At 41.6% G+C, this 1,153,433-nt stretch overlaps 1 protein-coding gene and 1 long non-coding RNA gene across 2 annotated transcripts; both read right to left on the reverse strand.

Annotated features, from left to right (window-relative positions):
- Nucleotides 1-516,010: 516,010 nt before the first annotated feature.
- Nucleotides 516,011-521,232, reverse strand: LOC131915696 (uncharacterized). The gene is given in 7 exon segments (XM_059269098.1): nucleotides 516,011-516,747; nucleotides 516,750-518,203; nucleotides 518,205-519,606; nucleotides 519,609-519,807; nucleotides 519,810-520,628; nucleotides 520,668-520,947; nucleotides 520,949-521,232. Coding segments are annotated over 7 exon segments (5,175 nt in total).
- A 526,248-nt stretch (nucleotides 521,233-1,047,480) lies between these two features.
- On the reverse strand, nucleotides 1,047,481-1,048,976 carry LOC131914523 (uncharacterized). Its single transcript, XR_009380154.1, has 2 exons — nucleotides 1,048,848-1,048,976; nucleotides 1,047,481-1,047,628 (listed from the first exon to the last, which is right to left on the reverse strand). It is a non-coding gene; the product is annotated as an uncharacterized LOC131914523 (long non-coding RNA).
- Between the last annotated feature and the right edge of the window lie 104,457 nt (nucleotides 1,048,977-1,153,433).

Below are 1,153,433 nucleotides of genomic sequence, written 5' to 3' on the forward strand. Positions count from 1 at the left end.
ATGAAAATTGAGGGATATACTAGGGAGGAGCAAGGAATTCAGAGAAAGCAGAGAAAGTCATGAATCAAAATATGTTGCATGTGTGTATGAATATGTCTTAGTGAAGCTCACTACACTGTGTAATTAAGGCACTTGAATAAAAAACAAACAAACAAACAAGTGATAAGCAGAAACTTCCAGAATGAGCAATTTGTTTAAACTGGAGTACACATACAAAGTGACCTGTGCATCACTGACTCTCAGTAGACTTTGCTTGCCTGTGTCCTCATGAGCCCCAGCAATCCTGAAGCCCTTCTGTCTGTCAGAGGTGATTTCTTTGCCTGTGTTTCCACAGCCAGTCAGATCTACCAGTGTAAACCAGTTCAGTTCCTCCCCAAGAGCTGTGTTTTCCATCTGCTCCCCTTGTCTGTGGAGATGACGAGGGTACTTTCCTGAGTTTCAGGTGTGTTCCATCCCTTACTTGTCCTTGACAATCTTTGGAGACTTGTCAGGTCCTTGTGTACATTAAGTCTTTTTGAAGCTCAGCCTGGTAGTGTATACATGTAAATCCCAGTACTCAGAAGGCAGGAGGATCAGCAGTTAGCTCCAGGCCAGCCTGGGCTACATAGCAAAGATCTTGCCTCAAAAAGAAATGGAGGAAAGAAGAGAGAAAGGAAGGAAGGAAGGAAGGAAGGAAGGAAGGAAGGAAGGAAGGAAGGAAGGAAAGAACGAAAGGAAGTAAAGAAGGAAGGAAGGAAGGCCCTTTTGTGACATTTTGACTAATATTTCCATTTATTTATATAGATTTTTAGACTTTTTTTTTCAATTATATCATTTTTCAAAAGCCTTTCAAGGTGCAGGCTCCACTTGATGCTACACAAAATCAATAGGACACTATTGATGATCCAGGTCTGCATAGCATATGATTCCACCGCCTCCCTAGAATGATGTCTTTTGCAATGTCAAATATCTCTCCACTCACAGAATATCAGGATCTCTACATGCCATGAATCCTTGTTACTAGCACAGACCTGGAAAATAAACTTAAGTGGATTAAAGATCTCCATCTCTATATAATTCAATAATGATGGGACACCCAGGCATAGTTGTACAAATCTCTAATCCTGGCACTCTGGAAGAGGAGACAGGACCATCAGAGGCTCAGGGCAGACTTGGCTATGTACTGAGTTCGAGGACAACCAATTTGCATGAAATTCTATCTCAGACCAGAAGTGGGAAAATGCAGTCTCATGCTGAATGTACTAAACACAGCTGGTCTGGCCATTGTTATCAGTCAGGTGGGTCTGAACATAAGGAGTGCTTCATTAGGAATCCCAGGACCAGCTATATCTAAGGACACCATGGATTCAGGTTATGCCTCTAAAGGGCATTGAGTCCACCCTACTGGAAAATTAGAGACAAGTAAACATTCACTGGCGACCTTTTGCTCTGCTGAACAAACCCTGATGCACAGACAGCAGTAGAGATCTGTTAATTATAGAACCACATGTGAATTTGCTCCTAATACCCTGCAAACTCCTGGTTTTTCCCATCAATGCAGTCATTTCCTGTATGAGGACAGTATTATGTCCATCAGTTCCAGTAAAATCGTGGTTACAGAGAAAGCAAAACCTAATAAACATGATTCCTTACTATTCACGTAATCTCAGAACACTGAAGATCTGACCCGAGGCTTATACGAACTTCTTAAAAATGCTGTCTTCACCAGACACCACACCAGGAGAGAGCCTGAAGGTCTTTATTATGAGTCTATCAGGAGCAACACAGCCAGGGAGGGAAGTAGCAGAAGGCAGCCATAAACCTAATGTTCTAGTCTTTTGTTGTCTTGGTTTTTGGTATCAAATGATCTAGAACTTCCGAGGCCCTGTGAGCTATTTTTGGCATGAATGATTTGCTCAAAATCCAAATACTGAACAGAAGAGTTGGATTTCAAAACCCATTGACTTTGTATTTTGTTTCCTCTGGTGAAGCCATTGATGCTTAATTGAAAACTCTTCATCTTTCTAGGAGGTACATAGCAAACTCTGCTTCCTCTGGCTCTCACAGTCTTTCTGCCCCTTTCCACAATGATCCCCGAACCTTAGGTGCAGGAATTTGAGGAGGTTATATTTATACTCTTAGGAAAAAATATACATGGAAAAACAATGAAAGAAAAAGAGGCTATCAATTTGAGAGAGAACAGGGGGATCTATAGGAGGGGATGAAGGGAGGAAAGGAAAGGGGATAAGTAATATAATTATTATAAAAAAGTAAAACATTATCTTTAAATAGATGGTTGCCAATATTTATTTGTTCTTGTATTTTTCTACCTTAAGGCATATCATATGTTGTAAAACCATGTTCAGAAAACTGTAATCTTTGAAAAAGCAATGTATATCTTGAAATTTCTGCTTTTTATTTTTAAACATTGAGTGTGTGTGTGTGTGTGTGTGTGTGTGTGTGTGTGTGTGTGTGTGTGACAGGTGTGCCTCTGTGGAGAGGCCAGAAGAGGGCACCGGATCCCTTGGGGCTGGAGTTACAAAAGATGTGACCCACTTGGTTCACCTAGATGCTGGGAACTGAACTCAGGTCCTCTAGAAGAACAGCACATGCTCTTAACTGCTGAGCATTCTCTACAGCATACTTGCCAATTATTCTAAACCATGGAAGCAGAACATAGCTTAAGTTTGTGAATCCTTGAAGCTGTAACTTGAAAAGAGGGATCTGTCCATGGAGTTCATCTGGAAAAACTGTAACCATTAGGAATGAACAAGATGACTGAGAAAAAGGGAAGAAAAGCAAAGTAGAGATTTGTCATCAGTGTTGTGAATGGCAGACTATTACCTAGCATTGTGAATGGCAGACTTATTCCATGAAAGCAGGTAGCTCTCAGCATCTCCCACATGCATATGGAAAGCCAGCATCAGCATTTACATCTGGCTTCACTGTCCACCATGCAAAACGAGGTACTTTTGTTTATTTTGTTGGATTTGTTTTTATTTTATGTGTATGTGTTTGTTCCTCCATGTATTTATGTGTACCACATATGTGCAGGTACTCACATAGGCCAGAGAGATCATTAGATATGCTAGAGTTACAAACAGGTCTGAGCCCCTTGATGTGGGTGCTGGGAACTAAATCTGGGTCCTCTGCATATTAACAAGTGCTCTCGCTTGTAGCTAGAGTTTTCCTGCCTGGCCCACAGTCAGGACAAATCTCTATCACCTGCCAGTCCCACAGCCTCAAACCCGATCAAGTAAACACAGAGACTTATATTGGTTACAAACTGTATGGTCGCGGCAGGCTTCTTGCTAAATGTTCTTACAGCTTAAATTAATCCATTTCCATTAATCTATACCTTGCCACATGGCTCGTGGCTTACTGGCATCTTCACATGCTGTTTGTCATCGTGGCGGCTGGCAGTGTCTCTCACTCAGCCTTCTACTTCCCAGCTTTATTCTCCTCCTTGTCCCGCCTACACTTCCTGCCTAGCCAATGGCCAATCAGTGTTTTATTGACTAATCAGCAACACATTTGCCATACAGAACAGTCCCACAGCACTCGCTGAGCTATCTTGCTTGCCCCGAGTATTAGGTATTTAGTGTGAACTATTCTATACTTTCCACAATGAACACATAAGTAAGCATGCTGTCACCAAGAAACAGAGGGTTTGTTTGAATGCAGACAGAACTTTCTGTGTGTGCTGTGATAGCTGACAGTGCATGTGAAACAGGGTGTACATGAAAACTGTCACTTGCAACAGCATGTAAGCAGAGGTGAGTTAAGGGAGCATGCACTCAGTACCCACATGCAGAGACAGTAAGAACTTCTCCTAACAGGAACAAGGCAGTGGATCCTCGTCTGTCACTGTCAGTCATAGTCTAGAGAAGAGCAAACGAGCTTACATTCATGGTTCACTTTTCCCAATTATTACTTCCTATTATGTCCCTAGCTCATTAACTATCTGCCAGGGATCTTGAGCACTACCTTCAAATGCTGTGTGATAGGGCATGGAGATGTGTGCCCTGTAAGTGTTCGCCTGACATATCTGACAGGTCCTTGTGAAGTAGAGCCTGTGATGAGCAGGGCAGTCCCCATCAGTTTGAGCCTTTTGCTGTGGGAAGTTCTGTATGGCAAATGTGTTGCTAATTAGTCGATAAATAAAACACTGATTGGCCATTGGCTAGGCAGGAAGTGTAGGCGGGACAAGGAGGAGAATAAAGCTGGGAAGTGGAAGGCTGAGTCAGAGAGACACTGCCAGCCACCACGATGAGAAACAGCATGTGAAGATGCCGGTAAGCCACGAGCCATGTGGCAAGGTATAGATTAATGGAAATGGATTAATTTAAGCTATAAGAACAGTTAGCAAGAAGCCTGCCACGGCCATACAGTATGAAAGCAATATAAGTCTCTGTGTGTGTTTACTTGGTCGCGTCTGAGAGGCTGTGGGACTGGCAGGTGAGAGAGATTTGTCCTGACTGTGGGCCAGGCAGGAAAACTCAAGCTACAGCCTTTCCTTTCAGAGTTTCATTATTTTTCAAGGATTTACAGTAATGTCTCTCTCTCTCTCTCTCTCTCTCTCTCTCTCTCTCTCTCTCTCTCTCTCTCAGCATGTGTGTGTGTGTGCATTCGTATGGAGGCTAGAAGTGAACCTCTGATGTCATCTTCAGGAACACCTTTACCTCCTCCTTTGAGATGGGCCTCCTTAGACTGACTGACTAGCAATCTCCAGGGGTCCTCCTGTCTCAGCCTTCCCAGCCCTGACATTACAAGCTCACACTGCCAAACCACCATTTTTTTTGTGTGTGTGGATTCTGGGTATGAAACTCAGCCCTTAAGCTGACAAGGCAAGCACTTTACTGACTGAGCCACCCCACCCCACCCCAGCACTCTCAAGAGTTGTCTATGTCTTCTAACTGATGGGATGCTGACTAGATGCTCAATACACATGATGTGTAAAAAAGAAGAAAACCGAAGATAGATGGGTGAGATTTCCCAATTTTCTACTCTGCTGAACAAAATGGCTAAAATTACACAAATAAGATTGCTCTTGCTCTATGTGTTTGGGTGTATATCAGACACAGCACAATGCAGATATGAAGAAGAAAGCACACCTTCCTATGCTGTAATGAGCAAAGGCCCTTTCAATCAATCACCTGGATGTGGTTCCTACACCAGCCATGTGAGCATCCTAGATGAGAACTTGTTACACAAGCAAATTCTGCAGTCCAATCTTAGGTGTACTGGGTCAGGAATACTGGAGGTGTCACTCAGTAATCTGTGTTTTACAGGCCCTGTTGGTAAATTTTATACCCACTAACATTTGCAACCTTCTGTAGTACATGATTCAAACATCCAAGCAATCTGAGGCCACATATCTTAGTACCTAGAAGACTGTGGTTACAGGGTTGGAGCAGTCTGATGTCTTAGATTCTTTATAAATCTTCTCAAGAAACATCTTGTAGAGCTGGTCTTGGGTGAATGCTACGTGGGGAGCTATGAACAAATGTCTATTCACTGCAGAAAGAAAACCAAGGACAAAGAAAAATAACATTTCCACCCAAGTTCAAGGTGGCAAACCAGTGAGTTTATCTGGGTTACTTGTCAGTGACATGGACCATTCAAAGGGAGCTGAATCATTGAAAATCTCACTCCTGACTGAATGATAACTCATGGGAGCTGAATCTCTAGAATTATACATGTGATTTATAGGCATCTTTGCTGGTCAGAGAGTCTCCTCAAGGTAGTCCTGATAAATTTGAGACTCTTTTCCCCCAGGAGTTGGTTACTGCTTCAATAATCTTCAGAAGAAGCCTTGTGAATTATTTTGGTTTCAGCGTCTTTCTGAGACTTGTGAATTGTTTTCTTCTTGGGTCTCATGAGGCATCCTTCTTTCCTCTAGAAGGGAATATTTCAGTTTGGGGGAAATTGCTTCACAACAGCTGGGTAGGTGCCTTCATGTTTAAAGTGCTTGTCACACAAGCAAGAGAACCTGAGTTCAGATCTCTAGTGCTCATATAAAGCTAGGCATGGCAGTACACATCTATAATCTCAACATTCCTATCATGATATGGAAGATTAAGACAGGAGAATCATATGGAAGCTCATGAACCAGCTGCTCTAACATTTGCAGGGTGGACAACAAAGAGAGGCTGTCTCTAACATGGTAGAAGATGAGAACAAACATACAGGTTATTTTCTGATCTCTACATGTGTGCTGTGAAAGTGAATGGCCCACCATCATACAGAGGGAGGATTTAAAGAATAAAGAAATATCTTAGAGAAATTTGAGGAGGAGTAAGGGAAAATGAGATAACCAGAAATAAAGACAATGTGGAGAGACCTCGGCATTGTGAATGTAGTGATATCAACTCTTCCCTCCATGAAAACCCTAGCCTAGGTACTTTTGTTGAGTCCATGGCTAACCATTGATATTAAACCATATCCTATGACTATAGTTGTCACTGTTGTACTGTCAGAAGGGTTCCAAGCTACAGCCAGTGTTCTTCTCAAGGCTGTGCCTTTCACTCAGTATGCTCCATGTGGAAAATCCAAGCATCTTTCTAACATAGGAGACACTAGTGGGCAAACCTACTAGATTGTTCTAGAAATGTCTGGAGTATGACTCCAGTTGCATTGTTGCATGCACTTGTTCCTTTTCTCATTGCTATGACAAACTAGCTATCAAAAGTGTCTTAAGGATGGGTGGTTTTATTTTGACTCATAGTTTGAGGGGAGACAGTCCATCACAGCAGGAAAAGGATGGTTGTGGGAGCATGAGGTAGCTGGTCACATGTGTCTGCAGTCAGAAGCAGAGAAAGATGATTGCTGGTATTCAACACTTTTCTCTTTTATACAGTCTGTGAGCGCTGCCCCTGAGAATGTGCCACCCGCATTAAAAGTGGGTCTTTGCTCCTTAGTTAAGTGTCTCTGGAAACACACTCATAGACATACCCAGAAGTGTGTCTCATAGGTAATTATAAATTGAGTTATATTGACCATGATAATCAATGATCACACTGATCATTCATTTCTGGATTGAGGAATGTTCCACTTTTTTCATGCTATTTTGCAGTAGATTTTTTTTTAATTAACTATACACCCTGAGGGATGCTGTGTCTCCTCAGTTCTTTTGGTCTCTTTTAATACTCCCAGAACCATCTTATACCCCATCACAGTTTTTAAAACATGTCAATCATAGGTTATTCTTGACTACTGAGTCCTTGTTTAGGCTGATTCTTTGTGTAGTCAAGATCCTTGCCTCACTATTATTCTTAACATCATAAGTCAATTAATCTGGAAGTTTTAAGAAACCTTTTGGTGTGTATTTTATTGACAGAAGGATGGTGTAGAGTGAGCATTTGGTGCCAATTTTTTCTCTATATTTTCTACACATGTATCTTTAGCATTTGTTGTTAGAAAATCAAATGTTTATTAGGTAACTAAGTGAAAGGATACTTGTAGCAAACAATAGTAGAACATTGTCCTCCACATCTTATCTAGCTGTATGGCCATTCCATGCTCAAGACAGGCCTTGTAAGCTTCTGGAAGACCTACAAACTACAGGCCTTCCCATATATACCCCTACCACCCCTTCCCCTAAAACTAATGTTCACATCAGGAGTTTTACTAAGTATTAAAACCAAGTAATTAAACCAGGAAGATACTTATCTTTAATATCCTAGGGGTAGTTAACTTTTAAAAGAGAGTGATAATTAACAATGCAAAAGTATAAAGAGCAGCAAGAACAAGTGACTTTGAACCATGCATGGTGGTACAAATCTGTAATTTTATTGGGAGGTGGAGACAGGAGGATCAAGAGTTCAAGGACATGCTCTACTACATAGGAGTTCAGAACAAGCCTGGGCTATATGAGATCCTGTCTCAAAATACTAAAACAGGAATGTTGAGATTTCTCAGTGAGTAAAAGGCTTGCTGTGTAAACTTGACAGCTTGACTTCCACCCCCAGAAACTATGTAGAGAAAAAAGAAAGAAGCCATGCCACAGTGTATCCTCTGCCCTACACACAATCTGTGCTATACACCATAGACACACAACAATAATAAGGAAGTAACATTTAAAACTATTAAAAACCTGGGACAACAGTGAATTGGGAGTAGGCAGGTAATACTTAAAGTTGATCACATAGACAGTGCTTTTTTGGTAGTATGCTTCCCAGGAGTATTTTTGTTTTAATCAGTAAACACAAATTGAAAACTAGTGTGTGTCCATGTGAGTGGTTTTTTTATTTAATTATTTTTTAAACTAACCTTTGGAAGGTAAGTTGTCATCAATTTTTCTGGTCTTAAATATAAAGTCTTACCCAGACTGTATTTATGACATTCTGTATTCAGTTTCCTTCAGAGTATGTTAGTTTCATAAGCTAATTACATGTAAAATATTTCTTTCAGAACCTAGTGTTCTCCCTCTCTGCCCCCCATTATATATCTATATCTATATCTATATCTATATGCACATAAGCTTTTTACATTGGTTCATTACTAATGAATATAGGCATTGTAATAAAATCATCATTCCAAATACATCAGACATTAAGTGGAATTACGGATAATATCTTCCTTTCAAATTCTATCTCAGTAGGTAGGAGAGATAAGGTATGGACAAATGCTGAAAGATGATAAAGAGAACTCAATTCCTCATTCAAGCTCCAAAATATACTTTGCAAGCACCCAGAGCAGCTGCTTCTGGCAGTGTGTCTGGTCAAAGGAGTTCACTGTGTGCCTCTCTCTTTGGAGCCTTTTCTAAAGCTGAAAGTCACGTATCATCAAAAGACTCGCTGCATCCTTTTTTTCTAAAAAGAACAAATTGGAAACAAATGGCATTTCTGTTGCAGAATCTATTATTTTTCATGAAGATGACCTCAGTGACTGTAACACTCCTCACCCATCTGCTGTGCTACCCCAGTCAGTTTTCAGGACTGAGAGAAGTGGTCAGCAGATGAGAAGGACCAAATTCTGAGGACTTTCACCCAATGGCGATGCTGCCTTTTGTATGGGAGGATTCTTGGCTCTGATGCAGCTTTGGGGAAGAGCTGGATTCTAAAGAGCCTCCTTAAACTTCTCGCAGGCGGGCATGCATGCTCACTCATGGAGCTGGTAGGGAACAGCCTCACAGGTCATATGTCCCATGTCAGGTGTGATTTTAGGAATGCCATTTAAATTATTTTGGGTTTTGTTAGCTGTATATTTGTTAGGGTCACAGACTTGGCCCTAGCAGTCCCAACTAACAACTCTTTGCCTTGGCTGGCCAGTTAATGGGACAAATAGTGAAAAGCAGAGCAAGGAGGTTCATCCTTCAGTGTCATACACAATGTTTTTGTTGCCTGTATCATGCATGTCATGACTTTCAATGAGTGTGTCTCTTAATTGATGTACCGACTTCAGAGAATGGGTAGCAGTTGTTCCCTATCAGCTCAGGGTCTCACTCCCACGGATGCCAGCCATTGGTGCTCACCTACACTCTCCTACTGCTCTGAGTTTCATGAAAATGGATGTCACAGCTTCAAAGACATGACAGTTTTGTTGTATTGCAGTTTTACTGTCTTTTGTCTCTGCTAGAGTTTGTGTCCTTCCAAAGCACATAGGCTGAATATTTTATTTTACTTATTCTTCTCTTATATGTTACATCCTGACCACAGTTTCCTCTCCTTCTACTCTGCCCAGTCCCCCTACACATACCTTCCCTCTCCCCCAGATCCATGCCTCCTCCTTTTCCCTTCAGAAAAGAGCAGGCCTCCCAGGGATATCAACCAGGCCTCCCAGGGATATCAACCAAACATGGCATAACAAGACACAATAAGACTGGGCACAAACCCCTATATCAGGGCCAAGTGAGGCAATACAGGAGAAAAAAAGGTCCCAAGAGCATTTGTAAGAGTCAGAGACACCCCCTCACTCCTATTGTTGGGAGTCTCACAAGAACCCCAAGCTACACAACCATAACATACATACAGAGGATCATCACAGACACATTCAAGCTCCAGGATTATCGCTTCAGTCTCTGTGAGCACTGTGTGCCTTATTTAACCCTCAGACTCTTAAGTTTATGACATTCAGAGCTGAAGGTCTCGATCTATAAGATGTCACAAGAATGAGAGTGTCATCATGATGAGCCTGTGGTGGCATTGTGTTCCCCAAAATATTGTGTATCCTAATAAACTTATCTGGGGTCAGAGAACAGAAAAGCCACAATATTAAACATAGAGGTTAGGCAGTGGTAGCACACGCCTTTAATCCTAGCATTCCAGAGACAGAAATCCCTCTGGATCTCTGTGAGTTCACGGCCGCATTGGAAAAAGCCAGGCATGGTGATTCACGCCTTTAATCCCAGAAAGCAGCCTTTGATCCCAGGGAGTGGTGGTAGAAAGCAGAAAGGTTTATAAGGCATTGAGGACCAGAAACTAGGAGCATTTGGCTGGTTAAGCATTTGGCCTGGTTAAGCATTCAGGCTTCTAGCAGCACAGTTCAGCTGAGACCCATTTGGGATGAGGACACAGAAGCTTCCAGTCTGAGGAAACAGGATCAGCTGAGAAGTTGGCCAGGTGAGGTTAGCTGTGGCCTGTTCTATCTCTCTGACCTTCCAGCATCACCCCAATAACTGGCCTCAGGTTTGATTTTATTAATAAGAACTTTTAAGATTCATGCTACATGAGCCTAGTAAGGCAAACAGAAAAAAAGACAAATAGACACAAAACAAAGATGTATCTTGAACTGACTCGCCCTACCCCACTCTTGTCTTGGGGTACCTCCACCCTGTGATGGTATAGCAGAAAGACCAGCACCTGGATATTAGATTTCTCAGCCTCTAGAACTCTGAGAAATAATTAAATTTCTTTAGAGATTATCCAGTCCATGACACTCTGTTTTAGCAACACAAAACCGTATGAAGACAGCTGTCCATGTGTGAAGAACAAGATCAGTTTAACAGAGGACCAGGGGAGGGGACACTTCAGCACAGATGCCTGTACCACTGGCACAGCTGTCCCTTAAATACATCCCAACTGTAAGAAATCCACTCTCTCAGAGCCACTATCATTCAGAACTCCATGACCCCTGCCTCAGGGGCTCAGATTTCCCTTCAGCAACAGGTGTGTGCAAAGCTGGCCGTTTATGGTGTCTCAATACCACAGCTGCAGCTGCTAGTGTATAAATAAACTGGAGACCACTCCAAGCATTGTGTTTTCTCAGACTCATAGCAGGGAAAATGTCTTTAACTTTTAGCTTTTCATAAAAGACCACAAATGGTTGGAAATGACTTTAACATCATAACGTACACTAAAAAAGAATACTTTGGGGATTAAGCCACTATGCAACATGCTAGTGCAGATTAAATCATAGCAATCATTTTGTTTCTTAAATATCATCCCTTCTTCAGCCCCCCTCCCATTTTAAATGAAAGACATAACACCCAAAAGTAACGGTCATTACAAGGTTGGCTCAGTTTTAGGCACAGGAAATCCTAACAATTTCCAATATAATGATCAAAATCCTTCCTATTTGCATTCAGAGAAATGGAAACAACACACAGCACTGAGGAAAACTGTTGTGTGTGTGCTTTACTATGGTTCTGTTTTCCCTTTTCTCAGTGTCTGCGGAGAATCACGTGCCATTTAGAAATAGATAATTATGTAGGTGATTCATCACTGTGTAAACTCCCAAGAGTGGACCCACACAAGCTTAGAAAATGTAGGTCACTCTTTCCCATGTAATCAACAGTTCCATCAAAGATAATATATATGAGACTGCCACAAGCATAGCATGGCAAGCTGTTTATAGTCAACCCTTTTCCCCAAAAAACTAGGAACACAGTCCAAAATAATGATAAAAATCACAGTGTTTATAAACATAAGTCAGCAAGATAGTTGTTATTGTCATTATTTATTACACACTGCTCCCAATTGTGTGGACCTACTGAACATTCCCCCCCTTTTTTTTAAATTTCTTTTTATTTTTTTTTTTTACTGGACATTTTTGTATGGCTGGCATGACAGTGGATTGATTGGTGTACACCAGCCACACATCAGCCACATGAAAAAGTCAACTGCAATATCATGACATATAAGAAGTCTCCAGATGGTTAAACACATTGTTTTCTCCACTGTCATCCTATGGGACCATAATTGTGTGAAGTCCGTTACAGATCCACACATCATTGTGTAGCACATGACAATGTGTGTGTGAGTTAGTGTGTGTGTATGTGTGTGTGTGTGTGTGTGTGTGTGTGTGTGTGTGTGTGTGTGTGTTGGGGGGGGGTATGACTTTTCCTAGAAAGCATTGAAGAAAAATGAACAAATGTCTATCTACCTGTATAAGGCACTACTGATTCATCAAATAAATTATTCCATTCAAGTGTAGTTTAGTGATCCAGTGAGTCTATTGTGAATATTGATGGCTAATCCTGGTTGTCAACTTGGCACACTTGGAAAGAGGGAACCTCAGGTGAGGAATTGCTTCCATCGGACTGGCCTATGGGCCTAACTGAGGGAGCATTTTCTGAATAGTGAATTGATGTATAAGGGCCAAGCCCACAGTGGGCATTACCATCCCTACGCTGATGGACCTAGACTGTTTAAGAAGGGTAACAAAAGAAGTTTTAAAACTAACCAGTAAGCAGTGTTCCTTCAGATCCCTGCTTCATTTCCTGCCTCTAGGTTCCTGCCTTGTGTCCCTGCCCCAGCTTCCTTCATGATGAACTGTAACCTGTGAGCTGAAATAAATCCTTTCCTTCCTAAGCTACTTTTGTTAATGGTGTTTTATCACACAACAAAAAGTAAACCGGAGCAGGTTACTTACAGAAGCATAGGTGACTGGGGTGATCCCAATGAAGCTCATCCCAGCATCAGTGACAGACACGGACACAAATGAGCTCGGCATGACTCAGACAGAGTGCCCCCTCTCCCCAGCAGCTGTTACTGTTTATATTACCTAATGGAGGGAGTGTGAATCTGTCATGTTTCAGAAACTTCCTCAGTGTTGCATGTTTCAAGAGTTTTAGGAGCTTTTGCCCTTCTTCCAGGTGGGAATTCTTGGATTCAGAGGAAATAGCTACACAGCAGTATGTGATCCTCCCCTCTACTGCTGAAAATGTGGGGTTTAGTTTAGGTTTAGTACCTGAGCTGTAACTAATCAGGAAATTAGTCCTGACTCTGAAGAGCTCAAAAAGCTGCCTAACACAAAGTGGTATTGTGCTCTGCCACCATCCAAGCTTTGACAATCAAAGAAAGTGAATTTTAAGCGACTCCTTCAATACGTCCCTTTCAGCACATGCTTAATAGCACATATCCTGTCACCAAAGAAAGCAGATGGGACAATGAAGTCTTAATTAGATTTCACATTTATGCAATTAGTTACTGTTAAAATTGTAAAATCTACAGGGCAGAATTAGGAAATAACTCTAAGCCCCTATCAAGTTGCTTCGATTTGGTCAGTCTCTGAGGATTATACTATGCACAGAACAGCTCACAATAACTGAACAATCACATTTAAAACACAACATCAGTTCAAACTGTCTGATTTCAAATTCAATGCCATATTTCTCAAACTGGCTACCAAAGAAAATGTGAATAAAGATGCAGGTTTCATTAGCACTGATAAGAAATATGGTTTCTGAATGGGCAATATCTTATTCTATGTTAGGATGGTTCCTCTGTATCAGAAATTGAAAGACAGATCCAGATATGCCTAGAATGCACCAGATGACACAACTAGACTTTTCTTCATGGATGAGAACTCAGGAGGTAGGTGGATAGTATAGAAGTTGACAGAACTACAGTTGAGTGTCTGGAGAGATGGCTGAACAGTTAAGAGCACATACCGCTCTTACAGAGAACCCGAATTTGGTTCCCAGCACCCACATCAAGTGGCTCACAATTTCGTATAACTCCAACTCCAGAGGAGCCAATGATCTGGCCTCCATGGGAGCCTGCACATGTGCACACATACCTACACACCAACAAACATGCATGTCCATAATTAAAGATGATAATAAAAATAAATCTTTAAGAGAATACAGTCAGCATATTTCCCACTCATCTGCCTCAACAAAATAATGACAAATTAAAGAATGAAAAATGACCCATCTGGCTTGACTCACTGCCCATGTGGCTTTCTGGGATGTCCCTGCATTTCCCACCCATTTTGCCTCCAAAGCACCTCCTATTTCAAATGCAAACTCTTCCCTTTCCCTGTTTTTTAAATAATTCATTGAAAGAGAAGCAATAGTCTGTAAGCATGGTGGAGATGGCAGATAGATGCTTCATCCTGAAAGCTTTAGCTCCTACAGTAAAGCAGGGCTGGGGTGAGGGGAGCAGGCCATAAGGCTCTGATGGGGCAGTGAAGGACTACACAGTACATGGTCTCATAGTAACAGAGAAATGATAGGTAGAAATGGATACTGGCACTTCGTCAGGCAATCAGAGACACATGGACTGAAAAATGAAGACGGTATTTCCCCAGACATGTCAATTCTGGTTAGATAATGTCATGGGGATGGCATGGGAGAAAGGAGACTAGGGACCAGGGGAAGTCACCTTAGTTTTCACCAAAAGCTCTATCTTTAGTAGAAGGAGATGCATGACAAAATATTAATTTGTATCATGGATGATGAAGAGGAAGTTCACTACAAATCTCTGTATTTATTGCTCTTGCTGAGGACCCAGGTTCATTACCCAGCATCCACATGGTGGTTCGTAGCCATCCATAACTGAAGTTCCAGAGGATCCAATACTGTCTTCTGATTTTCATGGGTTCCAAGCATTCATGATGCACATGGTGTACATACACATATGCCAGCAAACACTCCCACATGAGATAAATATCTCTAATTTTAAAATGAAAATTTCGATATCCTTAAGAATGCCCACTTAAGAATTCATAAAGTTTGATTAAATAAGTTTATCTACTCTGATGGTTATTTTGATGTGTCAAGTAAATGGATCACAGAACACCAAAGAGTGAATTGGTCAATGATTATTCTAGGTGCTTCTGTCAGACAGTTTCTGTTCAAGATTGGCATTGACTTTGTGGACATGATGGAACAGGTTCACATTTATCATGTGGGTGGGGCTCATTCAATTAGTTGATGTCTCAATGAACCTTCCCCAAGCCAGAGGGACTTCCCCAGCTCTCTGCAGACTTCATCTGTAACATCAGCTTTCTCTGGGTCTCCTGGAGTATGTACTCACTCTGCTTATTTGAATTTAGTAGTATATTAACATGAACCCATTTCATGTGTGTGTGTGTGTGTGTGTGTGTGTGTGTGTGTGTGTGTATGTGTGTGTGCAGGAACATACATGTCATGACATGTGGATTAACATGAGTTGTGAATGTCAGAGGACAACCTCAGATGTCAGTCACTACCTTCCGCCTTGTTTGAGAGAAGGTCTCTGTTGTTGATGGCTGCATATGCACTCATGAGTATCTGGCTTGTGAGCTTCTGGGTATTCTTTTCTCTGTCCACATCTCATTGTTGGAGCCCTGAGGTTACAGATGCATGTGACCACATCCAGCATTATGTGGGCTCTAGGGATATGGACTCAGGTCTTCATACTTCTGTGGCAGCCCCTTTCCTCATTAAACTGTCTCTATACCCATTGACCAATTTTTTCATAGCAAATACCTTGTTTTCCTTCTTCTTCTCTTTCACTATCCCATCCGTGCTTATACGTACACACATATCTATGTACACAACTGTAGTGTTCTAGTTTCATTCCTGTTGCTGTGATAAACACCATTACCAAATGCAGCCTGGTGTGGAAAGGGTTTATTTGGCTTACACGTCATAGTTTATCAGTGAGTGAAGCTAGGGCAGGAACTGAAGCAGAAACCAAAGGGAAATGTTGCTTACTGGCTTACTCTGGTTTATGTTCAGATAGCTTTCTTATACATCCCAGGGCCACACGCCCTGGAGTGATATCACCCAGAGTAGCTGGGCCAACCTATATGGATTAGCAATCAAGAAATGCTCACAGACATGTCACAGGCCAATGGATGCAATTCTTTAACTGAGGGTCCCTCTTCTCAGGTTGATTCCAGTTTGCATCAAGTTGACAATGGAAACTAACCAGGTATGTATAAATATACTATGGTGTGGCTTCTTCAAAGAACCCAGAATAATATCAATATTAAAAGAGAAACATATGTGAAGAATATTTAAGTTCAGAAAACCCCAGTGATTTGACATAAACTAACATTTGAGTTCAGAAAACCCTAGTGACATATAATACAATGGATGGGAGCTAATATTCTCTATACCCTGATACTACATTGTATATTCATGTAAATAGCAAGAAGTCTCAAAGGGAATGTAGTTAATACTAATAATGGTCATTTGTGACTGTTAGAACTTTTGGGAAATGGTATATTTACTTTTCAATTATCCAGATTTCTAAAGTCCTTGTAATGAATATGGGCTACTTCTTAATCTGAGAAAAATGCTATTATTTTACAAAACGTAAGTAGCTTAAAAAGCAAGCATGGTAGCTCAAGTTTTGCTGCTTGCAAGAAAAAATAAAGAAAAGAAAGAACAAAACAAAACATTTGTCAAGGAACTGCAGTCCTCATTTTTAAACAGGTATGCTATCCCAGCAGATGGTATTTATTGGAGAAACTGCTGCATCCTACTTGGAAGGAGGAGATACAATTTTCTTCAAAAGTTGGCCCAGAAACCAACAGATACCCCTGTCTGGGGGAGGGGCATCCAATACTTCTACTTTCAGAGGAGCTGAGTCTTTATTTGTAGTTACTCTTCTCCCAGAGATCTGATTGTAAAGAACCATCTATCACTTAATTCCAACTCTTGCTAATGTGAAAGACAGAAGGAACACACACATATGCATACATCCATGCACAAGCACGCACACACATATTCACAATTAAGAGAATACATTTCCCATTTCCTGTTGTATGGCATTAGTGTTTTCATTATGAACTGAAAGAATACATTTACATAGTTTACTGTTGGCCTGAAGAGCTATCTCTGTCTTAATACAATTCCTTCACTTTTGCTTTTTTATTAAGTTGACATAATTCACCAAATGCCCCACTTAAAGTGTGTGTGCACAGGTACATGCACTCAGTACACATTTTGTGCCTTTTTCTCTCCATTCACTCTTATCCTTGGTGGTGACCTCCTGATCCTGTTCCCCTGGAGTCTCAGATGAGAATTAGAGAGTTTGCTTTCAGATGACTAGCACAAGCTCCCATGCTGTTGAGCATTTTGTGTGTTTCTTCATGATGTGAAGTCATGAGCTAATGTGTAAATTCTTTCTCCTCATCCTGTTTATTTTCTCTCATTGAAAATCTTGTTTCTAGGATGTGTCCGTTGACTTAGTTAAACTATCAGCTCTGAATTTAGGTTTGCAATGAAAACCTTGCTGGAGTTTCATGAGGATCCAGCAACTAAATGGTAAGAAGACTCATTGAAAGGAACTTTTAGCTGGATGGTGGTGGCACACACCTTTAATCCCAGCCCTCGGGAGGCAGAGCCAGCCTAGGCTACAGAGTGAGTTCCAGGAAAGGTACAAAGCTACACAGAAAAAACCCTGTCTCGAAAAAACCAAAAAAAAAAAAAAAGGAACTTTTAAGATGGAAGTGTAGTTTAGCACATGGACACCCCCCCCCCCCGCATTTCCCTTGTTTCTTTTTATATTTTTCATTGGCTTTTGATTCCGTGGTTGAGAGTTCAATTTCTTTTTAAATTTTTTTATATTCCTCCCTTTCTTCCATTATACACTCTATTCTCTTCCCATTCCCTCTTTGTAATATGCATCTGGGTTAAAGGAACTACTCCACTGGTCCTGGTGGCACCCTCTTATAATTTTCGCACTGGAAAGGAGTCAGCAGAAGATCTCTGGTTTGAGGACAGCTTGAGCCATATAACAAGATCCTGTCTCAAAAACAAAAAATATGATAAGAAAGAAAGAATGAAAGAAAGAAAGAAAGAAAGGAAGGAAGGAAGGAAGGAAGGAAGGAAGGAAGAACAAAAGAGAGAAAGAAGGAAGGAAAGAAAGAAAGAAAGAAAGAAAGAAAGAAAGAAAGAAAGAAAGAAAGAAAGAAAGAAAAGAAAGAGAATGCAATGAAAATGGGAGACAGAGGAAGGGAAGAAGAATGTGAAAGGGAGGTAATTGAGAAAGGAAGAAAAGAGGAAGGAAAGGGAAAATATTAACTTCCTCCAAAACAGCATTGGTGCTAGCCCATCTTCATGGATAAGTTGAATAAACACTTCATATCTAAAGGCTGAGATTGTCTGTGAGCTGCTTAAGTTGGTATAACTCACATACTAGGAGGCAGGTTAAAGTAAAGGCTAGGAACTTGATGTTCTAAAGCTATTAACATGGTGTTACTAAGAATTACCTCTTAGACATCGGTTGTATTCTCCACCCATTATATGTCTCCCCTCTTTTATAAGACAGCAGTAAGAGCAAACTGGTTTATATAGAGCAAATACAAATTCTAAATAGGTGAATACATGTTGCTAAGTCAAATGAAATTACTATCTCCATGTAGTAGATAAACGCTGTGGCAGACAGCCAAGGAGTCTTCGGTACTCTGGTAATTACTACCACCATGAAAGAAACAACAGCAGCAAAGCAAGGTGTTGCTTGCAGGGTATCAGTGGTGTCTGGAGGTATCTTGTACTGGGTGGGCATTATACAGTGGGCTGAAGAGTAGCTGCCCAAATGTCATGTCTACATTATAATCCCTGAAGCTGCAAATGGTCTCTTATGTAGAAAACAAATCTGTACAGACATAATGAGTTCAGGAGCATGAAATGGAGAAATTATTACAGGTTGAGCTGTCCCTACATTGGATGACAAGTGTCCTTGTAGGTGAGCATGAGGCAGAAGGACACAGTCGAGCCAATGCTAAGCTGCAGATGGAGTACAGTTTCACAAACTACTCATGCCAAGATCACCAACAGTCAAAAAAAATGAAGGGCAAGCACCAGATTCTCCCTAAAGATTCCACATGTGCTCAGCCCCATTGATGCCTGGATTCAGGGAAAGTGATGTTGACTTTTGACTTTTGACTTTTGGCTTCTTGAACTAGAGATGGGGAGGAGGCAACAAATTCTGTTGTTTCTAATCCACTGTGTCTGGAATAATTTGTTATAGACACACTACAAAAGTGCTTCAGGCTACAACTATGTTCTGGAGCCAGAGTTGAACAAGTTTAAGCTCTTGAGTTTAGGACCTTTGAAACCAATCATATTTCATCTTCAGTCCCAGGGATCTGGCCATCCACTACCTGAGAAGACCTTTCCTCTCAGGAAAGACTGTTAACCTCAAGTGTGGCATTGGTCTAAATGCTTGCAGGTGTCTGGATTGTATCCATCTCCTTTGATTGCCAGGAGAAGACAGCTCCTGTATGCTCAGGATGTTGAACAGCTCACAGACATCAATCATCAATCAATTAATCAATCAGAGATGGAATCCACAGACAGGTCTTAAAACAGTCTAGTGCTTTGTGTTTACTGATTTCTACCCACTCACCCTATCAGCCATTTCCAATCACAAGCAACTCCATTGTATCATTTGACCATCTAGTTATCTACCAGGTTGGAGCTGCTCCGGCTGTGTGGTGGCTTATATTTATTGACAACTTTAAAGGACCTAGATCAGCCTAGGAAATGAACCTCTGGCTATGCCTGTGAGGAATTAGCTAGCTTAGGATATCCTCTGTAGAAAGCTCTAAGAGATTCTCCTGATGAAGTTAATGGAGAAAGGACATCCTCAACACGGGTGACATCATTCTGCAGGCTGGAACCCAAGACTGAGAAAAACAATTGGGATCTGATCAGCCGCAGTGTTCATCTTCCTCTGCTTCCTGATTGCAGATGCAAGGTGACACCTGTCTTACGCTCCTATTTACATGACTTCTTATCATGCTGGACTGTACTCCTTCACTGTGAGCTCAAATAGATTCTTCTTCCTTCAAATTCCCCCTCATCCCCTTAGTTGTTTTATCAAAACAATGAGGAAAGTGACTAATAGGAGCTGGATTATTCTAGTTCCTCAACTCTTCCTCTTTGAACACCTGGCAATCTAACAGCAGGTGTCAGGTGTTTAAACCCCATGTCAGGGCTGATGTGTTAGACGGATGCCCACAGACATCTTTTCTGTTCTTCCACCTGAAAGAAAATGTCGATGATATTCTCCCAGTCATTAAAGAGATATGAAAATAGTTTTTTTTTCTCTTTAAACTCATTCTTGATTATAAAATTCCCTCAGAAGAGTTTTTAAATAAATGACTTAAAAATTTTTTTGAGACAAAGTCTTATGTAGTCCAGGCTGGTCTTGAACTCCTGACCCTCCTGCATCTACCTCCAAAGTGCTGGGATTACAGGTGTGTATCACCACACCCAGCGTAGATGGCTATTTTGATAATTAATAGACATAGACATTTGGTCACGTTAGCAATCCTAGGTAGTCATTCATCTTGCCTATACTATGTGTAATACCTACGCAGTGGCACAAATTTCCATTGTCACACTGAAGGCTCCTGGATATAACCTCACATCAACCTATTTCAGCTTGGAAACCTTCCTATTACCTAACACTCCAGTGAGAAAGCAGAGAAGAATGCAGGGAAAAAGAAAGGGAGGGACGCCAAGAAAGAATATGGAGCCAGTGCAAGGCAAAGAGAGTATTGGAAGGAAAAGGGAAAGAGAGAGAAACACGTTAAACAAAAAGAAAAAGTAAAATTAAAAAAATCTCACACTATCATCAATCCTCAGTGGTTACCAGTGTCTGAAACACAAACTGACACAAGCTCTTAGGCAGTTGTCTAATTAATTTGATCACTGAATTCATCAGAAACAATCATATTCATTTTTCATTGGCCTGAATTAGTGAGACTGTATATCTCTGCTGATCAAATATATAGCTCATACGAAGCCTCCATTTGGCAAGTCTTCTTGTCCCTGTAGGCTCTGCAGACTCAGACTGGAAGAGAGCTGGCAGCACAGTCAATATTTCCAGCAAGATGACATGTGCTCCACAGCACGCAGAGCAGCCTAAATTGGGTAATTTGATAAAGGGTTTGGGCCTGGACTTGGGAGCACCCAATAGTGTTGACCCATTCTTGGAACTGAGGCAGGAGACTAAAATGTAGGGTGAGCTCTCAAAAGCCCTCAGATGAAGGGTGCAAGGTTGACACGTGAAAGAAGCCCCTTTGTAGAGAGGAAGACTGAGTCTCCCCCTTCTGTTGAGTGGTCTATGCCTGGGCCAGTGTTTCCAGGTTTATGGCCTCTCATCCAAAGAATTAAAATAAAGGCTCATACAGATTGCAGAAGTAGTGAGGTCCTTTGACTCTATGTGAAGCCAAGTGCACGAGTGACAGTGAGTCACATGAGATCACTCAAGGGATCACATTATTATTTGTGGTTCCCCTTTATGGGACCCAAGAGAAAGAGGTGTTTGTTTGCTAAGGAGCATGAGTGGTTCCCTGTTTTGACTGACAGGCTAAGATTATGCAGGCTTTTGCTCACTGTGCATGTCCCTGGTCCCTTCCCGTGATGCACCTGATTTTAATTATAGCACAGCCTGTGGGTTCTAAGTTGCCAGCAGGTTTCATGGTGCATTCACTGATCCGAGGTGTGTGTGTGTGTGTGTGTGTGTGTGTGTGTGTGTGTGTGTGTGTGTGTGTCTGTGTTGCAGCTAAGGGTCTTACTCTGCCAAACTCATTCTTCGAAGAGGGAGTGAACAAAAGCTTCTGAAACTTGAACTTTCCACAGTGCTGGTTAACTGATTAGATCTTCAAGTCTGTGGAAAGGTTGGAATGTTGCCGGTCTAGAGCCTAAATAAAATTTATTTGGGGCTGTCTTTAGCCCCTTTACTAGCTGTTCCATTTCCACTGTTGTGTCTTATCTAATATCCTTGGAACTCTCATAAAGCCTTGAAATGTTTCAATTTAGTAGTTGTAGCTCCCCCAAACCCCAAAGCTGAGAGTTCATCAGACAGCCTTGGAGGCTGTCACAGAAGTTTCCTCCTTTGCTGTAATTGCCTCGAGGTTGCTTTTACTAACATATTTGAAAAGCGTCTTGATTTGTGGCTTTCTTTGTTCTGTATCTATGAAAACTATAAAATTGCTTTATTGGATCACGGGGTTTGAGGTAACTGAAATCTGTGTCCCTAGGCCACGGTCACTCATATTTGGCTCTAGAATAACCCATCCCTTTTATTTCTTGAGGTGAGAGCTATTCCATTCATTGACAAACATGTATGTATAGCCCAAGCCAGGCATATTCTCCGGCTGCTAAACAGTTCCCTGTGCTTGCTTGTCTTCCTCACCTCCAATAAAGCCAACGTTAACAGAATGTGCATGAGAAAGACGATGTTCCACAAATGTCTAAGAAAGGGACAGGGGAGATAGCTCAGTGGTTAGGAGCACTTGATATTTTTCCAAAGAATCAGAATTCAATTCCCAGCTCCAGCATGGTGGCTCATAACTGTCTGTACTTCCAGAAAGAGTCAATATCCTTTTCTGACCTCCAAGAGTACCATGCATACAGGTGGTGCACACACATACATGAAGGCAAAGTATTTATACACATTAAAGATACTCTTAAATGTCAAGAAAACTAATATTTCTATATTTTCAATTTTTATTTTTAAGTGTGTGCATGTTTTGTATATGTACACTTGTGCATGGGGGTGTATTGTTCACACCTGGGAAGAGGTTAGAGAGGACTTCAGACATCCTCCTCTATTACCCTTTATGTTATTCCCTTGAGACAGTGTCTCTCACTGAACCTGGAGTTAGTCTGGCAATCTTCCACTCCCCTTAGCGCTATGGATACAAACACAGAGACAGCTGTGCCTGGCCTTCTACATACACCGCGGAGGTGTGGATGGAGTTCTTCATACTTGCATAGCAAGCACTATTAACCATGGAGCCATCACCCCAGACTTTGTCTGGTTTTGAAGACAGCGGCTCCTACAGCCGAACTTGACTTTGAACTCCTGATCTTCCTGCTCCACTGCCCATGTGCTCTGATTGGTTACAGGTCTTTGTTTGTGTGAGACAGAGTCTTACTGTATAACCAGAGCTGGTAGGAGATCACTGCAAGCTCCATGCTGGCCTCAAACTCATGGCAATCCCTGCCCACCCCCTCCCAAATGCTAGAGCTACAGGTATAAACCACCACACCTAGTTTTTTATTCTCCACTTTTTTCTGAGTTTAAAGATCTGTACAAAGAGTTGCCTTCTTAGGCTGACTTTAAACAAAGCAACAAACCCCATTACCTCACATGCCATGCCCACAGCAGAACTGCAGCAAGCTGCCATCCTTCCCTTTTTGGGTCTTTCTTCTCTTCTCTGGTCCCCACCCCTCCACCTGACATTCTACCTGGGAGAAAGGTGTGCTCTGTGATGCAATCCAAATTAAATCATGACCACCACACTGTTTCTTTGAGCCGCTGTTTTCCCTGCCTGTTCCAGTGGCTGAGTGCAATCGCTACAACTCAATTATTAAAGAGACACTAAAAATAGCCGAACTCGAGGCTGTCGACAAAGAAAAACGATTCCAACACAGCAAGAGACACAACCTGGGCAGCAAACTCTCACTGTTATTAGATCCTTAATTCTCCTCACCCCCTTCCCTTTTGTGATTTTTTTCTCTTTATTTCTTTCAGCAATAATAAAGTAATAGGCAGCTTAACCACCTCCCCTTCTTCCTACCCACAGGAATTTGCATAAGCTGATGACTGGTTTGCCACAGCGAGGACTCCTTATTATTAAAGCAGTCTTGCTTTGGGAGCCTGGTGTGTGGCTGCATGCAGAGGAATTTACACAGGGCTCTTCTTGAGTTCTGCTCAGATCTGTCAGTCCCCTGGCTCGTGAAATGTGTCCCTCCAGGCTGTTGAAATCAGCTTCCCCTCTGAAGTTTGCTAAGAAAAAAAAATAATCTCTAAATGTAGGAAATGAGGAAAAGTGGCTCCAGATTTAAAGCCTTAGCCTCTTATTATTCCTCCTTCCCACTTCCAGTGTGCTACAAGACAGCGCTTAGCACAAAGACCCGCTTAGGTGGGCTTTGACAATGGAAAGGGGTGTGTGTGCACAGGCATGTGTGAGTGTGTATGGTGTGTGTGTGTGTGTGTCTGTGTCTGTGTGTCTGTGTTTAACCATGTTAGCTGGTGTGTTCCTTCATCATAACAGGGCTGGTCTTAGAAGGCTCTAAGATCCTCTGTGCTCTGCTTACTAATTGGAGAGTGAAAGATGTGATAATGAATATAATACATTTTGAAAGCCTTTCTCTTTGTACCATATACTTAAAAAGGAGAAGAAAGGAAAGATGGAAGAAATTTTACAAAACAACAACAAAAACACTGAATATTTCTGAGAATAGAAATTGCCAAAATCCAGAGAAAATGAAAAGGATCTGCATGCAGTGTTTGGAGAAGTTCAAGTTGTTTTGCTTCAAGTATCCAGGTAGAAAGACATTCACACTTGTGTATACTCACACTCATATACAGGCTCACACACATATGCACATAAGCCCACATATATACTCACACAGGCACATACACATACTCACACATATTCACACTCTCACACACATTTTCCACACACAGGTACATATACATCCATCCACCCACATACTAATTCACACATATAAACACGCACACACAGGCACATACACACACTCACACATACATACACACACTCTTACACATACTCACACAGACACACACATATAGGGATACACCCATACTCATTGACACATAACTCACTTTCACACATAAACACACACACACACATTGACACATACTCAAACAAGCTCACTTACACAAACAGCCACACACACTCACACACATGCAGTCGTGTACTCATTCTCTCGAATGTACATACTCAAACACATGTAGAATCAAACACACCCACTGACACACATGTGCACCATGTCTTAAAAATGATTATTGTTCTACTGTCTACAATGACAAACCAAATTGTGAGCAGAAGAATTTTACATAGTACTAATTACCAGCAAAAAGGAAAGATAAAGAAAGAAGAGAAAGTATGTGCAAGCAGATCCTTGTACTATGCCACAAAGGGAAAAAAAATAACCATCCATTGTTATCCAGGAACTTAGCTAACGTGCTGTTCTTATTTCTATCCTGGAAATGTTACCTGGACAAGGCTAGCTGCCCATAGGCTGCAACTGTTCAGACAAAGGTGTCACAGCTGCAGAAGGTGCTTCATGGGGAGGAATAACAATAAGAGAGATCATGAGACCTATAAGCTTAAATTCATGTTTTAGCCCTTGTTTCTTATGCCTGAGACAAAATAAATACCAGAAGTAATCTTCGAAAGAGAACAAGTATGAGTGAAAAGAAGGTGTCTTCAGTGAAACCTCACATTCTCACAAAAAAGGGGAAATTAGCATAAGGAAGTATAATGTGGAAATTAATATTCCATGATCACTTACTCTGTGTACTTCAAGAAATGCATAGACACATGCAGGGTTATTTGCTTTTTTATTGAGGCAACTGATATTAAAATAAAAATAGAATTAATAATTTATAAGCCAATGGAGAAAAGAGTAATAAGCAATAGGGAAAATGCTGAAATTTTAAAAGCAAAGAGGTATGGAGAATGCAAAATCCCAATGTATAACAACAAAAACAAAAATGAAGCACATGGAGCTACTGTAGAGTTAAAAGCTTCTGCCCATCAAAGGAAATGGTTTAAAAAACCAAACAAAGCAATGAAAAGATAGTCTATGTATGGGGACAAAATGTGTGTCACCCCTATATCTAATAAAATATTAATATGCATATTACATAAAGAACTCATGCAAAGTAATAGCATTAAAAAATAAAGAAGTAAAGAAATAAAGGGAAAAGTAAGAAAAAAGTCCAAATAAATCAGTTTTAAAGGAGCAAAAATTTTGAATAGACATCCCAAAGAAGACATGAAGATGCCCAGATCAGTAGCTCAGGGGTAGAACAATGGCCTAGCACACTCAAACACTGTTGTTGAATCTCCAGCTCAACCAAAAATAAATAATAGCAAAGCAACAAAAACTTAACAGATACATAAAATGGTGACAAATAACACTAATTATTGGGGAAATATAAATCAAGTATCAATACCTGATAATTAGTTACTCTTCTATTGCTGTGATGAAACCATGACCAAGGCAACTTACAGAAGGAAGGGTTTATTGGGGGCTTACAGTTCCAGAGGGTAAGAACCCATGACCATCATGGTAGGAAGTAAGGTAGTAGACAGGTAGGCAGGCATGGTGCTGGAGCAGCAGCTGAGAGCTGACATTTTTAAACTACAAGCAGGAGGCAGAGAGCACACTGGGAATTACACCCATCTTTTGAAACCTCCAAGTCTGCTGCCAGTGACACACCTCCTCTAACAAGGCCAGCTGGGAACTGAGTATTCAAACATAGGAGCCTATGGGAGCCATTCTCATTAAATCACCCCACCTGCTAAGATGGTTGCTAGCTAAAAGAAAAGAAAGATAGTGTTTGCTTCACTATTAGCAGAAGAGGAAATTGCATAACAAGTGTGAGAAACAGTGCGGGAACTCTAAGCTAATGGAAGAACTAACATAATTAAACGTCCAGTACCAGGAATAATGTGAAAGGAAATGCCATCCACATCATCCCTGCTTTCATTCCCATGTTCCCTCACAACAGCCCAAAAAAATCAACCAAGTTGCCCATCACTGAAAAAACAACAAAGGACTTGAGAGACAGATAAGTACAGGCACATTGAAATAGTTAACCTTACAAAAAGAAGTTCCTGTCATCTGAAATACTCTGGACAAATCCAGAGGGCATTGTGTTAGTGAAATAAGCCAGACAAAAAAAGAAAATTATGTATGACTTCACAATCCTCTTGTTTACCTTTCTGCTCCTTTGATAAAATGCAACTCTGACCAAATTCAACTTATGGGAAAAGGTTTATGATCCCAGAAGGATAGAGTCTATCATGGTAGGGAATGAGTGGAATGGCACCTGAAGCAGGGAGCTGCCTGGTAACATTTAATCTACACAGGAGAAAAGGAGAGGAGGGGAGGGGAGGGGAGGAGAGAGATGGCTGCAGTTATAAGCCCTCCTCCAGCAAGGATCAACCTTCTAAAGGCTCTCTAACCTTCCCAAACAGTGCCACCCTATAGACCAAGTGTTCAGAAACATGAACTTCTGGGAGGATATTTTTCATTCAAACCACCATACATGTGGAATCTAAAAGATCTGAACACATAGAAGCAGAGGTTAATACAATTGTTACCAGGGTTGGCAAGGTGAATTTAACACAGGGTTGGATATGAAAAGAAGTAGTCCAGAAGGTACCAAGTTATAATTATGTAGAATGAAGAGTATAACATAACTAAGGGGAAAGGAGGCCTGTAATGAATAACAATGAAATAATGAGTAATTTGCCAATAAGTAGATTTTAGGTCTTCTTACCAAGAGGAAAGGAGGAAGAAAGGGATGCTGGGTATGTCAATGCACCCAACTGGACTAATCAGCTGTGTTCATAGAGAGAAGTTTATGAAACATTGTATCTCTTCCAATATGTGTGTATGTACATATGATAAATCATGCCTATTAATTATTAGAATATTTAAATTTGAGAATAGCTTCAATTTTAAACAAAGACTGTCAAAATTGATTTAAAAATGAAACACTAATATCTTCCAAATGTATAAGATTTGGGGCTGGGAAGTTGACTTGGTGGGTGCACAAGTACAAGAACCTGTGTTTGAATTCCCAGACACATGAAGCTCATGGGCCAGCTAGACAGACGCTCACAGTGACAGATAACCAGAAAGAAACCCTGACTCATAACAAGGTAGAAGGTAAGCACCGACACCCACGGTTCTCCTCTGATGTCACACATGAAATGTTTTAAAAAACAAGGATTTTCCTAGAGTAATATGATTCAGAGAAAGTTTAAAACATTGAAAATGGATGAAAAAATATGGACTGAGCAAATAGCAGACAAAATTTTATTTCTTCTCACTCCAGTCCTGACTGTAGATGAAAATTCCTTGAGCAACATCAAGCCACGAGAGTGGGTACGTGGTTTACATACCACCGAGCCCTTAAGGTGCAGTTCCAGAATTCCAGAGGCTCAGCAAACCAAGGCCCACCATCTCTATAGCAATCTTTCACCCAAGAAATCAATGCCTTCTTGGCCCAGAGTAAAAGACAAGAACTGAGGGGCAAGGATGGGAATGGGTGTACCAGTGGGCTAGGGGTGGGCTGTTGCTAAGAGTCAGAGAAGACAAACGACTCGCCGGCCTCTCCACACGACTATGAAGCAAGATCAGATCATGAGTTTGGCCGTGGAACCTGAGGGTCCAGTGCTCTAATTAAAGGGATGTGTGGGGGAAGCTGCTAATACTTTACCCTCAGGTGTGTTAAGTTAGAATGTGTTCAGAGCACAGATGACCCTCAGAGCCAGATTCGAGCAGTGTCAGTGAACTGGAAGGGACAGAAATGAAGTTCAGGTCCAGCTTAGGAAAAGGGGCTGTGTGAACTGGCCAGTTTTGATACAGGATTCCCAGGGCATTAAGTATGACTCAGACAAGGTGGAGCTGCATCTCTGACCCGACCGAGCAATCTGCCCTTTTCTGGTTGTCTTCAGCACACAGGGAAATGCCTGTGTGTTGTTCAGAACCTCTGAAACTGTTTATTTCAAATCACCAGCACTCCAAGAAATAAATCAGGTGTATGTTGACACCAGTCACAATTCTCCCCTCACAGTGAATGAGAGAGTTCTTTTGATAAGTCAATTGCAATTTGGGAACACAGATTTGGGTTGCCTGCTAATGATATGCTCCACCATTCAAGCAATTATTTTTGAACAAATTATAGAACAGGAGGACGTTATAAGCTAAGACATTTGCCTTGTATACTGAGTAGGACATCAGATAGGCTGCTTTACAGCAAACCTGGGCTGTCTCTGCTATAGTTTTTGGATGCTATTTAATAGCTCTCATAGGTTTAGCTTTAGTAGCTCTAGTGGTCTGTTAAGTTAATACATCTCACAAGTTTTATTTTACTCAGTCAGAGGTGTGAGGTCAAGATAGAGGGGTTAGCAAGGAATGGCTATTAAGATAGCCCAAGATGATTTTCTAATTTTCTTTTTTTTTCTAATTTTCTAACACACACATACACACACTTTTTGTTTGTTTGTTTGTTTTTGAAGACAGGGTTTCTCTGTGTAGCTTTTGTGCCTTTCCTGGATCTCGCTCTATACACCAGGCTGGCCTCTAACTCACAGAGATCCACCTGGCTCTGCCTCCTGAGTGCTGCAATTAAAGGTGTGTGCCACCACTGCCCAGATAACTTTCTAACTTCTAACATTCTAACTTTCCACTGTACAAAGCTCTAATTAGCCAGCTAGCCTTCCAGAACATGCAGATTAGGTATAGCTTTTTCTTTTCCAGATGATCCTAAATTGAAATATTTATTTTTCCTAAAGACAAAATTTAATTCATAATTTTCAAAAAGATTTAATCTGACATTAAAGTTAAACCATCACTCCAAGTCAGAAAATGTCATGTAAAAACTCAGTTTTGTAGATACCAAGTTAAAAGTATAGTCTAGCCGGGCACTAGCACTCGGGAGGCAGAGCCAGGCGGATCTCTGTGAGTTCGAGGCCAGCCTGGGCTACCAAGTGAGACTCAGGAAAGGTGCAAAGCTACACAGAGAAACCCTGTCTCGAAAAACCAAAAAAAAAAAAAAGTATAGTCTACATAATAAAAGGGTATATAACCAATAGTTAATTTTTTCAATGGTTATTGTAATTTCTTATAATTTATATAGTATTATTAATGATATTTAAAATATTCTAACTATGGATTCCAGTTAGAGAAATGTATAAAATCAAAAAATATTGCAAGAAGTTTCAATTTCAACATAAACCCACATACTTCTCCTGCTAGGTCATACATAAGCAATTGGTTTCTTCAGAGATACAACTTTTTTATATGCAACATGATGTGAGAGAGAAAAGAAATTGTTCTGCCATTTATGACTTTGATAGTTTGAATATTTGAATTATTCAACTCTTCACTTATTCATATAATTAAAATAATTGAATATTGAATAAACAAGTCTGCTTTTGTTTCAAGAAAATATTGACTTGGCATTAGCAATACAGTAGACCTGTGAGCCTCTGTCTTGACTCAACCAACAAACATCCTCCAATAATGTGACCTCCTATCACTGTCAGCCTTTCTACAAACCTGCTATTTCACAAAACTAGGGAAGGTATACTGTTTAATTCTAGTCAATATATACATTATGTTTTGCATTGTCTTATAGGAATTTGAATACAGATAATTTTAATATGTAGTACACTCATGGCAGAATAAAGCTGTGAATGAGGCATCCAGCTCTTATATGTGTGTGCATGGGTGCGTGTTTGCTTGTGCATATGTGTGGAGACCAGGGAAACTCTTGTTTGTGAGACAGTCTTTCAATGCCTGGGAATTGGCTCAGTGGGTTAGGCTGAGTAGCCAGGAACTCCGGGGACCTGCCTTCCTTTGCCTACCAGCACTGAGATTACTAATTAAGGCTGGATTCCTTTCTTCTTTCTTCCTGTCTTCCTTTGTTCCTTTCTTCCTTTTGTTTTTCTTCCTTCCTTTGAAATTTATTTTTATTTATTTATATATTTTTTATTTTAAAATAATATATATTATTTATTTATATATATACCACATATGTCTTATCTATTCATCTGCTGATGCGCATCTAAGTGGATTCCATTTCTTAGATATTGTGAATAGACCAAAAATGAACATGGATGTGTAGTGTCTCTTCAGTACTATGAAAAGTTCTGGTTTATCCCCAGAAGTTGTATAGCAGGGTCACATGGTAGTTCTATTTCTAGTTGTTTTGAGAAACCTTCAAATTGATTTCCAAAGAGGCTGCACAAGTTCACAGTCCACCAACAAGTATTTACATGTTCCCCCTTTCCCCACTTTCATGCCAAAATTTGTAGTTATTTGCATTTCTGGTGATGATTCTGCCTGCGCTGAGGTGGAATCTTAAAGTAATTTTAATTTGCATTTTTCTGATGGATAAGGATGCTGAACACATTTTAAAGTGTTTCTTAACCATTCACATTTCTTCTTTTGAGAATTTTCTGTTCAGCTCAATAGTCCATTTTAATTTGTTGTTTATTTTCTTCATTCATGTTGAATTCTTTGTATATTCTAAACACTAACCATCTGCTGGATTAGTGGCCAGCAAAGGTTTTCTTCCATTCTGTGGGAAGACTATTCACTTGCTTCACAGTTTCCTTTGCTGTACAGGGATTTGTGCTTCATGATATACAATGGTATCACATGATACATGACTGTTGGTCCTATTTTCTGTACTATCAGAGTCTTATTCAGAAATCCTATATGCTGAAGTATGGTTTCCTACTTTATCTCCAGCAGTTTCAAGGTATCTGCTATTATATCAAGTATCTTGATCCATTTGGAGTTGAGTGCTGTCTCTTTGTACATGTTGAAGACCAGAGTATAGCACGAATTGTTAGAAGGTCTTATTAATAAAATCAAACCTGGTGCCAGTTATTGGGGTGAATGCTGAAAGATCAGAGAAACAGAACAAGCCACAGCTTCCTCACCTGGCCAATTCCTCAGCTGATCCTGTTTCCTCAGACTGGAAGCCTCTGAGTCCTTATCCAAATGGATCTCAGCTGAACTGCTGCTCAAAAGCCTAAAACTTAACCAGACCCAGTTCTTGGTCCTCAAGCCTTAAATACCTTTCTGCTTTCTGTCATCACTTCCTGGAATTAAAGGCTCTTGTTACCATGCCTAGCTGTTTCCAGTGTGGCTTTGAACTCACAGAGTTCCAGACGGATCTCTGCCTCTGGAATGCCCGGATTAAAGGCATGTGTGCCACCATTTTCTGGCCTCTCTGTCTGTCTAGTGGCTGTTCTGTTCTCTGACCCCAGATAAATTTATTAGGGTGCACAATATTTTGGGGAACACAATATCACCACACCAGGGTCTTAGCAACATTTATTGACAATGTTGTCTTTTAGCCAGTATATAACTGTTTCATCTTTGAATTAAAAAAAAAACAAAACAAAAAACAATGAACTGTAGTCCTGTGTGTAGTAGACAGTTCCCTCCAGTCCCTCCTAGCCCTGCAGCTGCTTGGACCCAAGTAAACACACAGAGGCTTTTATTATTTACAAACTGTATGGTCTATGGCAGGCCTCTTGCTAGCTAGCTCTTATATCTTAAATTAACCCATTTCTATTAATCTATGTTTTGCCATGTATTCCATGGCTTACCAGTCTGCTGGCATGTTGTTCCTTGGGCAGCAGGCTGGCGTCTCCTAGACTCTGCCTTTCTTCTTCCCATGTATCTGTTTAGATTTTTCTGCCTGACTCTGAGCTGCCTTGCCACAGGCCAAAGCAGCTTATTTATTAACCAATGGGAACAACTATATTCACAGTATACAGAAAGACATCCTCCAGCACATGTGGCCTTATATCTGTCTTTTCAATTCCATCTCATACATTTATGCATCTATGTGTCTGTTTTTTTTTTTTTTGCCTTTCAGAACCATGTTGTTTTTATTAATATAGCTCTGTAGCATTATTTGAAATTAGGTGTGATAATTTCTCTCATGCTATTCTCTTTGTTCAGGATTTCTTTGACTATTCTGGTCTTCTATGCCTTCATATAGCTTTTTGGTTTGTTTTTCCCATGTCTGAAGAATGGCATTGATATTTTTGATTGGTCATTTTTACAGTACTAATTCTTTCAATCCATGAGCATGGTAGTTTTTTGACTAATGCAGCATTTTCTTCAACTTCTTTCTTCAGTGTCTTAAAATTTTCATTGTTGAAGCATTTGTTTCATTGGTTAAATTTATTCCCAGTATTCATGTGGGGTGTGTGTGTATGTGTGTGTGTGTGTTGTGAATGGGAGTGTTTCCCTGATTTCTTTTTCACTGTGTCATTGGTATAGAGGAAGGCTACTGACAACTGTGTCAGGCTTGTTTTATATGGATTCTAGAGATGGAATTTAAGTTTTCATATTTAAGCAGCAAATATTTTTACTGACTTTATCATCTCCCCAGTTCCATTCAATGCTTAAATTTAAAAATCCAGATTTTTCCACCCAATAATGTCAAGTTAGGTCCCTCTTAATAGAACCAATATGTAATTAAAAATCCTTGATAAACTGAAGTGGAATGCTCAACTGACTGGGAGTGGTGTTGCTCCTGGGCAGGTGGTCCTGGGTGGCATAAGAAGTCAGGCTGAGCAAGCAGTGGGGGAAGCTAGCCAGAAAGAAACATTCAACTGCCTCTGCTTAAGTTCCTGCTCCCAGGTTCCTGCTTTGAGTTCCTGTCTTGGCTTCTCATGATAATGCATTGTGTCCTGCAAGCCAAATAAACTCCCCCCTCCAAGTTGCTTTTGCTCATGGTGTTTTATCACATCAATAGAAAGCAAACTAGAACAAGATCTTATCATATACATGATCAAACTACAAATTTTAGGTTGTGAATTGATATACTTCATAAACAGAATCCTTAACTGGGCTGTGAATCTTACAGTGCATGACCATTTAAGAATAAAAAAAATTTCTGTTTTTAATATTTTTGAATCACTTTATTACTAAGGGGAATTTTTCCATTTTTTATTGTTATTATAAAAAGTTCCCACCATATACAACAAGAGATGAACAACATAGCAAGCATTTCCATATCTCACCCATATCCTACACCACCTGCATGGCTCTCCAGACTCTAATCACTTACTTTAACTTATGTATCAGTTTTTAATTTGTTTGTTATTGAGTCAGTAATGGCACATAGTTATTAAGTATAATGTGATGTTTTGATTCTTGTGAGCTTTATGTAATTATCAATTCAGATTAGTGAGCACATCTATCACCTTAGACTTCCATCATTTCATTTTCCTCTCAACTGTCTAGGTATACGTCATGCATTATGCATTATTTTAATTGTATTCACCCTGAATCACTTGCTATCCCTTCCATTTTAAGAAGGATCTTAGTCTGTATTCCAGACTATTGTTAAACTAAGTATCCTCCCATCGCATCTTCTTCTGCCAAGTGCTGGATGGGATTACGTTCGTGTATCTCCATGCCCAACTTCAACTGCCACCCCCCATCCTGTTACATGTAGGGAGATGTCTTATCCAATAAGTAATCAAAGAGTTCATGAAGGATTTCATTTTTTTTGTAAAGTAGGATATTTTACAACATTTTTCTATCTGAATTATTGTGACTAAAACTCACTATTTTTTCTATGTCTAGATTTTAAATTTCTTTTTCAGTTAGTTTTTCTAAATATAAATACTTTTAAGCAGCCAACGTTCCACATTCAAAACTTTCTTTTTTTATTATTTTTTATTAAGAACTATTTTTTCTTCATTTTACATACCAAAAATCCTCCTCTTCCCTCCTTCTCCCCTCCAGCCTCCCCCTTCCAACCCACCCCCCATTCCCTCCTACAAGAAGGTAAGGCTCACATTCAAAACATTCTAAGAGTCATTTGAAAGTCTGCACATTTACTTTTGATTTTAGGAAATAATATTTGTCAGGCTTTTTTCTTGGGGGGGGTTGGAAAGATATATTTAATATGGATTTTCTGAGTATAAATCTTAATGTCTATCTTCTTTAATCACAGCATTTTAATTTGGCTCTAATGTAGAGAAAAATTGTAGTTTCTACTCATATTGAAATTATGATTTTTCCTTCAGTCTTTTAAATTTTATTTTGATTCATTTCTTGAATGTCTTATCAATTTGGAACCATTCATTATCTTTGCTTCAAATTTATTTATTTTAGAATTTTATTGTATGTGTGCCTTTAAATATGCACATGTGTGTATGGCACCCACAAAAGCCAGAATATGGTATCAGCTATTCTAGAGCTAGGTGTTGAGCCACCATATGAATTCTGAGAACTTAACTCTGGCCCTCTTCAAGAGGAGCAGCCACTCTTAACTACTGAGCCATTTTTCCAGCCCCTTTGCTTAAAATTTAAAAACTTATTCATACTTGATTTTTTATCAGAAAGTCAATATAATCATGTAATAATTAAAACAGTGATTTGGTTTGATTAAAATTACAGTTTGATAAGTATCATGTCAATTCAAGTGGTCTATATAAAATACTAAATATCACATTACCATATTACATCAGAGAATAACAACAACAACAAAAATATCTGAAATGAATTACTTCATTGCTTCTGACTGTGGAGAAGCTTTTATACATGTAGGCCTAGAAATAACATATGCCTTTACCCTAACATTGCAATGTGCCACCGTGTCTTTTTTACATTTGTTAATGTGAAATGTAGCCCCATGGAGACAACAGCATTGCATTTAATGGAAATTTATTGTATATTAATTTAGTCTCTAAGTTTAAATTAACATGAATTAAAATCAAATCAAGCTCAATTTCAGTCATCCCTCTGGTGTTTTATAAGGGCAGGAGCCACCATGGCAATGACCATCGTAGTAGAGCCCAAGAGGAAGCTGTTTAAAATATTTCCAATCTATCTCTAATGTTCTTTTTACCCCTCTTCCTAATTGAGTGTCCAAAGTGTAGGGTGTTTAAATATTGTCACTCAAAAATATAAAGGAGGCAAGTAAGATGGGTTAGTGGGTAAATGTGGCTACCATCAAGCCAGATGGCCTGTATTTGATTCCCAGGACCAGCCAGGACCAATGAAGTAGAAAGAGAGAAACAATCTCAGCATGCTGTCCTCTTACTTCTGCATACACAATGTGGTATACACATGAAAACCACACACACACACATACACACACACACACTCAGGCACACATACAGAGACAGAGAGAGACAGGGAGAGAGACAGACAGACAGAGAGACAGAGAGTAAATAGGTAATAAAAAATAAAGGAGATCATGTTTCTCTTCTGCTTTGAATTTCTTCCAAGGCTGGTAGAGGGGCCTAGAATTACCCCACTTAGGATTCTGAGGCAGGAGAATAGCTGCAAGTTCTAGGGAGCCGTATAATATTTTCTAAGTTATTTTAGCTGCAGAATGAACTTTGTATCAAAAGCAAAAACAAACAGAACACTCAAACAAAATAACATGTTTCATGGGAAATTTCCTCTGAATCAAATGAAATAAATGCTACTTATTGAAATATTGGACTAAGTGACAGTGATGTCCAGTGGGAAATTAACAGCAGTTAAGTGAGGACAAAGGAAGAAAGATATAAATCTAATAACCCAGGACTCTGACTTATGAAAATAAGAAAATAAGATCAATTTAAGCTTAAAGCAAGAAAAAACAATAAATAGAAAAAAAAAAAAACTCCCCATGAATCAGAAACAGGAAAAAATGGGAAAATAGTCTATGAAAGAAAAATTCTGTTCTTAAGAAGATAACACACACCAATAAATCCTTAGATGGTCTAAGACAAAAAGAATATTGTCAAGATCAAAAGTGATATTGATTCCATTAATATTAAAAAAAAGCAACAAAGTAATACACAAATCTATGGCCTCATATATGACAAGTCACATAAAATAAACTCATTACTTAGGAATCATAAAATTCCAAAGTTCACTCAAAGTAATAGACAATCTGAATGAGCCAAAAAGGAGGAATAGATGATTAAAGATATTGAATAAATAATAAACTGGAAGAAGACTAAAAAGAGTAGGTCACTGGTAGTGTAGCAGAGTTAGGTCACTGGTAGAGTGCAGCAGAGGGTAGGTCACTGGTAGAGTGCAGCAGAGGGTAGGTCACTGGTAGAGTGCAGCAGAGGGTAGGTCACTGGTATTTTATTGCAGAAGGTTTGTTACTGGTAGAGTATACCAAATACTTAAAGAACAGACATGCACTTACTTGCCACAAGTCACTTAATAACAAAAGCAATAATTACTAATTATTCCGAGGCTAATATTATTCTAATGTATATCCCACATAAAAGCATTGCAAGAATATCAAGAATAAATTTATTAGCAATCATTAGCATAACAAAGTCAATGATGCATAAACCATATATTTTGGATATATGAGATTTACTTCTATTCCAAGTATAGGATATTGAGCCACCATTTTAAAAATATAACCATGCATTTCACCAAGAAAGTGAATCTAAAAAGAATTATTAATTAATGTAATAGGAGTATGGCATGATCTACCATATCTCATTGATAGCAATCTCTCAGAGATCTAGGAAGAGAAGAATTTTTACAGTCAGATAAATAATGTAGATCATAACATACCAGCAATAGCTCATTAGTTGTTGACACACAGGCCATTGACCCTCTAAGATTGAGAATGTGCAAGAACTTCCTCTCACACAGGTCTAGACAATCTTCTACTACTAGCCCTAGGTATGGTTATAGGATGGGAAAATTAAATAAATAAATAAATAAATAAATAAATAAATAGCATGCAATAACAGACATTTCCTTGTTTGCATTTATTTGATTGTTAAGATAGAGAATTCCATTTTATCTGGTTATTTGATGTGTGTGTGTGTGTGTGTGTGTGTGTGTGTGTGTGTGTGTGTGTGTGACAGTACTAGTGTGTGGAGGTCAGAGGACAATTTTCAGGACTTAGTTCTCTTTTAAGTTGCAAAAAACTTCAAGAATGCACCAAAGGGCAGGTGAAGTCATAGAAGACAAATGGATATACAAAACTGCTTTTCTATGTACTAGTGATGAGCAACTAGAATATAAAATGAACATCAACACTATTAAAATAACACTCCACAAAATTAAACACTTAGATAAAAGTCTAGCAAAAGATGTGTAGATTCTACATGCTGATAATTACACAACCCGTGAACTACATCAAAGAACTAATTCATTGAAGAGTGAAAGATTTAATACTTCTAAGATGTCAATTCTCCTACTTTGATCTTTAAATTTTTGTAGTCCCTCTCAAAATACCATCAAGTTATTTGTAGACATGACACACTGATTCTACAGTTAATAAGACAAAAGACCTAGGACATTGAACACAATGTAGATGCTTTCTAACTTACAATAGAGTTATTAACTGTGAATTCATTTTAACTGAAAGATATTTAAGCAAGAAAATGCACTTAATAGATCCAACCTGAGCATCCAAGCTCAGGAACACAACACAAGGCAGTTATGTTCATGGTTCCATGGCTTACTGGGAATTGCAGTTCACTGCTACTTCCCCATGTCACAAGTATTTTCCATGCAATTGCCAGGCCCAGGAAAGATAAAAACTTAAGATATAGCACCCCTCTATTTAATTCATATCACATTTGTACCATTAAAAAGTAGAGAAAAGAAAATATCAGAAGCAGAAACATTGTGAGTTGGCCGGCAGTTGTGTTGAAACAAAAGAATGAATTTCAAAAGAGCATATCACCTAACGTCAAGACTTACTATAAAAACCGCAATTCGGAGTTGGCGTGGTGCTGGCTAAAGACTGAGTGCACAGATCAGTGAAAGAATAGAGAGTCCAGAAATAGATCCACACAGAAATAGCCAACTCATCTTTGACAAAGAAGGAAGGCAAATCACTGGGGACAGCACTGTCTTTTCAATAGGTGTTGTTGGAACAACTGGATGTGCGTTTACCACAGAAAAATCTAGACATGGACCTTACAGCTTTCACAGAATTAAAAGTAAGTAGATCACATACCTACCTATAAGAGAGCAAAATACAAATCTAGAAGACAGCACAGAAGGAAATCTAGGTGACCTTGAGTTTGTTGATAACTTTTTAGGTGAATCCCAGAACAAGATGCAGGAAAGAAGGTAGTGAGCCAAACTTGAGAATTTTGTTCTGGAAAAGACATTCATGAGATAAAAAGACAGGCCTCAGACAGAAGCTAATTTCACCACTTTCTGTTGTTGTTATTGTTATATAGTAGCGACGGCCCTTTATTTGAGCAACAGATTTTAAAAAAATGCTTTAAAAATATATTCTTTGGTAGCTGGACCTGATCTATTAGTTAACTTAATAAAAATCTCAAGGTAAGGTATTTGGGAGTTGAGCTGGCACCGGACTTATTCTTCTGCCCAACTTTACTCTAAGTCACATAGAGTAACAAAATTACATTTTGCTAAGAGATAAATTCTTTTAAAATGTATTCTTTTTATATCCAATACAGTATTGATACTGATTTCAAGCTAATTCTACTTAACATTTCAGTGGGAATACATGAAAAGTATCCACCATAGTTCACCTGTAAGAAAAAGGATGGAGCAAATTGAAAACTTTAGTGTTCAAAAAGGGAATGAGAGTAAAATTCAGCCCAGGAAAAGACAAACAGGGAAGAGGAAATGACTATATACATGAAAAATAGGCCTGAAAACTTATTATAACCACTTATTACATAATATAATTGGAATTTCAAGTGATGGATAAGATAATTAATTCAATAAATTGTGTTTGGATAAATTGTGGAGTTATGTTAAAATCCTATCTAACATCATATTAAGTATAGATGTATTACTATGTAATTTCAGTGAAATAAATCTACACAAATATTAAAGCAGAGATATAATTTTAGCAGAAGTATAATTTTAGGTGGTTGAAGAAATTTCATATTTTGACAGTAGACTGAGAAACCATAATATAAAATACTGATAGATTTTTATTACCTAAAAAGCTAATATATTTCTTTTAATATAAAATGACTTTGAACAAATTAAAATGCAAATGACAAAATGAATGATATTTCAAATAAGGAGGGATCCATTTCAGAGGAGATAATGCAACATAATCATAGATGTATTTTAAAAAAATAAGACTCCAGTAGAAAAACAATGAAAGAATTTGTACAGATAATTAACTATCAATCACTGTTAAACTCACAATGATATTTTCTCCTTTATAGTAATTTTAAAAGTACAATTTTGAAAAATCAATTTCTCCCCTATTCAGCTCTTGCCTTGGTACAATTATGACTATTGATGAACAGCTACTGCATAGATGATGCAAAGCATCCTGCATTGGTTAGAATCACAGGTGAGTGTCTATTCTGCACAAGGCGATTGATGACACAGATCCCTTAAACATTCATGTGCCCTTTAGGCTAAAAAAGTCCAATTCTAAACTTACTTCATTAAGTCATGAGGGAGAGTCCTCTTTGAAACATTGTTTAAGATAATGAGCACGAGAAAATTCCTGAAGTGATAGTGAATGCCACATAGGAGAAATGCATTAAGAATGTGATGGGTTTGGTTCGAAGCCTCTGATCTCTGCTACACTATCAACACTGCGCCCTCACTGGGACTCGTCCTGGACATCTGGTCGCCTCCCTGTGTCGTGGAGATCCTGTAGCCCTGGGTCCACAGGACCGCCCCCCTCCCCACCTGTGCTACAGCAGATCACAGATGGGGTGGATGTTGATGTGGGCCAACATTTAATCCTGGTTCTGGGCCTGGGTAGTTGCAGGGTCTTTGTGATAAACACCTGCATGTAAAGAGGTACGGATAAAGGAGTTTACTGTGTGATTCACTGACAGTTCTCTCTCCTCTTCCCATCTGAAAACTCTCTGGGCTCTGGCTTTTCTTTATTCTCTGAGTTTGTGATTCATCCTCCTGGCCACCCAGGACAGGGTGAAGGGAAGAGGAGAGGATGGCAGGTAATCAGAGCAGGGAGGAAAAGGAGCCGAAGGTGCATCGTCTTGTTATTTATGATTCAGCTGTGTGGTTATGGGACACTATTGACAAGATTTCTAGTGAATGACTGGGAGGGGAAAACCCTGTGACTGTTCCAGATGTCTCATCAACTGCAGAAAGCTAGAAGAAAATAATTTGATTTAAAAAAATAGCACTGGTGAAGTAACTTCAATTGAAGTGGCACATTCTCCCTACCCAGCCCCCACTTCCTATACCACTTCAACATGCTGACAACTATCCTGAGTCAAATAACTACAGTCACCAAGATAATAGCAGTATCCGACTTATGCACACACAATCACAACTATAAAATCAGGAGAAAAAAAATAACAGTTAAATGAGAAAGCATATGTTATTTGAATTATCTCAAGGTGATGATGACCTCTTTGGGTCAACATGAACAATGAGGTTTTTATTTACTTTTTTTAGAAAGAAAGAGCAAACTGGAGAAGTTGAGAAATTAAAATAACATTATAAATGCCATAAAGTTGAATTTTAAAAAGCTGAACAAAGTCAGGAAAGAAAACTAATACAAGAACAAAAGCAGCACAAAGATGAAGGTGACGTCAGAGGGATGGTAAACGGTACGAACCAAGCTGTCCCCGTATCAGGGACATAGTGTCCAACTAAGAAGCTACATAACATGAGATGAGAGGGCTCAAATGAAAGGGGGTGAAAAACAAGCAATCCAGAGTAGGGTTGATCCTGGGAGTGAGAACTGAGTGGAAAAGCAACCACACAGACATTCAGTTATGACAGTTTTTATATGCTGGGCATTTTTATGCACAGATGTAAGAGGCACATCATGTCCTAATAGCAGCTAAGTGTGTGGCTGGCAAGATGGATCAGTGGGGTAAAAGCACTTGCCACCAAGAATGAGGGCTTGTGTTCTATTGCTGGGACCTTCATGGTGGAAGGAGAAAACTGACTCCTGCAAGTTGGCTCCCAATTAAATTAACCTAACCTTTAAACATTTCAGAAGCTCTATCTTCTGCCTACCAGTTCATCTGTCTGCAGGTTGACCCTGTCATTTTGGATCTTTGATCCTTGGAGATTTGTTAAAAGCATTTAGATGGAACTGTTGTAATAGGAGGGGAGATTTAAAACTCTATGTGCATTCTTCTTTTGTGAAACAACCCAAAAGATTCCTGTTATGTTCACTGAGCTATTTCCTGGGAATTTGTTTAAACTTATGAGTTTTAAAGATACAGGAGTGAGTAGCACATGGACAAAATGGATGAACAAGTGTTTTCTTTACTTCCTACTTGGAGAAGTTCCTACCTTCAGTTATCAAGCCCATAGTCTACTCTAGAGAAAAAGGTGTGTACTAGTTCACTGAAGTACCTTGTAGTTCAGATAAAGCAATATGTAAGAAAATACACACTAGGAAATTAACGGAAAAACCAACTTTTAGCCTTAGTGCAACTGAAGGTTTGGACCAAAAAATGCCACACATTTTGTTTGGATCACCAAAACAGTAGGAAAATTCAAGATTAAGGAAACAGAAAAAACAAGAGGAGTCTGAACAGGAAAAGAAATTAGGAATCATGTAAAAATAATTTGAGGAGAGAAGAAAATAGAAGTATTCACATGATTTTAATGAGATTTTTTCACAGACTATACTAGTCACATTTCATATTTGATAGATTTATCTTATAAACCAGTCAAGAAAATTTAATATATCCATCCTATTTTTAGAACAAAACTTTTGCTTCGTATTCACAAATGGCATGTTTAGTGTTTTAAAAATCGTAGGAGTAGAAGGATCTTATTGGAAAGCTCATATGCAAATAGAAAAACATAGTACCCTGTAAGATAATATTAGTAATCAAGTAACAGAAGAAGTTTTGAAGTATATTGCAGGTTAAGAAATGAAGGCTCGGGCCTGGAGAGATGGCTCAGAGGTTAAGAGCACTGACTGCTCTTCCAGAGGTCGTGAGTTCAATTCCCAGCACCCACATGGTGGCTCACAAACATCTGTAATGAGATCTGGTACCCTCTTCTGTATACATAATAAATAAATAAATCTTAAAAAAAAAAAAGAAATGAAGGCTCACATCCTACTATCTCATCAAATCTAAAGGCCCAATTGAAACTCTCAAAGTCTACGGAATAAACAAAGATACAAATGTGGGAAACTCAGTTTTAGGAAAGATTGATGACTAGGTAATTGAGATGGCTCTGTAATGAGTAGAACACAGACTTCTGAAATACATTTTCAACCACAGAAATTTTAGGCAGAAACTCGCTATGTAGCCCTGGCTGTCCAGGGACTCTCTGTTTAAAGTAGGCAGGCCTCATACACAGAGATTCTCCTGCCTCTGCCACCCAAGTGCTGAAATTGAAGTCATGGCATTGACAAAAAAAAAAGAAGCTAATATTAACTTTACTTTACAAAGCTGTCTTATAAGGATTAGGAATGGGAGAATGAGATCGTGGGCATGCTAAGAGGAGAAGGGTAGTCTAGAAGATGAATGGGTAGCGACAAGAAAAACCAGGAGACGAATGGCCAGAGGATGAAGTGAGGTAGGTATTGAGAGAAAATGCTGAAGGTCTTCTTGATAAACCGACAGTCATCAAAAGGTGAATGATCAAGATTTGGATGTGACACTGATAATGCTATTAAAATAGACCATTAATTTGGTTTAGATAGTGATCACCATAACAGTATGAAAAATTCAAGATTAGGAAAACTTAGGAAAAACAAAGTGAGTCTGAGCATGAAAAGATTGGGAACAATTTAAAAAATAATTTGGAAAGAGAAGAAAATTAAAACTTTCATACCAATTAAGCTTAAGGATATACACATTAACAGAATTGTGTCTAAAAGTGGTGTGATGGATCAAGGCTTAGGGCATTCTAGGCAACTGGTCTACCACTGAACCGTAATCAGCCATCATATTTTCAATAGGCAATGATACTTAAAAATAACGTTTTCCTTGTTAACCAATATAATTTCCTATCCAACAACCACATGGAGATTTTGAGACAAGGTTATGATTTTCAATAACCTTGAATATACTACTAAAGTAAGATGCTAAAGATCACCATGTTGGAAACAATCAAGGATTGCTGTCTTTATTGTTCTCAGTCATCTATTTTCATACATCAACAGATGAACTGTTTCTTCTACCTTGTTAGGGAAGGGTATCAGTGCAAAAAGAATTGAAAGATACAAGAATGACACCTGTATAATTTGCTTGAACTACATGAAAAAGATTAATTATATTAAGGGTTCAGTCTCTAAAATATTTATCATGAGTTGGTCTCATTTCTTACTGCTCTGCTTGACTCAAAGATTAAATGCTTTAATCAGAACTCTATAGAAGACTGAAGATTATGAATGTAGCCGCCATGGAGAACACAAGTCAGTAGAAGTAATATTTTGAGCTTCTGCTATTAGTTACAGAATCATGTATTTCTAAGTAAAACACAAGAGTCTATTGTGATCTGAGTAGATGAGAAGTAAGGAGTGTAACAACTAGTTAAGAAGGTAATGCTACTCAGAAAAACCCTACAGATAGCAGAGAATACTTTAGAGAAAAAAAATTTAATATGTAAGATGAGTTAAGAATTCAGTGTCTGGGTCAGTTCCTTCTTCAACCAGTTGTACATCCAGCATTTGAGAACATTCTTGTGATTACTTGAGGACACAATATGACACATTATCCTTTAAGAAAGAGATTGAGACAAAATTTAAAGTGTGCTATGTACTATGAAGCAGACAGAGCTATAGGGGGTATAATAGCCAAAGTGTATACCAATGCAGGAATAGTACTTCAAAGATATACAGAAATTATTTTCATTAATTTAATTCAGTGTTTTTCTAAATTAAAGTCTACATTATGATTACAGGATTGTCAAGTAAGTCCTATAAATATAAAAGGATCTTAGTTAATTGGCATTTTCCCTTTCAGTCTGAGCCCATTCCTTTGAGATCCAACTGAGGGTTCTGATACATTCTTTTTACCTGTAAACAAGACAAAGGCATCATTCCCTTATTTAAATCTATCTCTAGTTTTAATAGGCTTGGGCATTCATCAGCTTGAAGCTCTTGCTGGCAGAGAGTAGGTCTATAAACTGAGTGGAGTCTCTTTTCAATCCAGCTCATCACAAATGCTAGACAAGTACTCTACCACTCAGCTACACCCCCCAAGGAACACCACTTAGTTATCCCACATGCACAGTGCATGTGTGTGTGTGTGTGTGTGTGTGTGTGTGTGTGTGTGTGTACTTGAGTTCAGGGACTTGTGGAATTCAGAAGTGAGCATTAGATTCCCTGAAGCTGGAGTCATTGGCAGTTGTAAACCCTATGAAAACTGTGTGAATGCTGGAGACCAAACTTGGTTCACCTGTAAGAGGAATACAAGGTCTTAGCTGCTGAGCTATATCTCTAGTCCTTAGTTATTACTTTTAATGAAAGTTAAAACTACTTAAAAATAAAAGGAAATTATAATAATGCACAAAGCTAGTATGGTTAACATAAAAATCTTGGCTTGGATTATACTATTTATAAAGCATGTTATTTATGCTTTTCATAAATATACTATTTATAAAGAGTTTAAGCAACACAGAGATGGTGAATATGAAGGTTACAGAAACCATTTCAGATTCAATTACTCAGAAATAACCTTTATTAACATTTAGTCTCAGCCATATTTCAAAGTATATATATAAATAGATAAATGGAGAGATAGAAATGTCTTGTTAGAATTACATCGTATTGCCAAAATATTGTAAATGATTAGTGTAAAGTTTAAATTTTAGACCTTTGTAGAAAGAGAAGAAAATTAAAGAATCATTCACCTTTAAAGATATGTGTCTTCGCTGGGCAAAGGTGTCACATGCCTTTAATCCCAGCACTGGGGAGGCAGAGGCATGCAGATATCTGTGAGTTCAAGGCTAGCCTGGGCTAAAGAATGAGTTCCAGGAAAGGCGCAAAGCTACGCAGAGAAACCCTGTCTTGAAAAAAAATAAAGATACCTGTCTTCACCAGAAGATGTGGAATGCTGTAAAAAAAATTTCTCTTAGCTTAAGGAAGAAAGAGCTAAGATGCTGTAATCCTTATATGAAAGTAGCATTGCTAAATATGCTGAAGCTGGGCAAGCATGGTAACACGAAGCTGCCATTCCAGCATTCTGAAGTGAAGGCAGAAGGATCAGGAGTCCAAGGTCATTCACAGAAAAACAGTGAGTTAAGCCAACATTACAAAAACAAACAACACCAAGAGCAAGACAGACATGCCTTTTCTCCTGCACTTTCTCTTTCCCCCTCTAAACCTCTGATTACCCCTCCTTGGTCTTTTTCAAAGTTGTGACTCCTTTCTCTTTAATTGTTGTTTCATATGTGTGTGTGTATTTGTGTGTATTCCCAAATACACAAATACAGTCTGCTCAGTACCTACAATGCCACTTGTATGTGTATGTTTTCAAGGCTGAACACTTGGCATTTGGATAACCATGGGTTGCTGTGGAATAATGCTTCTATACACTGGTTTAATAAAATGCTGATTGGCCAGTAGCCAGGCAGGAAGCATAGGCAGGATAAGCAGACAAGGAGAATTCTGGGAAGACGAAGGCTGAGTCAAGAGATGCCAGCATGCTGTCCAGGGAGCAGCATGTAATGACGTACAGGTAAAGCCACGGAACAAATGGCAACATATAGATTAACAGAAATGGGCTGAATTTAATTGTAAGAGCTAGTCAGTGGTAGGCCTGAGCTAATGGCCGAGCAGTTTTAATTAATAAAAGCCTCTGTGTGTTTACTTGGGTCTGAGTGGCTCCAGGACTGGTGGGTGGGAGAGACTTAGTAGGACTGGAGAAAACTTCTGGCTACAATTGGTGAGCTCTCTTCTGAGAAGACCGTTTCTCTACCATCATTTGCTAGTTGCCTGTAGATCTTTGTCTAGTGTTCAGGCCTCATGGTCTTCCTCATGAGGGTTATGTCTAGTGGTGCATTTGTTATTTTTTGTTGTTACCCACTGAAAACAGACAAGCTGGCCTATGAAGATCCAGGATAAACTTGCCTCTGCTTACCAACTGTCTTTACGAACCCTGTGATCACAGATGCATGCTAACGTAACTGCTATTTCTATGAGTTCTGGGGATTTTTGAATCAGGTCCTCATGCTTATACAATAAGCCCTTTAACTCTGAGAAGCCCTCTCTCCAGGACCCCAGATTCTGATTTTAATTAGTGACTTCATTGTTTTTACATGGCATGGGCTAATGTTCAAATTTTTTTCAGTGGCCATATCCCATATGATTGAATAGCATTAATCCTTCTTTACACAGATCCAATGCTTATCATTTTTTAAACTAGTAGAAATTATCAGCTACTGACATCCAAATCTCACAAGTTTGATGAGATTTTAAAGTGTGTAGTTAGTGATGCTGATTGTGTATACTATTGTGTTTGTGTATCTCTTATTCATATGTACTTTCTTTACACATCCTTTTTTTCAGAAAATTTTTTCTTGGAGTTTGTAGAATTTCTGGCAGTTTTCTAGAAAAGTTTAAGCCTTTATTCTTTTTCTGGCATTGGATATTATTTTAGATAATTTTATGTTCAAGAAACAAATATACAGTAAGCATTAATTTAAGATATTGTATTGAGGTATACTTACAACAAAAGGACACTTACAGGAAACCACACTACTTACAGGAAAGAACACTAATTGCAAATTATTTAGTACTAAGAATTATCAAAAGTGAACACTGGATCAGATTACAAATGTCCAGTGCCCCAAACTTCCCTTCCCTGCAACTGAAAGACCACTAGTGTCCTAACCTTTAAGATCACAATTCAATTTTGTACATTTAAGACCTGAATTATACGGAAGAGCTCAGAATATTTTCTCTAAGTATTTGGCTTTTTTTTCCAGCAAGCATTTTGTTTGCATTTGTATTAATGTATAATTTTCATTCATTTGTGGTCATTACTATGTAGTGTTCTAAAAGAAGTTTACTGTCAATGGGTAGCTCCACAACATTTAGTTTAATGTTAGGTTGTTTTAAAATATTTTTCAGAATATTCTTTTTTCTCATGAATGTGGGTATGGTGTGCAAATATGTGTGCATGTGCTTGTGGATTCCCAAGGTCAACATCAGGAATCTTCCTTCTTTGCTCTCTTCTCTTTTTCTTTGAAGCAGGGTCTCTCATTCACACCCCAAACTTGTCTTTATCTCCTGGGGCTGGAATTATGAGTAAGCTACTCTGAGTTTACATAGCTTCTGGGGATCCAAATCCTGATCCTCTTGCTTACCAGGGAAGGCTTTAACTGCTGAGCCATTTCCCAAGCTCTGTTTCATTAATATGTAGCATGAATCTTAAAAGGTCTTATTAATAAAAACAAACCTGGAGCCAGGTATTGGGGTGAATGCTGAAAGACCAGAGAAGCAGAACAAGTCACAGTTAACCTCACCTTGCCAACTTCTCAGCCGATCCTGTTTCCTCAAACTGGAAGCCTCTGAGTCCTCATCGGAACGGATCTCAGCTGAACTGCTGCTCAAAGCCTAAAAGCTAAAAAGCCTCTAGCTCCTGGTCTTCACACCTTATATATCTTTCTGCTTCCTGCCATCATTTCCTGGGATTAAAGGCATGTGTCTTTCCCAATCAAGGCCCGGCTCTGTTTCCAGTGTGGCCTTGAACTCACAGAGATCTGGATGGATTTCTGCCTCTGGAATGCTAGGATTAAAGGCATGTGCTACCACTGCCTAACCTCTATGTTTAATATAGTGGCTGTTCTGTTCTCTGACCCCTCAGATAAGTTTGTTGGGGTGCACAATATATCAACCACATTAATATTTTGTGAATGTACTTTATATGTGTGTGTGTTTGTTGAATATAGATAGAGATAGAATGGCTTAGTTGGTGGGAAAAAATACATTGAAATTTAACAAACTTAGACACAAAGCTTCCCAAGGGACTTAGGAATTATTTCCTCCCACTAATGCTGAGCATTCTTGCTGTCTCACATGACCTCAGACCCAAGGCTGTCAGTGTTTAAATAATTGCCTAATCTAAATGTGATTTTATGTGATCTTCCTGCTGTCTGAAATGGAGGCCCTTTTGCATTATATAATCACCATTTGGATATACTCTGAGGAATGGTTCTGCTTTTTATTCTTGCCTTATTTTGTATTTTACTAGTTCTTTGACTTCTAATTATTAGCTTATGAGTTCTCCTATATTCTGGGTATGAGCCATTTGTCATTTGCTATCATTGCTGTTATTAGATATTTGTTCAATTAGGTTTTTCCTTTTTGTCTGTTGCCCAGGCTAGCCTCCAAGTCTTATGTATCACTGGATGGATGATCATGAATTTCTGATCCTCCTGCCCCCACCTCCTGATTTCTTGGACTATAGACATGCTTATGGGTGCTAGGAATGGAGACCAAGGATTGTGCATGAGAGGCAAGCATGCTACCTACTGCCCTGCACCCCCATTCCTCAACCAGTTTTAACTGGAAAGACTGCTGTGTGGTGTGGACTCCCTGACTATTCAAGCAGCTCAAAGAACATGTAGATTTTTTTTGGCCCATTTTGTTCTAACTCCTCAATCCATTTTCCTTCCCTCATGTCTCCTTGTACCTATTGCTTTTCTATAAAACATATTTAAATTGTATTTTAAAACAAAAATCCTCTTGACTTGTTCCTCTGTGAGAGAAACTTAGATTCCCCTTGAATTTACATTTCCATTAAAACTATTGACCAGATGGTTATATGCTACCAAAGTAAATCTTCCAGTAATGTTTTGGTTGACATTTTACCCCCACCCCCAATTGTATTTGAAGTATACCGTTCAAGTACAAAAATGTAAGTCATAAATGCAGAGCTGTTTGTATTTTCAAGAGGGACTAATTCATCTGACTGCCCTCGTGAGACATCACATTGCCAAAGAAAACATCTCCTGACCCTTTCGTCACTGTGCTCTCCTCCAAAGACTATTACAGTGAAGTAGTTTACAAGTATTTTATTTTCATCTTTATAGAGGAAATCATGAAGAATATAGCCTTTCTGACCCAGCGCTGGATCAGTAAAACTCATTTGTGTCTTGGCACATCATCAACAGTTTCTTCTCAGTGTTACCATGATTTATTTTTACGTTCTACTTTTGAACACTGTGGAGGATGCCCAAGGAGTATCACAGACAACGCTACTGTGAACATGCTCACATATCTGAAGAAATGGGAACCTCTTTCTTTTGTTTATATATCTATAGCATATGCTAGGCACTATGTTCAACAAGGACAGAACATGAAAGTAAATTATTTTTCCACCTAAGTGGCTATGTGAGCTCCAGGTTTGATGAGAGACCCTGTGTCAAAAGAATAAGGTAGAGAGTGATAGAGGAAGGCAGTCAACATTCTCTTCCTGTCTCCATGTATAGGAAGCAGATGAGCATCTGAACCCATTTACACATGTGTACACACATCCATAAGCCACATATACTTAAATACATTCTTGACAAAAGTTTGTGTGTGCTGGAGTTATATATTGCTAGATTATCTCAATTTGTGTTTCTATCATTTACTTACTTACTTTGATGAGTATGAAACTAGCATTTTAATATGTTAGTTAGTGATTTATATATAATGATGAGATCTTTTCTCATTTCAAGTTTAGGAAGTTTTTGTTTGTCTGTTTGTTTTTGAGACAGGGTTTCTCTGTTTAGCCCTGATGTTCTTGAATTTGCTCTGTAGATGAGGATGGTCTCCAACTCACAGAGATCTGCCTGCCTCTGCCTCCTGGGATTAAAGATGTGTGCCACCACCACCAGGCTAGGAATATTGTTTTAAAGGATGATTCAAAAAACTAATTTAGGTTATTCGAATAAGATTCCTATGGATCCTTTGGGGTTTAGCTTTTGTTTTGTTTTGTCTTTTGTATTTCAGTCTATAATCTCCAACTAGTATTTTCTCTCTGTGTAATGTGTTGTGGAATGTGACAGAAGTTTTTCCCTTTATGTAGAATGCACAGAACATTTCCAAGAGTTCAGCTACCTTCTAAAATTTTTCATCTGTATCATACATCAACTGAGGGTAGAGAGAATTCATATAGCTTTAGTTCTAAATTCTATATTCTGTTTGATTACCATATGTTTATTTTATCCTAATCTTAATATGGCAGTATGGTGATATTTTGTTGGTGCTCTAAGAAATAAAGCTTGCCTGGAGATCAGAGTATAGAGCTAGCCACTAGAAACCAGGCAGTGGTGGCACACACCTTTAATCCCAGCACTTGGGATCTCATGCCTTTGATCCCAGTACTTGGGAGACACATGCCTTTGATCCCAGTACTTGGAAGGAGGAAACAGGAAGTGATATGGCTGGGTAGAGAGAGGAAGTGATAAGGCTAGGTGAAGACAGGAGCTCTTTCAGTCTGAGACAGGCCCTTTCAGTCTGAGGATTCCTAGAGGTAAGAAGTCTTTCTTGTGGTTGGCTGCTGTGCTTCTCTGACCTTTCAGCATTTACCCTGATATCTGACTCCCAGTTTTTATTATTAAGTCCAGTTTGGAATCACGATACAAAGCAGTGGATGTTGAGTTACTGTATTACTAACTTTTGCTTATTCACTACTTCTATCTTGATTTTATTATAAAGATTCAGTTGATCTGTTGAACATCATCATTTTTATGTAAATGTAGGGATGAGTCAGTCATTTTCTGTGGAGGGGGTGGCATTTTAGTTGTATTTGCTGTTGGTTTATTAATCCTTTTGGGAAAATATTTATTTTGAAATTCTGAGAACCAATTTATTATAAGCACGGTTAACTTTTCAATGCAGAAAAAATAAAAAAAATAGTTTTCTGAAATGAGCTGTGCCATGTACTATATGTATCTCTCGGCTGAATTTTCTATTTTTGTTTAAATTAACAAATAATTTTATCTCTGCCAGTGGGTACATTGATCTGTAGTTTTCCTTTCTGTGATTATCTGCTGAATACGTGTGTCATGGGATTTGGTGACCCTACACAATAAACTGATTCTTTTATTTTTCTTTTCCCTGGAGCTCTTCTGAATTGCTATGAAATTGATGAAATAGTCCCAGTCTATTTTTGGGTATAAAGCTGACATTTTATTTCTATGACTGGATGTCTCAAGAAACATTCCTTTTTAATATTTTATTAGATTTACTTATTCATAGTTGGGGAGCACATATATGCCTTATGCCTAGGCACATGTGTGGAGGTCAGAAGACAACTTTACAGGAGTTGGTACTCTCCTTTCACCATGTGGATGTAGAGGGATTGACCTCTGGGTGCTAGGTTCTGTGGTTCAAGGAAACTTTGATGATTGAGACATCTCTCCAACCCAAGAAATATTTAAGTGGTTCGTTGAGGAGATTTTTGCAGGTTCATTCTTGTTTCAAAGAGGCTGATATTATCTGTGATACAGTGTTCAACATGGAAGCATATACACATACACACACACCAATACATGAGCACATACTCACACCCACACATACACACATGTGCTCATACACATACACACATGCATGTGTACTACATAATCAAGTACAGGCAAGGACTAGAACAGCTAGTGAGAAGACTAAAGAACAGGAACTATCCATTTTATTTTTCTTCTAGTTCAGATATATTTGGGGATAGAGAAGACATTTGGAGGTACAATTCTTCCTCTCATCCTTTTTCATTTGAGTTCAAAGACTCCAGTGACAGCAGTGAGCAGACCTCCCACGTGTCCCGAGAGGTGGGAAACCCCCAGGAGCACTGTTTCCTGATCCTGTCACCCTAGAGGTGAGCTTTACTGAAAAACTTTCCTCCTCTTCTTTCAATGTTTTTGAGCAACATAGAACACTCAGAAGGCCAGGAACTTGGCAGGGTGGTGACTATCATATGGTCCATGGTGAGCAAAGTGAGCAGGCCCCAGGTCCAGAGAGAAGGAGAAAGGGAGAGGCATTTTTGTTCTGCTTTGCTTTTTGTTTTAATGGAGGAGGCAATTTCAAAGTTTGTGCTATTTGAAGTGTCCAGCTGTTCTTCATGATTACTTTTTTCGTCCATACGATTTTGTAAGAAGTAAATCTAAGCTTGTTGTTAAAGCTCTGTGAGGTTCTGCAGTGTCAGCATCGTTCTTGGAATATTCGCCACGGGTACTGGGGAAAAAATTAAGTTAGCTCAAATTTCAACCTTTATATTCTTTCTTTAAAGGACTGGATTCAGTCCCGAATCAATTACCACATCTGAAACCCAGATCCAAATTGTATGGGGACATTTAGAACCATGTCTGAAGCTCTGGCAGTTAGATGAGGGCTGATGAGGGCAAGCTTGAAGGGCTCTTTGGGATGCTGCTTTGTGTCAGTATGTTTCTTTGTGGCTGTACTGTGTGGTGGGAGGTGTGCCGAGTGGTCCATCTTCACATCATGGACCATCTGTGGAGACTAGTTCATCAGTCAGTCAAGTATCAGACAGTGATGGGTACCTGCTGTGGGTTAAGAACACTTTATCTATCCTTGGGCTAACTGCTCTGCAGGCTTGTCAGAGTTCATCATATGAAATAGTGATGCTTGGTTTATATATAAGAAATTTTGGGTTGTTTCAGGACTTTTTCTTCTTACTTTAAATATAACTAAGTCTGAGGATGGCTACCAAAAAATATAATCTTACATCCTTACAATAATATCACCGATCATCATAAAATAATAAAAATAAGTAAGTCCCATTAAAAATTTTAGCTATCATTAAAAAAAAACAAATGTTTGTCTTAAATAAAACTATACAATGGAGTAGATTGAACAAAATTTCCCATTTTAGTGGCCTCAACATATATATGTAATATGCATGTGTTATATACATACTATATTTTATGTAAATAACTATGTTATATATATATAGGAACATACGATATATGAAACACATAGGTAGATAATATGTACATTATATATAATATAAAGTTTTTCTAGTGTGATTCTTTTGCCAAGGCAGGAACCTGGAGGCAGGAACTGAATCAAAAGTCATGGATTAATGTTGTTATTGACTCACTTCTTCTGGCTTGCTCAACTGCCCAAGAATTATGCCACCTACAGAGGACTTTCCACATCAATCAGCAATCCAGAAAATGTCCCACCAACATGGCCACATGCAAAGGTGATGGAGGCAATTCCTCAGTTTCTCTTATTTTCTGTGTATTTCTACATTTGTGTTGAGTTGACAAAAAACAACTATGACAATAATATCTGTTGTGTTGGAGATTCAAACCAAGACAAAGCCCACATAGCCCAGTTTGTTCCGAACTCAGGATCTTCTTGCTTCAGGCTTTTTACCTGAGATTACAGGTTTGTACCTCCATATCCAGGCAAGATAGGCTTATCAAAGATTTTTAAGGGTTAATAATTAAATATCTGTGTGGATTTATTCAATATCAGTCTATGCACCCTCAAATACTTTTTCCATGTAAATTAAGGTGGGTGTTCATTTTTTGTTGATGGGTTTCCTTTTTATGTTTTATGTAAAGTTTGAAACAAAACTGTTGTATAATTAGTTATGAGTTATGCACTTCTGTGTAGTAACAACCTCAATCCAAATTTATTATGATTCCTTATTGTTCTATGAATTTCAGAGTCACACTAGGGTCTCCCCTGTGGTTTTTTTTGTTTGTTTTTGTTTTTGTTTTTTTTAAATTCTCTTGTCATTAGGTTGTGGTTGGTCTTGTGTACTTCAAAGTCAGTGTTTGGCTGAGCAGTTTCCCTGTGAGGTCTGTAGGTCATATTGATTGTAGCTAGAAGCATGGCTAGTCAGCCTTCTGATGTCCCTGTGTGTCTCTTGGTTTCATTGGAGTTTCTCAGAGCAGAAGGGCTGTGTGTCCAGAAAGAGCAAACAAGACTATTAAGTGAGACAGGAGTAGAAGAGTTTAGCTCTGGGCTAGGAAGTGACAGGATGGTCACTTCTGTGATCTCTCACTCAAAGCAGTCACAGAGCCTGCCAGTGTTCCCAGGAGTAGACACAGAGGCCACATCTTGCTAGGGAGAGTCCAATCATCTGTGGCCATCACTAATCCAGCATGCTGTTCCTCCAAGTTCTGAGTGAACCTGACATTGTCTAAGCTGTCCCCTTTGCAGGCTGTCAATATGCAAATACCTTTAATCAAAAGGTTGAATACAACTGCAGACCCCAAATCCAAGGTGCCCACTGTAGTGATGATCACTGATATTTCTCATGATTTAACTAGTTTTTAATCCATGCTACTGCCATTTGCAAGTCAATTTAAACCAATTTTCTGGGTCATATTTCATGACACACTTTAACAGGCATTTTACTGCTGCCAAAGTGCAGAGCGTGCACCATGTTCCTTGTTCTCTACATGACAAGCGGTGCTTTTAAGGGGACAATGGTAATTTGTTTTTAATTCCAACAATTACATACAGTCATTCTGAGTCCTCCTTGGTTGCTTTTGCACAGGAAATAATTTTAATCCATTAAGAAGCATCCACAACTGTTTTATTTTTTCATCATGTAAATTCCATTGCAGTCATCCTTATTTTAAAATATTGCAGGGATTTAAACGCAGCTCGCCTTAAGAAAAACACACCTCATTTACGGGTTGCATTCGTTCAGATTGAATGTCATGGCATTTTCCAGTATCAGTAACCCAAATAATTCCTTTCTAATTGCAAATAAAGTATATATTTAAAAGCCATTTATGTATGTGCCTGTGTGCATGGTATATGTATGCCTGAGGGGTATGAAGCGGGGAGTCAGATGCCATGACACATGTGTAGAAGTCAGAGGACAATCTTGGGTGTCAGCGCTCATCCTCCATCTTGTTTTTGGCAAAGTCTTGTTATTCATTGCATAGGCTGGGCTGATTAGTCCATGAGCTTCCCAAGCATTTTCTTGTCTCTGCTTCCATCTCGCCATAGGCATTGCAGATGTGCCTTTATGCATGTCTGCCTTTCCATGGAATCTGGGAATGCAAACTCAGGTCCTCCTGCTAACATGGAAAGCACACTGCCCACTAGGTCATTTTCTCATCCCTGTTTCTTGAGTTAAACACAATTTTGTTGCATTTCTAAGGAATACTGTTCATGACTCTGTTAGTATCTTTCAGATCTTGCCAGGGGGAATGTTGTAGGGTTGTGAAGCCTTGAACAATACTTGTGCATCTGTTTTGCTTTCAGCTAAGGATGATCAATAAGGTCTGTGGCTGGCTCATTCAGAGACTCAGGCTTTGCTAGGCTACCACTAACAATCAGGGGATCTGGAGGGGAGAGTAGGAGAGAGGGGCCTTGGAAAGCCAAGTGTAAACTGAAGCCACTGAACACCAAGTCTGATATCTATCAGAGAGATGCTGTCCCTCAGCAACTCTGGCTGTCTCTGAGCTGCTTAACACCTCACAGGCAGATTTTCTATGTGATTTCCTATGATTGAATAATGACTAGTGAATAAATATTTCAGGCATTCAAATTCTAACTTAATAAAAAATTAAAAAGGAAAGATGAACTACTAAGGCAGTTCCAAGAATGGAATAGAATCTTTTAGGAGCTAGGAGAAATTTTGGCAGGGGCTAGAGGACAGGCATATAGAGCTCATGGACTGTACTGAGACATTGAGATGACAAGGCCCCATGTTGATGGCCCATGCCAATTCTTAGCTATGGTTTCTCCTCAGAGCGCAGTAACACAGAGTTCCAGACTCAGTCTTCCACTTACTTATGAGGAAATCTACTCAGATCTTACCCGGTCCAAGGCCAGACTCTTCTCCTCTTCCTCTGAGATCACACCTGGGTTTCCTACAGTAGCATTCTCCATAACGGTTGTATGTGACTTTCTCTGAGTAGCCCTCCTCAGAGTCACCGCTTACATCTACTCTGAGCTACAACCAAAATCTCCTTGATGGCTGCCCCTCGGCCCCGTGTTTACTCTTTGTTCTTAGCATGGATAATTCCTGGACTTTCCCTCTTGAAGGCCTCTTGTCACAGGAGGTCTGAATCTTGCAGCCCTCTCTTTCTCCGAAAGCTGCACTGATGTTTGTACAGCCTCACTCCCATCTTCCTCTACTCTGTCTGTTCTCTGTGCAGCACCATGCATGCTGCTACCTCAGGACTGTTGCATTCTTCCTGTCCTCTCTATGCCAATGCCTTTGCCTGTTTATCCCATCGACCAACTCATGTCAAACAAAGCTCTTTGTTTCTATTTCGCCACACCTGAAAAGTAGGAAGTCTTTTGTGATTTACTTTTCTTGAGACTTTGCCACTGGTTGACTTGATGTGTTAGTTACACTTCTCCTTGCTAGGACAAAACTTCACACGACTAAAGCAAATGAAGGAAGAAACGAAGGAACAAAGGAAGGAAGGAAGGAAGGGTTCACTGTGGCTTGCAGTTCCATATCAGGATATGGTCCACCATGGTAGGAAAGTCCCAGTGGCAGGAGCAAGAGGCAGCTGCTCACATTGTACTCACATGGCATCCAAGCAGTAGAGAGGGATGGATTCTGAAGTATAGCTCTCTTCCTCCTTTAATTCACTCTGGGGATCCCAGGCTGTTGTGGGGTGCTGCTGTTCATACTCAGGGTGGTTCTTTCCTCCTCAGTTAAACTTTTCTGGAAATACCCCATAATCACACCTGATGGCTTGTTTCCAAGGTGATTAACAATCCAGTCAAGATGATGATTAAGATCAACTATCGCACTCAATGTACATTGAGAATAGTCCTCCCCATCATAAGATGAACACTGGAGACTTGGAGTCAGGAAATCAGGGCAGTTTATTTCACAACTGCAAAAGCAGACATCAGCCATCAGCCCAGAATGGTGGGCACACTGATTGAGTGCCAAGAATAGTTCTTACAACCTCAGCGTAGGCCCTGCCTCCCTTTAACACTGAGTGATGGGGGGTGGGTGGGTACAATCCTTCCACATCATGTTGATCTAATCCCTCTGCCACTCATAGACCATGTATGGGTTCATCTCTGAATTTTACAGCCTGTTTAGTTTAAAGCTTACCAGCTGCATGACCTTCTCAGGTCTGCAGGTCGCTAGGCAAGCTTGAATGTTGGTATTTTCGCCTCTAAATTTTTAGTTTGAGTAGGGGTGTAACTAGACAAGCATAGTTTGGGTGGGGTGTAGTAGACTTAACAGGCTGCCTGCAGGAGCCCATGAGTCTTGCTCCTCTTTAGATGGAACTCAGCTGACTCAAGGTAGGTTTTATTTTGATAATGAACAATCAGATTTATTTTTTAGCCTTTAAATGTATGCCCACTTATTCTATCTTTTACTCACTAACCTCTGAGTTCTGTGGGTATAGAGACTTTGAACTCCTTGCTCTATCTGTGTCTACAGTGCCAACCCAAGTCTGGAGAGCGAGTAGTATATACACATATGTTGAGTTCCTTGATAAATTGATCAACAAATCCAATTTAGTACTAAATGACTGTCTGAGGCATCACGGCTCCTGAGTGACCACTCAGGAGTGCCATCCTTTCAGAAAGAATGCCTCCAACACATCTAGTTTCACAGAGCTGCCTTAAAAGCAGGACCCCAAGAAAGACACAGGGATCGCCCAATGACAGAGAAATGGAATGAGATCTACATGAACAGCCTGGACATGAGTGGGGGTAGTGAAGGGCGAGGGTCGAGGGAAAGAGAGCTTGGGTGAGTGGGAGATCCCAGCTGGATCAACAACAGAGAGGGAGAACAAGGAATAGGAGACCATGGTAAATGAAGACCACATGAGAATAGGAAGAAACAAAGTGCTAGAGAGGCCCACAGAAATCCACAAAGATACCCCCACAACAGACTGCTAGCAATGGTCGAGAGACAGCCCGAACTGACCTACTCTGGTGATGGGATGGCCAAACACCCTAATTGTCGTGCTAGAAACCTCATCCAACCACTGAGGGATCTGGATGCAGAGATCCATGACTAGGCCCCAGGTGGATCTCTGGGAGTCCAATTTGCGAGAATGAGGAGGGTTTATATGAGAGAGAATTGTTGAGACAAATAGCCAAACAAACGGAAACGCATGAAATATGAACCAATGGCTGAGGGGTCACCAACTGGATCAGGCCCTCTGAGTGGGTGAGACAGTTGATTGGCCTGTTCTGTTTGGGAGGCATCCAGGCAGTGGCACCGGGTCCTGTGCTCATTGCATGAGTCGGCTGTTTGAAACCTGGGGCCTATGCAGGGTTGCTTGGCTCGGCCTGGGAGGAGGGGACTGGACCTACCTGGACTGAGTCCACCAGGTTGATCTCAGTCTGTGGGGAAGGCTTTGCCCTGGAGGAGATGGGAATGGGGGGCGGACTGGGGGGAAGGTGAGGGGGACGGGAGGGGGGAGAACAAGGGAATCTGTGGCTGATATGTAGAACTGAATTGTATTGCAAAATAAAAATTTAAAAAAAAAAAAAGCAATTTTAAGAAATACCGAAAACTAAAACTGAAGTACTTCACAGGTTTACATCTTCCCGAACCTTCCTGGATGGGGGCTTTTGTGTTCTTCTCAGATTTAAGTCTGTTATCAAATCCCAGCTCTCCTTACCTCTCTCTGCATGTCAACATCTTTATTTGTGCTGTGTTCTTCAGCTCACTTTCAGGTCTCCTGGTTTTGTGGGGATTGTTTTTGTCTTCATCTTTTATGAGTTTACACAGTCCAAATCCCTGCTGTCAAAGCTGCTTTTCTCAGCCATCAGTTTGACTGTCAATATCCTACCAGGGAACCTCACATTGCTTCTACATCTTTCTTGGTTCATTTTTATAGATATATGTCACTGTGCTTTGTTCTTCAAACTGACAATGTAAACTAATTGTGATGTTCTGTGGTTTCTGAGATCCATGAAGGATACATAGAGTTGAGGTTAGTGAGATACTATACCCGTGACAACTCCTTTTATCATAGTCCAACATACAGGGAGTTCACCAACTCTGGGCTGATGTAGTCTTCAAGGCAGCAGAAGGGACATACCCAGTTTCATATGCTTTAGTTTTAGTTTTTCTGTCTTTCTTAGGAGGCAGAATAGAAGAATATCTAAGAAACACTTGTAAAGGAAAAGCTAAGAGACCCAATCAGAGGTCCTTCTGTTGACCCAAAACTACATCAGCACATTAACTAGATAACAGAAGAATAGCCACACACACACACACACACACACACACACACACACACACACACACACAGAGAGAGAGAGAGAGAGAGAGAGAGAGAGAGAGAGAGAGAGAGAGAGAGAGAGAGAGAGAGAGAGAGAGAACACAGGACAGGACACAGGGGTGTGGCCTCAAACACAATGCTCCTTCCTCAGCCTCCCAAGTAAAGAGATTACAGGTATCCACTACCAAGCCTAGCTCTTCTCAGAAAATAGTAAGTCTCCAGGGAAACTGAAGGACAACAAAGTATCTAAAATAAGAACATTGAAGGAAATTGTGGCCTCTGTCAACTAGGAGATGGTTCACAGTTAGCCCTGACTAGATGATCATAAAGCCACATACTTGTATAAGCCAATCTGCCTGCTATGTCTTGACTATGCTTTGAGCCCTAAGTGTTCTTGTGATGGTCATCTGTCCTTCAGTGTGACTTGTTGAGTAGATGGAAGCTTTAATGGCTAAGGTGGATAGATAATGTTAGGTCATTCCTTCAGGAAGGATTAAAAGAGTTCTGATGGGGCCCACACAAGTTCAAAAGAATAAATAACAGCAAAATAAAAATTATTAAAAAATGTTAATGGTATTCTATGTGTAAGTGTGTTTTGTTTGCATACATGTCTGTGTACCATGTGCGCACTTGTTCTTGCAGAGGCCAGTGAGAACATTCAATCTCAGTGCACTGGAGTCATGGATGTTGTGAGGCAGCAGTGGATGTTGGGAACCAGATTCAGGTGATTTGCCGGAACAGCCATTGTTAATAACTACATCTCTCCAGCCCCAGTTCCTACGTTCTTGTTATTATTATTTAAATTGATTTAACAGATAACTTTGTTCAAAAGTAGTCACAGTAAGTGTGTGACATGAGCCACAGGAAGGAGGAACAGGGAATGTTTTGTGTTAAAGTGCTTGAATGTCCTATGTAGTGTCACAGTTTTGAAAGTGATTGGGGCTGGGTACAATTGTGTACTGCAAATCAATGTTCAGGAACCTAAAACAAAGAATAGACAACTTAAGTGGAAAGATAAAAATGGAATTGTAGAACATACTCAATTAAAATCAGAGAATGAAGGAAAAGAACAGAAAACATAAATACGGTGATTATCCAAAGACTAATAAATATGATAGATAGTAATTATATTTCAGAAAACCCCACCGTAAACATCGCTTAAATATACTAATCACATATAGAAATTGCTAAGAATAGTTTAAAAATAATTATATTTAGGAGTATATATGTATATGTACATATATGCATGCAATAGAAATTAGTAAAAAGAGAGACTATGGATTTGAAGGAGAGCAGAGAGGGGTATATGGAAAAGTATATGGAAAAGGGGTATATGGAGGGAGGAAGGGGAAGAGATACATGTCATTATATTATAAATCTCAAAAATAAAATTTTAAAACATCTTGATTATACATTGTTTATAAGAAATATACTTTAAACATAAGTGCACTTGTGTAATGCTTGACCATATATCTTACCACCTTGTAGCCCCAACAAGGTCACACAGGAAGTTAACCATCAAGGGGTTGGGAAGTTGGCTCATTGGTTAGGAGCACACACTGGTCTTACAGAGGACCAATGCTTAGTTCCCAGCACCCACTTTAGGATGCTTACTACAGCCTGTATCTCCAGTTCTGGGGAATCTGATGCCTTCTTCTGGCCTTTGTGGGCAAAGTTCTCATGTGCACATTACCCCCACCACCACACACACACACAGACACACACACACACACACATACATACATACACATAAATTAAAATAAAAACACATGATAAAAAAATTAGCCATCAAACAGACCTCATAGCAAGGAAATATTTTAAGGACAAAGAGACATTTTGTAAGGGAAAAAATGGTTAAACTACAATACAGCAAGTTATTATACATTTGCTCACCAACAGAAAGCCTGTAAATGTGTGAGGCAGATACTGATGGGAAGAAATTCAAGGCTAAATAAATAAATAAATTATCATAGCTGGAGACTCCCAAGCCCAATTTCAGTAACTGACAGATTCAGCCACTGGAAAATCAACAGGGACATACTCACACTGAACAGCGCCATCAATCAACAGGATCTAAGTGACATCCACGCAACATGGCTCATTCAATAGAGTGGATACATACTCTCCTTACACATAACCACTTGAGCCTGAGAACACATTCTAACAAATTTTGAATAATGGAAATCACACAAAATATGCTGGCAATTGCAATATAATTAAGGACACATCAGTAACAAGCTGAGAAACAAAAAAAATACCTCTTAAAAAATGGATAACACATTTATAAATAAGGAATTAGTCAATGAAAAAATCTCTGGAGAAACTTAAAAACACTTTAGTCATATATATAGTATATATTTATATGAATATAATTAAAATTAAATTAATAGGAAGCAGTCAACACAACATTCAGTGAGAATTTTAGAGTAATGGATGAATGTCTTAGAAAAAAAGAACAATTAAAAGTTGCCAAGAAACAAATCACTAAGATTCTTCCTCAGAAAACTTGAAAAAGAAAAAGAAAGAGTAACAATAATAAAACAGAGCAGAAATTACTAAACATTAAAAGCAAGAAATAAGTAGAACACCAAAGGGGCCAGGGTGTGGGCTCAGCTGTTGAGAGCACTTACGACTCCTGGAGAGGACCCGACTTCTGTTCCCAGAGCCATGCTGGGTGGTTCATAACCACCTATAACTCCAGATCCAGGGAATCTGATGCACTCTACCAGCCTCTTCAGGCATCCTTCACACATTAAATTTTAAAAAGCCACAGAGGCAAATAGGTATAATTTGAGCAGAATATAACCTTTCAAAACTTAGAGCAACAGACCCGGGCACATGCATTGCTGAAGTCTACCAAAAGTCTTACAAAAGAAATATGCAATTTTCTAAAAGCTCTTTCAGAAACAGAAAAAGAGGCGAGTTCTATTCCATAAGTCCAGGATATACTAATTCTAAAACTAGATGAAAACCTTATAAGAGAATAACCAGATCAAATTTCTCATGAACATAATTGTATAAAACCTAAAAAATGTTTGCAGATTGATGATAATATATACAGAGAATTGCATACCATAACCAGCTAGGATTATTTAAAACTCATCATATCCACGGGTTAAAATATCCATATTTTTTTTTTTTTTGGTTTTTCGAGACAGGGTTTCTCTGTGTGGCTTTGTGCCTTTCCTGGAACTCACTTGGTAGCCCAGGCTGGCCTTGAACTCACAGAGATCCGCCTGGCTCTGCCTCCCGAGTGCTGGGATTAAAGGCATGCGCCACCACTGCCCAGCATCCATATTTTTCTCTACCAGTTGTGGTACTACATACCTGTAGTCTCTCAACACTTGAGTGGCTACAGCCTAGCCCTATACAATCAGTCCTTGTCCCCCCAAGAAGAACTTAAACAAAATGAAAAACTGTGAAGAAGTAGTTGGTGATTTAGGATGTGGACAGCTGCCAGGAGGTAAAGGCTAACAAGTTTGTAAAGAGGTAGAAACGGTGACTTTGTAAAGCTCTTCTGACAGGGAGGAGATTCATTTGTTGTCTAAACACATGCACAACCATCATAAATATTTGCATGATTAATACCTACAGTAAGAAACTGTATATATCACTTACTAGCCCAGGCTAACTGGAGCAGATGGTTAGTTAGTATATTTTTGCTATATAGACTGAGAATTAAGCATAAATTTTATCAATGTGGAAGTGAGAAATGAATCTTTAGCTGTCAATTTTATGGGAATGGTGAGGAGAGAAGACTGATTTGGGAAGATAAAAGAGAATAGATAGCTGTGGATAAGAGGTCATTAGCATAAGAGACAATGAATTTTGTTTTATTTCAAAGAGCAGCAGCTATAATTATAAGTAGGGTCAAGAGATAATAACATCTGTGAAGATGAGAGAAGTACCAGCATGTCTGCATGTTGACTGGAATAAAGCTCTGAGTAAGGAAATGTCTCTGAGAGAGAGAAAGGAAGACTACTCTAGCCATCTTCTAGAGATGTTGGGGGTAGGAAAAGACAATTTGTACGTATGGTGTTATGTAGCAATTGTCCTTTGAGTTGAAACACTTCATCCTGGAGGGAAGCTCATCGTCATGACTCAATAAGTTCTAAAGGGAAGCTCCTTAAGACTCAGGAAATAAACACCTCACAAATCTCAGGAAAGTTGTCCTAAAGCTTATCAGATGTGCAAGGCTCCTCCCTATCTCTAAAGACTGCTTATGAGAGAAGACTCTCTGAGTTGTCAAATACCCTTTAGATGTACAGGGAGCTCTAGACTTTCAGTTTTCATGATTCACTCATGCTGGGGAAAGCCTTCAGTGATATTGCCTTTGTGTCTCCATGTTCCTAAAAGTCACCTCAATGAACTCATTGGTTGACAAAGTTGAACACTGGTGGTATCCTTACCTTGATCTGTTGTTAGTTCCCTATCTGTGGTGAGTAGACACTTGTTTAGGTCTCCTAGGAATAGCATTACATAAAACATGGGTATGGAGGTTGCTAGGTAGGCATAGCATGGGGCTTGCAAAAGTTCTCTTCTAACTTTCTATGTTTGTTAATAAGGTAGGACTATCACAACCCAGAAGGTAAGGATGGGAAATAAAATGCTTCAGGGTATGGAAGACAACTTAGAAAAGAAAGATAGGTTACAAGTGTAAAATAGATTCACAGATCCACATGAGATTAGTGGTGTGGCTTTGAAGTGAGTACAGTCAACACAATTGTGGATTTTCCTATGCTTCACAGCTATGGGAAAGGATGCATGGAGTTAGTGAAATTTTTTATTTTACTAGAGTCACTGAATTCTCTGTTTAGTATATTAAGATTTTAAAGAAACAAGGACAAGCTCATTGAAGACATAAAATTGGATAGGGGAAGCATGTTATGTAAGAAGTATTTGAAAACATCAGAAGGTAGTAGGTTGGGGAGATAGAGATGTGTTATGATCAGAAATGAATGACTCACCAGCCATCATGGTTGAAAGATGTTTGTTGTTGAATACTTACTTAAATAATGTAAGAAGTACAGCAACTTCCACTTATGATGGTGAATGATTTTAGTTGTTGATAGTGGTGACATTTAGATTGCGGCTCTCTTATTTAGGATGGAGGATTAGTTCATTTAGGAATGAAGGTCAAATAAAATCGGGATACTGGAAGATGATAGGAATGTTGGCATTGCCAAGGATCATAGCTTGTCCACTGTACTGAGGATTGCTGCTATCTTGGACCCTCATCTTTAAGGGAGAGACTTGGTGTTCTGAATTCTAGTAGGTGTCATCAACAACCAAATGTAGGGGATGGTGCATGAAGACATAAACGGAAAGTTGCCTTTTCAGGGCAGAGGGAAAGCAAGTGGCTCATGAATGTAATGAAGGCCAGGATCACCAACCCTCATCATTTTATAATATTGGTCAGTGAATTCTCCAAGACATTGCAGTTGTTTATGACTCTTCCCAAAGGGAAGGTACTATACATTCTAGAAAACAAACATATAAGATATGAACATGAAGATAGCAACAACAATCTTGTCCTGTGTTGAATTACCCTCCATTCCTACAGTTTGATCCCAACAAACCTTGAACCTTATTCTCCTTAGAGACTAACTGTCCCACAGACTTAGTTCATTTGTTCTCATGAGCTCTCACACACCAGCTCCTTTCATAATCTATGTGTACATTTTCAAACTGCATGGCAATGCTTTTAGCCACATTTCAATGGTCAGCTTTCTGCATCTAAAGTTCATTTGGCGGTGAGGCTCATATAAATAATATCCTTTTATCAGAAAAGTCAACCAATGACTTGTTATAGATGCTTCAGTGGCTTCACAAGTGGGGCTTGAGAACAACCACCTGACATTTTCTGAGATATTTTCACAGGCCATCACAAGGGTGACTATGGTACAAGCATCATAACACTGTGTCACTCGTCACTGTCTACCTCCAGGCTCAGCAGGGAGAAATGCACTGTGTGCTTGGGCAAGTTCTCTAAATTAATATCCTACTTACACATTTACATTCTACTTTCACACCATCAAATTGCCATTTTGCCTCCTGTGTCTATTTTCTTTATTTCATTGGATTAAAGTTTTTTTGTGACTGGAGATTCACTAGTTGGGGGGCTGGAACTCTAACATCACGCTATTTCAATTTGTGACTCTGTCCCGACTCATGATGCCCCATCAAGTTACAAGGCTTACTTCTCATACTTTCTCAAAACTCCAAGGATTAAGTCATATACTCTGAACCTTAATTACAAGGCTCACTTCTCATACTTTCTCAAAACTCCAAGGATTAAGTCATATACTCTGAACCTTAGAAGCTGTACTAGACCCTGCAAATCACAATGAATAGACTTTGAAGTGAGAACAAGTAGAAAGGAAGAGAAATAAAAATACAGAAGAAACAAAGAAATCGCTTTCTTCTGGTGAATCTGTTATGAGGGTAATATGTTCTCTTGAGATGTGGAAATTACATTGCCATTGTGAAATGGAAAGAGGTGAGACTAAGTGGAGCTTTAAGCTTTGGAGTAGATTCTACCCTCATGAATGAATTGTTCCTTGAAGAGTAAGTGGGTCCTCTCAAGGGTGAGATCCAAGTCTGCTAGGTACTCCCAATCTCTCACCATCTAATACTCTGTGCTGCCTTGGGACTCCATCAAGAAGAAAGCTATAATTCCCTTCAACCTTGAAGAAGGATCTTAAGAAGTCAGCATGAAACTCTTCTGATATGAGGGTATGTGCCTAGTCCTATTGCATCTTGTTTATGCTGTGTTCAGTTCATATTCTGAAAGGCCTTTTCTTTTCTGAATGGAAATAGAGGAGGAGTGGATCTGAGGAAGAAGGGAGACTGGGAGTAACTGGAGGGAAGGGAAACTGTGACCAGGATGTGTTGTACTAGAGAATAAAAAAATACAACAACAGAAAAACAAAAAACAAATCTTCTCTTTATAAATTGCCCTATGTGATCCCATGATCAGGAGCAAACAAATGGACCATCATAAGCAGACATACAGTAGCTCCAGATTCCAAAAAAAACAGAAAACATATGTTGAATATAAATCATAGATAAAATTTTAAGATCAAGTCTAGTCTTGATTTTACAGTATTTCAAAAATGTGTGCAGTAACCTACAGATACTAAATTGATTTGTAATTCAATCATGTGTGACCTATAGCATATGTTTTGAGCTAGAGAACTAGGCTTCTAATTTGAAAGTCATCCTGTGAAGTTGGTTGCCTCTTTGACATGGGAAAATCACCTCAAAATCTAAAAGGGAACTGGGAATATAAGTGTAAGTGTGTATTTAGGGAGACAGGGAAAGAACTGAAAACATGATGCCCAAGATAAAGAGAAACACCAAAAGTCACCATGCTGCAGAGAAGTTAGGAAGGAACTATGAGATGTATATCTGTGGTAGTGTGGGAGCAGCCAGCGTACCACATTTCTGAAAGAGAGAAGAGTGGAAATGAGGTGGCCAAGGAAATGAGGAGCCTTTTCCTAGATTTAAGTTCATCCCTTAAACCAGATAAAGGGAGTTGGGGGATTTTATATCTTTTCCAAAATATTAGACATTTTTGGATGTCTAACTGAAAGAAAAGTTGCTGCATGAAGTTATACATGATTTTTCTAATTCTTCAATGACAAATATAACGAGCATGAGAGCATCTACAACTTAATCTCATTTCATTTCTGTTGCCCTGAGATAATACGCTGACAAAAAAGCAATTGGGAGGAAAGGGGCGTATTTGAGCTTACAGTTCCATGCCCCTGTCCACCATCATGGGAAAGTCAGGGTAGGATCTTCAATCAGCTAGTCACATCATATCTTCTACAATCAATAGCAGAGATAAAATATTTGCATGTATTAATGCTTGCTTGCTCACACTTAGCTGGATTTCTCCACTCTTAGAGAGCCTAGGGCCCCAAACCCAGAAATGATGCCATTCATGTTCAGGCTGGATCTTTTCACATCAGTTAAGACAACCCCCACAGACATGACCACAAACTCACCTGATGTAGGTAATTCCTCATCGAGATTCTCTTCACAGGAGATTGTAGCATGAATCTTAAAAGTTCTTATTAATAAAATCAAACCCGAGGCCAGTTATTGGGGTCAATGCTGGTAGATCAGAGAGACAGAACAAGCCACAGCTACCTCACCTTGCCGGATCCTCAGTTGGTCTTGTCTCCTCAGACTGGAGACCTCTGAGTCCTCAACCAGAATGAGTCTCAGCTGAATTGCTGCTCAAAAGCCTGAATGCTTTAACCAGCCAAATGCTTCTAGTTTCTGGTCCTCAAGCCTTATAAACCTTTCTGCTTTCTACCACCACTCCCTGGGATTAAAGGCTTGCTTTCTGGGATTAAAGGCGTGATGAGTCACCATGCCTGTCTGTATCCTTGAACACATGAATTTCTGCCTCTGGAATGCTAGGATTAAAGGCGTGTGCTACCACTGCCTATCCTTTATGTTTAATATTGTGGCTGCTCTGTCTCTGACCCCAGATAAGTTTATTAGCATGTACAATATTTGGGGGAATACAATACCACAGGATATTTTAGGTTGTGTCAGTTTGACAATTAAAACTAGTCACCACAGATCTAGAGTCTTGAGTGTCTTGAAGAATTCAAGGTATGTGGGGTAGTGGTGGTATATACCTTTAATTCCAACACTCAGGAGGCAGATATAGGTGGATCTCTGGGAATCTGAGGCCAGCCTGGTCTACAAAATGAGTTCCAGGACAGCCATAGCTACACAGAGAAACCCTGTCTCAAAAAAATAAATAAAAATAAAAAAATCAAGATATGATTGAGAACAAACAAAAGTTCCAACTATATATCTTTTCTGATGACATTTTGAACAGTCCTTTTCTGAGTTAGAAGACATCACTTTTATGGCTCAGAAGTAACACAGATTTCCACTAGCCCATCTTGGAGATGATGTCATTTCAGGAGTCATTGAAAAGGAATTCTTTTTATATTCTTAGGAACCCAGTTCCTGAAATTTTCTCTCAGGAAAGAATCCAAAAGGAAATCTAACATTTGAAGATGAGTTTTCTTTCATGATTTAATAATAGACTCAAGGAATTGGAAAACATTTAAATGTCTGGTGGTAATATAGCGGGCTACCATATGGAGTGTATATGCATGGAAGCAGAGGCTGAAGAGAGAGGGTGGCCAGAAGACAAGAAGCAGTGTTTGAGGCTTCTAGGGCAGATGGCTTTCTGGGGATGGCTCTACAAAAAAAGGGAAGCAGAGTGAAAGAGTCACGAAAATCTATGTAAAAATATGTTGCGTGTTGTCAGGGTGAAGTTGTAGGAGGCCCAGAAGAGCAACGTTCTAGGAGGCTGAAGGATGAACATTCAGTTCAGAGACCAGACAAGGATGAAGAACCTCTAGTATTTGGTCCACTTGCCAAGGACATCTTTCTAAGTGGCTTACTTTCATGAAACCTTACAATGCTACACTTCAGAAGGCTTTGATATATAAACTAAAATCACAAATTCCAAACCTTTAACTTGGGAACATTAGACAGATGAATGAGTTAAAAAATAATCTTTGAGGGCTTGGATGGTTTCTAAATTCAAAGCAGTCAAAGCAATAGCCACTATATATAACATTTATGTATTGTTATCTTTCAAATTATTATGAATTATAAGACTATGTAAAAATATTTGAAGGATACTGTATTATCACTGCCTCCTGGTAGTCACTTGGCATCACTGTTAAACTGTCATTAGATTTCTATCCACTGCTTTTCCCTGTCTGTAGAAAAGACTAATATAATTAAAGATGGTGATCAATACAAACAGTTGGCTATAATAATGGAATAATTACACATAAATATTAAGATGTATCAAAGAACTTGAGTCTATATGATGGTTAATATTGATTGCCAGTTTGATAGGATCTAGATTCACCCAGGGGACAAACCAAACTTCTACGTAGGTTTGTGAGATTATCTTTAAAAGATTTTTAGATTTACTTATTTTATATGCATGAGTGTTTTGACTGTATGTATGTGTGTGAACCACATGTGTGCCCATGTAATGGTTTTGCATTACCAGGTAGTGCTGGGAGCCAACCCAGGTCCTCTGCAAGAACAAGTGTTCTTAGCTGCTGAGTGATTTCTCCAGCCCCTGTCAAAGAGCTTCTTGGTTGGATTAATAGAAGTGGACAGACTGACCTTAAATGTGGGCAGCACCTGGAGTCTAGAACTGAATAAAGAAGAAAATAAACAGAGCACCAGCATTCATCAATCTCTGCTTCTTGGGCATTGATACAATGTGGTCAGCTGCTTCATACTTCTCATACAACAGCTTCCCCACCAGAAGGACTGTATCTTCAAAGTGTGAATCAAAATAAATGCTTCCTTGTTAGAGTTAGATCTTCACATATATTTGATCATAGAAAAGTGAAAACTGAACTAACACATTATGTTTGTTTGCTTAGGAAGTTATAATGTATAAAGACTATTTAATAGGTTACACATTATTATAGTTAATATACAAATAATTCCATTTTAAAGCTACAGTTAAGAGTTTAAATGTATACCTCTTCTTGTGTTTAGATACCTCTGTATGCCCAGAAGTACACAGGCACATCACTGAATGGTTAACTGTAAGTGGTTATGTGAGGAACTAAATTAAAACAGTCATTTTCTGGCAAAAGAGGATTTTATACCTAAAGTGTGCAGTTTCCTCTTTGACTCTCAATTTTTTTTTCTTTTTTACATTTTTAAAGCATTAAGTATATTTATTCTTTAAAAATTAAATTTTAAAACTCTCAGTACCAGACATCAGAAACCTCTGTTGCAGTTGTTGGTCAGGGTAGTGCAAGTGACTTCCCAAACAGTATAGGCTATTGCTGTTGTCCTTGGTTGCCTCTCAGAGGTTGTAGGTAAGTCTTTGTTGTTGAAGACATTGCACACTTCAGGCACAGAACACAAAGAATTCAAGCTGGATCTAACCTGAAAGTCTCCTCCCTGTAGTTTAGCTTTGAAAGTACCAGTACTAGAAAGTACTACATAAGCTGCCAAGGGCGATCGATGAACAATCAATAGTCCTATTCAGTTCTGATATTTATGAACTGCAACAGTGACCAGCATGGCAAAATAGCCCTTAAAATGCAACAATGGTGCTCGTATCTTAGTGGCAACCAACAACTGAACACAATTGAACACAAGGCCCACTCAGCAGGAGAAAAATCATGCTTGGTACCAGAAACCCAGCCAACTCCCCAGGGTTAGTGTAGTCATGAATTTTAGAAGAGATCCTACTACTACCACTTAAGTAGAGCACCATAATTCCTAACTATATTCTAAAATTTATACTTACACTCACAGGTAAGAGTAGCTCTCACACCTCATCAAAGAAGTTTCTCTTCAGAACAAAGACCATTACAGGAAAACCGTAACTGGTCATCAGGTGTACACCACAATGGATACATCGACAACACAATTCCTGCACCTAATGCTCAGGGAACATCACAGAAGAAGGGCTAGAAAGACTGTCAAAGCCAGAGGACCAGGAAGTCTGTGGTGAGGTTGTATCTCCTAGAAAGGGCAGGAAAACAACTCACGATAACCTAACAGTATGGCTTCCTAAACAAGGTCCAAATAATGACAATGTCAATAGACATACATACTAATACAGAAGGAGGGGGATCTCATGGGGTCTCACCCCTAGACAAAGAACTATAGGCAACTAGTGACTACTGAGAGGGGGAGAATTAGTCTCTTCCAGTAATGAGTTCCTTAATTGGTTAACCAATACAAAATAGCCAGCCCTAAAATCATACACTTACAAGCCACATTAAAGGGACTCAGCAGCAGGTTGCGTGTATATATTTATGCATGTGAATGTATATATGTGTGGTGATGATAACAAAAAGAAGGCCATCAGTTTGAAAGAAAATGAGGGGATGGACATAGGAGGGGTTGAATGAGAAAATAGGAATGGGAAAAAGTATTGTAATTATATTTAAAATAAATTTTAATTAAAAACACAAACAGTTAAATTAAGAATCATTGTTTACTGGATATTTATTTACACATTATATAAAAACACTTGTTGTCCCCAGACAGTTACAATGAAATCTTATGTACTTTGATAATTTTCTCAATGTGTCTTTTCCAAAGCCTCAGACCCCAAAATTCAGAATAACATGCCGCTAATACTTGAATTATGCCTTGCTTCCTGAAATGACTACTAAATGTCCAAAAATCTTTTTCTTTTACAAAGCAAAAGACAATGTAAATAACTGGTTTACTAGAATTCAACAAATTTTAATTAATTTAAGATGGCATGAGGACATTAATTGATCAGATTTGGGGGAAACTGGTAATCTGAGAGAGTTGGTCCTTCTAGGGTTCAAGATTCAAACATCTCACAGAGAGTATCTGTGTGAAATGTAGACATGAACAAAGTTAAGACCAGCATGGAGCTCTGCAGGCTTAAAACATGTATGCTGGTTTCCAGGGCGACAGGGCTTAAGGCTGGGAACACTGAACTGTGTGGCTACCATATGTTGCTAAGCATCTTCTTGTGCCAAAGGCTCCAACAAGCATGTCCTGTCTCACCACCATCCTGGAGCAAGGGAACCCACTGGCCATGAACTGCAGCCTTGAGACCAGAAGCCAAGACGTATTCTTCTGCCTTTCAATTGTTTATTTCTGATGTTTTGTCATAGTAAAGAATAATTGACTAACATGCAGGACTACCTTTCACTTCATTCAGTCTAGTTAATAGCATTGGTGTGATGACTGAGTTAACCAGATACCTTGTAAACTTCTATCAGATTCATAATCTGATTCAACAGGAGACAATCAGCCTAGCTCACCATTGCTTGTGCTGCAAGTGGGCACTTACTCCCAGACCACTGCTCATGGCTTCCCAAGTAACTTCTTTGCTTTTTCTCTTTTACTTGCCTGTTGTCTTACAATACAAAGCAAGTCCGTATGAGAACACTTAAAGAGAGCAAGGTTTCTTCTTAGGAAATAAACGTGTGTAGGCAAGGTGTTAAAAATACCTGGAGACCAACCCCTGTGTTGCTGTCTCTATGCTCTGGGGTGGTGAGCAGTTACTTTACTTTTCTGAACCCGAGTCCTCGTCCTCCCAATCACATCAGTAACCTAGCCTCTACATTGTCACTGTGAAGAAGAACCCAGATGATGCAGAGAAGTGCCTTTCTAGGGAGAGAGAGGCTGGTCCCCATCTACAGTCTCAAGTTATGCTGACAACAGCCCTGTTTGGAAGACATTAATAACCCTGCTTCATATCAGAAGTCACAGAGGTTAAGTGACTTACCCAAGGTCGTGGTTCTAATAAAGCTGCTGTGACAGTGGGAAATAAGTGATGACAGAATGACCTCAAACACCGCATCCTTCTCTGAGAATCAAACACTATGGACACACCTTAATTACACCCGGGAAATGTTAATGTTGCCCTTAAATATCCACAAAGCTTTTCTGCCACCCTTCCTGCATCATTGAGGGCCTCTGAGCAGATATCAACTTAGATTTAATTAAGTGAAAAATCCTGCACCACCCAAACCCATTCTCACCCTAGTTCTGCCCCAACGGTGAATGAAGCTGTCTCATTTGCTCTTACCTCAGAGGTGGCAGGAGGTTAGAGGCCGAACACCCCAGTGGCAGTGTGCCATAGCCTCCTCAATTACCTGACAGATAAATTCCCACAGATGTAGGCTCAGGGGCAGGATCTGTTGTTTTCTCTCAGCTCATTGAATTTCTAATGGGAAGAGCTGGCTGACGAGGGAGCAAGGCTGTCATCTAGGGAAAGACAGAGGTAGGCTTTCATAGGACACCTTGCCTGAGAGTCAACTGAGGCAAGGGAGAATGGCTGCAGGTGTTCGCTAAATGGTTTTTAGTTGTGAGTGATGATGCAAGCATTAAGTGTCAAAACTGGGAAGTCATCAAAATGTGAGTGAGGATGCATGTGAAGATATTTCTCAGATGCAATTGTTATGAATAAACCAACATGGAAAAACATTCCCCCCACTAGTAGACCACCTGGACTAAATTCTAGAATCCATGGACAAGATACAGGGCCAAGCGGCTGGAGAGGGGGCTCATGGCTAACAGGGAACACTGAGCTTGTAGAGCCCCCTTTCCTTTCATTATTCCCACACTCGAGCCATGTCTTTCATTCCCACATCATTTTTTATTAATTAAATGTATTCATTTACTTTACATCGTGCGTGCAGTTTCCCCTCCCTCTTCTCCACCTATTCCCTCCTCCCACCTCCGTTCTACCCCCTTACCCCCAATCCACTTCTCTGTTTCTGTTTAGAAAGGGGCAGGCCTCCCATGGGTATCAACAAAGCATGGCATATCAAGTTGCAGTAGGATTAAGCTCCTCCTCTTGTATTAAAGCTTGGCAAGGCAACCCGGTATGAGGAACAGGTTTCCCAAAGCCAGCCACAGACCCTATTCCAAATTTTAGGAGTCACACAAGTAGACTAAGCTGTGCAACTGTCACACATATGTAGAGGGCCTGGGTCGGTCCCATGTAAGCACCCCGGCTGTTGGTTCAGAATCTGTGAGCTCCTTTGAGCCCAGGTTAGTTGTTTCTGTGGGTTCTCTTGTGATGTCTTTGACCCCCCTGGCTTGTAGAATCCCTCCTCCCTCTCTTCAGCAGGATTCTCTGAGCTCTGCCCAGTGCTTGGCTGTGAGCTTCTGCATCTGTTTCCATCAGTTACTAGATGGAGGTTCTTTGGATGCTGGCCCAACCTACATCTTTTTGTTTTAACATAAATATTTAAAATTATATATATGTATATCTGTGTATGGGTACATACACATAAGTGTCGTTGCCCTCTGAGGCAGATTCCCTGGATTAATTACTTTAATTGATGTGAGAAGACTCAACCTGAAAGTGAACAGCACTGGTGACTCTGGATTTTATAAAGTAGAGAAAGCTAGCTGAGTAGTAAACATAATTGTATTTACCTGTTTCTGTTTTTAACTGTGGCTGTGATGTAACTAGCTACTTCTAGTCTCCTTTGACATTCCCATGATGATGGACTGTAATTGTAAGATGGATGGAATTGTAAGATGAATAATCCTGTTCTCATCTAAGTTCCTTTTTGTCAGGGCCCCAGGGATGGAACTCTGGTCGTCAGGCTTGGCAGCAGGTCCATCATCCACTGACTCTTCTCCTTGCCTTTTCTTTCTTTTTGAAAAAGGTTCTCATGGAGCTCAGGCTGGTCTTGAACCCACTATGTAGTTAACAATGACCATAAACTTTCTATCTTCCTATTTCCTACTGTTCCTTTTCCTCCTCCTTCTCCTCCTGTGTTCTGGAATTATAGACATGTGTTATCATCCTGATTTAACAGGATACCGGGAATTGAACTCAGCTTTTAACATACTGATCAAATAGTCTACCACACTCTACATCCCAAGCCATATTAGTTTTTATACTCATTTAACTTCCATGTGCTGAGAGCCAACCATTTGTCAAATATGACTTATGATGGTCCTGTTTTGCTGGGAAAAACGAGCTTTATCCTCTCTTAACAGTCACGTAAGGCAGAAACAAAACAGAAGCAAAGGCCTATAGAGAGTGTGAGGACAAAAGCAATGCTGCTCACATACAGCAGAGGAAACCTTGTTCCCCGACCAAAAAGAACCGGGTGACTTGGGGTCCTGAGAGATTAGTCAAACCTTAGAGCTGAATAGACTAGACATGCTGAGATTGCAGAGCACGGAATTGAGTGACAGTTCTGAGGAAGAAGATAATGCCTGCAACTAGCATGAGGGGTGTATGTGTTCAGACACACAGGTGAACAGGCACATACAAGCACATACATGACATACAGTCATGCACATGTGATCTCTGTGCATTCACCCAGTGATCTTTGTCCTACATCATTGAAAAGGTGCAAGAGGTGTTTGTGACCCAGAATGCTCTTAACCTGAATCATTTTGGTTCCAATCTCAGAAAAAAAAGTGAACAGGATTTCAATGGCACATTTCTGCCTTCTTTGAACTCATTGTCAGGCCCACATCAAAGTCTTGCTTTCACATTTTCCTGCTTCTAACAGGCATTTACCACAGCATCCACACAGCATGAGCAGGTCTCAGGTTTCCATGGTCACTGAGAAAAGGAAGACATGAGTCTGGCTCACTCGATTCAAAGGACATAGCTCATCTGGTACCTAAAAGGCTAGAAGCACCAGGCTTGTAGTACTGAAGCCCTTTCCTCTAGTCTGTGATTCAATATTAATTTAGATTTAAGACTTTACCATTTCCCTCCATTGCTAGTAACGATAAAAGGAAGTAAAAATAAAATCTCTTAAAGATGCCCAGATATACACTGTGAACCTGCGAGTCATGGTTCATAATCAGAACACAAAAGATGGGTGTTGTAGAACTTAGTCCTCTGAGCATAAGAGCCACCATCTTTATTGGATCAGTGGCATCTTCATGGAAAAGTCGGTAGAGAGAACTTGTAGAAAGAGGAGCCACAGAGGGCTATTGGTCCCACACTAACAGCAGAGTCACTCCTTCCTGCCATTTGTATGCAACTCTGCCCTAATTGTATGTGGCCCCCGGGATTTGGAAGGTGCTAGAATATGTAGGCTGGGGAGACTGAAGGGATCCATGTAGCCAGCTATGGGAAAATCAAAACCATGTTGGATGAATTTTCCCAGTGTCAATAGCTTGGGGTCACGCAAATATTTATCCATAACACCTCACCCATTCTATGTAGGTAAGCCTGATAAATGCATTTATTCCCTCAAGATAATTTTGGTGGCATCATACTTGCACTTGTCATTGGGAACTTAGGAGGAGGCAGACATTGTGTATCTAGGGAAGGAATTCTCATGCTAAGATTATAGATTTTCCTTGTGGCTCTCAGCTGGGCACCAAACAAACCCTAAGCATATGAAGCTTTGGAGCCCCAGAACATATGAATTGTACAAATAGAAATGTGTGACAATTAAAGCTCTGACAACATGCCCAGGAATGCTTAAAATTTAAAAACCACTTATCTCCCATCTACTCAGATGTGACCCCAGAAACTGATTTTTTCAACAGAAAAGATAGACTGGAATCAATACTTTTCACAATAGACTAGAGATATTAGAGATGAGACATTACAGAGTAGAGATATTAGCGATGAGACATAGACTAGAGATGTTAGAGATGCAACACTGACATGGAGATACTGGACCAACAACTAGGTGCTTGTGGAGAAATCTGAGTTTTTTATGTTGTTTGTTCCCAAGAGCAAATGCAGTTGGTACTAAGGAATGGTAGTGGGCTTATAGAAAGATGTCAGTTATGGAGGGTCTTACAGATCATGCTATCTTATGTTAGTTTGAAACATGGACAGATCTCATCCATGAGCATTTCATAAACACAGATAGAAAGGCTGTGTCTTTCCATGATGTAAAAATTACAATAATTTACAAACTTTATTGGTTTCATTGACCTCAACTTGTCAACTAGTCCTTTATTTCCCTTGGTAGGCAAATATTGATGATTTTATTCCAGTTTTAACTATGAATATTACATTCAGGTCACAGATACCACAGTAATGTATCTCTGTGTACGTATATACATAGGTTCAATAATGACTACAAAGGGTTAAAGATGTAGAAACAGAGTTCAAGGATTACCAAAGAGGTTTTACTGAAGGCTGCTATGCAATCAATAAAAGCTCAGTGGTACTTAGATAATGAACCTTGTTAGAGATCTACTGGAATTATTGCTGAAGAGTCAAGCCTCAGGGTCAGATTTGAGCCAGCCTTAGGGCCTAGTTGAATTGCAAAAGGAAGGTGTGATGGTGGAGGCTGTAGAGGTCAAGGACAGCAACATGTCTACATAGATGAATGATGACAGGTCCAGATGGATGAACAAGTACATGAGTGGGATGACAGTAATTCAAGTAAGTCAGGTCAGCAGTGGGAACTGAGCTGAACAGAAGTCCCCAGGACACTTGGGAGTTGACAGCTTGTCAGCCCCTTGATATAAACACCAGCAATTAGGGGGTAGATTGGTGATGGGGTGGGGGCATGGACTGTCATGGCAGTGTTAGGTGTCCTTCTCTGTACTGTATGGGGTCCAGATGTATGCTCATTCTGGCTCTGTGTTTGCACTTGAAACAGAGTCAAGTGCTGCTTATAAAATAGAGTCCTCTGGGGAAATTCACAGCCTGGAAAAACCTTTTTTTTTTAACACAATATGGAGTAATTTAGGATAGAGCACAGCCCATCCTCAACAGTGATTTTTTAAAAAAAATTGTTATTACTACTTTAGATTTATCAATAATTCCCCCATGCTCTTTGGGGATGAACGTCCCTGCTCAGGTTTAACTGTAGAGTTCCACACTTTTCCCTCTTCTCCTGCTGTCTATGGCTCTCCTCATTCTTTCTGCTCTCTGTTGGTGGCCCTGGGCTCAAGGTCTGGCCGCACACTTTCCTTTCCATTGCAGAGCCAGCATGTGGATACCCCCAAGAGATAGTGGGTAGTAAAGATGCCATTATAGGGTCCAGGAAGAGATGGTTGAACATTCACAGAGAGACGTCACATTATTTTTATTTTAATAGTCTTACTATATTGTAATTATCTTTAGACATAGCAATAGCAATCATAAAAATCTAGGAAAAACAGTGCCATTAATGTCATAGTAAATTTTGAGATGTCAACAATGCTGAACAACCAGCTGCTGTGAAGATGAGATATCTTTATCTGCTAAATTTGCTAAGCAGCTTAGCACCTTTCTCATTTATTATACACTGACATAACATGTATATTGTATGTTGAAAAGACTGATATTAAATAGTTTCCTTCCTTCTAGTTTTCTTGACTAGATTCCAAGTAGCTCTAACCAATGCTTGCATCATATTGGAAGATGACAGTGGACATTAACGAGGTCTCATTTTAAGAATAGTTGAACCAGCCTATCACTTTCACATAGACTTCTCTTGCTCTCTGTGGGGGCCTTGGGTCTTAAAAGGAAGATGGTGACATCTATGATGGTAAATATTTGTTATCAACTTGACAATACATAGAATGACCCAGAGAAAAGCCACTGGGAGTGTATGTGTGGGAGTATCTAGTGTAGGTTAATTGAGGTGGGGAGAGCCACCTTAACTGTGGTGTTGTGGAATAGAATATTTGTTTAACTATGTAAAGATGTGTTGCTGTTTTACCTTGCCTGCCTAAAACATCTGATTGATCTAATAAAAAGCTGAATTACCAATATCTAGGCAGAGGAGGTATAGGTAGGGCTGGCGAGCAGAGAGAAAAGAGGAGCCATCCATCCATCCAGAGGCCAGCCGTTGGGCACCAGCCAGCCAGCCAGGAAGGAGGCAGGAAAGCAGGATGGACAGTACATCGATGAGGTAAACAAGCCTCAGGACAGTACATAGATTAATAGAAAGGGGTTGATTTAAGTTAAAAAGGATAGCTAGAAACAAGACTAAGCTAAGGCCAAGCACTCATAATTAATAATTCTCTGTGTCATGATTTGGGGGCTGGTGGTCCAAGAAAGCCTGCTTTACTGTGGGCAGCACCATTCCATAAGCTAGGGACCTGGACTGAATGAAAAGGAGAAAGTGAGCCCGGCACTAACATCAATTTCTCTGCTTTCTGGCACAGTGTGACCTCATCCAATGTTTGCTATGTCTTTCCAGCTATGATGGGATATAACCTCACACTGTGAGCCAAAATAAACATGTATTCCTTAAATAGCTTTTGTCCAGGTAGCCATCACAGCCACAGGAGATGTAACTAGTCCAGCATTCATATCACAGATAGGAAATCCTCAGCTCAGAGGTGGTTAAAAGAATGAGATGACATGTCAGACCCACAGCCCTCTTCTATTGCACCAGGTTTTCCCCATGTGAGACCATCCCTCCCACACTCACATTAGCTCTTCATGCATCAAGTCAATTAAACTCTAAATTGCTCTGGCCTGGCACCACAGAGCTGCTGACCCATGCACTGTGACCCCAGCCTTTTATCACATTGAATTTTGATCAGTCAGGACCTCCCTAACTTATAACACCCTTATTTGCATAGCAGAAAATGCCTAACTGGAAATTACATGCCCAGCAGCTAACACTCACCTTTAACTTAACTGTACAGAGGCCAGTATGGACACTTTCCCTCATGTGGTGTGGTGTGAAGTGCATATCAGGAAACTGGACACAAAGAAAGCCACCCTGACTGCAGAGGAACTTCTCCAAAATGCAGCTCTTGACAGCCAATGTCCTAGGCTGCAAGCTGTATATAGCCACTCCCCAGCCAATTGCTTCCTTGGGGGAATTCATTCACCTGCCAATCCTGACCCTGCTATCACAGAACCCAGTTTACTACAAAAGCATTGAGAATGCAAATGGAAGCAGTATGGTGTGTAGCCTAAAGGATGGATCAATTTGTGGAACCAACAACTGCCAAATACATGTCAGTGTGTTCACATGACACTAGGCAGAGTTATGTGGGCTTCCAGAAGGATCCTAGCTTTAGAATCCAGCACTTTCTAGAGAAGGCAAAGCAATCACATTCTGGAGGAGACTGTGGAACATGATGTAGCCTGTGGCTGTGAGACCAGATTCCTAAATTCTGCACATGTAGAACAAGGGATAAAAAGATTCTCAGTTCAGAGAGTTTTAAAAATTCAGCAAAACAATTTCCAGTTTTCAAAATAAGAGTTGCTTGGGAGACTATGTGGTTGGTGTACCATGCTGGATAAGTGCTTACAGAAGAAGCATAAGGACCCAAGTCCAGATCTTCAACACCTATCTAAAATCCTGGGCTTCGCTAATCCCAGCACCAGGGGAAGAAACAGGCAGACCCCAAGAGTCACTGTCCAAGTGGGAGACACCATCTCAAAAATTTAGGTAGTGATCAATAAAGAAAGACTTCCAAAGCACATAAATACATAAACACACACACACACACACACACACACACACACACACACACACACACACATACACACACACACACACACACACACACACACACACACACACGCGCACGCACGCACGCAATTTGCATGTATGCTATCATTAATTACAGAGTCAGCAAGAGGATGTGTCCTGCATAAAGGACCAAGGAGCAGCGAACTTCTTTATCTTTTCATGGGAAGCTCCCCTGTTCTTTTCAGACCTTATTCTCAGTTCCCAGCATTGTAGTAGGGTCAAAAGATGAGCTGTGGAAGCAGCTCACCAAATCCTTCCTGCCTGCAGTTAACTACCATTTCATAGAGGCCACCAGGTCTTGATCAGGGCCAAGGGTTTCTTCTTTCAGACCCCTTCTGCAATGCTGATCAGGAATATAAATACAGACACTATTCTGGATTATAGTCTTGAGTTGTGTGCATCTTACATTTTCTCATCTAGACTGGATGTTGTCAGAAGAAGTTCTTGTCTCATTCAGCTCTGTATATCCTGCTCAGGGACAATGCCAACACACAGTAGGCTTTCATGATATTCAGGTGAAATAAATAAAGACTGAGATTAGAGGGCCAGCTAGATGGCTCAGTGAGTAAAGGCACTTGCTGCCGATGATGACACCCTAAGTTTGATCCTTGGGTCTCAAATGGTAGAAGGAAAGAACCAATTATTAGAAGTTTTCCTCTGACCTTCACACATACACACTGTGGCATGCAAGAACCACCCAATGTATATTTGTAAGTTCATGTGCCCACATACATACTCACATACATACTAAATAAATAAATGTGACTTTAAAAGAATAGGATTAGATAGACAGGCATGTTGGTTCACCCCTGTGATTCCACCCTTTATGAACCTGAGGCAGGGCAATGGAGAATTCAAGATTAGCATGGACAGCACAGGAAGATCCTGTCTTAAAAAAACAACAACAAAAGCCCTAAAAACAATGCCACAAAGAATGAGATTAGTCTGATTTTATTTCTCATGAGATAAAATTGCTTTGGAACATTTTATTACTATTATGAACATTAGATTTTAAACCCATAAAAATAATTCATGACACAAAATAATAAAGTACCACTGTTCATATGCTAAGTCATTTCTGGCTGTTGTGCCATAGATGGAACTGAGGGACTTACACATGCTACCCAATTTCTCTACCTCTGGGCTGCAGCACCAGCTTCTATATTTGTTAATGAATAATGCCACAGTGGGTATTATTTGTAATGAGCTAAATCCTTGTGCATACGGTAGGACCAAAGTCAATGGTTTGTGCTTCCAATTTGCTGACAAGAGGCTGCAAAACCTCACTGGAAGATGTGCCCTGGAGAGCACAGGCTGTTAAAATGGCAAAGAAGACCTTTAATAGCCTGATGTTTCTGTACCGACCTGTATTCCTGGAAGTTATCTTCAGAGACCATGGCCATACTGAATCTGAGGGCTGGAAATTGCTTCTGCCCCATCTGAGTCAATCTATCCCACTGCTTCAGAGCTATGGAATATATGCAGGGCAAGTTTGCAAACTATGTCAAAGGAACTCAGGATAAGCACTGGGCAGGGATGAAACTTTAAAGACCTAAGCTTGCTAGGTGTGGTGGTACATGCCACTAATCTCAGCACTTGGCATGCACACACAAGTGGATATCTAGGAGTTTTAGGCCAGCCTTGTAAGACCCTGTCTGAACAAACAAACAAGCAATTCTGGACTTTCAAAATCAAAACTTCCACAAGCAGTAAGATCAGGATAAAAGTAGGAAAATTTCATGGAAATAGTTTGCATGCTTCAAATGCTGTGTGCAGTATCCTCCAGGACAGAGCTAGCCTTCACCCCCATTTCCCACAAGTTGGGAATAAGAACATCTTTAAATAGTCTTTTCCCTGCCTAAAATAAAGGATGTGCTGCTCTAGAAAAAAAAATACATGTATATATATTTTCGCCTTTTTCCTATTAAGGCCAGTGTAACTAAAATCAACCCACAGGTTTTTCTTTCTGCTCAAAACAAAATGAGCAGTCCAATTTTAGGGATTTTCAAAAGAAGCTTCCCCCAGACACTGTCCCTAAAAATAATTTCTATTTTTAGGTTATTTAGGCTATCTATATGTGTCGGCAGATGCCTCAGCTTTGAGTATAGCATTTTTTTGTTTGAACTTGGTTCACTGTGGCCATTTTTGAAATACTTCACGTAATATGGAGTATTTTAAGAATGTATGAAAGTAATTTTAACCATAGAAGGTTAAGAGCATCAAACATAGATAAAAAAATAAATTAGAAATATTCTAAAGATGAGTGACTTTCACCCTGGAAGAGTCAGGAGATCATGGCAGTGTCTCCATCAATTAAAATGCTCAGGGAAAAATCTCCAGAAAGTACAGGTTACCAATAGATTTGAAATTGTCATTAAGGAACTACAGTTTGAAAATTATAAGCCAGGCACAGCACCACACATCTGTGATCTCAATATTTTTACAGCAAGATGGAAGATAGAGGGCCTAGAGAGATGGCATAGGCCTTAAGACCTTGAACACATGTTGGCTCACAATTGAGTGAAAATCTAGTCCCAGGAATCTGACACCTTCTTCTGGCCTTCACAGACACTGCACACATGCAGTGCACAGACATACATGCTAAAATAATAGATAAATAAAAAGATGGGAGGGAGAGACAGGGAAATTTCTGGACGTTCGCTTCCCAGTCTACTGATAACATATCTGCGACTTTAGTTAAGAAACTCACTTCCTCTGAGCCAGAGTCTATCACCTCGACACACTTGGATTCCTAATTAGCATAACTGGATGTAGAATACCTGGGAGAAGCCACCTCTGGCTGCTGGGGAGAAGCCTTGGTCTCTAAAGTGTTCTGTGCACAGGCATTAGGACCTGAGTTCGATCCCCACACCCACTTAAAAAGCTAGGGTATTTGATGCTCTTATAATACCATAGCTGGGAAGTGAAGCCAGAAAAGCCCCAGGGCTGCAAGATCCAGACCCAGTGGGGGCCTTTTGCTCTAAAATAACACGGAGAACAATAGATGAAGACACAGGACCTTGCACTTTGGCCTCTCCACAAGTGCATAAACATACACACACAAAGAAACTATGTAAGAAATTTTCTTATAGTATGAGTGTGCCCAAACAACATCTCCCCCTCTGTGTCCTCTCTTGTTCTGTCAATAAAAATTAGTCTCTCTAGCACATTATATACTGATTTAGAAAAATGCAAATATAAAAACATGAAAGGTATATACCTGATTGAAAGAAAGAAAGAAAGAAAGAAAAGAAAGAAAGAAAGAAAGAAAGAAAGAAAGAAAGAAAGAAAGAAAGAAAGAAAGAAAGAGAAAGAGACAAACCTGTTCTCAGGCGATCGATCAGTATTCTAACCACCAAGCACGAAGCATACCTCTCTCCTGAACTTTAAAGCTGATCCTTCCTCCCCCTCTTTTCCTTGTTGTTGTTGCTGTTTATTGTTGCAAGAGCACATTCATGAACAGGTACTCACACGTAACAGAACAATCATGGAAGGCATAGGATAGTTACCTTCCTTCCACATTGTAGACACAATCTGCCCATCTGTATACTCCAAACTTTCTGGCCCATGAGCCTCTTGTCAATGCTGTGTTCTCCACCTCCTATCTCATCATGGGAGTTTTGAGATTACAGATGCAAACCATGACATCCTGCTTTGTGGGTTCAATGATCAAATTCAGGCCATCAGGCTTATGCAGCAAGTTATTTACCCATTAATCCATCTCACTGACTCAAAGTTGATAAGCCTTAATACATCATTCTTTCGTGATAACATCCTATTCATATTTGTGCTCTGCCTTTCTGATGTTACTCTTTTTGACTCCTGGGGACAGCTCCTTCTGGTATCTGACACTTAAAATTAAAATTCTACCATATAGCTTTATCAACTATCCTTAGCCTATAATCTCTATGTGACTTTACATGTTTAGTGAATTCAGTTAGGACAGGAAGGCAGTATATGCCCCCAAGTCCATATCTCCAATACAGTTCTTTGCTCTTCCAATATTCAGGGTCATTTTCTACCATCAACTAGACATAGTTGCCCAGACAGCAAAATCCCCAGTTTAGTGTGCTCCAAAATCAGTCCACTACTTTGTTTCTTATATATTTCATTAAATATGGTATTTTATAAATCCTGTATCTTAATTTTTTGGCCTCAATCTCTTCCTAGTGGTCATCCTGGTATGAAACAAGTTTTTATAAAATCTTAAAAATTCTGGAACTAGTATAGGGCCTTGGACATGCTAGGCAAAGTCTTTTCCACTAAGCAATGTCTCCAGCCTTTGTTTGTTGGAGATTTTCCTATCATGTGTCAAATGCTATGAATCCAGGCCTGTATCACCCCAGCATACACATCCTTTATCAGCTTGGTATATCTGGAATTTATCATCTCTTTCTCATCCCAGTGTTCAACTCAGTTTAGTTCCCTTTAACCTATAAAATTAGAATAGTTTTGAAGGAGGTCTCTATTCTTGTTCTCCTAAAATCTATCCTTTATACAATCACAATAGTTGTTCTAAAATACAGTTTATTTTTGAAAATTGTTGGAATTAAATGCTTCGCTGTGGCCTGGGAATGAAACGTGGGTCATCAGGATTGTACAGCAAGTGCTGCACCTACAGAGCCATTTCAGCAGCTTCCTCCTCCTCCTCCTCCTCCTCCTTCTCCTCCTCCTCCTCCTCTTCCTCTTCCTCCTCTTCTTCTTCCTCCTCCTCTTCTTTCTTTTTCTCTTCTTTATCGTTGTCTTCTTCCCTCTTCCTCCTGTTCTCTCCTCCTCCTCTTCTTCCTTTTCTTTTTCTTCTTTTCTTCCTCATCTTCCTCTCCCTTCATCCCCTCCTCCTTCTATTCCACCCACTCCTCTTCCTTTCTCTCATCTTATTTCTTATTATTTTTACTCATCATTATCATCATCATCACCAGTAATCTTAAGTGTGTGTGTGTGTGTGTGTGTGTGTGTGTGTGTGTGTGTGTGTGTGTGCATGGAGAGGCTGGGCAAGTACACGCCATGTTGCTTGCATAGAGGTCATAGGACAACTTTGAGGAATCAGTTTTCTCTTTCCACCCTGCTGAGGCAGGTTCTCTTGTCTCTGCTATGCTGTATACCTTAGGCTCTCTGGACTGTGAGCGCCCAGGAGGTTCTCCTGAGTGCTGCATCTGCATGTAGATGTGCACCACCACACCTGACTGTATTACATGGCTCCAGCGATCCAATTCACACTGTCAGCATCACACAGGAAGCACTGGCCCTTTCACCTGCTGGGTCACTGGGACTCCTTCTCTTTCTCTTTCTCTTCTCCTTCCGCCTCCCCTCCCCCATCTTCCTCTTCTCTCTTTTTAGATTATTTTCAAGTCTGAAGCAAAAATTCCTGGGCAGACCACGGCCTCTCCCTCTTGTTGAAACAGACTCTTGCTGGGACTCTGCAGCCTAGGACCCCTTGGTTTTGTTCCTCTGTCACAGAAAACCCTTTTGTTGTTGTTCGGCCTCATTGTCACCACTTTCTCCACAGCTCACTGTTGGATTTTCTCCACATCTAGGGCTGTGGCCAGGAGAGCACTGGGATTTTAATCTTAGTTTTCACTACCAACTTGAGAGATTTGGAATCTGCTAGGATACTGTTGCTGTGGTATACCTCTACATTTTCCTGTGAGGGCATCTCCAGAGAGGATTCGCTGAGTAGTAAAGCTTCTCTGAAATATGGATTGACAAAATCTGAGGGTCTTGGAAGCAGACAAAACAAGAAGGAGGTGAATAACCAGGATACCAGCTGAACGATGGAGTTCTCTATTTTGTTTCCAGACCTACCATGGTGTGAACTGTTCTCCTCCACCAACTCTTCCTGCGTGATGGATGGGCACCTCTGAAACAGAGAGGCAAAATCAGCAGGTCCCTCTGTAAGTTGTCGGAAACTTGTTCACAGAGGTGAAAAACCTGCTAAGGTGAGTGTTCTCATGGCTTGGTGTTTTTGCTTCCTTCTAAGACATTCCCTGAAAATCCCAGCCTCCCTTAGCCACAGCACCACATCTATTCTATGAGAGGTTTTAGAGACCCTCAAATCCAGGATGTCCATATATCCTAGCTCCTCTAGCCATCTTCAAAAGGAAATGTGAGGCTCTCTTCCAAGTGTCTGAGCCCCAGTGAATGGCTCCATCTTTCATGCACTCTGAGTAGACTGAGGCTTTGATTTTTTATAGTCCCCTCTCTATAATTAACCACAGTCACTCAGTTCAACCTGTGGCCCTTCAATCTATCTTCACTGATGTAGCACGAATCTTAAAGAGTCTTTTTAATAAAATCAAACCTGAAGCCAAGTATTGGGGTGAACGCTGGAAGGTCAGAGAGACAGAACAAGCCACAGCTAACCTCACCTGGCCAACTTCTCAGCTGATAATGTTTCCTCAGACTGAAAGCTTCTATGTCCTCATCCTAATGGCTCTTAGCTGAACTGTGCTGCTCAAAACCTAAAAGCTTAACCAGCCAAATGCTTAACCAGCCAAATGCTTCTAGTTTCTGGTTCTCACGCCTTATATACCCTTCTGCTTTCTACCACCACTCCCTGGGTTAAAGGCTCACTTTCTGGGATTAAAGGCATGAGTCACCATGCTTGGCTGTATCCTTGAACACATGGATTTCTGCCTCTGAAATGCTAGGATTAAAGGTGTGTGCTACCACTGCCTATCCTCATGTTTAATATTGTGGCTGTTCTGTCTCTGACCCAGGATAAGTTTATTAGGGTGAACAATATTTTGGGGAACACAATACCACCACATTTCTATCTTCACTTCCCATTCTTCTGATTTCCCCACCACTCCTTTGCTACCTATCTTGCCCTCAACAGAGTTATCTTCATCATAACACAACAGGTTTATCTTCTCCCTTGAGTCCTCTGTTCTATACACATTCCATCCCACCCTTTAACCAGAGAGACCTTTCCAAGATCTCCACAGCTGCCAACAAGTAAACTACCACCTTTTCTTTTAATATGATATTTTTAAGATCAAATAAACATTTAGAGACCAGATTCTATCTGTGCCCCCTGCTCTGCTTCATCCCACATCGCATTCATCTCTAACCATGTTCTTTCTGCCTGTGAGCACTCGCTCTCTCTCCCTCCCTCCCTCTTCTGTGCATATGTGTATCTACCTCTCTCTTCCTTTTCCTTTCCCACTGATTTCCACAGGCTCCTTTCCTTCCCCTCCTCCCCCTCCCCTTCTTTCCCTCTTTCTTTCCTTTCCTCCCTCTTCTCTTCTTCTGCCTCGTCTTCTCTTGCCCTCCTTCCTCCCACTCTCACTCACTCCCTTTCCTTTTCTCTTGCTTTTTTCCTTTCTTCCTGTTTCTTCTCTTTCTGAGAAGTCCCCTGTCTCCCCCACCTTCATTTCTCTCCCTGATCCCTCCCATCTCCCTCCCTCTGCCCCTTTTCCCTTCCTCCTTCCTCTCCTTTTCCTTCTCTCTCCTCTCTTTGCCTCTTCCCTTCATTTCTCACACAGCTTCATACTTTGATTCCTACATTGTCAAACATGTTTTCTTCTTAAGTCAAATCACTTTAACATTTTAATTATAATTTTTCTTTTCTTTATTTGTTTAAAGTTCTTTCACCTGCCCTGTAGATGGTGTATTCTTTCAGGGCCTTTGTGCACTCTTTTTAAAAATACGTATTTTTTTCTTTTGTATGTAACAGTGCTTTGGCTGCATGTATACAAGTGTTCTGTGTATATGTAGTGCCCATGGAAGCCAGAAGACAGGCTCAGAACTCCCAGAACTGGAGTCATAGACAGTTGTGAGTCAACATGTGAATGCTGAGTACCCAGTGCTCTTAACTACCAATCCATCTCTCCAGTCTCATATATGTGTTATTTTTCACACTTATAGCCCTCAGAACCTAACTGTAAATCTGGCTCCTTAAAGGGATAAATAGGTCTTATTTATGGACTTGATGTTTTTCAGTTCCTCCAGGCTCCTTTATATTCATGGTTATATCAAGCAGTTGAAATTGACATAGGTGTGTGTGTGTATGTGTGTGTGTGTGTGTGTGTGTGTGTGTGTGTGTGTGTGTGTGTGTTTGGTATTCATTTGCGAATGTGCAGAGAATATCAGGAGGACACTGGACATTTTTCTCCACTGCTTTCTGCCTTGTTTCTCTAAGGGTCCTTCACTTAGTCAGAAGCTTGTGTGTGTGTGTGTGTGTGTGTGTGTGTGTGTCTTTTCACTATGCCAGTGGCCAACAAACACCAGTGAACTTTCTATCTCTAATAACCCCTCAAACTCAGCATTGGGGTTACAGATTTTTTTGCATGGGTACTAAGGATTGAACTCTGGTCTTTATGCTTGAGCAGCAAGTCCTCTTACCCATGGAGTCATTTCCCTAGTCCTAATGCTACAACCTAAATGTTATATACTTTGAAGTGTATGTTATGGTGGGAACAGGGCATTAGCATCTTATTACTGGACTTTTACACATTAAGTGCATCCTTTTCTCCAACTATAAAGGCCATATCATGTGTTAACTTCTGAAATTTCTGTGAAAAATAACATATCATAAGGGCATTTTGTAATTTTTAAAGTACTAAATGGAAATTCGATGATGGTTATTGTTGTTATCACCATCACCACCATCACCATTATCATCATCACCATCATCATCATCATCATCATCATCATCATAATACTACATAATTTTAGTGCTATGGACACATTAGGGATAAAATTCAATAACTCCATCATAGAAATAAACAAGAGAATAGTCTAAATCCTAAGGCTAAGAGAATAGTTTAAATGTTAAGTGCTAAGCTGCCTTAGAAATGGCTTTATTCACATGGCTTACCACAAGACCAATAGATGTTAACACAAGAAAGTAAGCTAACAGAAGACCTAAAGTCATTTTTTCTTGCTAATAAGGTTATTAACTAAATTTCATTCTAAGAATTTTAAGTTGAAAAGCTTTTTTTTTTTCTAAGTAGCCATCTGACTTTCTTATAGTTAAATGGCACACTTAAATATAGCAGTTGGTCATGTTACTCCTAAGAATTGAGGGTTGGGGATAGAGTCCTGAGGAAAGAAAAGAATGGTTTTTGAAGTCTGACTTTGGTAGGAACTGCTGCAGGATTTGGGGAAAGCTTGCACACTGTCAGAGCCTTGTGTGCACAGAGAAGTCGTAAAGAAGGCTCATTCTGAAGTTATATAATCAACAGTCCTGTCTGTCCTGTGAACTGTTGTGACAGCATGGTTTTATGTCGATTGATTGACAAGGGTTCCCTCGCCTGTAGCCAAGACCACCAGGTAAATTCAAGCCAGCTTTTCTCATTTAAGATAAGAAGCTTGGGGCTGCCTAAGAGTTTGCTTGAACCTTGATGACATATGGTATCAAAATGCCTACTTTAAATGGAGAGAAGCTGCACACTCCCAAATGCAAGATGCTGGCACCAGCATGTTTGGAGTTATCTTTAATCTATGTAGTTGATATTTGAGACACATAGCTGAACTGAGTTCCCAGTCTCTCATTTCCTGTGTCATAATCAGGTTCTTTACATCTCTCTAAGCCTTAATTTATGGACTCTATTTTTATTACTCCTGTTTAACAGATAGTAATCGGATTCAGGGAGCTTCAGAGGCTTGCCCAAAGTCCCTCCTCTACAAATCAGCTGCTGAAGCCTCACAAAATTATACTAACACTGCTCATAGCTGCTTCTTTGGCCAGACCCCCTGGAAGTTTCCATGATGCAAGGAGACAGAATTCTGATTACTGTCATGTGCAGAACAGGGGCCTGCCCCTCCTCTCAGCCACCAGGAAGCCTTTGCCTATAAATCAGTCTAGATGTGCATGACCCTTGATCTTCCCAAAAGGCCTTTGTCTTTGCAATGTGTCTTTCCACTTTACACAAGCTAATTGGCTCTCCTCAGGGCAAGTCTCCACTGCCCTCTGACCCCATCTCCAGGTAACAACACCTCTGCCTCATCTGGATCTGGGGCACTGTGTGAGGTGAACACTGGAGCTTCCTTTGTCAACTATGCTGGTAGACAGCAAGCACCAGAGATCTCACTGTCTTCAGGACTCCAGCCCTGCCGTCCAGTGCTAGGGTTACAGGCATGCATGGTCTTACTTCTAACGCTGAAGACTCAAATGTGGGTTCATGTTTAAGCAGCAAGTGCTCTTACCTACTGAGCCACATCACTCATCCTGGTGTCATAGCCTAGCAGGTAGATACTTAGAAGTTTGTGGTAAGAAAAGGAGGAGGTATTTAAAAAGCTGTGATGTTTTACCAGTGGGGAATTGGACCCTCTCAACTCTTAAGTCTCTGAGAAAGGCTTCAATAGCACTATCATTAATTGGTATCCATTCACCAGTGACCTTGGTATGCAGATCTGGTGTGGGAAGGGGCATTGCAGGGGTCAGTGGACTGGTGGACCTCAGGTCTTAGGAGACAGAGGTGTAATGGAGGTCAGTTACACCAAAGTCTAGAAGTAGCCCCTGCTCCCCAGGGGCAATTCACATTTCCACTGGGAAATAGTCCCTAACTGACCCTCTTCTGTAGGTTATTGTCAGGGATCTTTCTAGTTGCTTAGAGAATGGAGTGTTTACATGTGTCACTCATTACGTGCTGTATGAACACTACAGTTCCTGAGACCTCCCCCTTTCCCTCTTCTTCGCCTCTATTTTTTCTCATCCCCTTTCCTCTCCTTCCTCCCTTCCTTTCATTCATCTCTCTTCCTCTGTCTTTCCTCTCACCTCTCTCTCTCCTTTTCTCTGCCCCTTCCTTCCCTTCTCCCTCCCTCCCTGCACTTGCTGGGAAGTGAACCTTCCCTCTTCTCTTAGGCCATCATTGGTCTATTAAAGCTGGGTTTCTGGGGGATGGCTCAAAAACTACCTGGAAGAAAGGGTGAAAATAAATAACTGGGTCATAATGAAATCAGGAGAATGGAGTTCCAGTCAATATCCTAGGATCAAAATTTGTGTGGTTTATATATATATATATATATATATATATATATATATATATATATATATATATATATATATATATATATATGGATAGTATAGCACCAAGGCCTTTGGGAGCCGTGAAATTCGCAGGTCTTGGCTCAATAATTATTTTAAAAAATTACGGTTTGCTGAGATGAGTCAGCAGGTAAAGGCACTTGCTGCCAAGGCTGATAGCTGAGCTTGATCCCCGGGGACCCTCCTGGTGAAAGGAGAGCCCTGGCTTCACATGTACTGCAGGGCACATGTGTGTCGGCACACATACACACGTCACAGACAAAACAAGTAAATGAGCTTAATTTAAAACTTAAAAATTACGTGAAACTTCTTCACCGTAAAGTTTGAGAGAGAGACAGAGAGACAGAGAGACAGAGGGAGACAGAGAGACAGAGAGCACCTGCCTAAAGCTCTGATAAAACACCGATGATGGCATGAGGAGATGTTTGATGTCCGCACTGTCACCAACCTTGTGTCATAGCTGCCATTGTTACTCTTAATTTTCGTTTATAAATGAGGGTGCATAGAGGTAAGAGATGTGTGTAATATTAGTAATCCATGAAGAATGATGTGATGCTGATGTGCAGATTCCAAACTCAACATGAATGCACATCTCATTCTTTCTTTTGGTCCCTGAGGTAGGTCACTAAAATGTGGCAAATATCCGCTCTACCAGTATGAGGTAGAGTCTGTGTCTCCTCCCTCCTCCCGTCTGACTTGAGTTCCCCTCAAAAATGCAAGTGGACACCGTTGCTGCAGTTCTGAGGCGGTACCTCAATGGCCCAGAACTTCCTCTCAGTCCACATAGCTTGCATTGGCCACATGTACTGAGCAAGCCTGGCTGTCTTGCTAAAGTCCAGTGAGTACACGAGACAAGGCAGACTACCTCTGATCAGCGAGATTCCAGCCCCTCTGTAAACTGACCATCCACACACACGTGATTCCAGCCCAGAGCCGTCAACCCTGGCCAGATCAGCAGCTCAGCTCGAGGGTGCCCAGCACAAACACACAAAGCATAGGATTGTGTACCTGACGAAGGGAAATCATTTTAAATCATTAGGTTTGTCATGACTGATATACGTCTAATTGGTAAAATGTCTCCAAGTAGAAGAAAGCAGGTTTTATACTCTCCGAGGAGAACAACGCAGAGCGGTTGCATGGCATCCTTGGACAGCAGAGAGGGAACAAGATAACCCTGGAATAAGTGAGGCAGCAAAAGCCCAGACCTCACTTTCAGTTTCCGTGGAGAGCTGCCTGGCGGCCTCTGTTTTTTGATGTTAAATGCGCTAAGGAGTCAACAGGAACACAGCTCCGAGAGGTCAAGAGCTGCTAAAATTAAGGAAAGAGACAAGGACTTAAAGGATAGAGGGGAAGTGAAGAAAGAGAGAGGGAAGGAAACCAATTTAAATACAAAAAAAAAAAAGATAAGCAGGGACTTCTCTGCACTGTTTTCAGAATGTCTAGGTCTTTTGGGGTTAGTGAACAGGAAAGAAAAGTTGCTATCTTTGGAAGGAATATAGAGAGGGAAGAGTGGAGTAAATGTGCTGATGTCAGGTGAGCAGGGTTACGAAAGCGTGAGGACCAGATGGGGAAGTGCGGCACAGTAGAACAGGCCCAGCTTCTATGTATAAATCCCCAGAGTGGAATTTTACTTGTGGTGGCAGTGCTCTTGGGAACGGCACTGAAGGTGATGAGCAGCCCTGATGTGCACAGCTAAGTCTCCCCTCCAGCTGGGAGCAGATAATCCAAAAATAAGGCTTCTTAACCTTTCCCATTCGGGTCTCCTTTTTGCCCCAGAAATTTTTACTTGATCTCTGGCACGTATTGATTTATAAAATAGGTATGTAATCAAATGTTTACATATAATAAATCATAAGGAAAAGTTTAATAAATATTTTTAAAATTTTTATTTCATACAATATATTTTGATCATAACCTTTCCCTTCTCCCAACTCCTCCTAGATATTTTCCACCTCCCCACCCACCCAACTTTTGCATCCTCTCTCAAAAAAAACTGAAAACTAACAACAAAAATGAAAATCAAAACAAATTTTAAAAAAAGATCAACAAGACAAAAATACTAAAACAAAACACACCCACCACCACTACCACCACCGAAAACAACAACAAAGCATGGAGTCCCTTTTGAGCTGGCTGACGGATTTTCCTTTTCCAGCAGGTGTCTATTGCAAATAGCTTCTTGGATAGCCGTGGGAGTTTGTGTCCACTAAATAAATGTATTTTAAGAACAATTATTTGGTATACATATATTTTTACCATTTATTAACGATGAAAGCAAAATTTCATGTTAACAGTATGGACATGCTTGTTTGTTTCTACATGAAGAATTAATTCTTGCCTGAAGATTTTTCTGCAGGATGCAGAACATCTTCAGCAGTTTTCAGAGTTGATCAATATTTTGATTTTATAATTGTCGATGCTGGGAATACAACTTTGCGTAAGTACATAGTACAAAATGGCAAAAGTGTGTTTAGGGCCATTTCAGAAATTGATGGAAATAACATCCCAATCCCAAGCCAAACTTCATTGAATAGCTTTTGTGTGAAACTCAAGTTAGTGACTCAAATAGTAATTTTAAACTCAAGCATTCAAACACAGTCCAAGCCAAGGATTCCTTTACCTCAGTCTTACATGCTGCCAAGTGAGGTTGGAGAACACTCAGTCTTTGTTTTCCATAGTTAAGCTGTTGCGATTCTATAGAGCAAGACCAATGTGGGTTCAGTAAAGCACTGTAATGTATTGCATGCAATAGCCTTGAATCTGCGACCAGAGAAACCAAGGAGTGTTCTGTAGTGGTGTGTGGCGTGATGGCATGCACAATGCAAATAGCACACATTTCATGTTCCGAACTAAGGCTGCCATAAAGAAATGCTATGCAACATGGGTGAGTGTGGCGAGAAACACCTCATACCCATTACAAGCTTGTTTGATTTTGAATTATCTTTTGGTTCTCTTGTTCTCATAAATGTTTGTTACTAAACATTATGTGAGCCACACATTCAGTTATAGAGTTCATAGTTTAAAAAGCTGTATCCTGAGTGATGCTGTCAGGGCCAGGGTGAGGTCAGCTGGGGTTGCAGGAATGGACTCTTTTTCTATGCTGATTTAAATAATAAAAAGGCAGACAAAGCAAGGTCTCTGCACTTAGCTGGACACAACAAAACACATGGAGATGGTAGACTGTCCAGGTGGGTAGGGGACTCAGAGCTGGTGCCTGAATCTGCTCTATTGGGGCATTTGTGTGAAATTGGCTAGTTTGGGCTATTATGGAGGAATCCAGACAAAGAAAGAGGAAACTGACCAGTTCCTGACATCCCTTTGTTCTCCACTATGTGAGATGTGAAAGTCCCACAGCTGGAAAAAGCTCACCAAGTCTTTGGATCTTTGAAGAGGGAGAAGCAAGAAGTCAGCCATCGTAAATGTTGATGTGAAAAGTACAGTTGTCCCCCTAGAGCCTCTCTTCTCTGTCTGTCCATCTGCTGTGGATCTGTCTGACTGCTAGTACTTCAGTAGTGGTGCTCTACTGGTACCAAGGCCAGTGACCTCACTCTAGAATTCATGGCTACATGAAGCTGAAATGATTAGAGGTGGATGTGTGTCCTAAAGCACTGTGTGTCCCAGGAATTTATCTTTCTTACTGTGTGGTGTTGTTGATCTGGACTATGTGGTCACAATTATGTTCAGCCCTGAATTATTATCAAGAGGACACAAAAGGCAGTGGTCAGAATTCCAGAAAGAAAGTGTGATAGCTGGAAAATGAGACTTGGGAATCCTTCAAATTCCTGGTCAGTAGTTAATTACAGGCTTGACTGTTGAGCCAGAGATAATAAAAAGAGGAAGAGAAAGAAGAGGAGATGATTGCAGTGCTAAGAATGGACCCCAAAGCTTTATGCTGACACAGGTATCCCCATAGATCCATATCCCCAGACCTTGGTTTTTTTCATAACAAGTTGTTATTGCATAGCCTAGGCTGCCCTCAAATGTGTCATCCTCCTGACTCAGCCTCATGAGACTGGGTCACAGATGATACACCTTCTTCTTAGTACAGCTCTACCTTTCATCTGCTACTTGAGCAAGATGAACCTCTCACACTATGCTCAGAAGCTTGGTCAGTGGTGGATGGGCTTCCACTGCCAGGAGTTCTATGCTGTAGGGACAGATCATGTTCTTTCTCTTAATCTTTGGGCTTGAGATTTGGGAAGGATAAGTCTTTTCTATTCAGGTCCCACTCTGATCTCAGTCAAGACATGCTTGAGAATCCTAGCCTTCAGATTTAGGTACAGTATTTGTTTTTGTTGTTGATTTATTTAATTTTAATTTTTGTTTAGTTCTTACTTGTCTATGGTTGTCTACATATTTACTGCGTATCCTTCTTTTATAGCATAAAGATTATGAAGAGCAAAGAGCAGAGTGAATTAAGCTTGTGGACAACCTTAGACTTCAAAGACTCACTCACTGACCTAGCCAAGTTTTTATTCAGTAATCAGTAGTGGAGGACTAGGCTCTCCCTGTAGGCATTTTAGAAGGTGGAGTTCAGCATCCCAGTGTTACATGCAGACTTTATGGAAATCTTGACGAAGAGGCAATAGACTTGAATGTGCACATATTCAATGTTTCTTTGTACAAAGGAGGTTATTTTATTAAAATTTAATCTTCAGAAAATATGCTATCTTTTTATTATGTTATTTATTTGTATGTGTGTACATGCACCTGTTTGTTTGTATGTGTAGTATATACATGTAGTGCCCACTGAGACCAGAAGAGGGCTCACATCCCTTCAAACTGGAGCTACATGGGTTACGATGTCTGTGTCTATGCTGGGAACTGAACCTAGGTCCTCTGAGACAGCAGCAGGTACTCTTAATCACTAAGCCATCTCTCTGGTCCCCTATAATAGTCTCTAACAATGTACATCTTACTGAAAATCAATCTAAAAGATATATTTTAGAAACCAGTGTCTTTGATTAGTGATTTAAAGTTTATAGTTAAGCTTTCAGAAAAGTGTTTGATCAAATTTAGACTAGAAGGTCCAGCTGCTCTTGAAGAGGTCCTGTCCTTGATCCTGCAAAGCCTAGTGTAGAAGGTCTCTGTCAAGAAGTGGGGTTCTAGTGTGACACAGGCAAATAGCTTTGGAATGCCTCATTCCTGTCAACTTGATCTGGGAAGAGTGGGCAATCCCTTTGACTCACAGATATCCTATAGGCATCAGACAGAAGAATAAGTCCCTTAAGTGCCATGGGACTTACCTAGCTCCTCCAGAATACTAGCTGTTCCATAGTTTAAAATTTGAGAGGGAGAAAAAGTCCATCCATCATATCCTTGCAAACAATGCTCCACATGCTGCTAAGCATCCCAGAGTTTCTACAAATATAAAACAAGATTTCCTGAGAGAGCATTCCTAGCCCCAAGTGACATTGCTGCAATATTATGCAATGTGCACATATATTTAAAGTGGTGCTCTTGGGAAAACTCATTATTTTGGGGTCCATCTGAATCACTTTTAAAATGTGATCTAAAATTACAGTTTTGAGCCAAGCAAATTTTCCTTAATCCCTATCAAAAATCTTAAGTGTACAAAGTTGTACTCATGCAGGAAGTCAGCAGTTCTCACTCTGTGTAAAAGGTGGTGTCCTAAAATAAATTCTGTCCCCAAAAGTGTCCAAACTGAGGATTTCTACAGACCAAGCAGTAGAAAAATTAGGGCAATACGGGCCTGAAAACAGCAGCCTCTGTATCTACTGTGAGCTGAGGCGTCCTAAGCAGAACTGAGTACCATATAAAATCATTCTGAACCAATTACAAAAAGAAATATTTAGGGGAAGATTGATTCGATAATGTGAAATTCCCACTGCAATTAACTTCACTTTTAGAGCTAAGTTTATGAATTCATCAGAGTGATGGCCAGAAGAGAATTTTATCCCCAAGGCATCCCCACTTCACGCCCCCCCAACACTCAGATCAGGTTTCTGCCCAGTTCCTTTTGCAGGGTCTTTCTCCCCACCAATCCTGGTAGTTTTAAGGACACTTATTTAGTGTGGGCTTTCTGATACTATTGTGTCCATTCCTCCCCTTAAAGAAAAAACATCAGTGAAATCTCTGATAATAATCTATAGATGCATTGAATGCTTCTAGATCATTCTGATAGTTTCCATACCCACTACATCCACCAATTTTGCAGCTCATGCTGAAGTTTCTCAAGAAAAATCCCAGCATGGTGAGGAGGAGGCACATATAGAGGTGAATTATCTGAACCCAGTGAAGCAGTGGCTAAGTGGTAGGAACAGGACATACGACACCTGTGCCTGGTCCATGTTTTAAGTATGCAGCACCTCAAGATGCAGAATGCACTAGCCTGATACTCACAATGGAGGCTGTATCAGAAGTCTCTGAGCTCTCTGTCTCTGTGTCTGTCTGTCTGTCTCTGTCTCTGTCTCTCTTTCTCTCTCTGTCTGTGTGTGTGTGTGTGTCTGTGTGTATGTCTTTCTTTGTGTGTGTGTGTGTGTGTGTGTGTGTGTGCATGTATGTACATGTATTCTCAACCACTTGCAGGTATAGAGACCAGAGTTCAACTTCTAGCATCTTCCTCAATCACCTTCCACTTTATTTTTATTTTTTTATTACATCTTTGAGAACTTTGTACAGCATATTCTGATCACAGTCATCCCTTTCCCCCAGTTATTTTCCAATCCACCCCTATGCCTATCCACCCAACTTTGTGTTGTTGTTGTTTTAAATCCTTCAAGACCAATTCGTACTGATCAAACGTCCTTGGACATGTGGTCTTCCACTGGAGTTTGGATGTGTCATTAGAACCCTTAGAGAAAATCCTTCTGCCCTCTCTCGGCAGCACGGCTATCAAGGGCTCTGGGAACACTGTCCTCTCGGCACAGCACGGCAGTTGCACGAGTGAACTCACACCAGTCGTGACAGTTGTGTCAGACCCGTGCAAGTGCAAGCCAAACCAAACCCCAGTGTACAGAAAAGGACTTGGGCACACAACCCCACCTTACTTATTGAGGCAGGCTCTTCCACCTGCCTGGAGCTCACTGTTTTGACAGACTGCCTGCCAACAAGCACCAAGGATTCTCCTGTCTCCACTGATCCAGTGCCGGGGCTACAGACTTGCACCACTGGGTTGTGCTTTGCCAGGGGTGCTGGACACCCGAACTCTGGTTCTCAAACTTAGGTATTGAGGACCTTTCATACTGAGCTATCTCCCTGTGCCTGGGTTTGTTTGTTTGTTTAGTTTGGTTTGCTTTTGGTTTCTTTGTTTTTTTGTATTATTAATACTTTTAGTTAACACACAATAATGTTTCCTTAGGATGTTTTTGTGCTTGTACATCATTGTTCTTTTCTTATATTCACCCACACCCCATTTTCTCCCTTCCAATTGGTCAGTGTCTTCTCCTCCTATTATTCCCATAGTGTTTTCCCTTGGAAGCAATGCTCCTTGGATGACTTCTGTGCTTTCATCTCCTTGGTTCTTCATCTTTAAAATCGAATAAAATCTAGATTACACATGAGAGAAACACACAATAAAGCTTTTTTGCCCCATTACAGCCCCATTCCCCATCCCTTCCTTTATTTAAATATTGATTCTTCTTATGTATGATATGAGAGAAACACGGTATTTGTCCCTTTGAGTCTGGCTTATTTCATTTAACATGATGATCTCCAATTCTACCCATCTTCCTAAAAATGACAAAATTTCATTATTTTTTTGAAGACTGAACAAAATTCCATTGTGTATATATCTCATATTTTTAAAGATTCATTATTTTATGTGTATGAGTATTTGCCTGCATATACATAAGTGCCCCAGAAGACAACACTGGAACTGGAGTCACAGATGGTTGTGAGTCACCATGTGGGTGCTGAGAACTGGAACTCAGCTCCCCTGCAAGAGCAGCAAATGCTTTTAACCGCTGAGATATCTCTCCAGCCCCTATATCCTATACATTCACAGAACTCTTAGCTGAACAAATGGAAAGTACCCTTTAACCTCCCATGTCTGATTTAGGGGCAAGCCAGGAGAATGCTCTCTCCATGGAGTGCAAATTAGGAAGCTAGGTCACAGAAGACAGTCTTTTAGATCTGGAGTTTCAGGGGAGTCAGCAGGTGGAATAAAATCCATGCATACCTGTCCTTGCTTCTCCTCTCCTCTCCTCTGTCTGGAGAAATGTCAGCCGCCCAGCAAGCCCTGAGCACATGAAGGGGAAGTCCTTCACTTGGTCTCTTTGTTCTGTTTTGCATTTCATATTTATCATGTCCATACAGTGTTTCAAAGTGTCTGCCCCAGTGAGGAAGGAGGGTCTTCTATTTTATTAAGTAGCACTAACACGTAGGTGTCTTGGATTTGAATTCTGCTTTGCCTTGGAAACAGTGTCCCTGAATGCATTCCCGTGTCTTCTTTCTCGTAATCCATCATTTGTACAACTGAGAGAGTTGTAGACTGAAATGTCCTGTTTTGTGTGGGAAATGCTGTATATGGATTGATGTGGAAAATTCATAAAACACACTTGGAATCTGGATCCAGAAGCTACTGGGTAATTGTTAGTAGTCACTCTGGGTAAACTTTTCTAGAAGCTTTGGAAGGCTTGGAAGGCTCCGTGGGAGATATCCTAGAGTTATACAGTTTTGTTTTGTTTGTTTCCTCCTTTCTTTTTTTTTATGAGTTTAGCATTCTTATATATGCCAGACCTGTGCACTGGAGCTTGGTGTTTGGAGAAATAGATTCCTCATCTTTTCAAGAACACACCAGACTTTAGACTCTGATTTACTCAGCAAAAGTTAGCCTGGGTCCATCATTCAAACAGTCCTCCCTTTGACTGTATAGATACATGTAAAAAAAAAAAGATGCACTATTTAGTTGGCTGAAAATTATGTGCCATGACTACTGTGCTTCAGCCTGGTGCCTAATTCAAAGGCTCATTTAGTTACTTGACATTCTCCTGGTTCATGCACAGTGAGAGATGCAGGACCCTCAAGATCAGGGCTCAAAGCCATGCCACCCTGGGTCTAACCAAGGTCTCCTGACCTTGGCCATTGCATCTGATGTTTGGAAAATCTTAGTCGTCAGGACAGGCTACATCCAGCTCCACATAGTCCAGATCTCAGGAATCTCTGGTTATTCATTCTCACCCTATGTCAGTAGATATCACAATTGTTCAACTCCATTATCCATCTTCACTCCTGCAAAAATCTGTCAGGGTGTAGCCTTCTGGGATTTTTTCCAGGCTCCAAGGTCTAAATTACTCACTCAGTCAATCTGTTTCCTGTCAGCAACTTGACTTAAAGACCAAGACTTCCACTTGCTTGCACGCAATTCTTACTCAGAACAAAGATTTCATTTTCTCATTGCTTTGTCTGCCACACTGTGAGTGGATGCTGTGCCCTCCGACCTAAAGAAACTCTCCTTGCACACCGGGGAACATTTGCAGAATCTGATTCAACTTGACCTAATTCTGGTGTATTAATATGATTTTAAAAATCTCTAGCCATCTGTTTGAAACTAGCCCTAACTTTTTTTAACCACATGATTTATTTTGTGTGTGCATGCAGATGCCACTGCACACATGTGGAGGGCAGAGGACAGCTTGTGGGAGTCACTTCCTTCCTTCAATCATGTGGGTCCCAAGGACTGGACTCTGGGTTGTTGAGCTTGAGGGTGGGTGCCTTTACCCACTGGGCCATCTCACCAACCTTTAGCCCTACTTGACAGTCTTTGTTCACTAACTAAATACAATAAAAATTCATAATGTGACTAAAATACCAGATTTCAATGTGAATATGCTGCCTTTCCTCTCCTCTGAACTTTAACTTCAAATAAACTCCCTCTATCCACTTTCTTTTTTCCCCTAGAATCAGCTATCAGGCATCTAAGAGACACTGTCACATGAAAGACCAGGCTCTGATTTGAGGTATTACCACAGATCTGGCACCTGCTTAGGAAGCAAAGCCACCACACTTTCTTCCCCAGTGGGAGGCACAAGGCAATACAATTTTTATTTCCTGTATATGTGGAAGAGTGCACATGGGTGGGTTGCTTGCTTAAAGAATGCATCCCTCCCATCTTGCCTCTGAAAACCAAAGTGTGTACCAAATCTCTTATCAGGTTTAACCTTTTAAACCCTGTTCCTGATCTGCATGTGGGCAGTGCACATGAATCAGGGCATATGCACACACGCACACTGCTCTGCTCACACTCCCACTCTCACACATCCCATATTCGCTCATCATTTGCACACTGGTTAAAAAGAAATGCTGCATCTGCCATCTGATTCTGTTGTGCCAGCCCTTTCCTTGGAGATGGAATTTACATAGCAACAGAACCAGTGAGCTTCATTCAGTCTTCCTTCCTCCTTTTCTCTGGGAAGTCAGAGCCACTAAGCAACATGGGTTCTGTGTGGCCTCCTGAGCCATCATCTGCTCCTCCACCCTCAGTCCCTCCAGCTCTTCTCTAGCCACAGTGTCCCTCATGGCTCTAGTATGCGTGGCTAAGTGACAATAAGGGGACAGAATGGAATGTGTGCTGTGTTAGCACCTACTACATCACCAAAGTGCACCAAGACATGATGCTCCTTGTCCAAATTAAGTTCCTAGTTAGAATCTTAGACAGTGCACATTTCAAATTCTCCCAGAGAATTTCTGTTCAGCTCAGTCCATTCAAGGCACTGATAGGGTTTCCAATTATCTGGTTCCCCTTTTCTTCATACATGCCCTCTATGGAGATTAATTTTCAAACTACCAAAGGTAGCCCTTCAAAAATGTACATCCTTAACACGTGCAGCACACACAGATCCGTGATATAAACTTCTATGCTAATGGGACTTGCTTGAATGTCCTGGAAGGGATTTTTTTCTTAGTAACTTGAGCTGCATGTATCATAGTGGCTAGAGGCATGTATCATGGTAGGTAACATGTTCTACAGTTTGCCGAATCTCATGATTTTTACCATGTAAAAACAGTGACCCCCATAAGAGTGCTGCAAAAACTGAAAATAGCAAAAGAACGGAGAGTGGTTCAGGGTTCCTTGTAAGCAAGTGAAAACAATTATTGTTAATTTTCTATGTCGACTCTACTTTGGGTAGTGCTGAACTGAATTATTCTTGCTAGTCACACTGTTCATTTCCTTCCTTTGCTGCGTCAATTTTACTTTCTCATTTAAAGCTCCTGTCAAAATGAGGTCTGTTATCAGTGCAAAGCCAAGGATTTACTTTTTTGTCAAGAAAGTAACTGATGCAGTGACCCTCTGTGAACCTAGCTGTAGACCATCTTTCTCTGACTCCCGCTGAGCTATGCTGGGCCTGGAACCCCAGGAGTCTCCTTGTGCTATGTCTTCTAGTCCTCTTTATGCACAGTTTTGAACTGATATGCTGGAATAACAGAGAAGGGGTTGTGCTGTGTAGGGCTCCCAATAACCCCAAGGAATTCAGTATTGGAGGTAGGGAGCTACAGATAGAAGACAGGACCTTATGAACAATAGTCAAACAATATACAGCCATATTTCCAGCCTTCAGTGTCTTAAAAATATAAAAATATTTTAAGGGACAAGTAATAACTGTCTATTTATAGGTCCGTGTGATGTTTTTATCTGTGTATACACTGTAGAGAGAACCAGCCAAGCCACTAAACATAGCCATCATCTCTTTTGTCATTGAGTAAGAGTATTTAAAATGAATTTTCTAGCATTTTATGAAGCACACAATACACCATTATTAAAATTGGTGAGCATGTGGTGAAGCAGATAACTGACACACAGCAGGGACAGGCTTAATGGAGCTGCCAAGCTTGGCCTGTTGCCCTGTATCTTCCATTTCTACAGAAAGCACAACACAGCAACAATGGCAGAGTGAAGGTGTGTTGTGCTTTGAATGTGATATCTGTACATAGGCTTGTGTATTCATTCAGTTTCCAGGCGGTGGCACTGTTCCAAGTTGGGGAACCTTTAGGAGGTGGAGCTTTGTTGGAGGACTTGGGTCACTAGGGGTCTGGGGTGTGTTGTAGAGTATTAGTTCAAGATGTGTTACATTCATTTATGCTGTGGAATATTTGTTCAATGATGCAATGATGCATTGCATTCTTTTATGTTACATTTGTTTAACTCTATAAAGCTGTGTTGTTTTGCCTGCCTAAAACACCTGATTGGTCTAATAAAGAGCTGAACAGCCAATAGCTAGGCAGGAGAAAGGATGGGCAGAGATGGTGGGCAGAATAAATAGGAGGAGAAATCTAAAGAAAAAGAGAGGAGAGGGAGGAACAAGAAAAGAAGGAGAGGAGGATGTCAGGGGCCAGCCACCCAGTCACACAGCCAGCCATGGAATAAGAAGGAAATAAAGATATATGGAATAAAGAAAGGCAAAAAGACCAGAGGCAAAATGTAGTTAAAGAAAAATGGGATAATTTAAGTTAAAAAAGCTGGCTAGAAACAAGCCAAGCTAAGGCCAGGCATTCATCATTAAGAATATGTCTCCATGTATTTATTTGGGAGCTGGGTGGTGGGCCACCAAAGAATAGAAGAAAAAAAAAAAAACTACAAGGGTGGGCTTGAGGCTGTCTATCAAAGCCTCACTTCCTCTTCACCCTCTACTTCCTGAATGTGGATGCACTGTGACCAGCCAGCTGCTTCTTCCTGTGGCTGTGTCTTCCCCCCCATGATGGGCAGTTTTCCTCAGGGCCTGTGAGCCACAATCAACCCCTTTTCCCTTAAGGTGTTTGTGTCAAAGCTGTTTTATCACAGTGATGGGAAAGCAACTAAGACATAAGTCTGCATCTCCTCCCCTCAGCCCTGACTGAGACTATCTGCAGCATGCAAACTAAAGGACAGCAATACAAACAAAGAAGCAATCAAACACAAATCGAAACCTGCAAACCATCAGCCCACATCAAAGCTTCACAGTTTCAACTCTGGGGTGCACAGTCCTCCATCCTTCCTTGGTGTTCTCACTGTCACAGAAAGGGAGCAGGTTCTTCTGCCACCAGGCCCTTGTAAGACCCAGTGACAGTACTGACATCTGTTCTTTGAAAACTAGAGTTTGACATAAAGGAAAGATAACAAAGGCAAGATGAGAGTAGAATGGGGGGAGGGAAGTGGTTGAATTGTCTTAAAAAATCTGAGTGCCAAAAACGTAATCGTGAAGACAAACCAAGTTTTAATGCAATACTAAAAAATATAGTTAAGAAAATATATAATGAATCAAATATCAAAGTGTTGAATCAAGACAGAGAGAACATGGCTAAATCTACTTTGCCTTAGGCTCTACTGTGACTAGGGGTAACACCATAAGATGTCAAACTGCTTATGTACAAATTATATGGACTAAAACATGAGCTAGGAGTAGCCTTGGGTGAAGGATTCTGCAGGAGTGGAGCTATAGCTGACCAAGCATCAAGAAATACAGTGTCAGGCAGCTTCTCCTAAGCACAGTGTCTCCCTTGGTCAATTGTCTCAGAGTAAGAGTCAAGTTAATCTGAAGATTTGAAATTTTATCTTCTTAAAAATTATCCTTTACTGGAAGGTGTATAGCTACCTTAGAGAGCAAGGAACGGGCATCAACACCAGAAGTTTGCATGATAAGTTATTCCTCTTTGAGTTACAAGGAAGTCCAGTGCAAATTTGGGCAAACATGTTTCCTTCTCTGAGGCTTGTTGCCCTGACCCAAAGAATACCATCACAATAGCTCACACATGCTGAGAACACTAAAAGAGTTCAAATGTGCAGGACAGAAAAACCTGTTATTCCTTCTCCAGTTGACCAGAGAACACGATTCATTTAATAGACTGGTTTTCCCAGCTTGAGCCACTTTATGGATTTTATTTCTCAAAGTAAACCTTATGCAAGGCAAAATAGGCCAAAAAAGGTTGGACTTAGGACCAGGAGCAAAATAGGGGATTCCTAGAGAAGCAAATACACACACACACACACACACACACACACGAGAGAGAGAGAGAGAGAGAGAGAGAGAGAGAGAGAGAGAGAGAGAGAGAGAAAGAGAGAGAGAGAGAGAGGAATGAGAGTCTGTAGGATGTGGTGAAACCAGAATGTAGCATGAATTGTTAGAAGGTCTTATTAATAAAAACAAACCTGAAGCCAGGTATTGGCATGAATGCTGAAAGATCAGAGAAACAGAACCAGCCACAGCTAACCTCACCTCACCAATTCCTCAGCTGATCTCATTTCCTTAATCTGGAACCCTCTGTGCCCTCATCCGGATGAATCTCAGCTGAACTGCTGCTCAAAAGCCTAAAAGCTTAACCAGGTTCTAGTTCCTGGTCCTCACGCCTTATATACCTTTCTGCTTCCTGTCATCACTTCCTGGGATTAAAGGCGTGTGTCACCATGCCTAGCTGTTTCTAGTGTGGCTTTGAACTCACAGAGATCCAGACAGATTTCTGCCTCCTGAATACTAGGATTAAAGGCGTGTGTGACACCATTTTCTGGCCTCTATGTCTGTCTGGTGGCTGTTCTGTTCTCTGACCCCAGATAAATTTATTAGGGTGCACAATATATTGGGGAACACAATATTACCACATTTCCCCTTTTTTGTCTAAAATTTAAAAAACCTGTAACTAATACAAGAAAAACTATATCCAATAAGTATATACAATATATACAGTCAAGAATTACATTAACAGTGTCTAGTCCATTAACACCAGGAACTCAGAATGTAAAGAGAAAAGTTATAAGTAATGTCTGTGTATTTCTTTCAAGAGACTGAAATATAAGATTGGGTTCTTTATTTCATTTTGATTCCTTTCATTTTATTTTATAGGGCTATACTCTGAAACTTTCCATAAGTACAATATAATTTATATAAATTTTCGCATATGCACACATATATATTTACATATATGTGCACGTGTGTGTCTGTGTGCATGTATATGGTGATTCTCAAATATGGCACTAGAAAACCCTAAATAAATTAAGTATTTAAATAATAACTGGGATGATGATTATAATTACAATTATAATCCTAATGTTCCTGAGTAAAATTCCCAAAGATGCCTCATTTCAGTAGATACATCCCATGGATACATCACCAGGGGACAGTAGGACTGGGGCATTTATTTTAAAAATGAATATTTTGTCCTTCTGAACATTCCTTCTATAGTTCATTTCAGGAAATGTATTTAATTATAAAAACTGTATCTAAGGAGCTTTACATCCCTGATGAGATGGAACATTAACATGGGCAACAAGTGTCTCACCTCATATCAGCCTTAGAGATACTGGGGAAATAAAGGGAAGAGAGACTCCTGAAATGGCGTGAATCCACAATTACATGATACGTGTGTGTGTGTGTGTGTGTGTGTGTGTGTGTGTGTGTGTGTGTGTGTTGCAGTAGGCTGAGGATCGACTGAGTGAGAAGTTGGGCATTAAAGAAGGTATTTCTTGGGGCTGGAGAGATGGCTCAGGAGTTCAGAGTACTTGCTATCTTCCAGAAGACGTGAGTTAGGTTCCCAGCTCCAAGGTTAAAGAGTGGATATAAACAAGTGTATGCATCCAGGGATTCAGTGTCTTTCCTCTGAATTCTAGGACTGGTAGATTACTATGAGAAATATCTCTCTACCATACATTTATTTCCTCTAGTGATTTAAATTGCATCTTGTATTTTGCAGAACAGCTTATCAAAATGACTAGGAGCACCTGAGGTCCCATCCCTGGCTAAAATTTGGGATGCAGACTAAGGCTAGATCTTGGATCTATCATGTTACACATGATCACAGAGTGAGTACTTGGCAAAAATGACTAGATCCCCTGATGGTTACAAGTACTTCGTGAAAAAAAGAAAAAGTAAGACAGAAGACTATGTAAAATTTGTAAAACATGCACTGCAAAATGGGAAGACATTGGAGATATAGTCAGGAAAAGATGTCTTTGATAAAAAACAAGCAGAGATATTCTGGTGTCAAATGCTTCGTAGATAAAACGTTCAGGAGATATTTAATATTTTACCAGAAAGGGCAGAATTAGTGAGGAAGGAGAAGGAACCTAGGACATCAATTTGGGGGCAAAGAGGGCAACTTGGAAAAGTGTCCTTCAGCCATAGATCTCTGAGTTGCCAGGTGCTGAGAAGTCACCCCCAGCTGGCTGAGTGAGCTCGGCCAGGGCTCCAGAAGAATGGAGAAGAGACATCTTACTGTTCCCTTCCTACCTTCCTGACCAACAGATTCTGACCACATAAAATTAAAGACGACAGAAGTCTTGGGCTGGTGAGATGTATCAGCAGGGAAGGGCACTTGTTTGCCATGAGGGACTGACCTCATCACATTGTGGTTGGAGGGAACACTTGACATGTGTCCTCTGACCTCCACATGTATACCTTGGCACTCCATGCCACTCTATCATAATAATAAAATAACCTTTGGGGCCACTACATCTTAGGGTTACTTGTTATGTTCTCAGGCAAAAGTTGAACTGTGTGTGTGTGTGTGTGTGTGTGTGTGTGTGTGTGTGTGTGTGTTATCAACAGACACTTTGGAATGGAAACAACAACAAAAGTCTCCACAGTCACACTGACTCATTCATATAATCATCCATTCATTTTCCCCTAATGTGGATTAACCATCTACCATTTGTCAAGAATTACACAAAGCACTAAGTGTATAACAGTGTGTGAGACAGGAACAGCCACTGAGCTCATAAGCGTCATATTCTTGTCTGAACTGGAAGAACAGAACTTGTGCTCAAGCTGAAGACTTGTCAGGCACACACACACACACACACACACACACACACACACACACACACAGAAACATTCACATATACTCATATATAGACACACATGTTGAGAACCCACACATTCTGTATCTACAGACACACTAATATATACAGATTCTCAGACAGTTACACACAGATGCATGTGCACCCACACACATTCATATGAAGATATGCACATGCATGAAGCACACACCTACCACACATACACACATTCAAGAAAGATAGCTCACACACTGAGGCTCACCTGTAGGTGCACATTCACAGACATGCAGAGACACAGGAATATGTGTTCATAATATGGCATTGCATGTCACATAGACATAGATAAAAATAAGTGTGATAGTGAATAAAGGAATGGAAATATGTGAACAATGGAATGCTTGTACACTTTCAAAGATCCAAATGTGACTCTTTAAAATCTCAATTTCCTTTTATAAAGGACCTAGCCACATAAACATCCTTATATAGAAGTATACACACACACACACACACACACACACACACACACACACACACCCCTTCTTAAATGTGTATTGCGTGTAAGTTATATATTTTTCTTTGAGTTACAATGAAGCCATTGATCATGAGTCAATAGTGATATGAACAATACTCCCAATGGAGGCAATTTCCCTCTTATCAGAATGAGATGACCAAGACAAACTGTGGCACTCTAGAAGGAACTACTAGATTTGAACTACTGAGATTTAGACCCTCTGGAACTGGCATTAACCTTTGAGCTTCATGAACTCAGTCCCTCGCTTTATAGCCAGAGCTGTCATGTTCCACCAGGCCAGGAACCAGGTGGATCCTGCTCAGAGCACTGGTGCAGAGTGAGCTAAACTTTGGGAGGTCAGCTGAGGTCCTGAGCACCCCAGAGGGATCCTGGTGTGAATTTCCACTCTGCTTCTCCATGCTGGCACCACTTCTGGTGCCCATATGTCTGCGCATACATAGAAGCTGAGGCAGTGAAACTCGTGAGGATTGCCAAGGCCCTGGAATACTGAAAACAGTTGCTATATCCTGTTGCCATGACAACCCACTCAGGAAAGAACCAAGGTGCCAGACTTAGATTTTTTTGTTGTTGTTTCTTTCTTTTAAGTCCCAGAGGAGGATCAAGATGAGTTGATAACTCTTTGATTGCTACCCCAAGAGAAAGAGAGAGAGGTGTGCCCTGCCCTATCCAGCATCCAAAGCTAGTCCTTTACCCTGGGGATGGATAGGGATCCAGCTCTGGCTGATTTTATTTCTTTTAGAGACAGTAGTCTGTGGGAGCTCTGGTGTCATGGAAAAAAACAGCCTTCTAGAAGCCATCATATCTATGAAAACCTGAGAATTTTCTGACCCATCTTCCCCAGCATGCCTGAGACTCCCTGCTCCATCTTCTCAGACTTGTTTTTTTTTTTTTTCAGACTTGTTTTTAACCAAATCATTGCTCCTTCCTACAAAGAAACTCATTCCTACAGATTCAACAAAAGTAACTTCACTGAGAGATGCAGAGCCAGGCCTTCACTAAAGGCAAGGAAGAAGTTCTGGTCTGGAGCCCTTCCAAGTGCTAGCCTCTCCCCATGCACCACTTACCCTCCTACAGGACATGATTGTCCCTATTTGTAATGTTTAAGTTCAAGTTGCATGGCTGATACCCACACAAAACTGGAAAAGTTCTGCAACAGCCTCATCTTGCAAAAGCTACAGAGTAAAGCAGTGGGTCCTATAAGACAAAACAGGTGTTCCCCAAAACTATAAAGTTTTAAAATCCCAGTGTTGGCAGTGGGCTACCTCCTTAAAAGTTATTGGCCATGAGGTCTCTAGAGATCCTTAGAACAATAGAGAATGTTTGTCATTGATGCCAGTTACTTTCCAGAACTGATGGTAAGACCCTAGTGCTGAAGACAAGGCATACTTTGGGTAGAGGACTTAGGAAAGAGGATGAGGAATGAGCTGGAAGGGTCTCCTCCCTGCAGTCAGCTCATGTAGTCCCGTGAAGTTCTTCTGAGGTTTCTGGGGATAACTGTGAGTCAAAGTCCTATTCAGCTATGGATTCTTCATGTTCATGATGGAAGTGCCAGATAACATGTATCAGTTAGTGTAATAGTTGCACAAGTGCTTGTGGATAAAAATCAGCTTTCTGATTAGACTGAAGGCCCGGTGCACTGGAGAGTAATTCACAACTGGTACTGGGAGCTTAGACAAACCTGTGGCCAGGGCAGTTCTAGGCACCAGTGAAAGGCCAATAACTACTGTTTCAGTAAATGAGTGTGATGCACTGGATGAGGTGTTCCCAACGTTTGTATTTATGACTATAGGTTATTACTGATAGCAGCGTTCACATGGGTGTTTCCCCACTTCTCATTCTCTGACTTTTCCCCACTAGCATTTTATAGCAAATGAAATACCACTGAGACTCACCTCACCGACAGCCATGCTCCAGAAATAGAGGAAGAAGATTTTTTTTTTAAAAAAAAGATACAATGGTTCAATACCCCAGTAGAGCTATAAGGACCACAGTCAGCCTTCTTTGTCCTTTACTCTGAGGCACATTGAAAAAAGGAGGGATGTAAGAGTCAGAAGAAGGGGTGGAGTGTTGTATATCAGTTTCTTCCAAAATTCAAGCCTTTCATCTGAAGACATAAGATGTAAAAGGGAAGTGAAACAATGGGGTATTTTAGGACTGGGTATTTACTAGGAGATAAAACAACAGAATGTTCTAGAAGGAGGTAAAACACTCCATCCTACAGAGAAGTTCATTAAGACAAGAGGCAAACAACTCAAAAAATAGGTTCAGTAGGTACTTGAACTAGAGCAGATACACCGGCTCTCTCCCTCCCCAAGAGTATACAAGCATTAAAGACTCCCGAGAGTCATTCTCAAACCAGCCAACCAGCAAAGGGACTCTCAGACAGGCTCAGCCTCCTGGGAGAAGCAGAGACCAGTCCAGATGCCTAGAAGGGACTCTAACCAGCTGATCCACTAGGAAAGGACACTTTTTAACCTGGTGAGCTGCCAGCAAACTGTGCAGTGTCCTGTCAGGAAGCCCTCCATATTCCTGCAAGTAACCCATTGCTCCATCACATTTGCCTTTAGTACTATTCTTATTCATTCTAGCATCAGTTCTCAATGTGGGGTCAACAGACAGTAAGTTCAAATCTACTCAGAATAGTATCACATAACAGCTTACATGCCATACCAAGAATATGGAAGGTCCAGCCAGGGATAGACTTCAATTGTTTCTACTTAATTTTTGTTAATGAAGTCTCTCAGCACACCTGGAACTCATCATTTGGTCTAGGCTGACTGGCCAAGAAGCCCCCAAGAGCCACTTGTCTCTGATTCCCCTGAATGGATATTACATATGTGAGCTTCCAGATGGATGCTTTTACATGGATGCTGGCAATCTGAACTCAGGGATTCACACATTGAGCCCTTTTCCCAGCCCCAATTCTAAGCATGTATATGTGTATGTATATACATATATACACACATATATACATATGTATCACAATATCTCAGAAGCATATCCACAAGAAAAGAAAAATGCCTTGTATGAATCCAGACTGATGAACTGGCACTGCTGGGATTCTAACTCTGGAAGAATTCACTACTAACAGCTGGTCATTCCACTTCTGCCGACCTGTGACTCCAGTCAAAAGGCCTGCACCCTGCATTCTCAGCGTGCACCTCCTTTATCAGTAGATTAGCAGGTTAATACATTTGTTTATTGTGGTCATTGCGAAGCTCATCCGGTAACACCCTTTCCTCTCTGTAGTTCACACTGATGCCTCCATGGAAGTTTATTGTCTTGACTGGAAAGTCAGTTTCAATAGTCCCATCCTGCATTCTCCCACCTCCCATATTGGTTCGGTTTAATCCCTTCTCAGCATTACTGACAACACAACTCTTGTCAAATCGAACTTGGAGCGTTCACATTTACATCTTAGCACCCCTCCATGCTTCCTCAACCTTACCTCCTTCACCATGTTTTCAGCAGTCCCTCTCTATGTCTTAGACATATTTCTATCTCAGCTAGGATATACTGTACTTTCTGTCTGGTCTTGTTTCACTGTATATGAAGTCTTCCAGAACAATTAAATAACATGAATCTCATACACCTTACTCTGGTATATTTTTTTCCAATTACAAGGAAACCTAGGAATCATGGTCATATACATGTTTTGGGTTTTTGAAAGTGAATAGCTCCCTTTTCTTTATGGATGTTAGAGGTTAATAAATAATTGAATATATATGATACATATTTTTGTGAGATATATACATATGTTATATATCATATAATGAGAAACAATGGAAATTCATTTTAATATATTGGGTTGCAAGTACAATTTCAGGACAGCAAGAGAAGAAAAAAATGCTTGAATTATTATGAGAAAAAGAATCTGAGTAGTTTTTGTTTATTTACTTGTTTTGAGACAGGATCTCATGTATCTCACACTGGCCTTGAATTCACTCTATAGCTGAGGATGATCTTCGACTTCTGATCCTTCCACCTTCGCCTCCTGAGTGTTGGGGTTATAGGTGTATACCATCATGCCCAGTTTACATTGCTCTGGGAAAATTGGAATTGGCTATGATTTGAGCATAGGTGACAGGTGAACACAATGAACACCAACCTATTTGAAGGACAGACTCTTAAGGAAAAAATCAAGGACCTAAACAGTGCATAGTGTAGTGAGAAAGCCTGGTTGAAGTCGGGGGAGCAGAGACACAGTGTTTCTGTTTGTTCACGAAGGCTCCAGGATTCACATCTTTCCTGAATGTGAACATAAGAACTGCTCAAGAATGTGGGCTTTCATCACAACATTTTCATCTGTCACCTTATCCATTTTCTCTTGAGAATTTACATGGAAAGAGATCTAAATGTAAGATTTGCTACTTTGTAATGTTAAGTCCAAAGCTTCTAAACGTTTTTGAAGAAAAAAAAAATCACCTCTGTAAGAGATCTACTTAGCACATTTTAAAATGTGCCTGTTTCTTAAGTTCCAAGTCTTCCTTCAGCTGTGCACACCATTACCTACAGTTGGCTTGAAATTATTACCACTGTTTGATCTTCAAACAGAAAAACAACAATAACAGCCACAACAAACAAACAAACAAAAACCTAAAAACCCCACCATGATCATTTTTGATATAGGTTGGGGGGATTTCTAAGTATTTTTAGACACCTGATATTACTGAAACCCCAAACTTACACGCAGAGCTGAACTACATAGCCACCTGTAGTGAATGTATGATGTGTGCCCAGTCTCCTTGGTACTGAAAAGTCAGTGAAAGACTAGGGTCCAATATCTTACCACACAGAAATTATACTTTTGTAGTAGGAAACAGATTATAGTAAATAAATTATTGTAATTATTAATTATTGTAGTAAACTAATTACTACTACACAGTATGTAGAATGTCAGTATATTGATAAAGTTCATGAAGTGATTTTAATTTTAAATAGAATGATCAATGAAAGCCTCATGGAAGAGATTTCTTTATTGAAGGTGTGGACTGTACAGATATCTATAAGGTGCAAACACAACAGAGGGAATGGAAAAGAAAAAAATATCTAACTCAGGCTCTGAAAAGCACCATGGAGACCTGATGTGTCTGGACAGTGACCTTTACCCTCTGGAGTTCAAAGACTGGTGAGAGATGGAGGTAGAGAGAAAGAAGAGAGCAGAGAACAGGGAGATAAGAAGAAATCCCAAGAATGTGGCCCCTGAACAGGAATTGACCCTTTCCTCCGCATGAGCTAGGAATCCTCAGAGGGTTCTAAGTGGGGAGGAGGCCTGATCTGAGTAACATTTTAGTAGGATATAATCACAGAAAAGGGAAAGCAGCAGGTAGAAGCTTTTTGTATGGCATCCTGGAGGGATTCCAGCGAGACTCTGAAATAACTCACAAGTCTCAAGAAGTCTATAAAATTTACTAAATTCAGAAAGTTCCTTGTCTTGGTTTATCTCTTTGTTAACTTGGCGTAAGCTGGAGCTATCTGAGAAAATGATTCCATAAGATTAGCCTATAGGTAAGCCTGTGGGGGCACCTTCTTAATTAATGATTGATGTGGATGAGCCCACCACAAGGGGGATGTCACCCTTGGGCTGCTGGTCCTGGAGATAAGAAAGCAAGCTTAACAAGTCATAAGGAACAAGCCAGTAAGCAGCATTCCTCCACAGCCCCTGCATCAGCTCCTTCCTCCAGGTTCCTGCCCTGGCTTCCCTCAGCAATAGACTGTGATGTTGAACTGTAAGCTGAAATAATACCCTTTTCCCCAAAATTGCTTTTGTTCATGGTGTTTTATCACAGCTATAGAAACCTAACTAAGAATCTCTTTCTCCCCAAGGTTATACAAGCAGAATAGGCTTCTGAGGAGAGCATCTAACTGGTCAAGCTGCACAAGTCATGCAAAGAGCTTCAGGGTTCCAGCTTTCATGAGTTGTCACTCATGCTGGGGTGGGCTTTCAGTGATTCAAGCATCTGTGGATTTCCAGTCAAGTAGCCCCTCAGCCACACTCATATAAGAAACTCCACTAAACTCACTGGTTCACCAAGTTGGCTTGGGTAGTATTCTTTACTTGGGTCTGTCATTAGTTTCCTTGCTGAGTGAGTAGACATCTGTGCAGCTCTCCCCAAGAAAACTGTCACCCAGGAGAGTTACTGGTCAAGTAGAGACACAGTGCAAAATGAAGGTTCTCAGACATTGCTGAAATACATTTACTTGGTTGTGGTGTGACTAGGGAATTTATTTCAATACATCACAGTTTTGCTTCTGAAATGCTTGTAGCATCTTATACCATGAAGTCACCGAAGGCAATCTGAATTATAAACAGGTCAATATCCACTAAAGTCATTCTATCAATTCAATAGAAAACTTCAACAGAGTATTTGAACTGGCTCCATTTCAGTGTCTTGTTTTGAACTTTGAACCAATGCTTCACTTCACTGAATATCTCAAAATACAAATTTTCATTCTTTGTAATATTCTTTATTGGAAATTATAATTTTAAAGATCTTATTCACTATCATGACTAGTATATTTAATACTACCATGGGCCTGGCATGTCTTGGGTAATGGTGGCACTGAAATATGCCCTCCTGGGGCAGAGATACAGCTTAATGGTAGGGCACTTGTTTAGCATCTGAAAAATCCTTTTGACTGATAAATTAACAGTTAAATGTTGTTGCCATGGCTATTTAATTGGCATCAAAACCACCATAAATATCATCAAGCATAGAGATTAAAGCTATTAGGTAATATCTGATAATAAAATAATCAGCCAGATGATCCAATGAATGTCTTTAAACACCACAGAATTTTTTTTAAAAAATGTGAACAATAATGCTAAATATACCAGTGGCTCCTGTGGTAATCAAAGCACTGTGACAATGGTTTTATCTGCCTGAAAGCAGTGGCATCTATGACTACAATAATGCCACATAACAAACTGTGTCTCAGTTTAGTATTTTAGAATAGGCCTCCCTCCCTCCCTCCCTCTTATGCACCTGCTGCAGCTGTGGGTCTGCTGAAGGGTAAAGAGTACTAGAGCAGGATTCTGTTTCATACTGCAGTCCTGTGAGTGACTTTCTCCTTGAACCGGTGGACCAGCCGGGACATGCTCTGCTAATGATGGTGGCAGATACACAGATGTGTGTGGTCAGCCTGGACAGAACACTTAAGTAGATTGAGTCACCTGTGCTTTACTTGCTTGCAGGAGTTGCTTGCTAAATTTTCTGTCTTGCTGAGATAGCTGTTGAATCCAGCCACTATTAAAATTTTAAATTACATAAATGTCCATATAAATACATTACATGAAAATTCAAACCAGTAAATATGCAAAATTTAGCACCTTCTGGTTATTGTATGCATGTTCTTTTTCTGGGATCTTAAGGCTATTTATATCTTGTACATTTGCATGAAGAGACCATGACATGGTATAGAATTGGGCATCTCTTCCACACTCTGTAATCACTGGTGTTTCGAGGATAGCTTGAAATTGGCCTTGGTGAGAATATCTACACTACAGAAATCAGTACATGTGACCCACCTCTTCCTGTTGTTTCACAGAACTACTTCTCCAACAAAGCTGTTCAATAAACTAAGAGCTTGTTATTTAATGATTTCTAGTATGTCATTCTGAAACCTTGGTTTGCATTAGATCTCCAAATATCCCATGAAGCCTTTGTAAAATATATTTGGTGAAAGAAACTGCAAAGTTATGTGACTCATATTTAATATTGATTGACAACCAGACATGATCTAGAATATCCATAGTAAGAAAGTTCTGTCTGTGATGCAACTTCTGGATAGAGTCAATTGAGAAGGGAAGATCCACCCTAACCGTGGGTGGTACCATTCCATGGGTTGAGGTCCCTGACCAAATAAAATGAAGGAAGCAAACTGAACACTAGCATTCATCTCCATCTGCTTCCTGACTGTGGACGTAATACGGTCAGCTGCTCAAGCCCCTGTTGCCATGACTTCCCCACCACAAAGGACTATATCCCCTTGAACTGTGAGCCAAAAGAAATCCTTCCTTCTTTAAATTACTTCTGTTGGGTATTTGTCAGAACAATAGAAAAGTAGCTGATACAATCACAGAGGAGTTTCTGTAGGGGATGCTGAGGAGCCAGAATAAATGCTTTAGTCACCACCATTGGAAAAGATACAGAAGGCACATAAAGAGGAAATCAGTGTTTATGTACAAGGGATGAGGGATGGGTGAGTACACCTAACCTTGATTTTTCTAAAAAAAAAAAAAAAAAAAAATCCTTTCTTATTTAGGGAATTTCTCAGAGGAAAACAATGACAACTCCAAATACAAAGTAGATTCTTGTTTCTTTTTACTCATAAAAATGTCTGTTTATTATGTGAGATACATTCAAATACACTAAATCATCAGACTGGGGAAGGTGGACGCACAGTGAACGTTGACCTTGCTCTAGGTATATCAGATTGCAGGCAGGCACCACTCTCTCAAGATGCTTCCACAAAATGCACAAACCCATCAAGTTTAGCTCTAAGAACACAGTAGACTCACTTTCAAAGCATGCAGATTTGTCCCTTAATTAGAAAAAGCATTCCCAGCTGCACTGAGAGTGTTTTCTTTGAACCAAAGGAGGAGGACATCTTAGAGATTGCAGGCTAAGTCAAGGCAAACCATAATTTACATTTCAGAATCAGGATGCCCCAGGGAAGCCTCCTTCCCCTGCTGCCTGGAATTTTGATTGGCACTTCAATAGAACTCTACCAGACTGGAGGTCGGTCCCAGAATACCCTGCCTCATGATTCCCAATGACTGTAATTTCAGGTGTCTCATCTAAGAAAATAATGTCTATGAGAACAGATATTTAGACAGTTGAGACAATGCTAAAAGCCCACAAGAGCCTGACAACCAATCCAAGGAGGAATACAAGGACATGGGCACCATGGACCAGTGGATGCTTCATTCTGAATAACAGAAGTGTTCCCACTAAAGGCAAATGACAGAGCTGAAGAGGTGAAGACAAGGCATCATTCAAAGAACTTAAACTGACTCATTTATAAACTGAGTTGTTTCAATAGACTGTTCAATGTGATCAATTAAAAAGCTCCCTGTAGGGATGGAGATACAGGTCAATCAATAGAGTACTTGCCTAGCATACATACAAAGCCTTGGGTTTGATCTCCACATTACATAAACCCTATGGTGGTACAGGCCTGTAATCTCAGCTCTCAAGTGGTCGAGGTAGGAGAATCAGAAGTTCAAGGTCATCCTTGTCTGCATAGTGAATTTAAAATTAGTCTGGGATACTTGAGATCCTGTCTTAAAAATAAAATCTTCCTAATCATGTAGCCAGGTATTGTACACACCTGTAATCTTAGTACTTGAAATGCTGAGGCAGGAGAATGATAATAAATTCTAAGCTATTCTGGGATCCATATGAAGATTCTGTCTCTAAAAAGTGCCCTCTTTGTTCCTTTAAGCCTCCGCCATCGACCACTGTGAGAGGTGGCACATGTTGCTTTGTGTGCAATTTCTAAATTTTTAAGGATAGTTGTTTTAAAAATAGAAAAGAGGGCAGATAAATCTTATTTTGCAACAGCCCAGAAATGCATTCCAACTCATCCTGTGAAAATGATTTACATTAAAACTAATGCCATTTGCCTATTACTTTTTTTCTGCCTACTTCTGAATACATTTAGTATTCCTGAAGACAGTATTTTAAATTTGCAGGGGTGAGGTACTTGAGAGCTTTTCACATCTGTATAGTGACTGTAAATTTTAGAAGAGACGCCTTCATGATTTCTGACCTTTTATGGCATTTCCACTGCAGCATGGTACATCACACCTCATGCATTTTACTTTATAAGTATGTTGGTAGGATTTCAAATTCTATGGTATTAGCCTTAGAAACTCTCTTCCATTTCCCTTCTGGTCTTCCAATTTCTATTGGTTTTTTTTTTCTATTACATTTACTATAACAAAAATTGCCTTGTTGATATTTCCACTATCTTTGCACCATACTGTTTTTCTTGTCTGTCAATCTTGAGAAAGAGATGTGGAGCTTCCTACCATTCCCATGTCTCCTTTTGCTGTGTAGAAGGTGTACCCAGAAACCTGGATACATAAAATTTTTCTCATAATGAACTGTCCCATTTACTCACAACAGTTTTGTTGTGTGTTGATATTGCTTGGCTCTTCTGTTTAGTATTTCCTTGTATAATGACTCTCTCTCTCTCTCTCTCTCTCTCTCTCTCTCTCTCTCTCTCTCTCTCTCTCTCTCTCTCTCTCTCTGTGTGTGTGTGTGTGTGTGTGTGTTATGCCAAAAAAAAATGCATGACCCTTTTAATATGAAAGATAGATGATTTTCTATGTATATTATGTTCATGGATATGATTTAAGGCTCCATGCTCAGCTAACATTTAAGAAATGACAACCTTTCCAGGTTTGCCGTAGCATCAACATACATCCACTGTTGCCTAAAAGGCTGTGAATGGCTCCCTCAACCCTTTTGTAGCTACATATTTTTGTGCAATGGACCCAACATTTATGTCCCTTCAGATTCACATGTTGAAATTCTAATCCCCAAGGTGATGATATTTGGAGGTGGGGGAGTTTTGGGGGAGTGGTAAGATCAGGGAGGTGGAACCCTCTGACAAGGAATTAGTGTCCTTATAAAGAAGATCCTCTGCTTGATCTTTTGTTCCTTTACCATAGGAATTCACTGTAAAAGACATTTTGCATCAGACACCAAATCTCTGCCCTGATAGTGCCTCCCCAGCCTCACAATAGCAGCACTTTCTTAAAACAACTCGAATTACTAAGACACGTATAGATCTAAGTTCCCACTTTCTGCATCACAAACGTGCCACAGTGGATGAAATGTAGACACAAATCTGCAAAAGGAATGGTTCTTTTGAAGCTAAAAATTGAAAGTAGGACATCTTTTTACAAGGCATAACTGTCTAGCTCTTAGTAAATTCATCCAGGTTTGGAAAACTGAAACTACTAAAATATGAATCTTTGTAAACTACTTTAAACATTTGTAAATATTATTTTCATTTTTAACTTCACTAAATGTTGAAAGCAATAACCTACATGAAGAAAATATCTTTCTGCCCCTGCCTCTGTCTCTCTCCTTCTTTGTGTCTCTGTCTGTCTGCCTCTCTCTGTCTGTCTGTTTCTGTCTCTGTATATATCTGTCTGTGTGTCTCTCTCTGTTTCTCTGTCTTTGTGTCTCTTATGTGTCTGTGACTGTGACTGTGTCTGTGTCTGTCTGTCTGTCTCTGTTGTGGACCACTTAGGGCCTTGCACATGTTAAGCAACTGCTCACCCACTGAACAGTGTCCTGTCTTCAATAATTTTTAGAGTATAAAAGGGTTCTAAAGACAAAATGTCTTGAGAACCTCTATTTTAGTAAAGTTCATTTGTCAGACATATTATGAATATTTTCTCTCAATTTGTGGCATGGGCTTTCATCCTCTCTGTGTTATTGGTGGACCCACTTAAAAAAACATTGTGGTGTTTAACAAACATTTATTCATTTTTTTGGGAAGTGGGGGTTAGTTTTCTTAGTGTATCCACACTGAGAAATTCTTCCTGTCATATGCAATAGCCTTGGTGCTGATTTAGAACAGAAACTTGCAGCTTGAGTTTTCATTTACAATTTCATGATTTATCCTAGATTCAGTGCTTCTGAAGATATAGTGAGTTGAGGTCCCTTTTAGCTAATGATCATCCAGACAGCCCAGTATCCCAGCACTTTTGATGAAAAGACCATTTCCTCAGTGTAACTGACTGCTGTAGTAGGTTTTTGTTATTCCTGATTGTTTGGAGGGTTTTGTTGTTGGTTGAGATGCGATCACTATGGATATTTTTCTTTCTTTTGTTTAAAAAAAAAAAGCTGAATCATGAAGTATGAGTTTCCTACTTCCCCCTTCTCTTGCAAGTACACCTTTTTGCTGTTTAAAATCTTTTGATTTTTTTTACATGTATTTCACAATCGTTCTGCCATTGTAGCTCCCATCATTGAAATCATGTTTGAGACTGCTGTCAATTTACAGACCAATTTGGTTTCCAACTCACAGTATTGGCCCTTACAAAGAACATTAATTTGACTCATTATTTTTCAGTAATGTTTTGTGGTAATTGGTAGAATTTTCAGTATTTGCCTTCCTCTTATCTCATTTAAAGTATTTTTGTATTTTGCATTGAAATTTTCATGTTACTTCCCCCTTTTCTAATATTACTTAAATAAAATTCACATTTTTAGTGGATATGAAAATGGGAGATGAGTAGGTAAGCATAGGTGGGGTACATTTGGGAGGAGTTGGAGGGGAGGAAAGAATGTGGTAAAAATATATCCTGAAAATTTTTTAATAAAAAATAATTTAAAAATAAATCTTAAAAGATTACCTTTAAATTTAACTTACTGGTTCCCAAATGATTTCTTTAGATTTTGTGGTTTTGAAGGTAAGTACTATGTGAATAACGTAATATTATTTCTTCTTTTACAGGTTCTGTGGTTTTCCTTTACTTTTCTTGCCTTATTAAGCTGGCTAGGACCTCTACTACACTGCTGAAAAGGGGATTTCTGCCTTGTCCCGATATCAGAAGAATGTGTCCCATCCTGACTGTGAAGTTTTACATCAGCTATAGGTTACTCACCGACCCTTTTTACCAAGTGAAGGATGTCATTTTCCTCACCTGACCCTTTTTACCAAGTGAAGGATGTCATTTTCCTCACCGATCCTTTTTACCAAGTGAAGGATGTCATTTTCCTCACCTGACCCTTTTTACCAAGTGAAGGACGTCATTTTCCTCGCCAACCCTTTTTACCAAGTGAAGGATGTCATTGTCCTCACCTGAACTTTTTTACCAAGTGAAGGATGTCATTTTCCCACTCTTAGTTTGCAAAGAAATTTTTATTTAGGAACCCTTGATGAATTTTTTTGCTATAAAGATCATATAAATTATTTTTCCTATTTCTTGCTAATGTCGTCAGATATATTGATGTGATTTTGAAAATTAAAATTTTTACTCCTAAATGATCATAGTGTAATATCCATTTAAAAAGTTTTCCTATAGAAGTTGCTAATATTTGGCTAAATGTTGGTTTATTATTTTATTATCATAATATTTATCAGGTTTTGAATCAGGATAAAGCTGCAGTGTTACTTTACCTGGGGAGATACCAACTCTTGCCTACCCACCCCAGGTAGGGCACTGACAAGAGATTCCATTTAAGACCAACTTGGAGAATCATTGAGCTTATAGGCGTTACTTAGAGGAGTGTGGGTGAAGGGCTACTTCCAGGAGCATGAGTGGCTCCAAAGCAGCGGCACCACTGAACCCCCCAGCACCATTGAACCCCCCAGTATGGCTGACAATTCAGTGCCACTGACCCCCACCCCAGCATGAGTAACAGCTCATAAAAACTACATCCCTGGAGCTACCTGCAGAACTTGCAGGCTGTTTAACTGGTCAGAAGGTCTCTTCTCTACCCATCAGGCATGCTGCTTTCATAGCCCTAAAGAGGAGGATGAGCATTCTATGTTATGGATCCTGTAAATTTGAGGGATGTCTTTCTTTCTTTTTTTTTCTTGAGACAGGGTTTCTCTACACAGCTTTTGGAGCCTGTCCTGGATCTTGTTCTATAGCCCAGGCTGGCCTTGAACTCACAGAGATTCACCTGCTTCTGCCTCCCAAGTGCTGGGATTAAAGGCATGTGCCACTGCCTGCCCAACCAGGGACTTCCTCTTGTGTGTTACTTATTGCCTGGGTCTAATGAGATCTAGGACAGAATATTTTAAGTGGATCTTCTTCACTCTTAAGGAACTTCCCTCCAAGACGGAAAATTTTTAGGTTGGAGGATATTTCTAAACAGCACCAAAAAAACAACTTTCCTTTGTTTGTCATGATGGTTTTGACATTCATACTGGGACATTTCTCAAAATAGTCACAGAGTACTTTCATTTCCTTTGTCACACAAGCTTGGCTGTTTTTGAGTACCATTGCCATTTCCTAAAATTTTAAATTTGTGAATTTTACTTCATATTGCACTATCAGTGTTTTCTCTGTCATGCTCTCCATATCTTGTCTGATGTGTTCCTGCTTGGATTAGTCATGTGCTCCTTATCATATTTGATATTTTCCTCTCTGCATGGGAATGTAGTTTGTCCTGATACAAGTAATTTTGCAGGAAGGGCAGAGCGTGCTTCTGATACATATAGCACAGCACATGTGGCTTACTTCTGGGCATAAGCACCCTCTTCCTATGTCATCATGCCAGAACAATGCTCCACCTAACTGACCTAACATTTAGACACTCTCCTGGTTGACTGGACCAGTGTGAAGCAGGAATTTGCAAATTCCCCACTAAACCACTTCCTGCTAGTGACCCCCTGATCCTGGCTTCTGAGCACCCACAGCTCTTCTGTTTCTTTCACCCCTGGTTCGTACAAAACGCTCTTCTCAGATTGTACTAGGCTGCTTCTTCAGTCAGTTGTCTCTTCAAGGTGTCAATGTTTAGCAAGCCATGGGCATTTAGACTCCATTGTCTTCATTTTCCGAGAGATGAAGGGCAAGAAGCCAGGCCTGTGTGAAGCCTTGCCTAGTGACCAGAAATCCAGCGTAGTGAAATAAGATTGAAGCAGCTGCTCTCCAACTAGGTGTATGTTCCACTCCCTTAGCCCAGGAGCCCATACTAGCCAAGTATGGATGGTACCTATTCTCCGTGGTTCCTCCCCATTACACATTTATTGCTGAATATCATGAACATTGTTAAGTGGTGTTTTTTTCAAGCAAACAGAAACAATAACAACAAACAAATAAACAAACAAAATAAAGCCCTGATGCCATAAAGGGCCGTCTAGGAAATAACACCCTGGAAATCATCCATAGCCATTGGTATCTTTTTTCTCTCCCTGATGAGTCAGAGGAAGGTGTGTTTGTGGTTTTGAGAGTGAAGTTGTAGGAAAGGTAGGCCAACAAACACATGCTTCAAGGTGGGTTGTCTTTCCCTCTGGTTGGCTGTTTGAATTGGCCTGATATCTACATAGCCTCAAACTATAGTCAGATTGTGTTCACGAAAGCCTGCTACCTCTCCCTGATCATTTGATATGCAAGCAACTCACATTAAAGCTTTGCTGTGGGAGTATTCTGTTTTTTTTTTTTTTTTCCAGGATTATCCTTTGACTTTGTCTTCAATGTCACATACACATTATTTGACTTTTTGGAAACCGGAGTACATGGACCATATGATATTCAGCTGCAGTAGCAGACTGCCCAGAGCTGACTCTGGGTAGAGCTTCATAGAGCTAGAAATAACATACACACACACACACACACACACACACACACACACACACACACACACACACTCGAGGGGGGCTTAATGTTTTAGTGTGTCAAAGCCCTAGGCAGCAAAAAAACAACCTGGAAACATCATTTCTGTCTACAAGAATGAAAGCTTGAGGTCTTTGGACTCAGGAGGTGGTTAAAAGGGCCTTTAAATTGCAGGCTTGGAGATTTCCTCCAAAGTGCCTTGCCCACAGCTGTCCTCTTAATGCACCTTGCAGGAGCTCCGCTGTGTCTTGAAATGGCTTTTAAAAAGCTATGTTCCTCTCAAAGAAATTTACCCCCTTTTCTCTACGTGACTGTTTCTGAAAGTAAAACAAAGCAGTACTTTGAAGTAGGAAGAGAGAAAAATCAATCATTTAAAACACAAAAATGTAAGGATTCCAATTTTGGAAGATCGATACCAACTCTAGGACCATGTGTGGGAGACCAGCGATTCTCAGTCAGTTTTTGTGGCTATGTGATGGCAACTGTAGCTGGAAACTCACAGGAAGCAGGAGGATACTGCAACACCAGAGGTTAACCCTGGGTGGCTCTAATTGTGCCTCAGTGCATTTCTTCAAACAGTAGTGCCCATGATGTGGACCCAGAGCAGTCAGCATGACTTGGATGGTTAAGGGTGTTCATTCGAGGTCTGAGCCCAAATGTACTAAGTCAGATACACCTTACCGGGTTCTGTCAATCAGCTTTCATGACCATCCTCCCCAAGTTCTTGTTCTGAGACACACCAAAGTTTTATAGAAATACTACTGCAGCTAGATATAAGAAGTTGTGCTTTTAATCCCAGTAATTGGGAGTCAGAGGCAGGGACACACACACAATTAAACATAATAAAATGAATCTTTAAAATTTTCATTGAAAATAAATCATTTATTTAAAAAAAATTAGGACCTACCCTGGGATGTTCTGATGTGTTACGTAAAACTGCTGTCTCAAGGACGTCAAACTCGGGGTTGGGAGAAGCTCCAGACATTCCTTGAGGGCATGGAGTTCCCAACAGCTCCATCTGGAAAACAAGCCCATGTTGACCCACCTGCGGTAGCAGCAGCTCCCTCCTACCACACAGTGTTTTGTCTGTAACATCTGTGCTACATTTCCAGTTGGAACTGACAGCTAGGGCATGTAAACTACAGGTATGTCTGAGTTCACTTAGTCCTAGTTATTAATGTAACAAAGCCAAGTCATTTTGTTGCTGATAAAGATTATGGGAGATAGTAAAACTGTCCTTTATTCACTTGGCATTTCCTTCCCTTCTTTCACATTCCCTCGGTTTTCCATTTCATCTACACTTAAAAGGTTCCCCAGGCACCACTGAAGACTGAGGAGGGGAAAAGGGAGTTTATCCTGCCATGATCTCCAGGGCAACTGTAAGACAAAGGAGGGAAGGAGTATGTGAGAGGGAACCATTCATTTCTTTTCTGCTTTGGATGTAACACAAGGAGCACAGAAAACAGTATTTTAATTTTAAAATAAGGAGAAAAGAAAGAAATGTGGTTTAGTGTCTTTTTCTATCCTGAGACAGTAGCCCATGGAACCTGTTTGGAAGCTGCTGTGTGAGGGATATGAGAACACTTAAGCCAGCTAGGCTTCTTAGGGATAAGTTAGCATGAGTAAAGCAATTCCACCCTCCCTCTCTCTCTCTCCCTACCCTCCCCCCATCCCCTCTCACATCTATTTATTTATTTATTTATTTATTTATTTATTTATTTATTTATTTATTTATTTATTTATTTATGTGTGGAGGTCAGAGGACATCCTGTGGGGCTTGGTTGTCTTCTTCCACTATGTAGGTCCCTGGGATCAAAATCAGGTGACAGGCTTGGCTGCAAGCACCCTTACCTGCCAAGCCCTCTCACTGGCCCCAAACCTTTCCTGATTTTAATCAAGGCTTTCCCATGCAGCTGCTGCCTGGAAGATGCTCTTGAATACAGATCTTTACCTGATGTTCAGTGGTGTTTGTTTTGTTTTATTGTTGTCTTTATTCCCTCACAGAACCAAAGTCCCACAGACTGGATGGCATTTAACCAGTCACCAACCTGAATTCAAACCCCAGCTGTATTAATTTTGACCTGTGTAATTTTGGACAGATAAGCTCATGCCTGAGATTCTGCAGTTTCTCGTGAAACATTTGTTTGTAGATTTGTGGGGTCCAGACACACATGAAACTGTGGAATCCCTTGTTGAGATTTTCCAAGTTCAAGATGACAGTAGTGGCATATCAAATGGGACCTTCTTCGTGACGAGCCCTGAGGCTGCCAGGCCGCACATTCATAAAGCTTCTCCTGTGCTCCAACTTCCCCATTATGATCCATCCTTGATACATCATACAGGGTGTGGTGGCCCAAGAAGACCCAGATGAACACAAATACAAGATGATACGTGAGTTCTAGAGTCCTGGCGAACCTCACACTGCCCAGGACACACCTGTTGTGAGCACAGTAAGCCGCGGTTTGAAACTCTTTGTTATGGGTGTATTTACACAGCTTTAAATTCTTTAGCTTGATTTTCAAACTTGTGCCTTTAAGGTTTCTTAAAATATTTAAATGAGATTATATGTATGGAATTGGTAGCCCATTATAAAACCAAATCAATATTTCTGCAACTGTATCTTTGAAATCCATTACCCAAGGACCATAGATTTCTTCTTTCTCTGTTTTAATTTTAATTTAATTTTATGTGTATATGTGTATTGCTTGCATGTGTGTCTGTGCATTATGCATGTTTCTGGTGCCAATGGAGGCCAGTAGTGGGGGGAGGGGGGTCTGGTCCCTGGGAACTGGATTACAGGCAGTTGTGAGCCACGTGGGTGCTGTGAACCAAAACCAGGTCCTATGCAAGCTGGAGAGTGGTCTTTAGCCACTGAGCCACTTCTCCATCCACAAGCTTCCTTCTCACAGAGATGACCCTCAGGACTCATCTCAAACCAGTGAATCTGAAGCTTCATGGGCAGCTGAATTCTGATTTTTTTTTCTCAAATAACCCAAGAATCGAAGACTTAAAATGATGACAATATACACACTATTCATCAGCATCTTTCCATTTTCACTGGTAATATATAATTTAAAAACCCAGACATTACCTAAAATAGAAGAATTTCACAAAGACAAGCAATTGCTTCCTCCCCCACCCCCGCGGGTAACAACTCTGAATGTGACAACAATTTATAGAAATGCAAGGTGTGAGTCATGAAGCATTCTTTGCCTGTCAAGCACTAAGGTGTTCATCGAATCCCAGAATAACATGGAAGGTAGGAATTGTGGCTTCATCTCATAGGAAAGCAAACAAACGTCCAGGAATAACAGGAGCTTGCAGATTGTAGCTGGCCTGGCTCTCTGTGGACCTGAGGTCCAGTGCAATCTGTATAATCAGAAAATACTGAATGTGGATAAATTGTTCTATAGACTTATGTGCATTTTTATTTTAAAGATTTATTTTTTTAAATTATATATACATATATGCTCCTGGGGTAGGGGTGGCAGTGAGGTATGTGCATGTGAGTGCAGGTACAGAGGCCAGAAGAAGGGATCAGATGCCCGGGAGCTAGAGTTGCAGGTGGTTGTGAGCAACAAGATACTGGTGCTAGGAATTGAACTTGAGTCCTTACCAAGGGCAATTTTGCTGTCTTAACCATTGAACCATCTCTCTAGCCCTCATTATTCTTCTTAATGATCTAGTTGTGTTTATTTGGGGGTTGGAGGATAATGGTGTGAACCAGTGAAGGGACGCAAAAGACCTCTCACTTAGCAAGAAGTACTCAAAGGAGAGTATAAAGCAACACTGTTTTCTCCATTTGAAGCTAAGCCTAGGCTGTCTAGTGAGTCATTTATTACTCAGTTTTTTTTAATAAGTTAATAAATCTGACTAAAAATATTTCAAAGTTGACAATGCATAAGACAAAGGGACTCATCGAGTAATTGTGAATGGAAGGCTGCAATGTAAAGCTGCAGGAAATATCTATGAACCAAGACACAAAGGGAGCTTATTTGTAGTGTGTCATTTTCTCTTTTGCTGAATGAGCAACACAAACAGCGATGAAGGCACTCATTTTTTAATCCTTTCTTTCTGTGTGTGGAGCATGAAAAAGCAGAAAGACTTTGTGCTGCTCAGTCTCCTGTTCGTTTAGCTCATTCCTTATACTTCATTGTGTTTCAAGAGGGGATGGAAATATGGAGACTGAACACAAGTGAGAGGCGCTGAAACCAACCGTTCTGTGTATTTACCCTTTCAACTCCTAAGGGCTGTTCAGCCTGGCTATTCTCATGTCTCATAAGTATTAGGGCTCACCAAATTTGTTAGACATTAGCAAAGCATTAAAATACAAAGAAGAATTAAAAATAGAAACATCCTGTGTAAAGTAAATATTTACTCTTACTATTTAGTACAAATCTGAGCCATATTGCTGGCCTAAATAAAATTTACAAGTGTGTGTGTGTGTGTGTGTGTGCGTGTGCGTGTGCATGTGTGTGTGTGTGTGTGTGTGTGTGTGTGGAGAGAGAGAGAGAGAGAGAGAGAGAGAGAGAGAGAGAGAGAGAGAGAGAGAGAGAGAGAGAAACCATGGTGGGGTCAGAAGACAGAGGAGAGTTGGTTCTTTCCATCTGTCATGTGATCCCAGGGATTGAACTCAGGTCATCAGGCTTGGTAGCAAGTGCTTTTACATCCTGAGCCATCTTGTCATCCCCTTGAGTTTTTCTTTCTTTCTTTTTTTCTTATTTAAAAAATTTTGTGGGTGCGAATATATTTCTTGAGTCTTCAGTTTACAGTTTCTTCCTTCCTTCAGCCACAAGGCTGCATTTTGAACCCTGTGTTAATTGCTGTATGACAACTAGCTCTTCCCAAGCAGACTAACTTATTTATTACACTGGCTGACTTGCATGGCATAGAAATTCCTCTATGGCTACTTTTTAGCACTCAGAATGAAGTCATTAAAGTGGGGAAGGAGATGAGATGCATTCATTCACTCTCACAAACTATTTTCAGTGGGCTTCTGCAGTCAACTGATCAGGATCTTTTTTGAGCTGATTGGAATTTACCTGCTTGGGAAATTTTCGCTAATATGAACACCCTGGAATGAACCTAGATTATTTATCAACTCCAGGATATTTGGTATGCCCACATTTTTGCTAATAACTCATGCTCCAACAGTTTTCTTTTGTACCAGGGCATTTCTCTATTTAGTGGGTATTACTATTGTATTCTCTCAACAATCTTGCAAGATCATCCATCTGTAAGTATAGGCTTATCTCCAGGCTCAACTGTAGATGTATTTTGTCACCTTGAAGAATTCCTTTTCTATACTTGATTAACTCAGAAATTTTGCCTTGGGTGGCTTCTTAATTTTGGAAGTTTATCCATTGAGTCAATCATATATATATTTTTCTTTTTTCTCCTCTCTCTGGTAAATTGCATTAGTTTGCTCTAATTATGTGAGTGTGTATGTGTGTGCACCTGTTTCCTGTGTGCACGTTTTGTGTATGTAAATGCAGGTGGCTGTGAGAACAGAAAAGGCTTTTGGAACCTTCCTGAAGCTGCAGTTACAGGCAGTTGTGAGTCACTGAACATGGGTGCTGGAAACTAAACTTGGTTCTTCTATTTTTCCTGTATGTCAATCTTTTGAAAAGCATTTTTGGTGTTTGTGAAACTCCAGACTGTTGGTGTGTTGCTCTTAAGCGTTTACCAATGTCAACCCTTCCCCTGATCTCCCAGGCTTCTGCTGGATGCCAGTGCTCTTGTGGTTGTCTCACCGACCTGACACTGTTAGATTCATTCACATTCAAAGTTTGTTTAATCCTGGTTTTCAGGGTTGCTTATGTGGTGCTCTAAGTGAAAGTTTCTTATTTACTCCAGTCGGAGTTCACTAAACTTCTACTTGTCGGTCACTGCATTTTAGTTGTGGAAAGCCAGACTACTACTTCCTGAGGTATGTTTCTTTTTGTTCTATTATCATTCCAGCCTTCTAGGATTAATAATATGCCATTTGAAAGTTATTATCATTTTTTTCTTTATAAGTTGTCAATACCTTCTGTCCCACGGGGTTCAAAATGCAGCCTTGTAGCTGAAGGAAGGAAGAAACTGTAAACTGAAGACTCAAGAAATATATTCGCACTCACAAAATTTTTTAAATAAGAAAAGAAAAGAAGAAAAACTCAAGGGGATGGCAAGATGCCTCAGTGTGTAAAAGCACTTGCTACCAAGCCTGATGACCTGAGTTCAATCCCTGGGATCACATGTAGATAAAATAACACTTTTCTTTCTCTCTTTCCTTCTTTCTTTCTTTCTTTCTTTCTTTCTTTCTTTCTTTCTTTCTTTCTTTCTTTCTTTCTGTCTGTCTGTCTTTCTTTCTTTCTGTCTCTCTTCCTTCCTTCCTTTCTTTTTTTTTTTTTGATTTTTCAAGACAGGGTTTCTCTGTGTGGCTTTGTGCCTTTCCTGGAACTCACTCTGTAGACCAGGCTGGCCTCAAACTCACAGAGATCCATCTGGCTCTGCCTCCCGAGTGCTGGGATCAAAGGCGTGCGCCACCATCGCCCAGCTAAAATTACACTTTTCAAAATTTTACCAGTCTTGCTTACTTTTTCACTTCTACTTTGAATACTTAACAAGTTCTAGTACCAGATATAGCATTTCTGGCTCTAGAAGTATTCTGTAATAAGTTTTTAACTAATAAAACCTTTTGGTGTAAGATTTAACATTACACAAGCATTAACAGGAAGAATATTGAGTTTCCACATGTGCAACCTCCCTCTTCATGGCTGCTCTCATAATAAGAATATGGTGTTTATGACGCAACTGATGATCCAGAAGTTATACATCATTGACTTCATCTAGTCCAGTAATTCACATCCATTTTCATTTTTCTTCTGTTGCGTCTATGGATTTGACAGATGTAAAATGGTGTGTAACCACAGTTACAGTAGCATACAGAATAATTTTGCTAGTCTAAAATGTCTGGTGTTTTAACTGTATATCCCTTGCTTGTTTTTTTCCAGGAAACCCAGAAACTAAGGAATAATTATTGTTCGTATAACGGAATGATACAGTATGTAGATTTTCAGCTTGACTGCCTTCACTCAGCTATACACAATTAAGGTTCTTCTGTTTCTGTTTTTGTGGATTGAAAGCTCATTTGCTCTCTGGTTGAGTGAGATGCCGTTGTAAAGACATACCTTGACTTGTTTATGCACTTAACTGTTCCATTGAAGAACATCCTTATTGCTTCTTTGACTCAGCAGCATGACTGGAGAATTGCCAGATGTGGGCTTTTAACTCATTGATGTAACTAATGAGGAGCATGTTTGCTGGGCCATACTGGAAGAGAGCTTGCTTTTCCAAAGTGGCTGCACCATTCTGCATTCCTATCAACAATGAGAGCACCTACAGCTCCTCATCAGCACCAGCCATTGATGCTGTTAAGGTTTTGGTTCCTGGCCATTCTAGTAGGAATGTAGTGCTGTCTTATTGCTTTTGTGTTCCATTTCCTAAGTAAGCATCTTTTCATGCACTTACCTGCCACGAATATCTGTTCTGGTTTGAATGTTCTGTTTTAACTTCCACAGGTTCTGTCCCTGGCACCTAGCTGGCTTTTGAGAACCTGTTCCCCATGCTTATCTTACCCAGCCTTTTTGCAGGCAGGGGGCGGGGGTGGGGGGGAAGAGCTCAGTCCTTCCTCAACTTGATGTGCCATGCTTTGTGGGCCTGCCTCTTTCTGAATAGAGATGGAGGAGTAATGGGTGGGGAGGGGAGTAGATGGGAGTCAGGGGTAAAGACAGGAGGAGAGGAGGAAGGGGAAACTGTGGTCGGCATGTAAAATAAATGAAAAAAGTTAACGAAATTAAATTAAACTAAAAAAAGAAAAAGAAAAAGAAACCTTCCACAGGCTCACATTTGAACATTTGGTCCCCAGCTGGCTGTGCTGCTCCAGAAGGTTCTAGAACCTTTAAAAGGTACAATCTTACTAGAAGAAACGACTCCTGGGTTGGTCTGGAGGTTTTACTGTTTATTTCTTGTTTCCTTAATGGAGACTTAATATGACCAGTGAGCCTAAGTACAATTGTTGCCAGGTCTCCCCGGCCATGATGGACTTGATCAGTTAACACAAGCAAGGGTCACCTGTGAAGAGGGAAGCTCAAATGAGAAAACAGCTCCATCAGACTGGCCTGTAGGCAAGTGTGTGGGGCCGTTTTTTAATGATGATTGACGTGGGAGGGCCTAGCCTACTGGGCAGCTGGCCCTAGGTGGTATAAGAATAGTAGCTGAACGTGAATCCAGAATCAGGCCAGTGCTTTGCTTTACAAGGTTTCTCTACCAAATTTATTGAACCTGTTCTCAACATACAGATTCTCTGTGGTTATATGTATTTCCCCATCGCCTGTTTCCTCTGGTTCTCAGTATTCTGAGCTTTTGATTTAGAGAGAAATTAAACATACTAGACTCAACAGTATTTTTCCCGGAAGAGCATGCTCATCCTGCTCTCAGGGAGATGAAGAGAGTACCTAGTCTCTTTTGCCTTTTAGCAAGGCTTGGTTAGAGTTCTATGTAGCTTTAATTTCATGGATTCATACTAAGTCTTGAAACCTTCCTTTTGAGCTGTGCCCTGCTTATTTGGTTGCCTCCTTCCTGAAAGTTTCTGGGATATAAATACTGTGTGGTGGTGAGGGATCTCCTTCTGGCTTGAGTGTCTCCTACTCCCCCATACCTTTCCTGCCAGGCTGTTCAGTAAGCTATAATAGACACTTTAGAAGTGGGTCTATATTTGGGAAACCTCTTGATTCCAGAGTCTTGAAATTGCAGAAGACAGAATAACTTTTTGACTTGTTCTTACATGTAAACTTGTATGTGTGTGGCAGGGTGCCTGCCGTGGCCTGTCATGTGTGGGGGTGAGAGAGCTACTGTGGGAGGCAGTTCGCCTCGTCTACAATGCAGGTCCAGGAATTGAACTCGGGTCATCAGGATGGGTAGTAAATGCCCTTACCAGCTGAGCCATCTTGTCAGCCCCATCACTGCACTCACATTCTCTATCCTGTAAGAGCCCTAGGAAGTAACCTCCATATCCACAGCCTGCTAATTCCTCCCAAAGCACAACTCAACATTTACACCATCGTTAGGGTCGTGCTGTTTTGGGACTGACTTTGGAAAGTCAAAATACTGAGGCAAAGAGATTTGAAAGAAACTCAGAAAACAAACACAGACAACAACAAAACACTTGCCCGAAGACACAAATCTCATAATTGCTTCACAGGCAGCTGACACTTTGTAATGAACGTCCCTACTTTTTCAGAGCAATCCTAAGAAAATTGTTCTTTGTAGTATAGCTACTGGAATTACCAACAGAGCCTAGCATGTGTCCATCTTCACCTTCCTTTACTACATCAAGGCCTTGATCTGGTTGTCCCTTTTCCTAACAACTGCTTAAATAAAGCATCTTTGTCTACACAATCCACCGCCATGCCTTTCAGCTATGACCATGTATCATCCTAAGGCCACCAGATAAAGTGATGGTCTTATTTTCCTTCCTCGTACCCCTTCTCTTTACATCTGTCTCATTTCCACGTTCCAGCTGACCCTGAGAACAAGCTGGTTCTCCTGTCTCCGGGAGGTATGCAGCTGTTTCAGCGAGCCTCAGCATCTCAGAGCCTTCACTGCCAGAAAGCCTTTCTCTGGCCTGAGAATCTCACCTTTACTTTAGTTCTTTCTAAAACTTTTGGTTGGGCAGACTTCAGATTGGAAGACCACTGCAGTAGCAGCTCAGACACAGCCACTTCAATGAACATGGATATGAGTCAAATGAAAACTCTTCCAAAACATTTTTTCAGTTTTACACTTTCTATCTTATGTTTCTACACAAAGCTATTCTTCTGTAACATAACTAAAGCCATGCTGAAGAACTTAGAGGAAGGAGTTGAATAATGTAGATCATTGATAATGTTCTGTTTTAGAACTGAACATAGGAATGGGGATCTGTTCTAAGTTTGCCTGAAATGCTCTTCTAAGTATCATGCTAAGTGAAGCAAGGAACCTCACTGTTCATCCAACACTGGATCAATATCTTTTATTTATCTTTTTTATGAATGTAAAAGACATCTATTGACATTTAGATACCCGTATCCCATCTTGAAGTCTTATTTTATGACAAAGACTGGGAAAAGGATGAAAATGTCATGTCATCAGCCCTTTCGGGACCATAGAAGGATATGGTTCTATTATCTCGTGTTCTGCTGAGAATGTTGTTCTTAGGATGAGGAATGGCCGCTCAATATAAGTTCTGTCACCAAACCTGAGAGCCAGGTTCAAAGAGAGGCACACTCATTTTCTGACCAAAACGTTTTTGATGCTTAAAATACCATGGGAACTGCTTTGGCTGTACATAAAACACACTCAGAAATGAAGTCCCCATGCAAGCAAATGCCGGTGGCAGCCTACTCCCATTCTATGCTCAGGGAGGCATACTGGGGTCTTCACTCTGGACAGTCTCTGGAAAGTCACACAGAAAATCATGCTGCAATCCCAGCTTCCATTTAAGTCACCCTATTAACTTTCTGTTAAATGTGTTTTCTTTCCATGTTTTAAAAACTTAATTTGAACATTTTATTATCAAAAAAGAACTTTGGCTGGAAGAAAAAATATTTTTTTGGGGGGGAAACTCTAATTGAAACAAAGAAACAGTTTTGAACTTACAGACTTTTGGAAAGCAATGTGATTCTTCCCAAATCTATATAACAACCTTTTCGAATTTTTTTTTTTTTTTTGCATAAGTTTAGTTCACAAAGTTTGCTATAAAACTGTGGGCTTGCACAGATCTCTGAAAATTATTCAGTGCTACAAACTAAAAGAATATTAAGGAGATCCCCACAAGATTGGTCTAAACAAAACCATGTATTCATTCCTTTATTCTAAAACTCCTTTTTAAAGACAAGGTCTTAATATGTAGACTATGCTTGAACTCAACACTCCTAATTTTGCCAAGTACCGAGATTACAGGCATTCACAACTATACCCAAATTCCATGTTGTCTTTTTTTCCCATTTAGTTATTGTGTGTATGTGTGTATGAGAGAGAGAGAGAGAGAGAGAGAGAGAGAGAGAGAGAGAGAGAGAGAGAGAGAACATGCACATGTGTATGTACATGTATGTCTCAAACAAAAACAAAACAAAAATCTCCAGACCCAACTTTCTTTTTTAAGTGTGGTTTTCTGGAAACTTTAAGATGCCCCACGAATATAAATCTGTTACTTTGTATTCTCAGTTGGGCTTATTAGAAAAATCGACATTGCTTGAACCTAGGGCAGATAAAGGACAGACCTTCAGACACTGTTTATTGGCTAGATTGAAAGGAAAACTATAACAAGAATAAGTATAATCATAGTACCACAGCAGTAATTGTGCTGGTGTTATCTTTACCATGCAGTTTACAGAACACATTTCACATGTATTATCTCTTGATAGCTCTTTCAGAGAAAACTTCAGAATCTATAATTAACTTTCCTAAAAGACTGCACGTAGGAACTCACTATGGTTGTAAGAGAAGACACAAGACCTGTGCAAACTCAAGACAGACCAAATCTCAACATGGAGGAGAAGGTGGGTGTGAAGTCCCACCCCCACCCAAAGAGCTTTTGCTTAGATACTAGGAGGGAGGAAGAGTCATTTTTCTTTAAGAGTCATCTCCTAGGAATTGGGCCAAACCATAGTGGAAGGCCACACATCCAAAATACATAGCTATACAAATTGGATTTAATGAGTAAAAACAAACAAACAACCATGAAGTTTGGGGGCAAAGGAAGTAGAAGTACATCTGGGAGGAGTTGTGGGGTTGTGGATATAATCAAAACACATTATATGAAATTCTCAGAAAAACAATTAAAATAAATTTAATTTAAAAAATTTAAAGAAAATAATTGGGACCAAAAAAGACATAAAATATCCTTAGGTCTCAATTTTGAAATTTCAAGATTACAACAAACATTCTTGCATTCACTCATGTCAAAGATGCAATAAGATCCAGCAGTGAGAATATGCTATAACCACAGTATACATTCATCCTGACTAGACTGAGGGAGATCAAATGTCAGTATTTTTCCATGAATGGAGTATATAAGTTACAATTTTGTCCTAGAGAATCTAATGAGATCTTTCTTGTGACTCTAGAAAAATTAAATGTTCCCTCCTATTAAAAAAAAGTATGGCTGGGCAGTGGTGGCACACGCCTTTAATCCCAGCACTTGGGAGGCAGAGCCAGGCGGATTTCTGTGAGTTCGAGGTCAGCCTGGACTACCAAGTGAGTCCCAGGAAAGGCACAAAGCTACACAGAGAAACCCTGTCTCGAAAAACCAAAAAAAAAAAAAAAAAAGTACACAACAAACACATCATGTGTTCTGCTCAATGTGCCTGAATCTCATTGTTGGAACTGAAGCATCCCATGAGATGGACAGAAGGATGTAGTTGAGCCTTCTCACTCCACACCCAAAGCTGACTACCCTTCCATTCCTCACTCAGTAATTATAATGTTCTTTTTATGTTGCTGTTAATAACTAAGAATTGTATGAAGCCTAATTTTGCATACCAATGACCAGAAGACTGTATTCTCTCCTCCTTGGAAATACACACTGCTTTTGCCACCCACATCAGATAATCTGAAGAAGGCATTTGTTAGATTAGAAAAAGAGTATGGGTAACAATATAGACATGCAGGGTTAGATATTGTGACAGACACTCAGGGTTTATTAATTTCTAAAAAGTAGAAGTTATTAGAAATTGGAAGTTCAGACAGATGTGAAGTTGAAAATCAGGAGTATAACACAGAGGACTTTGCTTGACATACCGAGGAATACTGATTTAATTATAGAAGTGAATACTTAAACTCCACTAGTAACATCCAGTGATGGTTTTACATGTCTTGTTCAATCTATTGCTGGGATAAATTTTCATGAAGACTTTATTAATAATAAACTTTAAACCACAGCATGTTATTCATTGTGCCTATATCATTTTCAACATCAATATCAAGAGACAGAGGTAGTCATTTGGAAGGTGCCTCTGAGAGGCACGGCTGTACTCCAAATGACTTCTACCTTAAAAATGGACAAACAAACACACAAACAAAAAATAGACATTCAAAAAATTCCTACATCTTCAAAACACAAACTCTGCAGATAAAACAAGTAGAAAGATGAGCTCACTCTCTTTGGTGGAGAAAATCCCACAATTAGCTGAATTAACTTAGTCCTTGAATTCCTGTTTACATTTTGAAGTAACAACATAAAATCCATGGGGGGCTGAAATCTACCTAAAATATTTAAATGTAGTTATTGATATGGGAGTAAAATTAAAATCTCATTCATTTTAAAAAATTAACTGCTTGCATTTGAATACAGTTCTAGTTTAGGTACATTTTCACAGTGTGGAAAGATCTGTGGTCCTAGGTACCCTTTTAGAGGAAAATTCTCTTAGCTTCTGTATTTGTGGTCTTTATTTTTTCATTATTAACAGGAACTAGCCTGTGGTTTTTGAAATTCCTTCCAGGCCTGCTGTGTTTATAGTTTATTCTTGGTTGTGAAGAGTAGAGAGAATTTTTTTTCATATGGTGTGTTTGAGGCTACTAGTAAAAGATTTTCTTAGAAAATCCCAAGCTCTGGACCTGCCTCAGCTGAATGCCCATGGCTTCACTGATGCCTCATGGGAGGCCATACCTTTTCAGAGGAAGGGGTAAGAAATGGCCTGGGGGAGAATGCAGAAGCCCATCCCAACATGGATAATGACACAAAAGCTTTATCCCTGGGGGTCCCTATGTGACTTGCAATCAGCTCTGCTGATGAAATCTGAGGGTCTCTTGTTCCCAGTAGTCCCACTGCTCACATAGCTTTAGGAATGGAAGTTGTAAATCCTGTAAATTTTAGGGACTTCCTGGTATTGGTAATTGTTTACTTTCCAAAGCCCTAATGAGCCTCCCTCCAAGAGGGAGCCTTCATCCAAGAGGATGAAAATGCTGAGCTGTACCTCTGCTGTATGGGACTCCTGCATCTGTCATATCCTGATTTTTACATCTTGTTAATATCCATGCACAGGACATATGTTCCAGTATTTCAAGCACTGTATGGCATAACTTTCATTTTTCTCATCATATGAACATAAAAATGAGTCTCTGAGTTTAATTGCCTTTTACTTCTAAGTCACATAACTCTAAATTAATGACAAGGATTTCAGTCATTGATTCTTCTGACTCTAAGGTCCGTACAATGCAAGGATAATATAGTAGTTTTCTTTCTTATACTCAAATTCATCTCTATCTTTCTTCCTCTGAATCTATGAAATGTTTTTCATGCAACCGGAGAAGCATTGGGTAGGGAATAAATTGTATCTGTCTCAAATGTTGATTCACGTAAAGCACATTTAAGCCTTTCTGAATGTAACAGGCTTGTAATACCCACATATCTGCATGTGTTTGGCAGCAAATCAAGTTTTATTAATGGAGATCAAGGAATCATTGTGATTGGTTGCCAAGGTGTTGCTTTTCAGCTTTGACCATGCTTATGTCAGTACCAATTGCCTCTCTACAGAGAATTATAATTCTTGTAAGATAGGGGCACCTACAATGTGGACTGTGATCATGATCACTGTGCTCTTACCTATGATTCTGTGCCTGGCACACAGTGTGTGGCCAGGAATTGCCTTGTGGAATTATTGAATTCGTGCATAAATGTTTCCATAGGGTGATGGACAGCCAGTATCTCACTTATTCCCACTGTTACACCTCTAACAGTTTACAATTCCATCAAGTATCATTTTTAATTCTATCTAAAGAAAGTGATTAAACCAAATACATTTCAGGAAATGATGACATTATAGTGATGTTTACATGTTTAGTAAATCCCTATTTAAAAGCAAATAAAATAGTCAAGCCTTCCCTGACTTTGATTAATTATCCTAAGCACTGGGCTCTTCAGCTTTGCTTTCCTCCCTCCCTCATACTGCATTAGCAGCAACTCATGGCTAACAAAGTAAGTTCTAGAATCCTTATGAAGAAAAAGAGAAAAACTAAGAAGCCACACAATCTTTCTGTTCCTTTAATGACTCATTATACAAAGCAGAACATAAATACATTTAGGAAATTTTCTGATTATCAAAACCAGATTTCATCAGGGTAATTGTATTCCCATCATCTATTTAGGAGTCAGCCTTCCCAAACAGTATTGTATTAAGATAATGAGACAATATGCATAGGCAAATTGATAAAATAAAAATTATGTTCTTGGACATATTAAACAGATGATATTAGATATAATGACAATTTGACATATGAAATATCTTTATCTAGACAAGCCATGCAAAATAAAATTCACCATCACACCCGGGTATGCAAATTACCTTCTTTAAAAAGTTCAGGGAAAGTAGAAGGCAATACCAGTGACTTTATTTGACATTACAAGAAAGAAAAAGCAGTGTTCTTTTGTTTTGTTTTCAATTGTGATGTAGACAAAAGCTAGACCTTTCCTTCTGCCAACAGATCAAATCACCAACCTTGCTGACCTTCTAAACCCACATGGAAAAGCTGCCAAGGCTCTGACTCTAGCCATATGGGTCCCTGTCCTTCACTCACTCCTCTCCTTCTCACCCAACATCTACACTATTAACTGGCTTCTATATGCTGCTGTCTTTTCCTCCATGGGCTATTGCTTTGACAGCAGATGGAACATGATCAGGACATGATGCTTAGATAAAGGACTTGGCCATAATCCCTTGATAAAAAGTGTCATTTGGAGTATCCCAGAGAATTCCTAGAACTTCAAGAACAGTTTCCATAAACCTAATTGCATATTATAAATTTAGTATTTGAATTAGGTTTTATTTACATAAATTATCATGTGGCCTCTATTATTTCTCCCATAAACTTGTTCTTTGGTGATGAGGTAAATCCTTTACAGCATGCTCAGATTCTAAAAGCATCTGGGAATTATTAACTTCTTACAAAGAGATAGTTTTTATATTGTAAGCTGAACCTCATCACCAGGATCATCATCACCAGCAGCAGCATCACTGTTATAACCAGCAGCAACCAGCACATCACCATTACTAGCAGCATTTCCAACACCATCAGCAACAGCAGCAGCAGCAGCAGCATCACTGCCATTATTAGCATCATCACCACCATGAACACCATCACAGTCATCATTACCACCATCATCATTACCACCACTACCATCAGCAGCAGAAGCACCATTGTGTCACCTTTTTAATGGTTTTCCATGTCTGCTCATGGTGTGAAGATCTGTATTAAACAGACTATACATCACATCATCTGTCAGGTACTTAAAATCATAGACAAAAATTTACATAGTGAAAAAAATCAGTACTGTAAATGATGCTTTATCTATCTGTGATTTACAAGTTGAAGGTGTTGAAGGTGGGCTAAGAAGATGCTCAGTGTGAGTACAAGACCTGACTTTGACTCCCAACACCTATATATAAAAGTTGGACAAAGAGGCACAGATTTTTATCTCAGCACTGGGGTAGAAGAAAGGTGGATTCTGAGGGCCTGCTAGATAGGTAGCCTAGACTATCTGGTGACCTATAGGTTAAAGGAAGACCAAAAAATCAAGGTCAATGGCTCCTGGGTAGTAACTCCAGAGATTATTTTCTGCAACACACACATAAGAATTATAGAAAATATAGATATTCTAGAATGCATGTGTTTCCAGTTTCCTTGGAGTGTAAAGGGAACTAAAGAGCCAAGCCCAGCCATGTGGCCTAAGGCATCGACCAGAACTCCACTCTGTATGACAGCAGACACAGCAGAGGACACAGAGGCAGAGCAGGAGGTAAGGAATACATTGTCATGACTTCCTAGAATACTAGACATCAGAAAGGTCCTAATACATAGCAGCTACTGGTATCTAATCCATAAAACTTTAATAATGGCAGGATTTGGAATTTGGAATGAGCACTAAATTATCTAATCAGTGACTGTTTGATTGTTGGGATTTTCCTTCATCTCAACAAAAGATAGAAGTTACATCACAGCCAAACAGTAATATCCTCTTTGTATATGCAAAACAGCTCAATTATTTGAGGCAATTAAAGTAATATTTCAAGAGTGATTTGAAAGGATGCTATATTTGTAAGGAGTTCAACAATTAGAAAACTACAGTTTCTTTTTCCCCCTGTAATTTTGTGAAAAAGACAAAATGGACCAAAGAAAGCAGTCTTCAGTGTTTAATGTTTATCATTAGCAACACACAGCTCTCTGATGGCTGTCTTAATTATCTAGATGAAAGTTGCTTGTTTTGCAGAAGTCATCATTTCCAAGGGAGGGTTTTCTTGCTGCAGCATGTTTCCTTTTGTTTTTGACTGCTGCCTACACAGGCTGTGGAAGCAAAGGGACTTTCATACACAGAGTTCTCTAGATGTTTGCATTTGGACAGTCTGGGTTATTATTTTGTGGGTAATTTATTAAACTGTAAACATTCTCTAGCTTCTCCCAGAGTCTAAGAATCTTACTTTCCACCACATGGATCCTCACAGAAATCCTCCTATCAAAATTCCAGAGATAGGATGGACACACTGAATTGGTCAACCCCATGATCACAATGTCAGGGACTTACCTCATCCTTGTCTCCATAAATTCAGTAATGGATTTTCATACATCATCCTGATGTTCCACTTCACCACAACAAAACTGGTCCCATACATCTTAGCAGCTCAAGAACCAGGGTGGGTTAATATAGCCTATGGAGAGAATAAAGAAAACATTAATATAGGTCCACATGCTGGTCTACCTATGAAATATTGAAGTTGTCAAGGCCATAAGAATCCTTCTCTTTAATGTGATGAACAGTGTACCCTCTGACATGAAGGTGTACATTCTGCCAGTATGTGCACCTTAGCAGGTATGCTCAGACACCCAGCCTGTGTCTGTTCAGACACAGCTCTGGATGCACATGACCTAAGTTCAATTAATACTATTATTTTCTCTATTACCTTCAGCCTTGTCTGGTTTGTGGCGAATTTGCATTATTTATATGTAGCTAGAATTTTTCTGCCTGGCCCATGGTCAGGGCAAATCTCTCTCACCTGCCAGTCCCACAGCCACTCAGACCCAACCAAGTAAACACAGAGACTTATATTGCTTACAAACTGTATGGCCATGGCAGGCTTCTTGCTAACTGTTCTTATAGCTTAAATTAATTCATTTCCATAAATCTATACCTTGCCACGTGGCTCGTGGCTTACCAGCATCTTCACATGCTGTTTGTCATCGTGGTGGCTGGCAGTGTCTCTGACTCAGCCTTCCACTTCCCAGCTTTATTCTCCTCCTTGTCCCGCCGCCTATACTTCCTCCTGCCTGACTACTGGCCAATCAGTGTTTTATTTACCAACCAATCAGAGCAACACATTTGCCATACAGAACATCCCACAGCATTTATAGTTAAGTAGGTGATGACAATACACTGAAATCTATAATAAAAGGAAGGGGCAGAGCAGGGCCTTTATGTATTCTCTTCTTCATGTAGTAGGGAGCAACATGATGTAGGAAAGGAATGGTCAGTTTCTTTCAGGGCACATGTATGACTTTAATTATCATGAGATACAATGAGAGCTGTCAATACCTTTGGATGTGTAAGTAAACATACCCATAATGCTCTGAAACTGTCCAAATGCTTCAAGGGTCAAGTACACAGGGGATTGCAATTGTTTGCTTGCATGAAGAATATTCACTGTCATACTGGGCAGACTTCGGATCCCTTTTTTTTACAGGGTCAAAACTAGGAATCCGTACTTGTAGAACATCCAAGTAGACACACAAATATCAGAATATAGTTGACAACTCAACACTAAAATTCTTGATGTTTAGTCCCATCAGATTTACTGTTTGGGGCTCCATCTCTTGACTGATTCCTTGCAGTGGTTCATGATCAGCTCCTATGTCTTAAATGTATTATTTCTCAATCAATTGTCACAGTTGGCCTACCAAAAGGAAGATATCTTCATAATTCTGACCTTGAAACCCCTGTCTCACTTACATATTGCCTGTAGGTGACATGTAATAGCCATGTGCTCTGTCTGTTCCTAGCCACCAACTTCATTGTTCAATACTATCCTTCCTACATTTCCATGCACCCAGGATGCTTTTCCATTTCCTTTTTTTTCCATTTGTGTATGTGTGTGTGTGTGTGTGTGTGTGTGTGTGTGTGTGTGTATGTATGTGTGTGACAGAGAGATCTGCATGTGTCTTTGCACATATGTGTAGTGTGTAGGTGTGCTTACATGTGGGTACATGTGAATGGAGAGGCTGTAGGTTGATTTCCAGAATCATCCTCCATCACTCTTCCACATTTTTGCATTGAGGCAGAGTCTCTCAGTGAAAGCCAGAGTTTGTAGACATGGCTGGTCTCATTCAAGGAATCTGTTGTCTGTTCCTTCCAAGTCTGCAATTACAAGCAGGCCACCAGGCCTACATGGCATTTACATGGGTTCTGGAAATATAATCTCCAGTCTTCACGCTTACATGGGAAGTACTTTTAACCATTACACAAGCTTCCTAGTCCCTGTGTTCCCGTTTCAAGGCCTGTGTTCACTTCTCTTTACCCAGGTGTGTGTATTTATTTTTTTCATGTGTGCTCTCTCTTCCTTACTCTACACTAGGACTATAGACTGGTGGGTCCTAAATTTTTATTATTAATTCCATTTCACACATATATACATTTAAACTAAATTGAATTATATTATATTAGATAGATAGATAGTGCAGAAATGAAGCATTATCGGATAGCCTCCTTTCTAATTTGAAACATTTATTTCCTAATTTGGTATTGAGACAAATGTGCATGCAGATGATTACACAGGCATGTGCCATCGCACAGACACCCCCCATCTCGCCTCCCCCTCACCGCTTCCTTCTGGTCATGACCCTTCTTCCACTCCAGAGCAGACATCATTGTTTAAACTTTCTACTCTGTGGATTCCTATGTCTGGGGGCTTGTTCTTCTTGTAAAGTGCCTTTTCAATGGCTACTTTTCCATTCTGGCTTCTTTTGCTCCATCCTGCATTTGTGAGAATCTTGTTCATCCATGCTACTCAGTGGGAATGTATCCCGAGAAAATGTGAGTTTATTTATCCATGCCACTGTGGGTAGCACTCTGGGTAATTCTGAAACTGGCTTTATGAATATTGCTGTCTTGAATATTCATGTGCACATCTTTTAGTGAACATATGTATGTGCTTTTCCAAATGTTAAACCGACCTTATATTTCTGGAGTAAGCCACACTTTTCGTGATATATTATCCTATTTATGTGTGGCTGGGTTTGATTTTCTAGGATTGCACCGAGGATGGTGCTGCATTTACAGGACTTAAGGAGACTTTAGTCTTTAAGTTTCCTTTCTCAGAATATTTTCCTGCAGTTGTGGTATTGGATTTCCAGGGTCTTATACAGAACTTCAGAGGCAATCTCTCTCTCTCTCTCTCTCTCTCTCTCTCTCTCTCTCTCTCTCTCTCTCTCTCTCTCGGGTTTGCTTGGTATTAGGAATTATTTCTTCCCTGGATATTTGGGAAAATTCATGGTTAAAGACATATGGGTATAGAATTTTCTTTCTGGGAGTTTTTCTAATGAAAGAGTAAGCATTTTTAGTAGATAACAAAAATAGTTAAGTCTTTTATGTATTCTTCTATCATCTTTGGCAAGTGTTTTTCTGCCCCCCAGATTCATCCTACATAATTGTCTAAATTAAATTATCATTAATTTTTTTTTATGAAATCAGTTCCTTTCATACCCAGATGATTTTAATGGTGACTTATTTTGTGTACCTGATAATTGTAAAGTATTTTTTCTTTTTCAAATCTTTGGTATAAGTTGATATTTATAAAACCTTGTATTATAAAAAACTCGATGAGCAGGCCAGTTATCTGTCTGCCACGTGAACTGCTGCCACCCCCTGGATTCTTTTCCTCTAAGACCCACTCCAAGGGTTCAACCCCTCCTACCTCATCATCCTCCCTGAAGCTATCCCTTCCCCACAACTCCAGCAGACTTCACCAACCCAGGTACAGTCCACATCAATTTGAAGAACAAGTGAGTGACCTGCCTCCCAGCTGAGCTTCCCCACTCTTCAGATCCTGATTCCCACAGGGTATATCCGATGGCCCTCTCCCTTGCTCATAGCCCCAGCAGCTTTCCTGGAGGCCAGGCTGGTCCTAGGGACCCCAGGTAAGACACCTACTGCTGGCTAACACTCTTTAAAGCCCACCCAACAACCCCAGACTGCACACCCAACCCCTAGACTTCATATTCCTGCCTACAACTTCAGAATAAGATTTAAGCTTTGCTGATAGCCAGGCTGGATCTAGAACCCCAAGGTAAAACACCACCCATCTCCTGCTAACATTCCTTAAATCTGGCCCAACATTCCTCCAACATCATCCCCTCCACTGGACTCCATATCCCAGCACACAGTCCCTGTAGCTTTACTGGAAGCCAGGCTAATCCTAGGGACCCCAGATAAGACATTGCCCACTTCCCAATAATACTTCTTAAAGCCCATTCAACAAAACCTGCCCGCACCTCCCCACCTTGGGCTCCATATTCTGGTCTACAACTTTGGAAGAAGACTTCAGCTTTACCAGAGGCCCTTCCAGATCTAGGAACCCAAGTCTCCCAAAACCTCAACAGAGACACCTTACTGTACCTGAAGACTCAACAGTCACCAGAACCCTTGGCCACTTAGGTCAGAAGACCAGAGAGGAAACAGAAGCCAAGAAACAAAACATTCAACCAATGAGGTCAAACACAGGAACCAACATTTAAACCTACACTCATCCCAAATCCAGATGCCTAAATGCCAGTATAAGAAGACAATCGCCGGGCGGTGGTGGCGCACGCCTTTAATCCCAGCACTCGGGAGGCAGAGCCAGGCAGATCTCTGTGAGTTCGAGGTCAGCCTGGTCTCCAAAGCAAATTCCAGGAAAGGCGCAAAACTACACAGAGAAACCCTGTCTCGGAAAAAAAAAAAAAAAAGAACACAATCATAACAGAAAAGGCGATATGGCACAACCAGAACCCAGCTATCCTATGATGGCAAGACTCAAACATTCCAATGCAGCTGAAGCACAAGAAAATGACATTAAAATAACTTTATGAAAATGATAGAGGTCCTCAAAGAGGAAATGAAAAAAAAAGTCCCTCAAAGAAATTGAGGAAAAGACACAAAAACAAAGCCCTTAAAGAATGCCAAGAAAGCCAAGGGGAAAAATGAAACCAAACAAACAAACAGATAAAGGGAAGAGTACAAGACCTGAAAATGGAGATACAAGCAATAAAGAAAATACAAACTGAGGGAATTCTGGAATGGAATTCCAAAGAAATTATAGAAAAAAATACTGGCATTTAGGCATCTGGATTTGGGATGAGTGTAGATTTAGATGTTGGTTCCTGTGTTTGACCTCATTGGTTGAATGTTTTGTTCCTTGGATGGGTAAGTGAACAGAAACTACAGATGCAAGTATCACCAACAGAATACAAGAAGTAGAAGTGAGAATCTCAGGCATCAAAGATATGATAGAGGAAATAGATCAAATGGTCAAAGAAATTGCTAAATCTAAAAAATTCCACCTAACACAAAACATCCAGGAAATCTGGAAGACTATGAAAAGACCAAACCTAAGAATAATAGTAATAGAAGATGGAGAAGAAACTCAGCTCAGAGGCCCAGACAATATATTCAATAAAATTATAGAAGAAAAATTTCCCAACCTAAAGAAGGACATGCCTACAAAGGTACAAGAAACTTAGAGAACACCAAATAGACTGGACCAAAAAAAAAGTGCTCTTGCCACATAACAATCAAAACACTAAATATACAAAGTAAAGAAAGAATATTAAAAGCTACAAAGGAAAAAGTCTGAGTAACATAAAGGCAGACCCATTAGAATTATACTGGACTTCTCAGTTGAGACTCTGAAAACCAGAAGGGCCTGCACAGATGTCTTGTAGACTCTAAGAGAACACAAATGCCAGCCTAGGCATTATTATATCCAGCATAACTTTCAATCACTGTAGATGGAGAAAACAAGATATTTCATGACAAAGTCAAATTTAAAACAATATCTATCCACAAATGTAGCCCTACAGAAGGTACTAGATGGAAAAGTCCAACCCAAGGAAGTTAGCTATATTGAGGAAAATACAGCCAATAGATGATCTCACACCAGCAAACCCCAAAGAAGGGAAACACACACACACACACACACACACACACACACACACACACACACACACACCACCACCACCACCACCAACAACAACAACAAAATAACAGGAATTAACAATCACTGCTCATTAATATCTCTCAATATCACTGGACTCAATTTGCCAATAAAAAGACACAGGCTAACAGAATAGATACAAAACCAGGAGACATCCTTCTGCTGCATACAAGAAATATACCTCAACATCAAAGATAGACATTACCTCAGAATAAAGGGTTGGAAAAAGATTTTCCAGACAAATGAACCTAAGAAGCAAGTTGGTGTAGCTATCCTAGTACCTAACAAAATAGACTTCAAATAAAAATTTATCAAATGGGACCTCATGAAACATAAGAGCTTCTGTAAGGCAAAGGACACTGTCAATAGGACAAAATGGCAGCCTACAGAATGGGAAAAGAGCTTCACCAACCCCACATTTGACAGAGAACTGATTTCTAATATAAATAAAGAACTCATGAATCTAGACATCAACAAACCAAATAATCTAATTTAAAAATGGGATACAGATCTAAACAGAAAATTCTCAACAGAAGTATCTCAAACAGCCAAGAAACACTTAGAGAAACATTGAGCATCCTTAGCTATCAGGGAAATGCAAATCAAAATGACTCTGAGATTCCATCTTACACCTGTCAGAGTGGCTAAGATCAAAAACACAAATAAGAGCTTATGCTGGAGGGGATGTCGAGCAAGAGGAACATTCCTGCATTGCTATAGGGAGTGCAAACTTGTATAACCACTTTGGAAATCAATATGGCAGTTGCTTAGAAAATTGGAAATTGATCTACTTCAAGACCCAGCTATATTCCTCTTGGGCATATATCCCAAGGATGCTCAATTATACCACAAGGACACTTGTTCAACTATGTCCATAGCAACTTTATTTGTAATATTCAGAAACTGGAAACAACCTAAATGCCCCTGAACCGAAGAATGGATAAAGAAAATATGGTACATTTACAATAGAGCATGACTCAGCTATTAAAAATAACAATATCATGTAATTTGAAGGCAAATGGATGGAACTAGACAAAAATCATCCTGAGTGAGGTAACCTAGACCCAGAAAGGCAAACATGGTATGTACTCACTTATAAGTGGATATTAGCTATAAAGTAAGGGATAACCATGCTATAATTCTGCTACAATCCACAGACCCAGAGAGGCCAGGTAACAAGGAGGGCCCAAGGAGGGAATGCATGGATCTTCCTGGGAAGGGGAGGTAAAAGAGATCTTGTGGGTGGACTTGGGGTGGTTGGGGATAGGAACATGAAGGATTGGGTTGGGGGGTGAATAGAGGAGGAGAGTACTGAAAAAGATGACTGGAAAATGGGGGAGGGGTGGCATTTCGGGGTCACATACAAACCTGTTGCAAGGGAAACTCCCAGGAACCTACAAGGATGACCCCAGCTAAGACTCCTAGCAACAGTGGATATGTAGCCTGGACTGGCTGTTTCCTATGACCAGGCAAGACTTCCAGTGGAGGGATCGGGACACTAACTCAGCCACATAGCCTTCAACCTACAGTTTGTCTGGCCTATGGGATGTGCTGGTAAAAGGGTGGTGTCGAGATTGTGAGAGTAGCCAATCAATGACTGATCCAGCCTGAGACTCATGCCAAGAGAGTGAACCCACCCCTCACACTGCCTGGAGTGCTGGGACCCAGGGGCTGAGTGGATCAGAGACCTATGATAGAACCAAATATGATTGAAGAAAAAAGTGTCAACGTAATGATGCCTAACGATATTCTGCTATACTCATAGATTGGTGACTACCCCAGTGGTTATCAGAGAGCCTTCTTCCAGTAACTGATGGAAACTGGTGCAGAGACCCACAGCCAAACATTAGGCCAAGCTTGGGGAATCCTGCTGAAGAAAGGGAGAAAGGATTTTAGGAGACAGAGGGGTCAAGGACATCACAAGAAACCCACAGAAACAACTAACCTGGGCTCATAGGAGCATACAGAGTCTGAACCAACAACGAAAGAGTCTGCATGAGACTGACCTAGGCCTTCAACATATATGTGGCAGTTCAACATACTTGTGGGACTCCTAACAGTAGGAGCAGGGACTTGTCCCTAATTCTTTGGCTGGCTTTTTAGAACCTATTCCTCATACTGGGTTGCCTTGCACAGCCTTAATACAAGGGGAGATTCTAATCTCAACTTGATATGCCATACTTTGTTGATACCCATGGGAGGACTGTTCCTTTTTTAATAGAAACAGAGGAGGAGTGGATTGGGGAGAGAGAAATGGGAGAAGAGGAGAAAGAAAAAACTGTGGTCAGGATGTTAAATAAATAAATAAATTTAATTAAAAAAAACCCATGTCTGTAAAATACTTTAAACTACTTTTTTCACACATATTTTTAAAGATTTATTATTTTTTGAATTTCACTATTTCCCAGCTCCCCTTTCTCTAAGGTCACTTCCTATTTTTTGGAAGTGGTGTGTCTTTGTAAGTATGTGGTCGATATTTGTTACTGAGCACCTGCTAAGATTCTCCCTTTGTCCTTGAGTCTTTGAAGGATGACTTGGACATACATTGTTTCTACCTGGTGCAATTTTTTTTTGTGTTTGTAACCATCCATCTATCCATCCATTCTGCAAGAATCTAGCCATCATCTTATAACTATATCCATTTCTCTGCCTCTGAGGATGCACTGGTACAAGAATAGTACATGTGGGGTGCTGCGGATATAATTCTGTATAAATAAAACACTGATTGGCCAGTGGCCAGGCAGGAAGTATAGGCAGGACAAGGAGAGAGGAGAATTCTGGGAAGCAGAAGGCTGAGAGAGACACTGCCAGCTACCACCACGAAAAGCAGCATGTGAAGACGCCGGTAAGCCACGAGCCACGTGGCAAGGTATAGATTTATAGAAATGAATTAATTTAAGCTATAAGAACAGTTAGCAAGAAGCCTGCCATGGCCATACAGTTTGTAAGCAATATAAGTCTCTGTGTTTACTTGGTTGGGTCTGAGCAGCTGTGGGACTGGCGGGTGATAGAGATTTGTCCTGACTGTGGGCAAGGCAGGAAAACTCTAGCTACAGTGGGGTACTCTGGATATTTTGTTTTTATTTGTGTTTTCTGGTAGGGTTAAACCCAGGTCCTCACACATGCTATTCAAGTGCTCTACACTTAGCACTTTCTTTGACTTTATTCTGAGGCAGAGTCTCATCCAATCTCCTAGGAGGCCATCCTTCTGCTTCAGCTTCCCAGGTATATGATTTTACAATGCTGTGCCTCTGACCCAGAACTCCCCAGGTCCCTAGCTGGCCCCTTAGCTGCCTTCTTCTCTTAAGCCTCAGGTGTACTTCAATTTCTCTATTTTACATTTCACTAATCCTACATTATCTAATATTAACAATTAGTATTTATGAATGTGTCCTATATTTAATACTAAATCCATCCATTGAAGGGTTTTCTTGTTTATTTGTTGTTTTCTTTCTTGAGATTTGGTCATGCTATGTAACTCTTGCTTGTCAACAACACCTGTCATATAAACCTGACTGGTCTTGAACTCACAGAAAATCCCCCTGCCTTGACTGCTCCAGTGTTGGGATTATAGGCATGCACCATGTGTGACAAAAGTCTTACTTTAAGCTATATTACCTAAGGATAGAGCTCAATGGCACATGTGGTCCTGAATTCCATTCCCAGAATAACAAACAAAAAATGACATTTTATTATTATTATTATTTTTATTATTATTCAGCTCAAAAATATCCATTTAATTTGTTTTTTATAAGTGCTAATATATGATTGAACATTTCTTCCTTTTTGTCTTACTGATTTTATGAATCTTTTTAGTATAATGATTTTAAAGGCTTATTTATATCCTCTAGCATCTATGGTCTTTTTTTTTCTTAGATTATTGATCATAGGTTGGATGGTCATGATAATTTGCAATTTTGAAAATTTGAAGGTATTAAAATACACATAGGCCCTCCTCCTGGTCATGACCGGTTTACTATCCCTTACTTTACGTCAGGCAGAGAGAGTACATTCCCAATTACCTTAATCAAGATAAAGTTACAGTTTTAAGAAAATTCATGGAACCTTCTTGTCACCTCTTTTTCTAGGTCATTGAGGCCTTCTGCCAGAGCCAAGCCTGGACTTCACACCTAAGCTGACCTATTCCATATGGAAAACGCTCTGTGTGGCTCCAGAGTTTCAGTGCACTCCTGGACAAATTAGTGCTCAGGAAGTTTAGGGCTAGGATCTCTGCAAAGGACACAAAATGTCATTTTTCAAACAGGGACACATGAAGCTCATTACTGAGGGTGAGTATAAAGTCAAATTTAGGATATTCCAATATCTTAAATCACATATCGTAGAGTGGTTCAAAATAGAAAACTAACGTTAGTGCAATAACTCAGATGGTTAAGTGCTTGCCTTTAATATGTAAGGATGTGTTTGATGTCCAGAACCCACATTAAAAAGTTCTGGGTGCAATAGCATGTACTTACAGTGCCAGTACCAGGGATTAAGAGAACAGCAGATCTCTGGGGCTTGCTGACCAGCCAGGCTAACCTGCAGGCCACCCAGTAGACCCTGTCTCAAAAAATCATGGTGGACCACTCCTGACCTGAAAGAATGTACAAGCAGAAATGTGGTGTGTGTGTGTGTGTGTGTGTGTGTGTGTGTGTGTGTGTGTGTGTGTGTGAGTGTGTGTGTGTGTGTGTGTGTGTGCGCATGCATGCACACACACTGATAAGTAGCAATAAGAACTACTAAGTACAGTGCTTTGAACAATCACTATGCCAATCATAAAATCAACAAACACTGGATTTGAACTGTGTTTTATTTATTTATTCTTTTGTCTATTGATTTTCAATGCTAGAGATGGAGTCCAGGGCTGTATGTATGCTAGGACAACACTGTATCACCTTACTCTTTGAGACAGGGTCATAATTCCATGTAGAACAAGGTGACTTTGGATTTGTAATCCCCTGTCCAAACTCTAAAACACTGTGATTATAGGTGTATAACACTCTGCCAAGCTGGAACTCCATTTTAAACCAATTACTCTAACAAACACATACAGATAACCTCACTCAACTGCAGAGAATGTACATCCATCAATAGGCCAGTAAAATACTTTCATGGTAGATTATTTGTTAGGCCCCTAATGTCTTAATCAACTTTATAATAATGACATCATATGAATTACCATTTTCAAAAATAATTCTATGTCACTAGAAATATTTTTGAAATATTTTTGAAAACTGTACAGGAAAATTGGAAAACTCAAAATTAGTTATAAATTAAATAATGGGCCTGAATATAAAAGGGAAATCAGGCATTTCTTGAGACAAAGTGGGAACATATGTCAAACTTTAGGAGATGCTCCAAAAATAATACTAAGATAGAAAATCATAGTGTTCAGTATCTACATGGAGCATAAAGACATAAAGAAGGGGTTCCTAGAACCCACATGGCAGCTCATAACTACTTGTAACTTCAACTTCGGGATCTGATGCCCTCTTCTGGACCCTGAGGACATCACATGCATATGGTGCTCATAATATACAAATACTCACAGGCACGGAAATTATTTTTTAAAGAAAGTTGCAAATGAGCTACCTGACTTTATATCTTGGGGTCAACTTGATGTAATCTAGAATCATCCAGAAAGAGAGTGTCAATGAGGGACTGTCTAGTTTAGGTTGGCCTGTGAGCATGTCTGTGGGGAACTTTCTTGATTGCTTTAATTGATGAGGGAAGACCCAGTCTGAAAGGAGGCATCTCCATTCTCTGGAGTTTTGGCTCTGGACTGTAATAGAGTAGAGAAAGCTAGCCGAGCATTTGTATGTATGCATTTGTTTCTCTCAACTTCTGACAGTGGGAATGATGTGACCAGTTGTCTTAAAAGTTCCTGCTTCCTTGACTTCGCTTCTGTGAAGGATGGTGGCTGGAACTCTGAGCTACAATAAACCTCTTCTCTATTTTACTTATTTTCAGAGTATTTTTCTCATAGTATCAGAAATAAAACTAAGATATATCTTAAGGAACTTAATAATGAATGAATAAATCCAAGTAACTAGAAGGAAGGAAACAATAAAGATCAGAACACAAAAAGGTGAGTTAGAAACTAATATGTGTGTGTTCATTGAACAAAAAGAGTTGTTTCTTTTTTGAAAATATAAACAAAATTTACAGACACTTTGAATTACAAAGGGAAATTGAGAGGCAGCTGAAGAAAAATTAGAAATGAAAGAGAAGAAAGAACAAATGATTCAACAGAAGTATAAGAGATCTGAAGGGGACAATTACACACCAGTAAGTTAGATAGACTAGAGATAAATCAGTGAATACTTGGGACTCATGCAATGAATAGAATATTCAGTATTTGCTCAGAATTCTAAATTTCTGCCTCATGTATAACATGTAAGTAAATAGAACCAATAGTACTAACCACTTCTCAGAAATCAATATTCCAGGACCCATAGCTTTCAGTATTAAATTTAATTATTGTTGATTTTCAACACTTAAAGAAAAAATAATACAAATGCTTCTCAGTGGCTATCCAAAATTAAATAACAGAAAGCACCACCCTAGTATCAATGCATGCAAAGACAATATAAGAGAAAATAAAATTATGGATCTGCATCTCTGATATACAGAGATGAAAATATTTTCAACAGACCAAAGTGTAATAAAAGATTAGAATGAACACTTGCTATGATGAAATGGGATTCATTCCTGGAATTCAAGGATAGCTCAATAACCATAGCATAGTCAGTGTAGTATGTTACACTAGTAGAATGAAATATAATTATCATAAGGTCATTTCAATTGGTCCAGAAAAGTAATTGACAAAATTTTGTATGTTGGAGCAATATATTGTTCAGCAGAAGAAAGTCATCAGACTTAGTGCTAGGTAACTGGTAACTTTTCTTCTAATTCCAGGAAGGACATGGTTGTCTACATTACCATTTATGTTCAACATTGTATCTGAAGTCCTAGCCATAGCAATGAACTCAAGCAAAACATACTTAAAATAGATAACAAGTAAGTAAAATTGTGTCTATTTGTAAGTGCATTATTATATCCATGAAAAATGCTAAAGACTGTAGCAAAATACTGCAAGACTTTATAGACAAATTCAGTAAAGTTACAAGATACAAAATTTGAACAGAAAATGAATAAAAAATTTCTTAATAAAAATTGAATGGAAAAAATGCATATTGATTTGATATACCAGCAGGAAACTAACTGAAGATGAACTTTAAAAGGCAGTCCTATTTATGAGTGCATGAAGACTACAGCATGAAGAATATATTTCATCAAAGAGAAACAGGAAATAATTCCTAATGATGACTTGAAATAATAAAACCTATGCAAAAAAGAAAGAGATCTCTTTGAGAATGTCCTTGATAACATTTTATGGGCATAATGCCAACAGCACAGACAAAACCCCATGCTGTGGGATGTTCTGTATGGCAAATGTGTTGCTGATTAGTCAATAAATAAAACACTGATTGGCCATTGTCTAGGCAGGAAGTGTAGGTGGGACAAGGAGGAGAATAAAGCTGGGAAGTGGAAGGCTGAGTCAGAGAGACTCTGCCAGCCACCACGATGACAAACAGCATATGAAGATGCCGGTGAGCCACGTGGCAAGGTATAGATTAATGGAAATGGATTAATTTAAGCTGTAAGAACAGTTAGCAAGAAGCCTGCCATGGCCATACAGTTTGTAAGCAATATAAGTCTCTGTGTTTACTTGGTCGGGTTTGAGCAGCTGTGGGACTGGCAGGTGAGAGAGATTTGTCCTGACTGTGGGCCAGGCAGGAAAACTTTAGCTACAAATGGCGTCCAATGTGGTGGCAAGAGTTTCCACCTAAAAAATGAGAAAAAAGATTCTAAAATGGAGCTAAAAACAGCTTCATAATTGTCTCTTTCAAATGAGTGGCAGCTGCTGGTTTGAGCTACTGGTGGGTTCCTGGCGTGTGCGCTCGACCTGCAGTATGGCGGAAATGAGGCCTCTGCAAGTGGCACATTAAGCTGTGTGGTGGATTTAGCCTTTGCTAGTACAAAACAAAAAAAAGGAGGTTTCTGGGCTACACGCTGCTTGGCTAAAGGCATAGACCCATAATAGCACCATGTTGGGAAGCTGAGGTGGGCGGAGCCAGCAGCCACAGCTGCTACAGCTTAAAGCAATAGATTCACAATAAGACAGATTCAGATGTAATAGTTTAAAATGTGTGTAAAATATACGTAGGCTTGAAAGAGATAAAAAAGGTGATATATACAGTTATATAAACAAATACAGCCGGGCGGTGGTGGCGCACGCCTTTAATCCCAGCACTCGGGAGGCAGAGCCAGGCGGATCTCTGTGAGTTCGAGGCCAGCCTGGTCTACCAAGTGAGTTCCAGGAAAGGCGCAAAGCTACACAGAGAAACCCTGTCTCGAAAAACAAAAACAAAAACAAAAACAAATACATAGTTTTAAAAAATAAAGTCTTTAAAGAGACAGTAAAATTAATATAGAAAATAAGCCACGTAAAGATGAATATTACACAGAGAATCTGGATTGTGTTGTCTGTGGGATTCTTAACTGCAGAGAGATATTTGATTGTAAAGGAAGCTGAGTTAAACCAATATGTATACTTTAAAGATACCTTCACTTCAAAATTTGGATATAAGGATATGTTGCTTTGGAAAAGAGTCTCTTTTGTTTCCACAGAAAGCCAGAGGCTATGGATTTGTTCCAAATTAAGATACATCAGGTTTGACCAGCCAAGACCCCCTGAAAGGTCTCTGATGACACCATGGCCCAGATGATCCAACATCCAGAATAGTTTGAAGGCAACTGGCTCAGACAATACAGCCTCATGGACTATTCCATAATCCTAAAATTTTCTTTGTGTCCCCATAAGATACAGCGCCCCCCTCCAGCAGGAAGTAGTAAGAGAAGCTACGCCCAAATTCCCAAATTATATGTAATTTTACTTTGTTAAGGTTAAAACCTTCCTTTTTGAAAAAAAAAAAAGGGGGGGGGGAAGTGCTGTGGGATGTTCTGTATGGCAAATGTGTTGCTGATTAGTCAATAAATAAAACACTGATTGGCCATTGTCTAGGCAGGAAGTGTAGGTGGGACAAGGAGTAGAATAAAGCTGGGAAGTGGAAGGCTGAGTCAGAGAGACTCTGCCAGCCACCACGATGACAAACAGCATATGAAGATGCCGGTAAGCCACGAGCCACGTGGCAAGGTATAGATTAATGGAAATGGATTAATTTAAGCTGTAAGAACAGTTAGCAAGAAGCCTGCCACGGCCATACAGTTTGTAAGCAATATAAGTCTCTGTGTTTACTTGGTCGGGTTTGCGCAGCTGTGGGACTGGCAGGTGAGAGAGATTTGTCCTGACTGTGGGCCAGGCAGGAAAACTTTAGCTACAACCCCAAATCAAGCAGGTGGCAGTCCATCACACTACAATGTCTCTTTACAGAAATGGACATGATCTACAAGAGAAAAATGATGGCCAACAGAGTGGGATGGAACCTTTACAAATTGTATAGACAATGTGTTATAGAATAATCTTTTTGTACACTGTGAAGATGTGCCATTGCCAAGACACCTTCTGATTGGTTTAATAAAAGAACTGACTGGCCAATATCTAGGCAGAAGGAATAGATGGGACAGCAAGACACAGGACACTGGGAAGAAGGATAGCAGAGTCTGGAGAGTAACAAGTAGATGTAGAGAGAAACAAGATGGACATGCCATACTGAGAAAAGGTAACAAGTCATGTGGCAAATTGTAGATAAAAAATATGGGTTAATTAAAAATGTAAGAGCTAGTAACAAGCCTGAGCTATTGACCAAGCATTTATAGCTAATATTAGGTCTCTGTGTCAGTTATTTGGAAACTGGCAGATGGGAAATAAAAGTCTGCCTACAAAAATGGAAGATTTAGGACCAAAATTAATGAACAATTTGTGCAACTCAATAGCATCAAATATTTAAACCACAGAAGACTTGAACAGACATATTTTGTAAGAGGACATAGTAAATGACCTCTCAGAATGGAGAGACAGCTCAGGGTTAAGAGCACTGGCTGCTCTTTTAGAGGACCAGAGTTCTATTTCCAACCCTCACATGCAGCTCACAGTTGTCTGTAACTCCAGTCTCAGGGTTTCTAATGCCCTCTTCTGGCTCCTTGGGCATGTGTTTGGTATACAGACATATATGCAGGCAAAATATCCATACTCATAAAAATAAATAAATAAAATTTAAAGAAAAGAGAGGGACCATTCATAAAGATGGAGGTGTCCAATATCACTAATGATCAGAGAAAAGCAAATTAAACTAAAATGATAAGTCTTGTCCAAGTCTGAATACCTGTTATAAAAAAACACCAAAATACTCAAGCATTAGCCTAAAGAATGGCAAACACCTTCACTGGTGATAAGAACGTAAATGATACAACTGGGGTGGGAAATGGTGTGAATTTCCCTTAAAAGTAAAAAATAATCTAGAGACCCTCTAATAGTCTCACCTATAGGTACCTATGACAGTGAAATAAAAATTACCCTACAAAAACATACCTAGGGGTTAGGAGGTTTACACTTCGGGGTTGGGATGCTTGCCCAGAAATGTGCAGCTCTGGGTTTCATCTATAAAACTGGAAGAAAAATCTGTATTTCATGTTCCCTTCAGGGTTACTCATAAGAGACAATACTGGGAAGTGACAAAATTGTGTTCATTCACAAAATTGATAGGGAAAATGGGACAGGTTGGTATTAAAGGTCACTCATCAATATGCTAAAATGCTCAGCATCCTCATCCCTCGGTCTGCCATTCTGTTATTGCTGATTGTTAGCAAGTTCAAGAACAGTGAGGGGCTCATGCAGGATTGTTCACCTGCCATGCCTCAAGGCTATGATCATGTGTGCGGCTCCCAATTCCAGAAACAGCCTTGCATTAAGTACCACCATGTTTCAGTATCAGTCACAACTCAGTGTTCTTTCTAATGGTGAGTTTTATATTGTGAATCAGCTAGAGTCCAGTTAGGATCTGTTCTTAATGGTCAAGTCAGAAAGATGCTGTAAAGCATTTGACACCTCAACTGCCTCTGGAAAAATGTGTCCCAACAGTCTGCACAGCTCAGAAAACAGAAGGGAAGGGCTGGAAGTGGAACGCTGCCATGTCCCTGATAGGAACACTTCATGCCAGGATAATACCTCCTTTTTGTGCATGCATGAACATCAAGTGCACAGAAAACACCTGTTAATCTGCTCCCAGTCAGTCTGTTCTCAAAGCCAAGTAGCAACGCATTTGCTGACCCAGGGAACGTAATGACATCATTACCTAATGAACTGTTGAGAAATTCATTTGAACATGGCCATCCTTTGGAGAAGCGTGAATCTTCCCATAATTAAACTGATTTAGACAGGAGAACTTCAGGGTAGACCATATTAATTTAAGAATGAGTCATTATGTTCAGCTCGAGTCTACAACCTAATGAGCTGATTCAAATTCATTTAAATCCCTTGGAAAATACATACAGAGTCTGAACAATATACATAATTTGGAACCAACAGACATTTCCTCTAAAAACCAATAGATTTCAATCAGCACAAGTCAAATAAATTTATGGAGGGACTTTTCCCCCTGAAATTATTGGGATTCATCAGTCCTGAGCTTCTGAAATTAATGAAGACTGTGGAAAACTCCTAAACTGAAAGCCTCCTTCAAAAAGGATGAATGAAAATGTTGATTAATAAAATCTTATGATTTACTTAAATGAGAGGTTTATTAATTAGGTTGTGGTGGGAGTCAACTGTGAGACTCACTGTGTATTTAGCCAGACTAATGTTTAGGAATTTGCTAGAAATCTTGGTACCTTTGGTTAAAATCAATAAAAAGAATCAGAATTGCATAAATACTTGGCTTATTACAGAAAAAATTATAAAGTGTTTATAAGAGTTAATGTACCAGAGTAAAGAAAAATGCACTAATTTTCATAATTTTAGACAAGAGCTTTGCATACATGAATAGAAGATATAAAGGTAAGATAAACACAGTTTTGAGTTGGCTTTTATGCATCTCTGCATCTTATTTTACTGTATTCATTGTCAGCCTAAGTCTCACTGTGGATCTCCATATGCAGCCTAGGTTAGCCTTATCCATGCCTCAGCCTCCTGTGTGCTGGGATTACAGATGCATGCCACAGTCTCCAGCTCTTGTTTGTTTTCAGAATACTGTGATTTAAAGACAGTTTCTTGGAAGGTGGTTTCTCAGACTTAGTATATTCTGGGAGCTTCTTTCATCCCTACACAGAGTGTTAATTGCTAGGAATAGAGTTGCAGAACTCTGGGCAGTATGGCATCAGTGGACAGTGTTAGTAGGGATTCTGAGAAAGATTACTCTAATGTTAAACAGAAATACAAGTCTGGTTCCCCCCTCCTTTCACAGGCATGATGCCTGTGAGCTGGCTGCCTTCATTTAGCCTGAGATGATCACAGGCTCTAATATCACAGAGGCCATCTTTTAGCTTCTCCTTGGGCCTGCCCTATACTCCATTCTTCTTTCAGGAAGCTGTAAAATTCTTGTTTCTTTAAGCTAGTGCCTGATGGGTTTTCAGATCTTCTAGATGCAGGTGTCCTAAATAGTATCCAGACACCCACAAATGGGAATTATCTAATCTGTTTCATATAAGCAGTCCATCATATTGAGCAGGTTTTAACTGGGAAAGCTTTGCTCCTGTGTGGATTCAGGATAAAGAGATGCTCAGCTTATCTGTCTTTATTCTTCAAGATGATTACAAGAATACTTTCATAAATCTTAATTTATCTTCTGCTGACTTCTAGGTTTTGATGTTAAGTTATATAAATGTAAAGAAAGAAATTTTCCCCAGGGAGCAGCGAATTGAATTGACCTGGAGATTAAGATAAGGGGTACTGAGCTGTCTCCAGACCTTAGCTACTGTAGGAAGGTGACGTCTTTGTCTCCCTACTGAAAATGCACTGCCTAACTCCCTGGCTCTCTTCCTTCATGGAATCCATCATTTTTCTTATGGACCTGGAACGTCCTTATCCTAGCTATGTAGATAAGATGAGGTGATTGTTAATATTTATTATCAGCTGGACAGGATCTAGACTAACCTAAGAGACAAATCTCTGGGCATGTCTGTGAGAGTTTCTAGATTAAGTGAGGTGAGAAGACCCACTCCAACTGTAGCGGGTACCATGTTGTGGACTGGAACTCTGGACTGACTAAAAAGGAAGAAGCAAGTGAAGTACCAGCATTTATTTCTGTTTCCTGACTGCAGATACAAGATGACAGTTGCCTCTGGCCCTGCCGATATGCCTTCCCTGCCATGATGGACTGCATCCCTTGGAGCTGTGAGCCAATATAAACTCTCTTTCCTCAAGTGGCTTTTGTATTCCATCACTGGAGTGAAAAAGTAATTAATACAGCTGTGTACCTGGATAAGTGAAGGCCAATAGAGGCTGAAAGCAATATTGCACCTAGGCCAATCTCTATCTTCCAAATATTTAATAGAGAGCTGCTCTTGCCACTCAGAATTTGCTGAGTTCCTGGGTTGGAAGAAAATTCCCAAACTACCATCATCTCCTCTCACTCCAAGTTCAACACAGTTCCAGGCCTGCATCTCAGAAGAACAGCCCTGATTTGGTTAAACAACAAGGTGGTGGGTGTTGGAATGTGGTTATAATGAAAGATAAAAGGACTTCAAAATGTTTTAAATTAACAGAGATTGTGTTTCCTGAACAAGACTCTAGCTTTAAGGCAGAAAGACGATGAGTGGAAGCATAGCTGGGGTCAGGGAGACCGTGCGTTTAACATATGGATGGACAATGACAGCAAAATACAAGCAAAATCTGGGCTGTCAACAGATCAAGCAGCACAGCCAGTTTTTCCACCTGTGCCAGCACTTGTATAATCTATGGTCTGCCTAGCTGCTCCGTGAGAAATCCTACCTCCTAGTTATTTTAATATGCATATCTTTAATTGTGAACTTAGTCTATCATTTTATTTTTAAAATCATTTCTCTTTTTTAATCTTCACTCTTTTTTTTGTGGTCCTTTATGTGTTTATATTTCTTTTCTTACTAACATCAATGAATGTTTAGCTATAAATGCAAAACTAGAATTAATTTCCTTTGACGCATATATGTTAAAAACAGGTTTTCTTGTGTGTTACCTCTTTTCATTTTATGTTTATTCCATATTTTATTTGTTTTGTCTGCATGTATTTTTTCAGAGTCTCACATACCCCAGGCTAGCTTTGAACTCTCTATGTAGCCATGGATGACTTTGAACTTGTGCCCTTCCCACCTTCATTTCCAGGTACTGGGATTACAGGTGTGTAGCCCCATCCCCAGCTCTATGCAATATTGGAGATGGAACCCAGGGCTTTGTGCATGCCGAACAAGCACTCTAGCAGTAAGCTGCATCCTCGGTCTCGTTTATTCCCCTTTAGAGCACACTGTGGATGTCATCTTCTCACTCTCTTATGCCTTCTGAGCCCTCAGACTTTTCCTTCTAACATTTTCACATTTTCATAAATCATTGTTTACTAGATTTTACTTTGGAGCAAGAAGTGAGGTAAATTGGCCTTAATTGGTCTGTGTTTGTCTGCCACTGTTTGTTAATTAATCCATTTTCTTTCATTGATTTGAATTGCAAATCTCATTTTATGCTATTCTTTCATATTTACGGGAGGCTATTTCTGTACTTTCTTTTCTGTTTTAAGAAGTGTGTTCCTCAACTATCAGCAAAAGAGCTCAACTGAAACTTTGTTTCCGTACTTGGCAGAGTGCATTCATACTCCTGGGTATTCTTATTCTAGATTTGTTTGTATTTAACTTACAATCAATTTTGCAGATAAAAATCAAATTCATTGATTATTTAGTGTTAACTAAAACTTTAAATATCAATTTGTCTGCCTCTAAATGAGGCATATCATGTAGTTATTGAAATGTTCTTTTTTGTGTGATACTGGGAATTGAAAGTAAGGAGTTACACATCGGGCATGGATATATATGCCCAAACCTTATTAAAATATTCTTGATTAGCTTTTGGAGTGTCTTAAAATAAACTTTGTATAAATTTCAAATGTCTTATACTAATTATTTATGTCTTTGTAACCAACCAATGTGTACAGTTCCACTCTCAGGCATAATTCTCTGGGGTATTTTAAAAAATTAATGGCCACACTAACTTGTAAACTTGTTTAAAAAAATGAAAACCTTTTTCTTTTTAATATATGTAACTTGGTGATCAATTTAGTAACTATGTTTTGAGTCAGAAACAATGTGAACATAGTGGGGTGTAAATTAAATCTAGCAAAGTTTGTGGGTTTCCTTGGTTAATCACGAGGTAGAAGGAGCCTCTGGACTCTTCCTCATCACTGGTTGGTCCAGAGTTATCTTTGATAGTGGTCCTGTCCTCGGCCTGAAACACACATCTCCATCTGTTGTAAAGGTAAGATGTGTTCAAAAGGCAATCTCTAGTTTTCGTTTGTAGCAATTTTTATCAGGAATCTGTGTGCAACCTAGTCAAGTCTATTCTCTGGATCTCTAGGGATAATTGCTATTTTTCATCTTTTATCCCTTCCTTTTTCCTCCTTCTGCCTGTATTCATCTCTGTATCTCTGCCTCTCTGTTTGTGTATTTCTGTCAGTCTGTCTCTGCCTCTCTGTCTCTTTTTCTCTCTCTGCCCCCCGTCCATCTCTGTATCTCTACCTCTCTGTCTCTGTTTTTCTTTCTCTACCTGTCTCTATCTCTCTGTCTCTCCACACACCCCCCCCACCACCGCTTCTCGGCAGGGCATGAATATGAAGCCAAAAGTCAAACTCAGACATTGTCCCTCAGTTTGCAATCCACCTCATTTTGTGTTACCCTGGCAGAGCTCACTAGGTCCGGTCACTAGGCTGGGCAGAAGCCCCCAAGACACACCTATCTCTGCCTCCATGGTGGTAGGATAGCAAGCTCACAGCACTGTGTCTGGTTTTTTTTTTTCCCCTCTTTCAACCTGTCAACATGTGATACATACTTATTGGTTCAATAAATTGAATGCTAAAGGTCTCTTGAGAAGAAAGAACCCTCCCTGCCTACAGATCTCTTTGCTTTACCCTTCAGACCACCCCCATGTTATTACAAAATTTCTTCTTTATAGCCTTTGAATCACCCCTAGGTTGATTAAGTCATCAGTATCTTAAAGTGGCTGAAATGAGTTTGTTAATTGTGTTCACAATTTTTAGAAACATTTGTAAATACTATTTCACAAATTCTTGGTCAGGGTTTATCAACACAATATCATCAGTGAGTCAAACTGGTTTCTATCTTCAATAACAATGCAACCACCACTCACGTGTATTGTGTATGTTCTAGTTTCTATTTGTCTTTTTCTATGAACAAAGCGCCACTGCCTTTTCTTCTGAAGTTCAGAGTCTCAGTACCCAACTACTCAATGGTTTGTTCTGTGGCACAATTTTGTCACACTGCAGGCAGCCTCTGGGTAATGACAGGAACTTTGGGGCATGAGGTATATGGTTTGTACTATCGGATTAATCTCTGTATCCAAGGCTTTACTTTTGTTTTTCCAATAAAATAGATTTTTAGTAACCCAGTTGTGGATTTCTTTGACAAGTTCCTAGAGATGTTTTTCCTCTGATCCCTTTCTCTCCCTGCCTGTATTTGTTACACTCTCGTTGCTATAACCAAATACACAGCCCGAGGGAGGCAAAGTTCACTTTGTCTTGTGGTTTGAGAAAGGATGTAGTTCACCATAGTAGGGTGGGTGAGATGGAAGGAGCTGCTGCACGTGCTGACTCTACAGTGTATGGAAATGACAGGAAGCAGAGCCAGGCCTGAAGACCTCACTGTCAGCCCTCGAGGTTCACTTCATCTGGCAAGGCTCTGATTCCTTCCTAAGTGTTCTAGAATCTTCTAAAACAGCACCATCATCTGGGGACCAAATATTCAAACATGAGCTCTTGGGAGATATTCCATATTCAAACCACATCACTACCCTCAAACAAAAGCAAACCTAGATTCTGAAGCATGTAATGTGATTTCTGTCCTGCATCGTGTCTCATACTGTGTAGGTGTAGGTATATCTAGCTCTTTCGTACATTTTCTTGACTCAGATTCATTTCTTGATCGGGAACCCATAAGCTTCGGTTCAGCAGCATTCCACATAATGTCAGCTGCTCTGTGGTAACTGTCTAGTGGATTAGGTAGCATGGCCTGCATTCATTAGTCAAAACTTGGCACATAAATTCCATTTCAAGGATTTGCACAGTTGAAGATCAATATTTTCTTCTCACCTTGCTGTAGTACATCGTTCTTGTTAAGATAGAATAATAGCTTAGGTATTTACTATGGAGATGAAACAAAATCATCTTTCTGAGAAACTAATTTTTAGTGTGTTAGTCAGCCTGGAAGTACTATTATTATTATTATTATTATTATTATTATTATTATTATTATTAGCTACACACAGTATATGGCATTAGGTTCTGTCCGAATTCCTTTATTTTTAGTGTGGAGTTTGTAATGTGCCATTGTGAACACTTGCTGTGGAATGTCTGGCAGATGGACACCGAGAACATCAGTTCTCAGTAATAATTATCCTGAGGGAGAGGCAGAAGACTGTGCTACCCAAAGCTTTGATCTTATCTTGACTGGCAAGGCCAAGAGCAGCTGCTCTGCAGTCTCTCACATCCTCACTTCTGTCATTTGTAAAGCAATGAAGCCAACACATTATTACTCTTCTCCGAGAGCCATGGGCACAGATTTGACCCCAGTTGCTTCGTGGTTGCTTGTGTAGAGTTGGATGCTGCCAATGTGCCCAGCTTGTGTTTATCACCCAAGGTCTGCTGTGAAAATTACAAATATTCCTCAAAATGCTAAGAATCTCTAAAGCTACAAACTGCATAGCTCAATTGCCTTTTCAATAGACATGTTTATTGGCATTAGATTAAAAGTAACCTTAGCATAAAGTTTATACTTTCTAAAACTTTAAAAATATTTATTTATTAGTGTACATGTTCATCCTGCATACATATATGTGCACCATGGATGTGCCTAGTGCCCACAAAGGTCAGAAGAGAGCATCAGATCCCTGGAACTGGAGTTATAGGTGATTGTGAGCTGCCATGTGAGGGGAGGGGAAACTGAAGTCTGGTCCTCAGCAAGAGCAGCTAGTGTAACTGACCATGGAGACATCCCTTCAGGTCCTAAATTTAGGCTCTTTTTAAACATCAAGAAACATCTCAGGAGGCCACCTCACCTGAACAATGACTTTGAAGCATCATATGTTATAACATTCATTGACATGATTATGTCTTTCCACAATTTAAATTTGGATTTCATCTTTGACAGAAGCCATCACACATTTATCTTTGGTTTTGCTTTTATGACTTCTTAACAGAGATTTGTAGTCTGCAGCTGTTGGTGTTTGGGTTATTCATTTATTTTCCATTGTTTATTTCTTCAGGTTGATCTATAGAGAATTATTTAAGAAGATTGTATGGAATAGTTTTGCTAAATTCATATGAATGGATAAAAAGAGATTTTCTTTTGAGACAGGGTCTCACTATGTCATTCTGGCTGCCCTGGAATACACTCTGTATACCAGGCTGACCTCAAGCTCACAGAGACCCTCCTGCCTCTGCCCCTGCCCCTGCCTGTACATACTAGACTTAAATGTCTGCAATGCACACCTGATGCTAATAGAGATTTTCATTGAAGTATAAAATTTACACATATATGTACTAATTAAAACACTGGTTAGTTCATTTAGACAATCTATATCTTATTTTCATGCCCCATATGCTATGGGTAACTATATTGATGTATTTCTGCTAATTTCTCTTCATTTCCAAGCTACTTATTTAAATTCCTCTACAACTGCATGGCTGTAGATTGTTCTAAGTTATACATTTTACATTTACCATTTTACAGTATCTATTTTTATTGTGTTTGACATTTTAGATCTGAAATTAACTTGATTGGATGTTTTAATCATATTCCAAATCTTTTGTTAAAACACGAGCAGACAATTTTCAAAATGAATTTTGGAAAATGAAAATTATTCTTTTAATTTTGAAAATTCTTAAAGAGATTTTAAGTTATTTTTTTATTTAAGATACGACATTCATTTAAAATTTTGACCCAGTCTAGTTATGTCAGTGTGTATGAAACTTCCAGTTCATTTCAACAATATTCCATTTTGTTGGAATAAGCCTTGGCCTTTCACATTAACAACTTAATGCCCTTTAACATTTAACATTTGAAAGTATTTTCGTACTTGCTTGGGTTTTTTTTTTTTTTTTTTTTTTTTTTTGCCATGTGGGTTCTCCCCCAAATGCTCCATGATATGCTGACATTTCAATTAGCATTTCTTTCTCCTAATCCAAAAGGTTGATTCCTTTTAGAAATTCTAGACACCAGTGTTCTGGCAGGAATGCTTTTACCCATCCTACTTTTTAATTAAGTAGCCAGAACCCACCCTAAGAAAGCTGGGAAAATTAGCATCATTGTAGCAACGTCTTCCTTCTTTCTGTTGCTGGTTTTAAGTCTTCATATTCTTACTTTCAAGTTTTCTAATTATTTTTTTCTGTAGGTTACTTTTGTTGGCTCATCCAATATATTTAAATTGTTTCATTCATTCATTCATTCATTCATTCATATGTATGTGTGCATATTTTTTTAATCAACAGGTTCTCAGTGTTAGTTTAGAGAAGGAGGTTGAACTTGGCTTGGCTTCTGAGTCTGATGCATTCTCTAGCTCTGACTCCCAGTTTCTTTGTCATTCAAAACCCCTCTTTGATATTAAATCCAATTATTGCATATCTTGATATATAGAGAGAGATATGTGTGTATGTATATGTATGTATGTATGTATGTATGTATGTATGTATATGTATAGTTTTAATTTTAATAGCATCAAGATAAGAGTAGATTTCAGCCTCAGACTCAAGGAATAGACAGTGAAGAATCACAAGAACAAGCTAATTCTACTAGTGGCATTTAATCTTACAGCCTCCCTCATTAGAAAGCCTGATAAGGCTAAAAATAAGTATTATTAATGAATATCTCCAGGCCACATTAAATTATAAGTAGACTACATGTGTTTTTAGAAAAAATGACAAAATCTCTATAAATTATATATGAAATAATTCTTGACTACTAACACTATTTTGGGAAATATGCACCATTTCATTATGATTTTACAGGTTTTAAAATTATGTTGTTGCAATAAAACGTCAACTGTGAAGAGGAAGATAGATCTTTTCTAAGAATTTCCAGTTTTACTTACATGGATGCATATGTGTATGTCTGTGTCTCTGCTACAACTTTGTATAGGTGGCCACAGGGGTCCCAAGAGGGAATCAATTCCCCCAATCTAGAGGTACAGGTGGTTGTGAGTTTTCAGACATGGATCCTGGAAAACGAACCTTGATCCACTGCAAGAGCAGAAAGAAATCTTAACCACTAAGCCGTCTCTCTAGCCTCAATTGTAGAATTTCAAAGCAATGTTTAAATGCTATTTTCTAGAGAAGGTTTCTGGTTTTCTTTTAAAATTATGCAATATGTGTATGCCTCGATTTCAAATTCTTCTTTTCTTTTCTTTTTTTGTTTTTGTTTTTTTTTGTTTTGTTTTGTTTTGTTTTGTTTTGTTTTGTTTTGAGACAGGGTTTCTCTGTGTAGCTTTGTGCCTTTCCTGGAACTCACTTTGTAGACCATTCTGGCCTCAAACTCACAGAGATCTGCCTGCCTCTGCCTCCCGAGTACTGGGATTAAAGGCATGCGCCACCACCGCCTGGCTCAAATTCTTATTTTCTAGAGAAATTTTCTGTCTCTACTTTCTGAAATTCATTTCTTACTTTCCATTTCACTTTCAACTCTCGAAATTATTTGATATATTACAACATTTTTGAGAGGTTCATATTTTTTGGGTTAAACACCAGGCTTGGGTTCTCACTTCTCAGTTTCTCAAGCTTTTCTGCTAGGGAAGAAAGAGGGATGAAGGCTTTCTTGCTTCTCCTACCTCTCCTCGAGTTACAATCACTGCAAACCCTGCACCTTACATTGGCAGAGTTTGCACAATTATGCTGCTTTTTGACAAATAGCAACCCAATTCTTTATGCTCTGTTTGTACTTTGCTTTTCAAAACTTAAAGCAATGACCACACTTAAAGCTATTATGCCTACACACATGTATGACTCATTCATAAAATGATGAAACTATGTAGCTGAAACCATACGGAAGAGAAACACATCCAGACCTCCCATAGATTTGTGAAGTAGGAAACATGAATTGTACTGGTGTTTCTGGGAGATTGCACTTCAATTGGGGGTTTTCATAGCCTGTATCATGCTGGACTCTCATTACTCTAGACCAGCAGTTCTCAGCCTTCCTAATGCTGCAACGCCTTAATACAGTTTCTCATGTTATGGTGATCCCCAACCACAATTATTTTGTTGCTACTTCATAACTGTAATTTTGCTACTGTTATGAATTGTAATATCTGATATGCAGGATATCTGATTTGCAACCCCCAAATGGGGCCACAATTCACAATTTGAGAACCACTGCTCCAGACTATGCTCTTTCCCTGTACTAAATCATCTTTATTTTGCTGCAGTTACATCCTGATGAGCATGTCTGAAGCTGTTCTTAACAAATTACAAAAAAAAAAACAAACAAACAAACAAAAAACCACCATCCAGGAGTAATCCTTTGATCTCATCTTTGGCGACAGAATGTTGGGTTTTAAGCTGATCCCCTTTCTTCAGAATTTGAGAACATTTTCCTTGTCTTTTCTGGACCTGGTGATGATGTGGCAGATAACTGTATCCATACAGTTTCTTTGTAAGTAGCTTTCTCACACTCTTTGGAAGGTTTGCATTTCTCTTCCATCTTTGAGGTAGAAGAGTTGCTATGTTTGTAGATGTGGACAGCATTTTGTTAGTTCAGCTTCCAACTTAGCAGGTTATTTTAATTACACCAATGTTTCTTTCTTTCTCAACACTTCTCTTCAGATAGATTTTATTATCTCTGCCTCATTTGTTCCTTTTCTTCTTCATTTAGCATTCTCATTAGAGGGATTTCTTATTTTCCCCAGTCCTTGAAATTTCTACTCTGGGTTGCCCACTCCTTCCACAACAGAAGCAAACTCTACAGTTAATAAACTCTTTCACTTTGCATTGGAACCCAGTAAAGGACCACCATCAGCAACACTTTTCTATAGATAAGGTCCATATGAATAGATGTGGATGGATATGGTTTAATGAGAATCTACATATTCTTCTGGTGTGCATCTGGTGTCAGTGTGCTAACCCTTTTCTTCTCTGCATCAGCAGATTTGTGGAAGCCACAGAGCCAAATACAGAAGCAGGTAGGATTTCTGAGTTACTGGTGAGAAAAGGGATTTGCAGAGGGGATGGTTGGCTTTTATTAGAGTTGAGTTTGAAATTAAATGATTTTGCATGGTGGATTACCTTGGCAAGTGTCCTTTGACATTTATATATGTATTATCAGAATAGCATAAATGTACTTTCCAGATATATAACTTAGTTGTCAATGAAAACATTTACTTATGTAATATATGCTAAAAGTTTTAAATGCTTTCTGTAACAACAGCACTAATTTCTAAAGTATTTTTTATGGTTGCTATTTTCCATGGTACTCTTGGTTTTTGTGCTTGAAACATATCTTAGACTATCAAATTAAGACTTCGCTCTTTAAATTATAATTTTTATTTGTAGAATTGATTCTTTTGTTTATTCTTCCTAGTCCTTCTCTATGTACATGCTGATCTAATGTTTGAATTTTTAACTTGCAAGAGCCCTACATCTGAAAAACATTTTGTAGTAAAACATTAAGCTAAATTTTAAAAATTGAAGTCAGTTAAACACACAAGTGTTTAGCACATGTATTAATCACTTTTTAGAAAAAATTTTTTTAAATTACACTCATGATATTCATTAATTACACTCATGGTATTAATTACATTTGTGGTATTCATTGATTACATTTGCAGTATTCATTCAATAATTATATTTATGATATTCATTAATTGTATTGATTTATTACATTCATGATATTATGTCCTGATACTACTGTCCATTTGTGGGGTTTTTCCATCACATAAAACAGAGATTCTGTACTTAGTATATCATTGCTCTATATTCCTTTCTTCTCTATCTTGAGATAACATCTAATCTTTCTGTCTCTATGAATTTGTATATTCTATATATTTCATGTAATACAATTCTATAGTATCTGTCCTTTTTTAATGTAAAAACATTTTATAATTGGTGTGACAAAACACCAACAAAAGCCACTTCAGGAAGGGTTAATTTTGTCTCACAGTATGAGGGGACACAGTCCACCATGGCAGGGAAGGCGTGGCAGTCGAAGTATAAGGCCACTTGTCACAACAGGAAACAGAGAGAGCTGGGTGCTACTTGTTCTAGCTTGGATTCTCTTACTGTGATAAGACACTCAGGTCTAGAGCAACTTTAGGGAAGAAAAGGCTTATTTAAACTTTCAGGTTAAACTCCTCTGTCACTGACAAGAAGCAGGAGCTTGAAGCAGAAACCATGGAGGAAGCCCACTTGCTCACTACTAGCGCATGTGTTCATGCTTAGATGACATATTTCTTGTGTAGCTTAAGCCCACCAGCCCAAGGAATGGTTCTGACCACAATGGGGTGGGCCCTCCTATACCAATTAACAATCAAGACACTCCCTGATAGACACTTACAGGCTGATGAGATTTAGGCAACTCCTCAATCAAGACTTTGCTCTTAGATACCTCTAGGTTCTGTCAGGCTGACAAAGCTAACTATAACTGCTCCTAGTCACTTCTAGGTTTACAGTTAGTTCTGGGATCCTAGCCCACAGAATGATGCCATACTCACTTTAGGTATTTTGGCTTGAATGGCAGGGTCCAGTTTCTCCTTACCCAACATGCAACTTCACAGCTACAATGCTCTCTTCGGTGCTCAAGTTTCATGTTTACCTATGGCAAATGGATAAGAACCCATGACGTGCTAAGCTGGAAGCAATGCCTCTGGATCTTGAATTTACATCACATCACTATTCCGCATTAGGACAAAAACAGCAGCCTGGCTATATATTTTGCCTTCCATATATATAGTTCATAAACTTGTTTTAAATTCAGCACCCACCGAGCCCCTTGAATACTATATTGCTGTGGGATGGTATGTATGTCAAATGTGTTGCTGATTGGTCAATAAATAAATCACTGATTGGCCAGTGGCCAGGCAGGAAGTATAGGCGGGACTAACAGAGAGGAGAATTGAGAGAACAGGAAGCTGGGTGGGGAGACACTGCCAGCTACCACCATGACAAGCCGCATGTGAAGATGCCGGTAAGCCACGAGCCATGTGGCAAGGTATAGATTAATAGAAATGGATTAATTTAAGCTGTAAGAACAGTTAGCAAGAAGCCTGCCACGGCCATACAGTTTGTAACCAATATAAGTCTCTGTGTTTACTTGGTTGGGTCTGAGTGGCTGTGGGACTGGTGGGTGTCAGAGATTTGTCCTGACTGTGGGCCAGTCAGGAAAACTATAGCTACACTATATAAGTGAGAATTTACCATTTGTGTTTCTATTTACTCCCAACTTCCAAGTGAAAATATCAAAAATTTAATGGCATAGCATTGCATGGAGAACATGTGTATAATATTTTTAAATCAATCAATCAATGCTGTTCAACTTTTACTAGGAGGTCATATATGAACAGTAAAGGCCTCAAAGATTCAAAGCAATAAAATATTGAAATAAAATGTCTGATAACCAAAGGAAATGCTCAAGCATAAATCAGAGTCTTAGGAAGGCTGAGTCAAGTTATTCATGACACCTGGCTGCCAGTTTATGCACAATTTATCCAGCATCTTTGAAACTTTCCACTTAATGAGGCATACAGTAAGGAGAAAAATGAGTAGGGAATGTATGATACATTCAGAAAAGGTAGCAATCCAATTTATAAATCTGCATCACCCCACCATCTGGAGGTGCCAGATTGGCAGGCCTTCTAGTCAGCATTCTGTGTATTATCCATGCTTCACAAAGCAAGAAAGGAAACCTCTCAGCATTCTTGGATGCTCAGAATGAAGGATTCCTTTAGAGTGTTGATGGCCAATCTGCATTAGCTCCTTTAAAATAGCTTTTTCCTATTGTACATCTTTCAAGATAGTGGGAGGCAAATGGTATAAATTGCATTCTTTTTTTGGATAACAGTGAAGACTCAAGCATGAAGTCATCCCCAGTTAGTGCTAAGGGTACACTGTCACTCTCTCTTGAAGCCTCTTTTCCCCAAGAGAGTTAAAATTCATGAACTCCACAGTTGAGACAGTGTCCAGCATGTGAAAGTGCTAATAATAAGGTGAATATGAAAGTGAAGCTAAGTGAATATATGCTGGAATTATGGTAAGTTTAAGACATCCCTTTTACTCTTTTTCTTGAAATAACCTTGAGCAGTTCTCTTTTCCATTGAGTATGTATCCATTTGAAAGACCTAGATCTTAACACTCATTAGCTGTAACCTTTTGCAAAATACACTCTTACTTATTTTATCAGTCTTAGAACATCAATAGTAAATACCTTTAAAAACACTGATAAAAAGAATGAAGAATAGAATGAATATGCTTCTAATTAAATAAGCAAATGCAATAAGACACAGAAACCAGTCATGTTTGTTTGCAGTAAAACATCATCTGAAGATTCTTAGTGCTAATGAGAATGTAAGATATCTATAGCTCAATGTTTGCTGATAGATACATTCATCTCTGGGACTTTCTATAAATCTGCAACTTTGGATTTTAACAAATATAAGAATCAACTTTTTGAGATATCACTCTATGGAGCAAGAGTCTCAAAGTGTAAAAGAATCAGAAAACTAAAGACGCCATGGGGCAGAAACACAATGGAAGGATGAAGAATTCCTGTTTTGGTCAATGAAATCTAGACACTTCTAGAGCCCACATAGACAGTGAATGGCAGGGAATGATGATGAATTTAAATTCCCCTAAAAGAGAAAAATCAAACTAGGGATTTGTCCCCTGAGTGATAAATCAAAGAATAATAAAATAAAGCTGATATCCAAGGAACAGGCTGTATATAATCTTAGAATACTATGGTGACTTGAATAGGAAGGCCCCCATAGCCTCATGTGTGTGAATGCTTGACCCATAGGGAGTGGCACTTTTAGGAGGTGTGGCCTTATCCAGCTCCTTCTCTAGCACCATGTCTGCCTACATGCTGCCATGCTTCTCACCATGACGATCATGGACTAAACCTCTAAAACTGTAAGCCAGCATCAATTAAATGTTTTCCTTTATAAGAATAGCCATGGTCATGGTGTCTCTTCACAGCAACAGAACCCTAAGTAAGACAAACACTAAACTTACAAAGAGGAAACCCTAACAATGATGGTCCTGCCCTTAACAGTCTAACTTAGTTCTGCTTTGTTTCTGATGTTGAAGAGATCATTTTATGTCTCATAGAAACCACAGTTGAAGTCTGTCCTTGAATATTGCGGGGTATTTTCAAAAAGTGATGGAAGTTGCCATTCACATCCTGAGAGCATGGTACAAGAGGCTGACTGAGTCATATTACTCAGGTAAGTTCTTAATGGGGCTTGAGTGGGTGACTGCAGAAGACACAGAAGTGGGATGCCATTGAAATGATCTGAATTGAAGCACAATTGTTTCAAATTTACTGAAGTGCAAACAGCATTTAAGTCGAAAGCTCTGTGAAACACAGGCAAATTAGAGCAACAAAGAACCTTAAAGTTTAGCATTGAATAAAAAGTTTCAAGCCAGATATAAAGTATAGTTTGTATATTTTCTCAGGAGCATGCTTATGTGATCAATCTTTGTAGAATGCTCACTCCAGCTTGTAGTCAAGGAGAGACTGATGCCTATAGGATGAAAGACAGAATGTTTCCTCACAACAGAGGCTTGTACCCTTCCTTCTTTACACTAGAGGGTTGTACCTTTCTAGTAGTTTTCTCTCTCTCTCTCTCTCTCTCTCTCTCTCTCTCTCTCTCTCTCTCTCTCTGTGTGTGTGTGTGTGTGTATTTGTTGAGTATATGCTTTTGTGTGTGTGTGTGTGTGTGTGTGTGTGTGTGTATGCATGTGTATGTCTGGTGAGTATGTGTGTGATGAGTGTATACATGTGTGTGTTATGAATATATATATATGTATGTGTGTGCGTGGTGAGTATACATGTGTGCATGTATTGTGTGTATGTGTGTGGTGAGTGTACACACTTGTATGTGTATGAGCATGTGTGTGTATGCATGCATGTGGTCAGTAAATGAATGTGCAGGTGTCTATATGTGGTGAAAGTATGCCTGTGTGTGGTGAATGTATGTGTATGTGTCATGTGTATGTGTAGTGAGTATGTGTGTGTGATGAGTGTACATGTATGTGTATGTGTACATGATGAGTGTATACATGTGTATGGTGAGTATATGCATATGTGTGTATGTGTGTGTGTGGTGAGTGTGTGTGTGTGTGTGTGTGTGTGTATGTATGTATGTGGTGAGTGAATGAATGTGCATGTGCCTATTTGTGGTGAATGTATGCCTGTGTGTGATGAGTGTATGTGTGTGTGTTTGTGAATGCAGGCACACATGGGTGTCACAGGAGAGCACCAGGTGTTGGTTATTACCAGAAGTCTCTCATGTTGCTGCTGCTGCAAATGCCGGGCTAGTTTGTCCCTCAAGCTTCTAGGGGGGGTCTCCTGTCTCCACTGCCTGTTTTTGCCATATGAGTACCGGAAATATAGAATTATATGGGACCAGTGGGAACAAACTCAAATCATCACACAAGCTTTTTACTTGCCAAGCCATGTCCTCAGCCCTAGGTTAATCCTTCATAACACACAAGATGACTGACTTTCCTTTCCCTTTCATGAAGCCATAACATTATCAGGACACATTTGCCTATTGTATGCATCATATATTTTCTACTAAATACTCTGAGTGTGATCAGGAGTCAATGATTTTTATGTAAGAATAATGGGTGCCTTGCCTAATAGAGGACTGTCTTTTATAGCCTGTGTGCATGTGTGTACATGTATATGTGTGTATTCATGTGTCTGGGCATGGGTGTGTGATTTGTATTTTGTTTGGTTGCTCTGCAACAATAGATTCTCTTGAAGGTAATTGCATGCATCTGGAAGAACATGTGCAGGTCCCGTGTCTTTTATCATAAGCATCACTTGCCAAAGTACGTCTACATTATTAACGTTCATAAATGTTTACTGGGATGAAAATTATGAGCACTCATTTGTAAGATAAGAGGTTTGAAATGGTCTTAAGAAACCAATTCTGGTGCTGGAGAGATGGCTCAGTGATTAAGAACAGTTACTTGATGTTTCCCTGGAGGACCTGGTTTCTGTTCCCAGCACCTATGTAAGGCAGCTCACAACCACCTGTAATGCCAGCCCCAGGGGATTCAGTGCCTTCCCTGGCTTCCTCAGACACCTGGACTCACATGCATGTGCATCCACATAGAAACATACACATCATCACTAGAATCCTGACCCACCAAACAGATGCTTCAGGCCATGGCTAAGGATGATGAGTAAGGAGCATAAGTTCACAAGGGAAAGGTGAACAGCTTTCTGCTCCTAAGACAGGAATGTGTGGTAAGGTAAGAAGAAAACACAAAACTCAAACAGGAAGGAGAGTGCCTGTGAGTGCTGTATGGGGTCATGAAAGCTAAAGACAGCAATTGTTACCAGCAATTAATGAGGGACTTATTCATGTTTTTATTGACCTGATTTCTATGGAATGCCTACTGTGTGACATGCTCATCTCTCTGGTGACTGTCATCACAGAGGCACCACTGTCTAGCCAAGGCCTAACAAGAGCAGCAGACACATCTGCAGTATTAACCCTCAGGGTGCCAGTCACTCAGTAAATGACCAGCCAAGGTCTAACAAGAGTAAAGGACATAGCTGCAAAAGGAGCCTGTGTGAGACAGGAAGAGAGGGCCTGCTGTCAGGTGAACTGGGGGGGGGGGTGGAGGGGGCAGGCTAATGGAGAAAGGGAAAGAAGGTGGGGCCTTGGTTCCTAACTGTTTAACAAATTATTCTCTGTCTGTGGACAAACATGACTGCAGTTCCAAGAAGAAAGGCTTGCCTAGAGTAGCAATAGCATGTAACATTGCTGAGAGGGGTCTGAGGGCACTCTTGGAAGTCAGGCTGACTTCCTTCACACAGATCATGCAGCAGGTGCTCTGTCTCTCTGCACCTTTACACACAGTCCAGCATTGTTTCCTAGATGCAAAGCAGTTTTGAGGGTGAGGCCCTTCAGTAGTGACCACTGTAGAATACAGTGGTGGTGTTGGCTTGGTTTTTTTGGTTTTTTGTTTGTTTGTTTGTTTGTTTGTTTGTTTTTTGCTGTTTTACTCTTTGGGGACCTGCTACCCAGCTCCCAAATAAACACATGGAGGCTTATTCTTTCTTATAAATGCCCAGCCTTAGCTTGTTTTTAGCCAACTTTTCTTAAATTAGCCCATCCATATTTTGCATTTGGGCTTTTACCTTTTTCTATTTTTGTTTATTTTTGCGTTCCTTCTTACTTGGTGACTAGCTGTGTAGCTGGATAGCTAGCCCCTGATGTTCTCCTCTCCCTCTTTTTTCATTTATTGATCTCCTCTTCCCAGATTTCTTCTCATATTTATTCTCTCTGCCTGCCAACCCCACCTATCCTTCCTCCTGCCTTGCTATTCACCATTCAGCTCTTTATTAGACTATCAGGTGTTTTAAACAGGGAAAGTAACACAGCTTCACAGAATTAAAGAAATACAACATAAAAGAATGCAACACATCTTTGTATAATCTAGCAAATATTCCACAGCATAAACAAACGTAACACATCTTCAAAGAATATTTTATAACATAGTGGTTAAGAGTAAAATCAGTAAAGATAGACCATGGTCAAACACCAACATGCAAGATATTGCAGAACTCCCTGTCTTTCTGCCTGGTGGACCAGCCTCCAGGCTCAGAGGGAATGCATGGAGACAGTGTTGTGTACTATGACTTTTTTTATCTGAGGGGGTTAGGGAAAAAAGACACACACTCTCTTCATGATTTTCTTCTTTAGTCTTCTGTATTCTTCATTCTGTGTCCTATATTCTCTTTTTGTATCTCTATCCAGAAATGTCCCTTCTGTCTCCCTTGATGTTTTCCTTCTCCTCTATTAATGGTTTCCTCCTAATTCTCTCATTTTTGATGTTTTCCTTTTAACTCTATCTTTATTCTTGATGTTTTCCTTCTAATTTTCTTTCTTGATGTTTTCCTTCTAACTCATTTTAACTCTCTCTTTTTTCTTTCTTTTACAGCATATATACCCCAGCAAAAACTTTCAGGCAATATAAAAATTACAATGTGGTTACATTCTGGCTTTCAAGAGAATAATTACAATGAATACAAGTAAAAAACAGCATGTTTTCCATATCCTTTAAATGATTAAACATTTTATGTATTACAGGTGAAAAACAAATTATCCCAAGAACCCACGTACATTTATATCCAAGCAACTTGTTATAAATGAACAGAATGTAAGCAAGCAAGATATTCTTTTACTGGCAGGCTGTGTTTTGCAGTTACAAAGAAAGGACCAATCACTTTATTACTTATCTTAAAAAGCAATCTTATAAGGAATCTTAAATGAATCACCAATCTAAACTTTTATATATGAAAAAGAATCAGTCAGCTCTATTTTAAATCTTTAGGCTACATACCCAATCATCAATAGTTCTTTATATCAGGAGATTGGGGACAAAAATGAGTATAAGGAATTAATCATCACCTTTGGTTGTCAACCAATCCTAGCAAGAAAGGCATATCAAGTAATGATAATTGGGCTGCTTTTTTCCTGTTTCCTGACCTTAAAAAGATCCTCATTCAGCTATGTGCCTTTCTAAAACTTTAGGTTGTCTTCTTGGGTTTTTCACCTCAAAACTATTTGATAAAAACATCTTAATCTAACTTTAAGTTATTTTCAATGCTTTCTTTCAGCTGTGATGCACTCCATAACCTATGAACATATCTCCCAACATTAATATTAGAAGAATTTAAGCTAGCTTGGCTACTGGGACTCAATTGTTTTCCTTAATCATTAACCTAAGCCACAGTCTATATGGCTCCTGAATAGAAACTCATGTGTTCTAGCTCTGTGACACTTCCTTGTTTTGTTTTTTTATTATCAAAACTCTATTTAAACTAACATTATTATTATCAATTATACAGTACAGCTTAGGAAGGAATCATCATCATAATAGTCCACAGGCAAAAATGTCCAGTAGAACAGGATGTTTCCATGAGATAAACACACTACATTACAGGCAGTGGGGATCTCCCCACACCCATTCACACCATGCCAGATACCAGAGAAAGATGGCAGCGGCAAACATGTAAATGTATACAGCAGGAGCAAGAGACACTCTGGGGTCTGAGGTCTTGGGGCTTTGCCTATCCGAGATTCACCCATCAGGGATTTGCCTCCTGATAGACTGATACCCTGAAGTCAACTGCCATCTGCTGCTCCTCTGGCATGGCCACCACCATCCCTGACTGAAGCCCCATCAGGAATACACCATGGAAGATGCTTCACATTGCAGAGGGGACACTTGGTGAATAGTTGTGACAGTATTTAAACACCATGATTATTATCACCACTTTTAGGCATATCTTAAGGTGTGGCTACTGGCTGGGTCACTATGACACAGGCTCCAGGTTTCTGACAGAGACAACAATGATCTCAAATATTGTTGCTCAAAGGTAAAGAAAATATTCAATGCAGGCAAAAAAGCTATAGAAATTAGAAGTTACAACACCATCTAATATTTAACAGAAAAATAGCTAGGTGTAGCAGTGCAGGTCTGTAATCCTAGCTCTCTGAAGGTGGAGACAGATGAGTTTAAAGCTCAAGACCTGTCAGGATAGACAATGAATTCAAGGCCATTGGAGACAGCGAGACCCTATCTCAAATTTTAAAAACAATAGAACGACAGATTTTATTTAATACATATCTCTATATACATGTAGATAAAGACATAACTATATATTCTATAGATATATAAATAATAGCATATGAGTTATTTTGATATAAATATGGGCACTACATATAAATAATTAAATTGTGTATAACTTTTGTATCCTATGTGTATATACATGTGGTTACATATATAGACCCATATATTATATAGAAACATAAAATACCATATGAAACATCACATATGATTATAATAAATATATATTTACTTCATGTAAGTATTTAAAATATACATAATTTCAAATTGAAAAAATGTAATAGAGCAAAAATATTAAATTCAGCCTTAAGTTGTTGAAGTATATGGTATACAAATTATATTTATCTAATTAAAATTTTTAATTAATGTGCATACATGCCTATGTGTATGAGTTCCTGCATTTGTGTACGTGGGGACACTGTGTGTGTTTGTGTATGTGTGTGTGTGTGTGTGTGTGTACGTGTGTATGTTTGTGTGTGCATATGTGAGTGGGTATACCATGGCTTCCATGTGAGGGTCAGAGATGAACTTGTGAGAGTTGGTTTTATTCTTCTACCACGTGGGTCCCAGGGATCAGATTTTGGTTCTCATTCTCAACTGAAAGTGCTTTTACCCAGTGAGCTATTTCATGGACCCTCAAATCATGTTTTCAAGAAAGATCTCTTTTATATGGTTAAACTATTCTTAAGGGTAGGATGCATGCCTAGTAGTAGATAGCCAACAAAAACCAAACTCAATGGCATCTTTGGAGGTTCCTTATCTCATAATGTCATGTTTTTTTTCTTTCTGTTTTAAAACAAAATTATCTTTTTTATTCTCTCTCTCTCTCTCTCTCTCTCTCTCTCTCTCTCTCTCTCTCTTTCTCTCTCCCCCCCCCAGGTCTTTGGGGTACAAATTATGGCTTCTGGTCTTGTGTTTTGTGGGATTCCTGAGTGTGTGAATGAGCTGTGTCGCTGTGTCTGTGTTTCTTGTGCCTTTTCTTGGGCTCTTTTCCTTCTGTTTGTTTTGCTCTTTTGTTTGTTTGTTTCTTTGTTTGCTTTTGTTTTATCTTATTATAATTTATTTTATTGTATTTTATCCCTTAGAAATTTGTTTGTTTTCTAATGAGAGAGAAAAGGATGGATCTGGATGGGAGGAGAGGTGAGTAAGAACTGGAAGGAGTAGATGGAGGGGAAACTGTAATCAAGATACATATATATGAAAAAATAAATTAAAATGTTTTAAAAATTAAAAAAATATAAGTCATGGTATCTCTACATACAAGAATCTTCATTTTGGGGGCCCTTGCATAAAGGTGAGATATCCCATATTTGGTGGGACTTCAAGGATAGAGTCATCAATTCTATCATCTTTGAAATTAACACTATTTTAGTCACAGTCTTCACAGTCACCATTTTGAGCTATGGAGAGCATCACATTACATGATGAGCTGGCATGGATTTGTATTGATACATTTCTCATTGAAATTTCCTTTGTCTGTATCTAGGTTTTATCTACTTCTCTTCGGGCCATGCGTTCCCTGATAGTGGCTAAGCGTATCAGAGGCTGAGGAATTAGAAGAAGGCGTGGTTGGCTCCCTTGTTCAGACTGAACCTGAAACCTTGTTCTGGGTCAGGAAAAGCTGTGTTCCTTGGCTTCTACATGGCTCTGCCTAGACTGTGCCTCTAGAAACATGATGTATAGTCTAATTCCAAATAGCCATGCCTTGGAGCAAGCTCCAAGAAAGAAAGAGACTGCTGATTCATTCTGAAGATATGTGGAGACCATTTCATAATCATTTAGCAAAGCAGCTCATCTCATGAATGTTCACCAGGGCAGCAGAGATGTGTGAAGGGCGTGGAAGGCAGATGAAGTGTTTGTACACGGTGGGTTGCATAGATACCAGGTTGCTACAGGGTGAACATCTCTTCTGCTGGATATTCCAGGGCCTGATACCACATCAGCTTCCAGAGACTATAATTAAGATGCAAATGGAATAGCATCTCTACGAGGAGTAATTTTAACTTTTAAAGTTAAAAACATCAGCACAGAATGGAAGCCCAGACATTGGTTGCCTCTCATCCATAGGATCAACATGCCTCATGTGGCTATTTTAAGAAGATAAGTGAAATCAGGATTAGAAATGATTTTAGATTCTTTTTCACAGCACATTGCTTACCTTGAATTAAATTACCAAAAAGTTACATGAATATAAGACACAGATCTTCAAATGTTTATATTATTATACCATCTTGAACGTCATTCCTACAGAGCCTCCAAACAGCTCAGTCAGCACAGAGGTGTGGTCCCTGAGATCACAGCATGTGGGTGACCCTGACTGGGTCTTTGGGAGACAGGCTCATTGCTGGTTCTCACAGGTGCTAACCACAGAGAAGAGAGCAGGAACTCTTTCCTATGTGGAACAGTGGGGTGGGGGAGCTTCACAAAAGAGGATCTCAGCCAGCCATTTCACAAAGACCGAAAGCATTTTGGGTCTGCTTGTAATAAATATAGAACAGAACTGAATGTGCCCGGGCCAGCTCAGGGTACTGCCTAGGCAGTACATTGTCAGAGATGTCTGAATTAAACCATGTGTGAAACCACAGAAGCAGCATTTTGACAAGACACGGAGAAAAGGGAAATAGACTATTAGTTTGCAGGAACTGTAAGGGAGATGCTAGAATTCTGTTGCGTATGGGTTCAGGATGCTTAAGGACAGTCTCGGAGGCAATTATGTGACACTCACTCTGCATTTTATAAAAGAAATTATCTCACTGACAGCGAATTAGGATGATGCTTCCCAGCTTGGGATGGGGAAGATTTTTTTTCCTCCCTGTACAAGGGAAGACTTGTAAACTTTGGTCATAACATGGGTAGGCTGTAGCTTACTGTTAGCATCTTATATAGGAGTCAGGATTGGCTGCTAAATATTCCATTATTCATAGGACAACCCCTCACAACAAAGCATTATGCAGTTCCAAATGCTAACACTGATGATGCTGGGAGGTTCTAAGCCAGAATCGTGAAGCTGGAGGTTTAAGGTCATCTTGTTATCTCAGGAAATAAGGAAACAGGCGTCTAAGGAAATGAAAACACTAAACTTGACAAAGTGGTAATAAAAGGCAGAACCCCAAATCTTGAAAGGATTGTTCAAGTCATGGTGTGGCTCATACATCAGGATCAAAAGGAGCAGCACATGAGGTTGTCAGGGTAGTAAGTTCTGGGGAAGGCTTAGCATTAGAGATCAGAAGATGAAATCAGGAACACACAGGGCTGCTCTAAGTTGTAACACAAGATACAGACCCGATCCATGTTATCAACTCCTCTGCCCAGTGCTCTGTGTCTAAGAAAATCCAAATAGGTGCCTCTAAGAAACATGAAAAGAGAATCATATAGCTGAAGACTGGCTAGGATTTGGTCCATGAAGCCCACTGAAGATAATAAGCTTGCTCAATGTCAGTTTTTAAACTGGCTTCTCACCCTCACCCACCAGCATATTAGTTATCACGATATTATCTCATTCAGGTAAATGTCATTCATCAAATCAGAAGTAGGATAGGCATTCTGTATGCTCATACTGTCTGGAGATGCCAGTGTGTGAGCATGTATGTGGAGGCCAGAGGTCAACCCTGGGTATCATTTCTCAGATGCTCTCCATCTTGTTTTTTTTCAGGAGGGTTTCTCACTGACTTGAAACTTGCTGTTTGGATGAAGCTTCGAGCCAGGAAGCCCTGGAGCTCTGCCTGACTCTACTTCCCCAGCACTGGGGCTTTAAGCAGGCACCACTACACCTGGCCATTTCACAAAGGTGCTGGGGCACGTGCTCATCAGTGAAGCAGGTTACTCATTGAGCTATCACCGCAGACCTGAGAGAGAAATCTTTAGAGAGAAAGAAGGTTCATTTTTTTTTCTCACTTTGAAAACAAATTTATTTGAAAAACAAAACAAAACAAAAAAAAACTGATTAAAAAAATCACTACCGAAAACAAAAACAACATTGACCGGCTTTTATCTCCTTTGCGGTTAAATGGGAGCAGATACCTGCCTTTGCAGGACTTACAGGGCATTTCCAGTAATTTGGTTTTCAAGATCTGTCATGGTCTTGTCTCATCTCCCCTGACACTACTGTAACTGAAATTATCTCCCCCTTCAGTAAGTTTAAATTCTATTAAATCTGATCTTTTCAATTAGTTCCACTCACACACTTACAGGAGCTCTCCCCAAGGATGTTGAGAGAAGTTCATGGAGGGTAGGAAGGAAAAAAACATAAGAGTTTGACATCTGGGGAAGAACAATGTATTTTGCGATAATTTCTCTCCCCTTATGGCTCAAATTAAAGAGATAAGCTGCTGAATCGGGATGAGTACCTACGGAATAGAAAAGGAGAGCTGTCGGCAATGGGAGCCTTTGGAGACTGCCCCACTGAGGACACAGACGGAGGACAGCAAACTCAGCTTGCTTTTATGTGAGCTTGAAAGACCCCAAATAAGAAACTTTGATCATTTTCTGGTATCCAGATAAGTTTTTCTTTCACTTTATTTTCAGTGGTTTTACTTCTCTCGTTTTGTATCAGCTGAAGTAATTCTTGGCTGTCTTGGCTGTTTGTCCCTTTGAAATAGATCTTGGCAGTCCTAACTCTCCATTAGCTATTATCTAGCACAATGACAAACTATGTGTCCCGCTTTAATCTCACCCTGTAGATCAGTCCCTTTAGCCTTTGAATTATTTTCTAAATCTTCTTGAGATGCAACTGAAAAAGACTCATTTCTTCCTGGGTTAGTTCTGTGGGTGTCCTGTAAGCTGTGAAGTGCCTGGCACGCGTGTAGTGGTGTATTAACTTCCCTTTTTCATGCATGCATTTATTTGATTCCATGTAGTAGAATATTTTAAGGTGTGTTGTTTTTGTTTATGTTGCATTTGTTTAGCTCTGTGAAGCGGTGTTACTGGGCCTGTCTAAATACCTGATGGTCTAATAAAAAACTGAACAGCCAATAGCAAGGCAGGAGAAAGGATAGGCGGGGCTGGCAGGCAGAGAGAATATATAGAGGGAAAATTCTGGAAAGGAAGCTGGAAGGAGCCAGAGAAGAAGAGGACTCCAGGGGCCAGCTACCCACCTATACACACAGGAAGCCACAGAGTAAGAGTAAGATACAGAAGTAAGATAAAGGGAAAAGCCCAGAGGCAAAAGGTAGATGGGATAAGTTAAGTTAAGGAAAGCTAACTAGAAACTAAGTCAAGCTAAGGCTGGGCATTCATTAGTAAGAGTAAGCCTCCATGTGTGATTTATTTACTAGCTGGGTGGTGGGTGCCCCCAAAAAGAGTAAAAAGCAACAACAATACCATTATCACCTCTATGAAACAGATATAAAAAGAATTAACACTATCTCACCAACAGCAAAGCATACACTTCCTTGGCTACTTAAACCATGGATTTTGACCCAGAAATTGTAAGTTTTGATTTCTCTCTCTCTCTCTCTCTCTCTCTCTCTCTCTCTCTCTCTCTCTCTCTCTCTCTCTCTCTCTCTCTCCTCTTCCATTCACCAAATGCTTAAGCAAATAGTGATTATTTTCCAAGGTAATTTTCCTTGTGCGTGTACTGAGGAGATTTATTTGAAAATATTGCTACAAGCCTCAACAGAGTTATCATATGTATGATCATAAAGAGACCCAAATCTTGACATTGTTCCTCAGATAGGAATAATAGATGCACATGTTATTATCTCAAAACTTTCTTCACAGTTTTCCAATGTTCCTCTTTTTTGTTGTTGTTGCTTTTTGGTATTATGAGACAGGGTTTTATGTTTGTTTGTTTGTTTGTTTGTTTGTTTTGTGTGTGTGTGTGTGTGTGTGTGTGTGTAGTCCAGGCTGTCCCGGAACTCACTTTGTAGACCAGGCTGGCCTCAAACTCAGAGATCTGCCTAATGTTCCTCCGTTTACTTTTCTCTTTCTTCTATCAGCTTCTGTGCTTGCAGGAAGCCCTTCTGTGGACTTTTATTGCAACATCTGTGAGTTCACTTATTTAAATTATGACTCCAAGCTGGGTAGTATAGCACTTTGCTGTAATCCTAGCCCCTGTAGAAGTTCAGGAGTTCAAATACAGTATGAGCTACATAGCATCCTATTTCAACAAACCAAATAAGGGGGCAGGGAGATGGCTCACTTGCTGCCAAGCTTAATAACCTGCATTCTACCCCTGAGCCCCACATGATGGAAAGAGAATGGGCTCCCCAAATCATCATCTGGTGCCATGGCACACATAATTCCCCCTCTACACAAACAAATGCCAAAGAAATGAAAAATTTCAAAATTCAAAATTCTCTCACTTCACGTTGTCCAGTCGTGAATCTCGGTATAAACTATCATCTTCTATAAGTCAAAGCCTCTCTGATAAGAGTTGAGCTATTTTCACTTTAGGACCTGCACTGCCTTCCATAGTTACACTCAAGGATGTCACAATTAGAAGGGCATGGTGGCACACAACTTTAATCCCAGCACTCAGTAAAGAGTGGGAAGCAGATCTCTGTGAGTTCAAGGTCAGCCTGGTCTATGTAGTGAGTTCCAGAATAGCCAGAGCTACATAGTGAGGCCCTGTCATTAAAAAAAAAAAACAACAACCACAAAATAAGATTTACAGAAGTATGAGAGTGGGAAAAGTCCAGAGGCCAAAGGTAGATGAGATAATTTAAAGTTAAGGAAAGCTGGCTAGAAACTAAGCCAAGCAAAGGCCAGGCATTCATAATTAAGAATAAGCCTCCGTGTGTGATTTATTTGGGAGCTGGGTGGTGCCCCCCCTAAAAAAAGAATAAAAAGAGAAAATCCAACAACACCTAGCAATTAAGAGTCTAGGAACACCAGACCCTTGCTTCTGTGTGTGGAGTGATGAACACAAAGTTCCTCACAATTTTCACATGACACACAGAGTATTTACCTCTGACATGGGACAGCACTTTATAGTTTGGGAGAGTTTTTATTTCCATCTGAAGTTGGATCAAATTTATGTTCTCTAATCTATATTATTATTATTGTGGTTGTTGCTGTTTTTTTAAGTGATGCATTTCTCTCCACCCTAATTCCCTTTTCTGTTTGTATGCTGTATAGTGAATATTGCAAGATTTATCAAGTCTGGGAGAAATGAGAGCCAATATTAATTACTAGATGCCTGCATGCTGATGCTTACAGCATCCAGAATTTGCAGGCTCTCATGGATTACAAATTAGCTCTCCATTACACAGACACCACAGGATCCCAACAGATCCCAGCTGAGAAAGAACTGGGTAGCTTTGTAAAGAGCACAGTGGGCCTGAGTTTAGAAGGTCTACATTTCACCCCCATCTTTGATGTTTTGGGATAGAGAGGCTTTAAACAAATTCCCTTCTCCATGAGCTTCAGATAAACATCTGTCTCACACAGCTGCCAGACAAGGGGAGTGTAAAGTATTTTAAAGCACGTGGTGACATGGATGATCTGTGTCCACTTGAGGTTCTACAGGAATGACACATCACAGTGTCTCCCTGTCTGCCTGTGTCCTGGCCTTACAAGTGGGTAGATAACCAGATTTTACCAATTTGGTTGCCGTTCTGGCTTGTTTTATGCCAACTTGACTCAAGTTAAAGCCATCTGAGAAGAGGAATCTCAATTAAGAAAATGTCTCCATAAGAGTGGGTTGTAAGCAAGCCTGTACAGCATTTTCTTAATTAGAGATTATTTGGGGAGGGCCCAGCCCATTATGGTTGGTGCCCTCCCTGGACAGGTGGTCCTGGGTTCTGTAATAAACAATGCTGAGCAAGCTATGAGGAGCAAGCCAATAAGTGACACCCTTCCATGGCCTCTGTATCAGCTCCTGCCTCCAGGTTTGAGATCCTGTCCTGACTTCCTTTGATGATGAACAGTGGTGTGGAAGTGTTAGCCAAATAAACATTTTCCTTCCCAACGTGCTTTGTTCATGGGATTTATCACAGCAATAGAAACCCTAAGGCAGCTGCCCTAATATTTTTGTCAACCTCTCTCTCATAGCTTCAGCAAGGAGAATTTCATCAGAAGTTTCCTCTGAGAAGTACCTATGAAGTCTGATATCTTCTTCCATTTCCGCTTTTTCCTGTATGGTGGCTGCTAGCTACATGTGGCTTTTAAAAAACTGTGGCCATTTCAGTTGAAACAGAATCTTAAGAGGAATTCTACAATTTAGGTATCGCCATTGTGCTAGTGACCACTGCTAGGTTACAAACCCTTCTAGTGTTTTCTATCTCCCCCCTCTCTCCCCCTCTTTCCTTCTCCTTCTCTCCCTCCCTGCTCCCCCCTCTCTCAACCTCCTCTTCCCCCTCTCTCTTCTCTCCCCTCCCAACTCCCCAGATCTAATGCAGCCTTGAGTTGTAACTGGTGCTTTTAATGCTTTCCAGACTTTTAGCAGGCAGGCCCTGTCCTGTGATATGGAACTTTCTCCCATTTTCTGGAAATGGAGGGAAGTTCAAATTCCCTTTGAAGCAAAGGACTTCTCCCTTGAGATTCCAGTCACTCAGCCAGTGTTGGGCATCTCTCCTGATAATCCCACCTTTAGACTTGGATGCTCATGTTTCTGCTTCAGCCCCATCATGGCTGCCTGTGGCCATAATGCTCTTATCTCTTAATGAAGTTCCCTCAAAGGTGATTCAGCTCAGCCTCCTTTCTCTGAACATTGTCTTCCATTTGTAACAACTACAATTTGGAGACAATACAATTTGTAGTTTATCATTGAGGATTTTGCTTATCATGTTATTTTGTTCTTCATTAAAACTTGTTCTTTGTGGGCCCCAGATGGCTCTGTGGATAAAGGCACTTACCACTAAGCTTGAAGACTTAAATTTCATTCCTGAGACTCGTGTTGGAGGGATAGAAGTGACTAATTCAATTTCTCCTCTGATCTCTACACATGCACAGTATCAAGTGCATGCCAGCACATACCCACACATACACAAAATCAATAAAAAATATAATTAAAAAGGTGTCGATTATTTTTTTGGTCAGTTGGTTGGTTGGTATTTATTTATTTATTTATTGTGAGAACAGGCTGTAGTCCAGGCTGGACTCAAGCTTGAGAACCTCCTGCCTCAGCCTCCTCTGTGCTATGCTGTGATTAGATATGTGCCAGCATGCTTATCCTAGGCCTGGACATATTTTATAAAACTTCTTTTCCCTGTGACCTATTTAAATAGCACTTAAAATATCTGTTAGCTGAATATTTTAAAGAATGCAACTGTGTGAACATCTTACTGCTATTTTTTAACTTTCTTAATATGTTCTGTAGTTATTGGGCTGGCTATATTTTCTTTTTCTTCTTAAATCGCTTTTTGGGGTTATTGCTGAGGAAACACTTTGTCATGGAAATTTTCTGGGAAAAAATTTACCTTATGTAACTTTTCAAGTTTATTTACATAACGGAGAGGAACATGCCCTGCCACCACTATTTTCTGTTCGTGATTATTTCTACAACTCCAGCTTCACTCTGCAGACTCTCATCATTCTCTTTGACTCGATGACCTATTTGGTGTCTAGTTTCTTTAGGAATGAACTGTGTTTTAAAATAATTTTCTTGTAATCATTTTCTTTACAAGTATTTGATTTTTACATCTCTTGTTTCCTTCCCCTGGGATTTTTCTTTTCATTTGCATTTTGAATGTGTTATTTCAGAAATTTTGTTGATTTCTCAGCTACTTAAAGGATTTAGATAAAAGAGATATTTTCTCTTAAATTGGCGTTACCTTTCCTCTGAGTTTGGGTATTTATCACCTATTTTGAAAAATAAACAATATTTCTTCTTTGGAACTTTTAAAACAGATTGTTTTTAATCAAATGAAGTTATTTGGGTTAATTTTTACTAGTAATTATCAAACAGATTACATTTAAACTTTTGGGGATTTAGAGTAGCATTATTATTGACTAATGGTTATTTTTGAACTTTTTCATTTATGCTTTAAATTTTCATATTTTATTCAAATTACTATTAATCAAAGCCTTTATAGTCATATCTATTTATTTTGATTTTTTTTAATCTAGCATTAAAGAATTGTGTTTTCATGTTTTTAATATTACTGGGTTTGACTTCTACATATTCTGAAACCACATTATTTGGTATGCAGAAAAATTAATAACTTCCACATGTTTCACGGAGGATGTAGTTTATAGTTGTGTTAGACATCACATTCCTTCATCGATACCATGCAGAAAGACTCTGATATAAGGATCATAGCATGTCTTTTTCATATGTTGTTACTATCTGCTTACTGTTAGTGTGAACTAACCTTGATTATCTTTGCAGATTTGTGTGTGTGTGTGTGTGTGTGTGTGTGTGTGTGTGTGTGTGTGTATCTGTCTCTCTCTCTTTCTCCTTTATTTGTGTAGTAACAGGGATTCATTTTAACCCCTCTACCACACGCTGATCAAGTGCTCTTCTGAGCTACATAAGCCCTCTTTTTGTTGTACACCTTCACATAATTTAGTCTTTCTACTTAAATGTGTCTCAGTATTTGTCGTCCATCCTCAGATTACCCCCCAACCCAGCACTCCCAAACTCCAGTAGTCACTGTACACTGAGATCTATTTCAACTTCCATATATGAAAGATACCAGGTTATATTTCTCTTTCTGTGTCTGTCTTCTTTCATTTAACATAATATCTTCTAGTCACTGCTTTGCTGAAAATAAAGAATTTTATTCTAAATAATATTCCAGGGTTTATGGAGAACCCCATAGGGGTTTCTTTAAGAACCTAAACATAGATCCACCTGATGATCAAGCCAAGGCACTTCTGTGTATGTATTAAATAAGTAAAATATCAAAGAGTCTCCTGGGTCTCCATGTTTCCTATGGTGCTGACACAGTGGTTCACGGAACACCATGTGTGGTACTGGGGAAGCCTGGTCAACTCTGCTCCAGTGCAAATATGCTTTAAGAAGTAAGTGTCGGCGGGGCGGTGGTGGCGCACACCTTTAATCCCAGCACTCAGGAGGCAGAGGCAGGTGGATCTCTGTGAGTTCGAGGCCAGCCTGGTCTCCAAAGTGAGTTCCAGCAAAGGCGTAAAGCTACACAGAGAAACCTTGTCTCAAAAAAAAAAAAAAAAAAAAAAAAGAAGAAGAAGTAAGTGTCTTTATAGACAGACTGTTTACACCTCTGTATGGACAATAACTATGGAAACATCTACACACCATGCAGTTCATCTCCTCTGACACAGCCTATTTCCAGCTGCACTGTGCCTCTGATCACAGTCTGGGAGTTAGATAGTTCATGGCAAATCCTAAGCACTCCACACATAAGTGCTGAGTTAATTATTAATATTGTAGTATAGAGAACTTACAGATTAAAAATGGTCAGAAATCAATTTAATATCACTGTAAAATCATAATTTTCCATTCATTCTATCTCATACCACTGCACTTGGTGAGGTAAAGAGAATCTTACTGAGAGTGGTCTTATGTTCATTAGTTTATTTGTGTAAATTTTGTTAAATTTAGATTGAGAAGACTTACAATTCTATATTACTTTAACCATCATTTTATATACAGGTAATAACATAAATAAAATAATATATAAGTATATAGTAAATCATAATAATATTACAGAACTATGAACACAAATAAGTGAAATATATAAATACAGAATTATTTATTTTCTAAAGATATATTTAATTATTTATGTGTCTGCTTGTGTTTATATGCAGGTGCTTGTATGCACAAGAGGAGGAAGTCAGATCCCCTGGAGCTGGAGTTATAGGACAATTAAGCTGCCTGGTGTGGTTTCTGGGAATCAAACTCTGGTCCTCTGAAAGAGTAGCAAGAACTTTTAAGAGCTGAGAGTCTCCTGAGTTTTCACTTGCAAAGTATCATTCTTTGTGGCCTCCTATCTCTCTCCCACACATCTCTTGTGGACAATACATTTCTTCAAAGCTCTTGTTTTGGTCAGCCCTCATGTTCCATAAGAACTTAGATGGAAAAACCAATATTTAGATACAAATACAGGGTTAGATCCAGCACTACACGAAATTCACACAATGCACCTGAGACACATGTGCAACATGAATTCCTAAAGACCTTGTAATAAAAACCCAGAGCCACATATTGGGGTAAATGCTGAAAGATCAGAGGAAGCAAAAGGACAAGCCACTAGAGAAACTTCTCATCACTACTGAATCCTCGGGCTGAGTAGAAGGCGGGATCCTATCTCCACGAATCCTCTGACTGAAAGCCTCTGAGTCTTCAACCAAAAAAGCTTAGTTCCAGTCTCCTCACGCCTTGTATGCCTTTCTCTGCCCAGCCATTTCACTTCCTCCCTAGTACTGGGATTAATGTCATATGTGCTTCCCAAATACTGGTAGCAAAGACATGAGATCTCAAGTGCTGGGATTATAGACGTGTGACTCCCAAAAACCGGGATTAAAGGTGTGTGCCACCACTGCCTGGCTCTGTTTTCTCTCCTAGACTGAATCAATCTCATGTAGCCCAGGGTGGCTTTGAACTCACAGAGATCCAGATGGATTTCTGCCTCCTGAGTGCTAGGATTAAAGGTGTGTGTCACCACTGCTTGGCTTCTATGTTTAATCTAGTGGCTGGCTCTGTCCTCTGATCCTCAGGCAAGCTTTATTTGATACACAATATATTACCACACACTGTCCCACAGAGAGTTCTTGGGACTGGGAAAGGTACTGTCTTTCTGTTTATATATACTTTCTGTGCATGTCATGGTCTATTTCTCCTGCCACAATAAAGTACCACACACTGAGTGATTTATAAATAGTGATTCATATTCTGCTGGTTTTGGAGGCTGGGCAGATGAAGATGGAAATCTGCAGGCTTAGGGTCTGAGGAGGCTTGGGCTTTGAGCCCAAGACAGTTTCTTATTGCAGTATCTTCAAACTGCAGAAGAAAGCCAGGGCAGAGATGGCTTTGCTAGAGTTGGTGATGTAGGTCTGTTGGGAAAATGATCCCCTTGGATATATGAGGCCGTGGGTTAATCCTCAAACTAAGCATGGTGGTACATACCTGTAGTCACACCCCTCAGGAGACTGAAATACACAGGGAAGATGTTCAAGGCTATCCTCAGCCACACAGTGAGTTCAAGGGTATCCCAGACTCCATGAGTCCCTTCAACTTTATAAATAAGAGACTTAACTTTATCCCTTATTGCCTTCATTATTCCATAACCTGTTAAGTCTCACTTCCTAATATTATGGCCTACAGGTTTATATTCTAATGCATGAATTTTGAAGGAATACATTGAGTCCAAGGCAATTATGATGGGCTCACAAGTGAATACTAAGCTTTTGTTTTGTGAACCAGCTTTCACAAATTTCCTGTTCATTGGGTTTTTTTTTGTTGTTGTTGTTGTTTTTTGTTTTTTGGGGTTTTTTTTTTTTGGTTTTTCAAGACAGGGTTTCTCTGTGTAGCTTTGCACCTTTCCTGGAACTCACTCTGTAGTCCAGGCTGGCCTTGAACTCACAGAGATCCTCCTGCCTCTGCCTCCTGAGTGCTGGGATTAAAGGCGTGTGCCACCACCGCCCTGTTTATTGTTATGGAAATAAAGGTCATTAGGGAGGGTCTAGGGAGATGGTTAACTGGTTAAGAGCACTAGCTGCTCTTCCAGAAGTCCCAGGTTCAATTCCCAGAAAGGGCTCACAACCACCTGTAACTCGAGTCCCAGGGCATCTGATGCTGTCTTCTGGCCTCCACAGGCTAAGGGCTCAGCACACACAAGGCACACAGCCATACATGTAGATAAAACACCCACACACATAAAAAGTGCAATTAAAATACTTCTTAATAATTAGGGAAATTATACATGTATACGCAGGATATATTAGAGGCCTGGGTGCCAGTGTGTTTCCAACACAGTTACTGTTGTTGTTTGAACCAAGATCTTGCTGTATAGACCAGGCTGCCCTTTTATGTACTATGTAGTTCAGACTAGCTACCAACTCATACCAATCCTCTTGCCTCAGCCCCTCATATGCTGGGAAGATAGGCAATTCCCACCCAATCCCACACTTAACTCTCCAGAACACTAGACTCTTTCGCCAGTAATAATTTACTGTGGGTCTGGTTCTGTACTCTACACCAAGTCAAAGCCATCCTCCTTTTCTCTCTACTCTTGCCTCTTTTATGTAGCTCTTAACTTCCCAGAGTCCAAGTTCAGTGACAGCCGCAGACATCTGAGCTATCTACTATCAATTTTAGCAATGGATGGAGTAGGGAGAGAAGTTTAATTGGCCAAACTGAGACCCATAAGTAATCAGTAGAGAGGAAAGCAAAGAATACCTGGCTGAAGAAACAAATGTATTATAATTAGGCCAATTATCCCCCATGTAGTTCATCAGCCCGCAGTGATAAAGGCCCTTAATGAGCTCTGTCAGTGACAGCATTACTTTCTAATCTTAATCCTTTTTTTGGGTTATTAGCTTTAATGCCACTTGCACAGAGATAAGTTAATTTACACTAAAATTAAATTGAAAAATAACAAGTCATGATTGCTACATTTGAGCAATGACTTCTAAAAGTTTCTCTCTGGCTGACAAAACTTGCTGAGGACACTGCCACCAGCCCAAGTCCTCTTGGGCAGGTAGAGGATATTGGGAACCACAGAGTCACCCTTTAAAGGAGACATGGATATTCTTGTGGGTTGTCACTGGGTTTATAGTAAAGTGTGTGTGTGTGTATGTGTTGTGTGTATGTGTGTGGTGTGGTGTGGTATGTGTGTGTGTGTGTGTGCACTGTGGGGTGTGTGTGTTAGTGTGTGTGTATTAGTGAGTGTATAGTGAGTGTATGTGTGTGTGTGCTGTGGTGTGTGTGTGTGTGTGTGTTAGTGTGTGTGCTGTGGTGTGTGTGTGTGTGTGTGTTAGTGTGTGTGCTGTGGTGTGTGTGTGTGTGTGTGTGTGTGTGTGTGTGTGTTGCATGCAGACGCTAGAGCAGTGACATCAGGCACATCCCTCTCTTACTGTGCTGGTTGCCTTCTGATAGGTTCTTTCACTAAATCAGAAGCTTGCTGTCTTGTCTAGGCTGACTGACTAGTAAGCTCTTAGCAAACTGCTGATCCCCTACCCTGTTTCTCAGAGTAGGAGTTACAGGCAAGTTCACCCAACACATCATGGTGTCTAGATGTGTCAGTGACAGGGCCTTGAATTATGGCCTGCATCAGCCTTACTTAATGTTTTCTTCATTGGGGTCCCAGGACTCAGAAATTATTAGAACAACTTCTAATCTCTCCAAAGATGTTCTAATAAAATACTCTGATACAGGCAACTTAAGGATGAAAAGATTTATTTAATTTCCCTCACAGATCAAGGCTACAATCCATGGGGGAAGTCAAGGCTGTCTGAGCTTCAAGCCCCTGCTCACATCACATCTACCACCAGGAAGCTGGGAGCAATGACTGCATGCTGCTGGCTAGCTCTCTCTCTCCACTTACACAGTCCAGGATCCCAGCCAGGGATGTTGCCACTCACAGTGGGTGGATCTTTCCATTTCAATTAATGCAATCAAGATAATCCCACATGGGCATTCCCAGAGACCTGTCTCCCATCTAGGTGAGTCTAGGTTACATCAAGTTGATAATTAACACTAGCCATCATGCCATCACAACCATGGACAGCATTAGCTGTGTTCCTGGAGTGAATAAAAAGGAGAGCAGAGCTGGGTACCAAATATTTATCTCTTTCTGCTTCCTGCCAGGGACCCAGAAAGCCAGAGAAATTGAAATAATTTCTCTCATGAACAGACATGCAATAGAATATTGTTACATAATGGATACAAAGTGATTCAGTGTATCATCAGCAATTTATGAAAAAATAACTCTTAGATAAACAGAGATAAAACAAGTTTACTTTCTTAATCTGACATAAATTATCTGTGAACGATTTATAAAACACTCCTTTAATGGTTGTTTCATCACTGGACTAGAAATCATTGCCAGACATTTAAGCAAGAGAAATAATTAAGTGACAAGTGAGTTGGAAGCAAAGGTAGAAGCCCATCATTAACTGCCAAGGTCTCTTCTTAGAAAATAAACATCTTTAGATATAGTGCTCTAGTTAATGGTGTGGATATAGCATTTGTATAGAATATGGTGTCAATGCACAATTGCCACTCATATTATATTGAACAATTTACCTTGATAATAATTTTTTTTAATATCCATATATAGAGAAGTCCAAATGAATCTGTAAGGACACATACATCCATATATATTTTCTTAAGAGGAATCAAAGATTTACAGTTATAGTAACTGTAGGCAGAATAAGTTATATTTGTAACCTACAGCATTATGAAAATACAAATTATCATTAAGTAAATTTCTAATACAAAGCTAGATTGGTGATGTCTAATCAAAATAATGCTGTAAATCATTTTATCTGGTGTATCTGCATTTCCCTGCTGATTGTAGCAATGGCCACAAGATCCCCAAATACAATCAACCTAAATGCCATCAAGGGATGGCTGGATGGCTGGATGGAAAAGGTATGCTATACGCACAGAGAATAATGTTTAGCCACAAAATGGGAGTCAGTTTGCCACCTGTGACCATATACTTAATCTGGAGAATAGTAAATGGAAGGAGCCAGGCACCAGAAGGTCTACTCCATGACCTCACTCAAATGTGATATATGAACACCTATGGTTTCATAGACAGCAAAAGCCAGGGAAGTGGGTGGTGAAGGGTGATCAGTTGGGCTAAGTTACAGCTAGAGTGAAGTGGAAAGCTGTGCCATGGCATTGCACAGTTCTGTGGCCAAACTGTAGCAATATGCTGTGCATTTCCAAGGGCCACCAGGAAGGCCATAAGAAGTTTTCAACACAAGGACATGATACATTTTTGGCGAGATACATGTATCCTGAGTTAAATATTCTGTAATGTGCACATGTATCAAGTATAATACACTGTCCATTTATGCACAAATTTTATGTTTTAATGTATCCCTTAAGAAGTGGGAGGGACTGGAAACTTAACTTACCTAACGTGTGTAAAGCCTTGGTTTTGATCCCCAACACTGCAGCAAAAAATAGAGATTTTAACTCATTAAAAATAAATTAAAATTTTTAAACTAACTTTCCAATTATATGCATATTTTGCATATTAAAATTCAATTACATAAGTACTTTTGAGTAACTATTCTGATCTTTTATATGTGTATCAGCTAATCTGGGAGATACTTTTCCATATTATATAATGTACTCTTTTTTAAAAAAGTTAAATTTATTTATTTATATGGATGATGTATGCATGTACCACAGTGTTATATTGAGATAGGGGACGACTTGCAGGAGCCTGTTCTATGGGTTCTGGGAACCAGGTTTAGTTGGTTTGCCTTGAGCTCCTGTATGCACTGAGCCATTTAGACAGCCAATATCGTGTTGTTCTGAAGCAATCTCATTAGTGTATTCAAATGAGATATTCTGTGGCTGACACACTCAGGAAGTGCTGTCTTTATGTATCTGATTTCACCTCTTTGTTGTTAGTGTTCACTGTCCTCGTTTGCGGGGACTTTACCTTTGTTTAGTTTCTGAGGAGGAATTGTGACCTAACATCCCCGTTTCTGTTTTCCCAGTACTGAGATGGTAGGAGCCCACCTCCTTGCCTGGCCCTCAGCAATTTGTTTCCTTAAATTCTCTCTCTCTCTCTCTCTCTCTCTCTCTCTCTCTCTCTCTCTTTCTCTGTTATTGGTGTTATGACATCACTGCTATTAAAATCTCATTTCTGTAAAACCTTTCAGTCTTAGGGTTTAGCTATGCTTTTCCAGAGAGCATTTGTATTCCTTTCTGTCCAAAGATTTTTGTTTGTTAGGTAGTTTTAATCACGTGTATTTAAATGTATCCTTGATCTATAGATGAGAACTCACCTGTTGGCTCTTCTCAAAGTGTTTGTATATATGTGTGCATGCATGCACATTTATGCATATATCATTTTACATAGAAATCTAATACACATATCCATTCTCTCTCTCTCTCTCTCTCTCTCTCTCTCTCTCTCTCTCTCTCTCTCTCTCTCTCTCTCTCACTCTTATTTTCCCCTCCATTAAGACTCAAAGATGGCTCTTATCCATCCCCTTGTGTTATTTTTTTCTTCCGTCTCCTACATCATCAACAGCTTTTGTCAATGACAACCTGACATCCTGGTCTTGAATTAATTCTCTGCCTTGTGTATGTCCCAGACTTTATCTCCAGCCATCACAAAGGCAGAGACATAAAAATTTGGCAACCGGTAATCAGATAGGATTTGGTATACCAGGAAACATGCCATCAGCAGCATTCAGTGCTGTTACCACTCTGCTCTTTCTCTATCTGCAGCAATTCTAGTTTGTCTCATTCTACGCTAGGTCTTGCACTGTATCCAGGGATGGTTTGATCCTGCATTATTATAGGGGTCACCCTGGCCATCAGGCTACCACCTTACTACAGCACAATCTAGTTCTGTTACTTTTTAAAGCCCTAGCTGTCAAAACTACAATCTAACATATAATTTAAAATAAAGGGGGCAAAGATGGGGAGTAAACCCACAACTTGTATTTCTGAGTTTCAAAGTCTTCCTTCGCACAAATGCAGACCATGGTTTAAGTCGGACCTAATTATATACTGGAAAAGCTTCTGGGGAACCTGGCAGACATTTCACTTTTAGAAACACCACACACAAAGTTATCACCTTTTCCATGAGGAAGACTGCTCCCTGATTTCTTACTGAAGCTAATTAATGATGATAATACACATCTTTAAGAAGAACTGGGATGTGTCAGGAAATGATCTGTGAGCTGAGTCAAAGAGTGAGTGAAGGTTGTCCTAAATTAGGGAGGTTTGTAAACACCCATCTAACACAAAGGAAAAGATGGCAGAGTTTGCACCCCAAATTAAGCCTGAAGCCTCAGATTTCATAGCCTTACTGAGTGAAGGGCACCAAGGAGGTACACATGGCAGGGTGTGCAGCCTGAGCTCAGGTTCTCAGCCTAGGAATTAGATGCAGTTTTCACTAGTATTTGAGAAATTGTCTGAACACATGGGCAGGCAATGATTATTGTTCTACCTATGACTCCACAAGAAATTATCTGAAATGCAGAACTTCATGCTCAGCCAAGTTTCTGGTTGCTCTTGGCTTCTGAGAGTGCTCGCTTTCAGAACATCTCAATAGCCCTTCTCTTGGTACACATGTGTCTACCAGTTTTTCGTCTATGTGAGGCAGGAAGTCAAATGCCTCCTTTTCAAAATTATCTCTTCTGAAGAACTTATGTTATACAGAGACCATTTCTTTATTGTTGGTTATAGCAGACCTACTCCATACAAACCCTGAAGTTAGCCTTTAAAGAAACAGAGAATTTCTGTGTTGGTCATTTGGGCAGCTGAGAAACCATGAAAAACACCCCCATTGCCATATTAAAGAAATAAGACAGAAAGATCCCTCAAATTCCATGATTGTAAAAAGGTTTCATTTGTGATAATCCTTGGAAACAACAGCCATGGGTTGAAGTCCCCTGGAACTTTCTGGACTTATCAGGCTGTAAAATAAACCACACAGAGTGATCCATTACTAAACATGGACAGAATTGCTTCTGATTGTCCCCAGGCATGTGACAGCAGCTGAGACACAACCCTTCATTCAACACATGAACTTTGTGAGGGGGACATTCTGTATCTAAACCACAACAGAAACCTGATCAGATTTGGAGAAAATTAAGTCAACAAACAGTCTTAACGCTTGTCTACTTTGCTTCATTTTTCACTTCTTGTGACAGGCCTCGATGAAGGCTCACCAATCCCAATGCCAGTTTCTGATATACCTGAGAAAATAAAAGCACATGTGTCTTGCACCTAAAAGGTTTTGCTTCCTAAGGGAGATACACTTAATGTCAATTAATTCAGATGGTTGTGTTGTCCAAACATACTATCTATATGCTGAATTGTATTTCTGATTTTCCAGTTATAGTAAGGGAAAAGAATTAAAACGTTTTTTTTTTTTTTAATTGTGGGTTTTTCTATTCCTCTCTTTGATTCTGGTAGTTTTCACTATATGTGTGTGGGCGATTTGTTACTGAGATAAATAACTAATATTTTGATATAATTCTCATGAACTTCCTTTCTCATCACAGTAGAATATCCCACTTTATTTTTTTAAATTATTTTTATTCTAAGGTCTACCTTAACTAATGTATTTCTCATTACTGCAGCATGTACATCATTATCTTTTTCCATATTCTCCCTTCAGATTTTCATGTAGAGGAGATAAATGTGTCTTTCTTGGTTTTACTTTTCTTTCCAGAGTATGAAATCCAGAGCTTTGTATATGCTAGGCAATTACTCTATCATTGATCTCTGCTCCTAGTCCATGATTCTCCATTTCTTAAGCCAGTCTGAAGTTCTCAGCCTTTTCCTTAGAAGACATGGGCCATTTATATGTAGTGAGATTATATAGAGTGTTACATGTTCTCCTTTTAGCTTTTGTGTTAACTCCGCTCATTCTTTGTTTCTTCCTTCCTTCTTCACTTTTTCCCCCAAATGAAATTCTAGACATTTTTTAAACTCTTAGTAATAGGATTTAAAAGATAATCTTCCTCCTTCCTATTCTGAATATTCTATCACATTAGTGCATTTTTCTCAGTTCATCTGGAACATGTCAGTTTGTATCTCCGTATCTCTGTTTATAGAATGCACTTGAAGGAAGAGATCATGGGGACATTAGTAGGCATCCTTTACTACCTGAGACTATGCATCAACTCCTTCATTGTTAACATGAGTGACTCATTTTCTCAACTGCCACATCAAGACAAACCTTGCTAAAATTCATGGTGAATCAAGTATTATTATGTACACACTAAATTTCCTTGGTTGCCTTATTTAGTCCTTCTGTTAAAGAAGGAAGTCAAGCTGGACTTCAGTTACCACCTTTGTCTTTACAGCTGACAAAGTGTATAGCTTGGCCCAAGACAATGTTCCTGAGGATCTTGTGTACCCATAGAACTCCTAGAAAGTCCCTCTTGAGTGAATGTAAAAACTAGCCAATACTCTGAAAGCTAATGGCCTTTTCTTTGAAGGTGTTTCTTCAACCCTATTCTGCCATGGATAAATTTAGACTTCTGCTAGCTTCCTGGGGTGACTGTGCTATACAGCTCTCTTCTTCCTTCATCTTCACACTGGATTCCTCAGTCTTTACTCCTGGGTGGCTCTCTCTTCTGTGCTGTGTTCATAGCTCACCCATATTCCATAGACAGACCTTCATTGCTCTCATGTGACGTCTGTCACATATCAATCTGTGTCTCTTTTGGATCATTTTCCTTTTTTACTTTCTAGCCTGTGCCAGCATCAGCTGGAACTGGACCACTAGTTTTCAGACCCACTATAGCAGAATCACTGGGTCAACATCTGGGGGTGCATCCCAAGAGCCCCAACAATTCTGGTACACACAGCATGAGAACTACTACCATGTACTGGAGAGCAATCCTCATGTGTAGATTCCATTTGTCATGCTGGCTTTCTTCTCAAGTTTTGGACTTATCAGGGCATGTGGAGGAACTAGAGGAAATCTTTGTAATGTTTTTTCTTAACTACGATTGTGTTTTAAAAGTCAATCCAAATTTGTCTTTGAATTATCATTGCTGTTATTTCTGTTGTTGTTAGCGTAGTTGTTAGGTGAACACACAGGTATGGGTCCATATCCAAGTGTGCCTTCACCCGATTTTGAGTACGCAAAACCTGCCCTAGCAGTAAGTAAACTAAAGCTTTGGTGATAAGAATATATAGGTAAGGGGGGGGGAGACAAATTAGCCTGTACATGCATGGTGGTGCTCATGGTTAAAAAAAAAAAAAACCAACCAGCCAACCAATAAACAAACAAAAGCAACCACATACAAATGAGTGATTACATTTCAGAAAAAGTCTGCTGTGAATGACCAAAAGCAGGTAAGATTATGTAAGTGAACTCTTGGGAGACAATACCTTAGCTTGGAAGTGGAAAAGGTCTTTTGGGGGAGATGGCATAGTGATGAAAAGGAATAAAATCTACAAAGTTCTTAAGGATAGGAAGGGCCTTGCTCAAATATAAAACTGACTGACATAGTGGGGTGAAGAGGATGATACCAGGAGATGAGGCCTGTGCTGTGTTTTTGCAGAGGTCTAGTCCTCATCAGCTGAAGTCCATCCGTTCTACATGATCTCAGAGAAGACAGTGCTATCGATTAAGGGTTGTTTACTATTCTTTTGTGTGTTGATGATTTATGTTGGCTGCAGTGTGAGAATAAATGGTTTCTATATTAATGGCAAGAAAATTAACAACTTATCACTAAATGAGAAAAAGGAGAAAGATGTATGTCTCCTTCAGATACAACTTTGGAATATCACCTCGGTTTATTTCCACCTCTTTTGGGCTTCTTAAGGCAAATATTATCTTAATTTCTTTCAAACCCTGGCACACACACACAAACATGAGCAGAAGAAAACCAAGTACCACTGTTGGAGCAAGAAGAATGGCTGAAGAGGGAGTACATTCTAGGTATCTACACAAATTCTGTTCTGTATTTTTAATGGAAAACTATGGACTGTATCTGGTTGCTGGAGAAGAGGGTAAATTGCTAAAAGAAAAGGTGATATTGAAACTAAAATTCATATTAAGGGCTAATGACAGTTGCTCAGATTGGAAAGAGGCAGAATGTCACCCACACCCTATGCAGTGGCATTCACATTCAGTCGGGGTTCTATGTTGGTTTGTTTTTTTAAACATGGAAACAGAGGCTCCAATGGGCCTTTTGCCAAAGATAATAAACACATCATCTTCAGTTTTATGGTCACATGCGCCACCACCACTTATCATTGTAGAAATACACGCCAAAGCCACAATGAAATGTCACCTTAGGGGACACACACACACACACACACACACACACACACACACGAGTAACATATGTTGGTGAATATGTGGCAAAATCGACATACTTACTCTGTGTTGGTAGGAATGAAAAATGGCATAGCCACTATTGAAAATGGTGTCTTGATTCCTCATGAAATTGAAACTAAATATTGCATGATCCAGTTGTTCCACTCCTGGAACACGTGTGTGTATGTGTGTGTGTGTGTGTGTGTGTGTGTGTGTGTGTGTGTATCAGGGTGTCCCAGGGGTACCTGCTAAAGTGTCAAGAAGAGTCTTGTGTCCCAAGACAATGGATTGGATCAGAACCCAGGATCAGAAATAGAAACAGAGACAGTTTATGAAGAAAGGTAAAACCTGGCTATGGAGAGCTGAGTGGACAAAGGAGTCTGGAGCTGTGTCTGAGGACCTGCGTTTGATCCCAGAGACCCAAATAGTAGAGGGAGAAAACTGACTCCCACAAGTTATCTTTTAACTTTCACATACACACCATAAAACACATGTATTACACACACACATATACGTAAAATGCATACATACATAAAGACATAATTTTTTAAAAAAGAAAAGGAACACACTCCTGAAAATAGGCATGAGCTAGTCAGCTGAGAAAAAAAAAACAAAAGAGCACGGACTTCACTCAAGAGCACTGTGCCATGGAACCACACAACTCTTTATAGAAAATTCACATAGCTCCATCTCTCCTGTTTACAAGGTTTGCAGAGTCAGGCTGCTCTCGAGCATGCTCCATTTGTTGCATGAAGCCAGGTGAGGAACGGCTTCCAGTCTTCTGAAGTCAACTGGCTTCTTCTATATGTGATGTAACTGTGCTCTCCTGCTAGGAAGGGATGAATGGCTTGTGAATAGAAGGCACTATGATCCCAGGAGCTGGTGCAGAGGCTGGGTCTTGGGAATCCAGCAAGAGAGCTGAGTGTATTTGTCTAGTTAAGACAACATAAAATGTCATTCTGATTTAGAGGTTTTATTGTTCCCTGGGTGGAGTGAAAGATGAAGAACTCAAAAAAGACTAATTCAAACATGCTTTCCCTGACTTTCAAGAAGAGCAAAAGCTAAATATTCCTAAATAGATGATTTCCTTTGTATTTTTCAAGTTTGTGGAGAGGTGGCAGCTTGAATTAGCAAAAGTTAGTGTTTGGGGAGTCCATAAATTAATTTGGGGGCCCATTAATGGGGCCCAGGTGGAATTAGCAGAAGTCATTGGGGGCCCATTAACTAAAAACTGTCTAGCAAAGGCACCTACCTCTGAGTCGAGACATACTCTTCTGCTACCTTAAGAGTTAATCCAGCTAGACAGGTCAATCACCTGGCCAAGGGGCTTCCCCTCAGCCTGGTGGATTCACATTAAGGCTTGTCAAGGAGATGGGAGGAAAAATTAGCCCTTTAGTAAGATAGAGTATTTTTTCTTTCCCAGAAAACTTGCTTGGGGTTCAGTAATGAGAGCTGTCATGAATTTCTATTAGGTGGGACTGTCTTCCTCTCTGAGTTCTGACTCAGAAGAGTTAACTTTTCCTTGTGTTTCTTTCCTGCCTCTTTACTTGGGATGCTGGCTGGAGCCTAAGAACACTTTTGCTGGTAGTTGGAGGTTTCTTACTTTTGCTCTGAACGTCCCCCACTTTGGCACTGGGGCTGCTGGTCTGATGTATCATTGACCTCTGTTGTTGACCATGCAGGTTTAACTCAAATAGAACGTTTTTCTCCCTTCCCTTCCTCTGGATAGATGGCGAGATTTACAGCTTGCCTACCCTGCTGTTTTTCTCTTAAATTCTGATAAAATTGTCATCAGGCTTCTTTCTGAATCTATTCTTTTTTTATTAAGAAAAAAATTGTATTTATTTTACATACCAAAGATCCTTCTCTTCCCTCTTCCTGCCCCTCCAACCTCCCCCTCCCAACCCACCTCCCATTCCTCCTACAAGAAGATAAGGCCTCCCATGAGGAGGTACATTTAGTAGAGGCAGGTCCAAGCCCCTCCCCCAGCCTGAAGGCTGTGTGAAGTGTCCCATCAAAGAAGTGGGCTCCAAAAGGCCTGCTCACGCAACAGGGATGGATTCTGATCCTATGCTAGGGGGCCCCTTAAGCAGATTATGCTACACAACTGTCTTGCTATGCAGAGGGCCTAGTCCAGTCCCATGCAGGCTCCACAGCTATTGATCTAAATTTCATGAGTTCCCACTACGCCAGTCGAAGAGAGAAAAGAGAGATTCTATGAGCAAGGGGCATCAAGATCATGATGGGGAAACCTACAGAGACAACCAAACCAAACTACTGAATCTATTCTTAAATCCATTTATTAACAAGACTAAGAAACCAAAAAGGAAGTTTTATTCCTCCAAGCAACATGTGGTACCCAAGATGAGACTCCCCAAAATTTCTGTTAACACAAACAGTACAGCCGTATATGATTTGACGTTTTTATTGGTCAAGATTAAGTTTATTTACCTTCTTATCTGGAGTTGTCAGTCTCACCTCAAAGGTCAACAAACTGAGAGTGAGGGTGTTTCCTAGGTAAGTAGAAATTAAGCTCCAAAGACTCTTCTTTATAATCACCCTCAGCCTCTGCCTCCCTCCGCCCTGCTTCTCAGGTCCCCAATAATTCATTCATTTTTCATGATGAGTAAAGGATGGAGATATTTACATTTGTTGTTGTTAGAATTTGAAAGACCTCCCAAAAGGAGTGAGTGAGATGAGAGAGAGAGAGAGAGAGAGAGAGAGAGAGAGAGAGAGAGAGCAAGCTTCCCAATTGCTTCTTCTAGAGAGTTAAAGTACTTTGTGGGAGGGAAGAATGTAGATGTAGCAGGGCTTTAAAGAAGCAAGGGAAGGCTATTTCCTCTGGCAAAGCAGGGCAATTTTTATAGATTTTTTTTATTTCTATAATTTGTTTAAATCTACATGTTTTTTGGTAGGAACAAAAGGCATCTGAGTCATATCTTCTGCCCTAGGTGGAGATAGGACTTCCTGAAATGCTGGAAGATTAAAAGATTGTAACCTTAGCAAGGCTTTCTGCCGAAGAACAAGGACATTTTGTTGTCTTTCCCATTAAAATGTAATCCCAATTGACCTGCCAATCATCTAAATAGAATAATGCCCCTCAGGAAAGCTGTCTGTTCCAGACACTTAAGGACATGCTATATAGCCAGCTTCATAATTAGACCAGCATCATGGTCTCTCTGATCATTGTTCATTTTCAACTCTGGAGAACAAGTCCTCCACGGTGGTCTCTCTGCCATTTTCCCCTCTATGGATCCTTTGTTCTATTGACTACTTTCGTCTCTTAATACTCTGATATAAACTCTCCACATCTTCTACTTTGTGCTCTCTGCATCTCATCTGAGATCATTTAACAGTGATGAAAAGGACCAGGGGATGAAGTAGGGTAAGAGAAAGGTCCCAGCAAGGAGACTAGGGAACTTAAAGCTATGGCACTTGGTAGGTTAGTAGCCCGATGCTTATCCTTTGGGTAAAGGGTCTCATGTAACAAACAGCATGCATGAGAAAAACCCTGCAAGATCTCCATGGTCAGACTTATAAGGAGTTACAAGTGTCTGGGAGCAGAGGTTTTTGTGTCTGGGCCCTATCTCTGTTCCCTGTCTCATTCCTGATCTTGAAAGTACCTTTCTTTCCTTTAATAAACTTCATCTATTTCTACCACTACCCATGTGTTCCTGGTCTGATTCTTTGTCCCAGACACCAGAGACTGTTAAGCAAGGAGGATCATCCTGACTGATTTATACTTATATCTGCACAAACATCTCATCATTTACTTATTTCCTTTAGTAGACCATGGGCAGGGAAGACCACCTACAAGACTGTGCTGCAGCTCTGTCCTGAACCGACAAGAAGACTTGTACTCCATAACTACATGTGGCAGACACATGAGTGTGGGCAAGATGCAGTCCCTGCAGCTTAGTTTCTCATCTGTAAAATAGCTCCTCGAGTCTCCCGAGGTGTTTGCAATGATTAATGAAGTTATGTACGTGCAAGCCAGCTAATCTGAAAACACCCTACAAGTGTTGGCTGTAATTGTCTCATTAGATCGCAGTGACTCTGGAAACAAGGACCTTATGTCAGAATTAAAAAACCCAAATAACCCAAATATTTTCAAAAATACTAAACATAAAATATTTCAATGCATCATTTCTTGAAATGAAATATGCAGAGAATCAAATATGAGGACCTCTCTTTGCTAAATTTATTTTGAGAATAATAGAGTATGACGAGAGCTTTCCCACCTCAGAGCCTGAAGGTGGGAAATTGTTACACAGGAAACATACATTTCTTTCATTTATGCATAAGAAATGACAAATATATAATCAAACTTAATAATTATGTCTCTGTATGTTTTATTTATCTGTAACAACTACATAATGAAAATCTCGGGGTTGAGAAATAGGTAGGCATTGTTGGATGCTGAAGTATCTGGGTTCTAATCTTTTGAATGAGTGACTTTCCTTAATCTCTAAAATGTTTCCTACTTAAAAAAAATATGTTAAAGTATTCAACTTGGTCATGTAAGATGGCTCAGTGGGTAACAGTGTTTGCCATCAAGACTGATGACCTGAACTCAATCCCCGAGTCTCACATGGGAAAGGAAAGAAACAAATCCCTCAGGCTGTGACCTCTACATAACACACCAATATATGCTCGCTCGCTCTCTCTCTCTCTCTCTCTCTCTCTCTCTCTCTCTCTCTCTCTCTCTCTCTCCCTCCCTCCCTCTCTCTCTCTCTCTCTCCTCTCTCTCTCTCTCTCTCTCTCTCTCTCTCTCTCTCTCTCTCTCTCTCTCTCTCTCTCACACACACACACACACACACGTAATTAAGAAATTAAAGTGTTGAACATTTTCTTCCTTTATTAGTATGGATTCTTCACAAAGAGTGCCTGAGGCATAGATTTGGGTAGAGTTGATTTTTTGGGAAGGCAAGCACAGAAATCAATATAGAGAAGACAATATAGAAAAAGAAGAAATAACATCTGTGGACAACAGCTCAGTCCCCTGAGGACTGTCCAGAGGACTGTGTGGAAGACATCTCAGCATGATCTTTTTAGACATCAGATCTGCTGGGTGCCATCCGGAATCTCAAGGCTGTTGCTGTTAGTGAGGAAATTGAGGTTTTTCTTTTTGGGGGGCTGTTAGGTTCATTTATATGATCTGAGTGGTGCCTGGGCCTGGAAGATTGGGGTCTTTCCGGGACATTCGAACAACACACAGTTCCTGCTGTTGAGAGTGACTCTCCTCTAAGCCAAGCAACTTTGATTTTAAGTTCAGTTCAAACTCCTCCCAAATGGATTATCCCAGCTGGGCTTCTCAATTGTTTATATAATCATGGGTGGTTGGGGAGGTGCAGGAGACCCTTCCCTAGGTATCCAGTCGCTCTCTACTACCTACTGTGTGCAACTATGACTTAGTTGCATGTGGTCTGTGGGAGGGGCTAGAGCATATAGAAGAGACATCAAAGGGGAAGGGGCCCCATCTATGCAGCTATTGGGATGCTTTCCTGACTGCTGGGTAAAGTCTCTCCAGGTGTGGTCTATTGGGAAGAGGAGCACTCACACCCCTAAAGTAACCCCTCCTCTATGCTCTGTGAGAAGCCCCAAGCTCATTGGTTTGGTTCCCCAAGATGAAGTTTGGGGATTCTGCCTCAGTTTGCTGTTGAAAGCTTAGGAGAATGGGTGGCTGTTGCTGCGTCTTCCTCTGGAAAGGGACCTGAGAAACATTTGCACATAGTTTGTCTGCTATGTGGCCTTTGTGGTGGGTCTCCTCCCTTTCTCTCTGCCAACTGCCGTTCCTTTCATCTGCCGTTTTTCTTTTTATCTGTCTGTTCTATTTCCCTGCCAAGTTTGCAAGGAAAACAAAGCTGATGGAGGTATTTGCCATCCCTCTGCCTGTGATCCCTGGAGGATTGCTCCACATGCAGGCTAAGTGCTTTTCCCAGCTTCTGGGGACAGTTGAGGAAGCAAGAGCACAGGAACATCATAGTGTGTGCCTCTCAAGAGGAACAGGCAGTATGGACCTGGAGGCGCAGACTCAAAGGGTGCCTCATTCCTTCTCAGCTGATGTGATGACTAAGTCACTTAACACTTAGCATCTAGAAACCTAGAATTTGGCATTTTCTAAAAACCACAAATTGAATCTTCAGCAGCTACAGGGTTAAGGGGTTAATTTAGCAAGGGTAGGTTGTCAGAATTCAGCTCTGGCTCCTTAATTCTGACTTCTAACTCATATTTTATGACTTCTCTTATGAATCTTATTGCTAAATATGCCTTTCCAGGTTGGGCTTATCTGTGTATACATGTCTGCATGTAATTGAGCTTCTAATTAGCATTTTGAAGGATTTATTCTGTATGTTTTCTTAATTGAATGCAAAGTGCTTTAAAAACAAGGTCAAGTACTCCTTCCAACTCTGTGGAACTGTGTAGACCCAGAAGGATTTTATATATAAGAAGAGACTTAGTACATAGTTTGCTTTTATTTTTTATCATTTTTATCAATTTATCTATTCATTTATTTATTTGTGGTTGGGTAGGGGCACATTGTCAGAGCATGTGTGTAGGTCAGAGGACAACTTTGTGGATGCTAGTTTTCTTTTTCCACCATGTGGGTCTCAGTTATCAAACTTAGGTCATCAGGCTTGGTAGCAAATGCCTTTACCTCCCCTCCTAAGCCATCGTGCTGGCCCCATATTATGCTCTATTTTATTATTAACACTCTATTTTATTTTCAATTATGTGTGTATACATGTGTATGTGCATGCATATATGTGGGTGTACATACATGTGTGTGCTTTGCTTGCACGTGTGTGTGTGTGTGTGTGTGTGTGTGTGTGTGTGTGTGTGAATATTTATACATGAATTGCAGGTCCTCTCAGAAGTCAGAGGCATCAGATATTGTTAGAGCTAGAGTTACAAATGGTTGCAAGTCACCCAACTTGGTTTCTAGGAATTGAACTTGGGTCCTCTAAGGAGCAGTAGTAACCTCTGAGCTTCTCTCCAACCCCCAGCCATATTATGCTTTTTAATGCAGTATAAAGTGATTGTCTTTCAGTCGCCCTCACCACTGAGTTTCCCAGAGTTAAGACACAGGGTTATATGACTTCAGTGGAGATCAAATCCACAGCTCCCACCAGCATTGCAGGGCACTCCTGGTCAGTTCTTGGGTATTAATGGAAGTGCAGACCTTTTAATGAGCTTAGAGAAAGGGAGGGTTTTGGTATTCATATAAACCACTGCCTCTCCCTTCGCCCAGAGGTAGACAGAAAACAGTGACTGTTACAGACCACTTCAAAGACACTTAGCTGTCAGAAAAGCCGTTAAGTAGGTTAATCACTGCACATGGCAGTGCGATTTTGGTTTACTCTCCAACCTCATGTTTAACTTATTGGACAAACTCTTCATCTCCTCTCACTCTACTGACAGGTAGGTTTGTTTTCCTTTTTCTGTTTCTTTTTTATCAAACTAGTTTTAGATTTTGCAACATACTAGAGCTTAATCTTTGGAAAGCCTCATTTCTCCATCTGTTCTTTACCACAGCCAATCTTCCCTACTGGATTTGAGGCACATGCCACTCAGTATAGTCTCAATATCTCTACTTTGTTGTAGGGTAACCATGTGAGCACGTGTGCACGTGTACACACACACAGAAGTTACTAACTCTCCTGGCCTTGGAATCTTCTTTTGCGATGCCATTAATGCCATGTTCCCAGGAAACATCCCATCAAGAGCCTAGGCTGAGCTTGTCACTTAATTACACCCATTAAAAGCAATGGAGGGGATGCTATAGGGGTCCTAAATCAAGGGCCTTGCAGCTCTGTTCTCTCTTCTTGATTACACTCTGAGGTTTCCTTTAAAAATACCTGAAGAAGAATATAATGTAGGCAATGGGCTGGAGAGCTGGCTCAGGGGTTAAGAGTATATATGCTCTTACAAAGGGTTGGTACTTGATTCTCAGCACCCACACCTGTAAGCTCACAACTACTAGTAATTCCAAGTTCAGGGAATCCAATGTCCTCTTCTCACTCCCAAGGTCACCTGCACTCCCATGTAGATAAAAATCTTTAAAAGCACACATTAAAAAAAACAACCAAAGTTATACTGTTAGGAAGCATGGTAAAAGAGAGGGGAAATGATTCATCTTATCTGAGGTCTCCATGCCCAACAAACTTCCAAAGAATCTGTCGGCCTACAGCAAACAAGGAGTTCATGTGACATGAACAGGTCACATGGGCAGCAGCATGACAAGCTAAGTACAGCTTAAATAGTGACTGAGATTCATGGGTAAGTCAATCGTTGCTTACTAAGTCCTGAAGTGGCTGAATACAAAATAGTAGATAGGTTTTACATATGCTGATTAATGTCACAGTGGCTTATTACAAAGGGGCAGGGAGGTGAGATACATGTTTAATAATGGCACAGTGGCTTACTTCAAAATAAGAGATATGGATATTGGAAATGCTGTAGTGGCTTATTATATAGTAAAAGACACAGGATACAGCTGTTTTCTAATGCTACAAATGCTTGCTACATAATCACACAAACTCAACATACAAAAAAGGAGCCCTGGTTTTAGCTCCTAGGCTTAGTACTGTACTGTTTCCCCTTTATTAGAAAGTGTAGAAAGTGTACATATTCTTTTTTTTTAGTGTTTGGAGTAAAATATATATATATTTGGAGAAACAATGTGATCAAAGTACTATGTGTGTGTATATACATATATTTATATATGAAAATGTGAAAGGATACATTTTTAAAACCTTGTAGTTGGGATGGCTCAATTACTCAAGTGAGAAAAAAAAAAGACATGCATGGTGGTACACGTTGTAATCCAAAGCATTGGAAAGGTTAACACAGACAGATCCCTGGGGTTCCCTGGCCAGCCCTCCCACCTAATTATTTCCCAGGTTCAATGACAGGAGAGACCCTTCCGCAAGAGAACAAAATGGTGAGTGACTGATGAAGAAACCTAAAGTTCATCTTTGGCATCCATATACTTGGACACATGCATGTAAGTGTATCCACACACATGTGTGCTTCCTCATAAATATGCACACACACACACACACACACACACACACACACACGCACATGCACACGCACACAGACACCACCTTTCCATCATCCTCACAAATTCTTTTGCTTTCTCTTCCAAGCCAGCATTACCTTCTAGCACACAGAAAGCTGTGTCTTCTTCTTGCCCTGTCTCCTGGCCCTTGGCATTAGCATCCTTCACTTGGATTGTTACAACTAACTCCTAAACTGTTTCTTCCTTCTGCTTTGATCCTCTGCTATGTGGTAGTCTCACAGCAACCATGACCTTTTAAGTTAGAACTATGTCCTTGTCATTCCTCCAAAGGAAAGTCACTGAACAAAAGAAATAGCTTTGTGTTACCTCTCTAATTTAGACCTAACAGTTTTCCCATGACTCAGCGATTCCGCTCCTAATTATATACCCCAAATATTTAAAACCTTGATATTGTCCATGTCATCTCTGCTGCTGTGATGAAACACCCTGATCATAATTGGGCTAGGTGAGGAAAGGGCTTACAGCTCATCACTGACCGGAAGTCACGGCAGGAACTGAAAGCAATATTGATATACATTCATTAAGTCAGGAGCAGAAAGAATAAACGTAGCAACCTTGCTGCCTAATTGCTTGTTGCCACTTCTTAGCCAGCTTCCTTTACTCTTACAGGTTAGAGCGCACCCCTATAAATTAGAGCCCCCCCACATTCAGAGTGAATCTTCCCACCTTAATTTACAAGCAAGACAACCCCCAACAGACATGTAGATAATTCTTCAGGACTATCTTTGTAGGTGGTCCTAGGCTGTGTCAGGTTGACAGTTAAAACTATCCCAAAAGTTTACAGCAGCAACATTCACACTAACCAGATGAAAGTAACTCATATGTCTATCAATATCAATACACCAACTGGGTAAATAAATTTTGGTCTACCTACACCATGGAAACATTTTCAGCAGACATAATATACACACAGCAAGCATATAAAGTGTGAACCACTTGTGAACCGCTGATAATGGTACTCTGAACTCAGGGAAAAGGTTGAAGCTGGGTTCGTACTGGGAGTCTATTCATGGATTCTTTTTCTATCTAGAACATTTCCTCTACCTTTTACTAACTACCTTTCAGATGATAAAATTTGTTTGAATTTGGAAGCTCTAATTTAGAGGAAGTACTGTTCTTTCCATGGACCATTTCTCCTTGAATTTTTAAACTATCTTACTCAAAGAATATATTTCCACTCCGGGGGAAGTTCCTGTATATAACAGTGTACACAATACATTCTACATCTCCAGTGTTTAGTGCCAACCCCAGGCCTATAGCAGATCTGAATGTTAGTCACCACACCAGCCAGGAACACTCCACAGAGACACAACAGCACTTCCTGCTCCGTTTGTAGCCTCTTGCTGCAAATGTGTGCAAGGGAGGATTATTGATGAAGAGTTACTAAAAGGCCTCCTTTGATGCTTATTTCATTACTTTTAAATTCTTTAGAAAGAATTAATAGAATACTCATTATTAACTTTTGAACATAAGTAATGTATACACAACAAGGGATTTTTAATGAGACAGTGATTATTAACTTAAGAGAACATGAAAAATGAATAAGACATAGAACAAAAGAGAAAAGATACCTTGTCAAATATCACTAGGCATCCAAAAATATTTGAATACATGGAATGGATAACTTAAAAGTTTAAAATTACATTTATTTATTGTGTGTATATATTTATGTATATGGGCATGTGTATGTACATGTGTGCATGTGTGAAAGTCATAAGACAACTTGGAAGAGTTGGTTCTCTTCCTCCAGCAAGTGGGTTCTGGGAATCGATCTCAAGTCATCATCCTTGACAGCAAGTGACTTTACATACTGCCATTACATCTTGCCAGCCCTCTACGCTGACCTTTGAGATAACCATATGCCATGAGATAAACACATGACAAAGGAATAGAGCAGCTTTGGTGCGTGTTCTTTGACCATGGACTTAGTTCTCCTGATTGCCTTCAACAACTAGCTCTGTGGTTCAAGTCCCACTTAGAAGTCAGTACCCAACACTCACCTATCCACTAATTCCTGATCTGTCCATTTGCTCAAACTTGTACTTGCTCAACCATTGAACAATTGCTTATTGAGTTCTAATGGTTTGAGGCAATGTTTTGTTTGGGAGGAACCAAAGAGCATGAAATAACGAATGACATTGGCAGATGTAACAACATCTGCACTACGCCATCGATCAGCTCAACCACTCCCCTCTGGGGAATCTGTCAGAATAAGGACATGTTAGTCTCCATCTTCAGAGTGGGAATTAATAGGTGAGTAAAAGTCTTGAATGGGAGGGGATGTTGGAGGCAAAGCAACAGGAAGAACTGTGTTGAATTCATCACATTATGGGCTAAAAGGGGTTCATTAGGACTTCACCATGAAACCTAGGGGCACTTAGGAGTTAAGCATGCATCTTCAGATACAATTCAAGGGTTTTATAGACTGTCTTAACTATGAACTTAGTTCAGAAGTCTTGTATCTTAGTATAAAAGAACACCAATGACTAGCAATAAAGAATTACATCTGCTTACTGTTATTGCTTTTATAGGATATTGGATTTTTCACATTTCTAAACCCTTGCTGTCTGCATAAGCCCTTATAGACAAGCTGTTCCCTATTAGAGTCTAAGAGCTTCATATGTGGGTTACATGTAGCCTGCTTAAAACTTCAGATCCAGATTCCAGAGGCAAACATTGGTGAACTCAAAATGAGCTGAAGTCCTGTTAACATTGGCATTAACCCTGTGAGGGTGGAGCCCTAATAACCTAAAGATCTCTTCCTAGGCATCATCTCCCAGCACTGGTGTGTGAGGCATTAGGTTTCCAGCACTGGGCTTTAGGAGAATACACTCAAACTGCATGATCATTTATATGATTTTTAAGCTTATAGAGCATTACTTTGGAATAATCAATATTGATTATTATTTAAAGCCTCAAAATTGTCTCATGAAAATAACTGTCATATACACACTTTATTTTTCAATTTAAAAAACCCTTCAGATTTATGCTACAAGTGGTGGTGCATGGCTGCAATCCAGGTACTTGAGAGATGACTGTAGAATTATCATGATTCTGAGGCTAGCCTGAGTTATGTATCAAGTTAAAGGTGACCTGAGCTATATAGTGAGACCCTGTCTCAATAAAACCAAAGCCCAGTGATGTATCCTGTTGTAGCGTGATTGCCTAGCATAGACAAGGACCTGGATTCAATCCCCAGCACCATAAACAGTAATACATAACCCTGCCTACGACAGAATAACCAGGTCCTTTAAGATGGGCAGGGTATTCAGGTTTGAGTCTATACAGGGCTAAGAAGATTGTTTAGCTGTGAAGATCAGGTGTTGCTCTTGTAGAAGACTGGGGTTCAGTCTCCCACCCCCCATTTCTTTTTGTAGAGTCACTTCTGTCTTCCTGTGTGGTCCTAACTACTTGATTCTGCTCCTAAATTCTGTTGGATGACACCATCTTCTGTTCTGGACAGAAAGAGTATGTACAGTGGGTGATTCAAATCTGGGCACCTGAAGACACACGACATTAGAGGTGCTCGGAGACTAGTCTTTCCCAGCTGAGCTATTCGGCGTTATTGAATCTTACTGAAAAATACCAACTCTCAACTCCATCAGCTAGATTCCTTGTCCCCTTCCCAACAGTTTTCAACAGCCAAGGTCTGCTGAAGCCCTGGTTTCAAGGATGTTTAAGGAGGAGGAGAGGTGTTACTGATACATCTTTATCACAGAGTTCTTGTCACTGTGTGCCAGAGTCTTAAATGAAATGGACTCTCAATGTGCTCAGTACTATTTTGGACTAGAATATCCAGCAAAAAGTTGGGCAGTTGGAAACCTTATTCATTTTGAGTCTTACTTAGGTTTCTCCAAGTGAATGTTGAAGACATGGGATTTAAGATGAGAAGAGCTGGATTCAAGTGGCAGAGTGACACACTAGTGAAGCGACTCCTACCAACCACTTCCCCTCTCTCCAAGGACTGTCTTCCTCCTGGGGTAGACAAGCAGTCAGCGAGATTGGCACTGGAACATCGTTAACAAAGACAGGCATGTTCAGGGTGTGTTCAGCCTCTAGCACTCACATGGCAGCTCACAATCATATATAATTCCAGTTCTAGGGATCTCTTCTGATCTCTGTGGGCTTTTGAACACACATGGTACACATACATACACTCAGGTGCACATAGGAACACATTTAGGAGGAGGAGAAAGAGCTATATGTTAAATAGTCCTATTTCAGTTATTGAAAACATCGTAACCCGGGTAGTTGAGCACAGACTTCAGATTGCCAGGAAGGCTTGTGAAAACAATCTTCTGTTTTCCTGTATTAGATCCCCTCTTACCAAGAACTTCCCTAAGGAGCCCAAGTCTCCTTGTGTAAAGTGTCTTCAGTCTTGCGTGCGAACAGACTCAACAGACTCTGTGTTCTGTTCAGACCAAGGCCTGTCTGTATTCACACTCAGTTTCCCTACCCTGGCCTGTTTCACTGATGGGCCTTCCCACACTGACTTGTTTTTCAAAGATGGCTTCAAAGTTTGTCTTCTGTGACAGCACCCTCTGCCCCATGCTCAATATGGCTTCTGCATGAAGTATTCCCTGAGCTTCTGAGCTAGTATTGTCATCCACATACATGTTCTTTCCTGAGAATTAGTCTTATATCACTTTTTGTCCTGATTTAGCCCAAAAGTTCACTGATGCAATATACATTTAAATGGATATTCAGTGCTTAATCTATATCTTATACTATCTTAAAATATTACAAAAGGACATCGAAACCATCAGACTGAATATTCCACGGTTAGAAGGAAAACCATAAGTGTGCACTGTTTTATATAACTAATGTCCAAACCTTTAGTGGGTTTTTGTTTTTTGTTTTTTGTTTTGTGCGTATGCATGCGCGCGAGCGTGTGTGTGTGTGTGTGTGTGTGTGTGTGTGTGTGTGTGTGTGTGGTCTGTCTTTGTATGTACACATGTGTACTTGTATGCAACATCATAGGGAGCCCAGAGATTGCTATTAGGGTTTCTTCCTCTATTTCTCTCCATCTAAATGTGTGTGTGTGTGTGTGTGTGTGTGTGTGTGTGCGCGTGTTCTGTCTTTGTATGTACACAACAGTTAATTTTATTGTTAATGGGTACCCCAGGGGAAAGGAGGCCCCAAAGATTCACATCTTATTGCCAACCAGGCATGGTAGATAACACCTGTAAGCCTAGAACTCTGGAGCCTGAGCCATGAGGACTGTGAGTTGATGTATGGATTGGAAAAGAAACTGTCACAAAATGGAAAAACTCACCCTGTTTTCTCAGTAAGAAGTGGGTGCACACAGAGTTAGACATGGAAGACCTCTTCTGTGTAGTGATGCTGCTGGGTCCCCTAAGAGAGGCTGGATGGAGGTGAGCCTGATACAGGACAGTAGATTGACTACATCATCCAATGACCTCCACACACATAACATAATACATGTGTGTCCACACAACCATATACATACAAAAACAAACAAATGAATAAGTGAATAAATGCAATCTGAAAATGCAAGGGCACCAAAGTTACCTCAAAGTACTCTCTCAGTCACTTCTTAGACTTTTGCTGCCTTGGGGTTCTCCCATGACAGTGCAAGTGTTAAATCCTTGCCTCCAGGTCTATCCCTTTGACCATCCATATTTTGCAATGTATGCTTCTCCATTTATGAGTATCTTTTCCACCCATCCTATAAAAACATTTTAATCTGCCCCCCCCACTCTCTAGTTTAGCACTTTCTTTCTTCTTTTTTTTTTTTTTTTTTTTTTTTTTTTTAGATTTATTTATTGTGTATACAATGTTCTGCCTGCATGTGTCCCTGCAGGTCAGAAGAGGGCACCAGATCTCATTACAGATGGTTGTGAGCCACCATGTGGTTCCTGGGAATTGAACTCAGGACCTCTAAAAAAGCAGTCAGTGCTCTTAACCTCTGAGCCATCTCTCCAGCCCGTCTTAGCATTTTCTAATTTGAGCACCTTGGAAAGGCCTGGAAGCAGCCTAGATCCTAGAGCTAGCGAAAGTGTTCCTGGACATTTGAAGTTTGAATGGCTTCTTCTGTTGTCACTGGAAATTTTCTGCATTCATGTCTTTTTATCAATGAATGTCATGTTACTTAGGACACAGTGTTTCTCATGTTGCTCTCACTAGAAGAGAAAAAAACTCAGAGTAGTGCTCCCTGTCTTCCTCTCAGTAGTGCTCCCTGTCTTCCCCTCAGTAATGCTCCCTGTCTTCTTCTCAGCAGTGCTCCTCTCTTCCTCTCAGCAGTGCTCCCTGTCTTCCTCTCAGCAGTGCTCCCTGTCTTCCCCTCAGCAGTGCTCCCTGTCTTCCCCTCAGCAGTGCTCCCTATCTTCCCCTCAGCAGTGCTCCCTGTCTTCCCCTCAGCAGTGCTCCTGTCTTCCCCTCAGCAGCGCTCCCTGTCTTCTCAGAAGTGCTCCTCTCTTCCTCTCAGCAGTGCTCCCTGTCCTCCTCTCATCAGTGCTCCCTGTCTTCCTCTCAGCAGTACTCCCTATCTTCCCCTCAGCAGTGCTCCCTGTCTTCCCCTCAGCAGTGCTCCTGTCTTCCCCTCAGCAGCGCTCCCTGTCTTCTCAGAAGTGCTCCTCTCTTCCTCTCAGCAGTGCTCCCTGTCCTCCTCTCAGCAGTGCTCCCTGTCTTCCTCTCAGCAGTGCTCCCTGTCCTCCTCTCAGCAGTGCTCCCTGTCTTCCTCTCAGCAGGGCTCCCTCTCTTCCTCTCAGAAGTGCTCCCTCTCTTTCTCTCAGCAATGCTCCCTCTCTCCCTCTCTTCCTGCCAGAATAGTAGGTGTCTATAAAAACACTAATGAGCTGCTCTTGTGGAACTTCTGCCTCCCTTGGATAGCTCTCCAGCTATCCAAATATGACGCTTGCATTCTTCACAACCCTCTTCCAGTCTCTTCACCGTTTCATCTTATTAAGCTTTATTTTATTCATTATATGTGCTTCAGTCTGCGTGTGGAAGTCAGAGTCACAGTTCTCTCCCTTCCCTGTGACTCCAGGGGACTGATGTCAACTCAGGCCTGCTCAGCAAGCACCTTTGCCCCACGAGCCATCTTGCTGGCCCTCTCCTCACTTTCTATATATAATCCTGCACTTTGAGAGTTATAGTCCGTTCTTTTATTTGTGTGTTTAAGAAAGGTCTCCCAGATCCAACTGGCCTCAAATCCACAGCTGGCCTCCTGCCTCAGCCTCCTGTGTGCTAGGGGTACACACATGTACTGTCACATCTGACCTACAGTCCAGTTTTAATCTATTTGCCTCTTTGGTTTTTGTAAATTTTTCTGAACTTGTGGAGAATAACAACCATTACAAAATCTCTTAAACAACCCACAAACCATGGTGTTACTCATAAATAGTAAAGCCTTTAAAAAAAAGTGAAAAAGCAGACTCAGTAACAGCCCAGATTGTATCCATTACTCAATTTTAAAATTCGCCATGTATTGCTACCTCTTATGGTCACAGCCATCTTTAACCTGCTCCCAAAACCCTGACTAAATCAGTTGCTTTTGTGTCACCCTGATTAACTTTGCAAACAGTCAGGTGACTCACCGCATCAGAAGCAATCTGTCTAGCTATTTCATTTCGCTGTTTTCCTTGTGGATTTGTGATGGAGCAAAGCTGTGATATTCTCATGGAGTACTTTACTGGTACTGGAAATATGCTATTTCCCATCTGTAACCTTGTTTGGGATACCAAAGCCCTTCTTCTGCTGTGTGTGCCTTGTAGAGACGTTTGTCTGGGAATGCTGTCCAACCTTTGCTCTTTTGAACCACTAGCAGCTGATGAGCCCACATAACTGGGCTCATCAGCTTTCCATCATGAAAGAGAAAACCTTACCCTCTTCCCCCAAGGACTCACATTTAGCAGTTCCTAGAGGAGAAGGTCAAGAGGTCCTAACCTCTCCAAGATTTATAAGTAGTTAATGGTTTCTAGGGAAAAGGGCTCACAAGGCCCCACCTCACCCCAAGGATGTATAGATAATTAATCCTTGCTGCAGAGGGACATTTTCCTTTCAGCAGTGTGGGCATCCATAAATTGCCCATGCTCCTATAAGTAACCCCGATTAATCCCCTCAATTCGCCAAGCTACACTTGCGTAGGGTCCTAGTTTGCTTCTCTGTTGCTAAGATTAAAAACATTCTGACAAAAAGCAACTTAGAAGAGGAAAGGGTTCATTTGGCTTACAGCTTGTAGACCATCCTGGAGGAAAGCCACGGCGGGAACTGAAGCAGAGACCATGGAGGAATACTGCTTACTTGCTTGCTCCCTCAGGCTAACTCAGCAATTTTTCCTATACAGCCTGGACCCACCGACCTAGAAATGGTGCCACCCACAGTGGACTGTGTTGTGTGATATTTTGTCTGTGTTCTGACAAATAAAGCTTGCCTGGAGATCAGCGGGTGGAGCTAGCTACTAGTTAACCACAGAGGTCTGGAAGTCTATACAGATAGGAGACAGGAAATAATAAGGTGGGGCAGAGACAGGATCTCAGCCCCTATTGGTTTGAAGATTCTGAGAGGTAAGAAGTTTCTGATGGCTGCTGCTCTGCTTCTCTGATCTTTCAACTTTTACCCCAATATTTGACTCCTGGTTTTTATTGATAAGGCTAATTAGGTTCATGCTTCAGGGCTGGGCCTTCCTGCATCAATTAGAAATCAAGAAAATGCTCCACACACATGCTTACATCCTACTCTGATGGAGGCAACAAGTCGCTTTCCCTTCTTTCAAGGCATTTAAAGTTGACAAACCACGTGCTAGAAACCTCATCCAACTATTGAGGGATCTGGATGCAGAGATCCATGACTAGGCCCCAGGTGGATCTCTGGGAGTCCAATTAACGAGAATGAGGAGGGTTTATATGAGCGAGAATTGTTGAGACCAAGGTCGGATAAAGCACAGAGACAAATAGCCAAACAAACGGAAACACATGAAATATGAACCAATGGCTGAGGGGTCACCAACTGGATCAGGCCCTCTGAGTGGGTGAGACAGTTGATTGGCCTGATCTGTTTGGAAGGCATCCAGGCAGTGGCACTGGGTCCTGTGCTCACTGCATGAGTCGGCTCTTTGAAACCTGGGGCCTATGCAGGGTCCCTTGGCTCGGCCTGGGAGGAGGGGACTGGACCTACCTGGACTGAGTCCACCAGGTTGATCTCAGTCTGTGGGGAAGGCTTTGCCCTGGAGGAGATTGGAATGGGGGTCGGGCTGGGGAGAAGGTGAAGGGGGGGAGGGGGGAGAACAAGGGAATCTGTGGCTGATATGTAGAACTGAATTGTATTGCAAAATAAAAATTAAAAAAAAAAATAAAATAAAGTTGACAAACCAGATTAGCTATCATGGGTGGGATGGTATGTTTTGGTTATTTGGTTTATTACTATCTAGGGTAAGAAGTTTTGTTCACTATGTCTCTTAAGAAAAAAAATCTACACAGCAATTTACAACCCCTGTAAGAGTTATTATGTCTACATTCTCCAATATGTTAGACGTTTGTTCATTTTCTAAGAATAAATGTGCATGTATCAGTAAACACGTTAGATAATTCCCTGAACCACCATGGGTGATATGGGCCTTCCGTGTCTGCCAAGTAAGGAATTCCCTCCTCTTCCTGTTGGCGAGAATGATTTCTGCAATGTCTTCATTACTCCCTAATTGTCTATATTTTTTTTGCTTCATTTTTCTTGTTAAGGGGAGATTTTAAAAATGAGTTCAATAACTCAGCCGTTTTAGATCATCATTAATTTCACGCTTTTCCTCATTCATTAGTGGACCTATTTCACTGTGGCTTTCTTTTCCCTCTGGGTATTTTTCCCTAAAAAAAAAAAAAAAGAAAAAAAAAAAAAAAGAAGAAGAAGAAGAAGAAGAAGAAGTCTCCTTTTCTTTAACCATTTCTTCCCTCCTTTACTGGCCATTCTTCTGTCTCTCCTGGGGACTCAGAAAAGATATTAAGGGAAAATATATTTGACTCCCTTGGCTCTGCCTCAGCCTTGTTTTGTATTTTGTGTGAAAAGTCATGTTATTTTACTGGCTGAATTTTAAAAGTCTTCTTATTCAAATGAAATTTATAGCTTATGTCCTACAGAGAATGCTGACTGTTCTCTCTTCCACTGGAAGGCGACCTACCTTTAAACTAAAATTTGATATCGGGACCATTATTTTTATTTTACCATACATAGTTTCTGCAGCTAGCCTAAACTCCTGATACTGCCCTGGCCTGGACTTTGTCTCATATTAGAAGTCCTCCCTCCTCCAGAATTTAATAAAAGCCATAACTCCCTTCCTTACCCCTGTGATATTTGTGATTTTTCCAAACATTGAAACTTTGTGTAACAAATATATAAAAGTTGAGCAAAGGATGTTTTTATATTTTGTCTGAATATTTTTACATGTATTTATATATTGTCTGAATGCCAGATCAATGTTTCTGTCTGTAATATTGACTTTTGAGAAGACACACTAAATTAAATGTGTTTATATACATCACAGACTTGTCTTACCAAAGGGCTGCAAAGATTCTACTTAGTACATTTCAATATTTCTAAAGGTCGGCTTCTTTTACTTCCTCCTCTCCACTCAAGATGAAATTGCTTGTTTATTTATAAAAAAATGAACTGAAATATAAAAGCAACTAAAATTTGCCTGCTCTAGGCTTGCATCCGAACTGTCCAGTTTCTAGATGCAGAGCGCTGAGTAGTTTGCATAAGTGTTCTGAAACTGTGTTTCATCCATAATGTGGGATTATTAATGTCCAGCCACAACGAAAAGTGCTGTGAAACTTCAAGGATGCAGCCAGGCTATTTGTATTTAGAAGAATGTATCACACATGGTGGGTATTCAAAAGACAGTAGCTGCTCTTTCTTCTCTTCCCATAGATATCATCTTGCCCAGTGTGTCTGATTGCTTTATACTTTAAAAAAATTATTTATCTTTATTTGACATGTATGAGTGTTTGCCTGCCTGTATATGTATGTGTACCAGCTGAGTGTCTGAAGAGGACATCAGATTCCTGGGCACTAGAGCTACAGACACTTATAAGCTGTGGTATAAATGCTCAGAACTGTTCTCAGACCCTCTGCAAGAGCAAGAAGTGCTCTCCTTCACTGAGGCATCTCTCCTGCCCTTTTAGACATTTTGTGCTGAGGGAATTTAGTACTGAAATAATAGTGGGAGAGATAAATAGGTAGAAAATGTAATTTTCCTTCCCATTAATCTGTCAGTCACAGAGTTAGGTTCTCAAAACCTCTAATTGAGATCTCTAAATGATCTTACTAATATTTGAATCCAACTCATTCATTTTCTAGATGGGGAATATTGTATAACACTCTTCTAAACTCACAGAGATGCTCATTTATAGCTTCCTATTGAAACATAAATTCCAACAAAATCTTACCAGCAACATTCTCATGTTATTAACTGTCCTGTGCCAAAGAGAAGGCTACCATGGGCTTTGAGACATTCTGATAGAGACCTATTCCCAGGAGACATCACTAACATCATGCATAGTTGAATGAGCTAGATACCAATCTTTAGTTATTGAAGTCTGAAGGAACTTTTCCACACTTTGTCTCAGGGAAACATACATTTTACAAGAATTTGCACACAAGGAGACAGCCATGACTATAACCCACTGTGGACGTTAAACACAGTAGGGCTGGTTGAATTCATTGTTGGCTGATTTCTGAAAGTCAATATCCTCAATAACTGGTACCCACTGGCATGAGTATATAAGTGTGTGTACATGGGCTCTTATACTGCTATATCCCTTACAAAATTAGCTAACGTAGGCTATTTGAGGAACACAAATGTCTTTTTGGCTGCATAAGTTTCTTATATACCCAGTGAGTAGACTATTTTTTTTTAAATCAGTGAAACAATGTTTGATATAAAAAAAACATGTATCAATAAACAGACATTTTTCACCAGGTTTTTATCCTTTTGCTAGACAATTTTTGGATCACAAATAAATTTTACCATTACTAGAAAAGAATCTGAGTACACCGATATTTAAAACCCATCTACAGTAGGGCTGGAGAGATAACTCAGCAGAAAAAAAGCATCTGCAGCCAAGCCTGACAACCTGACTTTAATTCTCCACGACTCACATGATAGAAGGATAAAGCCAACTCCCACAAGCTGTCTTCTAAACTCTACATGCACTGTGGCACACTCCCTCTATTCATATAAAGTGAATAGATAAAAAAGTAAATCCGCTCCCCAAGCCAACTACCCCCTGAGGCACCAGTGACCACTGGAGCCATATGCCCACCCTGCACCAACTGGGAACAGCCACCACCAGAGCCATACGCCCTCTCCTGGACTGATTGGGAAGAAGAGAAACCACAGGCGCCAGACAGCCCACCTGCACCTGGAGCTCCACCTGTTTGGATTAAAGGAAGAAATGGGTAGACAGCAGTGTAAGGACACATTCAACAACATAAAGAACAATACAGTACCACCAGAGCCTAGTGATCCTACAACAGCAAGACCTGAACATCCCAAAGCAGATGATCCAGAAGAAAACGACCTTAAAAACAACTTTATGAAGATGATAGAGGCCCTAAAAGAGGAAATGAAAAATTCACTTAAAGAAATGGAGGAAAAGACAAACAAAAAATTGGAGGAAATCAAGAAATCTCTTAAAGAAAGTCAAGAAACCCAAGAAAATACAATCAAACAGGTGAAGGAAACAGTTCAAGACTTGAAAATTAAAATAGAAGCAATAAAGAAAACACAAACTGAGGGAATTCAGGAAAAGGAAAATGTGAATAAATGAACAGAAATTACAGAGGTAAGCATAACCAACAGAATACAATAAATGGAAGAGATCTCAGGTGTTGAGGATATGATAGAGGAAATGGATTTATCAGTCAAAAGAAATGTTAAATCCAGCCAATTTTTAACACAAAACATCCAGGAACTCTGAGACACCATGAAAAGACCAAACCTAGGAATAATAGGGAATAATTATAGAAGAAAACTTTTCCAACCTAAAGAAAGACATGCCTATGAAGGTACAAGAAGTGTACAGAACACCAAATAGACTAGACCACAAAAAGTCTCCTTGCCACATAATAGTCAAAACACTAAACATACAGACTAAAGAAAGAATATTAAGAGCAGCAAAGGAAAAAGGTCAAGTAACACATAAAGGCATACCTATCAGAATTACACCAGACTCTCAATGGAAACTATGAAAGCCAGAAGGTCCTGGACAGATGTTCTGCAGATACTAAGAGACCACGGATGCCAGCCCAGACTACTATACCCAGCAAAGCTTTCAATTAACGTAGATGGAGAAAACAAGATATTCCATGACAAAACCAGATTTTAAACACTAAATATCCACAAATCTAGCCCTATAGAAAGTACTAGAAGAAAAACTCCAACCAAAGAAGTTAGCTGCAACCATCAAAGCACAGGAAATAGATAACCTCACACCAGCAAATCCCAAAGAAGGGAAACACACACATTACCACCAAAAATTAACAGGAATCAACATTCACTGGTCATTAATATCCCTTAATATCAATGGACTCAATTTGCCTATAAAAGACACAGGCTAACAGAATGGATACGAAAACAGGATCCACTCTTCTGCTTTATACAAGGAACACACCTCAACCTCAAAGACAAACACTACCTCAGAGTAAAGGGTTGGGGAATAAACTTTCCAATCAAATGAAACAAGCTGCTGTAACTATCCTAATATCTAACAAATATCTAATAGACTTCAAACTAAAATCAATCAAAAGAGATGAAGAAGGGCATTTCATATTCATCACAGGAAAAATTCATCAAGATGAAGTCTCAATTCTGAACATTTATGCCCCAAATACATGGGCACCTACATTTGTAAAAGAAACATTACTAAAGCTCAAATCACACATCAAACCCCACACACTAATAGTGGGAGACTTTAACACTCCTCTCTCATCACTGGACAGTTCTGCCAGACAAAATCTGGGAGAAATAAGGGAACTAACAGATTTTATGACTCAAATGGACCTAATAGACATCTATAGAACATTTCACCCAAACACAAAAGAATATACATTCTTTTCAGCACCCCCATGGAACCTTCTCCAAAACTGACCACATACTTGGTAACAAAACAAATCTCGACAAATACAAACAAACTGGAATAACCTCCTGTATTTTATCATACCATCATGGCTTAAAGCTAGAATTTAACAACAACAACACAAAATGCAGAAAGCCTACAATCTCATGGAAACCGAACAATATTCAACTGAATCACCACTGAATCAAGGAAATAAAGAAAGAAATTAAAGACTTTCTAGAATTCAACGAAAATGAATGCACAACATAACCAAACTTATGGAACACTATGAAAGCAGTGCTAAGAGGAAAGGTTCATAGCACTAAGTGTCTACATAAAGAAGTTGGAGAAATCCCACACTAGCGACTCAACAGCACACCTGACAGCTCTAGAACAAAAAGAAGCAAACCCACCCAGGAGAAGTAGATGACAGGAAATAATCAAACTGAGGGCTGAAATCAATAAAATAGAAACAAAGAGAACACTATAAAGGATAAATGAAACAAAGAGTTGGTTCTTTGAGAAAAATCAACAAGATAGACAAACCCCTATCCAAACTAACCAAACGGCAGAGAGAGAATATCCAAATTAATAATATCGGAAATGAAAAGGGGCACATAATAACAGACACTGAGGAAATCCAGAGAATCATTAGGTCATACTTCGAAAACCTGTACTCCACAAAATTGGAAAATGTAAAAGAAATGGATAATTAAATCAAGATCAGATAAACAATTTAAATAGACCTGTAACCCCTAAGGAAATAGAAGCAGTCATCAAAAGTCTCCCAACCAAAAAAGGCCCAGGGCTAGATGGCTTCATTTCAGAATTCTACCAGAATTTCAAAGATGAGCTAATACCAATACTCCTGAAATTGTTCTGAACAGCAGAAACAGAAGGAATATCACTGAACTCTTTTTATAAGGCTACAGTTACCCTGATACACAAACCACATAAAGACATAACTAGGAAAGGGAATTACAGACCAATCTCCTTCATTAACATTTATGCAAAAATTCTCAATAAAATACTAGCAAACCAAATCCAAGAACACATCAAAAAATCATCCCCTATGATCAAGTAAGGCTTCATTCCAGAGATGCAGGGGTGGTTCAACATACGAAAATCTGTCAATGTAATACACCATATAAACAAACTGAAAGAAAAAAAAACTACATGATCATCTCATTGGATGCTGAAAAAGCCTTTGACAAAATCCAACACCCCTTCATGACAAAGGTTCTAGAGAGATCAGGAATACAAGGAACATACCTAAACATAATAAAGTCAATACACAGCAAGCCAACATCCAACATCCAACTAAATGGGGAAAAACTCAAATCGATTCCACTGAAATCAGGCACAAGACAAGGATGTTCACTCTCTCCATACCTACTCAATATAGTACTTGAAGTTCTAGCTAGAGCAGTAAGACAACAAAAGGGGATCAAGGAGTATACAAATTGAAAAGGAAGAAGTCAAACTTTCCCTGTTTGCAGATTATATGATAGTATACATAAGTGACCCAAAATATCTACCAAGGAACTTCTATAGCTGATAAGCACCATCAGTAATGTGGCAAGATACAAGATTAACTCAAAAATCAGTAACCCTCCTATAGACAAATAATAAATGAGGTGAAAAAAATCAGAGAAATATCACCCTTTACAATAGCCACAAATAACAGAAAATATCTTTGGGTAACTCTAACCAAACAAGTGAAAGACCTGTATGGCAAGAACTTTAAGTCTTTGAAGAAAGAAACTGAAGAGGATATCAGAAAATGGAAAGATCTCCCATGTTCGTGGATAGGTAGGATCAACATAGTAAAAATGGCAATCTTAACAAAAGCAATCTACAGATTCATTGCAATCCCCATCAAAATCGCAAAGCAATTCTTCACAGACCTTGAAAGAATAATACTCAATTTCACATGGAAAAAAAAAGAGGATTGCCAAAACAATCCTATACAATAAAGGAACTTCCAGAGACATCACCATCCCTAACTTCAAGCTCTACTATAATATAATGAATAAATAAATAAAGCTATAATAATAAAAACAGCTTGGTATTAGCATAAAAACCGACACGTCGACCAATGGAATCGAATTGAAGATCCTGACATTAATCCACATACCTATGAACATCTGATTTTTGACAAAGAAGCCAAAATTATACAATGGAAAAAAGAAAGCATTTTCAACAAATGGTGCTGGCATAACTGGATATCTACATGTAGAAGAATGCAAATAGATCCATATCTATCGTCATGCACAAAACTCAAGTCCAAATGGATCAAAGACCTCAACATAAATCCAGTCACACTGAACCTGATTGAACAGAAATTAGGAAGTAGCCTTCAATGCATTGGCACAGGAGAACACTTCCTAAATATAACACGAGTAGCACAGACACCTAGAGCAACAATTAATAAATGGGACCTCCTGAAACTGAGAAGCTTCTGTAAGGCAAAGGATATAATCAATAAGACAAAATGATAGCCTACAGAATGGGAAAAGATCTTTACCAACCCCACATCTGACAGAGGGCTGATCTCCAAAATACATAAACAACTCAAAAAACTAGACATCAAAATATCAATTAATCCAATAAAAAAAAAATAGTCCACAGAGCTAAACAAAAAATTCTCAACAGAAGAACCTCAAATGGCTGAAAGACATTTAAGAAAATGTTCAAAATCCTTAGCCATCAGGGAAATGCAAATCAAAATGGCTCTGAGATACCATCTCACACCTGTCAGGATGGCTAAGATCAAAATCACTGATGACAGCTTATGATGTGGAGAAAGGGGAATACTCCTCCACTGCTGGTGGGAATGCAATCTTGTACAGCCACTCTGGAAATCAGTATGGTGGTATCTCAGAAAATTGGGAATCAACCTTCCTCAAGACCCAGCAATACCACTCCAGGGCATATACCCAAAAGATGCTCAACCACACCACAAGGATATTTGCTCAACTATGTTCATAGCAGCATTATTCATAATAGCCAGAACCTGGAAACACCCTAGATGCCCTTCAACCGAAGAACAGATAAAGAAAATGTGGTACATTTACACAATGGAGTATTACACAGTGGTAAAAAATAATGTCATCATGAAATTTGTAGGCAAATGGATGGAACCAGAAAAAAAATCATCCTGAGTGAGGTAACCCAGACCCAGAAAGACAAACATAGTATGTACTCATTCATAAGTGAATGTTAGACCCAAATCAAAGGATAACAAGACCACAATCCACAACCTCAGAGAAGCTAGGTAAAGAGGAGGACACTAAGAGGGACACACATGGATCACCCCAGGAGGGGGAAAGGGTTAAGTTTTCCTGGGTAAACTGGGAGTGGGGAATAGAGAGGAGGGGAGGAGAGGTGGGAACTTGAGGGCTCAAGATGGCCTAGTTGGGAGGGGGTGGGGAGGGAGAGCAATGAAAGAGATATCTTGACCCAAAATACCATTAAGGGGATGGAGAGAAATCTGCAGCTAGGGAAAAGCCTAGGAACTCACAAGATCATCCCCAGCTAAGACACATAGCAATGGTGGAGAGGGTTCTTGAACTATCCTTCCCCTGCACTGAGATTGGTGTCTACCCTAATTGTCATCATAGAACATACATCCAGTGACTGATGGAAGCAGATACAAATACCCATAGCCAAGCACTGGGCCAAGATTCTGGAGTTAAGTTGAAGAGAGGGAGGAAGAATTATAAGAGCTAGGGAGGTCAATATCATGAAGGGAAAAACCACAGCAATAGCTGACCCAAGCTAATGGGAGCTCATGGACTCTGGACAGCTGGGGAGCCTGCATGGGACCATACTAGGCACTCTGAATGTGGGTGAAAGTTGTGTGGCTTGATATATTTGTGGGTTTCCTGGCAATGGAACCAGGACTTATCTCAGGCACATGAACTCTTTTTTTAGAGCCCATCCCCTGTGGTGTGATGCCTTACTCAGCCTTGATGGGGGGGGCGGCTAGGTTCGACTTGGTATGCCAGCCTGTATTGACTACCCAAGGGAGGCCTTATTATATGCTATGAGGAGGGGATGAGGGTGACATGGGGGTTTGGGGAGAGCAGGTGAAGGAGAGGGAGGGGGAATAGGGGTTGGTATGTAAAAGAAAAGAAAAAATTTTTAAGTAAAAAATTACTTTAAAAAAAGGTAAATCTACAAAGATGTGAAGTTGAATCTTTGACTCTTAATCACTTGTCATTTACTGGCCAAGAGAAATTTGTGGTAAACTCCACCCCTACCCATGGTACCAGGTAGGTGCAGAGGCATCCAGAGCATGTCCCAACGAAGGGTGTGTGGCCAGGCTCTTCCTGAGATAATAAAGGGAAGCCTAATTAGTCACATAACATTCCACTTTTCCAAGTTATAAGGCAGGGAGCTTATTCAAACTAAATGTGGCCATTTTAGAACTCTTAAAAAATAAGGCAATGTACCAAATATGAAATACAATAGTTTCCAAATGTCTACTCCAAGAGTCAAATAAAATTTCACAACATATAGTGGAATTAAACATTATCTCTTCAGGGAGCTGGAGTGATGGCTCAGTGGTTAAGAGTGTTTACTACTCTTGTAAGGGACCTGACCTTGGTTGCCAGTATTTAGGATGAGCAGCTCACAACCCCTGTAACACCAGTTCCACAGGACCTAGTGTTATCTTCTGGCCTCAGAGGGCACTTGAAGTCATGTGCATATGCCCACATACAGACACATGTGTGTACAAGTCATTAAAATTAAAATACAACCTTTAAAAAGGTTCCCTTAAAAAACACTTATTTGCTGAAGTCTAAGAAACTCTATTGACTTATACATGCTTCTTCATTCCTAGGCTTAGATGTTTGTAAATACAAGAGTTACTGTTGTACAGAGCTGTGGTGGCTGGTGTAGGTCCAATAGGAACTTGCTAAATTCTTACTTGGTGCTTTCTCATAGATGGTCAGTGGTTGGTAGGTGGTAGGTATTGTCAAATCCCTGTGTTCTAAATTCTTATAAACATCAAATGTTCTGGGTATAGATAGATGATTCAGGAGTTAACAATGCTTGCTGATCTTTGAGAGTACTCAAATTCAGTTCCCAGCACCCACATCAGGTTGCTCACAACTGCCTGTAACTCTGGCCTCCTAGGCCCCTGAACTCATGTGCTCATAACCACACAAAAACACACATAGATAATGAAAAAATAAAATAAAATAAAAGTGTCTATCATTGTGCATCCACAAATAAGGAGCTGCATTGTCAGAGTCCCACCACCAGCTCTTTTGAATTAATATCTGATTTTCTCCCCTTTGTGGCAGGACCTAATATCTATTCTTTCCCACAATTCCTCTGACCTCCTGTACACCATCTTTGCTTACTGCTGGGGTCTTCCCTAGGCTGCTGGGTTCCACTCTCCATACATTATTAACCATGCATTTGTCCTTTTTTTTTTAAAGGGCTCTGAACAGAATTACAAAAGCTTTGAATCCTGAATCAAAAAGGAGCAGTTTGATCACATGAAAGCTAATTCTTGAAAACACACACACACACACACACACACACACACACACACACACACACAGATTCAAAGTCAAGAGGAGGACAAACAGAACTCATCAGGTGTGGTAGGAAAAGGCCTTTTCCCAGCAGACCCATGTAAAGTTGTCCCAGGCAGAGGCTCTACCTTTCAATTTCCAAGGCTGCTGTATTCCTATTACTCAGTCTGCTGAGTTTTTTCATTATAGGTAACTAATGTGTCATTTCTACTTAATGACAGTCTTCTTCCATTTCCTTTTGCAATTACAGTACATGATCAACCATTTAATTGTGGATTTAAAAAAGAAAATGCTATGTGATGATGTTTAAAGTCAGTTTAAAAAAACAAAAGATGTCTAGAGCCCCAACTCAAGGGGAGTGTCCCGTTAATGTTATCCATAAATATTCCAATGTGCTTCCCATGGGGAACTTGGGTTTGGGGTGTTCTGCTGGAAAAATGTTAGTTGTCAACTTGATAGGACCTAGAATTACCTGGAAGACAAACCCCTAGGCATGTCTGTGAATTAACTGAGAAGGGAAGACACACCTTAAATGTGACACCTTCCTCTCATGGGCTGGGGTCCTGATTTGATACAAAGACAATGTGAGCTGAGCTATCATTCCTCTTTCTGCTTCCTGCCTGCAGGTGCAGTGGGACCAGATTCCTCATGCTCTTGCCCTCGTGATGGATTGCATCTAAAAAACGGTGAGTCCAGCACAACCCCCCCTCCCTCCATTTGTTTTGTTGGGAGTCTCGACCACAAGAATAGTAACCAACACAGGTGTGTGTTCTGCCACGGTAGGGAAGAAGGCATCCATCTGACATGCTGCTCCCTTCTGCACCCCAGATGGCCAGCTTCGTGCAGTGAAGAGAAACTCCTTTCCCCTCCCTCCAGCTGGCAACCTGGACCCTCTCTGCCTACTCCACATTGGTTCTGCTATCTCTTCTCTTGGAGTTTCTCCTTTCACCTCTGTGAAGGTCCAAGGCAGAGCTTCTGAGTCTCACCATAGTCTCTGTGCTGCTCATTAATAACCAACCCAGAAAACACTGCTTCACCTGATTCATTGGCTCTTTCTGCCTAGAACTTGGTGAGTGTCTAACACATACACTGAAAATTCGAATCACAAATTGGATTCATTATTTTTTAATTTTGGTGTATATATGTAGACTCAAGTGTATGTATGCACACCATGAGTGTGAGTGCTCATAGAGGCCAGAAGAAGGGGAGGGAGCCTGGATAACCTGGAACTGGAGTTGTAGGCAGTTGTGAGCCTCCTGATGTGGCTGCTGGGAACTGAATCCCTATGCTCTGCAAGGGCTGCAAGTGCTCCACTGAGCCATTTCTCCAGCCCCTCGATTCACAATTTTTGAAAGATAATTATGTCCCCAAACCACACAATGAAAACTATGGCAATAGGAATGAACCTTTTATACAAATATTGTGAGTAATTTAATTGTAAATAACCTTGATAGTAATCATAATTGTAATAATAAGAGTAGTATTAGTATTTAGGAATCAGTTTGAATAAAGACAACATTTGTAATTCACAAAGCAGATATAGAATTCTCTTGCTCTCATTGTTACTCATAACCATGGGCAATAACCAAGTGGCACACAGCAATATCTAGATTGCAAACATGCTTCTGTCTCCCATTACTCTTCTGTTCATTTTTGCAGATGGGTGGAGCACTTTCAAAAGCTGACTCTACTAGGTTGCAGTGTCTCTATACTTTTCTTTGTTCAACAAGCAGGCATGCATGTGGGTATGTATTATATCTAGAGCCCACCAAGGCTCAGAGTTTTCCCCCAGGTTTCTGAAAAAAAAAATCAAAGAATACAAAACCTAGGGGCTAGGGAGATGGCTCAATAGGCATCATGCTTGTCTTGAAAACATGAGGGCCTGTGTTCAGGTTCAGATCTCCAGCACCCATGTACAAAGCTCGCCATGGTACTACAGGGATGAAGATGTGAGAATCCCTGGGGCCTTCTGGCCAGATAGTTTAACCCATATCTGAATCCCGATTTAGTAAAGGAGCATGTCCTTAAAATAAATAAGATAGAGAGAGATAAAGGATACGCCATAGTCAACCTTTGACTTCCATACACTTGTGGACAGACCATGCATGAGCACACAGCAACACACACACACACACACACACACACACACACACACACACACACACACACGAAAGCACAGCCCAAATGCATTATAAACATATAATGAGTGGTAAGTAGCAGTAGAACTTTGAGTTTCTAATTTGTTGTATTTGTTACATTTTAAATAGATTGCTATAATTTACCTTCATTCTTCATTGACTAACTTCATGACTAGTGTTTCACCTATCATTTTTTGTTGTTATTATTGTTCTGTTTTGTTAGGAAGCCTTCCCTCAGACAATATCAGATGACTCAAAGCTGAATATGTCTCAGAGAGAGGATGTAATCCATCATCATGAGAACAAAGGCATCATAACAAACCCAAAGACTAAGTTTCATAATGCTCCCTATTGTGTAATGAATTAAAGACCATATATCAATTAAAAAGACAAGGGTGGCCTTAAAGTCAGGCACAACTTTTGGCATCTCAACAGGACACTATCATTTATAAACATCACACTTAAAAACTGTATAACCAAGTCACAAAAACTCGTTTTAGCTAAGTTTATGATTTTTGTCTGGTTTCCCATTCATGAGTCCCCTTAGCCATATGTGACCCAAAGTACATTACATGGGTTGGGCAAACCTGATAGGATACAACTTCTGAGACAGGTGAAATATCTTGGTGAGTAAAGTTGACTGCTATCAAGCCCAGAAAACTTGATACTGGGACCAAAATGGTGGAAGATGAGAACTGACTCCTGCAAGTTGTCCTCTGACCACATGCACATAAAATAAATAAGAATGTAATAAAAATAAAATGAGTTTTTGATAGGAAAATAAAATACTATGTGTTAAGTCTCTCAGAAGAAGGCTTATTTAAAATATACTCCTAAAAAAAGGGAAAAACAAGATGAGGCTGGATGTATTTCCTGTACTTGGACACCAAGACTAACAGCCTGAGTTTGATCCCCAGACCCAAAAGATGGAAGGATGAACTGACTCCTGCAAGTTGTCTTCTGATACACACACACACACACTGGTATGGACATGTACATAGAGACAAATAAATGTAACAATGTAAAAATAGTGATAGAGTAAAAGAGCCCAAAGCATCCCCACCCAGCATCTCCAGGTACCCAACACCATCACATCACTTCCCTTATATATGCAGAAATAGAAACTACACATTTGCAGTCCACTGCTGAGGCACATTAGAAAATTCCTGATTTCAGTTGGCTCCCTGTAAACTCTTTATGTTAAGAATACCATACATGTGTAGTGACGTCCAAAGACTTTAACAGTAATCCATTAATCAACCTGTCACTAGAATATAAATACATTGCATCAGTTTTCAATAAGAAAAAAAAATCAAACACGTTAATAGATACCCTCACATTTCCCTATATCTCAAAAAATCCCAAGAAAATCTGACAAAAGTAATCTAGTATTCCTAGTGAAATATTGTTCAAGAATACACTCACCTATACACATGCTTCTTTTCGCTCAGAATTTTCCTTAGTTCCTGTTTGGATGAAGATACTTGGCAGCTTGGACGTGAAGTGAATGATAAATATTCCCCCACAGGATCATGAGCAGGGACACTTAGTCCCCAGAAGGTGGAGCTGTTTGTGAAGGTAGTGAACATTTGGGAGGTGGAGCCTCTTTGGAGGAGACAGGTCACTAGAAGTGAGCTTTGTACTTTTATAGCCTACCCCTACTTCCTGTTTGCTGACTGGGAATGCTAATGTTGGGCTCCTGCTCCTGTGGCCATGCTCTCCCCACCATGACAGACTCTATCCCTCTGGAACTGAACCAAAATATATATACCCTTTCTCCCCTATGTAGCTTTTGTCAGGGTGTTTTGTCACAGCAAGCTGGAAAGAAAACTAAGACAATTACAAACAATGCTGATATGGACATAGCTGAGCAAGTGCCCTTGTGGTATGATTGAGCATTCCTTGGGTATATGCCCAAGAGTGGTATAGCTGGGTCTTGGGAGAGACTGATTCCCAATTTTCTAAGAAAGCATCATATTGATTTCCAAAGTGGTTGTACAAGCTTGCATTCCCACCAGCAGTGGAGGAGAGTACCCCTTGCTCCACATCCTCTCCAGCATAAGCTATCTTCAGTGTTTTTGATCTTAGGCATTCTGACAGGTGTAAGGTGGTATCTCAGAGTCATTTTGATTTGCATTTCCCTGATGATTAGGGATGTTGAGCAATTCCTTAAATGTCTTTCAGCCATTTGAGCTTCCTCTGTTGAGAAGTCTCTGTTTAGTTCTATAGCCCATTTCTTAATTGGACTGTTGGGTATTTTGATGTCTAATTTCTTGAGTTCTTTATATATTCTGGATATCAGCCCTCTGTCAGATGTGGGGTTGACCTGGAAGCAACCTAGATGCCCTTCAACTGAAGAATGGATAAATAAAATGTGGTACATATACACAATGGAGTACTACTCAGCAGAGAAAAACAATGACATCATGAGGTTTGCAGGCAAATGGATGGATCTAGAAAAAATCATCCTGAGTGAGGTAACCCAGACTCAGAAAGACAAACATGGTATATACTCACTCATAGGAGGATATTAGATGTAAAACAAAAGAGACTAGACTGCTACTCACAACTCCAGGGAGGCTACCTAGAAAACAGGACTCTAAGAAAGACACAGGGATCACCCAATCACAGAGAAATTGATGAGATCTACATGAGCAACCTGGATGTGAGTGGGAGTAATGAAGGGCAAGGGTCAAGGGAAAGAGAGCTTGGGGGAGCGGGAGATCCCAGCTGGATCAAGAACAGAGAGGGAGAATAAGGAATATGAGACCATGATAAATGAAGAACACATGGGAATAGGAAGAATCAAAGTGCTAGAGAGGTCCCCAGAAATCCACAAAGATACCTCCACAAGAGACTACTGGCAATGGTCGAGAGAGTGCCCAAACTGACCTACTCTGGTGATAGGATGGCCAAACACCCTAACTGTCGTGCTAGAAATCTCATCCAGTGACTGAGGGAAGTGGATGCAGAGATCCATGGCCAGGCCCCAGGTAGAGCTCCAGGAGTCCAATTGGCAAAAAAGAGGAGGGATTGTATGAGCGAGAATTGTTGAGACCAAGATTGGAAAAAAGCACAGGGACAAATAGCCAAACTAATGGAAACATATGAACTATGAGCCAATAGCTGAGGAGCCCCTAACTGGATCAGGCCCTCTGGATAAGTGAGACAGTTGATTAGCTTGAACTGTTTGGGAGGGACCCAGGCAGTGGGACCAGGACCTGTCCTTAGTACATGAGCTGGCTGTTTGTTACCGGGGGCTTATGCAGGGATACTTCACTCAGCCTGGGAGGAGGGGACTGGACCTGCCCGGACTGAATCTACCAAGTTGAGCTGAATCCCCAGGGGAGTCTTTGCCCTGGACAGATGGGAATGAGGGATGGGCTGGGGGGAAGGTGGGGGGGGGAGGGGAAGGACAGGGGAATCTGTGGCTGATAAGTAAAATTAAATTAAATTATAAAAGAAAAAAAACTAAGACAGTTACCAATGGGAAAGTTGAAATAATATTATTAGAAAGATGACATAATTATGATAAATCCATAACAACATCTACACCATGCCCCATTAAAGTTTCTTTTTACACTAGCCTGGCATGATGGTATAATTCCTTGTAGACTGCTGTATGAGCAGAGATGAGTCATAATTTATCATGATGCTATGCAGTCCCTGCTTAAATCACCAATTCTATGAAGTCTTTATTTTTTTGCTTGTGCATTCATACACACAGACACACCAACACACACACCAACTCTCTCTCTCCCTCTCTCTCCCCCTCCCTCCCTCCCTCTCCCTCCTCCCCTAATACAGTAGTTCTGCTACTCTGCAAGCTTGATCTCATAGTGTAGAATTATAGTTGAGTTCATGTGTTTGGAGGCTAGGAAGATGACTCAGTGGATAAGAGCTCTTACTGAGCAAGCATGAAGACCTAAATTAGAATCTAAAGCAGCCACATAAAATGCTTAACATGGTCAAGCACAAGCCGTAACCCTAGTGCTGCTGGGGGCAGAAACAGGTAGGGCTTGCTAGCTGCCCGCCTATCTCCAGTTTCCCTTAGACACCATGTCCCAAGGGAATGAGATGCAGAGTGATAGAGTTGGTCATTTGCTGTTTTCCTCTAGACTCTATCTGTGCATGCACAGGCATGCCACCCAAACATACATAATGCATAACATGCACAACACACACACACACACACACACACACACACACACACACACACACACACGGGGGGGGTCCATTTGAAAGCTGGGCAAACTGAAGTCACTTTTTTAAGTTACTGGTACACATAAACATTGATATCCATAGAAATTTTTCCAGTTTACACTGTGGTCCTGTGTTACCATGTATAAGCAGAAATATTCTTTCCCTTACATTTCTGAACCACTGGATGTTGTAATTTTAGGTGTCATTTAAAAATGGTAGATTTTTACGCTTATGCTGTTTTGGTCATGTTTAAAGTTGTAAAAGTTGACTTTTTGTATTTGAGAGCTATCGATTCCTGTATAGAAGACAATCATACATATTACCTAAATTTTTATCATGTGAATTTGAATGTTTCTGTATATTCTCCTTTTTTTTTGTTTTACTTTATACATATGGGTGCTTTGCTTGCATGTCTGTGCACTACATACATACAGTGCCTGAGGAGGCCAGAAGTTTCAGCTACTTTGGTTGGCCATTTCTCTTCACCATGATGGACTAAGCCTCTGAAAGCGTGAGCCAATATAAGTCTTGTCTCTCATAACTTTTTCTGCTAGGCATTTTGTCATAAAACTGTAAAAGTAATTCACATAGTTGTTACTAAATCACCCTGATGATTTTAAGTATCTTATCAACTAATATATAATCTAACTACATTCAGTTATATTTTCTGCATAATAGTTATTCTTAATGTTGATGCTATGCATAGCTTCTGATGTGTTCTTTAGTCTTGTTACACATTTCCAACATGAAAACATAGATTATACATTATGTTTCCATCACAGTGATGACATAGCTGGAAAAAGATCAACTCAAGGATGACAAATCACTTTCAGTTCGTGTTTTCCGAGCTCTGCATCCATGGTCAGTTGACTTCACCACCTTTAGTTCTATGGGAAGGTAAGAGATGAATGGAAAACAAAAACCAACAACAACAACAGTAACAACCAAAACAGCCACATCATGGAAACCAGAGTACCAAGAGAAAGAGAAAATGAAGCCAGGAAAAAAAAGATATTGTCTCCGCAAGCACATATCCAAGGATCCACTTCTTCATTTCGGCCACACCCCCTAATATTCTATCACTTCCTATAAGTGCATCAAATTACGAACTCAGTAATGGACCAATCCAAAACGAAGCTCATACCTTCATTATCCAACTTCTTCCCAAGCCCATCTATCACAAACTAAGCTATTAGCAAATAGCCTTGAGGGCAGTTTAGATTTGAAATATAACAGATTCCAAGTTCATTTTCTAACTCTCTGGGTGCTCTGAACTTATTCATGACACTTTAAAACATCATGTTCATACATGTATGACTGTGTGAGTATATGCCATATGCATGAGAGTGCCTGGGGAAGCCATAGAGGGAGTTAGAACACCTACAGATGGAGTTACAAGTAGGTATGAGCTATGTGTGATATTATATAGCCAGGAGACAGAGGCAGGGAGATTTTGAGTTTGATGTAACCTGAGGTATGTAATGAGATCTCATCTCAAAACCAAATAGAGTAGTTTTTATAAAAACTGCAGCAGATTTAGTTTTTAATTATCCCAAACTGAAAACTACCAAGGTATTACCCAAGAGGTTAATAAGTTTATATTCTATTGAGTGCTATTTACCAGATAAATAAATGAATTACCAAGTTGCAGAATTATATTGATAAACCTTATCTTCATACCTTTAAACCAAACAAATGGTCTAAAAACTGCATAATATCATTTGAGTAAGTGGACAATCTTCCAGTAGCAAAATCATGAAGATAATAAAAGGTAAGATTGCGTGGGGCAGGGACTGTGAATATCTGAAGCACAGAGGATTTTCAGAATGGCAAAATGGTTCTGTTTGATACTAACATGCTGCACATATACCATGAACTTTTCTAACCCCAAATATCTTTCTAGTAGAAAGAATGAACCTCAAGTATCCAATATAGTTATTGATCATTTAAAAGATCGATAGAGTCTGAGACAAGTTCAGGCTGTGATAAGAGAACCTAACTGTACTAAAGTGGACCAAACAATCTCACTCAGTTCTGTAGTTTTGACACAAAAGACTATAGAAGTAAGTATAGTTGGTAGGTTGGTGGTTCAAGGTACTTAATGGGAACACTGTACTCCAGTTCCTATGGTTACTTCCCATAGGGTACCATTTACATGTAATTTTGTAACAATTACACAGTTACAAAAACACCATATACCAAGGAATGAAATGAGTGGGGACAAGTAGCATCCAGGTTTCTTACCAGTAAAGTGGAAATTTACCCATGAGTAAGAGGGAGAAGCTAGATCAATCCACAGCTCAACAGACTCAATTCAGAGACTTCAGTAGGAGTTTAGGCTTAGCTTAAGAGAGAGAGTGAAACACAAACTATTTATGTAAACATTTATATAAACAGTTAATATACAAATAGAGTTCCTTGTTACGACAGCTAAAAGGGTTTAAGAAGATGAATGTTAGATGATTTATAATAAGCAAACTGTATATCTAGACTTTGTTTCACTAAAATTCTTCCATGGAAGGAGCTAGCGACCCTTAAAGAAGTAGGGGAATGTAGCCAGTTTTAGGAGTGGCACCTGAAGTAAAATTCTTCTAGAACATTCTGTGGTGCCAGGTAATGAACAGTGCGAGTCCTTACAGAATTGGTGGCATTTCAAAGAGACATACCAGTCGAACATGGAACTGTCTGAATCATCAAATAAACATGCCAGTATTAGATTAAAATCCAAAGTAAAAAAAAATCAATATATGTAATGATTCACATTGATTTGATACATAAGTAAATAAGTGAAGGAAAGGACAAGATTCACTCACAGAATTCAAAAGAAGCATGGAAGGAAAATTTAGTGATCAACCCTGTGTCCTGAATCTTTATCTGTGAACTACTTACACTGAATTCTTTTCAAAGACCACATGATGGAAGGGAAAAAGACAATAACTGTACAAAGTTCACACCAGATATCATGCCCAACAACTGATAGACGGCATTATCTACAAGGATAAATCATCATGAGATTCCTATGTATCTTCACTGTGTGTATGAAGATGACCTTTAATTTTGCCTCCATAGTTTCATTCTTCCAAACCCACAGCACTAATTTATTCTGGAACTCAAGTAATGTCTGAGATGAAAATGAGTCAAATTATCACAGAGAAACAGCCTACAAAATACTTGACCAATATGTCTCAAAATTGTCAATGCAGTCTAAACAAGTCAAGCATTGACCACCAAAGAAATCCAAGACCTATATGCAGAGTGAAATCCCACCTAGCAAGAGCCCAGGAAGAGAAAACAATGTCTGATGAGTAAGAACAATAGATTTGGCCTGGCATGGTGACACAGGTCTTTAATCCCAGCATTGGGAAGGCAGAGGCAAGCAGATCTTCAGAGCTTCAAACAGGTAGAATTCCAGGTTGACTTGGTCTACATAAAGAGTTTCAGGCCAGCTATAGATACATGGTGAGATCCTCTTTCAAAAATAGTAATAATGAAGTTTTAGAAGGCCATTAGAAGGGGACTGGGAAGGTGGCTCAGAGAGAACCTAAGTTCCAGTTCCCAGAGCTCATATCAGTGCATGCAGTGGTGAGTGTCTGAAGTCTCTGTGCTGGAGGACGAGTAGGAGGCAGGGTCAATCTTCAAAAGCATCAAGGCCAGCTAGCCGGCCCGACCATGAAAACCACAACAAAAAGAGACCTTGTCTCAAATCATACAGAAAGTGAACTAATGTCCAAGGATGTCCTTTAATCACACATATTCAGGATCAACCATTTAGAGGGCAAAGATCAGCCAGGGTCAGGGGAAGCAGCAGATGTCCATACCAGTAAATGAAAACCATACCCAGTTGAGCAGAGAAAATCCAGTTGATTATTCTCTCTCAGTCCAGCTGCAGATTTCTAGGTGAGCTGGACCAGAGGAGAGTCAGGAAGGGAGCAATAACAGTGATGGTAAGGGCCCAGGCAAAGGATGGGGGTGATACCCATTATGGGAAGAAGATAGGTTTAAAATTGAATTTGATTTCAAAGATTTTACATGCACCACGTATTGATAACTGTGTCAACAAGTTAGAGTTTAAGTTACAAGATAGTCTCAGTTTTTGTGAGGTGAGTCAATGGAAGCTGTGAAAAATGACAGGATATGGATAGTAACATACAATTCAACAGAGCAATGATTAGCAAGAAAAAAAAAAGTCACTTAACCTTCCCCCCTACCAAGGTGAACCTTTGATAAACTAGTTACTGAATAAAAGATATTTAAGATGTGCTATTGTCCTTATCCATCACGAGCTTGTGACTGTGCATCAGCTGTGATAAAAGAGATGCACAACAGGATCTCCCTTTATTTATTAATATCAAGAAGCTATTATTCACACTCAGCATGGGCCACTGAGCATAATGCCAGCTACTTGCTGCCCATTCTCCTGTGTACGAAGCACACTGGGATACAGGCCTCAGCCTCCACTGCCATTCTCCTTGACATTTCGCTCCACCTGCTTTTCTCTCCCATCATCTGCCTCTGGAGTGTGGCTACTGAGAACTTAACAGCAGCACAGCTGATGCGACCACTGTCATATGCCTACTTATGGCCTCAGCACGAGGAGGGACTCAGAGAAAGCGGCTTTTCCAAACGAGAGCTGACCAATCTGAATGTTTCTGAAAAAGGCAACACAACCTCTTCCTAGGACCCAAACAGCAACTGTGCAGTGTCAGAATGCAAGGAGACACTAACATTGACATAACTTCATTTCCTTTTATTTTCGTGAAGGGAAAACAACAAATAAACAAAAGATACTTCAATGCTATTTTCAAAATTATTTTTGAACACTTCATACATGTGTATAATGTATTTTGATCATATTTACCTATATAATCTCGCATATCTTTTGCCTAACCCACTGACTCCTTCACAGCTAGTCCCCAGTCTACTTTCATGTCTACTGTCTGTCTGTCTGTCTGTCTCTGTTTCTGAGTGTGCCTGTCTCTGTCTCTGTCTCTGTCTCTGTCTCTCTCTCTCTCTGTGTGTGTGTGTGTGTGTGTGTGCATGTACAATCCACTGAGCTTAATACCAATTGCTTGCATTGGTAGGGGTTCTTACAAGGTCATAGAAAATTTACCTGTGTCTACACAACTGAATAGAATATCTTTCCCGCCTCCTACTGGCATCTGTTAACTGCAGAACAGCTCCTCCTAGAAACCTTGTCTTAGAGTGGACAGCTGCTGCTGCAGAGGTAGGTAACTAGTTCAAGTGCTAAGAGCAACTACCCGAATGGGATGTGCATGTCACCCACTCTAAGGCTCAGTGAACATCCCAGGAGGGACATGAAGAGTTTAGGGGGGAATGCTTCAGAATAAAGTCTTTGGTTCATGACATGACCACACTCAGGAACTCATCACAGCCATGGTTATCTGCACAAGGACCACCCAAGATGGAGCCTGTTAACATTCATCATGGATGGAGAAGGGCTAATGAGGTCCCTTCCTGCCCTGAGGAGTTACTGGCTGCTAATGTTTTACATTTTTAAATAATTTCAAAATTTAAAATTGTGCAAAAATGAAAATGGTAAAAATAATATATGAACACATTTCTCATTTTATTGCCTATTACCTATTGATAATATTTTGCTTTCTTAACAATATGTCTGTCCTCTTTTCTGTTCTGAACCATTCGAATATGATATACAGCATAACTCTCTACCTCTTAGACTTCATGAATATTTCCTGGCGATGGGGATATTCTATTATAGTCCACCAGTACAGCTGACACTCTCATAAATTTACACTAATACTGCACTTTGTCTAACTCACCATCTATTTCCCCCTTTTGTCAGTTGGTTGAATAGTGTGCTTTATAGAATTTCCAAAAGTTCTTTGAAGTTTGATCTTCAGAGGAGAGACAATCTGATAAAGCACACATCAGAAGTTGTAGGGAATTGACTTTCTCTAATGTAGCAGTGTGCCAAGGAGTAGAATTACGGAGAATCTTTGTCACCTCAGCCTGTGTCTTGCTATTGGTTTTGCCAATAGTTATGAGACGGTAATAAAAAAATCAAATAAATACACAGAAATATGACTTTAGACAGCTTCCTGGAGTAATTAGTTTTCTAGAAGAACTTCCGATTAGTGTGGAAATTCTGAGCATTTCAGGGTGTGTATGTTCAGGAAGAACTCCAGGTGGAGTTTACGATTCAATTCACTGCCAAGCACAAGACTTCATGGCTGAAATTCAGGAGCACAGAGAGTTGGCTCAAGCTGGCAACTTTCATCACACCTAATAACACCCTTTCAGCTCTCTGTGTATGTGTGTGTGTGTGTGTGGGGGGGTTTGTATACACGGTGTTATATGCATGTATGTGTAACCATGTGTGCCTTTGCATTAATAAAAACAAGAGGAGGTCTTCCTTCACCATTCTGCCTTTTACTTTCCAGGGATGGTCTCTCCCTGCACCAAGAGCTCATGTTTCTCAGCTAGGCTGTATCAAGCAGTTCAAGATAATGATCTCCCAGCTTCCTGTTGCCACTATCAGGACTGCTTTTTGCTGCCATGCCTCTGCACCATGAGGGACCGTTATCTCTCTGGAACTGTATGCCCAAATAAAGCCTTTCTTTCCTACATCATTTTCGGTCACCATGTTTTATCATAGCAACAGAGAAATGATTAAGACACCCAGTGTTTCTCTTTGCCCTTTGAGGTTCCTCAGAGTATGTCTTAAATGCTATCTATGAGTACAACCCATCTTGCAACATTTCCACTCACATTTTCACACTGGAATCAACTTTTTGAGGGTACATTCATTTTTACAAGCGAATTACAGTTTTAGTATAAAATATAATCATCAGCAAAGTGGACAAATCCTGAATCTGTGTGTAATTAGTTGTGCAGGCCAAGAACTTCCATGAAAAGAAATAATAAAAAGAGGAACAAAGGACACAACAACCCTGGATGACGGAGTACAACCACCAGGAGGCTGCCCATCTGTCTGCATGGTTTTGGAGCATCCCTGACAGGTGGCACATACATGGAGTGATGACCTCTGGAGAGCCCCTACCCGAACTGTGAATAAATGAAACCGAGGAAAAGCAGAGCTAATAGAGTAATTAATTCCTCCTCTGATTGTGTCTCCTCAGTCTCTCTCTCTCTCTCTCTCTCTCTGGATATTTAAAAATAATTGTATTAAAAGAGAGAGCAAGGCATTTCAGAATAATTAGTTCTGTGTTTTGATTGGCTGTTCTTCAATACAGGAGGGAAAAAAGACCCCTGTTCTCAAAAGAATGTGATGAGGAGAGATTTTATTAGATTAATTAATTCATCGCTCTGATTGTTTCTGTTCGTTACCACAAATGTGGGGAGAAGAAAGTTCAAAAATGGAGTTCATTGTATTTTTGTTTCTGAATTTTGTCTTACTAAGAAACTTTTGCAAGCTGACTATAAAAGGGAAAAGTCTATGAATTACTTCAGTGTGATTTCTTTTATAAAATAGAAAGTAAAAGATGGTGCTTAAATTGTAATCTGTAGTTTCAGGTGAGTGTTTTTATGTCATGTTTCCAAGTGCTTAAATTAGGCTAACCAAATGCTCATTTTGAATTTCTGTATAACTTTTTCATGTAGAATGAGAAAAACACAAGATGTCAACTCAGGAATGTAGACATCTCTAAAAGCAAGTATAGCCAGGGCTGTTGTTAAAGTCAGAAGAGAAATTAGACCCTCCTCTTCAGGAATGTGGATTCTGTCCAGATATTTATTAATCAAATCAACACTTGCTCTTCCCTATGTTAATCTGCAATATAGCCAAAACTGTAAATAAACAAAGCAGAATCAAGAGCAGCATGAAAGATGCATGTATAGAGTCAATAATCACTCATAAAAAATGGGATGTAAGATTCTCAAGACTATAATACTCAGGGATGGGGATGTGTCTTGGCTGGTAAAATGCTTGTCTAACATACAGGAAGTCCTGAGTATGACTTCAGGCACTCCAGGCTAGGCATGTGGTATATGTCCGTAATCCCAGCTCTCAGGAGATGGAAGTAGAAGAATTAGGAGTTCAAACTCATTCTCTGCTATATAGTGAGTTAGAGGCCAGCCTGGTCTGCCTGAGACATTTTCTTAAAAAAAAAAATAAGAGTATAATATTAAAAGTATAGATCTAGGGGAAAGTTGATTTCATTTGAAAAAGAAAGTGTGATGATTACCCATTGCCATGGTTTGGCATGTCATAGTGCTTCCTTACTATAGGCATGATGGGAGATGTCATGGAGTCTTCAGAAGGTGAAGTTTAGTAAGAAGTAATTAAGCCAGGGAGAGTACTGTCCTTAGAAGGGACTGGGATGGTTTTCAGGGGACACTGGTTAATTTTCATGAGAGGGTTCTTACAAGAGAGTCAGTCTGACCTCCTTTGGTCTCACTATGCTTCCTGCCTTGCTGTGTAATCTCTCACTCTTGCACAGTCTCCTGTAAGGCTGCCTCCTGAGGGGATGTGATTGAGCCAAAAGGCCTTTGCAGACCAGTGCTACATGCAGAGGAGAGCTGGGCTCCAGTAAAATTTGATAGCTCTAAATAACACTGAGAGTAAAAATAAATCATACAAGTGCCACGACTCTGAGCAATCCAGTTGCCTCTCTTTCATTTCTTGTTGCTTGTTCTAAATGGCCTCACTTTCAAGATTTGAGCAGGTGTGTGGGGAGAGAGAGATTTGATACATCTATGTAGGGTCTGTTTATGTTTTAAAAGTACATTTCTAAGTCCTCTGAACATTAGCAGCTACTTGAGGCCATGCTCTGACAGTAGCAGATGAAGACCCAAAGACAGCCGTGTCAAGTGTGTGAAACATGGAACAGAAGAATACAGAGATCACGGTGGCTAAGAAGCTTCACTGAAGACATGGGAAAGTTGCCCATCTCATGGTGTTGTGAGGATTTAATGAGGTAAAGGTACAGAAAGTGTCTGAAACATGGAGAATTTGATAATAGCCATTATTGCTCCCATGTTGATTAAATATGTTGTCATTGAAGCGGCTTTAAAAACCCTATAATTACATGCTCTAACAATACTATTTTAGGAACCCTCAAGACTTACTTCCATGGAAGCAAGGATCAGCATCATCCCTGAACATCACACAAGCTGAGAAAGAAGCAAACTGGACAAGAAAAAAATGTGACAGATTGGTAGGTAATACATAAATACACCTCATTGGAGGAGGAAGACAGGCAGGAAGATGGCTCAGTAGGTAAGAGAACTTGCTGTGCAAGCCTTAGGACCTGAATTCCAATCCCCAGCATCCATGTAAACCTGGGCATAGCTATGACTCCCTGTAAACTCAGTGATGTGGAGGCAGAAATAGGAAGATCCTGGGAGCTTTCTGGGCTGATAGCATAACCAAAATAGCAAGCTTCAAGATCTGTCTCATAGAAATAAGGCAAAAAGGCACAGAGGGAGGAGGTTGATGCACTTCTCTGGCTTCAACCACAAAATCTAAAAGACTTAATGGGGAAACTTATAAAGTAGCCTAATACATATTACCTAAATTTTAGGACAGCATGGAGCTTCTGATTCAAGGTTATAGATTATACAGCCTGAGGCTAAAATGGAAGGAGGTGAAAAACTCAAATCAACCCCCTCTTATTTTCTTGTTATTAATCTCTTGAGTGCAGCATATCCTATCTAGGACGCCTCTGCCCACCAAACCCCACATGCACACACAAGGCAGAAGGAGGACATACTCTGAGAATGGGGTAATTTTCCTGTGTTCATGTGGGGACTTTTGGGATGGACAACCTGGCATTATGATGTTGTCTGTGCTCATCTACTAGTGACACCATCTGTTACATCCTCAGTGGGAAGGCTCTCATAAGCAACCAGACAGAAAGCACTCTTGAAAACTTCAAATCTTAGTGCCATAGTAGGGAATTCCCACAGAAGGCATTATAGTAAACATGGCTGTGTTCCAGACTTGTGGAATCACATGGCCCCTGTGCTGGCTTGTTCTTATGTCAACTTGACACAAGCTAGTGTCTTTTAGGAAGAAGAAATCTTAATCTAGAAAATGCCTCCATATGATTGGACTGTGGGCACATCTGTAAGGCATTTTCTTGACTTATGATTGATGTTGGTGGGCCCAGCTTACTGTGGCCAGTACCACCCTGGACAGGTGGTCCTAGATGGTGTAAGAAAGAAGGCTAAGCAAGCCATAAATGAGCAAGCCAGTAAGTATATAATTCCTCCATGGCTTCTGCATTGGCCTCTGGCCTCTGCATCAGCTTCTGCCTCTGGCTTCTTATATTTGAGTTGCCGTACTGACTTCCCAGTGATGGAGTGTGATATGGAACTGTAATTGAAATGAACCCTTTCCTCCTTTAGTTGCTTATGTCATGGTGTTTTATGACAGCAATGGGAACCCTAACTAAGACAGTCCTTAAGGCCAGACTTCCTTCAGACCTGAGGAGAAGAAACACAGATTTAGAACTCAGAAGCATGGAGATGGAGGAAACGTGGCTGAAAAAAAATATGCCATACTAGCAGTGAGAGCCAAGAGAAGAAAGGGGCTTTGTGCAAAGTCATTGGCTCCCATCCCCACTGTCATACACAAAGCTTCCAGGGCTTCCAAATATTAGTTTAAAATACTGAATATAGCAGCTGGATAAATAGCTCAGTTGGTAAAGTGCTTGCTTTAGAAGCATGATGATAAAAGTTTGAGCCCCAGAACACATGTTAAAAAGAATAAAAAGCCAGGTATGATGATTCATATATGTAATCTCAGAGATGGAAAGTGGAGACAAGCAGATCCCGGAGGCTTACTGCATGGATGGAGATGGGAAGATCCCTGGACCTATCTGACTAGTTATCCTAGTGAGATAGTCTGTTGAAAAAGAGTAAGAATAGACTTGGGGAGGAGACAGAAACTTATAAATGGCTCCTGAGGATGTCCTCTGGCCCCCTCAACTATGTACACACACATGCATATGCACTTGGAGAGAGAGAGAGAGAGAGAGAGAGAGAGAGAGAGAGAGAGAGAGAGAGAGAATAGTACACAACTAGCATTCCTGAACTGAAATCCTTGTAGATGGTAAATGTCAGTGAAGATGGGATCAAAGAGTTGATGGACACAATGACCCTGACAAATCAGGGACCACAGATCTTTGTTCTGTGTCTGCTGATTAACATCATCCATGGTCCTTTTGGTCTTGGAGTTTGTCTCTAACCATCACATCCACAACATAGGCACTCTTTTTCATTGTATTGACTACATTGTGAGCTACATCAATAGCGTCAATAGCATCAATAGCATCAATAGCACCAATAACAGCAGAATACTTATACAATTCCTTGATCAAAAGATAGACAACTCAGGGCTAGCCGTGTCTATTAGCAAACGCCTTTCTTTCTCTTGAGGTAGACTTCTCTATCCAGGCCTCCAATTCTAAATCTAATAGGATAGAAGTCCCCCAAAAAACTCTGTAGTCACATCTCTGCTCTCAAGAGTTAATAATCTCGAAGGTGAATAAAGTAAATAACCCCCTATCTATGTGTTCAATATGAATGTAGCTTTGTGTGCTAGTCAACTTGATAGGACGTAGATTCCTCTGTGGGGGTCTGTGAGGTATTGCCTAGATATTAATCATTGGGGTGTGTGGACTTACCCTATATTAGGCCATATCATGACTTGAGCTGCAGTTCTAGCCGTCGTTGAAAAGATAAAGGGATCCCAGCACATGCATTCATTGCTCTCTGCTTCCTGACTGTGGATGCAATGTGACTAATCACCCTAAGCTACTGTTGCCCCTCCCCACTATGTTGGACCATATCCTTTTGATCTATAGGCTGAAAACAAACCCTTCCTTCTGTAAATTGCTTTGTCAGGCAACCAGAAAAGTAAATAAAACACTAGTTTCCTATATATTTTTTTGATATCAAGAAAAGAATATAGGAAAAACTACATCTTTCTCACTTTGAATAATAACTCAGGGGTAAACACAGGTGTACGTGTGTGTGTGTGTGTGTGTGTGTGTGTGTGTGTGTGTGTGTGTGTCCATGTGTTTCTAGCTGGTCCTTTCTGCATCTTCTCTAAGAAAAGAGACTCATAGTTTCATTGAATTCTCCAGACTGTAAAAAGAAAATCAGCTTCCATCATAAGTATTGAACATATTTCATGAAAATCCAAATGGTTGGTGGCTGTTATTCAGGCTGTTTGATATTCTCTGTACAGCACTTCCCACCCACTGATGTCCATTTTTAAAGCTGTTCTCCCCTTTCCCTTTGAGAGTCCCACAAACCTCTATAGAGGAGTTTATTTATTATTGTAGGGAAGCTTGGTGCACCAGGAAGAGAACAAGAGCATAGAAAATCTCTATCCTAACCATGGCCAAACAATAGAACAGAAGGTGTTTTTCTGAACTCTGAACAATGGGCAGGAAAGGATCATTTCAGTGTAGAGCCAAGCAGTTTGGATTGACGACAACATAAATCAGCTTTGACAATGCACCTACTTTGCCAAGTTCACTCATTCATCCAAATTAGAAAATAGAAGCTTAGGAGCCAGGTACTGGCTATTGAAGAATAGAAGACATATTTGGGGAAATTGGCTTGTGTGTAACATTGTAGACAGGCTACAAAACGATGTAGGCTTTGGTTGAGCTGTTTGCAAAATCACCAACTCTCTTTGTCTGGGTATGTGATGAAATTGCGTCTCTCTCTCTCTCTGTCTCTCTTTTTTATCTTATTTCATGTATTGGTTTGTGGGTAGAAACTGGAAACAAACTAAAGTAGGATTAGAGTCCCAGAGCTGAGAGCAGAGTTGGAGTCATAATGCTGAGAGTGGAGCTGGAAAAGTTAGTCTCGTTTAGCAGCAGAGAGTGAGGCTTTTGAGAATAATTAATTCATCTGGCACAGATGCCAACCTCTGGGATTAAATGATTATTGCTACAGTGGAAATAATATTTGCAGGTCCCTTTTACCCACCCAACAGTTTGCCAATAGGAGGGAAAAAATTAATGATATTCAATATGATGTTTAATCAAAGACAAACCTCTCTGCATGACACTTTCCTTGCCTATAAATGTGAATTGAAGAGAAAAATATAGTCAATGTTTGGCACTCATAGGGATTATAAATCTTCACCAGGAAGCCACTGTATGGTTATTTAGACAACTGGACTGAAAGAAGATAGATTACTTCAGTAACATTAGTGGTTTGCAAATGTCACCTGCAAACATGTTGGCACATGGCACTTATTTCACTGGGTTGGAACTCAGCTTTTCCAATCTCCTTCTAGTGATAGTGCTTAAACCATGCTAAGACAATTGCCACCCCTCTATCAGTGATTGCCAACTCTAGCTACATCCTTTACATTAGTTACAGGATTGTTTTTTCTAAAACATCAAAAGAAGCCATGCCATTCTTTTGTCTTTTGATGCTTTATATTAACAAGTGTTTGATGTAGAATTCAAAGTGTCTCATGACCCAACTCCAAAATACTTTTCAGCCCTAGCCTGGAAGTCAGGATACACTGTAGAGTTCCTGGGTGATGATAACAAGCAGCGTGTCCTTGGAGCGATCTTTCTCCTTCAGGGAACAAATTTACCCAATGCCAATGGGGAAACCAAAGGAAGGAGGGAGAGAGGAAAGTGGATACCCCAGTTAAATTTATGATCAGTAATTCAACTTTTCCTCTTAATTTTTTAATTTCAGACCCTTTTGTAAAACATCATTTTTCTCTCAAATACAACAGACCATTGGCCTTGTGTACCCCAACTCAAAGGCTACTTTTGCAAGTAAATCTTGAATTTTCCAGACAAGTATGGTTGTCCTTGATCTCTGCTTTATGATCACTTGAGTTACAGGTGTTGTTGCTTTAATTATTTTTTAATAATAGTTAACAATTTCCTGGCCCATTGTCTCTGGAGATCTACATCCCCATGGCTTCTCTGGCCCTGTCCAAAGCAGCTACAGAGTGAACATCCTGGTGTGATGACTGGTTTTAATGACAACTTAACACAAATTGAAGTCATCTGAGAAGAGGACCTCAACTGAGGAATTCTCCTAATTGCCTTATTTGATTGGCAAGACCCACCCCAAATGCATGTGGCAACTTCTGGTAGCAGCCCAGATAAGAAAATGGTAGAGCAGAAGGAGCATGATTTGCCTTTTGCTTGCTTGGCCTTGCATTTTGCCAAGAAGTTGATTGACTCTGTTGATGATTACTTCTGGTGTCAGAACCAGCATTCCCAGGCTTCCATTGTTGGATAAGGACCAGCGGCTCTCAGGAATCCTCTGGATTTTGGGTCCCAGATTGGGACTGCTGAGGTATCCAACATGGATTGAGTAACTATTGGAATTTTCAGCCTCTGCCATGTGAAAGGCACCCAACCTCAAGGACTGAGAAACTACAAGGTGTTCAGCATCTCAGAAGTAAGGTCATTACTATTATTATTTCATTGTAAGTTGATTTAATAAATTCTTCATGCACATATGTATATGCACATATCCTGTCAATTCTGTTCCTTTAGGGAACAGACTGAACTCACACAGGTGTCTGCACTGAGGAATAGAAGAGCAGACACAACTTACGGCAACTTCGAAACTGTCATTAGTGCTGCAGGGGCACAGAAAGCTAGCCATCCTCCTGTCGCCAGATGAACCAGCACAAAGCAATTGCAGAATATGAATCATCAGATGTTGGCAGCCTGATCTATATTTTCTTTACTGCAAAGCTCTTCAAAAAATCTCTGTGTTCATAAGATCTACATTGAAATTTGGAATTCTAGAGAGTTTTAATCAGAATGGACCTTGGGGCTGATTTAGCATAATGGCTGCATATTACAGAACAAAAACTGTAGCCAAGAGAAATGAGGTCATATCCACATTAGCTTCATGATATTCTCTAAAATCCCGGGTTTCTCCTCATGTAACCCCATACCAACTCCCATCTCCTCAAGAAACATCTCTCTCTAGCAGGCATATCCACCCTGTGACTCACATGCCCCCGACAGAATTATAAGCCTACAAGATTTTGTTGTGGATGACGCCATTATGTCTTTCTCAAGTATAAATTTTAGTAGATTCCAATGCTGTAGCAAATGTCAGAGACATTCCTGCTAGCATGTCTCAGGAGAGATGGAGCCTAGCTCATGCTTGAGCCAACCATTTAATAACTGATCACCTTCTGTTAGCTTCCTGCAACCATTTCTTCCTGTGGGCCAGCCCAACTTTACTCCAAGGAGCTGCTCCAAATTACAGGAACAGTCTCTTTATGGGTACTCTGATAACTCATCCCAGGGGTCACAGAAGGGGAGAAGACTTGAACAGATCATTCCTCACCACAGGATTGCTTAGAACATCATATTACACTTTAAAATATGCAATACTTTAATGATACATAGCATTATCAATAAAGACCGCGACTAAGAGGATAAAGGTGTATGTAGTATGCTCATTGGGATTTTTTTTTTCATAACACAAGCATGAAAAAATGCTACAAAATTTAATGCCATCTCAAATGGTTTAGGTCTGTCTCACTTCTTCATCTTGATATCTTACCACACTTCTAACTTTATAGTTTTGATGTTACAGTAGTCTACAAATGGGCACCACGACTACCTAATAAGAAGAAGCTCTATCGTTCCTTTACAACCTAATCTAAAGGAGCTTACTCTTTATTCTGTGTCATTGTATGTTAGAAGTATGTAAGTCATTTTTTTATGTTATAGGAGTCCATAGTTAAGGGACTTTGCTTTGGTTTTGAAGGGTTGAAACAATTCATGACTATGTCTTTTGATTTTGGACTGGATGCGTTTTGTGTTATAAGATCATCATGCACCTATGGGGACAGAAATGGAAGATTATGGCTTAAAAGCCATGTGTTAGTGTCAAGTTGACAAGGGGTAGAGCTGTGATGGTTAACATTAATTGTCAACTTGACTGACTCTGGAATCAAGGTAAGTCTTCAGAAACATGTGAGGGATTATTTATCTTCTATGTGGACCTCTGAGTGGTTTCACTGATGAGGTTAAATGAAGTGGGACAACTCACATTAAAAGTAGGACGCCTCATTCCCCGAGCTTGAAGAAAAGGGAGAAAGTGAAGTGATCATAAGCATCAAATGATATTTGCTCCTTAGAAAATGCAATGTGATTAGCTGCCTCTTGTGACTTCCCCACCATAATATACTGCAACATGCAAGGCAAAAAAATTTTCTATCTCTTAAGTAAGTTGCTTTTATTTTTTATATTTTATCACAGTGATAGGAAAAGTAACTAAGACACTTATCAATCATTTACATTCCTCAATTCTGAATCACTTTACTCAAATAATGCCACTATTGCAGCTTCACTAAAAGACAAATATTTTCAATAGAAGATTCTAGGGTCCATCTTGGTTGATATTAAGTAGAGGAAAACACATAGAAAGTTGGGTATAACTGGGCGGTGGTGGTGCACGCCTTTAATCTCAGCACTTGGGAGGCAGAGCCAGGTGGATCTCTGTGAGTTTGAAGCCAGCCTAGTTTACAGAGTGAAATCCAGGACAGGCTCCAAAGCTACACAGAGAAACTCTGTCTGGAAAAACCAAAAAAAAAAAAAAAAAAAAAAAAAAAGGAAAGTTGGGTATAAAGTCCTGGAAACAAGTAGGCTCCTCTTTTCATGAAGCCACACTGATGATTTTAACTGTAAACCTGATACAACCTAGAATAACCTGGGAAAAGAGTCTCAACTGAGCAATTATCTAGATCAGGTTGGCCCATAGGAAGATCTGTTGGGGCCTGTCTTGATTGTTAATTGATGTATGAAGGTACAAAGTGCAGCTCATTGTGGGAAGCTCTATTCCTCATTCAAAGGGTGTCTTGAATAATGTAAGACAAAAGGAAACTCAAGGAGGGCAAATAAGCAAGTAGAGATGTATGTATTATCTCTTTGCTCTTGGTTATGGATGTTGTGTGACCAGCTACTTAAGTTTCTGTCTTGACTTCTCTGAAATGATGGACTATAACCTGGAATTGCAAGCTCACCAAACTTCTCTTCCCACAATTGCCTTTGGCCAGGGTGCTTTATCCCATCAACAAAAATGAAAACATGAGAAAGCAAGCCTTTGGTTTCTCTGTGAGACTCTGCAAAGGCAACACATACCTTCCCATCTCTTTTCTTACCTCAGTCCTACACAGAGGGAGAACGTGACATCATGACACCTCCAAGTATTGTCCCTAAGGAGCCTTCTACAATTTTGTACTTTCTCTTAGAACTCTACCAGATGCAAGTGAACAGGCCAGAGTACTTATTACATGATAGAAGATACTTGGGAAAAAATTAGTCATGTCCTCTGAAAGTCGCCAGGAACAGAGTCGGGGAATGCCTCCTCCCCAAGTGTGTAATGGAGCTTGTCCAAGAAGAAAATCAAAACAAAACAAAGCAATACCCCACTAAGGCCAGTGTTCAATTCTGACTAGAAAAATTGTTGTGGAATCAGGGGAACGCAGTTTTTATTCCGAAAATGACAGGAAACATGTAAATAAAACTAGGCTTTATAACCCTTGAAAAAGGTAAAAAGTATTCCCCTCTCTTAGGATATATTGAAAATGTTTATAGGACATATTTGTCCCATGGCCATGATTGGCAGATCCAATCTTATGTATGTAAATGTATGATTTTTCAGACACAAATTTTTGCAAAGCTTTTATTATTATTTAGTACTTATGTGTGTATGACACATGCACACACACACACACACACACACACACACACACACACACGGAAACATACACACATAAGCCTTTTGGTACCCTAAAAGGCCAGAAAAGGATGTCAGATGCCTTTGAGTTGGAGTTGCAGGCAGTTGCCTGCATGTGGGTCCTGGAAACTGAATTCCAGTTTTCTTCAAGAACAGCCAGTGCTCTTAAGCACTGAGCTACCTCTCCAACCCCAGGGATTCTGGCTTTCGTAATAGAGTACAATTGATGCACTATGAGATATTTCTAACACACACACACACACACACACACACACACACACACACACACACACACACACACAGAGAGAGAGAGAGAGAGAGAGAGAGAGAGAGAGAGAGAGAGAGAGAGAGAGAGGACCTTGTCCTAAATATCCTCTTTTTGCAATGCAAATTGCCTTGACTTAGATTGCCATTTTCAAACAGCATAATCCATGTAGGAAGGTTCAATATCATACTAAAATAATTAGAGTCAACAAGATGCGGATCCCTCTAGAACCCATTGCCTTTGTTTATGAAAAGTTCTCAGATCCCATAAGCAAAGCCCTTTGATTGAACCTTGAGAACCTGACACACTCAGAATGCAAAACATTCTTCTTTAAATTACTTTTGGCACTGAATGTCACCTACTGTTTTCCTGAAGTGATTCTTGGCAACATGGGCTTGCTCTGATGGAAAAAATTAACAAAGGATTATTGCTCCCTGTAAGTCGATTAGGCAGAAGAAAAATGAGTTTCTTTTTTTTTTCTTTTGCTATCTACCAGCTTCATTTTTAAGACAGCATGGATAAAGATGGTATTATGTAGATGGAAGAATTACTGGACTTTTTCCCCATCTTAGATGATAGATGATACTCAGACCTTGTTTCAGTCTTATTGAAATTGAATTCTGAATGTCTACTTGATGTAAATAAAATCAGGAAGACTTACCAAGCACATGGCTTATATAATGAAGAGAAAAGAAGTTAGATGTTTGTGTGTGTGTGTGTGTGTGTGTGTGTGTGTGTGTGTGTGTGTGTATGCCTGCATGAGAAAGAGAGAAGACAGACAGACAGAGATAGGAACACAGAGAGAGACAGAGAGACAGTGATAGACAGAGAGAAAAAGAGAGAGAAAGAGAGAGAGAGAGAGAGAGAGAGAGAGAGAGAGAGAGAGAGAGAGAGAGAGAGATATGTTGCTTCTTTTCTGAGCATAAAATGCTTCCACTCACAGCATTTAAAGGAAAGAAACACTAAAGCCAGTAAATCTTCTTACAAGGCCCCCCTCAGACCTAACTCTACATTTATGTGACAACACAATTCCTTATCTCCTAGAAATACTTTGGGTTCATTAACTAGGATCATGACCCAACACAAAAGAGACAACCTTTTGTTTTCCAAAGTAGCCAAGTGAATGTTATTAATTGCTTTGCTGAGCAAGCATGTTGTCTGTGGACAAGTTCCACTTTAGAAATCAATGGGAGTAATTTGCTTATGAGGTGCCTGGAAAAACTTGAAACAATGGTTTTCATCATATTGGGAGAAATAAAGAGTTAAACTCTTCAATGAAATTGGATAGTTGGGCTACATGCATGATTGGCAGGATTAAGTTTAATCATGAACACATACCTATGCATGTATACATATATATAAGGCATTAATAAATCTCATTAAGGGAAATTAAACTCTTTTTTTCAAAACCCTCACTTTTAACACAAAACACAGTCTGTAAAGATAACAGAGACCCATAAATACAAGCAGATTCTCCCCATCTATCTACCCAAAAGATCATAATAAAAGTGTCTGGAGCTAAAAGGTCTAGGGCACAAAAAAATGGTTAAGGGAGATTGGGAAGAAAGGGGAAAAAGGAATAAAGGTTGATTCTTGATGTTCAGAAGCACTGATGCCTCTGGGTTAAAAGGTGCCTGGTTCAAAAGGTCTGTGTTTGATACTGTGAAATGAAAGACACTTTTCAAAGGACCTAGCACAAAAGCACTGCTTACCCTTGGACTGTGAGATTCCTAGATCATTCCTTCTCCATGATGTTCCTGGGATTGCCAGCAGCTGCTTCTAGGTCAACACAGAAGTGGAGAGATAGTGTTTTGATTTTATTCTATAAGTTCTGATCTCTCCTGAATACCTCTTTTGGGAAGGAGTTAACGTGAAGTTAGCAGAAAAAAAACATTTGGGCAACGTAGTTTGAGAGCTTCTGAGAAGAAAAGAGCAGTGTATAAAAAAAGTTGAAGGAAAAATAATTGATGAATCAATAAGCAGAGAATTATCAAAATGTTATTACTCTTCCTTAAACATTTTTAAAATATTTATTTTAGGATATTGATTATTTTTATTTTATGTCTATTGTGGGAGAACAGCTCCCATATTTATTTACCCCAGGGACTCTTGAGGAATGAGGGATAAGAGACTTAGGTAGAAATAAAGAGGAGAAACAGAGAGAAACACAGGATAGCCTCGGGTGGGCCTGGATTCTTATCCACTGGCCCAGAACTTTATTCCAAAGGGCTTTTTATAACAATGCCAAGGGGAGGGGCAAAGTACCTCCCCCTTGCTAGATACATCCAAGTGTAGACCCTTACAAACACTTGGTACTCAGGCCCATGGTCCAATCAATCTCTTATGCAGTCCTGCTACGTAAAGTCACTAGGAAGCATAGATGGGCTCCAACAGTTTATAAGGTTTGCCTTTCCTGCACGTATGTGCATGTATTATGTACATTTCTGGTGCTCAAATAGGCCAGAAGAGGGCATCAGGTCCCCAGGAACTGGAGTTACAGGTGTTTATGAGGTGCTGTGTAAGTGCTGGGGACCAAATGTCTGTCCTCTGCAAGATCAGTACATGCTTTAACCACTGGTCCTTCTCTCCAGGCTCTCTCTAATCATTTATAGTAATGGTTATAATTGTTTCCTCTTCCTCCTTGTTTGTGTGATCATTTTCATCTGTTGTTTTCTAGGCTTAGCGGTAGAGGTCTACTGCTGTATGTTTTTGGATCCAAAGAAACATTGAAATGCTGCAGTTTGTAGAGCTATGGGTGAAGAGTGCCAAAGACTGGATATGAAAGGTAATGATAGGTAGTCAGAGGTAAATAAAAATAGAAATCTGACCCACAATTTGCATCTATTAGCTCAGAGGCAAATGTGTTATCTGCAACCATTAATGCAGTAATTAATTAATGACTTGCTCAACTAATATAATTAACATAGTGATTAATAACTAATAATTTGCTAGCTCTAGAAGCCAGGCAAGGATATCAAATGAATTGTATAGTGATCAGACCAAAACTGGTAGAATATGGATTAAGAAATACAGCTTCTCTCAGTGTATCTTATTCTTCCACTCAGGACTAAACTTAGAATACTAAAACTCCCCTATAAACAATCATATGGGATGCTCTGCCTTTTGCTTCCCCACATTAACAGAGGGTAAACCTGAAGACTTTCTGGCTTGTAGAGTACTCAGTGGTTAGGAGCACCTACTGCTCTTGCAAAGGACCAAGATTTGGTTCTCAGCACCCACATTGGGTGGCTCACAACCTCATGTAACTGCAGCTTCATGGGATCAGACAAGCTCCTCTGGCTTCTGATGACACTGCAGTCATGTGCATAACACCACACAGAGATGGCCACACATACATATATAACTTTTTAAAAAAACTAAACTAAAAAAAAAGTAAAAAGCTCTTCTTCTCCACCCAACTTACAACTCAGCCAAAAGCAAAAGAGAACAATTGACACCATCACTGGGGAACACGCTGAACAAATAGTCTGCTGGTTTTCATTTGAGTGTTTTCCATTTACTTTTATAAGCAAGAAAATGAAATTCATCTCCAGGAGGGAAAAGACCTCCAACCCTGGTGGTGATGACATTAATTATTCAGATCCCTCAAGACAACCTCATAAAATTCAGAATGTGAATAGTGGGCTTTCTGAACTTGAGAAGACTGATGTGTAGTTTATAGAAATCTTTACCATTCAAATCTGTCTTGGGTCTTGTAGGCTGTGTAGAGTTAGGTTTGACCTCTGCTCACTAGGTTCTGTAGTTACTGCTTTTCTCATGTTGTGACAACAAAATTTGTCCCTCTGCATTGTTAAGTATCTCTAAAAGGAGGAAAATAATACTCTACATGAGATTCCTGCCCCTGGAGGATCCCAAATAAATTTTACATTTAAAGTACTTTAGTCTTTCTATCCTGTATAAATATGGCATAAGATACCCAGACAGGATCACTTTAAGCCTGCCTATAGTATTTCACTCAACCACTCTGAAGTCCTCAAGCCCCAGAGTGTTCAACAATTCCTTCATCCTTTTTCCTAGGAGCAATCAACGGAATAGTCACCTGGCTTTCCCAGATATAAAAAGAAAATGCTTTGGGGGGTTGGAAATCTACAGCACATATCAGTGCTGCACAGAGATGCATTTTTATGGGGTTTATACTAAAATGACTTCCATGTAACTGAAAGATGTCTAATCCCTTGTGCTTGTTTTGCTTACAAGACATTATCTTTCCACACTTAGACCGCCTTGTTCTTAGTGATTCCTTGACATCCTGCTACATACCAAAGGCTCTGTCTGAACTAGAATCTAGGAACTTAATTATTTAAAGGAGTTTTGTTATCATTTGTGGTTAGCGCTGAACAGAGAACTAGGATCCATTGAGAGACAGAGACAGAGAGAGAGACAGAGAGATACAGAGAGAGATCTATATTATGGAAGACAACCTGCTTTATTTGAAGTCTTCTGATTTCAATATTAATCACATCTAAAACATGTTTTCAAGACTCATGTGGACTAACACTTGACCTAGCATCTAAGGACCATGGCCTCACTAGGTTGAAACAAAGCATTAACCATTTTATGGAATTAAATACAAGTTGCAAGGAGGTCAGTTGCACCTAGGATGAGAGTTCTTGGTATGTCATACTAAAGATGGATGACTTGACAGGTATTCAGCAAGTCTTCCGAGGAGGCAGGAGGAGTTGAACAAGACTTTATAATTTGAACAAGAACACGGATGATTTAATGGAAAAACATTTGAGTCAGAATGAAGAAGCCACCTTTGCTAAATTTGACCTTGGATAATGCCCTTCTTGTCTCTGGGATTCAGTTTACTCATCTATAAAATAAGTATAGTAATTACCTTAAGGCTTGGCTTTTTGAAAAATGGCTCCTACGCGGTAAATTGCTAAGCAAAATGGTAGCTATAATTTTGATTACTGCAATTGGATGACTAAATTGGGAAATTGAGTATTTTCTTGATGGCGAAAGAGGTGAAATTTGAAGAAAGGAAATAAAAAAGATTTCTGTTGAATTGTTGATCATTGACACAAACAAGGTCAGGGAGTTAGATCAACTATAATGAAGTCTTAACCAAGTCCATTTTAGTATGATTTAAAAATTGTAGCAAACACAAACTGGGAAGGCAATTCATTGACGGATCTTGTGTCTCAGGGTTGACCCTTTCAGGTTTTTCTCTTGTTAGAACTTTCTTATTTCTTCAATCTCAGTCCGTAGGTCCCCAATGAACATGGTTGCGAAGGAACACCACTTCAAATAGTTATCTGTATCTCTCCTTGACTTCATCTTTTGAGGCACTGTCTTCTGTGAGATACAGGTATGAAGTCCCAGTTCAGAGTCTCTTACAATGCTTAATTGAAATGATGTTTGTAAATCAAACAGTGTTGTGCCTACTGCCTGATTTTCAGTTCCTCTCCAACTAACATTGAAAAGTGCAGGGGAAGAGAATTTATATGGCTATTGTAGAGCTGTATACAAATATACCTTCACTAATACCCATTAAAAAATAAGGCTTTTCCCCTGCCACAGTCATCTGCCCTTCCTTTCCTTATTCCAGTTATAAAAATAGTGATCTTTTCTGAGTTCATGGATGTTTGCAGTTTAATCCAGGGAGGCTTATACAGAAGAAAATATCAGAGAAAATAAAATTAATTTATTACAAAATAGTAAAACAATTGTCTAATTCGTTTTAGATAGAGAGCTACATATTCTTTTTTTTTTTTTTTTTTTTTTTTTTTTTGGTTTTTCGAGACAGGGTTTCTCTGTGTAGCTTTGCGCCTTTCCTGGAACTCGCTTTGGAGACCAGGCTGGCCTCGAACTCACAGAGATCCACCTGGCTCTGCCTCCCGAGTGCTGGGATTAAAGGCGTGCGCCACCACCGCCCGGCCGAGAGCTACATATTCTTGTGAGGTATGTGTTTAGTGAGATCAGCATGGATCAGTGCAATCATCTCCATTTTTGTAACAAAGATCATCATAGATTGCTCAACATTTTACTCATTTATCAATAATTTACTAAGTTCTTGGGGCATATCAGACAACATGCTAGATAATAGCATTAAAGAAATGCAGATGTAAATCATCTTGATTTCAAATGTTGAATTTTTTTTACTGTAATAGTAAAATTCAGGGTGCACAGTTTGTTCCCAGGATACAGTGTGTTTGGCAAGGTATTGAGAGAAAAGAGAGTGAGTATTGAATGGAAACACAGACACAGCATTTAGGCCACTAGCTAATTGTCTGGTAACTGCAAAATCAGAAGAATGGGTGAATAATAATTTTTGAAATATTCTGAAGGGGACTGGAATTCCAGTTCTCATCTGCTGTAGATTGTTTAATACTGTTCTGTAAAAGGTCTCATGGGCAAAAGCATATCTTGCAATTAGTGACTAGAATACACCCACATCCGGATTTAGGGGGAAGGCATCAGTGGGTGGATGGCTTCCTATGTAAAAGGATATCCATTTAAATAGACTAAATATCAGTCTTTTGTTATATGGAAAATATTTCATGAAAACAAAGACATAAGACACATCTTCTATTCACAGTCAGGTATTCTGAGAATAGTTCACTCCCAAGAGTCCTTTGTTAGCTTCACAGTTCAGGTCAGATGTCAGGACACTTAGGACACTGTGCAGTTCCATGTCTAGCTCTAGATCATTCCAGACAAACATGTATGCTCATTGCTGTTCAACTCTACTAGGTGACACTATGAGTTGAATGTAGAACTTACTTAGACCACCAACAAATTAGTATTATGTTTAATTCACCTGGAAAATTTGGTAATTAAAGGAATCTTCATGACAAGCCAAACTAGCAGTGCCTCTGGACTGTCCAGGACAAGTAGAATCAATTAAAACCGATAGGAAACTCCGCCTCGCAGATGTCTCCTGCATTTTTCATATAGTGCCTGTGCTAATTAGGAAACACACAGTGTAAGTCTATTGGCTGAGGAGATTTATATACTAGATAAGCAAGAAATTTAACATGTGTCAGCAATAAGCACACATTGGGCTTCAATTAAAAGAAGAGTCTTAGTAGCTAAAAATATTTTCCTTTATTTAAAGAAACTAAAGTATGTGGCCATGCTGATAAAGCACATGCTTACAGTGAGGGCTTAACATTCCTAATATAGCTTTATGTGATGGATGGGTTTCCCCTCATCCCACACCTGCATCCCAGATAAACTCTACTTAACAAGCTCTGTGACCCAAACGTTATTGTGTAATTGCCTGTTTTTGCAAAGAGATAAATGGAAATCCATGTGCACAGCATTAATTCAGCCTAGTGTAACTTGAAAGAGTCAAAAGACCTTTTTACATCTCATAGATTAAGATCTACTTGGCTAATAAATGCTCTTCCTGGTTGTTTATTGAAGCCACATCTTGTGTGTTTGTGTGTGTGTGTGTGTGTGTGTGTGTGTGTGTGTGTGTGTGTGTGTGTGTGTATGCATGCATGCATATGGTGGCCAGAGGGAAATATCAGATATTACATGAGACTGGTTGTCTGCACCGTGGCATGGCACCAGACATAGGTATCATCAACTTCATTTGAGATACAATCTCCATTGGTTAGGAACTCATCAGTTAGATTAGGTTGGCTAACCAGTAAGTGCCAAAGACTCACCTAGCTCTGCTCCTAAAGTGATGGGACCATAAGCATGTGCCATCACACTTGACATTTCCAGATGGGTTCTTGGGACTGAACTCAGTCAGCATGCTTAAAAGCAAGAGCCTCACTTACAAAACTATTCCCCTCTCTCCTTGTATCTTTGACTTGCTATTTTCTTCTGATGGCTTACCAAAGGTGTCTATCAAGGTGTCTTCCATATTACTCATCTATGGTAACTTCTCATTTCACCAAGCTATAAAACTATCAAGTTATTTATTAGCAGTGCACATGTGCATTCCACAAATAGTCACTGAATACATGGCTAGTGGAAAGGTGGAATAGATGAGACTGTGCAAAGGTGTCTCTTAAGATTTTCTAGGGAGCTAAATGTATGCATATAGAGGGACTTTGCCAACATGGACTCATCCATGCTACTGTGCATGTATACTCACCTCAGAGATAAAGGTTAGGGAAGATCTTGACTAAGATTCCTTGAAATATGTATCTATATAAATCATATGCTTTGCAAGACATAGCCTCTTGTAGTTTAGATCCAGGCCTTGCAATATCTCTGGATACTATATCTACTCTACCCAAATCTCACCTCAGTGATTATACATGTCGATTGAGTTTGCTTACAGGACTATGCATAAGTATTCCTTCCAGAAGCACAATCAACTCAAAAGCAGCTTCATCAGTGAAAATTCCCTCCATGACATGGGTGAAGGCTTATGATGGCTGTAAGCCTGGAGCTCCTTGCAAGACTTGCAGGGAGTTCAACAGATTGCATCTCCCTTCTGTAGCTCAACTGGTCAAACTATCCTCCTTTGGTAGTTATTTACTGCTCCTAAACCTTGGGGAGGCGCCCTAGGGAATCTTTTAAGTAAGTCAGTTTCCCCAAGCATTTGAAGTTTGTTCATTTCTGAGTCTCATGCACTTCCTTTCTAGAGCCACCTTTGCAGATTACAGGGAGTTTCCACTGTACTAGATTTCCACAATGTCCCCCTAAGTGCCTCCCAGTTACAGTCCTCTCTACCAGTCCTCTCTCCCTCTGTTGCCCCAACTCTGCCTCATTCCTCCTGGGTGATGTGGAAGATACTATAATCTTAAACCTATTTAAATTGATATCCTTTCATATAGAAAGCTGTTCATGACTTTCTTCTAAACCAAGCTATGGCTATTTCTGGTATCTATGTGTTGGTCTAACCTCCATAACTATAATGAAATACCTAAAGCAGGCTGCTTTTATAAACAAGAGAAATTTTAATTAGTTCATTGTTCTGGATCTTCAAGGTAAATGCTATTAGCAATTTAGCTGTGATGAGGGTCTCAGCATGGCCAAGATTACAGATGAGGAAGTACACAAAAGAGAAGGTTACTGAACTGGAGATGAAGCTAGTGCATTGGGAGGACCAATTGCATTCCTTCAAAATAATCCTCCTAGGACATTCCACAGGAGCTAGTAATTCCTTCCCAGGACATACTGACAAGACTTTCCTTGACTCTATCTGCTAAAGGTTTCAGTGACTTGGTGACATCATACTTGATCCTTCAAGCCTTCATTCACATCCCAGGGGCTGTGTGGAAAACCACATCCAAGCCTCATGAAGCCACAATCTTTTCTGAATGAATGGGATGGTTTGGATAAGAGGATAGGCCTCATGGAAGGTAAGGAGGCCCTGAGTGCCACCCCCATGAATGATAATTCTGTCTCTGAGATCTGTCAAGTTTCTGAAACTGGATAAGCTGGAAAGTCTTTTGCTATAGGAGTGAGAATTATTTCTTCTGGTTTCCTGCTATACCCATCCCCCTCTTTCTCAATCTAAAAGACACTTTGCCTGTGATGTCATCTCCCAAGTTGTGATAAAGCCAAAGTCCTCACTAGAGGTCCAACGGGGGAGTCTGTCCAATCTTGACCTAACAGTATATGAAACTGTGTTAAGTAGATTAATTTTAATCTTCTCCCCTAAAGCCCATGATGGTCAGTGATCCTCGACTCCCTTAAGCCCCTTCGGCATCAGTGACCCTAGGCTTCTGCTATTCTCACTTTACCCTTTGGTTATTTCTGCCAATTTTGAACTTCATACAATAGGTATCATACAAAAATGCTATTTTATATTTGTGTTCTTAAACTCAATATTTTGTCTGTGGAATTCATCTGTGGCCCTGAGTGTATCAGGGGTTTGTTTTCCTCAGTAATGTCTAGTGCACATTGTAACAAGATGTCAGGATTTATGAAGCCACTGGATGGTGAATCTTTACTCTTTAAGTTATTGTGAGTATTCCTGCATGTGATTTTTATGCATAAGCATTTAATGTCTTCTGGTTTTATTTCCAGGTGTGAGACTGCAAGAGCAAAGGGAATTTATGTATTTACCTTCAGTAGAAACAAAAAAACATTACTTCCAGTATGTTTTTCTTTTTAAATAAATTTATATCCCAACCACCAGTATGCAAACATTCCTTCAATTCAATTGTTAAGATTCATCTGTAAGTGATATTTCTATTTGTCTTAATTTCAGTTATTTTAGTTGAATTTAGAGTAGATGTCCATACTGGGTGGTTTTGTGTGTCAACTTGACACAAACTAGAGTCATCAGAGGAAGGAGCCTCAGCTGAAGAAATGCCCCCTTGAGATCCAGCTGTAAGGCATTTTCTCATTTAGTGATCAATGTGGGAGGGCCCAGCCCATGGTAGATGGTGCCATCCCTGGGCTGGTGGTCCTGGGTTCTATAAGAAAGCAGGCTGAGCAAGCCATGGGAAGCAAGTCAGTAAGCAGTTCCCCTCCATGGACTCTGCACCAGCTTCTGCCTCTGGGATCCTGTTTGAGTTCCTGTTCTGACTTCCGTGATGAACAGCAATGCTGAATCATAAGCCTAATAAACCCTTTTATCCGCAACTTGCTTTTGGTGTTTCATCCCAGCAATAAAAATCCTAACTAAGACAATGTCTTACTATCCAGACATGAAGCTCAGGATTGAATTTGATGATACCCCAAGATTGATTAAACAGTGACAACAGTAAAAACAAAAAACAAAAAACAAAAACAAAAACAAAAAAAGTCTGAGCTAGGCTGTGGTGGTGCTCGCCTTTAATCCCAGCACACAGGAGGTAGAGCCAGGCAGATCTCTGTGAGTTCAAGGACAGCCAGGGATACACAGAGAAACCTTGTCTCAACAAAACAAAACAACAACAACAAAAATGAAAAAAAAAAAAAAACTAAAGAAGAGAAAAGAGGAGAAAAGAAAAGGTTTGATGTAGTTTGTAGGTTTGAATGCAGATGTTTCACCCAGCTTTTACATATGTGGTGTGAAGTGGGCTAAACTGACCAAGAATCACACTCCTATTTCTTTGGATTATCCTCTGCAGAGTAATACGAGGTAACACTTTGGTAGAAGGCACAAGAGCCATGTAGGGTTTTTAGAAATGACTGGTAATGTTTTTCCACCTGATTCCATTTTTATTATGCTGTTTTCAGAGCTGATGTTAAGATACTATACACAGCCTTTAAGACAGGAGAGAGAGAGAGTAGCCAAGAGCACGAACCCTGCAGATCGCACAGAAGCGTCGAGCTTACATCATCAGCACAGCCAAACAGGGTGGAAAAGAATCCAACCATTAAGTTCCAAAGTGAGTTCTTGAAAAACAAGCAAACAAATACATGTAAATAATATTTAAATTTACACTATGAAACTATATGTATGTATATATATATATATATATATATACATGTATATATACACTGTTCATGTAGTATAAGAATACATATACATAAAGTGAATTACATTGACATTTTTAATTGGTTCATGTCAGAAAAATGATCTATTATCTATCCAACCTAGCATTCCCTTCAAACAGTTACAGCAGTAGGGTATTTTACCTACAAAACATATGTTTTTAATGAAAGGTGATATTTTCAGCAGTTAACCTTGTGCTGACATAAGCTATATCTAGGCATATAAACATGATTAATTCTAAGGGTCATAGTTTCCAGTTAATGCCACATTTGCCTAGGTAACAAATCATGAGATAGAGTGAAATATATATGTATGTATATTGAACCAATGGAAATATATATATATATATATATATATATATATATATATATATATATATATATGTATGTATTATATTGAACCAATGGAAATCCCTCTTGCTCTAATTATCAGGGTTCTACTTACCTATGTTAGCCAACAAGACAATTAATATGCATGAAAATACTGACAGGGAAAGGTAGTATCCAATATGGTTGACTAAGTTTCACATGAGTCCTTCTGATTGATCACAAAAATCTCACACCTATTTTATTCTTGCCAGGACACAGTTCTTTTAAAAAGATCTTTTCTATGCAAATTAAAAGATTAAGTGCTGTGGGATGGTCTGTATGTCAAGTGTGTTGCTGATTGGTCAGTAAATAAATCACTGATTGGCCATTGGCTAGGCAGGAAGTATAGGCGGGACAAGGAAAAGAATTCTGGGAAGTGGAAGGCTGAGAGAGGGACACTGCCAGCCGCCATCAGGACAAGGAAGATGTAAAGTACCGGTAAGCCACAAGCCACGTGGCAAAGTAAAGATTAATAGAAATGGGCTAAATATAAGAGTAAGAGCTAGACAATAACAGGCCTGAGCTAATGGCCAAGCAGTTTAAATAATGTAAGAGTCTGTGTGTTTATTTTATAAGTGGGCTCTGAGACTGGCCGGACTTGGTGGCGGGAGTTGGAGAGAAATTCTCCAACAACAAATGGCGTCCAACGTGGTGACAAGAGTTTCCACCTAAAAACTTAAAAAAAAGATTCTAAAACGGACCTAAAAACAGCTTCCTAATTGTCTCTCTCAAATGAGCGGCAGCTGCCGGTTTGAGCTACTGGCAGGTTCCTGGCGTGCATGCTCAACCTGCAGTATGTCGGGAATGAGGCCTCTGCAAGTACCACATTAAACTGTGTGGTGAATTTAGCCTTTGCTAATACAAAACAAAAAAAGAGGTTTCTGGGCTACACGCTACTTTGGTAAAAGTGTAGACCCACTATTTCTGAGAGTTATGGCTCCCAGAGCTGGCGGAAAGCGGACCGCCGCCATGTTGGGAAGCTAAAGTGGGCGGAGCCAACAGCCACTGCGCCGTTTCAGGCTTAGAAGGCTGCACTTTAAAGCAATAGGCTCAAGCTAATATAAAAAAAAAGCCACGTAAAGATGACTACCACACAGAGAATCTAGATTATGTTCTCTTTGATATTCGTAACTGCAAAAAAACATTTGATTGTAAAAGCTGTTGAGTTATGCCAAAATGTATATTTTAAAGGTACCTTGACTTCAAAATTTGGATATAAGGATATATTGCTTTGGAAAAGAGTCTCTGCTCTTGTTTCCACAGAAAGCCAGAGACTATGGATTTGTTCCAGATTAAGATACATCAGGTTTGACCAGCCAAGACCCCCTGAAAGGTCTCCAGTGACACCATGGCCCAGATGATTCAACATCCAGAATGGTTTCAAGGCAACTGGCTCAGACGATACAGCCTCATGGACTACTCCATGATCCTAAAATTTTCTTCGTGTCCCCATAAGATACAACGCCCCCCTCCAGCAGGAAGTAGTAAGAGAAGCTACGCCCACATTCCCAAATATACCAAGCTGGCTTTAGAGATGGAATTGGCTCACTCCCCCTCTAAACCCAGACATATTGCTCAAAAAAAAAAAAAAATGGTTAAGAGATTCTTGTGTCCCAAATCAGAAGAGCCCTCTGGTGTTGGACAGAAAAAACAATATTTTTATTTAAATCAGGTTGATTATAAATACAATCTCTTTCTAAAACAAAAAGGGGGGTAGTTTAGATATGATAGGATGAAAGTAGATTAATGAACCTACTTTTAAAGAGTAACAACTTGTTTAAAATGTTTTACATTGCTATAGATTTTAGTTTATTGATACAAATTTAAACTTAATTTTGTTATACTGTATATATATTTCTATTCTTGTTTGAGGTGTTATGTTTATGTAACTCATTTAAAATTATAATGGATAATTAAAAAATAGATTAATAATTAGTCATCTATGATAATCATATTTGTAGCCATGTTAGTTAAGTCTTCTAGGTATACATAGTTATATTTCAGATAGATAGGTAGTCTTCAAACACTTCAAAGACCTACAGAATATGACATTTAAAATGTTTTAAAAATTTAGACTTTCTGGACAGTGAGACATGTCTGCTCCTGACAGCACCGATTTACTTCAGAGAGGAGGATGGGCATCAAAGACACTCCATACGGAGTTTATCTTCACCTTGACAAAAATAGCCATTTGGGCAAGAAACTGTTCTTGCCTGGACTGCCTGATCAACTGGACATGCAGGACCCATACAAAGGTGACCACTGAACTTTGCTTGACAAAATGGTCCTTCAGGTTCCTGCTTTGCAGAGAAAACTGCCAGACATTCTACAGGACACAGAGAAAAGTAAATAAGAGACTCTAGGCCTGTGGGCTAAAGACAGATGCCCCAACTTTACAAGAAAACTTTAAATGACTGTCCAAGCTGCCAGCTGTCTCTGTCTACCCTACAAGACTCCTAAAAGTTGCTTATATCCTTCTCCATTTCTCAGGTAGTAGTATATCCTTCTGAGGTCTTTGATGTGGTTAAAGACTAGATACTTACAATTTTCCTTAGTTATAATAAAAGATAAGTTAGATATAAAACCTTAAACTTACAAATATAAGATAGATAGGATCTCTTCTTTAATATTGTAACTGTAATTCTTGCTTGATAATTGTTTTGTTATATGTAATTTTACTATGTTAAAGTTAAAACCTTCCTTTTTAAGAAAAGGAAAAGGGGAAGTGCTGTGGGATGGTCTGTATGTCAAGTGTGTTGCTGATTGGTCAGTAAATAAATCACTGATTGGCCATTGGCTAGGCAGGAAGTATAGGCGGGACAAGGAAAAGAATTCTGGGAAGTGGAAGGCTGAGAGAGGGACACTGCCAGCCGCCATCAGGACAAGGAAGATGTAAAGTACCGGTAAGCCACAAGCCACGTGGCAAAGTAAAGATTAATAGAAATGGGCTAAATATAAGAGTAAGAGCTAGACAATAACAGGCCTGAGCTAATGGCCAAGCAGTTTAAATAATGTAAGAGTCTGTGTGTTTATTTTATAAGTGGGCTCTGAGACTGGCCGGACTTGGTGGCGGGAGTTGGAGAGAAATTCTCCAACAACAATTAAGTCCTTCAAACAAAGAATAGTGATGGCAATTAGGAAGTGTAAGTACAGAGTATAAAACATAGGGTAGCTTTTGAACACATAAGAAATGTCACCATCATATTAAAAGCTAATCAGCTACTTAAACTCCCCCCCTTTTTTTTCAAGTATAATTTTTTTATTTTAAACAGACTGTGTTGAAGAATGAGAGGCCTCCTTCCCAGAGCAATCAGTTTTCTTTCTTGGTTGTTTTGGAGATTATTCTCATCAGTTGAGTGCTATTTCTTGATTTTTTTATATTTTGTTTTTCAAATTACATTGACACAAATTCAAAGTAATTTTAATTTAATATAGTTTTCACTCCCTGAGCAGAAAACTTAAATGCAAAATAAGACTATTGAGATATTTGGTGTTAAATTTATCAGGATAGTCTGTAGCACGAAACTTAAAAAGTCTTATTAATAAAAACAAACCCCGAACCAGGTATTGGGGTGAATGCTGAAAGATCAGAGAAGCAGAATAAGCCACATCCGACCTCATCTTGCCAATTCCCCAGCTGATCTTGTTTCCTCAGACTGAAAGCCTCTGAGTCCTCATCCGAATGGATCTCAGCTGAACTGCTGCTCAAAAGCCTAAAAGCTTAAAAAGACTCTAGTTCCTGGTCCTCACGTCTTATGTACCTTTCTGTTTCCTGCCACCATTTCCTGGGATTAAAGGCATGTGTCACCATGTGTGGCTTTGAACTCAGAAAGATCTGGATGGATCTCTGCCTCCAGAATGCTAGGATTAAAGGTGTGTGTGCCACCATTTTCTGGCCTTTGTCTATCTAGTGGCTGTTCTGTTCTCTGACCCCAGATAAGTTCATTAGAATGTACAATATATTGGGGGACACAATAGTCACCATTTTTTAAAGCAAGTATTTTTTTTGTTTGTTTGTTCACATGGACTTATTTCAAGACTTGCATTACACTATGTAATGTGTAATTAGTAGACTTTGGCATGTCACAGTGTACATGTGGATGTCAGAAGACAACCTGTGGAGTGATTTCTCTCCCTTCATCTTTACATGGGTTCCAGGGATTGAATTCTGGTGGATAGGCTTGTATGGCCATTGCTTTCATTTTCTGACTACCTCACCTGCTCAGAAATGTCTTTAAATAAGACCAGTCCCAGTACTTGAGATTGAATATGTAGCTTGAGAGGCAGGCAACTAGTACAGTCAGTACGTATACACAAGAGGCTAATGTGACAAATGCTGAGTCACACTACAGTAAGGTCATGCATTGGGCCACGCCTGGACAATTCAGGCTAGAGACCCACAGAAGCATTTTTTCATTTAAAAAACATAAGGAAAAATGATACTTGGGTTAAAGCGAGGGTCTTGGCTGAGGTAGGAAAACTTTTAGAAAAGGAAGCTCTTTGTAACAATATCAGAGTGCAAAGAGACTATGGACAATACAGAGACAAAATCAGCAAAGAGTACTGAAAACATGCCAAGAAGGACATGTCCAATAGGTGACTATTTAGATGCTTTTCCAAATGGAATCTGCTCTATTGTCCTTCTAACAAAAATCATCTTTGTGGGCTGGTGAGAGGTCTCAGTGGGCAAAAGAGCTCCATTCAACGAGGAAAGGCCCTTGGTATGCAAACTGATGACCTGATTTCCGACGCTAGGACCCAGGAAAATGTGAAAGGATAGAATGAACTACATAAAGCTGTCCTCTGACTTCTAGATGTGTCCATTGATGTGAATACACACAAATGTATACATCATGTGTATGCACAATAATATTACTAATAACAATAAGTTGATAAAAAGCACATTTTATGGTAATATGCTCCATTGACAACAACAACAAAAGAAAAAGCACTTGGAGCTAGAAAGATGGATCAGCAGTTAAAATCCTTGGCTGTCCTCCCAGAGGACCTGGCCTTGATTCTCACTGGGAAGCTTACAACCCCTGTAACTCCAGTTTCAGGGGGGTCTTACATCCTCCTCTGGCCACTACATGCACATGGTGGACTGGCATCCATACTGGCCAAACACCCATAGGCATAAAAATATTTGAAAAGTGAAAATATATTTTGCAGGTTCATAGTTACAGGACTGTATAACTGCTGTCTTTATTAGCTGTCCATGAACATCATACACCCTACTATTTATAAAATACTACCCTAGAGTTACTTTTATCTCTGTTACCATGTTCTTTGCAGTATAATTTGCAACACTCAGTATGGTAATGGCTTGAGTGTCAGCTTAGAGTGACTGGAAAAGAGAATGTATTCCACATGTGCAAAATACTTCTGAGCCATAGAAAGAAGGATATCTCATTTGCAAAAATATAAATCCATCTGTAGGACAGAGAATGAGAGTGCAAGATGGAAGTCAATATACCAAGGAGATGTAAGGGAAAACCCAGCCAGCACAGCCATTATTATAGCTGATAAAGTAGGTTTCAATGCAACATTATTCAGAAGAACTCAAAGATGTCACATACTAACAAAACCAGCAATCCATCAAGAATACACACACACACACACACACATGTTAAGAACATGAATGCTGAAGGAGACTATCTGGAGAGAAAGACTAGTAAGAAAAGGGGGAGTGGGGAGAGCAGTAAGGAGTAAATGTTAGCAAATTACAAAAATATGTATGATGAAATTGTCATAATGAAGCTTATTAGTTTGTACACTAACTAAAAACATTATTTGAAAAAAAAAACAAACAGAATTTGGTGCTGGAGAGATGACCCTGTGGTTAAGAGAGTGTTCCCACTCTTGCAAGGAACTGAGTTTAGCTCCCAGTACCCATGTCAGGTGACTCATAGCCAGCTATAACACTCACTCCAGGGATCTGATATCCTCTTGTGGTCACAGTGGGCACTCACACACACGTGTGTATACATACATGCAGACACATACATATACATAAATAAAAATAAAAGCCAAACCTTTAAAAGTAACAGAATTTGTGAGTTAAAAATACCCCATATGCTTTTTCTAGAAAGAAAAAGTAATGCCTCTTTGAGATTTTGAAAACATAAATTATTAGATGATTTAACACAGTACACCATGTTACAGTTTCCATACTATCGTCATATCTTGACAGGGAGAAAACATTTGTACATGTACATTGTTAGCACATTCATAGCACTGTGAATTTGTGGCATATTCATCAACCAGGAGGGCAGGCAACTCAGGAATGATCCATCATCAGCACACTGGGAAACAGGGCTCTTGTGTCTCTAATGATGGTGGTGATGGTGCTGAGGCTAGATATCACTGAAGGTGAGCATTCCTGCAGCAACCCCACCTCAGCAGATAAAGCACTGCTTCAGCAGTAGGAGGCATGGCATACACAGAGATGCCCAAGGAGGTTGTCTGTGGTCTTCCAAGGATTTCCAGAGACAAAAGAGAAAGAGATCTCTTTTCTAGAGATGCATTAGGAAGGGTCACAAACCCTTAAAATGCATGGAGTAGTACTCACAGCCCTTGGAATAATATCATAACCAGAAAGAGACTTTAGATGATGAAGAGATTTAAAAAAAATCGTAGAAGTGATGATAAGCAGATGTGATTCTATCCGAAATAACCACTAGAGACTCTAGAAATAATTACACTTTCAAACTAAAGGCAGTCATTTGTTTGATAGATAGAAGTAAATATTGAAAACTACTTTTAGGAAGTAAAAAGAAAATTCCCTAGAAGTGAATGGCTATAAATGAATCAACAGCTTTTCAGTAATAATGGAAAACTATAGACAATATAATGATGTCTTTAAGAATGCAGAGGAAGCAAATGTAAACCTAGGAATTGTCCACAATCATTCAAGCATGAAGTTGAAAAGGAAACAGAGGTCACATTTTCAAAGACTGAGCTAAGTTAGCAGTTACATGTTAACATAAAATATCCTCTCCACCACAAAAGAAGATCCCATAAGAAAGGAGTGGGATACAGGAGGGAGCAATAAGAAAATAATGGATTGTCTTTTGACAAATACAAATTGATAGTTCCTGTAGAGATAGTGATTTGCATATCAGAGAATTTAAGTTAAAACTATACAAAATATTAGTAAGGAGAAAATATGAGTATGGAAACCACAAAACAGATATATTCTTTCATTCCCCCATTTATTTATTTATTTATTTATTTATTTATTTATTTATTTATTTATTTATTTAGGTTTTTCAAGACAGGGTTTCTCTGTGTAGCCTTGAACTGTGCTGGAACTCACTCTGTAGACCAGGCTGACCTCGAACTCATAGATATCCACCTGCCTCTGCCTACCAAGTGCTGGGATTAAAGGCATGTACCACCACCATCTGGCAAAACTTATATATCTTATATATAATATGATACATAGTTTTTCCATAATTGTTAATTAGTCTGCAATTACTAATTTAGTATCATTCCTGATCTGTAGAAATTGGTCTTTGTAGGTTCTACAATGGCTTTTTAAAAACCAAGAAATGGGTCTGGGAAGATAGCTCAGCTGTTAAGGTAACTGGCTGCTCTTCCAGAGGACCCCCGTTTGATTTCTAGAACCTATATGGCTGCTCCCAACTGTCTGTAACTTCGGTTTCAGAGGATCCAACACCCTCTTTTGGCCTCTGTGGACATTGCACACATATGCACAGACCTACATACAGGCAAAACACCCATGAATGTAAGAGCTAAAATGAAGAAAGACTTGAGAAACACTGGTTCATAGAAACCCCATAGATCAGAGCACTTGTTTAAGTTCTTATGAATCTTTGGTGTTAATTTTATTTTAAGGTTCATATTATATCCCATATGAAAATAGATATACAGGAATATCTACCAGGAATATTACTAAAACTGGAAATGGAAAGAAATAATCAATGTAATGAAGTCATAAAGGCCAGAAATGATCAATAAAAGAAGCAAAGATGAAAGTGAGTGTTGGTAAACAAAAAAAGAACAATTACACATGAAAAATATCAGATCCATTGCAGAAAACATAATTTGAGTCACAAACAGTCCATATGAGGTTACTACAAAGATACTGTAAATGTAAGGAGTCAGCTGATGTTGCTACATGGACCACCCAGCAGGTATCAAATACTCCCTGTCTGAGTTGTGTTTTCATTTACACCTGTTACAAAATTTAAATTTTCTCTTGGAAAGTTTTCTTTGACTTATGATTCATTCAGAAGTGTGTCAATTGAGCTTCATGTGTTTCAAGAATTTCTATCCATCTTTTAGTTACTGATTTATATTTTAATCTCTTGGCAGTCAAAGAGTACATTTTGTGTAATCCTTATTATTTTTGTTGATTTCTATATTTAAGTTGTATTCATTAATATTTTTGTATGGGTGATGCACACTGAATGCCACAGCACAGCATGTGTAGTGGGCAGAGGACAACTTATAGAAGAAGGCTCTCTCTACCATACAGGTGCTGGTGATCAAACTTGATTGCCAGGCTTGGTGGCAAGGGTCTTCACCCACTGAACTGCCTCAGCAGAAGTGGTAAGGAAAGTGTTTTACGGTCCTACCCTTAGGTAATGCACTATTGGCAAGTGATGGCTACAGTTGAAGTAGAGAACTGATTTTCTTTAAGGGTGTGGTACCTCATCTGTCAGCTATGCTTCAGTGGATGGCCTCACACCAGAGAGACCAAGAAAACTGTTTTATTGTCCAGTGAATACTCTATGGGAAATTAAGAATGCTTATTCTGCTGGTCTTGGATGGAGGACATTCCAAGCATCATTCACTTGAAGGTATCTGGCACTGAGCCTGAGATCATCTACTGCACCCTTACCAACTTTCAGCCTTTGTGACCTATCAGTAACTAAAGAGAAGGGTATTGAATCTGCACTCTTAAAGGGGATTAGTCTCCTTCCTTCAGTTTATCGAGGCTTTGCCTTCTGCACTCTGCTGTGCTGTTTTGTTCATGCATGCTAAGGTTCATATTTCATCTTGGAGATGACATTTTATCGTATTTCTTTTGAAAAGCAGCTTCCTGTGTGTATCTGTAAAAATAACGTAAGTTCAATCCAAACAACCCTGCACCACTCCCCTGTACTGTAGATCCCCTGTGACAAACATTTGCAATTTCCTCCTCCTGTCACTTACAATGGCCGTCATTCCACTTATCTGCCATAACCACTTGATACATGCATATTATCATTGCCTAACCAGACACTTAACTTTTGTGTGAATTGAAATGGGAACCTGAGATCTTATTTCACAATCCTTCATGCGTTCTCTGGCATCTAAAAACAAAATCCCGGTTTCTCTTCTCTATCACTTACATCTGCCTTGACTGATTCTTCTGACATTCCCCCTAAGGTAGGTTTCTGACAATGAATTTTATTGGATTTTTGACTTTTTGTTTTGTTCTGTGTTTGAGAGGTCTCAGGTAGCCCAGGCTGCCCTCAAATTTACTATGTAGCTCAGGATGACTTTGAACTCACGATCCTCTTGCCTTCACCTCCTTCCCAAGTACTGGGAGCACAGGTGTACACTTCCACATTTAGTTTTTGAGTTTGGCTTTTGGAGAATAATTTCAATTAGAACAGGAGAATAATGGTGTCCTTAAGGGTGGCTTCAAAGACTTAAAAATCTCCTCCCATTCCGTTGGCTTGCATGGTGTCTATTAAGAAGCCAGAGGTAATTGGCATTCTTAGATTATTTGTTAAGGTAAAATGAGTGTTTTCTTCAACCTCCTTCAATATTTTCCTTTTCCTCAAGTTTCTCAAAGTTTGAATCTGACCTTCTACTTGTTGTTCTCTCACTTTGTGAACTTAACTTTGGAAACTTCTAGAAACTAGTTCTTCAAAGAGTTTTCAGTTTACTTTTTGCATTAAATTTTATTTTTATACATTTTTGACATTTTCTCCTAGATATTAAAGTTCCCTTCAATTCTCTTTTCTATTTTCATTCCAGTGTGAAAAGTTACTATTGGCCTGTCTTCAATTTGGCTGAATCTTTCTAAATCTTTAAATGTGTACACGAGAATTATTATTTCTGTCAATGTGGAATATTTTCTATGTATTTCCCATTGATATTAGAGTTTATATCTCTCTGATAGCATTAGTCTTCTCTTATTACCCATTCTATACATTTTCTCTTGGATTCCCTAACATAACAAACATAGTGGTTTTGAATACTCCATGGATTACAGGGTATTCACACTATCTGAACTGTGTTCTTTAGAAATTTCTTCAACAGAGTCTGTTTGGAGTTTCCTTCAGCTGTAAACAATATCCTGTATAATAAGTACTTGGAGTGATAGCAAGAAATGACGGACAAGGAATGTTTTAAATCTGATATCAGTTGTTTTGTCTTCTGAGGTGTTTCAGTACTGCATCCTCTATATGTGTTATAGTATGGCTGTGTTTTCCTTTTCCATGGACGATATGTTACCATGCTATTTTCTTTTCTTTCTTTTCTTTTTTTTTCTTTTTTTTTCTGGTTTTTTGAGACAGGGTTTCTCTGTGAAGCTTTACACCTTTCCTGGATCTCGCTCTGTAGACCAGGCTGGCCTCAAACTCACAAAGATCCGCCTGCCTCTGCCTCCCAAGTGCTGGGATTAAAGGCGTGTACCACCACCGCCCGGCCACCATGCTATTTTCTTAAAGCTTCATCTCTTGATCTTAAATTTGTGGTTGAGAACAGGAAGTTAAAAGGAACTGATAAGATCTGTGGAAGACTTTTATCCCAGGTAGATCATTCCCAGGCTCTCCTCTTATAAGGATTCCATGAAGTTTTTGATGGAAAGTCAACAAGTGTGGAGTCCTCACAACCTGATGGTTCTCCCAGTGCCTTTCCCAAGTTGCTTGGCATACAGTCTCCAAAACTCATCTAAATAATTCTGTATGATTTTGTCCTCCCCACTCTGTGTAAGTCAGTTTCTCCACACAGTAAGACGTATTGGTTCTTTTGTCTCTCTGAAGATACTTGCATCAGATCTGGAGAGATGGCTCAGCGGTTAAGAGTACTTGTTGCTCTTCCACAGTACCTGGGTTCCCAACTCCCATATGGCAGTTCATAACTGTCTATAATCCTAGTTCCAGGGGATCTGACACCATTCTGGCTTCTGCGTGCACTAGGTATGCACACAGAGCACAGAAATACATGCAGGCTTCTGCACACACTAGACATACACACAGAGCACAGAAATAGATACCAGCAAAACACTAATACACATAAAATAAAAATGAATAAATCTTTTTAGAAAAATACCTGTGTCTCAAGGCTTCCTGATTGTAATGTATCCAACACCCTTAATCAACCAGCATTTCAAAGAAAATGCGTGTTTTTAAATTTATCTGGACCTTTTACTGTGGATTGTAAGAATGGAGGTAGTAACCTCCAAGCCATTTATGAGCTGGAGCTGGACTTAGAGGTTTAAACATTGCAGAAATACTTTTTGAAAGAAAAAGGTAAGCATCAGAAAGTTCTAGAAAGTGTAAAAAACAAAAGCAGGTAAATGTTGCAGAAAATTGATAGTGTAACGAAAGTGTCACAATATGATTTCCTAGTTTCTACAAGTTTTATTTATGATGCACTTAGCAGCGGGAAAGAACCATCTAGAACTTTAATGGAAAACATGCTGTGCCTCTGACCTGAAAAACCAGTCAGTCAATGGTCACAAATATTGGAAAGTGATTTGTAACTTCAGAAGGCAGAATCAAAGGAAGCCTGAAAATCTATACATAAACATTGTGCAAATGACCAGGTGTCCATGGAGTGATGTACATGGAAGGTGCTGTCAAGCACTGTTCATGGAATAAGTGACCAAGGCAGAGGATTTAATTGTCACTCCAGAGACAAAATTTGCAGCTTGGGTAGAAACAAAACAATTGCCCACTGAATCATCAATTAAAGAAAATTAACACTGCTCAATAAGATATAGCAGAATTTGGAATCTTCCTATCTCCATAGTGGAGCTTTCAAAATATCCCAGCTTCAAAATATTTTTCAATATGTAAATGACAAGTAAAATACATGTGACTGAGTTTAAATGAAAAAGGCAGCCGGAGGAATCTAACCACAAAGACTGTAATGTTGCACTTGGTAGACAAGGCTTTGAAAACAGCTATTATAAAGGTAGAATAAACATAAATGCACTCTATATTAATAAAGAACATGGAAAACTCAGCAAGAAATGGAAGATATTGAAAGTGGGTAAGATGACAACTGTTAACCTGAAGAATATAACATATCCCATAATATACTTACTGAGCTTGTTAGCAGAATGTAAGACAGAGAAAGATAATCAATACAAATTATTGAATTTGCAGAAAGTAACAGAAAGAAGATATTGAAAACAAATGAACGGGGCTTTGGACTCCAGAAGAGTCCAGATTTCAGATGTGCAGAATTTCTTTACAGAATGAAAAGGGCAGGAACAATGGGATTTCAAAGAATATGGGTCAGTTAGGTCTAGAGAGATGTCTCAGATGTTCAGAGTACCTGCTGCTGTCCTACAGGCCACAGGCTCAGTTCCCAGCATCCACATGCCAGCTTACAGTCAACTATAACTCCAGTCCCATATCTGACACCTCCTTCAAGCTTTCTTGGGCACCACACATGCACATGGTACACAGACATACATGCAGGAAAAGCACCCACATGTGTAAGGAAAGAATAATAAAAAATTTTAAAATATTGAATTGGCTATTTTAATGTCAGATAAGATGTGCATGTATAGAAATGTCATTGGAAATGAAGAGGGATGTTTTAAAATGATGAAATGTTTCTTTTCATCAGAAAGTTATAAAATATAGGGTTTATGGGAATGATCAGCCAGTAAAGTGCTTGGCACACAAGCCTGTAGATGACTTCATTCCCTGGAATCCATGTAAAATGTGGTATGTGCCTCCAAACCCAGCACTAGAGAGGTAAGACAAAGGGGTCCCTGGGGCTTAATAGTCAGCCAATATAGGGCAATTTTCAAGCTCCAAGTTAAGTGAGAGACCAATTCTCAAAAAAAAGAAAGTGAAGAGTGATTTAAGAAGATACCTAATTTCAACCTTTCCCTCCACATACACATATGTACACACACACACACACACACACACACACACACACACACACACACACACACATCGTACTGTGTGATTTACTATAGGCAAAACTTGAATAATTATGAAGTTAAAAGCCATCCATTGGTATGGTAGGAAGTTTTACCTCCCCTCTCAGCATGTGTGATGATGTGGACTCCTAGCAGCTCTGTGATTTGAGTGGGTGACAAGACAGGTCTTCTTATGAATCATATGCATATTGAACACATAAGAGACCCAAGGAGGCTCACTGTGTAACTAATTATCAGTCTATTTCTTTACAACACTGGAAAGCCTTTCATAACTGCGTGTTGACTACATCTAGGACATTCGGTTGCATGTAGAAGGGAAATGGAATCCCTGCTGTGTCAGAACAGGAAATCCCTGGTGTTCAGTTTGTACTAAAATCAGGTCATCTTTGATTGTTGAGAAATTTTCAAACATGTTCTTGAATCCTTTTGATAAGGTCCAGGGAATGCCCAATTTCTCCTGAATTACAGCAAAGACATTAACACATAGTATTGTTCTTCTCTCACATATCAATTCCAAACAGATACCCTCTCAGAGTGCTGAATCCATAGCATGAGTTCTGAGGATGTTAAGAAAGCATATGCCTGCTCTTCTGTGAGAGCTTCCAGGGGACACGAGATCTCTTCCTAGTCTCCAGACTTCAGGCACAAGAAACTAGATTATGGGTAACCTGTTGTGAATCTTGAGTCACTGTCTATAGACTTCCAGTATTACATACTGACCAACCCATTTTAGTCATTGAGACAAAGTCATTGCCTTTGTGGTTATATGGAAGTGAGAATATGTGATCTTTTCATTATAGAAAGAAACACATTGTTTTCCTAATCTAGTAGATTCTCTCCAGAGAATATTTAAAATCAGGCCATGTAAGCTCTTGCCTGAAGTCTCAATGCTGAAATTGCAAACCTCAAGTGTAAAATATCTCATAGAACTTCCAGAGTTCATGGTTTCTAAGAGCTTTCTATGTGATCCTATGCCTGGCAAGACTTACTACACATGCCCCAGAGGGAACTGATGAAAGACCAAAGTAAATATACCACCAACATCCAATTTGGTAAACCAATGATTTCTTATTCTTTTATTTATGAGATTATAATATAATTACATCATTTCCCCCTTCCTTTTCCTTCCTCCAAATCCTGCCATATACCTCTCCTTGCTCTTTCAAATTCTTTGCCTCTTTGCTCTTTGTCATCAATTTTGTTACATATGTATGTATATATATGTATATATATATATATACATATATATACATACACACACAAACACACACACACATACACACACACATACACACACACACACACACACACACACACACACACACACACACATACACACACATATTCCTAAATGTAACCTTCTCAGTATAGTGTTACTTGTTTTCAGGGCTGACCATTTGGTATTGGATAACCAACTAGTGTACTCTTCCCTGGGGAAGACTATTTCTCTCACTTTCAGCATTCCTTAGTTGTGTGTAGATGAACCAATGAGTTTTATTGTGTTTACTTAAAGGAATCAGTGAGGGCTCACTTGGAGGAACAAAATAAACTCAAAGATAGTTGCACCTTCAAAATACCACCCCAGCATGGGTGACACATAATAAAATTTATAAAATTAGTATGCACAGCTCAGCTTACAGGCAACTTGACAGGTTAGAGAGTGTCCTTTCTAGGTAGCTCCCTTGGTCTGAACCTCTTCCGGGAAGCTCAGCTGATATGCCTCCTCCATGTTGCTAGGCTAGTCTAATCCTCTTCCAGACAGCTCAGCTTATCTGAGAATGTCATCAGAAGTTCTTACAGCTAATTGATCATAGGCTTGAGGAGGGAGGAGCCTAGTGAATCTAATCAGTTTCAGGGACTTCCTGAAGTCTTTGAATTCTTTACTTTTTAAGCTTAATGAGTTTCCCTGCAAGCTGGAATGTTTTACCTCCCCTTAAAACATCCTGGGTCCATAATCTTCCCTCCAAGATAGAAGATTTAGGTAGGGTATTGATGGATGCCACAGTTCCAGGCAACAGTGGTAGGAATGGAAAGTCTAAATCTATTATCAATAAATAGAAAAGTAAAATATAACCATTACGCCAAAAGATTGACTTAACGTGTATCTAGAAAAATGGTGACCATTTGTTACTAAATGAAACAATAGCAAACTGGAAAGCACAAGCTTTACTTATGGCAAGCTGTACTGATAAATCCTTTTGATCGTTACTGAAAATAAATTGGCTTAAACAAATATTAATGAAAATGTAACTGGGAGGGTCTCAGATGTTAAATAAGTAATTGCATGCAAAATTCATTTTTCAACTTCAAATGGCCAAAGTGTGGATATATTAATGGAAAAAAGCAAATATAATCCTGCTGCTTTAAAGACCATTTTTCAAAAAGATTTATTTATTTGCCGGGTGGTAGTGGCACACGCCTTTAATCCCAGCACTTGGGAGGCAGAGGCAGGCAGATCCCTGTGAGCTCGAGGCCAGCCTGGTCTACAAAGCGAGTTCCAGGAAAGGCTCCAAAGCTACACAGAGAAACCTTGTCTCAAAACAAACAAAAAACCAAAAAGGATTTATTTATTTTAGGTATGTATGCCTTTAACCCAGAAGAGGTTATCAGATCTACTATAGATAGTTGTACACCATAATGTGGCTGCTGGGAACTGAACTCAGGACCTTAACCACTGAGCCATCTCTTCAGCCCTAAAGACCATTTTTAAGTAAAAGATTTATTTTATTTTTATTCCCCACCCCGTGTGTGTGTGTGTGTGTGTGTGTGTGTGTGTGTGTGTGTGTGTAAATAGTTGTCTAAGACAGAAGAGGGCATCTGGTCCCCTGGAGCTGGAGTTAGTTACAAGCAGTTTTAAGCTATCCATTGCGGGTGCTGGAACCTGAACTCTGGTTCTCTGGAAGAGCAGCAAGGGCTTATAACTACTGAGTCATCTCTATCTCTGAGAAGAAAAAAATAAAAGACTAACAAAACATAATTACTTTCATAGCTAACCTTCACCAATCACCCTATCCTGACATGAGCACATGTATCTTCACATACCAGGAGAACTCAAATAGCCATACTACTTCTGCAGATTCCTTATATAATTACAGCCTCCTGAGGGTGAACCACTGAAATCTTGGTACAGAAGGTTGGAGGTAAAGGAGGATGGGGGAATAGTTGGAATACAAACATACAGAATCCCCCCCACCTCTCTCTTCTTACATATGGTGAGTCCTCTCAGATAGTTTTGCAGTTATCTCTACTTCTGGCATGGTTTTCTTCCAGTAGAGCAACAGAGGATACAACACTGGAGTAGAGAGGATGGAATGCCTCCTGCTTGTACGTATGTCTGTGTGCACGTGAATGTGGTGCCCACTGATGTCAGAAGATGCCATCAGATCCTCTGGAACTGGAGTTACAGTGGTTGTGAGCTACCATGTTTGCTGGGAACCAAACTCAAACATCTGAAAAAAGAGCCAGCGTTGGTAATCCTGAACCATTTCTCCAGCCCTTTTGCCTTTGCTATTCTTACAGAATATAGAGGATTTTCTTGAATGAACATTTGCTGCTGTACATCCTGGGGACAATTTCAGGAGACTAAATTACTGGTTATTTTTGTAATTTCCCCCAGTTATATTACCACTTTACTGTGAAGATGGTTAATTAAGCACATTATTCTGTCATTTTAGAAGTACTGGTCTGTCAGTTTCATTTTAAAATTCAAGTAAGAAATCCCTTTAATTAATGCTTTCATGTTGAACTACCAATTCTGAAATGAAGACTATTTGTCAGCATGTATAGTTAAATATTTTATCAATTTCATTTTATTTTCCACCATAATTCATTGTTATCTCAGTAAGTGTTTTTGGTTCCTAAATGCAGTGGGAGAAGAAGTAAAGAAAGAGTGATGGGCTCTTTTAAATTGTTTATTCCTAACTCTGTTGAAATGAGGCCAAATACTGTCATCCAAATGACATGATTGCTACCTTCCTTTTGGTTTAATTGATAGCTGTATTTTTTTTAATTAACAAGTTTGTGCCTCTCTCTCTCTCTCTCTCTCTCTCTCTCTCTCTCTCTCTCTCTCTCTCTCTCTCGTGTGTATATATGGGTGTGTGTGTGTGTGTGTGTGTGTGTTTTCTTTCTCTACCTTGTTGAGGCAGGTTTTCTCTTCTTGTTTCTTGCTGTACTGTGTACTACAGGCAGGATGACATGTGAGCATCCAGCTGATTCTCCAGTTTACATTTCCCATCTCTCTGTAGGCATTCTGTAGTCTCAGACATGTGCTACCACATCTGGCTTTTTCCATAGGTTTTGGGACTCAGACTCAGGCCATCAAGTGTGTTTACCCACTGAGCAATCTGCTCAGCCCCACAACTCTGCTTTTAAATATGTATATACACTTAAAATATATTTTTCTTGAACACATTAATGTCTTACTCAAAAGTTACATCCGTAATAGTTTTTGCTTTTTAATTTGCTGAAATTTCCTGGAAAAGCTGTACAAACACCCTGGCTGCCGTTTTCAGTTTTTACAGTTCTATAATATTCCAATGTTCTATCAGAACTGGCTTTGGAAACGTTGGTGTTGTTTATGAATAAACATAGTTTTTAACTTCTTGGTAGATTACTATATTCAGTTTTCAGCCTTGAAAATATTTTCTGTTGAAGAGCTCCTAACAGACTTTTGTTAAGTGGATAACTACTGACTTTTAATGAACACTATTCTGGCTATTAGATTGTAATTGTTTAATTAATTGGGTACTTTACTATTTTGATATTTTACTCCACATGAAAAGTTCAGATAAAGCTATTCCCATGCCTGTTAGCTCATATCATAGTGACATAGGTAAAGTTTGTTCTTTTGAAGCATACATTGTTATTGGCTATAGTCACTCTGCTGAACAAGAGTTTAGACTTGTCTTTACTGTCTGAGACTTTATATTCTTTGACCAACATTCTTTGGCCTCACTCCTTCTATAGTCTTTGGTAATCAGCATTCTGCTCTCAATATCTGTGACTTCAAATGTTTGGATTCAACAGCATGTAGTACTGTGCAACATATGTGCCTGGCTTATTTCACTTATCATAGCATCCGCTGGGTGGGTTGCATTGCTGTAAATGATAGGATTTCATTTCTTGTAAAGCTGACTAGTGTCCCCTTGTGTATGTCTCCCACATTGTCTTTATCCTTTCATCTGCTGCTGGGAACTTGGATTAACAATATATCTTAGGTCTTAAGTAAAACTTTGCAATGAACTTAGGGTTGTAAACATCAACACATACAGTGGCTTCAGTTCCTTGGGACATGTTCCAATATCCAAGATTAACAGTGTCACATGTAACTCCATGGTTAAGTTTTTGAAAAAGCTCTACACTATTCCTAAAATAATTGTGCATCCTTTTCATTCCTACCAGGAGTCCACAAGACTTGTCCTTCTCCCATGTCCTTGCCCAGACTTGTCTTTATCTTTCAGATACAAGCCATTCTAACAGATGTAAAGCAAAATTTCATTATGCTTTTTATTTGCATTTCCATAATTAGTAGTGCAGAACATATTTACATGCACCTCTTAGCCATTTGTATACCTTCCTTTGAGAAATGTGCTTGGGTTCTTCATCCACTGTAAAGTATATGGCATTAAGAATGATTTTTAGGTTTGCATTCTTACAAATTTTAGATATTAATCTGTCATTAGATGAATGGTTCGTAAATATCATTTTTGCCATTTCTGTGTGTTGTTCTTGCATTTACATAGTTGTTTCTTTGCTGCATAAAAGTATTAAAATTTTATATAATCTCAATTTTTCACTTTATTTCCCTCTATAAAGCCCTTCATTTATTTCTATTACCTAATTGCTATGGCCAGGAATTCCAGTAACATGCTAAAGTGGTGTCCCTGTTCATAAAGAAATGCCTTTCCACTGTTAGGATGAATATGAGTACCATGCTGCCACACAAGATCTTTACTGTGTTGGAGTTCATTCTTCTTAATATAACCCTGAGTTATTCTGTTATCAAAATACATTAAATTTTGACAAATATTTTTTCTACATTCATGGAAATGAACATATTCTGGTTTATGACTTACTGTATTATTTTCATATGTCTCTCTGTGTATATGTAAGTTCAGGTACCCTCAAAGGGTACAAAATGACATCAGATCCCACAAATTTGGGGTTACAGGAGATTGTAAGCCCTTTGATATATGATATAGGTTCTGGGAATCAAACTTGAGTCCTTTGAGAGTAATGCATACTCTTAACTGCTGAATCATCTTTTCTTTTACTTCTCTAATTAAAATCCAAGTATATCATTTTTTCCCTTTCTTTCCCTTCATCAGTCCTCTCCTATCCCTTTTCTGTTCCCCTGTGAAGTCTTGGACATTTTTCTTTAGTTGTTATTGTCACATGTGTGCCTCCTCAGAGATGATATATCAAACTGGCTATCCAATAAAAAGTGGTTAGCTCTGAACTAGTATACAAATAAGACAAGATGGACTGAGCAGGCTGTATTTGTATTCTTTAATTTTCTTAATGTGGTATGAAATTTGATCAATAGGAAGTGACAAGTCAAAAATGTTATCATGTGTATTTGTGTGTATGTGCATATGCAAACATATGTACACATGTGTGTGCACAACCCCATGCATATCAACAGTACATGTGTGATATCAGAGGACAACTTGTGGGATTTGGTTCTCTCTACACACTATACAGATCTCAAGAATCAAATTCAGCAAGTCATACAGACAGAAAGCACTTTTGCCAGAAGATCCATTAGTATGGTAGCTTTACTAAGTTACCCAAATAAAATCATAGGAGATATCTATCCAATAGATGTGTAAATCTTGACAAAGTAACAAAAAAAAACCCATGAAAAACCCAGGTATGACTTCTCTAAAATATATTAACTCCTCAGTTATCAAATACAAAGACAAACAAGGTTAGCAAGCCCTTAGACTAAGGAAAAGAGAGAGGAGAAGAGATGGGGTGGGGGTGGGGGGACGGAGGATCTACATTGATGCTATTAAAGAATAAAAGTGAATATTCTACCCAGAACCAATGAAACCCTTGAGATTATGAAGCAATACTTTGAAGACAAATCTTCTTCGAACTGGAAATTCTTGAAAAAAAAAAAAAAGAATAAATTCCTGCACATATGACCTATCAAAATTAAATGAAGAGGATATAAATAGCATAAACAAAGTAATAATGAGCAATGGAACTGAATCTGTAATGGCAAAACTCCCTGAAATAAATCTCAGGACATGATGATTCTATGTTAATATTCCTAGAATTAACACCATTACTCAAAGCATTCTTTAGCACAAAGGGGCAAGAGCTATTATCCAAATCATTATATGAATTCAATATTATCCTAATACAAGATAAGGAAACACAAAGTAATTTTTAATACAAAGATTGAAAGGTATGGATCAATTTTCCCAATGAATATAAACACAGAACTTATCAACAAAATATTTGTAAACCAAATTCAATGACACATTAAATATGTAAAACACAGTTGTCTTAGTTTTGGTTACTATTGCTGTGATAAAAAACATGCCGGGCGGTGGTGGCGCACGCCTTTAATCCCAGCACTCGGGAGGCAGAGCCAGGCGGATCTCTGTGAGTTCGAGGCCAGCCTGGGCTACCAAGTGAGTTCCAGGAGAGGCACAAAGCTACACAGAGAAACCCTGTCTCAAAAAACCAAAAAAAAAAAAAAAAAAAACATGACCAAAGCAACTTGGGGAGGAAAGAGTTTATTTCAGCTTACAATTCCAGATAACAGTCCACCACTGAGGAAAGTTAGGGCAGGAACTCAAACAGAGCAGGAACGTAAAGGCAGGAGCTGATGCAGAGATCATGTAGGAGTGCTGCTTATTTGCTTGCTCCCTGAGGCTTTCTTGGCCTGCTTGCCTAGAGAACCCAGGACCACCTGCCCAGGGATAGTACCACCCACAATGGGCTGCTCTCCTCCATCAATGACTAATGAAGCAAATGCCTTACAGCCAGATCTGATGGAGGCATTTTCTCAATTGAAGTTCTTTCCTTTTAGATAACTCTAACTTGTATCAAGTTGACATAAAACTAACCAGCACAACAGTGATTACATTTGTAAGATGAATTGCCAAACAGTCTTACTAATAAAAAAAACCCTGGAGCCAGATATTGGGGTGAAAGCTGAGAGATCAGAGGACTAGAGCAAGCCACAGCCAACCTCACCTTACCAACTCCTTAGCCTCCAGAGAGAGCTGCTTCCTGTATACTCACACCTATGTACCTTTCTATGCCCTGTCATCTTACTTCCTTTTTCTGCCCAGCTTCATCACTTCCTCTTTCCACTCAGCTCTATCACTTCCTATCTGTCTGTACAGACCTCCAAACCTCTATGGTTATCTAGAACTGGGATTAAAGGCGTGTGCCACCACACCTGGCTCTGTTCCCAGTATAGCCTTGAACTCACAGAGATCTGGATGGATCTTGCCTCTGGAATGCTAGGATTAAAGGCCTGTGCTACCACTGCCTGACCTCTATGTTTAATATAGTGGCTGGCTTTTTCCTCTGATCCCCAGATAATCTTTATTGGGATGCACAAATAAAATATCACCACATACATTGTTTTCATTCTAGAAGTGCAAAGATGGTTCAATATATTAAAATCAAAAATTGCAACACAGAACATAGATGGCATCAGGTACAGAAGTCGCATAGTCATTCAACAGATGCAGAAAAAACTCTAACAAACCTCAACATCCTTTCATCATAAAAATCCTAGAAAAACTGAAAATACAAAGAACATTCCCCAATAAAACAAAGACTGCTTGCAACAAACCTGTAGCTAACATTGGACTAAATAAGAAACCAAAAAGAAAAAGCTGAAAGCATTTTCTCTAAAACCAGGAATGAGACAAAGGTGAAATACCTTCTCTGCTCATACTCAGAATAGTATCTCAGCCCCATGCAAAGTAATAAAGCAAGAAAAACAATTAAAAGGGATATGGATGTTTAAGAAACAAGACAAATTATCATACATGTGCATGGCATGCTATTATACAGAAAAGACCCTAAAGAATGCACCTAACACTGTAAGCAAAGCAATAGCACATAAAATCTCCAGATAAAGGTGGAAGACTTATATATACCACAAATGAAATTGTCATGATAGAAATCAGGAGGGAAAGGTCTATTTTCAATGGCTTCAAAAATGCGTAAGAATGAAGCTAACTAATGAGATGAATGACCACTATAGTAAAACCTTTGAAATAATAAAGAATTAAAAACTAAAAAGATAGAAAGAGCCCATGTTTACAGACTGGAACAATTAAAATTATAAAAATGACTATGTCATCAAAAATGATCTACAAATTCATCTTAATTCATATCAAATGTCCAGTGATCTGCTTCATAGATTTAGTAAACATTCTTAAAATTCATATTGAAGCACACAAGACTCTGAATACCTCATGTAGCACCATTAGGCAGAAAGAGAAAATCTGGGTGTATGATAATACCTGATATTAAATTATACTACAAAATCACAGTAAGATAAGAAGTGTGGCATTGGTAGAAAACAGAATCGACCATTGGACTAGAATGGAAAAATATAGTCATGAACACAGAGCAATAGCCACCTGATTTTTAACAAAATTGAAAAACTTTGGCTAAAACTATGTTCAAGAATTAATAGCCTCGTCAATAAATGGCAATGGAGAAACCACAAATGCATAGAGAAAAGATTGAACGTAGATTCTTTCCTCTCATCAACTCAAGGTAGATCAAATATTTTAATATAAGACCTGAAACTATGATGTACAGAGGAAAATACTTGGAACTATAATCTTAGGCTTTCTGGAAAAATCTAAGATACCAGAAATAATTACAAGAATTGACAAATGGCATCACATGAAATTAAAAAGTTCTGTGTAGCAAAGAAAACATTGATAGGAGTGAAGAGACAGCCCATAGGATGGGAACTAATCTTTGCAAACTATACATCTGGCAGAGGTTCATATCTAGATTATAAAAAGAATTTAGGAAGCTAAACTGCAAAAATAATTCAATCTATAGATGGTCAATGAATTAAACAGTTATCACAAAATAAACACAAATGCAAAAATACATGTAAAAAATTTTAGCATTCTTAGTCACCAAATAAATGGACCTAATTTGAATAGTTGGCACCCAGAAAGCAAATGATAAATTCTGGAGAGGATGTGGAGATAAATGACCCCTTGTAAAACACTGGTGGGGGTATAAATTTGGGCAGACATTGGCTGAAAATCAGTATGGAGGTCCACCAGAAAACCAACAACAGAACACCATGATTCAGATAAATCCCCCTTGGGAATACCCAAAAGATTATACGTCAGCATACCACAGATGAAGCTATACAGTGAGGCTTACTGGTCTATTATTCTCAATGGGATCAACCTGAGTGTCTATCAACATATGAATGGCAACCAATTAAGGAGTTATCTTCTTGATATCAATTTTAAAGCAAGTTAGTGATATAGGGTATAAGTGAGCACTGTGTAAGGAAAGGTGGAGTTGATTTCAAGTCTAGCTTCCTGTGCTTTGATACAGCTATTTCCGTATTTATTTTTCTGCATTCATTTTATACTAAAACTTAAAAAGACATTATATTAGGGTGCCATAATTTAAATTTATTAAGTAATTCTATTTATCTCATTTATATGCTAATGTATTTTCTTATGATATTGAAGTTCTGTTTCTAAGCAATGATCTACAGGAAGAAACTTTTGAATTTACAAAATATAGAAAGTTGTATATAATCTTTTACTCATTCCACATACATTGTGTTATATTTTAGTAACTCAATTGTTATAAAAATTTGATTTATGGAGCAGTATTTCACATGTATTTTTGACAAAATGTAATCTTTTGCAGAAAGCTCATATATTCATAATAATTCAAACTGTGGTTATAATTTCAATTAATAAATATCTGTGTGTGTATAGTGTAGTGTAGTGGGGTGTGTGTGTGTGTAGGTGTGTGTGTGTGTGTGTGTGTGTGTGTGTGTGTGTGTGTGTGTGGTGTTGTATGTGTGGTGAGTGTACATATATGTGTATATGCAGGCCAGAGGTTGATGTTAGGCATCTTTTCTCCGTGGGTGTTCACCTTTAGTTTTTGAGACATAATCTTTCCTTTAAAGTGAGACTCATCAATTTGCTTGGGCTGAATGGCCAATGAGCTTTAGAGACCCAACTGTTTCATGTTCCCTCACCCCCAAGGCTGAGTTTATAAGTAGGGACCACAATGTCTGTAATTTTATGTGGCTTCTGGAGATATGAACTCACATCTTTGTGTTTGCTTGCAAGCACTTTACCAATGGACCCAATCTCTCCAGCTCTGGATACTTACTATTTTTGATTGCCTTGCCTAAAAGAATATCACTATGGTAGGCACTGATCATTTCTGTGTCACAACACAGAACAAATTGATTTCAAAAATATACTGAGTACTAAAATAAACAAAGACATTAATGAGTAAACCAGTCTATTGATATAATGGTTCTAATATTTATTCTTTAACCAAAAGAAAGGCTCTTCTCAAAGTACCTGGTAAGACAGAGCTAGTGGAACATCTACTGACATGAAAATATAACCCAGGAACTGAAAGTATTCAACTTTTAGAACATGGAGTGGTACCTAGATGCAGCCTAGCCCACAAAATTTCATTATACAGGCAAACATATCCATCTGTGAGGCATTACTGGTTATATAATACAGCCAATTACAAAATTACACTGTAATCTCCTTGGCAATAGTGTTTTGTTATTGTTGCTAGTTTCCATCTCCCTATTAGAGTTGCAATATACACAAGACTTTTGTGAGTGATGAGTCTAGCAGCCCCTGCCATGGAAAGCTTACTGAGATGCAATTGGTATAATAGCACTTAAGAGAAATGTTCTGCAGACAAATAGGTGGCCTCAGCACTTTCACCAAGTAGGAAAGAACCAATAAATACCCACCGACACATGTCTACATAAATTGAAAAGTATTTAGAAAGACCTGAGGTGATTTGTAAAGGGCAGAGTCCACCTTTTTACTGCTTCAGAATAGAGAGAAAAAGTAATTCATACTTTTAAATTAGCTTTGAGTCATAGTGGGGAGAGGCCTGAATGAAAGCAATTATCAGCTGAGTAGTCTCATTAACTTGAGGTAGCACTGAGCTGAGCACTCCAGGTATTAGCTTCTCAAATCTGTTCATGAAGTCACATACATCACACGACTTTCCCCCTGTGTCACCAGCTACAGACACCCAGAAAACAACTCACGAAGGATTAATACAGATTTAGGCAACATTATTAAAAGGCAATATAAAAATGAATTTTGGGTCAAGGGTAATAAATGCATCAAGGGCTATGCATTAGGATATTTCAAGAGTTCCACTTCAAACTAAAATGACCCCACATAAATTCTCTCTCTTCATCACTTTCAAGCTTACATAATACATTCATAAATCTAAAAAGTTCAAATAATCTAGGGTTGTGGTTCTCAGCTTGTGGATTACAACGAGTCAAATGACACTTTCACAGGGGTTGCCTAAGACCATAGGAAAACACAGATATTTACATTATGATTCATAGCAGTAGCAAAATTACAGTTATGAAGTAGCAATGAAAGTAATTTTATGGTTTGGGGGTCACCACAACATGAGGAACTGTATTAAAGGATGGCAACATTAGTGAGGGTGGGAACCCCTGATTTAGAGTATATGAAGGAACAGACTGGGAGTCCTCTCTTTACTTCATCTTTAGCATGTAACTTATGAGCTACTCTCATGGTGTTAACACCTGCCTGCTGGGTGTGTAAATAATACTCATCATAAAGACAAATGCATATGTCTCTCATCTTTATAAGTTTTTTTTTATTTAAAATATCTCTGAAGTCCTTTTTCATGGCAGTTCACATTGATCTCCCTTAGAATGCTTGAAGAATCTTCTATAAGTATGTTATCATTATTATATTAAAATAATATCCAGTATTTTATTGGGGAATCTTTGTGGGATTTCCAATGGTTTCTGAATTAAACATGATGTCATAGGAATATCTTTCTCATAAGAGTAAGATGTATAAGGGTATTTGGGGGTTATTAATAAATATGGAGGGCTGAGGTATTACTTTGAGACAGAAAACAGCATCAGGACCACAGACAAGACAAGAAGGCTCAGAAAAATTAATACAGTCAAAAGAAGGAGCCCAGAAGACTAATTTTTGATCTTGCAAGTGGTGGTGGAAAAAGTATCACTTTATTTATATTTTTAACTTTTCATTTATTTATTTTATGTGTTTGTGGAAGGTTGTGGGGTGCATGTCACCATGTTTGCATGTGGAAGTTAGAGGACAACTTGCAAACAGGTACCAGGATCCAACCCAGGCCATCAGCTCAATGGCAAGTGCTTTTACCCATTGAGGAGTCTTGCCACCAGCCTCAACAATTACTTTTAAAGTCACTGTCATTCAGACTCGTTTATCACTCTGTAGTTTATAAGCATCACATTTTGATGTTTACAAATATTTGATAATATTCCACTTTTTAAAGCAGTCTACCATCTTTCACACACACACTGTAGGACCCTGGCTAACTTTTTTTTAGTGGCACATGCTACTTTTTCTTGTTTTCATTTATTGCCATCAAGCATTCTCTTTGTCTGAGGTATTTGCCACAGTGTCTTCTCTCTTCCTGGGATTCTTTAGTTCCTCTCCTCCACTCATTTGTCTTCTAAGCCAGCTGTACTCATGATTCTGATCTCCCCGGCTGAGGTAGAATGCTGGTGTACATCCTGCACATGTACTGCTTGGGAAGCACCACGATGACAACCAGGTGCTCTAACTAATAAATCGGGGTGCTTGTTGCTTCAGGCAAGTCTATTCTGTGTTCTTCACCTGGCATCAGCTTTCTACCAGGGTATGACTTATTGCTAACCATGTAAAAGGACTAGATTGCATTTTATTTTGAAATACTATCATGCTACATGTTAGTTTCTGTAAGTGGTATGTATGCATTCAATAGGCATTTACAGAGAGGACAGATGCATGCAATCGTGTGAGGTAAGTATGTGGTTACACCAGTTAGGAGGCCACTGTCTGACTCCACCCCAAGGGGTTCAAGACTAGAAATATGCACAGTGGTTGAGCAACCAACCAAATTCGATGGTTATGAGTACTATACCTGGCTTAAAGGTAGTGGAGACTTTAAGGAGACTGTTGGCCCCAGAAGAAAATCTCTAAGTGTGGAGAAACTGCACATGGAGTTAGTAGGATAGAGGGAGAATGATGAAGGAGTTTCCACAGAGGCACTGTCTGAAACAGCTGTTCAGTTGCCACAAGGAGCTCCATACCAGAGAAACAGGTGTCTCTTGCAAGAATAAGAACAGCGAAAAGCCCAGTGAGGTGTCTCAGATGACTGACAGCCTTGGCCTCACCTGGGAAGGAGTCTGGAGCAAATAGATTTATCACAAGGTTTTCTTTGCATTTGGATACAAGTAGCCCAGGCACACACCAGGTTCCACATGGGTTAACCTCATGACTTCCAAACTGAGATGTCTCCCTCTAGCTGATGAAAATTTCCTATAAGGGAATCAGAATGTGTACCATCAGCAGGTATCATATATAGCAGGCAGGGGATATGCACCTTAGCCTAGTGAGGAGGGTTGGGCAGGGCAATTGAGCCAAACTAACATGTAGCTGCAATGTGAAGAAACAACACAAATTTGGAAGAAAGGGAGCAATGGCAAGAAGACAAAATGATAAGAGCCACTGCAATGAAGGAAACCCGCTAAGGATTCCATTCCCCTACTTCACACCACACACACACACACACACACACACACACACACACACACACACACACACACATGCCTGTGCAAAAATTTTCCTTAAAATGTACATGGCATTCTTTGAAGTGACAGGGCTAGACTATGTCTAGGCTGATCCACTCTTCATGTTCCATTGAGCACATTCTCAGTTCCCTTCCTCTGTTGCTGCATGGATAGGCCTGGAAGTAATCTCGCAGGAAACTTGTCCGGAGATTTGTGTGACCTTGAGCTTGGGATTTTGTTATTACTGAGTATTATCGGAAGTGATTTTTTAAAAAATATGTTTGCATCAAGATGTTAGGTGTCTTTGTGCATTTCATTCCCTGAAGGTTTCAAATGTGCTTTTCTGACAGCAGAGAGGGATAAAAAGAGAAGCACTACTATTAGGCATTCTTTCAGAGGCTAGCATGGGGCATCATCTACTTATTATAAAGGAGCTTCTCATGGAATCACTGCAAAATTTCATGCTCTGAGGAAGTCACAGGAGGAGAATTACAATATCAAGCCACTGCAACAGAACCCTCTGCATGACAGGGCTCACTGAATATCTGATACCCATTCTCACATCTCATTCCTTACTGATCTAAATACATATTCCGAGTGCTATTTTGCCCAGAATATTTGGAAATGACTGATTTTATTTTGAAAATAGCTCACCATTTAAAAGAAAAGGATGCATTCTTTATGACACTTGGAGGGGGTGTGTGGTTCAAAACCACTTGGGATTTATTGTTACATCTGCAATTGCATGCGTTTTACTTAAATAACACATTTCACCCTGCCTTGAATAATTCTGTCTTGCTGAATATTGAGTAAGGGCTAGTCTCCTGCTCTGAGGCTCACAGTCCCACTAAAAAGATGGCTGTAGCCTGTGAAGGGAAAGACAGAATAATGTCTGTCAGTCCCCAAGAACAGGTCACCTAGAAACAGACATGAGGAGGCTGTGGGACAAGAATCACGACTGCATCCCTGGAGCCTTTAAATAAGCCACAGACCTGTCACACTGTGGATGTCTCACATGTGTAGTTAAAACAGCTGTGTGCATGGCTCAGCTCTGACCTTCAGCAACTGTTACAAATTGATCATCTCAGTCCTCTCTAAAATCAAAGACCTGTTACATGCTCAACCTGCAAAAGCAGCCTGGTTAGCTTGGCCGCTTAACTGCATCCGCTGAGCTCCTGGCCAAGATTTCCCGGTAAATGATCTCAGGGCTTCCCCTTGCAAACACTGCTCAGCCTGGCTGGCAGATCTCCTATGCAAGCCACCACGCCCTGGCTGCGATCACAGAACAGGGATGTAGAATGAGAAGTTAGCCCAGTTCTTGGAAACTCGTTATGCAGAGGGTGGAGGAGCCAGCCCAGTGGGTACAGCACTGGCTCTGCATGTGGTTATGTTGGGTTTGTTTGTGTGCTTTGTTTTCTCTTTGGTAAACTTGACACAAGCTAGAGTCATCTGGGAAGAAGAACCTCCATTGAGAAAATGCCACCATCAGATTGGCCATAGGTAAGTCTATGGGGGCATTTTATCAATTAATTAATGATGAGAGAAGGCTCCAGCCACACTGGGTAGTGGCAGCCCTGGACATGTGGTCCTGAGTGCTATCCAAAAGCAGTCTGTGCAAGCCCTGGAGTCTTGTTCCTCCACTGCCACTGGTTCGGTTCCAGAGTCCAGGATCCTGCCTTGACTTCTTCAATGGTGGACTGTAATCTATGAGGTGAAGTAAACCCTTTCTTGTCCAAGCTGCTTTTGGTCATGGCCCTTATCACAGTCATGGAAAGCAAACGAAGATACTATGAAGACATAAAGGCCTGAGTATAAATTCTCAGCACCTACTTAAAACCTAGGTGTAGCAAGAGGTCTCTAATCTCCATGCTGGGGTTGCTCAATCCCTGGAGCTTGCTGAGCAGATAGCCTAACCAAATTAGTGAGTAGTGGGTTCAGTGAGAGACCCTGTTTCAAAAGAAAGAAGCAGAGCAACAGAAGAGGAAATATGACATCAACTATTGGTCTATACATGCACACACATGTCCATACACTTATACAGATACGCACACAAGCATGTAAGCATGTATGCAGGCAACAGAGATAGAAAGAGAATAAGAAAAATTGAGATCTACATGGCTATATGCTAGGCATAGGGCAATGATATTCATACATTTTCTCAGTTAATTCTAAAACAACTTTGCAAGAAAGAAAAAACAAACAACAGCGACAAAAAACCTTCTATTTATTAAAATCATAAAGCCATGAAACTGGTGAGAAATTGTCATGGGAGTTCATTAGAGTCCATTTGTCCATTTTATTTGTCAAGTTCACCCCCATGTGTGTATGTATGTGTGTGTGTGTGTGTCTGTGTGTCTGTGTGTCTGTGTGTCTTGCGTGTGTGAGTGTATGAGAGTGTGTATTTGTGTGTGCATGTATGTGAGTGAGTACAGGTACATGCAGGCCACTGCATGTGTGGAGGTCAGAAGAAAACCTTAGGAGTAGCCCTAGCTCTCTGTCCAGTGAGAGGTTGGCTGCATATTCAGGCTATGTGGCCCACAAGCTTCTGGAGCATTCTGTACTATCTTCACAGCTCACCAAGAGCTGGGGTTGTGGATACAACCACAGAATCTAGCTTTTACTTTCTGCATCTGGAAATTCTCTACTTCATGGAGCTGGAGAAGTGGTACAGTGGTTAGGGTCACTGACCGCTTCTCCAGAAGACCCACATGGAGACTCACAATCATCTGTAATTCCAGTCTCATATCTGACAACTTCTTCAGCTTCCAAGAGCACCATGCATGCAAATGTTACACAGACATACATGCAGACAAAACACCTGTGAGTGTTAAAAAATAAAATTTAAATATAAACAATTACATAAAAATTCTCCACTTCTGTCATACCCATCATAATAGAGGTGAAGTGACATCTCAACTCTGATTTGGTTTTCATTTTTCTATGACTAATATGTGGCATCCCTCTTTATGACCTTGCTGACCACTTGTCTTCTGAGGGACTTGTCTATTCAGATTCTTCATACATTTCTACAAGGGATTATTTATCATCTCATTATTGAGCTGTAAGTGTTCTTCATATATTTTAGATACAAGTCCCTATGTTTATTTTGATGTATAGTTTACAAATTGTTTTCTCCATTCTGTATGTTAACGTTTCAGTTTCTTGATAGTTTCTATTAAATAACATATTTATGAGCATGTGTGTTTGTATATTTGTGTAGGGGGCACTGAGTATTTATGTAAATTCATGTGCATATATGGACACATGTGCATGGTGACAATCTTGGGTGTCATTGCTCAGGTGCTGTCTTCAAGGTCTTTTACTGGTCTGAAAGTCACCAAATAGTCAAGGCAATCTACCCAGGGAGCACCAGGGATCTGCTTATGTCTAGGCCTCCTAGACTTGGGATTTCAAGCATATGCCACCACACTGAGAAATTTTATTTTTTATGTGGATTCTGGAAATTGAACTCAGATCGTAATGCTTGCAAAATGAGCATCTCACCAACTGAACTATCTCTTCAGGTCCCTATAGGACAATATTTATTATTATTATTATTATTATTATTATTATTATTATTATTAATTGCATTGAGAATGTGTGTGTGTGTGTGTGTGTGTGTGTGTGTGTGTGTGTGTGTGTGTGTGTCTATACTCTTGTGAAAATGTACCATGGAGCATGTGTGGAGATCATAGGACAACTCCTTCTTCCACCCTATAGGAGATCCTAGGATTAAACCTAGGTCTCCAGTCTTGTGTTTAAACCTTTCAACCCCAATATCACCTCTCTCTGTTTTATATCTAAAAACAAACTCATTTGGTTTTCGTAGTGGGTAGCCATTCCAACTTTGATCTGGAAGTTCCAATCCCCATTGAGGCTTCGGTAACTGTCATGCCTACAAGGCGGGGCTGAGAGAGGAACCTGAAGACCGGAGAGCCAGATGCGCCGGCTCTCTTGGTTCCTGGACCCTGGACGCTGGAGGTAGACTGACCAGAGTTCTCCAGAGAACACCGATGGACTCTGTAGCCTATCCCTTCACTTGTAAGTTACCCCACAAAATAAACCTCCCTTTTAACTACATGGAGTGGCCTTAATAATTTCACCAATAGGTTTTTTTAATGTGTATGTTTATCTGCATGTATGTATACTGTGTTCATGCAGTTCCCAAAAAGGCCATAAGTGGGTGTCAGGACCCCTAGAGCTGGCATTTAGGATGGTTGTGAGCTGCCATGGAAGTGCTGGGAACTAAACTCAGGTCCTCTGCAAGAATGACAAGTAATCCTCCTACCCACTGAGATGACTCTCCAGGCCCCTCTTGTTTTTCATATTTCCTACATTCTGCTTTTCTCTTTCCATTAATGTATACCCCTCCTAATGGCCTCTTCTAGTTTTCAAGAGAGCCTGAAAGGAAATACCATGGATGTTTCAGTAAGGCTGCTTCCAGAAGTCCTGAGTTATCAAACAAAACCCTAGTACCAGGAATGGGATAAGTCTTTAGGAATCAGTCAAGGAGGTGCCAATGGCTCCCCAAACAATATGGCTCTCACCACTACTTCTGGGTGCCCACCAGACATAGATGATTAGACCCTACTGCTAATGATACCACACACCTAGATACATGATATGGATAAAACAAGCTGGAAGCTTCCTCCCCATCAAATAACTTTCACAGTCCTAGATGGAGCTATGCGGGCTTCTGGAGGACCAAAGACATCATTGGTCTTGTCTAGATATGAATCTTACAATCAATGAGACCAATTTGTCAGGCAAAATATGCCAACCCCTGCAACAGTGGCACTACTGTCAGTGGCAATAACCAACTGACCTCAGATAGAATATTAGACCTATTCCACAGGAAGGAATCCATCTCTCTCTCTCTCTCTCTCTCTCTCTCTCTCTCTCTCTCTCTCTCTCTCTCTCTCACACACACACACACACACACACACACACACACATAATAATAATAATAATAATAATAATAATAATAATAATAATAATAATAAAACGGTCAAAAACTTCCCAGGGCTGGAAGATTAGGTGTTAGCAGGTAACCAAATACTATTGGATAGCTAAACAGACATAATATTGAATTGCCTTCTAAATATTTATGTTTATACCCATAAACAAATCTCCTCTTGGTGTAAATCAGAGAAGCTTCTTTGTCCAGAGAATGGTGGAGACTGCAGAAATTAAAGGCCACACAAGATGATGATGGTGGGTTACAGATGAGTACTCAGCCTTCAACAGGACATTTTTATCAACCCATCTAAGACCCAGGAGGCATTGTGGCAGGAACAGGATAGGGAAAATGTAGGAGCCAGAAGACATAGAGACAGGTTTAACCAGCTATTTATCTTTCAGCTTAAATAGTCACCTGTCAAATTTGTCTGACTTTGGATGTGACTCTAGCTCCCCCATTAAATATATAAATAGAGAAAATTCAGCCACTTCTTTTTCTGGGCTATTTAAACTAAATTCTGTTAGAAGATATTAGGTGGAAAAGGTTAATGTTAAAATAATGCAGGCAAATGGTGTCTGATAGAATTGCAATGATAGATGGTCTCTTGAATCCTGTCTGCTGTGGAAGCACAGGGTGCTGATGAGCCCCATGTATGGTGCTTCTGACCTCCATTTATCATAATTATAGCATAGATTTCAGGTCATTCTCTGACAGGGAGTATCTAGAGTTTGCTGTTTAACCAAAGATATTCTCTGCTTAGAAATCTTTCTGGGATTCTTTATCATCTAAGATAGATGTGTACTGATCCCTCGCAAATTGAATAAAGCTGAGATTAGTGGGAAGGGTGTTCTCAGAAGTCTCATACTTGTTCATGCTCTTAAATAACATGTGTAAGGCTCTGTTCTTTCTCTCTCAAGTCTCTAAAGATGAGGAAATGGATTTGTAAAGAGACTGGTGTCCTGATCTCTTTACCTGTCTCCAATCTCAGGAATAAGCTTTCTCAGGTCTGATTTGGGATGTGTGCTTTCCAAGAAAATGTCTGCCATCATCTCATATCAATTAATATCTGATTCTGTTTTCCAAAAATCTAGGTATAAGATACCCACTCTCATAAAAAAAAAACAATGAGAAGTACCCCAAAAAAATTCTAGTCCCATTTCTTCACCTCCACCATCATGCTCAGTAGGTACCTGTGATAGCTATTCTTGGTCGTCAACTTGACTATATCTGGAATGAACTACAATCCAGAAATGGAGGGCATACATATGAGAGATTTTCTGCATGGTTTGGAGTGTTTGAATACACTCTAGTAAGGAGCTTTGAGGTAGGAAGGCACACACCTTTGATCTTGAGGTTGGAAGACATATGCCTTCAATCCAGATCTTAAGGCAGTAAAGACACAGGCCTTTAATTTGGATCTTGAGGTGGGAAGACATACCTTTAATACCAGCCATACCTTCTGCTGGAAGTCTATATATTAAAAAAAAAAAACAGAAGGAGGAAGCATTTGCTTTTTCTCTGCTTGCCCTCATCTTGTAGCATAGCCATTTCTTCACTGGCATTGGAGATTACTTCTGGATTCCAGCATATACAGAAAACCAGCTGAGGTATCCAGACTTGTAAGCCTGAGCAACTACTCTATTCTCAGACTTTCTGTTCACAGCTAGCCTGAAACTCATTCCAATAAATCCCATGTGGTGTGTGTGTGTGTGTGTGTGTGTGTGTGTGTGTGTGTGTGTGTATAGAAAGAGAGAGAGAGAGCGAGAGAGAGAGAGAGAGAGAGAGAGATTCATTGCATAAGTTCTGCTACTCTAGAGAACCCAGACGAATACAGTGCCCTTGTTTATAGTTCCACTGAAAGAACTGAGGCAGACATGCCCATATGAAGGCTTCTCCCATATAAACCAGCCACTCACATTTAAGGCCAGATGCTCTCCTCTATCTTCATCATTAAGCAACAGCATTTACCAGGAAAGAGTCCTCTGTCTGCTCAAAAGGCCTGATCATATGCTTTGGGTTTCCCACTCCTAGGTAGCTCCCACTGACATTGAAATGGGCTCTTATCTCCACTTGAACACAAGCCCATGGATTTACTTCACTCTCCAAATGCAGTATCTTAAACACCAAGAATTAGGAAAGTAATCTCAGTGGTACAGCATCAGGCTTGGTATATGGAGTTAACCCTCTACACCATGAAAAGAAGAAAAATATGACTTGGAAGTGGTGAAAATCAATTGGTTCACTTTTTCCTTTGGCCAGATCATTTTTATAAGGGAAATGAAGAAATATTGCAGCACCATTTTCAAGTTAATTTTTATCCCCTACTGCCCAGGGCAATATCTAAAGGAAAAAAGATCATACAGAGGAATTCACTCATAAAACCATACTCCAAAACAGGTGAGGTTGTGAGGGTTTAAATAACCGATTCAAACACTTTAAACCTCTACAAGAATGGGGCTTTCATGAAACTGAGAACTTCCATGCCTTTTTCACTGCTACATGCTCAAGACATCAACACATCTGGAACATAAATAGATGTTCCACTTAACTTACAATGAATACTGGAAACTGAGTTGCAAGTTCACTTCACAATAAGGATTCACCCCTCAGCAAAAGTGCTTATGCCCATGAGCAGGTTGATTCTATCTCTTTATCAATTAAAGAATTAAAAGACAAGAAAATAGTTCAGCTGGGTAGTGGTGTCACACACCTTTAATCCCAGCACTCGGGAGGCAGAGGCAGGAGGATCTCTGTGAGTTTGAGGCCAGCCTGTTCTACAGAGCGAGATCCAGGACAGGCACCAAAACTGCACAGAGAACCCTGACTTGAAAAACCAAAAACAAAGAAAAGAAAAGAAAAAAGAAAATAGTTCGAAGCAAAGCAAAGTTTATTGGCAAGTGTTACAGACTCTTTAAATACATGAACAGAGACCCCAGAGACTGCCAATCCCCCAGAAGAAGGAGGTATTTGAGTTTCATGTGCCCCATGCTGGGATTTCGTCCTTCTATGCACTACTGAACTTAACTGGTTTGTGCATTCTTTATGGTGCAGGGATTTGCAGTGACTGACTCTCTATCTCTGTTTCTGACTCTGTACACAAGCACAGAAATAATTGCACAGCCGGGCGGTGGTGGCGCACGCCTTTAATCCCAGCACTCGGGAGGCAGAGCCAGGCGGATCTCTGTGAGTTCGAGGCCAGCCTGGGCTACCAAGTGAGTTCCAAGAGAGGTGCAAAGCTACACAAAGAAACCTTGTCTCGAAAAACCAAAAAAAAAAAAAAAAAAAAAAGAAATAATTGCAATAGGAAAAGGGATACATTAATAACATCTCACATAAATGAAAATGGTCAAAATACAATAATATAAGTAACATTCATCAACTAGATAGTCTTAATAAAATGGACAGATTCCTAGAACTTGAGAACCTACCAGACCACATCACCCAGCACTAGGATGCCTAAGGGTAACCATAGCTAGAGAAAAAGCCTGTTGCAATAATCAAATTCCTTCAATGGAGAAAAGCTTGGAGTCACATAATCCTATTCATACTTATGAAATACTGTAGGTAGAAGTTTCTGTCTCATCAGCAACTCCCAAATACCCAGAAGCCACTTCCTAAATTAGCACACAGAGGCTTATATTAATTGTAAATGTTTGGTCAGTAGCTCAGGCTTAATACTAACTAGCTCTTATACTTAAATTAACCCATAATTCTTATTTATATTTAGCCATGTGCCTTGGTGTCTTTTTTCAGTATGACATTCTCATCTTGCTTCCTCTGCATCTGGATCATGACTCCTGACTCCACCCTTCCTCTTCTCAGCCTTCTTAGTTTGGTCACCCTGCCTGTACTTCCTGCCTGGCTACTGGCCAATCAGCATTCTTTTAAAACCAATTCGAATGACAAATCTTTACAGTGTACAAGAGGATTATTCCACAGCAAAATACCTACAGAAGAATCAACACCAACCCTTGAATTTTTCTGAAAGGATGAAGATAAAATAATTTTAACTCACATTATGAGATTAGTGTTACCTCTAGATTAAAAATAACATGAGTATACTTCCACAAAATTAAATGATAACCCAAATCCTGGGACTATTGAGACAAAAAGCCTCAACAAAATTCTAGCAAACTTAATTCAGGAATGTATTGAAAGGATCATACACCACAGACATGTGAGAATTATTCCTGAAACACAAGGATGGTTCAACCCATGGAAATCTATTAGTGCAATGCATCTTATTAACAGAATGAAGAAGCAATTAAATGACAGTTATAGCCCCTTCCCCTCAAATATTTCAACTACCTTAATCACTATACAAAAAAATTCCTAAAGTTGTAACTGGAGAAATGGCTCAGAAGTTAAAAGAACTTTCTGCTCTTCCAGACGACCCAAGTTTAGTTCTCAGCACACACATCAACTGGCTCACAACTGTTTGTAACTCTACCACAGGGTGTTTCATGTCCTCTTGTGGCCTCTGTGGGTACCTGCATGCTTGTGGCATAAACACAGAGACTCCTAGTGTGATCAAGGTCAGCCTGGTCCACATAGCAAGGCCGTATCCAAAACAATAAATAAATAAAAATTTAAAAAGAGAGAAAGGAGGAGAGGAGGAGAAAGAGGAGGAAGTAAAAGAGAAGGAGGAGGAGGAGAAGAAGTTTTGTCGTGTCATAATGGTTTGTTTGTTTGTTTTGTTTTTTATTTTGCAATACAATTCAGTTTTACATATCAGCCACAGATTCCCTTGTTCTCCCCCCTCCTGCCCCCCTCACCTTCCCCCCAGCCCACCCCCCATTTCCACCTCCTCCATTGCAAAGCCTCCCCCGAGGACTGAGATCAACCTGGTAGACTCAGTCCAGGCAGGTCCAGTCCCCTCCTCCCAGGCTGAGCCAAGCAACCCTGTATAGGCCCCAGGTTTCAAACAGCCAACTCATGCAATGAGCACAGGACCCGGTCCCACAGCCTGGATGCCTCCCAAACAGATCAAGCCAATCAACTGTCTCACCCATTCAGAGGGCCTGATCCAGTTGGGGCCCCCCTCAGCCATTGGTTCATAGTTCATGTGTTTCCATTCAGAGATCTACATGAACAGCCTGGACATGAGTGGGGGTAATGAAGGGCAAAGGTTGAGGGAAAGAGAGCTTGGGGGAGCGGGAGATCCCAGCTGGATCAACAACAGAGAGGGAGAACAAGGAATAGGAGACCATGGTAAATGAAGACCACATGAGAATAGGAAGAAGCAAAGTGCTAGAGAGGCCCACAGAAATCCACAAAGATACCCCCACAACAGACTGCTGGCAGTGGTCGAGAGACAGCCCGAACTGACCTACTCTGGTGATGGGATGGCCAAACACCCTAATTGTCGTGCTAGAAACCCCATCCAAAGACTGAGGGATCTGGATGCAGAGATCCATGGCTAGACCCCAGGTGGATCTCTGGGAGTCCAATTAGCGAGAAGGAGGAGGGTTTATATGAGTGAGAATTGTTGAGACCAAGGTTGGATAAAGCACAGGGACAAATAGCCAAACGAATGGAAACTCATAATGGTTTAAAAGCACTTGTGTACACACTGTGGGACAAGACGATGCTATGCCCTCATGTTGCCATCAGGCGATCAACTGTGTCCACAAAGTGTATGCTCTGTAGAAGACCAAATGCAAAACTGATTTCTAATCGCCCAGAGTAACAAATCATGGCACAAAGATAGAACATTTAAAGTTGGAACACTTACCCTGGTGCTGCTGCATCACAGAAGGCCTTTAAAAGGAGCAGCATCAAGTCATATTTGCATAGAGAAGAGCCATGTCCTAAAAGAAACAAGTCATCTGTTCATCATGATGCAAGATTGGAAGTACCAGAAACCATCCTGAAATCCAGCCAGGCCACAGTAGTACTGATGTGCAGTGTCCCATAATCTACCTTATTTTTCATATTCTCGCAAACAAAAGAATTTTCTTTTGTTTTCTAGCTTCATGCTTTTGAACTAATCATATTTTTCACTATAATATGTCATTTTCATATTTGCAAATTTCTAGTACTATGGCAAAAATTGTATAATGACTTTTAAACCAATTTTTGTATATATTTGTTGTTGCTTGTCTGTTTGCAAATTTGACTGTTACCCAATTGTGATCTTGAGTTTACTTGTGTATAAATACTGAGTATGTATGTAAAAATGTAGAAATTTTTCAGGAAATGAAGAAATATGCTTTAAGTAAACGGTGAAATTTCAGTAGCCACTCACTGTGAGAGATGACAGATTGTGTAGATATCTCAGACATCTGCAGTGAAAGCGGATGCATGCAGTGAATAGCCAGGAAGCGATGCACTTCTATTTGAGGTATATCTTTCTGCTAATATTTCTCATTTGATCATAATTATTGTGCTGGTAGTTCATTATTTGTTTATACCTTGTATTTATATTTTTTAAAGTAGTTTTTATTCTCTATTTCATTATATAAGATGGTTTATAAAATGTTTTATCATGCGTTTGTGCTTACCAAACAAATAACCTTTAAATGTAAATACATAGTTTTATAGTTTTTTTTTTAATTTTTATTTTGCAATACAATTAAGTTCTACATACAGGCACAGATTCCCTTGTTCTCCCCCCTCCCGCCCCCCTCACCTTCCCCCCAGCCCGCCCCCCATTCCAATCTCCTCCAGGGCAAAGCCTTCCCCACAGACTGAGATCAACCTGGTGGACTCAGTCCAGGTAGGTCCAGTCCCCTCCTCCCAGGCCGAGCCAAGCGACCCTGAATAGGCCCCAGGTTTCAAACAGCCGACTCATGCAATGAGCACAGGACCCAGTGCCACTGCCTGGATGCCTCCCAAACAGATCAGGCCAATCAACTGTCTCACCCACTCAGAGGGCCTGATCCAGTTGGTGACCCCTCAGCCATTGGTTCATATTTCATGTGTTTCCGTTTGTTTACATAGTTTTTAAGAAATCATTAAATGCAGTGGTGGCACATGCCTTTAAATCCCAGTACTCAAGAGGCAGAGGCAGGCAGATCTTTGAGTTCGAGGCCAGGCTGGTCTACAGAGTGAGTTCCAGGACAGTCAGGGCTATACAGAGAAACCCTATCTCAAACCACCCCTTGCAAAAAAGAAAAGAAAGAAATGATTATGATTATTTTTATCCTAGATTTTCTTAGATATATGTGAAGTGCTGATCTTTCGAGATTTTATGTTTCAGGATTCTGGGTCTTTTGGGATTTCAACATTTGGGGCAATGGCATGAAAGATTAAAAAATAAATTTATTGATCATAGTGCAAGAAACAACAGCTGACTGGGAAGTAATAAGAATATTGATGGCCAGGAATTGTCTTTTCAGATTGTGATCAAACATCTACTCCCAAGCATGATTAACCAAACAATTACAGAAAAACATTTTAAAAATTCCGTGCTGTCTCATGATGAAAAATACCCAGTAAAATAGCAACAGAAAGAAACCAGCCCATCATATATAGAAATGTCAAAAATGAAACCATGGACACTTCTGTCCACATTGAATGTTCTAACCAAAGTAACTAGGCATGAAAAAGTAGTAAGAGGCACTTAGACTAGAAGAAGAAGTAAAATTTTGTTTTTAGACACCATGATCTTGTAGGTAAAAAACCCATAAAGATCTCTCTCTCTCTCTCTCTCTCTCTCTCACACACACACACACACACAGACACACACACACATACACACATACACATAAATGAATCCAGTAAAATAGCATAGTCAATATCAATTGCATATCTACACACTATGAAAAATTAGAAAGGAAAAATTTGAATTACTTTATCAAGTCATTAAAAGAAATAAGATACTTGGGGATCAAAACAGCAAAACATTTGTATAACTACAAAACATTCCTGAAACTAATGAAGACATAATCAAATGGGAAGACATCCTATCTTCACAGATTGTGAGATTTGATAGTAACATGTCATTGTCACTCATAGTGATATGCAGACTCGATGCAGCTCTATTGAAACTCCCATGGTACTTTTGTTCAGAATAGAAAAACACATTTTGAAATTTCGTGTGGCCCAAAGTAGCAAGAACAAACAGAATAAGGGAGCTCAAATGCACGCTTCCTGATTTGATACTTTCTACAAGTCCTTAGTGGTCTGTAACTCAGTATCTATAGAGATGGATACATACATAGACTGATGTCTATGTATGACCGAGAGATCAGAACCTAGCACATGACCAGATGACTTTTAATAGAGGACAGTATTTGTTACTTTTCTGTAAACATCATGGCCAAGGCAACTTACAGAAGGAAGATGTTATTTTGGCTTATGGCTTCAATGGGTCAGAGTCCATAAAGGCAGGGGCCATGTGTTAGCAAGATGTTGGAGCAGGAAACTGAGAGGCCACATCCTCAACCATAGCAGAAGCGGGGAAAGCAAATTGGAAGTAGGGTGAATTTATATGTTCCCGAAAAGGGACAGCCAATTTTCTTTAAGGGCATGGCCCATGAGATGTCAGTCATGTTCCCATTGAAGTCCCCACCACAAAAGTATTTAAATTGGACTGGATGAGTTTTTAAAAATAGAGGAGACACAATATTGGTTGGAGGACAAAGAGGCAAGGTGGATCTAGAGGAGTTGGTATAAGAGATTGATGAAGAGCTAAACTATGTTATATGAAATTCTCGAGAAAATAACAAAGTGGTGAGAAAAAGAAAAAAGGTTTTGTTCTGCTTCTTTTTGTGTCCATGGACAAAATATGACCTACCGATACTAAAAATGTCCGTACCTATTTCCCAGAAAGTCAGTGAGGGAAAACAAGCATCAAGTTTAAGATGCCCCAGATAGTTCACCTCCTTTTTTGCTAGTAAAATTATTCTGGCTTTGTCTGCTATGAGGTGGTAGGTTCAATCTGTATTCTCTTGCCTTGTAATATGTTACTTGAGGCAGCTGTGCCTCTTTCCAGCACAGCCAGTATAGATCAGTTTCTCTTTCCTCTTTTCCTTGTATTTTATGAAAACAATTGCTCCCCTTCCAACTAGCTGTATCTCTCTCATCAAACTGGGTCTTCCCTGTTCTAGTTTGGTCTCTCTTGCTGTGGTAAAGCACACCAACCAAGATCAACTGGGGAAGGAAATGGTTTATTTTAGCTTATAGGTTATAGTCCATCACTGAGACAGGATCAAGGCAGGAACTGGAGCCTAGACCATGGAGGAACGCCGCTTATTAGCTTGCTCTCATGCCTTGCTCAGCCTTCCTTCTCTGACACTTAGGACCACCTGCCCAGGGATAACAATTCTCACAGTAGGTTGGGCTTTCCTACATCAATTAACAATCAAGAAAATGCCCCACAGACATGCCCACAGGCAAATCTGATGGAGGCAATTCCTCAGTGAGGTTTTCTCTTCCTAGGTTACTGACTCTAGGTTTGTCTCAAGTTGACAGCTAAAGCTGCTGGTGACATTTCTCAGAGAAGTCTTCATCTGTATGTAAGGCAGTCATTTTAAAGAAAAATTTAAAACTATGTGTGTATCTTGTTTTTCTTTTTTAACCTTTACAAGCAACACAGAAAGATTTACAGGAATGGTAACTAGGCAACCAAAAATCTAAATAATGTCATCTTGTTAGGGAGATCTGGGAACACTCCGCACAGGCCCCACTGTCTTGCTAAAGGTCACTGTCGATTCCCAGTGACACATCTCCTAGTACAGTCTTCATTGCAATAATGTGAGCATTTATCAGCCATCATGGATTCTTTGATAAACAGACAGTTTCAAGTGTTCAAACTGTGTAGCTCAGAAATGAACTGATAAAAGGAGACACTAGAACGAAAACACACTACTTACATCAGAGCGAATCTCCCAGCATTTACTCAGGGCAATTTAGAACTCATAAGGAAAATCAATAGATTCTTGTATCTTCCACAGAAGGAAAAATTCTCACAACCTAAGCATCTTTAGGCTGAATTTAGGCAGTATGTTTGCCCATTAGCGTACAATAGCCATCTACCTTCTTCCAGGTACAGTGGTCTATGTGTTTATGTACATTATTTTATTTAATCCTCATATCGGTTCTGTATTATCATAATAATCTTATAGATGGGGAAGAAAATGCTAAGTGTGGGATAAACTGATATTAAGCTTGTATCTATTTGATTTAAATGATGGCCCTGTGTCTACTGACATGCATTAGCTCATTCATCAAATATTTATTGACTGCCATTCCTGTTGGTGCGGTAGTTTTCGTTATTGCTGGTTGAGGATATTATGCCTCTCACCAAGAACTGTGCTCTCTTAAAATTCATGTAGTTATAATATAGGGAGGTGTCTGATAAATTCGATGGTACAGAGGAAGTACCAACATTGAAGCGGTGACAGTTTAACATGAAAAGGCCAAAGTTCTTTTGACTGAGACTACAGGCCTAGTGAAGATGAGTTCAGGTCATCCATGAGAGCTTCTCCTTCTACCTTGCAGTTGGCACAGAGGATTAATACGTTTCCAGATACAGGTCTTTTCACTAGGTCAGGCTTGCTCAATGGATGGCTGAATGCAGACTTCATTTTTCTTCAGAGTAACAAGATGAGGGTAAGATTTGGTGGCAGTATCTATGGATTTCTCTAAGTGGCTAAGAAAGGGGACTTGCTTTTTTTTTCAGGTTTTAAGAAACAGGATACTGTAGTGAAAGACATTGACTCAATATGTTCATTACTACAGATGACAACTGGATTAGGGCCCAGTGTGAGTGCCTAAGGGGTCTGCTAATTGGACTTCAGAGTCAAAACAACATGTCCAGCCAATCTGTAAACACTGGAACTGGGCAGACTAGTGGTCAGTGTCTTATTCTCAGTGATTGTGCCCCTGGAAGTGCAGTAGCATGGACTTGTCAGCCAATATACTAGTCATATATACTGTGGGGAAGGAAGTAAAGAAAGGGGCCAGGCCTGTTATGGGGCATTTAAGGATGGAAAATAATTTACCCTCTCTAAAACCTGACAAACCTTAGGCAAGGAGTAGTATAGATGTTAGATTTCACTTTAGGATAACTCAACTGAAACTAGTAAAAAAAAAAAGTGTAACATTAAAAGCTGATGTTTATGGAGTCTTGCTGGGTTCTTTATATACATTAACTCATTTGACTTTGCAATCATCTCATTAACTATTCTCACCTTGAAGGCTTAGAAATGCTTTATGCAAGCAGCCATGTCCAGTGAGCCACAGAACTGAGACCCAAGACTAGCCAATCCTGGCTTCTGTTCCCACAATTACATCCCAGGCTATCTGAAGTATATGAAGCAACAACTCACACTCACATATCTAGACACAGCTTGGACGTGAAGGGAGGAAAGTTAAGGGAGTGAAAGAAACTAAAGAACAACCTGAGATTTTAAGTCTGAAAATGTGAGGTTACCACTGCTATTAGCAAGAACAACAAGAATGGCAAGTTTGGGGGCTGGAGAGATGATCAACAACTGTAGCCCCTGCTACTCTTCCAGAAGACTTGAGTTTGGTTCTCAGAACCCATATCAGATGGTTCATAACCCCTTGTAATTCCAGGGCCTCTGACACCCTCTTCTAGCTTCCATGAGCACCCATACATACAGTGCACAGGCACACACACACACACACACACACACACACACACACACACACACGCACACACTTTAAAAAAATAAATCTTTAAAATACAAAGAAGAAAATTTGGGTAATGATCCAGGAAAGAGCAATATTAAGTCCTGTGTAGGCTATGCTTAACTTTATTTCTCCAAAAGGCACCTCAGTTAGTGTCTACGGAATATGTCATGAGAGTTTAAGATTGGGATTCAGGTTGGGAATAATTCGCATGCAGATTTTCTCTCTGTGTCAGTTCCTGCTCTGGAGTGAGAGAAACGTGGGTCAGATTAGCAACAAACCAGTGATTTAACAGAAATACATACTCATCTTAAGGGACTGAGGTGTGATCTAGGGAGCAGGAGTGATGGGAACAGAGGTGAACTGAGGATCTGAATGTGGAGACACTGTGGGAGAAAAAATAAAAACTAAAGTCAAGGCATGAGAAAATACCCACTTCACCAGGAGAGTGGAAGGGGTTACCTAAAATGAAGCCAGTGAAGTTAGAACCAGAGAGTTGTGAAACTTGGGAGGGCTTGAAAAGAACAGAATAAGAAATAAACCTTTTCCAAGAACAGCATGAGTGTTAATTTAATATCTTATTATATTTTGGGGACAGAGGGGAGAAGAAATGTGATTTAGTGATTGTCAAGTTGTTCTTGACTTTTGTGAGAAGTTTCAGCCAAAGGAAATGACTTTAAGCTTGAAATTTGACCCTTTGCAACATACAGGAGCATCATTATCTACCTGCAATGCTTGAAATGGCACAAAAATGTGACAGAATATGGGAACTAAGAGCTCGTCCCTGGAAAGAAGAGGAGTGTGTGTGTGTGTGTGTGTGTGTGTGTGTGTGTGTGTGTGTGTGTTGTACATGTGGGTGGTGTATGCACATTTGTGTTTGCAGGTGCATGTATCTGTACATCTACATGGAGGCCAGAGCAGGACATCATAGGTTGGCGTCCTACTGCATTACCCCCCACCTATTCCTAAACAAATGTCTCTCCCTGGATGTGGAGCTAGGCTGGTGGTCAATAAGACTCATTTATCCTCCTATATTTACCCCACACACTGCACTGAGGATATAGACATGTCCAGCCACACATAGGATTTTTATATGGGTTCTGGGGATCCAAACTCAGTTCTCATATCTATGCAGCAAAGACTTTAATCCACTGAGCCATCTCCTCAGCCCCTAAGAAATTTTATTGTTCAACTAGAAAGATGTGACATAAAAACACTGTTTTAAAGACAAATAGAAAACTATCAACAGAGAGAAGAATAAGAAGAAAGCTGAGGCTGGGGGTGGAGCTCAGTGGTAAAACACCTGCTCAGCCTGTGCAAGACCCTGGCATCGATTCCACTGCATTACAAGAAAGTGACTCTGTCCCCCATAATCCATTCATAATAAATTCCATAATTGATAAGACCATGACTATTCACTATTCATCATAATCATTATGAATTTTTTAAATTTTTCCATGTGTATGTGTGTGTGTGTGTGTGTGTGAGAGAGAGAGAGAGAGAGAGAGAGACAGAGAGAGACAGAGAGAGAGAGACAGAGAGAGAGAGACAGAGACAGGGAGAGAGAGAGAGAGAGAGAGAGAGAGAGAGAGAGAGAGAGAGAGAGAGAGAGAGAGGATGTGTGTTCAAGTTCACATGTGTGAGTGCAGATACACACATGCTAATATGTACTTGTGGAAACCACAGGACAACCTAGAGAGTTGGTTTTCACCTTCCACCTTGTTTTAAGGCAGGATCCATCCTGTTGTGTTTAACTGCATCTGACAGGTGAGCTGGCCCAAGAGCTTCTAGAGATTCTCTGTCTCTACATCCCATCGTGCTACAGGAACACTGGTATTGCAGGTGCATGCTACCATGGCAGGCTTTATATGAGTTCTGAAGATTTTAGCTACAGTCCTCACACTTGTGGGCAAAACCTTGACACAGAGTCATCTACCCTGACCTGCATTTTGCATTATTTTCTTGATGTGGATCAGTACCTAGGACATGCAGCAAGTTAATAATAGAAACAGTGAAAATAGATACTATGATATTGTTCTCAACTTCTCAGTAAAAACTTTCAGCAACACACTTGGCAACTAACCAAGAGAAGAAGCCCCAAGAGGTTGAATACCAGGAAGTAGCAAACTTCCAATGCCAAAGGCAGCCATCCTGGGGAGCTGGAGATCGGGGGGCCTGAACTACAGAGATATCAAGCAGAATAAATCTTGACAGTCTTCTTGTGATTAATTATTCTCATTTATCCATGTAAAAGGACTTTTAATTCCCCAAGGGGAATGATTTGGAAAGCTAAGAAAATGAGAAGCAATGAAGACTAGTGCTTCAAATGCAAAAGGATTTTAGTTCATTTTTTCCCTAAGTAGCTGAAAAATTGTCATGCAAATGAGATCTTCATGAATGGTTGTTTGTTGTGGATGGAGAGATAGCTCAGAGACTAAGGATGTGTGGTGCTCTGGCAGTGGACCTGAGCTCCCAGAACCATGTTAGGTGTCTCATAAATGTCTGTAACTCCAGCTCCAAGGGAATCTGATGCCCTCCTCTGGCCTCTTCAGGCACCTTTACAAACATGAGCATACACACAAAGAAACATGTATGCATTCACACAAACAATGATAAATCTTGAAAATAGGAGAAATGCAGTTTGTTAAATTATCTGGTGCACTAAAGCTAAACCTCTGGTGATTCACTGGACATGTTCCAAGAGAGTAATACATCTCTACACTCATTAAAAACTTTCTGAAAGTTTTGTTGTTTGCTTATGAAAAGCAATGATTCATTTATTTCACAAATTCTAATTTTCAAGTATTGACCTGAAAATACAGCCTTCTATAGGTATTGCTAGGTTTTACCTAGAATTCTTGCAAATAATTGCATTTCACTTTGTCAGTACAGCAGTACCCGGCCTCAATATTGATTAAACGATATCACTGCTGTGTTAGAAAATTAACACTTAAAAGAAATATTATTCTGAAGCCTGTATTTATGGAAATGGTAGATTAAGATAATTATCCTCTTAGCAGTATTTGATACTTCAATATCTGCAAAGGCAACACAGCTTTTACCATAAATGATTTTTAAGAGATGCCAAAAAATAGCTGGGCAATCACTGGAAACCCCAACTTATTGGTTAGAGAAATAAACCATTGAATTCTAAAATACCACATAAACATTTTGCTAGAGGTTGCTAAGAGCTTGATGACTGGAAATGGAATGTTTTAGGAGCCTGCACATTCAAAGAGCAGAGCGAGAAGGACATTATCACCACAGTATACTAGCCTCTAGCAACCTCAGTCTCCTGAATTCCTGCTAGAGTTGATTCTTTCTGTTGTTAAGCTACTGCTTAGCCTAGACATGCTGACTTTCTAGTTATTTTCAGGTAGCTCTAATGAAAAAGCAACGATAGAAAAGAAGTTGTTGATGTTAGTCTTTTTTGAATAAAGATTGTCTGTTGTCTCAGATTATAATTCAGGTGTATTAGTTCACTTTCGACTACTGAGGCAAAATTCCCAAAATAACTTAATGGGAAAGTGTTGTTTTAAGCCCTTCAGAAGTTTTAGTTCATAATGGGTTGGTCACCAACAGCAAGGCAGAGCAATAATGATGGAAGTCCTTGTTGGAGGAAAGCTTCTCACCTCAGTAGACAGGAGACAGAGAGAGTAGAGGGAGAGATGGGGCAAAAGGAACCCTTCAAGGACATGGCCCTGGTGGCTCATCTGGTCTAACTTCATCCACCACTAAATAGCCCATTCAATATGAACACAACAGTGGACTGATCCTTGTTGAGGTGAATGCCCACCTTAGATAATTATACTCAAGTCATACTACCAGGTGAGAACCAAGCCTTCATTCAATACATGGGCCATTGGGAAAACACTTCAGGCCCAAATGTAGCAAATACCCAAGCTCAGTGATAATTTGAAGCTAAGGTCCTTTCAACCAGCTCAAGTCAACATCATTTCCAATACTTTGTTCACCAAGCAAATTCAGCCTCAGTTCCTCATCCTCTCCCTTTATACGAGAAAGAAAGGAGGATAAAGTAGGTCTTGCTTCCTCTGTCCTGTTTGTCTCTGGTACTCTCTTGAACCACATGACTGTTTTGTGGGTGACTTTGTAGACTCTGGGAGATGCCCTCATTCCTGGAGACTCATGAATTCTTCAGCTGTTCACCTGAGATTCACATTTTAACTCCCCTTCTCCCTCTCTCTCTCTGTCTCTGTCTCTGTCTCTCTCTGTCTCTGTCTCTCTCTCTCTCTCTCTCTCTCTCTCTCTCTCTCTCTCTCTCTCTGTTTCTCTCCCTCTCTCCGTCTCTCTCTCTCTCTCTCTCTCTCTCTCTCTCTCTCTCTCTCTCTCTCTCTCTCTCTCTGTCTCTCTCTCTCTCTCACACACACACACAAGAAAAAATATATATGTGAGAAATTATATAGTCATATGTGATATATATTATATATGTGTATATATACATATATGTAATGTATACGTGTGTGTGTGTGTGTGTGTGTGTGTGTGTGTGTGTGTGTGTAAAAAACTTCCTCACATACTTCTCTTGGGGGCTTTGTTGAACTATAGTCTTATTTCTTTTTCTCTCCATTGGTCTTTCTATGACTGATTCATCTCCATAGGCAACTCGTATTTTTGTTGTACTGTAGGTACCATGATGTCTCCCCCAAATGACTGATTCACCTCAACTGACAGCCCAGTGTAGCAGTCCTTCCTACAATTTAGATGTGAGTCTGATTCTCCTGCAACCAATCAACTCCATCAAACCCTGCTACTGGGTAGATCTCAGAACTCCTCTTTGTAAAGCTGAGGTAAGGACCAAGTTGCCTCCACCCTACAAAAATTAATCCCAATGATTACCTGTATTTAAAAAGTTATTGTCAATACCATAAACAACCAAAAAAAAAACAAGAAAAGAATAACTTATGTTTAGAAAAGTTTAACAATTTCCCACTTGTTAAAATTTATGCTGTCTATATATTTTCACCAAGAAGTACAAAAATGGGGAGGGAATAAAGTTAAGACCATAATACAGAAGGAGGTGGAAAGAGGAAGAAGAGGGAAAAAAGGAAGGAAGGAGGGAGCAAAAGGGGCAGATACGTGAGTATGAAAGGGAAAAAGAAAATCAGGTTACTAGATGAATAGACTTCTCATCTATTTTATAAAATCTCTACTCCTTCCACCCACTTAAAATTGACCTATATCACACCCAAGGTTCAGCAGACATTGTCTCCATGGAAACCATCTAAATGTGGCATATGATAGAAACATTGAACCAATCATACCTTAAAGCACATGTATGCATGCACACAGTGTGAGAAGGGAATCTCTCCAAATATTCTAACTCAGGAATGAGTTGTTTTGTGATGATGGATAATTTCCGATGAATATTTTAAATGTGATATCCTACATTATTTAACAATTCATCTGATGGGGTCTTTTATGGAACATTCTCAATAAATTGAATATGATTGTCTAATCTGCCAGAAGAAGAGGGGAGGCATTTTATAAATGTGTGATATAAAAACACTGCACCATCAGCTGTGGTTCTGACTACAAAATAACTTGTTGTAAACTTCCAAAGTGATTAGCTCTTAGTAAGCGACAAATGCATGAAAATGCTATTCTGTACATATTTTATCTGATTGTATTTATTTTTGTTTGGGAGGAACAAGAGAGCAAACCTGAGTTCACACACAGGCTAGGCAGCTGGTGTAATCCATAGTCTGCACCCCATGTCTTTTTTCCTCCGTTCTCTGTATTATTTCCCCTCTGAGTTACATCACTGAGGAACAAGCTACTGATTTTCATGGAGTTCAAAAATATTACTTTTATCTGTTCTGTGGTTATTTTACCAAATATTACCCAATTCCACTATAAACCATTTGAGTCAAGTGTTGCTATGTGACATAGCCATGAGAAACTTTAGATTCTCACCAAAATATCCATAAGCCCTTTTTTCTCTTTCACATTTCCCCCTTCAGATTTGGGACAGGACTCTTACCCAGAAGCAAACTTTATCAACAGTTCCAAGTGGGGAATCTAGTCAGACTGATGGTGCTCACATCCCTTCCATGACATCAGTCAGATCACACTGGGCACAAGTGGCAACATGAAGCCACTAATCTGCTATGGAATCACAGAATAGTTCCACATCTATTATCAGAAACGGCACAACTTACAGGGAGCCATGAAAACTACAGACTTGGCTACCAAAGGAAGTTTCAGACACGCAGGCAAGCCCCGAAGAGTAGACTACATGGAGCATTTCTCACCAGCAAATGTCTTCATATTGTTTCAGGAGGGCTTTAATTCTTCTAGTTTTTCTTTTCTTTATCTAGCTATCTATTTATTTGTTCTCTCTCCCCCTTCCCTCTCCCTCCTCCCTATCTTTCCCCCTCTCTAGTGTGTGTGTGTGTGTGTATGTGGACCAATTCATATGTGTACTTGGGAGCATGGCATACAGATGATGCCCTCAGGTGTCAGTCTTTGCTTCTGATCTTATTTGAGACAAAGTCTCTTGTTCACTGTCGCATATTCCAGGCCATCTGGCCCATGAGCTTTTGGGGACTCTCTTGCCCTGCCTTCCATCATGCTGTAAGAATGCTGGTATTCCTGATGCATACTGCTATTGTCCAGATTCATGTGGTTTCTGAGGAAATATACTCAAGTCCTGACAATCACATGACAAGATCTATGCACACTTAGCCTTCTTCTTATCCCTCAGGAGAGTTTTACATATAAATTTAGAGTGTTGTTGGACTTGGTTATGCTTTTTTTATTTTGATATCCTTGAGTGAAATGAGCCTGGGTTACAGAACTGGTGATGGGCAATTTGTATCCAATTACCATTGCATCTGGTTCCAAATTTAATTGTGGGAATGTGATAAAATGACACTTCACGGGCTCACTGGAACCAAATCATAATCTTCAAGACAGAGTCTCCAGACTGTAGGACAGATCTCTTTGTAAATATGTGTCATCTCTGTCTCTAGGTGTCCCAGTACTTTTTTTTCTATAAGGTTCTTTACTATAATGAGGCATGATGGCGCATAGTTATAAGTGAGGGAGGCTGAAAGAGGTGAAATAAGAGTTTGAGATCTGGAAAACACAGTGAGACTCTGTCTATAAAATCCAGAAGCTGTGGATTAATTGTAGAGCACTTGCCTATCATGCACAAGACATTGTGTTCAATCTCCAGCACACACACACACACACACACACACACACACACACACACACAAAATACCATTTGAAAAACATATTATACAAACTTAATTGAATATATCAATTCCTTTTCTAATGATTCATTTCTATTTTTCTTACATGTGCTTAGTCATATATCTGAAAAACAATAAAATCTGAATAGTTCATGCAATACAATGAATATGCTATACAATGATGTGAATATCATCATATTTGATGACATGTCTGTAAAATGTGTCTTCCATGTCCTGTTGTATCTTTTCTAGTCTCTAGTACAATGTTGAGGAGGTAAGGCAATTAAAATTATCATATTCTTTCTGTTTTTATTGTAATTACTTGTAATGGCAGAGTAATACTTTATAGTAAAATATTTTTATAATTCCATCATTTGTGAAGATATCTAAGACCAAAAACATAAGTTAGATTTTATTGGAATGACCTGAATCTGATAATTCAATATTATGAACTTTACTTTTAATTAGGGAACATGAAAATATAATTCAGTGGATTATTTATAATCAATAAAGTATCATTTCATTATGGAACTAATCCAATGTAATGTATCTAATGTGACACTCTTGTTCAGCTGTAACAGACCTTTAATATACTTTTGTTTCATATCTGAATTCACATCAAGATTCTTTTCAATAAAATGTTACATTTTTTAAATAATCTGTGCTTCATAATTTTTCTGAAAGTTTATTCACCATTTTTCTTCCAAATCTCTGATCATGGCCTTTTTCTGTTTTTGTTGGTGTATCTCTTCAATGATAATCACAAGCATTATTCAATATTTTTAACAGAAAAGTAATTCCTTTAAAAGTTCTTTCTTTTTCATTCTGATTGATTGATTGATTGATTGAACCAGGGTTCAGACATAAAGCCTTGAAACACTGTAGGCAATCATTTTACCATTGAACAAAATCCATATCTCTTGGTCTTTGGAGAGAGAATCTCATCATGTAGCCTAGGCTGACCTTGAACTAAACCAAGATGTCCCTGCCCCTATATCCTGCATACTGTGACTATAGGTATGCACCATTACTCCCAGAAAAAATGTTATTTTATTGGTCCATCAGTAGCACAAGTACAGAATGGGTCTTTTCAATTAAATGTATCTGTGATATATAGATATAGACAGACAGACAGACAGACAGATAGATATTACCAGTGGACCTGAATGCCTTTATAAATTTTCATAACAATACCACATTAACTGCAGTAATATAAAAGAAGTCAGTGTTGGGCTAGGGAGACTATTCAGAGTAAATGCTTTGCATTTTGAACCCACATTGTTTTTGCAAAATGCTGGGAATTGTTGAGCATTCCTGTTAGACCAGAATTGAGGGCCAGAGATGGTGGATCCTGAGAGCTTGCTAGCCTGTCATCACAACCAAAACAGAGATTCCAGTTCAGTTCACTAGCCCTTCTCATAGCATTAAGTCACAAAGAGCAATAGATTAAGATATCTGCCATCCTCTCAGACTTATACATGCAAGCACATAACCTTGTGCTTGTGCAAACATATTCATATACATGTAACACACACATACACCACATAGGAACAGAGAGAGAGAGAGAGAGAGAGAGAGAGAGAGAGAGAGAGAGAGAGAGAGAGAGGAAGAGGAAGAGGAAGAGGGAAAGAGAGATCATGTATTTGGGACTTTTAGTCAACATTTTCTATTTGAAATATGACAAAGATTTCCTGGGGACATCACTATCAATTTTCCATTCTCCAGATGACACAACTCAGTCTCCCGAATCTTAACTGATTTGCCTGTGACCACCTCCCACACCCAGGTTTTCAACAATAAATCTTGTAAACTGGATAATCTTTAATCTCTTAAGCCAGTTCGCTGTGAAATAGAAGCAGTCAGAACTCCATGATTAAATTCTATGACCCTCAGGGTTTATTGCCCTATCACTCTGTTCTCCTGAAGCTCTTAATTTTTTTTTATTGCTTATCCTCCCCAATGCATTCACCCCCTTTCAATAACTCCTCAGGATATTTCTGTAATCTTGTGTGATGGTTCTGTGTACTGTTGAATCCTGGAGTGCTGAATCTTTGGTGCTTTCCTAGTATTTGGAGAAGAGAATTGAAACTGAATTAGATCTTGTTTAAAGTTTACATGAGTCTTACCTAATGTTTGATGTTTCAATATCAAGAGTACAGACTCTTTAGCACTAAGTCATAAAATAAAATTAGGGGCTGAAGAAATGCCTCTGTAGTTAAGGATACTGGCTGCTCTGTAGAGGGCCCCAGTTTGGCCCCCAGCACCCACATTGTGGCTCACAACCATCTGAAACTCCAGTTCCAGGGGACCCAATCCTCTTTTCTGGCCTCCACAGACACATGCATGAACATGGTACACATACATGAATGTAAGCAAACATTTATATACATAAAAAAGAATAAATGAATCTTCAAAGTAAAATGAACCTATAATTTTCAAAGATATGTTGATAGAAATAATTTTGAGATATTCAATGGAAAATAGTTGATGAAACCATCATTGTGCTGGCAAATGCAAGTTGTTATACATAACTTCCAGAATTATTCTTCAAATTGCAGGCCTTTCTTTTGAAAGGCCTTTCTTTTCTTCAGAAAAGTAGCACTCTTTGTTGATGCCATGAAGAGTTTATCTTCTCAGACATGAATGTGTCAAAAATTCAAGAAAAAGGGATTGGGGATAAATTATTTTTCAAAGTTAAAAAGAGAAATCACAGGACAGTGAAGTCAAGGACAGCTTGAGAACTCTTAATCTCTGGCACAGCAGGGGTAAAGTGAGAAACAATCTTTCTCAATTGTAAGGAAAGAGAATTGGACAAAATAACAAGGCCATTTGCAGAGAATGAAGAGATCAAGGGGAGGTAGGGGATAGCATTTGAAAAGAGATTTTTAAAATGATGCTAGCAAACTCACATTCTTAATTTTTAGAACATAGATTTTTGGGTTTGAGGTTTTGTTTAAAATACGATTTTCTCTTCTAATGTTGTTTCCCTCTTGCCACTTGATATTCAGTTATCATAGAATACACAGAAATGATTTTAAATACTATTTTAAAAAAAAATATTCTCCTGTCTTTCACTCTCTGCAAGAGGAAATGGAATCCTGCGATTGGTTCCCAATCTGTCTGGTGTCAGATTCAGGCCTGCAGACTTTGCTGGGCACAGATTTTGGACTCAGCTGCTATCTGTAAACAATGAAGAGGCAGCTTCCATGCTGGCTCTCCAATAACCATGCCTGGAGTGGTAACTATAGGAAAATAGAACTTACCGGTGCCATCACTCACGACTGCAACCACTCTAACCTTTACCAATTCAGCTATCTCCCCAAACCCATGATTTGGTTACTTCTTGGCAATGAATCTTGCCTTCTTTATCCTAAGATGAAATATGATCCCATGGTATGGAATACCCAACCTATCTTCTGAATTTGTCTTACTTTACCACCCTTGTTACACTATCCTGAGCAGACAATCATGTACAATTTATAAATCATACATTGTTTCTTTGGGTAATTTCATTTTCATTTTCAAGCCCCAAAACATATGCATTTATTCAACAATATCAATCAAAGACCATCAGGGACAAAGCCAATGACCATGCGAGACACAGCTGCCATTGACTATGGTAGACTCATTAGTACTTGAAAGATAGAGGATATGCACTGTTGGGAATCACTAAATTATCTCAAAGCATTCAATTTTTATTGGTTATCCTCCTCAACCCATTTAGCACTTTTTATACCCCCTAAAGATAACTCTGTAATCTCATATGATGATTGGACTTGAGTAGGGTAATAGGAATGTGGTCAAGGAAGTGGTGTTCAGCTCTATATGGAAACCTTGGCAGAAATGGGGGCAATTCAAGAGTTATGTATTGCAATAAACATTATCTACAGGGAGGGAAGACAAAGGTCACTTATGATGTGAAGGTCCAGCTACAGTTGTTACAGATGTAGCAGTAACTTCTTTTAACACAACACAATTCTGTAGCTTGTGTTAATATTAGAGTCCATGAGTTCAGCAGCATGGATGTTTACTCAATAAGTCTTCCTGACTGTACTTTCTGGGGAGTATCTCCCATTCAGCATCAGAACCCAAGACTGAGACCACAACGTTGAACCATCTCCCTGGGTATTTATCCAGCTGTCTCATGGGAATGTGAGGACCAGGCAAACTTGGGACTTAAGCTTCAACGTCTACTCTTCTCAGGGTCTCCAGCCTTGTACTGAGCCCTGATACTTCTTCCTCAACAGCTTTCATACTCACAGGAGCCCATTCCTCAGATTCTCCCTCTGTCTGTCTGTCTCCCCCCACTCATCTCTCTCTCTCTCTCTCTCTCTCTCTCTCTCTCTCTCTCTCTCTCTCTCTCACACACACACACACACACACACACACACACACACACACACACAGATTCTCAGGACTATATTACATGCAATCTAATACACATGTATTTATTTATAATTTGTTGGCCTTTTCAGTAATATATACATATAACTTGGGAATAGAACTTTATCTCTTTACTTTATGTCCAGAAACCAGAATGGTACCCCAGCCCATAGTGGAGATTCAGTAAAAACCTATTCAATGAACAGAGAAGTTCAATATTGTTTCCAACTCTCATGGTAGATAAGAAGATGGAATAAGAGGCCAGAGTTCAGAAATAACACTCTACCAGCTACATCAACAGTGCAGAGCCCTAAAATTATTAACTCTAACATCAGGCATGTATCCTGAGATTGGAAATGAGGGTGTGGACAGTGTAGTCTATGATAAGAACCATCTTAACTTTTTACATTTTTTCTTTCAATATAAGGTTTAGCTTAGTGTCTCAATTCTGAAAGCTTATGTTACAAGTTTCCAATGTGAATATCTTAAACTAGACCTTGGTATGATCTCTAGTCTAATCCAGAAGTGAATTTTCCTTATCATAAGGGATTCTTCCTCTGTCACCTGTATACTTTTATGACAACAAGAATGAGGAAAAGAGTTGGAGAAGGGAAGGGCTATCTTGTACTAATAGAGCTTAACAGGGAATTAATTACAACAAAGACTTATAGTCAATATTCTGCTGCTTTTCCAAGGTACAAAACAAACAGGACAATATTACACTTTAAAAAAACCATGTTACCCGTGGAAGAAGTCAGGATACTACTTGCTGGTCTGTCCACAACTCTTGATGAAGGCTGTATTTATTCTGCCCATTGAGATGAAAGCCGCAATAATAAAACTGCCAGGAAGAAGGAAATTGTTCTCCTACAGACTGTGTTATAAGGCAGCGTGCAGTGAAGTGCGTCTTCTTGCCTCAGTCATTGACAGCATCACAGACACAAAATCCAAGATTTCTTGAAGCAATTTTGGATATCTCTGTGTAGCGTTGCACCCTGTCAGCCAAACCAGTTTGTCAAAGAAGGAACAAAATGATGAAAAAGGAAGGCATGCAAGCACAGGAAGCTGAAAATTACCTTGATATTACTAAAGACAGTGCTATTCACAGTAATGATGGTAAATATGCCCAGAAGTGGCTCTTGACCATTCCCAGAGCAGTTTATCTATGTCAGGCCCATGTGCCATAGGACTGACCCTCAACTTAGTAGATGGCTCCTATATTAAGGGTGGCAGAAAGGGGGAGCATCTGAAGCAAGGCAAATTTGAGGATGAGTCTCATTTTTAGCAGGCACTAGACATGTTACCTTGAACAAAGCAAACCTAGTCTCAGCCAGTAGTGTTTGATAATCTTTATAACTATCCTGGCTAGGTAGTTATTAATAAAACTATTTCAATACAGAGGAAATTAAATACCAATGTTATTAGTCACCCATAAAATATGTGACAAATTCCATGCTCTACTGCTCATGAGTACCTTGGAATTTAAATTTTGTTGTATTTCTAAATTATAGTGGGTTATCCTATTATTATTTAGACTCGCTTTTCTAAAAATGCCTTTTTATGGACACTGGGCTCTTGGATAAATTGACAATTACAAGCTCAAACATTATCCCTACCAAAAAAAGGTCACATTTGTATTGACATTTGAACTGTTATAGATTCAGAATACAACCATTAAACATTATATATGTGACTGAAATCAACATAGCATAGCTACCTACATCTCTATACACGTGACGTTTTAGCCATGAGCTATTACATGATTATTGCCTTTATTGTTAACTTTAAGTTAGGAAGTTAATATGCAGATATGCACAAATTTACTCTTAATATATAGCTTATGTGGAGGTCGTAGTTTTCATGTTTCCTTAAAGACTTTGACTCAACAAGCTGAGCTTTCTGGTATCCAGTAGCTAACAACTTCTATTAAAATCATTCTTGAAAGTTAAACTCTTAGAGGACTGATTTCCCATCTGTTATTGATAGGATAAGGTAACATGTAAAACATGGGGGTGACTACCACCCAGCCTGAAGAACTAGATTCAATATCTAGGACCCACATTGTGGAGGGGAGAACTGATCCACATAGGTTATACTCTGAACTTCATATGTCGCATACACACAGAGATGGATAAAACCTATGTATTTTCTAAAAGTAAAGCATAATTTGAGTGTGAGTCTCATTTTTACTAGACAATTGTGTGAACTTGGACCAGGTGAGTCTGGTCTCAGGGTTTCCTCCTGTAGCATTTTGTGAGCTATAGATGTTGTATGAAATTGTGATGGAACTCTTTGTCTTTGTGAAGGGCATGTGCTCTTAGAACTATTGTTTCTATTTGCTCTCTCTTTAAATGGATACAAACTCCATTTAGTTGTGAGAAAACATTAGCAAAACTCAACTGAAGGATATTCTATGAAATAACTCTTTGATATTCTTCAAAAGTGTCAAAAGTTATAAAAGCCAATGGAAGTGTCGATTCCTAGGACAAGCACAGTGGGAAGAATGAGAGGAGAACTCAACAAGGAAATGGGCTTTTGGTATGACTGTGGGAAAACGTCTCAGTTGTGTTAATTAAGATGGAAGATTCTCCCACTGTTGGTGTCACCATTCCCTACACAGGGAACCCTGGAGTGTATAAAATAAAGTGTGCTCAACACTAACACACAAGCACTCATTACTCTTTTTGTGACTACAGATGTAATATGACCAGCTGCTTTACATTCCTTATGCCTTGCCTCTTCTGCACATCCAGGATGGACTATAATCTTGAACTGAGAGATAAAGTAAACTTTCGACTGGAAGTTGCTTTCATTGGAGTATTTTATAAAGCAACAGGAAATAAATTAAGACAATAACTACAGAAGAAAAACTTATCTTACAAAACTTGTTCAAAACCACATTTTAAACTAAGATTCAGTATTAATGCAGAATCATGGTTCCCTGTAAACAACGAAAAGATCAGATCAGAGAACTGATTAGTGGTGGCAGAAATTTAAAAACTCAGAAAAAGATATAGAAATATTTTGAAGACAGGACTAGAGCTAAGCAGAAGTATCACTAAAAAAAACCAAATTGGAATGATTGGGATAAAATAATAATGCTATTTCACTATTCTGTGTATATTAAACACCACATTTGATTATAATAAAATTAATACCTAAATGGATATAAATAGAGATAGGCGGGTGGATGAAATAACTCCACCTGAAGAAAGAACATGGGAGGAACTCCACATGGGGAATAACTAGGGCAGAATTAAATAATAGATGGCACCATTTGGGGGTGAAGTTTCATGAGAAACTCATTATTGACAAAGTCTAAAGTCTATCTCCTGTATATGCTTGGTAATTACAAAAGCATAAAACAATAGATTTACAGTGGAAAAATCCAGCAAATTTCACCCTGCCCAAATGCATGATGTAGTATTACCAGTACTGAGACATATAGCCATCCTGTTACCTGATAGGTTGTACTGAAAGGACCTCATTCCTGTGTTGCTCTTTCTTACAAAGGACAAAATCTCTATCATGTTATAAGGATATACCATGCAAGCCTTAATCAGAGCCTGTGTAACAGGAATCTCCAGGGTTCTTCAAAGGTGTCTAAGTTCATGAATGACAGTAAAAACCTTGGAATTGTCACAGATTAAAAGGAGGAAAAAATGTTCAATCATGGATGTTGGAAAAGATGAGAAGACCCTGGACATGGTAACATACACCTGTATTCAGAAGGCTGCAAGTTCTAGGCACAACTGGTCTATACAGCAAAACCCTGACAAAAACAAACAAATATGACTTTAATATGTTTGATAATATAATCTCAATATTAATTTAAATTACTATATTACTTATTTTATTGTATATATTACATATAATTATTATACTCATTTTGGACATTGTATCATGAATATTCAAGATATTTGCCTTGAAGGAACCTGGATGAAGGGTATATGGGTATTTCTATACTAGATAAGCAAGTTCATTTAAATTTAAAATCTTTTCAAAATTAAAAATTGAAAAATTCACTGATTCGCCCATGTTACACTGATACTGACTTTGAAAAAATAGTAACCTTAAAAACATAAATTTAAAGTAATAGTATTCAAAACAGCAAAAAATACTAATATATCTTTTAAAATATAGTAGTTATAGAACATTGAAGATCTAAGTCAAGAAGAATATTGAACTATAATGCAGAGATATTGAAAACACATGACATGTGGTTGTCTGTGGTTGTAAGCTTAGACTCAAAAGCATTCTAAGACAAGCAAAGTCAGTACAATACTAATATTAATTCTTCACCGACCTTAATGTGGAGCTAAATTAGCATGTGCATAATACACAGACAACTGAGTGATATACAGTAGGTGACATCATTTCAAAACCAGAGTGTTTCACAAATCCTAAATTGTCTTACAGTAAAAGACCCAGTGTCAGATATTGAGGTGAAAGCTAAAAGATCAGAGAGACAAATGAACAAGTCACTAGAGAAACTTCTCACCACTACCAAATCCTCAGGCTGAATGGAAGGTGACATCCTATCTCCACGAATCCTCTAACTGACACCCTCTGAGTCCTCAGCCAATAATTCTACAAGTTATGAAACACACAGCTGTTTCTTAATCTTCATTGCTTAGTGCTTTGAAGAACTGAATTAAGGCACTGTAAACTTTGCTTAATGCTTGAAGAGTATCTGAACTTACTCATGTCATCAGTCTGGGAAAATCTCACAAAACACCCTCCCTCAAAATCATCAGATGCTTTTGGATTCTGTACTTTTCAACATTCAGTTGTTTCTTAAACTTTGATTGAGCCTATTTATGTAAAGGATCATGTGGCAGACATTTTTACTAAGGTAATTTTTGTTTAATTCTTTATACCATTACCTCCCAGTATAAATTATTACTGTCTTATTACTGTCATTCACTGAAAATAAGATAATTCATTTCTTGTTTTGTTTTGTTTTGTTTTGTTTTGTTTTGTTTTGTTTTGTTTTGTTTTGTGTTGTGTTGTTTTGAGGCAGGGCTTCTCTGTGTAGCCCTGACTGTCCTAAAACTCACTCTGTAGGCCAGGATGGTCTCGAACTCACAGAGATCTCCCTGACTCTACCTCCCAAGTACTGGGATTAAAGACATATGCCACCACACCTGATACAGATAGTTCATTTCTTGTCTTAACCTGCTACCATAAATCTAAGTGGTCATGAGGAATTATTCTTTCTTCTTCTTACCCACTGATGTTTTTGAAGTGCTAAGGTGGTCACAGGAACTGAAGAGACAACAGAAAACAAGACCAAGCAAAAAGCCCCAGACTCCACAAGGGAAGAAGTTCAAGAGATACTTTAAGAAGCTAGAGTGTGTGTGTGTGTGTGTGTGTGTGTGTGTGTGTGTGTGTGAAACATGCCTCTCTTAGATGTTTATATATTTGAGCAAAATAAGTGAAATCAATAAAGGAATAAACAAGAGAGTAAATTGATCAGGATGCATCTGGGATAGGTGAGTATCAGCAAACCAAAGTGGCTGGAAACAAGGCCATTTATGAAAAGAAGGGAAAAGAAATCAGATAGGTCCCTGGAAGTCAGGAAATGTGGGACTTGAAGAACAGCAAGATTCTGGATTTTATTCTGAGTAAGTTGAACCTTGAACAGGGTTTGAAGCCGGGGCTAGAATGGATTTCAGAGAGTGCTGTGCAGTTATTCTGATGAGAAATGAATGAGGTGGCCAGTGAAAACAGGGTGGCCAGGTGTAGTATAGTAGCAGAAGTCTGCAGGGGAGAGGATAGTCTGAGCCAGAAGCAAATGATGAACAGAGGTTTCTGCAAGCACTGGGACATCTGTATCCCAAGCAAGAGAAGAGTGGAAAAGGAAAGTTCACACAGAGAAACATCACACCTGGTTGGTCTTATAACAGCAATATGGTGGTGTGGTTTAAAAGATGGAGCATTAACTATCTTAGATAAATCTATAACCTTTCATGCTAACTTAAAAAAATAAGATAAACTTTTAAATAGATAAAATATGAAAATAAGTTATAAGCCAGACTCAGACAAATGCTACATGATTCTCTCTCTTCTATTGTCTGTCTCTGTTTCTCTGTCTTTCTCTTTCCCTTTCTCTCTATCTGTTATATCACACACATACATAGTATGTGTATGCATATATGGATATGGATGGCATGTATGTCAAAAAAGCAGAAGCAGGGCTGTGAAAAGGGAAGTGAGAGTCTAAAGAGAAGAAAGGTAGGGAAGAAAAGAGGAGAATGGGCAGTCAAAAGAGACATGGCTTGTTTTCTTACACAGAAAATCTGGAATTAAGTGTATGTGTATATATAACTCAGAGCAAAGAACCACAAAAAATCTGTTAAATGTGTAATGTGGATATGTAAACATATGTCAGTATAAAATGTGCATTTAATATACACATACATATATATGGGTGACAATTTGTATCAAGTATCTATCTACAATCAAACATGTCTATAGTAGGTAAAGCAGAATTTAATAAGGATAACCATGTATATGCCCTGTCTCTGGACTCTCTCCTGATACACTTGTATTTGTATCTTTTAGGCAAAAAATAAAAATCACAATGATTATTTGTAGAAGAAGAAATTTGTCACACCCAGGCTAGAAGTGCTAGTCAAGTTTCATTAATCTAATTTCATGTCATATTAATGTGTTGTGACCCACAGTTTTCAAAATCTGCTCTGACTGAGCTACCCATCTGCCGCTTGAACCTCCACAAGACATCCCACCAGACAGAAACTGTGAAACCCCCAAAGACAGGGAACTGGCAAAGTCGACAGCATTGGACTCCATCCCTGTGGAGTTATTAGATAGCTCTTCCTTAGGAGCCAAGTTGGCCTCTCTACTTCCCTCTATTCACTATCTCTGTACTTCTGACATCACAGAAAACAAAATCCATTTTTTGCCATAGAGGGACCCTCCATCATTTGAACACAGCTGTGAGCTTCCATAATCTCTATAGCAAGACAGCCATCACCACTTCAACTCCTGACCTACGTGATCAGATGAAACTACTCAGACCTGTAGGAAACACCGATCGAAATGTCCTTTGGTCTCAGGGACTCAAAAGAAGAAATCTTCCAAATGGTAAGTACAGCCCAAGCCAAAGTGATAGAAGGAAGACATGGTCCCAGGTGGGACGAGGGCAGGCACAATAATGGGGTATGGTAACACAAAATGTACATGTCTGACAATACTATTATTCAACAGCTATGGCCAACATTAGCAATTTTCTAAAAGATTTTACATACTCTACATTTCAGGCATCAGAAATACAATTCTTTGGCGCTATAAAACCTAAATGAGTCACTCAACACCATTGCTTCTTAGCTTTATTTTTGTAACTGGTGATGTGGCATTTCACAAATGTCCATGTGGCAACTGAGAGTCTGAGACAGGACAAACACTGCCATGAGTTTAAGGCCAGGCAGGGCTATAGGGTATAACCTTCTCAAAATATCAAAAACAGAATAAAAATGACAAAAAAACAATAGTAAACATGAGTATTTAAATATTAACTGTAACTTTCGCAGCATAGATTTATTTGACTTACTGATAGATATAGGGCATCAGAAGACTTTAAATATTTCAGGGTTTGTCAAAATTCTAGTAGCATTTATCAACACTTCAGTTCCATTTATCATGAACTAATATTACATTGTATTATATTGCACAGAGTACAGTATGCATTCACCTCATTGATAAGATTTGAGCTGTTTCCACTTCATGGCTATTGCCAATAATCTGAGGTAAGTGTTCATGTATGAAGTATTTGTGTATATCTGTATTCATTTTTCATAGTAACATACGGACAGTGAAATTACTGCTTCATATGGTAACTCCATGTGTAATGGCTGCTCTGGGATATCAAGTTGGCTGGATTAAGAGATATCTGGGATGGGGTAAATGCACCTATGTGTCTGCCTGGACATTTCCAGAGAAGAGAGACATGTAAGATATTACAGGAGTAAAGCAGGAAGAAAGAACTTGTCTTCTACATGTAAATCCTTCCAGCTGGCAACCTGATTGAAAATGTTGTGTAAGGAAAAAGCAACATGTGTACATGGCTGTAAGCACTTCTTCCTGAGTGGGTTCATTGCTGCTGATATGGTCTTCAGCTGACATCAGATCATAGCACCCGACATTTCAATGTGAAATCAACATCAGTAACTCTGCAGGAAAAAATCCCAGATTTGAGCACCATATCGGAACTGTTAAACTTCCTGGATGGGCAAACTACTTGGCTCTCTGCCTTTGCAATGTCCATACAGACATGGCTACATTATTCATTTTCTTTGAAAGTACATCTAATAGATCTCTATTCATTACATGCACACACATATCCAGTATGTACACACACACACACACACACACACACACACACACACACACACACACACAGAGTCTCTCTCTCTCTCTCTCTCTCTCTCTCTCTCTCTATCTATCTATCTATCTATCTATGTGTGTGTGTGTGTATATATATACATATACATATATATATGTATACACACACAAACTGGATATATATATATATATATATATATATATATATTTCTTTTGTTTCTCTGGAGAACCCTGCCTAATACACTGTATTTCTTCAAGAGTTGGTGCACAGCTTTGCAGCTTTGTCCTGGAACCTTTACTGGGGCAGTGAGAGAATAGAGAAAGAACAGATACATGGACACAGGTACAGAAAAAACTGCAATCAAGTAGGCTGTGCACACCCTGCTGGAGCTGCAGCAGCAACAGCACAACAACCCAGAACTTCAGTGTATTCATTATGTACAGCACATACATGTGTTATTATATAATAACCAGGTTAGCATATATATGAGTTATTAGCTATAGTAGCTTTCTTTATACTCTTTATACAGTATCATTTATCTGTGGCTAGATAATTTTCTCTTCCCTTTTCTCTTTATGTCCTGAATGGTACTACATATTTTTTCTCACCTACTAGCTCTAATCCCCAATAAAATGGTAAAAAATATGGCTGGTATCAGATTAAGTTTGTTATGGTGATAACACCCATTATTCATGCATTATCATGTTATCTGCTGCTGTGATCAGGAACCTCCCTTCTATTCCAATCTTCTTGTTGACATTTTATAGTGAAGACTATAGGATATTTTCTAAATTTTCCTGCGTCTATTAAGATGATTAAAGACATTACTTCTATTCTAGTCAGTCATATGATATATTACATTTCTTTATGAATAAATACTGGACTAAAACTATACTCCTATGATATATCCTTTTTATTTATGCTGCATGGATTTTGTTATATAAGTTGGGTTTGTTTGCTGAAGTTTGCTATTTTAGTATCTATATTAATAAGCAATGTGGACCTCAGTTCTTTTAACTAGCTTTGGCAGGCTCTGATGATGGATTGATATTGGCTTAATAGACTCTGTTGTTTTAAATGCTCCCTTCTTTTGTATTACCAGAAAAATTTGGGAAATTATATGGTCCTTAAATATTTGATAGAACTCTACAGTGAAGCCATCTGGGTCTGGTCTTTTCTTTATGGGTAATGCATGCTATTTCTAGTTTATGTCACTCGTTATAGGTCCACTCAATTATGAACTGTTCCTCATATCAGTTTTAATATTTGTGTTTTCATGGGGATTTGTATATTTTATACAAGCTATCATGCATACAATGACTCCTAGTATCTCTGCATTTCATTGGGCCTGGTAGCAATGCACTCTTTCTTAATTCCAGTAATTTCTCCCTTGTTTAATCTATGTGCAAGTATGTCAATTTTGTCCATGCTTTCAAAGAAGCTGCATTGACTTTTTCTGCTATGTATTTCATTACTTGACATGAGAATATTTATTATTTATTCCCTATGGCTTGTGTTAGGCATGTTTGCCTTTCTTTTCCTTCTTTGGAAGAAATATTAGATCATTGATTTAAGATATTTCTTGCTCCTTAGTAAAGCACATGAACTATAAATTCCCTGGTAAGCACGACAAGATACATATTATAACATTATCTTTTTATTTTCATTCATCTCAAAGAATTCTCTAATATACTTTTCCATTTCTTTCTTGTTCTATTATTAGTTGTGGAGGAGAGCAGTTTTAAGTTTCTACAAAATTAGTAGTTTAACAATTAATCTTTAATTTGGTTATTAATCTTTAATTTGGTTGTTTTTAGCGGTGTAAAAACCTACATATTTCATAGTTTACCTAAGGATCAGGACAGTGGCTCCCCACACTCTCATGAGGGGAGTTAATATAGTTTAGACTTTCAGTAGGTGATTCTAGGTGCTTCTAAGGGAAAATGCATTGCCATGTTCTCACACAGCCACAGGGACTTGACATGACTGGTATGACTGGGGAATGGAGGCATGAGGGACACATATGGACAGAAGATTTGGGATTAGGTAGGATTGGGTATATTGGACTCTGATGGGAAAGCCTCAGCACTCCAGTAGCTCAGAGTGTTTATTATATAGATTTGAAGAGGCATACATTTGAACAAAGAAGCAGAATTATTACATACAAACAAGCTTTAGCCAATCCCTGTAGGAGCTGAATTAAGGAAGTAGATTTATCTAATCTCTATAGGAACAGTCTCTATAGGAGAACAGTCTTATAAACATACAGGGGAAGAAATCCATAGTGGACAGTTTCTGTGCTATCAATATCTGCACATGGACCAGAGGAAGGCTTTGCCATCCCTCTGAGCTTCTCCCTCCCCCCAGAGGGGAGGTGACTTTGCCATTTTCCCATGAGTACAAGGCTAGGGTCATAGACATGGCGATGCCTATGTCAACAACACACTTTCTCTCATAATTTCATTCACTCAGAGTTCCCAACAATGAAAGCTTTTCAACAAATGTGGCAGTTTGCCATCTGTATGCGAAAGAGAGGACATGGGAGGGGTTGGAGGGAGGAAAAAGAAGTAATTATATTTTAATTAAAATAAAAAATATTAAGAAAAAAGAGAAGAGGTTTGTATCCTCTATCTCAAATTGCATACAATGGTTAATTAAAAAGGAACAAGACATACATGTAAGAACCAAAATTACAAAGCTGTCTGAAGAAAAGCTATGTGTATATCTTATGATAGATTAAGCAACACAGTCTTAGATTTGGCATCAAGGCACAAGCAACAAAAGATAATTGGACTTCATTATAATTAGAAACATTTGTGCTTCATTGGGCACCACTACAATTAAAAAAAATCAACAGAACTGAAGAAAACTTTTTCAATTGTTATATGTTAAATAAAAGATTTGCATCCTGAAAAATGTAAAAACAAAACAAAACTACATAACTGAAACTAAAAACATAATTGAGTGACTATTTTATCACATAAGAGATCAAATGGCTAATAAACAAATTAAACACTACTTATCAGGTACATGTAAATCAAAGATAAGATACAATTTCATATTCATTGCAAGGTGATGATTTAAGAACTGGAACAAAACAGGTAAAATAGCCATAATTTTCTCAATAATGTAGAAAAATAGAAGAACCCTCAAATATTGCCCACTAAATTGTAGAGGGGTATTATTCCTCAGGAAAGTGTCTCAAAATGTGCAACATAGCATTTCCATAAGACTCGATAATTGTCCTCCTGTGTATACATCCAAGATTTGAAGCAATGTGTCCACAGAGAATAAATGTGTATAGCAGAATTATTTGTAATATCTCAACACACAAATAACCAATTATATACTAACATATCAATGAATAAATGACATGTAGTTTATCCATCCACCCATCATGTCGGGATCTGGATATATTATAGATAAGTCCTTAAAACATGCTAATGAAAGGAGCCAGTCATAGGAATCTACAGGTTTTTTTTAATCCATATATGCAACATTTCCAGAATGACTAATCTCATAGAAACAAACAAACAAAAAATAGTTCAATGATTTCTCCAAGCTTGCAGGGCTGAACATATGATATTTATATTTATATTATAGCACAGAAACTATCCACTATGGATTTCTTCCCCTGTACGTTTATAAGACTGTTCTCCTATAGAGACTGTTCCTATAGAGATTAGATAAATATCAACATATTAGATAAATATGTTGAGTGGCTCCTGAAGTATGTACATGTGGTTGATGGTGTAACTATGCTAGATTTTGATAATGGTGGTGGCTGTGCCACTCTGTTGTGAGCAGACTCAGAGCAATGAAGTTTTATAGTTCAACTTTTTTATTTATGCACTCTATTTTTATCATCTGTAGGTGAATTTTAATGAATACTACTGAGGAATATAGAGGAAAAGTCATTCATGGACCCTAGAGGAGAAGCTACTTCAGCCACTTCCCTAAATCAGCACAATTCCTAACTGCATTCTAAATACTTATCCTTATAGCCACAGAGAAGTAAGTGCAGCTCTCATCCCTCAGGAGAGAAGCTTCTTTTTGCATCAGAAGGAGACCATTATGGAAATCCATACTGTCCAAGATGCAGAGAACAACTGATGATGGGATTATCAGCCCCAATCAATACATCTATAACACAGATCCTGCACCTGAAAACCAGGGAACATCATGGAAGAGGGGGTGGAAAGATTGTAAGAGCCAGAGGACCAGGATGTTGTCTATAAGATTATGTCTTCTATGACAAGGAAGCTATACCCATGATATCTAAACAATATGGCTGCTTAAGCAAGACCTGAACAATGACAATACCAATTGACATCACAACATGGATGGGAGAAATCTCACAAGACACCACCCCTAAATGAAAAACTATAGGTAAATAATGATTGCTGAGAGAGGAAGAATTAGTTTTCCCTAGGGATCATCCCTGTAACTAGTGATCCAATACCAAGTGGTCAACCTTAAAAACATATACATACAAACAACACTAAATGGACTCAGTGGGTTATATTTATAAATTCATAAGCATGTGAATACACGTAATGATAATAAAGAAAAAAAGAACAGTAACAATAACTTTTTGCTTAAAGAATATTTAATTATAATAGATCTTAAATCCCTTCTTTATAATCTATTTTAAAAGAGAGATACCTAATTTCCTTCGTATACTGCTGATTGAATTGAATGTCTGTTTTATGCTTTCACATTAAAACAGTGGCTTTCTAATTCATACAAATAGAGAGACATATGTACATACATGCACACACAGACCAGAAAGTGGAGCCAGACCCATTAGCTAAGTTTTGTAGACGTTGTCCATAAATTCCAAACAGCTAGCTAAGTACTCCTGTCCCAGTTAAGTTTCTGTTGCTGTGATAATTGCCATAACCAAAAGTGACTTGGGTAGGAAAGAGTTTATTTCATCTTATAGCTTATAGTGTATCATCAAGGGCAGTCAGGGAAGGAATCAAGGCAGGTTTGTTTTTACTAATAAGACCTTCTAAGATTTGTGCTACAACTCTCTATATTCCATTTCTTAATCTGTTTATCTTCTTGAACACAGGATTTAGCCATTCCACTTCCTGGTGCTCTTTTTCTCCTCAAAATCTCCTTTTTTTGTAATTTACCCTGCTCAGCTTGCTCCTTTTCATTACAAATCTTCATTAGAGTTACTACTAATATTCACATGACAGTCTATAGTAGGCTGTTTTAAGATTTCTTCTGCCAATGGAATCAATCCAAAACTCTTCACTTTAGCCTCAGGCAGACTCTTTGGACAAGGGCAAAAGGCAGCCACTCTCTTCACCAAAATATCACAAGAACAATCTCTAGGCAACATACTAAAATTCTTCTCCTCTGAAATCTCTTAAGTGAGCATCCCCACAGTTCATCAAATCACATTCAGAATCACTGTCTTCCATGCTCCTACTTACATGGCCCATTAAGCAGCAGTTAAAATGTTCAATAGCTTTTCTAATCCACAGTTCCAAAGTCCATATTACTCCAAACAAAAACATAGTCAGGCCTATCACAACAATATTCCGGTCCCTGGTACCAACTTCTGTCTTAGGGTTTTCATTGCTATGAAAGACACCACGACCTTGACAACTCTTAAAAGAAAACATTTAATTGGAGTGACTTACTTATGGTTTCAGAAGTTTAGAACATTATCATCATGGCAGGGAGCATGGTGGCATGCAGGCAGATGTGGTGCTGGAGCTGAGATTGCAACATCTTGCAGTAAACAGGAAGTCAACTGACAGTCACTGTCATGCTAAGGAAAGCTTAAGCAAAAAAGACCTTAAAGCCTGCCCCAACAGTGACACACTTCCTCCAACAAGGTCACACTTTCTAATAGTGCCACTCCCTTTTGGGGCCATTTTCTTTCAAACCACCACAAGCCATGAGGCAGGAGCTGAAGCAAAGGCCATGGAGGAACACAGCTTATTGGCTTGTTCCTCATGGCTTATTTAACCTGCTTTCTTATATGTCCAGGGTCACCTGCTCATGGGTGGTACTATCCATAATGAGCTGAGCCCTCCCATGTCAATCATCAATCGAGAAAATGCTCTAAAGATTTGCCTACAGGAAATCTGATGGAAACATTTTCTCAAATGAGTTTCCCTCTTCCCATATGACCCAAGCTTGTGTTGAGTTGACAAAAACAAACAAACAAAAAACAACAACTAAACAGCACAAATGTTATAACCTGACTCCACTCTCAACCTTTGGCCAGGACTAAGGTTTGAGCACCCAAGATTGCCTTTAATTGCAGGGCCCTTATTTTCATGGTAGAGAGTGCATAGGAAGTCACATGACAATGGATCACTCTAACTTCCCAGCACTCTACTCTGTTCTATCTGCACTACCCTCATTTGGGGTACATGAATCACATACCAGGAAATTGTATACAAAGAAACTCACCCTAATCCAGCAAGTCTTTCTCCAAAGCTGAGACTTCTACCTCCTACTATGCTAAAAGGGTTGCTTTATTTACCCCCCAGCCTGCTCCTCCACTGCAGTTTACCCAATACACAATTCTTTTAATTCTGGTGTAAGAGTGAATTTATTCACTACCCTCAAATCTCTTCCTCAGTGTCATAGTGGCCAGAACACTACAAAGAGTTTGTAAAAGAGAGCCATCCTATATGCAATGTTTTATGAGAACCAAATCAAAACAGACATACCAATAAAATGGAGACCAAAGCCACCTGATGCCAAATCAAATAGGAATTGGATCCTTTTTATCAGACCGGAGCACTAGCTCCTAATCTCTCAGGGGTTTATCTAACAGCCCACAGCTGCTCATCTTCTCTAAACAATGGCTTCCAGTAGCCCTAATTGCTTATAACTAGTGGGTGGTCAACATGTGCAGGAAACAGGTCAACCTCTTGCCTTAAGGTAGGATGATGCTTCAGGATAATTTATGCTCATGAAGCCGTGGCAGATCAGAGCCAATTTTGACCTGAAAATTTACAATTTTGCACAGCTTCTTTGGAGCTCACATGCTGACCTGAGAACCACACTGAGACAGCCGGGATGGGCTTGCCTGGCATACTCTCAACTCTCAGGAAGTAATGAGGAAGGCCTCATTACTGTTCTTAGTTCCTTATTTTCTTCTCTGCAGAGATCCCCTCAACCAATCCCATTACTCTGAGTCCCTGTATCCAGCTGTTTCTAGAGAACAGGAATTAAGGCATTAAATTGTCTACATCATATCAACAAATCAAATCAAGTGGCAGTTATTTCTAAGCCTTCAAAAAAAAAACCCAAGTTCCTTTCATTTTTATGAAGTAATAACACATAAGATTTGGAGAGGGAGGAGAAGGAAGGAGACAGAAATGGGGGCAGCTACGGCATATTCATCAGTAGGAAAATCGCCATTGAGAACATTAGGGATTTGCTTTCCAGAACTAATGCTGTCTCACTTACTTTTCTGTTAGTGCAGAAACTAGAGGTTGTTATTACATTCAAAAAAGGCTTCATGTGATAGTCACAGATGTTAGGTTGGACATAGAGGTGGACAATGAGTTTCTACTATGAGGACTAAAGAAAGTTCAAGATAATTGGCACCTGAGTCTATAATATTCTAACAAACCACAATCATTAAGTTCTAACCAGTCATTAATATGTGTGGCTTTTTTTCTTTTTGCTTCAAACTTTAGTTCACATGAGTGCATATCTCTGTGTGTATATGTATGTATGAAAGAATGTCATGAAAAACAAGAGTAAATGGTAAATACTACAAACCTTTATAAAGTCTAGATTATGCATGAGGAACAACCTAATTGTAAACTTACTGTCAAAGACCCAAATTATTTACATCAAGACAAAAAACATATTTTTAATTAAAGAAAATGAGATATTATTGCAATTTTTATTATTTTGAATTGTATTCATTGGAATTCATTTAACACTGGCAAGTAGCATGCTTTTCTCATTATCACATGGTAATTTGAAGAATATGTATGTTCTGGGATGATAAAATCTTGCTGACAAATGCATTACCTCACACATTATCATTGCAATATGAGCATGGATCTTCTACTCGCTACATTTTCCAAGAATACTATATACTATTGTTCTAGTGTGGCCATTTCCTAGGGTATATAATGATTACCCTATAGGCATTAGTAGCCAATGAAATAAACAAATACAGTGGATCCTAGGTCTATAGTGATGAAGGTATCTATACTTTCTAATATGGGAGTATTGTCATTGGACCCTCACAAGGGATTCACACAATTCCTTCTTCCCACCACAGTTAAGCTGCAAGAGATCTTGGGAAATACTAGTTTATACACAAAATGGATGGTTAATTCAATATGTCATCTCAAAGTATAACTCACAGTGCAGTTCCCAGGAAGTCATCATCTATCATGGGATGGGATTTTGTTGTGGTACAAATGTTTTGAATCACTCATACTCCTATAAGCACTCACAACCCACGCTCCTGCAAACACCCTTTATTCCTGCTCCTGTAAGCCCAATAAACACATTGGTTCACCAAGTTGGACTTGGGTGGAATCTTTAATTTAGTGTGTCATCAATGCCCAATATAAAGTTAATAGAGATTTGTTCAGCATTTCCAAGAGAAGTTAATTCAACAACTATCATTAACTATCAGCCAATGATCACACAACAGAAAGTGATCTACCAGTGTAATCCAATATCAATCAAAATGTCAATAAACAAAATTTCAGAAACCAGCAAACAAAATAATTATAAAATTTGAATGGACTGACAACAGGAATGGTTAATCTTGATTGTGAACTTAATCAGATTAATAATTGCCTGAAGAGTGGAGTACGGTTCTGTGAATGATTTGAAAATACTTCCAGAGACAATTTATATTATGAGTGTTCTGACCTTATCAATGAATTAATTCCTTGATGGACTCACAATATGATTAACCAAAGGGAACATGAACATACAGGAGCATTTAATACATGTGGACGTACATATATGCATGCATATGCACACACACACATACACACACATACACACACACACACACACAGCACACACAGATTAGAGAAATCTCTCACCATATATAAATACCAACTCAGTGTAAGTTAAAGAGTTAGAGGGTGTTCTTTTTTAATATTGTGCTTTTTTAAAAAAGATACTATATTGAGGGGTTATGTACACATGCATGCAGGTGTCCATGGAGGCCAGAAGAGGGCATCAGTTACTGGAACTAGAGTTACAGAAAGTTGTGAGTACCTGGACTGGAGTGCTGGGGATTGAATTCTGGTTCTCTGAAGAGCAGCATATGCCCTTCACCTCTGAGCTAACTCGGCAGCTCTCATAGATGTCTTAAGTACCCAAAAAAGTTTGATAAGGAAGCAGGATACCCACATCCTAGGATAACAGGATGGCCAAAGCAGTATTTGTGATTACATCATCTGAAACATGTCCATACATTTTTAGTGTATTTCATTGTGAGCTTCATCATCAGACACTTACTCAGGATCACTTGACTTTGCCAATTAAATTCCTCTGCACTATTGGGACACTTTATTCTCATTATACAAATGTTGCATAGTCTCCCTGTTGGTTTCGACACTACAATCAACAGTACCCATTTAACATTGCAGTGTAACCCCACACATTTTTGTGCAAGTGTCAATCTGAAGCAAAGGGCTACCATTGTAGTAATACTGCTATTATTTTCAGAATTCAATAGAGAAAGTACAATTCTAACTGTTAAGCATCTGGAGTGCTTTCAAGAGCTCTGATATGAAAGCAAGCCCCTCTGGAGTATTGAATTGCTCTCTAATCTATTTTTAAATCACTGTCTAAATATAAGCAAAGGAAGAGAAAGAGAAAGAGACCTCTCATGTCTGTGTTGCTCTCTGGGGTCATACACCCTAAACAGGAAGGAAATGCTAGTGCCAGCAGGTTTTCCCTAAGTGGGCTTTGTCAGAGTCCATCCTCTGCTGTCTGAAAAAAAAAAATAATAATTAATGGGTTTTGCTCCATTGTGCTGTGTGCAGGGTAGGGTCTGCTTGAAACAGGCACTCTTTGCAGAAGAGATTTGTTTACTGTACCTTGATAATAGCTCAACATTTTGAAAAGAAAATTCATGAAGAGAAAAAAGTCCTGCTGAATATAGAAGAAAAAAATGAAACCGTTGTCAAGATAAAAGTGTCAGAATCAGAGAAGTGTTCAATGCTGAGGCTGTTCACAGAGTTTTAAAAATACCTCCATACAAGTTAGCACAATGAGGATGCCTCGGGCATTCTGTCAAAGGGATCCTGAGCAGACACACTTTTTCCCCCATAGTGAACTTTCATGAGAACGTAAACTTTATGATTCTCACACTTAAATTGGTTTCAATGTCTTCTAACAGAGACTAATTCAGGGCCAGTAAAATGTCTCTGTGGGTGAAGTAGTTCACTGCCAAGTCTGATGACTAGAGTTCAATCCTCAGGATCTACATGGTAGAAGTAGAATACTGACTCTTCCAAGTTGTGTTCCAACTCCCCTGCACATGTAGCGTTTGTGAACTCCCCATGCAAAATAAGTAATTACAAAAAATAAATAAAAAACAGAGAGCAAATTCCAGATAGTGTTCATGCATATGGATTACTGTCCTGAGAGTGTTTCCCTCTAAATCTTCAGATAGCTCTGCCAGATTGGAGTCCAACATCCCAACCATCATTAGATCATATATGATCAGTACTATCTCAATGAGGGTGCTCTAGTGCATTTTAAGGTCATAAAAGTCCATTGAACATTCTCATGTCTTAGAACTAATCATAAGAATATAAATAAATCAAGAAAGTCCTCTTTTCTGTGCATACCAATTCTCTTTATTTTATATATTTACTTTACATTCCAGCCAGTTTCCCCTCCCTCTGCTCCTCTCAGTCCCTCTCCTGGCACATCCCTTTGTCCCCACCCCCCCTCCATCCATTCCTCCTCTGTTTCTGTTCAGAAAAGGGCAGATCTCCCAGGAATATCAACAAAACGTGGCATATCAAGTTGCAACAAGATTAAGCACCTCCCAATGTATTAAGGCCAGGCAAGGCAACCAAGTATAAGGAATAGGGACCCAATAGCCAGTAAAGGAGAGAGACAGTCCTAGTTTCCAAGGAGTGTGGGTTTCCCTTTTTATCCACAAAGACCAAACCATTTCAAACACACTCTTCTGTAAGTCTTAGTCCTTACGGTTTGAGAGAAGGACAGTATTTTAGTAACTCTCTTTTTTCCCTTTATTTTACATACCAACCTGATTGATGGTGACTGTTAGGCATAGGAAATGGTGGTACCTTAAGGAAGATTTTTGCCTTGTGGGTCTTTAGGACAAAACCACAGCACCTCTGAGTGTTGCTAAAGGCAACTTCTACCAGGCAGCTACTGGAAAATTGTTTTCCAGCTCAAAAAAACTAAGAAATGCTCAAAGACATGGCCACATGTTAGAGATCACTTATTCAAAAAAACTAAATCTCTTCTCTTGGGAACAAAAGAAGTCACTACTGCAAAAGAACACATCAACAAAAATTGAGAAAGCATCTACAAAGCAAATCTGTCTCAGTACTCAAGACATTTTCCTACGTGTATCTAATTTGATCTTAATGGTACTATAAGGTAGGTGCTATTATTGCTCTCTGCACAAGAAGGGAGTGTGAAAGTAGTGTGCAGTAGGGGAAAGATGTGGGATTAGAGAAAAGAGCCGTAGGAATGAAGTCAGATATGCTACTCCATGTCTGAAAGCTTCCCTCTACATCTTGGGCTGCTGGTTCCTATATGATAAAGATATTTTGACTTTCACACACCATAGTATCCTGGGAAGTGTAATGTATAAGTGTAATACCTTGGCATTCCTTCCTTGGAAAGAGGCAGGTTAGGGAGTCAAATCCTTTACTTAAAAAAGTAAAACATTGCATGCCTCAGCTATAGTCTAGGCAGGTGAGGGATAACCCAGCATTATTCTGTAAATATCTTACATCCCTCTCTGCTGGCCACATCCCACAGGAAGATCTCCAGTACCTCCTGAGTAGACCTCTATTTGACATTTTTTGTTAGATAGTAGATGACATAATATTCAAATATCCTATATGATTCCAACACACTTAAATAATAATGGTATCATGTACGGTCATGGTGACTGACTGATGGGATAATTCATTTACCTATCTCTTTATATTACAACAACTGACTCTTCACAGCATGCTTGACATTGTGCCTGGTGCTTATAAATATGATGTAATCTAAACTCTCAAAAAATATGGTCAATAGTATACTTAACTTGCTTTCTACAAGAATATGAACCTTAAAACTTCCAAGATAGCTCAGGAGGTCTTTAAAGACACTTGCTGCCATGCCTAATGAACTGAGTTCAGTCCCTAGGACTCACAATTTGGAAGGAGACAAATGACTTCCGCAAGTTTACACACACACACACACACACACACACACACACACACACACACACCACTTAAAGAAAACTAATATAAATTTGAAAATATTTCCCAACTCTGAGGCAAGATCTTCTAAAAAACAAAAATTAAGGACTTAATCCCACAAGTTAAATAGCTCTCCAGATGTTTCTTGAAAGCATTCAATGTCTTTTGGGAGCCAAGGGAACATTTGCATGTTCCTTCATCATTCGCCAATGATTCTGCAGTGTTGAAGAGAACATTTTAATCTCTAAAGTGTTTAATACACTGCGACCTTCCAGGGTAGCTCATAAACCTGCTTCAGTAGGTTATCTGCAGAGATTCTTAGAGTTACATAAGCTCAAGTAGGCAGAGGGTGGCAGTCAGCAGGGCTGGCATGATAGGTGAGCATTTCAGATTGTGTGGATGTCTATAACTTTTAAAAGATCATTTTATTCTCCAGCCTTGGAACAGGTAAACGGGAAAAGGGAAGATTAAAATGGTCTGTGGAGGGTTTTCAGAGCAGATTCTTTAATGTGTTAAAATTTTCTTGTTCCTATTTTTAAAGGATCACAGGACTTCTGAGAAATATATACATTCCTATAAACTGATACATTGGAACTGTAAGAAACAGAAGAATGCAATGGTGCATGCCTCCATCCTGTATTAGTGAGCTACAGCATGGGCAGTGGTTTCTTCATTTATTGAGAACTTGGAATAAGAACTTCATTTTGGTAGTCTTTTCAGAACAATTTTCAGACACAAGGTATATACATTAAATAAAACAATAAGTAATATGAATTATAAAGACTCTATATGTGCAGACTAGAGTCCTAAAATGTTTTATTTGTTTTTAGCATAAAAATAAAGACCCTGTGAGTTCCTTAAAAACAATCCTTGAATAGAATCATTAATTTAACCTTGATTTTGCCAGGAGATATGAAGACAGAGCATCATAACATATCATAAACATTCACAGAATAAGATGTTAGGCCAAATACCTCTGTCAACTTTGAGAGATTTGCTAAATGTATTACTATATTTTAAAAGATTTATTTTCATTTGTATGTGTGTGTGCATGAATGCAGTGTGTACAGAGCTCAGAAGGGGATATTGTATTATATCCCATGAAGCTGGAGTTACAGGTGGTTATGAGTCACTCAATGGATGCTAGGAACCATCTTTTGTCTTGCAGAAGACAAGTGCAGTTAACTATTGAGCCTTCTCTGCTGCTCCTTTAATTCATTATTAACATAAGCAAACAAGTAAATAAACACGTTTCTAAACTAATTACAGTACTTTAGCAGGTTTTTAAAGGACCACTTGGGTAGAAAATAACTAATTGTGACTTTCAGAGAAGTCAACACTCTTGGGAAAGTTCTGTGGAAGGCAAGAAGTGGGACTTATTCATTGAACTAGGACTCCAATACAAAACTACCTGGTTAACTTTGTTCCGGTTATGGAATATGTTATTTATACTTAATTAATTACAGATTACGTTTATCTCTCTTACCTATGGAGAATATTCTAAATTATTCTTTTCTTAATTATTTCTCACCCGTGTAGATTATTACCTTGGGAGCTGGTTCTAATAACTATGTAAAGGTTTAAAAGTATTACATTTCCATGAACAAATAAAACTTGCTGTGGAATAATCCTCTTGTACACAGTAAAGATTTGTAACTCAAATTGGTTTAATAAAACACTGATTGACCAGTAGCCAGGTGGGAAGTATAGGCAGGGTAACCAAACTAAGGATGATGGGAAGGAGAAGGGTGGAGTCAGGAGTCCCCAGCCAGATGCAGAGGAAGCAAGATGAGAATGTTGAACTGAGAAAAGGTACCAAGTCAGGTGGCTAAATATAAATAAGAATTATGAGTTAACTTAAGTGTAAGATCTAGTTAGTAATAAGCCTGAGCTACCAGTTGAGCATTTATAATTAATATTAGCCTCTGTGTGGTAATTTGGGAAACAGCTACTGGGTATTTGGGAGTTGCTGGCAGGACAGAAATTTCTACCTTCATGTGTCACCCAAATGTTTGGCAAGAATTTCTACATAAAATCTGAGAAAGCTTTAAAAAAGGATTCTAAACACACAAAAGAACAGAGTCAAGCATGGGTTCTTGGTAGTAGCATTTTCTTGGGTAGGCTCTGTTTGCTGGCAATGAGCAGAGACATGGCACCTTTATGACATGGCTTTCTGGTTCATGTTGGCAACACAGATGACTCTTTGGGGAGTCCTACTACAGAGCACTCAAATGGGGTTTATGAGCAGTGAGTGCCACTATACATGGTGATACATGGATCCAAAAACTCCCCAGAGTTGGGGTGGTAAACATGGCTCCCACCAGTACCTCTGCCATGAAGCTAAGTTCTCACAGCCCAAGGAGCTGGGCAGAACCAGCTGCCAAAACCACTGCTTTAGTTCTAGCCACACTGGCTTAGCAGTTTAAACACTCATGTGGTCAGAAAAAAGATAGAGATTTGCAGTAAAGAGAGACTCAGACAAAAACAAAACAAAACAAAACAAAAAAACCTCTAAGTGGGTTACAGTATGTTTAAAACTGTACATAGGCTTGAGAGAGAAAAAAGAAAAAGGGTGGAGAAAGTCCTTAAAAAAAGAAATAGTGTAATAAAAATATAATAAGCCATGTAAAGATGGAAAATACACATAGAGTCTGGATTATGTATGTTATTGTGTTGTCTTTAAATTTTTTGATGGCTAATGAACAAATGATAACTACTGAGTGATTATGAAAGCTGCTAGATTAATCAAACCTATATATTCTAAAAATATCTTGACTTCAAAATTTAAGTAAAAAGATGTGTTACTTTGGGAAAGAGGACCTGCTTTTATTTCCACAGAAATAAGAGGCTCTGGATTCATTCTGGGTTAAGAAAAATCAGGTTTGATCGAGGAAAACCCCCTGAAAAATCTCCAGTGGGAATGCATGGCCCAGATGATCCAATGCTTCAGATCACCTCTGTTGCAATTTACTCTGAGTTTCACATCCAGAACAGCTTCAAGGATGCTGGTTGAGATGAGCCAGCCTCATAGAATACTCCAGTCAGGACTTGACCATACCCTAAATTTTCTCAGGGTCCCCCAAAGATTGCCCATGCCCTCAATCAACAGGAAGTATTCTAGATAACAATGCCCATATTCCAAAAATATTGGTTATAAATGTTTATTTTCATTTAAGTGGGATTGGCTACAAATTGCTATTGGTCATAATCAATCTCTTTCTAAAAGAAGAAAAGGGGATATGATAGAGGAAAATTGGGAAAAAGGGTAGATTATTTTGATGGGAAAAAGGGGTAGATTATTGAATCTACTTTAATCCAAAAAATAACTATTAATCTTATATATTTTACATTAGTATGGATTTTGGTTTATTGATACAAATTTAAAGTTAATTTTGTTATACTGTATATGTATTTATACTCTTGTTTAGGGGATTATGTTAATGCAACTAATTCAAAATGTAATATATAATTAAGAAACACAGATTAATAGTCATCTATAATAGAAAACTTTTAGTCATGTTAGGTATGTTTTCAAGGCCATATAGAGATACATTTCAGATAGATAGGCAATCTTCAAAGACTTTCAAAGACTTACAGAATATGGCATTTAAAGTGTTTTAAGAACTTAGGCTCTTCATGATGGTGAGACACATCTGCTCCTGGCAGTACCAATCTACTTCAGAGAAGATGATGGGCATCAAAGAAACTCCATATGGAGTTTGTTTTCTTTATGATCAAAGCTAGCCATGTAGATAAAGAAACTGCCCTTGCCTCAATTGCTGACAGTTACTGTCCAAACTGAATCAGCAAGACACAAGAAAGGCAACTGCTGAGCTTTGCCAAGACAAGGCAGGACAATCCTTCAAAATTCCCTGCTTCACAGGAAAGTCTTTCAGACATGCTAGACCTGTAGGCCAAAGATAGATGCCCCAACATTGCAGAGAAATTTTGGGTGACTGTCCAAGCAGCACGATGTCCCTGTCATTAGGTAACATTTCATCCTTCTGGGGTCTTTGATGGAGTTGAAAACTAGATAATTAGAATTTGATTTAGTTATGATAAAGGGTAAATTAGATATAAAACTTTGGACTCACCAAGATAGGATTGATAATTAGATGTTCTCTCTGATCTTGTCAAATACAAATAGACTGAATATTATAACTGCAGTTCTTACTTGATAACTGTTTTTGTTGTATATAATCTTACTATGTTAAAGTTAAAACCTTCCTTTTTAATTAGACAAAAAGGAGGAAATGCTGTGTAATAATCTTGTACACTGTAAAGATTTATAACTCAAATTGGTTTAATCAGATGCTGTTGGCCAGTAGCCAGGCAGGAAATATAGGCAGGGCAACCAAACTGATGGGAAGGAGAAGGGTGGAGTCAGGAGTCCCTAGCCAGATGCAGAGGAAGCAAGATGAGAATGTTGTACTGAGAAAAGGTACCAAGTCATGTGGCTAAATATAGATAAGAATTATGAGTTATATTAAGTGTAAGATCTAGTTAGTAATAAGCCGGAGCTACTGGCTGAGCATTTATAATTAATATAAGCCTCTGCATGGTAATTTGGGAAGTAACTCCCAGGTATTTGGGAGTTGCTGATGGAACAGAAACTTCTGCCTTCAAAAACTGGGGACTACATCCATATGACATGATTGTTTTAGAAATTCACAATGCATATTGGGTAACAGAGGTTCTTTCACATAAAGACTAATTTATTTTATTAAGCCCCAAACTACATCCCTCATCCCTCATTATTATTCTATATGATCCCCTTTTTTATCTTGTTATCCTTAATGTTAGCAACACTAATATGGATCTTCCTATCTGAACCAGATGTCCTACAATCTAGAAACATAGCCAACACTTCAAAGTATAGATTGGGTCACGCAATGTAAAATATGAATTTAAAATATCAACTTGGCAGTCTAATTTAAAAGATTAAATGTTTTCCTTGCAAGGTCTTGAGGAGCCTGTGCTAGATAGAGACACTCACATTTGGGCTGTGTGTCAGTGATACTTGGTGGATTATTAGGCACTGACTGGCTATTGAAGCACACTGTCAGGAACTCTGACTCTGTAGGTCTAAAGCAGTCTGAGGATCTGGATTTCTTGTAATCTTCCATGTGATGCTGAGAACACTTTCTCAGAGCCCTGAGTTGAGAATGGATACCTTCTTATGATTCTGTCCATACACCCTTCACTTGGTTCACTGAACTCTGTCCCTTACCAGGACGCAGCCCCACTAAACTTTTTTAGTTGTGTTTTTCTTGTAAAACCTCCTACCCTTCATGCTGGCCTCTGACCTTGAGTTGGCTTTCAGGGTAACGGTACTTTTCAATTCATCTTTCCTGGACTCCTTTTGTGAATAAGCTTTCCCATAGAATCCTCTGATAATTTTATCATCTAATTCATTTTATCATGTTACCATGTTTTGTTAAAGCCATATCATTTGTCTGAGTATGGTGATGTATGCATGTAATTGAAATTACCGAGAAGGCTGAGGTAGGAGGATTGTCTGAATCCTGGCAGGGTTACAAAGTGAGCTTAAGACCAGCTTGGACAACTTATATTATCTCAAAATAAAATTAAGAGAAAATAAAGAGGCTGGAGATAGAGTTCAGTGGCATAGTGATTGTTTAGCATTCTCTAGCCCTGGCTAAATTTCCAGTACACACATAGAAACACACACATGCACACAAGCCAACGTTTATGACTCTGACTAAGACCATTTAATTACTGTAAAGTTCAGCAACATAATCCCTGTGAGAATAGATACTTGGCCTGTCTTTCAACATTGTGTCTCTGAGCTCTAATTTAGACATAAACTCTTATTTTTCAGAGAACATCTGTTATCAGATTATAGTGCAGTAGTTGCTTAAGAAGCATGACCCTCCTTGGCAGGAAACAAGTGTTCGGAGTTAACATTTTAGGGGAATAGAGAGAACTCAATTCTCACTTACGTATGACACCAGTGAAAGAATGGTTCCTCATCTGAAAATTTGTTGAAACACTCAAAGACATCTTAGAATGCCTCTGAACTTGGTTTTTATTTATTTTTTCTTTTCTTTTTATAATTTTTATTTTTTAAATATGTTTTAACTGAAATGGAATTATATCACTTTTCTGACTCTCCTTCCTGTATCCAATGCTCCTAGCTACCCTCCTTTGAATCCCTCTATGCCTCCCACTCTCAAGCTAATAGCTTCTCTGTCTTTGTTATTGCTGAGTCCATTATGGTTGGTAGTTTGTACATGTTTTCAAGGTAGACCTCTCTATATTAGACAATCAATAAGGAGGCTCATGCCTGGGAAAGGATAATTATCCTCCCAGCTGCCATTAGCTTTGTTTTGACACATCAAAAATGATACGATCAAAAACAGTCAAAGAAAAGGGAACTTAGGACAGAGATATGAGAACATTTTTAAGTATGGAGCTTCCATGAGGCCTTTAATTCTAAAGTCATAAACAACAACCATCTCTTTCAGCAGTAACTTGTGTCAGTATGCATGGGGGCCAGGAGAGCTTCCAATCAGGAATGCTCACCCAAGGCATGCTGTGTACCATTTTATTTGGGCTGATGGTAAAGATGAGGTTGGTCTTCCACACATTCTTCCTTCAACCTCCAACTCCTCCAGTAATAAGCATGATGCTTTACAATCTACAGACCTCACTCCAAGTCAGCGACTACTCAGTACATCCCAGGGTTCTGTTAGAAGCTTGAAATTGAAATGTCTCTGACAGGCTGATTAGAATATTTTGTCCCCAGCTGGTCGTGCTATTATGGGAGGCTTTTGTTAATAGATGTATGTCACTTGGAGCAGGGATTAGAAGGTTACCGTTTATGTTTGGGTTTGGGCACACTCTCTGATTGTTGGTCAGTTAGGATGCTCTTGCTGCTGTAGATTGAGCTGCCACATTGTGACTTCCCTGCTTTAAAGGACCAAAGCTTAAGAAAGTGTGAGCCAAAAATCAGTCTTGCCCCCTTGAAGCTGTTCCTGTTAGGTATTTTACATTCTGATCCAGTGATAACAATGTAATGAATGTAGTCTCAGACAGGATATCACAAATGTCAAAAGATTTAGCTATGACTCCTGGAGAGCTGAGAGCTGAGAATTCCTCTGCAGGAGTTTAAATCTCTACTATACAATAGCTCTAGAGTTTGATTGATGCATTTTTTTTAAATGCACAGATATGCATTTGAGAACATTATTTACCAACCATTTCATTTGCTCATTCATTTATTCATTTGCTTCACAGTGTGCTTATTTTGTATTTTGTGCTAAACTAAGGTTCTTTGCCTTAAGGAGCCTAGAATATTATAATGAAGACAAACATGTAAACAATTGCTGTCAAAGAAAAACAGCTAAGAACTATAAGGTTTTAAGAAATTGCAGAAGGAAAAAAACAGTTTAGACTAGGATGGAAGTGAAATGCTATATTGAAAGATACCATGGGACTATGCCTCAGAACTGTGTAGGAAATTGGGACTTTAGTTTTATTATTTATGAAGTTAAGTGAGGGTACTGTCAGGTGGCTTAACGCTCACACACCAACCTTGAGCTCCTTGTTTGAATATTCTTTAAAAGTCTTTGTTTATCCTGACATTTACAATGGTTCATCCCTGAAAGTGAGCTAACATCTAGAAACAAAAGGCCATATGGAAAACAGTTAAGTGGCCTTGGCTAGTCATTGTTTAACCTTAACACCAGACACAGGAATGACCAACCCAGATGTTCTGATACCCAATCCACCTATAGTTGACCATATCCATGAGATAGACCATGAGGTCAGCTGTAGGGCTCAACCATTTGATTTTCAGATTTGTGAGTTCACAGCCATTCTTAGTCATTGATTTTCTGGGGTTTTATTATACAACCCAAACTACATGGATATGGACAAGCTGATATTCCTGAAATAATCTCAGACCATATTGGATATGGAATTATGGTATCCAATGCTTGTTGAGAAAAATTTCATCTAGCTTTCGAAGGTGATAAGGATGAGCTGGATCAAAGAACTCAAGAAGATTTTGTGGTAGGAAAACTTAACATCGATCATAAACTAACAATCAAAATTTGTGATTTTCTTTTTGTGTCCAATTGTTTCTTCTTCATGAGTCATAAGCTTTGCTTAAAATTTGTCCATATCTGAAAATAACAAATAACAGGGAGTGCCATAAAAAAATCCAAGAATAAAATATTACATAATATACTATGTATTCTTATTTCCATTTTCCATATCTACCTGGTGCTATATCTAGAGCAGAAGCCTCTAAAGTTACACGGAATGATGCAGTGATCAGAATGCAATTATGAACATTACTCCTCCAAGCCATAACTTATCTTGAAAAACACATTAAACATTGAAAAATTTCATTGCACCCAATTTCCCTTGGCTCCAATGTTTTCTCTCCCTCCCAGAGTCCCATATACAAGGAAAAGTGCCACAGATTCGCTTGAGAATTTAAAAAAAAAAAAGTGTCTTGTTGTTAGTTGAGCTGAGAAAAAAAAAACATTAATAATAGTTTTTCAGAAAAAAAAGTTTCTGGAGAAATCTTGGATTCCCAAGAGGGACAACAGATAAAACTCAAGTAAGCATGTAAAATTTGCAAGGACTATCTGAGGCACCCCAAACACAGAGCTCAGGAGAAACACCCCTACACAGTTTCACTCTTTTGGGGACAAAGAAACCAATGAAACCTTGCCTTTGGCTCAGCAATTAACATGGATTTTAAAATGGTACTCTGTCTTCAAAGCTTAAGTGAGGTCAGAAATACAGGCCTTCTGTGTGCTCAAGCACATTATAAATTCTTTTTTTTTGTTGTTTTTTTGTTTTTTGTTTTTTGTTTTTCGAGACAGGGTTTCTCTGTGTAGCTTTGCACCTTTTCCTGGAACTCACTTGGTAGCCCAGGCTGGCCTCAAACTCACAGAGATCCGCCTGGCTCTGCCTCCCGAGTGCTGGGATTAAAGGCGTGCACCACCACCGCCTGGCTTCAAGCACATTATAAATTCTTATTGACCTGTTCGACTATATTAAGGCATGAACTAAAAATTCTGAAACATGATATCATTGTTTTTTACTGCTAAGTAGTATTACATTATGTATATGTGCCACATTTTCTTTATCCATTTTTCAGTTGAGGGGCATCTAGGTTGTTTCTTGCTATTACAAATAACGCTGATATGAACAGAGTTGAGCATGTGTCCTTGTGGTAAGATTGAGCATTCCTTGGGTATATGCCCAAGAGTGGTATAGCTGGGTCTTGAGGAAGACTTATTCTCAATTTTCTGGGAAACTGCCATACTGATTTCCAGAGTGGCTGTATAAATTTGCATTTCCACCAACAGTGGAGGAGTGTTCCTCTTGCTTCACATCCTCTCCAACATAAGCTGTCTTCAGTGTTTTTGATCTTAGCCATTCTGACAAGTGTAAGATGGTATCTCAGAGTTGTTTTGATTTATACTTCCCTGATGACTAAGGATGTTGAGCAATTCCTTAAATGTCTTTCATCCATTTGAGATTCTTCTGTTGAGAATTCTCTGTTAAGCTCTGTAGCCCATTTTTAATTGGATTGTTCAGTATTTTGAAGTCTAGCTTTTTGAGTTCTTTATATATTTTGGAGATCAGCCCTCTGTCAGATGTGGGTTTGGTGAAGATTTTTTTTTCCCATTCTGTGGGCTGCCATTTTGTCTTATTGACTGTGTCCTTTGCTCTACAAAAGCTTCTCAGTTTTAGGAGGTCCCATTTATTAATTGTTGTTCTCAATGTCTGTGCTACTGGTGTCATATTTAGGAAGTGGTCTCATGTGCCAATGTATTCAAGAGTACTTCCTACTTTCTCTTCTACTAAGTTCAGTGTAACTGGATTTATGTTGAGGTCTTTGATCCACTTGGACTTGAGTTTTGTGCATGGCGACAGATATGGACTAGGCCCTCTGGATACAGAAGATGATTGTTTGGCTCAAATTATTTGGGGGGCACCCAGACAGGGGGATCAGCATCTGTCCCTGGTACATGGGCAGCCTTTTAGGAGCCCAGTGCCTGTGGTGTGATGCCTTGTGCAGCCTTGCTGCAGTGGGGAGGGGCTTGGACCTGCCTAGACTCAGTGTGCTGGGCTCTGCTGACTTCCCATGGGAGACCTTGATTTGGTGGATGTGGGGATGTGGGGTGGCTTGGGAGGGAGGGCTGAAGGGTGGTAGTAGGGAGGAAGGGGGATCTGTGGGTGGTATGTAGAGTAAGTAGAAAATTTCTTAATAAAGAAAAATGAAAAAATCTGATACATCCATCTTGCTAAGAATAAATGCTATCAGACTGTAGATGGGATGGCTTCTATAGTGATCAGTCAACTGGAGGCATGAAAGTGCTTGGTAGAAATGGTCTTCTCACCCCCACTGGAAAGTATGTCTTGATCACTCATGGTGTAACTGATGCTGTTTAAAGAATGCAGAGGCTTGGGAGAGAGCCCAGCTAGTAATGCGCTGGGCTTGAAAGCATGAAGCGATGAACACTATCCCAGAATCCATGCAAAGATATATGTGTGGGGGCTGGAGAGATGGCTCAGCAGCTAAGAGTCCTGGATGCTCCTCCAGAGGATTCAGGTTCGATTTCCATCACCTACATGGTGGCTCACAACCATCTATAACTCCAATTTCAGGCAAGTGGGTATCCTTTTATGGCCTTTGGAGGCACCAGGTGCACACACGATACACAAATGCAAGCAAAATACTCCATACGCAAAAAACAAAAATAAATAAATCTTTGAAAAATTATATAAATAACAGCAATTAAAGAAATAGGGGACATACATTAATTTGAGACAGAGCAAGGCAGGGGTACATGCGAAGGGTTGGAGGGAGGAAAAGGAAAGGAAGAAATGATGTAATTATATTTTAGTTTATAAAGATTAAAAAAGTATATTTAAAGAATTAAAAAACTTTGGTGCTGTTGTGTAAACTCATTATCACAGTAAAAGAAGAGAGGCAGATCTCTGGGGTTCACTGTCCAGCCAGCCTACTGTATTTGGCATGCTTCAGGCCACAAAGAGACCCTAACTCAAGAAAAAGAGGTGGCCTTCACCTGAGGAACAACACCTGAGGCTGTCCTCAGGTCACCACATGAGTATATGTTTACCCACACATCCATATATACCAACACACACACACACACACACACGTAAATATATATATATACATATATATATATATATATGTACTTGCACACATATACACACACCTATGCACACACGCATGCACCTGCACACACACACACACACACACACACACACACACACACACACACACGTGCACCACATGCACCTGCACATACACAGAGCAAATGCAAACCTTGGTTTCCTCATTCATGTACTATAACTTAAAGACAACCCACATCACAAGCTTCCTGGTGAAAGGGACTCTGAACTGTTGGCCATAGGCCAGGTCTGCTAGATTTGAAGCTCCACACAGGATGGCTGTCGGATGTGCCCTTGACATTAATGAGTACTACTGGGATTTGAGCTATGTATGCACCATCAGAAGTGAAGCCTAAAACACTAGTCTAAATTTGGTTCCTAAACACGAGTCCCAATACACTGCCGGTTAAACCATCAGAGTTCCTATGTCCATGACCATCTGCTCCAGGAAGCTTTTGAAATATGCTTTCTAAATCTTATGTCTTGTGTCTTATGGGTGTCTCCCTAAATTCCTGAGCATAACATATAATCTATGGGCCCATGGGCAACTCTATTTCTTTTGGATAAATTGTTTAATTTAGAAATGAAAAAAATCTCTTAAATTACATACTATTAAATGATAAATATTGAGACTGCATCTTTAAAAGCATTTAAAGAGAAGGTATATTTGCTTTTTAATTGATATTTTAATTTTTACATATTTAAGAAATAGCACAAGTTACTGAATATTGTTAATTATACCACGAGACATTTGTAAACTCTGAAGCATTCAGTTTCCCTGTCAATAGTGGTGTGAGAGGTTTTCTTTGGCTGAATGAGCTTACATTCAGCAGTGTTGACTGTATTTTCTCACTTATTCAAATTATTTCAGTGACTCTTTGTCAAAAGTTCTTTTTAAATGCAAATAAATTTCATAAATTAAAAAAAAGGAGAGAGAGGCCTTCAAAGAAAACTCAGTAGGAGAGAGATTTCCCTTTATGTTTAATATGTTATGAGGTCTGTATCAATGAGATTTCCGTAGGGGAGCAGAGCTTATAGGAGGAATGTAAGGGGAGTTTCTTAGACTGGCTTACACTATGAAGTCTAGGCAGTCAACAATGGCTGTCCTCACGTTGGAGAGCTGAGAACCTAGTAGTTGCTCAGTCTATGAAGCTAGTTCCTCAACTGCCCCAACCTGGAAATCAGGATATAGAACAGTGCATCTCAATGTCTCAATCTGTGGATCACAACCCCTTTGGGAGTCAAATGACCCTTTCACAGAGGTCACCTAAGATCATCAGAAAACACAGACATTTACATTTTGATTCATAACAGTAGCAAAATTACAATTATAAAGTAGCAACGAAAGTAATTTTATGGTTTGGGGTCACCACAACATGAGGAACCATATTAAAGGGTCACAGCATTAGGAAAGTTGAGAACCATTGGTCTAGAAGTTCCTGGAAAAGCTGCAGCTCTTCAATCCACATTGGAAGATTGGAAATGGTTGGATCTGATGCTCTTTACTTCTTTTATAAGCTTGTTTAGATTCCTTTGGGCATATTTCCAGGAATGGCATCGCTGGATAATACGATACTTCTACTTTTAGTAATTTTTAGAAAAGCCATCATATTGATTGCCATGGTGGCCAAACTAATTTACATTTCCACTATTAGTGAAGAGTTCCAGTTCCCCCACATCAGTTATTAAAAAATATATATATATGTATGTGTGTGTGTGTGTGTGTGTTCCTGTGCTGTGTTTCCTCTGAAATTGTAACATTCTATTCTGCAGTGAAACTCCTTATGCAGAAAGGTGGTCAACTCAAAATAGCTTCGGGATGTCTCTGAAACTTTCTAGGTCCTCTCTTCCTAAAAGCATACAAGCCAAGCTGTTGAGAATCACTCTCAGATAAACTTACCAGCAAAGAAAACTCTTGGGCCAGACAAACTGAAAAGAAGTTTCTGAGACCAGATCAGCTGCCTGGAAGAGGTTTAGACCAACTGAGTGTCTTGGAAAGGACATGCTCCAACTCACTGAGCTCTCTGCAGGCTGTGCAGCATGCTTCAGGTTCCCAGCTTTGTGAGCTGTCACCCATGCTGGAGTGGGCTTTGATGATGCAGCTGTCTTTGAGTCATTTCTGCTTCTATAAGTAACCACAGTAAAATTCATTGATTCACCAAGTTGGACTTAGGTGGTATCCATATTTTGCTATGTAGTGGGCTCTCTTTCTGGGGTGAGTAGATGTGTGTGTTATTTCTCCCCAGGAAAAGTTTTGTCACACAGTAGACTACTATGTGTGTGTACCATAGATGTTAGGTGCCCAGAGAGGCCAAAGAGGGTATTAGAATCTCTAGGGCTGGAGTTATTGGTAGTTGTAAGCCATCTGATATTTGTGTTGGGAGTGAACCCTAGTCTACTACCAGATCAGAAAGAGCTCTTAATTACTGAGTGACCTCTCTAGCCCGTCTCTTCCCCCATCTTTGTAGTATAGTCTGATCTCAGGTAATGTGATACCTACAGCAATTATTCTTTCTTCCCAAGATAGATTTGATTATTTTGTGGGTATTCTGTGCTTATACAAAAGCCATCAATTAAGTACATGTTAATTTTGAATTAACCTTTATTAAAAGATACTTTTATTAAAGCATTTATCAAAACCAAATAGTTTCTAGAATTATCTTTAAGTCACAGTATCATGTCATCCCTAAATAGGAATCATTGCATTTCTTCCTTTCTTATTTGCGCCCCTGTTTTTCTTTCTTTCATCTCACTTCCATGGCTAAGCAAACAAGCACCATATTGAATAAGATTGGAGAGTGCAGGCACTTTCTGTCCTGCCTGACTTTAGAGGGGCTGAGATCATGTTTCTCTGATTTAATAATGGCTGTGTGTGTGTGCATAGAGCACTCTCATGTTGAGTTCTATCGCTTCAACCCCTTCCTTTGCAGTCTTTGTCCTGAAGGGATATTGAGTTTTCTCAAAAGCTTTCTCAGTAAGGTAAGTATGTGCTTTCTACCCTTGTGTCTGTTTATGTGCTATTTCCCATTTATTGGGTTGTGTTTGTTGAGCCATCCTTGCATTTCTGGAATGAAAAAGTCTTCATTGTGGCCTATGATGTCTTTAATGTGTCATTGAATTAGGTTTGTATCTATTTTATTGTGTCAGTGATCATCTGGGAAATTGGTCTACAGTTTTTTTAAAAACCATATGTACCTGTTTTTGGTATTAGGTAATACTAGTTTTACAAAATAAGTTTCATAGTATGCTTTCCCTTTTTATTTCAGTTAGAAGAAAATTTCTGCTAATTCTTCTTTAATGGTCTGCTTGAATTCAGAAAATGAGCTGCCCAATCCTGGGCTCTTCTTTGCTGAATGTCCCTTTATTACAGTTTCAATCTCTTTGCTCACCACAGCTCTTTAAACTGCTTGTCTTCTCAGACTGATTTTGGACCCTGGGCTGTATAAGAGTAAAGAAAGGTAGTTAAGCAGCAGGCAGACATACATTTATTTTTCACTGCTCTTGACCCTGAATGTGATGTAACTGTCTGTTTCAATGCCCTGCCTTGTCCTCCCCACAATAATGGACTGTAACCTGGAGTTTTGAACTAAATAAACTCTTTCTCCTCTACAATGAAATAATAAATTAATTAATATTAAAATTTTATTTAAATAGAAAGTTTAATAAAATATATTTTTTTGATCAAACAGGGCAGGGGATAGGAGCTTCTATAAATAGAACACATCCTGACAAATTATAGAGAATATAGAAAAGAAATAATTGGAGCAATCTAGGGGTGCACTATCTAAAAATATAAAAGTGAAAAGAGGGTTAGAGTTATAGTTCAATTGTTAGATTAATTTACCTAATAAAAGCAACTTCAGAAGGGAAAAGTTTGTTTGAGCTCACAGTTCAAGGGTTTAGTCCATCAGGGTAGGGAAGTCATGGCAGCAGGAGGGCACACCATCTAGTTACACTGTGTTCACAGGAAGTAGAGAGAAAAGGTTGCTGGTGTTCAGCTTGCCTTCTTCTACGCTCTTCTCATTCATTCTGAGTTCCTCCATCATATGGGATGAGATTGCATAAGTCCTGTAAGATAGCAGGCTGAGCAAACCATGGAGAGCAAGCCAGTAAGCAGCTCTCCTCCATGGCCTCTCCATCAGCTCCTGCCTCCAGGTTCTTGCTATGTTTGAATGTCTGCTCTGGCTTCCCTCAGTGATAGACTATGATATGAAACTAGAAGCTGAAACAAACCCTTTCCTCCCCAAGATGCATTTGGTCATGGTGTTTTACTACAATAATAGAAATCCTAAAAGACAGACAAGCAGATAGACAGACCAACAAATTTAGAGAGCTGGTATAAATTAAAATGACACTCTATGAATGCACATGTAGGATTAAGATATTTTAGGAGATAATATGTTTGAAACTTGGTAATAGAAAAGTGTGTCAAAATGTAGATCTATAAGAAAACAGTGAAATGTTGACAGAACTTGACTTCACACATATCATATGAATTGTAGAAATTACCATAAGAGTTTGGTATGTGACAGATGTGGGGGCTTGTTTGTAATGTAGATACAAAATACAAATCCATATTCATAGCTAAGATATTTTCTTAGGGAATGAAAATTTAAAGGGGACACAAATCCAGTTCAAATTCTAATGTAGGAAATGGCCCCTATCCTACCTTTGCCAAGGGTGTTGTGCTCAAGTTCAAGTGTAGGTTAGGAACTAAAGGGTCCATGATACTCAGGATGGGGACATTTTAACAGACATGGATAAATTTTAGAGCCTTGCCCTTCAAATCCTTCTGAAGTCCTTTGCAGCACAAGCAGCCTCTGCACACTATAGTAGAAAACTAGTTTTCGCTTCATGTGAAGGTATGTCAGTGGCCTCACCTAGGGGCAGGTACTTCACAAGGGGCCTTAATTCCACTTCTATGCCCAAATACACCACTTTCCATTTTCTCTTATGCTACAAGGTGATTGACGTGCCAGCATGAACCACAGGGATAATTACATTCTCATCCAGGAAAAATTTGAGTAACTTGGGTGGAATTGAGATTCTAACAGTGTCCATCCAGCAATTCAGGGTCCAGAAATGGAAGAAAAGTTTTCTTAGTTGGTTTTTGAAAAGCATTTGTTAGTGCACTTTATTAACAAGATTGGGATTCTATAACTTAGCTGGAATACAACATAGAATGGAATTTGAAAGCTCAGGGAGACAAAGATGTTAGAATAGACTGTGATGTTTTTTGTGTTAATTGTCAACTGACCAGAATTAGAATCACCTTGGAGATGGGCCCTGGACATATCCATCAGGTTATCTTGATTAAGTTAATTAATGTGGGAAGATGCACCTTATTTGTGAGTGGAATCATCCCTTGGGAAGAGGCCCTGGGATTTACTAATAGGTAGATATAGCAGACATACAGCTCTCTGTAAACTGGAGAAAGAAAGCTGAGAGCTAGCGTGCATTCATCACTCTCTGGCAGAGATTTGCCAAGATGCTTCAAGCTTCTGCTGCCATGAATTTACTGCTGTAGTGGACAACAGTACCTTGAACTGTGAGCTAAAATAAAGCCATTTCGCTTCTGTTGGGGTATTCTATCACAGCAATAGAAAAGTTTCTGAAACATAGGCCTATTCTTTGGGGGCATCTAAGAGAAAGGAGTCTGCACTAAGGCTTCAGAAAGTACTCTCCTGAAGGAATGCTGTCTCTTTATAAACCTCTGCTGATGTCTTTGGCTGTCTTCTCAGTTTGAATATAAAGCAGTAGGGCCTTTAGACCTTACTGTCAATGTTAGGAATTTGAGCTTTATATTTTAGTGAGATGATGTGGCCATGTGATATCAGATGACATGTGATAATACGCAGTCATTTCTGACCATAGTAACATAAAATCATTTTGTAGTTATTGCAAAACCTACAAGAACACAGTTGTTCCAACCTTCAGCATCATATGATGGTGACTAATAACTGATGTCACATAGTAAGACTATATACTGCCAACTTAGTAAAGTGTTAAAACTATATATGCAGACAAATCCTAAGCCGAACTAGATCTGATGTGAGTGTCTCAACTTACTGAATCAATTTGAAGAGTCCATAACTGGGAAATCTGAGAAAGAAGCATGCTCCCTGTGGCATGGTAATAGGATGCTTCTGTGTCTATAGGATGCTTCTCTGTCTATAGAATGCTTCTGTGTCTATAGGATGCTCCTGGGTCTATAGGATGCTTCTGTGTCTATAGGATGCTTCTGTGTCTATAGGATGCTTCTGGGTCTATAGGATGCTTCTGGATCTATAGGATGCTTCTGTGTCTATAGGATGCTTCTGGGTCTATAGGATGCTTCTGGGTCTATAGGATGCTTCTGTGTCTATAGGATGCTTCTGGGTCTATAGGATGCTTCTGGGTCTATAGGATGCTTCTGTGTCTGTCTATAGAATGCTTCTGTGTCTATAGGATGCTTCTGGGTCTATAGAATGCTTCTGTGTCTATAGGATGCTTCTGGGTCTATAGGATGCTTCTGGGTCTATAGGATGCTTCTGTGTCTATAGGATGCTTCTGGGTCTATAGGATGCTTCTGTGTCTATAGGATGCTTCTGTGTCTGTCTATAGGATGCTTCTGGGTCTATAGGATGTTTCTGTGTCACAGAATATGCCTCTTTTTGCAAAGCTATCAGAGCACTCAGTTTGCACTCAGAATGGATAGAACTGTCCATTGGCAGGTGGATGGAAGGCTTGATCCTGGGGTGGCCCATGAGGCAGTCTTCTCAGCTATTTGGTGTTTGCTTCAACTACTCATGAGCCAAGTAGCTGTTTGGCAGCCACAAGGACTCCCAGGCAAGTTCAGGAACTTGAAACCCTGCAGCACTCCTTCGATGATCAACTGCTGTGCCTGCTGAGTATCCAAATTGCCAATGGCAGAGGTCACATCCAAACACTGATATGGCACCATTCCCAGGATGAAGGTAGGGAGAGGATCATCGAGCCACCTAGTGGGAGTTTGATTACATTGGACCCCTTCCATCATGGGAAGAAATGCAATCTGTCCTTATAGAAATAGACATCTATTCTGAATGCAAATTTCTCTTCCTTGTGTAAAATTCTACCTTCAGACTCATCTTAGTTGAACAGAAGGGGTTACTGTCTGCTACTGGATGACACTTCATAGTGTTCATCTCTACCCTACAATTGTGGAGTTTTATTCTGCACTGGAAGTAGATGATGAGCTTCACACCTTGGCATTTTCTGGCCAAGAATGTGTCATATCACCCAAAGAGAATTGGCTTTTCCATGTCAGCTTCCTGCTCCCACAAAGAGAGATACTAACATGAATGAATATATGATAAGATTTGTCTGAGTAAGAACATATCAAGAAATTAGGATGGATACAGAAGAGGCCTACTTGCCCAATAAATAATTTATGGAATTGTTGCATTTTTTTAAATTTTGTGTGTCTCTCTGTATGTGTGTGTGTGTGTGTGTGTGTGTGTGTGTGTGTGTGTGTGTGTCCCTGCATGTGTGTGAATGTAGGTGTAACCATAGCACAGTGCTTGTGTGGAGATCAGAGGACATCTGGGGTCAGTTCTTGCCTCCCACCTTGTTGATGCGGGATCAGCTCTTGCTTTTGCTGCTGCACTACGTAGTCCAAGCTGGCTTCTTTCCAGGCAGTGTTCCGTCCCTGCCTCTCATCTTTCCCCTGGAGTTTGGGCATTAAACACACTGCCACGGCTTCTGTCTATGTTACACAGGTTTACAGAATGGAGTCAGGTGATTGGGCTCTCAGGGCAAGCTCACAGGCCGAACTCAGGAGATTAGGCTCTCGAGGCAAGTTCCTTTCCTCACTGAGCCATCCCCCTGGCCTCAGAATTGTTGCTTTTCATTCTTAAAGTCATGAACTTGGTTGAGTTAAATTTCCTAGTTCCTAAGAGAAAAATATTTTTGAATATCATATCTATAGAACCCAAAATTAGGAATCTGAGACTAATTGCTTAACAAATTACTCTTTCTTGTTCATCTGACAGACACAGGAGACAATAGAGGGGAAATTTTTTGATTTTTTAAAAAGGGAATTTGCCCTGTTGCTGTAGCACAAGTGCAAGAAAGGCTATATTGGTGAAGGATGTAGGAATACTTATGTGAGACTGAGTGAGTCACCTTGGTTATCCCAACTTGGATTTGCTATCTTTTGTAAGGAGATTCTATTTTTGGTTATTTTTCAAAGCAGTTGATCAAGAGAAACATGAAAAATTGCTAGTGGGGTGTGAAGGGAACAAAGAGAAAAGGGAACTAAATTTTATGCCCAAATTTTAAAATATAATTTTAAAAAGTTGTGTGTGCCAAGATTTAAAATAAAGCAATAACAATTTAGAAAACATGGAGAAATAAGTGGTAGACAAGTTGTTTGGTGAGTCCTGAGTTTGTGTTTACGTTAGCAGATGGAGGGGACAGGTAAGTCTTAAGACCTCTATTACGGATTTTGGATGATGTCCTAAAGATAATAAAGAGCCTCACAGAGAAATGACTTGATTACATATGTAGAAGTGTTGGAAGCAATTACCTGGGAGGCTAATAAATATTTATTGAATGGATAAATGAGTAACTGGAGGAAGGAAAGTGAAAAGTAATACAGCCAGCAAGCCATTAAAATTCTTGAAGGAAGAGATGCGAAGAGCTAGACAAACATTTTCCAGTAGACATCCTCTTATATGTTGTGACACCTCTCTGCAAACGTCCATGGTCTGCAGTCAGCAATGAAATAGGTTGCGAGAGTCCAGGCAGGAGTGTCAGTCCCAGGTTCTTCCTTGCTGTCTTTTAAACTACTCACATAAGCAGAAACCAGACACTAGAAAAACTAAAAAGGGGGCAGGGTGCTTTCTCTACATCCTAATTTTTAAAGCTAAATTAAGATGGCATTTATTTTCCCATCAAAATGTTCCATAGGATTTATTGCCAATATTGTCGGTGCCAAAGTTGGCCCACTGCTACACAGAACCAGTGGCATTGACCTTGGCCATGCATTATACAATTATAATCACCTTAGCCAGGAGTAGCTACACATTATTGAATTAAAAGTTTCCAGGTAGATATTTAAAAGAATCAAAAGGTTGCAGAATTACTCACATAAAGCGCCATGAAGTACAGCCACACCACCACCTTTTTTTTTTTTTTTTTTTGTCATTTGAGTACAACGAGGCTAAAGCCTACAGAGAAGTCACTGGATTGCAGTTTGGGCTTGGTGGGGACAGGAGGTGACCATTGTGATTAGGTTGGGCAACAGTCTTATTTATTTTCTATTATCATCAATGCTTAGCATCATGATATTTACACAGCAGGCTGATAACATTGGTTCTTAAGTGTGCAGTACGTTCTCTCCCACATAGAAGAATTTCCACAGGCAAATTACTTAACCCTGCTGAGCCACACTTCCTTAAATTGTAAAAGGAGGGATAATGCTGGGCAGCATAGTTAAGAGGATTAGATGTTGTTTTCTCTGCTAAGCAAAGTTTCTATTATAAAACTCCTATTATTCAGGCATTAAATCTTGCAGGGGCAATTTGTAAAGTGAGATTCCATTTATTTAAAGAGAGAGGGGAGAGAGAAAGAGAGAGAGAGAGAGAGAGAGAGAGAGAGAGAGAGAGAGAGAGAGAGAGAGAGAAACCAAACAGGTATGACATGTTCTGCGAAGCTGCCTCTAAAATGTCCTCAGTTTTGTTTATTGGTACTCTGTTGTTATTCTAGCACACAATGTAATGGGTTTCATCATGGCCTTTGAGCACATGTATGTCATACGTCACTTTCCTTTGTTCTCATTTATCTTTGCCTCCACTGATGTCCCTCAGTCATCACTGTCCCTCTCCTTAGCCCCTTGCCTGACCCCAAGCAGCTCCTTCCTTCTGCTTCGAGTCCCATGCATTCCATTGTTCTGTTATTCTTCACTCCCTGCTTCCTTTAGAAGTCTGTCCTCCCACTTCCCTCAAGGTCCCCTTTCTGCTTCAATGACCTCAGCTCTCTCCACCACACATAAGATAAAATCTACAGTCTGCATATGAAATAAAAAATGCAGTATTTGTCCTTCTGCATCTAGTTTATTTCACTTAACGTAATGAACTCCAGTTACATCCATTTTCCTGCAAAGTCATTTTTCTTATGGAGGAATAAAATTCTAATGTGTGTGCATACCTCTTTTTCTCTATCCATCATGTGTTGATAGACATCTAGGTTGGTCCTATTGTCAGGTTCAGTGAGAGACCCTGTCCCAAGCTAGCAACATGAAGAGTGACAGAGCAGGATACCTGATACCATTCTCTTGCCCTCATGGAGCAGGTACCTGCACACACAAATGTATGCGCATGCACACAAAAAATATTCAAGGGAAATTCACCCAAATAACTACATTTACTATTTTGGGAATGACTGTAGAAATTTATGTTGTCTGTAGGTTGTCCAGTCTCGCCTGTTCATTGTGTCTGCTTTGTCAGACTGATAGTTTTCAGCACCATTTGTTTAGAAGACTCTGTTGTCAGCTTTACATTACTTCAGAATCTTTGTCAAAAATGATCTGTACTGATCAAATTTTCATCAACTGATGAACACATAAATCATATGTGATATATCTTTACAAACATAAACACACATGTTCATGTGCATGCACATGGCATGCACACATGCTCTCACCCATATGAACACGTACACATATCATCATGCACAAAGAAAATGCTCTCTTTCCTTTGGTTTCTTACATATATGCATATATATGCACATATATGCACATATATGGATAGTTATATGTATGCATATAATATACCCAACTGTGTATGTCTATTTACATAGATTTGAAAAATACAATAAATATGTAAATACACGTGTCCCTCATTCATCTCTCTCTTTCTCTCCACTTTTACTTGTTAATGTGACTTAACTTATTCCTAAGTGTGAAACTATAAAGCAATGTGCTTTTGTCTCCAGCACATTGTAAAATCAATACTGAAATGAGTAGAAATAGCCTACAAGCTTCCTACCTGCCCCCTGGGTCCTTTCATCACAAAATGGCTGTTAATGAGTCATATAAAGGACTTAGTGAACATTAATATCAGACTACCTACAACGAAGTGCTAATTAAAATTAAGTCCCTTCTTCATTTAAGATGCAACAGGAAGGGAAATTTGATACAGGCCAAGCATCACTGTGAATTTTAATTAAAGGAGATTTGGGAGTGAGCAGATTTCATGGAATCACAATGGTCCATTCCACAGACAGAACCTCCGTCATTTCATCAGCAGCGAAGGGTGCCTGTGTATCACAACATTCTTGCAGTTCTCCATATCAGCATACCACTTTTCAGTGTAATTATAAGTTTCATCCTTAAAATGTGTTGATTTCATATTTGCCTTCATGTATGCTGACGAAAATTAATTAATCTTAAATTGCACACATCAATTACAGCACCTTTTCCAATATGTTATTCCTCCCTGATTATGTACCCTATAAGATTGCTTTAATTTTTAATTCTGTACTTCAAAGTCAAATAATAATATGTATTTCTAATTAAGCTCGCTTACATATCTCACCACTGATTAAACCATTTTAATATTTTATGACACCAGTCACCTTTAGTTCCCAGCTCTGATGGTTCTTGCCCCTCTGCTTGCCTTTCTTATTCTGTGCATCTCATCATGACATCCAAAACTGTCTACTTCCCTCCCTCTGGGTTATAGCTAAAGAAAAGCTTCTAGTCTAAAAATGCAGACAAAGTAAGGAAGAAAGCTTTGAGATGATGAAGGAAATGTTCTGGATACCACCATATATCTGTAAGTGTTTTGATTGGCTTTCCTCCTCAGCTTCCATATAGCTTGCAGACAGCAGAAATTTGGGTTTTAGAGTCTCTTTAGCTGAATCCAGGACATGATACAAATACCTGTAACCTCAGTGTCACTGTGCTGATCACATGATAAGCTAATCTTTCCAAAAAGAGAATCATAAAATGATAAAAATGGAGTTAACATTTGGTGTGTATTTACTACGTGTAGTTTCTCTATGGTTATTTTATTGTGTCCTTAGAAAAGGACAGGCTGAGAGAACGAGGTCTAGAAAGGTCAAGGTAAAGCATGCTGGGAAAACCCATGCCTAAGGAGCAGGTCCTGGAATGCAGTTCAAGGCCCTTTGATCCATCCAATGATGATGGCCCAGATTGCCTCCATTCCTTCTGGGTTAATGAGCTGCCCTAATACATTTTAAAATTAAGTTGAGACTCAAATACACTGCTGTAAATTCAATGCTTTAGGATATGTTCCTAGGAACCCATTGGACATTATGTCATTAGATGTGAGCTGTTTAATTCCTTTTCTCCATCCCTTTTCCTCACTTTACTTATCACTCTTATTTGGTACTCAGGTCATTTAGGTCACAAACCTGCAAAGGGGGAATTAAATTCAAGGCTTATTTATACCGAGAGAGCATGGTTTCCCACTACGAACTGTTCTGTACCACAGGTTTAAAACACTCAGAATAAGATGATCATTTAAAATAGTTCAACACAGAAAGGTGGCTGGATGTGACTCATACCTGTAATCCCGGCACTCAGGAGACCTAAGCAGGTAAATTAAACAATTGATGCAGAGTGAGACAAGAAAATAAATGAGGAAGGAAGGGAGGGTGGGAGGGAGGGAGGAAGGAAGGAAGGAAGGGACAAATGGAGGGCTGGAGGAAGGAAGGAACAATGTGTAAAACATATATCCTATTGCCTCAAAGTGTGAGAATGTGATACCAGAAAACAAAGTAAATGAAAGCATCAAAAAGTCAAAGGCATCTGTGAAGTCATAGCATCCACACTTGCCTGCATATGGTTTACACAAGACTGAGCCATTAAACATTCAGTCATGGATGGAGGAGAAGCTCATGGGCCCTGCGCCACCCTAGCCACCAAATGGTAACTGAGGGCTCTTAGAAGACAGGGAGTCATTGCCTCAGTGACATAGCCATAGGTGAGTCACTCAGGCTCTAGGGATGTTTCACATCCTGCCATGTAGATAATCCTGGTTAACCTCTTATGTATCACAGAGCAAAAACAAAAGAAAGAGACAGGAAAGTGGGATGGGGACTTTGTGGAAGGAAGGCTGGAGTAAGTGTAGGTGGAAGATAAGAAAGAGGGGAGGGAGAGGTTGGAGAGATGAATGTCACGAGAGTATGTAATATACATGCACAAAATTGTCAAATAATGTATTTAAGAGGTATATAGCAGACCCAAAATGGAAAGTGTTAAAATGGACTATATAAAAATTAATGACTTGGCAACGAAATATAATATAGAATGGAAAAACTATAGAATAAAGAAAACGTGCAAATCAGATATTTTCAGATGCTATATATAAAGGTATCCACACACAAAGAAAACCATTTTAGAAAATGGACAAAGAGAATATGAAGCCCCAAGTGGAGGGCTGTAGCTGATAAGAGCCTCATTCTGTGGCAAAAGGTAGATGTAAGAGCAAGAGCATGCATGCAGGAAGCAAGGGAGTGTGGGGCTGAACTCACCTTTCTAATCCATTTCCACAAGTGAAGCCTGTGCCCCCAGGGAGCCAGGAATGGGAAAATGAAAGTGGGTCACTTTCCTTCACCTTCAGTAAGTTCTGCTTTTCCCCTTTCATTACAAGAATGGGTGTTGGGGTCCCAACACTCATCGACTCACAGTCTTTCAAGACAGGGGACACTGTTGCCTCTATGCTGGTGAACAGAAGTCAGGGACTCAATCCCTGTGCCAGAAAAGGTCCATGAACTGTGAAGGAACAGCAGAGCAAAGAAAGTCAATGGGAAGGGGTTCCGGAACTCAGGCCTGGTTCCCCTTAGAGCCAGAGATGTCTGGTCGTTAAGGTATCCTCTACTCAGAGAGTCTGTACCTCTTACCAATAAACTTGACTTGTGCTTGGCTACATACTCTTCCTGTCTTTTAATGTTTTTCATCAACACAGACAAAGAACCCCCCAGCCTAGCCAGTAGCAGAAACCAAACCCTCTTGACAGAAATATCTCTTAACTTCCTCCTGATATTTGTGCACAGAAGACTGAAATCCCAAAACTTGAGGTACAGGGGGTGGGTGGATGTTCAGACAGTAGCAGGAAACTCTAAACAGCTTCCAGAATACAGAAAAAGAACTCCTGAGAGATTTCACATCAGAAGCACAGGGTGAGCAGGGTGAGTGCTTGCTTCTCTGTGAATGAGGACTTTAGACCTGAGTCAGGGACTACAGGGCCCCTGGGAGAAAGAATATATGTACTGATTCTGAATAGGATATGAGTCTCATGGGACTCTGTGTGGTCAGGCCTGCCACCCAAGCCTGTTGCCATTGTTGGTAGATGGGCCTCAAGGATCACACATTTTATTTTATTTTATATTGACACAGTCTTAACAATGTAGCCCAGGCTGTCCTCAGACACACTATTCTCCTTCCTCTGCCTTCCCAAATGCTGGGATTGCAAGCGTGTATCGTCATGTACAACTCTCACTTAGGTTTTCCAGGCAGAATCTGGACTCCTGACTTAGTGCAAAGAGTTTTATGGCTGCATAACTGTCCCCCTTCATCTTGTGGTGTTTCACGGATTTCAAATTGCTTTCCTGTTCATTACCAGAGTGGGCTCTCACAAGAAGGTGCCAAATTTTTCTGCTTTTCATCAGGGACAAATGCCTTTCTTTTAGCTACAGTGCCAGGGAACAGTTAAAATTGCCCTAAAATGAAAGCATTTTGAGGACAGATGCACTGCTTTGTGTGAGACTCCTCCCTGGCAGACACATTTTCTTATCTTGTCGAAGGAGACCTATACTAGTCAGGAAACAAATCTCAGGAATGAAAATCCTCTGCGTCAGGCTCTAACACTAAACATTGACCCTTTGGTCCTTCAGCCGGGTCAGCCTTTCAACTTGTCTGTATGTCAAATCCCACCTGCGCGTAGCAGCTGCTTGGCCTACATTGTGGCAGGAGCCCTGGAGAGACCCCAGTGGCTTTCTGAAGGCTCCCAGAAGATGAAGCCTGATACGAGGTGTTATTGGGATTTGTTTCTATCAGAATTAACCTGCTGACTCACAGCAGCTTGCCACTTTGACAGAATCATGATGTTAGATGTGAGACATGCAGGATAAGGTGATCTGCAGGGTTGTTGCCAAAGCTTTAAGCTTCTTGACTAAAAAAAAAATCTGATTTCAATTCACATTTCACTCGCGGCAACCTTAGGTGCATGTTAGAAAGCTAACTGGTCCATCACTGCCACTTCTAAGAGGGATGTGACCTAACACTGAGAAGCTGAGGCTGGCAAACTGGACACATTAACAGTGATAGCAAGGACAGTGGATTTTATTCCAGGTTAGAAGACTGTGACCTTGGGAACTGAGCAGATGCTGGCTCAGTGGATAGAGTACAATCATGAGGACCCAAGTCTGGATCCACAGTACCAATGCGAACAGATAGAAACAGCAGTATACATCTGCAGCCCCAGTGGTGGGGAAGAGGAGTGACATGTGGAAATCGAAGACAGAAGCATCACTTGAGACATTGCCTAAATAAACAAGGTAGAGAGTCATAAGGGAGTACACCTCACATTGGCCTCTAGGCTCTATAAGCAGGTGCACATTTGAACACACACCTGCACGCTCATGGTCACACACTCAAATAAACATGTACCCCCAACACACACAAAACAGCTTGATATATTCAGAATATTAGAAAACAAAAGGAATACAACAGTTAATTTTATGTACCAATGTAACAGGGATAATATGCTCAGAAATCTTGGAGACATCAATGACTAGTGTGTTCATGAGGCCTCTGGGGAAGATAAATGTTGAAATAAGAAGGAATGGATAATGATCCCCCTCATACTGTGAGTAGACAATCATGTAATCTGGTTGCCTGCAGGTCAAGCTGCTGGTGAGGGGAGAATGGGTACACTAGCTCCAGGTGGGATGTTGGTCTTCAGGATCAGAGTGCCTATTTATTGGACCTCAAACTCCAATACAGGCAGGTTTATTTCTGTCATTTTTCCTAGTTCTTCAGCTCAACAGATCTTGGTCTTCTGAGACTCTATAACAGTGAAGTAAGTAAGGCAAGGTTTCTCATAAAGTTCCTCTTACAAGTATCTACCTTGTTTGTCTGTCTGTCCATCTACCTATTTTCTACCTCTCTTTATATAATAGCCATCTATTATCAATCCATCCATCTATCATCTGTATGCCTACCTAACTTTTGACTTTCTATTTTCTATCATGTATATATTCATATTATCAGTCTGTCTATATATCTATCATCAGTCTATCACCCATCCTTCTATTGGTCCTATTCTGTGCTAGCAGATTTCTTTGAAGGTTAAAATTGCAAAGCAAGAATTTTCCATGGGGAACCATTCCCCACTCATCGCAATATCAACTATAACCTGCTTTCTTCCAACTTGTTCTCTGCATGTTTATTCTTTGTTTGGGGCACTTATAGATTGTGTACCTTCATGGGTTTTAGAAGGGAATTTTTATACAAGTATATAATGTATTTCAGCTATGTTCCCCAACACTCATAGACTCTCTTTTTGTCTCTGATACCCTCTGTTTAGTCTCTTCACTTCATCTAGACTGTCTTACTTCTATTTTTATGTAATATATGAACTGCATGAATATATAAAATTACATGCATGATTTTATTGATCTACATAAAATCTCAGATCTATAAGTAAAAGAAAAGATATTTGGGATATTTCTAAGTCTGACTTAAATTGCTTAATATGACTACATCCAGCTGCATCCACTTTCTGAAAAAAAAAAACACAATCTTGCTCTTCTTTACAGATCAGCAAAGTTCCAATGTGTATATACATCACATTCTCTTTATTCTTTCCTACATTGCTGGGTACATAGGTCATTCTATAACTGATCATCAGTGGGTGTCTTTACTGACTTGTGGCATTCTCTTTCCCTTTCCAGTCACACTTCCCCCTCTCTTTGCTCCTCCTTGTATCTCCTTCCTCCTTTTTATTCTTGTATTGCTAATGTATCTCTTAAACTTATTGTGTGTTTTACTAACTTCCTCTTTATACCAGGGACTTTAAGCAAAATCAAGTAAAATAATCAGGGAAGTAACCATCAGGTCTACTCTATGGTCCACCCATTTCTACAAACCCAGCTGGCAGGCAAGTAGCCATACATGGTGTCTTTGTGTTTTATGTCCCAGCCATCAATCACATTTGTAGTTATTGATCTATTGATTTGCTTCCATATTTCTCACTTTGTCCTTATCCTCCTTTACAGGAAATTAGGCAACTTCATTTGATTTCCCTTTCTCAGTGATCTGTACAATTAAAACCAGAATCTGCTTCAGAGTGTCACGGCTCTATAACATGATGATGGTAGGTTTCTCATTAAAGAAGACGTGAAGGGGCTTGGTAACACACTGGAGATGCGAGAGAATATTATGTTACTTCCCAGGGGAATATGGGCTGACAGCTAAGACACAACACCACCCTATGTGGATGTCAGGCCTCTTGGCAGAGCACCTAGGTACACAGAACAACCCAAGATGCTTAGACTAAATTTCCAGGCATGTTTTAAAAGTATTATACACCTTACAGTAGACCTCCTCCATATGTGGTAGCTAGCGGGTACCTGAGTGGTCTGAGAGTAAGATAACCTAGGATGAGAGACACCACTCCAAAGCTTGGGGATGCCATCAAACTTTCGCCTTTTATGTACTTAGCCTACATAGAAAGATGAAACTAAAGTGAAAACTGAAATTACTTTAAAGAACAAAAATACATGAAATTTCTCATCTGTCCACATTTGTGCTGCAAGCCCTTACCTGTCATAAAGAGAATGCAATGTCACTATGGCTTCAAACAAGTGGAAATTATTTTTCTTCAGCAATGAGCAGCTGCTTCTGATTGCTCTGCAGAGGTCTATATTATTAATGATAATTATAGTAGTCATATGCCCTTACATGGAGTTTACAAAGCAGTAGAAATACTCTCATAGGCCATTTCCTCTTTATAATCACTTTTCTGAAGAATGAGAACAAGACTGGGTATGATGACTCCTGCCACACTATCAGATGTCACCCACTTATGTGGATAGGGTCCCACAACATCAGCGCCACTCCTTGTCCCACTGAAACAAGGACAGAACCTACTTACCCCAGAAGAGACACAGTTACTTCTTTCCTGTCTTGTTTTCTGTTTGATATCTGATCTCAAATGTATTAAAGACCAAGAATAAGGATGGTATTCCAGAAAATAAGCGTAGCCAGGAAACAGAAATAATCCAACATCAAGATTTCATAAGACAAGTTTAGAAACAGATGGGCTGAATAAAGCATCTCTGTAGAACAGTCGTGCAGAAAGGCAATAGATAGGCAGGCAGACATTTAGATCCTTAAAATAAACCTCAAGGGGGTTAGGACAGGCACAAACTTTAGAACCTGGCAGTGCATTGAATGACCCCACTCACACCTATTCTGGTATCAGATTCATTTATCTAGAACGTGGGGTCAATGAGAGCTCATTTCATTGTGTGTCTCTGAAGAATGCAAAAGAAACATGAATGGAAACTATGGGACACAAAACTGAACCATAAAACACTTTACAAATGAGAGTTAATTATTTCCTGTCTTCTCATATTCAGAACTGCAGAGAGAATATCAACACTGTAGGTAGGGCAAGCATAACCAGAGGCAAAGAAAGCATCAATATGCTAATCTCCAAATTGAAAGTTTTAGAGCCTCCTATTTGCATATAGCCTAAAATCCCTTCGAAAGTAGCTCCAATGTGCTTCGTTACTTTCAAAACCCACATATTGAGTTGTGATTAATTTATTATAGATGAAGCAATGTTTTCCTTTTAAAAAGTTTTCTTCTCCGTTGTGCCAAAGGGACCAGTAGAAAATTTAGCGTGTTTTCTATGCCATAGAATATGCATAGTGGTATCAATAATAAATAGCATCTCCCACAGTATAGAGTGTGAGACACCCGTTCACAGAGCAGAGTCACTCACTCACGGTGAGCTAAAAATACCTCACTGACAAACTCTAGGCAAGAAAGGGGGGAAAAAGAGACTTCTGTGTTTGTTACCCAAAGACAGAGCCTTGCCTAAGCAACCCAAGGTGTCCTCATTATCTTCTCTCAATATTCTACATTAACACCCCAATATATTCTAGTGTGTGTGGCTATGATGCCACCTCTGCAATGCAGAAGATTTCCACACAAAGCACTTAATTTATCTTTCAAGAACAACACTGCACAGTGCCGGATAAAGTAAAACCTCAAAGTTTATTAGTAAAATAAAATACTTGTTAAATGAGGGAATGAGTGCAAAGGTCTCGGTGACTCATTGCATACAGATTGTGTTCCTATTGCCAGTGTGCAGAGTATATGCTCCTCTGAGCTTGTTTGAGCAGGAAACAGCTAGCAGGTGACAGCCCCAATGGCACATTTTCATTGGACTTTGTCCTTTCCGCAAAAATAACCAAAGACCAACAAAATTCCACGGGACATATGTCAAAAATCAGCTAGATGAGGGAGCGTTTGCTGTGCCTGGATAAACTTGGACTCTGGAAGCTTTTGTTTCCCTCACTGTTTGGCAGCAATAGGCAGGCAAAGGCAGCAGCAAGCAACACCATGGGTGTTACCATCCTTGTGACAGCCTTGGGTATCAGAATTTTAGTAACTGACTGTAGCCAGGGTTACAACTCTCAGCCTGGGGTCTGAGATCTTAGATCCTGAAGACCTAATGGCTCTCTGGAACTTTTCTGGATAACAGGTTGGGTGGGTATTGCTCCTTAGAAACCTTCTACGTTTCTTTAGTCAGTATCCTGCCCTTCATATACTCCTCATCACCATCATCATTACCATCAGCTGTCATCATCATCATCATCATCATCATCATCACTACCATCATCATCACCCTCAACTATCACCACCATCATCTCATCACCATCATTATCACAGTCATCATTATCACCATCATAATCATCCTTATCACCATCATCATCATCATCCCTTGCTCTATTGTTTTCTTTCTGCTCTGGCTACTCTTGAACTGTTCATCTTCCATGCATTTGGCTTCCTGACCCACTCCACAATCAGAAGCTGCTACAGCGATGATTCAGGGTGTCTAGGACACTGATTATAAAGGAGACACCCACTGCTGCTCTACTCACTGGTGGCCTACTCAGGAACTGAATGACTGGGCAGTTATAATCACTCAGGCATGGATACCCACCTGTTACCAGGTCTGCAGGGTTATGGACAATGTGTCACCCCATCTGCAGTACCAGATGAATTTAAGTTCCACTGGAACCAGCTGGCAAATCTATCAGCTTAGCTACTTTGGGGGTGCTGGTATCATTTTTATGGCTACTTCTTTCTTCCTGTTAACAGCTTAGCCCATAATGTTGAAAACAGGTTGGGCTACCAAGATGACTCAGTGGATTAAGACACTTGCTGCTAACCCTGATAACCTGAATTCAAACCTGGTACCCACATGGTAAAATAAGAACTGTTATTTTCTTAAGAAAGTTTTCTTCTGATCTACACACACACACACACACACACACACACACACACACACACACACCTTCACACAAACATACACACTAAAGTTTAAGAGAATATAAGCGAGAAAAGACCTGAGATGTCTTCTATTGAGCTTTATGGTATAAAGCCAACAGAGACAAAACAGGGTTGTCTCCCCTCTGAATTCCTGAATAAGTGCAGCAGTCTGCTTCTATAGCCCCAGAAGCCATGTTTGAATCAATCACAGCCTTGCCTCTTAGTATAGGTCACAGTAGTATCTCCCTAAGGGGAAGTGTTTCCCGTTGCCAAGATGGAAAGAATCGAACAGTCACACAGAGTTCAGCAAGGCTTTTTATAGCAAATTGCCCAGTCCAAACTTTATCAAGTGGCTCTGGGGGTGCTGCACCTTAATAAGCCAAGACAATCATCTTCATTCTTTGTGTAGTTGCTCAAGGTGTCCACATAGTATTCGACAGCTGGTACTGGCATAAGTCTAGCTGATGTTACAACTGATAGACAGTCCCTCTACTTAAGGAAGCAAAAGAGAGTTCAACAGCCCCTAATCAGAAAGTGGAATTGCCCCACTCCCCAATTTATAGGAAATGAGCATTAGAAGGAGTTCTTACAATTTAAGTAATTTAACATTAATGTGCTAGAGAGATGAACAGCTAGATTCTTCAGCTCTTGCAGAAGAACCAAGTTTGATTCCCAGCACCCCTGTTGGGAAGCTCACAACCATTTGTAACTCCATTTCCAGGGGATCTGATTCCTTCCTCTAGCCTCCAAGGCCACTATACTTACACACAGACACAGACACAGACGCACATGCATGCGCACACACACATGCGCACACGCACACGCGCACGCGCACGCGCACACACACACACACACATAATGAAAAATAAAATCATATTTAAAAATTATCATTAACACTAACAAAGATCTTATACTGCTTTACACCTACCCAGTGGCCAAAAAGGAATGGGTTCACATCATTTGTATCCTGTAGAAAATAATAAAGTGAAAGGATATCCAACTGGCAACCAATCAAGAAAAAAACATAAAATAAAAAAGCTCTTCTATGAGAATGAGAGTTAGACAACACAAAATAATCTCGCTGTATGACTACAGAATCATAATTTATTTCCATTTCTATGTGGTATTGATCATCTGCAGTGAGTTTGTCAAATAAATCATGCAAATTTTAAATCTGAATTTGAATATGAGGTTTTGATAGCTGGTGAAGAAAAAGGAATCTTCGTGACAAAGATTTAACGGCTCCAAATCTCATAACCTTCAAATCCTGCATGAAAATCTGTTGGTGAAGCATGGCTACGAGAGCAAATAAAATCAACACAGCAAGCTCACTGGATATATTTTAAATAACTGAGCTAGAAACTGAAAGTCCTAGGACTGTAACAAGAGAGAATTAGAGGTTATGTAACATATATTGAAGAAATGTCTGGTTATGGTTGAGATTAAACTAGTACCTAAAACCTGAGAGATAGCATTAATGTTTCACTTTGATAACCCTTTTGTGGGTGACCTTGAGTAAATCTACTTATCCAGTTTCCATGTACATTAAAAAAAATATGTGTTCTACTCAAGGATGTCATTGAAATAATGAACTCAGAAAATATATCAGAATTTTTCTTGCAAATAAGTTGGGGTGTGTATGCATCTATGATCACGTGCATTTATTGTGTGTAAGCTTACAAGTGCATATTCATTTTTCTTATATTCAAAGTAAACAGGATCAATTTAATGCTAAGCCATGCCTTATAAAATATCCAAAATTAGCTAAGGAGGACATAGCCTCAATATTTTTAAAATTATATGTGTACAAGCCCAGGCAGGATTTGCTTTGTTGAAAGTCAGACAATTTTTCTTTACATTTAGTGTCACATATTAACTCCAAAAAGAAAGAGGACTTCTAAATAGTGGTGAGGCAGGGGATTATGTTCTGGCAAATAAACTTCAAAATGAAATATTTTCTAATTATCATTTAAAGCATTTCTTATCATAAACATAAAACTAAATAGTGCCTATCTGCATCAGTGAATATTTTATGTCACCTTACAGAAACTATTTTGTCATTTAAAACTGCTTTGTGCGTTTGAAATTGAATGCATTTGGTTCATTTATTCATCAGCATATGTTTATTTGTTGTCTGTTCTGGTCCTATTCTGTTGCTGTGACAAAGGCAATGACCAAAAGCAACGTAGGACAGAAAAAGGGTTCATTTCATTGTCTAGATCACAGCGCATCACTGAGGGAAATCAGGGCAGGAACTGGCTGGCTGTCTCACTCGCTTACACTCAGCTACATTTCTTGTACAAACTAGGATGGTACTTCCCACAGTGGACTGTGTCCTTCTACATCAATTAACAGTTAAGATAATCTCACACAGATATGCCCACAGCCCAATCTGACCTGAGCAATTCCATCATCGAAGTTCTCTTTTCCCAGGTAACTCTAGGTGAGTTCACCAGTTGTGTATGTGTGTTTGGTAAAACATGGAAGACTTATTTTTATTCTTGAGAGGGTGCCTCATGTAACCCAGGCTTGTCTTGAATTCTCTGTGTAGCCAAGAATGACCTTGAGCTCCTGATCCTCCTGTCTCTGCCTCCTGAGGGCTGAGATTACAGACATATGCCACCATGCCTGGCCTAAGACCTACGTTGAAGCCCATTTAATATCATCGCTGTAATTGAGAGTCAAAGCACACTTTGCAGCAGGCATCAATGAGTCAAGACTTCTGTTGGGAAGTGTGTCAACAACAAAGTCACATTTCAATCATTGGCTTCTTACTCAAGCCCCCCCCCCCCAGATAGCCAATAACAAACAATAACAATGTTTGGTTGGCATCTGTGGAAATCTAAGAGGCAGCTCTGTGCTCTGATTGACTCTAAATGCTGAGTTTCTAGTTTATAAACTCATTATAGTGTCAGTTCCTTAATACTGAAATGGAGGTTTCAGTGCAAGCAGAAGGGCAAATGCAGATCCATACCCTGATTAGATAAGTGGATGTCATAGCTGAGATTATGATGTAACAGTAAGTCTTCTTTTGATTCCTGGGGCAGCTTTCTGAGTGTCTCCTCTCAGTCTCTGTGTGACCTTGGGAATGTTTCTTAACTTTTTATACCTCTGGGGTCTCCTCTGTAGTGTGAAGAATCATAATTCCCCTCACAGGGTCACCATGGGGATTAAACACACTGACATAAAAGAGTTTGGAGAGCTCTTACAGAATAGTAAGCACCCTATAAAGGCATCACTTCATTTAAGAAATGTTATGATTTCAAACACAGGTTTTTCTGTCTATAACATGGGGGATGGGGGTGGGGAGGATGCATTCATAGTGCCAAATAGTCTGAGACAAACAGTGATAAATCCAAGGACAAAAGGGCAGTCCTTGATGGCAGTGTGAGGTGAGGAAGGTGGCTTAGTCAAGTGCTCACCTTGTAAGCGCAAGGTCTACGTTCAGTCCCCAGCACCCATGTCAAAAAGATGGATAAGTCAGTGCACACATGTATTCTCAGTAGTGGGCAAGCAGAAAGAGGTGGATCTCAGAGGCTCCCTACCCAGCTACTATAGTCTACTTGGAGAGCCCCTGGCCAGTGAAGTATTCTGTCTCACAAACAAGGTGGATCATGCTTGAAGATCAATACTCACCATTGTCTTCCAGCCTCCAATTTTACATATCCACATGTACATGTGCACCCATACACACATACTGCACACACACATATACACACATACACTCATGTGAAGTTAGACCTTCATCATCACCAATGCTATCAAACTCGCTGAGAGGTATTCATGAAAGAGAAAGGACCAAGTCTAGAAAATTCTGGGTGATAAGAAAAGCTTCAGCTGGAGCTTGAGAGATGCCTTAGTGTTAGGAGAATTTCCTGATCTTCCAGAGGACCCAGGTTCAGTTCAGAGCACCCACATTGGATGCTCACAGTGGCCTGTAACTTCAGGTCCAGGAAAAACCTATTTTCACCTTTGAAGGCACCTGCACACATGTGCACATGCTCACTCACATAGTCATACATGAAAATGGAAATAAATCTTTAAATAAAAAGAAAAAATTCTCTATTATTATCCATCTTTTTTAACATGGGTGCTGGGGATTGAACGTAGACCTTGCGCTTACAAGGTGACCACTTGACTAAAAGCATTGCTTAATATCTGACTTGGAAAAAAGTAATTTATTTCCTTATCCATGTTTAGTATCCCCAAAACATGACTCCCCACTACTGGACAAATGGACTGACCGCGGTTGATTGTTGCTTTTCACTATGTAAACTCCTAACAAGGAGAAACATCTCAATTGTCTCTTTATACAGGTGACTTGGGGGCATTTTACATACAAAAATCACAGACCTGACAAGGGCAGGGGAATTCTACCACATTCTGATTGCAAAGTACCTTGTAAATTGTCAGATAGGCAAAGCAAGGGCCTGAAGTATCTCATTGCCAAATGTGCAGGTACTAGGGAAACATGATTAGCTATGCCTCTTAGCAGAATCTCTTTAAAATAAAGACTCTTTAGCAAATTACATGAAAGCACTGGGCCTCTGAGCCCACTGAATATATTTTTTAAAGATTTTTATCTTAAAAAAAATCATGATTTTATGTGCATGTGTATATATGCCACATTGTGTATAGAAGCCCACGGAATCTAGAAGAGGGTGCCAGATCCCTTGGAGATGGAGTTAAGAGATAATTTTCAGACACCTGATGTGGTTGCTGAAAACTGAACCTGAGTCAGCTGGAAGAGTAGCAAGTGACTCTAACCACTGAACTGTCTCTCCAGCCTTACACTGAAAATTACTCCCAGGTTCAAAAATACTGTTCTATTAATTTTACAATTTTCATACAGCTGCTAGAAAACTCTTACTGAGTCATGAGTTTCAGGGCATGAAAGAATTCTTAGTAATATAAATCAGATCAAAAAGTCAATAGATGGTTTGAGTCCCAGGAAAGAAGGCATCATTCCTACAAAGAGATGTTTTATAATTAGGCAAGTGGCCATTTCTGAAAGAACACAGAAACATTCCCATCCAAAGAGGGCTGTAAACATAAATGACTGGGGCTGGAGAGATGCTCAGGGGTTAAGAGCTTGTGCTCCTTTTGCCAAGGACCAGATTTGTTTCTCAACAACCCCACTGCAGCTCACAACCACCTATAACTCTAATTCTGGGGGATCAAATGCCTTCATCTGGCTTCCATTGGCACTGTGTATATGTGGTACACATGTGTGCAGGCAAACATACACATAAAATGGTAAGAAAAATCATCTTAAAGAGTAAAAGTCAGATTGTGTTACTCTTCTGCCAATAATCCCTCGATAACCAATAGTATCATGGGACAGAGACCTCAGTAGACCAGGTCTTCTCAAATCATCCTTGCTGACACCCCTTGGACCAGGCCTCCTCACAGCATCCATGCTGACACCCCTGGCATCTTAGGATGCAGTAGGGCCTCTTACTACTTCTTGTATCCTCTCTCTGGTAGGTCAGACATTCTGCCTCCCTCTCTACAGAAGAAGTAAAGTCCATCTCATCATTTTTGCTTCACTGGTACCCAAAATCTCCACACTTATACTGCCTATCTTCAAATATTTGACTGCTTTCTCCAGGACATCTCTTGTACCCTTCTCCTAAGCTCCATTAGTTCTGTGAGCTCTTGCAGGAAACTGTGCTGTGTCTCTTTCACCAGGCAAGCAGAGTAAACACTGGGACCATTCTTCTGTTGTCTCCAAATGCTTTTCTACTTCAGAAAACTGTGTGACCTTGAACTATACTCATAGCCACATTTACAGATGTCAGGTGCACAGCAAGCTCTCTGGTGTGTTTACCTTGTGAGGAGAGACTGCTCTGTGAATCATGAGCATGAGGTGTCTACAGGATAGATACTCACATGATTTAATTGTAGTGCCGCCTTCAATGATTTTAATATTCAAGCTGTTGGCATAATTTTAAGAAAGTACAAATGGGTCCACAGGAGTTACTTAATTGTAATATAATTATTAGTCCTCCTAAAACACCTTACTCTTTGCTGATGTGGTAATGGCAGTTCATTTGGTGTCCATTAGGGTATTCCTTATGGAACCCGACACAAGAAACAAATGCTACCATTTGCCAATTAATGTTTGCTTTATGAAACAAAAGACCTTCCTTTCTAAATGATTCTATGCTGTGTCTGTCACAGAGAATGGGACAACAGGGGAAGGGCATTTCTGTAGGGACAGTGCAAGTGCTGTCAGAGCAAACTTAAGATCACAGTTGACACTCCACAGGGAGCCACTGCAGACACAGCTGACATTGGCTCTCTCTCTGCTCTTCGTGATAGGACCTTTTCTGGTTGAATTCCTATCATGCCCAGGACTTTCATCCTGACATTGCTACCTATTGAATTGAGTTAGCCCTAACAACTTGACAACAGAAAACAAAAACAAAAAATACATACTCTAAAAAATCTAAACAAATCTAGTCATCTCAAAGTTACATTTTAACTTTAAAAATCTGTTTTTATCTAAATCTAAACTTCAGTTATATTTTGAACTATGCAGTGCATAAAAATGTCTTGATAAAGTCCTGGGATATACAGTAGAGTAGTCTTAAAATAACTCAACCTTTGGTCCAAAATCTGCATCATGATCTCCATGCAACAGAATCAGGGAAGGTCCATCACTTATCTAGCTAGGAATCCACTCACACATAGTCACCACACTGTCCAACAAAAACCACAGCAAATTATTAATTGATTGTGTGTTTTACATATTCTGTTGTATGTGTACACATGTGCGCAAAGGGTGGAGAGAGATGGCTTCTGTCTTCGTTGATCATTCTCCACACCATTTCTTTGAAACAGGGTCTCTCACTGAACCTGGAGCTTACCCATTTGTCTAGACTAGTTAGCCACCAAGCTCCTTGGATCTGCCTGTCTCCATCCCCAACTCACATGGCCCCAGTGCTAGGATCACAAACATGAGCCAGGTTTAACTTTTTACATGGATCTTGGGAATCTAAATTCAGGTCCTCTTACTTATGTGACCATCATGTTGCCAACTGATTCATCTCCCCAGCAACCTTTTTTTGTTTCCTTATGCTATTTCAACTACTAAAAATACCTTGTGTCTATTTCACTCTTATTTTCTTCATGTTAACATATAGTTATTCCTGTTTGCTTTGTGGTGTTTGTTTGATCAACCCTTGTCTCCCTTCCACAAAATGTCTCAGTGGTTAGGCATCATGTCCAATCATCTGACAGCTAATTATGCTCATCAAATTACTGTATAATTGAAGCTTCTCAGTGATAGGATATGAAATCCAAGTAGTCTACAAGCTATCTTCTAACATGTTAAGCATAATAGAATGTTGAGTAGATCCTTGATGATATGCATATGAAATGATTGTTTTGTTGAGCATTGGTAATTCAATGAGTCGATAATCTAACTACCTCTGCTATTAAACTATGCCCTGAGGGACATTTTTATTTACTTTAAAAAAATGGACTGAAATGTATTATGAAATAAATTACATATGAAATTAATTGTGTGTCTAAAAGGTGTAGATTATACATTAAGAACCACTTGGGGAATTCGGTAATTTGACATTGAACACAGGTTGTTAGTATCTGGAAAACAAAGGAGAAGAGCAATTCTGCATTATGAAATTTCATACCAATGAAAATTAAAACATTTTGGGCCACAGTTCAGGAAAAAAAAAACCATAATTTTTATTGAAAATAGATTCTTCTCTCATATAATACATCTTAACCACAATTTCCTCTCCCTCCACTCCTCCTGGCTCCATCCTCCTCCCTCAGATCTACTTCTCCTCTATTTCCTCTTGAGAAAAGATCAGGCCTCCAAGAGAAAAGAGATGATAGCCAAACAGGACAAAACAAATCATATAAGAGGGCCAAAGCCCTCACAGAGAGGCTAGACAAGGCAACTCAATATGAAGAAAACAGTCCCAAGAGCAGGCAAAAGAATAGAGTTGGAGATACAGCTGAATATTGCTTTGTTCCCCTGGATGGGGTGTGCAAGGGGTCAGGGGTATGGGGTACCTTCCTGAATCCTGGAACTCAGGGGAACTCGGCTAGATTTCCTAACACACTCCAAAGTTGAATGTTTTAGAAATATTTTTCTATGAAAACTGGAAAATATCTTCTTGCTCAGCAGGGGCAGGGAGCTTCTGTTGATAATATTCAATCTCAGGTGAAGGTCAACACACCTTATAGGACAACCACAACAAAACAGAGACAGTTTATTAAGAAATACTTTAATTAGAACAATATTCCCACACAGGACAAGAAAACAGAGATAAAAATATGTTTGCCCCCAATGATCTAGATCTGCAAGCAGATAACAATATTCTAATTAAAAGTAAGCATGTGTAAAATGTTCAAGCAGGACTCATGAGCACTGCAATTAAAAGTTCTCCATCTTTAGTTCACTCTTGGAGATAATTAACTTTTAGAGGTTCTGTTTTAAATTTTTTTCTGATGATTTCCAACTTATGTCTATGACTCTCTTAATGTGATCAAATTTACGGTGTACTTAGTTGCTCCCTGATAGAAGAATGTGTGTGTGTGTGTGTGTGTGTGTGTGTGTGTGTGTGTGTGTGTACAAGCAGCCATGGGATCATGGGTATATGTGAAGGCCAGAGGTCAACCTTAGATGTCATTACTCAGGTTGCTAGCTACCTTGGTTTTGGTACAAGGTCTATGACTAGCATCTGTGGCTCAATAATTAGGCTAAGCTGGCTCTTCAATGACCTAAAGGATCATCCTGCCTCCACCTCCCCAATGTTGGAATTGAAAACACTAGCCAAGTGCCTGCCTTTTGAAGTAGATGCTAGAGACTGAACTCGGGCTCATGTGCTTTACTGACTGATCTCATCAGTCCCTGGTAGAAGATGAATTTTGATTCCTACTCCTGTTCTTCATTTTTCTCAACCATTTTGCATGCTCAGTATCTTAAAAAACATATTAGCCATGGGAATTTATTAAATTTACTATCCTTTAGGTAGTGTAATTGAGTCTTTCTCTTTGAGTGAAATCAAACACCCCTCTTCACTTTAAACCTGCTACTTCTTCCTAATGTTAATGTCTTTAATTTACAATATTTAGCCAGTTGTGGTGGCACACACCTTTAATCTCAATGCTCTGAAAGCAGAGGTATGGTAACATCTGTGAACTCAACACCAGTCTTGTCTATGCTACAAGTTCTATGGTAGCCAGGTCTGCATAATGAGACTGTCTCAACAACCGAACAACAAAAAAATGTGTACAGTATTTGTTTTCTATGCTATAATGCTGTTTTGGGCTTCAGTGCTTTTCCTCTAATTTGATTTTGAAATTAAAAATCAATCAGCAGCATTATGCTGTTATTATTACATAAACCTCATTAATAATAGTCCACTGCTTCCAAGAAGGAAAAAGTCATCCTTTCTCAGTAACATTATTCACTAGAAAAAATTTTCCAAGAGTTAAACTCAAATTTATTCACCTTTCTGCTTCTGTCACTTGTGGGTTTCTTCACACCTGTGCCGTTGCTCTCTTGAATAGCTTTTTGATTTTATAGTTGTTAGTTGCCTATGTTTTTGTTGACATCTTACTCACATGGATGCTTCCCCTTTTCTCTATGGTCTTCCTGTTCCCTCCCATGAATTACTCGGTGGTGAAACAAGGTGCACAGGAGGCCGTGTTTCATTTCTCTTCTTATAGAATCCACAATTTCTTAGTCTTAGCATCCACCCAAGTTCCTCTCCTTTTGTAAAATCACTTATGCACATACACATGGAGATAGTAGTTTTGTCTCCTAGGATCAGTTCACACTCTGCATTCCATATTCCATCAGTGGTAAGACAATAGTTTGGACTGCAGTGCTACCACGCAGATGTGCTTTTGTATTTCTGATGTGGTCCTATAATTCTGAGGTTCCTGATCCCTAAAGAAACTACCAATTTACAAAAACAATTTATATGTAAGGTTTCCAATATTCTGAAAGTGGTACCAGAAGTGTGGCCTTGCATGTTTTAGTGCCTAGGTTTGTTCTTGATAAGGAAAAAAAAAGATTTTAAGATTTGGGGGAGCTGGGCAGTGGTGGTGCAGGCCTTTAATCCCAGCACTCAGGAAGCAGAGCAAGGCAGATCTCTGTGAGTTCAAGGCCAGCCTGATCTAGAGAGTGAGATCCAGTATAGGCACCAAAACTACACAGAAAAACCCTGTCTCAAAAAAAAATAAACAAATTGGGAAGGGGTGTGCTGAGAGGTGATTCAGCAGTTAAGAGCACTCACTGCTTTTGCAGGGGACCTGGGTTCAGTTCCCAGCACCCATGTGGTAGCTCCTAACTGTATGTAACTCCAGTTTTAGGGGTCTGAGATTTCCTCTTCTAGACTCCATGGGCATTGCATGCACTTGATACACGTGCATACCTGCAGGCAAAACACCTTACACACATGACATAAAAATAAATAAAATCTTTAAAATATTCCCAAAGCAGATCTTATAGCATATCTTAATCAAATTACACACTAAAGGTTAGAAGTGGGCAAGAAACTAAACTCACTCTTTTTTCAGTTGACTTAGCTTTCAGGCTCTACTGCTCTTCCTAAAGAGTGTGTTCCTATTAGAACTCTGTGTCATATCAATGACACTTGATGCAGTATCCTAACGTCTTTCCTCTAACCTTGGAAAGTCTAAACCTGCCTTTGAGCCTGAACCTAGCTTAGATGAAGAAGCTAAAACTTGAACAGAACTTAAATCTCATGTTTGATATATTTTCTAACTCAGCAAAGGTTTTCTGCTTGGTGCCTGTTTTTGAATTTGAAGATGTTAAAAGATGTGAGCAGCACAATTCTTTGAGCTAGGGTCCAGGACCAAAGGTCCTTCCTTGAGCTGCTTTGTTATATATATTTGATCATAATAATAAAAAAGTAACTAATGTAGCCAGGTTTGGTGCTGACTTCCTATGCTACCTGTAGAGACTGTACTTGGTCTCAGCTGCTTGGTGAATAGATAGCCTGTTGGTGTATAAACCGGGAAGCGAGATGCTGAGAGCACCTTGGAGGAGCAAGCTTGGCTTTAGTTCATAAAATCACAATGATTTGCATTTGTTTGCAAAGTTTAGCTAACACTCAAAAGAATCATTTGCAGTAGTTTTCCAAATTCCCATTTCCTCTGTCCAAAAATATTTTATGACTAAGTACAGCACTCTTATGGGTTTGTTATTTAATAGCTCAACTCCTGTAATTTGCCATAAAACAGACACAACCGGAAGTGAAGCGATACAAGCTTTGTTATAATGAGCTTAGTTTATCACCAGTTTCGCCTAATGGGATTATAGTCTATAAATGATCATGTTGCCATAGCAACCACCTTAAAAGCCACAGTGGGCTGTAAATGCAATAACAACACCTGTGTGCCATCTTCTTGTTTTGGTAGTTCATATTATTTTGGGTCCAACAAAATAGGAGGACACCAAAAAAGATAAAATATAAAACAACCTATTGTTTCAATCAGGATTTGTCATCACATTCATTTTGGACTCAGACATTTCTTGATTTGAATCACGAATTGACTGCAGTAGATGAAAGGAAACCTGCTTTGCAAACTTGGCTGAGTTAACCCTGAATAACCCCACATCAGAGTCATAAGCAGAAGAAAAGATTAATCCAGAGAAGAATTAAATTTCCAAGTGGAATAAAATAATATATCAGAAATGTTTTCCTGAATCCCTCTTAGGATTTCTTGCTTATGAAAAACCCCTGTAATGCTGTGCTTCTGTCTGCTCAGCATTTCTATGAAGTGTGATGTGGTGGGGGAAGCCACTCAGCTTTGCTGCAGACCTAGTATGGTTTCTCTGAGGTATATATGAGAGCACCGGGGTTTGATTGAAAAGACCAAGTTCTGACTTCATTGTATGCAATCTAATTATAGTCAAAAACATGTGAGACTTACCCTCATCTCTCTGCTGAAAGATGAAGTTGAGGGGCCTGGGGCTGCAGCCAGTTACCAGAGCACCTGTTTCTCATGCAAAAATACCAGGGCTCAATCCCCAGCACCCAATGAAACCAAGTGGGGGAACTCATGCCTGTGATCCCAGCATTTTGGTAGTAGAGCTAGAAGGATCCTGAGTTCAAGGGCATCATTGCCTACATAGGGAGTTAAATACCAACTTGGGATGGAGAAAACCTAGTCTTCCACAGACAAGATGGAGTAGAAAAAAAGAATGGGAATGAGAATACAGCAGCAACATCAGTGTCCTATCTGAATCTTAAGCTGTTTTATTAGAATCCTCAGGCATAAGCCATGGCACTCCAGCTTGGGCTGAGTTAGATAATGTTGACTCAATTACTTGGTTCATGTGTGTGACATAGCCGCCTTCATGGCCGGTTCTCGGTTGGGTTGCTTGTCTGGGAAGGAGCGGCCTTAGCCTCATCATCTTACAAGCAAGTCAACAGACTATTTGGAATGAAGGCTGCACAGAAGAGACAGGAAGTCTCTATTAGCTTGTGAGTGTCTTCTCCCAACAGCTGCTGGTGCAGCTCCATGGATGGGGCTGACCAAAAGAAGAAACAAGTACAAAAAGGCTTCGAGTCCAGGACAGCAACAGGTCCAGATAGCTGGAGCAATTGTAACTCTGTGTGTCTGTGTGTGTGTGTGTGTGTGTGTGTGTGTGTGTGTGTGTGTGTGTGGCTTTGAGTCCAGGACAACAGTGGGTTCATATAGCTGGGGCAATCATAACTCCGTGTGTATTCATTATGGTGCAAGTGCATGCATGTAATGTGGAACCCAGGGGTCAAAGTTGGGTGTCATTCCTTAGGAACCATATAACTTGATTTTTGAGACAGAAACTCTCTTTGACTTGGAACTCACTAAGTAGACAAGCTGGCCAGTGATTCCTAAGGATCCAACTGTCCTGCCTTTCCAGCACATGCCTCCAAGTCTGACTTCTGTTTGTAGGTGTCGGAAAGTGGATTGAACTCATGTCTTCATGCTTGCACAGCACCTAATTTCCTGACTGAGTTATGAGCTGTCTCCCCAGGCCCATCAAAATATTTTGAGAATGAAATACAGTATTTGGAACTAACATTTTGGATATCAATTACTACATCTGAGGTACTGTTAACATTTGCAAGATATTTCCTAATTTAAATTGTCCTGAATATGAGCACTTCTCTAAAATTCACCAACTTAAAATGTTTTCATCAATGGTAAGTTATTCTTTGTTCTCCTCTCACCAGGGTTTATAAGCCAATAGTCTGCTCAGTATAGAAGTCTATTTCTGTCAGATGTGAGAATCCCCAGATGGAGGCACAGGACTTACACCATGCCTGCATAATCTTTAGAAATACAAGTTGCTTTATTTACATTGGTATGATACTTTGGTCTTATGTGTGCTCCTGGGTATATCTGCATTTAAGCTGGCAGTAAACAAGAAAGGACCAGGAAAGATGCATCCTTTCTTTGATGGGTATAAGAATCTGGCTATATCTGCTCCTGTACTGAAGGATATACTTATATACTTAGTCCCAGACCACCACAGTCAGAAGAGAGGAAACACAGTCTCAATCAACCCATTGAGCTTCTCTACCACTACAGAACAACAAAGCAAGACACAAACCTGTGTCCTGTGTTCCGCCTGTTGTGCCTCACATCCGTCACTGTAAGAACACAGACTGTGCATTTCCTTCACTCAATTCAGAGGAGTTGAAAGACTGGCATGAGTGATACCCCTGTGTCATTTTCCAATCATAGCACTTTGTTTCTTCCCTGGCTTTTCTTTTTCATCACCTAGAATATAAATTTTTACTTCTTAGTAATACCTTTGCTCAAACACTGTGTCTTTAATAAGCTTTTTCCCTTTTCCCCAACTACATTTGTTTCCCATAGATTTCCTACCAGCTTTTCAGCTTTTTTGTTTAGTCCTTGCACATACCTTCTTGGGAATATTCTTGTTGTTTTTGATGCCATGTAGAGTGGTGGTATAGCTTTTCCAGTATGCTGCAAGGAAAGCTACTTACTCCCACTGAGCAAAACTGGGTCTGTCGCCTATGAATTTGAATTTCATCGTATACTTCTTGTAGTATTCCCATCCTATTAAATTTGAAAATAATAAGACACATAATGGTGATATTATACATGTAACAGGCTTACACTGGATCCTAGCAAGTGTACAACAGGGTGTATTCATTTTTCTTCTCATTTTTATTACTGTGGTCAAACACCTGGCCAAACACTGAACATTCTGGTTTATATAATGGGATTCAGTGTACCACAACAGGGGAGTCATAAGGGCAGGTGCTCCATGGCAACAGGAATCTGTGATTGCTGCTGGTTTATATCTTAGCAGACAACAAGCAACATACAGGTAGGAAGTAGATCCAGGCTACTTCAAGACCTGCCCCTGCAAATACACTTCCCTCAGCAAGATTCCACCTCATCAAGGTTGCACAACCCTCCTAGAAAGCCTCAGCATATGGGGACCAAGTGTTTAAATATATGAGGCTGTGGGAGATGTTGCTTGTCCAAACCACACCACTAGGTTTATTATACTTACTCACTAAAAGAAAACGTGAGATATGATAGCATCATTATCTCTACTTCACCACTGAGGTAACTCAATCATAAAAGGCCTAAAAGATTTATTAGATATGCCTTTGGTAGGCCATGGTGATTGGCTCTGTGTGTCTGATTTCTCCTTTTTATTTTCATTAAAATAAGAGACTAAATGTACTGAACTTGTAGCAGCTCACAACCAAATGTGACTTTATCTCCAGAAGATCTGATGCCTTCTTGTCTCTGTAGACACTGGCATACACATGCCCATACCCACACATAGATGCAAACACATACACATAAAAAAAATTAAAGTGAATCTTTATGGAAAGAAAAAAGTCAAAGTATCACTATTTGCCGATAATATGATAGTATGCATAAGCAACCCCAAAATTCTACCAGGGATCTCCTACAACTGATAAACACTTTCAGTGAAATGGTAGGTTACAAGATTAGCTAAAAAAAAAAAAAATCAGTAACCCTACTATATACAAATGATAAATGGGCTGAGAAAGAAATCAGGGAAATAATACCCTTCACAATAGTCACAAACAATATAAAATATCTTGGGGTAACTCTAACTAAGCAAGTGAGAAACCTGTGTGACAAAAACTTCAAGTATTTGAAGAAAGAAATCAGAGAAGGTATCAGAAGATGGAAAGACCTCCCATACCCATTGATTGGTAGGATTAACATAGTAAAAATGGCCATCTTAACAAAAGCAATCTACAGAGTCAATACAGTCATCATTAAAATTCCATCACAGCCGGCGGTGGTGGTGCACGCCTTTAATCCCAGCACTCGGGAGGTAGAGCCAGGCGGATCTCTGTGAGTTCAAGGCCAGCCTGGGCTACCAAGTGAGTTCCAGGAAAGGCGCAAAGCCAAACAAAGAAACCCTGTCTCGAAAAACCAAAAAAAAAAAAAAATTCCATCACAATTTTTTGTTTTTTAATATCTAGTCTATTTGTATTTGGCAAAATTAAAGAAGATATCCTATCTATCCTATATTTCTGAGTCTAAGTTTTCATATCTAACTTATCTTTTATCATAACTAAGGAAATTATAACTATCTAGTCTTCAACTACATCAAAGAATTCAAAAGGATATAATGTTACCTAAGTAAACAAGAAGAGCATTGTAAGCAACTTCCAAAAATCTAGAATGACAGAGACATCTGGCTACCTGGACAGTCACCCAAAGTTCGTCTGCAGTGTTTGGACATCCATCTTCAGCCCACAGACCTAGAATCTCTCAGTCACTTCTCTCTCTGTCATGTAGAATGTCTGGCAGTTTCCTCTGTGAAGCAGGAACCTGAAGGACCATTTTGCCTTGCAAAGTTCAGTGGTCACCTTTCTGTAGGTCCTGCATGTCCAGTTGATACAACAGTTTTTCAAGCACTCCAGACAAGAACAGTTTCTTGCCGAAATAGCTATTTTTACCAAGAAGAAGATAAACTCTATATGTAGTGTCCTCAATGTCCACCCTACTCTCTGAAGTAAATCAATCTTGCCAGGAGCAGATGTGTTTCACTGTCCAAGTTTAAGTTTTTAAAACATTTTAAATGCCATATTCTGTAGGTCTTTGTAGTGTTTGAAGATTACCTACCTAATTGAATTATATCTATGTATACCTAGAAAACTTAACATGACTATAAGTTTGACTATTATAGAAGACTAGTTATTAATCTGTATTTCTTAATTATCCGTTATAATTTAAATGAGTTACATAAGCATAATACCTTAAAGAAGAGTATATATATATATATATATATATATATATATATAGTATAACAAAATCAACTTTAAATATATCAATAAACTAAAATCCATAGCAATGTAAAACACTTTTAAACAAGTTGTTACTATTTATCTTATCGTATCTATATCCCCTTTACTTTTTTTTTTAATTTTTTATTTTGCAATACAATTCAGTTCTACATATCAGCCACAGATTCCCTTGTTCTCCCCCCTCCAGCCCCCCCTCACCTTCCCCCCAGCCCGCCCCCCATTCCAATCTCCTCCAGGGCAAAGCCTTCCCCACAGACTGAGATCAACCTGGTGGACTCAGTCCAGGTAGGTCCAGTCCCCTCCTCCCAGGCTGAGCCAAGGGACCCTGCATAGGCCCCAGGTTTCAAACAGCCGACTCATGCAATGAGCACAGGACCCGGTGCCACTGCCTGGATGCCTCCCAAACAGATCAGGCCAATCAACTGTCTCACCCACTCAGAGGGCCTGATCCAGTTGGTGACCCCTCAGCCATTGGTTCATAGTTCATGTGTTTCCGTTTGTTTGGCTATTTGTCTCTGTGCTTTATCCGACCTTGGTCTCAACAATTCTCGCTCATATAAACCCTCCTCATTCTTGCTAATTGGACTCCCAGAGATCCACCTGGGGCCTAGTCATGGATCTCTGCATCCAGATCCCTCAGTAGTTGGATGAGGTTTCTAGCACAACAATTAGGGTGTTTGGCCATCCCATCACCAGAGTAGGTCAGTTCGGACTGTCTCTCGACCATTGCCAGCAGTCTGTTGTGGGGGTATCTTTGTGGATTTCTGTGGGCCTCTCTAGCACTTTGTTTCTTCCTATTCTCATGTGGTCTTCATTTACCACGGTCTCCTATTCCTTGTTCTCCCTCTCTGTTGTTGATCCAGCTGGGATCTCCCACTCACCCAAGCTCTCTTTCCCTCGACCTTCGCCCTTCACTACCCTCACTCATGTCCAGGCTGTTCATGTAGATCTCATTCCATTTCTCTGTCATTGGGCGATCCCTGTGTCTTTCTTGGGGTCCTGTTTTCCAGGTAGCCTGCCTGGTGATGCCATCACAATTTTTTACAGACTTTGAAAGAACAATACTCAATTTCATATGGAAAAACAAAAAACTCAGGGTAGCTAAAACAATCCTGTACAATAAAAGAACTTCTGGAGGTATCACCATCCCTGATCTCAAGCTCTACTACAGAGCTATAGTAATAAAAACAGCCTGGTACTGGCATAAAAACAGACAGGTTGGTTGATAAAATTGAATCAAAGACCTAGATGTAAATTCACACACCTATGAACACTTGATTTTTAACAAAGAAGCCAAAATTATACAATGGAAAAAAGAAACTTCTTTAACAAATGGTGCTGGCATAACTGGATGTCAGCATGTAGAAGAATGCAAATAGATCCATATCTATCACCCTGCACAAAACTCAAGTCCAAGTGGATCAAAGACCTCACCATAAATCCAGTTACACTGAACCTCATAGAAGAGAAAGTGGGAATAGCTCTAAACGCATTGGCACAGGAGACAACTTCCTGAACGTAACACCATTTATGCAGGCACTAAGATCAGCAATTAACAAATGGCACCTCATGAGACTGAAAAGCTTCTGCAAGGCAAAGATCACTGTTAATAGGACAAAAAGGAAGCCCACATAATGGAAAAAAGATTTTCACCAATTCCACATTTTACAGAGGGTTAATAGCCAAATATACATATTTGGATCAAGAAATTAGACATCAACAAACTAAATAATCCAATTAAAAATGGGGTACAGATCTAAACAGACAATTCTCAACAGAAGAATCTCAAATGGCCAAGAAACAATTTAAAAAAAATGTTCAACATCCTTAGCCATCAGGGAAATGTAAATCAAAGTGACCCTGAGATTCCATCTTATACCTGTCAGAATGGCTAAGATCAAAACCACAAGTGACAGCTCATGTTGGAGATGATGTGGAACAAGGGGAACACTCCTCCACTGCTCATGGGAGTGCAAACTTGTACAGCCACTTTGGAAATCAGTATGGTGGTTTCTCAGAAAATTCTGAATTGATCTACCTCAAGACCCAGCTATACCATTCCTGGCATGTACCCAAAGGACACTCGAACCACACCACAAGGACACTTGCACAACTATGTTCATATCAGCTTTATTCACAATAGGCAGAAACTGGAAACAATCTAGATGTCTCTCAACTGAAGAAGGGATAAATAAAATGTGGTATATCTACAAAATGGAGTATTACTCAGCTGTTAAAAACAATGGCATCAGGAAATTTGCTGGCAAATGGATGGAACTGGAAAAGATCATCTTGAGTGAGGTAACCCGGACCCAGAAAGACAAACATGGTATGTACTCACTCATAAGTGAATTTTAGCTGCAAAGGAAAGGAGAACTATGCTGCAAACCACAGACCCAGAGAACCTAAGTAACAAGGAGAGCTCAAGTGGGGGAATACATAAAGTTCAATGTGAAGGGGAAATAGAATGGACATTGTCAGTGGATGGGGGGAGGACCTGGAAGGGAGAATAGGGATGGGAACAGGAAAGATCGGGTGTGGGGAGGATGGTGAGAAAGAGCACTGGGAGGGAAAACTGGAATCTTGGGCATCTCTGGGATGAGCTAGAAACCTAGAGCAACAGAAACTCCCAGGAATCAATGAAGGTGACCCTAGTTAAGACTCCTAGTGATAGGGGATAGGGAGCCTGAATTAGCCATCTCCTGTAACCAGGCAAGACTTCCAGTGGAGGGTCTGGGACACCAACCCTGCCACAAACCCTTGGACATACAATTTGCCCTGCCTACAAAATGTGCTGGGGTAAAGAAGGTGCAGAAATTTCGAGAGTGACCAACTAATGACTGACAGATCTGGAGACCCATACCCAGAGAGGGAGTTCTCCACTGAGGGCCAGGACTCAGAAGTGTGATAGAACTAAACACAAATGGCAAAAAAAAGTAAATGAAATGATTCCTAATGATATTCTGCTATACTCATAGATTGATGCCTAACCCAGCTGTCATAGGAGAGGCTTCACCCAGCAACTGATAGAAACAGATGCTGAGACCCACAGCTAAACATTAGGCGGAGCTTGGGGAATCCTGTGGAAGAGAGGAAAGAAGGATTGTAGGACTCAGTGGTGTCAAGGGCACCACAAGAAAATCCACAAATCCAACTAACCTGGGCTCATAGAGATTCATAGAGACTGAACTGACAACCAGGGAGCCTGCAAGGGACTGACCTAGATCCTCTGCAGATATGTTACAGGTGAGTAACTTAGTCTTCCTGTAAAACTCCTAACAGTGAGAGCAGGAGCTGTCTCTGACTCTGTAGCCTGTTTTAAGAACCCATTCCTCCTACTGGATTGCCTCATCCAACCTTAACAGAAGAGGAGGTGCCTACTCTCACTGCAACTTTGAGAATGACAGGGATACCCTGGCTGGCTGATATTCATGGGATGCCGACCTGTATCTAAAGAGAAACAGTGTAGGAGTTGTGGATGGAGTGGAGGGAAGTGGAGGGAGGAACTGGGAAGAGGGGAGGGGGGAACTTTGGTTGGAATGTAAAAACAAAACAAAAAATATTGTAAATATATATATATATAAATATATATATATTCCAAATTACATAAAAATACAATGAATCTTTAAAAAAATAAGAAGGAATATTTAAGAACTGAGGCAAATTGATAATGGCAAAATAACTGTCATTCATTTATTATATTTATTCATGAGTATATATATATATATTAATGTAATTGTACTTGTAATTTAAATATAAACACATACATATTTGCAAATATAAGATATGTCACTATATAATGTCTTAAAATTAATTTTTAATACTTTCTTCCCAGGAGACTAGGAAATTCTTAGGTAGGGGCTTCAAGGAGATGAATTTTATCCTAAATCTTGCTTTTTTTTCCTTTACCATATTTGAAATCCCCCTGTGTGTTTCCTGGGTTTTTCTTCATGCTGGCCAATCCTGTTCAAATAATCACAATATCATAATATTCCACTCTGCCACAGCTGTTGGGCTAATTGCTTAAAAACAAACAACAAAAAACCCCACAGAATTGTGCCAAAAAGATAAGAATATTCACAGTGAACTTATTTTGTCCTACAATGTCTCTGATTACTGTACATTTCATTGAGAATGACAGGGATTATGGTTACCTAATTATGCAAATACCTTGGACTTGGTTGCTTGAAAATTCTCCAGGCACTCTGTACTTGACCTCACCTAGGATTTTCTGGAAGAAAATAACTTTCAAAGCCAATGCTCCTTAACTGTGCCTTCTGAATTTTCAATTACAATTCCTCTGCCACCGTGGCTATGATTTCACAGCTAAGGCAGCTGGAGAGAAACCATTAATTCTATGGAAAGTCTGCCCCAGAGAATTGCCCAGTGTCTGGCAATGTAGGCTCCCAGTTCCCTTGGGTCTTGCCCCAGTAAATACCAAACTCCCTGAGGGCAGCAGGAACTCCATGTTCTTGCGTCCTTGCCCTTCATCCCAGCCCCACTTGTTCTGTTGATCATACAGACCAGATATTTGCAGGTTTTGACAGCGTATACATCTAAGAAAGCAGATATTCCTTTCAGAAAGAGAAAACTGAGGCTCAGAGGAAGGAGATTATTCCATGGCAAAAAATAAGTTGCTTAATAATTGTTTATTGTCTTTGGATACATTGTTTCTGTGCAATATGTATAATAAGGGTACAGGGTGATTATTTCCTAGAACATCAAAAGGTTCCTATCTTTCTTTCCTTGGGGTGCTTCATTATAGCCAGGTTTTGAACCATTTATTTCATAATTTTTACTTAAAAATTCTGAAGGCACTTGTAGGGTAAAATTTAAGTAGTAACACTTTATTCAGTATTTCATAAGAAATGTGTGTATGAATCTATGTGAGCATGTATATGTGTGCCTGAGTGCTTATGCCTGTGTCTCTGTGTGTAAAAATTTATCATAAACAGCTCATAGAAAAATGTTGTGTAAACTTAATTTCAAATATTTACAGGCTTTTTAAAAGATTTTTATTTATTTTATGTGTACACAGGTTTTGCCTATATATATATGTATGTGCATCACATACATGCCCGGTACCTATGCAATCAAAGGAGAGCATCAGATCCCCTGGAACTGGAGCTAGTTGTGGGCAATTATGCACAGCACGTGGGCACTAGGAACCAAACCTGGGTCCTCTGCAAGAGCAGTGAGGGCTCTTAAATACTGAGGCACCCTCACAAACAATCACAGTTTTAAAGGGCCATGGGAATTAGAGTCTTATATTGCCTTCCTTACAACAGTTTATAGAATACATCGAAAAGACTGGCTGCTGGACTTGATACAAAGGTTTTAAACTCTTTTCCCAACAATTGAAGTTGAAAATTTTCAGATTCTTAACACTGTTAGAGCTCAGTGGGGATCTGAGACACTGCAGCAGGTGACATTCTGAGGTCATTAAGTTTTCATTGGAGGATTAAACATTCACCAATAAACCCAAAGGTAAAGCATGAGGGATGGAGGCAGCCAGTGTTTCCCTTCCATTTTAATAGAATTCTCTAACAAGACATTAGAATCTGAAGTGCTTTAATTTGGATGGTCTTGTTAGTCACTGGAGATACCAAATACCAAATGCTAATTAGATCATAAGGCATCATAACTAGCTAGATGGAAATGCCAGAATATTAAAGGTTATTTAGTCATCTAGCTGTGAGAACTTTCCCCCAGAAGACATGATATATCCTAGTTTTCCCCCAGATGAAAAATGGAATTTAGAACACTTAATTGAAAGAGAGACACAAGTTTCCTTGTGTTTACAGTGAGAAAAGTGTTACATATCATCCTAAGTGTCTAAGACAGCAAGGGACCTTGGTAATACTTGATATTTACTCCCAGGAGAGGTTAGCATTGTGAATATGTATTTATTTATATCTCTGTCTTTAAATATGAAATTCATCCACATAGGATCATGCCAATTATTTGAGCAACTGAGATGTATGTTAGAAATTTTGTTTACTAGTTCTAAGAAACATCCGTAGCAGCAGCTAACTAAAAATAAGTTTCAGATAATTCTGAATTTCTCTATGCCTGAAAATGCTGAGTCATTTTAATAAATAGAAAAATTTAAGTGTGATAAGCTATTTTTTTGCAAGGCTAGTTCCCCTTCTCACACATGGACACCTATTATTGTATGTTCTCTTAGCAAAATAATTTATTAATGTGTCTATAGATTTCCTATTTAAGGCAGGCACAAAAGCTTTCTTGACTGTTTGCCAAATATGCACTGGATATGTGTGTGAGAGGGAGGGTTTTCATCCTAGAAGAAAGTGAGTGCTGTTATTTGAAGTAATAATACTTATTAGAGATGAAACGTGGGACAAAAAAAATGTCTTCCCTTTCTCTACACCTCAGCTTCCTCATTTGAGACCATCCTATCACTTCATTGAACTGTTGTGAGAATAAACATGGCAATGTGTGTTGGGAACAGTCTTGAGCAATGTAGTTAGTAGTAGCCCTCTGTCACTGTGGTCAGTACTCATTGTCTAGTGATCCAGTGACTTTTAACAGACTATGGTAGGTGCAAGAGGGAGGTAGATTAAGGAAGGGGTCAATTTTCTATGCAATGTGTCAAGTGCTGAGGGAAAAGGAAGCCAAACTGATGTGTGAGCTTTTACCAGGCGGGTACCCAGCAGAATTACTTACTTTGATTTTTTTCCCTGTAAGGTCAAAAGTCAAAGAGATGTATTATTCTGGTCTAGATTTGGAAAGTCTGGAAAAAAAGTCTTTGAAGTTCTAACATTGGAGCATATGAAGCATCGTACATCTCTCTGTTCACAGGGTAGTTGGAGGAAGTAATCAGCAGTGTGCTCACCTATGAAACCTGTGCCCGTATGTCTTGGGATGACAGCTGAAAACTCCTATGTAAACAGTTCTGCTCAGCTGAGCAGTCCTTACATTCCATCAGAAAAAGAAACAGATAAGATGCTGGCGTGACAGCTCCATGATTCAAAGTGCTGCTGTTTCTTTCACAGCACTGGAGGTCGGTTCCCAGAACCCTCATCAGATAGCTTACCACAGCTCCAGTAGATGCAGTGCCCTGTTATGGTCTTCCAGGGCGTTAGCACACACATATACACACACACACACACACACACACACACACACACACACACACACACACACATTCATACACTAAAAAAAATACAATAAATCTTAAAAAAGGAAATCTATGAAAAACCAATGCATTGATCATTAATACACAACCATTCTGTCCCCCAAGAGACTGGCAAGCACCGCCAGCAACGATGGACCACAAGGAAGTTGAGAGAAATCTTCCAAAGAAGTAATGGAATGTAGGGAATGGCGTGAATGGTGCTCAACCTTTGCCTAGAAAGGTCAAGCAGCAGAATGGCTGTACCATAGTGAGGGAAGTCATTGCTGAGTGCTGAACTGTAATGAGGGAAGCCATTGTTGAGTGCTGTACCATAGTGAGGGAAGCCATTGTTGAGTGCTGAAGAAGGCAGAACTTGAGCAGACGTCTGACGAACACAGCAAGTCTGGGAAGGCCTTGGTGAACAGCAGAGGGAACTTTCCTTTTGGGGTATCGTTGGTTGCTAACCCTTTGTTCTTTTCATTTTTCTTGTATGGATATTGTGGTTTTTAAATCTCAGCACTTTCCCTTTATCATTTAGGGCATCCGATGTGCCTGTGATGGATCCCTCACTTTAAATCCCTTCTGACTGCAGCACCTCAAGCTGTTTCTGTATCAGTCATGATCTAGATTAAAAGAGCATTTGGTATCAAAAAGTACACATTCAAAGAGGGACCCTGGGTCAGATGCTGCGATGATACAGACTAAATTAAGCTATGGTCCAGTACCTGCAAGGAAAAGAACCTTGGGACAATTTCTAACACACAATTGCATAACTATTATCAGTGCTGGGGATTAAATGCACATTTGGGGAAGCATAAGGTGCCATGTCCTTAGTTATTTTCAACTGGTATAAGATACTGACAGAAGTGACTTGGCTCCTGCATCTGGCTTACCAAAGACCTTCTAAAAAGTGGTAAAGAGTGAGCTCAAGGCAAAATATAAAAGCTACAGAAATTTTGTGGGATGGTCAAAGTAATGGCATTCTAGAGAGTGTGGAAGCAGCTGAAAATTGGACCACAGTTTATACACATATTTAAGGTTGAAAGGCATAGTCAGTTTGGGTTCACAAGCCCTCTCCACTTCGGTATTACTTGCCAATTGAGATTTGGAACCCTGAAATGTCCCCTGGGCCCCATCATCCTGCCCTGGCAATAGTCTTCCCTTGTTTGAAGACCTTCTGATAACCTTACAGGAACAACTACTTTGAAATGAGGTATCAGCTCCTCACCTGGTGACCTGTAGTGATCATCACTGTCTTGGGGTACTAATTAAAAGCAGATTCTAAGAAGCCCTGGGGAGAAGCACAAAGTCCACTAAAGAAAGAGATAGTTGGGATACAGGGGAAAAAAAATAAAAGATTTCTACTAGTTTCTATTGTGGATTATATGTATGAGAATACGTTAGAAAGCTGTTGTGTCAAATCAGATAATTTGATTGGGGTGAACTTATACAGATGCGTTTATACAAACACTCTCTAATTAGTGGTTAGTAGCTCAGCAATTCTATGTGGCTTTACCAGTTTATCTGGTTGGATAAAACATGGACATACCAGTCTTCTACCCTGAAAGGAAAATTTCCATGACACACCTATCTAGGATAATAATAGGATTTTGAGATAATTTAATCTTCTGAGATCTACATTTTGAGCACATTCCATAAGGACTCTCAGGACTCTGTAATTACAAACTGTCAAAGGCACATGAATAAAGGGATCTCTGCCATCCTTGAAAATCACTGTCCTCTGTAGGAAGAGCAATGTCAAGGTTTGCCCTACTGTTACCTGTCATCTCAATGAAATGAGACAGAATCCAGCAGTGGCAGGATTTGCATGTGGCTTTTAACTGCTGAATATAATACAGATGAACTGCAGGAGAGGCATGGTTAGGAGGAAATGAAGAAACGATTATCATTGACTAATTGAGGAGACAATCCCAATACCTAAGAACTAAAACACAAAAATGCACACCCACCCAACACCAGTAAGGATTTGTCTTCAAAACTTCCTCATGTACACTTGTTGCCCTAAGATCTGAAAGAAAGAAGTGTATGAATCAGGCATTGTTGAGGGGCCTCCTTGTTTCCAAGGATCTGTTTCTTTTATTACAAGCTGTTGTGATTTCTAGAGCTGTCGGTACATGATGATATCATTGTAATACAAATTGCTTCTTGGCTCTTTAGACTCTCCAGGTATCTTGTTGTTAAAGGGCAAATACAGCTTAATTTTTAAGTCATTTGTATCAAAGACTTTTGGAAGATTCTGCAAGATTACTGGCTATCTTATCTGCAGGCAGAAGGTGCACTTTCTCTTAAGGCTGGATGGTTGGACCAAACACTAACAGTCTACCTGTTCTAGGCACCGAGGGAGAAGTTGCTACCAGTCTTCTGTTACCCTTTTGTGGGATCTCAGCCTTTCTGAGGCACATTTCTGTCACATTCAAAAAATATCTTACATGTAGTTACTTAAACTGAACACAGTTCTGAAAAGTGTGCTTACAACCCATATTCTCAAAGGCTGGAGTAGTGTCACAAGCCTCTAATCTCAGGATTAAAGAAGGAGACAGGGGTAGGTGGCTGTGAGTTTAAGACTATCCTGTCTACATAACAAGTTACAGGCAAGCCAGAGCTATCTGCTTGCAAGATCCTATCTTAGAAAAGAAATCCAAATTTTCAAATGGCAGACTTAGTGTCTTTGCTTCGATTCAGTTCCTAGAGCCTCAGTGCTCCTGAATATGAATCCTGTTCCTCTCATTTGTTCTCATATGTCAATATAAGACTGTTTTAATGTTTGGAGATAAATAACCAAACACCAAAACAACTCCCCTTTTTTACCAACTTTATTAAGACCCTCTGTCCTCACCCTAAAATGGAACAAAACCACATGAACTGTGGACAAAACCACATCAAACAGCATCCTGCATGCTCTTCATGCATACTCATGGTGCATTTAAAGGTCCTGGGTTCTCTAAGCACATAGTGTTTGATTTTCCTCTGAAAAATCCATGACCTTGAGAAGAACTCACAGAAAACAAAATAAAATGCCAAAGCAACCAATTCCCATAAACTTTACAGGGCATCAACACCCAATTTCTCCCAATAGTAAAGTATGAAACTCTCCTTTTCCCTCCCTATATGTTTTTAATCAGTCCACATAGTTGTAAATACTGTGTGTACACATGTATATGTACAAATATGTGTGAAGCTTATATAGAGCCGTATGATGAGATAGCTCAACTATACACCCTCTTGCCGTGGATATTGCTCTGTATAAATAAAATGCTGATTGGCCAGTAGCCAGGCAGGAAGTATAGGTGTGACAAGTAGAGAACAGAATCCTGGGAACAGGAAGGCTGAGTCAGGAGACACTGCCAGCCACCGCCATGAGTGCCAACATGTAAGATTCTAGTAAGCCACAAGCCATGTGGTAAGGTATAGATTTATAGAAATGGGTTAATTTAAGATATAAGAACAGCTAGCTAGAAGCCTGAGCCATTAGGCCAAACAGTTTAAATAATATAGCGTCTGTGTGTTTACTTTATAAGTGGGCTGTGGGGGCTTGGCGAGACCCCGAGAGAAGCTCTCCAGCTACACCCTCTATTATAGTAACTCAGTATAGTTTTCATGATAAGTAAGTCCATGTAATTTTACTTTGTGAGTCTTTAAATGATTACTGGGGAGAAATATTGTTGAAAACATGTACTGAACACACCTAGAAGCTAAGGCTTTTTCATACACATGTACATTTTATATACACATGCACCATGAAACAAGATGTTGGTGGTGGCACATGTCTGCAAACCTAGCACACAGGAGGTGAGGATGGAGGCAGGAGGATCATAGATCAGGATAATTCTCAGCTACATAGTGAGTTCTAAGGCAGCCTGAGCTATCTGAGACCCTGTCTCATAAAAACCAGAATGGAAATGTTTTATATACAAATACATTGTTTTCTGTATAGTTGGCTTTATATGTAAATGCACAGGTGTGTTTATTGCATGTGTGTGTTTATTAGTATGTATTTATTAATTCCAATATACTCACTATGTAATGGACCATTGGCAACCACTTCTTCTGAAGGATAGAGATAAATAGAAAGTCCATTATTCTTGTTCTCAGCGTTCAGATTCAATACAAGGCCAGGGCAATGGAAAAGTCAAACAGATTAAGTATAATCCAGAGTGGTATGACCTATAGGCTTGGGATACAGTTTGAGAAAACAGTCAAAGCTCCAATATTCAGCCATGTATGGAGTGAGCAAGCTATTCCACAGTTAGTGGCATTGGGGTTGGGTCTCAAAGGAATGCATATGTAGAGTGCTGAAGAATGCTTATGTGACTAGACAGGATGACTTATCTTTGTCATTTAACCTGCCCATTATGCTGTCGCATGGGGCAGCTAGGCCTGTGCTGGATTGAGCGGGCTTGGTAATACAAACAACTTAATTGAAATGGCTGGTCCCTAGAACCTCATTGAGGAAGGATGATGTTTCCTGGTGGAGTTGAAGATGGCCTAATATGCATCCGTGTCAAATCTTTGACATATGCAACTCTGGTCCCCCTGGTTTGCAGCTGCTGTCGGAGATGAGAGACCCGTTTGCTTTTATCATGCCTCTGAAACCACATTAGAGAAATTACAGGGTATTATCAAGATAAGAAAATAATTGCATTTTAATTTGACATGAGGGTTTCTTTAGAGAATAAAGTGGAAATTGGATCAAGAGAGCAGGCTGAGAATATGTCTAGCTAGTGCCCTCCTAGAAGCATAGGAAATAACAGAGGATATTTCAGAAAAGTTCCCAGTCTTCTGTGAAGCTGGCAGAAAGGAAGGGCTGTCAGGAGCTGGCTACCTGATGAGTTTTGAAAACATATAGGGAGAGGAGATGGGGAGATGTAGCCAAAGGACCAAAGGAGAGATGCTAATCTGCCTCAGTGATCCCATAGAATGCTACACTCAACATACATAACAATAAAATGTAATTTTTATAGAGATTGAAGGCATTCTGAGTTATATACAGGAATCCTATGCCAGAGATGCTCACTTCCAGGAATTTCAACATGTCACATCCAGCCACTCAACACAAAACGCAAATAAAATTAATAATAAAAGGCTAGGGGTGTTGGAGATGGACAGTAATGTGCTTGCCATAAAAGCATGAGGACCTGAGTTCAATTCCTATAATCTACATAAAAAGCTAAGAGTTGTAGCATATCCTTGTAGTATCAGCACTAGGGAGACAGAGATAGGCACAGAACCTTGGGTCTCACGTGTCAGCCAACTTAATCTATATAGGGAGTACCAGGCCAATGTCAATCAATCCCTGTCTCAAAAAGCAAAGTAGACAGCTCCCGAGGAATAACATTTGGGGTTGACTCTGGCCTTTCTATGAGGTACACACATCTGGATATGTATGTACCCACATAAACACACACACACACACACACACACACACACACACACACACACACACACCATTGTGAAGCCAGATGTGGTGGCTCACATTAGTAATCCCAGCACTTGAAAGCCTAGAGAGGAGGACTGCCATAAGTTCAAGGTCAGCCTGAGGACACATAATGAGATCTATTCCCAAAATTAAAACAAAAACTAACAATAACAAAAAAACAAATATAAGTATGAAATACAGGAAAGGAATTTAATAAAAATGGCCATTTGGGGAAAATACAAATTACTTCAATCTTTCTCTGGGGTACTGACACGACCCTTAGGTTTAGAGACAGAATTGTAGCAGGGGTAAGAGGTCTGCAGAATTAAGCAGTCTTGGTCAAACAGTGGTCAGGTAACAACCGTCCTGGCCTTGCTTCTAAATGATGGCCCTGGAGAAGTCCTTTCTGTTTGACAGGACAGTTTGGTGAGTGACATGACTTCTAATGGTGGGATCTTATCATAGGGTAATGTCTCAAACGACAAGAAAGACAAGCAAACTAAAACAAGAAAGAATGTGCATTGTAGACTATAGCCAATGGAAATAGAGTCTACTTTATGTTTCCAAGCCCCAAGAATGCATGGTGGAATTTGTCGCAATGTCATAGTGATGCCAAGAGGGTTGGAGCAAGAAGGCAGACAGTGTAGTTGTTGTCATACTTCCCAGTATGAAGCCCAAGGACACTCTGTCAGTTGGAGAATGGACAGGGAAAGGGATGGGTCTTAGAAACTCATAGACCTTCATTTGCATTCTCCCAGAAATGTCATAAAAATGACACAGCAAGCACGTAACCCCCAAAGGCGATGACCCTGCCATCTTCCTGGCTTTTGTTGAGATGACTTTAACAAGTTGGCAACTTATTTAACTTTCATGTCTTTGACAAAGAAAAACCAATCACTAGGGTGCCACATGCTAGCCATCCTGAGTGTCCTTGGTGAAGAGTGATGCTTCCCTCTCATTTCAGACCATGACCTGGAATCATTAGATGAAGGTCACTGTAGCCTTCCCATCAAAATCAGGGTCCATTGGAAGTTCATTTACATCCACATCATTCAATATGCAGCTTTGTCAGTATTGGATATTTGACACCATTCTCTCCCTTAAAATGGGTAACAGAATCTCTGTGTGAGCATACGATGTAGGAATCAATGGGTGTGATTTATGTACAGCATACCCTATCCTCTAAAACAAGAGTCTTTGAATACTTTGGTTGGTATCTCCACCAAAGTGTTTTAAAATCATATTAAGTCTGTCCAACACTTGAGAGTTAACTTCTAAATGCTTAATCATAAGTAGAATGATTTGAGCTTATGATCTTATTTGATTTACAGTATTAGCTTTCAAAAACAAAGCAGGTGTCCCTTAAAGTATCATGAACCCTCAAATTAAGGAGAATTTTCTGAAAATAAAATAGTAAAGGTTGCAATGTACAAAATATATGAAATCATCTTAATTTTGCCTTCATGCTTGATTTATAATTTGTTTTATCAGCGTGTGTGTATGTGTGTGTACATGTGTGACTGTGTGTATGTGCATGTATGTGTGTGCATGTGTCCATCATGTAATGTGTACATGTGTGTGTGCATGTGTGGAGGTCAGAAGCCAACCTTGGGCTGTTCCTCAGGAGGTTTCAGTCACCTTGAATTTAAGGAGCAGTGTAGTCTTGCAGAGAGATCATCTTATGATAAGATTCCACCAATAGGAGTTATGTCACTCACCAAAATGTCCTGTCAAATGGAAAGAACTTCTCCAGGGCCATCATTTAGAAGCAGGGCCAAGATGGTTATTTACCTGACCATGGTTTGACTAAGACGGTTTAATTCTGCAGACCTATGTAGCCTAGGCTGGCCAGGACATAACCCTCTTGCCTCTGCTTCCCAAGTGCTGGGATTGCAGGCATGACCTACCACAACTAGCTGGACTGTATGATTTTACTTTCTGAAAACAACTTCCATACTCCATCTTCAATGGATAAATCAACTCTTAACATCCAAACTGTGAAAATATGATACTGTGACTATCCATAAGCAGCCCCTCATATTTAGATCATTCCATCTAAAGATTTATGAAAATCTACTACATACATGTGTGAAATTGTCAAGGAATTTTTTAAAAATTGAAAAAGAATTACTAAACCAATATCAAAGAACAAAGTTGGAGAATTGACATTAAGCCAACTTCAAGCCAATAAAGAGCAAAATAATCAGCACAGTGTGGCATTGGTAAGAAATAGAGAGAATATAACAGAGAGGTCAGAAAGCATAACTCCTGCTTCATTCCCTTGTCTTCTACTCCACATATTTCACATGAGATTCTAAATTCTGAGAGGCCTTTATAAGCCCAGTCCTCTCCTCAGCTCAGACAACTGATTTACAGAAAACCCATGTGTTTGCCCACAGGTACCCCCGAGTGAACATCCTAGCAGGCGGCCATGCTCACATGACAGACTGCAGAGTGAGATAGGAGAAGACAGAACAGCCAAGGAAGGCATTTCAGAGAGCAACATATTAGAAAGACCAGCAGCCCTCAGTCCACCTGGGCTTCATTCAACCAAGGGGTCATGCCTGGCAAACCCCACATTACAGATGTCTGGGAAAGGTGGGACTATGATAATGACCCATAAAAGGTCACTGCAGACTTTACCTTGTTCCCTTTTCCCTTCACTTTCTTAAAGCCAGGCCACAGGTAACCAATGGCACACCTCAAGGTTCCTCTGTGCCCCCTTAGTAAACCATCTCCTTTCCTGTGACCATCCACGTGTCTCTGTACAATGCATTGCAGAGGCAGTAACCCTGGAAGTCACAGCACACGCTCCATGGGTTCAGCTCTGTGCCTGTTACAATAGGAGCAAGAACAGGAGAATAAACAGATTCTCACATCCCCTAACTCCTTGGGCACAGAGGACCTGGAGTGGAGAATGGCCGGCAAAACACAAATGGAGAATTGTGAGTGGCAGCCAGGGCATCTGAGACTGGAGAATTCTAGCAATAGCTGGAGGTCTCCATGAAACCTTCCGTCCATGGGCCAGATATATGGATGCCTGCCCCACCTCAGAGAGACTGCTGCAAAAGTTAGGGTTAGGGGCAGAGGTCGTATTCAACCCAACTGGGAAGAGAAACCGATTGAGGTCATAATATTTCCTCTCATTTATTTTTATATTTTTTATTTACACTTTTGTGCTTCAGTTTCTTAGTTGCTTTGTTTTAGCTTATACCTCACTGGAATGCGTTTTTATGGTTGTCCTTCATTTCTCTGCACCTACTGGATAATATTTTTATTTTATCATTCTTACTATTCCTCATACGTTTAACCTCCATGCTTTCCCTCCCACTTATCCTTTAACCATCCCCCTTTCTCACTCTCTCCTGATTTCACTACTTCCACATGAGGACCACTGGCCCTAAGTAACTTTACACTATTTGTTCCCAGTCAGTGCCCTGAACTTTGTCAGGACACAGATGACACACCAACTGCCTACCGTTGCATATGGTACTGTAAAGAACAGCACCCCCTCCCACAAACAGAAATGGAGAACAGACTTCCAGACAAAGACAATTCACCAGGAAAACTCGTGCAAAAATAACACAAACACACAAAGTACAGAACAGGGAAAAAATAAAATAAAACCCAAAGGTGCTTCTATCCTAAGTGGTGCATAAAAAAAACAACAGCGAAACACCGAGTAAGATGGGAAACAAACCATTTTCTCCACAAGGTCACAATAGCTCAGTACCAGAAACCAAAGTGACAGTGGCTGAGAAGATAGGGAAATATTTCAGAGTCCTGCTTTTAAAAAGGTGAACTGACAGAGGACTTGGAGAAACTAATGAACGAAGTAAGGAGATCAATTCAGAATCCAGCAAGAAAGTCAGAAAACTGAATTAAACAGTTAGCAATTTGAAAGAAAAGATTAAAACACGAAGGGAAGGACAAATTCATCGAGGAATTTGAGACTCTGAAAAGGAATCAAAATGGAAGGCTGGAATGAGTCTAAGAATCCAAGAGAAAAACAGTGGGGAGTGTCATCAGAGAGACGACCACGCAGAAGGCAGCATAGTGGTGACAGATGACAAGGAAGAGACAATACACACAGATACATATAAAGAAAACAACAATGAGTGTTCCCAAGACTTCCAATAACTCTGGGGCCTATGGAAGTGGCTGAGCGTAACAATATGCAGGGCAAAAGAAACAGCTAAGAGCCAGGCGGTGGTGGCGCATGCCTTTAATCCCAGCACTCGGGAGGCAGAGCCAGGCGGATCTCTGTGAGTTTGAGGCCAGCCTGGTCTCCAAAGCAAGTTCCAGGAAAGGCGCAAAGCTACACAGAGAAACCCTGTCTCGAAAAAAAAAAAAAAAAAAGAAAGAAACAGCTAAGAGAAAGTCTAAAGCATGGATAATTTTCAATAAAAGTGTAACAAGAAATTTTCCAGCTCTACAAAGGAACAAATATCCAAACAGCTCTTTAAAAAAATCACAAAGTTGCAGGAAAATGGATAGAGTTGGAAATTACAATAATAACCTTGAATCTGTTGGTCCTGAGTGTGAACAAAGCTAACATTACATGTATCAAATGATAGGAACGAAGTCATGACTTCTCCCTACATCAGACTTTTAAAAAGCCATCTAACCAAAAGAACTTCCCTGGAAAGTGTGGGAGATAGAAGCATAACAACCTGTCTGTCTCTGTGACATCCTGGGTTGAAGGACAGCATCACAACAGATCTTTGCATAAACTGTTCCTCACGTTGTGTCTTCACATCACACCAACTGCTTGTATTCAAGAAGACCAGAAGATCCAGAGCTGTGCAGATGACTATGCTGAGCATATGGATATTGTAGACAGTGGTAATCATGTTATTACACAAAGCTATTCTCATAGTGAATGACATAAAAAAATTGATGCATGATCTCAAACTAGGCAAAGGGGCTGGACAGTGGCTCAGTCAGCAAAGGACTTACTCTACAAACACAAGGACTTGAGTTTGAGCTCCTGTACCACATTTTAAAAAAATGCTGTGCATGGTGGTGCCTCCCTGCACTGAGGAAGTAAGTAAGTAGAGACAGGTAGATTCCTGGAGCTCAGTGGACAGCCAACCAAGCCTGTTGGTCAAGTCCTAGGAAAGTAAGACAGCCTATCTTAAAATAAAACAAAGACAAAAGCAATGTGAGTAGGAGCTAAGAAACAAAGTATAGGTTATCCTTTGCTCTCCACTTACTCATGAACAAACATGCAGATGCCCTATTCAGAAGTACATCTGCACAGATGAGCATATAAACACACACACACACACACACACACACACACGAAAGACAAGAGGTATGTTTTCCATAAGCGAATCTTAGACTCAAATATGTGACACCTTGAACAAGAGGACAATTTGGATATGACCCCTTACCCACCAGCTATCCCTGCTTTATTTCTGACACTTTCCTCTGTTATTTAAAACTTTTTGTCAACATCCCTCATGTTTTTATTCTGCTCAAAGATATGCATCTTTATAAAACATCTTGAATTATTTTTGAATGTCAGGTTATGAATAAATAAAAACAATAAAAATAGACAAGCAAATGGGACTAAAATTGAATTTATTATGCTGGAAAACTTTATAACCCTGGGAAGTTTTTCTTAGAGCATATTAAGAAGGTTTGCATCTATAAAACTCTGAGCACCCTCCCGGCATTTTTTAAAGTACCAATAACCAGGGGACTAATGTGCCACTCATAGCAGAATTATCTCTTTATCTTAAAATAAGCAATGTCGTCCCTTTTCCATGTTCATATTTTAAAAGCGAAATTCATGTGTAGCATCTTGAAAATTATTTTATTGCGTGGTTTGACAATGGGTTGGTAATATTTTGAATATCTATCTCAAGTGACACACTGCAGATAATTTCCCCATGGAAAGCAGAGTGTTCACTGCTCCCAGGTGACTGAGAGGCCCTGCTTCCCCTAGCTGAAGTCTATGTTAAGGTTAAATGAGAACAATGACACTATTTGAACTTGAAAACATTAGTAAAATTGCCAAAAGATACTGTAATTAATGCTAAGAAATGATATAAATTAGTGTATGGGTAGTAAACAATGGGGTGAATTAGTGGTCTAGTGTCATTTAGTTACATCTGCCTAAGAAGGCAGTTTGCCATCGCTTTCTTCATAACCTTATGCATTAGTTATTTGACCTACCACTGTCATAAGACCCTGGCATAAGGAAAGAGGGGGTTATCTTGGCTCAGGGTTCCAGGGTAAAGTCTATCACTGCACAGAAGGGAGGCAGCAAGCACTTGAAGCAGATGGCAGCCATGTTGCATCCAAAGTCAGTAAGGAGAGAGATGATTGCTTGTGTTCAATATGTTTCCTCCTTTTTACATAGTCTAGGACCCAAGCCCAGAGAATCTTGCTGCCCACATTTGGGATGGGCCTTCCCACCTCCACTAACCTAATGCAGATAATTGCTCAGAGGCATACCTAGAAGATTGTCTCCTTGGTGACTCTAGAGCAGTGGTTTCAACCTTCCTAATGCTATAACCCTTTAATAGGTCCTCACGTTGTGGTGAACCCCCAGCCATAAAATTATTTTGTTGATACCTCATAACTGTAATCTTCCTACTGTTATGAATCATAATGTAAATATCAGATATGGAGGATATCTGATATGCAGTCCCTGTAGGGGTCGTGACCCACATGTTGAAAACTATTATTCTAGATGGTATCAAGTTGACAATCAGTATTTTCCCTCACAGCTTACATTTTATTAAGAACATTATCTTGAAGATTATGAGGCAAGTCCTCTACCTGGGAAATATTTATTAGAAAGACCCAGGTGGTAAATCAGTCTTTTTTTTTTTTTTTTTTTTTTTTTTTGGTTTTTCGAGACAGGGTTTCTCTGTGTAGCTTTGCACCTTTCCTGGATCTCACTCTGTAGACCAGGCTGGCCTTGAACTCACAAAGATCCACCTGCCTCTGCCTCCCAAGTGCTGAGATTAAAGGCATGCGCCACCACCGCCTGGCCAGTCTTCTCTTAAAGGCAGGAAATTGCATGTGGGCTAGAGTAACTGAGGTCAGAAGACCTAGTTCCATCCATGCTTTTTGCATCTAATCAGTGGTAGGATTTGCTGAAGCAATGAGGTACTCTGTCTTAATACAATATTCCTTGGTACCAACACATTGATGTAAGATCTCAGATATCACTTCATCTAATTACCAAACAATCTTAAAAATGAATATATTATCACAGTTAATTCTGCAAGCCTAAGAATTGAAAGTTATTGTAGCAGGTAAGATGAATGGATAAGATACATGGAGCAGGGAGTGGATAAATATCGAACTGAGTTACCATCAGGACTATGCTCTCTGATGAAAGTGTCTGTCTCTGAATTTACTACCCAGCTCCACAGCTTCATCGACTTTTCACACAGGTAGAAACCTCTGTGTCTCCCACCCATCTCCCACCATCCCTAATCTCCTCACATCCTGTCTCTGGGTGTCCATGTGGTGACCTCAACCGTTTTCCTGAAGACTGCAGAGCTATCTAACTCACTTAGATAGCTTTCCTTCACTAATGCATACTTCTTCGTTCCTTTTAAATTTTTCACTACTCCTCCCTTGTGAGCAAATCAACAACAAACCTCTTCCCTTTCAATGTGACTTGGCCTGTGATTTCATTCCTTCTCTTTACCTAGCCAAGACATTGCCCCTCATGAATTTAGACCCTGAAGTACATATGATTACTTTTTTCTTGCAATTACAGTTCTTTCTTTCCTTCTTTCATTCCTTCTTTCTTTCCTTCCTTCTTTCTTTCTTTCTTTCTTTTTTTCTCTCTTCCTTTCTTCCTTTCTTTTTTGGTGGTACTGGATCAAACCCAGAGCCTTGCATATGCTTCCCAGTGCTTTACCACTGAGCTATATCCTCAGCCCATTTCTATTTCTGCATCATGAATCATTAGAAATTTTCAGCTTGAAACAACACTGACAGTTAACTAAACTTTCTGTAGGCTAGAAATATGGAGGGCTCATATTTCTTCGTGTTGTCTCGAAGGCAACCCCAGGTGTTTGCAGGGCTGCACTCCTGGCAGGAGGCTTTGGAGAAGGACCACATCCAGGCTGACTCAGGCTGCTGGAGGAGCTCCCTCCCTGCTGTTTGTAGCCCTGCTTTCCTGGGCCGCCCACGAGCCAGCAATAGCACATTGAATCTTTCTCGTTGCTAACATCTCTGCCTTCTGCTTTTCTTGAATTATTATGATGCCATCATCGAGGACTTGTTAGCTTTTAGGGAATGATGAAATTTAAAACTTCAAAGTGCACCAGGAAAGTCTTCTTGATTGCAGTCCCAAACCTTTACTAAATATGAAAAAAAAAAAAAAAAAAAAACCAAACCAACCCTCTTCCTGTGTGATTTAACACATTTACAGAGTTTGAGAGCTATGGGTTTGGGAAACTTTGGAGAATCATTCTACCAATGATACTCATGCAGGTGTTCTATCTAGGTGGCAGGAGCCATCTTTTTTTAGGCCACTCCTTTTCCAGAACCACCTCACAAATGTGAAGTCTCCTCAGATCTCTCGGGCAAGCGTCTCTTCCACTCTCAGCATCTCTTTCTTCCTCAGCGAGGAAAAGACTGTGTCTAACTCTTCTGGGATCCCTCTAATTTCTTACATTGATAAACAATGGGTAAATATTTTCAGGATAACTTTTATCATACTATGTTCACAGTCATTCCAAAAGTGTCTTAATGTACTAACTAAACTAAAGAGTATATGCTCTTTCAAATTTCCCCTAGGTTTGGAGTAATGTGTAATGCAATTCATATACTGATAAATTGTATGTATGTATACATTCATATACACATATTCTGTTATATATACTTATATATTATGACATATTCTGTTATATATTTTAATGTGGTACATATCATATATACACTATATATATATTAGATATATAGCCTGTCATATGTACAAACTTTTAAAATTTTCACAATAAACCTATGATATCAGCATCATTATCCTGGGTTACAATCATCAATATGAGGAATCTGGGCTCTCAGAGTTTAATTGACTTGCTAAGATCAAGAGGCATCTAAGCAAATCTTACACATAAAGACAGAGCTGAAGCTATAGCCCTTCCTAAGAACTTGTTCCATGTATTCCTTTGCATGGAGTATAAATCACATCTGTAATTCTATAGTTTCTGACTATGCTGTAACACTCGCCCTAAAGACAGTATGATGATATTGAAAACCAGAAGGAGAACTCATCAAACATATATCATTAAATGAATAAGACATGGGGCAGACAGATCAATGGCAATTATACTTTCTAAAGATTTCTTTAAAGAGAATTAGAACTGGGATGAGATGCAAGGTAGAGCACCCACATATTTACTCTATGTCCACACAAGAGCCAGATGAAATCAGAGTTTAAGGCTCTGAAAGGGGAAAAGTTAACCGTGGTCAAAAGAATTGGAGTCAAGTTCAACAAGTCTGTGAGATGCAGAAGGAATGTAACAATGGCGATGACAATGACTGAGAGAAGAATGTAACCATGAGGAAATTGCAACAGAGGCCTAAGACATGGCCATCTGGTACCAGTGGAATCTCTGGACCCAGAGAAGAGGCGGGACATGGAGTAAGAGGAGGCAATGGGTTGAAGATCTGTATGAGGGTCTACAATACTCCTCCATCTGCACAGGCCAAGGGAAGCAGAGCTCTGATGGCCAAGAGATGAAACCACAGAAGTCTTCTCAAGGTATCATGGGAACCACCCTAAAGCTGGTGGATCTGCATGTATCCTTCTAACTTAGATGGCTTTGGTCTTCCTCTGGCCCTTCTGGCAAACACTTCGGGCAAGGCAGTCTGAAAATTCTGGCCTTTGCATCAAAGCCATATGTACATGGGCAGACATATATCTGAGAGAGCAGCACAGAGGCCCGCACATCCCATGGGGGGTGTCCTATTCTTACTTTGTGCAGGATAAGACACAGGGCACTCGCCACTTTTGGCCTAGAGGTCAGACAACTTCAAAGCAGGACTTTCAGTCATCCTTTGCCAGGCCACAGCTGAGGAGGTTTCTGGCTATACCTATCCCCAAGGAATTACCTTACTGCTTACACTGTAGGCCAGATTAAAAAAAAAAAATACTTCCTGGACTCGGGGGCATAAAAAGCTATATTTAAAATTCTGAAAAGCTGCATTAGTTTAACAAGAAACAACCAACTTTCTTTCCATTGAGACAGATCTGTCATCACTCAATCAAAATACTTTTCCTTGCCTCCTGTAATGAGTGATAATTTCCTAACTTTTCTGAAAGGCATTTTTCCCTCTCTCTACTGATTGTTCCCTTTTAGGAGTTTTCTCTTTCCCCTCAACTCATTGTCAAGGATTTCTAATTATAAAACTAAGAAACCAAGTCAAATAGAATAGCATAAAGGAAAGCAAACAAAAGAATCCTGACAGATTGTGGAAATTACTTATTTGTAAGAGGGGCTCATTAAACACTCACTTCTGTTGGTTACAAAACACCAAGGACTCAGCCTATTATCTGAAGCCCATTGTGGACACTGGGTATGTCTTCCTGGAGCCCATCCATCATTTCAACTTGCATAGGGAATATATTACAGTACATTCATCCCATGTTAAATGTGTTTTTCTTTTTAAAATTTGAAAATGGGGACCAAATAAAGCAACAGTAGATGATTCTACACAAAACACTCTTTCTTAATTAGATTCAGGGACTGTTTTTAAACAATGACTTTACTGATTCATTCAGTACTTCTTCTAGGTAAACTTTATTTTCCTTTACAAAGCCAGTTCTTAATTAAAGTTTAGACTAATGATTGTATAAGCACAAAATAATAATAACTCCAATCAGGCTACAGTAACTTAGAATTGTCAAAAAACCATCCCTGTGCTCACAATGATGTGCTATCATGATGTTACTGAACATTAACCACAACAAAAATTAATCATGAGTTTAGCAATCAGTGATTTGGCAAGCACTGAATGAACCAGAGAGCTTTCCCATGCTTGAGCTTAGTAAGGTTCTCTGTTCTACTCTTATCTCCCCATAATGATGAAAGGCAGTCCTCCAACAAGAGTGATTTGTCTAGCACCCAAAAACAGTCCTCCAGCTTCCATCATGCTGCACATTGCTGTCCCAAAACTTCCAGTCCATTCCAGTTTTGGGTCACATTGAGCATCAGTCCTTCCTGATCTAGAATAGACTCCCATTGCTTTCCCCTTCTTTTCCTAAGATGTACTTGGTAATAAAGACAGTGTTTGAATAATTAAAACAACACAGGAAATGATAGAGTGAATGACTGAATGCCACATGTTTTGATATTTTGGTACTTTTTGATATTTTGATATTTTGGAAAATTCTTCACACATGTTCTCAGATACAAATTGTCTCTGATCTTCTGAAATTGCTCTTATGCTAATCCATACCATAGCCATGAACAATAAAAAGGTAAGCAAAAATTGACTATGCATCATTTTGGATGGTATCCAGGACTTTTCTCATTGCTGTTACTAAAATTCCTGGCAAAGGGCAACTTGTCAGGGGCAGATGTCACTTCCAATCCAGGAGATAAGAATCTATCATCGGTGCTGCCCCCAGAGAGTGCCAATGTATAGCACAGCCTGTAGCATGCATGTACTGTGCACATCCTGCTGGGCTGTTGGATAGAGATACAAATTGAAAATATTATGAATCAAAGACAGAAGCTCCATCTCCATGGAGTCCACATTCGATCTGAAGAGTCTCTTAGGACCAACATGAGACTCTCAATTCCTTTTGACAAACACAGAATCAGTAGAATTGAAAGTGTACCTACACCCTTGGAAAATTAAATTCTGCTTTAGTTAAAGCTTTCCTTGAGCCTGAAGTGGCTACTTAAGGAAAGATAATGACAGTGTTAGGATGTTTAATTGCTGCTTAATCAGTATCTCTATAGTTCCTGCTGGAAAGGATGTGGGGGAAGACTGTTAAATTGGGAACCAAATGAAATGCCACTGTATCAACCACATAACTTCATGTGTATGTGAGTAACACAGATTTGACTTTTCCATTGATACCTGGGAGTCTCTTTGCTGTATTGGCCACTCAGAAAGTAACTGGATGGAGATGTTGTGGGCTGGGTAATGTACAGGCTACATCAACATGGAAGGACCTTGTTCAAAACTTCAGAGACCAAGTCTACATCTATAATTACTATCACATACTCAGTGCCAATCTTTCTGCAAATGATTATTTTGTAAAGCTGATTATTTTGGTGTTTTGATGTATGAGTCCCAAGGTTCAGGCTATATTGCCAAGTAAGAATTAAATTGATAGGAAGATTTAAAATATGAGAATTTAGACCGTCGCAGTTAAGCCACCAGACTTTAATGCCAAAGAGTTAGTGTCTCCAGACCCTGATACACTGTGATCAAGGCACAAAACCCAGAAACACAATGAGAGTTCAAAAGAGCACAGATCACATGCTTCAAGCTGGGTTTTTGTAGCTAAGTATGGAGAAGGGGGCAGGGAAGATCACTCTTTTCCTAAGGCAAGCTGATTTTGAAACTGTGGGGTCTGTTGTCTCTTTTTTCACACTAGTTATCTGGGGTAGGGACATCTGCTTTCCTTCTGCCATCCCCAAGTAGCTGGTTTCCTGGAACTCTGAGTTCAGTTGTAGAGCGTTAGCTTTGGTGAAGGGTGGGAGTTCCTTTGTAGGCTGATGACAGTAGTGACAGAAAAGTGGCAGTTAAGAGATTGGGAATGGATTCTTCCCTGTCAATGTCTCAGTAATGGCTAATGCAGATATCAGCTGTGGATATGGTTGGGGCATCCTCAAATGAAAATCAAAGATATGATGTCATTACACATCTTCAGATATGATGCTTCTGCTCAGTGTTGAATCTCTTCTGTCTAATACAGTGATTGACACACAGGTAGATGCTTTTCAATTACCCGTTGAAGTGTCACATCTCAGTTACTTTCCATATATTTTGAATGAGTGTCTCCTGTTGAGGTTGTTGTGTGATTCACAGTTTGTGATGGAACAAAGCAGAGAGATCATAGCACATCAGCCTCTAGCAAATGAAGGAGGCTCCAGGCTGTGCTAAGATGGTACCAGAGTAAAGAGGGCATTTGTGGCTATTTCTTTATAATTGGGATCTTCTGGAACAGAAGGAAAAATAAGAGTGAAAATAGACAAGATCAATCTGAGATATATTGCTCAGTAACTGAGGGTGGAACATAAAGATTTTTGTAGGATTCAAGTCTAACTCAAGGAGCCAGATCCAAAATCAGCCAAAAAGCCAATAATTCAACTCATTGTTGATGACGTCTACCTGCTAATAATGGTTTCTTCATTCTAAAATTGAGGATATGGCTAATATACAATTTTTCCTATCACAAAACAAACAAAAAAACATTCACAGAATTACACCACTACGAGAATGGGTGATTTAGAAACATAATTCATGTAATTCATGTGTTTATTAACAAGGACAAAATAATTTGATAAGGGCTAACTCCATGCAGAAAGCTGTTTTCAAAGGCAGTATATATAGTATAAGACTTCCTGTCCACCTGTGGACTTTGGCTCAGCCATACAAACAGGATCTTGGGGTTTCTTAGAGGCACAGAAAGAGATTTGTTAAGCTATACTCTTTGTTATAATAAGTTCCCTAGGTGGCTCATGTCTGTGAAGTTCCATAAGCCCTGCATTGGGTTCAAAATTTGACCCTTAGGTGACTGATCTTCAGAAAGCATATTAACATCTCCATGTTTGTTGTGTGAGACTTTTCCTGAGAAGACACAATATCTACTCACTTCTGTCTACTCACTCTACATAGGGAACCAGACTGAAAGTAGTGAGTATACCAAAATCCACCATACAGAACCAATGATTTTTTGGAAGTTACTTGAATGAGTGTGGATGAGGGGTCACTTACAGGAGCCAAGATCATTCAAAGGCAGTGTCCTCACAAAAAAGCCCACACCAGCACAGGTAATAACTCATGAAAGCTTTATTCTTGTTACTTTCTGTGTGACTTGCAAGCAGCCCAACAGACTAGAGCCTTCTCTCAGCAAGTCTGCTGGTCAGAGCCCCTTCCCCAGAGGTCACTTGCTGCTTCCATAACATTGGGAAGGACCTTGTAGACTTGTACATTACAGCCTTCTGAGGCATGTGAAGATTTTTTACTCCCTTAGTTCTAGGAGTATCTCCCCTCCTTTCTTGAAGGAATGTTTCAACTCTCAAAGGAACTTGCTAACAAGGATGCCTTGGTTTCTTCACTGGAAAACTAGAGATGATAAATTATTCCCCATATGTACTTTACTAAAGATAAATGTAAGGTAGTAAATTATTGCCCAGAACAAGGTCTAGAGTTTTCTGAGTGCTTAATACACATCTACTTCTCTTAGGAACTTTTTTCTAATTCTAAACTATGGAGAGAGTTACAAAGGCAGAGATGTTTGAATTAAAGAAGGGAGGCCTGGAAGCATTCAGTTTGGGGATACCCTCCTCTCTGAGCCACGCCCACAATAGAATGATCTAGATACCTCTAATGGGACGGGTTTCCAAAGGGTGGCTTACTTTCTAGTCTTTCTTTGTACAACCTTGCACACTACAGAGAGTGCATGAAGCTACAATTTTTAACTTGAAGAATCAGAGCTTGCCACTTGGGGAGATCTGACATAGATGACAGATTTGTATGTGGACCCTCACCATCCCTTTCCCAGGCATTGTGCTGCAGTGCAGCTAAATCTGATCACGAGTTCCATCAGCTCTGCCAACAGAATATACTGGAAAGGCATAATGAAAAGACAGATGGAAGAACTGACTATGTTTTGAGCAAAGGAAGGAATGAAGAAGAAACTAAGATAATTGAGGACATTCTGCCAGGCACTGTTAATCTTTATTTTCCGGCTACAGAGTCAAGTACCCCGTAAGATGAAGATGTTACTTTGGAGTGAAGGCATTATCTTCACAGAAAATTAATTCAGGATTTAACCAACCAGAGAAAGCTTTTCAATCTCTCACAATCAACCTTATGTAGCATAGGCAATCCCTGAAATGGTTTTTCCTGCAGAAGTGAATCTCCAGATCCAAAAGATTGACTGAGCGCGGTTCTTGGTGGCCATTTTGAAACTGTTTCATGCAAAATTGGGAGGGAAATGATGTCTACTTAATAGCTCCACACTCCCCCACTTCCTCACAGCATTGTTTCCTTTCTTTCTCCTGAAGGAGCCAATGCTCTGATCATGGCTACAAAGTTTCTCTGCCGCGACCCTGCCCTCTGGTGTGTCAACAAACTTCTTGTTGAAGCCCTTGTAGGTAGGCAGGCAACTTGAGTTGAGGGGGTTGAGGAGCAGAAATGCTTTTGTAATTCCATCAACTTAGAGCCAAGTGTAGGGTAGACAGCAACTGCACAAAGGGGAGCCTGTCAAATTCACAGAAATCCTCCTTGCTCAGCATCTCAATTGCTGAGACTAGAGGTGTGTCCAGATTCCAAGATGCCTGTTTTCAATCGTTGCCTGTACTAGCTAAATTTGATGTCAACTTGACACAAGCTGAAGTCATCTGAGAGGAGGGAACCCAAATTACAAAAATGACTCCTTAAGATCAGGCTATAGACAAGCCTGTAGAGCATTTTCTTATTTGGGAATTGACAGATGAGGTCTCAGCCCATTGTGGGTAGGGCCATCATTGGGCTAGTGGCCCTGGGTTCTAGAAGAAAGCAGGCTGAGCAAGACATGGAGAGCAAGCCAGTAAGCATCACTCCTCCATGGCCTCTGCATAAGCTCCTGCCTTCAGGATCCTGCCTTGGTTGAGGTCCTATACTGACTTCCTTTGATGATGTACTGTGGTGCAGAAGTGTAAGCAGAATAAAGCCTTTTCTCCCCAAGTTGCTCTGGTCTGGTGGTTCATGACAGCAATAGTAACCCTGACTAAGACATTGTTGATTCCTATCTAACGAAGGAAAGTGAGTGTCAGAAATCCCCAGGCTTAGCCTTACTAAGTGGAGGTAAATTTGGTCCCTCAACTGTTCCCAGATAGACTCTTCATCTTTAGCCCTTTCTATTGGCTGGCTGGTATTCTCTGGTTTCATTTTACAGACTGTCTCACCTTTCAGTTCATCATTTAGTTATTCAGTCCCCAATTAAAATTCTCTGAAAGATTTAGCTATGAAAGTAGAAAATGTGCCAGACTCCAGGCGCACAGTCTACCTACTAATAAAAGTTGGGGCTTAAGTAAACATAACAGCCTCTAATTATTCACACCTTCTTGATCACTTTCAAGTCGATGAATCCAAAAAGGAGGAAAGGTTAGAAGAAAAATATAAAGACAAAAATTCCACTAAACTCAGCAGTATTTGAACTCAAATGGCTGCAAATTAGTCATAAACCTCGGGCAGTCTGTGCTCCCACAACTGCCTGTAGAAGATAAAACGAGAGAGTTTTATCAATGGGAATGAATCAAGAACTTTCTTTGGAGCTCTCCATAAAATATATTTTAGTAAACAAACACATGGTGATTATGCACCATGTTATGACCCTATTCCCATGGTGATTATGCACCATGTTATGACACTATTCCCAGGCCTCTTTTGCAAAGACCAAGAGACGAATTTCATGATATCATTTTTCAGCCATAAAAGAGTGCACAATCCCCTTCTGAATCAACAAAAAGAAGAAGGCTGGCCAGGAGAAGATGTCAATGTGTGCTTTTCCATGCAAACATTACTGAGATGATGGGAATGATTTTCATTCATTATTATTCTGTTATTATTTATTAATTGTCCATGGGTGTTCATGAATGCAAGCATACCATGGCAAATGTGTGGAAGTCAGAGGACAGCTTTCAAGATTCCACTCTCTCTTTCTATCCTGGATTCTGGGAATCAAACACATGTTGTCAGGCTTGCAAGATAAGCACCTGATGAGCTAGCTTAGGAGTGGTATTCTTCAGCTCCTCTCAGAAGGAAGGCCAACTATGTCACAATGAAGTTACACCACATACAGTAGACCCAAGGTGCAAGCCAACCTCTTCTGTAGAGTTTAAGGACAGCTCAAAGAATATGCTTAAAAGCAAGCATACTTACAGCAGACAGAGGGCTGATGTATCTTCCAAAAAAAATGGAAGACAGTGTACATATTTTTTTCCTTCTAAAAAAACCAGCTTTCTTCTGTCCTGTCCTGTCCTGTCCTGTCCTGTCCTGTCCTGCCCCTAATCAGATATTTAAGTAAATCTACACAGTGGGCTTTTACTTAATTATATTAACTAATTATATATTAATTAAACTTCCTGCTATGGGATGCTGGAGTATGTTGTTGTGAAATGATAACCCCAAGACCCTTAGTTAACTATTGGTTGTTGTCAGTGGACATAGAGAGAAAACAAAGCAAGGTGACATTTAGAAGACTACAGTGTCTCAATAACAGGACTGTGGTTTTCAGTCACCCAGGCCTGATATCCGAACACTTATGCTTGATTGTAAACTTTCTTGCTGGTCTCAGCCCATGATGAACCACCACCTTCTAGTCCACATGGCTAATCTAAATCTGAAGAGCTAACAGAGGGAAGGGCCAGCAGGAATCTGTTACCTTTCCAACCCAGAGCCAGAATTCTTGCACTGGCCAGATGATTGACAGGGATCCTGCCACATCCTCCTCCTAGAACTTGTGCCAGTTGAAAAAAGTGTCATCTGAGGATTGGGGTGTGACTTTACTCTTTTGTCTTCATGTGTTTGCATGTGTTCATGTGTGTGCAGATACACACATATACAAAGGACACATGCACACAAATTTGTACACATGCTTGAGGAGGCCAAAGAACAACCATGGGTATTTTTCCTCAGGGGCTAGCCAGCAATTTTATGTTTTTATGTATTTATGTATTTATTTACTTATTTATATTTGAGGCAGGATCTCTCACTGGCCTGGGAACTTGCCAAGTACACTGGGCCAGGCTATCTCCTCAGCTCTGTGTCTTTACTCTTTGTAGGACTTGCCTAAATACTGTGCCTTCTCTCCCCTTTTCCCAGAGTGTCAGTTCTTGAAATAAAAATTGGTGCCTATTTCCTCCCATCTTCCACTATCCACGAAGTCTGGAAGCTGCTGGCCCTTCACATGCATGGTTAACACTGCAGGCTTTAAAGTCAGAGTGTCAGCTGAGTCCTGGCCCCACCCTTCAGTTGTGTAAGTAGTTCTCCAAGCTTTTTTTGTTGCCTCTAAAAGAAGATAAGTCTTTCAGCATATAGTTATTACAAAAAGAAAATGCAATTTGGTGTAGGATGTCTTTCTGTATACTGTGAATATGTGTTGCTCCAATTGGTTCATAAATAAAGCTGTTTGGCCTATGGCAAGGCAGCTTAGAGGCAGGTGGGAAATTCAAGAGAGAGACAGGAAGAAGAAAGGCAGAGGCAGAGGAGACACCATCTCACCATCCGGGGAGCAGCATGTAATGGCAACAGGTAAAGCCATGGAACACATGGCAACATATAGATTAATAGAAATGGGCTGAGTTCAGTTATAAGAGCTAGCTAGCAAGAAAATTGAGCCATAGATCATGGCCATGCAATTTATACTTGATATAAGCCTCTGTGCGTTTACTTGGATCTAAGTGACTGCAGGACTGGGCAGGGACACAGGAAAATTTTTTACTACAGCAATTGCAGTTTTTGTGATTACAAAAATAAAATAAAAAAAACCTTTGGAAATACCTGCTACAAATAATTGCTTGGTAGCAGGTAGGGATGGCAAATGTCTGTAATCCCAGCATGTTTTAGGGCAGAGACAGGTGGACCCTGGGGGCTCATTAGTCAGTCAGGCTAGTCAAAAGGGCAAGATTCAGGTACAATGAGGGACTCTGTCTCCAAAAATGCAATGGAGACTATCTTAGTTAGGGTTCTTATTGCTGTGATAAACACCATGACCAAAAAGCAAGTTGGGGAGGAAAGGGTTTATTTGGCTCATACTTCTACATTGCTGTTCATCACTGAAGGAAGTCAGGGCAGGATCTCAAACAGAGCAGCATTGTGGTGGTATTTTACTTGTACTGAAATGTGATTTTAATTGTATGTTAATAAATAAAGTTGCCTGGGGGTCAGAGCTATTAGAGCCATAGCAAGTGTGTGGTGGCGGTGGCGCACGCCTTTAATCTCAATACCATAGAGGACCTGGAGGGCTGTACATACAGGCAGTGATGAGGCAGTCACGTGTTTGGGTTTACAACCAATGAGAAGGCAGAACAGCTAGACTATATAAAGACATACACACAGGAAGTAGGTCCCCTTTCGGAGAGCTCTCTTGACTGAGGAGGATCACTGAAGCAGGAAGGGTGAGGCTCTTAGCTCTGACCTCTTGGCTTTCTTCTCTGAATCGGCTCTGTGTTTCTTATTTAATAAGATGGTTGGTTACATCTACACAGCATCCTGGAGGCTGGAGCTGATGCAGAGGTCATGGGAGGGGTTGGTGCTGCTTACTGACTTGTCCCTCATGGCTTGCTCAGTCTGCTTTCTTATAGAATCCAGGACCACCAGCCCAAGGATGGCACCACCCACAGTGGGCTGAACCCTCTCCTGTGAATCACTAATTAAGGAAATGCCTCACAGGCTTGCCTACAGCCCTATCTTACATTTTCTTAATTTGTGTTCCCTCCTCTCAGATGACTTTAGCTTTTGTCAAGTTGGTAACACAAAGACTAAAAAATGAAAACGTATAATATCAACCTCTGGCCTCCACATGTGCACACATGGATGAAGGTTATAATGCCTGTTGTTGTGATAAAATACTCTGACCACAAACAGCTTACTTGGGGGGAGGGGCGTAATTGTCTTATAATTCTAGGTTACAATCCCATCATTGAGTGCAATGTTAAGGCAGAAACTTAAAGCAGTGAATCACAGCACATCCAGAGTGAAGAGGGGAGAAATGAAGGCTTCCATGCTGCCTGCATGATGGATTACTTATGCTCAGCTAGCTTTCTTCACTTATAGAGCCTGGGAGACAGGCTGCCTACAGTGCGTTGGGTCTTCCTGCATCAGTCAACAATCAACACAATCTCCACAGATATACCCACTGGACAACTTCATCAAAGTGCTTTCTCAGTTGAGTCTCTCCTGGTGACTCTAGATTGTGGTGAATAAACATTTAAAGCTAACTAGCCTGGTGAATGTGCCTGCCCACACATGTACACACATATGCAACACACACACGCAACACACACACACACACACACACACACACACACACACACACAGTATAATTGCTTGATGAATGATGGCTTTTACCCTACTCAAATCTTCCTTTATTTTGAAAGTATTGCTTCTGGGGTGTATTAATACTTCATCACACATTTCTCCAAAATCAAGACATCTATTTTATGATTACTCAGCAAAATCAAAGACCAGGATAATGCAGTCCAATTCCCTTCTGCTGTATGGATGAATCAATACATCCTGTATTTTCACATACACTTGCGGCTTGTTGTTTTTAAGCTGTCAAAGGTTTACACCAGTTCAATATTTGCTATCAACATTAAAACGCACGATCATTTTAGACACAGTAGAAAGTTTGGGTCAGTACATGAAACTTTATCTTTAATATCATTTCAAGGGTATATTCTTTGTTATTTTTTCTCTCAGTAACAAACTCATGTAAAATAAATGCTACATTCATCTTTTCTGATATCTGCCCCCAATAAGTTGGGCATCAAGTATTCTTATGAGCTTTTCAAATTGGTTTGTGGAGAATGTTCACTGAAGTAGAACTGAGCACTGCCAAGATTACATTTAATGAGAATGGATGGCTGCATATTTGAAGGCTCTAACTGACCTCTTTCTGAGAATCCTGAATTAGATAGCCTTGTCCCAAGTTCCCCCTTCTTAGGTAAACTCAGGTAACATCACTCTGTCTGGAGACTAGCACATGGTGTAAGAGACAGAGTGCTATCTGCTCCATTATGAAACAAACACAATTAACATTTTCCTTTCTCATTTGTGATAGAACAGGAAAACCATCCACACTGGAGCAAATATTTGGAGTGACAGGAAAAATGTCAAAAGAGGAAATCCATCAAAGCAGACAGCTTCCAACAATAGGTATTTGTTAAGCATCTAACAATCTCCAGACATAATATAAAATGTTCAAGGACAAACAATAAACTGAGCCTGATGCCCTGGGGCTATAATCCCAGCTACTTAGGAGACAGAATTTGGGACAGAAAAGCTCAGGGCTTGGGCTACAGAGTGAGCTCCAGCAAACCAGAGGACCTTGGTGAAAACTTATCTCAAAACACAAAATAGAAAGCAGGCGGGGGTGCAGCTCTATAGCAGAGCATTTGTCTCCAGTGTCCAGTGCCTCAGGATCAATCTCTAGTGTAGAAAGCGGGAGGAGGAGAGGAAGGGGGAGGAGAAGGGAAAGAGGAGGAGGAGGAGGTGAAGGAAGAGGATGGAGAGGGGGAAGGAGAAGGCGGAGGAGGAACGGGGGAAGGAGGAAGAGGAGGGAGAAGGGGGAGGAGGAGGAGGATAGGGAAGGAGGAGGGAAGGTGCTGGAGGGTGAGGGGAAAAGATAGAGCAGAAAACAGAAAGCTTCCTGACCCCTGTGCCCTCTCAGCTGAAAAGCACTGGTTGCCTGTAACAGTTCATCTTGACCATCAGGTTAATAGGATTGGATCACTATAGAAAAAAAACCTCCTCTGTGCATGTCCATGAGGCAGTTTTTTCATTGGAATAATTGGGCTGAGAAGATCCACCCTAATGTGGGTGGTACCATCCTGTGATCTGGAGTCCTGGTCTGAATAGAGGTGAAGCTGAACACCAGAAGGCATCTCTCTGCATCCTGACTGAGGGTACAGTGGGACCAGCTTCAAGATCCTCCACCATGACTTCCCCATCATCATTGAACTCTCAAACTGTGAGCCAAAATCAGCCCTTCCGTAGGTTGCTTTTTCTCAGACATTTTGTCACAACAATGAGTCACTAAGACAGTAACCAGCATTATCAGAAAACAACTGGGATGGATTGAGGTTAGAGCTGGCAAAGGAAGCTTTCTGAGGAGGACAGCAGAGAAGACCTGAGGCTGAGGGGGCAGCTGAGACTTGACAAACAACACACACTTTAACCACAGTCACTGAAGATGGGCAAGTTGGCATGGGGTCTGTGGAATCATAACAGACTACTCCAAACAGGCTTCGGTTCTAACCAGATCCGCCTCAAACCCTGTACTAACAGCCTGGCAGAAAGAAAGACAAAGAAATCTACTACCCTCTACCACTTAAGATTTCTTCTCTGCTGTTCTAAAGAATGCCCGAGGCACACAAAAGGCATTTCAAGACACAAACAGGGTTCAGATATGAGACAGGTGTTGGGACTATCAGACTGACAGTTTAAAATTATGATAATTAATATGTTAATGCTTTAATAAAAGGGTTACTAAACTACTGCCTTCAGACTAAATTTAGCTGGCACCATGTTTTTTGTACATTTCATGAGTTAAGAATAGACTTTTATAATAAATATTTGGGGGGAAATAAAGACAAGAACAGTATTGAAAGTCACATGTAAGTTACATGGACTCCAAAGTCTGTTGAGTTTATATTTGAAAAGCAGTAAAATATTCCTCATAGTGACTATGTGCTAAACATTGTAAATTTAAAATAAAACATTTTTTGAGGACCAGTAAGATGGCTCAATGGGTCAAGGAGGTTGCAGCCAACCCTGATGACCTGAACATGATGCCTAAGCCCCACATGACAGCAGGAGAGAGCTGACTGGCTGAGAGGAAGTTGTCCTCTGATCTCCATTCTGCTGTCACACACACTCACACACACGTGAATAAATAAAAAATAAAAATAAGTGAAACACTTTTGAAAAATATGCTTATACTGATGATAAGAAAGTAATGTTTCTCTAGAAAAAATAAATTTTAAAAATTTGAATAGTATTAATTCCTCCGTCATAAACACAAAAATTCCAGGTCTCACAAATATGACGAATTTTTTTCTATCAAACCATCTAGGAGTATTTATATACTTATACAAATCTCATATAAATCACCATAAAAAAAACACTAGAGAAAAATACCACCTCCACTTACCCCATTTGTCTAAATATAAACAGAGATAATAAGGACATTTTCATAGATGAAAATGAAGTCAAATGGCCTACGTAATACAAGACCTGATTCGACATGTCGCGAGGCAGCAACATGTCAGGGTTAAACCATTTATCCAGAAGCACAGAGTTAACGAGATAAAGTGTGTGAGCCTCGTTCACCTAAAGCACACTGAACGATGTGAATGGATACATAATTACCTTCAGACACTGGGCATTTCCTACTTTTTACCATTTCCTAATGAATAAAATGAATGAATGAAAAATTAAGTACAAGTATGGAAGGCAAAGTCCAAAATTATCAGCAAATTATAAACTAAAGCCTGTAACAGACACCTGACTCCACATAAACCATGGCTGAAAAACTGACAGTTCGTGAAAAGGATTCCTGTGAAGGACTCCAGGGGTCAAGATGTGAGTGGACAGGAAAAGAAAAGCAAACTTAAGTGAGAACCTAGTCGGCAGGGCATAGATGATATTCTCTCTTGTAGTGAGAAGTATGACCAATTATATACAAGTCTAACAGAAATGACAGACTGTATAAATAATAAGTGCCTAAAAATTGAATTATTAAAAACTTAATATTTCTATATACCAACAAAAAATAATTCACAAGATACTTTTAAATAAGATAGACTGTACAATGCAACTACAAGCTGAATTAAATAAAAAATTAACCTATTAGAATGCACTGAATTCAAGAAAACAATCTGAAAAAGTATCTGAATTATTTAAATTTACTTAGAGAAAAACCTAAATATGTAGAAAAAAGCATGAAGTAAATTACTTGATATCATAAAAAATTAACATTTAACTTAAAAAAGCTAAATTTCAGTTTATTTTTATTTTTTAAATATTTGAAGATTTTTCAAATATGTTACTTATTTATATGTGTGCATATGTGTGCATGTACACGCGCATGCAGGTGCCTAGAGAGGCCAGAAGAGGGCAATTGGATGCCCTGGAGCTGCAGATATAGGCAATCTTGAACCACCATTCAGTTCCAAGACCCCAAATTCAGTTAAAAATTCATAGCTTTCCAAGTTCTTTTTGGAGGACTCTGAGTACTTATTAAATTGATACAGAAGCTAAGACAAATTTTAAAAATAAATAAAAGCTCAAAGGTGACTCCCATTATTTCAGTGTCACAAACATTGTACAGTCCAAAGTATTTGATGCGGATGAGATGAGAGCCAGACAAACAAGGGAGACAGTAAATCTGATTGCAGCATCAAGGGAAAGACAGCCCTCATCTTACACAGGGACGAGAAACTAAAGTCACCAAGCTAGTGGGATAGAAATGCGAAGGAACCTCATTTAGGACATTGAATGGAGTGCGTTCTTGAATAAAACATGAAACTGTGCATAAATTATTGATTAATGTAGAGAATGTTCTAAAAAATACTGAAAATAATTATGAGAAATGTCAAACACAACCCTCCTGACACCTTCACGCACTTCTCCAACACATGCAGAAATGATAGTGGGTGATTCAGAAAACCTTAACTATTGTATCTATTGGATGGTGAGAAGCTAAGAATTTCAGCTCGCTTCGGAAGCCTGGCTCTTGGTTTATTAGCGTTTAGGAACATTAAGCATGCATACGGCCTGTAGCCTGTATTCTCAGAAAGCATGTGTCCTTCCCAGGACACTATCCCATCCCTACTCTGGACAGCCTACTGCGTCTGCTTTCTCTAGTTCCTGCTACTGTCCACAGATTTGAAAGTTGCTCTTGTTGATTCCTCCATCCCCTTAATGGTATAATCTCCCACATAACTGGGTCCCTGTCCACCTCCATCTTCCAACTAACTTCCATTGCTTCTCCTTCCTGGGAAGCCCATGCCAAATAAAGATAGAACTGACTTTTGGGCAAGAATCTGCAATACAGAAGAGAGAGGCTCAGCTCTCTTCTGAGTGAGGACAGTATGGAGTCTCGAAAGGCAGGAGAGGGCACCACTTAGCATCCCTAGGCCTTGCAGCTACGAGAGTTGGCATGATTCACTGTCTTCACACATCAACCCAGCATATGTGAAGTTGATCCTTAACCTTGGATCATTCCACACCTGCTGCTTATTATAAAGATATGCCAGTCTGTAAGAGAGAGATCACAATTTCATGCGTTTGTTTGTCCTAAAATATTTTTCGCTTGAAGCACACTGTAAACTACAGACTTGAGAATTCTAGTTTGAGAAATTCAAAAGGAAAGAATTACTTAGAGCTTGTCATTATATGGATAACTTCAACTCAGGAATAGAACTATGCATGAGTTTTATTGTTTGTTTGTTTGTTTGTTTGAAACAGAGTCTCACTATATAACCCAGGAAGGCTTTGAACTTCTAATCTTCCTAGCCTCAGACCCCCAAGTGTTAGAAGTAAAGGTATGAACCCCTGGGCCCAGAACACATAGGTTTTGATGCATACCGGCCTGGAGAAAGAGTTATTCTTTCTGATGTCTTTTCCTGCATTCTATGTTTTCACAATGAAACAGTTACATTTTCTAGGGTTTCCAGATATAGAAGGGGAAATTGATTCTGCCACATGGCTAACTGGAAATCAATAATGTTTGATCTTGGGCAATGTGCCTGTGATTTGCTCAATTAGTGCTTACGGAAGCTGCTCTTCACTCTGTAGGATGTGGAGTCGTTTTGTATTAAGTAGGATTCAGAGATAAGAACAGAGGTCTCCTTTTCAGATCACTTTTCTTTTCCTTGATTTTATTGTTATTTGCAATAATATTACAGGGCAAGCTCCAAGTCATTTCCATTAATCAGATAATACTAAATACTTCTAGCTTGTAGTTCCTTTGAAAAAGGGACAGTCTATTAGTGACCACTTTTTTAATATCTACATAAAATACAACCCATGATGGCAACATATTTAAAGATAATAAAGGCCACATTGGATGTAATTACTTTGTAATTTGACTTATTTACTGTTACCATTTATCTTTATATAGCATATATTTCTTCCAAAATTATATTATTCCAGACTGAAGCAAAACATGAATTTACTTATAAGGAGAAATATTTTTAAAACATTAAAATATTTCCCAATTTTTAATGTATGTGTATGTATGTATATATGTATGTGTGTGTGTGTGTGTGTGTGTGTATGTTTAGGTGTGTCTCTGTGTGTGCTGTGTATGTATATATGTGTGTCTGTATATGTATATGTGTGTATGTGTATGTTCTCTGTGTATGTGTGTCTGTGTATGTGTGTGTGTTTATATATGTGTGTAGGTGTTTATGTATGTGTGTATATGAGTATATGCATATGTTTCCCTGTGTATGTATGCTCTTCTTCAAACTTTCATCAACATTTTTTTCTCCTGTTTCTTTAGTGGAGGAAGAATAATATCATTCATATATACTTTATACACACACACACACACACACACACACACACACACACTTAGAGGGTAAATGTGATAATCCAAGTCACATGTACAATGTGTAATGATAATATCAGGGTAACTCTCACCTTTCTTTTTCTTTAAAACATTGAGTGAAATGAACCCTAGCAATTATCATATACAGAAACATCAACTCAAAATGCATAATGGTTGTCTTGGAAGGTGGTAGTATCTCATGGAGGTTTTAATTTGAATTTCTCTAATGCTGATTGATGTTGAGCCCTTCTTTGTACCTTTGACAATTTCCTTTATTTGTAAAATTCAAATATATATGACTTGTGGTTTGAATAAAAATGGCTCTCATAGTCCCACAGGAAGTGGCACTATTAGGAGGTGTGGCTTTGTTGGAGGAAGTCTTTCACTGGGGCATGGGCTTTGAGGTTTCAAAAGGTCAAGCCATTCCTAGTGATTCACTGTCTCTTCCTGCTGCCTCCTATCCAGATGTTGAACTCTCAGCTACTTCTCTAGCACCAAGTCTGCCTGCATGCTGCCATGATCCTGTCATGATGATAATAGACTAAACCTCTGAACTGTAATTAAATGTTATCCTTTATAAGAGTTGGCATGGCCATGATGTCAACTCTTCATAACAATAAAACCCTAAGACAGAAATTGGTACCAGAGACTGAGGTGCTGTTGTGATAGGCTTTTTTTGTTTTCTTTTTTGTTTTTGTTTTGTTGTTGTTGTTGTTGTTTTGGAGGAATATGGACTTTGAGACTTTGGATTAGAAAAGCAATGGAACTCCTTAAGTGGGGCTTAATGGGCCATACTAGTAGGAGCATGAAAGACAGTGGTGCTGAGCGTGATTTGAACTGTGGGCCCTGCCCACGAGGTTTCAGAGGAGAAGAATATTAATATGTGGCTTAGAGGTTGTTCTTGTGATATTTTAGTAAAGAATGTGGCTGTTTTTTGCCCTTGTCCAAAAAAATCTTCCTGAGTCTAAATTGAAGAGTTATGGAGTAATTGCTTTAGCTGAAAACATTTCCAAACAACCTAGCATTGACTGTATTGTGTTGTGGTGATATTTTATTTGTGCTGAAATGTGATATTTTATTTGTATGTTAATAAATAAAGTTTGCCTAGAGATCAGAGGTCATAGTGAGCCATAAACAGAAGTCAGGCAGTTGTGGCACACACCCTTAATCTGATCGCATGGTGAGCAGAGTCTCTGTGTGGTCAAGGACACAGCCAAGCGTGGTGACACACACCTTTAATACCAGTACCAACCATAGAGACCTGGAGGTCTGTATAGGCAGGCAGTGACAAGGAAGTGATGTGGCTGGGCTTAGAGCCAATGAGAAGGCAGAACAGGAAGGCAATAAAATCACAGGTTAGACAAGAAGGTCTCTCTTGGGAAGCTACAGCATGGTGGTAAGCTAAGGTTAGCCAATGGCTCTTCGCTATTTCTCTGATCTCTTCGGCTCTTACCCCTGTATTTGGCTCTGTGTTTCTTATTTAATAATACTGTTTAGAAATTTGTCTACATTGTCTGACTATTAGTAACCAGTCTTATGTAGGTCTATAATGATAAGGAGCAAGCTAAGCAAGGAAAACTACAAAATGTACAGTTGGAGGAGAAAAGAAGCACCAAGAAGTTTAAACCGATTAAAGAAAAGCCTGGTGCTAAGTGGAATAAAGGGAATGGTGACCTCGGAACAAGACCCCACCCAGCTAAGCTTTTAACTTGTGTAAAGGAATTAAAGAAAAGTGAAAAGGAATTAAAGAAAAGTGAAAGGGAATTAAAGAAAAGCTTAGGGCTAGGCACAAGGGTGCATGTCTTTAATGCCAACATTCAGAAGGCAGAGCCTGGTGGAGCTCTGAGTTCAAAGCAAGCTTGGTCTATCGAGCAAGTTCCAGGACAACTAAGCTTAGACATGAAGGAAACCATCAAAATAAAAAAGCTGGTAAAGATGTAATCTAATGGGGGGGGGGCATGTTCCAGCTCCAGCAAGCAGTAGAACTTGGCAGCTCTAGCCATGTGTTTCTGACAGAAACAGAGTCAAGGACAGAAGAAATGGACTATGGAATTGCCCTCTGCAGTTAAGGAAAACCACTGAGGTATGTGTCAGGGATGCCCCAGATGGAGGCCTAGAGAGGCTGTGAAGTTGAAGCCCAGATTACCTTGGAGACCCTAAGATGTTGGAGATGCCAAAGTTTTGTGAGATACCTGCTGAGGAAAGCTGCTAATGAGGATGGAACCAGCCCAAGAGAAAGAAGTGTGATACAGCCAATAAAGCTGGAGGGAGTTGGAGATCCAAACAGTGCTTTGACATCAGACATGGAAATGCATACTTTGGAGTTTACCCAGCTGGTTTTCAGTCTTGCTGTAGTCCAGTCTATGCTCCCTTCCTTACATTTTGGGATGGTAATCCTGAGTCATTATAGATTGGAAGTATGTGATTTGCTTTTTCATTTTGATTTTACAGGGGATTACAATTAAGAGAATCTCAGAAGAGACTTTAGACTTTTAAGCCCTAAGGCCAATCTATCCTTACAATGCAAAGTCTTCTCGAACAATAAAAATGAAAACCACACAATTGTAATTATGTTCAGAAGGAGAGAAGGTGGCTAGAGAAATTATCAGTGCAAGTTAGATAGTTTGCCTTACTATCTAACAAAAACCACCAAACATTAACAAAGTCTTCCAGAACTTCATCTAAGTCCCAATAGTAGTTATTGGAGAAGGTTTTAGTTTTCATTTTGTTCTCAAACCTTGCACAGTACTCAGGTGTCTAAAGTCAGAAACACGTAGCCAAAGCTGCCAAGTTCTACTGCTTGCTGGAGCAGGTGTCTGAGGGATAGTAAGGAACAAGTGTGCCACAGATAGTTGCTCTTGTCTTTGGTTCTCAATACTTGGTGAGTCTTCTGGCAGAATTCCTACAGTTTTAGTCAGCCCCATTGGTATCACATCTGAGACAAGTGCACTGCAAACATTTCCCAAATGAAAAAATAGTTTTAGTGTTAACTTGACTCCATATGTATGGTTTGAGAATTCCATAAGAGTAATTAAACTGCATGGTTCTGTTCCAATATGGCCACGCTGTCTTCACCCCATTCTCTCTACTTCCTGTACACTCCTCTTTCCATTCCTTAATTCTTGTTCATTCCCTTTCTGTTCCTTAAGAACATGCTGAAGAATCCTGTTTCTCTTTTAGGTCCCCTGACTAGAGTTGTCTCCTTTTAGCTCTTTGGAGATCTTCTTACCTATAGCATTTAAATTTAGAGAAACTATTCATTTATGAGTCTTCTTTCTAGAGAATCTACTATATCTACCCAATGGATTGCTTGTACTCCCAAGCCCTAGTCCCTTCTCAGACACGTTAGTATGCTAACTTCACAATGAGATAAGCCATGTTTCTAGCATTTCACAGTACCTCTCTGCCCACAATAAATACTAAGCAAATATTTGTTCAGTGAATATGAGACTATAAAATGGCCCATGAAATTTACGGGATTTGAATATTTTACTTTTGGTGCTTGTTTCTTTGAGATTTTTTTTTTGCTTGATTTTTTTTTAAAGAGAGGAAACGGTATTGTTATGTAGACCTGGCTGTCATGGAATGTAATAAGCAAACCAGGCTGGCCTCTAAGTTGGGGCATTCTTACACCCTATTGCCTTTGAATGCAAAGAATACAGGCCCAAGCTTTGAAATTGTCTTTAAAAAGTTTTTTTTGTTGGTTTTGTTGTTGTTGTTGTTGTAGTACAAACATGTATGTGGGCATGTACATGTATGGAGGTCAGATGACAGCTTTCATGTGTTGATTCTCCTTCTTTCCAACACCTGGTTTTCCTTCCAGGATGTAGATCCCAGGCATTGAACTCAGATTGTTAGATTTGGGAACAGATTCCTTTAACCTGGTGAACTAGCTCACTGGTCCCAGATTTGAAACTTTCTTGTGCTGTCATAATAATATGACTCATGTTCAATTATCTAAGTGTTAAAACTAAGAAAACTTCCCCAGAGGTATGGAAGTGGGGAGGCCATTCAGCCATGGAGAAGGGTCCTTAGCTGAAAGGCCACACTGAACTATTCTTCTGTTCTGTTTACCTTGTAGCTTCCAGCACAAATTGCATTTCAAACCCTATTCACCACCACCCACCAAAGACAGTCCCTGTCATCCCCTTACACCATCTTAGGAGGTCCTTCCTAAGACCTCGATGAAAGGCCAGGTCAGCCCCTGAGGACCACCAAACTTCACATTGTACGTGTGCCCATGTGTCTATACTGTAATTCATACAGGCTTATCCTTTGTTCATCCCTAAGCTCCAACAGCATGAGGCACAAAAGCAGAGCTTTTGAGTCTTCATATGAGTTCAGCATGTGCAGGTATGTTTCTTCCTTAAAGGTGCCACAGCAAAATACTGTAGACCTGGGGGTTGAGACAAGAAAAATTTATTTTTAAAACTCTGGACGCTAGAAGTTCAGTTGCAGATGAACACCGGTTTACTCCTAATGAGGCCAGTCTCCCTTGCTGGCGGGTGGCCACTTCTTACCGTGTTGTCATAGGAAATGACATTCCCCTCTTTGCAGTCATAATCCTCTTCCCTCCCTGGGTGTCCTAATATCACCCTTTGGAAAATAAATTTCACTGCATCTTTAAGATGTTGGGAGGGTGGTTTTTTTTTTGTTTTTGTTTTTTTTTTTTCTTCTTTTTTTTATTTTTATTTTGCAATACAATTCAGTTCTACATATCAGCCACGGATTCCCTTGTTCTCCCCCCTCCCGCCCCCCTCACCTTCCCCCCAGCCCGCCCCCCATTCCCATCTTCTCCAGGGCAAAGCCTTCCCCACAGACTGAGATCAACCTGGTGGACTCAGTCCAGGTAGGTCCAGTCCCCTCCTCCCAGGCCGAGCCAAGGGACTCTGCATAGGCCCCAGGTTTCAAACAGCCGACTCATGCAATGAGCACAGGACCCGGTCCCACTGCCTGGATGCCTCAAACACCCTAATTGTCGAGCTAGAAACCTCATCCAACTACTGAGAGATCTAGATGCAGAGATCCATGACTAGGCCCTGGGTGGATCTTTGGGAGTCCAATTAGCGAGAATGAGGAGGGTTTATATGAGCGAGAACTGTTGAGACCAAGGTTGGATAAAACACAGGGACAAATAGCCAAACGAATAGGAGGGTGTTTTGATATACCATGAAATGCTTTCTAAGGCTAAATGTACATCTTTTATTTGAGAAGCAGAAGGGGGAGGAATAATAAGTTCAAGGCCTGCCTGGGCTACAGAGAGAGTTTGAGGCCAGCCTTGGGCATTTACAGAGAATTGTCTTAAAAGAAAAAGTTTAAAAAAAAAAAAAAAAAAAAAAACACCCAGTACTCAGGAGGTAGAAGCAGGCAGAGCTCTGTGAGTTCAAGGCCAATCTGATCTACAGAGTGAGTTTCAGGACATTCATGACTATTTCACAGAGAAACCCTGTCTTGAAAAACAAAAAACAAAAACAAAACAAGAAAACAGGACAGAGGAATCAATTCAATGATGAAGAGTTTGTTATGAATATGCCAGGCCTTAGCTTCAGTCTCCAGCATATACACCCACCTCCACATGCAAACACATACCAATTTTACTGAACTAGAGCACATCCTGAGGTCCTCATTTTATTACATCTTTAAAGGACCTTTCTTTACATATAGCCATTGCATGAAGTACTCATGACTTCAACACATAAAGGGCAGGCTCCATACTTCCGTCCACATTAATCCTCATGCTCATGTGAAGACCAGCCCTCCATTGGTCCCATTCCCTCCTTGATGCTCTCTGCAGCCCTCCTGCCCTTGATATTGTCAGACACCCCATCAATCTGGAACCCTCATGTATTTCACAGGGTTTTTCCCCTCAGAAGATCTCTATAGGACAGAAGAGGCAGGCACTGGAAAGCTATAACCAGGACTTCAAACAGCAGCCCCAGAACACAAAGCCAAAGCACCCACTTCAACGCTTTCCTTTAAACAGCACTCTGATCAATTACTGTTAAAAACACCTTGTCGTTTCTGGCTGGAAACACCTCAGATTCACCCTGAAGCATGGCTATTACAGTCTTGTTTTAGAGCGTTATTTGTGAGACACCTTCATGAGAGTTTAATGAGGACATTGAAGACAAGTTGCTTGTGTCTCAAGGTAGGGATCTCCTGCTGAAAACCCCAGGGGTTTCCCTGGAACTCAAGCTCTGTATATCCTAAAATGTGGCAAGCCAGAGCATGGGCAACATCAAACCCTCACCATGTAGATGAGTCTATGGCCTCTGGGGGCCAAGCTCACCATGGAGAGCAGCTATAGATACAGAAACCTAGCTATAGATACCGGAGCCTCACCACAAACTGGCCATTGTGACTGTTAGCAAGGATGTCCTCACTCTGTGAGCAAAGGTCAGCAGTGTTTTTAGCTAAAATGTATTCATTATCATTACTACTTATAGACTATGATACAATGTCAGTTCAAGGTCAAGTGTACTTGCGTGAAGAATGTTTTTAAAATAATTATTGTGTAAAATCTAAAAAAGAAAAGAAAGCTAATCTTGAATAAAGTTAATTGTGTGAAGTATCATTAAAACTGAGATGATATCAGAAATACTTTTTCTTTGGGCTTTATAGAAATAAATTCATACTGAGTGTCTGTGGGTTTGGGCTGTGTGAGCTCACACTGGAAAACTCTGAGTGTACACTTTTGTGTTTCAAACACAGGATTAATCAAGAAAATTCTAGAATGTTTTAACCTAATTGATGTGAGATAGATCTGTTGCTATCAGTGCCAATGTTTCATTGTAATCCCAGTCAAAATAGTAAAATATAATGTCAATAAAATCTTAAAAAGGTAAGGTATAACCCCATTCAATTTTATTTATAGTAGAAATAAACAATAAACATGAAATTATTTTGAAACCAAAGTTCCAATTGCATTCATCAATTTCTTTTTTTTCAATAGATTTTCATTTACTTCATACAAAGCACCCCAATCACACTCAGTTCCCATTCCTCCCAGGTCTACCCTCCCACCCTTGTGCTCTCCCTCTAAAAAGAAAAAAAAATTACACAAAGCCCAATTTGTGTTGCTCACACACTCATTGGAGCATGGACAAACTCCCAGTGGCCAGCCCCTTAAAGATAACCGAGTCCTTCCCCACGCCCTTGCTAGAAGTCATCAACTGTGAAGAGCTACACTTCAGCATCTTTATCACAAATTTTAAGGACTCTCTTCAATGGCTTCCTGTCTGGAGTGTTGGGATTTTTGTATTGCTTTGTTTTGTTTTTTATTGTTTTTTTTTCTTTTGTTACCCTTTGGGGAGAGGTTGTACAGAAGCCTTCAATGTCTCTCAGTCCCTCATTCTCAAGTATGAGTCTGGAGTCATCAATGCCACCACAAAATAAGTTTCTTGCCCATAACCACCAGTGGCAGCATGGATCATGGACTTCCACATGGCCTTGGGGGCACAGCACAGACTAGCGACCTCAACATGGCCCCAGTGGCAGCACAGACCATGAACATCAACGTGGCCTCCAAGCAGGAGCACAGACCATGGACATTAACATGGCCTCTGGGGTAACACAGATCATGGACATCAACATGGCTTCTTTCAGCCAGTGGGCAGCCCAGGCCACAGACACGTACATGTCCTCTGGCAATAACATGGACCACTGACATCAACATGGCTTCTGGTGGCAGATGAACCATGGAATGGAAGTCTTTATTTTGTTGTTTTTGTTTTTGTTTTTGTTTTTTGTTGTTATTGTTGTTGTTTTGTTTGTTTGTTTGGTTGGTTGGTTTTTCAAGACAGGGTTTCTCTGTGTAGCTTTGGTGCGTGTCCTGGATCTCGCTCTGTAGATCAGGCTGGCCTCGAACTCACAGAGATCCACCTGTCTCTGCCTCCTGAGTGCTGGAACTAAAGGTGAGCATCACCACTGCCTGGCCCCGTGGAGGTCTTTAGAGGAGGCTTAATCCAGAAAACGAACGGTGGATATCTTATTGTTTCCCAGAGTCAGGGTGATCTTACAGCTAGGCAGTGCTTTTGGGGGACAGAGCCTGCGTAAGCTCCAGGCTGCTGCACACCACCATGCCAGCTCGACTAGGCAACTACATGCTCCCTTGTCCACGGCAGCCACACCCCCATACCTGTCGCCATCACTGCTGCACCCCTAGTTCCGCCTCTCTTCACCACATGAACACCTGTCACACCATTCTGCCATCTTTCCCACCTCTCTCCTTCACTCATCCATTCAAGAGCTTCAGGCCACTGCACACCTCCCTGCCCTCCGATGGCCACCCTGCCAACTCACCAGGCAGGATCATGTGCAGCACTGCACTCTCTTCCCACTAGCAGGGCGAGCAGTGCGTGCTGCAGTAGTGGCAGCTCCATGCTGCTGGCTGAGTCCACCGGCCTGAGCCTCCCAGACAGAGGAGGGGGACCAGCCCTACTCAGGAAGACCTGCTCGCTTACCCACTGCAGCAGCGCTCCCAAACTCGTCACTACCGCCACTTCCCTAGTTTCACTCCTCTCCACTCCGCCATCTTTTCCCCAATCTCATGAGACCGGTTTTAACAGTATCTTCCCGTAAGACCTGCTTTTTATTTTAGTTATTCCAGAGATATTGTATGTTCTGTAGACTCATCCTCTTCTGCCATATCTCCCCTTGAAGCCTCTGTGGGTCTCTCAGGCTCCTCAGGGTGTCCCTGCCACCATCTTGAATCTGCATTCATCGATTTCTTCATCTGTGAATTTATGTTAATTAATTTTTGTATTTATCTCCTTTTAGTATTGGTAAGAAATGTGTGTGTGTGTGTGTGTGTGTGTGTGTGTGTGTGTGTGTGTCTGGGAAATAGCTATGATTTCATTCACCTACTCTTTAAGTTGATGAAATTTTATTTTTATTTTGTATGTATGAATGTTTGCCTGAATGTATGCATGTGCATCAAATGCATGCAATGCCCTCAGAAGCCAGAGGAGGGCCTCAGATCCCCTGGGACGGTCTTTACAGATGATTGTGAGCTACCGTGAGGATTCTGGGAATTGTACCCAAGTCCTCTGGAAAAGTAGCCAGCTCTCTAGCACATCTTTTTCTTTTCCTTTCTTTTCTTTTTTTTTTTTCTTTTTTTCCTTTTTTTGAAAGAGTCTAACCCTTTAAACCTGGGGTTGGCCTGACACACATGTAGTCCAGGTAGGTCTCAAATATCAATCCTCTTGTCTCAGACTCCCGTGTGCCGGGATTATAACCATAGTCCACAGCCCCCATGCTGCTGTAGCTGTGATTGAAAACATTCTTATCTTCCCGTATTTATGGAGGGTATACACATGCCACAGCACACACATGTGGACGTCAGAGGACAACTTGCAGGAGTCAGTCTCTCCTCTCACCACGTGAGTCCCAGGGGTCACGCTCAGTTCATCAGCCTCCGTGGCAAGTGTCTTTAATGACTGAACCATCCCATTTTAAAAATAGAACACTTGAGGCCAGCTAACCAGTGATTTCATTTGTTTCCAACCAGTTTCAGTGTTCTCACATAAGGCATGGTGCTCATATGTGAAATCCCCCTTGGAAACACACTTTGCTTCCTAACGACTGGATTGTTTTTTAATGTCTTCAGTATGTCATTTATGATACATTTTTCATTTATTTAAAATTAATTCCATCTATTTTCAGTGATTTCACACAAAATATTATGTTGCTTTTTAAAAAGAAAACTCCCAGGAACCTATACTCCCAGCACGAAGGATGCCAAGGAAAGAAGACAGAAAGTTGAAAGCCAGTGTGGGCTGCATAGTGAGACTCTGTTTCAAAGAAACAAACATTTAAATGTTTCAAAGAGAAGTAAAAATTAAATAAATAAAATGCACATTTAGTGTGAATTCAAGTACACTTGTGGTTTTAAAATATTTATTTTTATTCATTTGTGTGTGTATGTGTTTACAGGAGTATTTGCATACATATGTGCTGGTATGCATGCCTTTGCACACAACAGAGACCAAAATAGCACACAGATGGCATCGGGTCTCCTCTTTATCACTTTCTACTTATTCCTCTGAGGCAGAGACTGTCCTTCAGCCTGGGGCTTGTACTTTCTTGCTTCAGGTTCTGATGCTCCTGATTCTGCTCCCCTTGGAGCTGTGTTTACAGACTTGTATAGGATGCCTGGGTTGCTGTGTGAGAGCTAGGATCTGAACTGCCGTCCTCATGACTACCCAGTACTCTTACTCAGTAAACCATCTGTCTAGCCCAGCACTTGTAGTTTTCAAAGAAACTGATTGCTTTATGTTACTTACATTATGTGAGACAACATTTAAAAAATTGTATCTAGCCCTCGAACTATTTAATAATGGAGAATAAATTAATGGTAGTATGGACGGATGATGGATGGATAGTTTGTGTGTGGATGTATAGTATGGATGATGTATGTATGTTGTGCAGTATTTTGATCACTCTGACACTCCTGAGACTGATAATAAAATTTATCTTGTATCAGAGCACAGAGATATTAGCTGATGAAAATTAGCCATAGAGGTTTTGGAGGACAGAGGACATATAGAAAGACACGGAAAGTAGTAGGGAGGAGTTTATAAAGATTCTCAGCCCTTTTGGATTGAGGAAAGAGAGAGAGAGGAGGTCACTGGTCACTTCTCTGCTGCTTCTCTGATCATGCAGTTTCTTACTCCAATACCTGACCCCCAAGTTTTTATTGGTAAAGAGTAATTAGATAAATGTTTCATATGCTTGTATGTATGTATGTATGGATGAATGGATGGATGGATGGATGGATGGATGGAGGAATGATTGATGGACAGATGGGTGGATGGATGGATAAATGTATGTCTGTATGTCTGGATGTACTGATGAATGGATGGATGGATAGATGAATGATGATGGTTGATGATGAATGGGTGGATAATGATAGATGGATAGATTATAAGTGGATGGATGGATATGCCTAGGTTAGCTTTTCTGAAAGTAATAAACGGCTCTTCATGGGCCAACCTCATGTGATCTTCAAACAAAAGGACCTAGGACAACCAGAGAGATTCTTCTTAACATGACTAAAAATCATTCACTCTGTATGCTTCTAGCTCCAATCATGCACACATTTGAGGCTTGAAAGTGAATTATAGGGCACTTAATACCACTTGAACATCACAGAAAAGCAAAGGACATTTCACCAGAATAAATTTGACCTTCATTGTTTTTGAATTGGTAAATAAAGTATCATATTTTTCTTTCTATAAAGCACAAAACACAGTTTTCATAAGCCAAATGTGCCTAAAATAAATATGAATGCTTTGGACAACTTTGAAGTATTTTATGCAAGAAGTATGTGCATGGTGGCATTTCCAGGAACAAGAGACCATGTGAAGGTCATACAATGACAATGAACACACAGTGCTTTTCCTGAGAGAATCATCCCAATGCATTCAGCACACACACTCACATACTGATTCTGCAGAGTTACTGTAAAGCAGGATTTCAAGCCCAGATCAATGGCACTAGTTCAGCTGAAGCCAAGCTCATCCCTGGCCCATATTCAAATGACAGAAAACAATCTTCCATATCTCTGCCTGGAGACTGATGCAGACAAAATCACCTGCTTCAGAGCTCAAATCACTGGACTTTTTTTTTAACTTCCAAATATTTTCTTGGTCGATTATTTTCTTTGTAAAACAAAATGCATGTGTATGGGTGTTTTACCTAGACATATGTGTGCATGTGCACCACTTGTATGCCTGGTGCTAACAGAGGCCAGAATAAGACATTAGGTCCTCTAGCATTAAAGTTACAGAAGGTTGTGAGCTGCCATATGGATGCTGGGAATTGAACCAGGTCCTCTGACAAGAGTAGCCAGTGCTCTTAACTGCCGAACCATCTCTTCAGCCCCTACTTCTACTTTTGACTTCTCTTCACTACATCCCTCCCAAGCAGTGCTCTTTCTCAGGAAGCTGCAGTTGAAACTCAAGCACTAACTCGTGAGTGCTGTGCTTAGAGAAATCAAGAGAATGGAAAATTTTGACAGATTAATTTTGACACAAATCTAGAAAGGTTCTCTGATCCATTTTCTATTTAAGTTTTATTGGAAGTCCATAAAATGCCCTTCAGTGCAGAGGAAAGGCCTTTCTTCCTTCTCTTCCCAGAGCCTGCTGGGTATGCTACATGTGATTCATGAGCCAGATACAAACCTCCACATGGGAGGCTGTGAGTTTCATGGAAAAGGGGAGGCTATTTGTACAACATGGGATAAACACAAATTTTTTATTCTTTTCAAGACATTTTTTCCAAGATAATAAAAATAAATTTAAATGTTAGTGCATATATATATATATATATATATATATATATATATATACACACACATACATATATGTGTGTGTATGTATGAGTAGAATGCAAATTTCACATTCACTAAGAAAAGCAGAGTAGGATTTAAATTCCATCTTGCCTAAGCTGATTATGCATCTAGACATTTTCTGTAAGATTTCTGGGATGACACATTCTTGTTTCCTCCACAGACCTAGGTATATGATGCTGGGAGAATGGTAACCATGTTAGAAAAGAGGTTCAACTCATCACTGGTCATGAGACCTTGTTTTAAAAATAAAGGATAATGATTGAGAAGACACATGTGCACTTGTATATCCCCCAGACATGCACACACAAGTGAATGCACACGTGCACACATATGCGTGTGTGCACGAACGCGCGCACACACTCACACATACACACACTTTAAAAAGGAGAGAGAGGAAGGGAATGAGGAAAGAACAAGTGCATTCCTCTTTTATGACCAAAGACATGTGACATTAGTGCTCCTCTTCCTGTAACTTCAAGGGACCCTAATCAGCTTCTAACTACCCAGAAGCATCTGTCATATTGGAGGTTATGTCTTCAACACGGAACTTTGGAGGGGCATAATTAAGTTCAGAGTACACAGTTGTGGCTCCTTTGCCCAAGAGCCAAGACTCATACTAAAGAGTCATTGGGGCTGAGAATAAGGAATGTACTACTGGATGGTGGTCAGTCCTCTGCTTTGTATGTACAGCATGCAGAGTGACTCCACAAACATGGTGCTAATAACACAGTGGGAGCCATATTAGAGAGGATGCATTTATACTGCCCAAAGTGAGAGGACTTAGAGAGAATTCCATGTAATAACATTAGATGATGGTGCTGAAAAGAATCAGGAAGCTCACAGCCAGAGTGAGCCAGACCTCCACAGTGGTTTGCCGCTCAATTCACAAACCACTGTTTAATATAGGAATGTCCCAGAGATGTATTAGCTGAAAAGGTATGATGACAGGCCAGCAAGAAGGCATAGTGGGTATACAAACCCACAACATGAATTTGATTCCAGAACCCATGGTAGAAGGAGTACAGATAAGTTGTCTTCTGAACTGTAAACACACACACACACACACACACACACACACACACACACACACACACACACAAATTCCCACATATATTTTTAAATGATGACAAACAGCTTGTAGCATATGATCTCTTCTACATAAGTTACAGTGAACATACTAAGCAAGCATACACACATGCATATATTTATGAACATGTAATAGAAATATTTCAGGATGTAGATATCACACAGATAAACCATCTAAAAGGTTTATTATGGTTAGATCATGAAGGAGAGGAATGGTGAGCAGGACGAAGTCTTTGTTCTTTATTGCAGATGTTCATGTTCTGTTGGGAGGAGAGGAGAAAGAGGGAGGCAGGCAATGGATAGATGGAGGGAGGGAGGGGGATGGGAGAAAGGAGGGGAGGGAAGGAGGACGGGAGAGAGAGAGGAAAAGTAAGGGAGAGGCAAAAGAAATGAACGAGGGGAAAGAAGGGGAGGAAGAGAGGGAGGCGAAGGGAAGAAGTGGATAAAAAAGGAAGGAAAGGAAGAAAAAGGGAAGGGAAGGAATGGAGGAATAAAAGAGCTGGGAAGGCGATTAAGGAGTTAGGAAAAGGGGATGGGGAAGTAAGGAAAGGAAAGGGTGGAGGGGGAACGAGAAAGGAAGAAGGGATGAAAACGGGGGGAAAGGAAGACACTGTCTTTATTCTAGTCAAAGACAACGTGGGCTTGTTCAGCACCCTGTAGACTAACACTGGCAGATGTGTAACAAGCATTCAGTGCAAGAGCTTTTGTTCAGTGAACAGATACAGAGATTTAGAAGATAACAATATGCCACGTGAGAACTCCTGTGTGGTGGCATAAATTATTCTAACTTGTGACAGTTCTAAAAGAAAGAAAATCCTGCATTGAAACCTAGACAAGTGAGCTGGCCTGTGATTGACTCTTCCCACCCCTTAGACGCTCCAGTTGGGGAGTCACTGGACACTAGAGGAAACAGACTGTGATCCTTTGCCTCTAAACAGATAATGAGTCACAGAAGCAGCCAGGAAGCAGGGCTGGGGCCCATCACAATCGCAAGAGTGCAGATCTCTTTCATGAGGAGAGACAAAGGGGAATAGAAATACAAAGTTATTAAAATGTAATTTTTCATTACGAAGAGAAATCTAATTTAAACTCTTCCACCAGAACTTTACTCTCAAGACTCTCTATTTTCATACAGAAGCATACAGAAAAATACTGAGGGCAGAATATTTGATGTTTCTAATTTTTCCCAAATTTTATTATGGTAAACATAAAAAGCCAGAAATATATATACATATGTGTGTGTGTGTGTGTGTATACAACTTCATACATGTATACAATGTACTATCATGGTATTTATTCCCCACTAACCTTTCTCATCTCCTTCCTACTCCTACCAACCACCTTCGTCTTAATTAGGCTCCCTCCAATGTGTGAAGTGTGTGTTTGTACGTCTGGTGTGTGCATGTGTGTGCATGTGTCTTGTGTGTGTGTGTGTGTGTGTGTGTGTGTGTGGTCTTGTGCAGGTAACCATAGCTGCTGTGTGTTCCTGACAACAGACACACCATAGCAAGAAGACAGTGTTCTATAGCGCTTTCCTCATTCCCCGGCTCTTATGATCTTTCCTCCTCCTTCTGCCAGTTTCCCTGAGCCTTAGATGGGGTTAGATAGATGTTCCACTTAGAGCTGAACACTTACTAGTCACCTATTCTCAGTACTAGGCCAATTCTGTGTCTCTGCATTGACCACTGCCCACTGCAAAAGGCAGCTTCTTGGACCTAGACAGATTAGCACTAACCTATGGGAACAAACACACATATTTAGAAGCCAATTTGACCACATGCCCATTTAACAAAACCTCAGCCATAAACATGTCCATAGGGCATGTAATCTCCCTGTAGACTTTTAGTGGACTCTATTCTATCCAGTGGATCATGAAGTTGTTGGTTACCCTCAGTCATGCCACTATTGCATATTAATTATACATCTTAAAGGGCTCATTTGTGAACTTTCCATACATGTATATAGCATGCTTTGATCATATACACCCTCCCAATCATATGCTCCCTTTTTTATAATTTGAAAAATATTAGAAATAAAAAGCAAACACAAAAATATGGGAAAACAAACAGACACACATAAACTAAGCATACACATTAAACATGGATGATTCTGTATGTGCTTTGAGATTGCCCTTTTTATGTTTCTGAATTGACAGCTGGGAAAATAAATTAATAAACTTTCTGGTCCTGACAATCACGAGATTAGGGCTGAGCTGGGGACAAGTGTGTGTCAGGTAACCATTATTATTAGTGCATAATGTGATCAACTATAACATTACAATTCAGATGAAACTGTGGCTCAGAATCTCCAGAAGTAAAGGCAGTCTCTCTACAAGGTGCCCAGTGAAGAGCAATTCAGAAGGGACTACAGAATGGGTGGTGGAGGAGCTAGTGATCCACACAGCCATGACCATGTGACCAGTTGCAGAAGTGAGAACTGCCATAGTTGTGTTTCTTCTTCATTTTTTGTGAATACACTGTGTGTTTATGTTAACTATTCCAGGGCTGAAGAGATGCTTCATGGTTAACGGCACTTGTACATGTAATTCTGAATGGTTTTATTAAATAAGAAACACAGAGCCAAATGCAGAGTTAAAAGCCCAAGAGATCAGAGAGCAGAGCCAGTAGCTGAGACCACCTTCTTACCACCAGCTGCCGCTGCCATTCTTCCCCTCAGAAAGAGAGCTACTTCCTATGTGTCTTTCTTTTTATTGACTTTCTGTTCTGCCTTCTCGTTGGTTGTAAACCCAACCACATGACCTCCTCGTCACTGCCTGTCTGTACAGACCTCCTGGTCTCTATGGTTGGTATTAAGATTAAAGGCATGTGTCTCCATGCTGTCTGTATCCTTGAACACACAGAGATCTGCCTGTCATGTGATCAGGATTAAGGGCATGTGCTACCACTGCTACACTTCTGCTAAATGGCTTGTTATTAGCTCTAACCTCCAGGCACTTTTATTTATTAGCATACAAATAAAATCACAATTCAGCACAAATAAAATATCACCATAGGCACTGGCTGCTCTTCCAGAGGACATAGGTTCTATTCCCAGCACCCACATGGTAGCTCACAACCACATGAAACTCCAACTCCAGTAGATCCAATGACGTTTTCCAGCTTCAGGGGTCCTCTACATGCATGTGCAAAAATTCATATGCAGAAACACACAAATGCTCAGTGTTAAAAATAAAAAATAATTCCTTAAAAATCTTCCCACAAAAATATGTTCCTATCTCTATGAATAAATTTTATCCAAATAATAAACTTACATATAAGTGTTGAGATGCTAGATAACTCAAGTACAGTTTATAAAATTTTATGGTGCCATAATAACTCTGGTAGCAAAATGGCACAAATACATTATGAGATGAATACCATGCACCAATAATCCTCATGAATATAAATTCAAAAGATCTAAATAAACAATAAAAATGGACAATATACAAAAATTGCACACTGTGTATCTTAGGTAATCAAGTTTAGCATTTGAAAATCAATCTATAGAATTCACTTGGCTTCTTTTCCAAATTAGTCATGGTCACAAGTTTCTTGTCGACTCAGGTTCATGACACTTCTGCTCTGGTGCAATGCAGGAGTCTACTCACAGAGTCTGCCAGAGTAAGCTAGTAAACACCCTATCTCCAGGACAGGGCAGAGCAAAGATTCCAAACTTGTGAGGTCACAAAAGCATTGCCTGGTACTCCCCTAAGCCTTAGGACTGTGACCAGTGACCAGTGAACGATCCCTCTGGGCCAGTTTCCTTTGGTAAAAGAAAAGTTAATCATCTTATAATGAGACTTACAAAGAGAGAAGGGAGGGGGTAACATGTTAACAACCTAGCTCAACATTTGACATGTGAAAGTATTCAGTGTTACAAGTGATCAAAACATGTCATCTGGAGAGTCATCTTGTCATCTCTAGTAGGAGAATCAACTGACAGGCAATTGCATAATTTTCATAGAGTGCTCAGTTATCAAATAGCCACAAGGTTGTCCTTGACGATGCCTTCACTTCTTCAATGCCTGCTATCAGTATCATTAGAATGAGAACTGTAATTGTCTTACAGTTCACAAAATCTCCAGGAAGACAGAAGTGTCCTTTGAGGGGACATCAAGCATGATTCTAAAATGTTGGTGTTATAACTTCTACAGCTTTTCATATTAGTATTGGGGAGATTACTTCAGTTCTAACTGAATGAGAAATGTCCCCATAATATCAGGAAATTGAACTGTTGGTCCTCGGTTGATGGCTCTGTTTGAAGAGATGGTACAGCCTTACTGGAGAAAGACTGCCCCTGGAGATGTGCTCTGAGCGTTGTCTCACTCCATCCGCTTCTACTTCACCGTGCTTACAGTTGAAGATGTATCTTCTGCCACACCTGCCACTGTATCACCAACTCTCCTCTTGGAAGCAGAAACTATTTCTACATAGAGCTTAAGGATTCAATGTAGAATTTATTCATCCTGGTGACTCTGCTGTCTGGAACAGGCCTCATTCACTTCACAAATCCTGTGAGAACATGACCAGCCGTTACTCTATATTGAGCCTTAACTTGATTACAGAAGGGTCTGAGAAGCAGAAGTAGGAGGAGGATGAGAGGGAGGACAAAGGAAAGAGACAGGGGAGAGTAAGGGAGGAGAAGAAAGGAAAAGGAGGAGCATAGAACATCCTCCAACGTTGGGGGAAGAATGATATAGTGATAGTGCAGTTGTTAGAATTTAAGAATGTTGTATTCAGAAAGATGTGGGTTCAATTCCCAAAATTTCACTTATTAGAACTATAATGCTGGTCACAGTCTGTCTACAGCACCCAGTTGATATGAAACAAAAGTAAGTTCCATATAGTTCTTGTCATTATTAAATAAATGTATATGAGATTGAGAATAAATGCTAGAATTATTAAATTTTCAATAAATGATATAAAGAACTCTATTCATTATAAGTATGATGACTTTTCGAAGGAACCATGAGGAGATCCATTGGAAATGTATTTGTTCAATAAAAATGAAACCTATCGTGTATACAATAGCAAGATGAATTGTAGTGAATCACAAACATTTAATGTTCAACTTTGGCTTAGGTAGTTTTCATTTTTGTTTATGCAGACAAATCTGCAGGCTGTTTAGATTTATCAGTGTCTTCTGAAAATATGTATAACTGTGTTTAAATTTTACACACATATATAGAAACAGACAATTAGTAAGGTCTTTGGAGATCATAAACTCACTCAATCCCCATAAACCCTGTCTGAGGATGGAGATAATGAAGAGGAAGTGAAAGGATTTGTCAAAAATACACCCACGGCTTTGGCCTCAAGGTTTATCCTGTTTCCAGTGTGTTATATAAATCTTAATGAAAATATGATAATGTGGCAGATCTGGAGCTCTACCTAGCATCTGTCATTTACTCCTCACAATAACCCAGTGGCATGGGCCTTGTGAATCTCCTCCTGAAGTGGAAAGTTGAAGTTTAAGTAAATTGCTCCAAATTGTATATAGCTAGAGGGTGTTGTTTTTGTTTGAACCCAGATCTTTATTTGCCCCATATTCCCTACACCCAAAGTGTCAGATAACCCACTGTGAGAATTCTTTTTCCTTCATCTCAGCCTCTGACCTCATGTTTTCTGTTCTCATGCAATGTCCGGAGAGCTTCATGACGTCTCACAGGCCACATACTCCCCACAGTGAGTCCTAGTGCTAAATGTGGAATCCAAGGCTGAACTAATCAGCTTCCTGTCTTCACTAAATTACAGAGCACTTGCTGGGAAATAAGTCAGAGTTTGGTGTAAGTACACATTCTGAACTTCAGTGGACAGTTTAGACAGCTTGAAGGTTAGATTGATGACTAACACTGGTGTATGGCTATGACTTGCAGCATGGTGCTTGTGTCAGACTGCGTGAGTCACCGTGTGTTTGGTACCATTTTGAGACTGATAGGTTTAAAAGGCCAAAGGATGATGACACCAGAAGCCACCTCACCCAGCATCCTAGAATCATATCATCAAGGCAGACAAGCAGAGAACAGCTCCCAAACATGAAAGACTAAAATCAGAAGACCACTACTGCTGAACATTAAGACACTTCCTTGCTGCCAAGGACATAACACAGTGGAGAGGAAAGAAACAGTGATGCCCATGTTCATTGGACACCAGAAATAGAAGCTCAGTCAGCTGGAGGCTCGCAGGAAGATGTCTGCTATGCCAGGCTCCCAGGATGGAAATGTGCATGGAGGAGTTTCATTTGGATGAAGTTTTAGGAGAAACATCTGCAAGGAGTGAGGGAAGCAGGATCTCACGAAGATGGATTCATCTGTGATGTAACTCTCAGCTCTAGAACTTGGATGGCTCTTCAGGGAGGTCCAGAGTTGAGTCCAGGGCCTCTGAACATTCATCACTCACTAGATCCTGGGTGTCTCTAGGAAGTACATTTCATTCTTCCTGAGTGACCTTCCTTCAGTTGCCTACAGTTCACAGTGAGGGACTTTGAGTTGCCAGCAGTCAGTTCTCACAACAGCTAGAGCAGCTTGTGTCTCCATCCTGAAGAAAACCTGGAATGTGAGCCTCAGAATCCATGTCTAAAGCCTTCTCTGTTTTCTTCTAAGGGCTCCATAACTCCCCATCCCAGGTGGAGAACCAGGGCAGGGATATTAAGACCAAGTGGATGTTCCCCTCTCTTCATCTCATTTACGTGCATGTATTCAGAGATGAAAACTCTTTGAAACTGACAAGTCATAGGGCAATTTCAGAAAAGGGCAAGTGTGGGCTTTTTATGTATGTCCTCCTCGAGAACAAAATATCACGAGATCACCTGAAGACCAGAAGGGGACAACGAATGTGTGAATACTGCCAGGGCAGCGGTGTTTATCTGGCAGTGGACATAGTCCTCATGTGCTCACAACCTTACTGGAAGTACCTGACTCTGAGAGCTGAACTAAAAAAGGCACACAATACTAATCTAACAGACTATAGATCATATCATAAAACAGCTAGAGTCCATACACAAAGTCCAGGAGCCATGACCAACATGGATGCCCTTGTGATGGAAAGCAACATGCCCAGAATGTCATACGAGCATTTTAAATAGGAATACAAGGCAATATGGAAGTGTGGGTTATACCAAAGAAGACACTGGAATATGGAATTGGGAGGTCTAGTCTGGGCATTAGATTATACCTCTCGATATTATGACATTGGCATGAGAAGAGAACTTTAGAGTAAATGGGAAAGATTTTTAGAATGAGAAAATAGTAGGTAGATACACAGAGAGGCAAAATAATCCAGATATTAAAATGACAGAAATGGAAAGGCTGTTTTTACAGTGGTGATGATTCCTACCCATTGGGTTGCTCATGCTCAGGCTCGGCTGCCATCACTGCAGAGTCCATTTGACTCCAGTTCTCCTCACTTTGGATGCTATCCCATCACCATTTAGCATGGGCTTCCACTTCTACACTTTCCAGAGAAGAATACTTGAGGGGAGGGGTTCTTGTAGCCGCATGTCTACCCATTTCTGAGTCTAAGAGCTCTGTCAGTTTCGAGATTGGTGACATAAGCAACCACCTGAGACCACATGAGACAGCAGACACACACACACACACACACACACACACACACACACACACACCATCAGGCTCTGCGGACTCACTATATGGTAAGTGGTGTGTGAGAAATGGGAAAACAGTGATAATCACAAATCACCCTTCCTTCCCAAAATTCCCAATCAAGAAAGGCGAGATGGGAGCTGGGGAAATGGTTCTGTTGGTAGAATGTCTGTTGCACAGGCATGAGATAGACATGAACACCAGAGCTCAATTCCTAGCAACCACTTCAAATGCCAGACATGGCATTACATGTCTGTAATCCCAGTGCTGGGGAGGTGGAGGTGGTGGACCCCAGAGCCCACTGAGGAGCCAGGCTAGCTGAATCAGTGAGATCCAGGTTCAAGGAGAGAGAGTGTCTTAGCAAACAAGGTGGAGCTGGACTGAGGAAGACAGTCCATGTTGACCCCTGACCTATACACACACACACACACACACACACACACACACACACACTCTCACACATACACACATTTGCATACACACTCACACATACACACATGTGTGCACACACACACAGTTTATACCAATGAAAAAGGACTCAAACAGAAGAACACGAGAAGGAAGGCAGGAGAAACCTATTTCCTAAAGAGCCATACTGAAATTCAAAATAAAAGGGGAAAAATATCAATCTATCTTTATTTAAAAATTCAATTTATTAATAATTGAGTTTAAATTGATTTTAATTTTTAAAGTATATTAAAATATGGTTTGTCTTGATTACCAAGTTTGGGGATACCATTAAATGCTTGACATCTGATTGAAAGGGTCATGGACTAAATTGTGTTTTTCTATCCCAAATACATATGTTGAAGCCTTAACTTCCAATGTGATGTTATTTGGAGACAGACCCTTAAGGAATTATTTAAGATTAAATGAGGTCTACTGTCCTAATTCAACTGATCATTGTTTCATAAGAAGAGTAGGCATGAGGGGTCACTATGCAGACTGAAAGACCACCAGAGCACACTGCAAGATAACAGCTGTGAGGTAAGGGTAGTGACATCAGGAGAAAACATCATCACCAACAAGTGACCCCAGACTTCCAGCTTCCAGAGCCATGAACAATGAGTGCTAGGGGCTGGAGAGATGCCGCAGAGGCTAAGAGCACTGGCTGCTCTTGCAGAGGACCCAGGTTGGATTCCCAGCACCCAAATGGTGGCCCCTGTTCCAGGGTCTCTGACTCCCTCTTCTGGCCTCTACCAGCACTTAGTGGTGGGCTCTAGCAGAAAAGCTAATGGTAAGAGCTTTCATTAGAAATGCACCATTTGAGTTCAGTGTTGAGGATCAAAGGGATGAGAATAGCTGAAGAAGGAAAGAGAAGTCTAGGAATTTTAAAGTATGACAAAAACTAAGAAAGCAATCTCCAGATGCAGCACCTCTGAGAGAGACACTGAGGAACAGAATTCAGTACACAGGACCAGATAGACACTGGAGCTAAACTGACCTTTGACCTTTTGCTTGAGACTTGCACTGGTGCATGTTTTGGGGTTCTAGTTCTCTCTCTCTCTCTCTCTCTCTCTCTCTCTCTCTCTCTCTCTCTCTCTCTCTCTCTCTCTCTCTCCTCTATCTATCTATCTCTCTCTCTGTGTGTGTGTGTGTGTGTGTGTGTGTGTGTGTGTGTGTGTGTTAACACTATTTTGTCTTGTTGGAAAATGATCAAAAGGAAATCATTTTCTAACCATATGAAATGAATTTTCAGTCTCAGAGCTAGAGAGATGACTCAATGGTTAGCATGCATACCACTCTTGCTGATTTGAATTCAGTTCTCAGCACCCACATCAGGAGGCTCATAACTGTCTAAACTCTAGCTCCAGAGGATACAATGTTCTAGCTTTGGTGAGCACCTGCACTCATGTACACACACACACACACACACACACACACACACACACACACATTATTAAAAACAAAAATAAATCTTGAGAACATTCCAGTCTCCATAAGGGTCATTTATAGCATAGCTATATGCATGCAATTTCTGCCTGCTGCTACTTTTTAGGTTGTAAAAGTCAGCACAGTTGGCTCATGGTAGTGAAAATCTGACAGACCACAAAGACTTTGCTCTCAGATCCTTCACACTAACATTCCTGGTAGCCTGTTTCGTATCTTCACCCCTCTATACATACATATTTATTGAAGGAGAGGCCATTCAGAGTGAGCTAGAAAAAAACAGGAAGCAGGTAGCAAAGAGTGGTGATGAAGGAAGACAAGAACAGAGGAGGGATGAAGAAAAGAATGAAAGAGTAGATGAATGGATGTCCCTCTTACTTGCTGTTAGCCAGGAAAATGGGAATGGTAGCTCTCTCTGTAGCACTGACAATGGGACCAACTTGCCAGGTTGCACAGGAAGCTCGTCACATCACAATTCCACCGTGAAATCTTCATGGGAGGGGTCAGCCATCCACTATGGTACAGCGCTTTCCTAAACCAAAACTGAGGTCCATGCTCAGTTCACTCTGATGCAGCACTCATTATGCTAAGCACGCTCTGCAAACTGTCTTGGCCAAGTGGCTCATTTGTGAGCCATAATGGAGGACTTGGCTCACCAGTGTTCATTAAGCCTCTGCATCTCCGTTGACACCCTACAGCTGAATCACACATAAACAAATTTATGGGCAAATCATTAAGAGTGAATGAGTTATCACTTTGGAGGAATGCTTCCAGACAAATGAAAGTGCAGCTACATCCAAATGTGAAGTCATAACAAATCTTGTACCTGAACAGATCCATTTTGCCTAGTGAATAGCACGACTCAAGCATTAGCAATGAGATTCTCTAAAGGTGGCAAATGCATTGTAAACCTTCAAGCCTATTGCTTCTGCTTCTGCCACTCCCCCACATATATTGGATTGACAGAGATGGCTTAGGCTGGGCAATCTTTCTATCCTTGATTGACAACCATGACATAACTACCCCAGTTGATTCTAGTTTATCACCACAAGAGACATCACCATATGCTCTTCTTAACATGTGATGCTAAAGGTAATACTTCTTACAGAAAAAAAAATGCCTTTTTTTTTAAAGGAAATCAGAAAACCTGTGAGATACATTCAGTCTTGCCATTATAGTAGATTAACTATTTGCTTCCCCCTCACAATTTACAGTCTGGAATCCTAACTCTCTCATGTGATGATCTACAAGTGGAGCCTTTGGGAGGAGTCATGAGTCTAGAGGTCCTAAGACGTAAGAAGTGACTCAAGATCTCTTCAAAGGAACCTAAATTCAAATCTTCAGCCCCCAAGTAAGATGTCAGAAGTGACCACCTGTGACCCCAGCACTGTGGAAGGTAGAAGCAAGGAGTTAGTTCCTGGGGATTGCTGGCTGCCAAACCAGCTCCAGATTCAGTGAGAAAGTGAGGAAGGGAGTGATGGAAGAAGTCATTAGACAGCCTACTCTGCCCTCTGTGCACAGGTATGTGCATCCATACACATGTATACACATATATCACATACACACACATATCAGACACATACATAGCATATACACAAATGGCACATTCAGACACATAGAGCTGCATGTGTACACACACACACACACATACAGACACACACACACACACACACACACACACACACACACACACACACACAAAAGGAAAAAGAAAAAGAAATGAATATGGAGTTTTCTTTGGTGCAATCGGTGCCATTTCTAAGAGATCACAGAAAGAGCTCCCTTCCCTTCCTCCCATCTGGGAGGAGGAAGCCTGCTGCAGACAATCAATCTGCTGGCTCCTTGACCTTGAACTTTCTAACTTCCAGATCCTGGAGAAATAACTAGTTGCTTTTGGAGCTGCTTGCCTTATGGCATTTTTAGAACAGCAACCCAGATGGACTAATAAGTACACTGCATGCAGAGCAGCTTGGGTTTTCAGACTGATCACCTAATAGCCAAGGCCTGCTTCTTCAGAAATAAGGGGAACACTGACTTCTCCAAACTGCCATGAAGGTCACATGACATCATCAGAGTGCATTTCCTAGTGCAGTGCCTGGCACACCGTTGTCCTGTTTGTTTCCTTCTACACAGTCTTGGATATATTCGGCACTAGAATATGACAAGTCCCCTGACCTTTAGAAATTATCCTCTCTTGGTGATTGTAAGAAGACAAACATTTGAACTATAAAATTGAAGAGGCACAAAAGAATTAGCTAGGTTTTAAATGCATGCACATTTGTGTTACAGTAGAAGAAATAAAATGGTTCTTGCAGTTATTATTTTGTTTAGGACTAACTATCTGGGTTGGGAAAGCTTTAAGGCTTTTCTCTGGTATGAGGGAAAGAATGCTAAAGCAGTTGGCCATATTCTCTCCTTTTATGGAAGCTCTAAGGACCTCCATGGGGGCCAGCTTTTTTGAGTGGGATGAGGAGAAAATTGAAGCAATATGTGTCCTGGGAATTCTGCCCCTAGGGAAGAGTTTGATTTTTTTTTAAATATGTTTGAATTTTTCTAGCAGTCTACCTCAAAGCTCTTTAGTTCACTCCTTATAACACTAAGTGCTACAGAAGCTGACATAGCCACACATGCATGTTCTGCTTCTGCAGCAGTTGACATGGCCACACATGCAGGCTCTGCTTCTGCAGCAGCTGACATGGCCACATATGCAGGTTCTGCTTCTGCAGCAGCTGACATGGCCACACATGCAGGTTCTGCTTCTGCAGCAGCTGACATGGCCACATATGCAGGTTCTGCAGCAGCTGACATGGCCACACATGCAAGTCCTGCTTCTGCAATAGCTGACATGGCCATACATGCAGGTCCTGCTTCTACAGTAGCTGACATGGCCATGCATGCAGGTCCTGCTTTTGCAGTAGCTGACATGGCCATACATGCAGGTCCTGCTTCTGTAGCAACTGACATACCTATACAATGCAGATTCTGCTTCTGCAGCCAGTCTACGCTGTTTGGAGAGACTCAGAAGGGCAACTTAACCATCACAATATGAGGGCTTATACTTGCAAACACAGGCTGGGTCAGCTGTCATTTTTTGCATCTATCACAGAACACCACAGCCTGGTGGTTGTCTTAGTCACTGGTCTATTACTGTGAAAAAAAAACATCATGACCAAGGCAACTCTTACATTAAAAAAAAACAAGTTTTAACTGAGGGCTTGATTACATCAACACGGCAGGAAGAAGACAGGCAGGGAGGCACGGTACTGGGGCAGTAGCTGAGAGCTTTACATCCTGATCTCCAAGCAGCAGGCAGGGAGAGAGTGAGTGAGACCAGGCCTGGTGGGGGCTTTTGAAACTTCAGTGCCCACCTCCAATGACACACCTCCTCCAAAAGGGCCATACCTCCTAATCCTTCCTAACAGTTTATCAACTGGGACCAAGTATTCAAACATGTGAAAGCCCACGGGGTGGAGGGGTGAGCATTCTCATTCAAATCACTACATTGAGTAACTGACAAAGAATAGAGATCGATTTCTCATAGTTCTGGAGGCTGAAAGGCCAAAGGTAAAGCTTGTCACTTACAGAAAAAACAACAGGGTGGGGCTAAGTTCACCTGACCCTTCCATCAGACACTAAGCCATTCATAAGGCAGGACTCCTAAGTCCTCAGGTCCTGATCAGTTCTCCAAAGGTCCTGTCCCCTGCTACTGCTACAATAGTGGTTGTGTTGCAATATGTGATTTGAGAGAATTTAAGGACAGTAGTTTTAACATAATCTCAAAGAGAAAAATCTCTGTAAGTATAAGGAAACAAATTATTATTCCAGCCCCAGGACAAAAGTAAACTTCACCCTCTCTACTCCCCCATGCCAAAATATATAAGATGGAACACTCTAGAAAGAGCATATATGTTCAAAGAACACAGGACTCCCAGTCTCCATCCATGGGCCTCTACTGCCGCCCACGAAGCCTAAAAAAGAACACTTTCTGTGCACAGCACTTGATAGGGATGCAAGCTGTGTGTAGTGAGTAGCCATTCCAGCTTTGATCTGAAAGTTCCAACCCCCATTGAGACTTAGACAACTGTCACACCTACAAGGCGGGGCCAAGGGAGGCGTCTGGAGACCCGAGATCTGGATGGGCCAGCACTCTGCTTGGCCCACCTCCACCGTGCCCCATGTTGGGCGCCATTTGTAGCTGGAGAATTTTTCTCCAGCTCCCACCGCCAAGTCCCGCCAGTCCCAGAGCCCACTTATAAAATAAACACACAGACTCTTACGTTATTTAAACTGCTTGGCTATTAGCTCAGGCCTATCATTGTCTAGCTCTCACTTTTATATTCAGCCCATTTCTATTAATCTTTACTTTGCCACATGGCTCGTGGCTTACCGGTACTTTATATCTTCCTTGTCTTGGCGGTGGCTCCAGCTCGTCCCCTTTTCCTTTTTTCTTTTTCAATTCTCCTCTCTCCTTGTCCCGCCTATACTTCCTGCCTGGTCACTGGCCAATCAGCGCTTTATTTATATAGAGTGATATCCATAACAGCTGTCTGTGACTGACATGCCTGCTGCCAATACGTGGGAAGCTGAGCAGACAGATGAAAAGCTTGACATTTGGAGCCAGCTTGGGATAAGAGAATGACTCTATGTCAAAAAAGAAAAGAAAGTAATAGGAGGAGGAGGAAGACAGGAGAAAAGAGGAGAGAGGAGGAGAGGGGGAGAGGAGGACCAGAAAGTGGGGAAGAGAAGGAAGAGGAAAGAAGAGGATTGAGAAGGTAAATATAAAAATTTCTTTAGTTAAACAACACTTCTCAGACTCTATTAACAGGAGGGGAGTGGAGAAAGGAAAAATCTGCTGTAAAATTCACCGTGTTCCCAGCAACTATTTTTGCTTGGTTAATATAAGTAATTTACTTTAGGTAAAAATCCATCTTTTCCACAGACACAGCATTTGTTAAGTATATCCAAGGTTTTGTGCTATTTTTGTGGTATGCCAAATTTCTTCTAGAAGAAAAAATCTAGGGGAGGTTATATATCCTGAGCATTGACTGGTCTAATAATTATTTTGTCCTGAAAAGATGAGATTTTTAAAAATCATTTAGCAGCCTGGATAGTTTATTATGACATGATGGCCCTACACATCAGTAAATCAATAAATTGATTTTAATTGATTTGAATAGATACAGGGGGATCATTGTTGCAAGCACATGTTTTTTTTTTAAATATCTTTTGAAATAAAACTAAAGCAATTAAAACAGATACTTTCTTTCTAATATAAAGTCTTATATAGATGCTAAAATTTTCTGTTTGGGGGCTTGGAGTTGGTTCAGCAGTTAAGATTGCACACTACTCTTGAAGAGGACCCAGGTCCAATTCTTAGCATCTACATGGTGACTAACAACCTCATGTAACTTCAGCTCCAGGGGATCTGGTGCCCTCTTCTGGCCTCCAAGTGCACTACACCCACATTCACATATCCACACACAGACAGGAACATACAAATAATTTTTAAAGAAAAAAAAAGTGATTCTGAAACAATATAGAAAAACAAGGAACCAATTTTGTGTATAAAATGGTTATCAAGATAAAATGAAATGTTATGAAATTCAAATGAAAATGACTACAAAAATTATGTATACTACAGAAGACACAAGGAACTGCTTTTTTACTCTTCACCATTTCTGTTTACCAATTTTCTTGTCATAAGATTTTTTTGCCACTTTCATAATAAAACAGAGGTGTTTAAACAAACAACCGTGTTGAGCAGAGAGAGTAGTTTTTTTTTCCTTTAGACAATAAGTCAAATAACAGCTCTCAAGCAGTTTCTCTGTGCCAGACCCTAAACACTTCGTGGACAGAATTTTCAAAAGAAAAATCCTTAGCTCTCTTTTATAGACGAGAACAGGGACTCAAGAGTAGGCTGCAAAAATACCAAAATAAAAGGCAACAGCAGACATGGTTGCTTCCTTTGTCTGCATGTTTGTTAAAGTCTCCCACTGACTTGTGTGTTTGAAGACTTGGCTCCCAGCCAGTGCTGCTTTCTTGGGAGGTTATACCTTTGGAGGAGATGGGGCCCAGCTAGCAGAAGTGGAACTTTGGAGGACAGGCTGGAGAGTTGTATGCCTGCCCAGCTTCCTGCATGCTCTCCAGTTCTGGTCCACTGAGATGTGAAGAACAGCTGCCACATGCTCCTGACAGTACAGAGTGTACCAGCACGCCTCCTCTACTATGATGAACAGTATCCCTTCAAGCCAGGAGCTAAAATAAACCTGTCCTCCCCTAAATTACTTCTTCTCGAATACTTCATCACAGTGACAAGGGAAGATAACCAATACAGATGTACAGCCATGCAGGGAACACCAATGGGTTTTCTTTATAAGGTCCGTGTTCCTTAGAGAACATCAAGGGTCCTGAATAAGGTAGGGAGAATCATCTGAGAAGTGTGAAAACTTTAACCTTAGTGCTACTTGTGCTAAGAAAGATTAAGAAAGAGCCATTAAAACCTGCCACTGAAGGCACAAGCCAATGATTGGCATTGCAATACACTTCTGTGACCTCATGAGCTTTCTGGTCTCATGAAGAATGGGAGGGGGAAATAGAGTCAAGAACAATGGATCCCTCACATGCCCCAGGTGGTCAGCAGCCTTCTGGAAGGACAAACTGTTTTCTATACCTATATCTAACAGGCTCATCAGAATTTTTTAAATTTCTTCCTAAAGAATGGTTTGTGAAAGATCAAAACTATGCCCACATTTACATAATATAATACCAAATACATCACTTTGTTCATACATCAGTGCAGGACAGCACAATGGTGGGAAGTACTGCCATCCTGCATTCTGGTTTCTCACTGTAAGTAAAGTTCAGAGTGTGTCTATAAGAGGCAGCAAGGACCAGAGGGACCTCCCTTAGGAGAGGAGACTGCCGTCACCCACTCACCTGTCAATTAGTGTGTGTGTATGTGTGTGTGTGTGCGCGCGCACGTGTGTGCGCACACACGTGTGCATGCACGCATTAAAGAGCAGATTCCATTGTGCAGAGCCCTGCCCTTCATGCCTTCTCTTTGTAAGAATGAAAAATGATGAGAGCTTGAGACATCTGATGCTCAGCAGCCATGCTACCACATCTGCCCTGTGATTCTTGGGAGAAGAAGAAACCAAGAGGACACAATCAAAACTACCAGTGAGTGTTTTGTATGTTTCAATGTTGGTGTGTTTGTAAACATGGGCGTGCAAGTGTGTATGCACATATGTGGTGTGTGGAGGCCAAAGGTGGATATCTGACATGTGTCTTCCTTGGTTTTTGAAATGGGTTTTTTCACTGAGCCAAGAGCTCACCCATTCAGGAACAGGAACTGACCAGGGAGCTCCATGGATCCTCCTTTCTCCAGCTCCACAGCACTGGGAGAACAGATAGGTGTGTACCACCACAGTCAGCTTTTCCACACGAGTGCTTAGGATCCAAACTCTGGTCCACATGCTTGTGTATCAGGCCCTTTGCTGACTGAGCCATCTCACCACCTCTCAGCAAGTACCCTTTACCAGGATAGCTACCTCCTTGACAGTGCACTGTTTGAGAAGGAAATTTCATACAAACTTCCTCCAGACCTTACCCTACGACAGTGACCCTGAAGCACTGTAGCTGCTAGGATGAACTTCCATTTATGTTTGAGAAACAGTTTCTCTTTTTATATAGTTTCCCAACTTTGATCAGTTGCACATGTGGGTTTTTTTTTTTTAACTGTTGTACACTACAGTTCATGCAGAAATCCCCACTCTCTGACTTGGGTGTAGCACGAAACTTAAAAGGTCTTATTAGTAAAAATAAACCCAGAGCCAGATATTGGGGTGAATGCTGGAAGATCAGAGAAGCAGAACAAGCCACAGTTTCCTCACCTCACCAATTCCTCAGCTGATCCTGTTTCCTCAGACTGGATGCCTCTCAGCTGAACTGTGCTGCTCAAAAGCCTAAAAGCTTAACCAGGCTCTAGTTCCTGGTCTTCACGCATTATATACCTTTCTGCTTCCTGCCATCACTTCCTGGGATTAAAGGTGTGTGTCACCATGCCTGGCTGTTTCCAGTGTGGCCTTGAACTCACAGAGATCCAGGCAGATCTCTGCCTCTGGAATGCTAGGATTAAAGGCATGTGTGCCACCATTTTCTGGCCTCTGTATCTAGTGGCTGTTCTGTTCTCTGACCCCAGATAAGTTTATTAAGGTACACAATATTTTGGGGAACATAATACCACCACACTTGGGGACCGATAGGCAGTGCACACTCCCAGCTTCATTTACCACTCCAGCTGTCAACATCATTAATCACACATTTCAGATTGATTCTGTCGGAGAGGTTTGCACTTCTCCCACTCCAGGCCCCTTGTCTCCCTTGCAACCGCCAAGTGGTAGCATTTGAAGCATGAGGGGTTCCAAGCTCACACCTAGGAGTGGGCAACATGATAAAAAGGCAAAACATGCCCAAGCTCAGAGAATGCCTCCTCAGACTCTTAAAGATCTCACAGTTCAAGTTCTTGTCATGGATTTAGTAAGAGTTATTCTAGAGGTCAATGGGAAAGAGCATGAGTGACTTTTCTGCATTCACATCTAGCCACATGCGATGCTGCCTTTCCTTGATGTGCCTGTCCTTGGGATAAAGAACACAACCTTGTGGGTGTTTACTAAGAATCTGACTCTACACTCTTTATACTCTTAACTCACAGCTCTGACAGGCTATGGTAAAAATCAAACACTAAACAGTAGTTTGGGTTTTAAGGTTCAACATTTGTTTCATGATGGCTGACTGGTTGGCTCATGGTTCATAGGTTCTTCAACTTCAGCATTTGGCAGACAGCCATATGAGGTATTCACTTCATCTGTTTGTATACTCTCCCCAAGTACCTCAAACTCCAAAGATCCTTTAGAAAACATGTGCACACAAAAATGTGTTTTCGAAACTATAGATGTCGAAGTTAAATTGGCTCATGTTGAATGTTATATTTTTCTTAGAGATGAATGAAAACCTTATAACATATATATTTACATATATTTGTCATATCATATATATGATATATGGCAATAATAGTTTTCAAGAGTCAATATTAACTAAGGTAAACATCAAAACCCTTTTACTTTACTTTCAGGGTGATGAGGTCATCGTGACAGGTACCCTGGTGGTGTCTATAGGGATCAATGTCTCACTCATCTTTAAGCCACCACCCACTAAGCAGGCACTTTTACTTAGCTGTCCATGAGTAAGTGCATGATTCAATAGCAAGAGCCAGAAAACGCATATTTTCTCTGCAAGAAACATCTCCAGCTGTTAGATTACTCAAAACCAGCAAAGAACATAGACAAAGACATAGATCAACAATGTTCTCCCATTTCCCCAGATCCCTTAGTACCTCTTTTAATGGAAAGTCACACATAGTTATAAACTATGCTTACAAGATTTTGTCCATCTTCTCCCAAATATTTGTATTCTTCATTCTTACATCAGCCTTATCTTTTGCATGGACAATGATATCTAAACTCTACATAGGTAGGGTACTTCCTTACCTAGGATGGGGCAATGATTTAATTTTACAGATAAGTTAACTCAGTCCCTGAAACGTCACAGCACTTGCCCAAGGTCACATGAGGACGTTCTCAGAGAGGTACTTGAGACTTAACTCTTGTGAGTCCAGCAACCTGGAGCTTAATTAAGAAGTGAAACAGTCACACTCATAATATTCACATCAACTGCTGCTAGAAATCTATTTTCTAGACAAATCGGGCCTTAAAATCCTATTACCTTAAGATTTAATCAAAAGAAAATGTCCTCACACTAATTAGATTATATATACCTTATTAAGAAATGACACTTAGCAGGTCTACCATGCAAAGTGAGACACATTAGTTAAAGTAATGAGAGGATATCTCTGGGAGCATGGAGGTGTAAATGGAAAAATGAGCCACCATTCCACACCAGCTTCCCACGCTGTGTAAATTTACCATGTCCAGCACATCCCATTATAAGGTGTTTTAAAAGGACACATCTCATCCTCAGTTTAGACTTTATATGTTGTAAGCATGCAGGTGAGAAAGGAGTTGAGGGGCTGGAGAGATATTTCAGTCAGTAAGTGCCTACTTCACAGCATGGAGACCTATTTGACTTCCCCAGTATCCATGTGGAAAGTCTTTTGTGGTGCCATATACCTGTAATCCCAGAGATGACCCTGGGAACTCAGTGGAGTGAGCCCAGATGAACTGGCACGCTCCAGGCTCAGTAAGAGACCCTGTCTTAAAAATGAAGGGGGAAGGTGATTGAGGAAGACACGTGGTGTCAACCTCTAGCCTCTACTTGCACATGCACACACATGTACACACATGTATACACATGCTATCACCAGTGCACACACATACACACATACACACACACACACACACTGCCACCACCACCACCACCACCACCACCACCACCACCACCACCACCACCCCACACAGGAAATGGTTTGTATATTAATATCAGAAAAAAGTAAATTTTGAATCAACACATTACATGAAAGAGGGAATATTTATGTAGATAAAATGTAGAATGTGTAACAATGGAAGTTTAAAAACAATATTTAAGAAATAGAAGCCAGATGTAATGGTGCACATCTGTAATCAGCACACAGGAGGCAGAAGCAGGTGGATCTTTTCAAGTCTGAGACATGCCTGGTCGACATAGAGAATGACAGAGCAGGCACAACTACATGTTAGGACTCTGCCTCAAGAAAAGGAAAAAAAAAGGAAGGAGGGAAGGAAGGAAGGAAGGAAGGAAGGAAGGAAGGAAGGAAGAAAGGAAGGAAAGAAGGAGAAAGAAAAATGAGGAATTTAAATTTTTTACCTATAGACATTTTAACTTACAAAGCTCAATCTTTCAAAATTTCCAAGCATAAGCTAAGCCTACTGGTACAAGCCTGGATCCCAGCATGCAGAAAGGTGAAGAAAAGGATTAAGGATGAGAGAGAAGCCTGGGCCACATACAAAGCTACTGCCCACACTCCCATCCCCCAAATGCCCCCAATAAGGAAAGCCTAAAACTTAAGTAAATGCAGTAATGCTCTGATTAGACCGCCAAGAATAACCACGCAATGGCCAATAGCATGTTCTATGCACATGCACAGTAAGATCTATTATGAAAGTTTGTTAAAATCTATTCATATGAGGTCAAATGAAAAATACCTCAAAACATGAAAACTAGGAAACCTTGAGGATATTTTCTGTCAGTGATTCAAGTAACAAAAATAGGAAAGGGCCAGAGAAAGTTAAAGAATTATAGAAATAAAAAAGGATAGACAATTTTGTTTTCATAATAGTAGTCAAGAGATACTCATGTATTTACTGAGGCAATGCAGTTAAAAAAAAAAAAAAAAACAAGCTGTTGTCAGGAACATGTACAGTAAAGAGAAAACCTGAGATCTGAATACAAAATGAGGCTGGGGACACAGAACTGTAGACTTCATACTGCAGACTACCGCCTCACTAGAAAAGAAGATAAATGGGGCCGGTGGCCTGAAATTTGATAGAGAGAGCTGAAGAATAAGAATGAGAAAAGAGGAAGTAGCTACAGAAGACGGATAGCAGAGCAAAAGAATAGGCTAAAACACTTCCCCTCCATTTCCAATGAAAAGCCTTTGGTAATGAGGGTAGAAAGAGTGCCTTCGTTTCAACCCCTTTCCAGTAAGGACAGATATTCAATTCAGACTGACCCACAGGTCAAGAGAAATGGTAAAATCCTTAAAGCATTACTATTCAGTTCAGCACCGTGATTAAAATGTTTGACATCAAAACTATACTTAAGAATATTCAGCATGTTTGGAGAGTTAAAAGAAAAAATCAATACATGCTCAGAAATGAAAACAGTAATTTTATGTATATGAATTTCTTCTGAATATTTAAATTATTTAGATTATAATCCCATGAGAGATCAACTGAGTATATTAGATCCAACAGGCTAAAGTCTATGCAACCTAGTCCTCAGTTTACCTGCCGCTGAGGTAAAGAGAAATAACTACATGATCTGAAATTCCCTCCTAGCTGTGTAGTCCATAGACTTTGGGAGGGGGAGATACATGTATAAATAAGAACCCTAAACACAACAAAGAGTGCCATTTCCTTTCTTTCTCTAAACACCACCAAGGGTCTAGTAACTGCAGGTTCTGTCTCGAGTGTGACTCTGCAATTTTATCTTCACTACAGTCCTTTCCAGCCTCTATTACACTCTTCCCACTTTCAGAGAAAGAAATCAAGGCTCTCAACATGTCTGCTCCTTCAACAGAACTCACAGGCCCAGGAGCCATTAGCAGCACATGGTAAGCTTTGCAAAGCCACCAGGGCCCTGCTCTCAGCCATTAGGTGACTGCACCTGCAGGACTTCACCATGTGCTGCTGCTCCTTTTGTTTCCCTGGTTCCCAGGGTCTGCTGCATGGGACTTGATGTCCCCCAGCCTCTCCTCAGCATTGTTAGGGCACATGAATCTGAAAATGTCTCCTGTTGAGATGCTGTGGAATCAACTCATCTCCAGGGGTTCCTCTTGAGGGTTTTCCCTCACAGCTGCCAGAACTGTTCCTCAAGAAAAATTGGAGAAGGAGTGGATCTGATCAAACTAAATTATACATGATGATGAAATTCTCAAAGAATAAATGGAAAACTATGTGTAAAAATAAAATAATGGGGCTCATGATTTTCCAAATATCTTCTTCAGACTGCTGAGGGCAAAATAATATGAACACAAAATTGACATTTTATAGGATAACAGAGTTCTATATTCTCGTGTGTGTGTATGTGTGTGTGTGTGTGTGTGTGTGTGTGTGTGTGTGTGTGTGTGTTTACTTACATAGTATTTATCGGGTTCCTCTAATATAGATTTCAAAAACACTTTTCTCATGCTGATGTGTGCTGTGCAGACCTTTCCAATGATAGAAACATTTTGATTCATAGAACATAAAACACAAAGATTCATTCAATGGATAGAGTGCTTTGCTGCACAAGTGTGAGGATCTGAGTTAGGATTACCCAGCAGGCTTGTAAAGCTCAAACATGGCTGAGTTTGTTTGTAACCCTAGTGCTTATACAAGGAGAGAAGAGAATCCCTGGGGCTTGGGCTTGCTGGCCAGCTAGCCTGGACCAGTCTGTGAGCTCCAAGGTCAATGTGAGAGAACTTGTCTCAAAAACTAAGGTAGAGTGGTGGAAAAAGACATTCAACATGAACCTCTGTCCTCCATATACGTGGTGCACACATGCCTGGGCACACACCAGCATGAACACATGTGCACACACACACACACACACACACACACACACACACACAAACATATGCACATGTACATACACACACAAGCACACACATGTACACACAAAAGAGAAGTACCAGAATTTGTAAAGCACTGAATTATCTACTATTTATTCACATAGGGAATATTGTCATTGACATCTTCATGAAAATTGGTAAGTTGTTTAAATGGAGGCTACCAGTTGGGTATGGTATATCAGGAATCAATTCTGTAAATGGAGTTCCTGTCCTCCTGTTTGTAAAAAGAGATGAACTATCTATAGCAGTAGCCTACATCTTCACTATCTGGACTATGGAGGACGGCTGAGTTCATTCTGGCCTATTTGCTTCTTCCTTTCTGAGATAAACTGTAATAGAGTGAGTCCAGTTGTGTGTGCACAAGCAACATAAGCATCAGAAACTCCATCATGTTTAAACCACTGAAGCGTAGGTCAGATTAAGTCAGTTTCTAGATTCAGTTTCAAACTGCTTCCTCATCAGAATGAGACAGGGGCTGTTTACCTACAGAACCAGGTAAGGCTCAGCTCTTCGGAGTACGATGGAATGAAAGCTTGCCCTCTCCCTTTACAGCTCAGGGCTATTTGTCATAATATGGGCTGCTTCGCATCACGGAGCACATCATTCTGGGCTCATTCATAATGCTGGAGTAACATCAGTGATCAAGCAACCCTCAGCAGACCACACCAAAACCTACAAATCACAGCAGCAACTGTAAACAAAAGAAGCCAGAGAAAGCCGATTGTAATGCAACTGGACACTTTCCCAAAGCAAACCACATTTGATGAAATGGTTATATAGGGGCTGAGGAGGTGGCTCAGCAGCTAAGAACCCTTGTTCTGCAAACATGAGGACCTGAATTCGAATCGCCAGCATCAATATCAAAAGCCAAGCATTGCATTGGTGTGTAGAAACAGGTAGATTCCCTAGCCAAACAGGATCTTCTAGCTCAGTGAGAGATCCTGTTTCAAAGTGACAAGTTGACATCTAGTCTGGCATTTTCTTTTATGGGTAAGGGGACACACTCTCAAACACTCCTGTTCATGCACCACATACACATAAGACACAGTACACACATACACACCTGTGAATATAAAAAATGTATGTATACGTATAGCATGATATTATGTGTGCACATGGACATGCATACATGAATAAGCAGGGTATAAGTTCCACACTTTAATGCCTTTCACAATTTTCAGGTACCTTGGCTTCTTATGTGCATCCTATGCCTCTGTTGCCCTTCACCTGTCTCACTGATCTTCTTCCTGATCCTTCCTAGAGACACCACCTCTCCCAGGCTTCTCTTTGGCCTGCACTGGCTCTCTGTGCAGCCACACTGAGAAAACATTACAAAACTTAAGTGCATCTTCCTGGCTGTTCTATCTTGACATGTTGACTGCAAAAAAAAAGTTGGCCCCAATTCTCTCCTTCCCGTTGGAGTTGAATTCTATTGGGGTTCAAGCCTGAGCTTCAAGGGTCACCACAACTTTCCATCTCCCCAGCAGAACCTTTACACATTTCAGCCCTCATCAAGCCCTGGCTGCTGTCTACTGAGGCACACATCCTCCTGGCCAAGAAGCCTCTTCCAGTTTAACAGATCAACCTCCAGAGTCAGTATAAACTGCCAAGTCTTAAATTCAGGAGCTCATCACTGCCACTTAATTTTGGGGTGACTTGTATAGGAACTACAAATACTTCTAGTGTATCTTTTCTGTTCTTTTCCTCTATCATCCAGCATAATCCATTATTACTTTCTTTGTTTTCTCACACATTAACTGATCCAATGCAAATATGAACAATTGCAGTATTTGTCTTGTTCTTTGGTGTTAATCAGCGACTGCCACGTCAAAGGGGCTAATTGAAGAAGTATGGAATAAATGAACATATGATTGAATAGATGAGGACAGGTAAACCTTCCAAAGGCTCAACAGAAATAACTAATTTGGGGCTGGACAGATGGTTCAGTGGTTAAAACCCTTTGCTGCTACTGCAGGGGACCTGGGTTTCAGTTCCCAGCACCCACATCTAACAGCTAACAATGCCCTGTGACCCCATCTCCAGGGGATCCTATGTCCTCTTCTGGTTTCCTTGGGTACCTGCACTCCCATAAATACCACAACACACATGCGCACACGCACGTGCACGCACACACACACACACACACACACACACACACACACACACACACACCACAATCTAAAAATAAAACAAAAATCTTAATAAAGAGAAAGAAATAACTAGGTATAATTTTTGGTCATTTTCATGATAATTCTATACTCAATGCTGACTCAGTGACTACAATGTAGATCACCAAATATATTTTCAGTCTAAGTTTTAAGCCATTTTACTGCTGCTGCTGCCTAGATTTTTTTTAGTTATATTTGGGAGTGTCATACTGCTGAAACAGCTTTAAGGATATCTTCTTAACAAAATAGACAAAATCAAGAAACAATTCAGCATTCACTTTTCTGCATTCATTTTAATTACTTTATTTGAACTAAATTTATAAAGATCATGGTATGAGATAATCCATCTATCTATCTGCCTATTTACTCTACTATCTATCTATGTATCCCCAACTATAGCACATACATTCAATAGAGAGACTCGTTGTGGTCTCAGAGTTCTATAAGTTACTAGAGCTGAGTTGGTCTGTATGTCCATCTCTGACCTTCTCAAAGTCTGAAATGATATGTTAAATATAATCATCTTCTTCTTTGCTAGAATTTGTTTTGGATTTAGAACATTAGCTTCTAGGAGATGATGTTAGTCTTCAGTAACCAGAAGCCTATGCATAGATAGTTGGACATCTTTTAGTCATTCATTAAGTGGCTGATGCATGGGATAAAGTTCAAACACTGTGTTCCCATTCACTTGAAAGTCCTCAGTATAGGCTCTCTTGAGTGATCTCATGATCTAAATCTCACTCTCTTGCCTTGGGATGCAAGCTGAGAATCTTGGTTTCTTTATTTTGCTGTGGTAAAATACCCTGACAAAAGCTACTTTAGAGAGACAGTGTTTATTCTGTCTCACAGTTGCAGGGGATGACCCATCGTAGCATGGACTTGAAACAGCAGCTCACATCCACAGTCAGGAAGCAGAGAGGGATGCATGTATGCTGCTGTTCAGCTCCCTTCTCCACCTACACAGGCCAGGATCCCAGCCAGGGGAATGGTGCCACCCATGGTAGACAGCTCTTCCCACTTCAATGCAATAAAGATTACCCCCCCCACAGACATGCTCAGAAGCCTACCTCCCCCAGGTGACTCTGATTCAGTCACACTGGGCCTTTCCTCACTCTACGCCAGCAGTTTCTACTAGTTAGCACACTTTTGTCTTTATATGAACACATTGTACTAGGCTTTCCAGCACCCTCTTTTATTCTTCATGTCTCTGTTTATCTTTTCATGATATTTTATGACAATTTTCTAGGATACAAAGGTTGGGAAGAAGAAATTATATTCTTTGAAAGTTCTTACTAAATTCTGTCTTCACACACAGGTGACATGAGGAGGAATGGTCACCTTCCTTGTAGATTCCAAGATTTTCATTACTTTATACCTCATGTAAAGTTTATCCCTTCTTTCCCTCTCTCCCTCCCCCCTCCTCACTGTTCTCCTCCCCTCTCTCCTGACAGGCTCAGGCTGTCCTTCAACTCACTGTGTAACCAAGAATGACCTTGAACTCCTGATGTTCTTAGAGCCTCCTCCAAAGTTCTTGTGTTACAGGTGTGACCACCAAGTTCAGCAGCCCCTACAAAGGACAAATGTTCAGCTGCACTGTACACAGAAACCTCTCCATCTCGCTTTTTTAATCACTCTGTTCTTTTCATCTCCCCCCACTCTGCTTGAAATGCTATTTCTCTTGGTTCTTTAGTCTATTTGTATTCATAAACCAGAATCTAGCTTACAGCTGGCATAAGCTCCTGAGATTTATCTCACCACATCCAGTTTCGGTTCATTACCCCATTTCACTCCTTCAATATCTTGCATCAGCAACCTCAGGAGAGCTTACATGTGTGTATGTGTGTGTGTGTGTGTGTGTGTGTGTGTGTGTGTGTGTGTACTTATTTCTCATTGGTATTGAGTTGTTGACAAAAGGACTACTCAATGGGGGCTCTCCCTCTTCCTAGATCCAGTACCAATCCTGAAACAGCAGTCCTTTCATAAATACTCATTTTAATGTAATTTGGACATTAAATTTTATGTCTCTAGGCTCTATTCCAAACAAAATTGTATTAGCTTTGAAGCTTTTCTATCTGTGCCATTCTTGACTGTGTGATTTGGGGTAAAGTCCATGACCTTTCTATACTTCCACCCTACAGAACTGGAATAATAATAATTACTTTATAGGATGATGATGATAAAACAAATGAGTTGAGTAGTAGCAGGTGCTTAATACAGTTCCTGACATGTAACAAATGTTAGCACATGTCAGCAGCCCCAGTACCACTGTCACAATCGCTGTTGTTAGTTTCAGTAATGCATACATTAGGCAGTACTCTCACTGGTATCCCAGCACTGACAGCAATGTGTTGTCTCTATCTGTCACCATCACTGAACATGGTACAGCCTTAAGGTCAATCATTTCTGTCAATCCCTATGTATTTCCTCAGCCATAACATAGTGCCTGAAATCTATTGCTCCATTAATATTTACCAAATTAAGGGTGGAATGACTGGAAACAATATATATCAAAGATGTAAAGAGGGAAAACCATCGAGTCTCATTAGTGACTTCTGAAAGAGTATGAAAGAATGGCAGCTAGGACTGGGTTCTGCCATCTCTGTTCTTTAAGTGGAAGAACCAGGTCCATTATGGTTAAACATGTAAAGAATACCCAGTTTCCCTCATCGAGTCTTCTTTAGATTCCCAGTACTCAAATAGCACATTCTGTCAACTACCTTAACTTCCACAATCAGAGCCCCCATTGCAGCTACCTTCAACCTCACGTCCCTCCTTCTGAGAGAGAGATGGAACAGGGCAAATGTTCACCTGCAGCTTTGACCTCACACCTCACTCAGTGCATCCCGATGATTATAGATGAGCAAGGAATGCAGTTTTGAGCAAGTCCTGGCAGTGACTCTCCTTTCCGCTCTTCTGTGACAAGTGGCTCTCAGACAGGTAGGCAGGTGGACCTGGGCTGCCTCTGCTGCTGTCAGGAAGTAGCAGCCTCCTGCTGGTTGACAGCTGAAGCCTTGCCATCTCATTGAGAGTCTGGTTCCTTTGCCCTCCAACCAGGAATCTTTGAGAGACTCACTCCTGTTGTGAACAAGGCTGTTGCAGGCTAGCAGAGCTCTGCTGTGGTCCAGGTATCTCAGGTGATGGAGTTCCACCTGTGAGATGCATCTGTCCTCACCCTGTCATCTCGCTTGTCTCAGGCCAGACACCAGACTTCCCTTAGTGAATGCAGGAAGGAAGCCCAAAGTCAGGCGGTCACAGGCCTAGCTGACACCTAATTCTTTCTCCCTTCATCCAGTGCTTCTCAAATTCAGCATTGGGCCCATCCTTGTTAAAACACAGGTTCTATGGATAAACTCAGGGGCCAAACCCAAGATATGCATGCATTTGTAAAATATCCTGGAAGATGCTGCTGCCTCTGGCCTGAAGAAGACACTGAGGGGCAAGGATTTTTTTTTTAAATCAGTACATCTTAGATGCCCCCTGGATCTCAATTTCCAGCTCCCATGACACTTCTCTGTGTTTTCCTAAGTGAAGCTGAGAGTATGTTCCTGACCTTCCAATGACTTTACTGTCTGAAACTGGGACAACACTTTTCCATAAACACAGAACTTGTGATTCTCAAAAAAACAAATATATTGAACTAAATTGAAAGAAAAAAAAAAGGCAGGAACCAATCATTCAATTTACTTACTAATTAGTAAATCAATAGATTAATCAATCCTGTTGTGGTTTAAATGGGAATTGCCTTTCCATAGGCTCATGTGTTTACACACAGGATCCTCAGACTGTGGAGCTGTTTGGGAAGCTGTGGAACTTTGGGGAGGTGGGGCTTCCTAGAAGAAGTGAGTAAGTGGGTGGGGCTTAAGGTTTTACTGCTCTCATTCACTTCCTGATTGTCCCATGCCTCCTAACTGCAGACACAGCTTCAGCAGCCTCCTCACTTCCTGATTGTCCCATGCGTCCTAACTGCAGACACAGCTCTAGCAGCCTCCTCACTTCCTGATCGTCCTGCTGCCTTCTCTGCCACCGTGGACTCCACGGCACTGTTGACTTTCAACTCACTGTGTAGACCAGGCTGGCCTTGAGTTCTGAGATCAACCAACCTCTCTCCAGTGCTGCGCAATGGCCATCACAGTTGGCTCATTTTGATATCTCACATTGGCCAAAACTTCTAGTAAGAAAGAATATAGGACAAAAGATGACAAATGCCTCAAAATCAAATTTATCTTAATTTAACTAGCCAATTAATTATTGAAGATTCCAAGATGAACAGGGCAACACTTGAAGAAAAAGGATTTCACAATGTCACAAGATGATTGAGAACTGACGAGAATAGAAGGGAAAGAAGACACATCCACAGAATGTACTGGAACAGAGAGGAGGATATCCAGGTCAGGCAAGAGGAAGTCTCTTTAGGACCTGTCCCAGTGTGAGACAAGGTACAGCACTGATGTCACCTGGTTCACTTTTGAGATCTTCAGAGCTTGGCAAGAGTAGTCACCACCACCTAGCATAACATAATTTGAGGACTTAACTACTTAAGTATGGCTTCTAGACCACCAGGGTCAGAATCACCCAGGCTCTGAATCAGAATTTATATTCTTACAATGTCTACAAGTATTGTGCAGCACTCTCCACCAAGATGTAACCTTTCATCCTGAGGGAAAACTCACTAATCAAATGCTGAGTCAAAGGGTGTTCTAAAGAAAGGTAGAACTCTCCATCCTGCAGAGAACCCCATAAGCTTGGGATGTTAACGACCCAAAAGTTTCAGGAACTCCCTGAAACTGACAAGATTCACTAAGCCTTTCCCTCCCTCAAGTAAATATGAGCAGTGAGGATTGTTGAGAACACCCTGAGATCAGCCAAATCTCCTGAAAAAGACAGAAACCAGCAGAGGGGCCTAAAAGGCACCCACCCAGTCAAGCCACAGGCCAGAAGAACTGCCTGGAGGAGGCTCAGACCAGCTGAGTTACCTTCCAACATGTTGAGCTGTCTGCAGGTTGTATAGTACACTCCAGGTTTTTTGTGAGCTGTCACCACCCATGAAGGGTGATTGGTGATGCAGCTCCCTTTGAATCATTTCTGCTCCTGTATGTAACCCCAATAAAACTCACTGGCATGCTAAGTTAGACTTTGGTGGCAGCCTTACTTTCTTCTGTCATTAGTTACTTATTTGGGGTAAGCAGAAATTTGTTTGATTTTTCCCAGGAATAGTGAGGCACACAGTAAATTACACAAGGCAATCCTCCACATGTAATTTACAATCTAGGTAACACTTCTTTGGAAGGTTGTAGTGGGTAGCCATTCCAGTTTTGATCTGGAAGTTTCAACCCCCATTGAGGCTTCGGTAACTGTCACGCCTACAAGGCTGGGCCAAGAGAGGATCCTGAAGACCCGAGATCCAGATGTGACACCTCTCTTGGTTCCTGGAGGTGGAGGTAGACCGAGCAGAGTTCTCCAGAGAACACCACCTGACTGTAACACACTTTCCCAGGAACCTGCAACCTACCTATCCCTTCATTTATAAGTTACGCCACTAATAGACCTCCCTTTTAACTATGTGGAGTGGCCTTAATAATTTCACCAATAGAAGGTGTCAAAATCCATACAGTAGGAAAATGCTTCCCATCTTCCTGCATGGCAAGAGTCCCCAGTGGGATTCACATCCTGGTTCTTTTTGGCTATTGCTCTCAGAGATTCCTGTCCTATCAAGTCCTGGACTCTGTGATCATATTGCATCCTAGAATGGGTAGTTGTGATGGTTAATTTTAACTATTAAATTGACACAACCTGTAATCCTGTGGCAAAAGAGTCTTAATGAGAAATGACCTAGATCAAGTTGGCTTGTGGCCACGTCTTGACTGCTAATTGATGTAGGGAGACCCAGGCCACTGTGGTTGGCACATTTCACAGGCTGGACCCCTGAACTACATATAAACAGAAAGTGAGCTGAGCAAAGCAGCCTGGGGACATTTGTCTCTCTTTGCTTTTTTCTGTGGACACGATGACTAGTTGAGTGAGTTCTTGCCTTGACTTCTCCCAAATGATGGAATAAAAACTGGAATTGAAAGCCAGATAATTGTCACTGTGACCCTTTCTCTCTTTGGTTGCTTTTGTTCAGGGTATTTGTCACAGTAACAGCATGGAAACTAGGGTAGTAATATTGCATAGAAAGTACAGCATGCCAGTTGGTGCAACCTGAGGTCACTTGAGGAATCCCAAAGTCCAGAGTTCCTACATTGCAAGCTTCAGCCACCGTCTTCCACCTTCTCACGTAATTGCTTTGGGATTATTCATGCAAAACCAGCTACCATTACCTTCAGTATTAGCTCTTCTGAATGGGAAGATTACATAAAGAAGAAGCTTTCCAGGATGAGCTACTGTAGCTGGACTTGATCAAAAAAGAAGGCAAAGATCTGAAACGTCTGTGAAAAATGGAGCCAACTGCAGAGCCACCTAAGGAAAGATAAACCACACACTACAGGGATGAACTACCTAGCCAAGCCAAGTGCACACACCTGTTTTGGCACAAGGACATCAGGACAGGATAAAGAAGCCAGTGCCACTAGCCTCAAGAGTGAGTTGACCAAGAGGCTCATGACTCAGAGAGAGAAGACAGGAATCAGTCAGAAGTCCCTTCAGCTTCCTTCTGAAGCAGGGCAGGATGGGGCTCTGCTCCTCGTGACTGCAGGACTTCTGTTAACAGGCTCGGGACAAACTTTCTCCTCCTGGGGTTTGGTTCCAAGAGAGTGAATTAGCACACCTGCATGGTCCTACTGTCCACTGAGCCAACAGAGGTGGAGAAGGTTATTCCTAGGAGACAGGTCACATAAGCATAATGTTTTAGGGCTCATTTATAGAAGCACATTTTGGTTCTTTTTGCTGCCAGACAAAGTTCCCTGGGAACTGTTAGCAGGATGTGCTAGAGGCATGCTTGTCAGACTTTGGGTGCCCATAAATCCAGCCATAAAGGGCTCCCTCCACTCCAAACACATCTTTGTGAATGGCCCAGTTAAAAAGCATACACATTGGAGGGAATTAATAAAAGCAAATTTTTGGTTTTTACTGCTCACTCGAACTCTAGAGGGCCATGCCTTTTTAAATCTCCCATAGTAGCTTTCTTGAGTCACCCCAGGCTTCCACTAAGAGTTTTGCTGTTGCTCTGTACAGTGCTTTTAGGAAACAAGTCAGCTCTGGTATTATTGCCTAACACAGTCCCAACATGTCAGCTCACATTTATAAAGAGTAGTCTTATGGAATAATTTCCTTTTTTTCCCCATAAAGATCCTGATGACACACCTAAAACTAACTTTAGTGCTGCTCATGCTGACAAGAACAAATGATGAAAATTTTAAAAAACACAAAACAACGTCAATTATATCCACTGAAACCTATGATGACCACAGACAAGCATACATGCTTACTAGCCACGCATAGGTTGCCATGTTTGGAACATGTGCCTTGATTTCTCACATACATGATCTTACCAAGGCAATCTGTGTGAGTAGCAAGGTGCTGGGCAATCTACCTGGAAAATGACGATGGGACTTGGAAGCGGTGGTTGACTTATAACACTAAACTCAGAGTCCTCTATCCTGGTGGGGAGCCAGCAGCCCATCTTAGAATATAAGGCTAGCCTACAGTATCTAGTCAGTGGTCCAAGTTGCCAGACATCCTCTGCTCTATTCCCTGGGGTCTCATACACATGCTGTGCCTATGGATACAGACTTCACACACCAGCTGTCACACTGGACTCTGACTTGGAATGTGTTGCAGATATGAACACCCACAGAGAAAGAATTCACACATACCCTAGTAATTGAGGGTCCAGAGATTGCCTGCCAGCTCTCTGCCTCTAGTGAAAGCTTGGATTTGGAATTCTATTTAATACTTTCCTATGCACAGCAAAATCTGGTGTATTTTTCTCTTTTTACAATTGTTCGTGTGTGTGTGTGTGTGTGTGTGTGTGTGTGTGTGTGTGTGTGTGTGTACACTTGTGTGCACAGGTTCACTTTTCCATGCCTGGACATGTGAAGGCACAGATCAACATTAGATGCCTTCTTCTATCACCTTCCACTTTAGTTTTGAGACAGGGTTTCTCACTGTCTTAGAGGTAGTCATTCAACTAGACTGGCTAGCCATCAAGCCTTAAGGGTCAATCTGTTTCCATATTCTAATGCAATGATAACAGACACTTGTCACAACCCAGCTTTTATGTGGATACTGTGGATCTGAACTCAGGTCTACATGTGTACATATCAAGCACTTTGTCTACTGTGTCATAGCTCTAGTCTCCAGCACTGTGTTGCTTTGTTTGTTTGGTTGGCTTTTGTTTCCTTGTGAGTAGTTTCATAATAGGCACTTGTGGGCCTTACATTCTTTTTATCCTTAAGAGACTATATTTAGGTTGTAAAAAGTGGCACATATCCTTAGTTGACAAAAAATTTCCTTCATAAATAGATGAGAAAATAGCAGAATAATACAACTCGATACTTATAATAATAATATTAGTAATAAAAGAATCCCAAGCCCAATTTGATTGAGTGCAAGACTCCTCACAAGTTCCCAAGCACTGGTAGGTAAATGAATCATCCCCACCATTGACCGGAAGAATCAATACAAAGCAGTGTGCTCAGAGGGTACATTTTTCTCAAAGGACTCAGCCTTTGAGTAATTGGACAAACATGTTCCCCTAAAAAGGCCAAGAGCCTTTAGCAGAGGGAAAGTTTCCCCTAGTGTCATATATAATAACCTCAGAGGGACTCTGAAAGCTGTGACACCCAGTCCCTTCTAAAATGCCTCTCTAGGGGGACTTTCTGAAGAACTTCCTGCACAAAGCTAGTTTGAAACATAATTCTTTTTTAACCTGGCAACTCTGCCCCAGAGGGAATGACTTACACCTTTCAAATATGTTGTGAGTTTCTTTGGGTCTGACTCTGTAGGGTTGTATGAGAAAGTGAATACAAATGCCAGTCGCACAAACTACTACTGTAACTCTTCATTCGTGTGGGGGCCAGAAAACACGTGCCATCCCCAGGGCAAAATAACCACTTGGTCAGATCAACTGCACCTGCTTGCAAGAGGCCATCATGATCAGGCTTGTCAACTATTAGCCATCTCTTACAGAAGGAAGATTGGCAAGGTCACTGGACGCTAACCTAAGACTCTAGCCATTCCTCTCAGCCATTTGTGTGCAATATGCCCTAATTGCATGTTTTGGGATGTGCTAGAGTACATGGGCTTGGAGTGGTTAGTAGAGAAGGAGCTTTATCTATGTTTTATGGGGAAACCATCATCCAAGCTGCATGGATACTTCACAACACAGCTGTTGTAGCATTACTCACAATCCTGCCACTGACCCCTTACCCATATTCTGTAGGTAAGCCCAATAAACTCATTAGTTCCCTGGAGTGACTTTTGGTGGAAATATACTTTGGTTTGTCACTGGGACTTTAAGAATGAGGAGACATAAAAAATAATTCTTAGAACCTGAGACATAGCTAGGTAACCTTGGGCTAATCCCATGCAAGCCTGAACCTGAGTGTTCCAATCTGTAAAGTGGGCATGTAACCCACTGCCAGGAAAGCGTGTGCATCACAGTTCTCATCTCTTATCAAGGGTGTATAAAAAAGACAAACTTCAAACTAGAAAGGAACTGCTGCTCTGAATAGAGGGACATACCTCTGAAAATTCATGATGGACAGCAGCAACCAAGCCCTCTTCTCTAGAGATGAAGCTTTGAGATTTAGGTACCAGGATGTACCAAACAAAACTATAATAACTCTTGAGGCTTCAATGTGGCTTGGGAATGGATAAACCACAAGGTCAGATGGGCTTAACTTAGTCCTATGGATATCCCAGACCAAACTAGCCATGTCCATAATAATTACAATTTTCCGAAGATAGAACTCAGAGTGAAATTACGAATTGGCAATACCACTCCCTGGCCTTGAGTCTTGGACTATATACACTCCTGTCACTGCCTGAAAGGCCAAGGCCGAATCAACTGAGACAGAATTGCCCAGAGCTGGAAGGATGCAGAATGGAGTGGCTAGGACCTCAAGTGAGGATTAATAACATGAAGAACTGTCAAAAGGCCTGGATCTCAGGATCTCTTGTCAGTAGTCACAGTGTCTCTGATTAGGATGACAAAGACTATTTCACTTAGAGGACTGTGTTCTATAACATTTTTATTCTTAACTGCACCTTGGAAAGGAGACCCTTACTTTCAAGAAAGGGAAGCATAAATGGTATACAGTTTGAGCAACCAGAAGGCAGAATGTGGACCCACTCACAGTGCTGGGTCTGGATTTTGTCCGGCTCTAGGAATAGCATTGTTAACCTCAGCACCATCATCGTCCTTACCACATAAAACCCAGTGAAATCATCACCAATCAGAACAAGAGAGTAAGGATAGGAGAGATCAAAGCTTTATGGATTTAGTGTTGTTTTCTCTAAAACATATTTTTTTGAGAATTTCATAGATGTGCTCATTGTGTTTTGATCTTAGCCATCTCTCACTCTTCCGAACTCTTCCCAAACCCCTCCACATCACATCTCCTTCAACTTCATGTTTTTGTTTCTTTTTCTTTTTAATAATCCATTTAATGTAATCAGTGCTGCCCACATATATAGGACTGTGTGGTCATCCATGGACATAGGCAACCAACTATAGGCCACATCCCTAAAGAAAAGTGACTCTTCTTCCATCGACTTCCAGTAACTCCTCAGCTAGGGGTGGAGCCTAATGAGTCTCTCCCCCAGCCATGCTGGAATGTTGACTGACTTGATTTCAGGCTGCTCCTATGCAGGCAACCACATCTGGCCTGAATTCATGGGTGCAATGGCCATGTCATATCCAGAAGACACCACTGCACAGCACCATCTTTCCACCCTAACTTCCATTGACGCTTCCTCATGGGAAAAGGTTTCTAAAGACCAAATAACACTACACCCTCAGAAAGGGCAATGCACTGAATGGCTAAGCATTCATTCATCAATGTGTGGGACAGTCTTTGATTTAGGACTTAAGGGATCTTGTGGCTTACTCAGAACTATGGGATTGGAATGCATGTTCTCAGGCTGCTGAAGAAGAGTGTGCCAGGATCACAATTCCCACTGAGCTGGCTCTCTACCCCAGCAAGCCCTGGCTGCAGAATGAGCAGCAGCAGTAACAACGCCATCAGTGGGAGTAGGGATTAGTGCCAGAGCTGAACAGGGGAGATGGGGAGGCATGTCAGTCTTGCTGTGCTCAGCTTGGGCCCTAGGCTCCAAGGCACATTCCAGCCTATGTGGGCTCCTACAGAGGGCTCAGTGGCAAGCCAGAAATAGGAAGTCAAGAACTTAGCCACCTGTCATTCATCCCTCCAGCTCACCGCATGTGGGTTTGTCAGTGCCCAGGCCCCTGGGCCTCAGAAAATGGTCTTTGCAGGAAACAGATCAAGTTGTTTGAAGGGATTTTACATCAAGTGGCCAGCCAGGCTGTTGTTTAAAGAAAGCCATGCTGTCATGAATATGCATAAGTTCCATTAAGTTATATCCAGAGGTGGCAAAATCCCTGCCATGGGGCTGTTGTTTTGGTTCAGGTAACACGGTGGGCCTGCATGGAGCAGAAAAGCATCTGAATATGTTAATACTGTCTCCTACTCTGGGACTTCTCCCTCACCATCTGGTGTGGGTCCACTCCTCCAAATGTTTCTACAGACACTGGAGCCATAGAGATGACTCCAGCTTATCAGCAGACTCCTCATTGCTCACTCTGATGGTGAGGGTATATCGTGTAATGTATCAAACCATTGCAAAATCCTAAGTTTGAAATTTTATACTTTCATCTGTATGAAATTCATTTCCCTGGCCTCTTCTTTCCTCTACTTATTTCATGAAATCATTACAAATGAGACTTGAAAGTTGGAGAACCAGAGAAGCAAAATTCAATGAAGAAGTTAGAGAAATGTGGCTGAGCAATCTTGGGCATGCTAATTAAACTCCCAGGAGGAAGTTGTTTCCATCTGTCAGGTGTGACTAATTCAGCCCAGCTTTGGACCATAGATTCCTATAAGAATAAAAAACCAGTGTACTTGTGGACACATCCATCTTCAATCTCTTCAATCCCAGTGGGTCACAGAACTGTAAGGCAATGTTCCTATGAGGAAAGCACATATTGAAAGATAACATAGCAGAGTCAAAGTGAGTCTATTTCAAAAGAAAATGGAAGACAGTAAAGATTATGGTGGGTCATGGACTGTGAACCACATGTTCACTTCTTTTAAAGTATTTATCACATTTGTCTGTTTGTTGTACGTGTCTCTGTGTCTGTGTATTTGTGGTATGTACACTCTCTGGTACGCATGTGGATATTATAGGACTACTTGTAGGAGCTAGTTCTCTCTTTCTACTACATGGCGCTGTGGGGCCCAAACTCAGAAGTTTGGAAGGCTTGGCAACAAATGCCCTTCCTTACCCATTGAGTTATCTCACCAGCACAGTCTTCTTTCTACAATAAACTTGAATTAAACTGCAATAGAGTAATTTAACAGCCTATTCTAAGAGAACCAGAAGGAAAAGGAGACAAGGAAAGAGTCAAGAGATTACTACAAGATTCTGGGAAGTGGAAAAGTTCATAGAAGATTAAAACTGGAGTAAGCAGAGTAAAGTGGAGAAAGTAACAGCAGAGAGAGGCCTCACTGCAGAGTCTCATCTGTGGCCTGAAAGCATGGAGCTTGGGAAGATACAGTCCACAAGGAAGTCATGAATATGAACACAGGGAGTTTCAGGACTAAACATCAACAAAGGAAGCATCCAGACATCATCCCTCATGACCCAGCTGAAGGAGTAGAGTTCTATAAGATGTCCCTGGAGGGAATGTTCTAGATGTCAGTATTTAGTATGAGCTTATTCAATACAGTTTTCTGTTCTTCCAATCATTTTACAGTTTAACCATAATACCGGCAAAGTCTGTGCCTGAATGCAGAGCTCTGAGTGAATATTTTTGTCTCACCTTTATAAAAGATAAAATTCTCAGCAGAAGAAGACAAGCAATGGACTTCTCAAGATGCAAAAACCAGAAAACCAATCAAATAGAGAAATAGAAATCTCAAAGTAGAAGAAATACAAAGAGCAGGAGTTAGACAAATGAAAATAAAACAAATTAAGAATAAAACTGTATCATCCCATGAGATAAAAAGAGCACTGTTCCAGAAGAGTTGCTTCACAGGGAAGTCAGGGAGAGACTTCTGGATGTTGGAGTTTTACATCCCTGGAGTTCTTTAAAGATAAGAAAGTTTTCAGTGTTTCAATTTTTTTTTTGATCAAGGAATCTTCAAAAACCCAGAGGGGGGTCATAATAAGAAATATCAACGTCATATATGACATACTCATGGAAAGGAGGCTCCTGAAAATGTGGAAGGAAAGACAATTTTGTTTGAAAAAATGTTATAATGAAACCTAATTGCTGGTGGCCATGTCAAAGAAGCGGCAGGTAGCACTTGAGCCTCAAGGGTTCAGCCCACCAGAATGCAAGGCACTGATGGGTGAATCTCAGATAGGCAAGACCCAAGGGCTTCAGCTCCAGAATGTCTCCTGCTACTGCTGTGCCTTTGTATGTTTGCCACTGACATTTTTCTCTGGTATCTGACATGGTGTGAATTGGTGTGGGGAGATCCCCTCTGCCTTTAATGTAGTGTGATTATCTCATGGCAATGTCCCATTCTACTGGGCATTTTTATCTGTGGATTATTATGAGGATGATTTCCCCTTAAGCTGTACTGTTAACTTAAGTAATGATTTCATACAATAATAGTGTTAGCTTAAATAGAATTTTGATGATTAAGGGTTTCTAACAAATATAGAAAGGGATTATGATAGAGGTTAGTTTAGTGGAAAAATTAATACAGGTAAAGGTAGAATATAGTTTTGCCCTAACACCTGATAGAGCAGGGGCTGCAGAGAGTAGAAAATAGCATCAAGGAAATGTCACACAACTGGGACTTACAAGTTTCTCTTGAGGAGACACATAGACTTTAGCTTAAGTTAATGATTAAGGGAAGCAATTGAGTCCTAGGCTAGCTCAAGTTCTTTTAGTCTTAATGTTGGGAGATGTGTTCACGGTTTTCAGTGTTCACGGTTTTCAGTGTGAATCACAGCTAAAACAAAGCTTTAAATAATGACTTAAGGTTAGGTTAAAATGTTTTTGTTAATGGTTTTGAGGTAGAAAATCTTGAGGAATAATTTCAAGTTTAGAAAGGCACACTTTTAACAGTTGAGCAAGAGAACAAAAACAATGGCGGCCTGGCTATTGCTGGCTTAAGCACCTTTCTTGCTAGAATAGGTTGGTGACCAAGAGCAATGATCAATTCCTTATACCCATTTCTGTCCTCAGCTTCCTGATAGGATTTAATAAAAAAGAAAAGAAAAGAAAAAACTGTTGCTGAGTGGGTGTGTACTCTGAGAATGTAAAGTAAAAATGACTGATTGCTTTTCATATATAAAAGTCTAGATTTGTGATTCTTTTAAGATTTTTAAATAATAAAATGATTGGTCCTTTCTTTGTAACTGCAAAATGCAGCCTGCCAATAAAAGAACTGGCTGAGAAAAATACCTTGCTTGCTTACACTTTGTTAATCTATAACAAATTTCTTGGACATGAACGTATGTGGGTTCTGGGAGACAATTTGTTTTTCACCTGTGATACATAAAATGTTTAATCAGGTAAGAGATATGAAAAACATGCTGTTTTATACTTGTATTCATTGTAATCGTTCCCTTAAAAAGTAGAATGCAACTACACTGCAATTTTTATATTGCTTGAAAGATTTTGCTGGAGTATATAAGCTGTAAGGAAGAAAATACAGAGTACAAGGAAGTCGTCTGGAAAGAGAAAGAAGGGAAACATCAGGGTAGAAGAGCACACGGGAAAAGAGTAGAGGAGAGCAAGCAACAGAGAAAATAATAAAATGAAGAACTAAGAACTAAGCTTTGGCCCTCAGGAAAGTCCTCATGTGTCTGTCTGTCCAGTAGTTTGCCTGCTCTGCATCTCTTCAGTTTCTCTGACCTGCTGAAGGCTTGTTATTCATCAACACCCTAGGTGAGACCCTAACATGTTGGAAAGAGAGAGAGAGAGAGAGAGAGAGAGAGAGAGAGAGAGAGAGAGTTTCCCCTTTTCACCAACCCCAGAGAATTACATTTCACTCCCTCAGATAGGAAAGTCAATTGTGTCCAGACTCTATGGTTCCCTTCAAGTACTGAGCTGCTGAAGGCTGGTCCTTACAGCAGCACCTAATTTTTTTATAATGACTTTAAGTGTTAATAATTTTTTAAAAATAATAAGAAATTTCACCAAAATAGTAATAATTTCAGATTAAGATTCTAGGGTTGTATTCTCCAAAGTGGAAAATTTTAAAGAAATATAATAACAATAAAAAATGTCAGTAAATAAAGGTGCTTGCCTTACAAGCCTAACAGTCTGAGTCCCATTCCTGGAACCCATGGTAGGAGGAGAAAACCAACTCCTGAAAGCTATCCAGTGACCTCCATTCTTATATCACACACACACACACAAATAATAATAATAATAATAATAATAATAATAATAATAATAATAAATCATTTTTTAAAACAGAAAATATGTAAGATTGTTTTCTTCCACTATTGAAAAACAGAAATCACTAGAAGGAAAGAAAAAAATATTTCCAGGAAAAAAATCAGACAAAAAGATTTCCCTTGTACACATTTGCAAACATACACATGCACACACAAAGTGCATAAGGACACAGATATATACAGACACACACACCCCAACACATACACAGATAAACACATGGACACACACAGACACATACACACACCAACACATAGAGACACATACAGAAATACACACAAACAGATATACAAATACACCCATAAACAGGAAACAGGAAGTAATATGGCTAAACGGAAAGAGAAAGTGATAAGGCAGGGTGGAACAGGAGCTCTGTCCTTCTCAGTCTGAGGATTCCTAGAGGTAAGAAATTTCACAGTGACTGGCTGTGCTGCTTCTCTGATCTTTCAGCTTTTACCCTGATACCTGACTCTGGGTTTTTATTATTAAGACCAATTAGAATTCATGCTACACAGGTTTGTATATGATAACCCATTTCTTCCAGAAATAATCAAAGAGAGTATGCCCAATGCATGTGTGTGAGCACACGCACGCGCGTACATACACATACACACACACATACACACACACACACACACACACACACACACACACGCACACACAGGCACACACATGCACATAGCTTAGCAATATTCCAGAAGGAGGGAGAGAAGAAAAGTCCTTAAAGACTTCAAAGGAGAAAAGCTGCATCATATATAAAGAAACAAATAACAAGGGACTTTTCCACAGAAACACAGATGAGAGTGACACAGCATTTATGAAATTCTGACTTCAACCTACAGCTCTTACTTAGTCAACTCCTCAGTAATGCAACACGCACGGATGAAGACTTCACCCCAACAACGGAATCTTCATCCCTTCTGTCCTCCTTTAGATGTGTGGTTACTGTGTTAAGAATGCTTGATGTCCACTCAGCTTTATTTGCAAATGTTCATTGCAATGAGCTGTTGGTCTGGTTCAAGGTCTCTGGCTTTGGGTACACCATCAACACTGGACCCTCACTGAAACTCCTCTCAGATCTCTTGCTGTTGCCCCAAGTCATGGAGATCCTGAAGCTCTGGTTCACAGAACCAGTCTCTTCAAGCATTCTGGCAGGTCATAGATGGGGTAGATGTTGGGTGGACCAACTCAAAGCCCTGGATGCTGGTCTATGTGGTAGCTGATTTGGTCAGTCTGGGACATCGTGACACACCACAGTTCCACTAAGATGAATGATGAGGTGTTGGAGAGGCGGGAAAGATGGAGGAGTGAAGTGGATTTTTTGTTTGGTTTGTTTTTAATTAATATAATTTTTAAATTTTCTTTGTAGGAGGATGCCACAGGGGTGAGGAGAGGATATAGAGGAACTAGGAAATGAGCGGGATTCCGGTGTCAGATGTGGAATTCCCAAAGAATAAAAAAATTATGTTAAAAAATAAAATAAATTATACTAAACAAAATGAAAAATAAAGAGTACTTAATGTAAGATCTCCCCTTAACAAAGATCAAAAATATAAAATACTCTTCTATAGGCTACAGTATTATGCTGTGCAGATTCATAGAGTTTATTCATTTCACTTAACTGAAACTCTGTACATGGCTTGAGAATTTCTTCCCTTGTCAACCACCATTCCATGTTTGGGGGGGTTGCACATGTGTGTGCATGTACATGTGGAGAACAGAGGTCAGCATGAGGTATTCTCAATCACTCTCCATCTTACTTTTTTGAGAGAGGATCTCTCATCAAGCCTAGAGCATATGGATTTGTCTAGGCCAGCAACAGAGGTCTTCCTGTCTCTTCTGCTCAGCGCTGGGGCTACAGGCTTTTGGTGAGGGGCTTCACTTCTACAAGAGTGCTGGGGCTTCATGCTTGCACAGCCAATACTTCCTTTTGGAGACTGAGCCATCTCTCTGTCCCCATTTCATCCTTTGGGTCTATGGATCTATTGTAGATACTTCTTAGAAGTGAGATCATAATTGTCTTCCTATGACTGGCACAGTACATTTAATCACAATGCCTTCAAGAAACATGCACAATGATGAATTAGTGTTCTCTCATACATATCTATATGTACAGCTATGCATATGTGTGTTCTACTATATAACTCAAACACACTTATTTATGTGTTTTACACACACACACACACACACACACACACACATATGTATCATTTTATCTTCCAGTTCATTTCTCAATGAGTATTTGGGCTATCACACATTTTAGGTACTGTGTGTGGTGTTGTTATGAACAAGAGATGGCTAATATAATTTGGGGCCCTGATATCAATTCTTCTGAATAAATAAAGCAGAACTGGGACTTCTAGGTCATCTGGTAAAGCTATTTTAATTTCTGAAATATCTGCACACTGTTCACCATAAATGTTTTACTACATAGTATTCACTTAAACCACATACAAGAATTCTAATTTCTCCAAGTTCTAGCCAGTGCTTGCTATTTCTTTATTTTTTTGTAGTAACCAGTTTGACAAATGTAATATTAGATTATATCATCACTATCGTTGTCCTCATCATCCAGCTCAGGGGCTCCTGTGGACTCATAAGAGATCTACTAAGTGAGTTCCAGAGCAGCCAAGAACAGCTAAGGCTACACAGAGAAACCCTGTCCCAGAGACAGAGAGAGAGAGAGAGAGAGAGAGAAAGACAGAGAGAGAGAAAGACAGAGACAGAGACAGAGACAGAGAGACAGAGAGACAGAGAGAGACAGAGAGAGACATAGAGAGAGAGATTTGTTACTGAACATCCTTCTGTCTTACTGCTGATTCTGAGACAGGGACTGATTGGATTGCCCAGGCTTACTTTGAACTTTTCTCGCCCAGACAGGCCTTGAACTCCTGCTCCAGTTTCAAGAGTAGCTGAGGTTATGGGCCTGTAGCACAAGGCCCAGATACTTGGCATTCTCTTAATTACTAACAACATTGGAGATCTTCATACAACTCTATGAGCCATTTGATAAGATATATCTATTCAAATCCTCAGCTTCACCATTTTGCTTTCAGTACTGGGGATTAAGCCAAGGCCTATGACTAGGCATGCACTACAGAATACAGAATGAGATGTATCATCTCCCAGTCTATCTATTTTTACATACTACTATCAAACTTTTTAAAAATAAAATAATGAAACCAATACTGTGATGATTAGTTTTTGATTAACTTGATAGAAACTAGGGTCATCTAGGAATAGATAACTCCAATGAGAAAATGCCTTCACCAGATGTCTGTAGTCAAGCCTGTGGGTTATACTTTTGATTAATAATTGGCACAGAAATACTTAGCTCACTGTGGGTAGTGTCACCCCTTGGCAGGTGGCCCTTGGGTGTATAAGAAAGCAGGCTGAGTGAGCCATGAGGAGCAAGCTAATAAATGGCATTCTGCTGTGGAATAATCTTTTTGTACACTGTGAAAATGTGTTGCTCCCATTGGTTTAATAAAGAGCTTGTTGGCCAATAGCAAGGCAGGAAGAGGTTAGGTGCGAGAGCCAGACTGAGAGAACACTGGGAAGAAGAAGGGTGGGGTTGCCAGACAGACAGAGAGGGAGCAAGAAATGCAAGAGGACAGGTAAATGCCAAGGGTCATGTGGCAAAATGTATATTAATAAATATGGGTTAATTTAAGTTCTAAGAGCTAGTTAGAAACAAGCCTAAGCTATGGGCCAAGCATATACAATAAGTCTCTATGTCATTTATTTGGGAGACAATGGTTCTGACAAAAAAAAATACCACCTACAGCATTCTTTATACCTTCTGCATCAGTTCCTGCCTCCAGGTTCTTGCCTTGAGTTCCCATACTGATTTCCCATTTCTTTATGAGTGACTGCAAGATACAAGCTGAAATAAACTCTTTTTCTCCCCAAGTTATTTTTGGTCATGGTGTTTATAGCAAAGAAACCTAAATAAGACAGATATGATAGCACCAAAGAGAATGTATTACTTAAAAATATTCTTAAGTAGTGAGTGAATGGACTTTTCCCTGAAGTCTATGGAATATAGACAAAAGAAATCTAAAAAGATACAAAGAAGTTGAAAGACAGTCCATGCTCATGAGTTGAAATACTTAATATTGTCAAAATCTCTGGCTGTGAAAGCAATATAAAGAGTCCCATAAACAGTGTGTACAGGAGCAGATGAATCAATGCCACTACGCATCAGCATCCATGAAGGACTAAAGAGCCAAAGCAGTCTTAAAAAGGAGCGAAGGTGAAGACCTTCCTTGCACTTCCCAGGTCACATTCCATTGCAGACTGGCAGTAATATAGGCCTGCCATGGGGGCAGACATGCACACCAGTAAAATAGAACGCAGCCCAAAAATAGCTCTCTCACATCTAGTAAATTGCTCTTCAGCAGCAGTATCAAGAACACTTAATGGAGAAAGGATAATCTCTTCAACAGCCGAGGCTGAGAAAACTTAACTTCTACTGTCAAATAAGGGAGACTGAACCTTTATTTCATATGATATACTGAAGTCAGCTCAAAATGGATTCAGAGCATAAGTAAAGGAGCTGACAGTGCAGAAATCCCGAAAGAAAAGTCCTGGGGAAAATGTTCCATGTTTTCACATAGCCAGAATTCCATGGCTGGGACACCAAGCACACATCTAAGAAACCTGAAAACAGAGCAAGTGAGCCTACACTGGTTTTAAGTGCTTCTGTATAGGAGAAATGTAGCCAACAGAGGGGAAAATGGTGGAAACATTCACTGGACACATCTAATATGGTATTGAACTGGGCACATTGTTGTATGCCTGTGATGGAGGCAGGAGAATCAAGAGTTCAAGGTCAGCATTAGTTACATAGTAAGTTCCAGAGTGGGCTGGACTGCATGTGACAAAATCTCAGTAAAACAAACAAACAAACCAAAACAGAGTGAGACAAAAAAACAAAACAATCAAAAACAAGGGGGCTGAATTCTCTAAAATATAATAGGAGTTTCTAACAACAAAAATATCCTTTGTTGTCATATTTTTATAAAGAGGTTGCTGAAAGATATGGGTTACCATATACAAACATTGAAATAAAAATGTTAGATGCAGGAAGGAGAAGCCCCTAAGAGGGCTGTGGCAGAGGAAATCTTCAGGATGGGTTTAAAGCAAGCCAGTTCTTCAGGGGCAACAAAACCAAAGAGAGTGACCTCTGAGGAGAATGATGTCACCTGTAGGTCATCAGGACTTTCAAGTTTTTAACAGATTCATTAGAACATTTGAGGACAATCTTTAAAAAGTTGCAGAGATAAATGAGTGACTGTGTAATTTAGTAAATGTCAGCTGAAGAAATCTCCATCACATGAAGAAGGGAAAGGAATCATTTCACTTGTCAGAATACATCATTTATATAGAAATGTTAGCCGGCAAATTATGACTAGATAATGAAGAGGTATTGAGATGGGAATGTGTATAGGGAAAATAAATATATATTCATCATAAAAGGAAGGTCTCCAGCATTAAACCTGATGAAGAGAAGAAAACTCTAATGCAGTCATATTTTTTTCTTATAGATAAGTTTACTGTAAAAAGTAGTTGAAATATATTACCATGCGGACCTTGGTTAGGAACTAACGGGAATAGGTCCTTCTCAGTCCTATGGAGCCATAGACGTTAGCAGCTATTTACTTCTGTCGTTTAATAAAGGCAAGTAGCTGATCAGTTTCCTCACATTGAAGTCTAACTCCTGAGTGGGTAGGCATGACCTTGGTAATTTACAGAACTTCAGGTGAGTGCCTCGCTATCTTCATGGATGACACGGGAGTTATTACAGCTCCCATCTCCTATAGTCAACGTGAAGATTATAAAAACAAGCAATGAGCATGAGAAGCTCCCTAGTGTGATTCCTGTACCTCCTCCTTCTGTGTCACTTACCAGCCATCACTGAGCAAGACAGGCAGCTCAGAGCCACAGCAGGTAAACAGGTATAGTGCTGTCCCCCTCTACCTACCCCTGACCCCAAGAACCTATTTGGAAAGCACACAGCCATTTGACTCTGGAATCTTAGCTATGTGTTGAGTCTACTTAATTCAATATAAAAGAACCAATGGCAGAGTAAAGGGCTAAATGGAAGCATTACACACCTAATACATTTTACAAGTTATAAATTATCCCATAAGGAAAGTAATTTTCCAAAGGTCATGACTACTGAACACTGTGTATTCTGTCAACAATTTCTACAATGCAAGGGCCACCTGAAATGGTATTGTGGATGTTGTCTTTTTAAAACTACACAAGGTTTTCATTGAAAAAAAATAAAAAGACCACTTTGTGTTTATAAACATTGCTTTGAGTACCTAGGATGCCAGGATATATGAGCTCCCTTTAATTATTCCAAAGTGCATGGGTGCACTTAGTCCAAGAGAGAATGTGATGGAAGATTTCAAAGTAATGTTTCTGCAGCTTCAAGGAGAGACTTTTTAAACAAGGTTCCAGATGCCCACACTGTAGACTCTAATGCACTTAGTTTAGGCAACGCAGCTTTCCTAACATCATTTGGCAAAGACTCACATTCAGCACCTGAAGATGGCCCTGTGGGAAAGCTGCTAGCTGTGCTGGGTGCTTGATCAGCATCCTATTTCACACTGAGTGACAGCAGGAGAATATGGAGAAGTCCCTGGAGAAAGTCCAGTGTTTATCTTCATTGAAAACAAGGTAGCTATTCTTTGCAGCCCATATAGTGCAGCTTTTGTGATGGCTTTCTTCCTTTCTGAATCTACTGATGTCTCCCCAGATATGGAGACTGAGGTCTGAAGCCAATAACTCTCCATCACTCCATTTCCTACACATTGACAGATGGATGCTAAGGCTTAATGGTGTTAATATGTTATATTAGAGTTTCCTTAATGTGCCCTAAGGTGACAATTCCATTTGTACTTGATGTCACAGTGGAAGCTCCTGCTGTCATTGTACCAACCCAAAGCAGATTTATTTTCAAACTTGCAAGGCCACCAGATCTAACTACTTTTGGAATGTTCTAGAAACTTTCTTTCAAACACATGCATACACTCTTCTGTATCTCTTGACTTTTGTGAAGACAATAGCAAAGTCATTCTCCCCAGGGAAGGAAGGTTCTTGGATTGTTTTTAGCCTGGTTCAAAGCCAGAATTCTGGGGAACCTCCAGGGAGACTTGGGCTTCCAGAGGCAGCTAGTCTATTCTGCAGGATTATTCAGAATGATATACCAAGTAACCAAAAAGGGAGGACATTTTCAAAAGGTCAATGAAACCCTCTCTACACCCACGTTGAGGTTTGCCTTGCCATTACTCTGTCCTGTCATGGGTGCATAACTATGCAGTGCATGCATGCCATGTTGTGAAAATTCTCATGTCATATATGAATGAACATATAGCTGTCCTTTGCTGAACACTCACATGTGCTAGGCTCTTTATTCTATCCATGCAACAGTACAGGAAGGCTGTTACAGCATGAAAGAGCTTCATAATTGGCATGGTGGTGAGTGCTTTTAATCCCAGCAGACAGAGGCTGAGGTTAAAGGATCATGAGTTCCAGACCAGCCTGGACTATACACCAAGACCCTATGTCAAAGTTATTAATTGATTAATTTTTAAAAATTAAAAGTCCAATTTGACTCTGACCATGAGCCTATACATGACAATGCAAATGGAAATTCTTGGGAAAGCCTGTGCTATGCACATTTTTTTTATTCTACTGCTTTGACACAATAAGGACTTGCTTGCCCTTAAGGATTGCTCTTTGCAGGGCCATTCAGCTGTCAGAGAGAGTAAAGGACTATAAGTTGCCTTTTATATACAAACCAATCACTCTGAGCCCAGATTAGAACCCACTTTACTAGGTTCTTTTAGCATTGCTATCTACTGTCCTCGCCACACCAGTCCAAGATTCCAGTCAACTAGAAAGTTTCCACCCATGTCCCACTGCTGACACTACTCAAACTGGCTATTCTAAACACTCTCCTCCTGCCTCTCCCATTCCTTAAAAATAGAAACCATGAAATACTTTTTTTGCAGATATTTTCCTCTTGCTTCTCCTCTTGCTTCCCCTCCTCGCTCAGATGCATCTGACATGGCAGACACGTGACATGGCACGTTCATTCTGAGGACTGTCCTTTCTATAGCCACTGTCTTCTGGTCTGTCATGATGGATCATAATTTAAGATGTGTATTTTTAAACAAAGCCTGGCTCCTAGTTATAGTGTTTCTTTATGTCATGGGCATTCAGCCCACGTTAGAGTGGAGGGAGAGAGAGAAAGATGTAGGGTGAATGATGTAAGGAGAGGCACTCTCTCCACCTGTGAATACACTAAGGCACAAACCTAGTAGCTCTACATGGTTCTCCATGGTCTCAGCCCTGGAATGTGTGCACTGGAACAAGAGAGACAGAAGAACTAGATTCTGTCTTCAATGTTGTCAAAGGAAAGGGTAAGAAAGTCAGCCACTGCAAGACAATATGGGGACAGCAGGAACAAGGGTTTACATTTATTTGTGCTAAAGCAGTCCAGAAGAGAATCTCGCAACTCTTTGGAAGAATGAGAGTGAGGAACAGACTAAGGTAGATTCTTAGCAAGCAATTCACTTGAATGTCAGTTCTAGGCCTCATTTGGGCTGAGATGCAGTTATGTTGATGTGCATATAAATAAAGTGTTCCTGGTTAACAGAGAAATTTTTGTTTCCAACAGCCACAGGCCACCTAAACAGCATGGTGTTCCATCTTCCTTTGTGGTCTTTCAACATTTCAAAGGTTAATCATCCTAAGAAGCTATTTTTCATTGTGACTTTGGTGGGTATCAAAAGTGAGCTGGATCAGATGATCAATTATATCTATAGCCAAGTTCAAGAATGCTATAGGACAAAATAGAATGAAATAGAACAGTGTAGCCCTCGTAGACTTCTAGAAGAGCTTACATGTTGGTTTGGGGTTGTTTTTATTTTTATTGATATATGAGTATGTGCACGTGTGAGTGCATTTGCCTATGGAGTCTTGAAGAGGGCCCTGGATTCCCTCAAGTTGGAGTGATAGGCTGATATGTATATGCACTTGACAACCAAGTATAGGTTTCTGCAAGAGCAGGAGACTCTCTCAACTGTTGACCCATATTTCCAAGCCCTTTGGGTGTTGATTAGTCAAACTTATTATTATAAATGTGAATACTAAGGTCCTGTGAGAGTAAGTCTTTTGCATACAGTTGCCAAGGAAGGCATATGGTGCTGTACAAAGGTGTCTGACTCAAATCATACTTGGCCTGGAAATTGTTTCAGATGACTTTCTAAACTGCAAGCTCTTCTTCAGGTTCATCTACAGCAGTGGTTCTCAACCTGCCTAATGCTGTGACCCTTTAATACAGCTCCTCATGTTGTGGTGACGCCCCCCAAATATAAAATCTACTTCGCAACTGCAATGTTGCTACTGTCATAAAACTGTAAATATCTGTGTTTTCTATGATCTTGGATGACCCCTGTGCAAGGGTCAGTGACTCCCCAAAGGGGTCTCAATCCATAGATGCTATAGAACCACTGATCTATAGCACCCAATATCCTCACTGACATGCAAAGGAGAAAATATAAAGAAAAAGGGAAATGGTAGTAGGAAGTTTGTATAGAAAACATTTTGTCTATCATAGTATGCCCTCCCTTTTCTCCCCTCCTCACTCTTTTGCTTCCTGCCTATGACAGCGTTTAAAAACTTACCACCTCCTGGTGTTTCGTGGTCAGAAACCTGGGTCATCTATTGTCCCAATGAGCCTGAAGTTTGAGCCATTTGAATTGTTCTTTCCTTTCCCTGATTTGAAAAAGGAATGTCACAAGTCTTCAATCCATTAACAATGGCAAAAACAGTTCAATGTTGAGTTCCTTCCAATTTCGACATAAAAGACGCCCAAGGTAGCACAAGTGAAATCAGACTGTCAGATTGCTTTGTTCCTGGGTCAAGCCAACCTTTAAACACTCAAATAACTGAAGGCAGAAAGAATGCCACAGCTAAGTAAACAATGGAAACAGGGGGTTCTAGTAAATGGAGAGGTAATAATTTGAAACTGAGGTTGGTTGCCCCAAGGTTGTGTCCCTGTCAAGGGTATTCACAGCAGTGGCCCCCACCTGTCAAGCATGTTTGAGTTCTAGTCCTTTGGTTAACCAAGGAAATCTCTACACTGGCTAAAAGATGTAACTGAAGTAAAAAAAAATAAAAAAAAAAGAACACACACATGCTGGGTCTGAAGTAGGAGAGTAGGAGATATTCTACAGAAAACATAAGTGAGATTGTGAACCACAATGCCTGCTTCTTCTCTTGTGGATAGTGTAACCCAGGGTCAAACACTCAACTAAGAAGGGCTGAAGGAAAACAAATCAAGGAGGATATATTAGCCTGATGGCATGGTTGAATAATAAGTCAGGGGGAAATATCACACCTAAGAGTCAGACTTGTGAAGACAGAAGCTACTGGAATTTGTTCTAAATAAGTATCATGAACAGAACATTTGTGACTTCCCTCCAGCTCCTTCTCTAAGCGATCATATTTTCAGGTGGAGCTTTCAGATGAGGAATTCTTTAGGGTTAGATCAGGTCATGGGGAGGCAGGAGTGGAAGACAGAAATTAAGAGGCATTGGCAGGGATGGAAGCCCTCACCCTAGGATCCACTCAGCTTTCCTGCTGGTGGAGTCAAGAGCTCTCAACACTGCTGACAGCCGTTTCCCTGCAGAGATGACCCATGTTTTCCTCATGCATCTTAAACAAGGCTGTTAAAAGCTATGCTCACTTAAGGCCAGAGTGTTTGTAACCTTGAGTTTTACCATCTTTTTACTCCTCTGTCATTCCTAAATCTAATCAGCACCTCTCATGCATCACATTACAAGTACATTTACAAAGAAAAATACTTTAAGATTAAGAGAAACGAGTAAATTAGCTCATATATTTTTACCTATTTTTAAAGCTTTAACTTAAATTTTAAGTTTGGTTTAATCCTTAAACTTTACTATAAATTTACTATTTGATGAAACACATAACTTAAAAAGACACATGATCTCAAATATATGCATATATACACATACATTTATATTTATATGTATATTTTATGTATAACCACTTATACAACCATATGTATGTATGTGTGTATATGTATGTGGTTATATAAATGGTTACACATATACATACACACACACACATATATATATTGTAAAGATCTGAGGAGCAGATACTCATACTTGGGTGTGTCTTATTTTCCATAAACTCTTCTCCTTAACTCTCAAGCATAACCTCTATCTTAAAATATCTTTTAATAAACTCTAGCTCTGCTTCATACCAGCTCATCCTGAAATTCATTTTCACAAAGTTGAGAATCTGGTTTTCTCTGAGAGAAGGTCCCTAAAATGTAAAAGGCTCCTAGGGAGATGGATAAAGCACTCACTATCCTAACATGGGGCCCAGAATTCACATCCCCAGTAACCACATAAATGTTGGGTTTAGTGCCCTGCATGTAATTCCAATGCTCAGAAGGTGGAGACAGGTTTTCTAGAGAAAACTGGCTAGCAAAACCAGCTGTCTGTGGCCTCTTGGTTCAATTAAGGGACACTGACTGAATACATAAGGTGGCAAGTGACTTAGCATTAATCTTGGGTCTCCATACATGTGCATACTTGTAGGAACACACTATACACACACACACACACACACACACACACACACACACACACACACACACACACGGAAAAAGATTAAGGAACTCCTCAGGCTCCAGAATGGCAGCTAGAAGCTGTCCTTCCACAACCACCATTGCTGGCAGTGGAAGTAAGATCCTCCCAGTTGGATTACATGGCTGTATCAGAAGAATAGCTGGGATTTTTCTCTTTCTCTGCACTTGTACTCAAGCAGGAAAGACCATGTAAGACATGGCAAGATGGTGGCACTCTACAGGTCTCACCAAAAATCTGATTTGCTGGTGATATCACATGGATCGTCTGCCTCCAAAACAGTGAAAAAATTAATTTCTTTTGCTTATTTCCCTATGTCCATAGTATTGTTATGACATCCTACTAAGACTAAATTTTGATACAAAGAAACAGGGTGCTTCTGTAATAAATACTGAAAATTGTAAAAGCAGTTTTGAAATTGAGCATGGGTGGAAGAAATCTGAGGTGCACACTGGACATATGGACATCAAAGACAATGCACGGAAGGCTTCAGATGAAATGAGGGACTCTGTGTTTGGATCTCGAAGAAAAGCGGTCTTTGTTGTAAAGTGGCAAAGAACTCATCCAAACTATGTCATAGTGTGTTCTGGAAGGGCAGGACTTGTGTATGATAAAATGATTGTATTTATCAGAGATTTCCAAACAAAGTGCTAGAGGTCTGGCTTCAGTCCCCCTAATTCCTGTCCCTCATACAGGGACGTGAGAGAAACAAGGTGAGCTGAAGATGGAGACAGGGTTGTTAAGCACAAAGGAACAGAATGTGGGGTTCTGGAAATATCCCAGGCTGCCTGCATTGTAAACTACAGAAGAGCTTGTTCTAAAGAGAACATCAAGGATGCTGTGATTCCTGAAGTTCACCTGCCATCTCGGGGACCCAGGCACAGACACAGGATTGTGCCAGTGAAGACACTGATCTAAAGAGGAGGGAGGCAGGGGAATGGAGTGAGAGAAAGCTGTCAGCACCCCACTACCTTTGAGAGCTCATTGTTGGGCTATTTATCTGCAATCATGCATAACTCTTCAAAGAAACAGAAGATTGTCTCTGGAGGCCAGTGGATATCACCTGTGTCACCTGCTTTGTGCTTTCAGAGGTCCCTGCAGCAGGGTATCAGGCCTCTCATTAGCATCTCAATGGATCTAGAAAAAAGAATGGCCACTCTAGAGTCCTCACAGGCAGAGTCCTGACCCAGAGAGGATTGTCCTCAACCTCCGCATGCTAATGGGACTTGCCATGCTAGAATTTAAAAGTCCTCAGTACCCATCACCCTCCATCGCTTATTTCTCCTTTTGAAATGGGAATGTCTATTCCCACGCCCACCTTACCATTGTATCAAGGAAGCTCATTTCAAAGGATCACAGTTGTGTGGCTAGTTGTCTTTGGCCAGACTGGGTGTTTCTAGTTCCCAGCATCTTGTTCAAATAATTAAAGAAGTGCACACAGACTGCAAAGCAGCAAGGAGATTTACTTAAAGGCAATGTGAAAGTACAGGCTATAAATGGGCCATGCAGGCTCTGAACAGGCATATGTCTTATAAAGACCAGGCTACAGTTTGAGATGGAACATGAAGCTGGTGATGATGTTAGTGGACACGAGCTTTGGGAAATAATAGGGATTTAATTAATTTAAGCTGAAACTATCTTCATTGTGGGAAGGTGGCCATTTACAAAACAGGAAGAGAGTCTCCACTACAGGTATAATCCCTAGCAGTCTAGCCTTGCACTCTCCAGCACTCAAGCCCTAAGAACACAGATTTCTGCTCTTCTTGTAATTGTAGTGGCAGCCTGAGCTGACTAAGGCAGTAGGCATGACTTTTATATAATCAGTTTGAAGTAATGAGGGCACTTTTAATATCAAGAGCAATGGGCCTGGAACAAGACCAAGAGGGCTTCTAGAAGTTAAAGAACCCAGAGTACCAAGATCTTCATCTTCTCCTCGGTACCAGCTAAGAATGACTTAGTTTCTCTTGGAAATTTATGATGAAGACTTTGGTGTTTAGGTATTCAGAAAAAAATGTCCATTTGTGGAATGTGCTGCACATGGCCTGGTGAGCTTGGAAACCTGTGGTCAGCTAGGTAGGAAATCTCCTGGCCCATCAGCCATGGGCTAGCCTGCCCCCAGAGGTAATTTCTTATAATGATGGTATATGGTGCCCATCAGGCATGGGCTAGCCTGCCCCCAGGGGCAATTTCTGATAATGACGGTGTATGGTGCCCATCAGGCATGGGCTAGCCTGTCCCCAGGGATAATTTTTTTTTGCCCTTAGAGGGTCTAGATAGAGTGGAGTTCACAATCATTTTAAATGATAGAAGTACAATGATGGTCAGGCAGATTTCACCCATGGATTCTGTCCAGTAACATGAAATAACTCCTGGTAAAACTTTAAGGAAAAGGACTTAAAAATGGATGTGCATAAAGCTTAGTGCATAGAAGGGTCAGTTCAGCAATGGACCTAGAGCCTTAGTTGCCCTGGATTAGAAGGTCAGATGGTCATTGTCAGGAAGGGTTATGTTGTACCCAATTCCATTCACCCCTGCTCATATACAAGCCCAGAAATAAGCTCTTGTAAGTAGAAATGACCTGTGCAGTCTCGCTGTGCAAGGCAGGCCCTCCTGCAGGAGCAATGGGTATCAGGTTTCAGACTGGTCTTTGGTTTTTGCTGTCCATGAACCTCATTAGAATGCATGAACTGTTGCACTCACAATGGCCTTTCAGTAACTGTGGTACAGCTTTGAAGCAGAGAAACTGCCTGTCCTCAATTCTTTCCTACCATCTTCAATACCTAGTTCAAGGGTGGTCTTTAACGATTTAGACCTCTCACTGTTTGCCCAAACTCTAATAATCTAGCCCCTACTTGGCTCTACCCATTCATCTTAGCATGCGTAACAATCAGGCAGAATGAATGAGTCCACAGATTCTCTTCATTCAGGTATTTGTAACAGGGAGTACCAGATCAACAGAAATGTTTGCTTTCTTTCAGTGTTATTAGCATCTATACATTTTATATAGTAGGTTTCATTATGAAATTTTTTGTACAGGTGTCTATTCCATTTTTTATCATATTACTGTCTCATCCCCACCCATTGCTACCATCTCTGCCTCTTCCCAACTAGCCCTATCTACTTTCATGTCCTTTTATGCTTGTTGCCCAATACCTAGACTATGCTACAGACTGTGTTTGAATCCATGCAACATCCAGCTAATTTCCCCATGTTGATTGTGTAATCTAATTAGTCAGAAGACCTAACAATATAGTGAGAGCCTGGTTGCCAGGTCAAACTGACTGCCTGTATATTGCAGACAAATACAATCGAGTCCATGGGTAAACATTTTCGTATGCCTGGAAAATACACTGGGAAAATACTGTGAACTGCATTGTTCCTTAAGTGTTTTTTCCAAACATCCTTTCATTAACAATGGTTTTTATTCCTGATAAGTTTATTTTCTACCTTAATGTCAAACCCAGGGAGCTCGATAAAAAGAACTAACATGACCAAAGAAATAAAATGCTGAGAAGTATTAACTCACCCTCTGCCAATCCACTTCTCCCCGAGCATTGCTGTACTCCACAGAGATAATAGCTTTGACCTCGTCATCTCAGAGACCATTTTGTAACTACTTATGCTTACTCTGCTCTTTAATATGCCCATTTTGGGGACACTTTCTTAACATTTTGTGCAAGACAAATTGAGTTTCATTTTATACCAACTCTAGCTTGCTTTTCTTCCTTACTTAACTTTCTGTGGTTGAATTTCTGTTTTAACTTCCATGTCATCTGTTTTATTAGATAAAGATATATACCCACACTTCTTTTTAGTTTCATTAACTTATACTTTATACTAGAATATGTGTTCATTTGGAATATTTATGCTTTTTTCTTAGATCAACTATGTTGCCTAGATTACTTCAATATGTAGACAAGAATGACCTTGAACTTCTGATCTCCCTTCCTCCATCTCCAGAGTTCTGGGATTTCAAGGATATACCACTGGTTGATGCTATGCTGGGAGTTGCACCCAGCAGTTCATACATGCTAGGCAAGTACTCTATCAGTTGAGCTACAATGCCAACCCTAAATTTTCAAGGTCTGGGATGATATTGTTAAGGGACTCATCCCCTTCCTCCATCACCAGCTTCTAGTAGTACTCATCTCCCTTAGCCATTGCCAAGGCAACAAGCTCTTCTCTGCTGTAACTTTAACTCATTTCTGTGCCTAGTTGGTAGATTTGCTCTAGTATTTATAAACCAGTAATAATGCATAACTATAATATAATATATAATTAATATAATATTGCATAAGTCAGAAGTCCTGAGCAGACAGAGAAGTTCTTCCACTTGAAAGCTGAGTGACACTGAGACTATCACAAGAACTTTCCGGACATTTCCTATTTTGTATGATAGCCTCTGTCCAGATTTAAGCAGCTTTTTACATTTAAACGAAGTTCAAAATTTAATATTTAGTCTCTCAGTCAATAACCACATCTAAGTTTACAGAAACTGCATCTGACTAGGGCCTGCCATGTTGTACTATACAACTATAGACCAAGTTCACTGTCATGGAAATGTCTGTTTCTGCCTTCCTAAACTGTGGGTGTTATGTGTGACAGAAGAATGCAAGCTTATAGAAAGTAAGCTGAGGCAAATTATCCTGAGAGATTAGGAGAGAGAAGAACATAGTCACAGGCAGCCTGAAGGTAGGCAGATCCTTCAGTTCAGGGGGATTAGGGCTATCCAAGCATTGCACCATGGGCAGCATAATGGGGCTCTGAAAGGGGAGCCAGAACCTTCAGTTACACAGTGTGAAGGCAGTTTCTTCTTCTTATAGGTTTATGGATGGTGGGATGGGTTGGGGCATGTTCCATGCTGTGTGACCTCACCTGTGCTCCAGGATTCACAAGGCACTGGAAAAGCCTACCTGTCAGTCATGGCGGACTTGGATTGATTTGGAAGGGGCAGGCTTGCTGCAGTGGAGAGGGTCCCAGTATCACAGGAGCACTCTGGAGCTTCCCTTGAGAGAAGGACCCTGTAGCAAGTGTGGCCTGATTTGGAAGATGAAGAATGGCAGCTAGGGAATCAGTGATGGTGACCCAATGGTGGGTTCAAATGTTTGAGATGGGGAAGACAGGCTGTGTGATTTCCAACTGTTTCTCGGGTCCTAGGTTCCTATGGCAGAGTGCATGGAGTATACCTTTGCAGTAGTTTCCAGGGACACCCTGACCAAAGCCACCATTCTCTCACAGTGCAGCAAAAATACATAGGAAGCAGTGTCTCCATAGGAAATGGTCTCATCCGGGGGCAGAGGGAATAATGTCTTGTCCGAGACTTGCTTGGGGTTCAGGGAGTGTGGAGTTCCTCAGGGTCCTTCTAGCCTTGCTAGTTTATCTACATGACTAGCTCAAAATTAGTCTAGAACACACAAGGTGATGTCTCATTTTGCCTCTTTTGTCTTTGACAGGACTTGGCTCTCACTTCATTTTATATCGTGCATATGAGAACCGCAAGCCCCACAGCAGACTGAGGCTGGATGCTGTGCAAGGCAGTGTTCATAACTGATCTGCTCCTTCCGTTTTATGTTAATCATTTTGGTGGCAGCAGCAGTAATATGAACAAAGAGCTGATAGACATAGATAAAGTCCACACAGAAGAATAAGTCAAAGGAGGCATATGTATAATTAATCTCTCCATTTTCATGCAGGTGTCTGAAAATGCTCGATCATTAGCTATATAGCCCCCTTAACAGCAGACCAACACTTCTCAGGGGAAACTGAGGAAAGTGTGCAGTGTAGAAGCAGAAAACCAATGGAGAAAAGGGATTTAAAACAAACCATAGGAAGATAAAACAGAAAAGTTTCTTCTCTGTTACAAAAGGCAAAACTTGGGCTGGCCAGGTGGCTCAGTGGGTAAAGGCATTTGCTGCTAAGTCTGACAACTTGAGGTCAATCACCAGGCCTCACATAGTGGAAGGAGAGAACCTGAGCTACCCTCTAATCTACATCCGTAGGCATGGCACATGAGTATCCTTCACAAAAATAAGTAAATAATCTTAGAAATCAGCCAGTCATCCCCACAGCACAACAGCATCTAAATTGTGAGCACTTTTACACATAACTCTATAAGGATTATTTGCCCTAATTGCATGATACCGTGTGCTGCTCTATTCCTCCTAAAAACCTAGAAGAGTTCCTAGGATATGTCAGGAGTGTCAGGAAATGTGGCCTGTGAGGGGCTCCGTACAGCATCTGTAGAATGTAGTGTAACCATCGAGGTGTGTTAGCAGGAAGCAGGTTGCAGAACCTCAGCAGACCATCTGTGATTGCATCCTAGGGATTAGACAAGTCTCAAGACATAGAAGCTTTCTGAAATTCTCTATCAGTGAAATGGAGACCATATTGGCTCTAGGTACACGTACGTTTTTAAATTTTTAATTGTGTGTGTGTGTGTGTGTGTGTGTGTGTGTGTGTGTGTGTGTGTCTAAGGCCCCACGAAGATGTCATTAGAGTGAAGAACAGCACTCATGAACAGCTCTGCCTCTACAGGCTCAGCCCTGATACATAGGAGATGGTCAAAGGCAGGGAGGTGATTCACTTAAGGGAGAAACACCTTAATTGATAGGCCAGATAGTATTGATGACATTTCACAGACATTCGGAGTTCTCTTTCATTTCCCTTCACTCGGGGTGGCCACTCTCCACCTTCTCTGTGACCCAAAGACCGACCCCTACAGCCCCAGAATTCTTAGCAGATCTCGGTTTTGACTGGGTCTATCCCAGCAGGATTTGGAAACAGAAATAAGTCAGAGCACATACCTGCTCTCTCCAGGCACAGGCAGAAATCATCACCTCTGGAGCATTCAGGTCACGTGATCTCCATTCCGCAGCTTTGCACATCCAAGGCCTTCTTCATATCTCCCTGTCCCTTGCTCCTGTAAGAATAAATAAGTTTCTCTTTTATTAATCCTGAAGCTCCATTCATGATCATGATTATAAAGAGTTGCTAAATTGAGGGGCAGCAGAGATGGCTCATGGAGTTAGAAAACCAGAGATTAAATTCTCAACACCCACAGGAAAGCTGTGTGGACCCATGAGTGCCTGTAACCCCAAGCAGACTCATAGAGCTGACTGGCCAGCCAGCCTAGCAGAAATGCCAAGCTTTGCAGTCTGTCTCAAGGTAATAAGGTGGAGAGCTGGGGGAGGACACCAACATCCAGCTTCAATCTTCATGTTAGTGAACAAGGCACATGCATCCACACATATGCCACATACATATACTATACACACATAAACCACATAACACACACACACACACACACACACACACACACACACACGAGTCACTAAATTAAATTCTCTTTCAAATCTCAGCTTCCTGATTCATTCTGTCAGACTTCATTCTCATCAGAAATATGAAGTTCTCAAGTTAGAAACAGAACCATGCATCCATCACCTTTCAATGATGGTGCTAAATATTCTCTCTCAGATGCTAGATGGAAGAGACAAAGTCACATGCTGGGATGATGCTACCTATGAGGACTGTGATAGTGTCGGGGGTAAAATGTCAGCATGAGCAGTGTCACTGTGCTGACATTATTCATCTTGGTTTAAACATGGTTTGACGGCAGAGGTGGTTGTCTTAGGGTTCCTATTGCTGTGATGAAACACTGTGAACAAAGAAACTTGGGGAGAGAAGGGTTTATTCAGCTTATACTTCTATATTATAGTTCATCACTGGAAGAAATCAGGATGGGAACTCAAACAGGGCAGGAATCTGCAAGCAGGAGCTGATGCCGAGGCCACAGAGGAGTGATGCTTATTGGCTGCTCTCCATGGTTTACTCAGGCTGCTCTTACACAGAACACAGGATCACCAGGCCAGGGATGGCACCACCCACAATGGGCTGGTGATTGATGGGGCATCAATTACCTATTAAGGAATGCCCTCCAGTCTTGTCTACAGCCCAATATTATAGAGGCATTTTCTTAATTGAGGTTCCCTCCTCTTAGATGACTTTAGCTTGTGTCCAGTTAACATAAAACTGTCTAGCACAACTGACCCCTTGTCAAGGTGACACACAAACGCATCACTGTTAAGCCACAACCACCCTATCTTATTCACCCGCAAGATCTCACATTAAAAACATAAATAACTTTAAAAGTCCCGTAGTCTTTACAAATTCAAACACATTGAAGTTCAGTCCCTTTAAAATCTCTAGTCTCTTTAAGAACCCAAAATCTCTTTTAAATGTTTGAAATCTCTCAACTGTGGACTCCTGTACAAATTAAAATTAAGTTAGATACTTTCTTACTTCAGGATGGAAGAATCAGGGCACATTCAGATCAAAGCAAATCCAAGCTCCAACCGTGTAAATAACTTAATGTTCAATATCCGGGGCTCACTCACAGTCCTTTGGGTGCCTCCAAAGGGCTGGAGTCACTTCTCTGGCTCTGCCCTCTGCAGCACACACAGCTTGTCTTCTAGGCTCCAGCTGGCTCCACTCCACTGCTGCTACTGTTATTGATGGTCATCCCATGGTACTACCATCTCCAAAATGCTGGGGTCTTCTGCTGCAACTGGACTGCCCTTTCACCAATAGCCTCTCCTGGACTCTCTTCAGGGACTCCAACCCGGCCACACAGTGCCAAGACTCAGCTGCTCTCCATGACCTCTTCACTCCTTGTTGACTCTTACACTACCAGGTTCAGCTGCCAGCACAAGGCACAGCCTCAGCCATTCTGGACCACAGCTTCTGTGTGATGACTCAGGAAACACTTCGCAGAAGATTTTACCTCAACAATGATGGTCTCTTCTTAATTACCACTAATTTTTCAGCTCCAGGTGACCAGCAATGAGTATCCCAGCAAATCAAAGTTCTAATTGTAGTAGTTCTGGTCTCTTATTAATCACAGCTGATTCTTCAGTCCACGCTAACCAGAACCACAGACTCTTGACTCAAAGTAACAAAGGGCCTGGTAGAGTCTTTGCTTCCCTCTGAAATTTTAAAAGCCAAGCCTCCATTATCTGTATTGCCCTCAACATTCTTATCTTTCAAGCTCCAACAGAACAGCCTACTGAGCTCCCAATACTCAGTGGATTTTGTAGTCCAAAAGTCCTTCTACAACCTTCTCTAACACACATGGTCAGTCAGGCCTCTCACAGCAATACCCCACTATGCTGGTACCAACTTGTCTTAGAGTTACTATTGCTGTGATGAAACACCATGACCAAAGAAAATTGGGGAGGAAAGAGTTAATCCTGCTTACACCTCCACATCACAGTTCATCACTGAAAGAAGTCAGGACAGGAACTCCAAAGGGCAGGAACCTGGAAGCAGGAGCTGATGTAGAGGCCATGGAGGAGTGATGTTTACTGGCTTGCTCCCTATAACTTGCGTATCTTGTTTTCTTATAGAACTGAGGACGAGTAGGCCAGAGATGGCACCACTCATAATGGGCTGGGCCCTCCCCCATCAATCACTAATTAAGAAAATGCCCTACAGGCTTGCTTACTACCCATACTTAAGTAACCATTTTCTTAATTGAGGTTTCCTCCTCTCAGATGCCTTTAGCTTGTGTCAAATTGACATAAAACTGTCCAGCACAGGTGTTGTACCTGGGCCTCACACATACCAGGTAAGTGCTCTACCACTGAGCTACATCCTCAGCTTTCTTTTGACTTTGAGCCTGGCTTTTACTCAACTGAGTGAACTCACTCAGAAGCTCAGAAAACCCTCGAACCCTGGATCCACCTGCCTCTGACTTGCATGAAGATGGGATTGCAGCTCTGAACCACCAGCCCCAGGCACTGATAACCTTGCATTCTTGATCTAGTATGTCTGTTTGAACCAGGTCCCAGTTGCTTCCCAGTAGAAACCCAGACTTTTCCACAGTACCTGTGGATCTGTGCATGCTCTGCTCTTATTTCCTTGCACAATGTTCTACTTAAACCAGGAGTGAGTGATACAGTTATCTCCCAACTCAACTTTCCAAAGGTCCCAAGCCTCCTCAGTGACTCTGTATCTAAGACGGCACACTGCACTCTCTTCCTGGTCTTCACTCAGAATCAGCCTCAGACTGGAAATACCAGATGAGCCCTCCTATCATCTAACTTCAGAAGAGTCTCCCAAACCCACCTGCGATGTAAGACACCCTACGTCCTTTCTATAGACCAGTCTTCCTAGTCCCTCTTAAATAGCCCATAGTAAAAGCTGGTATGTGACCTTCCAGGCTCTCCTGGGTCCTGTGGCTGAGCCCAGGTCTGCTTTCCTTGGCGGATCCAGAAAGATTTGTGACAATCCTACTGGGGTTGAGGACAGTGCCCTCCTATACAATGACTGTCCCTCAAGAGGAAGGATAGAGCTGATTATAACCTGAAGATAAATGCAATCTTCTGCCCAAGGAAAAGATTCTGCCTGAAGCTATCAATTCAAATATGCAGAGGAAATGGGGCCAGAGAGCAGCCCTCCAGAAGCAGCTGTTGTACGACATTTGCTGACCAAAATCTGCTTCTGTCTCCTGCTGAAATACTTCAGTTTGAAGGTAGGTTAAATGAACATTTATATTCAGAACTCTCCCGAGAGTTTGGAACATTTTAATACTAAGAAGAATTTAATGAGTCTTCAGATATTAATAATGTCATTTGCTGCTCTTTATTGTTGTGTGCATGAAATGTTTCCTGGGAAATGGACCCTAAAAGAAGGACCAATAAGGATCTGGGTTCTCAAATGAAACAAACACCATCTGTGCCTCCTGGAAAATAATTGCTTGCATTGTCTTAATTGTCGTATGGTAGCACCCAGGACCTAAAACTAGGCAAAGGTGGAGAATGTAGGATTGCCATGAAGCAGGCCTGAGCTTACCCACTGGACACAGGAGGGAGTCGGAGGGACACATAAGTAGGATGTCTTCCTAACCAATTCCCAACCTCCATCTCTAGACAGCTGCACATAAGTATTTCCCAAGCCATAAAAAAGCCCAGATCAGTTGAAATTCATGGTAATTTTTCTAACAATTCATGTCACTGAAATATTATGGCACATTATTTTTCACTGAAGACCAGCTTGTGCATTGTCTTAGAGCTAAACAACTGGTTTTCAGGAAAGGTTTAGGAGCTGGGAAAGTGGCTCAGTCAATAAAATGCTTGCTATGCAAGCATGAGGAGGACCTGAGTTCAATTCCCCAGAGCCAACATAAATAAAGCTGGGTGTGGTGGCACATGATTGTGATCCCAGTACTGGGGAGGCAGAGACAGGAGCATCCCTAAGGTTCAATGACCTTTCGCCTAGTTGAATCTGTGAGTTCCAGGCAAAAAGCATTAAGATCCTGTCTCAAAAACATAATGTGGGTTGGATACTGAGGAATGACACCCAAGGCTGAACTCTAGCCTCCATACATGTTCACACAAATTTGAACATACACATGCACACCCACACAGATACATATACACATGTACACACACACATGCACCCACACAAAATGCACAAAGATACATATACCATAAAGTTTATAGTCATTCTTTTGTAATTCCTTCTTGATGAGGCTTGCAAGACTTAAGACACACTTGGCTTGTATGAAACTACTGACTCAGTAGCCAAGCTACAGCTATTTTGAAAGCCTTTACAGGCCGTCATCTTGAAAACAATATATTTGCCTGGGAGTGTGAGAGAGAGAGGAGCAGAGCATCAGAGCTGAGAACTTGCCCTGAGCTGTAGAAGATTATCGTACACCAACCCCAATTGCTGTCTGTAAGACAGAGTAATGGTAGCACACCTCATCTCACACGGGCAACACAAGGAATGCGCTTAGCAAGATCCTGGCACGCACTGAGTGCCTAATGAGATTTGCGGAAATGGGAGCAGGCCATGTGGCTTTCTGCTTGCACTAGCCAAGAGATGCTGCAGTTGGTAGCCTGGGCCTTTCTTCATGGGGTGCTCCATGCTGCCAACCTAGCAGGGAACCAATGAGTTTTCACCCTGAAAACCTCTTATTTACATTAATTGTAGCAGACTCCCCTCTGTCACCCAAGCCAGTGCATGTTACCATGGAGATAACTATGCTTAGAATGTGAAAGTCCCATAAACTATGGATTCAGCATATTTAAGAGAAGCAAATATATGGCTCTCATTTCTTACAAATATCATGTGGAACATCAACAAATTAAAAAAAAAAAGTATTTTGGTCATGTCCAGGGTCTAGATTTTTTGTGGCTGTGTTTCTATTTATTGATTCAGATAGAATAAAGACAGCTACATATATAACTTAAATGTTTCTTCTATCCCTCATTCTTCCTCTGTCACAAACATAAAGTGAGAGAAGAAAGAGAAAATTAAATGAAACCAACACCGAATTCCGCTACTGCATACAAGGAAGGCCATCTCTGTGCATGCACTGTTTTCCATTTAAAGCTGAAGCTGAAATGCGGTCTAATCACCAAGAAATTGAGAGAACCAGTTGCTCACTGCTTGCTCACATCCCACAGCTAGCACCTTCATTATCTCTGGCCCTTCACATCGGGGAAGCTGTTAGACTTATAAGGAAGGAACACAAGAGTTAAGTGAAGAGCAAGGCGAAAAGAGCTAATAAATTCATTTCATTTAGCAGATTTCCAGCTGGTAGGTCCTTCTTGATGGGCAGAGGGAAGCAAGAGAAGTCAGGCCTAGTGACTCATCGGATCCCGCTATGTGAGAGAATTAGATTTAAGTGAAAAAGGATGTTTCCTAGGAAACTACATGATCTTCTTGGGGAACTTCAAACAGGACCAATTTCCTAACAACAACCTTACTAAATTGATCTACCTCAGACAGCTTTATCAGTGGGGGGAAATTAGATGCCTTTTGTGTTTTCTTAGTCTCTGTCATCAGATTGTCTGCCATGTGAAGGCTTCGGGTGCCACAGATCTGACCTCCTGATAGGAATGATATCTGCTCTCATGCCACTGGGAACCAGTTTTCCCTCATCACACCCTGCATCTCCTCCCAAACCCTTGCAACTTCACCTTTTCATCTTCCTTTTCTAAGCCTGGCATCAGCTGCTAATAATGCCTTTGCAGCAAGCCACGAGATTCAGTCATTATTAGAGTCACTAAAAATATCCTTGCTGCATTACTCATCTGGGGATCTAAATTAACTTACTCGCTTTTGGTCATGACAGTGAAGAATCTGTAATTCACACTAATGGGGCATAGGAGGTCAGTCTAGATTGCAAAATGTCCTGAAAATAAGTGAAAAAAAAATTCTTTTTCAGAAGAGTGCATTATCACAAAGACTACAGAATAGTTAATTCAGTTACCTGTGATGTTTAACCTCCATTGTCAACTTGATGGGATTTACAGTCCCGGTGAAAACAAATCCCTAGGCATGCCTGTGAGTGGGTCTCTACATTAGGGTAGTGTGGTAGGAAAACCATGGTAAACTGAGTGGCACCATTTCATGGAATGGAATCCTGCCTTGGCTAAATCAGATAAGGGAAGCTAGCTGAGAAGCGGCACTTTTGACTACAGATGTAATGGGCCCAGATGCTTTTCAGCCCTATCACCCTGCTCTCCCATCCACGGTGGGCTGTCCTTTGGAACTGTAAGCCAGAATAAGCCCTTTCTCCCTTAAGTTGCTCATCAGGACATTTTATCACAGCAAGGAGAAAAGTAACAACTATACAATTGTTATAAATCCTTAATTTGCAGAAATAAAAAAGACAGACTTTGTTATTCAAAGACTATACTATTAACAGGGGCCCCAAAGTTTTCTGAGGGTCACAAATCCTGAAAGCCCCGAGAGAGACCTCACCTTCTGCCACAACTGAAAGCCGTACCTTTCTCTTGCCCTGCCCACTAACTGCACTTCCTGGATGACAATCACATTGTGAAATTTAACCCAAGTATTCATTTAACTAAAATGTACATAGTGTTCATTAAACTGGTTCAAAAACTGCTGGGTGCTGTTTTTGGTGTTAGTGAAGATGGCAGGTAGGACCCCTTCCCAAAGACCACCACCTTATAAAAAGACAAACACAAGATGAAATATCAATGGGAATTTTTAATAATTTCATATTTAATATTTAATTTAATAATTTCAACAAAGAAAATAAAGTGATCTAACACAGTCATTGGTACAGAAGCTTACTTTGAATTCAAACTTACTAAACTTTTTGTAGCCTATCTGTGACATGACCTTTTATCTATCCCCCCATCCAATCCATTGTCTGACTAATCTTTATGTGCAATTAAGTATGAATAAATAATGAGAAAAGTAGTATAAAGGTGTATATGAAATTTTTGACCAGCAAATTTAATTAATAAAAATATTTCTAAGTGTGTGTTCCCAATTTCTGTTCTTGTCTGTTATGGATCAAACCAACTTGCTGAAGTCCATGTCCTTCATCTGCACTTGAGAGAGGGCCTTAATGTAGACTGACCAGGTTGACTTCTGGAGGCCCAAATAACTGTTGTGTGTTGGAGGTGATGCAGCTACCATGATATAGCTGGATCTCACTAGGTACCAGTCAGCCAGCAAAGGAAGGGCTAAGGACTTTAAATTCTCCTTCAATTCCTTTAAGGTTAGGTTTGTATCATGGTGAATTTTTATTATCAACTTGACTGGATTTAGAATGATCTCAGAGACACACCTCTGGTTGTCAGAGTTACCAAAAAGACTTAACAGAGGAGGGAAGACACATCCTGAATCTCATGAGCACCATCAGAGGTCCTAGACTTAACAAAATGGAGAAAGGAAAAGATAGGTAGGAACCAGGATGCGTGTTTCCTGCATGTTGGCACAACACGGCCAGCTGCCACCAGGTCCTCCACCAAGCCTTCCACACCATGATGAACTGGTTCTCTTCAGACTGTGAGCCAGAATAAAGCCCCCATCAAGTTGCTTCTTTCAGGCATTTGCTCACATCAATGAGGCAGAAACTAATGGCTCTTCTTTCAGATGTAGCCCAGAGACCCAGACATCAACTTTTTTTATATAACCACCTAAAATTCCAACTATTTTCAAAACATTTTTTTTCTGTAGACACTCATTTAGTATAGCTATGGACTGGCTGTTCCACCTTGAGCCAGGCATTAAGGTAAAATTTTCATATGGACATTTTTCAAAAAAAAAAATTGTCCCCTTGCATGTTACAAAACACATTTTTTTTCAGCTGTTTCTAGAGGATTTATCTTCTACTTGCATTTTATAAGCAGGAGAATTGCATCATTCTATTACAAAGATGAAGACTTTATATTTGCAAGTCTGTCGGTATTTATATTCACTAAAATTCTTGCAGTCATCCGGGAAATCATCACTATGTGTCTAGAGAACAGGAGAACGAGCTTCTTTCTCTTCCCCAGTGTATGGTCCCTGAGTGAGCCCAAAGTCCAGGCATGCAGAGCTTGCAAAGGCTTTACCTGGGTAAGGAGTGCAGAGGAAACGTGCCCCAGCCAGGCAAAGGCATTTCTCTGGTTCGGTTTGTTCATCTCAACATCTCCTTTATCTCTAACACTCTCTCCCCGTACTAAACTGATGCGTTCCGATGTATTCAGCGCACAGCTTGTTATCTACAGATGTTCTTCATTTACATAAATACTGTTGGTTTTCCAATCTCCTTCTGTTTCTCACTGTTTGTTTGTTCTTAACAGTTTTCTTTTAAAATGTCATGATGTTGCTAAGTGAACAGCTAATATCTTGCTGCTAACTGTGGGCCTACCTTATTTTTCTTAATCTGTACTTCAGAAATGAGCACCTATATCTACTGTCAAAACACTAACATTTCCTTTCTAGTTATTTGTCTGAATAACTGAATTACAGAGATATACACCCAGGACCAAAAGGGTAAGGTGATGTGTAGCAGGAATCTTAAAAGTTCTTATTAATAAAACAAACCCAGAGCCAAGTATTGGGGTGAACACTGGAAGATCAGAGAGACAGAACAAGCCACAGCTAACCTCACCTGGCCAACTTCTCAGCTGATCTTGTTTCCTCAGACTGGAAGCCTCTGTGTCCTCATGTCCGAATGGCTCTCAGCTGAACTGCTGCTCGAAAGCCTAAAAGCTTAACCAGCCAAATGCTTAACCAGGCCAAATGCTTCTAGTTCCTGGTTCTCACGCTTTATGCATCTTTCTGCCTTCTACCATTACTCCCTGGGATTAAAGGTGTGTGTCACCATGCCTGGCTGTTTCCAATGTGGCCTTGAACTCACAGAGATCCCAGATGGATTTCTGCCTCTGGAATGCTAGGATTAAAGGCATGAGTGCCAACATTTTCTAGCCTAAGTATCTAGTGGCTTTTCTGTTCTCTGACCCCACATAAGTTTATTAGGGTACACAATATTTTGGGGAACACAACACCACCACATTTCCCCTTTTTTGTCTAAAATTTTAAAAAGCTTATAGCTAATACAAGAAAAACTATTCAATAAGTATATACAATATATACACAGTCAAGATTACATTAATGATGTCTAGTCCATTAACATTTGACAGATCCAGATAAAAAATTCCATTATATATAATAACAATGTCCAGTCCAGTAACATTTGATAAACTCAGACAAAAAAAAATTTCATTACTTATCTTATTTAAAACAAGTAGTTCCTTTTTAAAAGTATTTTTTCTGAAAGACCCCCGGAGGAGATCTTCCCTCAGGAGAGACCCCAAGTCCAAGGAACACACCGAAACCACGGATCAGATGCAAACAGCAAGAGGGTTTATTCAGATACACAGGTATCTGGGGCGACAAAGTCTCTCGGAGGACTTGCGCACCTTCCTAGGGTAAGGGGGACTTTTTATAGGATCCCAGGGGCAGAGGCGCGGTTACAGAAGCAAGAAGCATAGTTACAGGGTTCCCATTGGTTGATTCAAATAAGGCCAGGGTGAACTTGGGGACATAATTTTTAATTCTCGAAAATTTGATGTGTGTGGCTGACTTGGCCCTGTGGGTGTTTTCCCAGCCCAACTGTTTATTCCCCAAGGCCAGGTGGCCAACCACAGATATCTTATTTTGACTCAACAGTTTCTCTCCCAAGGCCGGGTGGCCGACCACAGTTATGAACTCCTGTTTTTCTGGTACTTGCCTTGCAGAATGGCGTTTCTTAGGCTAAGTAAAAGCCTGCTATAAGCGGGGTCTTTCATTCCCCCATTTTCTTATGGTCCCAAAATGGAATCTTTCATTTTAGGATGGAGAATAAGGGGTCATCTCCATCTCCGACTGTCTTAGCCTCTGATATTGTTGGGTCAGGACCAAAGCCTGGACAACAGAAACCCTGTCCTTGACGAATTGTATCAATCTATTGAAGATGCATGGCCCAAACATTAAAATGAGCAGGAGGATGATTAGGGGCCCATAATGGTGGAGACAAGGGTGGTGAACCAGGGTGACCTTTGGAACCATCCTTCAAACCATCCCTGTTGCGACTCGAATAGTTGTTGTCTCTGTTTCAATCTCTCTCTCAATTTAGCCATGTTATCCCTGACTACTCCAGTATGATCTGCATAGAAGCAACATTCTTCTTTAAGGGCCGCACATAGGCCACCTTCTTGTAGGAAGAGGATGTCTAACCCTCTCCTGTTTTGTAAAACAACCTCAGATAGAGATGTAAGGGATTTTTCTAGGGCACTTATAGATTCCTCTAGGGCCTGGATATCAGTATGCATGGCTGCTTGAAGTTGTCTAAATTGACTGGTCTTCATGAGGGCTGCAGTCCCCGTACCTACCCCCGCAGCGATTCCCCCCATGGTGATCCCTCCCAACAACAGGGCTAGAGTTAGGGAAACAGGCTCTTTTTTAAATTGGGTGTTTCTCATTTCAAAGTGACTATAAATATATTCAGGTTCATGATAAGTAACCTTGGGCCATAATTCTATCAGCACGCAATAATCAGAGGTCTGGTTCATCACCGTGGCAGAAACGCAGGGAGTGAGTCCAGTGTTACATGCCCAATATGTCCCGTTAGGGGCTGCAAGATAATAAGTTCCCGATGGAAGGGTCTGGATGGATTTGCAAAGACTCTGATGGGAGGGGGGAACGACCCCTAAGCAGAGCCCTTGTCCGGAGACCTCAGAGAGAGTTAGCTTGTGCTGGGGGGTGGAGATACAGCTCGCGGGAGGAGAAGTCTGGTTAGTATAGTTGCCAGTCACTGCTATCCCTTCATAGTAAGGTGGAATGGAGATTAGGCACAGCCAGCATTCCTGGGTTTTATCTGGGTCGGTAAAGTTTAAAGCTAGGAAAGCACCCTTGACCAAATTGAGCAGCCTATCTCCAGTTCCTGGGTAGGGGGAAATCTCTGTGGCGGGGGCCTGTGAGGGTGGAGGGGAAGTGGTCGCTTCGCCAGCATTATTATCGGGGCCAGGAGAGGGGGTGACCAGGGGTCTAGGTTGGGCAGGTCTTAGAGCAGGCAATGAGGGAGGTTTCTGGTCGGGGAGGACCCGACTGGGTCCAATGGGTGTGGCGTGGGTATTTTCTATTTTTAATCGTATTTTGAATGTAACCCCTGCATCCCAGCCATCTAAATACCAGCAAAGGCCCCATGTCCTTCCCGCAGGCCAGCCTGTGAAGCCCTTGCCTTTTGGAGTGAATGAAATGTTTAATGGTAAGGACTTGCCGTACTGTGGTTGTAGTTCCTTTTGGGTAGCGTAGCATTGGCCCCTTTTTGTATAGCCCCGGGAAACCGTTATAAGGTCCCATGAGGAGGAAGGCTTCCAGTAAGCTGCCCCAGTAGTCTCGCAGGACCAGGCTTTGCAAAAAAATTCTTCATATCCCCCACATCTTGCCGCTAGGGCACGACTTCTGCCGTCTTTAGGGCAAACATAAAAATCATATAAGGACAGTAAACAGTGAGCGGCAGGGGTGGCACATCTGGGTCCTCGAGTGGGGGGGTTTCCAAAAGCGGGTTTAGGGGCTGGGCCAACAAGAGTATGTTCGGCTTCAGGTATATCCCAGGTGTCAAGTCCAGCTGCAAGCTTGCAAAAATCAGGGGTAAGGGATGGCCACCAAGTGTTAGGAGCATGGTCGGCAGTTGTTTGCCAAACTGTCTCCCCTGTCTGCGAGATAACCTGCCAAGTGAGAGTTTTTACAAGATGGGGGCTACTCTCTGCTGGCCCCTACTCATGACCAGGAGTATCCATACCAGGATTAGGGTCCCTCCCCTCTGATAAGTCTTATCTTCAGTGGGTTTGGAGAGCGTTGAACCTTCCATGTAGACGTCTCGGCGTTCTCCGCTTTGTCGGGTTCTTTGGCGGCCTTCACATGCGACGCGTGGACCCAAGCCGCTATCCCGTCAACCTTGAGTGCGGTGGGAGTTGTTAACAAGACGATGTACGGTCCTTTCCATCTCGGCTCTAGGTTCTTGGATTGATGGCGTCGAACCCAGACAGAGTCCCCAATCTTGAATGGGTGAGGTACCACCGGGCGGTTCAGTTGCTCCCGGTAGGCATCGGCCAGGGGTTTCCACACCGTCTTCTGTACCAGTTGGAGGGCTTGGAGGTGCGCCTCCAGGGTAGGGCTAGTGGCAAAAGAGGAGATATCAGGGTGAAGGAAATTTACAATTGGTGGGGGAGCCCCATATAGAATCTCAAACGGGGTTAGGCCGTGAGGCCCAGGAGTATTCCGGGCTCGGTAAAGGGCTAGTGGGAGTAGGAGCACCCAATCTCTAGTGCCAGTTGCAAGCGTTAATTTGGTTAAAGTCTCCTTAATGGTTCTATTCGCGCGTTCTACCTGTCCTGAGCTCTGGGGGCGGTATGCACATGGAGTTTCCAATCGATCCCCAATAGCCTGGCCACCTTCTGACTTACCTGGGAGACAAAGGCGGGACCATTGTCTGACCCCAATATCTGGGGCATTCCATACCTGGGAAAGATGTCATCCAGGAGTTTCTTGGTTACCATGTTAGCGGTCTCCTTCTTGGTAGGGAAGGCCTCTGTCCATCCTGAAAAGGTGTCTACAAAAACCAGAAGGTATCTGTATCCATACAGTCCGGGTTTTACCTCAGTGAAGTCAATTTCCCAATGGACTCCAGGGTGGTGGCCTCACAGACGGCTCCCTCCGCTCAGACGGGCTTTTCCTGGATTAACTTGAGCACAAGCAGGGCAGCTGGAAGTCACCTGTTGGAGGACCTGTTCTTGATTCAATAATACAGTGTCCGAAGCCTTATCAGCCAGAAGGGCTTTCATCTTGTTTTTGCTTAAATGGGTTAGCGCGTAAAGGAACTTGACCAAGTATTTGGTGTGGGATGTTGGCATAACTAATTTGCCATCCATGATGTAAGCTTGTCGCTCGGGGCTCCATTCTGCCCCCATTTTCTTTGCTAGTTCCTGGTCCTCTGGGCTGTAGGGCATGGGGTCCCTGCTTGGCTGTTGGTCCTGCAAGACCAACAGTTGGCCGCCCCTGGGGGTTTGTAAGGCGACTGTCCAGGCCATCAGATCAGCCAGCCGATTTCCCCGAGCTATGACAGAGTCACCCTTTTGGTGCCCGGGACAATGTATAATGCTGAGCTGGTGTGGGAGGAACAATGCCCTTAAGAGGTCTAAAATTTCTTTTTTGTTTTTAATTTCCTTGCCCTCCGAGGTCAGGAGGCCTCTCCTTCTGTAGATTTCTCCATGAACATGGGCGGTGGTGAAGGCATATCTGCTATCGGTATAGACCTTGAGTCTCTTACCTTCCGCCATCCGGAGGGCCTGGGTCAGCGCAACCAGCTCTGCCTTTTGGGCCGATGTTCCGGGCGGCAGCGGCGAGGCCCAAATTACCTCTGATTCGGTGGTGACGGCTGCTCCGGCCCTCCTTTCTCCTTCTTGGAGGAAGCTGCTCCCATCCGTGAACCAGATGAAATCTGGGTTCAACAGCGGTTGATCTGTTAGGTCGGAGCGGGTGCCATGGGCCTCCGCCAGAATCTGGAGGCAGTTGTGCTCCTCGGATGGGTCTGGCAAGGGCATCAGGGTTGCGGGGTTGAGGGAGACAACTGGTCCGAACATCACTCGGTCTGTGTCTAACAATAGAGCCTGGTAGTGGGTCATCCTGGCATTTGAGAGCCATTTATCTGGGGGCTGCCGGACCAGAGCTTCTACCGCATGGGAGGATAACACAGTTAATGGCTGTCCCAAAGTCAGTTTCCCTGCGTCCTTGAGCAAGACAGCAATGGCGGCTACCATGCGCAGACAAGGGGGCCAACCTGCAGCTACCGGGTCTAATTTCTTGGATAGATAGGCTACAGGTCTCTTCCATGGCCCCAGTCTCTGTACCAGCACCCCTTTTGCAAAGCCTGAGTTCTGGTCCACGAACAGTTCAAAGGGCTTAGTCAGATCTGGTAGACCAAGGGCTGGTGACTCGAGTTCTCTTAATTCGTTGAAAGGCCTGTTGTTGTTCCTCTCCCCAGTGGAACAGGACCCCGGGCTTGGTGAGAGGATACAGAGGGGCAGCCATCTCAGTAAAACCCGGGATCCAGAGGCGGCAGTAGCCGGCTGTACCTAGGAACTCCCGCACCTGGCGGGGGTTTCTTGGAGGGGGTATGGAGATTATGGCCTCCTTCCTTGCTTCCGTGAGCCATCTCTGTCCTCCCTCCAGGGTGTAACCCAGGTAAATGACTCTGCTTTGGCAAATCTGGGCCTTCTTGGCCGAAGCCCGATAGCCCTTCTGTCCCAGTTTAGCCAAAAGGGCCCGAGTGCCTCTTAAACATTCAGCCTGGGTTCTGGCCGCTAGGAGGAGGTCATCCACATATTGAAGCAAGATTAAGGCTGGGTGTTTGACCCGGAACTCGGCCAGGTCTGAGTGTAGGGCTTCATCAAAGAGGGTCGGGCTGTTCTTAAACCCCTGGGGGAGCCGAGTCCAGGTCAACTGTCCTGAGAGTCCCATCTCTGGGTCCCTCCATTCAAAAGCAAATAGCAGCTGGCTCTGGGGATGCAATCTCAGACAGAAGAAGGCATCCTTTAAGTCCAGTATCGTATACCAAATGTGGGTTGGTGGAAGAGTGCTGAGGAGGTTGTAAGGGTTTGGCACCGTGGGGTGTATATCTTCAACTCGTTTATTAACCTCCCTCAAGTCTTGAACCGGTCTGTAATCCCCTGTCCCAGGCTTTTTTACAGGCAGGAGGGGGGTATTCCAAGGGGATCGACAGGGCATAAGTACCCCCTGGTCCAAGAGCCTCCGGATGTGTGGTTTAATGCCCTCGTGGGCTTCCCGGGACATGGAATACTGTTTGATTGAAATGGGAGTGGCGGAGGCTTTTAACTGAATAACAAGTGGGGGTTGGTCGTGAGCCAGCCCCAAGCCACCAGTCTTGGCCCATGCCGAGGGAAATTCTCTCAACCAGTCCTGCATCTCTTGTGGTGGCCCCTTAGGGGGCTCGGATTCAAACAGGCGGTATTCTTCTTCCAATTTTAGGGCTAGGACTTGTAGGGGGGTCCCTTTGGGTCCCGTAACAGTCGACCCCTTGTCATCAAAATAGATCTGAGCCTTGAGCTTAGTCAACAGGTCTCGGCCCAATAATGGGTGAGGGCAATCAGGTATATGCAAAAAAGAGTGGGTTACCTGTCCAGATGCCAGCTGAACCTTTCTCTCGGTGGTCCATCGATACCTTCTGCTGCCCGTGGCCCCCTGGACCAAAGCTGTGCGGTCACTGAGAGAGCCTCCGGTATGAGTCAGGACTGAATGTTGAGCCCCGGTGTCCACTAAGAAGGTTACTGGCTGCCCCCCGATCTTGAGAGTTATCCTAGGCTCGGGGGGGGGGGGGGCTCCTGGCCTTGACTTCCCTAATCCTCCAGATTGAGGAGGTCCGTGGCCCTTGGCTTAGTTCTCCGAGACCCTTGAGGTTTCCTTGGGCAATCACGAGCCCAATGTCCTCTCTCTTTGCAGTAAGCACACTGGTCTTTGTCAAGCGGTATCCTTCTTTGATCTCCCGTCCTAACTCCCTCTCTACCCTGTCCCTGAGATATTACAGCGCCAGGACTTTACTTATTTCTCTGTGACATTTCTTATCCCTTTCTTCCTGTTTCTGCCACATCCTCTCCTCCCGCTCTTCGGGAGTTTCTCTCTTCTTAAACACTTTCTCTGCCTCTCTCAATAAATCTGACAAACTGAAGGAATGAAATCCCTCTAGTCTCTGTAATTTGGCCCTTATATCTGGACTTGACTGATAGATGAAAGACAAGATGACGCCCGGCGCCTGTCCTGGGTCTTCTGGATCGTACGGGGTATACATCCTATAGGCTTCTCTGAGTCTTTCTAAGAATGCTGCCGGTGTCTCATCCTTTCCCTGGATCACATTTCTAACCTGAGCCAAATTGGTAGGGCGTCTAGCAGCCCCCCGGAGACCCGCTAAGAGCAACTGGCGATAGAGACGTAGGTGCTCCCTACCTTCTGGGGTCATAAAGTCCCAGTTCGGGCGGGTGAGGGGAAAGGCTGCATCAATGATATTAGGCAATTGGGTGGGTCTTCCATCGTCTCCAGGAACCTGCTTCCGAGCCTCCAAGAAGACTCGCTGCTTCTCCTCCACTGTCAGGAGGGTCTGCAATAACTGCTGACAGTCGTCCCACGTAGGCTGGTGGGTCACTAAAATGGACTCAATCAGGTTAGTCAAGGCAACAGGGTCCTTAGAGAAAGGAGGATTATGTTGCTTCCAGTTGTAAAAATCAGAGGCCGAAAATGGCCAGTATTGGAGCTGGTGATTGGGGCCCTCCCGGAGAGGGAAGGCCCTGGATTCTTTGGCTGGTTCGTCGCGCCTTCCTCGGAGGCGACCGGCAATTGGGGAGGGAGCCGGAGCCTCATCGGCAATTGGGGAGGGAGCGGGAGCCTCATCCGCAATTGGGGAGGGAGCCGGAGCCTCATCCTCCCGCTCTCTCTGTAGAGGATGTTCGGGGGCCGCCGGTCCCTCTGGCCCCCAATTCCCCGGGTATGACGGTGGGTCCTCTATCAGGAGGTCAATAAGAGGTGTATTGGGGTCTGGGGGAAGGACAGGGGTCTTAGGGGGATCCTTTCATGGGAGAACAGGGTAAAGGGAGGAGGCAGGAGGGGCGAGAGGGGGCGGTGGTGCCATCGGGGGGCAGGCCTGGGGCGCTGGAGGGGAGAGGAACGGCCTAACGGGGGGGGGGTTCGGTCGCCAGGAGTCTCCATATGGCGATGTATGGGACCTGGTCCGGGTGACCATGGGGACTCAGAGCGAAAACTTTTCCCTCCACCTGTTAAATAAGACTGAGGTTAAAGGTTCCCTCGCGAGGCCATCCTACATCCATCATGACCCATTCGGCCTCGCAAAGGGTGATCCATTTATTCTTTTTGACTACAACTCCTTCGTTGTTAGCTCGTGCCTTCATGTCTGACCAGTGGTCAAGCGTGAGGCTCAAGGGGGTGGTGACAGTCTGTCCCATGGCTGTTTCTAGGATGAGAACGGTTAAACAGAAAAACGAAAAACGACAGACAAATATAAATAAGACTAACACGCGCTGTGCGGCTTCGGTTCCAAACTGAAAGCAAAAGCTCAGAAGGAGACTGCGAGGGTCCGGACCCCTCGTCTCCAACCAACACCACGTATCCCTCGGATTCGTGAGTGGCCCCAAAAAACCGTGCCCCTGAGGGGACTTCAGACACCCGTGGAACGTCTTCCAGGGTTACGGTGGGCTAAGTCCGAGCTCGTCAGCTCCTTCAGCCCCCACCGCCACAGACAGATTACCAGATGCGTGCAGACAGACGAACAACACTCAGACAAGACAGGGATGACATATACCGAGGCTGGCCGGCTTACCTCCTGATGGTGGGTCAGTGGTCCCAGGGAGGGGTCTCAAATCTCAGTGGAACCTCCAAATGAAAGACCCCCGGAGGAGATCTTCCCTCAGGAGAGACCCCAAGTCCAAGGAACACACCGAAACCACGGATCAGATGCAAACAGCAAGAGGGTTTATTCAGATACACAGGTACCTGGGGCGAAAAAGTCTCTCGGAGGACTTGCGTGCCTTCCTAGGGTAAGGTGGACTTTTTATAGGATCCCAGGGGCAGAGGCGCGGTTACAGAAGCGAGAAGCATAGTTACAGGGTTCCCATTGGTTGATTCAAATAAGGCCAGGGTGAACTTGGGGACATAATTTTTAATTCTCGAAAATTTGATGTGTGTGGCTGACTTGGCCCTGTGGGTGTTTTCCCAGCCCAACTGTTTATTCCCCAAGGCCAGGTGGCCAACCACAGATATCTTATTTTGACTCAACAGTTTCTCTCCCAAGGCCGGGTGGCCGACCACAGTTATGAACTCCTGTTTTTCTGGTACTTGCCTTGCAGAATGGCGTTTCTTAGGCTAAGTAAAAGCCTGCTATAAGCGGGGTCTTTCATTTCTTTTCATAGTAGATTCAGTAATCTACCTTTTGTCATTTTTATATCTTCCCCTTTTTCTTTTTAGAATAGATTCAGTGATCTGAATCTATTTATTCTATTATTTCTTTATCTTTTTTCTCAGAGTAGATTTTAATGATCTATCTCAAATCTATAGTGATGGGTTGTACATCCAGAGAGAAGTCAATATAAGTGAATCGTTCTCTAAGAATGACTACACACCACCTTATATCATATACCATGAAGTTGCATAAGTCTCTAGACCTGCTGGTCATTGTCCAACATTCCACCAAACTTTCATTTGTATGAATTCCTTTTCTTGGACTCCATGTCTTCCTCTAGTTTGATTTATCATTTTGATGAAACACATAATCCAGTGACTTCCTCAAAAAGACATAGGGGAGATACATTTTAAAGAAAGATTTTCCAATTTTTATTTAGTTATTACAATGTGAGCATGTATGTGAGAGAAAGAGAAAGGGAGAGGATGCAGGCCAGAGTGCATATGCCTATGGAGGTTAGAATACGGCCCCGGGTAGTCAATTCTCTCCTACAATCTGAACCCATGAGTGGTCAAGCTTGGCTAAGTTGGCTTGTCAGTGATCCCCAGGGATCTGGATGTCTCCACTCCCCAGTGCTGGATCATAAGCCGGCATCATCTTGCCAAGCTTGTATATGTAGGGTCTGGGGACTCAATTCAGGTCTTCCTGCTTGCAAGAGAGGTACTGTACTGACTGAGCCATTACACCAGACCCCCTGCACTCTTACTTTAGAAGCTCTTGGGGCCTCTGACTCCTAAGGTGTGTGATGCACATGTCGAGAGCCTATGTTTTCAGTCTGTCTGCCTATAGCCACTCCATTGTTGGCTTAGACTCCAGTTCTGCAGGTCTGTCAAATCGGTTTCACATCTGTCTCACTCCAGCTTCCTGAATTTTACAGCTCTCATCTCCTCCCACACACTTCACACTCAACTGTTCCCAGTTTGCGGTTTTCCTTTGCTATCATTTTTTTTGTGAGACTGCAGGAAAGTGGAGAAATAAATGCCCAGGTTAAACCACTTATGCCATCTACCAAAAAAAGAAAGTAAGTTGCTATTGCTGCTAACAGATTTAAAAATGCATTTTTAGATCTCATTCAAGGTCACTACATCTGTCCCCACTTCTCCATAGATAGATGCAAAGCTGGAGAACAGAAGATGCTAAAAAGCATATGTATTCTTTTCCCTGAAGATACTGAATCCTGTACTCCCCACCCTGCAAAAAAAAAAAAATTACATTGTTTTCTAACTCCATTACTGCAGAATGTGACCTTATTTAGAAATAGGATAATTAAAGATATAATTAGTTGAAATGAGGTTATTGTGGAGGAGAAAAGCAAGCTGAAGTTTGCCTGATTTCTGTCACTGTAAACTGGGAGGGATGTGGACCAGACTCTCCGAGACTCTGGAAAGGAAGAGTCCAGCTGACATCTTGATTTCAGACTTTGAGTCTCCAGAGCTAGGAAACAATGCACGCTTGTTGTCTTAACTGCCTGATTGCAGTACTTCATTTCAATAGTCCTGAGAAACAAATGCAGATTTGGGTCTACGGGTTGTGGCTGATGCTGTAACATGTGGCAGTGACTGAGTCACATTTGACAAGTTTGGTTTGAGACTTGAGATTGTGAGTAATGGATCTGCATGTTTATTTGAACTGGCTTCCAAGAGATGAGAGTGCCAAGTAGCCTGGCATCTCAGTTCTGCTCACAGTACAATGTGGGAAGAGAGGGATGCTCTGAAGAGGGAGTACAGAGCAAAGAGCAAACGGTGCTGGATGATGTAGAAGATCCTCAACCTTGTTAGTCAGCAAGCTCTGGAAGCAGAGCTGACAAACACTTCCAAGAGACTGCAAAGGGCTCAGACCACAGTACCACTGACCTGGGGGAAAGGAGGGAAGTCACCAAAGCAGTCTGAGGGAGAAAGCATCCTATAAAGGAAGACAGAATTCGCCACCCCTGAGTTGCAGACTTTCTTAGACCAGAAGAGCCCTTTTTCCTCTGATATCTCCCTTTTAGAGAGGAATGTATAGCTGTCCCATCTGAACTTAGAAGCAGGAATCTTGTTTTCTAAGTTTCTCACATTGTCACAAGAGCAATTTTGCTCAAGAATGCCAAGTTTCCTGGGTTCACCCACATCTAACTTAGTAAAAATTCAAGACAATATTTTGGGTTTTCAGAGTTGGTTATTATATTGATAGTATCTGGATAATATTTGAAGGATATTGAGATAATAGGATAAAGATATTTTTTTGTGTCAAGAAACCATGAAGTTTTGGAGATGAGAGGGCAGGGTACTATGGGTTGAAATGTTCATTCCCCAAATATGTTGAAACCCTAATCCCCTACCTGAAAAGTCAGGCCACTTCAGATATAATCAGTTTCTATGAGGCCATAATGAAACATAAAATGACTGTCATTCTTGTAAGAAAATAACCATATGAAGACAGAGAGACCCAGAGAGTGTGTCATATGAAGAGAGGGAGATATTGGGACAGCAAAATCGCAGCATCAGACATCAGCAAGCAGCAGGATGCTTCACAATGAGCCAGCCCTTCAGATACTCGGGTACTTGACTTCCCCTACACAGAACTGTGAGACAATGTGTTCTTGTGTTTGAGCCACCTAGATTGTACTTCTTTGCCACAGCAGCCTGTGTAGATTCACTCACAGCATTCAACAACAAAAGAAAATCACAAAGCATTTTTAAAACTGTGTTTAGGACTCATCTTTGGAAATAGTTGAAAGTCAGTGTGCCTGCACTTTCTTCTCCCAGTTATTTTTATAATAGAGAATGAAAATGTAATGATAAAATATACATTCTTTCCTTATCCAAAACAGCACACGTGGAGGAGTGATGCATTTTCCTATTCTATTTCATAATGGAATTATAACAGCTATAAACACTTATGGTGATATTTTATTTGTACTAAAATGTGATTTTATTTGTATGTTAATAAATAAAGTTGCCTGGGGGTCAGAGCTAATAGCAAGCCATAGCAGAGCCTGGCATTGGTGGCACACACCTTTAATCCCAGCTCTTGGGAGGCAGAGCTAGGTGGATCTCTGTGTGTTCAAGGATACAGCCAGCATAGAGACACACACCTTTAATCTCAATACCAACCATAGAAGACCTGGAGGTCTGTACAGACAGGCAGTGACAAGGAGGTCATGTGGTTGGGTTTACAACCAATGAGAAGGCAGAATAGAAAGTCAATAAAAAGCAAAAACAAAAGGAAGTAGGTCTCTTTCGGAGAGGTAGGACAACAGCGACAGTGAAGGGTAAGGTTTTTCGCTCTTAGCTATTGCTCTGACCTCTTGGCTTTCATCTCTGTATTGGCTCTGTGTTTCTTATTTAATAAGATGGTTATATCTACAAACACTAGCTACAAAGTCATAGAAACTATATATTTTTATTCAGACAAGAAAGGCCAGACACAGAAATATATTGCAGATGAGAAATGTCAGCACAGCCCTGTTGTTTGTTAGACAGTTGGTATACAATGTTCATAAGTAGTGAGTTAATAGGTTCATCGGCTCTCTGTACAATTACCACCACTGGGTAAGAGAGCAGAGTTCCGAATAAGGGGACACATTTTAGAGAGCTTGCCTTTCCTTTTCCTCTCTATGTCTGTTTCCAAAGAACAAGCAGTCCCCAAGGTTAAAGGAATGTGCTCCTTCCTAAGCTCCAGGTTCTCCGGATCAGGAAATTCTAAGCCCAAATCATTTACTTCCCTGAGCCTTGCCTGCCTTCTTCCTCGTAAAGTTATCTCAGCAGTTTACATAACCTTGGCTCAAAGTTTGATGCAGTGACCTGCTAGCAAGGAGAACTAGAGTTGGTTGGGAGTCATGCCTGGATGTAAATGAGCATAGCTCCAGTACTTCAGGACAGCCAGGAGTGAAGATGGAATAGGGATGACCTGGGCATGGAGAATTCAGGGAGTTTTCCTGTATCCATGTCATACAGGATTTCTGATATCCCAGGAATTATAAATCTAGGTTCCCCTGGGACATTCTGAAATTAGTTTTGTCGATATAAAACTGATTGGAAAGTTTACTCATATACTCATATACAAAATAGGTACAGAAATAAAAATTTGCTGATAACAAAGAAATTTATTTTAAACCAATTCCTTGGTATACATATAAGTTTACCAACTTTTAAAGATGACATTTGCATATTAATAAGGGGGATGTGCTTGTTTGCTTACTGTAAACCTATCCTAAAGTGTTATTAGTCTGATATTTACATGTTGAAGAACAATGGTAGTAACATGTTCAAAGTCTTTGTTTTCCATAATTAAGGCATTATCTTTCTAAAAGAGCAGAAAATACTATATTGCACTTAAAATATGACAGTTTGTAAGAGACTTGCATCTTGAGTGCAAGCCAAGGTCCTTCAGGCCATACTCATTAGGATTGTATAGTTGGAGCATGCTCAGTACAAGTGCATATGTGTACACTCAGGACCAAGGCTGTGGTGAAGTTGCAGGACTCGGTGCAGGCTAACACGGCCAAACACATTTTGGATTCGTTACAGTTTTGGCTTTGGGCTGATTTTTGCTCATTGCATTTTCAGAAATCTTTTACCTTTTCCAAGTTTGTCACAGCTCCCACAATCTATTATGCCACCCCATGAGGGCTCCTGATCTACAGTTTAAGCTTTGATAGAGAAACGGATGGACAAGCCCCAAAGGCCACCTTGGGTGCTGTTGCTCCAGCAACCACATGGGAGATGCCAAATATGACCAGATAAAAGACCACCCCCATCTGAGAGCAACCAAATTACCAATTTAAAAGATAATTTTAAATAATAGTTGTCTTAAACCACTGAATGTAGAATGGCTGGTGGCATATATTTGGCAAGAAGACCAACTTGTAAGCTCTATTTCCAGATTTCAAGCCTTTATTTACTTAACTTTCAACATGACATTTATACTCTTGCCACAGAGGCTATAAATAATAGAAATGAGCCTCATATAATAGTATGAAAAATACAACATTTTCAAGTTTTAATATCACATTTATAAGAATTTATACACATTAGGCAAGAACATTTCTTTACTGCATAACAAAATATAGTATTAGTTGAGATGACTTCATCAGATAGTGTGTCAGCTATGCATTTTTGGTACCAGTGGGATGGTTTGCAAGTAAAAGCACTTGCCAGGAAAGCCTGATGGCCTGACGGCCTGAGTTTGATCCCCAGAACCCAAGTAAAGTAGAAGGAGACAAGCAACTATGTAAAGTCTTCCTCTACGCCTCCACATGCTATAGTATGCATACACACACACACACACACACACACACACACACACACAATTATTAACTTAATAAAGTTTTAAAGGCTATTTTTACAGTGAAGCAACAGAAGGGCCATAGCATCAGTGCCATCCAACAGTAGCAATTTATTTAACTAATGTTTCTGATGTGGCTAAGGGTCACTTACCCAAACTGGGCTTGTTAACTGGTTCGGCTAATCATCTGTGCCAACTCATGGGTTTTCATGCAAGTGGTTGATGCTAAAGGATCTAGCTGAAGTATTCCAGCTAGTCCAGCTCCTTCTATCTTGCTCATTCTCCTCCTGAGAGGTGGATGTTCAGCACATGTTCTCATAGACTAGGCAAATCTATACATCCTCTTAAGACCTGGACTTGGAATGGACACATTGGACTTCAACCTCAATGTACCCAAGCAAGTTATAGCACTAACCCCAAAGGGAGTAATAGAGAAATGAAGGGTCCTGCTTCTCTGAAGGTACCACAAAATTGCATGGCAAACTGATGGTTGGGAATACAGTGGGCAATGTGGGTCTCTTGTAGTCTACCATGCATCTCTATGTGTCAACTATGGTGACAGGCAGACTTAACATCATATACATTTGATCAACATGTCTACCTGCCAACTGATCCAATGAATTAATTTATGTATTCGCACAAAATGACAAAAGGTCATTTGTCTAAATTCAGTTAACCATCTGAAGAAATAGTAAGTAGTTGCCATGTAAGCACAGGAACCTGAGTATGGGCCTCGGAAGTCACATATTTCTGTATGTGACAAAGCCAGGCATAGTGGCATACAGTTATAAAAGCCAGCCTATCCTAGTTGGTAAGTTCCAGGTCAAGTGACAGATCCTATCTCTCTTAAGCAGTAAGGTGGAATCCCACCTAAAGTTGACCTCTAGCCTCTACACACATTTGGACACTCTGCATGGGTATCTACCCAGATCCATGAACTCCATCCTCTTTATCACACACACACATGCATGTTAAAGTTTAATACACAAAACACAAAGTAATGCTTTCAATGAAGGAGAAAGAGACAGAGATGCTCAGATCCCTTTAAAGCTAAAGCATATTTTGAATCTATAGCCCCTAAAGACACACCTTTGAATCTGTAGCCTCTAAGACACATCTTGGGGTCACCCAATTATAATATTCTACTTGCTTACATTTTCAAAATTATCTACGTGATCAATTAGTAGTTTAAAATTATGAAACAAAATAAATGGAGAGATATTTAAAATGTCTAAGGAAATACTTTTAAATGTACAGTCACCTGCTCTCTGTAAAAATGGAAAATAGTGTCACATCAAGATTCTTCTTTTGTGCTGAGTGTGTTCTCAGTCTTGTACTCATTCCCCTAACTTAAATTGATAGGCAAAGAGCACTTAGGAGGGGTTCGCGTGTTGGGGAATGTGATGAGGATGTCAGGAAGGAAGATTTTTCTTAGTGTGCTCTTAGACTGCTGTGCTGGTAAATATGAAAATAATTCCCAATTGTTATGATAATGCCCTGTATCTCCCTTTCCTTAGGTTCTTTCTCCTGCTGTCTTTATTTTAACACTTAGGGATAATTTTCACAAGGTTTCCCCTTCTAAGTGTTCCAGTAGATGTAATTATATTTATTTCAGAACACACAGTTAAATTTATGGAAGCAAAAACAACACTATTTTTATTTATAACCCTGGTAAATTTTAATAGTGAGTTTACTCTAGCAGTGCATAATATGATAGCTGAGGTATTTAACATGATTATGATTGAATGTCAACCCTGGGGAATAGCTCAGCAATGCTTTTTTTTTCCTCCAGTCTACAGATTAGTGAGAGAGCATAAAGCTAGACATTGGAGGAGATGGGCAGAATCTCAACCAGGAAGCAATGCACCTTGGGCATCCATCTCTCATCTAGTGCAGTCTTTCTCATGGCAATTCCTATGGCTCTGCATCCACAGCACCCGTTGTCAGGGTTCCACAGTCCACAGGTAGCTCCTTAAATGAAAAGCCTGGCTTGTTTATCTCCAAAACTGGGGTGCCCGGCATTGTGCTCAACAACAGCTCTGTTTTGGAATAAAAGTATAAATAGTTTGTAAGGGAGTGAACAAATTCTGCTTGTTTCTTAAAAAAACAAACAAACAAAAAAAACTATTTTTAGTTAGCATGCAAAGTAATTGGGTTATTGTGGCTCGCTCTCTCTCTCTCTCTCTCTCTCTCTCTCTCTCTCTCTCTCTCTCTCTCTCTCTCTCTCTCTCTCACACACACACACACACACACACACACACGCACACACGCACACACACAAACACACACACACACTGTTTTTATTTGGTCTACACCACTACTGTTTACCTAGGTCTACCCTGCTTGCTGGCCTCCTTTCTTCCATCAGAATAGCCCATCCTACTTTCTTTCTTAAGAATTCTCATTCTCCTTCCCTTTGGCCCCTCCCTCTTCTCTCATATCATCTTTTTATTTTCCTGTCCTACATGAATATATAAATTCATATCTGGATTCTGCATGCCACAGAAAAATGCAATGTTTGGCTTATTTTCCCTAACATGATGATTTCCACTTCCAACTATTTTCTTTCAGATGTCTGGATTTCATTTTTCTTTCAAGTAGAATAAAATTCTATTATTTATATGTATATTTTCTATATCCATTCCTCTATTGATGGACTTCTAGGCTGGTTTGAAATCTTGGCTGTTGTGATTACAGGAGTTGATATAGCCATGCAAGTATCCAAGTATATGTGAGCTTAGAATCCTTTGAAGCCATGGATAAGAGTGATTGCTCCATTAGTCCGACTTGGCCCATTCACCGCAGCAATCTGCTATTTATCTCAGTCACTTTCCTGACACAGAGGAAGCACAAGTGGTTCTCACATATTTGTCTTGATCTCTCTAGCACTTGGAAAAGTATTTGTCTCCATAAAGAAATAAGAACAAGAATGAAAGGCCAGAAGTAATAGATGCTCTTGGCTAGTCGTGTACACTGCTTTATCTGGCACCTGTACCTATTCCCAACCTGTTGTCAAGTTGGCCTCTATCTGGTCACAGGTGGCTCTCCAGTTTATTTCCCTTGACATCCATCAACCACCTTGACATCCACTGTTCAAAGACCTGCATTCAGAAAATGACTGACCTATGTCAAGATAGGTCAAATCTATGGTGTTGGTCATGTTGCAGAACCATGTTCCTGGGAGGGTATAGTCCAGTTTTTCCACCCTTCCCTAACTATCTGTTACTGAAAGTCATTTCCAAGTGAGTCCAATGATGAGACTCATGGCAACCATAATTATACCCTAATCATGAAACAATATTCTGGAATTAGTGAGGCACCACCCAGAGTTCTGAGACAAGGATTGCCCTTTTCCTCTCTTGGGATAGAGAGTATATTCTAGTTTTTAGACATTGGTTGCTCTTTCCTTCTCATGGGCTAGAGAGTCCACTTTGAGGGAGACAAGTTAACAGATTGGGGGGAGGTGATGAATTCTTCATCCACTAAGTTCTCAGCTTGTAAGTTGAGGTTGTTAGCCAGAGATAATGTGTCATTTTCTTTGCCTCCACTATCAAAGCCTATTTCTGGAATATTTCCTGAGAGGAGCTGAGCACAGAACAGAGTTCTCAGTTCTGTCCAAAGGATCTGACTTCATTTGCATGAAAGTATGGCCAAGGTCAAACCTCAGATTGCTCTCAACCATGATGACATACAACTGGTAGGAGACATCTAGTCATGGAGAAATGAGCTAAACTGCAGGCCAGGCAAGCTAGTCAGAGAGAAACTTGGAAGGACAGCTGGGATGTGTCTAAGACACTGACTTGAGCTTTGGTGGAAGTCCTGTTTTCTGCATGGCATCCACTGATTCTTGGTGCCTTTGGTGTCTTTACCACAGGGTGATAATGGAAGTCCCCACTCTTCCCTAGATCTTCTATGATACTCTACCAGTGGAGAATGGAGAAGCCTCTCACTACAGGTGGGTGGGTGTGGAATCCAGGCTCCTGGTATAGGCTGGGCTCATTACCAATAGATGCAGATGAAAGTCCCTGGTGCTTATTACATTCATTGACACTGTTATGTTTGCAGTCCAGCTGCGCTAGAGGACTGAAGTGAGCTGCTGAGAGTCCAACATAAACACCTGGATATGGCATGCAAGACACAAGGAAGCTAACAAGGTAAGTGCCTTGTGGTTGCTAGATTAAAAAGGAGGTCCACTGTGAACACAACTGATACATGCTTCTTGGAAGGTCCAATGGCAGTCAATGGGACAATGGGCAGTTCCTTATACTTTTTATTGTGTCCTTTCCCATGACATCCTTCCAGCTACCTGAAGTCTGGAAAGGTAAGAACTCAAGAAGATAATTTAGAGTCTAAATATTTAAGTTAACAGTCTACAAGGAGCAAGAGAACATTAACCTCTGTATAATCCTTTAGCTCCCTTGCCTGTTTGGAGATACTGATTCAAATGGTATAGGGCAAATACATTGGGAACCATTTACTATGACCTTCTACTTGATTCCTTGCTTTGGTAGAAATTAGCCACATTGCACTAGCTTCAAAATCTGCACATCTTCCTTGAATGCCTGTCTCCATCATGTTCTTTTATTAAGATGATCTTGCAGGGCTAATGCAATGTTTATAGCTAAATCATTATGTCTGTCAATCAAGCATAGTGCCTAGTCAATCATGTATCTGGATTAAAATGGAAGAGAGAGAAAAGTTGAAATGACTTGGCTGATAAATCGTGTAGAAAAATCTATTCATAGCACATGTTGCAATGTATGTGATGTATGTGTTGCTTAGAAAAGTTTAGGAAGGAAAATTTGTCCTCTTGGAAGAGCTGTTGGTTGCCCAACTCATTTCTGTTCTCTTTGGGAGTTCTGAAGGGGCATGGTGTCTTCACTTTCATGTTAATGTTTTGATTAAAAATATCAGTGTATCTTCATTACAAAAGAATTGTATCATTATATTCAATGTCATCAAAAGGTATACTGTAATGACAATATTCTCACTTTTGTAAGTCATACTAATCCTTAGATTGTCATTTTTGTTATCTTCAAGATGGAGTGTAGATTCTCTATCCCTGGGCTTCTGTCTGTAGTCACCATCCTTCACATGACCACAGGTATGATTTTTATTAAACCACATCACCCAAATGGCTCTCCATTCTTCTGTAACTCCCCATCATCAATAACTTATGGTGCAGATCCCAAGAATGACCTGAAAATAGCTTGTTTCCTGGAACTTGCCCATTTCTTTTTTGATATTCAATTTCCTCTGCACACACAAGCACTGTACCAGTCCTGCTGTGGAGGTCAGCATTTGCTAACATGAACACCCTCTTGCTCTATGTGAACATTTGCAAACAACCCATATTTACTTTCTATATCTCACTTCAAAACCTCTTTCTCATACACCTATCTGAAACTATATAGTCTGTGTTTCATTGCTTTCTGAACATATATATATGTATTTCCATTTTGACACATGTCATTATATATAGACTATGTTCCCAATTCTCCCTTAAAGGCTAAGTCCTTTCTAGGACAAAAGCAGTGTTCCAGCACCTGGATTTCATATGATGTGGACAATGGTAGCTTTTTTGTTAGTTTACATAAAAAAAATTGTGGTTAAGAAATAGCTTCTATAAATAAAGTTCCATGCACTGAGCTGAACATCAGAGAAATGTCTTATTGGACCTAAAAAGCTAATAGAGGAGAGAGAAGGGATTATTTAAAAATATATTCAATTGACCCAAATGAACATAGAGGTTTAATGGCAAGAGGGCTATTACAATACAAAGAATATAACAACAGCCTTAACTCCATAACCAAGAATAGAAATGAGTGAATTTGTGCATGCACTCTAATGTTCAGTTCACTTTCTCCACTTTCATACAGTTTAGAATCCCCTGGCTAGGGAATGGTGCCACCCATAGTGGATTGGTCATCACTTCTCAATTAACATGATCAAGATAATCTTCCATAGATATGTCCACAGGTCAACCTAGATAGTCCTTCATGGGGACTCCCTTCCCAGATGATTCTAGATTATGTCAGGTTAACATTAACACTAAACATAGCAGAACAGCACTATACTACACACGTTGGTCTATAGCATAATCAACAGAAAACATTTCATCAAACTAATGACTTTTCAAAAAGTAAATTAGAACAATCATCTACAGGACATCTGAGGCTTATTCTGATTTGGGGACTATGCACACGAGGGTAAGTATTTGAGGGGTGGGTAGTATATGTGTGAGGTGTGCTATGTGCATGTGGACTTGTTTGCAGGTATCTTGCCTGTAGATACATGTGTGGAGGCCAGAAGTCAGCTTCAAATATCTTCTATATTGCTCTCCACATGTTTGGCTTTCTTTAGCTATACATTCATTTATTTATATGTATGTTTGTATCTCTGCTCTTGACTGTGCATGTAATATGACTAGCTGCTTCAGATTCCTGCTTCCTACAATGGTGGACTGGAACTTAGAATTGTGAGCTAAATAAACCCTCTCTCCTTAAAATTACTTTTGCAAGAGGATTTTTACCACATCAACAAGAAAGGAAACTAAGACATGGCCTAAGCAGGACAAATAACTTGGATGTGGGAGGTAAAAAAAAGTCCTTATGTGTAAAATGTCTCTGAGTTTTCAATGGCAGAACATACAGCAGCATAAATTAATCAAAGCTCAGAATAAGAATGTACTGCAGCATCTGCAGGTAATACACCCTTCCCAGTTATCTCACTGTTCCTGCTGGCAACAGTGAGGTTTTCCTCTCTAATTTCTCTGAAGACTGTGTTATCAAAATGCCTGTCACGTCTGAGAGTTTTTTGAGAAGTTTAAAGTCTTTTCATAATTATCATATTGGTGTGATGTTTGGTTTCAGCATGATATTTTCCCTTTTAGAGGATGGACAGATGTGCTCAGTGGTTAAACTTCTTTTCAACTGAACCCGAATTCAGTTCCCAGCATCCATGTCAGGTGTTCCACAACTGCTAGTGACTCCAGTTCCATGGAATTCCACATGCTTTTCTGCCACTCACACATACCTGTTCACATAGGGGAGAGAAAACACACACACACACACACACACACACACACACACACACACACACACACAAATAATTAAAATAAATCTTTAAATTTTTCTTTTATTTTGAGCCATGTACTGTGGTACATGCTTATAATTCCAACACTGGGGACTCTGAAATAGGAGAACATGTCATGATTTCAAGGTCATTCTGTGCTACATAGCAAGACTGTGTCTCCAACAGCCATAATTAGCTGGGTATGAAGACTCACACCTTTAATACCAGTGCTTGGGAAGCAGAGATTGGCAGATCTCTTTGAGTTTGAGGCCAACCTGGTCTACACAAGTGAATAGCCAGGGCTACATAGTGAGACCCTATATAAAAACAGAAGAAGCTAGTTTTTTAAAAAGCAACTACTTTGATGCTTAAAGTTCCTAAATCTATAACATTGGTTCCCCAACTCCAGCATCCTAACTCACCATTTGAAATCCATGCACACAGACAACATGACCTTGTGATTAAATAGCTAGACCTTAGAACTGTAGAGAAATGGTTATGATTCCTAATTTTGCAACTATCAATGTGGCTTTGTGGTCATTACTCCCTTGAACATGAGTTTTATATGTAACATGATGAGTATAAAATTCATATCAAAGTGATTATAAAATTCATATCAAATGAGACAGTGTTCTGGAGAGTGACAGAATCCATGGGGACACAAGTCAAGGTTTGCTCTTGCAAGGGAAGTTGCTCCGTATTGTAAACCTTTCCTTAACCACTCCTCTCAGTCATTGACAGGGCATAGGAGAACTTGAACATTTCCTAAATGGAAAAAAATAAACCTCAAAAACTTAAAAAAAGACAGGATTTATTCTCAAAGCCCTCAAACTTAGCTGTCATTCCACTGCCCTATATCACTGGAATCAGAGAGACATTTTCATCACTCCAGAGATGAGACTGGAAGAGAAGAAGGCGTTTTGTGCTCTTTCTAGTAGTCACACACTTTATCCTTTTTTGTGAATGCATGCAAACCTCTGTGTGTGTGTGTGTGTGTGTGTGTGTGTGCGCGCACGCGTGTACGTACGCACGCGCACACATGCCAGTATGTGTGCATGTGAGCATATGTGTGTATATGAAGGCCAGAAGACAATCTCAGGTGACATTTTTCAGAAGTTATTCACCTTGTTTTTTGAGGCAGGATCTCTCAGAGGTCTGGAGATTGTCAGGCAGGATATGTTGGCTACTCAGTGGGCCAAGGGATCCATCTGTTTTTGCCAGTTCTGGGATTATAAGCACACACCACTATGCCTGGCTTTTTAACACGGGTTCTGGAATCAAATTCTTATTACCATGCTTGCATTAGGGGCTTGGGAGATGGCTCAGTGGTAGGAATGCCTTCTGCTCAAGCAAGAAGAATTGAGCTTGAATACCCAGCACATATGGAAAAAGTTGGGTGTGGCTACCTACATATCTAAAGCTCACAAGTGAGTTTTGCTTTTATGGCACAGAGACAGGAGGATTGCTGGGGCTTGTTGCTGCTAGCCAAGCTCCAGATTCAGTGAGACCCTGTCTCAGGAAAATAAGACATAATATGATAGAATAAGGGACTTGACATTCTCTTGTGGTCTTTGCACATGTGCACACAGTGTGTGCACTCACACTCACACAATAATATACCAAATATACCACATATATACTGGTGCACACACCAGTAATAATAATAGTAAACAAATTTAGGTGGGCAAAAGATTTGAATAACCATTGAAAAAAGAATGCTCAAAACAGCTATGAAAATGAATAATAAAGTTACTTAGAGCAGGAAGGCCAAGAAGGCCGGCCAGCTAGCTTTGATACTTACTCTGCAACTGTAATTAATGACTGCAGTGAGCTACTTCATAAGTTGTCTTATACAGAGATGTAGCAGGCTCCCTGTTTTCCTAGTCCTGTGGATACCTCCCTCTGAGCTAAATGCCCAGAGTGGCAGGGCAATTACCTGTGTGTCCACAAAGTCATGAGATTTTTCTGCTGTCTGGAGAAATTCCAGATTCTGATACGATAAAGATCCTTTGGTCCTGTGCATTTGGGGCTATGTTACTCTAACTTTCCCACCACCGGGACCAGCTTGACATCTCCCTTAACTGCCACTGGTTTCCAAGAGACACGTTGTCTTACCGAATGCCTCACCAAATCTGAGAAAGACAAAACCATTCTGTCCCTGCTCATTTGTTACTAAGTCCCTGGGACCTATTTCCCTAGTCATTCATTTACTCAGTTTGGAAACAAGGTCTCGTGTAGCCCAAGTTCATTTCAAGCTCACTAAGTAGTGAAGGCTGGCTTCAAACCCTCCAGTCTCCTGCCCCTACTTTCCAGTTACTGGGATCACAGGCATGCACCGTGAACAGCCTCCCCTGGAAACTTGTCCCAACATCTCTCCATGGCACAGAAGTCAGAGTAAATATGCATGCTGGGGGGTATTTCTTCTTCTTTTTAACCTTCTTGTGTGATTTTCATTGTTCTTTTGAATGAGCACACAAAGCACCAGGTTTCATTATGACATTCTTCAAACACATGTCTTATTGTCCTTATGCTTTGTTCATATTGTATCTTCACTATTTAGCAAGATGACATTGTAACAAAAACACAACTTTGAGATCAGAGAATTCACCATTAACTACCACCTCTTAGATTTCTCAGGGTAATCCTTGTCTGGTGAACATTTTCTCCTGGCTCAACTCACTCTAGAAGAACTTAGCTCTTGCCAGAGTATTTTATGGTATCAGGCACCATACATGAATATTAAGATTTCCTAATGTAGACTCTTCATCCATAGAAGGGGCAGGCAATTCAGAGCATCAGCCCACAGTAGCTGACGCCCAGGAAGGGGCTGTAAAACACAGAAGCTCTGCAATCTACATAGAAACTGGAGAGAGTTATCTTGCTGGTTCTAGCCTTCTGTCTCCTGAACAAAGAAAAGGGTGAAATTGCATTTTACCCCTTGCTAACAATAGTTGTGCCCCCATTGGGCTCAGTGACCCGAGCCCTTGTCACTGAAATGAGATGACAAAAGAGCAGAAACTGGTGGCTTTTCCTGGAGGTGTGCAGAAAGGCAAGACCCACATTCATCTCTGCGTGACAGGACATGCAAATTAAAAATTAGAGCTGGCTTGTTCTCCACAATACTCAGGTCAGCACTGCAGTCATCAGCAAAAACAGCTTCTATTTATATAAAAGGGCGCAGGAGGGGGCTCAACTCCATTATATCTACTGTCTTAGTTCAAGCTCCTCCAGAAACAAAGGGCTGTGACCACATTGTTTAGAAAGTTCACTGTGGAAATGAAAGCCACACTGGGCCATCATCACAAACTACTACAGACTGGGCAGTTTTAAACAACAGACACTTACCTTCATGCAGTTCTGAAGACTGAGAGTCCAATTCTGAGATCAGCCTGTTTGATTTCTTCTCTCCTGGGCTTGTAGGTGACCATCTTTGCACTGTGTCATCACCTGGGCTTTCTTCCAGGCCAGCATGTGCCTGAGAAATCTTTGGGTGCAAAGAACACTAGTTTGTCTGGTTCATGTTCTGAAGTACCCAGGACTCAGTCAAATCTCATTGGTAGTAATATGGGAACACAAGGGAGAGATTCAGCCCATGAAGATTATGTCCCTAGTGCAGGGCAGGGTAGGGCACACAAGTACATCAGCACTTGGGAGGTGAAGGCAGGAAGATTGAGATTTCAAAGTTTCTCTTCTCGGATACCTAGGAAGTGTGAGGCTAGTAACATGGCATGTGCAGTGATGAGCGAGAGAGAATGTCTCCAAAAATGCTGAAGGCAAGTTCTCACACAAGGGTTGTCCCGTAGCACATACATGCACATCGTGGTTTATTAGTGCTTGCTCTTATACATCTGAGCACACACGTGTGTGTCCCCCCCCACACACACACACACAAAGAAAGAGAGAGAGAGATTTAAAAATAACTAATTTCTTCTGAACTTCTGGCATACATGCTACCTACACATATTTGTTGCCCTTCTATCCCTATGTGAAATATTCTCTCTACTTGGGTTGTCTGATGCCGCCCCCCTCTCTCTCTGATTTACCCCTGATTCTCAGTCTCTTCTCTTCTACCTCTTTTTCTAAATAGTTCTTTATCTAATCTTTAAAACCCAGCATATGCCATTTCTCACTGCAACTTGACTCCACTAACTTACCTTCAGGCAATCTCATCCCTCAAGGCAAACAAAGCAAGGTCATCTTACAGATTTATATCAAGAGCACACACACCCCTTAAGGATATCGTACATGTACAATGTCTGTAATTAAACATAGTTTTGCCTCCCCTATGGAAATGTTTCCTTCCCTGCTTTCCCAGGCTGCTGCGTGACAGCTCATGCTTCTGTTTGCTCAGACTTCCAATACTTCCTTCCATTTTCAACTTCCTTTCTCTCAAATCTTATAAAAATCCATCAACAAATCCTGTTGTCTCAGCCTCAAAGAATACATCCAGGCTGGGCGGTGGAGGCACACACTTTTAATCCCAGTACTCAGAGGCAGAGGCAGGTGGATCTTTGGGAGTTCAAGGCCAGCCTGGTCTTTGTCTACAAAGTGAGTTTCAGGACAGCCAGAGCTGTTACACAGAGAAACTCTGTCTTGGAAAAAAAAAAAAAAAAAAACACTCAGACTCCAGTCCTTCTCCCTCTGGTCACCCTGGTCCTCTGGGACATTAGCATCTCCTGTCTGGCTTATGGCACTAGTTTCTTTTTAAAAAGAATTATTTTATTTTTAATTATGCATTTGTGTGTGTGTGTGTGTGTGTGTATGTGTGTGTGTGTGTGTGTGTGTGTGTGTGTGTGTGTGTGTATGTATATCTATGTGGGAGCATGTGCACATGACTGCAGGTGTTTGAGGAGGCCAGAAGAGTATTTTTTTTTTTAATCCCCTGGAACTTTTTGTTTATGAACAGCCCCACATTGGTGCTTGGAACTGAGCTTGATTTTTCTGAAAGAGCAGCAAGCACTTAACTTCTGAGCCATCTCTCCAACCCACACTAGCTTCTTATCCTCACTCCTTGCCTGTTTACCCCCCCAGTCTTTTATTCTTCCAAGGACCTGGAATCATCTTTGTAATCTTGGACCAGATTCTGCCACTCTTCTGCTGAGCTCCTCCAGTATTTCCCAAACAGAGAGACAGCAGGGCGCCTGGCGCTGACCAGGTGCAGCTCAATCTGGCTGCTGTATCTACGACCCCCTCCCCCCACACACACACATTGTTCTCCTCTCCCCTTCTTTCTCCCCTCTCCATCAGCCCCTGCCTGTCCCTGGTTCCTAGGTAAGTTCCCTCTCCCCTCTCCATCAGCCCCTGCCTGTCCCTGGTTCCTAGGTAAGTTTTCACTTCTCTCCCTGCTCATGTTTTCTCTTCCAAAATCACCTTATCTCTCACAGCCATGTGACTTCATTCCATTTTCAGTGTCTCAAGTCTTTGAGGTCTTCCACAACCAATCTCTATAAAGGAGCATCCCATCCCCTCCTTATTACTCCATGGCCACTTCTCCTGCTTCATTCTGTATAGCACACATCCTTCTACCACACTGTGTATTTAACTTCTTATTTGTTTATGGACAGACTTCCTTCATTAACAGTTGATCAGCAGTTGTCAATTTTAGTTGCAGTATGGATCCTCATAGACTGTTAGACCGTTAATAAATGATTGACGGAAGCTAGAGAAAGGAGAGTCACTCCTTTGGGGGCAGGGCTACTGACAGGTTGTCCATGTCCAGATGACCCACACCCATAGGAATCTGGGCAGCACTAATTGGCTTCAGTGGATTTTAAAGATTTGTAATGGATATGAAGATGAGATGGAAATATATTGGGTGCCCAGAGGGAGGTGGAGGAGAAGAGTGGGGTAGGTATATTCAGGATATATTATACACATGTATGAAATATTCAAAGAAGAAATAGCATATTGACTAAAAATAGACATGTTCATGAATGGACAATTATGAAATTTTAAATTATAAATTATGAAATATTTTATATGCATCTGTCAAAAAGTCTTCCAGTTAGGTCTTTAAATGCCCCTCAGATGAAGAATTATCTCATTCTCCATATCTACAGCTTTTTTCCTCAAAGTTGAAGCTTAATAAATGTTGGAGCTGGGGATATAGATCAGTCATTAATAAATTCACTCTGAACTGAGGGAAATAACCTCTTGCTTTCCTCAGCAGCATGACCTCATCGCAAGGCAGATGGCCTGCGCTTCCTGCTGTGTATTTCATTGAGAAGACACCACAACACCGACTATTGTGTCTTTTCCCTCACTAATGCATGCAAAGACAGTCCATGCATGTCAGTGCTAGGCACTGGTGGGCAGCAGCTTTTCCTTTGTTTTTGAGACAAGATCCCATATGATCCTCAAACCCAGTATGTAGCTGAGGATGGCCTTGAATTTCTGATCCTCCTTCCTCCTGGATGTGGGAATTGTATGTGCAAACCATCATTCCCCTTTGATTTGGTGCCAGGAATCAAACCCAGGACTTCATGCATGCTAGGCAACTACTGTGCCAGCTGAACTACACACCACCAGCCGTGACTTAATTGTTATTACCAATTTTAAATATTATCTTGTTCTTCCTTAACCATAAAGCCATCCCTTTTCTGTCCCTGATCAGCAGTTTCTGAAGAGGACAGAGGCACCAAGGACATACCAGATAATCCCCCCTTTTGCCCTTTGTGTAAACAGCACTATCCATTCCGCCAGTCTGGGCTGGGCAGTCATTCAGAACTGTAGTTAGTGTGCTTTGAACTTGCAGCCTTTACGTCACCTGAGCAGAGGTGGCAGACTATGGCCCTTATCTGCAGGCCAGCTCCCCATACCCTAGCTTACAAAGGAAAGCTTCCTCCATTGCTGACCTTGTGCCCTGCCTGGAATGAGAAATCACCTTTCCACAGAGCATGGAGTCTGCTTTTCTGGTGCAGCGTTCTCCTTTCCTCTCTTGAGAGAAGAAAAGCATGTTGTGAACTTCTCTAGGCACCAGATTACTCTGTTCCTCAATTACAAAGAAAAAAATATCTCTTCAAAATCTGTGCTTTGACATTAGGGTGTAATAAAATAACTCTAATTAGGATTGTGAAAAATACCTTATGTTGCTTTGGGAGGGCAGTAACTGTTCTAATAGGAGGTTCCTGAAGGGTCAACCCTGATGCTTTCATTTAAACTCAGAACCAAAATGACTTGCTTTAGTATTGATAGAAAAACAGAAATGGGGCCTATAGTACAAACACCTTTGTGACAAAAGTCCAAGAGGCGGAATCTAGCGGCAGCTCCAGCACTAAGCAAGCTGTATGGGCCAGCCCTGGACCTCATGAACCTCATTTTGAGTCACAATTTTCCAAATGACTAATTCTAAAAGTTGGAGCAAGTCTCTTTACCTCCGTCTCCGTTTTCCCATTTTTCCCAATGAACAGCATCTGAAACTCAGGGTGTAGTAAGAATGAGGCAGTGTAAAAATCCAAAGCCCAGAGTGTGATTAAAAAGCAACTGACAACTCAACTGCTCAGTCATTTCCATCCCGGGCCTTTGTTACAGCCACGTTGACTCTAAGCCTGTGCACACCCTCCCATTTTAAACAGCACATCTTTCTTCTGTAGTTCATCCATCCAACCCATCATTGGCTTTGCAATGTTGGCAGAACATGTTGTATATAGCTCCAAACAACAACAAAATCTGATGGCTGTTTTTGTCTTCAATATCATGTGTTTCTATACAAGTGAGACCACTAAAGTGTGTTTACTAAGTTCGCTGGCCTCGCAACTAAAGACAGAACACTCCGATATGAGCAACAAAATAGAGTGCAGTTCTTTCACTCCTCATTCCACAAGCACATGGGCAAACTATCTTTGTGTTATTGCCATTAATGTGAATGGAAGCAGAGCAGACCTCTGTGTCCTGGATGTATGTGGGATGGCTCCAGCAGAACGTTAAACATCATGTCCTCATCTGATGATCTGTTCAGTGGCAGCACACCTCAAGCCCCCTCTCCTAAGCAGGTCTGTGAACTCTTTTTCATGTTCATTTTTTCATTGCCACTACTTAGATGACTGGATAATTTAGCAGATAATAGAGATTCCTCAAAGAGATGCAACTTGAAACTGTGTGGCTGGCAGGATCCTGAGCACTTTGCTACAACTGATTCCATTTCTTTTTCCTAGTATATCTGAGACTCGACTTCTTGTACCTCCCCTGTACATGAGGATAGAGTGGCATGCTTAAGACATGACAAGGGATGCATCTAATGGAGGGTATGTACACCCAGTCTTCCATTCTTGAACCCAAAAGTGTCAGTACTCTGATGACCTCAGCTGAGATGTCACCATAGAGAGGAGTTAACCTACTGGACACATTCCAACCCTCTGCTCCTGTCCCTACTGTTAGGGTTTAGGGAACAAGAGAATAAAAGATTTAAAAGAAGTACAGAGTAGAATTGTCCTTCATGTAAGAGGTTTACTAGTGTCAACAGTAGGGTCTGAAGCACAGTTTAAGCCCAGGAAACATGAAACAAGAGATCTTCTTTTAGATCTTTCAGAAGGAGGTAGGGAAGCATTGCCCCACTTGAAACAGGAAAATTCCCTTTATTTTACCAAGTTAGTTGGCAGGCACTATGTACTGTGTCATTTGGGGAAAGATGCCTAGACTGAGCAGAGCACATTCAGCATACAGCTAGGGAATTCCAGAGAACAGTGTGGGAAGTGTCTTGTAACCAGTGAGATATCCCATTACCAGGTTGTCATTAATGCCTGGGCAGCAGAGGGACTGGGTATGTTCTGTACTATGTGAAGCCCTCTCTGTTTAGGACCTGATTACCTGGGAGACCTGTTTCCAAGAGAGACAGGTTCCCTACCTATGTGACATGACATCCACATGATACCACACTCATCATCCTCTATGGGACTCTATAAGCCCTGGATGTCTTACTAGAGCCAGTCCCTTTATTTTGGGTCCATGGACAGCACTCTACTGCCTCACTCTCAGATTCAAAACCATGTCTGGAAAAGAGTCAACTCTATGTTCAGGAAACAATCATTCCTTAAGGCTTAGATGAAGGAGTAAGACCTAAATCCTCCTAGGTTTACGTGGACTAACTAGACTTCTTTGTAATCCAGAGTATGTAAAGTTTTTACTAGCATGTTTGATACTTAGCCTTCCAGGCAAACTTTCATTACTGTGACAAATAACTGGGGGGAACAATCATTTATTTTGGAGCACAGTTTCAGAGGTGTCAGTTTGCAGAGGGCCAGCTCCATTGTTTCTGGGTTGTGCTAGAACAGAGTGGGGGGGCGAGGCTGGGGGGGGTGGAGATGAAGTTGCTCACTTCATGGTGAACCTAAACTAGGATGGGAAAGGAAAGATTACTGACCAGGTAGAACCTCCGATATATGCCTTATTTCCTCCAGCTAAGCCCCACTCCTTAAAGCTTCCAGATAACACTGCCTGCTCAGGATTAAGCCTTCAAATAGGAGTCTATGAGGGGCATTTCAATTTTAAACCATAGCACACAGTTTTTTTGTTTGTTTGTTTGTTTGCTTGCTTGCTTGTTTTGTTTTTTGTTTTGTTTTGTTTTGTTTTGTTTGTTTGTTTTTTGTTTTGCCAATTGCTATAGAAATATCTCTGAACCACTTTATGATACGTGGGTTCTAATAGTTTTGATAGCCTCACCTGTACTGCCCTCCCTGTGGTCATATTTTATTTGTATGTTAATGAAGTTTGCCTGGAGATCATAAGAAATAGCAAGCCAGTAAACACAAAAGTCAGGCAGTGGTTGCACGCATCCTAAATCTGATCACATGGCAGGCATAGTCTCTGTGTGTTCAAGGACACACTAGGGAACAGCTAAACATGGTGACACACGCCTTTAATCCCAGTACCAACCATAGAGACCTGGAGGTCTGTACAGATGGACAGTGACAAGGAAGTAAGGTAGCTGGGCTAAGAGCCAATGAGAGGACAGAACAGCAAGGCAATAAAGGCACAGTTAGACAGGAAGTAGCTCACTTTTGGTAGCTGCAGAGCTGGAGAGGTAAAGTTGGTTGGTGGCTATCACTGTTTCCTTGATCTCTAAGGCTCTCACCCTTCTATTTGGCTCCATGTTTTTTATTTAATAAGACTGTTTAGAAATTCATCTACACTTCCGCAACAACAACACACCTGGTGTCCTATTGTCTGCCTAAGGACATGTTCCCAAGGTAGTCTGGAGTCTTTCCATCACCTTTGGCTGATTTTCCAACTCCTAATAGGTGTCTAAGTTTTAGCAACTTTGGAACAAGGTCTTAGTGGCAGGTACAAGATCTAGGTGGGAAAATGAGGAGGAACTATTGTTTGGGGGTCCTTTTAGGCTGAAGGAAGCTTCCTCAAGCCAGGCTTATGTTATCACTCTCCCAGAGGCTTCTCCCACAACTCAGGACAGCACACAGTCACCCAGACATCACCCAATCCTTCCTGGTCTACAGGTAGGACCAACTCCTCTGCCTTTGTGTCTGTATTCCACTTCCCCACAAGACTTACATTTGTGTGTCTCCTAGTGTGTGCCAAAGCCCAGGAACAGTAGAATTCCAGGGGAGTGCTGGCTGCCTTTTTCCCTCAGCATCTGCCCAGTGGGCCCAGGTACACCAGACCTGCTGGCGGTCAGGGTTCTCAGTGGCAGCTTTGCTGGAGAGTGTTACCAAGACAACCTGGTACTTTAGCAACTGATACTCAGACTCCATGAGGGGATGAGTCAATGCCTTTTATTAATTTACTTTCAAAAAGCTCATAGTCCTATGTCTCAATACAGAATTTAGCTAAAATCTTCAATATTCATGCAGATGGCCCTGATCTTTGGGGAAGAAATTGTGGTTCTTATAATGATTGTACTGTCTCCTGTCATTATACCTACCTGGGGGCAGATGCTTAGGGAAGCTTCTTGTAGGCTGATCATGTCATGGCCCTTAACACCAGGTGTGATGGCTAATCTTGTCATCTTAATGGGGTATGGAATCAACTTAGAGACATGTCTTGGGAAGGTATTTCAAGAAGTCATTTCTGCCTTTGCATCTTGTTGGCAAATGCATCTTCCCTGTCATCGCTGCCGCCACCACCACCTGGCTATGCCTTTGGAACCCAGGATACTCAGTCTTTCAATGTTGACTGAAGACTAGTGATTCTGCAGGAACCTTCCCGGCCATTGACACCAGATTGGGACTGCTGAGGCTTCCAAAGTCTCACACTAAGAAGCCACCAGGTGCTTAGCCTTTCTTGCATGATGTCAGCTGCTGTTGAACTACCCAGCCTATCATGTAAGCCATTCTAACAATTGTCCTTTTATAAGACATATGCATTCTATCAGCTCTGTCTCCTTGAGACTCAGCTATTGCACCTGCCTACCTGCCACCCCCAGGCAGTGTGAAGGAAGCTGTGAGTAGCAGGTGTGGTGCCCTCGAAGGCAGAAGGAGGTACAAAGAAATTGTCCCTCAGAGGTAGCCTAGCAGGTATAGACTATTATCCTGCCGTATCCCTGAGGCTGAGAAAAGTAGGGTTTTGTGGGTCTCTCAATAAAGTTTGATACAACTAGACTGTACATCAGAGCGTGACAACAACAGAAAGCTACATGGACCACTAAATGAAAGAGACACGGGATCAGCCAGGGCTAAGAGAAAGGATGAGACAAAAAGACAGGTTTCCCAAGAGACATGGCTGGTGGCTGGGACATACTGCATTGTAAACATGTAGAACAGCTCAATTTTGAACTCATGCTGGGATCCAATGGCTCGTCATACATCTAATTAGCAAAGGTCAAAGACGTGAATGGCACTTAGCATGGGCTGAGGGAAACCACCCACAACTCCTTTTAGAAATGCAGTCTTTCCATCTGGCTAGTTGAACAAATGTGCTTCCCTCTTTGACATTCTGGTTCCCTAGAGGACAACCCTCAGGTAGGCATTCTCATTAAAATGACTATTACTGAGCTACTACTGAGGGAGCAGTCATAGGTGAGACACATAAGAAGGTCAGGCATCATAATGGGCCAGGGAAGATCTGAGCAAGGACATGGTCTCCAAGGAGAGCAGATCTCAGCTTGGTGGGCAGGGAGCTCTGGAGCTTGAGCCATACATACACTGGAGTCAGCCCCACTGGGAAGAGAGGAAGCTAGCCATTTGTACCAAGCTCAAACAGTGGATAGCCTATTGTGGTGATATTTTGTTTGTATGTTAATAAATAAATGTTTGCCTGGAGATCAGAGGTCATAGTCAGCCATAAACAGAAGTCAGGTGGTGGTGGCACATGCCCGTAATCTGATCACATGGCAGGTAGAGTCTCTGTGTGTTCAAGGACACAGCCAATCGTGCTGACACACACCTTTAATCCCAGTACCAACCATAAAGACCTGGAGGTCTGTATAGAGAGGCAGTGATGAGGAAGTGATGTGGCTGGGCTTAGAGCCAATGAGAAGGCAGAACAGGAAGGCAATAAAGCCGCAGGTTAGACAGGAAGAGGTTCTCTTGGGAAGCTATGGCGACGCGGTGAGCTAAGGTTAGTTGGTGGCTATTGCTCTGATCTCTACAGCTTGCACCCCTGCATTTGGCTCTGTGTTCCTTATTTAATGAGACTGTTTAGAAATTCGCCTGCAGCCTATGAAACCAGGCACTCCCTGCCTTTTAGACCAAGAGAAGTCTCTGGAAGCCTCATTGATAAGGTGGGGAGGTTGGCTACTGAGGCTGGGGCATGGATACACCAGCACAAAATGGATCTAAAGGAGGCACTGGCCATATCCATGAGGCATTCTACCTCCATGAATGTAAACAAGAATATATGAATGTACGAAGAGGGTGGTCGTTATCCCATTAATCCTTCTGGCCCCACCTATACAGAGGAACTGCAGGTGTCTCTGTTTAGAACAAAGGCCCAGGACTGGTTTCTCAGTTGTTTCCTTCTGGCCTGGCTTCTCAGGCTCCAGGCAACGTTCTGCCCCTTTGATGCCAACCTGACTCTCATTTCAGAATCAGTTCTTCAAATCACTCCTCCATGGCATGGCTGGCACTTATTTAAGCTTCTGCCAGCCTGGGGCTGGGGGTGGGGCGGGGGAGAGAAGCAGCCATAACTTCAGACTCCCCCAAACCCCATTCCAAGCCTGGTTATGAATAAGGAAGTGCCCATGGCCACTTTTCAAGCAGAAATAGTGAGCCAGTCATTCATCTGAAAGTTTAAGAGAAAAAACTCTCCTGAACATCCCCACCGTCACACCCGGAAATTAGTATTTTACAGGCGTTTACTTCGTGGACACCAAATGAAAGTATTGTTTTTACATTACCTATTTTTAGCTGGTAAAGGGAACAAGATGATATATGCTCCAGTTGTCAACTGTCTTTTAAAATGTATGTAGCACACTGGAACTCATAAATATTTAAAAGGACTAACTAATTATCTGAAGCTCCCTGGTCCACTTTTAAAATGATCATTTCCACGGGGAGTCGGGAGCATTTGTTCTTTGTCAACTGTCCAGATGGGATTATCATATTGGAAAACTTATCTCCCCTGCTTGTTACTGTTTCTGTCAATTTGTGACCCAGCATCCACCCCCAATTCTTCATCTCCCCCTCACCTATATCCCCCCTTCTTTACACATTCCACTTCTTTGTCCCCCACCAACACCTTTATCTCCTTTGGTGGGTTGCAATACCACAAATTTGCCATGTTTGCCAAAATAGCCGCATTACAAACATTTCCAGATAGAGGCTTTGTCTGTCCTGGGAAGGTCATAAGCGGAGACAAAGGAGACGATGGCATGTCACCTTTCCCTGAGCCATTAAACGTGGTGAGGCAAAGACTGGGAGGAGGATTTTGCTACCTGGGATGCTCTGAGAATGAACACACACACACACACACACACACACACACACACACACACACACACAAACACGCACATACACAATAAGAGATTTCCTCAGGTGGAAGATGATGGCAATGTAGTAAAATAGAGAGAAACATAGAATTTTAATCCAGCCACTTATGGATCTTACTGTACAGCTTTCTTTCTTGGTGTGTGTGTGTGTGTGTGTGTGTGTGTGTGTGTGTGTGTGTGTGTGTGTTTACCTATGTGTGGGTACCTGCACTGAAAGGTACATACACATGTTTATGTGTGCATGTGTGTGTAAGCCTAAGGTTGAAGCAGAGCCTCTTGAGGAACTGGGAACTCAGCATTTGGGTTGGTGTAGCCAACCAGGTTTCTCCGGAGATTCCCTGTCTCCACCTCCCTTACAATGGGAGTGCATGTGAGTCACACATTCACTCTGCTTGTTACATGAGCTCTGGAGACCTAAACTCTAGTCCTTATGCTCACACAGCAAGCACTGTACCCTCTGATCCATCTCCTGAGTGGACTGAGCAGTTGTAATGAACATATCACAAAGCAAAGCTCGCAATCCTTACCTCGTAGCTTGGTGGAGAGAATGAGCGCTACCATCAGAAGCGTTACTGGAAAGCAGCAGCAGGCCCTCACCCACGAGAAGCTCAGTAATTGGTAGAGATTAGGATTTTTATCTCACCATTTTAAAGCAGCATCACATTCTACATCATTTCAAAAATGCTCTTACATTAATGTATAAAGTCTTTTCACCCTGAAGGTGGTGAATAATTTTTAAATGTTGCATTTTCTAGGCGTTTCAATGTCAACATTATTAAAGTAGATGATAATTTAAGCCTAGGTTACTGGTGACCTTCTGGTCTGCAGAAATATGGAGACTTGCCAGCTATTATTAGACTGCAGAGTGGTCCCTCATCAAAGCTATTTTGTTCTGGATCGATCTTCTCTGTCTTTTCCATATGCATGTAATTTCTCAGGGAAGACATGGTTTGCTTGTTGTAAAGACTCCTTGTGGTGAGTGGTTTCCAAACTGATGCTCATTTATGCACCAGATAACTAAGCTTGGCGGACTTGCAAATACTCAAAAGTTCTATTCCTGGAGCTTAGGGAAGACAATCTATAATGAAAGCATTATAATAAAAAACACGTAGAGAGCTGGGCGGTGGTGGCAAACGCCTTTAATCCCAGTACTCGGGAGGCAGAGGCAGGAGGATCTCTGTGAGTTAGAGGCCAGCCTGGGCTACAGAGTGAGTTCCAGGAAAGGCACTAAGCTACTTAGAGAAACCCTGACTCGAAAAAGAAAAGAAAACAAAACAAAACAAACAAAAAAAAAACACGTAGAGAAACTTGACTGAGAAATAATCAATGCTGTGGGATGTATGGCAAATGTGTTGCTGATTAATCAATAAAACACTGATTGGCCGTTGGCTAGGCAGGAAGTATAGGCGGGGCAAGGAGGAGAATAAAGCTGGGAAGTGGAAGGCTGAGTCAGAGAGACACTGCCAGTCGCCACGATGAGAAACAGCATGTGAAGATGCTGGTAAGCCACGAGCTACCTGGCAAGATATAGATTTATAGAAATGGATTAATTTAAGCTGTAAGAACAGTTAGCAAGAAGCCTGCCACGGCCATACAGTTTGTAACCAATATAAGTCTCTGTGTTTACTTGGTTGGGTCTGAGTGGCTGTGGGACTGGCAGGTGAGAGAGATTTGTCCTGACTGTGGGTCAGGCAGGAAAACTTTAGCTACAAATCAACATGATTTCAATGCATCACAAGGGTCTGAAGAATGCAAACGTCAAGAGACCTAAGGGGAGAAAGGGCTGGAATCAACCATGAATAGACATTGGGGTTCCATATGCTTCACGTGAAACTACAGTTTCCACAGCTGACAGGGAGATTTTTAACAGCAAAAGGTGGTCAGGAGAAAGGGACTCAGAGCGACACTTGAACACTATGAAACACGACGTGTGATAAAGTGTTTCATCTTCAGTAGAACGGCAGGCTAGTTCCCCCCCACCATGGCACCCCTATTTTTGAATGCTTTTCTGTGAATTCTAAAAAGAGATTAAACGAATCCCCTGAAAATGCATGGTTAAATATTCATGCTTAAATATGCAGTTTTACTCATGAGGGTATAGGCTTGAAATGTTCAGGAGGGTTAGGCAGAGTGACAGGTGTGATCTTATATGCCAGGCTAAACACCATCACCACAGGTAAAATTCCTTTGGCTGTGTACTTGCTGAAACTTTGCAGAACACAAAATATCAAAACACAGTGAGAAAAAGCAAGCAAAGTAACCAGAAAACTGACGGCAGTACATATGGTAAAAATAACAAAAATAAAGCATGTCTAAGATCACCTGTTGTGGGGAAGAATGAGGAACAGACCCCACTGAACATTTATGGATAATTCAAATACCATCCACTCATCCCAGTTCAGTACATCCTCTTGCCTCTAAGAGTACACTGTGGTGTGATGATTAGCATCACAAAACACAGGCTGACAACAAGCAGAAAGCAAATGCTCAGGAGAAACATGGCAAACATATCCTTGGTCAGCTGACCCCAAATCACCAATGACAAGTCTTGTCAGCAGGAGGCTATAGGTGGGATGGAATGGGATTAGATGGTATGGATGGAGTTTTGTGATGAGGGATGGGATGGGACAAGGCAGGACAGGATAGGGCTGGATACAAAAGAGTGAGATAGGATGGGGTGGGATGGGGTGGGATGGGGTGGGATGAGATGAGATGAGATGGGGTGGGTTGGGATGGGGTGGGATGGGATGGGATGAGATGGGATGGGATGGGATGAGGTGGGGTGGGGTGGGATGGGATGAGGTGGGGTGGGGTGGGATGGGATGGGATGGGATGGGATGGGGTGAGGTGGGGTGGGACGGGATGGGATGAGATGGGATGGGGTAGGATGACTGTGTGGTGGGGTGGGATTGAGATGAGAAGGAGCAGCATGGAGTGTGATGGGATAGAACAGAACAAGACTGGAAGTGGGAAGATATTTGATGTGATGGGACAGGATGGGATGGGAAGGGATAGAATAGAATAGGATGGACCAGACAGAGTAGAATAGAACAGGTTTAGGGACAGGATGAGGTGGGACAGAATGAAATGGGATTGAGGCAATGTAGGATAGGATGAAATGGGCTGGGACAGGATAGGACTGGCACATTGTTCTGTAATCTTCTTCCCCAAATCCACAGTCCAACTTTAGCTCTGATACAAACATGACCTGAAGCCAAAATATAGGACTTTCTACAATGTGTACAATGAGTGTTCTTTGGGGCCATTACAACCTTCAAACTCTGTCACAGTCCAGACAAGCCCAAGGAAATATAGTAACTGACTGTCATAGGAGACCCTGAACCAGCTCAAGGCCCAAGGGCACAAATGTTGAGAGTGCAAAATAAATCATGGACCTTAGTTGAGTGACGTGCTTAGGGTGGTTCTCAGGTGTGACAAACGTGCTTTCATAGTAAGGTGGCAGAGTGAGTGAGGACTCACACAGGTAATGGAAGGTGCAGGACTCTGTACAAGTCTCTCAACTTCTCTGTAAACATTAAAACTACTCACCAGAAACACCATGTTTGTAAAATGACTGACCTAACAACTGATCACAATGGTACAAATTCTAATTCTAAACTCACCAGCAGCATTGTGTCTGCTTCCTTCCTCTCAACTTTTCACCCAAACACAAAACAGCAGAACAGAAAAGCAGGTTGCAGTAGCTGGAGCTTGTCCAGAGCTGGCCAGTGGTTCTTCAAGCCAGAGTTAATGGGCTGAGGGCTTCTGGGAGGGGATACAGCCAAGGACACGAGGAATTTGTTACATATGCAGGAGTTGAGCAGGCAAAACAGTGTGTTCAGAAGATGAAAGCGAGGGTTCCTTGCCAGAGATAGAAGGCACAAATATGGAGGCCCAGAGACTCAAATAAATGCCATAACCCTCCTGGCACCTACAGCTATTTCTGTGTGCTCATTGTCCTGGGCAGTTTTTATTGTCAGCTTGCCACAACCTAAAAGAGAGCCTCAACTGAGGGATTGTCTAGTTCAGGCTGGTCTGTAGGCATGTCTGTGGGGGACTGTCTTGGTTGTGAAGTGTGAAGTATGAAGAACCACCCTGAATGTGGGTGACACTGTCTCTTGGGCTGGACCCTGAACTCTTTCAGAGTAAAGAAAGCTAGCCGAGCAGAAGCATCAAGCAAGCCACAGCAGCACTGAGTGTATTCAGTTCTTTCTGCTCTGGGCTGTGGGAGTCATGTGACTAGCTGCTTGAGGCCGCATTTGACTTCCATCAGGTGGTACCTGGACTGTAGCCAGAGGAGCCCTTTCATCCCCCACATGACAATGTCAGAGCCTTGTCACAGCAACAGAAACGACATCCGTGGTTTTCAAAGTGTTGGATTCATGTAGAAATATATGTATATATAACACACATAATTGTATAATATGCAATAGGATATGCTTTTGTGTGTATATGTGTGCACATGAACGTAATTACATAGTATGTAAGGTATATCTACATTATTGCAGCTAAGGTACCTAGAGCCTCACGGAGAAATGGCTAATTTGAACATTGGAACAGAGAGTGAAGACAAACTTGGAATATCTAAAAGTAATCAGGAAATGTAATGAAGGTGTGCCAAAGGAGCAAGGAGCAAGCCGGGCATGGTAGTGACTCCTGCCTGCCATCTCAGCACCACAGGACAGGGGCAGAAGGGTCAGGAGTTCAAGTCAGTCTCAGCTGGGCAGTGAGTTTGAGGGTAGCTTGAGCTACCCGAGATTATCTCATAAAAGCCCACTTTCCTCCACAAAAAGAAAAGAAAAGAAAAGAAAGAAGAAAGGAAGGAGGGAGGGAGGTAGAAAGGAAGAAAAGAAAGGAGAGAGAGAGAGGAGAGAGAGAGAAGGAAAGAAAGAAAGAAAGAAAGAAAGAAAGAAAGAAAGAAAGAAAGAAAGAAAGAAAGAAAGAAAGAAGAAAAGAGTATCAGCTGTAGGGGCTACTGGTCAAATCTTTTAAATAACAAAACAATTAATTTTTTAAAGTTTTAATGAATGATAATATTAGAACTGTAATAGATTGTAGTCTGTTGAATAGTACAACCTATACTCACCTAAGCTGGTAAACAGAAGGAGAAAGATCTTTCATACATAAAATTTTGAGTAAAGAATGGTGGAACTATAAAACCAACACATAGTGACTGCAGTATACATCAAAAGTGGGGGATATTAGAAGTAAGGAAGGGAGTTTTAAATAATTTAAAGTATTGCCCCGTAGTCTTGATATTATTCACAAAGGGAAGAAAAACATCTGTAAAGGAGAGAGTCTAGCAGGAACCAACCTCAAAAGACAGTGCTGTAACCACCATTGTTGGGTAAAGCAACAGTGTGCATTGTGGAGAGCATGAAGACAGAGACTTGGGTCTGGGGAAAGTGTAACTGTGGGTGTCAAAAGCTGAAGACACATGAGATCCTCGACAAGGCTGGGAAGGGGGCACAGTGTGGTTAAGGCTCTTGCTGCCAAGTATGGGGACCTGAGTTCAGATCCTCAGAATCCATGTAAAGTACCAGGTGGAGATGGAGCCCACTTGTGATCTCACCTGGGAAAACAGAAGCAGCTGGTCTCCAGAGCCAGCTGGCAAGTGAGCCTGGACATACGGGAGAGCCTGGCTTGGACTGGGAGAGCCACATCAGCTTCAGGGCCTCCACATGCACAGGCACACACGTGCGGGCACACTTCTGATATCTGTGCTCACCCACATGCCCACCACATATGGACACATGAAAATGGAGAGAGGAAAGAGGAGGGAGGGAGGGAGGGAGCGCGAGAGAGCGGTCACAGGCCGGAAAGATGGCTCAGCTGGTAAAGGTGTCATCTACCAAGCCTGGCAATCAAGTTTGATCCCCAGACAGGACCGTGTGAGAGGAGAGAACAGGCTTCTGACCACTGAACGTTCCTCCCACCTCGACAACACCCGAAGTTGTATTCTACTTCAAACAAGGAGAAAACTAAACACGGAACACAGAAAAAAAAGAGAGTTTTGTTACTAAGTAACGCCTTCTGGGGACTGTGACCCGGAAAATCTCCACGAGGATCCTGCCTTGCTTCAAAGAACACTTGCAAATCTAGAAGAGATTTTATTTTAAAAATCAATCACATGGGTCAGTGAGAGAGCTGTAAGGGTAGAGCTGCCCACAGCCAACCCTGGTGACATGAGCTCAAAATATGGGACCTTTATGGTGGAAGCGAGGAACAAAGTCCTGCAAGGTTCTCTCTGACCTCTACAGGCCTGCTGTGGCACACAGCCCTGCTCCCTCTCACCATGAATAAATTATAAATAAATAAACAAGCAAACAAACAAACAAATAAATAAATAAAGTTGTGAAAAAATCTATTACAAACTGGTGAGGCAATCTAATCAGAATATATGATTTAAAAAGGTTCTTCTCACAAACAGGGTGTAAACTTACACAATAATCATGTGAAGTTGTATTAGTACCTGAGAAATGGAAAATTAAACAAGATGCAAATCCACACCCACCAAAATGTCTAAAAATAGAGTTTTAATAATTAAACTTTGGTAGGAGTGTGAAATAATGCAGCGTTTTCCAACAATGACAGTATTTGAATGTAACACAAGCATACCTATGCCTATATGTGTACCACATATGTGACTATGCCTGTCTAGATATCACGTATGTGGCTATCCCTGTGTGGATATCACATATGTAACTATGTCTATACATGTACCACATATGTGATTATACCTATATGTGTATCACATATGTGACTATGTCTGTATGTATATCATATATGTGACTGCTTACAGAATTATTAATCTTAACAGCAGCCAACTACTAACCACACAAGACCCATCATTCTAAAGAATAGTAGTGATGGAAGATTATACGATCATGGAAAATTTAAATAACCTTCAACTAAATGTTGAAAGATCAATTAGCTTGGCTAAGTGGCTCATGTATGTAGTCACCATACTTGAGAAGCTGAGATGGGGATACTGACATGAGTGTGTGGCCAGCCATTTCAGCCCTAGCAGGGGCAAGTGGAAGAGAGAGAGAGAGAGGGAGAGAGAGAGAGAGAGAGAGAGAGAGAGAGAGAGAGAGAGAGAGAGAGACTAGCCTAAGAAGAGTTTTTAAATGTAAATTAAACGCCAAATATGACTCTGGCTGAAATACATCAAACACAGAGAAGACTACGGATCATTCCACTTAAGTTTAAAATAGAAAGAGTCACATATGGCATTTGGTGCCAAAACACTGATAAAGTTTGGGGAGTTAGGAGGGAGGAATGTTTGGAAGGGGCCACAGTGATGCACCTGGGCTTCTCAGTATTGAGTTACACTTAACAATAAGTTATTAAACTCTGTGTGTACTTTTCTGTATTTCCTGGTGGGATGATGAATTTTTAAAAGGATGCTGTGATGCAGTTGAGAATAAAGAAAAATGAAATAAATATAAACGCCTTCCTGTCTGTTAGTGATGAATAAATTTATGGTGCATAGCTAATGAGGAATAACAGCCAGTCATTCGAGAGCTGAAACACTGAGATCAGTTACAGAAGTGGAAAATATGAAAAGTTATAAAATATTAAAATGTGACTCTCTACCTTATCCTAAGAGTTTCAAACCATGACTTCTTTTCAAGTTGCTCCTGGATGCATAAAAATCCTTAGAGATGTTAAGAAGCCTGTTTTGAAACTACCCAGCTCCCTGAATCAGCTAGGAAATTTATTTCCCTTTGCTTTCAGTGGGTCATCTGTATGAGTAACAACCTATCTAGGCAAAACTGTGCCCTTTATTGGTAGCCTGGGGGAAGGGTGTGTGCAACAGAATAAGTAAAACATTCTCTCACATACCTGTGGTAGGAGATGCTGTAAGGCACATTTCATACATTTAATTTATTTATGTTCCCTTTAAAACCATGTTATTTGGGTAATATTTGAAACTTAAGGAAAAGTTGCAATTAAGATTCAAATAACTCACATACACCTGCATTCAGCAGTTGACCATGTTTTACACTATTTCACTAAATCATTCTCCCCAACCCCTGAACACTTGAGGGTAAATCCTTTATCTCTGAGTGTTCTTCAGCGTGTGAATCTAAGAATAAGAACATCTCTTCTGTAAACACAGTATTATTACCGATATCAAGGATTCAAAGTAGACATAGCACAGTTTATTTCCCACTAGGGACATACTGGATAGTACTAGGATTGCAATCACTAATTTCTTTTAATGTTTCTATTTGTCTGGAAAATATTTGCTAATTCCTTTAATTTGACCTTTTTGAATTACCTTATATTATGATTTTTCTAGTATTAAACACACAGTGAATCTTTTTTGTAAGTCAAATGTATTTTATTTTTTAAGATGTATTTATTTTTATTATATTTGTGTGGGTGGTTTGTCTCTTTGCATGTTATGCACCACATGCATGCAGTGCCCACAAACGCCAGAAGAGGGCATCAGTTCCCACTGGAACTGGAGTTACAGACAGCTGCTATGTGGGTAATGAGAACTAAACCTAGGTCTTCTACAAAAAAGCAAGTGCTTTTAAGTGCAGATTCATCTCTCAAGCCCCTATTTGAATTAATAATACTAAATAAAATACAACCTAATAGTCTAATCCTTAATGGTTGACTTTGTTGTCATGTTTTGGACCTGGCCAATTCCCAATGCAATTCAATGGTCAACATGAAAGATTCGGTCATGCATTATGAAGATTAAAATGCAAATTTTATGAAACAAAATACAATCGATGATTTTATTTATGTGAACTAAAGTTACATAGATTATATGTGTGTGTTTTCATGTGTATGAACACAAAATTGCATGAAATGCCCTGGTGGCAGCCAATGGGAGATAGTCTTAGAAGGTAACTGAAGGAAGAGTCAGAGGACACGTTTGGAGAGGTTAATGCTGATCCACCACCCAAAGCAATAGCAGTGGCTCCCCACTCAGGAAATAGCTCTTTTCCTTTAGGATATCCAAGGACACGAATCCTGAAGAAGGAGAAGGAGGAGGGAGGGAGGAGAAGGAGGAGGGGGAGGAGGGGGACAGGGAGGAGGAGGAGGGGGAGGAGGGGGACAGAGAGGAGGAGGAGGAGAAAGAGAAGAGAAGGGGGAGGAGGAGAAGAGGGAGGAGGAAGAGAAGAAGGAGGAGGAAGGGGAGGAGGAGGAAGGGAGAGGAGGAGGAGAAGGGAAGAAGAGAAGGAAGACAGGGAAGAAGAGGAGCACAGGGAAGAGGAAGAGGAGGAGGAGGAGGCAGAGGTGGAGGAAGTGGGAGGAGGAGAAGAACAGGCACAGAGAAGGAAGAGGGAGAGAAAATAGTAAGGCTGTAAAGGTGAAGGAGAGCAAGTACAATAAGGGTGAGAAAGAATAAATGAAGAGGAGAAGACAGGTAGAGAAGAAAATGGAGGAGGAGGAGGAGGAGGAGGAGGAGGAGGAGGAGGAGGAGGAGGAGGAGAAGGAGAAGGAGGAGGAGGACCAAAGAGCCAAAGAAGAGGAAGAAGAGGAAAAGCAGGAAGAGGAGGAAAATGAGGTTCCTGTGAACCCTAAGCCTGGGCTTCACTAGTCCAGAATGGCTTCCTTGGTAAAGCAGCTACTCCAAGTCTATATCAATTTCCCAAGCTGTGTGGTTAGCCTCTCCATCACCCAGGTGAACAGCTGAAGGAGAAAGAGAGGTGTGCCTCTGTATGCTCTCTGTGAGCTCTAAGATAAGGGAATGGAGGAGTTTCAAGGAAGATGAACGTGTGATGAACAGATTGATGATGAGCAGAACAGATGAACAAAGGTTAAAATTATACTGTGGGCCACTTTTAGGAGCAGGTAGGAGATAGTGCCCGGAAAAGAGAGGGGTAGTAGCATATACAGGATGTAACTGACCTGTAGCTCCCTTGAGACTGTTTAGTCATTAACAATGGAAATACCATCACTACTAAGTAAATAATGGAAAGATTCGCTATGTGTGTAGCAGAGTGCCTGAGAGGGAGGGGAGGCAGTGGAAGCTAGCCCTCCATACAGGTGAAATAACAGATTTGTGAACAAGTTAGAAGCGTTCATACATGTGAAACAGAAATAGAGTGGAAAGCAGGCAGGGTGAGTTCTTTAGACTGTCTTCTAGCTCATCTTTGGAAAATAATAGCATTTATCAGCATTGTGGATAAATAAAAATATTTAAATAAATAAATTTATATATCTACAATTCATATAGAGATTGTGTGTATCCATGTTCAATTATACCTGAGTATTTCATAGCTTATGTATCCATAAACATTTTGTTTCTTCAGTGTTCTGACCCACATATTGTCTTTTCAACATTTAAAGTTTGTTTAAATGGTTTTTAAAACTTTTTTGGAATACTGGAAGAAAAGACAGAAGTCTATAGAGACTGGTGTTTGGATTGTAGGCTGTGTTCTCTGCATCCCACCTCTGAAGAATAGTCTAGAAGATCTCTGCTTGCTGAGTGATTGGCAGCCTGGATCCCCCTGGGAGCGCAGCCTCCCAGGCAGTTGGATCCACTCTCTTTGGGAAGCCTGGGGCTAGGAGGCAATATTTAGAGCAATACTTGATGTAAAATACCAAGAAAAAATGCTAGTGAAACAGAACAGTGAGAGGCAGAACTCAGCACATCCTCAAACTCAAGGGACCATGACAGGTGGAAATAGAATTACTTGGGAAAATTCCTCCTTGGGAAACTCCTGGATTGCCCTAAGACCCCAGGACACAGAGGGACAAGGAGCAAATGCCCTGAACTAACAGTAATAAATGTTGATTGCTAAGTAATGTAAGTAAGTCTGTGTGTGTACGGGGGGGGGGGGGGGTGTAGATATGTGGTATGTGTAGTGTGGTGTGTGTGTGTGTGTGTGTGTGTGTGTGTGTGTGTGTATGTGTGTGTGGTGTCAGACAGACAGACAGAGACAGAAAATACAACTCAGGTGCTGTTTTTCAAAAACTGTCCACCTTGCTTTTGAGAAAGAATCTCTCTCTGGCCTGGAAGTCTCCACTTAGGCCACAATCCCCAGGGATCTGCCTCCCTCAACCTCCATAGATCTGGGATTACAACTGCACACCACCAAGTCTAAGTCTGGCATACTTTAGGTGGGTTCTGGGTGTTCAGCTCAAGTCTCTCCTATTTGCAAGGCAAGCACTTCACTGACTGACATCTCCCCAACCTCAGGGAAATCTTTTTAAAATTGTTTTTATTCTTCTCTCATATATTACATCCTGACCACAGTTTCCCCTCCCTCCTCTCCTCTAGTCCCTCTGCCCATCTCCCCTCCCCACACCCCTCCTCTGTTTCCCTTCAGAAAAGGGCAGGCCTCCCATGGATATCAACCAAACATGGCATATCAAGTTGCAGTAAAACTAGACACTTCCCCTCCTATTAAGGCTGGATGGGGTGACCCAGTGGGAGAAAAAGGGTCCCAAAAGCAGGCAAAAGGTTCAGAGACACCTGCTCCCACTGTTAGGCGTCCTGTATGAAAGACCAAGCTACACAACCATAACATCTATGCAGAGGATCTAGGTCAGGCCCACACAGCCTCCCTGGCTGTCACTTCAGCCTCTGTGAGCCCCCGTGAGCCCAGGTTAGTTGATTCTGTGTATTTTCTTGAGGTAATATATTGGCAAAATTATTAAGGCCACTCCACGTAGTTAAAAGGAAGATTTATTTAGTGGGTAACTTACAAATGAAGGGATAGGTAGGTCGTAGGGTCTGGGGAAGGTGTATCGCAGTCCAGCAGTGTTCTCTGGAGCTCTGCTCGGTCAACCTCCACCTTCTAGGGTCCAGGAACAGAGAGAGCGCTGGCCCATCTCAATCTCGGGTCTCCAGGGTCCTCCCTTGGCCCCGCCTTGTAGGCGTGACAGTTGCCAAAGCCTCAATGGGGGTTGGAACTTCCAGATCAAAGCTGGAATGGCTACCCACTACAGTAATATACTGTTATATCCATAGATCTGTGCCTCCCAATTGTCATCACAGAGGTTTCACCTAGCAACTGATGGAAACAGACCAGAGACCAGCACCCAAATGTTAGGTAGAGTTCAGAGAATCCTGTGAAAGAGGTGGGAGGAAGGATTGTAGGAACCAGAGGGGTCAAGAATACCACAAGAAAATCTTTTTTTTTAAATTTTTTAAGACCCATTCTTTACAGATTACCCATTTGTGGAAAAAGACAAACACCAAGGCAGATTTCACCTTGCCGGACAGTGGCCCTCGTCTTTTCATTCTGTTGACCTTGCCTCTCACTTGGTTCTGCTTCTTTGAGTACATAGATATTCAAGGATGCACACAGTAGCCCCTTCAGTGGCCCATCACCTCTACCTTCCAGTTCTTTGGAAGTGGGAACCACTCACAGAAGACTTATATAACACAGCATTTGTGAAGCAGAAAGCATTTCAACATAGCTCCATGTGCAGCAGATAGTTGAACGGCACTAGACAGAAACAGTAAGTGCTTGTATCAGTTACTTTTAATCGCCGTGATGCAATACCATGACCAAAAGCCACTTACGGAGGAGTTTATTTTGGCTTATGGTTTCAGAAAGATAGTCCATGATGGGAGCATGCCCCTGGAGCAGAAAGCTGGGAGATTATATTATCAAACATAAGAATTAAGTAGAGAGACTGAAATGGAAGTGGGGGAAGGCTATGAACTCTCTCAAAGCCTCCCCTCCCCCAGTGACATACTTCTTCCAGCAAGGCTATGCCTCCCAAGGGTTCTGTAAACTCCCCAAAATTTCTACCAACTAGGGACCAAGTATTCAAGCAACTATGCCCATGGAGGGGGCATTCATTCTACCACAGAGCTATATTACAATTTTAATTATAATCAGAAAAATCTATTATTTAGTACTATCCCAAGAATAATAGACGTGTGCACCCAGATGGTGTTCTATGCAGCTATTTTTGTAATAGGGAAAGTATAAGCAAGGTAACTGTCAATAAGCAGAGACATTCTTATGTTGAAGGATGATGTCTTGCCATTAAAATCACACGGGGATCAGTTACACATTCTAACAGGAAAATCTTCAGTATGCACACTGTTAGGTGAAAAACAAGCCAAGTAGTTGGGTTTTTAATCCCAGCACTCAGGAGCAGAAGTAGGTAGATCTCTGTGAGCTAAAGGCCAGCCAGGACTACATAGTGAGACTCTGTCTCAAACAAACAAAGCAAGTTATCACACATTTAGCATTTGTAGATTCTTAGTTAAAATAGCAGTAAAAGGGATATATCTGTAATATATAGTATATATGATGTTTCAGTCATATGACCTGAACTATCTATCCCCTTCAATCTTTCCCCTAGTTCCACTTAATCTATTCTAGCTTAATTTTGCATACAGTCAAATGAGAAAACTAAAGAACAAAGTTGAGAAGGCATTTGTAAACACACACACACACACACACACACACACACACACACACACACACACCATACAGATCAAGGATTTGAGGAGTTCAATATCCCAGAATGCTCCTTAACTTTTATTTCTTTTTTCTTTTGTTTTGTTTGGGACAAAGTCAATTAACACAGGCTGACCTTGAACTCCTTATGTAGCTAAGGGCAACTTTGAACTTCTGATCTTCCTACCTACACCTCCCAAGGCCTGGGTGTGTGCCACAGGTCTGGTTTACAATGTTTCTTTATGGCCACTTCCAGTTATCCCCATCTGTGACTAACCAGTGGTTCATTTTTCTTGTTTTTAGTCCCGAACATTACCACGCCTGTATTTTGAGTTGATACAGATGGAACCAGGCAATGGGCAATTTTCTGTTTATGGGGTCTATCACTCAATACAACACATCTGGGATTCATCCATGCTACCCCGTGTGCCCATGGACCTTCCTCTTGATCACTAAATACCATTCCATTGGGGAAACATGCTATCATTTGTTTGGTCATTATCCTGTTGATGGACACCTGGGTTGTTTCCAATTTTTTTGCTAAAGCTTCATTAATTTTTGCAAACAATCCACCCCATCTGCTTTGGCCTTTTGCTGTTCCCAATAGCCCCCTCCATACTTCTCCCTCTCCAGACTTTGCCCAAGCTCAAATGTCATTCCTGACCACAGGAAATCTGATTACCACTGTGATCCATTTGCCTCCCGCCAAATAACTTAAACTTAAAGTCAAACTTAACTTTAACTTAAAGCAACACATGGATGTAATTCCAGAACCCACCATTTCCCTATGACAGAACTTCACAGTCTAGATAGAAACCTAGAGAAAAGCAAAGATAACATTAGGTATTTCCCTGCACGTATCTCGCTTCCACTATAGTTCTTATGCAGTGCTGGTTAAATGCATATGATATTCACTTCATGTAGCCATCATAGGAGGCCAGCAGTGTGGTGATATATACACTTTTATCAATAGCAACATCATTATTTAGATGCCAGCTCTGAGCCAGAGGCTCATACTAGAATTCCCTAAGTGCTTTCATACCTAACTAGCTAGTGTGACATAAGAAACTGCCTCAGTTTGAATGTATACAGAAATCAAACTACTAGTTCTTATTGTTGTTCTGAGTTTAATGAAGACATAGTCCATTGTCCCGTCAGAAACATAGTAATAAATATTCATTAGCTCATTTAATTTTTAATAAATTCATTACTTTGCATTTAGTTCTGCAGGTTCCCACCATCAACCATCATCCACTGACAATTCCATAGCATTATGACCACATAACAGGCAGTTACTAATTGCTATTTTTTTTCCCTTGATAAGCAAGTGTCATGAGGACTTTGCCTCTTGGTAAGTATCTTATTCTCATCCCTATAAGAGTGTCTATTCAGTAGGCTTCCAGTACGTATTTCTAAGTGCACTGATGAGCTTGTATAACACTTGCTTAGCCATGGGTGAGATTGAGACTTAATGCCACCACAAGTTGAAGACCCAAGGCCCATCCTCCTTTTACCCCTCTCCCTGTCTGCCTTAGTGTGGCCAAAAGTGAAGCTCCTTCTGCTCAACAGACCATTGAATGCCTTGAAGTTTAGGAACATTCTTCCTTCTCCTAGGATGACATTCCTCTGCAAAGTTTGAGCCCCTCCAACTGAGGAGAAAAGAACCTCAGCTAAAAGTCCTTCCGCTGAACGCCCAACAGTATCTGTTTGCCAGAGACGTCATGCTGTAGGCAGCATTTAATTCAGATGAGAAGTGACACCCACATCCTGATGGCTCAGCTGCCAGCAAAAGGCTAGTGACAACTTCCATTACACAGAAGGGTGAGCCAGGTGTCCTAGAAAAACTCCAGCTTCTCAAATCCTGTCTACCTAATTAGATTCTCTCTGCAGAGCTGCTGGGCTCCTTCCTCTGTAGCAAGCCCGAATTCTGCTCTGCAAAAGTGTGATGCTTTGGTGATGCCATTCTGCAATGACAGAGTGGAAGTTGGGGATCAAGGACTAGCAGAGACCAGGTGACAAGAAGGAGAAAGGGGAGAGGATTTGGGAGATGAAAAACTGAGCATAAAAATCTACCCATCTCCAACTTTAGCAGAACGTGTGTTTGTTTCGATTGTTTGTACGTGAGTGTGCTGTACACAGGTGTATGTAGGCATGTTCTTGTCAGGGGGGCTCACTCCTGTGTATGTATACATGTACATGTATACGCTCATGGAAGCCTGAGGCTGAAATCTTCCCTAATGCTCTCTACATCATATACTGAGGCAGGGCCTCTTCGTGTATTCACAGCTCGAGCTAACCAACTTGCTTCAAGAGTCCTGTCTCTATCATGTCCACCTGGCTTTTACATGGGTTCTGGGGGTCCAACCCAGTCCTCACTATTACAGAAATGCTTTGCCACAAAAGCCATCTCCTCAGTCCCTAGGATGCACTCTGGTTAAAGGCAGCAAAGAAAAATTTCTATTTCAGCTCAGGGCTCTAAAAAGAGGTCCCATAATGAAGACAATGCCATGGAAACAGGAAGTCACAGCAGGAAGCTTGCTGATCAAATGTCATCAACACTCCTGGAAACAGAGAGTGAACTGGAAGTGAGGTGAGCCTATGAACCTTCAAAGCACCCCAGCACTACCAGGGACATAATTCCTCTAGCAAGACTCCACTTCCTAAAGGTTCCATGACCTCCTGCAAACAAGAGCACCAACTAGAGACTAAGTTTTCAAATACTTGACCCTATGAGAGACATTTCTCACTTGAACCCCAGTAAATATGTTCCTCTTAGATTCTGGAGGCCACTTGGATGTGTATTTAGAGAGTCTTAAATGAAATTATGTTACTAACCCTCGACACCTTGGCTTTCATTTTCTTCCTGGTTGTCTAAGAGGTGGGAGAGGCACTCCAGGTCTTTCTCCAGTGAAGAAATGGTGATGAGAAACCATGAGAATAAAGGAGACTTGAGCTAGTCAAGAGAAAGGTCGGGTTTATTTCAAGGCCCTTGTTACTGAAGGCAATAAACTGACATTAAAATGTGTGTGTGTGTGTGTGTGTGTGTGTGTGTGTGTGTGTGTGTGACTGTATGCATATGCATGTATATGGTGGGCATATGTGTAAGTATATATGTATGCAAGTGTCTGTGCATGCATGAATGTCTGCATGCCTGTGTATCTATGTGCATGCATGGGTATATATGTATGTATATGGGCACGTGTGCATATGCATGCATGTGCATGTGTGTGTGGTAGAGCAAAACACAAACCACATATATTTAAAAAGTTTCCTTAAGTGTTCAGAGCAGAACAGAGGTTCCCATGGTCAGCATCAAATTCAACACAAGAAAAAAGTCACTAACATTCCCGTGACAGTGACACAAACTCTCTCATATAAACCTAAGCTTTACTCAACAGCTCAGAAAACCTAGCTCCTGGAAAGAACATGCTTTGCATAGGAAGTTTCTTATGTCACTTCTATAACCCCAAAGAAAATTCAACATTCTGCCAATCACACTAATGGACAAATACATCCTTAGTAAGGAATAATGCCTCAAGGTGGGTAAGTTGGAGAAACTCAGACATCAATCCAATAGGCAGGTGTGCATTCAAGGATGTTGTAGTACACTCAAGCAGAAGTGGAGCTCCTGCTGGTTAAGAAGGATGCAGACTAGAGTGGTCCCTTCATTGTTAATCACCACTGAGAAGCTGAACTAAAGCATCCCAAGGACATCACATATATTACCATTAAGTGGTATCTTGTGACTCATAAGGCAAAGCTACAGAGTCAAGTAAACCAATTAACTTAAGATAAAAAGAGAGAGGAAGCTGCCGTAAGGGACCTAAGTCCTCTCATGGAGGAAGCCTTCCTACAGATTTGGGTTTCAGGGCATTCCATGTGAGGTTTGAGGGTAGAAGCAATCAGAGGGCCAGGGCAAAAAAGGAGCAGTAATGACCTCCATATAGAGGGCTGGAGTGGTCAAGATGGTCTGGCAGTTGCAGGAATTGTGGGTCTTGAGCAGGGGAAATAAAAGAGGGAGCTCACTGAAAAGGAACTTTTTGGTTCTGAGAACCATTCCCAACCCCTCCTGTTCCAAGCAGTAAGTGCCTTGGCCTGTGAGTGTTGGAAAGTGAAGCATGATTGTGTGAGGAGAAGATGCACCTGAGATTAGGGGTATAGGTGACAGATCAGCAGACACATCGTCAGCCCCCATCCCACCATGGTCCTCATCCAAGTTGTCCAATGTGCACATGGGGACCGCAGCACTGCTGAAGCCCAAAATTTGAAGTGGCCTCTGGAGTTGAAGCCCTCTGCCCCTCACTGCCTTTTTCTCCAGCTTACTCTCTCTGCTCACCTTTCATAAGGCTCCTTTGAGAAAGAACAACAGAATCCTGTAGAGCTAGGCATGGTAGCTCACACTTAAAATGCCAGGACTTGAGAAGACCTTGGCAGCAGGAGGATACCTGTAAATTCCAAGCTATTCTGGGCTAATAGGTAAGACTCTGTCTTAATAATCTGATCAAGTTCAAATGCCCTTCCCACAGAATTATGTTGGTTAAAATTAAAGCATATCTGTATTGCCTTCATCCAACACCCAGGAGCCTTTAACCTAATGTAAACTGAGTTGAGCTACTGCCTCTTTCAAAGACCATGACATTGTAGAAGTAGAGAGAACTGATACAAAAAAGAGGCAGAGAAAAACATCTGAATGCCAAAGCAAATGGATGCTGACTACTTTTGCTAAGATAATCTCCACATTTTCATTTTTTGGGGAAATGGTGCTTCAAATCTTAACAAAATGATCATAAGCCACGACAGAAGGTCTTCTCTTTCTGATTGAATCAACATCAAATGTCAGGTTCATCTCCTGGCACTTAAGCACTGCTAGTCATTAGGGAAGAGAGAGCACACACCCATGCATGTGATAATGATGGATTACCACTTTTAATTGATGCGGTGTCAGTTCAGTATAACAGCTTCCATTTTTATTCATGGAGCAAGACTGAGCATCCATCATAGTCACGAGTAGACTACCTCTAAGGTCAGAAGTGTATTGTTCAAAGGAAATGTGCACGTGCACTTCTTGTGGCTAACAGAAGAGAGGAGGGTGTGAGGAAAAACAATATGAGATCAGCACATTCAAGCTGAGATTCCCCTCCCTGCAACTTGTGGGCGGTATTGGCACATGCTACTGTTCACACACGAAGTGAAGGCTGTGTGTGATTCATGTCACTATAGGTTAGAGAAGGAACTCACAGAGACCTGGCTCTTGGCCACCTAGACAATTCCAAGAAAGCTTAAGTGTTTCTAATAATCCTCAGCACACACTCATTAGCTTCCTTAAAGAATGCATGGGATTGAAAAGAAGGCAAAAATATCTGTAATTCTGTAACCCCATCTCCAAGTCTCCAGGCCTGGGTTCTGGCAGCCCTAACAAACCATGTTCAGCGGCCCATCCTCAATAGCCCAGCTACAAGAAATAAGTCATGGGGAAAAGCAGATAAAGGAGGCTCAATCGGTGGAACCACACTGGGAAGAGAAACAAAGAAATATGGTGACCTCCGGGTCCTTCTTCTGGTTAGGCTTAAACAGAGGGCAAGAAGTATCCATAGGTAAGCAGCTATGGTCAAGGTGTGACCCTGCCCATCACATGGCATGATTGGGTTAGCTCCAGTCTCTCCTGGTCATCGTCAAAAACATATAAAACAATGTTTCCTGAAGGCAAATTCCTTCTCTTGCTTGCACAAGTTCCAGAATTTTCCTTCTCAAGAGCATGAGATTCCTGGGGAAATTTCAGATATTTGGGAACCATTGTCTTAACAGTCTGATGACCAAAGGGAGAGGCACAGATGTCTCTTTAGATCTTTACACTAGCCAAGATGGTCACATGCTGCCTTAGTTAGGGTTTCTATTGCTGTAAAGAGATACCATGACCATGGCAGCTCTTATAAGAAAAACATTTAATTGGGGTGGCTTGCTTACAGTTTCAGAGGTTCAGTCCATTATCATCATGGCTAGGAGCATGGTGGCATATGGGAAGACATGGTGCTGCCTACATCTTGATCTGAAGGCAACAGAAAGTGGACTGAGGCACTGGGCATGGCGTGGGCATATATGAGACCTCAAAACCTACTCCCGCAATGACATACTTCCTCTGACAAGGCCATACTTACTCCAACAAAGCCTTGCCTCCTAGTGCCACTCCCTATGAGCTTATGGGAGCCAATTACATTCAAACTACCACACATACCTATATCTTCTAATAGCATTTCAAGGACAAATTTATAAAAAAATTCAAATGATATAGAAAAGAAAACTAGTGACACTAAATGTGCTTCCCCACATTTTGAATTCCCCAGGCTAAAGTCACCAAGAAAACAGGACCACATAATTCAGTCAAGATAATTCTTTATCATTGCACTGGTTAGTTCTTGTCAACTTGACACAAACTAGAGTCATTTCGGGAAGGACTTCTTCCCATTGATTGAGAAGATGCCTGTGTAAAACTGGCCTGTAGGCAAGTAAGCAGAACACATTCTTTAATGATTGATGAGAGAGGGCCCAGTCCATTGTAGGGGGGGTGCCACCCCTGGGCAGGTGGTCCTAAGAGGTTTAAGAAAGCATTGAGCAGGCCATGTGGAGCTAGCCAGTAAACAGCACTCCTCCAAGGCCCTTGCTTCAGTTCCTGCTCCAACTACCCTTCATCCCCCACGGACTCGGAGCTGAAATAAACCCTCTACTCCCCAAATTACTTTTGGTAATGGTGTTCATCACAACAATAAAAAGCAAATTAGGACATCCCTATGCCAGCAAATATTCATTTAAAAATAAGCATTCATATTTACATAACAGATTATGGTGTGAAATGTTTCCTAATCCTTGTTACTGCACTTAATAACCAACACTAAAGATGTCTCAACACCAGCCATGCAGACCTCCTTCAACATCTCAATATGGGAGCTAATCCGTGCACAGCAGGTAGATCTTCAAAGGCATCTAAGGACATTCTTTAAAGATCGATGCTTGGCTTCTTGTCTTTCTTTGTTTTCATAAGCGCAGATCTCCTGTATTTCCAGTTCAAATAATTTGGCCTACTTTCCAAGAGTGCAAGAAACTAAAACTGGCTAGTCCAAGAGCACTGCTATTTCCCTTAGAAAAGAAAGAATTTATACTCATTTAATACCAATACTATAAAATTTAAGAATTTCTCCAATATAATAAGTGACAAAGAATAACTATCTTTAACTACAATATCTTTAGAAATATATACTCATATTTCTTCATCGGTAGGTTTAAAATTTAAATTTTATAAGCTTTCCTATCAAAATTTGCCTGTAAAAACATCACATTTTATGCTAAGTGCGTAAAAATATATTTGATCATGTATAAAGTAAATCTTCAATAGAAGTGCAGTTTCTAGTCCAAGTGACTGTCCTAACTATACAGAAGTGCACTGCAATGTCTGAACTTTGAGTCTGATGAATTCATTGTTTTTATTTAGTCATAATGCATTTAATATGCTGTATCATTTGTTCATTATATTATGATTTTAGCTAATATGTTATTTATCATATGTGTCCTGCTAAGAATTTTGATACTATTACAACAGTTAGTAAATAAAATAGGCTATATAGTTGTTCTTTGAATTTTCACCTATTTGTCCTGTTATATATATACAATGTTCTGAATTTCTATGTGAGTACATTTATTATTATTTCATTTAAAGTTGATGAAGCCTGAGTCTAATTCAGTATGACCTATAAGTTCAGCCACTCTTAATTTTAACATTTTGTAGATTATTTTTAGATGAAATTTTATTTAGCTGAAATTTTATGGTGCATGCAAAGCAAGGTGGAAATCCAACTTTTAAAAAACTATGTCTAGGGCCTGGAGAGATGGCTGAGTGGTGAAGAATGCTTACCACTCTTCAAGATGGCCCAGTCTGATTCCTAGCACCCACAAGGGTGGCTCACACCTGCCTGGAACATCAGTTCCAGGCGTTTCAACACCCTCTTCAGGCTTCCAAGGGCAATTGCACATTTGAGTGTATATTCTCTCTCTCTCTCTCTCTCTCTCTCTCTCTCTCTCTCTCTCTCTCTCTCTCTCTCTCACACACACACACACACACACACACACACACAAAAAAAAAACAAAAACACACACTCCAAAAATTTTACTCTCAGAAAATTCATAACTTCCAAGTAATAAAATTGAGCAATGATAATTTGCCTGCAAATACAATGACTTTCTATTCACTTCAAGTGTGTGGTATATGTGTGATGTGAACTTTTGCAAAATTTGATGTTTTCCTTACATAAATACATCTATTACTTATTAACAGCATATAAAACGCTATACACACTGGTTAAGTATACAATTTATGTTCATTTTATTTTCCTTTTCTATGCTTGTTATGCATACACATGAATTTTCTTAAGAATATTTTATAAAAATTGCAGAGATAATCACATGTTCTGTTCTCTTAAGACACATGAGCCATGATTAATTATATTTATTAATATGTTCCTTATCTTGGATGCAATTGTAGACAACAAAAACCAACAATGATTTTAAGCAAAAAATATGTTCAAGGCAAGGATGTTGGCTCCATCTCTGACCTCCTGGCACTCAGAGCACCCGGATAGACCTGAGTCAACAACAACTGCTCCCTCAGCCGCTACAGGACAGAGAATGGGGGAACCCCTATTTACACTTCAGGCTCTAGAACCATAACACCTGAGCGTGTGGAGGGGGTGGCTTTGAGCCAGGAAGCTGCCTCCACATGAATGACTTCAGGTCAAGTTTCGATAAGAATTCTTATTATGGAACTAGGGAGACAGATCAATTATTACTGTGCTTGCCACTCAGGCATAAGGATCTGTGTTTGATCCCCAGACCACCTGTGTGCTGTTTCGTTTTCTGTCAACTTGACACAAACTAGGGTCACCTGGGGAGCAGGAACTTCAACTGAGAAAATGCCTTCCTCAGCCTTGCCTAAGGGCAAGTCTATGGAACATTTTCTTGAATAATGATTAATGTGGGTGGGTCTAGCCCAGTGTGGGTGGTATGAGATCCTGGGCTATATAAAAAAGATATGAATGTGAGCCTGAGGGCAAGCCAGTAAGCGATGTTCCTCCACAGTTTCTGCTCCAGTTCCTGCCTCTAGGTTCCCGCCTGGAGTTCCTGTCCTGACTTCCATTCCTGATGCAATGTAAGTTGTAAGATGAAACCAGCCCTTTCCTCTCCAGCTTGCTTTGGCCATTATGCTCTTCACAGCAAAGAGTAGTTTGTTTGCACCCTTGTAATCCCAGGCCTGGGTGGGTATAAGGCACATTTCCAGTGCTCACTGGCCAGACATTATGTTCTGATCAATGACATACAATTGGAAGTTAACTATAGAAGTGTCCTAAGTAAGCAGGACCCTGTCCCATAGAATGATGCTGCCAACATTTAAGGTGGATCTTCCCATCTCAACCCAATCTAGAAACTTCCTCACAGACACTCTCAGTGATTTGTCTCCTAGATCACTCTATTATCATATCAAGCTGTCGATAAAGATTTACCATTACAGGATAAAATGTGAGAAAACATATGTGAAAATTCAATAGAAAAAAATTACCACAGTTGAGGGAGTTGCAATGCATGCTGAGGACAATTTGAACACATGCATAGTAGAGGTCTTAAGAGAGAAAAGGTTGGAAGAAATCAGAGCTGGTGGAACTCCCCACTGTAAGAAGAGAGATTGACAGTAGCTCTGTCCCAACTTTGCTATACTCTGCACCATGGCAAATGTACCAACACTTCTGCCCTAGTTAGCTTTAGCTGTCAACTTGACACCGCCTAGAGTCATCTGAGAAGGGAGTCTCAATTGTGAGATTTCCCACATCATCTTGGCTTATGGGAATGTCTGGAGAAGGGCTGGTTGTTAACTGATATAGAAGGGTCCAACCCACTGAGGGCAGCACCATTCCCTGGAAGGTAGCCCTGAGTTACAGAAGAAAGGTAGCTGAGGATAAACCACCTGGCAGTTATCTAGGAGTCAGCATCCTCCAGTCTTCCTGCCACACCTCCTTGACTCTAAGTGAGTCCCTTGGTCAAAAGTGATGCTCTGTAAACAGCAAGCAGGTTACCTTCAAGTCCCTGCACTGACTTTGTGCCTCAACGCCTCTCAGTGGTGTACTGTCACCCAGAATAGTAAGCCAAATAAACCATTTCCTCCCCTAAGTTGTTTCTGGTCATGTTATTTGTCACAGTAACAGAATAAAAACAGACAACCTTTACCTAAGAGCTATTGAATCAAGATCTGGATGCTTTAATATTTAATATAAAAAGTGGACACTGGGAGAATGACCACAGGGGTCTCCACAGGGGAATCTAATTCTGTGTCTTACAGGATCTTGGATATCTCAGTGATGATAGAGAGCTAAAACTGTTATAGGCACCACTAACCACCTGAGGAAAAGAACTGTAGACAAATGCTCTTCCCATGCTCCTCCAGGTTACAATGCATAGAAATTATATCAATCAAACCTCACACTGACTTGAAATCACTTTCCACAGGAACTATTCTTTCAAGGATAGACCATTTAATTATACATCCCCTTTTAATTATACATGCTTTTGCACAGGTTCACATAGCACCTGGGGTTAATTTTCAAAATTTTCTATTTAATTATGAGTATTTTCCTCCTCAAAATACTTCTGTGAATCCCCATGGGGTTTTTTTTTATGACAAACTTCAAGACATTTTGCAAGGTTTATACATTCCCTGTAGAGCCTCTCTGTGCCTTTTCAGCCTTGTTGCTTGAGTTTTCTCTCCAAATCATTTTTCTGCACAAATACAGAAGCAGCAACAACAACAAAAAGATTAGAGGAGAGAGTACCTTTAGCTGAAACAGGAGTGTGTATGGGCTAGTACACACTGATGAGAGAAAATCACGAAGCAAGAATACACAAAACTTGGTAAGTAGTCCATAAAAGCTTCAGACACTATCACTTCCATTAATAGGTAGGGAATCTACAATAGGATGAAGAGCAAGAGAGGAAAGTGTAGAGCCCTGATTCTTGAGCTTGGCTAAACACTGGAGTGAGCAGGAAAACCCAGATCCTAGCTTCTAATGCAGGTTCCACATGCTCTCCAGGCCCCTAGATGCACCCCACTTTGTGAGCCTTTGCTTTAGAGAAACTGGCAAAGAAGTGTCGGAGAGGAAGTTCCCAGTAGGTTTATAATACACAAAATGTGGAGAAGAGAGTGTGATGTTGGTGGCTTAATGTGAGACTGTGTACAAGTATCATATAAAGCAGTTAAGGTCTACAGCAAGGTGGTGGCAAGGAATGGAGTGAAGTGGAGATTGTTTGTGTAGACAAAGCTTAAATTGTGTATGGTTAATTGAAAGATTTATAAAAAGATGTCAAGTTAGTCTAAGGTAATTCCAAACAAGAGTAATATTACCTCATACCACCCACAAGTATGAACGCATGGCTGTTTATTATGAGACGTGGAAATTTTCCCAGAGCATGACACAAAATGATGAGCTATAGGCTATGCTATGATATAGACCGTGTTATTAGGGGAAAACCCTTTGTCATTTTCTAACTACATTTACCTGTTCAAGTGATAGACATTTTGTGCACATCCATTCATTTTGATTTACCATCCAGGCTGTGAGCTATCTGGTAGTTTCATGTTAACTTGTGAACTTCCTTTAAAAGCATTCGGTTTTGCTGGGTGGTGGTGGCACACACCTTTAATCCCAGCACTCAGGAGGCAGAGCCAGGTGGATCTCTGTGAGTTCGAGGCCAGCCTGGTCTACAAAGCAAGTTCCAAGATAGGCTCCAAAGCTACACAGAGAAACCCTATCTCAGAAAAAACAAAACAAAACAAAACAAAAGGTCAGTTTTAAATGTCAGAGACCTTCCTTATAATCAGACAGAATGACTAATTTAATCAAAGCCACAGATGCCAGAAAATGATTGCAAAGACTGTGTTGTCCACCTTCCATCCTTTACATCAAATGTCTTCTATTCTCTCTTTTTTTCTTGTCAAGGCCAGTCTCCTTTTTCCCACAAAACCTCTCTGATTCTATCCATCCTAGATCAGAGTCACTGTCCAAAACCCCACAGTGCCCAGCTTGTACCACTTGTGTTCCACAGGTTATAGGACAATGGCTGAGTCTAAGTTTGCATCCCTCTTACAGTTAGCATGTTCTCCGGTAGAGCTCTCTACCCCGGCCTCAGAAAGCGACTTTACAGTTTTCATGAAATGTTCCGACAATCAGTGTTGAAACGAACACAACTTCACTTTTCCAAACAAACAATTTAAAGCCATGGCAGCATTCATTCTATGGTTTGATTGATTGATTCAAATATACTTGATTATAAAGACAATGGCAGCTTTCTAAGAAGTGCAATTTTCAGTGTGAGAAAATTACATTGAATGAACTTCAACAATTAGCACTTATTTTCTGTTCACAATGTTAATTTAGATTATTGAAGGAGGAAATTATTATATTCCATGTTAAGTTGGGTTTCTGCAAAGGGTGAAGCTCTTTGTCCAGTCAGTGTCCCATTGTGTCTTTGGAAATCCAAATACTATTACTTCTCTCATCCTCTGAGGTACATTTGAGACTGTTGAATAAACTATCAGATAGAATGTCAAAATGTTCTAGGGACAAGCACATGTTTTGTAGCTGTGACCTAGTCTGTTTGGTTATTTTCACTTTGTTCAAGGAGCAAAATTTTTTTGAGACATTAATATAATGCTTTGTCCAAGGCCTACTTTTGACTCACAGAGCATCATTATATTTGATCCATTTTAGTGGCATTTTTATAATCCAAGTGCCCAAGAGAATACACCTTCTGGAAGGATTTCAGAAAATAGTAATGACTGTCTTCCTTATTTTTAATTAACCACAGTTAAACTAGATAAAGAAAACTACTCCTTCTAATATGTTAAAGAGTTTCTTTGTCAATACAGCCCACACAAAAGCTGAGATGAAATTCAGTGGTAGACTGCTTGCCTAGAATGCAAAATGCCCTGAGGTCCATCCCTAGCATCACAAACATACACAAAGATAGAAAAAAACATACATATACACAGAGGGGAAAAAAAGCAGACAGATAGATACACACACACACACACACACACACACACACACACACACACACACACACATCAAACATGGAACTTCTGAGTTTTTGTTTGTTTGTTTCCACTTATAAAACAGATGTACTGGATTGGAGAGATGGATCAACAGTTAAGAGCACTGGCTGCTCTTCCAGAGGACCCAGGTTCAATTCCCAGCACCACATGGCAGCTCACAACTGTCTGTACCTGCTGCTTACAGGGGATTCAACACCTTTCTTGGCCCCTATAAGCACTGAGCTCACATGGTACACAGACATACATGCAACACAATACACATATACATAAAATAAGTAAACTAATAAAAATGTAAAAATATATACTAGTGGGATTGGCAGGAGCCATGTGACTTCTTCAGGGGACAAGGCCTGAGAATAGCATGACTGGCTCTCCTTGTGACAAGATGCTGGAGAGCCTGACCCACTTGGCAAGAACTTGTGGACAGTTCGCTGCATGATTCTGTGCATGACCCTGGGAGTGTGCGTGCTGCTTGCTCTCCTTGCTTTCACCATGCTAGCCATACTGCCAGCCTGAATGAGTCACAGCAGGTCATGCAGTTTAGTATTACATATTTGCATAAGTGTCCTGGAAGGAATGATTTTAACCATAAGACTTCTGAAGAAAAGTTACTCAATAGATGACATCAAGAGTTAATGGAAACATTCAAGGAACAAGGAATGAAGTAGAATCATATAAACCCACAGTACCCTCATTTCTAATAACTGTGCCAACATCCCAAGAAGTTAAGGGAGATGGACATAAGGACAAGGGACAGACAGTGCCAATTATTAAGAGTAAGTTTCCAACTTATGTTGCCTATAGGATAAATGGAAAACCGTGGTATTTCAGAGGAGGAGAGAAATACAAAATGTAGAATGGATTGATCCACCTTTGGCTAGTGAGTTGATCATGAGAACCCAGACCTTACCAGATATAAATATTAATTACAAGAGACAAAACTATCTTTTGCCCTGTATGATGCTATAACTGCATGTATGCCAACTAGGCACATTGCTCTGCCTGTATGTGTGCCTAGTTAGAAAAGTTCTTTTGTAGCTTGCAAGGCTGCTTATGCTTCTAACAGTAGAGATATAGATCAAAATGATAATGGCTCCTAGTTGGAGAGTTGGGAGACAGAAGGGGGAAGAAGCAAAGAACAAACTGGCAATTATTGTAACCATGTTTAGAAACTCAAGGAAGCAAACTGTAAAACTGTTCATGCAAACCATCAAAACTGTATAAATAAAAAATGTCCAGGCTATCTGGGGCCACTTGTTTGAACAACAGGTGGTCACAGTCTCTTCTTGGCACCAACTTCACACATCCATCCCACATGAACGCATCTGGAGCAAAGCTTCCAGCATGGGATGTCATAGGACATGCATTAAGTAAGATGATTTATACAGCGCATGCCAGACTAGAACAGATCAGATCACATAGAGGAGATTCAAAGGTTGTTAAACTGACAAAAAATAAAATGTAAAGGAAGAGGTAAGTCTGAACTTAAGAGGAAGACTGATGCTAGTGTGTGCCACTCATGGAAATGATCCCTCCTTTGTGTAGTGAGAATCTCCATAGTGGTGCTTCAGAGAAGCTCATCACAAAGTACCTGAGAAGATGAAGAGGTGAAGTGGACACTGGGTACCACAGATTCTGCACTTGCTACTCCAGGTTCTCCAGGAGTGAACAGCAACATGAGATTTTTCTAACATCAGCAACAGTCTGGACACCATGCATCAGGTGCTTGGACAATAAGCATGGTTGGAGGAAACAACCAAACCTGTCAGTTTTTATAACTTCTATGATTTATTTTAGTGTGGTCATGTTTTCTAGCTTTCAACATCTAAGCCATTCATGTTTTTGTAGCACTTATGCTTAAGCACCCAGTATTTGTGATGTCATTGTAAACAATACTATTCGTATTTGAATTACATTATGAATTTCTAGTGCACATAATACCATCTTTACATGGGTCTTGCATCTTGCAATATTTCTGCATTTATCCATTTCATTATAGTTCTGTGTATTCTATTGGGTTCTCTACATAGGCATCATGTTATATGTAAATAAAGACAGTTTGAGGGCAGGTGAGACATTTCAGTGTGTCAAAGTGCTTGCTTTGAAAGCCTGATGCCTTGAGTTTGATTTCTGGAATTCATGATGGAAGGAGAGAAGTGACTCCTAAAATTTTTCTTCCAACCTCCACACCAGCACAATGCCATCTTGGTCCACACTCATACACATACTGTGGCAGAATCCATTCCTCTGAATTGAAACAGTCCAGAAGGGCTTAGGGTGGGGAGGTTCATGAAACTCAAAAATAAACAAACTTCACATGGCTAGAAAAGCTGAAATTTGTACGATTGAGAAGGCCCCTCCCCCAGGTTACTGTAAGTTCCCCCCTAAAGAACTCATTAGTTCACCAAGTTGGACTTTGGTAGAATTATTATCTATGGGTTCACTATCTGGAGTAAGTAGGTATGTGTTTCGTTTGTGTTCTGTATCCTCAGGAAATTTTCGCACAACATACACACACACACACACACACACACACACACACACACACACACACACACAGGAGAAATACAATAATAACAATACAATTTAGAGTTTTCTTTACTTCCTCGTTATGACACCTTTTGTTCTTCATTTTCTTTTGTTAAAGAGTGACAGTACATCACACTGGTTAGGATCTGTAGTATAATATTGAATGAGAATCTTGAGAGCAGATGGCCTTGTCTTGAACCTGCTCTTGGGGGAAATTTTGTGTTTTGCACTATAAAGTACAATGATAGATGTGAATTTTTGAAGGTATCTTCTTCATATTGAGGGAAGTTTCCTCATATTTTTGACTTGCTGAGAATTACTATTTTGTCCTTTGTGATCACTTTTCCATTGCTTAATATCTAGAAACTTGAAAATATATATTTTGTCATTTGTTGGTTGTTTTGCACAAAATAGTAAATCTAATCTCTGTTATTCCATTGACCAAATTTGTTATTCTTGACCAAAATCAGAAATCTAAAACTGCTCTTCAAAACTGAGCAAACTAACACAGAATTTAACTGTAACTGGATTTGGTTATATCTACTATGGCACCCATTGCTTTTACTGAAACCCAGGAGTTTCAAGTCTCCTAGCAAGTCTGGTTGCCAAGATGAGAGCAGTTACTTGTAGATCCTTCCAAGAAGCCACCGGGCCCTTCTCTTTGTTTCTGTGACCTTGGAGAACTCTTTCCCTTTCAGCTTTCAGTGTGACATTAAAGGAGAATGTGTAAAGAGAGTAGCTCCTGAACATTAGTCATCTAGCACATTCTGTGTCATGAAGTAGGTTCCCTTGTACAAGTAGAAAGAAGAAACGAGAATTGTTTGGGCATGATGGCACATTCCTATAATCCCAGCATCAGCAGAAACAGGAGGATCTGGAGTCAGAGCCTAGCCTGGACTATGTAGTAAGAAGCACTGCCCCCAAAAGAATGAAAACTTTATGGATACGTGTGTGTTCATGAGTTTATAGGTGCACATGTCTACGGGAGAGTGTGGAGACCAGAGGTCAGCTTCAGAGGTCTCTCCTCAGGATAACTTCCATCTCATTTTCTGAGGGTTAAAAGGAAGTTATTGAAGTAGAAGAGTTTCCACTAGACTCTCCCAGACTCTCTGGAAAGTTTGGCTCCACAACACTTAGATTATGGCTAACATGCTTCTTAGGTATAATATTCAAACTCTCTCTATATATATCTCTCTGTCTCTGTCTCTGTCTCTCTCTCTCTCTCTCTCTCTCTCTCTCTCTCTCTCTGTCTCATTTTTCTTTGACAAATTCTATCACTGGCCAAATTCCCCAACCAGAAATCTCACCCAATTGGTCAAGTACTGGTCCCACACCTAGGAAAATTTGACAAGACACAGGAGCCAAATCCCCCAAACAGAAATCTCACCCCATTGGTCAAGTACTGCTCCCACACCTAGGAAAATTTGATAAGACACAGGAGGCCAGAGTCTAATTTTGGACAAGAATCTTCCTGATAAGTGGCCTCTGTGTTGAGTTAGGTCTTCTTATGACCCACATGTGATTCCATTGTGTTTAGATCTGAAGATGGCTTGATCTCCTCAGGGTGTCCATAGGACAGTCAGAAGGAATGTACGCAAATAAATTACAATGTGAGGACAACTATGAGAAACAGTGTTGTGGTAGTAAGAGAAATATATCACTTTCTGTCTCTCAGGCACTTTTATATCTGCACATATGTTACCTGACCGACTCTTTGCACAGTCCAGCCATGAGGTACAGACTATTATCTCTACTTCTCTAGTAAGTAGAGCTGTGGAAATGGCTCAGTTAATTAAACATTTAGTAAAGCATTTGTTGTGATAGCAAGAGGACCCGAGTTCCATACCCAGAACCTATATTTAAAAAAAAAAAAACAAAAAAAATAGGCATGGTGGTGCACCTGAAATCCCAGGGCAAAGAAGGCAGAGGTAAGTGGATCCCTGGTGCTTGATGGTCAGGCAGCCTAGCCTACTTGTTGAGTTCCAGGCCATTAGGAGACTGTTACTCTCTACACATTGTCCACTTGTGGGTCTCTGTGTTAATTCCCACTACTGCAAGAAGAAGCTTCTCTGACATGGGTTGAGCAAGGCACTGGTCTGTAAGTATAGTGATGTGTCATTATATGGGATGTCTTCATCAACCTCCTCCTCTCAAAGCTCAGAGATCTATGCAGAAGAGGAGGCAGAAGAAGAAGATCCTAGGAACCACAGATGATGGATGATTCCAAGGACAGGGCATCTCTCAGGACTAACAGCCTGGTGTACACACAAACTCACAGAGACTACAACAGCATGCACAAGACCTGAGCAGTCTCAAGCTAGGTGGGTCCCGCACTGCGAGGGAGAAGTGGACACGAGGTTCCAACTCTGACTATCTGCAGTTATTACCTGCGGGCGAAGGGAAGTCAGTTTTCTCCAAGACTTCCTAACTAGGTAGGAGTAGTTGTCCAACACAAGGCAAACTCAATGGTATTTTTGTGGACTTTTTGTTTAATTTTACTTTGTTTTGGCATTTATTTTGTTCATCTTATTAGTCTTTTTTTCCTGTTTGTTTTGATTTTCATTTTCATGTTTTTGAGATATTTTTCTTGCTTTTTTTGAAAAGAGGGGGGAAGGAGAAGAGAAAGAGAGAATAAAGTTGGGTAGAAATGTAGGGAGGATATGGAAGGAGTTGAAAGAATGGAAAAATATGGTCAAAATATACTATATGAAAAAAAATAATAAAACAAAGGGAGGCTCTGTGTCAAAAGCTAAAGTGGAAATCATCCAAAGGAACGATAGCTGAAGTGAACCTCTGGCCTTTACACTTACCTGCAAACACCTATGCACTTGCAAACAAAGGAAAACACACACACACACACACACACACACACACACACACACACGCACGCACGCACGCACGCACAGGACAGGACTGACCTCCTCCCTGACAGGAGCGGTTGTCCCACTTCAGTGGTCCCTCCCACAGCGGCGACAGCTATGGCACCCGGAGCTGCTATGCTGTTCAAATGTAAGGGAAGAATGCCTCAAAAAGACTGCTACAAAGTAGGGGGAGGAAGCAAAAGTCAGGGAAGCTGCGAGGTGCCCCCCCACACACACTCCTTGACAAATGAAAGAGGCCATGATTTTTCCTAACAGTTAAAAAAAAAAAAAGTCCCTGTAATGAAGAACTTGGTTTGCTTGACTTTTCTTGCTTAAATGACAGGTCAAAACCTTTCCATTCTAGCTAATGGCTGCAGATTCAGCCAGCCCAGGGTTTCCAGGAGGGATAATGATGAGGTGCTGGGCTCGGTCTGCCTGAGGCACTGCCTGCAGGTTTTAACTGCCAGGCCATCATTTAATAACTGGGACGGCAGGGGCATTTCAGTTATTTTTAGCCTGCCATCTTGACGCATTGTAAACCTTTTAAGCCAGAGAAGTTTTCTTAAGTGCTACAGCACTCTGAAAACAAGAAGAAAGCCTGGTGTTGGGGGTGTCTAAGAGATTAGTGGACAGGCTGTTCCCAGCAGACAGGTGAACTCTGACCCACATGAGGGCAATAGATAATTAGAACTTGGGGATCTTTTACAAAAGGTGAAAGTGGACTGTCAGCCAAGTGCTGTTTAACTTCCCGTAATCTTTGCAGATTTTAATGAGAGGACAGGAAGAGGAGGAGGATGGAAAGGCTTACAGGTAGATAGGGAGAGCTGTGGTGAGGGCTTGTGTCTCCCAGTTCTTCCTGATTAATCCTTTCATGTTTTCCTTCTCTTGGGTTGGCAGAGGTGAGGCCAAGTATTGATGACATTCACTGATTCCGCCTCCAATTTTTACGGAACAACAAGGAAAGGACTGTTCAAAGCACAGAATGCAAGTGATTTCTGGAATAGTCTGGGGTAGCTAGGGAGACATAGTCTATAGAGAACACTTACTAAATTTGGGGGAGGAGGTTGTGATAGCTCAGCAATTAGGCACTTGCCACATAAACATCAGGACAGGAGTTCAGATGCCCAGAATTCCAGGTGAATGACAGGTGTGGTTAGCAGCACACCTGTAATCCCAGCCTTGCAAGCGAGATCAGGAAATCCCTAGAGCAAGATCTCTGAGTTTGACTGACATTCTGTCTCAGTGAATAAAGTGGAAGGTCAATCAGGGATGATTTCCCAGCATTAGTATAGGACTTCCACATGCATGTGCATACTCGTGCACATGTACTCATACCTAAGTAAAAACGTGCATGCACACACACATGCGCAAACACATACGAATATGCATACAACACACATACACAAACAGAAATGGAAGAAAAACAATCGGGAGAGCCCTCCTTCAGTGGCATATCCATGATGCTAACTCTGGCAAGTATTACTGAATAGCTGCATTGTACAGGGCACTGAAGCACAGGGCTAGCTGACCCCTGAGGTCTCATTTCGGGAATCCCTAAACCACAATGGGGAGAAAGCTTATGTCACAGACCACAGGAGGGTCTGGAGGGGAGGAAGCACAGAGACAGGGAGGTGACAACATCTCCGTGTGACCAGGATTTGTCCTACAGAAAGGAGGCTTTCCCGAGAGTTCTAACTGGAAGCACCTGGCTGGAAAGAGGCAGAGGGAACCACCCCAAAAACAGAAAGCAGTGTGAAGAAGGTTCTTTTCATGGGTTCCAGTGGGCTCATCCAAGTGCAAGGCAGAGGATGTGGATGGAGACACACATAGCTTTGACTCTTCAGGATCATTTCCTTGACTTCTGCTGCCTTCCATGGGCCAACTGGGCTGTGGTTTGTCATAGAAATTATCTTTTACTTAGTTTCACTGGAGTATACATTTTCCAAGGTTGTTTTTACAGCATCTACATTACATAGAAGCACAGAAAGTCACACACACACACACACACACACACACACACACACACACACACACATACACACACTGTTAGCTGTTAAGTTTTAGAGAAGAAGAGGGTTCACTATAGAGTCAGGGATGGATCTTCCTTCAGGAAAAGGGTTTATTATTCAATGAAGCAACAGGATCTGAAATAAAATTCCACCAAGCCCAGAAACCTATTCTTTTAGGGTCCCCTGTGAGTGAATCTGGAGGGAGAGGTGTTGTACTCCAAAGAAATGGTCCAAGGTCAACTGGCATCCCCTAATGGGTCTTAGCTAAGGCAGGAGTTGGAGAAGTCCCAAAAAGAACAACAGTCCTAGTCAGTGTGTGATCCAATAGAGTTACAGTTCTGGTCTGCATCCCTTCCCTGTTCGGGGCCCTTTAGAGTCTTGTTCCCTTTAGAGTCTTGTTCCCTGGAAAGTCTAGTTCCTAGGAAATCAAAAGTGGATGGGAGGGGTGCTGGCTCTTGTGGGAACTGTGAGAAAGGAGATTTGCTATAGGGTCTGGATTCTGTCCTTTAGAAATGAAAAAAGAGGGAAAGAAAGGTTGATACCATTGGATGTCTTTTGTGGACTGTGAGCAACAAAGCATACATTACTACTCTTATCAAATGTTCATCACTTTGTGATATATCTATACATGTCCTACACCACACACTGTCCCAGTCATAGAATACAAAGTTGATACAGAAAGTCTTTCCCATCCAGACGATGTGCCTTAGAAAAGGACATGCATAAAACACATCCAATGTAATTTAAAAATCAAAATAATAACAACTTGTTAATTTGTGAAGATAAGCAAAGATGAAAAAGAGAAGAGAGACTGGTGGTACACGTCTTTAATCCCAGCACTTGGGAGCCAGAGGCAGGTGGTTCTCTGAGCCTAGCTGGGTCTGCATAGCAGGATCCAGGACAGAGCTACAGAAAAGAGACACCTTATCTAGAAGAAGAGGAGGAGAGAGGGAGAGGAGGGGGAGAAGGAGAAGGAGAAGGCAGGGGAGAAAGGGAGAAGGAGAGAGAGGAGGAGAAGGAAGAAGAGTAGAAAAGGGGGAAGAGGAGGAGAAGGAAGAAGAGGAGGAGGAGAAGCAGCTGGATTCAATGGAAAACCAGAAAAGGACTAAGCCAGCTGAAAGAGTGAAGAAACACCTTTAGAATGACTCCACGGGTCCTAGGACAGGCACATGCAGAGGAATCAGTGAAAGTGAACCCAAGAGGCTAATTAAGTGGAAAGAAGTGAAATGTTAGCATTGTGAAAAGTTTAACATATGATGAAAAGTCATGGATATTTTAATTGTAATACTTACATTTACAATGAGGGCATAACAGCTTGGATCATAAAGGACTATAGTCTTGATGAAGTAAGCAATTCATAGAAAAAAGGGCACCAGACTAGAGAAAGAAAAAAACAATAAGAAAGCCATTTAAATAGTTCAGATCAGATGTGGTAGTAGTCTGGTCTAGGGAAATGGCATGCACTCAAGTGTGCAAACACACACACACACACACACACACACACACACACACACACCAACAACAGCAACAAAGCAGTGGATGACAAACCCAAAGAGACATATAGTATATGTATCTAAATGGTGACATTTTACTGACCAAAATGAAAGTCAATGGTGGAAGGTGAGGGTGAGGTCTAAGCTTTTAACCTGAGACACCATGACACTTCTTAGAGTAATTACCTCTCCTCCACCTCTTTTTATGTATAATAGTGAATTGCAGAGAAGTCACTTTTGCATAAATTGTTCCTATGAGGGGGCCAGTTGCAGACTCATAATCTAGATCATGGTGCCTAAGGAGAGGCTTTCTTGACAGTGTTGAGTAAGACTGTGTCCTGGATTAGGGAATAAGAGAGACTTTCAGAAAGGTAACACATCAGCCAACTCGTCAGACCATCTGAAGGATGGAGGGAAAGGTAACAGTCACAGAAGCATTAGAGAATGTGAGGTCCTCGGCTTCGGCTGATTATCTCTGTTACCCCTGCTGAAGGTTTACTTTCCTACCGAGGGTCTAATGTACCTTTCTGTTTGGATCCTTCTTCGTCACTGCATTAATTAACATTGCATGGGAAAGAAAATATAATTAGAAGTAATTCCCAGTAATTATGACCTCGTTGAGTACACTGAGTGTTAAGAACAGCAACATCTTTCTTCTGTCACAGGAGCCCTCAGTCTCTTCCTAGGCTCCCGCACCCTCCCATGTCTGGGAATTTTTAACCCTGAAAGCAACCTCACACTATTTTGACTGTCATTGGAGAGCTCTTTCTATCAAAGTGAGGAAATGAAATGAGGTGAACTGCACATTATAAATGAAGACACTTGAGAACTCTCGGGTGTCTCCAGGCTACACACGGAAGTGATTAATCCACGAGAGGACTTGGCCCATTTATCTCTTGTCTATTCTCATCGCATAAACACAAATTCTCTGTTACATCCCCAATACATTTGTTGGAAGGAGGGGGTGAGGAGATGAATTAAATGAACACCCACTCAATAATTCCTGACCTTTCCCTTAGTGTGACAGTTTTATCAGTCAAGCTGGGAGATAATATGATGAGGATAAAAAGCTAATATTCCTTCCTGGTGAAAAAAGAATCAATGGCACTTTCACCCACAGCTTTATTGAAAAATGGATGATAATAGCTCAAGCAACACTCGGCCAGAGAAAGCTACGTGAAGCTACATTTAGCAGACCTCTAAGAAGATGAACTATACCTGCAGTTGTAGAGAGACCCACCGAGGGGTGAGGGGGTGCTTCTTAGAATGATGAAGCGTCACATTTCCCCAGCCTACCAGCTGAAACCTGCCAATTACCTGATATAGTGGCTGTTCTCCTTTGGTGACCTTAAGACCTCTAGCCCTTCATGGCCAAGGGGAGGGGTCTTGCCCATCTTCTGTGACTCTAGGTGGGAGGAGAAAAAAATGCAGTCACTTATAAAATTTTTTCATCACCAACAATTAGAGCTTTAAAATAATTATGTATCTCTGAAAAACTGACTTCTGGCCTCCAGGGGAGAGATTCAAGCACATTCTTTCTTCCCTCAAGGCATCTAATTAATCTACTTTCAAGAAGGAATGTTAATCTTAACAATCAGAATATAAAATACTAAGCAGACCGAGTTCTTGAGTTATAAATACAACTATGAGGTCGGGGGGAGGCATTCTTCTGATGCTGAGGATGTATGTGTCTGTCCAGGTGGGAGATTTTAGGCAAAGTTTCTCCTTCATTGGGTTGCTGAAGACCTCCACGGGAATTGGATCTAAAACACTGAAGATGATGGCTGGATTTGTTCTCTGCCTTTGTATGCTAAAAGGCTCAGCTGGGGAGCCAAGATACTCTCCTCTTGTGATTCCAAAATGATGCCTCATCTTATTTCTCAAGGAACAGAAGCCAAGCGTGGCCTGGCTGTCCTCCTGAGCATCTCTCTCCTTCTTTCTGGATTGTGCTCTCCAGAAGGGTTATCCCTGGTTCAGTTCTTACTTCAAGTTCATTCTTAGTAAGAAAGCATACCCTAAATGAAGGCCAAAGGAGTACCCACGAGCTTCTACTCACCCCAAGCCCAAAGAAACACTGGTTTGTTACTACTTTTTAGAGGCAAGCTGCAGGCTCTCTTATTAAGGACAATCTACAGACTCTTCAATTCACACCCCCTACCCCCTAAAAAAATGAAAATGCAAGAGCATTTGTTCAAAAGCCCTATGAATTTCAAGATGGCAGCTTCAGAGCATTAGACCAAGTATGGACACTGTAAGTATGGTTCTCATGGGATGGTATATATCTCACACTCATGAAGCATGACGAAAAACAACTGTGCCCTTCATCTCTACCATAGACTTCCTCTGTGGGCTTTGTGCTGAAGAGAGCTGCCACTCACATCCCACCATGGTGGAGTATTTGCCCTCATAACCTAGACCTATCCCAGTGATTAGCTTGATTGCATTTGTGTTATAGAGCCAATGTCTACAAGCTATTGTTGGCATGCTCAATAACTAACCATAATACCATTAAATTAAAGAAATGGGCTTGCAGCTATCTTCTAATGTCAAACCAGGGAGAGACCAGACTACCTGGCAGTCACTTCACTACTCTGACAGAGAAGATTAAGTTACAATGACCTTTCTACTGACCTTACTATCCAGGCTGGTTTGTACTCACCCCTGCCCTTGATCAGACCACAGGCTTATTCTGCAATTCCAACACCAGGGCAGCTGACACAGGATGATCTTTAAAGTTGCCTGGCCAGCCAGCATAGCAAAATCAGTGAACTCCAAGTTCAGTGAGAGAACCTGCCTCAAAATGAAGGTGCGGAGTAATTGAGGAAGCATTTATTTCTGGCCTCCACATGCACCTGTATGCACACAGGCATGCACCTACACACATGCATGTACACTCCTACACAAACTATATTTTCCAAATCTTTTCATCAGCTGACAAAATTCTTCTTCCCTTACATGCATAACATGGTGTCTGATTCCATGACTCAAACCTGCTTCAGATTCACCGGCAGGGACACATCTACCCTGTTGTGTAACAGAGAGGACATATGTAACAGACATAAGGACATAAATAGACACCAGAAAGAAAAAGAGAGAGCCCTGTGATGTTTTCTTGTCACAAGTCCCTATGTTTCTAGTATGCAAAGTCCACTTCCTGGAATGCTCACCTATTCGCAGCGTTGAATCATGACACTTCTTTACTACCTGACTGTCTCATGTTTCGGAAAGAAACTTCAGGATGGTTGTTGTCTTTACACTGACCTATCAGTATCAGTCACAAGACAAATCTCCATTCCCCTAGCTGTTTTCTTTAACTCCACATTGATACCCTGTGTGGTCCAGCAGTACACACCTGCACCTGTTCCCCGTGTTACAAACGGACTCCTGGGCATCTGCACAGGCTCCTTTTCACAGCTCCCTCCCTGTGTCCTCCCCTGGCTCTTTCCAACCTGAGTATGTCTAGAAAATGGAGCCTTCTGTTGATTTCTTTTCATGTTTCTGAAGGAATTCCCTCTGAGAGACGAGATAGAGAGAATAAGAAGTCCTGCTGGAAGATTCTCCTTGAGGTCACTTGAAAGCTAAATTTCCTAAAGCACATCAAGACATAAACAACAAGAAATAAAAAATATTGGGCTGAGTGGAGAAAGGCACTTACCTCAAGCCTGATGACCTGAGTTCCAGCCAAATGATAAATGGAGAGATTGCCACGATTTGTTCTCTGACCACAACACACACTACACACATACATACACACACACACACACACACACACACACACACACACACGAATAAATAAATAAGTGAATATAATAATTTTGGAAAAGATTATTAAAGAAACCCAATTATGAGAAATAGATCATAAGTCATAATGGTAGCAGTTAAGAAGCACATGAATCTAAAATACTCATAGAAATGCAATTTATGGAACTCGTGTATTGATCATCTATAAAGAGAAATAGAAGATGATGTTAAGACTGTTGCCCATCTTGTTGTCTCTGGAGTCTGGGTGCAGCTGTTCTGTGAACAAATGAGACTGAAAGATGCAGACACTGGCCACAGCCAAGCCCCCTAGGCACAGACACAGCTAATGTGGCTTATGTGAAAATCCTAGAAGCAAAAGCACACCTCTCAATAAAGCCTGGCATTAAGCATAGCTCTTCCCTCCTCCCCCGGAATGCCATACTCCAGTATAGCATTCTCCAGCCTGTCCCCAGCTCTCCAGGACAGTCAGACTTTTGTCTTAGTCATAGCCTAGGTTCTCCCATCTGTGTGTTCTCTCAGCATAATTAAGGCAAACTCCCCTGATCTGCTATTTAGTGTTATTTAGCATATTACTCTAATGATGCTTCCCATTCTTCCTGAAGCTTAGCTTCCCTTGTTTCTATGAGGAGATACATCAATATTCTCTAACATGTCTAAATTTTCAGAGACATGAGGAAACAGAGTTTGCAAAGTCCAATTCAAGTATGGTTTAAGTAAATTAGACACATAGTTAAGCTAAAGTATTTTCAGGATGGTAGTCATTCTCATAAAGGGAATGAGCTATGGTCATTTATATTGAATGTTGCTACTTTAGAGAAATCACTATTATTGTTGACATTCCTCTGACAAGTGGCTTCTCTTGGGCTAAGAGTATTAACTGTAGTGGAACAGATCTTTAGAGGAAGCAAGTCCCTCTTTATAATGAGATGTGGACTTCAACTTTGCAGCTAAGTCTCTGGGATGGCTATTATCCAAGAACCAGGGAGCCAGTTCAGGCTTGGCCCATGAGCCCATGACCAACACAAGCTGTATTCCTTGAAAAACCAAAAAAAAATTAATTTGTTTCAGAGTAGTTTCATTTTTTTTCTCCATAATAGAAAGGCTTCTTTCATTAAAAATAGACCTTTTGTAATAAAGTCTTCTGCTAAACAAAATATTCAATCAGAGATGTATGATGGAGTGAAAATGAAGGTTACATTTCCTCAGATATCTAAATAGGCAAGAATGCTAACTGTGGCGAGCCTGGTTTTGTCTTACTGTTTTCACTCTGACTCTTTCATATAAAGTTAATCCTAATTATTCATCGCTAAAGAATGGACAGCTGATTCTTTTCTTTCTTAAAGATTTCTTTTCCTTTTATTTACGTGAGTGGGGAATTGAGGAATATATGTACATTGAGTACAGCATCTGTAGAGGCCAGAAGAGGATTTTAGATCCTGGGAGTTACATGTGGTTGTGGTGTGCATTGTGGGTATGAGGAGCTGAGCTTTATCTTCTACAAGAGCAATATGTGCTCTTAACTGCTGAGACATCTCTCCAGCCTTTAATTTTCTTTCTTCCTTTTAAAAAAATATATGTGTGTATATTCATGTGTATTCCTGTGTGTATATTCATGCATATGTGTCTGTGTATTCATACATATGTGTGTGTATTCATCCATGTGAGCATTCATGTGTGTGTTGTTCATGTGTGGCTTAGAGGTCATAGGACAACCTCAGGTATTGGTCTTTACTTTCCATCTGGTTTGAGACAGGGTCTCTTGTGTCCTGCTCCACATATCAGGCTGGTTGCTTCACAACTTTTCAGGGTTTCTCCTGTCTCTACCTCCTATCTCTCCAGAGGAGGACTGGAATTGCAGACATGTCTATCATGTCCAGCTTTTCATGGGTTCTGTGGATTTGAACTCTGATCCTTATGCTTGCCGATCAAGCACTTCACACACTGGGTCTTCTTTCCAGCCTGTTAATGGGTTCTCCACTTCCATACTGTGAATTGTGAAGATTCACAGACTTCTGGGTATTAATATGAAGCAAAACACTGAGCATCAAGTAGAGTACCCAAGAAAGAAGATGCATTGGTTAATGAACACATTTTTGTTTGTGCTTCAAAGACTAAATTAACAGTATTACATTCCCAGACCATGATTTGACAGCCCACAAAAATATCAGCAAAGCATTTAAATACACATAGATGATGGGGACAAAGACAGCTTGTCGACCATGAATGGAGTTGCTTTTACTCCATCCCTCTCAAGAAATATCTCCAAAGATTCAACTTAAAACTGGCCTTTGTGACTTTGAGTGGCAGAAAGGGATACATTACTTGATAGCTGATAGGAGAGTTACTCTTGACTAATTTTGTATCATAGAAAAAATGGAGGAGCTCTTCATGACCACATTTCTTCTGGACACTTTTCTTTCCTTCTTAGCACAAAAGGAAGGGTTTTTTTTTTCCTAACTCAAAGAAGAAAACCAACCACAAGCAAACAGAAATCCCTCCCTTAAAACCTCAGCCAATCCCCTCAATTCTCCCTGTCACTAAGTTTTGGAAGATGATCCTCCATCCCACTGCTTCATCTATGAAAAATGAAGGTCTCAATCTACAGATAATGGGTTTCGTCACAGTGGAACCATTCTCATTACATATTGTGATGACTAACATGACCACATAGCTCATCATCTAAAACAAGTTGTGCTTGCAAATGAAAGGGGCATTATTAGTAATCAAACATCAGTGGAACCTATAAAGACAAAGAGAGCATATAGTCATGACTCACACAACCTCCTAGCAAGAAAGTCAAAGATCTTTAACCTTCTACAATGATTTTGTTAACTGCTGGGTCCTTTGGGCTGCCCTAGCCCCCTTTACTCTGTGAGACATCTCATTATTGTAGATGTGATTACAGATATTGATTGGCAATTTGACAAGATCTAGAATCATCACCAGGCATTGGAAAACATTGTTGTCTTATCAGAGGTAGCAGCCTCCCCATGGACTAGCCGCTTATCTCAATAAGCTCAGCAAAATGGAGGTCCCTCCCTTCAGCAGAACTTCTGGTTTCTACCTGCCCTTATCTGGAGAATGTCCCTGGGCCTGCAAGAATGACCTTATCTCAAAAGCTGTCTCTAAAACCAGATGCCTGATTCATCTTTAGCTTTACCCTTGGGGCTCTGCTATAAGACTCTACTGCCACATACTAAGCCTTGTGATAGGAGCGTGCCACTTACTACAACTAGGGTTTGTTCCTAGGCTCCCAAATCCTATATATTCATTATACTCTGGAGTAAAATTAGGCTGATTCACCAAAATCTGTCTCCCAGAGGGCTGTCTGCATTCAAGTTCATGGGCCACCAAGGCTTTCTGTCGCCCATCTGCCTCTTTGCCCTCTAAACCTGGTGGCCAACAGGCTAAGGGGGAAAGAGGACTCACACAGACATAACCAGGAGATGCCTTTGGAAACATGGAGGAGAAAATGTCTCTGGGCAAGTCTGTGAGGGATTTTCCAGATTAGGTTAATTGAAATGGCAAGGTCCATCCTAATAACTGAGTGTCTTAGTTAGGGTGTCTATTGTTGTGAAGAGATACCATGACCATGGCAACTCTTATAAAGGAAAATACTTAATTGGGTGGCTTACAGTTTCAGAGGTTTAGTCCATTGTTACCATGGTGGGACATGGCAGCATACAGCCAGACATGATGCTGGAGAAGGTGCAAAGTATACTACATCTTTGACCTGCAGGCAATAGGAAGTGAACTGAGACACTGGGCATGGCTTCAGCATATACAAGACCTCATACCTGCCTCCACAGTGACACACTTTCTCCAACAAGGCCATACCCACTCCAACAAAGCCACACCTCCTAATAGTGCCCCTCCCTATGAATTTATGGGGGTCAATTACATTCAGACTACTACATTCCACTCCCTGTCTCCCATAAGCTTGTAACCATATCATAATGCAAGCATCTGCTGCTGAGGCTGTCCTGCCATGCTGGACTGCATCTTTGAACTGTGAGCCAAAGTAGACTCCTTCTCCTGCAAGCTTTATCTGTCAGATATTTTGTCATAGCATGGAGAAATGCAATGAATGCAGTGGGTCTCCTTCTATCCCTGCTGTTTCTCCCTCACTTCAGAGGCCATTGTTATTTTGTTTTCTTCATTCTTTTCTGTGTTCATGTTACAAGGTGTAGGTTATGGACAGCCTCTCTTCATGGAAACCCAGACACGAGGGTACTCTCACTCATTCTCATGCTTTCTGTGTCAATCTGTGTTAACAACTCCCATGAGTCTAGTCTTGTCTTTCCCTTTGAGTTCCAAAATCATACCCAGAACTCTAATTTACATAGACTTTTGATAAAATACTGACATATAAAAATTAATCAATTAAATTGAAAATTGTCTCCTATGCCCCCCCCAAAAAAGCCATTTTATCATGCTCCCAAATTTGGCAAGAGACATTATTCATCTATATTTCATCTCAAGCAGCAAATCTGATGAACAGCTGTTTTTACCTAGGGTAACCATCTGCTTTAAAAGAAATTACTGGAAATGAAAGAATCCCAGCTGGGTGTACTAGCACACACCTGTAACCCTAGCACTCTGGGAGCGGTAGTCAGGAAGTTTGGAGTGCTAAGCTAACTGCATATTAAGATTCTGTCTTAAACAAATAAACCAAATAAATAAAATACACAACAACAACCACCAACAATAGTCTCAAAATCTTAGCACAAATATCCACACAAAACTATACATTCTTGTCCTCATTCCTGTCCAGTGTGGCCTATGTGAATGTCTAGAAGATACAGTCATTCAAGGGTCTTCTAAGTGTGGCCTTAAGGTCATCCTGACATTACTTAGCCATGCAATTAAGAGATCAAAGAGAACGTGGAAATGGTACACACTCCTTGCCTCTCTCGCTCATAGAGTAATTCTACTTTCACAACACTGACAAAAATCTTCCACTTGGCTTCACCAAGATTCAAAGCAATTAAGAAGCATCCATTCACTCTATACAAAGCCAAAGAAACTGGCATTGTGAACATCCGTCACTGTCTGGGACACCATCTTTTTCTTCTGCCTCAAGCCATATTGAGTCTTCTGTTTAGTCCTGTTCACTCTTCTTTAATAGGTAGTCTATGCTCTGTTCAGTATTGCTTGTTTTTATTTAAGACTTGAAATCCCTACCAGGACTGTATAGTCACATGTTTTTCTCTTTTTATAAGTATAAAAGTATAACACTTACCTTTTAGAGTTTAAATCCTGAGACTTCAAAGTAAATCCCAAACTCCTCAGCCTGAAGTAAAATTATTCTCACATTATAGACACTTAATTGTATACCCTATCATATTTCTTATCAGTTGTTCCATAAGTGGACCCAAGCCACTCCAAAGTTCCTAGAAGACCTTACATATGCTTTCAAATAGTTTAATTCATTCGCATGACTTTAAATGATCAGCTACACTTGCGCCATGTCCGTTCTAAGTCACAGTGCCTTTCTCTCCAGGAAGGTCCTCCCACCTGGTGTCCCCCATAAACTTCTGATTTAGACTCTTCATGCCTCACTGCTGATGCACAAGGCCACTCTTTCTTTCACCTAAGCTGTATGAGCGCTCCGTGACTCTCCATGTTCAGATTGTTCATCAACTTGACGGGACATAGACTCCCCTAGGAGACACAGCTCTGGGTATGTCTCTGAGGGAGTTTCCAGAGAGGCTGAGTTCAGATTTAAAAAAATTAAAGAAGATCCAGCCTGCACGTGGAGAGCACCATTCACTGTACTGGAGTCCCAGACTCCCTAATAAGTGAGAGGCTCACCAGCACTCACCTCTCTGGCTCCTGACTGTGGACACAGTATGGCCAGCCATGTCCCACACTTGCTGCCGCACCTTCCTTGCCACAAAGGATCTGGAACAGAAGTGTAGTTCTTTCCAGTTCCTCCACAGTCAAATCCTGTCTTCAGCATGACTTCCCTGAATACATCCTTCTGGTTATTAGCTTCTACTCTTATGATCAGCTAATTTCAAGGTCTGGACTGTTAACTGATCTTTCTTATTTTTACTTCCTTCTTCCATATCCATCCATCCATCCATCCATCTATCCATCCACACACTCACCCATCCACCCACCCATTCACACACCTATTTGTCTGTCTTTCTGTCTATCTATCTATCTATCTATCTATCTATCTATCTATCTATCTATCTATCTACCTAGCTCTTCTTATCCTTCCTTCCACACTTGTGTAATATTCCTTTACACTGTGTGAACATATGCCACTGTGATTGGTTTAATAAAGAAGCTGACTGGCCTATAGCTAGTCAGGATAAGGTTAGGCAGGAGAAGCAGGCTAAGAGGAGTCTGGGAAGAAGAAGAAGAAGAAGAAGATGGGAAGTATGGACATGAGGTAAATGAGCCTCAGGGCAGAAGATAGATTAATAGAAATGTGTTAATTTAAGTTATAAGAGCTAGCTAAAAACAAGCCTAAGCTATTGAGCAAGCATTTATAATTAAGTACTCTGGATATTGCTCTGTATAAATAAAATGCTGATTGGCCAGTAGCCAGGCAGGAAGTATAGGCGAGACAAGCAGAGAATAGAATTCTGGGAAGTGGAAGGCTGAGTCAGAGGGACACTGCCAGCCGCCGCCATGAGATGTTAAGATACTGGTAAGCCACGATCCACATGGCAACTTGTAGATTAATAGAAATGGGTTGATTTAAGATATAAGAACAGTTAGCAAGAAGCCTGCCATGGCCATACAGTTTATAAGTAATATAAGTCTCTATGTGTTTATTTGGTTGGGTTTGAGCAGCTGCGAGACTGCAAGGTGAGAGAGATTTGTCCTGACCGTGAGCCAGGCAGGACCAGGAAAACCCTAGCTACAATTAAGTCTCTCTGTGGATATTTGAGAGGTGGCTGGAGGGACAGAACAGTCTGCCTACACACACTCTCTCCCTTCCTCTCCCTACCCATCCTTACCTTCATCACTCTCTTCTCCCCTTCCTTTGTCACTTTCCATTTTCATTTTTTGAACATAGGGTCTTCCCTATGGCCTCAAACTTGTAATCCTCCAGCCTCTGCCTCCTTCCCTTTCATTTCAGAAAGTATAATGGGCACACTACTGACAGCTAAAACTCTCCAAAACATTATTGAGTTCTGTTGCTATCATTCTGCCCTAATCTTTACCACTTACCTGAAGAACACAATTTCCTAAATAACAATATTCTTTTAGATTAGGCATTTAAAGTCTTCTAGCATTTAATCTCTCAACCCACTCTACCCTCATCTTCCATAGTAGCCAGCATGAATGTGATGCCAAAGCAAGCAAAGTGCCTTTGATTCTAAATCTATACACAAATTTTTATTCTCCTTTCTACTCACTTCCATTGCTTGTATAAGACATGAACTTCTCTATGATGTTTACTTCACTAAACTCAACCCCACTTAAGAAAATGTAGCTTCCCTAAGTATAAAATGCAATGCATTTTCTTTTTCTTTTCTGTTCTTTTGTTTGTTTGTTTGTTTGTTTTGGTTGTTTGAGACAAGGTTTCACTGTGTAGCCCTGCATGTCCTGGAATTTATTCTGTAAACCAGCCTGGCCTCAAACTCACAGAGATCCACCTGCCTCTGTTTCCTGAGTGCTAGTTCTTACATCATTAACTGGGGACTATTGACTACCTTCTCCCTCTGCCTTCCCTGTATTCCTTAGCTCTTTAGAGGTATATCTTTTAGTGGAATTCATTGTAAAATACATGTGCACAAAGTTCGAATCAGAATCTTTTCAGAAAATGCCAACTTTGGGCTGGAGAGATGGCTCAGTGGCTAAGATCACTAGCTGGTCTTGCAGAGGACCCAAAATGGATTCTAGCACCCACATGGTGACTCACAACCATCTGTAACTCCAGTTTCAAGGATCTGGTGTCATCTTCTGGCCTCTGCAGGCACCAGGCACACAGGTAGTGCACTGACATATGTGCAGGAAAACCACACATGTCCATAAAATAAAAATAAATATAAATTAAAAGACCAACCAAAGCACAGTTGTCTCTAGACACATTTGATACAGTTGAAGAATATGGAAAACCAATCCTGCTGTGCAGAAGTTTTAGGAACACACCAACAACTCGAAAAGCAGATTTCCCTGAGGATGCAGGTTTCATTAGTACATTCCTCAGGTGGGCAGTCCCCTCCTCAGAGCGGCTGGTAGAGAGTATGCCATGTAACAGAGGGCACAGGCAAGCAGCTGAGCTCCAGTCCAGCCTGGATTTGAATCCAGTGGTAGCTTTATCTTCTGCCAGGAGTCTAAGGCTCCTGCACTGCCATTCTGTGTCCTGCCAAGTAAAGACCACAGTTCATAAGTGTAGGGCGCCAAGCATGGTCAGAAATGACTTACAAAAAGTGACACAATCCAGACCCTCAAACAGTGCTAACCTTTGCAAGAACAGGGGTCGTGGAAACAAAGGGCTGCGGAAGAGCAGACAGAAAACCTGGGGAGACCGGGTCAGCTAAGTGAGATGAGACAGGCACCACGGATACAACATGTATGTGCTTCTCTGTGTCTGTGTCTGTGTGTTTGTCTGTATGTGTATGTGGAGGGAGTGTCTGTGTGTACATGTGTATACGTCTGTGTTTGTGTTTCTATCTGCGTGTCTGTTTATGTGTGTGTACTTGACTGTATCTATGTATAAATGTATATAAGTGTTTTTTCTGTGTGTAGAATGTCTGTGTTTGTATGTTCACATGTGTGCATGCACATGCACGTATATGTGCCTCTGTAGGAGTGTGTGCATCTGCCAGTTATTAGTCTGTGCATCTGTTTGCATGTCTCTGTGTATATATGCATGTGTGCACATGTGTCTGTATAGGGGTGGGTTGTGTTTCTGTATGTGTCCCTGTGTCTGTGTTTGTGTGACTATATGTGTGTTTGTACGTACATGTGGATGCATCAGTGGTGGGGTGGGTGTATCTGTGTGTGTATGAATGTCTGTTTTTCTGTGAGTCTGTGTCTATATGTCTGTGTGCATGTGTGTATGTGTTTGTGTGTGTACATGTGTCTGTGTACATGTGTGTATGTGTTTGTGTGTGTACGTGTGTCTGTGTACATGTGTGTATGTGTGTGAGTATGTATGTGTGTTGCCTTTTCCTTATTTTTAGTTTTAGGATATATTTTATTTCCATCTTAAAGTGAAATTCCTGTTTTATTTCTAAGGAATCTAAAAGAGGAGAAATGAAAGCAGCATGAAGTAGCTCCCCAGGACCGACTCTGTGTCTTCCATTTGGAGAAAAGACAGTAGTGTGTCCTGGGAAATGCGGCAGATAAGTGACTGCCGGGAGACAGCAGGATTCTTCTTAGAATAAGGACTGACACAGAATTTAGGGACACTTGATTGTTTAAAAGGTCACAGAAAGAATTCAGTTCCTTTCCCTTCTAATTTGAATTCTTTTACATTTACAGAGCAATATTAGAGGATCAAAGAATAATCCATAAGTGTTGACTAAAAAGGAAACAGTCACCACAGACTGTAAGATCCCATCATTAGTGGCAATGAGAAAGAGAGAGAGAGAGAGCTGAATCAGCTGCATTGCTCCATGTTCACTCAGGGCCACCAGCAGTCATCTGTTGGCAGGGAGGCAGAGTCTACACCTTCCTTTGGGGGAAAGATGAGTCCTAAACCCCTTCTCTGTGCCCCAAATATATTAGTTTCATTAGAGTCTAAAATACTCTATTTCAGTCATACTTACGCTAATACTGTTAAATCATAACTAAGTCCTTTGTTTCATCCTTCTTCCCCTTAGCTGAAAACCATGCTGACACCACCCTGCTCTTGTGAGTGAATTTTCTTCCCTTCCACCTCTGACTGTTAGAAGAACAATTGGCATCCAGTTGTTACAGCTAATGATCAACATTAAGTAGAACATTAGCCAGAGGAGAGACCATTGAAATCCCAGGAAAACCAAACTTGTACAAACGCTTCTTTGTGTGTTAAATACACACCTCCTGGTCTGAGGTGATTAGTACATCAAGCCAAAAATTAAAATATATATTATTTATGCATGTGTATGAAGAATATCCAAATAAAGAGGTGTTCAAAACAAATTAAGAGCATGCTAGCCATTCAAACAACGTATGTAATAAATTCATTAGTAGGGGTGTGTGTGTGTGTGTGTGTGTGTGTTCAAATCTCTTTTTTTCTATTATTTATTTAATTTAACGCCATTGTAATGACAAAAATATTTTAGATTTTGTTAAATTCAGATTGTTTCCTGTTAGTTGAGGTTCTTTCACAGCCTGTCCCATGGACTGTCTTACAGATGACTCTATGCATTCTACGTGCATTTGAAAGAGTGAGCAGCTGCTTTTCTCCTCTAATAGACAAATGTGTATCCTGCCTCTGTGGGATGTAATCCTCTCTGGTACCTGGCAGCTATAGTTGATTCTCAGTGCTGTCTGAGCCTTCTATTCCCCTGTTGATTTGTGCTCACTTGTCCTACCTCCTTCCTTGTCTTTCCCCATTACAATCACACCCCCTCCTCCCAGGGGATAGGGATCATCATCCTGGACCAGCAAGAAGAAAGATTCTATGAGGTGTAGGTGATGGGTGATTATAGCAAAACAGGGGGTTCTGGACACAGCAAGGGAGCTATACCTATGAATTCAGAGCAGCTGTGACAATGTGCACAGGACCTATGCAAGACCAAGTCAGACAAACTCTCTGCATGGAGCAGGGAGGGGCTAACAAAGTACCACCCTTAGCTAAGGAGCTATTGGCAACTGATCCTGCTGGGAGTCATTTTCTCAGGGACATGGCCCCTGAGAAACTATTCATGCTCTAGTAGGTGGCCCAATACCCACACACATGGGCAACACTAAGTGAATTCAGTGAGTCTTAAAGAATGGAGATAAGAGATTGGGAGGGAATAGTGGGGACAGGGAAAGGGCAAGAATTGGAGGAGAGGGTGGGGATGTGGCTTGATAACAGCACATTATATGCACATATGAAATTCTCAATCAATAGAAAATAATTATCAAAAAAGAAGTTGAGTATCGAAACCTCCAATTCCTGCTGTTCAGCTGTCTTTCCACAAAAATGGGTCTGTTGTATGCAGTGTATATTTGAATCGTGGGTTTGTCTCTGCCTTTCAACTTCTATGTTTCTATGAACTGTTTGATCTACCTACTCTTATTGAAAACATTCTAATAAGGTTAGAGCTACTTCTGCCATTTTGGCTGTCTGTTTTATTGTATCTAAGGTCTGTCATACTCTATTCCCACAGTACGGCTTTCTTTCCCCTACACTGGACATTTTTCTAGGACACCATTTGATTTTTATACTTTTTCTCTTACTACATGTGGCATTTGTGAATTTTTTTTAGTGGTTTCTCTAGGAATAACATTAGCATGCCACCTAAAAAGAATGTTCAAATTAACACTACCATGAGTTCAACAATACATGCAGAGGCGTTCCAGTGTACAGTAAGGGGCATTTATAATTATTATATTTTGGTTGTGAGCCTAGCCTTTAACAGCTGAGCCATCTTTCCAGGCCCATTTATAATTATTAAGCAAAGACTTAGATATTTTTCTTTATGTACAGGCTAATACTGTATACATTTTTAAAGCTGTGTAGATTGTTTTGTCAAAATTCACCCACAAGTTGGATACACTGAGCTATCTAGAAAAAGCACTTGTTTTTGTAGTCAGTAAAGCAGTATGAGGTAGAAGGAGTCACTGCCATAATAGTCACAGCTGTTATTATCTATGAAATGACATCTTATGTCAGTCAGCATGAACTAGGCAACAGCTCATTCATTTGAGTACGTTAACTCCCAACTCTATCTGTGGAGAGGTATATCATTAATCATCTCAAAATTCTACTACCCATAACACTCAGGAGGTATAACGCTATCTCTAACCCTCCAAAGAGTACTTGCATGATTTGAACATTACTTTAGTTATCATCAGTAGCAAGAATACAGCATGAAATGAAAGTGATCCCATTGTACCTGCTTTTTCTCTAGCATAAGACTCACGATGTAATAGAAAAATAAAACTAAAAATAAAATAATAAAACATCAAACAGAGAACCTGAGCCCCCTTCATCTCCCACATCTCCTTAGGTGGGAGAACTCATTAATTCACTGCCCATTTTATCCCATGCTCTGTATTCATATTTAATACCATTCTACTGAAACTGAAAAAACTATAAAGGTAGAGTTTGAACAGAATGAAAATATTCTTAAAATAAAAGAGAGAAATCTCTCTGACATCAAAGAGGGTATTAGTATAAATGGGGAGCATCACTTGACTGCAGGAAGCAAGTCCTTCCACACAGAGGACTCTTCATCTAAGGGCTATTCATACCCAAGGGATAAAACCACTCAGATTACAGCCCTCCATAATAGAATGAACTCCACAGACACCTGCTCTTGACTACTACACAGGTTAGCCAGCTCACCCAGGGGCAACCCTTTTCTTCTCTAGATGCTATGTGAACCTGTCAGTCCTATCACCGTTACAGTCTGGTTTTGTGACTTTGGCTTCCAGCAAAGCCCTGTGCAAAACACCACTGATGAAAATAACTGGGTAACTTCTGCTTCTAGAATATGAAAATGAAGCCATATTTGTATCAGATGACTTAAGTTATAAGGTGATGGATAAATGACACTTAGAGTAAGAACCATAACACTGAAAGGTCATTTTTCTGTAAGTTACACGCTGCTTATGAGTGTTTTCAGCCTTGTTCTCTGCCTCTTGTATTCAGTGACCCAGAAGCAATGGGCAAAGCTACATGTGGTCCTCTAGTAAGCAGTAGCACCTCTGGCGAGGCAATGCATTGAGATACGCAGCTGAGGAGATGAGCACATCATGACCATGACCACAGCCTCCTAAGAAGTTCATTGAGAGCTATCTCTTCTAGGAATTCACCACTAATGGAACATTTGGAAATAACAGAAATATTTTACATCTTTGATGTTCAATAGCACAGCTCATAGCTACACGTGGCTAGCCTGTCTAGTATGACAGTTAATCTTGACTGCCAATTTAACTGGCTGGAATCAAGCAAGTCCCTCCTATGGGTGAGTCTATGAGAGTGTTTTGGGGAAGGTATAACTGAGGGAAGAAAACTCTTCCCCAGAGTGGGCAGTCCTGTGGGAGTCCAGGTCTAAAGAGGTGTAAGGGAGAGCAGGGTAGCTTTGCCTGCCTGTCTTCACTTCTCACTGGTGAGAATATCTATGCTGCTGCTGCTGCTGCTGTGTGCCTTCAAAATTGGCCTGAACACCAGCAGCTCTTTAGTTCCCCAGGCCTTCAGCCCCATATATGGTAGCTGATGGCTCTGGAATCTGACCAGGCTGGGTCCTAACATTGTCACTTAATGCTATATGAGCTGGCATTTGACAAAATTGATGAGTACCTCCAAGTTGCTCTTACATTATCTGTAAAAGGTATATGCCATCTCCTACATTACTTCTGAGAAACACAGGAGCTAACAGCATGAAATATGTACTAATAGCAAATTTATGATCATAACCCATTAAAACTCTTCCATTTTTAAGACAAAACTTAACAAAGGAGAGAATACCCATCAATATTAAAAAAATATATTAAAAATCTAAGTATTACCACACCCAGTACATCAGTAACACTTTATTTTACTTTAGACTTTGGAAATACTTCTTATGTGTATTTGGCTTAAAGGGATGCCAGAAAGACCCACATATGAATCCCTGCCCTCACCTTTCCTACCTAGGTGAACACAGCATGCTACCCTGAGTTCATCCTTATCTATTAAGTGGGGATGACTGTACTCAAACAAACATGCCTATCTGAGGATGACAAAGGGGTGATGTATAAAACAGATCTGTGCTATGATTATTTTTCTACAACTCTATTTGGAGAAAGAGATAGGAAAAAGCATTCAGTACCATCCAATCCCAGCTTCAGCATCATCAGCGTCAAAGTTTTATAGGCTGGAGAGACAGTTTAAGTTTAAAAAAAAAAACTTGCTTACCTTACAAGCATGAGCACCTGAGTTTGATCCCCAGTATCTTCAGTTTTTTTAAAAAAGTCAGTTGTGATGGAACATACTTGTCAACCCACTGCTGGAGAGGCACAGACAGGCAGAACCTGGGGTCTTGCTGCCAGCCAGCTTAGTTTTCTTGGTATGTTTTATGCCTCTGAGATAATGTATTAGTTTCTTTCCTGTTGCTGTGGTAAGATGCCCTGACAAAAACAACCTACAGAAGAAGAGGCTTGTTGTGGCTCACAGTTTAGGGTTCTAGTCTTCATGTTGTAAGTTATGGGGACCGGAGCTTGGGCTAGTTAGTCACACTGTATGTATATCAGGAAGCAGAGAGATATGAATGTTTGTGAACAGTTTATTTTCTCCTTTTTATATAGTCCAGGACCCCAGCTTAGGAAAGGGTAGAATCTACAGAGGGTGGGTCTTCCCACATCAATGAACTGAATCAAAATTAATCCCACAGGCATGGACAGAGACAAGTCTCCTAGGTGATACCAGACCTAGTAAAGTTGACAACTAAGATAGCGAACACCCACAGAGATCTTGTCTCAAAAACATAAGATGGGCAGTGTCTAAAGACGGATACCCAAGATTTTCCTCTGTCCTCCACATGTATAAACACACATGTGAACATTCACCTCCACACACCTGCACATATACAACATGCATACAAGCACATACAAAAAGAGTTAAGGCCACATCTCTGATCTGAAATGGAACTAAAAGTGCTATATTTTCAGAGGAGAGGGGAGACGTAAGACTGAGCATTCATTCCATGCCAGCAAGAGAAGATACCTAGACTTTATCATACATGACAGTTATAATAAAAAAGAAAAGTGAGATAGCTTCATGTTGATGTGCCAGTGCCTATAATCTACAAAAACCTGCTCTGTCTGCATGGAGTACATCATTTCCCCTGACAGGAGACTGAGTGTTTTCTACATAAGAGAAAGAGACAAAGAGGCAGTTGGGTGGAGAAAAGACAGAGGCAGAATGTTCTAGAACTGATGTTTATTTCAAGTGTCTCCAGAAAACTACAAATATTTTTAGGAACAGGAAAACTTGATATCTTGAATGACATGGATTTTACTTGGCAGGCTAGATTATTTGAGATGAAGCCAATATTAATTAAACGATAAGAACTAGTTATTTGGACATGTGTGAAGCATACAGAAGGCATCCTGACAATAGCAAGTTAATAGTCAGAAATTGACTAGTCAGATCCTTTGCACAATGAAACTGGACATAAAAGGACCCATAGGAAGCTAACACATCTGTCATAGTAACCTCAGCAAACTATTTATATTCAATGGAACCTATCATATTACTGACTCTATATTATTTTGTGGATGTTATATGATTAGAAATGTGGGAGGTTGGGAAGACTTTGCTTCTATATTTACTTTATTATACAAATGTACATTACATATATTCCTATGCTGAATCCTGTAATAGGTGTTTACATAAACCATAAAGGTGGTGTGAGAGTGTGTGTGTGTGTGTGTGTGTGTGTGTGTGTGTGTGTGTGTGTGTGTATTAGGGGTTTACATGAAAAAGTAAGATTTTAAAAAAGCTATTTCAGCATAAATAAGTTAAATAATTTATTAATAAGTATTAAAGGATCCAATATGACCATGAAGCAGAGTCATCCATCAATACACAGTGGAGTGAGAAGTTGAGGGTAATTTCACCATGAAGAACAAATGAGAGCTGTACCAGTGGGTGGTTGAGAACTTCTCCCTGCTCTGGTTTGGGGTTTTCAGTCAACGTATGTTAAGGCTTAAGAAAAAGATATTCTCTTCAGTGGTTTTCTCAACTTTTGCACACAAAATTTCTACAACTTTTGCTTCTAAAGGAGAGAAAAGTAATTTTCAAATGCAGAAATTTCAAAAACAGATAAATTCATCTGAATGGGTTGTACCACAAAATGCCATAGACTTGGTAATTGAAATAATAGAAATTTATTTCTCGAAGTTTTGAGGGATGGGAGGTTCAAGGCTAGCGGGTTGCTAAGGTTGGCTTCTGGTGAGACCTTATGATCAGTTACCTGTCACCGCTCTGACAGAACACCAGACAAAGCAACCTAAGAGGGAAAGGTTTGCTTTAGCTCGTGGCCTGAGGTCACTGTCATCATAGGAGGGAATGCAGGACTGCAGGAGCTTGAAGCAGCTGTCACATTGTTTCTGCACTGATGAAGCAGAGAGAGAGATGAATGCCGGCGGTCAGCTTCCCTGCACTTTTTATTTCGACTAGGAATGGTGTTGCCCCCAGTAACCTAGTTAACCCAACCTAGAAACTCACTTCACAGACATACCCAACATATTTTTCCTGTGGTGACTTTAAATCCCATCAAGTTGACTTCAAAACTGACCATCTTCCTTTTTTTGATTCCCCATTTTCCTCTCTTATGTAGCTACTCAAGGAGAGGATGCCCCATCTCTTTTCCTCTTCTCATAAGGGTACCTGTCCCATTTGATGGGACTCCTCTTTTTTTTTTTTTTTTTTTGGTTTTTCGAGACAGGGTTTCTCTGTGTAGCTTTGCGCCTCTCCTGGAACTCACTTGGTAGCCCAGGCTGGCCTCGAACTCACAGAGATCCGCCTGGCTCTGCCTCCCAAGTGCTGGGATTAAAGGCGTGCACCACCACCACCCGGAGATGGGACTCCTCTTTATGAACGAATTTAATGTTCATTATCTCCAGCATGTAGCTAAGATATGCTGATAGAGTTCCATTCAACATATACTTGAGGATTTCAAGGCATCCAGGCTACAGCATGAGACTGATATAAATGAAATGAAGAACTTGCATTGTGCAAGATCACAAAAGGGCTACAATGTGAACTGGGTGCCCATTTCTGGCTCCTGTATCTGCTGAAGTTGTTTGTGATCACTTAACTAAAACATAACTCACTTTTAAAACAAATGATAAGTAATGCATTTTTCATCATAGTTTTAAAATAATATTTATTTCCCACCGCTACAGTTCCTATTAGATTATGCTGGCAGGAAGTCAAGACACACAGAGCCCCCTTCTGTCTAATCAAAATTAATATGCAGTATTAATTGGAGGTACACTGGCACACAACATTGAAATGTTCCAGTTAGAAGCAAATGCTGCCCAGAGATCAATGTGCATATTAAAATAAATGGCTGAAGAAAGGGACTTGAATCTCCATGTCAAAGGACATGACACTTATTTAAATGTGCAGCTGAAAATTCTTCTTCAGTGTTGTTTATGAGATTCTCAAAACTGACATAACTCGGGGACTCCAGAACCATAATAGTCACAAAAATGCAAACATTAGCACAGCAAATGGTATGAAGCTTATAAAAGCCAAAATGTCCTCATAGAATGAACCAAATACACCCAACTCGTGATGTGCTTTGGACAGTGTTTCTTTCCAGCAACGGGTTTGATAAGAGATCCATGCAGGGTCCTGAAAGCTGCTATCTGCAGCATTTTCTGCATTCCCTTAGAATCAATGACCAAAACAAAAAGACACAAACTCATAGTCAGCTTGAGTTTCCATAACACAATATCATAAATTGGACAGCTGAAACAATACAAATTTATTTTTCATGGGTTCATGTACCATCATGGTTGATTCTAATATATACTACAGGTTTCTATTGAGATGGCTTAAAACACCAACTGTGTCATAGGCCCTTAAGGCAGCATACTACAGTTGTTTTCTAATTGGATGTGTTGTCAAATTCCCTTCTAAATATAGACGCTTACACTCACAGATGAGTGATGCTCTGAGTCATGATCAGAGAATTGCAGTAGGGAGAGATTAATCCAAAAACTCATAACTGGCCAAGCGATTGGTGTTTAGACTTACACAAGGGACATCTATGTCACCCTCTCCAAGGTCCAAGGAACATCCAAGAAGAGGAGAGAGAGTGTGTGTGTAAGGTCCAAAGAATGGGGAGGACTATAAAGTCTATAGTTACACCCACAGATTAGTGTTGCTCTCAGATTGCTTGTTGCCAGTGACAGCAGCCAATGCAGAGATTCCTAACTGGTCAAAGTACCAAGAATAAGTGATGGCAGAAGTGTTAGGCCCCAAATGAGACATTTATATCACCTCTTCCGGGACTCAAGGACAGCATGGAAGATGGGATGGAAAGAAAGTAAGAGTTGGGACTTACAGAGGGTGCCACAAAAGCATCACCTTCTGGACACAACATGGTCAATGCATTCAAGAACTCACAGCAGATGTGGCTGACTTCACAACCCCTGAATGAGATTGGGTCATTCAGTATTTCACTGTGGATGGGGGAAGGTCTTAGGATGACCCACCCCTCCTGGAGGACTCATTGGTAGTTAATGACTACAAGGTGAAGAGGAGTCTCTCTCTTTTTTTCCTCAATTGTGTACCCACTGATTAGTTGCCCAGTAAGTAACCCCCATCCCCATTCTCCAGTAAGTAACCCCCATCTTACACTCATGTAGGCAACGCTAATTAAGCTCAGCAGGTCACAGAAATACAAGGCATGAAGCAGGAATGTGACATGTTGAGAAGAAAGGGGATTATATGGCAGTCAACTGGTAAGAAAGAATAATGGGGTCTGCATGGTGCCAAAATACATTATTGTTCAAGTTCATAGTACTGAACTCTTTTTTTTTTGTTTTGTTTTGTTTTGTTTTTTTTTTGTTTTGTTTTTTTTGTTTTTCGAGACAGGGTTTCTCTGTGTAGCTTTGCGCCTTTTCCTGGAACTCACTTGGTAGCCCAGGCTGGCCTTGAACTCACAAAGATCCGCCTGGCTCTGCCTCCCGAGTGCTGGGATTAAAGGTGTGCGCCACCACCGCCCAGCTTATAGTACTGAACTCTTGAGCAACACTTTAACATTGATCTCTCTCTGTCTCTGTCTCTGTCTCTGTCTCTGTCTCTGTCTCTGTCTCTGTCTCTCTCTCTCTCTCCCCATCTTTCCTTACCTTCCTCCCCTTTCTCCTTAACATGAAAACTTTTCCAAATATTTAAATGCTGGTTCCATTTGTCTGACAGTTTCCTATGTGATTAACCAGTCATTTCTTGAATGTGTTGACTAGAAAAGTCTCCTCAGATCAATGCCTGCTTCATTGCCTACTATGTCCACTTTCCATTAGTCCACTAGAACACAAACTCAGTTCAGGCAATTTCTTTGCTATCTTAATTCTTTTGCCTTACTTACTGTGTGTGTGTGTGTGTGTGTGTGTGTGTGTGTGTGTGTGTGTGTGTGTATGTGTGTGTGTGTGTGTGTGTGTGTGTGTGTGTATTTATATGTATGCATTGCATTGCTTATGAATGACCGTCAGGGGACAACCTGCAGAATCAGTTCTCTCTTCCCGCTGTGTGGATCTTGGGCACAGACCTCAGGTCCTCAGGTTTGGTGGCCAGTGCCTTTGCCTCTGAGCTCTCTCACCAGGCTGTCTCTGCAGTTTTACAACAAGGATTTCCTTGTACCAGTTTCTGATGCTGCGTTCCTTGTTTCCACATGAGAGCTCATCCAAACAAGCTTTATTGCCCTTATTGTTGTCAACGTCTTTTTCATGACAGTTTATGAATGTGGGTATTCTCTGGGCAGACGTAAGCTTTCTCTGAAGCTTGTTTCTTTTTCTTTTTTTTTTTTCTTCTGTGCTCAAAACCAAAACCAATTACCTTAAATAAGTTTTTTTTACTCCTTCTAGGAGGCACCTCTAAGCTATTCTCACCTGTACCTGTTACCTAGTTCCAGAGTGGCTTCCACATTTTTAGGCTTTTTTTTTTTTTTTTTTTTTTTTTTTTTTTTTTTTACAGCAGCACCTAACTCTCTGAATTAATTTCTGTGTCAAGAAAGGCTGTTTAAAAAAGTATGGCCATCCTTCTCTATCTGCATTTTTCCTTTCCATGGTTTCCATTACCCATCATCAGCTGTAGTTTCAAAATATTAAATGGAATTCTCCATAAATTTACAATTCATATATTTTTAATGCATGTCATTTTGAATATCATGACAAAGCCTCATACTGTCCTGCTCTCTCCTGCCTGCGTCATCTCAGTGTCCAGTGAATCCATGCTGTATACACTATCTGTTCATTAGGTACACAGTAGCTATCACAGTTAAGATTGAATGGCACCTTATATTCAGGTCATCCTTAAGTTACCTAGTAATTACCAAGAAGTACAAAAGAAGCAATACTTGCAGACTTAATGTGCCAAAATGAAATCCCTAGTACACATTCTTAAATAAAAAGATCAGTGTTTATACAGGTGGGTTTGTATAGTAAAATATGTGGGCTAGATAGGGTGTGGTGCTGACAACAGGTTCAGACATTTGCTTCGGGTCTTAGAAGATAGCTCTGTGGGACAGAAAACTATCCTCCCCATGCATAGACTACACAGGAGTCATAGACCACACACTTTCACCAAGTTCTGGAGAGGGATTCCAGACCAAGGTCAGGGTACTGTATCTACCTGTAGGGGAAGACAGAGGGGGAGGGAAGGAGGAAGGAAGAGTTGTTCTTCTTCACTAATATCATCCTGGAAGCCAGTCCTACCCTGAATGATACTATCTAGAGTTAATCATCTTCCGAAAGCCACCCTTTCCAAACACCATCACTTTTGGACTTATAAGTTCTGTGAGAACAGAGACCGTGAGTTCATAGTCCAGGCTAAATCATCCTCAGGCTTCTTCACTAATTACTAGAGACTTGGAACCCACTTGATACAATTAGGACTGAAAGACATAGCCAGAGAGGGCTAGGCTCCTTTCTCCCACACAGCTGCCCTGCTGTATTCAGAGAGCCCTGCATTTGGCATAACTCTCTGCTAGCATTGCCTTGTCATTCTTAATGGCTATGTAACAAGGAGTTCCTTGTTTTCATTTCACACAGAACCTGAGATTTATACAGCTTCTCTGCCCATGAACGAGGAATTAGAAAGAACAGAACTTATATGTGGAAAAATGGATGGATGATAGGAGATGGGAATTTGTACACAGGATAAAGAGATTGTTAACAATTCATAATGCAAAGGAAATGTTCAGTTGGATTCGACCTCAGCGAGGCGGGACTATAGTCAAAAGGAGCCACCCATCCCCTCACCCTCACTCACACATCCAGAATGTGTCATCCGTCATCCATGTGTGTTAATGGAATAATTCACAAAACACAGACACACTACCCTGCTGTGTCTTCTCCTTCCATACCCTTTCATGGATCCCATCAGTAATTCTGACTCATCTTTCAGTTCAAACTCCATGGGCTGGGACACTTCTCTTTGAGAATCTTAGCTCTAGTTCTGATAAAGATCATGATCTAACTAAAAAGAAAGGAAGAAAGAAGAAAGAAAGAAAGAAAGAAAGAAAGAAAGAAAGAAAGAAAGAAAGAAAGAAAGAAGTGAGGGAAGGAAGGAAGGACAAAAGAAAGAAAGAAAGAAAGGTTCTGAATGATTTCATTTAACGACAACTGTGCTTGATCTAGCTATCACAATCATCTTTGCTCAGTTTGAGGCAAAGGTGATAGGAGATCCGACACAGTTTAGTCCTTGGTAAATCAGTTGGAGTGGTTTTTGTTTTGTTTTGTTTTTAGATTGCATATTATGTGAGGACTGTACCTACATCACACTAACTCTGCCACTTGCCCTTCCAACTCCTCCCATGTTTTCCCAATTCTCTCTCAAATTCATGACCTTTTCTCTTTTTTCTTTATTAAGAAATTTTCCACTCACTCTACATACCACCCCCAGATCTCCCCTCCTCCGTCCTCCCACCCTCCAGCCCTCCCTCCCAAGCCACCCACATACCCACATCCCCCAAATCAAGGTCTCCCATGGGGAGTCAGCAGAGTCTGGCACACTGAGCCTAGGCAGGTCCAAGCACCTCCCCACTGCACCAAGGCTGTGCAAGGTGTCGTGACCTTTTCTTTAATCATTGTTGCTGCACACAGAGAGAGACACACACACACATATATACAACCTAGTGTGATGCTGTGTGTTGTATAGGGCTGAATACTTGGGATTGGATAACTTAGGCCTGAGTTGTTTAAAAGTTCTTTGTTTGTTGTTGTTGTTGTTTTTTTTTAAATAACAACCGCTTTTTGATGAAACACTTTTGTTCCAAGATTTTCTCTTTCTTGTGAAAAAATAAGAAAATTAAAGCAACAATGAATTAAAATGTTGGACAATTATTATTCTCACCGTATTCTTCAATGAACACTGTTAACACAAATGTTTCATGTTGATGATATGTGCCAACAGCTATCAACTTCAAGGGTGTCCTTGTAGTGGGTAGCCATTCCAGCTTTGATCTGGAAGTTCCAACCCCCATTGAGACTTCGGCAACTGTCATGCCTACAAGGCGGGGCCAAGGGAGGCGCCTGGGGACCTGAGATCTGGATCGGCGAGCGCTCTCTCCGTTCCGGGACCCTGGATGGCGGAGGTGGACCAAGCAGAGCTCCAGAGAACACCGCTGGACTGCGATACACCTTCCCCAGACCCCGCGACCTACCTATCCCTTAATTTGTAAGTTACGCCATTAAATAAATCTCCTTTTAACTACATGGAGTGGCCTTAATAATTTCACCAATATGTCCTTACTTCTATGCAAATAAATCTGCAATTCTTTGCTTACCACTGTGCTAGATCCATAAATTTCTTAAGCAATTTTTAATGAGAGATCACTAAAGTGTTAGGAAAATCACATGCAATAATAATTTTAACTGCAGCATGAAAGCTAAAAAGCTCATAGTGGAAGACACAGTAACATTCTTTAGTTCTACTGAAAAGTGCAATGCTTTTCATTTTCCAAGCACTTTGACATTTTCCTAGGAGAACAACATAGTATACAGACCTCTCTCTCAAACAAGTAACCGTCTTTTAAATGCAGAATTGGGTGCCAGGCTCTCTTAAGTGTAATTCGGGTTTATTGAACATAAACAGAAAGCGATTTCTGGTTTCATCGAGAAACACTGGCAGGTAGAATGGTGCTTCAAGAAGGCCAGAGTGTGGAAACCAATACTGCTTGGGTTACAAAATAGTTTTATATGGTCAGAAAATGTAAAAGAGTTACTAATTATGACACGAACTGAGAAGAGAACGAACAGCAGAGCAGTTTAAAAGATGCTAGGAGATCCTACCAGGAAGCAGTGGAGAGTGGAATTATGGGTATGGGTAGGATTCAAAACATGTCCCTATCAGAACATGACCAGACTGAAGAAAAGTGTGAAAGGTTCTGGTAACTCTGGGCTCCTATGTTTCAGTATAAGGCCCCTAGATGGATGCCTGGAAGCATGTATGATGCAGCTGTCTCAGAACATCAACATTCCCTCTCAGAGAGAGAAGCTGGTTCAACTTACAAAACTCAGAAAGTGCAAAAAGGTCACAGGACTCAAGAAGCCCCTCTCTATGGTTATATGAGCAGTAGAAAATTGTTGGAGAGAGGAGGCTCTCTTTAGTGGAATTGCATACAAGCTAGGCAGAGAGCCACAGGGATGGAGTTTGCATGAGGATCACCCATGATGGGGTGGTATTTTTGGTGATGCTGAGTTTCCTATCCAAGGTGAATGGTGTTTATTCATGCAGTGCTAGGAAAAGTCACTCAATGTTCAGGCTCACTCTGGAGCTACTGGTTAAGATGTGCATAGCACAGTATCACATGGTTTGTAAAGCACAGGTCTGCTTTGCTTCCTACACAAGCTCATCTGGGAGCTGCAATGACAGTATCCCTGACCTTCACACCTGTGTCTACCCTGCCAAACCACTTCCTTTTGCTCCCCTTGGCTTAATAGCGATTCTACCTTCCCTCTTTTATTCATAGAACACGTTAAAATCCTCATTGAAAAACTAAGAATAACATTCCAAGTATTTTTAAATTAATAAAATCCAGTGTAAATTAACATAATAATGTAGTGAACAAAATCTGAAGCCAATAGATTAAGAAGAAAACTAGTTTTTAAACTCCAATGCAACACAGTGATCTCAGATCGAGTATTAAAAATGACTTTCCAGGATATTGCTGGGTAAGACAATAATCATGGCTGTTACAATTTTCAGAGGTGTTATAATGCAGTACTGTAGATGACTTGGATTGTACAGCAGCATATGATAGTTGTTAGTCTGCAGGCTGGGGTCTCGGGAGTTGTTCCTTCTTCTGATCCTGTAACTTGCCAATGGTCATTTTCTCCCTGAGTCCACACATGGTCTCTCTCTGTCTGTGTCTAAATCTTCTCTTCTTCTATGTCATGTGGGCTTTAATCCCACCCTCACAGACTAATTTTAAACTTAATTAACTCTATAAAAAGCCCATCTCCAAATATAGTCACACTCATACTTAGAAAGGGCGGAGTCTACCTTACAGTAGTGATAATGTTGCAATATGGATTACTTTCGTATACCACAGAGCTTCAGTAAATGATGCAGTATTCACTTAATATAGAAACAGAGTGGTGGGCCTGGGGCAATAGCTTGGTGGTTAAGGGCACTGGCTACTCTTTCAGAGAACTAGGTTCAGTTCCCAGCATCCACAGGGAGGTTCATCACCACCCAGAAACCTAGCTCCAGGGCATCAGTGCACTCTTCTGACATCTATGGACATCAGGTACATACATGTTACACAAAAATGCACTTGGGTAAAATACTCACACAAATAAAGTAAAAATAAATAAAAATCTTTTTTAAAAGAGAATCGAAGCAACAGAGGTAGCTTGGGTGGGGAAGTAGTGTGGGGGTGAGGCACTTGCTCACTAATCACAAGGCCTTGACTTTGGTCCTAGCTGTGAAAAAAAGAAAAGTAAAACAAAGACTCAGAATAACAGAAAAACAGTCAAAATTCAAAGTCTAGAAATAGTTATTTGTATAATTTTGATTTGGCATCTAACTTTCACCAAAGGATAAAGAAAATGAATTATTGTATAATTATTATTGATCAAACATTTATCCACTTAGAAATAAAACTAACTTAGCTTTCTACATCATATAGTTTACAACATAATTTCCAAGTAAAGGAAAAGTTAACTGAAAATAAAAAGTTGTAATATCTACTCAAGGCAGTAACTTATTTCAGAGAAGAAACAGCCATTTCCACATGTAAACGCACCTCTAAATATAAGGCACAAATGGGAAAAGTACATTGATTTTATGATGTAAAAAAAAATCAGGACAATAAAACAAGAAAGAAAGAAAAAGAAAATGAGAAGAGATTGGAATAAAAGTGCTGTACATGAGTGAATACTGATGTTCCCAGTAACTGTAAGATATTAAACAAAAAAATTGTAGTCCATGTGAGGGCTGAGCTGGGTCATAGAGAGGGGCTCCTTTAAGGAGGGCAGATCCTTGCTCCTGAGACTCCCTCCCTTAAGGGGATCTCAGCTTTTATAGGCTGCTGGGTTATTAAATGAGATCTCTGGAGTTTTCACGTGTGATGGAGAAATTCGGCCTCTCTGTTTCTTTGACTCTCTGTTTCTCCCCAGCCTGGTTTTATGTTCTGTTTTTTGTCTTTTCTTCCTCTTTACTTCCATCCTTTTCCTCTTTTTGCTTATTTTACCTCAAGTAGGTCAATGGTATGTGCTAAATGGTAAAGGCAAGCAATCTGTTAGGCTTTCACCAACTGGTTTATGGTTCTTCTTAGCATAATGCTGTGAGAACTGACTGACCTGCAGGCTCAAACAGAGCTCATCTACATGCTTGGTTTGATCTCTAGGAATGCACATGCCTATACTTCATTGCACTGGCGGAAATTAAAAATTACACCTCAGTCTGTACGTTCAAATATCCAATATTATTTCTACTACTTCATTCTGACCCTCAGGCTATAGAAAAGAGTCACCCTCTCTCCCTAAGGTGAAGCATCAAAGCACGGTTGTTGCGTGGGAAAGAAATGAAATTCTGAGTCCGTGGTTAGAAGCAAAAGACTCTGTTCATGCACTGGGCATACAACAGAAGCCTTGCCCCACTAAACTCCACAAGGCATGAAACACATCCAACTCATACTCTCAAATGCATAGAATCACAATCCAGTTCAAAACCACACAGCCTAGCTGTGTTGAGATTTGAATGGCCTGCACAGAGTGACTTCCAAAGTATAGCTGGTGACATGTTGCATTGGAGCAAGTCCTTGTTCCTACATTTACTAACAATGCCACTTTGACACATGACGGGGCCTCCTTAGGTTCCATTTTCTCCACCTATAAAATAAAAGGCAAACTCATTTTCTATTTCAAGTTGCTACTTGGAAGGAAAGGGGCCATTACAAATGCAAAGAGCTTGATATTGGTCCTTGTATACACTATGCATAGAAAAATAACATTATTATTGAATTTATTTTATTCCAAATTATGTGAAAGAAAATCTAACATTTTGATTACTTAAAACATAGGAAATTATTTTTAATATTCAAAACCCCAGTCAGATGATACAGTTTTCACTATTAGTGCACATACCCAACAGTCTACAAGTAGCCCTGTGATAAGGTATGTGTGTAGCACACATATCTATATTTCAGACCATAGTCAGAGGTTTCTGGATTTGCATATAGAGTATATTTCTGTCTGCAGGAGGTCAGTTAGACCATGTCTGAATTTGCAAAACCACTTAGGAGAACTCTAACTCAGCTGAAATGCCAAATTATTCTTTCTAGGTTGATGAGATTATAGATTCTTTTAAAAAATATCTTCTTTAGACTTTTGTGCATTTTTCCATTTCAATGAATACATAATTTTTAAAGCAGAATGAGCCTCATTTTAAAATAAAAGTAACTGGCACATGAATTATAAATTTTGTAGGTATTTAGTGACTCTTGATATGAACCAATAAATTAAATAAAAGATATAAGCCTTAGCATGGTGTTATGAGACATCATTGGCACTGGAAATGTGACCAGACTGACCTCCAAGTTCAGATTTTAGTTTCCCTGGAAAAGAAGAGAATGATAATTTAGATAGCTCATTTAGCATGAATTTTATAACAAGTCTGTATTGTTCACGGAAAATATAATTTATCTCGACTTCTACCCAGTTCAGAGCAAGTGGCACAGCTAACCTTCTTCAAAGCAGGGTAGTTTAAACTCAGAATCATTAACTACTCATTAAGTCACTCAGTGATTTAACATGTTAACAGTTTTAAACTTACTAATTTGTGGGTTTGCTGGAAGTTATTTGGGTCTGGGCCAGATTTGGCCAACTTCAGCAGGGCTAAAAGACACAGGACTCAGAACAGCGAGTAGAGGAGGGGTGTAGGTTAGGTTCTTAAGTGTCTGGCCATTGACTGCCTGTTTGTGATGGGTCACTAGCCTCCCTTCTCAGTATGCTGCTGTGGATGTGCTGGCATGGGCATTGCAGGAGTCCAGTGTCGAGAAAGGCTAAACATAGAGCTGACACTTGGTTGCTTATACTCTATTCCGTTGTTATATGAAAGCCACCAGGAGGGTCTGGTTTTCAGTGTAAGAAAAGACTTTGACTGACCATAGTAGAAATAACAAGTGACTTGCTTAGCTGTACAGGAGCTGGATATAAGCAGGGAAGAGCTGGAGTCATCGCTGGAATTGTTTAGTGATAAACATTGCTTGGTCTCATGAAAGCTGAGTTTTGAATAAGAAATAACCCCATAGCCTCATGGATGTTCCCCAGTTTGTGATATTTTTTGGAAAGGTCATGGAACCTTTAAGAGGAGGAACTTCCCAGGAGGAAGTGCATCTTTAGGGATAGACATTGAGGTTGCATATCATAGCCCCACTTCCTGTCATCTTTCTGCGCTTCCTGTGTGTGGATGCACTTCCTGTCATCTTTCTGTGCTTCCTGTGTGTGGATGAAATGTGACTTCTCTGCTTCCCACCTGCCAGACTCCTCCCACTCCTTCTGCCATGTCTCCCTACCACGATGGGCTATATTCCCCTCATGGAATTATGAGCCAAAAATAAGCCCTTTCTCCCCTAAGTTGCTTTTGATCAGAGTATTTAATCATAGCAACAGAAATAAAATTAGAACAAAGGTAAAATCAAAATTCCCATAGTGTCTAACTTCTGAGGTTCAAATTTTAAAGATGTTAAAATACTGAGGTCAGGATGGCCATGTATAGAAGCACAGTGTCCTGTTGAAACACTTAGGTAAGTCACTAATGACTTAATGTATACTTGTAACTCATACCTTTACATTTCTGTTTTCATGGAAATGATTTCCTTTAAAAAAAAATGGGTAGTCTATTCAGAAAACCTAGTCTTCTCATCTGTGTGCCTTTACTGTAAAACAGTTCAAGCAAGCAATGTCTGTTCTTCTGGCAAAGGTAAATTCCCTTTGGGTCTTAGGCATGCTTGCCCAATTTCCTTCAAACGCTCCTACAGTCACTCAAGACAGCAGTTGTTTTCATGGAGAAAACTAATAGCATGTTAGTTTAAATGAACATAAATTAAGTGCTTGACGTTACCTGTGAAATAAGTAAGAACGATTTAGGAGCCAGGAGCTTCACTTGTTCAGCAAGGCAGCTACAACATTATACAATGTATATTCTCTGAAGAAAACCTAAGAGAAGTTGGTAGTTCTTGTGCTAAACTCACCTACAGAGAGGACAGTGGACTGTTTATCCACTCACCTGCAGAGAGGACAGTGCACTGCAGTCCATCCACTCACCCACAGAGAGGACGGTACACTGCAGTCCATCCACTCACCCACAGAGAGGACAGTGCACTGCAGTCCATCCACTCACCCACAGAGAGGACAGTGCACTGCAGTCCATCCACTCACCCACAGAGAGGACAGTGCACTGCAGTCCATCCACTCACCCACAGAGAGGACAGTGCACTGCAGTCCATCCACTCACCTACAGAGAGGACAGTGCACTGCAGTCCATCCACTCACCTACAGAGAGGACAGTGCACGGCAGTCCATCCACTCACCTACAGAGAGGACAGTGCACTGCAGTCCATCCACTCACCTACAGAGAGGACAGTGCACTGCAGTCCATCCACTCGCCCACAGAGAGGACAGTGCACTGCAGTCCACTCACTCACCCACAGAGAGGACAGTGCACTGCAGTCCATCCACTCACCTGCAGAGAGGACAGTGCACTGCAGTCCATCCACTCACCTACAGAGAGGACGGTACGCTGCAGTCCATCCACTCACCCACAGAGAGGACAGTGCACTGCAATCCATCGACTCACCTATAGAGAAGACAGTGCACTGCAGTCCATCCACTCACCTACAGAGAGGACAGTGCACTGCAGTCCATCCACAGAGCTTCCCTCTTGCCTAACAACTATCATCTCTTTCTTCTGTGGTCACCGGCTATTATTTTCTTTATTTATTTAGAAAGTAGTTATATAGCCGGGCATTGGTGGCACACGCCTTTAATCCCAGCACTCGGGAGGCAGAGCCAGGCAGATCTCTGTGAGTTCGAGGCCAGCCTGGGCTACCAAGTGAGCTCCAGGAAAGGCGCAAAACTACACAGAGAAACCCTGTTTCGAAAAACCAAAAAAAAAAAAAAAAAAAGTAGTTATATATACATAAATTTGAGAATGTACATGTTATCCTGAGGCAGAGGGATGCTTAATTTGAGGCCAACTTGGACTACATAATGAGGTTCTGGCTATCCAGGACTACTTAGTGGCACCTGGTCTCAGAAAAGAAAATCATACACTTATACTGGTGGTTCTATAGTACCCTAAAGTGCTATCTATATATTTATTGTTGAGAGCAAACCAAGGAAAGTGTAAAAAAAGCTGCATTAGTGTCAGGAAATGCTTCGAAATGACTCTGTTCTGTAGAAGAAAGCAAAGAAAACCAGAAATCGGAAATCAAATGGTTTTTTAATAAATGTAACTTGTTCTCTTTTCTTCTCTTAAGTTTAATACAATGACAAAGTATATAAACTAATAAGTATACAATATCCACTTGGATTTATAATATGTATAAATTTAATACAATAATGCAAAAATTAGAAAATTACATGGTACTATACAGTGGCATTATTTCAAAATCTCATCAGATTCAGATAAATCTGAAATTTCTGACCAAAGGCATATAGTAAATGCTATTTCAAAAAGAGGTTGAGCATCTAAGAAACTAAAATGCCATACTTACCTATGAAAGCATACAAAACATTGCTGGGGGCCAATAAGATAGCTGAGTGAGTAAAGGCACTTCTCCCCAAGCCTGACAGCCTGAGCCAAGTCCCTGGAACCCACAGGGAGAAGGAAAGAACCAAGTATTGCGTGCTGTCTTCTATCATTCACACGTGTGACATGGCACACTCAGTCACACATACACAGACAAATGAACAAATGTAAAAATTATTTTAATTAAAAATATTAGTTTAACTGTGTGTTGTGGTTGGGATGGCACTGTCCATTAAATTTTCCTAAGCCAAAGACTTGGTTGCCAGCTACCAGGTGTGGCTGACAGAGGTGGGGCAGTTAAGATGCGGGGCCTAGTTGGAGAAAGCTGTGTCACTGGGAGCATACTCATAAAGGTGTGGTGAGGGCTTTCCCCACCCTTCTTCTTCCATGCCCCACTGATTCCTTGTCATAGTGAAGTGATCATCTCTGTTTCATCACATCCCCCTGTAGCCCTATTCTATGTTGCCCCAGGTTCATAAACAATGGGGCAACCAGATCATGTATTGACCCCTCTGAAACCTGTGCTCCAAAATCAATATTTCTTTTTTTTTAAGTTGTTTATCTCAGTAATCTGTGATAGGAAAGTGATGAACTTAGGAGATGTTGATCAACAATTCATTTCCTAGTTGATTCTAGATCCTGTCAAGTTGACAATAGTAACTATCCCATTAACCTAAACTTGTGAAACAATGCAGCATTAGACAATTAACAGTGCAAGTGTGTAAACATGACTGCTTGTGAAGATGGGTACTGAGTAGTACAGAAACTTTCTACCATGGGAAACATCCTGAACTAATAACTCAGCACTAAGCAAATTTTATCAAGTGTAAGTAGGGGTATATAGGGAAATTTATTAAGTGTTCTCTAGTCAGATTGTGTTATTTCAATAGGCCACTCTAAAAATGATACATTAAGCAAACAAAACAATAGGAAAGGTGAGTCCTCTAATCTCAACACTTAGAAGATGGAGACAGGAATATAAAGAGTTCAAAGCCAACCTCAGCTATATAGAGAGCTCAAAGCCAATGTGGACTACATGAGACACTGTTTCAGAACAACAATATCAACAACCAAACACAACTACAAAATGAAACTGTTTCTGGACATAGGATGCAGCTCAGTTGGTAGACTGCATCCCTTGCATGCATGAGGCCCTATATTTAATAACTAGTAATGCATAAATCAGGTGTGAAGAGACATCTTTATAATTCCAGCACTCCAGGAGTCAAGATGATCAAGTTCAGGATAATCCTTGACTGTGAAGTGAGTTCAAGGTCAACCTGAGCTACATGAAATATCACCTCAAAAAATGAAATAATTAAATTGGGGATAATATACAAAATGCCCTAAAGCAATATTTTATACCATCTGTCCTTCTCCACCCCATGCCATTACATACACACCAGATTTGTAAGTACATAACTAAAATTTGTAATTATTGACCATGTACTAAGTCCTGAAATGGTTTTCAAAGCTTGTTGATAAATGGTATATGTTGGACACAATTTATAACTGGAATAAAATTAAAGAAGAATTGTATGATTTACCAATAAACACAGGAAGAAAAAAGAAAGTGATATGTGTGGGTGTTTTTAGATACCTTGCCTAGATAAATTCTGGGTTACATGAGATCACCATGTAAGTTTGCAACTATTTACAATTGAAAAATGAGGGACTGTATAAGAAAATTTCCAACTCACAGGTAAATAGAATAACTCAATGATTCCACAGGCTAGGTTTTTAACACCTAATTCATTAGCTCAAAAATAAGAGATGTTGAAACTAATTGATTTAAACTTTTAATTAATAAGCTCACCAAAGAAGTTAGGGGTCTCCATGGAGTGAAAGAAAAAGATTACTACGAAGAGAGCATAGTATGCTCATCCAGGCAACAGAAAATGATGCTAGAATCTCTTCCCAACCTCAGCTTCATACAACAGAACATGCTAAATAAAAGCCCACAGTGTAGTAACTGATATGCAAATATGGGGAAAGTAGGCTCTGTATAGAGGTTTCATAAAATCACAATGGGCTTCTAGAACACAAGTGTCCTTTCTGCTCCCCACCCCATTTACATTCTCAGGACTACTTTCCATTTCTTAATAAACCATTTCTATTCCTATTTCTGAAAAAGAGAGAATAAAAATAAAGAACTCTGAAAATAATAAAGATAAAAGAAATCAATGACTGAGTACATTTCTTTATATAAAAATCATGTGATTTTGCGTGATGTTATAATAACAAACACAAATAAAAGAAAAAATCTCCTGTTTACACAGGAAGAAAAGTGCCATAAAACATAAAATGTCACACATCAATTCCATTCAAAACTGCACAGGAGTTTTCATGAGAACCCGACATCTCAAGTTAAAATGCTCTTGTAGAAGAAAAGGAACACAGGTAACAGAGATATTGTGGGGTGCAGGTGGGGGAAGAGCAGAAACGTACTACCACAGCAATAAAATGTTATTGCAAAACTATAATAAAAACACAGAATAATAAAAGTACTCTCAGTAGAAGAGGTGTGAGAATCCATGGTGAGCTTTTAGCGACTAGATATGTACAAACTATGAATACAGAATTGAACTTTTGGTACATTGTGCTGATATCATTCTAGAGCCACAAAGAAAGAAGTAAAGTAAATGTAACATAAATTGCTAAACAGTCTTATTAATTAAGAAAAAAAAACCTGGAGCCAAATATTGGGGTGAAAGCTGAAAGATCAAAGAAACAGAACAAGCCACAGCCAACCTCACCTCACCAACTCTTCAGCCAATCCTGTTTCCACAAATCCTCAGACTGAAAGCCTCTGAGTCCTCACCTCTGAGGGTCTCAGTTGAACTGCTGCTTAGTTCCTGTCTCCTCACGCCTTATATACCGTTCTCCACTCAGCCATGTCACTTCCTGGGATTAAAGGCATGTGTGCTTCCCAAGCAAAGACATGAGATCCCAATTGTTGGGATTAAAGGTGTGTGCCGCCACGCCTGGCTCTGTTCCCAGTGTGGCCTTGAACTCACAGAAATCCAGAAGGATCTCTGCCTCCCGAGTGATAGGATTAAAGGTGTGTGCCACCACTGTCTGGCCTCTATGTCTAATCTAGTGGCTGGCTCTGTCCTCTGATCCCCAGATAAGTTTATTAGGGTACACAATATATTTAGGTACACAATATATCACCACAGTAAAACACTTTTAGAAAGCAACATAAGGCATTATCTTCATGTACCAGACATCTGTGACATTAAACAAGAGAGAAAACAACAACAGAGGAAAGTGGATTACCATTGATATCAATTGAATAAATAACTTCTTAGTTGGGCATGTGCATTACTGAAAACAAGAAATGACCTTAGGGGCTGATGAGATGGCTCATCATGTTGCTCTTGGCAGAGGAACCAAGTTCTGTTCCCAGCACCTATGACAGGCAACTCACAACCACTCCAGCTCCTGGAGGATCCAATGCCTCTGACCTCTGCAGGCACCTGTGCCCCATCTCCTAATAAATACTCACACCTGTGCAGAATTAACACTTAAAATGAGTATTTTTAAAGTGAAATCACCTTAGAAATTCCCAATGTATTAAAGAGTAAACAATACTACAAATCAGACTAGAGACTCTTTAACTGCCCATCAAGGGAGAACATATATATATATATATATATATATATATATATATATATATATATATATATATTCACTTAATAACATTGTAAGCCATGATTACTAAGAATGAAATATGGTATAGGTCACTTGGAAAACAGTTTGGCAATTGCAACATATTTTTACCCTTACTACACCATACAGGACTGAATCAGGAAACGTGTCTATATAAAACCTGTCTCGTGACTACTTTGGACAACTTTTATTCATAATGACTCAAAGTTGGAAGCAATGGAGATGTCCTTTAAGTAAATGGATAAACCATTGCCAATCTGAAAACTGAACTGTTAGCATTAAAAAGAAATGAATTAGCAAGCTGTCAAATGATACAGAAAAAAAAACTAAATATATGTTGTTAAGTGAAAGAAGCCAATATGAAAAACCATTCTATGATTCCAACAATATGGAAATCTGGAAAGGCAGGATCAATGATTGACAGGGACCCAGGGGAAGAGAGAAAGGGTGTCTAGTTAGGGCTGCTATTTCTGTGATGAAACATCATGACCAGAAGCAACCTGTGATTTAGGATATGTATTTGGCTTATATATCCTAAATCACAGTCCACTGAGGGAAGCCAAGGTAGAAACTCAAACAGGGAAGGAACTTGGAGACAGGAGCTGATGCAGAAGCCATGGAGGGGTGCTGTTTACTGGATTGTTCAGCCTGCTTTCTTATAGTACCCAGGTGCACAGGCAAGGCGAGGCCCATCCTGCAATGGTCTGGGCCCTCCCACATCAATTACTAATTAATGCCCTAGATGCTTGTCAACCACTCAATCTCTTTTTTTTTTTTCTTTTGGTTTTTCAAGACAGAGTTTCTCTGTGTAGTTTTGGTGACTGTCCTGGATCTCACTCTGTAGACCAGGCTGGCCTCAAACTCAAGAGATCTGCCTGGATCTGCCTCCTAAGTGCTGGGATTAAAGGCGTGCACCACCCACCACCACTTGGCAACCACTCAATATTATGTAGGTATTTTCTCTATTGAGGCTTCCTTCTTTCCAGTGGCTCTAACTGGTATCAAATAGATACAAAAATAGCCAATACATGGAGGGCATATATATCTAGCTAAGGGTACTCATATGGTAAAGAAATGACTCTATGTAACACCATGCTGGTGGATGTCATGACATTAGACATTTATTTGATGCTACAGATGTGTAGAATCCAGAGTGAATTGTATATGAATGTGAAATGTGGATACCAGCTAACAATAATGTCAATCATAAAATGGTACCTTTCTGTGGCAGGATTCTGCTGGATCTAGGTGTGTGGTGTGACAAAACTTTTCCTTGGGAGATGCAACATACACTTGTACTCTCCCAAGATGGGGAACCCTTGACAGATACCACCAAAGTCCAACTTGGTGAACCAATGAGTTTTTATTGGGGTTACTTACAGGAATATGGGTGAGTGGTTACTTACAGGAATAGAAATTATTCAAAGACAGTTGCATCACCAAAGCCCACACCAACATGAGTGACAGCTCACAAAAGCTGGAAAATGTGGACTACATGGTAGAGCCTGCAGGCAACTCAACAGGTAGTAAAGTGTCCTTTCCAAATGACTCTGATCTAAGCCTCCAGGCAGCTCCATTTGCTTCTGCTTCTTCCAGGCAGCTGGTCTGGTCTCAGAGTCTTCTTTGCAGCTCAGGTCTGTGAGAGGCACTCTCAGCTTTTATTGCTTACTCTGGCAGGGAGGGATCTAATGAATCTGATCACTTTCAGGGACTTCTTGGAGCGATTTCGAGTTGTTTACCATCCTGCTTAAGGAGGATGGCAATCTTCCCTGCAAGATTGAATGTTTCAATCTTGGCAGAAACTGTTACAGAACAGGACAGCGTTCAGCCTCTGTGGGTATTTATGAAAATCTTTCACTTTCTCATCATTTTTGCTGGTAACTTAAATCTGCTCTATAAAATAAAGTTTCTTTAAAGAAAGAAATAGAAGATGTAGAATTCACATACATATTCAGGTAAATATCTAAAAATGTTTAGGAGAAAAAATAAATTTCAGAAATCTATATTAGAGTAAAAATAACATGAAGTTTGGTAATTGAATGAATACTATTCCTTGTTTCAGTGTATATTTATTGAGTGTACTCATATAAGATTGCACCAAAGAGATAAAGAAATAGTAGATTTTCAATATGCTTATCTTTTTCTGGAGGAGGAGGGATATGGGAATGAGTAATGGTACCCTGGACTCTTTAGCTACTGCACATAATCTTACATTCTTTAAAAAATGTAATTATAAAATTCTCTTTAAGTAGTTGTTATTACAATAAAATAAGAGAATGAAGGTAGAAATCCTAGGAATGCCCTGGACACCAAGTGGCCACCAAATTACAAGCCCACTGGTCTCTACATGCAGTCCTATCCTCAAGGTGATACTTCCTCCAGAACCAAAGTAAAATGATATGTAATGGTAGCACCTACTCTAGACTTGAGCATTAGGTGTACCACTAACAACATGAGAGAGCTCTTGAGCAAGTCCCTGAGCCCTAACACAACTCGAAAGTGAGGAGGTTGCGTTGGGTCATGAACTACCTTCCTTTCACTGTTAACAGTCTAAGGTTCTGAGTTAAAGCAACTCCAGAGGTACGCTTCAGTGCTCCCCGCCGTACTTGTCAGTCACTCTTTGAAGATCAGTTGATCACTTTTCAAAATAGCTCCTATTAAGTCCTATTACAACTTGTAGTGTTCTTCAGAGAAAATAGAGTATGTATTTCATGTTGATGCTGTGAAAGGAAGAGGCATCAACTTTGATGCAGGAAGACATTCATGAGGAGCATGGTCCAGCTGGCATGATCACTGAGTAACTAGCCCACCTCACCAGTTGCCAACACTGGTGTCCAAAAGCCTTCCCACCTTTATCTGGCTTTATTTTTATTCATTTTGCATGTTGATCATGAACACAATTACATTTCTACTTTTCTGTTTTACTGCCTATATTTCAATATGAGAGTGGTCCCAACTATAACTCTCCATCAACACTTTAAACATTTTTTTTTTTTTGGTTTGGTTTTTCGAGACAGGGTTTCTCTGTGTAGTTTTGCGCCTTTCCTGGAACTCGCTTTGGAGACCAGGCTGGCCTCGAACTCACAGAGATCCGCCTGGCTCTGCCTCCCAAGTGCTGGGACTAAAGGCGTGCGCCACCACCGCCCGGCTCCATCAACACTTTAAAGACCATTATGCTGGGGAGATGGCTCAGTGGGTAAGATCACTCTCACAAAAATGAAGATCTGAGTTTGGGTACCCAGCACCCATGTAAAATCTGGGTCTGGCTACATGTGTGTGCCATTCTAATGCTGCAGTGGGTAAAAACTGCAGGATTACTGGAGCTTGCTGACCAGCAAGCCTATCCCCAGACATAAAGCTCTGGGCTCTGTGAAAGACCCTACCTGAAGGAAGTAAGACAAAGAGTGATAGAGTGGAACACATAATTTCTCTTATAACTTTCATGCACACACATGGATTAGTACACCAACACGTGTGTATGCACACATGCATGCTGTGGGATGTTCTGTATGTCACATGTGTTGCTAATTAGTCAATAAATAAAACACTGATTGGCCATTGGCTAGGCAGGAAGTATAGGCGGGACAAGGAGGAGAATAAAGCTGGGAAGTGGAAGGCTGAGTCAGAGACACTGCCAGCCGCCATGATGACAAACAGCATGTGAAGACGCCGGTAAGCCACGAGCCATGTGGCAAGGTATAGATTAATGGAAATGGATTAATTTAAGCTGTAAGAACAGTTAGCAAGAAGCCTGCCATGGCCATACAGTTTGTAAGCAATATAAGTCTCTGTGTTTAATTGGTTGGGTCTAAGCGGCTGTGGGACTGGCAGGTGAGAGAGATTTGCCCTGACCGTGGGCCAGGCAAGAAAACTCTAGCTACACATGCAACAGAGAGAGAGAGAGAGAGAGAGAGAGAGAGAGAGAGAGAGAGAGAGAGAGAGAGAGAGAGAAAGAGAGAGAAAGAGAGGAGAGAAAGGGGAAAAGGGAAAAAGGGAAAGAAAGAGACCAATGTAAAATACGTCCATGTTAACCTCCCTGCTCTTATCTCATGACAAACATTAATTCCTTCTAAATTTTGTTCCCATAATATTACGTATGGACTTCCTATGACCTTTGCCTCACTCTTTATTACATTATGGTTGCCTCATTCTCTCCATTCAGCAGAGAGAAAATGAAATTGAGGTGTTAGCACTTGTGTTTCCTTACCCAGAATGCAGTTCACAACATAGCTAACTATGGTCTTACTAGCATCCTGGTCCCTTCTCACTATTTCCTAGTCCGTCGTGTGTCAGTGTATATTCTTGCAAATATTCAATTGGACCCACCCTGAATCAATTTAAGTAAAATAATTGTAAGAATATAAAAAGAGGGTGTTCTAAATTCATTTCTGTTGCTGTGATAAAATATCCTGACCAAAAGCAACTCGAGGGAGAAAGGGGTTTATTTCTTTCAGTAACAAATTTATTTCAACAAATTTGTTATTTTAGCGAACGATTCCAGTCCATTCCTGCAGGGAAGTCGCAGGCCAGAAGTCTTGGGTCACAGCACATTCGCAGTCAAGAGCAGAGAGAAATGGAAACATGCACTCTCACTTGCATCACTGCTTGCTCTCAGCTGGATTGCTCCACTCTGTTACAGTTCAGACCCCCCTGCCTAAGGAATGGTGCTGCCCACAGTGGCTTGGGTCTTCCCATATTAACTAACTAAATTAAGACAACACCTCATAAACATGCCCACAAGCCAACCGAATATAGACAACCCCTCATTGAGACTCTCTTCCCTAGTAATTCTAAGTTATATAAAATTGACAATTAAAGCTAAGCATCACAGATGCCATCCTCTCTGTAACCAGGTGATTATTTTTTTAACAATCACTTGGTCAGAATCCTCCCAATTATACAAGTGCTTCCAAAATCACATTTTTTATCAAGGATAATTTTCTGTCTGTCTGTAAATGACCCTGCCCCTAACTGCACAAAAAAATGAAGTCAGCCAACTGCAAGGAATTTTCCTAATTCTGTAATCACTCTCCTTCCATTTTCTAGAATTTCTTCCTTCCTTTCCAAGCCACCTAGTCTTTGAACAAGATTCTGCAATCTTTCCTAGGAAATTATTCTATTTATCATCTAAGTTTTATACTATGTCTATCAAAAGAAAACCTGGAAGCCAAAAATAACTTAACTTCTCTTAAAATGGACCTGTGAGACATTTTTGTAATGCTCAGTTGTGGATTAATGAGAACAAATGAATCTTTCTTATTGAAAAAAAGTGTTTACACTAACAAATAATAAAAATAAATCTTAAATACAAAAGGCCAACTATTAAGTCTGAGTTGCTGAAGATTACAATTGGATGACCATTGCAGAAAAGAATGATGGGAGTTCAGAGGAAAGCTTCCACAGAAAAATGGGGTGAACACTTTTGTCTCACCATGATGCTAAAGAACTAACCCAACCTGAAAGCTTCCTTTGTGCTTCCCAGATCACATCATTTACCCTCCCTGGGAAACAAGCCTGCTCTTACCTCCAAGGGCTTAACATACTTATAAATTCCTGTATAATTTTATAGTACACATTTAATGCTCATTTTTCAGGAATTAAAACAATGAATTGTGGCACCGCATCTAACTTGCATTCAAGATGGTATCTGTGCCTATTATACTCTGATTTATTCCTTTTCATCGTGTTTTAGTGCCCATCTTCATTAGCTGCACCACATTTTAACCATTCTGTTAGAGACAGACATGTAGCTTTCTTCAGCTGTTGTTCTTTGTAAAATAATATTTGGGGTAGAGAGATGTAGCTATGGGTAGTTAATTTGCTTAGCATGTGTCAAGACTTGGATTCCATCCCCCATACCACAAACAAAATATAAAAATTTCTTTAAAAAAAATTTTAAGAAATTCCTCAAACTTGTCTATTAATATCCAAGTTCAGCTTATCTAGGTAATGTTCTGAAATATGGAATGGCAGGGTCATGTTTATGTAAATATTCAAACGTATTTTATATAAATTACATTTTTATATTGCTTTTCAATGTCTAATACACATAAATAAAAACTCACATTGACCAAAACAGTGAACACAAATTATCAAAATTAAAAATAACAGATAAATGTTCAATAGTGATATAATCATAAACTGTACATAAAAACTCAGAAATCAACACACTTGTATTAATAAATCTAGTAGTGTGAGAAATGAAATGAGCAAAACCTGAAAAACATTTGTAACACCAGTTTTGTTGCTTTAAATAGAATAAATAAAAATGCAATAAAATGTTAAACAAACATGAAAAGCACCTATATAAAATTAAATCAATAAATATCTTTAAAACATGTACCCCTACTCAAAATTAATTCAAATATAAGTAGATAGATTTTTGTTTCTGGGATTGCAAATGTCAAAGTTTATATCCTATACACTGTTGGTAAACTAAATGATAATATAGTCACCTGACATGTTTCGAATAACATTTAAAGTAGGGGCTAGAGAGATGGCTCAGTAGTCAAGAACACTTGACTGCTCTTGCAGAGAAATGGAGTTTGGTTCCCAGCACCCACATTGGGGCTTGCAACTGCTTGCAACTCCAGCTCCAGAGGATCTAACAAGTGCACTCATCTCTCTCTCTCTCTCTCTCTCTCTCTCTCTCTCTCTCTCTCTCTCTCTCTCTCTCTCTCTCTCTCTCTCTCACACACACACACACACACACACACACACGCATGCATGCACTCATACACACACACAGACATACATGCACACTTGCACACATACATGTACACACACAATGTTTTAAAATCATTAAGAACTAATATTTAATAAAGTCCTATGTTAGGTTAAGCAGAAAATTAAGTACTCCAGTGTATTAATACATCTTATCCTTTTCTGCAGCCTTGAGGTAGGTACAGAACCCAAATATTCTGAGGATCAAAGTGAGACATAGACAAGTTAAGTGACTTTCTGATCCTTCTGTAGCCCCAAAGCCACCTGGGATTAACATTCACCCAGGCTAGAGTCTATATGGACATACAGGTGATATATATATATATATATATATATATATATATATATATATATAATACATAAATCTTTTCTTGCTTATATACTCTTTTTTACCATTACATAAGCTCTCATTAAACCCCTCACAACTGTCCATTTCTCCTCTGTCTTCCTCTTCCAATGCCTTTGAATTTTTAAAACCAGTCCTTTTAATCTACCTTAGGCTCATCTTATGATTGTTTATTTATGCACGCCATGATTAATTTAAAAATTTTTGAGATGTGCAAATTACAAGAAGGCAATATAATTGCATGCATAAGAAGTATAACATTTTAAACATTAAAATTAGGTTAAATAGGAGAGTGTATCAGCAGATATGCATGTGAGGGGATGCTCCCTGCTGTGTAGCAGGCTGTCTTTCATGCTGTCCTGAAGCTCTTCTCCTTGGACAAAACAAAACTGAAGGTTCGGTTATATTTCAATTTTATTTTTTCCATGCATCAGAACAATTTGCATTTATTGTGAAAGAAGGGCTTAAATTTATTTTAAAGGCTGAGGGTGCAATTCATTAGGTAGAGTGTTTGCAAGTATTTGAGTTCAGGTCCCAGTACCACATAATTTCAGCAAGATGGTATGCCTGAAATCTCAATACACAGAAAGTACAGACAGGAAAGACAGAAGTTCAAGGATATTGTTGACCTCATAGAGATTGGGGCCATCCTGGGCTGCATAGAATCTTAGCCACCACCCTCATACTGAATCAAGTAATATATTTTTATGTGATAACCCTTCCAAACAATAAAACATTGAACTTCAATAATCAGAGATGAATTATTTAGGGGTAAAATACTGACTTGCTTTATATTAAATAAAGCATCTCTCTCTCTCTCTCTCTCTCTCTCTCTCTCTCTCTCTCTCTCTCTCTCTCTCTCTGTGTGTGTGTGTGTGTGTGTGTGTGTGTGTGTGTGTACCACATGAATGCAGTGCCCAAAGAGGCCAGAAGAGGGCAACAGACACACTGAAGTTGTAGGAGGTTGCCAAGTGCAGGTGCTAAGAACCAAATTCTAGTCTCTGGAAGAGTAGGCAGTGCTCTTATCTACTGACTTATTCCACTAGCCACAATATTAATCCCTTTTAAGCAGCAAATGTTTGGTGGAGATTGGACAGCATACCTTAAGGTTGACTGTTTAAAGTAATCCTAAACTTATCCCACTTGCCTGCCTCCACATGATCTTTATTGTGAAGGAGATCAAATTGGACATTGATTTCATACATGGCAGGGTTCAAGCACTCTGCTGAGCATTCCACAAAGAAAAAATGATAGAAATGCCCCATCCCCTGTTAAGGAGAGAAGCACACAGAAATTTATCAATAAAATAGCATCTTCCTTATCAACTGAGTTAAAAAATAATCAAAGAAGCCCAAATAAGGGAGAGGTATGCTATGCTTTTTGCTTGCAGTACTGGAACAACCTCAACACTTATGTGCATGTAGAAGTCAAATGGATGGATCTGAATGAACTAATTGAATTCCAGACAAGCCCTATGACAAAAATGAACCCTGAATGAACACCTCCGGCAGCAGGGCTGAGCACTTCAGATATGTGATTTGAGGACAAGCCACTTAATTCTGAAACTCAGTTTCCTCCTGTAAGAACACAAATGATGATAATAATAATAAAAAGTGCCATAACCCAGAATTTGTTTTTAAAATGAAATTTAATAATATTAGTCCAAACTGTGTGCTAAATCATAATGAAATTTAAAATAGAAGTTATAATTTCTTATTTTGTTTTTTTTAAAAAAATGAATATGTGATGATGTTATCCTTTCGTGATTCCAAAATTCAGAGTCAGAATTTTATTTATTTACTCAGAACTTTATTTATTCATTCATTTTGTGAATATATGTACATGCTTGTGTGTGTGTGTGTGTGTGTGTGTGTGTGTGTGTGTGTGTGTGTGTCTATGTATGCACTTGTAAAGGCCAGAGGTCAACCTCAGGCATGGTTCCTCAGGGAATGCCTTCACTTGTTTTTTGAGACTGGATCTCTGACTGACCTGGCACTGGGAATTTGATTAGATGGGCAAGCCAGTGGACTCCAGATATCATCTGGGGCTCAGACTCCATTCATCATGCTTGTAAGCCAAGCACTTTCTTGATGAACTGTCTCCCCTGACCCAGACTCAGAATTTTGAAATTGTTGCTTAAGCTTGTGGTGTAGAACACTTCTCACTTATCAAAATTTTCTGCTTAAAATCTGAGCAATTTTCCTTCTAATTTTCTATGAATGCTCTTAGGGTTCTTTGAATTAGACCTCTCTTTTAAAGAGGGATTCATCTGCAGTTTCCATTAAAAAACCTGCCCAAACCAGATTTATGTGTTTTCACTGTGTTTTTGTCAGTGCATGTCTTGGAAAATGGAGAGTGCAGCGATCAGGTCAATGCTGGGTGCCTTCCTCAATCTCTCCACCATGATTTTTTGAGGCACAGTCTTTCACTGAACCTGTAGCTCACCAATCGGATTGGCTGATCAGCAAACATCAAGGCTCAACCTGACCCCATTTCCCCAACCTGGAATTAAAGGCACATATACCACTGTACCTCTCTTTCTTTCATATGGTCCCAAGGGATGGAACTCAGGTCCTTATGCTTGCTATCTGCTATCTCCCCAGCCCTTCACCCAAAATTTTCCATCATCACGCATCACAACTTCTATTGTTGACCAGTTGCTACATCTGTCCTCATTTGCTGGACCTGCGCCCCCAATTCCACACCCTTTGGAACTGTGGCATGGCATCCATTTAGTCTGGTACAACATAGAACCTGCTGCAGTCATTGGGATGCAAAGGCATATTTGAGCATCTCTGTGAGTACCACATGAAGATGCCTAGAGGAGCTGAAGGATGGGAGATCCATGGACACAGCCCCAAATCATTCCAGCATCGCTTCATAAGAAAAATATGTATAGTAGAGATTTCACACAGTGAGTTCAGACATCAGGAACCTCTTAGGTAACCCTGGTTTCAATCATTTTAACTTAAGTCACTGTCTTGTCATTTAATCCTGGCAATAAGTAATTACACAGGCACTGACGGGCAGGAAAGAAGTACAAGGTACACCTCGGCCCTCTTTAAATTTCCGAATTCATATCAAGGATGGAAACAAGAAGGAAAGGTGGGTATGGTTGCTAAAGTGGACCACCAGCACTGAGAAGACACTGCTTTTATTTTCCTTGTCCTAGCATTATCCTTCAGGCTGAGTTGTCAAGTCATGCTCAGTTGGCCTGCACCAAGCCAGGAGACCAAGCAAGACAAAGGAAGTCAAGAGAGGACAGCACTTTGAAGTTGGCAGCAAGCCTTGTAGGTCTCTGCATGTCACCTCACTCTTACCCCATCTGGAGGAAAGTGAGTGCCACACCCTGAGTTAATGTTTTAAGTCCCTAGATGAACAGCTAGCTCGGAACCAAATTTCTCAGGAAACTGGTACATTGAATTGTCTTACCTCTCAATACTTTTTTCCAGCCCTCATGATATTTTCTAAATAGTGATTTACAAAGGAAAAATATATGAAGAACAAGGAGGGAAATCAATTGCACTTACAAATGACTCCCCAGTTGATGCCTGTGATATATCATTGTACCGACAGTGGTCTGAATATATCTGTGCAGGAGATGGTTTTTTTTTATTTTGCAAATAGTGTACATAATGATTAAGGATGTAAAATTTTCTAGAGAACAGCAGGGCAATGCTTAGTCATAATCCTTATTTTTTATTCTCTTTCCTGAATCCTCTTGCTTCTTAACTAAACCAATCATTGTTTCTTTTGAATTTGTATGAACTCAGGCTTTAGATAATGAAAATTTATCTCTGTCTATGGAAGAATTTCTCCTCTTGATATTTTCATCTTTCTACCTAAAAATCCCCTTCGAAAATTCTTTAATTCTATAAATGTGTTAAATCCATTTTGGAGCACCAAGTCTGATATGCTTCTTGGGTCAATGTCATACCTAACACAACAGAAGTAATTTAAGAGGATTAACTGTAAACTGCACATTTAAAATGGTTAGGATCATAAATTTTATGTTATATGTAATTAAAAAAATATAAATAAGACTAACTTCAATTTATAGACACTGTTAATAAAAGATTTACTATTTACTTAAAAGAACACTCAAGTTTTAGGCATCTAAATTTACTTACATTTGCAAAATTAAAACAAATTTTAAATATTTTAGGCTTTATTGAATTATTTGTGATAATAGATGAAATAATACTTATAAATGAAAATGTAGATTCCTGGGAATTTCCCTAGCACCAGGGTTTTCCCTTACCCCATAATGTCTCCCTCTATCAAGATATCTCTTTCATTGCTCTCCCACTCCATCCCTCCCCCAGCTCAACCATCCTGTTTCCTCATGTTGTCATCCCCCATCCCCTACCCTCTATTACTCCCCTGCTCCCCAGTTTACTCATGGACATCTCCTCTGTTTTCCTTCCCAAGATGATCCATACATCCCTCTTATGGTCCTCCTTGTTTCCTAGCTTCTCTGAATCTGTGGGTTGTAGTCTGGTTATCCTTTGCTTTACATCTAGTATCCACTTATGAGTGAGTACGTACCAGGTTTGTCTTCCTGAGTCTGGATTACCTCACTCAGAATGATATTTTCTAGCTCCATCCAACAATGATGACCCCAGATTAGACTGCTAGCAACAGTGGTGAAGATGCCTGAACTGGCCTACCCTGGTAATCAGATTGGTGAATACTCTGTCATCATAGAGCCTTCATCCAGTAACTGATGGAAGCAGATGCAGAGATCCACAGCCAAGAACCAGGCTGAGCTTTGAGAGTCCAGTCAAAGAGAGGGAAGAAGGATTAGAAGAGCAAGGGGTGTCAAGATCATGATGGGGAAATCTACAGTGACAACTGAACTGAACTCATAGGAACTCACGAACTTTAGATTGACAGCTGTGGAACCTGCTAGACCCTCTGCATATGGGTCCGGACTAGACCCTCTGCATATGGGAGACAGTTGTGTAGTTGGGTCTGTTTGAGGGGCCCCTGGCAGTGTGATCAGGATCTATACCTGATGCATGAACTGGCTTTTTGGATCCCGTTACCTATGGTCAGACACCTTGCTTACCCTTGATGCAGTGGGGAGGGACTTGGTCCTGCCTCTACTGAATGTACCAGGCTTTGCTGTTCCCCCATGGGAGAACTTACCCTTCTAGAGGAGGGGATGACAGGTGGGTTGCAGGGGAGCAGCAGGAGGGATGAGATGGGGACCTGTGGCTGGTATGTAAAGTGAATGATAAAAAGTTTTAAATAAAAAAAGAAAGTGTAGGTATACAAGTTGTTAAATAAAAATAACAATTTCTGTCCTGATATAACTATGTACTTGGAGAGAACATTGTAGAGATTTTGCGCATACATTATCATAGAAATATTGATGCAGGTATACAAACACTGACATATGAAATGTAAAATGTTTACTTTACAAGTGCAAAAATGATATTCATTTTTAGATTCTCATATTTAGGATATTGGAACCAACTTCCTCACACTGGTATCAACTACATAAAGAATTCTCTCATAAAACATCTATTACAGTAACAAACTGAGACACTTAAAACTGTTTTTGAAGTAATAATAGACTCACAGAAAGTTACTAAGAAACAGGGTTTCTCTGGATGTTTTCTATTTTCTAAATAGTTGACTCTTAAATGGTTATGGTCTAGTATCAAAATGGGAATTTTACATCAACACTGATGTGTATATGAATCTGTGCCATTTTTTGATATATGTATAACTGTGTAATCACCAAGACAGTCTAGATCCGTAACTGCCCCATCACCATAGCAACCCCGATGTAGCCCCCTTATACTTACACACACCCTCCTCCCCATATCCCTAATGCTGGCAACCCCTAATTTCTTTTGTCCCTAGGATTTTGTTGCATAATGAAAGTGAAGCATGTGATATTTTGAGATTTGTCAATGTCATGGGCACCAAGCGTTCACATCTGTACATTGGAGACTCACATCCCATGCTGTGAATTAATCATGATCATGTGATCCTCACCTACTAGTAAGTTCTTATATTGTTTCAGGTTAGTGATACCATTGTTAAAGTTGAGTGAACAAGTGTATACAAATCTGGATATCCACATAAGTTATCATTTTTTTTGGATAAGTACCCAGAAGCATAGCTGTACTCATCATTTGCAATTTGTACAGTTATCTTTTGTAGGTGGTTATTTATTGGCTTCATGAGGTATAACTGTTTGCCAAAAATCTACATACATTTATACACACATATGTTTATATATGACCCTTATCACCAGAATACAGGTTATAAACATATCTATCATCTCCAAAAGTTTTTATTTTCTGTGTTCATTTGTCTGTCTGTGTGTCTGTGTCTGCCTGTCTGTCTTTTACTCTCTCTGTCTCTCTGTCATCTCTGTCATGTGTGTGTGTGTGTGTGTGTGTGTGTGTGTGTGTGTGTGTGGTTGTTGTTGTTGTTTGTTTATTTAGTTTTATAAGAAATTGCCAAACTATTTTTCAGTACATTCATATTATTGGTAGACATATGTGAATGACCTAATTTCGCTGCACCTTCACTCACATTGGACCTTGCCAGTATTTTGTTAGCTATGGTTATAAGTGTGTAGTGATCTTGTACTGGATTTTAGCTTGACTTTCTTTAACTGTCAGTGATGTTGGACATCTCTTCATGTGTTTATTTTCTTCCCACATATCCAGGTAAGGCTGATCTTCCTTCTATTTTTTGAAATGCAATGTATTGCTATTTTTCTTTATGCTTTTGGATGTTTTTCCTGCTTATATGTCTGCACTATGTGAATGTCTGGTGCCTGTAGAATTCTGAAGAAGAGGACAAATTCTCTGGAACTGTAGTTACAGACATTGTTAACCACCAGGTGGGTGCAAGGAATAGAACCCGGGTCCTCTAGAAGAGCAGCCAGTGCTCTTTACTGTTGAGCCATCTCTCCACCCCCTAATCTTACATTTTTCTCATTTCTAACTTGAGTGCTTTGTTTTTTATTGCTCGGTTTTTAAGAGCTCTGTATGTATAGTGTATACAAATCTTTTGTCACCTGTCAGTTGCAAACAGGTAGCATTATAAAGTGCAAACTTCGGTAGGTATTTGAACACCTCTATTTTCTGACATTTAAAATAGAAATAACACTTGTAGGTATCTAATGATGACTAAAAAACAACATATCGAAAAGTATGCTACTGAGTTCTAACATGCAATTTGGTATATTGCTGTCATTTCTCATCAAAAATATCAATATGACCAAAGCACTGTGTCTACATTTTAGAAAACCCACTCAAAAATACATAATTTTAAATTAAAAATATAAAACAAATATTCATTTTAAAAAGGCAGGTGGGGCATAACTGCAGTCCCTGACTTGGTAAAGCTCCAGAACTGTCAGTTCCAGGCCAGCCTGGCTACCTAATGAGGCCTTGTCTCAGATTAGTTTAGAAGCATGTATCTGAATAGATATTACATATATTGAAGGGTTTAATTCTCAAAAATATTTTACAAGAAAAAAAAACAAAGGAATATAGGACATTGCCTAAAGCTTTGCAGTTGGTAGTCACTATTTCTATATTTCATTCAAAATTTGTTTATTGAGCCACACTGTATTCCCTGGACTGTTCTGGACCCTAATGAGTCTGCCATAATCAATAATAAAAAGAGTTCTTGTTGCAGTTAGACTACCAGAGGGACAAGAGGAATGGATAAATAATCAAGAAAGTGATATTATAGTGATTGCCTTGCTGAGCTAAATTCTACTCACACTAGGGCATGAACCAGCTGCTACTTCCTACAGCAACAGAGACATTCTCTAAAGACAGGACATTTGTGAAAGAATCAAAACAATGAGATCCGATCAGCTCTCAGAAGACAGAAATACACAGAAACCAACTTGACATATTAATCTGTATCCATGTTCAAGCAAACTCTAAGAGCAAGAGCGAACATAATATTTTGCAGTGGAGAGTGTGGTAGTTTGAAGAAGAATGACTCCCATATGTCTGCCCATACACTTGAATGCTTAGTCATCAGGAAGTGGAACTGTTTGGAAGGTTTAGGAAATGTTGCTGGAGGCTTTGTTGGAGGAAGTGTGTCACTGGGGGTGGGCTTTGAGCTTTCGAAAGCCCACAAGAGGCCCAGTGTTGCTCTCCTGCCTACAGATCAGAATGTGGCTCTCAGCACCCGCCTGCAGCCATGCTCTCCACCATGATGATAATGGACTAAACCTCTGAAACTATAAGCAAGCCCCCAGTTAAATTCTTTCTCTTCCAAGCATTGTCTTGGTCATTGTGTCTCTTAACAGCAATAGAACAATGTCTAAGACAGAGAATTATAGAAAATACAAACAGGAAGTGTGAAATGACATAATAGAAGGAAAGATGTCAACATTTTTTTTTTAATTTTCTAGCAAGTTAGTGCTATGAGCAATAGCAGCTTAATGTTGGTAGAAAACGCTTATAGGTTGGGTATGACACATCACTTCTCACCTGACCAGGACATGAGAGCATCAGTTCTTGGATGAGGGTGGGTTCTAAGATGCTTAGTTTCCTGAACTTTCTTGAGTGATCCATTTACTTATACATCCCTATTGCTTAGAGAGAAAATGTCTTATGTAGAAGGTACACATACTTGTGATTAGAATCTACCTCCCATGTGTAGAAATGGATCAGTAAATATAAGCAAGGCAGTTATAGCAATTGCTAAGATGTCTTTGAGGTTGACACAAAGGATAGACAATATTGAGAAGAAAGTTAAACCCCTGCCTCAGTATCCACAGACCTTGAGAAGATTTTGGATCCTTCCTCTAAGATCTTTAATTACATCTTATTTATGTGTATCTGAGCACGCACAGGCATGTGCACATGTGCCACATATATGTATGTAGAAGTCAGAAGATAGCCTGTCCTGTGGGAGTTGTCTTTCTACCATGTGGGCACTGGGAATCTAACTCCTTTATCTGCTGAGACATCCCTTTGACCCTGGATCCTATATAGAGTACAGTGATCAACTTCTGTTTGTTTTCAAGTACAAAAATGGTTGAATGGACTTAAATGGGATAGGGGTAGGAAATGTATGCATGTTTGTGAGTGTGTTTACCTGTGCAGGCATATGTGGAGGCCTGAGACTGACAATGGAACACTGATCAATTGCTTCTTTATTTGGGGGATAAGGTCTCTTTGTATTGGCTAGATGGATGCAGGTACAAATCCCAGGACTTATCTGTCTCCAACTCCTCTTTCATTGTAGGTGCTGGAGATCCAAACCCAGGCCCTTGCACAGTTACACTTCACCCACTCAGCCATCTCCCCAGCTGATGGATTTAAACTTTAAGATCTAAGACCATTTGATTACAGTGTAAAGAACACATAAACATGGAGCAAGGGGTAGAAAATGAGTTTGAAATCTATTACAGCAATACTTCTGCAAAGCTTAGATGTAGCATGTATTCACAACCCCCCATGCCTGCAGTTATAGACGTGCAAAATACATTTAGAAAAGTTACACAGAGTCTAACTGATAGGCATTATCTGAAGTATCAGATACAACTCCTATCCACCACACAACACATGGATTTGCATATGACTCAAAACTGGTTCCATCACAAGAACATAGAGCCTACTTATGACAAAGTATTCAGTCATGTAGTATGTGCACTTACAAGCAATTCAGCTATACTGGCATTCCTAAACACCAGGTAGCCACTAAAAGCAGAGGGAACTCACTCTTTTTGCATGGGAGAAGAGTTTCCATACCATTTTTCTGATCTAAGGATATCTGCAAACACGCATGTTTATTTCTAGTGGGGCCACTTAGTCGCAGGCAACATCAACTTCTGTTCTGACTGACTTACAAGATGATATGGATAAAGTACAAGAGCCCAAGGACTGAAGAGATCACTCAATCATTGAAATACTTGCTGTACAAGCAAGAGGGCCTGAGTCGATTTCTGGAACACATGTAAAAACAAAGTCAGGTTTGATGATGCATGCTTGTAATCCCTGCACTAGGGAGGTAGAAATGGGTAAATTCTGCAGCTCATCAATCAGCTAGCATTTTGGCCTACACACACACACACACACACACACACACACACACATACATACCACATCACACATGCACACACACAGACAGCCCTGCACACATGAGAACAGGAATATGCATACACCAGAGGATGCACAAAGAAAATGAAAATTATTTATCTCAAAAGGGATTTTTAAAAAAAGGGGTTGTATTTGCCAGTTGTTGTGTAGATCTTGGCCAGCTACTGCTGTAGCTGAACTGATGAGGGCTGGAGAGATGACGAAGTGGGTAGGAGTGCCTTCTGTTCTTCCAGAAGACCTACCTGAGTTTGGTTCCCAGCACCCACATTAGGAGCCTCACAACCATGTAAGACTCCAGATCCAGTGGTTCCTATACCTTCCCTGGCCTCCATGGGCACCTGCACACAGGGGCATACTCTCATATAGACATACATACACAAAAATACAAATAAAATGGAACGTTTTATTTTAAAAAAAATAAGATGGAGATCACCAGAGGAAGACCCCAACCGACTTTTGGCCACCATTGTCAAACAGACTCCATTGTACACCTCCCCCCAACACACACAGACAGATAGACACACACACACACACACACACACACACACACACACACACACACGTACACACAAATGATATACTCTATAGAAGAGGATGTGCATTCTCAGAAAAAATAAATAAGTGACCCAGAGAGTATGTTGCACAGAGAGAAAAAGAGGTCTTTCAGACATTGAATACAATTAGGATTGGGGTGGTTTGGATATTTGGTTTTTGTGTTTTTCACTTCATTCCTGGGTTATCACACACAGTCTTCCAAACACTGTGTGGTCTCTACGGTGCTGGCAATGTGTCTTCTGTGAAAAGATATCAACAGGAAACAGCTGAGTTTTTATGGGGGTCTTGGCAGCCTGCAATCTCACTTGAAGAAAAAAAAAAGTCTTTTATTAATTTTTGCATTTGGAATCAAGATCATTGGCATAAAGGTCACCGAAACCCCAAGAAAATTATGATCCACTGCCTAGCGTTGCTTGCAGTTTTGGGAAGCAAAGGCAGGTGAAGGAGGGCACTTTTGGCTGATGTCTTGAAAGTATTGCTTTTCATAAAATTCTGCTGGGAAAATAATTTTTTTAGCACCAAATTTGAGATGATTTTATCTGATATTTCTGGAAGGAAACCTCAACAGCCCTTTGCCTCCAACATTCTATCTACTTTTACCTGGGGTTCTATACTCTCTCAAGGCCTCTGCTAAGCACTGGAATTTATAAGACAGACTCCAGTTTTATGCAATGATTTCTAAGATGATTTTAACATGTTCCTCTATGAAAAAACAACCCTTTCCCCAAATAAGCCCATTTTCTCAATTTATATTTACAAGTTATTGATATTTGCTGATATATTAGTATAACATATGTGAATAAAACCATAAACATAATGCATTTAAAAATTAGACAAAAATACTCATAGAATTTTTATTAGTTTTTATCTTGTATGTGTGCATGTGTAGTGTGTGTGTGTGTGTGTGTGTGTGTGTGTGTGTACATATGTGCATGTGTGCACATTTTCATGTGAAGTACAGGGGCTCACATGCGTGGAACACATGTGTAAGTCAGAAGAGAACTTTAGAACTCTGTCTTCACCTGCAGAATGGATTGTGGTGAGGTCTCTCTCTGACCGATGAGTATGGCAAGTTGGCTGGCCTGAAAATTCTAAGGATTCTCGAATCTGCAGTGGGAACACTGGTTCTGCAGATAAGTACGGTCACTTCCAGCTTTTAAAATGTTTTTCTGGAGATAAAAATTCAGGCCCCTACACATTGATGGGTAATACTCTATACACAAGGCACGGAGCAATGTCTCTAGCCGCCCAAGTTTTGTTTTGTTTTTTTCATACAAAAGCTTCATAGGCTCTCAGAGCTGAAGGTTTGGAAGACAGGAGACCCAACTCTTCCCTCTACAATCTGCTCTTTGGGAAATGTTGACATACAGATCTCCAGCTGGACTGTAAGTTTCTTGGGGTGAGGAGACCTCTTTTGGATTTCCTCAGCATCTTTGACACACCTCGCACAGATGTCTATGCTTTATGCAGGCTCAATTTCCACAGGGAGACTTCAATATATATTCACATTATACCGAATGACGTGGGGATGGCCTCCACTGAGCCTGGCTTCCTAGGCAGAGTCTTTGTGCACCTTGATGTCTCAGGCATCATGGTCGATGCAACAGTGTTATTTTCTGAACTCTGTAGAGACAGGCTACCTCTCCATGGCCACAACTCCCTTCACTAGGAAAAGTTCCCACTACAATTCCCTTTAGATTTGCATTACCCTCAAAATGCAGGAAACTGCATTTCAGAAAGCCCTATCTGTCAGTCCAGTAGCTTGGGACTGCTGCTAAATCTGCCATATTCTTTGTATTTCTTATTCTTTCAAAGAGTAAGGAAGGGGTTATATAGGCAAGACACTCCAAATTAACCATAATTCACAAGGTCTTTCTTCACCAGGAAATAATTCTGTAGCTTTGGATTATTTTTAACCATATAAATAATTCCTCTTTTTATTCAGGCAGGCATTTATCTTAGTCATCTGTGACAAACTTTGAGAAGCAGGCTTCATCAGCCAATGAAAGCACACCTCTTTGTTCAGTCTCATAGGTAACAAAGTTAGCTTTTGAATTTATTTTTTCAAGCCCAAGTCCAGCTTGTCTTACTTGTGCATTGGGTACCCACCTACCCACAGATGCACACACTTTAATCACCTCTTCTGTGTAAAGCTTGGTCTACTTTTCAATTAGTTACTAGACTTCAAATATAAAGATCTCTCAAGTCTTGCTGTAACATAAGGGGCACACTCAAGTGAGAAGTAGGAAATGCTTGTGGTGACTTAGACCTTCAACAGCAATATCTCTGTTTCATTTGTCTCACTGACCACAGAGGCCACTCTTTCTATGCAGTTGATGGCCTTCCAGCCATGAACATGCAGCACTAAAGAGGAAGAAGGCTACATTCCATCTGAGGCCAAAAAGTAAAGCCCCACTATGTGTGTGTCTGCATCATTATTTGTGTGTAATTGTGTGGAAGTGCATATGTGTGTGTATGTTTGTGAATGTGTGTGAGCATGCATGTGTATTTGAATATTTGAGTTTGTACATGTGTGAGTGGACATATGTGTGCATGTATTTTATATGGGTTTGTGAAAGTGTACATGAGTGGGTATGCATGTGTGTTTATACATTAGGTATACATGTTTATAAATGTATACATGCTTGTGAATGTGTGCATACTTATGAGTGTGCATATGTGTATGTGCATGCATTGTGTGTATGTGCTTGTGAGTATTATTTAAGTGTGCATGCATTATGTTTGTGTGTGAGTGTGTACATATATTGGTGTACATGCATGGGAAGAGCAGGGCATGTCAGGACCTTTGCCAATCCTCTACAACTTAGTTTTTGAGACAGTGTTTCTCACTCACCCCAGAGCTCACCTAGTGACTAAGTTAGCTGGATAGCAAGCCAGTCTCTGTGTCTCAAGCCCTGAGATTACAGGCACAGCTGATTTTCTATGTCAATGTGGGACTAAAACTCACCTCCTCATGCTTACACAGCAAGCTCTCTACCAACTAAGCCAGCTCCTGGGACCAGCGCAGGGACTTTTATATATCATTGACGGGAGTAAAAATTGCAAACATTATGAAGAACAAAATGGAAGTTTCTAAAAAAAAATGGACAAACAACCCTCCACCTACACACACACACACACACACACACACAAAAAAAAAAAAAAAAAAAAAACCAGTCAATGGAAGACAGGTCTCTATGTCTATATACACAGCCAAAGATTTGAATTCAGATCCCCAATTTGCTGTGCAAGTTCACCATAATTAAGTATGTAATCAGTCTATGTGACCATCAGTGTGTGAATGAATACATAAGATGTGAGAGCCGGGGTTGGGGATTTAGCTCAGTGATAGGCAAGCACAAGGCCCTGGGTTCGGTCCTCAGCTCCGGGGGGGGGAAAAAAAAAAGAAGAAGATGTGAGAACCACACTATGGAGTGCTATTCATCCACAGAGGAAAATAAAATCTATTATTTGCTGCAAAGTTGATGGAACTGGATATCATTATATTAAAGCAAAATAAGCCAGGCTCTGAAAGACAAGAAGAGCATGCTCTCTCTTGTATATAAAAGCTAAAGAGTTGAGCTGCCGGCCGGGCGGTGGTGGCGCACGCCTTTAATCCCAGCACTCGGGAGGCAGAGCCAGGCGGATCTCTGTGAGTTCGAGGCCAGCCTGGGCTACCAAGTGAGTTCCAGGAGAGGCACAAAGCTACACAGAGAAACCCTGTCTCGAAAAAAAAAAAAAAGAGTTGAGCTGCCTACAAAATAGAGGTTGAGACAAGGGTGGAGTGGTAAAGGGAAATTAGATTGGATCCATGAATGCTATATGCATGTGGGGAAATGTTATCCAAGGTCTTGTTAGTATGTACAGTTCAAATCTGTCAATCAAAACCAAAACAAGAAATCAAAAAGGGATGGAACCATGGAGAGAAATCCTGTGACCCTGCTTAGAGAAACAATGTCCTCAGGATATCACTTCACAATTAGAACTTGACACTTTGCTCAATATCAACTAAAAAGAACCCAATGAGTTGTTTGTTTTTACAATGGTAAAAGTTCACATAGAAATATAGAAGACTCAGAATAGTTTTTATGAGTTGGATCTTACCCACCCCCATTTGTGTTTGAAGTCATAATCCTCAGCACCTCAGAAATAGCCTACAGTACAATCAAAATGTCACAATAAGTGGGAACCTTAACAAGATAATTTCATGAAGACAAGGTATTGAGATGGGCACTGATCCAATCTCCCTGCTGTATAAGAAAGCTTACCAACATGCATAGAGATGCCATGGATGTGTGTGCATGAATAAATAAAACACACAAAGAAGCAACAAAAACATGACCATCTACAACCCTAGGAGTTGATCTGGGGGCATCAACCCTACCAGCATCTTTGTCTTGGACTTCCAGCCTCCAGAGTTCTGCAAAAATAACTCTCCATGGCTTCCTAAGTCACCCAGTCTGTGGCATTCTGTTAAGGTACCTCTAGTAAATACAACAATAAACATGACATTGATTTTTTTTAAGTAGGAAGAATGATGCTACCTGATTTCAAGACATTCTGACAATCAAGATGATGTGGTATTTACTAGAGAAAGAAAAGACTGATCAAACCAAGAGAGGGAAGCAGCCCCCAAATGGACACAGCCAGGACAGCTACTGGTCTTGGAAGAAAGAGGAAGGGAAAATCCTCAGAGAAAATGTAATATTTTGAAAAACTGTTTATGGAACAATTGAAAATCTATATGACAAAAATGATCATAATAATCTATATTATACTCATCACTGAAATAACTCCAAATGTAAGCACAAATACATGAAGCTCCTGGCATGTAACATAACATATTGGAAATTCTAGCTGTGGTTAGCTTTAGCAAAACTTAAAAAAAATAATTTTGCATTTTGAATTTATGTATATATGTGCATGCCTGTGTGCAGATGCTTGTCAGTGCCAGAGGGCATCAGATCCCTTGAAACTGGAGTTGCAGACAGTTGTGACCCACCTGAGGTTGGTGCTGGGAATTGAACCAGGGTTCTCTGAAAGAGCAACCAAGCACTCTTGACTGCTGAGCCATGTCTCCAGCTCCTAGCAGTGACTTCTTAGATGCAACAACAAAAGCATGATCAATGTTATTTAGGGAATGTTGGCCAGCCTTTCCCCACCCTCTCCTTCCCATTTTCCTTCCTGGCCTCCTGTAACCATCATCCTATTCTCAAGGTCTATGCACTACACTTGACATGTGACATCTGTCTTTCTGTACCTGGCTGATTTTACTTATCATAACAATTTCCAGGTCCATCCATTGGTGTATATGTCACATCTTCTTTATCCACTCATTAGTTGATGGAACTTCAGTTGTTTCTACTTTGGGGCCATTGCCAATAATGCTGCTTGTCTCTTTAAAATCCTGATATCATCTCATTTGAACATACAAAAACTAATGTGGTGGATGGGTCTAAGAGAAGTTCTATTTTTTCACTCGTACGGCGCTTCCATGCTGTTTTCCACGACTCTACTAATTTACTTTGCCACCAACAGAGAAAATAACTCTCTCTCAGCCACATGATCTCTTGCTCTCCTTATCCTTGGTTTTTGTTTTGTTTTGTTGTTTTGATAACAGCCATTCTTGCTGGGGTAAGGTGACATCACGTTGCATTTTTATTTTGGATTTCCTGGTAATTAGTGGAACAGCATTTCTTGATATACCTGCAGGCCATTTGCATGTTTCCTCCTGAGAAGCATATATTTATTGCTATTGAGATTTTTAAAACAGGTTATGAATTCTGGATATTGTCCTCATGTCCAGGGGGTGGTTCTCTCCTCTTCTCTTGTCTTCTCAATCTGTTGGTTGTAACATTTGCTATGCAGAAGATTTTACTTAGATCTTTTAAAGATATTTATTTTTATGTATATGTGTGCATGGACCTGCCTGAGTTTACATGCACCATATGCATGTAGGTTCTCCAAGATGCCACAGAAGCTATTGGATCCTCTAAAGCTAGACTTACAGGAGATTGTGAGCTACAATATGGGTGCTAGGAACTGAACCCAGGTCCTCTGCAAAAGCAGCAAGTCCTCTTAAGCAGTGCGCCCTCTCCCCAGCCCTTATTTGTTTTCTGAAATGAAGCAACAGTTTCGAAATAAGTAGGAAGTGCCTGCTGCTGTTGTGTCTAAAGATACTACAATGTACTGTGTATTTCAAAAAGCTAGAAAGAAAGGATTTGAACATTTTATTATAGAGAAATAATGATTATTGCAGAAAGATTGTTTAACCTGATTGAAATGCATATATACACATATATACCCTCTATCTGCCTCTTTGTATCTCTTTCTTTATTACTCCATTAGTAAATAATTTTCATATATATAAATTAAAATAAATTATACAGAAGGTGAAAAAATAAATAAAAGACATCTACTCTGTGAAAATTCTGTCCAAATAATAATAATAATAATAATAATAATAATAATAATAATAACGAAAGCCACAAGCTGAGAAAAATGGATTAGAAAACACTATATCCAATATGGAACATAAAACACCAAAAGAAAGCCTGAATGTAAGTTCTGAACTCAGATAAGAATGTGGGATATTTGGCTCATTGGCTCTAATAAATTCGTCACCCTGAAAAAACGATGGTGGTGGTGATGGGTCCCTTTGCATATTTGGAGACATGAACTACATGACGTTCATACTTTCTACTTCTCACTTTTTCCCTCAATCTTACTATTAACCTAAAAATTCCTCAAAAATAAACAGAAGCTCAAGATAGCAAAAATCCCAGCCTGGGGAGGAAAGGGAGCATGAAGTCCCTCTCCCTAGAAGAAAAGGTATTGGCAATTGAGAGCTGCTTGGAGAGGGAGAATCAGTTTCCTTTAAGGGTGTCTTGCTGGTCAACCACACTCCAGTGGAAGGCAACACACCCGAAAGTATATGGGCAGCACAAATTGGAGTCCATGGTTTAATTTTGATTGTTTGGTGTGTGTGTGTGTGTGTGTGTGTGTGTGTGTGTGTGTGTGTGTGTGTTAAAGAAGACACAAAGCTTCAATAGGAAAGGGGTCCTGCATCTGTGAGGAGTTTGGGGAGCAACCCAGTATGATCAAAATACCTGGTTCAAAATTCTTGAAGAGCTAGTAAATAAAATTTTAAAAATATCAAGGGCATAGTGGTTCCTAGCTCAGTACTGGGGAAGAAGAGACAGAAAGACTGTGAATTCTAGGCCAGCCTGGGCTACATAGTGACACTGTCTCAAAAAATAACAACAACCTAAATAAATAGTCTATAATTTAGAAGTATTAGATTTTCATTTATTTAGTCTCCTATAGCTTCAGAAACATACAAAGGAGTAACACATTTTTTTGTTTTTTTCAAATTAAAATATACAACTAACCTAACACAAACACACATAGTGCTTATCCATCCATATTGAGTCAACCCATGCAACTAATCCATGCTTTTATTGTGTCAAAATATATTTTTAAAGATCTGTTGTTAATGGCAGATACCAAGATATCATGCTTTTTAAAAAGTTGTAAAGAATTTTATTTTTTAGACAGGATGTGTTTTATTTTATCAGCATCCCACAGATTCCATTTCAGTGGCTATTTAGTCTACTAAAAGCTATATTCCATCTTTTTCAGTTTTATTTTTTAGTTTTGTAAGAATGGCCTTAGACCACCCTTCCAATAAGAACAATTTTGAGTAAAAGGATATATGCATTAAAAAATCATGTTTAATGTCAATAAATTGCTCCCATGTAAATGAATGCACCATTTATATTCACTTTTAAAAATTAGATGGCTATAAATGCTATCTAGGCTGACTTTTCTTCATTGAAATGCAGTGACAGGAAGGCCTTTCTGTTTAGTAACACTTTGAATACCTTATTTTCGGTAAATGCTTCACATAACGAAATATTCTTTACCAATTATTGTACAGGAGTGGTAAACTTGTCTAACTGAGTCTGCTTTTTGCATGCCACCCTGTTTTGTCATACACACACAAAGTGTTATGTTGGTTTGTGTTATGCTATTAGAGAGTGAGCCCAGTGCTTTGTGCATAGTAGACAAGTGCTCTACTGCTGGGTAACAGTCTCACCCCTCATGTTCTAATTTTCAATGATATAGCTGCCTGTTGTAATAAACTTTAACTGTCAACTTAATACAGCCCAGAGTCATCTTGGGGAGTCACATTTGGGCAACTGTCCAGATCAGATTGGCTTGTGACCATATCTTGGAATTGCTCTGATCATGGATTGATATGGGAAGGCCCAGGCCACCATGGGTGGCACCATCCCTAGGCAGCTGAACTCTCTGAGCATGAGCTTGTGAGTGAGGCAGTAAGCAAATAAGCAACATTCCTCCATAGTTTCTGCTTGAGTCCCTGCCCTGACTTCCCTCAGTAATAGACTTGGAAGTATAAGCCAAATAAACCCTTCTTTCTCCCACTAAGTTGCTCTTGATCATGGAGTTTATCATAGTAATAGAAAATAAATTATCTGACCTTACCAACATTTTTCTCATAAATTCAGTAACTTTCTTATCATCTCTGTTTTCTCATAATATTTCTACAGATTTGTGTTTTACATTGCACACTCAATATCTCCCTTCACATTGACACTCAAGACACTAGAGTAAGCTTAGTGGATATTTCATTTTACAAACACCAATCCAATTACCCCAACATTGTTTCAATTTTTCTTTTTTATTATTTTTAAGATTTGGTTTTTTACTATGTATGTGCGTTTCTTTCTCTGTGTGTATATGCCACATGCATGCCAGTTCCCTCAGTGGCCTGGAGGGGGTCACAGGCTCCTCTGCAACTGGAGTTACAGGGGTTTGTGAGCTACTAAATTTGGGAACCAGGACCTGAACTCTGGACCTTTGCAAGAGAAGCAAGCACTCTTAACTGCTGAGCCACCTATCCAGATGCTTCTTCAATTTTTCAAACTTTCTCTGTTGAATAAAAGACCAACATCCGCCAGGCAGTGGTGGCGCACGCCTTTAATCCCAGCACTCGGGAGGCAGAGCCAGGCGGATCTCTGTGAGTTCGAGGCCATCCTGGGCTACCAAGTGAGTTCCAGGAGAGGCGCAAAGCTACACAGAGAAACTCTGTCTCGAAAAAAAAAAAGACCAACATCCCATACATTTACTATGTGAATAAACATCCTGAGGATCCAGTGTATATGGTTACTTGCCAGAATCATAGAAATTCTGTATATGTGTTCCTCAGAAAATGTTTCACCAACTTTTCTCCAAAACATCTCATTGGTATTCTAATTTGGATGGCACAGGCTTTATAGATTAATTTAGAAAAATAACAGCTTTATGATACTGAGTCTTTCTAAGAATAAGTTATGACTACTATTCCAAGTTTGCTTTTATAACCCTCAAAAGAGTTTTAAAGTTTTCTTCACATAAACTCTCTGTACTTCTTCTTCGGGTTTTTAATGTTTTTTTTTTTTTTTTTGGCACTGTAAATGGGATGGTTCCTCCATTAAATTTTCTGTTTACAGTTAGTATATAAGAAAACTAATGATTTTGATAAAAGTTTTGCAACAAGAGAATTTTACAAACTCTCTTTTTTATCTCTAATGGTTTTCTAGACAATTCTCATAAGTTGTAATGGTCTATAATTATCTCATCTGCAAATAACAAAACTTAGTGCCCTGTATTCTCACTTTTATAATTCTTTGCTTTTTCTTGTGTAATTGTACTATCTTGGACTAAGATAATTGGCCTCCTTGGCATCTTCACTCTAAATACCTCTTATAGAGAGCATTCGGGCGAGGTTTCTGAGTACTTGTCCTGTGCACCTGCTTTCTCTTTTCACTGCTGTTGGAGCGGAGATATCGTCAGGAGTGTCATCAGGCCACGCTAAGTTTTAAGAATTCTTGCTATCTTCTTTTTCTCTCTCTGCCTTGTGTTTTTCCAAGAGTGTGTGGATCTGTGATGTCCCACATTGTTGTATGAATCTGTGATGTTCCATGGGCCTGACTATGGCCAGTGTGGGAATGCAGTATCTATTTCTGTTCATTCTTTCTAGGTTCCATAAACGGAGGCCCAAACCCCGTTTCTTTCTCTTACATCATAATGCCACTTTAGGATTTTCAGTGTTCCAGCTAGCTGTCTAACACTTTTCTGGGACCTTCAGGACCACATGGGGCTTTCACAACAAGGCAGAGACACAGTTGTTATCCTGGCCTGATTTTATAAGTCATGTGATTAATTATCAAAGAATCACATTTCTATTGCCAGATCCCACACTCGTGGCTGCATCTCTGACTCCTAGAGGAGCTGCCTGCATCCTGTCATACACTATTCAGAGTGGATACAGAAGGAGTCGTCAGTCCTGTGCAGGGAGCATCTTCAAGAAGTAACTATCCATTTCCAAGCACTGGTACTAGGAGGGCTGAACCAAAAATTGATCTCTCACCATGATTCAGTAAGTAGCTTTCATAACCTACTTCACAGCCTCACACTATTCATCAACAGACGCCCCTCTTAGGGCTGGGCTGCGCCTTCATGTTAGACCTGGTCAATTACTTTCAAGTCCAAATTACTTTCTTTAAGAGTGGGCACCTGCTCAACACAGGTCTTTATGGAAGAAAAACAAACAAACAAAAAAACTTGTTTTTACCTGAGGAAACTTAAATCAAGTTTTGAGCTCATTTCTTCCTTCAAGCTGTTTCTGACGCAAACCCAATTCTGTGGTGGGATTTATAGAAGCCGAGAACAGAATAGACATTTACTGAGAAAGAACTCAGGGATATGATGTGGATTAGAACTTGGGGGAAAATAATAAGTGATAAAGCTACTGAGTCCTGAAAACACGCAGCCACACTTGGAAACAGACTGAAGATTGAGCAGGGTTAATATCACTATAAATGAACAGGAATATGGTCAGAATTACATCTATGTTATTAGCCACTTCAAAGGTTTCATTTAGCCTCTATTTTCCCCCTTAACTCTTCTTAACCTCATTAAAGGAAACATTAGCCTCTCCTTTCACTCGCTCCTGTAGATGAATAAATAAAAGAATAATTCCATTTTCAGGGGTGATACTGGGGCTAACTAAAGAGCTCCAATTACAACTGATGACTCCTAATCAAAGGACCGTTTAATCCCTTAGTTGATAGTGGCATTTTCCCACGCCTTTCTAAGGTTCTTCGTGGATTTTCCGCTTGTTCTCTCTTTATCACCCAGCCCTCTAGTGCTTATGCCCAACTAAATTCAACTGCTTGCATAAGAGGCCTGGTCAAAAGCCCTGGGGCAAAGAAAATCATATGGGTGATCTCACTATGGTGTTTATGGAAGATGATGTGATTAGCAGTCATTATCTAGCAAGAAAATCCCTCACCACAGGTGTCATTAAAGTCCTGCCATGGCTGGAGGGATGGCTCCGTGGTTAAGAGCACTGGTTGCTCCTGCAAAGGACCCAGGTTTGGTTTCCAGTGCCCACATGGCAGCTCACAACACCTATTGCCCAGTTTCAGAGGATCTGACACCCTGTTCTGGTCTCCACAGTCATTGTGTGCATGTGATGCACCAACATACATGCAGGCAAAACACTCAGACATAAAAAATAAACTGTAAAAATCAGGCCTTTGTCCAGATCACCTGAAGGAAATCTGAATACATCTCCTTCTCTTAGAGAACATAGAACACAATGTGTAAACAAATGTTATCTGTCAGATACAATCAATAGGATTATCGACATGGAATGAGAGGCTAAATGTGCTAGAAATGCCAAGGTGTGATTCAGAACTAAAATAAAAGTCATGTAAGAATCTTCACCATAAAGTAGCTGCAAAGTGGAAGCGTGCATATAAACCAGAAAGTATCAACCTCCAAATTATTCATTTCCTGCCTATTGACTTATTTTGGAAAGCTTTCATTTATTCATTGACATCTTCATAAATGTACAAAATATATGTTGATCATATCCATGTCCAAGTTCCCCCTCTATGCCAGACATCCACCAACACATCTTCTTCCCACCTTCTTGTGCTCTCCTTTTGTGTATACATGTAACCCACTGCTTCTGATGAGAGGTGCCTGCTGGAAGGTTGATCTTGTTGGCTCGAGCTTATGCAGCTCTTGCGTAGGTAACAAGTGAGTCGCAAGTGCAATGGTCATATCACACCCAGAAGACAGTGTAGCAGGAATCTTAAAAGTTCTCTCCAGTTCCTTTGCTGATCCTGTTTCCTCAGACTGGAAGCCTCTGAGTCCTCATCCCAATGGCTCTCAGATGAACTGCTGCTCCAAAGCCTGAAAGCTTAACCAGCCAAATGCTTCTGCTTTCTGGTCCTTACACCTTATATACCTTTCTGCTTTCTACCATCACTCCCTGGGATTAAAGGCTCGCTTTCTGGGATTAAAGGCGTGAGTCACCATGCTTGGCTGTATCCTTGAACAGATGGATTTCTGCCTCTGGAATGCTAGGATTAAAGGCATGTACCACCACCGCCCAGCTTCTGCTATGGCTTGCTATTAGCTCTGACCCCCAGGCAACTTTATTTATTAACATACTAATAAAATCACATTTCAGTACAATTAAAATATCACTATAAGACAGTGTCCCCCAATACTCCTCTTCATCCTGTGAGTCTTGAATTCTCTTGTTCCCTCCTTCAGGGATGTGCCCTGAGCCATGAGGTATGGGGATGGTATAAATGTCTAACATAGGATTTAGCCACGAACAGTCAGTAATTATTAATACTCAGAGCAGTTGTACATCCCTGTACCTCCTGCTGTCTACTGCATGTAGAAGCTTCCCTGGCCATTGTTGAGAACAGGACCAAGCCATACCTATGTCTTTAAAATAAGTCTTATCTTTTTGATCATAGAGTTTGTCTTAATTAGGATTTTGATTGCTGTGAAAAGATACCATGACCACAGCAACTCTTATAAAGGAAACATTTAATCGAGGTGGCAGCTTATAGATTTAGTGGTTTAGTCCACTATCATCATGGTGGGACATTGCAGCTGGGCATATGGCAGTGTACAGGTAGACATTACCTGTACGCTGGAGAGAGAGCTGAGAATTCTACATCTTGATCCAAAGGCAAAATGAAGTGAACTGAGACAGTGGGCATGGCTTGAGCATATATGAGACCTCAAAGCCTGCTTCCACAGTGATACACTTCCTCCAACAAGGCCACATCTCCTAATAGTGTCACTCCCTTTGGGGGGCATTTTCTTTCAGACTACCATATAATTCATCTGATGAAAGCAAGGTACATGTTTTCAGCATATCTATTATTGTAAAGGGCAAATAGGTTTACATCAAAAGGTTTATCTGTACTCATTGTGAGACAAGTGTGTCTACACTGACAGATGCCTGCACAATTATGGCCATGCATGTTATTTGCCAGCAGAGTATATGGTGATATAAAAGACCTCATTGCATACTCTTAGTTGGAAGAGAAACTTCTATTGATTCTCAAAGGAGACTTTGGGACACCTGCTATCAATGACTCCATCCTTGTGAGAGAAAGCTCTTGCTACAATAATCACCACTCTCGTAGGATATTTGTATTATTCCAAAAACTCTAAGACTATCACTCAGATTCTACTCAGTATTCAACAATCTTGTGCAGATATTCCCTCTACATTGAAATATTACTTTAGGAATGAGGGAGATGAGTAAGACTCAGTAAGCTAAGGAAACTCAAAGGCTAAGGGAGCTCAGAAAACAACAAGATTGACAAGGTGCATCTCCTTGGTTGTATAGCAGTAGATCACTGCTAGGCTGAGACACACTGATGGACCTGCCCACAAGATGAGCAGGGAGCACTAGGCACAAAACTTCCATGAGTCATTTCCCACATTGGGTGGACTTCTCAGAGGTTCAGCTGCTTTGCATCAACCATCGTCCTGTAATTAATGCCAATAAACTCAGCTTGTTCACCAAATCAGATTATGCTGGAGTTGTGATATGATTTGTAATCAGCACCATATCTGGAGTGAATAGAGCTTTGTATACATCTCTCAGGAAAACTCACTCCACACAAACCGACCCCATCAATCACACCTCAGTTGTGGAAGGTCAGCTTCCAGGGTGACCTTAATCTCTTTTTCTGTCTCTCATCAAGTCTAAGCCCCAAGTCTGGCAAAGCCCTGAATTCCCATGGGTACCAAACTAAATTCTTGCTGTTTTCCTTTCATTTTTACTCATTTGTATTTACCCATTCCCTCAAGTACTTTTTATCATATTTTATCAACTGTAATCTTTGAAGAAGCTTCAAATCCTATTATAAAAATGAGTAGTAAGAATAAAAACGTACATAGTAAATTAGATCAGCATAGCATTCTGACAGCACATGCCCATATCTTTTTCCTTCTCAGGGGAAGACATAAAAAATTCTGTCAGAGAAAACAAAATTATATCATTAGTGATAAACAAGAAATATTCTCTTCAGTGAATCAAACATGAAAAGTCCATGAGAGGAGCACAGAAAGATCCAGCATGATGGCACACTGCAGATCACAGTACACAAGGCAGAGAAGAGGCGCATGAGGAGGGATGTGTCTGCTGTTCTCCAAATCAAAGGGGAAGGATACAAGAAGCTGGATACAATTCATCAAACACCAGCGATTCTCACAGAGATTCTTTGTGTAGTTACATTAGCACCACTTTTATACTATGGTGAGAGAAACCATTAGGACATGTGTAGAAAGAGGCCAAGTGCTGTGGAATAATGCTTTTGTACACTGGTTTAACAAAACACTGATTGGTCAGTAGCCAGGCAGGAAGTATAGGCAGAATAAGCAGACAAGGAGAATTCTGGGAAGAGGAAGGCTGAGTCGGGAGATGCCAGCCCACTGTCCAGAGAGCAGCATGTAATGGCACACAGGTAAAGCCACAGAAAATGTGGCAACATATAGATTTACAGAAATGGGCTGAGTTTAAGTGCAAGAGCTAGTCAGTAGTAAGCCTGAGCTAATGGCTGAGCAGTTTTAATTAATATAAGCCTCTGTGTGTTTACTTGGGTCTGAGTGGTTGCAGGACCAGGCAGGACACAGGAATTTTATAAGTTGCTGTGGGACCTTGGTGCTGGGAGAGCACAGGAAAACTTCTGACTACAGCCAAGAAATGGCAAAGTGGTGGTGAAATCCAGAAAAGGCAGAGCACATGCTCCTGTCCATACTAGCCCCTCCAATATGTCACAAGGTAAGTGTGTCCATGGTGAAGAAGCAAGCCATTCCTCACAAACAACAGTAGAATCCAGGAAGAACAAAAGCAGAAGCAAAAGAAAAAATCTGAAGACAAAGCAAAATAAAAAATAGAGACATTAAAGCAATTTGATCAAATACCTCATTTATATAAACACTAGTTATTTAATAATAAGCACTTTTTAATAAGCGACTACTCAAAAATTGGATGCATGTTGGAAAATATTTAGGAGAAAGTTCTTTTTAACAAAGTACAAACTCCTAATGCTATAAAGCAGGCTGTTCTTGATCAGCTACAAAAAAAAACATACCATTCTTTCTGGCATAGTGTTAAAATGAATTAGTAGATGGGAGAAAGTACTTGTAACATACATAACAAGTAAGTTAAATGAAAACAACCTGGAAAAAATCCTACAAATCAGTAAGACATTTTAAAAATCCATCAAAGTGCCTAAAAAATGTAAGAAGAGACATACAACTGAGAAATCAAAGTGCAAACCATTATTTTTTTTTAACTCCGTAGAATAACAATGATTACACAAATAAAGGGGAAATGGCCCCCATAGCATCACTGATGAATGTTAGGGCAGGAAGGTCAAGCTCCCAGTTCTCCATAGAAACATGGAAATCAATCAGATTTATCAACACTGAATGTGTTATAACTTTAGAATGCAACCAGGGCGTTACAATAGCACATTAAGTGCTGAATAAAGTCCAAGGCCAGTCTAAAATGCTAGGAAAGTTCTGTGGTGTCTTCACATTCTCTCCCCCAATTCACTCCTTGGCTCTGCAGCAACCTCCAAGACTGCAGCTCACAGTCCTAGTGTGGAGCCTTGGGACATGCTTCCTGAGACAACAAGTCATCCCTTACTCATCCATGGTTGAGTATGTGTTAGAACTTGCCTGGGAGATAGCCTATTTGCCTGGCCAGTCATAGATGTCTTTATTTAGCTGCTATGGGTTTCACTCTGGAAGGACAAGTGGTACACATTGCTTGTAAACATCATGAAGCTTGTGAGCAACCCAGTAGTGGAATGGATGGAAAGGTAAGAATAATGTCTCATGGAAGAGGTGGTTCTGAAAGCTTAAAACCATGAAGACCACCCAAGATCATGAGATAACTTTACCCAATCTCACATGATCAATGAAGACTTTAAAGACTCAAAGTTCTCACCTCTAGCTAATGCACAAGCAAGCTTAAATAATGCTGAAAGAATGTTCTGGCAAGGAGCTGATACAAAAGGACTTGGAGAAGTGTTTTACTTTGCTTACACTCTCGTGTTCAGGATTGTCTCTGTCAAACTCTAAAACTAGGTTAAGAAAGAATCATCAGTGATCTCTTGTCCCTGTAATGATAATTTTGTAGAGCTGGAAACATAGCACAGTTGCTGAGTACTTAGGCTCAGTTGTACAATACTTTAGCTCAGTTGCTGAGTACTTGTGTAGCATGCACAATCTGTAGCAGTGAGAAACATTTTGACGAAGTCAAAAAATAACAAAGGAAATACTTAAGCCACCCCAAATCCCCAAACAGCAAGATTTTGGAGAAGTAGCCTGAGACTTCTAAAGCTACAACATTACAATGTTCAAATGTCCAGATAAAAGCACAAAAAGCAGCAGAAATACAAAGAAGCAGAGAATATGACTCATGGAAGGACCAGTCTTAACAGGGTAAGAACTGATTAAGAACCAAGAGACCGACCAATATAGCAAATGAAGACTTTATGAAGTGTCTTAAATGTGTGCAAAAAACTAAATCAGAGTAGGAAATTATGTCCAGATAAATGAGAATGTTTGTAAAGAGACTAAAAATATAAAGGAAGAAAAGAACCCTGGAACTGAAAACACACTTGAAATGAGAGATTAACAAGTTAGAATGAGCATCAAGAATCAGAAAAGGGGAATTAAAATCTTTGTCAACCCCTATCACCTCCACCAGGGCTCAGGGAATGTAGCAGAAAAAGAGGCAGAAAGAATGCAAGAGCTGGAGCATGGAGGGAGGGGAGCTGTGAAATGCAATGTCCCCAACTCCACTTGGCTGTTGTGTGAATTTTCTCAGAGCAGCAGCAGTTCACTGAACAAGATCTATACAAGATCACATCAGTAAACATTCCAGCATGGATTGGGGAGGTGCTCTCCAGGGCCATCTTTTCCTGTGGAGCGATAGGCTGTTGATGACTGTTGGAGAGGGAGAATCATTCTTTTTGAGTGTGTGGTCACTGGGAGTTTTCCCATTCTCTGTTGGTTAGCCCCCACATCCTTAACTGTATAAGCAGCATTAATTGTACCTGTTGGGTCATATTTTTTAAGGATATTTATATTGGAGGGTGCCTTATTGGGGAGGTTTGGGAGTATTTGTAGGGAGTATGATGAAAGGTATAATCACATTTCATTGTGCACATATAAAATTCTCAAAATAAATAAAATTATTATTTAAAAAATAAGATACAGGTATAAATCAAAAGGTAAAAATACTGGCATGATCAAATCTGAAGATCAAAAGTGAAAAATAATATAATTTAACATATACAACTTGGAGATTCATAAAGAAAAAAGAAAGACTCAGAATATTTGCAGTAATGTCTATAAACTTCTCAAATTTGATAAAGGACATGGATCTGCAAATTAAAGGTACTCAACATATGATAATATCATAGACCAAAACCAAGGCATACTTAAATCAGAATGTGAAAAGCAAAATCAAGCACAGATGCCTGAAAGTAGCAAGAACAAAATGACACCTGAATACAGAGGAGCCTCCATTGAGTTTAAATGAATGTTCCATGGATCCTAGAGGAACTTCTACCTGACTCTTTACTAAGTCAGCATAATTCCTAACTATAATCTAAATATTTATCTTTGTATCCACAGGTAAGTGTAGTTCTCAACCCTCACCAAAGAAACATCTCAGCAATAGACGGAGACCAGTACAGAAAACCATATTCAGTTCTCAGCATCCATGTAGGACAGCCCACAACCATCTGAAAATACAACTCCAAGGGCTCTAACGCCCTCTCCTGACCTCTGTGGGTGCTGCACTCACATGCACAAATTCCCCCCACACATGCAATTTTTAAAATTAAAAATAAAATTCTTTCAAATCAAGTACCATTATAGTTTGGTTCCATTTTTATTCCCTAGCATATTTTCAAGACAAATACATAAAATAATGATTTATAATATTATTGGACACAAAATGCACAGTCTGTGTTTGGATTTGTTTTTGACATAACAACATAACAAGGGAGAGGGTAGAGCTAGACAGGTCCCATGTTTTTGCATGCTAATGAAGTTAAATTGGTGTCATTCAAATTAGATTATTATAAGCATAGGACAGGAAACATAACTCCCTTGATTAGCATAAACAAAAAATGTATTGCAAAATTTATACCAAAGAAGAAGAGGGTAGATTCAAAACAATTTCATAGATATAACTAAATTCAGGGAAAAGCAGAGAAAGAAAATGGGGAAAATTGTTGCTAGAAATAGAAAAACAAACAAAGATGGAGGATGTTTTCTCTTGTCAGCAATTATTTTTAAAAAAAATATATTAAACTCACTAAACAAAAGGTGGAAACTGGTGAGATGGCTTTTTAAAATACACATCTATGAGTTGCCTACAGGAAGCATTTTTTTAGAACAAAGTAAAAAATGTGTTGAAAGTGAAAACAGAAAAGATTTAAGAGAGTGAGGATGACTGCACCAAAGTCAGATAAGAATAGACTAGGTCAAATTCACCTCAAAAGATACACATGATGTTGCTAAAAGGCTCAACTTATTAAGAAAATGGGACAATTTTCAAGCATACATGCACTAATCAAAAGAACTCCAAAGTATAACACTTACATAGGGAGAGCTGAAGGAGTAATAGACAAATCTAAAGTAATATTTAGAGACTTTATGTCCCCACTTTTAATAATCAATACAACCTCCAGATAGAAAAAAATAAGAATTATTACTATAAGATACAGATTTTGTATTATATCATACTTCATCAGACCTAACACTTGTAAAACATTCCCCGCAACAACAGCAGAATATTGGTCCTCAGGCACTCATTCTCCATGATATATCATACACAGGATATACCATAAGCCATGAAATAAGTTCAATAGACTTTACAATGCTGAAATAATAAAAAGTATATTTTCTAACTACTATCAATGGAATTATTAACTGAAGGTACAGTGGTTTGCTTGAGAATGGCCCCCATAGGTTCATATATTTAAATGCCTTGTCCAAAGTTGGTAGAACTGTTTAGGAATGATTAGGAGGTATGGCTTTATTGGAGAAGGTGTATCACATTATCTGTCTACTGTGTTCTTATTAATCTGAAGCCTTCAATGACAATGTACACATAGAAAAATCAATAATTTGAAATTTAATAAAAAAATTAAACTGAAAGTTACAGGAAGAAATGGTAGAAGAAGTTAAGTGACAAAATATCCTCTGAGAACAAAAATGAGAAGAGAGAAAATCAGAGATAAAGGAGGATAGGATAAAGGGGTTGTTTTAATAATTAAGAAGTTAAGCCTTCAGGACCAACCCATAGTAGGACTATATCAATGTTTTTGTACTTATATCAGTTAGTTTTTTTATAAACATGAGTCATCTCGAAACATAATGTCTTAAAACAGTGTTTGCTTATTTTAAAACTCAATGAATGAACAATTTGGGCTTAATTTAGCTGGATGGTATCTCTGATGCCCTCTGTACTTGTTCAGGCACATGTGATCAGCAGCTTGATCAAGCTAGGCTCAATTGGTCCCAGGCAAGACTCTTTGCTTCTAAGTGCCCTCTCCTCTTCCAGTATGCTGGCTCAAAATGTCCCATAGAATATCCCAGTGATGTCCCAAGAGACAAGCAAAGGGATTCAAGGGGTCTTTAAGTTGGGGCCTGGGATAGCATGACTTCTATTAAGTACTGTTGGCCCAAAAAGTTCAGGGGTCAGCTGCAATTAAGAGTGAAGGCAGGTTTGATGTTTTGTTGGGAGAAGCTTAAAAACCACAATATAAAGAGGTATTAGGGTAGAAGGGAAATAACAATTGCCTTTTCAGCCAATCTAAAATCCCACTCTGTCAGCCAATAATAACATGGAAACTAAATTTGTAATCAGCATCCAAAAATGTCCTAAGTGCTATAATCTTTCTGATCCTCATGCATCAGTGCCTAAATACTTTCTGTGCAAATTTCTAGGCTCTGGCACACACACACACACACACACACACACACACACACACACACACACAAATCCTCAGATTCATAGGGTGCCAATACCCCAATTCCTCACTTTAATTTACAGTCATGAGTTTAGATTTCAAAGAACAGAAATATCAATTCTGCCTCATAGTACCTCAAGGTCCATGGAGAAACCTAGATAGAGAGTATATCTAAGAAGTGCTCCTGAACAGCGGGTTCTCTCTAGCTTGGTTAGGAGGTAAGTCGGCTGCGAATCTAAAGAGCAATAGAAATATGCCAGGTGATGGCATCAGGGGAGTCATTCCAGACAGAGAAGACATCATAGCGGCACAAAAGTGGACATATAGCCACACAAAACAGAGTCTGCAAGGTGTGGGAAACCCTGTGCCCATGCAGGGCTCAGTGTGAGATGAAGAGTGGCCAAGGCTGGAGCGGGTAAAGGTTCTTCCTTTGATTCAGAATGCAAGAGTCCACCCACATGCACAAGCACCTGAATCAACTCTCACTTGCCACCCCATCACCTATTTTTATTAACGGCATGTTTCATTCTAAATCTTTAGAAGTCACAATTCTCAAAGAAGGCACTCATGTTTCAAGGTCAGAAACCTTATTCTTGTGTTTCTTCAGCTTACCATTTTTCATTACCTTCTGCAGGAGAATGGAAACGCCACTTGCTTTATATTGGCCTTTAGACAACAGATGCCCAGAACCTGAAGTTAAGGTGACGCTCTTCAGAATACTCCTCCACTGTCACTTCATGCTGCACAAGCTATTTTTCTCCTAAGACTGGCCTTTAGTGTAAAGTTGGACTCTGGTACAGGCTTGATTCTTATTGACAAGGCTGCTTGTTTACTGTTGTTCATCCTTAAGATGTAGCCTCATTAAATACTCAAAGGTTAACAACCAAACCGTGTTTGCCTTGAGTAAATCATACTCAATTTTCAGGAGCTTATTGCAAACAATCTGTTCCAAACAGCTAATTAGGGATGAGAACATAAAATGAGAGTCCAGACAGTAGTGTCTGCAGAGTCTCAAAGACAGGCTTCATTTCTCTCCTCCGTATCGACAGAGTCATTTGGTGTAAGTTAACATCATTCTTTCTCAGAAGGAAAATGGATGCTAAAGATGGGGGTCTGGGTCCTGTGGCCTTCTGATCACAATGATGGCTGGTGGAAGGGTGAGGAGGGTGGAAGGTGGATCATCAAATGTGCTCCCCAAAGTGGCACTAATAGTCACTGGCAGGCTTCTGAAGGACTTATTTATCAGGGACTACAGAGGGGACTTCTAAGTACAGCTCATTTGAGACCTATCTATCTCTGTCTCTGTTTCTGTCTCTGTCTCTATCTATCCATCCATCCATCCATCTATCCATCTATCTATCTATCTATCTATCTATCTATCTATCTATCTATCTATCTATCTCTATCTGTGTGTGTGTGTGTGTCTATTGCCTCTTTTTCTCCCTGTCCCCATCTCTGTGTGCATGTGTGTGCTATACATGGGAAGGAATGGATATACCAATAAACATTAATCTTATCTCTTACATCAGTGAGATTTTCCTGAGCAATGAAGCATTGAAAACTCATGAGCTCCACATAACACATAAGGGGAGCTTATAGACAATTCTACAGATATAGGCTTGGTTCTGGTTATTTTACCTGGGGCCTCTCATGAGTTTGTAGTCACAGACTAGATCCTGTGGAGACTGGCCTGGTTTTGGAGTACTCACCTCCAGCCCCTATGACCTTTCATGGTGTTTCAGCAAGGTCCTAGGGGGATAAACTGAAAGCATACAAGGCCACACGACCTGGACTCGGACATGGCACAACTTTCTACCCAGCCCATTCTATGTGATACAAGTCCTAGAGCCAGTCTGGATTTACATAGCACAAAATAGGCTTTATCGTTGTTTTTGCATCTATTTACTCTTATTTTTTGTGTATATGTGAATGTCTGAGTGTATGCCTGTGTTCCACATGCATGCCTAGTGCCTATGGAAGTCAGAAGAGGATGCCCTGAAACTGTAGCTACAGATGGTTGTGAGCCACCATGTGGGTGCTGGGAACTGAACTTGAGCCCTCTGCAGGAGCAGCAAGAGCACTTGATCACTGAGACACCACTCTAGCTCCAGGCTATATCTTCTGAGAAGTTAGAGAGTAAATAAGGAAAAGCAAAGATGAATGACAGATGCAGAATTTGCACCATGTTGCATGAAATCTATTGCATGTGAATAGCTATCTTAGGACCTAAATCTCTAATAAAATAGATTTTGTGTTGATTATTTTTATATAAGTGCAGGTTGAAAGTGTATTAGAAGAGGAAGTCACTTAAGTTGATTTTCCTTTTCTCTTCTCTTATTTGTTCTTTTAAAAACCCCTAATAACTGTTTATTATCACATTATCTCACAAAAGAAAAGACGCTATGAAATTTGGAAGGTCTCCTGCATATACAGATGTTTACATTTGAACAGACTTATTGATCCCTGGGAGAAAACTACTTCCATGGTCTGTGAGAACATGTGAGATGAATGTCCTTACTATAGGACTTAGGATGCAGGAGGGACACCATAGAACAGTGTGGGAATGAAAGAAACAAAAGAATAATTTGAAGAAATCTCTCATTTGTTCATATTTGCTGGTTTGGAAGCCTTCTGATAAATCCCTCAGTCCATATACATCTGTCAGATAACCTCATTAAGTATGAATGGCTGGCGAGGATAGTATTTATCCCATAGCACTTAACAAGACTTTTGTAGAATCCTTACCCATCTTTGACTTCCATCTTTCAGTGTAGAAAATTAAATAAAGGGAGTTCTGTGAGAGGAGATGTGTGTAAGGAGCCCATTAGATTGGTCTTCTGCCTCTGTGTCAGAGTGTGAAATAAGGAAATGGTAGTGCCCTCAAGATTTTCGGTCATACAGATCCCAAAAGGTATTAGTTTCTGTGGATGTTTGCATAAGAATGGCCACCATAGGCTCATAGATTTGAAAGTTTGGTCACTAAGGAGTGTCACTATTTGAAAGGATTAGGAGGTGTGGCCTTATTGGAAGAAGTATGTCACGTGGATAGACTCTGAGGTTTTCAGAAGCCCACGCCAGACCTAATTGCTTGCTTATAGTTTCAGAGGGCTAGTCCATTATCAATATGGTGGGGAGCATGGTAGCATGCAGGCAGCAGACATGGACTGGAGCAGAAACTAAGAGCTTTGCAACCTGATCCACAGGCAGCAGGCAGAGAGATTCACTGGACCTGGCATAGGCTTTGGAGCCCTCGAAGCCAAAAATCTCTTCCAACAAGGCCACAACTCCAAATCCTACCCAAAGGACTAATCAACTGGAGGCTAAACATGTAAATATATGTGGTTATGGGGGCCATTCTTATTCAAACCACCACGAATACCCTTTTAAAAAAAATCCAAATACCAAGGACATTGTGTGATTCCGTTTACCAGATGTGAACTTGACTCACAGTATTGCCAAAGCACCATTGTACCATATAGTGTGTGCCAGCCTCAAGTCTAAAAGGCTGGGAGCATAGGAAAGAAAGCATCTAAGACAATGAGGGAAGGACACAGCCTCTGCAACAGGAGCATCTATGCCCCAGGAGCATCTATGCCCCAGGAGCATCTATGCCCCAGGAGCTTCTCTGCCCCAGGAGACAGGCCACTGCTGTGCTTTTCTGTCTCTCTAGCCTCTTGCTTCCTGGTCCTAGAAGCAGCTACAGCTGCAGGGAATACCTGACAGTGCTCTAACTATAGCTTCTACGTATGGCTGGACAAATGAAGAAGAAGGTCACCAGGTTAGGAACCACCAGAAAGATCTGGCGAGGCAGGCATTTAGGTAAGCAAAATAGGCTGTTCAGAATTTTTGTGCTCCCACCAAACTGCACTGTAAGGAGGGACTTCTGAAAAAACTAACTGTAGATTTGATGTGATGTCCCAAAGGCTCATATGTTGATGGCTTGGTTCCCAACCAATGGATCCAATCATTGATTTTGCTGGCATTATCAAGGTGGTATTGGGAAGTGGGTGCATGGTTAGAGGAAGTAGATCGCCACAGACATGTTTTAAGGGGTAGCTTGTCTTTGGACCCTTCCTATGGGCATCTTTCTCTGTTTCTTAGCGGCCATGAGGTATCTCAGTCCCACCACATTCCTTTCTGATGCCACAGTGGACTGTCTTGCTTCAGACTTAAACAATGGAACTAGCCTAGCTAAGTGCACTAAAATCTCTAAAATCATGAACCCAAGTAAAACGTTTTTCATTAAGTTGCTTTTCTCCTGTGCTTGTCACATCCTCAAGAAACAAACACACAACCCAAAGATGTTTAAAATTCGACTAATAGAGCAGCCTAGTTAACTGGCAACTAGGAACACAGATATGAACAGATCCAAAGAGCTCTGTGTAGGCATTATAGAGAGGGATATAATAGTGGCATTACACTTACAGAAGGTTGTTCCAAATTTGTGATTTGAAGTCAGCTAGGTAAGTTGCCAGCTTATCAAATATGTGATCCCTGATCAGTTGCTTATTCATCAATGGATGGCCCAACACCAAAGCATAAAGGAACAGCTCTAATTAGGCCCAGTATTTTTTGTTTGTTCCTTTGCTTGTTTGGGTTTTTTTTTTTTTTTTTGCTGTTGTTGTTTTGTTTTGTTTTAAGAGAAAGAATGTGGAATTGGGAGGCGGATGTAAAGGTTCTGGAAGGAGTTAGGTGGAGTGCTGGGAGATGGATACACTTAAAATATATTGTACACATGTATGAATTTCTCAAAGAATGTATGAAAATATTTTCATATACAAAACAATTTTCTTTATAGAATTTAAATTAGACTAAATTTCATGATGTAATTCTCAAAGGGTCTAGAATATGATTCAAAATGCTTGTAGAAAGAACAGGAAGAATTAAAAAAGAACCTTAACTATTTTGAAAAGTCATCCCACAGACAACAGGAAGATGACTAAGATGCTTAGATTATTGGACAAAGATCATCTACTATCTATTATAGCAGATCATCTATTATAAAAATACTTATGTAAATGTCATAAATTCCTAAGGAAATAGAATTTTGAAAATCTCAGGGAAGAAAAGATATTGTGTTAGGGTTTTATTGCTGTGAAGAAACACCATGACCATGGCAACTCATAAAAAAAAAGAAAAAAAAAACATTTAGCTGGGGCTCACTTACAGTTCAGAGGTTTAGGCCATTATTGTCATGGTGGGGAGCATGGTGTCATGAAGGCAGACATGGTGCTAGAGAAGGAGCTGAAAGTTCTACATTTTGATCCACACCAGGCATGGCTTGAGCATCTGAAACCTCAAAGTCTGCCCCTGAGACCACTTCCTCTAACAAGGCCACACCTCCTAGTGCCATGCCCAGTGAACCTATGTGGGCCATTTTTATTTAAACCACCACAGATATGAAATATAAACAAACAGAACTTTCAGTCTTGAAAAGCAACCATATCAACAAAGACCTCACTGAACTGATTCATCATGAAGATAACAGAGAAGAGAACCAGAATCTGGTCAAGATGGATCCAAGGAAATCATGTGAACAAAAGGAAACAGGTGGACGTCAAACATTAATTTTACTGTAAGGTAATTGAAAACAATGCTGAGCGCTAAAGAGACTGGTCAACAATTAAAAGTGCATACTGCTCTTGCAGAGGACCCAGGTTCTATTCTCAGCACCTACATGGCAGCTCACAACTGTCCATAACTCCAGTTCCAGGAAGTCTGAGGCCCTCTCTTGTTTCTGAGGGTACTGCATACACATGGTTCACAGATATACATGCAGGAAAGACATTCATGTATGTATATATATATATATATATATATATATATATATATATATATATATATATATATATAAAAAATAAGCAAATCTAAAATAAACCAAACAAAAAAGAAACCAAAGGAATTCAAGCATTAAATTTTCTAACTTTGAATGTTTTCATTTTATTGAAAACAGAAAAGTCCTTTTATTGAAAACAGAACATTATCTCTAACAGATATGCAAAGGTATTCTGTCTTAGTTCTATACAACTTAGTGCATATGAGATATTTTGGGGAGACAATTGTGGGAGCCTGTGGATATGTGGGAGGGATCATTATAACCTGAGATCATGATCAGCTTGGAAGATAGACCATGAGTACAGCAGAGGAAGATATTCAGTGAGCATCAGCTCAGGGCAGCAAATTACTGCCTACATCCCTAGGACCATCTGCTCAGACCAGCAGCTTCTGAGTATAAACTAGGGTAATCTCAGAGGAAAATGTCTGCTCTATCCTGGAAATAAAGCCAAGAATCAATTTAAGTGCCCAACTGGATGGATGACAAAAGGCTTTTCTGAAATAAACCTTTAAACTTTCTCTCTGTGAGAACAGATACCACCAGGGACCCTTCAGAGTAGAATAAAGTTGCCCTTCTAAAACAGTCCCCATGTTTCCTGCAGGAAACCAGCACCAAGGAACAGCATCATCAGATGACTCTGGTCACAGGGACAACTGGAAACTCCAGGCTGTTTGTTCAATGAATTTTCCTACTAAGTAAAAGATGCTCCATTGAAAACACGCAGAGAGGGGAAAAATGCTTACCCTCTTTCTGATTAAAGGTATTTCTTTTCAGAACCTATCTATATAATTTTATCAAACTGTGAGCAGGAAAAGTTGCTCAGTGGGTAACGCACTTGCTTTTCAAGCAAGAGAACCAGAGTTCAGATTTCCAGAACCATCATAAAAGCTGAGCAGGCATGGAGCCTTGCACGTAATTTCCAGAAGCAGAGACACAAGGCAAGCTGTCTAGTTAGACTAGCCAGAATTGGTGTGTTCTAGATTCAGTGAGAAATCCTGTCTCAATAAGCAAAGTGGAAAGAAATAGAAGAAACTAGGTTTCAATTTCTGTCTTCTACATACAAGTGCACACATGTACATGCTGACCCACACACACTTGTGAACATGCACACATATGCTTGTGTACCATACACATGCACATGAAAAAATCTGATTATACAATAAAGTAGTTCAACTTCATTGATGAATATATATTTAAGCATACACTGATATCTTAAATAGTTGCTATAAGGGGGACTGTTCACTAACTTTAATATCTCATCATAAAACACACTAATTTATTTTAATTTCTTGTTGATTACTATTTATTTGATACTATTATTGTGTTATCATAGTCACACTGGTAATAATCTTGTTGTTCATAATACTAGTTGGCTCTCCCATTATACTCTATGAATAAATTTATGTAATGAGCTAACTTGATATGTAGCCAAACTATTTCTGGAAGTTTCTATGCCAAACTATAGATCAACAGATGTGATACATGGGAATAAACATTTCCCTAATCTCTAGACAGCAAAAGACATTGTACAGAAATATTTTTTGAGTATTCTGTTTTCTATTTTATGTAAGTATTTTATTACAATTGCCATGTTTTTATAGAATTTATGAATAGCAATTCATGATAAGTATTTATAATAAGCTATCATTTAATGTCATTATGACAGACTTCAGCTCTATTTTATCGCTGATATTTTCATTTTAATCTTCTATTTAATCTGTTCATTGGGTAATTTTCAACAAAACGTGATGTAGACAGTAAAAGCTCTCATATATACACACAGACACACACATATACATACATAAAATAAAAATAAATCTCTCTTAAAAAGAAGGCAGTTCCTTCTACTGGAGGCCTCTGATGCTCCTCATTGTACCTTCTTTATAGCAACTTGGGAGTCAGTGAAATGGCATAGAGGACACTCTCCCAGGACACTCAGTGCCACGTCTCACATACTTTTTTCTTCCTCTGTCTCCATCTTGTGAACCATATTTGCAGGAACTATTCATGTTGCCCTAAATAGGATACTATCTGTAGTGGAACATTTACTCATGCCTATGTGAACAAAGCCATCATAAACCAGGCCAGCCATCATTCCTGAAAAGTACCAAGTCAAAGGGCAGAAGGAAGAAGTCTTTCTCTGGATTAAAGCAGAAAATCATGTTGACATCACATCAGATTTTCATGTAGGTTTCAGAGTAGGACATAAGGGTATGTGGTAGGAAAGAGCGCGTCAAAAAAGGCATGAAACCTGGAAGCCAGAAAAAGGGAACATTCTAGAACTTTAGGAAAGAAAATATCTCAGAGCTGGTTCACAGCTACTGGCTATGCCACACTTCCTGGCCAGTATACAGAGGGCATCATTGGTAGCATCAGACTGGGTTTATCTGGCTCCCTTTCCTGGCAGAACTGCTCACAGTGGGCACAGCTCATCATGCACAGGCACAGCTCAGCACTGGCCAGCTTGCAAAGAGAATTTAGCATTTGTGTTTGTAGTCATTACCTTTTGTGGGGAAAAGTCAAGAGGCGAAGGATGCCAGCTCAGCTTACTATGCATCTCAATGGACCTGACTTTCCATCAACTCTACCAGTACAAATCAATCCAGTTAATCTAAATAATGGTTCTGGGCTCTCTGGTTGCCATTATAGAGGCTGAGAAAGATTCCATGGCAACAGAACCTGATATTTGATGAACAATTTTTAATCACTATCGGTGCCCTTAATGAGAAGGGGCCTGAAATCCAGCAGAGCAATAACATGCATATTAGCTTCTGGACTGAACCTGTTGAAAGCTACACACACACATACACACACACACACACACACACACACACACACACACACACACACACACGCACAAGCACAGTGCCATGTCCAGAAAGCAGATTATGGGCCCATCAGGACTGAGAAGCAAGGACTGACAGCCTCAGTGCTCTCTTGCCAGCAGCTCCTACATAGCCAGCTTCTCCCACTGTTCTCAGATATTCCGATAATTATGTTGCAATGGACATCACTGACTCTGGCTATCTGAGTACAATTAGCCTCTCTGGACAAACTGTCAATCTTTGCCATCCTAGACTGAAAGGTGTGATTGTGATCCATGTTTTTTCTTGGAAGGTGAATCTTTCTCTAGCAAAGATACAAGTTTGTTGTTGTTGTTGTTGTTGTTTTTCAGATTCTCATGTTGATGGGTCTTGTCTCTTATCTCTGAGGGTAACCAGAATAGATGCAGAATCACATAGTATGCACAAGTAAAAGCCTGCCTTTAGCATAAGAAAATACGAAAAGACAAAAGAAAAAGTCCTCTTTTAAGATATCTACTGTAGAGTCTGTAGAGATGGCTTAGCAGTAAGAGTGTTGGCTACTCTCACAGAGGACCAGGGTTCAGTTCTCAGTACACATGTCAGGCAGCTCACAACCACCTGTAACTACAGCTCCAGGGAAACTGACGTCCTCTACTGGCCTCTGTGGTCATTCATGCACATATACACACATCCACACAACTAAAAACATAAGTTAAAAAAAAGAAATCTGCTGCAATATTTGATTTTTAACTACTTATGTATATGTTTTAAATTTTGTTTTATTGTTTGAGTTTCATACATTTACATAATTAATTTTAGACATTTTCACCCCTCCTTTCTTTCTTTTCCCCCCTTTCTCTCCCCTTCTTCTCCTGCAGGAGCCCCTCTTCTCACTTAGTTATTGTGGTTGTGAAATAATGTGTTCCACCAAATATATAGAGTTACCTAATCATCTCAGCCCTCAGGGTAGAGTATTTTGCACAGAGCACAAGTTTTCCCCACAATGTCCACTTCAAACCATCCCCTCTCTACACCTTGGTATCTGTCAGCTGAACCATTGTCCTATTGTTTCATGATGACTCTGCCTTTGCCATTGGTCATTTAATAAATTATATAGTATATAATACTCTGAGCACAGTTCTTTGTTTACCATAATGTGCATGAGGTTCATTTACATTGTTTAAATTATTTAAAACAATATTGTTTAAAATTGTTATGCAACATTCTTTCAGTAGGTCATTTGGCTATCCACCCACCAAGGAAATGAGTTACCTTCAGTTTAGGAGTTTCTCAAGCATACTGTGAAAGCCATTCATTTATACAATGAAAATCCATGATGTTTTTGCACAAATGAAAGTGTTTAATTCTGTATGGTAAATAAACAAAATATTTTGTGTAGTAAATATGTTTTTTACCTTTGTAAAAATATGGAATAGTTTTCCAGTGGAGCTGTCTCATTTTGCATCACCATCAAAATGGAAATGCCATAAGAAAGCTGCCATTTTGTATACTTACTAAAAATAATTAGGTCTAAACAACATCAAAGTCTGTGTCAGGTTATCTGTTCCTTAGATGTGTTTCAGTAGTTTGTGTCTTTCATAGAACTGATCCATGATGAAATCATTAATGATAAAAAGAATATAGACAAAAATTAAAATGCCTGTTTACTGACCTGAACCATTTTCTAGATATCTAAAGGATTTTCCATATGCACATTGAAGAATATACATTGTGCTTTTGTTGTGTGAAATACTCTGCAAATGTCAATTTGGTGATTGTTTATAGTGTTTTTTATAGTGTTTTTCAGTTATTTATAGCCCTGGGAGTTTTCTGCCTAGTTCTTTTATTGATTATTGGGAGATTTCTTAAGGCTCCAGCTAGCACTGTGGGTGGACCTCTTGGTCTTCTTGGGTGAATCCATCTCTTGCTGGTGTTATTGGAGCCACTGGTGAATGTGTGCATGCTTGAGATCATTTTGTGTTTATGATGGATTGCCCATCTTCTCACTAAATAACTTCTCCCTTTGTCCCTCACTAACAGCGTTCATATTATATGATTAATTTGTATAAATGTTTTATTTATTTACTTTAAAAAATTCAAAATAATCATAGTGATAGAAAGCTTGGTTATGGGATATTTGGAACATGTGAGAGGAATTCTTAAGGGCTTTGAAAATGCTTTTGCAGGTGTGTTTAAATCCACTATCTTAACTATGGGTTAGTGCCCCAGATGTATGCAGATGCCACATCTAACCAAAATCACGAAAATACTTATTAAGGTTGTTGTGTCTCAGTTCTACTTCAACAAGGGAGTTTTTTAAACTCACAGTTAGTTTGGGGCTGTGGGTCCCTGCATCTGCTCCTGTCAGCTGCTGGGTGATACCCCTCTAATGACAACTGGACTTGGAACCCTTTTCCTGCCTCTGAGTTACCACGTCCAGCCTGGATATGAGGGCTTGTGTCCGATCTTATTGTATCTTGTTAGGCCATGTTTAGAGGATATCCCTGGAAGGCCTGCTCTTTGTTTGGGGTGGATTGGGGATAGGGAGGAGGAACAGAAGAGGAAATAATCTGTGGAAGAGGGGAGGTGGGGGAAGGGACTGGGAAGGGTGAAGGGAGGGGAAACTGCTGTCAGGATGTACTGTATGAGAGAAGAATATAAGTTAGAAAAAAAAACAACTCACATTTGTTTTAATCAACAATTCAGCCATGTTAAGACAATCCTAACCCATAGCAACACTGTCTAAGCTTTGTTTAGGGCAGCAGGAAGCCAAGGATGAGCTAAGGACTAGAGAAGGACAAAGGGGAAAGAAACAGAGAGAAAGCAGGACTTTCTGAGCATTGAGTCCTGCTTAGTTTCCCTCTGATGCCTTTGCTTCCATCCCTTAGTGCAAATGAAGAGAGCAGCTGTCGGGAGGACAGAAGTCCAAGTTGGACCAGATACAGCAAGGAATGTGAGATGCGAGATGTTCTCCTCCAAAAGCAGCTATATTCCTGCATCTCTAAGCTAGCAACAAAAATCACAATAAATTTAAAATTTCCAAAACTGGAAAAGAAACTCAGGAACAAGCTAAGAATCATTTTCTCCAATGAGGTGTTACTGGGTGGATAACCACACTCCAGTATGGGTGCTGTGCCCAGGAGTCCTTGGCCAACACAAAATGAACTCCATGTTTGTTAGATATTTGTGTGTGTGTGTGTGTGTGTGTGTGAGAGAGAGAGAGAGAGAGAGAGAGAGAGAGAGAGAGAGAGAGAGAGAGAGAGAGAGAGAGAGAGCTTTTTGTTTGGGCATTTTTCATCTTATTTTTTGTTTGTTCTGAAGTTCATTATTGTGGGGTGTGTGTGTGTGTGTGTGTAAAAGACAGAGAGACAAAGTACATAAAGCTGGGTGGGTAGGAGTATGAGGGAGGTGTTGGGAGAGAGAAAAATATGGTCAAATATATTATATGAAAAGAATTTTTTTAAATAAAAAAGAGGGAAAAGAGAAAACCCTGCGGAAGAAGGCAAAAGTAGAAGTGTTGAATGTTCCCACTTAGCTCCAGCCCTGCCTTCCTCCAAAGCCTCAGCAACTGTCAGGTCTTCATTTAAAATGTCCTAATGTTGCATTTTATTCTGATGGTTACATGGATAAAGACATGGGGAGAAGCAAAATATGTTAAAGGAAACAGAGGGGAAGAGACAAAGGGACACTTGTGTATCATGGAAGAAAAGTGGGTCTCAGTTCATGACAATCCTTGCCAACTTCCCCTACTGGGTACAAGAAAACAAAAATGAACATCACCCAAGACTTGCCACATCCCCCAAAGAGGAAATGGGAGCAATTCGGGTTTTCTCTGCAGCAGCCAACCTTTGCTTAAAATAGAATCAGTCCTTGATTTGGAGCAGAGCTAGTGGAAAAAAATGCATATTGAAGGACGGAGAGAGTGTAAGAGTCGGAGGACTAGGACATCTGCTGTGAGCTTGTGTTTTCTACACATGACAGGAAAGCTGCATAAAATTTCAAATGGCCATCTAAACAAGGACAATACCAGGTGACATGACTATGTGGATGGGTGAAGTCTCACAAAATCACATCCCTAGATGAAGAACTACAGCTAATGGCTACTGAGAAAAGAATCAGTTTATCCAGGGATGAGTTTCCTGATAGGTTACCCAGTCCCAAGTAGTCTGTGCTAAACACATGTACACATGAGTAACACCAAATGGACTCAGCAGGCTCTGTGTGTGTGTGTGTGTGTGTGTGTGTGTGTGTGTGTGTGTATGTGTGTGTGGGGTGTGGGGGGGGGTGTGGGGGGGGTGTAGATCTTGAATCAGAGAGGGAGTGGGAGGAGCCGGAGCAGAAGAAGGAGGAACAGAAATGATGTAAATACAGTTCTTCTTATGAAATTCTCAAAGACAGTAATAATTTAAATAAAAAAGAAATAGCAGGGGCAACAAGGGAGTTCTGAGCTTGAATCCAGGTCCCAACATTAACTGATTAACATTAGGCAACAGATTTCATTTAACTGGGCCTCCATTTTCTCAAAGGAGAGCGATAGCACTTGATATTATTTTCAGTTATAACTGACAAGAAAAAGTGGACAATTCTCAGAACTAACAAAGGAACACAGGAAATACAAGAGTGTAGGCAAGTCAGCAGGAATCATAGCCTCATACAGCATTGCTACAAAGCCAAGAACTGACAATTTTCAGTATTTTTAAGGCTCCATTTAAAATCTTGAATTGACCCCAAGATTAACTCTAAATGGTGTTCTTCATTTTGTATCCTACTAGGGTGAGGACACCTTAATTTACTGTCTAAGCGCACACAGCAAGAGGAGGTAAAGGTCATTTTTTAAAAGGAAGTACATGTCTATGTCCATAAAAAGGTGGAGTAGATGTTTAGTGGACCAGAATAAGTGCCTAGCACACATCCCCATAACGTTATTGTGGAGTTTAATAGCCAGGGTTCTAAAGGAACAGAACCGGTGGAATGAATATTTGTGACAAATGGATCTATTAGATTATCTTACACAATACCTGCCAATAGTTCAACAGTGACTGTCTGCACTCTGGAGAGGCTGAGACCCTGGTACCTGTTCAGTTGATGAGGCTGGATGTCTCAGCAGTCCTAAGCTGACACTGAAGACCTAGAGGATACTGAGAGTCCATGCTAAACAACTTAAGCTGGGTTCTGATGTCGGCAAAAGAGCCAGTGGCAGAAGCAGCACCGTGGGTGCACACAGCAGCCAAGAGTGAAGGCAAGCAGGCAGAAGCCAGCACTGCTTTCCCCTGGACCGCTTTCTATCTGGGTCACCAAAGGAAGGTTCCTCTCTCTCTAAATCCTTCCAGGAAAAACCTCAGACTCACCCAGCTGCATGACTCTTAGTTAATCCTGGATCCATTCAGGTTGCTAACCATCACCAAGAAATTAAAACAGTGTCACAGAGCACTTTGAGGAATAAAAAACAATTTCAAATGAGAAGCACAAGAGTCTTGGGACCTGGCAATTCAGAGGGCCTGGCTTTTCTGAAGAGTTATAAAAACTGCAACATAACCTATCCTGGTTTGGTTTCCACTGCAAACTCTCAGAAGACCACTGTCTGTTCAGACATTTTCCTTAGACTCATTCAAAAAGAAACAGCCTGACTGTTTTCTTCCAAATCTTGTTTAGGAAAAAATTACAGAATAAAACCAAAGATGGTCAGATGACAATTCCAATTGTGGCTGTATCCTTGGGAACAAGAGAAAACTATTTGGGGCTAATTTGCTGTAATGATTTTCATGACAACAGCCAAGGGTATATTTTAACTACTGTTTTGACTCTGATTCAATTATAAAATAAGGCATGCTTAAAGCCAATCAGCCCTTGGGTTCACTAAGGCTAGAGCTGTCTCCTTAGATGCCTCAATGGTGTATATAATCAGAGATAAAATAAGGCATGCACATCTTGCCTTTAGGGCTAACCTCCGGAAGAAACATTCTGCTGAGAGTGAGTTGATGTATGGCCAATCAGGTGTTCAAACCCCATGCAGGCAGTGCATACCATTGATCTCAAGCCTGCTTTTGACAGTCACTTTCTTTGGAGACTAAATAACTAGAAGTGAAGCTATTTCCTCTCAAGGTGTGAGCTTGGAGTCAGCAGTATCAGATTTGTCTGGTTGGTAAATATGTAACTGTCAGCGAACAGCATGTGGAAACCATTCTTCTCTGTCTGAGACTGCAGCACTTCCTGGAGTCTGAGGAGCGAAGATGCTACAGCCCAAAGCGAGGAGAGGTAACAAATGGCCACCAAGCCTCCTTAACTGTCCTTCCCATTTCCATCTGGCCTTAGAAGAAACTGGGTTGGACTCTACATGGTGGAAGAGGAGAAAGGAGACCCGCTGTCTCTTGCTGTGAATATGTGTCAATTTGCTTCCCAGCCGGTTTCTCCAGATGGGTGTAAAGAAAGCCCTCCAAATGAGGTCATCGGGTCAAGAAAATATAACCCACATCCCTTCCCTGCCATCAGCACATGAAGTGCAAATATGTGGCTCAAATCTTATCTACCCACTGCTCTCACCTCTGAAGATGAATCTCTGGGGTGCTGTAAAATCATAAGCCCAGCTAAAGATTGATCACATAGACTGCCATATGCAGTTAAAAGTCAAATTGGCATAACTCAGTGGTGCATGCAGTCTGCAAACATCGTCCTGTGGTGCTTCTATCAGTGGGGACATCTGCCCAGGAGCAAAGGCTCCAGTATGGCTTGCTGAGTAGAGGTTCCCGGGCTAGAGATTGTGGTAGTGGCTCATCCAATTACTTCCTTTCCAATGCTGCTTTACCAGCCTTCTTGCTAATTCTGTAAAGTAATAGAGCCAGTGAGATGGCTCAGTAAGCAAAACTGCCTGCTGCCAAGCCTGACAACCTGAGTTCAATTCTGGGTCCTTTTAGAAGTCTGGGCAAAGGAAGAATGCTCCCTGGGGATGGAATAGGATGATTTCTTACTCTGATTGACAGATAACCAAATATATATCCTTGTGCTATCTGGGCTAGCCATATATCCCACAACTTAAAGCACATGTACAATTCATCATGCATACACATGAGATGGCAAATAGGGTGTTTATTCATTTGCTTATTTATTTAGTATCAACAGGATTTTTATTTAAGATCCTTAAGCTCTAGCAGATCAACTATGCATTAAAATGCCAGAGTATCTAAATTCTTTCATTAGTAAATCAAGTTTAAGTACTACTAACTCTTAACTCTATACTGAAGGTAGAATGTATTTTTCAACCCCCATGAAAGCTATACAAAATCTGTCCCATGTTATCTCTCTTTACATCAACTAGAGACCATCACAGAAAACTACAGCTGGATCATGAGATCCCAGCCCCAGTGGATTCATCAACATCATCCTGCATCTATGGTTCCAGGAGTATCTTGGAAGAAGGACTAGAAAGATTGTAGAAGCCAGCATACCAGGAACTAGGCTGTAAAACAGGTTCTCCTAGAAATGGTACATAAACAAGACCAGAACAATGGCAGTAGAAACGGATATACTATCATGGAAGGGGGGAAATTTTGCAGGATCCCAATCCTAGACAAAGAACTACAAGCAACTAATGATTTCTAGAAGGAGAATCAACCTCTCCTACGGATAAGCCCCTTTATCTTTTGTCCACTGGAAATTAGTAATTCCTGAAACCATAGACATACAAACAACAAAAACAGATCCAGCAGGTTGTATTTTTATATATTTGTGCATTCATATGCATGCATATATACATATGAACATGTATGTAACAATAATAGTCAAGGAAAAATGGTCTTTTATTTTCCTTTCAGGTTATTTCAAGGACAAATTGACCTTTACTGAGACCAATACCAGTTTAAGCTGGACTTTTTAATCTCTCCTATGAAGAGGTGCCTGACCATAAATTATTATCCACAGCAGGGATACTATTCAGAAGAAGCAGAAGAAAAAAATGAAGGGGAAAGTGTCCTGGGTGGCTGAGATGTCCCTCTGCTTGCCTGCCTCATCATCTTAGACCTGGGTTGTTGTCGCATGACCATTCAAACCACCCTAGACACCACAGGCATCATATTACCCATGAAGTCAGGTGCACACAGCAGCACACCTCATTCAGACTGAAGAAGCCTGGGGACCTGGGCTCATGCAATTCCTGACTTTCCTGAAACTTGCAGGAACAGATGGCTCACACACAGTTGTTTCTCTTGGCACACAACCATCCCGCTATCAACCTGTACTTTTGATTTCATGGGGAGTCCCTTATGAGTAAAGTGAGTATAATTTATGATACAGACAAACATGTTGTAGCTTAAAAAGTAGGCCAGGACAATAGGCTTAAAATAGGACCATCTTAACTAAATCATTGTGCTTTGTCAAACTACCTATAACCCTGTAACAATCAACTGAGTGTGAACTCTGTGCGCTTCCCTGACTCCATGGAGATATTTGGCTATATTTTGAGACATATGCGTTAGTCACAGATAGGAAAGGTGTGCCATAGGCATTTTGTGATAAAGATGTGGGACATAGCCAAACATTCTATATGCACAAAGTTCCCCACAATGAAAGGTTGTCCAACCTGGCACGCCAATAATACTGGGGTTGTGGAGTCTTTTCAATAATTTCTTTTTTTTAATTTTTTTATTTATTTTATAATTTAATTTAATTCTACATATCAGGTACGGATTCCCTTGTTCTCCCCCCTCCCCCCCACCTTATCCCCAGCCCACCCCCCATCCCCATCTCCTCCAGGGTAAAGACTCCACTGAGGATTGAGTTCAACCTGGTAGATTCAGTCCAGGCAGGTCCAGTCCTCTCCTCCCAGGCTGAACCAAGTGTCCCTGTATAAGCCCCAGGTTTCAAACAGCCAACTCATGCACTGAGTACAGGACCCAGTCCCACTACCTGGATGTCTCCCAAACAGATCAAGCTGATCAACTGTCTCACTTATCCAGAGGGCCTGATCCAGTTGGGGACCCCTCAGCCATTGGTTCATAGTTCATGTGTTTCCATGAACTATTTGTCCCTGTGCTTTATCCAACCTTGGTCTCAACAATTCTCGCTCATACAAACCCTCCTCTTTCTCGCCAGTTGGACTCCTGGAGCTCCACCTGAGGCCTGGCCGTGGATCTCTGCATCCAGTTCCCTCAGTCATTGGATGGGGTTTCTAGCATGACAATTTTAGGGTGTTTGGCCATCCTATCACCAGAGTAGGTCAGTTCGGGCTGTCTCTCAACCATTGCCAGTAGTCTACTGTGGGGGTATCTTTGTGGATTTCTGTGGGCCTCTCTAGCACTTTGCTTCTTCCTATTCTCATGTGGTCTTCATTTACCATGGTCTCCTATTCCTTGTTCTCCCTCTCTGTTCTTGATCCAGCTGGGATCTCCTGCTCCCCCAAGCTCTCTTTCCCTCGACCCTCGTCCTTCATTACCCCCACTCATGTCCAGGCTGTTCATGTAGGTCTCATCCATTTCTCCGTCACTGGGCGATCCCCGTGTCTTTCTTGGGGTCCTGTTTTCCAGGTAGCTTCCCTGGTGATGTGAGTAGCAGTCCAGTCATCCTTGTTCCACATCTAGTATCCTCCTATGAGTAAGTACATACCATGTTTGTCTTTCTGAGTCAGGGTTACCTCACTCAGGATGATTTTTTCTAGATCCATCCATTTGCCTGCAAACCTCATGATGTCATTGTTTTTCTCTGCTGAGTAGTATTCCATTGTGTATATGTACCACATTTTATTTATCCATTCTTCAGTTGAAGGGCATCTAGGTTGTTTCCAGGTTCTGGCTATTACAAACAATGCTGATATGAACATAGCTGAGCAAGAGCCCTTGTGGTATGATTGAGCATTCCTTGAGTATATGCCCAAGAGTGGTATACCTGAATCTTGAGGGAGATTGATTCCCAATTTTCTAAGAAAGCGCCATATTGATTTCCAAAGTGGTTGTACAAGCTTGCATTCCCACCAGCAGTGGGGGAAAGTTCCCCTAGCTCCACATCCTCTCCAGCATAAGTTGTCTTCAGTGTTTTTGATCTTAGCCATTCTGACAGGCGTAAGGTGGTATCTCAGAGTTGTTTTGATTTGCATTTCCCTCATAATTAGGGATGTTGAGCAATTCCTTAAATGTCTTTCAGCCATTTGAGTTTCCTCTGTTGAGAACTCTCTGTTTAGTTCTATAGCCCATTTCTTAATTGGACTGCTGGGTATTTTGATGTCTAATTTCTTGAGTTCTTTATATATTCTTGGTATCAGTCTTCTGTCAGATGTGGGGTTGGTGAAGACCTTTTCCCATTCTGTAGGCTGTCGCTTTGCCTTGTTGACCATATCCTTTGCTCTACAAAAGCTTCTCAGTTTCAAGAGGTCCCATAGATTGATCGTTTCTCTCAGTGTCTGTGCTACTGGTGTTATATTTAGGAAGTGATCTCCTATGCCAATGTGTTCAAGACTACTTCCTACTTTCTCTTCTAGCAGGTTCAGAGTAGCTGGATTTATGTTGAGGTCTTTGATCCACTTGGACCTAAGTTTTGTGCACGGTGACAGATATGGATCTATTTGCAGCCTGCTACACGTTGATATCCAGTTATGCCAGCACCATTTGTTGAAGATGCTTTCTTTTTTCCATTGTACAGTTTTGGCTTCTTTGTCAAAAAATTATATGTTCATAGGTGTGCAGATTAATGTCAGGGTCTTCAATTTGATTCCATTGGTCCATATGTCAGATTTTATGCCAGTACCAAGCTGTTTTTATTACTGTAGCTCTACAGTAGAGCTTGAAGTCAGGGATCGTGATGCCTCCAGAGGTTGTTTGATTGTACAGGATTCTTTTGGCTATCCTGGGTTTTTTGTTTTTCCATATGAAGTTGAGTATTATTCTTTCCAGGTCTGTGACGAATTGTGTTGGTATTTTGATGGGGATTGCATTGAATCTGTAGATTGCTTTTGGTAAGATTGCCATTTTTACTATGTTAATCCTGCCTATCCATGAGCATGGGAGATCTTTCCATTTTCTGACATCTTCTTTAATTTCTTTTTTCAGGGACTTAAAGTTCTTGTCATATAGGTCCTTCACTTGCTTGGTTAGTATTACCCCAAGGTATTTTATGTCATTTGTGGCTATTGTAAAGGGTGATGTATCTCTGATTTCCTTCTCAGCCTGTTTGTCAATTGTATATAGGAGGGTTACTGATTTTTTTGAGTTGATCTTACATCCTGCTATGTTGCTGAAGGTGTTTATAAGCTGTATCAGTTCCTTGGTTGAATCTTCGGGGTCACTCAAGTATACTATCATGTCATCTGCAAATAGGGAAAGCTTGACATCTTCCTTTCCAATTTGTATCCCCTTAATCTCCTTATGTTGTCTTATTGCTCTGGCTAGAACTTCAAGTACTATATTGAATAAGTATGGGGAGAGCAGACAGCCTTGCCTCATTCCTGATTTTAGTGGAATCGCTTTGAGTTTCTCTCCATTTAATTTGATGTTGGCTGTTGGCTTGCTGTAAATTGCCTTTACTATGTTTAGGTATGTTCCCTGTGTTCCTGATCGCTCCAAGACCTTTATCATGAAGGGGTATGTTGGATTTTGTCAAATGCCTTTTCTGCATCTAGTGAGATGATCATGTGTTTTTTTTTTCTTTGAGTTTGTTTATATGGTGTATTACATTGACGGACTTTCGTATGTTGAACCGCCCTTCACCCTGGGATGAAGCCTACTTGATCATATTGGATAATTGTTTTGATGTGTTCTTGGAGTCTGTTTGCCAGTATTTTATTGAGTATTTTTGCATCAATGTTCATTAGGGAGATCAGTCTGTAGTTCTCTTTCTTTGTTGTATCCTTGTTTGGTTTAGGAATCAGGGTAATTGTAGCCTCATAGAAGGAGTTTGGTAATGTTCCTTCTGTTTCTATTGTGTGGAACAATTTAAAGAGTATTGGTATTAACTCTTCTTTGAAGATCTGGTAGAATTCTGTGCTGAAACCATCTGGTCCTGGGCTTTTTTTGGTTGGGAGACTTTTAATGACTATTTCTATTTCCTTAGGGGTTATTGGACTATTTAAATAGTTTATCTGGTCTTGATTTAATTTAGGTATGTGGTACCTATCCAGAAAATTATCCATTTCTTTTAGATTTTCCAGTTTTGTGGAGTAGAGGTTTTTGAAGTATGACCTGATGATTCTCTGGATTTGCTCAATGTCTGTTGTTATGTCCCCCTTTTCATTTCTGATTTTGTTGATTTGGATGCTCTCTCTCTGTCTTTTGGTTAGTTTGGATAAGGGCTTGTCCATCTTGTTGATTTTCTCAAAGAACCAACTCTTTGTTTCATTAATTTTTTGTATTGTTCTCTTTGTTTCTATTTTATTGATTTCAGCTCTCACTTTGATAATTTCCTGGCGTCTATTCTTCCTGGGAGACTTTGCTTCTTCTTGTTCTAGAGCTTTCAGGTGTGCTGTTAAGTCACTAGTATGAGATTTCTCCAACTTCTTTATGTGGGCATTTAGTGCTATGAATTTCCCTCTTAGCACTGCTTTCACATAAGTTTGGGTATGTGATGTCTTCATTTTCGTTGATCTCTAGGAAGTCTTTAATTTCTTTCTTTATTTCTTCCTTAACCCATTGGTTAAGCATTAAGCAGTTGAGCATTTTTCAGTTTCCATGAGATTGTAGGTTTTCTGTAGTTTTTGTTGTTGTTGAAATCTAACTTTAAACCATGGTGGTCTGATAGAATGCAGGAGGTTATTCCAATTGTTTTGTATCTGTTGAGATTTGCTTTGTGGCCAAGTATGTGGTTGATTTTAGAGAAGGTTCCATGGGGTGCTGAGAAGAAGGTATATTCTTTTTTATTAGGATGGAATGTTCTGTAGATATCGATTAAGTCCATTTGAGTCATAACATCAGTTAAGTCCTTTATTTCTCTGTTAAGTTTCGATTTGGGAGATCTGTCCAGTGGGGAAAGTGGGGTGTTGAAGTCTCCCACTATTAATGTATGGGGTTTTATATGTGGTTTAAGCTTTACTTATGTTTCTTTTACATATGTGGGTGCCCTTGTGTTTGGGGCATAAATATTCAGAATTGAAACTTCATCTTGCTAGATCTTTCCTGTGATGAGTATGTAATGCCCTTCTTGATCTCTTTTGATTGATTTTAGTTTGAAGTCTATTTTGCTGGATATTAGGATGGCTACACCTGCTTGTTCTTAAGACCGTTTGTTTGGAAAGTGTTTTCCCAGCCTTTTATTCTTAGGTTTTGTCTATCTTTCAATTTGAGATGTGTTTCTTGTATACAGCAGAAAGATGGGTCTTGCTTTCATATCCATTCTGTAAGCCTGTGTCTTTTTATAGGTGAATTAAGTCCATTGATATTAAGGGATATTAATGACCAATGATTGTTCATTCCTATTATTTTTGGTGGTAGTGTGTGTGTGCACTTCTCTTCTTTGGGGTTTACTGCTGTGGCTTTATCTATTGCCTGTATTTTTGAGTGTGTATCTGACTTCCTTAGGTTGGAATTTTCCTTCTAGTGCTTTCTGTAGGGCTGGGTTTGTGAATAAGTATTGTTTAAATCTGGCTTTGTCTTGGAATGTCTTGTTCACTCCATCTATGATGATTGAAAGTTTTGCTGAGTATATTAGTCTAGGCTGGCATCCATGGTCTCTTAGTGTCTGCATTACATCTGTCCATGTCTTTCTGGCTTTCAAAGCTTCCATTGAGAAATCGGGTGTTATTCTGATGGGTTTGCCTTTATAAGTCACTTGGCCTTTTCCCTTTACTGCTCTTAATATTCTTTCTTTATTCTTTATGTTTAGTTGTTTAATTATTATGTGGCGAGGGGACTTTTTTTGGGGGTCTAGTCTGTTTGGTGTTCTATAGGCTTCTTGTATCTTCCTAGGCATTTCCTTCTTTAAGTTGGGAAAGTTTTCTTCTATGATCTTATTGAATATATTTTCTGTGCTTTTGAGTTGGTATTCTTCTCATTCCTCCTTGGTGTCCCAAATTTCTTGGACATTTTGGCTCATGACTTTGTTGGCTTTAGTGTTTTCTTTGACTGATGAATCTATTTCTTCTACCGTATCTTCACTGCCAGAGATCCTCTCTTCCATCTCTTGCATTCTGTTGGTTATACTTGCATCTGAAGTTCCCGTTCGTTTACTTAGATTTTCTATTTCCAGCATTCCCTCTGTTTGTGTCTTCTTCATTTTTTATATTTCCCTTTTCAGGTCTTGGACTGTTTCCTTCATCTGTTTAATTGCTTTTTCATGATTTTCTTTCAGGGCTTTATTGTTTTCTTCCAGGGCTTTATTGTTTTCTTCTGCTTTATTTGTCCTTTCCTCTAGTTTTTTATAGCGTTCTTCCTATTTTTTGTCTTTTCCTCAATTACATTTGTGATTCCTTCTATATAAGCCTCTACCTTCTTCATGATGTTATTCATAAGGCTGTTTTCTTCTGCTTCTTCCATTTTTTGATGTTCAGGTCTAGATGTTGGAGGAGGGCTAGGTTCTGGTGATGCTGTAATGCTCTTCATTTTGTTGTATATACTTCTGCCTTGACATCTGCCCATCTCCTTTTGGTTTCGTTCTTGATCTTATCAGTGCACTTGGTCCAGACAGAGCTGACAGATTCAGGAAGTCTCTCTCTCTTGTCCAGATGGGAGCTCTGGGGTGGGATGGGAGCTCCGGAGCGGGATGGGAGCTCTTGTCCAGATGGGAAGTCCGGGGCAGGATGGGAGCTGGGGGCTGGTCTCCAAGTCTCAGGAAGTGGCTGGGGTCTCAGGCGAATGGTCGTGGGGGCAGGGCGTGGAGATTGCAGGGTCTGCCGGGGGTCTTGGAGAAGGGGAGCCTTCCTGGTGGGGTTGGAAGGGATCCTGCCCGATGGCCAGAACCTGGGGCCAAGTTGGGCAGGTCTTCCCCAGAATGGCTGGTGCCCAGGGATGGGATCTAGAGTGAGCCAAGGCACTCACCTCTTGTCCAGATGGGAAGTCCAGGGCAGGATGGCTCAATAATTTCTTAAGAGGTTAAAAAAAAAGTCAATTCATGAAAATTTCTACATAATATGCTAGCATAAGTAAAGTGGATAGCTGCAGATTTGTAGCCATGATCAGAGTGGACTGGATCTGAAGGAGTTTAGAGCAGGAAAGTGTTTTGGGCAGAGAGAAGTTCTAATGCTACAACTCATTCTCTACTTGGGTTGGAAGGAAAGATTACATTGCAGAAGTAACAACACCTATGTGTTTAGGACTACATGGCCATGTCCCTGGAAAGAAGCAGGGTCACAAGAACGCTGATGAGGAAACTTGAGGCAATAGCTCTAATTGTATCACCTGTAAATGAGCTGCAGGAACTGACGCAGATGAGGACCATAATTTATAGGAGGGAGTCTTCTTATGCACCTGCTTTCCTATTTCCCCTACTGAGATTATAAGACAATGACCACAGAGGCAAAGATGTTGACTATACATAGGCTGAAACATAAACATAACAAGGTTTTTCTTTCTAATACTTATCTGGCTGCTATTATTGGATTCTATAGTCAAACCTGAGTTCCAAACACAGCACCACACTCTAAAATCAGGCCATCTCCTGGTGACAGAGTACATTATGTGTGTGCCTGTGTGTCTGTCCTTTCTTCATCCCCTCATCACCCTAGTCAGGTATCCAGGACCAAGGTATGCTGGATGCATCAGCAAGACTTGGACATTTCTCTGCTCATCGATTGTTTTCAATGAGATACTTGGAACATATATTTGTGCTAGAATTATCTTAATGGATAACGCTAAAAGAATATTGTTTTTCAATAACCATAGTGGAGGAAGGAAGAAAAGATGAGTACAGAGGAGTTAAGAAAGCCAAAAGTCAATACACAACAACTTGGGAAATTGGTTCACTTCTAATTAATAAGTAAACCACTCCAAAACATGGTATCTCAAATGCACAACCCTTTATTATAGCTATATATCATCTGTCTGGGTCAAGTTCAACAGAGTACTTCTCTTAGTCTTGGATGCATTCATCATACATCAATAAACCACTGTCAGGTTGGTTGGTTACTAGGTGCCCCAACAGTAGATATCCTGGGAAGTCCTATCAGGATACACCACACTTGTTAACCCCAAAACTAGGAAGGTATCACAAACACATGAGGCATCTTGGAGCTCATGCTTACAATTCTCACAACATTGTTTTGAAACATTCTACTACTCAAAGCAAGTCACATGATCTGACTCAGAAGAGGAGTAATAGGTTTCACCTCTTCAGGGAGCCCACAAAGCCACATCACCTAGGACATGTCTGCTGGCAGGGAGGATAACTGTAGTCATTTGTAAAACCTACTCCCCCAGTGTGAGAGATAAAGGAAGGTAATGCATAGAGCATACTGTCAATCAATAATTATGATGGCTTTAATTGTCAACTTAATACAACCTAGGACCACCTAAGAAGAGAGTCTCAGTAAGAGATTGTCTACACTGGGTTGGTCAATGGTTATGTCTAGTGGGGGTTGTCTTAAGTTAATTGATGTAGAAAGACCTAGTCAACTATGGGTAGCACCATTCCCTAGACAAGAAGTCCTGAACTGTATAAGAATGCAGAAACTGGAGTACACGCAAGCAAGTGATTATCTATGCAATCATTTTGTTCTGCTATTGACTTTGGATATGATGCAACAAGCTATTTTAGGTTCTTGCTGCCTCAATTTCCTTGCTATGTTGGAGTGGGAATAGGAACTGTGAGCTAGGAGGAACCCTTTCTCTCCTGGATTGCTTTCATGAGGGTATCACAGTAACAGAAATGAACATAGAAAAATTACTAACAACAAACAGAGTTTTTTTGACTTAAATAATTACAAGATTGAACCTGGAGACAAAAGTGACAAGGCTTAAAAATGGAGTAAATGTGACTAGTTCCCTAATTAAGCAAATTAAACAAAAATTCCCTTATGACCTATCCAATCTCTAGATTAATGTATAAATCAAGATGTAATCAAAACTGTCAAATGAGTGAAAACATAACCAGCAAGACAAGATGATTCAATGTCATAAATATGGGTAAAAGCTAAGAACCTAGAAAAGAGACCAAAGAAAGGCAAAATTTGATAGTGGCAGTGGGGGAGACAAAAGACACGTTATGTGAAAGTAACAAGGAGACTAGGGAGTAGGTAACAGAGTGGGAGACAGGGATTAGAGGAGATAAAATGGGAGGAAAATCTACTAAAACACACTGCTGTGGGATGGTCTGTATGTCAAATGCTCTGATTGGTCAATAAATAAAACACTGATTGGCCAGTGGCCAGGCAGGAAGTATAGGCAAGACTAACAGAGAGGAGAATTGAGAGAACAGGAAACTGAGTGAGAGAGACACTGCCAGCCGTCGCCATGACAAGCAGCATGTGAAGACGCCAGTAAGCCACGAGCCATGTGGCAAGGTATAGATTTATAGAAATGGATTAATTTAAGATATAAGAACAGTTAGCAAGAAGCCTGGCACGCCCATACAGTTTGTAAACAATATAAGTCTCTGTGTTTACTTGGTTGGGTCTGAGTGGCTGTGGGACTGGTAGGTGACAGAGATTTGTCCTGACTGTGAGCCAGGCAGGAAAACTCTAGCTACAACACACCATTCAATGATGCCATAATGACATCTAATACCTTGTATGCTAATTGAAAACATAGAAGTTAAAAGAATCACAAGTTATCCCAACATAGCCATGATGGCGTTTATGATTTGGTGACTAATGTTAAATGAATCAATAAGCTCTGATTCTAGATCCAAAGTAATGTGTGCCTCTCAGAGTATAGGTGACATTTTCAGATGTCACTCAGCAAAATAAACAACTCGGGATAACAAAAAGTGATTTCAAGTCCATCATCATTCACTTGAAAGAGCGCTATTTGTAAATATGGTTTCTTTCCTGTAGCTATCCATTCATTCTACAAATGCCTATTGAACATGGTCTATATGCCAGGCATGGCCTGCTATGTAATAGACAAGGAATCTATCATGATGGAGTTTTACTTGTAATTCATGAAAGCAAGCAAATAAAATAAGTCAGTGCTTAGCAGGAAACATGTAAAGGTTTCAAATTGATAATAATGCAACAGACTCAATGAGAATGAATAGGAAGACCTGATAAGGAAGCATTTACATGAGATATTATGTTATGCAAAACAGAACAATATAATATGTTAATATGTAGACACACGTATCTCAGAAAATTTATTGAAATTTCATACTAATTCATGTCATGAGCAAGAAACATTGGGGGGTGAAAGAATCTTCATAATCTCAGGCACATGCACACAGCAGAACCCACCCAAGTTATATATTTTCCTCACTGTTCATAGCTTTCAGTCAGTGCTATCATGTAGTTCTTTTCTACAGGTCTCTTCCAGGCTAAGATTCAGAGATCTAGAGGTTTTCCTGCTAAAGCTAGCATGTTCCTCATATTCAACCATGTAGAGAAAAGATATCAAAATGTAGCTGAATAGAAATTGTCAGAGAGTCATTACAGTTAAATGATTGAGGATATGAGAGTCAATGGGCTCCAGTTCACATGTCCAAAGTAAAGTGTATCTCTGGAAATGCAGGTGGCACTTTCAGCTACTGCCGAATAAGTAAAACACATCAGAGTATAAAAAGGAATAATCTCTAGTCATTTGTAAGGTATTTCATATATACTTCCAATGTTCTAATGGGAATTTATCATGTAATATATTTAGATACATAGGGCTTAGACAAGACATAAGACATTATGACTATGACATATCCTGCCATGGATGTAGAGAAGTCAAGTTGACATCTAAATGAGAATTAGAAGGAAGAATATTCTAGACAGGAAAAAAAAGATAAAAATGCAAAATAATTGAGACCAGAGATCACAACATAGTTGATAAGGAACTACAGAAGGTTCCAGAACTCATGATGAGAGTGAGCCAAAAGCAGGCCAAAGACAAGCAAGTCAAAGCAAGAAGATGAAAATTTATTTAAAATACGAATGGTGCCTATTAAAAGGTTTTTAGTACAGTAATCACATTTAATGCATTGTGTTTTATAAGGCTCAGTCCTACAGGCTTTGGATAGTGGACTAAGAAGAATGGCCATTTGATCAGCTGTGCTGTGTGAGAACGATAGGGATAGGAAATTCATCGGCGAAGGGAGATAGACCAGTAGAGAAGTGGTGTCACAGATTGCATGTTAGTTTGACACAATGAGCATGTGGGCTCATCTACAGATATGAAGAAAACTTCAAATGTGATTAAATGGGTTTTGAGAGTAAATCAACAGTCAGATTGGAAGGATTAATTGTGAAATGTCTTTATGATAGTCAAACACAGATGTGATGGAAAAATTCAGAACAAACCTCTGTGACTGGCATGATCAGCCCTCCCTCAGGTCATATATGGACTTTATGCCAGTCAGGAGTGCTCACCTGCAAGGGATAGGCACAATCACCTGGGAAAAAGTGAAGCCTGAGACCTTCAGGTTGGCAGAAAAATAGAAATGCTCCAATAAGGAGTCCTGGGGATTGAACTCAGGTCATCAGGCTTGCTGGCAGGCAACCTTATCCACTCAGCCATCTCACCAGCCCCTGCCTCAGTGGAATTGCAACAGAAGAAGCCAGACTGACATAAGCTAACAGTGAAAAGTGAGGACCAAGTGACCAGCATAGTGGTGATAAGACAGAATTATCTCCTCTTTCTAGATGTTCTGTAGAAGGACAGTGGAGATAATGTTGGGAGTATCTTATGGTAAGAAGTAAGATCAAGGAAGGCTTTAGTAATGGCTTGCCTATGTCACCTTTTCCATCTAACTATATACTGAGGAAACACCACAGGTTGAGCTGTTTGAGGGAATGTTTTAAGTGTGGCACACCGTAATATTTCCAGGCAGAGAGCTCAGCACTCTGAGAGTTCCCCACAAATTGCATTTGTTATGTGACTCCCCGGATTTCACTTTCCTCCCTGAGTTCTGGAAGCCTGCATGCTTAGTTTGGAGTTGTAGCCTTCACACCTTTTCCAGTCAGCCAGGCTTCTTCCACGGGTCCTCCCTTCCAACTGGCAATCTGGACTCCTTGGAAAATAGTACAGTGTAGCATGAATCTTAAAAGTTTTTATTAATAAAAATAAACCTGGAGCCAGGTATTAGGGTGAATGCTGGAAGATCAGAGAAGCAGAACAAGCCACAGCTTCCTCACCTCGCCAATTCCTCAGGTGATCCTGTTTCCTCAGACTAGATGCCTCTCAACTGAACTGTGCTGCTCAAAAGCCTAAAAGCTTAACCAGACTAGTTCCTCATCCTCACACCTTAAATACCTTTCTGCTCTCTGCCATCAGTTCCTGGAATTAAAGGCATGAGTCACCATGCCTGGCTGGTTCCAGTGAGGCCTTGAACTCACAGAGATCCAGGCAGATCTCTGCCTCTGGAATGCTAGGACTAAAGGTGTGTGTGCCACTATTTTCTGGCCTCTATATCTAGTGGTTGTTCTTTTCTCTGACCCCAGATAAGCTTATTAGGGTGCACAATATTTTGGAGAACACACTACCACCACAGTACATCTCAGAAAATGCATGCTAAATGTCAGCCCTTCAGTCAGATGTCAGCATGGTGACAACATTTCTGGTACACTGTTCTGTGGATCATAAGAGAGAGGACAGATTCCCAGATTCACTGGGGTAAAGAACAACTGGAAAGTAATCACCAAGCTCCTTCAAATGTCATTCCACTGCCTCCAACCCGAATGCTTAGATTATTACACCCAACTTCTGTTAACTCCAGATCATTTCCTTGAATTCTTATCATCTTCAATCCTCTTCAAAATTCATCTCTCATAACATGTAGACCTATGATTTCGATTCTCAAATCAGCGTGAAGTCATCAGACCTAAGTAGTCTACAGTATGCTTTTTGTTGCCACTAAGTCAATTGGACCAGAACTGGAGAGGAACTGCAAGAGTTGTGTATAATATCCTCCCTAACATCTGTCCCTTCATATTTGTCTTCTGTACCATGTCTTCTTGCCTCAAAGTTCCAGTTTTGTGTGTTTCCGCATGTAGCTGGAGCCTTCAAATAGATTCATTAAGAATCAAAGGTTGGCCAGTTGTGGTGGCACATACCAGTAGGATTTGCTGAAGGAGGCAGAGACAGGAGGATCATGAGTTCGAGGCCAGCCTGGGCTACATGTTTTTGCAGGGCAGTGGTAGCACATGCCTTTAATCCCAGAACTCGGGAGGCAGAGCTGCGTGGATCTCTGTGAGTTAGAGGCCAGCCTGGTCTACAGAGCGAGATCTAGGACAGGCACCAAAGCTACACAGAGAAACCCTGTCATGAAAAAAAAAAAAAAGAATCAGGGGTTGCTTTATTTGAAAACACTGGATAAGCCTACTAACTTTCCATGCTAATAAACTTGAGTCCATAGATTTTGATCTTTTAAAGTTGATTTAATGATTAACAAAGACAGAACTAAAACCTCATCCAAGTAGCCATGAGATAAGTTCTACATGTACAATATCAAATTCTCATACATGCTCCTATAAACAATCCTAGTGAAACTCACTGGAACACACACACACACACACACACACACACACACACACGTGGAATGGAGGCCAGTTGGGAAGAGGGTGAGGATTAATGGAGAGAGACAAGAGAGAGTAATAAGAGGGGAACATGATCAAAATATATACATGTATGAAAATGTCATAATGAAACTCCTCATTATGCATAATTAATATATGATAATAAAGACAATATTTTTAAAGTAAAAATAAAAAGGAGAAGACACCAAGTTCAGTTGCACCTGATTGTCATTACATCTGTCGCAGAGTTATCATGCCAACCTCCTTTGCGCATGCTCCTGATTTCTTGCTCCTAACTGCCCACAGTTTGCTTTCCTCATAATTATATTAAATTAGATAAATTAAAGTCTAAGCAAAACTAATTTTGCATAATGTCCCAGTCCATTTGTGCAGAGTCTCTAAAACCCTCTACACTTTCTCTCTAGGCATCCAGGTAGCTAATTATTTAGCCTCCCAGCAGCCTCCAAGGCACTTCTGATCCTATGTTTAGAACAGAGAATGATTCCATTTGATTAGGAGGGGAAACAGTGCCCACAGCTTTCCTGAGATAACATGAAAAAGTCCATCTATGCAAAGAGGATTGTGCAATTTAGTCTCTGAAGATTCCCCCAGATCCTGAAATAATGTGTATTGGAGCATAGGCACATGGTCATTATACCCCAGATTTCCTCATTTAGGAAATCAATTCTTAAACATCGGGGATATGCAAATTCAATTATTTTTGAACTGCAGAATGATAATGATGCTTTGAGAATGTATTAGCATACCCGCATGGAGCAGGCTTCTCCCCTGGGTGCCTTGCCACCTGTTGAACTAATTTGGCCTCATCCCTGGACATCCATCATGGTCCACATTTGACAGGGGTAGAGTGACTTAACCTGTTCTCAGAAGAAGCTGCGAAGTCACAAGAGAGAATCAGAACTCAGCAGAATACCACAGAGAGAAGACAAGAGCTAGAACAAATGCTTAGCCAGCCAGCCACTAGCTATCCTATAACAGCACACCTTGGCAAACAAGCGCCATTGAAATCTAATTAAGAAGTTTCTTTTCTGGGCCATGGGGGATCTGCACAATGACACAGAAACAGCTCTTAACTGCATGATGCTCGCTGTGCAAGCCCTTGGGATTTCAGTTCTTTTCTATTGTTCTTTTTAAATATTTCGGAGCCACAGGGAAGTTCTGTTGCTATGGTTCTAAAAGAGGAGGAATCCATTTAATTCTCCATTTGATTTTAAACTATTCACAGAGAAAAACAAATTGTGTTGTATTTCATCATTCCTTCACTGACTCAGAATCTTCCAAACTGGCTGAGGTTAATTATCCTAAGTATAGATGGTAGAAAAATGGGTGACAGTAATATAGATACATACATAGATTAATAATACATAAATAGGTAGATATAATAGACAGATACATGATGCATATTAATATATAGATAGATGATAAATCAATGCATATATTAATATATATAGATGATATAAAGATATATAACAAACCAATACTATAAAGATACATGTATTCATGTATACATTCAGGTACCTGATAAATATATATATAGAGAGAGAGATAAATGTATATGTAGCTAGAGTTTTCCTGCCTGGCTCACAGTCAGGACAAATCTCTCTCACCCGCCAGTCCCACAGCCGCTCAAACCCAACCAAGTAAACACAGAGACTTATATTGCTTACAAACTGTATGGCCATACCAGGCTTCTTGCTAGCTGTTCTTATATCTTAAATTAACCCATTTCTATAAATCTGTACCTTGCCACATGGCTCGTGACTTACCGGCATCTTCACATGCTGTTTGTCATGGTGGCGGCTGGCAGTGTCTCTGACTCAGCCTTCCACTTCCCAGAATTCTTCTCCTCCTTGTCCCACCTATACTTCCTCCTGCCTGACTACTGGCCAATCAGTGTTTTATTTATTAACCAATCAGAGCAACACATTTGCCATAGAGAACATCCCACAGCATGTATATATATTAAAACATAGATACATAGATAGGTGATAGAAAGGTAGATAAGTATGAAAGACAAGATGATAGATAGATAGATAGATAGATAGATAGATAGATAGATAGATAGATAGATAGATAGATAATAGGTAAGTAGATAGAGATGATAGATAGCAGATATAAAGATGATTGTTAGATGAGAGATCATAGATAGATATATAAGGCATATATATTAAAACATAGATATATACATGTATAGATATATAGGTAGATGATAGAAAGCTAGATAAACATCTGATAGGCAGATAAAGATAAATAGATAAGTACTCAGACATGATAGTTACATACACTGCAATTACCCCATGAGCCATCTTCCCAGCATAAGATCAGCCATTTTTGAGCTCCCTTTGTATTTGGCCTCTGCCTCTTTTTTCAGCTATCCTTTACTTGTGGAGAAGACAATGCACATGTTAACCTATGCACCTGTTGGAACAGTCTTCATAGGCCCCTCACATCTCACGTGTGCATCATGATGGAACTCCTTAGCAATGAAGATGCTTGCAGGCCTATATGGAAACCTGGTGGAAGCTCCCTGATGGAGATGGAGACAGGAGCTGGGAGGTTTATGGCTACTTGGAAGAAAATAGAAAACCAGTGATGAAAATAGAAAATAGAAAAGAGCAGTCCAATACTAGAGTGGAGAGACTAATGAACTGTGGGACTGAAGAACAAAGGAAAGGGAACAACACCAAGGGATAAACCAGAAGACCTGGAAGATTCTTTTCTAAAGCCAACCTAAATGATGTTTTTACATTCAGTTCTGATACACTAAATATTAATGGTACTCTACTTCTTTATACCTCAAGAAAGCATTATTAGGTTATAATTTAGTGCTATTTGGACATAGAGAGGCTAAATTGATTAGGGTCATGGACACTATATTTCATTATTCCCATAAAATGCAAATTAAATTCCCCTAATTAATTTTTTCCAGAAATACTTGTTCATTTTGTTGGACATCTTCTATGTAATTGCCTGTAGAATGGATCACCAGAAACTACCCTATCCCTAGAAGCAAACATAGAGAGAAGGTCTAGGGGAAGCCCAGCCCCCAATCCTAGGGGCATCTGGGACAAGGTCCCTTCTTGCAGATTCAGGGAGGAGCCCAGATGGTGTCATGTAGATCTCAAGTTGGTGGACCTCTCCATCCCATGCATGTGCAAACATGATAAAGAAATGCAGAAAAGGTTATCTACTCGAAAAATGCAGGAACATTTCCTAACATAGCACCTACCATGATGGTGGTCTCAGATTGAGGTTATTTGGTGAGACAAAGTTTTGGTTTTGCTGCCTCCTCAAATTGCCTAATAAATAAAATCAGAAGCTCTGAAATTGAGCTGTCTGCATTAAGCCGCTGATACGCAGTTCATGGGAGCATTGCCCGAGTGAGTCGTAGCTCTCTTCCAAACCTTGGTCTCCTCATCAAACCAGCAAGGAAGAAGTTAGTACCACTACCAAAGGTTCAGCAATGCCAAAAGCCCTGATATACTCGATGTTCAATGCATATTCATCATAAATACTACATTGTTGTATGGTCAGCTCACTATGGAAGGGATGACAATAACAGTAGATGACTTACTGGTTGTCACAAAGAAAGTCACATAACCAGATCCTGAACAGCATGTTGGAGTTGACGAGAGGTGGGCTAACAGTGCAGGCAGTTGGGAGAAACAGCACAGTTGTGAACTGACTGTGGTAGATGGAGCCAGATCACAGAAAGTCTCAGTGCCCTGGGAAATATATACTTTGTAGGAGTGCAGTGATGAGGAAGGATGAGGGGAGAAATGGAGGCCTGACAGAGCTGATGCAGACAGCTGTTGGACATCTGGGAAAGATGCCTGACAAGAACAAACAGCATTTGTCTCCCAATTGATGGATTTGAGCTGAAATCAATAAGTCTATCCTCATGAAAAGAGGCTGTGTTTTTTGTTGTTTTGTTTTCAATTTTTCTTTATTTGTGCTTTATTGAAATTTTTCAAAATGAAGATGTTATTTATAATAAAATATACAATGACTAAGAGACAACAGTAATTATAATGATCCTACTTTCTCAAGCTAATAACTTTCAGAATCATATTTAAGTAAATTTTCCAGCTTTTGTTTGACAGTTTCATATTTTTATAAAATGAATTTTAGTAATTTTCATCTCCCATTCACCCTCCCCATGCCTTCTCCCATTGGTTCCCCATTCTGCCTCCCCACTCCTCCCATTGGTTCCCCATTCTCCCTCCTCACTCCTCCCATTGGCTCCCCATTCTCTCTCCCCACTCATTCTCCCATTGGTTCCCCATTCTCCCTCCCCACTCTTTCTCCCATTGGTTCCCCATTCTCCCTCCCCACTCTTTCTCCCATTGGCTCCCCATTCTGCCTCCCCACTCCTCCCATTGGTTCCCCATTCTCCCTCCTCACTCCTCCCATTGGCTCCCCATTCTCTCTCCCCACTCATTCTCCCATTGGTTCCCCATTCTCCCTCCCCACTCTTTCTCCCATTGGTTCCCCATTCTCCCTCCCCACTCTTTCTCCCATTGGTTCCCCATTCTCCCTCCTCACTCCTCCCATTGGTTCCCCATTCTCCCTCCCCACTCTTTCTCCCATTGGCTCCCCATTCTCCCTCCCCATTCTTTCTCCCATTGGCTCCCCATTCTCCCTCCTCACTCCTCCCATTGGCTCCCCATTCTCCCTCCCCACTCTTTCTCCCATTGGTTCCCCATTCTCCCTCCCCACTCTTTCTACCATTGGCTCCCCATTTTCCCTCCCTACTCCTTCTCTAATTGACTCCCTTCTTCATTATGGCTGCCTCTCCCCCTCTCTTCTTCTTTCCATGTGTAGTTCAGAATATTTGAAAGAATGCAGCAAAATGGCCAAAATTAAGTAGAGTCATACAGCATGGGTTTAAATTTTTTTGTAAAATTTCTAGGAGTTTGGGGTGTGTATGTGTGTTAATGATTCATTGTTTTGAATGAGTTGGAGAGACAAGTGAGGATAATACAAAGATTAGTAAGATGGCATTTCCCATACAGAAATATGAAAACTGGTGCTAGTCTTGTTTTTCTTCTAATTTAATTCAAGGAAACATTTTATTTTGAGGGTGTGTGTGTGTGTGTGTGTGTGTGTGTGTGTGTCCATATATATATATATATATATATATATATATATGTTTTTTAGTCCAGCACCAACTTTTAAGTGCTAGAATTTGCAAGACCATTTTAAAACCAATCAATATTCCCCAAGATGTAAAATTTCAGCCCACACATGAGTGTGGTTTTTCACTTTTGATGCTTATATAACCATTGTTACATTTTGGGGTGTGTGTGTGTGTGTGTGTGTGTGTGTGTGTGGTGTGTGTGGTGTGTGTGTGCATATATGCATATCATATCATGATGTAGGGGATGAAGCACACATGTGGAGGCCAGAAGACAATTCTGGGGAGTCAGTTCTCTTCTTCCCCCTTTATGTAGATTTAGGGGATCCAACTCAGGCTGCCAGGCTTGTATAACAACTCTCTTTACCAACTGGGCTGTCTCACCAGCCTGAGAGATTTCTTATCACTCAAACATTAAGTTCTACTTAGCCAGTTTGTTTATGAACACGTAATTTATTTTTTGTAAGATTTGGGATTAGTTCTTGGGGAGTTTATGTTGCATACTCATGACATTCACTGAGCTAGGCAACCGTTACTGTCCAGCATACAAAGAAATGTAATTGTAATAATTGCATATCTCAACAGGTATTCCCAGCAGGGTGACTCCCTCCCCCCATGTGTGCTTGCAATGCTGTTTTGCACATAATACATTTCCTTATTGCTTCTCTGCTCACAATGGATAATAACATTCTTGAGAAAAGGAGAAAGCCTTGGTCTCTGGGGATTTACTGTGTGAGTTCCGTAAGACATTTGAATTGAACACATTTATAATTGTCCATTAAATACAGTGGTGGAATTTGCTTCAGGTCTTAAACTCCCAGGGAACTACACTTTATTTCAAACTCTTCTCAAGATGCTGCAGAATGAGCAGGGTGACTAAGGTTTGAAGGAGTCAAGATGCCAGAAGAGGAATCCACACTATCGTGTGTATAAGGTTAGCAACATGCTTGCTCTCTAGTGATATGTATTCAGCGGTAAGCCATGGTTCTAAAAAGACCAGAGGAGAGCTGAAACAAAATGGTTAAGAGACTGGGTACAACTTCCAGGGGTTTCAAAATATTAAAGAATGTAAGAGCAGGGTTCAAGGTCAGCCAGGAGAATGGGCTTTCTACACACTTCAGACTTACAGCTACAATTTTAATATTTATAAGGCAAAATCAAAAGAGATCTGAGAAGAGACAAGCTCTTACCAAGAAAGAAATCTGTCTTCCAACTAATTGTTATTAAAACCTCTTAGCAGATAGGCAGGTGAGGGCAGAAAACCCCTCAGCATGGTCCAGATTCCTATAAAAATAGCCAAGACAAAACAAGAGCAAATACACTGACTACAGAACTAGCTAACATTTCTGATTTAAAAAAAAAAATGGTAGAAATGTCGTTTTATTTCTCTTTTAAATGTGTGTTTAGTTTATGTCTATGACTGTTTCATATGTATATATATGCATGTGTACCACATACATGTGGTGCCTGTGTAGCTTGAGTTTTCCTGCCTGGCCCACAGTCAGGACAAATCTCTTTCACCTGCCAGTCCCCCAGCCACTCAGACCCGACCAAGTAAACACAGAGACTTATATTGCTTTCAACCTGTATGGCCGTGGCAGGCTTCTTGCTAACTTTTTCTTACAGCTTAAATTAATCCATTTCCTTTAATCTATACCTTGCCACATGGCTCGTGGCTTACCGGCATCTTCACAAGCTGTTTCTCATCGTGGTGGCTGGCAGTGTCTCTCCGACTCAGCCTTCCACTTCCCAGCTTTATTCTCCTCCTTGCCCCGCCTATACTTCCTGCCTAGCCAAAGGCCAATCAGTGTTTTATTGATTAATTAGCAACACATTTGCCATACATCCCACAGCATGCCTGTGGAGGCCAGGAGAGGGTATTGGATCCCTTGGAACTGCAGATACAGAATGCTTGAGCAGCCATGTGGGTGCTGCACCTGTCCCCTCTGCAGCAGCAGCCCATGCTCACAACAACTGAGCCACCTCTCCAGTCCCTTTCCAGCTAAATCTGTTTGCTATGGTACTAGAGATCTCAGTCACTGGCACTAAAAGTGTGTGTGTGTGTGTGTGTGTGTGTGTGTGTGTGTGTGTGTGTGTTGAAAAAAGAGAAACGAAACAAAACTTATTTCAATGTAGTGTGGTCATATACATAACAGAATCAAAAATGAATAAATTTAGTATAAATTTAGAAAAAATAAAAATAAGGGCTCTTAGCAGTCAGTGTTTATAAGGCCCCTGTAAGATGTATATCTGTATATTCTGTTAATAAGTGATTATAACATTTAAATGTTTAAATATGATTTAAGATCAAAACATCAAATGCCTAAGATACAGCACACAAAAATGCCTTTAGTGTAACTACGCAGAAAAATTAAAACACTTCACTGACAAGTTGAAATCCTTGAAAGTAATTAAGAATTTTGTCATATATGAGTTGGAAGGTAGAGTATTTAAGCCTGTAAAAACTCCCCAAGTTGACCTATACATTCAGTGCAAACTTATTAAGAATTCAGCAAATGAGTCTTCATATAAATTTGCATGTTAATTCTAAAACTCACATTAAAATGAAAGAAGAGCAATTGAACACACTGCCAGTAACATACAGCACATCCTACAAGTTTTGAATAACTAAGAATACTATAGTGCAGCATATGGTCCCCCATGTTGGAAATACAGAAAAGAGTGCAGAACCAGACATATATATGTGGTCACTTGATTGATGTATGAAGTGACACTGTGGAAAGACCCAAGTCTGGGTAATTTAAAAAAAAGAAAGCGCCTCAGACCATAAGGAAAGGCAGAACTGCAACAAGAAAATTAGGAATTCTCCTTACAGGGTACATTGTGAATAGAAGAGTAACTAAGTCGTCAATAGACACATGTGATACTGTTCCATCCCTAGTCTTGTCAAAGAAAACCTGCACCAGATGGAGACAAACAGGCAAGGAGGTTTCATTCAAGACCCTTTCACTGGGGGGAGGAAGTTACTCTCTACTAACGTAGTGAGCCAGGGGGCAAGGATCAGAGCCCCATGCAGGCAGAGAGCAGACAAGGTGAAAGGACAGCTGTACCTAGTTGTTGACACAAAGAAGTTGGATCCCTGGTCTCCTGCAGACACTAAATTCCATCTTTTTAAGGATTGCATTTCAAGATGATGGCTCCCAGGTCCTTGAGGAAGACACTTCCATGTTGTACAAATGAACAGAGATTAGAAGGATATACATGTCCTGAAGAAGAAAAAAAAAAAGGATCCAAGCAAGGGGAGCCATGAGGCTGAGAGTCAGGAAGAAAACTGCATAGAGTTTAATCGGGAAGATGGGAAGGTCAGGCCATCTTGGCCAGTCACCGCAGAATAAAAAATTACAACTACAGTGAGTGCTCATTCTTACTGTACTAGGGAAGTTGGAGCTTATTTTAGCAGATAAAAGTAATGAAAATACCAAGTATCAGTGAGACAATGAATCAACTAGAGCACCTCTAAATTGATGGACAGAGGATGTTTGCTAAAGGTGAAACTCCATTGGTGCTATGACCCAGCAAGTGCACTCCTCCATCGGCTCACAAGAAGCACAGGTGCAGACGCACATTGAACAACCATGTGTATTCATAATGGGTTTATTCATATCTAAACACCTGAGATAACCAACAAGACAGTCCATTAAATGTGGCATATTCCTGTAAGACATGGCAATGTAACATCACCTACAATTATTACTGAAGGAAATAAAACAAGACACATGTATGATCCCATATATATAAGATTCATAAAAGTTTGGAATTATCAATGGTGAAAGAATTTGAGAAATGGTTCACTTTAATAAAAATCTGTACAGACATTTCCTTATAAACTCTAATGGTGGATACTGAGAACAGTTTCCATGTCAGTGTTCACAAGACCTGCACACGGTCAAGCCAGAGAAAAATGCCAGGACAGAGGAGGGAAGTGGGCATGAAATCCCACACCGAGCCAAAAAAGTTATCTGCAATTGATACCTGCTAACAAAGGAAAGAAATCAGTTTTCTTCATTGGAATGACACGTGGTGCATTATCCCGACGCCAGGGCAGGCTCTAAGCTCAGACAAAATAGACTCCATGCTTGGCTTTTTTGTTGTTTTTGTTTTTGTTTTTTAATATAAAGAAAGAACTTAAAATTGGGTGGATAGGAAAGTGAGAAAGGTCTGGGAGGAGTTTGTGGAAAAATATGGTTTATATATATCATATGAAATTCTCAAAGAATAAATAAAAACATTAATTTTAAAAGATTATTTTAATTTTTTGAGACAGGGTCTCAGTATGTAGCTCTGGGTACATACTGGACATATTAACTAGATATATAGACCAGGCCAGTCTTAAACCCACAGAGATCCACCTGCCTCTTCTTCCCAAATGCTAGTATTAAAGGTGTTCATCACCATGCATGGCTGTTATTATTTTAATTTTTAAAATTTTATGTCTGCATGTGGGTATATGCAGATGAATGCAGGTACCCATGGCAGCTAGAGGAGTTACAGGTGGGTGTGAGCCTGGGGGAGCCATCTCTCTAGCTTCATAACATCAAAATGTCAGGGCCAGTAATACGGCTCAGCAGGTAGAGTCGTTTACTGCCAAGCCTGAGAACCTGAGTTCAGTTCTCTGGAATCCATATGGTAGGAGGAGAGAAGAGACTCGAGAAAGTTCCCTTCTGACCACCACACCTGGCCCATGGCACGCCCACCCACCCACTCCCCCTCCCCCTGCCACACACAAAAAGTAAATAGACATAATTTTAAATTTTTTAATTGGTTTTACAAAAGTCTCTAATACTGCTTTCAGTAAGATATGGAAATGGGGAGTCAGACTGAAGGGATGTCTTCATCAGGCCATTGTTTAGAAGTAACTAGTGTTTATAGTCCATGGACGTTTATGCTTACAATTTGTGAAATTTTCTGTATGTAGGTGATACTAGAAAAAAAAGTGAAGCTGGAAAAAGAGAGAGCTAAAGAGGGGAAGAAGTTGCTGAGTCCCAAAGAATCCCTTTTTCTGAAGAAGAAAAAAAAAAACTTGCATGTGGGCTGAAAGTAGGGAGGCCTTTAGCTGGGGACATTTTGGTACTGAATTTGATGTAAAAACAGCCAAAGGCTGTCAGCTCATTTTTATCACAAGCAGGCAGGCAATTTGTGCATAGGAAAACAAAGTGCTTAAATAATCCTCGCATTTCCTCGTACAAATGTGGAGCCGCACTCCCTCCGACACCCAGGGTGATGACAGCCGTCACTCTCTTCTTACTGCGGCTGTTTCAGGGTTGGCATTCTAAAATTAGAGGCGAAAAATGCCTGAAGTTGGTGTTTATTGAATTTTCCCACTTTATTTTAAACTACAGAATTACAGGGGATATTGAGTGCTTCCTAATTTTCCTTGCAAATGCCTCCAGCCAAACATCACTGGGGACCTCACTACTATCTGCGAAGAAAGAGCATTGGCTCAGTCAGATGGTCATGGGTCAAACACATATCTTTAACCTTATTACCTGATCTTTAGTAAGTATGATATCTTTAGCAATGGTTCCCTTACTAACATCAGGATAAATTTATCTCTGTTTAAGATTAATATGAATTTAAAATGATATCGTTTTTAACAGCCCTGACCCATGGCTCTGTCTACACTTTGGAAGTGATGAAATATTGAGGAGAAGAAAGGGATTGAAATATTGTTTTAATTTCTCTTTTATGTGTATTATGGTGTCTTGCCTGCATGTATATGTCTGAGCATTGCTTGCATACCTGATGACTTCAGAGGTCAAATGAGGGCAGCAGATTCCCTTAAATTGGAGTTACAGATAGTCGTGAGCTGCCATGTGGGTGCTAGGGATCAAACCTGGGTCCTCTGCAACCAATGTCCTTAACTTCTGAGACATCCTCCCAACCCTTGAATATTTTTACCTCTAATAAATAAGATGTAAGCCATAAGATACATCTTTTTCATGTGTGATTTTCTGCTACTCCAAATTAGTATCAATAAACCATGTGAAAATTGATTCTCATAGCTCAAATCAACATTTCTAACATAATCATTACTTCCCTTTTATATTGCACTTAGAATATGTATTTATATGGATGACATCATGTCATCTTTAGTGACTCTTCAGGGGATGGACTGACGGGAACATCCACACTCAGATTCCAATATTAATTCACCAGCAACCCAATGGTTATGCATCCATTTCTTCACAATATTCAGTTAACAGACCTACCTGAGCCACAGAAGGTACTGTTCACTTTGATATGTTTTATTTCACCTAGATTTCCACAACAAAGTCCACATTTCATCAGTAGTTGTAAAGTATAGTGTAAATTTTCAGAATGACCTCAGATGTCCTCATCTACCCAATAAGACCCTACAAGGTTTCTTCTAGACACTTGTCCTGAGAGCTAACTCTTGCTCAGAGCTCTTCTTTTTCTTCAGAACATGGATCTTCCTCCAGTCTCTATCCAGCTGTGCAATGCAGAAGTGTCCTCCTCAAGGGCACAGGAGGCATCACCGTGAAATACCATCATTAAGAAAGGTGGAATTCACATCTGTGGGAAAGAAGAGACCCAACTTCCTCACCTGGCACTCAATAGTCACACCTGATCCATCATCATGTCTATCCTGTGCCTCCAGTCTTCCGACTCTTCCCCACAGGTTCACCCAGGGCTTTAAATTCCCCGCCTTCTGTTTTTGTTGAGTGGAAAATAACTTCTCTTCCCTAGTCAAGCAGTCTTTAACTATATCTCCTTGCCTGTTTGACTACATCGGGTGCAGGCATCTTTTAACAGGACTGAGGATGTAGAATCCTTTTGCGTGGTTTTTATAGAACACAGATACAGTTTTCTTCGTGACATGTTTTCTTCCCCCAATGCTTCAGTCTTGGTGTTATGACTGAGCCTATTATTGTTCAGTTTGAGAACTTCAACTCCATTGTGAAGACCTTTCTTGAATCAATGATGGCCATTTGCCTTTGACTGTACTCATCTTAAAGAAGGTGCCCGACCACAGGGGACTTTGTATTGCTGACTCCTCAGCTAGCATCCCCAGGCCCCTGACAGCTAATTTCTACCCTGCACTTTTCTTGTACCATGAGATTATCCTCATCATTCTAGATGGTCATAAAGTCTCGGATTGGCCACCATGCCCCTGGCCCACAATCACTGTCTCCGAACCCTGTTTGATTTATATGTCTCTGAGTCTTGGATGGATGGCTTGGAGCCAAAGTTCTATCTGCTGGAGCAAACATTTGTTTGCTGCAGAAAAACCGTTTTTCATCTGAGACAGTGCCCAAGAGTAACTAAAATACATATTTATTTTAGTGCATGGGATCATATTCAATTAAGAGTCCTCTTATAAGTGTCATCAATTGAGAAGTAAGTAAAGTTGTTTACCATAAGTCTGGTAGAAAAAAAAATAGAAACAATCATTATATTAAAAAAGAAATACAACTTTCCCTTTAACAAATAAAAATTATCAGAAAGAATATAAATCAAAACTAAGCCAAAATATCATCTAATTATAAAATTGGCAAAGATTCAAATTATTAGTAAATCAAACTGGCTTTGTTGGTGGGACGATGAGGAAACAGGTATATTTGTGCATTAATGGTGGCCGCCAGAGACTAGAGTAGCCACAATGGGAGGAAAATGTGCTGTGTTCTTGGTGTGTGTGTGTGTGTGTGTTGTAAGACAAATTGCTAAACGGTCTTAGAAATGAAATAACCAGAGCCAGGTGTTGGGTAAACACTGGAAGATCAGAGAAACAGAACTAGCCACAGCTAACCTCACCTAGCCAATTCCTCAGCTGATCTTGTTTCCTCAAACTGAAAGCCTCTGAGTCCTCATCCGAATGGATCTCAGCTGAACTGCTGCTAAAAGCCTAAAAGCTTAAGTCTATATAGTTCCTGGTCCTCACTCCTTATATACCTTTCTGATTCCTGCCATCACTTCCTGGGATTAAAAGCATGCGTCACCATGCCTGGCTGTTTCCAGTGTGGCTTTGAACTCACAGAGATCCGGATGGATCTCTGCCTCCAGAATGCTAGGATTAAAGGTATGTGTGCCATCATTTTCTGGTCTCTATGTCTACCCAGTGGTTGTTCTGTTCTCTAACCGCAGATAAGCTTATTAGGGTGCACAATATATTGGGGGACACAATATCACCACAGTGTGTGTGTGTATGTGTGTGTGCCTGTATGTATGTGTGCATGTGTGTGTGTGCTTGTGTGTGTGTGTGTGTGTGTGTGTGTGTGTGTGTGTGTTTCTTGGCATAGTTGTCTCAGCACTTACAAAACTTTATCTTGAAGTTATATCTCTACAATAAAAATAACATATGTAAGATTATCCACAGTAATTATGAATATTGGAAACAAACTCTATCCTTAGTAGAATGGTTTGAAAAAAAATCATGCTACAGTGGAGTACTCAGCAGCCATAAGATGAGTAGAAGTAGATAAGCTGTGGTGGCATATGCCTGAAATCCCAGGAGACTTATACATTGAACCAGCCTGAGCAACACAGCCAAACCTTCTCTGAAAGAAACAACAACAAAAACTAAATAGAACTTTTATAAACTGATGAAGATTTTTTTTATCTGTAGTGTTTGGGGGAGGAGGTTGTTTCTTAAAGATTTATTCATTTTTATTCTATATATGTGAGCATTTTACCTTTATGGATGTAAGTACCCTGTGTATGTGCCTGGTGCCCTGGGAAGCCAGAAAAGGATGTCTGATTCCTCTAGAACTGGAATCATGGACTGCTGTGAGTTTTTGTGTAGATGCTGGGAATCAAAACTGGATCCTCCCCAAAAGCAGGAAGTTACCTTAAGCACTTAACCATCTCTCCAGCCCCATCCATGGTATATTTTTAAGTTGAAGATTAAAGTATGAAAGAGTACATATGACCCGCATGTTGTGCAAATAAAAAAAATTACAATAGAGAAATAAACACAGATATGAAAAAAAGTATTACTAATTACATATTTGTTTAGATATTATGTATACATGATTTATTACCTTAATTTGATCAAAAGTAGAAAATCCATGTGTGTATAAAGTTCTTGTGATGCAAGTATGAAGACCTGAGTTCAGTCCACAGCACCTGTGTAAAATCCAGGCATGGCAGTAAATGCCTGTCATCCCATCCCTGGGAAGTAGGAGTGGAGGATGCTCTGGGGTTAGCCAGTCTAGCCCAGTCACCACATCCTAGGTTCAATGAGAGACTCTGCCTCAAAAAGCAAGGAAGATAATCTAAGTCTGACCTCTCTCCTCCACATACACGTGCACAGAGGTGAACTTGCACACACACACACACACACACACACACACACACACACACACACAAGAATGAATGAAACTGAAGGTTTTTTTATTGTATGAATTTTTCAATAAAACAAAATAAAAGAAAAAAAGATTTAGCTCTGATATTTCAAAGAACAATTTTCCAATTCAAAGCAATAATATGACTGCCAGATACGTACACTTAATATCCAGCCTTCTTTCTCATTCCAACCCCCTTTCTTGCTATCCGTTCCTCCTATTCCCAGAAAAAGGAATGTTCTGATGGTAATGTGCAGTGGAAATACAGACGGCACAGGAGGTAAATAACATATATAAACAGAGAGGACTGAATTGGACCGTCTCATCCATCACACACTCCAGCTTCATCACTGCTCCTAGGGAACAGGACTTGGGAGACATCTGCACATCAAGAACCAACCTGTAGAACCAGCTGGGCCTATCTCACCAACTCACTTGCCGATTTCAAAAGTCCCTGAATTCTGTGCTCTACCCCTCTCTTGAGGAGTAAAGAAGGTTCAAAACAGAGCCTTGGCCCTGAAGTAAGATGCTGAATTCATAAATTCTTGATTTGGAACATTACTGAATATTTTAGGATCTGATGTACTTTAGGTTCAGACGAGGCTTTCATAAAGTAATTTGGAGATATATGAAATTCCCATTATTGCAGGTGAAATGTTGATCCCTGTGAGATAAGTGAGTAGAATAAATATCTAATTATTTTAACCTAATCACTGTTATTCCTTTTCATCTCCCAACACACTTGTCATTCCTTATTGTTTTTTCATCTCCTTACCCCCACTGGCAATTTTTAAAAGTTGATCCTTCTGCGTTCAGCGGAGATGAAACAGGCTTAGCGATGAAGGATTACACAAGTCCCCACACTTCCTGGGGATTACAAGCAGAATTAGCATGGCTGTCTAATATGAAGCCACAGCTTGGGGGTAGAAAACGACAGGGTTATTTATTCTCCCAAATCCTTTGCATTGCTAAGTTGTTATTAATCGTAGGGAATTCGGGGCTGAGACAGGGACTTCATTTAGAGGCAGCAAACTAATGGGGTTTGAGTCTCTTTTACAATATTCTCTAAACAGTGTCTCAACATTTGTGTTGGGGGGATGATACATATAGGTTCTAAAGACTCTACAGACTGAAATTGTGGAAGCAACAGCCTTGCTCACCTCAGTAACCGCAGCATTCTCATTAGGGTTTTAATGATTTTACTTCTCAAGTTATCGATTTTAAATAATAATTTGCATTTTATGTGGTTGTTCTGCCTGCATGTGTCTGTCCACCACCAGGATGCCTGGTATTGGCGAGGACGGTAGAAGGTGTATTGGATGGCCTGTAACTGGAGTTACAGGTAGCTGTGAGCTGCCACGGGGGTGCTGGAAACCTGGGTCCTGTAGAAGAACAGCTGGTACTTTTGACCACCAAACCATATCTCCTTGCCTGAGTTATTAATTCTAGACAGCCCCAATCTTCTGTATAAAATAAAATGATGAAGAAATCACTACCCTCTTGTAAATCCCCAGTGATGATATTTTATCTGTGTACCCCAACAAAGCTTATCTGAGGATCATGGGAAAAAGCCAGCCACTACAGTAAACATAGAAGTCAGGCAATTACCATTGCCTTTAATCCCAGCACTAACCATGAAGGTCTGGAGGTCTGTATAGACAGACAGGAAGTGACAGAGCTGGGCAGAAAGAGGAATTGATGTAGCTGGGCAGAGAGAGGAAGTGAGATGGCAGGGACAGAAAGGCATATAGGCGTGAGTATATAGGAAGTAGGTCTCTTTGGAGCCTGAGGAGTCGGTAAGGTGAGGTTGGCTGTGGCTTGTCCTATTCCTCTGATCTTTCGGTTTTCACCCCAATATATGGCTCCAGGTTTTTTATTAATAAGACCGTTTAGCAATTCATCTTACACTCCCCACTGCTGCTTTACTTCAGTCTTGTCAATTATACTATTACTTCATTCCTTCTGGTCATTAGCTTGTCAGCTATGAAAGATATGTATCAGGATTTGTGTTTTGAGGTTTTCCAGCTCTAACTAATACTTTAGAAGTGATTCTGATTGTTTTCACCCAAGAAATGCGTAGATGATTGAGGTGATGGATAGGCTAATTAGATTATCATACATCACATGCTCATGTCAGAACACCACATTGTACCCTTAACTCTGGACAATTCTTATAAACCAGCTCAAAATATAAAAGTCAGGTTGAGATGATGCCTCAGTAGATAAAGTTTTTGTTCTGCACACATGAGGAACTGAGTTCAGATCACCAGCGTCCATGTAAGAAACTGGGCACAGTGGTCGGTAACCCCAGCATTAAGGCCCAGAGCTACTGGACTCCTGCAGCTCACTAGCTGAATCAGGGTGCAAGTTCAGTGAGAAGCCTCATCTCAAAAAGTAAAGATGGACAGTCATAGAAGAAAAATGTTTCTTATCTCCGGCCTCCTCATGAACACATGTGCATGCTCACATGCACAGATACACACACCTACACTAACAAGTACAAATACATACACATACCAAAATAATATAAAAATTTACAATTTGGAAGAATGGATAATAACTTTGAAATTACTTCTAAATCTTTTCATCACTCTACTCAGTAACATTTGCTGTTGTTTTATTTAGATTTTATATTGTCAAAGCTTCTAACATTTGTTTTGTTCTCCAAATACCTATAATAATGTTTGTGATATTTTATATGATTGATTTTCAAGACTGAAATTGCCTCAAATGATATTTACATAGTCACAATCATGGGCCTGTAATTCACGTTGAGTCAAGGGTTTGATCTTATAAGAAGAATTTTTGTTCGCTTGCCTGCTTATTTTTTGAAACAAGGTCTCATGTAGCTCAGCCTGTGTGCAAACCTTGAACTCCCAATTCTGATGCCTCCACTCCCCAGTTAGAGGTATATAGCACTCTATCATACCCAGCACTAGGGAGGGATTTTAATTGTATGTCACTAGGTCCTATCATCTTCATCTCTCCATCATCCCAAGATTCTAGTTCTGGTTTTATCTCATCTATGAACCTTTCCCAGCACTATACAGTGCTGCTGTTTCTTGTAGCGCGTTCTATCTTCTTTTGCATTATTTTTCCCCTGGAATTCTTTTTGGGGAGTTCCTTTTAAAATATGACCCCAAGAAACCCAGTCTTGGTATATGAGAATGGTTCCCAAGGTGACAGAGACCAAAACAAGTGCTGCACAAACTCAAGACTGCACAGAACAAGGTCTAAGGGGGACAGAAGAACTGAAGTGTGCCTTCAGTCAGTGAGGCAGCTAATCGCCATTATTTGGGTCAGAAGGAGGGCCTTAGATAATGGCTAAGGACAAAGTGACTTCATGCAAGCCTGAGTGAACCTGGTATATCCGAAGCCAGTATCAGGGTTGTTAGGCATATCCACGTCACAGCAGAGTCAAGATTTGTAAGGCACCAAACATATACCCCTCTGATGGCTCTCTCTGTGCATAGCACACTTGGAGACTGTGGGGAAAACCACCCAGATTCCTGGGGACAACACTGTCAGTGAAGACCCAAGATGGCTGCTGTCAGGTCAAGCTGGGTCGCCACATGTAGATTTATCTCACTGTGATGTTTCACAGGAGCTCGCAGGGATTATAAGTATTTTATGCAGTATTTGTTTAGTGGTTTGGCTGAGTATTTGTCTCAAGGTTTAAAAATAAAAAAAAAATAAAATAAATGGAAAATTGCTGCAGGGATAACCCCAAGCCACAGTGGGAATGATGGGTATCAGTCTATGAACGCCTCAGCCTCCTGTCCTTCAGAGGGACAATTCTGTATAATGTGCTGTGTGGTTCCTAAGAAGTTCACAGCAGGACAGAGTCACAGTCACCTAAAACGGTGTTCCAATACTGTGTTCTTTATTGGTTGTTACTGTCCCTGCACTGCCTGACTCTCACTTTTCTTCCAGCCTGCCTCTTGGGATGACCTCCCTATGGACCACGTGGCCCCCATATTGTTGCCCTAAGTTTGGCCCTGATAGTCACAGGACAGGGTAACCAGCATTCCCAGGAGGCTTGGGCTGTCTCCAGAGCTCTATTAATCATTCCCTTCTCCTACAGCCTGTTCCCTTGTGTCAAGAACTGATTTAAGCTCTTGGAATCTTTGATGAGGAACTTCCTGATAAGGGAGCCAGACAGAGAACAGGTAATAAGGCTGAGACCAGAGCAATTTGTTCTGGAGCTGGACCCCTTGGTACTTGGGATTTGAGAGGACCACTGTCTTTTTCAATTATATGATGTTTGTCACATCACACGTCTCTGTCTTTACTATCTCCTTCCAATTCCCAAGGCTTCTCCCATATTCTCCATGGCACTCCTTTGATATAAAAGGCTTCTCCCACAGTCTACAAGGATTCTCCTACAGTCTACATACAAGGCTTCTCCCATATTCTCCATGGCACTCCGTTTGATATAAAAGGCATTTCCCACAGCATACACGGCTTCTCCCACAGTCTACAAGGCTTTTCCCACAGTCTACATACAAGGCTTCTCCCACATTCTACAAGGCTTCTCCTATAGTCTACAAGGCTTCTCCCACAGTCTACAAGGCTTCTCCCACAACTCCACAGCTTTTCACATAGGTCCCACAAATTCACTCAAGGCTCTAAGCCTTCTCCCACAGGCTCCGAGGCTTTTCTTCCTGTCTACAAGGCTTTTCCACAATTCCCACAGCTTTCCCCCAAAGGACACAGTATTCTTGCACAGGCCCCAAGGCTTCTCCAATGGGCCCCAAGCCTTTTTTCACAGGCCCCAAGGTTTTACCCACAGGTTCCAAGAGCTGTGGATTGTCCGCTTTCTTACTGGGGATAGAAGTCAAGGCATCACACATCCTAGGAAGGTGTTACTAGACAACTAGTATATTACTATATTACTATACCACTAGACAACATCCCAGGTTTTCCCTTTAGTTTGAGACAGAGTCTTACCAAGTTGCACAGACTAGTTAGTCTTAGACACACTTTAATCCAGGAAGGTCTTGAACTTGTGATCTTCTCTCTTCAGCCTCCCAAGTAGCTGGGATCTCAGGTCTTCATCACGAGACCTAGTGATTGTCTGTGTTCTTTAGCAACCTCCACCCCCCAGTGTTTGGCTCCTGTTCTACACACGTGCTTGTTTAGCATGAGCAGAATTGTGAGGAGATCTTTGTTCCTCTCTCTGAGAAGACAACTAGTTGCCATGATGACAGTCTTCATGCGTTCCCACTTTGTCATAGGTTGACAATTGCTGAGCTTCTAAGGCAGCGGTTAACCTTTCTATGGCTGCAACCCCTTAATACAGTTCCTCATGTTGTGCTGACCCCCTAACCCTAAAATTATTTTCATTGCTACTTCATAACTCTAATGTTGCTGGTTTTATGAATCATAATGTAAATATCTGTTATTCAGGATATCTGATATGTGACCCCTGTGAAAGGGTCAGTCACAGCCCACAGGTTGGGAACTGCTATTCTAAGGTGTCCTTTCCTGTTTTCTAAAATTATAGTGTACTCATGCTTCCTCTTAGACAGACCACATAACAGATAAGCATGCAAACAACAGATGCAGCATCCTTAACGATGTGTGAAGTAACACATAAGACTCTAATCGCTGTGGTCTGGGACTGTTGAGTGGAGTGTTCCCTTCCTCTTATCATTCATTTAATTATTAAATTTCATTTGTGTGTGTGTGTGTGTGTGTGTGTGTGTGTGTGTGTGTGTGTGTTTGCATATTCCATGCTTTCAGGTGCTGCAAATGCTACGGCATTTGTCAGAGGACAAACTTTTGGGAATTGGCTCTCTCCCTCTACCATAGGTTATAGGTATCAAACTTGGGTCATAGGCTTGTGCAACAAGTGCTTTTACCTGGTGGCTTATACTTCTAGCTTTGTCGTTTCTTTTTAGGAGGTTCACCAGATATATCCCATCTTAGAAACCACTGAAATTCATAACCCTTGGATTGTGTAAGTTGTATCTTTGTAATCCCAGAGCTGAGGAGGTAGAGTCAGGTGGATCACTGGGGCTTATTAGCTACCAGCTTGGTCTACTTGAAGATATCCAGGCCAATCAGAGACCCTGTCTCAATAAAAAGTGAATGGTACCTAAGGAACAACATTTGCAGTTGTCCTTTGGCCTCCACATGTACACACACACACACACACACACACACACACACACACACACGTTTGATGGTATTAAATTCTGCTATGGATAGAGAGGCTTCTGAAACATTCGGGGTACACTGACATAGTGTCTGACAAGCTTATTCCAGGTACCCCCCTGCCCTTTGTTCCTGTATGTGTCTCAAACACAGGATATGGCAGGCTGAAATCTCCAACTTTGCACTACATCCATTCATGGAGAATCTTCCTTCCTGTGTTCACCAGAGAGATCCTAGGAAGAATATTCCCCAATGAGTCTAATTGGTTGGCACCTCCTGTGTGCCAGGAATTGACAGAGCTGTACATCTCTCTAATCCACACTTATGAACTCTTCAGTGACGTGACTCTCTAGCTTCATCTGCTTCTCAGGCAGGGAATTCCTCCGGGGGAGGAAGCCACTAGTATCACTCTTTAAGAGGAGAGCAGAGTGCTGAATGGCTGGCCATCACAATGACAACAACCTATGACAACCAAGTTAAGAGCTTTTGTTGTTCTTTCCCCAAACTGCTGTTCAGATCATCAAAATAGGGTCTTTCCCAAACTGATTTAATTCTCAGAGGGATAAAAGACATTTAAAGGGCAAGCCAACTTCATAAAATGACATTAAAAGGTTTGAAATAGTGTTGTGATTCTAGAGGGTGTTTGCAAATGTCAAAGTAACATATTGATCACAGGCCTAGCAGTTTGTACCTGCGGCTTCTTAGCTTCTGGGGCTTAACTAGTGTTGTTGACTCATGCTCACAGCAAGAGGTGTCTCAGCTGTCTTATTTTGCCTAAACTTTTCCCATCCACTAGACTTTCTCCACCTGTGATTAAAAGGTGCAATCAAATCTGTGATCTTCATAAGTTTTGTGCTATTTAACTTCTTGTGTAAATTACATAAAGTTCTGGAAATGGCTATGGGACTTAACATGCAGACTCTTGTGTTGTCCTACAAAGGCTTACACAGTGGTAAGCATTGGTTGCCACATCTAAAGATACCATTCTGAATTTCTGAATCCCTTCTCTCTCTCTCTCTCTCTCTCTCTCTCTCTCTCTCTCTCTCTCTCTCTCTCTCTCTCTCTCTCTCTCTCTTTGTGTGTGTGTGTGTGTGTGTGTGTATGTGTCTTTGTCTCTCTCTGTCTCTGTCTGTCTGTCTGTGTGTCTGTGTGTTCTTGTATGTGCATGTGCCTCCAAGCATGCAGGGACCAGATGTCAGCCTTGGTGTCTTCCTTAGTCACTATCCACCTTGTTAATTTGGCACAGGGTCTCTCACTACCACGGGGCTCATTAATTCAGCTAGGTTGGCTGGCCAGTGAGCCACCAAGAGCCACCTGCCTCTGTGTGCCCAGCATGGAGATTGTAACCACATGCAACTATGCCCAGCTTCCTTATGTAAGTTCTGAGGATCAGACTCAGCTCTTCACATTTATACAGCAAGCACTTTGCCAACTGACCCATCTGCCCAGTCCCCTGATTCTGAATTTCTAAATAAAGGAAAAAGGCCCTCAAAAGCCAAAGAAAGCACATAATCTTTCCACATAGCCTGAGCTCAGGTCTTCATGGTAAAAATATAAGATACTCTCAGTTGCTGTTCTACATATGAGAGCTATTAACAATAGGAGAAGAACAATATCATCATGATGATCAAGTCTTGGACAAGCCCTCATTTGTAAATAAGAAAGACCAGCATAACTTCTCTGACTACAAGAAGCTAAGTCTCTAAAGAAATGATAGCAATGTATGTGTCAGAGTCACAGCTTACAAAGACTTTTCAATAATTAGTAAAGCGGAGGTCATTGAGTTCCTTCTTGTTTTAGGACCTTTAGGGATCTAGACCAGGAATATGTTTGTGGCATGTGACCTAGGGAGACATTGGGTCTGTCTCAACATCATGACACATTCTTCCATTTGTATGTTCATTAGAACACACTCACTTCAAAGGAACCTGTGTCCCTGGCCCCAGAGAATCTGACCAAGCACCAAGCAAGACTACTAGTGAAGAACAGACATAGTTTTAGCTTCCTATTCTAAGAGTATATACTGTTGAATGAGACCATCTACTTTTTAGGTCAGGGAGAGTAGAAACATTCATTATAAAAATGATAATATGCTCAAGGTAAACAAATTTCAACACTAATGAAATGTGAAAAAAAAAATTCTTGATCTCTTTCTGGTTCTCCAGGGGAAATAACTGTTAATAGTTTCTTATGCTTCATTCCAGAAACTGATTGAATATTAGAGCAGGCTGGCTCAGCATTCATCTTCTCTTTTCCTTCCACCCCTCCACCCCACAGGTTCTGACTCTCTCACCTCTTTCCCTTCCTCCCTCCTCTTCTTCCACCACCATTTCCTTCCTCTTCCCTCTTTCCTCACTCTCCATCTCTCTTTCCTCCCCCTTTTCCTTCTTTCCTCCCCTTCTTCCTCCTCTCTTCTCTTCTTCCTTCTTTCTTCCAATTCTCTTCCTCCTCTTCACACTCCTTTATTCCTTTCTTCCTTCTCTCCTTTCTTTCCTCCATTTCTCATATATGCCAATCATGAGCTACTCTTTATCTTTACATATAGACACACATCAAATATTAATGACTATGCATCTCATCATATGGATATGACAGCTATTTCATTCACTTTCCAAAGGTTTCTTTTTTTGTTTGCTAGTAAAAGCCATGCTGTAAATACCCTTGAACACAAAATTTATATTTTCCCACAATCTGGACAAAATTCATGCATCTTTTGCTCCGATAATTTACAAAGTTTCTAATGCATAGTAAAATTGGAACTAAAACCCACATGTCATACAAAGAATCCCGAGGTTTCCTTTACCCAAAGTTACCAGTGGTGACCTTAGAACTTCAGATGGTCGCTTTCCCTATCTTTTTGTAAATTCATTGATACTTATGCATATTTCAGAATCACATTTGAATGTAAATTGAATGCCTCATGGCAGTTTATCCCTAGAGACTTCATCATGTAGCTCATAAGAACTAGGCAACTTTCCTACGTGGCTATAATGCAATCTGTACACTTGGGAAATTTAAAACTCACTCAGTAATCTGATCTTGTAGATGGGCCTTGAAGTGAAAGTACCACCTCCTTTGGGCCCTATAGTCCAAGGTCATGGGTGGAGCAAATACCACTACAGGTATTTGTCCTAATTAAATTTTCTCATCTTTTTCCCGCATTGTTCTTCACAAATTCTACTATCATTTGATTATGTATATAAATGTGTATACACACACACATACACACAAAGTAATCTGTGAAGGAACCTCAGTTGAGGAATTGCCTCTATCAGATTGTCACATGGGTATGTTTGGGGGGGACATTTTCTTGATTGGTGACTAATATGAAAGAACCCAACTCACTGTAGTGGTTTCTTGTCTGGACAGGTGGTCCTGGACTGTATCAGAAAGCAAGCTGAGCAAGCCATAGGAAACAAGCCAGTAAGCAGCACTCCTCCATGGTCTCTGCCTCAGTTCTTGCCTCCAGGTTCTGGCCCTGCATTCCTTCCTGGTTTCCCCAATGATGGACTATAACCTGTAAGCCAAACAAAGTTTTCCCCAAGTTAGCTTTGGTCGATGTTGTATTACAGCAACAAAGAATCAAAGTAAGGCAACTTCTATTTCGTTCTTCCTTAGCTTATATGCCCAACTGTGTCTCCCACCCACACTTGGCAAAGTAACTCTCAGTGACCACACATAAAACGAAGATATGGAAGCCAGAGGGAGACTGGTTGAGAAGAGTTCCAGCAGCAGAGTGAAAGGAATGAGGGAAGAGGATGGGTAGAAGAGGACTTAAATTTATCATGCAAATATGTGAAACTAGCAAACAGTAAAAGTATCCAAAGCCCATAATTTGTATAATGTGACACGTCTTCATACTAATTTCAGTAAGAATTAACTCCTTGCCATGTCCCACAAAACCTGTCTTCCACACTTACTCTTATTCACCCACGTTGACTTCATTCTCATAGTCAGAAACAGTCTCCACTGTGTGGCCTAAGTCTCCTTGTAAATGTTACTTGTAGCTGGAGTTTTCCTGTGTCCACCCAGCTCTCACAGCCACTCAGACCCAAGTAAACACACAGAGACTTATATTACTTATAAACTGCATGGCTGTGGCAGGCTTCTTGCTATCTAGTTCTTATATCTTAAATTAACCCATTTCTATAAATCTATACCTTGCCACGTGGCTCATGGCTTACAGGTATCTTTACATCTTGCTTCCTCTGTGTCTGGCTGGTGACTCCTGACTCAGCCTTCCTGTTCCCTGAATTCTCCTCTCTCTTTGTCCTGCCTATACTTCCTGCCTGGGTACTAGCCAATCAGCACTTTATTTATTAACCAATAAGAGCAACACATTCACAGCATATGGAGCGATATCCACAGCAGTTACTGCTTTGGAGAAGCCATTTTCTGTCACTTGTTGTCTTCTACCATGTATAACAAATGTTCAGTGTCTGTCTTCTCCATATTCATTTCTATCATCACCACTGGTCCTAGTTATCATTAACTGTCAACTTCATAAATCTAGAATCAACTGAAAAAAGTCTCAGTTGAGTAACTGACCTTATCATGTTTGTTTGTGACATGTCTGTGAGAGATTGTCTTGATTATCTTAATTGATGTAGAAGGGTTCATCCTGCTGTGAGCAGTGATATCTCCTGGAAAGGTGGTCCTGAGCTATGTAAGAAAGTGAGGCAGAGAGAAAGTTAGCAAGCAACATTCCTCCATGGTTTCTGCTTCAGTTCCTGCTTGAGTTCTTTCCCTGACTTCTTTAAATGATAGACTGTGACCTGGAAGTGTAAGCTGAATAAATGCTTTCCTTCTGAGTTGTTTTTGATCAGCGTTTTATCACAGCAACAGTTAAGTAACTAGAACACCACCTGGAAGGGAACTTTATGAGAGCCAGCATTCTGCCTACACTCTCCACATGGTCCACACCAGAACGCTTGGCCATTGAAGGTCAATATAAAGAGATCTAACTGGTACCAAATGCCACATCTCTAAATGACAGGAGCAGGCTGATGCCAAGGAAAGAAAAGAGGTCTTGACTGATCAGAATAAGGTTTGGGATCACTTACTAATCTGTAGAAACCCCCCTCTCTCCTTCCTTGCCCCCACACCCAAGACCCGTGTTCTCATGCCCTACAGTATGGAATAGGTTGAGGCAAGCATTGACTCAATACAGGAAGGCAGAACATGCACTCTTTACAAGTTTGTTTCCCCTCTCTCCTAAAGATCCAGATTCCCAGACTGTCATTTCAACTCGTTTATGGAACCATGAGCTTTAGGGTGGCAAGGATTCCTTCATCTCTCTATTACTAGGGCTTGACTCAGGTCTGGCTCAGAGTAGGTCTAAGATTATGTTTGTTGGTGTATATATATATATATATAGTTTGTAAGTATTGAATCGAGGAATCCAAAAACTTAAGAGATCTAAAAACTTAGTAGGTATAAAACCATGACAACTGAGCAACTCTTGAATTTCAGATCAATAAGAGAAAGTTCAGGATTCTTTTAATAACTCAATGCCCAAAATAGTTTAAGCTGTCCAGAATGCTTTCACACTCAAAGAATGTTTGACACAATCTTAGTTTTCTCACTTCAGTGAGACCTTGCTACACTCGACAAATAAGTTTACTTTAGTTTATGCTGAAAAAAAAAAAAGATGCCACTGCAGTATGAAAATGGAGCCCCATGAGTCACAATAATGCCAGAACCAAACAGCACATTGAATAGAATCTGATTGGAAGACTGAATCAGAAAAATGCGGTTCATTATGAGCCTTGTATAAGACAGAAGTAGGATCTCTCAGCCCAGTTATGCTCCACTGTTGTCTGACAGGTCTAAATTACCAGCTGAAGGGAGTTCAATACATTTCAAGTTGGTTTTGGTGTCAAAGGGCTGTATTTAGACAAGCTGTGTTGACTTGCAACTGGACAGCTAGAATTTGTGTTTTTCGTTGTCAGAAATTCCAGTGCAAATTTGACAAATATTGATGGCTTTTTATCATGGGACTCTGCGAAGTGCAGTTCTTTTTGCCTTTCTAATTTGATTCTTTTTGCTATGGAAAGAACCCACTTTTCCCTAATAAGTTTATATAATCTTCATAACAAAGAATATAATGCATTGGTATGAGAGTCAAGACTCAGTATAGTTTAGAATAAACTAAGCTTGTAATGAGGCTGTTATTAATGGTAATTTTCCACAGTAGCTGTTTTCTGGGCACCTCACAAATTGCATAATTTATCTTGTGCCTCTAAGTTCAATTTGCAGGTGCTACAGTGTCAGGAGTGTGGTGGGAGCTGTGATTACAAACAACACTGATATATTCTAGCTCTGGCAGAGGTCAGTTCCACCACTAGAAAGCCAGGAAGAGTGAAGGCTTGTTTGCTTCTGGGACTTGCTTCCTTCTGGAGTTCTTTTCTACATCCTCTGAAACGTGACTCTCCAAGGAAGGTTAAGATTAATAGTGCATCAGGTTGTATTTAATCTCATCTCAATATTTCATTCCGTGTTAATCTTATAACGTTTGTGCTGCTGAAATTAGGGAATCTGACTCACTGGGGTGGGACCCAGAGGCCTCATTCAAGTTAGATTTATTATCTACTAAATGACTTTCTTAACAAATCTCTTTATCTCTTTGTATGCCATCTAGTCACAATGCTGTCTCTACAGCACTTTTTATTATACTAAAATGTAGTTGCTTTTTATACATTTCTGCTTTTCAAGACTTTCAGAAACCTTATAAGTAGCAGCATGAGCAGGGGAAAGAAACAAGTTTTAGATGAAAGAAAAGCGTAGGCAGTCATGTCAAATGGGGGTAAACAAAGCAAGTCAGGACAGGTAAAAGGAACTATAAGCAACAGCGCAGGATGAGGGGTGTGAACAGAGCAGAAATAGAGGGTCACTGCAGTGATGCTTTGCCAGCTTCTGATTCTCTATTGGTCAATCAGCTGAAATGGTCTATTGCATCTACCAGTGTCTATCATCTGGCTGGTTCCATGGTGACTTACAACAATGAATTCTGAGGGTATGGGTTTGGATTTTTTTAATTGGTTAGTGAATGGAGCAGGCCTATCAGTGGAGATCATAAGTGGCAGGGTTAAAATTAGTATTGGTAATCAGAGCTGGAGGTGTTAGTATAGATGGAAGTAAAGATGAAGATATGAAGGTAAGGCTAGAAAAGGAAATGGAGATGAAGGTAGGAGGGGGAGATGAGATGAAGGTGGGATGGAAATGGAGGTGAGGGTGAAAATGGAGCTGGTCATGAAAATAAAAATGAAGATAAAAGTGTGGGTTTCAGATGGAGATGTGGATATGGATGGAGACAGAGGTACAGGTGAGATAGATGATGGAGATAGGATGAAGGTGAAAATGGAGTTAGGGTTGAAAAAGTATAATGGAGCTTTTTAGAATTAGTCATGGGAACAAGTGGAAGTAGAAAAGATGTTTACTTAGAAGGATTGAATCACAGTCTAGAAATATAAGACAGATTCTGCTTCCAAATAGGATATTCTAGATGAACACATCAGACTAGTGGTCTAAAATGAATTGTTTCTCAGAGAACAGTTCAGTCCTGATCATACTGCCACTGCCTGGGCACTCATCACATATCTACCAGATATTGGGATAATGTGCAGCTGTCCAAGTGATTCAGGCTCTGCTACACTGGAGTGAAAACCATACAAGATCAAGATGAGCTTCTAGAGGCATGGGGGTGCTAAGAAAACAAACTGCGAAGTAGAGGCAGACACATAAGAGGTGTGGTGTGTGTGTGTGTGTGTGTGTGTGTGTGTGTGTGTGTGTGTGTGTCTGTGTGTGAGGTGGTTTACATATATGTCTAACACTGGGTAATTCTAAGAGCAAACAAATCATATCTATTTCTCACTAAGTGGCTACTTTATCCAGCGAAAACACCCTAAGCCACCATTATCTTCTATATATACTTAGCTTAAGACTAGACATAATACCTATAGTCAGAAACCATTTATAACTACATTTACCTCTGTCTAAGTAGATAACAACAGACTGAATTAAGAGTTTTTAAAAATGCAAAAATATGAATACATTTGGGGAAAATCCTTTCAAATATTTTAAATGGAAATATTCTATTCATTGGTTTTATTTCTTAGAATAATTGAAGACTCCCACTGGGTGGATTTGAATATAGCTTTGAGTTAAGTTCTGCTATGCATCTAAATGAAAACAAAATGTCCCATGATGCTTACATGGAATACACGTTTTCAAGAGCTAGCAATGCTGGAGAAGAGTAGATTCATCATGGATAAATGTTAATTGTTCATTTTCTGTATGCTTTACAGTATGGAAGTCAACATCTGTTTGTCCTCTTATTCAAGCACATACACTGCAGAAGACAAGCGAGACTCCTGGGAAAGAAAAGAGAGATTGAACACAAAGAACAAAAGGAGGACCCCTTGGCAAGCTAGAGATTGAGAAGAAAGGATTCATAACTCCATAGTGTTGGGGGAAAATCCCCTTCACAGTACCGCTTATTCAAGGTGTGGCTGCTGATGATTGTAGCATCCAAGGGACAACAAATGAAGAGTCAGTAAGCCCCAAGATCCAAACCCTAGGGACATATACCCGTCCTACATATGGGTGGAGAAACTAAATCAGAGTTCCCTTTGGTCTTTTTTTTTTTTTAACAGAAACATTTCTTTTAGAAACTAACACTTAGAAAATTGGACTGGTAGAAATGCGAAGAATAAACTATGTTAGCTTTCCTCTGTTCCCTGCTGTTTCAAATAGGAGGTTTTTCAAGGGCAAGAAGAAGGAACATGTGAACTTTGAAGAATAAAGTGTTTTTCTGTCAGAGATTGCTATGCGGCTCAGACTATCACTAGGCTGAAGACTGGTTTCTCAACAATACAGTTGCTTTCCCCTGGGAGACACAAGAACAAGGTCAGTGCCTAGGTGGTAAGAAGACACAGCACCACAGGCAAAAGTGTTGTGTAGACTACCCATCCACTCCACCACCCATATTATAATGAAGTCTAAACCAGGGCATGGACCCTGCTAATTCATAAAGCAGAATCAAGTGACTAAGAAAAAAAAAAAAAAAAAAAAAAAAAAAACATGTTCAAACCTCCTGTAGTCCTTGTGCTGGCTTTTGTCACACATTTAATCTTACTTCAGAAAGTCAAGGTTGCTATTGAATACGGAAGATGGTTGTTTGGCTCGAACTGTTTGGGGGGCACCCAAACAGAGGTATCGGGATCTGTCCCTGGTGCATGGGCAGGCTTTTGGGAGCCCAGTGCCAGTGGTGTGATGCCTTGCACAGCCTTGGTGCAGTGGGAAGGGGCTTGGACCTGCCTAGGCTCAGTGTGCCTGGCTCTGCTGACTCTCCATGGGAGACATTGATTTGGGGGATGTGGAGATGTGGGGTGGCTTGGGAAGGAGGGCTGGGGGATGGGAGGAGGGAGGAGATGGGAACTGTGGGTGGTATGCAGAGTGAGTAGAAAATTTCTTAATAAAGAAAAATGAAAAAAATTATTATATTTATTGTTATTGTGTTTGTGCATAAAATTGTGTGTGTGTGTGTGTGTGTGTGTGTGTGTGAACACATGCCATGATGCACACCTGCAGGACAGAGGACAACTTTCAGAAGTGAGTTCTCTCTTTCTGCCATGGGTTCCAGGGATTGAACTTGGATCATCAAGCTTAGTGCAGCAAGTTCTCTTTAATCTACTGAGTCATCTCACTGCCCCCAATATTCTTAATTCTGAAAGACCTATCAGAGCTAAGTATGGTGGTATATACCTGGTAGCCTAGCACTTGGAAACTGAGGCAATAGGATTGTAAGTTTGAGGCCAGTCTGGCTACACAGCAAGAAACTTGTACAGAAAGAAGAAAAGAAAGAGAGAGAGAGAGAGAGAGAGAGAGAGAGAGAGAGAGAGAGAGAGAGAGGAGAGAGGGAGGGAGGGGGAAGGAGGGAGGGAGGAAGGAAGGAAAGAAGGAAGGAAAGAAGGAAGGAAAGAAGGAAGGAAAGAAGGAAGGAAGGAAGGGGTGGAGGGAGGGGAGAAAAAGAGAAGGACAAAAGAAACAAAGAAAAGCCTTTTCCTGGGCAAACATCCTTGAACAGTTACAACTTAATAAAATGAAGAAAGAACTGGGATTTAGCAGATATGGGGCCTGTGAATTGGGACCCTCTGTACCTCAGCCTCTTCATTTCTGAAAGGAGAAATGATCTCATGGTGACACACTTCATATCAGAAGAGTCCTGAGTGTTGAGTGAGATTATTTACACTGTGAACTATACCTTGACAGTTCCATAGATGGAAGTTTTTCTCCACCTATGCTGTACTTCTACGACATAAATCCATAGACAGCGAAGAATTTACTCTGGTCATTCCTAAACAATTATGCCTAAGTTTTAAGCACATGCAAGCTTCTGTCCCAGCATTTTTTTCTCTCTGGTCTTCCTCTGGTGTCTGGGCTGTTCCTATGGTCATTCCATGTCTAACAGGATTCCAGCTTTTCCATGTGAGTCTTAAGTTTGCCAACAAACACCTCACTAAATCCAGTTCTAATGAGTAGTCTCAGAAGGAGGCTGGCAATTATCTTTCTAATCATTATTTTTCCTTTATCTTATAATTCTCAGCTCAGAGTGTAGTCCAAGAGAAGATAAATAAATCTCCTAGCATGAAAACAACTCAGAAAACATGAGCCAAATTCAAGATAGGTACTGTCACAGTAAAACGACAAAAATACCTGTCTCAACAGGATTATGCACTCAACCCTGTGCTAGGCACTGTGACAAATACTTAACACAGAGTGAGGCAACATACTTCCAAGGATGGATAGATGACTAAAAGCTTCTTGGAGATAGACTGTGGCTAAAAGCACTTGCTGCTCTTCTAGAGGACTGGGTTTAGGTCCCAGCACCATGTGGTAGCTCAAAACTAAGTGTAACACTAGTTCCATGGGAATATGATGCCCCCTCTGGCCTCTGACGGCACAGCAAGCACCTGGTGCAGAGATATATGTACATATAGGCAAGCAAACATTCATGCATGCATGCAGGCAGGCAAACATTCATGCATGCAGGCAGGCAGGCAAACATTCATGCATGCATGCAGGCAGGCAAACATTCATGCATGCAGGCAAACATTCATGAATAAAATAAAAATAAATCTTTTTTAAGAAAAGAAAACACACTTCCACCTATCTTCTGAATATGCCTTTTGGCTCTGTTTCCCAATATTATGTTGTTCAAAAGTAAAGTCAGTCTCATGTTCTTTGTTTTACATAAAAGGAACCAAATCCAAGCCACTGCCAATTTACAAAATGTCAAGGTCAATGACTCTCCCCACTATTCTAAGATGCACAGGAGAATGCTCACTATAAGCGAAGCCTGAGGAAGCAGGCACCCTCTCAAAAAGTAAAGCTAGGGCTGGTGAGATGGCTCTGGGGATAAGAGCTTCCTAGCCTGACAACCTGAATTTGATCCTGAGGTCCTCCAAGTTGTCCTCAAGTATACTATGGCTCAGGTGCACAAATATACACACGTGCACACACCAGGTACATTTTTTAAGTAAAAAATAGAGCTAGTTGCTTCTGGTAGGGAGAAGTAGCTCACCCATTCTGTAGCTACCCTCTACTGTTGCAAAGTTGGGAAGTTTAGCTGACAAGGTCATACACAAAACTGGATCTCAATGAACTTGTATATTAGGCAGGATGAAATGAAGGAATAAAGCAATAAATGAGTGGGGGCTACCATAACACCAACCTCAGAGAAAGGATCGTTTTACTTCCCCTCCTTCATCTCCTCCAAAAATCCACTTCCTGTTTCATATCCACCCAAGTTTGTGCCCTCATTTTTCCTTTAAAACACATCTAGTTCAATTTGTGCTGTCCACGTATGCTTGGCTGTACAGTCGTCATCCTCTAGAGTGTGTTTTGCCTGCTAGGGATCACATCCTTAAGAAAAACATTCTTGAGTTCCCCTCCTGGAAGCTATTAATTTCCAATAGTTCCTTAGCTAAGGGTAAGACTTCATGACACCTCTTTCTTCAGCACTGCCATTCTCTCAGACTGGAGCTTGTACAGTTCCTGACCATTCTGTCACAGCTGGACAACTGCCCTGCAGTTTTGATAAATATTAGGAATTATCAATTCAGTAACACATCCGAAATGTTACATATATTATCAAATAGGGTTTATCTCTGAGATTCAAAGATAGTTTACAATATAAAAACCAAAGAATGATAGAAAGTAAGGATGCCTACTGCCATATGTCTGTCCAACATGAATGGTGGGAACAATCACACAAGAGGAGAAAATGTAAGTCATCCTAATCAGAAAGCAATTCAACTGTTTCCAGATGAAATGATTTTACATGCTGAAATCTCTAATGATATTTATTTATGTGTGTGTGTGTGTGTGTGTGTGTCTGTGTGTCTGTGTGTCTGTGTGTGTTGTCTGGTGCCATTCCTTAGAAGGCATCCACCTAGATTTTTTGAGACAAAGTTTCTCACTGACCTGGAGCTCACAGACTGGCCAGTGATCCACAGAGATCTGCCCATCTCTGCCTTCTTAACCCTGGGATTACAAACTCATAACACCATGGGTTCTAGGGATGAAACTCAGGTCTCATGCTTGCAAGGCAAGCACTTCCCTGCCTTCCCAGTTCCCTAATGACTCATTCCAAAAGAAAATGCTTGGAGCTGAAATATAAGCTCAATAGAACTGTAGGACATAAAATCAACATGCAAAAAATGACTTGTACAAATAATGACCTACTCAAAAGAGACACCAAAGCAGTGATCCCATTTGCATGAGTCCCCTCCCCCAACCATCAAATACACAGGAACCAATTTAACAAAGGAAGTGATCCACCCAGGAGAGAGAATAAGATGATCAATGCAGAACTGACCCGAGCTCACCTCACACAGCCTTCTGTAAGGAGACAGCACCATATTCCTTTTTCTCGTTTTTTTAAATGTAAGTTTTGTGACTAGAGACTAGCTGGCTGTGTGGTGCATACTGAATGTGTGGCCAGAGTTCCTCCTGAATAACAAGGAAATCTATGCAACCCTCTGCCACTGGGTCTTAATCAGAATAGTTCTGAGTGTTTAAACCTAGACACAAACATTTATATCATTTCCCCAAGTGACTGTCATACCTATGAAAATGAGGGCACCAAGGAAGTGATTTGAAATGTGGTCTTCTCCCTCCCCTGCCTAGTCATGAGATTTTGTATTCCTCTGGTGATCAGGCAGCTTGACTCATTTAATACTGGGTGTATGTGTCCAGTCTCCTTTGTTTTAAGAAATTGACATCCCCAGAGCTATTTGCAGAAAGTAACCATGTTGGCAGGCATAGATTCTGTCCCACAGGGACTCCCCACCACCTTATGACACCCCTCATGCACAAGCGTAGTGCTGCCCCACCCCATGATACCCTTTATACATATGCATAATGTCTGTCCCATCCTGTGACACCCCTTATACATATGCATAATGTCTGTCCCACCCCATGACACCCCTTATACACACAAATAGTGTCTATCCAGCCCTGTGACACCCCTCATACACATGCACAATGTCTGTCCCATCTTGTGACACCCCTTCTACATACGCACAATGTCTGTCCCACCCTGTGACACCCCTTATACACACGCATAGTGTTTGTCCTATCCCATGACTCCCCTCACACATATGCAAACTGTTTTAGAATCCTGAAAAGGAATGGGTAGAGCCTCTTACAGCTTTGTCTTGAACTGAGATTCTTCATAAGACACATTGCTCAAAAGAGAAGGGAAATGTTCCTAAATTCTCCAAGTCAGACATTGTAAGTAACATCAATGAGGCACAGTACATGGACAACAGTTCTTTAAAGTAACGCAAAATGTGACTTTTCCATGAATAAAAGAAATGATTTTGAACCCACAGGAGCCTTATTTTACTCAGTGCTCTTGAACCTTGTTTTGTTTGTTTATGATACTTTTTTATCAGACTTTAGGCAGTTCTCCCAGAAGAATTATGCATTCTAATGCATTCATCCATCACACACTTCTGATGATAGATGTATTTTTGGTGTGCCCTGCTTGCCCAGAATGAATATAACAAGGATGTAATGTATCCTGAGGTAGAAACAGAATTGAAAGAACAGGAGACACTCCTCCTAGAGGTGAGGGTGATGGGAAGATGATTCGAGGTTCACCAGCTTTAGAACATGAAGGCTTCTCTAAGTCAAGGAAAACCATGCTTGCAAGCCCAGGGCAAGACTCATGGCCTGCTCAGCAAACAGCCTACAGCCAGTCTAGACCTAGCAGAAACCGAAAAGGCGCCAACTAGAGAAGCCATCATGAAGTGCATCTGCAGGAACAGCAAAGCAGCTCAGCAGTAAGGGATCTCTACCAAGGCCAGGGAACTGAGTTCCGTCCCCAGAATCTACATGGTAAAGGAAAGAAATGACTCCCCAAAGCTGTCCCCTGACCTTTACATGAACACCATAGCACATACACACACATACACACACCATACACACACATAAAAAAAATGAAAAAAAAATCTTTTAAAAATAAATAAAATGTCTCTTATTGTGATTCTAGGTAGTTTCAGATTTTTGTTATAGATGAAAGTAATCAAAGGAAATTTTAAATCTGTTCATTTTTAATTGGCATTGATAATTATATATATTTATGGAGTATGATGTGATGCTTTGATTGATGTGTACATTGTACAAAAATGCAATGAAGCTAATTAACGTCCATCACCTCACCAAGTTATCGTTGCTTTGTGATGAGAGCATTAAAAATATCTCAGCAAGTTTGCAATCTACAATAACTATGACCAACTGGGGTCAACCCATAACGCACCAGGCCGCTCAATCATATTCTAGCAATGGAAATGTTATGCACTTGGACAGAATCTTTTCATTCATGACACCCTAAGCCATGGTAAACCACTGTCTTAGTTAGGGTTTCTATTGTTGTGTAGATACACCATGACCATAGCAACTCCTACAAAGGAAAACATTTAATTGAGGTGGCAGCTTACAGTCAGAGGTTCAATCCATTATCATCATGTTAGGGAGCTTGGTGGCATGCAGGCAGACATGTTGCTGCCTACATCTTGATCAGAAGGCAACAGGAAGTGGATTCAGTATCACACTGAGTGAAGCTTGAGCATATATGAGACCTCAAGGCCCACCCCCACAGTGACGCACTTCCTCCACAAAGCCACACCTCCCAGTAGGGCCACTCCCTTTGGGAGCCATTTTCTTTCAAACCACCACAGCCACTTTTCTCCTCTGTGTTTCTATGAGATTGCTTTTTTTTAGATTCCACAAATAAGTGAAATCAGGCCAAATACCCAAGTAATGGAAATCAATGTGATAAGGAGGTATCTGAATTCCTTGGTCCACATTAGTATTGCCCAGGATATCCAAAAGTCAAAATATGGGAGCAACTTAAGCATCCATCAACAAAGGACTGGATAAAGAGGTATATGTACTCACAAAGGAATACTCAAACACCTTTAAAAGGCAGGAAATTTGTCATTTGAAACAATAGGACTACAGGAAAGGAGAATATAAGCAGACCAGTAGCAAGGTAAGAATTAATTTTTACAACATTAATCTGGCAAAGGATTGGAGAATGGATTAGAAGACACAGGCTGAGGTATGATGAGGGTTAGAACACTGATAAAAAATGTTCACACTGATCGCTCCTAAGGAACAGACCAAGTACTTACTATTCATTGTGCAGAGGGTGATGAGCCCATCCTCACCCCACACCCCCAGGATCCTGGAGACCTCTATTAACATAAAGATGTGTCTTTACCACTAGACTGCATACAGATAAACATGCAGCAGAAATGTTCACGGCAAAATCACTGGGAAAAGGCAATCTAAGATTGACGGACTCGCTGGATCGGACTTACGATGTGCCTCACATTAACAGGAAAAATAAAATGTCACAATAAGAGACATTTGATTTATTTTTAGAAGATTTTTCATTTCTTTGTGTGTGTGTGTGTGTGTGTGTGTGTGTGTGTGTGTGCTATGGTGTTCATGTAAAGGTCAGGGGACAGCTTTGGGGAGTCAGTTCTTTTCTTTGGGGAGTCAGAATCTGGGGACAAAACTCAGTTCCTTGGCCTTGGCAGAAGCTAACTTACAGCTGTAACCTGTAAGCTGACTTATTTTTTTCTTACACAAGATCCCTCACCTCTCTCCTTTCTCCCAGCCTTGGCCAGCTGTGTCTGAGAGTCACAAGAACACCTTACATAAAATACTGAAAGTGCTCAGCAGTCTGGACACCACCACTGCTCAAGCATCCATTACCTCCAAAGCCTTGTGGGTATTGCTTTCACTACAACAAAATCTACCTCTATGATGTAAAACCTCTCCTGGTACCAAAATGGCAAGACGGTCTTTGCCAAAGAGGACCATGCCTTCTTCTTCTTCCCCTTAAACACACGTGGTATAAGATGGGCATGTTAGTGTAGGTTACCAGAAGCAGAGCCTGAGACAGGGGACCTGCCTACTGATAAAATACTCCTAGGAGAGTGGAGATGGGTCAGGTAGGATGAGTCTAGAGAGGAAACTGCATAAATATGTAACTTTAGCTAAAGGTCAGCTTCAGGTTGGTCTGCTACACTCTACTCCACAATTTGCACCCAGAATTGTCCTTCCCTTAAACATTCTCCTATAGTCCCATTTCACTGTATCATTAACAAAAGCCTACGTTGCTTGGACAGACTGTAGGTACATAACTGCTAAGGCAAAGCAGCCATCACTTGGATGAATGCAATATGCCACAAGAGAAAGCAGCTGCATTAGCAGACAACGCTCTCCGTAGCTGGGAACTGCGTTCACTAGGTGGGTAAAGGAGGTCAGAGTGGGATGACAGCCCACCCTCTCAGTGGGTTTCAATGGCATTCTGCTGCAGCCCAGGTTGTAACACTTAATGGGGGGAAACTTCCTTCCTGTGTTCATTTCCAACACTCCTGCTTTCTAGGAAGAGCCAAGAAGCAAAGGAGAAGAGCATATGGTAAAAATTCAGGGTGACCCTTCTCCCTAGCAACAAGGACAGCTGGTGGTAAGTATGTCCCACACGGTAGCAAGAAGGAGAAGCATGGGGTCAAAGGAAATGCAGGCTGTCTACAAGCACCCGTGGGTACAGCACATGGTGAGCCTGGTAGAGCATAGGGAGGACCCTCATTTCCACCCCTCTTGTGACCTAATTATATTCCCCTTGGCTTTGCAGCTTTTCTCACTAACCTGAGTCTCCTCTGCTTCCCTTTGAATTTGAACCAGTATATGTCTTGCTTTGGCCAAGAAAATATGGCAGAAATGCCAATGCCCTCTTTCTGGGATTTGTGTCTCAAGAGGCTTTGTGTGTCCTGCCTGATACTTGAACTTCTGCCATCATCACGAAGAAACCAAACCCAGACTAGGTCAGCAAAGAATGAAAGACACATGGAGGGAGTCAGATATCCCCACCAAAGTCATTCTAGATCATCCAACAGTTGGCCAACCAACCTGAAGACTGGCAAACTGACCCAGCCTAAATCATCCATCACTTAACTCCCTCCAGCTGATTCAACACAACAACCACTAGTTCATGCTCTCTACTATGATTTGTGATTGTTTTATAATTTCTGTACTTATTACAGTAAGTTAATAATAAATGTTTATTGCATTCAATGTCCCCAAATAGACACAGTACTGCACCACCTTGGAAAAGCTAACCTAACACAGGCAGAAAGGATCAAGTTTATTCTCTGCTCCCACTTCCAGGAGCACACCCACCCAAGAGCTCCCCCAAAAAGCTGAGAATTACTAAGTGATATTGCTGATAGACATGTGCAAAATGTTGCCTGTTCTCACAGTCCAGAATACCTGAGTTCTGGCATGAATCCCATTGGACAGAGGATCCTCTACCAAAGTAGAGATAAAATGCAGGAAGCACAGGTAGCCATTAGCATGTGCAAGCATGATGTTTTGTCCTCTCTCACTCTGCAAGTGTTCCAAGCCAGTCCCTTCTCCCTCTCCCACTCTCTCTCCATTCCCTCCATATCTGGCAACCAAAGACAATTAAGTGGAAAGGCACTTAAAATCTGGAGCCTCTGAAGCATTCTTTATGTCGCGTTCAATCTTGCTACTTTCATGGGCCCATTTTTAATTTCGTCTGGCAGCCACTACAGGAGACAAGGAAGGTAAATCAGAGAGTTACATTTTATGGGGCCTTTGAGGCCACAGCTATAAGTAATTCCTGGGGCTTTTTATTTATTCTCCTACTGTAGGCAATTTAGTTTTTTCTTGGACTCTTTCCTCCTGTTGCATTCTGCAGCACCCCCTCCCTCTCCCGTTTCCAACTCTGTTGTTTCTGAGACGCTGAAACTAGTTAAGATACAAACAGGGCACACCCCGCCTCCGATGGCTGACTTCAGTTGAATTAGCTGCTAAGCCCTCATTTGCCGGCTGTGCCCATCCAGCTTCCAACTGAGGCGGTTTGAAAGGAAGATTTTTCACAGTAAGAGATGATTTCCTACCCAATGACCTACCCTGCATGATAATTTGTGAGCATCCAGCCATCCTCTTCGGCTTGTGCTCTTCCTTTCAGATGAAATTCATACCAGGAGGGAAGACAACTTTTCCTTCTCTGTGTAGTGTTGTTCATTGAACTTGGGGTTCTTTCACACACCAGGCATGTGTTCTACTGCTAAGCTACAGCCTGCTGGAGCTCCTGCCTGCCTGCCTGCCTGCTTTCCTTTCTTTTTTTCTTTCCTTTTTTCTTTCTTTTAGCACTATATGATGATAACTCCAAATAATCAAGACAAATCATGGAAACATCAAGTGGGCAGTTAGTGGCAAGACACGGGTCAATGAGAAACACCGTGGCTTTGAATCTGTGAATGTCAAAACTGCACACCCATCCTTTGTATCAAGTCTACCCCTGCCTCTGTCTCCACCTATCCTTGAAGAGCTGACCTTGCTGAATAACAGAAATCCTGCCTGTCTTTGGCTATGTTGTTTCATCCACTCGGTTTGCTTTGGGTCTCAGAAACTCACAGAACATCTGTGTAACCCAGGCTCTTGGGAAAATCTTTCCTATGTTTGTGCACATACACAAACATGCACCAGCACAGGCATGAAGGCTGGAGCAATCCGATGAAGATGGAGCTTTAGCCTATGCACCCAGCAGGCACTAAAAAGCAGGAAGATGGCCCTGAAGTAGAGGCCTGCTGGGCTGAAGTATGAACGCATAGACACACACACCTTTCCCTAGGCTGGCCCAGCCTGGACACTGGAGCTGCCCAGTGCTCTTCCTTTGATTCTTGCCTTCTCCTTCTAGTCACTCTGGCCTAAGACACTGAAATGTAACTTGTGTGGACATGGACCTCTTTGCAAATATCAGTGGGAATTGTAGGCTTCATGACAAACTCAAAGTGTGTGTCCCATGGCTCAGATCCTCACCAAAGGTCTACACAGAGATGTCTTTCACACAATGGCAGGAATGCTGTTGCCTTATTCTCCACACGTCTACTGACCCCACTTCTCTCCAGACTTCTGTGTTCTTAGTTTGCTTATAGCTCTGTCCTACAGCTGCCAGGATTCTGCAATTCCCAGTCACAGCGGATACACTTGCTACGTGGAAACAAAATGTAGGCCAGCCTCCCCTCAAATGTGTTCTGCAGCAAAGGATGGCCTTGAACTTCCAACACTCCTGCTTCTACTTCCTGAACATTGGGACTAGAGAAACGTGCTGGAGATGGAAGCCAGGGACCTGTGTGTATTAGATGAGTGCTCCAGCAAAGGGACTAAAGGCCCAAGCCAGCCTTAAGAAAGTTGGTTCTCTCAGCACCTAGGGTCTACACAGGACCTAACTTTCCTCACACCAGATGACGCAAGTTTTATAGACTGAAAACCATCTGAACAATAAAAAGAGTCTCCAGTGTTCATCTCCTCTAGTTTAGAATCAAACTGTCTACCCCAGAGCCATAGAACTCCCCTGCTCAGACCAATTTCTCTCATGTTAGAAAGCATAATGACTATTTTACTACGAGTTTTAGCACCAATTGAATGAGAGACTTTTATAAAAGGGCATAAAGTAAGACTAGCAGAAAAAGTACTAAAAACAATAATTTATTACTGTTGTGGTTGTATGGTGAATTTAAATTAGAATGGTTAAATTATGCCAGTGTGGTGGCTCCCACCTCTAACCCTCCACTCAGGACACTGAAGCCAGCAGGCTACTACGAGTTTGAGGCAAGCATAGGCTATATGATAAGTTTCTGGCCAAACCTGAACTACAGAGTAAGACCATGAGCCCAAAATGGAGAGAAGTGAGGAGCAGAAGAAGAGGAGGAAGGGAGAGAGGGAAGGAAGGAAGGAAGGAGGGAGGGAGGGAAGGAGGGAAGGAGGGAGGGAGGGAGGGAGGGAGGGGGAGGGGAAAGGGAGGGAAGGAGACAGGCACGCAGATAGACAAGACTATCCCTAACCATAAAACTCAATAGTTGAAATAGACAGTTACATCCATCCATGACATATGACAACTGGACACACATTCCTTCGGGTAAATGATGACTGACTATGTGCTCCCCATCTCTCAATAGCACTGAAGTGACTCAGGACCATTCTGTGGGACTTAGACTTCCGAATTCAGAACTGGGATTCATCTCAAGTTTTGTCTCCCGTGCTCTCGTTCTAGGGTTCTGGAATGAGTGCAGTGCTGGCTTCTGAAAACTCATTTGGAAGACTTCCTTTAGCCTCCGCTTGAGAACCATTTAAATAGCTCTGCAGTTTCTGCTCTGTGGAGGCTGAAAGAATTCACGAGGAAGCCATCTGTGCCTGGCGCTGCTTCCAGGGAGAAGTCTCCCAGACCAGCCGAAGCCTTGCTGTTTGCGCATGCGGAGTCTTGCACTGGCGCTTTCAGGTTTAATTTTAGTAATTTGTATTTTCCACACCAAAAAAAAAAAAAAAGAAAAAAAAAAAGAAATCATCCACTTCAAAGTCATTTGAAGAGACTTTCGTAAATATCCCTTTGAAGTTCTCAGCATCTCCTGTGTGTTGGTGGCTGACTCTGGCTTTCAGTTCCGTGCTCCAATTCATCCACCCACTTCTTAATTATTTTGTCTTGACCAGGCCACCTCTGGCGGCCTGCTTTGTTTCCCTTGATCAGTCAAACAAGTTTGGGGCTTACTTGCTTATTCAGCTATTTTCCTATGTTCTGAGAAGCCCATTTTTGTGTTTAAGGGTTTCTTTATGTTTTTCTCAAAGTTATATGCTCTGTTTCTTGATACCTTCTTGATATAAAGACTGAGCACTCATTTTAATGTCTTGTTGGTTATTAATATAATAAGAATTTATGTTTCACATGACTTTTCACTCTCAGTCTTATTACATATTATTATGTTTAAGATACTACAATATCTATTTCATCACCTTTGAGCTGGAAATTCTGAGAGACATTTTTAATTTTCAATAACATTTCCATTTGTTTTGGAGGCTTGTGCATACATTGTATCACACAGTAGGTTTCATTGTAACATTTCTGTATGTGTACCTTACCTCTCATTTCTGTCTCCTCTCTCCCTTACCCACAATTTCTGTTTCTTCCCTGACTGTCCTCTTCCACCCTGTGTCTCCTTTACATAGATTCCAAAGAGGAGAGAAACATGTACCTTTTGTCTTTCTGAGTCTGACTTACTTAGAATAGCATCATGGTCCTCACTTCCATCCTACAAACAGCATGGCAAGGTCCTTCTTTACAGCTGGCAATACTCCATTGATGGAGATGGGGGTCCCATATTTTCTTTGTCTTACCTGTTAAAGGGCACCAAGGTTGATTTTGGAACTTGGCTATTGTAAATAGTCTCATGATAAATGTGGGTCGGCAGCTAAGCTCATTTTAATTTTTATTACCATCTGGTTAAAGAGAAAACCTTTTGCTGTTCTCAAACAAGAAATATATTTAAGATAGGCTAATTACATTTGTGTGTGTGTGTGTGTGTGTGTGTGTGTGTGTGTGTGTGTGTGTGTGTGATGGGTATAACTGGACACTCCTATCCCCATGCTTGTGTGTGTGTGTATGTGTGTGTGTATGTATGATGGGTATAAATGGACACTCCTGTCCCCATGCTTGTGTGTGTGTATGTGTGTGTGTATGTATGATGGGTATAAATGGACACTCCTGTCCCCATGCATGTGTGGAAAACTTTGTAGAATTGCTTCTGTCCTTCCCCTTTTACCTGGGTTCTAGGAATTGAACTCAGGTTGTCAGCCATGAGCTGCAAGCACCTCTACCTACTGAGCCATCTCACCAGCCCCAGACTAAGTATATTTCTATATAATAGGACATCAATATGTGTCCTATTATTTGAAATTCACAGAACTTGTTCACAGATCTCACAATGCTGTTTACTTGCAGTTTACTAGTACCCAGAGGGAGGACATTTTCTCCCACCCTGATGCTTTTGTGAGTTTCTTCTCAATTTCCTGTAGTTTGAACTGTGGTTTGGAATGTTATTAATTCAGTGCATAAACTTATGTAGTTATATCAGGAAAATGCCTGTCTGCCTCATATCTGCCTCTCCTTTTCCCTTGATTCTACACACAGCTGGGATTGGGCTTAGAAGACCCTATGCTCTAGCACGTGTTAGACTCTCGTTAGAACAAACTGAGAGGCACTCAGTTATGAATATAACTTCATAAAAGGGGCTTTGGAACAGGCCTGAAGAGTGAGAGGCCCTGGTCCTTTATGACCTCACTGCACATCTGCTTCTGGCACAGAGACTGTCATCCTCATCCATCTTCCTGTCACGGACATCACTCTTCTCGCTCGCTCGCTCGCTCTTATCTCGTCATTTACCAGCGAGGTCATCATGCTGGCTTTAACAGAGCATGGCTCCCAGTGTTGAGTAGGCCAGGCCCTTTCATAGAAGCCCAACCTAGATTCAGTCTTGAGCTTCTGTGTTCTTAGGGCTCAATGGCTACATTGGCTTCTGTTCTCTCTGGGAAGTCTGAGACGAATCTCCCCTGATTCCAGAACTGTCCACACTATCTATATTGAGTACTTTCAAAACTATATTTCTCAGCAGGAAGCTTATACTGTGTGCTGGTGGCTTTTCAGCCCATACCTCCCAAGCCAGTTCTCTCAACTGAGTTTGAGACCAGTCTATTCTGCTCTTTCCTTGACATAGCCTCTGGGCTTTCATCGGTCCTAACTCAATTTCCTACAGCCCACTGCTATACTTCTCTTTCATAATCCCTAAATAATCTTTGGTATTCTCCTCATCTAGGCTTAAGCCTTGCTATTCCACATTCAGCCATCAAACCTGGAGCCAAGTGGATTTTCTATTCAGTCAGTTACCTTAACTCTCCAGGAAAGCACTCCAGCCTCCCATCTGGAGCCTCTAACTCTTTTCACATGTTCTGCCCCTATCTGCTTCCCATTTGCAAGTCAAGAAAACTTCAATATGACAATACCCCTTCCATACACATTTGAAGAGCCCCCCCCCATTCCACGCACCTCCAAATCTCCTGTGAAGAGGACTAATTCCACAGTATGCTACAACGGACCACTATAGCCTCGCTGTTTACCAAATTAGTCTCCATGAATCCTGTCCCACTCAATACCAGACAAATTTCATTATGTCCAACACACTTCTGCCTCTTCCACCAGGAGTTTGGGATGTGACTTCTGCTCCTGTGCCCTTCAGTTTCGTATACACATTGTGTCAGTAGGCCTATGTTGGCCACCATCCTCCAGTCTCACTCTGTTCCCCTGTGCCTTTTGTTATAGGCAACATTGTGTTGAATAGAAGTTCTAAATTTACTTTTTTAAAGTCTAATCTCAGAGTGTTTGTCAACTTGAAACAGGTGTGTACAAGTAGTCTGCAAAAGCCAGTGCAAGCTAGAGTCAGCCCTCATTACATTATGGTGCATAAGACATCCCTAAATATTCACTTGCAAGATAAACGACCCTCTACTGAGTTCACCCATGTAAGAAGATGGATTGGCAAAATAATTTCCTTGCTAACTGCTTCTACTAGCTCCTGGAGTCTTATTATTTGATTTTGAAATATACATATTATTATTACAAAAAACACATTTACATTGTGTATTATCTTTTCCGAGTATAATTTGTGACATTGGTATGCAGATTTTAAACTCCATTCAAATCCATTATTTTAGACTTAACTGTGCTTGACTGACTTGAATCCTTTTTTGCAATAAAAAAGGGGAAGAGTGTATGTAGAAGGCTAGTGTCATGATGATGTCACCCAGCAGCCTGTGATGTTGGGAATGGGGAAGGAGATCACTTGTCTTTTTTTGTATGTGTGGTTTTTCTCATGCAAATGTGACTCTGAACAACCATGTTTGCTCATCATACAATCATTTTTCCCATTGTTTTCTATAATTGGAGAAGAAACCACCAGGGTGAGCTCGACTATGGGGACACCTCTGGTCTACAGAGATAGAAGGCAGCCTACCTTTCTCCATTTGGCAACCATCAACACATCACCTGCCTAAATTGAGACCTTTGTTGCAAGGCACACAATTTTGTCTTTGTAACTGCTGAGTCATTTCCTATGTTAAATCAATTTCTCTTCCCAGAAAAAGACTCCAAAATGTGGACTGAACAGTTATGCTCTCAGATGGCCTCTCCTCATCTCCCTACCATTTCACACTTAAAAACAAATGCTTCCTCAGCCTCCATGTTTCCCAGATATTAAGTCTGACCTGCAATTGCTCAGACAGTCACTCAATACCACCTGTAAACTACTGATGGAAGATTTGATGGTGCCTCGTTCTAGCTTATCTCTGACATTGATAGAATGTATTATAGACCACTTACCATTTAAGAGGAGACTTACTTCTTCAGTATTATTTTTAAATACTTAATTTCTAAATGATGTGTATATGTGTGTAGCAGGGAGTTGTACACATGAATGAAGGTGCCCTTAATGGCCTGAAGAGGGCATCAGATCTCCCAGAGACAGAGTTTTACAGGTGTTTGTGAGCTGCCCAACTTGGGTGCTAGGAATTGAACTCAGGTCCCCTGTAAGAGCAGTGTGTGATCTTAAAAGCTGAGCCATCTTTCCAGCCTCCTTTTTTTAATATTATTAACTAAATCTTTATGGCTGGTTTCATTTGATCATGAGTGAAATACTAAGGTAGAGGAGTCATGGTTTAGCAAAGAGAAAGGAAAAATTTAAAGGCAGACAGACTTGGGTAACTTTATTTCTCTTCCACACTTTAGCTGTGTGGCTTTGGGCAAGAGATTTCTCTCTCTGATCCTCACAGCTTAAAGGGTTTTTTGTTTTGTTTTGTTTTTTTAACACAGCTCTCTGGGTGCTTGGAAGGATTATATGAGACATGTAAAGCACCTGCCCCAGCTCCTGATGTTCTCATTAGCAAGAGAGTGACCTCCTTTCTCTCTCTGTGATCATGCTCTCCTTCCAGATACCTCAGCTGATGAATGGCGGAGCTGTTAGGAGATGTATTTTATAAGGCTTTGGGATGGTCCTTTGAGGTTTGCAGAGGGGAGGATCTGATAGATACTCCTAAATTCATGTCACATGAGCTGGAACAGAAGAAAAAAGTGCTCCTTTATCCTACTTCCCCAGAGGTAAGTCCAGGGAACCCTGTCCTGTGCTGTGGAGCCTGTTGGTCAATAACGACTTACATTTGCATATCTCACTGCATACACAGCAAACTACCTAATTCCAGGAAGCATTCTACATCCACTTTTGAAAGTTAGAAATCTGTAATTCAGAGAGGTTAACAATTGCACAATTAAGAGGTCCGAGGCTCAGGTACAAATTGGACACTGTTACGGCTATTCTCTCCCATAAACTTCGGAACCCACAAGCTAATATACTTGTTACTTTTCTTGTTACTCTAACAAAATACCCAGAGAGGAAAGATTTATTTGGACTCTGGTTTTAGAGGGTTCTGCCATCGCTGCTTGGCCACACCCACTTGAGCAGAAGAACATGGAGAAGACAGCTGCTCACATCACAGCAGACAGAAGCAGAGAAAGGGGGGGGGGGGTGCTGTCACTCAACTAGTTTTGTTTTTCCCTCTCTTTCATTCTGCTCAGTCCCCCAGTCCAGGGGCTGGATGGAGCCACTAGCATTCTGCATGTGCCTTCCCTCTCAGAAATGCTCTCTGGAAATACCTTCACGCTTGCATCTACTCAGACTTGTTCCTTGACAATCCACTAGATAATTCTAAGTCCGTTCAAGCTGACAGTGAAGATTAGCCACCACGATTAGGTACTGAATGTGTGTATGCCAGTCGGCATTTTGGACAAAGCTTGTTTCCAGAAAGCTCTGTCATTCTCTCATTACTAGAATCTTTCACCTGCATGTTGGGTAAGTCTCACTCCAGCAGAGGATGAGCAGTCTGGCTCGAGGGAGCTCAGCCAGTGGTCTGCACTCCCCTGCCAGCACATAGAATTGTTTTCTTCTTAAGAAAACCACCTTACAATCTCAGAGCTTTCTTTGGAAGCGACTGCAGCATGGGAGGGACCCAAGTAAGTAGAAGAAGATGGGAGTCACAGAAACTTAAGGTATTCTAGAAACCCAAAGCACCTGCAGTCTAAAGGTACCAACCTACCCCCTTGCCAGACGCCACCACACAAGAACTGTGCTTTGAATTATAAAAAACAAAAACAGATCGCTGGTTCAATTACTCTAATTATTTCTGTAAGGAAACAATTACACCTAATTGCAGGCAGGGCTGAGGTGTTGCTTTCCTGGTGAAACCAAGGGGACAGGCATAAGTTCAAGATCTCATTAGCCAGCTTCTCCTTGGCTTCTAAATATACCCAATGTGCTTCCTGCTGGCTTTTTACCGCGGGATTGATTCGAAGCCAGGAAGGTCTTCATAAGGGCTTGCTAAAATAAAACTCCACTCTGGGGGTTTCTTTCCGTGTGTGACTTTTGGAATTCTGCTGAGATGTATAAAATAGAAGAAAGTGGGAAGTAACTGAAGTGCTGCCGGGGCGGGGCACATCCTTAGCCCAGCACCTGAAGGCAGAGAAGAGACTTTCTATTTGTGAGGTATCTACATCTCAAGAGATAGTTTAAATAGTTGACGTGCCCAAAGTTCCAGTCCAATTCTATTTCTGAACCTTGAATTTCCAAATTCAATGTGGGTTTTAAATATATAGTTTTATAGGGTTGCTTTATTTATTTATTTGTATTTATTTTATTTATTTATTGCGACAAAGTTGCTTGTAGCTCAGGCTGGTCTAGAACTTGCTACATTGCTGAGGATGGACTTGAATTCTTGATCAACCTGCTTCCACCTCCTGAGTGATGGTGATTATAGGTGTTTCACTACCATATCTGGTTATGCAATGCTGGGATTAAACCCAGGGCTTTGTACATACCAGTCTAGACCTCTACTGACTCAGTTACATGTCCAGTCCTCGTTATAGGAATTTTAGTCCAATTTTTGAAAAGTAGCCTGCATTGATATGAGCAGACATAAAGGGGCAAAGCAATCTGAGGTTAAAGAAGAAAGGTACTTATATCTGTGAGAAAATCCTTAGAAAGCAATGCACACCTTTAGTCCCAGAACTCAGGAGGCAGAGGCAGGTAGAGCTCTATGAGTTCAAATCCATACTGGTCTACAGAGAAAGTTCCAGGTCATCCATGGTTGGTGGTGGTTAGTGAGAGAGAGAGAGGTAGGAGAACAAACCAATCATATATCTGAAGAAGAGAGATGCTGTCGTGAATTGGGCAAGAGAGGAAAACCAGAAACACAGGCATGTTCAGATTACACGAAGAGAACACTGTCCTGTAATAGACAGAACTGTGGAGACTGATTGTACACCAATACACACACATAAAAAATGATGGCACTAGACCAACTCGGGCATTAAAAAATCCATGGTGACCCTGTTGTCCCTTTCCTTGGTTTTTATTTGTTCATGATCTGTATCATCTTTATTTACTGTTTGCCTTTAATTTTACCACTGTTGTTTAAGTCCTCATTTCTCTAGTTTTTATCTGAGATGCTCTGTTACTAGTGACAAGTCCTGCTTTAGGAAGGCCCAACATGAGTAAGCTGTGCAGTCTTGGGACTGGCCCAAGGAGAGAGTCTCAGAGGGAGTATGGCCATGGAATGTCAGCTACAGAGGGAAGACTACAGAAGCCCAGGCAGGGGTGGATCCCATGCAGGGGTGGGGCCTGGGCATAACCTGAGGGAAGGAAATCATTGGTAGGGACAGTTCCTCATCACCAACCAGCTGGAAGAAACAGTGGCTTCAGAGGATGGGTATCTGATGCTACAGAAGGAGAAAGGCCGTTTCTGTCCATTGAATGCAATGCAGCTGGAGATCCTGAAGGGGTCTCAGTAGCCAAGGATCCTAGTAGGGAAGCAGGCCTTGACCTTTGAAATCAGAGTTGACTCAGACTACCCACTACCATAAGATGGGTGGGTGAGAGGAAAGGCCTAGTCACAGAGGGGATAAGGGCATCCAGGCCACACCCATCCCTTCTTAAAATAGTGAGCAGTAGATACACTGTTCCCCTGGGAAAACTCAGGGTTCAAACCCCAAGGACACTCAAGGTTTAGCTGACTTCTTGAAGACTTTGACAGGAGCACATCAAGAGAGCTGAGGTTTATAAACAGTCATGTCTTAAAGTGAACAGGGTGGGAGACAGGTACCCTGCTTTCTTCTGACTCTGTGATAGACAACTAAATATGAAGATGTTTGTGATTCTACCAACTGAAGCCTAGTAACATTAGAAGAGATACTTTCACTGACTGAGCTTGTTACTGAATGTGAAGGCTAGAGGTAAACACAAAAGCTTTCTTGGAGGTTCTCCACATCCAGAGCTTAGCCATGTATGTCATCAAGCCATATGGATACAGTTATAGATGCTAACCACACAGAACTGATCAACTAGGAGCTGTGGAAATGTTAGCATTGTCTGCACATCCTTTTGTTTAGAGCTTCACCAAGACAGAGAAGAAGATGTAGGTCGTGGACTAAAGGAGAAAGAAGCCAACAGCTCGGACAGTAGCTCTGCAGGACCTCTGGGGTTGGTTACCAGACCCTGGGACTGAAATTAAACCAACCTTTTGAGAGTATTTCATTCCCAACAATTTGATGGTTTGGGTTGCCCCAAATAAGAAGTCATCTCCAGGTGCCAGAAGCCCCCTCAAACTCACAGCCTTAGAAAAGGCTTCCTCCCTAACTCCCCTCCTAGAAGTGGCTAAGGAAGACATAAAGGGAAGTGATGCCCACTGTGTTTCCATACTGAGCCATGAGTCTCTGACATCCAGTCATCCTGATATATTAGCTGTTTGACCATCTTCACCATTCCCCCTTTGCACTGTGATCATTACCACGTCTTCCTGCAGACAGGAGTTAGCACATGCAAACATGATTCACAGACTGCCAAAATCAAAGAGCATTGCAGTTGCCTGTGAAGTAATCAAGTCCAAAGACCCTGAAGTCTCAATCTAGCAACCAATGGATTTTCTCATGCCCTTACTCTACAGAACCGGGTTAGTTACTTTTCTCATTGATGTGAGCAAATGCCTGACAAATGCAGCTTAAGGGAGGGAGGCTTTGTTGTGGCTCATGGTTGGAAGGGATAAAGTCCAGCACGGTGGGAAAGGCACGTGACAGATGGCTTTGCAGTGCAGGGAGTAAGAGTGAGCTTCCTCACATCTCAAGTGATCAGGAAGCAAAGAGAAAGGAATTACAGCTTTCTCCTGACTCTCTCCTTTTTCTCTTTTCATTCATCTTGAGACCACAGCCCACGGGATGGTGCCACCCACACTCAGGGTAGACATTCCCTTCTGTTGATCCTCTCCTGAAGGGCGCTCCAGACACACCCAAGGGTGTGCCTTATCAAAGTCATAGCTGATCTCAATCCAGACAAGTTGAGAGTTAACCATCACAAGTACCAATGATCTTATTCTTTGGTGGACATCACAGAAATACATCTAAGGTGAGTGCCCAGTGCATCTTTTGCTCATGCCATAACTCTTTCTGGGACACATTTTGTTTTGTTTTGTTTTGTTTTGTTTTGTTTTGTTTTTGAGATTCATCCAAGTACTTGACATCCTTCTTCACCACAGTTCTATCACCTAGTCCCCTGGTAATCCTTGAGAAGTTTCTAGTACTTTGGTTATTTTATTGCCAAATCAAAATATAGTGAATAAGCTATCCTTTTCCTTCTTAAATGCTTTGTGGTGTGGTGTACGTATGCGAGTGTGTATGCACATGTGTACATGTGTGTGCATGTGGAGGTCAGAAGCCAATGTCAAGAATCTTTCTGGATCACTCTCTATTCTATTTTCTGAAACAGTCTCTCACTGAACCTGGGGCTCACCCCATTCAGCAAGACTGGCTGGTCAGTGAGCTCAGGGGATCCCTAGGTCTCCACTTATCCAGTGCTAGGATTACAGACAATTTATGTGAGTGGTCTCCAGATTCTACTGTCTCAGTTGTCTCCTATCACAAAGAGTCTTTTTCTTGGCCTGGTTATAACTATTGGCTAGCATAAACTAGCATAAAAAGGCTTCTCTGTGTTGGTACTATGTCTTCTGACTAAGCATTGTTTCTGACTAAAAAAACAATACTCTGATTGGAAGATAAAGACCATGTAATATAAGACACCCAATCCCTGCTTATCCCACACATACCCTTCTAGCTGGTGATGTGATAAAATTCCCCAGATGTGACAAAGGCCATCAGATGGGTGTAATCAGTTAGATGAGCCTTATTGGTGTGGTGTTTTCTCAGGTTGGAACCAGAAGAGGAGACTGGAGGGAACTGGAGCATTAGAAGGATCTAGCAAGCCTGAGCAGATGAAAGAAAGCTCACTCTGAGAAATACAGGGAGGCCCTAGAAGTCAGGAGCAGCCGTCAGCCGACAGCCACCAAGATGCATGCTAGTCCCTTAACCTCAGGAACTGAGCTGTGCCAAGAACAGAAAGGAACCTAGAAACATCCAGATCTAGATGAAGATTCGGTCATCCTCAGTCCCATGCCAGCCAGAGAGAAGGAAACAGCCATGATCTGTGGTGTGGTCTGACCCCTGGAGCTGAGAGCTACTGAAACAGAATCAGTCAGCTTCAGGGATCATGAGAACACACTTCACAGAGAAAGAAAAACCTAGTCTATCATCTACCACTTTTCTCATTTTCCCTTGTATATCAAAAGTGTCTTTTTTTTTTTGATTCATTTGAAGACTTTTGTCAATTTCTGGTTCCCAGAAATTTGAATGACATATACCAAAGTGAATTTTGTTTTTGTATTATCTGAGTGGGGATCTAAACACCCTACACATTGGTTGTTCTTTTGATCATATTCTGGCAAGCATGCAACTACATGTTTTCTGCCCCCACTGACTTTATCTTCCCCTGAATACACATTTAGTAAACTTTATGATTCTAGCAGGTCGAAACACTAAGACTTTCTCATACTCTTCTTCTTCCTGGGTGTTTTCAGTCATTTTCCTTCTGTAGGCATGGTTTCTCCTATCCTTTCTTCAACTGTCCCAGTTGTCTGGTAAGCCCATTGTCCTATGTTCTGGTCAAATGTCATAGTCTTCAGTTCTGAATTTTCTCTTTTGTAAATGTTTGTGCTTTCCTGTATTTTCCTAAATTCCCAATCTCTTTATCTAGTATTTTCTTTTTCCTTGGGAACTGTCACCTACTGCTATGATCATGATTTAAAAGTCCTTATTTCCTCATGAGCATAATGGCACACTCCTTTGATCCCAGCACTCAGAGGCAGAGGTAGGTGGATCTCTGCGAGTTTGAGGCCAGCCTGATCTGTACAGAGCAACTTCTGGGATAGCCAGACTCCAAAGGGTGACTGTCTAAAAAAAATTTTTTCCATACTTATTTCCTAAATATTCTCTTGACTATAGTTCACCATAGACTTGATTTTTCTGTTTGTTGAGTGATTATCTCCTAATAAAATTTGATTGCCCTTTAATCCTTGAGTCTATCAGTATAATACAAACATTTCTACTAAAATTGAACATCCACTAAAACCGAACACCACTATGCCACTGAGTTTCAGGAAAATAGACACTGTGAAAGAACTCATGGTCTCAAACATAGCACTATCCCAGAACAGTCACAAAACCTCAGGCTTAAAGTTGGTTGTGACTCTACACCTCTCTGCTCCTTGAGCTCCTGAGTCTTAGTGAGCTCCGTAGTAACATAAGGCTGTCAGGTTTATTCATGCTGTGAAGCTAAGTAAAACATCTGGCCTTGTTCAAGGTACAGAGTAAATGCTCAAAGGACAACATTCTTTCTTCTTCCAGAGCCTGGTGTGTGTGTGTGTGTGTGTGTGTGTGTGTGTGTGTGTGTGTGTGTGTGGTGTGTTTCATCCAATAGTAAATCAAAACCCAGAGCCATTCTCCCTAGCATAGTGCAAACTCTTAGAAGAGACCCTGTTTCATTTCTCCATAATCGCCTTCATATTTCCACAGTAAAATGTTTTCCATCACTAGTTAAAATTCAAGGCCCATAAGATAGGTCAATGAAAGGTTAAACACCAAGAGTAGACGTTGGTTCATCTTTTACTTCTGAAATAGACCCAAGCATTATATAACAAGTTTACTATTCTTGACAAAGTGAGTACCCCATGTTAGATCATCTCAAGTAGCATCCAACTTAGGGTAGCTATGCTATGCCCCCTATACTTCCATCAAGATGCGAGTGATGGGATCCCACAGAACTATGTAGCTTATGCACCAGGCCAGGTCTTAACAATTCTCTTCCAGATATGAGAAAATAAATGCACTAGAGTACATGCAAGTGAGCTATACTCCCAGTTGCATACTGCTTAAATTACTCGAATTCAACAGAAACAGTCCTTCCTGTCCTGTGTGATGCTGACAATATTTTCCCAGATCCCTGAGGTCATCTTTCCTTTAGGATGCTGTAGTCGAGCTTTAATTCACCTCTTTCATTTTAATTAAAGCCTCCATCACCTATTGACTCTGCAAATTCTTTTGAAAGTGCCAGATGAGACAGAAAGTTCATTACGTTCAAATCAATTCCCAGTCTGGTTGTGCCTCTTCACAGGCAGTGGGCTGAGCCCTATGGGTCTCCTGCAACTCTGCACAGAATGAGGATGCTGATTGTCAAACAATTCACAGGGCCTGAGGCTGCCCAGAGGTCTTGGCCATATTCCTTGTGTCCCAGTAAAGTTTTCAACTCTTCCTGGACTACATTGCCCTCCCTACAGCAGAAACCATATTGAAGTAATCAGGTAATTCTCCTTCAAGCAAGAACCTTGAACTTGAAACTTTCTAACACTTGACCTGGCTCTGCACCATTCATAAACTTACATAAAACTAAAGCTCCCAGAAGGTGTCGAAATTACCATGTTTCACCTCCTCTTTTTCAGAATTATTTAAAAAAAATAGATGAGTCCGAGAGACAGTCTGTCATCAGAGAACTCTCAGGCTTCTATTATTTTATATGTGATATCTCTGTTCACAGAGGAGGTACCCAAGGTTCTAGGATGTGTATAATATGCCTTCATTGTCAGGCTGGGCAGATGGCTCAGTTGTGAAAACATTTACCAGGCAAGCATGAAGAACAAAGTTCATATCCCCAGAATCTACATAAAGGCTGGGTGAGTGTGGTGACCCACCTGTAATTCTAATGGTGTAAATGCAGAGACAAACGATCCCAGAGCACACTAATGAGCCAACTAGCCTTACTGACAAGCTCTGAGTTCAATTTTGAGAGTCTTTCCTAAATGAATAAAATAGAGAGCAATTGAAGAAGACTCATGACATCAACCTGGGGCCTATACATACACACACACACACACACACACACACACACACACACACACACACCTATTTGAACATATATAGACACATGCACAGAACACACATATATTAAAAAGTATCCATTGTCCACTGAGTGTTATGATCACAAACTAGGTTCGTCTATTCTATCCTAACTGGTTTTCACATTTTTTCCTAAAGAGAAGGAAGCACTATTTTCTCATTTAATTTGGAAGACAACAAATAAAGTCATACCTCAGTGCATTCTTCTGGAATGGGATTCCTTGATTTCCCTCAGGCTTATGTTTATTTAAAGCTTCATTAACCTGAAGCCTTGGTGAGCCAAGACCAGATGGACCAAACCAATGAAGAAGTTGAAACAGAACTAGGTAACATGCTGTCTGTGAGGCCACTTGTTCTTCAACAGGGTGGTGGAAAGCCTTGGCTCTGAGGGTGCCTAGGGCTCTCTGCCTGACCCTGGATGCCCTAAGCCTACCAAGGAATCATGGCAGATCTGAAGCCCTGAGGAGGTTGTGTATATGCATGAGGCTGAAGGCAACCTGCATGTAAATTTGTTGCAAACACTATCCTTGGTTCCTCCTCAATTTATGCTCAATGGTTCTAGCAAACACAACCTGACTATGGGATTGAATAAATGCCAATGAAATGTTGTCTCTGAATTATCAATTTCCATGTTCAATGATTAAAACAGTTTTAATTTTTTGATGTGTACAAATGTGTCTATTAAATAAATGCTTTAATTTGTGTAATACTTTATAACCTTTAAAGAATTTTCTTATGTAGCCAATTCTATTTTACTTTTCATCTTTACACTAACATGGTGCAATAAAAAAGAGATTTATCACTATATATTTATAGGTAAGGAGTATGAAAGTAAAAAGTAATAAAATGACTTATAGAAAGTCACGTGACTAACAGGTAGGTGCCAAGAATTAAAGCCTCGTACTCAACCTTCTTGTTCAGTGTTCATTTCATGGTGGTGTATTTGTACAAACCTCAGAAGCATTCCTTGTCTGTAGCTACAGTATCTACTACTGGATGAAAGTGGATCCTTTGCACACTCATCATGAAAGCTAGATGTCAGCCCTAACTAAAATCTTACTCCAAGCAATGATGAGGCTTAGCTTATATAAAGGGTGTCTCCTTCCATGCATCCAGAATGGAAGGTAACACAATGGCAGTGTGTAAAGTGCCAGAAAATGAGTTTATACATGTTCTCAAGCACTCTAAATTCTGTAATCAATAGTCTACGCTCTTGACTCATTTCACACAGGACTTGATACCTCTACAGTTGTAAAACTTGCAAGAAATTCTGTACTTGTTCCCAAATATTATGGGTGTGCATGTTAGTGTGTGTTTTCTTTTGTACAAGAGTGTTTGGGCATGTGTGTCTATGGAGGAGGAGTTCAGAGGTCAACATCAGGTTTCTTCTTCAACCACTCTTAACCTTATTTTTTTTTTTAAATTCATGGTCTCTCACTGATCCTAGAGCTCACTTACTCAGCTAGGCTGACTGGCAGAGAGCTTCGGGAATCTTGCTGACTCTGCCTCCCTAGCCCTGGGATTACAGATGCTGTTGCAGAGGTGCTGGGGATCTGAACTCAGGGCCTCATGCTTGCACAGCAAACACTTTACACACTAAGCCTTCCCCCTATTCCCTTCCCCTGATGGTTTTTATCGTGCATTCTCAACATGCTAGATCAACCACTGTGCATCACAAAGAGATCTTTCAGTATAATCTTATTTGCCAAATAGGTTCAAGTGAACTTTTAGATTTAAGATGTGTCCCACAATCTGTTTCTGAATTCTCTCTTCTCCAATGCTCTGGTCACACACTTGAACGTTGAACTATATCCACAGAGAAGATGACTTCCAGGTACCTGAATGTCAACTTCTGATTCCCTGAATTTCTACTCTATTTCTATGTGTCTCTTGGCTTCATCCCTCCTGGTGCTCTTTCACTCTGTCTGGGGTTCAGGGATGCTAATTTCATAGGGTTAATGGAAATAAGATTTTCTCATTCTCTTCCTCTCCCTCTTCCTCCTCTCTCTTTCTCTCCCTCTACCAACACCCCATCATATAAAAAGTCAGTCATCAATCATACTTTTTCCCAAATGATGAATATCATGGATGTGGGAAAATATGAAACAGAGATTCTTCTTAGTGACCTAGGTACCCAGACCTAGGATGACCTCTGCCCCCCCTCCCAATGTCCTCAGCAACAACAGCAGCTCTTGAGAATAGTAGGCTCAGAAAGTGAAAGATCTAGAAAAAGATCAACTGGCAAAAATGCAAAATATTCCAGATACTATGCTACATATTTTCATATGCAAATCTTATCTACTGCCTACATAAATCAAAATTTACAGATGGGCAAATGAAGCTGCATAGAAACTAAATCATTCTGTACTTAGAGTTAATGAATGTTCGAGACAGAATCTTTTACATTTTATTTCTTCTTTATGATTTCATACATGAATACAATGATTTTTAGATTTTACTTTCCCTCCAGTTCTTTCCAGAAACCGTCCAGCACTCTCTCCCAACTGCACTCCACTTTCCCTCACCCTCCCCTTTTTGCTGTGTTTATAACCCACTAAGTCCACTAGTGCAGCGGGTCCCAGCTGTGGGTCCAGTTAGTCATTCTTGATGCTTTTTATTTGCCCCCACATCTTTCATCATCATCAGGGAGCCTATGTACTTGGTGGCTCAATGCTTTGCCTTGATGTTGTTTCTTCCTTTCATGGAAAAGAATGCCATGACCATCACTGGGAATAAAGAAATACTGAGACAAACAACCACAGCAAAAGCAAACAAGAAGATAATTAATTTAATGAAATAAAAATCCTTGCTAATGTCCACTCAAGTGTTCCTGAGATTTCAACTTCTCTTACTTGAAGCAGGGCCTGAAATCCACACACATGACTTGCATCACAGTTAAGATGTGGACTTATAACATCCACTGGGACAACAAACGTTCCCCCAAAGTTCTGAAGTATCTTTGTGGTACATGCAAAGGCCTCTGTGATGTTGCAAACAGGAAGAGTCTATCCTTATGGCCCCAGCAGAATTCCACTATGCTGGGCCCGAGAGATGGCTCAGCAGGTAAAGAGATTTTGCTGCCTGATGATTCCAGTTTGGTCTCAAGTTCCACATGATAGAGGATAAAATGGACTCTTGCAAGTTGTCCTCTGACCTTAACATGTGTGCCATGGCACAGGCATGTACAGAGACACGCACACATGCTAAATAAATGTAATTTTACAAAAAGAATTTCACTGTACATACAAATCTCATTTATTCATTCATGAGACTCAGGGCGCTTTGTAACAACACTGATGAAACCGGAGGACACTGTGTTAAATGAACTAAATCAGGCATAAAAAGACTAACCCAATATAACATCATTCATAGGTAAACTCCCCAAAAAGATGATGCTGCGGGGTGGTTATGAGAGGTGGGAAGTGTAGGAAGGAGGGATGGTAAAGGTAGATGTTGATAACAGGTACTAAATTATGATTAAAAGTACTGTTCTATTACACAAATGGTGACTACTGATACTTATAATCAACTGCAAGTAGTGAAAACTACAAAAAAGGACTATAAATGTATTCACGATAACAAATATTTGAGATGTTTTTAGCCTGATCTGAACACTACATTATTCATACATATATTCAACATTAGATAGCATGCCATCAGTATATACAGATTTGGAATATCAACTACATTTTATAAGGTAAAAGTTAATAATAAAATATCTCCATGAGAAAGAGCACTCCTTCTTCTAACACTTTAGTTACTGGTATCAATTTAATCCTGCAGCTTTAATTAAGACCCTCATAGCCTATTGATCCATGCAGTATGAGATTTGCCTTAGAGGCAGAGGTATCATACGCCAGATAAACAAGAGTAAGCAGGGGTCAGGAGACTCAGAGGACTCCAGCTTCCTCCAGTCAATGTGGTAAGGGGAGGAAGAGGGAACTGTGGGAGAGGAGGGTGTGCCTGCCAACTTTCTCAGGGCTCTTATTTGTACATAAACATCCCAGTCTGCCTGCCTTTCTGTCTTTGAGTATTTCCTGTGGAGAGAATATATAGCTGGCTCTGGTAGAGTATGACTGGACTGTGGCTGCAGGGCTTCCCCAGAAAGACTTGTTGGCAAACAGTCCGAGCTGTTGGAATCAGACTCTCAGTTGAGTTCTTTTGAAACTGCTATTTTGACCAGGTTCTTTGTACCATTAATATCATGACCACCAAAATTACCAACATATCATCCTTACAAAATTCTGTTCCCAAACATGTAAGCCTAGAACAATGTGCATTCATACATGGAATCAGGAAGCCAAGGAGGTGGATGCTATAGATTCAGAGCCTACCAAGGAGCAGAATGTTTGGTTCTTGAATGAAAGCGTGCTGGAGAGATAACAGCACCGAAGGCAGCTTCTGTCCAGTATGATGCGTGCCCATGCCCCAAGAGACACACTTTTCAGCATCCTTACTCTCCGGGAAGCACCTGGCTCCACTGCATTGTCTTTTGAGGCCGTCAACACCTATGCCACAACATTGGAAAGAGTCAGCCCTGGGGGAAATATTACTGAGGTATACAACTAATCCCCCTGGGAGTGCTAAGCCCTCCACGGTTGAGGAAACATAAAACTAGACAATTGTACCTGAAGAACTGCTTATATAATAAGGAAAAGAGAGACTGGAAGGAAAGAGGGGGTGAGGGCAATGAAGCTGTTTACTTGGGTACCTGTATAAACAGCAGCATTAACAATTTAGTACCCAGGAGACAGCCCTATGAGTTAGCCCCTGGCACAATTTCCATTTCCATTTCTCATGTAAAACACTGAGTCTCCTGGAGATTAAGTAGTGACTCATTGTCACTCAAGTGAACCTGGGAGTTTCACTATAATACCAGCACTCTAAACTAACCTGAGAAGAACAAAGAGAAAAAGGAAGGAACAGAGGGTGAAGACAAAGTCTCAGGTTGAAATGTTGGATTAATGTTATCGGGCATGGAAAAGAGAACAGTGATACAAAACTCTAAAAGGGAGAAAAGGTCATCTCCAACCTCCTGTTCTCCCTTGCCACCTCATTATCCAAGTCTCTTCTCTTCAGGGACAAACATTAATACCCTCCACTTCCTGCATCCCCTCCCAGGTATAGCATTTACATTACTTCCCAGTGCTAAGTGTAAGCATTAATCTTTCTCCTCCACAGTGGAAAACTAAGACTCATCCTGACAACTCCCTGATTTCATTTCTTCCCACCCATCCATCTATCACCAAATCCTAGAAAACTTATCCCCAAGGAAATATCTCAAATCTGTCCACCTCTCCACACCTCACCTCCACTCCCAGGGTCCACACTTGATACCTTCTACCTAGCCTGATCCAATGCCTCCTAACCTTGCAACATCCACACTTACGCGTTTTAAGTGTTACACACTCTATAAGCAGAGATAAATTTTCCAAAGGGATTTTTTTTCCCATGGTAGTCACTTGCTCATAGTGTTTAAAAACTCTATGATTGCTTTCAGGGTAGAAATTGGCAAACACTCTGCAGCCTTCCTAGGACTCCCAGCCCCTCTCCACCCCTTCTTGCTTGTAACACCTCTGCTCCGCCCAATCCCTTTAGTCTCCTAGTTCTTTCAATGTTCTCTTGTACCACAGAGTAATCATTTGTTGTCACAGCTTCCTGAACTCCGGTTCAGTGTCTCCCATGCTGCCTTCGGATTTCAGTAGAGTGAGACTCAAAGACCTCCTAGGAGGGAACCAATAGTGACTGAAGGTATGGTGACATCGAGTTCTTTACCTCTAAAGAAACCTTAGTACCTGTTTTACAAGGCGGTTCTGCAGAATGAAGGGCAGCCCTGGGGAGTCAGCTCTATGGAGTTCAGACCACATACTTGGTCTTTATTAGATTCCACCCATTGCCCTGTCCTCTCATCAGTGACTGGAAATGTTACTCTGGTAAAAGTGAGATGTTACAGGGAGGTGTGAAAACGATGCAGGGCTCGGTTAGCCATGCTCTAGGGAGCAAATCGTTCTTGAAGCTAAGAAGATTTTTTATGTATTTTTAAAGGGTTGTAAAGAATAATATGAGGAAGAACTAAAAGAGGAAAAGGAAGACGTGGAGAGGAAGAGACAAAAGAAAGGGAAATAGAAATAAGCAAATGGGGGAGGGGAAGAAAGGGAGGGTGAGAAGGAGAAAGAAGAGGAGAAGGAGGAGGGGTAAAATAGAGATGGTATGGGGCTCCATAGAGGTAAAACTAGTTGGTCCTTTAAAACATACTTGCCAAATTTAGACTTCTCAAAAGTAAATATATTATTATCTTTATTTTAAAACCTTCACCTAGATTCTTCCTTCTTTCTACTTCCCCAAATATCAATTAATCTGATGTAAAAAGGTATTAGAAGTTCAGATCTGTGCAATAAAGATAGGAGAGGGGTATTGGCAATTTTTACAAAAGCAAATGTCTTCCATACACCTAGATTAAACACCACAAGAGCTGGAGTCACACTTGGCTTCATTCCTCTGTGTTTCTCTCCATACAAAGACCTGGAAGTTACTTCTGCCCTCAGTCCCCTTGGTGTTCTAGTTTTCCTTCTATTGCTGTGATAAACACCATGATCCAAAGCAACTGGGGTAGGGGTACTTTAGCTTACCAGCTCATAATCCATTCATAGGGGTCAGGTCAAGAACTTAAGGCAGGAACCTGGAGTCAAGAACCGAAGCGGAAACCCACTAATTACCGGCTTGCTCTCCACAGCTTCCTCAGCCTGCTTCTGATACAACCCAGGATCATTGCCCAGAGATAGCACTGCCCACAGGGGCTGGGCCCTTCCACATCGACTCTTAATCAAGAAAATGCCACACAGACTTGCCCAGAGGCACGCTTCCCCCAAGGACCACAGCTTGTATCAAGGTCTTATCACCAACCTGCACACCTGCATGGGATCGGTGGTGCCACAGGAAATCCCGGCAGACCTAAGATCAGGCCAGAAGTACTCATGTCCTTGTTCACATGCTTCTTGTCATGGAAACTCCACATCTCTTGCCATCAACATAAAATTCCACTCTGAGTTCAATGTAAAACTCTCCATAGAACTTAATTTTTGGCAGCTTTCCTATAGCTATAATTAATGAAGAACAAGTTTGAAACAGCAAATGCTGAGCATATGGGTATTCCAGAGACATATCAACATCATTATCAGGAAAAATGAGACGTCAGTCAGTGTGTGCATAGCAGCTTTCAGATCCAGCCCAAATGAAAATTAATATCCCTCCCTTTGGTGCAATAGGAGTGAACTATCACACTATCTGCCTGATAGCAGGATTATTAGTGGCATGGAACACAATAAAGAATGGAGAATGAGAAACCACTGTAATTTTTTTCTGTATGTCTAACACATTCAAGACTCTGTGGACCCAGGCCAGGTAGTAAGAGTAAGGATTAAACGGTTATTCCCAGGCTGCAGTGACAGGTCAGTGGGTAGGAGCATCTGTTATATCGGTATGAAGACCTGAGTTCAGGTCCCAATGCCAAAAAAAAAAAAAAAAAAAGCCAAGGTGGTTGCATATGCACTGACAGCCCTCGTGCTGTGTGGCAGAGGAGACAGGAGGGTCGCTTGGGTTCCCTCATTGCAAGCTTAGCTCCAAACTGAGTGAAAGACCCTGTCCTGGGGGAATAAGGTGGAGAGTGATAAAGCAGGACACTCAACAACCTTTTCTGAGAACACACGCACAGGCATTTGCACACTCCCACACACACATATGTACAAACATGCATACACATACACAAAGGCACATGCATGCACACACATACACAAACAGGCATAGACACACACACACACACACAAACACACAGAGGCACATACATATACACACATACACACACAGGCAAGTGCATACACACACACACATACACACACACACAATAAAAGTTTTACTTTATTTTTCCTAAGTTTTTGTTTTCTTCAGAGAATTTTTAATTCCCAAAAAGACATTTTAAAAGAGCAAATTCACTGAAAGATTTATTGTCTGCTAACTAAGCAGCTAGCTGAAAGGAGAGGTTCAGTCCACAGGGTTTCACTCGGTTGACTTGGCCGTTTGGCTGCTGGAGTATTGGGGATTGGACCCAGACCTCTGTGCAAGCTAAGCAAGAACTCTACTACTGAGCTCCATGCCAGCCAAATGTACACCTGCATGGCCTCAACCAAGGATGCAGTCCTGACAAGCAGCATCATTTTAATCTTCTTTTACAGTATTCCTTTCTCCCACAGGGCTCGGGGATCTTATGGAAGAGAGGTGAAAAGACTGTAGGTCAGAGGTGGTGGACATCTATGATGAAGCAGAGTTTGCCGGGTGTGACAGTGCATACATGTACTCAGAGCAGCTCTAACTGTACATGACCTGCACATCATCAAGTCAGCCAAAATCCAAGCAGAGATGGAGGAAGAGCTGGTGAAGCCACACCCCAGCTTTCTTTGGTGATCTGACTCCCTGAGAAGCTGCCTGTAGCCAGTGGTATCACTATGTGGACTTGGTGGATTTAAAAACAAAGTACATGAGGTTGGGAGGGAAACGTGGTGTGGAGGGATATGGGGAGGACTCTGAGCAGGAGAATGAGATGGATTTGCTCAAAGCACATTATATGTATGTATTAAATTCTCAAGCAATAAAAGATTCTTTTTAAAGAAATTCTAGGTCTTAAGGAAAAGGAGATTAACTTTATTGAAGGCCCCCCTGCTTTCTAAGTGTGACACAAATACTCTATCATTTTCCTCATTCTCTCCACATCTGATAGATATGCACAGTCTGAGATAAAAAAGAGAAAATGTCCACTGGTGACAAGGTTACAGGCCTTATAAAATGAGGTGATGGCCCTGTGGGACAGCTTGGACAGCCATGGCATGAAGATAGGATGCAATCACCAGTAGTAATTATGAGTTCTTAGGTGAAGATTCTCAAGTAAGTGAAAGTTTCTGTGTCAATCAAAGATTCTACGTCTTCCCACTGTGTGGCAATATTTGATTCTCTGGCGATTTGCTCGGTGGAACGGGCTGCTTCAATAGAAGCTCTGTCAGGCAGGGAGACAAGTGCAGAGCTTGCGACCCTCACAGGTGAAGTGAACAAGGTGAGCTGGGACAAATCTTGCACCTTGAGACCCCTTCAAAAATGGCTGTCAAACCAGTGAAGGGAGAATTCAAATTCCCTTTGTTAACCAAAGTAACCTGAGCAGTGAGGACTGGAGGAAGGGGCTGACCCTACTTTGCCAGAAGCCACTGGCTGTCTACCTGTCTGCCTGCCCACTACACACAGACACTGTCAGACTGTGACAGTCTTAAATACAAGTACATGGCTAGATGAGTGAAAAGAACTTAAGCTTGAATCCATGAATATGTGAAAACCTTCTCAAAGCCACACCCATCCGACGAGGCAATCTACAGAGCCAGGAAGCCTGCACAAGGATGATAATGAACACGAATTTAGAAAGATTCACACTCGTACACTTCAGCCCAGGGCCGGCAAAGCTCTGTGAGTATGTTTGCAAGAACCCAAGCTTTTATGAAATTATCAAAGGGTCTTTAAAGTACAATGGGTTAAGCTGCCGCCTCTGCCCTTTTATGTGCGGTGACACCAGAAAAGCCATGTGTATTTTTAGAACAGCTAAGAAAGAGGTTGAGTGTATATTCAGTGTGGGTTCAGAAGGGCTTATTGATGTAGCTCACAGTGCTTACATTCTCATTGTCAGGTGGTAGAAATAACTTCTAAGAATGCCCTTACCACCCACCATGCTGACTCAGTTGGCGTCATGACACAGGGCTTGAGGGCAAACATAATACAAACGTGTCTTGAAGCTCTTGCCACCAGAACTATGCAGGCAGGGGAAAGGCACCACGGGAAATGTCTTCCAATGAACACACAGGTACAGTTGTAGACAAAAGACCTCTAATCTATAACAAGTTAGAGTAAAATTTCTCCTCTCAGGAAATTACTCAATAGTACATTGGAGGAAATTATAAATATGGTATTGGAGAGATGGCTCAGTGGGTAGAGTACTTCTCACACAAGCCTGTGGACCTATGTTCAGACCACACACAGCCAGCTACACACATCTATAATCCCATCACTCCCATCACTCCCATGGCAAGATGGGAGACAGAGACAGGTGAACCCTCAGAAGCTGTCCTGCTATACACAGCAGCAAACAGTGAGAGATCCTGTCTCCAACAAGATGGAAGAGAAAGACAGACACTCAAGGTTGTCCTTTGACCTCCACATGTGCCTTGTGGCATGTGTGCGCACACACACACACACACACACACACACACACACACACAATAATACTTCCTCATTGGAACCTCCTGCCCGCAAATAATGACACAGAGACTTACTATTAATGATGAAAGCTTGGCCTGTAGCTTAGACTTGTTTCTAACTAGTTCTTATAACTTAAGTTAACCCATTTATATTAATCTATGTTCTACCATATGGCTTGTGGCTGTTAACCTCCCTCCTACACATCCTGCTTTCTCCAAATCTGGCTGGCAACTCCACCTTTCTTCTTCCCAGAGTTCTCTCTCTGCCAGGAAGTCCCACCTATAACTCCTGCCTAGCTATTGGCTGTTCAGCTTTTTATTATATCAATCACAGCAACACATTTTCACACAGTGTACAAATAACCCACAATATACACAAATTTTTAAAAGATTTCAAATATGGTCTTTACATATGAGATTCATGAAATATAGAATATACTAAACCAAATCCCAGTGTATGTGAAGTACCAGCATGCATCAGCACCACAGACAAGGGGAAGATTACCAAATTCACTTAATGATCCAGTGAGATGACTAAACAGGACAGGAAAAGGCTTGCCACATAATCCTGATAGTCTGAGTTTGACCTCTGGACTCAATGGTAGAAGGAGAGGACTGACTCCTGGAAAGTATCCCTTAACGTCTATATTGTAGCACACATGTGCCTATACATACATATCACACACACACTAATGTTGTAAGTAAACAAATACACTTCTGCACTTTGTGAATACTAGTTTATCTTTGTATCTTTACACATATAATACATGCTATGACCTTGACCCTAAACAATAAGGTACACACAATGATCTATGGTGCAGCAAAGGCACATGAAGAGCAACAGTTCCAAGGACAAAGTCTCCACACACCTTCATTAAAATGCCAATGAGTAAAGTATGAGAGCTGTTTGATTATAGGATTTTGGACCACAATGCACTGCAGTGATAATTCAATACCATTATCTGTAACTAGCTATGCCATAAAATAAAAGTATATAATTTTAAAATAAAACAACACATAATTTTACAAAATTATTGTTATAAATGTTTAAGCATATAGATAAACCTGCACAAATACATAATGGCATTTACACTGTCTAGGGTGCACGTACTTGTGGTCTTGATCGGGAATTTTAAAGTTATAATTTGAATGATTTCTTTTCTCCGATGTAAATGCTCATTTTTTACACAATTTCATATTTAAAATGATTTGACACACACACCACACACACATACACAAACATACACACACATACACATCACACACACAGGTACACACATACATACATACGTACACATCACATACACACACACATACACAAATGCATGCACACACATCACACATACACGTATACATCTTACACACACATACACATCACACACACTCATACACACACATACACAGGCATACACACATCACATACACACATATACACACATACACACACACACACACACACACACACACACACACACACACACACTCAATTATGTGAGCATCAAACCCTAGACAGTCTAACTCAACCCTGAGCTCAGAAGGTCAACTTTTTATCAACAGTCAGTCTTTGATTTTGTCTTGTTTATGGACCCTCCTCCCCTAGTAGCACATGAATCAGTATAGACAGCAAATGTATGGAAATGATGCTAGGAACATTGGAATTGGCCTAGTGATGGATCAAGCTTCTTCAGATCCTCCTTGACTTTTCTCTCCAACTGTTTTTAATTAGTGTTCTATTGCTGTGAAGAGACACCATCACCAAGGCAACTCTTACAAAAGAAAGCTTTTAATTGATGGCTTGCTCACAGTTTTAGAGAGCTAGTCCATGATCATCATGGTAGGAACCAGACAGGCATGGCACTGGAGCAGCAGCTGAGAGCTTTACACAGGCTGAAGGCAGAGAGAATGAGACACTCGGCTTGGCATTGGCTTTCTTGGAACCTCAAAGCCCACTCATGGGGGCACACTTCCTCCAACAAGGCCACACCTCCTAATCTTCCTCAAACAGTTCCACTCCCTGATGACTAAACATTCAAATATATGAGTCTATGGGGGCCATTCTCATTCAAACTACCATACATATGATAAAAAAAATAATAATCAGTGTTTAAGAACATTCCAGAAGCATGAAGCAAATTCCCCCCTTAACTATATCCCCTTTCCCTCCAACTGCTTCTGTTTGCATTGCCACACACGCTGGTTCATGCCATGGTGACAGATGACGCCTAGTGAAAGTCACTGGCCCAGAGCTGTGTTGATCCACAGCTGTTTTCTTTCATGGCTGCCTGAATGATTCCTGAACCTTGGGAAGGAAAACAGCTGCCAGGGTGAATCAAGAGGACATTGCCCCGGGTGTGGAGAAAGCTGTGCACACACAAGTGACACACAAGCATAGGGAGGTGTGTTGTTTTCAACCAGCTCCTCCCGGGGGGGGGGGGGGCACTCATAATAGCATCTTTAAACATACTGAAGAAATAAAGTATCTCCTTAAACACTCCCCAAGTTGATCTACCCCCACCCCTCCCCTGTTCTGCCTATTGCTCTGCATAGCTACAGTTAGCAGAGCCTCAAGGGCAGCCCCAGCCTGCTGAAAGGGGTCACCAGCAGAAGTCGTTTCTCTTCGATGCCGAATGTCTGGAAACTGCTACCTCACTGAGCACCAATTACATCACACCTGGGTGGTGGGTTAAGAAAGAAGCATGGCCGACATTCTCCTGTGGAAGAGATTCAAGAAGACGAAGGGGCCTCCTACCTGCTCTGTCAGTGGATCACTCACACTGTCTGCAGACAAAAAATAAAAGCCATCAGTAAGTACTAACGTGTGGAGGAATGGGGGCTAGACAGAGAAACGAAGGTAGACAAATTATTCGCCTCTCTTCAGAGTTCGCCACCTACTGTTAAAAATGATGGAGCTGGGGCCATGGCTCAGTTAGTAAGGTATTTGCCATGCAAGCATGAGGACCTGTGTTCAATCCCCAGCACCCATGTGGAAAGTATGGGGTCTTTAATCCCAGGATTGAAGAGCAGGAAACAGAGAATCTCTGAGGCTCACTGCCCAGCAAATCTAGGCAAGTCAGCAAACTACAGGTTCAGTGAGAAACCCAGTCCCAAGCGATAAGATGAGGAGGAGCTGGAGAGATGGCTCATTGGTTAAGAGGATCGCAGAGGACGTGGGTTCAGTTCCCAGCACCCACATGGTGGTTCACAAATCTCTATAACTCCAGTTTCAGAGTTTCAGAACACTCTTTCCCTAGGCACTGCACATATATGGTACACATGCATAAATGCAGGTAAAACATTCATACACATAAAATTTAAAAAAAACACCTTTCTTAAAAATAAGAAGATAAGAAGAGTGATTACAGAAGATATCAAACATTGACCTGTAGCCTACACACACACACACACACACACAAGTACACACACATACACACGTACACACACATGTGCACATGCACACACACTTGCATGCATGTACATGTATATGAACATGTACATACACAAATGGACACTTGGCAATCCCAAGATAACACATGAAGTGTCACCCACCTCCTTGTGTGTGGAGGGATTGTGAAAGAAAGTAAGCAGACCACCCAAGGTTCCTCGTAGTCAGCAAACATGGCACACATTTTGAAGAATGAATGAAACTCACCAGGCAGATGAGGGCTGTGGAAAGGAACAGTTGTAGCATGGAAATCAAGAGCACAATGAAGAGTTCCAGCATGTTCTAAGGAGTCTGAGAAACCCAGGATGAGGAACACATTGGGGAGCAACCAGCAGGCGCTATGAATACCGGGTGTGGCTGAGGGAAGTGGCTAAGGGACAAGGCTGCTCGCTACAGAACTAACGAAGGCATTGTTTTCTATATGCTCAGCTCAGAAACTGGATGACCCACAGTCCTGTCTATCTCTCATTTTTAAAACATAAGGCAATGCCCTGGTGTTGCCCAAATTTCATCCCAGAAGTTATTCTGCGTGGCTCACCACAACGATCTCTTTCAGCTCTACCTGACAATATCTTTGTACTGAAACACCTAAAAAACTGGTTCCAGCTTCAATTAAATAAGGAAATTAAAGACACAGAAGGCAATTAGAAAGCAACTCAGGTGAACTGAGGTGGGTGGATTACTTCTCCACACAGAGAGCTTGGGATTGTGGGTTAATTAACTCCATAGAGTTTTACTTCCTTTGTACATTACATTTACCTTGTACAAATGTAATCTCCTCTTCCAAAGTCCACCAGGAATAAAGAAAATAGTATTTCAGATGCAGGCAACTGGCCCGAGGCACTCAAGCAAAGCGGATGAGATCACAGCTACTGCTTCAGGACTCAGCAATCGCCATCCTGGACTGAACCTGGGGTTTTTTTTCTAATACAGAAGCCACTCTGCTCTTTCTGTCTTACCACACCTTACCTTGCCAGAAATACACCCAGATACATGGGGTTTGCATGAAAGAGAAATACTTCTGCATGCTTGTGGGTGTGTGCACATGAGTGTGACGGGTATAAATGTAGAGGCCAGAAGAAGATAAAGACAATGTCTGCTCTCTCCTTCAGTTGCACTCCATTTTGTTTTGGACACAAGGTCTTTCTCTGAACCTGGAGTTCTCTAATTGGGTTAAACTGGCTGTCCAACAAGCCCCTGAGAGCCTCCTGTCTCTGTCTCCCCTGCACTGGGATCACAGGCACGTGTTTCTATGCTCAGCTTTTTATGAGGGTGCTGGAATTGAATTCATGTCCTCATGCTTGCATTACAAGCACGTTACAGACTGAACCATCTCCCCAGCCTTGAAAAGACAGATTCTGAGCACTTAGATCCTAATGAGTGCTATCTCAAAAAAAAATGATTGTCATGAGAGAGTATTAAAAAATAGTAAAATTTAATTAAAATATAAAACAAATTATAATGATTCCATTGTTTTTGTCTTTCTCAAACATGTTGACCCTTTTTCTTTCATGTTATTGTTGATGTCTGTTTGCTTCTGGAGCCTTAGAATCCTATTGGGAGCCACACAAGAAGTGAAAAAGTTCTTGTGCCCATCTGGCTCCAAATGGGACTAACGCTGCATCTTCAAAACACTGCTACAACTTAGATCTAACTTCGGGCATTGTAAAGAGCTCCAGTCTCATTACACCATCACTCCCCCATTTTGTTTCCTAGTTGGATGAAAAGATAGTAGGTCGTGTTTGTTCTCCATCAGCACCCACTAGCCCTTCACATTTAGAGCCATCCCATAAGTTTTCAACTCTGGATAAATCTAACTTCCCCCTTTACACCTCTCTACCTAAAAGCTAGGAAATGCTGGAGAAAATGTTGCAAGCAGTAATGTTACCAACCAGTAACAAGGGAATTTACACACACACACACACACACACACACACACACACACACACACACACACTTTGCTCTCAATCCCCACCCCACTTGACACTCATATTCCCATAAATAACTACAGTTGACCTGCCAGATCTGAGGGCTCCATATCTCTAGATTCAACTACCTGTAGATTAAAAACATTCATAGAAAAGCAAACACACTGACTACATAGAGACTTAATTTTCTTGCCATTATACCTCAAAACAATACTATTTAGCAACTTTCACATCGGCTTTATTGTACTGAGCATCACAAACAACCTGCAAATGGGTTAAAGTATCTGGGAAGCCTCACACAGGTGTGTGCAAATGTGACCCTACTTTATAGAAAAGAATTGAGGCTCTGTGGCTGTCAGTACCTGGATCCCAATTGTCATGGTTACCAAGGGATTGCTTTGTTCACATCATTGTCCACACTCCAGATTCCCATTTAGATTAATAGCTTACATTAATTCTTCAGAGGAAATTCATAGAGACATTTTTTTTCTTCCTGTAGGTACTGACTTTGTAGCTTTGAGGTCACATTTAACTACCTTTCTACCTGTCAGCGCTGCTTAGGGACACATTCTACCATTCTACTGCTAACCTCATGTGAAGTCACACCTTCAGAATTATCTCTGTGCCCATCACTGGTGTCATCCACACTCATGTGTGCTGATGTGTCATGAAGCTGGCAAGTCAAGCTTAGACGTCTGTCCTCATCTGTCTCAGTCTGTTTTCTTCTTCCTCAGAGTCATGATTCTAAAAGATAGATTGTCCCCTGATACTTCCATCTTCTCTTTTAGACCTCAGCTAACTGAATTTCAGCTCCTCATTTTAAAAAAAAAAAAATTGGAAAAGGGATCCCCAAAAGGTTTTGCCTGCCTGTAATCCCAGCACTTTGGGAGGCTGAGACCGGAGGATCATGAGTGTATAGTGAGGTCTGATCTCAGAAAAAGAGAGATTCTTATTTTCGGCACTTTGACCAGGTTTGAGTTTCTGCATTAGTCTCCATCTATGGCACAAAGGAACTCAGACCTCATCAGAGAAATATTGAAGAACCAGAGGTCAGGGAAGACCAGAGCAAAACAATATCTTCTGGACAAGACAGGACCGGTACACTCATTAACTCACCACAGCTGAGGCTGCCTGCCTAAGACCTGCACAAGACCATGTGGGTCAACACTCCAGCATAAGGGGGCTCTGGTGTTCCTGCCACTAATTGAGACATTATTGCCAGTTGATGGCTTCTGGGGTAGGAAAAGCCAGTCTTCTTTAAGGGTGTGGTCTCTGGTAGTTGACCAAGCTCCAGTGGCTGGTCCCAAACCCAGGAGTATATGTGCAGCACAAATTGAGTCATGATAAAAAGAAGATGTGAGTTGGGAGCATGTGGGAAGGTGAGGGTAGACCTGGTAGGAGTTAAGGGAATGGAATAAAGAGTGAACATGATTTAAATATATTGTATACATGTATGAAATTCTCAAAAAGCTAATAAAATGTTCTATTTTTAAATAAGATTTTAAAAAGCAATCATAGACAATACTCAGATCAATCAGCACTGGTATATCCCATTATGTTCTGATTTTTTTGTTGCTGTTAATAGTAATAGTCTCCTTAAGTCATGCCTTCAGAATTAATCAGTTGTAACTGGTTTTTATACTATTGAGCTTTTCTTCTCAGAATTCGGGAGTTGAGGTGAAGACATCAATAGATGTGGCTTGAGTCATGAATGCACGCTCTCTCTCTCTCTGTCTCTCTCTCTCTGTCTCTCTCTCTGTGTCTCTCTCTCTCTGTCTCTCTCTCTCTCTCTCTGTCTCTCTCTCTCTGTCTCTCTCTCTCTGTCTCTCTCTCTGTCTGTCTCTCTCTCTCTGTCTCTCTCTCTCTGTCTCTCTCTCTCTGTCTCTCTCTCTCTGTCTCTCTCTCTGTCTCTCTCTCTGTCTCTCTCTGTCTCTCTCTCTGTCTCTCTCTCTCTCTCTCTCTCTCTCTCTCTCACTCTCTCACTCTCTCACTGTCTCTGGGACTGACAATCATACCAGACCATGTGAGAAGTAAAGAAGGTATTTCCCCCTGGAAATCAGGGTGCCCTTGGCAAAGGGAAGACCTGGAGGATCAGTGGCCACAAGGATACTCACCACAGTTGTTGCTCTAGAGTTTTGTTAAACTTCTGTGGGTGGTTGAGTCCACTTGAACTGTTGTGTTTCCAAATAACAACATGGTCATTGTTTTTATTTCTTTTCCAACTTTGAGACTCTTCTAGAATTTTCTTGACATTCTCAAAAACCATTAGAAACTGGGTGAGTTTGTCTATTAAATACTGTAACTAACTCACTGTACAGGAAAACTATTTTTATTTTTTTGGATATGGCAAGTATTAATCAAGTGAATTAAAAAATGTCATCTCAATTTAATCCATTGACTTATACCCATGTCCTCTGACATGAGAGCTTTATAGGCCGGTTGGCTTCACTATTACAGAGTTCATTTTAGTAGACAATATTTCCCAATGGCATTAACCAATCAGGCTGAGAATCTATCAGTTCTCCAGAGGATCAGAGTGACAAGCAAAACAGAGCTATCAAATGCTGACACTGGGGCTAGAGTGTGGCTCAGCACGTGAAGTGCCTCCTGCAGAAGCCTGAGAACCCAAGTTTGATCCCCAACATTCATAAAAGACCTGGATGTGAGGGCCTATCATGTAATCCCAGTCCTGGAAATGTAGGGACTGAGGGATCCTTAGGGATCTCTGTCTAGCTGGCCTCTTAAAGTTGTGAACTCTAGGCCAGTGAGAAAGTCTATCTCAAAAGACAAGTTGAGCAGTTCCTCAGGAATGACACCAAGTTTGACCTCTGCCTTCCACATATACATGCGCATATGTACCCCGACATGTGCACACACACACACACACACACACACACACACACACACACACACTCATATCTGTACATGCATATAAAATTCTGATACTGACTTGAAACATCTTGTCCAGCCCAAGCCTTTCATCCAATTACATGATCAATGTCAATATCAGGTCCTTTCCCTAGAAACACCAGTCTTGGAATCCAAGCCCACCACGTGGCCATGCTGCATGGATCTGTGACATTTTATAACATTTTTAAGTGACTTAGGATAAATGTCACTAGGCTACTGCAAAAGTAAATGAATGACCTTTAAATATGATCATTAACTAGCTCTTTCCTTGTCTAAGCATAACTCTCTGCCCTTTTACACAAACTCCAGATGTCTGATTTCTCTGAACCTGACCACCCTAATTAGCAGAAACCTAATCTTTCTTTGACCATCTCCTGTTCGGAGTTAGAGAAGTTGTCCATCAACAGTGCCTGCCTGGAAAGGAGCTTCGCTTCTGCCCTCCACATGGCATTCGATTTTTCCTTTTATTAAAGAGAAATTCTAGGTGCGATGGGGGTAAATGTATTGTGGAAACATTTTCTTTATTGTGTTAAGTATTTGTCTAATTTGTCCCATTTGTTTCATTCTGCTTTTTAATGTATCTATGAGGAAATTTAATGTTACATATGTGCCCCAGTTACATTTCGTGTGTGTGTGTGTGTGTGTGTGTGTGTGTGTGTGTGTGTGTGTGTTTGTGTGTGAGATGTGTGATATAAACCTGTCCAGGTCCTCACCTTCTACCTTGTTTGAGATGGGATCTTTTATTCACCTCTGTAGGCCAGGGCTGGGAGCATTAGGGAACGATCCTGTCCCTGCCTTCCATTTCACTCTAGCTGTGCTGAGATGTCAGGCACGCATGTGACCTGCATCCAGCTTTGCCATCAGTTCTGGGAATTCACACTCACTGGTTCCTTAAGCTTGCACAGTGAGCAAGTGCTTTAACAACTGAGCTATCTCCGTAGCTCCACCAATATAACCCCTGCTTTATTTCCATTGGGCGCCACTGAAAATAGAGTTACAAATGTGCCCGTGGTTCACGGCACACACCTTCTCTGGGGAAACAATGCTTCTTATTTTAGATTCTTTATGAATTATGGACACATTCATAATCTATCTGAAGATTTCTATTTACAGGTCAGATAAGCACTCTGAGATTTCTCCCTGGAGCTGTTAGTCATGTATTGTGCAAACTAACTTGAAAATAAGCCAGTGAGATGGATGGGGAACACTTTAGTACTCACAATGCTACTAAGGCAAAGAAGGCTGAGGCCATAGCACCATCAGTATTAATATCTATGGCAGCAACCACACCACCACAGCACTATCTAATTCGGGCCTGAGACAGAGGGAAAGTGGCAAAAATCATCTGCCCTGCTCGGAGAATGGAGGACTCATGTGTGTGTTCTAACCCACAGCAGCTGCTTCTGTGTGCTGTAGACATGGAGTTGGCCTTGCTCAGGTAGCCTTCAGATTCAGTGGTTCTGTCCCGTGAAGCCCACACCCAAACCCAGGAAGACTTGGGAGGGAGGGACAACTGAGTTTACTGGGAGAAACTCTCAGGGAAAGAAAAGGAAGGGGGAGGAAGGCAGGAAGTAAGTAGGAAGGAGAGAAACTTTCAACTGGTGTCTTCACCTCTGAGGATGGTGTGATTTGAACTTGAGCCCTAAGAGAGTTTCAGTCCTTGGAAATCTTGATAAGGAAAGCATTAAGCTTGAGGATGATGTTTCAAGAGTTTTGTTCAGTTATAAATGGAAAGATTCATGATTATAAATCAAGCAGAACCAAAAATAATGCAGTAAAGACGAGAGAAGAATCTGGAGAGGAAGGAAGGGAGAAAACGGGGTGCAGTGCATGGGCCTGCGTTCTCTCTGTGAGGCAAACACTCCCTTAGCGGGGTGTAGAGATGGACACTGCTGGCCTCCAAGCCAGAGGTGTGCTGAACATTTCAGGCACATTGTCCCACCCCTCGACTCTGTCATCCAAACAGTATCACAATGGCCATTTACAAAAGCCACTGCTCAGGTAAACCAGAGCTAAGTACACACCCAGGTCCGTGAACAGCACCATGACCCTTGAAATCTAAGGCCACAGAACTCCAAAGTGTGTCATCCCCCCACCTGTCTTAGAAGACATGTTTGCATCTTCTTTGCCACACCCCATACGTGATTGAAATGGGAAATCAGGAAAGCCCTTTGAACACAACTACCCCTCAGATCTGGAGTCCAGCACTGTCTGATATGGTACTCACCAACCACATAGGAAATTTATCAATGTAGAAATAAGAATGTGTAATGTCATTAATAACTTTGATATTAATTACACGCTCTCATGACATGATTGATATGATGAGTTAAATGAAATACACTATTCAATCTTACTTTTCTAATAGCCCGGCTAGAAAAATGGCTCAGGCTAGTCCTCTGTTAGACAGTGCTGCTCTGGGCTATGAAGAACACCTACCTGCCCTGTACAGTGTTGCTGGTTCCAGTCTGCTTGCCATAGGATAAATAAGTTGGTAATGCTGTTGCCAGAGAGGCTCAGGTCAGAGCCTAGGCCCTGGCAGCCTTAACATGCCAGGTATGGCCACCCATCTCAACAGGCCAATAAAAGGAAAAGTAATAGAGAGACAGAGAGAAAGGAGGTTTATATCAGGGAGCCCTGTGGCCACCTGCTCCAGTCTATATTGGGAGTCCTGACATGAGGCTTCATTCTCTCTCTCCTCTGTGTGTGTATGAGTGTGTATGGGGAGGAAGGGAAGGAGGGAGGAAGGGAGGGAGGGAGGAAGGGAGGGAGGGAGAGGAAGGGAAAGAGGGAGGGAGGGAGGGAGGGAGTGAGGGAGAGAGGGACGGAGTGGGAGACAGAGAGATCAGGCACACATGCCATGGTGCCCATTTGCCATAGCTCACATACTAAGGTCAGAGGAAACCCTTGGATGGGGAAGCCTGTCTCCCCCTTGTTTAAGGCAGTGTCTCTTTTCTGTTCCCTGCTGGATATGCCAGGCTAGCTGGTCCGTGAGCATCCAGGATTCTCCTGACTCTGCCTCCCATCCTCTCATAAGAGCACTGGGAATATGGACACCCTACAGCATCCAGCTTTTGTGGGTTCTGGAGATTCAAATTCAGGTCCACAGGCTTGAGAGACAAGGGTTTGCCTACTGAGCCATTTCCTGGCCAGAGGTTTGCATTTAAATAGAAGATGTGACATGTGCAAAATAAACAGTCCAGATGAAGGCAAGGGGCTGCCCAGGTCCCCTTAGCTTAATTCTCTCCTCAAAAGTGCTAGGAGAAGTGCTCTAAGATCTCTTGGGAGGCACTTCTGGGGTCAACAGGCTTCAGTCTTTTCCTTCTCAAGATTTGAGATTCCTGGGGAAATTCCAATTTCTTGGGGTCTGTTGTTTCAACAGTCTAATAAGCAAAGAGAAAAAAGAAGGGTTTCTTCTCTTTATTTCAATTTAAAAAATATTTTTATATTTACTGCGTGCATGCGTGCGTGCATGTGTGTGTGTGTGCGTGTGCGTGTGTGTGTGTGTGTGTGTGTGTGTGTGTGTGTGTGTATAAAGGTCAGAGAGCAACCAGCAGCAGTCATTTCTCCCCTTCCACCCTTAGAGCTCACCAGGAAGTGCTACCTGCTGAGGCCCCTCAGGGCAGCTTCCTTATTCTCCTCCATTGTCTCCTCACTCTTCTCTGTTTAGCTGTTTTCTAAGGATCAGAAGAGGTTTTTCTTCCTTGTTTTGCTGGCTGGTTTCTGTTGTTTTCAGCAAAGCCCTCAGTAGACCACAGGCCCTTAACTCCCTGCTTCAGGCTCCAACCCAGGAGCACCCTGCCTAAGATTCAATGAGACATAACTCTTGAAGTCTCCTTGCACAGGTCAAGTGTTACGTTTGTATGAGTATTCATTTTAGAAATGTGGCCATCACTACCAGCAATTACAAACAGCTTCAAGAACAGACACTTATTAGCCATTTTGCCTGTGTCTGATCCTAGCACAATGGATGCATTTCATGATGTCTGTTCACCTTCATTCTGGTTTAAAATGAAATGAATGGAGGGCGGGGGGCGCGCGCGCGCGCGGGGGGGCCACACACACACACACACACACACACACACACACACACACGCAAAATTACAAATATCTTCTTTCGATTGTTTTTATACTTCTTAACTCTTACTAGATAAGATAAATAAAGATGAAGTTCAAAACAGGACTGGCTAGAGAGGAAAACAATAGACAACTAATAGTCTTTAGCACAGCAATTATGTTGGGAACCAAGCCAAGTGCTTTAAACACTTTCTCTCTATCAATCTCCAAGCCCCCAAGCAGCAGATGAGAAAATGGAGTCACATAGAACTTCTTTAGCTCATCCTTGGCTACCCACCTACAAAGTCACAAATGTGGGTGCTAATACTCACCTGTGTAAATACTACTCCAATTTCCAAGTTTTGATTGCTGCTTTCTTTCTTAATAATTCTTGGGTGCAATTGTTGAATCAATGTCTTCCTTGGGAGAGATGAACAAATGTCTACTCATCCCAGATGGAACACTGAGGACAGACCAAAGGAAGGATTCAACCCAAGTATGACTTGGTATCCAATGAGTTTGTAAGTAAACTTACAGAAACATGGGTGAAGCGTTATGTACGAAAGAAAGCATGATTGAAAGGATGAACGGCACTGGTGGCGGTGCTGGTTACCAGCAGAAAAGGTCATAGTCACGACAGAACCCACTGTTAGTTTTTAGAGCTTTAATAGGAGGGAAAAGTGGGGGAGGGAAAGAGAGGAGAGCCAGGCCTGGTGGGGGAGGGAAGCGGGGAGCAGAGCAGAGAGCAAGCCAAGAACAGAGAGAGAGGGTGGGGGTCCGTGTCTGGCTTTTTAAGGCACAGGTTGCGTGACCACATAGTTGCCAGCACCTGCTGATGACATAAGATGCAAGACCCCGAGCTGCGCATGTGCAGGATTCTAACAATGATGATCCCTAAACAGCTGCATCACAAGTCCCACCCTACCGTGGATGATGACCTCATGGTAGAATGACACAGAGTTCCCCATCCAGTTAAACTTTTACTTCCTACTTATTCTAGTATTTCCCAAGATCACTTGTAGCTGGATGAGAGGCAGTAGGAAGGAATGCTAGTGTTACTTATTATGTGACACTGTTTATTGTGAGAAAGAAACACAAGGTACAACAAAACCCACTATAAGAGTTTATTGGGGGGAGTAAAGAGGGAGTATGGGATAAGCCTACTGCAAAAAACGATGTGGGAGAAGGGGCAGGGAAAAGGGTGGAATCTGCTTTTAAGAGTGCCCGCCCCCTCTCCCCCTCCCCCGCAGCACACACTTATGGGCCTATGCAGCTATACCATGCATGCATATGTGGTCACACTGTGTGCAAATTGCAAATTATGTGATCATGCGGTGCATGTATTACGTAGGACATAAGGCCCTGGGATAACTAAGCATCTTGCCTGGCTTCTGGACAGCACATGCGCAGTCATGTAGCTGGGGGAGTGGCTAGGAATTCTAACAGCTAGAATCCCAGATGAGGCTGCTATGGCCTCCTTGATTTCTAATGAGGAGTGTTAATAGCTACATCAACATGGCCATAGCTATAACTGTGGTATTCTGCTTATTTGGTTGTCATGGTTACTTAGCCATAGTTCTCTCTATTCTAAGATGGTATCTGAACTTTCATGTTATGTCCAAAAGAAGAAGCCATACTGTAGTAGTAATATATAAAGTTGCAATTCCTTTCTGCCATATTATGTGTTGTAGTTTGAATGTAAAATATCCTTCAGAGGCTCATATATTTGAACACTTGGTCCCTAGTTGGTGACACTGTTTGGGGAGGTTATGGAATGTTTAGAAGGTGGCACCATACTGGGAGAAATATATTCCTGGAGGTGGGCTTTGAGTATTTACAGCATCATCCTGCTCCATGAGCTAGTTAGAGTTCTCTCCTCCCCACCCCCCGACTCTCTTCCTGTGTGGAGTTGAGATGGGATATCTCAGCTTCTTGTTTTCTTATTCCTGCAGCCACCACCTTGCCTTCCCACAAAGATGGGCTCTGTCCCTCTTGGAACCATGAACTAAAATAAAACCTTTCTTCCTTAAGTTGCCTTTGCTCGTGGTATTTTAATTAAAGCAACAGAAAAGTATCTAATACATTATGAATAGATTTATAATAAAAATAATGTTAGTGAAGACATAAGAGCAAAATCTACAGCACCTAACCGTTTTGTTACTGCATGTGGTTTAGGTTCTTAGGATCTTCTGTGATCTGTGTATCTTCATAGAAATCTTGTGATCCTTTGTCTGTTTGGTGAGTGTTGACTTGATGAACACTCCACAGTAATTAAGAATTTATTTAGCACTGTACATGCTGGAAGTAAATGAATAAGAGAGGACTCGTACTTCTTTCCTGACACAAAGCCTGAGTGAGAAGATGTCAGTCTGTATACTGAGTTTATGTTTAAAAGGCCTAAGCTCTTTCTTATGCCCTCTGCATGGCAAGGGGTTCCAACAAGACTTAGATGGTTTTCTTTTCATCCATTAACGATTACTAGTCAACCCTTCAGTGTTTGAGTCTTCCTACTTTTAGACCCTTTTCTGCTGTAAGGCTTCCCAGGGGTCTTCACACCCTACCTATCTTTGTACACTTACCACTTGCCTTCGGCCTCTACTACCAAGAGAACATTTCCCTGGAGTGTTTAAGTTTCTTCACTCTATAAGAACCATTGACTCCCTTGATTAATTCAGCTGCATAGCTCTTGCTGCTCCTCTTAAAAGATGTCACCTGACAGTGGCTCAAGTAGAGATCTTGTCTAGCAATCTCAAGTGTCTTTGCTTTGGTTGGATTTTCAAGCTCAGGGTGGGATAAACATTGTAATACATGCTTGTAATCCTAGCGTTAGGTAGGCAAAGGCAGGTAAATCTCTGAATTTGAGGACACACTGCTCTACATGCCAAGTTCCAGGTCAGCCAGGACTGCATAGTAAGACCTGTCTCAAAACAAAAAACCTTTGTCTTGGGACTGGAAAAATGGCTCAGTGATTAAGAGTGCTTGTTGCTCTTGTGTAAGACCTGAGTTTGGTTTTCAGCACCCACTTTGACTTCTTCCCTCTTCTGGTCTCTGTGGGCACTGCATTCACGTGTATATAACCACGTACAAATACACATAAATTTTAAAAAATGTAAGTGAATAAATTAGAGAAATCTTAAAGCAGAGGGCAGGGATGTCAGATTCACATGAGGACCTCAGTGACATAGACTTTTCCTTACAACTGCTCTTTCAGCTTTCTGTAGATTTCTATCAACTTAGGTTACAACTCCTTTTTTCCAGTGGAGAGTGGATACAGGTCATTCCCAGTCTTCGCTTTTCCCTGTCCTTGTTCAACACAAGTACACATGTTCCTGCTCTCATGGTCTTATTTGGTCAGTTGATGGGAAAAGCCAGGAACCCAAGCATGACTTTGCTGCTCTACTTGGTACAGATGGTTACAAACTCCAGAGACTGAGGTCTGAGGAGTCAGAAACTTTTATGTCTCTCCAGGATCATTTAAAATGTTTTTAAAAATTTAGACTTTCTGGATAGTGAGAAATGTCTGCTCTTGGCAGCACCGATTTACTTCAGAGAGGAGGATGGGCATCAAAGACACTCTATATGGAGTTTATCTTCTTCTTGGCAAAAATATAGCCATTTGGGCAAGAAACTGTTCTTGCCTGGACTGCTTGATCGACTGGACATGCAGGACCCATAGGAAGGTGACCACTGAACTTTGCTTGGTGAAATGGTCCTTCAGGTTCCTGCTTCGCAGAGGAAACTGCTAGACATTCTACAGGACACAGAGAAAAATGACCGAGAGACTCTAGGCCTGTGGGCTGAAGACAGTTTCCCCAACTTTACAAAAGAACATTAGGTGACTGTCCAGGCTGCCAGCTGTCTCTGTCTACCCTGCAAGACTCCTGAAAGTTGTTTGTATCCTTCTCCCATTTCTCAGGTAATAGTATATCCTTCTGGGGTCTTTGATGTAGTTGAAGACTAGAGTTATAATTTCCTCAGTTATGATAAAAGATAAGTTAGATATAAAACCTTAGACTTACAAATATAAGATAGATATGATATCTTCTTTAATATTGTAACTGTAATTCTTGCTTGATAATTGTTTTGTTATCTGTAATTTTACTATGTGAAAGTTAAAACCTTCCTTTTTGAAAAAAAAAGAAAAGGGGAAGTGCTGTGGGATATTCTGTATGTTAAATGTGTTGCTCTGATTGGTTAATAAATAAAACACTGATTGGCCAGTAGCCAGTCAGAAAGTATAGGTGGGACAAGCAGAGAGGAGAATTCTGAGAAGTGGAAAGCTGAAGCAGAGAGAGCTGCCAGCCACTGCCATGAGAAGATGTTAAGATACCGGTAAGCCACGAGCCATGTGGCAACTAATAGATTAATAGAAATGGGTTTATTTAAGGAAAAAAAAAAACAGTTAGCAAGAAGCCTGCCATGGCCATACAGTTTATAAATAATATAAGTCTCTGTGTGTTTACTTGGTTGGGTCTGAGGAGCTGCAGGACTGGTGGGTGAGAGAGATTTGTCCTGACCGTAGGCCAGGCAGGACCAGGAAAACTCTAGCTACAAGGATCCACACAATATATGAATTATTTATAGTCCATGTGATATCTAATATTGATTGTGAACTTGACAGGCTCTAGAATCCCCTTGGAGATGAATCACTGAGCATGTCTGCAGATGGATTTTCTAATTTTGTTAATTGAAAAAGAAAGAACCATCCTAAATATAGTTGGCATCATTCTGTGGGCTGAAGTCCTTGACCATATAAAAAGGATACAGGAAGTTGAGCGCCAGCCTTCATCTCTCTCTGCTTCCTGACTGTGGCTGCCATGTGACCAGCTGCCTCCTAAAGACCCTACTGTCATGGCTTCCTTGCCGTGATGAACAGCAGTCTCAACCTTCCTTCCTTTGGTTGCTTTTGTAAGGTGTTTGAACACAGCAATGAGAAAAACAGCTAACAGAGACTACATGAACAGAAGCATGTTATTTGCAGGCATGTCTGGGAAAGCAAGTATCCTAGATGCACTTATTATATACCCCATAAGTCACCCCTAAGTGCAGAATTGCATGAAACATGTTTCTACTGATGGAGAGAATAGATGTGGTAGTGATGGGGAGCAAAAGAATTAATTCTGTAATTTGTCTATGACCATCTATCTGCCTCTTCCACCAAACTCTTTTTCACCCTCTTGAGTGCTGGTCCATACTGTCCTACTACTGAACTTGAGGGGAATGAAATCCTGGTATCTGTTTGCTATGCAGGTGCCTGGTTCTTCAAGGGTTAAAAATCCACAGACTTCTGGAAAACTGCCTCTCATGAAAGACCCCTCTCCTCCAGAAAATCCTGAACAAAAGCTGGCCCAGAGTGCCTTGCAGATAAAGGACCTGAAATCGCGCCCACCCAGCAGTGTGAGAAGAGAGGCTGTTGCCTGTATTCACACATATCCTTTGCCTCCCTGCTGCAGGCCACTTTCTTCCCGGCTGAAAATAAGTGTGAAGCTCATTTTCTTCCACCTTTGTTTAATTAATAGGAACGCTTCCCAGAGGATCAACTCCTTTAAAATTTTAATAAAGTTGCTGAGCTCTTGAGTTGTTTTTGCCATGAGATGGCGGCGGCGGGCGCCATAATTGTTGTGCCGATTTGGCCCTCTTAATTGCGCCTGCAATGTGCATACGTGCTTGAAAATGAAATGGGCTGAAACATGACTTTTCAAAGAGGCAAGAGACTCAAGAAGAGAGTGTGTGGGCCCGGGCGCTTCTTATTGCTAGGATCTAGGACTTACTGTGAGAAGCTACAGTGGGCTCAGAACAAAGAGGATCTGGAACCGGGCCATGGGGGAAGTAAAAGCTCATCTTTCTGTGGCTGAGATCCCAGAGCCAAGATTCTCTTCCTGAGTCTACAAGCCTGAACAGTTCACTCTGCCCATGCTGTGCCAGGAGAGCTGAAGTGGATCAAACTTGATCCCCTCAGAAACACAGTGAGGTAGGGCAGGGTTGATGGCTTAGTCGGTTAACATGCTTACATGCAAACACAGAGAGCTGTGCTCAGATTCCCAGTACCCATGGTGGTGAGCATCTGTCATCCTAGCACTGGGGAGCCAAATACACATGCATGCAAACCAGCATATGCAAATGCAAATGGAAACACGCATGAACACACACACACACACACACACACACACACACACACACACACACAAACATACGTGCACTCACACACACAGAAGGAAGATAATGGTATACTGTAGCCTTTTGACAAAGGATTAGAGCTGGAGATCACTATCATCTTTCAGATGGTACCAGCACCATTCTTAGGCTAGACTGCCCCCACAACAAACGGGAATAAATATAACTGCACTTTAGTTATAAGGGCAATTTTTGTTGTAGACATCAAAATGTAATAAAAATACCATTTTGGCCAGATAAAAACCAGGCACCAGGATCAGATGATGGCTATCATGAGTCTTAGAAGGGGGTGTGTCTATTGAGCACAAGTATACAGTAGATGGAAGTCATGAGGCTCAGAAGGGGGTATGTCTATTGAGCAGAAGTATACAGTGGCTGGAGGTAGCATGGAGGCATGACTTTCTTCAGGACATAGAGCCCAGCAAAAGTGAGGTGAACGGCTAGGGCAGTAACCAGATGTCTCTTGACCAATTATGTTCCAGCAGAGGCATGCAACCCCTTGAAGTGACACCATGCATCAGGAAAACCAAATAATGTCATAGACATAACTAAAAATTCTCAAAGCAAAAATACCAAAATTTACTTAAAGAATTATAAGAACTGCAACTAGACATGTATCAAGTAATTAAGTGATTTTATTAATAACCTGCCATTTCCCCTCAAAAATAAGACAAGCTTTCTACAATCTGTGGTGAAAGCCATAAAGAAGAACAGCTCTCTATAGAGCCAGGTGTGGCAGCACAGGCCTGTAATCCCAGCACAGGGAGGCAGAGATAAGAGGGTTGCCATGAGTCTGGGGGTGTCCTGGTCATCCTAGGAGTTCCAGGGCAGCCAGGGCTGTGTAGGTGGAGTCTGTCTCACAAACAAATAAGTAAACAAACCAAAAAAACAACAAGAACAAGAGAGTGGGAGGGAGAGAAGGAAGAGTAAGAGGAGAAGTCCATAAAGAACACTTAAAAAAAATGGAAGAGAGGAATACTTTTCAAATTATCCTCTGAGTAAATTATTAATGTAATTTTCTAGTGTAAAAACAGAGAACAATGTCATGCACCCTACAGAGCTTATGTTAAGATAAGAACCCCTGAAATGAGAAACCAAGGACTTAGACTTCGTGAACAGGCAGGCCCCACAAGATTTCATAAACGAGTGAGCAAGATGGTAAGATCAGTATGTTGATTACTTATATTAGTGGGGACAATGTGAAAAAATTTAAAAATAATTCTATTCACCGGAGATAATAAAAATAAAATATTTAGGAACAAATTGAGCAAACAAAAGGCTAAATGTGAATAATAAAAACTAAACACCAAAGTTGAGAGACAATAAAGAATGTATGAAAAAAATAGGAGCATATGTCATGTTTTGGGCTTAAAGACTTGATTTTGTTGTAACTGAAAAACTCTAAGCTGAGCTGCAGATTCAAAGCAATCCCTGTGAATCCTTACTGAAATTCCAGCTTTCATGGAAATTGCCCAGCTGACTTAAAACTTCATAGGTATAACATAAGGGATTCAGAAAACAAAGAAGGGAAGAGAGAAAGAAAGACAGACAGAGAGAGAGAGAGAGAGAGAGAGAGAGAGAGAGAGAGAGAGAGAGAGAGAGAGAGAGAGAGAGAAGAAAGGAGGGGTGGAGGGAAGGAGGGAGAGAAGGAGGGGGCAGGTAGAAAAAAGAAAGAAAGAAGCTAATAAAGAACAAAGTTGAAGAACTCACACTTTTTGATCTCAAAACTTATTGCAATAATCGAGACGGCCTGCGCAGGAGAGATGTACAGGTATACTAAATACAAATGAAGGTCTGGAAACAAACTATTACGTCTGGTCTAGTTCCATCCTGGTACTGTGTACCTATTCTTCCTTGTGGACATCCGAGTGATGTGCCAGTTTTCCTTTCTGTTCCAGTATTGCTAGCAACATTCCAACACGAGTCTCCTGTTATACATGAGGGGGTTTCATCTTGGTATTTATCTAGAAGAAGAACACTTCTGGAATTTAGGCTATATTGATTTTCAACCCTGAAGATAATATTAAATGTTGCTCAAAAAAGTAATGTTTTATGTCATATATCTTCCAGTAAAATAGAGACTCTCTGTCTGGATAGGAGAAAAGGCAACAAACCCATTATCCTCAGAGAAGCTCCACCCACCCTTGCTGTTCTGTCCTGTCCTTCCATCTTTTACTTCCTTTTCTTACAGTCACAGGATGAAGGTCTAAAGACTTTTAAAATGTTCTAGTGTGGAGCTGGGGGCATAGCTCAGTTGGTAGAGTGCTTGTCTAGCATGTACAAAACCCCAAGTTCAGTCCCCAGCACCACATAAGGTGGGCAAGGTAGTGCATGCTGTAATCCCAGCACTCAGGAGGTAGGAGAAGGAAGATCAAGAGTTCAACGCCACCCTCAACTACACAGTGAGTTTGAGGCAAGGCTAGAATACATGTGACTCCGCCTCAAAAAACAAAAAAAAACAAAAAAAACACCCAAAACAAAAAGTGTTGTAGAACAATCTGTTTAACCAAGGAGGAAACAGGATGAGATGAGACTGTGTGAGCACTGTCTACAGCTAATTTATCCACATGAGCAAAGAGCACAGACAATGAGATTCACAGTTTGGCCCTGCTTGTCTTCTGGTTCTCACCTCTCCTGTTGCCTCCTAGGAATTGGAACAAAGAGGAAGAGTCACACTGGAATTATGGATGTCATCACCTCCATCTGCATCTTGCCTCTAGTGCTAGAGGAAGAGAAAGGTTCATATTCTGGTTCATCCTACCACGGTGACTGACAGGTTTCTAGTGACAGACTCATTTAGAGAAAAAGACCTGATGGACTTTGAGTCACATTACAATATAATATCTTATGTGGTCTGCAGAAGGGACTGACGGTCACCATTCAGTGTAGTGATGGACAGAAGTCATAGATTCATATCCTAGTGCCATAACTAGGTATCTAAAGGTCTTGGGCAAGTCACAAACAGTCCCAGGACCTTGCTCCCTCACCTATTGACTTCCTAAGCTTCTGGCTCCATAGTTTCCAGGCTTAGTAAGAGGATCAAAAATGGAACAGGTACCAAGTACATTTCTATTCCAGTCTCACCTCTGACCTGGGATATAGGTTTCCTCAATAGCTGCTTAATAAATGAGTGTTTCATGGTTGAAGAACTTTGAAACTGAGACTCAGTTATCCACATAATTATCAATCCAAACATCAAAGAAACAACCAATTTTATATCCACAACTTAATTTCAGAATCACTTAGCCACTTGTCTTTAAATTTTGCAGATATAAAGTAAAATGCGCCGGGCGGTGGTGCACGTGCCTTTAATCCCAGCACTCAGGAGGCAGAGGCAGGCGGATCTCTGTGAGTTCGAGGCCAGCCTGGGCTACCAAGTGAGTTCTAGGAAAAGCGCAAAGCTACACAGAGAAACTCTGTCTCAAAAAACCAAAAAAAAAAAAAACAAAAACAAAAAAACAAAACCAAAAAAACAAAACAAAAAACAAAAAAACAGTAAAATGCTCCTAAGATCTGAGTTTATTTGGAACCAATGAGTAGCACTGGGATTGGGATAGTCGGTCATTGAAATGATGAATCTGAATATAAGTCTGAAGCTCCAACACAGGATGCTGTTACATAGGGATCCTGGTTTCCATGCACAGTAAGGCCCTGGAGCCAAGTACGGAAACTCAGCCCAGAGACAAAACACCTCACTTTGCCAGACCTTAACAAGATCATTGGGGGAGGGCTTGATGGTGATTACAGGGAGCACAGAGAAAATCTGGGTTTTCCCTGTACTCAGGCAAGCAATGGGAAATGTTGAATAGAACTCAGAGAAGCAAGTTTCTAGAATACATGAAAATCCCAAGTTAAAGAGGAATTAATATATGGCTAGGCATGGAGACAGAGTCAAACCTAGTAGAAGAAAACCCAATAAAGACAGAAAATATCATGGAAAGTGGAAAACGTGTAGTGTTTTAAACCAGAGAAGAGGAGGAAGCCAAAATCTAGAGGCCTAATCCACGAGAGCTAAGGTCTTAGGCCAAATGTAATGCCATCATAGTCAATATAATCACATGCAAATAACATGTTAAAAAAAAAACAGAAAAAGAATAAGGAAGGGGAGGAAAAGAAAAGAAAAAAGAAAGGAAGGGAAAAGGAAAACCAGAGAGATGACTCAGCAAATATGAGCCCTACTGCTCTTCCAGAGGACCGGAACTGGGTTCTCAGCATTTACCCTGGGCAGCTCCATGCCACCTGTAACTCCAGTGCCAGTGCCAGGAAAGGATCCAATCTCTCTCTCTCTCTCTCTCTCTCTCTCTCTCTCTCTCTCTCTCTCTCTCTCTCTCTCTCTCTCTCACACACACACACACACACACACACACACACTTAAAATAAATCATTTTTTTAATGTAAAATAAAGTCATATGGCCTCTTTTTGGCTCCCTGTTGGGAGAAGGTTTAAAAATAGTTATTTTGAAAGTGACACATATTAAATCATAAATAGATGCATTTAGCTCTCTACTTATCTCTGTTCAAGTCAGTGCAGGTAGTGGTTTGTACAACTTGTTCAATTTGTCCACATTTACTCACCAGATCCTCCATCTACACAGCTGATCTTCTGTCTACACAGCTGTCCAAGAGCAGGAAGAAGACACTCACTCTCAAATGGATCAGACTAGACTAAGAAGAGAAAACATTGCCAGTTCCCTACTCTCTGCACAATTCTGGCAGTGGAAGCTGACACATTCCATATCAACATCCCTGAATCTTGCCGTCACTGTCAAAAACCATGTTATTACTAACAGCCATGCAGCGTTATAGAATACAGAACCTGCAGATCCTAGGAAAGATATAAAGTTCAATACAAACAAAAACTGGTATTTTTGTTCAAGAGGGGGAATATTCTTTGTTTGAAACTATATGGAAGCCTTACTATAAGGTGATTATGAGAGACTTAGTGAGAAAGGCAGCTAACCTCATAATAGTTCTTGCTTCTGCATTGTGTTTTACATACAGTTTATCCATTTTATATACACACATTACTGTTATCATAAGTGTGGAAAGACAACATTATTTTGAGAAGTTCATACATGAGCACCATATTTCTATCATGTCCACCTCTCTCCCCTCCACCTCCTCCCATGTCTCCTCCTTTTAAACACATCACCTTTTCTTCTGTAATTATTAGACACACACACACACAGACACACACACACACACACACACACACACATACACACACACACACACACACATACACATACACAGTATAAATGGAGTTATTCCATGAAGAGTGTTGAAGCTTTACAAGAGCCATAGACTATATAACAAAACTCTAATGCCAGGAGAGGGAAACCTCCTTCCAATAATGGTCAGGAGAGTCCAAGAATCCCAAACAATACAGGCTAATGCTATTGCCCTGGTTGCTTCCCAGAACTTGAAGGTAAAAACCCTTTTGCTGAAGACATCATGTACTCGGAGCACAGGATTTGGAGGAATCCAACTGGAATTGATGTATATATCACATTTTAAAGATGGATTATGATGATACAATATAATTTTCTAACTAAAAGAAGAGCATGTTTACACATAGCAAATAAATTACTCATCTTCAATCATGTCTGGTAGTAGCTTCCCTGATTTGGGGAATTCCAAACGCTAAATCCAACCTTTCTTGATTTTATGGGTTTTAACCAGATCAGTATGGTCTTTTATTTCTGCAAAGTGGTTCTGTTCAGAAGCCACTCCGAATTTATGCAATGATGGTGGTGAGCTATGGAAGATCTCTGCTCACAGATTGCTCACCTTTAACTATAACAAAATAATGTGAGCCGTGAAGGATTTAATGAGAACCAAGTAAGACTAGACATGTGGTGGGCTTAACATAGAACAGGGCCAGCAGCAGCCCAAAGTAACTCACTACCATCTGCTTCAAGTTTCTGGAGTGGAGGGGGGCGGTGGTTGAAGAAGTTTATATATGTATTTGACCTGAAAGAAACCCAGTGTTGAGGTGGCTTATTCCTACGGTGTCACAATCCCCCAGCAACCCAGTTCCTTGAACATTACAATGTTCAGATATACTGTGTTGCTATACCAGAAATCAGTCTGTAACAGAGTGGTCACCTATACAAACAACCATTACATGAATTTTCAAAACTGACTTTGCTTAGAGGACGTGATCCTGACTCACAAATATGATGACCCTAGAAAGAAGTTCACCATGGCTGCTTCTATGTTAACAGCTAGACTAAATGGATGCCTCCTTAGAGTCTCCCTAAGAACTAGACCAGAGACAGGCCCCATTCATTTTTTTGTTGCTGAAATGTCAAATGATACTATATAATGTGTTTATGTGTACGTGAGTGTACATGGATATATGTCCTCATACGTGTGCAGTGTGCAGATGTCAGCTGTCGACACCGAGTGTGTTCCTCAACACTGTTCTCAACCTTTGTTTTTGAGACAGGGTCTCTCGCTGAACCTCAACACTCAACAATTCAGTTAGACTAACCGGCCAGGGATACTCCTCTTCCTCCCCACACCCCAAACACTAGGATTCCAGGCATGTGTCACTGCACCAGCTTTTCATACGGGATCTGGGGATCCGAACTCAGGAAGTCGTGCCTGTGCAGCAAGCACTTTACCAACTGAGCCGTCTATCTCCCCAGTCCCAGTGCCATTTAAAAAAATAAGGAGCACATAAATAATGGGGCTGCTGGATTTGGGGGCAGCTTCCTGACAAGGGTCCCTGCACCTGCTGAAGTTAATCAGGAATGGACAGCTCCTACTGTGTAACAGCCTTAGGGGTTCCCAAGCCCTGTTAATGCAAAGACTCACATCCCACAAACAGCTCTGCTTGTACTCTTTCAATCAGGAAAAGGCAGAAAAGGGATCCACTGTTGAAACTAAGTTATTTTGGGGCTGGAATTTGGACTCTGCCCCTCATCCACACTCCTGCCTTTGTACCTTGCTCTGAGTAACCCTCACCAAGGACCGCCTGGTGCTGAAATTTCATCCTTCATGACTATAAGTCAAGTAAACATTCCTTTGTAAAGCATTAGCTTCAGGCATTCTATTATAGCAATGGAAACTGGGCTAATCAAGTTATCAATTTGTTACCTATCTTGTTTTAAATAGGTTCCCCACTTTTTGCTTTGATTGGCCACTTTAGAGGAAATATCATACATCGATCAGGGCATTTGTTCATCATTTTTATTCATTTACATTATACAACAACCAACAAAATTTGCAATGATTACTCAAACTTATCCAATATTCAACCTATGCAGAAACTTTAAATTACTCATTATTAATTAATTAAAGGAAAGCAGGTAAGAAGACCATAAGACAGAGTGGCTGTAATTAGAGGATAAATTCTGAGAAACAGACATGTCAAGAGTGTGTCATAAAGATATAGAAAATTCTGAACAAATAGTGAAGGAATAAGGTAAAGCTCTAATCAAAAGGCCCCTAATGAAGGAAAGAATAGGACCAGATGCTTTCATGGGTTTTCTCCAAAAAATGTTAAAGAAGAATTAGTGCTAATTCTTCTCAAACTCTTTAACCATTTGAAGAACTAAGAATCCTTTTAAATTCATTCCAAGTCTAAAATCAAGTCTAAAATCTAAAATTCATACCAAAGCTGGCCAGACAAGGACAGGACAAGAAAAACTTAAAACCAACATACTTGGTGTAAACGCAGGCAAATCTCTCAACAAAATACCAGCAAGCTGAAATCAACAATATGTTCAAGGATCATTCACCATAACCCAGTAGAGTTTGTCGGGTGCAAAATGGCCAGACACACAAAGATCAATAGACATGATACTGAACATTAAGAGAATGATGAATGAAAAACATATGGGATCATCTCAATAGATTCAAAAGGAACATTCAAGGAGGCAGTTACATCCTTGTGAGTTTGAGGGCAGTTTGGTCTACACAGTAAGTTCTAGACCAGCCAGTCAGAGCTATATAGTGAGACCCTGTCTCAATCAGTCATCAATCAATCAATCATACTAAGAATGGAGAAAATGAATCTAAATATAAGAAAAATCATGCATTACAAGCCCAGGAGCATCATCAAAATCAATGGTGAAAATGTAACAGCTATTCCTCTAAGATTAGAAATAAGGAAAGGATGCCAAGTTTCCCTTTTATTCAACATAATCCTGGAAGTCCCAGCCAAAACAAGTTGGCAAGGAAGAGGGACAAAAGCCATCCAAATTGGAATGAAATCTGCCTGCATATGATATTGTATGTACAAAACTCTAATTACCCCACCAAAATTGTTATCATTAATAAATTTAGTAAAGCTATACAACACAAAAATCAACAGACCAAACACAATTGTATTTTTCTGCTCTGTCAACACAGAGTCAAAATTTTTAAGAAAACAATCTCATTTGTAATAGCATCAAGAGTACTCAGGGCCAGGCATGGTGGCACACACCTTTAATCTCAGCATTTGGGAGGCAGGGGCAGATGGATTTCTATGAGTTTGAGGCCAGCCTACTCTACATAGTGAGTTCCAAGCCAGCTAGGGCTATATAGAGAGATTTGTCTCAAAAAACAAAGAGCAAACAAACAAATAAGCTTAACTAAGGGGGGATTATAAATCATGAATAAAAGAAATGGAAATGGCACAAATTGAAACCTTATAAGACAAATCAATTATAATGGTTAAAATACATATACTGCCAAAATAAGTCTACAGATTCAAAGCAATTCCTCTCAAAATTATCATGACATTTTTCACATCAAAGGAGACAAACATGTTTAAATTTGTACTGAGCCACAAATTTAATCTTGAACAGGAACAAGCCGAAGATGTTACACTTCCCAGTTTTAAATTATTTTTACAAACTACTTAATCAAAGCAGTACCATGCTGGCATTGAAAACAGACATGCTGCTAAGAGGAATGGAAGGGATAACCAGAAATAAAGCCACATGAATATGATCAACTAATTTTTGACAGAAACGGTAAGAACATACCTTGGGGCAAGGAGTGGCACTGTCAATAAGTGAAGCTGGAAAACAAGAAATTCTATGCAAAAGAATAAAATTGGAGCCTCACCTATAACACATGCAAAAAAATCAACTCGATATTGACCAAAAAATTGTAAGAATGAAATTAAAAAAAAAAACTAGTAAAAGGATGAGAAAAGGTCTGTGCAATTATGAGAGAGGGCGGCAGGGCATCAAAATCACACACAACAATAAGAAACTAGAAATAAACTCTCCATTTGAAAGGGAAATATCAACAAAATGAAAAAAAATCCCTACAGAGTAGGAGGAAAGATTTGTAGTCATATATCTGATAAGGGGTTATGATCCAAATATCTAATGAACTCAATCAACTTGTTACCAAAGAAGAAAAAGAAAAGGAAATACCTGATTAACTATTGAACAAAAGAGCAGAATAGATGTTTTTTTTTTTTTTCCAAAAGAGTCATGCAAATAGCTAACAGGTATATGGATAGGTATATAGAATCACAAGTCATCAGACAAACACAAATGAAAACTTAAACCACAATGAGCCATCACTTCATGCCTGATAGAGGTTATCATCAAATGAAGAAGAGATGTCAAATGTTGTCAGGAAATAGAGAAAGGGGAAGCCTGTGCAGTTTCATTAGAAAGAATGAAAAGTGGCACCGCCATATGGGAAACATATGGTGGGACCTAAATAATTAAAATAGCATATATATCATGCATCATATATACGCATGCACCATGAATGTGAAATGTCCCCACAAGCCCAGGTGTTTGAACACTTGGTCCTCAGCTGGTAGTGCTGTTTTGACAAGCTGTGGAACTTTTAGGAGGTGGGTCCTAACCAGTGGAAGTGGGCCACAGTGGGTCAGATCTTAATGATCATATCCTGGCTCAGCTTCCAGGTGAATTACAATCTGTTTCCTAGGCAACATGAGATGTGTCCCTGACACCGCAGCTATGAGCCCCACCCACCATCACACCTTTCCATCATGATAGACTAATACCCTGGAACCATGAGCCCAGATGAATTCTTCTTGCATGAAGTTGCTTCCTGTCAGATGTTTGGTCACAAGAATGCAAAGAATACTGCATCCAAAGGAATGAAACTGCTGCATTGAGTTGTTTCTCTGTGTCCCCCCCTTCACAGAAACACTATTCATAGCCAAGGCATGAGAGCAGCCTGTGTCTATCAATAAATTGCTAGGTAAGCAAAATCTGATATGCAAATGTATGTGAACACCAATTACCACAAAAAAAGGAGGAAATGGAAATCCCATCTGCTATGGTGTGAACAGTGTCCCCAAAGTTACACATAGAGGACTAGACCCCTAACATAACTGTATTATGAGGAGGTATCTTTGCAAGATAATTAGGTCAGAAGAGCTTGCCTTCTAAAAATGAATTAATAACATAAATATGGGGATGGATTTCCTACCACAAGAGTGCTTTGTTTGAAAACTTAAGCAGCACCTCTTGCCCTTGACATCCTTGTGATGTTTTGCCATATGCCGTGGTGTGGTCTCTCTGAAGACCTCCAGAACTGTAAAAAATACACTCTTCTCACCTTCTTCCTCATACATAGTCTAGTCTCTAGTGTGCTGTTGCAGCGAGAACATGGACAAAACATACAGAAGGACTCGGCATAGAAGGCTGACTATGCACAGACCCAGGCAGGCTCCCTGGTGGTTGTTCAGTCTCTGGGAGCCCCTATGAGAAAAGGTTAGTTGAATCTGTGATTTTTCTTGTGGTATCCTTGACCCTCTGGGTCCTAAAATCCTTTCTCCTCCTCTTCTGCAGGATTCCCTGAAATCTGCCTGATGTTTGGCTGTGAGTCTCTGCATCTGTTTCCATCAGTTGCTGGATGCAGCCTCTCTGATAACAACTGAGCTAGGCACCAATCTGGTCACAGGAGATGGCCAGTTCTTTGATAACAAAAAACTTTTCATTCTGATAAAACACTAAGACTTATCATATATGTTCACTTTCCTCAACCTGGAATCAATTATGTAGAGTGTCAGTTCCATTTAGCAAAGAACAGTGCTTAGACATTTCAATCTGCCCCTAAGGTGCTCAATTCTCCTTGACTATTGATTCTAGGCCTCTGTAGATACTTAGATGAGTGTACAGATTAAGCAATTTATAAATCAAAACAATCGGTATATCCTAAGGTAGTTGAATTCAAATTTTAGGTCACAAAGTTCTTGTTTTACTTCTGTTTGCATATATCTCTTTTATTCTTATGACAAAAATATCTCAATTCTTTGTGATATCGACGTAAGTGCTTATTACCATGACATCAGAGACACCTTCAGCTTTGACCCTTTACCAACTCATTCAGAAACTTGTCCTGACCTAAATGTCATGGAAAGCTATTATGTGATCATATAAATAAATTATGTCAGTCCCAGAAAGAAAAATATCATATTTTCTCTCACGCATGCACCCTAGATGTTATAAATACATAGCATGCATGCACAGGTGACAGGAAAGTAGAAGACAAAGTACCTAGAGGAACAAAGTGTTCTCATGGGATGGGCAGGGTGAAAAAGTGGAAGGCAGCAGGGAAGGAAAGAACTATGCCCAAACTACATTCTGTACTTGCTTGAAAATGGCCTTAGGCACTCAGCATAATATTTATTAAGCCATACATATGCATATATGTGAAGAAAGCTGAGACCTTCTGTCAAATAAATACCCACTGTACACAGATGAGAATCTATACTAGAATCTAGAATCTGGCAACTGTTGAAAAATATTATTTTGAGATGTATTACATTTGTTTATGCTGTGGAACATTTGTTTAATGATGCAAAGATGTGTTGCATTCTTTTATGTTGTATTTATTTAACTCTGAAGATTTGTTACCTTGCCTGTCAAAAACACGTGATTGAGCTGATAAAGATCTGAACAGCCAATAGCTTGGCAGTAAAGGATAGGTGGGGCTGGTGGGCAGAGAAAGTAAATGGGAGGAGAAATCTGAGAGGATGGAGGAGTGAGAGAAAGAGGAGGAGAGGAAGACTCCAGGGGTCAGCCACCCAGCTACACAGCAAGTCATGGAGTAAGAAGTAAAGAAAGGTACACAGAAGCAGAGAAAAGTAAATGCTCAGAGGCAAAAGGTAGATGGGATAATTTAAGAAAAGCTAGCAAGAAACAAGCCAAGCTAAGGATAGGTATTTGTAAATAATAAATCTCTGTGTGTATTTACTTGGCAGCTGGGTGATGGTCCCCCTAAAGGAGCCAAAGAACAAAGAGTAAAAGAGCAAAAAAGAACCAATTACAGGCAACTATGCTTGAAAAATGGGTTCTTCCAATCAGAACGTGTCCCTGAAACCCAACAGCATAAGATTCTGCATCCAAATGGAGCAATGCTCAGAGCTGAGCTTCTTGTCTACAACACAAGCATCAGGCATGCAGTTTGTACACATAAGTGGCAGAGTGGCAGACCAAGCTAGCACCACACTGAACCATCCTTGCAAAGGTTGGGAGATGGAAAGAACCTCCAGCTAAACCGCATTTGAGTATCTGAGACAGAATATGAAGACTTCTAGAGAGGGAGGGCTTCACACCCCAAATTCTAACCTTGATCAAATACAATGAATTTCCAAACTTCTTATTTTAATGTGGACAGACTAATAGCTTTTTAGTGTAGGTTTGTCTTACCCTTCCAACAGTAAATTAACCATGACCTATACAGTAACTATGAAATAAAAGGGATTGAACTCATAAGGCTTTGATCATACTACCCCATCTAATTGTCATAGGACTCTTTAAGACAGCATTTCCAGGGCTGGAGAGATGACTCAATAGTTAAGAGTGTGAATTGCTCTTACAGACAACCTGACTTTTGTCCCCAGTTCCCATGTTGTGCTGCTGACAACAGACTATACTCTAGTTTCAGGGAGATTTGGCCCCTGGATTTTTTTGGGGGGCATTTTCACTCACAGGCATACACTCTATAACACACACATATAATTAGAAATTTAAAAATTAGTTTTTAAAAAGAAAAAGTCATCATGTTGCCTCAACTTCCATGTAGAATACCACTTAAGGGGTTACCTTAAGGGACAAAGAAGTAATTAATTACGTACTAAGTGAATAGTAACTTCTCAGGGATTTGTCGTTTTTCATCTCTACATCAATTTGGTGTTTCTCAACATAAGAAATAATTTGCTTGCCAACTTTTGAGGTCTGTATCTAGGACAGACTATTATGTGAGGGTAAAACAAACATGATATTCTTCTTCATTCCTTTTCCATGGGGGGAGGATCTCTTTTGTTTTGTTTTGTTTTTAGTAACTTGACTGGTCAGTCATGTGATGCAGGGTCTTCCTCATCTCGCTGACATAAATCCTTGAACTATACATGTTTTACATATCTACAAGAGTCCAGCAATCTGGGTGCTGTCATTTACAATTTAAGTACTGTCTCACATTCCCCAGGACAGCTGGATACCAGGTCTGCCTTTACTGTTCAAAGCCAAAGACCCAGTCAGTGCAAGCCCCTGTCTGTGCAAGCCCCAGTCTGTACAAGCCCCAGTCTGTACAAGCCCCAGTCTGTGCAAGCCCCAGTCTGTGCAAGCCCCAGTCTGTGCAAGCCCCAGTCTGTGCAAGCCTCCGTCAGTGCAAGCCCAGTGAGTGCAAGCCCCAGTCAGCAGCTCTCAGATAGGCCGTAGGTGTAGCACAAACATGTCTACAGAATGCTGCATTTGCACATACTTGTGTAAAACTCCTGCATCCTGCCATTTATTTTGATGGTCACTCCAAGGAAATGGCTAGCCTAATCCTCTTGACAGTTTCATGTGAATACATTGAACAGATCCATTAAGCCTCAATAATAATCCAATTAATTGTTTAGAAACAAGAGCCTGGCTCTTTCATGTGGTTTTTCTCACAGAAAGACCAGGTGCCTGTTTATCTCACAGGAGCACTGACCAAGTAAGATATTGATATTCTCCATGAGTGAGCACTTTAAAATGGATTTGCTATCGACCAGCCCATTTGCTATTGTTAGAAACCCTGTTCTCTGCTGAGAGGCCTGTGACTTTGTTCACCCCCATTAGCCCTGTGAATAAGTCCTCCTCTAACCAAAGAAATAAAATCAGGTTTACATGTACACATTATATACATATATTCCCCTAAAAATACAGAAATAATTTTTCCCCAAACATATTTTTATGTCTTAACTAGCTTTAGATTTTTTGAGGATGTATGTGAGCTATTTAAATTGCTTTCATTTCATAACAAAGTTGAATTTAACTTAAAAAATGGTAGGGAAAGTAATTGGGTAAACACACACACACACACACACACACACACACACACACACACACACATATATATATATGTACATGTTTGTGTGCATGTGGGTACACATATGAGGGACCATGTGCACATGAACACCAGAGGACAACCTCAGACACTACCCACCTTGCTTTTTGTGAGAGGGTCCCTCATTGTCTGGAGCTCATTTCATTTAGATATGGCTATCTAGCCAGGGAGCCCAGGGGTCTGCCTGTTTCTGTTCCCCAGCACTGGGCTCACAGGTCTGTGCTACCACACCCAGATTTTTCAGATGTGGCTTCTGGCATGCAACTCTGGTCCTCATATTTGCACAGCAAGCATTTTCCTACCCTCTCCTGCCTCTTCCTTCTTTTCTCACAAATAGTTAAGACTCAGGTGAGACGTGTCAGATAATGTAGAGCAGGACAGACCTGCGTGGAGCTCTGGTTCTGAGATTTGTCAGAAGCAGAACTGGCTTTTTCTGAACTCAGTTCATTCACTTCAAAACTGGAATGGCCTTGGTTTCTGCCTCAATGATATGTGATTTGGTGCATTCAAAACCCCCAATGCTTAAGCTATGCAGATGTGGCTACTTCCCTGTCTTGGCTCTTATAGACACTATATGAAATTGCACAAAAGATTTATTTACTTTTAAAAGTTAAACAACTCGGCCGGGCGGTGGTGGCGCACGCCTTTAATCCCAGCACTCGGGAGGCAGAGCCAGGCGGATCTCTGTGAGTTCGAGGCCAGCCTGGACTACCAAGTGAGTCCCAGGAAAGGCGCAAAGCTACACAGAGAAACCCTGTCTCGAAAAACCAAAAAAAAAAAAAAAGTTAAACAACTCATTGGATATTAGCAATTTTATATGACCAGCCTATTTGTTTCCTGCCTACTAAGAAATAGGATAATATTTTGAGGGAGTGATTGCATTTTCTTCTTTTTACACACTGTGAGAATTCAGTACAAGGGAGTACTCAGCAAATGACTCTATCATGTAAATAATGTCATGTAAATAAAGTAAAATATGCATAATGTTGAAAATGGATCCTATGCATTGGACTCCAAATCACTCAACAGACAGTAACTTATCACAGACTTTCCTTTGCGGGGGTCAGTCTTATTACTGGGGAGAATATAGCACAATTGTGTATGTGCTTGTCATATGACTCGTGATGATGAAATTGCATTGTACCTGTGGGCGATCCTACTACTAGCTGAGAAGAGATGCAAGATCCCTAAGGGACAAAGGTCTTTGCCTAGTCCCTAGAGATGCTCACTTCTTGTGGACATTCCAGAGTTGGGACTCTTAAGCTTCCTCATGTCAACAGAGTGTGTAGTAGAGAATAGGATACTATTGATGTGACATAAAGATACATCCCATTGTGGCTGTTCCCACTACTCTAGTGAAGAGGGAGTACGGTCAAAAGAACCTCAGTTTGAAATATCCCAAATAGCTTCATATTGGTGAACACCTGGCCACAGCCAGTGGTGCTGTTTTGGGAGGGTCCTGAGGGCAGGGTTTCACAGTGAGAGCCTGCCCCTGCCTCTGACCTCTCCCTCTGCTTCCTATTTCTCCTAGTGGAGAAACTCTGTCACCTGCTCCTCTGCTACCATGGTGGTGGTGGTGGTGGTGGTAGTGGTGGTGATGTGTATATGAGTGTGTGTACATGTACATATGTATGTGTCTGTGGAGGACAGGGTTTGATGCTGACTGTATTCCTTAACTGCTTTCCTCCTTATTTTTTGTTTTGTTCTGTTTTGAGCCAGGGTCTCTCATGAACTTGGAGATCAAGATTTGGCTAGACTAGTTGGCCAACAAACATCAGAAATCTCCCCATCTCTAATTGTCCAGAGACAGGATTTCAGGTACACACAGTCACAGCCAGATGGTTACAAGAGTTCTGGGGATTTGAACTCAGGTACTTGTGCTTATATATAAAAGTAATTTACTGAGTGAGCAATCCCAAGCCCCAAGCTGTTTTTTTGAGAACAAGGTTGTTACTTTCTACATGGCCTCAGCAACTAAACACCTACTTACATGTATTTCCATTATAGACTTAATGAATGAACCATCAGTACTTACATCCCTAAGATTCCAAAGAATACATACAGCTCTGAAATAACCACGATGGACCAGAAAAATGAGCCAGGCTCAGTATGTATTGATAGTCTAGTAACTGGATAGGATCACATACTGACAAACTTGATTCCCCAAAACTACTGGAGAACTGAGCAGTTCCCAGGATAAAAGAATATCCCTCTCTCATACAGTCTTCCATTGCTTGTATTAGCTGATTTCTCATTGCTATGACCAAAACACCTGGGGGTTTATTTCTTTCAGATCACCAGTCAAGGGCACAATCCATCACAGCAGGGAAAGGCATGGAGGCAGGAGCAGGAGGCAGCTGGTCACACTGCATCCTCAGTCAGGAAGCAGATAGATGAGTCCTGGTAGAGCTGACTTTAATCCTTTTTCTTTTTTACTAAGTCCAAGACTTCAGCCTATGGGATGTTACCACCCATGTTTATAGAGTGTTTCTTCTCTATTCAGTTATGGAAATATCCTCACAGACACAAGCAGAGGTGTGTCTCCTAGGTGATTCTAAATCTAATCAAGTGAAGGCTAAACATTAACATCACACTGCTTTAACAAAGTTATCAAAACCTCAGTGGCTTAAGACAATACAGATTCACTATTTCACCAGCTGAAATCCTGGTGTCAGCCAGGCTGTGCTGCTGAAGACACTGGAGAGAATACTTTCCTACCCTTCGCAGCTTCACAAGATCACAGGTTTCTTGGCTTATGCCTCCTTACATCCTCAAAGCCAGCGACGTAGGGTTGACTCCTTGAGTCCTAAATGGTGTATTTGTTTTATCTTCTCTACACTGTCTTTCACTTTTAAGGGCCCCATCATCACCTGAGACTCAATAAGACAATTCAGGGCAGGTTCTTCATCTCTGGTTACACATGTTATCAGTATCTACAAGATTTTCCCTCTCTGACACATAGAATAACTTACTTGCACGTTATAGAGACTAGGACCTGGATATTTTCTGGAAACCATTATTGTGCTTATTATGCATCCCTTTTGAATCTATATGTAGTGGTCAAGATTATATTAGCTGGGGAAAAACCACATCCATCCAATCCCACCTCTGTCAGTCCCCACTGTATGAGCTAAAGCTACACATTCAGCCTCTCTGGCTTCAGTGTCCTCACCTTTAGTAAAATGTCAATTCATACATGTCTTAAATGGTTTTGGAAACTGTTAAATGAATTAATAAATATATCTGGACTATACTGGTCAAGTACTATAGAACTGTTAATTGTCAGAAAATAGTGGTACATCAGCTAATACAGGCAACTCTGATGTACTAGCATCTATAATTTGTAGTTTAATACAGTGTGCTTATTTTTTATATGAAAATTTAGAGTCATTATGGAATGGACAGACTTTAAATCCCAAAGTAATTTATGCTTCCAATTATCTCTAGGAACTCTTGAATCCTCTCTATCTAACAATAAGCAAATATTAATAGAAGAAATAAAATATCTCAAAGAAAGCATCTAGAGATCAGCTCTGACAATTTTCTATATTATGTCCAATTTGGTCACAGTAGAGAAGGTGGGATAGCCCAGAATCCTCCCAAGACTTGTTGAAGAGCCAGGAAGTCCATGACAAAGACAACCAAGTAAATAAGTTCCAGGTACCCCTAGACCCCTTTGCAAGCAGGAAAGTATTTCAAAATTTGATTGACTGTGAAGAGAGGTATCTAGAGGAAGTGGGAGACTGGGGGGAGATTCAGATCTGTTTTCACCTGGGTTTGTGGACACAGGACATAAGCATCAAGATGAGGATTACAGGGTGACTGCTCAAAGGATAAGCTACTATGGAGAGAGCCAGTATGCAAACAAAGGAATGGTCCTTGCACTCAGAGGTAAGTTCTAGCTCTAGATATGGATGCCATCATTAACACACAGGCAGTCATTTAAGTCAAGAAACTGTATGAATGCAGATAGAATAACAGGACCAATGAGCACCCTCAGCAGAGGAAGCCATATAAAGAAGGTACTAGGGGGAGGGGGAGCAGAAGACAAGGAAGGTGGGAGTGTAACCAGTGGTCAAGTGAAGAGAAAATATGCAAGCAGTGTGAACGGCTACCAAGAAAGAAAGTGGCAGTGATCATCAGAAGAACCGGGGAGAAAGTCTCTGTTGAGCGTGGTTATGGAAAAAAAAATGTTCCTAAACACAGATCATAAAGTAAATGGAAGATGGGGGAGAGAGTGAGAGAGAGAGGAAAGAGAAAGAGAACTAACGTTGTCACAAGGTTCCATAAGGCAAGAAGAAAGGATGTTGAAGGAAGGAAAGACATTGGTGATTAATAGGCTTCTGCTTCTTTAATATAATAAATGATTTTGAGCACGTGGGTAGCTGATAGGAAGGACCAATGAAGGAAGAGGTAGGAAACAAAGACAAGGATGACAAAGAAGTTGGAAGCAGAGAGGTGAGAAACCCAGTGTCAGCATCCTCAGCCTTCCTGTGACAAACTGTTTAGAAATGGGGAGATGGAAGGGGAGTTTCTCTGCCATTGTATTTGAGGAACTTGAGATCAAGAAAGTATGGCTGGACGTCAGCAGTCCTCTGAAGAACATAAAGGGTTGATCTTGGAATCATTGCCAGTAATCACGAAAAAGAGAAGACTCAGATTCCCTTCTGCCTGACAAAGAAAGTGTGACTTGTGTTTCCAGCCAGTGACCTGATGCTTCCTACTCTACAACAGAGGAGAAGAGATCCCAAATCTAATTACGACATTCTCTTAGTTATTTACACTTACTTAGGCCCAAAAGGATTTAACATGATTAATGCTTTAACACTCAGCCTCGTTTTTCATTCCTTCCTTGGGATAAGGATTAAATTCTACAGCAACTCTAACAAGCAAGGGGTGTGGGGCCACTGCACCATCCTCCAAAGCCAGTCCCCAGAGAGCTCTCTGGAGACAACACTTTCTTGTATCCAAAACAGGAAACAGAATAAACATCATCCATTTTTAAGGAATATGAAAAGTCTGCCCTCTGCTAAGCTGGAATGATATTTAACAGACATGCCTATGTATATTGCAATTTCCTTAATGTGGATAAATCATCATTAGTAACAAATCAATGGTTCCTCTCCCTCTCTCTCTCTCTCTCTCTCTCTCTCTCTCTCTCTCTCTCTCTCTCTCTCTCTCTCTCTCTCTCTGTGTGTGTGTGTGTGTATGTGTGTGTGTGTGTGTGTGTGTGTGTGAGTGAGTGTGTGCAGAGGCCAGAGGTCTATCCTCAGATGCTGTTCACCTTGTTTTTGTTTGTCTGGTTGTTTGTTTTGGTTGGTTGGTTGGTTGGTTTGATTTGGTCTTGCTTTGTTTTGTTTTGTTTCATTTTGTTTTGGAGCATCCTCTCCCCAGTCTAGGGCTTACCTTTTTGGCTAGGCTGACTGGCCTGTGAGCCCAGTGGTCCACCTGTCTCTACACTCCCATTGTTGAGATTATAAGTGTGTACCACCATGCCAAGCTTTATTATATGGGTTTTGGGGGTCACACTCAGGACAACATGCTTGCCTGGCAAGGCCTTTGCAGACTGCCTTGATTTCTTTTTCTGCTACTCTGGTAAAATTCCCTGAGAAAAACAACTAAGGGGAGAAAGGGTTTCTTTTGGCTTCTGGTTCCAGAGGAAGAGAGTCCATTGTGGTGGTGAAGCCATGGCAACAGGCAGAGCGTTCCCATGGTAACAGGGAAGGCAAGGTGGCAGGAACAGAAAGCTGGCTGGTCACAGTCCATCCTCAAGGAAGCACAGAATAAATGGGAAGCAAGATGTTTCTCTAAAGCCTCAAGGTGACCCACTTGCTCTGCAGGCAACTCTTGCTCTACAGAGGCTCCACAAGCTACAGGTTCCACAAGCTTCCTAAACAGAGCCACCAGCTAGGGACCAAGTGTTCAAACACATGAACCCATGGAACATGGCAGGGGGGCAATTCATATTCAAACTGTAACACCAATTAAGTAATAGTCCCAGCCCCAATTATTCTTTTTAATGGGTAAAATAATGACTATACACACACATTATATATGAAGGTTAAATGAGGCTCAGAAAATCTTGCAACGTCACAAATGCAGTCATAAGCCCCAGGCACCAGATTTCAGATGGAGGCTATAGGCCAGAAACCCAAGTAGACACCTGGAAGTGTGTGCAGTCTGGCTTTCCAAACCCAAACCTTAAGACTGTGGGGAAGAAAGCCATCAGTCTCCATGTGTGTTCCTCCTCCATACACCTCCTGCTTTGCTCTCTATACCCACTTCCAGAATTTACATTTCCATCTGTTACTAATGACAGCTGAAGACACTATGAATGCATTGCATTCCAGGGTTTTGGTGTCTACCCCCATGAAGATGCAGACTCCATGAGACTGAGGAGACATGGCCTGACATGCTGAATGGGCTCTCACCAAAGTGTGTTGACAGCCTTGACCTGTAAAGCCCAATAGATTTCTCTGAAATGAAGAGATGCATCCATCAGTAGAAGTGGCTTCTCTTTCAATCTGCCACCACATGACATCTGCACCTCATTCCCAGGAACTCTCATGCCCCAACCATTCCTGAATGTTTCCTCATCTCAGAGGGCTCCTGATGTTTAGTGACCCTATATGTTCTATACACGTTCCCCTGTGATTCTGTGACTTGGTGTCTTTCTCTACCACCACCACCACCACCACCACCACCACCACCACCACCACCACCCACACACACACACACACACACACCATCCACCCCTACTCAACCTCCCAGAATCAATGCATTCACTGGAACATTTCATCCCATAGATGATCTCTCTGAGCACCCTGCAGATGTGTCAGCTATTCCCTTCAGCATTTATTCATTCAAGTGACACTCTCAGGATATGGATGGCAGGTCCCATGTGTTTGCTACTGTGAGCATGAGAGAAAGCACTGCATACAAACACAGATGGGCCCTGTGCTCATGGAATACGTAGCATCACCAGGACTGTGCCTCCCTCCTCTCCGAGGAGCCATCCAGCAACCTACAAGGCAATTACATGTTGACATCTGTCTCCCCAACTAGACTCTGAAGTCCTGCAGAGAAAAACCATTCTTCATTTGTCTCCATTTCCCCAACATGCAATGTTTGTTCCTTGATAAATGTTTGAATGAATGAAGTAACCTAATGGCCAAAGGATATGAGAGAGATGATCGTTTCTAGCCATCATATTGACAGCTCATTTCTTTTTGCTCCTGGCCTTGAAGGTATCTGCTGTTGCTGAGGATGTCATTTTCTCTCTTTCCTCCTTGGTACTTGTAATGGCTGCCACTCATTCACAACCTGCTTTGTGCAAGATACTTAGGTACCATATGACATCACAAAGCTTAACATCTTATTTAACCTCCAAAAGACCACTAGTTGGGAACTAACTCAAAAACCCATACTCCTTCCTGAGGATCCCTACACAATAATGATTGCTAAAGGAGAGACATTTTCTTCAGTGATGTAGCCATTGATAAATTGTCCCACTACTCTAAAGAAACCCTTCCCCATGCTCATATAAATAATCCTAATTAAAGTCATAGGAACACACACACACACACACACACACACACACACACACACACACACCAACAGGAAAACAGAAAGAGAGCTCCCTGTGAATAGTAAGAAAATAATCCTAAATGGAAAGGGGAGACTAAAGGATAATAGGACATAAATAATATGATGCCAATACATTATATACATATATGAAAATATTATATATAGTTAACATATTTTAATAAAAATTGTAACAATACAAACACCAGCAAATAAATATCAGTGCCCCTGCTTTGAAAATGTCTTTCTTTTCCTCCTAACAGGTCCTTCTTGTGCAAGTGGGACATGTCTTAGACTCACATGACTTCTGAGCCCTCTCTAGTAGAGACAAGTTCCTGAACATCCCCATCTCCCAGAGACCCAGGTCCCTCTGTCTATATCCCACCCTGCTCTGCTGCAAACCCTCCTTGGATTCTGATTGCACAAGCAGATCCTGGCGAAGTCACAAGTCTAGACTATATTGATTTCCTTGACAAGTGACAAATAGAACATCATGATGAGCTATTTCAGAAAAAAAAAAAAAACAACAACCAGAAAGAGTTACAACTTAAGACAGCTGTTACTGATCCCTATCCTACCTGGAAATTTATACTAGGTGCTCTCCCAGAGAAAACAGTGCCAGCCAAGCCCCAGCCGTAGGCCTTACTCCATTCTAACTTGTAGCTGGCAAGAGTTAGACATGTGGGTTATGCTGCAACACATGCACTGAGTCTTGTTGCATGACAGCTTACAAATATACCAACGTGTATGCAAACCACTAGGTTTTAGTAAAGAAGGTGTATGAATAATCTCACCTGGAACAGAGCATGATAAAGCTACTTGAGATAACTCGTGTGGGAAAATTCAGAGTATCATTAGATTTTTGAACACCGACAGACATGGTTGGACTCCACTCCTCCATCTGATGCCTGCATGACCTTCAGGAAGTTACTGAATCTTTCCAAGGTCTCCTGCCTTATCTGCATAATCAGACAATACTACCAGTTCTATAGGCTTGCTGAGGAAATTAAATGAAATAACATTTACAGGAGGTCTAGAATTTCAAATTGATGTAAATGCCTTTTTCTGCTCTATTCTAGTTCCTTCACTTTATAGAAATCTGGAATTCTTATAAGGAAATAAGGAGCCATCACCGTCAACCTCTATCTACAGCAGAGCATACTCCTGCATGAATCATCTGGCTGCCAGGGCTACACCTCTGTTGTCCTTAATAACTCAATTCTGGTTTTTTGTTTTTTTTATAACACTGACCTGTTTATGTTATATGTCTGTTTCCCCCATAGACTGAGATGACTTATCATGAGGTCCATTTTCTTTATTACACCACAATAACCAAAGGATATGAGAGATATCATTTCTACCCATCATAGTGACATCCTTCTTCATTCCACGACTGGCCCTGAAAATGTCTGTGATATTCCTCTGGCTGTTATTTTCACTTATAGTCTCTTTCCTCTCTGTCTTCCTCTTTAGTCACATCCTGGCTACCACTGGACTGACTCTGTGTAGCTATGGATACATGATACATAAATGAACTGTTGACAGAGTTCTAGAAAACTCTATCAAGCACACATCTTAAAATGATCCGCCCTTTCTTGTTGTGCATGTACAGTTTACATAGAGTTGTAAGGCTGATTGTTCTTGTCCTGACATGAATGTCCACTGAGCACTACAGACACAGTCCTACCTCACTAGGAGCAGATGTGAGGACAGGAGTAAGTTGTGCATCAGTCAAGGTGCTGATATATGGAGTCCAAGAGAGCCCTGCGCTACACAGAGAAGGCACCTGGGAGATGCTAATTGATGGCTGAAAAAAAATGAGAGCAATTCCATGGTCTCCAATCTAAATTATACATTCACCATCTCCTGGCTCTCTGAGACACATAATAGATGAATAAAAGAGCAAAACTTCAGAGCATTAATTCTTAAAATGCAGGCACTGGATACTTCTTCTAAGTCCTCCTCTGTTTCTCTCATTCCCTTTTGATTGATAAAATCTCAACTCCACAGGAACAGTTAAGAGAATAAATTAGAAATATAGTCTCAGCATTTACAGAGCATACTCATTTCTAAGATTGAGTCAAACCCAGAAGTGCGCAGTTTAGAAAGGCAAGAAGCAGTCCCTGTCCTAGGAAAACTCACGGTTGCCTGGGATAGACAGGTGGCAGTGCAGCATAATAATCCCTTATGACTACAGCCAAGCTGATAAAGATTTATGTCTGTAGCAAAGTACCACAGAGCTGGTAGTTGCATTTAGTTTTCCCCATTGCTGGGCTAGACACCTAACAAAAGCATCTCAGGGGAGAACATTATATTTCAACTCATAGCTCTGAGGCATAGTCCATCATGGCTGAGAAGTCCATGGAAGTCGGCGTGGCGACTTGAGTTCGGCAGTTTGAGGCTGCTGTTCATGTTGCATCTACAGCCAAGAAACAGAACAGCGATGTTTAAGTTTGGCTGGCTTTCTCCATTTTATACAGCCCGTAAGATAATGCTACCTGCTTTTAGGTTGGGTCCCACATCAATTAACTTAAGATCAGTCCTCACAGCCATGCCCAGAGGCTTGTCTCCCAGATGACTATAGATCCTGCCAAGTTGACAATCAATATAAACCATCACAGTAGTTGAGAACATGAGAGAGTGATCTCTTCAGTTCTAGATCCCAGAATTCCACAGTCTTGAGACCAGTCTCTTGCGGGATCTTGTCTAGAGCGAAACCATTGCAGGTTTCTTATTGCTCCTGGTGGTTTCTGGATTCCTTCACCTGTGGTCACATCATTGCAATCTCTGCCTCTGTCCTCAATTGCATTCTCCCCTGAGACCAAACTCATTTGCATGAGGAGCTCATTTCATTGTAAAAGCATCAGTCTCTTCTTGAGTTGGACACACCTGTGTCAGGATAATTTCCCTACGGTAACATCTGCAAAAGCTTTCCCCAGATCACACTGATGAAGGCTGAATTTGGATGTGGAGACATGTTTTTGGAGAGCTGGCTTTCCAGACACTGTAGTAAACACCATGCTGAGCACTACTGTATTTCTTTGGAGAGCAGCAACTGAGACTCCTAAGGTTAGCCACATTGTCCAAGACCACTTAACTCAGAGAGTGGCCAGCTGCAACTCACACCCACTTCTGACTCAAAAACATCTGCTCCCTTTGTCACTACTCATTCAAGAGACTGTGAGATAGTATTTCATGTGGTCCCAGACGATCACGAGCTTTAAGTTCATAGCCAGTAAGTCAGAACTGAGGAAAGCCTTGTGAAGACAGACACTGAACAACACAGGAGGGTTAAAGGTGCTCTGTGTGACAGTGATGCTACCTCAGAAGAAGCCTGTTGTCTTAGATTCTTTCTCATTGTTGTGATAAAATACACTGACCAAAGCACATTAAGGGAGAAAGGGTTTGTTTTCGCTTACATTTCCAGGGGGATAGAATCCACCACGGTGAGGAATACACAGCACAGGCAGGGAAGATAGGAAAGGCACACAGTGGCAGGAGGCTGGGTGGTCACATTGCATTCACATTCAGGAAGCAGAGAGTGAGCAGGAAGTGTAGCCAGACTATAAAGCCTCGAGGCCTACCCTCACTCCAGGTCTACTCCCCCAAGTGAGGCTTTACCGCCAAAGGATTCATGGCCTTCCCAAACAGCGCTAACACCTGGAAACCAAGTGTTTAAATGCGAGCCTATGGGGACCTTTCACATTAAACCATACCACCTGCCATACCTAAAGTGCAATGCTTTTGGTGAAGGGCTCTAAACATAACACAGTTTAGAGGAACAAAGGCCTTTAACAACCAGGCAAGAGAGGAGGGAGCTGGAGAGAGTTCAGGAATGGAGAGTCATTGAGAGGGAACCAAAATGAAGAGAAGGATTGGGGTATAACACAAACACATCACAGATGAGAAAATTAAGACATCAAATGGGCGAGGGAAGCATGGGCCTGCTGCAAATCTGGAGAAATGCAACCATGATGGCTGCCCAAAGGGGACAGCAGATAGGGAGTTGAGGCTGGGGTCCTTGGCAAGGGCAGCATGCAATGCATCTTTCTGCATGTTTGGGGATTGGCTATAAAAGTGGGAGCCACTGGACAGTATTCAAGATAAGGAGTAGATGAAATCTACCTCTGCCCTCAGAGCTCCTCTCTCTAAGTCTTTATGATGCGAAACACAATCTTCAGCACCACCTTTGGCTTTTGCTCTGGGGAAGAATGTGGCAAAAGATGCAGTGACACATCCAATCACATCCTCCTCAGGGTACAAAATGTAGTGAGCCAGCCACTTGCTCCCTTGGTAGGAAAGTGATTTGGCTGCCCTACTTTAAGGTGGAATTCTGAGTATGGGTCACTTGGGTGAGAACATTTTACGCTGACCATCTCTAAAACAGCAGATCACTTTACACACCGATGCTGAGTTCCACAGAGGTCTAATAGGGCTAGACTAGCTAATGGAATTGGATACAATAATTGGTCTCAATGTGTCCAGAATTAAGGACATGTGACTTTTAAATGCCCTAAGAATCTGGATTAGGATAAACACAACTGATAGAAAATGTGTATAAGATAGGACTGTCAACATTCTTCCAGGAAGTATATAGGGGCTCTGGGGACCCACACTCCCCGGAGGATGTGTAAGCAGCTAATAGTGACTAGGGCAGGAAGATACATTTTCTCCAGTGGTGCAGTCACTGATAAATTGCCCATGCTTCTATAATAACCCCTCATCCGTTCATCCATGCCCCTGTAACCAATCCTGATGAAACTCATTGGAACACACACACACACACACCGGGGGGGGGGGGGGGGGGGAGAGGGAGAGAGAGAGAGAAAGAGAGAGAGAGGGAGAGAGAGAGAGAGAAAGAGAGAGAGAGCTGGAAAAAAGAATGATGTCAACATGAGTGGGAATGAGGTACAAAAGGGTCATGAAGGAGGTAAAAATATATTACAATATGTGTATGAAAATGTTATAATGAAATAGAGAGGAGGCTCGGTGGTTAAGAGTGTGTTACCCATCTTGAAGAGGACCAAGGTAACCTCATGAGATGACTCACAACCACCTGTAACTCCAGTTCCAGAGGATCTGACTCCCTCTTCGGCCTTCTGCCGGTACACTACATATACACAAACCCATACCCACATTTATACACACAAATTAAAACTAAAGTGTCTTTCAAAAATTAAAGATCATAATGAAACACATTATTATGTGTAATTAATATATGCTCATAAAAATCAGGGAAAGTATTACGGAAAAACCCTAAAGAGGACAAGAGATCATTTTCTTTTTCCAGAGGGGCAAGCCAATTCCACTCCCGTACTTCTTTATCACTGAGACAGAGTGGAGGGCAGAACAGAACTGGGGACTCTCTCCCAGTGATACCTGGACTGCTGTGCCAGCAGGCTAGGAGCTGCAGACCAAAGCCAGAACTGATAACAAAACTCTAACCCCTTCAGGCACACACTCCCATTTTCTCTTCCCACGAATCCAGCCACCTGCTTCTTGCATTACTTCTTCCCACTTTAAAGCTGCGAGTGAAAGAAAACTGACCCACTGTGTCGATACAAATTAGCATCTGGTCACACAAAGCAAGAAATGGTCTCTGTAATGAATCTTTCCCTCAGACGAAAAGAAAATATTAATTATGCCTAACGTCGGTAAAGCAGGTGCCAGTGCACTTTTGTGCAATAATTTCATTTTATCTTGTGGAATGAGTGAAACAATACATGAAACACACTTCGAGCTCTGCTCAGAACAAAGCAGGTGTTCAGTGAGGATCACTCTTCCTCTCTCATTTCCCAGTAGAGCGTTCCTGCTGTCACCGTTCCAGCGTGCCTCTGGGCTGTCACTTCCCGTTACTCTCCACAGTGAAAACTGGGGCAATATTGTTCTCTTCCTTCCCTGCTAACAAACAGAATCCTACCAAATCCCTTTAAAATGAGCCTGCAGAAGTGCAGAGTGACAGGTTTTATAAATCATCCTAATGGGGAGAAACTGTACCTCTCCTCCACACAAACGCAGCCTGGGCCTGTGCAACTGAGCTCGTCACGTGGAAGCAGTCTAGGTCAGCAGCCCTTACCGTGAAATTACATCAGAGCCTGTTTAATCTGGATGACTGCCACGTGATAATGCAGCCCACCAGAAAAGCCAGAATAGGGAAGTTGTGTGACTTTCAGCTATGTCATAGGGGTTGGGGAGTGGCCCTTTAAGTCACAGAAAACTAGGGGCTAATTTATTCTGTAGTTAAAGTCCTACAAAGAATGAGAGATAGTTTTCGCCTTTGAATATTTCAGAGAGGGAGGGAGGGATGGGGGGGTCTATGTGTGCTAACATAGAAATAAAACTATTGTGGGAAAATAGCTGAGAGATGCTGTGTCTTATTTTCTGTTACTGCCTAAAAAGGTGTCCTAGTTTGCTTTCCTGTTGCTGTGATAAAAATACAGACCAAAAGCAACTTGGGAGGAAATAGTTTCTCCAGCTTATCCTTCCATATCACAGTCTATCATGTAGGGAAGCCAAGGCAGAGGGACTCAAGGCAGGAACCCGGAGGCAGGAACAGAGCAGAGACGTGGAGAGGTGCTGCTTACTGATGTGCACCCCATGACTTGGTTAGCTCTCTCCTTATATAACCCAGAACCCCCTGCCCAGGGAGGCATTGCCTCAATAGTCTGGGCTCTCCCACATCAATTAGTAGCCAACAAATGTCCCACAGACATTCCCACAAGTCAATCTGATAGAGTAATTCCTTAATGGAGGTTCCCTCTTTCCAGGTGGCTCTGGTTTGTGCCAAGTTGACAAACATGAACAATCACACATGATAAACAGATCCAGCGTCTTTGCTTGTCCATCATCACTGTGTTCATCCTTCAGCATCATCTTCATACACCCTACAGGCAGAATTAACCAATTGTTATTCAGTGGTCCTGGAGCTGTATACACAACTGATTGATCAGCCCTAATTCTAGGACTCAGTATGTGTATGCTAGGCCCCTTCACAAGAATGAGGGCCAGGCAACATCTTTATCTTTATAATAGCCCCAAGGCTTAGTGTTGGAACTGTTATTTGGTAGGTGTTCAGCAAATGTATACAGAATTTAAATTTAAAAGCATAAAGCAAATACAAGAACTTCCTAACATACTCCAATGACCCCGTGCTGTGAGATAATCCCCCATCCCCAAGTACCTTCCCCTTCCCCAGGTGTAAATATGGAAGCTCCACCTGGAGATTTCCTTTATTTGTTTTTTTTTTTTCAGGTGTGTGTACATCTGTATGATCTGTATGCAGATTCATGTGGAAACCAGAGGATGACCTTCACTGTCTTTCCTTAGGAACTATTCTGAGTTTTTTGAGAAAGGATCTCTCACTGGCTAGTAGGCTAGGCTGGCTGCCCAGCAAGTCCCAGGGATCCACTTGTCTCCACCTCCCCAGGCCTGGACAGAGACACACACTACCACACCCAGCTCCTTGTCCATGGCTTCTGGAGATCAAGCTCAGGCCTTCATGCTTACACTTCATGCAAACACCAAGCCGTCTCCCAGCCCCTTACTGTTTTGATCTGAACGTGCATTTCAACAGGCCCTGAGGTAAAAGAATCATTCTTGATATCATATCATGACCAAGGGCATGCAGGCCCCCAGCTCCAAGGTGCTATGAGACTCTCAAAATTACAAACAAGAGAGGATGCAGGCAAACTGGACATGAGATTCATGGTGACCAGCCTCTCTATGAAGAAAGAGTCCCAAGGACCCTGGACTGACATGTGTCACTCCAGTCTGCCAATCAAACAGCATTACCACACCTGTGGACTCCCATGTGCCCCAGAGGCCACAAGACTACCAGAGCTGGAAGGAATAAGAACCCGCCTCCAATGCCTCATCGCCCAAAGCCATTGACAACTGGTAACTTAGGACCCACGGAAATCCATGGAATTTCACACCTACAACCTCTCTTCATGTCAGGCTTGCATTCAGCAAGAACAAGGGTGTCTTATATTTGTGAGACAGTTTGATACATTAGATAACAGATGACCCTTTTGTCCAGAAAGGCTTGATTCAAATCCCAAATGTACAAATCAACAAGCTATAACCTTGCACAAGCTAAGGAGGTGCTCTGAACTTCAGGGTCCTTATTGGGTAGTAGTTTCATTGCTGTATGCTTAAAACTACAGAGAAAACCAACTTAAATGGAGAAAAGATTTGAGGGATTACCATTTTATAGTTTTAGTCCATCATGATGGGGACGGTATGGCAGAACAGAATAAATCACATCTTAGTGGCTAGGAGAAAGATGTGTGTGTGTGTGTGTGTGTGTGTGTGTGTGTGTGTGTGTGTACATATCTGCACACACACATATATGAAGAGAGAGTGTGTATGTATACATATGTGTGCACACAGACCCATGTGGAGAAAGAGAGAGCTATGATGTCTTCACTGTCTGGCCTTGTCCCTTCCATCAGTCCCCACTTACACGGCAGTCACTCCCCTCTCAGTTAATCCACTTGGGAAACACCCTCACAGAAAAACCTCATGTGATTTACTATTTTCCTAGGCACATCTCCAAGTCAATCATGTTGCCAATTAAAACTATCACCTGTATCCATAAAACAAAGATAATTTCCTTGCTTATAAAGATTCTCTGTCTTAAGATTGTGGTGGCCATCATATTAATATTGCTCATTCTCAGTCGTTATAAAATGGCATGATTTCCGCTTACCCACCCACTTCATAAAGTGTCTGACAGACTTTTTAGGAGCTATGAGAATATTAGAATATAGTAAAGAGGTATCTTCATGGAGTGATTGGTCACTGTAGCATAGGAGGCCATAGGGACAGACAGTGCCTTAGTATCATGAGGGTAAGTGTGAGTTGTTGCTGTTAGAACAAGCAACCTTTTCACAAGATGCTAGACTTCTCACATAGCCCGGCATCACTGACTCTGGGCTATGCTTGCAGGAGTATAACCTCTTGGCCAAGTAGTCCTCATTAGTCAAAGGTAACTCTCTGTAGATGGGTAAAAGCTTCTGGGTATCATCAGCCGATATGACAGCAGGCATGGGTGTTGGCCCAATGGTGAGAATATGGATGGAACCCTAGCCATATCCACTCCACACCTGCAAGCTCCCTGTCTGAGATTCATGAAATTACGGTAACCCTGACTCCTAAACAATCTATCCTATGGTCTCACACCCACCTGTTTCTAACCTTAGCTAGTACTTGAACCTAACTAGCTGGGAATTATTGAATAGGAGTAGATGCTACCAGTGTTCTGCCTATGTCATTTGGCTCTCAGCTTTCCAGGACATTCCTGTTGCAACTTTTTTTGTTTGGTTGGTTTTTTGTTGTTGTTGTTGTTTTTTGAAACAGGGTTTCTCTGTGTAGTTCTGGTGCCTGTCCTGGATCTCGCTCTGTAGACCAGGCTGGCCTCGAACTCACAGAGATCCACCTGGCTCTGCCTCCTAAGTGCTAGGATTAAAGGTGTGCGCCACCGCTGCCTGGCTTCCTGTTGCAACTTAAAGCAAGCCCAAAGACTTTCTTTTGGGTGTGCAGGCAGTGCTAGGAGTGTGTGTTAGTGTCCCAGGACCAGCTCTCAGTAGTAACCATGGGGAATTGAGGGATAAATACTCGGCTTCCTCAACCCTCAAGTGACAAACTGAAAGGACTCTCTTCCCAAGGTCCCCAGAAGGAAGGTTCCCAGTTGCCCAAGTCACAGCAAACAAGAAGTTGTGCCCTTCTTGGACTCCTTTCCTTCTCAGTCCCATCATCAGGATGCTTGTTTTAATTACCTCTTGCTCTGGTTTGGACCCATGTTTTTCCTTCTGAAACACATACTGGAGTTAAATCTTCATGGTTCAGTATTAAGTGGATGGAAACTCTATCAGATGGTGATGCTTAAAGCTGTAGTCTTCATGAGGTCATGAGGATTAGGTAGGGTCTTCAGAATGGGGAATGCATGAATGACTATGACTACTAATGGCATTTAAAGGGAGGAATGGAAACCAGAACACACGAGGACGTGTGCGTACTCTCTGTCCTCACATGGTTCCTGCACCACTCAGAGGTCTGGCAGCAAGAAGGCTTTGATCAGAACTGGAACCAAAATACATTTCTTTTCTGTACTACTTAACTGGTCTGCAATACAGTGTTATCAGCAATATCATTGTATGAAAACAGTCTAAGATGCCTCTAGAACAACTATTTACTCCCAGATTATTACCTGGGATCACTGAGGGAGCCAGCCTAAGACAAAAAGCCATGTTTAACCACCAGGACTCAATATCTACATTTCTGGCATCACCTAATTCATAGAAAACATATTAATAAGATGATGATAGCAGTTTATGATGATATTCAATTAACTACAGCATTCCATTTTCCCATGGGGCTAGAAAAAAATGTTGACAATATTTGCATACTGGTATGCATGCACAGGGACACACATATGCATAGTCTTATTTTGAACATTATGCTAATAGACTAAGTCTTCCAAGCATAGAGTTGACCTACCCAAAGAGCCCCTACTGACACTTGTATGTCCCAGCCCTGATTCATGGTGTCCCCTTTGGTACTGAGGCTCATCAACCAAGTGGAATCTGATAACCAGCTCTCCTGGTCCTCTTCCTCTTCCTCCTCCTCTCCCTTCTCCTCATCAACCTCATTTTTTGTTGTCTTCTCCTTCTACCTCCTCCTCTCCCCCTTTCCATCCTCTCTTCTTCCTCTTCTTCATCCACCATCAATTCCTTTCTTTGTTCTTTCTTTTTTCCAAATGCAGGATCATTGCAAAAATACCCAGCCATTTCAAATTCCATTCTTGCCACAATAGCCAATCTGAATTGCAAAATAAAGTAAGTCCTGTAAAATGAAATAGACTTCTCATTTCCTACACTGCTCCACAAGCTGAGCAAGTGACAAATGAGAGACCAAAACACCAGGGCAGTTGGCGTTAATTAATACTAAATTTACTGAATTAAACAATGAATTTTAAAGTAATAATTCTAAGATGTCATTTCAATTAAGGCACTGTCACTGAGATAATGGATGTGGGTGGCGTCCAGGAAAGTCGATCACAGCTCTGTTACAGGAAGAAACCATTAACTCCAGAGAAAAAGAAAGAGAAGAAACCCCATGACTTCTGGGAGAAAGACTGAGGTTTCAGAGCTAGTAAACTTTTCCACCTTCTCAGTGGAGGAAAATCTATCTTGATTGGACTCAATAATCTCAAACAGGACTTATTTAGAAGTCCCCTGATTCAACAAAGGGGAAGCGGAGTCACTCTCTCCCCACATGTGAGAGAAAAGGAGACATTATTTAGGGTGAAAGGTTCTAATTGGCCCAAGCCTACTAGGCTTTTCTCCCTTAAGCAATTCCTTCAAGTGAGTCCAAAGAAATGAATAATAACAGCTTCATAGAGTTTGGAAAACTGGGGCATGGATGGGAGAGGAATCGCAGTCACAAAACTTTGTGCTAGAAAATGCTCCATAACTGTCATCAAGTTCAACTGCAAAATTGTCCAAACATGAATAAGACATTGGAGTCTTATCAAAGGCCGCACCGTCCAGACCTACAACCTGCTCATTTCTCCTCCACAACAAAAGCAGGTCTCTGTCAGTGCTGAGTGTAAGGAAGGAATGCTGAAGAGACACTTTAATTAAAAATAAGAATTAAAAATTCTAATTAAGGGAATAAATCTTCTGTCACCAAGTACAGGCAAGCATGACATCTCTCAGTCTCAGACTGCTCATTTATAATATGGACCTAATAACTACTAACTAACAGCTAATCTCACAGATGCCCAGATTTCCCCATTGGCATACATCATGCTGCTCCATTTTAAAGCATAATTTGCCCACTCTGTTATATAAAGGGGAGTTTCTATATATTTGGACAATAAAATACATCTGTAAGCTAAAACATGGCCAAAGCCAGGTTAGGAGAAGGGGCGGCAGGTCTTATCCCGGATGCTCCTTCCACCTAGGGGATGCCCTCCCGACAGGAGCCGACCTGAGGGGGCAACCACATGCCATCCACCCAAGCATCTCACCCAAGCCTTCAGCTGGTACCCACTGTGCATGGTGAGATTTTTCTGCTTTTGGTTTGGTTTAGTTTATTTTACCTCTCTATCTTAGACTCTTTCTTAAAATGAACAGTTCTGCCCCAGGACGTCCCTGGGGATTTATGTTCATGTTCACAATGAGAGGGGAGGGGGAGAATTTCATTTTTAATTATAAATATTCATGTGTTCAGCCTAGATTGTGCATGTCATTACGACTCCTAAATTAGTTCAGAAGGAAACTGACATTTTATTCAAATTTCTTTATTCTTCCTCAAAGCAGAATGGGTGACATTTTGCTCTTAAAAAAGAAATGGAAAATTTCCATTGCTTCTTTGTAACCTGAAAATTCTCCATTCTCAATGAAATCCTGTCTTCAGTTTATTCCCAGAGTTAAGAGAATTCAAGTGGTCAGCAGGAAAAGGTACCCCAAAACTTATAAAAGAGGGGCTGGCTTAGACAAAATGAAAGCAAGAAGAAACTAAGGATACTAGCCTATAATGGTTGTCACTCAGTCTTCAGAAGTGAAGAGAAGAAGAAGAAGAAGAAGAAGAAGAAGAAGAAGAAGAAGAAGAAGAAGAAGAAGAAGAAGAAGAAGAACTAGAAAGAATAAAAGAATAATGTGGTGACTTATGTAAGCTCACAAAGCACTCAAATACTAGAAATAGAATGAATATGAACTTGTCAGTTCTCCTACTAATCTACCATAACTGTTCACACATCCCATAATATTCATAGACAATGGTTCTATTTATAGATGCCTCTCTCCAGCCAGCTTCTTGGTTAGTGCCTCTCACCAAGCTGTCTGACTTTCCAACTACAATTACTCCTATGTCACAGACAAATCAAAGGGTGACTTAGGAATTTAAGTCACTCAACAAACGTCATACAGTGGTACATCAAGTGGTACAGATTCTTGTTTTTTGAAGATTCTTACATGAAAAATACACATGTAAGTTTAAGAAAGGATCAAATGAGAGAAGCCAAATGTAGATCCTGTAGCTAGCTACACAATGGAGTCTAAATTCCTTCTCCAAGAAGAGGGCTATGTTTGATTTTTTCTGGGCTGTGTAACACAGAACAACAAACCTAACAGCCTTCAAACCACTTCTCACCAGTTTTTTCTGGAGAGCAGAAGACTGAGTGAATCTTAACAGGGTCTCTGCTCAGGCTCTCCAAAGGCTGCCGTCAAGGTCTAGGGGGTGTGTGGGGTGGCCTGCATGCTCTTTTAGACCAGAGGATCTTTTGGGAGGTTCATGCAGCTGTTGAAATTCATTTCCTGGTGGCAATGCAACTCAGGGTCCAGAGGAGGCACTCTCTAACGCTAGAGCTGTCCTAAGCCTTCTTTTAAAGGGCCTTCCTGATTAGATTAATCCTGCTCAGATAATCTCCCTTTTATAAATTCAAAATCAAGCCAGAGACCTTCAACTCGTATATGAAATCCCTTTACATTTCTTACACAGTGTTACAAAATAATGCAAGTAACACCCATAAAAGTCATTCATCCCACAGTAAAGTGGGGGAGCACACGTGCTCATCCACTCTAGCTAGAATAGAGAAAAGATACCACCTTCCAATGTGGAGCCTTGCACTTCATATTCCACTGGTAATAACCACACCTCAAAGCAGCAGACCTGTACAGGTCTTAAAGGGATGACAGATCGTTGCTCAATTAGGTAAGCCAGGGTAAGTACCACTGGCACACCAGGGACAGAACAAAGACATCCATGAAGTCCAAAGCAAATAAAAGACTCCATCTTTTCCAGAAAATACATCTAATCTACTGTGGAGAGAGGTGGAAATTATTATCTATAAAAACTACAGCTTCCAGCTAGGCATGGTGGCTGACTCCTAGAATGCCAGCACTTAGAAGCTGAGGCAGGAGGATCACCAAAGGTTTGGCGTCATCTTTGATTACATTGTCAGTTCCAGGACAGCCTATGCTAGAAAGTGAGACCTTGTCTCACAAAAGGTGAAGCGAAAACATAAGTAGCTGAAAATAACTATTCCTAAAACTCAATAGTTCAGTCCACATTCCACAGGCAAAGTCACAAATTAAGAACACGAAGACTCAAAAAGTAGGGTTCCCAGAGCGGAGAGGCTGTTCCTAGCTCTACAATACTAGGTTCAAGAATGATATTACCATTAGGATTCCCATTTAGGAAGAAGCAAAAGCACAAAGCCTGAAGACACCCGGGATAAGCATCTAAATGCCTAGAGCATGGCTCCATGCTGGACTGTTTCCTGATGGATGGGTGTCTTCTCGCCAGCATAAAAGGAACCTGCCCAGGCTGAGATGGTACCTAGGGCTGATCATCCTCAAAAGGCTTCTAAGACATATAATTAGGTTTCTCTGAGGTCAAGTACCAATTGTGGCACTGCCATCTTCCTCTCTTTTGTGTCATTTATTGCCACAGCTAAATCATTTAATCACCTAATTCTGATTCTTATTTGAATGGAGACAATGACTTCTACTCAGGGAAGAGGTAAAGGGATTAACTATTGTGACATATAGCTCCATTATCCAGCAGGGGTTCTGGCATACAGTAGGTACTTCTGGTCTACCTTGAGTACATCCATCTCCTGAGAATGCAGAATTCCACAGTTGTATTTGTGAAGGGCTAAATGAGCTTATAGAAAATTCAAGTCTGATAATCAAAATTAATAATGGTATTCAATCTAATTTTCCAAGCCAAAGGAGTGGAAGGCTGAGCTGTAATCAATCTTTGGAGGTCAATTTACAGGGGATTTATCAGGTAAAGGGCCTAGTGCTGCCTCGTATAAAGCAGTGTGTCTCTGTGTGTGCTTTTTCTGTGACTCTTTGGATGCTTGGAAATACACTCACCCTCTCCTATGACCCTATGCATTAACTCTTCTTCAACACTGGATTTTGTTCTCTCTTTTTAAAGATTTTTACCTTTTATTTTCAATTACGTGTATTTTGGGGAGAGGTGGCTATACACATGAGCACAAGTGCCCAGGAAACTGGAAGACAGTCCAGGACCCTCTGGAGCTGGAGTTACAGGTAGTTGTGAGCCACCCAACATGGATAATGGGAACTGGACTTGGGTCCACAGCAAGGGCAGTATGTGCTCCTCGCTATTGAGGAACCTTTCTAGCTCCAGGTTTCTGTCTTTTAAAAACTCTGAATTGCTTGGCTAGTTTCTAAGTAGGATAGACTTCCTTTCTATGAAAATCAAAAATAAGTCTATACCTACTTCCCAGCCTACACAGCCTGTTTCCTTCCCCAAAAGGGACAATCTCTTTCGACAAATTGTCATGAATGGTGGTTTATGGTGAAGATGATGATGTTCATAATGATCATGATCATGATCATCATGATTATCATGATGAAGATGAAGATGATAAAGATGACAATTGGTTAGTTTTGTCAACTTGCCACATCTAGAATTTCCTGGGAAGAAATTCTCATTATCTAGATCAGACCAGGCCTGTGAACATGTCTGTGGGAGATTGTCTTCATTGTTAACTGAGACAGGAAGACCCACCCTGAATGTGGGAGGACAATTTCCTGATCTGACCTTTGGAATGTATAAGAATGGAGAAAGCAGGATGAGCACTGAACATGTACACATTCATTTCTCTTTGTTCTTGACTGTGGATATTATGTTGCTTCTTCAAGTCCCTACTGCTGTAACTATGAGGCAATAATGGACAAGACCCCAGAATTTTAAGCTAAAATAAACCTTCCACAGCAACAAAAATGAATCTAAGACAGTGGGTATGCAAATACAAAAATGTCCACAACTACAAATATATATTCTACTACTAATAATATAAGATTTTATGCACTGAAATATTTTATTGCATGTGTTGAAGATTATTCCATATCTTTACATTTCATATAGACTCATACTTTAATAACTATATAGTATTCCATTTTATGAATAATAACTCATTTCTACAATATACTTTTGATAAACATACCTATTAGATGAATGTATTTCTTTCATTTTTCTATTCAAAACAAGCTACTGCTATTCCTTTAATTTAAAAACATTTTACATATGTTGACTTATATTACCCATATTGGATAAACCTATGAGTGAAATTTTATCATTGTTGGTACAATTGTTTTACACATACTCATTCAAAAATATTTAAGAATGGAGTGTATATCAGGCTCTTGTAGTGAAATAATGGACAGAACTATTCTAGTAGCTTCTTATACTTTAGTACTAATTATTCACTTGTGGTGACATTTAATTGTGCTGAAATGTGATTTTATTTGTATGTTAATAAGTAAAGTTTACCTGGAGATCAGAGGTCATAGCAAACCATAAACAGAAGTCAGGCGGTGGTAGTACACACCCTTAATCTGATCACATGGCAGGCAGAGTCTCTGTGTGGTCAAGGACACAGCCAAGTGTGGTGACATGAACCTTTAATCCCAGTACCAACCATAGAGACCTGGAGGTCTGTATAGACAGGCAGTAATGAGGAAGTCGTGTGACTGGGCTTAGAGCCAATGAGAAAGCAGAACAGGAAAGCAATAAAAACACAAGTCGGACATTAGAAGGTCTCTCTCTGGGGAAGCTACTGCTGGTGGTAAGCTAAAGCTAGGTGGCTCTTGCTCTGATCTCTGGCTTTAACTCTGTATTTGGCTCTGTGTTTCTTATTTAATAAGACTGTTTAGAAATTCATCTACATTCACTTAATCTTTAAAATAAATGTTTGGGAAATGGACTTTTGTTCTCCTCATCTTGTAGGTGAAGAAACTGAGTCACAGAAGTATGTGTTAACTTGTTCAATATAACACCATCAGCACCTGAGAAGGGACTGAAACCACGGAGTACAATTCCTTGTTCATTGTCCACACAACATTTTACATACTATACTTTTTCACCAATTCTTGGGTGTTCCACCATCACACATCAACTCACTCTAAAAGGAAACTTCATTGTTTTTTAGAACAGATTTTTGGCCTGGAAGTGGTGGCACAAACTTTTAATCTTAGCACTTGCACTCAGGAAGGAGAGGTAGGTGGATCTCTGAGTCTGAGGACAACATGGTCTACAGAGTGAGTTCCAGGACTACACAGAGAAACCCTGTCTCAGGAAAAAAAAAAAAAAAAGCAACATATCTTTGATCACAGAAGAGTTGGTCTTACCTCCAAATGACTGTCCATGGTGCACTTTCTAAATCCCAGGTTTCCTGAAAGCAAGTTGAACCTGAGGTGACCAAAAGGTCAAGAGAAATAAGAAGATCAAGGTAGGAAAGGCAGAGGCATGGATGACATGGATTTGATTTCAGTGAGCTCCAGCTTTGGAGGCAGGGGCCCTCTTGAGCATCAGGTGAGGATCAAGATCATTGTCATTTCAGCTGTAGTTTTCCCAGCTGCTTCCTCAATCCTAACTTCTGCAGTGACCCTTATACTTCTAATATACAAATTGCACCTTGGTCCTTTAAATCTTTCACCTAATTTATTTATTTCATTTTGCTGGGGACTAAGCCCAGGATCTTACAAGTGCTGGGCAGGGGTCCTACCATTGTGCCACATCTCAGCCCTTTGAACTTTCTCTTGGGGTCTTTCAATGACTCTCCTTCTATATATGAAACACTGTACCCTCAGTGGCCATGGCAGAGCCAATCTTTGCACCCTTGGAGCCTCTTCATACACCCAAAGCCACTGTCTCAGTTAGGGTTTCTATTGCTGTGATAAAACACCATGACTATAAACAACTTGGAAATGAAAGGACTTATTTCATTTTACACTTCCAGACAACAGTCCATCACTAAGGAAGGTCAGAACAAGAGCTCAAGCTGGGAAGGAAGCTGCAGGCAAGAGCTGATGTTGTAGAGGAGTGTTGCATGCTGGTTTGTTCCTCATGTCTTGCTCACTCTGCTTTCTTATAGCACCTAGGACCACCAGCCCAGAGATGGCACCACCCACAGTGAGCTAGGATTTCCCATACCAATCATCAATCAAGAAAATGTATCACAGATTTGCTCACAAGGCAATCTGGTTTGGGCATTTTCACAGTTCTCTCCTGAAATGACTCCATCTTATGTCAAGTTGACACAAAGCTATCTGTCACATCCACCCATCCCCATACCATAAAATGTCCTTTAACCTGAGTGCCTTGAATGAACATCCTTGAGACCACCAAGAGTCTTCTCAGGCCAAGCTTCTTCTGCCTTAAGGGAAAGCTGGCCTGTCACTCCAGAAGACTCTGAGTCCACATCCATTACAGCTAGTCTTCAAAGACAGTCCCTAAAAAGCAAGTCTGTTGATGTTCACAATAGATACCATTACTGTTTTGAGACAGGAAGTTTTGAGATGACTATTATTTGGCCATAGATATCCAGAAATATACCTGGAGGTATATACGTCATAAGAATTATTTGTCTGGCTTTCGGTTTACCCTAGGGAAAACAGAGAAGACTATCTACAGATGAGTTCGTCCCTGAATCTTATCACTTTAGTGTGCTGAAAGACATGGAGACTCAGGAAGTGTCTGATAAATGAATTGAAAATTAGTGAGATAGCTGGATGTGGGGAGCTGGCTCAGTGGGCAAAGTGCCTGCTGTGCAAACATGAGGACCTCAGTTTGAACCCCTAGAGCCAACAGGCAAAGGTAGGTAGCGTGTCACACACTTGCTATGCCAGCTCTAACCAGGCAGAGACAAAAGGATCCTGAGACTCTCTGGCCAGCCTGTCTAGCCAATCAGTGAGCTTTAGTTTCAGTGAGAGACCATGTCTCAAAACAATACATACAGAGTGGAGCTGGAGAGATGGCTTAGAAGTTCAGAGAATTTGCTGCCCTTGTAAAGGTTTGAGATCTGATTCTAGCACCCACATTGGGTGATTCACAACTGTCTATGTCTACAGTTCTGTAGGATACAGTGCCCTCTTCTGATCTCTGTGGGCACTTTCATGCAAGTGGTGTACATGCATACACACACACACACACACACACACACACACACACACACACGTAAAAGAAGTCTTTTTAGAGGGATGGTGATAAAAACAGTGGACATCGACCTCTGGCCCTCACAAGGTTTCTTTGTTCTTTTCTTAGAAAAACTTCATGTAATTGCTGTCTCACTATTCTTAATCTATGTTCCTGGGCCATGGTCACTCATATTTGGGCTCCCACATAAACCACATCTTTTATTCCTTTGAGGTGAGAGCTGTTTCTTTTGGTAACAATCCCCAAATGATAAGGCCAAGAGTTAACATGAAGTAAGGCTGAAACATCCACAGGTAGGTGTAAATGATGACATTCGTGTTGTGTTTGAAGCAGTTATTGTAACTGAGGGATGGACAGTCAGTTGCCAGAACAGGCATTAGCAGGAAAGACTTTGTGTCCAAGGTTGTCATCAGCACAAGTTTCAGAAAACCACTTTTCCAAGAAATGAGCTTCCCTAAAAGTAACAGTCTTCAAGATTTTGCCTCTTCCCTGGGGGAAATGTTGGCAAGACTTGTACTCACTATTTTGGCAAGTTCTGTCATTTGTTAGTCTTCTGTAATGAAGCAGGTTATTAAAATAGATGCCTATCGGCCATTTTTCCCTGAAGAGAAATATTTTCAGCATGACATTTACCTGTGGTGAGATTTTTATCAGCAAAAAACACTATGAAAAATGACTTCATAGCATATAGTTGAGGCCATCTCTGACTCTTGTCTACCAATGAGGTGGTAAGATTATACCTAGGGGGTTGGGGTTCCTGCAATGTGCTTTTTGAACTTAGCATGAAGGGCTACTTCTCCAGACCATTTCCAAATATAACCCCAAACCTGATCACCACAAATGGGGAGAAAATACCAGAGACTGATTTCTGGAAAGAAATGTATTCATTATTATCAAAGAGAAGGACAGTGGACTGACTGAACATGCAAGAGTCGACTGAAGATTTGTCTAGTGGATAACAGATCTTCTTCCATTGGCTGCGTGTAACACAAATCTTAAAAGGTCTTACTAATAAAAACAAACCTGGAGCCAGGTATTGGAGTGAACGCTGAAAGATCAGAGAGACAGAACAAGGCACATCTGACCTCACCTTGCCAATTCCTCAGATGATCTTGTTTCCTCAGACTGAAAGCTTCTGAATCCTCATCCGAATGGATCTCAGCTGAACTGCTGCTAAAAGCTAAAAGCTTTAAAAGGCTCTAGCTCCTGGTCCTCACGATTTATATACCTTTCTGCTTCTTGTCATCACTTCCTGGGATTAAAGGCGTGTGTCACCATGCCTGGCTGTTTCCAGTGTGGCTTTGAACTCACAGATCTGGATCTCTGCCTCCTCCTGAATGCTAGGATTAAAGGTGTGCTACCACTGCCTAAACCTATGATTAATATAGTGGCTGTTCTGTTCTTTGACCCCCAGATAAGTTTATTGGGGTGCACAATATATCAACCACAACTGTGAGATTTTTATAAATACATCTCTACAGTGCTGTTTAGTGAGAAACAAAGCAAAGGTTGATTCCCTTTCTCATGCAAACATAAAAAGCTACATCTTGTCTCTCATTCTGGAAGCTTCAGTTGGTCCATATGTGCCTTTTCTTGTCTTAGGCTAACACACATTAGAACGCTAACAAGAATACCAAATAGCTATCCACAGGGAGATAAAATGAGGCTCTGTAATAACACAGACCCCCAAGGTCATTGTCTTAGTTAGGATTTCTAATGCTCTGATGAAACAGTATCGCCAAAAAGCAAATTGGGAAGGAAAAGGTTTATTCGGCTTATACTTACAATATTGCACTTACAATATGAACACTATATTGCTGTCCATCACTGAAGGAAGTCAGGACAGGAACTCAAACAGGGCAGGAACATAAAGGCAGGAGATGAAGCAGAAGCCATGGAGGGGTGCTGCTTACTGGCTTGCTTCACATGGCTTGCTCAGCCTGCTTTCTCATAGAACCCAGGACCACCAGCCCAGGGATGTTCCCACCCATAGTGGGCTGGGCCCATCCCCATTGATCACTAAATGAGAAAATGTCTGACAGCTAGATCTCATGGAGGTTTTTCCTCAACTAAGGCTCCTTCCTCTCTGATGACTCTAGCTTGTGTCAAGTTGACACAAAACCAGCCAGTACAGTCAGCAACCCTAGAAACATCTCCTCTCTGTACTTATGCAAGTATCTGGAATTTCAATGTCTCCTCTTTCCCAAGCAAGCTCTAACTGCAGAATTCTCCACACCTTGGCTGTCAGATCTGAAAGCATTCCGGTTGGCATGCCCAGGTTTGGTTAAACCCTGCCCCCCATGTACATGTCCCTGCCACTCTTCGCTCTCATCTGCTATAATCCTTCAGATTTCTCACTTCTGAAGAAATACTTCATCCCTGTGCAGTAAGATGGTGCTGGCTTTATCTCCACAATCCTGGGCCTGATATATACCTAGGGCTCTAAAATGCTGAATGGAGCTGAGATAGATGGGACTCATCAATGGGCAGATCCAGGGAATCCTTAGAGAAGACTCTGTATAGGCTCCTAATTTTGTAGATACAGCTGTGAGATCCAAAATAGATGGAGGGGTGGCCCAACATCATGCATCATGTGGGTTGTGGGGTGGGATCTGAGATTCAGTTCTCCTAGTTCTTAATCCTGGAATTCCTTATCCAAGTTAAATAAAAATTATGTATCATGCACTTACTATATGCAAGGTTCTATGAAATAAGCATGGCTCATGAACTCAAGCAATTTCTATTTCTAGAAAAAAAGGAACACACACACACACACACACACACACACACACACACACACACACACATATATATATATATATATATATATATATATATATATATATATACATTCAGTATGGTTTAATGTAAATTGAGCTTTTATAAAAATAAAGTGAGATGAGAGCCCAAGTGTAAACATGAGATGGATTCCAGGACAATCGTACCAGACACTCTGTGTGCTTTGAATCACTTCATGATGGCCCCTTTCTGGTTTTGGCATCCATTGTGTTAGCCACACAGTCTCTCCCTTGGGCTCACAGCATCTCATCTTGAACAAGCATTTAGTGTTTTCTGCTTCTAGCTCTGCTCTGGAGCCAGGGAGCCGCTCAGCATTTATGCAAGCCCCCTGGAAGGGAGGTTACAGGAAGCATTCCATGAATGAAGGGCAGTACTCTATAGATGGACACCCAGGCCTTCCACCCTTCATGGGGAGAGGGGCATTGTTGTGAGAAATTCTGCTCATCGTTGGGCATGGGGGTCTTCAATGAAACTAACTCATGTAGCCTATGCAATGACAGTGTGCAGAGCATAGAAGGTATTGGCACTTCTGCCTTCCTTTGCTCCCTCCCTGCACCTCAAATATGCTCCCTAAGATCTCTCCTCAAATATGTTCCCCAGAGAACCTGGGCTCACTCTTTCCTTTTGTCAAAACCAAAATCAGAACATGAAGTTAGAGGTGCAAGATTGCCCTAGGATTTCACAGAACCAAAACACTTTTGACCTATGGGTCCCCCTCCTCTATTAGAGTGTGTGTGTGTGTGTGTGTGTGTGTGTGTGTGTGTGTGTGTGTAATAGTATTCACCACTGCATTGATATAAAGACCTGTAACATTGACAGTGACTCCATTACTATTATATTCATCTTGTCTTCTGAGTTTTAAAGATTTATTTTATGATATAGCCATTCCTGTGTATGCTTATGAAAATGCAAGTACATGGAGACGCCCACGGAGGCATGAGATCTCCTGGAGCTGAAGTTATAGATTGTTGTAAGCCAACTGACATAGGCACTGGGAACCCAACAAAGATCATCCAAAGGAATGCATGCACTCTCAACACTGGCCATCTCTCCAGCCCTCTTCTGATTTTAATAGTATTTAAAATTAAACATTTCTGTGGAACCCTAAATGTGTCATGGGTCCTAACAGATACACCTGCTGTGAAGAAGAAGAGCACACAATAGAGGAAGGAAGACCACAGAACACCATGTGACTGGTGCTAAGCCATAAAGGTGATGAACAGACTCAGGTTAACACGAACAGACTCAGGCATGATCTTCCTACACTTTCAACCAGGTTATCAGCTTTTTAAATACTCATATTTATTATATAAGCAAATCAGGTTTAATACAAGAACTGTGAATAATGCAAAAATATTAAGATAAGAATAGCAGTTTCTTTTAATTTTGCCAGCCATTATAAGCCCTGAACTATAGCAGGCTTCCTGCTGGTCATATTGAGTGGGATTGGTTTGGTGTTGAATCATTTGTGTTAGTGAGATTTAAAACTAGGAGACTTTTGCCTGGGGTCTATGGGAATATGTTTCTTTCCTTCCTTTTTTTTTTTTTTTTTCCTGGCATCTTCTACTGAGGATGGGACTCTGCCTTGTGTGTGACAGTGACTTTTTTGGTGATCTCTGGAAACTCTCATTACCTTCCCTTTAAATGCCAGTGTTGTCATTTCTGTGTCCTGTGGAGGGTGACAATCCACATGCTATGGACTGGAGAGATGCTCAGCCATTAACAGTAGGCAATGCTCTTGATCCGACACCTCTCACCTCCTCAGGCACTGCATTCACATGAACTTACCCACACACAAACTTACACAGAACTAAAAAGAAAAAATTCCACATACTGTAGCCTGTTCCCATACATATATACATACCTACATACATATATATGAGACTTATTAGACCTGTTTACAGGGTGCAGTCTGTATAGTCTAACATTGACTGTCTCATACTGGAGAGACAGAATCTGGTAGTTGTTCAGTCCCAATCTGATGCTGAGTTCTGTAGGGTTCCTGGAGAGCGCTGTTCTTCAGGCTACATTAGAATCCCAAAGAAGCTGGTTCTAATGTCCATGAAGAAACACTCTAACACCAGGCTAGATAGAGTTTCCAGCAAGGGTGAGGGTAAGCAGACACAGAGGAATGTTTCCTCCTTCCATGTCCATTTACACAGGCTGCCACCAGAAGGTGTGGCCTGAATTTACAGTGGGTCCTCCTGCTTCATGCTGATTAAGAAAATTCCTCCAAGTGTGCTCAGCAGCTTGGGTTTTAGTTTATTCCAGATGTGGTCAAGACAACTCAGATTAACCATCACAAATACCTTTTTCTTTGGTCTAGTCTTGTCTGTGGTAGAGCATACCTGTAAATACTCCCCTACATCCAGTGGAATGCTTTTCTTTCGATCTGAAGTGACTTTTCCAAGTTTGCCTGTCCTATTACATGATCTACATTCTAACGACTGCTCTTTCCTAATTCTGAGTATTTTCAACACAACTCTGCTGAAGAACCTTGTCAGCTGACTGTGTTAGTGTGAACGTTCCATCTCTGGGACTTCCTGACCATTCCTGGTGATGGCCTTCTTCCATGATTTGTGAGGTTTTCTCCTTGGGTTTTTCTTGGTGGGAGTCTGGGGCATACTCTGAACTATGGAGGCCCTCAGTGGGGCATACTGGTGAGTGCTTCAGCTGTGGCTTGGTGGCTTCACTGTACTTTTTCACTTTGCCAATAGCTTGTCACAGCACACAAGCCAGTCCACTCAGAGCCACGTTCTTCCTAGTAAACCAGATTCCACTGTGGGCCAGAGCAATCAGACAACTTTTTTTTTTGGTGGGGGCAAGGCTTGGGGGGTTCATCTTATGCTTTATAGTGCATCATCATGGGAAGTCAAGGTAGGACCCGAAGGCAGGAACTGAAGCAGAGACCATGAGGAACGCTATTTAGCAGCTTGCTCCTCAGCCAACTTTCTGCCAGAATTTCACAAACTGCCGTCTGACAAATAAATTTGAGTTCATTTAGAGTCTCCATCTCAGCCAGGCCTGGTGGTCCATGTCTGGAATCCTTGCACTAAAGAGACTGAGGTAGAAATGATCACTTACAAGTTCAAGGCCATGTTGAGCCACATAGTTCCTGATCGGCAAGGGCTGCAGGGTAAGATGCTGTTTAAAATAATAATAAAATAAATAAAGAGATAAACGCATAAGTAAATAAAATGAATAAAATCTGTATCCTTCCTTTCACTCCCTGGTGATTATACCATAGATATTTAACCAGAGGCACACTCAGAACTTTGAGAGATACATTGAATGGGCTGAAATTGTTTAAAAGTATGTTTGTACATTTTTTTTCTTGAGGAGAGTCCACAGCTTTCATCAACTCATAAGGGAATCTAAGCCTCCAGGAAGCTTGAAAGCAATTGCTTCAAATCACCTTGAATGTCTCCTAAATTAAATCCAGCCCTCAGTGACACGTCAGGAACCACAAATTCAGGTTTTGAGACATCGCCTCTGCTTCTTTCCCGGCATCTGTCAGAGCTCAGAGGGAAGTGTCCAATCAGGTGCGCCACTAATATGGCTCCAAGGAGATCCTTTCCAGTGACACATGTGGATATTTGGGGGTTTAGTAGAGTTGCAGAGAGGCTATTGAAGCGATCAGTGTATTAACTAAGGGGGAAAAATAGCCAGCCAGAACCTGTCTGTTCTCTGTACCCCATTCTTCACCTCTACTCCCATGAAAGTTGACAGCACAGAAACAGAATAAACAGAATACACAAGCGTGGGACAGAAGCATGACATGAGATTGGCGGGGTGGAGTTACCTTCTGATGATAAAAGCTTTAATTCACCGGGAAAATACAGTCATTGAAAATTGTATGCACACACATAAAAACCAAAGGGCTGAGGGAACAGCTCAGTCAGTACAGTCAGTTATGTGCTTGTGGCACAAGCAAGAAAACTTGAGTGTGGCTCTGACACACACATAAAATGTCAGCTGTGTCCTTGTAACCTCAGTGCTAGCAAGACAAAGACAGGAGGATTTGGAGGGCTCACTGACCACCCAGGCAGAGACAGGAGGATTTGGGGGGCTCACTGACCACCGGCTCTCACCTAATCATTGAGCTCCAGGTTCCCTGCATGGGGGGTAGGGGAGATATATAGCAAGACAGACAACACCTGAGAAGAGCACCTGCCATTGACCTGTGACCTCCACACACAAACTCACACATGTGCATACACACATGAACATGTGTGCACAAACACACACATACACACAGTTAATACCTCCAAAAAATAAAAGCCCAACTGCATAATCTTAAAAAATAAAAATTAAAAATAAATCAAACATTGGCAGAAATGTAAGAATACTTGAGCAAACTCATCATCAAAAAAAAAAAAGGGAACTTTTTTTTTTTAACAATTGAAGACTGATACGTGTCATCTATGAGTGTGTTTTTACAAACAGCACCTGGTCAGGTGACTTACCACAAACTAAAGTCCAGGAAGCAAACGCTTCCAAAGCCACAGAAGGAGAAGGCCACCACACTGAGAGGCAAACCCACGCTCATCTGGCTCCCAAGTCAACACTTTCCAGGGGAGCTTGCTAGCAAGAACGGAGAAAAATACTGCAGAATCAAAATCTTTTTTTTTTTTTTTAACCTACATAATTCATTTGGTCGAGTATCTCTCTTCTCCTCAGTGGCAGCTCCTTGCTATTTCCCCCCACCTGTTAATTACTTGGGGCTGGTGTGGGGGCGGACTTGGCTTCCTGCAGCAGCCCAGGCAGGTTGTCACACTGTCAAGGATCCCTTCATTAACAAGCTGTCAATATGCTGCCAACAGCCGCCATTTGGTTTGTTCGGGGAGCGGAGCTGTGGTGTGGAGTCTTGGCTCGATCAATTAGAGAAATTTAAAGGAAAAAAAAAAAGGCAAGAGGCAGATGTCTTCCAGTCTGTTCTCCGCAACAGACTTGGGATATGGCGTGGGCTTTCGCTGGGAGGAGGGGGAGTTTAAAGGAAGTGTCAAGGAGGAGGCAGCTAACAGAAAAGTACGGGGAACAAGACGGAGGCGTTGAGAGAAGCAGGCTTCTTGTGCCACGGGTTTCTGAGTAATGCTAGTTGTGGCCATGTCCTTGCCACAGTGGACAGCTCAAAATCAAGCTTTAAAAATGTTTAAGATCAGTCACCAGTCTGATTTTTAAAAGTGAAAGGTGCCATTTGCCTCCAACCTTTTCAAAGTCACCCTAATGAAACAGAGAGGATCTGCCAGTCCCTGGCAGCCCTTCACGAGCCTACACTCTTTCTGTTAATTGGCACTGTCAACCTCCAAGCCCCCAGGTCCCCAGGCTTCCCAGTCACAGTGTGCCGTCAGGCGTGGAGCTTTTCAGAGGGCTTCGTGTAAAAGAATGGCAGAAGTCTCGCTTTGGAGCAACTGTTTCCAAAGCCCAGGTTGCAATAAAAACTTCATTCTGTTCCTATAGTCTCAGACCCACCCCTGCCTCTCTCCACACGATGCCTACCTAGAAGCTGCACCCACCTAAAATGTGCTCAGATTCTCTCCAAGCAGGAAGACCTCAGGACAGAAGATGGTTTCCAAAGCTTGTCTCAGAGCTGCCTTTGTGGTGAAAGTGAGTGTACATGAGTTAAGATTTCAAGAACTAATAAAATATTGTCTGTTATAGAGGTGCACACCTGTAATCCCAGCACTTGAGACAAGGAAACAGGAGGATCAGAAATTCAAGGTCAGGCTGGAGAGATGGCTCAGAGGTTAAGGGCACTGGCTGTTCTTCCAGAGGACCCAGGTTCGTATCCCACCCACGTGGCAGCTCACAGCCACTTGTACTCCAGTCTCGGGGGATCCAACATCCTCTTCTGGCCTCCACGAGCATCAAATGTGTACATAGACATACATGCAGACAAAATACCACATACATTAGACAAATTCAAAAATAGTTCCAGATCATCCTCAGCTACATAGTGAGTTTGAGGCCAGCCTGGGCTACATGAGACCTTTCTAGAGTGGTGGGGAAGAAACTATGAAATACGTTCACTTATTTTACACTCTTCCTATTTCACTGTAACAGATGACATTTGTGGACCAAAAATCTTGGGATGAAGCACGGGTTGGCCAGAAAGAACATCCATGCTATCATAGACTAGCGAGCTAAGAAAACAGTAAACATCACATCTAAGCTTGTTTAACTACAAAACAGTGACAAAACCGCCCTGGGGAGGGCGACTATGACGGAAAACACGGCAGCAGCATGCAAGTTCTAGATCATTGGGAATTAAATATTTCAAATTTCTTAACATTTGGAGGGAAAAGATGATGTTTTGATTGGTTGTTGGCTGTATTTAAATTATATATCCTATAGACACTCCTAGTTAAGTAAGTGAAAAGGAAATCTTCAGAAATAACAGAAGAAAAGTAATACAATGGGGAAGAGGTGAGTCTATTACTCAATCCAAGAGAAAAGAAAGGCTAAGCAGGACAAATGGAAAGTAGAAAATCAGAAAGAAATCCAAGTGCATCGGTAATCATGACAAGTGGAAATGGACTGACTGATTTAAAATAAAGATGATTCAAGCTGGGCTGTGGAGGAGAGGGTCAGTGAGTGTCGGCCATGGCAGCCTGAGGAGCGAGCAAAGGAGTGATCCTGCCAGTCGGTCCAGAGACATGAACCGAAGCAACCAGCAGCAGAGCACAGGAAGTTCCTTTCTTCCTCTTCCTTCCTTCCTTTCTTTCTTCCTTTCTTCTTTCTTCCTCCTTTCTTTCCTTCCTTCCTTCCTTTCTTTCTTTCTTTCTTTCTTTCTTTCTTTCTTCTTTCTTCCTCCTTTCTTTCCTTCCTTCCTTCCTTTCTTTCTTTCCCTTTCTCTCTTTCTTCCTTCCTTTCTCTCTTTTTCTTTCTTTCTTCCTTTCTTTCTCCCTCCCTCCCTTCCTTCTTTCTTTCTTATTTTCTGTCAGACAGCCATAAAACTGGACTGATTTGGAGGTCATAGAAGAGAAAAATGAATGCAGACAATGCAAAGAAAGAAATGGAAACAAAAGAAGGTTATCCCTGAGCCCCCAAGAGGAACACAGCAGGGCTGCTGGAACCAGAGTGATGGGAACATCTCCTGGAAGTGTGCGGGTGACTACAGAAAAAGAACGGCAAGGCAACACACCCTTGTCACAAGCTGGGTGTCAGTGGGTGGCTGTCCCCAAAATTCATAGTACGGAAAAAAACTGATTGGATGGAGCAGAACTGGGAATCTAAACAAACCCACGTCCGAGTTGCAACCTTAGCACTCATTCACCGGACAGCCCGTGGAAAACAGTGTATGTGACTGTCTAATGTGATCCGCAGTAGAATCATGATGGTAGGCAGACCCACATCCAATCCATGTATGTGACAATATAAGCAAAGGCTGAGTGTAGAGCTACAGGCCCCACCTAACATCTGCAAGCCCAGCACATTCCACAGGTTGCATAGCCCCTCAGAGGAAAGAAGAAAACATGGTGATTCTCTTGATGCATTTCTTTGTAATACATAAGTTTCATTTCCCCAAATAAGTAGACTATTTATTTACACCTGCAACAAGTTTCTCTTTCCCTGTTACACTACAAAGAGAATTGGAGTATTGGGGGATCACTAACCACAACCAACCAGGGACTGTTTCTGAACCCATGCACCAAGACAGGGGTTCCTATTGCAGCATTTTTTTTTTTTTTTTGAGACAGGGTTTCTCTATGTAGCTTTGCGCCTTTCCTGGAACTCACCCTGTGGCCCAGGCTGGCCTCAAAGATCCTCACAGAGATCCACCTGCCTCTGTCTCCCAGGTGCTGAGACTAAAGGTGTGTACCACCACCACCCGGCTGCAGTGATTTCTGTATTCTGAGGCAGATGCAGGACACCCAATCCCCTCACCACAAGGCACATATGAATACCTTCAGTCCAATAGAAGAAGAGAGGGAGCTTCTAAGAGGGGGACATAAGCCCAAATAAAAAAACAGAGTCCCTTAGAGATGGTGGACTCCTGGTCCTGGGGTCCCTTCTCTATTGGGAAGTCTGTAAGGCTTGCCAATAAACTTCACATTCACCTTGCTCTGAACTATTTTCTTGTCTCTTAATTCTTTAATAAGCAGAGGGAAAGAACCTATCAGGCTAGCTGGTGTCATACTTTCTGAGTATAGTGAAATGCAATCCACTCTCCAGGTTTCTGCAGGCTCTGTTGAGGCTCTGGTGTTCCAAATACCTACAGATTTTAGGAATGCTCCAGCCTACAGCCTGCCAGGCATTTTGGAGCACAAGTTTGTATGATGGCAGAGAGAAGGCTCAGAGTGGAGACCCAGAAAGCCCTAAGAGCGGGCTAAAGACAATGAGGTCACCTTTGAATGGTTCTGAGCAGACTTTGAATGATGTCTGGTGAGCAAAGAACACTACTTGGTGAATGAGAAGCCTGAAAGGTCCTCTCCAGAGCCAGAAAGTTAACAGGGACCCAAAATTCATTCCTCCAACCATGCAGAGAATATTTATAGAATGTCTATGTGCTAAGCATGGTGCTATGTGTTGGGATACGGCAGTGATCAAAGCAGGCAAAATCAGGGTTGGAAAGATGGCTGAGTGGTTAGAAGTGAGCACTTCTCTGGAAGAAGAAAGACTGGGATTAGTTCCCAGCACCCACGTCCACAGCTCAGGACAACCTGTAACTCCAGCTCAGGGGATCTGATGCTCTCTTCTGGCCTCTGAAGACACCAACATGCATGTGTACATACACAGACACATCACACATAAATTTAAAAAAAAGAAATAATTCTTTAAATAAAACAGACAAAATAGCTGCTTTGAGCAACTAAAATTTAATAAAACACATATATTATGATAAGTGCTGTGGGAAAGAGATAAGGATAATGCAGGGAAAGGAGACATGGGGACCAGCTATATGTGGGTAAATAGGCTCCTTGGCTTCACAGGGAGGACACGCAGGTCCCTTAGGAGGGACTAAGGAAAGCAAGGGCAGGAGTCATGTGACTATCTGGAAAAGTGCAAACCAAGCTGGGGAAGCAACATGTGTCGAGGCAGGAATGCACACAAAGTGACCAGGCCCCGAGTTTTACCTGTGATGCCAAGGCCACTGTGTGCGTCATGTTGAGAGACTCCTCTCTGGATATCTGCACGGAGCTCTGTTAATGTCTTAGGAGATATCACCAGTGACATGGATTCAGAGTCCCCTCAACCTCACTGCCACCCACTCTTTGCCATGCACAGCCAGGGTCACCTGCAGTCTACCAGGCTCCCACTCATGAGGATTCATTGAAAAGCTCACAGAGCCTCTAGCTATGGTTTCCTCAGCAACCACACTTCTCTTATTATTATGTTTTATTAGTTTCTTTTTCTTTTTACAGGATAAAACTATTAGCTGTGAAATCCAGCTAAAAATTTTGTTTGCTAGAAGCTGTACCACAGCTGACATTACCCAAAACAGACTCCAAGACTAAAGCTTCTTGCCTTGGTGATACATTTTCTGACCCAGCCATCCAGTCATCGTGACTATTTCTTCCCACCTAGCAACGGCCCATAACTTTGAGCTCCTCTTTCACATTCTTTCTTTTCCCTGATTTTATTTATGCTCCTAAGTGACAAATTTCAGGCGATCTTTTGGAGCTCGCTAGAAGCTAATTTTGAGATGAGGATGTAAGAGTGTTAAAAATAAATTCATCATGAGCACAGGGGTGTCTATTTAAAATGCTGATGTTCTGTGATCTGTTGAATGCAACTGAGAAGCTGTGAATCTGCAGTGGTGAATGTCTGTCCTCACCCCACATCCTGCCTCCATCAGCACAAAGCAAGCAGTCTCTGCCTCCATTGGAAAGCCAGGCTTCTGTGCTGTGACTCCTCACAATCCTCAAAGTTTGTTCAAGGTCCTTAAATCCCTATTAAATACTGCCCTCCACCACCACCACCATTGAACCGCCACCCTTAATTCCTTGGGCAGTCTGGATTGTCCTTGAGCTCAGCTGCCTTCCAGCATCTAAAGCCTCAACACATTGCCTTGGTACCCTCATCGATGGGATTCTCCACCACCCCTCTCTTTACCATGCCTCATTTGTGGGCATTTCTTTCTCAAAGCTCTCCAGTTCTGGTGTTCTGGATTGGGTTCTAGCTCTCTAGGCTCTGAGAACTCTTTAAGGGCTTCTTATGCACAATCTGAGGGTCCCCAGGCATGGCTGCCCGTTCCTGTCACTCATTTCCAACTGATCGGCCCTATCCCCAGCTGTCAGAAGACTCACACATCCCTTAAATTGATGAGTCAATAACAAATTGACTTGTTTTCACAGCCTGTGCACAGGACTTTCAGTGCTGAGTTTCTTTAGTTTATCCCATTGGGGCCCCAGTTTGCCCACTGTTCACTTCACAGGCTTTGCTCATGTGTCGTCCATGGTGATGCTTTCCAGGGAATCACTGATTTCTCCTGATACTGCAACTGAAGACTTGCACAGCTGCTGCCACTGGCCTCTGCTATCACGTGTGTGCACTGTACTATCACTTGCCCCACACCAGCATCTCTGAAGTTGTGGATGGTTTTGTTGAGCTATGTTTCACTGCAACACAATAGGTGTGTCTTAGATAACAGAAGGAGGGAGACAGGAAGGGAGGGAGAGATCCTGGTTTTATAAAAAAGGAAAAAGAGAAATTGTAAAACTTGCCTAGATTCCATGGCTAGAAACTACAATCCCCAGGCCCAACAGCAATGTGTGTGTGTTTGGGGGAGGGGGGGGGTGAATGCATATATGTATGTACGCATGCCTGTCTAGGCTAGAGATCAACCTCAACTGTTGTTTCCCAGGAGTCTCCCACCTTGTTTTCTAAGACAGAGTCTATCACTGGGACTTGGGACTTGCTGAAGGGACTAGGCTAGCTGGCCACTCTCTCTCTCTCTCTCTCTCTCTCTCTCTCTCTCTCTCTCTCTCTCTCTTTCACACACACACACACACACACACACACACACACACACACACACACACAGAGTCTGTCTTTGCCTACCTAGCACTGGAATTGTGCATATGGACCACTACATCCAGCCTTTGAACATGGGTTATAGGGATGGAACTGGGTCCTCATGCTTGTACAGAAGGCACTTTACAAAGTGAGCTACTTCTCTGACCCCCACACACAGCTTTAAGGTGTAGAAAGACCAGGACTCTCCTCCCAAACCACAGGTGCCTAGTCGTCCAGTCATCAATCACCTTTCTATTTTGTTAGAAATGGCATGAGTGTGCTTTAAAAGACAAGCCAAGAAGAAAAATTCTCATGACCTCCCACTGGGTTGGGGCTTTTCACCCAATCTCTTCCCATGTTTCTCCAACAGAAGAGGCAAAAGGTGTGCTGGTCTCCCTGCTGAGCACAAAGGCCTGAAAGTACTCTTGGATGACCCTCAGAGGACCACACATAACCATCCCCCAAAGCTTCTCCACACCACTGCTTCCAGGTGCAGGGCTACAAGTGAACCTTATGTGCCGAGTCTGCTCTCAGTTTCAGAGTCTACAACGCTGTACCCTGTGGACGTCTACCCACCACATTAGTGCCTACAATGGCGGAATGCAATGGCCAACTGGTAACAGTGACCATTTCTATCTACCAGGCTCTGGCCATGCGTTAGAGATTTATGCGTAGGCTTTCCTTCAAGGAAGGCCTGGCCTTCCAACCAATGGGAACACAGCGATGTGACAACTTCTGGCAACAGCCCTGCTCTACCTCAGTTTTCTACCCTGAGAAACCCAAGACCATGCTCCTCGAGGGTCCAGTTCATGGCCTTTCTAGTGGGCAACTCTATCCCTAGCTACTTCAAGGTCCGTCAAGACCTTCCACGGCCTGCGTTAGGGAGGAGCCCCTTTTCTTCCACCCTATCATATGCTTCCCACTCTGATGCCCAACTCTCTCAACCCCTTCTTCCAAGACAGCCCAGCTGAACCAGGAGTTCTTCCTCAGCTCCTGCAGCATCATTTTGCTCACCCATGATTTGTATTCTCCATTTTCTATTCTGTGATATTTCCCTGTTTATTTTTATCAGTTGAAGATAGAATATTGAATGATCAGGATAAGGAGGCAGGACTTCCAAATGTGATATCTTTGTTTACTAGGAGAGAAGTTAATTTGCTGGGGGTCACTGTTTAGATTGATGTTCTCGCCTCTAAACTCCTGGTTTGCTTCTAGTCGCCTACACCCACGGGCACAAGCCCCTGAAAGGTTACCTGATCCTTCAGCCCTTTAAAATGTCAACTGTGTTAACTCCTTCTGGGCAGTTGATTGTCAGTGTTTAAAATGATTTAGTACTGGAACATGTACATAAGATTAAGTATAAGAAGGATTACTTCTTTCCAAAATTGATTTTGTTTTTGGCTGCCATCTTAATCTCATTGCTATCTGGATAGAGACTTTCAATTACTGAGTGAAAATAGAAAAAACTGTTTTCATGGTCAGAAGGTAAGTAAGTGGGAATTGAAGGGAGGGAGGAGGATGGAGCTAATTCCATGTGCCAATTCACAACCTGTCTTTGCAGTGGGTGTTGTGGATTAACCCCATGTTCTCTATCAGGACAGTGCATGCTCCCAGCTCACATATATGTTGGTTAATGTCTCCCTTCTGTGAAGAACTTCCAAAGCACACACACAGCTGACCTCCCCTGACCTACTCGACTACTAGTAACACTGACCATAAAGGGCTACGACCAGCTTTCTCCTTACCCATGGCAAGCCATTCCCTTCAGGCTTTGCCTCCTATAGGATTTCCCTACAAGTCCATGGCTCAGATACTGAAAATATACAGCATTGAAATAGTTGCAATGTGCTATAGAAGACAGGTTCATCGCTAATCATTTATTCACATCTATTAAAGGTATGCCTTCATTGGCTTCGTGCAAGACCTCAATAACCAAAGAAATCCTGAGCAAAAAAGAACAATACTGGAGGGATTACTATTCCCTATTTCAAGACACATTACAGAGCTATAGTAATAAAATCAGTATGGTACTAACACAAAAACAGACACACAGACCAATGGAAAAAATAGATTATCTAAACATGAGTAGATATAACTACAGCCATTTGATATTTGACAAGACACCAAAAACATGCACTGGAGAAAATAAACCATCTTCAACTGGATGTCCATATGTCCAAGTGGATGTTTAAAGAATGAAATTAAACCCTTACTTATCTCTACACACAAAAATAAACTCCAAAAGGACCAAAGATCTCAGTGAAAAACCTGAAACTACTAGAAGAAAATACAGGCCATACCCTCTAAGATATAAGTGTAGGTAAAGATTTTCTGAATAAGACTCAATTTGCTTAGGAATAACAACCACCAATTGACAAGTGGGACCTAGTTCAGTCTTTGCTCTACCCTTTGTCATAGCTGCTTCCCAACTGGGATGCAGAGAAAGAAAAATAACTTTAGTTTAAGCTGTGACTCATGGGTTTCGTTCTAAATTGAAAGATCCAAGACATTCAGAGCCTCAACGTATTAAGCGTTTCATCTTTTTTGATTTCTAGAGCCCCTCCATGGACTCCACCTAGTCCTTTCATTTCATGTGTGTTGTTGGGTGGGTGGGATGTGGGTGTGAAGTGTTTCTTAATTGATCTGGTGCTCTCTAAATAGCCTCTGGATTATAGTGTGGAGAGCTAGGGCTTGGTGCTAGCAAGGGGTAGTGTCCCCAAGGAGAAAGTGGTCCTACTTTCAGTGTCCTCCCCGGGACCAACTACGATGTCTCCAGCCTCTGTGGCCCACAGACTGGCTTGTCTTGGTTTCTTCAAGACCTGAGAATGCTCCCTAGTTAATTGGTTCTGTCAGGGACCTTCCTAACCCCACTCAGAAAACCCTTCATGTATGCTGTGTCTATTACTATCTTTCTTTCCCCCACAAGGTTCCTTCTCTTGTGACAGGCTCATCTCTCAGCACATTCTAAGTGATATCCATACCAGGGAGTATCCAAAACAAACTCAGGAAAGCCAGATCCACCCTTCCCTACTCCGGACATTTGGCTTCCTCTGGACCCACTTCCATCTCCCTTCATCCTACACCTGCCAGGACTAAGATTCACAGGATATTCTATTTACCCATCCTGATTCTTTAAACATTTCCAAAGTTCAAAACTCTGTAACCAATTCTACCAGGTTTTATGTTTTTTACATCAAGCAGGCAGCTATAATAACTCAGAGCATTTTTATCTTGACAAATACCTTTCTAGCCAGTGCCTCTCATCTCTCATCACAGTAAGACTGCCTATCAAACTACTGGGGAAACCTCAAGGCACACCAAAAGAGTCTTTATTCCACTCATGGGCCAGAAGGCTGGTGGGGTCAGGTGATTATCTGGGTCTTGCTAGGCTTGGAAAGAACTCAGGAGGAACTCTTACATCACCAGGGATGTGGATGTGGCTCATGTGGGTTGTTTGTCCCAGCTTCCCAATTTTCTCTTCTGTCCCATGTGACAAACAGGGGTCCTAGGCACATTATTCTCAGAGTAGTAGCAGAGTGCAAGAGGAACCCAAACACATGTGTGTATTCCCACCTTCTGTAGGTTTCAGGAGGTCTGCTAGCATCCATTAGCCAAATCAAGTCACATGAGGAGAAAAATCAAAACTATACTCTGCCAAATGAAGAGGTACTGAGTACTGAGGATCAGACAGGTAAGGTTGCTAAGAATTGGGGAGTGAAAAGCTGGACAAAAATGGATGTCCTGAATGCTGACTACTTCAAATGACTCTTGTAGCACATCTTTTTCCATGGTCTCACTGATCACAGCTTTGGGCCAGGTTGAAATGCTATCTCTGTTAAGGTATGACCTACTTAAGATCAGGATTTGTAAACAGAGATTGAGCATGGCCCTACCCCTGGTCTTTCCAGTGGGTACTACAATTTCCCAATAGGTGTCATCACACAGTCCATACCCTAAGGCTTTGAGTGACATGGGCACACTTCTCGTTTCAGGAGTACTCACATCCCTCTGAAAGGATGGAGTCCATCAATGAACAATATTCTGCACACAGGAATTGGAGATGGTTCTATCTTGGTAAAGCTTGGAGCATCTGTGGGGTTGAAGGAGAAGCCAGGGCTTATTCTAAATATAAATGAGAGGCTACAGAACCACAGTCCATGGGCAGACACAAGGAGGGAAGCCAGTCTATCCCAAAGTCAGACAGCAGAAGATGGGAAACAGAATCAGTCCCTACCTCTGACTACTCACCATAGTAAACAACCCACATGCCCACAGCATTCTTCCCCGATTCCCTACACTTCTTATCCTACTTCATTTTCCCCACAGTATCTATTACCCGAACTGTGTATATTCATCTACTGCGGTGAATCCATATTTCCACACCAGAGTGCAAGCTCCCCTGGTAGACTCTGCTTTCTTTGCTGTGCCATCATCATTAAACAGACTCAGTAAAACTGTGCTGACTACATGAACACACAGGTAGATTGTGGAGCTCAGTTTACGTTGAATTTCTACTTCTCACCACTGAAAAAATCCAAAGATGCTGTCAGACCACTCCAGCTGAATGAATATTGACGGGGCGGGAGGGGGGGGGAAGGGGGCGGGGAGTGTCTATGAGAGCAGAAAACGTAAGGGCTGCTATCAGATACCAAAGTCTTCATAAGGGGAGAGCATAGTGTTCATTCTCTGTGGTTCTGGAAGGGGAAGCTGGATTAGGACTTGATGTAAGGAAACATCTCCTCAGAAGCTGTTCCTAAATGATTTGTGCTGACAGTCGGCAGCAGGCTTCCTGTCACTTGGGCAACAGGTTAATCTACCCAACCAATGGAAACCAGGCAGAGCATGCTGCACAGTGACAAGTCAGCTGCTGGATGATTTCCTGTAGGGAATGTGTGACTCCAGCCTTCTCTCTGGGGGCCCCTAGACTGCATGTACATCTGAAGACCTGAACAGGTGGGGCTGTCTCTCCTTCGCATATAGGTTTTGTAAAGCTTTTATCTTGTCCCATTCTAGCTTTGGGGCCTAGAGTCCCGTGTTTCCAAGAAAGGCAGGTCAGATAAATTAACTATCCTGAGATTACACTTATAAAGTGCTCATCTGTGACATATTTCTGAACCAAAGTCTTCAATTTAATATGAATTTCAGAATTCAGTGTACACCATAAGGGATGCATTACCATTGCCCTTGTTTTCTAAGTAAAGTAATAAACACTCAAAAGGCTTATTAAGTATTTCTAAGGTCAAAAGATGAAATTCTAAAGCCTGGAAACTGAGCTGTTACCCATGACTCCAGTGTCAAGCTACAGCTTATGTACTATCTGAGAAAACTCTTTCATCCTATAATATCTTGATAGGTTCTTCCAGATCTGGGGACTAGGAGCCCCCTTCCACTGTAAGCTATATAGTTAGGATTCCAGACTTCACAACTCACTAGCCAGTAAGAAATACATCCCACCCTGCAGGGCTCTCTAAGCTAACTACTCAAGTACTGGAGAATCTCCCTATAGGTTTGTGTTTCTCCAACATTCCCTGCCTTACCCTGTCTTTGCATATTCCTGACACCAAAACAGCACGAGGGGCTGGACCAAGGCAGGTGGGCTGGATAACAGGGTGAGCTCCCTTTTTACACATTAAAACCAGGGGCTTATCACTCTGAGTTTGTGTAGCTTGTATCAGGTGGCCCACAGCTAGCCAGTGTCAGAGCCAAGTTTTTTAATTGAGCGTAAGGGAATCCAACAGCCTACTCCTCTTTCCCTCTCCTGACACACCATCCAATGTTTTTCCACTGATATTGTTTTTGGAAAAGATAGATTTGAGATTGCAGTTCCACTTTATTCATATTTAAAGGAATACAGAGTCTCCTCATTAGAATTGTTGGGAGAATTATTAGAGCTACTATTTGTTCACCTTCTTACATCCTGGTTCCTACCCCTACCCCAGTAAATGATTAGAGAAATAATTTTGCAAAGACTATGAGGTTTCCTCTTCTGATCTTGGTTATTATGTTAGCTACTGCACAGTAATGTTGTCCCACAAAATCCCCTACATCTCAAAAGCTTAAGGCAATGGTTATTGACTGCTGTGGGTATAGGGGTTAGTTTTCAGGGAGAAGGAGGTTTGGCTGTGAACTACTGTTTCTGAGGGTTGCCTCACTTAGACAGGTTCCATCCAGTTCCCTCTGCTTCATGCATGAAACTCTGTTCAATGCATCTCATGCTTTTGGAGACACTCTCACAGGCCTTCAGACAACACAAGCACAAGAAAGCACACTGGAACACCTGAATATCCTCCATTGTCTACTCACATAGGTGCGTCAATGGTCTACCAACCAATGTATATCACGTGACCAAAGTCAAGGGTGAGTAAAATATAACCCATCCATAATGGTGGCAGCATGATGCTAGGGCTACCATCACAAAACATCAGATGCTGACAGACTGAAGCAACAAATTTTTTTTTTCCTGCAGCTCTCCAGCTGGGAATCTAATATCCAGGTGTCAGCAGGATTGGTGCCTCCTGGAGCCTTTTTTCTTGGGTTGCAGAAGGCCATATTCATGCTGAGCTCTGAGGTGGCCTTTTCTATACACGCACAAGCTACGGGTACTGGCTAAGTCCTTTGTTTCTTGCTGGATTTGTTGTTGTTACTTCTTTATTGTCATTTGTGTTGCTGTGACAGTCCATGGTGCTAAGAATCAAACCCAAGGCTTTGTACACATTAGGCAAGTACTCTACAACTGAGCTAAATATACCCCAAACCTCCTTCCTCGTTAAAAATAAAGACAGTACTGCTGTCCTTATAAAAACCATATTGGATTAGAGCTCTACCCAGGAGACTTTCCATCGCTTCTATAGAGACATTGTCTCCAAAAACAATTATACTTCAGCCACTGCTTCAGCACAGAAATTTGAGGAAAATACAATTCAAGGCATACATAGTATTAGTGAGTCGCTCTGAACAACAAAAGCTTGGCTTCCCTTTAAGTGTTTCTGCAGCTTGGAGCCTGACAAAGCACAGCTCCAAGTTCCGACTCTATCACTCATCCACCATGCAACAACCTTAGAAAGATAACCTTTCCCCCACTTATCACATTAGAATTATAATAATAATGAACTCATACATTTGGTAAAAGTGGAATGAAAGAATTAATTTTATAAAAGCATGTATCACAAGATTTTGCTCAAAGTAATTGCTCAAGAAATGTCACTGGTGTCAAGGTTCTTTGCAGTAGAGAAACTTTACTTTACACAGGGAGGGAGGCCGCATGGGCTGCGACACAGCCCATGTGCCTTCCCTATCAAGGCCTGGATTCTCTCCTGCAGCAAATTCTATTTTCCCAAATCCATCTTCCTTCAATCTGTTTCTGCAATATGGTGACTCTTTTTAAAAAGTCTACTTAACATTTCTCTGCCAATAAATTAGAGACCAGAAAGAGGATAGCACACACTTGCCTTTCTAGACACTTTGCAGATGGCTTGCTGCCTTGAAGCCATGGCATGGCTGTGGTGGCCTCAGCAGAGAATCTCAACTTTTCTCTTGCTGTGTGGGAAGCCAGTGGGCTCAAAGGATCAGAGTGCTGGGGCTAAATGTGGCCCTTTGGGATTTTCTCTGAGACTCTGGAGTTCTGGATATGTAATCAAAAAGAACTTTCAGAACTTAGCAGTGGCTTCTCAGAATCATGTTGTTTGGTTCACAGGCTACGGGCCGTGGGGAGTCTGATGAGTCCATGACCATCTCCCAATGCCTGTACAAAGGAATTGCTGTCCATCCAACCCTGCCAGCATCAATTCTTTCAAAAGCCAGTCTTTGCATGTGGGGTGTGCATGTGGGTGTGCATGTGTGTGTCCACATTCACACGTGTTGGTATGTGTGTCTATGTGTGTATATCTATGTGTGTGTGTGTGTACATCTATGTATATATATGTCTATGTGTGTGTTTCCACATTCACATGTGTTGATACATGTGAGTCTGTGTGTGTATATCTGTGTGTATATGTGTGTGTGTCTATATGTGTGTGTCTGTGTGTGTGTCTATATATGTGTGTATATATGTCTGTGTGTCTGTCTGTGTGTGTATTTCTATGTATATATGTCTGTGTGTGTATATGTCTATGTGTATATCTGGAAGCTAGAGGTCAACTTTTGACGTCATTCCTCAGAAGCCAATCACTTTGTTTTTTGAGATAAAGTCCTTCACTGGGACCTAGGGCTCACTGATTATAGTCTAGGTTGGATGGCTCACTGATTAGTCTAGGTTGGATGGTTAGAAAGACTCGGGATGCTAATATCTCCCCCTCCCCAGTGTTGAGAACACAGAACATGTACCATAGTGCCCAGGTTTTATGGAAAATTAAATTCAGGTCCTCATGTTTGCACAGCAAGAACTTTAGGAAGTGAGCTACCTCTCCAGTCCCCAAATTACTTTTCACTGTTATGTTCAGTGGTCTTTAGGTTCTTATCCCTCCCACCAACAAGCTCATCATAGTAAGGGCAGGGCCAGGAACACAGGGATGAGAACACAGTGTGCTTTCCTTCTCTACTTTACAGTCACACCTTAGTTAATGAGCAGTATCCCTGAACAGGAGACATTTTCCCCCTATAAACAAGATGTTTACATTGATACTCTTATTAAAGTATCAAAATACAATAGGTGTGTGTGCTGCAGTTAGAAACTAGAGACAACACTGGATGTGAAAGGAAATATTCAAAAACAACTTCTACAAAGGTTAACGCCTGCATGAAAAGATGTCAGGATATGAAAAGAAGAAATACCTGGAGAGAAACATGTCTGCAAGGTGATGGTAGTCAAAGTGTAATCACCATACAGACAGCACCAGCAGCTTAGGGACTTGTTGGGAATGTAAATTATCAGGTCCTAATCCAGACCCATGAGCTTGGACACTTGGTCCTCAGTGGGTGGTGCTCTTTGGAAAGGTTATGGAACCTGGAGGGACAGCCTTGCTAGAGGAAGCACTTGACTGAGGAAGGCTTTAAGAGCTCATCCCACCTTTATTGACCTGTCCCTTGCCTCCTCCAGGCAAGTGAAATGTGGTCAGCCAGCTTTCTGCCCTGTCTTTGCTGCCATGAAGGCACTATTTTCTGGAACTGTAATTAATAGACTTTCTTCCTTAAATTGCTTTGGTCATGATGTTTTATCATCACAACAGAAAAGTGACCAACATGGCTAGGCTAGCTAGCCAGCAAGCATCAAGGACCCACCTGTCTCCACGTCCCCAGCCCTGAGATCACAAGAGTAAGCCATCACTCCTGGAATTTTATGATGGGCACTAGGGATCGAATTCAGGTCTTCTTCCTTTCCCTGAAAGCATCTTCCCATATGAGCTATTGTCTCAGCCCCCAAACTTCATGAGTTCTGTTTTGATAATCCTTCCAGTGATTATGATGCTGCTAGAGTTTGAGAACCACTGCTCTGGAGAGTGGCATGCTCCCAGAACATCTTGCCCTCACCAGGGACTTATCTGGACTATACAGAATCCCTATCTGGGACCATCCAGGAAATTGAGGACAAATTAACCACAGCCTTCCTCATGGCCTCCACATATCCATCCTGGTCATAAGAGGACTACTATTCCCAAATGAGAAGAAAAACAGAAATAAGACCAAGGTGTCTGTCTTAGTCACTGTTCTGTTGCTGTAAAGAGACACCGTAACCAATGCAGCTGTTATAAAAGAAAACATTTAATTGGAGGTTTGTTTACAGTTTCAGAGGCTTACACTATTATCATAATGGCAGGAAGCATGGTGGCATACAAGCAGGTGTTGGAGCAGTAGCTGAGAGCTTCATGGTAATCCATAGGCAGAGAGAGAGACACTGGGCCTGGATGGACTTCTGAAACTTCAAAGCCCACCCCCAGTGACACACTTCCTCCAACAAGGTCACACCTCCTAATCCTTCTAATCCTTTCAAACAATTCCACTCCCTTATGACTAAGCATTCAAATATATGAGCCTATGGGGGCCATTCTTATTCAAACCACCACAGTATCTAGAGAAGACATTCAAATTTGCTAAAGATGTTTGGGCTGGGGAAAGTCAAGACCCTCAACTTTCCCTTCCCATATATGTGTCCCTGCATAACTTGCCAATTCTCAGAAGCAATTAGAATGAACTTAGAACTCCTAAGGAAGATATTCAATATTCTAAAGACCTGAGAAAATCTGTAGTCTGACTGGTCTCCCCAGCCCCTCAAGTATACAGCCTTGGGTTCAGAAATGAGGAATGTGTTCCTCTGGGATATTCAGTTTAGTGTGTGTGTGTGTGTGTGTGTGTGTGTGTGTGTGTGTGTGTGTGTGTGAGTTTATGATAGTCACTGGACTCCAATGCTTGTCCCTGAAGTTATAGGTGTACCTCAGAGGTGGAAGACTAGCCTAGTGTGTATGAAGCACTTCCATCCTCAGCATTGCAAACACACGCAGACATAACAATTAAGCATAAGATCTACAAATTTGGTGGTCATTAAATTCAAGGTACTGATAAATGAGTACATGTCCAGATAAATTGTCAGCACAAAGGTAGTGTGTTTTCCATAGGAACAAGGTATGTGGTACACAGATAAAACAAATAAATAAGAACATATATGCTCTGTTGCATTCATTTTCTAACAAACATAACAAATTATTGTGGCTTTAAAAAAATCAGTCACTTATTAGCTTGCAGTGATGTGGGTCAGAAGTTCAGGAGCAGCTTACCTGGGTTCTCTCCTGGGAGTCAGAAAGAGTTAGAATCAATGGGTCAGCAAAGCTGTATATCTGTCCTAGTCATGGTTACTTATGCTGTGATGAAACATTTTTAGTAAAATCAAGTTGAGGAGGGAAGGGTTTATTCAGTTTACACCTTCACATCACTGTTCATTGCTGGAGGAAGTCAGGAAAGGAACTCAAACAGGGCAGGAACCTGGAGGCAGGAGCTGATGCAGAGGCCACGGGGGAGTGCTGCTGACTGGCTTGCACTCGTGGCTTGCTCAACCTGCTTTATTATAGAACCCAGGACCACCTACTTTAATCACTAAGAAAATGCCCCACAGGCTTGCCTACCCCAATCTTATAGAGGTGTTGTCTCAACTGAGGCTTCCTCCTCTCTGATGACTCTAGCTTGTACCAAGTCAACATAAAGCTAGCCAGCACAACTGACCCCTTGTCAATTTTACATACAAACACTCCACTGTTAAGCCACAAACTTTCTTTTCTTGTTCATTCCCAAGATTACACATTAATAAAGACATCACAATATAAAACATTTAAAAACTTAAAAAGTCCTACAACCTTACAAATTAAAACACTTTAAAAGTCGTCTCTTTAAAAACATCCAGTCTCTTTTAATATAAGAATTCTCTGTGAAACCCCCAAATATCTCTCTCTCTCCCTCCTTCCTTCTCTCTCTTTCTCTCTTTCTCTCAAGTTGAAAGTCTCTCAACTGTGGGCTCCTATAAAATAAAAAATAATTTAAGTACTTTCTTACTTCAGGAGAGAAGAACCAGGGCACAGTCACCACCTGAACCAAGCAAAACCACACTCCAACAGTGTAAATAACTCAGTGTCCAATAGCTTGGATTTACCTGTGATTTTCTGGGCTCCTCCAGAGGACTTGGGTCATTTCTCCAGCTCTGTCCTCTGCAGCACACACAGCTTGTCCACTAAGATCAGGCAAGCTCCACTCTACCATTCATGCTGTTCTTGGTAGTCATCCCATGGTACTGTCGTCTCCAAAATGCTGGGATCTCTTGCTGCAACTGGGCTGCACTTTCACCACTAATCTCTCCTGGGCTCTCTTCATGATGCCAAGCCTTAAATTCTCTGTGTGAACCTTTTAATCCTGAACTTTCAACTGCTACTGAGGCTGCACCTTCACTAATGTCTTCCCCTGGCCTCTCACACTGCCAAGTCTCAGCTGCTCTCCATGACCCCTTCATACCTTCAAAACCAGTACCACCTGGGCGACTCTTACTCTGCCCAGTTCCATTGCCAGTTTGAGGTACAAGTGTGTCCACCTCCAGAACACAGCTTCTGTGTACTGATTCTGAGGAAACACTTCCCAGAAGATTTCATCTCAATGATGTGGTCTCTTCTTAATCACCACCAGTTTCTTAGCTTCAGCTAACCAGCTTCAATTGTCCCAGAAACACAAAGGTTTCCAATGGTGCTGGTCTCTTGCTGATCAAGGATGCATCTTTAGTCCCAGCTGACCAGAATTACAGAAACTTAATTCAAAATTTCAAACAGCCATGATAATCTTCAAACTTCCCTCTGAAATTTCACAAGGCAGGCCAAAACTTCACATTGCTCTCATCATTCTTATCTTCCAAGCTCCTACAGAATAGCCCTCTGAGCTCTCAATACTCAATGGCTTTCCTAGTCCAAAGTTCCAAAGTCCTTCTACAATCCTCCCCAAAGCGTGGTCAGGTCTATCACATCGATAACCCACTCTGCTGGTACATCTGTATCCTAGTTAGGGTTACTATTGCTGTGATGAAACACCATGACCACAGGCAAGTTGGGGAGGAAAGCACTTATTTGGCTTATGCTTCCACTGTTCATCATTGAAGGAAGTCAGTACAGGAACTCAAGCAGGGCAGGAACCTGGAGGCAGGAGCAGATGCAGAGGCCATGGAGGAGTACTGTTTACTGGCTTGCTCCTCATGGCTTGCTCAGCCTGCTTTCTTATAGAACCCAGGACCACCAGCCCAGGGACGGCACCACCCACAATGGTCTGAACCCTCCCACATCAATCGCTAATTAAGAAAATGCCCTACAGGCTTATCTACAGCCTGATCTTATGAAGACATTTTCTCAACTGAAGCTCCCTCCTTCTGAATAACTCTAGCTTATGTCAAGTTGACACAACCAGCCAGGACAGTTTCTTTCCAGATGCTCTGGAGAAGAAGTCCCTTCCAAGAGCACTCAGATCGTTGGCCAAAATTCATTTCCCGAGACTCTAGAGACTCTAGACTGAGCTCCTGGTGTCCTCAGTCCTGCCAATGAGGACAGTTCTCAGCTCCCAGAGACCACATACCTTCCTTATTCTATGGCTCTCCTACCTTAAAAGGAGCAAGAGAGATCTCTCTTGCACTTCAGATCTGTGGCTTCCTTTCTCTGAAATGTAGATCCAGTTGAAATTGCTACTGTAATTAAGTCAGCTGGAATGATCTCCTCTTCGATTAACTGTTAATCAACTTACTAGTTAAGTAATGAACACTTAAGTATAGAGTGAACTGATTCTTTAAGCAGCATTAACTGCAGAGGAGAAGCCTTTTATATGTAATATGAGGACCACCAAAAGTCAAATCCCATCATTTTCTCAGCACTGGAGGACTGGGTATCATTAGATAATTTTATTTAAGTTATTTTTAACAATTTACACATATATATGTATATATTACACATACTGTATACTCTCATCCCTGCCTGCCTGCTAACCTTGCCCAACCCCGTCCCCACTCCCTACAAATCTCTCTCTCACATCCCTGTGTATCCATTTTATTTTGTGACCCACTGAGATTAACAGGACGATCTGTGTGACTGTAGGTTGAAAGCTATCCATTGGTACTTGGTGGGTTCAGCAGAGGGTCTACAACTAAAGACAGTGATTCCCCATGACCTGCCTCTGCAGAAAAGCACAAAAGTCGATGGTCCCTTATCAAAAACAAGAACAGAAAAAAAGAACTTACCAGACAGGAAGTCCAGGTGAGCGACAGACAGCCAGGGACCATCTTCTGGAGGTCAAGTACTTTACAAAGCAGAGACTCAAGCAAAAGGATTTCCCATACAGCTAATAAACAAATGTCTCCTATGAGAGAAAGGGAATGAACTAGAAACTCTGCTGAGTCCGGAAAGCAAGAACATCGAAAGAACCACACCAGTTACTAGTGGCGTAGGAATTTCTGCAACCACCATCACTCTCTACCCACCCTCAACCACCATCACTGTCTGTCTACCCACCCTCAACCACCATCACTGTCTACCCACCCTCAACCACCATCACTGTCTACCCACCCTCAACCACCGTCACTGTCTGTCTACCCACCCTCAACCACCATCACTGTCCACTCACTCTCAACCACCATCACTCTCTACCCACCCTCAACCACCATCACTGTCTACCCACCCTCAACCACCATCACTGTCCACTCACTCTCAACCACCATCACTCTCTACCCACCCTCAACCACCATCACTGTCTACCCACTCTCAACCACCATCACTGTCTACCCACCCTCAACCACCATCACTGTCCACCCACCCTCAACCACCATCACTGTCCACCCACCCTCAACCACCATCACTGTCCACCCACCCTCAACCACCATCACTGTCTACCCACCCTCAACCACCATCACTGTCTGTCTACCCACCCTCAACCACCATCACTGTCTACCCACCCTCAACCACCATCACTGTCTGTCTACCCACTCTCAACCACCATCACTGTCTACCCACCCTCAACCACCATCACTGTCTACCCACCCTCAACCACCATCACTGTCTACCCACCCTCAACCACCATCACTGTCTACCCACTCTCAACCACCATCACTGTCTACCCACTCTCAACCACCATCACTGTCTACCCACCCTCAACCACCATCACTGTCTACCCACTCTCAACCACCGTCACTATCTACCCACCCTCAACCACCATCACTGTCCACCCACTCTCAACCACCATCACTGTCCACCCACCCTCAACCACCATCACTGTCTACCCATCCTCAACCACCATCACTGTCTGTCTACCCACCCTCAACCACCATCACTGTCTACCCACCCTCAACCACCATCACTGTCCGTCTACCCACCCTCAACCACCATCACTGTCTGTCTACCCACCCTCAACCACCATCACTGTCTACCCACCCTCAACCACCATCACTGTCTGTCTACCCACCCTCAACCACCATCACTGTCTACCCATCCTCAACCACCGTCACTGTCTGTCTACCCACTCTCAACAACCATCACTATCTGTCTACCCACCCTCAACCACCATCACTGTCTACCCACCCTCAACCACCATCACTGTCTGTCTACCCACTCTCAACCACTGTCACTGTCTACCCACTCTCCCAGTAAATGTTGGGACAAGAAGGAAAAACAGTCATCATACTCTCTTCTCCAAAGGAGGGTAGTACAAACACAAGGCTCATAAAGATGGTGGAAATCATATTTAGATAAAGGTTGAGTTGATTCATGTCTAGAATTATACATTTTTTTCCAGAATTACAGCTGTGTTTTTTTTTTCATTTCTTTTTTTTTTTCCTTAAGTAGCCATTAGATTCTATAGAGCAAACAGAAAGTCATGAGAACTTGTCTGTGGGGTAGAAGTTTTCTCTTGGGAATAAAGACTAAAGGGATAGTGGGTATGAGAGATAATGGAAGAAGCAGAGGAGGAGGTCGGGAAGAAGAGGTAAGGAGGAGGAAAACACCAGCAATAGTAGAATCAGCTCCATCTTGGCCTCACCCTAAGCATGGGTGTCCCTCAGATTTGTGATTGCATACTTATGATGGATGCCTCCCAGACTTCAAGACCTAGAGTGACTTACTGAGTCACAACTCATAAGGGGTTGGGATTGAAAATCAGGTCTCCCTATCCCCCAGAGTTACTTTCATGCCATTACCACATCAAGTAGGAATTTTGATTATAGGAACATCTATATGGTGGCTGGAAAGCAGGCCCTATTGGCTAGAGCTACAATGAGCCTGCCCAGTGAGTAGCTCTCACCACACCCTTTTCCTGCAGGAGGGTCCTCTTCAGGCTTCAAGATCCAACAGGGTTTTCAGTGAAGTGTCTCAGCTCTTTAAAGGGGCCTCAACCATGCTTCCTAAATAAAATTCCAGAGTCAGGCTTGCCTTTCCAAGAATAGGAATTAAAGACTCTTTACAGTGGGAAGGAAACTCTAGGGTCTCTTTCATAATCTGTTCTTGACTGGAATGGGGGTGGGTTAACTTGAGATAACTCAGTCTCACCAGGGAGAAAACATACACATGGTCTCCAGTTTTCATCTTTTGACACAAAAGCAGCCAACACAGTGTATTGAGAGAGGAATGAGAAAAGACAAAGAAAAAGTGCCTGCTCCATGGCCCATTCTCCTTTCTGCCCAGGGACAAACTTCCATGAGGCAGGAAGTGAGTTTCAGAGAAGTAAGGGGACTGTTGCCAGCCTCTCCCTCCAGACACTGAGGAGCCAGGATACCCCCAGGATGCTCTTATAGCATGACTCTTAAACGGTCTTATTAATAAAAAACAAACCGGAAACCAGGTGTTGGGGTGAATGCCAAATGATCAGAGAAACAGAACAAGCCACATCCTCACCATGCCAGTTCCTCAGCTGTTCTTGTTTCCTCAGACTGAAAGCCTCTGAGGATGGATCTCAGCTGAACTGCTGCTAAAAGCCTAAAAGCTTAACAGAGCCTAAAAAGCCTCTAGTTCCTGGTCCTCATGCCTTATATACTTTTCTGCTTCCTGCCATCACTTCCTGGGATTAAAGGTGTGAGTCACCATGCCTGGCTGTTTCCAGTGTGGCTTTGAACTCACAGAGATCCGGATGGATCTCTGCCTCCAGAATGCTAGGGTTAAAGGTGTGTGTGCCATCATTTTCTGGTCTCTATGTCTATCTAGCGGCTGTTCTGTTTTCTGACCCCAGATAAGTTTATTAAGGTGCACAATATATTGGGGGACACAATATCACCACATGCTCTTCAGTTAAGAGAGACTCAATGGGAAACTGGGGAAAAAGAGCAGTGAAAATCAGAAGCACAACGGCAGAGGAGAGTGGCCTGCAAAACTGGGTTTTAGATGCATTTCATAAGCCCCTAGGGAACTCTACTCATCAGAAACTGAGCCCACGGCTCCCTCAGATTGTTCTGGAAGATTAAATGAACCATATTTACAGAAATCTTGACATCCAGTTGCCTTAACTTTGGTGTTTGTCCCCAAATCATGCTCTACTATTTGATTATTGCCTTAGGAAATGAGATATTTCAATTTCTCAAGAATCATACACAAAATTCAATCTGAGTCCATTATGATATTTGGAATCAGTGAAAAAACCCATGCACCATGCCTTGGTCTCTTCTATCCCCGAGTTTGTGCATTTTATATGAGAAAAAAAGTCAGTCATCGAGACTGTTCAATAACCCTGCCCTCAGGCTGGCAGCCAATACGCATCTCCCAGAAGGAAAATGGAACTTTTTCTGGCTCCCTCCTCCGTGAACTCCAAACAGGAAGTAAGAGGAAGCAGCAACAATTTCATATTAACCATGAACATAAAAGCAGGGTGTTCCATCCATGGTAGTTCCCAGCAGAAAACCTCTATGACGTGGATCTCAACCTGTAGGTCATGACCCCTTTGGGGGATCAAATGACCCTTTCAAGGGGTCACCTAAGATCACCAGAAAACACAGATATTTATATTACAATTCATAACAGGAGCAAAATTACAGTTGTGAAGTAGCAATGAAAATAATGTTATGGTTGGGGGTCACCACCACATGAGGAACTATATTAAAGGGTCGCAGCCTTAGGAAGGCTGAGAACCACTGCTCTAAAAAGAGAGGGGAAAGCAAGACATAGTTGGCGGTAAAATCTCGGACTGTGGAACTCACCAGAGGTGACAGAGTGACTCATGTGAAGATCCTCTTAGCCTGTTTTCAGCAAGGTCATAATGTGTGGCTAGGCCCAGACTTCTATCTGTACAAAAACCAGCCTTATGTAAAATGCTCTCAACTCTCCTTGGCTAACCAAGTCTTAAAAGTATTTATTTCACTATTTTTAGATATGTGTCCAGACATGTGTGTGAGTGTGTATGAATGTGTGTGAATACATATGTGTGCAGTACCTGTGGAGACCAGCGGCCTCAGATCCCCTGGGGATGGAGTTACAGGCATTTGTGAGCCACCCAACATGTGTCCTGGGAACAAAACTTAGGTCCTCTGGAAGAGCAGTACATGCTCTTGCCCACTGGGCAGATGGCTGTCCAGCCCAGTACTGTAACTTCACCATATGTTAAAAATGCTCATATGGGGGCTGGAGAAAGGGTTCAGTGGTGTAGATAACTAGCTGCTCTTTCAGAGGACCCAAGTTAGGTTCCCAACACTCACACAGTGGCTTACAATCATAACTACAGTAACTACAGTTCCAGGGATCCAGGCACCTCTCTGCCTCATCCCAGGTACCGCATACACACAGTGCACACACATACATGCAGATGAAACACCCACATACATAAAATAACAATAAATGAACTCTCAAAATGAGAATTTTTATAGTTAACAACTGTTTGTATCCACAAAGAATAAGACCAAAATACTCCTTTAGCCAGAGTAGTTAATACCAGCTGCTTCAACAGACCCACCATTTCTGTGATACAATGCAAGCATGTTTATCATTTACACTAAGAGTCCAGTATAGAACCTATTTCCTTCTCTGATCTTCAGTTACACAATCTGAGACCCAGGGTCTTCCCTGTAGGATTGTGTGGAATAATCTCAAGAGTCAGTACTGCCCAGAACTTCTGCCCATGGGCCAGAACTCAGCTATAATGCCCTAACTTAACTGTATGGAAATCTGGGAGACACAGAGAAGCACAGGGATGATTTATCAGTTTTGACATGGATAAACAGATGGATAATGATGATGCAATGGACTGAGTATTTGAGTTATAATAAAGGTATGACTGTTGCATGACAGTATTTTCTGCCTGGCAGGTCTAAAAACAGTCCATGGGAAAGGAGACACGTGAAAAGTCACAGGAAAAGAGCAACAGCAAGGTACATGGAGAGATGAGAGAGGTTCCTGTGGGTTTCTCCTAGCTTGGCCAAGCTAAGCACATTATCAAATTCAGCATCTCTGTCACACTGTATGCAGAAAGTATATGTAGTAAAAGCCAAAAGTATCAATAAGACCTAATGCCAAGGTTCTGAGGAAATCCTCAGAGGCACAGTGAAGGTGTACACGAATCTAGAATCCACACCAAGACCTGGGGAATAAGTCTATCCAAAGTGTGATCAGGTACGTGAGCTGGATTTCTGCAGAACCTCAGCTAGTAAGTCAGGACTCCACATTACCTGACTCCATAACAAAGTTAACAGTCATGGAGGGTGCAAACTGTGGCAATGTTAGGATATGTTCCCTCACTGCAATACCACATTGAAGAGGTGAGCTGTGGCTTGGAGAGCAGGACAGCCCTGTGTAGCAGGCTTTCTTGGACAGCCAGCCCCCAAATTGTGACACAGAGACTTATTATTAATTATGAATGCTCGGCCTTAGCTTAGGCTTGTTTCTGGCTAGCTTTTTTTTTTAACTTAAATTAACTCATTTCTATTCATCTATGTGCTGACTCAAGTCTCATTTACATTACCTACATGCTGTCCATTCTGCTTTCCTGCTTCCTCTGTATCTGGCTGACTGGCTGGCTCCCTTTTTTTCTCTGCTTGCCAGCCCCACCTATCTCTCCTCTGCCTAGCTTTCTGGTCATCTCTTTCAGTACTTTCCCCCTCCATCCATTCTCCAACATGATCCCTCAAGTTACCATTGCCACCTGCCCACCAGTCCACTCAAGAGATCTTTCCTATTTTCTCTTCCCAGGGAGATCCATGTGACCCCACCTTGAACCCTCCTTGTTACCCAGCCTCTCTGGGTCTGTGAATTGTAGCATGGTTATCCTTTACTTTACAGCTAATATCCACTTATGAGTGAGTACATACCATGTTTGTCTTTCTAGATCTGGGTTACCTTACTCAGGATGATTTTTTTTCTAGTTCCACCCATATGCCTGCAAATTTCATGATGTTATTGTTTTTAACAGCTAAGTAATACTTCATTGTGTAAATGTATAATTTACATTCTTCCATTGAGGAGTATCTAGGTTGTTTCCAGGTTCTAGCTATTACTAATAAAGCTGCCATGAACATAGTTGAACAAGTGTCCTTGTGATATGATTGAGCATCCTTTGGGTATGTACCCAATAGTAGTATAGCTGGGTCTTGTGGTAGATTGATTCCCAATTTTCTGAGAAACCGCCATATTGATTTCCAAAACGGCTGTACAAGTTTGCACTCCCACGAACAGTGCAGAAGTATTCCTCTTGCTCATATCCTCTCCAACATATGATGTCATTTGTGTTTTTGATCTTAGCCATTCTGACAGGTGTAAGATAGAATCTAGAGTCATTTTGATTTGCATTTCCCTGATGGCTAAAGATATTGAACATTTCTTTTAAGTGTTTCTCTGCCATTTGAGATTCTTCTGTTGAGAATTCTCTGTTTAGATATGTACCCACTTAACTGGATTATTTGGATTTTGATGTCTAGTTTCTTGAATTCTTTATATATTTTGGAGATCAGTCTTCCATCAGATGTGGGGTTGGTGAAGCTCTTTTCCCATTCTATAGGCTGCCATTTTGTCCTATTGACAGTGTCCTTTGCCTTACAGAAGCTTCTCAGTTTCATGAGGTCCCCTTTGTTAGTTGTCAGTCTTGTGTTTGTGCTACTGGTCAGGAAGTGGTCTCCTGCCACTGCATTCAAGACTATTCCCTACTTTCTCTTCTATCAGATTCAGTGTAACTGGATTTATGTTAAGGTCTTTGATCCACTTGGATTTGAGTGTTGTGCAGGGTGATAGATATGGATCTATTTGCATTCTTCTACATGCTGACATCCAGTTATGCCAGCACTATTTGTTGAAAAAGCTTTCTTTTTTCCATTGTATAATTTTGGCTTTTTTGTCAAAAATCAGGTGTCCATAGTGTGCAGATTTATGTCTGGGTCTTTGATTCACTTCCATTGATCCACCTGTCTATTTTTATGCCAATACCATGCTGTTTTATTACTGCAGCTCTGTAGTAGAGCTTGGGATTAGAGATGGTGATGCCTCTAGAGGCTCTTTTATTGTACAGGATTGTTCAGCTGTCCTGGGTATTTTAGTGAGTATGAAGCTGAGTATTGTTCTCAATACATATGAAGTTGAGTATTGTTCTTTCAAGGTCTGTAAAGAATTGTATTGGAATGTTGATGGTGACTGCATTGAATCTGTAGATTGCTTTTGGTAAGATGGCCATTTTTACTATATTAATCCTACCGATCCATGCTGTGGGATGTTCTGTATGGCAATGTGTTGCTCTGATTGGTTAGTAAATAAAACACTGATTGGCCAGTAGTCAGGCAGGAGGAAGTATAGGCGGGACAAGGAGGAGAAGAATTCTGGGAAGTGGAAGGCTGAGTCAGAGACACTGCCAGCTGCCGTGATGACAAACAGCATGTGAAGATGTCGGTAAGCCACGAGCCACGTGGCAAGGTATAGATTTATAGAAATGGATTAATTTAAGCTGTAAGAACAGTTAGCAAGAAGCCTGGTATGGCCATACAGTTTGTAAGCAATATAAGTCTCTGTGTTTACTTGGTTGGGTTTGAGCGGCTGTGGGACTGGCGGGTGAGAGAGATTTGTCCTGACTGTGGGCCAGGCAGGAAAACTCTAGCTACAGATCCATGAGCATGGGAGATCTTTCAATCTTCTGATACCTTCTCCAATTTTTCTTTCTTCAAAACTTGAAGTTCTTGTCATACAGGTCTTTCACTTGCTTAGTTAGAGTTACCCAAAAATATTTTATATTATTTGTGGCTATTGTGAATGGTGATGTTTCCCTGATTTCTTTCTCAGCTGTTTTATCATTTGTATATAAGAGAGCTACTGGGTTTTGTTTTGTTTTGGATTGGTTTTTAGTTATTCTTGTATCCAGCCACTTTGCTAAAGGTGTTTATCAGCTGTAGGAGGTCATTAGTAGAATTTTTGGGGTCACTTATGTATACTATCATGTCATCTGCAAGTAGCAATACTTTGACTTCTTCTTTTCCGATTTGTATCTCCTTGATCTCCTTTTGTTGTCTTATTGCTCAGGCTAGACCTTCAAGTACTATATTGACTAGATATGGAGAGAGAAGACAGCCTTGATTATTATTATTATTATTATTATTATTATTATTATTATTACTATTTTGTCATTATTATTATTATTAATCAGCATCAGCACTAGTGTGTGTGTGATATGGAGGAGTCACTTACATAGAGGTCAGAGGACAACTTTGTGGAGTCACCTCTTTCCCTCCACCCTTGCATGGATTCCAGGGATTGAAATCAGGTTGTTAGGTGTGTACCTCAAATCCCTTTGTCCCCTGTGTCATCTCACTAGCCCTGTGAGTCTCATTTTTTAATGTTTATATGTATGTGGGTTTTGTGCACATGCGTGTGGGGAGGTGAGTTTGTGTGTGGGGTGAAGTGCATATGTGCTCATGAATATATAAAGCCAAAGGATAACCTTGGAGGTCGTTCTCAGGAATGCTATCTGCTCCTCTTTTTTTGAGCCAGAGACTCTCACTGGCCTGGAGCTCACTCATTAGACTATACTGGTTGGCCAGTGAGTCCCAGGGATCCTCTGTCTCTGCCTCTCCAGTGTTGAGACTATGAACACCTATTCCTATGCCTGGAATTTTTACACAGTTCTTATGATCAAACTCGGGTGCTCTTGCTTAGAAGTCAAGACATTTCCTAGCTGAGCTATCCCCCAACTCCCTTACTAGTCACATTTTAAGTTATAATTCCTTGAATAGGAGCATAGCATGCAGAGAAAGGGAAGGTCCCTTGTAGGATTATAAGTAAAGCATACAATGGAATATGACAGACTGAGCACCCCTCATATGAAACTCTGAAATCCTGCAAAAGTAGGTTTTTAAGAATCAATGTAATATCTTAAAATTCTACACCTAACCTCATGTAACAGACCAGATTCCAAATGGGAGACACAAAAACTATTGCATGAGTATGTTTGCAAGGTTCATGCAAGTGGAATCTCACCCCTAAATATCTCATTATTTATATGCAAATATTCTGAAAAATTAAATTCAGAAATACTCCTGGGTCCCAAGCATTTTAGATCAAGTATGCACTATTTGCATATGCCATTTTCTATATTCTCACTTCCCTGTCCCATTTTCCAGCACAAAGTTTTGGGCTGTCTTTCATGGATCTACACCCCTTGCAAGCTACTCAGTCAGAGACTTGCAAGGGAGACTAGGCTAGTGTCTTAATTACTTTTCAAGTGCTGTAATAGGACACTATGACCAAGGCAACTTATAGAAGAAAGGTTTCTGTGGGGGCTCACAGTTTCAGAGGGTATGCTCATGACCATCACAGTGAGGAGCATGGCAGCAGGCAAACACACATGGTGCCAGTGGCTCAGAGTTTCCATCCTTAGCACACACGTTTACCACTCTAGAGGTGGTGCGACCTGGGAGAATGGAGCCTAAAAATGAGGTGGACTATAAAGTCTCATGGAATAGCCTTCTTGATTCAGAGCAACAGACAATTCATACTCTGAGGGTTAAGAAGAGTCACCTGAGTGAAGTGTACAATGACAAGGACAAGCAAGTCACACATGGCAAAAACATGGTTTTTCCATAAAGACATATAAACATTTAATTTTGTTAACTGAATAACAGCAGCAAGCAACAAGGAGTAATCTGATGTAAACACACTCCTATCTGCTAAACCTGGGAGGAACATGAGAACACGTTCCAAGAAAAACTCTGTTTTGCAGAAACTGAGGTAACAAGACTCCTGTTTCCTTGGAGTTTTCTCACAAGCACTCAGAATTCTCCTTACAGAACTCCACTCCTGGACTGTATTCCAACATACACACACACACACACACACACACACACACACACACACACACACACAAGTAGCGGGTAGGGAAAACTAACTGAGAATGGCATGGATTTTTGAAATCCCAAACCTGCCTCCAGAGACACACCTCCTCTGACAAGGCCATACCTCCTAATCCTTCCTAAACAGTTCCACTAACTGGGAAGCAAGCATTCAAATATTTGAGCCCATTGGGGCCATTCTCATTCAAACCAACACATTCCAGTCCCTGAGCCCTATAGACTTACGGCTATATTATAATGCAAAATGCAGTTAGTCAAATTTCAAAAGTTCCCACAGTCTTTTAGTCTTAACAGTTTAAAAATACAGTCTCTTCTGAGACTCAAGACAATCTCTTAATTTTAACGTCCTATAAAATAAAAAAGCAAATTACAGACTTCCAACATACAATGGCACAGAATATACTTTACCATTCCAAAAGGGAGAAGTGGAGGCATGGTAGGAAATGCTGGACAAAGAAATACTGAAACCCAGCAGGGCAAACTCCAAGTCCTATAACTCCATATCTAATGTCAATGATCTTAGCTGTCTCTGCCTTTCCAATTTTATTGATTGCAACATACTTCTACTCTCTTGGGCTGGTTCCAAATCCTGTTTGCAGCTCTCCTTGGCAGGTATCCCACATTCCTGGCATCTCCAACATCACAGAGTCTCCAAAGACATGAAGGCTTCACTTTCACAGCTTCATGCAAAGGTCTCTCTGGGAATTCTCTTGCTACATGTCTGACCTCAGCTGCTTTGCTTAACCACAGACAATCCTTCTAGTCCTGTATCCTTCGTGACTCTAATGTCATAACCATGTGGCCAATGCCCCTGAATTCAGCTGCCTGCTTGGGATGGAACCTGTTCTTCTTCTGGAATTACATTTGCATAAGCTTTCCTTTGGAAGCTTAGCTGGGTGGGATCCTGCCCTGAGGGTACCTCTCTCTTTATTCCATTTCACACCATGCCTCTCCTTACCTCTTTCAGCACAAGCCTTAACTCCAACATTAAACTTTCTGTTACTCTATTTCTCCTCAAACTGTACATTCTGTATTTCTTTTTGCCCTGCTTACTCTTTTTCATTGTAGATCTGCATAAGAGTGATTACTAATAACCCAGTGACAGAGTCAATATTAGATCAGCTTAAAATCTCTGCTGCCAACAAAATTAGTTCAAAACTTTTCAGAGTTGCCTGAGGCAAGTTTTTAGGACAAGGGCAGAAAGCAGCCACATTCTTTGACAAAATATCACAAGGAAGATCTCTAGCCAGTTGATAATAATATACCGCTCTGAAAACTGCTCAGCTGGGTCTCCACAGTCCAGTCGCTATCAGCACTATTGTCTTCCAGGCTCCTACTAGGATAGCCTATTAAGCTTCCACTTAGAGCATTCAAACATTTCCTAGTCCAAAGTCCCAAACTCTTCCCCATTCCTCCAAAAACTAACACCAGCATGGTGAGGCCCTGTCACAGCAACAGCACACTCCCTGGTGCCAACTCCTGTCATTGTTACTTTTCAGCTGCTGGATGAGATACCGTGACCAAGGCCACTTATAGAAGAAAGAGGTTATTGAGGGGCTTACAGTTTCATGGGGTGTGTCCATGGCCATCATGGTAGGGAGCATGGCAGTGGGCAGGCAGGCACGGTGCTAGAGCAGCAGCTCAGGGCTTCCATCCTTATTTGCAAGTAGAAGGCAGAAAGAGATCATTGGGAATGACATAGGGCTTTTAAAAACTCAAAGTCTACCCTCAGCGATACACTTTTCCAACAAAGTCAGGCCTCCTAATTCTTCCCAAACATTTCCACCAACTAGGGATTAAGCATTCCAGTATATGAGCCCATGAGGGTTATAATTATTCAGTCCACCACAGAGAAGATGCTGAAGCCCAACATCAGCTCATTATTTGTGAGCTCTGGTGATGTAAAGCTGTATTTCTTTAGCCCCATACTCAGCACAGCCACTGGGCTCTTGGAATCGACAGACCTCTCATTCTCTTTCTGAAGGACGCCCGACATTGGAGTCTGGACGTCTTCTCAGACCCGTTATCACGTTACATATTGACAGTGATTGTTCTGAAACAGACAGCATCATTCCCATTTTACAAATGAGAGAAACCACAAAGGGATTTACAAGGCGAGGCCAAATGTATTCCACTTACTTCAATACAGCTGCCAAATATTGTCCTTCGTATAAAAGTGAGGAAGAAGCTAACCTTTGCTTCCTCCCTTAAAATGATAGTCTGCAAAGATGGAGACACAGGAAGTGTGACCACTCTAAAGATGAGATTGTTACATAGGAAGTGTGACCACTCTAAAGACGAGATTGTTCTAACGGGTTTCTCTAGAAACCAGGTTTTCTCAGAGTTCCGAGCTACACAAACCCAACTGCAAAGATAAAGCATAGAAACATTGCTAAATGGAATGGCATCGACTTGCACTAAAATAAACTGGACACAGATCACCAAGTAAAGCAGCACAGCTCTAAAAGAATGATGGGGCCTGGTGGAGGGTTCAGTGGCTAAGGGTACTTGCTGCACAAGCATGGGGATCTGAGTTTTGGTCCCAGCACCCATGTAAAAAGCCAGACATGGCTGCCTATGTGTCATTCTGACACTGGAGATGCAGGGAGACAGGATAATTGCTAAAGTGTGCTGGCTGCCAGGCTAGGACCAAGTTCAGTGAGAAGCCCTGTCTCAAGAGAGTAAGGCAAATAGTGATAGAGGACACTCAGTGTCCTCCTTGGCCTCCATGTTTGCCAAAGTCATGCATACTTACATATGCACATGTGCACACACCACACACACACACAAAGAAAGAGGGGGAAGAGGGAGAAGGAAAGGAGGAAAGAAGGAAGAGAGAAAGGAAAGCGGGGAGGGAGGGAGGGAGGGAGGGAGGGAGGGAGGGAGGGGAAAGATAAGGCTCTCCTCACTTGCACTAGGTATTGTTCTACTGAGGAACCATATGTGACATATATAAGATATGCAAGCATGCATTCCTCTAATGTTTTACACCTATAGCATACACATTTACATGCATGCAGAATCCAGTGGACACAAGTGACCTAAATACAGTTTTCTATTTGTCCTTACTTTGATATAGGTGACTACCGTGACAGAGGAGGAAAGTGGATCTTTGGATATCCTACCTTCCTTCCTCCATGGAAGACAAGAGTAAAGAAGATTGGAAAGGGGAAATGGGGTGAAGACTGGGCAGCATTTTGTGGCCCGAATCTCTGAGTCCCAGAGTCTCGTTTCCTCTGCGATTCCCAGGACATCCGCTTTCACAGCTTCTTTTTCAGTGTGACAAGCAGAGTTATGAGCTGCTTACAGGAGCGTAGGGGAGAAGTTATGCATTAGAGCATGGAAAACATATCAGTGGCTACACCACTAAAGAAAACAACACACCTTCCCACAGCAACCTTTCCCTGACCACAGACCCTCAGGGAGGAGGGAATGGAAGGCATCTGCAATGAAACCTTGATTGACAGCTACAGTGAGCTCACAAGCTCAATAGCCATGTCGTCTCCAGAAGCTGGCTTTGACTGCACATATCCCCATGCTATTATCTGCTCTTCCACTCAAATGTTCCCTGAGGGTTTTATTGGGGGTGGGGCATGATACAGAAGTCCCATTTAGGGCAGTAGCTTTCACATTTCTAAAGACCTGTGGTTGTTCTTTCAGAGAAGCAGCCACCTCACTCACTCTGCCTGCATATCCAACAGGCAAGGAAATCTTGAGAGAAGCTCAGAGCTCTAGGACACGCCTTCCTACTTTGCTTCAACCACCCTGCATTGTCTAATACACCACAGCCTTTCCTAAGCATGAGCCCCATGGTCCAGCTCACATTCAGAGGTCCATCCAAAGAATATAAAACACAAGCTCTGTCTATAGAAAAAGACTGAACAAATAGATTACTAGTGAACTGCATTTTATTTTGATGCTATGAGTTTGTGTGGAATGTGTGTGTGTGTGTGTGTGTGTGTGTGTGTGTGTGTACGCACTCATGCATGTGGTTCCCTCAGAGTTCCCTCAGGAGAGTGCTTGATCCCCTGGGGCTGGAGTTACAAGCAATTGTGAGCTCCCCAACACAGATGCTGGGAACCTAATGTGGGCCCACTGGAGGAGCAATATTTGCTTTTAACCACTGAGCCATACCTCCAGTGCCAGTGTCTCTAAGTGCTGAGACTACAGATATGCACCACAGCATCTTTAATACAGAGATTATCAAACAGAATGAAGGGAAGCGAAGGACATTGAAAATCATTGATGACCTTGAAGAAGTCCGAAAGTACGTGGCTCACGGGAAGCCCCTACCCATGATTTCACTTGTATTCTACCCTGAGATTGGAGCCTCCAGAAGCTCATCTGGTAGCCTCAGCAAGCATCACTTCCATTGTATGTCTGCATGGCTACTCATTTGCCACAACCAGAGAACAATAAATCGTTCCTTCCACTTCTCCGTTTTCTGAGTCTGCATGAGAACCTAACCAGAGCCCCCAGGAGGCCTGGGAAATGGACTTTTAGCCTCTTGGCCCTTATAAAATAAGAAAAGACTTAGATCAACAGCTAATATCTAACATAAAGAGATGTTATTATATTCATCATGTTATTAAAAGAACTGATGAACTTATATTTCAGAATTAAATAACTAGCAGGGAGGCGGTGGCACATGCCTTTAATCCCAGCACTCGGGAGGCAGAGCCAGGTGGAGCTCTGTGAGTTCCAGGCAAGCCTGGTCAACAAAGTGAGATCCAGGACAGGCACCAAAGCTACACGGAGAAACCCTGTCTTGAGCACTGGCTGCTTTTCCAGAGAACCCAGGTTCAATTCCCAGCACCCACTTCAGGCAGTTTACAAGTGCTTGTAACTCTAGCTCCAGGGGACAGCCCTAAGCTCGGGCACATGCACATACACAGACATACACACATGTTCATGTAAATAAATAATAATAAAAATATTTTTTAAAAAGAATTAAATAACTTTTTCCAGATTCCTTCTACTAATTAGTGGTAGGAATAATGACAGTCTATTTTTGCTAGTATAATAGAATATATAACTTATAAATCACAGAAATTTATTTCTCATAGCCCTAGACGTTGAGAAGTTACAAGAGCAAGATTCTGACAAGTTTGGCACCTGATAAGGGTGCAGTCTCTGCTTCAAGATGGTGCCTTGACCAGTGTGACCTCCAGAGAGGATGAGTGGTGTTTCTCATATGGCAGAAAAATGCAAGCGCTAGCCCACTCCCAGAAGCCCTTGGTAGAGCAGCATGATTCTATTCACAGGGCCAGAGCTGTCACAACACCTCCCAGGTGGCCCCACTTCCCAACTCTGGTGCATTGGAGATGACATTTCAACATGAGTTCTGAAGGAGACAAAAAAATGTTCAAACCATATGAACTAGAATATGAATAAGCCTGGACCACTCAGCCTCTAAAAACCAAGAAAGTGAATGGCATTTTGATTGATGTGGAGGCACAAACTTGCCCATCTAGATCCAGAGGGGACTTTTCTGTGCTTATATTGCTGGCTCATTTGCCATCTCTGCCAGCATGAGGGAAGTAATTAAGACATGTTCCTCATCAATCATGCTAACGTCTGGTAGATGTTTGTTCTTAGTAAATAGGAAGCGTCTGAAGGAAATATTAAATCCTGAGAAACATCCAAAGGTAGGGAGCTGGGGAGACAGCTCAGTCAGTAAAATGCTTGCCACGCGAGCATGAGGATGTAAGTTCAATTCCCAACACCCATGTAAAAAGCTAGGCAAGGTGGCACACTGGAGAAGTGGGGACAGGCAGATCACTGAGATTTGCCTGTGCACTTTCACACACATGCCCATGTACACTCACCCGCATAGTTACCTGCATCCACACATTCACATATGTAGACATTGCTTTTCAAATGTAACAGAGGGAATGTGCGTTAAAACCACGAGGAGTTACTTTTCCCTGTTCATGAGATTAGTATATATGAAGTGTTAGGGAGGAGTCACTCCCATACTCAGGCACTGCAGGTGGACAGAGGAATTGGTAAACTACATTGGAAAGCAACTTGACATTCCCTCTTCTTAAATGTGTTCACAGTCTGTGCATAAGGCTGGTAAGAATGTGTCCTATAGACATTCTTATTCTACTTCATAACATGAAACACTCATAGAAATGCATGGCACAGTGAATCCATAGCAGTTTAAAATAGAAAGTAAATCTAATAGCCATTAATCCAGACAAACAAATAAATTAGAGTATATTCACACCATAGCATTGTATTTCAGGATTCAGCAAGTTACAGCATAGAGGCCAAATCCAATCTACTGTCCATTTTATAAATAAAGTTTTATGGGAGAACAGTACTGTCTACCCTTTTCTGGGCTTCCCCTGATGCTGATGAACTTGGGGCTGCAGAAATGGCTCAGTGGTTAAAATCAAATACTGCTCTTTCAAAGTTCAGTTCCTAGGACTCCTGTGGGCCAGCGCACAACCACCTGTGACTCCAGCTCCGGGGAGTCTGATGACCTCTTATGGCCTCTATGGGCACTGCACACATGTGCACATAACCGCACATAGATATACACATATACATATAATTAAAAATAAAAATAAAACTTTAAAAAAGTAACATAATCATTTAAGCCTGGTGGACAAAAGTCACTATTGTCGTTCCAGTACATCCACACACAAAAAAAGGTGAAAACCAGGCAAAACTAAATACCATTCTGTTTAGAATGCATATTTTCAGAACTGTAAAGGAAACCAATGGAAATACTAACTGAATATGGAGATAACTCAGTTAATTTAAGCGCCATGAGATTGAATGGATACATAGAAGGCTTAAACAAGAGTTTTGTGGGTTTAGTAATTATTTGTTTCTAAGTGGAGCAGTGAGTTCAAGTGTGTCTATTTTGCAGTTTTCCTTCACACTGTACTTATATTCACGCTGTTAATGTTCTAGAGATCTCCGCTCTCTGCCTTTTCTCAGCTCTACCCAGAAAGAGTTTGGAGCTGGAGGTGGGAGACTGCAGCCCCTCCACCCTGCATTGGCTTTCCAACGCAGTGTGCTCTGAAACAACAACAAGCCTATCGGGCATGGCAACTCCATCCCTGTATTTCCCCTGACGATCTCTCACTTGCCAGGCACTTAATGTAAAAGAACTAGAGTCTAAACCCAGCCCTGCCACTCACTAGCTCCATGACTGTGGGAACATCACAGTACCTCTGTGTCTCCGAGAAATTGTTACATACGCCATTGATTTTTATGAAGGTGCAATGTGTGGTGCGTGGAAAACTTAGAATAGAATCAAGCATTCAGGGGCTGCATATTTAATTGTCATATGTCACTGATATTGGGCTTCATCTTGTCAAAACCGTTGATCACCCTTCTGTCTTATTCAGTCTCACATCTCACTCATTAGTTTGTACTTGGTTCCAGTTTCAGCACACTATGGCATGAAGGTCAAAGCCAATTCACTGTCTGCCTTGTGAATAAAGTTTTGTTACAACACAATCACATTCATTCCTTTCCAGATTGCCTGAGATTGTTGCCATAGCAGCAGAACTGAGGAACTGAGTCAGACTCACCACAAAGTCTATACGGCACTTTACAGAAGATGTTGCTGACTTCTGAAGACTATTACTGAGTTCTGTTATGGTTCTGGTCTCACCCCTGCCCGTGGCCTTCCTACTGCAGGCACAATTTTAGATACCTGTCAGCCAGCCTTGGGTATAACGACTATTCTAGTTTCACTTTGTCCCTCTGCTCCTGACCATGAGTGTTATGTGACTAAGCTGTAGGGAAGTCAAGGCAGGAACTTTAAACAAGTAGTCACGTCACATTCAAAGTCAGGAGCAGAGGGAAATGGTTGCATTCATGCTCACTTGTTTGTTTGCTGTGTTCAGCTAGATTTCCCCACTCTTACACAGTTCAGGAACCCCTGCCTAAGGAATGGTGCTGCCCACAGTGGGCTGAGTCTTCCTACATCAAGTAACTTTCTTAACTGTTCCTCAGAGATGTACCCACAGGCCAACTCACTATATACAATCCTTTATTGAGACTCTCTTCTCAGGTAATCCTAAATTATGCCAGTCTGACCATTAAAGCTAACCATGACAGTGACTAATGAAGTCAATAATCTTATGCCCTTGAACTAGAAGGAGCACAGACTCAGTGCATTGTACGTTGGCCTGCTGGTATGATGAATGAAACAGTGGGTCCATGCAGTGTTCAGAATGACTGAACAATACATATGACAGGGAGCAGATTCTGACTGGCTTGCAATCAGACTTCCTCACAGAAGACAGGGGATTACTTTCTCCTGGAATAGAGTGTATAAAAGTATCATGAACGTACCATTTGTGTATATATGAAATTCATGTAGAAACCATATTTCCAGCACTCTCTGGCTGTAACATTTTTTTAAATATTAAATGTCACCTGCATCCTATCAGAAAAGCAAGGCAATAACTGTGACATCATGTTCTCCTTGCAAATGAGTCTTAAACTGAATGGTGCTGATGTGAAAAGAAAAAAAAAAAAAAAAGCATGCTTATCCTGTCTCATCCCTACCCTGGTATTCATCCTCACCAACTCGCCCACTGGAGATACCCCATCTACTTCACATCACTGAAAAGGAGGTCCTCAAAGAAAGGGGACACACAAAGACTGGGACTGAAAAAAAGAAACTAGAAAGGGTGCAGAGACAAGGAGTTTTGGCAAAGCACTCACCCTGAGAAAAGGAAACATAAGAACCCTTGTTTTTGTGTGCTATTTTGGTCACATGTGATTAATAACCTGTCACACATAGCCAAATAGCATACAAAATCAAGCTATGGCATCTCTCTGCACCAGGCAGGGCACATCTCTCTCTCTCTGAAAGGTGCCAGGGGGCACTGTATACATATAGAGAACACATTCCTGCCACTCTGCCTCCCTTCATCCTGAAATTCTGCTGCAATTCTTCTCCCTTCACACTCTCTCACGGTGTGCGTGTGTGTGTGTGTGTGTGTGTGTGTGTGTGTGTGTGTGTGTGTTCTCATTTCATTCAGCGACCTGCTGGAAAGGCTGTTATACTGCCCACGTAGCCACAGAAACAGATCTGGAAAGTGTTGGATGAGGAGGAGGTGTGATGAAAGGATAGGGCAATTAAATTGGGTAACTTAGAAAAGAATGAGATAATGAACATATCACCATGGAAACCAGGTCATCATCTACCATCTAATACCGATCTATCTCTAACATGCTATGTCCTGAGAAATGGGAGAATCTTTTAGCTTTTATTCATGAATATTATTCTCATAGAAATATTAAAAGTCTGGTCAGAGTACTTAGTACCCCACCTATTAGAGAAGCAATATGTAAGTGAGATTTTGAAATTCCCTCTGGAATAGAGGAATGCAAAACTCTTTGTGAATTCTGAAAGGACTCTGATTTCTTTCTGATTCCTTATTAAACTGACTGCCACATTTCAATTGGCTTCCCATAAACATCCTACCTTCCAAGCCACTCTTTAATAAAACACGCTCACAAGAGCACCCAGGAAATTGATGCCTAATTGTGACATTTGACTCACTGAGCGCATGAACTCAAATGCCTGTTTCAAAGAGCCCTTGACTAGCCCTTCTAAATGTCTATGGGTTGGCTGATTCCCTGGTATGGACTCGTTTATAACCCTTAAAGTAACTTAAAAGTGTCTATTAAAATGTTGAAATATAAAAAAAAAAAATTGTAGAAAGGGGGCACAATACACATTTAGCTGTCCCAAGCTGTTCTTAATGAAGCAACCATTTGCCTGGTGCCTCTTGTGGTCAAAACAAAAGAGAAAGGAGGCAGAAAGGTGGGTAGCTTAGAGGCATATAACATCCTTCGGAGCAACCCAAACCATTGATTGCGCGGTGTACCTTGTCCACTGGACATGACGTTACAGGTTCTTAAACAATCTGGGCATGAAGTCAAAGTGAGCCCCAGAGGAAACAGCCTCAGGGGTGAGAAGGAGGAGGTGATGAAGGGACAACATGGATCTACAGAGCTCCACAGTTCATCCTGCTTGGTCCAAATACTGTTAGCATTGGCCATCAGAACTCTGACATACTCACTTCTAACATACTGATTTCAACTCCCTGTGAGTAAAGGTCCAGAAGACTTTTTGATTCCTGACTGAGAACTCAGATCTATTCCAAGTGTGGTGGTGGTAATGACGATGATCATGACCGATGATGATGATGATGATGATCATGATGATGATGACAATGATACTATGTGGACAGGCAATGCTTTATGAAAATGGAAGGCACGTTCAAGTTTTTTCAAACAACACCCAAGTGAAAGAGCTATTGCCAAAGCAATAGAGCAAATTGCTCTGGTAATTTCTAGGCATTCGTGGTGCAACTGGGAATCCCAGAGACCTGGCTCCCCTTCATATACTAGCTAAATCAGACAGCATTAATGTTAACAAAACCTTCATGGTTTCTCTACTTCTCATATTCCACTGCAGTTTAGACTTGGGCCAAATGAATTTGGGCAAATATATGATACAATCTCTTAGAAAAAGCCAAAGTGACCGACCCTTCAGATTGCTTTTTTCCCTTGTTCTGGCAACTGTAGCAGACATGTGTTCCACATGGAATGGCTACATTCAACTGTGATCTGAGCAAGACAGAAACTTTCATTGTACTAAGTCACTGAGATTTCAGAGTCTGCCTAATGTGAGAGTAAGTACCACCTGGATGACTAATGGTACACTGCCAACAAATGACTGTCACCTCGCTTTTTAAAGTCGTAGTTTATTAATTTTATATATTTGTGGATTTATATATTTCATTGTAAATATTTTTATAAATCTATATACTTAGAGATTCATAAGGTGAGAATATCTTTGTATGCATACTTTAACAAATATAATACACAGAGAGAGAGAAAGCAGGGGTCTTCTCTCCTGGCTCCCTATAGCTTTCCTTCTTAATGTAGAAAGATACAAACACAATTAGAAAGATAAATGATAAGTGCCAGGGATAGATAATAGACAGAGAAACACAATACTTGTCCAAATTTCACATATACTTCCCTAGGGATCATAAATGCTACTCCTGTTAATTTATAGACATTGGCACTGGATGCCGACAGGCAGAATGATCTTAGCAATTAGAAAGCAATAGAGTTGTTGGTTTTTTTTTTTAAATCATGAATACTTCTGCCCAGAACCTGTACCTGAATCCACTCTTGACTGCTTTGACTTAATTGTTTCTCATTCACTAGTCAATTTTACTGACAGCCAATGTTGCTTAAACAGTGAGATGCTATTGCTTCTGTTTCCTGATAACTCGTATCCTTCATTCACATCAATGGGATGAAGGACAGATGACATGTGGCATAGTATAGACTACCTGTTTTCTTCAAGAATATTCATATAGGGCTGGAGAGACGGTTCAGCGGTTAAAAGCATTCCTGCTCTTGCAGAGGACTCAGGTTCCATTCCTAGCACCCACACAACAGCTCACAACCATCAGTAAATTAAGTTCCAGAGGATCTGACACCCTTTCCTGACCTCCTCAGGCACCAGGCACTCACATGGTTCACAGACACACATGTAGGCAAAGCACTCACATACATAAAAAAGATAAATTTTTATGAGAACAGAATATCTATTTATTGGTTTATTATTGATCTTTGCAAACTTATCATTTCAGTCATGTGACTCCCATATTTGTTTGAAAACATTTTTTCTAGTTTTTTCCTTTTAATTTTTTTAATGCTGATTTTCCTCTATTTTATTTCCTTCAACATTTTTCTTAAGATTTTCAACATGATTGCCAAGTGCTGTTGACTGAAAACCAACACAAATATGCACTTACCCTTCCTGTGTATGCCAATCATTTGGTTTGTCACCTTAACAACCTATGTCAGCTTTAGAGTTATGCATATCTAAAGGCTGTTGTGTCCTCCTTAATTTTAGTAAGTGCTTTTTTATTCCTAGTCAGTTTTCCAAGGACATTAATGAATGTCTATACTTTACTCCCTTGACTTCAAGTGCACCTTTACCATATGTCAAATCTGCTGTAGCTCAGCAAAGAAGGTGCAAATCTCAACTAGTCGTCAAAATGACTTTAGTGTTTGCATTTCAAGTAAAACTTGAGTGTTTGATCAGACCTAGTTTTACTACATTCAGATACTGAGTTCTGTTTGTTCAAAGCAGAGGCTGGCCATGACCTTCCAATCCTCCTGCCTCTACCTCTAGAGTGTTAGGATGGCAGATGTGCACCACCAAGCCCACTTTATCTCTAGTGACTCAAGAATTTTACGCTATGTAATGTTTGGAAAGAACTCATTCTCAAAATCCATTGGACCAGACATCTTCCTAAAGACTAAATTTAAAAATATCTTTTGTGATTTCTTTTATATTCTGTCCCACTTTTTCCTATTTCCCCTGTAATCAATTTTTTTAACAATGGCCCATTTTTTTAAATCTATTTTTCACTTATGTAATCTGCATTAGCGTGTATTCATTTAGAATGCTGCTTTATCTGATTGCTGTATCTGTGTATAACCACATTGAACTGACTACATAGTTAATCTAAGTCATTACTGGTAATTTACCTTGTTAATTCCTTTTATCTCTCTGATTACTTTTACAAGAATTTTGTCTCTTTTATTGGCTCAGAGCTTTAAAGAGAGGGAGTGGGACTAGGGAGATGGCTCGACAGTTAAGACCACTTGTTGCCCTTTCAGAGGACAGGAGTCTCGCTTCCAACCCCCACATTTAGTACCACACAATCACCCATAACTCCAACTCCAGGAGATCTGATGCTTTCTTCTGGTCTCTGAGGGCACAGCACACACACACACACACACACACACACACACACACACACACTCATTAAAATAAATAATAAAATAAATACTTAAAATACACACACAATGAAAAGAAAGAGAGAGTGGAGAAGAGAGAGAGAAGCAAATTCTACTGCGTCGTGTTTACTGTTCTTACATTGTTAATGTCTGTCTACATTTTGGGTCATTTCTTCCTTGGATATCACCATTAAATGCAATCCATCAAATGCTATCACTGATTTGTTTTTATTCTGTTGTCTACGTCATTTGTCATATTTTAAATAATATTTCTTACTATTGCCTTTACTTTGGAATTTCTTTTATTTTTAATTTGTATATTTCTGAATAATTCACTTGCAATTTACAATTGCTCCACCTATATTTGTTTTTTTTTTCTAACCATTGCCAACTGTGGACTGTTGTGCTGGCTACTTTTATGTCAATTTGACACAAGCTAAAGTAATTTTGGAAGAGGGAACCTCAATTGAGAAAATGACCCCATCAGACTGGCCAGTGCGTAAGCCTATTATGCATTTTCTTGATTGGTGATTGATGTGGGATGGGACAGCCCATTGTGAGTGGTGCTACCTCTCAACAAGTGTCCTGGGTTCTACAAGAAAGCAGGCTGAGCAAGCCATGGGGAGCAAGCCAGTAAGCAGCACCCCTCCATGGCTTCTGCATCAGCTCCCACCTCCAGGTTCCAGCCTTGAGTTCCTGACCTAACTTCCTTTGGTTATAGACTGTAAACTGTAAGCTGAAATAAACACTTTCTTCCCCAAGTTTTTGCCTTTGGTAATGGTGTTTCTCACAGCAATTGAAACCCTAACTAAGATGACTGTCCTTTGGATACATTTTATAACATTTATTTTTGCTGATGTCCACTCTTTTGCTTAAAATTGCATGGAAAATTGTGTGTTTCCTTTTGGCTAAAATTGCGTGTAAAAAAAATGTCCATTCTATCATTTTTAGGATTTCTTCTTCAATTTATCAGTACCTACTGAAAAACTCATATGACTGGATGTCACATATTCTAGGAGTTTTCACAATTATATTTGACAGATAGGTTTCATGGCCCCTAAACATCTTATTTTCATAGTATCCTGCAAGATAGTTTTTAAACGTGGGAAACAGCAACTATGATCAAAATGGAAATGTACTCCAGTGCCTATGCACACATTTATATGCCCACACAAGAATGTTAATATGCTCTTATATGTGTGTGCACACAGATGTCAGTGGATATACACATGTGGATATAGTCTGTAGCCAAAGATGACCACAGTGTTTCAAAGATGACGAGACCAATAAGGGTCATGGGGGAAAAAAAAACACCTCCTGGACATCTTCATTAATTCTTCAAACACATGCTGCCCACTAGCATAGCAACTGAAGCAGGTCCCATAAAATACAATGAGTTCTGTTTCCTAGGTAGGCAGAGGCATAGAGGCAGCTTGGGGGTGACTAGCTCTGGAGATTCCACAGGACGGGTGAGAGAGTGTTTTAAATAAAAGACTGCAATTAAGAGACCCAGAGGGTAGTTTCTATGTAACATGATCCCCTGCACTCCCAAAACAGCTGAGTGTGGTGGTTCACATTTACAGTCCTAGCATTGGAAAGACAGAGACAGGAAGATCCTTTCAAAATCACTAACCAGCTAGCAAATCACACGCACACACACACACACACACACACACACACACAAATGCATGTGCCCACACACATGCAGGCATGCACACATGCACACACATGCCTGCAATCAAGACCTAATGACAGGATTACACTTCAGCCAATGCCGAACTTTCTTTCAGCTCCTTGTCTCTTTAGGTGATGAGTGCTCATAGCTGAATAAACAGTGATAGTTTGCTGTGTCTTTCAATAACCAAATTTGTAACCACATCCTATGGTGTCTTTCACCTTTATTCTTGACCTCACATTCACAGGCTCATGCTGGCTCCTACCCTGTCCTTCCTGGCTCCACAAAATGCTCCCTTCCAAGTGCTGTGCTCAGGCAGCCCAGCTGAGCTCCCTAATTCTTCCCAGCTGAGACTCAGAAAGAGCGTCCCCTGCACAGGGTCACTGCCATCTGCCAGACCCTATGACTGAACTGAATTAACCTTCCATTTGCAGGAAGAGCAGCTCGCCCCATGGCTTGCCAAAAAGAAGAGGTGAAATCTGGGCTTCCTGAATATGTTCATTCAGGGAAACACTCTGTGTTGGAATATTCAATACTGGACAGAGAAGTGCTCTCTCCCTCCATTCTGCAGAGGAAGATCTGTGACAGCAAAGACTCACCCGCTCCCCACTCATTTACACAAATTCAAAACAGGTCCGGAAGAACTATGAGATTACTTTTCTGTACAAATGTATAAAATGGAGCCTTTTATTCTTTAAAGAAAAAACACCCAGGCATGGTGATGTATTCCATAATCTCAACACTCAGAAGGCCAAGACAGGAGACTCATGAGTTTGAGGTCATTCTGGGCTTCCTAGTAATCCTGAAGCCAGCATGGGGCTGTACAGAAAGACCCTGTCTCAAAGAAAACTTTTTAAATACAGGAAGACATATTGCAACATAGAACTGGATGTTATCACAGGTGTTTGGAAGTGAGTTCAATCTGCTGCCTTCATAAAGAAGTGTTTATCTTTCCTGCATGCTCTTTTTCCCTTTTTATGGTCCTCAAGTGGATCTTACCTGCTCCATAAGCTAGCAGAGGTATGGGGAAAACATGCCTAGATGGGTCATGTGTGTAAACGGCCACCGTAGGAGGAGAGCATGATGGGTAAAAACCATCCTCTTGCACCTGTTTCCTCCCAAGAGCAGCTGTGCCCACAAGATGTATGGTGACTTTGATGACAAGTGTCTTGATAGCCTAGGGGAGTATCTCCAAGGGTACTGGTCCATCTCATCAGCACCCTGCTGTTGGCAGCTTGAAGAGCTAATGTTCTATCATGGATGGCCCTGTTCTAAGGGGCCCCTGGATGCTCCATCAACAATGACTCTATACACTAGTCTCTCCTTCTTAATCGCTTTTTAGACATACAGTGTTGTAAACATGAAAACCAATAAATACGATAAAGAGTGAATGAGACACAGGTGTCTAAGCATAATAAAACCTACCCATTAAAGAGATTGAAATGAACTACTTTCTCCTTCAGCAGATTTTTATGTCTCACTTACACCCATTTTCACAAAACAGAAGTCAGATGTGTGCTCCTGAGAGATGCAGGAACACACTTCCGACTAGCAGGACTAGTTAGTCCTAACTAGAAGAGAGTTGTGTTGTTCCAGGGGAGAATCCAGACAGACTGTTTGTGTGATACTATTCTTGGGGGGACACAAACAAACATCTACTAACCCCAGGTAGGGATTTGACCCTCAAACTCCAACCTAGTGAAGCAATGAGTATTATTAGGATTGCCCACAGGAGTACAAGTGAGGGGTCACTAACAGGAGCATGACTACCACAGAGACAAGGGCATCACTCAAAAGCCCCCCAACATAGGTAATGACTCATGAAAGCTGTACCCTGACTCTGTGACATGCAGTGAGATCGAACACTCTGACAGTGTCTCTCCTCAAGTCATCCTTTCTGCTTATGGAATCTTGAAGATGGGGGAACCTTGTGAATCTATGTTTCAGGAACTTCCAAACACTTCTGAGTCTTTAACTTCCTAAGTCCTATGATCCACCTTTAGAATTCCCTGGGTATCTATCTCCAGGATAGGATGTTTCTATTCAGGGTTCACTGCTACCCAACACTTCTGAGAGCTTAGAAAAGCTGATCCGTGTTCAAGTGCAGACGTCTGGGAGTGTCAGGCATCTCAGAGAAGTCTAATTGCTGCCTTACTTTCTCTTTTTAAGCTCTCTTCCAAAGGTGGTGCCCATTCATAACTACAAAGAGAAACAGCAACCTTTCCTTAGCATTACCTACCCCTGATCCCCTGAATCTCAGCCAACAGACTACCCTTATTCATAATTTAACCCAGCATTGAGACACTGAGCTGAGTTTGCAAGACCCTTGAGTGACATATGGACATTGTGGATAAAGTGCAGCCTAGATATGGAAGATGTGTGACTGTTTCTCTGGTCCATTCTGCCAACTGTGGCTGGTCATAGTGTCAGGCCAGAGGTCAAGTCAAGCCTTCCCACAGTTCTGCTTCAAAGGGGTCTCAGGAGGGAATGCAGACTTCTGGCTCTACAGACTTGAAGGACCCCTCACATGGGTCATTAAGACAGTTGCTTTTGGGAGGACGTGCTCATGTGAGGTAGAGGATACAAATTCTGAGATGCTACTGGTCCACACACCTATAATTAACACACCAATCCCTCCATGGGGCTCATTATTCCATCTTGGCTAAGAGGCCAAGAGAAGAAGAAAATAGGTAAATGAAGTCAAAGCATAATTAACAGTCAAGTAATGAAAATGATTGATGGGACATTTTACCTCTTCTCTGGTCTTTGGTTATAAAAACATCCTGTACAAGATAAAAAGATCAAGAGGATTTCTACAGTGGATTTGCCTCATCCTTGAAGCCCATCCTTCAGAATGGCCTCTCAAAGCAACCCTCCGTGAATGAAACCTTCTTCCACTGAACAGGCTAAAACTGCCCATTGAGGCACAAGCTGCCTGGTGAAAACTAGGGGAAAGAGACAAAGACCAAAAACTCGCTAGATTCTTCTTTGTTGTTACTATGGTTACCAGCAGAGGCACCAAAAATGAGTGTGTTCTGAAAACATCAAACATGAATACAAAAAGTATAAATAGCCACTGCTATTTTCAGCCAGGGACTAAGCAAGCCATCACTGCTATCATTTCCTGACAGGTGGGGCTCCGGGGCTCCACTTGCTCCACAGCATGCATGACTAGCTCCCAAGAGGCATCCTTCCTATGAGACAGAAAATATAAGTCAATCATCACCCCGGCCTTTCTAACCTCAAGCAGGGTCTCTCCACAGCTTGGTTTTGTTTTCACAGCTTTTTGTGTAACAAGAAGGTAGGAAGTGACACTTCACACAGCCCAATCACACCTCAGGATTAGGGAAATCACAGTGCTAACAGTTATCAAAGGCAGCTGGGTGGGGGAAACGTTTGCTACAGTGTCATGGTTAACTTTTAAAATTTTTAAATTTATTTATTTTATTTTATGTGTATGAATGTTTGGCCAGCATGGAGGTGTACCATGTGCATGCCCTGGTACCCACAGATGTTAGAAAAGGGCATTGGGTCCCCTGAGAACGGAGTTACAGATGGTTGTGAACCACCATGTGGGTGCTAGGAATCAAACCTAGGTCCTCTACAAGAGCAACAAGTGCTCTAAACCACCACACCATCTCTCTAGCCCTGAGACAGTTATCCTTGTCAGCTTGACACAACCTAAAAATCACCCGGGCAGAGTCTCAGTAAGAGGTTGTCCACATTGGGTTGGCCTGTGGACACGTTTGTGGGGGACTGTCTTGAGTATGTTAATCTATGTGGGAGACACAGCCCAGTGTGGGCAGCATCATTCCCTAGGTAGGTGATCTTGACCTGCGTAGGAGTGGAGAAATCAAGTTGACCTCGAGCAAGCAAGCATGCATGCATCCATTCCTCTCTGCTCCTGGCTGTGGACCTGTGTGACCAGCTGACTTAAGTCCTGCTGCTGGGACTTGACTTATGCAGACACAGAGAGTAACCTGGTATTTCAAGCTGAAACAAACCCCTTCCTCCTCTACATGTTCAGGTTATTTTATCCCAGCAACAGAAGTGAACATAGTACATACAGTGTGGACTGAAGACTAAACATTCCCAACACACACTCTGCTCTGACCAACACAGTTATTACAAAAGTGGTGCCACTAAAGGCTGTTTACCAACACTGAGTGAGTGGTGCTGCTGGAACGACCGAACAAAACGCCAGTGCTCCATCTAGCCACATTGTCCATCGCCATCTTCTGCCGCCACAATCAAAAAAACAAAAGAAGTCAGAAAGTTTAGGTTGATGTGTCCTAGGAAGGAAACTTGCATTGTGAATGTAATCACGTGATCACCAAAAGCCAGTGCTTTGACAAAACCATAAGGAGCAGTTCAGATTTTTAGCACAAAGAGAAAACAAGCAATGTAGGAACTTGTTGGGAAACAGTTCGGATAGGAATATTACTGCGAGACTAATAATGGTTCAAAATGCTGCAAATAAGCTGAGTCCTGGACAGGACATTAACCTTCTCCCTTCCCCAAGGCTCTGGGGACATCAAGGAAGAGAGGAGGGCAAGGATGTAAGGGTGGGAGGTTAGAGAGGAGAGCCCTGAAATGCTGTTTCCTGGACACGACATAGCTAGTACACTCCTGAATTCACAGAAGCTACAGCTACACACACAGGATCCAGCCAATCCAAATCTCCAGCATGGAGAAGGGAGCTGCTGTCAAAGGCCCTACCTCTAGCTGAGGAGCATTGATGGCAGCAGAGGAGAGAAAGACTCATTTTACCTGAAGGACATGGTCACTGGTAAGCTGTTCAAACTCCAGTTGCTGTCCCCAAGTTCATGCACATATGGGCATCATTGACTGGACTCAGTGCATTATAAATGGGAAAGAAAGAAAGACAGAAAGAGAGAAGGAAAGAGAGAGGGAAAAAAGAAAGGAAAAGAAAAGGAAAGAAAGGAAGGAAGGAAATAAAAGAGAAAGAAAGAAAGGAAGGAAGGAAGAAAGAAAAGGAGACCAATTAGAGGAGGGTTTGGCTTAAGTTGGAGGGGAAGAGGAGGGTAGATATGCTCAAGATATGCTGTATACATGTATGAACTTTTCAAATAATAAATAAAACTATTGTTGATTTTTTTTAATTCAGTCAGTCATGTAAGAAGAGGAGGTAAAGAAAACAGAAGTAAGCAGAAATGTGAAAGCCTGCCCAAAGAAGTGACCTATCTGAGCTACACCATGCTGCTTCTGATAGCTAGGGTCAACTACAGCCACCAATGTTCTCATAGTGAAAGCCACAGAGCAGGAGACAGGGCTGAGCTGCAGAAAGGCATTGGGTGGGTGGATGAGGCATGCACCATGCACAGAGAGCAGGCTGGGGCCTGGCAGGTGCTAGGGCTGAAGTGTGGAGCCTTTCCCAGAACTGTTGTCTAGCCTAGCTACATGGGAGAACACGGAGGGTGCTGTGGAAGCTGACAATGGACAAAGGTAAACTGAAATGGATGAGTGGTCCATACCTTGTAAGAGCTTCAGTCATGGAAGGCACTCTATGAGGAAAGAGCCAGACCCCAAGCATCAAAGACAAGGCAATGATGCTCAGGCAAGGAAGCTCAAATCAGGGAATTCTGGCAATTCTGTCTTCCTCAGAGGGCATTGACTCAACTTATTTCATTTGCTGAGATTAGCATTCTCCCCTCCCACCTGTGGAGACTGGCAGGGAGGGCAAGTCTATGGGAATAGAGAAGCCACATCATCCCAGTGTGGTAGAAACACTAACAGAGGATATAATCACCTTATATTTCAGGTTACTGCTTATTTTGTTTTATTGATTTATTCATTTTATTTTTAATTTCCTATTTCTATTTTTATTATTACTTGATAACTCTGTTCTTTGTTTTATTGTTATATTTTGGTTTGAATCTTGCTGAGAAAAAAATTCTGATGATCGTGCTCATTAGTTTTTTGTCAATTTGACACAAGCTAGAGTCATCTGGGAAGAAGACTCCTCAACTGAGGAAATGCCTCTATCATTGCCAAGTCTGAGGGCATTGTCTTGATTAATGGATCAACATGAGAGGGCCCAGCCCACTATGGCCAGTTTTACTCTTGGGCAGATGATCTTAGGGTGTATAAGAAAGCAAGCTGAGCCGGGTGGTGGTGGCACACGCCTTTAATCCCAGCACTCAGGAGGCAGAGCCAGGCGGATCTCTGTGAGTTTGAGGCCAGCCTGGTCTACAAAGCGAGTTCCAGGAAAGGCACAAAGCTACACAGAGAAACCCTGTCTTGAAAAAACCAAAACCAAAAACAAAAACAAAAAACAACAATAAAAAAAAAAAAGAAAAGAAAGAAAGCTGAGCAAGAGAAGCAAGCCAGTAGGTAGTGTTCCTGCCTTCAGGTTCCTGCCTTTCTTGCTGCTGGGACCTCTGTGCTCTCTCATTGATGAACTGTCACCTGGGAAGCCAAACACACTTTCTCCTACTGAAGTTGCTTTTTTGTTCATGGTGTTTATCACAGTAATAGAATGCAATGACTGTCCTTTCTCCACACTGGCAATGGATATAAAGGACAGAGTCAACCCAAGTTCAAGTAGGAATGAAAATAAGGGCTGATCTGGGATTTATCCAAACTAATATTGTCAAAGACAGGAAGTAGCAGACAGGTGGGTTTGCAAGTGCAAAGGAACAAAGGCAGCACACATGGACTCTTTCAGGTGAAAACTGAGACGGGAACAAAAGTTACAATGGCTTGGAAAACCTAGAGCATAGGAGTCTTTTTCACAAAAACTTAAAGGAGGCTAGCAAGATGGTCAACGGGTAAAAGGGCTTGCCACCAAGCCCAATGACCTGAGTTCGATACCCAGGATCCACACAGTGGAAGGAGGAAATTTGCTTTTGTTTTTTATTTCCTCTGACCTCCACACAAGCACCAGGCATATAAACCCCACTCCCAATATAACCATAATAATATATAAAAATTTAAATAAATTTTAAAAATTCAGACCTAGAGGATTAAATTCTACCAGCAAGGAAATACTTAAAAAATAAACAATATGGAAAGAAAGAGTATAGAAAAGGACTTGTGGTCATTATTAAATTCACTTAAGGGGCCGACAATATGGCTCAGTGGGTAAAGGGGCTTAATGTCAAGCCTGGTGATCTGGGTTTGATTCCCTGCCTTGTGGAAGAAGAGAATTGATTCCTCCAAGTTGTCCTCTGACAGTCACATACGCACCATGGCACACATGTGTCCCTCGACCCTACATAAATAAACGTGATTTAATTTTTTAATTCACAACTATAAAGCTTAGTCTGGATGTTGGACTCCATGAATATCCCTGGAAATGTATCTTTTCTTTTAGGGGATTTTAACACCTATATTTTCGGTGAATTAGAATTGCTTGGTGATCCCAACATTCACACTGTCCCTTCCTGTCTCTACCTCCTTATCTCCCATCTCTTCACCCACTGAACTAATAGTGAAGAGACATCAGGAATTAGATTTACAAGCATAATTGGTGCTTTGGATATTTTTTCCTTCCTTGCATGCCCCATTTGACTGCATTTTTATTAAAAATTAACATATATGTTTATGAAATACAGTAGTCATTATTCTTTCAAGAATGAAAAACAGGAATAATGTAAATAAAAATACAGCCTGTACACAAAAGCCAGGGAAGAAAGTATGTTTCCCTTAGCAACACGGAAGCAGATATTTAAACATAATCAGCATTCCATGAACACATAATTTAGCAATCAACAAATAACTGGCAGTCAGCTTGTAAATTATTCATATTTTAATTTTTCAACTGTTTACTCTTCTCAAATATTTATTTATTCCTTCAACCAAACACATTCATTCAGGAGTCTGAAATTTTTAAGAGCAGAAGAAAACTTTGTATCAAGCTGAATTTAAATGACACTCTGGAAACTGAGGTCCAACAGGAAGAGGAAGGACCCAAGTTCCCAAGAAAAAGCCACATCCATGTTAAACATCCTACAAGGTAATTGGTTGATCAAAACTGTGGAAAGTTGGAATGTTGCAAGTCCAGAACCAAATTATCTTTCGTTATTATAAGTGTCCTAAACAGCCATTTATTTCTCTCCTCTGTGTTTGACTTAACATCCTTGTGACTCCTAGGAAAATCTTTTTGGAATGCAAACAAGACTCCTGTGTCAACCAGCCCCAAAGCTAAGAATGTCATCAGATAACGCCTGAGGCCTCCAGCAGAGGTCCCCCCACTTTGCTGTGTAACCTGCTACCTGATGCTTCCACCTGAGTATTTTTAAGGTACCTTGATTTATGACCTTTTTTCTGTTGCCATTACCATGAAACTGTTACCATGTTGGAACAAGGTATTGGGGTAACCTGGAGTCTCCAGGGCATGACTGCCAACACTTGACTCCAAAATGAGCTATTCTCTTCTCTTTGAGATAAGAGCTGTGTGTTCCCTGTCTACGAAGGAGACATCCAACTGGGGACAACAGCACAAATTACCTAAATGGTTCCAGGACTATGTGTTCTATTGAGCTCAATTTCTTTAAAACCACATTTCCACTTCAAATATTATCTCAGATCAGAATGCTAGCCACCTAATATTGCCTTCTCTCTCATTCATGGCATCCAGCCATGGCTACTTCTAACCCATCCTCTAAAAGATATCCAACAGGTTCTGCTATGGCCCCATTCCCACAGTCCTGATAATTTAGCACCCAGATTGGCTCCCTATCCAAGCCACTCTGTAGCATGAACCTTAAAAGTTCTTATTAATAAAATCAAACCTGAGCCAGGTATTGGGGTGAACTGGAAGATCAGAGAACCAGAACAAGCCACAGCTACCTCACCTCGCTGGATCCTCAGCTGATCCTGTTTTCTCAGACTGGAGGCCTCTGAGTCCTCATCCAGAATGGGTCTCAGCTGAACTGCTGCTAGAAGCCTGAAAGCTTAACCAGCCAAATGCTTAACCAGCCAAATGCTTCTAGTTTCTGGTCCTCACGCCTTATATACCTTTCTGGTTTCTACCACCACTCCCTGGGATTAAAGGCTCACTTTCTGGGATTAAAGGCGTGAGTCACCATGCTTGGCTGTATCCTTGAACACATGGATTTCTGCCTCTGGAGTGCTGGGATTAAAGGCGTGTGCTACCACTGCCTATCCTCTATGTTTAATATTGTGGCTGTTCTGTCTCTGACCCCAGATAAGTTTATTAGGGTGTACAATATTTTGGGGAACACAATACCACCACAACACTCTCCTCTCTTCTCCTTTAAATTTGTTATTACAGACATGTGTGTGTGGTGTGTGTGTGTGTGTGTGTGTGTGTATGTAAGAGAAAGAGACAGAGAGACAGGGAAAGATGGGGGACAGCGAATGGTGCATGTGTGGAAGTGAGAGAACAACTTTGTGGTACTGCCCATCCTCTCCTTGCATCTCTACATGGGTTCTAGAGGTAAAACCCAGGTCACCAAGCTAGCACAGCAAGTGTCTTTGCCCTCTGAACCATCTCGCTGGCCCCTCCCCTCTCTCCTCCTTTTATTCCATTTTTATTCTTTCCTGTATTGGTTACTTTCTTCATTGTTGTTACAAAACACCTGGCGAAAATAACTTCAGAGTTTGTTTTAGCTCACAGTCCACACTGCTGGGAGGTCTGTGCATGGTACTCACAATGATGGTGAAAGGAGGGGGGTCTGTGCATGGTACTCACGATGATGGTGAAAGGAGGGGGTCTGTGCATGGTACTCACGATGATGGTGAAAGGAGGGGGTCTGTGCATGGTACTCACGATGATGGTGAAAGGAGGGGGTCTGTGCATGGTACTCACGATGATGGTGAAAGGAGGGGGTCTGTGCATGGTACTCACGATGATGGTGAAAGGAGGGGGTCTGTGCATGGTACTCACGATGATGGTGAAAGGAGGGGGTCTGTGCATGGTACTCACGATGATGGTGAAAGGAGGGGGGTCTGTGCATGGTACTCACGATGATGGTGAAAGGAGGGGGTCTGTGCATGGTACTCACGATGATGGTGAAAGGAGGGGGTCTGTGCATGGTACTCACGATGATGGTGAAAGGAGGGGGTCTGTGCATGGTACTCACGATGATGGTGAAAGGAGGGGGTCTGTGCATGGTACTCACGATGATGGTGAAAGGAGGGGGTCTGTGCACGGTACTCACGGTGATGGTGAAAGGAGGGGGGTCTGTGCACGGTACTCACGGTGATGGTGAAAGGAAGGGGGTCTGTGCATGGTACTCACGATGATGGTGAAAGGAGGGGGGTCTGTGCATGGTACTCACGATGATGGTGAAAGGAGGGGGTCTGTGCATGGTACTCACGATGATGGTGAAAGGAGAGGGGTCTGTGCATGGTACTCACGATGATGGTGAAAGGAGGGGGTCTGTGCATGGTACTCACGACGATGGTGAAAGGAGAGGGGTCTGTGCACGGTACTCACGGTGATGGTGAAAGGAGGGGGGTCTGTGCATGGTACTAATGATGATGGTGAAAGGAGGGGGGTCTGTGCATGGTACTCACGATGATGGTGAAAGGAGGGGGTCTGTGCATGGTACTCACGATGATGGTGAAAGGAGGGGGGTCTGTGCATGGTACTCACGATGATGGTGAAAGGAGGGGGTCTGTGCATGGTACTCACGATGATGGTGAAAGGAGGGGGTCTGTGCATGGTACTCACGATGATGGTGAAAGGAGGGGGTCTGTGCATGGTACTCACGATGATGGTGAAAGGAGGGGGTCTGTGCATGGTACTCACGACGATGGTGAAAGGAGAGGGGTCTGTGCACGGTACTCACGGTGATGGTGAAAGGAGGGGGGTCTGTGCATGGTACTCACGATGATGGTGAAAGGAGGGGGGTCTGTGCATGGTACTCACGATGATGGTGAAAGGAGGGGGTCTGTGCATGGTACTCATGATGATGGTGAAAGGAGGGGGTCTGTGCATGGTACTCACGATGATGGTGAAAGGAGGGGGTCTGTGCATGGTACTCACGATGATGGTGAAAGGAGGGGGTCTGTGCATGGTACTCACGACGATGGTGAAAGGAGAGGGGTCTGTGCACGGTACTCACGGTGATGGTGAAAGGAGGGGGGTCTGTGCATGGTACTCATGATGATGGTGAAAGGAGGGGGGTCTGTGCATGGTACTCACGATGATGGTGAAAGGAGGGGGTCTGTGCATGGTACTCACGGTGATGGTGAAAGGAGGGGGGTCTGTGCATGGTACTCACGATGATGGTGAAAGGAGGGGGTCTGTGCATGGTACTCACGATGATGGTGAAAGGAGGGGGTCTGTGCATAGTACTCACGATGATGGTGAAAGGAGGGGGTCTGTGCATGGTACTCACGATGATGGTGAAAGGAGGGGGTCTGTGCATGGTACTCACGATGATGGTGAAAGGAGGGGGTCTGTGCATGGTACTCACGATGATGGTGAAAGGAGGGGGGTCTGTGCATGGTACTCACGATGATGGTGAAAGGAGGGGGTCTGTGCATGGTACTCACGATGATGGTGAAAGGAGGGGGTCTGTGCATGGTACTCACGATGATGGTGAAAGGAGGGGGTCTGTGCATGGTACTCACGATGATGGTGAAAGGAGGGGGTCTGTGCATGGTACTCACGATGATGGTGAAAGGAGGGGGTCTGTGCACGGTACTCACGGTGATGGTGAAAGGAGGGGGGTCTGTGCACGGTACTCACGGTGATGGTGAAAGGAAGGGGGTCTGTGCATGGTACTCACGATGATGGTGAAAGGAGGGGGGTCTGTGCATGGTACTCACGATGATGGTGAAAGGAGGGGGTCTGTGCATGGTACTCACGATGATGGTGAAAGGAGAGGGGTCTGTGCATGGTACTCACGATGATGGTGAAAGGAGGGGGTCTGTGCATGGTACTCACGACGATGGTGAAAGGAGAGGGGTCTGTGCACGGTACTCACGGTGATGGTGAAAGGAGGGGGGTCTGTGCATGGTACTAATGATGATGGTGAAAGGAGGGGGGTCTGTGCATGGTACTCACGATGATGGTGAAAGGAGGGGGTCTGTGCATGGTACTCACGATGATGGTGAAAGGAGGGGGGTCTGTGCATGGTACTCACGATGATGGTGAAAGGAGGGGGTCTGTGCATGGTACTCACGATGATGGTGAAAGGAGGGGGTCTGTGCATGGTACTCACGATGATGGTGAAAGGAGGGGGTCTGTGCATGGTACTCACGATGATGGTGAAAGGAGGGGGTCTGTGCATGGTACTCACGATGATGGTGAAAGGAGGGGGTCTGTGCATGGTACTCACGACGATGGTGAAAGGAGAGGGGTCTGTGCACGGTACTCACGGTGATGGTGAAAGGAGGGGGGTCTGTGCATGGTACTCACGATGATGGTGAAAGGAGGGGGGTCTGTGCATGGTACTCACGATGATGGTGAAAGGAGGGGGTCTGTGCATGGTACTCACGATGATGGTGAAAGGAGAGGGGTCTGTGCATGGTACTCACGATGATGGTGAAAGGAGGGGGTCTGTGCATGGTACTCACGACGATGGTGAAAGGAGAGGGGTCTGTGCACGGTACTCACGGTGATGGTGAAAGGAGGGGGGTCTGTGCATGGTACTCATGATGATGGTGAAAGGAGGGGGGTCTGTGCATGGTACTCACGATGATGGTGAAAGGAGGGGGGTGCATGGTACTCACGATGATGGTGAAAGGAGGGGGTCTGTGCACGGTACTCACGATGATGGTGAAAGGAGGGGGGTGCACGGTACTCACGATGATGGTGAAAGGAGGGGGGTACAACAAGGAAACAGAGATGGTTGTTTGGCTCATCTGAACTCCAGTGTTTAAGGGAGTTGAGAGAAAGATTTTCTTTTTTCACTTTTATGTCTATGTGTCTTTGTGTGAGTATGCACACAGGAGTACAAGTGTCTGAAGAATCCAGAAGACGGTGTTGAATCTCCTAGAGCTGGAATTACAGGTGGTTATAAGCTGCCCGATGTGGGTCTGAACCTCAGGGCTCTTCTAGAGCTCTAACCACTGAGCCATCTCTCCAGCCCCTGAGGTAAGTCTTGGCGTGTGCATGTTAAGTCACACTGAAATGCTAACAAATGAGAGAAAACATCGGTAATTGTATGATCCAACAATAAGTCAATAGGAAAATTACAGAAAGAGCTTTTGCAAATCAATAGGAAGATCCATATATGCAAATAATCATAAGTATATTAACACATAGTTAACCCTAAAACAAATAAAACATATAAAGTAGATATGTAAAAACTATGTAAAGTTTTTAATAATCAAAGAAAACCATTTTTAAACGTAGAAAATTTAAATTGGCAAAAATGTGAGAGTGGCAGAACTGAACAGTCTAGGGTGGGAAGTTTATGCCATTGCTGGTTGGTGGAAGAGTGAATCATGGATTCTTTTTAAGTGAAACTTGTAATGGATAACATAGCTTCTTTAAAAAGTACCTAGTGCGGGCTGGAGAGATGGTTTGGTAATTAATAGCACTTATTCACGCAGGAGACCTGGGTTGGGTTCCCAGCACCCAAACTGTACAGCTCACAACTGTCTGTAACTCTAGCTCCAAGAGATCTGATGCCCTCTTCTGGCCTTCATGAGCAACTGCAGTCACATGCACATACCCACATATGTGCATATACATCAATTAAAATTTTTAAAAATAAATTTCAAAACAATGCATAGTCTTTAACCCTATCATCAAGAAATATAGCTGACAGGAAAACTAGACAAGATTGGAGACTTCAACTTTCCCTGTTCTTTACCAGACAAAACAGATTTCTAATGACCAATTAATATTTAATTATAATATAATCCTTAAATACTATAGTTAACAATTAAAAAATCTAAATGCATATTAATATATAAAATTTCTGGTATACTTATAGTATAAAAAGAAGTATTACAGAAAAAATGATACAGTAATTTTAATTAATTTTACTAAGAAAAAATATAATTTCTCAAATGATTTTTCTCTAAAACATGGGATTCAAAGTAATTTTAATTAGAGTTTTTTATGTCTGATGGTTTTGTGGTTATTATTTATTAAGTTTTAAAATTCTATAATAAAAAATAGTTGCTTTGTCAGAGAGCAAGAGAGATGGAGAGTTCTGATTTATGGACATATATCCCTAAATGAGTTTGAACACAGAAGTTATTCTGCTTAGAACAAAATATAAATGTACAATGCTAAGTTTCACAAAACAAAAACTCTAATTTTTTGGAAAAAGAAATAACTAAAAGATGTTTCTTCTCAAAAGAATAGGAGCTAGTTTATTCTGGAGCCAAATATGAGTGACCAGAGTGAATGACCATGGCCCAGGAATTCAAGACTCAGAAAATGTCCCACTGTGGAGACAGTGTTATGGTCATGAAGTTTTTGTTTGTTTGGTTGTTTGTTTGTTTGTTTGTTTGGTTGGTTGGTTGGTTGGTTGGCTGGCTGGCTGGCTGGGTGGGTGGCTGGTTTGTTGGTTGGTTGGTTGGTTGGTTGGTTGGTTGGTTGGTTGGTTGGTTGGTTGGTTGGTTCATTGGTTGGTTGGTTGGTTGATTGGTTGGTTGGTTGGTTCGTTGGTTGATTGGTTTGTTGATTGGCTGGCTGGTTGGTTGGCTAGTTGGTTGGTTTCTCACGATAAGGTTTCTCTGTGTAACAGCCTTGTCTGTCCTGGAACTTGCTCTGTAGTCTAGGCTGTCCCTGAACTCACAGAGATCAGCCTGCCTCTGTTTCTCAAGTGCTGGGATTAAAGGTGTGATCCACCACCACCCAGCAGTAAATTTTAACAGTAACAGGGGGAAAAAGTCATAAATCAAAGAACTTTAAAAATACTTTGGTTGGGGCCAGCAGGAGGATGGATCAGTGGTTAAAAGGGCACTCACTGCTCTTCCAGAGGACCTGGATTTGGTTCCCAGCACCTATATGATGGATCACAACTATCTAACTCCAGTTCCAGGGGATCCAATGGCCTCTTCCGACCACTGTGGGTCAGAAGGTATATACATGGTACAGATAGAGTCATGCGGGTCCTCACATACACAAAGACAAAATAAATACATTGAAAATCCTGCGTAGGTGGGAGCACCACACAGGTGGGCTATAGCAAAGCAAGAAACATCCCAGCTCTCCACAACACCCACAAGTTCCTATCAGTCAGTCAGCCTTGTAGAATGCTAACACAAATGCGGTTTTTCTCCACCTGGGAGTACCTGTTCACAAATCCAAACCAAACTATAGGCGTTTAAGGCAGGTCTGAAGGTTTTTTTTTGTTTTGGTTTTGGTTTTGGTTTTGGTTTTTCAAGTCAGGGTTTCTCTGTGTAACAGCTCTGGCTGTCCTGGAACTTACTCTGTAGATCAGGCTGGCCTTGAAGTCACAGAGATCTGTCTACCTCTGCCTCCAGAGTGCTGGGATTAAAAGTATGCACCACCACTGCCTGGCTGAAGTTTCTTTCAAGGAAGTACAGATGTTTGTTTTCCCTGAATAAGTGAAAGAAAACTGAACAGGTCTAAAAACTGAAATATGTATCTTTTAAGATGTCCAAAAGAATGTTGAGAAAGCTGGAGTTATTATAACGAACTGTAGACAAATTTCTAAACAGTGTTACTAAATAAGAAACACAGAGCCAAATACAGGGATGCAAGCCATAGAGATCAGACTGATAGTGATAGCCACCAAACTAACCTTAGCTCACCACACCACCCGCCGTTGCTTCCCAAGAGAGCCTCTTCCTGTCTAACCTGTGCTTTTATTGCCTTCCTGTTCTGCCTTCTCATTGCCACCTCACTTCCTCGTCACTGCCTGTCTATACAGACCTCCAGGTCTCTACGGTTGGTACTGGAATCCAGAATCTATGGTTGAACACACAGAGACTCGGCCTGCCATTGTGATCGGATTAAGGGCGTGTGCCACCACCGCCTTACTTCTGTTTATGGCTGGCTATGATCTCTGATCTCTAGGCAAACTTTATTAACAAACAAATAAAATATCACCACATTTCAGCACAAATAAAATATCACCACATGAATCTTCTTCCATCTCTATAGAGCAATAGATTAAACACTTAAAAACAAAGGCTTTGAAGTCTGCAGAGTACTTATAGATGCCTTCCCTCCAGTAAAGACTCGTGTTGTGATTTTGTTGTACCCGTTCAGGCATATGTCTCATCATTTTGGTATGCTTTCTTCACACTCCTGTGATGTGTTGGATGTCGCAATTGACCCTAAGGAAAAGACTAAAATGTCCTAAACCTCACATGACTGACTCTAGTTGAGTTATATTGTCATAAGTCCTGTGACAACCAGTACCATACCGTGCCGATGGTAGGAGAGAATCAGACATTAATTCTCCAGAGTTAGATACCACAATGAAAATTACCAAAACCAAGGTAAAGACAGGTATCCAACCCTGGAATTGGAGCTGGAGTTCCTAAGTCTGTCAGAGGATATTCAGAACAGCATCACCAAAGAGATTGGGGCTGGTCTAAATCTTGAGGATGGGTGAGCAAGTCAGGTAGGAGGCTTGACAAGTGCCATCATCTGCTTTCTGCTGCTGTGGTCACCATCATGACTAAAAGCAAGTTGGGGAGGAGAGAGTTTATTTGGCTTACACGTCCTGATCACAGTCGATCTATGAGGAAAGTCAGGGCACTCAAACAGGAGCAGAGGCAGGGACTGTGGAGGAATGATTCTTGTTGGTTTGCTCCCCATGGCTTGCTCAGAGCTTGCTTTCTTATAGAACCCAGGACCACCCGCCCTGGGTGGCACCACTCACCCACATCAATTGTCAATCAATAGAATGCCCCCTATTTTTTTTACCTTAATGTCTTTTGCTTGTCTACTATGGTTTCCAATTTTGTGTTTTTGTGGTGTGTGAGTGTGTGTGTGTGTGTGTGTGTGTGTGTGTGTGTGTGTGTGTGTGTGTATCTACATGGGTATGCGTTTCTCAGTGATTTTTCTTTGTTTTTGCTTTTTTATTTGTCTGCTTTGTTTTGTTTGTTTTTTCATTGGCCTGTTTGTTTTTTAAAGTCAGAGAGAAAGAAGGCCTGGAGTTGGGTGGTGAGGAGGAAGGGAGAATCTGGGAAGAGATAAGGATAGGAAACCATGATCAGAATACACATATGAAAAAAATTACTTTCAATTAAAAAGAAAATGTCCTCACAGACTTGCCCAGGACAGTCTGAGGAATCTCAGAACTGAGGCTCCTTCTTCCCAGGTAGCTCTACTTTGTGTTCACAAAAAACAGCCAGCAGATTTTCTTTCATTTGCTAGGAACTTATTTTTAATATTTTTATTACTCTCTTAAAATGTCACATAAGTGTATAATGTATGTAGATATACATACATACCCTCACTCCTCCCCAGATAACTTCCCTCTCATCCCTTCCAGCACATCTCTCCCACAACTGAGTCCAATTAGTGCTCCCCTTGCATATGTGAATAGCCATGGGGCTATCCACTGAGGCATGGTCAGCCTACCAGTAACCGCAGTCCCAAACAAAAATGACTCTGTCCCCAACAGCCATCAACTGTCAGCTGGCAAATAATAATTACATACTTATGAAGTACAGCATCATGTTTTGATGTATGTGGTAATATAATTGAAATGGACCAATTAATATATCTTCCTACTCTCCCACATACCTTTCTTTTTCTTACACATTTTGGCATCCTCTTTTTTCTCTAAGCCCCAGCAATATTTATTCCACAGCTAGAAGGCTCTCAAAACTATTTTCTGCAAAGAGCTTCATTGTTCATTGTTTTATATAACATTTATTTAAGTTCCATTTATGATGATCTTACCCCAGGAGAGTGAGGAAAAAAAAACTGTGTGTCAAATGCTATAGGACATTTTTCAATGGGTTATTGTTGTGGTTTTCTCCTTAAGGAGAAATTAAAATAAAAATTATATAACTGTGTGTGTGTTAGATATTAAGTGTATTTCAGTTTGAACTGTGCAATAAATCAGTGGACCTGGCTAGGTATATGTTTTTATTTTTATTATAAGTGGAGGGCCCAGTAATTCTATTTTGTTCTTTTTCCTAGAACAATTATTAATGGCTCTCATTTCTACTCTCAGAAAGCTCTTGTTTTGAAAAATAAATTATATGGTCATTCTAATCATTTAACTTTTGTCCCCTTATAAAAGTGAAAAGTTTAGAATAATTGGGCCACGTGCCTCTGAGGATGTAAGCCATTGAGAAGTGATTCTTCAACCCTGATGTTACAACCTTGGGAAAAATGAACCAATGCAAATCTGGCCCTGATGTGGGGAACAAGAACAGAGAGGGGTGTCTTATGAAACACATAGTGTGAGACCAAATGGGATCGCTGCACTAGATGACGACATCTACACTTCCTTATCCTCTTTAAATAATGTTATCCATCACTAGGGAGCTGACCTGCTTTCTCTGGCATCCACTGGGCCACTGGAGCTTGTCTTCCTTTAGTATTGGAAACACCAACAGATGGGACACATTTTCTTTTGGTAGACTTTGCAAAGGCTCATGGGAAATTAAGTATAGAGTTAGTGAACTATATGAGTTTGTCCAAAAAACAGACTTCAATAGCCTTCCTGAAGGATAGTCCCTAACTCTTTTTTCCTATTATATATATTTTAAGATCTAAGAACTTTCCCACTTATATGAAAGAGAAACTTTTCAAGATTCTCTAAATTTGCTTTCTTTTGGTTTTTTACTTAATGTTGACATTTTGTGACCTTGATAAATTTTTCTGACTTATCCCATTAATGGAAACTCATTTGTTTAAAATAATTTGTCCAGATTGATTTCTTAATTTTCACTGAAGAGTTTAAACTTTCCCACTTTTACAACTGAATTTAGGTTTCAGTTCTCTGAGGGGACAAACAGGTGTCTCATCCAACCAAGGACCATTTATCAACAAATTATATTCAGGGACGAGGGAGAGACAAACAAGGTCTGAGTCAGCCCCACAATGTCTCAAGGACAGTTCCTGCAATCCCCTTTGAAACTTACCAAGTATGTCCAAAGATAAAACCTCAGCCAATTAAAAGTATACTAATGTGACTACTGCTTGCTTAACCAATTATGTTGGAGATAACCTAATGGTCCCTGAAATTCCCCTAGCTGTGCTTAAAAGGAGCTCCTCTGGGGTCATCGCCATTTTGTACAGGCCTTCAACTCAGCACACTGGAAGTTTCTGTAGAATAAATGCTCTTTGTCTTTGCATACTATTTGAGTCTGGGGTCTTTCTTCAGCATTTCCTTGGACACTTACATCACTACTGTTTTGATGAGAGAGAAGAGAGAGGTAGGAAGAAAAAGACACACACACACACACACACACACACACAAAACTTGTATATGCAATGATGGAAAAGAACCTTATGTTTGTATATTCTCTTTCAACTCTAAGAGATCTAAATCTGCCAAGTATGGGGATCTCGGTGCCTCTTAGCACTCACATTTAATAGTGTCCAAATATTTAGGGAAAGATTAGGAGGAAAGGGAAATATTTTTCATTTACTAACAGTAGTCTTTTTAATAATGTGGAAATATGTTGGTGAATACGGAAAAATGGTTCAAAATAAGAGATGTGCTGGTTAGTTTTATCAGTTTAACTAAACTAGACTCATCTGAGAAGAGGGAGCCTCGTTGAGGAATTGCCTCCACCTGTGCCTTACCTGTGGGCAAGTCTGTGGGACATTTTCTTGGTTGATGGAAGGTTGCTGTAGAAGGGCTCAGTTCACAGTGGGTGGTGCTACCCCTGGTGTCTTCATTTGGGTTTTTTTTGCTGTAGAGACACCATGACCATGGCAACTCTAATAAATAAAAATATTTAATTAAGGGGGCTCACTTACAGTTTCAGAGGTTCAGTCTTTTATCATCATAGTGAGAAGCATTGTGGCATGCAGGCAGACGTGGTGCTGGAGCTGAGAGTCCTACATCTTGACTCAGAGGCAACAGGAAGTTGAACTCACTGTCACACTGTGGGAAGTTTGAGAAAAAGAGACCTCAAAACCTACCCCCACAGTGACAAACTTCCTCCAACAGGGACACACCTCCTAATAGTGCCACTCCCTTTGGGGGCCATTTTCTTTCAAACCACCACACGTGGGCAGGTAGTTCTGTGTGGTGGTATTGTGTTCCCCAAAATATTGTGTACCTTAATAAACTTATCTGGGGTCAGAGAACAGAAAAGCCACAAGATACTTAGGCTAGAAAATGTTAGCACACACCTTTAATCCTAGCATTCCAGAGACAGAAATCCCTCTGGATCTCTGTGAGTTCAAGGCCGCATTGGAAGCAGCCAGGCATGGTGACTCACGCCTTTAATCCCAGAAAGCAGCCTTTAATCCCAGGGAGTGGTGGTAGAAAGCAGAAAGGTTTATAAGGCGTGAGGACCAGAAACTGGAAGCATTTGGCTGGTTAAGCATTTGGCTGGTTAAGCTACAGTCTCGTAGCAGCATGCCCAGCCAAAAGAAAATCATCAGGACACCATTACAGGGAAAGTCTGTTCCATGCCCACCTGCTATCAGTCTTTTCCCCACAGTGGATCCAAACAGGAGAGGGCTCTGCACCAACTAGGTCCAAGGCCAAGGAAGGCATTCCTGGACAAAGACCAAAACCTCATAACGTGTCTGGGGGTCTCAGGGAAGGAAATCAACAGTCATGTGTTGGTTTTCCCACGAATTCTCTTCTCTCTCTGCTCTCCTCTCATGAGAGAGAAAAGGGGCTTTCTTAAGTGAAAGGTCCATGTGAAAAAGTCCTCATAAAGATAAGACTTGGTCAAGAAAACCTCTTCCTGGTGTCCATCTAGAGTTCAACACTCAGCCAAAACACACTCAAGGAAGGAAGGTAGAATAAAGACAAACAAAAACCGAGGAGATTCCTCAGCACCCTTAGGATCAACAAAGGCTGCTCTTTAGTACAGAGGAAATGATCCCATATGGAAGCTTGGAGACCAGGGGAGAGCAAAGAACAATGAAAAAGTGAAACATACGTATCAACTGAAAGTTGTATGTTTTGTAGAAAACAAGACTAAGAAGCAATAATCGGGTTCTTGTGGCTTCAAGTATGGAGACAACTATGGTCTGCAACAAATTTGATTGAAGCTTAAATGCAGTGAAACTTTAACACTGCAAGAAAGAGTTGACAGTTCTTCATAGCAAACTTCAACAAGTCAAAATTACACATTGTAATCTCTAGAGGAAGCACAGAAATTATATGTAATATATGTGAAAAAGAATCAAATAGGTATTACAACAGGAAGAGAAAGTTACATATGGTATGTGTGTGTGTTTATGTCTGTGTGTGTGCATATACATACAGTTCTGGGGGGGGGGGACATGTACATGCAGTTCTAGGGGGGGCCATGTACCTATAGTTCTGTGGTAGAGGAAGAAAATGCAATTCTCTCTGTGTGTGTATGTACATGTGTTTGTGTGTGCGCATGTGCAGATGCACTCACACACACTCAAGCGTGCATTCACACATACAGGAAAGGGCTCTGGTGAGGTTTCTGTCGATCTCAGTTTTATCCCAAATAACAATATCAGTAGACAAGAATGTGATACTCATAAAGCCCTGAGCTAAAGGAGGTGTGATCAGTAATTACACACCCTGCCAAGTCGTTTTTCAAAGACAACTAGAACTAAGGATGTTCTGAAATATGCAAGGACTCAGGAAGTCCCACATCTATGAGCCCTTCATGAAAAATGTTATTAGGATAATATATATGTAATATATATCACCGCTATGTATATAGCGGTGATAAATCAAAATAAAGATATGAAATTGAAATGCCAAGGTGAAATGCTGATGATAGGTTTAAAAATAGAAACTGACAGGCATAGAAACCAATATTATAAAACTTAGCATTAAAACATCAGATAACTAAAACTGTAAGAAGCATTGAGGCTCACAAAGAGTACATTTGATTTTGTTTTTATCTTTTATAATATAGATTTCCAAAGATACATTCCAAAGTCAAATTATGCAGTACAAATGTCATTTGAAACATACATAAAAAAGAATCTTTTGAGACTAATGTATTTCATCATGTATACCTACCATCGCATTACAAGAGAGCCATTTCAAATGAATTTATGTTGAATTGTTCAAAGCAGTTAAAACCTATATCTAGACACATCATTAGCTACCTGAGTAAGGAACAGAGAGATGTTTAGATGGTTTTAATCAAAATCTACTGTTACCTCTGGTTTTGTTGTATTTCTAGAAAATGGAATTTGGCTCAATTTGTATCTCTGTGTGATAAATGTTTTCTGAAGTATAAGTAGCATTTAAAAAATAATAATAACCAAAGTTGGCCTGGGTGTGGTGGCCCACACCTTTAATCCCTGCACCCTGGAGGCAGAGACAGGCAGATCCCTGTGAGTTTGAGTCCAGCCTGATTTACAAAATGAGTTGAGGTCAGCCAGGGCTGTATAGTGAGATCCTGTCTCAAAAAATGAAAAAATAAAAATGAATAATAATTTAAGGAGGCAACATTTGCATAGTCCCTAGGAAGGCTAATGTAAGGCAGTTAGCATGTCAACATGAGGAAATTGAGCCACAAAAGGACAATGGGAAAGAGATGGACAGGCACAGTTCACTAAGGAACAAAAATAGAGATAAGCAAACAAGGAAAATAGATGCTCTAGTGTTTTCAAAGCACAAAAATTAGAAACAACATATAAATACCAATTTGCTAAAAATGGCAACATGATCTATCCCTAGAGGAAGAGAGGTGGGAGAGGCCCTGTGAATGCTTGAAGTATAACTCTGTAACACTGCAGGCACAGGCTTTACACCCTGCAGGTAAATAACCCGGAGGGAAGATGCACTGTGCATTTTCAAGTATAGTGAGTTCTAGGTCAGAATCAGGACCAGGACATGCAAGAGGTAGGATTTGGGACAGTAAAAATCCATGCATAAGAAGTTGACATATTAGTTCTCTCCCAAAATAGTCAATCTTGGCTTTGTCTCGTGCCCCTTGAATGATTTGTGCTACTTTGCAGGAAGGAGGGGGGTTCAGGCACTTGGTTAACTCAAATCCACACTAGCAAGCAGCACTTCCGTCCGCCGTCAGTGGGAGTGTGAACTGATAGGAGAGTTCTGCAGAACTATGTGGCGGTTTCTAATGAAGTTGAAATACACCCACACCAGAACCCAGAAATTCTATTCCAGACCACGTCCCCAAAAGACCTGAGTATGCCTAAGTTGACAAAATCTTGCATTAGTACATTCATAGTAGCTTTATTCATAATTAGCAAAAACTAGGGAACAAAATCAAGTTTGACCAACAGGAGAATGCTTTGCCTATTCGGTGGAATGCTACTCGACCATTCAAAGGGATGAGCCATGGCCATAGTACAGCATGCACAACCCTCAGAAGTGTCCTTTGAGCAAAACATGCCAGACCCAAAAGAAAAGTGCACACTAATTTCATGTATATGAAATTCTGGAATAGCATAGTGGGTCTAAGGAAATAAACGTCACAACAGTGCTCATCTTAGAGATCACTCGTGGCAGGAGAGGAGCATAAAGGAATTTTTGTACAGTTTTCACCTACTCAGGTATGAGTATGTACAAAAGTGAGATTTCTAACTGTACATTAAAAATCTCTGCATTCTGTTTGAAAAACTTATACACCACGAACATAGTGCTGGCTTAAAGAAAGGCCACCCGTCCCCACATCAAAGGAACACAATGCCAGCTGCTCTCTACAACTCTCATGGCCGCTGTACCTGCCTTACCCCATGCTTAAGTTCCTGTGTGCCTGGGAGGGTCTGAAGCTACGTAGCTGCAATCCATAGAAAGAAGGGGCAGCTGACCTCATTTCATTACTTGGGTGGAGTGGCATCTATACTGTTCCTTAAGACAGCACAAATGTAAACGAGGTGTAAACTGCCTTCACATCTCATTTAGGGAACAGATGAGCCGTGAAATGCATTTCACAGGCACAAGTGCTGCAGGGGTATGCTTAGCAAGCGAACGCAGTCTCGCGGTGCAGTGTTGAACATTTGTTCCCCTTCCCTCGGGATCCAGGATTATTTCTGTGTACTGACTGCTGGCCGGGTGGGAGGGAAAGGGGGCAGGGTGTGAGTGTGGGAGGAAGAAGGGAGCTGCTTCTCCAGTTCTTCTGACTCCTTCCTTTCCCTGCATAATCAACTCCTACACATCTGTCAAAGTCCAGCTTAGCTGCCACCTCCCTGTCCAGCACTTCTGCTCCCTGAGCCCATTCCTCTCTCCTCTAGACAGACACAGCACTTGTCTCCTTCCCTCTGTCTTGATTTATCACAGCTAGCTCTGTAAGTTCCCTGTTGCCAATGCTTGATCTCAGTAGTTGCTCAATTAATCATGTGTCCAGTAAGTGTAAGTGTATATTTGTGTGGTATATGTGCATATGTGTGTGGCTATGTCAGGCTGTCCCATGGGTGCTAAAGACATAATCTGAGACCCTCCCGTTTTCACAGCAAGTATTTTTATCCACTGAACCATCTCTCCAGCTTCTCAGTAATCTTTAAGGAATGAATGTGAACTGAGATAGGGGAGATGAGGAGAGAGACCGTGGCATCTAGAAATGCCTCTGTAGCAGCTAACTCTTTTGCAAGCACCCCCCAAAATACAAAAGCACCTCATACTTCAGTCATAAAACAGGGATATGTCAAGCTAGTACTGACCTGTAATTTTCACCCCTACTGGCTAGTTGTCATAATGCTGAAAGGTGCTATGCATGCTGACATAGAAAAGGAGAAAAGGAGTCATCAATCTTGCCTAATTGTGAACCCTACAAGCTGCTGTAACGATGGAAAGATGTACTCACCAGTGCAGTAGTGGCATGAATGTTATGGGAATAACCAACCATTTTCCGGTTGAATTTAAGTCCTGCTCAACAAGACGAAATCCATACCTGGTACCGTTGTCACGCCAAGAACCTGTGGCAAGTCAGGTCATAAGCCCTAGGGAAGTATTTACTACTATTATTCTGTTAAATAGAGATAGTATAAAATTGACTCCTGTTGATTTATCATTATACCCATAGATCAATGCATCTCTCAGTCCTCATCAGATAAGCTTCTATTTACCCCTCATCAGATAAGCAGTGATTAACCCAGAGACCCACAACTGGCAAAGCATAAGAGACTATGGGATGCTTAGCTCCAAATAGAACATCTACATCACAATCCCTTCTCCAAAGGCTCAGGAAGCATTTTTTAAGAGAGGGTGGATGGGTAAAAAGAGATAGTGTCTTCCTAATACAGCAGAGTCGCTGCACATACAAACCACAGCAGTCGTGACAGCATGCACAAACTCAAGCCAGACCAAATGCCAGTATGGAGAAGGAAAGCAGGAAATAGACATGAAGTCCCATGCATAGCTGAGGAGTCCTCGGTAACTGACAGCTGCTGGGGGAGGGAGAGCTGGCCTTCTTTAGGAGCTCTGCCCTGATCTTATGGTCTCTCATCCCTAGGTGAAGAACTACAGGCAACTAACAACTGCTGAGGTGGGAGGATTAGTCTTCCTCAGGGAGGAGTTCTGTAATTGGCTACCCAATAACCGAGGTCATCCCTGAAAACATACACATACAAACAACACTAAATGGACTCAGCAGGCTGTGTTTATATGTTTGTATATATTATACTAATATATACAAAGAATGATTAAAGAAAAAGAGGTCATGAATTTAAGAGGGAGTGATAAAGGGAAACTGGGGAGGGATTGGAGGAAGAGAAAATGGGGGAGATTTTATGGCTCTATTTTAATTTAAGAAATAAGAATTGAAAGTGGAAAAAAAAAGGTGTTGCCCCTAGTAGGTTGACTATGAATCAGTGGAAGACCACACATCCAAGAGTATATGAGTAGTACAAATTGGACCTGGTAGGTGAGTCACAAAGAGGATAAATTACAGAATTGAGAGGGTAGGGAAAGGACGATGGATTTGAGAGGAGTGGGGGGGGGGGCATGAATATAATCAAAACACACTGTACAAAATTCTCAAAGAAATAATACTAAATAGAAACTCATGAAGTTTCAAAGGCTACTTAAGAGTATTTAGACTATTTCTATAATTTCATGTGTCTTCAAGGCACACATGTACACGAACCTTACCGAACAAGATCAGTGTAGAAGTGAGGGGAGTTGATCACTGAAAGTCACGTGTTGCCCCCTTCTGTGACAGGAACTGAGAGAGTCCACACTGATGATTGTTATGTCTCCATCATCTATTTCAAAGTGTTTGGTTAGATCTCTGGGCCCTTGCCCAGTACAAAGGCAGATGTATTTACAGTCTCTGGGTACTGCCCAATGATGTCATTATGTCTATAGCAACTCATATGTTATCTGTTTTAAAGTAACCAAGCAAGGATGAGGTCAAGCTAAACCACAATAAATCCAGTGTGCTAGAGATGGTATCCTTAAAAAATCCCCAAGGGCTCAGAAGCCAAGGCTCAGTGAAGGTAGAAGACAGAAAGATACAGTTGAGAAAGTCCTCTGCAAAGTTCGGAAATAAACTTGGGCCTGAGAGGCAGAGATGCATTTGTGGAAGCCGTGAAGATGAGAAAGGTGAGTAAGAGGCTGAGTGCAGAGGCAGACAATGAGGAAAGGCTGTGGGACAAAAAATTCTCTCCATCAAGTACCCAGATAAGCAAAGCTGAGACCATATGAGACCATAGCATTCTGTAGAATTAATGTCACTGAAATTCAGAAGATCCAAGATGGAGATTTGTCACAAATTTGATCTTGAAAACAGATGCCCCAGTTCAGATGCAAAAAAAAAAAAAAAAAAAAATTCATCTCCGAATTGCTTCTAAAAGCAGAATTGAAAACAATCCCGCTGCTTATCGGTGCAGGCATAGATAAACAGTATTTGCATACGAAATAGACCCACATATCCTAATTAGAGAGATCTTAAGAACAGAAGATTGGAAAACAAAAGATGCAGTTTGGAATTTACAGTCCAACAGCACTTAGGTAAATAGACATTCAAAGGAGAGGAGAATGTGAATGAGTAGGCAAAGAAAATATGAAATAAAGACTAGGCAAGGTATTTCAGCTGGCAGAGTGCTTGCCTAGCATACATGCAACCCTGGGTTTGATCTGCTGCACAGTCTACACCAGGCACGACGGCTCAGGCCTGTGATCTCAGGGAAGTGGAAGCAGGAGGATCCTCTTCACCTATACAGCAAGTTTGAGGTCAGCCTGGGCTACACTTCATAGAAAATATTAAATATAAAAGCACCTTATAAAAACTTTTAAAACAAACTATATATAAATTAATGACTATAGGATCAGCAAAAAAGGCAGAAAAAAAGAGACATTTCTAGGTAGACAAGGTTTCATTTCAAATGAAAGCCAAAAATCTCAAGACTCTCAGTATCTTTAAATGCAGTTTCATATTTCAACTAGGTCACCCAGTATCTATACCAAGAGGCTAAGCCCCCATGATGCTCAGATAACACGTGCTGTGCACTGCAAAGGATAGATTGTCACAGATTTTGCTCAGTATTGACAGTCAAGGCAGCTTTTATTGGTGATACAGTGTTAATTGGGACCATGCTAACATTTAATTAATCTTAAGTACAATAGATCATTTGTCAACAAAGGGGGGTAAAATATTAATTGAAACATATGTGAATGGTTATTTGCTGGGTGTAGGAAATATCCCACAATTAAAGTTAATCACAGTGTGATTAATTGATTCTAATTGATTCGAGACGGGTTCCTGGGGGCATAACATAAGTCTGTCAATAAAACCTACAATTAAGCATCATTGCAAAAAGCAAAGTTGTTACAGCAAGTAGTCTGTGGCAGAGCTGCAGTACACTTCTTTCCTCCCAGTGTAATAGGGAGGGAGGCCAGGGGTCTGTGAAGGACAGCAAGGGCTCAGAAGCCAAGGCTCAGTGAAGGTAGAAGACAGAAAGATACAGTTGAGAAAGTCCTCTGCAAAGTTCGGAAGTAAACTTGGGCCTGAGAGGCAAAGATGCATTTGTGGAAGCCGTGAAGATGAGAAAGGTGAGTAAGAGGCTGAGTGCAGAGGCAGACAATGAGGAAAGGCTGTGGGACAAAAAATTCTCTCCATCAAGTACCCAGATAAGCAAAGCTGAGGTGCCATATGCGGTCTCTGGGATGCACAAGGATAGGCAGGACCTGCAAGTTTCCCTATATGTAGAGATTCATTAGAATCCATTGCTAGAGAACATCCATGGGTTTTCAAGGCCTGTTGGGCACTAGGTCTCCAGCCTGAGTGCTGACTATATCTGAAGAATCCCACACAGCCCTCTAGGAAAGGGTGGGGGGTGTGCACATGTATTCATGCTCATTTTTGTGTGTGCATGTGTCTGTGGAGGACAGAGAACAATGTTAGGTGTCCTCTTTTATTGCTCTCCAACTTGAGTTTTGAGATTGGGTCTCATTGAACCTAGTACTCACTAACCGTCTAGACTCACTGACCAGCTAGTTCTAAGGAGCCTATCTCCATGCTCCTTACCCTAGGTTTACGATCACAGGCACATTGTACCACACCCAACTTTTTGTCTGGGTGCTAAAGCTCTGAACTCAGGTCTTCATGTCGGGATAGCAGGCACTATACCAACCCAGTCATCTCCCCAGCCCCATGTCTTAATCAGGATTCCCATGCTGTGTGATCACGATGGTCACTGTGGGCGAGGCATCCATTCTATTCTTCTTTTTTTTTTTTTTTCTGTTTTTTTTCGAGACGGGGTTTCTCTGTAGCTTTGGAGCCTGTCATGGAACTCGCTCTGTCTCTGCCTCCCAAGTGCTGGGATTAAAGGTGTTCCCCACCACTGCCTGGTAATTTTTGTTTTGTTTTGTTTTTTGTTTTTTTGTTTTTTTGTTTTCTGAGACAGGGTTTCTCTGTGTAGCTTTTGGAGCCTAACCTGAAACTCACTCTGTAGACCAGGCTGGCCTCCGCCTACCTCTGCCTCCCGAGTGCTGGGATTAAAGGTGTGCACCACCACCACCACCACCAGCACCACCACCACCGCCCGACCCATTCTATTACTCTTTACTTTAGAAATCTAAGTGATTGTCACCTGGTTGCAATGCCACACATGCACCAGAGTGAGTCTCAGCAACTCCTATCATGCCCTGCCTGCATTCCACAAGGTAAGCTTGGAACCTGCCAAAATAAAAATACTTTGTATAAGTGTTGGGTGTGAAAGCCTCTTGTTTCAGTTTAAATTCTGCCCAATGATGATAATGTAATAAACACTGGTCCCTGTTCTTAGTTCCTGGCACAGGACTTCAAAAGTCCTTGCAATGAACTAGTAGTGGGAGGCCATGGTTATGTCAGTGAGGTGGCCTTATGACAGGAGTCCCTACAGAACTTCAGGATGAGGGCTGGCCACCAGAAGACCAGACACATGATTAGAAAATTGTGGACCAATCCAATCTGCGGGAAGGAAAAGGGGAGACATAGAAACTGAATCCATTCCTATGACCAATGAGTCTAGGATATCTATTAAATGAGACCCTAATAGAAGTTCTACATATTAGGGTTCAGTGGAGCTCCTGGTTAATAAGAGCACTTATGTACAGGGATATTCCTCAAGGAGAGAGCATGGGGGGTCAGTGTGCCTCTCCTCACCACAACCTTGCCCTTAGCAAATTTTCCATTGGACTGTTTCTGGGTTGTGTCCTTTCTAATAAAAATCTAATCATAAGTATGACACCATCAGCAAGTTCCAAGAAAGTTCTGAGGATTGTCAGACACAAGAGGGGGCATCGTGTGTGCCCCTTAAAGTCATCAGCCTATCAACAATTCTAGTGACCTCTCCAGACCTATAATTGATATCTGACATGGAGGCAGTCTTGGGAAGGACTCAACTCAAGGAGTCTGGGCTAATAGTAAGGAATGGCCAAATTAAATCGAGATACAGGAGACTCAGTTGGTAACAGAGAGTTGGTATCAGAACACAACAGCTTGAAGAAAAAAAATGGATGCAGTTCTTAAGATACTGTCACAAGAGGCAAGGGTAGGGGGTGAGGAAAGTGAGAGAGAAGAGGTAAACATGATAAACTACACGGTAAACTAACAACTCATTACCTCTGTAGGCAGCTGGAGGAAGAGCAGGGAAGGGTACATCCCCATACACAGGAAAGCCAGGATGCCTTCCCACTAAAACTCTCCCCAGTTGGTTAATAGTGACTCTAGGGAGACAGACCATTAATTTCTCCACCACTCTATTGTCCCTGAGCAAAGCTAAAGAATTCCCTTGTCATCATAGAAATATCTAAAGCATTAAATAATATTAAATTATTTAAATTAAATTAGGGGTTATAAACTTGATGTGTGATACCAGAGGCATAAATTAATCAAGACAACGGCGAGGATGTGGCTTGGCGCATGACAAGCATTAGCTGCACTCAGGAATCTCAATGTCCTCTGTAAAGTAGCCCAGGTTTCTTTCTTGGACTGGAGCCATCCACAAGTCATTTGTCAGCCACTGCTGAACCTTAAGAACACCTTTTCTTCCCTCTTGGTTCTACCCATGGTCCCTACAAAGGTCACAACTCTAAGATGTATTGAAAGCAAGTAACCATCATGCTCAGACCAAGATACGTGAGTCCTCCTGCAAGAGCTTGTCAAAGTCGAAATGATGTCAATGTGCAAGAAAGTAATCTGTGGGCAAGCCAGTGGCCTGTGGAAGTAAAGATGGAAAAGGCGGGGCCAGAAATAAAGGATAATGAAATCCTGCTAAGAAAGTACCCTTGGGATGACGAGGAAACGTTGTGATGACCTAAGGGAAGAATTACTTTGCATAGAGCAAGTGTTTGATTCTGGAATTATGGTCCCTTTCCCACAGGCCCCCTGATTAAGATCTTGCTCCTAGGACAAGCATCCTAACAATGCCATTGCAGAAGTCAGCCTAAATGAGTACTCTACTCTTGGACAGCACAAGAACTCCCAAAATGACTTCTGGTGGAAGGTCTCTGTCTTAGCTTTGTGCCCTGTTACTGTGATCAGATACCATGACAAAAAACACTGGGGAGGGAGAGGAAGGGCTGTGTTAGCTCATGATCCCAAGTTACAAACCATCAGACTGGGGAAGTCAAGGCAACAGGAACATGAAGCAGCTGGTCACATTGCATCTATCCACAGTCAAGATCAGAGAAGAATAAATTAATACACGCATGCTATTTCTCAGCTCAGTTTCTACTCATACAGTTCTGGATCCCTTCTCCAGAGAATGATGCCACACACAATGGATGAGTCTCCCAACCTCAATTAACATAATCAAGATAGCCCTCCACAAACTTGACCACAGGCTAGATTGATCTAGAAAACCTGCTGAGTGTCAAGTTGGAAATTGAAATTAACCATCATAGCTCTCACAGATGCACAAACTCAAACTGGCCATGACCACCAGAACAGGTTCTGTCTACCTTCAAAGCTATCATTCATCATTCACTGTCACCCTGGGTCAGTGACAATATCAATGAACAGTATCCCAGAGCTACTTAAAGAGACAGACTTTGAATAAATAAACCATAGCTACAAAGACTCCCTTCAAATAAGAGTGGGATATGATATGCATGGGTCTCATAGAAACAATGGGAGGATTGATTGGACGGGTACTTTGGTCAGTTCTGAAGTGCGTACATCCAATGCAGCATTAGAGTTGACATCTAAAATAAAAAGTCTCTTCCTGAGACAAGTCACCATTTTCAATTTGCCTTTTATGACTAAACCAATATCACCTGCTTATAAAGGAGTCCATATTAATAATGGGGGGAAACTGAATCTTAATTCCCAACTTTGTATAGTAGTTACTTTTCTGTTACTGTGATAAAATACCATGGCCAAGAGCAACTCAAGGAAGAAAAAGTTTATTAGAGCTGATGGTTCCAGAGAGTTAGCGTCCATCATGGCAGGGCAGGCATGGGCCTGCAAGAGCAGAGAGCAGGCTGATCACATTTTATCCACACACAGGAAGCAGACAGAGCAGGAAGGGGGATGAGGCTACAAACCCTCAAAGCCCACACCCAGTGATGCACTTCCTCCCTCAAGGCTCCACCTCCTAAAGGTTCACTAGCCTCCCCCAACAGCGCCACCAACTGGGGACCAAGTGTCCAAATACATGAGCCTACGGGGGATATTTCTCACTCAAACCACCACAGGTGGCTTTCTTCTACTCAACAATGTTACTCTTTTATGTTGCATTCAGATTTTCACCATATAGTGGAACAAATGGGAAAAAAATGGTATTCCTCCAACTTTGGAACCAACCACCATGGACAGCAGGAAAGAAAGCAATTAACCCAGCCTGAATCACTTGCCAGTCATTGGTGAAAGACATGAAACAGAAGAAGCTGCTTGGGATGAAGAGAAGAGCAAAACTGTGTCCAAGTTTAACACCCCAAATCTCCTGTACACACTTGCACCCCTTCTCTATTTATTCCCGTGACAATCCGGACCCTACACCAAGTACTGAGATCAGCAGAGCAAACCAGCATACTCCCAAGCCTCGTAGCTGCATATCCAGGTAAGTGTGTGGAAAGGCAATCTAATCACTCAACTCCAGCTCCTGCACCTGTAAAATAAAGATAATGATATCCACCTCACATTGTTGCAAGGAAAGTTAATTTGGTTTTCAGGGCTCAGCACTAGCAGTTTAATCTGTGCGGATGTACCCAAGAGTGGCACCAGGGGTGGCCCCATTACTTCAAAGTCTGCAGTGAGATCTGAGATGTTATTTTTTTTCCTGGCTGCATGGCTTCTAGACTCCCCTCCCCCGACCCCTGAGTCTTTAGCCATGGCAGAGATTTTGCACACTAATATCCCCTAATAAATTGCCCTTCTGCTCAAACTAGTTTTGATTGTGTGCTACTAAAAACATTAACTGATAAGGAATCTCCTTAATAAATGGTAACTATAGTTACTAATCCCTGAGCTTTTTGTCCCTTTATTACAAATGGCATATCTGGAAACCAGGAAAAGTAAGAACCTAAGGAAGCTGTCCTAAGAATAAAATCTGTCCCCAACCCTGGCTAGGGCAGACGTGGAGGGCAGCTCCCAAGTCTGATGGACAGGGGAGGTGAGGAGGCCCCTCTCATTTCCCAGAGACCAAGGGAAATAAAGAGGCCGTCTGCCTTCCACACATAGAGGTAAAATAATGATTTCTCCAAAGGAGCTTTCATGCACCGCACTGATTAAAAGTAATAAAGACGCTGCTGCTTCAACTCTGGATTTAATTTCAGACACTTAAATGTGTTATGGCTTTTCAATTGAGTTCTGTGTGTTCAGTGGAGCAGGAAGGTGGGAAGCTAAGATTTCCCTTCACTTGGGAGACATTGAGCGGGAGCCACATCTGAATCCCTGACCTTCAGAGAGCAGATACAGGACTCGGTTCTCCCACCGGCCACAGCCTTGAGGTTAGCTGTCCCTCAGGAGTAGAGCTGGGCTCCTCTCTAAGCACCTATCTGAGAGGAGGGAACTTCTGTCTTCCCACAAACACACTAGCTGAAGCCAGGAAGTGCGCCATTTACCTCATCATTTGTTCTGCCCTCACCGAGTACACCTCCCGTTATACTTTGCCACTTCCACCCTGTGATGCTTTGAAGTCAGCCTTCCTCCGCCTCAGTTTCCTTCCCTTGAAAATAGAAATGGTGGAGCTGGGGAGACGGCTCAGTTGGTAAACTCTTTGTTGTGCAAACACGAGGATCAGTGTTTGATCTCCAGGACCCACATACAAAGCCAGGAGAGTAGTAGCACACACCTGTAATCCCAGCACTGGGGAAGCAGAGACAAGAAGAGCCCTGGGCACTCAGCCAGCCTAGCGGATCAGTGAGCTCAAGCTTGAGTAAAGGACCCTGATACAATAGATAGGATGCAAAAGTGATTCTGGTGGACACATCAACCTCTAGCCTTCACACATGAATGGGCACCCCCCCAACCCAAACACATGCACACACACACATACACAACATACATAAGAGAAATATATGTTAAATATATAAATAAGAATGGTTTTGTCTCACAAACTGTACTGTAAGACAGTGGGAATGCTAAGTATGAGTATCACATGGTTTAGATAATGTAAAATAGTTCCCTAAAATCTCACTCTAAAAATAATAATCACAGTTAATTGTACCATTACCCTTATTCTTGCCTTTCCAGAAAGTGGGCAAGCAAGGGGTGGGAAGTCAGGGACCCTGCCCTTTTGGTGACTTGGCTGTGATGCTGTGGTCCTAGTTCTTAGATTCCATATCCTCAGAAAGAGAAATAAAAGAAAACCAGAAACAATGGTTGTGTTGATACAGCCCACAATCACAGGCACAGTTTGCCAAGAGATGGGAGAAACCTTACCCTGGCCTCGACCCAGAGAATGGTACCCACTTGAAAGCTTTCATTTAGCTCTCAGTGGCTGGCTCACTCATACTTCTCATTAGCATGGTGAGTAGCATCCTTCTCACATCATCTCTGTGATCCACCTGCTGAAGGTAAGGAAACACACAGAGAGAATTCTGGACACAAGTATGAAGATGTTCCAGTGCACCCCTGAGTCCAGAGCTCATTCAGTGGCTAGTGTGAGGCTGACTAAAATTTAAACTGGTTTATACATAACCATAGATTTTTAATTTCTCTTTTCTTATAGGCTCCACCTTAGAAGACTCTCTAGTATAAACTCTCTCTTAGCCTTTTTACAATGTAAATCTTACCTGGGTACTAGCTTGCCAATGTTATAGTTCATAAATGTCTTTCCCAAGAACTGGAAGCCATCCCTTTAATGTGATTACTACATCACTAGGGAGACTATTTCCTAGTCTCTGTGGGACATTAATAAACTAACCTTCCTAAGTACCAAGTAGCAAATGCTAATGGATAACTAACTTCTCAACTTCCCCGTCAATATCCTCCAGTCCTCTTCCACTGGCTCACCTCAGGTCTCAAACTCCTTCCTCTTTCATCTCAGAAGAGTCTGCTTCGTTCTTCTTTTCTACTAAAATGGTCTTGAATGAAGTCTTACTCACCTATTCAGCTTTGCTTTCTGTTTTCATTTGGCAATGGAGTTTAATGGGACAACCTAGAAACTTCTATAATACTCTATAAAGACAAAAGGAAACCAAAGCACAGAGTTAGAAAGTATGGTTTGGATGTGAGAGAAGGGAGATGCATTTGTCAGCTTTCACTAAGACAAAACACCTGAGACACAACTTAAAAGGAAAACAGGCTTGTTCCTCCTCATGGTTTCAGTCCATGAACAGCTGGCCCTGTTGCTTTGGGCTTGAGGCCAAACAGAACATCATGGTGAGGAGTAGGTAGTAGAGGAAAACCTTCTCATCTCATGGTAGCTGAGGAAAAGGAGACATGAGGGGAAGGATCAGTACCCCAGGACCCCAATCTCTTCCCACCAGGACCCACTTCCAAAAGCAGAGGTTCTCAACCCATGGGTCGTGATCCCTTTGGGGTTAAATGACTCTTTCATTTAGGCCATCTGAAAACACAGATATTCACGTTATTATTCAGAACCATAGCAAAAATTATAGTTATGAAGGAGTAACAAAAATAATTTTATGGTTGGGGTCATCACAACATGAGGAAGTGTATTAAAAGGTCGCAGCATCAGGAAGGTTGAGAGCCACTGTCCTAAAGGGTTCACCATTTCTCAGCAGTGCCACAGGTCAGAGCCTAAGCTGTGGGTGGACTTTCTCTGTCCCACCAGTCAGCTCTCAAATAACTACACAGAGACTTATTATTAATTATAAATGCTCAGCTATTGGTGAAATTATTGAGGCCACTCCATGTAGTTAAAAGGGAGATTTATTTAATGGTGTAACTTACAAATGAAGGGATAGGTAGATTGTGGGTTCTGGGAAAGATGCCGCGCAGTCCGGTGGTGTTCTCTGGAGAACTCTCCTTGGTCTACCTCTAGCGTCCAGGGTCCAAGAAGGAAGAGAGCGCGGCACATTCCAATCTTCAGGGCCCTCCCTTGGCCCTGCTTTTTAGGCGTGATAGTTACCAAAGCCTCAGTGGGGGTTGGAACTTCCAGACCAAAGCTGGAATGGCTACCCATTACACTCAGCCGATAGCTTAGGCTTGTTACTAACTAGCTCTTACAACTTAAATTAACCTATTTCTACTCATTTATGTGCTGCTACATGGCTCATGGCTTGTTACCTCATTTCCTACATGTCTTGCTCCCTCTGTGTCTGACTGGTAACTCTGCCTTTTCTTCCCAACATTCTATCAGTCTGGCTCTTCTGCCTAAACTCTTCCTGCCTAGCTATTGGCCAATAAGCTCTTTATTAAACCAATGAGAGAAACACATCTTCATTGTGTACAAAATGATTATTCCACAGCACTAAGCCTTTAACATATGGGCCTTTCAGGGCAACTAACTCCCGATTGTGATAGCTAATCTTGGTTGTCAACTCAACACACCTGGAAAGAAACTGTCTCCATCAGATTGGGGACGTCTGGGGCATTTTCTTGGTTGCTAATCGACATAGTTGGGCCCAGCCCATTGTAGGGAGTACCATCTCTGGACAGATGGGCCTGGGCTTTATGGGAGGTAACTGAGAGAGTCAGGGGGAGCAAGCTAGTAAGCAGTGTTCCTCATGGTATCTGCTTCAGTTCCTGCTCTAGGTTTCTGCTTGAATTCCTGCCATAGCTTCTCTCAGTGATGGACTTTGACATGGAAGTACAAGCCAAATAAACTCCTTCCTGACCCCTGAGTTGCATATGGTCATTGTGTTTATCACAGCATCAGAGAAGCAAACCAGGAGAGCAACCATACTAGAAGTAAAAGCAAGTTTGTAATTTGAAAGTTCATCTGCGTGGCTTCTGGACAATAATTCTAATACATTATACCTGCAACTGGAGCTCCTGAGCTCCTCCTGGGGGGATATGAATTAATAAATCAACTTTAGAAACTGTCTATGGGGAGTCAGCAGAGCCTGGTACATTCAGTAGAGGCAGGTCCAAGCCTCTCCCCCTGCCCCAAGGCTGTGCGAGGTGTCCCACCATAGGTCATGGGCTCCAAAAAGCCACGTCATGCACCAAGGATGGATCCTGATCCTACTGCCAGGGGCCCCTTAAGCAGATCAAGCTACAAAACTGTCTCGCTTGGGCTTACTTTCTTGTAGGTGGGAATGGGGGTGGGTTGAGGGGATAAGGCTGGAGGGGCGGGAGGAGGGAAGAGGGGGGATCTGTGATTGGTATGTAAAATGAATAAAAATTTCTTAATAAAAAATGTTTTAAAAAAATAGTGTCTACTGAAGCTGGATATCTGCCAGTCTTGGGAATGCCAATTCCTCCTAAAAGCAGTAAAACATCAGAAAGGGGATCATGTGTACCAAAATGTGTGTAAAAGAGTTTTAATCACAGCAAAATTTGTCACCAACTCTAGTTGAAAATAATCCAAATTTCCATAAAGAGGAGAATGAATAAAATGAGATATGTTCATTATACAGAGAGAAAAATAGAGAGGAGAGAGGGTAGTGAAGGACTAGAAGAAAATGTATCAACATGAGGGAGCTTTACAAACACTTCAGTGAGAGAAAGCAGTCAGACGTATAACAATACACATTGAACAATTCCATATAGACAACGTTTTGAGACAGTCACCATCTACAGCTTTTGAGGTTAGGACAACACTAACCCCCAGTAACATGGAAATGATGGAGGAACACTTGGAGATTTGGGAGAGCTTGTCAAATTCTGTTGCTGAGCTACAGGCTGGTCAGCCCATCTCTTTGCTCTGAAACAGTTTTCTCTGCTGAAGGCACCTGAACTGTGCCTTCTGTGTATGTCCTACACATGAGACAACATTGACATGAAACTGAACAGGAGAGGACTCCTGTGGCCTGGATGCAAGTTGCCTGAGAGGGAAACAGCTGTATACATTCACCCTGGGCTCCAAGATAGCTTATACAACTACACTCAAAACCCAAAGCCTGGAGGCTAGGGTTATGGCTTACTTGGCAGAGTGTTTGCTTTAGCATCATGAAGCCCTAGGTTCAATTCCCAGTACTGCATATACTGAGCAAGGTGGTGTACCCTATAATCCTAGTTCCCGGTGTTCAGGAGATAGAGACAGGAGAACCAGAACTTCAAGGTCATCCTTAGATATTATAATAAGCTTAGCTACATCCTCGGATATATCAGAAAGGAAAAAAGTCAGAGGCTGCAAAGAAAGGTATTTGCATGACACATTTTCTCAGAGAGGAATAGGAAGCAGAGAGAATGGCTATGTCAAGGAGCACCGGCAGCTAGAGGGACAGACGCTGATGCTGGCTGCATACTAGACTGGTAAGGAGACGCAAGACAATGGCTTTTAAACCCTAACACTTGTACTTTACAACTCTTATATAAAATACAATACAAGCAAACATGTCTAGATGGGATAACGCTGTCAAGAGTCTAGATGCTCTCTGGACGTTTTGTGTGGGTAGAGTTGGAACTTCATTCCAAAAGCAATCCGTGCTTCTCAAGAGATGTGTTGTCAGAGCAGAGCGAGAAGTTCAAACTTCTTTGGCTAAAGAGCCAGCCCTCTGCCGCCCCCTCTCCCCTGACTTGCTCCTCTCTCAGTCTTGGAGTGGCTACACCAGTCTAAGACCATCAGAAGTTCATGTTCCTGCCTTGCTCTTGGATGTCCAAATCCCACCTCCTGGTTTTGATAGGAAGCTCTGGGGTGGGGGAGTGTCCTGGTTTGGATGGAATTGAAGAAGAACCAGAATGATCCATCACAGCTGAGCTGGGATGACACTAAGTTATGCCCATAGCAAATGGGAACCCAGCTGTGGAGACCTCAGAAAGGTCTCAGACGTCCCAGGATGTCCCAGGAACCACCTCTTACCTCTGCAGTTAAAAATGCCTGCAGTTAGAGATCAGGATAGGAAGGAACATCCATGTCTTTCCAAACCCTGGTGGATTTGTAATAGCAGAAATAGAGCTCACTCTTCAAAGCATGAAGAGGAAAATTTCACAGAGCCAATACATGGGGTGACCAGCATTCAGATCAACAACAAAGCAAAGAAATTGGGGCTGTGGAACTAGCTTGTTAGTAATGTGCTTGCTGTGCATTGTGAGAACCTGGGTTTGTTCCCCAGAACCCACTTAACAAGGCTAGCTATAGTGCTACATGTGTGTAATCCCAGCACTGGGGAGACTGAGACAGGAGGGCACTAGGGGCTTGCCAATCTACCCCAATCGGTGAGTCCCAAGTAAAAGTGGAAGACCCTGTCTCACGACACAAGATGGATACCTATGACAAAGGGCAGTCACAAATGATCTCTAGCCTTCACACTCATGAGAACCTGAACTGTGCATCCACATGAACAGATACCCATCCAACTACACACACACAAAAGACAAAAGGCTTCCTCTCAGCATATGGGGACTGTCTGGCCCTCTTTGGTTCAGAAGGATGCATCTGTTGGCCTATGACAGTCCAGTTTCTGGGTCAAGAGACTTCAGACTAAGGGTTCTCAAAGGATGGTCTCCTGGCATGCAATCTCAACACCACATGGCATTGGTTATAAATTCACGTTTCTGCACCCACACCCCCAGACCTTCAGAACCAGATAAGCATATTGTAGCCCAAAAGACAGCATCTGAGGCAAGCACTCATTCATCTGATGCAAGTTTGAGGAAGAAAAAAACACTTCTGTGAGTCCAACAGAGTACTGAAGACATAGCTTCCTTGCTTTCTCTTCTAATGAGTTTGTTCTGAAGAAGAACAAGTTGGGTTTTTAAGCCCCAACTGGAAAGACTGAGGGATGGGATGGCAATAGAATGGATCTCTGGCAGCTTTTCCCCATCTTATCTGTCTGGTTGGCTTCAAAGTTCTCTATTTTCACAGCTAGGGCAGAGCTAGCAGGAGTTCATCTATTACTCAATCCAGGTGCTGGTAATACTGCTCCAGGGAGCTGAGTCAATGCCAGAGCAATTGTGTAGGAGAAAAAAAAAAACAGCCCATCAAGATGCCCAACAGAGACAAGTGGCCACCAGTTCTGTACACAACCCTTGGTCCTTCCGAACTTGGCATGTGCCATATGGATGCCCCATCATCATAGATACGGGAGAGCACCCTTGTTCCACAGACATGAGGCTGCAGGCAAGCTCTGTTACTGCAGTCATTTCTACCTTCCTGCCCTCTGGACCTGTAACATAAAGCTAGCCTATTTAAAATAAACCTGCCACAGTCCGCTCTAGAGAGATTTGCTCTGAATTTCTCCCAGACTGAAAACTGCACACGTCCAAGGTTTAAAAGCTTATGTTGGGAGAAATTGAACATTATCTCAGGCTAATGTTTTCTTACCATACTTAAATTTCCAGAGGCGTTTACAAAAATTAAACATCAATGGAAGCCGAGTCCTTTATTTATGAAGCCAGAAATAGACATTGATCCTGTGATAACGTTATTACTTTTCTTATTGTTCTTGTCAGTGTGTATTTCACTGTCACTGGGTGGGATGAGTGTAGGGTGGTATGGGAATAGAGTGTTTATTGATGTGCAGTTTCTTGATATTTAAAAAAAATGTGGGCTTCTGTCTTAAGATCTTTGAAAAATTAGTTATGCACACAAGAGATTAAAATTTAGCTCTGATTGATGTTTTTAAAAATAATTCTTCAGAACTGGAGACCTAGCTCAGTCGGCAGAGTGTTTTCCTAGCATGCATGAAAGCCTGAGTTCAATGCTCAGCATCACATAAAATGGTTGTGGTGACACACGTTTGCAATCCCAGGACTCCAGAGGCAGAGCAAAGGGATCAGAAGTTAAAGGTCATTTCTGGCTACATGGTAAGTTTGATGGCAGCTGGGAAACATGAGATCCTATCTCAAAATAGGAATAATAATGATAATGTTGACAATACTCCTAGAATTTTTTTTAAATATGGCACAATGGTCACTGCCAATTTAAATAAAGCCTAAAAAAATGTAACTAGCCATCTTGAAGTTCTATTAAGTGGCAGTTGGGCCACTTAGCACAGATGAGGAAGATGGACTACTTAGGTATCTCTACAAGTTGGGTAAATGGAGAGAGTAACTTTACTTATAAGAGAAATAACATCGGGGGCTGGAGAGACAGCTCACAAGTGTAAGGACACATGTTTAGATTCCAGAATAGACACTGAAGTTGGACATAGCAGTGTTAAGTATTGGTAATCCCATGGTTCTTCCAGGGAGATGGGAGGCAGACAGAAGACTCCCTGGAAGCACATGGAGCAGCTAGGCCAGCATAAACAGTGGCAATGACCCATATACAAGTACCATGGCATGTGTGCATCTGCACTAACACACATGAACACACACACACACACACACACTTCTCTTAAGAACATTGACCTTGACCATTAGAGAAGAGAATGTTCACCCATTCTGCACCTAGAGACAGAAGAGTCTAGACTGGATGAGACCATGAAAGACCACTGTGTGCTCTGCAGTTGCAGCTCATGCAGTTGAGTCCCTCAGGGAATCAGAGAATGGGCTCTGGGCCAGCATGGTAAGTGCCTGAGAGATCAAGAAAGAATAGGTGTTTGAAATGAACAGGTGTATATGGCCCTATGGTATGAATGTCACAGCGGGTCAGACACTGAAATTAGAGGGTCTAAGGACTTAGGAAGTAGCAGTAGGATCTGGGATACACACATACCCTTCCCCTCTTGTACACACTCGCCATTCCAGCTACCCAGAATTCAGGTCTAGAGAAAAGCTTGCAGTGGATTATTGATGAGAGATGGAATACCCTCGGGCTTGGTAAATAAGAGTGTGGTCCTTGAAGCCATGCATACCCTTATTGTGACATTTGAGAAGTGTCCTTCCTCTTGAGTCCTGGGTCTCTTCCCTGGTGTCCTCTGGCTGTCAGGTCATCCTACTCTCTTCTCTCTAGTCAAGTTCTCCTTCCCATCACACCCCTCAAAAACAGACTCAAGCCTTCCTTACTTTAAAAATATCTTCCCACCACCCCGCATTTCCTGCAGTTACAGCTCTCTCCTCCTCCTCAGACCCATGCTTCCCAGACAATTATCCATCCTACATTCTCCATATGCTTCCCTCCTACACACGCCTAGTTCACACCATGTTGTCTTCTACCCTCTCCATGGACTGGAAGAAGACACAGTGATCTCCAGGTGGCCTCACTGCTACTGAAGTACTGGATACTTTCAGTCCCTATCTTACTAGAACCTCAAGCACAGGTGAAGATCATTGTCTTCCTCTGGGGTCCATCTTGGACTCTCAGGACCTGGTGGTCTCCTGGTACTCCTACCACCTAGGATGCTGGGTGGTTCCCTTCCCAGACTCCTACTCCCACCCATCACATCAGAATTCTGACACCCTCTAGAGGTCATCCTTGATGCAAGGGACCTCTCCCCTTACATTCCCAACCAAACATCAAACAACAGCACATCTTATCATTTTGGGCCACTTGATCTCTCTCTCTCTCTCTCTCTCTCTCTCTCTCTCTCTCTCTCTCTCTCTCCCTCCCTCCCTCTCTCTCTCTCCCTCTGTGGTGTGTGTGTGTGTGTGTGTGTGTGTGTATGTGTGTGTGTGTGTGTGTGTGTGTATGTGCACATACACAGATATATATGAGCATATTTGTGTGTGAAGGTCAGAGGTCAGCATTGAGTGGCATTCCTCAGGTGCCATCTAACTTATTCTTTGAGACAAGGTCTCTTTGGTTGACCTGCAGCTTGTTAAGCAGGCCAAGCTAGCTGGCTGCTAACCCCCAGGGAGCCCTAAGATCACAAGTGTACATTGCCATATCTGGTGTTTTGTGTGAGTGTTGAGGGACTGAACTCAGGCACTCATGCTTGTATGTCAAGTACTTTATGACTGAACCATCTCCCCATACTGGCATCTGTTTCTTGGATCTGCTTTTGTGTCCACTCTTATTGTCCCCATCAGGACTGCAGTGACCTCCCCCAGAACAGAGAATTGCCTGAAACCATAGTTAATAGTGCTGACTTATGGTGGCAAGAGGAAGGAGTCCAGTATGGAGGTGTTTCCTCTCTGCCTGATACAATCATGCTGTATACAGAAAAGTAGAACATTAATAAGGTGTTCTTCATCACCGAGAAATGGCTAAGACATGTGAAGTTCCTCTGAGCAATTTTCTTTCCATTGGCAGGATTGGAAAAACAGAATGAGATCCCATGAGTGACCTCAGAACCCCCTTAAGGACACAATCTCAGAAATTTATAAACAAGAAGCTTCTCACTCTTTCCACCTCATCTGAGTAACAAAGGGAACTGGGGACAACATAGGATGAAGGGAATTTCAAAGGCTTGGCTTCAACCATCAGCAAGAAGTGAGAATGCAGACAAGACAGACATGATCCCTAAAATCATCAACCCACAAGGACTGTCACATGAAATGCAAAGCCTGCTCTAGGTGCGCAGGGCCTCAAAAGAAGTTACTGATAGATGCATTTCAGACCAATGAGAAAACAAAAGCTCTGTTGGAACTGTCCAGGGTGCCAGGACAGGGCCAGGAGGGACATTTACATGTTGTCTGCATGTCACTTTGCTATGGGTGTTGTCAGAGAGTGAGAAAAAGCAAGCTCTGGTTTTCACACCACACTTCATGGCTGAGACAGTACTCTCTGGTTTGACCTTCTCAACAACACACTGAGATATCCGTAGGCAAATATATTCTCTGCTGATTGACGTGAAGGGAGTCAAGCTCACTGAGAGTTATAGAAATGACTCTGTTCCAAGAAAAGACTTCACCACACACCCAACACCATTTGATGGGTTGTAACTGTGTTGTGTGTTCTGTGATATGAAAGATAGATGGAAATTGAAAAGTGGGACATCTCTCTGGATGACTTTAGACTTCAGTGCTCCCTAAATGACCCGTTCAGGCCATAGTCTCCATGCTCACGACTTTTTGCTATTTGACTCTTTCCTCTGCTTTTCCTCAGACACATCAGAGGGGTCTCTGTCTTCATTTCTGCTTTTAAGACTCTCACCTACCCAAGGGGGAAGGGTATACTGGGCTGAGAGAGGCATATGGCCAAAGCACAAATGAGAGAAAGCAGAAGGTGACACAGGACAGTAGGGGGCTCAGAGGAGACAGACAATAGTGTGTCATGAGGAACACGTGAGTGTGTAGACAGGATGCAGTCCTGTTCTGAGCATCTGGCTCAGCTACAGTTCATCACTCCACACCACCTCTGATACTCCACATGACTGCCTTACATATGTTCCAGAGCCTATCTAGGCCATGACATAAGTTTATAGAGGTGGGAGTTACAAATTACTTGGTTTGTTCAGTGGCATTTCTACAATGCAAGAGAAAAAGACAGGCCCCTGGAATTGGCTAGTTCACAGACAACAGCTCACTACAGACTCCATCTGAGGAAGAGCAGATTATCTCAGAAAGCTATTTTCATCCCCCCACCTTGCTTTCCTCTCTTTCCTCCCCTTTTCATTGGCTCTGTTTGCTTCTGCCCTCCTTCCTGGCCTCTACTCATAAGGTCTTGCCCCTGGGTCTCTCTTAGCACTTGGTTTTAATTCTAAAACTTTCCAAAGCCAATAAAGCTCTTTAGTCATAAAGTCTGGCTGCCAAGGAAAGAATGCTAATTGGAGACTTTCCTTTCTCGAGGTCCTGGGGAGTTTGGATACGGATATTTTTCTTTTGTCTAGTATGCCATTAGCATAGCATAGACTCAGAGGGGGCGAAACACAAAAAGGCTCCAAATATGAGAAATGAATCCAAGAAATGCCAGCTCCCATGCCAAGAAGAAACTTCTGCACTACAAATACTTGTGGTGATATATTGTGTACCCTAATAAAATTTGCCTGAAGAGCAGAGGACAGAACAAGCCACTAGATTAAACATGGATGCCAAGGAGTGATGGTGCACACCTTTAATCTTAGCACTCGGAGTTCAAAACCACCCTGTACTACATGCGATTGACTCAGTCTAGGAGAGAAACAGAGCTAGGCAGTGGTGGCACACACCTTTAATCCAAGTACTTGGGATCTCATGCCTTTGCTAGGGAAGCACAGACGCCCTTAACCCTAGGAAGTGATGGCTGGGCAGAGAAAGGTATGTAAGGCACGAGGAGACAGGAACCAAAGGCTTTTCAGCAGAAACGTCCCTTTCAGCTAGCGGCTTTTTCAGCTGGAGCCTTTTCGGCTGAGGAGTCCTAGAGGTAAGAGGTGGCTTGTTCCTTTGTCTCTCTGATCTTTCAGCATTCACCCCAATATATGGCTCTGGGTTTTTTTGTTAAAAGACCATTATAGATTCATGTTACAAATAGTAAAGAGAATGGCCTAACTGGAGCCTATGGAACCTGGTTCTATTTCATTAGAAAAAGACAAGGCTGTGGGAAGGAACACAGAAAAAAAAAAAAAAAAAAAGATCCCAGGTACCCAGATAAGCTTCATAGTTTAGATCAGGCACCCAAGTTGGGCCGTCCTTACATTAGCACTTGAATTCAAAGTCAGATCTTAAACTCCCATGGTCACATAATATGAAGGGTTTTTTAAGTACAATTCAGAATCATCTAGGAGGAGAGCTTCAATTGAGAAATTGCCTAGACAAGGTCACCTGTGGGCATGTCCAGTGGGGAGGTGGATGTTGATTGTTGATTGATGTAGGAAGACCCCCAGTCCTTTGTGGGCAGCACCATTCCCTAGACAGAGGCTCCTGAACTATATAAGACAGAAGAAAGCTGAATGAATCCATGGCAGGCCACTGCATGGGTGGATTCATGCTCTCTGGTCTTGACTGTGGACATGATGTTCCTGGCTTGACTTCCCCTCAAGGATGGGACTGTACCCTGAAATTATAAGTGGAGGAAACTCCCTTTCTCCCCTCAGTTGCTTTTTGCTCAGGGTACTTTAATCACAGCAACAGAAATGAAACTAGAACACAAGATTATTGTATATGTGTCAGGCCCCTCAGTCATCCCTAGAACCTCACAAGAATAAGATTTGAACCTTGTTCTCAGAGCCTGGAAGGAAAAGAGGCGAACCAATACAGAGCTTTATGGGCAGCTCCAGAGTTCCCAGAGCAGAAGGAAGGAAAGCCAACCCCTAGGAAGGGAGGAGGGTTCTCTTCCTTTTCTTGGCTGTATAGAAAGGCTGTGATTTCTTGACACACACACTAGCTGCTGAAAACCAAAACATGTCTTTTCAGATTTCATGCCTTTCCTTTTTCTTTGTTTTTCAGAAAAACCTCAGACTGGCCAAGCAAAGATAATAATTTGCTTGAACATTCTGTGATTGTTTGCAGAATACATATGGTTAAAGGACTGGGCTTAAATAGAGCTTGGCTCTGAGAAGCCCTGGGGACTGTGATAGCAGGTATTAATGTCATCCTGTCAGAGTGCCACTGAAGGATCAAGAGACTTCAACAGATTGCTTTTTATGTCTGAGGAAAATAGCATCCACTAGATGCCCTGGGGGGCTTAAGAACAACCGCTGTGCCCTTTTCTACTCCACAGGAGAGGAGACTGGTCCTGGGAGAAGTGGGATGCTCCTCCTAGCACAAAGGGAGACAGGTACCCTCAAGATCTTGTGGCGGCCCATAGTCTACAGGAACCTGCCCAAGACCTCTCGCCAAGAACTGCTTTGTCAGCTTTCACAGGCAGTCACGGATCTATTGAACCACAGGACTTCTTAGTCCAAAGGTAGAAATTCTATCCTTGGCTGGATACAGTGACTCCGAGGATCTAGGAGGAAGCCCAGGAATCGATATTTCAAAAAGCAGTCAAGTGGTTCTGCCAACAGTGAAGCTGTTCAGTGAAGCTGGGCCATCTTCTGGTGGGATCTGCCCTTACTCTGCATAGCAGCCATCGTCATGAGAGGCTACTTACATTTAAATCCATTATTAACAAGACTTGAGGAAAACAAAGAACAGGGTTCCTCCTTGTAATTGCTTTGTCCCGAGTATCATCTAGCTTTTTTGGAAACAACACAAAGATGAGACTGAATGTCCTCCATTGCTCTAGAAGACTTCTAGCCATAACCAGCAGCTATCCGAGCCCCTGGTTTCATGGAAGATGCAGTTAGTTGGTGTTGCACCTACACCTAAGGAACTCTGTCACACACCCGAAACAGCCACTGAGCTACACTAGGTTCTCTGTGAGAGGGAAGAAACCGAGAGGTGGGTGTTGGGGGGATTTCTGAGCCAACTAGAGAATGAATCCAACTAGAGAATGAATCTACTGAGTGAGCAGCTTTTTGTCAGAACCTAGGGAAAGCATAACAAAAAGACCATGCAGCCATGACTTTAAAAAACAATATTATAACCTATTAAAAAAGATCTTTTGAGCTGGGCGGTGGTGGCGCACACCTTTAATCCCAGCACTCAGGAGGCAGAGCCAGGTGAATCTCTGTGAGTTCGAGGCCAGTGTGGTCTACAGAGCGAGATCCAGGACAGGCACCAAAACTACACAGAGAAACCCTGTCTCGAAAATAAAAAAAAAAAAAAAAAAATTAAAAAAAAAAGATCTTTTGTATGGGAGTGATAAATCAATCAATAAAATGGTTGCCCTGCAAGCATGAGGACCTAGGTTCTATTCCCAGAACACACATTGTCTGTTTGTTCATTTGTTTTGAAGGCAGGGCACAGTGATGAGACCATGTAATCCCAGCATCAAGGGGTTGGAGATGGGGCAGTGAAGACAATTGGATCCCTGGGACTCACTGGCCAACCAGCTTAACCCCCTTGTGAGTTCCAAGCTAATGAGAGACCTTGTCTCAAAAATCAAGGTGGACAGCTCCTGAGAAATGATACCCAAGTTTGATCTCTAGTCTACACACACACACACACACACACACACACACACACACACACACACACACATGACTGTCTCACTTCATGAATACAAATAAGCAATGATTATTCTTGAAACTCTTGAAATAGACAAATCTCTTGAGTTTCAGCCTGGTCTACAGAACAAGTTCCAGGACAGCCAGGGCTACCCAGAGAAATCTTGTCTCAAAAAAATGAAAGAAAGAGAGAGAGAGAGAGAGAGAGAGAGAGAGAGAGAGAGAGAGAGAGAGAAAGAACGAAATCCAAAACCAATCAATGCTTGAGAATTTTTTATCCATTACTACATAAGTCGGGGATCTGATAGCTTAGGGACAATTCTTCTCTTCAGTCCTCTTCTGACTTAAACCACAATGTCCTAAGGTTTAGACATTCATCCAATTGATCTTTGTAAGACTGCAGATACAGGAAGCTGGGTCCTCAGGGGTACTGTTAGAGTGGAGGTCTCTCAGCTCCTATTGTTCAAGAACATTTATTACCAGGTTCTCATATAGAGAAGTTGGCAATGTTCTTGGTAGTTCTTACGCAATCGTCTCAGGGGGATAATTAGAGCTGCTTTTGTAATTTGCCAGCTATAAATTTTTTCCCATGCTCTCACAGCCCTGGAACATTGGCCAGTTGGAGTCGGGGTTCTGTGCTGATATTGCAAATCTACCCAGTGACCCAGCGTTGGTGACAATCCCTCAGATGAACATCTTGTAATCCGTAGCATCCAGACATCCAGGGTAACTTTCTAATTTGCTTATCTTCCTGCTCTCTGCAGATTGGGTTAAAAGACAACTTCCCATACTGCATCAGGCAGCACCTGCCTTATTCTCGGCTAATTTATTTTAAATTGGTTTAGTACAGACTTTTTCCCCATGATGTCTACAGAGCTATGAATTCATTTCCTCGTGTCCCCTCCCGAATTTGATCAAGGAATGATAATAGCTGTAAAGCTTTACAGTCAGTCTTTGGAAGCACAGTCAGAACCAAGCCAAGCTAGTTCCCAAACTGGAAAATGGATAGTGCAAAGGTTTTTGTGTCTGAGAGGCAATGACAGGGCATGTCATTAAACAAAATGTGACATCTGATTGTGTGGAAAGATGAGTGGTCCTTAGTCATTAAATTCATGTGAGTCGCCTGGCCATTTCTACACATTTTCCTTTTTCATGTAATCCTCCCTACAACCTGGTGGGGATAAGCATCTACTAATCTGATTTTTTTTAATCTATTTTAAGACTTTAAATAAGTTGCCCAAGATGACATCACTTGTGAGATTTGAACCTAGGGTAGTGCAATTTCAAAGCTGCAGAGATTTTTCTCATCATCTGTATTCTGAAATCCCTCTGCTCTGAGCCACCAAGCAGCTAAACCAGGGGGGTGATCTGAGGCATTAGGAAAAAAAAGGATTCTTTACTCTCCAAAAGGATTCTCGACGGGAATCCTTGGAATAGCCAACTCCCCTATTGTGCTGGAAATATTCAAGCCATGGAAGTCTCTATTTATGAGAAGCATTTCTGCACCACATCTGCTGTCTAAAGCAGAGCGGGCTCCTGGTATCGCTTCCTCAGCTTTGCTGATGAAGGGCCTGTGAGGTGAGAGTAGCCTGAGAGGGTGGAAATTTTGTGATTGGCATAATGTGTGACACAGCGAACACTCAGGGACAGTCTGGCAGGCACAACAATAGTTTTTAGACATCTCGCAATCCGGTCTAAGAGCGATTGCAAAAATTGCCATAAACATCTTTAGTCAAGACTTACCATGAGGGGTGAGAAGATGGCTGAGTCGATTAAGTACTTGCTTTGCAATCATGAGGGCCTGAATTCTACCCCCAGAACCATGTTAAAAAAAGAAGTAATGATAATAATAAGGTCAGATGTGGTGACATGCTTGTAATCTCAGTGTTGGGGAGACAGAGATGGGGGATGCCTGGGGCTCATTGGGCAATCAACTTAGTCTACTGTGTGAGTTCCATGCCAGTTAGAGAACCCATATATATAAGAGAGAGAGAGAAAGAGAAAGAGAGAGAGAGAAGAAGAGAGAGAGAGAGACTGAAGAACACTAGAGATTGAGTCCTGATGTCCACAAGCACATACACACATGCCCATGAACATATACAAACATACAAACACACACACAGAGAGAGAGAGAGAGAGAGAGAGAGAGAGAGAGAAAGAAAGAATATATTCCAACAGCATTTGCCCTTTGCCTATTGGATATTAACAAATTTGACATAATCAGAGGTTTAAAAAGAACCTGTGTGCTCTAATTTGCCCACCTTCTGAAACTGGATCCCCAAGTCCACTGTTTGTTTCATTCAGAGCCAGACTGCTGGAGGACATATAAGGCACCCCAAGGAGCAAGCATTCGGACTCCGGCTGCTGACTAACAGCCACTGGACCTGCCAGAGGGTTCATTTTAGGTCTTCTGGCTAGTGCAGAAGTATCAGAGAGCCAGCCACGATCAGCTGAGCCAGCCCAAGCCAAGGCCAGGCAACACATAGAGCTGTGAACTAAAGAAAATGGCTTTGATTTTTAGCCACAACGTTAAAGATGACATTTAACATAACAAAATCTGACCAACACCAAGTCCTAACACATTTGCTGTCTATGTTATACCTTGGCCTTCCAAATAAATGAGAAAAGCCACAAAACGGCAAGCAGGAAAAGGCTGGCCAGGAGACCGAAGACGTGCAAAATGAGAACAAAGTCCCTGAAAACTTTGGGGACTCGGAGTGTGACAGTCGTTATTAGCATGCAGCTCTCCTCTTGCTCAGTTCATTGATCTTTCCACTACACCAAACTCTTTCTCTGAAAATTTTAGCCTAACTGGACCAATTCCATGGTCCCACTGTAGTCGCTAGCCCTGGGGGAAACAAGTCAATTGGAGATTGGAGTTAATAATAAATGAAGGATTTTTCCAGCATGCTCCTTCATTTCTCCTTCTCTCTCAGATCTCTCCTGCAGGTTACTGGTGTCAGCTAGCAAACTAGGGGGGAAAGTGGATGAAAGGACAGACAGAAGGCACAGTAATGCTGTCTGACTGGAGGGTGTTTTTCACCTTCAAAGTACATTGACCATAAATTACAGATGTACTTCCACGGCTCACATTCCTAGGTAATGTCTACCTTTGAGGCCATTGGTTGAGGAGAGTATGTTAGTTTTTTAAAATGTAACCTGAGAATAATGCATTTTCCTCAATGCTGAGAACGGGGCACTCAGGATCCATGATTTTTTTTTATGGTCGGCGTTAACGATCGGTGTTCCACCTTCTACACTGAAAGAACTGAAGGTCTCCTCAGACAAAGGCTGAAGACGGCTGCTTTCGCTTTGCGATAACACGTCGGCGCTCAACCTGTGGGTCACAGCCCTTTCGGGGTCAAACAACCCGTCCTCGGGGGTTTCCAAAGACCATCAGAGAACACAGATACTTACATTATGATTCACAACTGTAGCAAATCACAGTTATGAAGTGGCAATAAAAATAATTTTATGGTTGGAGGTCATTACAGCATGAGGAACTGTATCACAGCATTAGGAAGGTTGAGGACCACTGCTGGAACAAAACACCTGATGTAAACACTTTAAAGGAGGAAGGATCTATGTGGGCTCATGATTTCAGAAAATTCAGTCCATCGTGGCAGGGAGGACATGGTGACGTTGGGTGGCTCAGGCCACAGTGGGCCAAGAAACAAAGAAAGGGGATGGGGCCATTGGACTGGCTTTCTCCCTTTTCCCACTTCAGGACATCCAAGCCCTCATCCCACAGAATGATGCTGCCCGTATTTATGAAAGATCTCCGCTCCACCCCCATTAGCACCCTTGCCTCAACTAATTCACTAGAAACACCTTCACAGACATGCTCAGGGGGAAGCCTCAATCTCCTGGGAGATTTTAGATCTAACCAAGTTGACAATGACGACAAACCGACACAGGGACACTCTCCTCCTCCAAGCACACCTGGTCACCCTGCACCTGTGCTTACGGTCATCCCATCCCTGCATCATTAGGTATTCAGAAGTTCAGACAATATAATTCAACATCCGTGTCTAGAGACGGCTGTGTAGACGCAGGAGTACACAGGACACCACCACTAACACTCGGCAGGTACACCGGGTATTATAAACTATTCAAATGTCTTGATACCACCATATTAACCAATTAATACAGGAGCCATAAATGGTAGTATAACAGGAGATCGATGCGGAGAGTGGTGTCAAAATGTCCATAAATGAAAGAGAAAGGCCACCAAGTAACAAACTATTCAAGGGGCCTGTGAAGCTCCCCATCTGCGGGCAGCTGGGACCATTGAACGTTTGGCTTTCCTCCAGCTCTGACCACTCAACACTTTTCTCCCTCAATAAACCACCTCTTCAGGTACTCTCCACGTGTCTTCATCCAATTCCTTGTTCTTAGAAGGAAAAAAAAATCTGGAATTTCTATCTGGTGCCTACAGGACTTCAATATCTGTCTGTCAGTGTAGATAATGCTACATATTAGTAACGTAAGTCCTAGCGGGTCAGTTGTTGAAGCCACATACCCTAATGTCAGGACACTCAGAGTCCGCTGTTCTGGGCTTAGTTTCATTTTTCACTGTTTTCTTACTTCATTTTTATTTTTGTTTGGCCTAATTGTAGCACATGCTTATGGCACATAACACAATGCATCAACACATGGATATGCTACTCATGATCAAGTCAGGGTAACCGGTATATCCATCACCTAAATATTTTATTTGTCTTTGCAGTAAGAATATTCAAATCTTCTCTTCTAGCTAGTTTGGAAAATTAGTATTCATATGCATTGACTTTGGTTCACCAGAGTACGTACACCAGAATGTATCCCTTTAATTAAGGATACTCTGTATTTATTGACTAATTTCTCCCTGTCTTCTCTCCTACCCACTTTCCTCAACCTCTCATAAATCCTCAAATCAACTTTCTAGAAAGATGTCTTCTTCCATCCATTCTTTGAGAATTTCACATGTGTAGGCAATGTACATATCATATCAATGATCATTTTGATCATATCAATCCCTTTCCCTCTTCAACACTTCACCTCCCCCTCCCAACTTCATGTCCCCTTTGTATGACCCACTGCTTCCAATCAGCACTGTCTGCATATGCTTGGGTATCAGGCTGTCCCCTGGAGCATGGGCATCCAACCAGGAGACATGTCCCTAAAGAAAACTCTGTCACCAACTGCCAAAGCTCTCTAGCTAGGTAACTTTTTAAAATTCTTCATGACTCACATCATGTTTGCTACGTGTACTATATTTCTGTGTACACTCTTAGTGTAATGTCTCCTGGGCTTGTTTATGCTGTCACAGGTAAGATTTAACCATGTCACGTGTGTGTGATGTATGAGCGTATGCAGGTGCATGTGTGTCACAGCACAGGTGTGATTAGAAGGCAACCTAGAATGTCAGTCTTTGCCTTCCATCTTGCTTAAGGCATGATCTCCTGTTGCTCACTGCTGCATACGCCAGGCTCTCTGGGCCATAGCTTATCGGGCCTGTCCTGTCTCTGCCTCCCATATGGCCATAGGAACACTAGGATTGCAGACACATGTGACTACACCATCTTTACAGGAGTTCTAGGAATCCAAACTCAAGTCCTGATGCTTTGTGGCAAGTGCTTTACCCACTGAGCCATCTTCCCAATCCCAAGACTTCATCCCTTTCACAGCTCTGCAGTGTCCTGTTGGGTGTGTGCAACACATTTCCCTTGCGTATTCACCAACTCATTCTATTCCTCAACTTCTGTGAACAGCACTGTCATGGATGGGAGAGCATGGGTCTCTCTCCACCATTCTGAGTCATTTCCTTTATACATATGCCCAATAGTGGAATTGCTAGATAGCATAGTTGTGTTTTATTGGGAACCTCCATACTAGTCTCCACGACTCCACTAATTTACATTCTCACCTACAGTTTGTTCCTTTCTCCACATCCTTGCCTGTTTTTTAATGTGTTTTATCCTTGTGATATCAGCCATTCAAACTAGGATGACAGGGTATGTTTTGTGGGTTTGATTTGCATTTCCCTAATGGTTAATGTGTTAATAACTGTTTTATATACCTGATGGCCATTTCAGGTCTTCCTTTGAAAAACATCTACCCAGACCATTAGACAACTTTTAATCATTATTTTGTTTGCTTTGATTCAATTTAACTTGATAATTAAATTGTTACAATTTGATTTTTGCTTTGTTTAGTGACTAAATAATTTGCCTCCTGCTTTCAATGGGAGACTGCCTCCACACAGCCCAGCTAAGGAACACATAACCTTCTTAGTCGAAGTAGTGTTGGCAAAAGTTGGATCCTACAGCCTAGACAGGGCTCACGAGTGAGTGTGACACACCCAGCTTTCTTTGGTAATCCATGCTCCAATGGGAACAGCCATTCCTGACATCACAGATGGTGTGATTGCTAATTTTCTTTGTCAACTTAGTAGGATTTAGAATCACCATGGAAACAAACCTTTTGACCTGTCTGTGAGAAAGTTTCTGGGTTGGCTTAATTGAAGTGGAAAGGTCTACCCTGAGTGTTAGCAGCATCATTCTGTGAGCTGAGGCCAGAATTGAACACAAAGAACAAAGCCATTCATCTCCTGCTTCTAGGCAGCAGATGCAATGTGACCCATCGTCTCCTGTTCCTGCTACCAGGGCTTCCTTTCCACCAGAACTGTGAGCCAAAATGAGTATTTCCTTCCTAAGTTGCTTTGACTACAGTGCCTTGCTGTGACAACAATACAGGTAGTTAATATGAAGAGTCTGGGAGGGAACTCTGCCAAGGACATCACTCCAAGTGGTCACATGAGCCTCTCTACCTATCTAGGAGACCTCCTGGCAGAGGAACCACCAGCCCGTAGACCAGCATGGACCAAACAGCCAAGCAGTATTAAAGCTGACTTTATCTGTCCATGTTCCCTATCACTCCTACTCAGCTTTTGTTCTTTTTCATAGAAAGCACACTGATAAAATTACCCCTGTGGTAATGGTGCGCATTCTCATGAGATTGGCCAGAGCAAGGCACACAGTCATTCAGAGTTCTCTCCAGAGAAAGGCAAACCAAAGTGCCAGGTCCTGGCTCCTGAGGCTATGAGCAGCCCCTCCTTACTGCTCCTGCTCTTGTCTCCTCAGCAGTCTAACTCCTTGGATCCAGTCTCTCAAAGAAGCACTCAGCATGATACAAACCCTGGACGGTTCCATCATCTAGGAAGAGAATGGTGTACACCTGTCGGAAGGAAGGGTTCCATTCTCCTCCATCGTTTGGATAAAGATTTTCTGTTCTTTGTGGCACAGTATCTAATCTGATATGAGGGCTCATTCCTGGTCTCCAGACAGTCTGGGGTAGCCTCCTCTCCATGAGGTAGCACCTCCTGAACTTGCCTTCATAAGTTCCCCTTTCTCTACATTGTTGGATCTAAAAGCACTAACTGATTTTTATCAGTTTGGGAAATTGTTAGTAGTAACATTACTGAAGTCTCCTCTGTAGTTGGAAAACTCCAGGGAGATTCACATGAAAGAGAGGGTAACTAATAAACTAGCCACTCTATTTCCCCTGGAGAGTTTCTGAATGAGGATAATTAACTTGAGAAGTTTAGTTCGGGCTTGGATAGTTAGAATTATTTATTCACAGTACTTTTTTTAACAGGTAGCCATGGGAGCTGGGGAGATGGTTCAACAGTTAATAGCACTGGCTACTCTTGATTCCCAGCACCCACTTGGAGGCTCAACTGTCTAGAACCCCAGTTCCAGGGAATCCAACTCCCTTTTCTGATCTCCATGAGCACCAGGTAAGTATAAGCATGCACAGACATGCATACATGTAAAATATCCACATACATAAAACAAAATAAAAGAATAAAAACTTCAAAATAATAATAAGGTAGCCATAGCCCAGGTCTTCTCCGGTCTCTGGGATGATGTCAGGTAACATTATGACTGAAACGAGATAAGAAACTTAGATGGCTTCCTGAAAATGAAAAACAATGTTAGCTGGGCCTGGTAGTTGCAGGCTTGGGAGGCTGAGGCAGAAGGACTATAATTCAACGCTCGCCTGGGTTACAGAGTGAGTTCAAAACCAGCCTTGGAAACTTAATGTGATCCTGTCTCAAAATAAAAAGGGGAAAGTGTGTTAGGGATATGACTCAATGGTAAGAGTGCTTGCATAGTATATGTGAGCCCCTAGATGCAAACACCAGTAAATAAGAGAGGCAGGGAGAAAGAGAGAGTGAGAAAGGGAAAGGCAGAGAGAAGAAGAAAGAGACAGGGTAAGACTGGCTGATTTGGAGAGGCATTGGGTGTTATGTTATAAATATTAAAGGACACCCACTAGGAATAAGTGTAGATGTCTCTGTCTACAGAAGTAAATAAAACTCAGTTTTCCTCAGCATGGATGGCATGCTAAATTAAGAATGCCAAGAGGTATGACTACAGAAAGGATAATCTGTGACATCTGATGTACCACTGTTACAGTCCCCAACTGCCGATGTTTTATTCCTTCCCAACTCTACCATGTTGCCAGCCTCTAGAAATAGGACGAGAGACATGCCATAAAGATAGCTCTCGTGGGCTGCTGGAATGCATCTGGGCATCCTTCCTGCTTCTGCCTTCCCTTGTCTGCAGGAATAAGAATGAAACAGAATCCGGACAGAGGAAATGGCTGTCAGTCCTTCATGAAGACCTGAGTTCCATCCTCAGAACCCATATAAAAAGCCAGGCATGGTGACGTGCACTTGTAATCCCAGTGGCTGGGCTTTGGCCACTCCACACACTCCTCCACCACCACCACTGTGGTCGGAGACATTTTAATAAGGTAAGAACTAGCTCTACCCAGGACAGTTGTGTTCTGGCTTGTCTGCACATGGAATGGCCGCAGCAGCAGCAGCAGCAGCAGCAGAAGGAAACTCACTCCCGAATCTTTCCAAAATTATTCCCCCAGTGCTCAAATTCAGGATGTTCTCTAGATACACTGGTAGGGCGTGTGACCTCCCCCTCAACACTACTGTGGTACTAGAAAGTGTTTCACTTCCCCTACCTTCTGCCATGAACATAAGGAACACCTCTGCTCTCCCTGGGCAGCCTTTACTCAGAACAGCAGGAACAAGCTGGGTTGATGAGCCCATCAAAGCAAAGCATACTGCTAGGCCACAGTCAGACTCTGTCCTCCGTCTTCAGGACCAAATAAAAAGGAGAAAGTGAGCTGAGCACCAGCATCCATCTCACTCTGCTTCCTGACCATGGAAGCCATATGGTCAGCTGCCACGTGGCCACCATGGCTTTCTCTCCTCAGTTGACTGCACCCTCAAACTATGAGCCAGAACACACCTTCCTTCCTCGGGTCGCTTTTGTTGGACATTTTGTCACAGCAATGAGAGGAGAAACTCTACACCAGCGCTAGCCCCTTTGAAACTTGGTCGATGCTAGACTTAGTGATGGTCCCAGGGGCACAGAGAAGGCCAAGAGAAAGGCACTTCTTTGGAATTTGACAAGGTATGGTAACAACTGCAAACCAGAGCAGGGAAAAGGTAACAATGAAAAGCTTTCTAGGCCTTTCCTCCAACTGATAAATTCCCATCTGCCCTTGAGAACCAGTCTCCCTGAATGTGTCTGTGACCTGACCACACTAGCCTGTATCATTTGGTGCTAACTCTGCGTCACAGCCCACCCTCAGCCCACGTCTGTCATCATCACTACATTCATCACAGAGCGAGGGGAAGCCTCATCCTTGCTTCCTGATGTCTGCAATGAGGACACTTTAGGGCAGGGTTGCATATTACTAATATCTTTGTCATCTTGCCCAATATCTGGCACATAGTAAACCTAATGAATGAATGAGTGAATGAATGGACGGACGGACAGATGGATCAATAGTGGTACCCTGAGGCTGCCCCAACAATACTCAGGTAGTTGTCATGAAAATGTGTGTGTTCCAGGCAGCCCTAGAGATGCTCACCAATCTTACTATTTCCAAACCAGTCTTTAAGGTCTGCCTTAGAAAGCTCTTAACCAAGGCTTCTGACAGCTTCCTCCAGGACACAATGAAGTGAGAATAGTGGCTGGATTGAGGAAAGCAGGAAAGATCAAGAGGCCACTGTTTCCTCTTCATCGGCACCATTGAGGAAGAACACTGGGTCAATAAAAACACTGGGTCAATAAAAACACACACACACACACACACACACACACACACACACACACACACACACGCACGCACACCATGGAAGGAGTACATATTTTTCCTTTTCACCCAACACTGGAATCCAGTGATCTCCTTGCTTGTTTGTGGCAGCTTGTCCCACAGCAGCTCTTTACACTGAGCCTGTCCAGTGGTAACTGTCTTCAGAGCCACGAAGCAATGGGAAACTATACTCAATGAAGAAAAAGAGCAGCAGAGACCTGGGCAGAAGAGCTGCTGGATATTGCTAACCCTCTACTTGAGTTTATATTTCACTAAGCACAATGTCTTTTTCCAGACCTAGAAGACTTATACAGAGGCTAACTAATCACACAGTGAACCAGCAATAAGCCAAACAATCACTCAAGGTAGAGGATGAATTTCACAGGCGTGATGTGATCTGAATAGCTGAGGGTTTTTTAAATTCACCTCAGGCTTCTCCTAGGCTAGGCTGGTACAAAGAGGAAAATCTGAAGCCAATGGTCCTCCCTCCCAGGTGATATGGGCATCACATTGCTGTGTGATTGCTGCTGTTCTTTGGCATGCAGTGAGCATTCACAAGGCTTCCATGCTGTTCACTCTCCATTAAGGTCACGCCTGCCTCCAGCCTGTTTGCACTCCACAGTGACAAGAAGAAGAGGTATGGTGAGTCAAGGATCTTAGTCACTTCTTGACATGGTTGGTATGCAGAGGTGGACCTGGAAACTCCCACGTGGAAAGGAAATTTTCTTCCCAAGAACAAGTAACTCCAATGTTTACACATCACACAGATGCGTACCAGAGGCCAGGTAGGGAGGCTAGCCTGATCCCTGGATAACTAAGTCAGCAAGAGCATGTAAACTAAAGTGACAGAGTAGAATGAGTGTTTTGTCAATAAAGGAAATAAGGCAATGGGGTGGAAAGGAAGCCATGCACAAGTGGAAGGCTGGAGCCAAGCAGAGGAGGGATGGCTGATCTGCCATGGGACGCCATAGATGTTTAATAAGAAAAGCCATCCAGGAACTGGGGAGGTGGCTCCCTGGATCAATTGTTTGCTGTACAGGTATGACGACCTGAGTGTGAATTCCCAGAACCCATATACAGCCAGATGCTAAAGCTCAAATCTGGAATCTCAACACTCCCACAAGGAAGCCGGAGACAGAGAGGCTTGTGCAGAAGAAAACCAAATAAATGAAGACCCCATCTCAAACAAGGTAGATGTGAGGACTGATGGCCAAGGCTCTCCTCTGACCTCCAGACATGTGCGATCCAGCATTCACACACCCATACACACACACACACACACACACACACACACACACACGCACACGCACACGCACACACACACAAGCATCCATGCACCATCCTGCAGGAAATTCGTCAATATCTGATCCCCTAGCTTCCAGCCTCCATTGCTCCATGGCTAACTCCTAACCACACACTCTTAAATAAAAAGAAACAAAATGCTACAGGGAAGTCTGATGGAGGCATGTCCTCAATTGAGGCTCCCTCCTCCGAAAAAGCCAACTTGACAACCAAGATTAGCCAGCACAGTTCAGTCTCTGAGGAGCCTGGGGACACGAAAGCAAAGCGAACCTTGGTAAACAGTTAAGAGCCAAAGGTTATCTAGAACACTTCTACTCTGGGTCCTAGCTCACTGAAAGTCAAACATGACCCAGAACAGCTAATCTGGAATTTCTCTCCTTAAAAGCCAGCAGTAATCTAAACAGAGTAAGTCTGGGGAGAGAAGAACTTTTCAGAAAACCATGAGAAACCGGGTTGTCTTGTTGGGATGTGAGACAGAACAGCAATGGATGCAGCACAGGAGCCAGTGAGTGCAGCACAGGAGCCAGTGAGTGCAGCACAGGGGCCAGTGAGTGCAGCACAGGAGCCAGTGAGTGTAGCACAGGGATAAAGTTGGCCAGAAGAAGGCAGTGGGTTTCTGTCTTACTGAATAAAATGTTGCAAGGCAATCCTCAGTTGTGAGGGGAGTCTCCAGTTCTAGGTGTTTTCTTTCCTTTTAGCACACAGATATTAGCCAACAGCATTTTGCTTTTGGAAAATTGAATTCCATTGGTTTGATCCCCTCTCACATGTTGGGGAAAGATCAGAACTTATTCAAGATTCTACTCACAGCCTTTGTGCCTAGTCCTGTGAGTCCATGCTGGCTAGCCTACAGCTCTCCACCTGACTCGGTGCACTGTCTCCTTTGTACTCCTTCTCTTGCTACGGACCCAACAACATCATGCCCTGACTTTTCCAAAGCACCGTCCCTAAACATTGTGCATGGCACACTCTCACTGACTCCATAGAATGGACAGAGGGGGTTACTGCACTCCATCACAGCACAAACTGGCAGACAGGTGTGATGTCGAGTGCCCCGTTCTCACTGTGTGTCACAGTACCCGTGACCTCTCCAAGTATCACACACCAGCCACAGGAGTGTTTGTCTTCAATCCCATTGCACTTTTGCTCAGACACCCTCTGTCCTGCCTCTGTGGGATAAGCTTTTTGTACACTATGAAGATGTGTCTTTGCTGAGGCACCCTCTGATTGGTTTAATAAAGAGCTAAATGGCCAATAGCTAGGCAGGAGAAAAAGGTGGGACTTCCAGGCACAGAGAGAATGCTGGGAAGAAGAAAGGCAAAGAAGCCAGCCAGATACAGAACAAGTAGGACACACAGAATAGAACAGAGGCAAAAGCATATGGTACAATGTAGATTAATAAAAAATATGGGTTGATTTAAGTTATAAGAGCAAGTGAGGAACAAGCCTAAGCTATAAGTAGAGCTTCCATAATTAATTATAAGTCTCTGTGTCATTATTTGGGAGCTGGCTGGCGGGACAGAGAAAGACTCATTACACCTACCAAAGCCTTTTCACAACTATCCATTTATAGGGCTACTTCTGCCACAAAAGCATCCTTTAACTTTGCTTTAATGAAGTATAACTGATACACAAAAATATAGATATAAATTTAATGTGTGCACGTTGATTATTTTGGAATTATGCATACACCCACAATACCATCACTATATCCCAGTATATTAGTCACTCTTCTGTTGCTATGACAAACTAACATGACCAAGAAAGAATTTATTTGGGGTTACAATTGCAAAGGGAGCATCCATAATGGGATGGGGGGCATGACAGCAGGAACCTGAGGAAAGATCACATCCTCAACACGAAGCAGCACACTAGTGAACTGGAAGTGGAGCAAGACTATGAACTCTCAAGGCCCACCCTAAGTGATGAACTTCCCCCAGCAAGACTGCACCACCTCCCCAAACAGCCTCACCAACTGGGGACCTGTCTGAGTCTATGGAGGACATGCTCATTCAAACTACCACAGCAGTAATAAGGATAGCCAGCCCCTCCAAAAGGTTGCTGTGTCTGCATGTTAAGAATGTTTAACATACAGTGTATAATGTTTCATGTATAATAAGATTCATGATACTATTCTGTTACCTATAGACACTAAGTTATGTGTGCAGCAGCTCTGTAGAAGTATTCATCATTATATTGTATTGAGATTTATTGTGTTCTTCTTCATTTGTAGTACAGGGAAGTTGGGTTACTCAAAGCTCTGCCTAGCACACCAGGGGGTCTATTCAAATATTACTTTCAATAGTTCCTAAAGCAATTTTTTTCTAAGCTGTATTTTCCCTAATTCCCAACAACTACCTTTGCTGAAATGCCTATTACTCCGCACTGTACTGGGATCCTCTCCTTTCAGTCCCATTCCTTTTAATTTAATATGACACTAACAGATACATCTTCTGAAAGCCTGTCTCCATACAGACCCACACTGTTCTCCTCCCAGACACCTTCAGAAGCTCCTCAGTGCCACTCACATTTGCAAATACAATTTCAAAACTTGATTTTTTTTAAAGCAAAGTCTTGAAAGGCAGGAAAACGTGTCTCAGGGTATTGCTAAAAGAGAATCGATGCTGATCATATAAAATAAAGCTATGATCAATGCACCATTAAACAAGGGCTGTTAAGTGCACAGGGGTCAAGAAATTCAGATGTATTTCCTGTGCAATAATAATTACCACAAAATATCTGTGGCACTTCCCCGGCTCGAAACACTTCATAGACATAAGCTAATTAATTACACACATAAAGATATGACTTGTCTCTGTTTTGTTATCAGTGGATTCATTAACTTCACCATTTGGTTAACAAACTAATTTCCTGAACTTCTGAATTCCCGGGTAGGGTGGGAAGACAGGAAGGAAGTGAAATGCCAACCAAGATCTAGTCTTTTCCTTCCTTCTCTCTGAGGCTCTGCAGAAAAATGTCCATGAGAGCCTCAGACAGTTAGTGTTCGTGGGGAAGGGGATTTGACAGGGGCTGCCCCGTTTCAGGCCACCTCTGCTTTATACCATGCCATTATCACCATGACACCGGAGACCCTGAGTGTGGACATACCATGTCCCTGCCCAGTACACAATGAAAGATCTTCCAAAGGGTAATGAATTCAGTCTCTAAGGGATCCATCCTCATGCTCTGATAGTTAAGTCACCCCACGTGCAGAAAAGCTAAGACTACCTGACACACCCAGCTCACATTCTATTCCTCCACTCCCTTGCAGCCTTCTCACCTCCATTCACACAAATCTTCACTAGACATTGGCATTCCTCCCTGAACCCATGTGGGAACCCAGGAGGTGGACATCCAGCTGTGCTGTGATCCATGAAACTGGAAGATCCAGCCTACCTCCAGGGAGCTGGGTCTATTGAAGCCCAGTTTAGGTACCAGAGTAGAACAGAACAGTAGACCTTCTTCATGTGAACCAGTAGGGATGATCCCACCACATTGCCCAAGAGATGTCAAACCGTACAAGGATTACACAGTCACCATACAGCACAACAGAGGCACCATGAAGGTTTCACAGACAGCAGCAATTCCTGAACTTGGCTGAATTAGAGCACTAATGTTTAAATAATCCCCAAAGCCAACGTGGTTGCTCTCTTGCCTTTATCCCCTTTGCTGTGATAAAAGCAGCATAGAGGAGGGACGGGTTCTCTGGCTTACAGCCAGATGATGGTTCCCCATCATTTCAGGGCTATGAAGGCAGGAACTCCAGCAGCTGGTCACATCCTGCCCATGGTCAAGAGCTTAGAGAAATGAATGCATCCAGGCTGCTTGCTGTTCCTGCTGCTTATGCTCAGCTAGCTTCCTTCTGTCTTATCTAGTTCAGGGCCCAGCCTAGAGGGTAGTGCCACTCAAAATGGGCTGGCTCAATCTCTCACAGGCCAACCTGATCTAGAAAATTCTTTATTGGGACTCTTTTCCCAGGCAATTCTAGGCTGTGTCAAGTTGACAGTTAAAACTAACTGGTACAGTCACTCTGGAGAAAGACATGAACTCAGAAGCCACCTGAAACTGGACTCAAACCTACGTCTTCCAAGGCAAAAGGAACAAACAGATTTGAAGGTCCCTAGCACACAGTAACTGTGAAGTAGGGTACCACATGTATTCTGTATAATTAGCTAATGACACAATAACATGAACGCAGAAAGCCATTTGGTCAGTTGCCCTGGCTGTGACCACAGCCAGGACTGAAATCATACCACCTGCTGTCCTGCAGCTGCATAAACTGACACAGAGTTGTGGTGAGAGCATCAAGAATTTATTTTACACCCACTGGAGACAGCGGTAAAGATTTCTACAGGGTCTCCTAAAAGCTCCAGACCTACCCTGTAGCCCCCACAATTCTACTCTTGCCCAGCACAGCTCCAGTCTCCCACATGGAACTTCTAATGCTCTAAGAGAGAGAATTTGTTCTTGGACACCCCTTCCAAACATCATTTTTGTTCTAGAGAGAAAGAAATGGGTTTTGATTTTGTTTGTTGTTGTTGTTGTTGTTTTTCCACCATCCATCCCCTGTACTTGTGATTATGAGATACCACACTGTCTGCTTGCCAGCCAGTGGGGAGAGCGCTTCATTAATTACTCAGACAGCAACCCCTGATGAGATCACAGCAGAATCCAGTCTGAGAGCTTTGATATCCCCTGCTTGGGCCCTGCGTGCTGTGGAATAATATGACATTGGACCTGTGTTCTATGACAGCTGTCCTAGTTTGTTCCCTCTGCTGTGATAAACACTGTGACCAAAAGCACCTTGGGGACAAAAGGGTTTCCATGGTTTACATTTCCACGTAACAGTCCACTATCAAGGTAAGTCAGGACAGGAACTGACACAGAGACCATGGAGAAAGGCTGCATACTGGCTTGCTCTCAGAATGTGAGCAGTTGGTTGTCTTATAAACCTAAGCCTACCTGCTCAGGGGAGGCACCACCCACAGTGGGATAGGGAAGACACCGCTCACAGTGGGCTGGGCCCTCCCACATCAATCATCAATCAAAGAAAAAAAAATGCCCTCACAGAATTGCCCACAGGCTATCTGATGGAAGTGATCCTCAACTGGGTCTTTCATCCTCAATGACTCCAGTATGCTGGAGTTGACAAAAAACAAAAACAGAAACAAAAGAACAATAACAAAACAAAACAAAAAAAGAAACAACATAACAGTATACCCTACATACAACCTTGGCAGATCAGGTTTTCAGTTCTTGTCTTACCATTTGGAAAAAACAAATCTAGGACAACAAAGACTCAAAACACATCTGAAAAGTGTACAGTGAATCTGTAACCACCTGACTGTGTGGAAATCAACCGTGCCTCTGTTTCTCCTCCTCCACCTTCAGAGAGACCCACTTATTGCCAGAGAGTGTCTCCATAGCTGGAGCAACTGTGGTCTCAGAGCTGGGATTGGCTGAAGTACTACTAGCAGAAAGACATGAGGCAATGACCAAGGTGACGGGCAAGCATGGGTGCCCCGAGGAGACCTCTCTCCCATCTTCTGAGCCCCAAGCTTGAGGAAAGATTCAGAGACCACAGAGCCACAGGCAGAATCGAGGCTGTGATTTCACCCACTCTGTACTAGTTAGGTTACCCAGCATCCTCCTTAGCTGGACAGCACCATGTGATTACGTTCTCTTTGGGAAGCTTCTCAGACATAATCTAATACAAAACTATAAACAGTCCTCCCTATCACAGCCTCCACCATCATGGTCCTCTCCCTCTCACCCCTCTCCCTATCAGAGTCCTCCCTCCCACAGAATCTCCCTCTCACGATCTTGTCCCCATCAGTGTCTTCCCCTGACATTGTCCCCAGCATGGTCCTTGCCCTCACAGGCTTCCCCCTCACGGTGAATTTCCTCTCAGTCCTCCCTACATAGTCCACTTCCCCAAGGCCCTGCCTGTGACAATCCTTCCCCACAGTGCTCCCCCCACCCAGAAATCTCCCCAACATAGTCCTATCACAGTCCTTTCCACACATTTCCCTTGTCCTCACAGTAACCAATATTCACAGTACTCCCTTAACAGTTCCAACCACAGTCTTTCTAAGAGTCTCCTCCCCAGACAACCCTCCCTCACAGTCCTCCCAAATAGTCTCTCATCACAGTCCTTCTCACAGTCCTTCTCACACAGTCCACCCCTCACAGTCCTCCTGTGAGTCCTCTCCCCAGGCAGTCCTCCCTCACAGTCCTCTTCCTCATAGTCCTCCCCCTAACAGTCCTCCTCCTCACAGTCTTCCCTGCTGTGGGATGTATGGCAAATGTGTTGCTAATTAATCAATAAAACACTGATTGGCTGTTGGCTAGGCAGGAAGTATAGGCGGGGCAAGGAGGAGAATAAAGCTAGGAAGTGGAAGGCTGAGTCAGAGAGACACTGCCAGCCACCACGATGAGAAACAGCATGTGAAGATGCCGGTAAGCCACGAGCCATGTGGCAAGGCATAGATTAATGGAAATGGATTAATTTAAGCTATAAGAACAGTTAGCAAGAAGCCTGCCACGGCCACACAGTTTGTAACTAATATAAGTCTCTGTGTTTACTTGGTCGGGTCTGAGAGGCTGTGGGGCTGGCGGGTGAGAGAGATTTGCCCTGACTGTGGTGTGGGCCAGGCAGGAAAACTCAAGCTACAAATGGCATCCAACGTAGTGGCAAGAGTTTCCACCTAAAAACTGAAAAAAAAAAAAAGATTCTAAAACAGAGCTAAAAACAGTTCCTAATTGTCTCTCTCAAATGAGCGGCAGCTGCCAGTTGGAGCTACTGGCGGGAATGAGGCCTCTGCAAGTGGCACATTAAGCTGCATGGTGGATTTAGACTTTGACAGTACAAAACAAAAAAAGAGGTTTCTGGACTACATGCTGCTTGGATAAAAGCATAGACCCACGATAGCTCCCAGAGCTTGTGGTAAATGTAGCCATGATGGGAAGCTGAGGTGGGCAGAGCCAGCAGCCACAGCTGCTGCAGTTTAAAGCAATAGATTCACAATAAGACAGATTCAGATGTAATAGTTTACAATGTGTGTAAAAATGTACGTAGGCTTGGAAGAGAAAGAAAAAGGAATATATACAGTTATATAAAGAAATAATTTTTAAAAATAAAGTCTTTAAAGAGACAGTAAAGGTAGTATAAAAAATAAGCCACGTAAAAATGGATATTACACAGAGAATCTGGATTGTGTTGTCTTTGGGATTTTTAACTGCAGAAAAACATTTGATTGTAAAAGCTGTTGAGTTTTGCCAAAATGTATATTTTAAAGGTATCTTGACTTCAAAATTTGGATATAAGGATATGTTACTTTGGAAAAGAGACTCTGCTTTTGTTCCCACAGAAAGCCAGAGGCTATGGATTTGTTCAAGATTAAGATACATCAGGTTTGACCAGCCAAGACCCCCTGAAAGGTCTCCGAGACACCATGGCCCAGATGATACAACATCTAGAATGGTTTGAAGGCATCTGGCTCAGACGATACAGCCTCATGGACTATTCCATAATTCTAAAATTTTCTTTGTTTCCCCATAAGATACAGTGCCCCCTTCCAGCAGGAAGTAGTAAGAGAAGCTATGCCCAAATTCCCAAATTATATGTAATTTTACTTTGTTAAGGTTAAAGCCTTCCTTTTTGAAAAAAAAAAAAAGGGGGGGAAGTGCTGTGGGATGTATGGCAAATGTGTTGCTAATTAATCAATAAAACACTGATTGGCCGTTGGCTAGGCAGGAAGTATAGGCGGGGCAAGGAGGAGAATAAAGCTAGGAAGTGGAAGGCTGAGTCAGAGAGACACTGCCAGCCACCACGATGAGAAACAGCATGTGAAGATGCCGGTAAGCCACGAGTCATGTGGCAAGGCATAGATTAATGGAAATGGATTAATTTAAGCTATAAGAACAGTTAGCAAGAAGCCTGCCACGGCCATACAGTTTGTAACTAATATAAGTCTCTGTGTTTACTTGGTCGGGTCTGAGAGGCTGTGGGGCTGGCGGGTGAGAGAGATTTGCCCTGACTGTGGTGTGGGCCAGGCAGGAAAACTCAAGCTACACTTCCCCCTCACAACCTCCTTTCTGTCAGCCCTCGCTCTCACATACTTCCTCTTCATAATTCTTGCCTCATTAATCACCCCCTTACTTCTCCTCATAGTCCTCCCTCCACAGCCTTCCACAGTCACTTTCTTTGTCTACAAGGCAAGTAAGGGCAGTCATGGAGGCCTGTGATGCTCCCTAGGGCCCAAGAATCCTGGATCCCTGATGGACCACATGGAGCCCAGTGTCCTCTTCCTCCCTTCCTTGGGCTGTGACTGATTGAAGGCTAGCCTGTGCTGTGTGCGCCAGGCAGATGTGGGGTCTGTGTGCTCTTCATATACAATCTTCCCACTTCAGCAGGGGGCTGACCCCCAGCCCTTCCCACCTCCCTGTGAACTCTTGTTCTCTTCCCACTGCTCATTAACACTTCTTCCTCAGCCTGCAGCGAGAAAACGGAAGGAGGTGAAATCTAAGTCAGTCACGTTCCTTGTTAGCAGCTCAGGCTTAAGACAACGGGAGAAAAAAAAAGTAACAGTTCTGTAGCGTGGGAGATGAGTCTGAAATTATTGTTGAAAACGAGACTTGAAAGCCACGCGTCATTGTGTCTTCAGTGCTATCATCTTTAAGAATCCATGGCCAGCCCTGCTGCCTGGAGCCCAGTGTGACCCTCCTGCCTGCACAGAGATCTGCCCTCCTCCTGGGCTGTGTAGGTTCACATCCACCATGAAGAGTCGCCATAAGGAATGTTGACAGTGGTTCCTGATGGGCAGGTGTCTCCACATGCCCCCCACCACCACACACACTTCAAAGAATCCCATCATTGACAGAAAACATCCATGTCACACAGGAGTAAATCAGGGGCCCAGAGTTTCATGGTAATGTCTATGACCAGAAACTTCTGCCACCCCAGAAAAATGTTGAACAGGGGATTTCCAATAAATACAAAAGAGACAGAGAAATAAAATTTAATATGTAGTAAAGGGAGAGCAAAGAATACACTAAAATATCTGAGACCAGTTGAAAACTAGTTAGGTTTCCCTCAAATGGCGTTGTTTAGACATCTTTGGAAGAAGGGAAGGGGGAGGGAGAGAGGAAAGAAAAACCTCTCTGCCTCTCACAAAAGCTATGGCTGCGCAGCCTGACCTCCTGTTACATACGCAGACGCAGCTTGAGTTGGTTTTCCTCAAGTAGACTCTGCTCCGACAGCTGGGTCAGGGTCACTCTGGGTTCAAATGTCCTAACATTACCAGCATCAAATGTCAGCATCAAACATACCTTCCACCAAAAACCTCTGTCCCCCTGTGATAGAGACACACGGCAGAAGGACACACAAGGCACAGGCTGCTTGACCCTAAGTGGGCCTGGCTGGTTTGGATAGAGAGAGCAACTAAGGGATATGCATCCTCCAGTCCTTCTGTCCTTTTGTCCTTCTGTCTTTGCTCAAGGACCAGTGCTGGCAGCAGGCTAGAACTCAGAAGAAATCACACGAATTAAACATGCTTCCCATCAGTAGTCAGCCTTCAGGGCACCGGTGAGTCCTGCTGCCCAGAACCTGATCATACTTCTCAAATCTCCCTGACTGTGTCACAGCTCAAGTGCTGGGGCCAAACACCACAGAAGGGGTGTTTTCAATTTTCTTTTCCATTTATTTATTATTTGTATGGTACATGTGCATACCACACTGTGAGCCACGGCTCTAGTGCAAAGATCAGGGCACAATTGTGTCAGCTCTTGTCTGACACTTTTATGTGAGTTCAGGGAATTAAACTCAGATTGTCACCTTGTACCCACTGAGCCACCTCACCAGTTCCTTGGATTTCATTTTCTGCCCCAAGGAAAATGTCATATCCAATTATGAGAAGGGAAGGAAGGAGGGCTATTCAGAGCTGACCTCAATGAAATCAGCAGGCTCCAGGTCCCCTCTAGACTCCCCCTGCCACAGAATGCCTCTCCAGCATCTGGGTTCCCAAGAGTATCAACCAGGGTCCCATCCAAGTTCATTGCAGGCAGATGATCCAGATGAAGAGGCTTTGTGAAGAGACTAACTGTGGAGATGTGGAAAGGATTAAGCAAAGAAACAAGGATTATTGTCCTGCTGGACACTAGCAGAGACATGCAAGGAGCCAAGAAGATGGGTTTCTCAGAGCTTAGCATGGGCAGCAACATGGATGATGCACAGAGGGAGCTGTGGTCATGGAGGGCATAGACACAGCCAGGAGCAGGAGATGGGCAAGGAAACAAAGGAGTTCTGTGACCCACCTCTCCCTGATCTCCTATTCTCCGGGACAGTGTAAAAGCCACTGAGCTGACCGAACTGGAAGCAGAGGCTGAGGACCACTGAGGATGCCATGTGCATCCCTACCCACAGTATAGACAAATGCACATTGGAAGTCACATGGGGTGGGGCAAAGGAAGCATTAAGGCTCGGATTCCTGCTTCAATGCTCTCTGACATTTCACTTCTCTTTCTGGGCTCTTCAGGCTACAAGATCACTTGTCTCTCTTTTCCAATTTAAAACTTGCCTTCCCCCTTAAAGTGGAGGAACCCAGCTGTTTTGAAGACAAAATTGATGAAATAATTCAAACTAAAATGAATATGCTTCCCTGTGTATTTTCAGGCCATGCCTATTTTACCTTGTTTTCAAACCCAGAAATGGAAAATGCAGCACATTAACTGCCTTCACTTCAACCTCCAATTCTCATTCCAGACATCACTAATCAATTACAGTCCCCTCTCATACTGCGTGGGTTTGGATATAGCATCACAGTCCTTCCCTGTAGAGTACTGTAGGCAGTCAAAACTAATCACCAAAGTTTGAATGAGAGCTTAAACCTATCAGACTTCTCTGAGAGAAATATTTCTATGGCTGAAACATTGGGTTTGTAAATAATTCAAGATTATGAATTGTGGGGAGCCAAAGAAGCGTTGAGTAAATGTGCAAAGAGTGGATGAAGTATTGAGTGATGTGTGCTGTTGGTAAGGCATAGTCAAGTCAAGGACAAATGCCTCAGACCCTTGGGAAATTGGCAGAGCCTCCCTTCCCTGCCTCTGGGTTAGACTCAGAGGAATGGCAAAGCCTTCCTCTGGCCAGAGTTCCAGTGCTGACCGTGTGTGCTAAAACTAACAATTGCAGCTTCTTCTTGTTCTTCTTCTTGTTCTTCTTCTTGTTCTTCTTGTTCTTCTTCTTCTTCTTCTTCTTCTTCTTCTTCTTCTTCTTCTTCTTCTTCTTCTTCTTCTTCTTCTTCTTCTTGTTCTTGTTCTTCTTCTTGTTCTTCTTCTTCTTCTTCTTCTTCTTCTTCTTCTTCCTCTTCCTCTTCCTCTTCCTCTTCCTCTTCTTCTTCCTGGATGTTTTCAGCCTGAGCCTATTCCCCTACAGAGCACTCCTACTTTGCTAGCTAACTCTTCCTCCATGCTTAGTGATGAGGTTCTAGGTTGGCACAGTTGTTGAGAGTGTGCACACCTGACCCTAGCTTTTCTGTACCTTTGTCTGTGTGTCTATCCTTTCTTCATTTCCTAGCCATCCAGTCAAGTCAGGACCTCACTGTGCAGGACACAGAAGTGAATGAGGCACAGTTCTGAATACATAATGACTTGTAAAGAGAAGCTCGGTTTCCTAGGCCTCTTTGAGTGATGGAGACAAAGTCATCAGATAGATATTAGGGGAGGTCCCTTACCCAGGGTCCTCTTCTCACCATCAGAGTCAGAAAGGCTTGCTAACTGCAGAAGCCTGGGCCTGCCTTTGTCTTTCTAACTTTCTCTTTCCCTCCTCCTAAGAACTAGACTACAAATAACTGGATGGCATTGGTCCTGAATCCCATCTTCTTCCAGTTATATCCTTGAAAGCAGCTTCACAGCCAGCTGAAGGCTCTACCCTACACCAGTGTGTTAGCACTTCCTACCACAACCAACATAAACAGATAGGACAAGAGGCAAAGCCTACAGCCCAACCTGGCTATGTACCAAACTTATACCCTCCTTTTGGCCCCACAGCTGGCCTATATCCATTTCTGGTGGTTAGGTGGGCCTATCACTGAGGATCCTGGCTTCATTTCTGTTGCTATGGCAAAATATCTTGACCAAAAGCAACTCAAGGATGAAGAGGTCCGTTCATCTTACAATTCCAGGTTCCAGACCATCATTAGAGAAGTCACAACAGCAGGGGCTTGAAGCCTCCAGTCATATCACACCCAAAGTCAGGAGCAGAGAGAGAGGAATTCGTATATGCTTTTTGCTTAGTTAGCTTCCTATACTCTTATATAATCCAGGGACCCACACTCAGGAATAGTGCCACTCATGCTCAGGCTTGGTCCTCTCAGATCGATAAACAATCAAAACAATCCCCTCCAGGCATGCCCATGGGCCAACTTGATCTAGCTGATCCCTCACTGAAGCCTCCTTCCCAGATAACTCTAGGTTGTGTCAACTTGACAAACTAAACATCACATTGAGTTCTAGACAACAAGGAAATGAAGATGTGCCTCACATCCTTTGTGACCTCATCAAATCATCCAAAGTGAAAGCTTGGAAAACAGATTGAAGATGATAGGGCCCAAGAGTGCTGGAGCCTAGGTCCTTCCCTAAGATAATGCTTAGAAGAAAGTAACCCACCAATCAGAGGCATCCATCTGTACTTTATGTAACTGAACAATATGCATTTTTTAAGCCTGAGATTTGGGAGATATATCTACTACAGTGGCTGATACTAACACACACCGTATTCTCAGATGCATTTATGTCAATCAATTAAATTCTAGTCCCTAGTGCAGTAATTTTTTAATATGTTGACCATAAAAAAAATCCATTCTTCTAAAATTAAATATTTGAGCAGTGTCAGGATAGGTCATTATTCTCCATCAAGAATCTGTTAGCCCCACATCTGAAAGCATGTAGGTTTTTATGAAAAGGAAACCCTTTCTCCCAGGATGGTTGCTGCCTTGCCCTTTATCTTCAGCCTCTTGGTGGTGATTTCCTCTTCTATGGAAACAGAAATGTAGAGAGTATGGTCGCCAGCCTTGTTTCACCATGAAGAAATGGCATCGTAATGCACAATACATTCAACCATAGCTTAAACATTCCGCAGGATGAAAAGATCATAGTGTTCACTTGAATCAAGCAGCCTCTTCATTTCCAGATTTAATGCTGTGATCAAATTAATCCAGTACTTGCTGCAGACCTCAAAAGGTAGCTCAGCAATCAGCTTCAACCAGATCCAAAGGTCCAGGCCCTGAGTTGTTTCTTAGTACCTGACATGCTTTGACTCTATCTCCTAAGAAAGTTTCAGGGTGACTTACAGGAGTTTTGAAAAACAGGTTATCCTGGGTAAACACTCAATCTATTTCCTCTGGTGTACTTCAAGATAATTAGCTTTGTGTCAATAAATGGTGTATTTGTATAGCATGAGGCACCTGGGCTGTTATACCCAGTGCTGTTGGCATTCCATATGGAAGTGCTCATTGTGAAGAATAATACCTAGTTCCAAATCAAGAAGAAGGAATGAAGGAAAAAGTGAACTGAGCCTCTAGAGGTAGTCTGAAAAGCCCACAGTCTTGGTCCCATTGCCATAGGCTTCCCTTAGTGTCTACTGACGCCTCAGCTGCCATGTTCACAGAAGATGAAAGGGAGACTTAAGAATAGACTCACTAGCATCAAATATCCCACAATAAAAACACTGAGCACTCTAGGGGCATTTGTTTAAAAATAATAATAATACCAGGGTTTGTTTATAATATCATAGTCATAAGAAGACAAAGTCACATAGCAGAATGAGCCACAATCAAGATTTAGGGCTTGCAATAGCATAGTTTCGAGAAGACAAAATCATATTGTGAAATGAGCTAAAAACCGGGAGACTAGACACATTTTGTTTCCTGTGTTTTAGTCTTGATTTAGGTCATCTGGGGTTGGTTAAATACCTGTAAAATTCTAGCTGCGCTGTAGCATCTATTATTGGATCATGTTTATACCTTCCTGTTGGCCAGACTCATAAAGAAAATGAATTCTAAGTGAATCAGACAACCTCAAAGGAGTCATGGAGAGGAAGAGAGGCTTTGCTAAAGGGGAAGAAAAAACACCAATGCTTGGCTTGAGAGAAGAGAAGAAATTCCATCAAGAGCAAATAGATGCTCATGACAAGACTAAAGGCCAAGAAAAGGACTTGATATTTTCCTTTGGTACTTTGCACCCTTAGGACACTCTTTCACTTCAGTTAACTCCATCCTTGTTTCCTGAGATAAGCAAAAAAAAAAAGTCATATGGTCTCTACCATATGGAAAAGTAAGTCTGAGATTTGATAATAATATGCCCAGGTCACAGCTAGCAAGAAAAGGATGCTCAAGACGCCTATATCCTAGTGTCATATTGTTTTTAGTTTCTTCTTGAAAAAATGCAGTCTTTGGGCTGGAGATACAGCTGCTGCACAAGCATGGGGACCTGACTTCAGATGCTCCAGAACCCATAGAAGAAGTCAGGTATGGTCCAGACACCTGAGATTCCCACCTACAAAATCCTAGCTAGGGAGATAGAAATAGGCAAGCCACTGGGACTCCCTGGCCAGCTAGCCTAACCAAATTGATGAGCTCCAGGCCAATGAGACACCCTGTCATGAAGAACAAGGTGGAAAATGACTAAGAAAGACCCTCAAGAGCAACCTCTAGCCTCTGAGAGGAGAGGGGGGGGGGAGAGAGAGAGAGAGAGAGAGAGAGAGAGAGAGAGAGAGAGAGAGAGAGAGAGAGAGAGAGAGAGAGAGAGAGAGAATACAGCCCCTTTGTGTTCCTCTGAGGACCACAGTCACTCAAGCAGGCAGATTTATTGAAATTATTCTCTACTAAAGAAAAACAAACGATGAGTTCAGTTCCATCAATCTAATTTAAAGTTGACTTTGTGTACACAGTAAGGCAAAGAGATGGTAATTCGGATTCCCAGCCAAGAGGCTACATTTTTAAATTGCTTTCCAATCACACTGTATTGATTATCTCAAAGCAACATCCACCCACTAATGAGACCCACTGTGACGTGAAATTCATAACCATTGATTTGCAGTTCAATTTTTTGTTTGTATATGCACATAATAGAGGGTATGAATGGCTGCCCAGGGCTGTCCTGTCACCACCCAGCATTCACTTCAGCTATGATGTAATAAGAAAGAGCTTGTGGAACATGAGGCAAGTGAACATGTGCGTGTGTGTGTCTATGTGTGCCTGTGGGAGGAGGGGGGTGGAAGTACTTGGATGTGCTGCAAATTAATCAATTTCGAGTCTAGGTCTGTCCTTCTCTAAAATGAAAAGGTTAGAAGAAACAAAATATGCAAATGGCTAGGTCGGGAAAGTGCTTATTTCATGTGCACAAGGACCAGAGTTCAGATCCCCAGTGCCTACATTAAAAGTCAAGCATGATGGGACATGGCTGTAATCCCACCTCAGGGGAGGCAGAGCCAGGAGAATCCCTGGGGTTTGCTGACGAGCCAGCCTAGCTAAATCAGGGAGTTCCATGAGAGACCTTGTCTTGTAAAAAGGTGGAGGCTGATGGATGAGGACATCTGATGTCAACCTCTGGCCTCCACATGTGCACACACACACACACACACACACACACACACACACACACACACAAAATATGCCTGCTCCTGTATTCAAGGTCCCTGGAGTCAGGGGTCTCCACTGGGGTTCAGATGCCCAAGACACGTGGAAGATTTCAGGTCTGTACTCTCAGAATAAAGGAGTGGCATTTTGGATGGGAAAGGGAAGAAGAGCTGGACCAGGCTTCAGCTGGGCAGGAACTTCCTCAGAGGTCTGGATCATACTGGTCTTGCCTTGAAACATGATTTGTGGTGTTTGTGATGGTTCTAGTCTGTACTGTCAGCGTCAGTGGATTCAGAAGCACCCAGGCAATGTGGAGAGCACACCTCTGGGCGTGTCTGTGATGGCCATTCAAGAGCTGATGAGATCACAGGGCTCTGATCTAATGAATCTGATTGATCATCAATGCATTTGTAATATGATGGCATTATTGAGAGATGAGGAAAGTCAGGAAATGGAGCTTAACTGGAGGTCACTAGGGTATCTCCTTAGCACTGTATCTTGCCCTGGCCCCTTCCTGTAATCACTCTCTTGTCTCTGCCTCCTACAGCCATGCTGTAAATTATTCCTATCCCTTCTTGAAGGACTAAAATCATAAAGCCAAAAGAAATACAACCTCCCTTAAGCTCTTGTTTAAGCGTTCCCTTTCTGTTAGGCATTTTGTCACAGCTATGATGGAACAGTTCATACACTGTTCTTCATCCTTATATCAGCCACTGGTTACAGACTCGGGCTGTGGGAGGTGGGGCAGGCATCTCTCCCCTGACAGAGGGCCTGCTTCTAGACAAGAGGCCTCTATGAGTCCGTCGCAGCCCACATGAACAGCCAGCCCGGGATGGAAATACTGAGGACCCAGCTCCACATGACTACTGCCATCTCGCCTGTGGGTGACACTGGCACTCCTTCCAAATGCTACAGTGTAACAAAGTCATTAAGGAAGCCAGCCAGGCCGAGCACTCCCCCAGGCTCTGCCGCCTGGACCCCTTACTTACTGATGCCTGCTGTGTTCAAAGTCTGAGAAAGCACAGGTACACTCTGGTGGGCGACAGCCAAGTTTCGTCTAGTCTACAAAATTTTCCCATCTGTCTCTGGGTGCAGAGATCTTCCTGACTTGCAAACTAAGACAACTTCATTCCATCAGTCCCTCGTAAGCTGCAGTTTCTACATCCTGGGCCTTTCGGCCTCTGCCCTCCAACTCTCAGAAGCGTCTGTCTTTGGTAACCATTTCTCACGTACCAGATTCTTCTGGCCTGGTCAGAGCATCCATACTGTTCTCTAGATGTTATGTTTGATTTTATCTTTTAAGATACAACTGACCTGAGGACTGGGGAGAGGCTCACTTGTGTAAGTACCGGAAGCCATGCAATGAGGGTCAAGTGTGGTGACACATGCTTATAATCCCAGTGCTGGGGATACAGGAACAGATCCAGCAGATCCCAGCTAATCCCTGGGGAACACTGGTCAGCCAGGCTAGCCAAATCAGCAAGCTCCAGGCCAACAAGAGACCCTGTCCCAAAGATGAAGATGGATGGGTCCGAGGAACAACACCTGAGGTTGTTCCTGTGTGCACACACATGTACACAAACACTAACCCAGAGTACAGTGTGTGCCTTTTATCATTCTCCATCAGAAGCTACCTCCCCAGAAGTCAGCAGCCGTTTGGACTGTGAGCCAATGTGAAGGCCAGGTAGGGCCTGCAAGTCCACGTGGCTTCACACTATATCAAAGAGACCAAAACCTGAGCCCCAAGCTGGGAGATCGGAATGCCATCTGCAGTCTAGTTAATTGAATTGCACCAGTATTCATCTAGGGATTTGATACCGCCAAGTTTTACAAAATGGAACCCCTAGGAGAAGCTGGCCCGTGGGTACATAGGGACACATGGTGCTCTTACACCTTGAGAGTGTATGCTGCAGAATCAAAGAAAGAAAATAAAACTAAGATCCAGCATTGAAAGTGTGGGTTTGAATCCTGGTCTTCGTAGCGCTGAGCTGAGACCTCTGTTACATGACAGACACTGTGCAGAGCAGCCACACACTGTTCTCTGTGCTTCCTACCCTGTCACACAGATTAGGGCACCAAAACAATGAAAAGGAAAGACTCATTCAGTGATTCCATGACTCCATGAATAAATCAATAATTGCCCCTGAGCAAATCTTGTAAGCTCCTGCCTCTGCTTCTGTATCTGTGAGTGCCTGCCAGGGGTGGGGGAGAGTGGGAGTGCCTGCCAGGGGTAGGGAGAGATGGGGGTGCCTGCCAGGGGCAGGGGGTGGGGTATCTACCAGGAGAGGTGCCTGCATAGGTAGGCAGTGGGGGTGACTTCACCATGCAAATGGTGGTCTTTGGTCTGGGGTTGCTGTTTACTGACCACTGGGACTCAGGCCAGGCCAGTAGAGTCCAAACAGGGAGTAGAATTGCACATACTCTGACCTCATTCAGGTTGCTGACCAGGAGGCCCTAGGAGCTATTGTTTCTTTGTTTGTTACATGTATTTACTGGGGCTCATGGGGGGGGGGGGGGCACATGCATACCTCAGCACCTGTGTGGAGGTCAGAGGAAACTTCCAGGAGTCGGCTCTCTCCTTCCACTTCTTTCTTTTTACTATGCAGGTTCCAGGAATCCAGCTCAGGTTGTCAGGCTTCCTGGCCAACACCTTTACCTCTGGAGCCATCTTGCTGGCCCCACCAGGAGCAGATTTAACCAACTCACCCAAGTGGCTACGTTTTGCAGGAAGACTTGGGACACACTTGAAGAAGTACTGGGATTCTCGGCAGCCTGCGATGACGGAAGGGAGGAAGGGAGAAAGAGGAGGAGGAAACAGCCTGGCGGTCATCTGAGGCGGACATGTTTGTTGTTCATGTTGGGAGCTGCCAGTGTGTACAGGGGAAGAGGACCCACAAAAGGAACTGCTGAAGCCATTTGTAGCCCAGTTGCCCACGAGCTCCAACTTTGAAGATATTCGATATTCTCTTTATCCCAGAGTGTCCTAGGAACTCAACTAGATACAAAGTAATTCTGACTTTGATTCCAGAAGAATTTTTATTAAGGGCAGGAAGTGCTGTTTCTGTATATAAAATCGTGTCTCAAATAAAGGAGAGAGAGAGAGAGAGAGAGAGAGAGAGAGAGAGAGAGAGAGAGAGAGAGAGAGAGAGAATTGTGAGAAAGACATTTGTGGAAAGCTGTGGGGAAGCTTAAGTGTGTGGTGTCTTTCTTCCCACACTTATCGGCAAGCCACTGTCACCTTCTAGATCCACCAAAAAATTCTTCCCCCCTCTCCCAGGTTCTTCACCAGAGAAAAGGGGGACAGGATGTTTTTGGCAAGGGTATCTTCCTTTTATATGGGGTAAGGACACTGGCAAATGGCCTTATCCAGCATTCAGGCTTTCCTCAGGCATGTGAGTTTCCATGTGTCTAGTGTCAGTACATATGTGTCTGAACAAATATGTATGTGTCCCTGTGTATGTCAGTGTATGTCTGCAAATGTGTGTGTCTGTATATGTCTGTATATGGTATTAACTACATGTGTTTCTGTGTGTTTGTATGTATATTTGTCTGTGCTAATGTCAACATGTGTGCATGTGTGTCAGGATCTCTGCCTGTATATGTATGTGTTTGTGAATGTCTGTCCATATATATGTTATCTGACTATATAGGTGTCTGCACATATGTGTATGTGTAGGCATCTATATGTGCCTGGTTTTGCTCAGGTCTTTTTGCATCTGTAGATGTACATATGTAACAATCTGTGTGTATATATAAATTGACATCAGAATACGTCTATATGCATGATCTGTATATGTGTCTGAATGCATCTATACATGTGTGCACCTTTGGATGTCTATTGATTTTTTTTCCTTTTCTTTTTATTAAGAGATTTTCTATTCATTTTACATATCAACCACAGATTCCCCTGTCTTCCCCCCCAACCCACCCCCCATTCCCACCTCCTCCAAAGCAAAGTCTCCCTTGGGGAGTTAACAGAGCCTGTATACTGAGTTGAGGCAGGTCCAATCCCCTCCTCCTGAGCAAAATGTCTCAGCCTAGGCACTAGGTTCCAAAAAGCCAGCTCATGCACTAAGGACAGGTCTGGGTCTCACTGCCTGGGGGCCTCCTAAACAGTTTAAGCTAAACAACTGTCTCACTTATCCAGAGGGCCTAGTCCAGTTCCATGGGGGTTCCTCGGCTATTGGATCACAGTTCATGTGTTTCCACTAGTTTGGCTAGTTGTCTCTGTACTTTTTCCAATCATGGTCTCAATATCTCTTGCTCATATGATCCCTCCTTTCTCTCATCGACTGGATTCCTGGAGTTCCACCTGGGGCTTGACCATGGATCTCTGCATCTGCTTCCATCCGTCACTGGATGAGGGTTCTATCATGACAGTTAGGGTGTTCGGCCATCTGATCACCAGAGTAGGTCAGCTCAGGCACCCTCTCAACCATTGTCAGTAGTCTACAGTGGAGTCATCTTTGTGGATTCCTGGAGACCTCTCTAGCACTATGATTCTCCCTATTCCCATGGGGTCTTCATTTATCGTGGTATCTCTTTCCTTGATCTCCCACTCTGTTCCTGATCCAACTAGGACCTCCCACTCCCCTAAGCTCTCTTTCCCCTGACCTTTGCTCTCCATTTACCCCCTCACCCCCAGTTTGCTCATGTAGATCTCATCCATTTCTCTGTTGCTGGGCAATCCCTGTGTCTTTCCTAGGGTTCTCTTTACTAGCTAGCCTCCCTGGAGCTGTGAGTTGCAGTCTGGTTATCTTTTGCTTTACATCTAGTATCCACTTATACCATGTTTGTCTTTCTGAGTCTGGATTACCTCACTCAGGATGATATTTTCTAGCTCTATCCATTTGCCTGCAAACCTCATGATGTCATTGTTTTTCTCTGCTAAGTAGTACTCCATTGTGTATATGTACCACATTTTATTTATCTATTCTTCAGTTGAAGGGCATCTAGGTTGTTTCCAGGTTCTGGCTATTACAAATAATGCTGCTATGAACATAGTTGAGCATGTGTCCTTGTGGTATGATTGAGCATTCCTTGGGTATATGCCCAAGAGTGGTATAGCTGGGTCTTGAGGGAGATTGATTCCCAATTTTCTGAGGAAGCGCCATACTGATTTCCAAAGTGGCTGTACCAGGTTGAATTCCCACCAACAGTGTAGGAGTGTTCCCCTTGCTCCACATCCTCTCCAACATAAGCTGTTTTCAGTGTTTTTTATCTTAGCTATTCTGACAGGTGTAAGATGGTATCTCAGAGTTGTTTTGATTTGCATTTCCCTGATTACTAAGGATGTTGAGCAATTCCTTAAATGTCTTTCAGCCATTTGAGCTTCTTCTGTTGAGAATTCTCTGTTTAGCTCGATAGCCCATTGGACTGTTAGGTATTTTGATGTCTAGTTTCTTAAGTTCTTTATACACTTTGGAGATCAGCCCTCTGTCAGATCTGGGATGGGTGAAGACCTTTTCCCATTCTGTAGGCTGTTCTTTTGTCTTATTGACCATGTCCTTTGCCCTGCAAAAGCTTCTCAGTTTCAAGAGGTCCCATTTATTAATTGTTGCTCTCAGTGTCTGTGCTACTGGTGTTACATTTAGGAAGTGATCTCTGGTGCCAATGCATTCAAAACTACTTCCTACTTTCTCTTCTATCAGGTTCAGAGTAATTGGATTTATGTTGAGATATTTGATCCACTTGGACTTAAGTGTTGGTGTCTATTAATTTTTGTGTCTGCATTCCTCTGTAAGTATCTCTTTGCATGTATCTTGATACATTTGCACATGTGGGCATCTTTATGTGTGTGTATACACATCTATACATGGGTGTGCCTCTGCCTGTATGTGTGCATCAGTGTGCATCTACACACAGACGTGTGTCTGCAGTGCTATGAGTGACCCCTTTGCTGTAGACTGAGGGAGCACCTCACTTGCTTTCCCAGGATTGATCCCAGGACTCAGTGCTCCCTCTCTGATTCCTGCTTCCACACCCTGAGATGTTCCTGAGCCAATGCAAATGCTGAGCTCAGCAGCACTGGGCTTGGCACAAGCAGATGTAGGTTACAGGCTCGTTATGAGAGTGGAAAGATCTCTCACTGTCTGTGCTGTGGGAAGACCTCTCTCTTCCACTCCCTCCTAAGGAGGTCACAGGAACATCAGGGAAGAAGCATGGTGGGTTCTGCAAACTCCAAACAGGACAAGAATCAGTTATGTTCATTTCTGGGCATGTCTCAAGCACTTTCACCTTATAGGGTCCTTAGCCCCCTAACAATAGGGAGCCCCTGAGAGTGTCCTTAGGCATCACTGCCAGGCCCTACCTACACTAAGGGCTTTGTCTGCCTTCCTTTCCTAAAAACAGTCCTTCAGGTCCACATCTATCTTTCAGAGAAGAAATGAAGTCAGGAGAATCCAGGTCCCCAGGACACCCCAGGTCTGTGCTGAATGTCATCAGTCCTTAGTGGAGCTCTCTCCTGATGACTCATCACCCTAATCTTTGAGGGCTGTGTGTGAGAAGGGTCCATGTGCAGACTTCCATGAATAGCTGCCTCTCTCTGGCACTCCCACTCTGGCAGGCTCCTGGTGGAATGCAGACTGTATTTTCCAATGCAGATCAGGGACCTAGTGTTTGCCATCAGCCTGATTGCTGTGTTGGGGGGGGGGGGAGGTTGTCATCGATTTTCTCTCATCTACCTAACAATTGCTGTAAGAATCTAAAGAAGTGTCCCTTTGTTCTGGAGACACAATTCAAGAAGTCTGAAGGAGCAAGCCTGTACATGCCATTAAGCTGGGGGAAAAAAACAAAAACAAAAACAACTCTGTAATTTGACAGGATGGAATGTGACACTGCTCATCTCCAAAGCTTTGCAAAAATTAATTACTAATTAATCTAAAACTTCAGAGCATTCTTTATTTATTATCTGTGCACTCCAAACTCAAAACATTTATATCTAAAATTATGAGTGGTAAAACAACCTGGGGATGCTTTAAAGCAGAAAAACACAAGTTCAAGGGATTCTTTGAGAAAGACAAATCCCAGATATGTCAGTGAGGAGAGGCTGCTGGATTATCCCAAGAACTGTTAGTATCGCCCTAGAAATTTGGACACAGATATTCAGTGGGAAGTCTGCTGAAAGCATCTCTCCAGAGCACAGTGTTAATCAGGTGAGAGCACAGAAGGATACAGAAAGGGAGCTGCTCTATCCCTTCTCTCAGAGCTGAGGGGATTTGATTCATAGCTACTCCCTAAAATAGAGCTTTGCTGAGAGAAGCCAAATTGGATTGTCCCAACAGACGAATGAATCATTAATCACGGTGAGGGAACTGTGAGTGGGGAGAAAGAGAAAGAAAGGAAGGGAAAGAGGGAGGGGGGAGGGAAGGAGGGAGGGAGGGAAGGAGGGAGGGAGGGAGAGAAGGTGGGTGGGCAGAGGCTGAGATACGGGGGAAGAAATAGAGCAGGAAGGCAGAAGGGAAACAGGAAAGAGGTGAGGGAGAGAGGGAAGGAAAGAGGAGAGAAAGAAGAGGAAGGAGCAAGAAGCAGAGAAGGGGAAGGGAAGAGAGATGAACAGGGAAGGAAAGACAGAAGTGAAAGGGAGAAAAGAGAGGACAGAGAGAGGCAGACAAAAAAAGGACCATTACAAGCAGTGCCTTCAGAGTAAAAGACCTCAGCCATCATAGCTAAAGCAGACACCATTCACGCAGAAGAAACCTAGGTGGGGACATTTGCCAGTCTTAACTCAAGGTAGGAAAGGCAAACCCTTCTAAGACCACAAAGCAAGCCAGTTGGCCACCCACTCTTGTGCACCAAGCCTCTCTTGAGCCCCACCTGGTGGTCCTTCTTGCCAAACCAGAAGTCAGGCTGTGAGCTGGAAAAAAAAAGTTACAGAAAAATCCACGTACAAACCTACCGTAACCAGTTTTCTAGAGACCAACCAGAAGTCACGCCTGTCTAGAACTGCGGTCTCTCCTCACTTCCCTTTGTCCCCCTTCCATGACCCCCTGCTTCCTCACCACAAACTGAGGTTAGGAGGCATTTCAAAGCTGAGAGCAGAGCCAGAAGCCCTGCAGGACACCATGGGAAGGTGGTGCGAGCTGAGCAGGTGTGAGTTCACCTCACAGCAGGAAACAAGTCTGGCTTGTTAGGCTGTGAAAGAGTTCGTGAATTTTTACAGTGGAGGCGACACACTAGACAAACAGGAATGTTTTGGACTGTGAAAGAAGATGCTTTCCGCTCTGACCAAGGACCCTGCCGGCTTCCCAGCAGAAACAGCAGAAAAGCGTCTTAGCAACCAGAATTGTTCCGAGGGTATTTTTAGGTTAGATGTGGAGATTGATATTTCCCCACAGGGTTTGGTAGGAGGAAGGATGGGAACACCCATGAAAAGTCTCAGAGGTACCATTCTTGCAGAAACAGCAACACCATCCTCTATAGAGCTGGGACCTCCCAGGGTCCCAGATCTGGGAAGACAATGTAAAGACTGCTGCTGAGGAAAAGCCTTCAGGCACTGCTTAGAACTCAGCACACTGAGGCCCTGGACAGCTGACCCTGCACACCAGCTTCTACAGAGAATCTCTGTCAGCAATACAGCCATCGAGAGGGAGCTGGCACAGCAGCGGGCTGGCAAATATCATTTTAAATTAAATAGTATATTTTAAAACATGCTTCGAAGGTTAAAGGCACAGATGGCAGGCACCCTGCCTGTAGAGGACAGCTGTCCTGAGGATAGGCGTGGGTCAAAGTGCCACTTCACACCAGCTTTCTGAACTTTGAGCAGGGAGTCACCAGTCCTGCCTCTGCCCTGGGTCTGGGGACCTTGCTGGGGACCTTGCTGATTAACTGTTCCATCACTGGACCAGGCCAAAGGCTCTTGAGCTGAAGACATTTCCAACTGAGAACACCATCATGCAAGACCACTTTGCAATATCATGCATGTCTCTGTGTGTGTGTGTGTGTGTATGTGTGTGTGTGTGTACACATGTGGGGGTTGTATATGTGTGTGGTGTGTCTCTGTGTGTGCTTATATTTTTAATATTTATTGTATTTTATGTGTGGGGGTGTTTGTCAGCATGTACAACTGTGCACTGTGTACCATGTGAGAACAGAGCCTGTAGAGCCAGAAGAGGACCTCAGGTCCCCTGGAACTGGAGTTACAGGTGGTTGTGAGCTGCCACCTGGACGCTGGGAATGGAACCCAGGTCCTCTGGAAGAGCAGCCAGTGCTTTAACCACTGGGCCATTCTCCAGTCCCACCTAGTTTTCAGGATTATTTCTATTAGAATTGTTTCCTTTTAGTTGGTTTTACAAGGAAGCAATGAAAAGAAAAAAGAGAAAGAGGGATACTGTCGTACAAACTACTCTTAACTAAATACCCACATTTCCCATTGAGCTCCAGCCTTTGGGGACCAACGAAGTGTATTCCTCACCCTGGACAACCCACTGAACTGAAACGATAGTTCATAAACTAGGCGGTCCTAGACCTACAGCATCAAGATTGTCTGGCAGTATGTCAAAAGTGCGAATTCTTCAGTCCCAGCTCAGACCCACTGACTGAATCAGAACTTTGGGTGTGAGTGGGGACCAGCAATCTGTTTTGACAATCCCTCTGATGACTTTGAGGCTCATGCTGGTGTGAGCAGGGCCACTGGCTAGGGTGTCTAGTGCACATTTGTTCACAGGGAGAGAGTGCCCCGATCTGGCCTCTTCCTGCACCACAGCTTTAAAAAAGCCAATTTTCGTTATTTATTGGTCCTGATCTCTGTCTCTGGGGAATGCCTTTGTGTTTCTGGAACTTTGGTCCTGGGCCGGGTCTGCACTCCACATCTGCAGGAGTAGGTCTGAAACTGGTGCTGTGGGGGAGATTGCTGGGGGGTGGCTCAGCAGGTAAAGCACTTGCCATCCAAACACAAGGCCCTGAGTTTGAATCCAAAGAACCCCTGGAAACCCGCTGAAGGTATTTTACTTTTCATGCTGTCTGACAAAGCAGATGTAACCTGGTTCCCTGTGCCTTCACTGTGGAACAAGCTCCTGTGCCCAGAGTGGGAGACTCTTGAAGGCAATCAAAGGCATCCCCAGTCACCCCAAGAGTGTGAACTGGCTTTCTAGAACATTCTGAAAGTTGGGGAAAAGGATATGACAGTGTGAGATGGGAGGGAGTGGCGCAGGAAGGGAGGGAGGGAGGGAGGGAGGGGGCACACATATCTCTTCCTTCCACTTCACAGAGGCACAAGTGTGTGATCCCAACACTCCTACAGAGAAATGGAATGCTGAGACCAGAGAAATGGGCTAGATAACATGTGGTACATGGTGGTAAGTGATGAAAAAGAAACCGTGTTCCTGGGGAAGATAGGAAAGAGGAGCAGCACCGGGGTTGTCCTCCGACTGCCACACATGCACCACAACATGGGTTCGTCTTCACTTCACACACACACACACACACACACACACACACAAATACAAATTTTAAAAATGAAATTGAGTTGAAGGTACAAGGCCAATGCCATCTCCCAGGTATGCCTTCAATGTCTCTGTCCAACTTTCTACCCACGGGTGCTGTACTCAGAGGGACAATGATTCAGACTTGGCCCATGGCTCTGGGGAGCCCACAGTGTGGAGGTGGAGACAGCCTTGGAAACAGAGTCTTGTAATGCAAACTAATCTGTGCTGTCCAGAGACCTGAGCCAAGAGCCTGGGCATATACTGCAGCCCTGGGGAAAACAAGGACACAGCATCTCCCTTCATCTCTGCAGCCCTGGCAGAGATCCAGTAGCCCAGGCAGAGAAATGACCAGAGAATAAAACAGCTCCCTGCATAATTCAGCTCTCTATGCCTTCCCTGTGGAAGACAGCTTCCGTGCCTAGGCTGAGGGATTCCTGAAGGCAGGCAAGAGAAGGAGACAGGGAGGCATCCCCAGCCACCCGAGAGTGTGAGCTGGCTCTTGGGAATCTTTCAGATGTGGGGATGGGGATATGGTAGTGTGGGGGGGGGGGGGGTCTGTGTGGGAAGGCAGTGCCTATCCCTGCCTTCCATGTCTTCCATTGCTAAGAAGCAACACTTGTCATCAAATTCTGAAGTTCTATGGCCAAAGTCATCTCAGTCTGAGATTTGTTCCCGCCCCCCTGCCCTTGTCTGGCTTAAATCTCAACTAAACGTTTGTTAGCCCTCTGCTGAGAGCCCCAGCAGCGGGAACCTCACCTCTGACCACCGCCACAAGCCAGGGCAGCATCCCTTTTCCCTGTGTCTACAGCGACACAACATCTCCTCCATGCCACTCACCTCCAGGGTCCTGCACCTGGCGTTCCGTGGGATGATTTGCCAGGAGACCTGGTTGTATGACTCTGGAGAACTGGTCTCTCTCTCATTTCAATTTTTCCATTCACCTTTCTGAGCCTCTCTCTATCTGCCTTGGAATGGGAACAGTCCATTGCTGCCAACCTAAGGAGTGTGGTAAGGACACAGTGGGACATCATAGACCAGGACCTGACCCTAGGTGGGCAGCGAGAGGGGATGAAATCAAGTTGGGAAAACAATTCCCAAGAACAACACTGAGAAATGTCTCTCTTCTGACCAGTCCAAACAGATGAAATAGGACCACAGTATCATGTTCTTGACAACACTGCCCCCAGTCTCCTTCTGTGGGTACAAGTGTGTGTGTGTGTGTGTGTGTGTGTGTGTGTGTGTGTGTATGTTTACATATATAGGGATTTGTGTGCTTGTAGAGTCAACCTCAGATATTTCTCCTCAGGTATCATCCATCTTTTTTTGTTTTCATCTTTGAGACAGAGTCTCTCACTGAGACCTGGATCCCCCGATTCAGATGGCCTGCCTGGCCAGTGAGTCCCAGGGACCTGCCCATTGCCAGTGCTGGGATTACAAATGCCACCATGTCATGCCCAGATTTTTTAAGTTGTGTGTTCTAAGAGTCGGACTCATGTCCTCATGCTTGTGTAGCAAGCATTTTACCAACTGAGCCAACTCTCCAGCCACCTCTGGTCTCTTCCTGATGTTTACATGGAGCCCGCTACCTCATGAATGTAAGGGGCCCAAAAAGGGACAAAAGAACTAGAGCTTGGCAATAATAAACCCAAAGGGCAATGGGTTCAAGGGTTGAAGAAATCAGCTTTAACCGTGACATGGAGACGATCCTGGCTTGGTGGGTGCTGTGTCATCCACCGTCTCCCTGGTATAGATGTCTCCCTGGGATGGGCTCAGCTGAGGATGGAATGCAGCTGCCTATCTTGTTTTTTATTGCTGTGAAGAGACACCATGACCACAGGAATTCCTATAAAGAAAACATTTAATTGGGGTGACTCACTTACAGTTTCAGAGGTTCAGTCCATTATCATCTTGATGAGAAAGAAGCATAGTGGCATGCAGACAGACATGGTGCTGGAGTTGAGAGTGCTACATCTTGCAGGCAACAGGAAGTCAACTCAGACACTAGGCAGTATCCTAAGCATAGGAATCCTCAAAGCCCACCTCCACAGTGATACACTTCCTCCAACAAGGCCATACCTACTCCAACAAAGCCATACCTCCTAATAGTGCCACTCCCTATGAGATTATGGGCACCAATACATTCAAACTACCACAACCAACATGCCCAGTGCCCGTTCATTCTACACAAAGTGGGCCACCAGGGACTTGGGCATACTAAAGAAGGAAGGCTACATCTTCTGGAATCACAATCCATGGCCCCTCCCATGGATAAACCAAGGATGCTCTCAATTTCACCAACCTTCTCAATGTAACTAACTACACTGAAGCCCTTAGTCCTCCTACAAAATCCTCTTCAACTAGCAAGGTTTCCCCCTACAATTTTTGAATGCATTCACATCTCTACCTTCCAGAATTCCTCCCCTTCTTTGCTGACCTCCTGACCTCCTCTCCTCTCCCTTCCCGCCTCTCTCCCCCTCCTCTCTCCTCCCTCCTCATACTTCCTCTACCTTATTCCTTACTACTGACTTTGTACATAGATCAAGAGCTGCAAGGACAAATCAATGCAACCAGGGTGTCACGTGACCTGAGCCCCTCAGCCTGGCTCATAAGCACTCAGCATCTGCCTGGACCGGGCACCTCACAGCTGTCTGATTAAAGCTCAGAGGGAGGGAGGTTTGGTCTGGAGATAGTTTTTATAGTGTTTGCTGAAGGGGTAGTTGCGTGTTGTTTCTATGCCAAAATGAAGCAAAGCATTTTGGAAGAGGAAGGAGGAATAAAAAGCCCAGGCACCCCTCATAGTATTGTTCTGTGTGCCAGCAACTTATGCTTTTGCAGCGTGGGAGGAGAGAGGCTGTAAATGCCACCCTCTGCTCTGGGCCAGGCTTCCTCCGGGCCAGTGGACTCCTCAGCAGGAGAAGGGCTGCTTGGAGCCTGGAGACAGGAATACAATGGGCAAGCTGAGCTTGAAGCTTTCTGCCCAGAAGCCAAGGCTAAAAATGACTTCTACCCACGTGGCTAGTGTATTCAGCATAAAGGGGTGGGAGCTAAAGGCTCTGTACAGAACCGGGGAGAATGTTTATCTATTTCTGCAGCCTGCAGTCCATAGCCTTAGGAGCAACTCTGGCAGGGGCTGGGGGTGGGGGGTGGGGTGGAGCATTTGCAGTTCTATTTAAGAAGACAGAATTAAACCCAGGATTAGGACAGGACAGGAAAAAGTCCTATCCTTTGCCAGTGGCTGAGGGTCCTTGCCTAGGTGACCCCTCCTGAATCAAGCAAGACCATTGGACTTCAGACCTTCCCTGACTTTCCATTGCCTCTTGCATCAGCATCACAAATAGGTAAACAAAACTCCCTGACCCTAGTCATTTTCATCAAAGAGAGTTAGAAACATAGCCCCATAGAAGTAGGGGGGTGGACAGTAGTAACCTATGCCCCCTATGAACAGAGCGTTTGCATGGACTCAGAAGAACCCAGATTCCCCTTCATAACTTTGGAAAGAGAATGCTGGTCTCTTCCAGATGTACTGTTCCTCTAAATGTACACCCCACTGTGTTCTCTAGCTCTCATTCCTCTTCTGGCTGCTGCTGGAGTCCCTCCTCTCTCCTACCCACCATCTTCCATCAGCTTCCATCATCAATATTTCCTGGTGTCTCAGCATGATTTCCATAAATACAGAGCTTGAGATAAGGGTTTAGATGCACGTGATCTATTTGGAAGAGAAAGAAAGGAAAGCAGGTTTGAGAGGATGAAGGAGTTAAGTGAAGATGTGAACCCAGATAAAGGTCCAGCCTTGACTTGATTCACAGGGGGACCTGGGGGGGGAGTGAAGCGCAGAGATGTCCCTTCCTTTCCAGCCAATGTGTTGAACTCTGTTGTAAGTCCATCCTTGGCCGTGGGTCTCTCCAAGATGCAGCATGTGCAAATTTCAAGGCCAGAAAACTGGAAACTTCTTGGAAGAAGTTTTCTATTGTGAGCGTTGAGCAGTCCACCCTCCCAGCAGATGGGAGGGACTTCTTAGAAATGGCATTTGGAAACTTCCATAGCGGTTGGATCCTATGGTCTCAGTGCCCTCTTGTACCCCAAATCAGACAGGATCAAAGTGAAATGTCCATTTCTTCTATCCACCACCCTGATTCCAGAGCCAGCAGGTGCTGTCTTAGTCTCAGGGGGAACAGGCAAGGAAGACTCCATCATGTCTCACTCAGCCTTCATCTCCAGCATCCACTGTCCCAGTGCAGACTCCAGAATCTCTCACTTGGATCAGTTCATTGATCTCCCCATCAGCTTCCTGGTGTCACCTTCTTTAGCCCATTGCTAACAGCAGCTCTGAATGACTAGACCTTCATTTACCATGCTGCCTGCATCCTTTGTTCTCTAAGCATAGCTAATTGCTTCATGTCTTTGTGCCTTTATAGTGTTTCCTCTACACAGAAGGCTGCTGTCCCCTTATTCAATCCTTTAGCATGGCTACACTCTCCATTCAAGTTCACATGCAGCCTCCTGACTTGGAAATAGCTGAGACTAGAATTAAAGTGTATGTGAAGTAATGCAAGCAGCCACACCCCAGGGACATGTACCTCAAGGTCATAGGCAGGTTACCTGCCACCTCCCTAGGGGCGGTGCTTCAGGGTATGGCTCAAACAACCACCCACTACAAAGTAATGAATATATTTATTAGCTCGATTTAGCCTTTCCACAATGTATGTATGTCACGACATCATGTTGCTCACAATAAATGTCTGCAGTTTTACTTATCAATCGATTAGTGAATGAATGTTATTTCCCTTGCCTAAAGCCTTGTTCGATAGCACTTGACCTAGTACAAGCCTCTATATTACAATGTCTATGTTATAAAGAGGTTATTATTTCACTCATTAGGTTCCTTCATAAACCATGAGGGTTCTGAAAGTTTGAGGTATGGCATCAGTGTGTACACCCTCTACTATGTCAATACCTAGCATTTGAATGATAGATTTCCATATGTCTCCCTTGAAAATGATAAGCAACCTATCCACAGAGCTGAGTTTTTCATCTCTGTTTTATCACTGATCATAAGAAGCTAAGTATACCAGTCTGTAATAATGGTGTTATCCATAATCACCCCTGCTTTCTTAGTTATTCCTTAAATCCCTGTGGCCTTGAAAGATTGTATCCAGTCCTACCGTTATTTAGTTACTTAGACAGGGTTGGTCTCATAGCCAGAGCTGTCCTCAATCTTGCTATATAGGGGAAGATGTCTTTGAACCCCTAATCCTCCTACCTCCACTCCCCAAATGATGGCATATGCCACCATGTCCAGTATCTACCCACTCCCTGTCTAAATCCTATGCATTACTAGGTTATAGTCTGGTAGTTGCCCCATTAACTGTTAGATACATGATTTTATTTGTCTCCAGTGAACAGGAAACACAGCACACACACACACACACACACACACACACACACACACACACACACACACACACAAGCTATGCCACAATCTTACTACACAAAGAAAAAAATCGTTGGTGTAATCTCCTTGTGAAGGGTTGATCCAAAGTGAGTTTACAAACTTTCTTCTGTAAAAAGTAAAATCACACCCATTTGCAGTAAATATCACCAGTGTTTACTTCTTCCCCTTCCTGAAAACTGTAGATAGAGTTGCCATGTGACCACATCCAGCCAATGAGAAGAGAGTGGAAATGCTGCACATCCCTTGGAGCAGAAGCAAAGAGGGGCCTTATGGAATTGCCTCAATGCCTTCCTGGGTCTGTTGATTCTGGTGACTCAAATGGTATTGCAAGCAAGTTCTCTTGGGGGAAGACTGCCCTGGAGAGTTACCTACCTACCACGGACTTTGCAAGAACAGTAAATACACTTCTTCTGTCTTAAGTCACAAACTTTAGGGGAGCTTTTCCCCCTCATGAGCTCCTGTATTCACTTTGAGACATAAAGTGTTGACTCCAGCACTTGTCTTGATCCAGTGGTCCTACTGACCACTCCCACACTGTTCTCATTCCGCAGAAGATCCTGGAATGAACCAGACTCCAAAATCTACCAAAAGACAGCCCAAATTCTCTCTCAAGAACTGCAAGATAAATACTGACCTCTGGGGAGCTTTGGGTCAAGTTGTATCACTTCACACAGCAGAACAAGAGCTCTGGTCAGAAATAAGCTAATTCTAGAACCTGCGATTCAATTCGGTGAAACTGTTCTTTGTACCTGTTGTGATGCAGGTAGTGTTCTAGGCATCAGCAGCAGTGACAAAAGCTACAGTGTCTGATGCCATCCATGGTGCCTGTACTCCGGAGCTGACAAGACACAGGTGCACAGGTGACCCTATCAGCCAATGGTTCCCAATGTCATAATGAGGACTTCCTCTCTGCAAGAAATATTCAGAGAATTTTATCAATGCAAATTACTTTAACCCTCTAGACAGCTGCACAAAATTGGCACCATTGTCTCCAGTCTACTAACGAAGTTTAGGCAGAGAAGACCTCGTGGGTCTTCAGACAGCAACAGAGAGAAGACACAGCGTTTGTCTGGCTCTGGTACCTGCTTTTTGCCATTGCAAGACACTGCCTTTCAGCAAAGAGTATAAAGAAATATGTCCCCAAATAGCTTGTTTGTAATGTTTATTAACTGCTTTCTCCTCCCTCTCTAAAAGAGAGCACACAGCAAATTTTATCTGTAAGGCTGTGATGGAAAGAGCATTATGAAGCCTACAGCTCAGAGCTAACTGAATGATTGTGTCGCTGACTCCTGACCTCACAAGCAAAAGACATCCACCTGCTCTGGAGGGGTAACCTAAAATAAAAATAAAAACTAAGAAACATATCCCAGGAAGATTTCAGAACCCCAGAGTAAAGAGCAGAGCAAGCATACAGCACCTGAGTTTAGAGAGCCAATGCCTGGTCCACAGCAACCTTTGTTGAGACTAATCAGTCATTTCCATACCAACCAAATGCCAAACAACTGTTAAAATTATGAGGATTTCCAAGGTCGCTCACTAGGCTGTTTTATCTCCTCCCACAAACTATAAAGATTTTCCATACCATGTGTTCTTGCTACCAAGCCCAATACAATTGCTCTCTGAAATACTGGAAGTCTGCAGGGGCTCTGCCAATTATCTGGGACCTTATGAAATCCAATATCATCTTGGCAACAATTTTTGCAGGATAAACATAAACCTCACTGCTCAAGAAAATCTTAATAGCATTCAAAATACACCAGCAACTGATCAGGCCAGGCCTGGAGGCTCCAGAGAGCCTGATACGGTTTTAGTGTTGTTTTGTTTTGTCTGGGGGGATGGAGGGGGCAGGTGTGGGGGAGAAGTTGCATGTATATGTACATGCATGCCAGGCGTGGGTTGTACTTCAGCCATCTTCTTCCTTAGACAGGGTCTCTCACTGGGACCTGGGATACACCAATTAGTCTAGACTGGCTGCCACTGAGCTCCAAAGAACTGCCTGTCTCTACCTGCCCAGAACTGGATCTCAAGTGCCTGTCACCATGCCTGACTTTTCGCATAGGTGCCAGGATCAAAACTGAGGTCCTCATGCTTATGTCGCAAGCACTCTACCAATACTAACCGAGCCATCTCCTCAGCTCCTTGACAGGTTCTGAACATACCATTTTGGAAAACATTGATTAATTAATCCTCAACATGCTGTATGCACAGCTCCAAACAAAATAAGAATATTAATAATAATATTCAGGATCCCAGCTTTGAAGTTTCCAGCAATTTCGGGTGTTCTGCTTGACGTGCTGAAAATATCCTCCTATTTCTAAAGCGGTGACAGGCTTTGGGGGCTAGAAGATGAGGGAACAGCTTGCCGAGAGAGTAGTCAGGATTTCAAGGTCCCCCCACTTCTCCATGCTGGCAAAGCAGCATCGTTTCAAGGACCAACAGTGTAAAATACAAAGGAAAGGAAAAAACACAATAAAGTTTATGCCCCATAATCCAGATGCAGGTCTACAGGAGAGCTCAAAGTACAGCTTTCTCCTCTGCAGGCCAAGGTCCCTCCAAGCGCTGAGCACCACAGGTGTGTTGAGTAAGCACAGGTAAGAAGAATAAAACACCATCCCCGGGCCATGATGAAGTTCCACTACTGGGCTGGCATCTGTTGGGAAATGCAAGTAGAGATTTTTGCTGATGGTCCAGTCTCAAGGCAGCTGGACCTTGTCCAGAATGCAGAATAAATGTAAAAGTGCATGGCTAAGAATCCAGTTAGTAAATCAGCTCAGTTTCATCTATTTCTGACAGTGGAGGAGAGGGTTTGCTTGTTCACACAGGCCCATCACTGGTCCCCAAGCCAGAGTCGCTGACTCAGTAGCTCTGAGAATCATCATGTCTAATATCTTAGGATATGATGACGTTGATGGTCCAGAGACCACTACTGGAGAACAGCTCACTCTGTCGAGTGGGGAGAAACAACCAAGGAAAGAGGGAGTCCCAGAGATAGCTCAGCTTTTGTAGTCAGAGGGAGTGGAAAGCGGAGTTTCTGGGGACTCCATCCCTGATGAGTGGCCCACAAATTCCTCCACCTGTACTAGGTGGTACTCCCTAGCCTCCCACAGCAAGAAGGGAAACAGCATTTTGAGCATAAGCCAAGCATCTCCACAAGGGTCCTTGTACTTTATGTTCCTATTCCAGATGTGGAGACTGAGGCCCTGGAAGGCAACCCAAAGAATCAAAATCCAAGTCCCTTACACATGACAGGACAAGCTCCCTCCTGACACATACCTGGCCTGCACAGGCTATGATTCCCAGCATTCTATACACATGCAACAACAAAGCACAAAGAAAATTATAAGGTGGCTGCAAGCTCAGTAAGCCCAGCTGTAGCTAGAGTTTTCCTGCCTGGCCCACAGTCAGGACAAATCTCTCTCACCTGCCAGTCCCACAGCCGCTCAGACCCAACCAAGTAAACACAGAGACTTACATTGCTTACAAACTGTATGGCCGTACCAGGCTTCTTGCTAACTGTTCTTACAGCTTAAATTAATCCATTTCTATAAACCTATACCTTGCCACGTGGCTCATGGCTTACCGGCGTCTTCACATGCTGTTTGTCATCGTGGCAGCTGGCAGTGTCTCTGACTCAGCCTCCACTTCCCAGCTTTATTCTCCTCCTTGTCCCGCCTATACTTCCTGCCTGGCCACTGGCCAATTAGTGATTTATTTATTGACCAATCAGCAACACACTTGACATACAGACCATCCCACAGCACCCAGCTCTGTCTCAGAACTTGCTTTGTTTTTTGAAGCACCTGTGGATATTCCAGAAGATTACAAGGGTCCTGAGGACCCTGAAAGGGTCACTTGATCAAGTTTCCAAAAGGCTGCTGTCCAAAGCCAAAAGATGAGTTTGAAGGTCAATATTCATGGCCAGCTTGATAGGATCTATATTCATTTAGACACACATTTCTAAGGATGTCTGTGAGAGTTTCTAGATTTGGTTCATAGAAGTGGGAAGAGTCACCCTAAATTTGGGTGACCCCATCCCCTGGCTGCAGTCCAGGACTACACAAAAAGGAGAAAGCCAGCTGAGCATCAGCCTAAATGGCTCTCTGCTTCCTGACTATGGATGCCACATAACCAAGTGTCTTGCATTCCTATGGCCATGAACTTCCCTGCCATGATGGACTGTACCTTACTCTGTAAACCAAAACCTTCTTCCCTTAAGTTGTTTTTGTCAGGGAATTTTTGTCTCATCAAGAAAAGAAACTAATACGATGAGGAGGTACTCCAACACCTTCAGCTCACCCATGAAGACCTCACCATCACATCCACGTTCAGTAATACCATCACTGTAATAGCTGTCCTCGATAATTAAGGCCTAATAGCCAAAGCCCAGTGTTTCTAGCACCAAGCATGGACATTCTCATATAAGACAGCAAGGAGCTTCTTGTGTTTTATGATATGGCATCATTTTCTCTGTTCATTCTCTTGCTGAAGCCTATTTCCTTGACACATTTGCCCAAAGCACAATGCTTCACATGGCAGGACACAGGAAGTAAAATGACCAAACGCCTCATAATTGTTCCACACAAGGGCCTTCAGAGCTCCTTCTGCACCCATCTCTTGTCCCTTGTGTGCCATTTCCACGGGCTCATATCCTTCCTACAGTTAGAAAAGCCTAGGAAACCCATGGGTGGGAATCAGGGACATCCCAGCTTTGTGTTTAGCAGTTTTGCAATAACTGTGAGCTATCACTCAAAATTTTCAATAATGATATGTTCTGTGGGTGATCTAAGCATGTGGTAAATGTTCTTTTAATTATGATTAGTGGGAAATTTCTGAGATTGGTTCCATTAAAATGGCCAAATGGCATTGTAAGCTGCCCCAATTGTGTGGCGTTGTGTGGTGCGGTGTGGCATGGTGTGGTGTGTGTGGTGTGGCTTGGCATGGCATGGCATGGCATGGCATAGTGTGTGTGTGTGTGTGTGTGTGTGTGTGTGTGTGTGTGTGTGGTGCATATGTGTGGTGTGTTGGGCTGTGAGATGGGTTTTTCGGTCCACCACCCTTCCCCAAAGGCATGTACAAATAAATGTATTCTGACCCTCTGTCCCCCATTAGGAAAATTTGCCATAACTCTTGCAAAGCATTTTTACAGTAAGTCTCTAAAAACCTAAAAATGTTTATAGCTCGGAATCCAGTAATTCCACTCTTGGGAATCATGCATGAAGAAATAAGTCCCATGTGTGAAGAGCTTGTGCACAAAGATAGGCATCATAGCAATGAGTCAATCAAAACAAACTCAATAGCCAGCGGTGCTGGGAAGCACAGCCCTGATACCGAGTCTTTAGTTTTATCCTTCTTGGGAAATAATCCTTGAAACCTGAATATCTAGATTTCCCACATTCAAATATGGAAATTGAGTGCATGTACTTTGAAGTGCCTTACCAACAAAACTAATTTCAGAGTGTAATAATGTAAACGACACTTGCAATGTTGTAGTAGCTTTTCATGTATTAAGAAAATGGGCCTTTCCTAGAATAGTCAGAATATGTCGTGTTCTCCAGCAAAAATTATGTGAAATCCACTATTGTGAATCTTGGGGCATGATTGAAGCTAGAGATAAAAATTGCAAAGATACTCAGACAGATAAAGATGAAAAATTAAAACATCTGGTTAGCATCCTGTCCAAAACTCCTCTAAAATTGTGGTTAAAAGATTGATATTTGTTATGTTGTTGTTGTTGTTGTTGTTGCTGCTGCTGCTGCTGCTGGTGTGTGTGTGTGTGTGTGTGTGTGTGTGTGTGTGTGCACTTGTTTCTGTAGGTGTGCTTGGCTATGCAGGCAGGTGTGGTGGCCAGAAACTGAGGAAGTGTTCCTAGCTCAGTTCTCCATGTGATGTTTTGAGATAAGATCTCCCACTGAACCTGAACCTCACAGTTGTATCTAGACTGCTTGGCCAACAAGGCCCTGGGATCCCCCATCTCCAGCCCCTAGTATGGAGAAATAGGTATGTGCCGCTGAGCATGGCTTTTGTTTGGGTGCTGAGAATCCATGCTCAGGTCCTTATGCTTGCACAGGATGCACTATACCCACTGAGCCATCTCCCCAGCCCCCAAAGGCTTGCTCCTAAGCCATAATTTCACAAGGATGGAAAGAACAAAGAAGGAATACATTGAAAACTTTACTAGAATATAAACCAGCAGTAACTGACCTTCCAAGCTGAAGAAGCCTGAATCCTTCCAATGTCAGCAGAGAGTACAAGGTCAATTAAGGTAAAAGAAGACTCATCTGACATTGGGTCTATTAACATTTCATTGTAGAAAGAATGGGGGAGGGGTTGCCAGGTCCTCACCTGAGATTTCAACCACTTCTACCTCAAGTGCATTTAATCCTTCTATGGCTCCTCTGATTTCAAGGTAGTAACATCCATGTTGGGTCTGAAGGATGGTGTTCTGTATCAGCCTTCTGAGAAAACCTCTGCAGTTAAATGTCAAATCCAAAACAAGTAAGAGGAAAAAGCAATACAGACGGGGCAAAGTCTTCCTGAAAACATCCTGTCAATCATTCCTGAGGGCAGGGGATTAAGCATCTATTAGACAATAATAGGGTACTAAAGAAAGACAACATCTGAGAACAAAAGAGAGGTGAGGAAACTGAGGGAGTCACAAATGTCACAGAAAAGTTAAAATACAAAGTTTGGGAGAGACCCCTGGATGAAGATCAAACTGAATAAAGATGGAAACAAGGACACAAGAGAGGGGAAAGTTAGACAAGCAGATCCGGAAGACCATGGCCAAAATGGAGGAGAAAGGGGGAAGACAGGAAGGCAATGGAGAAGACCAGAAAGGAAAGGTAGGAGAGGAGGAGCAATTGTAAGCAGAATTCTTCCAGAGTTTCTTCAGGAAACAAAGGGCACTGGGGCATCGGCTACCACATCCCAAAGGACACCCAAACCAGACACTTCCTTGTGAAATTTCCTGAGTCTTATCAGAGAGGATTCTGGGAGCATGCAGAAGGAGAGCGGAGCACAGTGGATGGTTTGAACATTTCACAGTGTAGGAAACTATTTGAACCACAGACAAAACTCAGAAGAAAACCACCACAAGCCCCAAATTCTAATTCCAACAAATTTCCAGTTGTCAAATCAGAAAGTTGGATAAAGTTCCTTCCCTCTTGGGAAAAAAGTGAAATTGAACTACAGATGATTAAGTGTTTGGAAGGAGTGTTCTGAGTCATATGAAAGGAACACAAAAGCCATGTACAGGAAAGATGCCGAACAAGACTTGTACATTTTACAATTGCTTCTAGAACCTTCCTTTTTTAACTCCATGATTCTTACTTGGCCCATAAATTCCAGAAACTTAAAAAATACACCTTTCATATTTGATTTAGGGGACATATGTCCACACAGAGACTGGCATTCTGTGACTGAAAACATCACACTCCACTCTCCTCCGTGCAGGTATGATAGGCCTATCAGAAGATACTCCAGAGCTGAGGAGATGGATCAGTCAGAAATGCACCTGCCATGCAGGCATGAAGACCTAGGTTCAAATCCCCTGTACCCACATTAAAACTAGGTGTGGTGGCATACCTCTGAAACCACAACACTAGACAGGAAGTAGAGGAGGACACTGAGGGTTCATTGGCCAATTAGTGTAACAGAATCGGTGTGCTGGAGGTTCAGTGAGAAGAAGCCTTATCTCAAAAGTAAGGCATAGAACAATAGAAAAAGATATTTGATGCCCACCTCTGGCCTCTACATGCATGTGTGCACACCTACACATTCATGTATACCACACACACATACAACCACGTACAAACACCACACACTACATAAATGCAAATGTAGAACAGCAATATTCACCCAGATTGACAGCCACTGAGGATGACACAGCTCTGTAGCCTATGTTCCGCAATAACAGAGATGTAGTTTGGTATACAGGATGGGTTCCTTAACTGTTACACTCATAGAAGGTGTTCTCGTTTGTTTTCTGTTGCTGTGATTAACACCATGACTGAAAGCAGCTTTGGGAGAAGAAGGTTTATTTCAGCTTACAGGTCCAGGTCACAGTCCATCATCAAAGGAAGTCGGGTAGGAACTCAAGCAGAAACCACAGAGGAGTGCTGATTACTGGGTTGCCTTCTGGCCCACTCAGCTAGCCCTTCTTATAAAGCCCAGACCCCCTTACCTATGGATGGTGTCATCTAGAATGGGCTGGGCCCTCCTGTATCAAACACTGATCTCTTACAGACATGGCCACAGGCCAGCGTGATCTGGGAAATTCCTCAATTGAGGCCCATGTGACTCTAGGTTGTATCAAGTAGGCAATAAAAACTAACCAACCCTGAAGGCAAAGATGGAAATAAAGTATTAGGCAGAGCAAAAAAGAGATACATTTCAGACCCAACAAAGTCTTGACCCACCCCTGGGAACTCCAGATTCTAGGTAGTGTGCTGAACTTGCACCTTCAGTCTGTTGCCCTACAGATCATTAGTGTTCTACCCTCTCCTTAGTCAACTCTACAGACTGAGCTCTCCCAAGGATGGCACACCCGTTGGGAGAGGCATGACTTCTGGGTCATTCCATCACCCCTTTGAAAATGCTGGGTAGCTCATCTCTGGCTCTTTAGGCCTTAAAATTCAACTCTTAGTAAATCTTACAGATATGGGTGCCTACATATTCCAAATGAAATATAAGTACGCCTCAGAGAGAGCATAGCTTTAGATGCAGACTGTTGCAATAAAGTAAGTATCACAATAAAGTGGGTCATACAAATTTGTTTGTTTCTCAGTGCATATAAAAGTTATTTTTACATTACACTGCAGTCGGTGGAGTCTGTAATTGCATGATGCCTAAAAATACCAACATAAATGTCTTTGTTAAATAAATGCTTTATTGCTAAGTTATGCTAACAGTCAGCCGGGTCTTTAGCAAGATGCAATCATTTTGCTGGGAAAGAGTCTGACCTCAGTGCTGATGGATTCAGGCAGACCCAAATTCCACTTTCTGAAGACTAGGGTACCAGTGGCAATGTCTTACCAGTGAAGTCAGCTATACCAATTAGCACATCTCTTCCCCTAAAGAGTTCTCTGTGGTATGCAATGCTACTTAATAGCATTTTACCCACAATAGGACTTCTCTCCACATTGGAGTCAGCTCTCTTAGATGCTGCCACTGCTTTGCCAAGTTTGTGTAACACTTGGTGACACTTCAACAAAATGCAACACACTCAATTGTCCATTCCAGCTGAAGACACCCAGCCCTGTTCACCCAGGAAGCGCCTGACTAGGTTTTATTGTGAGATTGCAGCAGCCCCGTCTCCTTTGCCAACTCTGCCTCTAATTCTTGTTCCCGTCCTGAGCCCTGTCTGTGGTGACTTCCTCCTCTGCAGCCTTGAACCCCTCAAGTCACTGTAGCCACTAAAATCAGTCTCTTCCAAACTTCCGTTCAGTAACTCATCTCTCCCTATGAATCAACAATGTCATTAACAGCATCCAGATTGGTGACCCTTTCTAAAAGGTTTTGATTTTACTGAAGTGAGATGTGAGAGCCAAGTGTCTCTTCAGTCCATAGGCTGTAGAACAGGCCTTGTGTTAGGTGGCATGAAAACACTAATATTAATATCAATATTGTCATTTACATGAGATGCATGGTTGATGGCACTAATAGGGGTAGGGAGTCAGCTAAATCAATAAATTGCCCACTGTACAAGTATGAGGACCTGAGCTTGATCCCTAGAACCCTGACAAAGAAGCCAGGAGTGGTGACACATACTTGTAATCCACTGAGGAAGTAAACAAAGAAGGATCCTAGGGGCTTGTTGGCCATCCCAGGTAACCTAATGAGTGAGATCCAGGCCAAGTGAGAGACCCTGTCTCAGAGGACTAGATATATGGCATCCTGTCTAATGGCACCTAAGGTTGTCGTCTAGCCTCCAAATTTACACAAACACACATACATATAAAGATACACATCTAACATCTACACACAAAAAGAGAAGGAATATTTTGAAGAAAGTCTTCTTCAGTGAGTAGTAGATCTCAACAGCAACCTTCAAACATTCTGTAGACCAGGTTGGAACAGGTGTGCTCTCTTGTTCCACCTATGAAACACAGCCAAAGAAGATTTAGTAGACTCCCTAAGGACCCTAGAATTTTCAGAAAAATAAGCATTGGCTAATTTTTAATTTAGTGTCATCAGCTGCCTTGGCCCTGAACAAGACAGCCAGGCTATCCTTTAAAGCTTTGACTCCTCTTTAGCTACAAAAATCCAGAACACATCTTCTTTCAACTAAGACTCATTCCATCCACCTTGGAAATCTGTTGAGTGAGGCCAGCTTTCCCAGCAATCTCCATCCATCACATCTGAGTATCTCAAAACTTTACCATCAGCACCCACTGATTGTCTTTACCCCAGTGTGTGCATGCTGCTTCCCTTGAACCTTATGAACCAACCTCTGAGACCCTAAAACTGCTTCTGATGCTTCTTCACCTCTCCTGGAAGTTGAGAGAGTCAGGGCCTCCTGTGGAGAAAGCTTTAGCCTAAGAGGATGCTGTGGCTGATGTGAGTTTCTGTCCCAACCACTAACCTGTCCTCCCTATCAGGCAGTGGGCTCTTTTCCTTGCTTAGCATTATGTACTCACTGGAGTAGCTTTTCAAATGTCCTCCAGGATCTTGTCCTTTACTTACTCAGCATGGATGTTTGCTGCAAGAGCCCATTTTGGCCTGCATCGGCTTTTGACATGTCTTCCTCATGGAAGCTTGATCACTTCTACCCTTTGATACACAGGAAGAGACAATACCTTTTATTTGAACACTGAGAAGCCAATCTGGGGTTTTGAACTGGACTAATTTCAACACTGTGTCTCAGAGGTTGGGGGACAGTTGACACCAGAGCAGTCAGAAAACACATGACATTTGTTAAATGTGGGTCCTTTATGGGTGCTGTTTGTGGCATTCCAAAACTGTTATAATGGGAACACCAGAGATCACTAACCACAGATCACTGTATCAAACATAAGAAGACTTGAAAGGTTTGATGTATTATGAGAATTAATAAAACATGACACAGAGACACAAATGCAGTCCATGCTGTTGTGGGAAACAGCACCTGTGAATTGGCCTGATATACAGCTGCCAAATCTTGAATGGAATAATACCCAAGGACATGGGTCTTTATTCTCTGTACCAATTGTATAACAAATACAGGAGTTGTCTGGTTGATAACAGTTCACTGAATATTTGAAAATGGCTACTAGACAGGATTTTGAATGTTCCCACCACAAAGAAGTGATAAATGCCTAAGATGATAAACATATTAATTATATACTGTTCCATGTTTTGAAAGGCCACACTGTACTCCACAAATATGCACACTCACCATGTGTCAATTAAAATTTAAGATGGATTTTAAAAGTTAAAATGGGGGTGGAATTGAGCTCAGTCGGTAGTGTGTTTGCCTAGCATGCACAAATCCCTGGGTTCAGCCTCCAGCACTATGTAAGTCAGACAAGGAAGACCACACCTGTAATTCTAGCACTTGGGAGGTAGAGGCAAAAGAATTTCCAGAAGTTCAAGATTATCCTTGGTTCCAGTCTGGAATGTATAATATCTCTTCAGGAAAGAGACAGAAGTCCTGACGGGAGACCAGAAATGAAGGCGATGGCTAGAGGCAGCCTGAAGCTTTTCTCAGCCCTACATCTGCTCATTTAGTGAGGCTCACTGAAGCAAGCCTGCATCTTCATAGCTTCTCTGCTCCAGGCCATTGCCTTCCTTCCTGCCCTGTGGTGCATCCTTGTCTAGGATAATCTGTATTTCTCCACATATGGAAAATTGCTTTTCAGAAGCCTAATCCTCTATCTCCCTTAGCCCAAGAAGAATTAAATCTTTTTTTTTCCTTTGTATTCTCTGAACACAGACTGGGTTATAACCAAGTGTTTATAAAGAGACAGTTTAGAAACCACAGTTCCATGACCCCGATTCTGGACTGGTACATATGGCTTTGTGATATTAAACAAGGACTGTGCTCTCATTGGTAAAATATAGCTAACACTTGTCTCACCTGCTTTACAAACTGGGCTAAACTAGATGTGTGTGAGGGCACTTATAAATACCCAAGCTTGGTGCCAGAACTGGTGCTTTAGAGTTTTTGTTTTGTTTGGTTGGTTGGTTCCTTGATTGATTGGTTAGCTGGCTTGTTATTTGGCTGGCTAGCTGGATGGATGGCTGGCTTGTTGGTTAGCTATTTGGCTAGTTGGCTAGCTGACTGACTGGTTGCTTGACTGCTTGGCTAATTGGCTGGTTGACTGGTTAGTTGGCTGGTTGGTTAGTTGACTGCCTGGATGGATGGATGGATGGATGAATGGATGGATGGATGGATGGATGGATGGATGGATGGATGGATGGATGGATGGATGGATGCTTGCTTGCTTGCTTGCTTGCTTGACTAACCAGCTGGCTGGCTTGTTGATTTTTCCTTTCTTCCCTACAGATGAAGGTGGAGACTTGCCTTATGAGGTTTTGTTCTACTTGGCCCCTGTAGGGAATTTGCCTGCTAATAGTGCTCAATGGGAGTTTGTTCTCAATAAATGGAAATTAAACCAATGTTGCTGCCAAAGGTGGGATCTTTCATCTTCTGCACACAAGCTTTCATCAGCATGCTTCTCTTTCCTGTCCTATCATGTGCATTGGTATATACATATGTATATATATTCTATCCCTGAGAGTAGCCTTTTCCCTGAGCTGTGGCATTGCAGCCCTGCAGAAGATACCTGAGGGTCGTTAACAGACAGACAATAACTACAAACAGTCTTTTCACAGGTTCACACACCAAAGCCAGATGAATTATTTTTCTTTTTTCTACCTAGCCCTGCTGTATGCAGTGGCCAGCCCTGGGCCTTTCCAACTTAGACAGACTCAGCCAGGAGTACAGACTCTAGAAGGCAGCATTAGCAAGATCCAATGGAAGCTGATGCTTAGCTAGAGGGTCAGCACCACACCAGGATCCATGAACCTAGCACAGCCACTCTACAGGGCTCTGTGCCCAAGGGAGACAGGTTTCTCAAACAAGATTGCCATTCTGTGCTGGCATTCTCTTTGGAGTAGCAGCAAGAAATAGTACTAAAGGAGAAACTTCTCCAATTCAGGACACTCAAGCACACCATCAAAAACAATGACTCCATAGGTAGACAGATGAGTAAGGGAGTGTTGACAGGACACAATAGACAATGTTCTGAGTAGATGGCTTCAGTACATTTGTGGGCTGGGTCTTCTCCACCCCACTCATTCAAATGTATCATGAAGCTAGAAAAATACAGAAGTTGCAGACTGGGGTAGACTCTAACATATGAGGCCTGTGTGTGTCCTTAATGTGGGATTATTTAAGCTCTCTCCTCTTCAGCCATTTCCTGAATGTTCATGGAGTTATTTCCACAAACTAAGAAACGACAGCATTAGACACTGTGACTAGAATGGAATAAGACGTAATCCTAGCATGAAAGTGACTGCTGAATGAACTCTGACAGGGTAAGTGGGGTGCACACCAAGTGTTCATTTTATGTTAGTGTTCCCCTGTTTGCTCTTCTCCTTAGCACAATTCCAGGCTGATATCTTACACACTTCTCTTTAACCTTATTTCTTGCATTTAGAAGACCAATTTTTCCATCATTCAAACTTGTTTTTAGTACTCCCATGAATCACATCCCTGATGGGTTCTTGCATAACAAATATTTGGAACTTATCAATTATTCTCCAGCACATGTTAACTTCAGTTACCACACAGAGTTGACAGCCTTAAAGTTCAAAGCCAAAAGCTTGATTTTCTGCTACATAGATGAGTGTTCATTAGACTTGAAGATAGTTCAAGTGTCCTTTATAATCTGCACAGAAGCCTGTGGCCATCTGAGAATATGTACCCATCCCTGTAGAAAGGTACCCCTTCATTGCATTGGTCAGGTGTGATCACACCAGGTGTACTTTGGTGTAACTCAATATAGGATTCTTGTCTGAAAGGAAACTATGATGGACAAGAGAGTTATACCAGGTTAGAAAATAGTGGGACCTTCAAAGGTTTGATGGTAGAGGAGGGGCAGAGCAAAGATTCAGCAGCATAACTTTAATTAAGAATAATGATTTTTATTTCAGTGTTGCCCATGACCATCTCTGAGAATGCACTAAAGAGTGTCAGATATCACAATCAGTACGTGCTCAAACAAGTTGCATATGCTTATCACTAAAGCAACCCCAAACACATTCCCAATTCTATAGCACTGCCCATTGCATATTTTTAAAAAGCATTTAAGAGGAAAGCTTATATTCACACAACAAAAACATGCATGTATACATGTTTATCTACATATCCAGGACTCATAAGAGACGTATAAAAACATATAAGGCTAAAACTGAATGGATGCTGACCACAAATAGTCACTAAGGAAGGTTCCTTGAATTCTCGCGGTCTGGAGAATTCAAACAGAGGACATGAGGGAGATGTATAAGACAGCTTTGCCCTCTCACATGCATATCCTTCAGTGAAAAGTCTAGAGCTCCACCCACTCACCAGGGAGGGTAGAAAGCTAGTGTTGACTGTTAACCACAGAGTTGCTTTCTCAGCACCCAATACCCAGTACCCTCTGTTGGAATGGTAGGAAAGCCTGTGAGGGACCCAGATGTACCCATATGCCCTGGGTTGTCTCTGCTTGTGCCCAGGAGGAGCACAAATATTAACGCCGATCTTTCTTCAAGGACAAAGTGACCAGCTTCCGGGCTCTGTGTGCCCCAGTCACAGCCAGTGAGAGGCTCCCTTGAGACTGAAAGACAGCAGATGACAGACTCACAACGCACTGAGAGTCAACAGTTGAAGTTCAAACTCTAAATCTTCCCCTTACAGGACTGCTTGCTGTACTCCATTAAGGAAACAGTGCTTTAGGTGCTGTGGTAGCCTTATCATTTTTAAGAAATTTCCAATTTTGCTTCTGTTGGGAAATGTAAGTAATTTGTATCTACCAGGCTCCTGTCTTTCTTTGTTCTTCAGCAGAGTGGTACTATACCTGAGAAAGAGACGAGATGGGAGCATAAAATATTCTTAACATTCTTTCCTCTATTTTCAGTGGGGCTCTTTTCCATGAAACTTGCCTCTGCCAAAGTTTAAAATTTTTTCTAATTTCTTTTATAATTTTTTCTTTTATATTTAAGCCAAAATGTTTGTGAAGGTCCTTTTAAATTCAAAGAAAATGAAGTCAGGCCTTTTTTTTTTTTTTTTTTTTTTTTTTTTTTTTTTTTTTGGTGCAGAGAGCAATTTCAGACCCAGCAGGGGAGCGCTTATGACTGAACAACAACAAAAAAACCCTCTTCCCTCACACAAAATGTGAGCACCCTGCCTGAGGTTCACACGCTAATGACTGTGTGACTCATTATAATGTATGCCTCTGAAGCCGAGGCTCTCTCCTCTGCTGACCCAGGCTGTACAGTAAATGCCCAAATGCTAACTGTGGGACAGCAGGTGTGACTGGGATTGTCTTTCTAGAAGTTTCCTCTGCATCCCTCTTCTGAGCCCTGTGAGCCAGCCAAGGCTGATGAACAAAGCTACCCAGAGGCTTTAATTGACACTTGGCATAAACACCACACCTATTAACAAAATCACCCTTCTCCCCAGGAGTACATCTTTCACCTCCTTTGGTCTTGGGGAGCAGGTGATGGGTGCTTTCCAAATGTCAGATGGCTTACAGCCTCCAGTCTGTCTCTGGTTTTTCTTTATGAGCACTGTGCTTCCTGAGGAATAAGCCATACCGGGTTTGGGGAAGAAACTGAATATGGAGTAGAGCTGGAGAGGCGTAGGCTTGCTGAGAGACCTGACCCTGAATCTCCCCTTGGGCCCCTCAGAAGTCTGTGGGTAGTGGGGAAACCACTCAAAATCTCCAGCTTCTTTTTCTTATTACACATGATAGGAAATTCAGATTTTAGAATGTCAGGGGAAGTGGGAGATACGGAAAAATCCACAGAAAGCCTACCCAGCTTTTATGTGGGCTCTAGAGACTGGCGGTCAGGTGTCCACTTTGCAGAGTGAGCGGCAATGCCGTCTCCCCAGATCCTGATTTCCGACCCTGCCGTGTAATTGTGTTGTTTTCCCGAAACAGAAAGGTTTGCTCTGCTTCTCAATCGCTGGCCTAAGTCATGTGACTTGCTCTGGTCAGTGAATGTGGGTCCAGGTTACAGTATCAATTCCAAATGTGGGGTGGTTGCTTTGCCACTGTGAGAAGCACTTTCAGGGTGCCACTCTGAGTTCTCCATGTGTCTATCCCATAGGAAGAAAGGCTCTCCTCACACTGATGAATGAAGCAGAGTTGCCCAGGCACACCCAGCCCCGATACTGTATTCTTAACCAAATCACAAACAAGAAAGGCCTGAGATTGGAGGTGATTCATGACACAGGATTAGCTGAATGATACACTTGTGATTTATTATTGTTTTATTTTTTATTTGTATAAGTGTCTTGCCTGCGTTTATGTCTGTGTTACATGTGCATGCCTTGTGCCCTTAGAGGCCAGAAGAGGGTATTGGATCCACAGTAGCTGGAATTACAAATGGTTATGGTTCACCATGTAGGTGCAGAGAACCAAACCCAGGTTCACTACAAGAGCAGCAAATGCTCTTAACCACTTTTAAAATTGTTTTTATTCTTTCTTTGAAAATTCCACACATGTATACACTGTATCTTGATCATATTCACTCCATACTCCCCCTTCCTGACTCCTCCAGGACCTCCCACTACATCTCCCTCCCAACCTTATGCCTCCATCTTACGACTTTAAAGGAATATATTTTTAATCCACTGGGTCCAATTAGTGCTGTCTATATATACATGGGTGTAAAATCATCCACTGGGTCATGAACAACCTGCTAATGGTCACACTGAAAAAAAGAAAGTGACTCTCCTTTCCCCCAGCAATCAACTCCCAAGAGCTAGGGATGGAACCTTGGGAGCTCCCCTTCAGGCTGGGATTTTTTAAAGATTTGGGCTTTTTTAAATTTTTAGTTATGTATACTTGTGCTTATCTGTTTACAGCACTGCCTAGGTGCGGACAGAGGCTGGAGGCATTGGGTACCCTGGAGTTGGAGTCACAGGCTCTTGTGTGACACCTGACATGGTTGCTGGGAACCGAACACGGGGCCTTTACAAGAGCAGCAATGCTCTGAACCGCTCGGCTGTCTCTCCTGCCCCCATGCTGGATTTTTTTAGAAGTGAGTTTTCTCATTTAAAAGTGTCATTTGACTATCAACACCAGTTCTTGCTTTTTTGTCTATTTTCTCATTGAAATATGAATGGAATTATAGCGATCAGTGGAAAGAACTCACCGTGTCAGAAAAACTTAGGCAAAAAGATAATCTATAAACCTAGCAGGAGCAGATATAACCCAGAGAAAATGCCACTGAAAATTGGTAACAACAGAACTGAACGCTAAAGAACGACACCTCTCTCCCTCTGTGGCTCTCTCCCTCCTCCACTAGTCTATAATGGAGACAGAAGCTGAACCTCCCCCTCTGCCCACTCCTCAAGTACCCCGTAATGAAGTGCCATTTCCTCAATCCAGGATAAAACTGTACTGCCCAGGACCATGGAGCCAGAACAGAAGGCACATGAGTGGGTAAATAGCATGTCTGGGGGCACTTGAGCTCTATAAGAACAGTGCTGTAGGCAAGAGCAGAGGGAAGGGGTCCCCTGGTAACAGTGTGTTCTAGAAACTGTGGATTTCTACAGGCTGCATTCAGGGCCCATCAGTGTGAGTGAGAAGGAAAGCATCCCTCCAAGAGAGAATGGAAAATAATGCAAAGAGCATGTGTCCTCCCTTCAGCTACAAGTCCACGATGAATCCAACCTCCCAGCTTTGTGTATGTCCCCTCCTTTTATGGAGCCGTATTGCCAGGAATTATTAAAAAGAAAAGCCACAGCAAGCAAAATGCTGCTCTATCTAAAATCCTATAAATATGCCCACAATGGAGACGGTAACTGAATGAAAAGGAGAGGGCTGGAGACATAGCTCAGTGGGTAGAGTGTTTGCCTGCTAAGCAGGGATCTATGGGTTCAATCCCCAGCACCATATAGAACCAGGCAAGGTGGCTCATGCCCATAATGCAGGCCCTTTGGAAAAAGGATAAAGGAGAACAGGAGTTCAAGGCCATCATTAGCCACATAGTGAATTTGAGGCCAGCCTGGGTTACATGAGACCCTGTCTCAAAAAAAGAAAAAAAACAGGAAAGAAACAACAGACACTGAAGAAATCCAGGCCATCCTTAGGTCATACTTCAAAACCCTGTACTCCACAAAATAATTGGAAAATCTAGAAGAAATGGATAAATTTCTTGATAGATACCATATATCAAAATTAAATCAAGATCAGATAAAAATTTAAATAGACCTATAATCCCTAAGGAAATTGAAGCAGTCATTAAAATTCTCCCAACAACAACAAAAAACCTAAGACCAGATGGTTTCAGCACAGAATTCTACCAGACTTTCAAAGAAGAGATACCAGTACCCCTCAAATTATTCCACAAAATAGAAACAGAAGGAACATTGCCAAATTCTTGTTATGAAGCCACAGTTACCCTGATACCCAAACCACACAAAGACTCAACAAAGAAAGAAAATTACAGACCAATTTCCCTCATGAGCATTGTTATAAAAACAAAAACTCAATAACATACTGGAAACCAAATCCAAGAACACATCAAAAAGATCATCCACCTTGATCAAGTAGGCTTCATCCCAGAAATGCAGGAATGGTTCAACATGTGAAAATCTGTCAATGTAATCCACCACATAACCAAACTAAAAGAGGAAAAAAAAACACATGATCATCTCATTAGATGCTAGAACGCCTTTGACAAAATTCAAAACCCCTTCATGATAAAAGTTTTGGAGAGATCAGGGATACAAGGACTATAACTAGATATAATAAAAGTAATAAAGAGCAAGTCAACAGCCAACATCAAACTAAGTGGAGAGAAACTCAAAGCAATTCCACAAAAATCAAGAACAAGGCAAAGCTGTCCACTCTCCATATCTATTCAATATAGTACTCAAAGTTCTAGCTAGAGCAATAAGACAACAAAAGGGGATCAAGGGAATACAAATTGGAAAGGAAGAAGGCAAAGTATTGCTATTTGCAGATGATATGATAGTATACACAAGCAACCCAAAAAATTCTACCAGAGACCTCCTACAGCTGATAAACACCTTTAGCAAAGTGGCTGGATGCAAGATAAACTAAAAAAAAAATCAGTAGCCCTCTTATATACAAACAATAAAAAGGCTGAGAAAGAAATCAGGGAAACAGCACCCTTCACAATAGCCACAAATAATATAAAGTATTTTGGGGTAACTCTAACCAAGCAAGTGAGAGACCTGTATGACAAAAACTTCAAGTCTTTGAAGAAATTAGAGAAGAAATCAGAAGATGGAAAGATCTTCCATGTTCATGGATCAGTAGGATTAACATAGTAAAAATGGCCATTTTATCAAAAGCAATCTACAAATTCAATGCAACATTCATCAAAAATCCAATACAATTTTTACAGACCTTGAAAGAACAATACTCAACTTCATATGGAAAATAAAAACCCAAGATAGCTAATCTAATTCGATATAATGAAAGAACTGTGGAAGTATCACCACCCCTGATCTCAAGCTCTACCACAGAGCTATAGTAATAAAACAGCATGGTATTGGCATAAAAACAGACAAGTAGATCAATGAAATCAAATTGAAGACCCAGACATAAGCAAACACACCTATGGATACCTGATTTTGACAAAGAAGCCAAAATTATACAGTGGAAAAAGTATCTTCAACAAATGGTGCTGACATAACTGGATGTCAGTGTGTAGAAGAATGCAAATAGATTCATATCCATCACTCTGCACCAAACTCAAGTCCCAATGGATCAAAGACCTCAACATAAATCCAGATATACTGAACCTGATAGAAGAGAAAGTGGGAAGTAGCCTTGAACGCACTGGCACAAGAAACAACTTCCTGAATAGAACACCAGTAGCACAGACACTAAGATTGACAATTAATAAATGAGACTTCATGAAACCAAAAGCTTCTGTAAGGTAAAGGACAATGTCAATAGTATAAAATGGCAGCCTATAGAATGGGAAAAGATCTTTATCAACCCCACATCTGACAGAGGGCTGATCCCCAAAGCATATAAAAAACTCAAGAAACTAGACACCAACAAACCAAATAATCCAATTTAAAAATGGAGTACAGATCTAAACAGAATTCTCAACAGAAGAATCTCAAATGGCAGAGAAACACTTAAAGAAATGTTCAACATCCTTAGCCATCAGGGAAATGCAAATCAAAACAACTCTGAGAGTTCATCTTACACCTGTCAGAATGGCTAAGATCAAAAACACTAATGACAGCTTATGCTGGAGAGAATGTGGAGCAAGGGGAACACTCCTTCATTGCTGGTGGGAGTGCAAACTTGTACAGCCACTTTGAAAATCAATATGGCAGTTTCTCAGAAAATTGTGAATCAATCTACCTCAAGACCCAGCTATATCACTCTTAGGCATATACCCAAAGGATACTCAATCATATCACAAGTACACTTGCTCAGCTTTATTTGTAATAGCCAGAACCTGGAAACAACCTAGGTGCCGCTAAACCAAAGAATAGATAAAGAAAATGTGGTACATTTACATACAGAGTATTACTCAGCTGTTAAAAATAGTGACATCAGGAAATTTGAAGGCAAATGGATAGAACTAGGAAAAAATCATCCTGAGTGAGGTAATCCAGACCCAGAAAAACAAATATGGTGTGTACACACTTATAAATGGATATTAGCTATAAAGTAAAGGATAGCCATGCTACAATCCACAGACCAAGAGGCTAGGTAACAAGGAGGGCTCAAGGAGGCCTTTGCAGGCATCTGCACTAATGTGCCCATACCCACACACAGACACACGCTCACATTTATATTTAATTTATTTTAAAGGAAAGAAATAAATTACTTGTAGATAGACGTGAAACAATGGGAAAGACACAGAAAAATTGTGAGGCTAAGAGAGGATCCATCACAGTAGGTACTAAGGCTAGCAACTAACATAATTTGAGTGCATTTCTTGTAAGTATGATTTAAAACAACACAAATAATAGCACATCCAAGAGCATGTATAATATAATGGAGTTGAAAAAAATGAATTATATTTTAAGTTTTCTAAGAAGAAAATAGAAAAGAGAAAGAGAACAAGCAAAAGAATGTCCAAATTTTTGTCCTTCTTTTCATACATTTATTTAGTGTCTGTGTATGTATGTAGGCACATATGTGCCATGGTGTGTAGGGGTGTGCCATGGTGTGTGTGTGTGTAGAGGTCAGAGAACAGCTTTTTTCTCTTTCCTTCCACCTTGTGGGTTCTAGGGCTCAACCTTAAGTCCTCACCCTTGGCAGCAAGCACATTTACCTACTAAGCCATCTCACCATCCCCAGTAAATTCCAAATTCTTATTTTTATCTGTAAAAGTAGGACCAACAAGTTGGATCTCTGGGACCCACGGTGGAAGAAAAGAACTGACTCCTGAATATTGCCCTCTGGTCTCCATAAGCACATCCTGGCATGCAAACATGCACACACACACACACACACACACACACACACACACACACACACACACACCAAAGAATAAACAAATAAAAAGTTAACAAAAAAATTCAAAGGAACTGCAGAGATGGCTCAGTGGTTAAGAGCACTGGCTGCTCTTGCAGAAGACCCTAGTTTGGTTCCCGGAACCCTTACGGCAGTTCACAATCATCTCTAGCACTAGTACCACGGGACCTAATGGACTCCTCTGCCTCCACCTCCATGGGCACCAGGCATGCACACAGTGCACATACATACATGCAGATAAACACTCATACATACAACATAAAAATAAAATTTTAAAACAAAAGATTAAATTAAATTTTAAATTAAATATAAAGGGAACTTAGAAAACTCCAATAGCTATGCTATATGAAGAGAGATGAGTTAGAATAAGTTTTTAAATCAAAGATTTAGAAACCCGGTGTTAAAATGGACTGCAATCAATTGCAAGCTACCAGAGAACGGAAAAGCAACAAATGTAAAATCTGCAGAAACAACAGGATTCATGAACATTAAGCAGCAAATAAAACCAAAATGATTGGAGTAGAAACAAAGACATAATTCACTGTGATGAGCATAAACAAGATTAAATTTCATATTAAACATGATTGATACAAAAAGAATCCAATTAAGCAAGAAGCCTAGAGTTTGAAAAAAAAAAAAGTCAGACAAATTCAAATAAACAGAAAATTACACTTGGAGTATTAAAATACAACAAAGTTGAACTCAAGGCAAATGTATTAAAAGGGATCTTTAATGATTTTATAATTATCAGTTTATAGTAATACAGAAGAAAATTCAAAGCTGCGTTCTAAATGTCCATGAATATGTATCAACTAGCATTGTTTCAATACAGAAAATGAGTAATAGCAGGGAAAAAAATCATTTAAAAGTCTCCTTACAATGCTGAGGATAGACCAAACTGCTACACACATAAGACAGACATTATGGTCCTAAATTTCCTCATCTTTTTAGACTTGTCTATGCCTATGAGAACCTCGTGAGAGCTTTCTCCTTTACTCAGAACATTGTGTCCACTGGTTGTTTGCCTGTCCAGGGATTTATGGACACCTGGAAGCCTGTTTAAAAATGTTCTTGTGCACCCCTATGTCATAACAATACTAGCTAAGAGGATTTGACCTAAATAATTAATAAAGCTTGGTTTAATAATTACCAAGCTTTAATTCTATGGAGAATAGATTCCCAGTGCCCACAATTCATTCATATAAATCCACAAAGACAATCTAGAATTCTAAAATGTGCCAGCTGATAATCTCTAGCCAAAATTAAAGAAAATTTGAGATGAAGCTAGGCACGGAGGTACATACCTTTAATCCCAGAACTCAGGAGGCAGAGACAGGCAGATCTCTGAGTTCAAGGCCAGCCTGGTCTACAAAGCAAGTCCCAGGACAGCCAGGGCTACACAGAGAAACCCTGTCCTGGGTGGGTGGGAAAGAGAAGGAAGGAAGGGAGGAAGGGAGGGAGGGAGGGAGAGAAGAAGAAAAGATATAGAGATGAATAAAAATGAGGCATCTATAAAAAGGCACCTTGAATGGTTATAAGTTTCCCATAATAACTCTGCAAATAAGAGGGAAAAGGAAATGACCACTAGAAAATCCAGCAGGACTGGGGAGAGGGCTCCTGCAGTCAAAAGTCTGATAAATAAGCATGGGGGACTGAGTTCCGCTCTCCAGGGCTCATGCAAAAAGCATGATGGCATGTCTGCAATCCTAGTACCGGGAAGGAAGAGGCAGGAGTGTCCCTGGAGATCACTGCCCTGCTAGTCTTTTCAAGTCAGTGAGATCAGGTTCAAAGAGAGACTCTCAAAAACCAAGGTAAAGAGTAATCCAGGAAGAACTCAACATTGGCCTCTGGCTTCCAAATACTTGTACATGCATGTGGGCATACACCTGAACAAAGAGGTACATATATATAACGCCACACACACACACACACACACACACACACACACACACACACACACACACACACACATACACAATATGTTAATCAGCAAAAATAAGAACATTCCCTACTGTAACTTAGAAATGCATGACTAAGTTAATTTACAAGTTAGTTTTCAATAAATTGCATTGGAATACTAAGCTAATAAATAGGCACTTGGGATTCCAAAAAAAAAAAAAAATAATAATAATAGTGAACAAAGAAAGAAAAGGCTAAGCCAATTTTACATGAAAAGGGGAAAGATGGGAGTCTGGAGAGATGGCCTAGTGGTTAAATGCACTTACTACTTTTGCAGAGAACATGGGTTCGATTCCCAGTGCCCACACTGGCAGCCCATAACCACCTGTAACCCCAGCTCAGAAGATCTAACACCCTCTTCTGGCTTCTGCCAGGAACCTGCTTGCATGTGCTGCATGTGCACATGCACATATACACACAATTTTTTTTAACCTTTAAAAAGAAAAAGCAGAAAGATAGGAAAGGTGTGGGTTGTTATTCATGATGTCAAGATGTGAGAAAGGCTATTGTAATACAAAACAATGAAGATTGATATTTAAGTAAAAAGAAAGAGAAATAGAACTAACATAGTATAGAAGAGAAACCCCAGAAACAGACTTTAATTTGCACATGACTCAGATGCAGAACAGAACTGTCTTTAGGGGGATGGCATGTCCTGTAAACTCAACTTTCTTGCCTATACCCACTTTGGGGGAGAATGGAGCAGGATCTTGCCATGTTGCCCCAGTCGCTCTTAAATTCCTTGGCTTAAGTGACTCTCCTGTCTCAGTCTCTAATGTACCAGGATCCCCCCAGCCCAACTATATCCACTAGTTGAACCCCACTAACACATTAGGGGTGACTCATCATAATTCTCAGGTATTAAGAGAGCCAGCAATTAGGATATTTAAAAACATGGGCCTGATCATCCTTGAATTTAGATTCCATCTGTGTCTACTAGGACAAAGCAAATTCAATCCATTCTTTCATCAAATAGTAACAAGAAATATGGACATTTATTGTAATTGTCCACATTCTACAAAGGGAAACAGGAGCCTGCATTTGAGCAACTGGCTCAAGGTCACACAGTTAGCAAGTCAGAAATAAGAAATTGAGACCTGGAAACTCCGGACACACTGAGCTTCCTCCAACATGCTCCATGTTCTCTTTGGGGACTTGAAACATCACTTGGACTAGTGAATCATAAATCATGCTACAGGACACTGGAGACACCAGACCGGATGCTGACTCCTAGGAGCAATGTACAAAGTTATTGATGCTGCTGTGCTGATATCAATCACAGCAGAGCAATACAGAAATGCATAAATCAGCCATGAGCTCTCCTCCTGCTGGAGTTCCTCACCAAAGGGACCCAAGGGGCTTCCAGGATGCACCTGGAAACCACAGCACAATCCTGCAGGTCCATTTTAACTTCCTTCTTTCTCCTCCTTGAATAAAGATGACCACCAGATCCAGAGACTGATAAGCATAATATTTCCTTCTGGGAGGCAACTGGGATTGAGAATGGCGGGAATTCTGGCCCATTAGTTCATCACGAGGTATAATGAGGCTACACAAGGCATCTGTCTCTGTTAGGAGCACTGGCTACTACTCCAGGGCAGAGGAAAGGTCATGTTTATAATCCCGGTCTCCTGCTGGACCACATTGTGCAGTGTCTTCTTGTACATGCCTATGTCACTATAAAGAGATGCTGGCCAATCAAATAACAAGGAGCATGTTCATTACATCAGTTACATCTATGCAGCTGGCTTACTTAGATCATCATAGAGCAGTGGACTAGGTTCAGAGGACAGCAATGTCTGGGCCTAAATGACAGGCCTTCCATCACGTCAAGTCTCTCTTTCCTTCATCTTTCTGTGCAAGTCAGACAATCTGTCTGCCTCTGAAGTTTGGCTGACTGCAGGCTGAGATGATGAAACAGTTGACCACTATAGGTCAAGGTCAGGATTTCAAGACAAAAACTGAAGTTAACAGTTTCCTGAGGACTCAGAACCAATGCAGTGTCGTTTCTACCACACTCTACTGTTTTCACCATCCTGCCAAAGGAAGGAGTCTCTTTTCTGATACTGAGATAAAACACCCTGACTTAAAGACACTTGGAGGGGGAAAAGGTCTGCTTTGAATCATAATTCCAGGTTACAGTACATTGTTGAGATGTCACAGCACAGGCCTGCAACAGCTGGTCACATCACATCCACAGTCAAAAGCAGAGAGAAGAATGCATACACCTTCGAGTGTGCTCAGCTTCAGATACAGTTCAGCCCTGGGAATGGCAACACCCATGGTGGACTTGGCCATCCATATCAATTCATTAAGACAATCCCCTATGGATGAGTCTGCAGACCCACCCAAAGTAGACAATCTCTCATTGACACTCTTTTCCCATGTGATCCTAAGTTGTATCAAGTTGATTAAAGCTCTTTATCACAGAAGGCATGACACAAAAGTAGACCCTCCACACAAAAGAAGCTGTTGAACACAGCTGTGGGCTCACTTTGACTGAGTATAATCAAAAGACAAACCTCTATTATTTGAAGCCATAAATTCGGATGCTGTGCCCCATCCATAATCCCCAGGCCTTTTATTTTGGAGCATCAAAGTGGACCTCTAACTGCCATTGCTAGTTCCTCTTGGCCTGAGGACTTTCCTCAAGAAAGTATACCTTCAGTCGGGCAGTGGTGGCATATGACCTTAATCGCAGCACTTGGGAAGCAGAGGCAGGTGGATCTCTGTAAGTTCGAGGCCAGCCTGGTCTACAAAACAAGTTCCAGGACAGCCAGGGCTATTACACAGAGAAACTCTGTCTTGAAAAAAGAGAAAGAAAAGAAAGCATACCTTCAAGAGTTGGAAATGCTGGAGAATTAGAACTTTCAAAACAGTAAAACAAAATAAGCCCCTGCTCATGTCTGGTGGGAGGAGGTATGTAAACACAAGAGTGGGCTAAGTCTGAGCCTTGTAGTCTATTATTTCCCAGAATGTCCCTGTGGATGAGGTCTGGTCACTCTCATTGGTGACTGGGAAATTGGCTTGTTAACACTTCTTTTCTTGGCTGCCTTCCTCCCTCTAGCCCACTGTGCCAGCTTTGTCTGTTAAAGAAAGCTTTTCTTTTCAACTTGTTATGTTTTTCAGACAGTGTCTTACTGGGTAGCCCAGGTGGCCTCAAACTTACAATCCTCCTGGTCCATAGTAGTAGGTTCCAAGTACTTGGTATCTAAGTACCAAGGATACAGGTATGAGCCACCACAATCTGATCACTTTTCCCTCCCAAACAAAATATCATGCCTGAAACCTGGGCTTGAAGTCTGCTTTCCTGAAACTAAGATAACACAGCATCCTCACCTGTCAGTTTAATATAGTAACACAGTATCCCCACCTTTTAGTTGAAAACTATAACACAGTATCCCCATTTGCTACTTGAGTATCCCTGTCTGTTAGTTGAATACAAGAACACAGTATCCCCGCCTCTTAGTTGAATATGACACCCAAAGGACACAGAAGCTCCTGACAACTCAAGGAGATACTGTCCTCTAGAGGGAAGGATAGAGGTGTAAAGCAAGGGTCTGGAAAGCACTCCATAGCTCACCTAGCACAGAGAGGCATGCCCAAGCCTCTCCCACGCTCATCCACAGCTCACCTAGCACAGAGAGGCATACTCAAGCCTTTCCCATGCTCATCCACAGCTCACCTAGCACAGAGAGGCATACTCAAGCCTTTCCCATGCTCATCCACAGCTCACCTAGCACAGAGAGGCATACTCAAGCCTTTCCCATGCTCATCCACAGCTCACCTAGCACAGAGAGGCATACTCAAGCCTTTCCCATGCTCATCCACAGCTCACCTAGCACAGAGAGGCCTACTCAAGCCTCTCCCACACTCTTCTATAAACAACTGAACTGTCCACCAGAGAACTCATCAAGCCAAGTCCCTAGACATGGGGCCCTTCAGGCTGAGTTTTAATGAGCATAGACACATCTAATGAACAGAGACCTTCTGAGACCAGCTGGATTTGGTCAAGCCTTCTGTTACGTTTTACATCACTCTGAAAGCATTCCTTTGAAACCTGTTGGCACTGTTAACAGGGTGATCTTCGTCCAAGGAAAACCAGATGCAAGGGTGTGACTCACATCAGGACCAGCTTCCCACATGAGTCCAAGGGTAAGCAAAACATCTAGGCCTGGAATTAACTGTGACAGACAGCACCTTGCCACCTCCTTCTGGTGACATCTAAACCATCATTCCTTGAATTTAACAGATCTCCTGTCAGCCCACCTCCTCCTGAGAGCAGTGTCTGCACCACTGTGTCCTCCATACCCACCCTATCCACTGAGGGTATCTTCTTAGCAAGTCATGACCACACAGCCACATGACCACACATGCCCTAGAGCCCAGTGCCCTGCTGTGTCATCTGACTTGTCCTCTCTGGGCCTTACCTCCTCTACTTAAAAAAAGAAAGAAAGAAAGAAAGAAAGAAAGAAAGAAAGAAAGAAAGAAAGAAAGAAAGAAAGAAAGAAAGAAAGAAAGAAAAGAAAGAAAAAAATAAAAAAGAAACCACAGTTTAGCACCTGAACATCTTCTCAGAATGGCACCAAACCTGGATACACTAAGTTCATAGTGCATAAAGAGCCATGAATCTGAATCATGACACAAGCTTGAGTTTCCAAAATTCCAAATCCGAGATTTATATTACGCTATCAGTCCCTTAAAGACGGGCTTCACTTTGTCAGCTTGCAGCAAAAGACACACCCACTGGAAATAATATAGCAGTAAAGAGTAATAATAACAAACATACATAATATTCCTGTATGCCAATCCCTTCTGAGGACTATATATTTATTTATTGTATTTAATTATATAGTTATCATACCTAGTAAATATATATTGAATTCTCAAAAGAACCCTTTAAAGTATTTTCCTTGCTCTCTTGACGCAGAAACAGTGGCAACAGAACTGTAAAGGGGTCCGTGTGCATCCATACAGTGTGTGGCAGAGGAGAGTGAGAGCTGTTGCACACATACACAGAGCTGTGCAAGACACACGTACAGCTGTACAGGATACACGTATGGCTGTGAAGGGCATATGTACTGCCTGTGGGACACACATACTCTATACAGGACACACGTATGATTGTGCAGTGAACATGTAGAGGGCATGCGTATGGCTGTGCAGGTTTTGCACTGTATTCTGCCAGTAAGAGCCACCCACCTCTGCTGACAGACAACTCGACAACCCTGTATCCCAAGATCTGAGCCCGGGCAAGCTGGCTCCAAGTTTCCTATGGATTTTCTAACTGAAAGAGGTAAAGCATGGGATTTATGAATGAAATAATTAATAATAGGATTACTTAGGAAAGCAGAAAGGAAGAAGGGACAGGGGAGGGGGAGGGAGAGAAGTGGAAGTTGGAAGCAGGAGAGGGGAGAGAAGAGAGACTAGGATGAAGGATGAGGAAAACACACTCCCAGGAGAGCCAAGTTGGTTACATTGAACCCGCTGCATACATTGTCTAAAGGCCGTTGAAATAATTTCTACAGCCAGTCACGGTGACTCACGCCTGTCATCCCAGCACTCGAGAGGCTGAGGCAAGAGAATAGAAAGTTCAAGGCCAGCCTGTGCTACAAAGTAAAACCCTGTCTCAAAATATAACAAATAAAACAGTGCTCATTAAAACAATGTAATACTAAATGAAGTGTCATAAATTACAATCAGATAAGGGAGCAAGCCGTACATAAAAAGTCCAGCTCCAAGGCAGTGGGGGCAAACACAGAAAACTAACACTAACCTGAGCTCTAGGTGGGACATCCTGTCATTTACATTTTATTCCAGCTAGCCTGTAAGGGACAGTGGCCGAAGAAGCTTCCAATCTCCCTCCCTCCTAGTCTTAGGACCTCCTTTCTCTCCCAAAAATGCCACACAGCTAAGAGGGACCAAGGACAGAACACAACACAGAGACACCATGACTCCCTGGGTTGGTCTGCAGATAATGGGAAAGAATAATAAAGCTTGGGGCAAACGTCCTCAGTGTTCACCTTACTGTTGGATATGGGCAGGGCCTGATGGATAATTCCTTCCTAGAGCCCCGGAATTTCTCCCTGAAGATGATAGTCCAGATCTGTACCACTGGGAACAATCAGGAAAGAGGGTTTAACTCCACAGACGGCGCATGTGCATTAGAAGGCACAGCACCCCGCCGCCCAGGGTACCCGATGCAGCCTCTCCCCAGTTCCCTTTCAACATTCTCAGTCAATTTATCTTTTAATTTATATTTTTATTTTATTCTAAATATATATCTTTATTCTTTGAGAATTTCACATGTATATAAAAGGAATTTTGATCATATCCACCTCTCACTCCCCTCTCCCACTCCACTAGCCCTCTCCCCCTACATCTCCTTCCCAACTTCAAGTCCTTTTAACCCACTGAATCTAGTTAGTGTTGCCCTGTGTATGGGGTAGCGGTGGGGGGGGGGGGGGTAGACACTGGAGGATGGGTAGCCAACCAGGGACTACATCTCTGAAGAAAAGTGACTCTTCTTTCTCCAGCAACCATCAACTGCGCACAGCTCCCAGCTAGGCCTGAGGGAGGCCTCAGGAGCCCCTCTCCCCTCTCCTGTCCAGGCTGGGACGCTGACAGGCTTGATCTTGTGTAAGTGGCTGTGAGTTCCTGAGTCCAACAGCCTTGCCATTGCCAGCAGACTGACCTCCCCAACCTCTTGCTCCTGCCGTCCCTCACCCTGTCTTCCTGGAAGATCTACGGTTATTGATTTTTCATTAGCTTACAAAGGAACAAGTTTCCTTACATCAATTTTGTCCTGTCCCCACCCCCACGAGTGCTCCTTCCCTCTGCCTGCTCCCCCTTTTCCCACTGCATCTTCTGCCCCCTGTATTCTCCACTTTAACACCTTACTCTTCTCTAACCCCCCACACCATGGCATCCTTTCCCCCTCTCTCTGACCCTTTCTGGTTTCCTAGTCTTAGCCCACGTTTGCTACCACCTAGATACACATATGTAACATTCAGAAACTGCAATCTACATATGAGAAAAAACATGAATTATTTGTCTTTCTGAGCCTGGATCATCTCCCTTAATATCATGATTCCTAGTTCCATTCGTTTTCCTGCACATTTCATAACTTTATTTTTCCTTGTGGCTGGATAAGCTTCACCTGCCATGCTCTTTCCTCTCTCTGTAGCTGTAGAAGTCCACTTACCCTCCATCCATCCCTGACGGAAGCGTGTTTGAGCTGCTGTGAAAGCAGAGAAATTTTGTGGCATCATGATAACAAACTTACATAGCCGAAACAAGCTTTGTAGGTAACCTGGCACACTGTTTAATTGTTACTGTCAGCATGAGAGAACAGAGGGCACACCCAGGAGGAAGGACCCCCAGCTGAGGAACTGCCCAGATCAAATTCAGCTGTGCCTGTGTCTGTGCATCATTATCCTGATTGCTCTTTAAAAAGGGGGGCCCAGCCTGCTATGGGCAGCACCAATCCTAGGCAGGTGGTCCTGGGTTACATAAGAAAGCTAGCTGAACATAAAATGGTGAGTTAGTCAGTAAGCAACCTTCTTCCCTGGTCTCTTCTTGTGCCCCTTGCTCTGCCTCTGGTTTTCAATGCCTGTCAGGATCATCTAGCCACCAGCTGCTTTATTGAGCAACTTCCTCCAAACAAGGAGATCGCAGTGGGTAAGAGGTCAAGAGTGATGGGGATCATCCCACCCCTTCAAAGTGTTTTGTTCTAGTACGCTTTCTCATAGCTCATTCAATAGCATCAGAATAAAATGACAGCTAGAGATAATGTATAAGAGCATTATAGAAAGCATTAGTAACATTCTCATTTATTCCTTTAGATTTCTTACATCTTGTTTGTGTGTGTGCATGTGTACACTCTTATGTGTGTGAGTGTGCAAGTGCCATAGTGCATGTAGAGGTCAGAGGTCAGAGGTCAGCTTGGGGGAGGCAGTTCTCTTCCTTCCAACCACAGAGTCCTATGGATCAAACGCAGGTCATCACACTTGGCAGTTGCTTTACCCATGGAGCCATCTCACCAGCCCCCTTTTCATTTGTTTAACAAATAATTCATGAGCAGCTTCTACATGCCAGACATTGTTCTAGCCGCTGGAGACACCAGGAAAAGCCCGCTGATACTGGCTTCGGAGGAGCCAGACAAATAAAACAGGCATAGAGTGTCAGAAAGTAGTAATTGTGAAGAAAAATAAAGAGATGCAGAGTTGAGAAGGTAGGGCCTGGGGATGGTGGTTTATTTTAAATTCTCAAAGATAATCTCTCTCTGAGGAGGTGACATTTAAATAGAAACAGAATGGAATGCAAGACAAGTAGGCACCTCTGGGGAGAAAAGTGGTGTGGGCAGAGAGAATGGGAGGTGGGAGGAAATATGTAAATCAGAGAGTAAGGAGGCCAAGTGTGAACCAAGGGCCTCTCCTGTGCTGTTGGGGGTTGGGAATGGGCAGAATCAGGGCACTGAAGCCCAGCGGGGAGCCTTTGGAGAGTTTTGAAACAGAGGCACATGATGGCCCAAGGATTTTGAAGAGCCATGTGGACAGCTCCAGGCAACAAGGCTGCTGAGGAAACAAGAAAACAAAGAGGCAACTGAAATAACCAGGAGCCACGGTGGCCACAGCAAGCAGTGAGGTGGTAAGAAGGGGTCCAGACTCTGTAAAACACTTGGAGGGTAAAGCAACAGAATGTGCTCATGGAAGTGGGCACACTAGCTGGGAGAGGAACGGGAAGTCATGGCTGGCTCTACCACTTTGAGCCAAGAAACAGAGTACAGTGAAAGGGCCACAACCAGAGTGAATGAAGGGAGACAAAAAACGACCATTCTGATTGGGGACACATCATCCTGGAGGTAGGTGCAGATGGAGCTGGCCTGGGGGCTGCTGACTTTCAAGTTTGGCCATCATAAGAAAGGTTGACACTGAGAAGCACGTGCAGAGATCATCACTCACATGGTTTGTCATCAAAGTCTTGAGCACCTTCATGCCCAGGCTTCTGGATCTAAGCAGCTACATTTGATGCAATGGTTGACAGAATCAAAATAATAGAACAACAGAAAGCTCTATGTTCTGAGCCCACATTCCAAACCCGAAAAGCCTCCAGACCTATGCAAAATTATTTCACTAGTCCTACTCAAGGAATCTGATGCACATAAAGCATGTGTGAGCATAAAGATGTAAGGGTGACCAACAGGGGAATTTAGACCAAGATCACCAAGAGGTGTTCATGGGATATACCCAATGGGCACTTCAAACACATAGAGAAGCATATGGGAGATGGGTAGACACATGATGACTGATAGAGAAATACATAAATGGATGGGCAGATAATAAATAAATGGATGGGTGGGTAGGTAGACAGATAGATATATAGATGATAGATAAATATCAATTATTTATTGATAAACAAATCAATAGATAAGCAGAAAGAAGATAGATTCATTCATAGATACAGAGATAATTAGTAATAGATGATAGATAGATAGATAGATAGATAGATAGATAGATAGATAGAAAGACAGATAGATAGATAGATAGATAGACAGAAAGAGACAGACAGACAGACATAGGCAGGCAGACTTGCAATGGACACAGATACTTGATTCACCATAAAGGATACAATAAAGTTCTATCAATTTCAATACTATGTCTCCTTGTCCTTATTTAACTCAAGACTTTCAAATCCCACTCTCTCTTTCTATGTCTATTCTTTGCTTATCTCAATCCAAAATTCCATTTTTAAGCCCACTCTTGTCAACCAGACTTGGGAGAGTGGTATTTTATGAGCTAACTTGGATCTGTTATTATTTTAAAAGATGGCACTGGATTCCTCACCTGGTGTGCTCCATAATGGCAGAAAAGAGGCCTCTAGTGAGGGAATAAGATTTTCATAGCTTAAACCCTAAAAATAGCAGTCCCATAACACTGAATCTCATTACCAAGTAGCAAATGCTGTCGCCTCTCTCTTCATCCGTGGTGTTCATGAGACACCTCCCAGAGCCCACATACTGACACACACCACACACACACACACACACACACACACACACACACACACTGACACACCACACACACACACACACACACACACACACACACACACACACACACAGAGCCAGCAGCCCCAGCTATGCTGCTACCTCTGGTAAATTCAGGGTGTGCGTGCCAGTTCAAGACCCTTATCTCATTGTGTTATCACGATTTACTGCCTGGGAAATGAGTCTGTGGCTACAAACCATTGAGTTTCTTGTGCAGCAGACTTGGGCAGAAGTGGTGGGGATAATGTATGCAGCTGCACAGCTGAAATGTGAGCAGGATGGCGAGTCAGACCCAGGGTGAATTAGAGGAAGAGAAAACGAGAAGCAAGTGGCATGACCCAGCTCACTCAAGCTTCCTCGGTCACTGTTCATCCCACAATCACCCACAAACAGATAATGACAATATTTCCACATGTGCTATAAGTTGTTATTCTCTGGAGAAACCTAAAAGTTCAGAGTTGTCTGGTAAACATTTGCTGAATCTTTATCAGGCATTGGGAGACATGTAAAATCAGCATTTACCCATCACTGGATTGACCTCCCTCGACCTCAGACAGGATATTTGTAAGATGATAATGAAAAGCTAGGAACTGGCTGTACCCACACATGCATGCCCAGGTCATGCTCTGCTGTGCCATTAAATTCTGTTGGAGGACTCATGGGAGAAACCATATCTATAGCATCTTGTTGGGGTATTCCACAAGGAAAAAAATCACTACATCACACCAAGACTGGCATTTTTACTACCTACCTCTCCCATCCCTTCCTGGGAACTTTCTAGAAAATCAAAGTTCCTTATCCTGCCAAAACCCTGAGTCAGTAGAATACAGAATTAGCAAAGAACATATGGTAGGTAGGCAGGTAGGTAGATGATAGATAGATAGATAGATAGATAGATAGATAGATAGATAGATAGGTAGATAGATGATAAAGATGGATGGATGGATGATAGATGCATGATGGATGGATGGAGGATGGATGGGTGAATGAGTAGATGGGTGCATGGATGGATATAAGGACAGAGAGATTGACAGATGAAGGTAGTAGGATGACAGGTAAACGACAGCCATATACATACATACATACGTACATACATAGATGGATGGATGGATTGCCTGTTCAGTTATCTAGCTCCACTAACACTTGATAACTCATGTTTAATAAAAACAATGTCAACATCCATGGGACACTATAGAGTTTGCAAATGTCTTCCCACCCTTTACCACAGAATGCCTTTGATAGGCTCTGGAAAAGCAAGATGGGTGTTTTCTACTTCACAATCAAGAAGCAAATGCCCAAATGAAGACAACAGAGGTTGCACTGGTCACTTTCACACTGCTATGACCACAATACCTGACAGAAACAACTTAAGGATAAAACACTGACCAAAAACAACTTGAGAAAAGGGTTCATTTGGCTTACACTTCCATGTCATAGCCCATAATTTAGGGAAGTCAGGGAGGGATTCAAGAAGGAATCTAGAGGCAGGAACTGAAGTATAAACCATTGCTGTGGGATGTATGGCAAATGTGTTGCTTATTAATCAATAAAACACTGATTGGCCATTGGCTAGGCAGGAAGTATAGGCGGGACAAGGAGGAGAATAAAGCTGGGAAGTGGAAGGCTGAGTCAGAGAGACACTGCCAGCCGCCACGATGAGAAACAGCTTGTGAAGATGCTGGTAAGCCACGAGTCATGTGGCAAGGTATAGATTTATAGAAGTGGATTAATTTAAGCTATAGGAACAGTTAGCAAGAAGCCTGCCACGGCCATACAGTTTGAAAGCAACATAAGTCTCTGTGTTTACTTGGTCGGGTCTGAGAGGCTGTGGGACTGGCAGGTGAAAGAGATTTGCCCTGACTGTGGGCCAGGCAGGAAAACTCTAGCTACAAACCATGGCGGGGGAGGGGGGGGATGCTGCTTACTGACATGTTTTCTCCATGGCTTGCTCAACTTGCTTTGTTATACAACCCAAGACCACCTGCCTAGGAATGGCACTGCCCACAGTGGGCTGAATCATCTCACATCAATCATTAATCAAGGAAATCCCCCACAGATTTGCCGACAGGCCAATCTAATAGATGCATTTTCTCAACTGAGTTTCCCTCTTCCCAAATGACTCCAGTTTGTGTCATGTTAACAAAAAACTAACCAGCCCAGGGTTAAAAGATGGTGGCTTGTGGTCCCAAAGGGGTTTCCATCCATCCCTTCAGGGAAGACATAACAGAGTACTTCAGTTGAGGCTACCAGAGAGTGTGGCAAAGGGTCCTCACAACACCATAGATCGGAAAGCATGGAGCCTGAAGGGACCAGGAGCAGGAGTTATGCTCTTCAAAGTCCCACCCATGGCGACCTGCTTCCACTAGCTATGTCCCACCTCCTGATGGTTCCACAGTCTCCCAAAAAAGCACCACTTGCTGGGAACATTTCAAATTGAAACCCTAACAAAAGCTGAAGTCAGTGTGCAAGGCACAGCGGGACAGTAATTGCAGGCCCCAAGACTGTGGATGCCTGAATGCATTATACTAACTTGCCTTTTTTCATGGGTAAAAGTGCAGAGGGGGTGGACAGACCTGACTATCATGAGTATGGATTTATTAATTCCTCCAAATATTTGTCCATTTCTAAACTCCGTTGTTCCTGCAGAGGCCATGGGGGATGAAGAGAGACAGAGGGAGAATGGGAGGTACCAGGCATGGAGCCAGTCAGCATGCTGGAAATGTCCATTTTGTTGGCTTCATCCCCACTCCCCAGCATGAGTTTCCATGCCCACAACCCTGTCATCATTAGTGTCACTGTGAATTTGATGGTGATTATACCAACCTTCTCCCCATGTTAGCTATGTGCCAGGTACTGGGCTGGGTTCACAGCTGACACCCCTGTACTTTGTCTCACTGTGACCCTACCATGGTCCTATGAAGTACCCTGTAAGCCCCTTTATTTGAAAGCAATAACAAAATACACAAGCTGAATCTCAGAGCAGCCATCCCACAATGAGGATCCCTCATGTCTCACCCTGGTCTCAGCATCTCTGGCTGAGTGTTCATGTCTCCTGCTCTTGCCACTGGTTAACGGTGCCTTCAACATTCTCCCCCTCCATCTCTGGTCCAGTTGACCTGAGCCACCTTGTAACTAGGTGAGTGCCCTCCCCTTGAGTATGAACTGAACCATGGGTCTATGGAAGAATACTGTGAGAGTGGCTCTGTGCCTATTCTGAGCAGAAGCCCAGGGTAGAGATGTACAGTGGTTAAGAGCACTGGTTGCTCCCCCCAAAAAAGACCCTGGTTCCATTCCCAGCAACCACATGGCAACTAACAACTGTCTGTAACTTCAGTTCCAGAGAACTGATGCCTTCTTCTGGATTCTGCAGACACTGGACACACAAATTACACAAACGTACATGCAGGCAAAATACCCGGAAACATAAAACAAAAAAAAAATCCAAAAAAATTAAAGACATTTCCACGGTTTCTGCCTTTGCACTTTTGGTTTCTCTGAGCTCTGCTGTCAGAAATCTTGGACCCTGCAAATGAGACCATCTTGAGTGGTATGTGAAGATGGGAGAGGTCCTGAAGCTACACAGCAAAGCAAAAGACATCTGTAACCCCTGCTGAGCCCTTGCAGCCTGTCCCCAGCCACTAGAACCATCCTAGAGAAAATGGGAAAGTTAAGTATGTCTTTGAGAGTGCTGGAGTCTTTCTTGGTTCTTGATAAACTTAGCTTGTGAGGCTAGGGTCCTGGAAAACCCAGTGTCCTCCAAAGCCACCAGAACCAGTGGCTTTAGGGTTCTTATCTAGAGAATTCAAAGAATGGAATTCACAGACCATGGAGGATGAGTTTTAACGAGAAGTTATTGAGGATTCATAGGCGGGAGCTTAAGAGGACAGAGGCAGCACTCCTGGGTAGCAGGATCCAGTCCTGGCAATGGGGTACCATCGCTGCTGCCCTGGGGGATTTTTAAGCGATTTGTGGTAGAAACTGGGGTGAGGTATGGGGAGGGGTATGAGCTGGTCGGTCCAGTCCCCCAACTGTGTGCTGACTAGTGCCTCCTCTTGTTTTCATTATGTTCTCTTGTGCAGCTTCCAGGCAGGACCAAGAGACCAGAAGGAAAGAACTCTGCCCCTCCCTCCAGCAAGGGCACTCTCAGAGCTGCTGTCGGGGGTTCCTGACCTTCCTGACCAGTTTTATCTACTGTCTTCATCACAATCATGTATCAGACCCGAGAGAGGGAGCACTGAAGACATCTCAGCCCCAAGACAGCAAATGAAACCAAGAATTCTACCCCTGCTGTGCTCTGTCCAGGTTCCAGACTCTCAGAACCAGGAGAAACAAATAAGACACTCTTCTTCTAACCCCTAGGGGGAGTCTGCCACGCAGCCATCCATCAGCGGCACCCAGACCCACATATTATGTACATAAAGCATATAGTCAATGTCCTAAGCATCCCGTTCAATCCAGTTATTTCCACAAACTCCTCCCTATCTCACTCCACAACTTCTGGCCTTAGACATAGTATCCTGTGTAGTTATGGTTTCAAAGGTTGCTGGACTCCCAGAGCACATCCCCACATTCTCAGCTCCAGTCGAGAACTAAGGCATTACAGAGCCCTCGGGCAATTATCTTGGGCTGCTACATAGCAGAAGCAGCATGGAGCTAGCCCACACTGGGAGAGACATTAGCAGGGCAAGGCTGAAGGGGAGCTGTCCAGCAGCCGCCTGCGCTCAGTGGGGCCTCTAGCCAATTCGTGTCCACCCACACAGCATTCAACAAAAAACGTTCCAGGAACCGTGGCCATCATATCCATCTGAATTATGATCTGAATTTGTACACTCTGGGGAGGTTTGATAAAAACTCAAGCAAGGAAAATATCCTATATCATCACCAGCAAGACACAAAAGTCTGGAATATTGGTTCCCAATTTAAAAATAATAATGCCATCATTTGGCCCCCTCCAGAGTGGTTCAATCAGATCCAGCCCATTTCTCATGTTTAATGTCTCATATAATGACTAGGCTTAATTTTAGTGGAAAATTTCTGCATAAGAAATTGAGGAGAAGAATTTGTAATTCCCCAGAATTAGACTTGATGTCACTGGACTCTTAAAATATGCATATCATCTGAAAATGTATCAAGGGTGGAAAACCTTCTGACAGAATCAGCTAAAGCTGCTGGAGAGTGTACCTCAGAGGGGCACTGGCTTGAAGACTTCGCTGTACGCCATGATGTAGGTGACAGAGTAAGAAATTGACCCAAGGTGTTGCAATCTTTATAAGAACCCAGAAAATCCCTTCATTAGGACTTGATTGATTTCTCCGGAAAGGCCTTTTCATAAAGGAAGCTGCCCCACAGCAAGTCCTTCACTCAAAGATCGAGTGGTCTGAGTCCCTGTCAGCTGTCCAGCACCCTGTGCCACCTGGGGGCTTCCCACTAAGTATCACACAGTTCTGGCCCTGCACAGTCTGCTGGTTTATCCAGCAGCTGTGTGTGTGTGTGTGTGTGTGTGTGTGTGTGTGTGTGTGTGTGTGTGAACAGGCAGTAACCAGAAGTGCCACTCCTGGGGCCTATGGTTCCTCAGACCCCAGGTCTCCTCAATCCCTGTGGCTCAGTTAAGGGAACAATTTCCTGTGTGGCCTCCATACACTGAGTTTTGAGAAGACCCCTAGCTAACCACATCCAAATGCTAATTGATTTTCATGGTGCACACACACAGACAGAAACTGGACTCAGACAGAACCAGATTCGAATCTCAAACTGTGGAGTCATTGTTATACTGTGAGTCTCAGCTTCCTCATCTGTAAAATGGGAACAAAATTTACTGACAAACACAATTGAAGGTGAGACAGTTTAGATACATTTCTCAGATGCTCAATGCCAGACCAAGACTTACAATTCACATACAAGTGAGCAATTAAGAAAATGCCCACAAGCAGGCCAGTAGGGGAATACAGGATGGAGGAGGAAGCCAAACGAAGGTATGAAGTCAGGAAGCTTACAAAGAGAGGAGACACAGCCTGAGCCTGGGAGGGAGGATCATGGGAGGTGGACATTCACACTCTTGTGTCGTTTCCACAGGGCTGGGCAGGAAATCCACACTCTCCAACACTTTGAATTATATGCACAAGTACACAAAGGGACTCCAATACCCAGAGCTCATGAGTCTCCAATAAATGATGTGAGCAGTCCAGCTGTTTGGGATCAAGTGTTTCTTGAAGCCAGAGGAGAGATGCAAAGGCCTGGTGATTGAGCCCAGGAGAGTGGTGGGGTGCCAGCAGTATCCTCTTGTGCCTGTAGCAGGATCTCCTCTTCTGCTTAGAAAGCCGTGCCCAGCCCTTTCACAGGACAGTCAAAACAAGCCCTTGGGATTTCTCTTCCTTGCTGTTCAGCATACTGTTTTGTAGGGATAGCAGGAGAAAGGCCCATGTAAGCTCTCCACACCTGTGACTGGAGACAGACGTGGAACCAGGCAGGGAGTGTTAGCTGCATGCCAGGCTCTCTGCAGTTGTTTTCCTTCAGTAAGAGGGGCCTGATCTGGGTTTGGTTTACATCAGAGATGAGATTTCCATGACCACAAGCGCCTCTGTCTCCCAAATTTCAGGACAGTGGCCTGGCCCATACACTTCCTTCAGGGGCATTCTCACATGTTCTAGCTGTCATCTCTTGAGGGGAGCTGGCACTTTTGAAGGATGCCTTGAAGATTCACTGGGTCTAAGCCAGCACATAGTTCAATGGAGGCCTGTGCCTTCTACAAGGAGGAAAGACACAGCTTAATACATATCCAGGGCCTCAGCCTACAGGCTCAAGAAAATCCAGCATCTATAGAGAATCTGAAAAGGGCCACCATCTCAATCCAAGATTTTTTTTTTAATTTTATAAACTTTATTACTTAAAAATACATGCAAATAAATAAAACACCACACTCCAAAATTAACCAGATTCAAATTCTATATGAATGCTGGTGATGGATATGAGGTATGAAAGAGGATATAGTGTTAGCTGCTTTTCTAGTTCTAAATCTGTCATGGATTTTGGTTTGGGTGATAGATAAGTGCATAAATTATATGTAATACTATAAGTATAAAATTTAGTGTTGAGCCCTATAGCCTTTCTTCCAAATGCCTATCCTAACTGTGTAGAAGTTCAATGAGTTCTATTTGAGAATTTAACAAACTTATTTTAGTAACTAGGATCAAATGGCATCTTATGAAGGAATGACTTTTATTTAAGGAAAATACTTTGGTAGTCTGCATTGATCAGGGAAGTCGAAATCTTGAAAGTGTGGTGCACAGGAAGAACACTAAGAGACAACCCAGGCACTCTGTCTAACACGTTAAAACGTTGTAGGTTGGAACGAGTAGATACAGAAAATAAAAGATGGATCTGAAAAAGACAAAGAGATATGAACATGATCATGCACACCTGTAATACTAGCACTTGTGGCGGGGAGGCAAGAGGATCACCATACGTTTAAGGCCAGCCTGGTCTACATAGGAAGTTACAAAGAAGCCTGGGCTATAGAGTATGTCTTAGTTAGGGTTTTATTGCTGTGAAGAGACACCATGACCATGGAAACTCTTATAAAGGAAAACTTTTCATTGGGGCTGGCTTAGAGTTAAGAGGTTTAGTCCATTATCATAACGGTAGAAAGCCTGGCAGTGCACAGGCAGACATGGTGCTAGAGAAGGAGCTGAGAGTTATACATCTGGATCCACAGGCAGCAGGAAGAGAATGAGACACACTAGGCCTGGCTTGAGCTCCTGAGACATCAAAGCCCACCCCTAGTAACACATTTCCTCCAACACCACACCTTCTAACAGTGCCACTCCCTATGGGCCTATGGGGTCCATTTTCATTCAAACCACCACAGAGTGAAACCTTGTCCCCAAAGGAGGAAACCAGCTGAGATAGTTCCGTTGGTAAAGTTCTTTCCTCATAGGCATGTGAGGGTCTGGAGACCCACCACCCATGTAGAAAAGCTGGCATGGTGCCACACTTGTAATCCCGGCACTGGGGAGATCCCTGGAGCTTACTAGCCAGGCAGTCTAGACTAACAGGCCAGCTACAAGTCTTGAAAAACAAGATGGGGCTGGAGAGATAGTTCAGCGATTAAGAGCACTTGATGTTCTTGCTGAGGACTGGAGTTCAGTTCCCAGCACCCACAATGCAACCCACAACCAACTGTAACTCCTATTCCAGAGGATATGCTACCTTCTTTCAGCCTCCATGGCTATCAGGCACACACATGGTACACATATATACATTCAAGCAAACACTCACATACATTAAAAAAAACTCAAAGGAAAAAAAAAGTTGGAGAAAGATTAAGGAAGACATGCAAGGGTTGACCTCTGACCTCCACTTACACACACACACACACACACACACACACACACACACACACACACAGGCAAGTGCATCTGCACGTGCATAGGAACACATGCATGTGCACATGTGTGGGCACACACACACACACATATACAGATAAAGAGAAGGTAAAATAAAATTCTTTGTCTCTTTCTCTCTAGGACTAACATGAATCCATTACTCACTTAATCATCAGTGACTTCTCACTGTGATGTCTCCTACACATTTATAAACAGGACATGTCTCTCCAGAAAGGCCTGCAAAGTTTTGTTTCGCCTTCAATTAGTGTCCCCCAAACAGCCTGGGGTCCAGGCTTCACTGTACCTAGCCAGATGACCAAACTGCCCATCACTACAAAGCCAGTGTCAAGACATCTGGAGAGAGTGGATCTGTCCACACCTGGCCCCACTTCACAGCCTTTTGTCCTGACACACTTCCTGAGTTACTCACCAACCTTTCCCCTCTTGTAACTGGAAATCATGATTCTTAGCTGCACATGAAAAGGCCTAATAAGTAGAATCAGAGACCTCACAATCCAAGCCTCTAAAGTGTCAACCTATAGTTTATCCATGTCCTCAGCTGTCACCCTTGATACTCGATGAGTCGCTAAGGATGCCCCAGCCATCAACCAACAGGGCAGCTGCCTCAACCGTTAATGTCGTACCAGCAAAGCATATGTAACTGCCTATCTTGTCTTCCTTCCGATGGCACCTTGAAAAGTGACCCATGTCCAAGGCCTCCTACAGATCAGTGGTCTGCCCGTCTTTCTTGTTGGCTCTCGAGTCTTGATATTTTTCATTCTGCTTTGCTCTAAAATGAGGCTGAACCTCTTAAGGCAGATCCTTGGGCCAGGGTTTCCAGCCACGATCAAAATTATCTTTCTGAACCAGATAAGCTGTGTTGGAGAAACCATGTCCAAGGAAAGAAAAGAGCAAAGGAGGTGCCCAGTAAACCCAAGACCTAGTGGGAAACGTGTTAGCTACTCTGTCTTCATGCTTCTCCCTGTCTTTGTTTTCTGGAAATTTTCTCCCATGTTTTTGCCTATCAGTGTGTAAATGTACATGTACATGTGTGTTCATACATGTAGAGATCAGCTGTCTGTCCCAGGTGTCATTCCTTATGAACCTTTTGTTTGAGACAGGGTCTTTCATTGGCCTGGATCTTTACCAAGCAGGCTAGACTACCTGGCCAGAGAGCCCCAGGAATCCACCTGTCTCCACCTCCCATCCCTGGAATTATGAGCATATGCCACTACACCTGGTATTTCACGTGGGGTCTGGGGATCTAAATTCACACTGGTAAAGGCAAGCACTTTACCAACTGAGCCATTTCCCCAGCCTCTGTTTCTTGCTATTTTAGAAAATCTTTTGAATTAGTTGCTTTTTCCTGCATGTAGGAAGGACTGTTTGATTCAGGGAAGGCTTCCGGAAACCTGAGGCAGTCCCACCGACATGCTATGCGTGCCCTCTGGTTGAGTCAAGCCTGTGTTATTCTCTGAACCCGGTACAAAGTAGACAGTCAACAAATGACTATCGAATGGATGCACACATGAAACAGAGCTTCAGAGGGTCTTCTCTAGCTGCCTGGGAGCACACATTTACCTGTCTGATCTCTGCAGCCATGAAAACAGTAGTCACATGTATCTGTGCTCAGCTTGGATTCTCTGCTCAGACTTGTTCCACAGTCATTGAGCACCTGTTTTCTTTGGCAGGGATGCTTCCACTGAGCCATTCCAGTGGACATTAGAGTTATTGCCTGCTCCCATCTCTAATGAGTGATAGCTTTTGTGACAGGGAAAATGTTCCATGTCCTCTTGAGTCCCATCAGTAGGCACAGCTATAAGACGGAAGCAGAGCGGCAGGCAGAGACAACCACTAGTGAAGATTTAGCTCCTGGTTAGCAAGAACAGACTTTGCAAGTAGTTTTGGAAATGAGGTCAAACCCATTTGTTTCCAGATGGTCCCAGACAGCCCCCAAAAACAGCAAAGGGTAATGGAAAAATTTTCAGGCATCATGCGGTCATTCATCACATCTAACCAGCACCTCGATTTCAGAAAGGCTGGATAAATCTGTCTTGGAAGCTAGCCATAGATCTGTCTAGCAGATGTGAACTTTATTTTTCTAAGTAGCAACTTTCCATTGAATGGTTCATAATCCATAACCCCAATACAAAGTAATCATTCCTCCCACATTGCAATCCATTTGTCTCTTTCAGCATTATTGTCTTCTTTGCACTCTTCACTTAACAATATTTGTTGAGAATCTATTATTTGAGGAGGTGTTTCTGGATACAGTGATGAAGTAATGAGCAAAGTCATCCACCATATATATATATATATATATATATATATATATATATATATATATATATATAGAGAGAGAGAGAGAGAGAGAGAGAGAGAGAGAGATGAAAGTAGATAGATAGATAGATAGATAGATAGATAGATAGATAGATAGATAGATAGATAGATAGATAGATACTATTTGGGGCCAGGGAAGGAGTTTGTGTGTGTGTGTGTGTGTGTGTGTGTGTGTGTGTGTGTGTGTGTGTACAGGTAATTAAGGAGATCTAGAATCACCAAGGTAACAGGATGTTGCTCTCTAACATAAAACCCTCAAGAGAGACTTCACTAGGCAGACATTCAATAAACAATCAAATGGATGTATAAAGGAGGTGTTTCAATGGGTCTTCTCTAGTGGCCTGAAAGTCCTTGAGGCAGAGACCCGAAGGAAGTGTGAAAACTAAATTTGTATGTATCTTGAGAGGTCATCCTAGGCAGATGTAAATTCAAGTGTAATGGTCCTGAATCAAGAGATGCCTAATATGTTTGGAGGGCAGGGGGAGAGCACCAGAGTGGAGGAGGGACTGGAGGCAAGAGACTAGGATGCAAGGTCAGAGATATGTGAGTGCTTTCTACCAGATTCCAAAATACAGAACAATATTCATCTGCCTTTATACCCTTCATATCTATTACCATGGCTCCTGGCACATGGGAGTATTATAATAACTACTTTTTATTGTCATAAATGAGTGCATAGTTTCCTTGTACATTTTTGCCATTTTGGGTGCATTCTTACCATTGTTACAAAATAATGAAATAAATTTTTGCTTTCATTTCTATTTGATTTCTGAGTCTGGAGTTAAACTCTCTTAGCCAATGGGGACGCAGATGGATGAATATATGGATAGATGGATGCATGGAACAACTTAGACATGGGGGAGTTCGGTTTCAGCAGCCTGTACATCCTGGCCATGTCACACAGCTGTGCACAAGGTCAGCATCCAATGAGCCTCTCTGTCTGTTTGCATTTTTACCTATCGAGTGATGCAGGGAGAGGGATTTGAATACATAAGGTAAGTGGCTATTCAAATGAGTGAAAGCCTTGCTGTTCCGAGCTAGGTTTCTTACTCTGTGGTCTTGATGTAAGCCTCAATGTGAGCATCTTCAGCTCAGTGGCCTGGAAAAGTAGCCATTCTACCATGGTGACTTTTCTCTTGTCCCTGATTGCATCTGCTAACTTCCCAGGTGATTTGGAATTAGCTTCTGCCTGGCTAGTCTGTCATGATACTAACATGGTTAGGGCTCATCTCACATAAAAATATGTGAATCCCAGGAAAGACCATTAAAATGTTCTTTACAAAATTAAAACTAGGAATTGGACTCCCCTAGGTTCTTGGCTGTCACTGAACTCCTGTTTCCTTCTCCTGGGTGCTGCCCAAACCTAGGCCTATCATGACTATGAGACCAAATGCCAAGCAAATCAATAATGAGCACAAACCTCAGGCCTCGGTCAGACCTTCAGAGAGAAAATGGAGACCGCCCGTTAGCTTAAAGTTGCAGGATATGAAACAAGATATGAAAATCAATAATAATGCCACACACTGCTACAAATCACCTGAAATAGAAATCACAAAAGCACACCGAATTATAACAACTTCAAAAGACAAACAAGACAAAAGAAAAAAAAAAAAACCTAGGAGCACAGTAACCCAAGGGAAAGAAAGAGCTATGATGAAAACTATAAAACATCAGTGAAATGAACGTAAAGGACACAGAGAAGGCAGTCTAATGCATTCAACTCGATCCCCTTCTAATATAATACCCTTCTTAAAACTAGAAAAAAAAAATCTCCTGAATTTTTTTGGACTCACAAATCTCCAAACAGCCTGCCCTAGACTTCTGTCTGTTGCTGTGATAAACACCATGACCAAAAGGAACTGGGAGGAGAAAGGGTTTATGTTTGCTGACAGCTTATATCCTCTCATCCAGGGAAACCAGGACAGGAACTCAGGGCAGAAACCTGGAGGCAGGAACTAAGCAGAGACTGTGGAAGGGAGCTGCTCACTGGCTTGATCAGCTTGCTTTCTTACACAATCCTTAGGGTATATAACACACACACACACACACACACACACACACCTGTGGGAGGGCTGAGCCCTCTTACATCAATCATCAATCAGGAAAATGTCCCACAGGCCAATTTGATAGAGGCAATTCCTCAACCAAGATTCTCTTCCTGGTTTGTGTCAAGTTAACACAAACTGGCCAGAACACAGACAAAGTAATCTTGAGCAAAAAGAACAAAGTAAGAAGCATTAGAGACCTGATTACAAAATATACTTCAACACTATAGTAATCACAATAGCATATTACTGACAGGACAAATGGAACAGAACGGACAGTCTGGGAGTGAATCTACATATCTACAGTCAGCTGACATTTTATACATGTGCAAAATGTATTTTTAGAGAAAGGATGACCCTGTACACAAATGATACCGGAGAACTACAGACGATAACCACATGAGGAAGAATGAATTAAGATTCCTGTCTCTCATTGATGACAAAAACTAACTCAAAATGGATCAAAGACAAAAGCGTAAATCAAAAAACTACTAGAAGAAAATGGGTGATCTGTCGCTGTATTGGAAAGGGAAAGATTTTGTTAAAGACTCAAAAAAGTGAGGTGCGCAGCAGTGGCACGCACATTTAATCCCAGCACTCAGGAGGCAGAGGCAGGGGGATTCAAGGCCACCCTGGTCTATAAAGTGAGTTCCAGGATAGCCAGGACCTTTACACAGAGAAAACCTGTCTCTAAAACAACAACAAAAAGATTTTAAAAATACAGAAAAACTTGAAAAATTAGATGTCATCGAATTACAATGTGTCTGTATAGTGAAAAAAAAATCATCAGAGTTCAAGAAACAAATTACAGAGCAGGAGAAAATAGAAATTGTGTGTCTGACAAGGGATCAATATCCAGAACATAGAGGGAAAAACATACACACACTTATTCTTGCAAACATTCCCACACTCATATTCTCTCTCTCTCTCTCTCTCTCTCTCTCTCTCTCTCTCTCTCTCTCTCTCTCTCACACACACACACACACACACACACACACACACACACACACACACACACTTACACATTCCTACAAACACTCACACATACACACACTCTCTCACACAAACACTACAGTATTAGATACTTTTCTGTTGATGTGACAAAACACCACAACCAACACAACATATAGAAGACAGGGTTTGTTTGGGCTTCAGTGTCAGGGGAACAGCGTCCATGATGACCGGGTAAAGGCATGGTGGCTGGAGCAGGACACTGAGGCTCACATCCTAAACCACAAGCAGGAAACAAAAAGACTGAACCTTGAGTGACATACTTCCTCCAGTGAGACCACCCCTCCCAAAGCCCCCAAACAGTACCACCAACTGGGGACCAACTATCCAATGCCCACCACCCTGCAGGAACCTTACCATCAAAAAGGCACACATATACATACACAGAGAGGTTTCCTGAGATTTTATTTCATTGTATTCTATATTCAGCCACCACCAACCCCAAATCCTCAGAGTGAATCAAACAAGAGGAAAAGACAGTTTTATAATTATCATTAATAGTTAAGTGAACAACTAAATGAAGTAAGGACCTCCGGGCCAACCAGATGGTGACTTGAGCTGAGTTTAAAGCCCACCATTGGGGCTAGAGAGACAGTTCAGCTGCAAAGATCATAGGATGCTCTTGCAGAGAACCTGTCTTCAGTTCCCAGCACCCACATCAGCTGGCTAACAACCACCTGTAACTACAGTTACAATGAATTCAACACCTTCTGGCCTCTGCAGGCACCTAAACACACACAGTGCATGTGCCTACACCTTATAAAATACAAAATATTTTTTTAAAAAAATAATCAAAATAGTGGTATCCCCTTTCTTCAAACTGTACACCTTGTCCTGAATCTGATTTCCACATGGGCCTGGTTACATCTGTTTAAAAAAAAAAAAAGTCATTCTACATAGAACATTCCTTTACATTGTGTGAAGATGTGTCACTGTGATTGGTTTAATAAAGAGCTGAATGGCCAATAGCTAGACAGGAAGAAGTCAGGTGGGACTTCTGGGGACAGAGAGGTCTCAGAGAAGAAGAAAGGCGGGGTAGCGAGTTGGACACAGAGGAAGCGGAACATGCAGAAGGAGAAGGAAAAGCCAGGAGCCACGTGGCAGCACAGAGATTAATAGAAACAGGCTAATTTAAGTTGTAAGAAAGCTCAGCAAAGGCTGAGCTTTCATAAGTAATAATAAGTTTCTATGTCATTATTTGGGAACTGGCTGGAGGGACAGAGAAAGACTCACAACACTGTGGCCATGAGGACGTCAAAAGAAAGAGACATTAGGACACTTCGGCTCTCACAGAAGGGTGACCACCTGAATGGGAGGGCACTGGAAAGGAAGGATGCCTTTGCCCTCCTCCTCTGTACAGTGGGTTTCAGCAGGAGTTCACCAGTCATGGACCGACAGTGAAGGAGGCATCTCTTCATCCCCAGCACTGAAAACGGGAAGTTGAAGCACATGGGTTGGGGGCAGATGAATCTGGGGACACTGAAAACCCCTTCAAGACAAGTTGCCAGATAGTTTCACTCTTTGCCAAAATATCTCTTTATTTAAGGTTTTCTGAATGTAAGAGAGAGATGCAATCAAAACCACGATTTCTTTCCTCAAACGAACAGCATCTGTTCTCCAAGAAGCATGAATGTGTGTGTGTGAGGGCATGCATGTGTGTGTGCATGCATGTGTGTCCATGTGCATGTGTGTGTGCACATGCATGCCTGTGTGTACCTCTGGGTGTGCATGCATGCATTTGTGCACGTGTGTGTCTGTGCTTACATGCATGCATGTATGTGCATGTGTGTGACTATTCTAGCCCTTGGAAGGAGGAAGGATATCTTGAGTTACCCAGGCACTGGCCATTAGGAAATTGATTCCTCTGTGTTCTGGGCTTGTCAGTAAAGCTATTCTCTCACTGTACCCACTCTCTGTTCTCTGTTCTGATTCGGCAGCCCATCACAGGTGATGTTTTCCTTGCCATCCTCCTGCTAGGATCTTTCAGTAAGATCTCAGGGGAGGCTATGGGCAGAGGAAGGGGAGGGGATTTGCCTCTGGCTGTGTGCTTCCTGTTCTTGCCAATGCCACATCATCAGTGGCTTCCTAAGCTAGAGACAGCAGCTCTTTTCCTCAAAATCCCCAGGGTCAGCCTCTCCGGAAACCCTTCAGGAACACCAGAAGGAGTCCAGTGCCTGCAGCCTAGGACTGGGCTCTGTGGGTCCCTCCACCCAACCCTCCATGCTCTACTAATCTCTTCTTCCCTTCCCTGCCCTCAGGAGGCAGATGTTTCTTACACTTACCCCAGCCATATGTCATTTAATGGTCTGAGACACATGTCAGATGGTTTAAGTCAGTCACACAGTGCAGCCTCTTGAGGCTGTCAAGGGGCACAGTAAAAACAGGATGTAAGAGGCTGACGCTGGTGTAAGGAGGCACATTGTTTTCTAGTACTTTCAGTTAATAAGTAGAAAGAACAAATTCTAAAATAAACGATAAAAGAGTAGCATGCATAATATACGCACTATTCCTATTCTTTATTCAGCTGGAAGCAGGCAGGGTTATGCACGTCTGCAAATAACCCACAAATGGATTATGCTATGAAGTCATGATGGCTAAAGCACCAGTAGGCAGAAGAATTCTTTCAGCTCTATTATAATTTTATGGGACTACTCTCATATGTGTGGACCATCATAGACCAAGATATCATTATGTAGTCTATAATAACAGAGCATCTACAATTAAGGTCTCTCAAAATCTTTTTAGCTATTCAATTCCTTATATTAAATTATCTCTGTTAAAATGACTGCTGTGGTTCCTGGTCTCCTTATTTGACCCTCACAGACACAGGATCCATCTTTGTTGGTACTTCTGATATAAGTGAGAAGGGCTACTTTCTTTTCATTTTTACTGATTGGTTAATTTGGATGAATATAGTGTATGTCTGGCATTCTGGTAAGGACTGGAAAAGGAATAATGAATCAGGTGCCCTCTGTTCAATCAGTCCAGCAAACTACTCTAACAGCCAAACAAATACAGCACACTGAAATGCCCCTGCAAGAGAAGAATATAGACATTGCTATCAGTCTTTATTACAGGGGAGGAAAAGTGAAAAGAAGAAGTAACTCTGTTTAGAAAAAATTCAGAAACAGCTACATAGAGAAACTATCCTGGAAGAAATTTAAAATAGATCTTAAAGAGCCATGTAATCTTATAGTGGAAAAAAATTATACTTGAAAAAAGCTACCAGCACATTCTATTTTCATTATGTATTTGTAACTTTAAAACTAAGATATCAATCTGGCCTGTTGAAACACTGCCCAATTTCTCTCAGGCAGAACGATGATATTAATTTGTAATACATGATATTCTATGGAATTATGAATAATGTTATTACTTAAGTCTAAACTGTCCCCACAAGCTGCTGTTTGGAATATTTGCTCCCCAGGAGGTGCACTATATTGGGACACCCCCCCATATGTCTTAGTTAAGGTCATTATTGCTGTGATGAAATGCCAATGACCAAAAGCAACTTCGAGAGGAAAAAGCTTATTTGGCTTAGATATCCTGAGTCAACAGTCCATTGGGAGAAGCCAGGGCAGGAACTCAAACCAGGTGGGAACCAGGAAGCAGGAGCTGATACAGAGGCCATGGAGGGGTGCTACTTACTGGCTTGCTCCTCGTGGCCTGCTCAATCTGCTTTCCTATAAAACCCGGGACCACCAGCCCAGGGGTGGCCTCACCCACAATGGGCAGGGCCCTCTCACATCGACCACTAATTAAGAAAATGTCCTACAGGCTTGCCCACAGCCCAATCTTATGGAGGCATTTTCTCAATGGATGTTCCTTTCTCTCAGATGACTCTAGCTAAGCGGTTCTCAACTGTGGGTCACAACCCCTCTGGGGGTCAAATGACCCTTCCACAGGGGTTACATATCAGATATCCTGCATATCAGATATATACATTACAATTCATAACAGTAGCAAAATGACAGTTATGAAGTAGCAACGAAAACAATTTTATGGTTAGGGGTCAGCACAACATGAGGAACCGGAGTAAAGGGTCGCAGAGTTGGGAAGGTTGAGAACCATTGCTCTAGCTTGTGTCAAATTGACATTAAAAACTATTCAGGGCCAGGCAGTGGTGGCTCACTCCTTTAATCCCAGCACTCGGGAGGTAGAGGCAGGTGGATCTCTGTGAGTTCGAGGCCAGTCTGGTCTACAGAGTGAGATCCAGGACAGGCACCAAAACCCTGTCTTGAAAAACCAAAAAAATAAAAATAAAAAATTATCCAGAACACCACATACCTTTAGGAGGTGGGGTCTAGCTGGAAGAAGTATGCTACTGGCAGCAGGTTGTTGACGATTATAGCCACCCCTTCTTCGTCCCTGCCTCGCTTTCTGCCTCCTAGTACGCCATGACGTGAAGAGCCCCATCACCTGCTCTCACTGACTTGCCCTCCTCACCATAGGCTGAAATCTTGTGGAACCCTGAGCCAAACAAGCCCATCCAAATTCCACAACAATGATAATATGACCAACACTGTGAACAGTTTCTGTTTCTAAAGCTCTCCTCAGTAAGTACTCATGGGCACACACATGAGCTAGTCTTATTAATTCTCCCACTGCAAGGATACAGCCCCACAACTGGAATAGACAACAGAAGATCAAGCAGAGCAAGCCTAAAGACATTCTACGGTACACTTCCTTTCTGGGGACTGTATCTGTTATTTTTCTAATCCCTGTAACCAAACGCCTGACAAAGTAATTTAAAGGAGAATAGACAAGCTGGTTCACAATTCAGAGGTGGGAAAGAGATAGAGACGGGAACATGGTTCATGGTGCAACCAGACAGCAGAGAAAGCTGAATGCCAGAACCCAGCCTGCCTTCTCCCTTTCCCCTTCATATGCATTCCAGGACTCCTGTGCACGGGGTGGTGGGGCAAATATGACATGTGGTTTGGAATCAAGGCCATGGCTTCCCTCTTGGCTGTGTTTCTGTCCAGGAGAAGCACAGAATGGCTCTGTTCCATTCATCTTCTGTCTAATCGGAACTCCATGCTGAAGCTCATTTGGGATGCAGCTTCTGCCCACAGGAGCCCATAGCATGAGGCAGTTATGCACTCTGCCAGCATCCTTTGATGCTAATTTGCAAATTCTAGAGGGAGTTATAGGTGAAAACAACCCCAGGTCAGTGAGAGGGGTGGTGATGTAAGGGACCAGAACAAAGGTGCTCTGTCTGGCAAACGATCTATACAGTAATCGTCCTCTTGTCTCTAATGAGTGGATTCACTAAGCACGTAGCAAGCAAAAGAACAAATAACAAACAGCAGTTAGATGAAAGAACATCAAATCGGGCCATCACAACATGGCAGAAATGACTAGGGAAGCCTTGCTGAAACTCATGCCAAAGTTCTCACTAAGAGATCTCTAGGTAGGGTGTTCTCTCTAGAGATGCGTTTCCTGGGTTTCCATTCCCACGGCACAGGTGCTTTTATATTATAAACAGTAGTAGCCTCTTTGGAATGGTTTTCCTTCTGGCTTTTCTCAAGGGAGCAATGGTCTTACTGTCCTTGACTCTTTATTGCTCTCTGTCCTTCCTATTACAGGGTTGGGGGACCAGTCTGTCCCAGGACAAGAGGTCTCAGGGGACACTTGAAATGAACATGCTTGAGTCTTAAACAAGGGGACCCTTCTTGGCCTCAAAATGCACTCTCACAAATAGTGCATGATGGTTTACTAATGTGTGATTGAATCTTCTCCTGAGGATAGAGAAGAATTTACAAAGGGTGCTTGGGTGGTCAATCAAGCTTCTCTGGGGTCCTGGGTAGTGGGGGGGGAGGTAAAAGGTGTGGTGGTGAAGACATTCAGAGAAGACCAGAGACAGAAGTTTAGATCAGGGCTAGGGACATAGCTCAACTGGTTGAATATTTGTCTAGCATGCACAAATCTCTGGGTTTAATACCTAGAACTACATAAAATCGGTTGTAATGGTGCAGTGTCTTAATCCTAGCATTCAGTGGGTAAAGACAAAGTGATCAGAAGTTCAAGGTCATCCTCAGCTACACAGAAAGTTCAAGGCCAGCCTTGGCTAAATAAGACCCTGTCTCAGAGAGCAGGAAAATAGTACATTGTTATACTCTTGTCAGATCCCCCTCAAAGATAGAGCTGAGGCAAGGACTTGGGAGCAGCTGGTCTACGCGGATGGCTGTAAAGTGGGGTATTGGTGAAAGTGAGGCCAGGAAGGGAGAAATAGTAGTAAAGCGTGCACCCATGAGATGGAGACACATGTAAATAAGGAAGGGTCAGGTCCTACAGAACTCACCAAAGGAGCCACCCTCCTAGGAGAGAAAGAGGCTCCAGGGGCTGTGCTGAGACTCTCCCAGGGACCTTAATTAGCCTCATTGCACTGAATGTGTGTGCCTGCAACTGAGCAGCCTTTAAAAGACCTGGAGGAAACAGAACTACTTGCACTCTGACCCTTGGTGTGTGGAACTGTCTGATACCTGGAAACTGTCCATCCTGGCTGTGCTGAGTCAGGTGGTGGACAGAAGGAACCTGCCACCAACAGGTGTGGCCTCCTCCGATCAGAGCCAAAGGCAGGAGAAAGAACAGAGGCTGAGAGCCACACAGGGGTAATGCTGCTCCGTCTGGTTAAGATGTGTTTGTGGGGAACTTGTGGACCATGGCCAGTCTCTCCTGAAGTCTTCTGAGAAAGGAGATGCTGTTTGCTGTGAGTTCCCACGTTCTTAGACAAGAACAGATCTTAGTCATTGAAAAAGTCCTCCAAAAAAATAACTTCACCAAGAAGTCCAGAATATTCATTTCCATATATTTCTTTTAAGTAGCAATCAAAATGTCACCTTCCTGTAGTTTCAGGAATAAGAGAGACAAAACATAGGAAATTGTCCTAAGTTATAAATCTTGCTTTTGAGTACAAATATACTCATGGCAGGAGCTGGGGTGGGGGCTGTGGGAAAGAGTGCTTGCCACACAAGCATGAGGCCCTGATATTGACCTCTCTACATCCATACACATATACACATGCATACAGACACATGTGAGTGCCTACGTGAACATGTATATATACCACACAGACATACACACAACTCATGCACACACACAAAAAAAAATCACTAAGTGACTCCCCCTCAAATTACGAAAGCCATCCCTTATGTCTGTGTTGAGGATGAGAGTTTACAAACTGTGTCACCTATGAGACATCTACTAAACCCAGGACTGTGGACGAGCAAGTCAATCCATCATCATCCCTGTCCCAGCCGCCAGCACTGTCATTATCAGACTTTGTCTCCATTGCCAGATGCCACCAACATGGCAGTTGCTGTTGTACTCCACACCGAGAACGAGTACAGGGTGTCCACAAGGGGCACAGGAGCCAAAGCCAGTCATCCCAGCTCTAATACATACAGCATCAGCTCCCATCTGCATGACCCTCAGATGCCTACCCTCCGGGTTTGTTTATTTATCTATTATTCATCCACATGTTCTTTGCAGGGAATCCAGCACCGGATCAAGCACACACCACTATGTCCGGCATTTTACACGGGTATCAGGACTTGAACTCAGGTCCTCCAGCTTGCATAGCAATCGCTCTTCTCACTGAGCCATCATCCCGGCCAGTCCTTGGAGATTTAAACAGAACAGCTGCAAGTTTCATAGCCTTCTGAGCCAGTTCAGTTTCCTAGAATATTTAACTCAAACTCACTTTAAGTAGAAGTGTGAGCCATCTCCTTTACGAAGGGGAAAAAAAATTTCAGCACCTCCCAAGCCCCTCACATAAACGAAGCAATTTTAAAGATTCATGTCATAGGCAAGTAATCTGCAAAGCAAAGACCGTGTGTGATAATGACGCCTTGGAAGTTTTTTCAAAGTTGTGTCTTAAAAGTACGTTCTCTGAGCCAAAAAAAATAATTGCACATTCATCCCAGCAGATTGAGAGAAAGTCAGGGATTTAGTCTGAGGAAATACATTTGTGGTGTGTGGAGAGTGACATTTGGGAGGATATTAGGTTCTGCAATACGGAGGTTCAGGCATTAATAGCTACTTGTAAACAGAACCAAAATAACACGAAGGCTGATGGGAGATACAGCCCTCTGTCTCAGAAACACCAGCCTTCCCAAGTGGAATTTCATTCACCTGCCCAATTTTCAGGGGGTCAGATCCCAGCAGCTATTTTATAATTACCAATTCTCAGTCAGCCACACAACTGAGTCATAATGAAAGTCTGAAGTTCCCCAAACCCATCTTCTGTAACTCAATTCCCTCTTTCCTTCTCTATCTACTTCACACCCAGTCAAGAGCACTTCATCCACAGTAGCAATTTTGAAGGCCTACTGTGTGTGAGCATTTTCATGACAAGCTAAGATTGCAATCAAATGGATATTTAGGATTTCTAGGATAGTTAGAATATGAGGATTATGGGATTCTCACTGGTTAAGGTATTATGGAAGGAGATAGGTAATATAATCATTATAATATAATACAAGATATGAGGTAAGAGAAAGAGAGGTAGCTGTGCTCCAGGGATCAGTAGAAGAGAGCTAGGCAGGCGTAGAAAGTTCAGTTGCTCCTCAAAAGTGAAGGGCACCCCCAGACACTCCTAATGTTCAATGCACATTTGCTCACTAAAGCTGAGCATTTCGTATGTGTTCAACAGGGGCCATAATTATCCTCAGCAATAAAGTGGATGCATAGCTTACTTTTAAGATCACATATAGCATGGGTTAGTCCCATTTGTCAAAAGTCCACTCAACATGTGCGATGATTCATCTTCACAATCGATCAGATATAGAACCAGCCACTTAGGAGACATACTTCTGGGCGTGTCTTTGAAGGGGTTTTCAGATTATTTTAATTGAGGAAGAACCACCATCCTAAATGTAGGATGGCACTATACCATGGGCTGGGATTCTGGCCAGAATGAAATGTAAAAAAGGAAGAAACCAGGGAGCATTAGTATTAATCTCCACCTGCTTTGTGACATGGTATATGCAATGTGACTAGCCACCTCACACTCCCAGTACCACACCTTTCCATTGTGACAGACCATACCCTCTGCAGTTATGAACCAAAACAAAGCCTTCCTCCTTTACATTGCTTTGATTGAGTGTTTTGCCACAACATATGGAAGCAGGTGTAGCTAGAGTTTTCCTGCCTGGCCCACAGTCAGACCCGACCAAGTAAACACAAAGACTTATATTGGTTATAAACTATATGGCCGTGGCAGGCTTCTTGCTAACTGTTCTTACAGCTTAAATTAATCCACTTCCATAAATCTATACCTTGCCACATGGCTCGTGGCTTACCGGCATCTTCACATACTGTTTCTCATTGTGGCAGCTGGCAGTATCTCTCTTTCTCAGCCTTCCACTTCCCAGCTTTATTCTCCTCCTCCTTGTCCCGCCTACACTTCCTGCCTAGCTAATGGCCAATCAGTGTTTATTGACTAATTAGCAACACATTTGCCATACAGAACATCCCACAGCAAGCAGGTCTATGGTCCAAGTTTGAATTAAGCACAGCAAACACCGACAAAGAGGCTCAGCATGAGCAACCCTATGCTAAACACCAGGGAGTCCTTGTCTCTTGAAAAATATGAAACAAAAGCTCAGCCATCAGTTCACCTCTTGGGAAAATTTTTTAGCTTGTTTGTCATTCAACTAAAGCAGCATTCCCCATCCCGGCTTTTTCTCAGACCTTAAATCAGATACGTCCTTGATGTCTACTCACTATACGTATGCATGAATGAGCACATGCATGCTATTTATTCCATCACCCTGTAAGAAATAATACATCAAGAGAGATGGTGGCTTCTGGCTCTTCTGTACCCAAAAAGCACCCAGTCCAGAGATGGAAACATGACAGCTCTCCATGCCCAGTCTCTCTCTATAGAGCTCGGCTCACGACTAACATAAAATAACTAAAGCATATTTGCCAAATTACTTCATCTTGAACATTTGAAAAGGTCAGAAGTAATGGCAAAAATCACACTTTGTTAAAGCAGATTTCACATTACAAAATCACAATATATATACAATCACCTTATGTGTGTGTGTGTGTGTGTGTGTGTGTGTGTGTGTGTGTACATATATACTGTGATTTGAACAATGCCAATTTGTTTTCTCTAATTCTGGAATTTGGAATTCAAGACTGAGCTACAGGTAGGCTTGCTTCTCCCAATGCCTCCCTCCCTCCCTCCCTCTCCCTCCCTCCCTCCCTCCCTCCCTCCCTCCCTCCCTCTCTCTCTCCCTCAACCACAGGGCATCTCATTGTGGCCCCACATGGCCTTTCTCTCCTGTTACACTTCTTGCAAGGACACCACTTCTAATGAGATCGTGTAACCTGAATTACCTCTGTAAATAACCATCTCTAAGTACAGTCAGTGCTTCAACATGGAAAGGTAGGATGGGAGGACACACATGGACACACAATCTAGTTCACAACAGGAGTGACTGTAAAGCTAGTGAGAAAGAGTCGCTTTATGAGTCTAAATTGAACACAGTGCTCAAAATAACTTGTGTCTTTACCAAACCCCTTGTCTGCAGAAATTGTGCATAAAATGTAGTTAATTGTTTATATAGGATTGTTTCTGTAAAAAGAATCCCATGACATAAACAAAACTATTTAAGTCTTTCTACTTCCCCGTGCCTTTTAGGATAGATGAGCCATGCCCACATGGGCCAGCAAACAAACATTTAACAGTGGAAGGCACAGTAAAATCTCCGTGTCACATGATGACCTGGAGTGAGTGACATTTGACTCTCCATAACGTCCAGTAGTTCTCGAGACATGAGTGCCAAATGATTCTAGGTTAAAAAAAAAAAAAAAAAAAAAAAAGTGTGCTTGCTACAAGTAAAATAGTCTCAGAATAATACCTCCTTCTTCTTTCAATTAGAACATATCTTCAGTGCTGACTTGTATAAAAATTTCAAGCCCCACTATTTTTGGTCTATTCAGAATGCCATAAGAGCCTTCTGTTCAAAGTAGAGGACACGAGGAACGGAATTTTCTCCCCCAACACTCCATTAACTGCCCAAGTACAACCCCAATGACTGTTACAAGGAAGTTAAAACACTAACAAATCCATGTTAGCACTGAAAACAAGAGATGAAGACTACCTCCAAAGATGAAATGATTTTGAACCATGCATGAATATGGTGATATTTTAATTGTACTGAAATGTGATTTTATTTGTATGTTAATAAATAAAGTTGCCTGGGGGTCAGAGCTAATAGCAAGTGATAGCAGAAACTGGGTGGTGGTGGTGCACGCCTTTAATCCCAGCTCTTGGGAGGCAGAGCTAGGCGGATCTCTGTGTGTTCAAGGATACAGCCAGCATGGAGACACATGCTTTTAATCTCAATACCAATCATAGAAGCCCTGGAGGTCTGTACAGACAGACAGTGACGAGGAGGTCATGTGGTTGGGTTTACAACCAATGAGAAGGTGGAATAGAAAGTCTATAAAAAGGACAAACAGACAGGAAGTAGGTCTCCTGCTGAGGAGGACAGAAGCAGCAGTGAAGGGTAAGGTTTTTAGCTCTTAGCTATTTCTCTGACCTCTTGGGCTTTCATTTTTGCATTGGCTCTGTTTCTTATTTAATAAGATGGTTACATCTACACATGTGCACAGCATAAGCTCATGTGCAGAAGAACCTCACTGTCTGCATACTCACCATCCTGCACCTTTGAGAGAAGCTTGCTGACTACCAGAACTGCAGAACTTGGAAACAGCAAGAAGGTAAGAAATTTCCCCAAATTAGAGTAAGTCTTGCTGAATTTGGTGGCCACCAATGCCTGTAATCCCAGGACTTATTGAGAGATAGGCAAGTTCAAAGTCAGCCTGATCAGCATATTGCATTCCAGGCTAGTCAAGGGTACATAATAAAACCTGATCATAAACTAAAGTGCATGCCATGTCCCTGATATAAACAAAATGAGAAAGATGTACCCTCATGAATGTGAGCCCAGGGAACAGGGTCATTCCTCTGGATGCACAGACTGCCCTCCTGACAGCAATGCCCTACCAAGATGGTACATGCAGGTTAAATCCAGTCAGGCGTTCCCTACCCAGCCAGACTCCCTGGAACAGGGTTGCAAGGATGCACCCACCCCAGAGGAAGGGCTCTATGTCCTTCATGTAACTATGAACTAAGAACAACCCTAATGCCAAGGGAAAGGAGGTGAACCAACAGAGAGAATAAAGTAGGTTAGCTAGCACAAATTGCTGCTGCACTGGGCACAGAGGTGCATGGCCCTGGCCCCTTGAAGGAATGCTTGCTTCCAAGAGCTAGGGAGATGGCACAGTAAGTGGGTAAAGGTACTTCTTGTGCATAGGTAAGGACTTCAGTACAAATCCCCAGCACCCACTTAAAAAGCCAGGCATGGATACATGTGCCTGTAACCCTCACATTGGAGGTGGGGTAGACATGTAGTTCCAGAAGCTCACGAGCCTATCAGCCTAGCCAAAATGAGAAACTGCCTCATGGCAATAAGGTGAAGAATGAGCATTGTTGTGTTACCTGGATAGTGGAACAGAGTGAATTCTAGCATGAATACCTTTTAGCTGTGTGACTGAGGACAGGCCACTCCCCTAATCCAGACCTTGGACTCCTCATCCACAAAGTGAGAGGAATGAAACAGATACTCTTTGGAGTCCATCAACAAGGAAAGGTAGGGTTATGGAAGGCTGTCTAGTCTGGCTTAGCTCCCTAGCTCAGCAGCATAGCCTCAGCAGATGAAGAAGGAAGCCACAGCACCTCCTCCACCATCAGCACCCTTAAGACCCTTGCTAAATCTGACCCCCAAACACAATATAGTGCTGCTGGCCTGTTCCGCCTCTGATCCTTAATGTCCTGGGTTTGCTTTGAATCTGCTTCTTGGACTCCATGCCCCAGGCTATCCATCCTTCCCTCTTCCTTTTGCCCAGGGCAGAAGTACAAATACCCACTTGCTGTTTACCCCACAGCCATGGCCCAGCTACAGGGTCACCCTGCAAGGACACTGACATCTTGAATAACCACAAAGTTAAATTAAATGAAAGCCATTTTCAAGCATTGTGAGCATCAGGAAAAGAAATCCAATGTAACTTGTAACACATGGTAAATAGTATCATTAAAAGTCAAAATCAACCATCAAAAAGGAATGGAATAATTGTATGGCACTAAATTTCCTGTTAGCCAATGAGAACCAAGCAAAGGAGCATGATACACCATTGGGGTGTCATTTGGCCTAGAGAGCTCACTGCCCTGGCAAATGAGAATTAGATTCTAATTACCCCAATTGGCAGATTTCAGAAATTTTTAAAAATATACTTTCTACAACTGTCACAGTGTCAAAACAATTTTTTGGCTGTGTGAGCAGGTGTCAGGCATTGTACAGTATGTATGTCCTGATAAATGAAACGGGAAGTTTCCTGCAAGGGGGGTCGTAAGCCAAGGACCTAATTATAGCATCTCAGATACCTCAGATTGCCTCAGAGTCAGGAGGCAAAGAGGAAGGGAAGCTGAGTCCCCCTTTCCTCTTTTGTGCCTGGGGCACTGACTTCTGAGCACAGGTGAAGGCAGAACCTGCCACCTCAGTGTCAGGAGGGGACTCTGAGCAGCTCTGTCTCCCAGCATTGGCACTGAGCCACCACTGGTCCTGAAACACTGTTCACCTCTACTGTTCCTTTTGACCCTCCACAACGGTCTCGTAAATTTGGCCAGGCAGTGTCTTAATCCTGTTTTATAAAGGGACAAGCTTACTGGCAGTAACATTCCAAATGCCCTTCTTCTGAAAGAACATCTTTGTCCTACGTGGCCCCTGTGAAATTGCATATCTTCCTGCTCTAGCAGTAAAACCCTGCTAGCATGACTCCACGCCACCCTTTGAACTGGGGATGGGTGTAGCTGGAATTTTCTCCAGTCCTGCCCAGCCCGAGGTCAGGTGAATCTCTCCTACCCGCGTCCCTCGGCCACTTGGTCCCAAGTAAACACACAGAGGCCTATATTACTTACAAACTGTATGGCCTAATGGCTCAGGCTTCTCACTAGCTAGGTCTTACAACTTCACTCAGCCTATTTCTACTAATCTATGCATTGCCACGTGGCTTCCTGGCTTACCATTACTTTCACATCTTGCTTCTCCTGGTGGCAGCTCTCACAGCATCTCTTTTCCTTTCTTCTCTCCGTATATCTGCTTGGGTGCCCTGCCTGCTTCTAAGCTGCCTTGCCATAGGCCAATGCAGCTTTATTTATCAACCAATCAGAACAACACATATTCACAGCATACAGAAGGACATCTCACAGCAGACAGGAAGTGAAGCAGGCAGCTACCAGCACAGTGTCTCCCTAGCTGGTCATAAATCATGAATACAGGGTTCGCATTCACCCACAGACTGATTAAGGGATGATGTCAGGAAGAGCTCCCCAAATTCAAGACGCACCCAGGAGATGTTAGCCTCTTGAAGATAAGGCACTCTTCATAGTACAGAGGTGTTCCATGCAGTATCAGACAAGATTTCTGACCCCAGGAAACTCACATTTGACTAAATAAATAAATAAACATATATGTTCTTATTTTCTGAATATAATGTTAGCACTTCTGAAGGCACAAACTACTCGATAGTCTAAGGGAGAGGAACTTATCCTTCCTTGAGGTCAAGGGAGTGCTCCTGGATGAGACAAAACACAGCCTAGCTCCCTGCCTCATATATTTATCTCCCAGTCATATGAGCTCCACAGGAGCGACTGCTACGCTAAACACAGCAGTTGGCACATACTGTAGTACTTTACCAACAATTTAGGGACAACACCGTGGGTCAGTTAGGTAATGGAGCAGACAGAGGAAACATAGTAGCAACTAACACTCTTGGGGAAAGTCACTGCTGTATTTGAATGACAAGGACTTGGCTTTGTTAAAGCTAGGATGGGCAAAGGGTAACCATAAAAATGAGTCTGCTAAAGCAACTAATAATCACACTTAGTGATGGAAAACCAAGTAAACTGCCCTGCATCTGACCTCCGGGTTGAGAAAGAAACCCCCGGAAAGAGTGGAGTGAATGGTTCAGAGTAGCGATACCCAAAGCAAGAGCAAGCTTCTGAAAGCCTTTCCAGAGAGTAGCCATGAGTCTGGCTGGAATCTCAAGAATGAAATGATGAGAGTAAGAGGCGGGGCTGTGTCTTCTTGCACATGAACCCAACATTGCTCAGGACAAGAAATGCAAAGGTTGGGGATAGGCACATCCAGACTCTAACCTCTGTTCCACCTAACTCTTGTCTGCCAGTGTCCTAAATACTCTGAACATCAGATGAAGGATCACTGTCATCCCTGTTGTCATTGCTGCACTTAAAATTCTGAAACTTCCACATCCACAAAAGCACATTTTCTTTATATAGCATACTCTGAAATAACAGACAGATGTTTAGTGGTCACTAGTGTTATAATAAGTGGTTCCTCAGATGTGAAGTTCAATGGTATTCACCTTGGGAAGCTTTCTAAGTACTGACCTGAGATAACCAGTCTCGTATGTTATAGAAATGGCAGCTGGTATTACTGTAAGTACAACCCTCTTTTCCTCTCTGACCTGACAGCCATCGGTGCTCTTGGCTATGAATTCTGCCATGGAAATCATATGGTATTTGCCTTGAATGCTACTTGGTTGTGAGCCTATTAGCAATGCTCCAGTAACAGCTCGATCTTATCAATAGTTATCTGCCATCGAGAAGGGGTGGCTCTTCTGTTTTTCCCTTGGTGGAGGCAGAAGAGGATGAGGGTGGATCTTAAAGAAAGGAGAGATGAGCATTAAATGGTGCAGAGAGAACTCTGCCCCTCCTAATCCTGCCAGCAGCTAGCCCACACAATCACAGCAGGTTCCCAATAGTGATGGCATGGCCCCAACTCCAGCTCCACAGAGCTGGTGTGAATGGCATTAGGAAACGCAGAGCTAAGCCCACACCTGAGTCGCCTATGACGTCTTCCCAAAATCAGTTACTCATTGTGTAGACACAATAAGCACTGCTGTCACCTCAAAGGGGACAAGAGAGTTTATTCTGAAGTCAAATATGAGTAACTACGCCTGGGAACACAGATTTAAGTTACTCCAAATTTCATGTTCCCATATGAAAAACAGTTGCATAAAATTGTTTTTATAGTAACAGAACAAAGGAAGTCATAAGTCAAGACACTTTTTAAATACACTGGTATAAATACACAGGTTACAGCAAAGCAGGAAACATCAGCTGCAGGCCTCAGACGCTCTCTGATGACATTCTGAGCCTTTTGGTTAGTAGAAATTAGGGGTTTGCTATGTTTCTAAAGGTTTTGGTCACAGGATGTTAGCCCCAACACAGAAGTAGGCAAAAATGATGATGGTGATGATAATGATGATGATGATGATGATGATGATGATGATGATGATGATAATGATGATTTTAAAGGCTATTTAGGAGTTAAAAACAGCCTAGGATAAATTTTAAGTAGACTGTAGACCTGCAACACTCCATCTTCCCCACAACCACCGATATTCTAATTCATTAATCAGCCTTGCAGAAGGCTTGTGGGATGGACGGCTTCTTTCAGGAAATTGTATTCACAAATAAATCATGGTGTCCTGAGAGAGGCAGAGGAGACGGCTCAATGGTTAAAAACACTTGGTGATCTTGCAGAGAACCTGGGTTCGGTTCCCAGCACCCCTGTGGTAGGTCACAACCATCTGTAACTCCAGTTCCAAAGGATCTGACACCATCCTGGTCTCTGCAGGCACTGCACATACATAGTATACATACATACATACATACATACATGCATGTGGGCAAAACACTCAAACACATTAAGATAAATAAATCTTTTAGCATCTTGAGAATTTAGTGTAACTCTTAACCTCTCTCTCTCTCTCTCTCTCTCTCTCTCTCTCTCTCTCTCTCTCTCTCTCAGCATGTGCATGTACACAAGTACCTCTTTTAGAAACAGACAACAAAAAAAAAAACAGGCTAAAAACATTTCCTGTCGTGGGAGCCTTCCTAGACCTAGTAACACAGCAGGTGCCAACTCAGCACGTGAATCCCCACACATGTTATTATTAACCCCATTTTACAGACCAGGGTGACTATAATTCTAATGAAAGGAACTGACTCTGAGCATGTTTTGTGACCGTTCTCCACAGTCCTCACTGCACTGGGAGAATGGAAAGGGTCTCCCTAGATCCTCCTGACCTCCCAGAGGGGAGAGGGTTAGACTGAATGTGGATGAGTGGATGCTGGTGATGCCCCTAGCCCAGATGGCATATCTATTCCCCAGAGCATTGGCTATCATGAGCTCCCAATGATCCCTTCTTTCAGAGAATTGCCTTTGGCTAACAGAAACTGTAGCCTTCTTGGCAGGAATGAAGATATTCTAAAGAATGTGTCCCTCCCCTTGGCTATCTGACTACTGAAATGCTGCCCAAGAAATTGAAATTTCATTAAAAAAAAAAAAAAATCTCACAGTGGGAAAAGGGAAAGGCTGACACAGCCAGCCAGAGTGGGAACTTGTCTCCAGGGGAGCTCACAGTTCTGACAGCTTGTCAGACCACCATACAGGACAAAAGGAAGCTGAGCCGATGACAATGCGCAGTGATACACCTTGACCGGGACGGCTCAGCCATGCCCCTTGCCTTCTATTGAGACCTATGCCAGGACCTGAGGATGGATATGGGGTGGGGAAACACTGGACCTCTTCGTTCCTCTTCTACATGACTACAGTGAGCAATTCTCTCCCTGCTTTTCACCCTAATTTGTCTGTTTAATCGGCCCATTCAGGACTGGGGCTGAGTACAGCTTGCCAGGCTCTGACCCTAACAACCCAAGTAACAAAACTTCTGCCCTAAGGATGTATGTCCTACCACCAGAGATGGCTCACAGCAAGTCACTGACAGGGCCCACCAGGCTGTGACCAGTGCGATGCTCCCTGCTGTGGGAGCCCTGCTCAGCCTGGGAGTCCCCTGCCTCACCACTGAGTCTGCTGAGAGGGCACTCCTGCTTCCCCATCCTTTCTTTCTCCCCACCCACCCCTTCCCTTCCTTTGCTTCCCTCTGATAAAGCCCTCCTATGAATGAAGCCCATCCCCTGCTCTCTCCGGAGCTTCTTCTCAGTCCCAAGACTGATTCTCTGATTCTCTGCTACTTTGCTCACCTGTAAAGCCCTGGGATATGTCCTAAGTGGGTGTGAAAGCAGAAGTGAGATATGACGCTGTTCCAGTTTGGCTCAGTGAGAAAGGACAAGATCTTCCCCTCTTTATCTGCATACAAAGGGGACCTCTGGCCTCTACAGTCCAGAACGAAGGGACCCCAGGTATCAGTACAGAGTGACAACATTCCTGCTGAGAGACCAAAAAGGACATCAAGTGTGCAAAGCAGGAAAAACCCTCCAGCCATGACACTGAGGGCCCAGTGGAGACTTGTGCTAACCAAGTGCGTTTTGTACCCAATTCCCCACCCACGGGCAGTGGGGGCAGGGATGGGCTGCAGCCTGCAGGAGGGGGATAGGTGGCAGGGCCAAGGGGGCCATGAGAGGAATTTCAGTTCAACGCCTTTGCAGGTGAGCCTCCTGTTCACCTTTAAACAGAAGGGCAAGCGGATCTCACCCAGCGGATAAAACAGCTTTCTCCGCGATATTGCTTCCTGCCTCCCTGTTTCATCTCGGCTGGCTTCTGCCTCCCTCCACCCTCTTCTGGGCCCCTTTCCCACAGTCACGGCGGGGTGAACCCAAGCTGATGAGGGCACCTGGCTTTTGAGGTAGCTCTTCAAAGCTGGAGGTCAGGTGTGTTTCTTGGATTTAATTAAGCTGGAAATGAAATCCAGCCCTGGAGTAGCTCGTCCTCTTTATTATCGCATCTCTCACTGCTTGTCAGGCCACGGTGGCTTCCAGGTCTTGAAAAGGAAGATGTGGCATGATTCCCAGGCAGGGCTCTGTTATCTGTTTCAAGGGACATTTCAAGTTCCTCCATGTTAGAATAGAAGGAGAAAAGGAGGAGGAGGAGGAAGCATTTTCAGCGGCCCTCCTAGGGAAAAGAATTGCCCTACTCACGAATAAGGGGAAATATATTTTAAAAACATCATTTCCTGTGCATTTTCTCATTAAAACACAATATGTGTCAGCTAGAAAGAACCTAAAGAATTAAAAACTCATTTGTAATCTCACCAGCTAGAATAATTGATACTGTGGTCTCTCTCTTGCCAGATGCAGGTGTGTGTGTGTGTGTGTGTGTGTGTGTGTGTGTGTGTGTTCAGAGACATGAAACTATGAACTGTAAAAAGAAAAAAGAACTCCTTATTTCCTGTCTCTGTGTGACACGTGTGTGGAGGGCAGAGGGCAGACTGCTGGAGCCAGATCTCCCCTTCTTCCATGTGGATCCAGCTCAAGTCATCAGACTTGGTGGCAGGAGCCTTTACCTGCGGAGCCGTCTCACCTGCCCTACATTTTTACATATGCACCTACTCATTAATGATACTTCATATAAAACGCTCATTCACTAGGCTCAATGGGGTTCCTCCCATTTTTGTGCAATATGGAATCAGGAAAAAAAAATCAAGCTTTAAAGAACTTCCGTGCTTGTTAATGCCACTGATTTTCCTATTGCAGTGGTGTTTTCTGCATCTTGTAACATATTCTATAGTCTCTAGGATTAATCAAACGAGATGAGGGGATTTATATCCTGCTGTGAGCTGAGAAAGGAGCTTAACAGTCTCCCAAAATAATATCATTTGACATTCAGAGCCATTAGGCAGCAACAGCAAAGGGCGTTTGTGTTTTAGACTGATTTGTGTTCAGCGGGTGGCAGACCCCTTCCTGTCCCCTTGGCAGCTACAGGGCGCTGACCTTTCTCACTCCAGAGATATGATTGCCTTACACCCGAAGTGCCTAGCAAACCTCACACTGTTAGCTCCATCCCACACTGGTCGTGCTGGCATTTTATGACTGTCTTGGCTTTATCCAGCTGATGACTCACTAAGATAGGGCTGCTTGCAGAATTAATCACTTCTGAGGTCGCCATTTAGTTGGTTTTCACAAAATTAATAAGTACCATTTTTGCCAATAGCAAAAGTCACAAAATCTGAGCTCAGAGGATAAAAAGGACTCTGATAGCTCCTGGTCCAGCCCCTTAGGTTTCTAAATAAATGGAACTGAGGGGCCAGAGAGGAGAAGGGGCTTTGTTTCCAGGATCTGAGAGTTGGGCTGGAACTGTGGTTTTTCACAGTAGCAGCATCAGCGTGTAACAGGAATCCTGTGTGTGCAGCTACAGTAGAGATGAAACAGCTGAGCAAGGAGCAGCAGGGCTGAAGCAGGGGGAAGTGGGAGCCTGTGCAGCTCCTGGTCTATCTCAGCTAGGATTGAGATATCCTGAGGAAGCCTCCATCCCTGGAGTCATCTGATAACTACTAGGTCCAGGTACATATTTCACACTCCACTTTTCCTCATGTGAACAGGTAAGACCTTGTAACTGACAAAGGGTGGGCAACTCTCCCAGCCTTTTCATTTGCAAAAGAAAAACAATGGTCTTTGCCACAGCAAATGTGAACTCAGCGACCAACCAGATCATGGAGGTGAGAGGGTCTCATGAGTCCCATACAGCATTTCATCCTTGCAGTGACCAACCAGATCATAGAAGTGAGAGGGTCTCATGAGTCCCATACAGCATTTCATCCATGCAGTAACATTGCTGTGTGCTTCAGGAAGCACTAACCCAACCCCAACTTGGAAGAGGAATGATGTTCTGGGCTTGGCCTAGGCCAGTAACTATATATAACTACTAAATGAAAAATGTCAAAAGTTGAGTCAAATTGATAGGTATAAATGATAGATGACACACAGATGATAAATAGCAAATAGATAAATAGGTAGATAGATAGATAGATAGATAGATAGATAGATAGATAGATAGATAATAAATAATAGAAGACAGACATAATAGAAGATAGATGATAAATAGATAGGTATAAATGACAGGTGATAAATAGCAGATAGACAAATAGATGATGATAGATGATAGGCAGATAGATATAGATACATAGATAGATAGATAGATAGATAGATAGATAGATAGATAGATAGATAGATAGCAGATATACAAATAGATGATGATGATAGATAGATAGATAGATAGATAGATAGATAGATAGATAGATAGATATTGATTCTATATTTTGTTTCTTTGGAAAACGTTAATACAAAGAACAGACACTAACCTTGGATCAAGCAAATCAAACAATATGGTAACAACATACAGCAGAGAGGTCAACAGCATTCTCTGGAGGAGTTAAAAGCCTTCAGTCACAAAATTTTTAACAGTAGACTCACAGTTACAAATGACAGACTAAGAGAGTAAGGTCACTGTCTAGACACTTGCCTCCTGAACTAGTCGGGCTGGAATGGCTGTGCAGGTTAGCTGGTCTGAGTGTTGGAAGTCCTGGAGCTCTGTTTCACATCCTGCTGTTGGATGGGAAGTGTCCGCCATTAGTGCGTGTGTGTGAACACTTGGTTCTTAGCTAGTCTCTGTTCTGGAGGATTGTACAGCCTATAAGCAGTGAAGCCTCACTAAAGGAAGTCAGTATGGGACCTGGGGGTTTCATAACCTGGCCCCACTTCCTGTCTGCCCTCTGCTTCCTGGATGTAGATGAAATGTAATCAGATGCCTCACACTCATGCTACCGAGTCTTTTCCACCATAATGGGCTGTATCCCCTCAAACTGGAGCCAAAATAGCCCCTTCTTCCCTTAAGTGGCTTCCTGTCAAGTTATTTGGTCATAGCAACAATAAAAGCAATCAATAAGGGTCACTTGCATGCCATTATTTCTGAGATTCTATGACATATAATATAACTAAGAAGAATGACTCAATCTAATACCCCTGACACAAAAATATTCTCATTTACCATCGCAGCTTCTCTAGATGAACAAATCTCTAAACTAAGGATTCTCAAACAATAGGCCTCAGTTACATAGGACTCCTTAGGAGTCAGGCTAAGATCCTATTAAACCAGCTACAGGGTAATTATAACTTACGGCCATGATTGGTTCAAAACTAGGCCTGTGACCTAAATGATCTAATCAGAAGAAATCTGGGAATTTTTATTAGACAGAACCAGAAAAGGCTTTTCTCCTGGGGTTAGGAAAAACAAATAGTTGGCAGCCTGCACAGTCAAATACTCACCTAAAGTTGGTGCTCTCAGAACTTCTGTTCTACATGCCAATAAATTCCCTTAGCACTTAACCCACAGCCAAGTGCATTTTGCAAAAGTCTTTTATCTCAATACTTCAATAATCCAACAACCCAAGAAAAGAAAGTAATTTGTACAGATTTTACATGCAACATTGCTAACTTAAAGACCTATTTGGAGTAAAATACTCCCCATTTAGTGATGGCTGGCCCTTTCTACATATGCTTGCCTTTCATTTATATGTAATTCTGCCCTTTTCTTCCCCCTTCTCCTCCAAAGTGGTGCCATACAGGTTGCTAGGCAATTGTCCCTGACAAAGTCTCAGTGTCTGTCAATAAAATGGAACATTCTAGATGCTCTGTATTCTCCATTCCCTTTTAGTACTGAGTGGGGTGTCAATCAAAAAACGTCAGTGAATGCTGAGGGAAGGGAGAAAGGCCCTGACAGCTGGGAAATAAAAGATGACTATTTTTAAACTAGTAAGTCCTTTCTTAAAGTAAGGCCAAGTTGAGTAAGAGGAAGGCAAGTTTCATCACGTTTCCTGGAAGGTTGAGAGAGCTCCTATAGACCAAGCCATCATGCTGATGCGAGCCAATGTCATGTTTTGATAGGATTACTATTCTTTGTGAACAGAGGAGAAAAACCCTCACCATAAACATCCTAATAAACATTTAGAGGACTCTCAAAATCTCAGCCATTGCAATTAATTAAAGCAAGAAGTTCAGAGAATGGAGAATTGATATGCAAGGTGGGTGTCGTTAACTGGTATCAAACTCATCAACCCGTACTTATACTCAATAATACATATAAACCAAGTCTTTGCAGTCTTGCCTACACAATTGCTCAAGTTAACTCACAACATTAGGCTGGGCAAACATATTGAAGATTAAAATACAGGGGTTTCTGATCCCCATTTTTCAACAGAGAATTAATATGTGAGGGGCTGGGAATGCAGCTCAGTGGTGGCATGCACAAGGCACAATACCAGTGAACAAAATAGACAAAACCCCTACCCAGAAGAGTAGTCAGGCCACAGGGAGTGGATATTGAAGGCTGAAATAATCTCCAGGCATACTGGTACACATAAATAATCTAAAGCCAGAAGATTAACAACTTGAGGCTAGCCTGGACTACAAAGTGAGTCCCTGTTGAGAGAGAGAGGGATGCGGGGAGGAGGCTATAATAACTAATCAATCTTCCACTCATTCCTAAAAAAGAGAGACTTTCAAAACTTTGAATAGTCTTTCCAGTTGTTTTGTCCCAAATTGGGTTAGTTTCTCTCCAAATCTTCAGCTCCATTACATTAAGATGCACCCAGATGCTCCACAGCCTTCACCTGATTCATTTTTCTGAATAGACTCATTAACCTTTGCTCAAACATATGCATATGTTCCTAGCAGGTGGTAGCAGTCTCCAGTTCCCGGTAATATCAAGATAATTCTAGTGCAAATACAGAAATGTCAGTGTTGCTAAACTGTTTAATTACACAGTCACATTACCTCAAGATGACAGAGAATGGGTGCTGCAAAGTTTTACTTCCAATAGCCGGTCCTGAGAAGCAAAGGAAGGCAGGGGCCTCAACACAAGCGTGCAGGAAAGGCTGGCTGTGGTGGTCCACACACGTGATCTCAGCATCCTGGAGGCTGAGGCAGGAGATGGAGTCACAGAGGGAAGACCCATCTCAAAATAAAACAAAATGTCATGAAACTGGAACAGATGTGCCAAGGCCCAGTGTTGCTTTCTCCAACAGGGTGGCCAGAAAGTATGCCATTTCCACAGATACACTAAAGCCAGCAAGATTTCATGAGCCTCTGGGGAGCAACAGGCCTGGCACATGCTTCACACACTGGGAAGGTAGATACAGGAGGACCCCTGGTGCTTGCTAGCTGGCCTGTGTAGCCTAACGGACAGCTCCAGGTTCACTGAGAGACCTTGTCCTAAAAAATAAGACAGAAAAAGAGTAAAGTGGAGAGTAATTGAGAAAAACATCTGATGTCAACCTCTGCTCCCCCACACACACACACAAGCACGCACGCACATTCTCAGTACAGTTATTGGTAGTTTCTAATCTTCGTGACAATCAAGCACCCATCCCAGAATCCCAAATCCATCTCTCAAGCCCTATTTCCCTTCCAGCATACTTCCCAGCCACCAAATGCAGACAAGACTTCAGACAGCACCCATACTCTTACAGCTGGCCTTAGTTGACACTTGAACACAAGTACTCAAGTGGCTGGAGCTCCAAGGCTGCCTGGCTTCATACCCAGTCCAAGCGCATGGCTTGCGTATCGGAGAACTATTAGTTCTGTTGTAGTGAGCTGTGAGCTGTGAGGCACAGGAGAAAGAGTGAGCCCTCTGAAGTCAGAGTCCAAGTCCAGGCTTCAGTCCTTTCTGAACCTAGACAAGCCTTCTACAAAGCAGGGGGGCCTGTCAGTGCAATGAAGCTTCGACGAGGAATAAACAACATGTCTAATGTGATATGCGCCACAAATAGGTGTTTAATAAATGCTAGCCTACTGCCTTTCAGTCGACTGTGAAGCAAGCGACTTATTCATCACGATGCCACCACCAGCACAGGATTTAATATACTCTCAGGTGCCCCCCACCCCGCCTTTTTTAAAGAAAATCTTTTTGCATTTATTCCCATCAGACTCAGCCTGTCCCCAACCACTTCTGCTTTCAACATGACAGATAAAAACCTCAGCAAATGTAGTGGAGTGTTGCTAAGCAGCTAAGTGATGCTGGAAGGTAGTAATAAAAAGAATACATAGATAACTTTGTCCTTGACATTCAGAGGTGGAGATAGTGGTGGTATAATGTCACACACGTGAAAATATCAGGTCTCAGGGAATGCATATGCTTTAGAGACTATTCAAAATAAAGGGTCTGCAATGCCCACTAACTTTTGGTTTTAAAAACAAGCCAGGCTCGCTCTCAGTTAGTCCCCAGCATCCTCGGGTTACAGCTCTGTACAAATAGGTGGGGGCACTGAAATGACGGAACAATGGGAAACAAAATACACAAGTATCACGCAACAGGAGCTGCAGAGGTGGTTCTGTTGGGAAAACACTTGCCACCCAAGCAGGAGGATCTGAGTTTGATCTCCATGTAAAAAGCCAGGTGCAAGTGCAGTGGGGCATGTCTGTAATGAGAAAGCTGAGGCCTGGTGGGAACAAGTGGATCCCCGGGGCTTGTTGGCTTGGCAATCTAGGTGAATCAGTGTTCAATGAGAGACCCTGTCTCAAAAAATAAGGTGGACTGTGAGTAAGGAAGAGACGCGATGTTAACTTTGGCCTCTACATTCACATGCCTACACACACAGGTACCTGCAAACACAAACATACACACATAAAAAATTTAGCAACACAAAAAACACCGTGCATGCTGTGTAGAATGTCAAGTACCTGCTTCCTTGCCCCTAATGTGCCTTTCCAATCTGCAATTTAACTACCTGAGCGTCAGGGAGCATCAGCAGTTGCCTAGCAGAGACTCTTGTGTATTGATCATGGGAGGGAAGAGCCACTATTAGAAACACAAAACCAAAGATGAGGATTGCACACAGTTTCTCATGATCTCTCTTCATTCTTACAACTGCACATCAGGGCGGAGGTGGAAAGACACCTCTAAATGAGCCGTGGGTCCCTCACTCGCGTCTTGGCTCTGTGCCCCTGAAAGTGCTGCACTCATTCATTTATGAAGTGGAATCAGACCTCTAGTGTAAATACCTCTGCAAATCTCAGAAGTACCATTGAGAAGGGATGGAATGTCCGAGTTCCGTCTCCAGTAATGCCGTGAGTCCTGTAACCTGGAAACTCCAAAGTGCAGAGAAAAGTTTCCAAAAGAAGCAGAGGCGGGGGAAGCCATACACGGAAAATCTAAGAAACCAGGAGGGAGGTGAAAACACCACTTTAAAAGAGAAATCCATTCCTGAGGGAGGGTACTCTTCCTGGCAGAGCTGACACTACTCCCCCATCCCCCACCCCACCCAGTCTTTCCCCCTCTCCCAAGTCTATCGCCTCTCCTCTGCCACAATCAGGACCAGAAGGGGGTAAACAAGACAGGTGGAGAAAAGCCCTCCTGGACCCAATTTGACTTGTGTAGCAGAGGAAATGAGACTAGTCTTTACATTTTTTTATTTTAAAAAGTTGCACATATGAATAGGATTTGGGGAGGGAACTGTCTAGCAAAGATTTTAAAAGCCCATGAACTGCAAAGTCTTGAAACAAGCATGGGCATCCTATCATACCTACCCACCACCAGCAAGGCAATGACCCATAAAGAGATAAACCAGAGAAATAAAATGGATTAAAATATGACTAGTAAAAAGATACAAGTAAAACACTGTTACTAACTTTACCAACAGAGATTGTTGACCAACACATGGGGCCTAAGTTGAAAACTGGGGTCCAGTACCTACAGTCTATGTTAAGAAATTAGTTTCTTTGCACGAGGGCCCACATACAGAAGGGCAGCCGTTCCAGGAATAGGGTAGTAAAACAAACGTCGTCATCCCTGTTAATGTTGTGAAATGGCCCGCAAGAGGTCTTGGCAGGTTTGGATGAGGGGTGAAGGGGGCAGTGTGGCCCAGTGGAAAGTTACTCACAGGGCAGATGCAACGTCCATGCAGCAAGTATATTTTGGGGGGAGAGTAGAGGGAACGAAAGGAAGGAGAAAGGAGAGAAAGAGAGATAAAAAGTGTGGAGGTCCCCAAAGCAGCTTGACCACACAGAAGTCATGACAGGCTTAGGGGCCAAGACACAGCTTCTGTAACAGACTTACTGGCAGGTAATACCCAGATCCAGGAAAAGCCTTAAGCTGAAACCACCTAGGGATCCATCCAGGGATGAAGAAGTACCTGACATCCCAAACATTCCAACCATTAGATAAGGTCCTTGAGTCTAGCACATACCTATTTTTTGTTTTACAGATACCCCTAGACAATTGTCAGCCAATTAGGATCCTGAGCTCTGGAATCCCCTTACCCCAACTTCTGCTTTGATAAAAACCCATCCCACCTGAGCTCAGGGCTCTCTGCTCTCACTGCTGTGTTGGACAGACAGAGGGACTAAGCTCCGGAGCTTGAAATAAAGGCTCTTTGCTTTCACATGCAGGATTTGATCTCTGTGGTGGTCTTTTGGGGGGTCCCTGTGATTTGGGCATACCAGAAAGAAAGAGAGGATGGGGGGCTTGGAGGGAGGAGAGAGAGAGAGAGAGAGAGAGAGAGAGAGACAGAGAGAGAGAGAGACAGAGAGAGAGAGAGTGAGAGAGAGAGAGAGAGAGAGAGAGAGACAGAGAGAGAGAGAGAGAGAGAGAGAGAGAGAAGGTGAGGAGTTTTTTCTTTAAAGGGCACTTCAGGATGGTGTCAGGACTCTGGTCCCCAAGGGGCAGGTCAGAATACTAACAATCCCTAAGACGAAAACTAGGGAACAGAAACAGACACATTTAGAAGCCCAGAGAAGAAAGCATGCCTGGATTTTCTTGGCTAATGTTAAAGCAACAGACGAAAGAAAAAGGATGTTTTAGGATACAGGACCACACTGCCATGGCTTGAACATGTCCCCTCCAAGATTCAGAAGCTGAGGGCAGGAAGTGAGGTGTTCAGAGGCCATCAGGCCAGAGTTACCAGAATTATTAGGGTCAGAGTCTGGGCCCTAGAAGCCCTAAAAAGCCAGGCTTGGCCATCCATCCTCAATAGGCCAACAAAACAGACAAATCACAGTGAAAACAAAAACAAAAAAGCAAAGAAAGGAGGCTGGTTCCATGTGGCCACGTAGGAGAAGGAACTCACTCACCAAGGTCTCCCCTGCCGCAAGAACTGTGAGAAAATTATTACTGTGCACCAATTGCTGACTCAGCTATAACAACACAAAACAGACAAGGATTTGATGCTAACTAAATTCTAACTCATATTTGGGGGACTGTCATATGCATAAAAATGTAGAAAGCCACAGGAAGTTATAATTATAGAAATACAAAAATGTAGACCTTTATAAATTACAGGACCACAAAAAAACAAAAGAAAATAAACATAAAAATTATGAAATGAGAGGCTGTCCTAAAAAAGAAAAAACAAAATATGGAAATAATATAATTCAAGCCAAAGGTATCTGTTATATAAATTTTATATATATATATATATATATATATATATATATATATATATATATCTTATGCAGCTAAAAACAGATTTTTCATATTGTCTCTTGAAGCAAAACTTAATTCTGTGCCAAAATAAAGACGATATATCTCAAAAGTGATTTTGAGAAATTGAAAAGGAGGCTAAGAATTTATACTGTGCAATGCAAAGAAAAGCAATTTTTAAAGATTACAGTATCAATACTAAACGAGACAGAGTTAAGGTTCCAAAGAATCAAATGAAAAAATATAGAACATTTGGTAACAGTAAATTTCCTGCTCAAATTGAAGATTTGAAGGGCTGTTAGTGTTGGCGGCTGCATGTAATTATAGCACTGAGAGGCTGAGGCAGGAAGACTGAGCCGTCAACCCAGCATGGACTATACAAGATCCCCCTTTCTCTCTCATTTGATAAAGGGGTATGGTGATATTGTGTTCCCCAAAATGTTGTGCACCCTAATAAACTTATCTGGGGTTCAGAGAACAGAACAGCCACTAGATATAGAGGCCAGAAAATGGTGGCACACACACCTTTAATCTTAGCATTCCAGAGGCAGAGATCTGCCTGGATCTCTGTGAGTTCAAGGTCACACTGGAAACAGCGAGGCATGGTAACAAGAGCCTTTAATCCCAGGAAGCAATGGAAGGAAGCAGAAAGGTATTTAAGGCATGAGGAGGAGGAACTAGAAGCTGGTTAAGCTTTTAGGCTTTTGAGCAGCACAGTTCAGCTGAGACGCATCCAGTCTGAGGAAATAGGATCAGCTGAGGAACTGGCAAGGTGAGGAAGCTGTAGCTTGTTCTGTTTCTCTGATCTTCCAGCATTGACCCCACTACCTAGCTCCAGGGTTTTTTTTATTAATAAGACTCTTTAAGATTCATGCTCTGAAGAAGCCTTGCATAGAATTATAACTTGTTAAGGAAAGGAGGGCTGCACAGGAGTTTAGCCCTTTCCCTGTGAATGGGATTGCCTGTGGGATTCCTAGAAAATCACAGGTTTCCATGTGGGAAGGGAGAGGAGACCTAAGCAGTTGGTAACTGGGCAGGAATCCTTGGTTCTCCATTGTGGTATGCTTCTCTCTCATCTCATGTCCCCCAACCACTCCCTGCCTTTCTACCCAGCCTCGTCACCATATAATCTAGCTGTATCATTCCTCGGAACATTCCCAAAGGAGTCTATGTATGCTACAGAGACACCTGTTCGTCTGCATTTATCATTCACAGAAACCTGAAAATGGAACCAACCTAGATGCACACCCTCCTCCCCAGGGGAAGCAAGATGCTGGGCTCCATCCTGGAAAAACAAAATAGTCTTTACCAGACAATGAAAGTTAGCACTTTGATTTTTTTATCTTCCTTACTTCCAGAGATGAATAGATAAAATGTGATGTGTATACACAATGGAATTTCATTCAGCTGTGAAAAATTAAATAGTGGCATTTTCAGGAAAATGGGTGAAAATTAGAGATCATCATGTTAAGCAAAATAATCCAAATTCAGTAAGACAAATACTGCAAGTGTTCTCTCATGCAGAACACTTTATATGCTTAAATTTATATGCATGTAGAGCAGTAGAAAGTGGACCACGAGACAAGGACGAGGTTTGAATGGAGGAAGGAGAGAGTGGCATATACCTGTGACGCGAAAACAAAAGTGAGAGGAGGGAGGGGACCAGCAAGAGGTAGCGAGGAGGGGGAGGGAAGAGCAGTGGACAGGAATAAAGTACAACTGTATACGTCACAACAAAATCCTGCACATTGCTTGTGGATATGCAAACCTGTAACACATGTAGACTGGAGTCTGGAGCTCACCCAGGGAAACCCCCAGGTTGTTCTGGGTCAGAACAACGGATCAGCTCAGGACCACATATATAGTGACAGGCATACAGATGGTCTGCTTTTGTTTTAATATTTTGTTTATTTATTTTATGTATGTTTTGCCTGCATGTTTGTCCAAGCACCACTTGCATGTAGTGTCTGCAAAGGCCAAAAGAGGGCATTGGATCCCATGGGGCTAAAGTTACAGAAAGTTGTGAGCCCTGGGAATTGTGTGGGTGCTGGGAATTGAACCCTGGTCCTCTGAAAGAGAAGCCAGTGCTCTTAACCACTGAGCCATCTCTCCAGCCTCCAAGATAACTTATTAAGAAGGATAAGAAGCCACACTGAAGGGAAGAACTGGGCCACTGAGCTTGGAAGAAGCTCTGACATCCCTGTGCCATGTGAGTTCAAATCTTTTCCAGGTTACTTACTTAGCGCCAGCCTTCCCTAAGTTTGTAGAGTTGAGTTATTTTTTTTTTCACATGTTCTGTTTATTACACGTAGCCATACTGGAGGAGGGTTCCAGTTTTTCCAACCATTGGCTTTTTCATGTGTTAATCTTTTGTTTTGTTTTGTTTTGTTTTGTTTTGTTTTGTTTTGTTTTGTTTTGTTTTGTTTTTCAAGACAGGGTTTCTCTGTGTAGCTTTGCGCCTTTCCTGGAACTCACTTGGTAGCCCAGGCTGGCCTCAAACTCACAGGGATCCACCTGGCTCTGCCTCCCGATGTGCTGGGATTAAAGACGTGCACCACCACCGCCCGGCTCATGTGTTAATCTTAATGCCTTTCTCCACACGGCAACTCTCCTACACAGTGATGTTGTTAGTGCATATATACACACATGTGTGATATATATAATATTCCATTCAAAAATGAGCTCAGTGGTACACCTGCAAAATATTTGAGATGATACGATGTGTATGAGGTTCATCATTAGAGTTTGGAAGTGGGGGCTGGAGAAATGGCTCAGAAGTTAAGAGCGCTGGCTGCTCATCCAGAGGTCCTGAGTTCAATTCCCAGCAAACACGTGGTGGCTCACAACCCTCTATAATGAGATCTGGTGTCCTCTTCTGGAATGCAGTATACATGCAAGCAGAACACTGTGTAGATGATAAATAAATAAATCTTTTTTGAAAAAAAAAAGAATTTGGAAGCAACAAATGCCTCTTGAAGTTGATGAGTTAAGGAGGAGATAGTTTATCCCAACAATTGAATACTCTGTGGTCATAAAACAAAGCAAATTAGAAAACTCTCCACAAACTGATGGGGAAATGTCACTCAAGATAAAGAGCAAGGCGTATATGTCTACAGGCTAAAAACAAGGCATAGGATCTGGAGAGATGGCTCAGCAGTGAGAGCACTGGGTGCTCTTCCAGACGACCTGGGTTTGATTCTACATGGCAACTCACAACCCTCTGTAACTCTAGCCCCAGGGGATCCAATGCCCTCCTCTTCCAGCCTCCGAGGGCACCAGGTGTAGGTGCAAGCAAAATACCCAAACACATAGAATAAATACATTTTTAAAGAAAAAATTTAATGAAGCATAGTTTTATTGTCATGAAAATGCCTAGTGATATTCTGGAGGGGAAGTCAAAGAAACTATTAACAGTATTTCCGAGCTATGGTTCAGCATTGGGAAGGAGGAAATAGAAATTGAATAGGAGTTTTTTGCTAGTTGCTTTTTCTATTACTTTTAACACAAAACTTAAATAATTAAAAATAATCCAGGTATGGTGGCACACATCTTTAATCTCAGCATGGAAGAGGCAAAGATGGGCAGATCTCTCAGAGTTCGAGGTATGTTCCAGACCAGTCAAAGCTATATAGAATAAGACTCTGTCTCAAAACACAAAACAACAAAAAAGTGGATTATAAAGATTCTTAAAATAAGTTAGTTCATAATATTGGATTAATCCTTAAAACCCTAGATCTATTGGTAATTCATTACAGTAAAATTATATCCCTACCCCCCCCCTATAAATGTATGTTTCCTTATAGTATTACATCATAGACCACACTGGGGCTAAAATAAGGGTAATTCCTTTCCACAAACCTACTAAAATACATTGTACTTGAGGCTCCTTTTATAAACATTCTCACACTTGTATCATTTTCTCACAAGTTTTTTTTTTCAAAAATCATAGGCAATTGAGATGTGATTCTTTGCCTTCGTTGAAAAAAACTCATTTCTAAAAGCATTTGTCACTCACAAATTTGTTTTATATTTCTCAAACTTCAATTTGGGTTATTTCCTAACAAAACATTCGCTGTAAATGAAATCTCTTGTGAGACTGTGTAGAACACCTGCTGAGTGAATGGAGTGGCACTGTGCAAATCACAGGATATGGAAGCAGAAGACACGGGCTTGGCTATCAGTGTTTCCTGCCTTTCCTTTAGGAATCAGCCTAAGGGGCCCCAGATTGAAACATCCATGCTCTTTCATTGTTTCTCTCTCCAGCCAAGTGTTACCACCTTGCATGCTTCCTTGTCTTCAAGATCTACATGACAAGATCTGATGCTCCTTGGGTTGTGTGCTAAGAGCCTATGCTGAAACCCTAACTCCTAAAGTGATGGTGTTAGGATGTAGGGTGCCAATGGGGATAATTAAGTCAAGAACAGGTCCTCACAAATGTAATTGTTACCATTAGAAAGTAGGACCAAAGTCATGGGTTCTCCTCCTCCACTGTGTAAGAAGAAAACCAATAATGAACCAGAAAGCATCCCTGACCAATCCAGTTCTGGTGCCTTGATCCTGAACCTCCCAGAACTACAAGAAACCAACTTGTTGCTGTTAATAAGCTCCCAGTCTTTGGTATTTTGTTATAGTGGCCCCAAACGACTAATGTAACAACTTCTTCATCTTACAGTAAGATTTCCCAGCCTAGGCAGTACTGATATTTTGAGTCTTGTCATTCTTTTCAGTGAGAAGAAATCTGTCCTCTGTGTTATAGGATGTTTAGCACTTTCCATAAACTCTACACTCTCAATACTAGCAGTATCTTCTCTCATTGTGCAACAGAAAATATTTCCAATCATCATCAAATGCTCTCTCATAGAAAACACCTTCCCTAATTCAACCAATGTCTTAGGAATTTGGAGGTTGTGAACGTCCTGTGGGTGGTCTACTGGATAGTAAGGTGTTTCTGAGAACTTGAGTGGGAAAGCATTCCATGAAGGTGTCTACCACTCCACTTTGCAGAATCCAATCCTGACTTGGTAAGAGTCCAAAGCACTCAATAAGGATTCCCTTTCTTCATCCTTCTTAATCACGGAAATATCTAACCCATTGCTTATATCCAGATACCCTACCTCAAAAAAAGGAGCTCCTTTTTAAGAAATACAACCTGGCACTTAGGTGTTCTGTTTTGAGCCAGAACACATCTCTGTTACTATCTCATTGTTCAGGCCTACTCTAGAGCACATATTAAACATTCCAATGGTACTTCTGATCCAGCGTGTGTAAGCTGCTGTGAGCAAGCAACGAGTGAGATCACAGTGACTGGAGATCTTTATCCAAACTCTCACTGAAACAAATGAGATCTCACACTGAGAAAGGAGATTTCATTAAAATAGTTTTTCCAAGTCACTCTATAGATAAGCAGACAAGAAGAAGCCCCATTGGGGGATGGGGTCTGTGTCCAGAGTTACTACAATATGTTGTCTATAATGTCCTGTTTGGGAGCTCACAATGAAGAGATGCCTTGCATATCAGAAAAGTCTTTGGATTTTGGACTTTTTTTTCTTTTTTATTTATTTTTTGTGTTTTCCACATCATGCATCTCTATCCCATTCATTTCCCCATTCTTCCATATCTGCCCTCTCCCCTTGCAACCTCCCCCCCCCAAAAAAAATAAAATAAAATTTAAGAGAAAAAAAAAGGAAAAATCTCATCATGGAAGCTGTAGTATGACACACTGAGTCACACAGTAAACCTTTTTGTCCATATATATTTACTTGCAAGTGTTCATTGCAAAGAGTCATTGGTCTGGTTTGAAGCCAATGGTTTCTACTACACTACTGATGCTGGGCCCTCACTGGGAATCCTCTTGGATGTCCTGTCATTGGCCTGTGTCATGAAGATCCTACCACTTTGGGTCTGCAAGATTGGCCTCTTCTGCTCCAGCAGATCCTGGATAGGATGGATGTTGGAGTGGGCCAACTTATAACCCTGGTTATGGGCCTAGGTAGTTACAGGGTTGGTCAACCTGCCAGTTCTCTCCTGTCCTCACCACCAGTGTGAGCTCTCCAACATGCCCTGGCTAATTCACCCCTTGCAGCAGTGAGCAAGGGGCGGGGCCAGTTCTCCTGCTTTCAGGAGAGGTGTAGGGGGCACTCTTCTGAATGCTGCAGCTGGTGAGGGGCAGGGACAGCTCTCCTGATCTTATGACCTCAGGCCAGCTCTTCCATCTAGGTCACACCACCATATGGCAGATGAGGGGTGGGGCCAGATCTCTCCAGCTCACATCTCAGGGCTGGCTCGCTTATGTCCCATCCACAAGGTCAGCTCTGCTGTGCTGCCCAGACAAGGTGCAGGGCCTGATTTCCTGAGTGTTGCAGCTGGTAAAAGGGAGGGTCAGCTCCCTCACTAGCTGGAGGCAGTTGGGGTGAGGGGGGATGAACTTTGGACTTTTAAACAGTGTCAGAATTGCTAAGATTTTGGGCACACTTAAAGAGACAAACATGAGACTTTGTAGGGCCAGGGATGGAATATTATCATTTAAAGTTATATGTTTGGGTGTTAAGTTGATAATGTGTAGATTATGATGGTTATTTTTTATTGTCATTTTTTATTGATTAGATCAAGAAATATCTGGGGAATTGGTGAAGCACAGCTTTGGGTGTGTCTGTGAGAACATTTCTACACAGGATTAAAAGAGGAGCAAAGACCCATCCTAAATGTGGGCAGCATCATACCATGGGCTGAGGACCCAGAATGGGTAAAAAGGGAGAAGCAGACAAGCCAGGTGAATGCCAGCATTCCCCTTCTCTACTCCCTCATCAGCTGAGATGTGAACAAGCAGGTGGCACACAATCCTGCTGTCATGGACTCCTCCAATGCCAAGAACCCATCCAATGCCATGGACCCATCCAATGCCATGGACTCATTCAATGCCATGGATTCATCCAATGCCATGGACCCATTCAATGCCATGGACCCATTCAATGCCTTCCCTGTCACAGTGGACTGTATCCCCAAACTGTGAGTCTAAATAAACTCCTCCCCACTTCCAAACACATGGGATCACACCTCTGATTTTATTTTCTTGTTTAACTTAGAATGTCTGTAAGACTAGAAAGCTAGAAATCGACCACAGAAGTGGGAGGCCTAAGGGATGCATCAATAGTAGAGCTCACGTGAAATTAAAGATAGCAGGGGAATACTGATGTGGTAAGGTTTACATGGGGAATAAGGGAGAAGAGGATGTAAGGAGAAGGGTTAGCCAAAGCTAAGGATATAGGAAGATAGAGGGAAACCCACCACTCAAGAAGGTCATTTAAATACATTTTTTTAAAAAATTCGAATGGTGGTACCCTGTAAGTGTGAATAAGGTCAATCCTAGAATCTATGGATGATCAAAGGAAAATTCAGTGCCAGATACAGGATACCTCCCAGTGCTGTTGGTCAGGAACCTCAGAGGCTCCCAACACAACACAGGCGATTACTGTTCTTGGGTGTTTATCAGAACTACATGGTAAAATTCTGTTGCTGAAGACACCAGGCACTTGGTTGTAGGGTATAGGGAAATCAAGCTGGAACTGGAAACTCACTCCCTGCTAGATAGCACCCACAGTGCCAGAAAAGTCCTCAGTAGTCTGTGCAGCTGTGAACCCTGAGAGCTGTAACACCCCGAGCAAAGACAAGCCCACTGGTACAATAGCGGCAGGCTGCTATGGGGCAACCAACTGCTCTCTGGTTGTATTTGAGACCTGCTCTTGGGAAAGCACTCGAGCCTGGGGCTGTAAACCTGGTCAATAGCTCATGACAAGGGAGACCATGGGCTCCGGAGGAACTTACTTCTGTTGTTTAGGTAAACTGACATGCTATCAAGCTGCCTTCTAAGTATTTATTTATTCAGTAGTTTTGCCAGGGTATGTTATCACAGAACAGAAAAGTAATAACACAATGATCAACTTATTACCAATATTACCAATATTTCTTTCTTCTGCTCATACTACCACAAATTACAAGTAATCCCCCCAAATTTACAGAGATTGGAGTGTTTTCAATGAGCATGGCTAGACTGTCTATGAGGTCACACATCTACCAGATTTTCATACCCCGCCCCAACTCTGCACCATCTGATAAAAGGCATTCTTGGGCTGGTGAGACAGTTCCAGGGTAAAGACACTTGCTGCCAAGTCTTACAGCCTGAGTTCAATTCCCTGACCCCCATGGTAGAAAGAGAGAACTCTTTCTACCTACAAGTAGGTTTCCTGACCTTAATGTGTGTACTGTGAAACTGGCTTCTGTGTGTACACATGTGCATACACACACACACACACACACACACACACACACACACACACACACACACAGTGCTTTAAAATAGCATGCTTACAAATAAATGTAATTAAATTTTTAAAGGCATTCTCAGGGTCCTTGCTCTCCACAGCCACCACAAGGTGCAGCCTATTACAACATCCCTCCACTTAAGCTCATGACTTCTTTGCTCTCTACTACAAAACATCGAGATAGTCGTTATTATTCATTCACCAGCCTTTTGGTTTTGAAAAGAATATTTACATTTCAAAAGAGAGAATTAACTGCATACCCTCATCAAATACATCATGCACAATTTTTTTTTTGTCTCAGCTATGATTTTCATAATTTTTAGACAACTACAAATTATCAAAAGCACTCCTGGAAAGTACTTGAGTACAGACACCTGTGCTGGCATGCTCAGCACTGTGTCCCTGAGCAAGGTGGAAGACAATTGAAAACAGGAATCTGAATATTCTAGCAAGGGCTCTGGCTGGGAGGGAACCTTCACTCTGCTAGATGTAAATAGCACTGATTAATTTCAACTTGATGCGATGGTCCACCTTCATTGTCATCTTGACTGGATGCAGAATCACCCAGGAAACATACCTGGATGTGTGTCTGTGAGTGATTCCCAGAGAGGTTGAACAGATGGGGAAGACTCAGCCTGAATGTGGGTAGCACTGTTCTATGGGCTGTGGTCTCAGGCTGAATAAAAACGGGAAAAGGAGTAAGACAGGCGAGCACAGGAATTCCTTTCTTTGCTTCCTGACGGCTGGTGTGACAAAAGGACCACCTCACACACCAGCCACTTCTGCTGGGAGCTGCCACCGCCACCATGCATTCCTACCATGATTGACACTGCCTTCTCAAACTGTGAGCCGAGATAAATTCTCCTTCCTGTATAAGGCACCTCTTCTCGGGCACTTGGTCACAGCAATGAGAAAAGGAAAAGTCCATGTGAGTTAATGCTACCTGTGTACCTCTAAGCTATTGTGACAAACTCTCCCAAGGATAAGATCGGCTACCAGCTGGGTACAACTTTGGGCAGTAAATCATCCTTCTTTGTATGAGTATTTCATAATGGGAGCTAAACCAAATGCTCAATAAAGTGAGAAATTATCTTATTCTGAAACTGTCTTTATTCTTAATGTTTGTTACATTTTGTTTTATTTTATTTGTTTATCATTTATGTGTGGGGAAGGCTCTACAAATCCCATAGCGTGCATATAGTAGTCTGAGGGTAACTGGCCAGAGCTGATTCCCTCATTCCACAGATCAGACTCAGGTCAGCAGTCTTGGTGGCAAGCTTTAATCACTGAGCCATCTTGCAGCCCTTATTCTGTTTATTCTTAATAATGATAGCAATTAACTCTTACACAGCAAGTGCATATTAGATATCTCTCAAGTAGGTAAGAGAAACTATAATTGGAACAGACAGAATTCCACCCAGGCTATCTTATCATTAAATGATTTGAAAGAGACTTTTTAAACACTTCAAAATACCAGGGCTTCATTTCCATGGCCCTGCATAGTATTTCCACTCTCAATAAAAACTATATATCACAACCACAGCTTCTCACCCAGGAGATACTTCTTCTAATGTTTTCTTTTAGCCAAAAGAAAATGCAATGCCAGCCCCTTCATTTTGTGCCTCATTTTAACCAGTTTTTGTTTATAGAAATGTTTCCCCCCTGTATACCAAGTGTATTTCCCTACCAACTAATCTCTAGCCAATGATACTCCTAATTTTTAAAAAGTTCCTAGTTTCAGGTCAATCCTGAAGATCAGGCTAGACTGTGTGAACTCTATTCTAGGGGATTTGTTTCTGCTGGTATTTTTCACAGGGTCTTATGTAGCCCAGGCTAGCCTTGAACTCACTATGCATCTGATCTTGTATCTCATCCTCTTGCCTCAGCCTCCCAAGAGCTGGGATTACAGGGATGCACCACCACACCCAGTTTAGAAGTCCTTGAGATCAAGCCCAGGCCTGTTCTGAGGATGTGATATGAGTAGATAGGCCAGCTACAAGAAATAAACATCCAACTTTGGGAGAGCTGTAACATCTGAGACCTATATTAATGGAGGAGATGGGCAAAGGACAGGATTTTATGATGGACAGGTATGGCAATGTAATCTTAAAAGGGGGACTGCATATCCCAGGCCAGCCTAGGCTACACAGAGGGATCTGGCTCAAAAAAACAGTCTTTAGCAGGTCTGTCTTTCAAATTCAGGACATTAACAAGAGAGCAGGGCCATGTGATGATCCAGCAAAGGTAACCGGAATGTATTTTTATGATAATAATTTAGACAATCGTTGAATCTTTTTAAAAAGGAGTGAAAACTATTTGAAACTTAGGGGAATGTTGTTAAATAACAAGAATGTTGTTGTCATGACCTATCAGATGACAACAGCTGGTTGCTACAGTTGCATACTCCTGCAGTGACCTGCCAATCACTCAGTTCCATTCCTCCATCTACTCACTAACACACTGTCAGTCTACAAAGTTGATCTTAGGACCTTGCATGGTTGGCACCATTATTTTCACAGTCACGGGAAAGCAAAGCTTATACATTAGTAGCTGGGCACCAACTCTGAGCTTCAGTCAGTTCCCTGGGACTCAGCACACCTGGGTACTCATGCCAGGCTGAAAAGGAAACACCTTGGCTCGCCCAAGTGGCTGCTAACACTACAAATCCTCTACAGGAAGTGAGCCAGGCTTCTTCACAGTCTCCTACCTATTGTCTTCAGTCTCCACATTCTGCATGGAAACACACTGTGACAGGTCCCATTCTCTATGCTGTTCTTGTTAATGAACTCAGTTCTTTCTAAGGGACCAAAGGAGCAAAGGAAGATGGACACTGGCCAACTTCAAACAAAAGTGTAAAACTAAAACTTTTCTTTTTTGGCTCACAGCTGCTCCTTTGTTTTATCACTTATATTTGGTTTTGAAGCAAAACATGTTCTGAGTTTAGTTTATCAATCTAGAGACCTGGTTGAGGAGAAGGAACACATTTAAAAGCTAAGGAGACACAGTAAGAAGACCAGATCGATGCTGGGCATGGAGGCAGATCTCTGTGAGTTCAAGGAAAGCCTGGTCTACATTAGTAATTCCAGCCCAGGCAGGGCTGCACAGTGAGACCTTGTCTCAAAAGAAAAAACAAAACACAAAACAAAACAAAAAACAAAAACAAAAGCCTACAGCCACCATTTAAATTTGTATTTCTTTACCTTCATGACCTCATCTGTGAAAATAGTAATACTCACATCACAAAATTATTATGGGCCTTTAAAAAGACAATGAATATTTAAGTATTAGCACTTAATGAGTATTCCAATAAATGCTCATTTTCTTTCACTGGACATAATCTTCTCTGGTTAATAGCTTTGGAATTTAGTGTTATTTTCACTGAGGAATCATTACAATTCTTATTTTAGCCACTATTTTCTCTTAAAGTTACATTCTAGAGTTTATTATCTTGTGCCCAGTATTTGTTTTACCCCTACTATCAACTGTCACCCCAAAAGTTGGTTCTTTGCTGTATATCATAGAGACTGTCCCTGCTGTTCCTTTAAGAATATTTGGATTGATTACACGCAAAGTCTATGTCTAGATGTCTCATGCCTAGCCTGGTTCAAAGCCAACCACCCTGCTGTGGATATCACTCTGTATAAATAAAATGCTGACTGGCCAGTAGCCAGGCAGGAAGTATAGGCGGGACAAGCAGAGAAGAGAATTCAGGGAACAAGAAGGCTGAAAGGAGACACTGGCTGCTGCCGCCACGAGTACCAACATGTAAGATACTGGTAAGCCACGAGCCACGTGTCAAAGTATAGATTAATAGAAATGGGTTAATTTAAGATAAAGAACTAGATAACAAGAAGCCTGCCATGGCCATACAGTTTGTAAGCAATGTAAGTCTCTGTGTGTTTACTCGGTTGGGTCTGAGCAGCTGTGGGACTGGCGGGTGAGAGAGATTTGTCCTGACTGTGGGCCAGGCAGGACTGGAGAAAACTCCAGCTACACCACCCTTCTAATAACCATGGTGAGAAAGGTGGGCTGGAGGGATGGCTCATCACTTCAAAGCACTTACTGTTCTTGCAGAGGACCCAGGGTTAGTTCACAGCACTGACCTGGTGACTCACAGCCATCTATAACTCTAGTTCCGTGGGATTTGTAGCCATCTTCTGGCCTCTGTGTGCACATAGTGCACAGAAACTCATGCAAGAGTGTGTGCGTTCACACACGCGCACACACACACACACACACACACAAGTAAACAAATAAATTTTAAAGAAAAGTAGCAAATCATTGAATCTGTATAATTAAGCATAAGAAGAAACAAAGGCCTTGGTCATTTACTGGTATTTATTACGCTGTCTGTTGGTTCTGTCCACCTGAAATCCATTTTCTAACTCTGACTGAATACAGTCCTTGCCAAGTTTTTTAAACAAATTCTAGAGTTTGACTTACAGCTTGTTTCCTAGAACAGAAAAAATAAAATCACCTAAGGTGAAATAATGACATCATTCAGGCAGTCACAAACCCAAGATCTAAGGAGAAATTGGGTCAGTATGAAAAGAAATTATATTCTAGGCAAACAAATACATCTCTTACATTATTTTTTTATTTTATCAATCCTTCCTTGCCAATAATATTATTTCTGGAGAAAGTGCCAGGATTTGTGAGTAAAATCTCTGAAATTTTTACTAAGTAATAGGAATGCTCACAGGCCAAAAAGATTCTTTAACTTAGCTGAGAGGCCAAAGACTCAGGCTCAGTGGTTTTCTCGGTGATTTGACTAAATCAGTTGCTCCTGATGTGTTCTAGTTTTGTTTTTAAAGAGAAAGAGGGGGGAAGAGGAGGAGGGGGAAGAAGAAGAGGGGAGAAGGGGGGAAAAACCAGTCCTGAGATGGTCTTGCCACTCAGAGACTCAGTTCAACTGAGTGCCCTCCCAACACCCATGAGCTCAAAGATTCATTTCCTCTGTTTCTTCCTGGGCCTGTTGCTTCTCTATCCCCCGTTCTGATGCCCTGATACTTTCAGACCCTCATCGGCTTCCATAGGAAATTCTCCCATTCAGATGGAATATCTTGGACTCTAGAGAAGCTCCCTGAAGTCATGGGGATACACAAAAAAAAGTGTGTCCAGAAATACTCTCTGTATTTCTGGAACCACCAACAGAATCCTCTTGTGTCACGCACAGTTAGGATATAGCCTCCACTCCTCAGGAACCACAGTACAACCCCATGTGCTTACAAAATGCTTTCAGGGAGGTGGAGGAGGCTGTGAGATGACTCAGTAGGGAGAAGTCCTTGCTCACAAGCCTGATGACTTGAGTCCATGTGGGAGGAGAGAACTGATTCACTAAGCTGTCCTCTGACCTCTACGGATGTGTTGTAGTATGCATGTGTACACGTAAAATAAAGATATGTAATTTTTAAAGATGTGTTTACATGTTTGTTTTATGAATATTTTGCCTGCATGTATGTGCACCACAAGCATGCAGTTCCCTCAGAAGCCAGAAGAGGGCATTGGGTTCCCTGGAATTGGAGTTACAGATGGGTGTGAGCCAGCATGTGGGTGCTGGGAATAGAACCTAATCTTCTGCAAGAGTAGCAAGTGCTCTTAAGCCCTGAGCAATCTCTCTAGGCCCCATAAATGTAGTTTTTAAAAATGCATTCTCTAAAGATGCATTTTTCTTTCCCAGGAAAATTCCAGTGAACACCATTTTCTCCAGATCATTTCAAGTGACATTAGGAATGATTTTAAGTGTAAGTAAAATCCAACAACTGTATTTATTGTGTCATTCATTTTATATTTACCTATTATATCCCTGTGTAATGTCATGCATCATACAGAGAGGAAATGGGTTAAAAAGGGTACAGTAACATCCCAGGAATGGGACCAGAGTGCTAATTTAATAATACAACTTCCAGTCTCTGCCTTTCACACTTGCTAGATCTTCAATCTGCCCAAGGTTAGTGCCTACCACTGAGGAACATGCTAAGGACCGGAAGTCCCAAACACATCAAGGAAGAGGGTTCCTTAAGTCTTCTCATTCTTTATGCAGAAATACCAAACTCCAGATGTGAAGATGATCTGTTTGCAACATCTGTCATGCCATTGGTCACCTGATATGACTGGCTAGGTAGTCCCCTTCTTCTTCTGCCATTGCATGTGCATCCAGAGTTGAGTGCTCAGTCACGGAAGATGACCTTCCCTAATGGAGGACCATTCTTTAGTCAAGGGTATACCAGAAGCTTCATTTATCTTCTAGAATCTCTAAACAGCCCCTCAAGAAATGTCGAGCTTCTGTGTCTCCCCTGAGCAACATTGCTACTGTCCTGTGAAAAGTATCCCGGCTGCTCCAACAAATAACATCAAGAGAAGCCTACAACCTACTGATTTTAACAGTGGTTTGCAAAACCAGTAGCAAAAGGCAGAAAGGGTAGCATGGTGGAGCTTATAACTTTGGGGGTACCCTATCAAGTTTATATATAAGCTGCAAAGAAAACCTGAAGTCCCAAACTAGAAGTACATATTCCTCATTATTCTAGTTACCTACCACAATATAACAACCCCCTGCAAATTCAGTGGCCAGAACAACCACTTTATCATGAGTGTAGATGCTGTGGATCAGGAATGTGAGCAGAACATAGCAGGGGTGACTTGTCTCTGCCCCACCACCTTAGACTCTCAGCAAGAGCTTCTCAGGCGGCTAGGAAAACCTCCTGTATGTCCACCCCTGGGATTTGGGTGGAGATTGTTCTCTCATAGTGTGGCCTGGAGCAACTATGTGTGGTTCAGACTTCATACAGCATGTTATTTAGGATTCCTGAGAATGAACATTTCTAAGAGAACCAAGCAAAACCCACATGGCCTCTTATGACCCACCCTCAGAATTCACATAGCTTCATTCCATTATAGTTTATTGGTCAAAACGGTCATAAGGCTTTCTGAGTTCACAAGTGAACACATATCCAGACTCTATCTGTTGGGAGGAGGAATGTCATCAAGTTTCTGGCCATTTCTCCAAAATTGCTGCACAGAATCACTGGATCTGGAATGAAAAAGAAGAAAAACACAGAACGAGATTGGACTAGGGATCAGGGAAGCCACATAGAACATCCTGTCTTTCTTTAGTAAGCCATTGTCTCAGTTTTCAATTCCATTTCTCCCTCAGCTAGACAGAAATAGGAATTATAAGGCAGACCACATAAAATTGATTATACACAACCATTTCTAACCCAGAACAACTGTAATTTGTCCAATCTAATGCTTAATCTATATGCAATATAGAAACATAAGGCTAAAAAGAAGTTTTTAAAAGAGACTGTGTTCAGGGAGGGAGGGGTTGATATTTCTATTTTATTTAGAATTCCTTCATGGAATTTTGTAATATTTTTAACTTTAAGAAAACTTGATACCTAACAATGGCTTTTTGCATTTAAATAATCATTTAATCAACTTTCTGGGCATATGCCCCATGATTATGATTCTCCTTTATTTAACTTCTGATAAATATCATTTCTAAAACCTTCGTTAAGATGCCATTTGTGTAGTGTTGTGTAGCAGTTTCCTTTGAGATTAAAGCCTTCCATCACAGAAGGAAGCTCCTTAAGGCACAGGATTGTCTAAGGGGAGGGGAAACATCCCTCCTGCCGGAAGCTCATTAAGCTCAGAAAGTAAACAACTCAATAGTTCAGGAAGTCCCTGAAACTGAACAGATTCACTCCATCCCTCCCTCCCAAACTTACATAAGCAGTAAGGACTGCTGAGAGATAGTCTCAGACCTAGCCAAGCTGCCTGAAGAAGCTTAGACAAACTCAGATGCATGGAAAAGACACTTTCTGACCTTTTGAACTGCCTATAAGGAATGAGTGAACTCCAGGGTCCCAGCTTTCATGATAGGCCACCCATGTGGGGATGGAATTTTGGTGAGTTGTCTTTGAGCCATTTCTGCTTGTGTAAGTAACCCCTGACCCATACTGCTGTGAGTAACATAAACAAAACAGATTGGTTCACCGTGTTGGACTTTGGTGATATGCTTCCTTGTGTCTATCCTCGGGTCTCAATCTGGAGTGAGTAGACATTTGTTCACCTCCCCAGGAACAGTGTCACATAGGATGTGGTACTAAATAAAACATGCTTGCTTTCTATGAACCAAACTCTTGATTTTTGACTTTACACTGCTTTATGTAATGTTCTACCAAATGTTATACTCCACCCACATGCAGAGTCCTTGATACACAACAGATTAACTCCCCATCATTACTTACTAAAGCATGTTGATAGTCACCCATCGTCACCCACACTATCGGCCATCTGCTTCTTCACTGTTGCAGATACCTAACTGGTCAATCGGGTTTTATACAGACATAAAAGAGAAAGAGAGACAAGAAATTGAATTCTATCTAGCTGAACCTAGAAGTTAGAGAAATTACCCAAAAGTTGTTTTGTCATATATCTGCAAAATAATGAAGGGTTTAAACTTTCCCACTTTTACAACTGAATTTAGGTTTCAGTTCTCTGAGAGGGACAAAACAGGTTTCTCTCCCAACAAAGGGCCAGTAATCAACAACACCCTTTCATTCAGGGACAGGGACAGCACACACAAGGCCTGAGTCAGCTCCACAATGTCTCAAGAACAAATCCTGCAACCCCCACTTCTGAGTCATGTCTGGACTTGCCCAAACTTGCTCAAGTATGTCCAAAAACGGTAAAATTGAACCTCAGCCAATTAAAAGTATACTAGCATAACTGCTGCTTGCTTGACAAATTATGTTTGAGATGACCTCACTGTTCCTGAAATTCCCCTAGCTGTGCTTAAAAGGAGCCTGCCCACTCCTCTCAAGGTTGTCGCCATTTTGTACTGGAGTTCGACCCCACACGCTGGTAAATAAACACTCTTTATTTCTTGCATACTATTTGAGTCTGTGGTCTTCCTTCAGCATTTCCTCAGACCCTTACACCATAAAACCTGGATCTAATGATGAATCACAAGTTTTGTACCTTCCAGACATGTTCTGAGCAACAGAATGCATACTCGACCTCCCAAAGGCAAGTTAGCGAACAGCAAGCCGACATTGCTAGCATTTGGTTTGTTCTCTGAGTTAGCTACATTACTTCACTGTGTGGTGATAGTTGGGATCCATGAGCACAACAATAGAACCCTAAATAAACCCAGTTGAAGCAATGCCTGCGTCTGAAGTGGTTAGAAGAAACATGTAGGAGTCCTGTCTTTGGTTCTGAAGATTCAGAATTGCACCCTTTTCTGATGGTGATCCATTTGTCTTGGTTTGTGAAAGACTGTATTCATTTTATAACTAAAATGCCCATATCTCTGGAAGTCCACCGGACCCACAGAAGTATAAACAACCATCTATCTACTTACCACTGACACAAGACATGTGCAAACACAAGCCTGGCCAGATCTCAGCATGGGTAAGGGAGGTGGACACAAAGTCCCAGCCTTAGCTAAGGAACTACTGGCAACTGACAGTTTCTGTGAAATGAGAGTCAGCTTTCTCTAAGAGTTTAACTCCTAGTAAGTCAACTATGCTCCAGGAATTTCCATACATCCATGAATACATGGGCAACACAAACTGTACTTGTGTTTTCTTTTAAAGAACATGAAGTTGGATGGGTATGGAAAGAGGGGTGAATCCAGCAGGAGTTGGGGTGTGTGAATATGATGAAAACATGTTGTACAAAATTCTCAAAGAAATAATATTTTTAAACAAATTAACTTATAAAGCTGGTCCTGGTGGCACATGCCTATAATCCTATAACTCTGGAGGTAGAGGCAGGAGGATCAAAGGTTCAAGTTTATCCTCAGCTACATAGAGAGTTCAAGGGCTGACTGGAATACATGAGACCAGATCTCAAAAAACAAAAACAAAAAAAACCCAGTAATTTCTAAACTTACTATGGAAACAATAAAAATATACAACAAAAATAGCCTTCAGTGTCTATAGTCTTTTGTTGTCTGACTCAAGGGCACCTACATGGCTTTTCAGTACTACAGAGACATCAGGATGCTGGCCACTATAATTCTCCTATAAAAATCCCTAAGTAAGAGAAAGTTGATTTTTTTTCCCTCTTCCTTCCCAAAGGCCTCTGAAGCTGCCCAGTGTCAGAGGGACTCTGTGCTGGGTATTTTTTCTTATTACTATCACTGAAGCCTGACAAAGAAACTGAAGGAACACGGGATTTATTTTAAAGTCACCACTCATCACCGCAGGGATGGTATTAAGGAAAGTGGTTGTATCCATGGCAGAAGGAGCACAAGGCAGCTGGGCACATGGTGCCCACAGTCAGGAAGCAGAGGGAGGCGAATGCTGGGGCTCAGCTCCATTTCTCCTTTACACTCACTCTAAGACCTCAGGTATTATGGTGGTGCCACCCAAACTCAGGGTAGATCTTCCCTTTTCAGTTAAACCTCCCTGCAAACATCATCATAGATACACCTTGAAGTGTTGTCTCCTAGGTGATTGCAATCTAGTCAAGTTGACAATGAAAATGAACCACCACAATCCCGTATAACCCAGGTCCAGAAAAGAGACTTGCGGGAATCCCCTCGTTGAAAACTGCTCCTGATGAGACATAATTTCTCTTGCCAAATATAAATCCCAGTCTTAAAAGCCTCATCCATCCTCCCTCCTACCCATCCCCTAAAGGAATAAACAGCGGTGGGGAAGAGATATATAAATACTCTGTTAACGAATTTTGAAAGTATTTTATTTCCAAAAACTAGCAGACACATTTACTTTTCTTGGTATAAATTAGTAATCAAAGAAAGAAAATGCTTTCAAACAATTATACTAATAAAAAAATGTGTCTGTAGTCAGAAAGCTGGGCAGTGATAATAATGGAACTTTTCCAGCCTATGGTTTAATTAAGGATTGCCAAAATTAGCATACATGTCCTTTATAGCACTGAGTCTCTCCCTTACTCTCCCCTACCTCCCACCCTCCCCATATCTACCCCACTAAGTCTCTAATCCTTTGTCTCACCAAAACCTGCCATCTCCCCTCCTTCTACCTCTCCCACACCTGGAGACCGTAAGGATGGGCTGCTCCAAATAAGCAGAGGAAATAGGCATCGCCCTCCAAGAAGGAAAGTGTGCTGACATCCCCCTTGTTCCAGGCCTTAAGAGACTGATTTAATTGCCTAAGAGAGGCTGTGGGCAGATGGCAGCCTCAGCAGCCTGGGCTTTTGGTCAGCAGGATGCCATGAGATGCTCTCCCTGACATTTTGCTCAAGATGTTCCCAATACACAAAGTTGGCAGCAGAGGATCCTGTGAAGTGTTTGCTAGCTTGAAATTATGGCCTTGTCATGATGCCTTGGCCCGATGAGTGTTGCCTCTCCTCAATTCCTCCGCCAAGTCTGTAGGCAAAGACCAGGGACAGGACAAGAGGGTCACATACCTGAAGGAGAAGTTGGAACACCAGCACAGGGTGTTGAGGCCAGCAGAAAGATGAGTGGACAGCAAACTGGCTGCACAGAAACAAGGACCTGAAATCAGGACCCCAGAAGCTACTTAAAAAGCCAAGTGTGGACACATACCTATAATCCCAGCCACGGAGGCAGAAACCTGAGAATCCCAGAAGCTCACTGGCTAGCCAGCCCAGCCAATCAATCAGTGAGCCTCAGGTTCAGACCTTGTCTCAAAATACCAACTAGAGAAGCCACTGGAGAAGATACTTGACATCGACTTCTGGCCTGCAGATACACCCACACACACATGCAGATGAGTGTGAACATTCGCAGACACACCGGTGGAGACTGGGCTGTCCCTGACTGTGTCCTTTAGACTTTGCCATTTTCATCTGTGAGGGGTATCTAAGAAGTCTGTCGGGGCTGTGAGCCTCTAGACAGAGAGAGCAAGAGACCTGATCACAGCAGAAACATGGAACTTCGGCCTCCCTTGAATGCTCATTTCGTCCACACCCCACCTGGCAGGAAGTCTGTCTGTGTCCTCTAGAAGTCAAAATGTCACACTAAGCTGTCCCCAAATCTGATGGAGCTGGCGTAAGAAGAGCAATTTCTCACAGGACAAGCCTGCATGTGGCAGATCACTGCTCCTCCAGAAGACCCAGGACTCTTGTCTCTTGCATGTGACCCCCAGGACTCTGCTGGAGGAGAAGCAGGTGCACACACAATGGCACAGAAATCTGGAAAGTCCTTCAGCTATGAAAACACTACAAAAGCGGCTGGCCCCGACAAGAACAAACGAAGCCTCGTGCAGCAGAGGCCAAGTGACGAAGTCTACACTAGGCCTTCACAGCTGGTGCCTTTCTCTTTTTGTTTTGTTTTTGAGACAGAGCCTCCTATACACCAGGCTAGCCTCCAGTTCTCTATGTCAGCAATAACAACCTTAAACTTCTGATTGTCCTGTCTTAGCCTCCTGAGTGCTGGGCTTACAGGCATCTGCCACCACACCTGGCTACAGGATTCTGGGAACAAAATCCAGAACTCATCGCATGCCAGGCAGGTTCTCTACCCACTGAGCAACATCCCAGTCCCTACTTAAAATTACTAAATATCTATTAGTTAACTCTCCAATTATAAGGAGTTTTTAATAATAGGGATGGATCTGGCTTACTGTTACCAGTAAATCACTCTTAGATGCATATTGGGGTCTAGAGCACACAGATGACACATGCTGGGACATTCAGAGGTCTTCTAGATTGTGTAGATGGATGTCTTCAAGGCCCAGCCTCAAGATCCCACATATCACACCAGTATCTGAGAAGAGTCCTGTGGGTGGGGGATGACCCGGAAGGAACAGGCGATTCCTCCGGAGAGTACTGCTGTTACAGAGGAGGATGGGGTAGGAAGCCCAAGTCCAGCCTGAAAGACAGTGGGGATGGCCAAGCTTCCATCCCAAGACTGCCTCCCTGACAGCTGCCTTTCTGGTGCCTACCCAGGGCTGCAAGGAGCTGAGGGAAATGGGAGAGCGAGCTCACAGGCAGCAGCTGGCAGAAGCAAACAGCAGACCAGATCTGACTGCAGGCAGCTCAAAGGCTTACTAATGTACCCAGAATTAATAAACCCGTGGAAAAATCTTCCCTAGCAGTAAATTATATACAAATTACAGTTACAAAGTATATAAAGAAATCTCCTTTCATGTCTTTGTTCATTCAACTGACTCATTAAACGCAAACAGCTCTGTTCCCAGAGCTGGAGTCAGTATTTTCCAGGTTCTTTTCAGGATTCTCAGCCTAGACCTGACTACAAGAAGCATCTAGCTGGTGCCGCACGTTGAAAAAGGAGGACGAAGCAGGATGGTGCAGACTGTCCTTAACTACAACGGGGAAGATGGGCGTCACTCAGGCTCAGGGCCCAGTCGGTTGCCCCACAAGAGTGACGACGTGAGTTTGGTCCCTCGATGCAGTTGAAAAGCTGAGCATGGCAGCATGTGCTGGAAATCCCCGTACTGGGGAGGCAGACAGGCATACTGCTGGAGCTCATCGGCCAGCGAGCTTAGTGCGCTGCAGTGAATTCGAGGCCAGTAAGAGGCCCTGTCTCCAAAAACAAGGTGGAGGCCACCCAAGGAGCAACAGCTAAGGTTGAGCTCTTCTCTCTCTCTCTCTCTCTCTCTCTCTCTCTCTCTCTCACACACACACACACAGAGAGAGAGAGAGAGAGAGAGAGAGAGAGAGAGAGAGAGAGAGAGAGAGAGAGAACAAGAAAAGAAAGCACTGCTAATCATGTTCAGAGAGGTAGGAAAAAAATCAATTTCACATAGCTGGAAAGTAGCCAAAGAAAAACAAACTTTGAACTTTCTGGAGTCTTCATTCTAGACCTTGTGCCGTGTCAGGCACGCTGTCTTGTGCATGTGTTCACCCACTGTTTGTTGTATTTTGTTTTGCTCTTCTAGAGTTTAGTGTTACATTCCCTCCCCTCCAAACACACACACACACACACACACACACACACACACACACACACACACACAGCCAAGTTCTGAAAGTTGCTCTCCCCTTGACAGAATGTCATGAGAACTAACAAGATCATGTCTTTAAACGCTTTGATCACACAGAAGACAAACTGAAGCAGAAGTTTGTATTGTTACAGTGACTCTAATGACTATAATTAATACTAGACAACACGATGATAAGAACGTGTTGTCGTTATAATGCCTAATTAGAGCTGTTTCATCATTATTTTCTTCCTGGGCCTAATGACCATGATCATCATTATTAATAACGGTTGGAACCACAGAGAGACAATGGCTGCATGAACAAGCAGTTTGGTGCCAGCTTGCTGTGGTACAAGGGAGAGTACTCCAGCGGTCTCTTGCTGGTCACAATGACTTTGTTAGCTGCGAATGACAGTTTAATCAGAAATGACAGACAGCACAAAACTCTAGAGTCGGGGAAAGGCAGCTCAGGTCACCAACGTTTCCCTGGGGCTGCACCTCTCCCCCAGGACAACTGATATCCAAACATGCACAGTTAATCTCCAGCACAGCCCCCCAAAAGGTCACCATCAATTGTTCTTATCCAAAAGCTCCTTGGTAGGAAGGCCTCACTCTGCTCTGAAAGCATGGACCAGCCACCTACTCTCAGTATCCCCCTAAGCTTCAAGGATCAAATTTCAATCAAGAGAAAAAGATACAACCTCTATGAGGCTGTGGAGGCCAATACTCATGCCACTCCACTCCCCTGAGAAGGTCTGCCTACCTCCAACCTGCAAGAAACAGTGTGAATGCTGAGAACATGAGAAGGAAGGTGTGCTAGAAAGACCACAGAAGCCCCTACCCACCCAACTGCTCACCTTCCTACTGCCACGTCTGTGACCAATGATGCTTCTGCATGTGGTCTTCCTCATCAAAGACATCGCCACTGCTGAGGCCTGATTCAAAGGCTTTTCTTACAAGAAGTCCCTAATCCACTACCCTCATAAGTCAGGTTACATAGAGGAACATATATGGTAGATAATATTATCATAGTAACACATAACATTTATTATTAAAGAAACATATTGCAAAGTGTAGAAGTGGATAGCTGTCATGTTAGCCCTTGAGAGGTGGAGGCAGGAGGATAAGAAATTCAAGTTATCCTCAGCTACATAACTAGTTTGAGGCCAACCTAGGCTACATAAGACTCCATCTCAAAATAACAACAAATAATAGTAACATACATGATTATAATACCAACACATGTAGCGTATTATAACAGCATAAATATATAATAGTAACATATATAAAAGCCTTATATTGAAAGTTTAGTATATGCCAGATTTTGCATGTATTTTTGCTCATGTAATTCTCAAAACCACTTTATCAATATTACTGTTCTATTTAACTTGTGTGTATGTCCATATATATGACTATGGATGGGCACATGGATGTGTGTGTGTGTGCATAGATGTGGAGACCCGAGGTCAGTTATCATCCTTCAGAATGTCCTCCACCCTGTTTTTTTGAGAGTCTCTCATTGGCCTGGAATATACCCAGCAGGCTAGGCTGCTAGCCAGCAGGTCCCAGGGTTCTGCCTGTTTCCTCTTTCTTGGGATTCCAGCTGTGTGCCACACTGCTCAGCCTTTTAATGTAGGTGATGTGTCAGTGGCACATGCTTTATATACTAAGCCATCTCCCAAGCTCTGGTGCACTTAGTATTATTATCAATCTTATTTTTTTCAGATGAAGCCCAGATAGGGAATTTTCCTGAGGTCATACATCCAGCAAATACAATCTGTTAAACACTCGACACTCTGCCCTCTGTAATAGCAACTACAGAAGGTGGCTATTTATCATACAAACTTGGAGATGAACACAGGGCCACGTGACCTTCACTTCAATTTCTGGGCTCCATTCCATCACCATTAACAATACCCCCACTTCCTGCTCCTGCCCCAATAGGAAATGTGTAACATAGCAGATGTTCAATAAATGTTGCTTCTAATTGAACTGAACTGAGACAGAGCAGCAAAAGGCAGAGTGCATAAGGATAAACACAGGGTCAAACCTCTGTCTTGAAAGTGGCGCCTGGGTGCCTCACGCTATTTCCCCTGTTCTGTTGAAAAGAAAGAGAAATGTGGCTGAGGCTACATCGTACCAGGTACCCAGAGGGATGAAGACATCCCACACAGAAATGTGTACAAGATGCCAGCCTCACCAAGCCTCACTGCTCTGCTCCTCTTGGCAGAAAAATTTACATAAGACATTGCTCCAGTTAGGTCTTCTGTTTTGTTTCTTGAAACAAAATCTTAGGTAGGTTAGGCTGGCTTTGAACCCCTGATCATCCTGCTTCTGCCTCCTAAGTCCTGAATTACAAGTATATGCAACTCTACCCAATTTTATGTTGTACCCAGAACCAAACCCAAGGCTTCTTACATACTAGGCAAGCACTCTGTGAACCAAGCCACGTCCTCCACCTTAACTTTGAACTTCTGGTCCTCCTGCCCCATCTCCCAAGTGCTGGCATTATAGAGATGTGCCACCATGCCAAGATTATGTGGTGCTGGGAGTCTAACCCAGGGTTCTATGCATCCTAGGCAGGCACTCCAGCTGCCTCCACAGCCCCTCTAATTAACTTTTTAAATAGACTCCTAAAGTAATTTTCTATTGCTATGTAACAAATTTACCACAGATTCCAGGAGCTTTAAGTGATAACCATGCATTCCCTGGCGGTTTCAGTGCCCAGGAGCCAGATACAGTTCAGCTGTATTTTCTTTTTTGGTTTTTTGAGACAGGGTTTCTCCGTGTAGTTTTAGTGCCTGTCCTGGATCTTGCTCTGTAGACCAGGCTGGCCTCGAACTCACCGAGATCCGCCTGGCTCTGCCTCCTGAGTGCTGGGATTAAAGGTGTGCCACCACCGCCTGACTCAGCTGTGTTTTCTGACCAGTCTCCCAAAGCTAGAGTCAAATATTGGCCTGGATTCATCCAGAGCTTAGCACCAGTGGAAACTGCCGCCAGGTGTTTTGGTATAGTTAACAAGAGTTATCAGCTTGGAGCTATCGGACTCAAGCCAACTTGCTTCTTCAGATAAAAGAGGGCCCCTGTTACAGGTGCAGAGCTGAGTCCAGAGGGCACCTGCAAGACCTCCTGTTCTTCTATCCCAGAACAAAGAGCTGGACCAGGGACACATGGGTAGAGATTGTTTAAGGGAGAGAAAGGAACTCTGGAGAAGGGAAGTAAACTAAAGAACTCTGAGAGGCTCAGAAGCCCTGACCTGTGGCCATGACCCTCTGTAGGTCGTGTACACAACACCCTCCTTCTCTTCATTTGCATATCACCCACTTTTCTCAGGCACGCTCTGCGCCTTACACAAAGCCCTGGTGGGAAGGGGTTTCCAGGCATTCTGCAAACGGACTTTTTCATGTTAATGTTGATGTAATGTTGATGCATGTCTCTCTACGCTCTACTGAGGAATCAAGACTCCTCCAGGAGATCATTATAGGCAGACAGACAGGGCGAAGAGGCCCTAAGTTGATTAACGTAATTTTCACTTATACATTTAAGATGGCCAACTTCTGGGTTCTTCTCCCTCTGTAAGACAAAGGCTTGATGTGGGCTTCCCTCTCCACCCTAGGCAACTGTTAGGTTGGACTTTCACATCTACCACAGGAGGGCTCCTGCGACAGAGTCAAATCAGCTTCCCTGTCTTTGTCTGGATTATCCAATTCCCTGCAATAACTCAAGCTGGCCAATTCTGAAGGAGAAAGGCAACTTATCACATCCCCAGATGTAACCACCCTCCCTGACCTCAGCATTTGGGCACATTCTGTGTGTGTGTGTGTGTGTGTGTGTGTGTGTGTGTGTGTGTGTATGTGTGTGTGTGTGTGTGTGTATGTGTGTGTGTGTGTGTGTGCTTCCACTTTCAATAAACTTGGCTGAATGCTGAGACCTTGTATTTCTTGCCTTTTTATTCTTTATGTCAGCAGAGAAAATAAGTTTCTGCAACCCTAGACATCGCCGTGAGGGTACCACAACTGCCCCCCTCTTGTTTGGAGTCTGCCTCTGAAGAAGGCTGTGTCCTCTTTTGAAGGACAGTTCCAATCAGGTTAAGGTCACCCACAAAATCACTCCATAATCAACTCAGGGTCAACTGAAGAAGCTTGGTTACAACTGCGAAACCTTTGCCTTTGCCGTAGGATGGAGGATGCTGGGAGAAACCTGTGAGACGATGGAGGATGCTGGGAGAAACCTGTGAGACGATGATGGAGGATGCTGGGAGAAACCTGTGAGACGATGATGGAGGATGCTGGGAGAAACCTGTGAGACGATGATGGAGGATGCTGGGAGAAACCTGTGAGATGATGGAGGATGCTGGGAGAAACCTGTGAGACGATGGAGGATGCTGGGAGAAACCTGTGAGACGATGGAGGATGCTGGGAGAAACCTGTGAGACGATGATGGAGGATGCTGGGAGAAACCTGTGAGACGATGATGGAGGATGCTGGGAGAAACCTGTGAGACGATGATGGAGGATGCTGGTAGAAACCTGTGAGATGATGGAGGATGCTGGGAGAAACCTGTGAGACGATGGAGGATGCTGGGAGAAACCTGTGAGACGATGGAGGATGCTGGGAGAAACCTGTAAGAAGTGAGCCACGTTCCCACCTTCATGGTGAGGAAGAGGACTATAGAAGGCCCACTACCAGGGAGGAGAGTGAAGGCCATGGTGAGATTTTCTACCTCCTTCGCCTTCCCTCTACCTTCCCACAGAATGGCTTTTGTTGCCTCAGAATAAGAGAATTCACATTCAAGTCTGGGTCAGGCTAACATAACTTCATCTCTTTCAGGAAAGTCAATTTTCAAGTTAAGGTATCTTCCCAATTACTGATCCCATCTCTCAGATACTAACTCTGCCCTATCCTGGCCATAAAGGCACAAAAGTGTTTACTTGGAGTCTATTTTCCTCTTCTTGGAAGACACTCCCATTACTATCCAGTAATGATTCCGGTCAGACTCCTGAATTCCCTTCCCCACCCTTCTGTTGTGTCTAACACAATCACAATAAGAACAGCAGCAGCCCAGCGATGACAATGTCAGGCAGTTCTGACAAAAGGGAGGCGCTCTCCCTGCCTCCTACAGAGACTCCCACAATCACACATCTGTCAGGGGCTGATGGGAAAAGAAACCAAATTAAGTTTAATGTCAGGTTGTATGGCTTCCTGTTTGGGAACTCTCTCTACTCCTTTGTCTCAGGATCTGTGAATGTGATGGACAGCCACAGACCCCCTGATTATCATATTCCCATCATCAATTCTGGTGAACAGATCTTCCTCACCAGGATTTGAGATTCTGGTCAGACTCTCAATTCCATCTGGCTAGTCATTCTCATTATTATGCAAATGTCAGCTTTACCTGAAGGCAAGGGCTTTCTTCTTAATATTTAAATTCCATCTCCTTTTCATTGATCTCTAAACAACAGTCCATCTTTGAACTTTTCTTGGGGAACTTTTTTAGGGATAAAATGTCCCCTAAGATTGTTTCCCTTTTTAAAAATAGATAGATCCAGATGGTGTGGAAAGATGTGTAAGTGGTGGGGAGAGCAGCGATCCCATCTTCTGCTTCTAGAAAAAGGAGATCTGAGGCTGGTGGAGGGTCCTCTGCTGCTAGGGGAAAGCAGCTGAGAAGTCATCTGCTGCCAGAGATGAGACAAAGTGGACAGACCAGGAAAGTCTCTCTTCTGACGAGGTGACGAGAAGCAAGAGGGGCCAGCTGCCAAGGCAACAGTCCATGATGGGCTGGCAGCAAGAGGGCTCAATGCGAGGAAGCCATGCCAACAGGTGGGTAGGCTCAGACACTGGCTTAGAAACTGGAGGTGGACTATGGATTCCAACTTCCCTGGTCACTGTTTGTCCGGGGTCGAGAATGTGAGGCTATATCAAGGTCCCAGCTGCTAGAGATAGAGCTTGATATGATAAGGTAGTGACCAAGAGATGCTAGCCTTCGTCCCCACTCACCATGTCTTCCTCTTTTTGTGTCTTTTCACACAGACCCTCTACCCTCAACAGCAATGTCATCCAGCTGGGCCCCTTTGATTGTTCTCCTGTGGACCCTGACCAAAGCTAAGTAAATCAGAGATTCCATCAGACAACCTGGAATTAGGGGTCGATCTCCCTCTATTTACCCTATCCACCATCTGCTTACTCCTTCCTCCCCTCCCCTTCTCAGAGCAAGGGGCACACAGTGTATGACTCCTGTGTTAGCAAGTCGAGTACACAGGGCATGACAGTGGATAGCTATTGGCCACAAATCCCACAGTTAGGACCAGGTCTGACCTTTAGAACCCCAGGGCACAGACCGCTATGAAGCAGACAATTCTCAAAGCTCTAGAAGACAGTGGGGACCACTCTTCATGCACTTCCATCTCTGGCTCAGAGAGCTTCGGTGACTCCCTCCAATGGTGATCTGCAAGCAATCCTTTCCTTTCCACTCTGCCACCAACTCCTTAAGACAGACATTGGGAACTCAAATAAAACCAAAGAATAAGGGTTTCTTGCCATTGTCCTATTTTATCTCCAAGGCCAAGGTTAGCATTGTAAACATTCTATCAGAAGAAAGAAATGATTTCAAATGTTTGAGATTACCTTTGACATCTTAACTTATCATCCAAAATCATCTGAAGCCAGCATTTCCCTCCACGTCATCACCATAGGGTGTGGACACAGGAAGAAAGAGAGAAAGATTAGAAACAGGAAGAGAAGGAAGGAAGAAAGGAAGGAAGGAAGGAAGGAAGGAAGGAAGGAAGGAAGGAAGGAAAGAAAGGAGGGAGGGAGGGAAATGCCTGACTTAGCAGCACATGCACTGTTCTTAGAGCTTAGTGCACACTGTAATCTTTCCAACAGCTCCATGAAGTAGCGACAGATCGTCCATGTGGCAGAGTACAGTCACAGGCTCCAGAATGAACGCTGCTGTTTATTTAACCACTTGCTGCCTATTTCCTCATCTGTGAAATGGGATGACACTGGTGAACTCTACATCAGTTGATATATGCACAGCCCTTAGAACACCTATCTCCATGAAGTGGACACCAGAGAAAATGTTGGCTGTAATTATTACGACCGTTGCATAATTAAGTAAATAAGGCAGGGTTGGGGATAGAGCTCAGGTAGCGGGCTTGCCTAGCATGCAGGAAGCTCTAGGGTTGCTCTCTATCACCACATAGACTAGGTGTGATTGTGCACACCGGTAATCCCAGCTCTGGGGGTGGAGAGAAGAAGCCGAGAATTAAGGACATCCTTGGTGATAGATCTGCAGTGTTGAGTACAGGCTAGAATAGGTGAGATGCTATCCTAAGACAGAAAAAAAAGAGGGAAAAAAGGAGGAGGAAAAGGAGGCTAAGATAGGTGAGACACTATCCCAAGACAGAAAGAAAAAGGAGGGGAAAAAGGAGGGAAGGAGAAGGAGGGAGGGGAGAGGAGAGATGCAAGAAAGGAGAGGAAAAGGGGAAGAAAGTTAAGGCGCAGAAGGAAGGTGATGGGTCTGTGCCCAGTGGGGGCAGAGGCAGATGTCCCCCTGCTGTGCTCTGTAACCCCCATGCTTCTTGTTCTCTCGGTTCTCACTCTGTGTCTTAGGAAGCAGAAGAATCAAACTGAGCAGAAAGGAAAGCAGAAAATGGAAGTGGATACAATTATCTGGGCCTCCTGGATGGATGGACCTGTTTCATCTTCTCTAGGAAATCACTTTAATGTCAAAGATAATGGCGAGACTGGAGAGATGGCTCAGTGGTTCAACATGCATACTGCTTTTGCAGAGGACCCAAGTTCAGTTTCCAGCACCCACATCAGGTAGCTCACAACGGTCTGTAACTCCAGCTCCTGGGGATCCGATGCCTCTGGCCTCCAAGGCTCCTGCACTCATGTACACAGACACATGCACATAATTTAAAACAATAAAAATAAATCTTAAAATAAGATTAATAATAAAAATAAAGTTACAAAAGTAATGAGAAACAGCCAAGTTCCACCCTCAATATGACAGAAGAGAAGAGCTATGAAACCCTGGGAAGGAGCTCAGAAGGGCATCGTGGATACACATTGGATCAGACTGCCAGAGCACAGTTGTTCAAACAAGATGGTGCACCCCAGGGGTCAAATACCCTCTCGTTTGGAGGCCATCAGCAATCTGTGAAGGGAGAATGTTGCAGAGGAAAGCACTTCAGTGAAGCCAGACCCCGAATTTGCAGGAAGCAGTCTGTTACTGATACAAGTGGAAGACAGAAAGATTTCCGACTATAAATAACCCTGTGTGGATGACGTCTCTGGAGATCAAGCTAAAAGCACTGCCTCACCCAGGGGTCCGTGTAAGCCTACATCGTGAAGCAAAGCTTGTCGTGGGAAAAGTATATTCATAAAGAACTTGCTTCATTCAAATGTGACCTAAAAAAATAAAAAGGAAAGAAAAGAAACCAGCCAGCACAGATTTATATAAAAGCCCACATGCAACAAAAGGGAGCACTAATAGCAAAGAGCAGATGAGAACAATGGCCAGAAAATAAATTAATTATTGACAAAGAGCAGAGAAATGTTAACACCATCACCAAGCACATAAAAGCGTTAGAGCACTTTCCTTTTTTAATCTTCAGTGTGGAAGGAATGGAAGGTGCTGTTTTCCTAAACTGGATTTAGTAAGTATTTGCTTATAACAGGACACCAGAAGAACAGCCACAACAGGAAATACATACACAGTGAGATAGAGGACATCAAATTTAAAAATTAAAGTTGGAAAAGCAGGATCCAGAAGGGTAAAAACATACTTCCAAAATATCTGATATTGAGTAAATATCCAAAATATTTAAGTCACTCCTCCAGTGCAAGAATAAAAAGCAACTCAGGGCTGGAGAGATGGCTCAGGGATTAAGAGTAACGCTCTTTCATAGGACTCAGGTTCAGTTCCCAACACCCACACGGAGGATCACAACCACCTGTAATTCTAGTACCTATGGATGAAAAGGACCTACTATATCATGAATAAAACTTATATGATAAACAACATCAAGATATAGCCTAGATATCCAGAGACAGTCAGTACTGTGAGCAGTCAGACAAAGGATCCATTTATTTGAAAATTGGAAGAAAAAAAAAAAACCTCCATGCCTCAAACTACCTCAGCAATATTGAAGATACTGGAGCTAGGGAGATGCCTAGGTGGTTAAGAAAACTTGATACTGTGGCAGAAGACTTTGGTTCACATGGTGACTAACAACCAGCTATAACACTAGTACCAGGGGATTTAATGCTCTCTTCTGGTCTCTGCAGGCTCCTGCATTCACTTGGTTCATACAAACTCACACAGGCACACATACATACACATAAATTAATATATATGCATACATATATATGTATGTGTGTATTTAAAAATGATGCCACAAGAAAATGCTAATGAAATCCTCAAAAAAAAAAAAAAAAAACACGTATGGACCAGAGAACTTGACATCCACTCTTACCAGGAGCAACATTTCAAAACTGCAAGAGCTCAGGGACTGAACTCGCAAGCCTTCCTTTCAGTGACAGACATAGGTGGAGGTCAAACTTGAACTAGCCAAGTAATGAGGAGACAAGTGGTCTGAAAAGGACCCTTAGTGGTGTGATGTTAATCTCCACAGGCAACTTGACTGGCTGGAGCGATGCCTGGGACTAGGTGGAGCATGTGTTGCTGCATCAGTGAGGGGTTTCCAGAGGTAACAGCATGTCAGACTGCAGCTGAAGAGGAAGGCATTCTCCTGCAATGACAGTGTGATGGCACCTCAACAGCCTGGGAGCATAGCTGGGACACAAGCAGGAGGAACTGGAGGCCTGCTGGCATTGGCTCATCCTTAGTCTGCTTCCTGACCCCCGTGACATAAACCACTCTGCTCCTCCATGCTCTTTGATGGTGCTCTAGCTCACCAAAGTCCCACAGTGGAGCCAGCTGTGGACTGAACTTCTGAAGCCATGTGCCAAGTTAAACTTTCCTCCTAAATTGTTTCTTTTGGAAATCCTGCCGAGGCAATGGAAAAAGAAGTAAGGCGGATGGAGAACGGCCCGCCTCACTGAAGGGTTATGATGGACAGCTACAGATCTACACTTCACATGTCACACACAGCGATGATGTAAAAATAACTGGAGGGAGGAGGAACAGCCATGGTGGAAGGTGACTCGAGCAGGCTGGTTTCAGCTTTTCTTGGCTGGGGTCAAAGGTCTAAATTTGTGAAATGAACAGGATTTAAATGTTCATTGAATTGATTTAAATTGAAACCCTAGATATCGGAACAGCAATAACCAAAAAGCCAACCATCGTTGCATACAAGAAAAGGAAGGATGTGGAGCCAGAAGAGAGAAAACTAAATGAGGGGGCTGGAGAGATGGCTCAGAGGTTAAGAGCACTGGCTGTTCTTCCAGAGGACAATTCCCAGCAACCACATGGTGGTTCACAACCATCTATAATGAGGTCTGGTGCCCTCTTCTGGTGGGCAGGCATACATGCAGACAGAACACTGTATACATAATAACTAAATAAATCCTTTTTTTAAATGTTAGAAGACTAAATAACTAGAACAAAGTCAATAGAATCTATAGTTAGAAAGCCTGGATCCCACTGTCAGAGAGCAATGTGGGAGAATCACCGGCAATAGCAAGAGCCCTCCAGCCCGCAGTTTGTTGCTACTCCGTCTGCTATAACCAGGCCATTCCAGGCCCTGCAGACTCTGCCCACTTCAAGCATCCCACCCTGATGCTGACTGCTACCATCTTAAGCTAATACAGAACTGAGTACTAGTCACAGGGAGGTGGGAGGAAAACTTCAAATGGCTGCTTTGGGTTGAGCTTTGTTTTAGGAATAGTTCTAGTGGGTGACACACACATTGGATTCAGATTACAAGTGTTTGGCCTCCAACTCTGCCACTTGCGACCTCCATCCACAGGAGCATTATCTAACTTCTCTGGGCCTGTTTTATCATTATGTCTCCAAGCTAAGAGTGAGGCGCTGTGGAGGCGGTCCACAGTGAAGTGTCAGGATTAGAGATAATGGGTGTAAAGTGTCTACATGACAGCTGACAAGAGACAGTGAATGTCTCTGTGGGTTGCCACTCTTACCCTCAAAGCCTGCCCTGTTGAAGGGCAAATCATAAAATTGCTGGCTGACCATCAGAGGAAGATGGGGAAAATGGCCACCTGTTCTGTCTGGCTTCTCCATTGTCTACTTATGGAAGTTGAGTGTGTACTGTCAACAGAGGCTTCAGACACACACACACACACACACACACACACACACACACGTATGCTCTTTCTCACACACATACTTTCATACTCAAACACACTCACACACATGCATGTACACACACTCACTCACATATACTCTCACACATATGCATGCCCACTCTCACACATGCACACTCACACACATGGACACACTCTCACACTCACAATCACACACACACACACACTCACACACACACCCATATCCTTCTACCTTTATTCACTAATAAGGGTATAGAACCAGAAGCTCTCTTGGGCTATCGGGACTTGTCTCTGAAAGAACACAGATGGCCTTCTCCAGGGAGTGACTGATCAGTCCATTCCTCCCCCGCTGTCTATTCCGTTTTTCACCTCCACAAGGTGCCATTGTCTCCATCTGCTCTTAAAAACTTCCATTTCCAGATGCTTCTCTGATGGCTGGTTGTGCCTTTGGACAATGGTCCTGCAAATAAATCCGAGCAGAAAGCTTGCCCAATAATCTAGAGCTTATTCTAATGCCTTCACACTGAGAAGGCAAATTATACAGGAATTAATACAGATGAATCATGATGGTGTATTTGAGACATGGATAATAGGAATGATTAGCATTTATTATTTACTGAAAGTTAAATGTTTATACAGTTTATCCCAGCAACCCCTTATGATTTAACACCGGCGAATTTAAAGAATCTCGCGATGGCATGCATAGGTGGAGAAACTGAGGCTTGGAGAGGTCAGACACTGTGCGGGTTAGCACGGTGAGTGGTAGAGCCCTACCTCTGTTGGCCACTGTCTTAGTTACTTTAGCATCACTGTTAACAACACACCTGAGGGAGGAAACTTACAGGAGCAAAGGTTTACTTTAGCTCTCGAATTCAAAAGATGTACTCCGTCGTGGAGCAGGAACGGAGGAGTTCAGGGCGGTGGGAGCACTGTGGCAGCAACCAGGAAGCAGAGACCATGACTGGGATTAGGGGCAGGGACAAGTTCTAAAGTCCCTCCCCCTAGTAACTGGGATGAGCTCCAAAGTCCCTCCCCTTAGTAACCACCTTCCACCAATCAGGCGCTGCCTCCTAAAGGGTCTCAATTCTCAAAACAGTGTCACGTGCTGAGGGGCCGACTGTTAAAAAAATAAAAATAAAACCATGAGCATGTCAGGATGTTTCATATCAAACCATAACAACCCCTTACCTCTTCCTGCGATTTCACCTGTGAACGCAGAGGCCGCCACCTGAGCCTGTTCTGACCCTTCAAGCGAAGGCCAAGATGCCTGCATAGGATACTGGATGACGTTCTCCAACAGCACGGAGCAAGCTGTGCCCTGTCATGGCAAGGCTGGGCAGGCTGTAGCATACTCTAGGCTGGGGACCAGCACACCTTCTCACTTGGAGGGCTACTTCAAACCAGAGAATGAGCACACAAGGGCATTCCAAAGAAACAAAAGCCATCTGCAAAGCCTAAGAGAACTCAAGCAAACGCCCAAGGGAATTTGTGGCGAGAGGTGTCTGCTGTCAACTCCTGGCTCACCAGCAATTCTCCTGCCTCCACCTTGAGCACCTAGCTTATCTCTACCACCATCTTCTTTTTAATTCTTTTATTCTTTCCTCAGTTTTACTTTTCTCTTAAAAATAAAACCGCCGGGCAGTGGTGGCGCACGCCTTTAATCCCAGCACTCGGGAGGCAGAGCCAGGCGGATCTCTGTGAGTTCAAGGCCAGCCTGGGCTACCAAGTGAGTTCCAGGAAAGGCGCAAAGCTACACAGAGAAACCCTGTCTCGAAAAACCAAAAAAAAAAAAATAAATAAATAAAAAAAAATAAAAATAAAACCATTGTGTATGTACGCAATGTATGTATACAATGTGTATGTATACATAAGGGAGAAATCATTTTACACATGTGCATGAGAGAGAATTATGTGTGTATGTTGTATTTGTATGTGTTTGTGTACATGCATGTTTGTGTGAGCACAGGCATACACATGCCATGAGGTGTGTGCAAAGGTCAGAGGACAACTGTGGATGTCCATCCTCACTTTACACCTTCAAACAGTCATGCTTGTATAATAAACAATTTTATCCACTGAGACATCTTCCAGGCCTCTTTCTTCCATTTCTGTTCCATGTGTGTGTATGTTCATGCATACATGTGTGAGTGCATGTATGTGAGTGTGTGTGTAAGTATGGGCACTCTTGTGTATGTGTGTGTGTATAAGTGTGTGTCAGTATTGTGTGAGTATGTGTGTGCTAGTGTGTAAGTGTGGGGTCAGTGTGGGCATGCATTCCTCTGTGTGTGTGTGTGTGTGTGTGTGTGTGTGTGTGTGTGTGTGTGTACCTGCGGAGGTCTGAGGACAGCTGTAGGAGCTGGTTCTCTCCTTCCAGCATGTGGACTCTAGGGATGGAACGCAGACCATCAGGCTCAGCAGCAAGAGCCTTTACTGAGCCATTTCCTCGGCCCCCTTTCTTCCATTCCAGAGACAGTTCTTACACTGCACCTCAGCTATGTTGTGAGATATTTGTACACAGTGTGATGATGTATTGCTGTGATTGGAAGAATAAGGAGATGAATGGCCAACAGCTAAGCAGGAGGAAGTTAAACAGGACTTCCAGGGACAGAGAGAACTCTGGGAAGAAGAAAAGTGGAGTCGCCAGCCAGATGCAGAGGAAGCAGGATGCACAGTATGGAGATGAGGTATCAAGCCACAGGGCAGAAAATAGATTAATATAAACAGGTTAATTTGATATAAGAGCTAGTTGGGAGAAAGCCTAAGCTAAGGCCAAGCTTTCATAATTAATAAGTCTCTGTGTCATGATTTGTGGGCTAGTGATCCCAACGAAAAAATACTGCTACAGGGCTAGCTCGTTTACTCAGAAGCCCAGGTTGGCCTCAAACCCATGACAATCCAGTCACCTCAGCCTCCTACCACATATAGCCTTAAAATGCTTTAAGGGAGTCTTTCCCTGATACCCACTTTCCTACATTTCTTCAACACATCACTGTAGCATGAATCTTAAAAGTTCTTATTAATAAAAAAAAAAAACCCAGACCAGTTATTGAGGTGAATACTGAACAGAGAAGCAGAACAAGCCACAGCTTCCTCACCTCGCAATTCCTCAGCTGATCCTGTTTCCTCAGACTGGAAGCCTCTGAGTCTTCATCCAAAATGAATCTCAGCTGAACTGCTACTCAAAAGCCTAAAAGCTTTACCAGGCTAGTTCTTGGTCCTCACGTCTTATATACCTTTCTGCTTTCTGCCATCATTTTCTGGGATTAAAGGTGTGAGTCACCATGCCTGGCTGTTTCCAGTGTGGTCTTGAACTCACAGAGATCCAGAAGGATCTCTGCCTCTGGAATGCTAGGATTAAAGGTGTGTGTGCCACCATTTTCTGGCCTCTGTATCTAGTGGCTGTTCTGTTCTCTGACCCCAGATAAGTTTATTAGGGTGCACAATATTTTGGGGAACACAATATCACCACACATCACTTGAGATGTAAATCCAATCCCCCAACCCACCAATCCACCCCCATCCCACCTCCCCCACCCCACCGACCCTCGTCCTTCTCAGCCTGGAAGAAAAGTAGACCACAGCAGGCAAAACATCTGTCACATCTGGTCCTTTCCAGTTCCCATCTGGCTTGCCAACTGAGGTCTTACTTGGCCACTCTGGCCCTCTCTCTGGCCCTCTAGTCCTCAGATTGCAATGTCTTCTTGCTCCAGCATAGTATTCCAAAAGCCAAGACTATCTAACAACACTGGCTTCCCTTTCTTCACCACAGACTCTTTAGGGCTCCTCATTTGAAGGACAGTTCTGAGTGCTTCCTCCCTCTAGCCTCCTTTTCACTGGGGACTGCCAGCCAGGGCATGACCAGCTGATGGTCCCAGGCTCCGAGTCCTCCTTTGGCAGCCTATGCTTTCTCCGTGGAAGGCCGGCAGATGGAACAGATTCCCTTTACTCACACCCCACTGAAGAGCCCAACCTGATTGATCAGACCAAGATTCAAAATACGAATTTCCTGTGTCTCATTGCTCCAACTGCCAAGCAATAATAATCTTGGCCATGATAAGGGCTGACATTTAGCAAGTGGAAGACAAGTAGCCAAGAGCATGATATGAGTTATCTCAGTGAGTGTGAACAGACAACTCGAATTCAGAGAAACTCTTCCAATCCTATAGAAAAAAAGAGAATAGTGACAACTCAAGACTTGGGAAGCAGGGAAGGAGCCAGACTTCCTGTGCCAGGCACTGGAGTGCAGTTAGCACATAAGTAATCAGTATCAGTGATCCACCACATAGTAGGTCAACAGTCCGCAAAAAGCCATAATCTATTTCAAAAAACCTAGAAAATAAGACACTAATGTTTCCCGGCACATAAAAACGGTGTGTTTTGGGAGGAGAAAATGCTAGTTCATCCAATTGTGTATCTATCGAATTATCATCCTGTGCCCCCACAGAACAGTACAGGTCATATTAGGTCAGGCATTGGGGAGGTGATTCAGTCACAAGCCTGGGGATCTGAGTTCCATTCTCCTAGAATTCACATAAGGAAGAACTGGGTGTGGAAGCATGTGCCTGTAATCCCAGTGCCATGGAGATGGAGACAGGAGGACCCCTGGCAAGATTAGTGAACTCCAGATTCGACAAGAGACTTTGTCTCAAAAAAATAAGAAGAAGAAGAAGATGGAAAGCAACTGAGAATTACACATAGTGCTGACCTCTGGCCTCCACATGTGCATGCACGTGAGCACTTTGTGTGCGCACACACATACACATACACACACACACACACACACACACACACACACAAATATATCAATTAAAAAAACTGTTTAAAGAATCATTTCCACAGCCATTAAGTTGATAAGAAAACAGGAGTCCTAAATCATGGCCGACTCCAAAATTTTAAATATGCATAATTCGGTTTCATAATGCGAAACACGTATTTTTAATGTACAAGAAAGAAATTGCCCCTGCTTTCTATTCAATCCTCAAAGGAGAAAATCACATCCAGTTTTGTTTTTCTAATCTTAGGACTTTTTTTTTAATCATTTGGCTAAATGCCTTTCGGAAGCTAATTTCCCACCTAAGCAGGCAACGGTGAAGTCTGTATCCTGCTGTTATCGTTAGCACTGCACCACTAGCATGGTTTTTACGTTTGAATTCTGAACCAGAGTCTGCACTCTCCCAGGTGACTCTCCGTGTCCGCCGTGACTGTCCACAGAAAGCACTCAGTACAGGTGTACTGGTGCCCGAGTGCAAACCTGTAGCTCGAGTTTTCCTGCCTGGCCCACAGTCAGGACAAATCTCTCTCACCCTCCAGTCCTACAGCCGCCCAGACCCAACCAAGTAAACACAGAGACTTATATTGGTTACAAACTGTATGGCCGTGGCGGGCTTCTTGCTAACTGTTCTTACAGCTTAAATTAATCCATTTATATAAATCTATACCTTGCCACGTGGCTTGTGGCTTACCGGCATCTTCACATGTTGCTTGTCATGGCGGCGGCTGGCAGTGTCTCTGCCTCAGCCTTCTACTTCCCAGAATTCTCCTCTCTCCTTCTCCCGCCTATACTTCCTGCCTGGCCACTGGCCAATCAGTGTTTTATTTATTGACAAATCAGAGCACATATAGACCATCCCACAGCACAAACCCAAGACAATGTCATGTCCCCAGTATCTGCAGGCTGGTTTTTCATTTCCTGAGTGCAGGAAAGGATGGGAGACATGTCTGAGAGCTGTTAAGGGGGGTGGGGGAACCTTGACCAGAGAAGCAGCTTTCCCCTCCAATAGCTGTCTGAAGGAGGCCTGGAATTTTAGATGTGAGGAGGAAAGGAAAGCTGAAGTTTGAGGAAAACCTAGCACATTGCTAGTGCCCCAGAGGGGCCGGACTCATCCTCAGGATCTGTGTATGTACCTGATACCAAGTAGATGGTGGACTCACAAGGGGACTTGCTGCAGAAAGTATGGCAGATCCGATGAGTTCAGCTGATGCAGGTGCTCAGATTCAGATTCACCCTCTGAATCTCATTGGCTGCCTGTGTTCCTCAGTCAGGAGAGGCCCCAGTCTGTGGAGGAGAGAAGCAACAGCTGGTGAAGAGGCCAAATTCCAGGAGGTATCTGCGCACAGAGTGGAAAGAATAAAGAAATTCTAAAGGGACGTTTGTGGCCGTCCCTTTTGGCGGTCAGACATTGAGATAACATAACCCACAGAGCTGGAATTTCCCCAAATCTCATGCTGTGTGAAGGAAAAGGCTGATGTCAGCCAAAGGGAGAGTTTGCCTTTGGAAGAGATGTCACAAGGTTCTGACAAGCTGTCAAACCACTTTGCAGGAAAGGCTGGAATTACGAGGGTGATGGACATGACCACACCTTGACCAGGATGGGATGGCTCACCTGTTGACATCTACTTAAACCTGAACCTCGTGTTAAGATCCTAAAGATGAAAGTCATTTTGGAGGTCACTGGACCTTTTGTTCCTCTTTGCAATGTGGCTGCATTGAATAAATCTCCCCCCCCCCCCGTCCCCGCACCCTCCCCCATTTTTCACCATTCTTGTGTTTCTTTCATCGACCAATGGAGGGGGTGGAACCAATCCTGATCTCTTAGGCTGCTGGGGCTCAGACTCTGATCCTGACTCCAATAACAAGAGGAGAGAGAGAATGAATTTCTACATCGGTGAGGTCGGGCTGCCTTGACAAAGTACAAATAGCCAGCCTTCCTGAAGGTTAGCTGCGGGCTTCCTCCTGCCTCTATGGCAAATGCTTCCTGTGAGACACAGGCTAGAGGATCCAGTATTCAAAATGTAACACACGGATCTCCAGTCCACAGGTCAGCAGTGAGGAGCACTTGCTGCTCTTGCAAGAGCCCAGAGTTCAGTTCCTAGCACCCATATCTGGTAGTTCACAACTTCCTGTAATATCAAATTCAGGGGTTCTGACACCTTCTTCTGACCATCACAGACACTCACACACATGTGTATACACACAGAGAGACACAAACATAAACAAACAATAAATCCTAAAAGTAAGAAAACTAGTATAGTTTTGAATACTAGATACCTATGACACAGACAGAAAATCAAGCACTTGTTAGTGCTTCTTAGAACATAGAATTCTGAAGCTTTGCAAGATCCTGCAGGCTGGGATGATAATTAGCTCAAAGAGCAAAGGCATTCCAAAGTTAAAGGTCAAAAAGATCTTGTGCTTCCTAAATGCTACCCTAGAAACCACATTAAAAAGAAAAAAGGAAAAGAAAAGAAAGAAAACCAGGGCTGGGGAGAAGGGTCAGTCAGTCAGGTGCTTTGCAAGCACAAGGGCCTGAGTTTGATGCCCGAGGCAATGTAAGAAGCAGCTAGGGAGGCAGAGACCAGCAGATCCCTGGGGCTCTCTGGACAGCTAGTGTAGCCTCCTTGGTGGGTTCCTAGCCAATGACACCAAGAGTGGCCTCTGTCCTCCACAGGAACACAAAATGCATATACATGGGTACATTCATGCACACATATGCATACACACACAGGCACCTCCATACACAAACACGTGTACACATACACTCACATTTAAAAATATGAAACCTATAGAACTGAAAGTCAAAGGTTGGGTGACTTTTTGACTTTTATAAAGGATGTTTTGTTTTGTTGCTGGTTGATTGGTTGGCTGGTTTTGGGTCTCATGTAGCCCAAGATGGCCTCCAACTTGCTATGTAGCCGTAGATGATCTTGATCCTGTTGCCTCTGTCCCAAGTACTGAGATGATAAGCATGTTCCCCTGTACCTGGCTTTATATTGTAACTTTAAAAAATATCCGTCAGTTAGTAGACTAAGTTCAGTCCTTTCCCACTTCCCTGTTTCCCAACTACAGGAACCAATACCCAAGAGACTGAGCTGCTTCCTCTCACCAGAGGCTGGACCAGGCCTCCCATCAGTGAGTTCTGAGGTTATCCTTCGTATCAAGAGCTGGCTTTCAACATGAATATCAGACTTAGAAGGAAGCAGATCCTCCCTAAAGTAGAAATTTATCAATCATTTGTGGAGAAGGTCTGCACAGGGTCCCTAAGCAAAACTGTCTCTCAACCCCGGGCCCATATGTCACTTCCCTTTGCCAGGGCGGCCCACCGGGCTGCTGGGTGTCCTTCTGCTCAAGACACTGAGCAAAGTAGGTCACACATAGCATCAGCAGCCCTTGCTCAGCTCAGAAGGTCACCTCAGCACTCAGCATTTTTGCATCTTCTCGAATAAATAATGAACATGGAGGTTTCTCAATATGGTACAGCTGAACTGATTCCCTAGGAACAATATTCTCATCACACCACGTATTGCCAACATATGCTTCTCCTTGTAGAGTCGATGCCAAATTGATATTACATCAGGGAATATAGTTTCATAAGGAATTAAGGACATCAAGCAAGAGCTGGTTAGAAAAATATACTCAGGAAGAATTGCATAAAGGAAAGTCCTGAGCACATTGACAATGTTTGGGGTGAATAGTTAGTTAATGGGATAGTGCTGTCAAAAATTATGAAATTAAACCTCAAAATGTCACCAGGTGACCTCCATGAAGACAAGACTGCTCCGGAAACATAAATACAGCACAGGAAGAGCAGGAGCGCTGATACCTCTTCACATATGTTTAACAGAATTCCAGGTGAAATTCCAGTGCTGTATAGGGTAGGCAGATTAGTAGCCCACCATCCTCGTCTCCAGAACCTGTGACTGGTCACCTTGAGTGGCCAAAGGGACTTTGCAAAAGTGGTTAAGCTTGAGACTTTGGGCTAGGGAAACAGTCAAGCGTTGATATCAGGTGGTTCACAATTGCCTATAATCCCAGCCCCAGGGAATCTGGCACCCTCTCTGGCCTCTGTAAGCACCTGTACATGTACACACAGAGGGAGACATACACTTAAAAATATATATATTTAAAATAGCTAAGTATGTGTGGTGGCTGGCCTCTAATCCTAGTGTTCAGTGGGTGAAGCTAGATTATCCAGGGCAAGTTGGTTAGCTAAGACTACCCAGGACTAGCAAACACAAGGCCCGGCTACAGACCCTGCCTCAATATATAAGGTGAGCAGTTGAGGAAAGCACATGACTTCAGTCTCTGGTCTCCACATGCACATGTATGAACATGGGTCCACACACACGTGAACATGCATGCACACACCACACACATACATACACAAAAACATTTTTAGACAGGATCTTACTGTGCATCCCCAGATGACCTGGAACTTGCTATGTAGACCAGGCCAGCCTCAACTTACAGAAAGCTATCTGCCTCTGCCTCTGGCATACTAGGATTGATGTGTATGCCACCACACCCAGCTTGCAAAAACACTTTTAAAAGGTAGTTTGGTTCTATCTGTTTAGAAAATTTAAAACCTGTTTATATCTTCTATTTACAGCATAAATCAAAATAAATTCTGTATGACCAAAAGAGTAAATATCTTTTAAATCTTATAAGACATGTCAAATAATAAGATTTAATGTGTTTAACTATACTCAAACATTAAGTTTTCCTATTATTAAGGAAAGAAATCTAATGTAATGCTATAAAAAGTCAATTTTTAATACTCAAAATATAAAAATTAAGAGGGAAAACAAATCATGAAATGGGCCATATTGTATAAAGATGCACAATTATCTCATGAAAATAAGATGTTCCATAGATGGATGAGCAGAGAGTGTGATTCGATCGTCTGTGCAAAAGACACTGAGCTTAATAAACATATGCAAAAATGTTCCACCTTGCTGTGATCAAAGGAAAACAAATTAAAATACTCATTAAGCATCATTTTACACGTATTACATTAGCAAAAATAACGATAATTCTCAAGGCTAAGCAGATTCTGATTAAGTCTGTGTGTTTGCATGCTGGTTACAATTCGGTTGTGTTTGGAAGGTGACTTAACTGTATGTAACAAAGCCATAAAATAGTAATTTTCCTAGAACTGAGGATTCTGTCACTAGGAATCTATCCTGAAGAAGTAAGCTGTAAAGAGAGAAAAGTCTTAGCAAGAAGATGTTTACCATAGCAGAGAAAAAAAGTAAGTCGCCTTTTACTTAATAAAACATTAGATACTTAGAAAAATAGCAAGAAGCTTGGGGAATGTTGATACCAGTAGTCTCCTTTCTTTCCCAGACAGCCTTCCTCTACCTCCCTGGAAAACACACACACACACACACACACACACATACACACACACACACACACACACACACGCACTTCCTATATGATCTATATACTTGCTTTTGTCCTATACCATGTTTTTGTCACTATTGCTCTATAGTACAACTTGAGAATAAGATATTATACCTCCAGAATTTATATATATATGCATATATGCACGTGTGTGTATATATGTATATATATAGTACAACTTGAGAATAAGATATTATACCTCCAGAATTTTATATATATATATATATATATATATATATATATGCATATATGCGCGCGTGCGTGCGTGTGTGTGTGTGTGTGTGTGTGTGTGTATAAAATCTATGATCCACATATGACAGAAAACATGTGACCTTTTTATTCTTGTACATGGGTTGTACCACTCAACACGATGGTCTCCAATGCTATTCTTGCAAGAGATAGTTTTTTCTTTACGACTGAAGAAAGCTCTGTCATGTATGTAGCATGTTTTATCATTCATCTGTGGTCAGACAGTGAGGCTGATTCCGTGACTTTGGCCACTAAGATTCATACTTCTCTAAGCACAAGGCTTTGGGTAAATTTGCTGTATGCTAACTTACATTTCTTTCTATCTTTTTTCTAGGCCTCTGATGGAAGCTGCACATGGACTTCATAGCAGCTGGACTCATTGACGCTACCATCAGCAGCGTTTAAGGTTCCTTTTTGGACTCATCCTCAACAGCATCTGTTGAACTTGGGTTGGCATTGGGATACAAGTGCAAAACTATTGATAAAGGTTGTAAGTAGAGAACGGCATCACCCATTCGAGGATGGGGAGAAAGACAAGAAGAGAGATATGGTCAAACCATAGGAATAGATATTACTGAAGGAGTGGAGGGAAGAAAAGTTATGAGGAAACAAAGTGAGCCCTACCTTACCTCAGTCCTGTCTACCAGTACAGTCTCCCTCTTCGAGTTCAAATCTCCAGCACCTGGATTGTGAGTAGGAGTGCTGGCTCAGCATTTATGAGTGTGTGCTGGTGTGAAAGAAAATGGCCTCCAGAGGGAGTGACACTATCAGGAGGTGTGGCTTTGCTGCAACAAGTGTGGCCTTGTTGGAGGAAGTGTGTCACTGTGGAGGCCGGCTTTGAGGTCTTATATATGTTCAAGCCATGCCCAGTGAGACAGACCACTTCCTGTTGCCTGTGAGATAAGATGTAGGACATTCAGCTCCTTTTCCAGCACCATGTCTACCTGAACACTACCATGTCTCACCATGATGATAAGGGACTGAACCTCTAAAAAGATAAGCCACACCAATTAAATGTTTTCCTTTATTAGAGTTGCTGTGGCCATGTTGTCTCTTAAGACAGAATGCATACTGCTTCTGTAGAGGACCCAAGTTCAGTCCCCAGCACCCAGGATGGGTAGATCACAACCAAGCTGGGGCATTGAATTCTGACTCCAGGAAATCCAGCTTCTGTGGACAATGCAAATACATGCACATACCCACACATAGATGTGCATATATGTATAATTAAAAATAAAATAAATCTTGGGGCTGGGGTGATGTCTTCATGGTTAAGAACACTAGCCGCTCTTCCAGAAGACCTGTTTTCAATTCCCAGCACAGCTCACAACAGTCTGCAATTCCAACTCTAGAGGATCCAACACCCTCTTCTGGCCTCCATGGGCACTGCACACAGATATCCATGCAGGAAAGACACTCATATATATAAAAGAAAAATAAATAAAATTGTATAAATTTAATTTTTAATTTAATTTAATTTTAATTTCTATAAATTGCATAAGTAAACCTTTAAAAAAAGCTGGGCTTGGCCCAGACCCTATAACCCTAGCATGGAAGACAGAGGAAGGAGCAGAGACAGGAGGATTGCTCTATCTCCAGGTTCCAAGGAAGACCTTGTCTCAAGGGAATAAGGTGGATGGAGAGCATTAATCAGGACATCCAACATCCTCCTCTAGCTTCCACACATACGCACACAAAGTAGCCTCCCCAGTGGTTCCCAACTATTGACACCCTGATCCAGGGTCACCAGGACAAGATGAGGGGTCAGGAATCAACAACAGCAAACAGAAGAGATGTCTGATGCATGAAAGCGGTTTCCACTTACCCTCCACCTTTTTCTCACTCTGTGGCTCTAAATAAATCCCTTTCTTTCCATTTTGCTCCCTAGTGCATAAAATATCAACATCAACATTTTCTCCAACCACCTCCCAGGCCTGTCCAAACAGTGATGGGAGTTATTGGCTAGGAGACTTTCCAACTGTGAGTCACAGCCCAGGCTTACAACGCAGTTATCAGTCCTGAATCCCTGTTTGTTTTATTTCTTCCTGAAACAGGTCCATGGGCTGTCTTTCCCAGCTCCCCACTAGGTAGCGGATGGTACTGTCACCACCCAAACTCTATTGCCCTCTCCTTTCCAGGTCACTCCAAAGCCTAGTCACAGCTAAGCACTTGAAATGCATTTTGCAGGTAGAGTTGGCAGGACGTGCTCCATTTGCTTTTTGGCCCAGTCCTTTAATTGCATTTGGAAGTAAACAGCACGCTATAGGGTGTAGATGAGAGTGCAATTTGGAAAAAGACAGAAGAAAGGAAACTGAAATGGATCCAGTCAGGGGAGAAAGGTACATCATACAAACTCAAAGTAATCTGGAACGTGTGAGATTTCCTGAGGACATTTGGAAATTAAACTTACTTCATAGGAAGGTCTAACCCTCACTTTTGTGCCTGAATTTTGTGACCTTCCGTCTCGTGATGATATCTTTTACACCAACCATTTAAGTATCTCCTTTGCCCACTGCTGTGGCTATTTCAGCCTCTACACCTTCCCTCGTAAGGGGGCCTTCCATAGCAGCCCCTCCACACTTTCTGCTTTCACAGTTCAAGCTTCCCGCTCATCAAGACTGCAGGAGCTCCTTTTCTGAACATCTCCTGAACGTAAGAGTCCAAACCAACAATAGGGTGCCTGTCCAGAATCTACCACGTGACACGGCAAAAGTGTCAAACAACTCTTTGGAGCCATTGTTTTATTTATTGTTGATACTGTACCCTTTTTACATGTGAGGAAACTAAGTTTGGTAGATGTAAACTGCCCGAAGTTGGACAGTATTCAAATCTTATTGGGAATGATCCCAGTCCAGCGTCAAGCGTCTTTTTAAAGGCTACACCTGTTCCTTTGTCATCTCTATAGTCCCCACATGTCACAGAAGAAATATGTTTATATTGGGGAAAGAGAAAGCTAAGGCAAGAAAAGCCTGGTTGGACTGGGAATGTAGCTGAGTTTGCACAGTGCTTACTGAGCAAGCGTGAGGCAGTAGGTCCCATCTTCAGTACCGTATGAGTCAGGTGTGGTGGAGCACACCTGTAATCCCAGCATTTGGGAAGTGGAGGCAGCAGGACCAAAAGTCCAAGGTCATCCTCAGGTATAGAGCACATTTTAGTGTGGGCTACAAGAAATCCTACCTCAAAAAGAAAAGAAATTATGACAAGTAGAGGCTCCATTATCAAATTTTCTCATATGGGTTATAGCCATGTTCTAGTTTGCTTCCGTTGCTGTTTAGACACCATGACCAAAAACAACTTGGAAAGGAAAGGGCTTATTCTATCTGACACTTCTAGGTCACAATCCACCTTCGAGAGAAGTCAGGCAAGAACTCAAAGAGGCATTCAAACAGAAACCGAGTACAAACACTGCTCACAGTCTGATTACTGGTTTGTGTCTCACCATCAGCTGCCTTTCTTACACAGCCCCGGCCACCTGCCTAGGGATGGCACCACCCACAGTGGACTGGGCCCTCCTACATCAAACAGCAATCAAGAAAACGCGCCCCCCAGACACAGGCTAATCCAATGGGGGCAATTCCTCAGTTGAGAGCTCCTCTTTCCATGTGTGTCAAATTGACAACCAAGATCAGTCACAACAAGGCTCCACATGCTTTTCCTAAACCAGATTCTCAAATGACACTTTTCTAGGCACCTTTGGACAACGTTTAATTTGCTAATAATTCCGATGTTATTTTAATCAGTGCAGACTGATGAAGAATTTTTCACAGCTTTTCAAACACAGCTTTCCTAGCACTTTAGCCTACACAAGTGTTACTTGCCATTTCTGTGAGCTAACATAGGCCGATTGGGAAGCATTAGCTGTCACCATGGTAATCGTATGCCTTTTGTTTTCAGTTTTTGGTGAATGTGCTCATCAAAGAGATTGGAGCTTTATTGAGGAAACAAAATGTATCGTGTGCCTCTGGATTTAAGTGCATCAAATTTAAAGGAATGTTTTCAAGTCCTGACAACAGCCCATTTCTTCTCATTTCTCAGGAATAAACAACATGAGCTGTCTAGCAACAGGCCTACTGCTCTCTTTTCTCCTTCCTGAAGCTGGGACTGGTAGGGCATCTAGCAAAGATCAAGGTTCTCAGCAGAAGCAAAGGCCCACTTCAACCCTCGAGGGCTTCGCCTGTTTTCGCGAACACCCCAACTGCTGCATGGCTAAGGTCAATGCCAACTTTGTGGCTGTGAGCTTCACTCTACGTCAAGCATTTGTCTCCACAAGTAGTGGCAGTTGATTGTTGCAAAGGTGATAACTGTGATGGTATTGTGTTCCCCAAAATATTGTGTATCCTAATAAACTTATCTGGGGTCAGAGAACAGTAAAGCCACAATATGAAACATAGAGTGGTAGCACACGCCTTTAATCCTAGCATTCCAGAGACAGAAATCCATCTGGATCTCTGTGAGTTCAAGGCCGCATTGGAAACAGCCAGGCATGGTGACTCACGCCTTTAATCCCAGAAAGCAGCCTTTAATCCCAGGGAGTGGTGGTAGAAAGCAGAAAGGTTTATAAGGCGTTGAGGACCAGAAACTAGGAGCATTAGGCTGGTTAAGCATTTGGCCTGGTTAAGCATTTGGCTGGTTAAGCATTTGGCTAGTTAAGCTTCAGGCTTTGGAGCAACACAGTTCAGCTGAGATTCATTCTGGATGAGGACTCAGAGGCTTCCAGTCTGAGGAAACAGGACCAGCTGAGGAACTGGCAAGGTGAGGTGGCTGTGGCTTGTTCTGTCTCTCTGATCTACCAGCATTGACACCAATTACTGGCACTGGGTTTGATTTTATTAATAAGAATTTTTAAGACTCATGCTACAATAACTGCCAATCTGTTCTCTCCAGTCTGCAATAGAGCCCAGTTCCCCTGTTATGAATCTCAGCTGTCCCTGTGACTTGTCCAATCTATAAAATATAACAAATACAGGGTCTTGGGAAACAGCTGGTTGGTAAGGCACTTTCTATGCATTCAAAAGGATCTGAGGTCAATTCCCAGAACCCATGTAAAAAGAGCCAGGCAAAGAGGCACACATTTGCAGTGCTGGCACTCAAGAGGTAGAGACAGGAAGATCCCGAAGGCCAGCCAGCCTACCCTACTGCTGAGTTCCAGGCCAATGAGAGAGCCTGTCTACAAAGGTACAAGGTAGACAGCTCTTGAGAACACCACCACAAGGTTGAGCTCTGACCTCCTTATAGATGTGTCTACATGAGCACCCACGTTAACATGGGCATACACATACAGACACAGAAACTACATGCTCTATAGACTCTGGACTCTAAGCCAGAAACGACCTGACAGCTCCTGTATTCATTCTTTTAGGATCTAGCTGCTGTCTAAAAATATAATGAGGAGCCAGCCAGAGAAAGAGGGAAGCCTAGCTAACTTCTGACTTTTCTAGATAACCTCATCTGAAGTACCTGATGTGTGTCTACTGGTGTCTTGAATTCTGTGGCCCCAACTGAGCTTTCAACTGAATGAAGACACATGGGTGGCCCTAGCTGACACCATGTGAGACAGAAGAATCTCCTGGCTAAAACGAACAAGTCCAGAAAAATCACAAAATAAATAGTTGGTGTTTAAACTCACTTAAGGTGGCTGTGACCCAAAGTTGTCCTCTAGCCTTCACACACACACACACACACACACACACACACACACACACACACACAGACAGACAGTTTACTCAAGCTTCACACTTTTAGCAGTTTTCTACCCTAATAACTCCAAATCTTTGCTACCACTTAAAGCATCCCATGCTTCTCCAAGAGACCCCTCTGATTTCCACAGTAATTGAACTGTAGGCTGTTTGTAGCCGACTCTCATGGTTTTCTGCGCTGGGTGATGCTGGGCAGATGGCTGCAGATACCTTCTCAGAAGAGTCTCACCTTCTAGGTGAACCCTCTCCAGTGCTACTCAGCTCCATCATTTATAGGAACATTTCCATCACTGTCCAAATGCAGCAGGCCAGACGGGGTGTTTTCTGCATATGAAACGATCCAGTGATTATCAAAGAGTGTTTTATGGTATTAATAAAATTGAGTGTTATGGGAAATGCCTTTTAAGTAGACCAGGTCTGAGGCCAAGGTTCTAGAGAGCTTCTAGTTAAAATGCAAAGTCACTGGAAATATGAGCTGTGCCAGCTCTAAGGCCATATCCAGCTGAACGCACAGGACCCGGCCTCACTCCCCTTGTCCATGTGTCCCTGTGGTGCTTTTCATCTCCAGAACTAAACGGAATCCAAAGGCTTGGGTATAGAGGTTGAGGGAAGTGGGGAAGGGAGCATGAAAGGAAACCCAAGAGAGCCAGTGCTTGCTTGGCATTGAACTCTGTACAAGAAAGGCCCTAAGGTCTAAAAAAAAAAAGAGTAGGGATATTTTTTCTTTTTCTTTCTTCTTTTCTGAATGTGTATGCACGTTTGCATATGTAGAGGAACACTATGTGGTATGGGGTGGTGTGTGTGTGTGAGTGTGTGTGTGTGTGTGTGTGTGTGTGAAAGGTTGACATCAGATGTCTTTCTCAACTGCTCTCCATTTTGTTTACACAAGCAGGGTCTCTTGCTGAACCTGGAGCTCACTGATTTGGCTGGTCTAGCTAGCCAGCTTGCCCAGGAGATCCCTGTCCCTGACTGGGATTACAGGCAGCCCACCACAATGGCTTTTTATGTGGGCACTAAGGATCCAAATTCTGGTCCTCATGTTTGTGAGACAAGTGCTTTTTCTACTGAGATATCTCCCCAGCCCTTGGAATATTTTTTATACTGAGTTTGAAACTCAGACATCTGTGACTGGCTGGGTGACTTCAACTGAAGTCACCCTCCCCTTCCAAATTTGTGTATGCAGAGATGACGGGCTTGAATGGAGAACAGCTACAAAACACAGCTAGGAGGAGGCAGGTGGATTCTGGGATGGGCGTGGAGATGCTGCACAGAAGCCAGGTTTGTTCGCTTGCTCTTTTGAGACAGAGTTTCATGTGTCTAAGGCTGGCTTTGAACTCACTATGTCACCAAGGATGACTTTGAACTTCTGATCCTCTTCCCTCCATCTCCCATGTGCTGGGATTACATGCATGTGGCACTACAGTGCTTGGGAGGGACCCCCGGGCATGACGCCCGCTAGGCAAGCTCTCCACCAACCGGGCTCCATCCTCAGCCCATTCAAGGTTTTGTTTCATTTTGTTTTGTTTTGTTTTTCACACAAAGCTGCTGCTGCACTGTAGCAACAGTACCCGAAACAGCAGCAAAAATCCACAGGACTCCCCCACTGGAGCACCTTAGGGTCTGTCTTTAATTAGAAGACGCTGTCTGGCTTAACGTAGTTCCTAAGAGTTAGAGATGAGGACACATCAGTTCAAGTCAGGAAACAGAAACCATGACGACGATTTTGACAGAGAAAATTCATCCTAATTTATCATGGTTATCATGATATAAAATCATTAACCAAGTGCCCGAGGGAGCAGCCATGGGAGGCAGCTCTCTCAGCCTGAAGTGGCCAACCCTCCTTATTTGTGGGGACAAGGGATGTTCTGAATTTCAGGACACCTGAATTACATTCTAAACCCAAAAAGTCCCAGGAAAACCAGAGAAGCCAGTCACCCTATACAAGCCTAAAGATGTGAGAACGCTGAGAAAATACTAGAATTAATACGTCCCAGAAGTGTAAAGATGAGGGGCTGGAGAGATGGCTCCGTGGTAAAGAGCACTTGCTGGGGACCCGGGTTTAGTTCCCAGCATCCAAGTCAGGAAGCCCACAACTGCCTGTAACTCCAGCTCCAGAGGATCTGACACCCTCTTCCAGCCTCCTCAGGCACCCTCACACATGTGGCATCTACTCTCACAGGTGAATACACATATACACAAACAAAACATTTGTTTTCTAGGTCTGAAGAGGAACACCTCAGGAATGGGACCTAGAGGATGAAGATGGCATCTGCCTGGGTAGTGACTTCTTGAAGCAAGTACCTCCAAGTGAGGCAGGCTTCAGGAGAGCTGCTATGAAAATTTCCCAACCTGTGTGGGCGCAGCAGACTCCACTCCAGTGAGGAAGCATTGCCAGGGAGCTGCCTACCAGAGCATCCAAAATGCCTTCTTCTTGCGCCCCCTACTGCCAAGCTTCCCAAGGAACTAGCTGACAAGATAGAATGCTGTTGGTCTGCTGAGTTGAGCCCCTGCATCTCAGGGCAGAATGCAAGATGCTGAGCTTGGGGCTGGGACACGACACAATTTAGTAACTGGAACATAAGGTATGAAGTGTGTGGCAAGGATGTCATCTGTGGTAAAGGATTTAATCGAAGAACATACTTTCAGAAATTATTCCTAGGACTGGAAGGAGATAGCTTAGTGGGGATCTGTTTTAGGTTTCCAGAACTCATATTAAAAAGAAAGCCAGGCATTACGGCTGTAATCCCAGTGCTGGGAAGGCAGAGACAGGTGGGTCCCTGGGGCTCGCTGGCCAGCCTAGCCTCCTTGGTGAGTTCCAGGCCACTGAGAGACCCTGTCTTATAAAGGTGAACAGTGCCTAAGCATATGTCCTCTGACTTCCATATGCACACAAATGTATGCACACCCATACTTGCACAAAAGACATTCTTTCTAGGCTCCTGAGTCTGGTCTATGTAGGCATTCAGTAAAAAGGTAATTCCTGCAGGATGCGGTTCTCTGACCTTTGATTACCACCACCACCACCACCACCCCGGCTCTGCTGCTTCCACCATGGAACCACCTAAGGCATTGGCCATCACAATAGCTGCCTATGGACCTTAGGTCATGTCTCCTGACCTTCTCCTGGGAACCATGGCTCCTGCTTTGCAAACTTCTAGACACCTAAGCTGAAAGGAGCATTAGGCAGCTTTAAAAATTGATATGGCTCATTATTCTTTCATGAGGTACTGCAAATCCAACTTCACAAGGCCAAAGGTATGTATACGGGGGGCCCAAGGGGGTCACCACAGCACTCTGACCTATTCCTTGTAGATATTGCACTGTAAAAGGACACAGAAAGGGCTCTGCAAATACCACACACCACTATAGGTACTCAGACAACTGCCATGGTAGCAAGTGAGGAGCTCCTTCACAGGGCTCAAGACAGAAGCCAACAGTTCCCGAGCCCCCTGAGCCCAGCAGCCCACTATCCCTGCCTTTGCCATTGGGTCAGCCATGGGAAAAGAGATAAAGATCCATAGCTAGGATCCCAGTCTCCCTCCTGCTGCCCTGGGATGCAGAGTCTTTCTCCAGGCATTTCTGTTCTATATTTTCCCACTTAGGATATGGTTTGGCCGTGTTTCCTCTTCCTCCCCACCCTGTTTCCCAGTCTCTCTATTTACCTTCCCCTCTGTTCTCTCTCCTGTCTTTCCATCTTCCCTCTTCTGGGCCCAGCCTCTCTCAGTCTGTTGGTTTTCTCCCTTTTATTTTTTGCTCTTTCTGTACATGAGTGTGTGCGCACGCATGTGTCCCAACTCCTGTGGCTCCCAAGTCTCCTCTTTGTTACCACTTTCAAGCCTAATCTCACAAGGTTGAAGAAAAATAACAAGCCTGTTCCCCGGGGAGAGAAAAGACTCCCATTTTGTCTCCTTCTTGCCACTGCTGATGAAAAGGGGGAGCCAGGACAAAGATGAGTTCAACCCAGGACATAGATGCTGAGTCCACCTGTGCTAAACAATGAGCCACAGACACCCGGTTCTGTCTGGAGCATTTGTTGAGGATACCCAATCATGTGCTCATCTCTAGGACCTCAGAGAGAAGCAGATGGGGTCAATCCTAAACCCAGGAGTGCCACACAACCCGTGTGGTGGGGAAGGGAGAGCTGTGAGAGATGCAGTGTGAAGGTTATCCAAGTCAGCTGTCATGGAGACAGAATGCTGAGCTTTGACAGATGTGTGATGTGGACTAGCACACCCAAGACTGCAGGTGCACTGAGAGCAACCTCGTGGCAATAAACAGCAGATTGCTGTGCACAGGAACACACATGTAAGCCGAGAGGAGCCACTGTGGTGAAGAAATGGAGCTGGGTAGTTGAAGGTCCATGAATCACATGGTGATGAGAGGGCAGGTTATGGGAGATGCTGCCACATCTCACCCCTTTAGTGCTTCCCCTTCACAGAAAGCTTCCCACGTGTGCCTGCCACTCACCGCCTGAAGGAGTCTTCTGACTGCTGACACTTGCCTGGTCCTCTATGCAGAAAGATCATAGTGGCAGGTAATTAACACCCCTGGGAATACACTTAGCCAATGACTAATGAGAGAGTTTTGTTTTGTTTTGTTTTTTCCTTTCAGAAACCTGGTTTATAACCCTTTGAGTAACATTGCATAAGTCCATCTATAGCACTGTCCTTCAGGGCTTGGCTCCTACTGCCCATGGGGTAGTCTGCTCACCCACATGCCCCATGCTGCTTAGATGTTCTTCTCAGCTCCATCTGGCATTATTTTTCTTACCCCAGGTAAACTGCTTTCACTCGATATTGTGTCTACTACTGGTAGAAGCCAACCTTCTGCAGACACAAGAGAGCACAGGAAAGCTTAAACGGAAGAGCAGAGTCAGGTTCATGATGTAGAAGGACACACCCACTGGAGAGGTTGGTCTGGAGGACATATTAGAGGCAGAGTACAAAGGGAAATATTGAAGCTACTACAGGGCCACCAAGGTGGATCAATGAGTAAAGAAAGGCACCTGCCACCAAGCCTGATGAGCTGAGTTTGATCCCCATAACCCACATGGTAGAAGGAGAGGATCAAGTATAATAAATTGTCTTCCAACCTCCACAGGTATGCCATGACACACATGCACGCACACATATATAGGTACAACACACACATGCACACATACACACTAAATAAATATTTTGAAATAGCAATAAAATAAGCTACTACAACATTCTAGGCTGGGGATGAGAGAACCTCTGTGGGATAAGGACAGCAAAAGAAGAGAGTGAACATCTGGCTCAGGAACACAGTGAAAGACAAGTGTTGGATTGATAGGTCACAAGCCCTTCCCTCAATGAGTCCACTAACTGTCACTGCAGTGTGCTGAAAACCAAGAAAAAAGAAAAAAAGAGGAGGAACAGCACCAAATGAGCTGCCTACCCTGGGCAGGAGCCTGGAGGAGATGTTGATGGTGCCCATGGGGTGGTAGAGGAGAACTAGGAAGAGTTAGCAGGAGGTGGAAAGAGGGATTCAGACAGAATCAGAGGTCTCTGTTGAGGAGCCAGGAAGAGTCCAGATTAGTTGGAGCGGAAACTGGAGAGATGGATCAGTGTTTAAGAGCACTGGCTGTTCTCCCAAAGGAACCAGGTTCAGTACTCAGCACCTCTGGCTGCTCACAATTGTCTGTGACTCCAGTTCCAGGGGATCCAAAGCCCTGTGACCACTGCAGACACCAGGCAGGCAAATGGTACACAGACATACACGCAAGCAAAACATCCATGCACATAAAATAAAAATAATTTTTAAAAACTAGTTGGGGTACAGAATAAAAGTAAAAGACCCCTAAAGAGGGCATAAGAAGATGCCCTCTGCCTCTCTTCCTGTGTCCTTACTGGACTTCCTCTAGACACAGACACTATTCTCAGAATTGATTACAGAGTTCACAGGTCAGACCCCCAGAAAGGCCCCCAGAGACTCCACCTGGCTAAGAGTTGGCACCGAATCTTCCCTTCCTCTGTTAGCTGTCTATCTAGCACAGCCTATACCACTCCCAGGTTTATGGGATGTAGGTATCAGAAGGTATTATGGTTCAACTTGATTGTCAGCTTTATTGGATCTGGAATCAACTAAGACACACTGTGGTGGTTTGAATGAAAATGGCCCCCATAGGCTCACATGGAGTAGCATTATTGGAAAAGATTAGGACTTGTGGCCTTGTTGGAGGAAGTGTGTCACTAGGGGTGGGCTTCGAGGTTTTAAATGTTCAGACCAGGCCCAGTATCATACTCTCCTGCTGCTGCCTGTCTATCCAGATGTGGATCTCTTTACTACTTCTCCAATACCATGTCTGCCTGCACACTGCCATGCTTCCCACCATGACAATAATGGACTAAACCTCTGACCTGTAAGCCAGGCCTAATTATGTGTTTCCCTTTATAACAGTTTCTGTGGTTGTGGTGTCTCTTCACAGCAATAGAAACCCTAAGACACACACCAGTGGTAAGGTCTGGGAGGGCATTTACTGGAAAGATTAGCTGAAAAGGGAAGGGGCACCCTCAGAGTGAGCAACACCCTGGATATGAAGAAGTCCAAAGGAAATCAATACTGTCCTGCTGTCCACCCGTCCACCTTCACTTCCTGCTGTCCACCCGCCCACCTTCACTTCCTGCCGACCACCTGCCCACCTTCACTTCCTGTTGTCCACCCACCTTCACTTCCTGTTGTCCACCCACCTTCACTTCCTGTTGTCCACCCGCCCACCTTCACTTCCTGCTGTCCACCCACCCACCTTCACTTCCTGTTGTCCACCCACCCACCTTCACTTCCTGCCGTCCACCCGCCCACCTTCACTTCCTGCCGTCCACCTGCCCACCTTCACTTCCTGTTGTCCACCCACCCACCTTCACTTCCTGCTGTCCACCCACCCAGCCCACCTTCACTTCCTGCCATCCACCCGCCCACCTTCACTTCCTGTTGTCCACCCGTCCACCTTCACTTCCTGCCGTCCACCCCCCCACCTTCACTTCCTGCTGTCCACCCGCCCACCTTCACTTCCTGTTGTCCACCCACCCACCTTCACTTCCTGCCGTCCACCCGCCCAGCCCACCTTCACTTCCTGCCATCCACCCGCCCACCTTCACTTCCTGCCGTCCACCTGCCCACCTTCACTTCTTGCCGTCCACCCGCCCAGCCCACCTTCACTTCCTGTTGTCCACCCACCTTCACTTCCTGTTGTCCACCCACCTTCACTTCCTGCCGTCCACCCGCCCACCTTCACTTCCTGCCGTCCACCCGCCCACCTTCACTTCCTGTTGTCCACCCGTCCACCTTCACTTCCTGCCGTCCACCCGCCCAGCCCACCTTCACTTCCTGTTGTCCACCCACCCACCTTCACTTCCTGCCGTCCACCCACCCAGCCCACCTTCACTTCCTGCCGTCCACCCGCCCACCTTCACTTCCTGCCGTCCACCTGCCCACCTTCACTTCTTGCCGTCCACCCGCCCAGCCCACCTTCACTTCCTGTTGTCCACCCGCCCACCTTCACTTCCTGCCGTCCACCCGCCCACCTTCACTTCCTGCCGTCCACCCGCCCACCTTCACTTCCTGCCGTTCACCAGCCCACCTTCACTTCCTGCTGTCCACCCGTCCACCTTCACTTCCTGCTGTCCACCCGCCCACCTTCACTTCCTGCCGTCCACCTGCCCACCTTCACTTCCTGTTGTCCACCCACCCACCTTTACTTCCTGCTGTCCACCCGCCCAGCCCACCTTCACTTCCTGCCGTCCACCCACCCAGCCCACCTTCACTTCCTGTTGTCCACCCGCCCACCTTCACTTCTTGCCGTCCACCCGCCCACCTTCACTTCTTGCCGTCCACCCGCCCACTTTCACTTCCTGCCGTCCACCTGCCCACTTTCACTTCCTGCTGTCCACCCGCCCAGCCCACCTTCACTTCCTGCCGTCCACCCACCCACCTTCACTTCCTGTTGTCCACCCACCCAGCCCACCTTCACTTCCTGCCATCCACCCGCCCACCTTCACTTCCTGTTGTCCACCCACCCACCTCCACTTCCTGCTGTCCACCCTTCCAACCCACCTTCACTTCCTGCTGCTGCAGTAGATCCAAGTCTCTTTGGCCTGCCAGTGTGGACTAAAGACCTGCAGCTCCCCAGGAATCCTCTAAACCCTCAATACCAGATTGTAACTGCTGAAGCACCGAGCCTTAAGGGCTGAGCAACTACCAGAAGGCAACAAACTCAAAGCAGAAATTCATTTTTCTAATTCATTTTTTAATGTACTATTTTTATGTGGATGGGTGTTTTGCCTACATGAGTGTCTGTGCACCACATGTGTGCCTGGAGCCTGCAGAGGCCTGAAGAGTGTGTCAGATCCCCTGGAACTAGAGTTACAGACAGCTTGGAGTTACCATGTGGGTGCTGGGAACTGAACCTGGGTCCTCTGGAAGAGCAGCCAGTGCTCTTCACCACTGAATGACCTCTCCAGCCCCCATAATGTACTTCTTGGTTGAATTGTCCAAAAGTTTAAGCTCTTAGGCCAGCTCTGTCTCACTGTGCCCAGAGTGTTTTGGATTCTGTCTGAGCTATCCAGCCCTCATTGTGTAACACTAATTGTGTGACACTAATTGTGTGACACTAATAATTGTGTGGCACTAATTGTGTGACACACTAAGCAGATGTTGGCCTGGTGAAAGGGGATTCCCCTGTGCAGACACTGCCCATCTCCAGGGCTCACAGAATTGAAGAAATAAGCATGTTTTGGCTTAAAATAAGGGCAGAGGCATGGAGGGGCTAATGGAGAGGAGAACCTATAGAAATGCATTCTTCAGAAATGCCATAATGATATCTAATACCTTACATGCTGATTTTAAAAAGGAGGCTAGAGAGAGAACTCAGCAGCTGAAAGCACTTGGTGCTCTTGCAGAAAACCCTGGTTTGGTTCTGAGCACCTTTGCTTTGGCTCAAAACCACCTACAACTCCAGTTCTAGGGGATCCAATGCTTCCTCTTGGCCTCCAAAGGCACAAAACACACACACACACACACACACACACACACACACACACACACACACGGCTCACATACAGACATGCAGACAAGCACTCATCCACATAAAATAAAAATTAACTACATTTTCAAAAAGAGAATGAACCACTTCATTCTGTAGCAAACAGTAAAACCTAACAGGGAACATTTTCTTTAGGGAGTTGGCCAGATCCTCTGTGACTAAGTCATCTAAAGAGGTGAGGTAAAAGCAGACAGAGAGAACAGGGGTGGCCTGAGCGCTGGTCTTGCTGTGGTGGGGAAGGGTCAGTGGGGGGGTCTAAGAGGGCTGAGCCCCTGTTGGAGGTGGGGCTGTGGATGGATACATCAAACTTACATAAAGTAAGGCTTTGAAACTCAGGTGAACCCAGAAAACTTCTGCACAAAAATGGCCCACACTGGGGCTGTGGACACTTGCACACCGTAGTACAAAAGGGTTTCAAGGACATGGTTAGCAGTCACGTTTTCCCGAACCTTCGTGTGGTGGTTTGAGTGAGAGAGTCCCCCACAGGCCCAGGCATTGAACACTTGCCCCCCTTTCATGGCACTGTTTGGGAAGGTTGTAGAAGCTTTAGGATGTGGAGTCCTGCTGCAGGAAGTGTGTTGCTGGGGGCGGGCTGTGTGATGTATAACCTCATGCCATTTCTAGTTTTCTCTCTTGTTTCTTTGTATGCTGAGGAAATGTCATCAGCCAGCTTCCTGTTATAGCCACCTGCCACCATGTTGTCCCCACCCCTATTGACATCTAGTCCTCTGGAACCATAATCTGAAATAAACATTTTCTTCTATTGTAGCATGAATCTTAACAGGTCTTACTAATAAAAACAAACCTGTAGCCAAGTATTGGGGTGAATGCTGGAAGATCAGAGAAGCAGAACAAGCCACAGCTTCCTCACCTTGACAGTTCCTCAGCTGATCCTGTTTCCTCAGACTGGAAGTCTCTGAGTTCTCATCCAAATGAATCTCAGCTGAACTGCTGCTCAAAAGCCTAAAAGCTTAACCAGGCTCTAGTTCCTGGTCCTCATGCCTTATATACCTTTCTGCTTCCTGCCATCACTTCCTGGGATTAAAGGCGTGAGTCACCATGCCTGGCTGTTTCCAGTGTAGCTTTAAACTCACAGAGATCCAGATGGATCTCTGCCTCCAGAAGGCTAGGATTAAAGGTGTGAGTGCCACCATTTTCTAGCCTCTATGTCTGTCTAGTGGCTGTTTTGTTCTCTGACCCCAGATAAGTTTATTAGGATGCACAATATTTTGGGGAACACAATATCACTACATTCTATAGGTTGCTTTTGGTCATGGTGCTTTATCATAGTGACAGAGAAGTGACTAATATGCTTGGGAACACCTAGATGGAGTCCAGATTGGGCAAGTGGGAAGGGCAGGGACCAATGCACTGCTACTGTTCTTTTCATCTGTGCTACTGATGACAGCTGGCCTGGTCCTCCTCTCAGCCTGGGTCCAGGTGATGCAGGCAGGCTGCAGATGGAGGCTGCCTAAGCTGATGTACAAGTTACGCTGACCTCGTGCTGTCCGCTTCCTTCTGCATAGCCACGCCCCTCTGGGAAGGCAGCTCCGGCTGCATGCTACAGACTGCCGTGCCTAGCCCTCCGTGTGCCTCTATCATTGAAACAGAGAGGTGAATAGGAAGAGCCAAAATCAGGGAGCAGAAACAAGCCACTGAGAGGCAAGGAGAGCTTCATTCCCATCTCAGCCAAGCACCTCCATATGTGTAACCAGAGGTGGGACAGCTAGGGTGACCAAGAAAAGACTAAGGGTGTCCTAGTGTGCAGAAAAGTCCTGGAGCTGGGCTGGGCTCCTTTCTCTCCTTTGTCCTGCAGGTATGTAAGGAGACTTAGCATAGACAGCAACTAGAGGACTGGTACCAGAAACACTCTGTGAATTCTGTGTGTGTGTGTGTGTGTGTGTGTGTGTGTGTTTGCTCATGTGCACATGTGAACAGGCACATATACATGTGCGTGCTTGCGTATGTGGAGGCCAGAAGTCTACCTCAACACTGTCCTTCAGGAATGCTATCCACTTTGAGACAGGTCCCTCGTTGACCTGGAGTTTGACATCTGGGCCAGCAAGCCCCCGGGTTCTCCCTTGTCTCCACCTGGGCTGGGATGACAAATGCATGTCTGGCTTTTCTATGTGGGTTCTGGGAATCAGATCCAGGTCCTCCGACTTGCACCTATCCGTTTTCTGACCGAGCTGTCCCCCCAGCGCCACTCTGTAAATTCTATCCCTGCGTTCTGGGAACCATCATTTGTTTTGCTTGTTTGTTCGCTTGCTCGTAAGAAAAAGTAATACTGAGGGGAAGAAAAAAAAGTGGCAAGACAGAAAAGCAGATGATGAGAGGAAGCGGGCGTGAGGGAGATGAGCAGAGACAGCAGCCTCACTGCTTGGGCTGCTGGGAACCTGCAGAAACCTGGCTCAGCAGGACATGATTTCTGAGGCACGTGGCAGAATGACAGAGGGAAAATGGTCCCTTCTCTGGGCACTCAGATCAGAAATCACCAGAAGCCATGCTTGGGGCACCGTCTGTTCCACGGCCTTCCTTTCATCCTGCTCCTAAATTCCGGCACGCTTTCCCTCCCTAGTGCCTGCTTAGGGGAGCCGGCAGGAAGGTGGGCTGTGTCCTGCCCACTTAGACAGACCTGGAGAAAGGACCCCTGAAGTGACAGCATCTAAAACCCAGTGTCCTTGCAGGTGACATCCACGTGGCTTCTTCTTGCTCCCTGCCATGTATGACAGGCATAAGCTTTGCTGTGACTGTGCAGATGTCAGATCTGTCAGGAGGGGGTTTCCATGGCTCCCTTAGGAAAGACACTGTTGTTGCTGCCCTGAGTGTGGTCCACATCTGTGTGCTGAAAAGTAAATGGGAAAACTGCCCTGTTTCAATAGGAAGTGGGCTCAGCCAAGGCAGGGTCAGAACAGGTGCCAGCCGCCAGAAGGATGGCTTTTATCTGCACTCCACAGGGTAGAGAGGTCCCGCAAGATGGACAGTAGATGCTGAGACTCGCCAGGGACATGCTGGCAAGGATCTCAGGAAGACACCTAGACCAGAAATCGAGAAGCCCATAGCCCAGCCCTGACCAGCCCTAGCCCTGACTCCTGTGGGCTATGGACAATTTCTCCTCTTTAAAATAAGCAACGGTGTACAAGTTCCTATCCTGTCTGTGGTGCAGGCTTCATATGAGGCAGAGGAATGAAAATCGGTCTACGGATGTTAAGCTCATTCTAAAAAATTTAAGGTTGACCCAAACTAAAAGCAATCAATGAGCAGAATGGGTAAGTTTGCAGAGTATTCCTATAGCTAAATACTATATATGCTCTCTTTTTTATGATTTTATTACATTTAAATTTATTCCATTAGAATATTAAGCTTTTCAACATGCAAGTTTGACCTTTTATAAAAAATTTTGATATGCTTACACTTAAAAATGTTCTTTAAAATAATATGTCCATATACATATGTATTTTGAATTATCTAAAAAAAATTTTCAACACTGTGAAAAAAATCTATTATGACAATGTTAAGTTTTATGTTTTTCTTTCAGTTACTTATTCAAGAATTTATGTCTTTTAAAATACTTTTTCTTCTGTTGAAATAGATGTTTTTTTCAGACAGTATGTCCTGGTTACGGTTTCCCTTCCTTACCCCCACATCCTCTCCCATCCGGATCCACCCTTATTCCATCTCTCATAGAAAACAATGGGCTTGTAAGGGGTAATAATAAAATATTATATAATAAGATTTAAAATAACAAATCAGAACAGGACAAAAGAAACAAATGGAAGGAAAACAGCCCCCAAAAGGCACAAGAAACAGATACAGACACAGAGAGCCACTATCGAACACTCAGGAATCCCATAAAAACACAAAACTGGAAGCCATAATATATATGCTAAGGAACTTTAGGGTAGAAAAAATAAAAATGAAAATAAAAGATTTTTAAAAAGTTACATTAAAAAAGAAGCCCTAAAACAACATTATGAGACATTTGGCCACCCACTGCTTAAGTGTCATTTGAAACCTCAGTGAGACTCCCTTGGAGAAAACTAAATTTTCATTTGCAAGTAGTTATCAATTGGAGATTGCTTCGGGGCAGGGATGGATGATGTGTGTCAACTTCTAGTCTCAGCTCTAGAACCCCGTCTGGTGCAGACCCATGCAGGCCCTGTGCATGATGCCTCAGTCTCTGTGAGGTCACATGTATGTCACCTCTGCTGTGTTTATCATTTCCCAGATGTCCTCCACCCCTCTGGCTCTTACACTCTTTCCTCCTCCTCTTCCACATGGTTCCCTGAGCCCTAAGGGGAGGGATTTGGTGGAGACAAATGGGATTTGAGTGTTCCAAGGTCTCTCTCTGTTTATTGTCTGTCTGTGGGTCTCTGCAGTTCCTATCTGCTGCAGGAAGAAGCTTCTCTGGTGATGACTGAGCAAGGCCCTGATCTGTGAGTATAGCAATGTCATTAGGAGTCAAGTTATTGCTATCTCTTTTGAGACAAGGTTTCATGTATCTCAATATATCCTTAAACTATGCAACTGCAGATGACCTTGAACATCTGATCCTCCTGCCTCCACCTCTAATGTGTTGGGGTTACAGTTGGAGACCACCACACATGGTTTGTGTAGTCTCTACATTGCTGGAGATCAAACCCAGGACTTTATGTATGCTAGGCAAGCACTCAAGGAACCACACTACATCTCCAGCCCACCACATAGAAACGTCTAAAGAACAAAATACTTCTAAGTCAGAAGTTGAGTAAAGTTCACAAACAAACTAATGAAAGAAGCAAGACACAAAATACTACATATTATCCAGTTCATATATGTGAAGATCAAAACCCTATATGAAAATCAAAACAGAAAAAATGAATCTGTAGAGATAGAACAGGGGATGCTTGGGTTTTGGACAGGGATTGACTTGAGAACATTCTAGAGTACTGGAAATGTTCTATACCTCAGTTTAGATAGCAGTTATGGGGTATTCATACTTGTACAATGTAGACAGTTATAGGCCTGATATTCTGGTACCACACTGTACTTGGATAATACCACAACTTAAGAGTATAAAAGAAGGTCTAAGGAGATGGCTTAGAGCAGTGGTTCTCAACCTTCCTCATGCTGAGACCCTTTAATACAGTTCCTCACGTCATGACGACCCCCAACCATAAAATTACTTTTGTTGCAACTTCATAACTAATTTTCCTACTGTTACAAATTGTAATGTAAATGTCTGTGTTTTCCAATGGTCTTAGGCAACCCCTGTGAAAAGGTGGTTCTGCCACCAAAGGGGTCATGACTCACAGGTTGAGAACCACTGACTTAGAGGGTAAAATGCTTGCTGTATGGGGACTAGAATTTAGATTTGCAGAATGCATCTAAAGCTAGGTTGTCATGGTGGCTGACTTGTAATTCTAGCACATGAAAGACAGAGGCAGGGCACCCCAGAGTAAGCTAAACTAGCCATACCAGTCACTGCCAAGTACAACTGAATGGCCCTGGCTTGGTGGATAAAATGGAAAGCAATCAGTGAAGACTTTCACTGTCAGCCTCACGGGTCTATGTGCACATGTACACACTATGTGCATGTGCACCTGCCAACACATGCATACACACACATGCATGCACATTACACATAGATACATAAGCCAAATAAGAGGTATAAAAGATGGCTGGGGAGCCAGGCAGTGGTGGCACATGCCTTTAATCCCAGCACTCAGGAGGCAGAGGCAGGTAGATCTCTGTGAGTCTGAGGCCAGCCTGAACTACAGCATGAGTTCCAGGACAGGTTCCAAAGCTACACAGAGAAACCCTGTCTTCCCAGATGGCTGGGAAGAAAGCTTAGTAGGTAAACATGAGACCCTGAGTTTGATCCCCAGCACCCACATAAAAATCCAGGCCTGGTGGTTGTCTTAGTTCAGGTTTCTATTGCTGTGAAGAGACACCATGACCACTGCAACTCTTATAAAGAAAAACATTTCATTGGTGCTTGTTTAGAGTTTCAAAGGCTCAGTCCATTATCATCATGGCAGGACATGGTGGCATGCAGGCAGACATGGTGCTGGAGGAGGAGCTGAGAGTTCTACATCTTGACCCGCAGGCAGCAGGAAGAGAACTGTGTCTCACACTGGACAAAGCTTGAGCATATATGAAGCCTCAAAATCCACCTCCACAGTGACACGCTTCCTCCTAATAGTGCCACTCTCTATGGGCCAAGCATTCAGACACATACATCTATGAAGGCCATTCCTATTTAAAACACCACAGTGGTGCACACCTGTAATCCCAGCACTGAGGAAGCAGGCAGAAACAGAAATGATAGCTGAGGCTCACTGGCCAGGTAGTTTATCTAAATCATTGAGCTCCTAGCTGATGAGAGACACCATCTCAAAGGATGTGGACTGCATTTCTAAGGATGGTACCTGAGGTTGTTTTCTGGTCTCCATATGCACAGTCTCTCCATGTATGGGCACATACATACATACAAGCATGTACATACGCACACTTTAAGTACAGAAGAGGAAACAGAAGCCAGAACTGTTGTGCTGGGTAGATTGTCAATTAGAACTTCATTCTGTGATGATTTCTCTCTTTATCCATGACCTCAATCGTTCTTGAAAATCAAAATGCAAAATATGCAGCCTTTCAAAACAGAAGGCAGGGTCAGTGACAATTCAAAAGCAAAGTGTGTACACACACATTCACACACAAATACAAAAGATGCTGCCTGCCTCTGGCTACTAACGATGAGAATCTCTAAATGATCTACCACCAGGCTACATCATGCTGATTTGTTTCTGATCCTAGTAGAAGGCAAACCCTGAAGTAAGATTGAAAGTACTGCTTGGTTTGACAGAAGGAAGTATGATTAGAATGCACTGAGGTGGAAATAATGACTCGCCTCCCCCCAGGACGAGCACGCCCTCCCGCCTGCACCCACAACAAGCCTTGCATTGCTAACCATGGGGTGCCGGGAGGCCAGTGGCATCTCAAATCCATCCTGACTCATCATGCAGGCAAATAACACACAACCTGTAAAAACCAAATATTTCTGGAAGAATGACCCAAGAGGGCACATAGAACAAACATCTCTCTTCCCAAGTAACTAGAAAAAGGCTTCCTTGCTAGGTTAGGGTCCCTAGAATAAAAGTCTGGAAGATTCTGGAAGAACTGTGTGTGTGGAAGGGATGCTCTCGGGAGGAACGAATGGAGAGCGAAGTGAGCAGAGAGGCCAGGGAAAGAAAATATGTCTATGGTTTTAACTTCAGGCAAGCCCCATCTCATTCCACGGAAAGTTCTGGACCAAGAGGACTGATAAGAGAGCCGGTCAGTAAAGGGCTCATTTTGCAAGCAAGAGGACCAGAGTTCAATCCCCAGAACCCACATTAAAAAGAAAAAAGTTATGGCACAATGATTGTATCCCTGTTCTGGAGAGGTGGAGACAAGCAGATCTTTGGGAACCCTGGGGCTTGCAGATCAGCTGGCCTAGTCTGCTTGGCAAGTTCTGGGCTAAGTAAGTAAAGACTCTGTCTCAAATAAATAAATAAATAAATAAATAAATAAATAAATAAATAAAAAACACCCCCCCAAGGTGGGGTGATATCTAAGGTAGCCTTCAAGCCTCCTCTTGAACACACACACACACACACACACTCACACACACACACACACACACACTCACACACACACTCAAAAACTGTTCTAGAACATCAATTGCCACAGTCAGTGTTTTAATGCAGACTCCCTGTAAGGGAAGGGGTGAGTGAGTCCTCTTATGTACCTGACAAAGTGGCTACATCAGTGGAGCACAGCTCTGGGGAGAAGGCAGATGTGGCCCAGTACCAGCCCCACGCCCAGCAGCTGGGGAACCAAACACCAGCCAATCAAGGAGTCTTGGCTGAAAACCAGTAGACTTTCATCCCTACCTGCACGCACCCAAGTCCATGTCTCCAGCCAGACCTCTTCTCTGAATTCCAGACTCATCGATCCGGCTGTCTGACCAACGTCAGCTGGGGATGCTGGGTGCCGAATTTGTCCATCTGAGCTCCTGACAGTCACCCTGAAGCCTGTTCCTTCCCTCCACTGGGTCCCTTGCCCATGGCCAGTCCTGCTCTTCCAGCCATTCCCAATCTCTCTCTCTCTCTCTCTCCATCCCTCCACTCCATTCCATCAGCCATTCCTGTTGGATCTACCTCTCAAATACAAGCCAGAGTTGAACTACTTTTTATCACCCACCATCACCCTTACCCAAGCCCACCATTGTATTTTACCTACAATTTCCCAGCAGCCTTCTCCTAACTTGATTTAACCTTACAAGCCCTGAGGCCTATACTCAGTAAACCTGAGAGATGTTGTTGAGGTAACCAAATGATTTCACCCCACTAGTCAAAGTCCTCCCGTGGCACTTATGACATACAATGAAAAGCCCACTCCTACCCTGTGCCCCATTGACACTGGGTGACCTGCAATCTTACCTCAGAACCTCCAGCCACTCTGCCCTCTTGCTGTTCTTTGGACTCTGTAGCCATGGCCCATCCCCAGACCTTTCCACTCATTGTTATCCTATGGAGTGGCTTTTACCAGCCTCATGACCCATGCCTGTCTGCCTTGGGGTCTCCACCTGAAAATTCATCTTCTCAATAATGAGTCCTTTGTTATCCCTAACCTCTCTTCCCTCCCAGAATTCATATCCCCATTTCCTGGCCTAACACTTCCAGCTTTTTAGCATTTGACTTTTGATATTTTATGTTCCTGTTTAAAATCCATTTCTCCCACTAGTGTAAGAGTGGGCACTCTTGGTGTTTTCTCCCTGTTATTCTAATCCCAGTGCCTGGAAAAGTAAGGCACACAATAAATGCCAACTAAATGAATAGATGCATGCATGCATGAATGAATGTATGACATGCATGTATAAATATTTAGAGAAACAAACTCTGTGATTTTAGCTGGATTTTTTATTTTTTAGTTTCACTCCCTCAGAGTTTTCTAAATCTTTCATAATCAACTTTTACGACATACATAATAACTTCCATGTTTGTTCTTACGATGGTTTTTAAATCCCTGTTTCCAGAGTCCTCACCTCCTGATTCTTTCAGCAGCTGGCTGGGAGTGTCTGCTCTTAAAACAGCCCCTAACCTGCCAAAGACAGAGGAGCCTGCTCCACGCCAGCTCTGGGGTGTCTAGACCAACAAATAAGCCGACAGACGGAGAAGGGGCCCTGGAGCAGAGAGGGTATCTCCTCTCCTGAGCCTTTGTAGGAATCCCTTCCCCCACCATGGGCCTCCGCATGTTGGAAAGAAAATGGTGTCCATCTCCAGCCAGCTGGATCAAACTGTGGGAAAGGAGCCATGCTCTAAAGAAATTCCCAGCTGTTAATAAAGTGCTTGCTTGCTTCTAAAGCACGAGGGCCTGAGTTGGATCCACAGAAGAACACGATGGCATGGCGGGAGGAGAGAACAGACTCCCCAAAGTTGTCCTCTGTCCTCTACCTGTGTGCTGCGGTACATGTGCCTACACATATATATATAATGCACATATGCTCATAATAATAATAAAGAACAAAAAATATACAGGCACCCAGTAAATTCTGAATTTTAGAGAAACTACAATTCTTAGTAGAAGCATGTCGTAAATATTATACTGAAAAAAAAGTCATTCATTGTTCTCCCAGAATTCCAATATAACTGAGTGTCCTGAATTTAATTCACTGAGTTGAAGTCTAAAGTAGATTAATTCTCCCTTTTGAACAAACCAAGAAAAGATTCTCTTTAAAGTTTGAATGGAAAATGTCCCCCACAGACTCGTGTTTGGCTATTTGGCTCCCCAGCAGGTGGTGCTGTTTTGAGAGGTTGTGTTACCTTTAGGAAGTGTGACCTCACTAGAGGAAGTAGGTCGCTGGGGGGCAGGTCTTGAGTTTTATAGCCTGGCCCTACCCCCAGCCCTCACTCTGCTTCCTGGTCCATGGCAATGTAGGCAAGCAGCCTCGTGCTCCTGCCACCATAGCCCAAGCCTTCTGCTGCCATGGTGGATTATATCCATCCCTTCAGACTGGCCCCAAAATAAATCTCTCCTATATAAAGGTCTTTCAAAAGCAATGAAAAAAGTTTCTAATATAGCCTCCCTACATACCATTACTTGGGGGAACAATAAGGGCTTGGCATCCCCTTTCTTCACACATGGAAGTGATGGTGTATCTCAGAAGCCACCATGTTCTGCTCATTTGGACAGGGGCTCACATTTTTCCTTCTATCCTAACCCCCAACTTCCCAATTCAAACCTTCAACCCTCCCTTCAACAATTATTACCTCCACACCGAAACCATTCTTGAGAATGCACATATAAATCAGACTTAAATCTTTCCCTTCGTATGTACAAGTAGCCCTAGAAATCACCACCCTGAGATGGAAAGTGCACATGGATACACCCACACGTCCCACCAAGCATGAAACTCTTGGAACAGGACTGTGGCCATTGGTATAGTCTCAGTGTTCTCCCTGGTAATGGCTTTTATAATGTGTTTGATAAGCCAAGCACAGTGGCCAACTCAACTATAACCCCAGCACTCAGGAGGCTATGGCAGGAGGATCAGGAGTTGGAAGCCAGTGTGGGCTAAATAGTGAGAACAGGATGGCACCAACGGACAAGCTAACAGGGAAGCTCATGGGGCTTCAACCCTAAACCGAGAACTATGGGCAACTGGGAACTGCTGAGAGCAGGAGAAATTAGACAAGAAACCCCCATCTGGTTATCCAACACAAGCAGTCAACCCTAAGGCCATATACATATAGGTAACAATACAGACTGAGCATGCTGTGTTTGTGTCCTTAGGAATACATCTATATCTGTGTGTTATATGTATACATGTAACAAAAATGAAGAAAAAGAGGCCACAATCTTGAGAGAAAATAGGTGAGTGTCTGGTAGGGGTTAGAGGGAGTAAAGGGGAGAGGGGAAATTATGTAATTATATTAAAATTTTCAAAAATTAAAAATGAATATTAAAACTGCAGAAGGAGTAGGGAGAGAATGAATGAGTGAATGAATGAATGAGTGGATGAGTGCAGGAGTAGAGAGTATTCAAATCTTAGAAATCGATTAAAGGCAAATCAGAATCAGTAAGGGGGTCCATATTTCTCTGGCCTTAGAAATCTCCCTTCCCCTGGACACATGAGTGTCCTTTCATCCAGGAAGAACCCACTCGGGAGGACGGACATGTCCCCCCAGCGCAGCGCAGAATCCAGCAAAGCACTTGGCAGGCAGACTAGATCAATCAGGCAATGAACCTGAGAAACAGCCTCCAATCCCGGCCATGCGCACTGGCCAGACGCTTTCCCAGGGCTCTCTCAGAAATGCTTTTGAATGGGGTGTGGTCTTTCTTCCAGGTGCCACAGTTCACTTGAAATGTGTCCTAACAGAATGCCCATTCAATTCAGAGCCATTACATGCTTCACTCCGTCTCCTCTCAACTCCTAACCCTTGAGGATGTCTCTCCTGCATAAAGCTCGAATTTCCCTCGGAGCTACAGCGTAAGTCCTGAAAACCTGTTCTTTGTGTGAGTTCATAGAATGTCGCCAGTGAAAGCCTGGGAGAAGGATGAAATTCAAAACCCATCTGCAAATGGAAAATCAGACGTTCAACCACAATCGCAACACGAGGTCACAGGCTGGGTCATAAAATCGCTGAATATACCCATCCAGTGTTGAAAGCTTGCTTCTGACGCATGTAGAGCTGAGATTTGGAACTACTGAAATTGAGACATTCAGAGGCAAGAGTCTCAGGACCACTCTCATTCCAGCCCCAGGCCTCAGCTCAGCCAGAAAGGTACTCTCTAGGTAACGCTGGGCAAGGAATTTGTGTAGGAGGCAGAAGCAGTTTGTGTAAAACTAAGGTAAGACTAGGAAACTCAGACGATGTTTCAATGGGCGTATCGCTTCATCTTTTAAACTTTGAGTGTTAACTCTAGTTTAAAAGGAAAACGAAGGGCCAACTTGTCAGTGAGGCCAGACTGCCACCAGCTTCTGTGTCTGCACAATGTCAGAATGCTGGATCAGAAGGACAGCAACTCCATGCAGATGAGAGCGCTGTCTGCACTCTCTGCAGGGGAAGGTTGGTCCCAAGACTGGACCTTCCCTTATTTCCAGAATCGCTCCACCCTTTATTTTGTTATTGGCTGACATATGCAAACCATGTGAGCCCAAAATGTGCTGGCTTGAAGATACAGGGACAAGAGGTCGAAGCTAACCATTGCTGGAACGATGTCCAGCAATGCTGAACTGTGCAAACGAGGAGACTTGGAGCCTCTGTCTCCATCAAAAGCCTCTGCCCCTCCACAGTTGTCTTATTGCCGTGGATGTGGAGGGGCTGAAGGGCGTGGAACTCACAATTAAAGCAGCAGGAGACCAGTATCATTCACCAAATCCTGCCCAGTTGGTACAGCTGGGGAGCCTGGCTGTGAACAGCACACATCCTGGGTCCACGCACTGGTCCATTACGCTTCTAAGAATGACCTGGCTGCCTGGGTCCTTTCTTTCCTCTTCCTCCTTGGCCAACAAAAGGTCACATCTGCTAAAGAAGGACATTGGTACCTTTTCTCCATATTTGTGAGTTGTGAGAGGAAAATCTTTCGAACCATGACCTGCCTGAAGAATCAGAAATTTCTGGCCATTCGGAAATGCTCCAAACCAAACAATGGCCAAGTAGTTTTTCACAGGAACATCCCTTTTCCAGCAAAAGCAAAATGGGAGATTGGAGGAACAGCTAAGAGATGTAAATGACTCAACCCCTCAAGCCAAAGACGATTCAGACACACAGGCCCTTTTGTCACCCCCAATTAACTCTAAATTACTTCTCATCTCCACTTCACTTTCTCCTTAGGGGTATGGGCTTCTTTAGCTCAAGGTTTGAGAGATGGAGGGTGAGTCTCCACACAGTAATAAGCTGTGAAGAGAAAAAAAAAAAAAAAAGATCACTGTTCCATCATCTGCAAACACCCTCCACATCCCTCCTCTCTCTCTGCAGAGAAACAGACACACAATTGACTCCTCTGCTCGATTGGGGAAATGTTTATTCTATGTTCAGGAGCCAGAGGAATGCTCATCTCCACCGAGCTCGAACAATGTGCAAAGCTGTGTGCTCACACCTCGTACCTCTGCTACCGGTGCAATCCGAGTTCCAAGAGCACCCTCTGAAGTTTCCAGGTCCTTGTGTCCCGGGGAAAGTACTGCACCACCAACATGTGTTTTAAAAAAAAATGATCTTTTATTAAGAAAGGAAACTCACTCAAGAACAGCAGTGGGCAAGCGAGCTAGGGAAGAGCACAGATCCACTGAAAAGCACTGAGCCAGAGGCTCTTGACACTTTATCTACCTTCTCTTGCTTTTCTCAAGCATGCTCTGCATGTTACAGGAAGCCCAGGTAAGGAAGAGTGTGGTGATACATTGTGTCCCCCAATATACTGTGCATCCTAGTAATGCTTATCTGAGGATCAAAGGAAAAAGCCAGCCACTATATTAAACATAGAAGTCAGGCAATGGGACCACACACCTTTAATCCTAGCATTAGGGAGGCAGAGATCCATTCTGATCTCTGTGAGTTCAAGGCCACACTGGGAACAGAGCCAGGCATGTTAGCACGCACCTTCAGTTCCAACACTAGTTAACATAAAGGTCCAGAGGTCTGTACAGACAGACAGGAAGTGACAGAGCTGGGCAGAGAGCGGAAGTGAGATAGCAGAACAGAAAGGCATATAGGCCTGGGTATACAGGAAGTAGCTCTCTTTGGCTGAGGATTTCCAAGTGGTAAGAACATGGCTGGCTTCTTTCTGCTTTTCTGATCTCTTTTAACCCCAATATCTGGCTCCGGCTTTTTTATTTATAAGACCGTTTAGCAATTCATCTTACAGAAGAGTTTCCAGTCTTTCTCTGCCAATTAACTTCTTTCATATGTTAATCTTGATGTTGGAGTTCCTTTCTCCAGCTTGATAAATTCCAAAGCAATACCAATAAAGAGGACTTGTGCCCCATTCACAGATGAGAAAGTCTCGCTTTAGAGCTCTGTCTTCCTGGATGACTTAAACTCACCTTGCAATTTTCTAAAACTCACTTAAACTCTCCTTGGAGCTATTAATATTTTCAGTTTTCCAGGACAGGACTGTTTGTCTCTGCCCAACCCCCATCCCATCCTGCTTCCCTGTTCTGTGGTAACTCTGAATTAGATAATGCCTGCAGAGTTCTCTGTTCCTTGAAGGGAAGTTTCAATAAACACAAGTTATTAACCTTCATAGCACCCAGAATTTTGAATGAAGAAGTTATAAAAATTATCATGAAGTCCCGCTGGGGTTTGATAATGAAGAGATGCTTTACTGCCTCTTCAAATGCTTCCTTTTCTTTCTGAGGGCAAAGGTGACCCCCTCCAGCTAGAACCTGCTTTCATTCAGATCCTGGCCCCAGTGCTTTTCTCTTCTGATACAAGAAAAGGTCAAGTGCCTCTTTCCAGAGCCTTCACAGTGTGTCCTATGGAGGTTCTGAGCAGCAGGTGCTCAGGCTGGGCACAGCCTGCCTCCACGTCCTGTAGCTGCCCTCGCCAGGTGTAGCTGAAATGAGAGTGTGAGAATGCCTGGGAGGAGCGAAGATGTGACTGCTGAGAAGTCCAGACACAGACACTTAGTGCTCAGAGGGGTGTCAAGGACCCACCTTTGTCTACCCAAGCCACGTGGGAAAGTGGGAACTAAGCTGCATCCCTCATGAGATTGTTCTGCAGGTGCAGGTGGGAAAGACAAGAGAAGAAAGGATATAAGGGGAACATCTGCCTGCTCTGTGGGGTCTGGATCATCCTGATGTTGAGCTAGGAGCAGAAATGAAGGAAAGGTCTTGTATTGGTTACTTCTGTCACAGAATAGCTGGCAGAACAGCTTTTAAGAGGAAACTATATTTCTGCTCAGTTTCAGCGAGTTCCACTCATGGCTGTATGGTCCCATGTATTTTCATGATTGAAGCCAGCCAAAAGTCAGAAAATGTGGCAGTCTGTTCAGGTGGAAGAAGACAGGTGTCTTAATTAGGGTTTCTATTGCTTCGACAAAACACCATGACCAAGGAGTAAGTTGGAGAGGAAAGAGTTTATTTGACTTACACTTCAGCATTGCTGTTCATTACTGAAGGAAGTCAGGACAGGAACTCAAAACAGGGCAAGATCCTGGAGGCAGAAGCTGATGCAGAGGTCATGGAGGGGAGCTGCTTACTGGCTTGCTTCCCCTGGCCTGCTCAGCCCACCTTCTTACAGAACCCAGGACCATTTGCTCAGGGATGGCACCACCCACCACGGCCTGGGCCCTCCCTCAGTGATCATTAAATGAGAAAATGCCTTACAGCTGGATCTCGTGGAGGCATCTCCTCAACTGAAGCCCCTTCCTCTCTGGTGACTCTAGCTTGTGTCCAGTTGGCACACAAAACCAGCTAGTGCAATAGTCTAGAAAAGGGAGGGCTAAGAAAAAGAAAGACAAACATTTGCTTACCAAAGATGAACTTTAAGGAGAGCACCTACAGTGATCTGGCTATGGCAGGCCATTGTAGGTTGATGACATCATTGCTAGAGAGTGGTGTACGTCCTGAGGTGTGAGGGCTCACTTCCATGGCATTGCCCCTCCATCACTCTCTCTTCCATCCTCCTGAGAGAGTCCTCAGAACACTGTGCTACCTACACTGTGAGTCATCCAGGAACAAGCAGATGCCCCTCTATGCCGCCATTGCCAGCAAGGACTTCTAGGTCAAGGACCAGAACTCCTAGCAGAATCCTGAGATATGAAATCCCTGAGTCACTGTTTGACCCCCAGGTGTCTTTTCTAACTGCCAGTCCAACAGTTAGGCCAATGCATGTTCTCTATAACCACAAGTGGACCTCGAGGTTCAACTCCTGGAAAAGCAGCTTATTTTTCTCATCCTCCAATCAAGGAAACATTTGCATATTAAGAGAAATGTCCCACAGATGGGAGCACTCCACAGGGGAGCACCTTGATTAAAGCAACTTGTTTTGCTCAGAAGTCTTGAATCTGCTCCCAGGATATAGGGCAGTTAGCACAGTGTAGAGGCGGCAGGCAACGTGAATTGTCTTATTTAATTGGAAAGCTCCTACTGAGCTTAGAAGTATTCATTCAGACAGGCAGATCAATAAAAGGGAATGGGGAGTGTATGGTGTCTGAGATGTTCTGGAGGCCAGCAGGTCCTATATCTTTCTGTTTAATAAAGACATACTGAGCCTGCTTCCAGGAGAAACCTGGAGCTCACTCCTATAGCTGAAGTTTTCCTGTGTCCCACCTGGCCCATGGTCAGAACAAATCTATCTCACCCGCCAGTCCCTCAGCTGCTCAGACTCAAGTAAACACACAGAGGCTTATATTATTTACAAACTGGATGGCCATTAGCTCAAGCTTATTACTGACTAGCTCTTGGTACCTTTTTTCAGTTCTGCCTTCACATCTTGCTTCCTCTGTGTCTGGTTGGCAACTCCTGACTCAGCCTTCTTCTTCCCAGAATTCTCCTTGTCTGCTTATCCCACCTATACTCTTGCCTGGCTACTGGTCAATCAGCATTTTATTTATCAACCAATCAGAACAAGACATTTACAGCATACAGAGCGATATCACCCATCACACTCCTAACTCTAGGCTGCAACAGGGTCCATCAATTCAACATGCAGACATTTCTCCGGAGGGATGGAAGGCATATCTTCTTTCCTTACCTGAATTGGGTATTCTTGTGGCAGAGAGAAGAGAGTGAAGAATGAGCAGGTCTTAGGAATTTGACACAGGTTTTTCCTAGCCTCTCCTTCAAATAGTATTCACTTAACTTGGACTGAAATAGAGAGGTCCAATAGGCAAAGATGAAAAAGAGGGGCTGACAAAGGGGGAGGTAGTGAAGGAGAGACAGCTGGCTTCCTCTCCTTTGCAAAAGTCACATCACAAGATTAGGAACACCACATTGGCTTATGGTGTAGCAATTCCCTCTGAACTGAAAAATCCCATCCTGGGGGAAGTTCAATGAGACTCAAGAAATAAATGACACTTAGAAGACTTGAGAAGTAAAACTAACAAGTCTCAGGAAGTTCCTAAAATTTACAAGCCTCACAAGGCCCCTCCCTAAGGTTATAATCAGTAGCAAGTGCTGGGAGCTGAGACTTTGACCAGCCAAACTGTCTTCAAGATATTTGGAGAGATCCTTTAGTAATGTGGTTTTTGTGATTTGTTACCCATTCTGGGGTGAATTTTTTAGAATATATCTGCCTTTGAGTCATCTGTGCTCCTGTGAGTAATGCCAATAACTCACTAATCCACTAAGCTAGACTTGTATGGGATGATTTCTGTGGTCTGGCATCAGCACCATCTGGGATGAGCAAACATTTGTTCATGTCTCACACAGCATGTCTTTAACAGCTCTCCAGTTGCAACCCTCATGTCTCCCTGTCTTTCTTACTCATCATTGAGATGGAGGTTTAAATTTTCTGCTTTAATTCCACATTGTCACCATCCTACATACTTATCTTTACCACCCTTGAAAGTGTCCCTGCTCCCTCCCCTGGCCCCACCTTCTGCACAGGAGACCTAAACAGTAGAGCCCATTTCTCACTGCAGACAGAAGCTTTTATTCCAGGTCACAGTATTATGTCTGATTTTTCTGAAAAGGGAAAATGCCCCATGGCTGTAGGTCTGAGCAGGTGTGGTGTGTGCATGAGTGGGCCCACAGGTGCATGCATGCATGTGGTGGGTTAAGGGTGTTTCATTTACACTAGTTCAATTATGAGAAAACTAGGACCTGCTTGGTTCCTTGTTTTCCTCCTCTGAGTCTTCTGCAGAAATCCCTCTCTGGCAAGGGCTGTGGGAGGGGACCTGTTGGCATTTAGCTTCCACAAAGGCCTCTGCTCCCACAGTCTATAGTGAAGGCATGAAGCTTGGACTCATACCTGGGCCATGGGTTGGTTGCCATGGAAATGACGGCAGTCACAAATAAGGCAGTATTATGTTCTATCTGCAGGACCAGGGGAGAGCTAGAAGCTGGGGGAGGGGGGCAGGGATGGAGACAGAAAGGAAAGGAGGGGAGGGAGAGGGAGAGAGAGAGAGAGAGAGAGAGAGAGAGAGAGAGAGAGAGAATTAATATCTATCAATAGTGACCCCAAAAGGTAACACAAAGGAGATTTCACACCAGGTGAAGCAGGAAGGGGAGAAGGGTTTGTTAGCTTTGAAGGGGGTTTTACTTGCAGAGAGCCAGGGAGGGAAACCAACCCAAGGGGTCCCTTGTGCACCCCTCCCCTCCACTGCCTTTGTGTCTCTCTCCCACTGAGCAGTGGTTCAAAAGCCTAATGAGGAAGGCTATGGGATACAGTGCAGTAGGTCGGGAGCCAGCAGAGGGTGAGAGGCCTGCTCTGAGGTGGGGCAGACTACATGAAGCCTCTTGGTCCCTGGCTGCTTAGCAAGTTTCATTTGAAATTTATGCCCCTCAACAAATCATAAAACTGTGAGCCCAGACAGCCCAGCACTAGATTTTAAAAAGCCATGAACCCTCCAGAATCTTGAGGCTGCAGCGCCCTTGTTAAGACGTCCTCGAGAGTCGAATGCTGCTAGAGGGGAAATGGCCACATTGTCTTCTTAGGGTCATTTTTTCATTCAAAGCTTCATTAGTTTCCTCACTATGAACAAAAGTCTGGAAACCAAGACCGAGATTCACACTGTCTCAGCAAATAAAAAGCACAAAGTTTACTTTAACTAAGCTGTGAGTCTTTACATGGAACAAGAAATGCTTAAGCTCTTCCCATTCCAAGCGGGGGTGGGGCGTGGGGTGATGTCTTCGAATAACACATAAAAAGTTTCTTGCAATATTCTACACTATCAAGATAATCAGATTCAAGATTATTACAGTCTCGCATACTTCCTCCAACCACTACAAGGTGCGTGTGCGTGGGTGCATGTGGCCATAGATTGATTTCAGTTGTCAATCTTGAGAGGTCATCTATCTTGTTCTTTAGACAGGGTCTCTCCTAGAGCTGGGTGGTCATCAATTAGGCTATATCGGTTCGCCAGTGAGCCACAGAGATCCACCTAGCTCCATCCTCTCAAAGCTGGGATTGCAAGCATGCGCCATCACGCCTGGCTTTTTTATGTAGGTGCTGAGAATTGAACTTATGCACAGCAGGCTCTTTGAGAGCAGACTCCTCCCACCCTTTGACCACCACAACTTTTACAGTGACCACTGCAGCTAGCTCAGCCTTACCCAGTGTCTAGTAGCTTCCTGCATGATATGGTTAAAATAGCATTACCAGTCTTACCAACCTAAAATTTCTTGACCAGTTAACACCCATACACAAAACCTTACATGGCTGCTGTCCCCTTTTGTCCTGCTGAGAAACATCTACTAAAAAAAAAAAAAAAAAAAAAAAAAAAGGAGACATTAGTTAGTGCATGCTACCCTGACTTAGTAGGAATGTGCTTTCAACCACCAAATACTCTTAATTCTATAAGATGTATTCAAGAGAATGATACCATTTCACCTTGGGACACAGAGCTGCTCAATCCTGGACATGAGCCTCAGCCAGAAGCATCCTCAACTTCCTCACAGCTGTAGTAGACAGATGTGAGGGTGTGAAGTTCTTTACTCACCTTTCTGATGATTCCTTGAGGTGGTGCCACTGTTCCGAATGCCCCCGGTCCTGACCACAGTTTCTGCTTCCCTTACTCCACCATGAGTATGGCTTGGAGAGATGAGCCTAGCGCTAACTCCAGAGGCCAGTGGTAAAGTCTAGATGGTAAACCCGGCAGCAGCCAACCTGAGATCTCTACAGGTCCTCAGTGAAGATAGAGAGGAAAGAAACTCTCATCATGACTGAGGCTGATAGCCTAAACCGATAGATTAATCAGAAGCTTGACTAACAGAGATAACCATAAAAAATAAATGATATAATTATGATTTGGACATAAAATGTCCTCTATGTACCATGTCTTTAAACACTTGGTCCACCTGCGTGTTGGAACTGTTTAGGGAAGGTTGTTGAGGGGAAAGAAGACAATGACTGGAAAAAGTCGGTAGAGATGTTTACCTTCCCAAACCTAATTTAGGACGTTAACCTATAGACCCGGAGAACTCAATAACAACTCCAAATAGGATTGTAAAAATTGAGTTTCACACATATTATTATTATTATTATTATTATTTACTATATTATTATCAAGCCAGTGAATTCCAAATGTAAATTTTGACAATATAAGCATAAACGCTAAATTTGATCAAGTTCTGAAAACATAAAACCATCAACCAAGAATTTTACATTCATCAAAACTATCTTTCAAAAACAAGAGAAATAAACATTAACACATCCAGAGCTGCTGAGATGACTCAGTCGGTAAAGGCACTTGCTGCCAAACCGAATCGCCTGTGTGCTGTGGGATGTATGGCAAATGTGTTGCTTATTAATCAATAAAACACTGATTGGCCGTTGGCTAGGCAGGAAGTATAGGCGGGGCAAGGAGGAGAATAAAGCTGGGAAGTGGAAGGCTGAGTCAGAGAGACACTGCCAGCCGCCACGATGAGAAACAGCATGTGAAGATGCCGGTAAGCCACGAGCCATGTGGCAAGGTATAGATTAATGGAAATGGATTAATTTAAACTGTAAGAACAGTTAGTAAGAAGCCTGCCATGGCCATACAGTTTGTAACCAATACAAGTCTCTGTGTTTACTTGGTCGGGTCTGAGTGGCTGTGGGACTGGCAGGTGAGAGAGATTTGTCCTGACTGTGGGCCAGGCAGGAAATCTCCAGCTACAAATGGCGTCCAATGTGGTGGCAAGAGTTTCCACCTAAAACTGAGAAAAAAGATTCTAAAACGGAGCTAAAAACAGCTTCCTAATTGTCTCTCTCAAATGACCAGCAGCTGCCGGTTTGAGCTACTGGCGAGTTCCTGGTGTGCATGCTCGACCTGCTGTATGGCAGGAATGAGGCCTCTGCAAGTGGCACATTAATCTGCGTGGTGGATTTAGACTTTGCTAGTACAAAACAAAAAAGAGGTTTCTGGGCTACATGCTGCTTGGATAAAAGAATAGACCCACGATAGCTCCCAGAGCTGGTGGTAAACGTAGCCATGTTGGGAAGCTGAGGTGGGCGGAGCCAGCAGCCCAGCTGCTGCAGTTTAAGGCAAGAGATTCACAATAAGACAGATTCAGATGTAATAGTTTACAATGTGTGTAAAAGATACGTAGGCTTGAAAGAGACAAAAAAGGTGATATATAGAGTTATAGAAACAAATACATAGTTTTAAAAAATAAAGTCATTAAAGAGACAGTAAAGGTAGTATAAAAAATAAGCCACGTAAAAATGGATATTACACAGAGAATCTGGATTGTGTTGTCTTTGGGATTTTTAACTGCAGAAAAACATTTGATTGTAAAAGCTGTTGAGTTATGGCAAAATGTATATTTTAGAGATACCTTGACTTCAAAATTTGGATATAAGGATATGTTACTTTGGAAAGGAGACTCTGCTTTTGTTCCCACAGAAAGCCAGAGGCTATGGATTTGTTCCAGATTAAGATACATCAGGTTTGACCAGCCAAGACCCCCTGAAGGTCTCCAATGACACCATGGCCCAGATGATCCAACATCCAGAATGGTTTGAAGGCATCTGGCTCAGACGATACAGCCTCATGGACTATTCCATAATTCTAAAATTTTCTTTGTTTCCCCATAAGATACAGCGCCCCCTTCCAGCAGGAAGTAGTAAGAGAAGCTACGCCCAAATTCCCAAATTATATGTACTTTTACTTTGTTAAGGTTAAAACATTCCTTTTTGGAAAAAAAAAAAAAGGGGGGGAAGTGCTGTGGGATGTATGGCAAATGTGTTGCTTATTAATCAATAAAACACTGATTGGCCGTTGGCTAGGCAGGAAGTATAGGCGGGGCAAGGAGGAGAATAAAGCTGGGAAGTGGAAGGCTGAGTCAAAGAGACACTGCCAGCCGCCACGATGAGAAACAGCATGTGAAGATGCCGGTAAGCCACGAGCCATGTGGCAAGGTATAGATTAATGGAAATGGATTAATTTAAGCTGTAAGAACAGTTAGTAAGAAGCCTGCCATGGCCATACAGTTTGTAACCAATACAAGTCTCTGTGTTTACTTGGTCGGGTCTGAGTGGCTGTGGGACTGGCAGGTGAGAGAGATTTGTCCTGACTGTGGGCCAGGCAGGAAAACTCTAGCTACACCTGTGTCCAAATCCGGTGGAAAAAAAGAAACTACCTGTCATCTGACCTGCTGTTTACACTGTGGCACACATGTGCCTACACACACACACATTCACACACAAAAAAAAAATATACATACACTCACACATACACACACACAAACATATACATACACTCACACACACATAAACACATATTTATACACACAAACATATACATACTCTCACACACACACACACACACACACACACACACACACACAAATAAATAAATAGATGCTAAAATCACCAACACAGTTCTTTTTAAAAGAAAAAGAAATCCACTGCTACCAAGTTTGCTCTACGTGAAATACCACATGGACATTGACAGCCAGTCATACCAGACAATGAGCCAGCATCCACGGGGAGGCATAAAGACTATAAGAACCAGCTGTATATGCAGATAAATACAAAAGACTTCTCATTTCTTCCTCTTAATGCCCTTAAAGAAATAGGACATGACATATAAAGCAATAAGCAGATATCATAGTATAACAATAGGAGGAAAGAGAAAGCAGAGCTCAGTGAGACAATTTCCAAAACCTATAATTATTTTGGTGTTAAGCTAAGGAAGACTGTAATAAATAAGAATGGTTCTAATGCTTAGAGAACTTACTAAAAATAGTCTTAACCACTATACAAAAAGATGCGGATCAACAAATGACACACTTAACGTTTATTGTCACAACCAAGGCAGTGAAGGGGAATCGGAGAAGACAGCATAAACACAGGACAACAGCAAGGGCAGGCCTGAGTCTAACGGTACCAAGAAGACGTTAAATGGTCAAATGGGAAGACTGTAAGCATCACATTAAAGACAGAGATTGAGGCTGGCAAGATGCTCAGCAGATAAAGGTGCTTGCCATCAAACCTGAGGACCTGAGTTCAGTCCCCAAGACACCCACATGGTAGAAGTAAAGAACTAATTTCCAAACATTGTCCTCTGACCTCCACACACATGCCATGGCACATGCATGAACACACACACACACACACACACACACACACACACACACACACACAAAATAAATAAATAAATAAATAAATAAATAAATAAATAAATAAATAAATAGATGGAAAATGGAAATTGATATCAATTCTGCTATTTGCAAAAATATTGTAGATCCACAGCAGGTTGAATGAAAGTGTTGGAAAAATAAATGAATAACATGTAGGAAGTTGCCATAGAGAGCCAGGTGAGTTTATTTTAAAAAGCAGACTTAGATCAAGTAAACCAAAAAGAGACATTTCCAAATGATGAAAGGGTCAGAGTATTAGGGAAGCATAACCATAACAAGTGTTCCACAGCTGGCAACAGAGCAGTAAAATACATAAAGCAAGAACTGATAGAGATGGACAGGTGGTTTAAAAACCACTGGTGTCACTACCACACTCTCAGTAACAGGTGGCACACTCAGATAATAAACAGGTATACAGAAAACTCGGACAATACTATCAACCAATCCGACCTGACAATCACAGACTACAGCGTCCAAAGACAGAGAATATATGCACTATTCTAGTGCACAGTCCTTCTCTAACCCAGATCAGAATGCCACAGTGTAAGTCATAACAAAGCAAAACATCTCAATAAAGTTTAAACAGGCTAAGGTGATGGACTTGTGGGTAAAAAGATTGCTGCACAAGTGTGCAGAACTGAATGGGATCCAAAAACCCATGTAAATTCAGATGTGGTAGTGCACCCCTGTAATCCCAGATGGGAGGCAAGAAAATCATCAGAAGCATCTGGGAAAGATAGCCTTGTGTGTGCAGTGGAGAAAAAGAGACCCAGCCCCAAATGAGGTAGAAGATATGGACTAATATCCAAAGTTGTTCTCTGACCTCCACATGCAGGCCCTGGAATGCAGTCACACACACACACACACACACACACACACACACACACACACACACACACCAGAAAAAGAGCAAGAGATAGTTTAAAACTTTTTTACTGCAAATTGAAATAAGTATAATTCTAAATTTAACAGAATTATGTTAGAAATCAAAAGAAAGAAAGAAATGCTCAGATATTGAGAAATTTGATAACAGTTTTAATTATTATGTGAATCAAAGAGAAAATAAAAAAGAGGTTAAGAGATATTTTGAGCTGGATGATTGCTGCAGAGGCCATGTTGGGCCTTTTTGAGCTGGATGAAAATAAGAGTGCAGTGTACCAGGTTCATAGGGTAGAACAATCCCTCCTTCACCAGAACACCTGCCCCCTCCATCAGAACACCTGCCTCCCTCATCAGAACACCTGCCCCCTCCATCAGAACACCTGCCCCCTCCATCAGAACACCTGCCTCCCTCATCAGAACACCTGCCTCCCCATCAGAACACCTGCCTCCTCCATCAGAACACCTGCCTCCCTCATCAGAACACCTGCCCCCTCCATCAGAACACCTGCCCCCTCCATCAGAACACCTGCCCCCTCCATCAGAACACCTGCCTCCCTCATCAGAACACCTGCCCCCTCCATCAGAACACCTGCCTCCCTCATCAGAACACCTGCTTCCTCCATCAGAACACCTGCCTCCCTCATCAGAACACTTGCCTCCCTCATCAGAACACCTGCCTCCTCCATCAGAACACCTGCCTCCTCCATCAGAACACCTGCCTCCCTCATCAGAACACCTGCCTCCTCCACCAGAACACCTGTCTCCTCCACCAGAACACCTGCCTCCTCCATCAGAACACCTGCCTCCTCCATCAGAACACCTGCCCCCTCCATCAGAACACCTGCCTCCTCCACCAGAACACCTGCCTCCTCCATCAGAACACCTGCCCCCTCCATCAGAGCACCTGCCTCCTCCATCAGAACACCTGCACCAGAGAAGAAACAGTGTCAAAGCCTGAGAGAATTCTCCCTGTGCCTTGGAAAAGGAGAACAAGCTTAAACCAGGGCACCCTGGAGACAGGAGGCAAGACAAGTGTGAAAACTCAATGAAGTAGAAAACAGAAAAGCAATAGGGAAATTAAACAGAAGTTCATTCTCTAAGATGATCAATACATTGACCAATATTTTAATTAAGATGAGCAAGAAAGATGAAACAATTTCCCAAAACCAGAAAGTAAAGAAGTACCTACCATGACTGACCTAGGGATATAAACAAAATATAATGTCTTTTTCTTTAGTCTGTTGGTTGTAGTGGATTGAACCCGAGACTTTGCCCATACTAGGCAAAAAAAAAAAAAAATCTATGGTTGAACTTCATCCTCAACCTTATTTAATCATTCATTTATTTACAGACTCACACACACACAAATATATACATATATACATTTTGGAAGAGTCTCACCAAGTTACTCGGGCTAATCTTGAACTCAAATCCCAGCCAGACCTTGATCTTGTAGTCCTCCTGCCTCAGCTTCTTGCATAGCACAGATTATAGGACTTGTTGATCTCCAGGCCTGGTTGGTTATGAGACATCATTTTGAATAATTTTCTGCCAATGATTTGGATGAAATGAGCAGATTCTTAGAAAGACTCAAATTGCCAAAACTTAGAAAGAAATAGAAAATCCAAATAAGCCTATTACTAGTCCAAAAGGAAAGTTGAATTTGTAATTTAAAGGATCTTACCACAAGAACTCCAGATGGTCTCACTCATGAGTTCTGTCAAATTTTTAATGAAGAAATAATACCAACTCCAAAAATTCCTTCAGAAAATAACAGCAGGGAGCATGGCAACCACTTATTATGAGACTCTTCCTGGGGTACCAAAGCTGCACAAGACAATGGCAGATCAGTGACCCTCATTGATACAACCGCAAAATCCTCAACAGAATTAGCAATCGCCAAACCCAGCAAATGAAATTATACAAAAAGCAACTCAAGCCACTGCCTTTTAATGACGTTCAAGCTCTGTCACCAGAGCCCACAGAGTTACAGGCTACACTCTATCAGTGATATTTACACTCATGTTTTAATTGCAGCACTATTCACAACAACCAAGATATAGAATCAATGAAAAACTAGATAAAGAAAAGATAGCACAAATATGTGTATATAAAAAGAATGAACAAAGACACATATAAGTAGAGAAAGGCATGGAAGACAGATGTAAAAATAAACCCTCTTCTGCAACCCAAAGCTTCAATACATAAGAAGGAATATGACACACAAGATGAATCAGAGTAATGATGGTGCTGATCATGAAGCTTGTCTAGAACACAAGGTTGGGAGTTAAAGATACAGGTCTTGTTGTGAACAATTCTTTCAGTGTGATATTGGTGCATCCAATACACGGCTCCATAGTGATCTGCATATAATAGGAAGGAGTGTGATCTGGACTCATTCTGAAGAGACAGATAGAATGTCAGCAAGTAAGAGGCAGATCGTCCTTAAAGTGGTTGCCAGAGGAAATTGTTCGAAGAAATGGGATGACAAAGACCTCCTCTGGAGTTGCTATGAGTGTGTCTGCCCTTAACTTGTACAGAGGTAAAGTAACTATGGATCGATGGCACAACTGGAGTAAGCATCCACTCTCTGAGAAAGGACTAGCTTAAGAAATCTTGATTCAGAGGCCAGGATGGACAGCAAAGGAATCACATGTGAAATATGTAAATAAAAATTATTTTTATTCATTTCTAATTCATTCATATTTTATTTTTTCAAAAGGTAAAATAATTAAGTCCTCTCATTTGAAATACATAGTTCAATCATGTTAAGTGAAATAAACCAAGCACAGAATATATCCAATGCATGTTCTCTCTCACTCAAGAAAATTGGAAAACAACAAAAATATTCACAGGAGAGATGAAAATGTCATCATTAGAGGCTTGGAAGGCAGAAGAAAGGAGAGAAGAAATAGAAAAAGATTAACAGTTAGTACCAAGATATGGCTGGATGAGAAAAATAGTTCCAGTGTTTACTATACAGCTGAGTAACATTCATCTATAGCAGTTTATGACATATTTCTAAGTAAATAGGTAAGAATCAACTCAAGTACACAAACACATAGAAATAACATTTAAGGAAATAGAAATTCTAATTACTGGGGCTAGAGAGGTGGCTGCTGTGGAACAATCCTTTCCTACACTATGAATACTTATTACTCTCATTGGTTAATAAAAAGCTGATAGGCTGGTAGCTGGGCAGGAAGTTAGGTGAGAAAGTCAGGCTGTTGCCAGTCAGATGCAGAGGAAGCTAGATGAGAATGTTGTACTAGAAAAGGTACTAAGCCACATGGCTAAACATAGATAAAAATTATAGGTTAATTTAAGTATAAAAGCTAGTTAGCAATAAGCCTGAGCCATCAACCAAGCGTTTATAATTAATATAAGCCTCTGAGTGGTTATTCCGGAACTCATGGGTGGGAGAGAACCAACTGCTTACAGATGACTCAGTAAGAGCACCTGCTGCTCTTGCAGAGGACCTGGGTTTAGCTCCCAGCACCAACATGGCAGCTCACAACTATCCAGTTCCAGGGGATCTGATGTCTCTTTTGGCCTCTATAAGCACCAAGCACACATGTGATATACATACAAACCAGGCAGAACACTCATATACATAAAATAAATCTTTTTTAAAAAAGCAAAGCTAATTACTAGTATATGATTATTACATATTTATATGCACACATCCAACAATTATTGTACACTCAATAAATATATTCAAATACTAGGAGTCAATTTTTACTACAGAGCCAGTGAGTAAAATGAAGCTTTACACAGAGGAAGATGAGGTGTTCCTATTAATAGATTTGCATAACCTGGCAACATGTTTACAGAGGGATCTTTCAAAAATGAGTTTAGGAGAGGGGAAAAAAAAGGAACAGAATGTGTTCTATTCCCAAATGTCCTTCACATAAACTTTAAGTGCAGGTGCATAAGACAAAACAAAGAAAAGAAGATTCAGTGGCAGAAAAGGAAACACTGTAAAGCCTTAGAATGTTTATCATGGAGAAGAAATAGAGTCAGGAAACAAAGCAAAAAATATAAACTAAGATAGTGGATTGATTGATTGATAATAGAGTCAGGCAGTGTATTAGCTATTTTTCTGTTGCTATGATAAAATACCATAGCCAGAACAGATAAAAGAAGAAAGGGTTTATTCTAGTTTACAGTTCCAGAGGACCAGAGTCCATCACGGAGGGTAAGGCATGGCACGGCAGCAGAAGTAGGAAACAGAGGGCAAGAACAGGAAGTGGAGCAGTGGAGCGAGGCTATAAACCCTCAAAGCCCGTCCCCAGTGACATACCTCCTTCAGCAAAGCCACACCTCCTAAAGGTACCTTAACCTCCCCCAAACAGCACCACCAACTGGGGACCAAGTGTTCAAATCCATGAGCCTATGGGGACCATTTCTCACTCAAACCACCACAGATAGATAAATAGATGATAGAAGGACAAACAGATTATAGATAGGAAATTTGCCTTCAAAATCGTGGATAATTCCCTAATTTCCCTTCTAATTACGTGACTCCGGAATCCAATAATTATTTCCAAGGGTAATTTCTAATTCCTTTATTCCAATTTGTCCCATTTTGGATTATGTGTCTGTGATGAGAAGCTATGACCAATAACATTAATAGAAACCTTTATTTGACATTTAATTTCCAGGTTTAAGTGAGATAGAATGGGAGAAGGGTGAGTTCTTATAGGTTTCAGTGTGATGTGAAGAACGCTTTCAGGGAGTTTATCACTTATGAACGCAACAGGCTTAGCAGTAAAATTAAAATAAGACTGATTCTTTCTACATAAGTATGTTAACCTGCTTTTTTCCCAACTATTTTTATTCTTATTTTTTTAAACTGCAGATCTGGTTTCTTTCTTTTAAAAACTTGACTGCAAGCTGGCGAAACATGGATACGCCTACATAAGCCTCCCTTGGAATGTGCAAAAGTATTGAGCAGATTGTGAAATAACCTTGGGTGTGCCAAACACGTGAGGCTGTTTGCTTCTCCGTTCCACATAACCACTAAGACTTTGTTCAAAACAGAATTTCAGGGGGTGGGTACAAATGAGAACTTCAGGATAGTAAATTCTTATCTACTTACTAACATTGAATAACTCATTCTTCCTGTCAACTAGAACAGGAAAGTTTCAATGTCTTTGGAGTATGGATAAGAAGAGAACATACGCCGGGCGGTGGTGGCACACGCCTTTAATCCCAGCACTCGGGAGGCAGAGCCAGGCGGATCTCTGTGATTTCGAGGCCAGCCTGGGCTACCAAGTGAGTTCCAGGAAAGGCGCAAAGCTACACAGAGAAACCCTGTTTCGAAAAACCAAAAAAAAAAAAAAAAAAAAAAGAAGAGAACATACTCGAACCGTGTGCATTAGAAGCTTTATGACCAGAACAGGACATCCAGACAGTCCAATGAGGCCAAGGTACAGTTCACATTCGGCAATCCTGAGTCTTCCCCAAAGGGTTACAGTGGAGACCGGTTGTCTTGACCAGCATCGGTTTCTGCTGGCCTTCCCAAGCACTCGGCTCTGTCCACATCTACACATGTCTCTACAAAGTCACTCCTACCAGGAGCTGCATCCCACTTGACTCACAGTCATCATTTCAGAAAGATACGCCCACCCTCAGGAGTACACCTGGATCATGTGCCCCATATGGCCCCCACACTGACAGCAGCTTTCTGCTGACTTCTTCCTGATTAACTGCTGATAGACCAATCAGGGAATGTTTAAGAACAGGTCTGTAATTCCAACACTAAGATCGCAGAAGCAGGAAGATTGGGAGTTCAAGATCATCCTCAGCTATACAGCTAGTTTGAGGTCAGCCTGAGCTACAAGACATCCCATCACAAAAGAAAGAAAGAAAGAAAGAAAGAAAGAAAGAAAGAAAGAAAGAAAGAAAGAAAGAAAGAAAGAAAGGAAGGAAGGAAGGAAGGAAGGAAGGAAGGAAGGAAGGAAGGAAGGAAGGAAGAAAGAAAGAGAAAAGAGAAAACAGAGTGGTGAGGCTAGAGAGGTGGCTCAGTGGTTAATAGCACTTGCAGAGCAATCATGAGGTCCAGAGTTCAGATCCCAAGACCCACAAAATAAGCTGGGCATCCCTGAGCATATCTGTAACCCAGCCTTGAAGTAGGTGGAGACTGCAGGATTACTGGGGTTTGCTGGCTTCTAGACTGTGGTAGTTTGAATGAGAATGCACTCATATTTTTGTATGTTTGGTTCCCTGTTGGTGGACTATTCAGGGAGGATTAGGAGGTGTGGCCTTGGAGAAGGTATATCATTGAGGGTAGGATTTAAGGTTTTAAAAATCCATGCCAGGCCAAGTCCTGTTCTCTCTCTCTCTCTCTCTCTCTCTCTCTCTCTCTCTCTCTCTCTCTCTCTCTCTCTGCTGTCTACTTGCAGATCATATATAAGCTCTCAGTTACTGCTACAGCACCATGCCTGCCTGCTGCCACACTCCCTCCCATGATGATATTGGACTAACCTTCTGAAGCTGGAAGCAAGCCCCCAATTAAATGCTTTCTTGTGTAAGTTGTCTTGGTCCTGGTGTCTCTTCATAGCAATAGAACAGTAACTAAGACACAGACTGTCTGAGAAAACAACTCCAGGCTCATGGAGAGACTCTGCTTCAAAGGACTAGGTGGGAGCAGTGGAGGAGACCACCAATGTTCTCTTCTGATCTCCAGGTGCAACTCTCATGATGTGAAAAAGTATATAAGGGTGAAATTTTGAATTAATTGGATAAACCTTTTTAAAAGTGTGTATGAAGGTGAAGCATTAAGAATGTAGTATACATATCATCTCTCTATCTACCTATGAATGACGTGAGATCAGAAGGGATCTCTGCTTGTAGGGAAGAAGGGAACTACAGGAGTAGGAGGGAGAGTGCTAAGGAGACCAATATAAGCCAACTAAAATTAAATATATATATATATAATATATTTATATATGTCATAATGAAATCTGTTATTTTGTATGTTAACTAAGAAATGAAAAAGATGAAGCATTATTAATAATATTTAGCAGCTGAAAGAGCTCATTATTTAAGTGAGAAGGAATGGTAAATCCATATAACTAAATATCAATTACTAATTATTAATGGTTATTTTAACAAATACTATGAATAATGTTTCATTTATATTAAAAATAATATCCAACAGATATATTCACAAGAATTTAAAAAAACCTTGCTATGTATTATATAGCATATATTTATTAATGAAAAATAAGATAGCAAAGTAAGAGATACAGTAGAATTCACTTTCACTTTTCTATACTCTTAAGAGTCTTGAGAGCTGAAATCTTTTTTTTTATTTTTGTTTATTTATTTATTTTGGTTTTTCAAGACAGGGTTTCTCTGTGTAGCTTTGTGCCTTTCCTGGATCTCGCTCTGTAGACCAGGCTGGCCTCAAACTCACAAAAGATCCGCCTGCCTCTGCCTCCTGAGTGCTGGGATTAAAGGCGTGTGCCACCACCGCCCAGTGGAGAGCTGAAATCTTGACAGTCTAGAAACCAATTAAACCCCAGCTCCTAGAATTGTGACTGTTCAAGCACACTGCCCTAGTTTTCCTTCTTTTGCTGTGAAAAACACCCTAACAAAAAGCAACTTAGAGGAGGGAGGGTCTATATGGTTTACAATTCCAGGTTACAGTCCACCATCTGGGGAAGTCAAGGCAGGAACTCAAGCATCTAGTCACATCACATCCACAGTCAACATCAGAGCGAATAGTGCATGCATGCAGGCCACTTTCTTAGTATTCAGCTGGCCCCCTCTGCTCTTATATGATCCTGGTCCCCAAACCAGAGAATGGTATACCCACAGTGGACTGGGTCTTCCCATATCAGCTAACAGGACAATCCCCCCACATGTGCCCACAGTGGACTGGGCCTTCCTACATCAGCTAACAGTCAGGACAATCCCCCCCCACACACACATACCCACAGTGGACGGGGTCTTCCTAGATCAGCCAACAGTCAGGACAATCACACACACACACACACACACACACACACACACACACACACACACACATGCCTACAGGCCACCCTGATCCAGACAATCCCTTGCTGAAGCTCTCTTCCCAGCTGATTCCAGGTTGGAATTTAAATTTACATTTAAATTTTAAATACATTTACGTTTAAATATTTAAATAAGGTTTAAATATATTTAAATCTTTTGCTTCATATCAATGGTTTTCCTTACAAAGAACCACACGCTTAACTGCCATCATTAGTAAGAATGTATGTACCACTGCATCTTGATGGTGTGACTGATCATTGCTTTAAATTTTTTCTGATCTAGTGCCAACATTAAAATACTTCACGACTTGAATTTTCTTTTGTTTGATCACCAGGAAGGTTGACTTTTCCACATCTTTATTATTAAAAGTATCCAATGTATTATGATATTGCTCATCTTTTCCTGTTGATTCATAGGCCCCTTTTTATTAAAGTTATTAATATCTTGTGTCATATATAGTATAAATATCTTTTCAAATTTGACATTTACCCTCTAATGTTTTATGAGGTTTCTTATATTTTTATAATAACAATAAAAAAAATCTCAGAAGGCTGGACAGCTGGCTCAGCAGTTAAGAATACTTGCTGCTCTTGCAGAGGACTGAAGTTCAATGTCCAGCACCTACATTGGGTGGCTCACAGCTCTTGTAACTTCAGCTCCAGGAAATCTGGTGCCCTCTTCTGGTCTCCATGGGTACCTGTACTCACACAGACACACACATACACATAGTCATGTACAGACACATGTAAATAAAAATAAAATAAATCTCAGGATGACTACAAGACAAATGGAATCAATGCAGCCCTTTCCCTACCTCCATCCAATAGACCAAAAAAGTAAATAAACAGCCCAGTAGTGGTGGCACATGCCTGTAATCCCAACACTTGGGAGGCAGAGGCAGGTGGATCTCTGTGAGTTCGAGGCCAGCCTGGTCTACAGAGCGAGTTCCAGAATAGGCAGGGCTATAGAGAGAAACCCTGTCTCAAAAAGCCAAAATAAAAATAAAAATAAAAAATAAATACATAGTTTATATTAAAAGAAAGAAATTTTTCAGTGTCACAAACAAAAGGGAAAAAAAAGACAAGTGGCAGTCCCATGACAGCCCAGAGTCACAGCAGGCTAAACACCAGCCCTGAGAATCCTGCTTGAACAAATTCCAAGGAACAGAAAACAGAGCTTTGGGTCCATAGAAGACATGGAGCAAACTCAAAGTTACTGCCCAAAACCAGACCATGGAACATGATGCTTTCATAAAAGAGGAAAGGGCAAGGGGGTTGGGGAGATATAACCCCTACCTCAGGAAAACACCCAGACGGTTTCTCTTTATCTGCAACTCTGAATAAGCCAAAAGTATCCCACAAGGAAACAATGCAGGAATGGAGGCAGGATCACAATTTTGAGGCCGGCCTAGGCTACCTAGAAAGTCTAATACCAAAGCTGAGGAGATAGCTTCCTAGGTGAAGCGCTTGTTGTACAAGCATGAAGACATGCTTTGGATCCCAGGACCCATACGAAAAACCAGAGACAAGGAGCACACTGTCCTGTAATCCAGTGCTCCCCCAGTCAGAGTCTTATTGGCCAGCTTTTCTGGTGTACACAGAGGCCTCCAAAAAGATGGAAAGTAAGGATCAATACCTAAGGCTGTCCTCTGATTTCAACATGCATGCCCTGGCGCTCACGCGCACGCAAGCACACACACACACACACACACACACACACACACACACACACACACAAACAGAGGAGGAAGAGGGAAAGGACTTTCCATGCCAACCCAGACTATTCAGTGTCAGTTTCAACTGTCAATCTGATACAACCTAGACTCTCCTGGGAAGAGAGTCTCAATGAGAGATTGTCTATGTTGGGTTGGCCTATAGGCATGTTTGTGAGAGATTATCTTAAGTTAATTGTTGTGAGACAATCCCACCCACCCTGGGTGACACCATTCCCTATTTAGGGGCTCCTGAACTGTGTAAGAGTGGAGAAACCAGGCTAAGGACAAGCAAGGAGGAGAGCAAGCATGTATCCACTTCTCTCTGCTCTTGACTGTGGGTGTGATGCAGCCAGCTGCCTAAAAGTCCTGCCTTGACTTCCCTATAATGATGGACTGTGACCTAGCATTATGAGGTGAAATAACCCCCATTCTTCCATATGTTGTTTCTTGTCAGGGCATTTTACCACAGCAACAGAAATGAAGCTAGGACACATCCTTTAAGCTGTCACTATGTGCCAGACACGGTTCTAAGTGATTTCGTATGCATTAGTTTAATTGATCTTCACAATGTTTCCCCAGGCAGAGTCCTTTCGATAGATGAGAACACTGAATCACAGATGATAGCTCTGGACAGTCCCAAGGCCCAAACTGCAACACAGAATAACCACAATTCAAACACAGCCAGCCTTGGCTCCTGTGTAGAAACGCAACATTGTTTTTATAACAGCCCAGCTTCAAAATATATGAGACACACATTTACAGAATTACAAGGAAAAATTAGCAAATCCACAATCATAATAGACATTTTATTGTGCATGTCTCGGTATCTAATTAAGCAAATAAAAAATTGGTGAAGATATAGAACACAATTAAAACATTGGATATAATGGTGCTATATAAAATTCCATTGCCAACCGTGAGAGACTGCACAGTCTGTTCAAGCAGCATGAGACACTTACAAAAATAGATCACACAAAAGGTTGCAGAGCAATTTGCCAGAAATCACAGAAAATGGAAAACACAGGGGCCTTCGTCTCTGACCACAGTTTAATTAAATCAGACATCGATAATAGAAAGGTAACTCACATATTTGTAAGTTTTAAAGCATACTTTCAATTGAATTATGACAGTCAGGGAACAAATCATAATGAGCACAATAAAATCTATAGGAAGAAAGGGGGATGATAAAAAAAAGATATCAAAAGTCACCAAAGGACAAGAAGGTAAATTTTCGTTAAGTGTGTGTGTATTAGAAGAGAAAGAAAGTTAAAAACTTAGAAGTCAAAGTTTGAATAAAGGAAAAAAAAACAGGACTAACTTGAGAAAACGTAAAAATGTAGAAAATGATAAAGTAAAAGCAGCTAATAAACTGGGGAGGGACACCTCCAGTGAGCTGTTGCTCATGGGAAAAGGAGTGAACTCCGGCCCTAAGGCAAACCTAGGAAACTGAGGTCTCTATCTAGTGCTGTGTGGCCTTCAGCAGAGTTCTTATCCTCTTTGGACAGCAATCAGCTCATAGTTAACCAGTGAGAGAAACTCAGAAGTCCCAAGTCCCGGAATAGACAAATTATCAGCATGAGAATATGGGGACTGGAAAACTGTCAGTGAAAGGCTTGCTCAAGCAGCCTTTGTGCTTTCTGCAGTAGTGGGAGAAATGGCCTTTGGTCATTGTGTGGGAGCTTGACAATATACCAGGAAGTGAGACACATTGGGTAGAAACTCTTCCCTGGGTTGCCTGATATAGGCCTACAAAGGTACTAGAAAATTCCAAACTGAGCAAGGAAACCAACTGCATTTGAAAACTTCTCTCTGGGGAATTAATTCCTAACAGAGGTAGAAGTTCTATGCCAGCAGGATGCTATGGATGTTTGAAACATGTATGTTTATGAGTGTAGTGTATGTGTAGTGAGTGTAGCAAGCCCATGACATACACAGACCCTAGTAGAGAGCAGACATTTGAAACTATTTAAAGAAATGGGTGGATATGAACATTCGAAGTGGGTCACTCAAAGGAGGCACTGCTTGCAGAGTTTAAATTACCATCATCTCGTGAATCACTTCAAAGAAACATTCACAAAATAGTCAAGACTTTCAGGCAAGATGGTGGATGCCTACATATAATTGGGGGCTGGGGGTGGAGGGATGAAAAGTTGAGATAACAAAACATAGGCTGTTGTAAAGAGGAGAGAATCCAGAATCACAGAGGAGAAGAAGGGACATCTGAGAAGTGCAGAGAAACAGAAAGGAATCCCAAAAAAAGAGTAAGTCACGTGCAACTTCAGCCATGTGGTTCCCTGGTAAGAGGAGGAGAAACAGAAGCTCATCCAGAAGGTAGTCCAGGTGGCCCTGGTAAAAAGAGACCAGCAATCCTACCCCAAAGAAAGGCCCACAGTTCCCACGAGACTCAAGTCCAGGTGTGGGTTTTAGTGAAATAATGACTCTTCCCATTTGGTGGGCCAGCAGTGGGATGGAGGTCCATTCTATTATTCTCCGTGGGTCAGAGGGCAATGGCCAGGAATGATCTTTAGGGGTAAACTATGTTTGAAACTCCGAGAGACTAAATAGACAGAGCAATCTGCCACCAGTCACATGGGAAGCATTAGTGGGAAATGAGAGAGCCGGGTACTGCCGAGGTAAAATCTATAGGTTGAGCAGGAGCTTTGCTCAGGCAGTGACCTAACCTACCCTCAGTGGCTAGGAGTTAATGTCATCACCTGAAGATAACTCGGAAGTCTGACACATTCCAAGCCTGAAGTCATCAGGTAGATCAATCACTAAAGCCACATATCTGCTGTCAGGTTCACTGCTGTAGAGACTGAGAGAAGTGTGTGGGATATGCACACTCACAAAACACACTCTTGGACTAAATGTCAGAGTTTAATGTCTTTGAGCTAGATGAAATCATGATGGACAACAATAGCCTTCTGTGAAATAACAGACTTGAGCCTTGTTGCTGAGCAGGAAGGGAATAACAGGTAGTACAATATGGCCTCAAGGTTTCAAGGACCTTCATCACACAGAGGACAACATACTGAATTGTGTGTGTGTGTGTGTGTGTGTGTGTGTGTGTGTGTCCCAATGAGTTTAATTAGGGTTGCTTACATGAGCATGGGTGGGAAGTTATTTACTAGAACATGGACAGTTTTTTTCAAAGCCTACACCACTGAATAAAATGATCCCCCCAGCCTTGTAATCACTAATTGCCAGTAATCCCTCAGGGGGTGGGGGGCATGGATGGGGCATCATAATCTCCTCCCCTACCCATGGTGAAATGTTGACAGGCCCAATATTGTGCCGGTCCTGTGCAAGTAGCCAGAGCTACAATAAGTTCATGAGTGTAATGGCCATATTATTTCCAGAAGGTATGTGTGTGTGTGTGTGTGTGTGTGTGTGTGTGTGTGTGTGTGTGCCTGTGTCTAGCACAGCCCTCTAGCCTCCAGCTCTTACATTATTTCTACCCCTCTTCAGTGATATTCCCTGAGCCTTGGAGCATGGAATGATATGGGAGTCCAATTAAGGCAAATCACTCCACCATCCCTTATTCTTGGCATTTTGACCATTTATGAGTCTCAACATTTTGACCATTTATGAGTCTCGGCATTAATTACTCCTGATGAAGGCTGAGAGCAGCACTAATCTTTGGTCATAAACTCGGGTATGTAGAAGGCAGTTTGGCAACATGTTCATTTAGCAAAACAATAGTGGGAAAGTTCTTCTCTACGGCCTACGACCTCCCAAGCCACAAGCTCTGGACCAGGTTCACAGCAACAACTATGGGTTCCCTCCTGTGGAGCCAGCCTCAAAACAAATGAGAAAGTGGTTGGTTACCTCCATCACAATTATGCCACTATTACACTAGTACCACCTTGAATTTTTAAGACAGGGTCTCTCACTGGCCTGGATCTAACCAAATCTAGATTGGCTGGCCCAAGGATCTGCTTGTCTCTACCTTGCAAGCACTGGGATTATAAGTGTACTTAAACACACACACACACACACACACACAGAGAGAGAGAGAGAGAGAGAGAGAGAGAGAGAGAGAGAGAGAGAGAGAGAGAAATTATTTTTTATGTGAGTTCTGGGGATTGAACTGAGGTCCTCCTGGAGTCTCATGCTTATCCTCTAAGCAGTTTACTGATGAAGCTGTCTTTCTGGCTGTTTCTTTGTAGCTGCCACTCCCCGTGAGCTTGCTCCCTGCCCCTCCATCTCTTTCCACCCTTTTTACTTACAGATGGGTACTGGACAGCCAAAACAACTTCAGATTCCCCAGTGTCATGCATTTTTTAAATGTCAGTCCCTAAAGGACACCTGTGCCAATGGTTTAGCCACATTGCACGTATTTGATTACCTAAATTAAGTACACTCAAAGAAATGTGTGTAGGCTTTTTTTTCTTTCCACAACTCTATTTCATTTTGTATTTCTCCCCTTCTAATTGAAATTAATTTCCCTTGCTGTTTTGTGTTACAGAACACCTGGATAGGGTTATTATTCTGCAAAGGTAATTATAAAATTAGAAGGATAACCATGATGTGAATTTCCTTAATTGCAGGTGACAATGGCCCCCAGCACACAAAAAGGGAAAATATTCACAAATGCCAGCTAAATTCTCCCACAAAGAAGCTTCCCCAGTCCTAGAAAAGCCTCATCTCGGTGGGTGCCACTGTTGGAGAAGGTGAGGCAGATGTTATGGTTTTCAGTCTAGATTCTCCCTCAAGACTGAAGAATACTCCCCTATATGCTACAGGCAGATGACCCCCAGCTGGTAAGTGGTAGCCTCCATCACAGGGCCCCTTGCCCAGGGTCTCGCTGTGGAATCTACTAAGGATTTGGTGTGTTAAGTGTGTGGGTGTGGGTGTGTGCTCGTGGGGAGGTCAGAGGACGACTTTCAGTCCATGCATTCCAGGGCTAACTCAGGCCATGAGGCTTGCACAGAAAGTGCTTCCTACATCACCGCCTTACCCTCTGCCCACAATTCTCTCTTTCCCTCACTTCCACAGATATGAACCCCAAGAGTGTTCTGCACAAAGGCTTCTGAAGCCTAAGTCCATTTCATTGCAGGGAACCCCACCTGCAACAGAGAGGAGAGTTACAGTTTTCTTTTAAAAACTAACCTCGGGGCTGAGGCTGTGGCTTGCTGGTAAACTCTTGCCTAGTGTGCAGTCATAGGTTCAATCCCTGGCACCACAAACCAAATAGATCTTGCATGAAGTTCTCCCATCAATTGGTACTCTTAGACCCTTAGAACTAATCCAATGGCCTAAAGGTCCAAGTAAGAACAGATGACATCAGGGGAATCAATGAAAATGAAAGTTAATTGGCAGCATATATCAAAAGTCTTAAAATCTGATTCAATACATTACAATTTTATTTATGCCCATCCCAACTCATTCCAAAACTTTCTGGAGGTGGTTTACAAAAGTACTTATGAGTCAACAAGTCAAGCGACACAAACGAGCCTCGTGGGTCTAAGTAACAGCACAAAGCTGGAGGGAGGACAAGTGAGCACTTGTGGCCGTAGGTCAGGTAGATTCAAGGCCGTTAGAGACAAGCACACAAATAAATGTGTTGAATTAAAAATGGTTTTTTCCCAAGTTCCTGACAGAAAATTTGCTTTGAATATGTTGAAAATAAAAAAGCAAGTCAATAAATGGAGCAGCTGACCTTGCGCTTGAATTGCCTCATGGGTAATCCAGATAGCTGAGGTTTGATGCCTTGGCTGGGGATGAACTGGTCACGTGGCTTGGGAAAAGTATAATTGTTAACTTTTTCAACTTGACACAACCTAGAATCACCTGGAAATCACAGTGAGGGTTATCTCCATTGAGTTGGCCTGTGAGCATGTCTGTGGGGGATTGCCCTAAGTTAATTGATATGAGATAGCCCAGCCCACCATGGGTGGTGCCATGCCTAGGCAAGGTGTCCTTAACTCTGTGAGTGGAGAAATCAAGCTGAACACACACAAGCAAGCCAGTGTGCATGCATTCATTTCTCTCTACTCTTGGCTGTGCATACAATGTGACCAAGCTGTCTCAAGTTCCTACCACTATGACATCCCTGAAGTCACAATAAACTATGACCTGTAACTATAAGCTAAAATAAACTACCCCCCACCCAAGTTGCTTTTGGTCAGAATATTTTATCACACCAACAGAAACGAAACTAGAAGAAGGAGGTGGCTAGTTCAACACAGGGTACAGACACAAGATGGTGGGTTGAAAGAAATGAGCATGGCCTGAAAAGAGACCTCGGGGAAAATGTGCCTCTTGGTCAGCACTTAGCCACCATTGCCACCTATAACTGAGGAAACCTATGGCTGAGGAGGTGGTTAAGAAATAAAGAAGACTCAATGCACATCTGGGGCTGGAGAGGGGCTCAGCAGTTAAGATCACTGGCTGCCATTGCAGAAGGCCAGGTTCAGTTCCCAGAATCCACACGACAGTTACAACCGTGTGTAACTTCAGTTCTGTGGCATGTGATGCTCTCTTCTGACTCCTATGGGCACTAAGTACATAGGTAGAGCACACACATACACCAGACTAAACACTCACTCACATGGAATAAAAACAAATCTTTTTTTTTCTAAGACACCTTTGTCCTACTCCTAAGGCATCCCCCTAGAGTAGGCAGAGGGTAACATTCTGGACACGATGAAAACCAAAGCCAAGGCTAGTCTAAGCTCCAGGTCAAAGAGAAGTCCTAAAGAAAAAGAAGTCCTGAGTGTCTGTCTCAGTCATTTCAGGATGCTGCAACAAAATGCCACACACTGGTGGCTTAAACAGCATGTGTTGGCTTCTCATTCACCACAGGTCAAGATCAAAATCAATCAAGGTGCCAGCAAATTTGCATCTTGAAGAAGACCTGTTGACAGTCTCTCAGATGTATCTTTCTGGTATCTTCTTCTGTCTCAAAGAAAGGTCTTTGGTATCTCTTTCTCCTTTTATGTAGGCTAATCTTGTCACTGAGGCTCCCCCTTATAAGCCTGTCTAAATATAATTACACCCCAAAGGCCTCACCTCCAACTGCATCACATTGGAGGTTAGGCCTTGACACGGGAACATTCAGTTCATAACAACGGCCTTTCGAGCAATCCTCTGTGAAGATCATTTTTCACATCAGACCCTTGACAAGGGTTAACTGGCTGATTTTCTAATGACATGTGTAACAGAGCTAAGCACAGAACCCAGAAACGGGAACTACAGTTGACTGAGGTCAACCCTTGTGCTATCTGCTGAGTGAACGAACCTCACTCCCTAAGTCAGGCACTACAACAGTCAGTCTTGGGGGTCAGGGGTCACTGAGCTATCTGTTAAGACACAGTTTCTTGGGATGTTTGTTAGAGTGTCTCTGAGACAAGGACATTTGAATCCATGGGTGGGTAATATCCACCATCATTCATTGTAAGTGAGCATCATAGAACAGTGAGGTAAAGGAGAATCCCGGAGAATCCTGGAGCTGGGTCATTGCTCTTGTCCTTCCCTGAGCTTCAGAAGCTCAGATGTTCAAGCCTGTGGCCTCAGACAGAGCTCCACCATTGGCCTCCTCCGTCCTGGGGATGCCGGACCTGAACGGAGCCACCGTTGGTCCCTCCGATACCTCAGTTTATAAATATTATAGTACAGAATTCTCAGCTTCCATTGACCATGTGAGACAATTCCCACAGAGAATTCCCTCTCAAACAGAGATTAGATAAAGGCACAGACATAAAGTGCAGACATGTTGGTTCAGTTTCTCTAAACAACTGTACCATTACAGGGAACTTCCCTCCCATCTAAGCAACCCTGGGGCCCAGTTCACATCTGGCTTGTGTTTTGGTCTTGTTTCATTTCCTATGTCAGTGTCTAAATCAAACCCACTAAGTCTCACCAAAGTTTCTGACTGGGAACAAATTTAAAAGAAAAAAGACAAAAAACCAAAGGGAAGTGTCACAGTTAGGGTTGCAATTGCTGTGAAAATATCATGACCCTTTACCTGAGTGGTAGAGGGTTTATTTGGCTTATAGGTCACAGCCCACCACCAGGGAAAGAACTCAAGGCAGGAACCTGGAGGCAGGAGCTGATGCAGGGATCCTGGAGGAACACAGCTAACTGGCCTGCTCCCCGTTGCTTATTCAGCCTGCTTTCTTACATAGCCCAGGACCACCTACCCAGGGTGGCACCACCCACAGAGAGCTGGGTCCTCCCACATGATCATTAATCAAGACTTGCCTGCAGGTAATCATATGGGAACATTTCCACAATAGTATTTCCTCATCCCCAATAACGTTAGCTTGTGTCACATTGACAAAAAAAGAAGAAAAAAAGAAAACTAGCCAGTGCATGAAGCCACAGTAGAATAACAGATGAAAGAGCCCCGCCTCACTTTCGTTGTGGAAAAAAACCCACAGCAATTTCACAGTACTGTCCCACATTTCCCCAGGGAGACAAACAAGAGACAAAGGAAGTCTTCATGCCTACAGAACAATGACTGCCTCTCCGCTGTGGAGACACACAGTCTCAGAACGGACTGTCGGGCTAGGATATTTATAGGACAGAATATTTATACTCTGAAGCCAAGGCCTCGGTGCCAGCCATGGTCATCCTCACTCTGGTGACCAGAGACACTGCAAACACCCAGGAGTCATCTTCCTCAAAAATGCTTCACAACACAAGAGTGGACAAAGAAGTTTCTGATCACTTCCCCAGTACTAGACGGAGAGAAATGATAGGTGGTAGAACTTTGAAGTTTGTTCGTGTTTTGGGTGGATGAGGAAACAGATCTTTGAAATTAAAGCCAGTAAGGAAAATGGAAGCTGATGAACTGTGGTAGACACTGTCACAAGACACAGTATGTTACCATGAAGGAAGAACTTCCAGGCTGAGCTTCTGAAGAGGTGTGTGTGTGTGTGTGTGTGTGTGTGTGTGTGTGTGTGTGTGTGTGTGTCTGTGTCTGTGTCTGTATGTCTGTGTCTGTGTATCTGTGTGTGTCTGTGCGTGACTGTATCTATGTGCCTGTGTGTGTGTGTACACATGTGAGCTCACGGATGTGCAATATTCAACCACAGATCCAAACATCTCACATCCAGAGTCTTTCTACAAACAAGCCACTCAAAATGAACCCCTCCTAACCACTTTCTGGGAAGCCAGATTGGCGACTGTTCCTTTCACTCAGCTATCTTAGAGTATGAACAAGCTTAGAACAGAGCATCACCACGAGCCCTGACTAAAGTCTGTGGAAGTTCTGGAAGCTTCCTAATTCAGGTTTGTGAGAGGACAAGTGGAGACAGATTTGGAAATTGGCCATCTGAGTGGTGTTGAGGAGAGAGGAACAAGATCATGGGTCTCTCAGTAACAGTTTCTGGGTACTGGACTGGAGCCTGTGGTCAGAGTATGATATATCTAACCACTCCATGTCAAAGCAGGAAAAAGTAGTTGGGCCAGCCTCCAACACCCACCTCAACTCTGTACTGCTTCCTTCAAACCCCAGAGCATCTTATTCAGGGACAACATGATTAGAGGACAATTAAGAAGTTGGATGGTGACTCTGGATGAGTCTGAAATAATGAGGACCTGGTGCATAGGACGAGGTGAGGTCACAGGTCCTGTGACCTCAGTCACACATGACAGTGTGTGTGTACTAAATTGTGAGGCTGGAAGCACAGGGTCCCACCCATGTATTGCCTTGTCTTCCCCTAGCACCAAGTTTGCTATGGAGTAGGAACTCTCCACCCACAGTGGACAGAAGTATGGAGCCCTCTTGTTCTTAGGACTCATTAGGACTCCCATGACTCCCACACACCCTGGAAGATGCTGATGTTGGGGAAACGAGTGATCTCTGCAGAAACTACCTGCTTTTTCTCCCTGGAAAAGCTTCTTTGGGGCACCAGAGAAATTTGGTCATTGTGACATGAAGTTGGAGAAGCTGAGTGACAACACAGATATCCAATGCCAGGCTGGAGGGCTTGTCTCTTTCCCTTTTCCAACTGTCTCACAGCCAAGGTGGAGGTCCCCACCAAGTCCCCATCTCAAGAAACCCGGAAACCCTACAGTGCTTGATCACTTGCATGTTCTCTCTCTTCTCCTCTCCCTCCCTCCCTCCCTCCATCCTCTCTGTGCTGGACCTGAAGCCATCAATCACTTTCTACTTACACTCTTCAAAGTTTGACCAAACTTTGCCATTTATACATTTTCACAATTTTCTATCATAAGCCTGCACTGGTTTTATAATGGGAAAGAAACCCACTCTGAATTGCTCAAAATAAACTCAAGTTTCCTAAGGTGACGAGAAACAGCTCCAGCCTCTCTGCTCATGGCTACAATTCCAAGGAGTTTATTTTGGCTCCATAAACACCCACTCCAGAGTCCATATGGTCTGAGCATAAGTATGCTGCAGTCTAGCTTCTTAAAGGACTATGCACAGACTCTGCACTTCAAATAGGAATATAAACTTATCAAGACCTTTTTTTTTTTTTTTTGAGAGGGGAAGTGGGAAGAGAGAGAGTCCCAAAGGTCTACAGAACTAGTGCTTTCTCCCTATTTCTTCCCTGGGATGCGTGTGTGTGTGTGTGTGTGTGTGTGTGTGTGTGTGTGTGTGTGTGTGTATGTGTGTGCGTGTGTGTGTGTGCATGAGTGTGTCTAGTCTAGATTAGGATGCTGGATACAGCAAGAAACAACCAAGGCAAAAGTCTGCACACTCGGATGAAGCTTATGTAAGAAAAGGAAGGTCCTGCCTAGGGATACAACCCCACAGCTATTCAGATAAGGTGGCGGGTGTTAAGACCTGTGTCTGCAGGGGGATGGTAATCTTTGTCTGTAATGTTGAATCTCAAGGGAAGGAAACGAAGGGCCATCAACATCACAGGGGTTGCTGTTGGAGAAGTCAGTCCTGTACAAAGAGCTGGAGTAGCTACCATCTCAGACCAGCCATATGCAGACTAAAAGTTATCCTAAAGCAAAACACTGAAATTCCATTTCTGAAAATTCACTCCTATTTCTTATTCATGTTTATGTTAGTTTGAATGTAATTGGCCCCCATAAACTCAAAGAGGGTGACAATATTAGGAGATGTGGCTTTGTTAGAGTGGGTATCACTTTGTTGGAGGAGCTATGTCACTGTGGGGATGGGCTTTGAGGTTTCCTGTGCTTGGTATACCATTCAGTGTCTCAGTTGACTTCCTGTTACCTGCAAGACATAGGACTCTCAGCTACTTCTCCAACACCATCTCTGCCTGCATACCACCATGCTCCCCACCACGATGATAATGGACTGAACCTCTGAACTGTAAGCGAGCCACCTCAATTAAATGTTTTCCTTTATAAGAGTTGCCATGGTCATGGTGTCTCTTCACATCAATAGAAACCCCAAGACAATTTTGAAACAGGATCTCACACTTTAGGCCAGGCTGGCCTGGAACTCACTAATGAGCTTCAAACTAATGGCAATCCTCCTGCCTCACTCAGCCTTCTGAGCAGTGAGATTACAGACATGAGCCACCATGCTTTGCTCACTGTCATATTTCTAAAGCAGCACCAAAGCTTTGTGAGTAATGGGAACTTCCCTCCACTCATTCATGTTAACTTTCTGATTTGGGTTCTGTCCTTGTCAATAAATTACATAGGAGTAGAATGAGAACCTGGCTCTCAAAGCCTCCAAAAACTTCTCCTGCTGTGGCCTTGGCTTCATGTCAACCTGTGTGTTTCCTGCTGTTCCTGATGTGCAGCTGGGGTCAGCAGCCACTGACACCAAAATGAAAGCAAGCCTTCCTTCCCATTTCCTCCCAACTCAGGCTCTGCCTCAGCCAGTGTGTGAGACTGTGCCCAATACTTCAAATCATTTCATTTCACCACAAAGCTCACACTGTCTCACACAGTCAATTATCTGGACTCAGATCACGTGCGCACTTCTCACCTCTCCAAATTGACCCCAGCTCAATGTTTTCTCAACATACTGTCAGCACCTTGAAGAAAAGCGCAAGGCAGGCAACAGGTGGTCAGTGTCAGAAGAAATGAAAATGAAATTGCCCATTGCTAGTCTTTCCCTCAGCCTATTCTTTCTTACTTAGGAGTGTGACTTGAGTGTATGGACACATAAGCATGGAAACAAGAGCTGGGTCATAGTGTAACTGGACGTTAATCGTGTGTTTTATTGGAAGTGCTAGTTGGTAGATAATAAAGAATAAATTTGATACAGGGTGGTCATAGTTGTTGATATTGGTGGTGGTGGTGGTGGTGGTGGTGGTGGTGGTGGTGGTGGTGTGTGTGTGCTATATATAAACTTGTGTGTGTGTGTGTGTGTGTGTGTGTTCACATGTAGAGACCATAGGAGGGCATAAGGTGTCCTGCTTTATCTCCACCTTTTTTCCTTTGAGATAGGACCTCTCACTGAACCTGGAGCTAGAATGATGGCCAGCCAGATCCATCAGCCCTCCTGCCCCCGACAGTGCTGGGATTGCAAGCATAAATATGAACATATCCAATTCTTTACATGGACACTGTTTATATACCAACTGCTCTTATCATCTGCTGAGTCATCCCTCCAATTCTCAGGTATTGTTTAAGCCACTGCAATTTCTAAGGTGAAGTGGTTGTCACTATGGCCTGAAATGCACCAATGGCACAGACAACAGTGATTGGGGAATTTCAAGACATGTGTGCTGGGTAGGAATTTTCAAAGGTCACTGTGGCCAAATCTCTCATTTTCAAATTGTATTTGGCTTCTAAGAGTTGGTGGAAAGTAACCAGGTAAAGTTAACAAAGTGTTTTTACCAGCATAAAAGAAGGGGTCTTAATCTGGTCAGTTCTCCCCTAAAAGGGAAAAGTGAGATTTAGGATAATGCTGGGAAGACACAGGGAATGGATGGTAATTGGGTTAAAGGAGAAACCATCAGTGCACAGCACATCCTAGATGCTCAGTCAACTATGGGTGCTTTCCTCTACCAGTGATTAGGAAAAGATCTGGTGTAAGGAGCCCCCAGGCAACAAGTTCTTCCATAGGACAGCTAAAGTGACCATCTCATGACAGATAGCAGTACAGGACCATTGGATTCTCGGGATACAACCTTTAAGGATGTGAGAGAGCCCTCTTATGCAAAAAACAGAGGGAACTATACTTCAAAGTGCAGTCATTGAACCTGCCCAAAAGACATTCTTACAAACTATTAGGGTCTGCAAGAAGTCCCATAAAAGATCACCAGTCACGTATGCAATCAACAAGAACATTTATTAAAATTTTCAACATGTTGGGGTGGCAAATGGTGACCCCCAAAGAAGCTCAAAGGCTCCTTTTAAACAGAGTAAGGGGGATTCCAGGAGGAGAGATTAGTCTAGGGGCTGGATGCTGGAGGAAAGATTAGCCTGGGGGCTGATTGGTGCGGGGGCTCTAGTGGTTAGGAACTTTCTAGCAGCAGGGTAGGGAGAGCTATCTCTAGCTAACAGAAGGCCGTGGGTGCCTGCTAAGCTAGAAGAAGGCTATGGTGCCCCTGCCAATTGGTTGCCCCTGAGTTGTGGTCTTCCTGAGAATTGCTTGCTCAGCTCCAGCCAGCTCCAATAAACCAACACTAAGGCCTGGTCCCAGCAGGGGCCTGTCATGGCCTTTGTCTGGCTCCCCAGCCCTCTCACAAACCATAGCTTGGTGCATTACTTCTGAAGCACCATCTATCACAAACTGTGGAGCATAAGTATGCTTCATGCCAGCAGACATAGCCACTGGAAAGCCAGACATACAGGACTGTGATCTCTGGAGGCAAGAAATCCAAGGTTTGTTCACACCAAGTGGGCTATCCCAGAGGCTTTCATGGCACAGCTGTCAGAACAATGATGACAAGTGTCCCTTAGCTACAGGGTGGACCCCACTGTCTGTGTCTTCATAAACTTCCGAGATGTCTCTGATACACTCTGAAGTTTGAGAGCCATTGGAAAATCTATATCATACAAGCCAAGTAGACACACACCTGTTTTTTGTCTGAGTTTTGGTTTGAGTTTTTTTGGGGTTTTGGTTTTGTTTTGTTTTTGGTTGGTTGGTTGGTTGGTTGGTTGGTTGGTTTTAGCTATAAATGTAACACAAGAAGTACCTCCCCCAAGATCTCAGGAGCCCATGAGAAAAAGAAACCTCCCCTTGAGGATGGCATAAAGTAAGCCCTTTCTTTGTTATTTGTGATGCAGCCACAGGACCTTGGCACAAGCTGCTCCTCTGGCTAATGTTCCTTTATACCCAGCATATGTGGTGCTGGGGATCAAACCCTGGGTCTTTTATGTGTCCCAACTGAGCTACAGCCACAGCTTGAAGTTGTTTTTATAAAATTGCAGTAATATAGTGACACATTTTCTAGTAACCCTCAATTCATGGCCTCTTCTTTCATTAATTGTTGTTACATGCATATATGTTCTTAAATACATCAACACAACCTGCTCAGCCTGTGTAATGTTACTCATGTGTTTTCAGGGCTGACCATTTGGTACTGGATAGCCAGTCAGTGTGCTCTTCCTTGGGGAAAACCATTTCTCCCACTCCAGCATTCCTTAGTTGCCTATGATTCTTTGTGTACGGCTGAGGCCTCCCAGTCTTTCCCTGATCCACGTGAGCTTGTCTATTATTGTTGCCCTTGTTCGGCTTGAGTTTAGGAAGTCATGCTGGTGGGACTTTGTGGGTGTGGCATCTGGCACTCCTAGGAGACAGAGTCTCACAGCAAACTCCCTCCTCTGGCTCTTGCTATCTTTCTGCCCCTCTTCCGCAATGTCCCCTGAGTCTTAGGCGTGGGAGTTCTTTGTATATTTACTTATCCATGGAGACTGGGCCCAACAACTCTTCATTTTGATTGGTTGTTGTTTTCTGTAGTTGTCTCTGCATGTTGAAAAGAGAAGTTTCTTGGATGAGGGGTAAGGACTACACTTATCTGTGGATAGAAGGACAATTATTTGGAATGCAGTTAGAGACTATGCCGGTTTAGTAAAGTAGTAGTTGTAGGTTCTCCTCCAAGATCCATGACTTCACTAGCTCTGGGTAGTTGACTAGGTGTCCTGTACCAGGCATGAGTTGCCTCTTGTTGATCAGGTTTTAAATCTAATTAGGGATGCATGAGATTTCACCTCCAAAAATTAATAATAATAATAATAATAATAATAATAATAATCCCAACAGCAGGTCAGTACACATTTGTTATAATGGACTTTTGAGTATTTTGTTTCAGACTTGAATAAAATAAGTAAAACTAAGCTGCACAATAGAGAGCTGTATGCAAACCACACCCTTTGTAGTCTCGATGCTTCTGTGCTATCAAAAGTGATAAAGCATACCAGCCAAAAGTTAATAAAAATAGAGATGACACAGATGTAAAAGAACTACAACTGATTGATCAAATGAATATAGAACATGCTCACCACCCAGAGAAAACACATTTATTTCCATCTTAGATGGAAAATCTTTCAGAAGAGAACATATATAGCACTATGTTACAATAGGGAAAGTCATCTCAAGTGAGATGTTACATGTCAAAACACAACAGAGAAAATTTTAATATGTATAAGCAGCATTAGAATTAAAATTCTGTATCAAAATACTCTACAAAGTTGAAGAAGGATTAAATATTGGGCCCTATAGACATGTAAAACTTTGATAAGTCAGAATATCCCATAAATAAAATTACAGATAATGGATGTAGTTGGGTGATAGATTTATGAGATTTGTTGTACTGTTCTAATTTATGTATGTTTTACTTTTTCCATTAGGCAGTGTTTTAAAATGCCATGCACAAAATTAAAGGGCAAATGAAAAATATTGCTATATATGAAAAATAAGGAAAATAATTCATACTATCTAAGTATTACTTACATTTCATCTTTAAAAATATTATCTGTCAATTTAAAAAAAAATAGGTGAGCTGGCATGTAGCTCAGTTTCTAGAGTGCATGCCCAGCATGCATGAAGCCCTGGTTTCAACCACAATACCACATAAAACAGAGCACAGTGGAGTATACCTGTCATCCCAGCACTTGTGAGGTTGAAGTGAGAGGATCAGAAACTCAACGTAATCTCAGCTACACAGCAAACTCAAGGCCAACCTCGGATACAAGATCCTATCTCAAAACAACAACAACAAAAATGGGTGAAGGTTATAGACCAGCAGTTTCAAGTACAACAAAAACATGAGAGATTTTTCCTAACACTAATAATCAGAGGCCCTGATTAATGTAAGAACTGATGTCCCACTCACCAAATAAAAGTCTGAAAAACATCTTTTTCTCTGAGCCTGATACAAGATTAAATCCATTTTTCCTTGTCACTGTTCCATAGATTTCAAGCAGCTCAGCAAGAAAAATAAACACAAACCAAACATACTAGAAAGAAAATATTTCCATTGTCCAAAAATGAGATGATTATATGCACAAAAAATCTAAATAATCTATAGACTTTAGAATCAACCAGTAAATGTAACAAGATTACTCAAGATCAGTGCTCAGAAGTAATTGCATTTATTAATGGCAGCAATAATTAACAAACAATTTTTTAAAAGACTATTTGCAATAGCACCCAAAATATTAAATATCCAGGAGTAAATCTAAAAACATGTATGTGAGACTTTTAACAGGAAAGTACAAAACATGACTGAAAGAAGTCAAGGATAGTCTCTTTAAACCGGTAAGTATTGGAAGTTTAGCAATCCTGTGATGGTCATTGTTAATTATCTGGAATCATCTGGAAAGAAAGTCTCGGTGAGAGACTGTCAGCATTAGGTTGGCCTGTGAGCATGTCAGGAGGTGGATTATCTTGATTATGTTAATTAAGATCAGAAGGGCCCACAGTGAGCATCACTATTCCCTAGGCAGGGGATTCTGAACTGCTTAACAGCAGAGACAGTGAGCTAAGCATATACGCACTAATTCATTGCTCAGGTCCTGGCTGCAGATGTCACGTGACCAGCTGCTCCAAGCTCCTGCCAGCTTGACTTCCCTGCAATGATGGCTGTAATGGGCGAGCCAAAGAAACCCTTTCTCCCTTAAGTTGCTTTTGTCAGGGTATTTTATAGCAGCAACGGGAGAAGAAACTGAGACAAATTCTAGTTTCCTCCAACATGATACTCATTATCAAAGCCTCAATAGAGAGTGCTGCCTTAAAACAATACACCTCATTAGGTGTCAATGTGTGTGCACATGCATGTGTGTATGTGTATGTGTATGCATGTGTGTGTATGGAAATTGACACACTGACTCTAAAACTTATGTTAAAAGACAAGAGATTAAAGAGAATAGACAAGAGAATCTTGGAAATGAGAGACTTACACAATGGATACCAAGAAAAACTACAGTATATGGAGACAGGCCAGTGCAGGGAGAGAAGAACAGGCCAGTGCATTACAATCATCTGAAACATACAACAGTAAATACTCTAGAAATGAGTTTATGGCAAATATGTGATAGAAGAACAGCAAGCAAACATTTTCCATCAATGGTGCTGGGTCAAAGAGCTATCCATATCTGCTCAAAGATAAGCCTTAACCCTTACTATGAACAAGATTCCAGATGGAGTAGAGACTCAAATATAAAATATTAAAAAATATATGAATCCATATGTACTTCACAAGGAATCCCTACCCCAAGCTTCTTGGGTCACATGGGCTCCAATTTGTTTTCCACACGGCTGTTCCAGTTATCTTTTCAAACCACAGGTTGGATTATATTCAATTATGTTTAGTGATTTCTCAATGCTCTCAAAAGAAAGACCAAATCACTTGCCACGGCCTCTGAGGCACTCCACAAACTGGATGCTACCACACTCTTCAGCCTTATCTCTACATTGTCTTCCCATCTCACTCACCCGTAGACAGTGCGAGTCCTGTTCCTCTGCCTGCGGTGTGATGACTGACCTCCACTCCTTGGCTCACTGCTCCCTTTTCCTCTTTTGCCCGTGTACTGGAAAATCATTTCTACAAACATCTCTTTCCTGATCCTCTCCCCCATCCTAAAACAGGTTCCTCATTTGCTTCCTTGGCAGACTTTAGCATCTTGAAGGCAGGAAATAATGCACTACATTTCATCTCAGATGAAGAAGAGACTCCTGAGGCCCCACCCCTCCCAGAAGGACTATTGGTAGCTAATGATTGCTGGGGGAGGAGAAGTAAAAAATTTTCTTCAGTGGTGTAGACACCAATAAATTGCCCATGCTCCAGTAAATAATCCCACACTCATGCTCATGCAAGTAACTATAATTAAACTCAGTGGAATACACAGATATACACACACACACACACACACACACACACACACACACACACACACACACAAGAAATTTTGAAGTAGGAGAAAGGTTATTGGGAAGTAGAAGGGTTTCATTGGGAGAAGTGGGCATGAGAGAGTAAAAATGAACTAAAATTCATTATCTACAAATATGAAACTGTCAAGGAATTTTTTATAATTCCATTTGATCCCGAGTAACAGAAAACACAAATCAATGTTTCAAACAAGATTGATATGTTTTTGCTCCTTATAAAGGGAGGAAGACACCCAGTCACCAAATCTTGCCACCACCATTTTATTTTCTCACATGGCAGTGAGTCAGCTCCTAGGATCCTGCTCGGCCACTTGTCTCCTGGGACTCAGGTGGAGGTTTCTGGCCCTTTTTACAGGCTGTTCCTATAATCCTTGTGACAGACAGGGAGTGAGAATTGGGAAAATGAGAAGGCACTTTCAGGGCTTCTGATTGGCTGTGGTATATATCCCTTCTGCCCACATCTGATTAACTAGAATAAGTTATATGACTAAGCCTAAAATTAGAGTAGGAAGGTCTCTAGGGAAGCAGCTCATCACATGGCAATGGGTAAGAATGAATGAATCTTTCTGAGAGAGAAGAGGAGTGAAATTATGGGCATCCCTGACAACGTAAGTCTAATAAAGACATGGAGACTCAAGCTCTTAGCCTTGTTTACCACACTTTCTACCACATTCTACAAGATGGTGGTGCAATGCCAAGCCAGCATAGGCAGTGGACAATTCCCTGTATCTCAGGAAGCCAAGCAAGGTACATATATCATATTCAAGCATTTAATGAACATTTCACAACAAATAGCTTTTGTGTTGTAGATGCTCATGATAATTTCAGAATCAAAAATTGACTTGTTACTCACAGAACTCACTTTCTGGGATATTTTCTGTATCTATTATAGGGCAAACCATCCTAAAACTTACTGGTTTAAGATGATTTTTTTTTTGCTGCTACCTATGAGTTTGTAAGTTAAATGAGTGGTTCTGCAGACCTGAGCCATGCTTTTTTGACTTGGCTGGGTTTCCTCTCAGCTAAGCAGCAGCAGCAGCAGCAGCAAGGGAATCTGTTCATCTTTGGTAGTTCATCTGAGGCATTCATATGGCATCTTAGTGCCAGTCCACATTCTCTCCATCCTCCATCACTCTGGCTTGGGGATAAGCATACAAGCAGAAGATAGAATCTTAAGGGAGATGAGAAAGTAAATCTTATAAGGCTAAGACTCAGAGATAGCAATCACTATTTTCTCAAATTCTATTGGCAAAGCAGGTCAGGGGCCAAGGCATGTACAGAGGTAGAGAAAGGGACCTCATCTCTTTATTAGAGGAGTTACTAAAGGCATAGACACCCCCAAAGACAGATGATTAGGATCAGTTTTACAATCTGTTGAAAATTTCAAGGTCCCCATCCTAGTTAGGTTTAATTGCCAACTTGACCCAGCCTAGAATCACCTAAACATAGTCTCAACTGAGTAATTGTCTTTTCTAAGTAGGTCTGTGGACATGTTTTTGGAGGATTGTCTGTTTGGTAGTTTATGTAGGAGAGTCCAAGCCGTTGTGGGCAGCACTATTCCCTGGGCAGGTGGTTCTGGGATGTATAAGGAAGGTAACTAAGTCAGCAGCATTCCTCCATGGTTTCTGCTTCAAGTTCCTGCCTTGATATTCCTCAATGATGGCTTGTGTCCTGGAAGTGTAAATTAAATAAACCCTTTACTCCTCAAGTTGCTTTGGGTCAGAATATTTCATCACAGCAACAGACAACAAACTAGATCAGTCCCCTTTTAATGAGTGTGTACGTTATATGGCATATACACAGTACGTATGTGATATGGGGAGACAATAACTTATGACACAGTAGAACTGAAATATTTGTCTACTCCTCTAGGAACAAGCTCAACAGCTTTGTTTTCTTTTTAATTTGTTCTATCCTATTCACAAAAGTTACCAGAATTCTCCGGGGACTTATAAAACAATAACAAAAAATTAAGAATCATAGCTGTGTGTAGTGTGACCTCCTCTGCCAACACACAATACACTGAAGTGGAACTAATGACTTCTTCTGAAAGTCACTTAGATATTTCAACCAAGACGATAATGCTCCACCAGGGAACAGTTTTTAAGTTCATATATTTTATGCATGCTTATTAAACATATTTTATTCATGTACATATATATAAGTAACCATATTCCATACAACAGTACAAATATATAATCCATATAAAAGCCAAAGGAATAAACATAAAATCAACCTTTTGTGCTCACTTTAACCAAAATAACCATTAGGAAGATTCTGGAACAGAAGAATGTTTAGGTTCAAACTATGTCTTCATGCTATTAAAAAATTACCATTTCTTATGGTATCCATAAAAAAAATAACCATTCCAGTTTCAAAGCTGGAATGAACATTTTAAAAGAAATTATGCCTAAACAATAAGTTTATGGGCCTCAGCATGTTATCAATATAACCATTTGGGAAAAGACAATTCGCCTCCCCCCATTCACCCTGGATCAAATCATTATTTACTTTTTCATTGCTGGAGACTGAACCCAGGACCTTTCACATTCTAGGCAAGACTTTCTCTACCACTGAGCTACATTCTCAACCCTCACCATCACATTCACATACTTACTGTAAAAGGAAAGCATTCGTGGGGTACGGTTCTGATGGGAAGGCTGAAGCCAGCTTCTGCACATAGGCAGTGTTAGAAGAAGAGAATGTTTTAGAAGAATAACACTGACCAAGAGTGGGGAGAAGAGCTGAGCATTTATTTCTGGTCTGAATTTCTATATAATACCCAAAGTACTCAAAATTAGATGTCAATGTTTAAATCTTAGGAATTATGTTAGAGTCATGCCCATTAGCCAGGCTGGGTACCTAAAGTTCTTCTACTTGCCTGATGTGTTTTTAAACAGAAATTCATGTCATTCCACTTGCCCTCAAACTCACCATACAGACGAGAATGACTTTGAACTCCCGATTCTGCCTCCACCTCCTGAGTGCTGGGATCACAGGAAGGTAACACCACAACGTCTTAGTTGCTTTTTCTTGTGCTGTGACAAAAATACCTAAGGAAGGAAGAGCCTATTTTGGTTCACAGATTGATGGTACAGACCATGCTCATGGGGGAGCCAAAGGGGCAAGAGCCCGAAGCAGCTGGTCATGGGGTGTCCACAGCCAATAAGAAGATAACAATGAATGCTTGTCCTCAGCTATCTTCCTCCTCCCTATGCAGTCCAAGATCCCAGCCCACAGAATGGTGCCTCCCTCTTCAAGGGTAGGTCTTCCTACCTCTATTGACCTAATCCAGACAATCTCTTATAGGCATGCCCAGAGACTAATCTAACTTAAATAATCCTTCACAGGTGCCTATTGGTGTCTCCTAAAGGATTCTAGATCCTGTCAATTTGACAGTCAATATTTACTATCACATACACTCAGTTTTAAGGGATGCTAGACACTGAACTCAGGGTCTTGTATATTTTCGGCAGGTGCTTTCCCCACAGCCTTTACTAGTCTTCTTGATAGAATGAGGTATTCACAGCCTATGGGGACAATTGTCCTTTGCAACTTTGAACTGCAATGTTGGTGTACCAATTAGTTCACACATGTCTTTGTTATCATCATTCACATTGGCTCAGAAAATAAGGCAGAAGTAACAATGATACAGCAGAGAATTAAGCATTTGCTTGCCGAGGCCACCTTCCTTGCTGTGCTTAAATTCCAGCTACCCTGCAAACAAGCCAGCCCCCACTGGTAGAAGATGAGATCACACTGCTCAGCCACTGTTATGGCCACAGCCAATGGCTCGACAATGGTCAAGCATGTGAGTGAGTCCATATAAAACCATTATGTCCCCAGCTGACCCACCAGCCAACCACAGAGCCAATCCAGCCAAATACAACCTAGGTCAGAATAACCATCCCCCCAAACCATGAGCTAAATAAATGGTTGTTATTTAAAACTAATATTGCTAGTGGGGGGAGTTCTTATGTAGAGAAGGCTAATTGATACAGACAAGTTGTGTCTTATTACCCATGAAGGTGTTTGTCTGGGGAAACCCTGGATAGAGTCCTGCCCAGTCATGCACTGGGTGAAGAGTCCTCAGTGCCTTCTCTATAGGTTCAGTGTTTCTTTTAGTTTGATTTTCTATTACTGTGATAAACACCATGACCAAATGCATCTTGGCAGAGGAAAAGGTTTATTACAGCTTATACTTCCAGATCCCAGTCCATTGTTAAGGGAAATCAGGACAGGAACTCAAGCAGGAAATGAATCAGAAATCATGGAACAGTGGTTCTCAACCTGTGGGTCACAACCCCTTTGGGGATCAAATGACTCTTTTACATGGGTCACCTAAGACCATCGGAAAACACATGTGTCTACATTATGATTCATAACAGTAGCAAAATTACAGTTATGAAGTAGCAACAAAAATAATTTTATTGTTGGGGTCACCACAACATGAAGAACTGTATTAAAGGGTCGCAGCATCAGGAAGTTTGACGACCACTGCCATGGAGGAATGCTGTTTACCGGCTTGCTCACTGGCTTATGTTCAGCTAGCTTTTTTATACATCTCAGCACCACCTGCCTAGGGATGGTGCTGCCCAGAGTGGGCTGGGCTCTCCTACATCAGTTAGCAATCAAAACAATCCCTGTAGATGTGGCCACAGGCCAATCTGATCAAAGCAGTTCTTCAGCTGGAGATAACTCTAGATTGTGTCAAGTTGACAATAAAAGTTAACCAGAGGCTGGGCAGCAGTGGCACATGCCTTTAATCCCAGCACTCGGGAGGCAGAGCCAGGTGGAGCTCTGTGAGTTCGAGGCCAGCCTGGTCTACAAAGTGAGATCCAGGACAGGCACCAAAACTACACAGAGAAACCCTGTCTCGAAAAACCAAAAAAAAAAAAAAAAGCTAACCAGAACAGTGTGACAGGTTGTGCTCAGACACAAACACAAACACTCACTGTCCCCAAGAATTAGAACAGGGCCAAGGAGTCAATTTGACCTTTACAAACACACTGAGATCTACAGGGCTCATCCCTTGTCCTCCTTGCTCACTACACTCAGAGACATCAGATTCCTGAAAATCTCCAGCTTTCCACCATCCCTAGACAGCAGATCCTTGGAAACTGAATTAGTAAGGAAGAAGGTGCCAGCAACTCAACTTCCGAATGAGAACAATGAGCCACGGAGGAAACTGCTCAAAGAGATGATCCTGGAGGTGGCGAAAGAGCCTGAGAAGCAGGACTCAAGTTGAGGGGCGGGGGGACACCACCCATCCTTGGCAAAGGAGAAATCTTGATTGGCTCTTGGCGGGAACTCTGAAGGATGTCATTCTAACACGTGGTAAGCTTGGCAAAGGCAGACCTTGGATAGAAAGGATGTGGGTGATCCACCACCACTGAGAAGGAAGAGCTGGAGCAAGGGGTTCAGAGCACAAGGACAGTGTGACAGGCCAGCAAGCAGCAAACCAACCAGCAAAGAAGCAGTCTAAGTGGGATCCCGTCAGGCACCCCAAGTAGGATAATGTGCCTGTTAAGACAAAGCATGGCATCACAGCACAGCCACTTGAAAGTGCTGGGAAATATACCCCAGGTGCCACAACATGCAAGCCTCTGGTTTCTCCAAAGAGCCTCTTAAGAGGCTGTCATGGGCTGGGGCTATAACCTGGTCGAGTGCTTACCTAACATGCAGAAAGCCCCAATCTCCATTCCTGGTACCACATAAACTGGACATGGAGGCACACACCTGTAATCCTAGTACTCAAGAGATAGAAACAGGGAGATAGGAAGTTCAAGGCCATTCTTGACTGCATTGCAAGTTCAAGGCCAACCTAGAATACATGAGACCCTATCTCTCCATAAAAGCTGCTACCAGTGACCAAGGGAGGGCCTGTAGTGACCCCAGGATCTCTGCCTGGTGGTCTGAAAGTCATCTGATATTCTCATAAAGCACCATGAGCCAGTGGTCTCACCTGGTTATCTTACTTCTCTGAATTGACATTTCTTCATGCCAAAGATGGAGAGCAGATCTATTTCACCATGTTATCAAAAGAACTCTAATTCCAGTGAGAATCTGAGATGTAAAATTTGTGCAGACCAAAGGAGATTGTTGGGTTTTACTTATTTTTCTACATATAACAGACATAGTGCAATGGTATTTTCTGTCTCTTGCTTCTCTTAATGTGGGAACTGTAGGAATTAAACCTTCTCTATTAACATACTGACACTAGTGATTTATCAAATTAGCACAGAGGTTAATGGCATAAACAGGTTTTGGTTTCAACTCCTAGCACCATCATTCAATTAGATATTTGACCTTGAAAAAAAAAAAAACTTAATTTCTCCCCCTTAGTTTTCTCATCTGCAAAATCAACTTAATGATAGTTTCTATGTTTTGAAGAGTTAATGAGTTAAACATCACACAGCAATTTGTATAACACCAGGTACAATGGTAAGGGCTGATTTATAAATATTTACTGTTATTCCCTCTGCATTGCTGCTAGCCTCCTTTTTATTATTTTGATTGCTAGCAATACCACAAAGAGATGAAGCACAGAATGGCAACTAAGAAAGGTGACCCTAGACCTGAGCTACAAAGCCTCATTTTGTCATGAGGACAGGAGAAAGGTTCATTGGCCTTCACTGGCTCCAAACTGATGGGCAGCCAGAATCCCCTAGAGCAGCGACTCCAACCACATCACTTCTCTGCTTAAGACCTCTGATAGCTGCACATTTCGGCAATTAGGACGCATTTCAAAGTCCTAGCCCAGGCCAAGGGCTACCTACTTCCAACTCTGCACTAAAATGTTAATCATTTGTTCCTGGGCTAGAATCTCTTGTTCCCCCAATAGACAATAGGTTCTATAAGAACAGAGTACAATGCCCCAGCCATGGCTGCACCCAGCAGCTGCAATAGATCCAATACACACCAAGCTGGTGACGCATGAATGTTCAAAAAACAAATATTCATTAATGTGAGCAATAATCCCTGGTGCCTATTGGAAAATTTATAGTTTATGGGAAATTTTGTGTGTCCTGAGCTTAATATTATCCAATTACTAAAAATGGATGCTTGCTGAATCAAGGGGATTTAATCATGTGACTGGTGTTGGGGCAATGCAAGGTGACCAACAGGCAGCATTGGAACTCATGAAATACAGCTGGGCAGTTGCCAAAGCCACTGAAAATCTCGGAAAGGCAAACCCCTGAGGACTATGTGTCCTGAGGACTTCATGCTGTTATTGAACATAGCTCTGATTGTTGTCTTTGCAGCCACCACATCCTTCATAATCTATGGGTTGTATGAAAACTCTCAGGGGGTATCTAGCCCCTCACTGGGCAATGTTACTAGTACTTACAATAATAGTGATTGACTTTTTTCCAAGCGTTGCTGCTGGAGCAGATTAATGATTCAGCCACCACCCTTAGAAAGAGTCTAGACATGTGGATTGTTAGTAAGTTTAGGTTAAGGTGTTTTTCTTAATGGCTTTGAGGTAGAAAATCTTAGAGAACAACTGAAAGTTTATAAAGACACATTTTTAATAGTTGAACAAGAGACTTGTTGAGGTCAGGGAACAGGAACAATGGCAGACTGGCTACTGCTGGCTGACGGACCTTAGTGCTAGGATGGGTTGATGATCAAAGGTGATGATTAATTCTTTATGCCCATTTATGCCCTCAGCTTCCTGATATAAAAAAAAACTGTTGATGAGTGGGTGTGCATCCTGAGGATTTAAAGTAGAGCTAACTGGTTGTTCTTCATATAAAAAAGTTTATATTTGTGATTCTTTTAAGATTTTTTTATGAGATTACCTTTTGAAACAAATAATAAAATGATTGGTCCTTTCTTTGTGATGGCAAAATGCAGTCTTCCAGCAAAAGAACTGGCTGAGAAAAATACATTGCTTTCTTACACTCTGTTAATTTATAACAAATTGCTTGATTATGAATGCATATGGATTCTTGGGACAACTTGTTTTTCACCTGTAATACATAAAATGTTTAATCATGTAAGAGATATGAAAAATATGTTGTTTTTTAATTGTCTTCTTTGGAATCATTCATTTAAAAAATAGAATGTAGCCACAGTGTAACTTTTATATTACTTGAAAGATTCTGCTGGGGTATACAAGCTGTAAGGGAAAAAATAAAAGACATGAAAGAAGGAAATCACCAGGAAGGATGGAGAAGGAAGACATCAGGAAGGATGGAGAAGGAAGACATCAGGAAGGATGGAGAAGGAAGACATCAGGAAGGATGGAGAAGGAAGACATCAGGAAGGATGGAGAAGGAAGACATCAGGAAGGATGGAGAAGGAAGACATCAGGAAGGATGTAGGAGGAAGACATCAGGAAGGATGGAGAAGGAAGACATCAGGAAGGATGGAGAAGGAAGACATCAGGAGGGATGGAGAAGGAAGACATCAGGAAGGATGGAGAAGGAAGACATTGGGAAGGATGGAGAAGGAAGACATCAGGAAGGATGGAGAAGGAAGACATCAGGAAGGATGTAGGAGGAAGACATCAGGAAAGCAGAGGAAGGGAAACATCAGGTAGAAGAACAGAACAAAAGAACAAAGCAGAACAAGAACAAAATAATAACATAAAGAAGCAGCTTTCATTCCTCAGGAAAGAAGACTGTGTGTTTTTCTCACTGACTCTGCATCTCAATCCCAGTCTCTCTAACCTGCAGAAGGCTGGTCCCTCTGCACTAAAGACACATGTCTACACAAGGACAGAAACCATTAAAGACTGAAAGGCCAGTGCCTGCCGAATGCCTGGTGTCTTCCCTACTCCAGGAAAGGACCTATGAGTTCCTGGTCCAGCAAACAATACTGATGGAGAAACCATACTGAACCCAGCTGGCTTTGAATCCTCAGACTTGTTTCTTCCCCCTGTAACCCCCTTCCTCCTCCAAAATCTAGGGCATGAAAATAATTCAAGGTCGCTTCCCACACTCAAAAGCAATTTGGTGATTCCAACACTCCTAAAATCGTGTACCGCAACAGAAAGCTGTCCGCTGTTTCTTAGGGAAACCCAACACTCAGCAACCAGACACCCCTACATTGCTTCTCACCCCAGCCCCACTGCCAACAATGAAGCAGAGGTCCCTTGTGTGATGACCACTCCACACTCAGAACTAAGACCTGCCAATCCAACACTGTCACTTTGCAATGTATGTACCCGTTTGTTTGGCTCATGTTTCCACCGTGCAGCTCTAAATAGCACTTACAAAGAAAAGCAAACTCAACGACAAAGTTTTCTCTCTCTCCTGGCAGGCAGGCTGCCTCCCCATTTTTCAGCTGACCCAGAATCTCTGGTTTTGCTGATTTCCTACTGTAACTGCCTCCTCATTTACCACACAGTGGAGATCTGATCCCTTCCTACTGAGACAAGTAGTTTTGCCTGCTCCTTTGGGCTTTTAGTATTCTTCCAAATTATTCTGATTGATATAGACCTCCATCCATGCTAATTATGCATAGCTTCTCTTATAAAGTGTGGTTTCCATGGTGATGGCGAGGGGAGAACAGGTGTGCGGAAAGCTGTGCTATATTAAATGACAGTTACCCTCTGCCTCTCCTGTGCAGATTGCTTTTCTCTGCATTTATTTATAGCAGGCAGTAATTAATCTGTGTGAATCTCATTGCTGGAGGGTGGGGGAGGGGAGAAGGACACAGAATGATTAACAAGAGTCCTAATTATCCATGTACCTGTGAGTCTGAGAATTCTGTTACCGCCAGATAATTCCAAAGTAGAGAAGTCAAATTTACCCTTGCACAAAGATGCCACTGCATGACAATCAAGGCTATGCCTAAGAAAGGAGACAATCTTCCAGCTGCTGAGCCTCTGAGTAGACATCTGCGCTAAGCTATTCTGTGGAAGGTTTCAAAGTGGACACTGAGGCTCTCTTCAATGACCCATCAAAGTATAAAATTAGATCAGGCCAGTGTCCCAGACTCCGGCGACTGTTCAGTTCCACAGATCACAGCAGAAATGCCACCACTAAGCACAGGAGAAAGTGGGAAAGTAGTGCCCATGGCTGGCCTCCTGTGCAGTCTAGAATGCTGCTCAACTGAACTCAGGAGAGAGAGTGCAAGAAGAAAGCAGAGCAGGCCCAGCCCAAAGATAACACTGAGTCTCTGTGGGGCTTAGACATCCCACTGTGCCTCTGAGCCTCAGTTTCTCTATCTGTAAATTATGTGTTAAAACACAAATTCTTGGGGCCAGAGTGATAAGATAAAAAGGGAGATTATTGAATCTACTTTTTAAAAGGAACTACTTGTTTTAAATAGGATAAGTAATGAAAATTTTTATCTGAATTTGTCAAATGATAATGGACTGGACATTGTTAATATATATAAAATGGAGTTTTTGTCTGAATCTGTCAAATGTTA

This window comes from Peromyscus eremicus, chromosome 7 (assembly GCF_949786415.1).
Source record: "Peromyscus eremicus chromosome 7, PerEre_H2_v1, whole genome shotgun sequence".
In the NCBI taxonomy this organism is placed as follows: domain Eukaryota; kingdom Metazoa; phylum Chordata; class Mammalia; order Rodentia; family Cricetidae; genus Peromyscus; species Peromyscus eremicus.